This window comes from Ranitomeya variabilis, chromosome 1 (genome assembly GCF_051348905.1).
Source record: "Ranitomeya variabilis isolate aRanVar5 chromosome 1, aRanVar5.hap1, whole genome shotgun sequence".
NCBI classification, from domain to species: Eukaryota; Metazoa; Chordata; class Amphibia; order Anura; family Dendrobatidae; genus Ranitomeya; species Ranitomeya variabilis.
Window position 1 is genome coordinate 13,878,351 of NC_135232.1, and position 1,099,118 is coordinate 14,977,468.

Below are 1,099,118 nucleotides of genomic sequence, written 5' to 3' on the forward strand. Positions count from 1 at the left end.
TGGTTATAAATATATAAATTTTTATTTATTATTATTTAAATAATAATAATTATAGCGAATGGACCTGTCTGTCTTGTCACCTGAATTATGTCACTTGGATATTTAGATGGAAACGCGAAGTAAGTGCTCAGTGTAGAGTGCAGGATAAATGAGAGCCAAAATGTTAAGCAAAATGGGCCCAACAAAACCTTCTACTCAATCCACTCAGGTCCGTCATCTCTCAATGGAAATATAGGGGGCTTTCACGTTACTGATAGTACAAAGGTTCTGCAAAAGCACTTTGGCTGCTCGCCCCCAAAAAGAAATTTAGCAAATTCTGCACTCCCAAATTCAAATGTCCCCCAGTGTGCATAAACCACATTTAGTGCCCAAATGTTGGCATTTCTGTTGCGATGACAGCCTGTCTAATTTATGGGTGCACGGGCTGGGCATAATGTCCTGGTCACTACAACGTATTAGTCATTACTACAGCAGTTTGCAATTTTCACTCAACAACATCCACTGCTGCCTGTTTATGGAAAAGACCCATGGAGTCAAAATAGTCACTACATCTGTAGATAAATTCTCAAAGGGGTGTAATTTCCAAAATGGGGTCACTTGAGGGGAATCTGTATATGGAGTCTGCAAACTATTCTAGGAAAATCTGCACTCCAGGAGGCAAATAGCCCTCTGTAATCTCACCATATGGCTAAAAACTACTGTACAGCCATACAGTATATGAGGTATTTCCACATTCACCAACAGTTGTGGGACACACCAATCTCTCTCAGACAAAATTGCACTCCAGAATTAAGTTGGTGTTCCTTCCTTCCCGAGCCTTGCCGTGCATGGAAACAGTAGTTTTCCACCACATATAGGATATCGGCGTCAATTTTGGGTATTTTCTGTCACATGGGCCCCTCAAAGTCACTTCAAATGGGATGTGGCCCCTAAACAAATTATTTTGAAAATTTTGTTGGAAAAATGAGGAATTGCTGATAGAATTTTAACCATTTCAATTTCCTAACAAAAAAATATCATGTTTAAAAAAATAAAGTAAAGTAGATACAGTGGGGCAAAAAAGTATTTAGTCAGTCAGCAATAGTGCAAGTTCCACCACTTAAAAAGATGAGAGGCGTCTGTAATTTACATCATAGGTAGACCTCAACTATGGGAGACAAATTGACAAAAAAAAATCCAGAAAATCACATTGTCTGTTTTTTTAACATTTAATTTGCATATTATGGTGGAAAATAAGTATTTGGTCAGAAACACAATCAAGATTTCTGGCTCTCACAGACCTGTAACTTCTTCTTTAAGAGTCTCCTCTTTCCTCCACTCATTACCTGTAGTAATGGCACCTGTTTAAACTTGTTATCAGTATAAAAAGACACCTGTGCACACCCTCAAACAGTCTGACTCCAAACTCCACTATGGTGAAGACCAAAGAGCTGTCAAAGGACACCAGAAACAAAATTGTAGCCCTGCACCAGGCTGGGAAGACTGAATCTGCAATAGCCAACCAGCTTGGAGTGAAGAAATCAACAGTGGGAGCAATAATTAGAAAATGGAAGACATACAAGACCACTGATAATCTCCCTCGATCTGGGGCTCCACGCAAAATCCCACCCCGTGGGGTCAGAATGATCACAAGAACGGTGAGCAAAAATCCCAGAACCACGCGGGGGGACCTAGTGAATGAACTGCAGAGAGCTGGGACCAATGTAACAAGGCCTACCATAAGTAACACACTACGCCACCATGGACTCAGATCCTGCAGTGCCAGACGTGTCCCACTGCTTAAGCCAGTACATGTCTGGGCCCGTCTGAAGTTTGCTAGAGAGAATTTGGATGATTCAGAGGAGTTTTGGGAGAATGTCCTATGGTCTGATGAAACCAAACTGGAACTGTTTGGTAGAAACACAACTTGTCGTGTTTGGAGGAAAAAGAATACTGAGTTGCATCCATCAAACACCATACCTACTGTAAAGCATGGTGGTGGAAACATCATGCTTTGGGGCTGTTTCTCTGCAAAGGGGCCAGGACGACTGATCCGGGTACATGAAAGAATGAATGGGGCCATGTTTCGTGAGATTTTGAGTGCAAACCTCCTTCCATCAGCAAGGGCATTGAAGATGAAACGTGGCTGGGACTTTCAACATGACAATGATCCAAAGCACACCGCCAGGGCAACGAAGGAGTGGCTTCGTAAGAAGCATTTCAAGGTCCTGGAGTGGCCTAGCCAGTCTCCAGATCTCAACCCTATAGAAAACCTTTGGAGGGAGTTGAACGTCCGTGTTGCCAAGCGAAAAACCCAAAACATCACTGCTCTAGAGGAGATCTGCATGGAGGAATGGGTCAACATACCAACAACAGTGTGTGGCAACCTTGTGAAGACTTACAGAAAACGTTTGACCTCTGTCATTGCCAACAAAGGATAGATTACAAAGTATTGAGATTAAATTTTGTTTCTGACCAAATACTTATTTTCCACCATAAAATGCAAATAAAATGATAAAAAAAACAGACAATGTGATTTTCTGGATTTTTTTTTCTCAGTTTGTCTCCCATAGTTGAGGTCTACCTATGATGTAAATTACAGACGCCTCTCATCTTTTTAAGTGGTGGAACTTGCACTATTGCTGACTGACTAAATACTTTTTTGCCCCACTGTATATGGTAAATGTAACTTGTAGGCATAAAAATTCAAAATTGCAACATTTTCAAATTTTTTTCTCAAATGATCGATATTTTCATAAGTAAACGCGAAAAATAATGATCAAAATTGACCTCGAATATTAAGTAGAACGTGTCACAATAAACAGTCTCTGAATCACTGGGATACCTTGAAGCGCTCCAGAGTATAAAGTATCATCTCTATGCTGACGACACACAGATCTACATCTCTGGACCAGATATCACCACTCTACTAACCAGAATCCCTATTACTACAGACCCTCTCATCCCTTGGCATCACAGACTTGGCCCTATCCTGGATCTCATCATACCTAACAGACCGGACATTCAGCGTCTCTCACTCACACACCACCTCCTCACCTCGCCCCCTATCTGTCGGCGTCCCGCAAGGTTCAGTCCTTGGGCCCCTGCTCTTCTCCATCTCTACCTTTGGCCTGGGACAGCTCATAGAATCTCACGTCTTTCAGTACCATCTCTATGCTGATGACACACAGATCTACATCTCTGGACCAGATATCACCTCCCTACTAACCAGAATCCCTCAATGTCTGTCCGCTATTTCATCCTTCTTCTAGATTTCTAAAACTTAACATGGACAAAACAGAATTCATCGTCTTTCCCCCATCTCACACGACCCCCCCAACAAACCGATCCATTCCAGTAAACGGCTGCCCACTCTCCCCAGTCCCACAAGCTCGCTACCTCGGGGTAATCCTTGACACTGATCTCTCCCTCAAACCACATATCCAAGCCCTTTCCACTTCCTGCCGACTTCAACTCAAAAATATTTCACGGATCCGTACATTCCTAAATCAAGAATCTGCAAAAACCCTAGTCCATGCCCTTATCATCTCCCGCCTCGACTACTGTAACCTCCTGCTCTGTGGCCTCCCCTCTAACACTCCCGCACCCCTCCAATCTATTCTAAACTCTGCTGCCCGACTAATCCACCTGTCCCCCCGCTATTCCCCAGCCTCTCCCCTCTGTCAATCCCTGCACTGGCTCCCCATTACCTAGAGACTCCAGTACAAAACCCTAACCATGACATACAAAGCCATCCACAACCTGTTTCCTCCATACATCTGTGACCTCGTCTCCCGGTACTTTCCTGCACACAACCTCCGATCCTCACAAGATCTCCTTCTCTACTCCCCTCTTATCTCCTCTTCCCACAATCGCATACAAGATTTCTCTCGCGCATCACCCCTACTCTGGAACCCTCTACCACAACGTATCAGACTCTCACCTACCATCAAAACCTTCAAAAAGAGCCTGAAGACCCACCTCTTCGGCAAGCCTACAACCTGCAGTAACCACCGATCCACCAAACCGCTGCACGACCAGCTCTATCTTCACCTACTGTATCCTCACCCATCCATTGTAGAGTGTGAGCCCTCGCGGGCAGGGTCCTCTCTCCTACTGTACCAGTTGTGACTTGTTTTGTTCAAGATTATTGTATTTGTTTTTATTATGTACACCCCTCCTCACATGTAAAGCGCCATGGAATAAATGGCGCTATAACAATAATAATAAATAATAAGAGTGACACTGGTCAGAATTGTAAAATTTAACACTTATGAAGGTGAAAATAGACTCGAGGAGTGAAAGGGTTTAAGAGAAAAATCTCAACATCCCACCTTGATATAGTCACTGGGATTTTTGCCCATTTCTCAAGGCAAAACTTCTCCAGTTCCTTCAAGTTAGATGGTTTCCTCTGGTGAACAGCGATCTTCAAGTCTCACCACAGATTCTCCTTGGATTAAGGTCTGGATTATCTCGGCCACTCCAGAAAATTTACATGTTTCCCCTTAACCCCTTCCTGACATCGGACGTACTATCCCGTCGAGGTGGGGTGGGCCCGTATGACCACCGACGGGATAGTACGTCCAGCGCGATCGGCGGCGCTCACGGGGGGAGCGCGGCCGATCGCGGCCGGGTGTCAGCTGCCTATCGCAGCTGACATCCGGCACTATGTGCCAGGAGCGGTCACGGACCGCTCCCGGCACATTAACCCCCGGCACACCGCGATCAAACATGATCGCGATGTGCCGGCGGTGCAGGGAAGCATCGCGCAGGGAGGGGGTTCCCTGCGGGCTTCCCTGAGCCCCCCGCAGCAACGCGATGTGATCGCGTTGCTGCGAGGGTCTTACCTCCCTCCCTGCCTGCTCCAGACCCGGATCCAAGATGGCCGCGGATCCGGGTCCTGCAGGGAGGGAGGTGGCTTCACAGAAGCCTGCTCAGAGCAGGCACTGTGAAGCAGCCTGCACTTCTCTCAGATCGGTGATCTGTCAGAGTGCTATGCAAACTGGCAGATCACCGATCTGTATTGTCCCCCCCTGGGGCAAAGTAAAAAAGTAAAAAAAAAATTTTCTAAATGTGTAAAAAAAAATAAAAAAAAAATATTCCAAAATAATGAAAAAAATATATATATATTATTCCCATAAATACATTTCTTTATCTAAATAAAAACAAAACAATAAAAGTACACATATTTAGTATCGCCGCGTCCGTAACGACCCGACCTATAAAACTGGCCCACTAGTTAACCCCTTCAGTAAACACCGTAAGAAAAAAAAAAAAAGAGGCAAAAAAACAACGCTTTATTATCATACCGCCGAACAAAAAGTGGAATAACACGCGATCAAAAAGACAGGTATAAATAACCATGGTACCGCTGAAAGCGTCATCTTGTCCCGCAAATAACGAGCCGCCATACAGCATGATCAGCAAAAAAATAAAAAAGTTATAGTCCTGAGAATAAAGCGATGCAAAAATAATTATTTTTTCCATAAAATTGTTTTTATCGTATAAAAGCGCCAAAACATAAAAAAATGATATGAGGTATCGCTGTAATCGTACTGACCCGAAGAATAAAACTGCTTTATCAATTTTACCAAACGCGGAACGGTATAAACGCCTCTCCCAAAAGAAATTCATGAATAGCTGGTTTTTGGTCATTCTGCCTCACAAAAATCGGAATAAAAAGCGATCAAAAAATGTGACATGCCCAAAAAAATGTTACCAATAAAAACGTCAACTCGTCCCGCAAAAAACAAGACCTCACATGACTCTGTGGACCAAAATATGGAAAATTTATAGCTCTCAAAATGTGGTAACGCAAAAAATATTTTTTGCAATAAAAAGCGTCTTTCAGTGTGTGACGGCTGCCAATCATAAAAATCCGCTAAATAACTCGCTATAAAAGTAAATCAAACCCTCCTTCATCACCCCCTTAGTTAGGGAAAAATAAAAAAAATGTATTTATTTCCATTTTCCCATTAGGGTTAGGGCTAGGGTTGGGGCTAGGGTTAAGGCTACAGTTAGGGTTGGGGCTAAAGTTAGGGTTAGGGTTGGGGCTAAAGTTAGGGTTTAGATTACATTTACGGTTGGGAATAGGGTTGGGATTAGGGTTAGGGGTGTGTCAGGGTTAGAGGTGTGGTTAGGGTTACTGTTGGGATTAGGGTTAGGGGTGTGTTTGGATTAGGGTTTCAGTTGTAATTGGGGGGTTTCCACTGTTTAGGCACATCAGGGGCTCTCCAAACGCGACATGGCGTCCGATCTCAATTCCAGCCAATTCTGCGTTGAAAAAGTAAAACAGTGCTGCTTCCCTTCCGAGCTCTCCCGTGTGCCCAAACAGGGGTTTACCCCAACATATGGGGTATCAGCGTACTCAGGACTAATAGGACAACAACCTTTGGGGTCCAATTTCTCCTGTTACCCCTGGGAAAATACAAAACTGGGGGCTAAAAAATAATTTTTGTGGGAAAAAAAGGATTTTTTATTTTCACGGCTCTACGTTATAAACTTTAGTGAAACACTTGGGGGTTCAAAGTTCTTACAACACATCTAGATAAGTTCCTCGGGGGGTCTAGTTTCCAAAATGGGGTCACTTGTGCGGGGCTTCTACTGTTTAGGTACATTAGGGGCTCTGCAAACGCAATGTGACGCCTGCAGACCATTCCATCTAAGTCTGCATTCCAAATGGCGCTCCTTCCCTTCCGAGCCCTCCCATGCATCCAAACGGTGGTTCCCCCCACATATGGGGTATCAGCGCACTCAGGACAAATTGGACAACAACTTTTGGGGTCCAATTTCTCCTGTTACCCTCGGGAAAATACAAAACTGGGGGCTGAAAAATAATTTTTGTGGGAAAAAATTTTTGTTTTATTTTTACGGCTCTGCATTATAAACTTCTGTGAAGCCCTTGGTGGGTCAAGGCACTCACCACACATCTAGATAAGTTCCTTAGGGGGTCTACTTTCCAAAATGGTGTCACTTGTGGGGGGTTTCAATGTTTAGGCACATCAGTGGCTCTCCAAACGCAACATGACGTCCCATCTCAATTCCTGTCAATTTTGCATTGAAAAGTCAAACGGCGCTCCTTCCCTTCCGAGGTCTCCCATGCGCCCAAACAGTGGTTTATCCCCACATATGGGGTATCAGCGTACTCAGGACAAATTGTACAACAACTTTTGGGGTCCAATTTCTTCTCTTACCCTTGGGAAAATAAAAAATTGGGGACGAAAAATAATTTTTGTGAAAAAATATGATTTTTTATTTTTACGGTTCTGCATTATAAACCTCTGTGAAGCACTTGGTGGGTCAAAGTGCTCACCACACCTCTAGATAAGTTCCTTAGGTGGTCTACTTTCCAAAATGGTGTCACTTGTGGGGGGTTTCAATGTTTAGGCACATCAGGGGCTCCCCAAACGCAACATGGCGCCCCATCTCAATTCCAGTCAATTTTGCATTGAAAAGTCAAATGGCGCTCCTTCGCTTCCGAGCTCTGTCATGCGCCCAAACAGTGGTTTACCCCCACATATGGGGTATCAGCGTACTCAGGACAAATTGTACAACAACTTTTGGGGTCCATTTTCTCCTGTTTCCCTTGGTAAAATAAAACAAATTGGAGCTGAAGTAAATTTTTTGTGAAAAAAAGTTAAATGTTCATTTTTATTTAAACATTCCAAAAATTCCTGTGAAGCACCAGAAGGGTTAATAAACTTCTTGAATATGGTTTTGAGCACCTTGAGGGGTGCAGTTTTTAGAATGGTGTCACACTTGGGTATTTTCTATCATATAGACCCCTCAAAATGACTTCAAATGAGATGTGGTCCCTAAAAAAAAAAATGGTGTTGTAAAAATGAGAAATTGCTGGTCAACTTTTAACCCTTATAACTCCCTAACAAAAAACAATTTTGGTTCCAAAATTGTGCTGATGTAAAGTAGACATGTGGGAAATGTTAATTATTAAGTATTTTGTGTGACATATCTCTGTGATTTAAGGGCATAAAAATTCAAAGTTGGAAAATTGCAAAATTTTCAAAATTTTCGCCAAATTTCCATTTTTTTTGCAAATAAACGCAGGTAATATCAAAGAAATTTTACCACTATCATGAAGTACAATATGTCACGAGAAAACAATGTCAGAATCGCCAAGACCCGTTGAAGCGTTCCAGAGTTATAACCTCATAAAGGGACAGTGGTCAGAATTGTAAAAATTGGCCCGGTCCATAACGTGCAAACCACCCTTGGGGGTGAAGGGGTTAAAACACCGGAGTGTTGCTTTAGCAGTACGCTTTGGGTCATTTCCTCGTTGGAAGGTGAACCTTCATCCCAGTATCAAATCACTAACAGACTGAAACAGGTTTTGCTCAAGAATATCCCTGTATTTCGCACCGTTCATCTTCCCCTCGATTCAGACCATTTTTCCTGTCCCTGCTGCCAAAAATCATCCCCACAGCATTATGCTGCCACCACGTTTCACTGTGGGGATGGTGTTCTTGGGGTGATGAGCTATGCTGGTTTGGCACCAGACATAAGATTTACCTTGGGTGTCCAAAAAGTTCAATTTCGGTCTTATCTGACCACAGCACCTTCCTCCATGCAATTGGGGAGTCTACAACATGTCTTTAGGCAAACTCAAAACGAACCTTAAAATTTTTTTGTGTAAGTAAAGGCTTTTTCCATAAAGGCCACCTCTATGGCGTGTGCGGCTTATTGTGGTCGTATGGACAGATACTTCTTTAGTCTCTGCTTGGGAACTCTGCAGCTCCTTCAGGGTTACCTTTGGTCTCTGTGCTGCCTCTCTGATTAATGCCCTCCTAGCACAGGCTGAGAGTTTTGACATGCGGCCAGGTTTGTTGTGGTAACATTCTTTCCATTTGATGATAATGGATTTGATGGTGCTTCGGGGATCATCAGAGATTGGGGGATTTTTTTTCTTATAACTCAACTCTGACTTGCACTTTGTCCCTGACTTGTTTGGACACTTTGTCTTCATGGTGTTGTTTGGTTAGTGGTGCCGCCTTCTCCTCTGGTCACCCCACTGTCTCTTCTGCCTGTTGTGGTCCTGCTGCTTCCGCCACCTCTGCACTGCTGTCCTCGCTCTGCATGGCACCTTGCCAGGTTGGGTCAGTGACTTCACTGTCCACCGAATGGTCTTTCACTCCCGCCTCTGGTCCGCCTCCCGACTTGTTGACTTAACATCACTTGTTAGCAACTGTGTCTCACCATCATCGTCCACTTGAGAATCTAATAAGTAGTTTTCTTCTGACCGTGACTGCTCAAACATTTTGGCATGAATACATTCGATCTCATGTCTCTCTTGAAATGTGCAGGGCGAGAGGCCAGAATCAATAAATGGAAATGTAAAGACTCGCTCCTCAGAGAGTCCAAATGTGGGATCACTTGTCTCCTGTGACTCATGGATGAGCATGTTTGTTGTGCTCCCGCCTGCAAACAATATGGTGTTATTTTTTAAAATAAAATATGTAGCCCTGAAAATGAATTTAGCGTGAGGGCCGCCTGCTGACTTTCCAAAATGTATGACTGAGGGCCACCTGATGGCGCTCAAAAATTACGAGTGCCTGCTGCCTGATGGCCCTTCAAAATGTGTAATTGAAGGCCCTCAAAAAAATTTGTTGCGAGGGCCGCATGATAACCCTGTTGATATGGTGTGGGAGGAGGAGAACAAGAAAAATAAAAAAACCATGAACTGCATCCTCATTTTAGGGTGGAAAGGGTGCATGGGAATACAGATGCGCCTATTAGTTATCATGACCCCGGCAGCAATAAAACCCCCGGAATAATCTTAAGCAGGGAGGGAGAAGTGACTGCGGCCTGCAAGCCTTAGATTTGAGTCAACTCTGTGTAAAATGAAAATAAAGATGCCGTCATACAACGGGAGAAAGACCCAAATGTAACTCCTGTGTGAATAAATGGACAAAGGACTTGTGGTGTTCTGTCCCCAGGATGGGTTGGAGAACGTTCCCCCACATGGTTCATGAATATTCATTGGCAAAGATCTCCAAGGAGGTAAAAACATGTTTTGAACCCCCAGTTTTGATCTATTTGAAGCCTTGTGGGCTGCCTGATGCTCTGAGCCGGCACAGGAGGAACTGGCGCCCACCTTAGATGGAGTCCGATGCCTGAAGGTCTTTGTGCTAGTTGTATCCCGTGCCCCTGGATCTGGGACTCCTTGATGTTGGCCTCAGAAGTCCCACTGCTTCTAAATGAAAGGTTTTCTGAGGCCCTATTCTACGTATATTCCAGGGGGTGTTGCATTCCATCCTTCTCATTTTTGATAGGTCTTGCACTTAGTGCATAGGCTTCAGCAGTCTAAGAGTCCCAGAAATTCAGAAATCTCATGCACACTATTCCTTTTTTTTCTTGACAAATGGAAAACTGTTGCATTTTTTTAAAGAAGTAGGATGTCAAGTCTTTCAGTGATTTTACAGTGTTTTTTCACCATTGAAAAAGCACAAAAATGCAGTAAAAACAGTGTGAACATAGCCTGAGGGGTGGAGGAGGGTTTTTTCCTCTCCTATTAATTTTGCCATATAAAACAGTCATACAGGAAAGGATGTTTCCTAACCTTTTATTCCTGTTTATTCCATTTTATCTGCGGTTTTGTAGGTTTTATTGTCAGTCCATAAAAGTGGCGCAATACTCTGACAACATTGTTCGCAGTAGTGACCTGGGAGTCAGAGATGTGTCCAGGCGTCTTCCCCATGCTGTTCCCATGTCACTTGAGCTCCGTTTCCATCCATGTCAGAGATTTTACTACAATATCACATGCCGGTCATCATCACACACACATGCCCGTCATTATTCCATACCTGTGGAAACATCTCCCGGAATCTCCTCCTTCCCGTCACTCACACACGGCTGATCCCCCCTCGTCACCGCTTCTTCTTCTGTCTCATCCTTCACTTTATTCTTAGTCGGATCTTCCTCCTGATATATCAGATGTAACAATCAGCACAACACATTTAGTAGCATCTTGAGGGGTACACGCGTGTGGGGTCAGGCACGCGCATCTCTGCAGCAAAGCATCACTGCAGCTAAGCATCGAGACGCCGCAGTTATTTCAACGGCAGGAGTCAGGACCCCACTCTATGTATCTGTCTTTGGGTATGTCTGCTGAGTGAGGTAACATTCACATTTGCGTTGTTGGGCGCAGCGTCGTCGACGGATACTGACGCATGGGTCATGCGCCCCTATCTTTAACATGGGGGGCGCATGGACATGCGCCGGTATGCGTTGTCAAGCGTTTGTGACGCATGCGTCATTTGGGCGCAACAGTCAGGGCGCAGCCGACGCTACATGATGCAGTTTTTTTGCGGCAAATTTCATGTTAACGTGGAATGCATGCGTCACAAAACGATGCGTTGTGTATGATTTATGCGTTGCGTCGACGACGCTGCGCCCAACAACGCAAATGTGAACGTAGCCTGAGCACTTCTTTTTACTCGGATGTAGCTTAACCCATCTTACTCCTTCACCATGTTTACATATGCCCTTACAGTGTTTGCTCCACTAATCCTCTCTCTCCTTTGCTATCCACAAACCCCAGCACCCTCTAACCAAATAATCATCTCCTCTTCCTTCTTTCCTCCCCACCAGACCTCCTCTGCTGACCTGCTCCTCAACCTCAAATCTGTCCTAATAAAACATAAAACAAGCCGCCCACTCTCCTTCTCCCACCTGCTCTCCCTCTCTCTGCTTCTCCTCACTGCTGGAGACATATCTCCCAACCCTGGACCCTCACAGCTCATACCTCCCATTACTACCCCCACCTACTGCTCCCTATCTAATATGAACTACCGCAATCTTTCCAACATAAAACCCGTGCCCCTGACGCTCACCCCCCTACTCCGTCTCTCTGGAGCACTCTAGAATGCCCGCTCAATCAGCAATAAGCTTCATGTGATTGATGACCTTATTCTCTCTCACAAGCTTGCCTTCCTCGGCCTCACAGAAACATGGCTAACACCCTCTGACACCACCTCCCCTGCTGCGCTGTCTTACGGCGGCCTCCACTTCACCCTTCGCCCCGGCAACAGACATGGTGGAGGAGTGGGTCTTCTCCTTTTGTCAAACTGCACCTTTAACATAATCCCACCTCTGCCCTCCCTTATCCTCCCCTCTTTTGAAGTCCACTCTGTCCGCATCTACTCTCCCTCCAACCTACAAGTGGCCGTCATATACCGACCTCCAGGCCAGGCCACTGCCTTTATTGACCAATTCTCCACCTGGCTTCTTCACTTTCTTTCCACTGATATTCCCACTATCATGATGGGTGACTTCAACATCCCCACTGATAGCCTTCAGTCAACAGCCTCCAAACTCCTGTCCCTTACTTCATCTTTTGGACTTACTCAGTGGTCCTCCGCAGCCACCCACACAGACGGACATACACTAGACCTGGTCTTCACCCGTCTCTGCTCCCTATCTAACTTTACCACCTCCCCTCTCCCTCTATCCGACCTCCATCTGCTCACCTTCTCATCCCTGTCCTCCTCACCGGTCACCCATGTCCAGCAACATGCGCAACCCTGCAGAAACCTTGCACACCTAGACACCCACACACTCTCTGACTCTATCCTACCACTGGCATCCATATCCTCACTCCACGACACAGACACTGCCACTGCTTTCTACAATGCCACTCTCCCATCAGCTATTGACACGGTCGCCCCTCTCGTTCATGGCAGAGTGCGACGTATCAATAGACAACCCTGGAACAATAACACCACTAAAAAGCTCCGGCAAGTGTCCAGGGTTGCAGAGTGGCATTTGAAGAAAACAAATTCGCAAGATGACTTCACTGCATTCAAACAGGCAACACTGGCATTCAAATCAGCTCTCACCTCTGCTAAACAGGCCTACTTCACAACCCTCGTATCTTCCCTATCCTACAACCCCAAACCGTTATTCAAAACCTTTAACTTCCTCCTCTACCCCCCACTGCCCCTTCAACCTCCCTCATCTCTGCTGAGGACTTTGCCACACACTTTAAAAATAAGATCGACCAAACAAGGCAAATCTTCATTGTTCAACCACCACAACCCCTTTGTATACCAGACCAATGCCCAAGCCCCATAACCTCCCTATCCAACATCACTGAAGGGGGGCTTAACTGTCTCCTCTCCAAGTCGCACCTCACCACCTGTGCGCTCGACCCCAGCCCATCCCACCTCCTCCCCAACCTCACCACCACACTTATCCCATCCCTAACCCACCTCTTCAACCTATCACTAACTTCTGGCACCTTCCTTTCTGCTTTCAAACATGCCACAATCATGCCTATCCTTAAAAAGCCAACCCTCGATCCAACTGCTATGTCCAGCTATCGCCCAATATCGCTGCTCCCATTCGCTTCCAAACTCCTGGAGCAGCACGTCCACGCTGAACTTTCCTCCCACCTCTCATCAAACTTGCTCTTTGCCAATCTACAATCTGGTTTCCGCCCCCATCACTCAACTGAGACTGCCCTAACCAAAAATTACCAATGACCTACTTACCGCCAAAGCTACTGGACAATACTATGGACTCCTCCTTCTAGACCTGTCCTCTGCTTTCGACACAGTTGACCACTGCCTCCTACTACAGATCCTCTCCTCCTTAGGCATCAAAGACCTCACCCTATCCCGGATCTCCTCATACCTTTCCAACCGCACATTCAGCATCTCCCACTCCCACACTACCTTCTCATACCACCCTCTCTCTGTTTGAGTCCCCCAAGGCTCTGTTCTAGGACCCTTACTCTTCTCAATCTATACATTTGGCCTGGGACAACTCAAAAAGTCCAATGGTTTCCAGTACCACCTCTATGCTGATGACTCTCAGATCCACCTTCCTGACCCAGACGTCACCTCCCTGCTGTCCAGAATCCCACAGTGTCTATCAGCCATATCCCCCTTCTTCTCCTCTCGCTTCCTCAAACTGTGGACAAATCTGAACTCATCATCTTTCCTCCATCTCATAGATCTTCGTTACCTGACCTATCTATAGCAATTAACGACATCAAGCATTCCCCCGTACCGGAAGTCCGCTGCCTCAGAGTAACCCTTGACTCTGCCCTGTACTTCAAACCGCACATCCAAGCTCTTTCCACCTCCTGTCGCCTCCAGCTCAAAAATATCTCCAGAATCCGTCCTTTCCTCAACCCTCAATCTACTAAAATGCTTGTGCATGCCCTCATCATCTCCCACCTTGACCACTGCAACATCCTTTTCTGTGGCCTCCCTGCTAACAACCTTGCACCTCTCCAGTCCATCCTTAACTCTGCTGCCCGACTAATCCATCTCTCTCCTCGCTACTCCCCCACTTCCACCCTCTGCAAATCTCTTCACTGGCTCCCATACCCTCAGCTTATCCAGTTCAAATTACTCATACTGACCTACAAAGCCATCCATAACCTGTCTCCTCCATATATCTCTGAACTAATCTCCCGATATCTTCCCTCACGTAATCTCCAGTCCTCCCAAGACCTCCTTCTCTCCTCCACATTTATTCCCTCCTTATCCAACCGCCTCCAAGACTTCTCCCGAGTATCCCCCATCCTCTGGAATTCTTTGCCCCAACAGGTCCGACTATCAACCACATTCGGATCCTTCAGACGGAACCTGAAAACCCATCTCTTCAGGAAAGCCTACAGCCTGCACTGACCCCGCTGCCTCCTCACCACTACCGGAGCTACAGCCTCACCAACACCGGAGCTGCAGCAACTCTCAACCTACTGTCTCCTTCCCCACCATCCTGTAGAATGTAAGCCCGTAAGGGCAGGGTCCTCGCCCCTCTGTATCAGGCTGTCATTGTTAGTTTGTTTACTGTAAGTGATATCTGTAATTTGTATGTAACCCCTTCTCATGTACAGCACCATGGAATCAATGGTGCTATATAAATAAATAATAATAATAAAAAGAATACAAGAAACCACCAAAATCTGTGACATCTATGACCTCGATCAGAAATGTCCCCCCATATACAGATCCGGTACAGGGCTCAGGGCCGTCTACCTGATTCTCCTCCGGACAGTCCTGGGGATACAGAGGACGGGGACATCTCTCTGGTGGATTTCTCCTCCTGGATCCATCTGTAGGAAACACATAGTGATGGAACAGATTGTGTGATGTGATGATGAGATGATGGGAGTAGTAGTAGGTGACCACAGCACAGAAATATCTGTGGCTGCATCACTAATAACAACCAACCAAAGCTGAAGAGACAATCTGATGTCAGGGGAAGGTTTCCTCTCACCTCGTGGTGTAAGAGGCCGGAGCTCCTCCATCATTACATCCTGGTACCGATCCTGGTGTCCTTCTAGATACTCCCACTCCTCCATGGAGAGATAGACAGCGACGTCCTGACACCTTATAGGAACCTGACAACAACCACACCGTCATCACCCAGAATCCTCCAGTGCTGTATAATGTCCCAGCAGTCACCTCTCTGCTCATCACCCAGAATCCTCCAGCGCTGTATAATGTCCCAGCAGTCACCTCTCCGCTCATCACCCAGAATCCTCCAGTGCTGTATAATGTCCCAGCAGCCACCTCTCCGCTCATCACCCAGAATCCTCCAGTGCTGTTTAATGTCCCAGCAGTCACCTCTCCGCTCATCACCCAGAATCCTCCAGTGCTGTATAATGTCCCAGCAGTCACCTCTCTGGTCATCACCCAGAATTTTCCAGTGCTGTATAATCTCCCAGCAGTCACCTCTCCGCTCATCACCCAGAATCCTCCAGTACTGTATAATGTCCCAGCAGTCACCTCTCCGCTCATCACCCAGAATCCCCCAGTGCTGTATAATGTCCCAGCAGTCACCTCTCCGCTCATCACCCAGAATTCTCCAGTCCTGTATAATGTCCCAGCAGTCACCTCTCCGGTCATCACCCAGAATCCTCCAGTGCTGTATAATGTCCCAGCAGTCACCTCTCCGCTCATCACCCAGAATCCTCCAGTGCTGTATAATGTCCCAGCAGTCACCTCTCCGCTCAGCAGCTCAATCATCTTGTTGCTGAGCTCCAGGATCTTCTTGTTCCTCTCATGTAGCAGGGAGTGCGGGGGAGGCTCTGTGATGGGGCCCGGGCTCCGCCCTCCTGACTCCTGGAGATGGATGATGGGAGTCACACCGTCCCCCGGTGTCTTCCTCACTATTGTGTAATCCTGTGTATGGAGAGAGACACTTAGGGAGAAGATTCCTTCCCGACTCCAGATCTGACAATCAGTAGAAATCCCGGGATCAATATCCGTCTCCAGTAATCTGGGGCCATAACCGGGAATATTATTCCCCTCCGGACAGACATCCCGGCCCCTCTACAGCTCTTATAGGGAATCCCCATGACAACTCCTCCGGGCAGAGAGCTCCACACAATCAATGCTCTTACAGGAAAGAATCCTTCTCTCTATTCTGGATTTCCTCCTCCCGATGTCGGACTTGTCACAGAACACAATAAAGCTGATAGAAATGTAGAGGAGTTACCTCTCCGCTCAGCAGGGAGATGATCTCCAGGGCGAAGCGGAATAATCTTCTGGTGGTCTCATCCCTGTCCTCGTCCATCCTCGGGGTCATTCAGGAGGAGGAGGGATGAGCACTGGATCAGCTGGAGGGATCTCGTCCTGCCGGCGTCTTCATGATGAAGGAGAAGATGGAAATCACAGGGGACGAGAGAACGACAAGCACTAAATTCTGCCAAATATCAACATTTATCAGGAGGAAAAGCCACAAAACTCTACCGCGGCCTCCTCCGCCGATCTGACCGCTCATCATCAGCCTCGTAGGTGGAGGACGGTCACCGAGGTAACTAAATCACCAGCAGGGGGCCGGTCACCGTGGTAACTACACCGTCAGCAGAGGTCGGTCACCATGGTAACTATACCACCAGAGGGGGATGGTCACCGCGATAACTACACTGCCAGCGGAGGCTGTGAGATGAGGAGATGCTGTACATCCCTCTTGCTATAGTCCCTTCCAAGGAGAGCTACCGTATTTTTCTAACTTTAAGATGCACTTTTTTCATCCCAAACTGTGGAGAAAAATTGGGAGTGCGTCTTATAGTCCGGATATACCGGCTCTGTCTGTGGTGGGGAGCGGTTTTGGCAGAGCAGCAGGTCACAGAGGCAGGAGACGGAGGATGCGGCTATCTCCTGTGCCCGCTGCTAAAGAGAGGCATGGAAGGCAATGAATATTCATTTCTTTTTGGCATCCTGGTATGCATGGTCCCATCAGAAAAGATTAAAAAAAACCAAACCATTACACTTACCTTCCCGCCGCTCCCTTGCAGCGTCCTGCTCCGGTGCCAGCAGCTGATTAATGCTTGTAAGCAGCACATGGCAGCGACGTGACCGCCGGCAGCAGCAGGAAGGCTCCGGCTGACACTGCGCGCTACTGAAGAGCAATGAATACTCCCTGCTCTCTGTGATGAACAGTCCCGGTGAGTATTCCGGCAGCTGTGCTCTGCTTGTGACGTCCCTGCCATGTGCTGCTTACAAGCATTAATCAGCTGCTGGCAACGGAGTAGGACGCTGCGAGGGAGAGGAGGAAGGAAGTGTAATGGTTTGGGTTTTTTAATCTTTTCTGATAGGACCATGCATACCAGGATAGGGATGAGGAGGCCATGTATACCAGGATAGGGATGAGGAGGCCATGTATACCAGGATAGGGATGAGGAGGCCATGCATACCAGGATAGGGATGAGGGGGCCATACATACCAGGATAGTGATGAGGGAGCCATGCATACCAGGATAGGGATGAGGAGCCATGAATACCAGGATAGGGATGAGGAGTCATGAATACCAGTGTAGGGATGCGGAGGCCATGAATACCAGGATAGGGATGAGGGAGCCTTATTTACCAGGATAGGGATGAGGGGGCCATGCATACCAGGATAGGGGATATTAAGTACAGATTTGACCACATTTTTTGCTTCAGGATCTTTTTTCCTAATTTCCTCCTCTAAAATCTAGGCGCGTCTTATGGTCCGGTGCGTCTTATTGTCTGAAAAATACGGCAATTTCGGCTGAGATAGAAGCGATCTCCAGATCTTCCATTATTGCTCCGTATTAAAAATGAAATAAAATAAATACAATGCATCGGAGACAAGAAAATGTGTTGGGGTTGGAGTTAGAATTGGGGGGTTTCCACTGTTTAAGCACATCAGGGGGGTCTCAAAATGCGACATGTCGTCTGATCTCAATTCCAGCCAATTCTGCCTTGAAAAAGTCAAACAGCGCTCCTTCCCTTCTGAGCCCTTCCATGCGCCCAAACAGTGGTTTACCCCCACATATGGGGTACCGGTGTACTCAGGAGAAATTGCACAAGTTTTGTGGTTCATTTTCTCTTTCTTTCTTTGTGAAAATAAAAAAAATTGGTTTAGAACTAAAATGTTTGTGAAAAAAAGTCAAGTGTTCAATATTTCCTTCTACATTGCTTCAGTTCCTGTGAAGCACGTAAAGGGTTAATAAACTTCTTGAATGTGGTTTTGAGCACCTTGATGGGTGCACTTTTTAGAATGGTGTCACTTTTGGGTATTTTCTATCATATAGACCCCTCAAAGTCACATCAAATGTGAGGTGGTCCCTAAAAAATGGTTTTGTAAATTTTGTTGTAAAAATGAGAAATCGCTGGTCAACTTTTAACCCTTATAACTTCTTAGGCCTCTTTCACACTTCAGTTGTTTGGCGTCAGTCTAAATCCGCCATTTTCCTCAAAAAACTGATCCGTTTTTTTTTCGACGGATCCGTTTTTTTCCCCATAGACTTGCATTAGCGACGGATTGTGACGGATGGTCGTCCGTTCCATCCGTCATGCGATGGATCCGTCAAAATTTGGCGGACGTCATCTAGACATTGACGGTCATTGCAACGTTTTTTGTCTGCGTTGAAATGGCGGATCGCGACGGATCCGTCGCGTCCGTCATTTCATAGAATGGCCCCCTATGGGCGACGGATCCGTCGCAACCGTCATTTCGGCGGATCCGTCGCCCCAATCCGTTTTTTCAATTTTTTTCAATTGCGCATGCTCCAAAAAGTATATACAACCCCCGAGTAACGGATCCGTCAAAAAAACGGATCCGTTACATCTGTTTTTTCAACTATTGTGACGGATCCGTCGATCCGTCATTATGTCGGAAGTGACTGACGCCAAAAAACTGAAGTGTGAAAGAAGCCTTAACAAAAAAAAATTGTTTCCAAAATTGTGCTGATGTAAAGTAGACATGTGGGAAATGTTACTTATTAACTATTTTGTGTGACATATCACTGTGATTTAAGGGCATAAAAATTAAAAGTTTGAAAATTGCCAAATTTCCGTTTTTTCCATAAATAAATATAATTCATATGAAAGAAATGTTACCACTATCATGAAGTACAATACGTCACAAGAAAACAATGTCAGAATCACCGGGATCAGTGGAAGCTCCGGAGTTATAACCTCATAAAGGGACAGTGGTCAGAATTGTAAAAATTGGCCCGGTCATTAACCCTTACTGCCATTGGACGGAATAGTACGCCGATGTCAGTATGTCTCCCTCTGAGGTGGACTCCGGCGGTGAGCCGGGACAGGTCAGCTGTTATGAGCCCACAATAGACACGGGTGGAATCGCGATCTACCTGCTGCTATTAACTAGTTAAATGCTGCTGTCAAACGCTGACAGCGACATTTAGCAAGCGCTTCCGGTCATCCGTCACATGATCGGGGGTCATTGTGACGGCGCTCATAGCAAGTCCGTAATTCTGCTACATAGGAGCGATCTGAGCATCACCTCTATGTAGCAGTGCCGATCGGGTTGTGGCAGCTTCTAGTCTCCCATGGAGACTATTGAAGTACGGCAAAAGTAAAAAAATGTTTTTAAAAATAGGAAATAAAAAAATATACCAAAAAAAAAAAATCAAACTGACACATATTTGGTATTGTCGTGTTCAGAATCGACCGATCTATCAATATAAAAAAAGCATTTAAAGAAAGAACCTTGCACTCAACTTAAATGCTCTTGGTGAATTTTAATGTAGTAACAAAAAACGTTTCGGTCCAACAAGCCGGACCTTCATCAGTTAGGTACTGTGAGAGAGATAGGAGAGACAGCCGTGTCTCTAGGCACACTGAACCTCCTCTTCCTGCACCAGTGGGATTAAAGGCCCCGTCTCACATAGCGAGATCGCTAGCGAGATCGCTGCTGAGTCACTAGTTTTGTGACACAACAGCGACCTCAGTAGCGATCTCGCTATGTGTGACACGTACCAGCGATCAGGCCCCTGCTGTGAGATCGCTGGTCGTGTCGGAATGGCCTGGACCTTTTTTTGGTCGTTGAGGTCCCGCTGACATCGCTGAATCGGTGTGTGTGACACCGATCCAGCGATGTCTTCACTGGTAACCAGGGTAAACATCGGGTTACTAAGCGCAGGGCCGCGCTTAGTAACCCGATGTTTACCCTGGTTACCAGCGTAAATGTAAAAAAAAACCAAACAGTACATACTCACCATCTGATGTCCGTCAGGTCCCTTGCCGTCTGCTTCCTGCTCTGACTGAGATCCGGCCGTACAGTGAGAGCAGAGCGCAGCAGTGACGTCACCGCTGCGCTCTGCTCTCAGTGTACAGCGGCACTGTCAGAGCAGGAAGCAGACGGCAAGGGACCTGACGGACATCAGATGGTGAGTATGTACTGTTTGGTTTTTTTGGTAACCAGGGTAAACATCGGGTTACTAAGCGCAGCCCTGCGCTTAGTAACCCGATGTTTACCCTGGTTACCCGGGTGCTGCAGGGGGACTTCGGCATCGTTGAAGACAGTTTCAACGAAGCCGAAGTCGTTCCCCAGATCGTTGGTCGCTGGAGAGAGCTGTCTGTGTGACAGCTCCCCAGCGACCACACAGCGACTTACCAACGATCACGGCCAGGTCGTATCGCTGGTCGTGATCGTTGGTAAATTGCTATGTGTGACGGGGCCTTAAGTCCCTGGTCCTGCACTCTTAAATCCTATCTCTCTCACAGTACGTAACTGATGAAGGTCCGGCTTGTTGGACCGAAACGTTTTTTGGTACTACATTCAAATTCACCAAGAGCATTTCAGTTGAGTGCAAGGTTCTTTCTTTATATACTACAAGGTGTGGGAACCTACCTTTGCACCATTAACAGTTGTGCACACGTGTTTTACTATATATAAAAAAAGCATTAACCTGATCGCTAAACGGCGTAGAGATAAAAAATTACAAACGCCAGAATTACGTTTTTTTTGGTCACCACGACATTGCATTAAAATGTAATAACAGGCGATCAAAAGGTCGTATCTGCACGAAAATGGTATCATTAAAAACGTCAGCTCGGCACGCAAAAAATAAGCCCTCAACTGACCCCAGATGACGAAAAATGGAGACGCTACGGGTATCGGAAAATGGCGCAAAATATTTTTTTTTTTTTAGTAAAGTTTGGAATTTTTTTTTCACCACTTAGATAAAACGTAACCGAGACATGTTTGGTGTCTGTGAACTCGTACTGACCTGGAGAATCATAATGGCCGGTCAGTTTTAGGATTTAGTGAACCTAGCAAAAAAGCCAAACAAAAAACAAGTGTGGGATTGCACTGTTTTCCCATTTTCTCTTACACGACATGGTAAAACCAATGAGGTCATTCAAAACTACTACTCGTCCCACAAAAAATAACCCCTCACATGGCCATATGGACGGGAAAATAATAAAGTTATGGCTCTGGGAACGAGGGGAGTGAAAAACGAAAAACCGGAAGAAGCTCCGGTCATGAAGGGGTTAAGTAGCAAATTGTCTCCGTCACTAAGGGGTTAACATCCCCAACACTGAGGAGCCGCAGTCACACGGAGCAGGAGCCTCCACAGGAACAGCTCTGATCTCACCCCACACTCTCCTCTCACAGATTTACCACAAGCACCAAAACTCCACCAAACCCTCCTGTAATCTCACCGGAATGGCGGGAAATCTGCTGCTGGCTGACACCAGAGAACACGAGCTGCACACAACCAGGACGGAGCTGCTGCACTGAGAGCTGAAGGCCCTGTGGTGACGTCACTGTCATGTGATCAGGGGCGGGGCTCAGGACAGAGGTGGGTGGAGCTGTGGTGACGTCACCGTCATGTGGTCAGGGGGCGGGACTAACAGACACTACTTGAAGGACCTGTGGAGACCTCAGCAGCAGACACTTCCTCCTTGTTCTGTCTCCTGACATTCTGGAGTCAGGCAGCTCTGGTGTAGACAGCTCAGCGGTGACAGGAGGAGAATGGAGGAGATTCTGGCAGCTCCGGTGTAGACGCTCAGCGGTGACAGGAGGAGAATGGAGGAGATTCCGGCAGCTCCGGTGTAGACGGCTCAACGGTGACAGGAGGAGAATGGAGGAGATTCCGGCAGCTCCGGTGTAGACGGCTCAGCGGTGACAGGAGGAGAATGGAGGAGATTCCGGCAGCTCCGGTGTAGACGGCTCAACGGTGACAGGAGGAGAATGGAGGAGATTCCGGCAGCTCCGGTGTAGACGGCTCAGCGGTGACAGGATGAGAATGGAGGAGATTCCGGCAGCTCCGGTGTAGACGGCTCAACGGTGACAGGAGGAGAATGGAGGAGATTCCGGCAGCTCCGGTGTAGACGGCTCAGCGGTGACAGGAGGAGAATGGAGGAGATTCTGGCAGCTCCGGTGCAGACGGCTCAGCGGTGACAGGAGGAGAATGGAGGAGATTCCGGCAGCTCCGGTGTAGACGGCTCAACGGTGACAGGAGGAGAATGGAGGAGATTCCGGCAGCTCCGGTGTAGACGGCTCAGCGGTGACAGGAGGAGAATGGAGGAGATTCCGGCAGCTCCGGTGTAGACGGCTCAGCGGTGACAGGAGGAGAATGGAGGAGAATCCGGCAGCTCCGGTGTAGACGGCTCAGCTGTGACAGGAGGAGAATGGAGGAGATTCCGGCAGCTCCGGTGTAGACGGCTCAGCGGTGACAGGAGGAGAATGGAGGAGATTCCGGCAGCTCTGGTGTAGACAGCTCAGCGGTGACAGGAGAATGGAGGAGATTCCGGCAGCTCCGGTGTAGACGGCTCAACGGTGACAGGAGGAGAATGGAGGAGATTCCGGCAGCTCCGGTGTAGACGGCTCAGCGGTGACAGGAGGAGAATGGAGGAGATTCCGGCAGCTCCGATGTAGATCGCTCAGCGGTGACAGGAGGAGAATGGAGGAGATTCCGGCAGCTCCGGTGTAGAAGGCTCAGCAGTGACAGGAGGAGAATGGAGGAGGTTCCGGCAGCTCCAGTGTAGATGGCTCAGCGGTGACAGGAGAATGGAGGAGATTCCGGCAGCTCCGGTGTAGACGGCTCAGCGGTGACTGGAGGAGATTCCGGCAGCTCTGGTGTAGACGGCTCAGTGGTGACGGGAGGAGAATGGAGGAGATTCCGGCAGGTCCGGTGTAGACAGCTCAGAGGAGACAGGAGAAGAATGGAGGAGATTCCGGCAGATCCGGTGTAGACGGCTCAGTGGTGACAGGAGGAGAATGGAGGAGATTCCGGCAGCTCCGGAGTAGACGGCTCAGCGGTGACAGGAGGAGAATGGAGGAGATTCCGGCAGCTCCGGTGTAGACGGCTCAGCGGTGACAGGAGAATAGAGGAGATTTTGGCAGCTCCATTGTAGATGGCTCGGGTGACAGGAGGAGAATGGAGGAATGCAACGCCAGGGAGCCATGCCGGACGCGTACCTGTGACACCCATTAGACCGGACCGCCCTGCAGGTGAGTTTGATAAGTTATTTTTCTTATCTTTCAGGTCGGATCGGGGGCTTTTCTACAGCATTATAGATTGCCGTATATCAGCCCTGAAAGGCGGTGGCCGTATCTTATATCAGCAAAACCTGCTGACAGGTTCGCATTAAATAATATCTTCAGTGACCAGTCGCCACCAGAAGTCACATAATAAGTATATTGCGTCCACCTGGGCATAATTTGTTCTCAGTATGGCTAAAGCTGTTTTGTGAAGGCCTCAGAGGTGTGAGAACATTAGGGAATAAACTGCGTCATGAAAACCAAGGAGCGCACCACACAGGTCAGGGTTAAAGCTGTGAAGAGTAAAGCAGGGTTAGGTTATAAAAAATAGCCCAAGCTCTGAACATCTCACAGAGCACTGCTCAAACCATCATATAAAAATGGAAGTATGGCACAACTGCAAACCCACAAAGACATGGCCGTCCACCTGAACTGACATCCAAAGCAAGGAGAGCACTAATGAATAAAGTAGCCAGGAGTCCCATGGTCGCTGGAGGAGCTGCAGTAAGCCACAGCTCAAGGAAGGGAATCTGTCCACAGGACAACTATTAGGCCACGTTGACATATTCAGTAATTGGTCATTATTTTACCTCAGTATTTGCAAACCAAAACCTGGAGTGGGTGAAAAATGCCGAAGTGGTGACGTGTTTCTATTATACTCTTCCTCTATTTGTTCGATTCTTGATATTGACTTACAAATCCTGAGGTAATATACGAACGTGTCCTTAGACGTATACTCCACAAATCTGTTTTTCATGGGAGAAAAAGCCGTTTTTGACAGCAAATCATAAGAAATCCCGTAGCAAAAATACATGTAGGAGACACAGCGAGGACATGGAAGAAAGGGCTCTGGCCAGAGAAGACCAAAGTATAATTTTTGGAGCTAAATCTAAACTGCTATGTATGGCAGAATACTAACACTGCACATCACCCTAAAAACACCATCCGCTATATATGGGGTGCAGACTGTATTTGGGGAGTACATACGGTGCAGGCTAAATATGGGGAGTACGTGGTGGGGTAAAGGCTGTGTGGGAAAGACATGGGGTGCAGGCTGTATGTCCTGTGTACATGAGGTGCAGGCTGTGTGTGGTGAGTATATGGGGTGCGGGCTGTGTGATAGAGTGCCACAAAGGAAGGGAAGGCAAGTTCTCAGTGGAGCTGAACATTCAGTATGGGAGGCAGTATATAAGGAGGGACTTTGTGTAGAACCAACATGCAGGGAGTTCAGTGTGAAGCTGGGGTACAGTATGGAGAAGGGGCATTGTTGGGATGGTTACTGCAGATGGGGACAGTGTGAAGGCAATAGTTCATAACCTGGGTATAGTGTGTAGGCCATGGTTAAAGGAGGATGATTTGATAGTTATTCTTCATAAGAAAAGACAGTGTAATAGTTTATGGGGAATGGATGGTGTTTTGTAGGGTTGAGCGAAACGGATCGGTCAATGTCATAAGTCGCCAACTTTTGGCAAAGTCGGGTTTCATGAAACCCGAGCCGATCCCAGTGTGGGATCGGCCATGCGGTCGGCGATCTTCGCGCCAAACTCGAGTTTCGTATGACGCTTTAACCATTTTTTCAGCCAATGAAGGAGTGTGGGCGGTCTCGTCTTGCTTTCTGCGGCGTCACAGGGGGTGGGGGTATAAACGCCATCTTACCGTTTTGGATGTCGCGATTTACACAGTCCGAGGAATGTATTGATTTTACACTCTGTCCGAAGAGAGAGAGAGAAAAAAAAAATCCCCATTGACTTACATTGGGTTTCGGTCGGCCCCCCGACTTTTCACAATAATCCGCTGATTTCACATGATCCGGCTTTTGAGAAAGTCGGGTTTCACAAAACCCGACTCGATCCTGCAAAAGTTAAAGTCGCTCAACCCTAGTGTTTTGGTTATAGTATGTATATGTGTCTCATGTGTCTTAGTAACCCCTTACACACTATCTCCAGATCTGCCATTTTTTGTCCCAATAAATACTATGCATCGGAGATTAAAAAAAAAAAAAAACAAGACACAGCCAGTGTCTGTGAGTGTACAATTATTGTCTGGTCTTACATGCCCAGTCACAAGTCTTTATTACAACCACAGAGATAAGGAAAGTGGGAATGGCTTCTTACATTACCTAAGAAAGTATTTTAGTTAGGAATAACAAGGTCATAAATTATGGATTCTGCCAAATTGCTTTCAAATTGATTCTACAGAGCTTACTATGCCTTCTGTAACAAAGAAAGCTTAACACACAGACAACGCTATATCAGAGACAAGGCCATGTTATTGCTTTTATCACATTCTTTTCCCTCTCCACTCCTTGTCTACAATCACCACCCCACAAACTTAATAATAAAATAATAATAATTATAATAATTTTATTTATATAGCGCCAACATATTCCGCAGCGCTTTACAACTTATAGAGGGGACTTATACAGACAACAGACATTACAGCATAACAGAAATCACAGTTCAAAACAGATACCAGGAGGAATGAGGGCCCTGCTGCTCGCAAGCTTACAATCTATGAGGAAAAGGGGAGACACAAGAGGTGGATGGTAACAATTGCTTTAGTTATTTGGACCAGCCATAGTGTAAGGCTCGGGTGTTCATGTAAAGCTACATGAACCAGTTAACTGCCTAAGTATGTAACAGTACAGACACAGAGGCTATTAACTGCATAAAGTGTATGAGAACATGATGGAGGAACGTAATTATGTTGTTGTTTTTTATTAATAGGCCACACAGGGATAATAAGGTTAATGCGTTGAGGCGGTAGGCCAATCTGAACAAATGAGTTTTTTGAACAAACTTGCACACCCTCGCAGAAATCTTAAACATCTTGATCTACACTCATTCTCTGAATCCCTCCTCCCTCACAGACATAAGTTCCCTACACAATGCGGATGCTGCTCTATATAACACCACAATAGCTGTAGCTTTGGAATCTGTTGCCCCTCTCACACAGACCAAAGCTCGTGAAATCAACAGACAGCCCTGGCACACCAACCTGACAAAAGAACTGAGGCGAGCTTCTAGGGCTGCTGAGCAGAGAAGGAAAAGATCCCACTCCAACGAGCACTTCATCGCATTCAAACAGTCCCTCACTACTTTCAAGGCCATACTCGCCACAGCTAAACAAACCTACTTCTCATCTCTCATATCCTTCCTGTCTCACAACCCTAAACAGTTATTCAACACCTTCAATTCTCTCCTCCATCCCCCAGCACCTCCTCCCTCCCCACTCATCTCAGCTGAAGACTTTGCCTCATTTTTCAAGAAGAAGATTGATAACATCAGAGACAGTTTTGGTCAACAACCCCCAGAGCCCTTCCTCCTAACTGCCCAGCCCTTCACCTTCAAAACTAACTTCTCCACCATTACAGAAGATCGACTCTCCACTCTACTCCCAAGATTGCATTTCACCACCTGTGCACTTGACCCGATCCCATCCCACTTCATCCCAAACCTCGCCAGTCTTCATCTCAACCCTAACCCATCTCTTCAACCTATCGCTAACAATTGGTGTTTTCCCCTCAAGCTGTAAACATGCCTTAATCACACCTGTTACAGAACCCCTCAGCACCCAGATTATGTTGTGCAGTTACATGTATGTATAATAGTTTCCATGTGAGAGGCATGTCCCTATTGCATCAGCCCACAGGCTGCGCCCCTGGGCAGAGGGGACAAGATATCCCCCTTCTGACCTCTCCCACCTTTGTAATTCCCACAGTAAATATCGGCAGGCTCCTGCCCCCTGTGGCTATTGTAATGTATATCTGGCCTGCCGCTTTTCAATAGGCCTGCCCTCTGTACCTGTGTGATATATATTCTGTGTCCTGTGATTAAAGTGTCATACGGGAAATACGTGGAGAAGCAGTGATATTTTATATGCGCCCATGTAATCAAGGAATTCCAGCCAGCATCCTTCATTCAGACGCCAGCTAAAGCAGAGTGGACCTCCTGAAACACAGGGTGGTAATAAAGAGGTACTCCAGCACGGGAGACCCCGTTACAACAGCTATCCTCAAAAAGCCCTCTCTTGACCCATCCTCTGTATCTAGCTATCGCCGTATATCACTTCTTCCCTATGCCTCAAAACTACTGGAACAACACGTCCATCTTGAACTGTCTTCCCATCTCTCTTCTTGCTCCCTCTTCGACCGCGTAGAGTCTGGCTTCCGGTCACACCACTCCACTGAAACAGCCCTAACAAAGGTCACCAATGACCGATTGACCGCCAAGAGCAAGTTACACTATTGTGTCCACCTCCTCCTAGACCTGTCCACTGCCTTTGACACAGTGGACCATTCCCTATTACCACAGACCCTATTATCTTTTGGCATCACAGACTTGGCCCTATCCTGGATCTCGTCATACCGAAGAGCAGACTTTCAGCGTCTCTCACTCACACACCACCTCCTTACCTCGCCCCCTATCTGTCGGAGTCCCACAAGGTTCAGTCCTAGGGCCCCTGCTCTTCTCCAGTCACACTTTTGGCCTGGGACAGCTCAAAGAATCTCACGGCTTTCAGTATCATTTCTATGTCACCGACACACAGATCTAGATCTCTAGACCAGATATCACCACCCTACTAATCACAATCCCTCAATGTCTGTCCGCTATTTCATCCTTATTCTTCACTAGATTTCCAAAACTTAACATGGACAAAATTGAATTAATAATTTTTCCCCCATCTCACGAGACCCCCCCCCCCCCCAACGAACCTATCCATTACAGTAAACGGCTGCCCACTCCTCCCAGTCCCACAAGCTCGCTGCCTCGGGGTAATCCTTGACACTGATCTCTCCTTCAAACCACATTTCCAAGCCCTTTCCACTTCCTGCCACCTTCAACTCAAAAATATTTCACGGATCCGTACATTCCTAAACCAAGAATCTGCAAAAACCCTAGACCATGCCCTCATCATCTCCCTCCTTGACTACTGCAACCTCCTGCTCTGTGGCCTCCCCTCGAACACTCTTGCACCCCTCCATTCTATTCTAAACTCTGCTGCCCGACTAATCCACCTGTCCCCCTGCTATTCCCCGGCCTCAACCCTCTGTCAATCCCTTCACTCCCCATTGCCCAGAGGCTCCAGTACAAAACCCTAACCATGACATACAAAGCCATCCACAACCTGTCTCCTCCATACATCTGTGACCTCGTCTCCCGGTACTTACCTGCACGCAACCTCCGATCCTCACAAGATCTCCTTCTCTACTCCCCTCTTATCTCCTCTTCCCACAATCGCATACATGATTTCTCTCGCGCATCACCCCTACTCTGGAACTCTCTACCACAACATATCAGACTCTCAACTACCATCGAACCTGAAAACCCACCTCTTCCGACAAGCCTACAACCTGCAGTAACCACCGATCGACAAAACCCCTGCACGACCAGCTCTACCCTCGCCTACTGTATTCTCTCCCATCCCTTGTAGATTGTGAGCCCTCGCGGGCAGGGTCCTCTCTCCTCCTGTACCAGTTGTGACTTGCATTGTTTAAGATTATTGTACTTGTTCTTATTATGTACACCCCTCCTCACATGAAAAGCGCCACGGAATAAATGGCGCTATAATAATATTAACACTTATGTTAAGTTAATACTAAAATACAAAATTATTAGAGATATATAGATATTTTTAATTGTCTAAATAATAAAGTATAAATATTTTCCGCAACATGTGCTTCAAGCATATTTCGATCACACCCATCGTCAAAAAGCCCTCCCATGACCCATCCTCTGTGTCTAGCAATTGCCCCATCTCACTTCTCCCCTACGTCTCAAAACTACTGGAAAAACACGTCCATCTTGAACTGTCCTCCAACCTCTTCTCCTGCTCCCTCTTTGACCGCTTACAATCTGGCTTCAGACTGCATCATTCCACTGAAACTGCCCTGACTAAAGTCTCTAATGACCTACTAACTGCCAAATCCAAGCGACACTACACTGTCCTCTTCCTCCTGGACCTGTCATCTGCTTTTGACAGTCAACCAGTCCCTATAACTAGACTCTGTCATCTCTTGGCATCACAGATTTGGCCCTATCTTGGATCTCTTCATACCTAACAGACCGAACATTCAGCGTCTCTCACTCGCAGATCACGTCAATATCATCTCTATGCTGATGACACACAGATCTACCTCTCTGGGCACTATATCACCTCATTAGTAACCAGAATCCCACAATTTCTGTCCGCTACTTCAGCCTTCTTTGCTAGATTTTTAAAACATAATTCATGATCTTTCCCCATCTCACTCAACAGACTTATCCCTTAAAGTCAATGCCTGCCCACTCTCCCCAGTCCCGCAAGCTCGATGCCTCAGGGAAACCCTGGACTCTATAATCTCTCCTTCAAGCCATATAGTCAAGCCCTTCCCACTTCATGCCAAATTCCAGCTCAAAAATATTTCCCTGATCTGTACATTCCTGCATCAACAATCTGCAAAAACCCAGTCTATGCCCTCATCATTTCCCACCTTGACAACTGCAACCTCCTGCTCTGTGGCCTCCCCTCTAACACTCTTGCACCCCTCCAGTCTATCCTAAACTCCGCTGCCCGACTAATCCACTTGTCTCCCCACTATTCCCCAGCCTTACCTCTCTGTCAATCTCTTCACTGGCTCACCATTTCCTAGAGGCTTCAGTTCAAAACCCTCACAATGGTATACAAAGCCATCCACAACCTGTGTCCTCCATACATCTGTGACCTCGTCTTTCGGCACTTACCTGCAGGCAACATCCAATCCTCAAAAGATCTCCTTCCCCTCTTCCCATAATTGCATACAAGATATTTTCCGTACGTTCCCCCTACTCTGGAACTCGCTACCACAAAATATCAGACTCTCGCCTACCATGGAAACCTTCAAAAGGAAACTGAATACCCACTTCTGGCAGACTTACAACCAGCAGTAACCCTTGTTCTATCATATCGCTGCATGACCAGCTCTGCCCTCACCTACTGTATTCTCACCCATCTCTTGTAGACTAAGCCCTCTAGGGCAGGGTCTTCTCCACCTGTACCAGTCGGTGACTCATATTGTTCATGATTATTGTACTTATTTTTATTATGTATACCCCTCCTCACATGTAAAGCACCATGGAATAAATGGGGCTATAATAGTAAATAGTAATATAAGCTGAGATGGTGTAGAGGCAATATATTATAGGAGAGGAGACCATGTATCATAAGAGGGACAGTGTGGCTGTCATTTATTGTGCTCAGAGCACAGTGGGGCGCTATTATTTATTCAGGGGCACAGCAGGGGCAGATATTTTTATTCAGGCGGCATTATAATTACTCTTATTGTTAAGGGCACTGTGTCGTTATATGCTACAGAAGACTGGGGAAAAGGGACATCTGAGGAGACAAGCTGTGGATGTGAAAACTTACCCGGGAATCAGGAGCAGATGAAGAAAAGGACGTAAGCAACTCCAATCAGAGAAGACGTCACCTATAAGGTACCGGGATGTAAGGCGACATTTACACTGGTCAAACGCGGCCTTTACATGACCGCCGACTGGTTATATGAAGGTGATCAGCTTGTGAGCCTTAATATGATGGTTCTGTGCGCAGAGAATTGCATTGTTCTCGGCAGGACGTTTACACAGGATGATCTGCTGCCCAGAACAATATTTAGGCTTAAAAATTATTTCACCGAACAAACTAATTTTCTGCTCGTAGATCGGATGATTGGCCGCCTGTTTAGATCGGCTGATCGGTACTGATTATCAGCCAGTATGGATGCACCTTATAGAGTAACTAAACTTTGGGAAGATTTTTATTTTATATTTTACGCAATTTAGTTCTGAGCAGATCGGTGGGGAACCCGGTCCTGAGACCCCACCAATCAATCCAAAGCTGTATCAAAGGTGCGAGTTCAGAAGACAAGCGTACCAATGATCCAGGATGATCACAGACAGTCTCACGTTACCAATGATCACCTCCAGGATGATCACAGTCTCACGTTACCAGTGATCGGCTCCAGGATGATCACAGGTTACCTGTGAGGACTGTGACAGAAGACGTCTGTGTGACGCTAATCTCTCAGAAGTGCCAGTAAAGTCCCACTGCTAATAAAGAGACATATACAGAAATAGATATAATTTGCCAAAGAACACATCAACCGGCCTAAAGAGAAATGAAGAAACATTTTATGGACTGATGAAAGTAAAATTGTTCTTTTTGGGTTCAAGGGCCGCAGACAGTTGTCAGATGACTCCCAAACTTTGCATGCAGCCACAGTGAAGCATGGTGGTGAAGCACCATGATATGGGCAGGTTTCTGTTACTATGGTGCCGGACCTATTTACTGCATACCAGGGATCATGGACCAGTTTGCAGATATTACAATACTTGAAGATTTCACGCTGCCTTACTCTGAAGAGGATATGCCCCTGAAATTGGGGTTTCACCAAAACAACGACCCCAAACCCAGCAGTAAACCAGCAAAATTTTGGTTCCAGTCCAACAAGATTGAGGTTATGGAACTGCCGGCCGAATCCCCGGATCTTCATCCAACAGAACACTTGTGGGGGGACATCAAAAATTCAATTTCTGAAGCAAAGCTAACAAATGCCAAAAAATTGTGGTATGTATCCAAGCATCCCTGGCTGGAATAACAGGTGACCGAGGCCAGAGGTTGGGTGACTCTATGCAACATAGATGTAAAGTCGTTCTACAAAACTGTGGGAATAAAACTAAATATTAGGTCAGTGATTCACAGGAATGATAAATCCTCATAAAAATAGTAAAGACAAATGCGGACACTGCTATTTATTAAAACGGACAATGGTCATTTTTTGTTATTTTCTGTAAAGTTGTTATAAATTATCTACATTTCTCTTCAGGAAAGATATATATCTTGGTACCGTGTTAGTCAGTGGATATCAACCACTGAGGACTCTCAATTCTACATTTCTCTTTATGTTTTGAATTAGAAATCAGCGAGCAACGTTCCCAATGCTGGAAATAACAACTACTATAAAAATGTGTGAGTAACTCATGTTTTTGAACACACTGCGATAATTTTGAACACTACTGTACCTGCCTTTTATTTTTTAGCTCACAGTAATAAAATGATTATAGCCTTGAATAACCCCTTTACCTACTATCTAAAGGGTGTGGGCACTTTCAGTCTGACTTACCGGTAGGACGTGACCACATAAGGTGCCAAGGGCAGCACGAATGTCACATACAGCCCCGAGCACAACCCTAATAAAGTCATTAGAGCTTCAGACAAAGGGGGTTCAGTTACAGGTCTGGATAGTGGCTTGTATGAACCGGAGGTTATGAACAAACGATACTAATATATACCGCACTCTAGATGGAGATCCTACTAATCCTTTCAGTACCCCTTACATTGTCTTTTGGAGGAGGGTTTGGCATTGGGTGCACTGAATACCAAATAGGATGATTAATGGAAAATCCACCACAATGTCCGATATTCACCATTACCGAAAACACACAGAAATCTTTCCTCCATCCTTGTGATCTATTACAGCTAGTGAGGATTCACTGATGGACCAATTATGTAAATGGCTGGATAAACGTCTCCAGCCTCTAGTCAGGAGACTTCCCAGTTATATAAAGGACGTTTCATTGATGACATTCTCATCATCTGGGAGGGCAATGCCGCGTCCATACCACTGTGTGTCATCTACATTAGTGCAAATCATTGACCTCTTACTCTTACCCATAATGTGCAGCGTCTTCCATAGGCTTTTTGGGCATTCTCTTGAGGGAGCTGTTGATACGACACGTATTTACACTGCTATCTACAGAAATCCGATAGTTGGAATTTCTATACTACCTGCGCTGATCTCTCATCTCAGACATGTCATTCCTAATTTACCTGCTGGTGAATACATTAGAGCTAAACGAATATGTAATGATAAAGATACGTATGATGATGAATGTGACAGCATAGATCAGAGATTAACCCAACGAGGATATAAACCTCCCGTCCTAAATACGGCAAAAATCAAAGCCAATACTAAAACCAGAGATAATTATCTTATGATAGAAACAAATAAAAACCTGCATCAATCTAGAGATAAATCCAATACTGGCTGCAGCCCCACAACACGTACTGCAATATACACATTATAGATGCACACACTTCATTCTTGTGTGGCACGTATGCTGTCTGCTGTGGACATGTGATCGTCCATAGGGGTAATGTAGACATATCGCACATGTCCATTTGTGGCTGACGGTTTCCTCTGTGCATTAGACGCTGTGATGTGTATTAGACGCAGGTTACTGGTTATTTATTATCACAGGAATAAGAACTGAACACAAATACCAGGTCGAAACTTGTAGATTTCTTATTACCCCCAGGCTGTTCTGTTTAATGTTTCTATGATTTTACATTTTTCAATAAAAGGTTTTCCTTTTATTCACACTGGAAACACGTGCTGGATTATCACTAACTTTCTAAGTCCCATCTATTCCTTCCCTGCCGGGATTTCTAAACCGAGCACTTCCCATGGACATCAACAAGCATGGAGAGGTGAGCTGAAAGCAGTTCTTTCTATAGATGAATGGGATGTATGGGTGATGTCTACATAGAAAGTCTCTACTAAAGCCCATGCAGAAAATAGCCGGCCTACAATCTGCCAGGACACATGCTCAAAAATATGAAGATTCCTGGGACTAAATGTTTTTGGAATTGGTGGCTTCGAAACTGTATGACATTGCAAAGGAGAGGACTAGAAAAATAAACCAGCTCCCCCGTGATGCATTAGTTGAACTGAAGAAAATGTGGTTTTGACAACCCTTACAGAAAGCACAAGGATAGAAACCACGAATAGGATTCCTTGCCTCATTACTGTCTTCACGGCCCGGAGAATAGTGACTTCTCACCAATGAGTCACGTAAATTGTCTGATCTTTTAGCCGTAATTTGCGGTCTCTCAAATTTTTCGTAAGGGAGGACTCAGTCGAGCAGCTGCACCAATTTATTGCCACTCTAAACAATAATGGGCTTAATATCAAATTGACCTATGCACATGGGAGGAGAATAAGCTTCTTAGATTTAGATATTTGCGTTTCTCCTCAGGGGTTTATAGAGACCGATGTCTACCGGAAGCCTACTGCGACAAACACACTACTGCACGCAAGTTCTTCTCACCGCCAGTCCACTATAGATGGGATTCCTATTGGCCAACACCTAAGGGTTAAACGAATTTGTTCAACCCAGGAGAAATTTGAGCATCAAGCACGTGACCTCTATCACCGCTTTAGAGAAAGGGGATACAGCCATAGACAAATTCGACGTGGCTATAAAAGAGCTTGCCAAAAATCCCGTAATGAACTCTTGTATCAGACATCTCCTTAACAAGAAGATACACAGGTGAGGTTAATTACCCCTTTTAATTCTCAGTGGAAAGCCTTTACGGACATAATCACCAAACATTGGGATATTTTGCGATCCGATACTATTTTGAGGAACTTACTACCTGAGAGACCGCAAATGACGGCTAAAAGATCAGAATTTACGTGACTTATTGGTGAGAAGTCACTATTCTCCGGGCCGTAAAGACAGTAATGATGCAAGGAATCCTATTCGTGGTTTCTATCCTTGTGCTTTCTGTAAGGGTTGTCAAAACCACATTAAGTGCAAGGAATTCACCAACTCTCTGGGTAATAAATCCTTCCAGATTCGACATCATCTTATGTGTTCCTCTAAAGGGGTCATCTACTATGCTCAGTGCCCATGTCAAAAGATATACATTGGTATGACGACTCGCGAACTCAAAATTAGAACTAGGGAACACGTAAGGGATATTGAAAAGGCCAAGGGCACTAAGGATCCTGATGGATTAAAAACGTTACCTCGTCACTTTTTGAAATTTCATCAGTGTGATGCTAGGAAATTGATTATCAGGGCTATTGATCAGGTTTCGTTGGGTCCAAGAGGAGGTGATCTATCTAGGGCACTAGCTAAAACAGAGAGCCGATGGATCTATAGACTCAATACAGTTGCCCCGGTCGGATTAAATGAAAGCTTCGGTTTTGGCTCATTCTTATAGAACATCCTTCACGTTTTTTAGGGGGGTTTGGGTTTCTGTTTTTATATTTGTTTTTATTAATTCTTTATGATCTCATATTTTGCAGCCCGTTCCATTAATAGATTTGGATGATATTGTGGTTATTACTGCTCTTGTGTATCCTCGTTCCCAAGCTGCTAAGAGAACAATGATACGTCTCTCAAGAATTGCTGTGGCGGACTGTGACATCGTTTCTATTATATATCTGACATAATGTATTTGCTGCTTAATACTGTTTAAATTCGGTGTGTTTTTAATATATATTACATATTGTATATTCTATATTTGTATTTTTTTCAATATATGTGTTATGTCACTTTTTTACGCCATGTTCAAGTATATATTTCACTTTGTATTATACTGCGATTGCAATTTGCACATTTAGTTCAGGCTTATACTTATATTTGTACAGAACTACGTATAATCCACTTTGTATTAGTTAGCCATTGTAATTGGCACATTTAGTATCATTCATCTTAGCACTATACTTACTGTGAAGTTTGTTGTCGGCACTGAATTTTGCAGAGCGGCTTGTAATACCCTGGTGCGCATGCGTGGTCTTGTCGGTGACGGATCTTTGTGTGGGCGGCAATAGGGGCATGCTTTCGGCGTGCCGTCATTCTGACGGCACGGGACGCGCCGTCATTCTGACGGCACGGGACGCGCCTCTCACTGCCGTGTGTATGAAGGTCCCTCTCGTTGCTGTCGAGACGACGCAGGCGCCGTTCTGTATGGGTAAATCACCGCCGTAATATCTGTGTGATTAGTCAGGCAGCTGCGAGGGAAGACACATAGTGACATAGTTATTAAGGTTGAAGGAAGACTTTAAGTCCATCTAGTTCAACCCATAGCCTAACATGCCCTAACATGTTGATCCAGGGGAAGGCAAAAAAAACCCATGTGGTAAGAGTAAGCTCCACCATGGGGAAAAAAATTCCTTCCCGACCCCACATACGGCAATCAGACTAGTTCCCTGGATCAACGCCCTATCATGTCCGGCTTAACCACTTTCTATTGGCCGGGGGCTGTTTAAATAGCAGGGACCCCCTCCCTAACGCACGCCTCCTGAGGAAGTCTTAACGAAACGTGCGTTGGGGCGGCAGGGACCGGGGATCACCTTACACTCTAGCCGTGTCTATTGGTAAGATCCACTGCATTTATCTTAAAGCATGCTTATGGCTCAGCGCATCCATACTGACGATTGTATATGCACTTGAACCTTATCAGTAGATTTGTTTGTCAGTTGGATTTATCGCTGTTAGCATTGTATATAACTGCCAGTTTTAGACCTCTGCTTGGATACCACACCTGATAATTTAGTTAGGGCCAATTGATACTTTAATCAGATTATGCGATACGTCAGGCTTTTTGTTGTGTAGGTGAACCTGGTCCCTTCATATGGTGTCCAGTTGGTTTTAGATGTTTTGTATTTTTGTGTATTTGTACAAATAAACTTATTTAATTTGGATTATACTCAGCTGTGAACTTTAGCCTAGTAACAAAATTTATATCAAAACAGCAAAATGGAGTCGAAAAGTACAAAATGGAGAAGCTTTCTGAAATTGTTCCTTCACATCCCCCCTAGATAAATTTTGTTAATTAATATGCAGCATCAGAGGTACTATCCCGAGCTATAAGCTCGAAAGGTACGGTCTTCACATGGCACCAGTCATGGCTGTTGCGGCGCACCCGTCCCCCTGTATGCTACAATTTATGGATAACTATTTTTGATGACGGTGGAGGAGGTCTTTTGAAGGTAGCCATACGCTTGGCTTCAACATCTTCATCAGATAACTTTGTGAAATCGGTGTAGAGAAGAGCAGGGGTGGCAACGCTTTTGGTATCATCATTAGTTGTCCTAGTGCAGAATTTCCTAATACATAGAGAAATACACCAAAGAACAAGTTTTAGTATTACATACATGACAAGGATAAAGGCAGTGATGTGTAACAAACTTTGCAAGATTCCAGCTATCCAGCCCCCAAATTCCTTAAACCAATTGGCTGGATTAAGAAAGGAGAAGGTGTCTGCCCACCAACTGTCCTTATTATGGTCATTGTCTTTATCATATTGATCTCTGAGTCTTTGAATGTCCTTTAACTTCATAGTACTATTGGGATCTATATAATGACAGCAAGTGAGTCCAATAACCTGACACATACCACCCTGTGCTGCTAAGTAATCCAGTACTACAGTATATTGATTAGTGACTATGATAAGTTGGTTTTGGACAACAACAGTAGTGTTAAGTATATCCAATATATCCCAAATTTGATCATCTAGATAGTCTGTGGCCCTAACCAATTCATCCCACACTTGTGTAATCATAGGGTAAATGAAAATAGAACTGAATTTTATTGGCTATACCCATCTGTACTACTAATCTTTCATGATATTGTACAAACAGATTATTCAAGGATATTGGGGAATTTAGGCTGTCCCATGCGGTTACCAATGTTATTATATGGAAATACGAAAAACCAAAACATTATGTTTATGTTTGTAAAGCGCTGCGGAATATGTTGGCGCTATATAAATAAAATTATTATTATATGTCCCCTTGTTTGCTACTAGTCTGTTTGACCAGCTTGCAGTGCCATACGTGGATTCACGTCGGCGTTCCTTCCAGCTTTACTGACGTAGGAGTAATGAGGAGGACTTGGTAGGGACCGTCATACAAGGGTTCTAGTCCGTGTTTTCTGACATGGCTTTTCACGACCACAAAACCACCAGACTTCAGGTTGTGACAAATATCGGTTTCTGCTGAATCTGGAAGGGAAGAAATATACTAAAGCATGGGTGTTAGCAAGATTTTTACTAAGCTGAATAACATATTGAACAGCACCGTCAGTTTCTTCTGATAACTGCTGAGACTGGAAATTTGCAACTGGGGGCTTAGCACCAAACAATATCTCATATGGGGACAGGCCATGTTTTGTAATAGGGGTAGTACGAATGTGGTACAGTACAATGGGTAGGAGCTCTGGCCATGGAGCCGTAGTCTCCTGCATCATTTTGGTCAATTGTCCCTTCAGTGTGCCGTTCAGCCTCTCAACTTTCCCATTGGATTGTGGATGGTACGGAGTATGGAGGGCTACAGTGGATCCAAGCATTGTCAGAACCTTCTGATACACATGAGAAGAAAAGGCTGGACCTTGGTCACTTTTGACGACTTCTGGAACACCATATCTGCATATGACTTCCATCACCAGTTTCTTTGCTGTGGTCTTTGCAGTCATGTTGGTAACGGGGAATGCTTCAGGCCAACTGGAGAACATGTCGACAACCACCAGACAATATTCATACCTTCCAGATTTAGGCAACGTGATATGGTCCACCTGAAGCCTTTGGAAAGGGTAGTCGGGCTTAGCAAGGTGCTTCGGGGGTACACGTTGAAGTTGACCGGGATTGCAGGTCTGACAGATATTACATGCACGATTGAGTGTTGTCAGGACTGTAGAAATAACTGGAGCCCAGTAGAATTTTTGTACCAGGGCTTGGGCCTGGTTTTTTCCCTCGATGTGTGGGCCCATGTGCCCACATGTCAATAGCCGGGTACATCCGCTTAGGGAGACACACATGGTTCTTTTTCCAGAGACCATTGTCCATACATGCTCCATCAGCCTTCCACTGCTTAACTTCTTCCTTTGGGGACATTCTTTGCATCGTCATTAAGCGGTCTCACGGGGTCCGGCAGAAGACCTCAGTCTGGCGCAGATCATCAGGTTCCTGTAACGTCAGTGTTTCTTGTAACTGTTTACACTGAGAACGTGTGGTCAACATAGCTGGTATGGTTGGCTCAACGAGTAAGAGAGCAGCAGCTTTTGCTTGTATATCCGCAAAGGCGTTATCAACAGTCTGTGGACTGTTCCTAGGACCATGTGCCTTAACTTTGATAATGGCCACCTGAGTAGGTAATCTGATTGAGTCCATGAGGGCTTTAACAGCTTCAGCATTCTTCACTGGAGTCCCGGCGGTGGTAATAAACCCTCGATTGGCCCATAGGGCTTCGAAATCATGAGTAATACCAAATGCATACTGTAAGTCCGTGTATATATTAGCCCGCCTGTCTTTGGCCAGAACACATGCAGTAGACAGAGCCTGAAGTTCTGCTTCTTGTGCTGACTGTGAGGGAGGAAGCGCAGCTGCGTGCACTACAGTGTCTTACGTAGTAACAGCGTATCCAGTGTGGAATCTGTCAAACTCATCAACATATCTTGAACCATCCGTGTATAACACCAGATCAGGATTTGGAAGTGGATTTTCGCTGACATTTGATGGAGTAGCTGTTTATTCAGTCAGGAGTTGGGAACAGTCATGTTGGAGGTAATCATCATCACTGCCATCCTTCTTGGGGACCGGCAGTAAAGTAGCGGGGTTGATTGTAGTACAGCGATGCAACTTGATGTAGTCAGGCAAAAGGAGTGAACACTGCAGCCAGAAGTGTCGTTGTACAGTCAGATGTCTTGGCTGTTGGAGTGTCAGTATTGCCGCAATATCATGCGGGGCAAAAATGTGCATCTCATGTCCAAGAATGTCTGCAATCTTGTCAAGCAACGAGTGAGTGGCGTGAACTGCCCTCATGCAACTTGGTGATGCCCGGGCCACAGGGTCGAGGCGGGACGAATAATAGCCCACTGGTCGTTGCCTATTCCCATGCGACTGTGAGCACCCCTGCTGCGTGTCCTTCATTCTCAGACACATACAAATGGAAAGGTCGAGTATAGTCCGGGATGCCCAAGGTAGGGGCGGAAGCAATAAGCCGCTTTAATTCAGAGAAGGCACGATAAAGGCTTTCAATACAAACCGGTGATCTCTCCTTATAGTTCATTATATCGTCTTTCAGGGCATTGTAGAGAGGTTGCGTTATGCGGGATGCATCCGGTATCCACTGACGACAATAAGTACATAGTCCAAAAAAAACGCTGGAGTTCAGTCTCATCTTTTGGAAAAGGAAGGGAACTGACGGCTAATTTTCTTTCTTTTGTGAAGTGTCTGACACCCTGAAGTAGACAGTGATCCAAAAATGTCACTTGACCAAGGCAGAACTGAAGTTTCGAGGCCAAAACTCGACAGTTCAGATCTGCCAGATACTTGAGGAGGCTAACAGTGGCAGCAATGGCTTCCTGCTCTGTTCGTGCACAACAAAAGATCATCCACATACTGAAGCAGCATGAGATAGGGGTGATTTAACTGCCAGGATAAAAGACACTCGCCCATATTTTTTGCAAACTGATTGGGACTATTTTGGGGCCCTTGTGGCATAACTGTCCATGTCAATTGTCGTCCCTGATAAGTGAATGCAAACAGAAACTGGCAATTTGGGTGTAATGGAATGCTGAAGAAGGCGTTGGCAAGGTCGATGACTGTGAACCAAGCAGCATCCTGAGGTATCTGGGACAAAAGAGTATGTGGATTAGGCACCACCGGAGTTTCTAGAACAGTAGCTGCATTAACTGCCTGGAGATCTTGTACCAGCTGGTAAACAGGGGGTTGGCCGGGTGGGGTCTTTTTCGTAATGGGAAACAAGGGCGTTACATGGGGAAACACAGGGTACCAGGGCACCATTATCGAGTAACGTTTGTATTTGCCCCTTGGGGCCCCTCTCCTGATCATGTTTCAAAGGGTACTGATCGACTTTTGGAAAAGGGCACCAGGTTTGAGAAACACTTTTACTGGTTCTACAGGCATTTTCCCTATATCATCTGGCCCTTTTGACCAAAGTTTGGGTGATATCTCTGAGAGATATGGGGTGAGTCGCTGGTCCTCAGGCATTATTGGGGGTGGATCTGAGCCTATCAGGGCCATCGTAACCGTAGGAAGGGCATGTAGGATACAGATCTCCTCACTATCTTTATCTGCATAGGGGTTATATAATGTAAGGACCATCTTACCATCATCTTGGAATTGTATTCTGGAGCGGAACTGTGATAATAAATCTACCCCCAGTAAATTTACCGGACATGTGGGAGAGATTAGGAACTGAGCAGTAACCTCAGGGAAGGGTACCACAGGGATGGGTTTTGTAAGAGTATGTTTATTGGGTCTGCCATCTACTCTAATTAAAGCAAGCTCTTGATCTGAGAATTGACATGGCAGTGCTTGGGAGGGAGATTCCCAGACATAGGGTTAAAAGGGATATTGGAGTATGGGACTGGATTTGTGTAAGGTGGGAGGGCAGGAGCTGAAGTCTGTTGCGTGGACCACGGATAAGGAACGGAGCTGCATCCCTGTTGCTGTGGTGATGCCTGAGGTTGGAGACGCTGTGGCTACTGGTTTAACCTTTGCCTTTCCTGCTGATGCGGAGCGGGCTAAGTTCTTCTAAAAGATTTTAATGCATCGTCCGGAGTGGAATTCTTGATGTCAGGTCTAACTGACATTATTGCCTCTTTCAATTCGGGTTTAAGGCTGGACATCAAAGCTGCTACAAAAAAAGTGTGTTTGGGCTTTACTATACAATGAGAATCCCAGATCTTTAAATACTACCCATAAGACGCCCATAGAACTTCTCGGCAGTCAAGGATATATTGATATCTTGGGGTTAAGGGGCTTACAGTCGGGAGGAGAGGCTTGATTTCCTGGGGAGGGACCTTATCTAGCAGGGAAACCCCCTGTCCCAAACTTTTAATTGTTTGTCTCTCTGGCACATTAATCTCAGTCACTTTCTCAGTTCCTTCTTGCACCACAAAACATCCAGTTTTTGTCATAGTAATAGACAACTTTCCTTTTTCAACGTAACAAAAATAAGAATTCACTTCCTCTGTTAATCCTCAATTTGCTATATATCAACCACTAAACTTGAAGCAGTTGAATCTTTTACCAATCTTTCAATCACACTGATAACCATACAATCACTTACAAGTTTCCTTCTAAAACTAGGCACCATATTTCACTTTCAACTTCAACTTACAATATTTCTTTCTACTGCTAACAGCATCAGATCCATCACACAAATTCAAAGTCTTCTTTTTCTTCCACGGAAACAGATTCTCCTTTAGAGCTAAATATCCTTACTTAAGTTGTGTACAGTACTAGAGCAGCCGTATAGTCTATTCCACCAGTTCTACCTGTCCCCCACTGGGACAACCCAAAAAAAGAAAAAAGCGGTACTCAGTGAAAGGAGGAGGGCGTCTTAAACTAACCCTCCGGACACCTCTGGACATATATATATATATATATATTCCTGAGTTATGCATCCTACCCATCTTCGATCACCTCACCACGCCTGATTCTAACAGTGATCAGGATTTCAGGATATTTTGACTATAAAGAGAATTACATCACTGGTCAATCCGGGGTGTCCGTCCCTTATGAGGTACGGTTCGAGCACTGGGCCCCCAAAGGAATTACACCTCTATAGGATTCCACCCAAAAATCACCCCACCATCGGGGACAAACCTCAGATCCTCTTTGCAGCAACAAAAACAGGAAAAACCACACCAGTCAGTCTGGACAGTATAACTGCCAACTTACCGTGGTTGTTGTGGGGGATGATCAGTCCCAATTTTCCAGTGCCTGAGTCCGGTCCGAGGGTCCTTTGTCTTGTCCTCCGGGGGGCAGAGTCGTTCCTGTTTGGGGCCCCACGTTCGGGCACCAAATGTTGAGGGAGGATCTAAAGTGATCCTTCACGGCTGACTCAGTGATTTCCAAATTAATCTACAGGGCGTTGACGGCAACTGAAAATGACCAGACGGAGACATGTGTCTCTTTTTGGGGGGATCGCACAGATCTCTGGCCCCCGTTTATTGTGTATCACTTTTCATAATCATAGAAATTATACTTCAACCAATCAGCATAAGAACACGCTCACAGTTCTTAACCTATAAGAGTGCAGGAACAGTCTGTACGTCAAAGTCTAGTAGAACAATACACCCTCAGTCTCATGCCCCGTCCAGGTTGCAACAATCAAGGTCTCATAACAGCTGTGGACTTTAGCTTAGTAGCAAAATTTATAGCAAAACAGCAAAATGGAGTCGAAAAGTACAAAATGGAGAATCTTTCTTAATTTGTTCCTTCACATTGTAAACATTAAAACAGTTTCTCCCCTGCGTGAATTCTTAGATGTGCTACAAGATTTGCTTTTTGGCTAAAACATTTCCCACATTCTGAACATGAATATGGCTTCTCACCTGTATGAATTCTCTGATGTATATTAAGATTCCCTTTAACCGTGAAGGACTTCCCACATTCCGAACATGAAAATGGCTTTTCTCCTGTGTGAATTCTCTGATGTCTAATAAGATGCACTTTTTCTGTGAAGGATTTCTCACATTCTGAACATGAAAATGGCTTCTCTCCAGTATGAATTCTCTGATGTGCAATAAGATGCTTTTTAACCGCGAAGGACTTCCCACATTCCGAACATGAAAATGGCTTTTCTCCTGTGTGAACTCTCTGATGTCTAATAAGACTCGCTTTATCTGTGAAGTACTTCCCACTTTCTGAACATGGGTTTTTTCCTGTGTGAATTCTCTGATGTCTAATAAGCCTCCATTTATCTGGGAAGGATTTCTCACATTCTGAACATGAAAATGGCTTTTCTCCTGTGTGAATCAGCTGATGGCTATTAAGATGCCCTTTATCTCTGAAGGATTTCTCACATTCTGAACATGAAAATGGCTTTTCTCTTGTGTGAATCCTCTGATGTGTAATAAGATGCCATTTAACCACGAAGGACTTACCACATTCCGAACATGAAAATGGCTTTTCTCCTGTGTGAATTCTCTGATGATTAATAAGATTCCCTTTATTTGTGAAGGATTTCTCACATTCTGAACAAGAAAATGGCCTTTCTCCTGTGTGAATTATCTGATGTGTAATAAGACTCCCCTTATGTTTGAAGGACTTCCCACATTCTGAACAGGAGTATGGCTTCTCTCCTTCATGTTTGCCTTCAGTAAGATTATCTGAGCCTTTAGTAAATTCCTTATGACACTGAAATCTTGTATCCACGTTGTCACCTGGAATTGTAACAATGCGAGATTGCTCAGGAGAGGGTTCCTCATGATTAGGAGGATAAGAAAGTGAAGTGCTGGGAAGTCCAGGAGGTCCATAAGGGGTAATGAGGCTTTCTCCATTAGAGTGCTTCCTGAGATCTTCTTTTTTACAATTTAGTGATAAACTGTTATTATCACAAGGAGTTCCTATAAAGATGAAAGATAAAATTCACAAAAGGGATTATGAAATTTGATGGAGCTCAAAATGAAGACCCTCGTCAGTGAAAGGACTGGTAATAAGGAAGACAACTACATGCCATAACATCATCACAATAGGTAAAGTGAATACCATTTATAAAATGGTGAAATTGGCACAAATAGACCTCTAAAATACATTAATAAAGGTTAATTTTTAAAGGGTTAAAAATACTTGATTATCTTAAAAAGGTGAAAAAATGGAGGGTCAGTAGTGGGAAAAAAAATCTAGATCTAATTTCTCCCTAGATGAGCTTTAAAGTTCACCCTACCTGCCAGTGGAGGTTGGCACCCTAGTTGTAGATGTGATGGCACCCCCGCTGAACGTCGCCCTAGGGACCCTAATGCACCCTGAACATCCTACACACTATAATAGACACAAAAAACACACACATACAAAAACAATTAAAAGGAGTACCTAACATAAATATCTCGTAGTTATTGCTGTATGTTCCAGGAGGGATGCAGACAAGATGTGTAGTCACATTAATACCCCATCAAAGATGATATGGCCAGAGCATGCAATCACATTAATAGTCATCTTTGGGGCTACAATTTAGACAAAGAAAATTTATGATCCATATCGCTATTACACAGAGCCTATAATATTTACATGGTCTAGAATACCACTAAAGGAACGCCAATCAAATGGGTGCACAGTCAGATATCACATGACAAGGTACTATTAGATAATTATCTCCTTTCTGTTCACTTAATTCAAAAGCCTAATGCCCAATGTGATATCTTCTGTTTGCCCCCCCACAAAAAATGGGTGCATAACTGAACATAAATCCGCCATACAAAAATCCCACACAATATAGGTATTAATCCACTCTCCTAATTTCAGAAACCAGCACATAACTGGGTACATATTCCAGTATCAATAGCCATGAAAAAGAAATTCCACACAGTCGTGGTACTTATCTGCCATTCTTAACTCCCTCTTAGCCAAGGGTTCATCAGGGGATCCAGGGATGAGGGCTTTAGTGTTCCCTCTGGCCGTAGTCAATGCTATATTTCCGTTAACAGATGACAGATCTGAGTGGGGACTTGCTTTCTTTGTGGATTGAGTTGAAGCTTTTATTATTATTTTAGATAACGTTTGGGATCACATTTATCCGGCACACTACGCTGAGCACTTACTTTGGGATTTCCATCTAAATCTCTGAGTGACGTGATTCAGATGAAACCCCAGAGGGATCCATTTACTATAATGAGGCAACAGAGTTACTCTCGACTGGCCTCTGTTCAGCGGTGTCCTTTTCAGAAGTGCCTCCATCTGCCTCATTATAGCAGAGCACAGAATATACAGTATGTGTGCCGAGCCTTACTGCCATCTTTGGGAGGCAGAATGAAAATAAATGAACAGCATGTGAAGAATTGGCTATATTTCATTTTTACACGGTTCATTCGTGCGGTGAAAGTGATTAGGTGATGTGTGATAAAATTGATAAGGCAGCTTTATGCTTCGGTTTTTTTTTATGTTTTGGCGCTTTTACACAATAAAAACTATTTTATAGAAAAAATATGTATTTTTGCATCACTTTATTCTGAGAGCTATAATTTTTTTTTTATTTTTCTGCTGATGGAGCTGTATCGTGGCTTGATTTTTTTGCTAGACAAGATGACGTTTTCAGCGGTACCATTTTTATTTACCTCCATCTTTTTGATCGCGTTTTGTTGCACTTTTTTTTCAGTTCGGTGGTATGATGATAAAGCATTGTTTGTTGCATCGTTTTTCAATTATTTCTTCTCATGATATTCACTGAAGGAGGTTAAAAAGTGAGAGTTTTATAGAGCATGTCGTTACGGATGTGACGATACCAAATGTTTACTTTTATTGTTTTTTTTTTTATTTCCATAAATAAATGTGTTTATTAGAAAATATTTATTCCATTTTTTTTTTCTTCTTTAGTTAGGGATTTAAAAAAAATTATATGTTTTTACACTTTTTTTTTTTTTACATTGTCCCATAATGGGACATCACTGATCTGACACTGCACTGCAGCGCATCAGATCAGGATCTTACAGGCAGGGAAGGAGGCATGACTGTGCCTGCTGAGAGCAGGGGTCCACAAACCACCTTCCCTGTACGACCCCGCAGTCATCTTGGGTCCGGGGGTCTCCATGGAGACCATCAGGACAAAGTGATAGCATTGCGTTGTCCTGATGGAAGCGCGCAGGGAGCCCCCTCCCTGTGCGATCCTCCTCTATGTCGATGTCACTACTGACGGCGGCATCAGAGGGATAAAATGCCCGCGATTGGTGCTAGCACCAATCGTGGGCGTTGCTGCGGGGTGTCACATACAGCTGACACCTGCACACGATAACTGCGGCGCTCAGCGTGAGGCTGCGTGATCGTGCTGCCGTACATATACTTCTCTTTGCGGGAACGCACCTCCCGCAGAGCAGTATAGGTGCGGCGCATGTCGGAAAGGGGTTATTGACTTCAGATTTATTATATTGCAATAGTCTCCCACCGATTTCTTTATTGAAAACAGACCCGGGTGGTAACAGAGACACCCTTCTGACTCTGGCACAACTGCTGCTGAATTCACCAACTTCTTTACATCTGCCAGCAGCCTTGTTGTGACCTGGGGAGACTGGATAGTTGTCAGGTGGCATTTTCCCTGGGATACCTGCACGAATTGTATCTTTTAACCCTCTGCTATCGTTTGCAGTATCCATGGTTTCTTGGATACCTCTGTCCATGCCGGAAGAAAGTTGTGGAGCCTTCCCCCCCCCACATTCCTTGGGTCCTTGCTTATGTGCACTATTTGCTGAATGGGAAAAGGCACGACTTCCTTTACTGCCCTTCGGGTAGCTCCATCTACCGGTCTTCCCTTTACCTCTGTATTCCGGCTTCTGACTGGAATTAGGCCTTCGAAAGGATGAAACTTTTTTAGGTTTCTCTTCCGGAAACCCCTTCTTCTCATCCAACACCCTTCCCAGCATGTTGTCCAGTACAGGACCAAACATTCGAAGGCCAGAAAAGGGGATGGAGCACAATTTAATTTTAGAGTGACAACCCCCTGACCACATTTTCAGCCATATTGTTCGCCTAGCTGTATTGGCTAGTGCCTCATTCCTTGCGGCGAATCTAATGGATTCTGCTGAGATGTTCGCCATAAAAGCTGTCGCCATTTTGAGTAACGGCATAGATTCCAATATCTACTCTCTAGGTGTCTTCTTCCTTACATGAGCCTCCAACTCTTCCATCCATATATTCATGGATCTTGCCACAGAGGTACAGGCTATATTAGCCTTAATTATAGCTGCAGATGTCTCCCATGAGATGACCCTCTGCCTTTCTGGCCTTAGGATCTTTTAGTCATGACGAGTTTTAAAAGGGGATAGCAGTTTTCTTCTCTACCCTCGCTATAGGGATATCCACCTTAGGAATTTCTTTCCAAATTGTATGTCCTCCAACTCAAAAGGTAGACGTGATCTCAAACTTCCTGTCAGTCTCTTTTCCACATCTTCCCACTCCTCTAGGATCATGGCTTTAATATGCTTATTGACAGGAAACACTATGTTCATACAGCTCCTTAAACCTCCAAGCACTTCATCTTGCATTGATGAGGGGGCTGACGGCTGATAATAGAGCGTCAGTATCTTCCCAAGAGAAAAGGTACTTATTTTCCTCTGCGGGTATTGTAACAAATTCTTCCCTTTCCTCTTGTTCAGGGTCAGTGTAATCTGATTAAATCCAGACCAGAAGGGGAGAAATTATCTCCCGTCGTGGTCTTTTTTGCCTGGGAGCCATCCGGGAGGATTGTGGGGTGATTAACTCTGTGACGGAATTCTGAACCTCCTCTCTAATTATGGTCCTTATATCGGTCATAAATGAGGGGCGTTCATCTTTAACCACCTTGGCAATACACTCAGGGAATAACTGTTTCCCATGTGTCCGGCAGTTTAGTATTACACATGGCACATCTATTTCCTTTTTTTTTTGGTGTGGATGGTGTCATGGACCTTTTAGGGGCTTTCTTGTCCTATAAAGGAACAAGGGCAGGTACTAGGAATTATACCCTAGACAACAGTGTGAGACCCAAACTCCCAGAACCTCACCTGTACAAGGGTTTGAGCAGGGGTATCAGACCTGCTAGTGGTTTGACCTTGCATAGCTGGCTGACTAGATGCACTGGAACCTCAGCTCACCCCTGTCCATACTTGAAACAGTTTTGTCTCACCTGTCTTCCATCTGAATCATCAAAAGGCGGTTCCCCTTTAAATAAGGATCTGGCGCTTTTTTTCTTTTTTTAGCTCTCCCAGAAGTGCATTACACGATGGAACGCACGCTGGGTACCAGAAGCCTGCGCATCATCCTTCTGTAACTGGAAGTTCCTCTGAATCTTCTGTGCGTATCTGAGCCATGCGCAGAGATGGACCGTGCTAGCCAAGAGCCCCTCTGGAGGGGAAGCGGCTCACTCCAGGAGCCACCGCTCACCTGGACAGGCTGAGGGACCCCTTATTCAGCGGGGTGTCGGCCTCCGTACCCTCTGCAGGAGGAAGGGGAGAGATGATGAGGACCCCGTCCCAATCCTCCTGCATCCGGCAGCAGGAGCTCCAGCTTGCTGGAAGATGACAGGTACGACTCTTCTGCGTCCGTCCCTGATAGTTTTTGCATCACCACATTTTGAGAGCTATAATTTTTCCATATTTCGGTCCAGAGAGTCATGTGAGGGCTTGTTTTATGCAGGACGAGCTGACGTTTTTATTGGTACCATTTTCGGGCACATGACATTTTTTAATCGCTTTCTATTCTGATTTTTAAGAGGCAGAATGAACAAAAACCAGCAATTTCAGAATTTATTTTTTTTTTTAATGCCGTTCCGAGTGTGGTAAAAGTGATAAAGAAGCTTTATTCTTTGGGTCAGTACGATTACAGCGATACCACATTTTTATAGTTTTTTATGTTTGGCGCTTTTACAGAATAAAAATTATTTAATAGAAAAGATTATTTTTGCATCGCTTTATTCTGAGAGTTATAACTTTTTTATTTTTCCACTGATGGAGCTTCATTGGGGGACACAGGAAACCATGGGACGTCCCAAACAGTCCCCAAGGATTTGATAACAAACAAGGACTAGTCTAAGGCTCGATCAGAGACAAGAATCTCAGGTCAGAGATCAGCCACTTTAATATGCAAAACATTTCCACCCAGGCCCGAAAAAAAATACCAGAGGAGGCGGAAGGAGGTGAGAAGGACCTGGAAGACAAAAAAGGAGAAACAGCTTAGAGAGCTGCTAATGGAGGCCTGATGAAGAATGGTGCAGGAGGCCCTTGGCCGAGATGACGAGAGCAGGAAGAAAGTAATGGAGGTCTGTCCCATGTCAATATGAATCCAGATTAAAAGAGTGGATCCAGACTAAGACAAATATGATGACTCTCCAGATGCAAAGGGGGAATCTGAGCGTCTGAAGAAACTGTTCTCGACAGATGGAGCGCTGAATCGCACTATGACCAGATACAATATATCCAAGAGACCAATGAAGAGAATGAGAAGAGAATGAAACGAGGATGACTCAGGAAAGGAAGAAAGAATGCTGTAGAGTATTCAACACCGGACGCAGGCCCCCCAAGGTGCAAGGGAGGGACGTTAAGAGATTTAGTAAGCGTGCTCATCCCACAGGCAATCTCGAACAAATGAAATGGAAAACTGCTTTTCCTGAAAGGAAAGTAGAAACCTGCCCCTAGGGAGCTGAGGAACAAACTAGGATAAAGATCCAACAATAGGGGGGTAAGGGGGGAGAGAGGAAGGGGAAAATAAGAGGGTTTCCCTACTTAGATCATAATAACGCCATGATCGGAGGAACCAGAGCTTGAATGATGCATTTCACGAGCAGGCCGTGAAACTGGAATAGTCAAAATAGCGAAGATGATGGATATGGAAAACATATATAGATGTTTCCAAGTGGAGACTGTAAGAAAGTAGACTACCTTCATGCTAGAAGAACGCGGGAGGAAGGGGGAGGGTTCGAGTGTAGGCGACTGTGAAAGTGTTGGAGAACAATTGCTGAGTTGTGGAATTTGAGAGAGGACTGAAAAACCTCGTAGAACACCATGGATCTCTTCAGGACGATGTAGGGTATGCTCCACCATAAACGAAAAGGGACAAGAACAGTTGGATGAATCAAAATGAAGATCCGTCTGATGAGACAACCAATCTCAAGGCATGTCCGATTCACTAAATAGTGGACAGAAAGAAAGGTAGACAGCTGCTGCTATTGACCATAAGGTACATGACGGGTGGTGTGTCTGACTCACCGGATAGGGGCAGAACACTAGTACCACTGCTGCAATCGGCTCTCAACACCCTGTAACTTACTGCGGAGATAACCCAGAAGAAAAGGGCACAGGAAAGAGCACTTCTGTGCTGCGGTCAAGGTCAGGATACCTGACAGCATTACACAGAATAGCAGTGTCTGACGTCCAGCTATATTGTGCACAGCACCACAAACTCTGTCCTGAAGCATGTCCTGTTCTACCATATCTCCTGAGGACAGGGCAGCCGGGGCTTACAGACCAGAGGGAGACTGCTGGTGAGCATGGAGCTTCTAGTCATCCGGGAGCTGGCGCATAAAAATAGTGTAGGCCTGGATGCAGCTCATCTCTCTTCATAATGCAGAGTAATGCCGGCATCTGATTCTGGAGAGGAAAGATGGCGCCGAGGGCAGAAAAGAGCAGAACGAGTTTCCACGAGACAGTAAAAAAAAAGCACACTGCTGTCCCGGATATAGAGGGAGCAAGGCACGATGTGATTGGATGAAAAAGGTGGACAGGAAGTGCTGGAGAGACCAAGCGACTGACTGGCTGGGATGATGGGGGGCGTGTCCTAGTTCCAGGAGAAGGCCCAGAGCTGAGCCGGGGACTAAATTTAGAAACCAGGCCGCCGGGAAGAACCAGGGTGGTGAGGGAGTCACAGCTGGACTAAAAGAGTAGTGAAAAAAAGCCCCTAATGAGCTGTGCATGACCAAGAAATGAGGAAAGGAAACCACATGTCTGCAATAATAATAAAGAAAAACAAGCATTACTAATATTATATATAGTGTGACAAAGTCACTGGAGGGGAGACATGTAGCACTGAGCTTGTTGGCTTCAGTAATATAAACCTAGGAAAATGATCCAGCACACTAAGTGCTGAGAGGGGTTAATCGGCCATGTTTAGTGCTGGGTTGACTGAACAGCTGTAGAGTGGGAGGAGTCCAGAGGATACATACCCAGCCTTCTACAGCATTCAGTGTGGGGTGCGCCTGGAGAGAAAGCTCTGGAGCCGCATGTTCATGATCAGGAAAGATGAACTTTGTGTTGTTTGCTCCTGAAGAGTACGGATTCCTGTAGCAACAAGGACTGTGACACACGTTTTGTTTTGCTTTCCTGTTAGGCCAAGAAGGCCATGTTTGTGTTGCTAATGTTGCCCTGGTTTATGCAGTACTCTAAATAAATCAGTGGAAGATTTAAAGAGACAGTGTCCTTGCATGTGCTGAGTGATGACGGCTGTAAGGATGGAACAGCAGTCAGACAAAATTGAGGAGCTGATGAAGCACGTAATCCAAAGCCAGCAACAGCACCAACAGCAGCTCCAGCAGCACAGGGAGCAGCAGCACCAGCTGGCACAACAGGAGACAAGTAAGCAGCTGATGCAACAGCTCCAGCAACTGCAGATTGAGTTACTCAGAGGTAATGCATGGCACAGCGGCAGCATCGACCCCAATGTCAGCTGATGATTTTTCTGTCCAGAAGGTGGTGAGGATAGCCTTGCAGAAAATAACACCACGTGATGACAGAGAGGCCTTTTTAACAGTTTTTGAAAGGGTCACAGATAGGGAGAAACTCCCACCAGAGTAGTGGGTGGAAGTCCTGAAGCCATACTTAATGGGGGAGCCACAAAAAGCCTATTATGATTTTGGTTTACAGGACACAAATATGCAAAATTGAAAACAAAAATTTTCGGGCACTTGGGGTTACAATGTCTGTCAGGGCACAACTGGTCCACTGCTGGGCATATCACTGTGACAAATCTCCTCGCTCACAAATGTTTGATCTGCTGCACGTTGTCCAAAAGTGGTTACAGCCACAGTCCTCTACACCAAAGCAGATGGTGGAGCGAGTTTTAATGGACTGGTTCGTGTACTCCCTTCAGAGCCCGTTGCACACTTGGGTTGCCCAGGAAGATCCACGGAACCCCTATGACTTGGTTGGAGTGGTCGAAAGGTATCAAGGGTCAAAAGGTCCTTGAGGAGACAATCCACTCCCTACTGGGGGGTGGAAGTTAAAGAGGGGGTGGGGAGCACAAAGTCCAAGGGGGTAGTCGAGGTCATGCCGAGGGCCCAATCAGGGGATGTAATTTGCTGGAGATGTCAAGGCCCAGGTTATATAGCTGCAGATTGTCGTCTGACCACCGAGCAAATGGACTGTAGCATAGGACGCTGATGTTCATTCTACGCATATCCAGCTTGCAGTGTGGACTGTCCACCCAGCGAGGGGCCCAATCTTGTCTTGTCTCATGGTGGAGAAGGGAATTTCTGCAGCGACTGCAGGAAACGAAATGAGCTGGCTAAATTTGAAGCGTATCCGATGCCCAATGTCTATGAACTTGTAGAGAAGCTAGGGTCAGCTAGATACATCACCACTCTAGACCTAACTCAAAGTGCAAAGGAGATGACGGCCTCTTCTACACCTGACGGTTGCTTCCAGTATACCAGAAGGCCGTTCGGGGTGCCAGGAGCCTGAGATACTTTCCAGAGAATCATGGACCGGATCAGAGCCGCTCACAAAAAGTAAGCCGCAGCTTACCTTGACGATATTGTGATTGTCATCCCCGACTGTGGTAGTCATCTGCAGAAGATCCAGGCCATGCTGGATGTGCCGAGGAAGGGGGGAAATGTTACCGTAAACCCAAAGAAGTGTGCCATGGGGAAAGAGAGGGAAAATACTTGGGCTACATTGTCGTAAAAGGTGAAGCAAAACCGCAAGTGAGTAAGGTGGAGGTAATCAAAAATTGGCCTAAAAAGATCTCCAAGAAACAGGTCCAGAGGCATTTCTAGGAATGGTGGGAACCTATCAGCAGTGTATACTGAATTTCACCAAGAAAACCACACCACTGACCAATCTTCTTAAGGGCACAAAGACGTTAATGGCCAAATAGTCTCTGGAAGCAGAAATGGCGGTCCAAGAGATGAAACTCAGGGCTACAGGACTTCAACTTTCATGTGGAACACAGGCCTGGGAAGCACTTTGGTAATGTAGATTCCCTTGTCTAGACTTCCGTGTTTAGTGAATGAAGGTGCCAAAACCCCAGGCTTTGGGCAGATGTGGGGGATATGTGACAAAGTCACTGGCAAAGTACTGGAGGGGAGATGTGTGGCACTGAGGTTGTTAGCTTCAGTAACATAAACCTAGGAAAATTATGCAGCACACTACGTGCTGAGAGGGGTTAATCAGCCATGTTTAGTTCTGGGTTGACTGAACAGCTGTAGAATGGGAGGAGTCCAGAGGATACATACCCAGCCTTCTACAGCATTCAGTGTGGGGTGGGCCTGGAGAGAAAGCTCTGGAGCCACATGTTCATGATCAGGAAAGCTGAACCTTGTGTAGTTTGTTCTTGAAATGTACGGATTCCCGTTGCAACTAAGACTATGACACACGTTATGTTTTTGTTTTCCGGTTAGGCCAGGAAGGCGATGTTTGTTTTCCTAATTTTGCACTGGTTTATGCAGTACTCTTAATAAACCAGTGGAAGATTTAAAGAGACAGTGTTCCTGAGTCTACCTCTATGTGTAGCTAAGTGAGATGATCTACCAAAATATATATCTACATATATACCTTTACCAGAGAACCTCAATGTTTTCCTGGGTCTCAAAATTTTCCCGATGGACTACGGCACACACACTGGAGAGAGTGGACCTGCGGGAGAAAAATCACCTCCTGTGTCCTCCAATGAAGCGATAGAGAAATTAGCTCAGTCACTGAGGGGTTAAGTTTGTATTTTTTGTATATTTCTCTTATTATTTTCATCGGATTTATTTGCATTTGTATTCGGTAGCGATTACCGTGCTGCAGCAGGAAACTTTAAATGGTCGTGTAAAGAGTTAATAGTTGTTGAGTAAAGAAAAAAAAAACGGATTGTACACAGACGGCACACGGGCCAATGTAACTCAATTGGACTGATCAGATGAGTAGTTTTTTTTTTTCATGGAACTAATATTCATTTAAAGGGATGTTCCCAAAATCACGTTTCTTTATTTTTTTTTTTATTTTGATATTATAATACAATTTTAAATCTGTCCTATTTGGCACATATCAGCCCCTAATTACGCCCCTCCAGGCTCTATTTACCCAACAGTTCCTGTGTGAACCCATATGTGAGGAGGAACCGCATGTTATATACCGGGATGGGAGCTACAGGGCCGGATATTATCTGCTCGGGGGCTATGGGGCCGGATGTATCACATCTGTTTGTAGATACAAGCTCGTAATCCCTTTTATGATAAAGCATTTCTCCACCCCGGCACAGAGGAGAGACTAAACATTTGTCATGTACTGTCACCTACCTGGTGTCCTCCACTTGCCTCCGACAGACCGGTGTTCTGGTTCTCCTACATCCAAGATGGCCTCCATAGTGGCAGACAGGTGACAGCCGTATGTCTGACCCACACCTCCATAGCATGGCATGTCCTGACTTACCACAGGGCTTTTCATGCCACCGGGCGGCCGGCCTGGATGTGGAGGGACCAGAACATCAGCCTCAGTGTAGGAGGTAGTGGGAGGCAAACAGAGAGGACAGGTAGGACGACTCTACATGTGACATGTGTCGTCACTCGTCAGCACCAGGCAGAGGCTGCTACATCACCGAGATCCATAGGACGGGGAGATTCATAACCTGTAACACAAGCTCAGTCATTTATATGGCAGCACGAGACTTGTGGAAGAAAAATACGGACAGAAAGGATGGAAGGAATATTCAGAAAGGTAAAGGAAAACAAATCTGCGCTTCCTAAATCATTAAGAAGAGGTGTGAAGGCGGCCCCGTTATTCATCAGTGCACCGCCGGACTCTACAGGAGCAGCCGCGCCATCACCGGATGCTTCTGCTGTGATGAGGACAGCGGATAAAGCTTCATTGCACCGGAGACTCCACATGATATCACACACATAAACATATAACTGAATGCGTATATCAGAACAATAGAAAACTTTATTGACTTAAAAAACAAACAAGTTAAAAACAGCCAACAGTGCTTTGGTGAGCCAAGAAAACAAAAGGTGGCATCACCATAGAGTGAGCAAAGTAATCGTACAAAACTGTAGTGCAAACATTCAGAATATGGATCATAAATAATGAAGGTACAAAAATGAATTACAGGCTAGGTGATGACATTGTGTAAGCTAATCCAAAAACTCCAATACTGAGATCCAAAAATCCCAAATACATAAAAGGCAATAATAGCATATATGGAGCATGGATTACCTACATAGAAACAAGTTAATAGTCAGTCATGCTTTAATATAAGCCACAAAAAGCCTCTAATACTTAGATCCATAGTAACTACAAAACATAGGTGAAAGAGTCCATAGAACAGAATGTAGGCATAATAACACCAATAACTTACCAACACTAATGGCGATGCCGCAACCCCTATGCGCATTTCGGCAGCGTGCCTTCGTCCCCCTGCACTGTTGGCTGTTTTTAACTTGTTTGTTTTTTAAGTCAATAAAGTTTTCTATTGTTCTGATATACGCATTCAGTTATATGCTTATATGTATTTTGCGTTGCACACGTTTTTTTCCTTTTTTTGATTGGGATACAATTAACTAAACAACACATTAAAAAAATAAAGGGTAGATCCTTGTACTAGATATCTGTGTATCCTTCAGCAAGAATAAAATATTTGTTATGATATCACACACGGCCGTCATTATTACATACCGGTCATCATCGCTAGGGCTGGCGGAACGCACCAAATAAATATAAAGATAGCAATAAGGTGCATTCGCAGCCCGGGGTCCACCTTGCAGAGATGGAACCTGCAGCTAAGTAATGGCGTCACCTGGTGTGAATAGAAGCGAACTCTGTTACTCCACAGATTCGCAGTAGAAACGCTGTACCCTGTTAGCAGTCACAGGGTGCAGTAGGTGGACGGTGGTGGGATCCCTAGAATTCATCCTCACTACACTGGTGGTTGGACCCGCTCTGACCCTCGGTGGCTTTTGAGCCCGCGCCTGAGGATGCCCGAAGCAGATGCTGAGTCCAAGCGGGAATTCCCACCCTACGCTGACAGAAGTGTGAACGCAGCTGTGAAGCCACTATTAGGCGCTGACTTGTTTGCTCCACTCACCCTAATACCCAAACAACAACCAGAGGGAAGGGGATCATTTAGGAGCATTCACCTGAGTCAATCTCACAGCACACACATAGTCATGTATACTAGCGCATGGCCGAGCGGCCATGCAAATCTTTTATAGTCGCAGCCTTTCCGGACCTTCCTGGTGGTACAATCAGAGCCGCTACAGGACCGGAGCTTGTAACCTCCGGCCTCCAATGAGAGGTCGTCCCACGGGCATGCTCAGTAGACAAAAAGCAGGACTTAGTCCCTGGAGCGTTTGCTCGCCGCTGATTAATGTTGGCTACAATTGCTGGACCTGGAACGGCAGCAGTAATCAGACGCTCAGCATCCGCTTGAGGAAGACGCTGGGACCAACGTCTCTGCTGAGCAGGCTGGGGAAAGTGGGAGATCGCAGAGGACATGGTTCAAGATTCCCCCTGTGCAGCGGCGGGAACTCAACACCTAACAATCATCATCATCACCATGCGCCGGTTAATATCACACACCTGTGAAAACATCTCCCAGAATCTCCTCCTTCTCATCACTCACACACGGCTGATCCTCCCTCGTCATCGCTTCTTCTTCTGTCTCATCCTTCACTTTATTCTTAGTCGGATCTTCCTCCTGATATATCAGATGTAACAATTAGCACAATACAAGAAACCACCAAAATCAGTGACATCTATGACCTCGATCAGAAATGTCCCCCATATACAGATCGGGTACAGGGCTCAGCACCGTCTACCTGATGATCCTCCGGGATGTTGTGATTCCCCACCGGACAGTCCTGGGAATATAGAGGACGGGGACATCTCTCTGGTGGATTTATTTCCACAACTCCATCTGTAGGAAACACACAGTGATGGAATAGATTATGTCATGATGAGATGATGGGAGTAGTAGTAGGTGACCACAGAACAGACATGACAGTCTCCCCTCCTCACCCTGCTGATCGGCCCATATTGCGATCGCCTCTTGTGCTCCATGTATAACCTCAACCTTAACATCAATCAGATCTTCACCCTAAAAAGAAAAATGTAAGATGAGCTCAGGTCCCATCACTTAATGGTCAGATGTTGTGAGGCTTCGGTGTCATCTACCTGATGATCCTCCAGGATGTTGGGATTCTCCTCCGGACAGTCCTGGGGATACAGAGGACGGGGACATCTCTCTGGTGGATTTCTCCTCCTGGATCCATCTGTGGAGACACACAGACTGAATATATGACCTGCCGTGTATCTGTCTATATATGAGACACTGCTCTCAGAAGCGGGTTCTAGGTTTATGTATCAGGGACTAAATTACATTTTTGTGGTCCTCACCACCGGTACCGAGGTCCCAGCACATTGTGAACCCCAAGTATGAAGTGATAATCAGCGAGGCCAAAGCCTAATGCTCTCTGCTCTGCACTCGGAGGATGAGGACCCTGAGGAGGGGGGACAGAGAAGATCCTCGTCAGTCAGATGGAGGAGCCGCACTAAGAAACACAACTTCTCCAAGTTCCCTCTCCACCAGGGATGGAACCACAGAGGAGCTGGAGAAAGCTCCACATTTCAATCCAGTGGGTTCTTCTCTTCTAATTCACCATTAAGGAGATTGGGGGAAGGACGGTTACCATTTACCAGTGATTGTTTTTTGGGAGCTCATGAGATCACCATGAGGAAACGGCCTCCGTCCTGGACAGGATTCTCTGGGATCACTCTAAGGCTACGTTCACATTTGCGGTCCGCGCCGCAGCGTCGGGCGCCGCATGCGTCATGCGCCCCTATATTTAACATGGGGGCGCATGGACATGCGGTGCACTTGCGTTTTGCGCCGCATGCGTCACTGCGGCGCACGCCTCCGGGCGCAGAGGACGCATCAAGTTGCATTTTTGCTGCGTCCAAAATCAATAGAAAAAAGGACGCATGCGGCGCAAAACGCAGCGTTGTGCATGCGTTTTGCCGCGTTTTTGTTTGCGTTGTGCGTTGCGGCGCCGACGCTGCGGCGCACAACGCAAATGTAAACGTAGCCTAAGAGAAGAGAACCTGCCCGTCCTGCTATTAAAACACGAGTTACTGCATTTTTATTTTCCTTTCACCTCTTCACTACCGTTATAGTATAGGTACATCTTGGCGATCGTGCCAGCACAGGAGCTATACCCTTGCAATCGCCACTGGGAGCTCAGCTTATGGGATAGCAGAGAGTCGGCTATCAGTGTCAGGAGCGGTGCCCGCACTGCCCCTGGCTGTTCACCCTCCTAGATAACTCGATTAATATTGTTAGCAAAATTTAGGAGACTGGGAGAGGGAGGGAGCTCCCTCTTCCTTCCGATCGGCACTACCGTGACATCATTGCAAATCTCCGATGGTCATCATGGCAACCCAAGGTTGACATGACAACGTCAGGGTCTGCCAGTGACGGCACCAGGGGCATGGAATAAGAGGGTTTGATCAGCGTAGTATACCAGCAATCTGTGTAATAAAAGTGCCACGAGATTTAAACCCCTTCCCGACCTATAATGCATACGCTGCGTCATGAAAGTCGGTGTCAATCCGACCTGTGACGCCTATGTGGCGTCATGGAGGGATCGCGTCCCTGCAGATCGGGTGAAAGGGTTAACTCCAATTTCCCCCGATCTGCAGGGACAGGGGGAGTGGTACTTAAGCCCAGGGGGGGGGTGGCTTCACCCCCCCATGGCTATGATAGCTCTGATTGGCTGATGAAAGTGAACCAGCCAATCAGAGCGATTTGTAATATTTCACCTATGAAAACTGGTGAAATATTACAATCCAGCCATGGCCGATGCTGCAATACCATCGGCCATGGCTGGAAATCCCGATCTGCCCCCCGCCCCACCGATCTCCTCCCCAGTCCTCCGTCCTGTGCTCCGCTTCCCTCCGTCCGCCTGTCTGCTCCCCCTTGCTCCGATCCCCCCTCATACTTACTGAGCCTCCCGGCGTCCGTACGTCTTCTCCATGGGCACCACGATCTTCCAAAATGGCGGGCGCATGTGTAGTGCGCCCGCTGAATCTGCCGGCCGGCAGATTCATTCCAAGTACATTTTGATCACTGTGATAAAACCTATCACAGTGATCAAAATAAAAAAAATTGTAAATGAACCCCCCCCCTTTATCACCCCCATAAGTAGGGACAATAATAAAATAAAGAAAATATATTTACTTTTATTTTTCCACTAGGGTTAGGGTTAGGGCTAGGGTTAGAACTAGGGTTAGAATTAGGCTATGTGCACACGGTGCGGATTTGGCTGCGGATCCGTGGCGGATTGGCCGCTGCGGATTCGTAGCAGTTTTCCATCAGGTTTACAGTACCATGTAAACCTATGGAAAACCAAATCCGCAGTACCCATGGTGCTGAAAATACAGCGCGGAAACGCTGCATTGTATTTTCCACAGCATGTCAATTCTTTGTGTGGATTCCGCAGCATTTTACACCTGTTCCTCAATAGGAATCCGCAGGTGAAATCTGCACAAAAAACACTGGAAATCCGCGGTAAATCTGCAGGTAAAACGCAGTGCGGATTTTTCAAAAATGGTGCGGAAAAATCTCACACGAATCCACAACGTGGGCACATAGCCTTAGGGTTAGGGTTGGAATTAGGGCTAGGGTTGGAAATAGGGTTAAGATTAGGCTGTGGTTAGGGTTGGGGTTAGGGTTGGGATTAGGGTTGTGGTTAGGGGTGTGTTGGGGTTAGGGTTGTGGTTAGGGTTATGGCTAGAGTTGGGATTATTGTTAGGGGTGTGTTGGGGTTAGTGTTGGAGTTAAAATTGAGGGGTTTCCACTGTTTAGGCACATCAGGGGTCGCAACAAGGCGCCACCATTGATTCCAGCCAATCTTGCGTTCAAAAAGTCAAATGGTGCTCCCTCCCTTCCGAGCCCTGACATGCGCCCAAACAGTGGTTTACCCCCACATATGGGGTACCAGCATACGCAGGACAAACTCGGCAACAACTACTGGGGTCCAATTTCTCCTATTACCCTTGTGAAAATAAAAAATTGGTTGATAAAACATAATTTTTGAGGAAAGAACAATTATTTTTTATTTTCACGGCTCTGCGTTATAAACTTCTGTGAAGCACTTGGGGGTACAAAGTGCTCACCACATATCTAGATATGTTCCTTGGGGGGTCCAGTTTCCAAAATGGGGTCACTTGTGGGGGGTTTCTACTGTTCAGGCACATCAGGGGCTCTGCAAATGCAACGTGACGCCCGCAGACCATTCCATCAAAGCCTGCATTTCAAAACGTCACTACTTCCCTTCCGAGCCCTGACTTGTGCCCAAACAGTGGTTTACCCCCACATATGGGGTAACATCGTACTCATGACAAACTGGACAACAACATTTGGGGTCCAATTTCTCCTATTACCCTTGGGAAAATAAAAAATTCTGGGCTAAAAATCATTTTTGAGGAAAGAAAAATTATTTTTTATTTTCACGGCTCTGCGGTATAAACTTCTGTGAAGCACTTGGGGGTTCAAAGTGCTCACCACACATCTAGAATAGTTCCTTGGGAGGTCTAGTTTCCAAAATGTGGAAACTTGTGGGGGAGCTCCAATGTTTAGGCACACAGGGGCTCTCCAAACGCGACATGGTGTCCGCTAACGATTGGAGCTAATTTTCCATTCAAAAAGTCAAATGGCGCTCCTTCCCTTCCGAGCCTTACCATGTGCCCAAACAGTGGTTTACCCCCACATGTGAGGTATCGGTGTGCTCAGGAGAAATTGCCCAACAAATTTTAGGATCCATTTTATCCTGTTGCCCATGTGAAAATGAAAAAATTGAGGCTAAAATAATTTTTTGTGAAAAAAAAAGTACTTTTTCATTTTTACGGATCAATTTGTGAAGCACCTGGGGGTTTAAAGTGCTCACTATGCTTCTAGATAAGTTCCTTTGGGGGTCTAGTTTCCAAAATGGGGTCACTTGTGGGGGGAGCTCCAATGTTTAGGCACACGGGGGCTCTCCAAACACGACATGGTGTCCGCTAAAGATTGGAGCCAATTTTTCATTGAAAAAGTCAAATGGCGCTCCTTCCCTTCCGAGCCCTGCCGTGCGCCCAAACAGTGGTTTACCCCCACATATGAGGTATCAGCGTACTCAGGACAAATTGGACAACAACGTCCGTGGTCCAGTTTCTCCTTTTACCCTTGGGAAAATTAAAAAATTGTTGCTAAAAGATTATTTTTGTGACTAAAAAGTTAAATGTTCATTTTTTCCTTCCATGTTGCTTCTGCTGCTGTGAAACACCTGAAGGGTTAATAAACTTCTTGAATGTGGTTTTGAGCACCTTGAGGGGTGCAGTTTTTAGAATGGTGTCACTTTTGGGTATTTTCAGCCATATAGAACCCTCAAAATGACTTCAAATGTGAGGTGGTCCCTAAAAACAATGATTTTGTAAATTTTGTTGTAAAAATGAGAAATCACTGGTCAAATTTTAACCCTTATAACTTCCTAGCAAAAAAAAAAAATTTGTTTCCAAAATTGTGCTGATGTAAAGTAGACATGTGGGAAACGTTATTTATTAACTATTTTGTGTCACATAACTCTCTGGTTTAACAGAATAAAAATTCAAAATGTGAAAATTGCAAAATTTTCAAAATTTTCGCCAAATTTCCGTTTTTTTCACAAATAAACTCACAAATTATCGACCTAAATTTACCACTAACATGAAGCCCAATATGTCACGAAAAAACAATCTCAGAACCGCAAGGATCCGGTGAAGCGTTCCTGAGTTATTACCTCAAAGGGACACTGGTCAGAATTGCAAAAAACGGCCAGGTCATTAAGGCCAAAATAGGCTGGGTCATGAAGGGGTTAAGCAGGGAGGGAGAAGTGACTGCAGCCTGCAAGCCTTAGATTGGAGTCAACTCCATGTAAAATAAAAATAAAGATGCCGTCATACAATGGGAGAAAGACCCAAATGTAACTCCTGTGTGAATAAATGGACAAAGGACTTGTGGTGTTCTGTCCCCAGGATGGGTTGGAGAACTTTCCCCCACATGGTTCATGAATATTCATTGGCAAAGGTCTCCAAGGAGATAAAAGAAATGTTTTGAACCTCCAGTTTTGATCTATTTGAAGCCTTGTGGGCTGCCTGATGCTCTGAGCCGGCACAGGAGGAACTGGCGCCCACCTTAGCTGGAGTCCGGTGCCTGAAGGTCCTTGTTGTGCTAGTTGTATCCCGTGCCCCTGAACCTGGGACTCCTTGTTGTTGGCCTCAGAAGTCCCACTCCTTCTAAATGAAAGGTTTTCTGAGACCCTATTCTACGTATATTCCAGGGGGTGTTGCATTCCCTCCTTCTCATTTTTGATAGGTCTTGCACTTACTGCATAGGCTTCAGCAGTCTACGAGTCCCAGAAATTCAGAAATCTCATGCACACGATTCATTTTTTTTCTTGACAAATGGAAAACTGCTGCATTTTTTTAAACAAGTAGGATGTCAAGTCTTTCAGTGATTTTACAGTGTTTTTTCACCATTGAAAAAGCGCAAAAATTCAGTAAAAACAGTGTGAACATAGCCTGAGGGGTGGAGGAGGGTTTTTACTCTACTATTAATTTTGCCATATACAGTTATATGAACAAGTTTGGGCACCCCTATTAATCTTAATGTTTTATAAAAATTGTTTTTTTTTTTGCAACAGCTATTTCAGTTTCATATATCTAATAACTGTTGGACACAGTAATGTTTCTGCCTTGAAATGAGGTTTATTGTACGAACAGAAAATGTGCAATCTGCATTCAAACAAAATTTGACAGGTGCATAAGTATGGGCACCCTTATCATTTTCTTGTTTTAAATACTCCTACCTACTTCTTACTGACTTACTAAAACACTTTTTTGGTTTTGTAACCTCATTGAGCTTTCAACTTCATAGCTAGTTGTATGCAATCATGAGAAAAGCTACTTAAATTGGCCACTTGCAAGTTGTTCTCCTGTTTGAATCTCCTCTGAAGAGTGGCATCATGGGCTCCTCAAAACAACTGTCAAATGATCTGAAAACAAAGATTATTCAACATAGTTGTTCAGGGGAAGGATACAAAAAGCTGTCTAAGAGATTTAACCTGTCAATTTCCACTATGAGGAACATAGCAAGGAAATGGAAGAACACAGGTACAGTTCTTGTTAAGGCCAGAAGTGGCAGGCCAAGAAAAACATCAGAAAGGCAGAGAAGAAGAATGGTGAGATCAGTCATGGACAATCCTCAGACCATCTCCAGAGAGCTGCAGCATCAACTTGCTGCAGATGGTGTCACTGTGCATCGGTCAACTATACAACGCATTTCTTTTTGCCGCCATGCATAACGCCTTTTTGTATGACCAAACAACTCAATCTTGGTTTCATCAGTCCACAGGACCTTCTTCCAAAAAGAAATTGGCTTCTCCAAATGTGCTTTTGCATACCTCAGCCGACTCTGTTTGTGGCGTGCTTGCAGAAACGGCTTCTTTCGCATCACTCCCCCATACAGCTTCTCCTTGTGCAAAGTGCGTTGTAAAGTTGACCGATGAACAGTGACACCATCTGCAGCAAGTTGATGCTGCAGCTCTCTGGAGGTGGTCTGAGGATTCTCCTTGACTGATCTCACCATTCTTCTTCTCTGCCTTTCTGATGTTTTTCTTGGCCTGCCACTTCTGGCCTTAACAAGAACTGTACCTGTGTTCTTCCATTTCCTTACTATGTTCCTCACAGTGGAAACCGACAGGTTAAACCTCTGAGACAGCTTTTTGTATCCTTCCCCTGAACAACTATGTTGAATAATCTTTGTTTTCAGATCATTTGACAGTTGTTTTGAGGAGCCCATGATGCCACTCTTCAGAGGAGATTCAAACAGGAGAACAACTTGCAAGTGGCCACTTTAAGTAGCTTTTCTCATGATTGCATACACCTGGCTACGAAGTTCAAAGCTCAATGAGGTTACAGAACCAAAAAAAGTGCTTTAGTAAGTCAGTAAAAAGTAGGCAGGAGTATTTAAAACAAGAAAATGATAAGGGTGCCCATACTTATGCACCTGTCAAATTTAGTTTGAATGCAGATTGCACATTTTCTGTTAGTACAATAAACCTTATTTCAAGGCAGAAACATTACTGTGTCCAACAGTTATTAGATATATGAAACTGAAATAGCTGTTGCAAAATAAACCATTTTTATAAAACATTAAGCTTAAGATTAATAGGGGTGCCCAAACTTTTTCATATAACTGTAAACAAGTCATACAGGAAAGGATGTTTCCTGACCTTTTATTCCTGTAAAATCCATTTTATCTGCGGTTTTGTATGTTTTATTGTCAGTCCATAAAAGTGACGCAATACTCTGACAACATTGCTTGCAGTAGTGACCTGGGAGTCAGAGATGTGTCCAGGCGTCTTCCCCATGTTGTTCCCATGTCACTTGAGCTCCGTTTCCATCCATGTCAAAGATTTTACTACAATATCACATGCCGGTCATCATCACACACACGCCGGTCATTATTACACAGCGGTCATCATCACCCGCCGGTCATTATTACATACCTGTGGAAACATCTCCCGGAATCTCCTCCTTCCCGTCACTCACACACGGCTGATCCCCCCTCGTCATCGCTTCTTCTTCTGTCTCCTCCTTCACTTTATTCTTAGTCGGATCTTCCTCCTGATATATCAGATGTAACAATCAGCACAACACATTTAGTAGCATCTTAAGGGGTGTATGTGTGTGGGGTCAGGTACACGCATCCCTGCAGCAAAGCATCAGGGCAGCTAAGCATCGAGACGCAGCAGTTATTTCAACGGCCGAGAATTAACATCCATCTCCTCTCTTCACACAGGTACAATCTCTGCTTCCTGTCATCTGCTGCCTATCATCCTGTAACAATTCCTTTAATGGTACAATCTCTGCTTCCTGTCATCTGCTGCCTATCATCCTGTAACAATTCCTTTAATGGTGCAATCTCTGCTTCCTGTCATCTGCTGCCTATCATCCTGTAACAATTCCTTTAATGGTACAATCTCTGCTTCCTGTCATCTGCTGCCTATCATCCTGCAACAATTCCTTTAATGGTGCAATCTCTGCTTCCTGTCATCTGCTGCCCATCATCCTGTAACAATTCCTTTAATGGTACAATCTCTGCTTCCTGTCATCTGCTGCCTATCATCCTGTAACAATTCCTTTAATGGTGCAATCTCTGCTTCCTGTCATCTGCTGCCTATCATCCTGCAACAATTCCTTTAATGGTACAATCTCTGCTTCCTGTCATCTGCTGCCTATCATCCTGTAACAATTCCTTTAATGGTGCAATCTCTGCTTCCTGTCATCTGCTGCCTATCATCCTGCAACAATTCCTTTAATGGTACAATCTCTGCTTCCTGTCATCTGCTGCCTATCATCCTGTAACAATTCCTTTAATGGTGCAATCTCTGCTTTCTGTCATCTGCTGCCTATCATCCTGCAACAATTCCTTTAATGGTACAATCTCTGCTTCCTGTCATCTGCTGCCTATCATCCTGTAACAATTCCTTTAATTGTACAATCTCTGCTTCCTGTCATCTGGTGCCTATCATCCTGCAACAATTCCTTTAATGGTACAATCTCTGCTTCCTGTCATCTGCTGCCTATCATCCTGTAACCATTCCTTTAATGGTACAATCTCTGCTTCCTGTCATCTGCTGCCTATCATCCTGTAACCATTCCTTTAATGGTACAATCTCTGCTTCCTGTCATCTGCTGCCTATCATCCTGTAACCATTCCTTTAATGGTACAATCTCTGCTTCCTGTCATCTGCTGCCTATCATCCTGTAACCATTCCTTTAATGGTACAATCTCTGCTTCCTGTCATCTGCTGCCTATCATCCTGTAACAATTCCTTTAATGGTACAATCTCTGCTTCCTGTCATCTGCTGCCTATCATCCTGTAACAATTCCTTTAATGGTACAATCTCTGCTTCCTGTCATCTGCTGCCTATCATCCTGTAACAATCCCTTTAATGGTACAATCTCTGCTTCCTGTCATCTGCTGCCTATCACCCTGTAACATTCCCTTTAATGGTACAATCTCTGCTTCCTGTCATCTGCTGCCTATCATCCTGTAACAATTCCTTTAATGGTATATAACAGTGCCTGCTGAATGTTTGCTAAATTCATTTGTTGCATTGAATTAAATACTTACTGCTGTAGTGTACATCTATGCTGGGGTCACAGGAAATATTATCTTGTGCAAGGTGTTACCGCATATGGTTGCAGTAAGGGCCAGTGCCTTTCTTGTAACCACCCCTGGGGTGTTGGCCAATTGCTAATTTATCCCAAATAAGGTCCCACAATCCCTCTCACCTGATCCTTTGCTCAGTCCTATAAATTTAGTAGCATCTTAAGGGGTGCACGCGTGTGGGGTCAGGTACACGCATCCCTGCAGCAGAGCATCACTGCAGCTAAGCATCGAGACGCCGCAGTTATTTCAACGGCAGGAGTCAGGACCCCACTCTATGTATCTGTCTTTGGGTATGACTGCTGAGTAAGCACCTCTTTTTACTCTGATCTAGCTTTGCTATTAACCCATCTTAAGGCCCCGTCTCACATAGCGATTTACCAACGATCACGACCAGCGATACGACCTGGCCGTGATCGTTGGTAAGTCGCTGTGTGGTCGCTGGGGAGCTGTCACACAGACAGCTCTCTCCAGTGACCAACGATCAGGGGAACGACTTTGGCACCGTTGAAACTGTCTTCAACGATGCCGAAGTCCCCCTGCAGCACCCGGGTAACCAGGGTAAACATCGGGTTACTAAGCGCAGGGCCGCGCTTAGTAACCCGATGTTTACCCTGGTTACCAAAAAACAAACAAACAAACAGTACATACTCGCCTTTCGGTGTCCGTCAGGTCCCTTGCCGTCTACTTCCTGCTCTGACTGAGTGCCGCCGTACAGTGAGAGCAGAGCGCAGCGGTGACGTCACTGCTGCACTCTGCTCTCACTGTACGGCGGCACTCAGTCAGAGCAGGAAGCAGACGGCAAGGGACCTGACGGACATCAGATGGTGAGTATGTACTGTTTTTTTTTTTTTACATTTACGCTGGTAACCAGGGTAAACATCGGGTTGCTAAGCGCAGGGCCGCGCTTAGTAACCCGATGTTTACCCTGGTTACCAGCGTAAAAGTAAAAAAAACAAACAGTACATACTCACCTGCGCGTCCCCCAGCGTCTGCTTCCTGACACGGACTGAGCTCCGGCCCTAACTGCACAGCGGTGACGTCACCGCTGTGCTTTCACTTTCACTTTAGGGCCGGAGCTCAGTCAGTGTCAGGAAGCAGACGCTGGGGGACGCGCAGGTGAGCATGTACTGTTTGTTTTTTTTACTTTTACGCTGGTAACCAGGGTAAACATCGGGTTACTAAGCGTGGCCCTGCGCTTAGCAACCCGATGGTTACCAGTGTAAAATATCGCTGGTATCGTTGCTTTTGCTTTCAAACACAACGATACACGGCGATCGGACGACCAAATAAAGTTCTGGACTTTATTCAGCGACCAGCGACATCACAGCAGGATCCTGATCGCTGCTGCGTGTCAAACTAAACGATATCGCTAGCGAGGACGCTGCAACGTCACGGATCGCTAGCGATATCGTTTCGTGTGAAGGTACCTTTACTCCTTCACCATGTTTACCTATGTCCTTACAGTGTTTGCTCCACTAATCCTCTCTCTCCTTTGCTATCCACAAACCCCAGCCCTTCTAACCAAATAATCATCTCCTCTTCCTTCTTTCCTCCCCACCTGTCCTCCTCTGCTGACCTGCGCCTCAACCTCAAATCTATAGTTAGAGTTTCAGGTGCACTACTATCTCACAACAATATATAGTTCTAATATAACTGGGGCAGGGTGCTACCAAATGCATGAAATGTGCAATATCAAGCCAGAGAAGAAAGCCCATGCATAAATAAGTGCACACCTGCTACAAAGTCATGGAAATATATATATATGTAACTTTTATTAATGTGAACACCAAACAATACAAAAACTAAAACCAATTAAAAACAACAACCACCATATACCCTTGCCCACATGAGGATGTACAATACAAAAGAGATATATAATATATATATATATATATATATATCTGTAATGAACAGGAAGATAATCCAAGTTAGTTAGCAATCAACAATTTCATATTATATGTCCCCAGAAAATAAGTAGGTAAGTATACCATATTATGCCGATGACAAGATCCCTGGTCCTGTCTCAGCAAGCTGAATAAGGGCGTCCCCAAACTTGCTCAGAAATGGTCACAATCCATATGGATAAGGGGAAATGTGTAGTTAGATGAAGTCCCTGCTGGAGTCAGAAATAAATATATGGTGAGGCCAAGAAGATTACCGCTCCAGATCAGGGCTGAGAGGGAGTGGGAAAGAAGAAAGGGTGTGGGTGGCCTCACCTTGCATACCAGCAGGTTTATTTCATGGTGGGCGGTTGTGCCTCATGTGCTGTTTTACCTAGGACATGCTGGTGTGCACACCATGCATTAAGTCCACTCATTATCCTTAGGGGCTGTTTATTTGTACTATTTCAGGCTCCATAGGTGTGGCTATTTTGGGGTACAGCCATATATTTATTTCTGACTCCAGCAGGGACTTCATCTAACTACACATTTCCCCTTATCCATATGGATTGTGACCATTTCTGAGCAAGTTTGGGGACGCCCTTATTCAGCTCGCTGAGACAGGACCAGGGATCTTGTCATCGGCATAATATGGTATACTTACCTTGTTATTTTCTGGGGACATATAATATGAAATCATTGATTGCTAACTAACTTGGATTATCTTCCTGTTCATTACAGTTTCATACTATAATATATATATATATATATATATATATATATATATATATATATATATATATATATATATATATATATATATATATATATATATATATATATATATATATATATATATATATATAGCTTTTGTATTGTACATCCTCATGTGGGCAAGGGTATATGGTGGTTGTTGTTTTTAATTGGTTTTAGATTTTGTGCTGTTTGGTGTTCACATTAATAAAAGTTACATATACCGTATTTTCCGGCGTATAAGACGACTTTTTAACCCCCGAAAATCTTCTTAAAAGTCGGGGGTCGTCTTATACGCCGGGAATCGTCTTGTACGCCGGCGTATATGGTGGGTGGGGAGGGGGAGTGATCCTGATGACGAGGGGGCGTCTCACAGGAAAGTGAGTAATCCCCATTACCTTATCCTAGCGGTGCAGCGTGGGGGTGTCAGTGCTGGGAGCGGCGGCGGCTGCTGTGTTCTGGTGCGGCGGCTCCTCTTCTGTGTGGGGCCTCTGTGCTGTGGGGTGGCGGCGGCAGCGGCGTATCTTTATCCAGTTGGGGCTCCTCCGGCATCTCCTTAGCCCTGGAGGCCCCGCCGCAACTCCATCGGTGCAATGTGGTGGCCTCCGGGAAAATGGCCGCTGCTCAGATTCAGATCTCGTGTCCCGAGATTTCGGGACGAGATCTGAATCTGAGCAGCGGCCATTTTCCCGGAGGCCACCGCATCGCACCTATTGAGCTGCCTCCGGGAAAATGGCCGCTGCATTGCACCGATGGAGTTGCGGCGGGGCCTCCAGGGCTAAGGAGATGCCGGAGGAGCCCCAACTGGATAAAGATATGCCGCCGCCACCGCCACCCCACAGCACAGAGGCCCCACACAGAAGAGGAGCCGCCGCACCAGAGCACAGCAGCCGCCGCACCAGAGCACAGCAGCCGCCGCCGCCGCCACTCCCAGCACTGAGACCCCCACGCTGCACCGCTACGATAAGGTAATGGGGGATACTCACTTTCCTGTGAGACGCCCCCTCGTCATCAGGATCACTCCCCCCCCCCCCCCCCAAAAGGCACATATTCACCGGCCCTATAAGACGACATAGGGTGTATAAGAAGACCCCCGACTTTTAAGAAGATTTTATATTTTAACCGGTAAAGTTGGGGGGTCGTCTTATACGCCCAGTCGTCTTATACGCCGGAAAATACGGTATATATTTTTCCATGACTTTGTAGCAGGTGTGCACTTATTTATGCATGGGCTTTCTTCTCTGGCTCAACCTCAAATCTGTCCTAATAAAACAAGCCGCCCACTCTCCTTCTCCCACCTGCTCTCCCTTTCTCTGCTTTTCCTCACTGCTGGCGACGTATCTCCCAACCCTGGACCCCCACAGCTTATACCTCCCATAACTACCCCCTCCTACCGCTCTCTATCTAATATGAACTACCGCAATCTTTCCAACATAAAACCCGTACCCCTGATGCCCACCCCCCTGCTCCCTCTCTCTGGAGCACTCTGGAATGCCCGCTCAATATGCAATAAGCTTCATGTGATTGATAACCTTATTCTATCTCACAAGCTTGCCTTCCTCGGCCTCACAGAAACATGGCTAACACCCTCTGACACTGCCTCCCCTGCTGCGCTGTCTTATGGCGGCCTCCACTTCACCCACACCCCTAGCCCGGGCAACAGACATGGTGGAGGAGTGGGTCTTCTCCTTTCTTCAAATTGCACCTTTAACATAATCCCACCTCTACCCTCCCTTATCCTCCCCTCTTTTGAAGTCCACTCTGTCCGCATGTACTCTCCCTCCAACCTCCAAGTGGCCGTCATATACCAACCTCCGGGCCCGGCCACTGCCTTTATTGACCAATTCTCCACCTGGCTTCTTCACTTTCTCTCTGCTGACATTCCAACCATCATCATGGGTGACTTCAACATCCCCGATGATACCCTTCAGTCAACAGCCTCCAAACTTCTGTACCTTACTTCATCTTTAGGACTTAGTGGTCCTCCTCAGCCTCCCACACAGACGGACATACATTAGACCTGGTCTTCACCTGTCTCTAACTTCACCACCTCCCCTCTCCCTCTATCCGACCTCCATCTGCTCACTTTCTCATCCCTGTCCTCCTCACCGGTCACCCATGTCCAGCAACATGCGCACCCCCGCAGAAACCTTGCACACCTAGACACCCACGCACTCTCTGACTCTATCCTACCACTGGCATCCATATCCTCACTCCACGACACAGACACTGCCGCTACTTTCTACAATGCCACTCTCGCATCAGCTATTGACACAGTTTCCCCTCTCATTCATGGCAGAGTGCGATGTATCAATAGACAACCCTGGCACAATAACACCACTAAAAAGCTCCGGCAAGTGTCCAGGGTTGCAGAGCGGCATTTGAAGAAAACAAGTTCGCAAGATGACTTCACTGCATTCAAACAAGCAACATTCGCTTTTAAATCAGCTCTCACCTCTGCTAAACAGGCCTACTTCACATCCCTCCTATCTTCCTTATCCTACAACCCCAAACAGTTATTTAAAACCTTTAACTCCCTCCTCCACTGCCCCTTCCAACCTCCCTCATCTCTGCTGAGGACTTTGCCACACACTTTAAAAATAAGATCGACCAAACAAGGCAAGTCTTCATTGTTCAACCACCACAACCCCTTTGTATACAAGACCAATGCCCAAACCCCATAACCGCCCTATCCAACATCACTGAAGGGGGGCTTAATTGTCTCCTCTCCAAATCGCGCCTCACCACCTGTGCGCTTGACCCCATCCTATCCCACCTCCTCCCCAACATCACCACCACACTTATCCCATCCCTAACCCACCTCTTCAACCTATCACTAACTTCTGGCACCTTCCCCTCTGCTTTCAAACATGCCACAATCACGCCTATCCTTAAAAAGCCAACCCTCGATCCAACTGCTATGTCCAGCTATCGCCCAATATCGCTGCTCCTGGAGCAGCACCTCCACGCTGAACTCTCCTCCCACTTCTCATCTAACTTGTTGTTCGACAATCTACAATCTGGTTTCCGCCCCCGTAACTCAACTGAGACAGCCCTGACCAAAATCACTAACGACCTACTTCAAGCCAAAGCTAACGGACAATACTCTGTACTACTCCTTCTAGACCTGTCCTCTGCTTTCGACACAGTTGACCACTGCTTCCTACTCCAGATCCTCTCCTCCTTTGGCATCAAAGACATCGCCCTATCCTAGATCTCCTCTTACCTTTCCAACCGCACATTCAGCGTCTCCCACCCCCACCCTTTCTCTGTTTGAGTCCCCCAAGGCTCTGTTCAAGGACCCTTACTCTTCTCAATCTATACGCTTGGCTTGGGACAACTCAAAAAGTCCCATGGATTCCAGTACCACCTTTATGCTGATGACACTCAGATCCACCTTTCTGGCCCAGACGTCACCTCCCTGCTGTCCAAAATCCCAGAGTGTCTATCAGCCATATCCTCTTCCTTCTCTCGATTCCTCAAACTCAATGTGGACAAATCTGAACTCCATTAATCTTTCCTCCATCTCACAGATCTTCCTTACCTGACCTATCTATAGCAATTAACGACATCACGCATTCCCCCGTACCGGAAGTCCGCTGCCTCGGAGTAACCCTTGACTCTGCCCTGTCCTTCAAACCGCACATCCAAGCTCTTTCCACCTCCTGTCGCCTCCAGCTCAAAAATATCTCCAGAATCCGTCCTTTCCTCAACCTTCAATCTACTAAAATGCTTGTGCATGCCCTCATCATCTCCCGCCTTGACTACTGCAACATCCTTTTCTGTGGCCTCCTTGCTAACACCCTTGCACCTCTCCAGTCCATCCTTAACTCTGCTGCCTGACTTAATTCATCTCTCTCCTCGCTACTCCTCCGCTTCCCCCCTCTGCAAATCTCTTCACTGGCTCCCATTCCCTCAGTGTATCCAGTTCAAATTATTAATACTGACCTACAAGGCCATCCATAACCTGCATCTGTCACAGGGGAGACTAGGTGGGCGAGAGCTAATAACCAGGGCCCCTGCAATTTCCCTCAGACTAGTGAAATCCTGACTGACCCTCTACCTACAGTTTACACTCATGGTGTGCATGTCCAGGCCTCGAACCTCACCCTGCCTCCTGTTTAAACCCTAGGCTGAAAACCTCTGCCCACCACCCAGTGAATGCAATACACCAATACCCACAGTTAGCACAGACAAGGATAAAGGAAAATATACACCACGCCGCAGTCACTCAGGAATACACTATAAATGTGCAGGGCAAAATAAATACAAATATAGGAAGGAGTAAATAATACAAAAGGAAAATACACCACCAGCAACGATTCTCCAACAACCAGCTCTCCACTCCAGACCGAGATAACGCACAAGACAGAAGCTATAATCGGCGACGCCCAATGATAAGGAGAACTATTTAAAGGCAATGGGCATGGCCCAGCTTCCAATCCGAGGATCAGATAAATTAACCCCGGAGCAGCCAGACGAAAACTAGCCGACGCCAATGAGCAAACAGTGGTCAAACGGAATTACCGCTGTCTGTCAGACGACCTGGTCTGAACAGTGTCCGACATGACAGTACCCCGCCTTCTACGAGGGACCCCAGGGCCCTCACGGCTTATAGGACCCAGCTTGTCCAGATGGCGACGATGAAAAGACCTGACCATGAATGTCCGAGGCTGGTACCCAGGACCTCTCCTCAGGCCCATAACCACGCCAGTGTACCAAGTACTGTAAATTGCAGCGCACTGCACGAGAGTCAACCACCTTGGAGACTTCAAATTCCAGGTTACCATCCACCAAGACTGGAGGTGGCATAGGAGCCGCGTCCACAGAACCCACCACCTTCTTTAGAAGAGACCTGTGGAACACGTTGTGTATCTTATACACCGTAGGGAGCTCAAGTCGGTACGCTACTGGGTTAATGACGGCGGTGACCCTAAATGGACCAATAAACCGTGGACCCAATTTAAGGGATGGTATCTTGAGTCTTATGTTTTTTGTGGATAACCACACCCAGTCATCCACACTCAGATCCGGACCTGGCACACGCCTACTGTCAGCCACACGTTTGTACCTAGCACCCACACTCAACAGGCGCTGTTTAACTCTCCTCCAGACTGATGACAATTGTGTTCCTAACTGGTCCTCCTCCGGAACGCCGGAAGAGCCCCTCTGACTCAAAGTACAAAATTGAGGATGTAGCCTGTAAACACAAAAAAAACAGACTCCCCAGATGACTCCTGGCGGTGATTATTGATGGCAAACTCAGCCAAAGGAAGAAAGGTAGACCACTCCTCCTGGTTATCAGAGACAAAGCAGCTTAGGTACTGTTCCAAATTTTGGTTCATACGCTCAGTCTGACCATTTGACTGAAGATGAAACGCCAAAGAGTGAGACAACTTGATCCCCAGCCGTGAGCAAAAGGCTTTCCAAAATTTTGCCACAAACTGAGACCCCCTATCAGACACGATGTCAGACGGAACCCCATGAAGTCTGACCACCTCCTGCACAAATACCTGAGCCAGAGCCTTAGCGTTAGGCAACGAAGGCAAAGACACAAAGTGCGACATTTTTGAAAACCGATCAACAATCACCAAGATGACAGTGTTCCCAGCTGATGAGGGCAAATCAGTGATGAAATCCATGGAGATTTCCGTCCATGGCTTACTAGGTACCTCAAGAGGAAGTAGTGTGCCAACAGGACGGGAGCGGGGCGTCTTAGCCCTAGCGCACGTGGTACAAGCTGACACGTATGAGACCACGTCCTGTCGGATCTTGGGCCACCAAAACCGACGTGACACCAACTCCAAGGTACCTCTAACCCCTGGGTGGCCAGCCAGGACAGCATCATGATGCTCCGCCAAAACCTTTAAGCTGAGATGAAGCGGTACAAAAGATTTGTTGATGGGAAGCTCAGATGGTACCTCCTCCTGAGCCTCGGCAATATCAGCCTCAACCTCGGTAGTGAGAGCCGAAACCACAACACCCTTTTGGAGGATGGGTACTGGATCCTCCCTAGGTTCTCCCCCTGGAAAACACCTGGACAGAGCATCCGCCTTAATGTTTTTAGACCCTGGTCTGTAAGTGACAACAAAATTGAACCACGTGAAAAACAATGCCCAGCGAGCCTGCCTGGGAGACAGACGCTTGGCTGACTCCAAATACAGCAGATTCTTATGATCGGTAATAAGAGTTACCTGATGTACCGACCCCTACAAGAAGTGTCGCCATTCCGCAAAGGCCAACTTAAAGGGCCACTGTCACCCCCTCCAGCCGTTATAAACTAAAAGCCACCTTGTGCAGCAGTAATGCTGCAGTCTAACAAGGTGGCTCTTTTAGTTTTTGATTCCGTTATTCCCTCAATAAAGCGTTTTAAAATTTGCCCTAAAAACCTGTCTGTAGACCTGGAGGCGGTCCGAAGCCTCCTCTGTGAATCTCCCAACGGCCGTCACTCTTCTCTTCTGGGGATGTGGTCGCCGCCCCCTTCGCGCTGTTTCTTCTTAAATCCGGCGCCTGCGCTGTGCGTGCCTGCCTGGGGCAGGCGCAGTCTTCATTGTCCGTCATAGGTCAGATGCAGGGTGCCTGACTGCGCCTGTGCGGGCAGTGCCGTCACCCTGTTGCTGAATCCCCGCCCCGCACTGTGTTATTCATTATGCACAGTGCGGGGCTGGGGTTCCTGGGCATGCGCACTGCGCTGTTCAGACGCTCCCCCGGTTCCCCGCCTTCCAGCGTTGCCGTAATATACAGGTTTCCTTGCCAGCGTTTGGAATGCAGCAGCCGCAAATAACAACGCTGGAAGGCGGGGGAGCGTCTGAACAGCGCAGTGCGCATGCCCAGGAACCCCAGCCCCGCACTGTGCATAATGAATAACAGTGCGGGGCGGGGATTCAGCAACAGGGTGGCCGCACTGCCCGCACAGGCGCAGTCAGGCACCCTGCGTCTGACCTATGACGGACAATGAAGACTGCGCCTGCCCCAGGCAGGCACGCACAGCGCAGGCGCCGGATTTAAGAAGAAACAGCGCGAAGGGGGCGGTGACCACATCCCCAGAAGAGAAGAGTGACGGCCGTTGGGAGATTCACAGAGGAGGCTTCGGACCGCCTACAGGTCTACAGACAGGTTTTTAGGGCAAATTTTAAAAAGCTTTATTGAGGGAATAAATGAATCAAAAACTAAAAGAGCCACCTTGTTAGACTGCAGCATTACTGCTGCACAAGGTGGCTCTTTAGTTTATAACGGCTGGAGGGGGTGACAGTGGCCCTTTAATAGCCAACAAATCCCTGTTGCCAATATCGTAGTTACGTTCGGCGGACGACAGTTTCTTGGAGAAATAGGCGCACGGACGCAAACCACTCAAAGATGAGCCTTGAGATAGTACCGCCCCCACACCAACCTCAGACGCATCGACTTCCACAACAAAAGGTTTTGATACGTCTGGCTACACAAGAATGGGGGCTGAAACAAAACTGTTCTTAAGAAATTCAAATGCGCGCACAGCAGCCTCATTACCCGAGGAGATCGGGCGCATACGGAAATATAGTTTGCAAGCTTCACGAAAAGAAACAAATTTACTGCGTTCCCCAGCAAATTTTTCAGGCAAAGGAAATTTAGGCTCAGCAACTTTTCCTGTCGCTCCAGCTTGCACATTAGATACTGCTAGTCCCTGTTGCTGTACTGTCCCCCTCAACTCAGTGACCTGTAGGGACAGCGCCTCCAAGCGGCGGGTTATGGAAGTCATGGGATCCATGATAAAACACACAAAAAAAGAAACCCCCTTTTTTTTTTGTTGTTGGGCCGATTATAATGTCACGGGGAGACAAGGAGGGCGAGAGCTAATAACCCGGGACCCTGCAATTTCCCTCAGACTAGGGAAATCCTGACTGACCCTCTACCTAGAGTTTACACTGATGGTGTGCATGTCCAGGCCTCGAACCTCACCCTGCCTCCTGTTTAAACCCTAGGCTGAAAACCTCCACCCTCCACCCAGTGAATGCAATACACCAATACCCACAGTTAGCACAGACAAAAATAAAGGAAATGAGCAAATAGTGGTCAAAAGCGGAATTACCGCTGTCTGTCGGACGACCTGGTCTGAACAGCGTCCGACATGACAGTATCCTCCATATATCTCTGAACTAATCTCCCGATATCTTCCCTCACGTAATCTCTGGTCCTCCCAAGACCTCCTGCTCTCCTCCACACTTATTCGCTCCTCACCCAACCGCCTCCAAGACTTCTCCCGAATATCCCCCATCCTCTGGAATTCTCTGCCCCAACAGGTCCGACTATCAACCACATTCGGATCCTTCAGCTGGAACCTGAAAACCCATCTCTTCAGGAAAGCCTACAGCCTGCACTGACCCAGCTGCCTCCTCATCACTACTGAAGCTACCGCCTCACCAACACCGGAGCTCCTACAACCCTCAACCTACTGTCTCCTTCCCCACCATCCTGTAGAATGTAAGCCCGCAAGGGACAGTGTCCTCGCCCCTCTGTATCAGTCTGTGATTGTTAGTTTACTGTAAGCGATATCTGTAACTTGTATGTAACCCCTCCTCATATACAGCACCATGGAATCAGTGGTGCTATATAAATAAATAATAATAACAATCATAAAAAGAATACAAGAAACCACCAAAATCTGTGACATTATGACCTCGATCAGAAATGTCCCCCCACATACAGATCCAGTACAGGGCTCAGCGCCGTCTACCTGATGATCCTCCGGGATGTTGTGATTCTCCTCCGGACAGTCCTGGGGATACAGAGGACGGGGACATCTCTCTGGTGGATTTCTCCTCCTGGATCCATCTGTGGAGACACACAGTGATGGAATAGATTGTGTGATGTGATGATGAGATGATGGGAGTAGTAGTAGGTGACCACAGCACAGAAATATCTGTGGCAGCAGCACTAATAACAACCAACCAAAGCTGAAGACACAATCTGATGTCAGGGGAAGGTTTCATCTCACCTCGTGGTGTAAGAGGCCGGAGCTCCTCCATCATCACATCCTGGTACCGATCCTGGTGTCCTTCTAGATACTCCCACTCCTCCATGGAGAGATAGACAGCGACGTCCTGACACCTTATAGGAACCTGACAACAACCACACCGTCATCACCCAGAATCCTCCAGTGCTGTATAATGTCCCAGCAGTTACCTCTCCATTCATCACCCAGAATCCTCCAGTGCTGTATAATGTCCCAGCAGTCACCTCTCCGGACATCACCCAGAATCCTCCAATCCTGTATAATGTCCCAGCAGTCACCTCTCTGCTCATCACCCAGAATCCTCCAGTGCTGTATAATCTCCCAGCAGTCATCTCTCCGCTCATCACCCAGAATCCTCCAGTGCTGTATAATGTCCCAGCAGTCACCTCTCCGGTCATCACCCAGAATCCTCCAGTGCTGTATAATGTCCCAGCAGTCACCTCTCCGCTCATCACCCAGAATCCTCCAGTGCTATCTAATGTCCCAGCAGTCACCTCTCCGCTCATCACCCAGAATCCTCCAGTGCTGTATAATGTCCCAGCAGTCACCTGTCAGCTCATCACCCAGAATCCTCCAGTGCTATATGTCCCAGCAGTCACCTCTCCGCTCAGCAGCTCAATCATCTTGTTGCTGAGCTCCAGGATCTTCTTGTTCCTCTCATGTAGCAGGGAGTGCGGGGGAGGCTCTGTGATGGGGCCTGGGCTCCGCCCTCCTGACTCCTGGAGATGGATGATGAGAGTCACACCGTCCCCCGGTGTCTTCCTCACTATTGTGTAATCCTGTGTATGGAGAGAGACACTTAGGGTACCGTCACACAGTGCAATTTTGATCGCTACGACGGCACGATTCGTGACGTTGCAGCGTCGATGATTATCGCTCCAGCGTCGTAGACTGCGGTCACACTGTGCAATCACGGCGCTGGAGCGATGCCGAAGTCCCCGGGTAACCAGGGTAAACATCGGGTTACTAAGCGCAGGGCCTCGCTTAGTAACCCGATGTTTACCGTGGTTACCAGCGTAAAAGTAAAAAAAAAAAAATCGTACATACTCACCATCTGATGTCCGTCAGGTCCCTTGCCGTCTGCTTCCTGCTCTGACTGAGATCCGGCCGTACAGTGAGAGCAGAGCGCAGCGGTGACGTCACTGCTGTGCTCTCACTTCTCACTTTCCGGCGGCACTCAGTCAGAGCAGGAAGCAGACGGCAAGGGACCTGACGGACATCAGATGGTGAGTATGTACGGTTTGGTTTTTTTTACTTTTACGCTGGTAACCACGGTAAACATCGGGTTACTAAGCGCGGCCCTGCGCTTAGTAACCCGATGCTTACCCTGGTTACCAGCGAACGCATCGCTGGATCGCTGTCACACACAACGATCCAGCGATGACAGCGGGAGATCCAGCGACGAAAGAAAGTTTCAAACGATCTGCTACGACGTACGATTCTCAGCAGAGTCCCTGATCGCAGTAGTGTGTCAGACACAGCGATATCGTAACGATATCGCTAGAACGTCACAAATCGTGCCGTCGTAGCGATCAAAATTGCACTGTGTGACGGTACCCTTAGGGAGAAGAATTCCTTCCCGACTCCAGATCTGACAATCAGTAGAAATCCCGGGATCAATAACCGTCTCCAGTAATCTGGGGCCATAACCGGGAATATTATTCCCCTCCGGACAGACATCCCGGCCCCTCTACAGCTCTTATAGGGAATCCCCATGACAACTCCTCCGGGCAGAGAGCTCCACACAATCACTGCTCTTACAGGAAAGAATCCTTCTCTCTATTCTGGATTTCCTCCTCCCGATGTCGGACTTGTCACAGAACACAAAGCTGATAGAAATGTAGAGGAGTTACCTCTCCGCTCAGCAGGGAGATGATCTCCAGGGCGAAGTGGAATAATCTTCTGGTGGTCTCATCCCTGTCCTCGTCCATCCTCGGGGTCATTGAGGAGGAGGAGGGATGAACACTGGATCAGCTGGAGGGATCTCGTAATGCCGGCGTCTTCATGATGAAGGAGAAGATGGAAATCACAGGGGACGAGAGAACGACAATCACTAAATTCTGCCAAATATCAACATTTATCAGGAGGAAAAGCCACAAAACTCCACCGCGGCCTCCTCCGCCGATCTGACCGCTCATTATCAGCCTTGAAGGGGGACGGTCACCGAGGTAACTAAATCACCAGCAGGGGACGGTCACCGTGGTAACTACACCGCCAGCAGAGGACGGTTAATGTGGTAACTACACCGTCAGCAGAGGTCAATCACCTTGGTAACTACACCGCCAGCAGGGGGCTGGTCACCATGGTAACTATACCACCAGAGGGGGACGGTCACCGCGATAAATACACTGCCAGCGGAGGCTGTGAGATGAGGAGATGCTGTACATCCCTGTTGCTATAGTCCTTTCCAAGGAGAGCTACCGTATTTTTCTACCTTTAAGATGCACTTTTTTCCTCCCAAACTGTGGAGACAAATTGGGAGTGCATCTTATAGTCCGGATATACCGGCTCTGTCTGTGGTGGGGAGCGGTTTTGGCAGAGCAGAGGGTCACAGAGGCAGGAGCCAACGGAGGCGGCTAACTCCTGTGCCCGCTGCTAAAGAGAAATGAATATTCACTGCATTCTATGCCCATGGGTATGGAGGGCAATGAATATTCATTTCTTTTTGGCATCCTGGTATGCATGGCCCCATTAGAAAAGATTAAAAAAAAAAAAAAAAAACATTACTCGCAGTGTCCTACTCCGGTGCCAGCAGCGCTTAATGCTTGTAAGCAGCACATGGCAGGTAGGAGACTGCCGGCAGCAGCAGGAAGGCTCCGGCTGACACTGCGCGCTACTGAAGAGCAATGAATACTCCCTGCTCTCTGCCATGAACAGTCCCGGTGAGTATTCCGGCAGCTGTGCTCTGCTTGTGACGTCCCTGCCATGTGCTGCTTACAAGCATTAATCAGCTGCTGGCAACGGAGCAGGACGCTGCGAGGGAGCGGAGGAAGGAAGTGTAATGGGGTTTTTTTTAATCTTTTCTGATGGGGCCATGCATACCAGGATAAGGATGAGGGGGCCATGCATACCAGGATAGGGATGAGGGGGCCATGCATACCAGGATAGGGATGAGGGGGCCATGCCTACCAGGATAGGGATGAGGGGGCCATGCCTACCAGGATAAGGATGAGGGGGCCATGCATACCAGGATAGGGATGAGGGAGCCATGCATACCAGGATAGGGATGAGGGGGCCATGAATACCAGGATAGGGATGAGGGGGCCATGAATACCAGGATAGGGATGAGGGGGCCATGTATACCAGGATAGGGATGAGGGGGCCATGCAGACCAGGATAGGGATGAGGGGCCATGTATACCAGGATAGGGATGAGGGAGCCATGCATACCAGGATAGGGATAAGGGGGCCATGCAGACCAGGATAGGGATGAGGGGGCCATGCAGACCAGGATAGGGATGAGGGGGCCATGAATACCAGGATAGGGATGAGGGGGCCATGCATACCAGGATAGGGATGAGGGGCCATGAATACCAGGATAGGGATGAGGGGCCATGAATACCAGGATAGGGATGAGGGGCCATGAATACCAGGATAGGGATGAGGGGCCATGCATATCAGGATAGGGATGAGGGGCCATGCATACCAGGATAGGGATGAGGAGGCCATGCATACAAGGATAGGGATGAGGAGGCCATGCATACCAGGATAGGGATGAGGGAGCCATGCATACCAGGATAGGGATGAGGGAGTCATGCATACCAGGATGGGGATGAGGGAGCCATGCATACCAGGATAGGGATGAGGGGGCCATGTATACCAGGATAGGGATGAGGGGGCCATGTATACCAGGATAGGGATGAGGGGGCCATGCATATCAGGATAGGGATGAGGGGCCATGCATACCAGGATAGGGATGAGGGGCCATGCATACAAGGATAGGGATGAGGAGGCCATGCATACCAGGATAGGGATGAGGGAGTCATGCATACCAGGATAGGGATGAGGGGCCATGTATACCAGGATAGGCATGAGGAGGCCATGTATACCAGGATAGGGATGAGGGGAACGTAGGAAAAAAAACAAACAAAAAACAAGAGTGGGACTGCACTTTTTTCCATTTCTCCGCACTTGGAATGTTTTTCCCATTTTCTCTTAGACGACATGGTAAAACCAATGAGGTCGTTCAAAACTACAACTCATCCCACAAAAAATAACCCCTCACATTATGGACGGAAATATAATAAAGTTATGGCTCTGGGAAGGAGGGGAGCGAAAAACGAAACGAGCTGAAGCATGAAGGGGTTAAGTAGCAAATTGTCTCCGTCACTAAGGGGTTAACATCCCCAACACTGAGGAGCCGCAGTCACATGGAGCAGGAGCCTCCACAGGAACAGCTCTGATCTCACCCCACACTCTCCTCTCACAGATTTACCACAAGCACCAAAACTCCACCAAACCCTCCTGTAATCTCACCGGAATGGCGGGAAATCTGCTGCTGGCTGACACCAGAGAACACGAGCTGCACACAACCAGGACGGAGCTGCTGCACTGAGAGACTCCTCGCTCCAGAAACTCCGATGTTGTATGATGTATTGCGACCTCAGCACTGACCGTCTACAGCGGAGGAGGAGCCAGAACCAGAGAGGGAGGAGCTGTGGTGACGTCATGATGGTCACATGACTGGATCATCAGCCTTCACCTCTTCTCTCCTGAGCCCCGCCCCCTGATCACATGACGGTGACGTCACCACAGGTCCTTCCGCTCTCAGTGCAGCAGCTCCGTCCTGGTTGTGTGCAGCTCGTGTTCTCTGGTGTCAGCCAGCAGCAGATTTCCCGCCATTCCGGTGAGATTACAGGAGGGTTTGGTGGAGTTTTGGTGCTTGTGGTAAATCTGTGAGAGGAGAGTGTGGGGTGAGATCAGAGCTGTTCCTGTGGAGGCTCCTGCTCCATGTGACTGCGGCTCCTCAGTGTTGGGGATGTTAACCCCTTAGTGACGGAGACAATTTGCTACTTAACCCCTTCATGCTTCAGCTCGTTTCGTTTTTTGCTCCCCTCCTTCCCAGAGCCATAACTTTATTATTTTTCCGTCCATTTGGCCATGTGAGGGGTTATTTTTTGCGGGACGAGTTGTAGTTTTGAACGACATCATTGGTTTTACTATGTCTTGTACTAGAAAATGGGAAAAAAATTCCAAGTGCGGTGAAATTGCAAAAAAAATGCAGTCCCTCAGTTGTTTTTTGTTTGGCTTTTTTGCTAGGTTCACTAAATGCTAACACTGAGCTGCCATTATGATTCTCCCGGTCAGTACGAGTTCATAGACACCAAACATGACTGGGTTATTTTTTATCTAAGTGGTGAAAAAAAAATTCCAAACTTTACTAAAAATAATAAATTGCGTCATTTTCCGATATCTGCAGCGTCTCCATTTTCATGATCTGGGGTCGGGTGAGGGCTTATTTTTTGGGTACCGAGCTGGCGTTTTTAATTATACCATTTTGGTGCAGACACGATCTTGTGATCGCTCGTTATTGCATTTTAATACAATGTCGCAGCGACCAAAAAAGTGTAATTCTGGCGTTTTGAATTTTTTTCTCGCTACGCCATTTAGAGATCAGGTTAATCTTTTTTTATATTGATAGATCGGGCGATTCTGATTGATTTTTTTTTTTTATTTTTTTTTTTTGGAATGGGGCGAAAGGGGGGCGATTTGAACTTTTCTTTTTTTTTTTTATTTATTTCATATTTTTAAAAACATTTTTTTACTTTTGCCATACTTCAATAGTCTCCATGGGAGGCTAGAAGCTGCCACAACCCGATCGGCTCTGCTACATAGAGGTGATGCTCAGATCGCTCCTATGTAGCAGAATTACAGACTTGCTATGAGCACTGACCACAGGGTGGCGCTCATAGCAATCCCGCATCAACAACCATAGAGGGAGACCCCTGGTTGTCATGCTGACGAACCAATGACCCCCGATCATGTGACGGATGACCGGAATCGCTTGCTAAATGCCGCTGTCAGCGTTTGACAGCAGCATTTAACTAGTTAATAACAGCAGGTAGATCGCGATTCCACCCGTGTCTATTGTGGGCTCATAACAGCTGACATGTCCCGAATCACCGCCGGAGCCCACCTCAAAGGGAGACATACTCACATCGCCGTACTATTCCATCCAATGGCAGTAAGGGTTAATGACCGGGACAATTTTTACAGTTCTGACCACTGTCCAGGGCCGCCATCAGGGCATTACAGCCGTTACTGCTGTATGGGGCCCGGTCAGCAGCAGTACACTCCGGGGCCCCCAGATCTGGGGCTCCACTGTTGTGCTTCTACTGACCGCGCCCATCATGCACTAAAATACTGTGCACTGTGGCTCATACGTCGGCGCTGGGGCCCGGGAGCCGTTTTGGAGCTGTGCACGGCTGTCTTGCTTAGTCGGCTGCGCAGCTCCTGCTCGGCTGTAGCTAGAATGTATGGGCTCCCTGCAGGTCCTGACTACAGCCCATCCATTCCAGCAGTCTCAGTAGTGAATGTGCTAGAATGTATGGGCTCCTGTCAGGTCCTCTCAGCAGCCCATACATTCTAGCTGCTGCTTCACTGCTGGAAACACTAGACGCCCCAGAACGACTGAGGTACTGTATATACTCGAGTATAAGCCGAGATTTTCAGCCCAAATTTTTGGGCTGAAAGTGCCCTCTCGGCTTATACTCGAGTCACGGTCGGCGGGTGAGGGGGAGAGGGTGCTGAGGCATACTTACCTAGTCCTGGCGCTCCCCCTGCCCGTCCCACGGTCTCCGGGTGCAGCAGCTCTTCCCCTGTTCAGCGGTCACATGGGACCGCTCATTAGAGAAATGAATATGCTGCTCCACGTCCCATAGGGGCGGAGCCGCCTATTCATTTCTCTAATCAGCGGTAACGGTGACCGCTGACAGAGGAAGAGGCTGCGGCACCCGGAGACCAGCTGTCCGGGAGAAGGAGCGGGACGCCGGGAGCAGGTAAGTATTACATATTCACCTGTCCTCGTTCCACACGCCGGGCGCCTCTCTGTCTTCCCGGCGTCTCTCTGCACTGACTGTTCAGGTTAGAGGGCGCGATGACGCATATAGTGTGCGCGCCGCCCTCTGCCTGATCAGTCAGTGCGGAGAGACGCCGGGAAGATGGCGCCGAGGAGCTGCAAGCAAGAGAGGTGAGTATGTGTTTTATTATTTTTATTGCAGCAGCAGCAGCACAGCTATGGGGCAATAATGGTGCAGAGCACTATATGGCACAGCTACGGGGCAATAATGGTGCAAAGCACTGTATGGCACAGCTATGGGGCAATAATGGACGGTGCAGAGCACTATATGGCACAGCTACGGGGCAATAATGGATGGTGCAGAGCACTGTATGGCACAGCTATGGGGCAATAATGGTGCAGAGCAGTATATGGCACAGCTATGGGGCAATAATGGTGCAGAGCACTATATGGCACAGCTATGGGGCAATAACGGTGCAGAGCACTATATGGCACAGCTATGGGGCAATAATGGTGCAGAGCACTATATGGCACAGCTATGGGGCAATAATGAACGGTGCTGGGCACTATATGGCACAGCTATGGGGCAATAATGAACGGTGCAGAGCACTATATGGTACAGCTATGGGGCAATAATGAACGGTGCAGAGCACTATATGGCACAGCTATGGGGCAGTAATGAACGGTGCAGAGCACTATATGGCACAGCTATGGGGCAATAATGAATGGTGCAGAGCACTATATGGCACAGCTATAATTATTTTTGCATTTTTAAATGGGTGAGGTGGGGGAGAGTGAGACTGCAGATGATGAAGTGTGTTTGAGGGGGCACTGCGCATGATGAAATGCTAGGGGGCTGCAGATGATGAAATGCTAGGGGGCTGCAGATGATGAAATGCTAGGGGGCTGCAGATGATGAAATGATAGGGGGCTGCAGATGATGAAATGATAGGGGGCTGCAGATGATGAAATGATAGGGGGCTGCAGATGATGAAATGATAGGGGGCTGCAGATGATGAAATGATAGGGGGCTGCAGATGATGAAATGATACGGGGCTGCAGATTAAGTGTGTTTGAGGGGGCACTGCGCATGATGAAATGATAGGGGGCTGCAGATGATGAAGTGTAAGGAAACCATAAAGAACCAAAAGCCTTTAGATCCCAGAACATATTGCGACATAGAAAGAAATATATGACTAGTGTAAGGCCAAACGATATAATAAAAAAATATAACTTTATTTGTATATAAATAGATAAGCCAAACACACAAGTATGTTACATAAAACACAACACAGATACTGGACAGGTCTACTGAGAGATGATGCAGACTGGCAGGGGCCGGCAACCTACAGCAGAAGGAGGCGCTCACAAAATTAGACCAACACACATACCACCATAATAAGTAACCGACAAAATGTCATATAACTAGGTATGTGTGAATAACAGCCACCAAATATAAATGCCCTGTAATGAACAGGGATGAGACATACCACGTCACTACTGATAGCAAGCTGAGAGTATAACTTGTGCCAAGCAAGCCATGTGACATAAGAAACCCGCAAAACAATGACAAATATGCATTAATGTAAAGTTACAGGTATATCTCACCTATAGACGCCGTAGCCTACTGCGCAGGTACCCCAACGCGCGTTTCGCTGCTGCTTTTTCAAGGGGCAGTGTGACATTGTGCCAAAAGCGACGCTTTATACAGTCCCATGTGCGGTCTAAGACGTGAACAGCTGTGTGGAGCCGGGAGGGTCTGCTGCGTCTGACGAGCGCATGTGGGCGGAGCCTACGACACCCAATCATCCAGGCTGACGTCAAGAAGCGGAGAGTGCTGGGAAGGGTTCCCATGGTGACAAGACACTCACCACATCATGGAGACGCCGCCATTAATGAGAGGGGGAGGAAGCACCAGCGCGCATGCGCTACCCGCGGCAGATAAAGGTAACAGAAATGTCCCTGACATCAATGTATTAAGAACCGCAACATGCAACAAAAGAAAATTGCAAAAGAAGGGAACAAACATAAGTAGGGATCCTGTACCTAGAAGATCATAGTAAGCATTATCTGTGCCATGTAGGCATGGCACAAATATAAGTCCCAGGAACATGGACCATAAAGTATAGAATATGTAAACAGACAACGCATATATATCAATGATCCATAATACAGATACTATATCATGAAAGATTAAAAACGATCCAATTTTCAAGATGCGTTGCCGGCTCCAACAATGCTTCATTGGTAGGGAGGAATCCAGATAACCAGGTCCATTCATAACGTATAAGACAACACATAGCATATAAAGCTTCGGGCATTCAGTATAGAAGACACTAAAGAAATAGATAAGGAGACACAAAACCACGCTAGATTAAAATCAAGTTAAAAAACGGACTTCAAGGGTAAATGACCAGAAACTGCCACAAAACGGGGAAATTCCCAAAAAGGCGCAAAAACTATAAAAACGGCGGCGAGAAACTGATATTCTCATTCAACCCGTGGGGGGCCAAAGTGTCCAAGGTGATGATCCACCGGCATTCAAGCTGTGCCAGCCTGCGCTTAAGATCACCCCCCTGACTCCGCCATGTATGCAATCAATGTCTCGAATTCGGAGTAAATCTGGGTTGCAGGCATGGCACAGTCTGAAATGACAGGGAATCGTTTTAAGAGACGCTATGTCAACAACAGATGGAGCAGCCATGATATCCCTCACGTGTTCCCTAGTTCTTATACGTAGTTCCCTGGACGTGAGGCCTACGTATATTAGGCCACATGGGCATGTGGCGTAATATACAACAAAATTACTACTACAGGAGATGTATTATCTGATTTTGAAATTCTTACTCCCGTCCGATGAGCAGAAGTCGGTCACCCTATCAATATTGCGGCAGGCGATGCACGACCCACATGGGAAACAACCTTGCCGTGGCCTCCCAGTATGGAAGGGAAGGGAAGGAGTCGACACATAGTGGCTCCTAACCAGGAGATCACTTAAATTATTGCTCCTCCGTGCTGTCATCAGCGGTCTCTCGGGGAGAAGGCCACCAATGACCGGTTCGGTCTTTAAGATGGACCAATGTTTATTGAGGATGTTACAGATGGTATTCCACCTATTATTATTGGTGGAAATAAACCTAATTTGGTTTGAGTCACCCCTATCCCTCCTCGAGCCCGACAGGAGCCGGCCACGAGCGGATGTCTTGGCTCTCCAATAACCCTTTTTAATACAACGTTTGCTGTAGCCTCATTCTAGGAACCGATCACGAAGGTCCAGCGCCTGCGCCTCGAAACACTCGTCAGTGGAACACAGGCGCCTGATTCGCAGGAACTGGCCTATCGGGATCGCCCGTACTGTGGATGGAGTGTGAGCTGATGATGCGTGAAGAAGAGCATTAACCGAGGTTTCCTTTCGGAAAACATCGGTTTGAACCGTGCTATCCTCGTCAACAAGAATCTGGATGTCTAAAAAATCAATTTGTCGTTTATGATATTTAACCCCTTCACCCCCAAGGGTGGTTTGCACGTTAATGACCAGGCCAATTTTTACAATTCTGACCACTGTCCCTTTATGAGGTTATAACTCTGGAACGCTTCAACGGATCTTGGCGATTCTGACATTGTTTTCTCGTGACATATTGTACTTCATGATAGTGGTAAAATTTCTTCGATATAAGTTGCGTTTATTTGTGAAAAAAACGAATATTTGGCGAAAATTTTGAAAATTTCGCAATTTTCCAACTTTTAATTTTTATGCCCTTAAATCACAGACATATGTCACGCAAAATACTTAATAAGTAACATTTCCCACATGTCTACTTTACATCAGCACAATTTTGGAACCAAAATTTTTTTTTGTGACGGAGTTATAAGGGTTAAAAGTTGACCAGCAATTTCTCATTTTTACAACACCATTTTTTTTTTAGGGACCACATCTCATTTGAAGTCATTTTAAGGGGTCTATATGATAGAAAATACCCAAGTGTGACACCATTCTAAAAACTACACCCCTCAAGGTACTCAAAACCACTTTCAAGAAGTTTATTAACCCTTCAGGTGTTTCACAGGAATTTTTGGAATGTTTAAATAAAAATGAACATTTAACTTTTTTTCACACAAAATTTATTTCAGATCCAATTTGTTTTATTTTACCAAGGGTAACAGGAGAAAATAGACCCCAAAATTTGTTGTACAATTTGTCCTGAGTACGCTGATACCCCATATGTGGGGGTAATCCACTGTTTGGGCGCATGGCAGAGCTCGGAAGGAAAGGAGCAGAATTTGACTTTTCAATGCAAAATTGACTGGAATTGAGATGGGACGCCATGTTGCATTTGGAGAGCCCCTGATGTGCCTAAACATTGAAACCCCCCACAAGTGACACCATTTTGGAAAGTAGACCCCCTAAGGAACTTATCTAGATGTGTGGTGACACTGGTGAGCACTTTGACCCAACAAGTGCTTCACAGAAGTTTATAATGCAGAGCGGTAAAAATAAAAAATCATATTTTTTCACAAAAATGATCTTTTCGCCCCCAATTTTTTATTTTCCCAAGGGTAAGAGAAGAAATTGGACCCCAAAAATTGTTGTGCAATTTGTCCTGAGTACGCTGATACCCCATATGTGGGTGTAAACCATTGTTTGGGCGCAGGGCAGAGCTCGGAAGGGAAGGAGCGCCATTTGACTTTTCAATGCAAAATTGACTGGAATTGAGATGGGACGCCATGTTGCATTTGGAGAGCCCCTGATGTGCCTAAACATTGAAACCCCCCACAAGTGACACCATTTTGGAAAGTAGACCCCCTAAGGAACTTATCTAGATGTGTGGTGAGCACTTTGACCCAACAAGTGCTTCACAGAAGTTTATAATGCAGAGCCGTAAAAATAAAAAATCATATTTTTTTCACAAAAATGATCTTTTCGCCCCCAATTTTTTATTTTCCCAAGGGTAAGAGAAGAAATTGGACCCCAAAAATTGTTGTGCAATTTGTCCTGAGTACGCTGATACCCCATATGTGGGTGTAAACCATTGTTTGGGCGCAGGGCAGAGCTCGGAAGGGAAGGAGCGCCATTTGACTTTTCAATGCAAAATTGACTGGAATTGAGATGGGACGCCATGTTGCGTTTGGGGAGCCCCTGATGTGCCTAAACATTGAAACCCCCCACAAGTGACACCATTTTGGAAAGTAGACCCCCTAAGGAACTTATCTAGATGTGTTTTGAGAGCTTTGAACCCCCAAGTGTTTCACTACAGTTTATAACGCAGAGCCGTGAAAATAAAAATTCTTTTTTTTTCACAAAAATGATTTTTTAGCCCCCAGTTTTGTATTTTCACAAGGGTATCAGGATAAATTGGACCTCAAAAGTTGTTGTCCAATTTGTCCTGAGTATGCTGATACCCCATATGTGGGGGGAACCACTGTTTGGGCGCATGACAGAGCTCGGAAGGGAAGGAGCGCCATTTGGAATGCAGACTTAAATGGATTGGTCTGCAGGCGTCACGTTGCATTTGCAGAGCCCCTGATGTACGCAAACAGTACAAACCCCCCACAAGTGACCCCATATCGGAAACTAGACCCCCCAAGGAACTTATCTAGATGTGTTGTGAGAACTTTGAACCCCCAAGTGTTTCACTACAGTTTACAACGCAGAGCCGTGAAAATAAAAAATCTTTTTTTTCCCACAAAACTTATTTTTTAGCCCCCAGTTTTGTATTTTCACAAGGGTAGCAGGAGAAATTGGACCCCAAAAGATGATGTCCAATTTGTCCTGAGTACGCTGATACCCCATATGTTGGGGTAAACCCCTGTTTGGGCACACGGGAGAGCTCGGAAGGGAAGGAGCACTGTTTTCCTTTTTCAACGCAGAATTGGCTGGAATTCAGATCGGATGCCATATCCCGTTTGGAAAGCCCCTGATGTGCCTAAACAGTGGAAACCCCCCAATTATAACTGAAACCCTAATCCAAACACACCCCTTACCCTAATCCCAACAGTAACCCTAACCACTCCTCTAACCCAGACACACCCAACCCTATTCCTAACCGTAAATGTAATCCAAACCCTAACCCTATCTTTAGCCCCAACCCTAACTGTAGCCCCAACCCTAGCCCCAACCCTAGCCCCAACCCTAGCCCTAACCCTAGCAATAACCCTAGCCCTAACTCTAGTCCTAACTCTAGCCCTAACCCTAACCCTAATGGGAAAATGGAAATAAATACATTTTTTAATTTTTTTATTTTTCCCTAACTAAGAGGGTGATGAAGGGGGGTTTGATTTACTTTTATAGCGGGTTTTTTAGCGGATTTTTATGATTGGCAGCCGTCACACACTGAAAGACGCTTTTCATTGCAAAAAATATTTTTTGCGTTACCACATTTTGAGAGCTGTAATTTTTCCATATTTGAGTCCACAGAGTCATGTGAGATCTTGTTTTTTGCGGGATGCGTTGACGTTTTTATTGGTAACATTTTCGGACATGTGACATTTTTTGATCGCTTTTTATTCCGATTTTTGTGAGGCAGAGTGATCAAAAACCAGCTATTCATGAATTTCTTTTTGGGGAGGCGTTTATACCGTTCCGCGTTTGGTAAAATTGATAAAGCAGTTTTATTCGTCGGGTCAGTACGATTACAGCGATATCTCATTTATATCATTTTTTTTATGTTTTGGCGCTTTTATATGATAAAAACTATTTTATAGAAAAAATAATTATTTTGATATTGCTTTATTCTCAGGACTATAACTTTTTTATTTTTTTGCTGCTCATGCTGTATGGCGGCTCGTTTTTTGCGGGACAAGATGACGTTTTCAGCGGTACCATGGTTATTTATATCAGTCTTTTTGATCGCGTGTTATTCCACTTTTTGTTCGGCGGTATGATAATAAAGCGTTGTTTTTTGCCTCGTTTTTTTTTTTTTTTTTCTTACGGTGTTTACTGAAGGGGTTAACTTGTGGGCCAGTTTTATAGGTCGGGTCGTTACGGACGCGGCGATACTAAATATGTGTACTTTTATTGTTTTTTTAATTTTATTTAGATAAAGAAATGTATTTATGGGAATAATATTTTTTTTTTTTTTACACATTTGGAATTTTTTTTTTTACTTTTTTACTTTGCCCCAGGGGGGGACAATACAGATCGGTGATCTGTCAGTTTGCATAGCACTCTGACAGATCACCGATCTGCGAGAAGTGCAGGCTGCTTCACAGTGCCTGCTCTGAGCAGGCTTCTGTGAAGCCACCTCCCTCCCTGCAGGACCCGGATCCGCGGCCATCTTGGATCCGGGTCTGGAGCAGGCAGGGAGGGAGGTAAGACCCTCGCAGCAACGCGATCACATCGCGTTGCTGCGGGGGGCTCAGGGAAGCCCGCAGGGAGCCCCCTCCCTGCGCGATGCTTCCCTGCACCGCCGGCACATCGCGATCATGTTTGATCGCGGTGTGCCGGGGGTTAATGTGCCGGGGGCGGTCCGTGACCGCTCCTGGCACATAGTGCCGGATGTCAGCTGCGATAGTCAGCTGACACCCGGCCGCGCTCCCCCCGTGAGCGCGGCCGATTGGCTATGACGTACTATCCCGTCGAGGGTCAGATAGGCCCAGGTCACCTCGACGGGATAGTACGTCTAAGGTCACAGAGGGGTTAAACGTAAGGTTAATATTATATTCATTCTTATTCAAAACCGTGAAAAAATTAACTAAATCTACCTCAGAACCCTGCCAAATAATCAAAACGTCATCAATATAGCGGTACCAGCCAATGACTTGGGAGGCGGCGTATGCGCCGTCCCCGAAAACCTCCCTCTCCCAAAATCCGAGAAAGAGGTTAGCATAGGACGGCGCACACGCCGCGCCCATGGTGGTCCCGCGTTGCTGTAGAAAAATACGATCCTTAAACGTAAAGAAATTATGAGTCAAAACAAAATTTAATAGTTCTAAAATCAAAAGTTGTAATGTATCATTCAGATTACTTGTGGCGAGGAAAAATTCCACAGCCCTCACTCCATGTTGGTGTGCAATGCAGGTATACAATGACTCGACATCCGCCGTGACCAGCAACATGTCAGGCTCGAGGGTAAGGCCATCCAGTCTCCGCAGGACGTCATTAGTGTCTCTGACGCAGGAGGGAAGCGCCTCCACCAGGGGATGTAGATAATGATCAATAAATTTACAAATGGGGTCGCATAACCCTCCCACCCAGAGACAATAGGTCGACCCGGCGGGACCAATGGATCTTTATGAATTTTAGGTAATAAGTAAAAGGTAGGGGTGACCGGAGCACAAACAAAAAGGCCATCAAAAACCTTTTTTGTAATGACTCCCCGAGAAAGCGCCGACTCCAGAACACGAAGGAGCTTATTTTGAAAATTAGATACTGGGTTATATGAAAGTGTAGAATACGCTTCCCTATCCCTAAGCTGCCTGAACGCCTCCCGTTCGTACAGTTTGGTAGGCCAGACCACCACGTTCCCCCCCCTTGTCAGCGGGCTTGAATACTACATCACGTAGAGCCCGTAATTCAGAGAGTGCCTGTCTCTGAACGTAAGTCAGGTTATCATTAACCCTACCGGCAGGAATAGTTCTAAGTTCCTGCATCACCAATTTGCAGAATATCTCCACCTGGGGACACAGTGACATGGGAGGGAACGTGGTGGATCTGGGATTTCTCCAGCTAACTCCTCAAGGATGCGTAAGGCCTCCTGCTCAGCCCTGATATCAAAATCCATGTTGATATGATTCTTGGAATGTAATTTTTTCAAAATTAATATTATTAGGAACAAACGTTAGCCCCAAGCGTAGGACCTCACATTGGGTATCAGATAGCTTATGAGAAGACAAATTGATTACCTCCAAATTGTTTCCACTTTTTTTTTGTTGTCCTTAGGTTGTGGAGGAGTAGTCTTACGCTTTTTTTTAAACCTGTTGTGAGTTCCATTAACCCCTTCATGACCCAGCCTATTTTGGCCTTAATGACCTTGCCGTTTTTTGAAATTCTGACCAGTGTCCCTTTATGAGGTAATAACTCAGGAACGCTTCAACGGATCCTAGCGATTCTGAGATTGTTTTTTCGTGACATATTGGGCTTCATGTTAGTGGTAAATTTAGGTCGATAATTTCTGAGTTTATTTGTGAAAAAAACGGAAATTTGGCAAAAAAATTGATAATTTCGCAATTTTCACATTTTGAATTTTTATTCTGTTAAACCAGAGAGTTATGTGACACAAAATAGTTAATAAATAACGTTTCCCACATGTCTACTTTACATCAGCACAATTTTGGAAACAATTTTTTTTTTTTGCTAGGAAGTTATAAGGGTTAAAATTTGACCAGTGATTTCTCATTTTTACAACAAAATTTACAAAACCATTTTTTTTAGGGACCACCTCACATTTGAAGTCATTTTGAGGGTTCTATATGGCTGAAAATACCCAAAAGTGACACCATTCTAAAAACTGCACCCCTCAAGGTGCTCAAAACCACATTCAAGAAGTTTATTAACCCTTCAGGTGTTTCACAGCAGCAGAAGCAACATGGAAGTAAAAAATGAACATTTAACTTTTTAGTCACAAAAATGATCTTTTAGCAACAATTTTTTTATTTTCCCAGCGGTAAAAGGAGAAACAGGACCACGAACGTTGTTGTCCAATTTGTCCTGAGTACGCTGATACCTCATATGTGGGGGTAAACCACTGTTTGGGCGCACGGCAGGGCTCGGAAGGGAAGGAGCGCCATTTGACTTTTTGAATGAAAAATTGGCTCCAATCTTTAGCGGACACCATGTCACGTTTGGAGAGCCCCCGTGTGCCTAAACATTGGAGCTCCCCCACAAGTGACCCCATTTTGGAAACTAGACCCCCCAAGGAACTTATCTAGAAGCATAGTGAGCACTTTAAACCCCCAGGTGCTTCACAAATTGATCCGTAAAAATGAAAAAGTACTTTTTTTTCACAAAAAAATTATTTTAGCCTCAATTTTTTCATTTTCACATGGGCAACAGGATAAAATGGATCCTAAATTTTGTTGGGCAATTTCTCCTGAGTACACCAATACCTCACATGTGGGGGTAAACCACTGTTTGGGCACATGGTAAGGCTCGGAAGGGGAGGCGTCCCATTTGACTTTTTGAATGGAAAATTAGCTCCAATCGTTAGCGGACACCATGTCGCGTTTGGAGAGCCCCTGTGTGCCTAAACATTGGAGCTCCCCTACAAGTGACCCCATTTTGGAAACTAGACCCCCCAAGGAACTTATCTAGATGCATAGTGAGCACTTATAACCCCCAGGTGCTTCACAGAAGTTTATAACGCAGAGCCGTGAAAATAAAAAAATAAATTTTCTTTCCTCAAAAATGATTTTTAGCCCAGAATTTTTTATTTTCCCAAGGGTAATAGGAGAAATTGGACCCCAAATTTTGTTGTCCAGTTTGTCCTGAGTACGGTGATACCCCATATGTGGGGGTAAACCACTGTTTGGGCGCACGGCAGGGCTCGGAAGGGAAGGCACGCCATTTGGCTTTTTGAATGGAAAATTAGCTCCAATCATTAGCGGACACCATGTCGCGTTTGGAGAGCCCCTGTGTGCCTAAACATTGGAGCTCCCGCACAAGTGACCCCATTTTGGAAACTAGACCTCCCAAGGAACTAATCTAGATGTGTGGTGAGCACTTTGAACCCCCAAGTGCTTCACAGAAGTTTATAACGCAGAGCCGTGAAAATAAAAAATGTGTTTCCTTTCCTCAAAAATATTTTTTAGCCCAGAATTTTTTTATTTTTGCAAGAGTAACAGGAGAAATTGGACCCCAAAAGTTGTTGACCAGTTTCTCCTGAGTACGCTGATACCCCATATGTGGGGGTAAACCACTGTTTTGGCACACGTCGGGGTTCGGAAGGAAAGTAGTGACGTTTTGAAATGCAGACTTTGATGGAATGCTCTGCGGGCATCAGGTTGCGTTTGCAGAGCCCCTGATGTGCCTAAACAGTAGGAACTCCCCACAAGTGACTCCATTTTGGAAACTAGACCCCCCAAGGGAACTTATCTAGATGTGTGGTGAGCACGTTCAACCCCCAAGTGCTTCACAGAAGTTTACAACGCAGAGCCGTGAAAATAAAAAATCATTTTTCTTTCCTCAAAAAAGATGTTTTAGCAAGCATTTTTTTATTTTCACAAGGGTAACAGGAGAATTTGGACCCCAATATTTGTTGCCCAGTTTGTTGTGAGTATGCTGATACCCCATATGTGGGGGTAAACCACTGTTTGGGCGCACGTCAGGGCTCGGAAGGGAAGTAGTGACATTTGAAATGCAGACTTTGATGGAATGGTCTGCGGGCGTCACATTGCATTTGCAGAGTCCCTGATGTGCCTAAACAGTAGAAACACCCCACAAGTGACCCCATTTTGGAAACTAGACCCCCGAAGGAACTTATCTAGATGTGTGGTGAGCACTTTCAACCCCCAAGTGCTTCACAGAAGTTTATAACGCAGAGCCGTGAAAATAAAAAATAATTGTTCTTTCCTCAAAAATTATGTTTTAGCAAGTAATTTTTTATTTTTGCAAGGGTAACAGGAGAAATTGGACCCCAACAGTTGTTGCCCAGTTTGTCCTGAGTACGCTGGTACCCCAAATGTGGGGGTAAACCACTGTTTGGGCGCACGTCGGGGCTTGGAAGGGAGGGAGCACCATTTGACTTTTTGAATGCAAGATTGGCTGGAATCAATGGTGGCGCCATGTTGCGTTTGGAGACCCCTGATGTGCCTAAACAGTGGAAACCCCTCAATTCTAACTTCAACACTAACCCCAACACACCCCTAATCCTAATCCCAACTGTAGCCATAACCCTAATCACAAACCTAACCCCAACACACCCCTAACCACAACCCTAACCGCAACACACCCGTAACCCTAATTCCAACCCTAATCCTAACCCTAATCCCAACCGTAGCCCTAATCCCAACCCTAACCACAACTGTAACCCCAACACACCCCTAACCCTATCCGTAACCCTAACCACAAGCCTAATCTTAACCCTATTTCAAACCCTAGCCCTAATTCCAACCCTAACTCTAATTCCAACCCTAACCCTAAGGCTATGTGCCCACGTTGCGAATTCGTGTGAGATTTTTCCGCACGATTTTTGAAAAATCTGCAGGTAAAAGGCACTGCGTTTTACCTGCGGATTTACAGCAGATTTCCAGTGTTTTTTTGTGCGGATTTCACCTGCGGATTCCTATTGAGGAACAGGTGTAAAACGCTGCGGAATCCGCACAAAGAATTGACATGCTGCGGAAAATACAACGCAGCGTTTCTGCACGGAATTTTCCGCACCATGGGCACAGCGGATTTGGTTTTCCTTAGGTGTACATGGTACTGTAAACCTGATGGAAAACTGCTTCGAATTCGCAGCGGCCAATCCGCTGCGGATCCGCGGCCAATCCGCTGCGGATCCGCGGCCATTCCGCTGCGGATCCGCGGCCAATCCGCTGCGGATCCGTGGCCAATCCGCTGCGGATCCGCGGCCAATCCCCTGCGGATCCGCTGTCAATCCGCTGCGGATCCGCTGCGGATCCGCTGCGGATCCGCTGCCGATCCGCGGCCCATCCGCTGCGGATCCGCTGCCGATCCGCTGCCGATCCGCTGCGGATCCGCGGCCGATCCGCTGCGGATCCGCGGCCGATCCGCTCTGTGTGCACATGCCATAACCCTACCCCTAACCCTACCCGTAACCCTAACCCTACCCCTAACCCTACCCCTAGTTCTAACCCTAGTTCTAATCCTAACCCTAGTGGAGAAAAAAAAAAAAAAAAAATTCTTTATTTTATTATTGTCCCTATGGGGGTGATAAAGGGGGGGGGGGGTTATTTATTATTTTTTTATTTTGATCGCTGTGATAGAACCTACCACAGCGATCAAAATGTACCTGTAAGGAATCTGCCGACTGGCAGATTCGGCGGGCGCACTGAGCATGCGCCCGCCATTTTCCAACATGGCGGCGCCCGGCGAGGAGACGGCCGGACACCGGGAGGATCGGTAAGTATGAAGGGGTGGTGGGGGGGTGGATCGGAGCACGGGGGGGGGGGGAACGGAGCACAGGGGGGGTGGGTCTGGGCAAGGAGGGAGCGGACAGGAGATCGGGGGAGCCGGCAGGCGGACGGAGGGGACCGGACCCCATAACGGAGGACGGGGGGGGCGATCGGTGGGCGTGGGGGGGGGCACTTCAGTATTTCCAGCCATGGCCGATGATATTGCAGCATCGGCCATGGCTGGATTGTAATATTTCACCAGTTTTTTAGGTGAAATATTACAAATCGCTCTGATTGGCAGTTTCACTTTCAACAGCCAATCAGAGCGATCGTAGCCACGGGGGGGGTGAAGCCACCCCCCCTGGGCTGAAGTACCACTCCCCCTCTCCCTGCAGATCGGGTAAAATAGGAGTTAACCCCTTCACCCGATCTGCAGGGACGCGATCATTCCATGACGCCACATAGGCGTCATGGGTCGGATTGGCACGGGTTTTCATGACGCCTATGTGGCGTCATGGGTCGGGAAGGGGTTAATGGGCCTACCATACCTAAGTCTGTCATTCCACTGTGAGTTGCTTCCTGTGCCTGATGGAGGATCCTCCTCCACAGAGGAGACGGAAGAGAATGAGTTGGATCTACTTTGAGAAGACAGTTTTCTCTGATGCATAGGGCCTGATCTGCGCCATTTATAGACTCGATTACTTTGATAATCGCCAAGATCCCTTTGATACTTTTTGTCTGGACAATGTCTTTCTCCCACTTGTGGAAATCAAGATCCGCACTAAGTTTAGTCATGGCTTCAGCTGTCATCTGTTGAGCCAATTTCTCCTGAATTGCACCAATCTCATCCTCCATCTCTTTAATCGTGCCTTCATTTGATTTAATAAGGAGTTGCATGAAGCCCATGGAGCAGGTGTTAGCAATCTCCTCCCATTCAAGCTTGAACTCCTCATTATCCATATTGAAGGAAGGGAATACCTGAACCCTCAATACCTAGTTATATGACATTTTGTCGGTTACTTATTATGGTGGTATGTGTGTTTGTCTAATTTTGTGAGCGCCTCCTTCTGCTATAGGTTGCCGGCCCCTGCCAGTCTGCATCATCTCTCAGTAGACCTGTCCGGTATCTGTGTTGTGTTTTATGTAACATACTTGTGGGTTTGGCTTATCTATTTATATACAAATAGAGTTATATTTTTTTATTATATCGTTTGGCCTTACACTAGTCATATATTTCTTTCTATGTCGCAATATGTTCTGGGATCTAAAGGCTCTTGGTTCTTTATGGTTTCCTTATAGCTCTGATTGAGCCTTCCTTTTAAAATGGTCATGGTATTATATCAGTTCTGGTATGGTATTATAGATGATGAAGTGTGTTTGAGGGGGCACTAAGCATGATGAAATGATAGGGGGCTGCAAATGATGAAGTGGGGGTGATGGGGACTGCAAATGATGAAGTGGGGGTGATAGGGACTGCAAATGATGAAGTGGGGGTGATTGGGACTGTAAATGATGAAGTGGGGGTGATGGGGACTGCAAATGATGATGGGGACTGCAAATGATGATGGGGACTGCAAATGATGATGGGGACTGCAAATGATGATGGGGACTGCAAATGATGATGGGGACTGCAAATGATGATGGGGACTGCAAATGATGATGGGGACTGCAAATGATGATGGGGACTGCAAATGATGATGGGGACTGCAAATGATGAAGTGGGGGTGATGGGGACTGCAAATGATGATGGGGACTGCAAATGATGATGCGGGGGTGATGGGGACTGCAAATGATGATGCGGGGGTGATGGGGACTGCAAATGATGAAGTGGGGGTGATGGGGACTGCAAATGATGAAGTGGGGGTGATGGGGACTGTAAATGATGATGTGGGGGTGATGGGGACTGCAAATGATGATGCGGGGGTGATGGGGACTGCAAATGATGATGCGGGGGTGATGGGGACTGCAAATGATGAAGTGGGGGTGATGGGGACTGCAAATGATGAAGTGGGGGTGATGGGGACTGCAAATGATGATGGGGACTGCAAATGATGAAGTGGGGGTGATGGGGACTGCAAATGATGAAGTGGGGGTGATGGGGACTGTAAATGATGAAGTGGGGGTGATGGGGACTGCAAATGATGATGGGGACTGCAAATGATGTGGGGGTGATGGGGACTGCAAATGATGATGCGGGGGTGATGGGGACTGCAAATGATGAAGTGGGGGTGATGGGGACTGTAAATGATGAAGTGGGGGTGATGGGGACTGCAAATGATGATGGGGACTGCAAATGATGATGGGGACTGCAAATGATGATGTGGGAATGATGGGGACTGCAAATGATGATGCGGGGGTGATGGGGACTGCAAATGATGATGCGGGGGTGATGGGGACTGCAAATGATGAAGTGGGGGTGATGGGGACTGTAAATGATGATGTGGGGGTGATGGGGACTGCAAATGATGATGCGGGGGTGATGGGGACTGCAAATGATGTGGGGGGACTGCAAATGATGATGCGGGGGTGATGGGGACTGCAAATGATGAAGTGGGGGTGATGGGGACTGCAAATGATGAAGTGGGGGTGATGGGGACTGCAAATGATGAAGTGGGGGTGATGGGGACTGTAAATGATGAAGTCGGGGTGATGGGGACTGCAAATGATGATGGGGACTGCAAATGATGATGGGGACTGCAAATGATGTGGGGGTGATGGGGACTGCAAATGATGATGCGGGGGTGATGGGGACTGCAAATGATGATGCGGGGGTGATGGGGACTGCAAATGATGAAGTGGGGGTGATGGGGACTGCAAATGAAGTGGGGGTGATGGGGACTGTAAATGATGAAGTGGGGGTGATGGGGACTGCAAATGATGATGGGGACTGCAAATGATGATGGGGACTGCAAATGATGAAGTGGGGGTGATGGGGACTGCAAATGATGATGTGGGGGTGATGGGGACTGCAAATGATGATGCGGGGGTGATGGGGACTGCAAATGATGATGTGGGGGTGATGTGGACTGAAAATGATGCAGGTGTGATGGGGACTGGAAATGATGAGGTGATGCTGATGGGGATTGCAAGTGATGGGGACTGCAAATGATGATGTGGGGGTGATGTGGACTGCAAATGATGAAATGATAGGGGGCTGCAAATGATAAAGTAAGGGGGACTGCAGATGAAGTGAAGGGGGGATAGGGGACTAAATGATGACGTAAGGTGGACTGCAAATGATGAAGGGGGGGTGACGGGGACTGCACATAAAGTGAGTGTGTGGGACGGTGGACAGCAATTGAATTGAAGGTGGGGGCGGGGAGAGCCAATGGTGTATTGAAGGTAGGGGTAGCAAATAATGAATTTTGAGGGTGGGGGAAGAGCAGTTGATAATGAATAGAGGGTGGGAGAGAGAGAAGACAATGAATTGAGGCAGAAGGGGCATGTAACTATATTGAATCGGAGTTAGGGTTAGAGCGGGAGGTACATAGTGGGATCGTTGAGGATAAAGTGACTGGAAATAAATTGGGGAAAGAGTACAGGTGCTAATTAATTTATATATTAAATGGGGAACGTGGCTATGTATAGCTAGAAGGGGCTCAGTGGCGTATTATAATTTATATTTGGAATGGTGGGTTGCATAATAACCAATTACAGTATATATTAATGGTGGGTGAATGTCTGTATTCAGATGTGTAGTGTAGAAGAAAGGGAAAAAGTGGGGAATGTGCTCTGGAAGCGGTGCTCTAGATAACTGTTATTTTATGCAGAGACGAGTCCTGGCTGAAAGAAGTGATGGCGGTCTGCGCTGGATTAAAAAGAAACGCAAAGATGAAGGACTTCAGCTAGAGACGTCACTGTTGAGTCAGTATGTTACCTGTACACTGTCACCATACACTGGATACTGTATACATAGCTCCTGTGTATAATGTCACTGGTGATCACTGTATTATCTGTACACTATACACTATATGCAGAGCTCCTGTGTATGTCACTGGTGATCACTATATTATCTGTACACTGACACTATATACAGAGCTCCTGTGAATAATGTCACTAGTGATCCCTGTATTACCTGTACACTGACACTATATATAGAGCTCCTGTGTATAATGTCACTGGTGATCACTGTATTATCTGTACACAGACACTGCATACTAAGTACAGATCTCCTATGTATAATGGCACTGATGGTGATAGTATTTTTTTTATTAATGATCAGTATTGTACTATTCAGTCACAATGTGGTGGTAATATGTTGTCTGGCCATGGTGTGGCGGTATTTGTTCCTTGTATGTGCTATTATTTGGTCACTATGGTCTGGTCATGGTGTGGTGGTATTTGTTCCTTGTACGTGCTATTATTCGGTCACCGTGTGGTAGTAATATGTGGTCTGGTCATGTTGTGTTGGTATTTGTTCCTTGTATGTAGTTGGTCACCATGTGGTGGTAATATGTGGTCTGTACATGCTGCGGTGGTATTTGTCCCTTGTATGCGATATTGTTCGGTCACTGTGGTGGTAATATGTGGTCTGCACATGGTGTGGCAGTATTTATTCCTTGTAGATAGTATTATAGGTCACTATGTGGTGATAATGTGATGTCTGGTCATGGTGTTGTGGTATTTGTCCCTTGTATGTGGTATTATTGGTCATTTGAAAAATTGAAAAATAAATAAAAAATATACCTAAATTGTATTGCATATTTTAACAAATGTTTAACCCCTTCATGACCCAGCCTATTTTCACCTTAATGACCTGGCCGTTTTTTGCAATTCTGACCAGTGTCCCTTTATGAGGTAATAACTCAGGAACGCTTCAACGGATCCTAGCAATTCTGAGATTGTTTTTTCGTGACATATTGGGCTTCATGTTAGTGGTAAATTTAGGTCGATAATTTCTGAGTTTATTTGTGAAAAAAAACGGAAATTTGGCGAAAATTTTGAAAATTTCACAATTTTCACATTTTGAATTTTTATTCTGTTAAACCAGAGAGTTATGTGACACAAAATAGTTAATAAATAACATTTCCCACATGTCTACTTTACATCAGCACAATTTTGGAAACAAATTTTTTTTTTGCTAGGAAGTTACCGTATATACTCGAGTATAAGCTGACCCGAGTATAAGCCGACCCCCCTAATTTTGCCACAAAAAACTGGGAAAACTTATTGACTCGAGTATAAGCCTAGGGTGGAAAATGCAGCAGCTACCGGTGAATTTCAAAATTAGAAATAGATGTTCCATACCGTTCATTATGGCCCCATAGATGCTCCACATAAAGCTGTGCCATATATAATGCTCTGCACCGTTCATTATAGCCCCATAGATGCTCCATAGAAAGCTGTGCCATATATAATGCTCTGCACCTTTGATTATGGCCCCATAGATGCTCCATAGATAGCTGTGCCATATACAATGCTCTGCACCTTTGATTATGGCCCCATAGATAGCTGTGCCATATATAATGCTCTGCACCTTTGATTATGGCCCCATAGATGCTCCATAGATAGCTGTGCCATATACAATGCTCTGCACCTTTGATTATGGCCCCATAGATGCTCCATAGATAGCTGTGCCATATACAATGCTCTGCACCTTTGATTATGGCCCCATAGATAGCTGTGCCATATATAATGCTCTGCACCTTTGATTATGGCCCCATAGATGCTCCATAGATAGCTGTGCCATATATATAACGCTCTGCACCGTTCATTATGGTCCCATAGATGCTCCACATAAATCTGTGCAATATACAATGCTGCTGCTGCAATAAAAAAAAAAAAAAAAAAAACATACTCACCTTTCTTGCTTGCAGCTCCTCAGCGTCCCGTCTCGGCGTCTCTCCGCACTGACTGATCAGGCAGAGGGCGGCGCGCACACTATATGCGTCATCGCGCCCTCTGACCTAAACAGTCAGAGCGAGAGGACGCGGAAGACAGAGCGGCGCCCGGCGTGTGGAACGGGGGAAGGTAAATATGACATAGTATCAGCAGTCAAGAAAAAATGTAGCGCTGCACAGCCTCTGAACTGAGCGCAGATAAATCACAGTCAATTGTGGGTGTTTTTTTCTCTGATTGAAACTTCAGTAGCTGGAGGTGCTCGCATGAAAAAAGACATTCCAGTATAAATGCAAAAGAAAATATGCGGCAGCACTCACCAGATGGCGTGGTTCAATCCTTTATTGAAGATACAAAATTCATACCAGCGTGTTCACGGCTCAGGGGAGTGCGGACATGGAGGAAGTGAGCAGGGATCGACAACAGCTGTTTCGCGCTATTCCAGCGCTTCTACAGGACCTGTATATTGTAAATATGACATACTTACCTGCTCCCGGCGTCCCTGGCTCCTTCTCCCGGACAGCTGGTCTGCGGGTGCCGCAGCCTCTTCCTCTGTCAGCGGTCACCGGCACCGCTGATTAGAGGAATGAATTATGCGGCTCCACCCCTATGGGAGTGGAGTCCATATTCATTTCTCTAATGAGCGGTCCCACGTGACCGCTGAACAGGGGACGAGCTGCGGCACCGAAGACCGTGGGATGGGCAGGGGGAGCGCCAGGAGTGCCGGGACTAGGTGAGTATGCGACACGCTCTCTCCCCCTCACCCGCCGACCCCACCGCCGACCGTGACTCGAGTATAAGCCGAGAGGGGCACTTTCAGCCCAAAAATTTGGGCTGAAAATCTCGGCTTATACTAGAGTATATACAGTATAAGGGTTAAAATTTGACCGGTGATTTCTCATTTTTACAACAAAATTTACAAAACCATTTTTTTTAGGGACCACCTCACATTTGAAGTCAGTTTGAGGGTTCTATATGGCTGAAAATACCCAAAAGTGACACCATTCTAAAAACTGCACCCCTCAAGGTGCTCAAAACCACATTCAAGAAGTTTATTAACCCTTCAGGTGTTTCACAGCAGCAGAAGCAACATGGAAGTAAAAAATGAACATTTAACTTTTTAGTCACAAAAATGATCTTTTAGCAACAATTTTTTATTTTCCCAAGGGTAAAAGGAGAAACTGGACCACAAAAGTTGTTATCCAATTTGTCCCGAGTACGCTGATACCTCATATGTGAGGGTAAACCACTATTTGGGCGCACGGCAGGGCTCGGAAGGGAAGGAGCGCCATTTGACTTTTTGAATGAAAAATTGGCTCCAATCTTTAGCGGACACCATGTCGTGTTTGGAGAGCCCCCGTGTGCCTAAACATTGGAGCTCCCCTACAAGTGACCCCATTTTGGAAACTAGACCCCCCAAGGAACTTATCTAGAAGCATAGTGAGCACTTTAAACCCCCAGGTGCTCCACAAATTGATCCGTAAAAATGAAAAAGTACTTTTTTTTCACAAAAAAATTATTTTAGCCTCAATTTTTTCATTTTCACATGGGCAACAGGATAAAATGGATCCTAAAATTTGTTGGACAATTTCTCCTGAGTACGCCGATACCTCATATGTGGGGGTAAACCACTGTTTGGGCACATGGTAAGGCTCGGAAGGGAAGGAGCGCCATTTGACTTTTTGAATAAAAAATTATCTCCATCGCTAGCGGACACCATGTCACGTTTGGAGAGCCCCTGTGTGCCTAAATATTGGAGATCCCCCACAAGTGACCCCATTTTGGAAACTAGACCCCCCAAGGAACTTATCTAGAAGCATAATGAGCACTTTAAACCATCAGGTGCTTCACAAATTGATCCGTAAAAATGAAAAAGTACTTTTTTTCACACCAAATTTCTTTTAGCCTCAATTTTTTCATTTTCACATGGGCAACAGGATAAAATGGATCCTAAAATTTGTTGGGCAATTTCTCCTGAGTACGCCGATACCTCATATGTGGGGGTAAATCACTGTTTGGGTGCACGGCAAGGCTCGGAAGGGAAGGCGTGCCATTTGACTTTTTGAATGGAAAATTAGCTCCAATTGTTAGCGGACACCATGTCGCGTTTGGAGAGCCCCTGTGTGCCTAAACATTGGAGCTCCCCTACAAGTGACCCCATTTTGGAAACTATACCCCCCAAGGAATTTATCTAGATGCATGGTAAGCACTTAAAACCCCCAGGTGCTTCACAAAAGTTTATAACGCAGAGCCGTGAAAATAAAAAATAATTTTTCTTTCCTCAAAAATGATTTTTAGCCCGGAATTTTTTATTTTCCCAAGGGTAATAGGAGAAATTGGACCCCAAATGTTGTTGTCCAGTTTGTCCTGAGTACGATGATACCCCATATGTGGGGGTAAACCACTGTTTGGGCGCACGGCAGGGCTCGGAAGGGAAGGCACGCCATTTGGCTTTTTGCATGGAAAATTAGCTCCAATCATTAGCGGACACCATGTCGCGTTTGGAGAGCCCCTGTGTGCCTAAACATTGGAGCTCCCCCACAAGTGACCCCATTTTGGAAACTAGACCTCCCAAGGAACTAATCTAGATGTGTGGTGAGCACTTTGAACCCCCAAGTGCTTCACAGAAGTTTATAACGCAGAGCCATGAAAATTAAAAATAATTTTTCTTTTCTCAAAAATGATTTTTTAGCCCACAATTTTTTATTTTCCCAAGGGTAACAGGAGAATTTGGACCCCAAAAGTTGTTGTCCAGTTTCTCCTGAGTACGCTGATACCCCATATGTGGGGATAAACCACTGTTTTGGCACACGTCGGGGTTCGGAAGAGAAGTAGTGACGTTTTGAAATGCAGACTTGGATGGAATGCTCTGCGGGCTTCACGTTGCGTTTGCAGAGACCCTGATGTGCCTAAACAGTAGGAACTCCCCACAAGTGACCCCATTTTGGAAACTAGACCCCCAAGGGAACTTATCTAGATGTGTGGTGAGCACTTTGAACCCCCAAGTGCTTCACAGAAGTTTATAACGCAGAGCCGTGAAAATAATAAATGTGTTTTCTTTCCTGCAAAAATATTTTTTTAGCCCAGAATTTTTTAATTTTCCCAAGGGTAACTGGAGAAATTTGACCCTAAAAGTTGTTGTACAGTTTCTCCTGAGTACGCCGATACCCCATATGTGGGGGTAAACCACTGTTTGGGCACATGCCGGGGCTCGGAAGGGAAGTAGTGACGTTTTGGAATGCAGACTTTGATGGAATGGTCTGCGGGCATCATGTTCCGTTTGCAGAGCCCCTGATGTGCCTAAACAGTAGAAATCCCCTACAAGTGACCCCATTTTGAAAACTAGACCCGCAAAGGAACTTATCTAGATGTGTGGTGAGCATGTTCAACCCCCAAGTGCTTCACAGAAGTTTACAACGCAGAGCCGTGAAAATAAAAAATCTTTTTTCTTTCCTCAAAAAAGATGTTTTAGCAAGCAATTTTTTATTTTTACAAGGGTAACAGGAGAAATTGGACCCCAATATTTGTTGCCCAGTTTGTTGTGAGTACGCTGATACCCCATATGTGGGGGTAAACCACTGTTTGGGCGCACGTCAGGGCTCGGAAGGGAAGTAGTGACATTTGAAATGCAGACTTTGATGGAATGGTCTGCGGGCGTCACGTTGCATTTGCAGAGCCCCTGATGTGCCTAAACAGTAGAAACACCCCACAAGCGACCCCATTTTGGAAACTAGACCCCCCAAGGAACTTATCTAGATGTGTGGTGAGCACTTTCAACCCCCAAGTGCTTCACAGAAGTTTATAACGCAGAGCCGTGAAAATAAAAAAATAATTGTTCTTTCCTCAAAAATTATGTTTTAGCAAGTAATTTTTTATTTTTGCAAGGGTAACAGGAGAAATTGGACCCCAATAGTTGTTGCCCAGTTTGTCCTGAGTACGCTGATACCCCATATGTGGGGGTAAATCATTGTTTGGGCGCACGTCGGGGCTTGGAAGGGAGGGAGCACCATTTGACTTTTTGAACGCAAGATTGGCTGGAATCAATGATGGCGCCATGTTGCGTTTGGAGACCCCTGATGTGCCTAAACAGTGGAAACCCCTCAATTCTAACTTCAACACTAACCCCAACACACCCCTAACCCCAACATACCACTAACCACAACCCTAACCCCAACACACCCGTAACCCTAATCCCAACCCTAACCCTAATCATAACTCTAATCCTAACCCTAACCCTAATCCCAACCCTAACCACAACTGTAACCCCAACACACCCTAACCCTATCCGTAACCCTAACCACAAGCCTAATCTTAACCCTATTTCCAACCCTAGCCCTAATTTCAACCCTAACTCTAATTCCAACCCTAACCCTAAGGTTATGTGCCCACGTTGCGGATTCGTGTGAGATTTTTCCGCACGATTTTTGAAAAATCCGCAGGTAAAAGGCACTGCGTTTTACCTGCGGATTTCCAACGGATTTCCAGTGTTTTTTTGTGCTGATTTCACCTGCGGATTCCTATTGAGGAACAGGTGTAAAACGCTGCGGAATCCGCACAAAATTGACATGCTGCGGAAAATACAACGCAGCGTTTCCGCATGGTATTTTCCGCACCATGGGCACAGCGGATTTTGTTTTCCATAGGTGTACATGGTACTGTAAACCTGATGGAAAACGGCTACGAATTCGCAGCGGCCAATCCGCTGCGGTTCCGTGGCCAATCCGCTGCGGTTCCGTGGCCAATCCGCTGCGGATCCGCTGCGGATCCGCAGCCAAATCCGCACTGTGTGCACATGCCCTAACCCTACCCCTAACCCTACCCCTAACCCTACCCCTAACCCTACCCCTAGTTCTAACCCTAGTTCTAACCCTAACCCTAGTGGAAAAATAAAAAAATATATTTTCTTTTTTTTATTATTGTCCCTTCCTATGGGGGTGATAAAGGGGGGGGTCATTTACTATTTTTTTATTTTGATCACTGTGATAGGTTATATTACAGTGATCAAAATATACCTGGAACAAATCTGCCGGCCGGCAGATTCGGCGGGGGCACTGCGCATGCGCCCGCCATTTTGGAAGATGGCGGCGCCTGTGGAGAAGACAGACGGACGCCTGGAGGCTCGGTAAGTATGAGGGGGGGGGTGATCGGAGCACAGGGGGGGGGGGATCGGAGCACGGGGGGGGATCGGAGCACGGGGGGAGCGGACAGGACGACGGGGGAGCGGACATGACGATTTAGGGGGGCGGACCACGTAACGGAGGACTGGGGAGGCGAGCGGTGGGGGGAGACAGATTAGGTTTTCAAGCCATGGCCGATGATATTGAAGCATCGGCCATGGCTGGATTGTAATATTTCACCAGTTTTTTAGGTGAAATATTACAAATCGCTCTGATTGGCAGTTTCACTTTCAATAGCCAATCAGAGCGATCGTAGCCACGGGGGGGTGAAGCCACCCCCCCCTGGGCTGAAGTACCACTCCCCCTGTCCCTGCAGATTGGGTGAAATTGGAGTTAACCCTTTCACCCGACCTGCAGGGACGCGATCATTCCATGACGCCACATAGGCGTCATGGGTCGGATTGGCACCGACTTTCATGACACCTACGTGGCGTCGTGGGTCGGGAAGGGGTTAATAAGGTAGAGTAGAGTAGGGCCCGGCCAAAAGAGTCTACCTTGTCATCGTGGCAGATTAAAAAAAACTTTTGGCCAAAACAAAATCTGCTGGCTATGTGTGTGATCTGGTGATGGGAACTGTTAATGTACGATTGGTGAGAAGTGGAGTTTTTCCAAGAGACAGTGGTGGTGCTGTGGACAGTTCGAGGGTTGGAAGCGGGGCTGGGGTGGAGCCTGGGCGGAGTCTTAAGGGGGCCCCGAAAATTTTGCCAGTATGGGGCCCCGAAATTTCTAGTGGCAGCCCTGCCACTGTCCCTTTATGAGGTTATAACTCTGGAGCTTCCATGGATCCCGGTGATTCTGACATGTTTTCTCGTGACGTATTGTTCTTCATGTTAGTGGTAACATTTCTTTCATATGACTTATGTTTATTTATGAAAAAAATGGAAATATGGCGAAAATGTAAAAAATTTTTCAAACTTTTAATTTTTGTGCCCTTAAAACACAGAGATATGACACACAAAATACTTAATAAGTAACATTTCCCACATGTCTAATTTACATCAGCACAATTTTGGAAACAATTTTTTTTCTTTTTGTTAGGAAATTATAAGGGTTAAAATTTGACCAGTGATTTCTCATTTTTACAACAAAATTTACAAACCATTTTTTTAGGGACCACATCTCATTTGAAGTCACTTTGAGGTGTCTATATGATAGAAATATCCAAAAAGTGACACCATTCTAAAAACTGCACAGCTTAAGGTGCTCAAAACCACATTCAAGAAGTTTATTAACCCTTTCTCCAGTCACCTTCCACGACAGTCACCTTGGAGGATGTCTCCCCGCCCTAATGCGGGACAGGAATCACAAAGAGGTTAAATAACCCTCCCCTTCCTGCTGTCTCTAGTGTTTTTTTCCTGTCCCCCAGTGGGGCATGAAAAGGTCCGTCCAGGTGCTGCCGCAGCCGGCGAGCGGAGCCCTAGAAGCGTTACCGTAGAAGCCGGGCGGTCCGAGGTCGAAGGTTTTTCCTCTCCTCCTCCAGATGACTGCTCCCGTCTCCACGTGTGTGTGTGACTCGGGACCCCTTTCCCGCGCCTCTTCGGGTGGTAAAGCGGGGCGGTGATGTGCAGCCGGGGTCCTCCCTAGCTCCCCGGCATCCTCCTCCTGCAGCCACGTGCACCTGAAGTGACGACGGCGCGCACTGGAAGTGAGGCCGGCGTTCACTTCCGGGTTCGTATCTCAGCGCCATGCTGATCACGCGCGGTTTGCGGCCAGGGCTCTGCACCTTCAGCTACTGGGTCGTTCCTATGGATCCTCCCTGCGGATCATGGGAGGATGAGCACACAACTGACGCTGGACCTCGATCACTATATCCTGGCGGGAGCCTCCAGGTAAGTCTCTGTCTTGTGTGTCTGGTGACAGGTCTGACCATGGACGGCGACAAACCTACTGCTGCATCTGCAGATCCCAGCGTTCACCCTCCTACTGTGAGTAGCGGAGATGGTCCCTTACTGTCCGGGCTTAATACCTATGGGTCACTTAGTATACCTTTTCGCTCTTTTAGGGAGAAAAGGTCACTGCCCAAAAGAGCAAACCCAGCCGAAAGTGTGGTGTTTGTGGTTCCAGGCTCCCTTCAGCTTATAAGAAGACCTTATGCCAACCCTGCACGGATGATATTCTACATGCCGAACAGCCCTCACTCCTGGACAGTATAAAAATTCTCATCATGCAGGAGGTGCAAACCTCCATGGCAGCCCTTTCCCATCACCCCAGTGCCACATCCCCCTCCCCTCAAAAGAGGAAATTGGCAGCAGCTGAATCTGACTCTGACTCAGGCGAAATTCATACCTCAGGGTCAGAGGACATTTGGGAAAATGAGGGCTCCACATCCACCCCTACGCCTGATAATAAAAAATACTATTTCTCTTCCGAGGATATGGAAGAACTAGTTTCCATAGTGAGAAACACCATGGGGGTGGAGGAAGTAGAGGTGAAACATACAATTCAGGATGAGAAGTTTGGGGGGCTGAAACCCAGGGGTTTTGGGTTCATGAGAATCTCCAGAACCTTATATTTCAGGAATGGTCTTCCCCAGAAAAGGGACTTGGCATACCCTCGGAGTTAAAAAAAACAAAACAAAAAAAAAACGCTTTCCCCTTGAGGGTGATAGTTCTATTTGGGAAATCCCTAGGGTGGACGTCCAGGTCTCTAAAATAACCAAGAATACTTCCCTCCCTTTTGAGGACTCCTCCCAATTAAAAGATCCAATGGATCGAAAAATTGAAAGTCACCTGAAAAAATCCTGGGAAACCTCTACTAACCTGATCAAAGCCAACATAGCTTTTACTTGCGTCGCCAGATCCCTCTTTCTCTGGCTTCGTAAATTGGAGGAACACCTCTCTCAGGGGACCTCTAGAGAAGAGATCCTTCACTCCCTTCCCCTTCTCCATGAGGCCACGGGCTTCTTAGCTGATGCCTCCGGAGAATCAGTTTGGGTGGCAGCAAAATCTTTAGTCCTCTCTAATTCCGCTAGAAGAACGCTTTGGTTAAAATCGTGGGGGTTGGGGGGGGGGGGGGGGGGTTGGCATTACCTCTAAGACTAAACTCTGTGGCATCCCCTTCCAGGGACACCACGTATTTGGTCCAGTCTTGGATGATATCCTTGAAAGCTTCGGATAAGAAGAAATCGCTTCCCGAGCAGAAGTTTACTAGGAAGCGTTTTTTTTTTGTCCCCCTAGTGAACAGCCCCAGATGGAAATCAGGGGAAGGGTAAAACTGGACAGTGTAGCTACCCAAAAGGAGGCAAAGGCAGAAACATCCTTGTCCCTCAACAACAACAGACCCCGGACAAACAGTGACTCTCCGGTGGGGGGCCAACTCTCGGACTTCCTAGCCCAATGGCAGTCCATATCCACAAACCAGTGGATTCTTCACACCATACAGTTTGGGCTGAAGTTGGAGTTCGAGAGTCTTCCCCCCCCCCCACCCCCAGTGTCTGAGGATTACCCCGTTACAGTCTCCAGACGTCCAAAACTCCCTCCTCCAAATACAAGACCTCTTGCGAGAACAAAGTAATTTCTCAGGAGATAGGCAGAGGCCATTACTCTCACCTGTTTCTCATAAGGAAACCCTCCGGGAAATGCAGGGTCATCATAAACTTAAAACCCCTAAACCAGTTCATCAAATACCGGAGGTTCAAGATGGAATCGATCAAGACAGCAATCCCTCTAATTGGAAAAAACTGGGTGATGGCTACAATAGACCTGAGGGACGCTTACTACCACGTTCCGATCCATCCGGATCACAGGAAGTTCCTCAGGTTCGCAGTCGCCCACAACAAGGGATCACCCATTTCCAATTCAAATCACTACCATTCGGCGTCTCCTCAGCACCGAGAGTGTTTTCGAAAATCATGAGGGAAGTGGTTATATTTGTCTCCAAGGAATATGGGTCGTTCCTTATTTGGATGACTTCCTCATAGTCGCTCCATCGACATCTCGGTTGAACCAGGATGTGTCAAAAACCCTGGAGATCCTCAAATCCCTAGGCTGGATCCCAAATCTTCAAAAATCAGACCTCCACCCTTCCCCAAGGAAGAAATTTCTGGGGATCTTCCTGGACTCGGAAAAAAAGGACATCCTTCCTTCCCGAAGATCGTCAACACGACCTTCGCCAGAGAATCTCAAAATTCAAACAGCTGAGATCACCAACATTGAGGGAATCCATTTCCATTCTGGGATCACTGACCTCACGTATTCAGGAGTATCCTGGGCTCAAGCGCACGCTCGAACCCTCTAATCCCACATCCTTCTATACTCTCGAAGGTACCACAATGTACAGTCCAGTAGAATTCCACTTCCCGGACATGTGAAGTTGGCTCTCTCCTGGTGGCTGAATTGCCAAAACCTGCGGAGGGGGGTGAGCTGGGATCAGCTCCCCCTAAAGATTCTTTGTACAGATGCCAGCCGAAGGGGTTGGGGAGCTGTGGTGGAGGAAACATTTTCAGGGATTATGGCCCCTGAACATAAGATCCAGATCTTCGAACCTGAGGGAGCTGAAGGCAGTGGAGGAAGCACCTCTAATTCAAAATCATCATGTTCGGATCTACTCCGACAACATAACGACCGTAGCCTACCTTCGACATCAAGGGGGCACGAAGTATGCCAGCCTAAAATTAATCGCGGAAAGAATATTTTTCTGGGCAGAGAAACACCTGTTGTCTATCTCGGCAACACATCTCAAGGGTTCAGACAATGCCCCGGCGGACTTCCTGAGCAGGAGGGATGTCCATCCGGGAGAATGGTGCCTGAACCAAGCGGTCTTCCTATCCTTGACTGCGAGATGGGGGAGCCCAGACGTCGATTTGTTTGCAAATGTTCAGAATACAAAAACAAAAACCTTTTTCTCTCTCAGTCCGGCATATGAGGCTCAGGGGGGAGATGCTTTCGCCCATACATGGAATTTCAACCTGGCCTTTGCCTTCCCGCCTATCCCTATGTTGGCGAAAACACTGCAGAAGATCCGATTGGACCAGGTCACTACGATCCTAATTGCTCCAATGTGGGCAGGGCGCAGCTGGTACAGCACACTGATGGACATAGCATTAGAAGGTCTTACTTCTACCCCAGACCTCCGACCTCCTTTACCACGGTCCCCTACGTTACTCTGACTTGAACAGACTGAACCTAGCGGCTTGGTTACTGAAGCCAGCATCCGAAAAGCCAGAGGTCTCTCGGACAGGGATATCCAAACGCTCCAAAAGAGCAGGAAAACAGTGACGAATGCCATCTATGGCAAAGTATGGAAAAAGTTCTCTTCGTGGTGCTGTAATAATTATAGGGGATAATTCAGCAGACTCCTTGCGTGGAACAAGACAACATGACACAGTTTTATAAGTGGTAAAGTTTATATTATCACACGATGATTCAAGCAGGTGCAGAGAGAAACTCAAGTCCACAACACTTGGTGCAAATAATAAACGCAGCTTAGCAGTCAATAGGAAACTTCAGCGGTAGATGCAAACAAACAGAAAGTCTATGAAGCACAGTTATACTTGAGGAAACTTGACATGAATAGATCCTTGTCTTAGTCCAGACACAGATAGATATGCTATTAGGCAGTTCAAATCATAGCTCAACCAGAGAGGCCTGGTTAATAGTCTCAGGTTTTGCAGAGTAGAACAGCTTACATGTCCAGCAAATGCAGATGGAAGTAACACGAGCAGCAGATGGAGGATTACTGAACACTGGTGTATGCAGCAGGAACTCAGAGCAGAGTGGCAGGATCTCCAACACAGGTTCACAGGTGCAGGTGCAAGGCCAGGGAGTAATCAGGAGCTGGATGCAAAGCAGAATAATCTAGCACAGACTGAAGGCTGGGGTGGAGTTTTATAGCAGGAAGACAAGTGCACATGAGACCAAAGACGCCATGCTGGAAAAGGGCAGTAATGCACAAAAGGTAAAAAATGTTCAGAGTCCTGACAGGTGCCTTCCCAATGTCCCTGATCCTTTCCACCCCAACATTGCTCAGATCCTGGACCTCTTCCAGAAAGGGTTGGAGCTAGGTCTTTTCCTGAGCACTCTGAAGGTCCAGATTTCTGCTCTTACCGTATATACTCGAGTATAAGCCGAGATTTTCAGCCCAGTTTTTTGGGCTGAAATTGCCCCTCTCGGCTTATACTCGAGTCATACCCGGGGGTCGGCAAGGAGGGGGAGCGGGGGCTGTCTAAAAATACTCACCTAGTCCAGGCGCGGTCCCCGCAGGTCCCTGGCTTCCCCGGCGCCGGCAGCAGCAGCTTCTTCCTGTACTGAGCGGTCACATGGTACCGCTGATTACAGTAAATGAATATTCGGCTCCACCTCCCATAGGGGTGGAGCCGCGTATTCATTACTGTAATCAGTGGTGACGGTGACCGCTGAGTACAGATGAAGCGCTGCGGCGCCGGGGAAGCAGGGACTACACAGCGGCAGGACCGGGTGAGTATACGGGGAGGGGAGCACAGCGCTGCACGATAGTCAACTGCTTCTCGTTCCGGGCGCCGATCTGTCTCCAGCAGTGACGCTGAGGTCAGAGGGCGCGGTGACGTGGTCAGTGCGCGCCCTCTGCTGAACGTCAGTGTTGGAGACAGATCGGCGCCCGGAACGAGGTGCAGGTGACTATTGAAAGTGCCGGGGGCCTGAGCGACGGAGAGGTGAGTATGTGATTTATTTTTTTATTTTTTTTTTATGGCAGCAAATGGGGCAAGTGTCTGTATGGGGCCATAACGTTTGAGCAGCACTATATGGGGCCATAATGTTTCTGCAGCACTATATGGGGCCATAACGTTTCTGCAGCACTATATGGGGCCATAACGTTTCTGCAGCACTATATGGGGCCATAACGTTTCTGCAGCAATATATGGGGGCCATAACGTTTCTGCAGCACTATATGGGGCCATAACTTTTCTGCAGCACTATATGGGGCCATAATGTGCAGCACTATATGGGGCCATAACGTTTCTGCAGCACTATATGGGGCCATAATGTTTGTGCAGCACTATATGGGGCCATAATGTTTGTGCAGCACTATATGGGGCCATAATGTTTCTGCAGCACTATATGGGGCCATAACGTTTCTGCAGCACTATATGGGGCCATAACGTTTCTGCAGCACTCTATGGGGCCATAACGTTTCTGCAGCACTCTATGGGGCCATAACGTTTCTGCAGCACTATATGGGGCCATAACGTTTCTGCAGCACTATATGGGGCCATAACGTTTCTGCAGCACTATATGGGGCCATAATGTTTGTGCAGCACTATATGGGGCCATAATGTTTCTGCAGCACTATATGGGGCCATAACGTTTCTGCAGCACTATATGGGGCCATAATGTTTCTGCAGCACTATATGGGGCCATAACGTTTCTGCAGCACTATATGGGGCCATAATGTTTGAGCAGCACTATATGGGGCCATAATGTTTGAGCAGCACTATATGGGGCCATAACGTTTCTGCAGCACTATATGGGGCCATAACGTTTCTGCAGCACTATATGGGGCCATAACGTTTCTGCAGCACTATATGGGGCCATAACGTTTCTGCAGCACTATATGGGGCAAGTGTCTGTATGGGGCCATAATTAACGTTTGTGGAGCACTACGGTATATGGGGCAAGTGTCTGTATGGAGCATCTTATACGGCCATAATCAAGGTTTGTGCAGCACTATATGGGGCAAATATCTTTATAGAGCATCTTATGGGGCCATAATCAGCATTTGTGCAGCATTATATTGGGCAAATGTGCCTATGGAGCATCTTATGGGGCCATTATTAACCTTTATGCAGGATTATATGGGGCATATTTTAATATGGAACATCTTATGGGGTCCATCATGAACTGTATGGAGCATTATATGGGGCTCCTGATTCAATATGGATATTCAAAAACACTTAACCTACTGATGTCTCAATTAATTTTACTTTTATTGGTATCTATTTTTACTATTAGTGGGGTTGGCTTATACTCGGGTCGGCTTATACTCTGTTATATACGGTAGTTCTTTTTTTGACCAAGACCTGGCGGGCCACTGCTGGATTTAACGATTCATGACCTCTGCAAGTAAAATACGTCCTAGGCTCCCTAACCGGGTCCCTCCCTGGGATTTAAATTTAGAACTTAACAATCTAACACAGGCTCCCTTCGAGCCCTTGTCCTCAATAAAACCCTGACTCTTAGGCCGGCGTCACACTCGGCGTAAGACAATACGGTCCGTTTTTTACGTCCGTACTACGGCCGTAATACGGAGAAATGTTCCCAAAATAGTGATCCGTAGTCAGGGTGTGTCAGCGTATTTTGCGCATGGCATCCTCCGTATGTAATCCGTATGGCATCCGTACTGCGAGATTTTCGCGCAGGCTTGCAAAACCGACATCTAATGGATTTATGTGCTCAAATGTTCGGGAAAACATATATACAGTATATACATATATATATATGTCATTGAGACACATATATATATATTCTGTATTTAGATTTCATTCAGCGCGATATCTGTGAACAGCTGGTAATTCAATTGCCGGCTTTTCATTTCTCCTGCACAAACCCGACATGATGTGAGACATGGTTACATACAGTAAACCATCTCATATCCCCTTTTTTTTTGCATATTCCACACTACTAATGTTAGTAGTGTGTATGTGCAAAATGTCAGCGCTGTAGCTGCTAAAATAAAGGGTTACATGGTGGAAAAAATTGGCGTGGGCTCCCGCACAATTTTCTCCGCCAGAATGGTAAAGCCAGTGACTGAGGGCAGATATTAATAGCCAGGAGAGGGTCCATGGTTATTGGCCCCCCCCGTGGCTAAAAACATCTGCCCCCAGCCACCCCAGAAAAGGCACATCTGGAAGATGCGCCTATTCTGGCACTTGGCCACTCTCTTCCCACTCCCTGTAGCAGTGGGATATGGGGTAATGAAGGGTTAATGCCACCTTGCTATTGTAAGGTGACAATAAGCCAGATTAATAATGGAGAGGCGTCAATTATGACACCTATCCATTATTAATCCAATTGTTGGAAAGGGTTAAAAAACACACACACACACATGATTTAAAAGTATTTTAATGAAATAAACACAGCGGTTGTTGTAATAATTTATTGTTCTCGCAATCCATCAGGAACACCCTCGCTTGGCAAAATAATAAACGCACAAGATACATACCTTCTGATGTCAGATCACGTCCCACGATGTAATCCATCTGAAGGGGTTAACTAATATTACAGGCAGGAGCCCTGCTAAATGCAGCGGTGTGCTCGTGCCTGTAATCCCCGGCGAATGAAGGAAATGTAGGTCATTGACCTACATTTCCTTCATTCGCGGTGATGCGCCCCCTGGTGGATGTCCTCATATGACCTGGAGCGTGGGAAAAAGTTCCCAGGCTGCAGTTCATGAGAACATCCAGCAGGGGCGCATCACCGCGACTCAATGTAAGTACAGATCACTGCTTTCCTTTCAGCACCCGGGGATTACAGGCACGGAGCACAGCTGCATTTAGCAGGGCTCCTGCCTGTAATATTAGTTAACCCCTTCAGATGGATTACCTCGTGGGACGAGACGGTTCACCAGAAGGTATGTATCTTGTGCGTTTATTATTTTTCCAAGCGAGGGTGTTCCTGATGGATTGAGAGAACAATAAATTATTACAACAACCGCTGTGTTTATTTCATTAAAATACTTTTAAATCATGTGTGTGTGTGTGTGTTTTTTAACCCTTTCCAACAATTGGATTAATAATGGATAGGTGTCATAATTGACGCCTCTCCATTATTAATCTGGCTTATTGTCACCTTACAATAGCAAGGTGGCATTAACCCTTCATTACCCCATATCCCACTGCTACAGGGAGTGGGAAGAGAGTGGCCAAGTGCCAGAATAGGCGCATCTTCCAGATGTGCCTTTTCTGGGGTGGCTGGGGGCAGATGTTTGTAGCCAGGGGGGGGCAATAACCATGGACCCTCTCCTGGCTATTAATATCTGCCCTCAGTCACTGGCTTTACCACTCTGGAAGAGAAAATTGCGCGGGAGCCCACGCCAATTTTTTTCCGCCATTTAACCCTTTATTTGAGCAGCTACAGCGCTGAAATTTTGCACATACACACTACTAACATTAGTAATGTGGAATATGCAAAAAAAAAGGGGATATGAGATGGTTTACTGTATGAAAACCATGTCTCATATCCTGTCGGGTTTGTGCAGGAGAAATGAAAAGCCGGCAATTGAATTACCGACTTTTCACTAACACCGCTGCGTATTTCTCGCAAGTCACACTGCTGGTCCGTGTGGAATCCGTATTTTTCTCGCCCCCATAGACTTTCATTAGCGATTTTTTTGCGCAATACGCTGACAAACACAGCATGCTGCGATTTTGTACGGCCGTAGAAAGCCGTATAATACTGAACCGTAATATACGGCTAATAGGAGCAGCCCCATTGAGAATAATTGTGCCGTATGTTATGCGAGTTTTACGGACGTAGTTTCTGCGCTCTTACGTCCGTAAAACTCGCCAGTGTGACGCCGGCCTTAAGACGGTTTTTCTGGTGGCAATTACCACGGCTAGACGCATAGGAGAATTGCAGGCTCTGTCAATACAGGAACCCTACCTATCTATAAACTCTTGATTGTATAGTTTTACATTCAGTTCCCTCCTTTATGCCCAAGGTTGCCTCAGACTTTCATAGGTGTCAAGATATTGTGCTGCCCTCCTTTTGCCCAAATCCTTCTAATGCGAAGGAAGAAAATTTCCACACTGGATGTCCGCAGAGTGGTTCTCCATTACCTGGAACAATCCAGGGATTGGAGTGTTGACCAGAATCTTTTTATTCAGTTTTCAGGCCAAAATAAAGGTAAAAAGGCAGTTAAAGGCACAATTGCAAACTGGATCAAACAGGCCATTTGTCTAGCGTACTCGATAAAAGATTTTCCTCTGGCTTCACCAAAGGCTCACTCCACCCGTTTGGTCTCTACATCCTGGGCAGCGAGAGGGAATGCTTCATCTGAGCAGATATGCAGAGTGGCTACATAATACCTTCACCAGACATTATAGACTGAGCTTTAACAAGGATCTAATATTCGGCAGACGTGTTCTGCAAGCTGTGGTCCCTCCCTAAAGAAATCAGTGTTGGTATTACTCCAAGGTGACTGTCGTGGAAGGTGACTGGAGAAAATAGAATTAGTCTTACCGGTAATTCGGTTTCTAGGAACCTTCCACGACAGCACTAATTTCCCTCCCTATCTTATATACCTATTGGATGATTCCTGCTTTTTTGTGGTAACTATACATGCTTGTGTGTCCAGAAAAAAACACGAGACAGCAGGAAGGGGAGGGTTATTTAACCTCTTTGTGTTTCCTGTCCCCCATTAGGGCGGGGAGACATCCTCCAAGGTGACAGTCGTGGAAGGTTCCTAGTAACCGAATTACCGGTAAGACTAATTCTATTTTATGTGCTTCACAGGAACTGAAGCAATGTAGGAGGAAAAATTGAACACTTAACTTTTTTTTCCACAAACATTTTACTTCTGAACCATTTTTTTTTTTTTTTTTACAAGGGTAGAAAGAGGAAATGAACCACAAAATTTGTTGTGCAATTTGTCCTGAGTACAACGATACCCCATATGTGGGGGTAAACCGCTGTTTGGGCGAACCGCAGAGCTCGAAAGGGAAGGAGCGCCGATTGACTTTTTCAACGCAGTATTGGCTGGCATTGAGATCGGACGCCATTTCGTATTTGGATAGAGAAAGAACCGTATGCACTACCCCGTGAGGGTGCCCGGGTAGGATCCCACACCTTACGTAAATATAAAATGAACCCGGCACTCAACTTGTGGAGAATCTCTTTTGAATTTATTGACAAAAGAGAAGCTAAACGTTTCGGCCTTGCTTGGCCTTCTTCAGTAACTATGTACAAAATAACAAAACATAATGAGTTCACATCACTCAATATATATACAAGAAAACAAAGTATTTACATAGACAAAATAATGCGGTCATGTATTTTGAATGTACAGTATGTAATAATAAGGAGCTCCAAAACATTACACAGTTGGATGGGACACCAATATACAAAAAACAACACTGAGGGGACAATAATCACTAAATCTCGTTTTTAAGATGCAAAAAGGTAAATGTAAACACACCGTATAACCCAAAACACAGAACTAAACCTGAGATGCTATGCCAGAAGTATAGTATCCCTAAGGGGAGCTAATTGGTGGACGTACCGTGCTGCCTGTTGTAGCAGTGATTGGTGGTGCAGTAATGATCTGCCAGTGCTTATGATCTAATGGGATGGTGGAAAGAAACGCCAGTAATTATATGGCAGTGGAGTGAAGCCAATAAAACAAAGGGAAGAAAAGGAGGTGCATAGTCCTACCAGTAGAAAGATAGATGCTGGCTCGCAGGATCCGTTAGTGGCTGGGTCAGATAAACCGTGCGCTGCCTGTATAGAAAGCGCATGGTAAGCGGTGGTGCCACAAGGGTAAGTGCTGTGATGGGCTTAGGTAGAAAACCGACCTGTGGAGAGCCGTGGTATAGGTATGTCCTGGCGACGCGGTGTCAACCGCTTGTCTGCCTGGACCTGTAGCGCGCAGTATTTTAAGCCGGAAGTGGGCGTGGCTAAAGTCCGGGCTGTGTGAATGTGGAATAGAATAGAAAGTGGAAGAAGCTCCTGGGCGTGCGCACTGTGTGCGTTCCAGTGACGTCATTGTGCGCTCCACTAGGGTACGGTGGCTCAAAGTGATTAGTGCCTCAAGCTGTTCTGGTCCCAGTGATGTATGAAGGGGCCTTGAATGGAATGGTGGGTCCAGGTCAATAGCGGCGACTCTGGAAAGGAGAAACAGAGTTAGAACATGGAACATAAGGCAAATACAATCATAGAACAACGATATACACCACAATAGTATAGATATGGCTAGAATAGTAATAGCAACCGTGAAATGGGCCACTGTTTAATAACACCGTAAGTTCATATAAATGACAGTAGGTCATATTCTCTATTCAGGCCCCTTGGATGGAGGGTCCCCAACGTGTGTATCCAGTAAGCCTCACGTTGTTTCAATCTCTGTATGCGGTCCCCCCCTCTTCGTGGCTGAGGTACATGCTCAACTATTTGAAATCTTAATTGAGAAACGTTATGGTTATGTGCTATAAAATGTTCAAGTATGTCTTCCGACAAGCCTACAGCCTGCAGTGATCCTGAACCTACTGAACCGCCGCACAACCAGCTCTGCCCTCTCCTAGTGTATCATCACCCATCCCCTGCAGATTGTGAGCCCTCGCGGGCAGGGTCCTCCCTCCTTATGTACCTGTGTGCCTTGTTTTTTTTTTTGCTCATGTCTAATGTATTTGTCTATATTTGCCCTGTATTTCACATGTAAAGCGCCATGGAATAAATGGCGCTATAAAAATGAATAATAATAATAATAATAAAAGGAGAAGATTTTTGCAGCGTATTGTGGACTTCTGTTTGGATATACGGTCCTTTGCTGGCTGCGTCGTCTCCCCAATATATAGCAGGCCACAAGGGCATTTGATTAGATAAATAACAAACGGTGTGTCACATGTGTGATAGCCCTTGATTTTGAAACGTTTGCCTGAATGGGGGTGATGGAATGTGTCCCCTCTTAATGACATTACTACACTGGTTACAGTGGAGGCAGGGAAATGTGCCAAATTTTGGATTCTGTAAGAATGTCTGTCGTAAGGTGGTCTTACGTGGAACTATATCCGCCTTGACAAGTTTGTCTCTAATGTTGGGTGCCCTCTTGAAGCAGGGAAGAAATGGTGTGCGGAATTCTGGCACCTTAGGGTGAGCCTCATGTAGTAAATGCCAGTGTCTCCGGATGGTTCTATGGAGTATGTAGACATAGGGGTGATAGGCATGGACAAAAGGAATTCTATTGGTCCCTCCTCCCCTTCTCGTGGGTGACATATGGCTTGAATTCTGTAAGACTGCGTTGGGGTAGCCACGTTGGCGGAATTTGACATGGAGTTCTTCCACCCTTGTTGGGCGTGTGGTATCATTTGACACTATGCGATTAATCTTTTGGACCTGGGACTTGGGGATTGAGGTTTTCATGGATTTAGGATGAAAGCTGTCAAAGTGGAGGAGACTATTTCTGTCCGTTTCTTTTGTAAATAGGTCTGTGGAGAGAGAACCATCATCCTCCTTAATGACCAGTGTGTCTAAGAAACTAAGTTTAAGCACAATGACGTCACTGGAACGCACACAGTGCGCACGCCCAGGAGCTTCTTCCACTTTCTATTCTATTCCACATTCACACAGCCCGGACTTTAGCCACGCCCACTTCCGGCTTAAAATACTGCGCGCTACAGGTCCAGGCAGACAAGCGGTGGACACCGCGTCGCCAGGACATACCTATACCACGGCTCTCCACAGGTCGGTTTTCTACCTAAGCCCATCACAGCACTTACCCTTGTGGCACCACCGCTTACCATGCGCTTTCTATACAGGCAGCGCACGGTTTATCTGACCCAGCCACTAACGGATCCTGCGAGCCAGCATCTATCTTTCTACTGGTAGGACTATGCACCTCCTTTTCTTCCCTTTGTTTTATTGGTTTCACTCCACTGCCATATAATTACTGGCGTTTCTTTCCACCATCCCATTAGATCATAAGCACTGGCAGATCATTACTGCACCACCAATCACTGCTACAACAGGCAGCACGGTACGTCCACCAATTAGCTCCCCTTAGGGATACTATACTTCTGGCATAGCATCTCAGGTTTAGTTCTGTGTTTTGGGTTATACGGTGTGTTTACATTTACCTTTTTGCATCTTAAAAACGAGATTTAGTGATTATTGTCCCCTCAGTGTTGTTTTTTGTATATTGGTGTCCCATCCAACTGTGTAATGTTTTGGAGCTCCTTATTATTACATACTGTACATTCAAAATACATGACCGCATTATTTTGTCTATGTAAATACTTTGTTTTCTTGTATATATATTGAGTGATGTGAACTCATTATGTTTTGTTATTTAGCAAGGCCGAAACGTTTAGCTTCTCTTTTGTCAATAAATTCAAAAGAGATTCTCCACAAGTTGAGTGCCGGGTTCATTTTATATTTCGTATTTGGAGACACCCCTGATGTGCCTAAACAGTGGAAACCCCCCAATTCTAACTCCAACCCTAACCCCAACACACCCCTAATCCCAACTCTAGCCACAACCCTAACTTTAGCCCAACTCTAACCCTAATGGGAAAATGGAAATACATTTTTTTTAAATTTTATTATTTTCCCCTAACTAAGGGGGTGATAAAGGGGGGTTTATTTACTATTTTTTTTTATTTTGATCACTGTGATAGTCTGTCAGTGATCAAAATGAACCACTGGGAAAAACCTATTGTTGCCAGGTGCCGATCTCGGGGGGGGGGGGGGGGGGGGTTGGGACACACTGCACATGCGCCCGCCATTTTCTTTCCGGAAAAAGATGCTGGCAGCTGTGGGGGGGCACAGGAAGGTCCAGGGACATCGGGTGGGGGGGAGACACAGAACCGGGGGACCCTACTTCTCTCTCTTCTGATGTGCGATCACAGAGGAGAGAGAAATTAAATGGAAAATCAGACTTTTTTTTTTTTTTGCAGTCGCCATTATACGGTTAATAAAACCGACCAGAATCATGTTCTCTGGGGTCTCAGCTACCCCTGGCAGCCGAGACCCCCCCATTCAGTATTCTCCTATAGAGCACTCCCAAGACACTGTCACATCTGGCTTCAAACATCTCTGACAGGGTGGTGTCATCTTGTCTCCAGCGTACCATACTTAAATCATGTCAAAACCCCTAAGACCAGTATATGTGCATCCAGATCTGCTCTTCTGTGCAGGGCTGCTCACAAAATTCTCAATTTTCAGATGTGCTCTTCATACCTGGAGCTAATGCACCAAGCTGACAGACAGCCGCGAGCCACAATTCATGGGACCGCGAGCCACATGTGGCCCCCGAGCTACAGGTTGGGGACTCCTGCTCTATATAGAGAGTCTGTGGGGGAAGTTGTGTTTGTTATGTAGTGGAAACCTGTTTGGAAAGTTTTTGTCGAAACTCAGGAGGTGTCACACATCTACCACTTATGATCACATCAGAGAGTCGATGGATTGGAGACAAGAGCAGAAGCCGCGTCTGTCCGTGTCCGATCCTTGTCTGGTCTCAGATCCCGGTCACAAGTCTTTATTACAGAGATGAGAGAGCGGGAGGAATGGCTTCTTACATCACATTACCTCAGGGAGGAGAGAGCGGGAGGAATGGCTTCTTACATCACATTACCTCAGGGAGGAGAGAGCGGGAGGAATGGCTTCTTACATCACATTACCTCAGGGAGGAGAGAGCGGGAGGAATATGGCTTCTTACATCACATTACCTCAGGGAGGAGAGAGCGGGAGGAATGGCTTCTTACATCACATTACCTCAGGGAGGAGAGAGCGGGAGGAATGGCTTCTTACATCACATTACCTCAGGGAGGAGAGAGCGGGAGGAATATGGCTTCTTACATCACATTACCTCAGGGAGGAGAGAGCGGGAGGAATGGCTTCTTACATCACCACTCAGAGAGGATTGTACTTGTGAATAGCAAGGTGGTAGATTATGTCTCTATATAGAGGGTCTGTGTGTTCTACAATCCTTTGTCTCTGAGTACAGTAATCTGGGGAGAACTGGTCTGATAATAATTCCCCACCGTAAATCTCTCCTCCCTCAGGTAATGTGATGTAAGAAGCCATTCCTCCCGCTCTCTCATCACTGTAATAAAGACTTGTGACCGGGACCTGAGACCAGACAAGGATCGGACACGGACAGACGCCGGCTGTGTATTTTTTTGCCTCTGATGCATCGTATTTATTTTATTTCCTTTTAAATTTGAAACAATAATGGAAGATCTGGAGATCGCTTGTATCTCAGGCGAAATTGCCGCATTTTTCGGACAATTAGACGCACCTAGGTTTTAGAGGAGGTAATTAGGAAAAAAAGAAACTGAAGCAAAAAATGTGGTCAATTCTGTATTTAACATTCCCCATCCTGGTAAATAAGGTTTACTCACCCCATCCTGATACACATGGCCCCCTCATCCCTATCCTGGTATACATGGCCCCCTCATCCTTAATTTAGTATGTTTGGCCCCATCCTTATCCTGGTATGATTGGTCCCATCAGAAAAGATTTAAAAAAACAAACCATTCCACTTCCTTCCTCCGCTCCCTCGCAGCGTCCTACTCCGTTGCCAGCAGCTGATTAATGCTTGTAAGCAGCACATGGCAGGGACGTCACAAGCAGAGAACAGCTGCCGGAATACTCACCGGGACTGTTCATCTCAGAGAGCAGGGAGTATTCATTGCTCTTCAGCAGCGCGCAGTGTCAGCCGGAGCCTTCCTGCTGCTGCCGGCAGTCACGTCTCTGCCATGTGCTGCTTACAAGCATTAATCAGCTGCTGGCAACGGAGTAGGACGCTGCAAGGGAGCGGAGGAAGGAAGTGTAATGATTTGGGTTTTTTTTATATTTTCTGATGGGGCCATGCAACCCAGGACCGGGATGAGACCAATCATACCAGGATGCCAAAAAGAAATGAATATTCATCGCCCTCCACGCCCATGGGCATAGAATGCAGTGAATATTCATTTCTCTTTAGCAGCGGGCACAGGAGTTAGCCGCATCCGCTGGCTCCTGCCTCTGTGACCCTCTGCTCTGCCAAAACCGCTCCCCACCACAGACAGACCCGGTACATCCAGACTATAAGACGCACTCCCCATTTTTCTCCACATTTTGGGAGGAAAAAAGTGCATCTCATAGGCCAAAAAAATACGGTAGCTCTACTTGGAAGGGGCTGTAGCAACAGGGATCTACAGCATTTCATCCTTATCTCACAGCCTCCACTGGCGGTGTAGTTACCATGGTGACCGTCTCCCTCTGGCAGTGTAGTTACCACGGTGACAGACCTATGCTGACGGTGTAGTTACCACGGTGACTCTCCTCCTCTGGCAGTGTAGTTACCGTGGTGACCGTCCTTCACTGGCGTTGTAGTTACCACGGTGACCGTCCTCCTCCTACGAGGCTGATAATGAGCGGTCAGATTGGCGGAGGAGGCCGCGGTGGAGTTTTGTGGCTTTTCCTCCTGATAAATGTTGATATTTGGCAGAATTTCGTGATTGTCGTTCTCTCGTCCCCTGTGATTTCCATCTTCTCCTCCATCATGAAGACGCCGGCAGGACGAGATCCCTCCAGCTGATCCAGTGCTCATCCCTCCTCCTCCTGAATGACCCCGAGGATGGACGAGGACAGGGATGAGACCACCAGAAGATTATTCCACTTGGCCCTGGAGATCATCTCCCTGCTGAGCGGAGAGGTAACTCCTCTACATTTCTATCAGCTTTATTGTGTTCTGTGACAAGTCCGACATCGGGAGGAGGAAATCCAGAATAGAGAGAAGGATTCTTTCCTGTAAGAGCAGTGATTGTGTGGAGCTCTCTGCCCGGAGGAGTTGTCATGGGGATTCCCTATAAGAGCTGTAGAGGGGCCGGGATGTCTGTCCGGAGGGGAATAATATTCCCGGTTATGGCCCCAGATTACTGGAGACGGTTATTGATCCCGGGATTTCTACTGATTGTCAGATCTGGAGTCGGGAAGGAATTCTTCTCCCTAAGTGTCTCTCTCCATACACAGGATTACACAATAGTGAGGAAGACCCCGGGGGACGGTGTGACTCCCATCATCCATCTCCAGGAGTCAGGAGGGCGGAGCCCGGGCCCCATCACAGAGCCTCCCCCGCACTCCCTGCTACATGAGAGGAACAAGAAGATCCTGGAGCTCAGCAACAAGATGATTGAGCTGCTGAGCGGAGAGGTGACTGCTGGGACATTATACAGGACTGGAGGATTCTGGGTGATGAGCGGAGAGGTGACTGCTGGGACATTATACAGCACTGGAGGATTCTGGGTGATGAGCGGAGAGGTGACTGCTGGGACATCATACAGGACTGGAGGATTCTGGGTGATGAGCGGAGAGGTGACTGCTGGGACATTATACAGCACTGGAGGATTCTGGGTGATGAGCGGAGAGGTGACTGCTGGGACATTATACAGGACTGGAGGATTCTGGGTGATGAGTGGAGAGGTGACTGCTGGGACATTATACAGCACTGGAGGATTCTGGGTGATGACCGGAGAGGTGACTGCTGGGACATTATACAGGACTGGAGGATTCTGGGTGATGAGCGGAGAGGTGACTGCTGGGACATTATACAGGACTGGAGGATTCTGGGTGATGACCGGAGAGGTGACTGCTGGGAGATTATACAGCACTGGAGGATTCTGGGTGATGAGCGGAGAGGTGACTGCTGGGACATTATACAGCACTGGAGGATTCTGGGTGATGAGCGGAGAGGTGACTGCTGGGACATTATACAACACTAGAGGATTCTGGGTGATCAGCGGAGAGGTGACTGCTGGGACATTATACAGGACAGGAGGATTCTGGGTGATGAGCGGAGAGGTGACTGCTGGGACATTATACAGGACTGGAGGCTTCTGGGTGATGAGCGGAGAGGTGACTGCTGGGACATTATACAGGACTGGAGGATTCTGGGTGATGGGCGGAGAGGTGACTGCTGGGACATTATACAGCACTGGAGGATTCTGGGTGATGAGTGGAGAGGTGACTGCTGGGACATTATACAGCACTGGAGGATTCTGGGTGATGAGCGGAGAGGTGACTGCTGGGACATTATACAACACTAGAGGATTCTGGGTGATGAGCGGAGAGGTGACTGCTGGGACATTATACAACACTGGAGGATTGTGGGTGATGAGTGGAGAGGTGACTGCTGGTACATTATACAGCACTGGAGGGTTCTGGGTGATGAGCGGAGAGGTGACTGCTGGGACATTATACAGGACTGGAGGATTCTGGGTGATGGGCGGAGAGGTGACTGCTGGGACATTATACAGCACTGGAGGATTCTGGGTGATGAGTGGAGAGGTGACTGCTGGGACATTATACAGCACAGGAGGATTCTGGGTGATGAGCGGAGAGGTGACTGCTGGGACATTATACAACACTAGAGGATTCTGGGTGATTAGCGGAGAGGTGACTGCTGGGACATTATACAGGACAGGAGGATTCTGGGTGATGAGCGGAGAGGTGACTGCTGGGACATTATACAGGACTGGAGGCTTCTGGGTGATGAGCGGAGAGGTGACTGCTGGGACATTATACAGGACTGGAGGATTCTGGGTGATGGGCGGAGAGGTGACTGCTGGGACATTATACAGCACTGGAGGATTCTGGGTGATGAGCGGAGAGGTGACTGCTGGGACATTATACAACACTAGAGGATTCTGGGTGATGAGTGGAGAGGTGACTGCTGGGACATTATACAGGACTGGAGGATTCTGGGTGATGGGCGGAGAGGTGACTGCTGGGACATTATACAACACTGGAGGATTGTGGGTGATGAGTGGAGAGGTGACTGCTGGTACATTATACAGCACTGGAGGGTTCTGGGTGATGAGCGGAGAGGTGACTGCTGGGACATTTTACAACACTAGAGGATTCTGGGTGATGACCGGAGAGGAGAGGTGACTGCTGGGACATTATACAGCACTGGAGGATTCTGGGTGATGACCGGAGAGGTGACTGCTGGGACATTATACAGCACTGGAGGATTCTGGTTAATGACCGGACAGGTGACTTTTGGGACATTATACAGGACTGCACTGGAGGATTCTGTGTGATGACAGTAGAGGTGACTGCTTGGACATTATACAGTATGGCACTGGATGATTCTGGGTGATGAGCGGAGAGGTGACTGCTGGGACATTATACGGTACTGCACTGGAGGATTCTGGGTGATGATGGTGTGGTTGTTGTCAGGTTCCTATAAGGTGTCAGGACGTCGCTGTCTATCTCTCCATGGAGGAGTGGGAGTATCTAGAAGGACACCAGGATCGGTACCAGGATGTGATGATGGAGGAGCTCCGGCCTCTTACACCACGAGGTGAGAGGAAACCTTCCCCTGACATCAGATTGTCTCTTCAGCGTTGGTCGGTTGCTATTAGTGATGCAGACACAGATATTTCCGGGTTTTCTCTGTGGGATGAATCTCTCCTATAACGGCTGATCGGACCTCACATTCGGGTCGTGCAGATGATTCTCTGCCGCTGATGGAGAATTTATTCTAGATTTATCTTTATTTATTGGTTTATAAATTTACAAGTGTTACAATCAGGGCAATAACCGTGGTGATATCAGACAATCACCGGAGAGTAATAATCCGAGTACAGTGGTGTCAGTTCCCAGGTTCCTGCACAGTCTAGAACTTAACATCAGCAGAGGATCAATATTCCAGACAGCAAAACCAGGTTGTGTAGAAGGCTTGCATTTATTTGTGAAAACATTTTTTTGGAAAGTTGACGAAAATTTTGCAATTTTCAAACTATTAATTTTTATTCCCTTATATCAAATAGATATGTCACACTATTTTGAAAATTGCACAATTCAAGGTGCTCAAAACCACATTCAAGAAGTTAATTCTTCTTAGGAACTGAAACAACGCGTAAGGAAAAAAATGAACATTTAAAAAGTTTTTCAAAAATTTTACTTTACACCCAAATTTATATATTTTTACAAAAGTAATAGGAAAAAAATGACCCAAAAATTTGTTGTGCCATTTCTCTTGAGTACGCTGATACCCCATAAGTGGAGGAAAACTACTTTTTGGGCGCACGGCAGAGCTCAGAAGGGAAGGAGTGCCATGTTACTTTTTGAATGCAAAATTTACCGCAATAATTATCGGACACCATGTTGCGTTTGGAGAGACCCTCATGTGCCTAAACATTGGAAACCCCCCACAAGTGACACTTTTTTTGGAAACTAGACCCATCAGGGAACTTATCTAGATGTGTGGTGAGCATCTTGAATCCCAGGTGTTTCACAAAAGTGTATAACGTTGAGACGTGAAAAAAAAAATCTAATTTTACCCACAAAAATGTTTTTAACCCAAAATAGTTATTTTCACAAGGGTAACAGGATAAAATTGATCCCAAAATGTGTTGTGCAATTTATCCTTAGTACGCACTTACACCATATGTGGGGGAAAACTACCATTTGGGCGCACAGTAGGGCTCAGAAAGGAAGGAGTGATGTTTTGGAATCAGACTTTCATGGCATGGTCTGAGGGTGTCATATTGCGTTTGGAGAGCCATTCTAAAAACTGCACCCCTCAAAGTGCTCAAAACCACATTCAAGAATTTTATTAACCCTTCAGGTGCTTCAGAGAAATTGTTAATTTTATTAATTATTAATGTGGAAAAATGTTATATTAGGCCCAAATTTGTTTATTTTCACAGAGGTAACAGGAGACAATTGACCTCAAAAACTGTTGTGCAATTTCTTCTGAGCACGCCTATACCCAATATGTGGAGGAAAACTACTGTTTTGGTGCACGGCAGAGCTCGGAAGGGAAGGAGCGCAATTTGAGTTCTTGAATGCAAAATTTGTTGGATTCATTAGCGAACACTGTGTCGCGTTTGGAGAGCCTCTGATGAGCCTAAACAGTGGAAACTCCCCTGTTGTGAACTCTGTTTTCAGGCTCCCTCTTGTGGTCACAGGTGGTATTGTGTGACTTTTGTTTTGGGCTCCCCCTGGTGGCTTTGTTTGTTATCCTGCTGGTCTGTGGCTGATCAGCTGCCTCGTCATTCACTTGGGAGTTTCCTATTTTAGCTCTGTTTCACTTCCACTTGTTGCCGGCTGTCAATGTACTCAGTGCTATTCTGATTACTCCTGATTCGGTTTCAGTCTCTTCAGGAGAAGCTAAGTTCTGTTTAATTATTTTTTGCTCATTAGTCTGCAATATGATTTCTGTGTATGATGAGTTTAGTCCAGCTTGCTAATATGTGATTGTTTCTGCTGGTTTGCTCTAGGGTACAGAGTTGCTTCCCCCGCACCGTTAGTTGGTGCGGGGGCTCGAGCGATCTCTGTGTGGATATTTTGAATAGGGTTTTTAATTGACCGCACAGTTCCCTTTCTATTTTCTGCTTTCTAGTGTTAGCGGGCCTCATTTGCTAAATCTAATTTCATCTCTGCGTTTGTGCTTTCCCCTTAACTCACCGTTAATATTTGTGGGGGGCTATTCTATATCTTTGGGGTCATTTCACTGAGGCAAGTGAGGACTTTCGTTCCCTCTAGGAATAGTCAGTTTCTCAGGCCGTGAAGAGACGTCTAGGATTTTCAGGTAACGTTCCACGGCTGCCTATAGTTGTTTGCGGATAGGATCAGGTTGCGGTCAATTCAGTTACCACTTCCCCAGAGTTTGTAGTCGGTTTAGTTACTTAGCTAGTCCTACTTGTGATCCTTGCCACTAGGATCATAACACTCCCCCCAGAAGTTACCACATTTTGGAAACTATGCCCCTCAAGGATTTTTCCAGGGGTATAGTGAGCATTTTGAAGCCACAGGTACAACACATATAACATTAGGTAGCCATACTGAAAAAGTTCATCTTTTTCACAAAAATGTTGCTTTAGTCCCAAATTTCTCACTTTTCCAGGACGTCATCCTGACAGCACTATGGAGGACGTCCTCCTCCCCCTTGCTGGGACAGGAAACACACGAGAGTTCAAAAGGTCCGGTCCCACCCCCATTCCTCAGTGTTTTTCCTGTCCCTGCAAGGGACACATGAGAGAAGCTGCGCAGCTTACCGGAGCTCAGGGGGATCGTGCGGCTTGCCAGATCCTTCCCCCTGTCAAGACGCTCAGGGCAGAAACCCTCCAGAGGGGGGTCCCTCTGCTCCAAAGACCAGCAGCCGCTCCTCCCGGAGGGGGGCTCTCGGCTGCGGACGCGGTTCCCGAGGTTAGTAGCACTCAGCAGCGTGAACGCCGGGCTCTGACTCTTCCGGCGGAAGTTCCGGGGACCGCGTCACTTCCGGTTTGCGGCATCCGTTACTGCGACTTCCGGTAACGCTGATGTACAGGGAAGGCGTGCGCTCCGGCGTGGATCCCAGGTATTGCAGCGTTTGAGAGGCGCTGCAGCGGTCACACTCTGGATACTATGGAGAGCATGACACCTGAGGATGGGGTAAGTGCGCAGAGCGCAAACTCCCCTGACACCCAGTAATAAAGCCACCCTGTCACCTTCCCTATCTTATATCGTTTAGGATAAGGGAACTCCAGCCGTCCCCCCTGGTCAAGTTAAAAGATCTGGAAAAGCCTCTGGGAAGTCCAGCAGATGTCCACTATGTAACGCTAAACTACCGGACACCCATGGCAAAACCTTATGTGCAGACTGCACATCCAAGGTTATGAGAGAGGAGCAGCCCACCTTATTATCTGAGATGAGGTCCCTAATCAGAGAAGAGGTCCAGGCTTCCTTAGCTACCATGGTTGAAAAATCCAGCCCTATGCCCAGTCGCAAAAGGGCCAGGCGGGAGTTGGAATATACTTCTGAGGACAGGTCCGATTCTGAGGACCTTGTCTCCGAGGAAGAGGGCGAGCTTCCTTCTGGAAGCCAGGACCGCCAGAGGAAGTACCTTTTCCAGGCAGAGGACACAAATGAGCTGGTGCAGGCGGTGCGATGCACCATGCAAGTAGAGGAAACATCTAAGCCGCAAACCAGGCAGGACCTGATGTTCGGGGGACTTATGTCACGTCGGCAGACAGTCTTCCCGGTCAGTGAGCATATCAAGGCCATGGTGCTCGAAGAATGGAAGGAGGCGGAACGTCGGCTGACACTGTCTAAAGACTTTAAGTCGCGCCTACCCTTTGAGCCTGAGGATGTTAAGCTTTGGGACGAGATACCCAAGGTGGATGTCCCGGTGGCGAAGGTCGCCAAAAAGACTGTTATTCCGTTCGAGGACTCGTCAACCTTGCGCGATCCAATGGATCGTAAAGCGGACATATTGCTAAAAAGAGCCTGGGAGTCTTCCGCGGCTCTAATTAAAACTAATATTGCAGCTACCTCGGTAGCCCGGTCTATGCACCTCTGGATGGGTCAGTTAGAGGAGCATCTCTCTAGTAAAACCCCAAGGTCAGAGATCTTAAACTCTCTCCCTATAATGAAGTCCGCCACAGCTTTTCTATCTGACATGACGGCTGAGTCAGTCAGGTTTTCAGCCAGAAATGGGTCATTATCCAATGCGGCTAGAAGAGCGGTCTGGTTAAGGTCTTGGTCGGGCGATAATGCGTCCAAAACCAAATTATGCTCAATCCCTTTCTCAGGTGCAAGAGTTTTCGGTCCTTCCCTCGATACCATCTTAGAGTCGGCCTCAGACAAGAAAAAAGGGTTCCCAGAGGACAAGCCTAAGAGGTCTCAGTCCTTTCGGAGGGGATTTCCCTTTAGACGACAGTCTGACTTCAGAGGGTCCGACTTCAGAGGGGGAAGGTCTAATAGAGGGTTTAACAGGGGTTCCCGTGGCCAGAGTAGTAAGAACAGGAGCTTCTTCTTCAGCCCCTCCTCTAAAACTAAACCACAATGACGCCACTCTTATAGGGGGGAGGCTGCGCCATTTCGCGGTAAACTGGAGCAGAGTCACACAAAATCAATGGGTCCTTCGTACTATCTCCGAGGGCTACAGCATAGAGTTTTACTCGCATCCGCCAGACAGGTACATCGTACCTACGGTGGTTATGCAAGACTCTCCCATGCTAAAAGACCTGAGGGACATGCTTGCCTCAAAGGTCATAATTCCAGTACCTCCGCTAGAGGTAGGCCAGGGTCATTACTCCTCCCTGTTCTCCATTACAAAACCGTCCGGCGACTCACGTACAATAGTAAACCTGAAGCCTCTGAATGCCTGGGTCAGGTACAAGAGGTTTCGCATGGAGTCCATCCGTTCCGCAATCCTCCTCATAGATCGGAACGCGGTGATGTGCACTCTCGATTTGAAGAGTGCCTATTACCAGGTCCCTGTCCACCATCTATCTCAGAGGTTTCTGAGGTTCGCGGTAGTTCTGCCGTCCGGGACCTGCCACTACCAGTTTCAATGCCTTCCGTTTGGACTTGCCTCAGCACCTCGCGTGTTTACAAAGCTGGTCTCAGAGATAGTGGCTTTCCTAAGAAACCAGGGGATTATAATAGTCCCTTACCTCGACGACTTTCTGCTGATAGCACGAACTCCAGAGGTCTTAACGGATCACAGGAACCGGACCGTTGCGGTAATGGAACATTTGGGATGGATCATCAACTGGCAGAAATCAGATCTGATTCCGGAACACAAAAAGATCTTCCTGGGTGTCTGTCTGGACTCTGCAAACAGAATATCCCTTCTGCCCGAATCCAAGCTGGAGTCAATACAAGTCCATGTCAGATTCCTACTAGAACGCAGAGTCTCAATAAGAATGGCCATGAGAGTGCTAGGCCTAATGACGGCATGCATACCATGCGTAAGATGGGCACAGTTCCATTCAAGACCACTGCAGAGCTTAATCCTCTCCAAGTGGGACCGTCGTCAATCTTCTCTGGAAAGTATTTTGTATCTTCCAGGTCCAGTACGAAGTTCGCTCCTCTGGTGGACAGACCCAAAGAATCTAAGAATCGGGGTACTATGGACTACCGACCCTCACGTGGTAGTTACCACAGACGCCAGCGCCTGGGGCTGGGGAGCTCACCTAGAAGGAAGGATTCTCCAGGGACAATGGCCTCCAGATGTAGCCGGCAACTCGTCCAACTTCCGAGAGCTGTATGCTGTCTGGGAAGCCCTGAGAAGAAATCGGCGCACGCTGGAGAATCGTCATGTAAGGATATTGTCCGACAACGTGACAGCTGTTTCCTTCCTAAAACACCAAGGAGGTCCAAGGCACCATCTTCTCCAGGAGCTGGCGGGGAGGATATTTCGTTGGGCAGAAAAATCGATCCTCTCCATCTCTGCAATCCACTTGGAGGGCTCCCAGAACGTCATAGCGGATTACTTGAGCAGAAGAAGAATGTTCGCAACGGAGTGGGAACTCAACCAGGACATCTTCCAGGAACTGTGCCGGCGTTGGGGCACTCCCAGTATAGACCTTTTCGCGAACAGGAGAAACTCGAAGGTCTCAAGGTTCTTCTCTCTGAACCCTCGGGATCTGCCGGAAGGAATAGATGGTCTAAGTCAGAATTGGACAGAGCCCCTCTCATATGCTTTCCCTCCTCTAGCACTAATACCGGCTGTTCTCAGGAAGATCAAAGAAGAACAAGCTCGAGTAATTTTGGTAGTTCCATACTGGCCAAGAAGGAGTTGGTTCTCTCTTCTGGTAGACCTGGCGATAGAGAATCCAGTAGAACTGCCTCACAGACCGGATGTAATCCACCAGGGCCCAGTGTACCATCCGGATCCAGAGAAGCTACACCTCTCAGCCTGGATCCTGAAAGGAACATCCTGAGGGCAAGAGGCCTGTCTGACCAGGTCATATCCACTATCAAGGCTAGTAGAAAGCCGGTCACGTCAGCAATCTATTTGAAAATCTGGAGACGTTTCTGTCTGGAGGGTGGCAGGTCCGAGGTTGCGGCAGGCACTCCCGACTTACCCAGAATTCTGGATTTTCTACAGTCTGGGTTCGATAAAGGGCTTAGGCCAAGCACCTTAAAGGTGCAGATCTCCGCACTAAGCTCCTTTCTAGACTATCCCCTAGCAACACATCCCTGGATAGTTAGGTTTATCAGAGCCACCCAAAGATTGCGCCCCACCATTAGACAGTTATCTCCTCCTTGGGATCTTAACCTTGTCCTGAATTTCCTCTGCAAAAATAATTACGCCTCGGCAGATAACATGTCCATTTCAGCCCTGACACGTAAAACGGCATTTTTAGTGGCGATCACCACGGCTAAGAGGGTGGGGGAAATCCAAGCCTTGTGCACACGGGATCCGTACCTCCAGATTAGAGATGATTGTGTGGTTCTCAAACTAGATCCCTCGTTCGTTCCAAAAGTGGGAACTCTAAAAAATAGGAATCAAGAGATAGTGTTACCATCCTTTTGCTGTAACCCTTCCAATTCTAAAGAGGAAGCTCTGCATTCCTTGGATGTCAGACAGGCGGTCATCGACTACCTATCAGCCACCAACCCATGGCGAATCGATCCAAACCTGTTTATTTTGTTTGGGGGTAAAAATAAGGGAAAGAAGGCCTCTAAGGCCTCCATTGCTCGATGGATCACGTCTGTGATCTCTGAGGCCTATCAGTCGGAGGGAATCTCTCCTCCAAAAGGTCTTCATGCACACTCTACTAGAGGGATGGCTACTTCTTGGGCTGAGAGGGCAGGCGCCTCTCTAGAGCAGATTTGTAAGGCCGCTACATGGGCTAGTGTGAATACCTTCTGCAAACATTACAAACTTGATGTTTTGTCCGGTCAGCATACTGCATTCGGGAGAAAAGTTCTCCAAGCGGTAATCCCACCCTGAGGAGGTGCTTTGGTACTCTCCATAGTGCTGTCAGGATGACGTCCTGGAAAATAGGTATTAAGCTTACCGTTAATTATGTTTCCAGGAGTCCATCCTGACAGCACGGGTAATTCCCTCCCTGTTAATATAACTATGCCTTTGTAATATGAACCTGACATGTCTGTAGTATTTCCTAAACATATGATGTAATATGTTCCTGATATATGGTGTTATGTTCTTTACCATTAAATATTATTTTTTTGCATCTCCCTTGAGGCGGTTCTTGTTACAACACTGAGGAATGGGGGTGGGACCGGACCTTTTGAACTCTCGTGTGTTTCCTGTCCCAGCAAGGGGGAGGAGGACGTCCTCCATAGTGCTGTCAGGATGGACTCCTGGAAACATAATTAACGGTAAGCTTAATACCTATTTTCCGAGAGGTAACACCGAAAAGTGGACCCAACAGTTTGAGACAAGTGCTTGCTGCTCGAGTTTGCATCGGATGCTGGGGTATGCTCAGAGAATCGTGGGTATTCGAATGACATTCTCGCTTTTCCGCACCGCATATCTCGCAGCTGTTAGATAGCCCACCTTATAGGGCAGAACTTCATCATGGCTACTATCGATTTACAGGAGGCTTATTATCATGTCCTCATTTATCCAACCTACCTACATTTTTAATATTTGCAGTTACCCAAGGAAGACAAATACTGCACTTCCAGTTTAACGTTCTGCCGTTCGGAATATCGTCAGCACCTCGAATCTTTACAAGGATCATGGTTGAGGCCGTTGCATTCATCAGGAAAGATAACTTCTATATAATCCCTTAAAGAAAATCTACAGCAAACAATTCAGATTTTGACATCCCTAGGATGGCTGGTTAACCATTAGAAGTCAGACAGTCCCTTCCACTACAAAAATCTTCTTAGGTATTATACTGGACTGCCAAAAGAGAAATATATCCAATGTAAAATAACCTTCCTGTGAAGCCATAAATCAGTATCCATAAGATTTGAGATGTCAGTCCTGGTCTCCATGACGTCATACATTTAGACTGTAACCTGGGCATAAGCGCATACCAGAACTCTACAGACAGGGGCGTAACTACCGCGGTCGCAGTGGTCGCCATTGCGACCGGGCCCGGTAGGTGAGGGGCCCGGGGCCGGCAGGTCAGACGCCCCTGGTCACCGCACTATGTCCGCCTCCTGCTCCCGCACACTTCCGTCACTTACTTCTATCTATAGATAAGCAGCAGTGCGCAGGCTCAGTGACGCTGCAGAGCGGCTCCTCCCATCCATAGCAGGGGGTGGCTCTCTGTATCCGCCGCCACGCCCCTGACACGCCCACTACACAGACTGGTGAGGCGTCCGGCACTTCCAGCTCTCGCGTGCGGATGCTTTCTTCAGTTCCCATGTTTCCGGCGGTGCCCGGAAGCGGCAGCACCTGTTTCCATAGTGACCCGCGGCCGTCCTAGCCATGTCCTGTCGCGCACTGCGGCTCCGACTCTGCCGCCTGTCGTCAGCCCTCAGGGGCTCCCGCAGGAGCCTTCATTATGTCCAGGGCCAGAACCCTGACCCCCAGACCAGGGAGTACTTCTACTACATCGACCACCAGGGACAGGTACGGGGGCACAGTGCAGCAGGAGCTCGGGCCCCTGGGGCCCATAGCTGTGATCGGCTGCAGCGTGATTTCTCCTCTTTATTTTACAGCCTGCACAGTGGTATATACCGCACAGCCCGCACAGTGGTCTATCCAGCACAGCCCGCACAGTGGTCTATCCAGCACAGCCCGCACAGTGGTCTATCCAGCACAGCCCGCACAGTGGTTTATCCAGCACAGCCCGCACAGTGGTATATACAGCACAGCCCGCACAGTGGTATATACAGCACACTGTAGACGCTCTCTCCTCCATCATTGCATTCAACTGTACCGGCGTCATAGACGCCTGTATAGTTGAATACGACGGCAGGGGGGTGAGTCGGTGGCGGCGGGGGAGGCGGATCGAGCGGCCCACGACTGGCACCGGCTCTTCTGGCAAATGCCAGAAGAGCCAGCCGGTGCCAGTCGTGGGCCGCTCGATCCGCCGCCACCGACTCACCCCCCTGCCGTCGCATTCAACTATACCGGCGTCTATGGGGGGGGGGGGGGGGGAGGAGGAGAGATGCGGGCTGTGCTGGATAGACCACTATGCGGGCTGTGCTGGATAGACCACTGTGCGGGCTGTGCTGGATAGACCACTGTGCGGGCTGTGCTGGATAGACCACTGTGCGGGCTGTGCTGGATAGACCACTGTGCGGGCTGTGCTGGATAGACCACTGTGCGGGCTGTGCTGGATAGACCACTGTGCGGGCTGTGCTGGATAGACCACTGTGCGGGCTGTGCTGGATAGACCACTGTGCGGGCTGTGCTGGATAGACCACTGTGCGGGCTGTGCTGGATAGACCACTGTGCGGGCTGTGCTGGCACCCAACACCATGTTGCAGTGCAGGAGATTCCTCCTGCACGGCAACAGTCCGAGGCGTATCTAGGGGAAGGGGGCAGCCGGGGCACGTGGGAGACAGGAAGCAGCTCCAGTCATCACGGTGAGACAGCTTCTCAGTCTGTATTTTTCCCCCTTCATACATCTCATGTACGTCTGAATGAGATCGTATTTAAGAGAAAGCCAAAATAACCCCGGGATAGAAGGCGAGAGCAGGGGGGAGGTGCGGGACAGAGCCGCTTTAGTCAGGAGAAGCTGAGGAGCTGCAGCCGGTTTACATCAGCCACCCCTGTACCAGAGAGGAGATTGTGAGTTGTGTATATGAGCTGGTATCTGGTGTGTGTGTGTGATATCTGTAGTATGTGTGTGTGTGTGTGTGTATGTGATATCTGTAGTGTGTGTGTGATAACTGTAGTATGTGTGTGTGTGTGTGTGTGTGTGTGTGTAATATCTGTAGTATGATGTGTGTGTGTGATATCTGTAGTGTGTGTGTGATATCTGTAGTGTGTGTGAGGCAGGGGCGTAACTACCACGGTCGCAGCTGCAAGCGGCTCTGGCAGGTCAGGGGGCCGTGTGTCCCCTTGAACCTGTCTCCCTTATGCTTGTGTCCCTTGTCCCCATGTGCCAGTCTCCCTTGCCCACCAGTCCCTGTGTCCCCTTGTGCCAGTCTCCCTTGTCCACTAGTCCCCGTGTGCCCCTTGTGTCAGTCTCCCTTGCTCACTTGTCCCCGTGTGCCCCTTGTGTCAGGCTCCCTTGCACACTAGTCCCCTTGTGTCAGTCTCCCTTGTCCCCTTGTGTCAGTCTCCCTTGCCCACTAGTCCCCTTGTAACCTTCTCCCCTGCCTCCTAGCCCCCATGTGTCCCCTTGTGCCTGTCTTCCTTGTCCTCTCCCCTGCCCCCTCGTCACCATTTGCTCGTGTCTTTCTCACTGCCCCTGTATGGAGGGGCTGCATTATACTATGAGGGGCGCTGCATTGTATTCTATGGCGGTTACATTGAATTGTATGGCGGGGCGGGGGGGGGGGCCCATTTGGAAGTTCGCACCGGGGCCCATAACTTTGTAGTTACGCCAATGTCTACAGACCTACATCCTTTCAAATTGGGACGGATCCCCAGAATCTCTGAACAGGAAGATTCTGGCATCCGATCTGGTAAAGTCCTCTCTGACCTGGTCTCTCAATCAAGGGAACCTAAAGAGAAGACTCCTCTGGATTCAGAACCCCCTATCAACAATACCAGTGGATGCCAGCAGAAGAGGCTGAGGGGGAGTTATGATCTCCTATACTTCCTTCCAGGGGCTCTGGACAAGGGAGATCAGCCATCTATCCTCCAATTTCAGAGACCTGAAGGTAGTAGAGGAGGTACTCCGATCAGCAACATCCATAATTCAAGGCACCCACTTAAGGGTTTACTCAAACAACTTGACCATGGTTGCTCACCTCCGTCATCAAGTAAGCGCAAAGATCTAAAAGCAGTCTCAACAAGAGTCTTATCTTGGGCAGAAGAGCATCTCTATCTGCTCTTCACAATCTGCTTTGCCAACATCCAGGTCGATATTCTGGCCAGAAGAGATGTGCATCCAAGTGAATGGAGCCTAAACATAGAGGTTTTCCAAATGCTAACCAGAAGATGGGGGCATCCAGAAGATGGGGGCATCCAGAAGCAGACCTGTTTGCAAGTTATCAGAATGCAAAAGGGGATCAGTACTCCTCCTTGAACCCAAACGATGCCTGCATGTAGTGGGACGCATTTGCCTATCCCTGGAGATTCAGCCTGGCTTATGTATTCCTGCTGATTCTGGTCTTACCAAGGAAGCTCCAAAAGATAAGGACTTAGAAGGTGAAAATAATCTTAGTGTCAGTTTTCAATCCGCAGAGAAGCTTGTTCGGTACTCTGAACAACTTGAATTTAGAAGGTTCCCCTGATTATCCCACCCAGTGGAAATCTTCATCAGGGTCCGATCTACCTCCCGGACCCCCTAAAGTCTGTGTCTGGCTGCTTGGCTTCTGAGTTTTCAATCCTAAAAAGTAAAAGCCTCTCAGATAGTCATGCAGACTCTCCAAAAAAGTAGAAAACCAGTAACCAATACCTTCCATCATAAAATATGGAAAGCCTTTGTATCTTGATGTGCGTCTGGTCCTCCAGACCTTCAGGCTCTCTCAATCAAAGACCCTTATTTGATAATTTTGGGTGATACACTTGTTCTCTGACTTGACCATCCTTTTTGCCCATGGTGGTCTCAGAATTTCACAGATCACAGGAAATTATTCTTTCCTCCTTTTGCCAAATTCCAGCACAGCAAATGATAAAGAGGAAGAATTCCATTCCTTAGATGTGCGAAGACTGGTCCTCCACTACCTTCAACAAACACAATCTTGGACGAAGGATCAAAATCTCTTCATCCAGCTCTATGGCCCAAAAGAAGGTACGAAAACATCAAAAAGCACTCTTGCCAACTGGATCAAGAAAGCAATTTGTGAAACATATCGAAACCAGAATCTTTTGTCCCTGGAAAAATTTACAGCTCGCTCCACTAGGGCTGTCACCTGGGCCGAGAAGGCAATCGCTTCCATGGAGCTGATCTGCAGAGCAGCTACCTGGTCCTCGGTCCATACCTTCTCCAAACCCTATAGACTTGACTTGATGTCCATCAAAGATTTAGCCTTTGGGAGAAAAGTTCTCCAGGCCATTGTCCCTCCCTATTATTAGTCTTTAGTATTTCTCCTGTGGTGCTGTCGTGGAGGGTTATTTGAGAAAATAGAAACCTAATGACCTGTAAATCTAATTCTAAAAAGCCCCCACGACAGCTCGGTTAATTCCCACCCCTTTTTCTGTTATTTATTGTATTGTTTAAAATCCGGTGGTAAATAAATTTTTTTGAAGCATTCATACCTGTGAGGTCCTTTGGAAAAACACTGGAGAGAAGATGTGGGTGGGCTACTTGATCTCTTTGTGTTTCCTGTCCCTATTAGGGTGGGGTGATATCCTCCTGTGGAGGGTTCTTAGAAAACAAATTACCAGTAGTCTAATTCTGTTTTCTTCAGTTAATCAGGGTTCGTTATTACCAGGCAACAGCATTGATATATTTATGCATTTCAGCACTTGGGTGATGGTGGTGGTTGGTTTAAGGGAGGTCACATAGGGCTAGTCCACGTTTAGTGGGGGTGCTACATCGACCTATTAGGGTGCCAATCTCTGCCGTCAGGTAGGGTCAGTGAGGGTAGGCACAACTCACCTCAGTCCCATTGAGATTTCTGCATCAGCTTAATTGATTTGTGATGGCTAAAGCATTTTCACTATGTTCTGACCCTACATTGTGTATATACTATATATATATATATATATATATATATATATATATATATATATATATATATATATATATATACCTATGATTTTAAGTTGAAAGCTGTACGCTGGACAGCGAGCATAGAAAATCATGGTCCATGCAGGTAGAAATATTTGGACTGAGGCCTCGCAGAAGACGTTTTCGACCCTCGTGAAAATGTAAAGAAAATTACCCTTCAAGAGTGGCCTCACCCAGAGAGGAAATTACTGGTTTCCAGGGACATGGAGGGAAATCTTCCAATTGATGAACAAAAAGGAATATAGGATGAAAAACTTTCATAACCTTATGCCTAAACTATCTGCTGGATTCCTTTTGGATGTTTGTAGAGCAAGTGCTTATGGTGGCTCGTACGGCAGTCCTGGCCAAATCAACAAGATTCGGATAGTATGAAATAATACTGGTAAGGTGACACTATTTCTGTAACTAAGCTCTGCGGTATTCCATTTGAAGGAAAGGTAGTCTTCATTTGTGTCCTTCATCAAAATCTTGGAAAAGCAGCTGATAGGAAGAAGATCTCCCATAAAGAATCCTCCAGATATAATCCATGAATACTGGAGAAAGAGAAAATGGGACATTGGAGCTGTAATAAAGGAGGTGGAGGTCATGATTTCTTCCTCCAATTCCAGCCATACGGTAAGGGACAATGGCTTCATAAGGCTATGTGCGCACGATGCGGATTTGCTGTGGATCCGCAGCGGATTTTTCCACGCAGAAACGCGGCAGATCCGCACTGTGATGTACAGTTCAATGTTATTCAATGTGAAAAAAAAAAGCTGTGCAGATGGTGCGGAAAAATCAGTGCGGAATTGCTGCAGATTTCAAAGAAGTGCATGTCACTTCTTTTGTGCGGATCTGCAGCGTTTCTGCACCCCTCCATGTTAAAAATCCGCAGTGGCAAAAACCGCAGAAAATCCGCATCAGTTCAGCATAAATACTGCACAAAATCAGCATAAAAACTGCAGCAAATCCGCAGCTGCTGATTCTGCCAGGAGATGCGGATTTTGTGCAGAAAATTCTGCACCTCTTTTCCTACGTGTACACATAGCCTAAATCTTGGCCGAAGACTTTCTCGGGGAACTAAAAAGTAAAAATTTTTTGTTTACCAACCCTAAGAATTGAGGGGTTCCTATATCCCACTCTCCTTCCCTCCAGAGCGATCTTTCCATTTTTGCGCTTTTGTTTTATCCTCTCCTTCTTCTAAGAGCCATAACTTTGTTGTTCTTCCTTTGATGTAGCCATATGAGGGCTTGTTTTTGTGGAACGAGTTGTACTTTTGGATGACTTCGTCCATTTTATCATGATGTACGGGGAAGCAGTCAAAATTTCCAAGTGATGTGAAATTTCGAAAAAGCTTAATTTTTGTTGCTATCATTTTGGGGTAGGTGCAAGGTTTTGATCTCCTCTTATTGCATTTTCTGCAGTGTTGCAGCAGCCAAAACCCTCCACAATTTTCACCCTTTACAGAGTTTACTGACTGGGTTAATTAATTCATTTTGCATCGTGATAGATTGGACTTTTACAAACGTAGCGATACCTCGTGTATTTTTATATTTTTTGTTATTTTTGATGGGGGGAAAGAGGTGTGATTCAAACTCTTATATTTTGTTTGATTTTTTTTTTCCACATTTAAAAAAAACAGAAACATTTTTTTCAAATGTTTTCAGTCTATTGTAGTCCCCTAAGTTTACATGCAGCTATGATCGTCCAATCACTTGTACTATACACAAAATACCACAATAGTTCTGTGTGCACCAAACATCACGGTCTCATACAGCAGTCGGTTGCTTTCTTAAGCGTACGAACACGACAGGCATCACGGCAGCATAGTAGTGCCCCACAATCATGTTTCAGAGTTGTTAATGGGGAGTTAATAATGAGGAGAAAATTTGTCGCTCGGATATAATGCAGATTAGATTTTTTTTTATTGATGCAAGAAATCCATAATATATAGACGTTTCAGTCAGATAATCAGATGTTCATCAGTAACACGGATTGCACAAGTAAAGATGAAAACTATAGGACGGCGCTGTGGAAAATCCGTACATGCTGGTATGGGGGTGAGCACTTACCTGCGGGAAAGATGAGGGCGCAGTTCCTGAGCCGCATCATAGAATGGGACCTGACATATGAAGAAACAGTATGTGATATGTCAGGAAAGGGTTACATATCGCTCAGAGATTCTGTCTAGAAGGGAAGCGGACTCTCGCGGTGCAGTCATGGCCTCACAGAAAATCAATCATCTTTGAAAATATTATTTTTTTTATAACGTATCTTACCTGAATCTTAGGGGAGGAATTGCTGAATGGAAATTTGGGGGTATATTATTATTTATTTATATAGCACCATTGATTCCATGGTGCTGTACATGTACATACAAATTACAGATATCTCTTACAGTAAGCAAACTAACAATTACAGACTGATACAGAGGGGCGAGGACCCTGCCTTTGCGGGCTTACATTCTACAGGATGGTGGGGAAGGAGACAATAGGTTGAGGGTTGCAGGAGCTCCGTTGTTGGTGAGGCGGTAGCTCCAGTGTTGGTGAGGCGGCAGCTTCGGTAGTGGTGAGGGGGGCAGCTGGGTCTTTGCAGGCTGTAGGCTTTCCTGAAGAGATGGGTTTTCAGGTTACGTTTGAAGGTTCTGAATTGGTTGATAGTCGGACGTGTTGGGGCAAAAAATTACAGAGAATGGGGGATATTTGTGAGAAGTCTTGGAGACGATTAGGTGAGGAGCGAATAAGTGTGGAGGAGAGAAGGAGGTCTTGGGAGGACCGGAAATTATGTGGGGGAAGATATCGGGAGATTAGTTCAGAGATATATGGAGGAGACAGGTTATGGATGGCTTTATAGGTCAGTATTAGTAATTTGAACTGGATACACTTAGGGTACTGTCACACAGTGCCATTTTGATCGCTACGACGGTACGATTCGTGACCTTCTAGCGATATCGTTACGATATCGCTGTGTCTGACACGCAGCAGCGATCAGGGATCCTGCTGAGAATCGTACGTCGTAGCAGATCGTTTGGAACTTTCTTTCGTCGCTTGATCACCCGCTGACATCGCTGGATCGTTGTGTGTGACACCGATCCAGCGATGTGTTCGCTTGTAACCAGGGTAAACATCGGGTAACTAAGCGCAGGGCCGCGCTTAGTAACCCGATGTTTACCCTGGTTACCAGCGTAAACGTAAAAAAAACAAACAGTACATACTCACATTCCGGTGTCTGTCCTCCGGCGTCTCAGCTTCTCTGCACTGTGAGCGCCTGCCGGCCGGAAAGCGAGCACAGCGGTGACGTGGTGACGTCACCGCTCTGCTTTCCGGCTATGGTGCTTACACAGTGGAGAGAAGCAGAACGCCGGGGGACAGACACCGGAATGTAAGTATGTACTGTTTGTTTTTTTTACGTTTACGCTGGTAACCAGGGTAAACATCGGGTTACTAAGCGCGGCCCTGCGCTTAGTAACCCGATGTTTACCCTGGTTACCCGGGGACTTCGGCATCGCTCCAGCGCCGTGATTGCAAAGTGTGACCGCAGTCTACGACGCTGGAGCGATAATCATACGACGCTGCGACGTCACGAATCGTGCCGTCGTAGCGATCAAAATTGCACTGTGTGACAGAACCCTGAGGGAATGGGAGCCAGTGAAGAGATTTGCAGAGGGGGGAAGTGGAGGAGTAGTGAGGAAAGAGATGAATCAGTCGGGCAGCAGAGTTAAGGATGGACTGGAGAGATGCAAGGGTGTTAGCAGGGAGGCCACAGAAAAGGATGTTGCAGTAGTGAAGGCGGGAGATGATGAGGGCATGCACAAGCATTTTAGTAGATTGAGGGTTGAGGAAAGGATGGATTCTGGAAATATTTTTGAGCTGGAGGCGACAGGAGGTGGAAAGATCTTGAATGTGCGGTTTGAAGGACAGGGCAGAGTCCACGATTACTCCGAGGCAGCGGACTTCCGGTACAGGGGAAAGCGTGATGTCGTTAATTGCGATAGGTCAGGTAGGGAAGATCTGTGAGATGGAGGAATGATGATGAGTTCAGATTTGTCCACATTGACTTTGAGGAAGCGAGAGGAGAAGGGATATGGCTGATAAACACTCTGGGATTCTTGACCGCAGGGAGGTGAAGTCTGGGCCTGAAAGGTAGATCTGAGTGTCATCAGCATATAGGTGGTACTGGAATCCATAAGACTTTGAGTTGTCCCAGGCCAACTGTATAGATTGAGAAGAGTAGGGATCCTAGAACAGAGCCTTGGGGGACTCCAACTGAGAGAGGGTGGGATGAGGAGGTAGTGTGCGAGTGGGAGACGATGAATGTGCGGTTGGAAAGGTACGAGGAGATCCAGGATAGGGCGAGGTCTTTGATGCCAAAGGAAGAGCGGATCTGCAGTTGGAGGCAGTGGTCAACTGTGTCGAAAGCAGAGGACAGGTCTAGAAGGAGGAGTACAGAGTATTGTTTTTTAGCTTTGTCTGTAAGTAAGTCATTGGTAATTTTGGTCAGGGCTGTCTCAGTTGAGTGATGGGAGCGGAAACCAGATTGCAGATTGTCAAAGACCAAGTTAGATGAGAGGTGGGATTAAAGTTCAGCGTGGACGTGCTGCTGCAGGAGTTTGGAAGCGAATGGGAGCAGCGATATTGGGCGGTAGCTGGACATAGTGGTAGGGTCGAGGGTTGGCTTTTTAACCCCTTCACCCCCGGAGCTCTTTTCTTTTTTTCACTCCCCTTCTTCCCAGAGACATAACTTTTTTAGTTTTCCGTCAATATGGCCATGTGAGGGCTTATTTTTTTGGGGGGACAAGTTCTACTTTTGAACAACACCATTGGTTTTACCATGTCGTGTAATAGAAAACAGGAAAAAAAATCCAAGTGCGATGAAATTGCAAAAAAAGTGCAATCCCACACTTGTGGCTTTTTTGTTAGGTTCACTAAATGCTAAAACTGACCTGCCATTATGATTCTCCAGGTCACTACGAGTTCATAGATACTAAACATGTCTAGGTTCTGTTTTATCTAAGTGGTAAAAAAAAAAAATGCTCTATTTCTCAGTCGCCCATGACAGCACACCAGAGAGAGGGGATCCGCCCTTCAGGGACAGGAAACCTACAGGATAAAAGGGCGGTACCTCTCCCCTGCATCAGTTTGGTTTCCTGTCCCTGACGGGGAACCTTCTGGGACGGTAACTGAGAAGAACTGGAACCGTGAAGAAAAGCCTGAAGAATCCGGAACCGGCCAGTCCGAGTCATGGCAGCAGGGAGGCCCCTGCCACGGCTGGTGCGGTGTCCGAAGCCGCCACGGCTATGACCGATGAGTCCTCAGCGTGAGCAGGGGGAAGCGCAGCCGCCACTCCGGATAGGTGTTGGGGCTCCCGGCATTCGGCCGCACTCAGGACGCCGGCGTTCCAAGATGGCGCCGCACCGGAAGTAATAGGACGGCTTCCGGTTCAGGGGCAGCGCAGTAACCAATGTGTACCAAGATGGCGCTGCCCCGGAATCGGATTACTTCATTTCCGGGTCCCTGACTGTGCGCGCATGCGCAGTAGAATTTTCGGGGAAAAAAAAATGATGAACGCTTCCTCATCGATGCGGCCACAAGAGGAGGGGCGCTTTGCTTAAAAGATGGTGCACATGGAGACTCCTTGCTGCATGCCGTCCCAAGGTAATAAAGCCATGGAAGACAGCGATCAGCAGCTCCAGCCGCCACCGCCGCAGCAGCAGCGCCACCATCAACGACCGAAACCGGACGCGCAAAAGAAGCGAACCTCTGCTGGCACCCGGAGTTCTCGGTCTGGTAGCCATTCCACGCAACGTAGCAAGAATTCCAGCGTGGTGAATCAGCTACCATCTACGGATCTCTCTCTTCAAGATCCTACCCCTCCTCCAGAATCGGTACCTGTGGCTGCGTCTGATTGGTGAGTGATCTTCGTGAAAGCTCATTTTTTGTAATTGGGGTCCCTCTTCTCCTTTATCCTAGGCAAGGAAGAGAACGGCAAAAACAAAGCACAGAACCTGCCCATTGTGCGATAAAGAATTACCGCAATCTTGGGATAAAAAATTATGTGACTCGTGTATTGGTCAAGTCCTCTGTGAGGAGACTCCAAGCTTTGCCTCTGAGTTACGGTCCGTAATTAAAACAGAGGTGGAATCTGTGTTTAAAACCTTTAAAGGAGGAAGGAAAGTCAGTAGGGAAAAACCTATTCCTTATAGGAATTCTGATTCCTCCAGCTCTGATATTGTAAACTCAGATATACAGGACTCCTCTTTCTCTTCTTCAGATGACGAAAGGGGAGGTCGTCATTGTTTTCCCCTAGATGAGGTTGACGGCCTTGTTAAAGTGGTGAGGTCGACAATGGGGGTATTGGACCCTCGTCCTGACAAAACAGTTCAGGATGTTATGTTTGGAGGACTATGCCAAAAAAAGCGGAAAGTTTTTCCCCTAAATGAAAATATACAGACATTAATCAAAAAAGAGTGGGAAAAACCAGAGAGGAAAAATGCATCAGTTCCCTCTATTAAAAGAAAATATCCCTTTGAAGAGGAAGCTTCCACTTCATGGGATAAGGCTCCCAAACTCGACGTGGCGGTAGCTAAAGCCTCAAAAAGATACGCGTTACCATTTGAAGATATGGGAACCCTAAAAGATCCTCTTGATAAGAGAGCCGACACCTTTCTTAAAGGTGCCTGGGAGTCGGCAGGAGGATGCTTGAGACCGGCCATAGCAGCTGCATGCACGTCATGCTCCCTTATGATCTGGATTGACAACTTAGAGAAACAGCTGAGGGATGGGGTACCCAGAAATAAGGTGTTAGACTCTATTCCTATGATTAGAGGTGCCGCGGCATTTCTAGCTGATTCGTCTGCCGACTCAATTAAGTTAACGTCTAAATCTGCAGCCCTCTCAAATGCAGCGCGCAGAACCCTATGGCTAAAAAGCTGGCCAGGAGATTTACAAACTAAACACAAACTGTGTTCTATCCCGTGTGAGGGCAAGTTTCTTTTTGGAGAGACTCTGGACGATATCCTGCAAAAAGCAGGTGATAAAAAGAAGGGGTTCCCCAACCTGACTCCAACGTTCAATAAGCGACCCTTTCGGAGTAGGAAGTTTTTTAGGAAAAGACCGCCAAGAGAACAAAACCGCTGGGACGATGGGAAAAGAAGAGAAAGAGGTTTTCTCTTTGGTAGTTCCCCACGAGATAAGAAACCCCCCCCTAAGTGACTTCTCCCCCAGGGTGGGAGGGAGGTTGTCTCAATTCCTCCCGGCCTGGGAAAAAATTACTACCAGCCCCTGGATACTAAATCTGATAAACGCAGGGCTTCAAATAGAATTTTTTTCCCTACCCCCCCGACACTATGTAGTAACTCCACTGAGGTCTTCTCCCCAACAACAAGAAGCTCTGGAACTCGAAATTTTAAAATTATTGGACAAAAATGTCATCCAGGAAATTCCCCCTCTGGAGAGAAAGAAGGGGTTCTACTCCCCATTATTCCTGGTTCCCAAACCAGATGGGTCCTTCCGGACCATACTAAACTTACGGAGATTAAATACTTACGTAAAGAACAAACGATTCAAAATGGAATCAATAAAGTCGACAATAAAAAACCTGTTTCCGAACTGTTTTATGATAGTACGCGTCGCTGAGATCTAGAACTATCACGTCCCCATCCACAAGGATTCTCAAAAATTCCTCAGACTGGCGGTGGTCATAAAGGGACAGATAAGGGAATACCAATACATATATTCCCTTCGGCATATCAATCGCACCTCGCATCTTCACCAAATTGGTAGCAGAGATGATGGCACACCTAAGAGAGGACGACATTTTAATCGTTCCATATTTGGACGACTTTCTGATTGTAAGCAGCTCGGCCCAACTCTGCAGTCAGCAATGCGACAGAGTGATAGACATTTTAAAAAAACTAGGCTGGCTGGTGAACCTTCAAAAGTCAAAACTGGAACCAACCAGGGTTCAGGAATTTTTGGGTCTCACTTTGGACTCAAGTTCCCAAGAATGTCGCCTCCCAATTCAGAAAAGACAAAAGATATTACATCTAGTGTCAGAAGCTTGTTCAAAACCATCCATGTCTCTGAGGAAGGCCATGTCGTTACTGGGGTCCCTCTCTGCTTGCCTTCCAGCAGTTCAGTGGGCGCAGATCCACACGAGACCCCTCCAGTGGGACATTTTTAAAAAAAAGAATTTACTAAGGGGTCGGTTAGAGGGTCGCATGACTCTAAGTTCGCCTGTTATTCATTCCCTAACCTGGTGGTTAAATCCCACCAATCTATCAAAAGGGATTCCCTGGGTGATAGAAGGCCCTCAGATAGTAACAACAGACGCAAGTCCCACAGGGTGGGGGGCTCATCTGAACAACAAAGTCGCTCAGGGGGTATGGACGAGTCGGGAACTCGGGACTTCCTCAAACCAAAAAGAGCTGAGGGCGGTGAATCATGCACTACTTTTTTTCCTAACAGAATTACAAGGGCATCATGTCCAAATTTTTTCGGACAACAAAGTAGTTGTAGCTTACTTGAACCACCAGGGGGGGACCCGGTCTCAAACATTAATGGAAACTACCTCCGAAATTTTCAGCCTGGTACAGAACAATTTTCTATCCCTATCAGCCCTACATATAAAAGGTGTAGAGAACCAGGAAGCCGACTTTCTAAGTCGTACCCAACTAAAACAAGGGGAATGGTCCTTGAATCAGGGGATCTTCAACAAAATTACAGACTTATGGGGAGTCCCTGTAATAGACCTCTTCGCAAACATGCACAACAGGAAAGTGAAAACCTTTTGCTCCTTAGATCCCAGAGGGAATCCTCAGGCAGTAGATGCATTTACGATTCCCTGGACACAAACTCTTGCGTACGCGTTTCCTCACATCATCCTCATTCCAGCAGTTCTGCGGAAAATCAGGGAGGACAAATCCAGACTTATCCTAATAGCCCCCTTCTGGCCCAAAAGGGCCTGGTTCTCCTGGCTGAGGATGCTATCGATCACCGATCCCTGGGTCCTTCCGGATCTTCCGGACCTTCTGTCTCAGGAACCGGTGTTCCACCCTCAGTCAGAGAATCTCCACTTAACAGCGTGGAATTTGAGAGGTCACTATTGACGGATAGAGGGTTTTCTAACAAACTAGTCTCTACACTAATGAAGAATAGAAAACCTGTGACCACAAAAATATATGGTAAAACTTGGCAAAAATTTTTGTCCTCCTCCGGGGTCAGGTTGCAAGACGGGGTTCCAGTGACTGAAATATTAGAATTTCTACAAAAGGGGCTAGACCTGGGCCTTTCAATAAGTACCTTAAAAGTACAGATATCAGCCCTAGGAGCACTGTACTGTGAAAACATAGCAGCAAACCCTTGGGTGATACGGTTTATCAGAGCAGCCGCAAGGTCTAAACCTGTAACAGTACATAGATTACCAACTTGGGACTTGAACTTAGTCTTGTCAGCCCTGACAGAACCCCCGTTTGAGCCCGTAGAGTGAATACCTCTTAGGATTCTATCACTTAAAACTGCCCTCCTAATAGCCCTGACATCGGCCCGTAGAATAAGTGATCTCCAAGCCCTGTCCGCAAACCCTCCCTTTACACAAATCCTGGATGATAAGGTTGTACTAAAAACAGACCCTGCCTATCTACCCAAAGTAGCATCCACATTTCATAGGTCTCAGGAAATAATCCTTCCTTCCTTCTGTCCAGACCCTAAAAATAGGAAAGAAGAATAATTCCACACACTAGATGTGAGAAGGTGTCTAATCCAATATATTAAATCCACCCAACAGTGTAGGAAGGAAGGGTCTCTTTTTATCTGCTTCCAGGGACCTAGGAAAGGACTTAAAGCTTCTAAGAGCACTATACCGCGATGGGTAACAGACGCAATAGCCTTGGCCTACTCATCCACTGGGAACGCCATTCCACAGGGACTGAAGGCCCACTCTACAAGGGCTATGGCGACCTCCTGGGCCGAAAGGTCAGAGGTACCATTAGATCAAATTTGTAAGGCGGCCACCTGGTCATCACCTTCAACCTTTTTCAGACACTATCGCTTAGACCTAGCCTCTTCATCTGACCTGACCTTCGGAAGAAGGGTTCTGCAGGCTGTGGTCCCTCCCTAACCAATATATCTCTGCAATTCTCTCTGGTGTGCTGTAATGGGCGACTGAGAAAGTCATAGTTACTCACCGATAACGGTGTTTCTCAGAGCCCATGACAGCACCTGCTTATCCCCCCCCTCATCACGTGTGCGGTGAGCACATTATTTTGTGTGAAGTGCCTTTTTATATAGACACGGTGTTTACTTGTTAAGCAATATGATAAAGTTGTATATTTTTTGTTGTTGTGACTAACCTGGAGGACCTCCGATGCTCTGTAAACAAAACTGATGCACGGGAGAGGTACCTCCCTTTTATCCTGTAGGTTTCCTGTCCCTGAAGGCGGATCCCCTCTCTCTGGTGTGCTGTCATGGGCTCTGAGAAACACCATTATCGGTGAGTAACTATGACTTTTCCGATACCCGTGGCGTCCCCATTTTTCGTGATCTGGGGTCGGGTGAGGGCTTATTTTTTGCATGCCGAGCTGACGTTTTTAATGATACCACTTTTGTGCAGATAGTTCTTTTGATTGCCCGTTATTGCATTTTAATGCAATTTAGTGGTGACCAAAAAAAGTACCGTATTTTCCGGCGTATAAGACGACTTTTTAACCCCCGAAAATCTTCTTAAAAGTCGGGGGTCGTCTTATACGCCGGGAATCGTCGTGTACGCCGGTGTATATGGTGGGTGGGGAGGGGGAGTGATCCTGATGACGAGGGGGCGTCTCACAGGAAAGTGAGTAATCCCCATTACCTTATCCTAGCGGTGCAGCGTGGGGGTGTCAGTGCTGGGAGCGGCGGCGGCTGCTGTGTTCTGGTGCGGCGGCTCCTCTTCTGTGTGGGGCCTCTGTGCTGTGAGGTGGCGGTGGCGGCGGCATATCTTTATCCAGTTGGGGCTCCTCCGGCATCTCCTTAGCCCTGGAGGCCCCGCCGCAACTCCATCGGTGCAATGTGGTGGCCTCCGGGAAAATGGCCGCTGCTCAGATTCAGATCTCGTGTCCCGAGATTTCGGGACGAGATCTGAATCTGAGCAGCGGCCATTTTCCCGGAGGCCACCGCATCGCACCTATTGAGCTGCCTCCGGGAAAATGGCCGCTGCATTGCACCGATGGAGTTGCGGCGGGGCCTCCAGGGCTAAGGAGATGCCGGAGGAGCCCCAACTGGATAAAGATATGCCGCCGCCACCGCCACCTCACAGCACAGAGGCCCCACACAGAAGAGGAGCCGCCGCACCAGAGCACAGCAGCCGCCGCACCAGAGCACAGCAGCCGCCGCCGCCACTCCCAGCACTGAGACCCCCACGCTGCACCGCTACGATAAGGTAATGGGGGATACTCACTTTCCTGTGAGACGCCCCCTCGGCATCAGGATCACTCCCCCCCCCCCAAAAGGCACATATTCACCGGCCCTATAAGACGACATAGGGTGTATAAGAAGACCCCCGACTTTTAAGAAGATTTTATATTTTAACTGGTAAAGTTGGGGGGTCGTCTTATACGCCCAGTCGTCTTATACGCCGGAAAATACGGTAATTCTGGCTTTTTGATTTTTTTTCTCGCCACGCCGTTTAGCGATCAGGTTAATCCTTTTTTTTATTGATAGATTGGGCGATTCTGAACGTGGCAGTACCAAATATGTGGAGGGTTTTGTTTGTTTTTTTTTAATTGAGGCGGAAGGGGGGTGATTTGAACTTTTATGTTTGGTTTTTTATTATTTTTTAAAAATATTTTAAAACATTTTTTATTCTTTTAATTTGGGATCCTTCAATAGTCGCCATGGGAGGCTAGAAGCATCCACTACTCAATCGCCTTTGCTACATAGAGATGATGCACAGGTCACCTCTATGTAGTTGAATTACAGCATTGCTATGAGCACCGACCACAGGGTGGCGCTCATAGCAATCCATCATCCACAACCATAGAGGTCTTTAGGAGACTTCTGGTTGTGATGGCAACACAGTGATGACCCACGAATAAAATGACGGTGGTCAGCAGTGCATGTATTTCCGGCCGCACGGCCGTCAGTTCTTGTTAAATGTCGCTGTCAGCATTTGACAGCGGATTTAACTAGTTAATGGGCTCGGGTGGTTCGCAATTATGCTCGCGCCCATTGCGGGAACATGTCAGCTGTTGAAAACAGCTGACATGTCTCGGCTTTGAGGTGGGCTCACAGCCGGAGCCCACCTCAAAGTGGGGGATACTGAAAGCTGATGCACTATTCCGTCAGCTGGCAGAAAGGGGTTAAGGATAGGCGTGATTGTGGCAAGTTTGAAAGCAGAAGGGAAGGTGCCAGACGTTAGTGTTAGGTTGAAGAGGTGGGTTAGGGATGGGATAAGTGTGGTGGTGAGATTGGGGAGGAAGTGGGATGGGGTCGATCGCACAGGTGATGAGGTGCGATTTGGAGAGGAGACAATTAAGCCCCCCTTCAGTGATGTTGGAAAGGGAGGTTATGGGGTTTCGGCTTTGGTTTGGTATACAAAGGGGTTGTGGTGGTTGAGCAATGAAGATTTGCCTTGTTTGGTCAATCTTATTTTTAAAGTGTGTGGCAAAGTCCTCAGCAGAGATGAGGGAGGTTGGAGGGGGCGGAGGAGGGAGTTAAAGGTTTTGAATTACTGGGGTTGTAGGATAAGGAAGATACGAGGGTTGTGAAGTAGGCCTGTTTAGCAGAGGTGAGAGCAGATTTAAAAGCGAGTGTTGCTTGTTTGCAGTGAGGTCGTCTTGCGAATGTGTTTTCTTCCAATGCCGCTCTGCAACCCTGGACACTTGCCAGAGCTTTTTACTGGTGTTATTGTTCCAGGGTTGTCTATTGATACATCGCAACTCTGCCATGAACGAGAGGGGCGACCATGTCAATAGCTGATGCGAGAGTGGCATAGTAGAAAGCAGTGGCACTGTCTGTGTCGTGGAGTGAGGATATGGATGCCAGTGGTAGGATAGAGTCAGAGAGTGTGTGGGTGTCTAGGTGTGCGAGGTTTCTGTGGGGTGCGCATGTTGCTGGACATGGGTGACCGGTGAGGAGGACAGGGATGAGAAAGTGAGCAGATGGTGGTCAAATAGAGGGAGACGGGAGGTGATGAAGTTAGATAGAGAGCAGAGACGGGCGAAGACCAAGTCCAGTGTATGTCCGTCTGTGCGGGTGGCTGAGGAGGACCACTGAGTAAGTCCAAAAGATGAAGTAAGGGACAGAAGTTTGGAGGCTGTTGACTGAAGGGTATTAGTGGGGATGTTGACGTCACCCATGATGATGGTGGGAATGTCAGCAGACAGAAAGTGAAGAAGCCAGATGGAGAATTGTTCAATAAAGGCAGTATAAAAATGTAGAACTTTGTCACCTCAGTGTTTTTCATAACCGTAGAGGCAGAAATTTGGAGGACGAAATGTCCTTATAGCAGATTCTTTATCTGATGGGGCTACAGACTACTAAATACCATCAACCTGCATGACATTTGCAGCTCAGCACAAGTGGTGGTGAGGACCACAACAATGATTTTTGGGATCTGTTTAAAAAAAAAAAAAAAGCTAATGGTATTGAGAGACATGTAGGACAGATTCAGTCAACGAGGATGTGTCTCCACAGATGGATCCAGGAGGAGAAATCCACCAGAGAGATGTCCCCGTCCTCTGTATTCCCAGGACTGTCCCGAGGAGAATCACAACATCCTGGAGGATCATCAGGTAGATGACACTGAAGCCCCCACAACATCTGACCATGAAGTGATGGGACCTGAGCTCATCTTACATTTTTCTTTTTAGGGTGAAGATCTGATTGACATTAAGGTTGAGGTTATACATGGAGCACAAGAGGCGATCGCAATATGGGCCGATCAGCAGGGTGAGGAGGGGAGACTGTCATGTCTGTTCTTTCGTCATCTACTACTACTCCCATCATCTCATCATCACATGACACAATCTATTCCATCACTGTGTGTCTCCTACAGATGGATCCAGGAGGAGAAATCCACCAGAGAGATGTCCCCGTCCTCTGTGTCCCCAGGACTGTCCAGAGGAGAATCACAACATCCCGGAGGATCATCAGGTAGACGGTGCTGAGCCCTGTACTGGATCTGTATATGGGGGGACATTTCTGAGCGAGGTCGTAGATGTCACAGATTTTGGTGGTTTCTTGTATTGTGCTGATTGTTACATCTGATATATCAGGAGGACGATCCGACTAAGAATAAAGTGAAGGAGGAGACAGAAGAAAAAGCGATGACGAGGAGGGATCAGCCATGTGTGAGTGATGGGAAGGAGGAGATTCCGGTAGATATTTCCACAGGTATGTGATAATGACGGGCATGTGTATGATGATGACTGGCATGTGATATCGCATGTTTGATAATGACCGGTATGATGGTTATTAGTGATGAGCGAGCAGTAAAATGCTCGAGTGCTTGTTACCCGAATCAAGCAGCTTGAACGCTCAGTTGCTCGACTCAAGTACCGAGTATATTTCAAGTCAACAAGAATCTAGAGCATTTTTTTCGGAAGACTCTAACAGGAAAGCTAGGGGGACTGTAAAATCTGACATGGATGGAAACGGAGCTCAAGTGGCATGGGAACAGCATGGGGAAGACGCCTGGACACATCTCTGACTCCCAGGTCACTACTGTGAACAATGTTGTCAGAGTATTGCGCCTCTTTTACGGGCTGACAATAAAACATACAAAACCGCAGATAAAATGGATTTTACACGAATAAAAGGTTAGGAAACATCCTTTCCTGTATGACTTGTTTATATGGCAAAATTATTAAGTGAGAAAAAAAAACACCTCCACCCCTTAGGCTATGTTCACATGTAGTGTTTTTGTACTTTATCATTGCTTTCTTTATCATTGCTTTCACTGGTGAAAAAACACTGAAAGACTCGACATGCTGCTTATTTAAAAAATGCAGCAGTTTTCCATTTGTCTGGAAAAAAAAAGAAATCGTGTGCATGAGATTTCTGAATTTCTGGGTCTCCTAGACTGCTGAATAATGATGAGCGAACGTGCTCGCCACTGCTCGTTACTCTCCCGAGTATCACTATGCTCGGTGTACTCGGCGAGCACCGAGCATTTTCGGGATTACTCGGCGGTAACTGGTGTCTCCACCCAGCGTTTTTGGCGGACTTTAGAGACCCAATCACGGTGCAGGGATTGTCTGCCAGGCCATGAAATGCCGCAGCCATCTTTGTTGTGGTCGTGCAGTGATTGGCTGGGCCGTACAGCATCATCCTGAGTATAAGAGACCTGGCGCCGCCCTGCTCGCCGTATTCTGTTCCTGATTCAGCGAGAGTAGGGAGAGCTGCTGCCGAGATAGCGTCAGAATCGTGATTTTTAGAGTTAGTGTAGGTCTGCAACTCTTACATCCACAACTCCTGAGAAACCAACAGTCCTTTTTAGTCCTTTCTAATTATTGGGTCCCAATATTGCAGCGCTAGGTAGGCAGGGCACAGCATATCCACATCAGTGCAAGGCCTGCAGGCACTGTATGTGCGTCCATTGCTCCCACTGCATCCTTCCCAAAGCTCCATAACTGCCTGCTGCTGCAGCTTATTTACTACACAGTGTGCAGAATTATTAGGCAAGTTGTATTTTAGAGGATTATTTTTATTATTGATCAACAACTATGTTCTCAATCAACCCAAAAGACTCATAAATATCAAAGCTTAATATTTTTGGAAGTTGGAGTGGGTTTTTTTAGATTTGGCTATCTTAGGAGGATATCTGTTTGTGCAGGTAACTATTACTGTGCAGAATAATTAGAGAACTTAATAAAAACCAAATATATTCCCATTTCACTTGTTTATTTTCACCAGGTAAACCAATATAACTGCACAAAATTTAGAAATAAAAATTTCTGACATGCAAAAACAAAGCCCCCAAAAATGAGTGCCCAATATAGCCACCTTTCTTTATGATGACACTCAACAGCCTTCCATCCATAGATTCTGTCAGTTGCTTGATCTGTTTACGATCAACATTGTGTGCAGCAGCCACCACAGCCTCCCAGACACAGTTCCAAGAGGTGGACTGTTTCCCTCCTTGTTGATCTCACATTTTATGAGGGTCCACAGGTTCTCTTGGGGTTCAGATCAGGTGAACTAGGGGGCCATGTCATTATTTTTCTTCTTTGAGACCTTTACTGGCCAGCCATGCTGTGGAGTAGTTGGAGGCATGTGATGGAACATTGTCCTGCATGAAAATCATGTTTTTCTTGAACGATACCGACTTCTTCCTGTACCTTCTTGAAGAAGTTGTCTTCCAGAAACTGGCAGTAGGTCTGGGAGTTGAGCTTCACTCCATCCTCAACTCGAAAAGGTCCCACAACTTCATCTTTGATGATCCCAGCCCATACCAATACCCCACCTCGCTGGCATCTGAGTCGGAGTGGAGCTCTCTGCCCTTTACTGATCCAGCCTCTGGCCCATCAAGAGTCACTCTCATTTCTTCAGTCTATAAAACCATTGAAAAGTCAGTCTTAAGATATTTTTTGGCCCAGTCTTGACTTTTTATCTTATGTTTCTTGTTCAAAGGTGGTCGTTTTTCAGCCTTCCTTACCTTGGCCATGTCCCTGAGTATCGCACACCTTGTGCTTTTTGTTACTCCAGTAACGTTGCAGCTCTGAAATATGGCAAAACTGCTGGCAAATGGCATCTTGGCAGCTTTTGATTTTCCTAAATTTATGTGCAGTTATTTTGCGCCTTTTTTGCCCAACACGCTTCTTGCAACCCTGTTAGTTATTTGCCATGAAACGCTTGATTGTTCGGTGATCATGCTTCAAAAGTTTGGCAATTTCAAGACTGCTGCATCCCTTTGCAAGACATCTCACAATTTTGGACTTTTCAGAGCCCGTCAAATCTCTCTTCTGACCCATTTTGGAAAAGGAAAGAAAGTTGCCTAATAATTAAGCACACCTTATATAGGATTTTGATGTCATTAGACAACACCCTTCCTCATTACAGAGATGCACATCACCTGATTTACTTAATTGGTAGTTGGCTCTCAAGCCTGAACAGCTTGGAGTAGGACAACATGTATAAAAAGTATCATGTGATCAAAATACAACTTGCCTGGGGTCGTGGCTATATAGTGGAGCAAGAAGGACGTGCTTGGCTGGAGCTCCTAGTATCCTGATCAAAACCCCACTATTTAACCTGCCCGAGTGAATCTCCACAGGTGCTGCTGAGCTACCCTGGGCTCCCGGGAGCATCTGGCTTCAGAGGAGTCGAAGAGAACGGCTCCGGTCGGATGTGGCCCAGAGAAATTTCAGGTGGAGGACGGCGTCTACAGGAGGCGGCGGCCATTTTCTTTACCGCGCACCATAACAGTGAAGGACGCAGAGCGGGGCTGTGTGTGCTGGCAGGACGGCACGAGGAACTCTCGGAGGTACGGAAGAGGGATTGCGCGGCGTGTGCCCTGAGAAACGGGCCCCATGCTTCCCCCTCAATAATTATAACGCCGGCCAACCTTGGCACTCGCAACAGAATTGGTGCTCTCACCACCCGAAGCGCGGCTGAATTGACTGGTGATCCAGCTCAATATTTATTACACCGGGACTGCTATAATCCTTTATTACAACACTGAGAGAAGAGACTGCAGTGAATAAAATAGAATAAGGAGCTGTGTACGGTGCATTCTAAGCTGAGCTCTCTTGGCTACTGCTCTTGCTTTCCTGGTCCCTCCTCTGATTCCCTGAGGCCTTTTTTGCAATTACTGTAGCAAATCATTGAGGTTGCAGTGAATTATCTTTTTTGCAAAGAGTTCAATGCTAATCTGCTTACACTGTTGTACAGTGGGGCATTGAATAAGCCATAATAGTATTTTACTGACAAACTATCTGTCTTATTCTTTGAATATTAACTATGCACCGTTCCAGAACTTCAAGTGCAGCTGACAAGTTAAAAAAATATACACAATCTGACCCCCATGATACCCCACGTTCTCATAAAGACAATTCATCTGGGGTCAAAACTGCAGGCCAACAGAAAAATCATGCCTCGGATAGTGATGAGAGTGAGGATCAGGAGGACCTGACATTGAAGCAGGCATCTGAGCAGCTGATGCAAGCGATTTCTTTAACTAGAACATCCCTGACTGGGAAAATAGGGAAAGTACATTGTGAGGTGGCGCCTCCGACAAGATATGCAATCTATGAGTGGTCGGATTACGGAAGTTGAATCACGGGTGTCTCGCCTGGAGGACAATTCTGTACCTATGGAGGCTAAACTGACAAAAGTCTCTGGATCCATAAATGCTTGGAAGCAGAAGGCGGATGACCTAGAGAACAGACTACGTCGGAATAACATTCACATCATCGGGCTTCCAGAACGTTCAGAAGGCCAACGACGTGAACAATTCTTGGAGCAATGGCTCAAGGATACTTTAGGAGGTGAATTCTCCTCAACGTTTTCTGTGGAGAGAGCCCATCGGGTTCCTACAAGATCTCTTCCTCTGGATGCCCCAAAGAGACCTTTCTTGGCACGTATCTTAAATTGCAGAGACAGGGATGCTATACTTCGCTTGGCAAGACAAAAGAGCCCTATTAAATTTGATAATGCTACTATCTCAATATTTCCAGATTTTTCTATGGAACTTCAAAAGCAACATTGTCAATTCATGGAGATAAAGAAATAACTCAGAGAGAAGAACATTCTTGTTCCATTCTCTTCGTTCTCTTTTTATCCTTCTCTTGTATATATTGTATCTGGTCAGAGTGCGATTAGTCCTTGTTTGTTATCAAACCCTTGAGGATTGTTTGGGACGTCCCATGGTTTCCTGTGTCCCCCAATGAAGCTCCATCAGTTGAAAAATAAAAAAGTTATAACTCTCAGAATAAAGCAATGCAAAAATAATCTTTTCTATTAAATCATTTTTTTTCTGTAAAAGCGCCAAACTTAAAAAACTATAAAAAAAAATGTGGTATCACTGTAATCGTACTGACCCAAAGAATAAAGCTTCTTTATTAATTTTACCACACTCAGAACGGCATTAAAAAGAAAAAAAAAACAATTCCAAAATTGCTGGTTTTTGTTCATTCTGCCTTTCAAAAATCAGAATAGAAAGCAATCACAAAATGTAAAGTGCCCGAAAATGAGCAGGAGATGTAAGAGGACGTGTGTCGGACCTCTCCCTGCTGCCCGAACGGTGATCCGGACATATTAGAGGCGCCGCCGAACGCCAAATACCGGAGAAGGAGCCCCTGAGTATCCGGAGAGCGGCGAGCACCGGCCGCACTGTGTGGAAGTCACGGAATGACGCGTAAGAGGCAGAAAGAAGTCGGGATGGCGGGCAGCACGTGCTCCCAAGATGGCGCCGACAGCGCCGTGGAAGAGGCGGCAAAGGCAGATGCTGCATATCAGAGGCGGCTTGAAGTGATCGCCAGGCTGGAGCAGTTTGCCAGGACAGAGGACTCAGGACGGCTGATGCAGGGAGCCGGTGGTGAGGTAACAGGAGAAGCGGCAGACTCAGGGGAGCAGGTGGATGTGAGATCTGGGGCACAGGCAGAGGGGATGGTGAGCGGAGCCCCCATAACACCTACTACAGTACCAGCTATGAGGACTGCTCCTCTGAATGTGGTAGCTGAACTGACCCAGGAAGATGATGCACAAATGGGGTCTGTGAGAGATGATGGGGCAGGGGAGCCAACCCTGAAGGATATATTTTCTGCAGTACTATTCTGTAAGACTGCATTGACAACCCTAACTGTTAGGGTGGATGACCTGAAGGGGGAGGTTGCCTCTTTTTGCTCAGCTATGCATAAAATGGAGGGGAGAGTTGAATTGTTGGAGGAACGTGTGGGAGGTGTGGAAGATCAAATTGCTGAAATGGCAAAAAGAGAGAAAAAATATGTCCAGCGCATTGCGGAGTTGGAGCTTAAAACTGATGATTTGGAGAATCGTTCGCGCAGGAACAACTTGAGAATTATTGGTGTACCTGAAAAGGCAGAAGGAAATAACCCCACTGAGTTTATAGAGACATGGCTGAAAACTAAGGTTGGAGGGGACAGTCTCACTAAACTATTTGCGGTCGAAAAAGCTCACCGGGTGCCGACCAGACCTCTGCCCCCTGGCTCCGCCCCACGGACCTTTCTAGCCAAAATCCTAAATTACAGAGACCGGGATATTCTGCTAAGAAGGGCCAGGAATATGGATGAATTAACTATTGACGGCAACCGAATATCTATATACCCTGATTATTCTACAATTGTACAGAAGCTCAGGATGAAGTTCGGAGAGGTTAAAAGACGCCTACGTGAACTGGGACTGGCTTATTCTATGCTATATCCTGCTAAACTACGTGTGGTGGCCATGGAAAGGGTCCACTTTTTTCAAAATCCTGAGGAAGTGTCACATTGGCTGGACTTGAATGCAAAACGTATTGGAGCAGAAAAGACCCGCTGAGGAGGATCAGACGTGGACTTCTGGCTATTGTGATAGTTTTGGGGGGGGAGGAAAATTGAGTTGCTGGTTAATTCTGATATATTACTAAAGGAATCTGATATGTGGTTCCTGTGCGCTAAGGTTGTGTTCGGCGGCGCAACTGTTCTTATATTCTGTTTCTAAAGGGCGGGGGGAGGAACGACTGAAGGAGAGTGGTAAACTTATTGGTGGTTGGTGTCGGCTCTTGAGCCACTGCTGGGATTGCGACAGCGCGTTCCCCTTTCTCATACAGAGAGGGAGTAAGAGATTATACGTTGATTGTTATAACGTTTTGGGGGAGGGAGTTGTTGAGGGAAGGGAAGGGTAAGGTTAGGGTTTATTTTGTAATAATGAGGGCTTGGGGGGGGAGTTTGGGGGAGGTGGGTCCAGTTTAGGGGGGTAAAGAAGACCAATGGAAGGAAGAAGAGAAGTTTCACTATTATGCAAAATGATGGGAGATAGTGTAAAAATTTTGAGCTGGAACATCAGGGGTCTATCGAATGATACAAAACGTAAGGCTATTTTACAGTATATTTTTAAACAGAGACCCTCGCTGATATGCCTTCAAGAAACTCATTTAGTTAAAGAAAAAATGGGTATATTTTACAAAAGATGGGTGAGGAAGGCTTATCATGCGACATTCTCGGCCTATGCTAGAGGAGTGTCAATCCTTGTGCATACAAGCGTACCATTCGAGGAGATAGAGGTCGTAATAGATAGTGATGGACAGTATGTATTCCTGGTGTGCAAGATATTCGCTAGACTGATGTTTGTTGTGTCGGTGTATATTCCTCCACCGTACTCGGGGGGGAAAAAACTACAGGAAATCCTAAATTTATCTGGCAGGTGGGGAGGAGTTCCATTGCTTATAATAGGAGATGTTAATAATATTATTAATGACCACTGGGATAAGGGGCAGCATGCTACGTTGAGGAAGGAGGGGAATGTGACAGCGTTTGGTAGTTATTTGAAAGAAGTGGCATGGAAAGACTTATGGAGAGTTCGTAATACTGATACATACTGTTTCTCCTGTTATTCAGCGACATACGGCTCTCTATCTCGTATTGACATGGCCCTGGGTAACGAAGGAATGGATAGGTTGGTACAGGAGGTGGATTATATGCCTAGAGTAGTGTCAGATCACAGTCCATTGGTAGTAACACTACAAATTGAAGGCCTTGGGGAGATGGCTAAATTGGGGTGGAAGATTAACCCCTTCTGGTTACAAATTCTTGATATGGAAAGATCGGGGAGGAGATAAAGGAATTCTTTAAATTTAATGATGGTAGTGCAGCGAAACATGTGGTTTGGGACACCATGAAGGCTTATTTGAGGGGGATATTATCTAAAGCGATATCTAGACATAAAACACACATAAGGGAATCTGACAAAGTGATATTGGAGGAATTGAGGGTAGCGGAGGCTGCATTGAGTAATTTGCGCTCACAGGACACCATGAATCGCATGAAGAGGGCTCAGGAAGAGGTAAACAAATTACATTTGCGCAAAGCAGAGAGGGCGAGAGCTTTCCAAAGAGAGGCCTTTTACGCGGAAGGAGAGAAGGTGGGTCACCTTCTCTCAGTGGTGACGTCTGCACAGCGGGATTCGACACACGTACATCCCCTAGAATTGGAGAATGGTAATATTGCAACACAGGGGGCCCAAATCTTGGAAGGATTTAAGGGATTTTATAGTAAATTATATTCATCACACATAGGGCAGAGAGAAGGTGAAATTGACAGATTTCTGGAAGAGGCAAATTTACCTAGATTAGAAGTTGAGGATAGAGAATGGTTAGATAGGCCGCTTACGGTGGAAGAGTTGGAGGGTGCCTTGGGATCCATGGCGGGGGGGAAGGCTCCGGGGGCTGACGGCATCCCTGTTGAGATCTATAGTGTCCTCACTGAGCAGTTGCTGACCAGATTGTTGGCGGTATTTGAGGAGTCACTGGAGAGGGGAATATTACCTGCTTCCATGAGGGAGGCCATTATTGTGGTCATTCCTAAACCCGATAAAAATCCACGGTTGCTGGAGTCATATAGACCGATATCACTCTTAACAACAGATGTTAAGATTTTGGCTAAGGCCTTGGCGAACAGACTGACTCGGGTAATAGAAAAAGTGGTTCATTCGGACCAATCGTGCTTTATGCCTAATAAATCCACTGCCATCAACTTGAGAAGGCTATTTCTGAATGTGCAGATACCAGCGGAGAATGCTGGTAGGAGGGTGGTGGTTTCCCTCGATGCACATAAGGCCTTCGATAGCATAGAATGGCAATACCTGTGGTCGGTGCTGATTCGCTGTGGGTTTGGACCAGTTTTTGTATCGTGGGTGAGACTTCTATACTCCTCTCCAGTGGCTAAAGTCAGGGTGAACAATACACTGTCGGACGGCTTTCAACTGTTTCGGGGTATGCGGCAGGGGTGCCCGTTGTCTCCGTTGCTGTTTGCCCTGGCGGTGGAGCCTCTGGCAGCGGCTATTAGAGGGTCACGGAAAGTAAAGGGGTTTGTGTATGGGGAAATGGAAGAAAAAGTTGCTCTGTATGCCGACGACATCTTGCTTTTTCTTGAGGGTCCTGGGGAACCCTTAAGAAATGTAATATCATTAATTGAAGAATTCGGGCAAATTTCAGGGTTGATCATCAACTGGGATAAATCAAGTGTTTTCCAGGTAGATAGAGAAGTGGACTGTACGAGAGAGGTGGAAGAAAGTACAAAATTAAGGGTGGTTTCACAATTTAAATATCTAGGGATCCAGGTGTCTCTCCCCTTAACAAGATTTGAGGAGCTTAATCTTTAGCCACTAATAACCAAATTACGCGCCAAAATCTCAGCTTGGAATAAGTTACATTTGTCGGTGGTGGGTAGAGTAAATCTCCTCAAGATGGTTGTGATACCACAGGTTTTGTATATTTTACATAATTCCCCGGTATGGATCCCACTGACCAGATTCCGGAGACTAAGATCATTATTTGGAGAATTGGTGTGGGGTGGGAAGAGTCCTAGAATTAGGCAGGAAACACTGCAGAGACCTAAAGACAAGGGGGGACTCGCCCTGCCTAATCCCTGGTTATATTTTTTGTCTGCGCAGAGCCAGCATCTTAGGGGATGGGGGGAAGCGCTCGAAAAAGGTCAGGGTCATAGTAGTCTGGTATATATTATTGGCTTATGGCCCCTGTGCTTGGGTCTAGAAACAGGACTACCGTATATACTCGAGTATAAGCCGACCCGAGTATAAGCCGACCCCCCTAATTTTGCCTCAAAAAAACTGGGAAAACTTATTGACTCGAGTATAAGCCTAGGGTGGAAAATGCAGCAGCTACCGGTGAATTTCAAAAATAAAAATAAATGCACCATACCGTTCATTATGGCCCCATAGCTGTGCCATATAGTGCTCTGCACCGTTCATTATTGCCCCATAGCTGTGCCATATAGTGCTCTGCACCGTTCATTATTGCCCCATAGCTGTGCCATATAGTGCTCTGCACCATTCATAATTGCCCCATAGCTGTGCCATATAGTGCTCTGCACCATTCATTATTGCCCCATAGCTGTACAATAGAAAGCTGTGCCATATAGTGCTCTGCACCGTTCATTATTGCCCCATAGCTGTGCCATATAGTGCTCTACACCATTCATTATTGCCCCATAGCTGTACAATAGAAAGCTGTGCCATATAGTGCTCTGCACCGTTCATAATTGCCCCATAGCTGTGCCATATAGTGCTCTGCACCGCTCCTTATTGCCCCATAGCTGTGCCATATAGTGCTCTGCACCATTCATTATTGCCCCATAGCTGTGCCATATAGTGCTCTGCACCGTTCATTATTGCCCCCATAGCTGTGCCATATAGTGCTCTGTACCGTTCATTACTGCCCCATAGATGCTCCATAGAAAGCTGTGCTGCTGCACTAAAAATAATAAAACACATACTCACCTCTCTTGCTTGCAGCTCCTCAGCGTCCCGTCCCGGCGTCTCTCCGCACTGACTGATCAGGCAGAGGGCGGCGCGCACACTATATGCGTCATCGCGCCCTCTGACCTGCACAGTCAGTGCGGAGAGACGCTGGGAAGACAGAGCGGCGCCCGGCGTGTGGAACGCGGACAGGTGAATATGTAATACTTACCTGCTCCCGGCGTCCCGCTCCTTCCCCCGGACAGCTGGTCTTCGGTGCCGCAGCCTCTTCCTCTGTCAGCGGTCACCGTTACCGCTGATTAGAGAAATGAATTATGCGGCTCCGCCCCAATGGGAGGTGGAGCCGCCTATTCATTTCTCTAATGAGCGGTCCCACGTGACCGCTGAACAGGGGAAGAGCTGCGGCACCCGGAGACCGTGGGACTGCAGGGACAGCGCCAGGAGCCCCGGAAGCAGGTAAGTATGCCTCAGCGCCCTCTCCCCCTCACCCGCCGACCCTGCCGACGACCGTGACTCGAGTATAAGCCGAGAGGGGCACTTTCAGCCCAAAAATTTGGGCTGAAAATCTCGGCTTATACTCGAGTATATACGGTATTTAAGAAATTGGGAACTTGTTTTCACATCATAAGTCTAATTCATAGGGTCTGGCAGGCGCTTAAAGGAATTAGGGGGGTTGCGAGATTCACAGAATTTTCTCCCATTTGGGATAACCCCTCTTTTCAAGAATTTAATAATATGGAAGGAATGGGAGAGTGGAGGGAAAAAGGCATTGGGTTGATAGGTCAGTTGATTCATAATGGGAGTCTTAAATCCTTTGATGTGCTGCAGCAGGAATATCAGTTCCCAGGGTTAAAGTTGTATCAATACAGACGGGTTCAGCACGCATTTCAGGCACAAAATAGGAAAGGGCCTATAGTGATTCAGAAGGATCTAATGTTAGACTTTATACTAAATAACAATGGAACAAAGGGGGCAATATCCGAAGTATATGGTGATCTGCTACACACCTTTCTACTAGATTACCCTATAAAGGCCAGAGGGAAGTGGGAGGCCGAGTTGGGGGAAATAGACGATGATAGGTGGGAGTCTATCTTAGAATACGTACCCAGGTTATCGATGAGTGAACCTGGGAGATTGTCACAATTGTATGTGATAAATAGGGCCTATAGGACACCTGACATGTTATTTAAAGCTGAGTTGAGAACAGATTCTGGATGCCCTAGATGTTCCCAGTCTCAGGCGGGAATATTGCACATGCTATGGCTTTGTCCCAGATTATTTGCGTACTTGGTTGTGGTGCTGAACCAGATCGGGGTGATCTATGGGTGTTCGATTCCCAGGGATCCAGTGGTCTGTGTACTTGGGTATGTGGAGGAAATCCTGACCGATGAAACTGCTAAAATGGCAATTGCTAGATTATTATTCATTGCGAGAAAGGTGATTGCAAGGTATTGGATTAGGGAGGAACCTCCTACCAGACGAGAGTTTATTGCGCAAGCGAATCATATTGTCCAGCTCGAAAAAAGTATATATAATAAAAGGAATAGGATGGTTTTTTTTCAAAAGCTGTGGCAGCCATGGCTGGATGGGAATAATTGAGGGATTGTGGTACAATGATGCTAATAGTACAACATGTATGTAATGTTTATTTTCTTCTTCCCAAGAGCTGTATGGTTGGAGTTGGTCTTCAGAGGGGTAGGTTTTGTTTCTTGTTAAATCAAAAAACACAAATGTACCGTGTTATTTGAGTGGATATTATTGTTTTTCCTATGCACAATAAAAAATATCTGATTTAAAAAAAATAAAAAGTGCCCGAAAATGGTACCAATAAAAACGTCATCTTGTCCTGCAGAAAACAAGCCCTCTCATGACTGTCGGAGGAAATATGGAAAAATTATGGCTCTCAAAATGTGATGCAAAAACTAGTTTTTGCAACGAAAAAATGTTTTTTTAGTGTGTGACAGCAGCTAAACATAAAATCCGATATAAATCTGGAATCGCTGTAATCGCACCAACCTAAACAAAAAAAGTCGCATAATCACTTATACCGCTCGAGGAACGGTGCAAAAAATAAATAAAACCAATTCTTCACCTGCTGTTGATTTTTTGTTAGGAAGTTATGAGGGTTAAAAGTTGAGCAGCAATTTCTCATTTTTCCAACAAGATTTATAAAAGGTCCATGACGCCATCCACACCTAAAAAGAAAGGAAATAGATGTGCCATGTGTAATACTAAACTGCCGGACATATATTATTCCCTGAGTGTATTGCCAAGGTGGTTAAAGATGAACGCCCCTCATTTATCACCGATATAAGGACCATAATTAGAGAGGAGGTTCAGAATTCCGTCACAGAGTTAAGGTACCTTCACACGAAGCGACGCTGCAGCGATAGCGACAACGATGCCGATCGCTGCAGCGTCGCTGTTTGATCGCTGGAGAGCTGTCACACAGACCGCTCTCCAGCGACCAACGATGCCGAGGCCCCCGGGTGACCAGGGTAAACATCGGGTTGCTAAGCGCAGGGCCGCGCTTAGTAACCCGATGTTTACCCTGGTTACCAGCGTAAAAGTAAAAAAAACAAACAGTACATGCTCACCTGCGCGTCCCCCAGCGTCCGCTTCCTGACACTGACTGAGCTCCGGCCCTAACAGCACAGCGGTGACGTCACCGCTGTGCTTTCACTTTCGGGCCGGCGCTCAGTAAGTGTCAGGAAGCAGACGCTGGGGGACGCGCAGGTGAGCATGTACTGTTTGTTTTTTTTACTTTTACGCTGGTAACCAGGGTAAACATCGGGTTACTAAGCGCGGCCCTGCGCTTGGTAACCCGATGTTTACCCTGGTTACCAGTGTAAAACATCGCTGGTATCGTTGCTTTTGCTTTCAAACACAACGATACACAGCGATCGGACGACCAAATAAAGTTCTGGACTTTATTCAGCGACCAGCGACATCACAGCAGGATCCTGATCGCTGCTGCGTGTCAAACGAAACGATATCGCTAGCAAGGACGCTGCAACGTCACGGATCGCTAGCGATGTCGTTTCGTGTGAAGGTACCTTTAGTCACCCAACAATCCTCCCGGATGGCTCCCAGGCAAAAAAGACCATGACAGGAGATGAAATCCAGACCATAAGGGGAGAAATTATCAGATTACACTCACCCTGAACAAGAGGAAAGGGAAGAATTTGTTACAATGCCCCCAGATTAAAAGAAGTACCTTCTCTCTTGGGAACATACTGACGCTCTATTATAAGCCGTCAGGAATACTATGAAGGTGGCGGATACCCACCAGCCCCCTCGTCAATGCAAGATGAAGTGTTTGGAGGTTTAAGGAGCTGTATGAACATAGTGTTCCTTGTCATTATGCATATTAAAGCCATGGTCCTAGAGGAGTGGGAAGATGTGGATAATAGACTGACAATTCCATGAAGTTTGAGATCATGTCTACCTTTTGAGTCGGAGGACATAAAATTTGGGAAGAAATTCCTAAGGTGGATATCCTTATAGCGAGGGTAGCAAAGAAAATGGCTATCCCCTTTTAAAACTCGTCATGACTAAAAGATCCTAAGGCCAGAAAGGCAGAGGGTCATCTCATGGGAGACATCTGCATCTATAATTAAGGCTAATATAGCCTGTACCTCTGTGGCAAGATCCATGAATATATGGTTGGAAGAGTTGGAGGCTTATCTAAGGAAGAAAACACCTAGAGAGAAGATATTGGATTCTATGCCGTTACTCAAAATGGCAACAGCTTTGATGGTGGACACCTCAGCAGAATCCATTAGATTCGCCGCAAGGAATGAGGCACTAGCCAATACAGCTAGGCGAACAATATGGATGAAAATGTGGTCAGGGGGTTGTCACTCTAAAATTAAATTGTGCTCCATCCCCTTTTCTGGCCTTCGAATGTTTGGTCCTGTACTGGACAACATGTTGGAAAGGGAGTCGGATGAAAAGAAGGAGTTTCCGGAAGAGAAACCTAAAAAAAAGTTTTATCCTTTCGAAGGCCTTATTCCCATCAGAAACCGGAAAACAAAGGTAAAGGGAAGACCGGTAGATGGAGCTACCAGAAGGGCAGTAAAGGAAGTGCCTTTTCTGGTTCAGCAAATAGTGCTCATAAGCAAGGACCCCAGGAAAGTGGGGGGAAGACTCCACAACTTTCTTCTGGCACGGAGAGAGGTATCGAGGAACAAATGGATACTGCAAACGATAGCAGAGGGTTACAAGATACAATTTGTACAGGTACCCCAAGGAAGATGCTATCTGACAACTATTCAGTCTCCCCAGGTCACAACAAGGCTGCTGGCAGATGTAAAGAAGTTGGTGAATTCAGGAGCAGCGGTTCCAGTGCCAGAGTCAGAATGGGGTCTCTGTTACTACTCGGGCCTGTTTTCAATAAAGAAATTGGTGGGAGACTATTGCAACATAATAAATCTGAAGTCATCAACCCCTTTCCGACATGCGCCGTACATATACTGCTCTGCGGGAGGTGCATTTTCGCAAAGAAAAGTATACGTACGGCAGCACGATCGCTGAGCGCTGCAGTTATCGTGTGCAGGTATCAGCTGTATGTGACAGCTGACACCCCGCAGCAACGCCCATGATCGGTGCTAGTACCAATCGCGGCCATTTTATCCCTCTGATGCCGCCGTCAGTAGTGACATCGACATAAAGGAGGATCGCACAGGGAGGGGACTCCCTGCGTGCTTCCATCAGGACAACGCAATGCTATCACTTCGTCCTGATTGTCTCCATGGAGACCCCCGGACCCAAGATGGCTGCGGGGTCATACAGGGAAGGTGGTTTGTGGGCCCCTGCTCTCAGCAGGCACCGTCATGCCTCCTTCCCTGCCTGTAAGATCCTGATCTGATGCTCTGCAGTGCAGTGTCAGATCAGCGATCTGATATAATACAGTAATGTCCCATTATGGGACAATGTAAAAAAAAGAAAAAAGTGTAAAAATATTTTTTTTTCCGTAACAAAAGAAAAAAAATGGAATAAATATTTTCTAATAAACACATTTATTTATGGAAATAAAAAAAAACAATAAAAGTAAACATTTGGTATTGTCACATCCATAACGACACGCACTATATAACTGTCTCACTAGTTAACCTCCTTCAGTGAGCATCATAAAAAGAAATAAATGAAAAAGGATGCAAAAAACAATGCTTTATCATCATACCACCGAACTGAAAAAAAAGTGCTATAATAATAATAATAATAATTTTTATGTATATAGCGCCAACATATTCCGCAGCGCTTTACAGCTTATAGAGGGGACTTGTACAGACAATCGACATTACAGCATAACAGAAATCACAGTTCACAACAGATACCAGGAGGAATGAGGGCCCTGCTGCTCGCAAGCTTACAATCTATGAGGAAAAGGGGAGACACGAGAGGTGGATGGTAACAATTGCTTTAGTTATTTGGACCAGCCATAGTGTAAGGCTCGGGTGTTCATGTAAAGCTGCATGAACCAGTTATCAGCCTAAGTATGTAGCAGTACAGACACAGAGGGCTATTAACTGCATAAAGTGTATGAGAACATGATGAGAGGAACCTGATTATGGGTTTTTTTTGTTTTTTTTTGAATGGGCCACACAGGGATGGTTAGGTTAATGCAATGGTAGTGCAATAAAACGCGATCAAAAAGACGGATGTAAATAAAAATGGTACAGCTGAAAACGTCATCTTGTCTAGCAAAAAATCAAGCCACGATACAGCTCCATCAGCAGAAAAATAAAAAAAGTTATAGCTCTCAGAATAAAGTGATGCAAAAATACATATTTTTTTCTATAAAAGTTTTTATTGTGTAAAAGTGCCAAAACATAAAAAAACCTGAAGCGTAAAGCTGCCTTATCAATTTTACCACACGCAGAACAGTATAAAAACAAAACAAAAATTAATTCTTTAATTGCTGTTTTTTGTTCATTCTGTTTCCCAAAAATCAGAATAGAAAGTGATAAAAAAATGTCATGTGCCCAAAAATGGTACCAATAAAAACGGCAGCTCGTCCTGCAAAAAACAAGCCCTCACATGACTCTGTGCACCAAAATATGGAAAAATTATAGCTCTCAAAATATGGGGATGCAAAAACTAGTTTTCGCAATAGAAAGCATCTTTTAGTGTGTGGTAGCAGCCAAACATAAAACCCGCTATAAATCTGGTATCGCTGTAATCGCACCGACCTGAAGAATAAATTCGCCTAATCACTTACACCGCACGATGAACCGTGTAAAACAGAAATAAAGCCAATTCTTCACATGCTGTTCATTTATTTTCATTCTGCCTCCCAAAGATCACAGTAAGGTTCGGCACACATATATTCTGTGCTCTGCTATAATGATTCAGATGGAGGCACTTCTGAAAAGAACACCCTGAACAGAGGCCATTCGAGAGTAACTCTGCCTCATTATAGTGAATGGATCCCTCGGGGGTTTCATCTGAATCACGTCACTCAGAGATTTAGATGGAAACCCCAAAGTAAGTGCTCAGCGTAGCGTGCCGGATAAATGTGATCCCAAACGTTATCTAAAATAATAATAAAAGCTTCAACTCAATCCACAAAGAAAGCAAGTCCCCACTCAGATGTGTCATCTGTTAACGGAAATATAGCATTCACTACGGCCAGAGGTAACACTAAAGCCCTCAACCCTGGATCCCCTGATGAACCCTTGGCTAAGAGGGAGTTAAGAATGGCAGATAAGTACCACGACTGTGTGGAATTTCTTTCTCATGGCTATTGATACTGGATTATGTACCCAGTTATGTGCTGGTTTCTGAAATTACGAGAGTAGGGGAGTGGATTAATACCTATATTGTGTGGGAATTTTGTATAGCGAATTTATGTTCAGTTATGCACCCATTTTTTGTGGAGGGGGGGTAAACAGAAGATATCACATTGGGCATTAGGCTTTTGAATTAAGTGAACAGAAAGGAGTTAATTATCTAATAGTACCTTGTCATGTGATATCTGACTGTGCACCCATTTGATTGGCGTTCCATTAGTGATATTCTAAACCATGTAAATATTATAGGCTCTGTGTAATAGCGATATGGATCATAGATTTTATTTGTCTAAATTGTAGCCCCAAAGATGACTATTAATGTGATTGCATGCTCTGGCCATATTATCTTTGTTGGGGTATTAATGTGACTACACATCTTGTCTGCATCCCTCCTGGAACATACAGCAATAAATACGAGATATTTATATCTTGGGTACTCCCTTTAATTGTTTTTGTATGTGTGTGTTTTTTTGTGTATACTATAGTGTGTAGGATATTCAGGGTGCATTAGGGTCTTTAGGGCTACCGATGTTCAGCGGGGGTGCCATCACGTCTAAAACTAGGGTGCCAACCTCCACTGGCAGGTAGGGTGAACTTTAGGGTTCTTCTAGGGAGAGATTAGACCTAGATTTTTTTTTTCCACTACTGACCCTCCATTTTTTCACCTTTTTAAGATAATCAAGTATTTTTAACCCTTTAAAATACATTAATAAAGATTAATTTTAGAGGTCTATTTGTGCCAACTTCACCATTTTATAAATGTTATTCACTTTATCTATTGTGATAATGTTATGGCATGTAGTTGTCTTCCTTATTACCAGTCCTTTCACTGACGAGGGTCTTCATTTTGAACTCCATCAAATTTCATAATCCCTTTTGTGAATTTTATCTTTCATCTTTATAGGAACTCCTTGTGATAATAACAGTTTATCACTAAATTGTAAAAAAGAAAATATCAGGAAGCACTCTAATGGAGAAAACCTCATTACCCTTCATGGACCTCCTGGACTTCCCAGCACTTCACTTTCTTATAATCCTCCTAATCATGAGGAACCCTCTCCTGAGCAATCTTGCACTGTTACCACAATTCCAGGTGACAAAGTGGATACAAGATTTCAGTCTGACAAAGAATTTACTAAAAGTGCAGATTATCTATGTCAAAGCAAGCATGAAGGAGAGAAACCATACTCCTGTTCAGAATGTGGGAAATTCTTTACAAAGAAATCAAAATATGTTATACATGAGAGAATTCACACAGGAGAAAGGCCATTTTCATGTTCACAATGTGGGAAGGCCTACACAGATAAAGGGTATCTTATCAGACATCAGAGAATTCACACAGGAGATAAGCCATTTTCATGTTCAGAATGTGGGAAATGTTTTTTATATAAATCACAAGTTGTTGTGCATGAGAGAACTCACACAGGACAAAATCCATTTTCATGTGCGGAATGTGGGAAATCCTTCTCACATGAAAGTTATCTTATTATACATCAGAGAATTCATACAGGAGAGAAGCCATTTTCATGTTCAGAATGTGGGAAGGCCTTCATGGATAAAGGGAGTCTTATTAAACATCAGAGAATTCACACAGGAGAAAAGCCATTTTCATGTTCGGAATGTGGGAAGTCCTTCACGGTTAAAAGGTATCTTATTACACATCAGAGAATTCACACAGGAGAAAGGCCATTTTCATGTTCAGAATGTGAGAAATCCTTCACAGATAAAGGGAGTCTTATTAAACATCAGAGAGTTCACACAGGAGAAAAGCCATTTTCATGTTCAGAATGTGGGAAGTACTTCACAGATAAAGCGAGTCTTATTAGACATCAGATAATTCACACAGGAGAAAACCCATTTTCTTGTTCAGAATGTGGGAAATCCTTCACAGATAAAAGGAGTCTTATTAGACATCAGAGAGTTCACACTGGAGAAAACCCATGTTCAGAATGTGGGAAGTACTTCACAGATAAATCGAGTCTTATTAGACATCAGATAATTCACACAGGCGAAAAGCCATTTTCATGTTCAGAATGTGAAAAATCCTTCACAGAAAAAGGGAGTCTTATTAAACATCAGAGAATTCACACAAGAGAAAAGCCATTTTCATGTTCAGAATGTGAGAAATCCTTCACAGTAAAAAAGATTCTTATTAGACATCAGAGAGTTCACACAGGAGAAAAGCCATTTTCATGTTCGGAATGTGGGAAGTCCTTCGCAGTTAAAGGGCATCTTATTAGACATCAGAGAATTCATACAGGAGAGAAGCCATATTCATGTTCAGAATGTGGGAAATGTTTTAACCAAAAAGCAAATCTTGTAACACATCTAAGAATTCACACAGGGAAGTAACCGTTTTCATGTTTACAATGTGGAAAATGCTTTACAGAGAAATCACAACTTGTTAAACATCGGAGAACTCACACAGGAGCGAAGCCGTATTCATGTCCATAATTTGGTAAATCTTTTATACATAAATCACGTCTTCTCTGAAGAGAAGTCACACAGGAGATAAGCCATATTCATGTTCAATGTATGGGAAATCTTTAGTAAATCAAATCTTGTTAGATATGAGTGAAGTTACACAGAGAAAAGCTGTATTCATATTCAGAATGTGGGAAAGGTTTTTGTCATGGTCTCATCTTTACTATGGACTAGGGAGGCTGTGACTGATGGGTCAACCTCGCAATGGGATCTGGTGTATGCTGAACTGTTAGTGTTGTGAGTGACAGTCCATTAATCCAATCTGATCCTGGGGGATTCTGGGCTTGCAGCATTTTGATCAACAGCCCTGCTGCTCAATCTGGTCAAGCCTTCGGGCATTTCCCCAGATGCCTCTCATCCTTGGTAATTTTCTAGCTATTTAGCTGGCAAGCTTTGAGCAGATCGGTGTCAGCTGTAGCTGAGCTTAGTTTGGTGTGTGTTTAGCTCTGTCTGATTGTGTGTCTTTTTCTGATCTTGTTGACGGACGTAGGATTTGTCGTGACTATTCATGTGGATTACCCCTTCTGCTCTTGGCGCTCTCTGACTGCAGGTACCTGACCCCGTACTTGGCCACTGACTCTCTGTTTTCTTACTCCCTAGTCTTGACGTACCATCCTGGTTTTTGACCCTGGACTGTTACCTGACCACGACTTTTCATGCTGCTCTTTATCTTGTGCCCTCCTGTTATCTGACCTCAGACGTCCTGTGTATCCTTTCTCTAGGCGTGTCTGTGAGTAGTGACTCAACGTCACACATTTATACATATTTTTTTTTTTTTTTAAATTCGTTTATTAGTTCAGAATAAACAAACATTGCACACATTTGCAATTATCGTCATTAATTATACCATGAAATACAAACAGTTGCAAAACATCATCATACCAGAAGTTACAAAGGTAATGGAACGTGCATGGTAAATCATTAGTTCCTTATAAGAAAATACCTATTATACAACTTTAACAACTTTAACCATTAACAGTAAGTCGCCGAAAGAAAAACAGATTTAAATCCTGCTCTATGAGCGATGCCCCCGAAAACCACAAGCCCACCTTCCCATGTAGATGTCTAGTCAGTGCAGACTATAGAGTATGACAAGAGGAATTCCATCCGCCCCATATCTTCTCGAATTTACCTGGACATCCTCTATTTTGATACATTGTTTTTTCATATGGGATAATTGAATTCACCAGATCAATCCAAACTCTAAGGGTCGGGGGGGAGCCACCCATCCATCTTAACGCTAATACCTTCCTTGCCAAAAAGAGCGTCTCTCGGAGAAAGATCCCAGTATAATGATCCCAAGTCTCCGTATCCCACACCCCGAACAAACAGGTCAATGGTTCGAGCGGGACAGGGATCGACAGTAAAGATGTTAATAATGTCGTTACCTCTCTCCAGTAATGGAGAACTACAGGGCACCTCCAAATCATATGAACAAAATCTGCATCAGGCATATGACACCGTAAGCAATCTGACGAATGTAAGCGGCCCATTTTAAAGAGTCGCGTCGGGGTCAAATAGGCCTGATATATGATATATAACTGGGTCATCCTATTATTGGTTGAAGTGGAAACTTTAGTTGAAGATTCAAGAATATCTTCCCATTCCTCTCCCAGTACATCGGGAAGGAGTTCCTCCCATTTCCCCTTGACAGAATTGATGACAGACCCATCTCCCACGGATAGTAGATATGTATATAGAGAGGAAATGAGTCCTTGAGGACCCTGTGATTTGAGGATACCTATCAAAGGTAAAGAAGAGATCGCCCGACCCGTACCTACATTTCGTATGTGCGATTGGAAAGCTGACCTTAGTTGTAAATACCGGAAGAATTGAGACCTAGGGATGTTGTAATTATTTTGTAATTGTTCAAAGGTTACAAAAACCCCCTGGTTATGTATATCGCTCACCGAGAGAACACCACGGGAGACCCAGAAATCAGTGGATGGGTGATTTAGTAATTCTGGTATATAACCATTATTCCACAGTGGCATTTCAGCTATGACATCCACAAATTTAATAATTCATTTTATTTGTCTCCATACCAATCTCGCTAGCCGGAGCATAGGCAACAGACGACAAGCACCAACTTTCTCCATCTCCAAAAATCCCAGTGGGCAATCAATCCGGGCAGAATGAATTAAATGACTCTCGGAATTAGGTAGGGAGCTATTAGGCATCCACTTACTTATCGCCTTAGCCTGCCCAGCAAGGTAGTACAGATAGACGTCTGGTAAAGCCGCCCCACCCCCCTTTTTTGGTCTCTGTAGAATAGATAGTTTGAGTTTGGGCCTGGTCTTCCCCCATATAAAGGATGTGATTAAGGAATTTAATTTTGCGAAAAATGACTTGGGTATTGGTACAGCACTATGTTGAAAGCAATAATTGAGTTTGGGAAGCAGTATCATTTTAATTAGGTTAATGCGACCTGCGACAGAGAGGGGGGAGTCTACTCCAGATTATAAATTTAGACTTGACCAAATCCAACAGTGGGTAGATGTTTTGTTGTAAGTCTAACCGACTGTATTGAGACATATGAATACCTAGATATTTGAAGTTGGAAACCACGGGTAGCGATGTGAGAGTCCCGAGACAGGGAGCCAAAGTATGAGATAAAGGCATCAGGGCAGACTTATCCCACATTTATACATATCTTAATATATGATCTTACTATATCTTAATATGTAATGACAATGGAAGAAAATCTCGGGTCAAGAAGTGTACAAAAAGAGGTAGATATATTCATTATTCATATTAAAACAAAAAATAATATATTAAATGATATGCCTCATGCCAAAGAGAGATGCAGAACAATACATTGCATAGGCAACAATTATATCAAAACCTACACAATTTTAATATCCATTTGTCACGAATCACAGGGGGGATATTTTTATCGTCCCCACTGCTGACCAATATGTCATGAACCGGAGTTGTTTGGTTGGTCCCAGTTCTTTGCTGAAGGGGATTTATCTATATCCCACTCCCCAGTTCCGGTTTGGAACTTGCAGCTCTCTGGCGCCCCTCTTACCCTCAGGTCAGACAGAGTACTGCACCTAGGATAATTAGTCGCCAGAAAGGCTGCATTACTATGTACTGGCTAATGGGCACACTGCAGCAAGGAGGTATAACTACTCCCACTCAGGCAGGAACAATAATTATCAATGCTGTCCGTCGCTACCAGTTTTCCCAACTGCTCGGGACACTTTCCGCTGCCCCCAGCTCCTATTCCTGAATTGGTAATGGATCAGGAGCCAACCCAATTAGTAGAATAATTTACTTCAGAGGACTTGACAGTACCGTTATAGAGCAAGGAGAAACGAAGCTAGAAATTTTTTATATTTTACTCCAAAAGGTAGACAGTGTTTACAAACGTATAAAAAGATATTATAAAAGGACACAAGTATCGTATGTACAGAATGATTGCAAATAAAAAGAGATTAAAGTTGAAAAAAACACTTACAGTTCTCTCATATTATTTCAGATCATGGCTAGCCATGCTGCTGGGGGGGAGGAATCAAAATGCATCAGAGCACCTTGCAGAGCTGCTGTTAACTCTTTTCCTGGGCAATGAAAGTGAAAAATGAGCTCCCCCTCACTCATACCCCCTGGTCGTGACGTCACTGAGTGGGCGAGCTATGGACTCCACTCCCCTTTTCAGAGAGTCTCAGAAGTTTATTAAAACTCACATTCGTCCTAACGTGCGCTGGGAACCTCGTAGAGTGATGACGAACGTATTGCTCACGAGGCTAGCTGCCATTTAAGTCTACACATGGGGCACCTGGGTGACCCGGTTAAGTCGTAATCCATTCCTCCATTTCTGCTAGGTGCTGCACTTAGAAAGCAGACAGTGGTGGCCCGGCCGATGCAGAGGCCAAAAATGTATTTGTCCTGCTTTCGGACCTAAGATGTGTGATTATATACAAGTTTAAGAAAACATAGGGAATGCCCCCCGAACATGCTCTTACACAAAGCCGAGTAGGCCTGCTCCCAGCACACTGGTTTCATATTACAGCTGTATTGTCGGCAGGGGAAAGCTGGGAGGAAGGGGGGTCGGAAAAGCCCACAGCGTGTGTCTGTACTCAACTCTTGGGTGATAATAGACAATCAAATACATCTTATTCCTGACACCTCCCCCTTTTGGACTGTGCTACGGAGGTAGGACCGTTTGGTACTCCTCCATGCGCACCTCTGATTGTTCGCCGCGGTGGGATAGCCCATCTGCATTGCCATGCTCACTGCCCATTTTGTGTTTGATTGTAAAGTCATACAGCTCAAGGGCAAAGCTCCAGTGCAGCAACCTTCTGTTCATACAAGACACAAGTTGTAGCCAGCGCAGAGGGTTGTGGTCGGTCAACACAGTGAAGGTGCGACCGTAGAGGTAGGGCTGCAAACATTGCAGGGCCCAGACCATGGCCAAGCACTCCTCTTTGGTGGAATAGGCCACTTCCCTCAGCAGAAGTTTCCGGCTCAGGTACAACACGGGGTGCTCTTGGTTCCCCGAGTCGACCTGGCTGAGCACAGCACCAAGGCCAAGCTCGCTGGCGTCTGTCTGTACCAGGAAATGTCAACTACTGTCGACTGCTTTTAGCACGGGAGAGTTGCACAGGGCTGTTTTCAAAGCCCGGAAAGCCACCTCACAGCTTTACGTCCAGTCGACTCTTTGGGGTAGCTTCTTCCTTGTGAGGTCCGTCAAGGGTTTTGCCAGGCTACTATAGTTCTGTACGAAGCGCCTATAGTACCCTGCAGTGCCCAGGAAGGACATCACCTGTTTCTTGGTCCTGGGGGTGGGCCAGGACGCAATCGCGTCCACTTTCCCAGGCTCTGGCCTCATGAATCCCCTGCCTACCCGGTGCCACATGTAGTGGACCTCTCTCATGCCCATGTGACAATTTCCCTGCTTGATGGTCACGCCTTCTTGGTGCATTCACCTGAGTACCTCCTGTAGATGCTGCAGGTGTTCCTCCCAGGAGTAACTGAAGAAGGCAATGTCATCCAAGTACGCCACTGCATACTTCTCCAGTCCCTGAAGCAGGTGGTTGATCATCCTCTGGAAAGTGACAGTGGCATTCTTCATGCCGAATAGCATGACCGTGGACTCCTATATTCGGAAGGGTATGATAAAAGAAAACTTCTCCTGCACCTCGGGGCTCAGGGGAATCTGCCAGTATCCCCGACTTAAATCCATAATGGACAGAAATTTTCCACCAGCTAACCGCTCAAGCAGCTCCTCAATGATTGGCTTTGGGTGCGGGTCAGAGGCTGTGATGCATTGAGCCCCCTGTAGTCCACGCAGAACTAGTTGGTCCGATCCTTCTTTGGCACGAGGACTACAGGTGAGGCCCACATGCTTTTGGACCATTGAATCACCCCCAGCTGTAACATCTCATCGATCTGTCGCATAACCTGCTGCACCTCGTTGGAGATCCGATAGGGTGTTCGCCGTAGTGGTGTCCACCTCGTGGACCGCTAACTCAGTTTTTCCAGGTTGGTTGGAGAACACGGCCCGGAAGAGTTCCAGCCTTCTCAGGCTGCCTGAAGCTTATCCTTTGGTAAGAGGACCAGCACCCTCACCTTTTGACCCACGTGGTAGGTCTGCTCCCGGGCGTTCTGGTTGTACCAGTGCTTCTGGTCAGCCTGAGCCTGCGTCATGTTGTCATGCACCTACTGCATCAACGTCTGCATTTTGTCACGGAAGCGCATGACATACTCCATTATGGACACTTCTGAACGGTTCGGTACCTCTTCCCAGGATTCCCTTACCAACCCAAGTGGTCACCAGACTCGCCTGCCATACAGAACTCGAAGAGGGAGAACCCCGTTGAGGCCTGTGCAACCTCTCAGTAAGCAAATAGCAGGTGTGGGAGGTACCACTCCCAGTCACGTCCTTGGGTCTCAACGAGCATGCGTAACATCTGTTTGAGGATACGTTGAAGCGCTCACACAAACCATTGGTCTGCGGGTGATAGGCACTCGATACCAAACACTTCACCTGCATTCTCTTACACAGAGCCTCCATTAGGCAAGACATGAATTGGGTCCCTTGATCAATAAGCATCTCCTTGGGAAATCCTACCTGTGAAAAATGGCCAACAGTGCAGCTGCCACGTTATCTGCCCTAGTTGAGGACAGAGCCACTGCCTCTGGGTACCGGGTAGCGTAGTCTACCACAGTGAGGATGTATTGCTTTCCAGAGCTTCCGGGGACGGCCAGCGGGCCCACTATGTCCACCGCAATCCTCTGGAAAGGCTCTTCTATCACAGGCAAAGGGATCAGGGGAGCCTTAAGAGCAGGCCCCGCCTCCGCCACTCTTTGGCAGGTGATACAGGAGCAGCAGTAGTTTGTCATATCTGTCCCCATCTTGGGTCAATAGAAGTCTAGAAACAGCCGGGCCTTAGTTTTGCTGATCCCCCAGTGTCCAGCGAGTGGGATCTCATGGTCAATCCGCAACTCAACTCTGAATTGGTACAGGATGACCAGCTGTCTTTCCCTCAACCACTCCTTTTGGTATTGACTGGGGACTGTCTCCCGGTATAACCTCCCTCATTCCCAGAACACACTCTCCTTATCAGTCACGGAGGTGGGCGTCTCGGCGAGGTGTCTCAAATTCTCTAGGCTCGCATCTGAGTGCAGAGCAGCCTGGAACGCCTGGCTAGGGGTCCCTTCCCCACCAGCACCCTCTGGGACCTACTCTGAGTCCATCTCTGGTTCAGTCACCCCTGTAACTGATTTGGGTCCAGTAGGCAGAACATTATCTGCATTCCGGGCACTCTGCGGCTGACAGCTGCTACGTAGGCTGTCTCTCCAGGGATTTACACTGACCCTTCAGCCAGTGCTGCTATTGGTACTACCTCTCCATCCACCCCCAACATCTCAGGAGCAGTGCTACCTGTGGGGCAGTTACCTTCCTCTGTGGCAATGGGCAGTTGGACGGCATCACCTTCCTCATGGTTCCCATGCATCTCTCCATTTCCCTTAGCACCATTGCTTGCTCCTGTTAGGGGTTCCTCAGCCATCCTACACCGCAGAGTGACGTGGCTGAGCACTTCTGCACCTGTGTACACATCATCCTTAGGAAATAAATGGTTAGCAGGTAAAACATACAAATTTTTGTCATCATCATCATCAGTGCGAGATAAAGCATTATCTGGTATATCACTCTTAGGTGACGCATGCAATTCCTCATCATTTTTATCCGCATTAGCTTGGGGAGAGGGGTCAGCCACATAATACGCAACCATTCTCCCCAAATCCATCCCCAATAAAACATCGATGGGCAAGTTATCAGACAACCCCACTTCCTTCACCCTGCTCCTGGCACCCCAATCTATAAACATCCGGGCCATTGGAGGGGACAGCGGATGCCCCCAATCCCAGTGACAGCCAATGTTTTGCCCGGAATAATCTCTTCAGGGGCCGCCAGTTCTGGTCAGATGAGGATTCGTTCAACCCCGGTGTCCTTGAGGCCTTTAGCAACATGTCCACCCACGGTGACGTGCTGCACGTTGTCATACACCCTCCCAACCGCCCCACCCACCAAAAAACAGCTGCATGATGCCCTGGGGCCTTGACTGGGGGGTTCTTCTGCTTTAGGCAGTTGGCACTGATATGACCAGTCCTACTGCAGGAAAAATACTTGCGAAGATCGGTGGTAGGTCTGGTGCTGTTGGCAACGGAGACAGGTGTTAGTCCCAGGTGGAACTGAAGATGGCAATGTCATCCAGGTACGCAACTACGTACTTCTCAAGTCCCTGAAGCAGGTGGTTGACCATCCGCTGGAAAGTGGCAGGGGCATTCTTCATGCCGAAGGGTGTGATAAAGGAGGACTTCTACATCTTGGGGCTCAGGGTAATCTGCCAGTGTCCTCGACTCAGATCCATTATGGTCAGGTATTTTGCGCCAGCTAACTTCTCAAGCAGCTCCTCGATGAGCGGCATTGGGTGCGCGTCAGGCTGTCATGCCGTTGAGGCCCACGCGCTTTTGGATCTTTGAATCACCCCCAGCTGTAACATCTCATCGATCTCCTGGTGCATAACCTGCTGCACCTCGTCGGAGATCTGATAGGGTGTTCGCCATAGTGGGGCATGATTACCGGTGTCCACCTCGTGGACAGCTAACTCAGTCCTTCCAGGTTGGTTGGAGAACACGGCCCGGAAGGGTTCCAGCTTGGTCTGCAACCGCTGGGATTCGGTTAGTGAGGTGCTTACTTCCATGTCCTCAATGGACCCACCGGCCTTGGCTTGGGCCAGCATGTCCAGGAGGGGGTCTTCCTCCCTGTCTTTGGGTAGGCTGCAGACCGGTAGGACGTAAGGTTCAGGTTCGTGATGAGCCTTCATGTTGACGTGAAAGGACTTTTGCCTACCCCGAGCGTGGTCAAGCGTGACCACATGGGTGACTGGGTTGAGCTGTTGGTGGACGACATACAGGCCTTCCCAGGCTGCCTGAAGCTTATCCTTTGGTACGGTGACCAGCACCCACACCTTTTGACCCACATGGTAGGTCCGCTCCCGGGCGTTCTGGTCGTACCAGTGCTTCTGATCAGCCTGAGCCTGCGTCATGTTGTCATGCACCAATATGCATCAAGGTCTGCATCTTGTCTTGGAAGCGCATGACATACTCCACTATGGACACTTCAGAAGGGTTCTGCTCCTCTTCCCAGGATACTCTTACCAACCCAAAGGGTCCCCAGACTCGACTGCCGTGCAGGAGCTTGAAGGGGGAGAATCCCGTCAATGCCCGTGAAACCTCTCGGCAAGCGAATAGCAGGTGCGGGAGGTACCAATCCCAGTCGCTTCCTTGGGTCTCAACCAGCATGCGGCGCACCTGTTTGAGGGTACCATTGAAGCGCTCACACAAGCCATTGGTCTGTGGGTGATATGCACTCGATGCCAGACGCTTCACCTGCATTTTCTTACAGAGAGCCTCCATTAGGCGAGACATGAATTGGGTCCGTTGATCGGTAAGCATCTCCCTGGGAAATCCTACCCGTGAAAAGATAGCCAAGAATGCATCCGCCACTATATCCGCCCTAGTTGAGTACAGAGCCACTGCCTCTGGGTACCGGGTAGTGTAGTCTACCACAGTAAGGATGTATTGCTTTCCAGAACTGCTGGGGATGGCCAGCGGACCCACAATGTCCACTGCTATCCTCTGGAAAGGCTCCTCTATCAGTGGCAAAGGGATCAGGGGAGCCTTAATTGCAGGCCCCGCCTTCCCCACTCTTTGACAGGTGATACAGGTGCGGCAGTAGTTTGAAACATCTGTCCCCATCTTGGGCCAATAGAAGTCTTGAGACAGCCGGGCGTTAGTTTTGCTGACCCCCCAAGTGTCCAGCGAGTGGGATCTCATGGGCAATCTGCAACACATCACCCCTGAATTGGTACGGGACGACCAGCTGTCTATCACTCAACCACTCCTTTTGCGATTTTCCGGGTACTGTCTCCCAGTACAACCTCCCTCGTCCCAAGAACACCCTCTTCTTATCATTCTCTGAGGTGGGCGTCTTGGCAAGGTGTATCAAATTCTCCAGGCTCGCATCTGAGCACAGGGCGGCCTGGAACTCCTGGCTTGAGGCAGCCAGAAGTGACATCAGGGTCTCCTCCTCCCAGCTCCCTAAACTTTATGAACCCAGGCCATTGGCAAGGGACAGCTGATGCCCCCATTCCCGGTGACTGTTAGGGTTTTCCCCGGAATGATCTCTTCAGGGGCCGCCAGTTCGGGTCAGGTGAGGGTCTGTTCTGCCCCGGTGTCTTTGAGGCCTATAGCGACATGGCCCCCCACGGTGATGTGTTGCACGTTGTCACACACCCTCCCAACTGCCCCACCCACCAAAAGAACTGCTGCATTAGGCCCTGAGGCCGTGGCTGGGGTGTTCCTCTGCTTCTCTGGACAGTAGGCACTGACATGACCAGTCCGTTTGCAAACAAATCGGTGGTAGGTCTGGTGCTGTTGTCAACGAGGACCGGGCCTCTGTTGTGTTGGCTGGCCAGGTTACTGGCGTTGGTTGCAGGCTTACCCCCCTCTCCAGCTGGTGGTGACTGGCTTCCACTCTTCCGATTTACTGTTGGCCTCATAGGCATCGGCAAACTGCACTGCTTTCGTCACATCTTTGGGTTCTCTTTCCATCACGAACTGTCGCACCTCAGCTGGGCAAAGATGTAAGAACTGGTCTTTGATCATCAGGTCTCCCAGCTGCTCAAAGGTAGACACTGACAGTCCTTGGATCCACTGGTTGAAGTGGGTGCTGAGTCCATGCACATCGCCCTAGCTGTCATGTGGGCCATGTTGGAGGTTCCGGAACTTTCTACGGTAAACCTCAGGTGTAAGCTGGTACTTGGTTTTAGGGCCTGCTTGATGGCCTCATAGTCACCTTCTTGCCATGGGTAAAAACACAAGCCAACTGGTCGCGGCTCTAGTGCAACTGGAATTCGCTCAGAGCTCAGTGGATGCAGAAGCCGGCTAAAGTGAACATGGGGCTACAGTAGAGATCCAACCGCTGAATTCCGGCCCTTCTAGCAACCAGGGCGGATTGAACCACCACCTGCAGGCAGCCTTGGAGCAACTCCCCACCGACCGTGATTGATGGCTGCAGCTGATCCAGCAATACCACGGAAAAGTGAGCCGAGCGGGAGGCCCAAGCCTGAAGGGACCATGAACTGCGGCTGGCCCAACTCAGCCGTACCATCTACCATGCAGAACAGTGAGTCGAGCAAAGCTCAGTTACCGAAACCCCGGCCAGAGCACTTTCCTGTGATGGAAAAGGACGGGGACTTGGACACTTTTCTATGGGCCTTTAACCCCTTAGCGACCTTTGACGCATACGCTGCGTCATGAAAGTCGGTGCCAAAGCGACCTATGACGCAGCGTATGCGTCATGGAGGGATCGCGCTCCTGCAGATCGGGTGAAAGGGTTAACTCCAATTTCACCCGATCTCCAGGAACAGGGGGAGTGGTGCTTCAGCCCAGGGGGGGTGGCTTCACCCCCTCGTGGCTACGATCGCTCTGATTGGCAGTTTCACTTTCAACAGCCAATCAGAGCGATTTGTAATATTTCACCCAAAAAAACGGTGAAATATTACAATCCAGCCATGGCCGATGCTGCAATATCATCGGCCATGGCTGGAAAACCTAATCTGCCCCCACCCCACCCCACCGATCGCCCCCCCGGTGCTCCGTTACGGGGTCCGGTCCCCTCCGTCCGCCTGCCGGCTCCCCCGTCCTCCTGCCCGCTCCCCCCGTGCTCCGGTGCCCCCTCCCTGTGCTCCGGTCCCCCCCCCGTGATCCGATCACCCCCCCCCTACATACTTACCTGGCCTCCCGGTGTCCGTCCGGCTTCTCCATGGGCGCCGCCATCTTCCAAGATGGCGGGCGCACTGCGCCCGCAGAATCTGCCGGCTGGCAGATTCGTTCCAGATCTATTTTGATCACTGCGATATAGCCTATCGCAGTGATCAAAATAAAAAAAAAGTAAATGACCCCCCCCCCCCCTTTATCACCCCCATAGGGAGAATAATAAAAATAAATAAAATATTTTTATTTTTTTTTCTGCTAGGGTTAGGGTTAGAACTAGGGTTAGAATTAGGGGTAGGGTTAGGGGTAGGGTTAGGGCATGTGCACACAGTGCAGATTTGGCTGCGAATCCGCAGCGGATTGCCGCGGATCCGCAGCGGATCGGCCGCGGATCCGCAGCGGATTGGCCGCGGATCCGCAGCGGATTGGCCGCTGCGAATTCGTAGCAGTTTTCCATCAGGTTTACAGTACCATGTACACCTATGGAAAACCAAATCCGCTGTGCCCATGGTGCGGAAAATACCGTGCGGAAACGCTGTGTATTTTCCGCAGCATGTCAATTTTGTGCGGATTCCGCAGCGTTTTACACCTGTTCCTCAATAGGAATCCGCAGGTGAAATCCGCACAAAAAAACACTGGAAATCCGCTGTAAATCCGTAGGTAAAACGCAGTGCCTTTTACCTGCGGATTTTTCAAAAATGGTGCGGAAAAATCTCACACGAATCCGCAAAGTGGGCACATAGCCTTAGGGTTAGGGTTGGAATTAGAGTTAGGGTACCGTCTCACAGTGGCACTTTTGTCGCTACGACGGTACGATGCGTGACGTTCCAGCGATATCCATATGATATCGCTGTGTCTGACACGCAGCAGCGATCAGGGACCCTGCTGAGAATCGTACGTCGTAGCAGATCGTTTGGAACTTTCTTTCGTCGCTGGATCTCCCGCTGTCATCGCTGGATCGTTGTGTGTGACAGCTATCCAGCGATGCGTTCACTTGTAACCAGGGTAAACATCGGGTTACTAAGCGCAGGGCCGCGCTTAGTAACCCGATGTTTACCGTGGTTACCAGCGTAAAAGTAAAAAAAAAAACAAAAAAACGTACATACTCACATTTCGGTGTCCTTCAGGTCCCTTGCCGTCTGCTTCCCGCTCTGACTGTCTGCCGGCCGGAAAGTGAGAGCACAGCACAGCAGTGACGTCACCGCTGCGTTCTGCTCTCACTGTACGGCGGCACTCAGTCAGAGCGGGAAGCAGACGGCAAGGGACCTGAAGGACACCGAAATGTGAGTATGTACGTTTTTTTTTTTTTACTTTTACGCTGGTAACCACGGTAAACATCGGGTTACTAAGCGCGGCCCTGCGCTTAGTAACCCGATGTTTACCCTGGTTACCCGGGACCTTGGCATCGTTGGTCGCTGGAGAGCGGTCTGTGTGACAGCTCCCCAGCGACCACACAATGACTTTCCAACGATCATAGCCAGGTCGTATCGCTGGTCGTGATCGTTGGTAAATCGTTATGTGAGACGGTACCCTTAGGGTTGGAATTAGGGCTAGGGTTGGAAATAGGGTTAAGATTAGGCTTGTGGTTAGGGTTAAGGATAGGGTTAGGGTTGTGTTGGGGTTACAGTTGTGGGTAGGGTTGGGATTAGGGTTAGGATTAGGGTTGGATTTAGGGTTACGGGTGTGTTGGGGTTAGGGTTGTGATTAGGGTTATGGCTACAGTTGGGATTAGGGTTAGGGGTGTGTTGGGGTTAGTGTTGAAGTTAGAATTGAGGGGTTTCCACTGTTTAGGCACATCAGGGGTCTCCAAACGCAACATGGCACCACCATTGATTCCAGCCAATCTTGCGTTCAAAAAGTCAAATGGTGTGCCCTCCCTTCCAAGCCCCGACGTGCGCCCAAACAGTGGTTTACCCCCACATATGGGATACCAGCGTACTCAGGACAAACTGGGCAACAACTATTGGGGTCCAATTTCTCCTGTTACCCTTGCAAAAATAAAAAATTACTTGCTAAAACATAATTTTGAGGAAAGAACAATTATTTTTTATTTTCACGGCTCTACGTTATAAACTTATGTGAAACACTTGGGGGTTGAAAGTGCTCACCACACATCTAGATAAAATCCTTTTGGGGTCTAGTTTCCAAAATGGGGTCACTTGTTGGTTTTTTCTACTGTTTAGGCACATCAGGGGCTCTGCAAATGCAACGTGACGCCCGCAGACCATTCCATCAAAGTCTGCATTTCAAATGTCACTACTTCCCTTCCGAGCCCTGACGTGCGCCCAAACAGTGGTTTACCCCCACATATGAGGTATCAGCGTACTCACAACAAACTGGGCAACAAATATTGGGGTCCAATTTCTCCTGTTACCCTTGTGAAAATAAACAATTGCTTGCTAAAACATCTTTTTTGAGGAAAGAAAAATTATTTTTTATTTTCACGGCTCTGCGTTGTAAACTTCTGTGAAGCACTTGGGGGTTGAACGTGCTCACCACACATCTAGATAAGTTCCTTGGGGGGTCTAGTTTAAAAAATGGGGTCACTTGTGGGGGGTTTCTACTGTTTAGGCACATCAGGGGCTCTGCAAACGTAACATGATTCCCGCAGACCATTCCATCAAAGTCTGCATTCCAAACAGTGGTTTACCCCCACATATGGGGTATCAGCGTACTCAGGAGAAACTGGACAACAACTTTTGGGGTCAAATTTTTCCTGTTACCCTTGGGAAAATTAAAAAATTCTGGGCTAAAAAAATATTTTTGAGGAAAGAAAACACATTTTTTATTTTCACGGCTCTGCGTTATAAACTTCTGTGAAGCACTTGGGGGTTCAAAGTGCTCACCACACATCTAGATAAGTTCCCTTGGGGGTCTAGTTTTCAAAGTGGGGTCAATTGTGGGGAGTTCCTACTGTTTAGGCACATCAGGGGCTCTGCAAACACAACGTGACGCCCGCAGAGCATTCCATTAAAGTCTGCATTTCAAAACGTCACTACTTCCCTTCCGCTCCCCGACGTGTGCCAAAACAGTAGTTTACCCCCACATATGGGGTATCAGCGTACTCAGGAGAAACTGCACAACAACTTTTGGGGTCCAATTTCTCCTGTTACCCTTGGGAAAATAAAAAATTGTGGGTTAAAAAATCATTTTTGAGGAAAGAAAAATAATTTTTTATTTTCATGGCTCGGCGTTATAAACTTCTGTGAAGCACTTGAGGGTTCAAAGTGCTCACCACACATCTAGATTAGTTCCTTGGGAGGTCTAGTTTCCAAAATGGGGTCACTTGTGTGGGAGCTCCAATGTTTAGGCACACAGGGGCTCTCCAAACGCGACATGGTGTCCGCTAATGATTGAAGCTAATTTTCCATTCAAAAAGCCAAATGGCGTGCCTTCCCTTCCGAGCCCTGCCGTGCGCCCAAACAGTGGTTTACCCCCACATATGGGGTATCATCGTACTCAGGACAAACTGGAAAACAATATTTGGGGTCCAATTTCTCCTATTATCCTTGGGAAAATAAAAAACTCCGGGCTAAAAATCATTTTTGAGGAAAGAAAAATATTTTTTTATTTTCATGGCTCTGCGTTATAAACTTCTGTGAAGCACCTGGGGGTTATAAGTGCTCACTATGCATCTAGATAAGTTCCTTGGGGGGTCTAGTTTCCAAAATGGGGTCACTTGTAGGGGAGCTCCAATGTTTAGGCACACAGGGGCTCTCCGAACGCAACATGGTGTCCACTAACGTTTAGAGCTAATTTTCCATTGAAAAAGTCAAATGGCGCGCCTTCCCTTCCAAGCCTTGCCGTGCACCCAAACAGTGGTTTACCCCCACATATGAGGTATCGGCGTACTCAGGAGAAATTGCCCAACAAATTTTAGGATCCATTTTATCCTGTTGCCCATGTGAAAATGAAAAAATTGAGGCAAAAACAAATTTTGTGTGAAAAAAAAGTACTTTTTCATTTTTACGGATCAATTTGTGAAGCACCTGAGGGTTTAAAGTGCTCACTATGCATCTAGATAAGTTCCTTGGGGGGTCTAGTTTCCAAAATGGGGTCACTTGTGGGGGAGCTCCAATGTTTAGGCACACAGGGGCTCTCCAAACCTGACATGGTGTCCGCTAACGATGGAGATAATTTTTCATTCAAAAAGTCAAATGGCGCTCCTTCCCTTCCGAGCCTTACCATGTGCCCAAACAGTAGTTTACCCCCACATATGAGGTATTGTCGTACTCAGGAGAAATTGCCCAACAAATTTTAGGATCCATTTTATTCTGTTGCCCATGTGAAAATGAAAAAATTGAGGCTAAAAGAAAATTTGTGTGAAAAAAAAGTACTTTTTCATTTTTACGGATTAATTTGTGAAGCACCTGGGGCTTTAAAGTGCTCACTATGCTTCTAGATAAGTTCCTTGGGGGGTCTAGTTTCCAAAATGGGGTCACTTGTGGGGGAGCTCCAATGTTTAGGCACACGGGGGCTCTCCAAACGCGACATGGTGTCCGCTAAAGATTGGAGCCAATTTTTCATTCAAAAAGTCAAATGGCGCTCCTTCCCTTCCGAGTTCTGCCGTGCGCCCAAACAGTGGTTTACCCCCACATATGAGGTATCAGCGTACTCAGGACAAACTGGACAACAACATTCGTGGTCCAGTTTCTCCTTTTACCCTTGGGAAAATAAAAAAATTGTTGCGAAAAGATCATTTTTGTGACTAAAAAGTTAAATGTTAATTTTTCCCCTCCTTGTTGCTTCTGCTGCTGTGAAACACCTGAAGGGTTAATACACTTCTTGAATGTGGTTTTGAGCACCTTGAGGGGTGCAGTTTTTAGAATGGTGTCACTTTTGGGTATTTTCAGCCATATAGAACCCTCAAACTGACTTCAAATGTGAGGTGGTCCCTAAAAAAAATGGTTTTGTAAATTTTGTTGTAAAAATGAGAAATCACTGGTCAAATTTTAACCCTTATAACTTCCTAGCAAAAAAAAAGTCTTTCCAAAATTGTGCTGATGTAAAGTAGACATGTGGGAAATGTTATTTATTAACTATTTTGTGTCACATAACTCTCTGGTTTAACAGAATAAAAATTCAAAATGTGAAAATTGCAAAATTTTCAAAATTTTCGCCAAATTTCCGTTTTTTTCACAAATAAACTCAGAAATTATCGACCTAAATTTACCACTAACATGAAGCCCAATATGTCACGAAAAAACAAACTCAGAACCGCAAGGATCCATTGAAGCGTTCCTGAGTTATTACCTCATAAAGGGACACTGGTCAGAATTGCAAAAAACGGCAAGGTCATTAAGGCCAAAATAGGCTGGGTCATGAAGGGGTTAAGAAAGCCTGCAGACAGTACTGGCTACCTGTGAATGAATGGGCCCGATACCTGACTCCAGGGCTAAGAGGCAAAGCTCTTGAGGCATTTGCTGCTCTCCCTCAAGAACAACATGGTGACTATGAAGCCATCAAGCAGGCCCTGATAACCAATTACCAGCTTACACCTGAGGTTTATCGTAGAAAGTTCCGGAACCTCCAATGTGGCCCAAACGACAGTTAGAGCGATGTGGCGCATGGACTCGGGACCGACTTTGACCAGTGGACCGAAGGACTGTCAGTGACCACCTTTGCACAGCTGCGAGACCTGATGATCAAAGACCAGTTCTTACATCTTTGCCCAGCTGAGGAGCGACAGTTCGTGATGGACAGAGAACCCAAAGACGTGACAAAAGCAGCGCAGATTGCCGATGCCTATGAGGCCAACCGTAAATCAGAAGTGCGGAAGCCAGTCACCGCCAGCTGGAGAGGGGGTAAGCCTGCAACCAACGCCAGTGCCACTGCCAGCCAACTCATCAGAGGCCCTGTCCTCATTGCCAACAGCACCAGACCTACCTGTTATGATCCGGTGACCCTGGAGCCGCATGAGACTATCTCTGGAGTAGGTGGGACCTGTACTGACCGCAATCCTAATACTGACACCGCAACTAGAAGTAGCCGTGGGATGTACCTATCCAGGCCTAGACACCTCAACACAGCCAGAGAACTAAATACCCCTAAAGATGGAAATGGGAAATCCTATCTCGCCTCAGAGCAGAGCCCCAAAGGATAGGCAGCCCCCCACAAATATTAACTGTGAGTTTAAGAGGAAATACATACACAGGCAGAAAAGACAGAGTTTAGCAAAAGAGGCCCTTCTAGCTAGATAGAAAGGATAGGACAGAGTTCTAAGCGGTCAGTATTAAAAAACTAGAAAAATCCACAGCAGAAAATACAATATGCTACATCTAACTAAAGACATAGGATGTATATCTGCATCTCCACAGAAACCAGCATGACTGAAAAATCCAAACAAGTCAAAGCTGGACAAAAACACAATAGATTGCACTGCACATAAAAGCACACTGCATGCGTGCTACAGAGAACAAAAACAGGACACTTATCTTAGCCGAAATGACTGCAGGGCAAGTGGAGCCAGACAGAGATGCAATCCCTCCAAGATACAATGGACAACTGGCAGGGATTGATGGATCCTACAAACCTAAATACCTAATAGAGCTGCAATAAGCAGAAACACCTGCCCGGCCTATAATCCAGAGACCACAGCACTACCACTAACAACCACCGGAGGGAGCCCAAGAGCAGAATTCACAACAGTACCCCCCCCTTGAAGAGGGGTCACCGAGCCCCCAGGCCGATCAGGACAAGCCAGATGAGAGGCCCGAACCAAATCAGCAGCATGGACATCAGAGGCAAAAACCCAAGAATTATCCTCCTGGCCGAACCCTTTCCATTTGACAAGGTATTGAAGCTTCCATCTCGAAAAACGAGAATCCAAAATCTTCTCAACAACATACTCCAACTCCCCATCAACCAACACAGGAGCCGGAGGATCAACAGAGGGAAGAACGGGCACCACATATTTCCGCAATAAAGATCTATGGAAAACATTATGGATAGCAAAAGATGCCGGAAGGGCCAAACGAAAAGACACCGGATTGATTATCTCAGAAATCCTATAAGGACCAATAAACCGAGGCTTAAACTTAGGAGAAGAAACCTTCATAGGAACATGACGGGAAGACAACCAGACCAAATCCCCAACCCGAAGCTGGGAACCAACACACCGACGACGATTAGCAAAGCGCTGCGCCTCCTCCTGAAACAACACCAGATTGTCCACATGAGCCCAAATTTGCTGCAACCTGTCAACCACAGAATCCACACCAGGACAATCAGAAGGCTCAACCTGCCCCGAAGAAAAACGAGGATGAAAACCAAAATTACAAAAGAAAGGCAAAACCAAGGTAGCCGAACTAGCCCGATTATTAAGGGCAAACTCGGCCAATGGCAAGAAAGCCACCCAATCATCCTGATCAGCAGACACAAAGCATCTCAAATAAGTTTCTAAAGTCTGATTAGTTCGCTCGGTTTGGCCATTTGTCTGAGGATGAAATGCGGAAGAAAAAGACAAATCAATGCCCAGTTTAGCACAAAAGGCTCGCCAAAACCTAGAAACAAACTGGGAACCTCTGTCGGACACAATATTCTCCGGAATACCATGCAAACGAACCACATGCTGAAAAAACAATGGAACCAGATCGGAAGAGGAAGGCAACTTAGGCAAAGGCACCAAATGAACCATCTTAGAAAACCGGTCACAAACCACCCAGATAACCGACATCCTCTGGGAAACAGGAAGGTCTGAAATAAAATCCCTAGAAATATGCGTCCAAGGCCTCTCAGGGACAGGCAAAGGCAAAAGCAACCCACTAGCGCGGGAACAACAAGGCTTAGCCCACGCACAAGTCCCACAGGACTGCACAAAAGAACGCACATCCCGCGACAAAGAAGGCCACCAAAAAGACCTACCAACCAAATCTCTGGTACCAAAAATACCAGGATGACCAGCCAACACAGAACAATGAACCTCCGAAATCACCCTACTAGTCCATTTATCAGGAACGAACAGTTTCCCCACTGGACAGCGGTCTGGTTTGTCAGCCTGAAATTCCTGAAGAACCCGTTGCAGATCAGGAGAGATGGCAGAAAGAACCACCCCTTCCTTTAGAATGCCAACCGGTTCAAGGACCTCCGGAGAATCAGGCAAAAAGCTCCTAGAGAGGGCATCAGCTTTAATATTCTTAGAACCCGGAAGATACGAGACCACGAAATCAAAACGGGAGAAAAACAAAGACCATCGAGCCTGTCTAGGATTCAGCCGCTTGGCAGACTCGAGGTAAATCAGATTTTTATGATCGGTCAAGACCACAATACGATGCTTGGCTCCCTCAAGCCAATGTCGCCATTCCTCGAACGCCCACTTCATAGCCAACAATTCCCGATTGCCGACATCATAATTACGTTCAGCAGGCGAAAACTTTCGGGAAAAGGCGGCACATGGTTTCATCAAGGAACCATCAGAATTCCTCTGAGATAAAATGGCCCCTGCCCCAAACTCAGATGCGTCAAGCTCCACCTGCAACGTAAGAGAAACATCTGGCTGACACAACACCGGAGCCGAAACAAATCGACGCTTAAGCTCCTGAAAGGCAGAGACAGCCGCAGAGGACCAATTCGTCACATCAGCACCCTCTTTCGTCAAATCGGTCAGGGGTTTAACCACACTGGAGAAGTTAGCAATGAAACGGCGATAAAAATTAGCAAAGCCCAAAAATTTCTGAAGACTCTTCACGGACGTGGGCTGAATCCAATTGTGAATGGCCTGAACCTTAACCGGATCCATCTCTATAGATGAGGGAGAAAAAATAAAGCCCAAAAAGGAAACCTTCTGTACTCCAAAAAGACACTTAGACCCCTTCACAAACAAAGCATTGTCCCGAAGGATCTGAAAAACCATCCTGACTTGCTTCACATGAGACTCCCAATCATCGGAAAAAATCAAAATGTCATCCAAATATACAATCATGAATTTATCAAGATAATTCCAGAAGATATCATGCATGAAGGACTGAAAAACAGACAGAGCATTAGAAAGCCCGAAGGGCATCACAAGGTATTCAAAATGACCCTCGGGCGTATTAAACGCAGTTTTCCATTCGTCACCCTGCTTAATACGAACAAGATTATATGCCCCTCGAAGGTCAATCTTAGTAAACCAACTAGCCCCCTTAATCCTAGCAAACAAATCAGAAAGCAAAGGCAAAGGGTATTGAAATTTGACCGTGATCTTATTCAAGAGGCGATAATCAATACAAGGTCTCAAGGAGCCATCCTTCTTGGCAACAAAAAAAAATCCCGCTCCCAATGGTGAAGACGATGGCCGAATATGCCCTTTCTCCAAGGACTCCTTAATATAAGTCCGCATAGCGGTATGTTCAGGCACAGACAGGTTGAAAAGTCAACCCTTAGGAAACTTACAACCTGGAATCAAGTCAATAGCACAATCACAGTCCCTGTGCGGTGGAAGGGAACTGGACTTGGGCTCATCGAATACATCCTGAAAATCCGACAAAAACTCTGGAATTTCAGAAGAGGAAGAAGAGGAGATTGACATCAAAGGAACATCATTATGAACCCCCTGACAACCCCAACTAGTCACAGACATAGACTTCCAATCCAACACAGGATTATGTACCTGCAACCACGGAAAACCCAGCACGATAATATCATGCAAATTATACAACACCAGAAATCGACAATCTTCCTGATGGGCTGGCGCCATGTGCATGGTCACCTGTGTCCAAAACTGGGGCTTATTTTTAGCCAAAGGTGTAGCATCAATCCCCCTTAAAGGAATAGGGGTCTGCAAAGGCTGCAAGGGAAAACCACAACGCCTAGCAAACTCAAAATCCATTAAGTTCAAGGCGGCGCCTGAATCCACAAACGCCATGACAGAAAATGATGACAATGAGCAGATCAAGGACACCGATAACAGAAATTTAGGTTGTACTGTACTGATGGTAAATGAACTAGCGATCCTTTTTGTCCGCTTAGGGCAGACTGAAATGACATGAGAAGCGTCGCCACAATAATAGCACAACCTATTCTGACGTCTGAATCCTTGTCGTTCCGTTCTAGACAAAATCCTATCACACTGCATTGGCTCAGGACTTTGCTCTAAGGACGACGCCACAGCGCGCACAGTTCGACGCTCCCGCAAGCGCCGATCAATCTGAATGGCCAGAGACATAGAATCACTCAGACCGGAAGGCGTGGGAAACCCCACCATAACATCTTTAACGGATTCAGAAAGACCCTTTCTGAAAATTGCCGCCAAAGCATCATCATTCCATTTAGTCAACACAGACCATTTTCTAAATTTCTGACAATACAATTCTGCCGCCTCTTGACCCTGAGACAGGGCCAACAAGGTTTTCTCCGCTTGATCCACAGAATTCGGTTCATCATATAATAATCTTAAAGCCTGAAAAAAGGAGTCTACATTAAGCAAGGCCGGATTCCCAGATTCCAGGGAAAATGCCCAATCCTGTGGATCGCCACGCAGCAGGGAGATGACAATTTTAACCTGCTGAATGGAATTACCAGAGGATCGCGGTCTCAGAGCAAAAAACAGTTTACAATTGTTTTTAAAACTCAAAAATTTGGACCTGTCACCAAAAAACAAATCAGGAGTAGGAATCTTCGGCTCTAAAGCAGGTGTCTGAACAATATAATCAGAAATACCCTGTACCCTAGCAGCAAGCTGGTCTACACGAGAAGCTAATTCCTGAACATCCATGCTGGCACAAGACTCCTCAGCCACCCATAGATAAAGAGGGAAGAAAAGACAAAGCAGACTGCAGAAAAAAAAATGGCTCAACACCTTTCTTCCCTTCTTCTGAGATGCATTTAACTCATTATGGGCCAGTTGTACTGTTATGATCCGGTGACCTTGGAGCCGCATGAAACTTTCTCTGGAGTTGGTGGAACCTGTACTGACCGCAAATCCTGAACTAATACCGCAACTAGAAGTAGCCGTGGGGTGTGCCTAACAAACCCTAGACACCTCGACACAGCCGGAGGACTAAATACCCCTATAGATGGAAATAAGAATACTACCTTGCCTCAGAGCAGCCCCCCACGAATAATGACTGTGAGTAGTGTTATGACCTGGTGGGTACGGAGCGGTACTGAGATGACCAGGTGGGTAAAACAAAAATAGGACTAGCTCTGAGGAGGTGGTAACTTTACTGACCGCAATCCCTACTCCTAACACCAACACTAGAAATAGCCGTGGAGCGTACCTAACTCTGCCTAGACGCCTCTGCACAGCCTAAGAACTAGCTACCCCTAAAGATGGAAACGGAAAGCTATCTCGCCTCAGAGAAACCCCCAAAGGAAGATAGCCCCCCTCAAATATTGACGGTGAGTGGAGAGGGAAATGACAAACTCAGAAATGAAACTAGATTTTTTAGCAAAGGAGGCCGATACTATCTAAATAGACAGAGATAGGGTAGGTTGCTGTGCGGTCAGTATAAAAACTAAAAGTCTACGCAGAGTTTACAAAAATAACCACCACACCGACTCACGGTGTGGAGGGGCAAATCTGCGACCCCAGAGCTTCCAACTAGCCGGAAAATTTCATAATGACAAGCTGGACAAAGAGACATAAATTGAACTGAACAGAAGGTCATAAGCAGGGAAACACCCAAAAAGTAGCAGACTTATCTTAAGCTGAAAATGAACTGGCCAACAGAGAACTTCCAGGAAAGGACTGAATCGACAGGAAATACATTGACAGCTGGCATCCACTAAAGCCAAAAGCCCAGTTAAATAACAAGGCCAGGAAACCGATTAGTGAACGCAGCTGCTAAGTTCCACTTGAAACCACCAGAGGGAGCCCAAGAGCAGAACTCCCAAAAATACCATTCGCAACCACAGAATGGAACCCAAGAACGGAATTCACAACAGTACCCCCCCCCCCTTGAGGAGGGATCACCGAACCCTCACCAGAGCCCCCAGGCCGATCGGGACGAGCCAAATGAAAAGCACGTACCAAATCGGCAGCATGGACATCGGAGGCAAAAACCCAAGAGTTATCCTCCTGGCCATAACCCTTCCACTTGACCAAGTACTGAAGTTTCCGCCTTGAAAGACGAGAATCCAAAATCTTCACCACATATTCCAGCTCCCCCTCAACCAACACCGGAGCAGGAGGGTCAACGGAGGGAACCATGGGCACCACATATCTCCGCAACAAAGATCTATGGAACACATTATGAATGGAAAACGAAGCTGGAAGGGCCAAATGAAAAGACACTGGATTGATAATTTCCGAAATCCTATAAGGACCAATAAAATGAAGTTTGAACTTAGGGGAAGAGACCTTCATAGGAACATGACGAGAAGACAACCAGACCAAATCCCCAACCCGAAGCCGGGGACCAACGCACCGACGGCGGTTAGCAAAACGTTGAGCCTTTTCCTGAGACAATGTTAAATTGTCCACCACATGAGTCCAAATCCGCTGCAACCTGTCCACCACAGAATCCACCCCAGGACAGTCCGAAGGCTCAACCTGCCCTGAAGAAAAACAAGAATGAAAACCGAAATTGCAAAAAAAAAGCGAAACCAAAGTAGCCGAACTAGCCCGATTATTAAGGGCAAACTCGGCCAACGGCAAGAAGGTAACCCAATCATCCTGATCAGCAGACACAAAGCATCTCAAGTAGGTTTCCAAGGTCTGATTGGTTCGCTCCGTCTGTCCATTTGTCTGAGGGTGAAATGCCGAAGAAAAAGACAAATTAATGCCCATTCTACCACAAAAGGACCGCCAAAACCTAGAAACAAACTGGGTACCTCTGTCAGACACAATATTCTCCGGAATACCATGCAAACGAACCACATGCTGGAAAAACAAAGGAACCAAATCAGAGGAGGAAGGCAACTTAGGCAAAGGTACCAAATGGACCATTTTAGAAAACCGGTCACAAACCACCCAGATGACAGACATCTTCTGAGACACAGGAAGATCGGAAATAAAATCCATGGAAATATGCGTCCAGGGCCTCTCAGGGATAGGCAAGGGCAAAAGCAACCCACTAGCACGCGAACAGCAGGGCTTAGCCCGAGCACAAATCCCACAGGACTGCACGAAGGAACGCACATCCCGTGACAAAGAAGGCCACCAAAAGGACCTGGCAACCAAATCTCTGGTTCCAAAGATCCCAGGATGACCAGCCAACACCGAACAATGGATCTCAGAAATCACCTTATTAGTCCATCTATCAGTAACAAACAATTTCCCCACAGGACAGCGGTCGGGTCTATCAGCCTGAAACTCCTGAAGCACCCGCCGCAAATCAGGGGAGATAGCAGAAAGAATCACCCCCTCCTTGAGAATACCAGCCGGCTCACGGACTCCAGGAGAATCAGGCAAAAAACTCCTAGACAAGGCATCAGCTTTCACATTCTTAGATCCCGGAAGATACGAGACCACAAAATCAAAACGGGAGAAAAACAAAGACCACCGAGCCTGTCTAGGATTCAAGCGCTTGGCCGACTCAAGGTAAATCAGATTCTTATGGTCGGTCAAGACCACAACACGATGCTTGGCTCCCTCAAGCCAATGTCGCCACTCCTCGAATGCCCACTTCATAGCCAACAACTCCCGATTGCCGACATCATAATTACGCTTAGCAGGCGAAAACTTTCTGGAGAAGAAAGCACACGGCTTCAACACAGAGCAATCAGAGCTTCTCTGAGACAGAACAGCTCCTGCCCCAATCTCAGAAGCGTCAACCTCAACCTGAAAAGGGAGAGAAATATCTGGCTGACGCAACACAGGGGCAGAAGTAAAACGACGCTTAAGCTCCTGAAAGGCCTCCACAGCCGCAGAGGACCAATTCACCACATCTGCACCTTTCTTGGTCAAATCGGTCAGAGGTTTAACCACAGTAGAAAAATTAGCAATGAAGCGGCGATAAAAATTAGCAAAGCCCAAAAATTTCTGAAGGCTCTTCACAGATGTGGGCTGAGTCCAATCATAAATAGCCTGGACCTTAACAGGGTCCATTTCAATAACCGAGGGAGAAAAAATGAACCCCAGAAAAGAAACCTTCTGATCTCCAAAAAGGCACTTAGACCCCTTCACAAACAGTGTATTAGCACAAAGAATCTGAAATACCATCCTGACCTGCTTCACATGAGTCTCCCAATCATCGGAAAAAAACAAAATATCATCCAAATATACAATCATAAATTTATCCAAATACTCCCGGAAAATATCATGCATAAAGGACTGAAACACAGATGGAGCATTAGAGAGCCCGAAAGGCATCACAAGATATTCAAAATGGCCTTCGGGCGTATTAAATGCTGTTTTCCATTCATCACCCTGTTTGATGCGAACCAGATTATACGCCCCTCGAAGGTCAATCTTGGTAAACCAGCTAGCCCCTTTAATCCGAGCAAACAAATCAGAAAGCAAAGGCAAAGGGTACTGGAATTTGACCGTGATCTTATTGAGAAGGCGATAATCTATACAGGGCCTCAAGGAGCCATCCTTCTTGGCAACAAAAAAGAACCCCGCTCCCAACGGTGACGAAGACGGGCGAATATGCCCCTTCTCCAAGGACTCTTTTACATAAGTCTGCATAGCGGTATGCTCTGGCACAGACAGATTGAAATGTTGACCCTTAGGGAACTTACAGCCAGGAATCAAATTAATAGCGCCATCACAGTCCCTATGAGGAGGCAGAGGACTGGATTTAGGCTCCTCAAATATATCCTGGAAATCTGACAAAACCTCAGGAATCTCAGAAGAAGGGGACGAGGAAATTGACATTAGAGGAATGTCACTATGTATCCCCTGACAACCCCAACTAGTCACGGACATGGATTTCCAATCCAGCACTGGATTATGTACCTGTAACCATGGAAACCCCAGCACAACCACATCATGCAAATTATGCAACACCAAAAAGCGAATATTTTCCTGATGTGCTGGAGCCATGTTCATGGCTAACTGTGTTCAGTACTGAGGTTTATTCTTGGCCAATGGCGTAGCATCAATCCCCCTCAAGGGAATAGGACTCTGCAACGGCTCCAAGGAAAAACCACAGCGCTTGGCAAATTCCAGGTCCATTAAGTTCAGGGCAGCGCCAGAATCCACAAATGCCATTACAGAAAAGGACGACAATGAGCAAATCAGGGTAATAGACAAGGGAAATTTAGGCTGTAAAGTACTGATGGTAACCGACCTAGCAACCCTCTTAGTTCGCTTCGGGCAGTCAGAGATAGCATGAGTAGCGTCACCACAGTAAAAACACAGCCCATTCTGACGTCTGAACTCCTGCCGTTCTGCTCTCATCAAAACTCTATCGCATTGCATAGGCTCAGAACTCTGCCCAGAGGACACCGCCATATGGTGCACCTCCTTACGTTCACGTAAGCGCCGATCAATCTGAATGGCCAGAGACATTGATTCCTTCAAACCAGCAGGCGTGGGAAACCCCACCATAACATCTTTAAGGGCTTCAGAAAGACCCTTTCTGAAAATGGCCGCCAGGGCATCCTCATTCCATTTTGTAAGCACAGACCACTTTCTAAATTTCTGACAATATATCTCTACTGCTTCCTGACCCTGACACAGAGCCAGCAAAATTTTTTCTGCCTGATCCACAGAATTGGGTTCGTCATAAAGCAGTCCAAGTGCTTGAAAAAACGAATCTATATTGAGCAATGCAGGATTCCCTGGCTCAAGCGAGAATGCCCAGTCCTGCGGGTCGCCACGCAACAGAGAAATAACAATCTTCACCTGCTGAATGGGGTCACCAGAGGAACGGGTTCTCAGAGCAAAAAATAATCTGCAATTATTTTTAAAATTCAAAAACCTAGATCTATCCCCAGAAAACAAATCAGGAATAGGAATTCTAGGCTCAGAAACAGGAGTTTGAACAACATAGTCTTGGATACTCTGTACCCTTGCAGCGAGATGATCAACACGCGCAGACAGACCCTGAACCTCCATATCAGCACCAAGCTCCTGCACCATCCAAAAATCAAGGGGGTAAAAAAGGACAAAACGAGCAACACAAAAAAATGACTCAACTTTCTCTTCCCTCTTTTGAGATGCATTTAACACATTGTGGGCCAGCTGTACTGTTATGACCTGGTGGGTACGGAGCGGTACTGAGATGACCTGGTGGGTAAAACAAAAATAGGACTAGCTCTGAGGAGGTGGTAACTTTACTGACCGCAATCCCTACTCCTAACACCAACACTAGAAATAGCCGTGGAGCGTACCTAACTCTGCCTAGGCGCCTCTGCACAGCCTAAGAACTAGCTACCCCTAAAGATGGAAACGGAAAGCTATCTCGCCTCAGAGAAACCCCCAAAGGAAGATAGCCCCCCACAAATATTGACGGTGAGTGGAGAGGGAAATGACAAACTCAGAAATGAAACTAGATTTTTTAGCAAAGGAGGCCGATACTATCTAAATAGACAGAGATAGGGTAGGTTGCTGTGCGGTCAGTATAAAAACTAAAAGTCTACGCAGAGTTTACAAAAATAACCACCACACCGACTCACGGTGTGGAGGGGCAAATCTGCGACCCCAGAGCTTCCAACTAGCCGGAATATTTCATAATGACAAGCTGGACAAAGAGACATAAATTGAACTGAACAGAAGGTCATAAGCAGGGAAACACCCAAAAAGTAGCAGACTTATCTTAAGCTGAAAATGGACTGGCCAACAGAGAACTTCCAGGAAAGGACTGAATCCACAGGAAATACATTGACAGCTGGCATCCACTAAAGCCAAAAGCCCAGTTAAATAACAAGGCCAGGAAACCGATTAGTGAACGCAGCTGCTAAGTTCCACTTGAAACCACCAGAGGGAGCCCAAGAGCAGAACTCCCAAAAATACCATTCACAACCACAGGATGGAGCCCAAGAACGGAATTCACTTCATAGTAGGAGAAGAAAAGACACACGTAGGTAGAAAACAGGATTTAGCAAAAGAGGCCACTCTAGCTAAATAGGAAAGGAGAGGACAGATTACTAGGCGGTCAGTAATAAAACCCTTCCAAAAATATCCACCGCAGATAATACAAAAAATTCCACAATCTAACTAAAGACGTGGAATGAATATCTGCAACCCCAGAGAATCCAACAAGACTGAGAAAGTACTGACATAATGTAAGCTGCTGAGCCGTCTATACCGGAGCTGCCGGAATCTCCTCCATCCTCCTCCTGTCACCGCTGAGCCGTCTACACCGGAACTGCCGGAATCTCCTCCATGCTCGTCCTGTCACTGCTGAGCAGTCTACACCGGAGCTGCCGGAATCTCCTCCATTCTCCTCCTGTCACCGCTGAGCAGTCTACACCGGAGCTGCCAGAATCTCCTCCATTCTCCTCCTGTCACCACTGAGCCGTCTATACCGGAGCTGCCGGAATCTCCTCCATTCTCCTCCTGTCACCGCTGAGCCGTCTACACCGGAGCTGCCGGAATCTCCTCCATTCTCCTCCCGTCACCGCTGAGCCGTCTACACTGGAGCTGCCGGAATCTCCTCCATTCTCCTCCTGTCACCGCTGAGCCGTCTACACCGGAGCTGCCGGAATCTCCTCCATTCTCCTCCCGTCACCGCTGAGCCGTCTACACCGGAGCTGCCGGAATCTCCTCCATTCTCCTCCTGTCACCGCTGAGCCGTCTACACCGGAGCTGCCGGAATCTCCTCCATTCTCCTCCTGTCACCGCTGAGCCGTCTATACCGGAGCTGCCGGAATCTCCTCCATTCTCCTCCTGTCACCGCTGAGCCGTCTACACCGGAGCTGCCGGAATCTCCTCCATTCTCCTCCCGTCACCGCTGAGCCATCTACACCGGAGCTGCCGGAATCTCCTCCATTCTCCTCCTGTCACCGCTGAGCCATCTACTCCAGAGCAGCTGGTATCAGAATTTCTTCACCACCACTTCTCTCCTGAACTCCGCCCCCTGGTCACATGACGGTGACGTCACCACAGGTCCTTCAGCTCTCAGTGCAGCAGCTCCGTCCTGGTTGTGTGCAGCTCGTGTTCTCTGGTGTCAGCCAGCAGCAGATTTCCCGCCATTCCGGTGAGATTACAGGAGGGTTTGGTGGAGTTTTGGTGCTTGTGGTAAATCTGTGAGAGGAGAGTGTGGGGTGAGATCAGAGCTGTTCCTGTGGAGGCTCCTGCTCCATGTGACTGCGGCTCCTCAGTGTTGGGGATGTTAACCCCTTAGTGACGGAGACAATTTGCTACTTAACCCCTTCATGACCGGAGCTCTTTTCAGTTTTCGCTCCCCTCCTTCCCAGAATCATAACTTTTTTATTTTTCCGTCAATTTGGCCATGTGGGGGGTTGTTTTTTGCGGGACGAGTTGCACTTTTGAATGATACGATTGGTTTCACCATGTCGTGTACTAGAAAATGGGAAAAATTTCCAAGTGTGGTGAAATTGCAAAAAAAAAGTGCAATCCCACACTAGTTTCTTGTTTGGCTTTTTTGCTAGGTTCACTAAATGCTAAAACTAACCTGCCATTATGATTCTCCAAGTCATTCCAAGTTCATAGACACCAAACATGTCTAGGTTACGTTTTATCTAAGTGGTGATAGAAAAATTCCAAACTTTGCTAAAAAAAAAAAAATTGCTCCATTTTCCGATACCCGTAGCGTCTCCATTTTTCGTGATCTGGGGTCGGGTGAGGGCTTATTTTTTACGCTCTGAGCTGATGTTTTTAATGATACCATTTTGGTGCAGATACGTTCTTTTGATCGGGGTGGGCTGGAGCCGACATATTCCTCTGCTACATCGCCGGTATGTTCATTATATGGGTTACGTTTAGGTTACATTGAGTACGTGTACATCTATGGAGGAAATGTTGTACCTGCATGTTTGGTTGATACTGACAGCATATATATACTTAAACATGCAGGGTGAATATACCGCTGTTTTACATTTTTATGATTATTGTCTATGCAATGAACAAGAGGTGGTTTGTTTGGTTTCCATGAGCTCCATTTTCCTTGTCATTCATGTCTATATTTAATAAAATTACGTTTTGCATTATTTGGACTTTGTGCGCCATTTTTTAGTGGTTTTTTGCTTATTCCGTGCAATGGCAGTAAGGGCTAATGACCGGGCCAATTTTTACAATTCTGACCACTGTCCCTTTATGAGGTTATAACTCCGGAGCTTCCATGGATCCCGGTGATACTGACATTTTGTTTTCGTGACATATTGTACTTCATGATAGCGGTAACATCTCTTCGCAATGACTTAGTTTATTTATGAAAAAAGCAGTAATATGGCGAAAATTTAGAACATTTTGCTATTTTCAAACTTTTTATTTTTGTTCCATTAAATCACAGAGATATGTTACACAAAACACTTAATAACTAACATTTTCCACATGTCTACTTACATCAGCACAATTTTGGAAACAATTTTTTTTTGTTAAGAAGTTATAAGGGTTAAATGTTGACCAGCAGTTTCTCATTTTTACAACAAAATTTACAAAACCATTTTTTTAGGGACCACATCACATTTGAAGTCACTTTGAGGGGTCTATATGATAGAAAATACCCAGAAGTGACACCATTCTAAAAACTGCATCCCTCAAGGTGCTCAAAACCACATTCAAGAAGTTTATTAAAGGGAACCTGTCACCTCCAAAATCGAAGGTGAGCATCAGGGGCTTATTTACAGCATTCTGTAATACATTCTTTAATGCTGTAGATCAGCCCCCGATGTATCCTAAAAGATGAGAAAAAGAGGTTAGATTTTAGTCCAGGGCCTCCCATCTTCTTACGATGACGTCCTCTTCTTGTCTTCAGGCTGCGGCAGTTGAGGGCAGAGCAAAGTACTGCAGTGCCCAGGTGCCGGGCCACTCTGACCTTTCCCGGCGCCTGCGCACAAGTCACGACTGGTACAGGAAGAGAGAGGACCCTGTCCGTGAGGGCTCACAATCTACAAGGGATGGGTGAGAATACAGCAGGTGAGGATAGAGCTGGTCATGAAGCGGTTTGGTCGATCGGTGGTTACTGCAGGTTGTAGGCTTGTCGGAAGAGGTAGGTCTTCAGGCTCTTTTTGAAGGTTTCGATGGTAGGCGAGAGTCTGATGTGTTGTGGTAGAGGGTTCCAGAGTAGGGGTGATACGCGAGAGAAATCTTGTATACGATTGTGGGAAGAGGAGATAAGAGGGGAGTAGAGAAGGAGATCTTGTGAGGATCGGATGTTGCGTGCAGGAAAGTACCGGGAGACGAGGTCACAGATGTATGGAGGAGACAGGTTGTGGATGGCTTTGTATGTCATGGTTAGGGTTTTGTTCTGGAGTCTCTGGGTAATGGGGAGCCAGTGAAGGGATTGACAGAGGGGAGAGGCTGGGGAATAGCGGGGGGACAGGTGGATTAGTCGGGCAGCAGAGTTTAGAATAGATTGGAGGGGTGCGCGAGTGTTTGAGGGGAGGCCACAGAGCAGGAGGTTACAGTAGTCAAGGTGGGAGATGATGAGGGCATGGACTAGGGTTTTTGCAGATTCTTGGTTTAGGAATATACGGATCCGTGAAATATTTTTGAGTTGAAGGCTGCAGGAAGTGGAAAGGGCTTGGATATGTGGTTTGAATGATAGATCAGTGTCAAGGATTACCCCGAGACAGCGAGCTTGTGGGACTGGGGAGAGTGGGCAGCCATTTACTGTAATGGATAGGTTCGTTGGGGGGGGTCGCGTGAGATGGGGGAAAGACGATGAATTCTGTTTTGTCCATGTTAAGTTTTAGAAATCTAGTGGAGAAGAAGATGAAATAGCGGACAGACATTGAGGGATTCTGGTAAGTAGGGTGGTGATATCTGGTCCAGAGATGTAGATCTGCGTGTCGTCAGCATAGAGGTGATACTGAAAGCCATGAGATTCTATGAGCTGTCCCAGGCCAAAAGTGTAAATGGAGAAGAGCAGGGGCCCTAGGACTGAACATTGCGGGACTCCGACAGATAGGGGGCAAGGTAAGGAAGTGGTGTGTGAGTGGGAAACGGCTCTATGGATTAAGTACCTTTTACTGCCACCATTAAAAGGCATATCGGCGGTCATTAAGGGCTTAATGTTATGTTAAATATTTATACTTTGATTATTATTAGACAATTACTTCTCCCTCTATATCTGATAATTCTGTATTTAGTATTCGCTCTGTAAGTGTTATTGATAAAAGCAATAACACCGGGCGCTGTCTCTATATAGAGGGGTCTGTGGGGGGAGTTGTGTTTTGTTATGTAGTGGAAACCTGTATGGAAAGTTATAGGAGAAGCTCAGGAGGTGTCAGACATCTACCAGCTATCATCACATCAGAGACGAGAGCAGAAGCCGTGTCTGTCCGTGTCCGATCCTTGTCTGGTCTCAGGTCCCGGTCACAAGTCTTCATTACAGAGATGAGAGAGCGGGAGGAATGGCTTCTTACATCACATCACCTGAGGGAGGAGAGATTTACGGTGGGAGAATAACGAGTCATAGCTTGTCTCCTGCAGAAGTTTATTATCAATTCCGCAGAAGTCCTTGACTCGCTTTGTCCAACTAAGACTTTCAAGAACAGAAAAAATAAAACTAATAACACACAGACCCTCTATATAGAGACATAATTTACCACCTTGCTATTCACAAGTACAATACTCTCTGACTGGTGATGTAAGAAGCCATTCCTCCTGTTCTCTCATCTCTGTGGTTTAATAAAGACTTGTGACCGGGATCTGAGACCAGACAAGGATTGGACACGGACAGACACTGGTTGTGTGTATTTTCTTGCTTCCGATGCATTGTATTTATTTTATTTTATTTTTCATTTGGAGCAATAATGACAAATTGGCGATTGCCGGTATCTTAGCCGAAATTACCATATTTTGTGGACTATAAGACTCACCGGACCATAAGACGCACCTAGGTTTTAGAGGAGGAAATTAGGAAAAAAAATCTGAAGAAAAAATGTGGTAAATTCTGTACTTAATATCCCTTATCCTGGTAAATAAGATTCCCTCATCCCTATCCTGGTATGCATGGCTCCCTCATCCCTATCCTGATATGCATGGCTCCTCATCCCTATCCTGATATGCATGGCTCCTCATCCCTATCCTGATATGCATGGCCCCTCATCCCTATACTGGTATGCATGGCTCCCTCATCCCTATCCTGGTATGCATGGCCCCCTCATCCCTATACTGGTATGCATGGCCCCCTTATCCCTATCCTGGTATGCATGGCCCCCTCATCCCCATCCTGGTATGCATGGCCCCCTCATCCCTGTCCTGGTATGCATGGCCCCCTCATCCCTGTCCTGGTATACATGGCTCCTCATCCCTATCCTGGTATGTATGGCCCCCTCATCTCTATCCTGGTATGCATGGCTCCTCATCCCTATCCTGGTATGCATGGCTCCTCATCCCTATCCTGATACACATGGCCCCCTCATCCCTATCTTGGTATGCATGGCCCCCTCATCCCTATCCTGATATGCATGGCCCCTCATCCCTATACTGGTATGCATGGCTCCCTCATCCCTATCCTGGTATGCATGGCCCCCTCATCCCTATACTGGTATGCATGGCCCCCTTATCCCTATCCTGGTATGCATGGCCCCCTCATCCCCATCCTGGTATGCATGGCCTGCTCATCCCTATACTGGTATGCATGGCCTCCTCATCCCCATCCTGGTATGCATGGCCCCCTCATCCCTATCCTGGTATGCATCGCCTCCTCATGTATATTCTGGTATGCATGGTTCCCTCATCCCCATCCTGGTATGCATGGCCCCTCATCCCTGTCCTGGTATGTATGGCCCCCTCATCCCTATCCTGGTATGCATGGCTCCCTCATCCCTATCCTGGTATGCATGGCCCCCTCATCCCTATACTAGTATGCATGGCCCCCTCATCCCTATCCTGGTATGCATGGCTCCCTCATCCCTATCCTGGTGTGCATGGCCCCCTCATCCCCATCCTGGTGTGATTGGCCCCATCAGAAAAGATTAAAAAAAAACCATTACATAGTTATTAAGGTTGAAGGAAGACTGTAAGTCCATCTAGTCCAACCCATAGCCTAACCTAACATGCCCTAACATGTTGATCCAGGGGAAGGCAAAAAAAACCATGTGGTAAGAGTAAGCTCCATCATGGGGAAAAAAATTCCTTCCCGACCCCACATACGGCAATCAGACTAGTTCCCTGGATCAACGCCCTATCAAGGAATCTAGTGTATATACCCTGTAACATTATACTTTTCCAGAAAGGCATCCAGTCCCCTCTTAAATTTAATTAATGAATCACTCATTACAACATCATACGGCAGAGAGTTCCATAGTCTCACTGCTCTTACAGTAAAGAATCCGCGTCTGTTATTATGCTTAAACCTTCTTTCCTCCAGACGTAGAGGATGCCCCCTTGTCCCTGTCTCAGGTCTATGATTAAAAAGATCAGCAGAAAGGTCTTTGTACTGTCCCCTCATATATTTATACATTAACATAAGATCACCCCTTAGTCTTCGTTTTTCCAAACTAAACAGCCCCAAGTGTAATAACCTATCTTGGTATTGCAGACCCCCCAGTCCTCTAATAACCTTGGTCGCTCTTCTCTGCACCCGCTCCAGTTCAGCTATGTCTTTCTTATACACCGGAGACCAGAACTGTGCACAGTATTCTAAGTGTGGTTGCACTAGTGACTTGTATAGAGGTAAAATTATGTTGTCCTCATTAGCATCTATGCCTCTTTTAATGCATCCCATTATTTTATTTGCCTTTGTAGCAGCTGCCTGACACTGGCCACTGAATATGAGTTTGTCATCCACCCATACACCCAGGTCTTTTTCATTGACGGTTTTGCCCAGAGTTTTAGAATTAAGCACATAGTTATACATCTTATTACTTCTACCCAAGTGCATGACCTTACATTTATCCCCATTAAAGCTCATTTGCCATTTATCAGCCCAAGCTTCTAGTTTACATAAATCAGCCTGTAATATAAAATTGTCCTCCCCTGTATTGATTACCCTGCAGAGTTTAGTGTCATCTGCAAATATTGAAATTCTACTCTGAATGCCCCCTACAAGGTCATTAATAAATATGTTAAAAAGAAGAGGGCCCAATACTGACCCCTGTGGTACCCCACTACTAACCGTGACCCAGTCCGAGTGTGCTCCATTAATAACCACCCTTTGTTTCCTATCCCTGAGCCAGCTCTTAACCCACTTACACATATTTTCCCCTATCCCCATTATTCTCATTTTATGTAACAACCTTTTGTGTGGCACCGTATCAAAAGCTTTTAAAAAGTCCATATACACTATATCCACTGGGTTCCCTTGGTCCAGTCCGGAACTTACCTCTTCATAGAAGCTGATCAAATTAGTCTGACATGAACGGTCCCTAGTAAACCCGTGCTGATACTGGGTCATGAGGTTATTCCTCTTCAGATACTCCAGCATAGCATCCCTTAGAATACCCTCCAGGATTTTACCCACAGTAGAGGTTAAACTTACTGGCCTATAATTTCCGAGTTCAGTTTTTGTCCCCTTTTTGAATATTGGCACCACATTTGCTATACGCCAGTCCTGTGGTACAGACCCTGTTATTATGGACTCTTTAAAGATTAAAAATAATGGTCTATCAATGACTGTACTTAATTCCTGCAGTACTCAGGGGTGTATCCCATCCGGGCCCGGAGATTTGTCAATTTTTGTGATTTTTAGACGCCGCCGTACTTCCTGCTGGGTTAAGCAGGTAACATTAAATTGGGAATTATTATCACTAGTCATATTGTCGCCATGGGATTTTCTTTTGTGAATACTGATGAAAAAAAGTCATTTAGCATATTGGCTTCCTTTCCTTTCCTTCCTCCGCTCCCTCGCAGCGTCCTACTCCGTTGCCAGCAGCTGATTAATGCTTGTAAGCAGCACATGGCAGGGACGTCACAAGCAGAGCACAGCTGCCGGAATATTCACCGGGACTGTTCATCGCAGAGAGCAGGGAGTATTCATTGCTCTTCAGTAGCGCGCAGTGTCATCCGGAGCCTTCATGCTGCTGCTGGCGGTCACGTCCCTGCCATGTGCTGCTTACAAGCATTAAGCACTGCTGGCACCGGAGCAGGACACTGCGAGGGAGCGCTGGGAAGGTAAGTGTAATGGTTTGTTTTTTTAATCTTTCCTGATAGGGCCATGCAAACCAGGACTGGGATGGGACTAATCATACCAGAATAAGGATGAGACCAATCTTACCAGGATGCCAAAAAGTAATGAATATTCATTGCCCTCCACGCCCATGGGCGTGGAATGCAGTGAATATTCATTTCTCTTTAGCAATGGGCACAGGAGTTTGCCGCATCTGCTGGCCCCTGCCTCTGTGACCTGCTGCTCTGCCAAAACCGCTCCCCACCTCTCCACCACAGACAGAGCCAGTACATCCGGACTATAAGACGCAGTCCCCATTTTCCTCCACATTTTGGGAGCAAAAAAGTGCATCTTATAGTCCGAAAAATACGGTAGCTCTCCTTGGAAGGGGCTATAGCAACAGGGATGTACAGCATCTTGTCCTCATCTCACAGCCTCCGCTGGCGGTGTCGTTACCATGATGACCATCCCCCTCTGGCGGTGTAGTTACCACGGTGACCGACCTATGCTGACGGTGTAGTTACCATGGTGACCGACCTCTGCTGGTGGTGCAGTTACCAAGGTGACCGACCTCTGCTGGCAGTGCAGTTACCACGATGACCGTCCTCTCCTGGCGGTGTAGTTACCACGGTGATTATCCTCTCATGGAGGTGTAGTTACCGCGGTGACCGTCCTCCACCTACGAGGCTGATAATGAGCGGTCAGATCGGCGGAGGAGGCCGCGGTGGAGTTTTGTGGCTTTTCCTCCTGATAAATGTTGATATTTGGCAGAATTTAGTGCTTGTCGTTCTCTCGTCCCCTGTGATTTCCATCTTCTCCTTCATCATGAAGACGCCGGCAGGACGAGATCCCTCCAGCTGATCCAGTGCTCATCCCTCCTCCTCCTGAATGACCCCGAGGATGGACGAGGACAGGGATGAGACCACCAGAAGATTATTCCACTTCGCCCTGGAGATCATCTCCCTGCTGAGCGGAGAGGTAACTCCTCTACATTTCTATCAGCTTTATTGTGTTCTGTGACAAGTCCGACATCGGGAGGAGGAAATCCAGAATAGAGAGAAGGATTCTTTCCTGTAAGAGCAGTGATTGTGTGGAGCTCTCTGCCCGGAGGAGTTGTCATGGGGATTCCCTGTAAGAGCTGTAGAGGGGCCGGGATGTCTGTCCGGAGGGGAATAATATTTCCGGTTATGGCCCCAGATTACTGGAGATGGTTATTGATCCCGGGATTTCTACTGATTGTCAGATCTGGAGTCGGGAAGGAATCTTCTCCCTAAGTGTCTCTCTCCATACACAGGATTACACAATAGTGAGGAAGACACCGGGGGACGGTGTGACTCCCATCATCCATCTCCAGGAGTCAGGAGGGCGGAGCCCGGGCCCCATCACAGAGCCTCCCCCGCACTCCCTGCTACATGAGAGGAACAAGAAGATCCTGGAGCTCAGCAACAAGATGATTGAGCTGCTGAGCGGAGAGGTGACTGCTGGGACATTATACAGCACTGGAGGATTCTGGGGGATGAGCAGAGAGGTGACTGCTGGGACATTATACAGCACTGGAGGATTCTGGGTGATGAGCAGAGAGGTGACTGCTGGGACATTATACAGCACTGGAGGATTCTGGGTGAAGAGCGGAGAGGTGACTGCTGGGACATTATACAGGACTGGAGGATTCTGGGTGATGAGCGGTGAGGTGACTGCTGGGACATTATACAGGACTGAGGATTCTGGGTGATAACCGGAGAGGTGACTGCTGGGACATTATACCGGACGGCACTGGAGGATTCTGGGTGATGAGCGGAGAGGTGACTGCTGGGACATTATACAGGACAGCACTGGGGGATGCTGGGCGATGAGAGGAGAGGTGACTGCTGGGACATTATACAGGACGGCACTGGAGGATTCTGGGTGATGACCAGAGGGGTGACTGCTGGGACATTATACAGGATGGCACTGGAGGATTCTGGGTGATGAGCAGAGAGGTGACTGCTGGGACATTATACAGGACAGCACTGGGGGATTCTGGGTGATGACCAGAGAGGTGACTGCTGGGACATTATACAGGACTGAGGATTCTGGGTGATAACCGGAGAAGTGACTGCTGGGACATTATACCGGATGGCACTGGAGGATTCTGGGTGATGAGAGGAGAGGTGACTGCTGGGACATTATACAGGATGGCACTGGAGGATTCTGGGTGATGAGCGGAGAGGTGACTGCTGGGACATTATACAGAACTGGAGGATTCTGGGGGATAACCGGAGAGGTGACTGCTGGGACATTATACAGCACTGGAGGATTCTGGGTGATGAACAGAGAGGTCACTGCTGGGACATTATACAGGACAGCACTGGGGGATGCTGGGCGATGAGAGGAGAGGTGACTGCTGGGACATTATACAGGACGGCACTGGAGGATTCTGGGTGATGACCAGAGAGGTGACTGCTGGGATATTATACAGGATGGCACTGGAGGATTCTGGGTGATGAGCAGAGAGGTGACTGCTGGGACATTATACAGCACTGGAGGATTCTGGGTGATGAATGGAGAGGTAACTGCTGGGACATTATACAGCACTGGAGGATTCTGGGTGATGACGGTGTGGTTGTTGTCAGGTTCCTATAAGGTGTCAGGACGTCGCTGTCTATCTCTCCATGGAGGAGTGGGAGTATCTAGAAGGACACCAGGATCGGTACCAGGATGTGATGATGGAGGAGCTCCGGCCTCTTACACCACGAGGTGAGAGGAAACCTTCCCCTGACATCAGATTGTCTCTTCAGCGTTGGTCGGTTGCTATTAGTGATGCAGACACAGATATTTCCGTGTTTTCTCTGTGGGATGAATCTTTCCTATAACGGCTGATCGGACCTCACATTCGGGTCGTGCAGATGATTCTCTGCCGCTGATGGAGAAGTTATTCTAGATTTATCTTTATTTATTGGTTTATAAATTTACAAGTGTTACAATCAGGGCAATAACCGTGGTGATATCAGACAATCACCGGAGAGTAATAGTCCGAGTACAGTGGTGTCAGTTCCCAGGATCCTGCACAGTCTAGAACTTAACATCGGACTTATACTGAGGGCAGAACATTAATTCTCTAATTATAGTCTCATAGTCAATGATCTAACGGCAACGTGTAAGTAAGGTCAGGAGACGAAGACGAAAGAAAGTGAAGAGAGATAAGCAGAAGAGATGGAAAGAGGGATGGTGAGAGGAAGGAGCGCGGAGGGGGATGTTTCTGCAGATCACTTCTCTCGATTAGAGTCAGGTAATCCGCAGAGGATCGATATTCCAGAGAGTAAATCCAGGTTGTGTAATTGGCTTGAGTTTATTTGTGAAAAAAAAATGTGGCAAGTTGACGAAAATTTAGCAATTTTAAAACTATTCGTTTGTATGCCCTTATGTCAGAGAGATATGTCTCACCATTCTGAAAACTGCACCTGTTAAGGTGCTCAAAACCACATTCACGAAGTTTATTAACCCTTCAGGTACTTCATAGGAACTGAAGCAACGTGGAAGGAAAAAAATTAACATTTAAATTGTTTCTCAAAAATTTAACTTTAGACCCTAATTTGTTTATTTTCACAGAGGTAACAGGAGACAATGGACCCCAAAAATTGTTGTGAAATTTCTCCTGAGAGCGCCAATATCCAATATGTGGAGGAAAACTACTGTTTTGGTGCACAGTTGGGCTCGGAAGGGAAGGAGCGCAATTTGACTTCTTGAATTCAAAATTTGTTGGATTTATTAGCGGACACCATGTCGCGTTTGGAGAGCATCTGATGTGCCTAAACAGTGGAAACCTGTTGTGAACTCTGTGTTCAGGCTCCCTCTTGTAGTCACTGGTGGTATGGTGTGACTTTTGCTTTGGGCTCCCCCTGGTGGCTTTGTCTGTTATCTTGCTGGTCTCTGGCTATCAGCTGTTTCGTTATCCTCTGGGAGGTTCCTATATAGCTCTGTTTTACTTCCACTTGTTGCCGGCTGTCGATGTAATCAGTGCTACTCAGATTCCTTCTGACTACCTTGCTCCCAGTCCATCCAGCTCAAGCTAAGTTTTGTTTGCTCATTTTGTTATCAGCAGTGTTTTTCATGTTTTCTGTTCCAGCTTGCTAAAATGTAATTCCCTCGCTTGCTGGTTGCTCTAGTGGGCTGAGTTTCTCCCCACACACCGTTAGTTGGTGTGTGGGTTCTTGAAATCTCAGGATGGATATTTTGTAAGGGTTTTTTATTGATCGCATAGACCCCTGCTCTATTTTCTGCTTTCTAGTACTAGTGGGCCTCTTTTGCTGAATCTGATTTCATCCCTATGTATGTGCCTTCTTCTTACTTCACCGTTAATATTTGTTGGGGGCTTCTATATCTTTGGGGATTATTTCTCTGGAGGCAAGCGAGGTCTTTCTTTCTCTTTAGGGGTAGCTAGTTCCTCAGGCTGGCTCGAGACGTCTAGGAATTTTTTAGGCACGTTCACCGGCTACCTCTAGTTGTTTTGGATAGGTTCAGATTTGCGATCAGTCCAGTTACCATCTCCCTAGAGCTTGTCCTTAGTTTATTCACTTGCTGGTCTATTTGTGATCCTCAGCCATTAACCCCTTCATGACCCAGCCTATTTTGGCCTTAATGACCTTGCCGTTTTTTGCAATTCTGACCAGTGTCCCTTTATGAGGTAATAACTCAGGAACGCTTCAACGGATCCTAGCGATTCTGAGATTGTTTTTTCGTGACATATTGGGCTTCATGTTAGTGGTAAATTTAGGTCGATAATTTCTGAGTTTATTTGTGAAAAAAACGGAAATTTGGCAAAAATTTTGAAAATTTCGCAATTTTCACATTTTGAATTTTTATTCTGTTAAACCAGAGAGTTATGTGACACAAGATAGTTAATAAATAACGTTTCCCACATGTCTACTTTACATCAGCACAATTTTGGAAACAAATTTTTTTTTGGCTAGGAAGTTATAAGGGTTAAAATTTGACCAGTGATTTCTCATTTTTACAACAAAATTTACAAAACCATTTTTTTTAGGGACCACCTCACATTTGAAGTAATTTTGAGGGTTCTATACGGCTGAAAATACCCAAAAGTGACACCATTCTAAAAACTGCACCCCTCAAGGTGCTCAAAACCACATTCAAGAAGTTTATTAACCCTTCAGGTGTTTCACAGCAGCAGAAGCAACAAATAGGGGAAAAATTAACATTTAACTTTTTAGTCACAAAAATGATCTTTTAGCAACAATTTTTTTATTTTCCCAAGGGTAAAAGGAGAAACTGGACCACGGACGTTGTTGTCCAATTTGTCCTGAGTACGCTGATACCTCATATGTGGGGGTAAACCACTGTTTGGGCGCACGGCAGGGCTCGGAAGGGAAGAAGCGCCATTTGACTTTTTCAATGAAAAATTGGCTCCAATCTTTAGCGGACACCATGTCGCGTTTGGAGAGCCCCCGTGTGCCTAAACATTGGAGCTCCCCCACAAGTGACCCCATTTTGGAAACTAGACCCCCCAAGGAACTTATCTAGAAGCATAGTGAGCACTTTAAACCCCCAGGTGCTTCACAAATTGATCCGTAAAAATGAAAAAGTACTTTTTTTTCACAAAAAAATTATTTTAGCCTCAATTTTTTCATTTTCACATGGGCAACAGGATAAAATGGATCCTAAAATTTGTTGGGCAATTTCTCCTGAGTACACCGATACCTCACATGTGGGGGTAAACCACTGTTTGGGCACATGGTAAGGCTCGGAAGGGAAGGAGCGCCATTTGACTTTTTGAATGGAAAATTAGCTCCAATTGTTAGCGGACACCATGTCGCATTTGGAGAGCCCCTGTGTGCCTAAACATTGGAGCTCCCCTACAAGTGACCCCATTTTGGAAACTAGACCCCCCAAGGAACTTATCTAGATGCATAGTGAGCACTTATAACCCCCAGGTGCTTCACAGAAGTTTATAACGCAGAGCCGTGAAAATAAAAAAATAATTTTTCTTTCCTCAAAAATGATTTTTATCCCAGAATTTTTTATTTTCCTAAGGGTAATAGGAGAAATTGGACCCCAAATGTTGTTGTCCAGTTTGTCCTGAGTACGATGATATCCCATATGTGGGGGTAAACCACTGTTTGGGCGCACGGCAGGGCTCGGAAAGGAAGGCACGCCATTTGGCTTTTTGAATGGAAAATTAGCTCCAATCATTAGCGGACACCATGTCGCGTTTGGAGAGCCCCTGTGTGCCTAAACATTGGAGCTCCCGCACAAGTGACCCCATTTTGGAAACTAGACCTCCCAAGGAACTAATCTAGATGTGTGTTGAGCACTTTGAACCCCAAAGTGCTTCACAGAAGTTTATAACGCAGAGCCATGAAAATAAAAAATAATTTTTCTTTTCTCAAAAATGATTTTTTAGCCCACAATTTTTTATTTTCCCAAGGGTAATAGGAGAAATTGGACCCCAAAAGTTGTTGTCCAGTTTCTCCTGAGTACGCTGATACCCCATATGTGGGGGTAAACCACTGTTTTGGCACACGTCGGGGTTCGGAAGGGAAGTAGTGACGTTTTGAAATGCAGACTTTGATGGAATGCTCTGCGGGCATCAGGTTGCGTTTGCAGAGCCCCTGATGTGCCTAAACAGTAGAAACCCCCCACAAGTGACTCCATTTTGGAAACTAGACCCCCAAGGGAACTTATCTAGATGTGTGGTGAGCACTTTGAACCCCCAAGTGCTTCACAGAAGTTTATAACGCAGAGCCGTGAAAATAATAAATGTGTTTCCTTTCCTCAAAAATATTTTTTTAGCCCAGAATTTTTTATTTTTGCAAGAGTAACAGGAGAAATTGGACCCCAAAAGTTGTTGTCCAGTTTCTCCTGAGTACGCTGATACCCCATATGTGGGGGTAAACCACTGTTTTGGCACACGTCGGGGTTCGGAAGGGAAGTAGTGACGTTTTGAAATGCAGACTTTGATGGAATGCTCTGCGGGCATCAGGTTGCGTTTGCAGAGCCCCTGATGTGCCTAAACAGTAGAAACCCCCCACAAGTGACTCCATTTTGGAAACTAGACCCCCAAGGGAACTTATCTAGATGTGTGGTGAGCACTTTGAACCCCCAAGTGCTTCACAGAAGTTTATAACGCAGAGCCGTGAAAATAATAAATGTGTTTCCTTTCCTCAAAAATATTTTTTTAGCCCAGAATTTTTTATTTTTGCAAGAGTAACAGGAGAAATTGGACCCCAAAAGTTGTTGTCCAGTTTCTCCTGAGTACGCTGATACCCCATATGTGGGGGTAAACCACTGTTTGGGCACATGCCGGGGCTCGGAAGGGAAGTAGTGACGTTTTGGAATGCAGACTTTGATGGAATGGTCTGCGGGCATCATGTTACGTTTGCAGAGCCCCTGATATGCCTAAACAGTAGAAACCCCCCACAAGTGACCCCATTTTGGAAACTAGACCCCCCCAAGGAACTTATCTAGATATGTGGTGAGCACGTTCAACCCCCAAGTGCTTCACAGAAGTTTACAACGCAGAGCCGTGAAAATAAAAAATCATTTTTCTTTCCTCAAAAAATATGTTTTAGCAAGCAATTTTTTATTTTCACAAGGGTAGCAGGAGAAATTGGACCCCAATATTTGTTGCCCAGTTTGTTGTGAGTACGCTGGTACCCCAAATGTGGGGGTAAACCACTGTTTGGGCGCACGTCGGGGCTTGGAAGGGCGGGAGCACCATTTGACTTTTTGAACGCAAGATTGGCTGGAATCAATGGTGGCGCCATGTTGCGTTTGGAGACCCCTGATGTGCCTAAACAGTGGAAACCCCTCAATTCTAACTTCAACACTAACCCCAACACACCCCTAATCCTAATCCCAACTGTAGCCATAACCCTAATCACAACCCTAACCCCAACACACCCCTAACCGCAACACACCCGTAACCCTAATTCCAACCCTAATCCTAACCCTAATCCCAACCGTAACCCTAATCCCAACCCTAACCACAACTGTAACCCCAACACACCCCTAACCCTATCCGTAACCCTAACCACAAGCCTAATCTTAACCCTATTTCAAACCCTAGCCCTAATTCCAACCCTAACTCTAATTCCAACCCTAACCCTAAGGCTATGTGCCCACGTTGCGGATTCGTGTGAGATTTTTCCGCACGATTTTTGAAAAATCTGCAGGTAAAAGGCACTGCGTTTTACCTGCGGATTTACAGCAGATTTCCAGTGTTTTTTTGTGCGGATTTCACCTGCGGATTCCTATTGAGGAACAGGTGTAAAACGCTGCGGAATCCGCACAAAGAATTGACATGCTGCGGAAAATACAACGCAGCGTTTCTGCACGGAATTTTCCGCACCATGGGCACAGCGGATTTGGTTTTCCTTAGGTGTACATGGTACTGTAAACTTGATGGAAAACTGCTTCGAATTCGCAGCGGCCAATCCGCTGCGGATCCGCGGCCAATCCGCTGCGGATCCGCTGCCAATCCGCGGCCGATCCGCTGCCGATCCGCTGCGGATCCGCGGCCGATACGCTGCGGATCCGCTGCGGATCCGCGGGTATCCGCTGCGGATCCGCTGAGGATCCGCTGCCGATCCGCGGGTATCCGCTGCGGATCCGCTGCCGATCCGCGGGTATCCGCTGCGGATCCGCTGCGGATCCGCGGGTATCCGCTGCCGATCCGCTGCCGATCCGCGGGTATCCGCGGCCGATCCGCTGCCGATCCGCTGCGGATCCGCGGCCGATACGCTGTGGATGCGCGGCCGATCCGCTGCGGATGCGCGGCCGATCCGCTGCCGATCCGGTGCGGATCCGCGGCCGATCCGCTGAGGATCCGCTGCCGATCCGCTGCGGATCCGCGGCCGATCCGCTGCGGATCCGCGGCCGATCCGCTGCGGATCCGCGGCCGATCCGCTCTGTGTGCACATGCCATAACCCTAACCCTACCCCTAACCCTACCCCTAACCCTAGTTCTAACCCTAGTTCTAACCCTAGTTCTAACCCTAACCCTAGTGGGAAAAAAAAAAAAAAAAAAAAATTTCTTTATTTTATTATTGTCCCTATGGGGGTGATAAAGGGGGGGGGTGTTATTTATTATTTTTTTATTTTGATCGCTGTGATAGAACCTACCACAGCGATCAAAATGTACTTGTAATGAATCTGCCGGCCGGCGGGCGTACTGAGCATGCGCCCGCCATTTTGGAAGATGGCGGCGCCCAGGGAGAAGACGGACCGACTTCGGGAGGCTCGGTAAGTATGAGGGGGTGGTGGGGGGGTGGATCGGAGCACAGGGGGGGGGATCGGAGGACCGGGGGAGCGGACAGGAGCACGGGGGAGCGGACAGGAGCACGGGGGAGCGGACAGGGGAACGGAGGGGGCACCGGACAAAAACGGAGGACTGGGGAGGAGATCGGGGGCGGTGGGGGGGGCCAGTACATGATTTCCAGCCATGGCAGATGCTATTGCAGCATCGGCCATGGCTGGATTGCAATATTTCACCATTTTCATAGGTGAAATATTGCAAATTGCTCTGATTGGCTGTTGCACTTTCAACAGCCAATCAGAGCGATCGTAGCCACGTGGGGGCAAAGCCACCCCCCCTAGGCTGAAGTACAACTCCCCCTCTCCCTGCAGATCGGGTAAAATAGGAATTAACCCCTTCACCCGATCTGCAGGGATGCGATCATTCCATGACGCCACATAGGCGTCATGGGTCGGGAAGGCACGGGTTTTCATGACGCCTACGTGGCGTCATGGGTCGGGAAGGGGTTAAGGATCATAACAGTACAGCCGGCCTACAAAGTGTTAATTGCATGGCAGAAGCAGGAGAAAAGAAGCCTTGAGAAATTTTTTTTTTTTTTTTCTTGTTGTTGCCGTGTGTCTAGCTGCTGTGCTAGCTACTCTCCTCTTCTTAATCTTGGTGTGGCTCTGAGTTCAGCTGCTGACATGGATGTCCAGAGCTTGGCTTCCAGTCTGGATCATCTTGCTGCTAGGGTTCAAAGTATTCAGGATTTTGTTGTTCACAGTCCTATGTCTGAGCCTAGAATACCTATTCCGGAGTTGTTTTCTGGAGATAGATCTAGGTTCCTGAATTTTAAGAACAATTGTAAGTTGTTTCTTTCTTTGAAACCTCGTTCCTCTGGTGATGCCGTTCAGCAAGTTAAGATTATCATTTGCTTTTTGCGTGGTGACCCACAAGATTGGGCCTTCGCATTGGCGCCAGGGGATCCTGCATTGCTTAGTGTAGATGCGTTTTTTCTGGCCCTTGGATTGCTCTATGAGGAACCTAATCTTGAGAACCAGGCTGAGAAAGCGTTATTGGCCCTCTCGCAGGGGCAAGATGAAGCAGAGGTGTACTGCCAGAAATTTCGGAAATGGTCGGTGCTTACTCAGTGGAATGAGTGTGCCCTGGCTGCTAATTTCAGAGAAGGTCTTTCTGAAGCCATTAAGAATGTCATGGTGGGGTTCCCTACGCCTGCAGGTCTGAATGAGTCAATGTCTCTGGCCATTCAGATTGATCGGCGGTTGCGGGAGCGCAAACCTGTGCACCATTTGGTGGTGTCTTCTGAACAGACACCTGAGTCTATGCAATGTGATAGAATTCTGACCAGAAGTGAACGGCAAAATTATAGACGGCAAAATGGGTTGTGCTTTTACTGTGGTGACTCAGCTCATGTTATCTCAGCATGCTCTAAGCGCAAAAAAAAGGTTGATAAATCTGTCACCATTGGTACTTTACAGCCTAAGTTAATTTTGTCTGTTACCCTGATTTGTTCCCTGTCATCTTACCCGGTTAATGCCTTTGCAGATTCAGGTGCTGCCCTGAGTCTGATGGATTGGTCATTTGCCAGGCGCTGTGGTTTTGATTTGGAGCCTTTAAAATTCCCTATTCCACTAAGGGGAATTAACTCCACACCATTGGCTACGAATAGACCTCAGTACTGGACACAAGTGACCATGTGCATGACTCCTGTTCATCAGGAGGTGATTCGCTTTCTTGTATTGCATAATTTGCATGATGTCGTCGTGTTGGGTCTACCATGGTTGCAGACTCATAATCCAGTCCTGGATTGGAAAGCTATGTCTGTGTCAAGTTGGGGTTGTCAGGGAATTCATGGTGACGCTCCTGTGGTGTCAATTGCTTCGTCCACTCCTTCTGAAGTCCCTACGTTTTTGTCAGACTACCAGGATGTATTTGAGGAGCCCAAACTCAATTCTCTACCTCCTCATAGGAACTGTGATTGTGCTATAAATTTGATTCCTGGTAGTAAGTTTCCTAAGGGACGACTTTTCACTGTATCTGTGCCGGAGAATGCTGCCATGCGGAGTTATATAAAGGAGTCTTTGGAGAAGGGACATATTTGCCCATCCTCTTCCCCTCTTGGTGCAGGATTCTTTTTTGTGGCTAAGAAGGATGGTTCCCTGAGACCTTGTATTGATTATCGCCTTTTGAATAAAATCACGGTCAAATTTCAGTATCCTTTGCCATTGTTAACTGATTTGTTTGCTCGCATTAGGGGGTCTAGTTGGTTCACCAAGATAGATCTTCGTGGTGCGTATAACCTTGTGCGTATAAAACAGGGTTATGAATGGAAAACTGCATTTAATACGCCTGAAGGCCATTTTGAGTACCTGGTGATGCCTTTTGGACTTTCTAATGCTCCTTCAGTCTTTCAGTCCTTTATGCACGACATCTTCCGTGAATATCTGGATAAGTTTATGATTGTGTATCTGGATGATATTCTGTTTTTTACCCTTCGCCATGACAGCACCCACTGGAGAGATAGGGATCCGCCCCGAGGAACAGGAAACCTACAGAGACATAAAAGGGGGCGGTCCCCCTCTCCTCCTCAGTTTAGGTTTCCTGTTCCCAGGGGACAGGATCTCTGGATTCTTCGATACTACAGGCATACCTGGGCTAGACGCATCCGCCTGTGCGGTGTCCGTGAGAACGGCAGGGGATGCAGTCCAGAAGCAGCGTCGGGGGAGATTCCGCTAGACGGCTCCCCCCTCGTCTGGCCGGCATATGGAACGCATGGTCCGGGAGGCTGCTCGATTCCACAGGCTTTGCGGCAGATGTGCGGCCCTAAAAGGAGCTCCAAACGCGGACCGCCAGGTATGAGGTCCGAGTTCTGAGGCACAGCTGCAGCGGCAGCCGGCACACCGCTCCATAGCGCAGGCCGGACAAAGATGGCGGCCGCGCGTGCGTGGTAGCGGTGGGGGAAAACATCCCCATACTGCCCCGGGGCCGGTGAGCACTTCCGGGTCACCCACACAGCGGTGAGGGAAAGCGCGGTTTCGCGCATGCGCAGTACACCGCTGTGGGGAAAGAGAAAGAAAAAAAAAAAAACCACCGGATCTTGGCCTATAAAAAGGGGGAAGTTGCAACGCACAGGCGATGCAACATGTCGTCCCCAGGCAAGACTGTGGACCCAGCAGGTGAGCCAGCCAGCAGAAGGTCCTCAGATGCCAGCCACAGGAGTGAGACCAAGGATTCAAGATCCAGAAAGTCGCAGCCTCCTATTTCGGTACCGTACAGCTTCACTGGGTGAGTGTGATTTCCCCTCTGCCTATAAAGCTGACACCCTTTTCCACAAATGTCTTCTTCTCCCAGGCCAAAAAGAGACAGAAATCTAAGCACAAGCAATGTGCGTTATGTGACGAGCCTCTCCCAGATTCCCACCCCAAAAAACTCTGCAATCAGTGTATGGCGGAAACAATGCAGAGTCCATCCATGTCGGTCACAGATATACGGGCCATAATTAGAGAGGAATTACAGGCCATCTCACAAGCCAGTACCCCCCCTAAAAAATCCGGGAAAGAAAAGGCTATATCCAGCTCTGAGTCCGAGGAGGAAGGCGTTATCCACTCAGACTCCTCGCAGGCGTCATCCTCTTCCTCAACACATTCCGACATTGAGGGTCGAGCTTGTTTTCCTCTTGATGGGGTGGACAACCTAGTAAAGTCCATCAGGAATACTATAGGTTGTGAGGATACAAAAGACGACCAAACTGCACAAGACATCATGTTTGCAGGGTTGGCGGAGAGGAAGAGAAGAGCATTCCCAGTAATTCCTGCGGTTAAGGCTCTGATAAAGAGGGAGTGGGAGAAACAGGACCAGAGAGGTTTTCTCCCGTCAGCCTCCAAAAGGAAGTACCCCTTTAATGATGAGGAGTTAATTTCATGGACTAAAATCCCTAAGGTGGACGCTGCAGTCGCCTCCACCTCAAAACAGTCAGCCCTACCAGTCGAGGATGCGGGCCTACTTTCTGATCCTCTAGATCGGAAGGCAGAGTCGTCACTGAAACGATCATGGGAGGCTTCCACGGGCATATTTAAGCCATCAATTGCCAGCACGTGCACAGCTAGATCCATGCTTGTGTGGATTGATCAGCTGGATCAACAAATCGAACAGGGGGTCTCCAGACAAAAATTGCGGGATGCGATACCACTAATTAGAGGTGCAGCAGCATTCATGGCCGATGCTTCAGCTGACTCTCTTCGCCTTGCAGCAAGGTCGGCCGGTCTAATTAATAATGCCAGACGTGCGTTATGGATGAAGAGCTGGAAGGGGGATACGCAGTCAAAGGCTAAGATCTGCGCTATTCCGTGTGAGGGTGAGTTTTTGTTTGGGAAAGCATTAGACGAGATCCTCAAAAAAGCAAAAGAGAGGAAAAAAGCCTTCCCTGACCCCTCAATTCCTTTCTATAGGAAGACCTTTAGGAAGAGGCCGTTCGGGAAAAGAACACAAAATGAAAGATCGTCACGATGGGCCACAAGAGAGGGAAAACAGGGTGGCACTATGTTCAAAGGCCCCCCCTTCCGTAGAGACAATAAATTCTGAAACACCAGACACCCCAGTAGGGGGCAGGTTAAAATTTTTCTTTCCCCAATGGCGAAAAATCACGTCAAGTTCCTGGGTGCTAAATATTATTAAGGAAGGAATGAAAATAGAATTCCTCCAAATTCCCCATGATTCCTTTATTTTAACAGCCCTTTCCTCACCAGTGCAACAGAAGGCCCTTGAACTGGAAATTAGAAGTCTTATAGTTAAAAATGTTTTAGTTAGGGTGCCAAAGGGACAAGAGGGTAAAGGGTTCTACTCTCCGTTATTTTTAATCCCTAAACCCGATGGTTCATTTCGAACAATTATAAATCTTAAAAAACTCAATACGTTTATTAAAAATTATACGTTTAAAATGGAGTCTATTAGATCGGCCATTAAGCTCCTTTTTCCAAATTGTAGAATGGGCGGCATTGATTTAAAAGATGCCTACTACCATCTCCCTATCCATAGTGGGTATCAAAAATACTTAAGAGTGGCAGTAACTCTTGAGGGGGAGATTCATCATTTCCAGTATACAGCCATGCCCTTCGGTCTCTCCACGGCACCCAGGATCTTCACGAAGGTAATGTTAGAAGTAATGGCCTACCTTCGCCAGAGAGACACATTAATCATTCCCTACTTAGATGATTTTTTAGTTGTAGGAAATTCATCCCTTCAGTGTGCGGAACGATTAGCTGACACTGTCTCGTCCTTAGAAAGCCTGGGCTGGATCGTCAACTATAAAAAATCCAGACTCACCCCACTTTCTCTTCAGACATTTTTGGGATTTAGTCTAGATTCCATAAAGCAAAAATGTCTACTTCCCCAAGAAAAAATATCTCTTATAGAGGGTAAAGTTGTGGCGGCCATTCACAAACCTCAAATGTCCCTGAGAGCAGGAATGTCCTTGCTAGGATCCCTCTCCTCCTGTACTCCAGCCGTTCAGTGGGCACAACTTCATACCCGAACATTACAACATCAGATACTTCGGGAACAGAGAAAATTTCTGGGGCATCTTGAATCGAAAATAACTTTATCTGAGAAAGTCTTATCCTCCTTAGAATGGTGGCTAAATAAAGACAACCTAGCGGGGGGTGTCCCTTGGGTAATATCACCATCCCACACGATAACTACGGACGCTAGTCCCCACGGGTGGGGCGCACACATGGGAGATAGATTCTGCCAGGGAACCTGGGATAAGAATGAGGATTTATATTCATCAAACCTAAAAGAATTGAATGCGGTAAACTATGCACTGCGTCAATTTCTCCCACAGCTACGAGGAAGCCACGTCCGAATCTGTTCAGACAACACTACGACAGTGGCGTATTTAAACAAACAAGGCGGCACAAGATCAGACGCTCTAATGTCTTCCGCAAACAGTACCTTAATCCTGGCCGAAAAGCATCTGTTGTCCCTCTCGGCAGTCCACATCAAAGGAGAGGACAATCAACAAGCGGACTTCCTAAGTCGACACACTCTTCATCAAGGAGAATGGTGTCTCAATCCTCACATTTTCCACAAGATAACATTGTTATGGGGCAAACCCCAAATAGACCTGTTCGCTACAAAACAAAACAAACAAGTCCACAAATTCGCATCTCGGTCCCGTGCAGATCACCCGGACATTCTAGATGCTCTTCAAACACCATGGCAATTCAAGCTGGCGTATGCTTTCCCTCCGATAATTCTGCTTCCACAAGTAATACGGAAAATCAGGGAAGAGCAGGCCAGGATAATACTAATAGCGCCATTCTGGCCCAAGAGACCATGGTTCTCGTGCCTGCGGTCGATGTCGGTGACGGATCCTTGGGTCCTTCCCTCAATCCCAAACCTTCTCTCCCAGGGACCTTTCTTCCACCCTCAGGTGGACAGCCTCCACCTGACGGCCTGGAATTTGAAAGGCAGATATTAAATTCCAGGGGGTTTTCAAAAGGCCTAATTGATACACTCCTGCTTAGCAGGAAACCATCTACAACAAAAATTTACACCAAAGTATGGAAGAAGTTTCTTCAGTTCCATACTACTTCAAACCCCTCTGAAGTCCCAATAAAATCTATACTAGAATTTCTGCAGAAAGGGAAAGAGTTAGGTCTGTCAGTTAACACACTAAAGGTCCAGGTGTCCGCTCTGGGTGCCCTCTATGGCCATAATATTGCTGGTAATAAATGGGTATCCCGCTTCATCACGGCCTGTGAACGAGTTACTCCTATCCACATACCTAGAGTAGCTCCGTGGGATCTAAATCTAGTCTTAGACTCTCTAACAGAATCTCCGTTTGAGCCTATAGACACAGCATCTTTAAAACACTTGTCGTTAAAAACAGCCTTCTTAGTAGCCTTAACATCGGCTAGAAGAGTCAGCGACATTCAGGCCTTGTCGATAGATCAACCTTACCTTCTCACATTTCATGACAGACTAATCTTAAAACCGGACCCCCTATACCTTCCTAAGGTAGCAGGGAAGTTCCACAGGTCACAGGAGATACATCTTCCTACTTTCTTTAAAGACCCCTCTACTCCTGAAGAACAAAAATTCCATACTCTAGACGTCAGGAGAGTAGTTTTGCAATATATTGAGAAAACTAGTAGTTGGAGGCAGAGTAGGGCTCTGTTCATATCCTTCCAGGGCAAAAAGAAAGGATATGGAGTCACAAGAGCAACATTATCCAGGTGGATAAGAGACGCTATCCGGTTGGCCTATTCCATGAAAAATGAAGAACCTCCGGAGGGCATCAAAGCACATTCCACCAGAGCCATGGCTTCTTCCTGGGCCGAAAAAGGGAACGTGCCAATCGAAGATATATGTAAGGCTGCAACTTGGTTGGCTCCTTCCACTTTCTATAATCACTACCGGCTCGACCTGTCTTCTGACTCTGACCTACACTTTGGCAGGACTATCCTCAGCACGGTGGTCCCCCCCTAGGTGTTGGTCTCTGGAAATCTCTCCAGTGGGTGCTGTCATGGCGAAGGGTAAATAGCCGGATTACTTACGGTAATGCTCTTTTAATGAGTCCATGACAGCACCCAGTCACATCCCTCCCTAATAAAAGCCAATGTAATTACTTCTATGAAGTTTATATTCTGATGATACATTGTGATGATTGACTAACACTGGCGGTCCTCCGGGTACTCTGAAATTAAACTGAGGAGGAGAGGGGGACCGCCCCCTTTTATGTCTCTGTAGGTTTCCTGTTCCTCGGGGCGGATCCCTATCTCTCCAGTGGGTGCTGTCATGGACTCATTAAAAGAGCATTACCGTAAGTAATCCGGCTATTTTTGGATGATTGGGAGTCTCATGTTAAGCAGGTCAGGATGGTCTTTCAGGTCCTGCGTGACAATGCTTTATTTGTGAAGGGCTCAAAATGTCTTTTTGGAGTCCAGAAGGTTTCTTTTTTGGGTTTCATTTTTTCTCCTTCTACTATTGAGATGGAACCAGTCAAGGTTCAGGCTATTCATGACTGGACGCAGCCTACATCTGTTAAGAGTCTTCAGAAGTTATTGGGTTTTGCTAATTTTTACCGTCGCTTCATAGCTAATTTTTCTGGTGTTGTTAAGCCTTTGACGGATTTGACCAAGAAAGGTTCTGATGTGACTAATTGGTCCTCTGCGGCTGTGGAGGCCTTTCGGGAGCTGAAGCGCCGGTTTTCTTCGGCTCCGGTCTTATGTCAGCCAGATGTCTCACTTCCCTTCCAGGTGGAGGTTGATGCTTCCGAGATTGGAGCGGGGGCTGTTTTGTCGCAGAGAAGCTCCGATGACTCTGTGATGAAGCCATGTGCTTTCTTTTCAAGAAAGTTTTCGCCTGCCGAGCGGAATTATGATGTCGGTAATCGGGAGTTGTTGGCTATGAAGTGGGCATTTGAGGAGTGGCGACATTGGCTCGAGGGAGCTAAGCATCGTGTGGTGGTCTTGACTGATCACAAGAATTTGATTTACCTCGAGTCGGCCAAGCGGCTGAATCCCAGACAGGCTCGTTGGTCGTTGTTTTTCTCTCGTTTTGATTTCGTGGTTTCGTACCTGCCTGGTTCGAAGAATGTGAAGGCTGATGCTCTTTCTAGGAGTTTTGTGCCTGACTCTCCTGGAGATTCAGAGCCGGCTGGTATCCTTAGAGAAGGGGTGATTTTGTCTGCCATCTCCCCAGATTTGCGACGTGTGCTGCAAGAGTTTCAGGCGGATAGACCTGATCGCTGTCCACCGGAGAGACTGTTTGTCCCGGATAGATGGACCAACAGAGTCGTCTCCGAGGTTCATTCTTCGGTGTTGGCGGGCCATCCTGGAATATTTGGTACCAGAGACTTGGTGGCCAGGTCTTTTTGGTGGCCTTCCTTGTCGCGGGATGTGCGTTCCTTTGTGCAGTCTTGTGGAATTTGTGCTCGGGCTAAGCCTTGCTGTTCTCGAGCCAGTGGTTTGCTGTTACCTTTGCCTGTCCCGAAGAGGCCTTGGACGCACATTTCCATGGATTTTATTTCTGATCTCCCTGTCTCTCAGAGAATGTCTGTCATCTGGGTGGTGTGTGATCGTTTTTCTAAGATGGTCCATTTGGTGCCCTTGCCTAAGTTGCCTTCCTCCTCCGAGTTGGTTCCACTGTTTTTTCAAAATGTGGTTCGTTTGCACGGGATTCCTGAGAACATTGTTTCTGACAGAGGATCCCAGTTTGTGTCTAGATTTTGGCGGACCTTTTGTGCTAAATTGGGCATTGATTTGTCTGTTTCGTCGGCCTTCCATCCTCAGACGAATGGCCAAACCGAGCGAACTAATCAGACCTTGGAGACTTATTTAAGATGTTTTGTTTCTGCTGATCAGGACGACTGGGTTTTTTTTTTTGCCGTTGGCCGAGTTTGCCCTTAATAATCGGGCTAGTTCTGCTACTTTGGTTTCTCCTTTTTTTTGTAATTCGGGGTTTCATCCCCGTTTTTCCTCGGGTCAGGTGGAGCCTTCTGACTGTCCTGGAGTGGATGTTGTGGTTGATAGGTTGTATCAGATTTGGAATCGTGGTGGACAATTTGAAGCTGTCTCAAGAGAAGGCTCAGCTCTTTGCCAACCGCCGTCGCTGTGTGGGTCCCCGACTTCGCGTTGGGGACTTGGTGTGGTTGTCTTCTCGCTTCGTTCCTATGAAGGTCTCCTCTCCTAAGTTCAAGCCTCGGTTTATCGGTCCTTATAAGATTCTGGAAGTCCTTGGCCCTGTGTCATTTCGTCTGGACCTCCCAGCATCATTTGCTATTCATAATGTGTTCCATCGCTCGTTGTTGCAGAGGTATGTGGTGCCTGTGGTTCCTCCGGTTGAGCCTCCTGCCCCGGTGCTGGTTGAGGGAGAATTGGAATACGTGGTGGAGAAGATCTTGGATTCTCGTATTTCTAGACGGAGGCTCCAGTATTTGGTTAAATGGAAGGGCTATGGTCAGGAGGATAATTCTTGGGTTGTCGCCTCTGATGTTCATGCGGCCGATTTGGTTCGTGCCTTCCATGTGGCTCATCCTGATCGCCCTGGCGGTTTTCATGAGGGTTCGGTGACCCCTCCTCAAGGGGGGGGTACTGTTGTGAACTCTGTGTTCAGGCTCCCTCTTGTGGTCACTGGTGGTATGGTGTGACTTTTGCTTTGGGCTCCCCCTGGTGGCTTTGTCTGTTATCTTGCTGGTCTCTGGCTATCAGCTGTTTCGTTATCCTCTGGGAGGTTCCTATATAGCTCTGTTTTACTTCCACTTGTTGCCGGCTGTCGATGTAATCAGTGCTACTCAGATTCCTTCTGACTACCTTGCTCCCAGTCCATCCAGCTCAAGCTAAGTTTTGTTTGCTCATTTTGTTATCAGCAGTGTTTTTCATGTTTTCTGTTCCAGCTTGCTAAAATGTAATTCCCTCGCTTGCTGGTTGCTCTAGTGGGCTGAGTTTCTCCCCACACACCGTTAGTTGGTGTGTGGGTTCTTGAAATCTCAGGATGGATATTTTGTAAGGGTTTTTTATTGATCGCATAGACCCCTGCTCTATTTTCTGCTTTCTAGTACTAGTGGGCCTCTTTTGCTGAATCTGATTTCATCCCTATGTATGTGCCTTCTTCTTACTTCACCGTTAATATTTGTTGGGGGCTTCTATATCTTTGGGGATTATTTCTCTGGAGGCAAGCGAGGTCTTTCTTTCTCTTTAGGGGTAGCTAGTTCCTCAGGCTGGCTCGAGACGTCTAGGAATTTTTTAGGCACGTTCACCGGCTACCTCTAGTTGTTTTGGATAGGTTCAGATTTGCGATCAGTCCAGTTACCATCTCCCTAGAGCTTGTCCTTAGTTTATTCACTTGCTGGTCTATTTGTGATCCTCAGCCATTAAGGATCATAACAGAAACCCCCCTTAAGTTACCACATTTTGGAAGCTACACCCCTCAGGGATATTAACCAGGGTTATAGTGAGCATTTTTATGCCACAGGTACAATACAGTACTATACAGATAACATTAGGTAGTTGTCTTGAACCGGGGGTGTTTGGCTTCCCCAGGTTCGTCAGTCATTTATTATATCCCACTTCCCAGTTCCGGTTTGGAACTTACAGCTCTATGGCGCCCCCCTTACCCTCAGGTCAGTCGGGGAACTGCGCCTAGGATAAGTAGTCACCATAAAGGCTGCCTGGTCGTGTACTGGCTATTGGGCATGCTGCAGTGAGGGCGTTATAACTATTCCCAATCACAGGCCGGAAATCCACTGATATAACCCTTTCCGTCACTGCCAGCTTTGCCCAACAAGCTCAGAATGCTTTGCTGCCACCTGCTCCTATGAGCTTATGATTAATAACGGGTCAGGAACCAACCCAATCAGTAGCAATGAGTTAGGTCGGAGGACTTAGGGTACGTTTACAGCAAGGAAAAGAAACTAGCAAATGTTATAGCTTTTACTCCAAAAGGATTAGGCAGTGTTTACAAAAGTATATAAAACGATATTACAAAATGAGACAAACATAGTATGGGGAAGGGACTTATGTTACAACTGGATGCATGGCGGAGGGAGGAGCTGGCAGACTCAGAAGAAAAGCTATTTAGTGCAGGGAGAAGGAGGGGTTGTGAGGAGGACCACAGCTGCAGCATGTGTACTTTAAAGAGACCTAAAAGATGTAGCAGAGCTAGGTGTGTGTGGCTAGCACAATAAAGAAAAATCGGTCATATTTCCTGACACCTCCCCCTTTTGGACTGCACTACGGAGGCAGGATCTCGGTGCTCTTCCATGCACACCTTGGCAGGCTCACCTCGGCAGAACAGCCCATCTGCAGTGCCATGCTCGCTGCATTTTTTGTGTTTCACGGTAAAGTCGTATTGCTGGAGGGCAAGACTCCAGCGCAGCAACCTTCCGTTGGTACCAGACACAGTGTGCAGCCAGCTCAGGGGGTTGTGGTCTGTCACCACAGTGAAGGTGCGTCCGTACAGGTAGGGCTGCAAACGTTGTAGGGCCCAGACCATGGCCAGGCACTCCTTCTCGATGGTGGAATAGGTCACTTCCCTCAGCAGAAGCTTCCAGCTCATGTACAACATGGGGTGCTCTTGCTTCCCCGAGTCTACCTCGCTGAGCTCAGCACCGAGGGCAAACTCGATAGTGTCGGTCTGTACTAGGAATGGCCTACTGCTTTTAGCATCAGAGAACTGCTTAGGGCTGTTTTCAAAGCCCGGAAGGCCGCCTCACAGCCGTCTGTCCAGTCGACTGTTTGGGGTAGCCTCTTCCTGGTGAGGTCCATCAAGGTTTTTGCCAAGCTACCATAGCTCTGTACGAAGCGCCTACAGTACCCTGCAGTGCCCAGGAAGGACATCTCCTGTTTCTTGGTCCTGGGGTGGGCCAGGATGCGATGGCATCCACTTTCCCAGGCTCTGGCCTCATAGAACCCCTGCTTACCCAGTGCCCCAGGTAGTGGACCACGCTCATGCTCATCTGGCACTTTCCCAGTTTGATGATCAGGCCTGCTTTGTGGATGCGCCCGAGCAGCTCCTGGAGATGCTGCAGGTGTTCCTCCCATTAGAGACTGAAGACGGCATTGTCATCCAGGTGGGCCACTGTGTACCTCTCCAGTCCCTGAAGCATGTGGTTGACCATCCGCTGGAAAGTGACAGGGGCATTCCGAAGGGGGTGATAAAGATGGACTTCTCCTGCGCCTCGGGGCTCAGGGGAATATGCCAGTATCCCCCACTCAAATCTATTATGGACAAATAATTTGCTCCAGCTAACCGCTCAAGCAGCTCCTCGATGCGCAGCATTGGGTGCGCGTCAGAGGCTGTGATGGCATTGAGCCCCATGTAGTCCACACAGAACTGGGTGGACCGATCCTTCTTTGGCACGAGGACTGCAGGTGAAGCCCACACGCTCTTGGACCCCTGAATCACCCCCAGCTGTAACATCTCATCGATCTTCTTGCGCATAATCTGCTGCACCTCGTCGGAGATACGATAGGTTGTTCGCCGTAGTGGGGCATGATTCCCAGTGTCCACTTTGTGGACTGCTAACTCAGGCCTTCCGGGTCTGTTGGAAAACACGGCCTGGAAGGGTTTCAGCGTGGCTCGCAGCTGTGACTGCTGAGGCTCGGTTAGCAAGTCGCTTACCTCCACATCCTCAATGGACCCACCGGACTTGGCTTGGGCCAGCATGTCCAGGATGGGGTCTTCCTCCCCGTCCTCTGGCTGGTTGCAGACCGGGCTTCCCGTTCTTGGTGAGCCTTCATAATATTGACGTGGAAAGCTTTGCGCCTACCCCGGGCGTGGTCAAGCTTGGCCACGTGTGTGACTTGGTTGAGCTGTTGGTGTACGACGTACGGGCCTTGCTAAGCTGCCTGAATCTTATACTTTAGTACGAGGACCAGCACCCACACCTTCTGACCCACCTGATAGCTCCTCTCCCGGGTATTCTGGTCATATCAGTGTCACGGGGAGACTAGGTGAGCGAGAGCTAATAACCCGGGCCCCTGCAATTTCCCTCAGACTAGGGAAATCCTGACTGACCCTCTACCTGGAGTTTACACTGATGGTGTGCATGTCCAGGCCTCGACCCTCGCCCTGTCTCCTGTTTCATCCCTAGGCTGAAACCTCCGCCCACCACCCAGTGAAGAGGTAATACTCCAATACCCACAGTTAGCACAGACAAGGATAAAGGAAAATATACACCACGCCGCAGTCACTCAGGAATACACTATAAATGTGCAGGGCAAAATAAATACAAATATAGGAAGGAGTAAATAAGACAAAGGAAAATACACCACCAGCAACGAATCTCCAACTACCAGCTCTCCACTCCAGACTGAGATAACAACGCACAAGACAGAAGCTATAATCGTCGACTCTCAATGATCAGGAGAACTATTTAAAGGCAATGGGCATGGCCCAGCTTCCAATCTGAGGATCAGGTAAATTAACTCCGGAACAGCTAGATAAAATTGCCAATGAGCCCATAGTGGTCAAAAGCGGAATTACCGCTGTCTGTTGAACGACCTGGTCTGAACAGCGTCCGACATGACAACCAGTGCTTCTGGTCAGCCTGAGCCTGTGCTATGTTATCATGCGTCAACTGCATCAAGGTCTGCATTTTGTCATGGAAGCGCATGACATACTCCACTATGGACACTTCAGAAGGGTTCGGCTCTTCTTCCCAGGATTCCCTTACCAACCCAAGGGGTCCCTGGACTCGCCTGCCATACAGGACCTCGAAGGTGGAGAATCCCGTCAACACCTGCGAAACCTCTCGGTAAGCGAATAGCAGGTATGGGAGGTACCACTCCCAGTCGCACCCTTGGGTCTCAACCAGCATGCCTAGCATCTGTTTGAGGGTACCGTTGAATTGTTCACACAAGCCATTGGTCTGTGGGTGATACGCAGTCCATGCCAGACGCTTCACCTGCATTTTCTTACAGAGAGCCTCCATTAGGCGAGACATTAATTGGGTCCCTTGGTCGGTAAGCATCTCCTTGGGAAACCCTACCCATGTAAAAAAGATGGCATCAGGCCATCCGCCACCTTATCCGCCCTAGTTGAGGATAGACTCCTGCGCCTGTAGACACATCATCATTAGGAGATAAATGGTTAGCAGGTAAAACATGCACATTTACATCATCATCACCATTATGAGATAAAGCATTATCGGGTATATCACTCTGTGGTAACGCATGCAATTTCACATCATTATCATCAGCATTAGCATCACCCTTAGTATCAGATTGGGTAGGGGGTCAGAAACATAATATGCAAATATTCTCCTCAAATCAGTCCCCAACAAAACGTCGGTGGGCAAGTGTTTTCCAGTTGCACCAGATCCGCGACCAGTTTGCTCCTGTTTTTGCCCGTGGGGTCAATCTGCTTCGACATGCACTGGACAATAAGAGTGTCCTTGGTTAGCTGCTTGTAAAAGCTTCTCCTAGCTTAACCATGGTTGCCAAATAAAAGATGGGATAGAAAAATGAAGAGAAAGGGAGGGGGTAATCGCTTATCATCTCGAGACTAGTAAACACTGAGCTCGTTCTCCAAAACTTTTTGCGCAGGGTCCTTGCAAGAACCGTGCAAGTTTTTAGTGAGAGGAATAATTGCTCAAACCAGATCACTAATGCTCTATTATCCCACCGCTGCCACCAATATGTGATGAACCGGGGGTGTTTTGCTGCCCTGTGTTCGTCAGGGGATTTATTTATATCCCAATTCTCAGTTCTGGTTTGGAACTTGCAGTTCTCTGGCGCCCCTTTTACCCTCAGGTCAGTCAGGGAAGTACACCTAGGATAAGTAGTCGCCAAAGAGGCTGCCTGGTCGTGTTCTGAGCTTGTTGGGCAAAGCTGGCAGTGACGGAATGGGTTTTATAAGTGGATTACCCGCCTGGGATTAGGAATAGGTATAACGCCCTCACTGCAGCGTTCCCAATAGCCAGTATACAACCAGGCAGCTTTTCTGATGACTAATTATCCAAGGTGCAGTTCCCTGAATGACCTGATAGTAAGGTGGGGCGTCAGAGAGATGCAAGTTCCAAACCGGAAGTGGGATATAAATAAATCCCCTGACAAACCGAGGGCAGCTAAACACCTCCGGTTCATGACAGTGGTCATACTGAAAAAGTTCATCTTTTTCACAAAAATGTTGCTTTAGCCCCAAATTTCTCACTTTTGCAAGAGGTAACACCGAAGAGTGGACCCATCAGTTTGATACCTACTTTCTTACTAGCACAGCTATACCCCACATGTAGTAGAAAATTTCTGTTTGGACAAACGGCAAGGTTCGGAGCGGAAGGAGCAATATTTAAATTTTGGAAAACAAATTTGGCAGAAAGAGACTGCGGGTACCATGTCCCATTTGTAGGGCCCCTAAGATGCTTAAACAGCAGGACTCCCTCCCCCCCAAAACTGACCTCATTTTGTACACCACATCCCTCAAGTATTTTATCCAGGGGTATAGTGAGGATTTTGAACCCAAAGCTATTACACATTTGATAACATTAGGTCATCATTTTGAATATGTCATCATAAGTGATGAGACAAGTGCTTGCTGCTCGAATTTGCATCGGGTGCTTGGGTATGCACAGAGTATCGTGGGTATTCGAGTGACATCCTCGCATCTGCGCACCACATGTCTCGCGGCTGTTAGATACCCACCTGATAGGTCAGAACTTCATCATAGCTACCATCGATTTACAGGAGGGTTATTATCACGTCCTCATTTATCCAACCTATCTAAATTTTTAACATTTGCAGTTACCCAAGGAAGACATACTGCACTTCCAGTTTAACGTTCTGCCGTTCGGAATATCGTCAGCACCTCAAATCTTTACAAGGATCATGGTAGAGGTCATTGCTTTCATCACGAAAGAAAACTTCTGTATAATCCCTTAAAGAACATCTACAGCAAACCAGATTTTGACATCCCTAGGATGGCTGATGAACCATTAGAAGTCAGACTTACTCCTTTCCACTACAAAAACCTTCTTAGGTATTGTACTGGACTCCAGGAGACAAACATCCTTCTTGCCAAAAGAGAAATATATCCAATGTAAAATAACCTTCCTGTGAAGCCAGAAATCAATATCCAAAAGATTTGCGATCTCCGTCCTGGGCTCCATGGCGTCATGTATTTATACTGTAACCTGGGCATAAGCGCATACCAGAACTCTACAGACCTACATCCTTTCAAATTGGGACGGATCCCCAGAATCTCTGAACAGGAAGATTCTGGCACCCGATTTGGGTAAAGTCCTCTCTGACCTGGTCTCTCCTACACTTCCTTCCAGGGTCTCTGGACAAGGGAGATCAGCCATCTATCCTCCAATTTCAGAGACCTGGAGGTAGTAGAGGAGGTACTCCGATCAGCAACATTCCTAATTCAAGGCACCCACGTAAGGGTTTACTCAAACAACTTGAACACAGTTGCTCACCTCCGTCATCAAGTAAGGGCGAAGATCTAAAAGCAGTTTCAACAAGAGTCTTATCTTGGGCAGAAGAGCATCTCTCTCTATCTGCTCTTCACAATCTGCTGTATCTGCTCTGCGAAAATCCAGGTCAATATTCTGGGCAGAAGAGATGTGCATCCAAGCGAATGGAGCTTAAATATAGAGGTTTTCCAAATGCTAACCAGAAGATGGGGGCATCCAGAAGCAGACCTGTTTGCAAGTCATCAGAAAGCAAAAGGGGATCAGTACGCCTCCTTGAACCCAAACGATGCCTGCATGGAGTTGGATGCATTTGGCTTTTTCACTTTCTCTCTGCTGACATTCCCGCCATCATCATGGGTGACTTCAACATCCCCATTGACACCCACCAGTCAGCAGCCTCCAAACTCCTGTCCCTTACTTCATCTTTTGGACTTACTCAGTGGTCCTCCTCAGCCACCCACACAGACGGACACACATTAGGCCTGGTCTACACCCGTTTCTGCTCCCTATCTAACTTCACAACCTCCCCACGCCCTCTATCTGACTACCATCTACTCACTTTCTCATCACTGTCTTCCACACCTGCCACCCATGTCAAACAACATGCACACGCCCGCAGAAACCTCGCACACTTAGACCCTCGCACACTGTCTGACTCTATTCAGCTACTGTCCTCCATAGCTTCACTCCACGACACAGACACTGCCACTAGTTTCTACATTGCCACTCTGGCATCAGCCATCGACTAGGTTGCCCCTGTCATGCATAGCAGAGTGCAACGAATCAATAGACAACCCTGGCACAATAACCTCACTAAAAAGCTTCAGCAAGTATCCAGAATTGCAGAACGGCGTTGGAAGAAAACGCATTCGAAAGATGATTGCACTGCACTTAAACAAGCAACACTCGCATTCAAATCAGCTCTCACCTCTGCTAAACAGGTTTACTTTTCATCCCTTGTATCTTCCCTATCCCACAACTCCAAACAGTTGTTCAACACCTTTAACTCCCTTCTCCGCCCGCCACTGCCCCCCAACTTCCCTAATCTCTGTTGAGGACTTTGCCACACACTTCAAAAATAAGATAGACCAAACAAGGCAAGTCTTTGTTGTCCAACCACCACAACCCCTTTGTATCCAGACCAGGGCCCTAACCCCATAACTTCCCTCTCCAAAATCACTGGAGGACAGCTTGCTCATCTTTTCTCCAAATCACACCTCACCACTTGTGGACTTGACCCCATCCCACCTCCTCCTCAACATCACCACTACACTAAAGGTACCGTCACATTAAGCGACGCTGCAGCGATAGCGACAACGATGCCGATCGCTGCAGCGTCGCTGTTTGATCGCTGGGGAGCTGTCACACAGACCGCTCTCCAGCGACCAACGATGCCGAGGTCCCTGGGTAACCAGGGTAAACATCGGGTTGCTAAGCGCAGGGCTGCGCTTAGTAACCCGATGTTTACCCTGGTTACCAGCGTAAAAGTAAAAAAAACAAACAGTACATACTCACCCAGCGTCCCCCAGCCTCTGCTTCCTGACACTGACTGAGCTCCGGCCCTAACAGCAGAGCGGCTTTCACTTTCACTTTAGGGCCGGCGCTCAGTCAGTGTCAGGAAGCAGACGCTGGGGGAGGTATGACGCTGGGTGAGCATGTACTGTTTGTTTTTTTTACTTTTACGCTGGTAACCAGGGTAAACATCGGGTTACTAAGCGCGGCCCTGCGCTTGGTAACCCGATGTTTACCCTGGTTACCAGTGTAAAACATCGCTGGTATCGTTGCTTTTGGTGTCAAACACAACGATACACGGCGATCGGACGACCAAATAAAGTTCTGGACTTTATTCAGCGACCAGCGACATCACAGCAGGATCCTGATCGCTGCTGCGTGTCAAATTAAACGATATCGCTAGCGAGGACGCTGCAACGTCACGGATCGCTAGCGATATCGTTTAGTGTGACGGTACCTTAATCCCATCCCTAAACCATCTCTTCAATCACTAACTTCTGGTACCTTCCCCTCTGCTTTCAAACATGCCACAATCACACCTATCCTCAAAAAGCTTTCCCTTGACCCGAGCGCTATGTCCAGCTACTGCCCCATATCTTTGCTCCCATTTGCTTCCAAACTACTTGAACAGCACGTCCACGCTGAACTTTCCTCTCACCTTGCATCTAACTCTCTCTTCAACAATTTGGCTTCCGTCCCCACCATTCCACTGAGACTGCCCTGACCAAACGACTTACTTACAGCCTAAGCTAGCAGACAATTCTCTTTACTCCTCCTTCTAGACCTGTCCACTGCCTTTCACACAGTTGACCACTGCCTCCTAATACAGGTCTCCTCTTCCTTTGGTGTCAAAGACCTTGCCCTATGCTGGATCTCCTCATACCTTAGCGTTTCCTACTCCCATACTACCTCTTCATCTCACCTCCTCTCTGTTGGTGTCCCTCAAGGCTCTGTCCTAGGACCCCTTCTCTTCTCAATCTATGCCCTTGGCCTGGGACAACTCCTAAAGTCCTCAGCCATATCCTCCTTCTTCTCCTCTCGCTTCCTCAAACTCAATGTGGACAAATCTGAACTAATTATCTTTCCTCCATCTCGCACACCTTTCCTATCTGATCTATCTATCACAATAAATTAATTCATACTTTCCCCTGTCCCGGTAATCCGCTGCCTCAGAGTAACCCTTGACTCTGCCCTGTCCTTTAAACCGCACATCCAAGCTCTCGCCACATCCTGTCACCTCCAGCTCAAAAATATTTCCAGAATCCATCCTTTCCTCAACCCTCACGCTACCAAAACGCTTGTGCAAGCCCTAATCATCTCCTGACTTGACTCCTGCAACAACCTCCTCTGTGGCCTGCCTTCTAACATTCTTGCACCCTTCCAGTCCATCCTTAACTCTGCTGCCCGACTAATTAGTCTCTCTCCTCGCTACAATCCTGCTTCCCTTCTTTGCGAATCCCTTCACTGGCTCCCAATTTCCCAGCGTATCAAGTTTACACTACTAACACTGACCTACAAAGCTATCCATAACCTTTCTCCTCCGTATATTTCCGAACTAATCTCTCAGTATTTTCCCTCACGTAATCTCTGGTCCTCCCAAGGCCTCCTTCTCTCCGCCACGCTTATTCCCTCCTCACCCAATCGCCTACAAGACTTCTCCAGAATATCCCCCATCCTCTGGAATTCTGTGCTCCAACACGTCCGGTTATCCACCACATTTGGATCCTTCAAACAGAACCTGAAAACCCATCTCTTCAAAGAAGCTTGCAACCTGTAATGACCACACGGCCACCTCAACACCATCGGAGCTACTGCAACCCCCGACCTACTGTCTCCTCCCCCATAATCCTGTACAATGTAAGCCCGCAAGGGCAGGGTCCTCTTCCTTCTGTATCAGTCTGTCATTGTTAGTTTTGTTTACTGTAAGTGATATTTTTATTTTGATGTAACCCCGTCTAATGTACAGCACCATGGAATTAATGGTGCTATATAAATAAATAATAATAATTTGCCTATCTCTGGAGATTCAGCCTGGCTTATGTATTTCTGCTGATTTCTGGTCTTACCAAGGATGCTTCAAAAGATAAGGACTTAGAAGGTGAAAATAATCTTAGTGGCACCCCTCTGGCCGAAGAGAAGCTTGTTCGGTACCCTGAACAACTAGAATTTAGAAGGTTCCCCTGATTATATCACCAATCAGAAACCTTCATCAGGGTCTGATCTACCAGCCGGACCCCTAAAGTCTGTGTATAACTGCTTGGCCTCTGAGTTTTCAATTCTAAAAGGTAAAGGCCTCTTCGATAGTCATGCAGACTCTCCAAAAAAGTAGAAAACCAGTAACCAATACCATCTATCATAAAATATGGAAAGCCTTTGTATGTTGGTGTGCATCTAGTCGTCCAGACCTTCAGGCTCTCTCAATCAAAGACCCCTATTTGAGAAGTTTGGGTGATAGACTTGTTCTCTGACTTGATCCATCCTTTTTGGCCATGGTGGTCTCAGAATTTCACAGATCACAGGAAATTATTCTTCCCTCCTTTTACTAAATTCCAGCACAGCAAATGATAGAGGAAGAATTTCATTCCTTAGATGTGCGAAGACTGGTCGTTCACTACCTTCAACAAACACAATCTTGGACGAAGGATCAGAATCTCTTCATCCAGCTCTACGGCCCAAAATAAAGGGAAGAAAACATCAAAAATTACCAACTGGATCAAGAAAGCAATTTGCGAAACGTATTGAAACCAGAATCTTTCGCCCCTGGAAAAATTTACAGCTCGATCCACTAAGGCTGTCACCTGGGCCCAGAAGGCAATCGCTACCATCGAGCTGATCTGCAGAGCCGCTACCCTGGTCCTTGGTCCATACCTTCTCCAAACCCTATAGACTTGACTTGATGTCCATCAAAGATTTAGCTTTTGGTAGAAAAGTTCTCCAGGCCATTGTCCCTCCCTAACAATAGTCGTTGGTATTTCTCCTGCAGTGTTGTCGTGGAGGGTTATTTGAGAAAATAGAAGTAGACTTACCAGTAATTCAGTTTCTAAGAAGTCCCCTTGACAGCATGGGTAATTCCCTCCCATTGTTTAAAATCCGGTGGTAAATAAAATTATTTGAAGCATTCTTGCCTCTGTGGCCCTTTGGAAAAACACTGGTTTAAAAGTTTAATAGCCAGCAACTCTCTATTCCCAACATCATAGTTGAGCTCAGTCTCTGAAAATTTTTTAGAAAAGAAAGCGCAGGGATGCACTCCATCCTCTCCCTCTTGGGACAGAACTGTCCCCACCCCTACTGAGGAGGCAACAACCTCTACCAGAAATGGCTTGGTCTCATCTGTCTGGATCAAAACAGGAGCAGAGCTAAACCTCTCCTTGAGATGCTCAAAAGCCTTAACAACCTCTAACAACACATTTTCTTCCCTTGCCTTTCCTAGTGTGCAACTCCCACTCCACAAACTCACCCACCATAGCAGAAATCTCAAACACCTCAATTTACACTCACTCTCTGAGTCCCTTCTCCCTCTTACATAAATAGCTTCCTTACATGACACAAATGCTGCTGCCACTTTATGCAACACAATAACAGCAGCACTTGATTCGGCCGCCCCTCTCACACACAGCAAAACTCGTACAATCAGCAGGCAGCCCTGGCTGACCAGCCTGACCAAAGAACTGAGACGCGCTTCCAGAGTCGCTGAGCAGAAATGGAAGAGATCTCGTTCTGCTGAGCACTTTATCGCATACAAGCAGTCCCTCACAAGCTTCAACTCCACACTCACTGCCGCAAAACAAAATTACTTCTCTTCTCTCATATCCTTCCTGTCTCACAACCCTAAACAGCTCTTCAACACTTTCAATTCTCTACTCCGTCCCTCAGCACCTCCTCCCTCCCCTCTCATTTCTGCTGAAGACTTTGCCTCTTTCTTTAAGCAGAAGATCGATAACAGAGATGGTTTTGGCCCGCAGCACCCAATGCCCCTCTTAGCTGCTCAACGCTGTTCCTCCAAAACTAACTTCTCCACCATGACAGAAGATCAGCTCTCCACCTTCCTGTCAAGATCACATCTCACCACTTGCACGCTTGACCCTCTCCCGCCCCACCTCATTCCTAACCTCGACACAGTCTTCATCCCAACCCTAACACATCTCTTCAACCTTTCACTTGCAAAAGGTGTCTTCCCCTCATCCTTCAAGCATGCCTCGATCACACCCATCCTTAAAAAGCCCTCCCTCGACCCATCCTCTGTGTTTAGCTATCGCCCGATATCACTTCTCCCTTATGCCTAAAAACTACTGGAACAGCAAATCCATCATGAACTGTCCGACCCCCTCTCCTCCTGCTCCCTCTCTGACCGGTTACAAACTGGCTTACGACCGCATCACTCAACTGAAACTGCCCTAACTAAAGTCACCAATGACCTACTAACCGCCAAGAACAAGCGACACTACTCTGTCCTCCTTCTCCTGGACCTGTCTTCTGCCTTTGACACTGTGAACCATTCCCTCCTGCTACAGATTCTCTCATCTCTTGGCATCACAGATTTGGCCCTATGCTGGATCTCGTCATATCTAACAGACCGGACATTCAGTGTCTCCCTCTCCCACACCACCTCCTCACCTCGCCCCCCTGTCTGTCAGTGTTCCCCAAGGTTCAGTCCTAGGACCCCTACTCTTCTCCATCTACACTTTGGACCTGGGACAGCTCATAGAATCCCACGGTTTGCAGTATCATCTCTATGCCGATGACACGCAGATCTACTTATCCGGACCTGACCTCACCTCCTTACTGACCAAAATCCCACAAAGTCTGTCTGCTATTTCGTCTTTCTTTTCTACTCTTTCTACAACTGAACATGGACAAAACAGAATTCATCATATTTCCCCCCATTTCACTCTACCCCTCCACCAGACCTATCCATCAATGTAAATGGCTGCTCACTTTGACCAGTACCGCATGCTCGGTGCCTCGGCGTGGTCCTTCACTCTACCCTCTCTATCAAGCAACATATCCAAGCCCTTGCCTCCGCCTGCAGACTCCAACTCAAAAACATTTCCCAGATCCGTACATTCCTTGACCAAGAAACTGCAAAAACACTCATGCACACCCTCATCATTTCCCGCCTTGACTACTGCAACCTCCTACTCTCTGGCCTCCCCTCTAGCACTCTTGCATCACTCCAATCTATCCTAAACTCTGCTGCCCAACTAATCCACCTTTCTCCCCATTATTCCCCAGCCTCTCCTCTCTGCCAAGCCGTTCACTGGCTTTTGTATTGTCCAGAGGCTCCAGTTCAAAACCCTAACTATGACATACAAAGCCATCCTTAACCTGTCTCCCCCATACATCTATGACATGGTCTCCCACTACTTACCTACACGCAACCTTCGATCCTCTCAAGATCTCCTTCTCTACTCCCCTCTTATCTCTTCTTCACACAACCGCATACAAGACTTCTCCTGTGCTTCCCCCATACTCTGGAACTCTCTATCACAACACATCAGACTTTCGCCTACCATAGAAACTTTCATAAGGAACCTGAAGACCCACCTCTTCCAACAAGTCTACAACCTGTAATAATCCACAGTCTACTGAACTGCCACATGACCAGCTCTACTCTCTCCTACTGTATCCTCACCCATTCCCTGTAGACTGTGAGCCCTCGCGGGCAGGGTCCTCTCTCCTTCAGTACTTGTGTGTGCCTTGTATTGCTCATGTTTATTGCACCTATCTATGTATGCCCCCTTTTTTCACATGTAAAGCACCATGGAATAAATGGCACTATAGAAATGAATAATAATAATAATAATGGTCGGACCAAGTAATTGGTCCTATAGATACAGCTATACCGTTAGCGACAGAGCGACTATTTACCAAAAACATGTCAATTCTGCTACACGATTTGTGTATAGGAGAAAAGAGTAAAATCTCTTTCTGAAGCATGCAGCTATCTCCATATGTTATGGAGATGCAATTCAGAGATTAACGAACCCATCCATCCTACGGGCTGACTTTTTAGAGGAGGTATCCATCTCCGAAGAAGCCGGATTATTAAAGTCCCCACAGATAATTTCAAAGCCCTGAGCTATCTCTTTGACTTTTAACAAAACACCACGAATGAAAGCCAATTGACCATAATTTGGACAATATACATTGGTTATCATGTAGGGCGAGCCGTTTAAGGTGCACACCGCAATGAAAAAACGACTGTCAGGGTCTTTATTTATTTATACGGTTAAAAGTAACCGTGTTTTTTACACAAATACAAACTCCACCATTCTTTTTAAGATCATTTGCAAATAGTCATTGAGAGAATTGCGGGTGTTGCACTCGCCAGATGTCTGACTCCAGCAAGTGAGTGGGCGGCACGGTGGCTCAGTGGTTGGCACTGCAGCCTTGCAGTGCTGGAGTCCTGGGTTCCAATCACACCAAGGACAGTATCTGCAAGGAGTTTGTATGTTCTCCCCGTGTTTGCGTGGGTTTCCTCCGGGTTCTCCTGTTTCCTCCCACATCCCAAAGACATACTGATAGGGAATTTAGATTGTGAGCCCCATCGGGGACAGCAATGATAATGTCTGTAAAGTGCTGCGGAATATGTTGGCGCTATATAAATAAAGAGATTATTAAGTGAGTCTCTTGAATGCAGGCGAGGTCACAATTGGAGATCAAATTCTCTTTCCACATTAAAGTCCTCTTTGTGGGCGAGCTCAATCTCTTTACATTCAACGAGAGGAATTTATTACTCATGTAAACAAATGTAAAGCACACCAGATTAACTTCTGTTGCAATCTGACATTGTCCAACAGGAAGGGAACAAAGACGTAAGGAAAGGGATCACGAAAACACAACAAGTTCAACCAGGACCACATAAGCCACGGTTGGACGACATGCTCTAGGTCCATGAGAGTGCAAGGGGGTTATACTATCTTAAGTTCAAGCCTTATACCAGTCAGAAGAGAGCTTTTTCCGTGAATGGTCCATCCCAGGCTTCATCATTGAAGGGGCTTGGGGAGCGATTAGGGAGAGTGGCATATGTGCAGTCTCCCATCGTGGGTGACCACCATTTTAACCGGAAATCCCCACTGGTACGGAATATTGTTTTCACGGAGGATCCTAGACAGCACCGCAAATTCCCGCCTTTTGGCCAAGGTAGTGGGTCGCCCACCAGGGCTGGGTACTCGGTACCGGGTCCGGTCAGCTATTAAAGGGGATGTCATGGTGGCTGCAACCCGGTCCGTGGCGCTGGGACTCACTATAAAAGGGGAATGGACTTTTAAGGGGTATTGTAGATAAGTCTGTTGTGACGCCACCTGTGGTGTTCGGTCAATAGGGGGACCAAAGCTGCTTTAAAGGGGTCCTCTGGGGGATGTTGTCACAATAATAATGGTAATGCTTTCCACAGGTGAGGCGGAGTCCCCAGAGGTCCTGAAGTGTATGGCGATGATGATGCAGGCCGGTAAAATGAGTAAAGGACACAAGTTGTAAAGTCTTTACCTGGTTTACTGTAGTTGGCAGGCCACAGTCCAGGTTACTGGCAACAGGTACATTAGGAGTCCAGGCAGCCTGTAAACAAGTGGAATCCCCTTGGCAAGTCAGGTTGGGAGCCTTCCACTGCGCACTTTCTATAGTCCCTTGCTGTCTGTAATGTCCTAACAAGGTCCTTGTTCTTTCCCCTGTCCTGGGACAGGTACCTGTATGATAGGCAGCTTGAGCCGTTCCTTCTGGGGTCTCTGCACGGTGACTACAGGCTCCAGGGTGCTGCTGTACCACAGGCTTAGTTTGGGCAGTATACGTGTAGTCCTGTGCCCTCCAGTTCTGCTAGGTGTCCTACAGTTCCACTCTAGCCTCAGGCTCCCGGTACCCAGTCTCTGCGCTTTGGCTCCTATGAGGCCTTCTAGTAGCCTCCTTGAGCCCTGAAATCTCTCCTGTCTGCTCTCCAGACTGTCTGATCCAGACTGCACTCACTGGTCTCCTGGGACCAACTGTCTCTGTCCACCGTCTCTCTCAGACTGGCTAGCTCCTCCTCCAAACCAGGATCTTTATCCAGGGAAGCTGCCCTAAAACTGGGTTTTGAGCTCCCCCTCCTGGCCTGGATTCAGAAGGTATTGTGTGTGTGATTTACCTGCCAAAGAGATCCCTCTTGTTTCCAGGCATAGCACTACCCTCCCCGAGAGGAAGGCAGCACTACTGTGGTACCCGAACTCCTGGGGTGCCACAGTAGCAGCAGACAAATCAGGGACACTCTGAGGAGCAAGTCTTTACATTTCCATTTATTGATTCTGGCCTCTCGCCCTGCACTTTTCATGAGGGACATGAGATCGTATGTATTCATGCCAAAATATTTGAGCAGCCACGGTCAGAAGAAAACTACGGTGGGGAACAGCAATTAGTTTCTCAAGTGGACGATGATGGTAAAACACAGTTGCCAACAAGTGATGTTAAATCAACAAGTCGGGAGGCGGACCAGAGTGCGGAAGTGAAAGATGATTTGGTGCACGGTGAAGTCACATCCAACCTGGCAAGGTGCCATGCAGATCGAGGACGGCAGTGCAGAGGTGGCAGAAGCAGCAGGATTACAACAGGCAAGAAGAGGCAGTGGGGTGACCAGAGGGAGAAGGCGGCACCACTAATCAAACAACACCATGAAGACAAAGTGTCCCTTTCTTGTTTGGAGAAAGTGCAAGTCAAGGTTGGGTTATAAGAAAAAAATCCCCCATTCTCTGATGATCCCTTGAAGTACCATCAAATCCATTATCATCAAATGGAAAGAATGTTACCACAACAAACCTGGCCGCACGTCAAAACTCTCAGCCTGTGCAAAGAGGGCATTAATCAGAGAGGCAGCACAGAGACCAAAGGTAATCCTGAAAGAGCTGCAGAGTTCCCAAGCAGAGACTGAACAAGTATTTGTCCATATGACCACAATAAGCCGTACACTCCATAGAAGTGGCCTTTATGGAAGAGTGGGCAGAAAAAAGTCTTTACTTACACAAGAAAATTGTAAGGCTCGTTTTGAGTTTGCATAAAGACATGTGGTAGACTCCCCAATTGTATGGAGGAAGGAGCTGTGATCAGATGAGACCAAAATTGAACTTTTTGGACACCAATGTAAACGCTATGTCTGGTGCCAAACCAACAAAGCTCATCACCCCAAGAACACCATCCCCACAGTGAAATGTGGTGGCAGCATAATGTTGTGAGGATGATTTTTGTCAGCAGGGACAGGAAAAATGGTCTGAGTCGAGCGGAAGATGAACGGTGCGAATTACAGGGATATTCTTGAGCAAAACCTGTTTTAGTCAGTGATTTGATACTGGGATGAAGGTTCACCTTCCAAAGAGGAAATGACCCAAAGTGTACTGCTAAAGTAACACTCGGGTGTTTTAAGGGGTAAACAAGTAAATTTTTGAAGATCGCTGTTCACAAAGGAAACCATCTAACTTGAAGGAACTGGACAAGTTTTGCCTTGACAAATGGGCAAAAATCCCAGTGTTTATATCAAGATGGATGTTGAGATTTTTCTCTTAAACCCTTTCACACCTCAAGTCTATTTTCACCTTCATGATCAGGTTAAATTTTACAATTGTGACCTGTGTCACTTTATGAGATAACTCTGGAACGCTTCAAGGTATCCCAGTGATTCAGAGACTGTTTTTTTGTGACACGTTGTACTTCATGTTCGAGGTCAATTCTGGTCATTATTTTTTGCCTTTACTTTTGAAAATATTGATCATTTGACAAAAAATTAGAAAATGCTGCAACTTTCAATTTTTATGCCTACAAGTTACACTTACCATATATCTACATTACTTTATTTTTTAAAACATTTTTTTTTTGTTAGGAAATTGAAATGGTTAAAATTTTATCAACAATTCCTCATTTTTCCAACAAAATTTACAAAACCATTTTTTTAGGGGCCACATCCCATTTGAAGTGACTTTGAGGGGCCCATGTGACAGAAAATACCCAAAATTGACACCATTTCAAAATCTTCACCCCTCAAAGGGCTCAAAACCACATACAAGAAGAAACACTTAGTAGCTTCATAGGAATTAAAGAACTGTGGAGGGAAAACATGAAGATTTTATTTTTCCCCACAAAAATATTGCTTCAGCCTCAAATTTTACAAAAATGGACCATACAATTTGCAGCACAGTTTTATCTGAGTATGTCGATACCCCATATGTGGTAGAAAACGACTGGGCGCACAGCAGAGCTCGGAAAGGAAGGAGCACCATTCGACTTTAGGAAATCAAAATTGGGTGTAATAGATGGCGGACCCCATGTCATGTTTGCAGGGCCCCTGATGTGCCTAAACAGTGTAACAAGCCACAAATGACTCCATTTTGAAAACTACACCCCTCAAGGAATATATGTAGAAGTGTGGTATGCACCTTGAACTCATAGTTCAGAAGTTTATAACATTGAGCCGTGAAAATATAAAAAAAAAATTCCCACAAACTTGTTGATTTTAGGTCCAAATTTTGAAATTTCAAAAGTAAAACAGGAGAAAGTGGACGCCAAAATTTGTTGTGCAATTTCTCCTGTGTACGGAGATATCCTATATGTGGTAGAAAACTACTGTTTCCATGCACGGCAAGGCTCGGGAAGGAAGAAGGAACGCTAACTGAATTCTGGAGTGTAATTTTGTCTGAGAGTGATTGGTGATGCAATGTCACATTTGTAGAACCCTTGATATGCCAAGACAGCAGAAACCACCACAAGTGTCCTGATTCTGGACACTACACCTCTTGAGGAATTAATCTAGGGGTGTAGTGAGCATTTTTAGCCCTCAGGCTATCGGGCTATTCACAGAAATGTAGAACATTAGCTGAGTCAATGGAAAATTACCATTTTTTTTCCACTAAAATGTTGCTTTGGCCCGAAGTTTTCAATTTTTAAAATGGTGAATAGGAGAAAATGAACAGTGCAATTTCTTTTGAGAACACTCCATAGAAGTGGCCTTTATGGAAGAGTGGGCAGAAAAAAGTCTTTACTTACACAAGAAAATTGTAAGGCTCGTTTTGAGTTTGCATAAAGACATGTGGTAGACTCCCCAATTGTATGGAGGAAGGAGCTGTGATCAGATGAGACCAAAATTGAACTTTTTGGACACCAATGTAAACGCTATGTCTGGTGCCAAACCAACAAAGCTCATCACCCCAAGAACACCATCCCCACAGTGAAATGTGGTGGCAGCATAATGTTGTGAGGATGATTTTTGTGTGGTCAATAACTACTTTTGAGGCACAGTGCGAAGCTCAGAAAGGAAGATGCGCCATATTGGAGTTCAGATTTTACTGTTATGGATTGCAAGTGCCATGACCCACTAGAAGATCTCCTGAGGTGCCAGAACAGCAGAACCCCCCCCATCAATGACCCAATTTTACAAACTACACCTCTCAATGAACTCATGTAGGGGTGCAGTGATCATATTGACACCACAGGTGTGTCACAGAATTTTATACCTTTGGGCAGTGAAGAAAAAAAAAATTATTTTGGCCCCAGATTTTACATTTTCACAAGGTAAAATGGATAAAAATGACACCAAAACTGTAGCTGAATATGGAAATACCTCATATATGGCTGTACAGTACTTTTTAGCCATATGGTGAGATTCTGGAATGCTATTTGCCTCCTGGAGTGCAGATTTTCCTAGAATAGTTCTCCAAATACAGAGCCACTAAGTGCTAGAATAGTGACCCTATTTTGGAAATTACACCCCTTTGAGAATTTATCTACAGATATAGTGACTATTTTGACTCCATGGGTCTATTCCAGAAACAGGCGGCAGTGGATGTTGTTGAGTGAAAATTGTAAACTGCCGTAGTAATGACCAATACGTTGTAGTGACAGGACATTAAGCCCAGCCTGTGCTTCTGGAGATATGCACACATAAATTAGGCAGGCTCTCATCGCAACAGAAATGCCAAACATGTGGGCGCTAAATGTGGTTTAGGCACACTGGGGCTCAGAAGGGAGGGGGGCATTTGAATTTGGGAGTGCAGAATTTGCTGAATTTCTTTTTGGGGGCGAGCAGCCAAAGTGCTTTTGCAGAACCTTTGTACTATCAGTAACGTTGAAGCCCCCCTATATTTCCATTGAGAGATGACGGACCTGAGTGGATTGAGTAGAAGCTTTTGTTGGGCCCATTTTGGATCTCCTTTATCCTTCACTCTACACTGAGCACTTACTTTGGGTTTCCATCTAAATATCCGAGTGACGTAATTCAGGTGACATGATGGACAGGTCCATTCACTATAATGAGGCTGCAGAGTTACTCTGTCGAAAAAGACAGACACCGTCGGATCATAAGCCACACGGTGTCCACACTGCCTCTATCTGCCTCATTATATGGAATCTTCCTCTGGGGGTTCTGTCTGAATCGCATACTTCAGAGATTTGCACAGAAGCCGTGGCATAAGCGCTCAGTGCAGAGCTCAGGATAAATATGAGCTGAGCCTTACTGCGATGTTTTTATGTTTGGCTTCTGTCACACACTAAAAGACGCTTTTTATTGTAAAATAAAGTTTTTGCATCACCATCACCATGTTTTGAGAGCTATAATTTTTCCATATTTCGGCCCACAGAGTCATGTGATGGCTTATTTTTTACAGGACGAGTTGACGTTGGCACATGACATTTTTTTTGTTCACTTTCTATTCCGATTTTTCGGAGGCAGAATGAACAAACACCAGCAACTCAGGAATTTTTTTTATGCCATTCACCGTGTGGTAAAATTGATAAGGCAGTTTTATTCTTCAGGTCAGTACGATTACAGCGATACCTCATTTATTTATTTTTTTATTTTTTGGCGCTTTCACACAAGAAAAACTATTTTATAGAAAAAATAATTATTTTTGCATCGCTTTATTCTGAGAGCTATAACTTTTTTATGTTTCTGCTGATGAAGCTGTATGGCAGCTCATTTTCTTTGTGGGGTTAACTAGTGGGACAGTTTTATAGGTCAGTTCATTCTGGATGCAGAATTACCAAATGTGTGTACTTTATTCTTGTTTTTACATAAATATACCTATTTTGGTATTTTTTTTAATTTATCTTGTGGCGCTTTTATTATGCTGATCGCTGGTACACTGCACTGACCGAAGCCTCTTAGTCCATGCTCCTTGCACCGTCACTGGCAGACCCTGAGGTTGTCATGCCAACCTCAGGTTGCCATGACGACCATTGGGCACTTGCAATGACGTCACGGTGGTGCCGATTGGAAGGAAGAGGGAGCTCCCTCCCTCTCCCAGTCTCCTAAATTTTGCTATCCATATTAATCGAGGCATCTAGGAGGGTGAACAGCCAGGGGCAGTGCGGGCACCGCTCCTGACACTGATAGCCGAATCTCTGCTATCCCATAAGCCGAGCTCCCAGCGGCGATTGTGAGGGTATAGCTCCTGTGCTGGCACGATCGCCAAGACGTACCTATATGTTAAAGATAATGAAGGGGTTAAAGAAGAATAAAAATGCAGACACTCATCTATTAATAGAAGGATGGCAGGTTCTCTCCTCTTAGAGTGATCCCAGAGGATCCTGCCCAGGAGGGAGGCTGTATCCTCATGGTGACGTCATGAGCTCCCAAAAAACAATCACTGGTAAATGGTAACCATCCTTCCCCCAATCTCCATAATGGTGAATTAGGAGAGAAGAAATCGATAGATAGAAATGTGGAGCTTTCTCCAGCTCCTCTGTGGTTCCATCCCTGGTGGAGAGGAAATTTGGAGAAGTTGTGTTTCTTAGTACGGCTCCTCCTTCTGACTGATGAGGGTCTTCTCTGTCCCCCTCCTCAGGGTCTTCTTCCTCCGAGTGCAGAGCAGAGTGACATTAGGCTTTGGCCTAGCTGATTATCACTTCATACTTGGGGCCCACAATGTGCTGGGACCTCGGTACCGGTGGTGAGGACCACAACATTGTAATTTAGTCCCTGATACATAAACCTAGAATTACCGGTTCTGAGAGACGTGTCTCATAAATAGACAGAAACACGGCAGGTCATGTATTCAGTCTGTGTGTCTCCACAGATGGATCCAGGAGGAGAAATCCACCAGAGAGATGTCCCCGTCCTCTGTATTCCCTGGACTGTCCGGAGGAGAATCACAACATCCTGGAGGAACATCAGGTAGATGACACTGAAGCCTCCACAACATCTGACCATGAAGTGATGGGACCTGAGCTCATCTTACATTTTTCTTTTTAGGGTGAAGATCTGATTGACATTCAGGTTGAGGTTATACATGGAGCTCAAGAGGCAATCACAATATGGGCCGATCAGCAGGGTGAGGAGGGGAGACTGTCATGTCTGTTCTGTGGTCACCTACTACTACTCTCATCATCTCATCACATGACATAATCTATTCCATCACTTTGTGTCTCCTACAGATGGAGTTGTGGAAATAAATGCACCAGAGAGATGTCCCCGTTCTCTGTATCCCCAGAACTCTCCAGAGGAGAATCACGATGTCCCGGAGGATCATCAGGTAGACGGTGCTGAGCCCTGTACCCGATCTGTATATGGGGGGACATTTCTGATCGAGGTCATAGATGTCACATATTTTGGTGGTTTCTTGTATTGATTGTTACATCTGATATATCAGGAGGAAGATCCGACTAAGAATAGAGTGAAGCATGAGACAGAAGAAGAAGAGATGACGAGGGGGGATCAGCCGTGTGTGAGTGACGGGAAGGAAGAGATTCTGGTAGATGTTTTCACAGGTGTGTGATATTAACCGGCGAATGGTGATGATGATTGTTAGGTGTCGAGTTCCCGCCGCTGCACAGGGGGAATCTCGAACCATGTCCTCTGCGGTCTCTCATTTTTCCCCAGCCACAGAGGAGCCTGCTCAGCAGAGACATCTGTCCCAGCATCTTGCTCAAGCTGATGCTGTACGTCTGGTTACTGCTACTGTTCCAGGTTCAGCTATTGTAACCAGCATTAATCAGCGGCGAGCAGACTCTCCAGAGACTAAGTCCTGCTATTTGTCTACTGAGCATGCCCATGGGACGACCTCTCATTTGAGGACGGAGGTCACATGCTCAGGTCCTGTAGCAGCTCTGATTGGACCACCAGGAAGGTCCCGGAAGGCTGCGACTATAAAAGATTTGCATGGCCGCTCGGCCATGCGCTAGTATAGACCTGACAATGTATGTGTGTGCTGTGAGATTGACTCTGGTGAATGCTCCTGAATGATCCCCTTCCCTCTGGTTGTTGATTGGGTATTAGGGTGAGTGGAGCAAAAAAGTCAGCGTCTAATAATGGCTTCACAGCTGCGTTCACACTTCTAGTGTGGGAATTCCCTCTTGGAGTCAGCATCTGCTCAGGGCGTCCTCAGGCGCGGGCTCAAAAGCCACTGGGTGTCAGAGCGAGTCCAACCACCAATGTAGTGAGGATGAATTCTAGGGATCCCACTACCGTCCACCTGCTGCACCCTGTGAGTGCTAACAAGGCACAGCGTCTCTACTGCGACTCTGTGCAGTACCAGAGTTTGCTTCTACTCACACCGGTTGACGTTTAACCCGCGTGTGTTCTGCGTTCATCCGCCATTACTTAGCAGCAGGTTCTATCTCTGCAGAGTGGACCCCAGGCTGCAAACGCATCTTATTGCTATCTTTATATCCATTTGGTGCGTTCCGCCAGCCCTAACAATGATGATGATGATGATGACAGGTATGTAATAATAACAGCAGTGTGTGATATTGTGTGGAGTCTCCGGTGCAGTGAAGCTTTATCTTCTGTCCTCATCACAGCAGAAGCATCTGGTGATGGCGCGGCTGCTCCTGTAGAGTCCGGCGGTGCACCGATGAATAACAGGGCCACCTTCACACCTCTTCTTAATGATTTAGGAAGCACAGATTTAGTTTTCCTTTACCTTTGTTAATATTTCTTCCATCCTTTCCGTCCGTATTTTTATTCCACAAGTCACGTGCTGCCATATAAATGATTGAGCTTGTGGTACAGGTTATGTCGGTGATGTAGCAGCCTCTGCCTGGTGCTGACGAGTGACGACACATGTCACATGTAGAGTCGTCCTACCTGTCCTCTCTGTTTGCCTCCAACTACTTCCTACACTGAGGCCGATGTTCTGGTCCCTCCACATCCAGGCCGGCTGCACAGTGGCATGAAGAGCCCTGTGGTAAGTCAGGAAGTGCCATGGTATGGAGGTGTGGGTCAGACATACGGCTGTCATCCCTCTGCCACTATGGAGGCCATCTTGGATGTAGGAGAACCAGAACACCAGTCTGTCAGAGGCAAGCGGAGGACACCAGGTAGGTCACAGTACATGACAAATGTTTAGTCTCTCCTCTGTGCCAGGGTGGAGAATTGCTTTATCATAAAAGGGATTACGAGCTTGTATCTACAAACAGGTGTGATACATCCAGCCCCATAGCCCCCGAGCATATAATATCCGGCCCTGTAGCTCCCATCCCGGTATATAACATGCGGTTCCTCCCCACATATGGGTTCACACAGAAACTGTTGAGTAAATGGAGCCTGGAGGGGCGTAATTAGGGGCTGATATGTGCAAAATAGGACAGATTTAAAAATGTATTATAATATCAAAATTTAAAAAAAAAAAAAAAAAAAACGTGATTTTGGGAACATCCCTTTAAATGTATATTAGGTCCATGAAAAAAAAACTACTCATCTGATCAGTCCAAGCGAGTTACATTGGCCCGTGTGCCGTCTGTGTACAATCCGTTTTTTTTCTTTACTCAACAACTATTAACTCTTTACACGACCATTTAAAGTTTCCTGCTCCAGAACGGTAATCGCTGCTGAATGCAAATGCGAATAAATCCGAAGAAAATAATATAGAAGAAAAAGATACAAAAAATACAAACTTAACCCCTCAGTGACTGTGCTAATTTCTCTATCGCTTCATTGGAGGACACAGGAGGTGATTTTTTTTTCCTGCAGGTCCACTCTTTCCATTGTGTGTGTCGTAGTCCAGCGGGAAAATTCTGAGACCCAGGAAAACATTGGGGTTCCCTGATAAACTTATATATATATAGATATATATTGTGGTAGATCATATCACTCGATTGCACATAGAGGTAGACACAGGAACACTGTCTCTTTAAATCTTCCACTGGTTTATTAAGAGTACTGCATAAACCAGTGCAAAATTACAAAATTACAGCTGTTCAATCAACCTAGCACTAAACATGGCTGATTAACCCTTCTCAGCACGTAGTGTGCTGGATCATTTTCCTAGGTTTATATTACTGAAGCCAACAAGCTCAGTGCTACGTATCTCCCCTCCAGTACTTTGCCAGTGAATTTGTTACATATCCCCCACATCTGCCCAAAGCCTGGGGTTTTGGCACCTTCATTCACTAAACACGGAAGTCTATACAAGAGCATCTGCATTACCAAAGTGCTTCCAACGCCTGTGTTCCACATGAAAGTTGAAGTCCTGTAGCCCTGCGTTTCAACTCTTGGGCCGCCATTTCTGCTTCCAGAGACGATTTGGCCATTAACGTCTTTGTGCCCTTAAAGGGAACCTGTCACCCCCAAAATTGAAGGTGAGCTAAGCCCACTGGCATCAGGGGCTTATATACAGCATTCTGGAATGCTGTAGATAAAGCCCCCGATGTATCCTGAAAGATGAGAAAAAGAGGTTAGATTATACTCACCTGGGCGGGCGGTCTCGATGCGGTCCGGTCCTCCCATCTTCTTATGATGAAGTCCTCTTCTTGTCTTCACGCTGCGGCTCCGGCGTACTTTGTCTGCCCTGTTGAGGAGAGCAAAGTACTGCAGTGCGCAGGCGCCGGGCCTCTCTGACCTTTCCCGGCGCCTGCGCACTGCAGTACTTTGCTCTGCCTCAACAGGGCAGACAAAGTACGCCGGAGCCGCAGCGTGAAGACAAGAAGAGGACGTCATCATAAGAAGATGGGAGGACCGGACCGCATCGAGACCGCCCCTGGGTGAGTATAATATAACTTCTTTTTCTCATCTTTCAGGATACATCGGGGGCTTATCTACAGCATTACAGAATGCTGTAGATAAGCCCCTGATGCCGGTGGGCTTAGCTCACCTTCAATTTTGGGGGTGACAGGTTCCCTTTAAGAAGATCGGTCAGTGGTGTGGCTATCTTGGTGAAATTCAGTATACACCGCTGATAGGTTCCCACCATTCCTAGAAATGCCTGAGGACCTGTTTCTTGGAGATCGGTTTAAGACAATTTTGGATTACCTCCACCTTATTCGCTTGCGGTTTTGCTTCACCTTTTATGACAATGTAGCCCAAGTATTTTCCCTCTCTTTCCCCATGGCATACTTTTTTGGGTTTACGTTAACCTTACCCCCCTTCCTCGGCACATCCATCACGTCCTGGATCTTCTGCAGATGACTACCCCAATCGGGGCTGACAATCACAATATCGTCAAGGTAAGCTGCCGCTTACTTTTTGTGAGGGGCTATGATCCGGTCCATGACTCTCTGGAAGGTAGCACGGACTCCTGGCACCCCAACCGGCCTTCTGGTATACTGGAAGCGACCGTCAGGTGTAGAAGAGGCCATCATCTCCTTTGCACTTTGCCTTAGGTCTAGAGGTGATGTATCTGGCTGACCCTAGCTTCTCTACGAGTTCATAGACGTTGGGCATCGGATACGTGTCAAATTTAGCCAGTTCATTTAGTTTCCTGTAGTCTCTGCAGAAATTCTCTTCTCCACCATGAGACAAGACAAGATTGGGGCCCCTCGCTGGGTGGACAGTCCACACTGCAATCTGGATATGCATAGAATGAACACCAGCCTCCTATGCTACAGTCCATTTGCTCGGTGGTCAGAGGACAATTTGCAACTATATATCCTGGGCTGTGACATCTCTAGCAAATTACATCCCCTGATTAGGCCCTTGGCATGACCTCGACTACTCCCTTGGACTTTGGACTCCCCACCCCCTTTTTAACTTCCGCCCCCCCAGTAGGAAGTGGGTTGTCTCCTCAAGGACCTTTTGACCCTTGATACTTTTCAACCACTCCGACCAAGTTATAGGGGTTCCAGGGATCTTTCTGGTCAACTCAAGTGTGCAACGGGCTCTGAAGGGAGTACACGAACCAGTCCATTAAAACTCGCTCCACCATCTGCTTTGGTGTAGAGGACTGTGGCTGTAACTACTTTTGGACGATGTGCAGCAGATCAAACATTTTGGAGCAAGAAGATTTGTCACAGCGATATGCCCAGCAGTGGACCAGTTGTGCCCTGACAGACATTGTCACCCCCAAGTGCCCGAAAAATTTTTTTTTTCAATTTTGCATATTTTTTTGTGTCCTGTAAACCAAAATCATAATAGGCTTTTTGTGACTCCCCCGTTAAGTATGGCGCCAGGACTTCTGGCGGGAGTTTCTACCTATCGGCGACCCTTTCAAAAACTGTTAAAAAGGCCTCTCTGTCATCACGTGGTGTCATTTTCTGCAAGGCTATCCTCACCACCTTCTGGAGAGAAAAATCATCAGCTGACATTGGGGTCAATGCTGCCGCTATGCCATGCATTACCTCTGAGTAACTCGATCTGCCATTGCTGGAGCTGTTGCATCAGCTGCTTACTTGTCTCCTGTTGTGCCAGCTGGTGCTGCTGCTCCCGGTGCTGCTGGAGCTGCTGTTGGTGCTGCTGCTGGCTTTGGATTAGGTGCTTGATCAGCTCTTCCATTTTGTCTGACTGCTGTTCCATCCTTACAGCCGCCTTCACTCAGGACATGCAAGGACACGGTCTCTTTAAATCTTCCACTGATTTATTTAGTGTACTGCATAAACCAGGGCAACATTAGAAAAACAAACATGGCCTTCCACCCCACACTGAATGCTGTAGAAGGCTGGGTATTTATCCTCTGGACCCTCCCACTCTACAGCTGTTCAGTCAACCTAGCACTAAACATGGTCGATTAACCCCTCTCAGCACTTAGTGTGCTGGATCATTTTCCTAGGTTTATATTACTGAAGCCAACAAGCTCAGTGCTACATATCTCCCCTCCAGTGACTTTGTCACACTATATATAATATTAGTAATGCTTGTTTTTATTCATTATTGCAGACGTGGTTTCCTTCCCTTTCCTCATCTCTGGGTCATGCACAGCTCATTAGGGGCTTTTTTCCTACTCTTTTAGTCCAGCTGTGACTCCCTCACCACCCTGGTTCTTTGCGGTGGCCTGGTTTCTAAATTTAGTCCCCAGCTCAGCTCTGGGCCTTCACCTGGAACTAGGACACGCCCCCATCATACCAGCCAATTAGTCACTTGGTGTCTCCAGCACTTCCTGTCCACCTTTTTCATCTAATCACAGCTCGCCTTGCTCCCTTGATATCCGGGACATCAGCGTTCTTTTTTTTTCTGTCTCGCGAAAACTCGTTCTGCTCTTTTCTGCATTCGGCGCCATTCCTCTCCAGAATCAGATGCCGGCATTACTCTGCATTATGAAGAGAGATGAGCTGCATCCAGGCCTACACTATTTTTATGCGCCAGCTCCCGGATGACTAGAAGCTCCATGCTCACCAGCAGTCTCCCTCTGGTCTGTAAGCCCCGGCTGCCCTGTCCTCAGGAGATATGGTAGAACAGGACATGCTTCAGGACAAAGTTTGTGGTGCTGTGCACAATATAGCTGGACGTCAGACACTGCTATTCTGTGTAATGCTGTCAGGTATCCTGACCTTGACCGCAGCACAGAAGTGCTCTTTCCTGTGCCCTTTTCTTCTGGGTTATATCCACAGTCAGCCACAAGGTATTGAGAGCCGATTGCAGCAGTGCTACTTGTGTTCTGTCCCTATCCGGTAAGTCAGACACACCACCCGTCATGTACCTTATGGTCAATAGCAGCAGCTGTCTACGTTTCTTTTTCTCCACTATTTAGGGAATCAGACATGCCTTGAGATTGGTTATCTCATCAGATGGCTCTCCGTTTTGTTTCATCCAACTGTTCTTGTCCATAGATGTTTATGGAGGAGCATACCCTACATCGTCCTGAAGAGATCCAGGGTGCTCTACCAGGTTTTTCAGTCTTCTCTGATTCCACAACTCAGCGATTGTTCTTCAATACTTTCACAGTCGCCTACACTCGAACCCTCCCCTTCCCTCCCGCCTTCTTGTAGCATGGAGGTAGTCTACTTTCTTACAGTCTCCACTTGGAAATATCTATATACAGTATGTTTTCCATATCCATCATCTTCGCTGTTTCGATTTGACTATTCCAGTTTCACGGCCTGCTCGTGAGTAGAGAAACCCTCTTATTTTCCCCTTCCTCTCTCCCCCTTCCTATTGTTGGATATTTAGCCTAGTTTGTTCCTCAGCTCCCTAGGGGCAGGTTTCTACTTCCCTTTCAGGAAAATCAGTTTTCCATTTCATTTGTTTGAGTTTTCCTGTGGCGTGAGCACGCTTACTAAATCTCTAACGTCCATCCCTTGCGCCTTGGGGGGCCTGCGTCTGGTGTTGAACACTCTACAGCATTTTTTTCTTCCTTTCCTGAGTCATCCTCGTTCTGTTCCTTCTGATTCTCTTCATTGGTCTCTTGTATATATTGTATCTGGTCAGAGTGAGATTCATCTGGAGAGTCATCATATTTGTCTTAGAGTCTGGATCCACTCTATTAATCTGGATGTATATTGACATGGGACAGACCACCATAACTTTCTTCCTGCTCTTCTCATCTCGGCCAAGGGCCTCCTGCACCATTCTTCATCAGGCCTCCATTAGCAGCTCTCTAAGCTGTTTCTCCGTTTTTACCTTCCAGGTCCTTCTCTCTTTCTTCCGCCTCCTTTGGTGTTTTCGGGCCTGGGTGGAAATGTTTTGCATTTTAAAGTGGCCGATCTCTGACCTGAGATTCTTGTCTCTGATCGTGCCTTTGACTAGTCCTTGTTTGTTATCGACTGTTTGGGACGTCCCATGGTTTCCTGTGTCCCCCAATGAAGCTCCATCAGTGGAAAAATAAAAAAGTTATAACTCTCAGAATAAAGCGATGCAAAAATAATCTTTTCTATTAAATAATTTTTATTCTGTAAAAGCGGCAAACATAAAAAACTGTAAAAATGTGGTATCGCTGTAATTGAACTGACCCAAAGAATAAAGCGTATTTATTAATTTACCACACTCGTAATGGCATTAAAAAAAAAAAAAACAATTCCAAAATTGCTGGTTTTTGTTCATTCTGCCTCTTAAAAATCAGAATAAAAAACAATCAAAAAATGTAAAGTGCCCGAATATGGTACCAATAAAAACATCAGCTCGTCCTGCAGAAAACAAGCTGTCTCATGACTGTCAGCAGAAATCTGGAAAAATTATGATTACCCTGCTGAAACCCTGGTACAAGTGAGTTCCTGGGAGTTTGGGTTTCACACTCACACTCTTGTCTAGGGTATAATTCCTTGTACCTTCCCTTGTTCCTTTATAGGACAAGAAAGCCCCTAAAAGGTCCATGACACCATCCACACCTAAAAAAGAAAGGAAAGAGATGTGCCATGTGTAATACTAAACTGCCGGACACATATATGGGAAACAGTTATTCCCTGAGTGTATTGCCAAGGTGGTTAAAGATGAACGCCCCTCATTTATGACCGATATAAGGACCATAATTAGAGAGAAGGTTCAGAATTCCGTCACAGAGTTAGTCACCCCACAATCCTCCCGGATGGTTCCCAGGCAAAAAAGACCACAAGGGGAGATGAAATCCAGACCAGAAGGGGAGAAATTATCAGATTACACTGACCCTGAACAAGAGGAAAAGGAAGAATTTGTTACAATGCCCGCAGAGGAAAAGAAGTACCTTTTCTCTTGGGAAGATACTGACGCTCTATTATCAGCCGTCATAAATACTATGAAGGTGGCGGATACCCACCAGCCCCCTCCTCAATGCAGGACGAAGTGTTCTGAGGTTTAAGGAGCTGTGTGAACAAAGTGTTCCCTGTCAATAAGCATATTGAAGCCATGATCCTAGAGGAATGGGAAGACGTGGAAAAGAGACTGACAATTCCAGGAAGTTTGAGATCATGTCAATATATCGAGGGTAGCAAAGAAAACGGCTATCCCCTTTTAAAACTCGTCATGACTAAAAGATCCTAAGGCCAGAAAGGCAGAGGGTCATCTCATGGGAGACATCTGCAGCTATAATTAAGGCTAATATAGCCTGTGCCTCTGTGGCTAGAACCTTGAATATATGGATGGAAGAGTTGGAGGCTCATGTAAGGAAGAAGACACCTAGAGAGTAGATATTGGAATCTATGCCGTTACTCAAAATGGCGACAGGTTTTATGGTTTTACACCTCAGTAGAATCCATTAGATTCGCCACAAGGAATGAGGCACTAGCCAATACAGCTAGGCGAGCAATATGGCTGAAAACGTTGTCAGGGGGTTGTCACTCTAAAATTAAATTGTTCTCCATCCCCTTTTCTGGCCGTTGAATGTTTGGCCCTGTACTGGACAACATGTTGGAAAGGGTGTTGGATGAAAAGAAGGGCTTTCAGGAAAAGAAACCTGAAAAAAGTTTCATCCTATCGAAGGCCTTATTCCAGTCAGAAACCGGAATACAAAGGGAAAGGGAAGACCGGTAGATGGAGCTACCCGAAGGGCAGTAAAGGAAGACGTGCTTTTTCTGGTTCAGCAAATAGTGCACATAAGCAAGGACCCCAGGAAAGTGGGGGAAGACTCCACAACTTTCTTCCTGCACAGACACAGGTATCGAGGAACCCATGGATAACGATAGCAGAGGGTTACAATATACAATTCGTGCAGGTACCCAAGGAAGATGCTATCTGACAACTATCCAGTCTCCCCAGGTCACAACAAGGCTGCTGGCAGATGTAAAGAAGTTGGTGAATTCAGGAGCAGCGGTTCCAGTGCCAGAGTCAGAATGGGGTCTCTGTTACTACTCGGGCCTGTTTTCAATAAAGAAATCGGTGGGAGACTATTGCAACGTAATAAATCTGAAGTCATTAACCCCTTTCCGACATGCGACTCACCTATACTGCTTGACGGGAGGTGCGTTCCCGCAAAGAGAAGTATATGTACGGCAGCACGATCCCGCAACCCCACGCTGAGTGCCGCGGTTATCGTGTGCAGGTGTCAGCAGTATGTGACCGCTGACACCCCGCAGCAACGCCCACAATCGGTGCTAGCACAAATAGCGGGCATTTTATCCCTCTGATGCTGCTGTCTGTCTGTATTGGGGCGCTCCCTGTGCGCTTCCATCAAGACAACAACGTGATGCCATCAGTGTAAAAATATTTTTTAAAAAATCCCTAAATGAAGAATCAAAATTAAAGAAATATTTTACAATAAACACATTTATTTATGTAAATAAAAAAAAACAATAAAAGTACACATATTTTGGTATCGTTACGTCCGTAATGACTTGCTCTATAAGGCTATGTGCACCCGTCAGGATTTCTTGCAGAAATTTCCTGAACAAAACCGGACATTTTCTGCAAGAAATCTGCATGCGTTTTTTTCACGTTTTTTGTGCGTTTTTCTCACATTTTTGTGCGTTTTCTGTGTGTTTTTTTTTTTTGCTGATTTTTCCGGGGGTTCCCAATGCAATAATATAGTGGGAAATATGCCAAAAACCTGCAACATTAATGAACATGCTGCGTTTTTTACCGCGATGCGTTTTTTCCACGGAAAAAAAACGCAACATATTCACAAAAATTGCGGAATGCATTCTAAATGATGGGATGCATATGTATGCGGTTTTTATGTGTTTTTATCGCTTTTTTTATAGCGATAAAAACGCAAAAAATCCGGAAAAGTGTGCAAAAAGCCTAAAACTGTCTCACTAGATTACCTCCTTCAGTGAACACCGTAAAAATAAATAAATAAAAAACGAGGCAAAAACAATGCTTTATCATGATACCACCGACCTGAAAAAAAAGTGTAATAAAACACAATCAAAAAGACGGATGTAAATAAAAATAGTACCGCTGAAAACGTCATCTTGTCTCTCAAAAATCAAGCCACGATACAGCTCCATCAGCAGAAAAATAAAAAAGTTATAGCTCTCAGAATAAAGTGATGCAAAAATGCATATTTTTTCTATAAAATAGTTTTTATTGTGTAAAAGCGCCAAAACATGAAAAGAACCCAAAGAATAAAGCTGCCTTATCAATTCTACCACACGAGGAACAGTATAAAAAAAAAAAAAAAATGAATTCTTGAATTGCTGGTTTTTGTTCATTCTGTCTCACAAAAATCAGGATAGAAAGTGATCAAAAAATTCCATGCGCCCGAAAATGGTACCAATAAAAACAACAGCTCGTCCTGCAAAAAACAAGCCCTCATATGACTCTGTTGGCCAAAATATGGAAAAATTATAGCTCTCAAAATATGGGGATGCAAAAACTAGTTTTCGCAATAAAAAGCGTCTTAGTGTGTGGCAGCAGCCAAACATAAAAACCTGCTGTAACGGGGTCTACCAAGCAGGGGTACCTCTTTCAGTACCACCCCGTGTTTCAGGAGGACCACTCTGCTTTGGCTGGAGTCTGAATGAAGGACGCTGGCTGGAATTGCTTGGTTACATGAGCGCATATAAAAGATCACTGCTTCTCCATGTATTTCCAATGTGACAATGCTTTACTCACAGGACACAGAATATATATATCACACAGATACAGAGGGCAGGCCAATTGAAAAGCGGCAGGCCAGACATACTTTACAATAGCCGCAGGGGGCCGGAGCCTGCTGATATTTACTGTGGGAATTACAAAGGTGGGGGGAGGACAGAAGGGGGATATCTTGAGGTAGGGGAAGGACAGAAGGGGGATATCTTGTCCCCTCTCCCCAGGGGCGCAGCCTGTGGGCTGATGCATCTCACATGGAACCTATTATACATACATATAACTGCACAACATATTCTGGGTGCTGAGTGGTTCCGTAACACGTAACATGGCTCCCCTTTTCAGCGACGCGATCGGCATACACAGTCTGATCCTTAACGGATCGGTTTGGGGATGACCAAAGTTTATGGGGTTGGTAGAAGTTCCGTTTGTCGACTTAGTCCATCGGCTTTACTGTTTTGTGTGCCGGGTCTGTAGTGGATGGTGAAGTCCAGAGGTTGTAGGGCTAAACTCCACTGCAGTAATCTGGCATTGTCTCCGGAGACCCGATTAACCCCTTCATGACCCAGCCTATTTTGGCCTTAATGACCTTGCCGTTTTGTGCAATTCTGACCAGTGTCCCTTTATGAGGTAATAACTCAGGAACGCTTCAACGGATCCTAGCGATTCTGAGACTGTTTTTTCGTGACATATTGGGCTTCATGTTAGTGGTAAATTTAGGTTGATAATTTCTGAGTTTATTTGTGAAAAAAACGGAAATTTGGCAAAAATTTTGAAAATTTTGCAATTTTCACATTTTGAATTTTTATTCTGTTAAACCAGAGAGTTATGTGACACAAAATTGTTAATAAATAACATTTCCCACATGTCTACATTACATCAGCACAATTTTGGAAACAATTTTTTTTTTTTTGCTAGGAAGTTATAAGGGTTAAAATTTGACCAGTGATTTCTCATTTTTACAACAAAATTTACAAAACCATTTTTTTAGGGACCACCCCACATTTGAAGTTAGTTTGAGGGTTCTATATGGCTGAAAATACCCAAAAGTGACACCATTCTAAAAACTGCACCCCTCAAGGTGCTCAAAACCACATTCAAGAAGTTTATTAACCCTTCGGGTGTTTCACAGCAGCAGAAGCAACATGGAAGTAAAAAATGAACATTTAACTTTGTAGTCACAAAAATGATCTTTTAGCGAATTTTTTTTTATTTTCCCAAGGGTAAAAGGAGAAACTGGACCACGGACGTTGTTGTCCAATTTGTCCTGAGTATGCTGATACCTCATATGTGAGGGTAAACCACTGTTTGGGCGCACAGCAGGGCTCGGAAGGGAAGGAGCGCCATTTGACTTTTTCAATGAAAAATTGGCTCCAATCTTTAGCGGACACCATGTTGCGTTTGGAGAGCCCCCGTGTGCCTAAACATTGGAGCTCCCCCACAAGTGACCCCATTTTGGAAACTAGACCCCCCAAGGAACTTATCTAGAAGCATAGTGAGCACTTTAAACCCCCAGGTGCTTCACAAATTGATCCGTAAAAATGAAACAGTACTTTTTTTTCACAAAAAAATTATTTTAGCCTCAATTTTTTCATTTTCACATGGGCAACAGGATAAAATGGATCCTAAAATTTGTTGGACAATTTCTCCTGAGTACACCGATACCTCACATGTGGGGGTAAACCACTGTTTGGGCACATGGTAAGGCTCGGAAGGGAAGGAGCGCCATTTGACTTTTTGAATGAAAAATTATCTCCATCGCTATCAGGCACCATGTCACGTTTGGAGAGCCCCTGTGTGCCTAAACATTGGAGCGCTCCCACAAGTGACCCCATTTTGGAAACTAGACCCCCCAAGGAACTTATCTAGAAGCATAGTGAGCACTTTAAACTCTCAGGTGCTTCACAAATTGATCCGTAAAAATGAAAAAGTACTTTTTTTTCACACAAAATTTCTTTTAGCCTCAATTTTTTCATTTTCACATGGGCAACAGGATAAAATGGATCCTAAAATTTGTTGGGCAATTTCTCCTGAGTACGCTGATACCTCATATGTGGGGGTAAACCACTGTTTGGGTGCACGGCAAGGCTCGGAAGGGGAGGCGTGCCATTTGACTTTTTGAATGAAAAATTAGCTCCAATCGTTAGCGGACACCATGTCGCGTTTGGAGAGCCCCTGTGTGCCTAAACATTGGAGCTCCCCTACAAGTGACCCCATTTTGGAAACTAGACCCCCCAAGGAACTTATCTAGATGCATAGTGAGCAGTAGTATGTAGGTACGGCGCCGGGGCTCTGTGCCGGCATGTGGGGGTGGGGGTGGGGGCCGGCGCCGGGGCTCTGCTGCCGGTATGTGCTGGGTCTGCTGCGGGGGGTGGGGTGGTCTTTGGTGTGTGTGTCTCTGTGTGCAGGCATTGTCCGATGGGACTACAAGTCCCATCGTGCTCTGCCTGCTACAGTGACAGTCAGTGACACATTAGCCAATGATCGGACAGTAGTAGTCCCATCATCCGGCTAATGTGTTGAATGTAAAAAAAAAAAAAAAAACACATATACAGTACATACACACATACAGAACATGCGCCATGCGACGACATGCACCATGCAACAACATGCGACGACATGCTCCATGCGACGACATGCAGCATGCGACAACATGCGCCATGCGACAAAATGCAGCATGTGACGACATGCAGCATGCGCCATGCGACAACATGCAGCATGCGACAACATGCAACATGTGACGATATGCCGCATATAGTACATACATACAGTACATACATACAGACATACAGTACATGTAACAGAGTGCATACTCACCATCACTTGTCACTTTGATCCCCGAAGCCATTGTCATCTGTAAAAAATATTAAAATAATAAACAAACACTATACTCCCTGATCTGCAGAAATCCAATTAAAACGAGTGTCCCACGACGATCTCCCGTGGAGAACAGGAGCATCTGCTGATGCAACCACTCTCCAGGGGCTCCAGGAACACAATGAGGGGAGGAAGATATCCTTCCACAATGTATTCCCCACAATGTATTCCTACGCCCCTGTGAGAAAATAGTCCCTAGTCTCACTTTATGGCATGCTGTATGAGAAAGTTCCCACGCAGCTTTTTGCCATAAAGTGAGACCAGTGAACTATAGTAACCTCAGTGATGCACTGCAGGAGCCATTGTCTCCTGTCAGTGTGTCACTGAGGGTCCTATAGAGCAGTGACATCACCCGATGTCTCTGTTCTATAGGGGAGGTCGTCGTGGGACACTCGTTATTAATTGGACTACGGCGGACAGGTAGTATACGGTTTATTATTTTACGTTTTTTGCAGGGGCTGAAGTATGGTAAGTATGGTGAAATGAAGAATATTAAAATACTTTTTCCTAATGTGTGTGTGTTTTATTAACCCTTTATTAATATTGGATTAATAATGGATAGGCGTCTTATTGACGCCTCTCCGTTATTAATCCGGCTTAATGTCACCTTACAATAGCAAGGTGACATTAACCCCTTATTACCCCATATCCCACCGCTACACGGGAGTGGGAAGAGAGGGGCTTAGGCTGGTTTCACACTTGCGTTTTTATCTGCATGCGTTTTTTAAAAAAACGCATGTGTGAAAAAACGCATGTAAACGTGGTAAAACGCTGCGTTTTTTAGACGCATGTGTTTTTGCATGTAGAAAAAAAATGCGGCGTTTTGCCGCGTTTACATGCGTTTTTTCATGCATTTGCGTTTTTAAAACGCATGCTGAGAAGTGTGTGACAGCTGCCAATCATCAAAATCCACAAGAAAACCCACTATAAATAGAAATAGCTAGGGGTAGGGTTAGGGCCTAACCCTAACCGTGACAGAAATACGTGGCACTGAAATACGTGGCACTTACATACGTGGCACTTAAATACGTGGCACTGAAATACGTGGCACTTACATAGGTGGCACTTAAATCCGTGGCACTGAAATACATGGCACGTGGCACTGAAATACGTGTCACGTGGCACTTAAATACGTGGCACTTACATACATGGCACTTAAATACGTGGCACTGAAATACGTGGCACTTACATAGGTGGCACTTAAATCCGTGGCACTGAAATACATGGCACGTGGCACTGAAATACGTGTCACGTGGCACTTAAATACGTGGCACTTACATACATGGCACTTACATACATGGCACTTACATATGTGGCACTTACATACGTGGCACTTAAATACGTGGCACGTGGCACTTACATACGTGGCACTTATATACGTGGCACTTGCATACGTGGCACTTATATACGTGGCACTTACATACGTGGCACGTGGCACTTACATACGTGGCACTTACATATGTGGCACTTAAATACGTGGCACGTGGCACTTACATACGTGGCACTTATATACGTGGCACGTGGCACTTACATACGTGGCACTTAAATACGTGGCACTGAAATACGTGGCACTTACATAGGTGGCACTTAAATCCGTGGCACTGAAATACATGGCACGTGGCACTGAAATACGTGTCACGTGGCACTTAAATACGTGGCACTTACATACATGGCACTTACATACATGGCACTTACATATGTGGCACTTACATACGTGGCACTTAAATACGTGGCACGTGGCACTTACATACGTGGCACTTATATACGTGGCACTTGCATACGTGGCACTTATATACGTGGCACTTACATACGTGGCACGTGGCACTTACATACGTGGCACTTACATACGTGGCACTTAAATACGTGGCACGTGGCACTTACATACGTGGCACTTATATACGTGGCACGTGGCACTTACATACGTGGCACTTACATACGTGGCACTTATATACGTGGCACTTACATACGTGACACTTACATACGTGGCACTTACATACGTGGCACTTATATACGTGGCACTGAAATATCGTGGCACTATGTCATAAAATGTTCATTAAACGGTTAGGGGTGAGGTTAGGGGTAGGGTTAGGGTTTGGATCCCTTTATCACCCTGATGGTGGTGGGTGGTTTTTCAGTGTTTTTTCAGTTTTTTTTTCTATAAAAACGCATGCGTTTTTAACGCAAACAAACGCGCGTGTTCAAAAACGCATGCGTTGCCGAAAACGCGTCAAAACGCATGCGAAAAAACGCATGCGTTTTTAATGTTAAGTATAGGAAAAAAACGCATGCGTTTTTTAGCGCTAAAACGCAGCGTCCAAAAACGCAAGTGTGAAACCAGCCTCAGTGCCGGCATTGGCGCATCTAAGGCTACGTTCACATTTGCGTTGTGCGCCACAGCGTCGGAGACGCAACGCACAACGCAAACAAAAACGCAACAAAACGCACGCTAAAACGCTGCGTTTTGCGACGCATGCATCCTTTTTGGCCGAAAGTTGGATGCAAAAAAAATGCAACTTGCTGCGTCCTCTGCGCCCAACGCTTGCGGCCAAAAAAACCCATGCGTCGCAAAACGCAGCACAATGTATGTCCATGCGCCCCCATGTTAAATATAGGGGCGCATGACGCATGCGGCGACGCTGCAGCGCCGAACGCTAATGTGAACGTAGACTTACAGATGCGCCATTTCTGGGGTGGCTGCGGACTGGTATTTGTAGCCGGGGGGGACCAATATCCATGGCCCCTCTCTAGGCTACAAATATCAGCCCGCAGCTGTCTGCGTAGCCTTTCTGGCTATAAAATATAGGCGGACCCCACGTCATTTTTTGGGGGGGGTCCCTCTATTTTAATAGCCAGTAAAGGCTACGCAGACAGCTGCGGGCTGATATTCATAGCAGGCTACAAATATTGGCCCCCGGCCGTCGGCTTTCCCCCTCTGGCGCAGAAAATTGCACGGGAGCCCACGCCGTTTTTTTCAGTTTTTTATTAAATTAAACGCTCATTAAGCCCTGTTTCACACTTGCGTCGGCACGGGTCCATCGCTATGCATCGGGCCGACGTACCGACGCACGTTGTGAAATTTGTGCACGTCGTGGGCAGCGGATGCAGTTTTTCAACGCATCCGCTGCCCATTCTGAAGTCCGGGGAGGAGGGGGCGGAGTTTTGGCCGCGCATGCGCGGTAGAAAATGGCAGACGTGACGGATGTGCCAACGGTCCGCCAAAACACGACGCATCCGTTGCACGATGGACGCGACGTGTGGCCATCCGTCGCGATCCTTCACTAATACACGTCTATGGGTAAAAAACGCATCCTGCGAGCACATTTGCAGGATCCGTTTTTTTCCCAAAAAGACGGATTGCGAAAAATGCAAGTGTGAAAGTAGCCTTATAGAAACATCGGCCTTTCTATTATATATCTATGGATATATCTATAGATACATAGATGTATCTATCCATATATTTGGCTGCTTTCACACATCAGGTTTTTGCCGTGAGGCACAATCCGGCGAGTTTTGAAAAAAACGGATCCATTTTTTTCCGTCTGATCCGTCTTTTTCTCATAGAGTTTCATCCGTTTTTTGCCGGATCCGTCAAAAAACCTGTTTCCGCAAAAAACGCACAGCGACGGATCCGGCAAAAAAAGTATGAAACTGAGCTGTGAAATGATGAATCCGGCCTTGGAATCCGTTTTTTCATGCATGTTTCCATTCAAATCATGCACATTTTCCGTTTATTTACTTATTTCCAAAAACGGCATTAAAATCGCGCATAAACCGCACCAAAAAAAGCATAAAAACTGCACCAAAAACTGCATCAAAACTGCACCAAAAACTGCATCAAAACCTGGTGCAGTTTCGCAGTTTTGGTGCGGTTTTGATACAGTTTTTGGTGCGGTTTTGATGCAGTTCTTGGTGCGGTTTCGGTGCGGCTTTTTCCGCAGCATGTGCACAAGTCTGCGGCTCCCATAGACTTACATTGGTTGTACACTACACTGCGGATTTGATGCAATTCAGTGCAGCAAAAAACGCTGCGGATCTGCAATCAGATCCGCAACGTGTGCACACAGCCTTAGCATTTAGGGAACCTAGCCAAAAAGCCAAGCAAAAAACAAGTGTGGGATTTGCACTTTTTTTGCCATTTCATTGCACTTTGAATTTTTTTCACATTTTCTGCTACACGACATGGTAAAACCAATGATGGCGTTCAAAAGTAAAACTTGTTCCGCAAAAGATAAGCCCTCACATGGCCATATTGACGGAAAAATTATGGCTCTGGAAAGAAGGGGAGTGATAAACGAAAACAAAAAAGCTCCAGAGGTGAAGGGGTTTAGAAACATGGATATGGACATACCTATGGAAATAGATATATAGATATATCTGTATGTATGTATGTATCTATCTATCTATCTATCTATCTATCTATCTATCTATCTATCTATCTATCTATCTATGTGTAATGGAGTGTGGGTTGGACAAATGTAAAAGAGGAGGTTGGACAGAAATGACATCACAAATCTTTTTGAAGCTAGAGGGGGGAGAGGAGGGGTTGGGGTGTGTTTTGGAGGGGGTGTGGTAGGTTCAGGCTTAGTAGCAGTGCAATGCATCATGGAACTTGTAGTATTAGAGCACAATGACTCAGGAGAAAGGAAGTTGTCCATTAACCCCATGAGAGCTGGATCCAGCACTGAAGATGTGCTGCTACAGCATGATAAAAGGTAATATTGCTAAAATAAACACAGTAGATGTTTTCAGTGGCCCATAATAGCAAGATTTATGAAAAAAAAAAAAAAAAGGTTATAGTAGTGGACAACTTCTTTAAATAATTTTTATTCTGTAAAAGCGGCAAACATAAAAAACTGTAAAAATGTGATATCGCTGTAATTGAACTGACCCAAAGAATAAAGCGTCTTTATTAATTTACCTCACTCGTAATGGTATTAAAAAAAAACTAAAAAATTCCAAAATTGCTGGTTTTTGTTCATTCTGCCTCTTAAAAATCAGAATAAAAAACGATCAAAAAATGTAAAGTGCCCGAATATGGTACCAATAAAACGTCAGCTTGTCCTGCAGAAAACAAGCTGTCTCATGACTGTCAGCAGAAATATGGAAAAATTATGAATACCCTGCTGAAACCCTGGTACAAGTGAGTTCCTGGGAGTTTGGGTCTCAGACTCACACTCTTGTCTAGGCTATAATTCCTTGTACCTTCCCTTGTTCCTTTATAGGACAAGAAAGCCCCTAAAAGGTCCATGACGCCATCCACACCTAAAAAGAAAGGAAAGAGATGTGCCATGTGTAATACTAAACTGCCGGACACATGGGAAACAGTTATTCCCTGAGTGTATTGTCAAGGTGGTTAAAGATGAACGCCCCTCATTTATGACCAATATAAGGACCATAATTAGAGAGAAGGTTCAGAATTCCGTCACAGAGTTAGTCACCCCACAATCCTCCCGGATGGCTCCCAGGCAAAAAAGACCACGATGGGAGATGAAATCCAGACCAGAAGGGGAGAAATTATCAGATTACACTGACCCTGAACAAGAGGAAAGGGAAGAATTTGTTACAGTGCCCGCAGAGGAAAAGAAGTACCTTGTCTCTTGGGAAGATACTGACGCTCTATTATCAGCCGTCATAAATACTATGAAGTTGGCAGATACCCACCAGCCCCCTCCTCAATGCAGGATGAAGTGTTCGGAGGTTTAAGGAGCTGTGTGAACAAAGTGTTCCCTGTCAATAAGCATATTGAAGCCATGATCCTAGAGGAATGGGAAGACGTGGAAAAGAGACTGACAATTCCAGGAAGTTTGAGATCATGTCAATATATCGAGGGTAGCAAAGAAAACGGCTATCCCCTTTTAAAACTCGTCATGACTAAAAGATCCTAAGGCCAGAAAGGCAGAGGGTCATCTCATGGGAGACATCTGCAGCTATAATTAAGGCTAATATAGCCTTTTCCTCTGTGGCAAGATCCATGAATATATGGATGGAAGAGTTGGAGGCTCATGTAAGGAAGAAAACACATGGAGAGTAGCTATTGGAATCTATGCCGTTACTCAAAATGGTGACAGGTTTTATGGTTTTACACCTCAGTAGAATCCATTAGATTCGCTGCAAGGAATGAGGCACTAGCCAATACAGCTAGGCGAGCAATATGGCTGAAAACGTGGTCAGGGGGTTGTCACTCTAAAATTAAATTGTTCTCCATCCCCTTTTCTGGCCGTTGAATGTTTGGTCCTGTACTGGACAACATGTTGGAAAGGGTGTTGGATGAGAAGAAGGGGTTTCCGGAAGAGAAACCTAAAAAAGTTTCATCCTATCAAAGGCCTTATTCCAGTCAGAAACCGGAATACAAAGGGAAAGGGAAGACCGGTAGATGGAGCTACCCGAAGGGCAGTAAAGGAAGACGTGCCTTTTCCCGTTCAGCAAATAGTGCACATAAGCAAGGACCCCAGGAAAGTGGGGGAAGACTCCACAACTTTCTTCCTGCACAGACACAGGTATCGAGGAACCCATGGATAACGATAGCAGAGGGTTACAATATACAATTCGTGCAGGTACCCAAGGAAGATGCTATCTGACAACTATCCAGTCTCCCCAGGTCACAACAAGGCTGCTGGCAGATGTAAAGAAGTTGGTGAATTCAGGAGCAGCGGTTCCAGTGCCAGAGTCAGAATGGGGTCTCTGTTACTACTCGGGCCTGTTTTCAATAAAGAAATCGGTGGGAGACTATTGCAACATAATAAATCTGAAGTCATTAACCCCTTTCCGACATGCGCCTCACCTATACTGCTGGACGGGAGGTGCGTTCCCGCAAAGAGAAGTATATGTACGGCAGCACGATCCCGCAACCCCACGCTGAGTGCCGCGGTTATCGTGTGCAGGTGTCAGCAGTATGTGACCGCTGACACCCCGCAGCAACGCCCACAATCGGTGCTAGCACAAATAGCGGGCATTTTATCCCTCTGATGCTGCTGTCTGTCTGTATTGGGGCGCTCCCTGTGCGCTTCCATCAAGACAACAACGTGATGCCATCAGTGTAAAAATATTTTTAAAAAAATCCCTAAATGAAGAATCAAAATTAAAGAAATATTTTACAATAAACACATTTATTTATGTAAATGAAAAAAAGTACACATTTTTTGGTATCGTTATGTCCGTAACGACCCGCTCTATAAGGCTATGTGCACCCGTCAGGATTTCTTGCAGAAATTTCCTGAACAAAACCGGACATTTTCTGCAAGAAATCTGCATGCGTTTTTTTCACGTTTTTTGTGCGTTTTTCTCACGTTTGTGCGTTTTTTGTGTGTGTTTTTTTTTTTGCTGATTTTTCCGGGGGTTCCCAATGCAATAATATAGTGGGAAATCCGCAAAAAAATCCGCAACATTAATGAACATGCTGCGTTTTTTACCGCGATGCGCTTTTTCCACGAAAAAAACGCAACATATGCAGAAAAATTGCGGAATGCATTCTAAACGATGGGATGCATATGTATGCGGTTTTTATTTGTTTTTATCGCTTTTTTATAGCGATAAAAACGCGAACGTGTGCAAAAAGCCTAATCCTGTCTCACTAGATAACCTCCTTCAGTGAACACCGTAAAAAGAAATAAATAAAAAACGAGGCAAAAACAATGCTTTATCATCATACCACCGAACTGAAAAAAAAGTATAATAAAACGCAATCAAAAAGACGGATGTAAATAAAAATAGTACCGCTGAAAACATCATCTTGTCTCTCAAAAATCAAGCCACGTTACAGCTCCATCAGCAGAAAAATAAAAAAGTTATAACTCTCAGAATAAAGTGATGCAAAAATACATATTTTTTCTATAAAATAGTTTTTATTGTGTAAAAGCGCCAAAACATGAAAAGAACCCAAAGAATAAAGCTGCCTTAACAATTTTACCACACGAGGAACAGTATAAAAAAACAAACAAAAATGAATTCTTGAATTGCTGGTTTTTGTTCATTCTGTCTCACAAAAATCAGAATAGAAAGTGATCAAAAAATGCCATGTGCCCGAAAATAGTACCAATAAAAACGACAGCTCGTCCTGCAAAAAAACAAGCCCTCATATGACTCTGTTAGCCAAAATATGGAAAAATTATAGCTCTCAAAATATGGGGATGCAAAAACTAGTTTTCGTAATAAAAAGCATCTTAGTGTGTGGCAGCAGCCAAACATAAAAACCCGCTGTAACGGGGTCTTCCAAGCTGGGGTACCTCTTTCAGTACCACCCCGTGTTTCAGGAGGTCCACTCTGCTTTGGCTGGAGTCTGAATGAAGGACGCTGGCTGGAATTCCTTGATTACATGGGGGCATATAAAATCTCACTGCTTCTCCACGTATTTCCAGTCTGACAACACTTTATTCACCGGACACAGAATATATCACATAGTTACAGAGGGCAGGCCAATTGAAAAGCGGCAGGCCAGGCATACATTACAATAGCCGCAGGGGGCTGGAGCCTGCCGAAATTTACTGTGGGAATTACAAAGGAAGGGGGGAGGACAGAAGGGGGATATCTTGTCCCCTCTGCCCAGGGGCGCAGCCTGTGGGCTGATGCATCTCACATGGAACCTATTATATATACATATAACTGCACAACATACTCTGGGTGCTGAATCTTTCCGTAACACCCGCTATAAAGCTGGTATCTCTGTAATCGCACCGACCCGAAGAATAAATTCGCCTAATCACATTCACCGCACGAGGAACGGTGTAAAAAATAAATAAAGCCAATTCTTCACATGCTGTTCATTTATTTTCATTCTGCCTCCCAAAGTTCGCAGTAAGGCTTGGCACACATATATTCTGTGCTGCTATAATGAGGCAGATGAAGGCACTGTGGACGCCGTCTGACCTGTGATCCGGTAGTGTCCTTCTTTTTAGGATTGCATAAAAGTCCCGTTGGCCACAGTTTTATGCACTTCTGGAAAGGACACTGCTGAACAGAGGCCAGACGGAGTCGAGAGTAAATCTGCTGTCTAATTATAGCGAATGGATCCCTCGGGGGTTTCATCTGAATCACGTCACTCAGAGATTTAGATGGAAAAGTAAGAGCGCAACGTAGAGAGCCGGATAAATGTGATCCCAAACGTTATATAAAATGTTCTCAATAAAATCTTCAACTCAATCCACAAAAAAAGCAAGTCCTCACTCAAGTCCGTCATCTGTTAACAGAAATAAAGCATTGTCTACGGCCAGAGGGAACACTGAAGCCCTCAACCCTGGATCCCCTGATGAACCCTTATACTTCCTAAGGGAGAAGCGCGTCCTGATAAGAGGGAGCTAAGAATGGCGGATAAGTACCACGACTGTGTGGAATTTCTTTCTCATGGCTATTGATACTGGATTATGTACCCAGTTATGTGCTGGTTTCTGAAATTAGGAGAGTGGATTAATACCTATATTGTGTGTGATTTTTGGGTTCCCTGAAAAATGCACACAGGAAAATTGCCCACATGAAAAATGCACACAGGAAAATTGCCCACAGGAAAATTGCCCACATGAAAAATGCACACAGGAAAAATGCCCACAGGAAAATTCCCCACATGGAAAATTCCCCACACGGAAAATTCCCCACAGGGAAAATTGCCAATTACAGCATCACAAAAGTTTCAGATCTATGATATTTCAGGTGCAAGGTGAGGATGGTCACATAATATGTGATCAACTTGTGATTTACAGTTGACCTAGTGCAAAACTGCAAAAATGATGATCTGTGGTTTGCAGCAGTCTGTCATTCTCGGCAATAGATAGATCTAGTCTGCTCTCATCTCTCACTGATTCTGCCTTACGCCTCCCACCAGCCCAAAACAGCAGTACATGCAGAACCAGCAGCAGTGTGATCCAGAGGAGCCATCACTGCTATCAGTACCCACAAAAGAATCACTGCTGCTGGCAGAGATATTTGGTCCTGGAAGCCCAGAAGGCACAGCAGAAAGGTGAGATTCTGTTACTTGTACCACTTTGTGTTCTTGCTGAGAATGTATGATATGCTGCAGATCTGCACCAATTCTGCACTAAATCTGCATCGTGTGCACATACCCTATTTATGTGTCCCCGTTCTGACACTAATGCATAATTAAACACAATATTGGGGACCATGTAAACCAGGATAGGGACATTTATACCAGAAAGGAGGCATAAATACCAGGATGGAGATCATGTGGACCATACATACTAGGATGGGGACCATATATACCAGCATTAGGACATATATACCAGGATGATGGGCATATATACCAGTATGGGGGACATTACTACATAATGAAGGGGGAGGGGGCAATTCATACGTCTTTATAGAATTTAGAACACTACAGGGGCCCATACATCTGACCAACGTGTGTGTGGGGGGGGAAGGGCCAAATTTCGCACTGGGGCCCATCGGACTCCACTGCAAAAGCATATCATACATTCTCAGCAAGAACACAAAGTGGTACAAGTGACAGAATCTCACCTTTCTGCTGTGCCTTCTGGGCTTCCAGGACCAAATATCTCTGCCAGCAGCAGTGATTCTTTTGTGGGTTCTGATAGCAGTGATGGCTCCTCTGGATCACACTGCTGCTGGTTCTGCATGTGCTGCTGTTCTGGGCTGGTGGGAGGAGTAAGGCAGAATCAGTGAGAGATGACAGCAGACTAGATCTATCTATTGCCGAGAATGACAGACTGCTGCAAACCACAGATCATCATTTTTGCAGTTTTGCACTAGGTCAACTGTAAATCACAAGTTGATCACATATTATGTGAACATCCTCACCTTGCACCTGAAATATCATAGATCTGAAACTTCTGTGATGCTGTAATTGGCAATTTTCCGTGTGTGGAATTCTCCATGTGTGGAATTCTCCGTGTGTGGAATTTTCCGCGTGGGCAATTTTCCGTGTGTGGAATTTTCCATGTGTGGAATTTTCCATGTGGGGAATTTTCCGTGTGGGCAATTTTCCTGTGGCCATTTTTCCTGTGTGCATTTTTCATGTGGGCAATTTTCCTGTGGGCAATTTTCCTGTGTGCATTTTTCTGGTCACCGTTTTTTTTATGTGTGCGTTTTTTTTGTGTATATTGTAGTGTGTAGGATATTCAGGGTGCATTAGGGTCCCTAGGGCTACCGACCTTCAGCGGGGGGCCATCACGTCTACATCTAGGGTGCTAACCTCCGCTGGCAGGTAGGGTGAACTTTAGGGCTCATCTAGAGAGAGATTAGTCCTAGATTTATTTTTTCCACTGTTGACCCTCCATTTTTTCACCCTTTTAAGATAATCAAGTATTTTTGACTCTTTTAAATACATTAATAAAGGTTGTTTTTTAGAGATCTATTTGTGGATATGTCACCATTTTATAAATGTTATTCATCTTTCATCCTTATAGGAAATCCTTGTGATAATAACAGTTTATCACTAAATTGTAAAAAAGAAGATATCAGGAAGCACTTTAATGGAGAAAACCTCATTACCCTTCATGGACCTCCTGGACTTCACAGCACTTCACTTTCTTATAATCCTCCTAATCATGAGGAACCCTCTCCTGAGCATTCTGGTATTATTACCACAATTCCAGGTGACAATGTGGATACAAGATTTCAGTGTCACAAAGAATTTACTAAAAGCTCAGATAATCTTACTCAAGGCAAACATGAAGGAGAGAAGCCATACTCCTGTTCAGAATGTGGGAAATGCTTTACAGATAAATCAAAATGTGTTATACATGAGAGAATTCACACAGGTGAAAACCCATTTTCATGTTCAGAATGTGGGAAGTCCTTCACAGATAAAGGGTATCTTATTAGACATCTGAGAATTCACACAGGACAAAACCCATTTTCATGTTCAGAATGTGAGAAATCCTTCAAACATAAGAGGAGTCTTATTAGACATCAGAGAATTCACACAGGAGAAAACCCATTTTCATGTTCAGAATGTGGGAAGTTCTTCACAGATAAAGCAAGTCTTATTAGACATCGGATAATTCACACAGGAGAAAGGCCATATTCATGTTCGGAATGTGAGAAATCCTTCACAGATAAAACGAGTCTCATTAGACATAAGAGAATTCACACAGGAGAAAAGCCATATTCATGTTCAGAATGTGAGAAATCTTTCATTGATAAAATGAGTCTTATTAGACATCAGAGAATTCAAGCAGGAGCAAAGCCATATTCATGTTCAGAATGTGAGAAATCCTTCACAGATAAAGGCGGTCTTATTAGACATCAGACAGTTCACACAAGAGAAAAGCTATTTTCATGTTTGGAATGTAGGCAGTCGTTCACAGATAAAGGGAGTTTTATTACGCATCAGATAATTCACACAGGAGAAAAGCCATTTTCATGTTCGGAATGTGGGAAGTCCTTCACGTTTAAAGGGCATCTTATTAGACATCAGAGAATTCATACAGGAGAGAAGCCATATTCATGTTCAGAATGTGGGAAATTTTTTAACCAAAAAACAAATCTTGTAACACATCTAAGAATTCACACAGGGGAGAAACCATTTTCATGTTTACAATGTGGAAAATGTTTTACAGAGAAATCACAACTTGTTAAACATCGGAGAACTCACACAGGAGAGCCCTATTCATGTCCAGAATTTGGTAAATCTTTTTATACATAAATCACGTCTTCTCTGAAGAGAATTCACACAGGAGATAAGCCATGTTCATGTTCAATGTGTGGAAAATCTTGAGTAAATAAATCAAATCTTGTTAAACATGAGAGAAGTCATACAGAGAAAAGCTGTATTCATATTCAGAATGTGGGAAATCTTTTTGTCATGGTCTCATCTTTACTCTGTACTAGGGAGGCTGTGAGTGATGGCTCAACCTCGCAATGGGATCTGGTGTATGCTGGGCTGTCAGTGTTGTGAGTGACTGTCCATTCATCCAATCTGATCCTGGGGCATTCTGGACTCGCAGCATTTTGATCAACAGCCCTGCTGCTCAATCTGGTCAAGCCTTCGGGCATTTCCTTAGATGCCTATTATCCTTGATCATTTTCTAGCTATTTAGCTGGCTAGCTGTGAGCAGATCGGTGTCAGCTGTAGCTGAGATCAGTTTGGTGTGTGCTTAGCTCTGTCTTATTGTGTCTTTCTCTGATCTTGTTGCCGGACGTAGGATTTGTTGTGACTATTCATGTGGATTATCTCTTCTGCTCTTGACGCTCTATGACTGCAGAGACCTGACCTCGTACTTGGCCTCTGACTGTTTTTCTTACTCCCTAGTCTTGACGTACCCTCCTGGTATTTTACCCTGGACTGTTACCTGACCACAACTTTGTCTTGCTGCTCTTTATCTTGTGCCCTCCTGGTATCTGACCTCAGACCTCCTGTCAACCCTTTCTCTAGGCTTGTCTGTGAGTAGTGTCACTCGGCATCACTCGTTTATACATAAATCAAATCTTAATATATAATGACCATGTAAGAAAATCTCGGGTCAAGAAGTGTACAAAAAGAGGTAGATGATGATAAAATGTATATTTATTATTCATATTAAAAATATGTATAAAATGAGGTGCCCCCTGTCAAAGAGAGATGCAGAACAATACAGTACATTGGATAGGCAACAATTATAATGAAACTTACAGAATTTTAATATCCATAGTACCAGTGTATGCATGAGAATCAAGATAACGAAGTGCAGTTTATAATTATTAGTGCCTAGGGTGGATCCCAAGAAAGTCAATAGATATAAATACAAGTTTAAAGGAATTAGTTTTACCTAGAAGGGTATCCACAGGTAACCAAAGTCCTGTGTCCCTCCACCCCGACAAGCGTTTCGCTCTGCTTTTTCCAGGGGCATCACTATGGTCATTGGTCAGTATATATTAATTTTTGATGAAGTGTTACCCTCCGATTGGTTTGGGTTTTCTTTGATTAATTATATATAATTTAGATTGTGAGCCCCATTGTGGACGGCGATGATAATGTCTGTAAAGTGCTGCGGAATAAGATAGCGCTATATAAGAAAAGCATAGTAATAAATCAAATTTTGTTAGACATGAGAGAAGTCACACAGGAAACAAACTGCAATTATGTTCACTGGGCTTTATAAATTTTAATATACCTCGTTAAGCATAAATGAGTACACCCACTGTGATAAGTAAGATTTTAATACCTCACTGAACACGAGAACACTTTCTAAGATGTTACCAATACGGTTTCTTTAGAACATTTTTATTAACCAATAACATGAAAGTTAGTTTAATCATATAACTCTCATTACAAAATCTTCAGTTTTACTCAAATAAGTTGATGCAAACAGGAGTCCACCCCACATCGAACACTGCTACAGCTAGTATTTTGTGTGGCCTCCATGATTTTTAACCCCTTCATGACCAGAGGTATTTTAGTTTTTGCTTTTCGCTCCCTTTGTTCCCAGAGAAATAACTTTTTTATTTTTCCATCACTATGGCCATGTGAGGTCTTTTTTGCGGGACAAGTTGTACTTTTGAATGACACCATTGTTTTTAACATATTATGTAGTGGAAAAGGGGAAAAAATTCCAAGTGCAGTGAAATTGCAAAAAAAAGTGCAATTCCACAGGTTTGGTTTTTTTTTTACCATGTTCACTACATACTAAAACTGACCTGTCATTATGATTCTCCAGGTCATTACGAGTTCATAGACACCAAACATGTCTAGGTTCTTTTATATTTAAGCGGTGAAAAAAAATTCCAAACTTTGGTTAAAAAAAGGGCACAAAGAGCACATCTTGACTTATCTTAAGATGGTCTCTCTGCCACGATTCCTATACCTGTTCCGATCCCTTCCCATCCCGTTACCTTCCAAGACTTTACACGAAATCCATACTATGATTTCAAAGTTTATATGGCAGGGAAAAAAAACAGAATTCGACAAAAAACTATGTTCATAGTTCATACATAGAAAACTGGGGGGACTCTCTTTACCTAATTTTATATTATATTACAAATCCGCCCAATTTGCTCAATTGACTAGCACCTGCAGTATCAACAATAAACCTAGATGGGTTAACTTGGAATCTTATTTCTTGATCCCATACTCCTTATATAGTCTCATGTGGTCCACACAGAAACTCCCGCAGGGTCTACATATTACAGCACCATTTACAGCCCATTCCCTGATCCTTTGGAGGAAGGAAAGATTCAAATATAGCCTTCAGTCCAGGTCTTCTCTGCTAATCCCCCTCTTCCATAATCCCATGTTCCTACCTGAAGTCGATCCCCGCCCATTCGCCTGGTGGGTGGCTAATGGAATAACTATCCTAAAACACCTTTGCACACCCTTTAATATAATTCTAACCAGACAGGAATTTATGCAAAAATACGTACCACCTGCTAAGGAGACTCTACGTATATGCCAGATATTCCATTTTGCAGAACAGACCCTACAACATAAGACCTCATTTCGCGCAACTAGTTTTGAACAGAGGTGCCTAGACGATCCCCTGGGTAGGGGAACTATTTCCCTGTTGTACTCATCCCTAAACGTCTCCCATGGGGACGAAAAATTAAAATACATGAAACAGTGGGAAGAAGATCTGGGTATTGACATGTCGTTAGAGGAATGGCGGCGAAGCTGTGACACACTCTCTAAAGGTAGCTGTCAGACTTCCCTGGTGGAGACATCCCTTAAAATTCTCCATCGAACATACCAGGTCCCGAGTAGACTCCACGCCATATATCCAAACATAACAGATAAATTCTTTAGAGGTTGTGGCTTCATAGGAGACATGAAACACATCTGGTGGGAGTGTCCGGTTGTCTCAGCCCTATGGCAAAAGGTTAAATTTACAACGGAACGAATGTATGGCAAGGCAATACAGCTTGAGCCAGCTGTCTTCCTAATGGGGGCTAAATACCCAGGCTTCTCTAACAAGTTCCATAAATTGGTAGGCCAACTCTGCATGGCCGCTAAACTTCACATAGCTGCCAATTGGAAATCTCCTTCGCTCTCTATGCTGTCAGTTAGAGACAAGATGAATACAATTCTTCTATATGAGCGTATACAAGCTACAAGAAACAACATGTGGGATGCTTTTTACCAAGTCTGGAAACCGTGGATGGAACTAGACGCTAATCTTAACCTCAACCAGGCTTTGGCCTTATCTGTATGAGGCCACTAGCAGCCGACGCCCCGATGAAGATTCTAACACTTAAGGCCACTCTCACACGTCCAGATAATTTCGGTACCGGAAAAATCGGTACCGGAGTTATCCGTGTCCGTGAGCTCACGTGTCACATCAGTGTGGCACACGTGCGGCAGCCTTGTACCGCCCGTGTGCCGACTGAGTACCACACGGACCATGCAGGAGACAGCGCTACAGTAAGCGCTGTCCCCAGCGTGGTGCTGAAGCCGCCATTCATCCCTTCTCTCCAGCAGCGTTCGCTGGAGAGAAGGAATGAAACATAAATTTTTTTAATTATTTTTGTCTTTAAAATCAAGTTCCTTGTCACCTCCCCCCTCCCACCCCCTGTGCGCCCACCCACTGGCATTAAAATACTCACCCAGCTCCCTCGATGCTTCCTCTCAGCACCGCAGCTTGTCCTGTATGAGCGGTCACGTGGTACCGCTCATTACAATGATGAATATGCGGCTCCACCCCTATGGGAGGAAGCATCGAGGGAGCTGGACATTTTGTTTCCAGCGGGCGGGCGCACAGGGGGTGGGAGGTGACAAGGAACTTGATTTTAAAGACAAAAATAATAAAAAAACATTGATTTATCATTCCTTCTCTCCAGCTGGTGGAGAGAAGAAATGAATGGCGGCTTCAGCACCACAAGCTGGGGGGACAGCGCTTACTGTAGCGCTGTCTCCTGCACGGCACACAGACAGCATCCGTGTGCGGTACGTGTTTTACACGGACCCATTGACTTTAATGGGTCCGTGTGATCCGTGCGCTCCCACGAACACTGACATGTCTCCGTGTTTTTCAAACGGACACACGGTCCGTGAAAACACGCTGACATGTGCAGAGACACATTGAATTTAATGTGTCTAAGTGAGTCAGTGTCTCCTGTACGTGAGAAAACTGTCACCACACGTACCGGAGCCACTGACGTGTGAAACAGGCCTTAAGAATGGATCCTGGGTCTGTTGTGGCAGGTGGAGAGGGAGGGGGAGATTTGTATAGTAAAATAAACCACTGCCCCGCTCTGCGATTTCGTCACTAGCTAATGTTGAGCACGGTATAGAGTCTCTCCTTTTATTCTATTTTCCCTTATGTATTTGATCCTTTGTCCTTGTCTTATTGTGTTTATGTTTGTGAAGTTGTGTTTGTATATTCTTTGTGACATAAGTTTATTGAGCTCCCCTGCGCGGGAGTCTGTTGTAAGTTCATTTTGTTTATGAAAATAAGATTCATTGAAACTAAAAAAGGCACAATTTCCTGAGACCTGTAGTGTCTCCACTTTTCATGATCTTGGGCTGGATGAGGGCTTATTTTTTGCTAGCTGAGCTGATGTTTTTATTGATACCACATTGCTGTATATACGATCTTTTGTTCGCTCATTATTACATTTTATTGCAATGTATCGGCGACCAAAAAAACGTAATTCTGACTTTTTGAATGTTTCTCTCGTTACACCTTTTGGTGATCGGGTTACTTCTTTTTTTATATTTACAGATTGGGTGATTCTGAATGCGGTGATACCAAATATGTGTATATTGATTTATTTTTATTGTTTTCTTTTGAAAGATGAGTAAGGGGGGTGATTTGAACTTTTATATATTTTTAGTACTTTTAAAAACTTTTGTTTTACTTTTGGCATGCTTCGATAGTCTCCATATGAGAATAGAAGCTGCAGTTGTCTGATCACCTCTGCTACATACAGGTGATGATCAGATCGCTTGTGTGTAGCAGAAATGCTCACTTGCTATGAGCACCAACCATGGGGCCAGCGCTCATAGCAATCTGGCAATGACAACCATAGAGGTCTGCTTCAGACCTCTGGTTGTCATGTCGACTCATCAGTGACCCTCAATCGTGACGGGGCCACCGATGGGCGCGATTTCCAATGCGCTTCTGGTAAACGTGAGTTAATTGCCTCTGTCAGAGATTGTCAGTGGCATTTAACAGGTTTCCAGCCGCGGGTGGATCGCGATTCCACCCACGGCTGTTAGGCACATGTCAGATGTTCAAAACAGCAGACATGTGCCGGGAAGATGTGGGCTTAGCGCCAGTTCCCACATCAACGGGAGGGATTTTGACGTGGGCGTATTATTATGCCCAATGTTGGAAAGGTGTTAAGGACAGCTCCACTTCTTCTAGGCCATGGGACAAACAAGTTGGTTACATAATACAACATCTATCTTTTTTCTATTCTTCAAGAATGAGTTCTCTTAGAGCCTGGATTCTTGATGAAGAGTGATGACAACTTGTCTCTTCAGAATTCCCCATATTTGGTTGGGTTCAGATGTTCTTCAGAAATGCAGCAGTGGCCTTAGATGTGTGTTTTGTATCATTGTCATGTTGGAAAAAATCTACCAAGAGCACGGAGTGATGACAGCATCTTTTCTTTCACTATTGAGCAGAACATCTGTGAATTCATGATCCCATCAATCACACGTAGACCCCGACACCAGCAGTGCTCATGCAGCCCCACATAAGGACACTGCCACCACTATGTATCACTGTAGGTACTGTGAAATTATCATTGCAGTCCTCACCTTTGCAATGTCATACAGTTTTGAAGCCACCAATTCCAAAAACATTTATTTTGATCTCATCACTTCAGAGTCCCAGGAGTCTTCATATTTTTGAGCATGTGTCCTGGCAGATTGTAGGCCGGCTATTTTCTGCATGGGCTTTAGTAGAGACTTTCTATGTAGACATCACCCATACATGCCATTCATCTATAGAAAGAACTGCTTTCAGCTCACCTCTCCATGCTTGGTGATATCCATGGGAAGTGCTCGGTTTAGAAATCCCGGTTGGGAAGGAATGGATGGGACTTAGAAAGTTAGTGATAATCCAGCACGTATTTCCAGTGTGAATGAAAGCAAAACATTTTATTGAAAAATCTAAAATCATAGAAACATTAAACAGAACAGCCTGGGGTAATAAAAAATCCACAAGTTTCGACCTGGTATTTGGGTTCAGTTCTTATTCCTGTGATAATAAATAACCAGTAACCTGCGTCTAATACACATCACAGTGTCTAATGCACAGAGGAAACCCTCAGCCACAAATGGACATGTGCGATATGTCTACATTACCCCTATGGACGATCACATGTCCACAACAGGAAGCATACGTGCCATAGAAGAATGAAGAGTGTGCATCTATAATGTGTATATTATGTAGAATTACTATGCAACAGGAAGGAGAAAAGAAAAAACACAATGGATACAAGGTCTGAACGAAGATTCATACCACTGGGGAATCTGTGGTCCAATTCCAGAATCCACGAGGCTTCTCTGGGGTGTACTTTTTATACCAATCTCCCCCTTATCTGGTCTGGTAACATATTCACTGCCCACAACTGTAAAGTGATGATATTCCTATTGTGTTGTATGAAATGTTGTGATGCTGCAGATGTATTACGTGTTGTGGGGCTGAGAACGTTCCTAATGTGTCCCCAATGCGGAGACTTCAGGTTCTGACCGTGCACCCCACATATTGCAGGGGGCAAGCTTCACACTGTATGATGTCAGTCACGTGTGGAGACACAACTAATGAGACGTCCAATATCATATTGTTTTGTTTAGTAGATGAAGCATTTTTGCTCTGGGCAGATACTTGCACAAACCACATTTAGGTCACCCACATCCAATAAAACCTTTGGTATTTGTCTCCCACGTGTCGGCTGACTTCCTTGTAGAGATATAAATTAGGAGAAATTATGTTACCGATAATAACGTCCCTCTTAGCAATGAAGGAACAACCAGGTCTCACAATTTCTGCTAAATCCTCGTCAGTGTATAAAATAGGTAAATGTTCTCTGATAATATTCACTATATTATAGAAATCTTCCCTGCAGCCAGTATTGGATTTATCTCTAGACTGATGCAGGTTTTTATTTCTTATTAGATAATTATCTCTGGTTTTAGTGTCGGCTTTGATTTTTGCCGTATTTAGGACGTGAGGTTTATATCCTCGTTGGGTTAATCTCTGATCTATTCTGTCACATTCATCCTCATACGTATCTTTATCATTCCATATTCGTTTAGCTCTAATGTATTCGCCAACAGGTAAATTATCAATCACATGTCTGGGATGAGAGATCAGTGCAGGTAGTATAGAAATCCCAACTATCGGATTTCTGTAGATAGTAATGTGAATACGTGTCATATCAACAGCTCCCTCAAGAGAATGCCCAAAAAGCCTATGGAAGACGCTGCACATTATGGGTAAGTGTAAGATGGCAATGATTTGCATTAATGTACAGTATATGACACACAGTGGTATGGACGCGGCATTGCCCTCCCAGATGATGAGAGTGTCATCAATAGTACCACCTCTATGCTGATGACACTCAGATCTACATCTCTGGCCCAGACGTCACCGCTCTGCTATCCAGAATCCAGGAGTGTCTATCAGCCATAGCCTCCTTCTCTCGCTTCCTCAAACTCAATCATCTTTCCTCCATCTCATAGATCTTCCTTACCTGACCTATCTATCGCAATTAACGACATCACGCTTTCCCCCGTACCGGAAGTCTGCTGCCTCGGAGTAACCTTTGACTCTGCCCTGTCCTTCAAACCGCACATCCAAGCTCTTTCCACCTCCTGTCGCCTCCAGCTCAAAAATAGCTCCAGAATCCGTCCTTTCCTCAACCGTCAATCTACTAAAATGCTTCTGCATGCCCTAATCATCTCCAGCCTTGACTACTGCAACATCCTTTTCTGTGGCCTCCCTGCTAACACCCTTGCACCTCTCCAGTCCATCCTTAACTCTGCTGCCCGACTAATTCATCTCTCTCCTCGCTACTCCTCCGCTTCCCCCCTCTGCAAATCTCTTCACTGGCTCCCATTCCCTCAGCGTATCCAGTTCAAATTACTAATACTGACCTACAAAGCCATCCATAACCTGTCTCCTCCATATATCTCTGAACTAATCTCCCGATATCTTCCCTCATGTAATCTCCGGTCCTCCCAAGACCTCCTCTCCTCCACACTTATTCGCTCCTCATCCAACCGCCTCCAAATCGGTGCCTTATATTATCATTATAGCGCCATTTAGTCCATGGTGCTTTACAAGTGAGGAGGGGTGTACATAATAAAAACAAGTACAATAATCATAGACAATAACAGTCACGGACTGGTACAAGATGAGAGAGGACCCTGCCCGCGAGGGCTCAGTCTACATTTTATAGAATGCTGTAGATAAGCCATGAAAGGGTGTGGCTGTATCTTACATAGGCCAAACCTGGTGACAGGGTTGCTTTAAAGGCATCAGACTACAGGGGACCTGTTATGATCCTTAGTGGTTGAGGATCACAAATACTCCAGCTAAGTAACAAAACATAGGACAAGCTCTAGGGAGGTGGCAAACTGGACTGACCGCAAATCTGAACCTATCCAAACACACTAGAAGTAGCCGGTGAACGTGCCTAAAAATCCTAGACGTCTCTAGCCAGCCTGAGGAACTAACTACCCCTAGAGAGAAAGAAAGACCTCTCTTGCCTCCAGAGAAATAATCCCCAAAGATATAGAAGCCCCCAACAGATAATAACGGTGAGGTAAGAGGAAGGCACATACACAGGGGTGAAAGCAGATTCAGCAAAAGAGGCCCACTAATTCTAGATAGCAGAAAATAGCAAAGGGGTCTATGCGGTCAGTAAAAAACCCTTACAAAATATCCACACTGAGATTTCAAGAACCCCCACACCAACTAACGGTGTGGGGGGAGAAAGTCAGTCCCCTAGAGCAACCAGCAAGTAAGAAATCACATTTTAGCAAGCTGGACAAAAAAACATGATGAACGCTGATAATCAGAAAATGAACAAACCAGGACTTAGCTTGTCTTGGAGAGACTGGGAGCAAGGTAGTCACAAGGAATCTGAAGAGCACTGAATACATTGATAGCAGGCAAGGAACTGAGTATCCAGGTGAGTTAAATAGGAAACCAACCAAGGATAACGAACCAGCTGATGAGGCCACCTGCAGAAAGACAACACTACACAGTACCGCTTGTGACCACTAGAGGGAGCCCAAAAATAGAGTTCACAACAGTACCCCCCCCTTGAGGAGGGGTCACCGAACACTCATCAAGACCCCCAGGGCGATCAGGACGAGCCACGTGGAAGGCGCGAACCAAATCGGCTGCATGAACATCAGAGGCGACAACCCAGGAATTATCCTCCTGACCATAGCCCTTCCACTTAACCAGATACTGAAGTCTCCGTCTAGAGATAGGAGAATCCAAAATCTTCTCCACCACGTACTCCAATTCGCCCTCGACCAGCACCGGAGCAGGAGGCTCAACAGAAGGAACCACAGGTACCACATACCTCCGCAACAAAGACCTATGGAACACATTATGGATGGCAAACGATGCCGGGAGATCCAAACGAAAAGACACCGGGTTAAGGATTTCCAAGATCTTATAAGGACCGATGAAGCGAGGCTTAAACTTAGGAGATGAGACCTTCATAGGAACATACCGAGAAGACAGCCACACCAAATCCCCAACACGAAGTCGGGGACCCACACCGCGGCGGCGGTTGGCAAAGCGCTGAGCCCTCTCCTGTGACAATTTCAGATTGTCCACCACATGGCTCCAAATCTGCTGCAACCTATCCACCACAGAATCCACCCCAGGACAGTCAGAAGACTCAACCTGACCCGAGGAAAAACGAGGATGGAAACCAGAATTGCAGAAAAAAGGCGAAACCAAGGTAGCAGAACTAGCCCGATTATTAAGGGCAAACTCGGCCAAAGGCAAAAAAGTCACCCAATCATCCTGATCAGCAGAAACAAAACATCTCAAATAAGTCTCCAACGTCTGATTAGTTCGCTCGGTTTGGCCATTAGTCTGAGGATGGAAGGCCGACGAAAAAGACAAATCAATGCCCATCTTAGCACAAAAAGTTCGCCAAAACCTGGACACAAACTGGGATCCTCTATCAGACACAATATTTTCAGGAATGCCGTGCAAGCGAACCACATTCTGAAAAAATAGAGGAACCAAATCGGAGGAGGAAGGCAGCTTAGGCAAGGGCACCAAATGGACCATCTTGGAAAAACGATCACACACCACCCAGATGACAGACATTTTCTGAGATACTGGAAGATCCGAAATAAAATCCATGGAAATGTGCGTCCAAGGCCTTTTCGGGAAAGGCAAAGGCAAAAGCAAACCGCTGGCACGAGAACAGCAAGGCTTAGCCCGAGCACAAATCCCACAAGACTGCACAAAGGAACGCACATCCCGCGACAAGGAAGGCCACCAGAAGGACCTAGCCACCAAATCCCTGGTACCAAAAATCCCAGGATGACCCGCCAACACCGAAGAATGAACCTCGGAAATAACTCTGCTGGTCCATCTATCCGGGACAAACAGTCTCTCTGGTGGACAACGGTCAGGTCTATCCGCCTGAAATTTCTGCAGCACTCGTCGCAAATCTGGAGAAATGGCAGACAAAATCACTCCCTCTCTGAGAATACCAGCCGGCTCAGAAACTCCCGGAGAGTCAGGCACAAAGCTCCTAGAAAGTGCATCAGCTTTCACGTTCTTCGAACCAGGCAGATATGAGACCACGAAGTTGAAACGGGAGAAAAACAATGACCAACGAGCCTGTCTAGGATTCAGGCGCTTGGCAGACTCGAGGTAAATCAGATTTTTGTGATCAGTCAGGACCACCACACGATGCTTAGCTCCTTCGAGCCAATGACGCCACTCCTCAAATGCCCACTTCATAGCCAACAACTCCCGATTACCAACATCATAATTTCGCTCGGCAGGCGAAAACTTTCTTGAAAAGAAAGCACACGGCTTCATCACAGAGCCCTCAGAGCTTTTCTGCGACAAAACAGCCCCTGCTCCAATCTCGGAAGCATCAACCTCGACCTGGAAGGGGAGAGAGACATCTGGCTGACATAAGACTGGAGCTGAAGAAAACCGGTGCTTCAGCTCCCGAAAGGCCTCCACGGCCGCAGGAGACCAATTAGTCACATCAGAGCCCTTCTTGGTCAAATCCGTCAAAGGTTTAACCACGCTAGAAAAATTAGCGATGAAACGACGGTAAAAATTAGCAAAACCCAAGAACTTCTGAAGACTCTTAACAGACGTGGGCTGAGTCCAGTCATGAATAGCCTGGACCTTGACTGGGTCCATCTCCACAGAAGAAGGAGAAAAAATAAAACCCAAAAAGGAGACCTTCTGTACTCCGAAGAGGCATTTTGAGCCCTTCACAAATAAAGCATTAGCACGCAGGACCTGAAACACCATCCTGACCTGCTTCACATGGGACTCCCAATCATCGGAAAAGACCAAAATGTCATCCAGATAAACAATCATAAACTTATCCAGATATTCTCGGAAAATGTCATGCATGAAGGACTGAAACACAGAAGGAGAATTAGAGAGTCCAAAAGGCATCACCAAGTACTCAAAATGGCCTTCGGGCGTATTAAATGCTGTTTTCCATTCATCTCCCTGCTTAATGCGCAAAAGATTATACGCACCACGGAGATCTATCTTGGTGAACCAACTGGCACCCTTAATCCGAGCAAACAAATCAGACAATAGTGGCAAAGGATATTGAAATTTGACTGTGATTTTATTCAGAAGGCGATAATCTATACACGGTCTCAAAGAACCGTCCTTCTTGGCCACAAAAAAGAATCCTGCACCAAGAGGGGAAGAGGATGGACGAATATGTCCCTTCTCCAAAGACTCCTTTATATAACTCCGCATCGCGGCATGCTCTGGTACAGACAAATTAAAAAGTCGTCCCTTAGGGAACTTACCACCAGGAATCAAATTTATAGCACAGTCACAATCCCTATGAGGGGGCAGGGCACTGGACCTGGGCTCATCAAATACATCCTGGTAGTCAAAAACTCAGGGACCTCAGAAGGAGTGGAAGAAGCAATAGACACCAATGGAGTATCGCCATGAATTCCCTGACAACCCCAACTAGACACAGACATAGCTTTCCAATCTAAAACTGGATTATGAGCCTGCAGCCATGGCAGACCCAAAACGACAACATCGTGTAAATTATGCAGAACAAGAAAGCGAATCACCTCCTGATGAACGGGAGTCATGCACATGGTCATTTGCGTCCAATACTGAGGTTTATTCTCAGCCAATGGCGTAGCATCAATTCCCCTCAGAGGAATAGGAAATTCCAAAGGCTCCAGGACAAAACCACAGCGCCTGGCAAATGACAAATCCATCAGATTCAGGGCAGCACCCGAATCCACAAAGGCCATAACCGAGTAGGATGACAAAGAACAAATCAAAGTAACAGACAAAATAAATTTAGGCTGTATAGTACCAATGGTGACAGGTTTAGCTACCTTTTTTAAGCGTTTAGAGCATGCTGAGATAACATGAGCAGAATCACCACAGTAAAAGCACAACCCATTTTGACGTCTATGACTTTGTCGCTCAATTCTGGTCAGAGTTCGATCACATTGCATAGACTCAGGTCTCTGTTCAGAAAATACCGCCAAAGGATGAGCAGATTTGCGCCTCCGCAAACGCCGATCAACCTGAATGGCTAAAGCCATAGAATCACTCAGACTTGTAGGGGTGGGGAACCCCACCATAACATCCTTAATGGCTTCAGAAAGACCTTCTCTGAAATTTGCAGCCAAGGCACACTCATTCCATTGAGTAAGCACTGACTATTTCCGAAATTTTTGACAATACACCTCTGCTTCATTCTGCCCTTGAGAGAGGGCCAGCAACGCTTTTTCTGCCTGACTCTCAAGATTAGGCTCCTCATAAAGTAGTCCAAGAGCCAGAAAAAACGCATCCACATTAAGCAATGCAGGATCTCCTGGCGCCAGAGAGAAAGCCCAATCCTGAGGGTCGCCACGCAACAAGGAGATAACAATTTTTACTTGCTGAGCGGAATCACCAGAGGAACGAGGTCTCAGAGATAGAAATAACTTACAATTATTCTTAAAATTCTGAAACCTAGATCTATCTCCAGAGAACAACTCAGGAATGGGTGTCTTTGGTTCTGACATAGGGCTATGAATAACAAAATCCTGAATACTTTGCACCCGTGCAGCAAGATGATCCACACTAGAAGTTAAAGTCTGAACATCCATGTCTGCAGCTGAGCTCAAAACCACTCAGAGTTCAAGGGGATGAAAGAAGCTAGACAGACTGCAGCAAGGAAAAGCGGGAGGGGGAAAAAAAAATGTACTCAGGTCTTCTTTTAATCCCACTTCTGCGATGCATTAAACACTTTTTGGCCTGCTATAGTGTTATGATCCTTAGTGGTTGAGGATCACAAATACTCCAGCTAAGTAACAAAACATAGGACAAGCTCTAGGGAGGTGGCAAACTGGACTGACCGCAAATCTGAACCTATGCAAACACACTAGAAGTAGCCGGTGAACGTGCCTAAAAATCCTAGACGTCTCTAGCCAGCCTGAGGAACTAACTACCCCTAGAGAGAAAGAAAGGCCTCTCTTGCCTCCAGAGAAATAATCCCCAAAGATATAGAAGCCCCCAACAGATAATAACGGTGAGGTAAGAGGAAGGCACATACACAGGGGTGAAAACAGATTCAGCAAATGAGGCCCACTAATACTAGATAGCAGAAAATAGTAAGGGGTCTGTGCGGTCAGTAAAAAACCCTTACAAAATATCCACACTGAGATTTCAAGAACCCCCACACCAACTAACAGTGTGGGGGGAGAAAGTCAGTCCCCTAGAGCAACCAGCAAGTAAGAAATCACATTTTAGCAAGCTGGACAAAAAAACATGATGAACGCTGATAATCAGAAAATGAACAAACAAGGACTTAGCTTGTCTTGGAGAGACTGGGAGCAAGGTAGTCACAAGGAATCTGAAGAGCACTGAATACATTGATAGCAGGCAAGGAACTGAGTATCCAGGTGAGTTAAATAGGAAACCAACCAAGGATAACGAACCAGCTGATGCTGCCAACCTGCAGAAAGACAACACTACACAGTACCGCTTGTGACCACTAGAGGGAGCCCAAAAATAGAGTTCACGACAGGGACCCTGTATCATACCCTTTACACCTCACAAATACTTGCTACTTATTGTTAGTGTCACAGGAAATCCCAATAAGATACATCTTCTATATCCCTCAATAATAGCCACCATTCGCCTTCAAGTAACATAATTAGCTAATTGAGTTAACCTGTATTCTCAATATAACTAGTATGCAGTTGCTATACAGAGGATGTCCTTATAGACAGTACTATGTGAAAATACATTCTGCTCCGCTGACTGCTGAGCCATCTGCACAGCAGCTGCCGGTATCTCCTCCATTCTCCTCCTGTCACCGCTGAGTTGTCTACACCGGAGCTGCCGGAATCTCCTCCATTCTCCTCCTGTCACTGCTGAGCCGTCTACACCGGAGCTGCCGGAATCTCCTCCATTCTCCTCCTGTCACCGTTGAGCCGTCTACACCGGAGCTGCCGGAATCTCCTCCATTCTCCTCCTGTCACCGCTGAGTCGTCTACACCGGAGCTGCCGGAATCTCCTCCATTCTCCTCCTGTCACCTCTGAGCCGGCTACACCGGAGCTGCCAGAATCTCCTCCATTCTCCTCCTGTCACTGCTGAGCCGTCTACACCGGAGCTGCCGGAATCTCCTCCATTCTCCTCCTGTCACCGTTGAGCCGTCTACACCGGAGCTGCCAGAATCTCCTCCATTCTCCTCCTGTCACCGCTGAGCCGTCTACACCGGAGCTGCCAGAATCTCCTCCATTCTCCTCCTGTCACCGCTGAGCCGTCTACACCGGAGCTGCCGGAATCTCCTCCATTCTCCTCCTGTCACCGTTGAGCCGTCTACACCGGAGCTGCCAGAATCTCCTCCATTCTCCTCCTGTCACCGCTGAGCCGTCTACACTGGAGCTGCCGGAATCTCCTCCATTCTCCTCCTGTCACCTCTGAGCCGTCTACACCGGAGCTGCCGGAATCTCCTCCATTCTCCTCCTGTCACCGCTGAGCCGTCTACACCGGAGCTGCCGGAATCTCCTCCATTCTCCTCCTGTCACCGCTGAGCAGTCTACACCGGAGCTGCCGGAATCTCCTCCATTCTCCTCCTGTCACCGCTGAGCCGTCTACACCGGAGCTGCCGGAATCTCCTCCATTCTCCTCCTGTCACCGCTGAGCCGTCTACACCGGAGCTGCCAGAATCTCCTCCATTCTCCTCCTGTCACCGCTGAGCCGTCTACACCGGAGCTGCCAGAATCTCCTCCATTCTCCTCCTGTCACCGCTGAGCCGTCTACACCAGAGCTGCCGGAATCTCCTCCATTCTCCTCCTGTCACCGTTGAGCCGTCTACACCGGAGCTGCCAGAATCTCCTCCATTCTCCTCCTGTCACCGCTGAGCCGTCTACACGGAGCTGCCGGAATCTCCTCCATTCTCCTCCTGTCACCTCTGAGCCGTCTACACCGGAGCTGCCGGAATCTCCTCCATTCTCCTCCTGTCACCGCTGAGCCGTCTACACCGGAGCTGCCGGAATCTCCTCCATTCTCCTCCTGTCACCGCTGAGCAGTCTACACCGGAGCTGCCGGAATCTCCTCCATTCTCCTCCTGTCACCGCTGAGCCGTCTACATCGGAGCTGCCGGAATCTCCTCCATTCTCCTCCTGTCACCGCTGAGCCGTCTACACCGGAGCTGCCGGAATCTCCTCCATTCTCCTCCTGTCACCGCTGAGCCATCTATACTGGAGCTGCCGGAATCTCCTCCATTCTCCTCCTGTCACCGCTGAGCCGTCTACACCGGAGCTGCCGGAATCTCCTCCATTCTCCTCCTGTCACCTCTGAGCCGTCTACACCGGAGCTGCCAGAATCTCCTCCATTCTCCTCCTGTCACCTCTGAGCCGTCTACACCGGAGCTGCCGGAATCTCCTCCATTCTCCTCCTGTCACCGTTGAGCCGTCTACACCGGAGCTGCCAGAATCTCCTCCATTCTCCTCCTGTCACCGCTGAGCCGTCTACACCGGAGCTGCCGGAATCTCCTCCATTCTCCTCCTGTCACCTCTGAGCCGTCTACACCGGAGCTGCCGGAATCTCCTCCATTCTCCTCCTGTCACCGCTGAGCCGTCTACACCGGAGCTGCCGGAATCTCCTCCATTCTCCTCCTGTCACCGCTGAGCAGTCTACACCGGAGCTGCCGGAATCTCCTCCATTCTCCTCCTGTCACCGCTGAGCCGTCTACACCGGAGCTGCCGGAATCTCCTCCATTCTCCTCCTGTCACCGCTGAGCCGTCTACACCGGAGCTGCCAGAATCTCCTCCATTCTCCTCCTGTCACCGCTGAGCCGTCTACACCGGAGCTGCCAGAATCTCCTCCATTCTCCTCCTGTCACCGCTGAGCCGTCTACACCAGAGCTGCCGGAATCTCCTCCATTCTCCTCCTGTCACCGTTGAGCCGTCTACACCGGAGCTGCCAGAATCTCCTCCATTCTCCTCCTGTCACCGCTGAGCCGTCTACACGGAGCTGCCGGAATCTCCTCCATTCTCCTCCTGTCACCGCTGAGCCGTCTACACCGGAGCTGCCGGAATCTCCTCCATTCTCCTCCTGTCACCGCTGAGCCGTCTACACCGGAGCTGCCGGAATCTCCTCCATTCTCCTCCTGTCACCGCTGAGCAGTCTACACCGGAGCTGCCGGAATCTCCTCCATTCTCCTCCTGTCACCGCTGAGCCGTCTACACCGGAGCTGCCGGAATCTCCTCCATTCTCCTCCTGTCACCGCTGAGCCGTCTACACCGGAGCTGCCGGAATCTCCTCCATTCTCCTCCTGTCACCGCTGAGCCGTCTACACCAGAGCTGCCGGAATCTCCTCCATTCTCCTCCTGTCACCGCTGAGCCGTCTACACCGGAGCTGCCGGAATCTCCTCCATTCTCCTCCTGTCACCGCTGAGCAGTCTACACCGGAGCTGCCGGAATCTCCTCCATTCTCCTCCTGTCACCGCTGAGCCGTCTACACCGGAGCTGCCGGAATCTCCTCCATTCTCCTCCTGTCACCGCTGAACCGTCTACACCGGAGCTGCCGGAATCTCCTCCATTCTCCTCCTGTCACCGCTGAGCCGTCTACACCGGAGCTGCCGGAATCTCCTCCATTCTCCTCCTGTCACCGCTGAGCCGTCTACACTGGAGCTGCCGGAATCTCCTCCATTCTCCTCCTGTCACCGCTGAGCAGTCTACACCGGAGCTGCCGGAATCTCCTCCATTCTCCTCCTGTCACCGCTGAGCCGTCTACACCGGAGCTGCCGGAATCTCCTCCATTCTGCTCCTGTCACCGCTGAGCCGTCTACACCGGAGCTGCCGGAATCTCCTCCATTCTCCTCCTGTCACCACTGAGCCGTCTACACCGGAGCTGCCGGAATCTCCTCCAGTCTCCTCCTGTCACCGCTGAGCCATCTACAGCGGAGCTGCTGGAATCTCCTCCATTCTCCTCCTGTCACCGCTGAGCCGTCTACACCGGAGCTGCCGGAATCAGAATTTCTTCACCACTTCTCTCCTGAGCCCCGCCCCCTGATCACATGACGGTGACGTCACCACAGGTCCTTTAGCTCTCAGTGCAGCAGCTCCGTCCTGGTTGTGTGCAGCTCGTGTTCTCTGGTGTCAGCCAGCAGCAGATTTCCCGCCATTCCGGTGAGATTACAGGAGGGTTTGGTGGAGTTTTGGTGCTTGTGGTAAATCTGTGAGAGGAGAGTGTGGGGTGAGATCAGAGCTGTTCCTGTGGAGGCTCCTGCTCCGTGTGACTGCGGCTCCTCAGTGTTGGGGACGGGCAGCATTGTATGGGGGATGTGCAGCGTCTGCTCCTCATCTCACGGCCCCGCTGGTGGAGTAGTTACCACGGTGACCGTCCTCCCCTGGCGGTGTAGTTACCATGGTGATATCCTCTGCTGGTGCTGTAGTTACCACGGTGACCGTCCTCCTCCTACGAGGCTGATGATGAGCGGTCAGATCGGCGGAGGAGGCCGCGGTGGAGTTTTGTGGCTTTTCCTCCTGATAAATGTTGATATTTGGCAGAATTTAGTGATTGTCGTTCTCTCGTCCCCTGTGATTTCCATCTTCTCCTTCATCATGAAGACGCCGGCAGGACGAGATCCCTCCAGCTGATCCAGTGCTCATCCCTCCTCCTCCTGAATGACCCCGAGGATGGACGAGGACAGGGATGAGACCACCAGAAGATTATTCCACTTGGCCCTGGAGATCGTCTCCCTGCTGAGCGGAGAGGTAACTCCTCTACATTTCTATCAGCTTTATTGTGTTCTGTGACAAGTCCGACATCGGGAGGAGGAAATCCAGAATAGAGAGAAGGATTCTTTCCTGTAAGAGCAGTGATTGTGTGGAGCTCTCTGCCCGGAGGAGTTGTCATGGGGATTCCCTATAAGAGCTGTAGAGGGGCCGGGATGTCTGTCCGGAGGGGAATAATATTCCCGGTTATGGCCCCAGATTACTGGAGACGGATATTGATCCCGGGATTTCTACTGATTGTCAGATCTGGAGTCGGGAAGGAATCTTCTCCCTAAGTGTCTCTCTCCATACACAGGATTACACAATAGTGAGGAAGACACCGGGGGGCGGTGTGACTCCCATCATCCATCTCCAGGAGTCAGGAGGGCGGAGCCCGGGCCCCATCACAGAGCCTCCCCCGCACTCCCTGCTACATGAGAGGAACAAGAAGATCCTGGAGCTCAGCAACAAGATGATTGAGCTGCTGAGCGGAGAGGTGACTGCTGGGACATTATACAGGACTGGAGGATTCTGGGTGATGAGCGGAGAGGTGACTGCTGGGACATTATACAGGACTGGAGGATTCTGGGTGATGAGCGGAGAGGTGACTGCTGGGACATTATACAGGACTGGAGGATTCTGGGTGATGAGCGGAGAGGTGACTGCTGGGACATTATACAGGACTGGAGGATTCTGGGTGATGAGCGGAGAGGTGACTGCTGGGAGATTATACAGGACTGGAGGATTCTGGGTGATGAGCGGAGAGGTGACTGCTGGGACATTATACAGCACTGGAGGATTCTGGGTGATGAGCAGAGAGGTGACTGCTGGGACATTATACATGACGGCACTGGAGGATTCTGGATGATGAGCGGAGAGGTGACTGCTGGGACATTATACAGGACTGGAGGATTCTGGGTGATGAGCAGAGTGGTGACTGTTGGGACATTATACAGGACGGCACTGGAGGGTTCTGGGTGATGAGCGGAGAGGTGACTTCTGGGACATTATACAGGACGGCACTGGAGGATTCTGGGTGATGACCGTAGAGGAGACTGCTGGGACATTTTACAGCACTGGAGGATTCTGGGTGATGAGCAGAGTGGTGACTGCTGGGACATTATACAGGATGGCAGTGGAGGATTCTTGGTGATGAGCGGAGAGGTGACTGCTGGGAAATTATATAGGACGGCACTGGAGGATTCTGGGTGATGACCGGAGAGGTGACTGCTGGGAAATTATACAGGATGGCACTAGAGGATTCTGGGTGATGAGCGGAGAGGTGACTGCTGGGACATTATACAGGACGGCGCTGGAGGATTCTGGATGATGACTGGAGAAGTGACTTCTGGGATATTATACAGGACGGCAGTGGAGGATTCTGGGTGATGAGCGGAGAGGTGACTGCTGGGAAATTATGCAGGACGGCACTGGAGGATTCTGGGTGATGACAGGAGAGGTGACTGCTGGGACATTATACAGCACTGGAGGATTCTGGGTGATGAGCGGAGAGGTGACTGCTGGGACATTATACAGCACTGGAGGATTCTGGGTGATGACAGTGTTGTTGTTGTCAGGTTCCTATAAGGTGTCAGGACGTCGCTGTCTATCTCTCCATGGAGGAGTGGGAGTATCTAGAAGGACACCAGGATCGGTACCAGGATGTGATGATGGAGGAGCTCCGGCCTCTTACACCACGAGGTGAGAGGAAACCTTCCCCATGACATCAGATTGTCTCTTCAGCGTTGGCCGGTTGCTATTAGTGATGCAGACACAGATATTTCCGTGTTTTCTCTGTGGGATGAATCTCTCCTATAACGGCTGATCGGACCTCACATTCGGGTCATGCAGATGATTCTCTGCCGCTGATGGAGAAGTTATTCTAGATTTATCTTTATTTATTGGTTTATAAATTTACAAGTGTTACAATCAGGGCAATAACCGCGGTGATATCAGACAATCACCGGAGAGTAATAGTCCGAGTACAGTGGTGTCAGTTCCCAGGTTCCTGCACGGTCTAGAACGTAACATCGGACTTATACTGAAGGCAGAATATTAATTCCCTAATTATAGTCTCATAGTCAGTGATCTAACGGTAACGTGTAAGTAAGGTCAGGAGAAGAAGACGAAAGAAAGCGAAGAGAATAGAGGAAAGCAGAAGAGATGGAAAGAGGGACGGTGAGAGGAAGGAGCGTGGAGGGGGATGTTTCTGCAGATCACTTCTTTCCTATTAGAGTCAGGTAATCCGCAGAGGATCGATATTCCAGAGAGTAAATCCAGGTTGTGTAGAAGGCTTGCGTTTATTTGTGAAAAAAAAAAATTGGAAAGTTGACGAAAATTTAGCAATTTTCAAGCTATTAATTTTTATTCTCTTATATCAGATACATATGTCACACCATTCTAAAAACTACCTGATAAGGTGCTCAAAACCACAGTCAAGAAGTTTAGTAACCCTTCAGATAAGTACTGAAGCAACGTGGAAGGAAAAAAAATGAACATTTAAATTGTTTCTCAAAACTTTTACTTTAGACCCAATTTTTTATATTTTCACAAATGTAATAGGAAGAAATGGACCCAAAAAATTGTTGTGCAATTTCTCCTGAGTACGCAGATACCCCATAAGTGGAGGAAAACTACGGTTTGGGCGCACGCCAGAGCTCAGAAGTGAATGAGTGCCATGTGACTTTTTGAATGCAAAATTTGCTGGTATAATTATCTGCCACCATGTTGCGTTTGGAGAGACCCTGATGTGCCTAAACAGTGGAAACCCCCCACAAGTGACACTATTTTGGAAACTAGACCCCTCAGGGAACTTATCTAGATGTGTGGTGAGCATCTTGAATCCCAGGTTCTTCAAAAAAGTGTATAACGTTGAGATGTGAAAAAAAAAAATCAAATTTTTACCATAAAAATGTTTTTAGCCCAAAATTGCTATTTTCACAAGGGTAACAGGATACAATTGATCCCAAAATGTGTTGTGCAATTTCTCCTTAGTACGTACATACACCATATGTGGGGAAAAACTACCATTTGGGCGCACTTTAGGGCTCAGAAATCAATATGTGATGTTTTGGAATCAGACTTTGATGGCATGGTCTGAGGGTGTCATATCGTGTTTGGAGAGCCGTTCTAAAAACTGCACCTCTGAAAGTGCTCAAAACCACATTCAAAAAGTTTATTAACTCTTCAAGTGCTTCAGAGAAATTAATGTGGAAGGAAAGAGAATAAACATTTAAGTTTTTTTTTCGCAAAAATGTTACTTTAGACTCAAATTTGTTTATTTTCACAGAGGTAACAGGAGACAATGGACCCCAAAAATTGTTGTGCAATTTCTTCTGATCATGCCAATACCCAATATGTGGAGGAAAACTACTTTTTTGGTGCACAGCTGGGCTCGGAAGGGAAGCAGTGCAATTTAAATACTTGAATGCAAAATTTGTTGGAATCATTAGCGGACACCGTGTTGCATTTGGAGAGCCTTTGATGAGCCTAAACAGTGGAAATCCCCCCCCCCCACAAGTTACCACATTTTGGGGACTACATCCCCTCAAGGATTTTACCAGGGATATAGTGAGCATTTTGAAGCCACAGGTACAACACAGATAACATTAGGTAGTCATACTGAAAAGTTCATCTTTTTCACAAAAAAGTTGCTTTAGCCCCAAATTTCTCACTTTTGCAAGAGGGGCAGCACGGTGGCTCAGTGGATAGCACTGCAGCCTTTCAGTGCTGGGGTCCTGGGTTCGAATCCCACCAAGGACAACATCTGCAAGGAGTTTGTATGTTCTCCCCAGTGTTTGCGTGGGTTTCCTCTGGGTACTCCGGTTTCCTCCCACATTCCAAAGACATACTGATGGGGCTCACAATCCAAATTTCCTATCGGGGACAGCGATAATAATGTGTGTGCAAAACTGTAAAGCGCTGTGTGCTTCAAACATAAAGATACCAAATGTACATTTTTGGTGAAGAATCAACAACAAGTGGAACACAATTGTGAAGTTGAACGAAATTTATTGGCTATTTTAAATTTTTGTGGAAATTCAAAAACTGAAAAGTGGGGCGTGCACTTCTATTGGGCCCCTTTAACTTAATACTTTGTTGCGCCTCCTTTTGCTGCGATTACAAGTCTCTTGGGGTTTGTCTCTATCAATTTTGTACATCGAGAGACTGAAATTCTTGCCCATTCTTCCTTGGCAAACAGCCCGAGCTCAGTGAGGTTTGATGGAGATCGTTTGTGAACAGCAGTTTTCAGTTCTTTCCACAGATTCTCGATTGACAAATCTCCGTCCCAGTCTCAGGTCTTTTGCAGACTCGAACAAGTTTTCTTCAAGAATTGTCCTGTATTTGGCTCCATCCATCTTCCCATCAAATTTAACCATCTTCCCTGTCCCTGTTGAAGAAAAGCAGGCCCAAACCATGATGCTGCCACCACCATATTTGACAGTGGGGATAGTGTGTTCAAGGTGTGTTGCCTTTACGCTAAACATGTCGTTCGGCATCGTTGCCAAAAAGTTCGATTTTGGTTTCATCTGACCAGAGCACCTTCTTCAACATGTTTGGTGTCTCCCAGGTGGCTTGTTGCAAAGTTTAAACAACACTTTTTATGGGTATCTTTTGAGAAATGGCTTTCTTCTTGCCCCTCTTCCATAAAGGCCAGATTTGTGCAGTGTGCGAAGACTTCTCCCATGCTGCGCCAACCCTCTGGAATGCTCTACCCCAAGATATTAGGACCATCCACAATTTGCATAGTTTTAGGCGCTCCCTCAAAACACATTTGTTCAGAGCGGCCTATCACGTTCACTAATCAGTCATTTTATGTTTGTGCGTGTGTAGCCCATTCACTATCCATCTATCCCCCACCCCCTGAAGATGGCTGGACCATCATTGTAAATACATCATTGTAAATACACACCTGTACTCTGTATCTCCCCCTCCTCATTGTAGATTTTAAGCTCTCACGAGCAGGGGCGGCTTATTGTGCTTTAATTATTGTATTGCCAACGTTGTTACTTATGACTGTTGTGTTTGAAACTGTTATGCTCTAAAGCGCTGCGGAATATGTTGGCGCTATTATTATTAATAATAATTATAATAATAATAATAATATTGTTGTCCTATGGACAGACTGTCCGCTGTAGATCTCTGCAGATCATCCAGAGTGATCATGGGCCTCTTGGCTGCATCTCTGATCAGTCTTCTCCTTGTTTGAGATGAAAGTTTAGAGGGACGGCCGGGTCTTGGTAGATTTGCAGTGGTATGATACTCCTTCCATTTCAATATGATCGCTTGCACAGTGCTCCTTGGGATGTTTAAAGTTTTGGAAATCATTTTGTATCCAAATCCGGCTTTAAACTTCTCCACAACAGTATCACGGACCTGCCTGTTGTGTTCCTTGGTCTTCATGATGCTTTCTCTGCTTCAAACAGAACCCTGAGACTATCACAGAGAAGGTGCATTTATACGGAGACTTGATAACACACTGGTGGATTATATTTATCATCATTAGGCATTTAGGACAACATTGGATCATTCAGAGATCCACAATGAACTTCTGGAGTGAGTTTGCTGCACTGATAGTAAAGGGGCCCAATAATAACGCACACCCCACTTTTCAGTTTTGGAATTTCCACAAAAATTTAAAATAACCAATACATTTTGTTAAACTTCACAATTGTGTTCCACTTGTTCTTGATTCGTCACCAAAAATTAACATTTGGTATCTTTGTGTTTGAAGCATGATATGTGGGAAAAGGTTGAAAAGTTCCAAGGGGCCGAATACTTTCGCAAGGCACTGTATGTCATCATAAGTGATGAGACAATTGCTTGCTGCACGAGTTTGCGTCGCGTGCTTGGGTATGCACAGAGTATCGCAGGTATTCGAGTGATATTCTCGCATCTCCGCACCTGATGTCTCACGGCTGTTAGATAGCCCACCTGATAGGGCAGATGTCACGATTGGACTGGCGAGTAAACTGGGACCAGGGGTTCCTTTCCTGGCCCTAGCACTAGGGGGCGCCCTAACTCGCCCTGTTCCCCGGGATACCTCAGATGGCGAGGATGCTGGGAGCTCTGCCCTTGCCCTGTTTACTAACTGCAGCTCTGTGTCTGTCCCTTTCCCCACCCGGGAAAGAGAGGCGCTACCGTGTACCGCAGTACACCAACCCGACAAACAGGGGAACCAAGACAAGGTTAAAAGAAAATTCCACTCACACAAAATATACACTCACAAATGACTGAGGAATTCACCAGGGTGTGAAGGAAGGGGGAAGAAATTAAGGAAGGTAAGGATGAGGAATTTCCAAGTGTACAAACCAAACAACTGTCGCACAATAAACTCCAGACACCAGCTCCTCACTACTCCAGGTCTGTCTAGCAAGTGCTATCTCAGACAAGGATCTGGCCTGAAAGCCTAGCTTTTATAGGAGAGGGGAGTGGCTAACCAAGCACAGCTGAATGCCGGGATTACCACATGGCCGATTAACCCCTTTCCTGCTGAAAGAAAACAAACATTAAATATACTGGAGAAGTGCTTCTTCTCAGCGGTGGAGCAGGAGCCATAAGACGCTGCGTTCTGGTACTACTGTCGCGGTAACTCCTTGACAGCAGAACTTCGTCATGACTACCATCGATTTACAGGAGGCTTATTATCATGTCCTCATTTATCCAACCTACCTAAATTTTTAAGATTTGCAGTTACCCAAGGAAGACAAATACTGCACTTCCATTTTAACGTTCTGCCATTCAGAATATCGTCAGCACCTCGTATCTTTACAAGGATCATGGTAGAGGTCGTTGCTTTCATCAGGAAAGAAAGCTTCTGTATAATCCCTTAAAGAACATCTACAGTAAACAATTCAGATTTTGACAACCCTAGGATGGCTGGTGAACCATTAGAAGTCAGACTTAAGCCCCCGTCACACTAAGCGAGGTCGCTAGCGAGATCGCTGCTGAGTCACAAGTTTTGTGACGCAACAGCGACCTCAGTAGCGATCTCGCTATGTTTGACACGTACCAGCGACCAGGCCCCTGCTGTGAGATCGCTGGTCGTGTCGGAATGGCCTGGACTTTTTTTTTGATCGTTGAGGTCCCGCTGACATCGCTGAATCGGTGTGTGTGACACGGATTCAGCGATGTCTTCACTGGTAACCAGGGTAAACATCGGTTACTAAGCACAGGGCCGCGCTTAGTAACCCGATATTTACCCTGGTTACCATCGTAAATGTAAAAAAAACCAAACACTACATACTCACATTCCGGTGTCCGTCAGGTCCCTAGCCGTCCGCTTCCTGCACTGACTGACTGCCGGCCGTAAAGTGAAAGCACAGCACAGCGGTGACGTCACCGCTCTGCTGTTAGGGCCGGCGCTCAGTCAGTGCAGGAAGCAGACGCCGGGGGACGCGAAGGTGAGTATGTAGTGTTTGTTTTTTTACATTTTACACTGGTAACCAGGGTAAACATCGGGTTACTAAGCGCGGCCCTGCGCTTAGCAACCCGATGTTTACCCCTTGTTACCCGGGGACCTCGGCATCGTTGGTCGCTGGAGAGCGGTCTGAGTGACAGCTCCCCAGCGACCACACAGCGACGCTGCAGCGATCGGCATCGTTGTCTGTATCGCTGCAGCGTTGCTAAGTGTGACGGGGCCTTTAGTCCCTTCCACTACAAAAACCTTCTTGGGTATTGTACTGGACTCCGGGAGACAAACGTCCTTCTTGCCAAAAGAGAAATATATCCAATGTAAAATAACCTTCCTGTGAAGCCAGAAATCAGTATCCGTAAGATTTGCGATGTCAGACCTGGGCTCAATGATGTCATGCATTTAGACTGTAACCTGGGCATAAGCGCATACCAGAACTTTACAGACCTACATCCCTTCAAATTGGGATGGATCCCCAGAATCTCTGAACAGGAAGATTCTGGCCCCCGTTCGGGTAATGTGCTCTCTTACCTGGTCTCTTGATCAATGGAACCTAAAGAGAGGAGTCCGCTGGATTCAGAACCCCCTATCAACAATAGCAGTGGATGTCAGCAGAAGAGGCTGGTGGGGGAGTTATGATCACCTACACTTCCTTCCAGGGGCTCCGGACAAGGGAGATCAGCCATCTATCCTCCAATTTCAGAGACCTGAAGGTAGTAGAGGAGGTACTCCGATCAGCAACATCCATAATTCAAGGCATCCACGTAAGGGTTTACTCAGACAACTTGACCACGGTTGCTCACCTCCGTCATCAAGTAATCGCAAAGATCAAAAAGGAGTCTCAACAAGAGTCTTTTCTTGGACAGAAGAGCATCTCTCTCTATCTGCTCTTCCAATATCCAGGTCGATATTCTAGGCAGAAGAGATGTGCATCCAAGCAAATGGAGCTTAAATATAGAGGTTTTCCAAATGCTAACCATAAGATGGGGACATCCAGAAGCAGACCTGTTTGCAAGTCATCAGAATGCAAAAGGGATCAGTACTCCTCCTTGAACCCAAACGATGCCTGCATGGAGGTGGACGCATTTGCTGATCCCTGGAGATTCAGCCTGGCTTATGCATTTCCGCTGATTCCAGTCCTGCCAAGAATGCTCCCAAAAATAAGAACCTAGAATGTAAAAATAATTTTAGAGGCATCTTTCTGGCCGAAGAGAAGCTTGTACGGCACTCTGAACAACTTGAATTTAGAAGAAGAAACCTTCGTCACCAGGGTCCGATCTACCACCTGGACCCCGAAAGTCTGTGTCTGGCTGCTTGGCTTCTGAGTTCGCAATCCTAAAAAGTAAAGGCCTCTCAGATAGTTATACAAACTCTCCAAAAAAGTTGAAAACCAGTAACCAATACCATCCATCATAAAATATGGAAAGCCTTTGTATCTTGGTGTGCGTCTAGTCCTCCAGACCTTCAGGCTCTTTCAAAGACTCCTATTTGAGAATTCTGGGTGATAGACTTGTTCTTCGACTGGACCCATCCTTTTTGCCCATGGTGGTCTCAGAATTTCACAGATCACGGGCAATTATTCTTCCCTCCTTTTGCCAAATGCCAGCACAGCAAATGATAGAGGAAGAATTTCATTCCTTAGATGTGCGAAGACTGGTCCTTCACTACCTTCAACAAACACAATCTTGGACGAAGGATCAGAATCTCTTCATCCAGCTCTACGGCCCAAAATAATGGGAAGAAAACATCTAAAAGCACTATTGCCAACTGGATCAAGAAATAGTGATGAGCGAATATACTCGAGATTTCTCGAGCATGCTCTGGTGTCCTCCGAGTATTTTTTAGTGCTCGGAGATTTAGTTTTTCTTGACGCAGCTCAATGATTTACATCTGATAGCCAGCATAAGTACATGTGGGGATTCCCTAGCAACCAGGCAACCCCCACATGTACTTATGCAGGCTAACAGATGTAAATCATTCAGCTGCAGCAAGAAAAACTAAATCTCCGAGCACTAAAAAATACTCGGAGGACCCCTGAGCATACTCGAGAAATCTCGAGTAACTAGTATATTCGCTCATCACTATCAAGAAAGCAATTTGTGAAACTTACCGAAACCAAAATCTTTCGCCCCTGGAAAAATTTACAGCTCGATCCACTAAGGCTGTCTCCTGGGCCGAGAAGGCAATCGCTTCCATCCAGCTGATCTGCAGAGCCGCTACCTGGTCCTTGGTCCATACCTTCTCCAAACCCTATAGACTTGACTTGATGTCCATCAAAGACTTAAGGTACCTTCACACTAAACGATATCGCTAGCGATCCGTGACGTTGCAGCGTCCTGGCTAGCGATATCGTTGAGTGTGACAGGCAGCAGCGATCAGGATCCTGCTGTGATACCGCTGGTCGTTGGTTAAAGTTCAGAACTTTATTTGGTCGTCAGATCGCCGTGTATCGTTGTGTTTGACAGCAAATGCAACGATACCAGCGATGTTTTACACTGGTAACCAGGGTAAATATCGGGTTACTAAGCGCAGGGCTGCGCTTAGTAACCCGATGTTTATCCTGGTTACCAGTGTAAAATGTAAAAAAACAAACAGTACATACTCACCTTCGCGTCCCCCGCCGTCCGCTTCCTGCACTGACTGAGCGCCGGCCGTAAAGTGAAAGCACAGCACAGCGGTGACGTCACCGCTCTGCTGTTAGGGCCGGCACTCAGTCAATGCAGGAAGCGGACGCCGGGGGACGCGAAGGTGAGTATGTACTGTTTGTTTTTTTACATTTTACACTGGTAACCAGGGTAAACATCGGGTTACTAAGCGCGGCCCTGCGCTTAGCAACCCGATGTTTACCCTGGTTACCCGGGGACCTCGGCATCGTTGGTCGCTGGAGAGCGGTCTGTGTGACAGCTCTCCAGCGACCACACAGCGACGCTGCAGCGATCGGCATCGTTGTCTGTATCGCTGCAGCGTCACTTAGTGTGAAGGTACCTTTAGCCTTTGGGAGAAAAGTTCTCCAGGCCATTGTCCCTCCCTAAAAATAGTCGTTGGTATTTGTCTTGCAGTGCTGTCGTGGAGGGTTATTTGAGAAAATAGAATTAGACTTACCGGTAATTCAGTTTCTAAGAAGCCCCCTTGACAGCATGGGTAATTCCCACCCCGGTTTAAAATCCGGTGGTAAATAAAATTTTTTTGAAGCATTCTTACCTTTGTAGTCCTTTGGAAAAACACTGAAGAGAGGATGTGGGTGGGCTACTTTGACCTTTTTGTATTTCCCGTCCCTATTCGGGTGGGGTGATATCCTCCTGTGGAGGGTTCTTAGAAACCAGATTACCGGTAAGTCTAATTCTGTTTTCTTCAGCTAATCAGGGTTTTATAACCAGACAGCATTGATATATTTACGCATTTCAGCACTTGGGTGATGGTGGTGGTTGGTTTTAAGTGAGGCCACAGCAGGGTCACATAGGGAAAGTCAACATTGAATGGGGGCACCACATCGACCTATTAGGGTGCCAACCTCTGCAGTCAGGTAGGGTCAGTGAGGGTAGGCACAACTCACCTCAGTCCCATTGAGATTTTTGGATCAGCTTAATTGATTTGTGATGGCTAAAGCAGTTCCACCCGCTTATGACCCTACATTGTAAAATATATACTGTATATATATAATGTATGCGCTAGATCCATTATACCTATGATTTTAACTTCATAAATGATGAAGTTTAATTTTTTTAAAGGGGTTTTCTTTTTGTTTGGTATACCTCACAGCTCCTTCCCTGCCTGCTGCTGTCCCAATGACAGGTCCCAAGGCATCTTAGGCTTTTCCCTGGTGTCTCTCACCAAGGTCGCATGATTAAGCAATTAATTAATTATTGCATCACTCCAGCAATTGATGCCATGCACTCCGCCATGATGTCATACACTAGTGACTTCAAGATTGGCCAGTGTGGATGGTGAGTCACTTGTTTCTTTGTACCGGGTGTGATGAGAATGAAAAATAATTTGAAAAGCCGGGAACTATAAAGACAGACTTGTCTTGCCCGATGATATACTCAGTCGGCTTCTTCAACCCAGCCCTGCTCCAGTTGATTGACAGGTCTCTCCAGTGTTTGCTATATCTGTTGTGCCAGTAATAAATGATAAGAAGGATATCCCTCTGAAAGCTGTACGCTGTACAGTGAGCATAGAAAATCATGGTCCATGCAGGTAGAAATATTTGGACTGAGGCCTCACAGAAGACGTTTTCATTCCTCGTGAAAATGTAAAGAAAATTACCCTTCAAGAGTGGCCTCACCCAGAGAGGAAATTACTGGTTTCCAGGGACATGAAGGGAAATCTTCCATTTGATGAACAAAAGGAAATATAGGATGAAAAACGTTTGTAACCTTATGACTAAACTATCTGCTGGATTCCTTGTGGATGTCTGTGGAGCAAGTGTTTATGGCGGCTCGTACGGCAGTCCTGGCCAAATCGACAAGATTCAGATAGTATGAAATACTGGTAAGGTGACACTATTTCTGTAACCAAGCTCTGCGCTATTCTATTTGAAAGAAAAGAAGTCTTTATTTGTGTCCTTCATCAAAATCTTGGAGAAGCAGCAGACAGGAAGAAGAGCTTCCATAAAGAATCCTCCAGATATAATCCATGAATACAGGAGAAAGAATAAATGGGACATAGGAGCTGCATTAAAGGAGGTGGAGGTCATGATTTCATCCTCCAATGCCAACCATACTGTAAAGGACAATGGCTTCATAAATCTTGTCCGAAGACTTTCTCGGGAAACTAATAAGTAAAAGTTACTTGTTTACCAACCCTAATAATTGAGGGGTTCCTATATCCCAATCTCATTCCCTCCAGAGCGATTTTTCCATTTTTGCGCTTTTGTTTTATCCTCTCCTTCTTCTAAGAGCCATAACTTTGTTGTTCTTCCTTTGATGTAGCCATATGAGGGCTTCTTTTTTGTGGAACGAGTTGTACTTTTGGATGACTTCATCCATATTATCATGATGTATGAGGAAGCATCTCAAAAGTCCAATCATATAATTGTAACCTCAAAATACTTAATACTGACCAAATCCCCCATGTGTATCACAGAGAAAAAAGAGGCAAAAACAAAAAACTGTACTATTAAAATCCAATAATTTATTTCGGATATATATTTTTTTAAATAAAACAAGGAAATTTCAGATAATTGCTGAGGGTAAAACAAAGACCAGGGATTTGAGCAATGGGACATATATAATTAGTGCCGTATTACACCTAATCAATTTTAGTCTTCAGCAGTCAGCCAACAACACTTTGTAAAAATGCCCAGTGCAATAAATCATTGTTAGGGTATGTGCACACATTGCAGATTTGCCTCTGGAATTTTTTGTGCGAATTCTGCATCTCTTGGCAGAAAACGCAGGTGTAGATTTGCTTCGGATTTCTTGCGTTTTTACCCCTGCTGATTTCTATAATGGAATGGGTACAAAAACGCTGCAGATCCGCACAAAAGAAGTGACATGCTACTTCTTTTAATCCGCAGCTTTTCCGTGCAGAATTTTCCGCACCATTAGCACAGCATTTTTTTTCCATTGATTTACATTGCACTGTAAATCACTTGCGGATCTGCAGCGTTTCTGCACAGAAAAAAAGCTGCGGATCCGCAGGAAATCCGCAACGTGTGCACATAGCCTAATGCTAACTGTGTTACAGTATAATGCAGGAACACACGGGGTAGTCCTGACCAAATTCTTATAATTAATATTCAATAATATGTATATTTTAACAGGGTATTAATTTTGACAAATTTGTTTTTGCGTTTTCACGTAATATTTACTACAATTAACTTTATAGAATTTATTATTAATATTGTCATTATTTGTATGTTTTAATGAATGTTATCCTTATATATGTTTACGTACACACTGGGTGTTTTGATTACACTTGTAATATAGCATTTTTGGGATTAATTGTTTTTCCCTTCTTGTATGTATAAATAAGATGAATTGACACCTTAATATTTATATTGCACTTGTATTGCACCTTACAGATTGATGGTTTATAAAGTATACACATAAGCCCTTATCCAACAAAGTTTTTATTTCTATAATACCAGCACCGCATCATCTGCCCATCTCTCCTTGTAGTGTTATACAATATTTCTTTGTTGTTCGGCGCCCAGTTGGCGCATGCGCAAGTCAGGACTACCCGTGTCTTCCTGCCTCGCTCATGATGGTGACCCATAGCGTTCCACGCTTGCGTTCCAGATGTGATGAGCTGGAAGTCACTATTCACAAGGGAGGAAGTCCAAGGTCCGGCACATGCGCAAAACATCACCGGAGAGGCCGACAGTAACATCAGCTGTTCATGGGGATATTTATAGACTGGCAGTTCTAATGGCAGCACACATGCCCCCTATTGAGGAAGCCAGTACGGCGAAACGGCGCTGTCAGGGTATCTGAGGGTGCAGACAACGGGACTATCACTTATGTAAGTATTATGATTCAGTTGAGACATGGGCATTAGCATATGGTAATGCACCTATTTGCACTAGACACTTTACATCCTACATTATACTGTAACACAGTCATCATAACACTGATTTATTGCACTGGGCATTTTTACAAAGTGTTGTTGGCTGACTGCTGAAGACAAAAATTGATTAGGTGTAATTTGTAGATTGTGAGCCCTCGCGGGCAGGGTCCTCTCCTCCTGTACCAGTTGTGACTTGTATTGTTTAAGATTATTTTACCTGTTTTTATTATGTACACCCCTCCTCACATGTAAAGCGCCATGGAATAAATGACGCAATAATAATACGGCACTAATTATATATGTCCCATTGCTCAAGTCCCTGATCTTTGTTTTACCCTCAGCAATTATCTGAAATTCCCTTGTTTTATTTAAAAAAATATATATATGTGAAATAAATTATTGGATTTTAATAGTACGGTATTTTGTTTTTGCCTCTTTGGGAAAGCAGTAAAAATTTCCAAGTGATGTGAAACTTCAAAACAAGCTCAATTTTTGCTGCTATCATTTTGGGGTAGGTGCGAGGTTTTGATCTTCTCTTATTGCATTTTTTGCAGTGTTTGCAGCAGCCAAAACCCTCCACAATTTTCACCCTTTATAGAGTTTACTGACTGGGATAATTAATTAATTTGACATCTTTATAGATTATAAAAGTCCAAACATAGCGATACATCGTGCATTTTTATATTTTCTGTTATTTTTGATGGGCGGGAAGTGTGAGTCAAATTGTTATATTTTCTTTAATTTTTTTCCACTTTTTTTTTTTTTTTAATTTCAAATGTTTTCAGTCTATTGTGGTCCCCTTAGGGTACATGAAGCTATGATCGTCCAATCGCTTGTGCTATACACAAAATACCATAATATTTCTGTGTGCACCAAACATCACGGTCTCCTACACCAGTCGGTTGCTTTCATAAGCGTACGAACACGACAGGCATCATGGCAGCATAGTAGTGCCCCACAATCACGTTTCAGAGGTGTCATTTGGGAGTTATTAATGAGCAGAAAATTTGCTGCTCGGATATAATGCAGACTAAAATTTTTTTTATTTGTGCAAGAAATCCAAAATATATAGACATTTCAGTCAGATAATCAGACGTTCATCAGTAACACGGATTGCACAAATCTTTGTTGGGGTATTAATGTGACTACACATCTTGTCTGCATCCCTCCTGGAACATACAGCAATAACTATGAGATATTTATATCTTTGGTACTCCCTTTAATTGTTTTTGTATGTGTGTTTTTTTGTGTCTATTATAGTGTGTAGGATGTTCAGGGTGCATTAGGGTCCCTAGGGCTACCGACGTTCAGCGGGGGTGCCATCGCGTCCACAACTAGGGTACCAACCTCCGCTGGCAGGTAAGGTGAACTTTAGTGCTCATCTAGGGAGAGATTAGTCCTAGATTTTTTTTTCCCTCTATTGATTACCGGTACTTTCACTGACGAGGGTCTTCATTTTGAGCTCCATCAAATTTCAAAATCCCTTTTGTGAATTTTATCTTTCATTCTTATAGGAAATCCTTGTGATAATAACAGTTTATCACTAAATTGTAAAAAAGAAGATATCAGGAAGCATTCTAATGGAGAAAACCTCCTTACCCTTCATGGACCTCCTGGACTTCCCAGCACTTCACTTTCTTATAATCCTCCTAATCATGAGGAACCCTCTCCTGAGCAATCTCGTATTGTTACCACAATTCCAGGTGGCAAAGTGGATACAAGATTTCAGTGTGACAAGGAATTTACTAAAAGCTCAGATTATCTAACTCAAAGCAAACATGAAGGAGAGAAGCCATACTCCTGTTCAGAATGTGGGAAATGCTTTTCAAATAAATCAAAATGTGTTCTACATGAGAGAATTCACACAGGAGAAAAGCCATTTTCATCTTCGGAATGTGGGAAATCCTACACCGATAAAGGCGTTCTTATTAGACATCAGAGAATTCACACAGGAGAAAGGCCATTTTCATGTTCAGAATGTGGGAAATCCTTCAAACATAACAGTAGTCGTATTAGACATCAGAGAATTCACACAGGAGAAAAGCCATTTTCATCTTCGGAATGTGGGAAATCCTACACCGATAAAGGCGATCTTATTAGACATCAGAGAATTCACACAGGAGAAAGGCCATTTTCATGTTCAGAATGTGGGAAATCCTTCAAACATAGCAGTAGTCGTATTAGACATCAGAGAATTCACACAGGAGAAAACCAATTTTCATGTTCAGAATGTGAGAAATCTTTCACAGATAAAGGGAGTCTTATTAGACATCAGATAATTCACACAGGAGAAAAGCCATTTTCATGTTCAGAATGTGAGAAATCCTTCACAGATAAAGGGACTCTTATTAAACATCAGAGAATTCACACAGGAGAAAAGCCATTTTCATGTTCAGAATGTGGGAAAGCCTTCAAACATAACTATAGTCTTATTACACATCAGAGAATTCACACAGGAGAAAAGCCATTATCATGTTATGAATGTGGGAAGTCCTTCGCGGTTAAAGGGCATCTTATTAGACATCAGAGAATTCATACAGGAGAGAAGCCATATTCATGTTCAAAATGTGGGAAATTTTTTAGCCAAAAAATAAATCTTGTAACACATCTAAGAATTCACACAGGGGAGAAACCGTTTTCATGTTTACAATGTGGAAAATGCTTTACGGAGAAATCAAAACTTGTTAAACATCAGAGAACTCACACAGGAGAGAAGCTGTATTCATGTCCAGAATTTGGTAAGTCTTTTATGCATAAATCACATCTTCTCTGAAGAGAAGTCACACCGAAGTTAAGCCATATTCATGTTCAATAAGTGGGAAATCTTTAGTAAATAAATCAAATCTTGTTAGACATGAGTGAAGTCATACAGAGAAAAGCTGTATTCATATTCAGAATGTGGGAAGTCTTTTTGTCATGGTCTCCTCTTTACTCTGGACTAGGGAGGCTGAGAGTGATGGCTCAACCTCACAATGGGATGTGGTGTATGCTGGACTGTCAGTGTTGTGAGTGACAGTCTATTAATCCAATCCGATCCAGGGGCATTCTGGGCTCGCAGCATTTTGATCAACAGCCCTGCTGCTCAATCTGGTCAAGCCTTCAGGCATTTCCCCAGATGCCTCTCATCCTTGGTCATTTTCTAGCTATTTAGCTGGCTAGCTGTGAGCCGATAGCAGATTGGAGTCAGCAATAGCTGAGCTTAGTTTGGTGTGTGCTTAGCTTTGTCTGATTTGTGTCTTTCTCTGATCTCGTTGCCGGATGTAGGATTTGTCGTGACTATTCATGTGGATTATCCCTTCTGCTCTTGATGCTCTGACCCTGACCCTGTACTTGGCCTCTGACTGTCTGTTTTTCTTACTCCCTAGTCTTGATGTACCCTCCTGGTATTCAACCCCTGACTGTTACCTGACCATGTCTTTGTCCTGCTGCTCTTTATCTTGTGCCCTTCTGGTATCTGACCTCACACCTTCTGTCTACCCTTTCTCTAGGCTTGTCCGTGAGTAGTGACTTAGCGTCACACGTTTATACCTAAATCAAATCTTAATATATAATATTGATGGAAGAAAATCTCAGGTCAAGAAGTGTACAAAAAGAGGTAGATGAGAAAAATAAATATTACTCATTAAAACCAAAAAAATATATAAAATGAGGTGCCTCAGGCCAAAGAGAGATACAGAACAATATATTGCCTAGGCAATAATTATAACAAAACCTACACAATTTTAATATCCATATGTCAATAATTACAGGGGGGATATTTTTCCATTCATACCAGACACAGGCTGTAGCAAGAAAGAGGGTTGTGGTCTGTCACCACAGTGAAGGTGCGATCGTACAGTTAGGGCTGCAAACATTGCAGGGCCCAGACCATGGCCAGGCACTCTTTCTCGATGGTGGAATAGGCCACTTCCCTCTGCAGAAGCTTCTGGCTCAGGTACAGCACGGGGTTCTCTTGGTTCCCCAAGTCAACCTGGCTGAGCACAACACCGAGGCCAAACTCATTGGCGTCAGTCTGTACCAGGAACGGTCGACTGCTTTTAGCATGGGAGAGTTGCACAGGGCTGTTTTCAAAGCCCGGAAAACCACCTCACAGCTGTCCGTCCAGTCGACTGGGGTAGCTTCTAACTGATGAGGTCCTTCAAGGTTTTTACCAGGCTAAAATAGTTCTCTACGAAGCGCCTATAGTACCCTGCAGTGCCCAGGAAGGACAGCACCTGTTTCTTGGTCCTGGGGGTGGGCCAGGATGCAATCGTGTCCACTTTCCCAGACTCTGGCCTCATGAAGTCCCTGCCTACCCGGTGCCCCAGGTAGTGGACCTCTCTCATGCCCATCTGGCACTTTCCTGGCTTGATGGTCAGGCCTGCTTGGTAAATTCGCCTGAGCACCTCCTGTAGATGCTGCAGGTGTTCCTCCCAGGAGGAACTGAAGACGTCAATGTCATCCAAGTACGCCACTGCGTGCTTCTCCAGTCCCTGAAGCAGGTGATTGACCATCCGCTGGAAAGTGGCAGGGGCATTCTTCATGCCGAATGGCATGACCGTGGACTCGTACAGTACGAAGGGTGTGATAAAGTGGACTTCTGCGGCTCAGGAATCTGCCAGTATCGCCAACTCAAATCCATAATTGACGTGTTACGGAACCACTCAGCACCCAGAATATGTTGTGCAGTTATATGTATGTATAATAGGTTCCATGTGAGATGCATGTCCCTAATGCATCAGCCCACAGGCTGCGCCCCTGGGCAGAGGGGACACGATATTCCCCTTTTTTCCTCCCCCTACCTTTGTAATTCCCACAGTAAATATCGGCAGGCTCCGGCCACCTGCGGCTATTGTAATGTATGTTTGGCCTGCCCTCTGTATCTGTGTGATTTATTCAGTGTCCTGTGAGTAAAGTGTTGTCAGACTGGAAATATGTGGAGAAGCAGTGATCTTTTATATGCGCCCATGTTACCAAGCAATTCCAGCCAGCGTCCTTCATTCAGACTGCAGCCAAAGCAGAGTGGACCTCCTGAAACACGGGGTGGTACTGAAAGAGGTACCCCAGCTTAGTAGGCCCCGTTACAATCTGGTTTCTTCACAGGCATCATATCCCCCTGTCTGCCACCAGTGTATCTTAATTTCCCAGACAAACATGTTTTGCAAAAACAAAAGAACTGGCTTTTTATCTGTATATTGGCTTGTGAATTTAAGTGTTTATGTCTGGTGGGTCAAGAATACAGACTTGCCCACTGATATACTATCTAGCATACTGTGTAAAGGTACCGTTGCACTAAACAACTTAACAACAATCACGACCAGTGATACGACCTGGCCGTGATCGTTGGTAAGTCATTGTGTGGTCGCTGGGGAGCTGTCACACAGACAGCTCTCTCCAGCGACCAACGATCAGGGGAACGACTTCGGCATCGTTGAAACTGTCTTCAACGATGCCGAAGTCCCCCTGCAGCTCCTGGGTGACCAGGGTAAACATCGGGTTACTAAGTACAGGGCCGCGCTTAGTAACCTGATATTTACCCTGGTTACCATTGTAAAAGTAAAAAAAAAACACTACATACTCACATTCTGATGTCTGTCACGTCCCCCGCCGGCGTCCACATGGTTAAAACTGCTTTCAGCAGGAGCGCTGGTAATGCACGCGCTGCTGCCGAGAGCTTCCCTGCACTGAATGTGTCAGCGCCGGCCGTAAAGCAGAGCACAGCGGTGACGTCACCGCTGTGCTCTGCTTTACTGCCGGCCGGCGCTGACACATTCAGTGCAGGGAAGCTCTCGGCCGCAGCGCGTGCATATTAGCAGCGCTCTTGCCGAAAGCAGTTTTAACCCTGTGGACGCCGGGGAACATGACAGACATCAGAATGTGAGTAGTGTTTTTTTTTTACTTTTACAACGGTAAGCAGGGTAAATATCGGGTTACTAAGCGCGGCCCTGCGCTTAGTAACCCGATATTTACCCTGGTTACAAGTGAACACATCGCTGGATCGGCGTCACACACGCCGATCCAGCGATGACAGCGGGTGATCAGCGACTAAAAAAAGGTCCTGATCATTCCCATCGACCAACGATCTCCCAGCAGGGGCCTGATCGTTGGTCGCTGTCACACATAACGAGATCGTTAAGCGGGATCGTTGCTACGTCACCAAAAGCGTGACGTTGCAACGATATCGTTATGTGTGACTCAGCCTTAAGTCTGTAATAGTGACTGTACTTTCAGTGGGTTAAGCTTTGTTTATTGATGTGTGCTTATAAGCTAATAGTGCTACTTAATCCCATCACCATTGTTTACCTTATCTTGATGTTGGACTGAAAGACCCTGGGTAAAGGCCCCGTCTCACATAGCGAGATCGCTAGCGAGATCGCTGCTGAGTCACAAGTTTTGTGACGCAACAGCGACCTCAGTAGCGATCTCGCTATGTGTGACACGTACCAGCGATCAGGCCCCTGCTGTGAGATCGCTGGTCGTGTCGGAATGGCCTGGACCTTTTTTTGGTCGTTGAGGTCCCGCTGACATCGCTGAATCGGTGTGTGTGACACCGATCCAGCGATGTCTTCACTGGTAACCAGGGTAAACATCGGGTTACTAAGCGCAGGGCCGCGCTTAGTAACCCGATGTTTACCCTGGTTACCAGCGTAAATGTAAAAAAAAAAAAAACAGTACATACTTACCATCTGATGTCCGTCAGGTCCCTTGCCGTCTGCTTCCTGCTCTGACTGAGATCCGGCCGTACAGTGAGAGCAGAGCGCAGCAGTGACGTCACCGCTGCGCTCTGCTCTCACTGTACGGCTGGCACTGTCAGAGCAGGAAGCAGACGGCAAGGGACCTGACGGACATCAGATGGTGAGTATGTACTGTTTGTTTTTTTGGTAACCAGGGTAAACATCGGGTTACTAAGCGCGACCCTGCACTTAGTAACCCGATGTTTACCCTGGTTACCCGGGTGCTGCAGGGGGACTTCGGCATCGTTGAAGACAGTTTCAACGATGCCGAAGTCGTTCCCCTGATCGTTGGTCGCTGGAGAGAGCTGTCTGTGTGGCAGCTCCCCAGCGACCACACAACGACTTACCAACGATCACGGCCAGGTCATATCGCTGGTCGTGATCGTTGGTAAATCGCTATGTGAGACGGGGCCTTAATTCTAAAAATAGCTTACATGTCTTGGGTATAAAATGACTCAGAGTTCACATCTTGAGAGTCTGAGTTAATACAGAGCTACCAGCAAGACATTCTGCAAACCACCCAACAGACAAGAGAAAGGACTGCAGCCAATTCATCATGGCACCATCACAAGGGACACTAATCTAGGATTCTATAGGATACAATAGGGGTTTTCGGCTCCGGTTGGAAGGACACAGATCTGATCCAGTGACCATCTCTGAACCATGGATATTTCCACAAGCGCAAGAAAGATAAACAGTGACAGATCGGCACTGAAAGAGCTGTCATAAAACAATCCAGCTACGAGGCTAATAGCTTCTTCAAAACTCAGACGGAGTCAGCTCCTATTGAAGTTAGGGCGGTGCTCTGCAGATAGAGTCAATGATTCACATGAGAACGGAGATAAAGAAAGAATGCGGCACTCACCCGGTTCCTTCCACTGTAATTCATCCTTTATTAAGCGTGGCATTCCATGTCAGACACGGCACAATACAGGCTATGGCATGAAGAGGGAGCAGTGAGGGAGTGTGCAGAGACAAGACAAGTCCGTCTTGTCTCTGCACACTCCCTCACTGCTCCCTCTTCATGCCATAGCCTGTGTTGTGCCGTGTCTGACATGGAATGCCACGCTTAATAAAGGATGAATTACAGTGGAAGGAACCGGGTGAGTGCCGCATTCTTTCTTTATCTCCGTTCTCATGTGAACCATGGATATGTTTGGGGAAAGACAGGCTTGGGACCCGCTGGTCGCCTGGTTCCATGGAGATGGTCAGATAAGCCAGGTGGTGACTCTCGTGTCAACTGGCTTTGGACCTTGTATGGACTCTATGGACAGTTCTTGGTCATCTCCCTATGCTTGTTGTTACCCCTTCTCTGTGCGTTCATCCACAGATGGAGTAGCGATCCTGGGAGCTCTGACATTGTGTCATACTGGAAAAACGTGGAGACGCAGTGATATTTTATATGCGCCCATGTAACCAAACAATTCCAGCCATGGTGAAGTTGTTCTGTTTGCTATTGTGTGTTGTTGTTCAATAAAGTATTGCCACACTGTTTTATCTTAACCCTGTGTTGTCTGTGTAGTGTATTGCCCACGGGGAGATAGAGCGGGCGTTCAGTGGTATGAGCCCTGGTCCATGCAGTCTTGATAAAGACAGCCGGGCCAGTGGACGAGAGCACCCATGGACCCCGTTTCTCCACAATACCCCTTCTACAGGAGGAAAGGAATGGATGGAAAACAACTACCAGAAGTTAAAGAGGACTACATTAAAAGATCTGGTGGAAGCCCAAGGGTTGATCGCCAGCAACAAATCAAAAGCGGATTTGATAGCAGCCATCATGGAACACGACAGTGCAGCGCCCCCCAATGTGAACGTGGAGGAGACTGAATTCCAGAGGGAGGTAAAGAACAGACTGGCGTTCTATGGCCCAAACCCTGCAGTAGAGATCATACGAGATGTGATGGCTGATGTGCGTACTGATCTGAAGGAAAAGATGGCAGAGCGTACCAGGATAGAGCTAGCCAAGATGGAGATGGCAGAGCAGACCAAAGTGGAGCTGGCCAAGATGGAGATGGCAGAGCAGACCAAAGTGGAGCTGGCCAAGATGGAGATGGCAGAGCGGAGAGACAGTGAGCAGGGGGAACTCTGACCTTCGACCAGGTACCTTTAACAGTAAGCCACAAAAAGATCCAGTATAATGCCTTCCAACAGTTAGGGGAGGCACAGGAAGACATTGATGGCTTTCTGCAGGACTTTGAGCGGCAGTGTGCCCTTCATCAAGTGAAGCCAGAGGAACGGGTTCAGATTCTGGCCAGCAAGCTGACAGGCTGGGCAGCAGACGCCTATCGCACGGTACCTGATGAGGACTGTATGGACTATGAGCGGATCAAAGAAGTGATCTTGGCCCGGTATGCGCTGACACCAGAGGCATACTGCCAAAAGTTCCACGGACTTATAAAACGTGTAACTGATACCCACGCTGAATAGGCCTGTAAATTACGGTGGTCACTTCTACAGTGGGTACAAGGGAGCCATGCAACCACTAAAGAGGATGTCCTGCAGCTCTTCTTGTTAGAACAATTCTTTAATGGACTAACCCCCGAGACACAGAAATGGCTTCGGGACAGGCGGCCAATGACTCTTGAGGAAGCCGCTCGTCTGGCCGATGAACATCATGATGCCAGGAGGCCTCAGTTATCCGTATCAAAGATGGTCACTAGGGGTCCGCCCATGGACCTGGAGAACCCCAAACCACTGAAGATTATAGGGGGACCAGCTAGAAACCCGGCCTATCACAGTCCCCCTGGAGTGCGATGCCACACCTGCCGTCAGCTGGGCCACCTGTAAAGACAATGTCCCAACCGGACTCGGCATACCCAGTGGCCAAAGGCGGGAACAGCTACCTTCAGCCGGGCTGCTGTACACTGCTACCAAGGTGAAGCTGACCCGGCATTGGGGGCTAAGACTAACCAAGGGGTGGAAGAGATGGAGGAAGTGCTGCATGAAGTAGACCCCGTGCAGGCAGCCCAGGCAGATAATCGACAACAGCATCGACAAGTCGTGTGGGTTAATGGGAAACGTATGCAGGAACTAAGAGATTCTGGGGCAACTTTGACCCTTGTGAAGCCTCATCTCGTCTGGGACCAAGAGAAGACGGACCGGACAGTGGCAGTACGTGTAGCAGGGGGAGCTATACATCGACTGCCTACTGCCAGGATTCACCTGAACTGGGGAGTCGGGGATGGCCTTGTTGAGGTCGGCTTGATGGAGGATTTGCCTGCAGACGTCTTGCTGGGAAATGACTTGGGGCCCATGTCTGCCTTCTCGGTTGCCCCTCTGGCTGAGACATATCCTGTGGCCACCCGGAGACCAGCTCGAGCTGTGGAGGCGGAATCACACTCAGAAGAGGCCCAGGTAAGACATCCCAGCCCTACACGTATTCCCATAGCCAGACACATTTCTTGGGCCACCCCAGATGAATTTAAGAGGGAGTTACTTGAGGATCTTTCATTGAAAAGATATCGTGGAAAGGCACAAGAGGGGAGAGGGGTACTGGAAGGGGAACAGTTTGTATGGAAGCAGGGACTCCTCTACCGGATCACGGAGCAGCACCACACAGGGACGAGGCCCACTATAAAACGACAGCTGGTAGTTCCCACGAAGTATAGGCAGGAGTTACTGCGGATCTCTCATGACATACCCTTGGTCGGGCACTGCGGCATCAGTCGCACCAGGCATCGTCTGACACAAAACTTCTTTTGGCCAGGGGTAACCTATGATGTTCGTCAGTACTGCCAGACCTGTGACAGTTGCCAGCACATTGGTAAGAGGGGAGATCGATGCAAGGCCAAATTACGCCCCCTCCCCATTGTGGAGGAACCATTTAGCCGAGTAGCGGGCGATCTGATAGGGCCGTGAACCAAACCCAGTCCGTCGGGGAAAAGGTATATATTGACGGTGGTAGATTATGCCACACGGTATCCGGAGACGGGTGTGTGACCTAACATACTGGCAGAGACTGCAGCCGCTCTGCTCCAGGTTTTCTCATGGGTTGGATTTCCCCGGGAGATTATCTCGAACCAGGGTACCCAGTTTACAGCAGAGGTGACCAACCAACTGTGGAAGCTGTGCGGCGTAAAGTCCATTAGAAGCACCCCGTACTACACGCAAACCAATGGGTTGTGTGAACGCTTTAACGGGACGTTAAAACAACTCATTGGGACTTTTACCAGGACCTACAGGGACTGGGAGAAATTCTTGCCACACCTCCTGTTTGCCTATCGAGAGGTGCCCCAAGAATCCACCGGGTTCTCCCCGTTCGAGCTGGTATACGGGAGACGGGTAAGGGGACCCCTAGACTAAGTGCTAGAACACTGGGAAGGGGAGGGCCTCATAGAAGGGGTACCTATTGTACCCTATGTGCTGCAATTCCAGGACCGCCTACAGGAGCTGACCCAGGCTGTACGTGAGAACATGCAGGTGACCCAGCGGCGCCAGCACGTATGGTACAATCGGAGGGTCAGAAAGCGCACCTTGGAATTAGGACAGAAGGTCCTGGTGTTAGAGCCCACTAGGCAGAACAAGTTCCAAGCTGCATGGCAGTACCAGGTAGTGGGGAAAATAGCTGACCCAACCTGACCCCAGGGTTATCCACATTTTCCACGTGAATATGCTGAAGCCCTACCGGGAGCGCCCTGAAGAGGTAGTGGCCATATGTGCACCTGAAGCAGAGGATTCAGCCGGGCTTCCCTTGCAGGATGTCTTAGGGGAAAGAACTCAGTCTAATACACGGGACCAGGTACACTTGGGTGAAGACCTAGGCCCCCGGGAGAGAATGCAGGCGGAGGAGTTGTTGAGGTAGCGACAGAGGATGTTTTCGGGGAGACCAGGGTACACTCGCCTGGCACAACACAAGGTTGAGACCCAGGATCAGACCCCCCTGCGACAAAACCCCTTCTGCGTCCCTGAGTCTGTACGAGAGGGGATGCGACAAGAGATACAAGAGATGTTGCGTTTAGAGGTCATTGAAGAGTCAGTCCCTGGGCATCCCCCGTAGTGTTAGTGCCCAAGAAGGATGGGACTACACGGTTGTGTAGACTATCGTAAACTCAATGAGAAAACCGTGGCGGATGCATATCCCATGCCGCATGTGGATGAGTTTTTAGACCGGCTGGCTGGGGCAAAGTATTTGACCACCATCGATCTATGCAAAGGCTTCTGGCAAATTCCCCTTAGTCCTGACGCTATTCCCAAGTCTGCATTTGTCACCCCGTTCGGCTTATTCCAGTTTCGAGTTATGCCATTCGGGATGAAGAATGCCCCGGCGACCTTCCAGAGGCTAGCTGACCGGCTTCTGGATGGTCTCCAGGACTATGCTTGTGCCTACCTGGATGACATCGCCATCTACAGTGCGACATGGGAAGAGCATCTAAATCACCTAGAGACAGTATTGGACAGGATCCACGAGGCCGGAATCACCCTGAACCCAGACAAGTGTCACGTGGGCAAAGCAGAGGTTCTGTATTTAGGGCATTCGGTGGCAAGGGGGAAACAGCGACCAGAACCAGCCAAGATTGAGGCCATAGCCAAATGGCCCACCCCACACACTAAGACCCAGGTCATGGCGTTTCTAGGGACAGCGGGGTATTACAGGAAATTCGTTCCCAATTACAGCAGCATAGCCAAGCCCCTCACTGATCTGACCGATAAGAACCAACCCCGCCAGGTAACCTGGACCCCAGAGTGTGAGGAAGCCTTTTGCCAACTAAAGGACGCCCTCACCAATACCCCTGTATTGGCCGCACCCGATCCAACTAATCGTTTCCTTGTTCATACAGATGCTTCTATGTTTGGATTGGGGCAGTACTGAGCCAAGTCGTGCCGGACGGCCAAGAACACCCGGTAGCTTACCTGAGTCGGAAACTACTGCCCCGTGAAGTAAGCTATGCGGCCATCAAGAAGGAGTGCCTGGCGGTAGTATGGGCACTCAAAAAGTTGCAACCATATTTGTATGGAATACAGTTTTCTCTCCTAACAGACCATAATCCCCTAGTCTGGCTTAATCGGGTCTCCGGAGACAATGCCAGATTGCTGCAGTGGAGTTTAGCCCTACAACCTCTGGAATTCACCATCCACTACAGACCCGGCAAACAAAACATTAACAGCGATGGACTAAGTCGACAAACGGAACTTGTACCAACCCCATAAACTTCGGTCATTCCCAAACCGATCCGTTAAGGATCAGGCTGTATGCCGATCGCCTCGCTGAAAAGGGGAGCCGTGTTACAGAACCACTCAGCACCCAGAATATGTTGTGCAGTTATATGTACGTATAATAGGTTCCATGTGAGATGCATGTCCTTAGTGCATCAGCCTGCAGGCTGCGCCCCTGGGCAGAGGGGACACGATATTCCCCTTTTGTCCTCCCCCCACCTTTGTAATTCCCACAGTGAATATCAGCAGGCTTCGGCCACCTGCGGCTATTGTAATGTATGTCTGGCCTGCCGCTTTTTTATTGGCCTCTATCTGTGTGATATACTCGGTGTCCTGTGAGTAAAGTGTTGTCAGACTGGAAATGCATGAAGAAGCAGTGATCTTTTATATGCGCCCATGTAACCAAGCAATTCCAACCAGCATCCTTCATTCAGACTCCAGCCAAAGCAGAGTGGACCTCCTGAAACACGGGGTGGTACTGAAAGAGGTACCCCAGCTTGGTAGACCCCGTTACAACAGATATTTTGCCCCACCTAACCGCTTCAAGCAGCTCGTCGATGCATGGCATTGGGTGCGGTTCAGAGGCTGTGATGAGGTTGAGCCCCCTGTAGTCCATGCACCGGGTGGTCCGATCTTCTTTGACACGAGGACTACAGGTGAGGCCCACGCGCTTTTGGACCTTTGATTCACCCCCAGCTGTAACATCTCATCGATCTCCTGGCGCATAACCTGCTGCACCTCATCAGAGATCCGATAGGGTGTTTGCCATAGTGGGGTATGATTCACGGTGTCCACCTCGTGGACCGCTAACTCAGTCCTTCCAGGTTGGTTGGAGAACAGGGCCCGGAAGGGTTCCAGACTGGTTCACAGCTGCAACCGCTGGGGCTCAGTTAGCAAGGCGCTTACCTCCACGTCCTCGATGGACCCACTGGCCTTGGCTTGGGCCAGCATGTCCAGGAGGGGGTCTTCCCGTCTTCGGGCAGGTTACAGACCGGTAGGACGTAGGCTTCACGTTCGTGATGAGCCTTCATCATGTTAATATGAAGGTTCGTTCACTTACCCCGAGCGTGGTCAAGCGTGACCATGTAGGCGACTAGGTTGAGCTGTTGGTGGATGACGTACCGGCCTTCCCAGGCTGTTGAAGCTTATCCTTTGGTACGGGGACAAGCACCCACACCATTTGACCGACCTGGAAGGTCCGCTTCTGTGCGTTCTGGTCGTATCAGTGCTTGTGGTCAGCCTGAGTCTGCGTCATGTTGTCATGCACCAACTGCGTCAAGGTCTGCATTTTGTCATGGAATGCATGACATACTCCACTATGGACACTTCTGAAGGGTTCGGCTCCTCTTCCCAGGATTCCCTTACCAACTCAAGGGGTCCCTGGGCTCGCCTGCAGTACAGGAGCTCGAAGGGGGAGATTCGCGTTGAGGCCTGCAGAACCTCCCGGTAAGCAAATAGCAGGTATGGGAGGTACCGCTCCCAGTCGCGTCCTTGGGTCTCAACCAGCATGCGTAGCATCCGTTGAAGCGCTCGCACAAACCATTGGTTTGCAGGAGATACGCACTCAATACCAGACACTTCACCTGCATTCTCTTACAGAGAGCCTCCATTAGGTGAGACATGAATTGGGTCCCTTGATCGGTAAGCATCTCCTTGGAAATTCCTACCTGCAAAAAGATGGCCAACAGTGTATCCGCTACCTTATCTGCCCATGTTGAGGACAGAGCCACTGCCTCTGGGTTCCGGGTAGTGTAGTCTACCACAGTGAGGATGTGTTGCTTTCCAGAGCTACTGGGGACGGCCAGCAGGCCCACAGTGTCCACAATCCTCTGGAAAGGCTCCTCTATCACTGTTAAAGGGATCAGGGGAGCCTTAAGAGCAGGCCCCGCCTTCCCCACTCTTTAGCAGGTGATACAGGAGCGGCAGTAGTTTATCGCATTTGTCCCCATCTTGGGCCAATAGAAGTGTTGAGACAGCCGGGCCTTAGTTTTGCTGATCCCCAAGTGTCCAGCGAGTGGGATCTCATGGGCAGTCTGCAACAACTCGCAACAACTCACCCCTGAATTGGTATGGGACCACCAGCTGTCTTCCTCTCAACCACTCCGTTTGGTATTGACCAGGGACTATCTCCCAGTATAAACTCCCTCGTTCCCAGAACACCCTCTCCTTATCAGTCACGGAGGTGGGCATCTCAGCAAGGTGCCTCAAATTATCCAGGCTTACATCTGAGGGCAGAGCAGCTTGGAACTCCTGGCTAGGGGCAGCCAGAAGCAACGTCGGGGTCCCTTCCCCACGGGAACCTTCTGGGACCTGCTCTGGGTCCATCTCTGGTTCAGTCACTGCTAGGCGCTGTGCTTATAAACTGCACTAGGTGATGGCCTGGCTGATGCAAATGCCAAAAATATATTTGTCCTGCTTCCAGACTTAAGCTATGCAATTATATACCAGTTTAAGAGAACATTGGGAATGCCCCCTGACCATGCTCTTACACAAAGCGGAGTAGGCCTTCTCCGAGCACACTGGTTTCACATTACAGCTTTATTGCCAGCAAGGGGAATGCTGGGCGGAAGGGAGGTCGGAAAAGCCCACATCGTGTGTCTATACTCAGCTCTTGGATGGAGCAGAGCTCAGTGTGCGTGATAATAGACAATCAAATACATCATATTCCTGACACCATAGTACCAGTGTGCTGTATGCATGTGAATCAAGATAACGAAGTGCAGTTTATAATTATTAGTGCCTAGAGTGGATCCTAATAAAGTCAGTAGATATAAATACAAGTTTAAAAGAATTAGTTTTATCTGGAAGGGTATCCACAGGTAACGAAAGTCTTGCATCCCTCCACCCCGACAAGCTTTTTGCTCTGCTTTTTTCCAGGGGCATCACTATGGTCATTGGTCATTATGTATTAATTTTTGATGAAGTGTTACCCTCCGATTGGGTTTTCTTTAGAGAGTTCTGATTATTAATTATATATAATTTAGATTGTGAGCCCCATTGGGGACAGCGATGATAATATCTGTAAAGAGCTGTGGAATAAGATAGCGCTATATAAGAAAAGCATAATCAAATCTTGTTAGACATAAGAGAAGTCATACAGGAAAGAAACTGTAATTATGTTCACTGTGCTTTGTAAGTAAGATTTATAAGTAATCTTTATAAGTAGGATTTTAATACCTCACTGAACACGAGAACACTTTCTAAACTTATTATTATTTATTTATATAGCACATTGATTCCATGGTGCTGTATGTGAGAAGGGGTTACATACAAATTACAGATATCACTTACAGTAAGCAAACTAACAATTACAGACTGATACAGAGGGGCAGGATGATGGGGATGGAGACAATAGGTTGAGGGTTGCAGGAGCTCCGGTGTTGGTGAGGCGGTAGTTTCGGTAGTGGTGAGGAGGCAGCAAGGTCAGTGCAGGCTGTTTGCTTTCCTGAAGAGGTGGGTGTTCAGGTTTCGTCTGAAGGATCCGAATGTGGTTTATAGTCGGACGTGTTGGGGCAAAGAATTCCAGAGGATGGGGGATATTCAGGTGAAGTCTTGGAGGTGGTTGGGTGAGGAGCGAATAAGTGTGGAGGAAAAAAGGAGGTCTTGGGAGAAACGGTGATTACGTGAGGGAAGATATCTGAAGATTAGTTCAGAGATATATGGAGGAGACAGGTCATGGATGGCTTTGTAGGTCAGTATTAGTCCCTTGAACTGGATGCGCTGAGAGAATGGGAGCCAGTGAAGATATTTGCAGAGGGAGGAAGCGGAGGAGTAGCGAGTAGAGAGATGAATTAGTCGGACACTACAGTTAAGGATGGACTGGAGAGGTGCAAGGGTGTTAGCAGGGAGGCCACAGAAAAGGATGTTGCAGTAGTCAAGCCGGGAGATGATGAGGGCATGCACAAGAATTTTAGTAGATTGGTTAAGGAAAGGACGGATTCTGGAGATATTTTTGAGCTGGTGGTGACAGGAGGTGGAAAGCGCTTGGATGTGCGGTTTGAAGGACAGGGCAGAGTCAAGGGTTACTCTGAGGCAGCGGACTTCCGGTACGGGGGAAAGCGTGATGTTGTTAATTGCGATAGATAGGTCAGGTAAGGAAGATCTATGAGATGGAGGAAAGATGATGAGTTCAGATTTGTCCACATTGAGTTTGAGGAAGCTAGAGGAGAAGGAGGAGGATATGGCTGATAGACACTCTGGGATTCTAGAGAGCAGAGAGGTGACGTTTGAGCTAAAAAGGTAGATCTGAGTGTCATCAGCATAGAGGTGGTACTGGAATCCATGGCACTTTGAGTTGTCCCAAGCCAAGTGTATAGATTGAGAAGAGTAGGGGTCCTAGAACAGAGCCTTGGGGGACTGCAACAGAGAGAGGGTGGGATGAGGAGGTAGTGTGGGAGTGTGAGACGCTGAATGCAGTTGGAAAGGTATGAGGAGATCTAGGATAGGGCGAGGTCTTTGAGGCCAAAGGAGGATCTATAGTAGGAGGCAGTGGTCAACTTTATCGAAAGTAGAGGACAGGTCTAGAAGGAGTACAGAGTATTGTCTGTTAGCTTTGGCTGTAAGTAGGTAATTGGTAATTTTTGGTCAGGGCTGTCTCAGTTGAGTGATGGGGCAGAAACCAGATTGTAGATTGTCAAAGAGCAAGTTAGATGAGAGGTGGGAGGAAAGTTCAGTGTGGTCGTGCTGCTCCAGGAGTTTGGAAGCGAATGGGAGCAGCGATATTGGGTGATAGCTGGACATAGAAGTTGGATCAAGGGTTGGCTTTTTAAGGATAGGCGTGATTGTGGCTTGTTTGAAAGCAGAAGGGAAGTTAGTGATAGGTTGAAGAGGTGGGTCAGGGATGGGATAAGAGTGGTGGTGAGGTTGGGGAGGAGATGGGATGCGGTCAATCGCACAGGTTGTGAGGTGCGATTTGGAGAGGAGACAATTAAGCCCCTCTTCAGTGATGTTGGATAGGGAGTTAGGGCATTGGTCAGGTATACAAAGGGGTTGTGGTGGTTGAACAATGAAGACTTGCCTTGTTTAGTCGATCTTATTTTTAAAGTGTGTGGCAAAGTCCTCAGCAGAGATGAGGGAGGTTGGAGGGGGCAGTGGGGGGCGGATTAGGGAATTAAAGGTTTTGAATAACGGGTTGTAGGATAGGGAAGATACGAGGGTTATGAAGTAGGCCTGTTTAGCAGAAGTGAGAGTGGATTTAAAAGTGAATGTTGCCTGTTTGAATGCAAGTCGTCTTGCGAATTAGTTTTTTTCCAATGCCGCTCTGCAACCCTGGACACTTGCTGGAGCTTTTTAGTGGTGTTATTGTTCCAGGGTTGTCTATTGATACGTCGCACTCTACCATGAACAAGAGGAACCGTGTCAATAGCTGATGCGAGAGTGGCATTGTAGAAAGCAGTGGCACTGTCTGTGTCGTGGAGTGAGGATACAGATGCTAGTGGTAGGATAGAGTCAGAGAGCGTGTGGGTGTCTAGGTGTGCAAGGTTTCTGCGGGGGTGCACATGTTGCTGGACATGGGTGACCAGTGAGGAGGACAGGGATGAGAAGGTGAGCAGATGGTGGTCGGATAGAGGGAGAGGGGAGGTGGTGAAGTTATATAAAGAGCAGAGACGGGTGAAGACCAGGCCTAGTGTATGTCTGTGTGGGTGGCTGCGGAGGACCACTGAGTAAGTCCAAAAGATGAAGTAAGGGACAGAAGTTTGGAGGCTGTTGACTGAAGATACCCTTCAGTCAACAGCCTCCAAACTTCTGTCCCTTACTTCATCTTTTGGGGATGTTGAAGTCACCCATGACCCATGATGATGGTGGGAGTGTCAGCAGAGAGAATGTGAAGAAGCCAGGTGGAGAATTGGTCAATAAAGGCAGTGCCCGGGCCCGGAGGTCGGTATATGGCGACCACTTGGAGGTTGGAGGGAGAGTAGATGCGGACAGAGTGGACTTCAAAAGAGGGGAGGGTAGATGTGTGATTGGGTTAAAGGTGCAGTTTGAAGAAAGGAGAAGACCCACTCCTCCACCAGGAGGCGTGTGGGTGAAGTGGAGGCCACCGTAACACAGCGCAGCAGGGGAGGCGGTGTCAGAGGGTGTTAGCCATGTTTCTGTGAGGCTGAGGAAGGCAAGCTTGTGAGAGAGAATAAGGTCATGAATCACATGAAGCTTATTGCATATTAAGCGGGCATTCCATAGTGCTCCAGAGAGAGGGAGCAGGGGGGTAGGTGTCAGGGGTACAGGTTTTATGTTGGAAAGATTGCGGTAGTTCATATTAGGGAGCGGTAGGAGGGGATAGTAATGGGAGGTATGAGCTGTGGGGGTCCAGGGTTGGGAGATATATCTCCAGTAGTGATGAGAGAGTGTACTCGTTGCTCGGGTTTTCCCAAGGACGCTTGGGTGACCTCCGAGTATTTGTTATTGCTCGGAGATATAGTTTTCATCGCCTCAGTTGCATGATTTATGGCTTCCAGATGTGCTGAATACATGTGAGGAATGCCTGTTTGTTAAGGAATTCCCACATGTTTTCAGCTTATCTTGAAGCCGTAAATCATGCAACTGAGGCTATGAAAACTATATCTCCGAGCAATAACAAATACTCGGAGGTCACCCAAGCGTGCTCGGGAAAACCCGTGCAAAGAGTATACTCGCTCATCACTAGTCTCCAGCAGTGAGGAGAAGCAGAGAAAGGGAGAGCGGGTGGGAGAAGGAGAGTGGCCAGCTTGTTTTATGTTTTATTAGGACAGATTTGAGGTTGAGGAGCAGATCAGCAAAGGAGGACAGGTGGGGAGGAAAGGGCAGGGGAGATCATTATTTGGTTACAGAGTGCTGGGGTTTGGGGATAGCGAATGAGAGTGAGGATTAAAGGAGCAAACACTGTAAGGGCATATGTAAACATGATGAAGGAGTAAAGGCCCCGTCTCACATAGCGATTTACCAACGATCACGACCAGCGATACGACCTGGCCGTGATCGTTGGTAAGTCGTTGTGTGGTCACTGGGGAGCTGTCACACAGACAGCTCTCTCCAGCGACCAACGATCAGGGGAACGACTTCGGCATCGTTGAAACTGTCTTCAACGATGCCGAAGTCCCCCTGCAGCACCCGGGTAACCAGGGTAAACATCGGGTTACTAAGCGCAGGGCCGCGCTTAGTAACCCGATGTTTACCCTGGTTACCAGCGTAAATGTAAAAAAAACAAACAGTACATACTCACCATCTGATGTCCGTCAGGTCCCTTGCCGTCTGCTTCCTGCTCTGACAGTGCGGCCAGTACAGTGAGAGCAGAGCGCAGCGGTGACGTCACTGCTGTGCTGTGCTCTCACTGTACGGCCGGATCTCAGTCAGAGCAGGAAGCAGACGGCAAGGGACCTGACGGACATCAGATGGTGAGTATGTACTGTTTTTTTTTTTTTACATTTACGCTGGTAACCAGGGTAAACATCAGGTTACTAAGCGCGGCCCTGCGCTTAGTAACCCGATGTTTACCCTGATTACCAGTGAAGACATCGCTGGATCGGTGTCACACACACCGATTCAGCGATGTCAGCGGGACCTCAACGACCAAAAAAAGGTCCAGGCCATTCCGACACGACCAGCGATCTCACAGCAGGGGCCTGATCGCTGGTACGTGTCACACATAGCGAGATCGCTACTGAGGTCGCTGTTGCGTCACAAAACTTGTGACTCAGCAGCGATCTTGCTAGCGATCTCGCTATGTGAGACGGGGCCTTAAGATGTGTGAATAGAAAAGCTAGGTCCAAGTAATTATTATTATTATCTAATATATAAAGCTGAATGTATGTGTGTGTGTACAGTGGTGTTCAAAAGTCCTGCATAGGCATAGGATAAATTGATTTTTCAAGTTTTAAACGTTCTGTCGAATATCTTCGATGCTAATATGACATATTATATATGGTTTTGTTCAGAATACAATTTTGCATTGTCTCCCTGTAATATTTTTAGCTTTTGAAGCAGTTTTGCCTGAAATTATTGCAACAATATGGGAATTGAAAGCACAACTAAATATTGTACAGCTTCAGATCCAAAATTATCCAATCACAGATGAGGTTCTTGTGACCAATCATAACCTGGATATGGCAGCCAATCACATTGCATCACATTTGCTGCTTTGTTTGTTTGTTTTATCTGTTGGTCTATCTAGTGAATCATACTGTAGAGTTTTATGATGGGAGCCTTCAGAGTTTTGTCAGTGGAGGATCGTGGGCATTGAAATATTTAAAATAGAGGACAGAGGAGTGGGAAAAAGTGCTATTTAGTGATGAAAGCACTTTTTCGCATTTTAGGAAATGATGGCAAGTCTTATGTGAGAAGGTTCCCACATGAAGAGTACAAGCCAGAGTGTTTGAGCTTCTATGTGAAACATCTGATGAAAGTAATGGTCTGGGGCTGTATGGCAGCCAATGGTGTTGGAAGGCTTCATATTGTGTTCGGTATGGTTAGTGCAAAAAAATACATTGTCATCCTTAATAAGAAAATGCTGCCTTCTGCTCAACACCTGTTTTCAGGGGATTATATCTTCCAGGATGATAATGATCCTTGTCACAGAGCTAAGACAGTAACGGAATGGAAAAAAAAGAACAAGGTGGCTACTATTGACTGGCCAGCTCAGTCCCCGGACGTCAATCCAATTGAAAATTTGTGGCACAAGGTATCATTAGAGATATCTAGAAAACAGCCAAGGACCAAGAGTGAGTTGATTGAGGCTCTGATACAGGCCTGGAACCACATCATCACTCGTAAACATCTGCAGAAGCTTGTTCACTCAATGCCACAGAGATGCAAGCTGGCGCTCAAGAGCAAAGGCTGGCCAATAAAGTATTAGAAGCTAAAGATGCACTCAAAAGGCCCTTTTCAGGACTCTGAATTAAATAAAAAATAATAAATCTTAAAAAGTAAAATTTAAGTCTGTGTGAACTTGCATTGGAAGTTAATGAACTTAGAAACCTGTTCACCATTCAACACACTGTACTGGTGTAGGTATGGTTATGCTGTAAAAAAAATTATCAAAAATGCGCTTACCATAACAATTTATACACTTTGGACATTCAAAAATGAGTATGGCATACAATGAAGGATTGCAAAAACATATATGTTCCACCAGTTTCACTGTAGAGATGCAGGAGTATGAAACATATAGTTTTTTCACGCCTATGCAGGACTTTTGAACACCATTGTATGTCCGGGATTGGCATCTGCACTGTCGCGGCTACAGTCACACGTCTGGACCCCGAGAGCGTCATAGGCTATGTTGTGAGGCGAAATTTTAACCCCGTGCTTTCCAATTCACCAAACAATTTTGCCCCTATCTACATAATGGGGAAAAAGTGAAAGGAAAAGTGTTGGAGGCAAATTGACAGCTGCCAGATGTGAGCAAGGGGGACTTAAAGAGTGAGAGCGATGGCGCCAAAGAGTATATACTGTACAGTTGCTAAGTTGGGGCCCCGACATGGGATACTCACCACACACAGGGATATGAACACACACAAAATGTGCCACACACTACCACGTGCTTGAACACATATACCACCCTCAGCACACATTTCACACATACACCAACCTCGCCACATAAAAGTCGAAACACCAAAACTCGCCACTCGCAAAACTCGCCACATGCAAAACTAGGCTCACGCAAAACTCGCCACACGTGCAAAACTCACCTCATGGAAAACTCGCCACATGCAAAACTTGCACATGCGGAAAAATTGCCACATGCACAAAAGTTGCAACACATGCAAAAGTTGCCTCACACAAAACTTGCACATACTCAAAACGCACCACACATAAAACTCGCCACGCGCAAAACTCACCATGCGCAAAACTTGCACACAACTTGCTACACTAACCTGTCACATGCAACTCGACACACAAAAAATTGCTACACGCATGTCGCCACACAAAACTCATTTCACAAAAGTCGCTACATGCAACTCAACACACACAACTTGACACATGACACTTGCCCTAAAACACACACAAGTCTGGTACTATCCTTCAAAAATAAAAATCTGATTAATAAGCAGACAAACTACAAGAGCAACAACTGTACCATATAGGAAATAGGGTAGCTGTCAGTCACATGACCTGTCTATTATGTGTATGTGTGAGCTAATATATACTGCCAGGGGGGGGGCTTCCAGTTGTCTGATCGCCTCTGCTACATACAGGCGAGGATGAGATCGCCTGTGTGTAGCAGAAATGCTCACTTGCTATGAGCACCAACCATGGGGCCAGCACTCATAGCAATCTGGCAATGACAACCATAGAGGTCTGCTTCAGACCACTGGTAGTCATGCCGACTCATCAGTGACCCTCAATCATGTGACGGGTCCACCGATGGGAGGAATTTCCAAAGCGCTTCCGGCAATCGTGAGTTAAATGCCGCTGTCAGAGATTGATAGCAGCATTTAACCGGTTACCAGCCGAGGGTGGATCGCGATTCCACCCATGGGGGTTAGAGGCACATGTCAGATGTTCAAAACAGCAGACATGTGCCGGGAAAGATGTGGGCTTAGCACCAGAGGGAGGGATTTCGATGTGGACGTATTATGCCCAATGTCGGAAAGGTGTTAAGGACAGCTCCAAGTCTACTAGGCCATGGGACAAACAAGTTGGTTACATAATACAGCATCTATCTTTTTTCTATTCTTCAAGAACGAGTTCTCTTAGATGCTGGATGGAGAGTGATGACAAGTTGTCTCTTCAGAATTCCCCATGTTTGGTTGGGTTCAGATGTTCTTCAGAAATGCAGCAGTGGCCTTAGATGTGTGTTTTGTATCATTGTCATGTTGGAAAAGTGCAAATCTATCAAGAGCACGGAGTGATGGCAACATCTTCTCTTTCACTATAGAGCAGAACATCTGTGAATTCATGATCCCATCAATGACATGTAGATCCCTACCCCAGCAGCACTCATGCAGCCCCACATAAAGACACTGCGACCACCATGTATCACTGTAGGTATCGTGCATTTATCATTGTAGTCCTCACCTTTACAGTGCCATACAGTTTCGAAGCCACCAATTCCAAAAACATTTAGTCCCAGGAGTCTTCATATTTTTCACCATGTGTCCTGGCAGATTGTAGGCCGGATATTTTCTGCATGGGCTTTAGTAGAGACTTTCTATGTAGACAGCACCCATACATGCCATTCATCTATAGAAAGAACTGCTTTCAGCTCACCTCTCAATGCTTGGTGATATCCATGGGAAGTGCTCGGTTTAGAAATCCCGGTTGGGAGGAATGAATGGGATTTAGAAAATTAGTGATAATCCATCACGTTTCCAGTGTGAATAAAAGCAAAACATTTATTGAAAAATTTAAAATCATAGAAACATTAAACAGAACAGCCTGGGGATAATAAAAATTCAACAAGTTTCGTCCTGGTATTTGTGTTCAGTTCTTATTCCTGTGATAATAAATAACCAGTAACCTGCGACTAATACACATCACAGTGTCTAATGCACAGAGGAAACCATCAGCCACAAATGGACATGTGCGATATGTCTACATTACCCCTATGGACGATCACACGTCCACAAGAGACAGCATACGTGCCCTACAAGAATGAAGAGTGTGCATCTATAATGTGTATATTATGTAGAATTACTATACAGCAGGAAGCATACGTGTCACACAAGAATGAAGAGTGTGCATCTATAATGTGTATATTATGTAGAATTACTATACAACAGACAGCATACGTGTCACAAAACAATGAAGAGTGTGCATCTATAATGTGTATATTATGTAAAATTACTATACAACAGACAGCATACGTGTCACACAATAATGAAGAGTGTGCATCTATAATGTGTATATTATGTAGAATTACTATACAACAGACAGCATACGTGTCACACAAGAATGAAGAGTGTGCATCTATAATGTGTATATTATGTAGAATTACTATACAGCAGACAGCATACGTGCCACACAAGAATGAAGAGTGTGCATCTATAATGTGTATATTATGTAGAATTACTATACAGCAGGAAGCATACGTGTCACACAAGAATGAAGAGTGTGCATCTATAATGTGTATATTATGTAGAATTACTATACAGCAGGAAGCATACGTGCCACACAAGAATGAAGAGTGTGCATCTATAATGTGTATATTATGTAGAATTACTATACAGCAGGAAGCATACGTGTCACAGAAGAATGAAGAGTGCGCATCTATAATGTGTATATTATGTAGAATTACTATACAGCAGGAAGCATACGTGTCACACAAGAATGAAGAGTGTACATCTATAATGTGTATATTATGTAGAATTACTATACAACAGACAGCATACGTGTCACACAAGAATGAGGAGTGTGCATCTATAATGTGTATATTATGTAGAATTACTATACAACAGACAGCATACGTGTCACACAAGAATGAGGAGTGTGCATCTATAATGTGTATATTATGTAGAATTACTATACAACAGACAGCATACGTGTCACACAAGAATGAAGAGTGCGCATCTATAATGTGTATATTATGTAGAATTACTATACAGCAGGAAGCATACGTGTCACACAAGAATGAAGAGTGCGCATCTATAATGTGTATATTATGTAGAATTACTATACAACAGACAGCATACGTGTCACACAAGAATGAAGAGTGCGCATCTATAATGTGTATATTATGTAGAATTACTATACAACAGGAAGCATACGTGTCACACAAGAATGAAGAGTGCGCATCTATAATGTGTATATTATGTAGAATTACTATACAACAGGAAGCATACGTGCCACACAAGAATGAAGAGTGCGCATCTATAATGTGTATATTATGTAGAATTACTATACAGCAGGAAGCATACGTGCCACACAAGAATGAAGAGTGTGCATCTATAATGTGTATATTATGTAGAATTACTATACAACAGGAAGCATACGTGTCACACAAGAATGAAGAGTGTCATCTATAATGTGTATATTATGTAGAATTACTATACAACAGACAGCATACGTGTCACACAATAATGAAGAGTGTCATCTATAATGTGTATATTATGTAGAATTACTATACAACAGACAGCATACGTGTCACACAAGAATGAAGAGTGTACATCTATAATGTGTATATTATGTAGAATTACTATACAACAGACAGCATACGTGTCACACAATAATGAAGAGTGTCATCTATAATGTGTATATTATGTAGAATTACTATACAACAGGAAGCATACGTGTCACACAAGAATGAAGAGTGTGCATCTATAATGTGTATATTATGTAGAATTACTATACAACAGACAGCATACGTGTCACACAAGAATGAAGAGTGCACATCTATAATGTGTATATTATGTAGAATTACTATACAGCAGGAAGCATACATGCCACACAAGAATGAAGAGTGTACATCTATAATGTGTATATTATGTAGAATTACTATACAGCAGGAAGCATACGTGTCACACAAGAATGAAGAGTGTACATCTATAATGTGTATATTATGTAGAATTACTATACAACAGGAAGCATACGTGTCACACAAGAATGAAGAGTGTGCATCTATAATGTGTATATTATGTAGAATTACTATACAACAGGAAGCATACGTGTCACACAAGAATGAAGAGTGTGCATCTATAATGTGTATATTATGTAGAATTACTATACAACAGGAAGCATACGTGTCACACAAGAATGAAGAGTGCGCATCTATAATGTGTATATTATGTAGAATTACTATACAACAGACAGCATACGTGTCACACAAGAATGAAGAGTGTGCATCTATAATGTGTATATTATGTAGAATTACTATACAACAGGAAGCATACATGCCACACAAGAATGAAGAGTGTACATCTATAATGTGTATATTATGTAGAATTACTATACAGCAGGAAGCATACGTGTCACACAATAATGAAGAGTGTGCATCTATAATGTGTATATTATGTAGAATTACTATACAACAGGAAGCATACGTGTCACACAAGAATGAAGAGTGTACATCTATAATGTGTATATTATGTAGAATTACTATACAACAGACAGCATACGTGTCACACAATAATGAAGAGTGTGCATCTATAATGTGTATATTATGTAGAATTACTATACAACAGACAGCATACGTGTCACACAAGAATGAAGAGTGCGCATCTATAATGTGTATATTATGTAGAATTACTATACAACAGGAAGCATACGTGTCACACAAGAATGAAGAGTGCGCATCTATAATGTGTATATTATGTAGAATTACTATACAACAGGAAGCATACGTGTCACACAAGAATGAAGAGTGCACATCTATAATGTGTATATTATGTAGAATTACTATACAGCAGGAAGCATACGTGTCACACAAGAATGAAGAGTGTGCATCTATAATGTGTATATTATGTAGAATTACTATACAACAGGAAGCATACGTGTCACACAAGAATGAAGAGTGTGCATCTATAATGTGTATATTATGTAGAATTACTATACAACAGGAAGCATACGTGTCACAAAAGAATGAAGAGTGCACATCTATAATGTGTATATTATGTAGAATTACTATACAACAGACAGCATACGTGTCACACAAGAATGAAGAGTGTGCATCTATAATGTGTATATTATGTAGAATTACCATACAACAGGAAGCATACGTGTCACACAAGAATGAAGAGTGTACATCTATAATGTGTATATTATGTAGAATTACTATACAACAGGAAGCATACGTGTCACACAAGAATGAAGAGTGTGCATCTATAATGTGTATATTATGTAGAATTACTATACAACAGGAAGCATACGTGTCACACAAGAATGAAGAGTGCGCATCTATAATGTGTATATTATGTAGAATTACTATACAACAGACAGCATACGTGTCACACAAGAATGAAGAGTGCGCATCTATAATGTGTATATTATGTAGAATTACTATACAACAGGAAGCATACGTGTCACACAAGAATGAAGAGTGCACATCTATAATGTGTATATTATGTAGAATTACTATACAACAGACAGCATACGTGTCACACAAGAATGAAGAGTGCGCATCTATAATGTGTATATTATGTAGAATTACTATACAGCAGGAAGCATACGTGTCACACAAGAATGAAGAGTGCACATCTATAATGTGTATATTATGTAGAATTACTATACAGCAGGAAGCATACGTGTCACACAAGAATGAAGAGTGTGCATCTATAATGTGTATATTATGTAGAATTACTATACAACAGGAAGCATACGTGTCACACAAGAATGAAGAGTGTGCATCTATAATGTGTATATTATGTAGAATTACTATACAACAGGAAGCATACGTGTCACACAAGAATGAAGAGTGCGCATCTATAATGTGTATATTATGTAGAATTACTATACAACAGGAAGCATACGTGTCACACAAGAATGAAGAGTGCACATCTATAATGTGTATATTATGTAGAATTACTATACAGCAGGAAGCATACGTGTCACACAAGAATGAAGAGTGTACATCTATAATGTGTATATTATGTAGAATTACTATACAACAGGAAGCATACGTGTCACACAAGAATGAAGAGTGTACATCTATAATGTGTATATTATGTAGAATTACTATACAACAGGAAGCATACGTGTCACACAAGAATGAAGAGTACATCTATAATGTGTATATTATGTAGAATTACTATACAACAGGAAGCATACGTGTCACACAAGAATGAAGTGTGTACATCTATAATGTGTATATTATGTAGAATTACTATACAGCAGGAAGCATACGTGTCACACAAGAATGAAGAGTGTACATCTATAATGTGTATATTATGTAGAATTACTATACAACAGGAAGCATACGTGTCACACAAGAATGAAGAGTGTGCATCTATAATGTGTATATTATGTAGAATTACTATACAACAGGAAGCATACGTGTCACACAAGAATGAAGAGTGCACATCTATAATGTGTATATTATGTAGAATTACTATACAACAGGAAGCATACGTGTCACACAAGAATGAAGAGTGTGCATCTATAATGTGTATATTATGTAGAATTACTATACAGCAGGAAGCATACGTGTCACACAAGAATGAAGAGTGTCATCTATAATGTGTATATTATGTAGAATTACTATACAACAGGAAGCATACGTGTCACACAAGAATGAAGAGTGTGCATCTATAATGTGTATATTATGTAGAATTACTATACAACAGACAGCATACGTGTCACACAAGAATGAAGAGTGCACATCTATAATGTGTATATTATGTAGAATTACTATACAACAGGAAGCATACGTGTCACACAAGAATGAAGAGTGCACATCTATAATGTGTATATTATGTAGAATTACTATACAACAGGAAGCATACGTGTCACACAAGAATGAAGAGTGTGCATCTATAATGTGTATATTATGTAGAATTACTATACAACAGGAAGCATACGTGTCACACAAGAATGAAGAGTGTACATCTATAATGTGTATATTATGTAGAATTACTATACAGCAGGAAGCATACGTGTCACACAAGAATGAAGAGTGCGCATCTATAATGTGTATATTATGTAGAATTACTATACAGCAGGAAGCATACGTGTCACACAAGAATGAAGAGTGCGCATCTATAATGTGTATATTATGTAGAATTACTATACAACAGGAAGCATACGTGTCACACAAGAATGAAGTGTACATCTATAATGTGTATATTATGTAGAATTACTATACAACAGGAAGCATACGTGTCACACAAGAATGAAGAGTGTGCATCTATAATGTGTATATTATGTAGAATTACTATACAACAGGAAGCATACGTGTCACAGAAGAATGAAGAGTGTGCATCTATAATGTGTATATTATGTAGAATTACTATACAACAGGAAGCATACGTGTCACAGAAGAATGAAGAGTGTGCATCTATAATGTGTATATTATGTAGAATTACTATACAACAGGAAGCATACGTGTCACAGAAGAATGAAGAGTGTACATCTATAATGTGTATATTATGTAGAATTACTATACAACAGGAAGCATACGTGTCACACAAGAATGAAGAGTGTGCATCTATAATGTGTATATTATGTAGAATTACTATACAACAGGAAGCATACGTGTCACAGAAGAATGAAGAGTGCACATCTATAATGTGTATATTATGTAGAATTACTATACAACAGGAAGCATACGTGTCAAACAAGAATGAAGAGTGCACATCTATAATGTGTATATTATGTAGAATTACTATACAACAGGCAGCATACGTGTCACACAAGAATGAAGAGTGTACATCTATAATGTGTATATTATGTAGAATTACTATACAGCAGGAAGCATACATGTCACACAAGAATGAAGAGTGTGCATCTATAATGTGTATATTATGTAGAATTACTATACAACAGGAAGCATACGTGTCACACAAGAATGAAGAGTGCACATCTATAATGTGTATATTATGTAGAATTACTATACAGCAGACAGCATACGTGTCACAGAAGAATGAAGAGTGTGCATCTATAATGTGTATATTATGTAGAATTACTATACAGCAGGAAGCATACGTGTCACACAAGAATGAAGAGTGCGCATCTATAATGTGTATATTATGTAGAATTACTATACAGCAGGAAGCATACGTGTCACACAAGAATGAAGTGTGCACATCTATAATGTGTATATTATGTAGAATTACTATACAACAGACAGCATACGTGTCACACAAGAATGAAGAGTGTGCATCTATAATGTGTATATTATGTAGAATTACTATACAACAGACAGCATACGTGTCACACAAGAATGAAGAGTGCACATCTATAATGTGTATATTATGTAGAATTACTATACAACAGACAGCATACGTGTCACACAAGAATGAAGAGTGTGCATCTATAATGTGTATATTATGTAGAATTACTATACAAGAGAAAGGAGAAAAAAAAATAATTCAATAAATGGATGCAAGGTCTGAACGAAGATTCATACCACTGGGGAACCTGGGGTCCAATTCCAGAATCCACGAGGCTTCTCTGGGGTGTACTTTTTATACCAATCTCCCCCTTATCTGGTCTGGTAACATATTCACTACCCACAACTGTAACGTGATGATATTCCTATTGTGTTGTATGAAATGTTGTGATGCTGCAGATGAATTACGTGTTGTGGGGCTTAGAATGTCCCTAATGTGTCCCCAATGCGGTGGCTTTAGGTTCTGACCGTGCTCCCCACATATTGCAGAGGGCAAGTTTCACACTGTATGATGGCAGTGATGTGTGGAGACACAACTAATGAGACGTCCAATATTATATTATTCTGTTTAGTAGAAACATTTTGCTCTGGACACATACTTGCAGAAACCACATTTAGGTCGACCACATTCAATAAAACCTTTGGTATTTGTCTCCCACGTGTCGGCTGACTTCCTTGTAGAGATATAAACTAGGAGAAATGATGTTACCGATAATAACGTCCCTCTTACCAATGAAGGAACAACCAGGTCTCACAATCTCTGCAAGATCCTTGTCAGTGTATAAAATAGGTACTGTATATACTACAGTATAAGCTGAGATTTTCAGCCCATTTTTTTTTCATCTTTCCACCACTAAATTTAACTGTTTTCTGGGTGAATTTTGGATCCATACGGGCTCCAGTAGGTCTCCTGCAGTATTTGCAGTGGCTGTGGTGTAATTCTACTGGAGATTCATCAGAGAAATCCACCTTGTGCCACTTTTCCAGCGTCCATCGGTTTAGCAGGTTTTTTATTTGCCTTTTGTTTAGTGCTGGCTTAAGGGCACTGATTCAATCATGGAGGCCATTTCGAGACAGAATCCTACAAACTGTTCTACTTGACACAGGGACTTGAGGTGACCAAGCCTGTTGGAGCTCTGCTGCAGTGGAAGAGGGGCTTGCTTTGGATTTTCTAACCAACAAACGTTCCTACTGAGCAGTTGTCTTGCAGGGTCTGCCGGACCTGGACTTGTCAAACACATCTCCATTCTCTTCAAATCTTTTTTCAATTATCTGTACTTGACGCTGAGACACATTAAAGGTGCCAGCCACCTCTGCAGTGGATCTGTTCTTCAGCCTCTTGATAATCCAGGCTTTGGTCGCAGGGTGGATTTTTGGCATGTTGTCAGAGCTCAAGTTGCAGTTGTTGTGAAGGTCTGGTGTGCTGGGTTTCTTTTTATACACACACACTAATTAACCGATCATTTACTGAACACAGGTGAGGATGTAAACTAGGATTGGGTGCATTATGTGACCAGGCAACAAAACATTTGTCTTGCCAAAATCTAACCATTCTGTGTCCATTAGCTGATCAATATTTCTGCATTGATGCCAATTTATTTTCTTAACCTAGACCACATTTCGGAGGGTTTCAGCTTTCAAAAGAATAATTTATACAACCAATGGATGAATTTAACGTTAGGTTATAAGCTTTTATTTACATAACATGGATAAGCGACATAACTTCTGTCAGGGAGTATACAAAATACATATAATGCTGCACAAAGGTTAATGATGGCTCCATAAGATGCTCCATGGAATAATATACCCCATATAATGTTCCATAAAAGTTGATGGCCCCATAAGATGCTCCATAGAATAATATGCCCCATATAATGTTCCATAAAAGTTGATGGCCCCATAAGATGCTCCATAGAATAATATTCCCCATATGCTGCTTCTGCGATTAAAAAAAAACAAATGTCATACTCTTCTCTTATCGCTGTAAGCCAGGTGCCAGTGTCGCCGCTGACTCAGGCAGAGGGCACGCACTAAACACGTCATCGTGCCCTCTGACCTGAATGTCAGCCAGAGGACGCGGAAGACACAACCCGGCGGCGGAAGACAGGTGAATATCGCATGGCTCACCCTCCCCCGTCATACCCTCCTGGCGCGGTCTCACTTCCCTACTTCTCCGTCGTCCCGGGGCAGCAGCTCCTTCCAGTGTTGAGTAGTCATATGGTACCACTCATTAAAGTAATGAATATACGCTCCACCCCTAGGGGAGTGGAGTCGCGTCCATATTCATTACTTTATTGAGCGGTACCACATGACTGCTGAGCACAGGAAGAGCTGCTGCGCCGAGACAACAGAGTGATGCAGGGAGGACATGCAGCGATCGCGCCAGGAGTGGGTGAGTATGATGTGACAGCCGCCGTCTCCTGCCGCTCCCCCGCCAACCCCCTTGGGACAATGACTCGAGTATAAGTCGCGAGGGGCACTTTCAGCCTAAAAAAAGGGCTAAAAATCTCGGCTTATACTCGAGTATATACGGTAGTTTGTTTTTTTATTTAATTGGAGAGAAAAAACTTGAAATTTGTATGAAAAATGTTTTTGCATTTGTCACCATTTTCAAAGACCTGTAGCATTTCCATTTTTGGGGATTTGGAGCTGGGTGATGGCTTATTTTTGTGCTCCGAGCTGACATTTTTATTAATAATATTTTGTTGTAGCTAGGATGTTTTGATCTCCTTTTATTGCAGTGTTGCAGGCAGGTAGGTGGCCGTAGTGTCAGCAGGATCCCTTATCAAATGGGTAATTAACCTTTTATTCAATTACAGTTTATATATATATATATATATATATGCATAGTGTGCGCCAGAAACGTACTTGAACCTTCACAGTACACTCCGCATCACAGCGTCTGTTAGATTGCGCTCTTACCATTATTTGGTATAGAGTATCAAATGGAACAATCCGACATAGGTATGCTTGTTGATGCTGTTGTCCATTGTGAGGATAATGTATAGAATTGATTGGTGGTCCTCATCATAATGATGAAATCCTGATGAAGTCTCTGGCCTCTGTTTTTTTTTTTCACCTATGGATCAAAACCTTCTGTACCAATATAAATTTTATATTGTTAATGTATATTTTTGGTAATTTCTCTGTAATAATAAAATCTTTATAATTTCTGTATATCATGACTAAGGTCCTCCTTAAAAAAAAAAACTTATTACAAGAGCCAATAACTAGATGGGTACACTGTTATCTTGGAACTGGTACATTTTCTTTGCTCTTTGTAAAAGGGCTCGCTCACACGAGCGTATCACATGGCCGAGTGCTATCCTACATTTGATCAGATAGCGCTCCTCCCCAGTGTTATTCTATGGGGCAGTGGAGATCAGCGATTATTTTCTCCTACTTATTCGAGAAAACAATCACAGCGTGCTGCAAGTGCATCCAAGAATGGGATCACGCACCGATACAAGTCTATGGGTAAGTGTGAAACATTGGACTGAACTTGGATGTCATCCCAGTCTGACATAAGCCGACACAGGCAATGGAGGAGATGGAGAAGTTACTTTCATCATCTTCTCCCCACCTGTGCTGCAATTCTCTCATGCCAGAGAATTAAGTATGGTGCAACGACACTTGGCTCATGCTCGCAGCAGAGTTGTCATTTGCATAGTCGGCTCAGATTCTCTCGTAAGGCTATGTGCACACGTTCATGTTTTTTTCGCTATAAAAACGCTAAAAAATGCTCACATTAAGCATCCTATTTTTAGAATGAAATTCGCATTTTTTGTGCACATGCTGCGTTTTTTTCCCGCGGCAGAATCACATTCCGGAAAAAAATGCAGCATGTTCATTCTTTGTGCGGAATCGCGGGGATTCCCCACACATAGGAATGCATTGAGGCTATGCCCACCATGCGGGAAGTAAGTGGATCATGTGCGGATGGTACCCAGGGTGGAGGAGAGGAGACTCTCCTCCAGGCCCTGGGTACCATATAATTGCTAAAAAAAGAATTAAAATAAAATATCATGATATTCTCACCTTCCGGCGTCCCCGGCAGGATTCCCGCTCCTCGCAGTGCTCCGGTCCCAGTAATGCATTGCGAAAATGACCTGTGGTGACGTGCAGTCTCGCGAGGAAGGTGAGAATATCATGATTTTTTATTTTTTTTATTATTTTTAACACTGTCTTTTACTATTGATGCTGCGTAGGCACACTTGGTCACACTTGTCAAGCACTATGTTTGAAAAGTGTGACCAACCTGTCAATCACTTTTCCAAGCGATGCTACAGATCACTTGGAAAACGCTAGTGTTTAGCGAGAAAACGCATGCCAATTCTGCATGCAATATACCCACGGTAGGAGTTGCGGAATTGCTGCGGAAATTTCTGCGGAAATTCTGCAACGTGTGCACTTAGCCTAAAAGAGAACATGCGCTCCTGTGACTCCGGCCTAAGGTGACGTTCACACGTTCAGTATTTGGTCAGTATTTTACCTCAGTATTTGTTAGCAAAAATCAGGAGAGGAACAATCAGAGGAAAAGTATAAGGCCACATTCAGGATTTGATCAGTTTTTTTTGTATCAGTATTTGTAGCTAAAACAGGAGTGGAACAATCAGAGGAAAAGTATCATAGAAACACATCACCATTTCTGTATTTATCACCCACTCCTGGTTTTGACTTACAAATACTGATGTAAAATACTGACCGAATACTGAACGGGTGAACATGGCCTAAGTGTGATTTTGAATGTGGACTGTCTGTGTGTATGTAATAGTATATTGTGGTGTGAGGTGTAATGGGCTGGGTGGTGGAACCATTGCCCCAAAGCCAAAGGAAGACCTGGAGGGGCGTGACCAGGAGCCTCACCCAATCTGACCCCAGACATGCAGTAGCTAAGAACTGCTAAGCACTGAGAACCAATGACCTTTGGTGGATGGCAGCTGACCCCTAGGAATGGCTAGTTGGGATGGCCCAGGGAACTGTTCAACTAATGCAGACAGGCAGAGAAGATGACGGGAACTGCAGGTGCAGACAGGAGTCAGATGGAGAGACAAGTTCAGGCTGGTGCAGCAGGCTCGGCTGCCGTTTAGGTGAGCATTGGCGGGTGCAACTGGTTCGGCTGCTATTGAGGTGAGCACTGGCAGGTGTGGCTCGGCTGCCATTGAGGTGAGCACTGGCAGGTGCAACCGACAAAAATGCAAACACTGGGACTTGAGAACTGACGAGAGTGTTAGGAACAAACTGACAACATTGCACAGGCACCATGTTGGAGGAAGAGCTTTAAATAGTAAGTGACCTCCAGCTTTTGGCTGGGTGGTCTCCGAGTATTTATGACTGCTCTGAGATTTAGTTTTCCTTGCCGCAGCTAGATGATTTGCGGCTACTAGACAGCTTGATTACATGTGGGGATTCCCTAGCAACCAGGCAACTCCCACATGTACTCAGCCTGGCTAGTAGCCATAAATCATCCAGCTGTGGCGATGAAAACTAAATCTCCGAGCAGTCATAAATACTCAGAGACCACCCGAGCAATGAGTAGACTCCCTCATCACTACTGGGGACACTTTAGAGGAACTTCACGGCCCCCTTAAGAAGCAGAAAGTGTGCGCGCGTGCCCTAAGCACAGTGCCTGGAGACTTCCTAGGAGTGCATGCACCCCAGGCAGCCGCAGACCCGGAAGGAGCAGGATGGGAGCCTCGGCGGTGAGTACGCTAATGTCTCTGCAGGGAGAGAGGGACTGAATGCAGAGATGCGGGCGCTACATGAGGATACGTGTGGTTAGAGCAGTTGGAGTGTAAAATCATATTCTGATTTTTGGGGCACATCTATCAAATCTGTAAGAACTGTCACATATCTGTATTATGGCATTCCATTTGTCTTTTCTGTTTTAGGGGAACAGACAATTGAAATTAATGCGCAAAATCATACATGAAAAAATTATTACGGCGTCATCTGTTATTGTTAATAATCTCTGTTATGATCATTAATATGTAGTAAACTTTGGTGTATTTCCATATGTACTGTATGTATTTGACTTTGTTGTGTTACAGTGTTTATATGCAGTATATACAGTGGGTAAAAAAAGTATTTAGTCAGCCACCAATTGTGCAAGTTCTCCCACTTATAAAGATGAGAGCGGCCTGTAATTGACATCATAGGTAGTTCACAACTATGAGAGACAAAATGAGGAAACAAATCCAGAAAATCACCTTGTCTGATTTGGTAAGATTTATTTTGCAAATTATGGTGGAAAATAAGTATTTGGTCATTAACAAAAGTTCATCTCAATATTTTGTTATATATGCTTTGTTGGCAATGACAGAGGTCCAACATTTTCTGTGAGTCTTCACAAGGTTGCCACACTCTGTTGTTGGTATGTTGGCCCATTCCTTCATGCAAATCTCCTCTAGAGCAGTGATGTTTTGGGCCTGTCGCTAGTCAAAACGGACTTTCAACTCCCTCCAAAGGTTTTCTATGGGGTTGAGATCTGGAGACTTGCTAGGCCACTCCAGAACCTTCATATTCTTCTTACGAATCCACTCCTTTGTTGCCCTGGCGGTGTGCTTGTCATCATTATCATGCTGAAAGACCCATCCATGTTTCATCTTCAATGCCCTTGCTGATGGAAGGATGTTTACACTCAAAATCTCACGATACATGGCCCCATTCATTCTTTCTTGTACATGGATCAGTCTTCCTGGTCCCTTTGCATAAAAACAGCCCCAAAGCATGATGTTGCCACCCCCATGCTTCACAGTAGGTATGGTGTTCTTTGGATGCAGCTCAGCATTCTGTCTCCTCCAAACACGAGTTTAGTTTCTAACAAACAGTTCTACTTTGGTTTCATCAGACCATATGACATTCTCCCAATACTCTTCTGGATAATCCAAATGCTCTCTAGCAAACTTCAGATGGGCCTGGACATGTACTGGCTTAAGCAGGGGGACACGTCTAACACTGCAGGATCTGAGTCCCTGGCGGCGTAACGTGTTACTGATGGTAGCCTTTGTTACGGTGGTCCCAGCTCTATACAGGTCGTTCACTATGTCCCACTTTGTGGTTCTGGGATTTCTGTTCACCGTTCTTGTGATCACTTTGACCCCATGGAGTGAGATCTTGTATGGAGCCCAAGATCGAGGGAGATTATCAGTGGTCTTGTATGTCTTCCATTTTCTTATTATTGCTCCCACTGTTGATTTCATCACACCAAGCTGCTTGCCTATTGCAGATTCAGCCTTCCCAGCCTGGTGCAGAGCTACAATTTTGTTTCTGGTGTCCTTCGACAGCTCTTTGGTCTTCACCATAGTGGAGTTTGGTGTGCGACTGAGGTTGTGGATATGTCTTTTATACTGATATCAAGTTCAAACAGGCGCCATTACTACAGGTAATGAGTGGACAGAGGATCCTCTTAAAGAAGATACAGGGCTGTGAGAGTCAGAAATCTTGCATGTTTTTAGGTGACCAAATACTTATTTTCCACCATAATTTGCAACATAAATCTTGCCAAATCAGGCAATGTGATTTTCTGGATTTGTTTTCTCATTTTGACTCTAATAGTTGTGGTCTACCTATGATGCTAATTACAGGCCTCTCTCATCTTTTTAACGGGGAGAACTTGTACAATTGGTGGATGACTGAATACTTTTTTCCACTACTGTACTGCACTTAGCTTGGGTGTGTTCCCATACTGTAGTAAGCTCGGTTTTGCTAACGTATATATATGTAGTAAGCTAGCTTTGGCTCCCATATCTATGTAGCAAGCTTGGTTCTGTTAATATATACATGTATTAAGCTTTTATCATTTAACTATGTAGAAAGCTTTGTTTTGCTCCCGTATCTATTTAGCAAACCCGGTTGCTGTTTTCTGCAGCAACCTGGGGTAAGTAGGTTAAAGATAGGCCGCCACAACTCGTGGGCCACTGTTGTGTGCTTGCCCTCCAGACTAAAATTTGCCAGCCAGCCCCTGCTTCCTAACAAAAAAAATTTGGTTTCAAAATTGTGCTGATGTAAAGTAGACATGTGAGAAATGTTACTTAACTATTTTGTGTGACATATCTCTGCGATGCTCTGGATTATCAGGTGTTCTACCACTTTGCGTCACCTAGTGGGGCAAATAAAATGTATTTATAAAAAAAGAAAATTCCCTCCTAAAGAGAAAATAAATCACTAGTTAGTGGTATCATGGAAACCCCTCTCTAGTGAGAGCTTGGGGGAGATGCTAGAGATCTCAACATGTTTTCAACTTTTGACCAAAGTAGGTTGCCGATCGATCAGGGAGAAAAAGCATATACAGGAGAATAAAGCTTGCGAGTCAGGAGTGACATCAGGAAGATCACTTACGTGAGAGGGGCGGAAACAACATGCGCCGATTACATCACGCTCAGTGTCCATTCAGCTGTTAAGAACCCGGCAGCCTCTCCCTCCGACATGCCCCCAGAAGAAGCTGGAGGCGAAACATGCGTCGGGGTGAGGGGACGCCGAGGTAACCTCCATTAGAGGAGCTTCCATAGCCTCTCTACATTCAGGTAACAAAACAACACAAATCACTTTGCTGCAGCTAATATTACCCTGTCTTTTTAATACTTTTAGAATACTGACACATATAAATTTTATTTGTGTGATTAGTATATGGGTCAGGTCTTCATTTTGACTTACACTGCTGCAACTATATATTCTAATGACAGCACCTACCCTTTTACTTATGCTACAGCATCATTTTTTAGACCTTTTTTGTCAAAGTTACTATAAATATGAAAAAAATTACACTAGTGTTCATTTATCTTTTGTACATTATCTGTATCATTTAAGCAATTTGATGCTTCATGAAGAATTGGAATTTAATATAATACCATATTTATCAAATCATACATATTCCATCCTATTTCGTTTAGAGTGCCACCTCTGTGCGTCCTCTATTGTGACATCTCTGCTTATTTTAAAATTGGATTTTAATTGTTTAAATAAAAATATATTTTTGTCATGGATCTCTTCCGTATTCAACCCACTATTTGGATACATTTTGTTATATTGAGGCTAAAGCTTGTCTGCTGGACCCTCAGAATCATGGAGGGTTTTATTGTTTTTCAGAAAAAGAGAGAAGTTACAGTACATTACAAAAAAGGTCAGCAGATCAGGATTTGAGGGAATACATGCCTTCTGCTGTATAAACTGGTCACCAATGGTTTTAAGCAACTTATCAGTTTATTGCTAAAATCAAAACAATGCTGAGTATACAAAAACACAAATATTAAATATACATTGTTCAAATGAATATCAAAGCAAGCTACAAAATATCAACCGTAATAGTAGCTATCAGACAGGAACTCTGTGTACCTCCTACCTACTGTAATCTCTTCTCTTCCGACTCCTCTCCAGATTTGTTGACCTGTCGCTATGTTATCTTTGCACAATGAAGCACACACATCGCACTGGGCCTACTAATAAATAGTGACGCCAGGGATCCCGGCAAGTAGGAGACTGTTTGCAGGGTTCCCATCCAGCAGCCTCAGCATATTCACATGGCTGCTAGACAAGGGTCCTGTGAATCCATTCCCTCCTGTCTACCACATTTCTTTAAAAAACATTTGATAATATTTTTTCACCTTAAATAATAAAACAAAACATGGAAAACAGATCCATTTTTATTTACACTACATGGCCCAATTTGTAACAAAAATGCAGAAACCATAGAGGAGAACCCCTCAAAAAATAATTTAATAAAAGCTTAGCCAGTAAATTCTATGTACAACAAAATGGCACCATTGCAAAAAAAAAATAAAATAAACGAAGTAAAACTGAATGGGAAAAAATATATATTTTGTATTTCCCGAAAACCACCAGTGCATAGAACATGTAATATTTCCTGTGTGTTAAAAGAGTAAGATATTATATGTAAAAATAAAAGACAGATTTTATGTTGTTTATCAAATTCACTCCAAAATTAAAGATAAACTGTAGACACAAAAAATTTAAAAAATGTTGGCTGTTGGAATATGATAATGAAAAAAAAACAACAAACTGGGTTATTAAGGTAAATAAAAGACATAACTTCAAGTCATTAAACCACGTGTTAAAATTTAGTTTATTTTTTGCTCTTAAAGCATTTTCCATGACAAACAATTACAGGGTTTATTCTTTATAATTTATCTAATAAGTCTAAAAATTTGACATTTATTTAAATATTTCACACATATTGATCAAAATGGCTTCTCTGCTGTGTGAATTCGTTGATGCTTAACAAGATTTGATTTATCTGTAAAACACTTCTCACACTGTGAACAAGAATACGGCTTTTCTCCTGTGTGAATTCTCTTGTGTGTAAGAAGATTTGGTTTACTTAGAAAACATTTTCCACACTGTGAACATAAATAAGGTCTCTCACCTGTGTGACTACGTTGATGATCCCTAAGTTTTGTTTTAGTAATAAAGCATTTTCCACATTCTGTACATGAAAACGGCTTCTCTCCTGTGTGAATTCGCTGATGAGTAACAAAACTTGATTTATGTGTAAAACACTTTCCACATTCTGAACATGAATACGGTTTCTCTCCAGTCAGAATTCTCTTATGAAGTCTCTGATGTGTAAGAAGATTTGGTTTACTCAGAAAACATTTTCCACACAACAAACATAAAAATGGCTTCTCTCCTGTGTGACTTCGATGATGATCTCTAAGCTTGGTTTTTGTAATAAAGCACTTTCCACATTCTGAACATGAATATGGTTTTTCTCCTGTGTGGATTCTCTGATGATTAGCAAAACTTGATTTATCTGTAAAGTTTTTCCCACATTCTGAACATGAATACGGCTTCTCCCCTGTGTGAATTCTCATGTGCTTAACAAAACTTGATTTATCTGAAAAACATTTCCCACATTCTAAACAGGAGTATGGCTTTTCCCCTGTGTGGATTCTCTGATGTTTAACAAGTGCTAATTCACGTGCAAAACACTTTCCACATTCTGAACACGAGTGCGTCTTTTTCTCTGTGTGACTTCTCTCATGTCTAAGAAGACTTGATTTATCAGAAAAACATTTCCCACATTCAGAACAGTAATATGGTTTCTCCCCTGTGTGGATTCTCTGATGTTTAACAAGACCTGATTGATGTGCAAAACAATTTCCACATTCTGAACAGGAATACGGTTTCTCACCTGTGTGAATTCTCTGATGTTTAGCAAAACTTGATTGATCTGAAAAACATTTCCCGCATTCTAAACAGGAATATGGTTTCTCCCCTGTGTGGATTCTCTGATGTTTAACAAGACCTGATTGATGTGCAAAACAATTTCCACATTCTGAACATGAATATGGTTTCTCTCCTGTGTGGATTCTCTGATGACTAACAAAACTTGATTTATCAGTAAAGTTTTTTCCACATTCTGAACATGAATACGGCATCTCCCCTGCGTGAATTCTCCTATGTTTAACAAAACTTGATTGATCTGAAAAACATTTCCCACATTCTAAACAGGAGTATGGCTTTTCCCCAGTGTGACTTCTCTGATGTTTAACAAGACCTGACTGATGAGTAAAAAACTTTCCACATTCTGAACATGAATACAGCTTGTCTCCTGTTTGACTTCTCTCATGTCTAACAAGACTTGACTTATCTGAAAAACATTTCCCACATTCAGAACAGGTGTATGGTTTCTCCCCTGTATGGATTCTTTGATGTTTAACAAGATCTGAATGATACGCAAAGCACTTTCCACATTCTGAACATAAATACGGCTTCTCTCCTGTGTGAATTCTCCTATGTTTAACAAAACTTGACTGATCTGAAAAACATTTCCCACATTCTGAACAGGTGTATGGTTTCTCCCCTGTATGACTTCTTCGATGTTTAACAAGACCCGATTGATGTGCAAAACACTTTCCACATTCTGAACATGAATATGGCTTCTCCCCTGTATGTATTCTCTCATGTTTAACAAGACTTGATTTATTTGTAAAGCATTTCCCACATTCTGAACAGGAGTATGACTTCTCACCTGTACGTGTTCCTTCATGAGTAAAAAGACATGAGCTTTTTATGAACTGCTTACCACATTGAAACATATTACCCCATCTCAGATCTGTGCTTATAGTATCAACCTGAGATTGGTCAGGATAAGGTTCCTCACGATTGGGAGGATTATATAACAGGTTTGAACTGTGAAGTCCTGAATTTACATCAGTGGTAATGAGGTTTTCTTCTAAAGTGAGCCGCTTGATATGTTCATCTTCCATTTTATAGTTTAGCGATGACATGGCGTTTTCCTCAGAATTCCCCCAGAAATTTTCTGTTGGCATTAAAAATAGATTATGTAAATTGTAAACTAAAACAACTGTATATACATTAAATAAATGTGAAATAAGTCATTATAAATAACTATGATTGTGAATCTAGAAAATTGGATTACGTTGAAAAAAAAATCACCTAGAAAAATGAGTTCACTTTTAAAATGCAATATGACATACCTGTAATGGTATCAACTAGAATCTCCTCCTTCATATCTCTCATACATAACTGACTGCCACTCATAATATCTTCTGCTTCAAACTCTGCTTTTATTTTAGTCAGATCTTCACCCTGATTTGATCAATAAACCAATTCACTACCATACAGAAAATGGTTAAAAAACAAAAATCACATTCAAATAAGAAACAACCAAAAGTTTAGAACATCTATGAGTGTACTGCACCCTCCGATACAGATCTGATACAGGGCTCTGTGCCACCTACCTGATGACTTTCCGGGACATTGTGACTTTCTTCTGGGCAGTCCTGGGAATACATAGGATGGGGACTACTTTCCATGAGTCCATCTGTATGAAACACAGTTACAGAATAGATCAGGGCTCTCAAGCAGGTGGCCCGCAGCCCTGAGGCGGCTTCATGGGGCACAAAGGCATTGTAGACTCCTTGATGATCGCAGCCTTGTGCAGGAGTTACCAACTTTAGTGCTTTATATCAGTTGAATGTGCATCCGTGGATGCACATTCAATTGAAATGTGTTGCCGTGCAGAGAAAAGGCCTAAAAGGGGGATCGGATGGGACACTACTAAAATATGGGGACATTAGTACAAAAAAGGAAATCAGGATGGGGCATTACTACAAGAAGGGGACCACGATGAGGCATCACTACAAGATGGGGACCAGGATGGGGAATTAAAATGATGACCAGAATAGGACATTACTATAAGAAGGGGACCAGGATGGGACATTACTATAAGAAGGGGACCAGGACGGGACATTACTACAAGAAGGAGACCAGGATGAGGCATTACAATGAGAAGAGGACCAGGATGGGATATTACTATAAGAAGAGGACCAGGATGGGACATTACTATAAGAAGGGGGAAGGGGACGAGGATGGGACATTAGCATAAGAAGGGGATCAGGATGGGACATTACTACGAGAAGGGTACCGGGATGGGGCATTACAATAAGAAGAGGACCAGGATGGGTCATTATTATAACAAAAGGGACCAGCATGAGACAATACTATAAGAGGGGGATCGGGATGGGACACTACTATAAGAATGGGACCAGGATGGGGATATTAGTATAAGAAGGGGACCAGGATGGGGACATTAGTATAGGAAGGGGACCAGGATGGGACATTACTATAAGGGGAATCAGGATGGGATGCTACTATAAGAAGGGGACCAGGAGGGGACAATACTATAAGAAGGGGATAAGGATGTGATATTACTACAATATGGGGACATAAGGCTCTGCTCTAGGTCCCTTACTCTTCTCAATCTATACACTTGGCCTGGGACAACTCAAAGTCCCATGGATTTGAGTACCATCTTTATGCTGATGACACTCAGATCTACCTTTCTGGCCCAGACGTCACCTCTCTGCTGTCCAGAATCCTGGAGTGTCTATCAGCCATATCCTCCTCCTCCTCCTCTCGCTTCCTCAAACTCAATGTTGACAAATCTGAACTCATCATCTTTCCTTCATCTCACAGATCTTCCATACCTGATCTATCTATCACAATAAATGACATCATGCTTTCCCCCGTACTGGAAGTCCGCTGCCTCGGAGTAACCCATGACTCTGCCCTGTCCTTCAAACCGCACATCCAAGCTCTTTCCACCTCCTGTCGCCTCTAGATCAAAAATATCTCCAGAATCCGTCCTTTCCTCAACCCTCAATCTACTAAAATGCTTGTGCATACCCTCATCATCTCCCGCCTTGACTACTGCAACATCCTTTTCTGTGGCCTCCCTGCTAACACTGTCGCACCTCTCCAGTCCATCCTTAACTCTGCTGCCTGACTAATTAATCTCTCTCCTCGCTACTCCTCCGCTTCTTCCCTCTGCAAATCTCTTCACTGGCTCCCATTCCCTCAGCATATCCAGTTCAAGTTAGTAATACTGACCTACAAAGCCATCCATAACCTGTCTCCTCCATATATCTCTGACCTAATCTCCCGATATGTTCCCTCACGTAATCTCCAGTCCTCCCAAGGCCTCCTTCTCTCCTCCACATTTATTCGCTCCTCCCCTCCTCCACATTTATTCGCTCCTCCCCTCCAACCGCCTCCAAGACTTCTCCCGAATATCCCCCATCCTCGAATTCTTTGCCCCAACAGGTCCGACTATCAACCACATTCGGATCCTTCAGACGGAACCTGAAAACCCATCTCTTCAGGAAAGCCTACAGCCTGCACTGACCCCTCTGCCTCCTCACCACTACCAGAGCTACCGCCTCACAAACACCGGAGCTCCTGCAATCCTCAACCTATTGTCTCCATCCCCACTATCCTGTAGAATGTAAGCCCGCAAGGGCAGGGTCCTCGCCCCTCTGTATCAGTCTGTCATTGTTAGTTTGTTTACTGTAAGTGATATCTGTAATTTGTATGTAACCCATAAATAATTAGTACAAAAAGGAAATCAGGATGGGGAATTACTACAAGAGCGGGACCACGATAAGGCGTCACTTCAAGATGGGGATCAGGATGGGGCACAAGATGTTTGCCAGAATTACTGTATGGTGCTAATTGTAAGACAATATTACTGTGTGGGCCAATTGAGAGAAACAAAATTGGAAAAATATAAAAAATAATAAATTCAAAATAAAGCATTATAAACTATTTTGCCACTAAAAATGCTGTTATATATATTAAAAAGTTAACAAAAAAGTGAATGTTTGTTATCGCCACATCCATAAGCTATAAAGCTGGACCACAACCCATACGATGAATGCCATTTTAAAAAATAATATAAACACGGCAAAAATGTTCAAAAGGTGTATATATATATATATATATATATATATATATATATATATATATATATATATAGGTATCACTAAATATTACTTTGTCTTGAAAAGAATGTGGCCTCCCAAATTCAAATGTTTTCTATGTGCGGACCATATACCCACCAAGATTGAGATCCCTGGAATAGATCATATCATGTGATGATGAGATGATAGGAGTAGTAGTAAGTGACCACAGAACAGACATGACAGTCTCCCCTCCTCACCCTGCTGATCGGCCCATTCATCCATCATCTCTTCTGCGTCATCTATGACCTCAACCTTAATATCAATCAGATCTTCACCCTAAAAAGAAAAATGTAAGATGAGCTCAGGTCCCATCACTTCATGGTCAGATGTTGTGGAGGCTTCAGTGTCTTCTACCTGATGATCCTCCGGGATGTTGTGATTCTCCTCCGGACAGTCCTGGGAATACAGAGGACGGGGACATCTCTCTGGTGGATTTCTCCTCCTGGATCCATCTGTTGGAGACACATCCTCGTTGACTGAATCTGTCCTACAAGTCTCTCAGCACCATTTGCTCATTGTTTTGGCTTTTCTTTTAACAGGGCCCAAGAATCATTGTTGTGGTCACAAAAAAATATATTGCCAATGGCAGAAAGTAAACAATATCATTTATATATAATTCATCAGTAACATGATCATAAAAGAATTCCATTCATAAGATCATAAAGAACAAGAGATATTACCAGTCCCAGAGAGCACAGCGACTCTCCAGTATTACAAACAATAGATTTTCTTGTGATCATATTATTGAGATCTTGTCGTGACCTTTTTGTCTGCTGTTTGTGCCTTCAGTGCAGATTCCCGGGATAATAGGGAAGCATGTTTATGACGATTATTAATAAAATATATATCTGCACTGCACTTTATATTAATTGGTGGTGTATTGAATTTGCTTCCTTGGGCTCCCGGCATTCTGGACAGTGGAGTTAAGGCCCCGTCTCACACAGCGACGCTGCAGCGATACAGACAACGATGCTGATCGCTGCAGCGTTGCTGTGTGGTCGCTGTGTGGTCGCTGGGGAGCTGTCACACAGACAGCTCTCTCCAGCGACCAACGATCAGGGGAACGACTTCGGCATCGTTGAAACTGTCTTCAACGATGCCGAAGTCCCCCTGCAGCACCCGGGTAACCAGGGTAAACATCGGGTTACTAAGCGCAGGGCCGCGCTTAGTAACCCGATGTTTACCCTGGTTACCAGCGTAAATGTAAAAAAAACAAACACTACATACTCACCATCTGTTGCCCGTCAGGTCCCTTGCCGTCCGCTTCCTGCTCTGACTGTGTGCCGCCGTACAGTGAGAGCTGAGCGCAGCGGTGACGTCACTGCTCTGCTCTCACTTTACGGCGGCACTCAGTCAGAGCAGGAAGCGGACGGCAAGGGACCTGACGGGCAACAGATGGTGAGTATGTAGTGTTTGTTTTTTTTTACATTTACGCTGGTAACCAGGGTAAACATCGGGTTACTAAGCGCGGCCTTGCGCTTAGTAACCCGATGTTTACCCTGGTTACCAGTGAAGACATCGCTGGATCGGTGTCACACACACCGATTCAGCGATGTCAGCGGGACCTCAACGACCAAAAAAAGGTCCAGGCCATTCTGACACGATCAGCGATCTCGCAGCAGGGGCCTGATCGCTGGTACGTGTCACACATAGCGAGATCGCTACTGAGGTCGCTGTTGCGTCACAAAACTTGTGACTCAGCAGCGATCTCGCTAGCGATCTCGCTATGTGAGACGGGGCCTTAAAACCTCTTTGTCCTTACTGATCAGTGATAGTGCTGTGTGTGCTATTGTTTGTTCCTTGTTTTTTATTGTGTCTTGTCATTCATTCTTTTCTAATAGTTTGTCCTTGTTTGGGGTCTACATTTAATAAAATAAATTGAACATAATCAGTGATTTTTTTTATCTATTTTTCAAGTGTTTTTTTTTTTCGTTTTTAGTGTCAGTGATTTGAGACTGGGAAGGAGGTTCATCTTCCAACAAAACAATGAACCAAAGTATACTGCTAAAGCAACACTCAAGTGGTTTAAGGGGAAACGTGTAAGTGTTCTGGAGTGTTCTGGAGTGGCCGAGTCACAGCCCAGACCTTAATCTAATTGAGAATCTGTGGTCAGACTTGATGACTGATGCTCATCACTGGAAAGTCTCTAACTTGAAGGAGCTGGAGCAGTTTTGCCTTCAGGAATAGGCAAAAATCCAGACAGATATGGAATACTCAGAGACTTATCCAAAGTGACTGCAGCTGTAATTGTCACAAAAGGAGGCTCTACAAAGTACTGACTTTAGGGGGTGAATAGTTATGCACACTGAGGTTCTCAGTAATTGTGTCCTATTTGTTGTTTGCTTCATAATAAAAAGAAAACCAAACGTCCACAGTTTTAGGCATGTTCTTTACATAAACTGAAGCAAGCTGTCAAAAAAACCTGTGAAATTCCAGGTTGTGAGGTAGCAAAACATAAATTATTGGGGGACCAGAATGGGGCATGACTATAAGAAGAGGACCAAGATGCAGCGTTAGTAGAAGATGCGATCAGGATGGGGCAATACTATAAGATGGGTAACAGAATGGGGAATTACTATAAGAGGAACAGAATGGGGCATTACTATAAGATGGGTAACAGAATGGGGAATTACTATAAGAGGAACAGAATGGGGCATTACTATAAGATGGGTAACAGAATGGGGAATTACTATAAGATGGGTAACAGAATGGGGAATTACTATAAGAGGAACAGAATGGGGCATTACTATAAGATGGGGAACAGAATGGGGCATTACTATAAGATGGGTAACAGAATGGGGAATTACTATAAGATGGGTAACAGAATGGGGAATTACTATAAGGGGAACAGAATGGGACATTACTATAAGATGGGTAACAGAATGGGGAATAACTATAAGATGGGGAACAGAATGGGGCATTACTATAAGAAGGGGAACAGAATGGGGCATTACTATAAGATGGGGAACAGAATGGGGCATTACTATAAGATGGGGAACTGTTATGACCCCAATGGCAGAGGGTCTCAGAAATAACTACTAAGTCTGCAAACACAAAAACCAGCTCATAGGGCAGTGGTAACTGGGCTGACCATATATCTAATCCTAGCACCACAAATAACAGCAGCCGGGGAACGTGCCTACATTGATTCTAGACGTCTCGCGCCAGCCGGAGAACTAACTAACCCTAGTAGGGAAAAGAAAGACCTTTCTTGCCTCCAGAGAAAAGACCCCAAAAGTTGGATACAAGCCCCCAACAAATAATAACGGTGAGGTAAGAGGAAAAGACAAACATAAGAATGAGCTAGGTATTTAGCAAAGAGAGGCCCACTAGCTAATAGCAGAATATAGTAAGATAACTTATATGGTCAGCAAAAACCCTATCAAAAATATCCACGCTGGAAATTCAAGAACCCGCGAACCGTCTAACGGCCCGGGGGGAGAACACCAGCCCCCTAGAGCTTCCAGCAAGGTCAAGAATCACATTTAGTACAAGCTGGACAAAAAATGAGAGCAAGCAAATAACCCAAAAAACAAAGAAGCAAGACTTAGCTTAATTTTGCACCAACCAGGACCAGCAGATAGGAGCAAACAGAAGGGATCTGATTACAACGATGCCAGGCACTGGACTAAGGATCCAGGAGGTTTATATAGCAACACCCCTGGACTAACGACCCAGGTGGGTGCAAACTGAGGGAAGAAAATCCCAGAGTCATATCACTAGTAACCACAAGAGGGAGCCAAAAAGTCTAATTCACAACAGGGAACAGAATGGGGCATTACTATAAGAAGGGTAACAGAATGGGGCATTACTATAAGATGGGGAACAGAATGGGGCATTACTATAAGATGGGGAACAGAATGTGGCATTACTATAAGATGGGGAACAGAATGGGACATTACTATAAGATGGGGAACAGAATGGGACATTACTATAAGATGGGGAACAGAATGGGGCATTACTATAAGATGGGGAACAGAATGGGGCATTACTATAAGATGGGGAACAGAATGGGACATTACTATAAGAGGAACAGAATGGGGCATTACTATAAGATGGGGAACAGAATGGGGCATTACTATAAGATGGGGAACAGAATGGGGCATTACTATAAGATGGGTAACAGAATAGGGAATTACTATAAGATGGGTAACAGAATAGGGAATTACTATAAGAGGAACAGAATGGGGCATTACTATAAGATGGGGAACAGAATGGGACATTACTATAAGATGGGGAACAGAATGGGGCATTACTATAAGATGGGGAACAGAATGGGGAATTACTATAAGATGGGTAACAGAATGGGGCATTACTATAAGATGGGTAACAGAATGGGGCATTACTATAAGAAGGGGAACAGAATGGGGCATTACTATAAGAAGCGGAACAGAGTGGGGCATTACTATAAGATGGGTAACAGAATGGGGCATTACTATAAGATGGGTAACAATGGGGCATTACTATAAGATGGGTAACAGAATGGGGCATTACTATAAGAAGGGGAACAGAATGGGGCATTACTATAAGAAGGGGAACAGAATGGGGCATTACTATAAGAAGGGGAGCAGAATGGGGCATTACTATAAGAAGCGGAACAGAGTGGGGCATTACTATAAGATGGGGAACAGAATGGGGCATTACTATAAGATGGGTAACAGAATGGGGCATTACTATAAGAAGGGGAACAGAATGGGGCATTACTATAAGATGGGGAACAGAATGGGGAATTACTATAAGATGGGTAACAGAATGGGGCATTACTATAAGATGGGTAACAGAATGGGGCATTACTATAAGAAGGGGAACAGAATCTGGCATTACTATAAGAAGGGGAACAGAATGGGGCATTACTATAAGAAGCGGAACAGAGTGGGGCATTACTATAAGATGGGGAACAGAATGGGGCATTACTATAAGATGGGGAACAGAATGGGGCATTACTATAAGGGGAACAGAATGGGGCATTACTATAAGATGTGTAACAGAATGGGGCATTACTATAAGATGGGTAACAGAATGGGGCATTACTATAAGGGGAACAGAATGGGGCATTACTATAAGATGGGGAACAGGATGGGGCATTACTATAAGATGGGGAACAGAATGGGGTATTACAATAAGATGGGATCAGGATGGGGCATTACTATAGAAGGGGAACAGAATGGGGCATTACAATAAGATGGGATCAGGATGGGGCATTACTATAGAAGGGGAACAGAATGGGGCATTACTATAAGATGGGGAACAGAATGGGGCATTACTATAAGATGGGGAACAGAATGGGGCATTACTATAAGATGGGATCAGGATGGAGCATTAGTATTATAAGGTAAGTAAAGACTAAAACTATATAATTGCGCTGTGGAAAACCAGTACATGCTGGTATGGAGGAAAATAGCGACACCATTAGCTAGGTCAGGGGTGATGTAGTGCAAGATTAAGTACTTTTATTACATACAACTAATATTAGGTGAAAAGATTAATGTATGAGATCAATGAATCGTAGTGAGTAACAGAATAAAACGTTATTGAAGCCGCACAGCTGGTCCCATCTTCATAGAAGGAAAAGATAAGTGTTTTCCAGTAAGAAGATCTAAAGTGAATTTTCTGATAAGATATATTACTATATTACAAAGTTTCTTATATTCTCTGGTATTATTGATTTACACAAAGTCTGGTGAGAGTATAATTCTCTTGTATAACCGCACAGAGATATCACTCGTTGTCAGCAGGGTGGTATCATCACCATATGTCAGAATGCTGATGCCTCCACCGATTTTCACCCCAACACTGGAATCATCCAAGTCCAGCTTCCTCATAAATACTGCATAGAAAAGAAGAGTGGAGTCTTAGAAGAGTGGCAGGTTCAGGCATCCGTGTGAACCTACATGGAAACTGTAATGTCCACATTGCTGGTGCTTGTGGTTTAGATCCATTATGGTGCCGTTTAGTAAGTTATTCTGGACACTTTATAACTTTATATACTGGTTTTAATTATTCCTGCTATTTTATCTTCTTCGCGACATTTGACGTACCTATACGTCATGGTCCGATAGGGGTTCTCGACCAATGACATAGAAGTACGTCATGCATTCATGCGTGGCACAGGAGCTGTGCCCGCGTGATCGTCCCCAGGAGCTTGGCTTACATTACCAGGCTCTCACAGCCAGTAGCGGTGAACGCACTGCCCCAGATTGTTTACCCCCAAAATGCCGCGATCATATCCGATCACAATATTTAGTAGGCTGAGGGATGGGGCTCCCTCTCCCATCCAATCAGCACCCATGCAAAGTCATCGCGAGGGCCCGATAGTCCTCATGGCAACCCAAGGTCAACGGCATCCGGGTCTTCAATGTATGGAAAGCCTGTTAGACCATGCTCAGAGCATAGTTTAAGAGGCTTCTGTCAGTGCAACATGAACAGGTATAATGCACTGTAATTATACTAGCAAGCACAACCATGAAAGTTAAAGTCCCATAAAGAGACTAAGTAAAAAAGTAAAAAGAAAAAAAAGTATCGTATTTTTCGCTTTATAAGATGCACTTTTATGATCCCCAAAATTAGGGGGGAAATGAGGGTGCATCTTATAACCCAACACTGTTCTTACTGATGCTGTGGGTCCGAAGCTGGGGGTGTTGTGGTGGTGTGGTACGGCGGCGAGCGGTCGTCCTGAGGTGGTGGTATGGTGGCGAGCGGTGGTCCTGAGGGGGTGGTATGGTGGCGAGCGGTGGTTGTACGGAGGTGAGCGGTGGCGGCATATGATGGCCGCCATTCTTTTTCTGGGGTCCGGTGTCCGGCTTCTGGCATCTCCGTCGGCACAGGTGCAGATGTAGGAAAGCCGAGATCTCTATCCGCACCTGCCTCTACACAATGTGAACAGGAAAATGGCCGCAGTGCAAACGCAGATGGAGCTCTCGGCCCGGCCTCGATGACGTCACCGCTGGTCAATGATCAGTCAGCTGGTCAGCAGTTCATTCACCAGTGGTTCTCAGCCTGGACGGTCGCAACTTGGCACCGTGCAGGTTCAAAACTGTTTCTCCCCCAGACATGGATTACGGCATGGGACAGAACGACGGACAGGTATGGTATATTGTTGTGTTTTTTATTTTACTTTTATTACAGGAGATCGAGGGCTTCGGTGGAATTAGGCGAGGTTGTAAGTATGGATTAATTAAGAATATTAAAGGACTTTATTCTGACTGTGTCTTTATTTACCATATAACTACAGTTAGGTCCATATATATTTGGACAGAGACAACATTTTTCTCATTTTGGTTATAGACATTACCACAATGAATTTTAAACAAAACAATTCAGATGCAGTTGAAGTTCAGACTTTCAGCTTTCATTTGAGGGTATCCACATTAAAATTGGATGAAGGGTTTAGGAGTTTCAGCTCCTTAACATGTGCCACCCTGTTTTTAAAGGGACCAAAAGTAATTGGACAGATTCAATAATTTTAAATAAAATGTTCATTTCTAGTACTTGGTTGAAAACCCTTTGTTGGCAATGACTGCCTGAAGTCTTGAACTCATGGACATCACCAGACGCTGTGTTTCCTCCTTTTTGATGCTCTGCCAGGCCTTCACTGCGGTGGTTTTCAGTTGCTGTCTGTTTGTGGGCCTTTCTGTCTGAAGTTTAGCCTTTAACAAATGAAATGCTGCTCAGTTGGGTTGAGATCAGGTGACTGACTTGGCCATTCAATAATATTCCACTTCTTTGCTTTATTAAACTCCTGGGTTGCTTTGGCTTTATGTTTTGGGCCATTGTCCATCTGTAGTATGAAACGACGACCAATCAGTTTGGCTGCATTTGGCTGGATCTGAGCACACAGTATGGCGGCTCTGAATACCTCAGAATTCATTCCTGTGTCACATCATCAATAAACACTAGTGACCCAGTGCCACTGGCAGCCATGCATGCCCAAGCCATCACACTGCCTCCGCCGTGGTTTACAGATGATGTGGTATGCTTTGGATCATGAGCTGTACCACGCCTTCACCATACTTTTCTCTTTCCATCATTCTGGTAGAGGTTGATCTTGGTTTCATCTGTCCAAAGAATGTTCTTCCAGAACTGTGCCGGCATTTTTAGATGTTTTTAGCCTTTTTATGCTTGACGCTTATGAGTGGCTTGCACCGTGCAGTGAACCCTCTGTATTTACTTTCATGCAGTCTTCTCTTTATGATAGATTTGGATATTGATACGCCGACCTCCTGGAGAGTGTTGGTCACTTGGTTGGCTGTTGTGAAGGGGTTTCTCTTCACCATGGAGATTATTCTGCGATCATCCACCACTGTTGTCTTCCGTGGGCGCCCAGGTCTTTTTGCATTGATGAGATCACCAGTGCTTTCTTTCCTTCTCAGGATGTACCAAACTGTACATTTTGCCACTCCTAATATTGTAGCAATTTCTCGGATGGGTTTTTTCTCTGTTTTCACAGCTTAAGGATGGCTTGTTTCACCTTCATGGAGAGCACTTTTGACCGCATGTTTACTTCATAGGAAAACCTTCCAAATGCAAGCACCACACCTCAAATCAACTCCAGGCCCTTTATCTGCTTAATTGAGAATGACATAATGAAGGGATTGCCCACACCTGTCCATGAAATAGCCTTGGAGTCAATTGTCCAATTACTTTTGGTCCCTTTAAAAAACAGGGTGGCACAGGTTAAGGAGCTGAAACTCCTAAACTCTTCATCCAATTTTAATATGGATCCCCTCAAATGAAAGCTGAAAGTCTGAACTTCAACTGCATCTGAATTGTTTTGTTTAAAATTAAATTGTGGTAATGTCTATAACCAAAATGAGAAAAATGTTGTCTCTGTCCAAATATATATGGACCTAACTGTATAAACTGTGTGCAGAATTATTAGGCAAGTTATTTTGCTCACATAACACTTTTTATACATGTTGTCCTACTCCTATTTCAGAGCTGCAACGTTACTAGAGTAACAAAAAGCACAAGGTGTGCGATACTCAGGGACATGGCCAAGGTAAGGAAGGCTGAAAAACGACCACTTTTGAACAAGAAACATAAGATAAAACGTCAAGACTGGGCCAAGAAATATCTTAAGACTGACTCTTCAAAGGTTTTCTGGACTGATGAAATGAGAGTGACTCTTGATGGGCCAGATGGATGGGCCGGAGGCTGGATCAGTAAAGGGCAGAGAGCTCCACTCCGACTCAGACGCCAGCAAGGTGGAGGTGGGGGACTGGTATGGGCTGGGATCATCAAAGATGAACTTGTGGGACCTTTTCTGGTTGAGGATACAGTGAAGCTCAACTCCCAGACCTACTGACAGTTTCGGGAAGACAACTTCTTCAAGCAGTGGTACAGGAAAAAGTCGGTATCATTCAAGAAAAACATGATTTTCATGCAGGACAATGCTCCATCAGATGCCTCCAACTACTCCACAGCGTGGCTGGCCAGTAAAGGTCCCAAAGAAGAAAAAATAATGACATGGACCACTTGTTCACCTGGTCTGAACCCCATAGAGAACCTGTGATCCCTCATAAAATGTGATATCTACAGGGACGGAAAACAGTCCACCTCTCGGAGCAGTGTCTGGAGGCTGTGGTGGCTGCTGCAGGCAATGTTGATCGTAAACAGATCAAGCAACAGACAGAATCTATGGATGGAGGCTGCTGAGTGTCATCATAAAGAAAGGGGGCTATATTGGTCACTCATTTTTTGGGGTTTTGTTTTTGCATGTCAGAAATGTTTATTTCTAAATTTTGTGCAGTGATATTGGTTTACCTGGTAAAAATAAACAAGTGAGATGGGAATATATTTGGTTTTTATTAACCCCTTAGTGACAGAGCCAATTTGGTACTTAATGACCGAGCCAATTTTTACAATTCTGACCAGTGTCACTTTATGAGGTTATAACTCTGGAACGCTTTATCGGATCCCGCTGATTCTGAGATTGTTTTTTCGTGACATGTTGTACTTCAAGTTAGTGGTAACATTTCTTCGATATTACTTGCGATTATTTATGAAAAAAATGGAAATATGGCGAAAATTTTTAAAATTTTGCAATTTTCAAACTTTGTATTTTTATGCCCTTAAATCAGAGAGATATGTCACAAAAAATAGTTAATAAATAACATTTCTCACATGTCTACTTTACATCAGCACAATTTTGGAAACAATTTTTTTTTTTGTTAGGGAGTTATAAGGGTTAAAAGTTGACCAGCAATTTCTCATTTTTACAACACCATGTTTTTTTTAGGGACCACATCACCTTTGAAGTGATTTTGAGGGGTCTATATGATAGAAAATAACCAAGTGTGACACCATTCTAAAAACTGCACCCCTCAAGCTGCTCAAAACCATATTCAAGAAGTTTATTAACCCTTTACGTACTTCACAGGAACTAAAACAATGTGGAAGAAAAAAATGAACATTTTACTTTTTTTTGCAAACATTTTACTTCAGAACCATTTTTTTTAATTTTCACAAGTGTAAAAACAGAAATTTAACCACAAATTTTGTTGTGCAATTTTTCCTGAGTACACCGATACCCCATATGTGGAGGTAAACCACTGTTTGGGCGCACCGCAGAGCTTGGAAGTGAAGGAGCACCGTTTGACTGTTTCAATGCAGAATTGGCTGGAATTGAGATCGGACGCCATGTCGCGTTTGGAGAGCCCCTAATGTGCCTAAACAGTGGAAACCCCCCACAAGTGACACCATTTTGGAAACTAGACCCCCCAAGGAACCTATCTAGATGTGTGGTGAGCACTTTGAACCCCCAAGTGCTTCACAGAAGTTTATAACGTAGAGCCGTGAAAATAAAAAATCGCATTTGTTTTCACAAAAATGATTTTTTCACCCACAAATTCTTATTTTCACAAGGGTAACAGGAGAAATTAGACCACAAAAGTTGTTGTGCAATTTCTCCTGAGTACGTTGATACCCCATATGTGGAGGTAAACCACTGTTTGGGCGCACCGCAGAGCTTGGAAGTGAAGGAGCACCGTTTGACTTTTTCAATGCAGAATTGGCTGGAATTGAGATCGGATGCCATGTCGCGTTTGGAGAGTCCCTGATGTGCCTAAACAGTGGAAACCCCCCACAAGTGACACCATTTTGGAAACTAGACCCCTTAAGGAACTTATCTAGATGTGTGGTGAGCACTTTGAACCCCCAAGTGCTTCACAGAAGTTTATAACGTAGAGCCGTGAAAATAAAAAATCTCATTTTTTCTACAAAAATGATCTTTTTGCCCCCAAATTTTTATTTTCACAAGGGTAACAGGAGAAATTAGGCCACAAAAGTTGTTGTGCAATTTCTCCTGAGTACGTCGATACCCCATATATGGGGGTAAACCACTGTTTGGGCGCACCGCAGAGCTTGGAAGAGAAGGAGTGTCGTTTTACTTTTTCAATGTAAAATTGGCTGGAATTGAGATCGGACGCCATGTCACGTTTGGAGAGCCGCTGATGTGCCTAAACAGTAGAGACCCCCCACATATGACACCATTTTGGAAACTAGACCCCTTAAGGAACTTATCTAGATGTGTGGTGAGCACTTTAAACCCCCAGGTGCTTCACAGAAGTTTATAACGTAGAGCCGTGAAAATAAAAAAATCGCATTTTTTCTACAAAAATGATCTTTTTGCCTCCAAATTTTTATTTTACCAAGGGTAACAGGAGAAAATGGACCCCAGAAGCTGTTGTACAATTTGTCTTGAGTACGCCGACACCCCATATGTGGGGGTAAACCACTGGTTGGGCGCATGGCTGAGCTCGGAAGCAAAGGAGCGCCATTTGACTTTTCAATGCAAAATTGACTGGAATTGAGATCGGACGCCATGTCGCGTTTGGAGAGCCCCTGATGTGCCTAAACAGCAGAAACCCCCCAAAAGTGACCCCATTTTGGAAACTAGACCCCCCATGGAACTTATCTAGATGTGTAGTGAGAACTTTGAATGCCCAAGTGCATCACAGAAGTTTATAATGCAGAGTCGTGAAAATAAAAAATATATATTTTTTAACAATAAAGATTTTTTAGCCCCCAAGTTTTTATTTTCACAAGGGTAACAAGAGAAATTGGACCCCAAAAGTTGTTGTCCAATTTGTCCTGAGTATGCTGGTACCCCATATGTGGGGGTAAACCACTGTTTGGGCGCACGGCAGAGCTCGGAAGGGAAGGAGTGCCATTTTGGAATGCAGACTTTGATAGAATTGTCTGCGGGCGTTATGTTGCCTTTGCAGACCCCTAATGTACCTAAACAGTAGAAACCCCCAACAAGTGACCCCATTTTGGAAAATAGACCCCCCAAGGAACTTATCTAGATATGTGGTGAGAACTTTGAATGCCCAAGTGCTTCACAGAAGTTTATAATGCAGAGTAGTGAAAATAAAAAATATTTTTTTTCCCACAAAAAAGATTTTTTTAGCCCCCAAATTTTTATTTTCACAAGGCTAACAAGAGAAATTGGACCCCAAAAGTTGTTGTCCAATTTGTCCTGAGTATGCTGGTACCCCATATGTGGGGGTAAACCACTGTTTGGGCGCACGGCAGAGCTCGGAAGGGAAGGAGCGCCATTTTGGAATGCAGACTTTGATAGAATTGTCTGCGGGCGTTATGTTGCGTTTGCAGACCCCTAATGTACCTAAACAGTAGAAACCCCCACAAGTGACCAAATTTTGGAAACTAGATCCCCTAAGGAACTTATCTAGATATGTGGTGAGAACTTTGAAAGCTCAAGTGCTTCACAGAAATTTATAATGCAGAGTAGTGAAAATAAAAAAATATATTTTTTTCCAACAAAAAAGATTTTTAGCCCCCAAGTTTTTATTTTCACAAGGGTAACAAGAGAAATTGGACCCCAAAAGTTGTTGTCCAATTTGTCCTGAGTATGCTGGTACCCCATATGTGGGGGTAAACCACTGTTTGGGCGCACGGCAGAGCTCGGAAGGGAAGGAGCGCCATTTTGGAATGCAGACTTTGATAGAATTGTCTGCGGGCGTTATGTTGCGTTTGCAGACCCCTAATGTACCTAAACAGTAGAAACCCCCACAAGTGACCAAATTTTGGAAACTAGACCCCCTAAGGAACTTATCTAGATATGTGGTGAGAACTTTGAAAGCTCAAGTGCTTCACAGAAATTTATAATGCAGAGTAGTGAAAATAAAAAAATATATTTTTTTCCAACAAAAAAGATTTTTAGCCCCCAAGTTTTTATTTTCACAAGGGTAACAAGAGAAATTGGACCCCAAAAGTTGTTGTCCAATTTGTCCTGAGTATGCTGGTACCCCATATGTGGGGGTAAACCACTGTTTGGGCGCACGGCAGAGCTCGGAAGGGAAGGAGCGCCATTTTGGAATGCAGACTTTGATAGAATTGTCTGCGGGCGTTATGTTGCGTTTGCAGACCCCTAATGTACCTAAACAGTAGAAACCCCCACAAGTGACCAAATTTTGGAAACTAGACCCCCTAAGGAACTTATCTAGATATGTGGTGAGAACTTTGAAAGCTCAAGTGCTTCACAGAAATTTATAATGCAGAGTAGTGAAAATAAAAAAATATATTTTTTTCCAACAAAAAAGATTTTTAGCCCCCAAGTTTTTATTTTCACAAGGGTAACAGGAGAAATTGGACCCCAAAAGTTGTTGTCCAATTTATCCCGAGTACGCTGATGCCCCATATGTGGGGGTAAACCACTGTTTGGGCGCATGGCAGAGCTCAGAAGGGAGGGAGTACCATTTGACTTTTTTAGCGCAAAATTGGCTGTCGTGTTTGGAGACCCCCTGATGTACCTAAACAGTGGAAACCCCCCAATTCTAACTCCAACCCTAACCCCAACACAGCCCTAACCCTAATCTCAACCCGATCCATAATCCTAATCACAACCCTAACGATAATCACAACCCTAACCCCAAAACAGCCCTAATCTCAACCCTAACCATAACCCTAATCAAAACCCTAAATCCAACACACCCCTAACCCTAATCCCAACCCTAACCCTAATCCCAACCTTAATCCCAAACGTAACACTAATCCCAACCCTAATCCAAACCCTAACCCTAATCCCAACTCTAACCCTAACTTTAGCCCCAACCCTAACTTTAGCCCCAACCCTAACCATAACTTTAGCCCCCGTCGTCACAAAAAAAGTTCAATGTAACCTTTTTTTTGTACGTCGCGTCCGCCATTTCCGCGGATGCGTGGCCGTAACTCTGCCCCCTCCTCCCCAGGACATAGACTGGGCAGCGGATGCGTTGAAAAACTGCATCCGCTGCCCACGTTGTGCACAATTTTCACAACGTGCGTCGGTACATCGGGCCGACGCATTGCGACCGCCCCGTACCGACGCAAGTGTGAAAGAAGCCTAAGGCTACTTTCACACTAGCGTCGTACTCGGCCCATCGCAGTGTGTCGGGCCGACGTACCGACGCTAGCGTTGTAAGCGCCGCACAACGGGTGCAGCGGATGCTGTTTTTTCAACGCATCCGCTGCCCCATTGTGAGGTGCGGGGAGGCGGGGGCGGAGTTCCGGCCACGCATGCGCGGTCGGAAATGGCGGACACGTCGCACAAAAAAGTTACATGTAGTTTTTTTTGTGTCGACGGTCCGCCGAAGCACGACGCATCCGTCGCACGACGGATGCGACATGTGGCAATCCGTCGCAATGCGTCGCTAATGCAAGCCAATGGAGAAAAAACGCATCCTGCAAGCACTTTTGCAGGATGCGTTTTTTCTCCAACGACGCATTGCGACGGAAGCCAAAAAACGCTAGTGTGAAAGTAGCCTAACCCTAACCCTAGCCCTAACCCTAACCCTAAATTTAGCCCCAACCCTAACCCTAACTCTAACCCTAACTCTAACCCTAACCCTAACCCTAACTCTAACCCTAACCCTAACCCTAACCCTAATTTTAGCCCCAACTTGTCTTCTCCTGCCGGCCGGCAGATGGCAGCAGATGGCGGGCGCACTGCGCATGCGCCCGCCATGATGAAAAAGCCGGCTGGCAGGAGAAGACAGAAGAGGACCCAGGGACCCCGGGTGAGTATGATAGGGTCCCCGAATCCCCCTATTTCTCTGTCCTCTGATGTGCGATCACATCAGAGGACAGAGAAATAACTGATCGCTTTTTTTTTTTTTTTTTTTTTGCGGTCGCCGGTAAACTGTTAATTACCGGCGATCGCAAAGCAGGGGTCGGTGCAAACCGACCCCGATCATGTTCTTTGGAGTCTCGGCTACCCCCGGCAGCCGAGACCCCAAAGAACATCCGGGTGCCGGGCGGCGGGCGCACTGCGCGTGCGCCCGCCATTTTTTCCCGGAAAAAAGATGGCGGCGCCCATGGGGAGACACGAGGAGCACCGGGGGAGGTAGGTAAGTATTGGGGGGCTATTGGGGGCCATCGGGGACCACATTTCTCTGTCCTCCGATGTGCGATCACATCGGAGGACAGAGAAATTAAACGGCAAATCGCGTTTTGTTTTTTTTTGTTGCGACCGCCGGTAAACGGTTAATTACCGGCGATCGCAACTCGGGGGTCGGTAAAAACCCCCCGAATCATGTTCTCTGGGGTCTCGGCTACCCTCGGCAACCGAGACCCCAGAGAAAATCCGACTCTGGGGGGCGCTATTCACTTTTTCCACAGCGCCGTTAATTAACGGCGCTGTGGATTAAGTACCCTTAGCGGCCGCCGTTAAAAGGCGTATCGGCGGTCGTTAAGGGGTTAAGTTGCCTAATAATACTGCAGAGCAATAGTTACCTGCACAGACAGATATCCTCCTAAGATAGCCAAATCTAAAAACACCCCCTCCAACTTCCAAAAATATTAAGCTTTGATATTTATGAGTCTTTTGGGTTGATTGAGAACATAGTTGTTGATCAAAAATAAAAATAATCCTCTAAAATATAACTTGCCTAATAATTCTGTACACAATGTGGAATTAGTAATGGATAGGTGTCTTATAGACACCTCTCTGTTACTAAGCCACAGGCTTGATGTCACCTGACAATACAAAGGTGACATCAACCCCACAAATATGAACCCCACTTGTCAACACTACAGAGCAAGCGGGAAGAGCCATCAAAGCGCCAGAATTGGCGCATCTAATAGATGCCTTTTCTGGGCAGCTGTGGGCTGATATTTTTAGGCTGGGGGGGGCAATATCCATGGCTTCTTACCAGCCAACAGCTGTGAGCTTTAGCAAGGCTAGTTGTCAAAAATGGGGACCACTGCCATTTTTTTCAATGATTTAAATAATTTGAAAAAAAAAAAAGTATGGGGACCCCTCTATTCTTGATAACCAGCCTTGCTGAAGCTGACGGCTGAGGGTTGCAGCCCCAAGCTGTAAGTTTTGCCTGGCTGGTTATAGAAAATACGGGAGAAACCACACTAGGATTTTCATTCATTTAGTTATATCGCAGGCAGCGGGTGAGGAATACCCCCATCATCTGCTCTTGCTGTCACTGTTATTAGCGGCAGCAGGTGTAGGTTGATGGGAGAAATAGTCCGAAAATTCCCCACCTGCTGTCATTGTTCTGAATTGAATATAACTCATCATTCTCCTCTGGTCGCCCCGATCGCTGGTAGAGCTGGGGATAAAGATGAGAGCCGTCTTCAGTACCCAGTGCCGGGGAACAGCGCTTACTGTAGTGCTTCTTCCCCAGCACCGATGCATGTCACATGGATGACATCCATGTGTGTTCTCCGTGTGCACGTGTGCGGGACGTTTTGCTGCCCGTGCTGACGGTAAAAAATGGACATATCTACGTGTGGGGCACACACACGGTCCGTGGAAACACACTGACATGTGCACAGACCCAATCATTTGAATGGGTCTATGTGTGTCAGTGTCTCCGGTACGTGTGCAAACTGTCACCACACTTACCGGAGACATGGATGTGTGAAAGAGGCCTAAAGCTAAGGTGGGGGAGAAGAGCGATTCTCCTCCTCCTCTGCAGGGATGGATCGTGATTGGTGGAGGGAACTGTTGCTGGGCTGCCTCCACAAATCATATATTGCACAATATTTAATGTTGCAACTACAGTACTAACAAGTCCGAGATCCTTTTAGGAAAGGTGAGCAAACAACCCCCATCATCCTTCAGAATATAATGCATTTAATGGGTGTATTCTGAAGGATGATGGGGGTTCTAGCCATATTTAGTATAAATATACACTGTAATGTAGTGTCCAACGTGTAATATGCAAATGTGACTACCACCTCCCTCATCTTTGACAATACATCTATGTATACAGTAAGTGGGAGTATTCCTGAGGATGAGGGGGGTGGTAGTCACAATATACGGTACTGCAGGCACTGTACTGTAATTCACAGATGCCCCATAATAGAGCGTCATGCACATATTTTACTAAAGGTTTTTGCATACTATTTGGCTCAAAATATTTTTTTCTTAGTTTCCTCTCTAAAATCGGGGTGCGTCTTATAATCAGGTGCGTCTTATAAAGCAAAAAACAAGGTTAAATAAAATGTATATTATACCCATAAATACATATTTTTATGTAAAAAGAAAAAAAAAAGCACATATATCTGGAATCACCAGAACAACCCGACCTATAAAACTGTCACCCTAGTTAATCCTTCAGTGAACACCGTTAATAAATAAAACACGAGGCAAAAAACTATCCTTTTTCATCATACTGCAGAACAAAAAGTGGAATAAAACGCAAACAAAAAACGAATGCAAATAAATATGGTACCGCTAAAAAGGTCATCTTGTCCTGCAAAAAACAAACCGCCATTCAGCTCCATCTCCAGAAAAATAAAAACGTTATAGCTCTCAGAATGAAGCAAAAAACTATTTTTTTCGATAAAATATTTTTTATTATGTAAAAGCCAAAACATAAAAAAATGATCTCAAAGAGGTATCTCTGTAATCGTACTGACCTGAAGACTAAAGCTGCCTCATCAATTTTACCACACGCGGAATTGCGTAAAAAAAAAAAAACTCTCTGAATTCCTGGCGTTTGTTCACTTTGCCTCACAAACATTGTAATGGAAAGCGATTAAAAAATGTCATGTGCCCAAAAATGGTACCAATGAAAACATGAACTCGTCCTAAAAAGACTCTGTTGGCAGAAATATAGGAAAATTATAGCTCTCAAAATATGGGGATGCAAAACTTGTTTTTGCAATATAAAGCGTCTTTTAGTGTGTGACAGAAGCCAAACGTAAAAATCCGATATAAATCTGGTATCGCTGTAATCGCACCGACCGAAAGAATAAAGTCGCCTAATCACTTAGGCTACGTTCACATTTGCGTTGTGCACCGCAGCGTCGGCGCCGCAACGCACAACGCAAACAAAAATGCAGCAAAACGCATGCACAACGCTGCGTTTTGCGCCGCATGCGTCCTTTTTTTCATTGATTTTGGACGCAGCAAAAATGCAACTTGCTGCGTCCTCTGCGCCCGGACGCGGGCGCCGCAGGGACGCATGCGGCGCAAAACGCAAGTGCGACGCATGTCCATGCGCCCCCATGTTAAATATAGGGGCGCATGACGCATGCGGCGACGGACGCTGCGGCGCCGACCGCAAATGTGAACGTAGCCTTATACCACACGAGGAACGGTGTAAAAAATAAATAAAACCAATTCTTCACCTGCTGTTGATTTTTTCATTCTGCCTCCCAAAGATCGCAGTAAGGCTCAGCGCACATTTATCCTGCTCTCTGCGCTGAGCGCTTGCATTGAGGTTTCTCTGTCAATCTCGGAAATACGTGATTCAAATGGAGCCTGTGGCAGAAAATTTCCTATATTGAGGCAGATGACGACACTGTGGACGACGTCTGGCCTATAATCCAGTGGTGTCTGTTTTGTTCACTTCTGAAAAGAAGGAGACCGCTGAACAGACGGAGTCCAGATTAACTCTGCTGCCTCAATATACAGCTCTAGCAAAAATTAAGAGACCACTGCAGTTTTCTAAAAAATCACCATCTCTACATATCTGACAGCCATTCCATTCCTGTGTCAGTTGAATTCCAACCAGAGTACACCTCATTCTACTTAATGTGCTTCTGATTAGGTCATCACCTGAACCAAATCTTATATGACGAAGGAAAGTATAAAAAACACTGCTGTGGTGTTCACAATCCTTCTGCAATAGGACAAGCTGCATGGCAAACAAGTGCTAGTAATATCCCAAAAGTAATTTTAATTAAAAAAATAACTTTTAATCATGCCAAAGGAGTTAAAAAGAAAAGTCTTGAGTTAGGAAAAGAAGGGCTCAATTCTGGCTTTACTAGCAGAGGGACACAGTGAGCGTCATGTTGCCTCCATCCTTAAAATTTTGAACAAAGCTACACACCGGCAGAGGGCGAAAACGACTCTCCACTGACCGGGATGACCATCATCTTATTTGAATGTCACTCAGCAACCGCAGGATGGCATCAAGTGACCTACAAAAGGGATGGCAAATAGCAGCTGGGGTGAAGTGTATGGCAAGAACAGTTTGTAACAGGCTCCTAGAGGCAGGACTCAAGTCATGTAAAGCTAGAAAAAAGCCTTTCATCAATGAGAAGCAAAGGAGAGCCAGGCTGAAGTTTGCCAAAGACCATAAGAATTGGACCATAGAGGACTGGAGTAAGGTAATCTTCTCTGATGAGTCTAATTTTCAGCTTTGCCCAACACCTGGTCACTTAATGGTTAGACGGAGACCTGGAAAGGCGTACAAGCCACAGTGTCTTGCACCTACTGTGAAATTTGGTGGTGGATCGATGATCTGGGGATGCTTCAGCAACGTTGGAATTGGGCAGGTTAATCTTTGTGAAGGACGTATGAATCAAGCCGCATACAAGGTTATCCTGGAAAAACAGTTGATTCCTTCTGTTCAGGCAATGTTCTCCAACTCTGAGGACTGTATTTCCAGCAGGACAATGCGCCATGCCACACAGCTAGGTAATCAAGGTGTGGATGAAGGACCACCACATCAAATCCCTGTCATGGCCGCCCAATCTCCAGACCTGAACCCAACTGAAAACCTCTGGAATGTAATCAAGAGGAAGATGGATAGTCACAAGCCATCAAACAAAGTACTGCTTACATTTCTGTACCAGGAGTGGCATAAGGTCACACGAAAGACTGGTGGAAAGCATGTTGTCAGAAGTTTATAGACTAAAAGAACAATTTACATTTTACTCAAAAATATACCTAGAAAGAGAAAAATCAGACAAACTGAAAATTTTGCAGTGGTCTCTTCATTTTTGCCAGAGCTGTATAATATAAAAGGAATTGTGTCATTCAAAACTACAACCACAAGAAACAAATCCTCATACTGCTGAGGGGACGGAAAACCGAAAATGTCATCGCTCCAGAGAGAAGGATAAGAACAATAAACAAAGGGCAAAAATGAAAAACTGCCTGTATCAACGATGTGTGAAGGCTCCACAAGCAGCGGATCTCTCCACGTACCAAATGTGAGGTCCGATCAGCCGTTATAGGAGAGATTCATCCCACAGAGAAAACGATCACAGAAATTTGTGTGTCTGCATCACTAATAGCAACCGACCAATGCTGAAGAGACAATCTGATGTCAGTGGAAGGTTTCCTCTCACCTCGTGGTGCAAGAGGCCGGAGTTCCTCCATCATCACGTCCTGGTACCGATCCTGGTGTCCTTCTAGATACTCCCACTCCTCCATGGAGAGATAGACAGCGACGTCCTGACACCTTATAGGAACCTGACAACAGCGACACCGTCATCACCCAGAATCCTCCAGTGCTGTATAATGTCCCAGCAGTCACCTCTCCGCTCATCACCCAGAATCCTCCAGTGCTGTATAATCTCCCAGCAGTCACCTGACAGCTCATCACCCAGAATCCTCCAGTCCCGTATAATGTCCCAGCAGTCACCTCTCCGCTCATCACCCAGAATCTTCCAGTGCTGTATAATGTCCCAGCAGTCACCTCTCCGCTCATCACCCAGAATCCTCCAGTGCCATCCTGTATAATGTCCCAGCAGTCACCTCTCCGCTCATCACCCAGAATCCTCCAGTGCCATCCTGTATAATGTCCCAGCAGTCACCTCTCCGCTCATCACCCAGAATCCTCCAGTGCCGTCCTGTATAATGTCCCAGCAGTCACCTCTCCGCTCATCACCCACAATCCTCCAGTGCCGTCCTGTATAATGTCCCAGCAGTCACCTCTCCGCTCATCACCCAGAATCCTCCAGTGCCGTCCTGTATAATGTCCCAGCAGTCACCTCTCCGCTCATCACCCAGAATCCTCCAGTGCCATCCTGTATAATGTCCCAGCAGTCACCTCTCCGCTCATCACCCAGAATCCTCCAGTCCTGTATAATGTCCCAGCAGTCACCTCTCCGCTCATCACCCAGAATCCTCCAGTCCTGTATAATGTCCCAGCAGTCACCTCTCCGCTCATCACCCAGAATCCTCCTGTCCTGTATAATCTCCCAGCAGTCACCTCTCCGCTCAGCAGCTCAATCATCTTGTTGCTGAGCTCCAGGATCTTCTTGTTCCTCTCCTGTAGCAGGGAGTGCGGGGGAGGCGCTGTGATGGGGCCCGGGCTCCGCCCTCCTGACTCCTGGAGATGGATGATGGGAGTCACACCGTCCCCCGGTGTCTTCCTCACTATTGTGTAATCCTGTGTATGGAGAGAGACACTTAGGGAGAAGATTCCTTCCCGACTCCAGATCTGACAATCAGTAGAAATCCCGGGATCAATAACCGTCTCCAGTAATCTGGGGCCATAACCGGGAATATTATTCCCCTCCGGACAGACATCCCGGCCCCTCTACAGCTCTTATAGGGAATCCCCATGACAACTCCTCCGGGCAGAGAGCTCCACACAATCACTGCTCTTACAGGAAAGAATCCTTCTCTCTATTCTGGATTTCCTCCTCCCGATGTCGGACTTGTCACAGAACACAATAAAGCTGATAGAAATGTAGAGGAGTTACCTCTCCGCTCAGCAGGGAGACGATCTCCAGGGCCAAGTGGAATAATCTTCTGGTGGTCTCATCCCTGTCCTCGTCCATCCTCGGGGTCATTCAGGAGGAGGAGGGATGAGCACTGGATCAGCTGGAGGGATCTCGTCCTGCCGGCGTCAGTATGATAAAAGAAGATGCAAATCATAGAGACAATACAAACTTTAAGGCCGGGGTCACACTTGCAAGTGCAATGCGAGAAACTCACACAAGTCTCTCACGTCAATAACCGGCACTGCCACCGGCACTCGGGATCGGAGCGTTCAGCTGCATAGAAATACATGCAGCCGCACACTCCGGTGTCAGCGGCAGTGCCGGGAATTGAGGCGAGAGACTTGGCCTAAGGGGTTAAATCTCTAGTTTTTCCAAGTCTAGGAGTCCAGTAGGTGGAGTCATTCAGTGATATTTATTACGTGATATTTAAAAACTCTACCTATTACCAGAACCATCATAATCCTGTCAAAATCAGCGATCAACATAAACCATATCAGTAGTAGAGATTATCTAGTACTTCCCATTAAAGGGAATCTGTTGGCAGGTTTTTGCTATAGAATCCGAGAGCAGCATGATGTTGGGACAGAGACCCCGATGTGTCACTTACCGGGTTGCTTGCTGCCTATTTGATAAAATCCCTGCTTTCTGGTCTGCAGATCTAGCAGTTCTCTGACTGCTGAGCTCTGTATAATCCCATCCACACCACTGGTTGGCAGCTCTCTGTACACTGCGCTCAGACAGATAGCTGCCAGTGTTGGGGGCAGCATTCTACATACCTCATATATATGGACGACCACCTGTCAGCAGGATTACTAGTCCTCCCGTGATAATCTTCTGCTGACAAAACTGTGATTTCATCAAAACTACAATAAGCAGCCCAGTAAGTGACACATCGCTGGAATCAGGGGCTCTGTCTACATTTTCTACTCTCTGATTAGGGGGTAAACACCTTGTGACAAATTCCCTGTAAGTATGTAATTGTTATTCCAAAATTAAAGTCTTAGTTAACTCATAGGTAATATTCAGCAGGGGAGTCGAAGTTCTCACCCCAGTAGGCGCAGTGGGGATTGCAAATTCGTAATGTCTTGTATTAATTACAGTTTATCAAATAAATTAGGGCCTAATGGGACATGGATGTCTGACACCACATCCTGATGGTCCTGGTGCATGTTAAAGGTTGATCCTTAGATTTTTACATGATGCTGATAACACACAGTGAGCATCCCAAGATGACCCCAAATATTATGGATGGTACCAAATTCTGGCTCTCCTTGATCTTTCCGATTTCTTGATTGCAGCCCTGAGAAGTACCTTTCCAAAGATGATCCTTGGTACTTTTAATGGGTTGCATTTATATCACCAGTACCCGCCAAGTAAAAGGGCAATATATGGGCCACAGGATCAGTGTGGCTGAAGGGAAGGACACTAGAAATGACCTCCGAAACACCCACAGGGTCAAAGTAGCTGAAGGAAAGGACACTAGAAATTACTTCTGATCACATCTACAAGATGTCACCGACCATGACCGGTGGATCCTGTAACTAAGGCTCCGATCACATCTACAAGACGTCACCAACCACGACCGATGGATCCTGTAACTAAGGCTCCGATCACATCTACAAGACGTCACCAACCACGACCGATGGATCCTGTAACTAAGGCTCCGATCACATCTACAAGACGTCACCGACCACGACTGATGGATCCTGTAACTAAGGCTCCGATCACATCTACAAGACGTCACCAACCACGACCGATGGATCCTGTAACTGAGGCTCCGATCACATCTACAAGATGTCAATAACCACGACTGATGGATCCTGTAACTAAGGCTCCGATTACATCTACAAGATGTCACCGACCACGACCGATGGATCCTGTAACTAAGGCTCCGATCACATCTACAAGACGTCACCGACCACGACCGATGGATCCTGTAACTAAGGCTCCAATCACACCTACAAGACGTCACCGACCACGACCGATGGATCCTGTAACTAAGGCTCCGATCACATCTACAAGACGTCACCGACCACGACCGATGGATCCTGTAACTAAGGCTCCGATCACATCTACAAGACGTCACCGACCACGACCGATGGATCCTGTAACTAAGGCTCCGATCACATCTACAAGACATCACCGACCACGACAGATGGATCCTGTAACTGAGGCTCCGATCACATCTACAAGACGACACCGACCAAGACCGATGGATCCTGTAACTAAGGCTCCGATCACATCTACAAGACGACACCGACCAAGACCGATGGATCCTGTACCTAAGGCTCCAATCACATCTACAAGATGTCACCAAACACGACCGATGGATCCTGTAACTAAGGCTCCGATCACATCTACAAGACATCACCGACCACGACCGATGGATCCTGTAACTAAGGCTCCAATCACATCTACAAGACGTCACCGACCACGACCGATGGATCCTGTAACTAAGGCTCCGATCACATCTACAAGACGTCACCGACCACGACCGATGGATCCTGTAACTGAGGCTCCGATCACATCTATATGACATCACCGACCACGACCGATGATCCTGTAACTAAGGCTCCGATCACATCTACAAGATGTCACCGACCACGACCGATGGATCCTGTAACTAAGGTTCCGATCACATCTACAAGACGTCACCGACCACGACCGATGGATCCTGTAACTGAGGCTCCGATCACATCTATATGACATCACCGACCACGACCGATGATCCTGTAACTAAGGCTCCAATCACATCTACAAGATGTCACCGACCACGACCGATGGATCCTGTAACTAAGGCTCCGATCACATCTACAAGACGTCACCGACCACGACCGATGGATCCTGTAACTGAGGCTCCGATCACATCTATATGACATCACCGACCACGACCGATGATCCTGTAACTAAGGCTCCGATCACATCTACAAGATGTCACCGACCACGACCGATGGATCCTGTAACTAATGTTCCGATCACATCTACAAGATGTCACCGACCACGACCGATGGATTCAGTAACTAAGGTTCCGATCACATCTACAAGATGTCACCGACCACGACCGATGGATCCTGTAACTGAGGCTCCGATCACATCTATAAGACATCACCGACCACGACCGATGGATCATGTAACTAAGGCTCCGATCACATCTACAAGACGTCACCGACCACAACCGATGGATCCTGTAACTAAGGCTCCGATCACATCTACAGACGTCACCGACCACGACCGATGGATGCGGTAACTAAGGCTCCGATCACATCTACAAGACGACACCGACCACGACCGATGGATCCTGTAACTAAGGCTCCGATCACATCTACAAGATGTCACCAACCACGACCGATGGATCCTGTAACTAAGGCTCCCATCACACCTACAAGACGTCACCAACCGATGGATCCTGTAACTAAGGCTCCGATCACATCTACAAGACGTCACCAACCACGACCGATGGATCCTGTAACTAAGGCTCCGATCACATCTACAAGACGTCACCGACCACGACCGATGGATCCTGTAACTAAGGACCGATCACATCTACAAGACGTCACCGACCACGACCGATGGATCCTGTAACTAAGGCTCCGATCACATCTACAAGACGTCACCGACCACGACCGATGGATCCTGTAACTAAGGACCGATCACATCTACAAGACGTCACCGACCACGACCGATGGATCCTGTAACTAAGGACCGATCACATCTACAAGACCTCACCGACCACGACTGATGGATCCTGTAACTAAGGACCGATCACATCTACAAGACGTCACGACCACGACCGATGGATCCTGTAACTAAGGCTCCGATCACATCTACAAGACGTCACCGACCACGATCGATGGATCCTGTAACTAAGGCTCCAATCACATCTATAAGACGTCACCGACCACGACCGATGGATCCTGTAACTAAGGACCGATCACATCTACAAGACCTCACCGACCACGACCGATGGATCCTGTAACTAAGGCTCCGATCACATCTACAAGATGTCACCGACCACGACCAATGGATACTGTAACTAAGGCTCCAATCACATCTATAAGACGTCACCGACCACGACCGATGGATCCTGTAACTAAGGACCGATCACATCTACAAGACCTCACCGACCACGACCGATGGATCCTGTAACTAAGGCTCCAATCACATCTATAAGACGTCACCGACCACGACCGATGGATCCTGTAACTAAGGACCGATCACATCTACAAGACGACACCGACCACGACCGATGGATCCTGTAACTAAGGCTCCAATCACATCTACAAGATGTCACCGACCACGACCGATGATCCTGTAACTAAGGCTCCGATCACACCTACAAGACGTCAGTGACTGATGGATCCTGTAACTAAGGCTCCGATCACATCTATAAGACGTCACCGACCACGACCGATGGATCCTGTAACTAAGGCTCCGATCACATCTACAAGACGTCACCGACCACGACCGATGGATCCTGTAACTAAGGCTCCGATCACATCTACAAGACGTCACCGACCACAACCGATGGATCCTGTAACTAAGGCTCCGATCACATCTACAAGACGTCACCCACCACGACCGATGGATCCTGTAACTAAGGCTCCGATCACATCTACAAGACGTCACCGACCACGACCGATGGATCCTGTAACTAAGGCTCTGATCACATCTACAAGACGTCACCAACCACGACCGATGGATCCTGTAACTAAGGCTCCGATCACATCTACAAGACGTCAGTGACTGATGGATCCTGTAACTAAGGCTCCGATCACATCTACAAGACGTCACCGACCACGACCGATGGATCCTGTAACTAAGGCTCCGATCACATCTACAAGACGTCACCGACCACGACCGATGGATCCTGTAACTAAGGCTCCGATCACATCTACAAGACGTCACCGACCACAACCGATGGATCCTGTAACTAAGGCTCCGATCACATCTACAAGACGTCACCCACCACGACCGATGGATCCTGTAACTAAGGCTCCGATCACATCTACAAGACGTCACCGACCACGACCGATAGATCCTGTAACTAAGGCTCCGATCACATCTACCAGACGTCAGTGACCACGACCGATGGATCCTGTAACTAAGGCTCCGATCACATCTACAAGACGTCACCGACCACGACCGATGGATCCTGTAACTAAGGCTCCGATCACATCTACAAGACGTCACCGACCACGACCGATGGATCCTGTAACTAAAGCTCTGATCACATCTACAAGACGTCACCGACCACGACCGATGGATCCTGTAACTAAGGCTCCGATCACATCTACAGGACGTCACCGACCACGACCGATGGATCCTGTAACTAAGGCTCCGATCACATCTACAGGACGTCACCGACCACGACCGATGGATCCTGTAACTAAGGCTCCGATCACATCTACAAGACGTCACCGACCACGACCGATGGATCCTGTAACTAAAGCTCTGATCACATCTACAAGACGTCACCGACCACGACCGATGGATCCTGTAACTAAGGCTCTGATCACATCTACAAGACGTCACCGACCACGACCGATGGATCCTGTAACTAAGGCTCCGATCACATCTACAAGACGTCACCGACCACGACAGATGGATCCTGTAACTAAGGCTCCGATCACATCTACAAGACGTCACCGACCACGACCGATGGATCCTGTAACTAAGGCTCTGATCACATCTACAAGACGTCACCGACCACAACCGATGGATCCTGTAACTAAGGCTCCGATCACATCTACAAGACATCACCGACCACGACCGATGGATCCTGTAACTAAGGCTCCGATCACATCTACAAGACGTCAGCGACCACGACCGATGGATCCTGTAACTAAGGCTCCGATCACATCTACAAGACGTCACTGACCACGACCGATGGATCCTGTAACTAAGGCTCCGATCACATCTACAAAATGTCACCAACCACGACAGATGGATCCTGTAACTAAGGCTCCGATCACATCTACAAGACGTCACCGACCACGACCGATGGATCCTGTAACTATGGGACCGATCACATCTACAAGACGTCACTGACCACGACCGATGGATCCTGTAACTAAGGCTCTGATCACATCTACAAGACGTCACCGACCACGACAGATGGATCCTGTAACTAAGGCTCCGATCACATCTACAAGACGTCACCGACCACGACCGATGGATCCTGTAACTAAGGCTCCGATCACATCTACAAGACATCACCGACCACGACCGATGGATCCTGTAACTAAGGCTCCGATCACATCTACAGGACGTCACCGACCACGACCGATGGATCCTGTAACTATGGGACCGATCACATCTACAAGACGTCACTGACCACGACCGATGGATCCTGTAACTAAGGCTCCGATCACATCTACAAGACGTCACCGACCACGACCGATGGATCCTGTAACTAAGGCTCCGATCACATCTACAAGACGTCACCGACCACGACCGATGGATCCTGTAACTAAGGCTCCGATCATATCTACAATACGTCACCAACCACGACCGATGGATCCTGTAACTAAGGCTCCGATCACATCTACAAGACGTCACCGACCACGACCGATGGATCCTGTAACTAAGGCTCCGATCACATCTACAAGACGTCACCGACCACGACCGATAGATCCTGTAACTAAGGCTCCGATCACATCTACCAGACGTCAGTGACCACGACCGATGGATCCTGTAACTAAGGCTCCGATCACATCTACAAGACGTCACCGACCACGACCGATGGATCCTGTAACTAAGGCTCCGATCACATCTACAAGACGTCACCGACCACGACCGATGGATCCTGTAACTAAAGCTCTGATCACATCTACAAGACGTCACCGACCACGACCGATGGATCCTGTAACTAAGGCTCCGATCACATCTACAGGACGTCACCGACCACGACCGATGGATCCTGTAACTAAGGCTCCGATCACATCTACAGGACGTCACCGACCACGACCGATGGATCCTGTAACTAAGGCTCCGATCACATCTACAAGACGTCACCGACCACGACCGATGGATCCTGTAACTAAGGCTCCAGTCACATCTACAAGACGTCACCAACCACGACCGATGGATCCTGTAACTAAGGCTCCGATCACATCTACAAGACGTCACCAACCATGACCGATGAATCCTGTAACTAAGGCTCCGATCACATCTACAAGACGTCACCGACCACGACCGATGGATCCTGTAACTAAGGGTCCGATCACATCTACAAGACGTCACCGACCACGACCGATGGATCCTGTAACTAAGGCTCCGATCACATCTACAAGACGTCACCGACCACGACAGATGGATCCTGTAACTAAGGCTCCGATCACATCTACAAGACGTCACCGACCACGACCGATGGATCCTGTAACTAAGGCTCTGATCACATCTACAAGACGTCAGCGACCACGACCGATGGATCCTGTAACTAAGGCTCCGATCACATCTACAAGACGTCACTGACCACGACCGATGGATCCTGTAACTAAGGCTCCGATCACATCTACAAGATGTCACCAACCACGACAGATGGATCCTGTAACTAAGGCTCCGATCACATCTACAAGACGTCACCGACCACGACCGATGGATCCTGTAACTATGGGACCGATCACATCTACAAGACGTCACTGACCACGACCGATGGATCCTGTAACTAAGGCTCTGATCACATCTACAAGACGTCACCGACCACGACAGATGGATCCTGTAACTAAGGCTCCGATCACATCTACAAGACGTCACCGACCACGACCGATGGATCCTGTAACTAAGGCTCCGATCACATCTACAAGACATCACCGACCTCGACCGATGGATCCTGTAACTAAGGCTCCGATCACATCTACAGGACGTCACCGACCACGACCGATGGATCCTGTAACTATGGGACCGATCACATCTACAAGACGTCACTGACCACGACCGATGGATCCTGTAACTAAGGCTCCGATCACATCTACAAGACGTCACCGACCACGACCGATGGATCCTGTAACTAAGGCTCCGATCACATCTACAAGACGTCACCGACCACGACCGATGGATCCTGTAACTAAGGCTCCGATCATATCTACAATACGTCACCAACCACGACCGATGGATCCTGTAACTAAGGCTCCGATCACATCTACAAGACGTCACCGACCACGACCGATGGATCCTGTAACTAAGGCTCCGATCACATCTACAAGACGTCACCGACCACGACCGATGGATCCTGTAACTAAGGCTCCAATCATATCTACAATACGTCACCAACCAAGACCGATGGATCCTGTAACTAAGGCTCCGATCACATCTACAAGACGTCACCGACCACGACCGATGGATCCTGTAACTAAGGCTCCGATCACATCTACAAGACGTCACCGACCACGACCGATGAATCCTGTAACTAAGGCTCCGATCACATCTACAAGACGTCACCGACCACGACTGATGGATCCTGTAACTAAGGCTCCGATCACATCTACAAGACGTCAGTGACCACGACCGATGGATCCTGTAACTAAGGCTCCGATCACATCTACAAGACGTCACCGACCACGACCGATGGATCCTGTAACTAAGGCTCCGATCACATCTACAAGACGTCACCGACCACGACCGATGGATCCTGTAACTAAGGCTCCGATCACATCTACAAGACGTCACCGACCACGACCGATGGGTCCTGTAACTAAGGCTGCGATCACATCAACAAGACGTCACCGACCACGACCGATGGATCCTGTAACTAAGGCTCCGATCACATCTACAAGACGTCACCGACCACTACCGATGGATCCTGTAACTAAGGCTCCGATCACATCTACAAGACGTCACCGACCGATGGATCCTGTAACTAAGGCTCCGATCACATCTACAAGACGTCACCGACCACGACCGATGGATCCTGTAACTAAGGCTCCGATCACATCTACAAGACGTCACCGACCACGACCGATGGATCCTGTAACTAAGGCTCCGATCATATCTACAATACGTCACCAACCAAGACCGATGGATCCTGTAACTAAGGCTCCGATCACATCTACAAGACGTCACCGACCACGACCGATGGATCCTGTAACTAAGGCTCCGATCACATCTACAAGACGTCACCGACCACGACCGATGGATCCTGTAACTAAGGCTCCGATCACATCTACAAGACGTCACCGACCACGACCGATGGATCCTGTAACTAAGGCTCCGATCACATCTACAAGACGTCACCGACCACGATGGATGGATCCTGTAACTAAAGGTACCTTCACACGAAACGACATTATAACGATATCGCTAGCGATCCGTGACGTTGCAGCGTCCTCGCTAGCGATATCGTTTCGTTTGACACGCAGCAGCGATCAGGATCCTGCTGTGATGTCGCTGGTCGCTGAATAAAGTCCAGAACTTTATTTGGTCGTCCGATCGCTGTGTATCGTTGTGTTTGAAAGCAAAAGCAACGATACCAGCGATATTTTACACTGGTAACCAGGGTAAACATCGGGTTACTAAGCGCAGGGCCGCGCTTAGTTACCCGATGTTTACCCTGGTTACTAGCGTAAAATGTAAAAAAAACAAACAGCACATACTCACATTGCGTCCCCTGCAGTCTGCTTCCTCCTCTGACTCAGCGCCGCAAAGTGAAAGTGAAAGCAGCACAGCGGTGACGTCACCGCTCTGCTCTCACTGTACGGCGCTCAGTCAGTCAGGAAGTGGACGCAGGGGGACGTGAATGTAAGTATGTGCTGTTTGTTTTTTTTAGATTTTACGCTGGTAACCAGGGTAAACATCGGGTTACTAAGCGCGGCCCTGCGCTTAGTTACCCGATGTTTACCCTGGTTACCCGGGGACCTCGGCATAGTTGATCGCTGGAGAGCGGTCTGTGTGACAGCTCTCCAGCGACCAAACAGCGACGCTGCAGCGATCGACATCGTTGTCGCTATCGCTGCAGCGTCGCTTCGTGTGAAGGTACCTTAAGGCTCCGATCACATCTACAAGACGTCACCAACCACGACCGATGGATCCTGTAACTAAGGCTCCGATCACATCTACAAGATGTCACCGACCACGACCGATGGATCCTGTAACTAAGGCTCCGATCACATCTACAAGACAACACCGACCACGACCGATGGATCCTGTAACTAAGGCTCCGATCACATCTACAAGATGTCACCGACCACGACCGATGGATCCTGTAACTAAGGCTCCGATCACATCTACAAGACGTCACCGACCACGACCGATGGATCCTGTAACTAAGGCTCCGATCACATCTACAAGATGTCACCGACCACGACCGAAGGATCCTGTAACTAAGGCTCCGATCACATCTACAAGACGTCACCGACCACAACCGATGGATCCTGTAACTAAGGCTCCAATCACATCTTCAAGACGTCACCGACCACGACCGATGGATCCTGTAACTAAGGCTCTGATCACATCTACAAGACGTCACCGACCACGACCGATGGATCCTGTAATTAAGGCTCCGATCACATCTACAAGACGTCACCAACCACGACCGATGGATCCTGTAACTAAGGCTCCAATCACATCTACAAACGTCACCGACCACGACCGATAGATCCTGTAACTAAGGCTCTGATCACATCTACAAGACGTCACCGACCACGACCGATGGATCCTGTAATTAAGGCTCCGATCACATCTACAAGACGTCACCAACCACGACCGATGGATCCTGTAACTAAGGCTCCAATCACATCTACAAACGTCACCGACCACGACCGATGGATCCTGTAACTAAGGCTCTGATCACATCTACAAGACGTCAGTGACCACGACCGATGGATCCTGTAACTAAGGCTTCGATCACATCTACAAGACGTCACCGACCACGACCGATGGATCCTGTAACTAAGGCTCCGATCACATCTATAAGACATCACCGACCACGACCGATGGATCCTGTAACTAAGGCTCCGATCACATCTACAAGACGTCACCAATCACGACCGATGGATCCTGTAACTGAGGCTCCGATCACATCTACAATACGTCACCGACCACGACCGATGGATCCTGTAACTAAGGCTCCGATCACATCTACAAGACGTCACCGACCACGACCGATGGATCCTGTAACTAAGGCTCCGATCACATCTACAAGACGTCACCAACCACGACCGATGGATCCTGTAACATCACATCTACAAGACGTCACCGACCACGACCGATGGAGCCTGTAACTAAGGCTCTGGTCTCTCACCTCACTGATGACGTCACGTGTTTCAGGTGATTGTTTTCTGCTTTCTTTCTCTGTGATTGTTTGTTGTTTACAGCTTTCTGGAAAGTGGCTGATAACAGAGAGAACCAGAGATCTGTATCGAAATAAAACCAGGAACTGCTACACTGCAAGAGCTGAAGGACCTGCGATGATGTCATCGCACCATGTGATCAGAGAGGTTTAGGAGGCGGAGCTTAACATTGTCTCCTTCTACCTGTCCCTCCCGCTTCTGTATTGATCACATGACGGTGACGTCACTGCAGGTCCTTTTGCTCTCAGTGTCCTTGTTGTTGTGTCTGACACATATTTGTTAATAAAGCTTTGTGTTACAATCTGTGAGGTGCTCAGTGCGGCTCCTCAGACTCTGCCGACACAGAGCTGCCTCAGAGGTCGGCGGGTCGCGGGGGAGGGGCGCTGACTGCTCCGCGTCACCTGTGTCTGAGGGGAGGCCATAAACCCCATTAACCCTTCCCTCCGTGGCGAGTTTTTATGTTTCCTTCTTCCAGGAGCCATCTCTTCCTTCTTTCTCCTCCACTATCGCCTTTTCCGCTTGTTCTTAGTTGTGAGTGACAACGCCGGTCGCACGAGGAGCGTTGGTGAGCGCCTCCACCCCGCTGTCATGGTTTATTAGCGCAGTTCTCCCAGCCCTCGCGGTGCGGTATCATCACCCGGTGCCGCCTTTAGCCGTGTAAAGTCTCCACTCGCTGAGCGGCAGCTTTTTTGCGGTTTTACTTTTCTTATCCGCAGGTTTTCATCGCTTGTTCTCCTGGGAATCATCGCACTTCTGGAGTTTTTAGTTTTTTTCCCCTCATTAACCTCTTCACGACTTGAGCTTTTTTCAGTTTTGAGTTTTCGTTTTTCGCTCCCCTCCTTCCCAGAGCCATTCTTTTTTTATTTTTCCGTCAATATGGCCATGTGAGGACTTATTTTTTGCGGGACGAGTTGTACTTTGGAACGACATCATTGGTTTTACCATGTCGTGTACTAGAAAATGGGAAAAAAATCCAAGTGCGGTGAAATTGCAAAAATAGTGCAATCCCACACTTGTTTTTTGTTTGGCTTTTTTGCTAGGGTCACTAAATGCTAAAACTGACCTTCCATTATGATTCTCCAGGTCAGTACGCGTTCACAGACACCAAACATGTCTAGGTTCTTTTTTATCTAAGTGGTGAATAAAAATTCCAAACCTTGCAAAACAAAAAAAAATTGCGCCATTTTCCGACACCCTTAGCGTCTCCATTTTCGGGATCTCGGGTTGGGTGTGGGATTATTTTTTGCGCGCCGAGCTGATGTTTTTAACCCCTTTCTGACCTCGGATGGGATAGTACATCCAAGGTCAGATCCCCTGCTTTGATGCGGGCTCCGGCGGTAAGCTCGCATCAAAGCCGGGACATGTCAGCTGTTTTGAACAGCTGACATGTGCCTCCAATAGCAGCGGGTAGAATCGCGATCCGCTCGCCGCTATTAACTAGTTAAATGCCGCTGACAGAGGCATTTAACTACCTCTTCCAGCCATCGGGCCGGAAATTAGCTGACTCCCGTCACATGGTCAGGGGTCAGCAATGCGTCGACATGACAACCAGAGGTCTCCTTGAGACCTCTATGGTTGTTGATGCCAGATTGCTGTGAGCGCCACCCTGTGGTCTGTGCTCATAGCAATGCAGTAAATCTACTACATAGGAGGGATCTGAGCATCACCTGTATGTAGCAGAGCCGATCAGACTATGCCAGCTTCTAGCCTCCCATGGAGACTATTGAAGCATGGCAAAAGTAAAAAAAAAATGTTTTAAGAAATAAAAAATATATAAAAGTTTAATTAACCCCTTTCGCCCCATTCAAAATAAAAAAAAAAAAAAAATCAAACCTACACATATTTGGTATCGGCGCGTTCAGAGTCGCCCGATTTATCAATAAAAAAAGGATTAACCTGATCACTAAACGGCGTAGCGAGAAAAAAATTTGAAACTCCAGAATTTCATTTTTTGGGTCGCTGCGACATTGCATTAAAATGCAATAACGGGCGATCAAAATAACGTATCTGCACCAAAATGGTATCATTAAAAACATCAGCTCAGCACGCAAAACATAAGCCCTCACCCAACCCAAGATCACGAAAAATGGAGACGCTATGGGTATCGGAAAATGGCGCTTTTTTTTTTAGCAAAGTTTGGAATTTTTTTACACCACTTAGATAAGAAAGAACCTAGACATGTGAGGTGTCTATGAACTCGCACTGACCTGGAGAATCATAATGGCAGGTCAATTTTAGCATTTAGTGAACCTAACAAAAAAGCCAAAGAAAACCCCAGTCTGGGATTGCACTTTTTTTGCAATTTCACCGCACTTGGAATTTTTTCCCGTTTTCTTGTACATGACATGGTAAAACCAATGGTGTCGGTCAAAAGTACAACTCGTCCCCCCAAAAATAAGCCTGCACATGGCCATATTGATGGAAAAGTAAACAAGTTATGGCTCTGGGAAGGAGAGGAGCGAAAAACTAAAATACCCAGGGTCATGAAGGGGTTACTGATCCTATTTTGGTGCAGATACGTTCTTTTGATCGCCCGTTATTGTATTTTAATGCAATGTCGCGGCAATAAAAAAAAAGTAATTCTGCCGTTTCTATTTTTTTCTCGCTACTCCGTTTAGCGATCAGGTTAATTCTTTTTTTATTGATAGATCGGGCGATTCTGAATGCAGCGATACCAAATATGTGTAGGTTTAACTATATTTTTCTAATTTTATTTTGAATAGGTCCAAAGGGGGGTGATTTGAACTGTTATGTTTTTTTTACTTTTTTCATATTTTTAAACACAATTTTTTTTTTACTTTTGCCATACTTCAATAGTCTCCATGGGAGGCTAGAAGCTGCCATAACTTGATCGGCTCTGCTACATAGAAGCGATGCTCAGACCGCCCCTATATAGTCGATTTACAGCATTGCTATGAGCGCCGATCACATGGTGGCGCTCATAGCAATCTGGCATCAACAACCATAGAGGTGAGACCTCTGGTTGTCATGCCAATGCACCACTGACCCCGATCACGTGACAGGGGGTCAGCGGTGCACGTATTTCCTGCCCGATGACCAGAAGCGCGTGTTAAATGCTGCTGTCAGCGTTTGACAGCGGCATTTAACTAGTTAATGGGCCCGGGTGGATCACGATTCTGCCCGCGCCTATTGCGGGCACATGTCAGCTGTTGAAAACAGCTGACATGTTGCGGCTTTGAGGTGGTTTCACCGCCGGAGCCCACCCCAAAGTGGAGCTTGTGACGTCAGACATACTATCCCATCTGATGTCAGAAAGGGGTTAATGCTCATGTTCTATTTTGATAACTTTTGGAGATAAAGTATTTGGCGTAACTGATACCCAAGAGGGATTATAATTCTGTGAAACATAGATTTCCTCTAAAATTAAATAATTCATTAAATATCTTTCATATAATCATAGAATGTATAGTTGGAAGGGACCTCCTGGGCAGGAGCGGACACAGACAGCTTGGGGCCTCTGTGCAGGAGATGTGTCTGGGCTCCCCTCCTTTTAAGGTGACAAAGCTACATATAAATATGTATATAAATATATGTACAGTACAGACCAAAAGTTTGGGCACACATTCTCATTTAAAGATTTTTCTGTATTTTCATGACTATGAAAATTGTACATTCACACTGAAGGCATCAAAACTATGAATTAACACACGTGGAATTATATACTTAACAAAAAAGTGTGAAACACCTGAAATTATGTCTTATATTCTAGGTTCTTCAAAGTAGCCACCTTTTGCTTTGACGACTGCTTTGCTTTGGATCCTAAAATTTGTTGGTCAATTTCTCCTGAGTACAGCGATACCTCACATGTGGGGGGAACCACTGTTTGTGCACACGGCAAGGCTCGGAAGGGAAGGAGCGCCATTTGACTTTTTGAATGAAAAATTAGCTCCAATCATTAGCGGACACCATGTCGTGTTTGGAGAGCCCCTGTGTGCCTAAACATTGGAGCTCCCCTACAAGTGACACCATTTTGGAAACTAGACCCCCCCCCAAGGAACTTATCTAGATGTGCGGTGAGCACTTTGAACCCCCAAGTGCTTGACAGACGTTTATAACGCAGATCCATGCAAATAAAAAATCATTTTTCTTTCCTGAAAAATTATTTTTTAGCCCAGACTTTTTTAGTTTCACAAGGGTAACAGGAGAAATTGCACCCCAAAAGTTTTAAATGTGAAGCAAAGAAATGGGCGGCACAGCTTTCCACATGAACACCTTTAGCTTGCATGAAAATCAGGAATATTCATTAAGGGAAACATAGTAACATAGTTATTAGGGTTGAAGGAAGACTTTAAGTCCATCTAGTTCAACCCATAGCCTAACATGCCCTAACATGTTGATCCAGGTGAAGGCAAAAAAAAACCCATGTCATCCACCTCCAGTTACCGGGTGCTCCTCCAAGAGACCTCAGACCAAACAATATGTTGCAAACGAAGAAAGAAGAGGAAGGCACTCACCGAACTGGGACTTGACTTGTCTTTATTAGATATCCATTAAAATATCATGGCCGGGAGAATGAACAAGGAGCTCGTTTGAGCAGTATACGGACGACGGCTGTTTCCCGCGCTCTCTGCGCTTCCACGGGTCTGTATGTGGAAGGATGTCGGGTGGATGGAACATATGCTCCTGCCGCAGCATGCTCCTCCCATTCCCGGCTCCTCCCCTCTGGCCATGCGATACAAAAATCTAAAGCATTTAAAAACACATTTAAAAACATATGAAAAAGAGCATACACAGATAATTCTAACAATATCAAAAGCACAAATATTTGGGACAATAATTATTATGTATCTTTCCCCATTCACAACCCTCCATCTTTCCAGTGAACGCGTATAAGGGAGAGTACTTTGTAGCTGTCAATATTAACCAATAGTGCGCCAAGACCTTCCTTAGTTACTTTACAAAAATACCGACATGTCCAACTTATCGTTGAAACCAGTCGGTCCCATTGCATTGGTGCGCATTATCCATCTCGTCTCGCATCTAAGGAGGAGCTTATTCCAGTCCCCGCCCCGCACAGGTCGACGGACCCTCTTAATTCCTGCAAATGAGAGGACTCCTGGATTCCCCCCGTGCGCCTCTCTTACATGGGTAACACAGGCCAACAAAAAACAACTTTTTTTATGTTTCTTTGATGAAAATAGGCAAATATTACTAATTTTGGGTCGAGAAACTCAAATATACCCACAGAATTGTTTAATTAGCTCTCGTTTTTTAGATACACGCCATGGAAGTATGTGCTGTAGGTAGCGAGAAGAATTCATTACAAGAGTATAAATTGCACAGTACAGTACACATATTTAGTATCGCCGCGTCCGTAACGACCCAACCTATAAAACTGTCCCACTAGTTAACCCCTTCAGTAAACACCGTAAGAAAAAAAAAAAAAAAACGAGGCAAAAAACAACGCTTTATTACCATACCGCCGAACAAAAAGTGGAATAACACGCGATCAAAAAGATGGATATAAATAACCATGGTACCGCTGAAAACGTCATCTTGTCCCGCAAAAAACAAGCCGCCATACAGCATCATCAGCAAAAAAATAAAAAAGTTATAGTCCTCAGAATAAAGCGATGCCAAAATAATTATTTTTTCTATAAAATAGTTTTTATCGTATAAAAGCGCCAAAACATTAAAAAATGATATAAATGAGGTATCGCTGTAATCGTACTGACCCGACGAATAAAACTGCTTTATCAATTTTACCAAACGCAGAACGGTATAAAGAAATTCATGAATAGCTGGTTTTTGGTTATTCTGCCTCACAAAAAACGGAATAAAAAGTGATAAAAAATGGTCACGTGTCCGAAAATGTTACCAATAAAAACGTCAACTCGTCCCGCAAAAAACAAGACCTCACATGACTCTGTGGACCAAAATGTGGAAAAATTATAGGTCTCAAAATGCCACGTATATAAGTGCCACGTATTTAAGTGCCACGTATAAGTGCCACGTATTTAAGTGCCACGTATAAGCAAAGTAATGATGGTAAGCAGTCTTCACAAGTGGAGTAATTGGTCTTCTTTGGTTGGCAAATGTCACATAACCACACACGTAACAAAAATTGTTAACAATATTTGCACATTTACGAGGCATTTTCAAAGTGTAAATTCTCTCCACAAAATTACTGCAACAAGAGAAAGAGACTTCAATTAGTACAAACTATGCAGACACAATTTATAAAATGGCTGACATTGGTTCAACAGGTCTGTAATCAGGTTTACCAATACACATTTGTTGAAAATTCAAAATTTCCCTATTTTCCTGCATAATAATCTTAAATGACCTGTATCTCAGCAACAAGAGCTAATAATGATTTTTAAGTAACATATTCGTTTTTAGGATGCTAAAATTATTACAAACCAGCTATTTTCATTTCAGAAACATTTTCACTGTTGGCCAGTGAATCTCGGGACGCCTTTACCTGTTGTGATCAACCTATAATGTTCCCGGAAACGCACATACAACGGGCGTATAGTTTTGCCTACATAATGGAATCTGCATGGGCAGAAGAGAACATATACGACATGATCTGTTTTAGGCCGGCGTCACACAGCGTATGTAAATACGGTCCGTTTTTTACGGCCGTAATGCGCAGAAAAATCCCCAAAATAGTGGTCTGTATGTCCTCCGTAGGCAGGGTGTGTCAGCGTATTTTGCGCATGGCATCCTCCGTATGTAATCCGTATGGCATCCGTACTGGGATATTTTCTCGCAGGCTTGCAAAACCGACATCTAATGGACTTATGTGCTCAAATGTTCGTTAAAACATATATACAGTGTATATATACACTCACCGGCCACTTTATTAGGTACACCATGCTAGTAACGGGTTGGACCCCCTTTTGCCTTCAGAACTGCCTCAATTCTTCGTGGCATAGATTCAACAAGGTGCTGGAAGCATTCCTCAGAGATTTTTGTCCATATTGACATGATGGCATCACACAGTTGCCGCAGATTTGTCGGCTGCACATCCCAAAGATGCTCCATACAAGGCAGGATGGATCCATGCTTTCATGTTGTTTACGCCAAATTCTGACCCTACCATCCGAATGTCGCAGCAGAAATCGAGACTCATCAGACCAAGCAACATTTTTCCAATCTTCTACTGTCCAATTTCGATGAGCTTGTACAAATTGTAGCCTCAGTTTCCTGTTCTTAGCTGAAAGGAGTGGTACCTGGTGTGGTCTTCTGCTGCTGTAGCCCATCTGCCTCAAAGTTCGACGCACTGTGCGTTCAGAGATGCTCTTAGGCCTACCTTGGTTGTAACGGGTGGCGATTTGAGTCACTGTTGCCTTTCTATCAGCTCGAACCAGTCTGCCCATTCTCCTCTGACCTCTGGCATCAACAAGGCATTTCCGCCCACAGAACTGCCGCTCACTGGATTTTTTTTCTTTTTCGGACCATTCTCTGTAAACCCTAGAGATGGTTGTGCGTGAAAATCCCAGTAGATCAGCAGTTTCTGAAATACTCAGACCAGCCCTTCTGGCACCAACAACCATGCCACGTTCAAAGGCACTCAAATCACCTTTCTTCCCCATACTGATGCTCGGTTTGAACTGCAGGAGATTGTCTTGACCATGTCTACATGCCTAAATGCACTGAGTTGCCGCCATGTGATTGGCTGATTAGAAATTAAGTGTTAACAAAAAGTTGGACAGGTGTACCTAATAAAGTGGCCAGTGAGTGTATATATATATACAGTGGGGCAAAAAAGTATTTAGTCAGTCAGCAATAGTGCAAGTTCCACCACTTAAAAAGATGAGAGGCGTCTGTAATTTACATCATAGGTAGACCTCAACTATGGGAGACAAACTGAGAAAAAAAAATCCAGAAAATCACATTGTCTGTTTTTTGATCATTTTATTTGCATTTTATGGTGGAAAATAAGTATTTGGTCAGAAACAAACAATCAAGATTTCTGGCTCTCCCAGACCTGTAACTTCTTCTTTAAGAGTCTCCTCTTTCCTCCACTCATTACCTGTAGTAATGGCACCTGTTTAAACTTGTTATCAGTATAAAAAGACACCTGTGCACACCCTCAAACAGTCTGACTCCAAACTCCACTATGGTGAAGACCAAAGAGCTGTCAAAGGACACCAGAAACAAAATTGTAGCCCTGCACCAGGCTGGGAAGACTGAATCTGCAATAGCCAACCAGCTTGGAGTGAAGAAATCAACAGTGCGAGCAATAATTAGAAAATGGAAGACATACAAGACCACTGATAATCTCCCTCGATCTGGGGCTCCACGCAAAATCCCACCCCGTGGGGTCAGAATGATCACAAGAACGGTGAGCAAAAATCCCAGAACCACGCGGGGGGACCTAGTGAATGAACTGCAGAGAGCTGGGACCAATGTAACAAGGCCTACCATAAGTAACACACTACGCCACCATGGACTCAGATCCTGCAGTGCCAGACGTGTCCCACTGCTTAAGCAAGTACATGTCCGGGCCCGTCTGAAGTTTGCTAGAGAGCATTTGGATAATCCAGAGGAGTTTTGGGAGAATGTCCTATGGTCTGATGAAACCAAACTGGAACTGTTTGGTAGAAACACAACTTGTCGTGTTTGGAGGAAAAAGAATACTGAGTTGCATCCACCAAACACCATACCTACTGTAAAGCATGGTGGTGGAAACATCATGCTTTAGGGTTGTTTCTCTGCAAAGGGGCCAGGACGACTGATCCGGGTACATGAAAGAATGAATGGGGCCATGTATCGTGAGATTTTGAGTGCAAGCCTCCTTCCATCAGCAAGGGCATTGAAGATGAAACGTGGCTGGGTCTTTCAACATGACAATGATCCAAAGCACACCACCAGGGCAACGAAGGAGTGGCTTCGTAAGAAGCATTTCAAGGTCCTGGAGTGGCCTAGCCAGTCTCCAGATCTCAACCCTATAGAAAACCTTTGGAGGGAGTTGAAAGTCCGTGTTGCCAAGCGAAAAGCCAAAAACATCACTGCTCTAGAGGAGATCTGCATGGAGGAATGGGCCAACATACCAACAACAGTGTGTGGCAACCTTGTGAAGACTTACAGAAAACGTTTGACCTCTGTCATTGCCAACAAAGGATATATTACAAAGTATTGAGATGAAATTTTGTTTCTGACCAAATACTTATTTTCCACCATAATATGAAAATAAAATGATAAAAAAACAGACAATGTGATTTTCTGTATTTTTTTTTCTCAGTTTGTCTCCCATAGTTGAGGTCTACCTATTATGTAAATTACAGACGCCTCTCATCTTTTTAAGTGGTGGAACTTGCACTATTGCTGACTGACTAAATACTTTTTTGCCCCACTGTATATATGTCATTGAGACACATATATATATATTCTGTATTTATATTTAATTCAGCGCGATATATGTGAAAAGCCGGTAGTTCAATTGCCGGCTTTTCATTTCTCCTGCACAAACCCGACATGATATGAGACATGATTACATACAGTAAACCATCTCATATCCATTTTTTTTTGCATATTCCACACTACTAATGTTAGTAGTGTGTATGTGCAAAATTTTGGCACTGTAGCTTGTAATATAAAGGGTTAAATGGCTGAAAAAATTGGCGTGGGCTCCCGCGCAATTTTCTCCGACAGAGTGGTAAAGCCAGTGACTGAGGGCAGATATTAATAGCCAGGAGAGGGTCCATGGTTATTGGCCCCCCTGGCTACAAACATCTGCCCCCAGCCACCCCAGAAAAGGGACATCTGGAAGATGCGCCTATTCTGGCACTTGGCCACTCTCTTCCCACTCCCGTGTAGCGGTGGGATATGGGGTAATGAAGGGTTAATGTCACCTTGCTATTGTAAGGTGACATTAAGGCTGGTTAATAATGGAGAGGCGTCAATGATGACACCTATCCATTATTAATCCAATAGTACGAAATGGTTAATAAAACACACACATTATTAAATAGTATTTTAAGGAAATAAAGACACAGGTTGTTGTAATATTTTATTAGACTCTTAATCCATCTGAAGACCATCGTCCTGAAACAAAGTTAAAAAAAACAAACAACAATATACATACCTTCTGGCGTTCTGTCAGTCCCACGATGTAAATCCATCTGAAGGGGTTAAATCATTTTACAGCCAGGAGCTGTGCTAATGCACTCCCTCGTGCCTGTAAAACCCCGGGTACTGAATGGAAAGCAGGGTGATCTGTGTTACCTTGATTCGGGGTGAGGCGCCCTCTGCTGGATGTCCTCATGAACTGGAGCCTTGGAAAAGTTCTCACGCTCGAGTTCATATGAGGACATCCAGCAGAGGGCGCATCACCGCAACTCAAGGTAACTGAAAAGTATTTCATTAAAATACTTTGTAATAATGTGTGAGATTTACTTTTCATCGTGGCAGCTGAATGATTTACAGCTACTAGGGTGCTTGATTACATGTGGGGATTCCCTAGCAACCAGGCAACCTCCACATGTACTCAGCCTGGCTAGTAGCTGTAAATCATTCAGTTGCCGCGATGAAAACTAAATCTCCGAGCAGTCATAAATACTCGGAGGTCACCCGGGCATGCTCGGGAAAACCCGAGCAAAGAGTACACTCGCTCATCACTAGTCACCATACATATTCCAAGAGTCATAACTTTTTGATGACGGGCATATATCATGGCGTGTTGTGTGCAGGACAAACTATAGTTTTACTTGTAGTTTTTCTGTCACTTTTGCTCAGTTTTTCCTTAGACAAAGTGATAAAACAATAGCAACATTACATATTTTTGCAAATAATAAAAGACTTGTGAATGGCGATTTATGTTTTTTCACATTGATTTAAAAAAAAAAAATGTTTACTTTGCCCCATTATGGGACTTGAACATTTGACTGCTTGTATAATATGCTGCAGTATTTCTGCATTGCAGTGTATTATGCCACAAAGTTTTAGACTAACACACAGCCTGATAGGCATCCATACATGGCAAGCCCAGAGGCCATTCTTAGGCGATTGCTGCACTTTGTTGCTGATGACAGAGTCCTCTCCCTCTGTCAAACATCTAGATACCGATTTCCCAATAGTATCATCTAGAGGGTTAAACAGCCAGAGTCGGCACAACCACCAATTGTGGCTGTTGCACCGATACAGGAGGGGAGCCACACCATCCCCATGACACATATTGCCACTAAACTTCTATCTCGCACTTCCTCCTTTGGCCTCGCTCAATGGTCTTCTGCAGCCTCTCACAAAAATGACCACACTGGACCTCATCTTCACCCGCCTCTGCTCCCTCTCTAACTCACCTCTCCCTCTTTGTGACCACAACCTACTCACATTCTCTTCTCTCTCAACTCCTTGTGCACAATCCTCACTCCACAAACCCGCACACCCTTGCAGAAATCTTAAACACTCTCTCAATCCCTCCTCCCTCTTGCAGACATAGGTTCTCTACACAGTGCGGATGAAGGGGAAGCTGTGCCTACAGCGATACGCGTGTGGCTCTTACCTCACCCCTTGGCGTGTCTCCTATCTTCTCTAAGCATCTCTACCCATGGTATATGATTCCTTAGCACCGGTGCTTTGCCCTTGGCAATCTTCTTTAGAAATTCCTTTCCCATGCTTTGCTTTGAGCTTGTGAATCTATTGCTTTTTACCTTGCAGCATATTCCACAGGTTACTGTGGGCAGGCTCGGTTCACACTTGGTTGGGATTTTGGGCGTATAGCCCAAGTCAATATCATGAGAGAACTATTGGTACCATTATTGTTGGGGTATTGAGCATGCTAAGATAATACTGCAGTTTACTATTTCTATTATATGGGGTTATATCAAGATATACATATGACTACAGGTTAATGTGTTATTATTTTTTTTTTCTTATATTTGTAATATTAAGCCTGTATATCATTCTGTTATTGTAACTATGGATAGGAGACACTGTATATTGGTGCATTATTGTTATTTGATCAAGCACTTTATATGTTAATTATGCTGTTCCATATACATTATATAAAGGGGTGATGGTCATTTGGTCCTGTATTCAGGCCTTGTTTTAAGTGGTTTTATTATGTGTTTGTCTTTTTTGAGGTGCAATTAAAGTTTGATATATTTTTTGTAAATTCAACACTTTCAATTCTCTCCTCTGTCCCCCAGCACCCCCTCCCTCTCCACTGATCGCGGCCGAAGACTTTGCCTCATTTTTCAAGCAGAAGATTGATAACATCAGAGACATTTCTGGTTGACAACCCCCAGAGCCCTTCCTCCAAACTGCTCAGCCCTCCTCCAAAACCAACTTCTCCACCATTACAGAAGATCGACTCTCCACTCTACTCTCAAGATCGCATCTCACTACCTGTGCACTTGACCTGATCCCATCCCACTTCATCCCAAACCTCACCACAGTCTTCATCCTAACCCCTTTTCAACCGATCATAACTGGTGTTTTACCCTCAAGCTTTAAACATGCCTCAATCACACCTATCCTCAAAACGCCCTCTCTTGACCCATCCTCTGCATCTAGCTATTGCCCCATATCACTTCTCCCCTATGCCTCAAAACTGCTGGAACACTTCCATCTTGAACTGTCCTCCCATCTCTCTTCTTGCTCCTTCTTTGACCGCTTTCAATCGGGCTTCCGGCCGCAACATTCCACTGAAACTGCCCTAAGTAAAGTCACCAATGACCTATTAACTGCCAAAGCCAAGCGAGAATACTCTGTCCTCCTCCTCCTGGACCTGTCCTCTGCCTTTCACACAGTGGACCATTCCCTACTACTACAGACCCTCTCATCTCTTGGCATCACTGACTTGGCCCTATCTTGGATTTCATCGTACCTAACAGACCGGACATTCAGCTCCCACTCGCACATCACCTACTCACCTCGCCACCTATCTGTCGGAGTCCCGCAAGGTTCAATCCTAGGGCCTCTGCTCTTCTCCATCTATACCTTTGGCCTCGGACAGCTCATAGAGTCCCATGGCTTTCAGTATCATCTGTATGCCTACAACACACAGATCTACATCTCTGGACCAGATGTCACCACCCTACTAACCAGAATCCCTCAATGTCTGTCCGCTATTTCATCCTTCTTCTCCGCTAGATTTCTAAAACTTAATATGGTCAAAAGATAATTCATCATCTTTCCCCTATCTTACTTGACTCCCGCAACAACCTATCCATTACAGTAAACGGCTGCCCACTCTCCCCAGTCCCATAAGCTCGCTGCCTCGGGGTAGTCCTTGACACTCATCTCTCCTTCAAACCACATATCCTAGCCCTTTCCACATCCTGCCAACTTCAACTCAAAAATATTTCCCAGATCTGTACATTCCTAAAGAAAGAACCTGCAAATCCCTAGTCCATGCCCTTATCATCTCCCGCCTTGACTACTGCAACCTCCTACTCTGTGGCCTCCCCGCTAATACTCTCGCACCCCTCCAATCTATTCTAAACTCTCCTGCCCAATACCTGTCCCCCCGCTATTCTCCAGCACTGGCTCCCCATTACCCAAAGACTCCAGTTTAAAACCCTAACCATGACATACAAAGCCATCCACAACCTGTCACCTCCATACATCTGTGACCTCGTGTCCCGGTATTTACCTGCATGCAACCTCCGATCCTCACTAGATCTCCTTCTCTGCCCACAATCACATACAAAATTTCTCCCGCGCATCCCCCATACTCTGGAACTCTCTACCCCAACACAGACTCTTGCCTACTGTGGAAACCTTCAAAAAGAACCTGAAGACCCACCTCTTCCGACAAGCCTACAACCTGCAGTAGCCACCAATTGACCAAACCGCTGCACAACCAGCTCTCTCCTCAGCTACTGTATCCTCACCATCCCTTGTAGATTGTGAGCCCTCGCAGGCAGGGTTCTCTCTCCTCCTTTAACAGTTGTGACTTGTATTAAGATTATTGTACTTGTTTTTTAGTATGTATACCCCTCCTCACATGTAAAGCGCCATGGAATAAAAGGCTATAATAATAAATAATAATATATTAGAAATACCTGGCAATTCTCATAATAATGCATCATAAAGCACAAATAAAGTTGGCATTTTAAAAGAAAAACAGCAAGCATAATCCTGTATGGCACGTAAGCTGTGGTATTCGGTCACTTTTTATGCTTCCCATGCTGCAGGTCCTCTGGCTGCACTCATTTCAGTTCTCGGAAAAGCAGGGGATGTGTACTGCACTGGCTGAGCTTGCATGCAGTATACACTTAACTTCCTTTCCTCTAGTTTACACAGTACTCTCTGAATTTGCACTGCTAGAGTACTATGAAAAACAAGGAAATTTGTAGTGCCGATGTTCCTGCATGCTGCCCCTCTCTCGCAGCAGGGATGCCAACTCACTCACCACCGCGGCCTCCGTCCTGCACCTCCTCATCCTTCCTCATAGGCTGATTCCCAGGCACAGTGCACCCGCTGCCTCCTTCTTAAAGGAGCCACGCACACTGTCCTAAAGTGTCCCCAGCCAATAGCTGGGAGCCCGTTATTATTTAAGGCACTTCCACTTGCATGGGAGGTGCCTGTGAAATGTTGTTAGTCTGTTTTTAATCATGCTTAGTTCTCAGGTCCCTGTCCGCTAGTCCCACTAGCATCTGTTTGTTCCTAACCACCTTGCTAATACTTGCCTTGTCAGTCAGGACTACAGCCTGATCCGCCTGTGTTTGCTGTACCAACCTGTATAACAGCCGGACCCGCCTGCACCAGCCATGCCAATCTGTACAACAGCCGGTCCCGCCTGCACCAGCCATGCCAATTTGTTTTACAGCCGGAACCACCGGCACTTGCCGTGTGAACCTGCATATCAGCTGGACCCGCCAGCACTTGCCATGCCAGTCTGTATATTAGCTGTCCTAGTCTGCACTTGCCACTGCCTGCATCAGCTGTTATTTCCAGGCGATTCCAGCTGCCAGTCCCTTAGTGGTCAGCTGCCGTGCGTCTGTGGTCTGTCCTGGAGTAGCACCTGATGTTCATTGAGAGCCAAGCTGAAAAGTCAGGTGTTCACCTAGTCACACCTTTCCAGGCTCTCCTTGGACAACGGCACAGTGGTTCCACCATTCCTGTTACAAAAGTGAAATATTGGTGGGTACAAACATAGCTGACAAGGCTGGGTGAAGAGGAAAGGTGAGAATAGAAGTGCTAATGTGCTATAAGAAACAAAGACGCAATTTAAAAACAGAAAGACGGCAGATACAGCAAATGTGTGGGGCACAAGAGCAATGGAGAATTGAACTTTTAAAAGGATTTGATAAACTGATAAAACCTGACATGTTAAATATTTTTTATTGAAAAAAGACCTTACACAACGTCAAAAGAACTCCAGTGTGTGACTTTTCTCGTGATTTAAAAGTTTGACTTTAGAAATAAAACATTTACCACATTCTGAACATGAATACGGCTTCACTCTTGTGTGAATTCTCTGATGTTTAACAAGATCTGATTTAACTTTAAAAGACTTCAAACATTCTAAACATGAATATGGCTTTTCTCCTGTATGAATTCTCTCGTGTTTAACTAGATCTGATTTAACAGTAAAGCACTTCCCACAATGTGAACATGAATATGGTTTCTCCCCGGTATGGATTCTCTCATGTTTAATAAGATATGATTTATCTGTAAAACACTTAGCACATTGTGAACATGAGTATGGTTTCTCCCCTGTGTGAATTCTCTGATGTGTAATGAGATCTGATTTACTGGTAAAACACTTCCCACATTCTTTACATGGAAATGGCTTCTCCCCTGTGTGAACTCTCTCATGTCTACCAAGATTTGATTTACTTATAAAACATTTCCCACATTCTGAACATGAATAAATCTTCTCTCCTGTGTGAATTTTCTGATGTTTAACAAGATCTGATTTAACACTAAAACAACTCCCACATTCAGTGCATGAATAGGGTTTCTCCCCTGTGTGAGTTCTCTGGTGTGTAACCAGTTCTGTTTTCTGTGTAAAACATTTTCCACATTCTGAACATGAATATGGCTTCTTTCCAGTGTGAATTCTCTCATGTATAACAAGATTTGACTTGTTTCTAAAACATTTCCCACATTCTAAACATGAAAATGGCTTTTCTCCTGTGTGACTTCTCTGGTGTCTAACAAGATCTGATTTTTGTGCAAAACATTTCCCACAATGTGAACACGAAAATGGCTTCTCGCCTGTGTGAAATCTCTGATGTTTAAGAAGAATCGATTTACTTATAAAACGTTTTCCACATTCTGAACATGAATACAGCTTATCTCCTGTATGAAGTCGCTGGTGTTTAACAAGGCTTGATTTATGTGCAAAACATTTTCCACATTCTGAACAATAAATTTTTGCAGAGGTGTGACCTCTCTCATGCTTAACAAAATCTGATTGATCTGTAAAGGACTTTTGACACAATGAACATGAAAATGGTTTCTCCCCTGTGTGTGTTCGTTTATGTTTAACTACGGCTGATTTATATGTAAAGCATTTCCCACATTCTGAACAGGAGAAGGGTTTCTCCCCTGTGTGAATTCTTTTATGTATAAGAAGACTTGATTTATCTCTAAAACATTTCCCACATTCTAAACAGGAGAATGGCTTTTTTCCTGTGTGACTTTTGTGATGATCTCGAAGTCTGGCATTAGAAATAAAGCATTTCCCACATTGTGAACATGAAAATGGCTTCTCTCCTGTATGGATTCGTATATGAATAACAAGACTTGATTTATCTCTAAAACATTTCCCACATTCTGAACATGAGTATGGCTTCTCTCCTGCATGTACATTAAAGGTAATGAAGCTTTCTTGTATGGCATCTTCATCTTCTCTTTTATAATTGGGCAATGACATTATATTTCCTTTTGAATTCTTACTGGAATTTTCTGTGAAAAACGTAACAAAAAAATTGCAATTTAAAAATAAAATAAAATAAGCACATTTGTAAATGTTCTTAGACTAGAAACACACATGTAGTATTTTATGAAGCTATTTTCAACTAAACCAAAAGTGGATTCTGCAAGAAGGTGATGTACCAGCCGTTGCTGTTTGCCACAAAACACTGCATCAAATACTACCACAAATAAAACTACATGTATGATTTCAGACTTATAAAGTTTTGTATAACAATGTAAAATGTATAAATGGAAAATAAATCCATGACTCAAGTCTATACCATGACTTGACAGAACTAAACTATTTGAAAAGCACAACCCCTTATAGCAATCAGGTCTATTTTCTGCCAACTCCTGTGGCCCCTTCACTTTAGATTTTCACTAACAATATTAATATTAAATAATTATTAATATTGGATTAATCATGGGTATAGACTTCTTTGAACAAGATAACCATACCGCCACCAGCTCTAGATGCTATACAGTGTCCTAAGTATGGAGAGGATCAGACAGTCAGGGGATCAATCAGAAGCTGTAATGGTCCCAAAACGTGAAGTATTGATTGATTTCTTACAAGATTTCCATTGCCATGGAACAGAGCATTGCAAGGCATTATTGCCCACCTAGTTACATGACATCTGGCATGGTGTAAGACACAGAATTAGTTGGTTATTGAAAGCGACACCTAAACTGGTTAAATTTCCAGGATCAGATTTACCTTGCAGACAGAAGCTGGACTGTGTAATATAGTCTTGCTTCAGACAATAATGTAGCACGTACATTGAACCAACATCTGACTAAGCCTACGTTCAAAAGATGTAATTTTTGATTGTTTTTACTTTGTGTATTTTCTAAAAAATTAAAGTAAAAATATTTTACTTAACAGGTGTAGAAAATCTGTAACATCAAAATCTCACCGTGGGTGCAAAAGTTATGGGTCTGTGCACAAGTAGTTTTGTTTTTTTTCTGCACTGTTTTATTACAAAACCTGAAGGATTTCCTAGAACCAGCAAATGAATGAGAATCCTGAAGTTTCATGCATACATTGCGTATTTTTTCCTTGCCGTTTTAAATCTGCAATGTCAATTATTTCAACGTTTTTGCTACAGATTTTATTAATACTAATAAGTGGGGAAACATCTGCGGCAAAAATGTGCTTATTTTATGCAACGTTTTTCCTTCCAAGCGATGCAGAAATTACCGCTGCAAATAATGTGTTCACAGACCCTAACAGTTTTGCTTAGTTTATTTTATGCTGACTTCTGGATTTGGAGCTTTCTCAGTCTATAAACTGAGAGAATAACACAACAGGAGCTCTGAACAGGACACAAACCATTTGCCACGTCTCTGATCTCTGGTGTCTGTAGCATCATCTTCACTTTAACACCGCTGCGGCTAATAACGGAGCTCAGCAGCACTGTCCAAACTGTCGACACAAGCTGCTCTGCTCGGTTATTGGCTGCAGTGCTGTCTGCGTGACACCGGAGTTTCCGCTCCGGGCCCGGGAAGGGTGCATAAAACTCAGTAGGAAAGAGCTGTTTTCTAAAACTGGAAAACCTCTTTAACCCACACAACAACATAGTGCAAAAATGTCTGCAGCTGTAGATGAACCCAGACATCTGAAGAGCCTTGTTCTGTGAATTCTGATCAATGCGGCCGGTGGGAATATCTCCTTACGTTTTCATGGCTGGAAGTGTAAAACTGAAAGGGAGCTGCCGATCAGTGGTAACTTTCTTTTCAGAACACGGCCATTAATGGTAGTGTTCACGACAACTGCTGCCTCGGAGACAAACACTTGGCGGAGAATCCTTCACGATAGAATTCGCAGTACACCAGAGGATTTTACATTCCCCTCAGGTTCCGCACTACAGAACCCAGGAACCCTTTAATATAAGCTCCGCCGTGTAATCTCTCCTCCAGAAAGTTCTGACTTTTCTTTCTATGGTTATCATCACACACCCAGTCACCATCCGCAAACGCTTTAATCATTACATACCAGTGGTAACATCTGCTAGATTTTCCTCTTTTCCATCATTCATCTCTTCTTCTTCTTCGTCTTCTACTTCTATTTCTTCCACCTTAATAATTGTTAGCTCTTCCTCCTGAATTGATATAAATATGTAATGATTCAGTACAATAATGCAGATATGGCGCAGTTTTTTTGGGGGAGCTGATGACACAAGACACAAACCAAAGTCACATGTCTGAGTTTCACACATGTGCTCTATCCATAACTTTAGGGGACGAATGGTTGGAAACTCTCCACCATCACCCCTGAAAAACTAAGACATCTGAGAGATTGGTCCAATTTGCAATATTTATCACTGAGTAGAAAAAGATGCACACATTAGGAAACTGCTTATTCCAGCTAACGGAACGACATACGGATTGTATAAACAGACACGGAAAAAAAATAAGGATGAAATCGGATTCGTGGCACTGATGAAAATATAACTTACCATATATACTCGAGTATAAGCCGACCCGAGTATAAGCCGACCCCCCTAATTTCGCAACAAAAAACTGGGAAAACTTATTGACTCGAGTATAAGCCTAGGGTGGAAAATGCAGCAGCTACCGGTATATGTCAAAAATAAAAATAGATACCAATAAAAGTAAAATTAATTGAGACATCAGTAGGTTAAGTGTTTTTGAATATCCATATTGAATCAGGAGCCCCATATAATGCTCCATGCAGTTCTTTATGGCCCCATAGATGCCCCATATAATGCTCCATGCAGTTATGGCCCCATAGATGCCCCATATAATGCTCCATGCAGTTATGGCCCCATAGATCCCCCATATAATGCTCCATGCAGTTATGGCCCCATAGATGCCCCATATAATGCTCCATGCAGTTATGGCCCCATAGATGCCCCATGTAATGCCAAATGCAGTTTTAGCCCCATAGATGCTCCATATAATGCTCCATGCAGTTATGGCCCCATAGATGCTCCATGCAGTTATGGCCCCATAGATGCCCCATATAATGCTCCATACAGTTATGGCCCCATAGATGCTCCATATAATGCCCCATGCAGTTTTAGCCCCATAGATGCTCCATATAATGCTCCATGCAGTTATGGCCCATAGATGCTCCATGCAGTTATGGCCCCATAGATGCCCCATATAATGCTCCATACAGTTATGGCCCCATAGATGCTCCATATAATGCCCCATGCAGTTTTAGCCCCATAGATGCTCCATATAATGCTCCATGCAGTTGTTTATGGCCCCATAGATGCTCCATACAGCATTGTGCCACATGTAATGCTGCTGCTGCAATAAAAAAAAAATACATACTCACCTCTCGTCGATGCTCCTCAGCGTCCTGTCTCTCCGCACTGACTGTTCAGGCAGAGGGCCTGCACACTAATACGTCATCGCGCCCTCTGCCCTGCACAGTCACAGCAAGAGGACGGGAAGACGGAGCGGCGCCCGGCGAATGCAACACGGACAGGTGAATATGAAATACTCACCTGGTCCCGGCGCTCCTGACGCTGTCACTGCCTGACCCATGGTACCGCAGCTTCTTCCTGTAATGAGCGGTCACTGGTACCGCTCATTACAGTAATGAATATGCGGCTCCGCCCCTATGGGAGTGGAGTCCATATTCATTACTTTAATGAGCGGTACCACGTGACCACTGAATAGAGGAAGAGCTGCAGCGAGGGAGACCATGGGACAGGCTGGGACAGCGTTAGGAGCGCCAGGAGCAGGTGAGTATGCGACACTGCTCTCTCCCCCTCACCCGCTGACCCCACTGCCGACCATGACTCGAGTATAAGCCGAGAGAGGCACTTTCAGCCCAAAAATTTGGGCTGAAAATCTCGGCTTATACTCGAGTATATACGGTATTTTGTGTACGACAGAAAAAACTGATGCGCAAAAAACGGCCCAATGAGTCAATAAAAATGCGAGGACCTGCCTTCACAATTATAATTAAAAAGACGCATTTCTCAAAGATCATACACAGCCACAACTACAAGAACAGCGGTCAGTGGCTGCCCATCCAGAACAAAGGGAATCTTCCACTATTACCAAAGGGTCTTCGGAGATCACTAATAATAATAATAATAATAATCTTTATTTTTATATAGCGCTAACATATTACGCAGCGCTTTACAGTTTGCACACATTATCATCGCTGTCCCTGATGGGGCTCACAATCTAAATTCCCTATCAGTATGTCTTTGGAATGTGGGAGGAAACCGGAGTACCCGGAGGAAACCCACGCAAACACGGAGAGAACATACAAACTCTTTGCAGATGTTGTCCAAGGTGGGATTAGAACCCAGGACTCCAGCGCTGCAAGGCTGCTGTGCTAACCACTGCGCCACCGTGCTGCCCACTAAATCAATGCAGCAAATATCCTTAGAAGCCGCCACTTACATAGCTTGTTCTATTAGCAGCCTACCATTCTGCCATCTTTCCAGGTGCATTCCTAACTCAGTCTTCACTTTTTAGCAAAACTAAGGGCTCACTGACAGTTTCTAATTAGTAGGAGACTTTATTATTTGTTATGCTCAGCGCTGTATATTTCATCCCTTTCTGACTGACAGAATGATGTCAAAATGTCAACGTGTCAAGAGTAAGTCTTACACATAAATGTCATAAACAATACTGGTTAATAAAGGTTTCCTCACACCCATCCTTTTGTCACTTAATTGTTGGATATCACTATTGTGTCCATAGTATTTCTCTGTTGGAACCGTAAACTCCACAATATATGGACATTACAGAGATGGTGAGGGAACACTTAGCTAATTTACATGAATTTAAATCTGGTCGAGATGAATTACATCCTAAAGTACTGAAAGAGTTAGCAGAGGAAATTGCAGAATCACTAGCAGAAATCATTGAAAAATCCTGGAGAATAGGAGAAGTCCCAGAAGATTGGAGAAGGGAAATGTTGTCCCTATTTTCAAAAAAGGAAAGAAGATGGAGCCAGGAAATTACAGGCCAGTGAGCCTTACTTGTATAACAAGAAATATATTTGAACAAATTATTAAACAGAATCTATGTACTGTAAGTACTTTGATAAGGATACAGTAATTAACCAGAGCCAGCATGGGTTTGAAGCAAACAAGTCATGCCAGACTAATCTAATTTCCTTCTATGATGGAATCACTGACTGGGTAGATCAGGGAAATGCGGTAGATATAGTATATCTTGATTTCAGTAAAGCATTTCATAAAGTAACTCATACTACCCTTATTGAAAAAAGGACCATGTATGGGATTCACCAGGCTACGGTTAGGTGGATTTATAACTGGGTCAGTGATCGCAGTGAAAGAGTGGGTGTTAAATGGTTGCACATCCAGTTCGAAGAGTATTTCAAGTGGGGTACCACAAGGCTCTGTCCTGGCCCCACTGCTGTTCAACATTTTTATAAATGATCTAGATAAGGTAAACTAATCAAATTTGCAGACGATGCAAAGCTAGGAGGGATAGCTAACACTAGAGAAGACAGAGAAAGGATTCAGAAGGATCTAGATAAGTTTGAACAATGGGCAGCGACTAATAGAATAGTATTTAACAGGGAGAAATGCAAGATTCTACATCTGTGCAAGAGAAACAAAACTTACATCTATTGAATGGGAAGAATTGAACTAAGCAACAGCATGTGTGGAAAAAGACTTGGGAATACTAATAGATCACAGACTGTGCATGAGTCAATAGTGTGATCCAGCAGCAAAAAATACAAACACAGCTCTAGGATGTATTAAGAGAAACAGAGTATAGATCATGTGAACTCATTATCCCCCTCTACTCCTCCTCATCTGAAACACTGTCCAGTTCTAGGCACATTTTAAAAAGACATTGAAAAATGGAGCAAGTTCAGAGGAAAGCTACCAGGATGGTGAGTGGACTGCAAAGTATGTACTAAGAGGAACGGTTAAAGTAATGGGAATGTTTAGCTGCAAAAACGAAGGCTAAGAGGAGACTTAATACAAATATCTGAAGGGCTATCACAGTGTAGAGGGATTATCATTATTGTCATTTGCATATGGAAATACAAGAAGCAATGAATGAAACTGAAAGGGAGAAGATATTAGAAAACACTTTTTGACAGTTTAGGGTGATCAATGAGTGGAACAGGCGGCCATGAGAGGTGGTGCATTCTCCTTCAATGGAAGTCTTCAAACAGAGGCAGGACAGACATCTGTCTGAGATGGTTTGGTGAATCCTGCATTGAGTAGGGGGTTGGACACGAGGACCCTGGGGGTCCCTGCTAACTCTAACATTCTATGATTACTCTCCTGGATGTATAACCGCACTGGATGTGGTCACTGCTGGAAAGACATACAGGCTCTTCTCATCACTGAGACACAATATGGTCTAGGATGGAAAGTTCTAACTAATAAACGCCAAAACCAATTACCTCAATCACAAATGTCCCCCCATATACAAATCCAGTACAGTGCCATCTACCTGATGATCTTCCGGGATATCGCAATTCTCCTCTGGACTGTCCTGGGAATACAAGGGTTGGAGACATCTCTTTGATGGATTTCGCTTCCTGGATCCTTCTGTAGGAAACAAAGTGTAATCAATCAAAAAGAAAGTGAAAAATAAAATATAAAAAAGTTAGATGGTGTAAGAAAGGAAAGATAGGGAATTTTTAATTATTAATAGATACGGATTTAGGAGGAAAATAACTTTTGACCGACTCTTTAAAAAAACACTCGTATCAAAAATTATTATTATGTAGCAGAGTGTATTTACACAATTGCTAATTTTACCTTCTACCAAGTTAAGTCTTCTTTTTTCCATAAAACATTTGATAGTAGTGTTTCTTTAAGGGGGTTAACATTGCCAAGGAGACATATCTGACATCATTTATCTAAAGCGGCTCCGAGCAATGGAGTCCAGGCTAATTTGACAGAGGAAATGGGGGAGAAGGGCAGAAATTTGCATACACAAATAATTTGACAACGGGGCGGCCACACTCTTCTCCTCCAGAAACTCCACCACCGTGAGAATGAAATCCAGACTGCAGCCAGTAATAGTTAATGTGGTTGTCGAGACATCCAGCAGAGCGGGGGTCCTGCCGATTATCACAACATAGTAACTTACGTTGTCATTCTGCAGTAGAAACCAAGACTGATGAGAAAGGAAAAAGGAGTGTGTGTGTGTGTGTGTGTGTGTGTGTGTGGGGGCGTGATCCATCAGCAGTTACTTTCATTTCACAGCTTGTTTTTTTGTTCTAAATTTTTATTGTAAATAAGACGATTGTTTTATATTTTTTCACTCGAGATTTTTTTATACTTCCAAACACTTTTTTTTTTCAATGTTTAACAGCAGAGATCAAATAAAGCAAATATTTATATAGAAATGTGTCACTTCTCACCTCGTGGTGTAAGAGGCCGGAGCTCCTCCATCATCACGTCCTGGTACCGATCCTGGTGTCCTTCTAGATACTCCCACTCCTCCATGGAGAGATAGACAGCGACGTCCTGACACCTTATAGGAACCTGACAACAACCACACCGTCATCACCCAGAATCCTCCAGTGCTGTATAATGTCCCAGCAGTCACCTCTCCGCTCATCACCCAGAATCCTCCAGTGCTGTATAATGTCCCAGCAGTCACCTCTCCGCTCATCACCCAGAATCCTCCAGTGCTGTATAATGTCCCAGCAGTCACCTCTCCGCTCATCACCCAGAATCCTCCAGTCCTGTATAATTTCCCAGCAGTCACCTCTCCGCTCATCACCCAAAATCCTCCAGTCCTGTATAATGTCCCAGCAGTCACCTCTCCGCTCATCACCCAGAATCCTCCAGTGCTGTATAATGTCCCAGCAGTCACCTCTCCGCTCATCACCCAGAATCCTCCAGTGCTGTATAATGTCCCAGCAGTCACCTCTCCGCTCATCACCCAGAATCCTCCAGTGCTGTATAATGTCCCAGCAGTCACCTCTCCGCTCATCACCCAGAATCTTCCAGTGCTGTATAATGTCCCAGCAGTCACCTCTCCGCTCATCACCCAGAATCTTCCAGTGCTGTATAATGTCCCAGCAGTCACCTCTCCGCTCATCACCCAGAATCCTCCAGTGCTGTATAATGTCCCAGCAGTCACCTCTCCGGTCATCACCCAGAATCCTCCAGTGCTGTATAATGTCCCAGCAGTCACCTCTCCGCTCATCACCCAGAATCCTCCAGTGCTGTATAATGTCCCAGCAGTCACCTCTCTACTCATCACCCAGAATCCTCCAGTGCTGTATAATGTCCCAGCAGTCACCTCTCCACTCATCACCCAGAATCCTCCAGTGCTGTATAATGTCCCAGCAGTCACCTCTCCGCTCAGCAGCTCAATCATCTTGTTGCTGAGCTCCAGGATCTTCTTGTTCCTCTCATGTAGCAGGGAGTGCGGGGGAGGCTCTGTGATGGGGCCCGGGCTCCGCCCTCCTGACTCCTGGAGATGGATGATGGGAGTCACACCGTCCCCCGGTGTCTTCCTCACTAGTGTGTAATCCTGTGTATGGAGAGAGACACTTAGGGAGAAGATTCCTTCCGACTCCAGATCTGACAATCAGTAGAAATCCCGGGATCAATAACCGTCTCCAGTAATCTGGGGCCATAACCGGGAATATTATTCCCCTCCGGACAGACATCCCGGCCCCTCCACAGCTCTTATAGGGAATCCCCATGACAACTCCTCCGGGCAGAGAGCTCCACACAATCACTGCTCTTACAGGAAAGAATCCTTCTCTCTATTCTGGATTTCCTCCTCCCGATGTCGGACTTGTCACAGAACACAATAAAGCTGATAGAAATGTAGAGGAGTTACCTCTCCGCTCAGCAGGGAGACGATCTCCAGGGCCAAGTGGAATAATCTTCTGGTGGTCTCATCCCTGTCCTCGTCCATCCTCGGGGTCATTCAGGAGGAGGAGGGATGAGCACTGGATCAGCTGGAGGGATCTCGTCCTGCCGGCGTCTTCATGATGAACGAGATGGAAATCACAGGGGACAATATAACATGAAATCCAACATGGAAGTCACTGAGCATCGAGAGGAGCAGGTCCTCCGAGCCGTCACCACATGGATTATAGGAGGATTCACAACACGGACATTTGTGTCATAGTCACAGGATAACCCATAGATCTGGTTTCCCTCTGGGTGCTGATATGTTTCTACACTTGCTGTAGAAGTGACTTGCGTTTATTTGTTAAAAAAAGGAAATTTGGCAAAAATTTAGAAAATTTTGCAATTTTCCAAATTTGAATTTTCATGCCCTTAAATCACAGAGATATGTCAAACAAAATACTTAATAAGTAACATTTCCCACATGTCTACTTTACATCAGCACAATTTTGGAACAAAATTTTTTTGTGTTCGGAAGTTATAAGGGCTAAAAGTTGACCAGTGATTTCTCATTTTTACAACACCATTTACAAAACCATTTTTGTTTCTTTAGGCACCACATCACATTTAAAGGGAACCTGTCACCCCCAAAATCGTATGAGCTAAGCCCACCAGCATCAGGGGCTTATCTCCAGCATTCTGTAATGCATTCTGTAATGCTGTAGATAAGCCCCCGATGTATCCTGAAAGATGAGAAAAAGAGGTTACATTATACTCACCCAGGGGCGGTCCCGCTGTAGTCCGGTCCGATGGGCGCCGGCGTCCGTTCCGGGGCCTCCCATCTGCTTACGATGACATCCTCTTCTTGACTTCTGGCTGCTGGTCCGGCGCAGGTGTACTTTATCTCCCTGTTGAGGGCAGAGCAAAGTACTGCAGTGTGCAGGCGCCGAAATAGGTCAGAGAGGCCCGACACCTGCGCACTGCAGTACTTTGCTCTCCTCAACAGGGCAGACAAAGTACACCTGAGCCGGAGCCGCAGCGTGAAGACAAGAAGAGGACATCATCCTATGAAGATGGGAGGACCCAGACTGGACCGCGATGCCCATCGTACCGGGACCGCCCCTGGGTGAGTATAATCTAACCTCTTTTTCTCACCTTTCAGGATACATCGGTGGCTTATCTACAGCATTACAGAATGCATTAAAAGAATGCTGTAGATAAACCCCTGATGCCGGTGGGCTTAGCTCATCTTCTATTTTGGGGGTGACAGGTTCCCTTTAAAGTCCCATTGAGGGGCCTATATGATAGAAAATACCCCAAAGTGTCTCTATTCTAAAAACTGCACCCCTCAAGGTGGTCAAAACCACATTTAAGAAGTTCATTAACCCTTCAGGTGCTTCACAGGAATATTTGAATGTGGAAAAAATGTGTGATGAGCACCTTGAACCCCCAGGGGCTTCACAAAAACTTATAACATTGAGCCGTGAAATTAATAAAATCACATTTTCCTCACAAAAATGTTATTTTAGCCCCAAATTTTGCATTTTCAAAAGGGTAAGAGGAAAAATTGCACCATACAATTTGTAGTGCAATTTCTCCTGACTACACCGATACCCCATTTGTGGGGGAATACTACTTTTAAGGCACAGTGCAAAGCTCATAAGGGAAGAGGCGGAATTTTGGAGTTCAGATTTTGCTGGAATGGTTTGAGGGTGCCATGTCACATTGTGAGTAAAAATGGCACCAAAATTTGTCCCATCATTTCAACTGAATGTGGCAATACCCCATCTGTGGATGTACAGTACTACTTAGCCATATGGAGAGACTCAGGGGGGACGGAGCGCGCAGATTTTCCTAGAGTAGTTTGTGGACTCCTTATACTAAACCCCTAATTGCTAGAAGAGGATAATCCCCCCTAAAGTTACCCCATTTGTTAAATTATACCCCTTGGGGAATATACAGTGCCTTGTGAAAGTATTCGGCTCCCTGGAACTTTTCAACCTTTTCCCACATATCATGCTTCAAACATAAAGATACCAAATGGAAATTTTTGGTGAAGAATCAACAACAAGTGGAACACAATTGTGAAGTTGAACGAAATGTATTGGTTATTTACATTTTTTGTGGATATTCAAAAACTGAAAAGTGGGGCGTGCAATATTATTCGGCCCCTTTACTTTCAGTGCAGAAGTTCATTGCGGATCTCTGAATGATCCAATGTTGTCCTAAATGCCTAATGATGATAAATATAATCCACCTGTGTGTAATCAAGTCTCCGTATAAATGCACCTGCTCTGTGATAGTCTCAGGGTATGTGCACACGTTCAAACCCTACACAGAAATAATGCACAGAAAGGGATACTATCAGAAAGTTACTTTATTGGAAAACCACAATATTAAAGGTTACAATCATAGAATAAAGGGAATACTCTGAAAAGTGACAGCTACACCAGAGCCGCAGGTGAGAGGATAATAGCAAGCTATAATCAGAAAGAAAACCGTCCTTACAAAAAAAGCAAGTGTGCTAATGATCCATGAGGTTACTAACACTCAGCTGGTACAGAGCATCCAGCAGGCACATACAAGCAGAATACAGGACAATAAATAACATTGTTAAAGCATAATTACCTCAGACCTGCGGCGCCACCCCTACGCGCGTTTCGGCTTGCGTGCCTTCTTCCGGGGGCACACGTGCACATTCTCTACGGATCCGCAGCGTTTTTTTGCAGTGCAGAAACGTTGCAGATCCACAATTGATTTACAGTACAATGTAAATCAATGAGAAAAAAAAATGCTGTGCACACTTTGCGGAAAATCCGCTGCGGAAACACTGCGGTTTAAAAGAAGTAGCATGTCACTTCTTTTTTTGTGAATCTGCAGCGTTTTTGTACCCATTCCATTATAGAAAACCGCAGGTGTAAAAAATGCAGCAAATCCGCAAGAAAACCTCAGTAAAAACGCACAAAAAACCGCTGCGGAACCGCACAAAAAACCGCAGGTGCGTTTTCTGCCAGGAGAGACAGAATCCGCACCAGAAATTCCTAAGCCTAATCCGCAACGTGTGCACATAGCCTCAGGGTTCTGTCTGAAGCACATAAAGCATCATGAAGACCAAGAAACACAACAGGCAGGTCCGTGATACTGTTGTGGAGAAGTTTAAAGCCGGATTTGGATACAAAATGATTTCCAAAACTTTAAACATCCCACGGAGCACTGTGCAAGCGATCATATTGAAATGGAAGGAGTATCATATCACTGCAAATCTACAAAGACCCGGCCGTCCCTCTAAACTTTCATCTCAAACAAGGAGAAGACTGATCAGAGATGCAGCCAAGAGGCCCATGATCACTCTGGATGATCTGCAGAGATCTACAGCGGACAGTCTGTCCATAGGACAACAATCAGTCATTCACTGCACAAATCTGGCCTTTATGGAAGAGTGGCAAGAAGAAAGCCATTTCTCAAAGATATCCATAAAAAGTGTTGTTTAAAGTTTTCAACAAGCCACCTGGGAGACACACCAACATGTGGAAGAAGGTGCTCTGGTCAGAGGAAACCAAAATCAAACTTTTTGGCAACAATGCCAAACGATATGTTTGTCATAAAGACATCACAGCTCATCACCCTGAACACACCATCCCCACTGTCAAACATGGCGGTGGCAGCATCATGGTTTGGGCATGCTTTTCTTCAGCAGGGACAGAGAAGATGGTTAAAATTGATGGGAAGATGGATGGAGCCAAATACAAGACGATTCTTGAAGAAAACCTGTTGGAGTCTGTAAAAGACCAGAGACTGGGACAGAGATTTGTCTTCCAACAAGACAATGATCCCAAACATAAAGCAAAATCTACAATGGAATGGTTCACAAATAAACGTATCCAGGTGTTAGAATGGTCAAGTCAGAATCCAGACCTCAATCCATTCGAAAATCTGTGGAAAGAGCTGAAAACTGCTGTTCACAAACGATCTCCATCAAACCTCACTGAGCTCGAGCTGTTTGCCAAGGAAGAATGGGCAAGAATTTCAGTCTCTCCATGTACAAAACTGATAGAGACAAACCCCAAGCGATCTGTAATCGCAGCAAAAGGTGGTGCAACAAAGTATTATGTTAAAGGGGCCGAATAATATTGCACGCCCCACTTTTCAGTTTATAATTTCCACAAAAATTTAAAATAACCAGTAAATTTCATTCAACTTCACAATTGTGTTCCACTTGTTGTTGATTCTTCACCAAAAATTTACATTTGGTATCTTTATGTTTGAAGCATAATATGTGGGAAAAGGTTGCAAAGTTCAAGGGGGCCGAAAACTTTTGCAAGGCACTGTATGTACAGATGTAGTGACAACTTTGACTCTATGGGTATTTTCCAGAAACAAGCAACAATAAATATTGCCAAGGGAAAATTTCAAACCGCCATTGTAGTGACCAGTACGCTGTAGTGACCAACTTGTGCTTCTGGAGACACACCTGTAAGTTAGGCGGGCTCTCATAGCTTCAGAAATGCCAAACATGTGGGGGCTATATGTGGTTTACACTTTGGGGCTCAGAAGGGAGAGGGCATTTAGATTTGGGAGCGGAGAAGTTGCTGAATTTCATTTTAGAGGGTGAAGAACCATTTCGATTTTCCAGATCCTTTGTGCTACCAGTAAGGTGGAAGCCCCCTATATTTCCGTTATCAGATGACATACCTGAGTGGGGACTTGCTTTTTTGTGTGGATTGAGTTGAATCTTTTATTGGGAACATTTTACATAACGTTTGGGATCACATTTATCCAGCGCTCTATGCTGAGCACTTACTTTTGGGTTTCCATCTAAATCTGAGTTACATGATTCAGATGAAACCCCCGATTGCTCCATTCACAATAATAAGGCAGCAGAATTACTCTGGACTCCGTCAGGTCTCTGTTCAGCGCTGTACTTCTTTTCAGAAGTGCACAAAACTGTGGCCAACGGCACTTTTATGCAATCCTAAAAAGACGGGCACTGCCTGATCACTGGTCTGACGGTGTCCACAGTGCCTCATTATAGGGAATCTTCCGCCAGAGGTTAAATCTTAATCACATATTTCAGAGATTAACACAGAAACCCTGGTGTAAGTGCTCAGCACAGAGTGCAGAATAAATGTGTGTTAATCAGCAGGTACTGGTCCTGGCTGTTACCGCAGGAGCTTGACTATCAACTGCGCCGAGCTCCTGCGGTGATTGTGCAGGGAAATGCTGATGTTTCAGCACTTCCTGGCAATCACATACTTTGATCAGTAAGTCGACTGACTGACCAATCAAAGCAATCAGAGTGCAGGGACTGCTAAAAATGGGTCTGTGCATCTTTGGCATCTTCCTTTTCTTTCATTAAAAATAATTTACTTATTGTAAAACCTCTCTCCTGTTCGTCATTGGAGAATTCTCTAGTTTTCATAAAAGCCGAAAGGGAGATAAAACAAGAAGTGCAGTCAGTTCTGAGAAGAGGCTCCTGGTGGAAAGCGCTCCAATCCGGAGGCTGCAAAACGAAAAAAAAAATATTCAAAAACAGATTGAGGAAAAGAGAAAGAAGAAGCTTCCCGCACCAATTCCGCAGGAAACCTGGTGGTGTTTGCAGCCTTCTGATTGGACGGTGCCCGGTTTGGAGCGGTTTCCTCTAGAGCCGCGTCTGACAACTCGCGGCACTTTCTTTTTTCACATTCTCAAACCTGAAATGGGGGGAAAAAAAAGCTCAAAACCCTGAACATGTGAACAGCAACGTGATATTTTACAATGGACGAGACCTGGAAGAGTCTTGTAAGGGTTTATGAGGCGGCAGCTCTGCAGAGGAGCGGAGGCTCCCAGTGCCGGGTGGTGATAGCACGTTTACAGCTTCTCACCGCTGAGCGGCCGCCTCAGGCACGGGGTGAGGTGGCCTGTCACCATGGACTGTCCGCGGCCGTCACTGCGCCTCCTTCTCATCACTTATCCACACAAGAAGAAATACCAGCGATTCTGACGGGGGTCATTCATATTCTGTCACCCGAGAGGAGAAATATAAGAATAACATCACAGCTGTGATTCATCCGGAGGAGGCCGGACACTGTGGTAACTACACCGCCAGCAGAGGACGGTCACCATGGTAACTACACCCCCAGCAGAGGTCGGACACTGTGGTAACTAGCAGAGGACGGTCACCGTGGTAACATCACCCCCAGCAGAGGTCAGACACCGCTGTAACTACACCGCCAGCAGAGGTCGGACACTGTGGTAACTACACCCCCAGCAGGGCCGTGAGATGAGGAGCAGACGCTGCACATCCCCCATACAATGCTGCCCGTCCCCAACACTGAGGAGCCGCAGTCACATGGAGCAGGAGCCTCCACAGGAACAGCTCTGATCTCACCCCACACTCTCCTCTCACAGATTTACCACAAGCACCAAAACTCCACCAAACCCTCCTGTAATCTCACCGGAATGGCGGGAAATCTGCTGCTGGCTGACACCAGAGAACACGAGCTGCACACAACCAGGACGGAGCTGCTGCACTGAGAGCTGAAGGACCTGTGGTGACGTCACCGTCATGTGATCAGGGGGCGGAGTTCTTGCAGCAGCTATATATATTCGGGCTCTTGCTCTGACAGTCAGTCGTCGTCACCTCTCCTGTGAAGTCCAGCACCAAGAGCAGGGGTGAACCTAGCCTTTCTGCTGCCTGAGGCGAACTGCAAAACGGCGCCCCCCCCACGTAGTAAAATCAGTACAAATAAATCTGGTTTACTCTTTACGCGCCTAAGCTGTCGCATGTTGTATAGTGTATGTGCACACAGTGTAGACGAGTCCGGCTCTGCTACATCTGGGTGCCTGACATCTAGATGCAGTAAAGAATAGTAATAACGGTCCTAGGAGCGCTGGAAATGAGACCAAAACAAAGATTTTAGTGTGGAACCACAACGCGTTTCAACGGTTAAACCGTCTTCATCAGGTGGAAGTTTATTAATGGAGAGCAGGAAGGGGTATTTAAACAAATAGCAACCAGTAAAATTCACAGTCAGCAGGTCACATGATAAGAACAAGTCACATGATAAAATAGTAAGGTCACATGGTAAAAACACAATAGGAACAAATTATGTATATATAAAAACAGATTAAATAAAGCCCCTAACCTGATTAAAATATAAAACATGATAAAAAGCAGAAATAAGACAACATATAATAAAATGACACTATAAAAACGACTTAAAAACAGAGAGATCACTTGTTAACCCTTTCAATGGTAAGATTTAACCCTTCAGGCGCCAGAGTCCCCAACTTAAAAATCCAGAAACTTTCCCTATTAATCAAGCTCCCATACCGATCCGATACATTGTCTGGTAAAAAATCTATAATCGTTAGTTTAAGAGATTCTAAATTTTTTTGGTGCTTGGTTAAAAAATGCTTTGATAGGCTATGCAACATAAAACCATTCCTAATATTATGGCGATGCTTGTTCAGTGTTGCGTGCATGGTCTGTATAGTCCGTCCATCGTATTGGAGCCCACATCCGCATTCTATTAGATATACTACAAAGGAGGATTGACAGGTAACATGGTAGTTAATTCTGTCATTAATATTAGTAGTATTGGATGTGAATTCTTTAACACCATTGCCCTCAATCAAGAAGTGTCTCTGTACCATAAGTTTCCTAATAAAATCATTCAAATCCAAATAAAGTCTAAAAGCATTAAGGGGCGAGTCTGGACAGAAGGATAGACCACGTTCAAGCAGTGACCTTTCATCGTTATTGAGACTATAGCCTGATAAATTGAAGATGCTTCTTACTTCAGTAGTGGATTTAGGGGGAGCCCAAAGGTTTTTGGGGGATTTTCCCTTGCCCCTACATCCTCGTGCTCCCAATATGAATGTATACAGAAAATTAAAAGTAAAACTAGTAGGAGTGCTAAATCCATGACCTCTGAATTTGCCAAGTGGAGCTTGGTTACAACTTTTAATCACTCTCATGCTACTATCCAAAGACTTTTGAAAAAATATTGGTTCATATTGGAAGGTGACCCTATATTCTCGGGTCACATCCCTACCCACCCCAAAATAATTTATAGGCGGAATCGCACACTCCGCAACCTAGTTGCACCCAGCAATACAGTTATTAGCCCCAGTGCCATATCCGCAACCCAGCTAACAAAAAATCCCGGCTGTTTTGCTTGCAGAGCTGCAAAATGTCTATGTTGTAACTCCATCAGAAATGGTGTTAAAGAATTCATATCCAATACTACTAATATTAATTACAGAATTAACTACCATGTTAGGGCAGTCTCACACGTCCAGATAATTCCGGTACCGGAAACAATCGGTACCGGAATTATCCGTGTCCGTGTGCCCCTACGTTTCTGGTGTACATCAGTGTGGCACACTTGCGGCACACGTGTGCCGCCCATGTGCCCACTGGGTACCACACGCACCGTGCTGGGTACCACACGTACCAGCATCTGGTGCTGAAGCTGCGATTCATATCTTCTCTCCAGCAGCGTTTGCTGCAGACAAGATATGAATAATAGTGTTTAAAATAAAGATCTATGTGTCCACCGCCCTCCCACCCCCTGTGCGCCCCCCCCCACTGTCCTGAAAATACTTACCCGCCTCCCTCGCTGCTTCCTGGTCTGGCCGCGGCTTCTACTGTATGCGGTCACATGGGGCCGCTCATTTACACTCATGAATAGGCGGCTCCACCCCTATTGGAGGTGGAGCCACCTATTCATGAGTGTAATCGGCGGCCCCACGTGACCGCATACAGTAGAGAAGCCGCGGCCAGACCAGGAAGAAGCTACAGCCAACGAGGGAGCGGGTGAGTATTTTCAGGACAGCGGGGGGCGCACAGGGGGTGGGGGGGCGGCGGACACATAGATCTGTCTTTTAAACACTATTATTCATATCTTCTCTGCAGCAAACGCTGCTGGAGAGAAGATATGAATCGCGGCTTCAGCACCATGTGGGGGGGACAGCGCTTACTGTAGTGCTGTCTCCTGCACGCAAACGGACTGCAGACGGAGAACGTCCGTGTGCGGTCAGTGTTTTACACGGACCCATTGACTTTAATGGGTCCGTGTAAAACGTGCGCTCCCACGAACACTGACATGTCTCCGTGTTTGGCACACGGAGACACGGTCCGCAAAAAATCAATGACATCTGCACAGATGCATTGATTTTAATGGGTCTACGTGTGTCAGTGTCTCCGGTACGTGAGGAAACTGTCACCTCACGTACTGGAGACACTGACGTGTGAAACCGGCCTTAACTGTCAATCCTCCTTTGTAGTATATCTAATAGAATGCAGATGTGGGCTCCAATACGTTGGACGGACTATACAGACCATGCACGCAACACTGAACAAGCATCGCCATAATATTAGGAATGGTTTTATGTTGCATAGCCTATCAAAGCATTTTTTAACCAAGCACCAAAAAAATTTAGAATCTCTTAAACTAACGATTATAGATTTTATACCAGACAATGTATCTGATCGGTATGGGAACTTGATTAATAGGGAAAGTTTCTGGATTTTTAAGTTGGGGACTCTGGCGCCTGAAGGGTTAAATCTTACCATTGAAAGGGTTAACAAGTGATCTCTCTGTTTTTAAGTCGTTTTTATAGTGTCATTTTATTATATGTTGTCTTATTTCTGCTTTTTATCATGTTTTTTATTTTAATCAGGTTAGGGGCTTTATTTAATCTGTTTTTATATATACATAATTTTGTTCCTATTGTGTTTTTACCATGTGACCTTACTATTTTATCATGTGACTTGTTCTTATCATGTGACCTGCTGACTTTGAATTTTATTGGTTGCTATTTGTTTAAATACCCCTTCCTGCTCTCCATTAATAAACTTCAACCTGATGAAGACGGTTTAACCGTTCAAACGCGTTGTGGTTCAACACTAAAATCTTTGTTTTGGTCTCATTTCCAGCGCTCCTAGGACCGTTAATACTATTCTTTACTGCATTTTGTATCCTCCTAGAAGGTTAACGGCTGGAGCTGCGGTGGACACTTTGCTTTTAATTTTAACTGTGACCCTCACAGCGCTCCCCAGTGACCGCTTTCTTTTCCCTTGAATTTCATTGACATCTAGATGTAGCAGAGCCGGTACATGATCACCGGAGATGTAGCAGAGCCGGTACATGATCACCGGAGATGTAGCAGAGCTGGTAGATGATCGCCGGAGATAACTTCAGCAATCACCTACACTACAGCGTTCTCACAATCTGCTGATCAGCAGTTTGTGAGAACCAGACTAGTGCCCGGAGATAAGTCCCGGTCACGTGCACGGCAGTTCTCGCAATAAGTTATCGTGAGAACTGCAGTGGATGAGGGACTTCCGGCGGCGGGACAGGTAAGCCGGCAGACATGCGTAGTAAGCTGCATTTACGCAGTTTCTACGCACGTGACTAATCATTAGATGCGATTTTATTGCATCTAATGAAAGTCTATGGTACATTTACGGTGCGTCGCCGCATTGTAAACAGACATGCTGCGTTCTGAAAAGATGCGCCGCATGTCCGTTTACGTGGGTCTGCCGCCTGCGTGTTTTACCGCATAGTGGAGACAGGATTTCATGAAATCCCCTCCACTATGCTGTAACATTTGGACGTTGTGTGTTTTACGCTGCGGCTCTACGCAGCGTCAAACACACAGCGTTTCCTGAACGTGGAAACATACCCTTAGGCCAGTGTCACACTGGCGTTTTAAACGGCTGAGTGCAATGCGATAAAAAATCGCATTGCACTCGGACCAATGGTAACATATGGGGCAGCTCCCAGCAGCCGACTTTTTGTCGGACGTTTTCTTCGGTCCGAGACAATCGCAGCATGCTGCGATTGTCTTGGACCGAGGAAAACTCTGGGTTCACTCGCACCCATATAAGCCTATGGGTGCGAGTGAGACAGCGCACACCACTCAGATATCATCCGAGTGACGTGCGTTATAAGCGGACCCCGGCAATGGAGGAGATGGAGAAATTCATTTCTCCTCCTCCGCAGCTGCGCTCCGATCCTCCCTGTGCGAGAGAATCGGAGCACAGACGCATGACACTCGGCTCCTGCTCTGCTGCGAGCAGGAGCCGAGTGTCATTAGCATCTCGCATCCGATGTCGCTCGCATCGGATGCAATACGCCAGTGTGACGCCGGCCTAATACTTGCAGTCTGGGGGCACTTGAGGGTATGTGCACACGTTCAGTTTTTTTCTCGATAAAAACGCTATAAAAACTCATTAAAAACGCATACATATGCATCCTATCATTTAGAATGCATTCTGCAATTTTTGTGGACATGATGCGTTTTTTTCCGCAAAAACAGTAAAAAAAAGCAGCATGTTCATTAATTTTGCGTTTTTTTCGCGTTTTTCCTGCTATTCTATGCATTGGGAAAAAACGCATAAAAAACGCATCAAAAACGCAGTAAACTCGCATGCTGATTTCTGGCAGAAATGTCCGGTTTTTGTCAGGAAAATTTCTGCCAGAAATCCTGACTTGTGCACATAGCCTGAGGGTTAACAATAGGAAGCATTTACTTTCTTTTCCCATCCACCCTGTCCTGTGCATGTGCTTGTCTGCACCACTTCTCCAGTGCTCACAAACAGTCCACACACGGCTACCTCTCTCCTCCCACGAGTCACAGCCTGATAAGGCTACTTTCACACGTCGTGCACTGCAGGTCGCTATGCGTCGTTTTGTAGAAAAAATGCATCCTGCAAAAGTGCTTGCAGGATGCGTTTTTTCTCCATTGACTTGCATTAGCAACGCAGTGCGACGCATTGCCGCACGTCGCAACCGTCGTGCTGCGTAGGACCGTCGCCACCAAAAAACGTTGCATGTAACGCTTTTTGGTGCGTCGTCTGCAGCATTTCCGACCGCGCATGCGCAGCCGGAACTCCGCCCCCGCCTCCCCGCACCTCACAATGGGGCAGCGGATGCGTTGAAAAACAGCATCCGCTGCCCCCGTTGTGCGGCGCTTTCACTGCTAGCGTCGGTGCGCCGCAACGTCTCATAGCGACGTGCAGTGCACAACGCTAGTGTGAAAGTAGCCTTAGCTGCGCCTGCAGGCTCCAGCCAAGAAAGCAAAAAAAAAAACTCCGCTCACTTACGCTGCAGAGCCGACTCCTTTGATTCACAGCAGGGAGCCGGCTCTGTATCAGCTCGTTCACGAACGAGTCAATGACACTCACTAGCATGTGGGGGGTGGGGGTGGCGAATTATGTTTTTACAGTTACTTACTAGCCTGCTGGTTACTGCTCCAAGTCGGCCAGCAATGTGTGTGTCCGACTCCGAGTCCCAGCACAGCAGCCAGCAGGTCAGGAGACAGGGCACCGCTTCTGACTGCACCTCAGCCCAGCCGGGTGGTAACAGTGAGTCACCTCACCTGCCGCTGGGCACGCCGCACGTTACCTTGTTTGTGACACTGCACTGTCAGCAAGAGTCAGAGCAGGGATTGCAGGGAGAGTCGGCACCACGTATTCTAACTTCTGACTGCCGCTCTGCCACCCCCTGTCTTTAGGAATACTCTGCTGCTTGAGGCAAAGTATTCAACTCGCCTCATGGTAGCCGCGCCGTTGACCAAGAGGTTGCACTGCAATTGACTTTATTCCAAAATCTTCATCTCAAATCATAGAGAACCAACAATAGGAAAAATGGCAGGACTAGCAGGGGTCCAATACTCCGATTTACGCGTTTCAGGGCCAAATATGGCCGACAGCCGAGCTCACCTTCTAGATAAACTTATTAGCATCTGACAACCGGCAAATTTTAGGCCACGCCTCTGACCACACCCATTCATAATTAGTCACACCCATATCCACATCCCAACCACACCCATTTAGCACTGCTGGTCACACTGTTTCATATACAATAATTATAAACAAAAAAATATGGCCACACAGTGCTCCATACTTTATAATGACCGCACATGATGCTCCATACTGTATAATGGCCACACAGTGCTCCATACTGTATAATGACCGAACATGATGCTCCATACTGTATAATGATCGCACATGATGCTCCATTCTGTATAATGGCCACACATGATGCTCCATACTGTATAATGGCCACACATGAAGCTCCATACTGTATAATGACTGCACATGATGCTCCATACTGTATAATGGCCGCACAGTGCTCCATACTGTATAATGACCACACATGATGCTCCATACTGTATAATGACCGCAAATGATGCTCCATACTGTATCATATCTACACATGATGCTCCATACTGTATAATGGCCACACAGTGCTCCATACTGTATAATGACCACACATGATGCTCCATACTGTATAATGGCCACACAGTGCTCCATACTGAATAATGACCGCACATGACGTTCCATACTGTATAATGACCGTACATGATGCTCCATATTGTATAATGGCCACATATGATGCTCCATACTGTATAATGGCCACACATGATGCGCCATACTGTATAATGGCCACACATGATGCTCCATACTGTATAATGACTGCACATGATGCTCCATACTGTATAATGGCCACACAGTGCTCCATACTGTATAATGACTGCACATGATGCTCCATACTGTATAATGGCCACACAGTGCTCCATACTGTATAATGACCGCACATGATGCTCCATACTGTATAATGACCGTACATGATGCTCCATATTGTATAATGGCCACATATGATGCTCCATACTGTATATAATGACCGCACATGATGCTTCATACTGTATAATGACCGCACATGATGCTCCATACTGTATAATGGCCACACATGATGCTCCATACTGTATAATGGCCACACAGTGCTCCATACTGTATAATGACCGCACATGATGCTCCATTCTGTATAATGACTGTACATGATGCTCCATACTGTATAATGGCCACATATGATGCTCCATACTGTATAATGACTGCACATGATGCTCCATACTGTATAATGACTGCACATGATGCTTCATGCTGTATTTTGGCTGCACATGATGCTCCATACTGTATAATGACCCCACATGATGCTCCATACTGTATAATGACCGCACATGATGCTCCATACTGTATAATGGCCCCACATGATGCTCCATACTGTATAATGACCGCACATGATGCTCCATACTGAATATTGGCCGCACATGATACTTTGTACCGTATAATGGCCACACATAGCTACTCCTACACACGTGGCTGCGCTCCGTACACTTTGCACACATGGCTCCGCACACACGGCTCCGCTCCATACACCTCATACACACACGGCTCCACGCCAGACACCTCGTACACATTCAGCTCTGCTCCGTACACCTCGTACACATTCAGCTCCGCTCCATACACCTCATACACACACGGCTCCGCTCCATACACCTCATACACACACGGCTCTGCTCTGCACACCTAGTACACATTCAGCTCCGCTCCATACACCTCGTACACATTTAGCTCCATACACCTCATACACACACGGCTCCGCTCCGTACACCTCATACACACACGGCTCCGCTCCGTACACCTCGTACACACATGGCTCCACTCCATACACCTCGTACACACACGGCTCCGCTCCATACACCTCATACACATTTAGCTCCGCTCCATACACCTCATACACACACGGCTCCGCAAATACACCTCATTCACACACAGCTCCACTCCATACACCTCATACACACTCGGCTCCGCTCCATACACCTCGTACACATTCAGCTCCGCTCCATACACCTCGTACACACAAGGCTCTGCTCCATACACCTCATACACACACGGCTCCGCTCCATACACCTCATACACACACAGCTCCACTCCATACACCTCATACACACACGGCTCTGCTCCGTACACCTCGAACACATTCAGCTCCGCTCCGTACACCTCGTACACATTCAGCTCCGCTCCATACACCTCATACATACACTGCTCCGCTCCATACACCTCATACACACATGGCTCTGCTCCATACACCTCATACACACACGGCTCTGCTCTGTACACCTAGTACACATTCAGCTCCGCTCCATACACCTCGTACACACACGGCTCCGCTCTGTACACCTCGTACACACATGGCTCCGCTCCATACACCTTGTACACACACGGCTCCGTTCCATACACCTCATACACATTTAGCTCCGCTCCATACACCTCATACACACACGGCTCCACTCCATACACCTCATACACACTCGGCTCCGCTCCATACACCTCGTTCACATTCAGCTCCGCTCCATACAATTCATACACACACGGCTCCGCTCCATACACCTCATACACACACGGCTCTGCTCCATACACCTCGTACACATTCAGCTCCATTCCGTACACCTCGTACACATTCAGCTCCATACACCTCATACACACACGGCTCCGCTCCATACACCTCATACACACACGGCTCTGCTCTGCACACCTAGTACACATTCAGCTCCGCTCCATACACCTCGTACACATTTAGCTCCATACACCTCATACACACACGGCTCCGCTCCGTACACCTCATACACACACAGCTCCGCTCCGTACACCTCGTACACACATGGCTCCGCTCCATACACCTCGTACACACACACGGCTCCGCTCCATACACCTCATACACATTTAGCTCCGATCCATACACCTCATACCCACACGGCTCCGCAAATACACCTCATACACACAGGGCTCCGCTCCATACACCTCATACACACACGGCTCTGCTCCATACACCTCGTACACACACGGCTCCACTCCATTCACCTCATACACACTCGGCTCCGCTCCATACACCTCGTACACATTCAGCTCCGCTCCATACATCTCATACACACACGGCTCTGCTCCATACACCTCATACACACACGGCTCCGCTCCATACACCTCATACACACACAGCTCCGCTCCATACACCTCATACACACACGGCTCTGCTCCGTACACCTCGAACACATTCAGCTCCGCTCCGTACACCTCGTACACATTCAGCTCCGCTCCATACACCTCATACATACACGGCTCCGCTCCATACACCTCATACACACATGGCTCTGCTCCATACACCTCATACACACACGGCTCTGCTCTGTACACCTAGTACACATTCAGCTCCGCTCCATACACCTCGTACACATTTAGCTCCATACACCTCATACACACACGGCTCCGCTCCGTACACCTCGTACACACATGGCTCCGCTCCATACACCTCGTACACACACGGCTCTGCTCCATACACCTCATACACATTTAGCTCCGCTCCATACACCTCATACACACACGGCTCCGCTCCATACACCTCATACACACACGGCTCTGCTCCATACACCTCGTACACATTTAGCTCCGCTCCATACACCTCATACACACACGGCTCCACTCCATACACCTCATACACACTCGGCTCCACTCAATACACCTCGTACACATTCATCTCCGCTCCATACACCTCGTACACACACGGCTCCGCTCCATACACCTCATACACATTTAGCTCCGCTCCATACACCTCATACACACACGGCTCCGCAAATACACCTCATACACACACGGCTCCGCTCCATACACCTCATACACACATGGCTCTGCTCCATACACCTCGTACACATTTAGCTCTGCTCCATACACCTCGTACACAGACGGCTCCGCTCCATACACCTCATACACACACGGCTCCACTCCATACACCTCATACACACACGGTTCCAATCCGTACACCTCATACACACACGGCTGTGCTTCGTACACCTCGTACACATTCAGCTCTGCTCCGTACACCTCGTACACATTCAGCTATGCTCCATACACCTCATACACACACGGCTCTGCTCCATACACCTCGTACACATTCAACTCCGCTTCGAACACCTCGTACACAGTCAGCTCCGCTCCATACACCTCGTACACATTTAGCTCCGCTCCATACACCTCATACACACACGGCTCTGCTCCATACACCTCATACACACACGGCTCCGCTCCATACACCTCATACACACATGGCTCCGCTCCATACACCTCATACACACACGGCTCCGCTCCATACACCTAATACACACACGGCTCCGCTCCATACACCTTGTACACATTTAGGTCCGCTCCATACACCTCATACACACACGGCTCTGCTCCATACATGTCATACACACACGGCTCCGCTCCATACACCTCATACACACACGGCTCCGCTCCATACACCTCATACACACACGGCTCTGCTCCATACACCTAATACACACACGGCTCCGCTCCATACACCTTGTACACATTTAGCTCCGCTCCATACACCTCATACACACACAGCTCTGCTCCATACACGTCATACACACACGGCTCCGCTCCATACACCTCATACACACACAGCTCCGCTCCATACACCTCGTACACATTCAGCTCTGCTCCATACACCTCGTACACACAAGGCTCCGCTCCATACACCTCATACACACACGGCTCCGCTCCATACACCTCATACACACACTGCTCCGCTCCATACATCTCATATACACAAACGGTTCCACTCTGTACACCTCGTACACACACGGCTCTGCTCCATACACCTCATACACATTCAGCTCCGCTCCGTTCACCTCGTACACATTCAGCTCTACTCCATACACCTCATACACACACGGCTCTGCTCTGTACACCTTGTACACATTCAGCTCTGCTCCATACACCTCGTACACATTTAGCTCCATACACCTCATACACACACGGCTCCGCTGCGTACACCTCATACACACACGGCTCCGCTCCGTACACCTCGTACACACATGGCTCTGCTTCATACACCTCGTACACATTCAGCTCCGCACCATACACCTCGTACACACACGGCTCCGCTCCGTACACCTCATACACACACGGCTCTGCTCCATACACCTCATACACACACGGTTCCACTCCGTACACCTCATACACACACGGCTCTGGTCCGTACACCTCGTACACATTCAACTCCGCTCCATACACCTCGTACACATTCTGCTCTGCTCCATACACCTCGTACACACACGGCTCCGTTCCATACACCTCATACACACACGGCTCCGCTCCATACACCTCATACACACACTGCTCCGCTCCATACATCTCATACACAAACGGCTCCACTCTGTACACCTCGTACACACACGGCTCTGCTCCATACACCTCATACACATTCAGCTCCGCTCCGTTCACCTCGTACACATTCAGCTCTACTCCATACACCTCATACACACACGGCTCTGCTCTGTACACCTTGTACACATTCAGCTCTGCTCCATACACCTCGTACACATTTAGCTCCATACACCTCATACACACACGGATACGCTGCGTACACCTCATACACACACGGCTCCGCTCCGTACACCTCGTACACACATGGCTCTGCTTCATACACCTCGTACACATTCAGCTCCGCACCATACACCTCGTACACACACGGCTCCGCTCCGTACACCTCATACACACACGGCTCTGCTCCATACACCTCATACACACACGGTTCCACTCCGTACACCTCATACACACACGGCTCTGGTCCGTACACCTCGTACACATTCAACTCCGCTCCATACACCTCATACACTTTTAGCTCCGCTCCATACACCCCGTACACATTTAGCTACGCTCCATACACCTCATACACACACGGCTCCGCTCCATACACCTCATACACACACGGCTCCGCTCCATACATCTCGTACACATTTTGCTCCGCTCCATACACTTCATACACACACGGCTCCGCTCCATACACCTCATACACACACGGCTCCGCTCCATACACCTCGTACACATTTAGCTACGCTCCATACACCTCATACACACATGGCTCCTCTCCATACACCTCATACACACACGGCTCCGCTCCATACACCTCATACACACACGGCTCTGCTCCATACACCTCGTACACATTTTGCTCCGCTCCATACACTTCATACACACACGGCTCCGCTCCATATACCTCGTACACATTCAGCTCCGCTCCATACACCTCATACACACACGGCTCCACTCCATACACCTCATACACACACGGCTCTGCTCTGTACACCTTGTACACATTTAGCTCCATACACCTCATACACACACGGCTCTGCTCCATACACCTCATACACACGACTCCGCTCCATACACCTCATACACACACGGCTCCACTCCATACACCTCATACACACACGGCTCTGCTCCATACACCTCGTACACATTTTGCTCCGCTCCATACACTTCATACACACACGGCTCCGCTCCATATACCTCGTACACATTCAGCTCCGCTCCATACACCTCATACACACACGGCTCCACTCCATACACCTCATACACACACGGCTCTGCTCTGTACACCTCGTACACATTTAGCTCCATACACCTCATACACACACGGCTCTGCTCCATACACCTCATACACACGACTCCGCTCCATACACCTCATACACACACGGCTCTGCTCCATACACCTCATACACACACGGCTCCACTCCGTACACCTCGTACACACACGGCTCCGCTCCATACACCTCATACACATTCATCTCCGCTCCATACACCCCATACAAACACGGCTCCGCTCCATACACCTCGCACACACACGGCTCCGCTCCATACACCTCGTACACATTCAGCTCTGCTCCGTACACCTCGTACACACATGGCTTTGCTACATCCACACTGTACACCTCCTGACCCCACACAAGGCAGGTTACTTAGGTTACCTCATCTAGCAGCACCATGTGGCAAGTTGGCAACCAGCACAGCCGAGTCCTGCAATCCATGGAGGTCCCGATCACATGACCCCTGACTCCTCCCCTCCTGTGACCTCATCACAGGTCCTGTGCGCACAAAGGGGGCAGCCAATATGTGGTGTAAGGCTCTGTGGTGCAGAGATGACCGGCTGATACGTACTGCACTGCATACGGAGGGGTAAGGGGCATGGCTTAACACAAGAGGGCATGTTGGCTGCTTCTCCTGCTGTCTGCGGGAAGCAGAGCGTCCCGTGCTGGACAGTGGGGCAAAGGCTCAAAATCGGGACAGTCCCACACAATGAAGGACAGTTGGGAGCTATGCAGATAGCTTGATGCCTTCTTGTAGATTCTCTCCAGTCCAGGTTATTGTCCAAGTGGACCTTCAAACATTTGTAAGTCTCCACCTGCTCCAGGTTCTGACTAGCAATAATGACAGGTGAACCTTCCATCTTTCTTCTGCTGTAGCTCACCACCAGCTCTTTAGTTTTCTTTGTTTAGTTGGCACCAATCCAGAAAATCTGGCACCACCCTCCTATATTTCTCCACAGCCCTCTGACACCACCCTCCTATATTCCTCCGCAGCCCTCTGACACCACCCTCCTATATTCCTCCACAGCCCTCTGACACCACCCTTATATTCCTCAATCCTCCGAAACCACCCTCCTATATTCCTCCTCAGCCCTCCGACACCACCCTCCTATATTCCTCCGCAGCCCTCCGACACCACCCTCCTATATTCCTCCTCAACCCTCCGACGCCACCCTCCTATATTCCTCCTCACCCTTCTGACACCACCCTCCTAAATTCCTCCTCAACCCTCCGACACCACCCTCCTATATTCCTCCTCAGCCCTCCAACACCACCCTCCTATATTCCTCCGCAGCCCTCCGACACCACCCTCCTATATTCCTCCTCAACCCTCCGACACCACCCTCCTACTGTATATTCCTTCTCACCCTTCTGACACCACCCTCCTATATTCCTCCTCAACCCTCCGACACCACCCTGTTATGACCCCAATGGCGAGGGTCTCAGAGATATCAGCAAGTCTGCAAAGTACAAAAATCCAGCTCATAGGGCAGTGGTAACTGGGTTGACCATATATCTACTCCTAACGCCAACCCTAGAAGTAGCCGGGGAATATGCCTACGTTGGTCGCTAGATGTCTCGCGCCAGCCGGAGAGCTAACTACCCCTAGAAGAGGAAAACAAAGACCTCTCTTGCCTCCAGAGAAAGGACCCCAAAAGTAGGATACAAGCCCCCCACAAATAATAACGGTGAGGTAAGAGGAAATGACAAACACAGAGATGAACTAGGTTTAGCACAGAGAGGCCCACTTACTAATAGCAGAATATAGTAAGATAACTTATATGGTCAACAAAAACCCTATCAAAAATCCACGCTGGAGATTCAAGAACCCCCGAACCGTCTAACGGCCCGGGGGGAGAACACCAGCCGCCCTAGAGCTTCCAGCAAGGTCAGGATACAGATAATATACAAGCTGGACAAAAAATGCAAACAATAACGAATTGCAAAAAGCAAAAAAGCAGACTTAGCTTAATCAAGCAGGAACCAGGATCAGTAGACAAGAGCACTACAGATTAGCTCTGATATCAACGTTGCCAGGCATTGAACTGAAGGTCCAGGGAGCTTATATAGCAACACCCCTGACCTAACGACCCAGGTGAGCATAAAAGGAATGACTGACAAACCCAGAGTCAAATCACTAGTAGCCACTAGAGGGAGCCAAAAAGTAAATTCACAACAGTACCCCCCCCCTTAGTGAGGGGTCACCGAACCCTCACCAAGACCACCAGGGCGATCAGGATGAGCGGCGTGAAAGGCACGAACTAAATCGGCCGCATGCACATCAGAGGCGACCACCCAGGAATTATCCTCCTGACCATAGCCCTTCCACTTGACCAGGTACTGAAGCCTCCGCCTGGAGAGACGAGAATCCAAGATCTTCTCCACCACGTACTCCAACTCGCCCTCAACCAACACCGGAGCAGGAGGCTCAGCAGAAGGAACCACAGGCACAACGTACCGCCGCAACAAGGACCTATGAAATACGTTGTGAATGGCAAACGACACCGGAAGATCCAGGCGAAAGGATACAGGATTAAGGATCTCCAATATCTTGTAAGGACCAATGAATCGAGGCTTAAATTTGGGAGAGGAGACCTTCATAGGAACAAATCGAGAAGACAGCCATACCAAATCCCCAACACGAAGTCGGGGACCCACACCGTGGCGGCGGTTGGCAAAACGCTGAGCCTTCTCCTGTGACAACTTCAAGTTGTCCACCACATGATTCCAGATCCGCTGCAACCTATCCACCACAGAATCCACCCCAGGACAGTCAGAAGGCTCCACATGTCCCGAGGAAAAACGAGGGTGGAAACCAGAGTTGCAGAAAAATGGCGAAACCAAGGTGGCAGAACTAGCCCGATTATTAAGGGCAAATTCAGCCAACGGCAAGAAGGTCACCCAATCATCCTGATCAGAAGAGACAAAACACCTCAAATACGCCTCCAGAGTCTGATTAGTTCGTTCCGTTTGTCCGTTAGTCTGTGGATGAAAAGCGGATGAAAACGACAACTCAATGCCCATCCTACCACAAAAGGATCGCCAGAACCTGGAAACAAACTGGGATCCTCTGTCCGACACAATATTCTCAGGAATGCCGTGCAAACGAACCACGTTCTGGAAGAACACAGGAACCAGATCAGAAGAGGAAGGCAGTTTGGGCAAAGGAACCAGATGGACCATCTTGGAGAAACGATCACATATCACCCAGATGACAGACATGCCCTGAGACACCGGAAGATCCGAAATGAAATCCATAGAGATGTGTGTCCAAGGTCTCTTCGGGACAGGCAAGGGCAAGAGCAACCCGCTGGCACGAGAACAGCAAGGCTTAGCTCGAGCACAAATACCACAGGACTGCACAAATGACCGCACATCTCTTGACAAGGAAGGCCACCAAAAGGACCTGGCCACCAGATCTCTGGTGCCAAAAATTCCCGGGTGCCCTGCCAACACTGAGGAATGAACCTCGGAAATGACTCTGCTGGTCCATTTAGCAGGCACAAACAATCTGTCAGGTGGACAAGAGTCAGGCCTACCAGCCTGAAATCTCTGCAACACACGTCGCAGATCTGGAGAAATAGCTGACAGGATAACTCCTTCCTTAAGAATACCCACAGGTTCAGCGACTCCAGGAGCATCAGGCACAAAGCTCCTAGACAGAGCATCGGCCTTCACATTCTTAGAACCTGGTAAATACGAAACCACAAAGTCAAAACGGGAGAAAAACAATGACCAGCGGGCCTGTCTAGGATTCAGGCGTTTAGCAGACTCGAGGTACATCAGATTTTTGTGATCAGTCAAGACCACCACACGATGCTTAGCACCCTCGAGCCAATGACGCCACTCCTCAAATGCCCACTTCATGGCCAACAACTCCCGATTGCCCACATCATAATTTCGCTCTGCCGGCGAAAACTTCCTAGAGAAAAAGGCACAAAGTCTCATAGTAGAGCAACCAGGGCCTCTCTGCGACAAAACGGCCCCTGCCCCAATTTCCGAAGCATCCACTTCAACCTGAAAGGGAAGTGAGACATCAGGCTGGCACAAAACAGGCGCTGAAGTAAACCGGCGCTTCAACTCCTGGAAAGCCTCCACGGCAGCAGGAGCCCAGTTAGCCACATCAGAGCCTTTCTTGGTCATATCCGTCAACGGTTTAACAACGCTAGAAAAATTAGCGATAAAACGACGGTAGAAGTTAGCAAAACCCAAGAACTTCTGAAGACTCTTAACTGACGAGGGTTGAGTCCAATCATGAATAGCTCGAACCTTGACTGGGTCCATCTCCACAGCAGAAGGGGAAAAAATGAACCCTAAAAAGGGAACCTTCTGTACACCAAAGAGACACTTTGAGCCTTTAACAAACAAAGAATTTTCACGCAAAATCTTGAAAACCATCCTGACCTGTTCCACATGCGAGTCCCAATCATCAGAAAAAAACAGAATATCATCCAGATAAACGATCAAAAATTTATCCAGATACTTCCGGAAAATGTCATGCATAAAAGACTGAAAAACTGAAGGTGCATTAGAGAGTCCAAATGGCATCACCAAGTACTCAAAATGACCTTCGGGCGTATTGAATGCGGTTTTCCATTCATCTCCTTGCTTAATGCGCACAAGGTTGTACGCACCACGAAGGTCTATCTTGGTGAACCACTTGGCACCTTTAATCCGGGCAAACAAGTCTGACAACAACGGCAAAGGATACTGAAATTTGACAGTGATCTTATTCAAAAGCCGATAGTCAATACAAGGCCTCAAAGATCCGTCCTTTTTAGCCACAAAAAAGAATCCCGCACCAAGAGGGGAAGAAGAAGGACGGATATGCCCCTTCTCCAGAGACTCCTTGATATATGAACGCATCGCGGTATGTTCAGGTACCGACAGATTAAACAGTCTTCCCTTAGGAAACTTACTGCCTGGAATCAAATCTATTGCACAGTCACATTCCCTATGAGGAGGCAATGCACTTGACCTAGACTCGCTGAAGACATCCTGATAATCAGACAAATACGCCGGAACTTCCGAAAGCGTAGAAGTAGCAATAGACACGGGCAGGGAATCTCCATGAATTCCATGACAGCCCCAACTTGACACTGACATTGCCTTCCAGTCCAAGACTGGATTATGGGTCTGTAACCATGGCAGCCCCAAAACAACCAAATCATGCATCTTATGCAGAACAAGAAAACGTATCACCTCCCGATGTTCAGGAGTCATGCACATGGTAACCTGTGTCCAAAACTGCGGCTTATTTTCTGCCAATGGCGTAGCGTCAATACCCCTAAGAGGGATAGGATTTTCTAATGGCTCAAGAACAAAACCGCAACGCTTGGCAAATGACAGATCCATAAGACTCAGGGCAGCACCTGAATCTACAAACGCCATGACAGGATACGATGACAGTGAGCAAATCAAAGTTACAGATAGAATGAACTTAGGTTGCAAATTACCAATGGCGACAGGACTAACAACCTTAGTAAGACGCTTAGAGCATGCTGAGATAACATGTGCAGAATCACCACAGTAGTAACACAAGCCATTCTGGCGTCTATGAATTTTCCGCTCATTTCTAGTCAGGATTCTATCACATTGCATTAAATCAGGTGCCTGTTCAGACAACACCATGAGGGAATTTGCGGTTTTGCGCTCCCGCAACCGCCGGTCAATTTGAATCGCCAGGGCCATGGAATCATTCAGACCTGTGGGAATGGGAAAACCCACCATCACATTTTTAATGGCTTCAGAAAGGCCATTTCTAAAATTTGCAGCCAATGCACACTCGTTCCACTGGGTCAGCACGGACCATTTCCGAAATTTTTGGCAATACACCTCAGCCTCGTCCTGGCCCTGAGACATAGCCAGCAAGGCTTTTTCTGCCTGAATCTCAAGATTGGGTTCCTCATAAAGCAAACCGAGCGCCAGAAAAAACGCATCAATATCAGCCAATGCCGGATCTCCTGGCGCCAGCGAGAAAGCCCAATCCTGAGGGTCGCCCCGTAAAAAAGAAATAACAATTTTCACTTGCTGAGCGGAGTCTCCAGAGGAACAGGGTCTCAGAGACAAAAACAATTTACAATTATTCCTGAAATTTCTAAACTTAAATCGGTCTCCGGAAAACAGTTCAGGAATCGATATCTTAGGTTCTGACATAGGATTTCTGGTAACATAATCTTGTATGCCCTGCACACGAGCAGCAAGCTGGTCCACACTTGTAATCAAGGTCTGGACATTCATGTCTGCAGCAATCACAAGCCACTCAAAGGTAAAGGGGAAAAGAAAAAAAAAAAAAAAATGAGAGAGAGGAAAAAAAAACCTCAGAATTTTCTTTCTTATAATCCCACTTCTGCAATGCATTTAACATTTAGTACTGGCCTGGCAAACTGTTATGACCCCAATGGCGAGGGTCTCAGAGATATCAGCAAGTCTGCAAAGTACAAAAATCCAGCTCATAGGGCAGTGGTAACTGGGTTGACCATATATCTACTCCTAACGCCAACCCTAGAAGTAGCCGGGGAACATGCCTACGTTGGTCGCTAGATGTCTCGCGCCAGCCGGAGAGCTAACTACCCCTAGAAGAGGAAAACAAAGACCTCTCTTGCCTCCAGAGAAAGGACCCCAAAAGTAGGATACAAGCCCCCCACAAATAATAACGGTGAGGTAAGAGGAAATGACAAACACAGAGATGAACTAGGTTTAGCACAGAGAGGCCCACTTACTAATAGCAGAATATAGTAAGATAACTTATATGGTCAACAAAAACCCTATCAAAAATCCACGCTGGAGATTCAAGAACCCCCGAACCGTCTAACGGCCCGGGGGGAGAACACCAGCCGCCCTAGAGCTTCCAGCAAGGTCAGGATACAGATAATATACAAGCTGGACAAAAAATGCAAACAATAACGAATTGCAAAAAGCAAAAAAGCAGACTTAGCTTAATCAAGCAGGAACCAGGATCAGTAGACAAGAGCACTACAGATTAGCTCTGATATCAACGTTGCCAGGCATTGAACTGAAGGTCCAGGGAGCTTATATAGCAACACCCCTGACCTAACGACCCAGGTGAGCATAAAAGGAATGACTGACAAACCCAGAGTCAAATCACTAGTAGCCACTAGAGGGAGCCAAAAAGTAAATTCACAACACCACCCTCCTATATTCCTCCTCAGCCCTCCGACACCACCCTCCTATATTCCTCCTCAACCCTCTGACACCGCCCTCCTATATTCCTTCTCAGCCCTCCGACAACACCCTCCTATATTCCTCCTCAACCCTCCGACACCACCCTCCTATATTCCTCCTCACCCTTCTGACACCACCCTCCTATATTCCTCCTCAACCCTCCGACACCACCTTCCTATATTCCTCCTCAGCCCTCCGACACCACCCTCCTATATTCCTCAACCCTCCGACACCACCCTCCTATATTCCTCCTCACCCTTCTGGCACAACCCTCCTATATTCCTCCTCAGCTGTCTGACACCACCCTCCTATATTCCTTCTCAGCCCTCCAACGCCACCCTCCTATATTCCTCCTCAGCCCTCCGACACAACCCTCCTATATTCCTCCTCACCCCTCTGACACCACCCTCCTATATTCCTCCTCGGCCCTCCAACACCACCCTCCTATATTCCACACCTCTCCTACACCACCCTCCTATATTCCTCAACCCTCCAACACCACACTCCTATATTCCTCCTCAACCCTCCGACACCACCCTCCTATATTCCTCAACCCTCCAACACCACCCTCCTATATTCCTCCGCAGCCCTCCGACACCACCCTCCTATATTCCTCCTCAACCGTCCGACACCACCCTCCTATATTCCTCCTCACCCCTCTGACACCACCCTCCTATATTCCTCCTAACCCCGCCAACACCACCCTCTTATATTCCTCCTCACCCTTCTGACACCACCCTCCTATATTCCTCCTCAACCCTCCGACAGCACCTTCCTATATTCCTCCTCAACCCTCTGACACCACCCTCCTATATTCCTCCGCAGCCCTCTGACACCACCCTCCTATATTCCTCCACAGCCCTCTGACACTACCCTTATATTCCTCAATCCTCCGACACCACCCTCCTATATTCCTCCTCAGCCCTCTGAAACCACCCTCCTATATTCCTCCGCAGCCCTCCGACACCACCCTCCTATATTCCTCCTCACTTTTCTGACACCACCCTCCTATATTCCTCCTCAGCCCTCCGACACCACCCTCCTATATTCCTTCTCACCCCTCTGACACCACCCTCCTATATTCCTCCTCACCCCTCTGACACCACCCTCCTATATTCCTCCTCACCCCTCAGACACCACCCTCCTATATTCCTCCTCAACCCTCTGACACCACCCTCCTATATTCCTTCCCACCCCTCCGACACCACCCTCCTATATTCTTCCTCAGCCCTCCGACACCACCCTCCTATATTCCTTCTCACCCCTCCGACACCACCCTCCTATATTCCTCCTGACCCCTCCGACAGCACCCTCCTATATTCTTCCTCACCCGTCCGACACCACCCTCTTATATTCCTCCTCAGCTCTCCGACACCACCCTCCTATATTCCTCAGCCCTCCGACACCACCCTCCTATATTCCTTCTCACCCCTCCGACACCACCCTCCTATATTCCTCCTGACCCCTCCGACAGCACCCTCCTATATTCCTCCTCACCCGTCCGACACCACCCTCTTATATTCCTCCTCAGCTCTCCGACACCACCCTCCTATATTCCTCCTCAACCCTCCGACACCACCCTCCTATATTCCTCCTCACCCCTCCGACACCACCCTCCAATATTCCTCCTCACCCTCCTGACACCACCCTCCTATATTCCTCCTCACCCCTCTGACTCCACCCTCCTATATTTCTCCTTACCCTGGACCCCCAATATATCTGACTACTATGGAGTCATCTGAGAATTTTTGTAGCTAGAAACAATCAGATTTATTCTGAAAATCTGCTGTACATAATGTGAAAAGAAAAGGCAAAAGCAGCATTTCTCTGAGGGGCACCTACACTGCTCAATACTCTGCTGGAGACCACTGCTCCCGTTTGTACAAACTGTAGCCTGTCTGACAGGTGGTCTGTTATCCAAATTCTCATCCCCTCTTCCACCTTCATATCAGTCATCTTTTTGCGTAGTAAAATTGGCTGTACTGAAGAAGTCCCAGAACATTGCGCCATAATTGTCCAAAAATAAATAGGTGCTGCAATGTTCTGCCACTAGCAAGGTGGCATATTGTCTCCATCACCTGCAAGCTTTAATCAAACAAAAACCAGTGTTGAAAAACAGCTGAGAACACGTAAAAGTGACTTAAAATGGCGTCATATTAAAAAATTCTAGTGGAAAAACAAAAACTGGCTAAAAACTCGACCGGTAAAGAGGAGTAAATGCAATAATCGTCCCAGTGACTTCAGTCCTATAACTGCCCGATCTTTCCTCGTTCCCGCTGCTATAAATGTGGTCAGTTCTCTTGTCCTGTAATTTCTGGCCATTTTCCGATACCCCTAGCGTCTCCATTTTTCATGATCTGGGTTTGGGTGAGGGCTAATTTTTTGCACGCCGAGCTGATGGTTTTAATGATACCATTTTGGTGCAGATACGTTCTTTTGATTACCCGTTATTGCATTTTAATGCAATGTCGCGGTGACCAAAAAAACGTAATTCTGGCGTTTTGACTTTTTTCTTGCTACGCCGTTTAGCGATCAGGTTAATCTTTTTTTTTGTTGATAGATTGGGTGATTCTGAAAGTGGCGATACCAAATATGTGTAGGTTTGATTTTTTTTTTTTTATTGTTTTATTTTGAATGGGGTGAAGGGGGGAGTGATTTGAACTTTTATATTTTTTTTATTTTTTTCATATTTTTAAAAACTTTTTTTTACTTTTGGCATGCTTCAATAGCCTCCATGGGGGACTAGAAGCTGCCACAACTTGATTGGCTCTGCTACATAGAGGTGCAGAATTAATGCATTGCTATGAGCGCCGACCACAGGGTGGCGCTCATAGCAATCCGGCATGAACAACCACAGAGGTCTCAAGGAGATTTCTGGTTGTCATGCCAATGCACTGCTGACCCCCGGTCACGTGACGGAGGTCAGTGGTGCACGTATTTGTGGCCGGAAGCACGCATTAAATGCCGCTGTCAGAGTTTGACAGCGGCATTTAACTAGTTAATGGGCATGGGTGGATCACGATTCCACCTGCGCCTATTGCAGGCAAATGTCAGCTGTTCAAAACAGCTGACTTGTCCCGACTTTGATGCGGGCTCACCACCGGAGCCCGCATCAAAACGAGGGTACTGCCATCAGACGTACAGTGACACAGATAGTCACACTAGTTGATAGGTACCTGACCACTGTGGGGTTCCATTATGCAGATGGACACATAATCTAAAGTATATTTCTAGCCCTTTGTCCCACTGGCTCCTATTTATTATATCTCCCCTGCTGAATCCCCAAGACTGGGAGGAAACACATACGGAGATTTAATATCATATTTCATCCTTGGTGGTGGATTGTCCATACCAGGGTTCACTTGGGGCCTGTCCTTGTTAGGACAGGAGTACTGCAAGGGGCACGACAGGGTGTTGGGGGATCCTCCACGTGGATCAATTGTTCCTGAGAAAGCCTAAAAGGGGAATTTGCTGTGGATCTATGTCCGTTCTTATTGGTGAGACCAAACTGTTTTTTAATAGAGCACTGGTTTGCACGAGCACTTTATCTATGCATATTTTTTTTGTGTCATGTTTTTGTCCATTTTAATTTCAGTGATTAAAAGTTAAGTTTTATTTATTCGGAGACTCTCCTAGCTATATTCAACAAAAATTGTTCAAAAATATCAGCAATATCAAGGCTACATGTCCATCTCCAGAGATCTTGATGTTCCTTTGACCACGATGCACAACATAATCAAGTTTATAACCCATGGCATTTTAGCTAAGGTCCCTGGATGTGGACGCAGAGAAAAATCGATGAAAGGTTGCAGCGCAAGATAGTCTGGATGGTGGATAAGCAGCCCCAGTCAGGTTCCTAAGAAATTCAAGCTGTCCTACATGCTCAGGGGGCATTAATGTCAACGCGAACTATCTGTCCACATCTCAATGAAATTAAACTCTAAGTCAGGAGACCCAAGAGGACCCTGCTGCTGACAAAGAGACATAAAAAGCTAGACTGCAATTTGCCAAAATGTATGTGAGTAAGCCAAAATCTTTCTGGGAAAGCATCTTGTGGACACATGAGACCAAGATAGAGCTTTTTGATAGAGCACTCTTTCTACTGTTTACTGTTACAGAACATGAAATTAGGCCTACAAAGAAAATAACACAGTACCTACAGTCAAATATGGTGGCGGTTCAAAGAAGTTTTGGGGTTATTTTCCTGCCTTGACTGTATGCAAAACATAATGAAATATGAAGATTACCAAAGGATTTTGGGTCTCAAGGTAGTGCCCATTGTCAGAAAGCTGGGTTTGCGTCCTAGGTCATGTTTCTTCCAGCAAGACAATGACCCCATAGATACTTCTAGAAGCACCCATAAATGGATGGAAATGGATGGAAACATAGTACTAAAGAGTTCTCAAGTAGTCAGCAATGAGTCCAGATGTAAATCCCATTGCAAACCTGTGGAGAGATCTTCAAATTGCTGTTGGGAGAAGCACCCTTCAAATTTGAGAGACATAGAGCAGTTTGCAAAAGAGTGGTCCAAAATTCCAGCTGAGAGGTGTAAGAAGCTTGTTGATGGTTATAGGAAGCAATTGATTGCAGTTATTTATTCCAAAGGATGTGCAACCAAATATTAAGTTGAGGGTGCCAACAATTTTGTCTGGCCCATTTTTGGAGTTTTGTATGATATTATGTCCAATTTGCCTTTTTTCTCTGTTTTCCTGTGTTGTTTCAATACACACAGAGGAAATAAACATGTATATAAGAAAACATGTGAATTGTAATAATTTTCTGGGAAAAATACTTCATTTTCTGGAACAATTTCAAGGGTGCCAATGCTTTTGGATATGACTGTATTTATTAACAGTCCTTGCTTTATTCTGTTTGGTATTTTGTTATTTACTTTACTCACTCTGGGATCTTTCCTTTGTTCAGCAGTTCACCTCTTGTAGGTAATTCACACTCTGCTCTGCCTCTGGCTCTACACGAGGAACATGAAGCAACTAAACAGCCTTTTAGGCATTTAGATCCGAGTTACCATCTTCTAATCTGTTGATAGGGCTATCTCTCACCCGCAGGGACCACTAGGGAAGGTGGAGTTAGGACAACTAGTCTGGGATCACTCTGAACATTGTGCCTGATAGGGGGTGCAATTTTTGTCAAAATTCTAGATAGCTTTTTTGTAAGATATTGAGGATTGATTTGTCATTTTCATCTGCTTTCCACTCTGAAGCCGATGGTAAGGCAGAAAGGATATATCAATCGTTGGAACAAATTTTAAGTTGTTTAGTTGCAGCTCAGCAGGACTGGTCCTCATTTTTACCTCTTGCTGAGTTCACAGTCGGGTCAACCAGTCCACTGGAACCTTGCTTTATTATGTAATTATACTTTTTCATCCCCATTTTGGCAAACTTTCTAGGATGAGTGCTGGGTGTCCTGGAGTAGAGATCGCCATACAGATACTTAGGGATATTTGGAAGGAGGTCCAAAAGAATAGTGGGGTGGCTATGTTTTGCCAAGAATGGAAGGAGGATAGGAAACATTAAATGGACCCCATCTTCAGGGTAGGTGATAAAGTGTGGTTATCATCGGCGAAGTTGGGTCTTAAATTTATTGGCCAGTATGAAATTCTGCAGGGAATAAACCCAGTGGCCTTAGATTAAAGCTTCCTCCCTCACTCCATATTCTGAATGTTTTTCATAGAATTCACCCCTTCTGTATTGGCTCCTTCATTTCCGCCTCCTCCAGTTTCTGTTGATGGAGGTTATACTATGAGGTACAGAGGACTGTGAATTCTTGAAGGGTCTAAAATTCCCTCCAATATCTTGTGCATTGGAGGTTATACGGACCTGAAGAGAGATCATGGGTCTCGGCTCTTTCCGTGCTTTCTGTTTGTCTGATTAGGGCCTTCCATCTCAGGTTTCCCGGAAAACGTGGGGGTCCAGTGGTCCTTAGAAGAGGGAGTACTGTCACGATTTCTCCTGAGTGTCTGGATGCATTAAATTACAGTTCTGCTGTTCATCCTAGGAATGGTGCGTGCTGAGCTGTCAGAATGGTGATGGACAGCTCGGCCGTTCAATAAGATGTGGGAGTGCTGACCTGTCAATGTCTGGAGTGACAGTATGGCTGTCCAATCAGGACCAAGGTGTGCCGGGTCTTCATCCATGTGTATCTTGTCCAGAATAATTACCTGGCTATTTAACCAAGCTCTCTGCCTTTAATTGATGCCAGTCGTAGCTTTGTTTTTGAGGCGTGTGCTTGCTCTCTCCTCCTTGTCTGGCACTCTGATCCTTGCTAATCGACTTAGGATTTGTCTTGACCATCTGCTTGCTTTGCCATTTTTGTCATGATCCACTACCTTCTTGGAATATTGACCTTGGACTGTTTCCTAATTACACTTTTGTCTCACCCATTTGTCTATGACGTATCGTCTTGGCTTTTGACCTTGGATCTCTTGACTACCCAGCTTCATGGCTTACCCTTGAGTAGTGACTAGCGTCACAGTACACTGCTCAAAAAAATAAAGCGAACACTTAAACAACACAATGTAATTCCAAGTCAATCACACTTTTGTGAAATCAAACTATCCAGTTATGAAGCTACACCAATTGCAAACCAGGAGCTGGACCGCTACCTCCTGTGTCCGCTCAAACTGTCAGAAACAGACTCCATGAGGGTGGTATGAGCGCCAGACGTCCACAAGTGGTTGTGCTTACAGTCCAACACTGTGCAGGGCAATTGGCATTTGCCAGAGAACACCAAGATTGGCAGATTCAACATTGGCACCCTGTGCTCTTCAGATGAGAGCAAGTTCACACTGAGCACATGTGGCAGACATGACAGTCTGAAGACGCCATGGAGAACGTTCTGCTACCTGCCACCACCTTCAGCATGACCAGTTTGGCAGTGGGTCAGTAATGGTATGGGCAGGCATTTCTTTGAAGGGCCGCACAGCCCTCCATGTGTTAGCCAAAGGAATCATGACTGCTATTAGATACCAGGATGAGATACTCAGGTCCACTGTGAGACCATATGCTGGTGCGGTTGGCCCTGGGTTCTTTCTGATGCAGGACAATGCCAGACCTCATGTGGCTGGAGTGTATCAGCAGTTCCTACAAGATGAAGGCATTGAAGCTATAGACTGGCCCGCCCGTTCCCCAGACCTGAATCCATTCAAGCACATCTGGGACATCATGTCTGGTTCCATCCACCAACGTCACATTGCACCACAGATTGTACAGTAGTTGACTGATGCTGGTCTAGGAGGAGATACCTCAGCAAAACATCCGCCGCCTCATCAGGAGCATGCCCAGGGGTTGTAGGGAGGCCATACAGGCACGTGGAGGCCAAACATACTACTGAGCTTCATTTCCTTGTCTTGAAGTATTTCCATTTTAAGTATCATTCCAACTCCAGACCTCCATGGGATATTAATTGTGATTTACATTGATCATTTTCTGTTTTATTGTTCTCAACGCTTTACACTATGTAATGAATAAAGATTTGCAACTGGAATATTTAATTCAGTGATATCTAGCATGTGGTATTTTAGCGTTCCCTTTACTTTTTTGAGCAGTGTGTAAACGTTATAAACATTACATAAGATACGCTGGGGCTGATGTATATAGATTAAATGGAGTATGCTGGGACCGATGTATATACATCATATAGGATACGCTGGGGCTAATGTACATACATTACATGGCTCCAGCTTGTTAATTCATCCATAACCTTGAGATGGATCAGTGCAGCATGCAGCCCTGCCGGAGCCCACAGGAATTGAACCTGCAGTAATGTAACGGAGCTGGAGTGCAAAAGGCAGTAACTCTGCCCATCAAAAATGGCGTCCTAACGCTACCTGATACTTGGTCTGACAGTGAGAATACTGAACGCTGTGTAGGTGCATGTGCATGTACGAGCGCACACTAACACTGGGCATTGAAAAAAATGAAAGTGTCAGCGATCGCAAAACTACAGCTGACTGCCCACAATGAAGGTGAAGGCTGCAGACCAGCAGGCATGTGACTGGTGGGGCATATGGCCTGTTTATGCCTTGGTACTGTCCCCATTGGGGCTCATAATCTAAATTCTCAATCACTATGTCTTTGGATTATCGGAGGAAACCAGAGTACACGGAGGAAACCCACGCAAGTGTAAGGTGCCTGAGTGACAAAGTCATGGGCGAGCTGCTGCTTCTGCTCACTCTGGCACCCTACAGACAAAACGTATCCCAGTCCCGGTGTGCTGCTGTGTGGGGGGCATCACACTTAACTGTGCCCCATAGGCCTCCAATGGTTCAGGCTTTCATCTTCCAGAACCTTCGCAAAATACAATCCAGGAGACACTGAATTCGATAAAACAGTCAAACTTTTACTTGGCAGCTTACAGACATTACAATTAAGAATATATAATAGACTGTAACCTGTTGTGCCCTTTCTCACAGGTGCCAGATATAACGTCAGCCCTATTTCTCGGTATGGGTAGAGCATCCCTCTTGCTATCTCCTCCAGCACTAGGAATTCTCCACCACAAGCAGTACACCCGTATTCAATCACCTCTCACCTCTGAGCATGAGTCCATCTTTCCCTGCAGCTCTGCAGGCTTAGTGCGCCCAAGTGCCCATACGTCCATCCCGAGGTTCCCAGGCTGACAGATGGATTCGCACTGAAGGGTTCCAGGGCAATCCACTGCCCTGAGTAACAGGCTCACGTTGTCCATAGCAGCCTATTGCCTATGACCACTGCTGTCACTACACCACACTTTCTCTAAACATTTCCTGAACTTGACAGTAACTCTCAGTTCCCCCACCCTAATCTGGGCCAGTTATTACAGTTAACCCTGTCTAGTCTAAAATGCAGCCCCAGAGGATTTTACTTTCAGATGACATACATTGCTATAAAATACATTTAACCACTTGGGGTGTCAGAGAGTAGAACATCATCTCCACTACTCCTGCACAAGCACGTGGAAAACATATAAACTCCTTGCAGATGTTGTCCTTGATGGGATTTGATCCCAGGACCCCAATGCTCCAAAGTAACATGACTAACCACTGAGCCACCATGCTGCCTACAGGATAAATAAAATATCTTAATACAAGATAAGTTTACATTGCCCTTGAAACTTTGAATGTCTTTCTGTATAGGAGTAGAGGACCATTATCTGCATTCTATGAATACATCTTACCAAAGGTGGTAGACAGCAGAGCTTGTACAACTGGATGGGAGAAAAGATAATGGCAGAGAGGTCTTCATACATGACACAATACCGGGATACTGCACAGGAAGGTCAGCGGTATTGGTGAGTGATAAAGGTGCAGGAGGATGCATGTTTGCATGTACTGGCACGCTGACTGCTGGTCTGGAACTGCATTCCGGCCACTCCAGATTAGGGAATACTAGGGTGGGAGAGCAGAGCGCGTTCTCTCTGCCCACAAAGAATACTCTGACCATCTGACGGGTCACAGCGTCCCTGCTCCAGCTACTTGTGTATCTCAGCATTCAGATAATGAACACTGCATGTTGACGCCCTGCCCCAGCCTCCCCATTGATGCTGCACCACCAGGTGCCTGAAACCGGCAACCGGAAAAACGGGCTGGCGGCCCCCCAAGCAATGTCAAGCCATGACCCACCCTGCAAATAACTGAAAGTGCAGGTTAGCAGTCTGGGCCTGAAAGAGGTTCTTCCTTCAATATTTACATTTGTCAGTTGCTAAATCTGGTGGTAAAACAATAAAAATAGTACCTCTGGACTTTGCTCCCCATTCCAGCACTGCTGCTCTGACAGTCACCATCCACCAGTGACCTGAACGATTCATCACTGGTTGACACTGGAACGGAGTAAAGAGTTGACTATTGCTTCTGCAAATGTTTTATCTCCACAGCTCCCCACTAGCAAACTTAAAAACTTAACAGAGAGCTCCGTTAGGTGCAAATGTGCCTCCTAAATGGACAATGACCCCAAACATACTTCCAAGAGGTATGGCAAAATGCCTCTAGGACAACAAAGTGAAAGTAACGAAGTCGCCATCACAAAGCCCTGACCTCAATCCCAAAGAAAATGTATAAACAAACCTGAAAGGTAATGGTGATATTCCCAAACTATGAGGATCTGCCATTTTTGATAGAATCGCCTTTAAATTATCCAACTTGAGTCCCACATTTCTTGTAGCCTTTCAGAAGCTTCTCAAAATAGGCAGCTTTACTCTTGTAAGCGTTTATTCTACAACACTGACAGCACCACACAGAGAGAATCCACCACCAGGAATAGGAAACTTATAGATTGTTTTGTTTTTCCATCACTGTATAGGTGCCAGTAATGTATGTTCCTGGTATGTAGTAAAATGCTGACTGGTGGCCGTCTTCTACTGATGTCGCACTGGTCCCTCTTTGCCATCTTGTGAGCGCAGATCTGACTAGCCGGAAGTTACTGCTGACGGCTTGTATCTCTTTTTCGATAATCCTGTTCTGAATATCATAGACTTACATTGAGATATGACTTCTGTTTCGCCCAGCAAACATTTGAGAGTTCTGGTCAGCCACAACTCCAATCACGTGGTGCAGGGGAGGACCGCAGGGGCGCAGGGAACAGGAGAAGAAGGCTACCGGTAAGGATTTTACTACACACAAGGAACATTTATTACTGATATTTATCTGGTGGGAAAAAAAATTTGGAGTGGTACTTTTAAATATGTTTTTATTTTGAAAACGTATTAATCAATAAAAAACCTGCACATATTTGCTGCTACCCGAATTACATCAGATAATAGATTATTAAGGTTAACATTTAATTGTCTTTATGTGATAAATAAATAGAAATCACAATTGATGGAGGTTTTTTTTTACAGTTCGCTACAAAGTTAATAAAAGTTACAGTTGCAATTGAAAACAAAAACACGTCCTCGTACAACTACAGTCACTGGCTTTTGGAATGATTGGGGAAAAAAAATTAAGGGGTCACATGGTTTTCTTTTACTGTCCATGCATGAACTGCAATGCCTAGACCATCTGTGGGTCTTCTGATCTGGACTAACAGCCTCATATATACCATGTATATATCATATATACTGAGAGACCTGGAAATTCAAAATGGATGAAAGGAAGAAATTTGATGCATTTGAACTGGAGGAGACTTCTACGTATTCCATGGACAGTGAAGGTCACCAAGAGAGATGTATTGGACCAAGTCAAGTCAAACCAGTGACTGGAAGCTAAGATAGCTAAACAAAAATAAGCGTATATTGGCCATATGATACAAAGTCAGTCGTTGGAGAAAGGCATTATACCTGGATTGGTCAGTGGCAGAAGACATCTAAGAATCAGATGGATCAACATCAAAAAGAGCGACATGTGATTGACCATTGGTGAACTGAAAAAAGTAACTCGGGATAGAACTGCCTGGTGAGTAATGATCCATAGAAAGACCGAGAGTCATAGCTGACTGAGCAGATGAGAGTTAGTCAGGAGAACAAATATTGCGGTTTGTGCATAGGTTTGAAATGCAGCTATTTGAACCTGGTCTTAGATAGGTTTTTCACTATCCTAACTCTGTTATTGTTTTTTGTTATAAATGCCTAATGGTAATGCTCCTAAAAAAATAAATTATATGCTAATTTTCATGTCTTTCTGCTTCACTTACTGTCCTCCAGATTCAGCTCTGCTGTTACAGCTATCCTGTCCAGAATCCTCTGTTACTGATTACATTTCCTATCAGCCCTTGTGCTAGGCTGCAAGCCAACAGTGAGCACACTTCCTGTATCTGCCTAAACCAGGGGTGGGGAATAGAGTTGAGCGAATTTGTTCGGATTTGGTTCCGAATAAGATCGCAGCAAATATTGCTTTTGCAATATTCGTCGAACACAGCTGAACGTCATTAGAATCAATGGGAGCAGAAATTACCGAATATATTCGGAACCAATCAACAAACAGAAATTCGGCACAAACAGGGTAACAAAATGGCACGAATATGGCAACTTCAGATTCGACGACCGAATCCGAACAAATTGGCTCAACTCTAGTGGGGAACCTTTTTTCTGCCAAATGCCATTTGGATACTTAATCCATCCTTCGTGGTCTGTACAAATTGCATGCTAACTCTGCCCACAAAGTACGTCCTGACGCTGGACTTGGTGTCAGGAAGTAATCTTTCATTGCATGCACTTCAGTGCTCAGTAGTGAACACTGCATGCTCATGCTCAAAGAGAAAGAAAAAAATATTGGGCCAGCGGCCATAAAAATACAGCTGCCAACCCAAGTACTATGGTCCCGAGGAACCTGCACAGGGCCGGGTAAAAGGTAATTGAGGGCCGTAAATGGCCCACGGGCCTGAGGTTCCTCACCCCTGGCCTAAAACCATCATACTTCTTTAGAACACTTGTAATTAAGTGTGACAAGAGCTGCTCCTCACTGCTCTTCCCTCCCATCTGGGACGTTTATGTAACGCAGCAGTGTGCAGCTCCAGCTATAAGTAATAGCCAGCCTGAGAAGAAGGGGCATGGCCGCACACACTGTTCTCTACAGAGAAAGATAGTATCAGGAGACTGACTGATAGTAACGACATTGAGCTACACACTTCTGTAATGTCCCAGAAAGAAGGGGTGAGCAAGGAAGAGCAGCTCCTGTCACACCAGCCCTCTGATAATGTCTCCCTGTCTGCAGTTCGAGGTGAGGGTACATGGCCTGCTCCCTGCTAGTAGTCCTTCAGTGATGGAGCCATTATCACGGAGACTAGCTACCGCAAGAAGCCACTCCCTCTCATCTAGTGCTGCAGTGAAGGAGGCATTAGGCTAAATCTCAGGAGCAGGCCGTGCCACCACAATGAACCCCTCTTCTCAGAGTGGCTGTTACTCACAGCGGGTACCTGGACACTGCACACAAGTTTTTTTCAGCTCACCCTTAATTAGCTCTTGATGAACTTGAGGACAAGCATGGAAACACGTCTCTGCCTGGCGTCGAAGTAATCACTTGTGAAGAAAAAGGAAATCCAGCTTCATCCAATTAAATCAAAGGAAAACTTTATTTGTGTTCCATATTTAAGACAAAATGCTGCTTGGACATATTGGACTACTTCAAGAAAGAGTGGTGGCGACTACTACCTCTTCACAAGTGATCTCATATTTATAGCTTATAAAGGCAGAGACAGTACAATTTTTTTTCATCTCCCTAGAGTACTCTTTTAAAATAGGCATATCTTAAAGTCATTAAATTATGTATTCATTTTCTTATTTATTCTCTTCTGTAGATTGAGCTCCCTGAAGAGTCAGAAATAAGATTTTTAAAAATAAAATATTGAATTGTCCAACACCAAACAAGATTTGATTTGTTTGTAAAACGTTTCCCACATTCTGAACATGAGTACGGCTTCTCTCCTGTGTGAAATCTCTGATGTGTAAGATTTGATATACAGGTCCTTCTCAAAAAATTAGCATATAGTGTTAAATTTCATTATTTACCATAATGTAATGATTACAATTAAACTTTCATATATTATAGATTCATTATCCACCAACTGAAATTTGTCAGGTCATTTATTGTTTTAATACTGATGATTTTGGCCTACAACTCCTGATAACCCAAAAAACCTGTCTCAATAAATTAGCATATCAAGAAAAGGTTCTCTAAACGACCTATTACCCTAATCTTCTGAATCAACTAATTAACTCTAAACACATGCAAAAGATACCTGAGGCTTTTAAAAACTCCCTGCCTGGTTCATTACTCAAAACCCCCATCATGGGTAAGACTAGCGACCTGACAGATGTCAAGGCCATCATTGACACCCTCAAGCAAGAGGGTAAGACCCAGAAAGAAATTTCTCAACAAATAGGCTGTTCCCAGAGTGCTGTATCAAGGCACCTCAATGGTAAGTCTGTTGGAAGGAAACAATGTGGCAGAAAACGCTGTACAACGAGAAGAGGTGACCGGACCCTGAGGAAGATTGTGGAGAAGGACCGATTCCAGACCTTGGGGAACCTGAGGAAGCAGTGGACTGAGTCTGGTGTGGAAACATCCAGAGCCACCGTGCACAGGCGTGTGCAGGAAATGGGCTACAGGTGCCACATTCCCCAGGTAAAGCCACTTTTGAACCATAAACAGCGGCAGAAGTGCCTGACCTGGGCTACAGAGAAGCAGCACTGGACTGTTGCTAAGTGGTCCCAAGTACTTTTTTCTGATGAAAGCAAATTTTGCATGTCATTCGGAAATCAAGGTGCCAGAGTCTGGAGGAAGACTGGGGAGAAGGAAATGCCAAAATGCCTGAAGTCCAGTGTCAAGTACCCACAGTCAGTGATGGTGTGGGGTGCCATGTCAGCTGCTGGTGTTGGTCCACTGTGTTTCATCAAGGGCAGGGTCAATGCAGCTAGCTATCAGGAGATTTTTGAGCACTTCATGCTTCCTGGCACCTGCTCACAGTGCCAAAACCACTGGTAAATGGTTTACTGACCATGGTATTACTGTGCTCAATTGGCCTGCCAACTCTCCTGACCTGAACCCCATAGAGAATCTGTGGGATATTGTGAAGAGAAAGTTGAGAGACGCAAGACCCAACACGCTGGATGAGCTTAAGGCCGCTATTGAAGCATCCTGGGCCTCCATAACATCTCAGCAGTGTCACAGGCTGATTGCCTCCATGCCACGCCGCATTGAAGCAGTCATTTCTGCCAAAGGATTCCCGACCAAGTATTGAGTGCATAACTGAACATTATTATTTGATGGTTTTTTTGTTTGTTATTAAAAAACACTTTTATTTGATTGGACGGGTGAAATATGCTAATTTATTGAGACAGGTTTTTTGGGTTATCAGGAGTTGTATGCCAAAATCATCAGTATTAAAATAATAAAAGACCTGACAAATTTCAGTTGGTGGATAATTAATCTATAATATATGAAAGTTTAATTGTAATCATTACATTATGGTAAATAATGAAATTTAACACTATATGCTAATTTTTTGAGAAGGACCTGTACTTAGAAAGCATTTTCCACATGAAGCATACAAATAAAAATATGGACTCTCCCTTGTACAACTTCAGTGAGCCTTATATATGATTTTAGTAATAATGCATTTTCCACATTCTGAAAATGAATATGGTTTCTCTTGAGTGTATTATCTGATAAACAAGATATGAATTATGTATAAATATTTCCCGCATTCTGAACATGAACAAGGCTTCTTTCTAGTGTTAATTATTTTATGCATTTTTTTTTAAATATAAGACGATTTCGTTTACTTAGAAAACATTTTATAGAGCCCATATTTATTTAGCATCATCATATTTTGGAGCACTTTACAGTCTTTGAAGTGTGGAAGGAAATGGGAGTATGCAAAAAAGACCTACTCAAGTAAGGCATAAAAATGTAAACTCCTGGTAGTTGTTATTCTTGGTGGAATTTTAATCCAGGACCCCAGAACTGCAAAGTAACACCGCTGACCACTGTACTGTGTCACTTTAGTGATAATTCCTAAGTTTTGTTTTAATGCTAAAGTATTACCCACATTCTGAAAATTAATATGGATTCTATCCTTTGTGGATTATCTGATGAGCAACAAAACTTGGTATATTTGAAAATCATTACCCACATTATAAACAGGAGTGTGGCTCCTCACCTGAGTGAATTCTCTGATGACCTGCTTCATGTATAAAACACTTTCCACAGTCGGTACATGAACACAACTTCTCTCCTTTGATACTCTACTTATGTTAGCAAAACCTGACCTAATTGTAAAGCACTTGACACTTTGTGAGGATGAATCAGGCTTTTCTCCTGTGTTATCTGACATTTAACAAGGTCTGAAAAAAAAATCCATTCTAAATAGGAGTATGGCATCTCCGATGTTTAACAAGACTTGATTGATGTGCAAAACACTTTTCACATTCTGAACATGAATATGGCTTCTCCCCTTTTCGACTTTTTTCATGTCTAATAAGACTTGATTTATCTGAAAAGTGAGTTCTCAAATGTTTAACAAGACTTGTCTGATGTGCAAAAACCTTTCCACATTCTGAACATGAACACGACTTTTTACCTGTGTGAATTTTCTTGCATGAGAAGGTTTGGTTGGCTTAGAAAGCATTTTCCACACAGAAAACATACATACGGTCTCTCTCCTATATGGCTACGATGATGATCACTGAGTTTGGTTTTAGTAATAAAGCATTTCCCACATTCTGAATGTGAGTACGGCTTCTCTCCTGTATGAATTCTCTGATGTGTAACTAAATTTGATTTATGTGTAAAACATTTCCCACATTCTAAACAGTAGTACGGCTTCTGCCCAGTGTAGACTGTACTGTAAAGTCCTGTATGTACTTCCATTGTAATGAGGTTTTCTTCTGAAGACTGCTGATTGATATCTTCATATTCTACTTTAGAATTTAGAGATGACATGACATTTTCTTCAGAATTCTGACAGAGATTTTCTGTTAAAATTAAAAATAGACTTTGGTACATGAATTCACCAAAACATCTTTGCTTATAAATTAGTAGTAAAAGCTGATTCTTAACACTTTCCCGACATCCTCTATATATGTACGGCACAGGTAGAGTCCCCATATATTGCGCAGGCAAAGGATGGCTACGATGTATGTATGGATGTAAGGATGGCTATGATGATGATCACTCTATATATGTACGGCACAGGTTGAGTCCCCATATATTGAGCAGGCAAAGGATGGCTACGATGTATGTATGGATGTAAGGATGGCTACGATGATGATCACTCTATATATGTACGGCACAGGTTGAGTCCCCATATATTGAGCAGGCAAAGGATGGCTACGATGTATGTATGGATGTAAGGATGGCTACAATGATGATCATTGAGTTTGGTTTTAGTAATAAAGCATTTCCCACATTCTGAACATGAGTACGGCTTCTCTCCTGTATGAATTCTCTGATGTGTAACTAAATCTGATTCATGTGTAAAACATTTCCCACATTCTAAACAGCACAGGTTGAGACCCCATATATTGAGCAGGCAAAGGAGTTGTGCCTGCAACATAGCTGTCAGATTCCTGAAAGGCCAGTCTCACACATCCAGATAATTCCGGTACCAGAAAAATCGGTACCGGAGTTATCCGTGTCCGTGTGCTCACGTGGCAGACGTGTGGCAGCCGTGTGCCGACTGGGTACCACACGGACCGTGCAGGAGACAGCACTACAGTAAGCGCTGTCCCCTGCTTTGGGTGCTGAAGCCGCCATTCATTTCTTCTCTCCAGCAGCGTTCGCTGGAGAGAAGGAATGAAAAATCATTGTTTTTTTATTTTTTGGCGGTTGAAATAAAGTTCCCGGTAACCAACCCCCTCCCAACCCCTGTGCGCCCGCCTGCTGGAAATAAAATACCCAGCTCCCTCGATGCTTCCTCTCAGCGTCGCAGCTTGTCCTTTATGAGCGGTTACGTGGTCCCGCTCATTACAGTGATGAATATGCGGCTCCACCTCCCATATCGGTAGCACCATATACAGTATGTGCAAGATAATAGCAGTGTGTTTAAAGCCACGGAACAAAGGCTCAATACTCATAATAGCATTTATTTCAATATACACAAAGGCACTAGGAACACTGCACATTCAATTCCAAATGAAAACATGTACAATATATAATTTTTTAAGGCCGCATTTTTTATATAACTCCACAAATTCTTAATTAGACTAAGGTCTTTGGATTGGGCGGCCACTTAATAGCATCAATCTTGTTGGTCTGGAACCAGGATGTTGCCACTTGCTGGTGTGTTTGGGGTCATTGTCCTGCTAAAACGCCCATTTTAAGGGCATTTCTCAATTATTTTGATATATTCACACTTGTCCATGGTGCCTGATGTGATAAATGGGCTGAACTCCCTAGTATGAGAAACATACCAAAACCATTATGCTTGCACCTCCATTTTTTAGTCTTCAGAGTGTACTGTGGCCTGAATTCAGAGTTTATGGGTCGTCTCAGAAGCGGTCTGTGGCCTTTAGACCTAATTAGAACAATCTTGCTCTCATCTGTCCATAGACTCTTTAAGGTCGGTCAATATGTTCTTTGGAAAACTGTAACCTTTTCAACAAGTCTTTTTCAGCAATGATACATTACGAGGATTTCTTGCAATACTTTGTCGTCACATCGGCGTTTTCTGATGGCTGCAGGACTCATCAGTAACTGAAGATTTTCTCTGCTCTTCCTGAAGCCGATCACTGGACGCTTCGTAGCCATTCTTGTGATTCCATTACCTATGCGGATGGTAGTATTTCATTTCCTACCTGGTGTTTTGGGATTTATTTGCCATTTTAAAGCATTGGAAATATTTTTAACTGAGCAGCCAATTATTAACTGCACTTCTTTATAAGTTTACCCCACTCCAATCAACTTCTTGATCAAAGTTCTTTCTCCTTCAGTACAATATCTGGACTGATCCATGTTACTCACAGAGCAAAGGCTAAAAATAGCAAGTACAACATTTTCAGCCCTCCTTCTTTAAATAACGGCCATAAATGACACATCTTTATTCACAGAATTACTTACTTCACTAATTGAACTCGGTACTGCTATTAATTAGTACACCCCCTTTCATTAAATGAGTCAATTACACGCAATTCGCAATGTTCATGTCATGGCTGCTGAATCTGTTGGCTGCCCATTACTCGCCTACACCGAGCCATACATTTTTTTTTCCCATGTTGTATGATCTTTTCTGCCAAAAACAGTAATTAAACACTGTAATGATGTTGGACTGCTATTATTTTGCACACAACTGTACAGATATCAGAAGCAAACATTTAGGTTATAAAGTCAGCACTCCAAATTGGTGCAGAAAGATGGACATTGGCCTTTCTTCAATCTATGTACCGTATATACTCGAGTATAAGCTGAGATTTTCAGCCCACTTTTTTGGGCTGAAAATGACCCTCTCGGCTTATACTCGAGTCAGTGTCTGCGGGGCGGCGGGTGAGGGGGAGCGGCGCGGTGACATACTCACCTGCTCCTAGCGCGGTCCCTGCATGTCCGATGGTCTCCGGGAGCCGGCGGTATCTTCCTGTGTTCAGCGGTCATGTGGTACCGCTCATTACTTTTAATGAGTGGTACGTGACAGCTGAACATAGGAAGACGCTGCTGGCTCCCGGAGACCATCTGACAGTGAGACGCTGCCAGGGACCGCGCCGGGAGCAGGTGAGTATATCGGGGGAGGGGGAGCATTGCGTGATAGTCACCTGTCCACCGTTCCATCGCTGCGCGCTGTTCTGTCTTCCATCCTCTGGCTGTGACTGTACAGGTCAGAGGGCGCGATGACGCGATTAGTGTGCGTGCTGCCCTCTGCCTGAACAGTCAGTGCGGAGGATGGAAGACAGAGCAGCGCGCAGCGGTGGAACGTGGAAGGTGACTATCGCAAGTGCCGGGGGCCTGAGCGAAGAGAGGTGAGTATGTGATTTTTTTATTTTAATCGCAGCAACAGCAAATGGGGCAAATGTATGGGGCATAATGTGTGGAGCATCTCATGGGGCCATATATGAGGAGCATGTCATGGGGCCATATATGAGGAGCATCTCATGGGGCCATATATGTGGAGCATGTCATGGGGCCATATATGAGGAGCATGTCATGGGGCCATATATGTGGAGCATGTCATGGGGCCATATATGAGGAGCATGTCATGGGGCCATATATGAGGAGCATGTCATGGGGCCATATATGAGGAGCATGTCATGGGGCCATGGAGCATGTCATGGGGCCATATATGAGGAGCATGTCATGGGGCCATATATGAGGAGCATGTCATGGGGCCATATATGAGGAGCATGTCATGGGGCCATATATGAGGAGCCTGTCATGGGGCCATATATGTGGAGCATGTCATGGGGCCATATATGTGGAGCATGTCATGGGGCCATATATGTGGAGCATGTCATGGGGTCATATATGAGGAGCATCTCATGGGGCCATATATGAGGAGCATCTCATGGGGCCATATATGTGGAGCATGTCATGGGGCCATATATGTGGAGCATGTCATGGGGCCATATATGAGGAGCCTGTCATGGGGCCATATATGTGGAGCATGTCATGGGGCCATATATGTGGAGCATGTCATGGGGCCATATATGTGGAGCATGTCATGGGGTCATATATGAGGAGCATCTCATGGGGCCATATATGAGGAGCATCTCATGGGGCCATATATGTGGAGCATGTCATGGGGCCATATATGTGGAGCATGTCATGGGGCCATATATGTGGAGCATGTCATGGGGCCATATATGAGGAGCATGTCATGGGGCCATATATGAGGAGCATGTCATGGGGCCATATATGAGGAGCATGTCATGGGGCCATATATGTGGAGCATGTCATGGGGCCATATATGAGGAGCATCTCATGGGGCCATATATGAGGAGCATCTCATGGGGCCATATATGTGGAGCATGTCATGGGGCCATATATGTGGAGCATGTCATGGGGCCATATATGAGGAGCATGTCATGGGGCCATAATGTGTGGAGTGTCTTATGGGGCCATTATTAACCTTTGTGCAGCATTGTATGGGACATATTTTAATATGGAGCATCTTATGGAGCCCATCATGAACTGCATGGAGCATTATATGGGGCTCCTGATTCAATATAGATATTCAAAAACACTTAACCTACTGATGTCTCAATTAATTTTACTTTTATTGATATCTATTTTTATTTTTGACGTTAACCGGTAGCTGCTGCATTTCCCACCCTAGCCTTATACTCGAGTCAATAAGTTTTCCCAGTTTTTTGTGGCAAAATTAGGGGGGTCGGCTTATACTCGAGTATATACGGTAATAATGTAATATATGTAACTTACAGCTACACTTCCGAAACAGACATATCTAAAACAGTTCCCCATTTTAGTAAACGCACAAACTGTCTCGTTCAAAGGAAACTTGTTGAGGCAAAAATGAAAAACAAAGTTATTCAGCTGAGATAAAAACGGTCTCAAATCAAACTAAAAAAAATAAAAAATATTTACCATAACAATTTCTCCTTTTTTTATTTACAAACAATTTATCAATCAGCTGCTACCCCATGCTCTGATAGCCTGGAGGGGACTGGTCACGTTCACTGACTGAAATCATGCCTGCAAATCTCATCATAGATATCTAATCTCATGTGAGGCTTTATACAGGTTGAAAGGGTAAGAAAGGCCAGTGTGCAAACCATGTGAAATTGTTGGGTTACCACAGGATACTGGACTATGAGTGCATATCCAGCCAGGACGGTCTTTAGAGTCCATGTCTTGGAGAAAGATATTTGGTGATGCTTTATCAGTTTGTTGTTACAGCTTTCTTTTAATTCCTCTTTGAAAGTTAGGGGAAAAGGGTACAGCTGACTGCAGCATGGTCAAAAGGAGTAGGCTGATCATCTTTGATGCTGCCGGTGTTTAGGACCTTTTAGCAGTGGCTGGCATGGATCTAAACCTTGCATCCATTTATTGAATTTAATTTTTTTTTTCATTTTTCCTATTTTATAGAAATTATACATATCCACATTATTGTTGGCACACACTTCATTCTTGTGTTGCACATATGATTTTTGTTATGAACATATGATTGTCCATAGGGCTTAGACATACTTGCAGATATCAATTTGGGGCTGAGAGGTTTTAGCTGTGCATTAGACACTAAGATGTGTATAAGAAGCAAGGTTACTGATTGTGACGACATAGCATTTATTCTTAATTACGACAGACGTATTTTTCAGTACGGCAGGAGACATAGCCTGAATGTTGACTCTTGAATTGATGTTTGTTGTGCTGTTGCTTGTGCTGCTATCCTTGAAATACATGGGACACAGGATAATTGAACAATCAATGTTTGCTAATAGGTTGCTCACCCATTGTATCAGTCCATGCAGCTTGCTGACCTGGAACATTGATGGACAAACTATGCAGGTTGCTTGAATACTCGAACAATGAGAAATAACCTACTCCCACCTCCCTCTTAAACCTGCGGATGGTGGCCTGAGGGACAGTTGTAGGTGTAAAAAGGAACCTCTATCCTTCTACAGAGACACTCTACAGAACAGCAGCCAGGGAACCATGGCTCCAACAGGAGAAATACAGATTTCAGACTCTGCATGATAGTAGCCAAGGCACCATGGCTCCAACCGTAGAAATACAGATTTGAGACACTCTACAGGATGCCAGCTTAAGGGACCAAGGCCACACCTGGAAGGAAACAGGTTTGCACCACTGACCATTACTGAACCCATGGAGACATTTGGAGAACCAGGTTGGGACAATCGGGTCACTTGGCCCCAGGGAGAAGTTTGGAGAAGCCAAGTTGAGAACAATCATGTCACCTGGCCCCATGGAAATGTTTGGAGAAGCCAGGTTGAGACAATCAGGTCACCTGGCCACGTAGCTCAATGGACTGTCAGCGTCCTACGCATGCCATTACCCCCTCTTTGGGGGTGCCAACCCAAAGTGGGTTGACACAGGTATCGGTGGTCGGCCCTGGAAGCCCCGATGTCATAGATGTTCTAATTCTTGGAGAGCCAACAGAAGGGTGAAACTGTAATTTGCACCCTCGTGTGTATTTACTGGGACTGCTCTATATATTATTGCCTGTTGTTGGTTCAATGAAGTATTTTAACAATTTTAACCTCACCCTGTGCTGTCTGTGTAGTATTCTGCCCAAGGGGAAGGAGTGTGGGCATTCACTGGGATGAGCCTTGATTGATGCGGTATTTTTAAAGACCGCCAGGCCAGTGTTCAAGAGCACCCACTGAACCCCGTGACTCTGCACTGGATAATTGTTATGTTATGAATTAGAACTGAACACAAATACTGGTTCTAAAAGCGTAGAATTTTTGCTACAAGATGTCCTGTTTTTTAAAAAAAAAAATCTTTCTATGACTATTTTGAATATTTCAATAAAAGTTTTTTATTTACACTAGAAAACAAGTGCTGGATTTTAAATAACTTTCCCATTCATTTCTTCCCAACTTACCATAGATCTCACCAAGCATTGAGATGTGAGCTGAAAGCAGAATTTTTTTCTAGAAAGGAATGGCATTCATGGGTGTTGTCTACGAAGAAAGTCTCTCCTAAAGCCCATGCACATAAAAGCTGGCCTACAATCTGCCAGGTCACATGCTGAAAAATATGAAGACTCCTGGGACTCTGCAGTTATGAGACCAAAATAAATGTTTTGGGAACAAATTACTTCAAAACCGTATGACATTGTAAAGGTGAGGAATACAATGAAAATGCATGATTCCTAGAGAGAAACCTGGTGGTGGCAGTGACCTTATGTGGGGCTGCATGAGCGGGGCTAGTGTTGTGGAGCTAAATTTCAATGATCGTATCATTGTTGCGCATACATTTCTCAGTGCGCCTACAAGAGTTAATGTATCTGCTCTTAATCAATCCAACTTTCCATCTGTTTTAATCTATAAAATGAGGGTAAATCACACCCCAGATACATTCAGCACTCCTGGGTTTCTTAAAACGCTGCCACCAGTCATCAAAAACACGATGAGTCCCCAACATATGTTGATTCCAGACAATCAAAAGGTCACATACTCTTTGAAGGGCTATGGTTCTTTTAGAGCATACAAGGATCAAACTTATTAAAGATTTTAATCTTAAATATAAATTATACAGGGCTTACAATAAATATATAAAAAGGGCAAAAAAAACCACAAATATGCAAAATAGTTATAAAATAAAAATGGAGAAATAACAGAAATATCTAAACGTTTCAGTCTACACTTATCCTCTGTTTTCCTTGAGGGAAGGAGAAGGGAATTATGGAGCACATCAGCCCCTAGACAACCCTTTCATGTGAAAACCTTCTCTTTGTGTCACCCAGCTTTTTATAGTCCTGACCATAGGCTCATATTTCCAGGATGACCCGGACTGGCCCTTTTAAAAGACGCTGTTTATAAATGGATGACGGGTTACGTTGTGACATTTCAAATATCCTGTGTCTCCTCACTCCCCTCTATACAGTAAACAGAAAATATTCTGCCTCTGGTGGAGCGGATAAGGTTCCAGCTTTGACAGCTTCAACAAAAGCACCTTCGTGTTTGCATTACTGGTATATCCAGTTTCACCCTTTTGTCAACTAAATGTAACTCTACTGCTGTTATGCTTTTCCCTTATTGATTATATATTTCCTTCACAATCATGAATTCACAGATACAATGCTCTATCAAGAAAAGATGCTTCCATCACTCCGAACTCTTGGTAGACCAGCACTTTCCAATATGACAATGATCCAAAACACACATCTAAGACCAATGTTGCATTTCTGAAGAACAGGGTGAAAGTGATTCAGTGGCCAAGTGTCTTCTGAACTGAACCCAACCAACCACCTATGGTGAATTCTGAAGAGACAAGTTGTCATCACTCTCCATCCAGCATCCAGGTTCCAAAAGACCTTGTTCTTGAAAAAAGATAGATGTTGCTTAATGTCACAGTACGTGCCTAGCAGACTTGGTGCTGTACTTAAAAATCATGGAAGCCACAGAAAATTCTAAGTGTAATAGTTTTTTATGTTAGGTGTACTCATTTTTACATCTAATTTGGGTAAAACTGAAGATTTTGTAATTAAAAGTATATTAATAACCTTACATCCATATTGTTATTGGTTAAAAAAATGTTCTATGAAACTTTGTGTTAGCAAAATTTAGGAAATTGTTCTAATGTTCAGTAAGATATTAATTCAAATTTTACTTATCAAAATACACTACGCATTTATGCTAAGCATTGTTTATTAAATTTTATAAAACACAGTGAACATAATTACAGTTTCTTTCGTGAATGAATTCTCTCATGTATAGCAAGATTTGATTTATTTACAAAACATTTCCCACATAATGAACATGAATAACGCGTCGCTCCAGTATGAATTCTCTCATGTGCAACAAGACTTGATTTATATATAAAAGATTTCCCACATTCTGGACACACATATGGCTTCTCTCCTGTGTGAATTCTCTCATGTCTCACAAGACTTGATTTATCTGTAAAGCATTTTCCACATTGTAAACATGAAAATGGTTTCTCCCCAGTGTGAATTCTTAGATGTCTAACAAGATGTGATTTATTTCTAAAACATATCCCACATTCTGAACATGAATATGGATATGGATTCTCACCTGTATGAATTCTCTGATGTCTAATAAGATTCCCTTTAACTGTAAAGAACTTCCCACATTGTGAACATGAATATGGCTTTTCTCCTGTGTGAATTCTCTGATGTTTACAAAGTTGTGATTTATAAGAAAAGCACCTTCCACATTGGAAACATGAAAATGGTTTCTCCCCTGTGTGAATTATTTCATGTTTAATAAGACTCCCTTTATTTGTGAAGGACTTTCCACATTCTGGACATGAATATGGCCTGTCTCCTGTGTGACTTCTCTGATGTAAAACAAAACTAGCTTTTCGTATAAAACATTTCCCACATAGTGAACATGAATAAGGCTTCTCTCCAGTGTGAAGTTTCTCATGTGTAGCAAGACTAGATTTATTTCTAAAACATTTCCCACATTCTGAACATGAATAGGGATTCTCTCCTGTGTGAATTCTCTGATGTCTAATAAGACTCCCTTTATCTTTGAAAGCCTTCCCACATTCCGAACATGAAAATGGCTTTTCTCCTGTGTGAATTCTCTCATGTATAGCAAATTTTGATTTAATTGTAAAACATTTCCCACATTCTGAACAAGAGTATGATTTCTCCCCATTGTGCTTTCTTTGTGCTAAAAATTCTGAGCTTTTAGTAAGTTGCTTGTCACACTGAAATCTTGTATCCACTTTGTCACCTGGAATTGTAGTAACAATACGAGATTGCTCAGGAGAGGGTTCCTCATGATTAGGAGGATTATGAGAAAATGTAGTGCTGTGAAGTCCAGGAGGTCCATGAAGGGTAATGAATTTTTCTCCATTAGAGTGCTTCCTGATATCCTCTTTTTTACAATTTAGTAATAAACAGTTATTCTCACAAGGATTTCCTATAAGGATGAAAGATAGATTGGATGTGAATTTTTTTCTACAACACAAAAGGGATTTCTAAAATTTATTTTATGGAGCTCACAATGAAAGTAATAAGGAAGACAACTACATGCCATAACATTAAGACAATGACGGGTAAAGTGATAAACTGGTGACATTGGCACAAGTCAGGGGTGGCAGAGATTAGACAAAAAATAGACAGTTCTTAAAGGGAACCTACCATCAGGATTTACCCCCTTAATGTAGCACCAGTGCCATTTCACTGTCTTAAGCTTCATATCATGTCCGTAGTTTAGAAAAGTGTCCACGCAATTAAAAATGGCGTTTTAATATTTCAGTACCATATGCAAATTAGACTGACTAATCACAAAGGTTACCCTACATCCAGGATCCGTCTAGCTCTAGCCAATGTATTGTGATGGAAATATATATCATATAGATCTCACTTGCGTATATACTCCTATATAATTATATATACTCATGTATACTCATATATCCACAGCTAATATATACACTATAATCAATTGCTTAAAATGGCTGACATAAACTGATAAAAGCTAGACAGACTGGGGATTTCCAGCCATAAAGTGGAACAGCACCAGATGTACTAAATGGTGATCAGATGTCTCAACTTTGTCCTAGATGCAGAAAGATGCAGACAGCTACATTTTAGTTGCTTAATCAGCATTCATAGGTGCATTAATCATAATAGTCCATATATATTTAGATAACCAATAACAGAGGAGCTAGACAATATGGTAATTAACTAACCACCCCTAACACCTCCTTTCTATATGCAATTATAAAACCATGTATGTACAATAAACCGTCAGTATTGGTAGAATGTTATTGTCACAACAGTGCACAGTGTCATTCTTGAGAGCGCTCAAAATACTCAGTCTTATTGGGAATGGCCACAGCACACACAGGGATAGATTTATCCAAACCAAATTTCCATAACAGTATCATGTCCCCAGTTTGCCTAAGGGCATGATAAGAAACCTTAGAAGACTGAAATACCACTCAAGGCACATTGAGAGGGTACAGTGGCTTGCAAAAGTATTCACCTCACTTGGTAATTTTCATGTTTTGCTACCTCACAACCTGGAATTTCACTGTTTTTATTTAGGGTTTGCGTTAGCTAATGTACAGGACATGCCTACAACTGTGCACATTTGGTTTTCTTTTTATTGTGAAGAAAACAACAGATAAAATAGTTGAAAACTTCAGTGTGCATAACTATTCACTCCCCTAAATTCAGTACTTTGTAGAGCATCATTTTGTAGCAATTACAGCTGCAAGTCGCATTGGATAAGTTTCTATGAGCTTTCGACATCTTGCCACTGGGCTTTTTGCCCATTCCTTAAGACAAAGTTGCTCAAGCTCCTTCAAGTTAGATGGTTTCATCTGGTGAACAGAGATCTTCAAGTATAACCATAGATTCTCAATTGAATTAAGGTCTGGGACTCAGCCACTCAAAAACAATTACACATTTCCCCTTACACCACTCGCGGGTTTCTTTAGCAGTATATTTTGGGTCATTGTCTTGTTGGAAGGTGACCTTCCATGCCAGTCTCAAATCATTGACAGCCAAATAGGTTTTGCTCAAGAATATCCCTGTATTTTGCACCATTCATTTTCCCTTCAACTCGGACCAGTTTCCGCTGTCCCTGCTGTCAACAAACATCCCCACTGCATGTTGCTGCTACCATGTTTCACTGTGGTTATGGTGTTCTCGGGGTGATGAGCTGTGTTGGTTTTGGCACCAGACATAGATTACCTACGTGGCCAAAAAGTTCAATTTTGGTCTCATCTGACAACAGCACCTTCCTACATTTGAGGAGTCTCCCACATGTCTTTTCCCAAACTCAAAATGAGCCTTACAAATTTTGTGTGCAAGTAAAGGCTTTTCTTCTGCCAATACTTCCAAAAAAGCCACCTCTACAGAGTGTACGGTTTATTGTGGTTGCATGTACAGATACTCCAGTCTCTGATTGGGAACTCTGCAGCTCCTTCAGGGTTACCTTTGGTCTCTGATGCCTCTCTGATTAATGCCCTCCTTGCCCAAGCTGAGAGATTTGGTGACGGCCCTCTCTATGGCAGGTTTGTTGTGGTACCATGTTCTTTATATTTGATGATAATATATATGATGGTGCTCCGGGAGATCAAAAGAGATTGGGATTTTTTATTTTAACCCCAGTCCCACAAGCTCGCTGCCTTGGGATAACCCTTGACTCTGATCATTCATTCATAGCAAATATCCAATCTCTTTTCACTTCCTGCTGACTACAACTCAAAAATATTTCCCGGATCCTTACATTACTTAAATCAAGAAACTGCAGAAACCCTAGTCCATGCATTCATCATCTCCCGCCTCGCTACTACAACCTTCTGTTTTGTGGTCTTCCTTCTATCACTTTCACACCCCTCCAATCGATCCTAAACTCTGCTGCCCCACTAATCCACCTGTTTCCCAACTATTTCCTGGCCTCTCCTGTCAACCCCTTCACTGGCTCCCCATTACCCAGAGACTCCAGTTCAAAACACTAACTTTGGCATACAAAGCCATCCACAACCTGTCTCCTCCATACATCTGTGACCTAGACTCCCGGTACTTACCAGCACACAACCTCCGATCCTCACATGATCTTCTTCTCTACTCCCTACTTATCTCCTCTTCCCATAATCGCATCCAAGATTTATCCCTCCTACTATGGAGCTCTCTACTCCAACATATCAGACTCTCGCTGGAAACCTTCAAAAGGAACCTGAAGAACCACCTCTCCCAACAAGCCTACAACCTGCAGTAACCACAGATCCACAAAACCACTGCACGCCCAGCTCTTCCCTCACTTTCTGTATCCTCACCCATCGCTTGTAGATTGTGAGCCCTCGCTGGCAGGGTCCTCTCTCCTCCTGTACCAGTCGTGATTTGTATTGTTTAAGATTACTGTACCCGTTTTAATTATATATACCCCTCCTCACATGAAAAGTGCCATGGAATAAATGGAGCTATAATAGTAAATTATAATAACCCAAACCTGACTTGGACTTCTCAACAATTTTGACCATGAATGTTTGGAGATCTTCATGGTGTTTGGTTAGTGGTGCCTCTTGTTAATGGCGTTGCAGCCTCTGTGGCCTTTTAGAAAAGGTAAAGTGTATATAGTGACCAACATTTGACACTTAGATCGCACACAGGTAGATGTCCTCGCACTAAGCATGGGACTCATGAAGGTAATTCCTTGCAGCAGAAATTTTTAGGAACTTCGTGTCAAACGGAGTGAATGCATATGAACATGCCAATATTTTGTTATCTAATACAATACATTTAATATATGCCTATATTTTTCTCACTTCAACAACTTAGACCATTTAGTGCTGATGCATCACACACAAGTCGAATTAGAAAAATATTTAAACACAGGTTGCAATATAAAAAAATATTTAATAAAAACAAGGGGGTGAATACTTAAGCCACTGTAAACCTAAATTACAGGCTCTCTTTAAAGAAGACTTGTCACTTGCTGGAAAACAAAACAATTGAGTTAAACACCTTGTAAAAATCCCCGAGTTCTGTCGATTCCACTGCTCTTTTTCCCTCAGCTCTGCATCACTCCATTGCAGAGATATTAAACATTTGTTCCTCCTGGAGCGCACTATTTAACATAGTAACATAGTTAGCAAGGCCGAAAAAAGACATTTGTCCATCCAGTTCAGCTTATATTCCGTCAGAATAAATCCCCAGATCTACGTCCTTCTAAAGAACCTAATAACTGTAAGATACAACTCAGAAACCTAACTCTGAACTCAGTCATCTCAGTGGACATGTGCTTTCTTCAGAAATCTAACTGTGAAATCTCTGAGTTATTCAGTCATCTCTGTGGACATGTGGTTTCTCCAGTCTTCACAGATGCTGACAATCACAGCTTGGTAGCCTCAGACTGCAAGATCAGAATCAAAGATGAGAAGAGAAAACTCTGAAGAAACCCCAGATAGATGGCAAAGTAGAGACTACACATTGTGCACTCCAGACAGAACAAATCTGAATATCTCTGCAATAGCGTGACGCAGAGCAAGACGGAAAACAGAGGCAGAATCAAGAGAGCTCAGGACTTCTTACAATGTATTTTACTGGATTTTTGAAGAAAACGACAAGTCATCTTAAAAGTTTGTGTGTTGGAAGCAGGAAAATCTTAAAACTAAACTGGTTTACCCAGTATGCACCGTGGTCCATGGGAAAAAAAAATGACAGTAGCACAAAGTACTGAAATAGTTAATGCTGAATGGTTAGACTGCCCATGCTCCCCCTGTTTACCACTAAAAGTGCTTGTAATGGGCAAGTGAGTATGAGAACCGGATCATGGAGCAGTATAAGATGGCCTCTTCTAACGAGTCACATTGTCATTTCCATCACATGGACTGCAGGTGATTGTGCGTCAGTTACCTGGGGCAGAGCTGGAGCACGGAGGCGCTAGGAGAAGACATTCCCATTACTGATAGATGACCATCACTACTGATCAGATTCTATGTAGATGGGAGGAGCTCTGCCTGTAGCCCCTCCCCTCTATCCCCTCCCGATACACAGAATCTCATCAGTAGCCGCCGTCACCTCTAATCTCAGTAATGGAAGAATGTTTCCTAACTGAATAGAGATTTTACCCTGGAACTGAGAATTCTGTGACGGAATAAGAAATATGCAATCAGAAAAGCCAAAGCCTAATGCTCTCTGCTCTGCACTTGGAGGATGAGGACCCTGAGGAGAGGGCAGAGAAGACCCTCGTCAGTCAGATGGAGGAACCGTACTAAGAAACACAACTTCTCCAAGTTTCCTCTCCACCAGGGATGGAACCACAGAGGAGCTGGAGAAAGCTCCACATTTCTAACCATCGGTTTCTTCTCTCCTAATTCACCGTTATGGAGACTGGGGAAAGGACAGTTACCATTTACCAGTGATTGTTTTCTGAGAGCTCATGAGGTCACCATGAGGACCCGGCCTCCTTCCTGGACACGATCCTCTGGGATCACTCTAAGAGGAGAGAACCTGCCCGTCCTGCTATTAAATAAGAATAAAAATGCAGTAACTCATGTTTTAAGTAGAGCTAAATCTCAACATCCTCCTCGATATAAACACTAAAATAGGCAGTAAGTGCGTGGAAAGATCTGTTTGTCTTGAAGCAGGAAAAAAGTGCATGTGTACGGCTACTGGATGAAGTCACAGCACCTGGGAGGACGGTGTTGTGGGGAGCCCCCGGTACGCAGCGGTTAGCGCCTATCAATGTGCAGAAAGGACAACTAGAGAGCATGCAGCGGGGTCATGGGCGCTTACTGATGTACACAGATATCAAGAAAACCGGCGCACAGCCATAGGTAACATATCTAAGCAGGGGGTGCAAGTAGCAGAATAATCACAACGAAAAGAGGGGAGAGAAAAAAGATACTGCTACAAAATGCACACCATCCAGTATATATGTATAACAAACACAACACTTTATTGGCAGGTATGGGGATTCCTTTGCTACCATTACATGGGTAGCTTTGTGACCATTCAGCATACCCCCCCTTTTTTTGGGTTTAGATAGTTATCATGCCGTATATGTGCCTTTAGATACCCCATGAGCCGTAGGTAGGTCGGTATTATCTCATACATTTGTGTCTTTGGTATTGGTATATTGACAGGCTGTACATTTATATATGGATTTATATCATGTATCCAGGTTGTCCACAGTGGCGTAGTGATTTTAATTGTTTTTATTATTATGCCAATAAAGTGTTGTGTTTGTTATACGTATATACTGGATGGTGTGCATTTTGTAGCAGTATCTTTTTTCTCTCCCCTCTTTTCGTACTGATGTACACAGGGAGCCGAGGAGAGATTGTCTGGTCAGATTCCACAGAAAAGCCCCATAATAATACACATTCTACTGAACAAACAACCCTTTAAGGGAGACTTACATTGATTATTACCAGCATTGTGCGGCCCGATGTCCCTGCAGGGCCAACACCTGCGTCATCATCCCCACTTATGTACTTTGGAGAATATATTATGATCAGACCCCATGAATAGAAATGGTAGACCACCTGACATTTTGCTGTCATTGAGCCCTTGAGGCTAGAACACCCCATTCCGTGCGTTCTGACGTCATGTGATAAGGCTCTTTAACCCCTTCCTGATATCTGGTGTTCATGCATGGAGAATGCCAGATGTGGGTCTGTGAAGAGAGCTTAAATTACTGCCATTTACCTACTTCGCTGCTGCTCACAGACTAACAGAGCCTTTCAAGAGGAACCTGTCATGTAAAATAATGCTATTAACCTGCAGATATTAACCTGAAGGTTATCGCCATATCTGGAGCAGAATAGCATTTTTCTTTTTTACATGAAAAGTTTCCCTTTATATCATTGGGTGTCCCATTCCCCTGCCCATCAGTCACTTGATTGTGGCATCCCAACAACGGCTTGCCATGACTGCTGAGGCTTGCAGAAGACCCCTGTCTATGCAGACAAGTTTTCGCTATGAAGGCCGGTATGAATAGGATCTGATCTCAGGTTGAAGTCCTCAATAGTTTTACTTTGTTCCCCAAAATGAGAACAAAAACAATATATATATATATATATATATATATATATATATATATATATATATAAGAAAAATGTGAAGATTGTTCCAGCTCCTTACGATGAAAAGTCCTTTATTGATCCATAAAATTAAAAGTCATCCCTGCAGACAACGGAATGTGAACGAGCGACAAGAAACCTGCTAACAGCGACGCGTTTTGATCTGTGCGATCTTCATCATGGCTATCTGCAAGTGAGTACTAAGGAGTATATATACAATGCATTGACAAATCACAATGAAAACTCCTGATCACGTGATCTGATCACAGGTCCTAAATACAATACAAAGAAATGCCAATAGTATAACAACATTAACAAAACCCCAAATACATTAAAGTTTTAACAGTAATGATATAAAATTTTGTTCCTTTTATTGAGTCCCAAAGGTAATCTAGTTTGTAAATTATAAATCCAGTACGCCTCCCTTGTGAGGAGGCGTCTCTTAATGTCTCCTCCGCGAGCAGACCGCTTTACCTGCTCAATCCCCTGAATGGACATGGCAGAGATGTTGCCTCCATGGTAAGTTGCAAAATGTCTCGCAACCATAGATATATTTCTTTTCATAGTATTAAAGTTGGCAACATCTCTCAAATGTTTAGATATTCTGATTTTTAACTTCCTGGTGGTGCATCCGACATACGCAACCTTACATTCCTCACAGGTGATCTTGTACACCACATTCTCAGAATGACAATTTATAAATTCTTTAATATTGAATTCTTTTGTATTATCCGAATTGGTGAATGTCTTACTGATTAAACTATGGGCACACGTAGTGCAAGACGTAGTGCCACACTTGTAAAATCCCTTAGTTCAACCAAGTTAGAGATCTCGGTTTGGATAGAAACAGAGCAGGTGAAATTAAATTGCCAATTGTTGGGGCTCTACGAGCAACTACATTAATTCCCTTACTTAGAATTTTAGCAGTCTCCTCGTCTTCCAGTAAAATAGGTAGACGCTTAAGGATGATGGACTTAATGTCTGAAAATTGAGGGCTAAACTGAAGGCAAACAAATGGTTTTTCTTTTCTCTTATCCCTATTTATTCTGTTCTTAGTATTTCGTTTTAACAGATTGACCCTTTCTTTTTTGTTCACTATATTACGAGCCCTGTCAAGACACCAGGATATTTGCGTCTCATCAGTTTGTCTTCAAGGGCATTGAATTCCTTAATCCTATCCTCATCCTTATTACAGTTCCTCTTCAATCTTGTGAATTCCCCAATTGGTATTGACTTTATTGTATGTGCAGGATGGCTACTTTTAGCGTGCAACACCGTATTGCCGCTAATGGGTTTAATATATGGCTTACTATTTATTATTTCTCCTCCAATTCCACTTAATTCCAGATCCAAAAACGAAATCTGATTTTTGTCATATCTGTGAGTGAATTTGATGCCACACATATTGTCATTGATATAATCCATAAACTTAGGTATGGCAGATACATCGCCGCCCCATATTTTGAGTACATCGTCGATGTATCTGCCATACCATACAAGATCTGCCAAATGGGGATTGTCCACTGAATAAATATATTCTTTTTCCCAAAATGACATAGTCAAATTAGCCAGGGACAGGGAGTCCCACAAAATGTCCCACTAGCTAACCCCTTCAGTGAACACCGTAAAAAAAAAAAAAAACCCCGAGGCAAAAAACAACGCTTTATTATCATACCGCCAAATAAAAAGTGGAATAATATGCGATCAAAAAGACAGATATGAATAACCATGGTACCGCTGAAAACGTCATCTTGTCCCGCAAAAAACGAGCTGCCATACAGCATCGTCAGTGAAAAAATAAAAAAGTTATAGTCCTCAGAATAAAGCGATGCAAAAATAATTATTTTTTTCTATAAAATAGTTTTTATCGTATAAAAGCGCCAAAACATAAAAAAAAATATAAATGAGGTATCGCTGTAATCGTACTGACCCGAAGAATAAAACTGCTTTATCCATTTTACCAAACGCGGAACGGTATAAACGCCTCCCCCAAAAGAAATTCATGAATAGGTGGTTTTTGGTCATTCTGTCTCACAAAAATCGGAATAAAAAGCGATCAAAAAATGTCACGTGCCCGAAAATGTTACAAATAAAAACGTCAACTCGTCCTGCAAAAAAGACCTCACATGACTCTCTGGACCAAAATATGGAAAAATTATAGGTCTCAAAATGTGGTAATGCAAAAAATATTTTTTGCAATAAAAAGAGTCTTTCAGTGTGTGACGGCTGCCAATCATAAAAATCCGCTAAATAACCCGCTATAAAAGTAAATCAAACCCCCCTTCATCACCCCCTTAGTTAGCGAAAAATTTAAAAATTAAAAAAATGTTTTTATTTCCATTTTCCCATTAGGGCTAGGGTTAGGGCTAGGGTTAGGGCAAGGGTTAGGGTTGGGGCTAGAATTAAGGCTATAGTTAGGGTTGGGGCTAAGGTTAGGGTTAGGGTTGGGGCTAAAGTTAGGGTTAGAGTTTGGATTACATTTACGGTTGGGAATAGGGTTGGGATTAGGGGTGTGGCAGGTTAAGTGGTGTGGTTAGGGTTACCTTTGGGATTAGGGTTAGGGATGTGTTTGGATTAGGGTTTCAGTTATAATTGGGGGGTTTCCACTGTTTAGGCACATCAGGGGCTCTCCAAACGCGACATGGCGTCCGATCTCAATTCCAGCCAATTCTGTGTTGAAAAAGTAAAACAGTGCTCCTTCCCTTCCGAGCTCTCCTGTACGCCCAAACAGGGGTTTACCCCAACATATGCGTACTCAGGACACACTGGACAACAACTTTTCGGGTCCAATTTCTCCTGTTACCCTTGGGAAAATACAAAACTGGAAGCTAAAAAATAATTTTTGTGGGAAAAAAAAAAGATTTTTTATTTTCACGGCTCTGCGTTATAAACTGTAGTGAAACACTTGGGGGTTCAAAGTTTTGACAACACATCTAGATAAGTTCCTTGGGGGGTCTAGTTTCCAATATGGGGTCACTTGTGGGGGGTTTCTACTGTTTAGGTACATTAGGGGCTCTGCAAATGCAATGTGACGCCTGCAGACAAATCCATCTAAGTCTGCATTCCAAATGGCGCTCCTTCCCTTCCGAGCTCTGCCATGCGCTCAAACGGTGGTTTGGGGTATCAGCGTACTCAGGACAAATTGGACAACAACTTTTGGAGTCTAATTTCAACTGTTACTCTTGGGAAAATACAAAACTGAGGGCTAAAAAATAATTTTTGTGAAAAAAAAAATAATGGTTATTTTCACGGCTCTGCGTTATAAACTGTAGTGAAACACTTAATGGGTCAAAGTGCTCACCACACATCTAGATAAGTTCCTTAGGGGGTCTACTTTCCAAAATGGTGTCATTTGTGGGGGGGGTTTCAATGTTTAGGCACATCAGAGGCTCTCGAAACGCAACATGGCGTCCCATCTCAATTCCAGTCAATTTTGCATTGAAAAGTCAAATGGCGCTCCTTCCCTTCCGAGCTCTGCCATGCGCCCAAACAGTGGTTTACCCCCACATATGGGGTATCGGCGTACTCAGGACAAATTGTACAACCACCTTTGGGGTCCATTTTCTCCTGTTACCCTTGGTAAAGTAAAAGAAATTGGAGCTGAAGTAAATTTTTTGCGAAAAAAGTTAAATGTTCATTCCAAAAATTCCTGTGAAACACCTGAAGGGTTAATAAACTTCTTGAATGTGGTTTTGAGCACCTTGAGGGGTGCAGTTTTTAGAATGGTGTCACACTTGGTTATTTTCTATCATATAGACCCCTCAAAATGACTTCAAATGTGATGTGGTCCCTAAAAAAAAAATGGTGTTGTAAAAATGAGAAATTGCTGGTCAACTTTTAACCCTTATAATTCCCTAAAAAAAAAAAAATTGGGTTCCAAAATTGTGCTGATGTAAAGTAGACATGTGGGAAATGTTACTTTTTAAGTATTTTGTGTGACATATCTCTGTGATTTTATTGTATAAAAATTCAAAGTTGGAAAATTGCGAAATTTTCAACATTTTCGCCAAATTTCAGTTTTTTTCACAAATAAACGCAGGTAATATCAAAGAAATTTTACCACTAACATGAAGTACAATATGTCACGAGAAAACAGTCTCAGAATCACCGGGATCCATTGAAGCGTTCCAGAGTTATAACCTCATAAAGGGACAGTGGTCAGAATTGTAAAAATTGGCCCGGTCCATAACGTGCAAACCACCCTCGGGGGTAAAGGGGTTAAGAGACGCCTCCTCACAAGGGAGGCGTACTGGATTTATAATTTACAAACTAGATTACCTTTGGGACTCAATAAAAGGAACGGAATTTTATATCATTACTGTTAAAACTTTAATGTATTTGGGGTTTTGTTAATGTTGTTATACTATTGGCATTTCTTTGTATTGTATTTAGGACCTGTGATCAGATCACGTGATCAGGAGTTTTCATTGTGATTTGCCAATGCATTGTATATATACTCCTTAGTACTCACTTGCAGATAGCCATGATGAAGATCGCACAGATCGAAACGCGTCGCTGTTAGCAGGTTTCTTGTCGCTCGTTCACATTCCGTTGTCTGCAGGGATGACTTTTAATTTTATGGATCAATAAAGGACTTTTCATCGTAAGGAGCTGGAACAAGCTTCACATTTTTTTACGTCTTCAGCTTTTGCTACGTCTGGGTCAGGACGGGTTCACGTGCTCCTGTGGTCTGTTGGTGAGCTGACTGGGCTTTTATGGCACCTACATTTTTTTGCATATGTATATATAATATATTGTCTCCACACAAAGGACATAGCATCTGCCTGAGCTTATTGCAGGAACTCAGCCACAGAGGGGAATCTCCTATGAGCACGAAGAGGTGTTAAAACATGGCAGATTCACACACACACACACAGCTAGCTAATGGTTGTAACTAGAAGGAATATTTCCTATCGTCTATATATAGAGAGGAGGGGAGGGTGGAGCGGGGGGGACACAGGGTGTCTGAAATGTTACAGCTTGGCTCATCCTAGAAACATGAGCCTATGATCAGGACTATAAAAAGCTGGGTGACACAAAGAAAAAGGGCTGATGTGATCCATGATTCACTTCTCCTTCCCTCAGGACAACAGAAGATAACTGTTGATGGAAACATTAAGCTATTTCTGTTATTTCTCCCTTTTTATTTTATAAATTTTATAACTGTTTTGCATATTTGTGTTTAATTTTTACCTTTTTATATGTTTATTGTAAGCACTGTATATTTTTATATCGAAGCTTAAAATCTTTAATAATTTGACCTTGTATGTTCTAAAAGAATCCAATAGCCTTTCAGAGTGTGTGACCTTTTGATTGTCTGACAGTAATATATTTTGGGGACTCATCACCCCGTGTTTGATGAGTGGTGTAAAAAAAAAATTGGGGTGTGTGGACTGTGTCAGGGTGTGAATTATGCTCACTTTACAGCCTAACAGAGAGGTTGAAAGCTAGATTAAGTGAGAGGAGATAAGTTAACCCATGCAGGCACACACCATGTCACGTGCCGAGTTGTGTGTATGTGACATATAAAACAAACAAACAAAAAAAAAAACAAGTTTGGAATCGCAGTGACTGTACTGACCTGGAAAATCACAGCGAGGTCATTCTTACCACCCAATAATTGCCGAGATACAAACCTCCCCCCAAAAAACAAAAGTGGAATTTCATTTAACTGTTTTACGTCGCTTTGAATTGATTTCCTGTTTTTCAGCACATTATATGGCAAAATGCACAATTCGTCCAGCAAAAAATAATAAACATTTTAAACATTTCAGGATGGAAAAATAAGCAGGTTATGTCTTATGGAAGAAGGGGAGGACAAAAAAATGCAAAAGTGGAAATTTGCCCCATCAGGATGGGATTGAAACGTTGATATTGACTCCTAGGATTGCTGCGTCCTATAGGTGGCGCTACAGACCCTGATCTCTGCTTCTGGGAAGAGGACATTTGCATATCTTATTTCCCATGGGTCATTGCATGGCCTATAAGTCTCCATACTGAAGACTGCTGCTCTCCTCAAGGAGAAACATTACCCCTTAGGCCGGCGTCACACTGGCGAGTTTTACGGACGTAAGAGCGCAGAAACTACGTCCGTAAAACTCGCATAACATACGGCACAATTATTCTCAATGGGGCTGCTCCTATCAGCCGTATATTACGGATCCGTAATATACGGCTTTCTACGGCCGTACAAAATCGCAGCATGCTGCGTTTGTCAGCGTATTGCGCAAAAAAAATCGCCAATGAAAGTCTATGGGGGCGAGAAAAATACGGATTCCACACGGACCAGCAGTGTGACTTGCCAGAAATACGCAGCGGTGTTAGTGAAAAGTCGGTAATTCAATTGCCGGCTTTTCATTTCTCCTGCACAAACCCGACAGGATATGAGACATGATTACATACAGTAAACCATCTCATATCCCCTTTTTTTTTGCATATTCCACACTACTAATGTTAGTAGTGTGTATGTGCAAAATTTGGCCGCTGTAGCTGCTAAAATAAAGGGTTAAATGGCGGAAAAAATTGGCGTGGGCTCCCGCGCAATTTTCTCTGCCAGAATTGTAAAGCCAGTGACCGAGGGCAGATATTAATAGCCAGGAGAGGGTCCATGGTTATTGGCCCCCCGTGGCTAAAAACATCTGCCCCCAGCCACCCCAGAAAAGGCACATCTGGAAGATGCGCCTATTCTGGCACTTGGCCACTCTCTTCCCACTCCCTGTAGCGGTGGGATATGGGGTAATGAAGGGTTAATGTCACCTTGCTATTGGAAGGTGACATTAAGCCAGGTTAATAATGGAGAGGCGTCAATTATGACACCTATCCATTATTAATCCAATTGTTGGAAAGGGTTAAAAAACACACACACACCTGATTAAAAAGTATTTTAATGAAATAAACACAGCGGTTGTTTTAATAATTTATTGCTCTCTCAATCCATTTCCAGGCCCTCACTTGGCAAAATAATAAACGCACAAGATACATACCCTCAGCTGAACCGTCACGTCCCACGAGGTAATCCATCTGAAGGGGTTAAAATAATTTACAAGCAGGAGCCCTGCTAATGCAGCTGTGTGCTCGTAATTCCCCGGCGAATGAATGAAATGTAGGTCAATTACCTACATTTCCTTCAGTCGCGGTGATGCGCCCCTTGGTGGATGTCCTCATATGACCTGGAGCGTGGGAAAAAGTTCCCAGGCTGCAGTTCATGAGAACATCCAGCAGGGGCGCATCACCGCGACTCAATGTAAGTACAGATCACTCTGCTTTCCTTTCAGCACCCGGGGATTACAGGCACGAGCGAGTGGTTTATCGCAGCTCGTGCCTGTAATATTAGTTAACCCCTTCAGATGGATTACCTCGTTGGACGTGATCTGACATCAGAAGGTATGTATCTTGTGCGTTTATTATTTTGCCAAGCGAGGGCCTGCAAATGGATTGAGAGAGCAATAAATTATTAAAACAACCGCTGTTTATTTCATTAAAATACTTTTAAATCGTGTGTGTGTGTTTTTTAACCCTTTCAAACAATTGGATTAATAATGGATAGGTGTCATAATTGACGCCTCTCCATTATTAATCTGGCTTAATGTCACCTTACAATAGCAAGGTGACATTGACCCTTCATTACCCCATATCCCACCGCTACAGGGAGTGGGAAGAGAGTGGCCAAGTGCCAGAATAGGTGCATCTTCCAGATGTGCCTTTTCTGGGGTGGCTGGGGGCAGATGTTTTTAGCCACGGGGGGGCCAATAACCGTGGACCCTCTCCTGGCTATTAATATCTGCCCACGCCAATTTTTTCCGCCATTTAACCCTTTATTTTAGCAGCTACAGCGCCCAAATTTTGCACATACACACTACTAACATTAGTAGTGTGGAATATGCAAAAAAAAGGGGATATGAGATGGTTTACTGTATGTAATCATGTCTCATATCCTGTCGGGTTTGTGCAGGAGAAATGAGAAGCCGGCAATTGAATTACCGGCTGTTCACAGATATCGCGCTGAATGAAATCTAAATACAGAATATATATATATGTGTCTCAATGACATATATATATATATATATATATACTGTATATATGTTTTCCCGAACATTTGAGCACATAAATCCATTAGATGTCGGTTTTGCAAGCCTGCGCGAAAATCTTGCAGTACGGATGCCATACGGATTACATACGGAGGATGCCATGCGCAAAATACGCTGACACACCCTGACTACGGATCAATATTTTGGGAACATTTCTCCGTATTACGGCCGTAGTACGGACGTATAATACGTGGCGTATTGTCTTACGCCGAGTGTGACGCCGGCCTTATAGAGAGGAGTGCGCGGTGATCCGACCTTCTCCTCCAGTACGGAAAGTTCTGCATTTCTACACCTGCAAAGCGAGTAGTGAATAGACGCGGGGGCCAGAAAACGGCTGGAAAGCCTCCATGTCAGACTGACGGGTGATCGGCTCCACCACGTCCCATCTTTATGTCAGGACAGCGACTCGTGTTTCGAGGACTGAGGGACGGTCCGGTGCCGATATTTATCCAGGACTTTCTGCACAGAACGGAGAAAGTGATTTGTCACAAACAAGAAGAGAATGAAGGAGAAAACCAAGGAAGGAGACACAAGTGTCAGCCAAGAGGGAGGAGCCGGACGCCGACCACGACTGATGACGACATTGAGCCTGCACCGATTCTGAGGGACGGACGAGCGACAGCGGATTAGGGGGAAAATCACCTGTAAATTAACCCCGACTCTGCTGAGTAACAATCCACGACAGACTTAGGCTACGTTCACATTTGCGTTGTTGTGTGTTGTGTCGGCGACGCATCGGTGACGCAACGCACAACGCATGCAAAACGCATGCAAAACGCATTGTTTTGTGACGCATGCGTCCTTTTTTTGCTTGATTTTGGACACACAAAAAATGCAACTTGCTGCGTCCTCTGCGCCCTGACGCGTGCGCCGCAGTGACGCATGCGTCACAAAACGCAAGTGCAACGCATGTCCATGCGCCCCCATGTTAAATATAGGGGCGCATGATGCATGCGTCGCCGCAGCGGCGCCCAACGCTGCATCGCACAACGCTAATGTGAACGTAGCCTTAGGGACTGAAAAAACTCACAGGAGAGAACGGACAGAAGGATGGGACATCTGCAGAGAAAATGTGACCGATGCTCTAAGGAAGGAGAAAGATTCTGAAAGAAGCCGCCGAGGACGAAGACTCAAGACAGGTTAAGATTAGTGATGAGCGAATATACTCGTTACTCGAGATTTCTCGAGCACGCTCGGGGGTCCTCCGAGTATTTGTTAGTGCTCGGAGATTTAGTTTTTCTTGCCGCAGCTGAATGATTTACATCTGTTAGCCAGCATAAGTACATGTGGGGATTCCCTAGCAACCAGGCAACCCCCACATGTACTTATGCTGGCTAACAGATGTAAATCATTCAGCTGCGGCAAGAAAAACTAAATCTCCGAGCACTAACAAATACTCGGAGGACCCCCGAGCATGCTCGAGAAATCTCGAGTAACGAGTATATTCGCTCATCACTAATGAAGACGTAATGACAACGGAGAAACAGCGACTCACAGATCAGAAGAAAATAATCAGGGAAATGAAAGCTGTTGTCAGATGGAGAAAATGTAGAGGAAACCAGAGCAAGTCTGGAGAAACATCATCTATTATAGGACGACGCCGGAGAGACGTCATCACATCCACCGGAGCCAACAAGGAGCCTCGCTTCTCACCTCGTGGTGTAAGAGGCCGGAGCTCCTCCATCATCATGTCCTGGTACCGATCCTGGTGTCCTTCTAGATACTCCCACTCCTCCATGGAGAGATAGACAGCGACGTCCTGACACCTTATGGGAACCTGACAACAGCGACACCGTCATCACCCAGAATCCTCCAGTGCTGTATAATGTCCCAGCAGTCACCTCTCTGCTCATCATCCAGAATCCTCCAGTGCCATCCTGTATAATGTCCCAGCAGTCACCTCTCCGCTCATCACCCAGAATCCTCCAGTTCTGTCCTGCATAATGTCCCAGCAGTCACCTCTCCGCTCATCACCCAGAATCCTCCAGTGCTGTATAATGTCCCAGCAGTCACCTCTCCGCTCATCACCCAGAATCCTCCTGCCCGGTATAATGTCCCAGCAGTCACCTCTCCGCTCATCACCCAGAATCCTCCAGTTCTGTCCTGTATAATGTCCCAGCAATCACCTCTCCACTCATCACCCAGAATCCTCCAGTTCTGTCCTGTATAATGTCCCAGCAGTCACCTCTCCGCTCATCACCCAGAATCCTCCAGTTCTGTCCTGTATAATGTCCCAGCAATCACCTCTCCACACATCACCCAGAATCCTCCAGTTCTGTCCTGTATAATGTACCAGCAGTCATCTCTCCACCTATCACCCAGAATCCTCCAGTGCTGTGTAATGTACCAGCAGTCATCTCTCCACTCATCACCCAGAATCCTCCAGTTCTGTCCTGTATAATGTCCCAGCAGTCACCTCTCCGGTCATCACCCAGAATCCTCCAGTTCTGCCCTGTATAATGTCCCAGCAGTCACCTCTCCACCTATCACCCAGAATCCTCCAGTGCTGTGTAATGTCCCAGCAGTCACCTCTCCGCTCATCACCCAGAATCTTCCAGTCCTGTATAATGTCCCAGCAGTCACCTCTCCACTCATCACCCAGAATCCTCCAGTTCTATCCTGTACAATTTCCCAGCAGTCACATCTCCGCTCATCACCCAGAATCCTCCAGTGCTGTGTACTGTCCCAGCAGTCACCACTCCACTCATCACCCAGAATCCTCCAGTGCCATTCTGTATAATGTCCCAGCAGTCACCTCTCCGATCTTCACCCAGAATCCTCCAGTGCTGTCCTGTATATTGTCCCAGCAGTCACCTCTCCGCTCATCACCCAGAATCCTCCAGTGCTGTATAACGTCCCAGTATTCACCTCTCCGGTCATCACCCAGAATCCTCTAGTGCTGTATAATGTCCCAGCAGTCACCTCTACGCTCATCCCCCTGAATCCTCCAGTCGTGTATAATGTCCCAGCAGTCACCTCTCCGGTCATCACCCAGAATGCTCCAGTCCTGTATAATGTCCCAGCAGTCACCTCTCCGCTCATCACCCAGAATCCTCCAGTCCTGTATAATTTCCCAGCAGTCACCTCTCCGCTCATCACCCAGAATCCTCCAGTCCTGTATAATGTCCCAGCAGTCACCTCTCCGCTCATCACCCAGAATCCTCCAGTGCAATCCTGTATAATGTCCCAGCAGTCACCTCTCCGCTCATCACCCAGAATCCTCCAGTGCTGTATAATGTCCCAGCAGTCACCTCTCCGCTCATCACCCAGAATCCTCCAGTGCTGTATAATGTCCCAGCAGTCACCTCTCCGCTCAGCAGCTCAATCATCTTGCTGCTGAGCTCCAGGATCTTCTTGTTCCTCTCATGTAGCAGGGAGTGCGGGGGAGGCTCTGTGATGGGGCCCGGGCTCCGCCCTCCTGACTCCTGGAGATGGATGATGGGAGTCACACCGTCCCCCGGTGTCTTCCTCACTATTGTGTAATCCTGTGTATGGAGAGAGACACTTAGGGAGAAGATTCCTTCCCGACTCCAGATCTGACAATCAGTAGAAATCCCGGGATCAATAACCGTCTCCAGTAATCTGGGGCCATAACCGGGAATATTATTCCCCTCCGGACAGACATCCCGGCCCCTCTACAGCTCTTATAGGGAATCCCCATGACAACTCCTCCGGGCAGAGAGCTCCACACAATCACTGCTCTTACAGGAAAGAATCCTTCTCTCTATTCTGGATTTCCTCCTCCCGATGTCGGACTTGTCACAGAACACAATAAAGCTGATAGAAATGTAGAGGAGTTACCTCTCCGCTCAGCAGGGAGACGATCTCCAGGGCGAAGTGGAATAATCTTCTGGTGGTCTCATCCCTGTCCTCGTCCATCCTCGGGGTCATTCAGGAGGAGGAGGGATGAGCACTGGATCAGCTGGAGGGATCTCGTCCTGCCGGCGTCTGTATGATGAAGAAGATGGAAATCACAGGGGACAATATAATGTGACATACAGAACCACAGTCAATGAGCAGCGAGAGGATCAGGTCCTCCGAGCCGTCACCACATGGATTATAGGAGGATTCACAACACGGACATTTATGTCATAGTCACAGGATAACCCATAGATCTGGTTTCCCTCTGGGTGCGGATATGTTTCTACATTTGCTGTAGAAGTGACTTGCGTTTATTTGTTAAAAAATAGCAATTTGGCAAAAATTTAGAAAATTTAGCAATTTTCCAACTTTGAATTTTTATGCCCTTAAATCACACAGATATGTCAAACAAAATACTTAATAACTAACATTTCCCACATGTCTACTTTACATCAGCACAATTTTGGAACAAAATTTTTTTGTGTTCAGAAGTTATAAGGGTTAAAAGTTGACCAGTGATTTCTCATTTTTACAACACCATTTACAAAACCATTTTTTTTCCTTTAGGCACCACATCACATTTAAAGGGAACCTGTCACCCCCAAAATCATATACGAGCTAAGCCCACAAGCATCAGGGGTTTATCTACAGCATTCTGTAATGCATTCTGTAATGCTGTAGATAAGCCCCCGATGTATCCTGAAAGATGAGAAAGAGGTTAGATTATACTCGCCCAGGGGCCGCCCTGCTGCGGTCCGATGGGCGTCGGGGTACAGGCGCCAAAAAAGGTCAGAGAGGCCCAGCACCTGCGCACTGCAGTACTTTGCTCTGCCCTCAATAGGGAGATAAAGTATGCCTGCCCCAGAGCCGTAGCTTTAAGAAAAGAAGAGGAAGACATCCTATGAAGATGGGAGGCCCCGGACCGGACCACAATGCCCATCGGATCGGACCGCCCCCCCAGGTGAGTATAATATAACCTCTTTTTCTCATCTTTCAGGATACATCGGGGGCTTATCTACAGCATTACAGAATGCAATATAGAATGCTGTAGATAAGCCCCTGATGCCGGTGGGCTTAGCTCATCTTCGATTTTGGGGGTGACAGGTTCCCTTTAAAGTCCCTTTGAGGGGTCTATATGATAGAAAATACCCAAAAGTGACTCCATTCTAAAAACTGCACCCCTTAAGGTGGTCAAAACCACATTTGAGAAGTTTATTAACCCTTCAGGTGCTTCACAGGAATATTTGAATGTGGAAAAAATGTGTGGTGAGCACCTTGAACCCCCAGGTGCTTCACAGAAATTTATAACATTGAGCCATGAAATTAATAAAATCACATTTTCCTCACAAAAATGTTATTTTAGCCCCAAATTTTGCATTTTCAAAAGGGTAAGAGGAAAAACTGCACCATACAATTTGTAGTGCAATTTCTCCTGAGTACACCGATACCCCATTTGTGGGGGAATACTACTTTTTAGGCACAGTGCAAAGCTCAGAAGGAAAGAGGCGGAATTTTGGAGTTCAGATTTTCCTGGAATGGTTTGAGGGTGTCATGTCACATTGTGAGTAAAAATGGCACCAAAATTTGTCCCATCATTTCTACTGAATGTGGCAATACCCCATATGTGGATGTACAGTACTATTTAGCCATATGGAGAGACTCAGGGGGGACGGAGCGCTATTTGCCTCTTGGAGCTCAGATTTTCCTAGAATAGATTGTGGACTCCATATGCTGAGCCCCTAATTGCTAGAAGAGGATAATCCCCCCTAAAGTGATCCCATTTGGGAAATTATACCCCTTGGAGAATATACAGTGCCTTGCGAAAGTATTCGGCTCCCTGGAACTTTTCAACCTTTTCCCACATATCATGCTTCAAACATAAAGATACCAAATGTAAATTTTTGGTGAAAAATCAACAACAAGTGGAACATAATTGTGAAGTTGAACGAAATTTATTGGTTATTTTGAATTTTTGTAAAAATTCAAAAACTGAAAAGTGGGGCGTGCAATATTATTCGACCCCTTTACTTTCAGTGCAGCAAACTCCCTCCAGAAGTTCATTGCGGATCTCTGAATGATCCAATGTTGTCCTAAATGCCTAATGATGATAAATATAATCCACCTGTGTGTCATCAAGTCTCCGTATAAATGCACCTGCTCTGTGATAGTCTCAGGGTTCTGTGTGAAGCACAGAGAGCATCATGAAGACCAAGGAGCACAACAGGCAGGTCCGTGATACTGTTGTGGAGAAGTTTAATGCCGGATTTGGATACAAAATGATTTCCAAAACTTTAAACATCCCAAGGAGCACTGTGCAAGCGATCATATTGAAATGGAAGGAGTATCATACCACTGCAAATCTACCAAGACCCGGCCGTCCCTCTAAACTTTCATCTCAAACAAGGAGAAGACTGATCTGAGATGCAGCCAAGAGGCCCATGATCACTCTGGATGAACTGCAGAGATCTACAGCTGAGGTGGGACAGTCTGTCCATAGGACAACAATCAGTCATACACTGCACAAATCTGGCCTTTATGGAAGAGTGGCAAGAAGAAAGCCATTTCTCAAAGATATCCATAAAAAGTGTTGTTTAAAGATTGCAACAAGCCACCTGGGAGACACCAAACATGTGAAAGAAGGTGCTCTGCTCAGATGAAACCAAAATCAAACTTTTTGGCAATGATGCCAGACGATATGTTTGGCGTAAAGGCAACACAGCTCATCACCCTGAACACACCATCCCCACTGTCAAACATGGTGGTGGCAGCATCATGGTTTGGGCCTGCTTTTCTTCAGCAGGGACAGGGAAGATGGTTAAAATTGATGGGAAGATGGATGGAGCCAAATACAGGACCATTCTTGAAGAAAACCTGTTGGAGTCTGCAAAAGACCTGAGACTGGGACGGAGATTTGTCTTCCAACAAGACAATGACCCCAATCATAAAGCAAAATCTACAATGGAATGGTTCACAAATAAACGTATCCAGGTGTTAGAATGGCCAAGTCAGAGTCCAGACCTCAATCCAATGGAGAATCTGTGGAAAGAGCTGAAAACTGCTGTTCACAAACGATCTCCATCAAACCTCACTGAGCTCGAGCTGTTTGCCAAGGAAGAACGGGCGAGAATTTCAGTCTCACGATGTACAAAACTAATAGAGACAGACCCCAAGGGACTTGCAGCTGTAATCGCAGCAAAAGGCAGCGCAACAAAGTATTAAGTTAAAGGGGCCAAATAATATTGCACGCCCCACTTTTCAGTTTATAATTAACACAAAAATTTAAAATAACCAATAAATTTCGTTCAACTTCACAATTGTGTTCCACTTGTTGTTGATTCTTCACCAAAAATTTACATTTGGAATCTTTATGTTTGAAGCAGGATATGTGGGAAAAGGTTGAAAAGTTCAAGGGGGCCGAATACTTTCGCAAGGCACTGTATGTACAGGTGTAGGGACAACTTTGACTCTATGGGTATTTTCCAGAAACAAGCAACAATGAATATTGCCAAGGGAAAATTTCAAACTGCCGTTGTAGTGACCAGTACGCTCTAGTGACCAACCCGTGCTTCTGGAGACACACCTGTAAGTTAGGCGGGCTCTCATAGCTTCAGAAATGCCAAACATGTGGGGGCTATATGTGGTTTACACTTTGGGGCTCAGAAGGGAGAGGGCATTTGGATTTGGGGGGTGGAGAAGTTGATGAATTTCTTTTTAGAGGGTGAGGAACCATTTTGATTTTCCAGATCCTTTGTGTTACCAGTAAGGTGGAAGCCCCCTATATTTCCGTTATCAGATGACGGACCTGAGTGGGGACTTGCTTTCTTTGTGGATTGAGTTGAATCTTTTATTGGGAACATTTTACATAATGTTTGGGATCACATTTATCCAGCGCTCTACGCTGAGCACTTACTTTGGGGTTTCCATCTAAATCTGAGTTACATGATTCAGATGAAACCCCCGATTGCTCGATTCACAATAATGAGGCAGCAGAGTTACTCTGGACTCCATCAGGTCTCTGTTCAGCGCTGTACTTCTTTTCAGAAGTGCACAAAACTGTGGCCAACGGCACTTTTATGCAATGCTAACAAGAAGGGCACCGCCTGATCACTGGTCCAACGGTGTCCACAGTGCCTCATTATAGGGAATCTTCCGCCAGAGGTTAAACCTTAATCACATATTTCAGAGATTAACACATAAACCCTGGTGTAAGCGCTCAGCACAGAGTGCAGAATAAATGTGTGTTAATCAGCAGGTACTGGTCCTGGCTGTTACCGCAGGAGCTTGGCTGTCAACTGCGCCGAGCTCCTGTGGCGATTGTGCAGGGAAATGCTGATGTTTCAGCACTTCCTGGCAATCACATACTGTTATCAGTAAGTCGACTGACTGACCAATCAAAGCAATCAGAGTGCAGGGACTGCTAAAAATGGGTCTGTGCATCTTTGGCATCTTCCTTTTCTTTCATTAAAAATAATTGATAAAATACTCACACTTAGTTCATACAGTGTTTAGAAAAGTCCAGTCTATCGAAATATAAAAATAATTAACCCGATTGAAAAACACTGTAAACAGAAAACATTCAAAATGTCAAAATAATGCTTTGTTAGTTGCAGCAAAACAGCAAAAAAAAAATGCTGCAAGAAGCGACCAAAAGATCACGTCTATCTCAAAATGGTATCAATAAAAACACGCTGCAAAAAAACTCGCATCACACAGCTCTGCTGACCAAAAAATTAAAAAGTTATGGTGACACTATCAAAACAATGACACAATTTATTTGTTTTTAGAAATTTCTGATTTATTTACAGTAATTGTACTGATGAGGAGAATCGTATTGTCAGGTCATTTTTGCAACACAAATTTTTACTGCACTTTTTCTAGTACTCTATATGAGAACATGAAAGGTGACATTCAAAAGTACAACTCGTCCTGCAAAACACTAAGCCCTCATATGTCTGAGGATGAAAAAATAAAAGATGTTACGGCTCTGGGAAGAAAGGGAGGAAAAAAATGAAAATGCAAAAACGGAAGTTGGTTATGTAGGGAAGGGGTTAATGTTTTCTTTTTCAATTTCCCAATTTACATTTTGGTAAAAGAGGGTATGTGGGGTGAATTAAGGCGACGTATAGGCTGTTTTTTAGGTGTTCAAAAATGATGAGCTTTTCAAATAGAAACCTTTAGGGTATGTGCACACGCTGCGGATTTTGCTGCGGATCCGCAGCGGATTTGACGCTGCGGATCCGCAGCAGTTTTCCCTAAGTTTACAGTACCATGTAAACCTATGGGAAAAAAAACCCGCTGTGCACATGCTGCGGAAAAAAACGCGCGGAAATGCAGCGGATTATTTTCCGCAGCATGTCAATTCTTTGTGCGGATTCCGCAGCGGTTTTACACCTGCACCAATAGGAAACTGCAGTTGTAAAACCGCAGTGGAATTCGCAGAAGAAACCGCTAGAAAATCCGCAGTGAAAACCGCAGTGGTTTTGCACTGCGGATTTTCCAAATTCGCTGTGGAAAAATCCGCAGCATGTGCACATACCCTTAAGAAATGTTCCTTTTCTGGGGAGCTATGGAGGAGTTTTTTCTTTTCTAGAAGAGTTTCTTTCCCTTAAGACTTCTCGACAGCCTTTTGATTGGACAGTGCGTAGTTGGCAGCGGATCCTTCAGGATCGGCATCAAAGAAGGAACATGCCCTCTTTTACTACACGAGGCAGCATTTTTCATTATCTCTTTAGAAGAAAAAATAAGTCAAGAAACTCCCCAGAAGGTTATTAGATCCCTACGTTTTTTGAGGAGTTTCTGGAGAAGAATGTGGCTGTGCGCACATGTTGCCCTTTTGACGCCAGCGCAGTCATTGAGTTTTCCCACGCGAAGCCGCTTCAGGACAATTTTGGCAGCTTTATTCCTAAAGCGTCTCCTCCAGTGATTTTACTGTCATTTTCACTCCGCCACTGGCATCTTTGACGGCCAACCACAGAGCGGAAAATCTCCTAAAATACTTTGAATTTCTGCACATTTTGTGTACAGCAAAAAGACTTAAAAAGGTATTCTCAAGTTGTCTCTTGAGTAGCTGAGAGCCATGCAGTCTCCTTACTTCCAGGTTCCTGGTAGGGTGGGATCTCCTCCCCGAATTATGGCTCTGGTGAATAGAACTGTAGTATTAGTAGAACTATAAAGCTCAGCACAAGTTCTGCTGTGACACATTCAGCTGTCAGTGGTCTGATCAGAGTCTAGATTGTTATCTTTGTATTTAGACATAGAGATAGCACATTTGCTGTAAAAGCTGCCAGGATGGCGATTTATAAATGTATCTCTTCAGAAGGCAAGAGGAAGAGGAGTGAGGTGAGCAGATAACTGCTGTATAGAAATAGAGGAATGGAGAGAGCCGACTGGAACGTTAGGAGTTAACTCCTGGGATGTAACTACTGTGCACCATCGACCAGGCACTAAAGGTCGTGGGTCGCTGGAAACAAGCTGTTCACTATAGAAGATAAAGGCTCTATTTGCAGGAGAATAAAACAAAAAAGCAAGTCAATTTCAAACTTGCTTATTTTCATGCTGTCAAATTAAACCAATTTAAGAACTTGAGAATACTCCTTTAATGAGCACATTCCGAAAGGATATGTGCAAATGACGTCTTTATCAATGGATTCCCAGGAAAGCGGTTTAAAACTAGTGCACAGCTTCAGTCTTTTGTTGCTAGTTTTAACAGCTTCAGGTTTTGAAAACTGTGAAGCAGCTAAAGGAAGCAGCGTGTTCACTCTTTGGGCAGCTTTTGGTAGATAGCAGCTGGCCATTATTGTGTAAAATATTAATAACTTATTCCGGCAGCCATGCCACTTCAGGAAAAATAACAAAACAAAAAAAAACAAAACAAAAGAGACGCTGCTTCAGGAAAAAGATTGCAAGTGTTTTCCTGCACCTTGAAAAATTGGAAAACTCAGGGTCTCTCTGTTGTGAATTCTGCTCTTGGGCTCCCTCCGGTGGTTATAAGTGGTAATGTTGTGAGTTCTGCTCTTGGGCTCCCTCCGGTGGTTATAAGTGGTACGGTTGCTCCTTTGGATTTCAGCAGCCATCAGGTGCTTCCACATATTTCCAATTCTGACTGGGCTATTTAGTCTGGCCAGATCCTTTAGTTAGTGCCAGTTGTCCATTGTTTCTTGGTGGATTCACATCTCTTCCTGGATTCTCCTGCTATTCTGTCCAAATCATCAAAGATAAGTCCTGGCTTGGTTTTTGCAGTCCACGTACTGTGGACTTTATTGTTCAGTGCATTTCTATGTTTTTTCTTGTCCAGCTTTGTCAGTGTGGATTTATTCAGTCAAGCTGGAAGCTCTGGAGAAGCAGATTTACCCTCCATGCCTTTAGTTAGGTGTGGAGATTTTGGTATTCTCTGTGGTGGATATTTTCTAGTATTTTAATACTGACTGCACAGTACTCTGTCCTGTCTTTTCTATTTAGCTAGATTGGCCTCCTTTGCTAAATCCTGGTTTCATTCTGCGTATGTTATTTCCCTCTCCTTTCACAGTCAATATTTGTGGGGGGCTGTCTATCCTTTGGGGATTTTCTCTGAGGCAAGATAGCTTTCCTGTTTCTATCTTTAGGGGTATCTAGTCCTCCGGCTGTGTTGAGGTGTCTAGGCCGTGTTAGGAACATCCCACGGCTACTTCTAGTTGTTGTGTTAAGTTCAGGGTCTGCGGTCAGTACAGGTGCCACCTCCTCCAGAGCACGTCTCATGCTGCTCCTAAGCCACCAGATCATAACAGTACAACTGGCCCACAATGAGTTAAATGCATCTCAAAAGAAGGGAAGAAAAGTGCTGAGCCATTTTTTTTCTGCAGTCTACTTTGTCTTCTCTTCCCTCTTAATCTCTAGGTGGTTCGGGAGTTTGGCGCTGGCATGGATGTTCAGGGTTTGGCTTTGCGTGTGGATCAACTTGCTGCAAGAGAACAGGTAATTTTTGATTATGTTGTCCAGACTCCGGTTTTAGAGCCTTGAATTCCTACTCCTGATTTGTTTTTTGGGGACAGGTCCAAGTTTTTGAGCTTTAAAAATAACTGCAAACAATTTTTTGCTCTGAAACCCCGTTCCTCTGGTGATCCCATTCAGCAAGTTAAAATTGTCATCTCTCTGCTGCGTGGTGATCCTCAGGACTGGGCATTTGCCCTGGAATCAGGGAATCCGGCCTTGCTTAATGTAGACAACTTTTTTCAGGCGCTAGGGTTATTGTATGATGAACCTAATTCAGTGGATCATGCAGAAAAAACCTTGTTGACCCTGTGTCAGGGTCAGGAAGTGGCAGAATCATACTGCCAGAAATTTAGAAAATGGTCTGTGCTCACTAAATGGAATGAGGATGCTTTGGCGGCAATTTTCAGAAAGGGTCTTTCTGAATCTGTTAAGGATGTTATGGTGGGGTTCCCCACACCTGCTGGTCTGAGTGATTCTATGTCTCTGGCCATTCAGATTGATCGGCGCTTGTGCGAGCGCAGAGTTGTGCACACGATGGCGTTGTCCTCTGAGCGGAGTCCTGAGCCTATGCAGTGTGATAGGATTTTGACTAGAGCTGAACGGCATGGATTCAGACGTCAGAATGGGTTGTGTTTTTACTGCGGCGATTCTGCTCATGTTATTTCTGATTGTCCTAAGCGTATTAAGAGAGTCGCCAGGTCTGTTACCATCAGTACTGTACAGCCCAAATTTCTCTTATCTGTGACCTTGATCTGCTCATTGTCGTCATTTTCTGTCATGGCGTTTGTGGATTCAGGCGCCACTTTGAACTTGATGAACTTAGAATTCGCCAAGCGTTGTGGTTTCCCCTTGCAGCCTTTGCAGAACCCTATTCCTTTGAGGGGCATTGATGCTACACCTTTGGCTAAAAATAAACCTCAGTTTTGGACACAGCTGACCATGTGCATGGCGCCAGCACATCAGGAAGATTGTCGTTTTCTGGTGTTGCATAATTTGCATGATGTTATTGTACTGGGTTTTCCATGGTTACAGGTAGGGTTGAGCGAAACGGATCGTTCATTTTCATAAGTCGCCGACTTTTGGCAAAGTCGGCGTCTCATGAAACCCGACCCGATCCCTGTGTGGGGTCGGCCATGCGGTACGCGATCTTGGCGCCAAAGTCGCGTTTCGTATGACGCGTTTAGCGCCATTTTTTCAGCCAATGAAGGAGTGTGGGCAGAGTGATGACATAGGGGTTAGGGGCGTGCACGGCTATCATCATTTTATCGCTTGTGCGCAGTAGGGATTTGCAATGTGTAACACGAGATTTTCTGTGCTGGGACGGAGGGGAATATGGGACGGAGGGGAGAGAGAGAGAGAGAGAGAGAGAGAGAGAGAGAGAGAGAGAAAGAAAGAGAGAGAGAAAAAAGAAAAATAAAAAAAAAATAAAAAATCCCCATTGACGTGCATAGGGTTTCGTGTTCCGGCCGATCCTCGACTTTTCGCAGTAATCGGCCGATTTCGCCCGACTCGACTTTTCAAAAAGTCGGGTTTCGCAAAACATGACTCGACCCTAAAAAGGTCAAGGTCGCTCAACCCTAGTTACAGGTACATAATCCGGTTCTGGATTGGAAATCTATGTCTGTGACTAGTTGTTGTCAGGGGGTTCATAATGACGTTCCTTTGATGTCAATCTCCTCTTCCCCCTCTTCTGAAATTCCAGAGTATTTGTCAGATTTCCAGGATGTGTTTGATGAGCCCAAGTCCAGTTCCCTTCCTCCGCATAGGGACTGTGATTGTGCTATTGACTTGATTCCAGGATGTAAGTTCCCTAAAGGCCGACTTTTTAACCTGTCTGTGCCAGAACATACCGCCATGCGGAGTTATGTTAAGGAGTCCTTGGAGAAAGGGCATATTCGGCCATCTTCGTCACCATTGGGAGCGGGATTCTTTTTTGTTGCCAAGAAGGATGGCTCCTTGAGACCCTGTATTGATTATCGCCTCTTGAATAAGATCACGGTCAAATTTCAATACCCTTTGCCTTTGCTTTCTGATCTGTTTGCTAGGATTAAGGGGGCTAGTTGGTTTACTAAGATTGTACTTCGAGGGGCGTATAATCTTCTTCGTATTAAACAGGGTGACGAATGGAAAACTGCATTTAATACGCCCGAAGGCCATTTTGAATACCTTGTGATGCCTTTCGGGCTTTCTAATGCTCCATCTGTGTTTCAGTCCTTCATGCATGATATTTTCCGCAATTATCTTGATAAATTCATGATTGTATATTTGGATGATATTTTGATTTTTTCCGATGATTGGGAGTCTCATGTGAAACAGGTCAGAATGGTATTTCAGATCCTTCGTGATAATGCTTTATTTGTGAAGGGGTCTCAGTGCCTCTTTGGAGTTCAGAAGGTTTCTTTTTTGGGTTTCATTTTTTCTCCTTCGTCTATAGAAATGGATCCTGTAAGGTTCAGTGTTGTGAATTCCATTCTTGGGCTGCCTCCTGTGGTTGTGAATGGTACTTTTGTGAGTTCTGCCCTTGGGCTCCCTCTGGTGGTTTCGAGTGGAACTACTGCTCCTTGGGTTTAGCAGTAGCAGCTGCTTTCACTGTTCGTCTCTCCTGGCTCTGCTATTTAACCTGGCTCTGGTCTTCAGTTCATGCCAGCTGTCAATGTTTCTGGGTTGGATTCAGATCTCTCCTTGGATTTCTCTGATGGCCTGTCCATTTCAGCAAAAGATAAGTTCTTGCTAGTTCTTTGGTTGTCCTTTTGCTGTGGACTTTATTGCTCAGCTCATGTTATGTTTCTTTTTGTCCAGCTTGTCATTATGATATATTCAGGCTAGCTGGAAGCTCTGGGGAAGCAGATTTGCCCTCCACACCGTGAGTCGGTGTGGAGATCATTTTTGTAAACTCTGCGTGGATTTTTAGTTTTTAATACTGACCGCACAGTATCCTTTCCTATTCTGTCTATCTAGATTAGTATTGGCCTCCCTTGCTAAAATCTGTTTTCATTTCTGTGTATGTCATTTCCCTCTCCACTCACAGTCAATATTTGTGGGGGGCTATCTTTCCTTTTGGGATTTTCTCTGAGGCAAGATAGCTTTCTGTTTCCATCTTTAGGGGTAGTTAGTTCTCAGGCTGTGACGAGGTGTCTAGGGAGTGACAGGAACATCCCACGGCTATTTCTAGTGTTGGTGTTAGGATTAGGAACTGCGGTCAGTATAGATGCCACCTCCTCAGAGCTCATCCCATGTTGCTCTTTAACCACCAGGTCATATCAGTGTTGCTCCTTAACCACCAGGTCATAACAGTTCAGGCCATTAATGATTGGGTTCAACCCACATCTGTGAAGAGCCTTCAGAAATTTTTGGGCTTTGCTAATTTTTATCGCAGTTTCATTGCTAACTTCTCCAGTGTGGTTAAACCCCTGACCGATTTGACGAAGAAGGGCGCTGATGTGACGAATTGGTCCTCTGCGGCTGTTTCTGCCTTTCAGGAGCTTAAACGCCGATTTACTTCTGCCCCTGTGTTGCGTCAGCCAGATGTTTCTCTTCCTTTTCAGGTTGAGGTTGACGCTTCTGAGATTGGGGCAGGGGCAGTTTTATCTCAGAGGAATTCTGATGGTTCCTTGATGAAACTGTGTGCCTTCTTTTCCCGAAAGTTTTCGCCTGTGGAACGCAATTATGACGTCAGCAATCGGGAGTTGTTGGCTATGAAGTGGGCATTTGAGGAGTGGCGACATGGGCTTGAGGGGGCCAAGCACCGTGTTGTGGTCTTGACCGATCATAAGAATCTGATTTACCTCGAGTCTGCCAAGTGTTTGAATCCTAGACAGGCTCGATGGTCCCTGTTTTTCTCCCGTTTTGATTTTGTGGTCTCGTATCTTCCGGGTTCTAAGAATGTTAAGGCTGATGCCCTCTCTAGGAGCTTTTTGCCTGATTCTCCTGGACTCCTTGAGCCGGTTGGTATTCTCAAGGAAGGGGTGATTCTTTCTGCCATCTCCCCTGATTTACGACGGGTGCTTCAGGAATTTCAGGCTGATAAACCTGATCGCTGTCCAGCGGGGAAACTGTTTGTTCCTGATAGATGGACTAGTAAGGTGATTTCTGAGGTTCATTGTTCTGTGTTGGCTGGCCATCCTGGGATTTTTGGTACCAGAGATTTGGTTGGTAGGTCCTTTTGGTGGCCTTCTTTGTCACGGGATGTGCGTTGTTTTGTGCAGTCCTGTGGGACTTGTGCGCGGGCCAAGCCCTGCTGTTACCGCGCTAGTGGGTTGCTTTTGCCTTTGCCGGTCCCTGAGAGACCTTGGACGCATATTTCTATGGATTTTATTTCAGATCTCCCTGTTTCCCAGAAGATGTCTGTTATCTGGGTGGTTTGTGATCGGTTTTCTAAGATGGTTCATTTGGTACCCTTGCCTAAGTTGCCTTCCTCTTCTGATTTGGTTCCGTTGTTTTTTTCAGCATGTGGTTCGTTTGCATGGCATTCCTGAGAATATTGTGTCTGACAGAGGTTCCCAGTTTGTTTCTAGGTTTTGGCGGGCCTTTTGTGCTAGGATGGGCATTGATTTGTCTTTTTCTTCTGCATTTCATCCTCAGACAAATGGCCAAACCGAGCGAACTAATCAGACTTTGGAAACTTATTTGAGATGCTTTGTGTCTGCTGATCAGGATGATTGGGTGGCTTTCTTGCCATTGGCCAAGTTTGCCCTTAATAATCGGGCTAGTTCGGCTACTTTGGTTTCGCCCTTCTTTTGTAATTTTGGTTTCCATCCTAGTTTTTCTTCAGGGCAGGTTGAGCCTTCTGATTGTCCTGGTGTGGATTCTGTGGTGGACAGGTTGCAGCAGATTTGGACTCATGTGGTGGACAATTTGACGTTGTCTCAGGAGAAGGCTCAACGTTTTGCTAACCGTCGTCGGTGTGTTGGTCCCCTGCTTCGGGTTGGGGATTTGGTCTGGTTGTCTTCCCGTCATGTTCCTATGAAGGTTTCTTCCCCTAAGTTGAAGCCTCGGTTTATTGGTCCTTATAAGATTTCTGAGATATCAATCCTGTGTCTTTTCGTTTGGCCCTTCCAGCCTCTTTTGCCATCCATAATGTTTTCCATAGATCTTTATTGCGGAGATATGTGGTGCCCGTTGTTCCCTCTGTTGATCCTCCTGCCCCGGTGTTGGTTGATGGGGAGTTGGAGTATGTGGTTGAGAAAATTTTGGATTCTCGTTTTTCGAGGCGGAGGCTTCAGTATCTTGTCAAATGGAAGGGTTATGGCCAGGAGGATAATTCTTGGGTTGTTGCCTCCGATGTTCATGCGGCTGATTTGGTTCGTGCTTTTCATTTGGCTCGTCCTGATCGGCCTGGGGGCTCTGGTGAGGGTTCGGTGACCCCTCCTCAAGGGGGGGGTACTGTTGTGAATTCTGCTCTTGGGCTCCCTCCGGTGGTTATAAGTCGTAATGTCGTGAGTTCTGCTCTTGGGCTCCCTCCGGTGGTTATAAGTGGTACGGCTGCTCCTTTGGATTTCAGCAGCCATCAGGTGCTTCCACTTATTACCAATTCTGACTGGGCTATTTAATCTGGCCAGATCCTTTAGTTAGTGCCAGTTGTCCATTGTTTCTTGGTGGATTCACTTCTCTTCCTGGATTCTCCTGCTATTCTGTCCAAATCATCAAAGATAAGTCCTGGCTTGGTTTTTGCAGTCCACGTACTGTGGACTTTATTGTTCAGTGCATTTCTATGTTTTTTCTTGTCCAGCTTTGTCAGTGTGGATTTATTCAGTCAAGCTGGAAGCTCTGGAGAAGCAGATTTACCCTCCATGCCTTTAGTTAGGTGTGGAGATTTTGGTATTCTCTGTGGTGGATATTTTCTAGTATTTTAATACTGACCGCACAGTACTCTGTCCTGTCTTTTCTATTTAGCTAGATTGGCCTCCTTTGCTAAATCCTGGTTTCATTCTGCGTATGTTATTTCCCTCTCCTTTCACAGTCAATATTTGTGGGGGGCTGTCTATCCTTTGGGGATTTACTCTGAGGCAAGATAGCTTTCCTGTTTCTATCTTTAGGGGTATCTAGTCCTCCGGCTGTGTCGAGGTGTCTAGGCTGTGTTAGGAACATCCCATGGCTACTTCTAGTTGTTGTGTTAAGTTCAGGGTCTGCGATCAGTACAGGTGCCACCTCCTCCAGAGCACGTCTCATGCTGCTCCTAAGCCACCAGATCATAACAGCTCTCTCTGTGGAACAAAGACGTGGAACTTTTTATCTGTCGCTGGGAGCTGTGCGTTTTATTGCGTGCAATTCTGCCAGCTTTATTGATATGGTTTTGGGGAACAAAAGAAGGTTTAATCACTTTAATCCAATTCTGGATTTCGCATTTTCTTTTAGACGTTTAGCATGCAGGTTAAATCATTTATATTTTGATTTATTGGACATGGTGAACTTTTTTTTGTTTTTACTTTATTGGTGTCTTGAAGCTGCGATTGATTGGTCGCTTCTACTTTACTCATCAGTGTCACGACGTGGAGAGAGCCCAGTCGCCTATAAAGCTCAGGCTACAGTTAGGCTGGCTGTTTGGGGTCTTCATGAGGCCCCTTGCTGCCAATGTAACCCATTGGTTGCATGTAATTGGGTCATGAGGGGCTGATGGGAGCCGGGGCGCGCGCTGGAGTGTCATTATTTAACCCCTTTCTGTCATTAGACGTACTATTCCGTCCATGTGGGGTGGACCCTACTTCCCAAGGACGGAATAGTACGTCATGCCCTTTAATGCGACACTGCGACTTAAGTCGCAGTGATCGCATTAAAATTCCGACGCCATCTTACCTGGAGGAAGATGGTGTCGGCATCCTAGGGCCTGTTGCCACCCCCCCGGCCTCCCGATCACTGTGATTGGCTGCTCAATTCTGAGCAGCCAATCGCAGCCTTTCTCATTGTTTCAGCCAATCAATTTGGCTGAAACAGTGAGGTCCCAGGCTAGGATCGAGTACCGATGTACTCGATCCTAAGCCAGTGCCTGGCAACGCCAGGCATCGGCTAAAACCCCCCGGATTGGTGCGATCGACGATCACATCGATCGCGCCAATCGCAGGGCACAGCGGCGGTGTTACCGCGCTGTGCCCTGCCTGTAACGCGCTCCGCAGCCCCCTCTGCCCTGCCTCCTGTGCTCCGGATCCTGCAGCTCTGATTGGCGCGATCGATGTGATCATCGATTGCGCCAATCACAGGGCACAGCAGCAGTGTGACCGCCCTGTGCCCTGATGGTGACCTGCCTATGATCGGAGCTGTGAGCTCCGATCATAGGCTGGTGCCTAGCAACACCGGCGTCACCATGGCCTTCTCTGATTGGTGGAATCACAGGTCACAGCAGCGGTGTGACCGCTCTGTGACCGGTCTCACCTGCCCCTGACCTGTGTAACTGCTCTGAAGGAATCCTCACACTTGGTGAGGATTCCTTCAGAGCGGTCACGCTGAGAGATCCCCTCCTGTGCTGAGACTTGTGGTGCCACAGTAGCCTGTGACACCACAATTCTTGCTAAAGAAAGAAGAGAGAAGAAAGAAGAGGGACTACAAACCGTAAGTGTTGATACCCCGATCCCGGCCCGATCTATCTTCATCCCCCCCATTGCCCCATCCCCCCTTCCCCACCTTGCGCCGTATCCGTGCCCAAATTTAGCAGCCGCCGAGCGTTGATTGGTGACGCAGTTCACCTATCAACACTCGTGCTCACTTTTTTTTACCCCATCCCCGCGCGCTCCCCCAGCCGCTGCATCTAATCCGTGCCTTTTCTTTTTTTTTTCCCCATCCCCTTGCGCTCCCCCAGCCGCCGCGTCTAATCTGTGCCTTCCCTTTTCTTTTTTCCCCATCCCTGTGCGCTCCCCAGCCGCCGCGTCTAATCCGTGCCTTTTTTTTTCCCCCATCCCTGTGCGCTCCCCCAGCCGCCGCGTCTAATCCGTGCCTTTTCTTTTTTTTTTTCCCCCATCCCTGTGCGCTCCCCCAGCCGCCGCGTCTAATCTGTGCCTTCCCTTTTCTTTTTTTTTCCCCATCCCAGTGCGCTCCCCCAGCCGCTGCGTCTAATCCGTGCATTTTCTTTTTTCTTTTTCCACATCCTCTTGCGCTCCCCCAGCCGCCGCGTCTAATCTGTGCCTTCTCTCTCTTTTTTTCCCCATCCCCGTGCACTCCCCCAGCCGCTGCGTCTAATCCGTGCCTTTTCTTTTTTTTTTCCCCATCTCCTTGCGCTCCCCCAGCCGCCGCATCTAATCTGTGCCTTCCCTTTTCTTTTTCTCCCCCTCCCTGTGCGCTCCCCCAGCCGCTGCGTCTAATCCGCATTTTTCTCCCCATTTGCTTTTTTTTCCTTTAGCTTTTTCTTTTCAGAATAGTTTGCAGCAAACACTATCCCCCCCACACGTACACATAGTTACCAATAAAGTGCACAAAAGCACCATACTCACAAAAAAAATGTCCCGCTCGTCCCGTTCGTCCCAACAGCGCTATTCAGCGGAGGAGGCATATTCTTTCCTTGCCTCCGACACGGATAGCGAGGGAGAGGATCCCACTTTTCTTTGTTTTTCTGATTCTTCCTCATCCTCTTCCCCCTCCTCATCTTCCTCCTCCGACCCTGCGGAACCGCCACGCAGACGCCGCAGGACAGAAGCAGTGCCCATCATTCATGAAGATAAAGATGAGGCAGGGCCCACTCCTGAAGATGAACCAGCGCGCCCCTCTTCGGACCCCGTATGGACCTCGCCCCCCAAAAATTACGAGCCACTGATTCCTGATTTTGTGGCAGAATCAGGAATCAGGTTTGACACCACCGGCCTCACAGAAATAGACTTATTCAAAGTCTTTTTCTCTGAGGATTTTGTTAACCTCATGGTGGAGCAAACTAATTTATACGCTCGTCAATTTTTGGAGCAAAACACCGGTTCATCATATTCTAACTGGTCTCCTGTAGACGCAGTTGAAATGATGCAGTTTTGGGGCCTGGTCCTCCACATGGGGATCGTGAAGAAGCCAGAAATTTGGCAATATTGGAGCGTTGACATTTTATACAACACTCCAGTGTTCCGAATGGTCATGGTCCGAACGCGTTTTGAGGCCATCCATAAGTTCCTGCATTATTCCGATGCACAGTGTCCCGCACGAGATTACCCCAACTTTGACCGTCTGTTCAAAGTTCGGCCTGTCATCGAACACTTCAACAAAAAGTTTGCTGAAGTGTACGTGCCCAAAAGGGACATCTGCGTGGATGAGTCCTTGGTTAATTTTAAGGGGCGGCTCAGATTCCGTCAATACCTGCCCAGCAAGAGGGCCAGGTACGGAATCAAAATATACAAGCTGTGTGAGAGTACCTCAGGGTACACCTACAGCTTTAGAGTCTACGAAGGGAAGGACACCAGGATTGAACCTCCTGAGTGTCCCCCTGTCCTGGGAGTGAGTGGGAAAATAGTGTGGGATTTGGTGCACCCACTGCTGGATAAAGGTTATCACCACTACACTGATAACATTTATTCCAGCATCCCACTCTACAAATCCCTCTATGCACGAGGTACAATAGCCTGCGGTACTGTCCGCAAAAATCAGAGAGGCCTCCCAAAGACGCTACTTGGGCAGATGCTCAGAAAAGGTGAGAGCAGAGCCCAATGTAGCGACCACCTGCTGGTGGTCAAGTACAAGGACAAGAGGGATGTCCTTCTCTTGACCACCATACACAGTGATGGCAGTGCCCTCAGCAGTGTACGGGGTACCTCTACACAGGTCAGCAAACCTGACTGTGTACTGGGGTACAACAAAAACATGGGGGGCGTTGATCTATCTGATCAACTCCTCCAACCGTACAGTGCTTTGAGAAAGGCCAAGGTGTGGTACAAAAAGCTGTCCGTGTACATCGTACAAATGGCAATGTTAAATGCTTTCCTACTGTCACGATGTGCACGCCACACCGATACGTCGTACCTTCAGTTCCAGGAGGTAGTGGTTAAGGCCCTGATATTTGGCACGACGGAAGGAGCGGGCCCCAGTACTTCCGGAACTGAAGGTGCTCGTATCGTACCAGGTCAGCATTTTCCGGGGGTGGTCCCGCAAACTGGATAAAGAGGTAAGTCGCAAAAAAGGTGCCGAGTGTGTTACAAAAGGGGAATACGCAAGGACACCATTTATCAATGTGACACCTGCCCCGAAAAACCTGGCCTGTGTATGAAGGATTGCTTCAAATTGTACCACACCTCCATGCACTACTAATTTACTTTACAGGAAACAGTAGATTAGTTCCAAAAAGGGGGCACATCTATGTAAGTTCATTGGGGGTCTAGTTTACAAAATGTCACTTGTGGTTTTTTTTTACAGTTTGGGCACATCAGGGGCTCTGCAAACGGAACATAAAGCCTGCAGACCATTCCATCAAAGTCTGCTTTCCAAAACGTCACCACATCCCTTCCGAGCCCCGACGTGTGCCCAAACAGTATTTTTTCCCACATGTGGGGTATCAGCGTTCTCAGGACAAATTGGACAACAACTTTTGGGGTCCAATTTCTCCTGTTACACTTGGGAAAATAAAAAAAAATTGGGGACTATGGCTACGTTCACATTTGCGTTGTGCGCCGCAGCGTCGGCGACGCAACGCACAACGCAAATGTGAACGCATGCACAACGCAGCGTTTTGTGATGCATGCGTCCACTTTTGCATGGTTTTGGGCGCAGAAAAAAATGCAACTTGCTGCGTCCTCTGCGCCCTGACGCATGCACCACAAAACGCAAGTGCAACGCATGTCCATGCGCCCCCATGTTAAATATAGGGGCGCATGACGCATGCGGCGACGCTGCAGTGCAGAACGCAAATGTGAACGTAGCCTAAATGATCATTTTTGTAGGAAAAAATAGGATATTTTATTTTGACGCCCGGGCATTATAAATTTAAGTGAAACACTTGGGGATTCAAAATTCTCACCACACACCTAGATAAGTTCCCAATTAGGTCTAGTTTCCAAAATGGGGTCACTTGTGGGGGATTTCTACTGTTCAGGCACATCAGGGGCTCTGCAAACGGAACATGATGCCCGCAGACCATTCCATCAAAGTCTGCTTTTCAAAACGTCACTACTTCCCTTCTGAGCCCCGAAGTGTACCCAAACAGTAGTTTTCTCCCACATATGGGGTATTAGCATACTCAGCACAAATTGGACAACAACTTTTGGGTTCCAATTTCTCCTGTTACAATTGGGAAAATTAAAAATTGGGGACTAAATGATCATTTTTGTGGGAAAAAATAGGATTTTTTTTTTTCACGCCCGGGCGTTATAAACTTTTGTGAAGCACTTGGGGGATAAAAGTGCTCACGACACATCTAGGTAAGTTCCTTAGGGGGTCTAGTTTCCAAAATGGTGTCACTTGTGGAGGGTTTCCACTGTTTAGGCACATACGGGGCCCGCCAAACGTGACATGGCATCCGATCTCAATTCCAGCCAATTTTAGATTGAAAATGTCAAATGGTGCTCCTTTCCTTCTGAGCCCTGCCATGCGCCCAAACAGTGGTTTACTCCCACATATGGGGTATCAGCATACTCAGGACAAATTGGACAACAACTTTTGGGGTCCAATTTCTATTGTTACCCTTGAGAAAACAAAAAATTGGGGACTAAACGATCATGTTTGTGGAAAAAATAGGATTTTTTTTTCCCACGCCCGGGCGTTATAAACATTTGTGAAGCACTTGGGGGACAAAAGTGCTCATGACACATCTAGATAAGTTCCTTAGGGGGTCTAGTTTCCAAAACGGGGTCACTTGTGGGGGGTTTCCACTGTTTAGGCACATCAGGGGCTCACCAAACGCGATATGGCGTCCGATCTCAATTCCAGCCAATTTTAGCTTGAAAATGTCAAACGACGCTCCTTTCCTTCTGAGCCCTGCCATGTGCCCAAAAAGTAGTTCCCCCTCACATGTGGGGTATCAGCATACTCAGGACAAATTGGACAACAACTTTTGAGGTCCATTTTCTCTTTTTACCCTTGGGAAATTAAAAAAATTATTGCTGAAAGATCATTTTTGTGACTAAAAAGTAAAATGATAATTTTTCCTTCCATGTTGCTTCTGCTGCTGTGAAACACCTGAAGGGTTAATAAACTTCTTGAATGTGGTTTTGAGCACATTGAGTGGTGCAGTTTTCAGAATGGTGTCACTTTTGGGTATTTTCTGCCATATAGACCCCTCAAAGTGACTTAAAATGTGAGGTGGTCCCTTAAAAAAAATGGTTTTGTAAATTTTGTTGTAAAAATGAGAAATTGCTGGTCAACTTTTAACCCTTATAACTTCCTAGAAAAAAAAAATGTTGTTTCCAAAATTGTGCTGATGCAAAGTAGACATGTGGGTAATGTTATTTATTAACTATTTTGTGTCACATAACTCTCTGGTTTAACAGAATAAAAATTCAAAATTTGAAAATTGTGAAATTTTCAAAATTTTCGCCAAATTCCCGTTTTTTTCACAAATAAACGCAAGTTATATCGAAGAAATTTTACCACTATCATGAAGTACAATATGTCACGAGAAAACAATGTCAGAATTGCCAAGATCCGTTGAAGCCTTTCGGAGTTATAACCTCATAAAGGGACAGTGGTCTGTTGTGATTTTGCTTTTTGCTCCCTCTAGTGGTCATTAGTGATTTGACTCTGGAGCGTCTGTCTTTTCCTATTTCCTCACCTGGGCCGTTAGTTCAGGGGCGTTGCTATTTAAGCTCCGTGGACCTTCAGTTCAATGCCTGGCATCGTTGAAATCAGAGCTAATCTGTTGTGCTCTTGTCCTTTGATCCTGGTTCCTGTATTTCAAGCTAAGTCTGTTTCCTTGCTTTTTGCTTTGGTGTTGTTTTGTATTTTTGTCCAGCTTGTTCCAATCTGTATCCTGACCTTTGCTGGAAGCTCTAGGGGGCTGGTGTTCTCCCCCCGGACCGTTAGACGGTTCGGGGGTTCTTGAATCTCCAGCGTGGATTTTTATAGGGTTTTTGTTGACCAGATAAGTTATCTTGCTTTATTCTGCTATTAGTAAGCTGGCCTCTCTTTGCTGAACCTGGTTCATTTCTGTGTTTGTCATTTCCTCTTACCTCACCGTTATTATTTGTGGGGGGCTTGTATCTTGCTTTGGGGTCCCTTTCTCTGGAGGCAAGAGAGGTCTTTGTTTTCTTCTCCTAGGGGTAGTTAGATTCTCCGGCTGGCGCGAGTCATCTAGCGATCACCGTAGGCATGATCCCCGGCTACTTCTAGTGTTGGCGTTAGGAGTAGCTATTTGGTCAACCCAGTTACCACAGCCCTATGAGCTGGATTTTTGTATCTCGCAGACTTACACGTTCCTCTGAGACCCTGTCCACTGGGGTCATAACAGTATGCCAGGCCAGTATTAAATGTTTAATGCATTGCAGAAGTGGGATTATAAGAAAGAAAATTTTGAGTTTTTTTTTTTCCCTCTCTCATTTTTTTTTTTTTTTTTTTCTTTTCCCCTTTACCTCAGAGTGGCTTAAGCTTGCTGCAGACATGAATGTCCAGACCTTGATTACAAGTGTGGACCAGCTTGCCGCTCGTGTGCAGGGTATACAAGATTATGTTACCAGAAATCCTAGGTCTGAACCCAAGATTCCGATTCCTGAACTGTTTTCAGGAGACCGATTTAAGTTTAGGAATTTCAGGAATAATTGTAAATTGTTTTTGTCCCTGAAACCTTGTTCGTCTGGAGACTCTGCTCAACAAGTAAAAATTGTTATTTCATTCTTACGGGGTGACCCTCAAGATTGGGCTTTTTCGCTGGCGCCAGGAGATCCGGCATTGGCTGATATTGATGCGTTTTTTCTGGCGCTCGGTTTACTTTATGAGGAACCCAATCTTGAGATTCAGGCAGAGAAAGCCTTGCTGGCTATGTCTCAGGGCCAGGACGAGGCTGAGGTGTATTGCCAAAAATTTCGGAAATGGTCCGTGCTGACACATTGGAACGAGTGTGCACTGGCCGCTAATTTTAGAAATGGCCTTTCTGAGGCCATTAAGAATGTTATGGTGGGTTTTCCCATTCCCACAGGTCTGAATGATACCATGTCCCTGGCTATTCAAATTGACCGGCGGTTGCGGGAGCGCAAAACCGCAAATTCCCTCATGTTGTTGTCTGAACAGACACCTGATGTGATGCAATGTGATAGAAAAACCGCAAATTCCCTCATGGTGTTGTCTGAACGGACACCTGATTTGATGCAATGTGATAGAATCCTGACTAGAAATGAGAGGAAAATTCATAGACGCCGGAATGGCTTGTGCTACTACTGTGGTGATTCTACACATGTTATCTCAGCATGCTCTAAACGTATATCTAAGGTTGTTAGTCCTGTCACCGTTGGTAATTTGCATCCTAAGTTTATTCTGTCTGTAACTTTGATTTGCTCATTGTCATCTTATCCTGTCATGGCGTTTGTAGATTCAGGTGCTGCCCTGAGTCTTATGGATCTCTCATTTGCTAAGCGCTGTGGTTTTATTCTTGAACCATTAGAAAATCCTATCCCTCTTAGGGGTATTGATGCTACGCCATTGGCAGAAAATAAGCCGCAGTATTGGACACAGGTTACCATGTGCATGACTCCTGAACACCGCGAGGTGATACGTTTTCTCGTTCTACATAAAATGCATGATTTGGTTGTTTTGGGGCTGCCATGGTTACAGACCCATAATCCAGTCCTTGACTGGAAGGCTATGTCAGTGTCTAGTTGGGGCTGTCTTGGTATTCATGAGGATTCCCTGCCTGTGTCTATTGCTTCTTCTACGCCTTCGGAAGTTCCGGAGTATTTGTCTGATTATCAGGATGTCTTTAGCGAGTCCAGGTCCAGTGCATTGCCTCCTCATAGGGAATGTGACTGTGCAATAGATTTGATTCCAGGCAGTAAGTTTCCTAAGGGAAGACTGTTTAATCTGTCGATACCTGAACATACCGCTATGCGCTCATATATCAAGGAGTCTCTGGAGAAAGGACACATCCGTCCGTCTTCTTCCCCTCTTGGTGCGGGATTCTTTTTTGTGGCTAAAAAGGACGGATCTTTGAGGCCTTGTATTGACTATCGGCTTTTAAATAAGATCACTGTCAAATTTCAGTATCCTTTGCCGCTGTTGTCTGACTTGTTTGCCCGGATTAAGGGTGCCAAGTGGTTTACCAAGATAGACCTTCGTGGTGCGTACAACCTTGTGCGCATTAGGCAAGGAGATGAATGGAAAACCGCATTCAATACGCCCGAAGGTCATTTTGAGTACTTGGTGATGCCTTTTGGGCTCTCTAATGCCCCTTCAGTTTTTCAGTCCTTTATGCATGACATTTTCCGGAACTATCTGGATAAATTTTTGATCGTTTATCTGGATGATATTCTGTTTTTTTCTGATAATTGGGACTCGCATGTGGAGCAGGTCAGGATGGTCTTTAAAATTTTGCGTGAAAATTCTTTGTTTGTCAAGGGCTCAAAGTGTCTTTTTGGTGTACAGAAGGTTCCCTTTTTGGGGTTCATTTTTTCCCCTTCTGCTGTGGAGATGGACCCAGTCAAGGTCCGAGCTATTCTTGATTGGACTCAGCCCTCGTCAGTTAAGAGTCTTCAGAAGTTCTTGGGTTTCGCTAACTTCTACCGTCGTTTTATCGCTAACTTTTCTAGCATTGTGAAACCTTTGACGGATATGACCAAGAAGGGCTCCGATGTGGTTAATTGGGCTCCTGCTGCCGTGGAGGCTTTCCAGGAGTTGAAACGTCGATTTACTTCGGCGCCTGTTTTGTGCCAGCCTGATGTCTCGCTTCCCTTTCAAGTTGAGGTGGATGCTTCAGAGATTGGAGCAGGGGCCGTTTTGTCGCAGAGAGGCCCTGGTTGCTCTGTTATGAGACCTTGCGCCTTTTTCTCTAGGAAGTTTTCGCCTGCGGAGCGAAATTATGATGTGGGCAATCGGGAGTTGTTGGCCATGAAATGGGCATTTGAGGAGTGGCGTCATTGGCTCCAGGGTGCTAAGCATCGTGTGGTGGTCTTAACTGATCACAAAAATCTGATGTATCTCGAGTCTGCTAAACGCCTGAATCCTAGACAGGCCCGCTGGTCATTGTTTTTCTCCCGTTTTGACTTTGTTGTCTCGTATTTACCAGGTTCAAAGAATGTGAAGGCCGATGCTCTTTCCAGGAGCTTTGTGCCTGATGCTCCTGGAGTCGCTGAACCTGTTGGTATTCTTAAGGATGGTATTATCTTGTCAGCTATTTCTCCAGATCTGCGACGTGTGTTGCAGAGATTTCAGACTGATAGGCCTGATTCTTGTCCTCCTGACAGACTGTTTGTGCCTGATAAGTGGACCAGCAGAGTCATTTCCGAGGTTCATTCCTCGGTGTTGGCAGGTCACCCAGGAATTTTTGGCACCAGAGATCTGGTGGCCAGATCCTTTTGGTGGCCTTCCTTGTCTAGGGATGTGCGGTCATTTGTACAGTCCTGTGGGACTTGTGCTCGAGCTAAGCCTTGCTGTTCTCGTGCCAGCGGGTTGCTCTTGCCCTTGCCTGTCCCTAAGAGACCTTGGACACATATCTCCATCGATTTCATTTCTGATCTTCCGGTGTCTCAAGGCATGTCTGTTATCTGGGTTATATGTGATCGCTTCTCCAAGATGGTCCATTTGGTTCCTTTGCCTAAGCTGCCTTCCTCTTCCGATCTGGTTCCTGTGTTTTTCCAGAACGTGGTTCGTTTGCACGGCATACCTGAGAATATTGTGTCAGACAGAGGTTCCCAGTTCGTTTCCAGATTCTGGCGATCCTTTTGTGGTAGGATGGGCATTGACTTGTCGTTTTCGTCTGCTTTCCATCCTCAGACTAATGGACAGACGGAGCGAACTAATCAGACTTTGGAGGCTTATTTGAGGTGTTTTGTCTCTGCTGATCAGGACGATTGGGTGACCTTCTTGCCGTTAGCTGAGTTTGCCCTTAATAATCGGGCTAGTTCTGCCACCTTGGTTTCGCCGTTTTTCTGCAACTCTGGTTTCCACCCTCGTTTTTCTTCGGGTCATGTGGAACCTTCTGACTGCCCTGGGGTGGATTCTGTGGTGGATAGGTTGCAGCGGATCTGGAATCTTGTGGTGGACAACTTGAAGTTGTCACAGGAAAGGGCTCAGCGCTTTGCCAACCGCCGCCGCGGTGTGGGTCCCCGACTACGTGTTGGGGATTTGGTGTGGCTTTCTTCCCGCTTTGTTCCTATGAAGGTTTCCTCTCCCAAATTTAAACCTCGTTTTATTGGTCCTTACAGGATATTGGAAATTCTTAATCCTGTATCCTTTCGCCTGGATCTTCCTGTGTCGTTTGCTATCCACAACGTGTTTCATAGGTCCTTGTTGCGGCGGTACGTTGTGCCTGTGGTTCCTTCTGCTGAGCCTCCTGCTCCGGTGTTGGTTGAGGGCGAGTTGGAGTACGTGGTGGAGAAGATCTTGGATTCTCGTCTCTCCAGGCGGAGGCTTCAGTACCTGGTCAAGTGGAAGGGCTATGGTCAGGAAGATAATTCCTGGGTGGTCGCCTCTGATGTTCATGCGGCCGATTTAGTTCGTGCCTTTCACGCCGCTCATCCTGATCGCCCTGGTGGTCGTGGTGAGGGTTCGGTGACCCCTCACTAAGGGGGGGGGGTACTGTTGTGATTTTGCTTTTTGCTCCCTCTAGTGGTCATTAGTGATTTGACTCTGGAGCGTCTGTCTTTTCCTATTTCCTCACCTGGGCCGTTAGTTCAGGGGCGTTGCTATTTAAGCTCCGTGGACCTTCAGTTCAATGCCTGGCATCGTTGAAATCAGAGCTAATCTGTTGTGCTCTTGTCCTTTGATCCTGGTTCCTGTATTTCAAGCTAAGTCTGTTTCCTTGCTTTTTGCTTTGGTGTTGTTTTGTATTTTTGTCCAGCTTGTTCCAATCTGTATCCTGACCTTTGCTGGAAGCTCTAGGGGGCTGGTGTTCTCCCCCCGGACCGTTAGACGGTTCGGGGGTTCTTGAATCTCCAGCGTGGATTTTTATAGGGTTTTTGTTGACCAGATAAGTTATCTTGCTTTATTCTGCTATTAGTAAGCTGGCCTCTCTTTGCTGAACCTGGTTCATTTCTGTGTTTGTCATTTGCTCTTACCTCACCGTTATTATTTGTGAGGGGCTTGTATCTTGCTTTGGGGTCCCTTTCTCTGGAGGCAAGAGAGGTCTTTGTTTTCTTCTCCTAGGGGTAGTTAGATTCTCCGGCTGGCGCGAGTCATCTAGCGATCACCGTAGGCATGATCCCTGGCTACTTCTAGTGTTGGCGTTAGGAGTAGCTATTTGGTCAACCCAGTTACCACAGCCCTATGAGCTGGATTTTTGTATCTCGCAGACTTACACGTTCCTCTGAGACCCTGTCCACTGGGGTCATAACAGTGGTCAGAAATGTAAAAATTGGCCCGGTCATTAACGTGCAAACCACCCTTGGGGGTAAAGGGGTTAAATGACCGCACTTGTGCGATTGACAGCAGAATTTAAATGGTTAAAATGCAGGGATCGGAGATGACCCCGCAGACCTTCAGCAGATGTCGGCTACGTGACGCCGCTGCGTCCTGTCCTCAGCGTTTACTTATTGTAAAACCTCTCTCCTGTTCGTCCTTTGGAGAATTCTCTAGTTTTGAACCGAACAGGAAAGAAAACAAGAAGTGCAGTCAGAAGTGCAGTCAGTTCTGAGAAGAGGCTCCTGGTGGAAAGCGCTCCAATCTGGAGGCTGCAAAACGAAAAAAAAAAAATATTCAAAAGTAGTTTGAGGAAAAGAGGAAGAAGAAGCTTCCCGCAGCCAATTCCGCAGGAAACCTGGTGGTGTTTGCAGCCTTCTGATTGGACGGTGCCCGGTTTGGCACGTTTTCCTCTAAAGCCGCGTCCGACAACTCACGGCACTTTCTTTTCTCACATTCTCAAAACCTGAAATGGAAAAAAGCTCAAAACCCTGAACATGTGAACAGCAACGTGATATTTTACAATGGACGAGACCTGGGAGTCTTGTAAGGGTTTATGAGGCGGCAGTTCTGCAGAGGAGCGGAGGCTCCCAGTGCCGGGTGGTGACAGCACGTTTACAGCTTCTCATCGCTGAGCGGCCGCCTCAGGCACGGGGTGAGGTAGCCGGTCACCATGGACTGTCCGCGGCCGTCACTGCGCCTCCTTCTCATCACTTATCCACACAAGAAGAAATAAATATCAGCGATTCTGACGGGGGTCATTCATATTCTGTCACCCGAGAGGAGAAATATAAGAATAAGATCACAGCTGTGATTCATCCGGAGGAGGTCGGACACTGTGGTAACTACACACCCAGCAGAGGACGTCACCGTGGTAACTACACCGCCAGGAGGGGACGGTCACCGTAGTAACTACACCACCAGGAGGGGACGGTCACCGTGGTAACTACACTGCCAGCAGAGGACGGTCACTGTGGTAACTACACCGCCAGCAGAGGACGGTCACCATGGTAACTACACCTTCTGCGGGGCCGTGAGATGAGGAGGAGACGCTGCACATCCCCCATACAATGCTGCCCGTCCCCAACACTGAGGAGCCGCAGTCACATGGAGCAGGAGCCTCCACAGGAACAGCTCTGATCTCACCCCACACTCTCCTCTCACAGATTTACCACAAGCACCAAAACTCCACCAAACCCTCCTGTAATCTCACCGGAATGGCGGGAAATCTGCTGCTGGCTGACACCAGAGAACACGAGCTGCACACAGCCAGAACGGAGCTGCTGCACTGAGAGCTGAAGGACCTGTGGTGACGTCACCGTCATGTGATCGGGGGTGGGGCTCTCGCAGCAGCTATATATATCCGGCTCTTGCTCTGACATGACAGTCAACTCTCCTGTAAAGTCCAGCACCAAGAGGTCGCACTGCAATAAGCTTTATTCCAAAATCTTCATCTAAAAGCATAGACAACTGACTGCTACCTGCCACCATCTCACTCTAACAAGCATCTCTATTCTTCCAACAGGTATGTTCATCCACCCAGCTCTCCTGCTATGAAGTGCACATAGTACATCACCCAGCTTTGCACACAGACTTCCCTCTGCTCCTAGCTTTCATATGGTATGCCTTTCAGCTAACCCCCGCTTGCCCTGTGTTATTTATGACATTGTTTACTTAGGCCTGATTGTATGCATCTGGTCCACTCTTAATTCTCTGACCAAGATGAGCAGAGACCACTCCTCTCTGCTCCACACCTGAACGCACTTAGTTTTCCATATATTGCATAGCACAAGTCTGCAGGACTTCAGTCTGCAGTGTGATCCCTAGAAGTGTGTCCTAAAAGTGTGGATTACATTAGAATTAAAACCTGAATGGGAACTGAAGGTAACTGGCCAATCACTGCAAACAATGTTTCTGTTTGTTTTCACTTTCACCCCTATAATCTCTCACTTTCTGCTACCTCCCCCAATCCCCACACCAAATAAGGAACTGTTCATCTCCTCTTCAATCCTCCCCATCCACCTCACCTCCTCCTCAGAACTGTTCCTTAACATACAATCCTCTGCCTCCAAACACAGGCAGCCCCCTCATTCCCTCTCCTGCTCCCACCTGCTAACACTTTCTCTGCTCCTTCTCACTGCTGGTGATATCTCTCCAAATCCTGGTCCTCCTCACCATATTCCCACAGTCATTTCTACCTCCCATCCACGCTCCATCACAAACTTCCGTAACCTCTCTAACCTTATACCCATTTGCCCAGCCCCCGCTTCCCCTGTCCCACTAACAGGAGCTCTGTGGAACGCTCGCTCTGTCTGCAACAAGCTTTCCTACATCCATGATCTTTTTGTTACTACCAAACTTTCCTTCCTCGCCATCATCGAAACCTGGCTCACCCCCTTCTGACACAGCCTCCCCTGCTGCACTCTCTTACGGTGGCTTCCACCTTTCTCACACACCCTGCCCCAGCAGCAAGCATGGCGGAGGAGTTGGTTTTCTCCTGTCTGATAACTGCTCCTTCACCCCAATCCCACTGCCACCCTCTGTTACCCTCCCTTCCTTTGAGGTGCACTCTGTGCGCATCTACTCTTCTTCCAACCCCCAACTGGCTGCCATTTACCGCCCCCCAGGGCCAGCCACCACCTTCTTTGACCACTTCACCACCTGGCTACTTCATTTCCTTTCTGCGGACATCCCCACTATCATCATGGGCGATTTCAACATCCCCATTGACACTTCCCTCTCAGCTGCCACTAAACTTCTATCTCTCACTTCCTCCTTCAGCCTCACTCAATGGTCTTCTACAGCCACTCACAAAGATGGTCACTGTCATGATCTCCATGGCCAGAGAACTAGCATAAGCCTCTAAAGGAACAAGCTCTTGGAAGATGTAACTATACTGACCATGAACTAAACCTACCGCATCATCTAGAAGTAGCCAGGTAGCATGTCCTACTTTTTATCCCTATATGCCCAGCGCCGGCCGGAGAACTAAATAATGCTAGCAGAGGGAAATATAAGACCTGACTCACCTCTAGAGAAATGCCCAAAAAAAGGAGACAGAGGCCCCCCACATATATTGGCGGTGATTTTAGAAGAAATAACAAACGCAGCAGGAAAATAGTTTTAGCAAATTTGAGGTCCGCTTTCTAGATAGCAGAAGACAGAAAGCATACTTTCATGGTCAGTAGAAAACCCTAACAAAACACATCCAGAAATTACTTTAGGACTCTGGCATTAACTCATAATACCAGAGTGGCAATTCCTGATCAACAAGAGCTTTCCAGACACAGTAACGAAACTGCAGCTGTGAACTGGAACCAAAATACAAAAACAAAACATGGACGAATGTCCAACTTATCTAGTAGATGTCTGGGAGCAGGAACAAGCACAGAGAGGCTTCTGATAACATTGTTGACCGGCAAGCATCTAACAGAGAAGCCAGGTTATATAGCGACACCCAGATCTAATCAGAACAGGTGAACAGGGAAGATGATGTCACAAGTTCAATTCCACCAGTAGCCACCGGGGGAGCCCAGAATCCAAATTCACAACAGTACCCCCCCCTCAAGGAGGGGGCACCGAACCCTCACCAGAACCACCAGGGCGATCAGGATGGGCCCTATGAAAGGCACGAACCAGATCAGAGGCATGAACATCAGATGCAGTGACCCAAGAATTATCCTCCTGGCCATATCCCTTCCACTTGACCAGATACTGGAGTCTCCGTCTGGAAACACGGGAGTCTAGGATTTTTTCCACAACGTACTCCAACTCACCCTCAACCAACACCGGAGCAGGAGGCTCAACGGAAGGCACAACCGGTGCCTCATACCTGCGCAATAACGACCGATGAAAAACGTTATGAATAGAAAAGGATGCAGGGAGGTCCAAACGGAAGGAAACAGGGTTAAGAATCTCCAATATTTTATACGGACCGATGAACCGAGGCTTAAACTTAGGAGATGAGACCCTCATAGGGACAAAACGAGAAGACAACCACACCAAATCTCCAACACAAAGCCGAGGACCAACACGACGGTGACGGTTGGCAAAAAGCTGAGTCTTCTCCTGGGACAACTTTAAATTGTCCATCACCTGCCCCCAGATATGATGCAATCTCTCCACCACCGCATCCACTCCAGGACAATCCGAGGATTCCATCTGACCGGAGGAAAATCGAGGATGGAACCCCGAATTACAGAAAAACGGGGAAACCAAGGTGGCAGAGCTGGCCCGATTATTGAGGGCGAACTCCGCCAATGGCAAAAAAGCAACCCAATCATCCTGGTCAGCAGACACAAAACACCTCAGATATGTCTCCAGGGTCTGATTAGTCCGCTCGGTCTGGCCATTAGTCTGAGGGTGAAAAGCAGACGAAAAAGACAAATCTATGCCCATCCTAGCACAAAATGCCCGCCAAAATCTAGACACAAATTGGGTTCCTCTGTCAGAAACGATATTCTCAGGAATACCATGCAAACGAACAACATTTTGAAAAAACAGGGGCACCAACTCGGAAGAAGAAGGCAATTTGGGCAGGGGAACCAAATGAACCATCTTAGAAAAACGGTCACACACCACCCAGATGACAGACATCTTCTGAGAAACAGGCAGATCTGAAATAAAATCCATCGAGATGTGTGTCCAAGGCCTCTTAGGAATAGGCAAGGGCAACAATAATCCACTAGCCCGAGAACAACAAGGCTTGGCCCGAGCACAAACGTCACAAGACTGCACAAAGCCTCGCACATCTCGTGACAGGGAAGGCCACCAGAAGGATCTTGCCACCAAATCCCTGGTACCAAAAATTCCAGGATGACCTGCCAACGCAGAAGAATGCACCTCAGAGATGACTTTACTGGTCCAATCATCAGGAACAAACAGCCTATCAGGCGGACAACGATCCGGTCTATCCGCCTGAAACTCCTGCAAGGCCCGCCGCAGGTCTGGAGAAACGGCTGACAAGATAACTCCCTCCTTAAGAATACCTGTGGGGTCAGAGTTGCCAGGTGAATCAGGCTCAAAACTCCTAGAAAGGGCATCCGCCTTAACATTCTTAGAACCTGGTAGGTACGATACCACAAAATTAAACCGAGAAAAAAATAATGACCAGCGCGCCTGTCTAGGATTCAGGCGCCTGGCGGTCTCAAGATAAATCAAATTTTTGTGGTCAGTCAATACCACCACCTGATGTCTGGCCCCCTCGAGCCAATGGCGCCACTCCTCAAACGCCCACTTCATGGCCAAAAGCTCCCGATTCCCAACATCATAATTCCGCTCAGCGGGCGAAAATTTACGGGAAAAGAAGGCACAAGGCCTCATCACGGCGCAGTCAGAACTTTTCTGCGACAACACTGCCCCAGCTCCGATCTCAGAAGCGTCGACCTCAACCTGAAAAGGAAGAGTCACATCAGGCTGACGCAACACAGGGGCAGAAGAAAAACAGCGCTTAAGCTCCTGAAAGGCCTCCACAGCATCAGGGGACCAATTAGCAACATCAGCACCCTGTCTAGTCAAATCGGTCAATGGCTTAACGACATCCGAAAAACCAGAAATAAATCGACGATAAAAGTTGGCAAAGCCCAAAAATTTCTGAAGACTTTTAAGAGAAGAGGGCTGCGTCCAATCACAAATAGCTTGAACCTTGACAGGATCCATCTCAATGGAAGAGGGAGAAAAAATATATCCCAAAAAGGAAATTCTCTGAACCCCAAAAACGCACTTAGAACCCTTGACACACAGAGAATTAGACCGCAAAACCTGAAAAACCCTCTTAACTTGCCGGACATGAGAGTCCCAGTCATCCGAAAAAATCAGAATATCATCCAGATACACTATCATAAATTTATCCAAAAAATCGCGGAAAATATCATGCATAAAGGACTGGAAGACTGAAGGGGCATTAGAAAGACCAAAAGGCATCACCAAATACTCAAAGTGGCCCTCGGGCGTATTAAATGCGGTTTTCCACTCATCCCCCTGCCTGATCCGCACCAAATTATACGCCCCACGGAGATCAATCTTAGAGAACCACTTGGCCCCCTTTATGCGAGCAAACAAATCAGTCAGCAACGGCAATGGGTATTGATATTTAACCGTGATTTTATTCAAAAGCCGATAATCAATACATGGTCTCAAAGAGCCGTCTTTTTTTGACACAAAGAAAAAACCGGCTCCTAAGGGAGATGACGATGGACGAATATGTCCCTTTTCCAAGGACTCCTTTATATATTCTCGCATAGCAGTATGTTCAGGCACAGACAGATTAAATAAACGACCCTTTGGGTATTTACTACCCGGAATTAAATCTATAGCACAATCGCACTCACGGTGCGGAGGTAGTGAACCCAGCTTGGGTTCTTCAAAGACGTCACGATAATCAGACAGGAACTCAGGGATTTCAGAGGGAATAGATGATGAAATGGACACCAAAGGTACGTCCCCATGAGTCCCCTTACATCCCCAGCTCAACACAGACATAGCTCTCCAGTCAAGGACTGGGTTGTGAGACTGCAGCCATGGCAATCCCAGCACCAAATCATCATGTAGATTATACAGCACCAGAAAACGAATAGTCTCCTGGTGATCCGGATTAATACACATAGTCACTTGTGTCCAGTATTGTGGTTTATTATTAGCCAATGGGGTGGAGTCAATCCCCTTCAGAGGAATAAGAGTTTCCAAAGGCTCTAAATCATACCCACAACGATTGGCAAAGGACCAATCCATAAGACTCAAAGCGGCGCCAGAGTCGATATAGGCGTCAGTAGTAATAGATGACAAAGAGCAAATCAGGGTCACAGACAAAATAAATTTAGACTGTAAAGTGCCAATGGAAACGGATTTATCAAGCTTTTTAGTACGCTTAGAGCATGCTGATATAACATGAGTAGAATCCCCACAATAGAAACACAACCCATTTTTCCGTCTAAAATTCTGCCGCTCGCTTCTGGACAGAATTCTATCACACTGCATGCTTTCTGGCGTCTTCTCAGTGGACACCGCCAGATGGTGCACTGGTTTGCGCTCCCGCAGACGCCTATCGATCTGAATGGCCATTGTCATGGACTCATTCAGACCCGCAGGCACAGGGAACCCCACCATAACATCCTTAATGGCATCAGAGAGACCCTCTCTGAAAGTAGCCGCCAAGGCACACTCATTCCACTGAGTAAGCACAGACCATTTACGGAATCTTTGGCAGTAAATTTCAGCTTCATCTTGCCCCTGCGATAGGGACATCAAAGTTTTTTCTGCCTGAAGTTCCAAATGAGGTTCCTCATACAGCAAGCCCAAGGCCAAAAAAAACGCATCCACATTGCGCAACGCAGGATCCCCTGGTGCCAATGCAAAAGCCCAGTCTTGAGGGTCGCCGTGGAGCAAGGAAATCACAATCCCAACCTGCTGTGCAGGGTCTCCAGCAGAACGAGATTTCAGGGACAAAAATAGCTTACAATTATTTCTAAAATTCTGAAAGCTAGATCTATTCCCTGAGAAGAATTCCGGCAAAGGAATTCTCGGCTCAGATACCGGAGCATGAATAATAAAATCTTGCAAATTTTGTACTTTCGTGGTGAGATTATTCAAACCTGCAGTTACACTCTGAAGATCCATTATTAACAGGTGAACACAAAGCCATTCAAAGATTATAAGGAGAGAGAAAAAAAAGAAAGACTGCAGCATAGACAGACTGGCAAGTGATCCAATTAAGAGCACAGAGAAAAAAAAAAAAAAAAAAAAAACTCTCAGCAGACTTCTTATTTCTCTCCTTTCTCAGCCAAGGATTTTAACCCTTTAGTGGGCCGGTCAAACTGTCATGATCTCCATGGCCAGAGAACTAGCATAAGCCTCTAAAGGAACAAGCTCTTGGAAGATGTAACTATACTGACCATGAACTAAACCTACCGCATCATCTAGAAGTAGCCAGGTAGCATGTCCTACTTTTTATCCCTATATGCCCAGCGCCGGCCGGAGAACTAAATAATGCTAGCAGAGGGAAATATAAGACCTGACTCACCTCTAGAGAAATGCCCAAAAAAAGGAGACAGAGGCCCCCCACATATATTGGCGGTGATTTTAGAAGAAATAACAAACGCAGCAGGAAAATAGTTTTAGCAAATTTGAGGTCCGCTTTCTAGATAGCAGAAGACAGAAAGCATACTTTCATGGTCAGTAGAAAACCCTAACAAAACACATCCAGAAATTACTTTAGGACTCTGGCATTAACTCATAATACCAGAGTGGCAATTCCTGATCAACAAGAGCTTTCCAGACACAGTAACGAAACTGCAGCTGTGAACTGGAACCAAAATACAAAAACAAAACATGGACGAATGTCCAACTTATCTAGTAGATGTCTGGGAGCAGGAACAAGCACAGAGAGGCTTCTGATAACATTGTTGACCGGCAAGCATCTAACAGAGAAGCCAGGTTATATAGCGACACCCAGATCTAATCAGAACAGGTGAACAGGGAAGATGATGTCACAAGTTCAATTCCACCAGTAGCCACCGGGGGAGCCCAGAATCCAAATTCACAACAGGTCACACACTGGACCTCATCTTCACCCGCCTCTGCTCCCTATCTAACCTCTCTAACTCACCTCTTCCTCTCTCTGACCACAACCTTCTCACATTCTCATCTCTCTCCTCTCCATATCTACAATCCCCACCCCACAAACTTTCACACCCTCGCAGAAATCTTAAACATCTTGACCTACATTCATTCTCCGAATCCCTCCTCCCTCTCACAGACATAAGTTCCATACACAATGCGGATGACGCTGCCGCTCTATATAACACCACAATAGCTGTTATTACAGTAAATGGCTGCCCACTCTCCCCAGTCCCACAAGCTCGCTGCCTCGGGGTAATCCTTGATGCTGATCTCTCCTTCAAACCTCATATCCAAGCCCTTTCCACTTCCTGCCGACTTCAACTCAAAAATATTTCATGAATTCGTTCATTCCTCAACCAAGAATCTGCAAAAACCCTAGTCCATGCCCTCATCATCTCTCGCCTTGACTACTGCAACCTCCTGCTCTGTGGCCTCCCCTCGAACACTCTCGCATCCCTCCAATCTATTCTAAACTCTGCTGCCTGACTAATCCACCTGTCCCCCCACTATTCCCCTGCCTCTCCCCTCTGTCAATCCCTCCACTGGCTCCCCATTACCCAGAGACTCCAATACAAAACCCTAACCATGACATACAAAGCCATCCACAACCTGTCTCCTCCATACATCTGTGACCTCGTCTCCCGGTACTTACCTACATGCAACCTCCGATCCTCACAAGATCTCCTTCTCTACTCCCCTCTTATCTCCTCTTCCCACAATCGTATACAAGATTTCTCTCGCATATCACCCCTACTCTGGAACCCTCTACCACAACACATCAGACTCTCGCCTACCATTGAAATCTTCAAAAAGAACCTGATGACCCACCTCTTCCGACAAGCCTACAACCTGCAGTAACCACCGATCAACCAAACCGCTGCATGACCAGCTCTATCCTCACCTACTGTATCCTCACCCATCCCTTGTAGATTGTGAGCCTTCGCGGGCAGGGTCCTCACTCCTCCTGTACCAGTTATGACTTGTATTGTTCAAGATTATTGTACTTGTTTTTATTATGTATACCCCTCCTCACATGTAAAGCGCCATGGAATAAATGGCGCTATAACAATAAATAATAATAATAGGAAACATGGCAGGACTAGCAGGGGTCCCATACTCCGGTTTACGCCTTTCAGGGCTAAATATGGCCGACAGCCTAGCTCACCTTCTAGATCAGCTTATTCGCATCTGACACCCGCACACGACGCCCCCGGCATACGGCTCCCAGAAAGGTGACACCTGTCACTCCGGACTGGTAGAACATTTCTCACATTTTACTGCACACATTAATGACCTTAGTAGGGAGAACAGACTGCTCACTGCCTTCTTGTAGATTCTCTCCAGTCCAGGTGATCGTCCAGTGGACCGTCCAACATTTGTAAGTCTCCACCTGCTCCATGTTCTGACCAGCGATAATGACCGGTGAACCTTCCATCTTTCTTCTGCTGTAAGTCACCACCAGCTCTTTAGTTTTCTTTAGTTGGCACCAACCCACACAATCTAACACCACCCTCCTATATTCCTCCGCAGCCCTGGACCCCAATGTATCTGACTACTATGGAGTCATCTGAGAACTTTTGGAGCTAGAGACAATCAGATTTATTCTGAAAATCTGCTGTATACAATGTGAAAAGAAAAGGTGAAAGCAGCGTTCCCTGAGGGGCACCTACACTGCTCACTACTCTGCTGGGGACCACCGCTCCCGTCTGTAAATGCAATAATCGTCCCACTGACCCCAGTCCTATAACTGCCCGATCTCTCCTCGTTCCCACTGCTATAAATATGCTCGCTTTTCTTGTCCTGTAATTTCAGGCCACATTTCAGGTAATTTTACAATTTAACGCCTTAGTGACCAGCCACATTTTTCACGTCTGTCCGCCATCTATCTATATGGCAATAATTCCAGCTAAATGGCGGCGGTGGCAGATGTGCACTAGCATCTATCCCTTGCCGATAGATGCTACGGCACATGCGCTGCCACCATTTTGCTAGAGCCAACATTTTTTTGCTCCAACGAAATGACGGCGGAGCATGCGCAGTAGCATTCATTGGCAAGCAATGCTCTCAATCAGCGCAAGTGTTGCCCACCAGTGGGAGGGGCTTGAGCAGATTAAGAGCATCGCTTAGGCTGGTTTCACATTGGAGGATGAGGGCTTTGTGGATGGCTGTGTAGTTCCTCCGTTAAACCCCGCCCACTGCCGCACCTTTATCTTCAGCTCCGCCTACGTCGGCATGCGTCCTGCGTACCCTATCTTTAACATTGGGTACACAGGCCATGCGGATCTATGCGGATGCCTCCGCATGCGTCGTTTTCATGCTGCACTGACTGTAACAAAATGCAACATGTGTTGGACGCAGGTTGGCGCAGCGCAAAAACGATGCATGCGGAGGCATGCACATACATCCACATGGCCTGTGTACCCAATGTTAAAGATAGAGTATGCAGGACGCATGCTGACGTTGGCAGAGCTGAAGAAAGAGGTGCGGCAGTGGGCGGGGCTTAACGGAGAAACTACGTAGCCATCCGCAAAGCCCTTGTCCGCAAATGTGAAACCAGCCAGATAGATGCTATTGTGCATGCACCGACGGCGCCAATTAAGGAAATTGTTTTTAGCTCCAGCAAAATGGCACCGGTGGTGCAGCAGCAGTAGCTATTGCGCATGCACCGCCGCCACTATTTTGCTGGAGTTACTTTTTTCAACCCTTTCACCCCCAAAGCGTTTTTAGTTTTGCGTTTTCATTTTTCGCTCCTCTTCTTCCTAGAACCATAACTTTTTTATTTTTCCGTCAATATGGGCATGTGAGGGATTGTTTTTTGTGGCACGAGTTGAACTTTTGAATGACACCATTGGTTTTATATGTCTGGTACTGGAAAATGGGAAACAAATTCCAAATGCCGTGAAATTGCAAAAAAAAGTGCAATCCCACACTGTTTTTTGTTTGGCTTTTTTGCTAGGTTCCCTAAGTGCTAAAACTGACCTGCCATTATGATTCTCCAGGTCATTACAGGTTCATAAACACCAAACATGCTAGGTTCTTTTTTTATCTAAGTGGTGAAAAAAAAATTCCAAACTTTGCTAAAAAAATTTTTTTTTAGCAATTTTCCGATACCTGTAGCGTCTCCATTTTTCGTGATCTGGGGTCGGTTGAGGGCTTATTTTTTGTGTGCCAAGCTGAGGTTTTTAATGATACCACTTTTGTGCAGATACATTCTTTTGATCGCTCGTTATTTAATTTTAATGCAATGTCGTGGCAACCAAAAAAACGTAATTCTGGAATTTTGACTTTTTTCTCGCTACGCCATTTAGCGATCAGGTTAATCCTTTTGCTATTGATAGATCGGGCGATTCTGAACGCGGTGATACCAGATATGATTTTATTTTTATTGTTTTATTTTGAAAGGGGGGTGATTTGAACTTTTATATTTTTATCATATTTTTTTTTAAAAAAATTTAATTTTGGCATGCTTCAATAGTCTCCATGGGAGGCTAGAAGCTGCCACAACTTTATTGGCTCTGCTACATACAGGCGATGATCAGATCACCTCTATGTAGCAGAATTACAGCATTGCTATGAGCGCCAACCACAGGGTGGAGCTCATAGCAATCTGGCATCAACAACCATAGAGGTCTCAAGGAGACCTCTGGTTGTCATGCTGATGCACAGCTGATCCCCAATCATGTGACAGGGGTCAGTGGTGCGCGTATTTCTGGCCGGATGGCCAGAAGCGCGCGTTCAATGCTGCTGTCTAGTTAATAGGTGCGGGCGAATCGCAATCCTGCCCGCGTCTACTGCGGGCACATGTCAGCTGTTCAAAACAGCTGACATGTCCCGGCTTTGATGTGGGCTCACCGCCGGAGCCCACATCAAAACGGGGGTACTGCCATCGGACGTACAGTGACAGATAGTCACACTAGTTGATATGTACCCGACCACTGTGGGGTTCCATTATGCAGATGGACACATAATCTAAAGTATATTTCTTGCCCTTTGTCCCACTGGCTCCTATTTATTATAATTCCCATGATGAATCCCCAAGACTGGGGAGGAAACACATACGGAGATTTAATATCATATTTCATCCTTGGTGGTGGATTGTCCATAGCAGGGTTCACTTGGGGCCTGTCCTTGTTAGGACAGGAGTACTGCAAGGGGCACAACAGGGTGTTAGGGGATCCTCCCTGTGGATCAATTGTTCCTGAGAAAGCCTAAAAGGGGAACTTGCTGTGGATCTATGTCCGTTCTTATTGGTGAAACTGTTTTTTAATAGAGCACTGGTTTGCACGAGCACTTTATCTATGTGTGTTTTTTTTGTGTCATGTTTTTCTCTATTTTAATTTTAGTGATTAAAAGTTAAGTTTTATTTATTCGGAGACTCTCCTAGCTATATTCAACAAAAATTGTTTACAAATATCAACAATATCAAGGCTATATGTCCATCTCCAGAGATCTTGATGTTCCTTTGTCCACGGTGCACAACATAATCAAGAAGTTTATAACCCATGGCATTGTAGCTAATCTCCCTGGATGTGGACGCAGAGAAAAATCGAAAGGTTGCAGGGCAAGATAGTCCGGATGGTGGATAAGCAGCATCAGTCAAGTTCCTAAGAAATTCAAGCTGTCCTGCAGGCTCAGATTACATCAATCTCAATGCGAACTATCTCTCCACATCTGAGTGAAATTAAACGCTATGTCAGGAGACCTAGGAGGTTCCCACTGCTGACAAAGAGACATAAAAAAGCTAGACTGCAGTTTGCCGAAATGTATGTGAGTAAGCCAAAATCTTTCTGGGAAAGCATTTTGTGGACAGATGAGACCAAGATGGAGCTTTTTGGTAAAGCACATCATTCTACTGTTTACTGTTACAGAAAATGAAATTAGGCCTTGACTGTATGCAAGACATAATGAAATCTGATGATTAACAAAGGATTTTGGATTGCAAGGTAGTGCCCAGTGTCAGAAAGCTGGGTTTGCGTCCTAGGTCATGTGTCTTCCCTCAAGACAATGACCCCATACATACTTCAAGAAGCACCCAGAAATGGATGGAAACATAGTACTAAAGAGTTCTCAAGTGGTCAGCAATGAGTCCAGATATAAATCCCATTGCAAACCTGTGGAGAGATCTTCAAATTGCTGTTGGGAGAAGCACCCTTCAAACTTGAGAGACATAGAGCAGTTTGCAAAAGAGTGGTCCAAAATTCCAGTTGAGAGGTGTAAGAAGCTTGTTGATGGTTATAGGAAGCGATTGATTGCAGTTATTTATTCCAAAGGGTGTGCAACCAAATATTAAGTTGAGGGAGCCAACAATTTTGTCTGGCCCATTTTTGGAGTTTTGTATGAAATTATGTCCAATTTGCCTTTTTTCTCTGTTTTTCTGTGTTGTTTCAATACACACAGAGGAAATAAACATGTACTGTATAAAACAAAACATGGAAATTGTAATAATTTTCTGGGAAAAATACTTCATTTTCTGGAATAATTTCAAGGGTGCCAACACTTTTGGATATGACTGTATTTGTTAACAGTCCTTGCTTTATTCTCTGTTTGGTATTTCGTTATTTACTTTACTCACTCTGGGATCTTTCCTTTGTTCAGCAGTTCTCATCTTGTAGGTAATTCACACTCTGCTCTGCCTCTGGTTCTATAGGAGGAACATGAAGCAACAAATCAGCCTTTTAGGCATTTAGATCCGAGTTACCATCTTCTAGTCTGTTGTTAGGGCTATCTCTTACCTGCAGGGACCACTAGGGAAGGTGGAGTAAGGATTACTAGCCTGGAATTGCTAATTCTAGAAAGACTGTGGACCCAATTGTCCATGGATTTTATCATGGATTTGCCTTTGTCTGGAGGCAAAACTGTTATTTGGGTAGTGGTTGGCTGACTCAGCAAACAGGCTCTTTTTGTTCTGTTATCAGGGTTACCAAATGCAGAGACACTTTCCAGGTTATTTAGCAATCATGTGGTAAGATTGCATGGGATCACTCTAAACATTGTGCCTGATAGGTTTTTGTAAGATATTGAGGGTTGATTTGTCATTTTCTTCTGCTTTCCACTCTGAAACCGACAGTGAGGCAGAAAGGACATATCAATCGTTGGAACAAATTTTAAGTTGTTTCGTTGCAGCTCAGCAGGAGGACTGGTGATTTTTGCCTCTTGCTGAGTTCACAGTCAGTCAACCTGTCCACTGGAACCTCGCTTTTTTATGTAATTATGCTTTTTCATCCCCATTTTGGCAAACTTTCTAGGATGAGTTCTTTTGGACCTCCTTCCAAATATCCCTAAGTATCTGTATGGCTGCCGGAATACTAGAGTGGGAGATAGGAGCGCGTAATCTTGGCCCAAAAAGAATACTCTGATCGTCTGACGTGTCACAGCGTCCCTGCTCCAGCCACTTGTGTATCTCAGCATTCAGCTAATGAACGCTGCATGCCCTGCCTCGCCCCACCATCCCCATTGATGCTGCACAACCAGGTGCCCGAAAAATTAATAGGGCCGACAATTGGAAAAACGGGCTGGTGGCCCCCAAAGCAGTGTCATGCCGCGGCCCACCCGGCAAATAACTGAAAGTGCAGATTAGCAGTCTGGGCCTGAAAGGGGTTCTACGTTCAATATTTACATCTGTTAGTTGCTAAACCTGGTGGTAAAGCAATAAAAGTAGTACCTCTGGACTTTGCTCCCCATTCCAGCACTGCTGCACTGACGGTGTCCACTGAATTGCAAGCAATGACGTCACAGTCCGTCCACCAGTGACGTGAACGCTTCATCCACTGGTTGACACTGGAACTGAGTAAATGGTTGACTATTGCTTCTGCAAATGTTTTATCGCCACAGCTCCCCACTAGCAAACTTAAAAACTTAAAGGGAACCTGTCACCCCCAAAATCGAAGATGAGCTAAGCCCACCGGCATCAGGGGCTTATCTACAGCATTCTGTAATGCTGTAGATAAGCCCCTGATGTACCCGGAAAGATGAGAAAAAGAGGTTAGATTATACTCACCCAGGTGCGATCCCACTGTGGTCCGGTCCGATGGGCGTCGCGGTCCGGGGCCAAATGCCATTTGGATATTTAAGCCATCCTTCGTAGTCTGTACAAATTGCGTGCTAACTCTGCCCACAAAGTACGTCCTGACGCTGGCCTTGGTGTCAGGAAGTAATCTTTCATTGCATGCCCTTCAGTGGTGAACACTGCATGCTCATGCTCACAGAGAAAGAAAAAATATTGGGCCAGCGGCCATGAAAATACAGCTGCAGACCAAAGCACCATGGTCCCGAGGAACCTGCCCGGGGCTGGGTAAAAGGTCATTGAGGGCCGTAAATGGCCCATGGGCCTGAGGTTCCCCACCCCTGATCTAAACCCATCCCACTTCTTTAGAACACTTGTAATTCAGTGTGACGAGCTGCTCCTCACTGCTCTTCCCTCCCATCTGGGACATTTATGTAATGCAGCAGTGTGCAGCTCCAGCTCTAAAGGTACCGTCACACAGTGCCATTTTCATCGCTACGACGGCACGATTCGTGACGTCGCAGCGTCGTATGATTATCGCTCCAGCGTCGTAGACTGCGGTCACACTTTGCTGGAGCGATGCCGAAGTCCCCGGGTAACCAGGGTAAACATCGGGTTACTAAGCGCAGGGCCGCGCTTAGTAACCCGATGTTTACCCTGGTTACCATCGTAAATGTAAAAAAAACAAACAGTACATACTTACATTCCGCTGTCTGTCCCCCGGCGTTCTGCTTCTCTGCACTGTGTAAGCACCATAGCCGGAAAGCAGAGCTGTGACGTCACCGCTGCGCTCGCTTTCCGGCCGGCAGGCGCTCACAGTGCAGAGAAGCTGAGACGCCGGAGGACAGACACCGGAATGTGAGTATGTACTGTTTGTTTTTTTACGTTTACGCTGGTAACCAGGGTAAACATCGGGTTACTAAGCGCGGCCCTGCGCTTAGTTACCCGATGTTTACCCTGGTTACAAGCGAACACATCGCTGGATCGGTGTCACACACAACGATCCAGCAATGTCAGCGGGTGATCAAGCGACGAAAGAAAGTTCCAAACGATCTGCTACGACGTACGATTCTCAGCGTGATGTCTGATCGCAGTAGCGTGTCAGACACAACGATATCGTAACGATATCGCTAGAACGTCACGAATCGTGCCGTCGTAGCGATGAAAATGGCACTGTGTGACGGTACCCTAAGTAATAGCCAGCCTGAGAAGAGGGGGCATGGCCGCACACTGTTCTCTACAGAGAAACAGATAGTATCAGGAGACTGACTGATAGTAACAGCATGGAGCTGCACACTTCTATAATGTCCCAGAAGGGAGGGGTGAGCAAGGAAGAGCAGCTCCTGTCACACCAGCCCTCTGATAATGTCTCCCTGTCTGCAGTTCGAGGTGAGGGTGCATGGCCTGCTCCCTGCTAGTAGTCCTTCAGTGAAGGAGCCATTATCTCGAGGACTAGCTATCACTAGAAGCAACTCCCCCTCATCTCATGCTGCAGTGAAGGAGGCATTAGGGGGCTGGCTGCTGTTGCTAAAAGCCAGAAGGAGGCCTTGCCCCCACAATGAACCCCTCTTCTCAGAGTGGCTGTTACACACAGTGGGTACCTGCACACTGCTGCGTGATGTATTGTCCCAGATGAGAGAAGGAGCGGTGAGGAGCAGCTCCTGTTACACTAAATAACAAGTGTTATAAATGTAATAGAACTGCATTGGGCATCTCATATTTATATAAAAAATGAAAATTTTTTTCAGCTTAACCTTAATTAGCTCTTGATGGACTTGAGAAGTACAAAAACATGTCTCTGCCTGACGTTGAAGTAATCACTTTTGAAGAAAAAGGAAATCCAGCTTCATCCAATTAAATCAAAGAAAAACTTTATTTGTGTTTCATATTTATGCTGCTTGGACATATTGGACTACTTCAAGAAAGGGTGGTGGCGACTACTACTTCTTCACAAGTGATCTCATATTTATAGTTATGAAGGCAGTGACAGTACAATTTTTTATCATCTCCCCAGAGTACTCCTTTAAAATAGGCATATCTTCAAGTCATAAAATTATGTATTAATTTTCTTATTTATTCTCTTCTGTAGATTGAGCTCCCTGATGAGTCAAAAAAAGATTTTTAAAAATAAAATATTGAATTCTCCAACACCAAACAAGATTTGATTTGTTTGTAAAACGTTTTACACATTCTGAACATGAGTACGGCTTCTCTCCAGTGTGAATTCTCTGATGTGTATGATCTGATATACTTAGAAAGCATTTTCCACAAAAAGCATACAAATAAAAATATGGACTCTGTCTCCTGTACAACTTCAATGATGAGCCTTATATATACTTTTAGTAATAGTGCATTTTCCACATTCTGAAAATGAATATGGATTCTCTTGAGTGTATTATCTGAGAAACAAGATATGAATTATGTATAAACATTTCCCACATTCTGAACATGAACAAGGCTTCTCGCTAGTGTTAATTATTTTATGATTTTTTTTTTTTTTAAATATAAGACGATTTGGTTTACTTAGAAAACATTTTATAGAGCCCATATTTATTTTGCATCATCATGTTCTGGAGCACTTTACAGTCTTTGAAGTGTGGAAGGAAATGGGAGTATGCAAAAAAGACCTACTCAAGCAAGACATGAACATGTAAACTCCTAGCAGTTGTTGTTCTTGGTGGAATTATAACCCAGGACCCCAGAACTGCAAAGTAACACTGCTAACCACTGTACTGTGTCACTTCAGTGATAATTCCTAAGTTTTGTTTTAGTGCTAAAGTATTACCCCCATTCTGAAAAAGACATACTCAAGCAAGACATGAACATGCAAACTCCTAGCAGTTCTTGTTCTTGGTGGAATTTTAAACCAGGGCGCCAGAACTGCAAAGTATCACTGCTAACCACTGTACTGTGTCACTTCTAAGTTTTGCTTTAGTGCTAAAGTATTACCCACATTCTGAAAATTAATATGGATTCTATCCTTTGTGGATTATCGGATGAGTAACAAAACTTAGTATATTTGAAAAACATTACCCACATTATAAACAGGAGTGTGGCTCCTCACCTAAGTGAATTCTCTGATAACCTGCTTCATGTGTAAAACACTTTCCATAGTCGGTACATGAACACAACTTCTCTCCTTTGATACTTTACTTATGTTAGCAAAACCTGACCTAATTGTAAAGCACTTGACACTTTGTGAGGATGAATCAGGCTTCTCTCCTGTGTTAATTATCTGACATTTAACAAGGTGTGAAAAAAAATTCCCACATTCTAAACAGGAGTATGGCATCTCCGAAGTTTAACAAGACTTGATTGATGTGCAAAACTTTTCACATTCTGAACATGAATATGGCTTCTCCCCTTTTCGACTTTTTTCATGTCTAATAAGTCTTGATTTATCTGAAAAACGTTTCCCACATTTAAACATGAGTATGGCTTTGTGTGAGTTCTCAAATGTTTAACAAGACTTGTCTGATGTGCAAAAACTTTTCCACATTCTGAACATGAACACAACTTTTTACCTGTGTGAATTTTCTTGTGTGTGAGAAGATTTGGTTGGCTTAGAAAGAATTTTCCACACAGTGAACATAAATACGGTCTCTCTCCTGTATGGCTACGATGATGATCACTGAGTTTTGTTTTAGTAATAAAGCATTTCCCACATTCTGAACATGAGTACGGCTTCTCTCCTGTATGAATTCTCTGATGTGTAACTTAATTTGATTTATGTGTAAAACATTTCCCACATTCTGAACATGAATATGGCTTCTCTTCTGTGTGAATTCTCTGATAATTAACAAAATTTGATTTATGTGTAAAACATTTCCCACATTCTAAACAGTAGTACGGCTTCTGCCCAGTGTGGACTGTACTATAAAGTCCTGCATGTACTTCCAGTGTAATGAGGTTTTCTTCTGAAGACTGCTGATTGATATCTTCATATTCTACTTTAGAATTTAGAGATGACATGACATTTTCTTCAGAATTCTGACAGAGATTTTCTGTTAAAATAAAAAATAGACTTTGGTACATGAATTCACCAAAACATCTTTGCTTATAAATTAGTAGAAAAAGCTGATTTTTAACCCTTTCCCGTCATCCTCTATATATGTACGGCACAGGTAGAGTCCCTATATATTGAGCAGGCAAAGCAGTTGTGCCTGCAACATAGCTGTCAGATTCCTGTAACAGGAGCAATCTGAGCTGAGTTCTGATTGATCTCTTTAACCCCTGAAATGCCACTGTCTATCTCAGGCAGCGCTATTAAGGCATGCCGTCTCTGATGTGCGCCATTTCGGACAACTATAAACCCAGCCTCCCTGTGGTCTCAGGGAATCGATTGACTGTCATAGCAGCAGAAGGTCTGCTGAAGGCCTCTGTACCTGTTATTTACTCCTAATAGAACATCAAAAAAGTGAACAGTAAAAAAATAAAATTTTAAAAATAAAAACTATAAATTCGGATCTCCCCAATAAAAAAAAAAGATATTGATATAAAAAAATAAACATCGGTATTGCCATGTCCTTAACTGTCCAGTCTGTGAACATATGAAATTATTTAACTTGTCCACTAAAGGCCATAATGATTAAAAAAAATAAAAAGCCAGAATTGCTGTGTTTTTTGTCATCGCATGTTTACAAAGAAGATACAATAAAAAGCTATCAAAACATTGCATTTACACCAAAATAGTATCAATAAAAAACGATAGCTCACCACGCAAATGATTAAACTCTTATATACCAGAATGGATGGAAACATAAAAAAGTTAAGGGTCTCAGATAACGGCGACACAAGCAGAAATGTTTATTTTATTTTTCTTTTGAGAATTTCACATTGTTTTTACCAGTAGGGTAATAATAAAAGGGACAAGTTTAGTATTGCTTTAATTGTACTGACTTGAATAACAATTTTACCTGGTCACTTGTACCAGGCATTGAACAACGTTGAAAAAAAACCAATGGTGAAATTGTTTTTTTTCCTAATCCATTGTATGGAAAACTGAATGACGTCATTCCAAAAGGAGCCCTTCTAAAGCTATGTGGACAGATAAAAAAAAATTGTTTGGCTTTACGAAGAAGTAAATGAAAAAACAAAAATGTGAAAACTAAAACTCGCTGCAGTGGGAAGTGGTTAATAATCAGAGATCTGGAGTATTGGATAATGCTAAAAGAAAATCAACTGAAAATAAAAACTTTCCAAATTTCTGATTTATATACCTGTGATCGCATCATTCTGTGATTTTTCAAGCTCTGCTTTAATATTAGTTAGGTCTTCACCCTAAGTTCACAATCGGCCAACAAATGAAAAAAAATCAAATCAATGTAAGAAAACAACACTTATGAATGGTCATCGCCCTATATAGATCAGGTACAGGGCTCAGCACCATCTACCTGATGATCCTCCGAGACATTGTGATCTTCCTCTGGAGAGTCCTGGAGATACAAAGGATGGGGACATCTCTCTCGTGGATTTCTTTTCATGAGTCCATCTGTAGGAAACAACCACATTGTGGCTGGATATATGGGCTGTTGTATAATTTTATATATCATACCTTGCTCTCAACACCATTCATTCTATATTTCTGTGGACCTCACCACCTGTTCCAAGGTCTCAGTAACTTGTTGGCTGCAGGCCTGAAATGGTCTGCCACATCCGAGAGCAAATGAAAGGTCTTGGAACCAAGTGTTCTGCTGAATCTGAGGCTAAGGCCTGTATCACACTAAACGTATGGAAAATCGGTCCGAGTCTCCCTGCCAAGAGTTGCACAAGTGTTCTCCATATGGTCATCCGTGTGTAATGTGTTTGCAATGCGAGGCTGTGATTTTCTCGCTCCTATGTATCCATTTGACATGCCTATGGCATCCATATGGCATTACATTTCTCACTGATTTTCCCCATTGAATTTAATGGCTCAATGGGCTGAAATTTAGAAAATGTGCGTGTATTTCTCGCAAGTCACACGGATGGTAAGTGTGATGTCCAATTTTTTTTTGAACCTATAGGCTTGTATTAGCAAGTTTCGGACGATATACACATACAATCGTAGCATGCTGCGATTTTACACCCACGTTGAATGCGCCTGAGAATAAATATGGTGATGTGAGCTGCCCCTTAGATTAACAGTGGTCCGAGTGCTATGCAATGTTTTCTCGCATAGCACTCGTCCGTATTCTACTGTAGTGTATCGCTGGCCTAAGGGTCACAATGGCCCTGTCATCTGTTTTGTTTAGTTTTTTTATATAGCAGTAGCTATTAATAATTTACAAGACCACGTACAGTTTCCTATGTCACAGAATTGCAACGTATCCCTAAAAACTGGATGTTATACTGTGGCATTCAATTTTTTTTCTCACACCCATAGACTTGAATGATTGAGCCTCATTCGATTTTCAGACAGGACAAACTTCACGTGGGACATCATCTCCCTGCTGAGCGGAGAGGTATCGTCTCTAACTTTATATTGTCGTGGAAATCTCTTTTAAGGGGAGATTTCGGGGAGACGCTAGGGGTCTCAACACATATGCCAATCCTGACCAAATCTGAATCTGCCACAATATACATGTGTCTGCCTACAGAGCCTATCTGCTGGCCATTATGGCAGGCATGCCTTTATTACCAGTTCAGAAAAAGGAAGTGAATATCGGTAGCACCATATACAGTATGTCCAAGATAATAGCAGTGTGTTTAAAGCCACGGAACAAAGGCTTAATACTCATAATAGCATTTATTTCAATATACACAAAGGCACTAGGAACACTGCACATTCAATTCCAAATGAAAACATGTACAAGATATAATTTTTTAAGGCCACATTTTTTATATAACTCCACAAATTCTTAAAGGGAACCTGTCACCTGAATTTGGCGGGACCAGTTTTGGGTCATATGGGCGGGGTTTTCGGGCCACAATATTGGATTGAAGATCATTGATGTTGGACTGCTATTATTTTGCACACAACTGTACAGATATCAGAAGCAAACATTTAGGTTATAAGGTCAGCACTCCAAATTGGTGCAGAAAGATGGACATTGGCCTTTCTTCAATCTATGTAATAATGTAATATATGTAACTTACAGCTACACTTCCGGTGGTTGTAAGTGACACTTTTGTGAGTTCTGCTCTTGGGCTTCCTCCGGTGGATTTAAGTGGAACTGCTGCTCCTTGGATTTAGCAGTCAGCAGCTGCTTCCACTGATCGTCTATTCTGGCTCGGCTATTTATCCTGGCTCTGTCCTTCAGCCTGTGCCAGTTGTCAATGGTTCCTGCTTGGATTCACATCTCTGCTTGGATTTCCCTGATATTCTGACCAGTTCAGCAAAGATAAGTCCTTGCTTGTTCTTTTGTTGTCCACATATTGTGGACTTAATCGTTCTGCACATTCTATGTTTTTTATTGTCCAGCTTGTCACTATGGATTTATTCAGTTAAGCTGGAAGCTCTGGGAAGCAGATTTACCCTCCACACCTTTAGTCAGGTGTGGAGATTTTTGTAAACTCTGTGGTGGATTTTTTCTAGTTTTTAATACTGACCACACAGTATTCTGTCCTGTTCTATCTATCTAGCTAGATTGGCCTCCTTTGCTTCATCCTGGTTTCATTCTGCGTATGTCATTTCTCTCTCCACTCACAGTCAATATTTGTGGGGGGCTGCCTATCCTTTGGGAATTTTCTCTGAGGCAAGATAGCTTTCCTGTTTCCATCTTTAGGTGTAGTTAGTCCTCCGGCTGTGACGAGGTGTCTAGGGAGTGACAGGAACATCCCACGGCTACTTCTAGTGTTGTGCTAAGCTCAGGAACTGCGGTTAGTACAGGTACCACCTCCTCCAGAGCTCGTCCCATGTTGCTCCTAAACCACCAGTTCATAACAGTGGTGATCCTCAGGATTGGGCATTTGCCCTGGAGTCTGGGAATCCAGCCTTGCTTAATGTAGACACCTTTTTTCAGGCGCTAGGGTTATTGTATGATGAACCTAATTCAGTGGATCATGCAGAAAAGACCTTGTTGACCCTGTGTCAAGGTCAAGAAGCGGCAGAATTATACTGCCAGAAATTTAGAAAATGGTCAGTGCTCACGAAATGGAATGAGGATGCTTTGGTGGCAATTTTCAGAAAGGGTCATTCTGAATCCGTTAAAGAAGTTATGGTGGGGTTCCCCACGCCTGCTGGTCTGAGTGATTCTATGTCTCTGGCCATTCAGATTGACCGGCGCTTGCGTGAGCGCAGAGTTGTGCACACGATGGCGTTGTCCTCTGAGCGGAGTCCTGAGTCTATGCAGTGTGATAGGATTTTGTCTAGAGCTGAACGACAAGGATTCAGACGTCAGAATAGATTGTGTTTTTACTGCGGCGATTCTGCTCATGTTATTTCTGATTGTCCTAAGCGTACAAAGAGAATCGCTAGTTCCGTTACCATCAGTACTGTACAACCTAAATTTCTGTTATCTGTGACCCTGATCTGCTCATTATCGTCATTTTCTTTCATGGCATTTGTGGATTCAGGCGCCGCTTCGAACTTGATGGATTTAGAATTTGCCAAGCGTTGTGGTTTCTCATTGCAGCCTTTGCAGGATCCTATTCCTTTAAGGGGCATTGATGCTACACCTTTGGCTAAAAACAAACCTCAGTTCTGGACACAGCTGACTATGTGCATGGCGCCAGCACATCAGGAAGATTGCCGTTTTCTGGTGTTGCATAATTTGCATGATTCTATTGTACTGGGTTTTCCATGGTTACAGGTACATAACCCGGTACTGGATTGGAAATCTATGTCTGTGACTAGTTGGGGTTGTCAGGGGGTTCATGGTGATGTTCCTGTGATGTCAATTTCCTCTTTTCCCTCTTCTGAAATTCCTGAGTTTTTGTCAGATTTCCAGGATGTGTTTGATGAGCCCAAATCCAGTTCCCTTCCGCCGCATAGGGACTGTGATTGTGCTATCGACTTGATTCCAGGCTGTAAGTTCCCTAAGGGCCGACTCTTCAACCTGTCTGTGCCAGAACATGCCGCCATGCGGAGTTATGTTAAGGAGTCCTTGGAGAAAGGGCATATTCGGCCATCTTCTTCGCCTTTGGGAGCGGGTTTTTTTTTTGTTGCCAAGAAGGATGGCTCATTGAGACCTTGTATTATCGCCTCTTGAATAAGATCACGGTCAAATTTCAATACCCTTTGCCTTTGCTTTCTGACTTGTTTGCTAGGATTAAGGGGGATAGTTGGTTTACTAAGATTGACCTTCGAGGGGCATATAATCTTGTTCGTATTAAACAGGGTGACGAATGGAAAACTGCGTTTAATACGCCTGAAGGTTATTTTGAATACCTTGTGATGCCATTCGGGCTCTCTAATGCTCCATCGGTGTTTCAGTCCTTCATGCATGATATCTTCCGCAATTATCTTGATAAATTCATAATTGTATATTTGGATGATATTTTGATTTTTTCCAATGATTGGGAGTCTCATGTGAGGCAGGTCAGGGTGGTATTTCAGATCCTTTGTGAGAATGCTTTGTTTGTGAAGGGGTCTAAGTGCCTCTTTGGAGTACAGAAAGTTTCTTTTTTGGGTTTCATTTTTTCTCCCTCGTCTATGGAGATGGATCCGGTTAAGGTTCAGGCCATTCATGATTGGATTCATCCCACGTCTGTGAAGAGTCTTCAGAAATTTTGGGGTTTTGCTAATTTTTATCGCCGTTTCATTTCCAACTTCTCCAGTGTGGTTAAACCCTTGACCGATTTGACGAAGAAAGGCGCTGATGTGACGAATTGGCCCTCTGCGGCTGTTTCTGCCTTTCAGGAACTTAAACGCCGATTTACTTCTGCCCCTGTGTTGCGTCAGCCGGATGTTTCTCTTCCTTTTCAGGTTGAGGTTGACGCTTCTGAGATTGGGGCAGGGGCCGTTTTGTCTCAGAGGAATTCTGATGGTTCCTTGATGAAACCATGTGCTTTCTTTTCCCGAAAATTTTCGCCTGCGGAACGCAATTATGATGTCGGCAATCGGGAGTTGTTGGCTATGAAGTGGGCATTTGAGGAGTGGCGACATTGGCTTGAGGGGGCCAAGCACCGTGTTGTGGTCTTGACCGATCATAAGAATCTGATTTACCTCGAGTCTGCCAAGCGCTGAATCCTAGACAGGCTCGTTGGTCCCTGTTTTTCTCCCGTTTTGATTTTGTGGTCTCGTATCTTCCGGGTTTTAAGAATGTTAAGGCTGATGCCTTCTCTAGGAGCTTTTTGCCTGATTCTCCTGGGGTCCTTGAGCCGGTCGGCATTCTGAAAGAAGGGGTGATTCTTTCTGCCATCTCCCCTAATTTACGACGGGCTCTTCAGGAATTTCAGGCTGATAAATCTGACTGCTGTCCAGCGGGGAAACTGTTTGTTCCTGATAGATGGACTAGTAAGGTGATTTCTGAGGTTCATTGTTCTGTGTTGGCGGGTCAACCTGGGATTTTTGGTACCAGAGATTTGGTTGGTAGGTCCTTTTGGTGGCCTTCTTTGTCACGGGATGTGCGTTCTTTTGTGCAGTCCTGTGGGACTTGTGCGCGAGCCAAGCCCTGCTGTTCTCGTGCTAGTGGGTTGCTTTTGCCTTTGCCGGTCCCTGAGAGGCCTTGGACGCATATTTCTATGGATTTTATTTCTGTTCTTCCTGTTTCCCAGAAGATGTCTGTTATCTGGATGGTTTGTGATCGGTTTTCTAAGATGGTTCATTTGGTACCCTTGCCTAAGTTGCCTTCCTCCTCTGATTTGGTTCCGCTGTTTTTTCAGCATGTGGTTCGTTTGCATGGCATTCCTGAGAATATTGTGTCTGACAGAGGTTCCCAGTTTGTTTCTAGGTTTTGGCGGGCCTTTTGTGCTAGGCTGGGCGTTGATTTATCTTTTTCCTCTGCATTTCACCCTCTGACAAATGGCCAGACCGAGCGTACTAATCAGACCTTGGAAACTTATTTGAGATGCTTTGTGTCTGCTGATCAGGATGATTGGGTGACCTTTTTGCCATTGGCTGAGTTTGCCCTTAATAATCGGGCTAGTTCGGCTACTTTGGTTTCGCCTTTTTTTTGCAATACTGGCTTTCATCCTCGTTTTTCTTCTGGACAGGTTGAGCCTTCTGACTGCCCTGGTGTGGATTCTGTGGTGGACAGGTTGCAGCAGATTTGGACCCATGTGGTGGACAATTTGGTATTGTCTCAGGAGAAGGCTCAGCGTTTTGCTAACCGTCGTCGGGGTGTTGGTTCCCGGCTTCGGGTTGGGGATTTGGTCTGGTTGTCTTCCCGTCATGTTCCTATGAAGGTCTCTTCCCCTAAGTTCAAACCTCGCTTTATTGGTCCCTATAAGATTTCTGAGATTATTAATCCGGTGTCTTTTCGTTTGGCCCTTCCAGCCTCCTTTTCCATCCATAATGTTTTCCATAGATCTTTGTTGCAGAAATATGTGGTGCCCGTTGTTCCTTCTGTTGATCCTCCTGCTCTGGTGTTGGTTGATGGGGAGTTGGAATATGTGGTTGAGAAGATTTTGGATTCTCGTTTTTCGAGGCGGAGGCTTCAGTATCTTGTCAAGTGGAAGGGTTATGGCCAGGAGGATAATTCTTGGGTTGCTGCCTCCGATGTTCATGCTGACGATTTGGTTCGTGCTTTTCATTTGGCTCATCCTGATCGGCCTGGGGGCTCTGGTGAGGGTTCGGTGACCCCTCCTCAAGGGGGGGTACTGTTGTGAATTCTGCTCTTGGGCTCCCTCCGGTGATTGTAAGTGGTACTGCTGCTGATCTCAGCAGTCGTCAGGTGCTTTCGCTTGCTGCCAATTTTGACTGGGCTACTTATTCTGGCTAGATCCTTTAGTCAGTGCCAGTTGTCCATTGTTTTCTGGAGGATTCACATCTCTGCTTGGTTTCTCCTGCTGGATTGTCCAAATCATCAAAGATAAGTCCTGGCTTTGTTTTTGCATTCCACATGCTGTGGACTTTATAGCTCAGTGCATTGCTGTTTTTTCTTGTCCAGCTTTGTCTGTGTAAGGATTTATTCAGCCAAGCTGGAAGCTCTGGAGTTGCAGAGTTACCCTCCATGCCTTTAGTTAGGTGTGGAGATTTTTGTATTCTGTGGTGGATTTTTGTAGTATTTTAATACTGACCGCTTAGTACTCTGTCCTGTCTTTTCTTTCTAGCTAGAGTGGCCTCCTTTGCTAAATTGTTTTCAGTCTGCGTATGTAATTTAACTCTCTTCTCACAGTCAATATTTGTGGGGGGCTGTCTTTCCTTAGGGGATTTTCTCTGAGGCAAGATAGTTTTCCTGTTTCTTTCTTTAGGGGTAATTAGTCCTCCGGCTGTAACGAGGTGTCTAGGGATTGACAGGAACATCCCATGGCTACTTCTAGTTGCGGTGTTAAGTTCAGGGTCTGCGGTCATTATAGAGGCCACCTTCTCCAGAGCTCGTCCATGCTGCTCCTTGGCCACCAGATCATAACAGAGAAGCCAGGTTGAGACAATCAGGTCACCTGGCCACGTAGCTCAATGGACTGTCAGCGTCCTATGCGTGCCGCTCCCCCCTCTTTGTTGTTGCCAACCCAAAGTGGGGTGCCACAGGTTTCGGTAGTCGGCCCTGGAAGCCCTGATGTCATAGATGTTCTAATTCTTGGAGAGCCAACAGAAGGGCGAAACTCTGTAATTTGCACCCTCATGTGTATTTACTGGGACTGCTCTATATATTATTGCCTGTTGTTGGTTCAATGAAGTATTTTAACAATTTTAACCTCACCCTGTGCTGTCTGTGTAGTATTCTGCCCAAGGGGAAGGAGTGTGGGCATTCACTGGGATGAGCCTTGATTGATGAGGTATTTTTAAAGACCGCCAGGCCAGTGTTCAAGCGCACCCACTGAACCCCGTGTCTCTGCACTGGATAATTGTTGTTATGAATTAGACCTGAACACAAATACTGGTTCTAATAGTGTAGAATTTTGCTACTATCCCCAAGATGTCCTGGTCTTAAAAAAAATCTTTCTATGACTATTTTGAATATTTCAATAAAAGTTTTTTTATTTACACTGGAAAATAAGTGCTGGATTTTAAATAACTTTCCCATTCATTTCTTCCCAACTTACCATAGATCTCACCAAGCATTGAGATGTGAGCTGAAAGCAGAATTTTTTTCTAGAAAGGAATGGCATTCATGGGTGTTGTCTACGAAGAAAGTCTCTCCTAAAGCCCATGCACATAAGAGCCGGCCTACAATCTGCCAGGTCACATGCTGAAAAATATGAAGACTCCTGGGACTCTGCAGTCATGAGACCAAAATAAATGTTTTTGGAACATATTACTTCAAAATCGTATGACATTGTAAAGGTGATGAATACAATGAAAATGCATGGTTCCTACAGAGAAACCTGGTGGTGGCAGTGACCTTATGTGGGGCTGCATGTGCGGGGCTAGTGTTGTGGAGCTACATTTCAATGATAGTATCATTGTCGCGCATACATTTCTCAGTGCACCTACAAGAGTTAATGTATCTGCTCTTAATCAATCCAACTCTCAATCTCTGTTTTAATCTATAAAATAAGGGTAAATCACACCCCAATACATTCAGCACACCCGGATTTCTTAAAACGCTGCCACCACTCATCAAAAACACGATGAGTCCCCAACATATGTTGATTCCAGACAATTAAAAGGTCACATACTCTTTGAAGGGCTATGGTTCTTTTAGGGCATACAAGGATCAAACTTATTAAAGATTTTAATCTTTAATATAAATTATACAGGGCTTACGATAAATATATAAAAAAGGGCAAAAAAATAACACAAATATGCAGTCTACAGTTATCCTGTTTTCCTTGAGGGAAGGAGAAGCGCATTATGGAGCACATCAGCCCTTTCATGTGAAAACCTTCTCTTTGTGTCACCCAGCTTTTTATAGTCCTGACCATAGGCTCATATTTCCAGGATGACCTGGACTGGTCCTTTTAAAAGACGCTGTTTATAAATGGATGACGGGTTACGTTGTGACATTTCAAATATCCTGTGTCTACTCACTCCCCTCTATACAGTAAACAGGAAATATTCTGCCTCTGGTGGAGGGGATAAGGTTCCAGCTTTGACAGCTTCAACAAAAGCACCTTTGTGTTTGCAATACTGGTATGTCATGATTCCCAATGGCAGGGAAACATCAGAACACAAAAATAACGGACGAGCTCTGGGTGATGGAATCTCGAGCTGACCATGAGCTAAATCTACCACACAACTAATAGTAGCCAGGGAGCATACCTACGACTTCCTAAATGCCACGCGCCAGCCGGAGGACTAACTACGCCTGGTAGAGGAAGGAACAGACCTGGCTTACCTCTAGGGAAATACCCCAAAAGATGATAGCAGCCCCCCACATGTAATAACGGTGAGTTAAGAGGAAAAGACATACACAGTATGAAAGTAGATTTAGCAAAGAGAGGTCCACTTACTAGATAGCAGAAAGATACAAAAGAGGACTTCACGGTCAACTGAAAACCCTTTCAAAAAACCATCCTGAAATTACTTTAAGACTCCTGTGTCAACTCATGACACAGGAGTGGCAATTTCAGCCCGCAAGAGCTTCCAGCTACAGAGAATAACAAAAACTGCAAACTGGACAAAAGATACAAAACAAAAGGACAAAGTCCACTTAGCTGATCAGCAGACTAGTAGCAGGAACATGCAACCGAAGGCTCTGGTTACAATGATGACCGGCAAGGAAATGACTGGAGAGCAAGGCTAAATAGGAAACTCCCAAACACTGATGGGAGCAGGTGAACTGAGACAGCAAAGCACACACAAGTCACCAGTACCACCAGCAACCACCAGGGGAGCCCAAAAAGCGGATTCACAACACTGGTATATCCAGTTTCACCCTTTTGTCAACTAAAGGTACCTTCACACTAAACGATTTACCAACGATCACGACCAGCGATACGACCTGGCCGTGATCGTTGGTAAGTCGTTGTGTGGTCGCTGGGGAGCTGTCACACAGACAGCTCTCTCCAGCGACCAACGATCAGGGGAACGACTTCGGCATCGTTGAAACTGTCTTCAACGATGCCGAAGTCCCCCTGCAGCACCCGGGTAACCAGGGTAAACATCGGGTTACCAAGTGCAGGGCCGCGCTTAGTAACCCGATATTTACCCTGGTTACCATTGTAAAAGTAAAAAAAAACAACAAAACACTACATACTCACATTCTGATGTCTGTCACGTCCCCCGCCGGCGTCCATAGGGTTAAAACTGCTTTCGGCAGGAGCGCTGCTAATGCCGCGCTGCCGAGAGCTTCCCTGCACTGAATGTGTCAGCGCCGGCAGTAACAGCGGTGACGTCACCGCTGTGCTCTGCTTTACGGCCGGCGCTGACACAGTCAGTGCAGGAAGCTCTCGGCAGCAGCGCAGCATTAGCAGCGCTCCTGCCGAAAGCAGTTTTAACCCTGTGGACGCCGGGGGGCGTGACAGACATCAGAATGTGAGTATGTACTGTTTTTTTTTACTTTTAAAATGGTAACCAGGGTAAATATCGGGTTACTAAGCACGGCCCTGTGCTTAGTAACCCGATATTTACCCTGGTTACAAGTGAACACGTCGCTGGATCGGCGTCACACAAGCCGATCCAGCGATGACAGCGGGTGATCAGCGACAAAATAAAGTTCTGGACTTCTATCTCCGACCAGCCATATCCCAGCGGGATCCAGATCGCTGCTGCGTGTCAAACACAACGAGATCGCTATCCAGGACGCTGCAACGTCACGGATCATTGTCGTCCTCGTTGCAAAGTTGCTGAGTGTGAAGGTACCTTAAATGTAACTCTACTGCTGTTATGCTTTTCCCTTATTGATTATATATTTCCTTCACAATCATGAATTCACAGATACAATGCTCTATCAAGAAAAGGTGCATCCATCACTCCGTACTCTTGGTAGACCAGCACTTTCCAATATGACAATGATCCAAAACACACATCTAAGACCAATGTTGCATTTCTGCAGAACAGGGTGAAAGTGATTCAGTGGCCAAGTGTCTTCTGAACTTAACCCAACCAACCACCAATGGTGAATTCTGAAGAGACAAGTTGTCATCACTCTCCATCCAGCATCCAGGTTCCAAAAGACCTTGATCTTGAAAAAAGATAGATGTTGCTTAATGTCACAGTACGTGCGTAGCAGACTTGGTGCTGTACTTAAAAATCATGGAAGCCACAGAAAATACTAAGTGTAATAGTTTTTGATGTTAGGTGTACTCATTTTTACATCTAAGTTGGGTAAAACTGAAGATTTTGTAATTAAAGTTAAAGTATATTAATAACCTTACATCCATATTGTTATTGGTTAAAAAATGTTCTATGAAACTTTGTGTTAGCAAAATTTTGGAAATTGTTCTGGTGTTCAGTAACATTAATTCAAATTTTACTTATCAAAGTACACTACGCATTTATGCTAAGCACTGTTTATTAAATGTTATAAAACACAGTGAACATAATTACAGTTTCTTTCGTGAATGAATTCTCTCATGTATAGCAAGATTTGATTTATTTACAAAACATTTCCCACATAATGAACATGAATAACGCGTCGCTCCAGTATGAATTCTCTCATGTGCAACAAGACTTGATTTATATATAAAAGATTTGCCACATTCTGGACACGCATATGGCTTCTCTCCTGTGTGAATTCTCTCATGTCTCACAAGACTTGATTTATCTATAAAGCATTTCTCACATTGTGAACATAAATACGGCTTCTCTCCTGTGTGAATTCTCTGATGTTTACGAAGTTGTGAGTTATCTGTAAAGCATTTTCCACATTGTAAACATGAAAATGGTTTCTCCCCGGTGTGAATTCTTTGATGTCTAACAAGATGTGACTTATTTCTAAAACATATCCCACATTCTGAACATGAATATGGATTCTCACCTGTATGAATTCTCTGATGTCTAATAAGATTCCCTTTAACTGTAAAGAACTTCCCACATTGTGAACATGAATATGGCTTTTCTCCTGTGTGGATTCTCTGATGTTTACAAAGTTGTGATTTATTAGAAAAGCACCTTCCACATTGGAAACATGAAAATGGTTTCTCCCCTGTGTGAATTCTTTGATGTATATCAAGATCGGATTTATTTTCGAAACATTTCTCACATTCTGAACATGAAAATGGCTTCTCTCCTGTATGAATTCTCTGATGTTTAATAAGACTCCCTTTATCTGTGAAGGACTTTACACATTCTGGACATGAATATGGCCTGTCTCCTGTGTGACTTCTCTGATGTAAAACAAAATTAGCTTTTTGTATAAAACATTTCCCACATAGTGAACATGAATAAGGCTTCTCTCCAGTGTGAAGTTTCTCATGTGTAGCAAGACTAGATTTATTTCTAAAACATTTCCCACATTCTGAACATGAATAAGGATTCTCTCCTGTGTGAATTCTCTGATGTCTAATAAGACTCCCTTTATCTTTGAAAGCCTTCCCACAGTCCAAACATGAAAATGGCTTTTCTCCTGTGTGAATTCTCTCATGTATAGCAAATTTTGATTTAATTGTAAAACATTTCCCACATTCCGAACAAGAGTATGATTTCTCTCCATTGTGCTTTCTTTGTGCTAAAAATTCTGAGCTTTTAGTAAGTTGCTTGTCACACTGAAATCTTGTATCCACTTTGTCACCTGGAATTGTGGTAACAATACGAGATTGCTCAGGAGAGGGATCCTCATGATTAGGAGAATTATAAGAAAGTGAAGCACTGTGAAGTCCAGGAGGTCCATGAAGGGTAATGAATTTTTCTCCATTAGAGTGCTTCCTGATATCCTCTTTTTTACAATTTAGTAATAAACAGTTATTCTCACAAAGATTTCCTATAAGGATGAAAGATAGATTGGATGTGAATTTTTTTCTACAACACAAAAGGGATTTCTAAAATTTATTTTATGGAGCTCACAATGAAGACCCTCATCAGTGAAAGTAAAAAGGAAGACAACTACATGCCATAACATTAAGACAATGACGGGTAAAGTGAAGAACACTTATAAACTGGTGACATTGGCACAAGTCAGGGGTGGCAGAGATTAGACAACAAATAGACAGTTCTTAAATGGAACCTACCATCAGGATTTACCCCCTTAATGATCTCACTTGCGTATATACTCCTATATAATTATATATACTCATGTATACTCATATATCCACAGCTAATATATACACTATAATCAATTGCTTAAAATGGCTGACATAAACTGATAAAAGCTAGACAGACTGGGGATTTCCAGCCATAAAGCGGAACAGCACCAGATGTACTAAATGGTGATCAGATGTCTCAACTTTATCCTAGATGCAGAAAGATGCAGACAGCTACATTTTAGTTGCTTAATCAGCCTTCATATGTGCATTAATCACAATATTCCATATATATTTAGATAACCAATAACAGAGGAGCTAGATAATATGGTAATTAACTAACCACCTCCTTTCTATATGCAATTATAAAACCATGTATGTACAATAAACCGTCAGTAATGGTGGAATGTTATTGTCACAACAGTGCACAGTGTCATTCTTGAGAGCGCTCAAAATACTGAGTCTTATTGGGAACGGCCGCAGCACACACAGGGATAGATTTATCCAAACCAAATTACCATAACAGTATCATGTCCCCAGTTTGCCTAAGGGCATGATAAGAAACCTTAGAAGACTGAAATACCACTCAAGGCACATTGAGAGGGTACAGTGGCTTGCAAAAGTATTCACCTCACTTGGTAATTTTCATGTTTTGCTACCTCACAACCTGGAATTTCACTGTTTTTATTTAGGGTTTGGTTAGCTAATGTACAGGACATGCCTACAACTGTGCACATTTGGTTTTCTTTTTATTGTGAAGAAAACAACAGACAAAATAGTTGAAAACTTCAGTGTGCATAACTATTCACTCCCCTAAATTCAGTACTTTGTAGAGCATCATTTTGTAGCAATTACAGCTGCAAGTTGCATTGGATAAGTTTCTATGAGCTTTCGACATCTTGCCACTGGGCTTTTTGCCCATTCCTTAAGACAAAGTTGCTCAAGCTCCTTCAAGTTAGATGGTTTCATCTGGTGAACAGAGATCTTCAAGTATAACCATAGATTCTCAATTGAATTAAGGTCTGAGTTTTGACTCGGCCACTCAAAAACAATTACACATTTCCCCTTACACCACTCGCGTGTTTCTTTAGCAGTATGTTTTGGGTCACTGTCTTGTTGAAAGGTGACCCTCCATGCCAGTCTCAAATCACTGACAGCCAAATAGGTTTTGCTCAAGAATATCCCTGTATTTCGCACCATTCATTTTCCCTTCAACTCGGACCAGTTTAGCTGTCCCTGCTGCCAATAAACATCCCCACAGCATGATGCTGCTACCATGTTTCACTGTGGGTATGGTGTTCTCGGGGTGATGAGCTGTGTTGGTTTGGCGCCCGACATAGATTACCTACGTGGCCAAAAAGTTCAATTTTGGCCTCATCTGACCACAGCACCTTCCTACATTTGAGGAGTCTCCCACATGTCTTTTCCCAAACTCAAAACGAGCCTTACAAATTTTGTAAGTAAAGGCTTTTTTTCTGCTAATATTTCCAAAAAAGCCACCTCTACAGAGTGTACGGTTTATTGTGGTTGCATGTACAGATACTCCAGTCTCTGATTGGGAACTCTGCAGCTCCTTCAGGGTTACCTTTGGTCTCTGCTGCCTCTCTGATTAATGCCCTCCTTGCCCAAGCTGAGAGTTTTGGTGGCGGCCCTCTCTCTGGCAGGTTTGTTGTGGTACCATGTTCTTTATATTTGATGATAATAGCTATGATGGTGCTCTGGGAGATCAAGAGAGATTGGGATTTTTTATTTTAACCCCAGTCCCACAAGCTCGCTGCCTTGGGATAACCCTGGACTCTGATCATTCATTCATAGCACATATCCAATCTCTTTTCACTTCCTGCTAACTACAACTCAAAAATATTTCCCGGAACCTTACATTACTTAAATCAAGAAACTGCAGAAACCCTAGTCCATGCTCTCATCATCTCCCGCCTCGCTACTACAACCTTCTGTTTTGTTGTCTTCCTTCTCACTTTCACACCCCTCCAATCAATCCTAAACTCTGCTGCCCGACTAATCCACCTGTTTCCCCACTATTTCCCGGCGTCTCCTGTCAACCCCTTCACTGGCCCCATTACCCAGAGACTCCAATTCAAAACACTAACTTTGGCATACAAAGCCATCTACAACCTGTCTCCTCCATACATCTGTGACCTAGACTACTGGTACTTACCAGCACACAACCTCCGATCCTCACATGATCTCCTTCTCTACTCCCTACTTATCTCCTCTTCCCATAATTGCATACAGGTTTTATCCCTCCTACTATGGAGCTCTCTACTCCAACATATCAGACTCTCGCTGGAAACCTTCAAAAGGAACCTGAAGACCCACCTCTCCCAACAAGCCTACAACCAGCAGTAACCACAGATCCACCAAACCGCTGCACGCCCAGCTCTTCCCTCTCCTTCTGTATCCTCACACATCGCTTGTAGATTGTGAGCCCTCGTGGGCAGGGTCCTCTCTCCTCCTGTACCAGTCGTGATTTGTATTGTTTAAGATTACTATACCCGTTTTAATTATATATACCCCTATTCACATGAAAAGCGCCATGGAATAAATGGAGCTATAATAATAAATTATAATAACCCAAACCTGACTTGGACTTCTCAACAATTTTGACCATGAATGTTTGGAGATCTTCATGGTGTTTGGTTAGTAGTTCCTCTTGTTAATGGCGTTGCAGCCTCTGTGGCCTTTTAGAAAAGGTAAAGTGTATATAGTGACCAACATTTGACACTTAGATCGCACACAGGTAGATGTCCTCGCACTAAGCATGGGACTCATGAAGGTAATTCCTTGCAGCAGAAATTTTTAGGAACTTTGTGTCAAACAGAGTGAATGCATATGAACATGCCAATATTTTGTTATCGAATACAATACATTTAATATATGCCTATATTTTTCTCACTTCACCAACTTAGACCATTTAGTGCTGATGCATCACACACAAGTCCAATTACAAAAATATTTAAACACAGGTTGCAATATAAAAAAATATGTAATAAAAACAAGGGGGTGAATACTTAAGCCACTGTAAATCTTAATTAGAGGCTCTCTTTAAAGAAGTCTTGTCACTTGCTGGAAAACAAAAAATTGAGTTAAACACCTTGTAAAAATCCCCGAGTTCTGGCAATTGACAGTAGCACAAAGTACTGAAATAGTTAATGCTGAATGGTTAGACTGCCCATGCTCCCCCTGTCCACCACTAAAAGTGCTTGTAATGGGCAAGTGAGTATGAGAACCGGATCATGGAGCAGTATAAGATGGCCTCTTCTAATGAGTCACATTGTCATTTCCATCACGTGGACTGCAGGTGATTGTGCGTCAGTTACCTGCGGCAGAGCTGGAGCACGGAGGAGCTAGGAGACGTTCCCATTACTGATAGGAGATGACCGTCACTACTGATCAGATTCTATGTAGATGGGAGGAGCTCTGCCTGTAGCCCCTCCCCTTACACAGAATCTCATCAGTAGCCGCCGTCACCTCCAATCTCAGTAATGGAAGAATGTTTCCTAACTGAATAGAGATTTTACCCTGGAACTGAGAATTCTGTGAAGGAATAAGAAATATGCAATCAGAAAAGCCAAAGCCTAATGTTCTCTGCTCTGCACTTGGAGGATGAGGACCCTGAGGAGAGGGCAGAGAAGACCCTCGTCAGTCAGATGGAGGAACCGTACTAAGAAACACAACTTCTCCAAGTTTCGTCTCCATCAGGGATGGAACCACAGAGGAGCTGGAGAAAGCTCCACATTTCTATCCATCGGTTTGTTCTCTCCTAATTCACAGTTATGGAGATTGGGCGAAGGACGGTTACCATTTACCAGTGATTGTTTTCTGAGAGCTCATGAGGTCACCATGAGGACAAGGCCTCACTCCTGGACACGATCCTCTGGGATCACTCTAAAGGTACCGTCACATTAAGCGACGCTGCAGCGATATAGACAACGATGCCGATCGCTGCAGCGTCGCTGTTTCGTCACTGTATGGTCGCTGGAGAGCTGTCACACAGACAGCTATCCAGCGACCAACGATGCCAAAGTCCCCTGGTAACCAGGGTAAACATCGGGTTACTAAGCGCAGGGTCGCGCTTAGTAACCCGATGTTTACCCTGGTTACCATTGTAAATGTAAAAAAAAAAAACAAACAGTACATACTTACATTCCGGTGTCTGTCCTCCGGCCTCAGCTTCCCTGCACTCTCTCAGCTCCGGCCGGCCGTAAAGCAGAGCGGTGACGTCACCGCTGTGCTTTACAGCCAGCCGGCGCTCACAGTCAGTGCGGGAAGCTGACGGCGAGGGGACAGACACCGGAATGTAAGTATGTAGTGTTTTTTTTTTTACATTTACAATGGTAACCAGGGTAAACATCGGGTTACTAAGCGCGGCCCTGCGCTTACTAACCCGATGTTTACCCTGGTTACCAGTGAAGACATAGCTGGATCGGTGTCACACACACCGATCCAGCGATGTCAGCGGGTGATCCAGCGACGAAATAAGGTGCTGGCCTTCTAGCTCCGACCAACGATGTCACAGCAGGATCCTGATCGCTGCTGCGTGTCAAACACAACGATATCGCTATCCAGGATGCTGCAACGTCACGGATTGCTAGCGATATCGTTGTTAAGTCGCTCAGTGTGAAGGTACCTTTAGAGGAGAGAACCTGCCCATCCTCCTATTAAAACATGAGTTACTGCATTTTTATTTTTCTTTAAGTAGAGCTAAATCGCAACATCCTCCTCGATATAAAAACTAAAATAGGCAGTAAGTGCGCGGAAAGATCTGAGTTTGTCTTGTCTTAAAGCAGGAAAAAAGTGCATGTGTACGGCTACTGGATGAAGTCACAGCACCTGGGAGGACGGTGTTGTGGGGAGCCAGCGGTACGCAGCGGTTAGCGCCTATCAATGTGCAGAAAGGACAACTAGAGAGCAGGCACCGGGGTCATAGACGCTTACTGATGTACACAGGGAGCCGAGGAGAGATTGTCTGGTCAGATTCCACAGAAAAGCCCCATAATACATATTCTACTGAACAATCCTTTAAGGGAGACTTACACTGATTATTATCAGCATTGTGTTGCCCAATGTCCCTGCAGGGCCAACACCTGCGTCATCATCCCACTTATGTACATGTGGGGGATGCCTGGTTGCTAGGGAATCCCCACATGTACTTATGCTGGCTAACAGATGTAAATCATTCAGCTGCGGCAAGAAAAACTAAATCTCCGAGCACTAACAAATACTCGGAGGACCCCCGAGCGTGCTAGAGAAATCTCGAGTAACGAGTATATTCGCTCATCACTAATGAAGACGTAACGACAGCAGAGAAACAGCGACTCACAGATCAGAAGAAAATAATCAGGGAAATGAAAGCTGTTGTCAGACGGAGAAAATGTAGAGAAAACCAGAGCAAGTCTGGAGAAAACTCATCTATGTTACTTAGAAAAAGATAGGTATACTTGGCTTTCAGGTGAAATTTATGAAAAACTTAAAAAGTTCTTGCTACAGTGATATTTTATCATGAAAGTCGGAAATTTAAGTAGAAGCAGCAATAGTGATGTCATCTCAAACAATTTATTGAAACAAAAGCCCACAATAGTGGACACATTGACGTCTCCTGGGTCCACAAGTGGAGTTATTGTCTGCTATGGCATGGCATCCCACTCTTCTTGAAGGGCGGCACTCAGGTCATTGAGGCTCTGGGGTACAATATTACAACTCTCTATCCGGCGACTCAGTAGATCCCATAGGTTTTCTATGGGATTCAGGTGTGGCTAACCTGCAGGCTATTCCATATGAGGTACCCCAGGCTCCAGCAGCTGTTCCCTAATGATGAGTCATTTAATAGTGACTCCACCAAAATGGACACTGACACCACAGTCCTGGTCTTGACACTGTACCATTCACAAAGTGTAGGGCAGCTCTGTACTGACGAGACCCACCTGTCACACAGTAATGCCACCACCATAGGCTCGCCTTTCTGTGACTCTTCCAGTGTCTCCGTATCTCTGTTCCACCCCGCTGATGACTCTGACTCTCTAGGCTCAGTGGCCACTTATGTCTGAAAATATCCTGCTTGAAGCCTCACAAGGGCGAGGTCCTGGTGATCAAATGTTAGGTGTCACCATGGTCTCGAGATGCGGAGGATGGTTTAATATCATTTCTAGCTGAACCGTGAAATTTATTGGCTGATTCATTGATTCAACACTTGTGAATTTTGCTATTAAGCTCGTTAGAGAACAGCAAGTTGTGCGATTAGTCCTGAAACACTAAACAGTTGGACGTGTGTAATCAGGTTAGACACGTCACATTAAATTCACCTGGAGAGATTAGAGTGTAATGTAGGGTCAGCCTAAAATTTCACCCGACAGCCAAATATCCCAAACTTTTTGTGAGTAGTGTAGTTATCTTTTCTGAAAGTCGATAAATAAAAATTCTACAATCAGAAAGCAGAAAATTTTTCTAACAAATGATCCTATTATAGGATGACGCCTGAGAGACGTCATCACAACCGGAGCCAACAAGGAGCCTCGCTTCTCACCTCGTGGTGTAAGAGGCCGGAGCTCCTCCATCATCACGTCCTGGTACCGATCCTGGTGTCCTTCTAGATACTCCCACTCCTCCATGGAGAGATAGACAGCGACGTCCTGACACCTTATAGGAACCTGACAACAACCACACCGTCATCACCCAGAATCCTCCAGTGCTGTATAATGTCCCAGCAGTCACCTCTCCACTCATCACCCAGAATCCTCCAGTGCTGTATAATGTCCCAGCAGTCACCTCTCCGCTCATCACCCAGAATCCTCCAGTGCCATCCTGTATAATGTCCCAGCAGTCACCTCTCCGCTCATCACCCAGAATCCTCCGTGCTGTATAATGTCCCAGCAGTCACCTCTCCCCTCATCACCCAGAATCCTCCAGTCCTGTATAGTGTCCCAGCAGTCACCTCTCCGCTCATCACCCAGAATCCTCCAGTCCTGTATAATGTCCCAGCAGTCACCTCTCCGCTCATCACCCAGAATCCTCCAGTGCTGTATAATGTCCCAGCAGTCACCTCTCCGCTCATCACCCAGAATCCTCCAGTGCTGTATAATGTCCCAGCAGTCACCTCTCCGCTCATCACCCAGAATCCTCCAGTGCTGTATAATGTCCCAGCAGTCACCTCTCCGCTCATCACCCAGAATCCTCCAGTGCTGTATAATGTCCCAGCAGTCACCTCTCCGCTCATCACCCAGAATCCTCCAGTGCTGTATAATGTCCCAGCAGTCACCTCTCCGCTCATCACCCAGAATCCTCCAGTCCTGTATAATGTCCCAGCAGTCACCTCTCCGCTCATCACCCAGAATCCCCCAGTGCTGTATAATGTCCCAGCAGTCACCTCTCCGCTCATCACCCAGAATCCTCCAGTGCTGTATAATCTCCCAGCAGTCACCTCTCCGCTCATCACCCAGAATCCTCCAGTGCTGTATAATGTCCCAGCAGTCACCTCTCCGCTCAGCAGCTCAATCATCTTGTTGCTGAGCTCCAGGATCTTCTTGTTCCTCTCATGTAGCAGGGAGTGCGGGGGAGGCGCTGTGATGGGGCCCGGGCTCCGCCCTCCTGACTCCTGGAGATGGATGATGGGAGTCACACCGTCCCCCGGTGTCTTCCTCACTATTGTGTAATCCTGTGTATGGAGAGAGACACTTAGGGAGAAGATTCCTTCCCGACTCCAGATCTGACAATCAGTAGAAATCCCGGGATCAATAACCGTCTCCAGTAATCTGGGGCCATAACCGGGAATATTATTCCCCTCCGGACAGACATCCCGGCCCCTCTACAGCTCTTATAGGGAATCCCCATGACAACTCCTCCGGGCAGAGAGCTCCACACAATCACTGCTCTTACAGGAAAGAATCCTTCTCTCTATTCTGGATTTCCTCCTCCCGATGTCGGACTTGTCACAGAACACAATAAAGCTGATAGAAATGTAGAGGAGTTACCTCTCCGCTCAGCAGGGAGACGATCTCCAGGGCGAAGCGGAATAATCTTCTGGTGGTCTCATCCCTGTCCTCGTCCATCCTCGGGGTCATTCAGGAGGAGGAGGGATGAGCACTGGATCAGCTGGAGGGATCTCGTCCTGCCGGCGTCTTCATGATGGAGGAGAAGATGGAAATCACAGGGGACGAGAGAACGACAATCACTAAATTCTGCCAAATATCAACATTTATCAGGAGGAAAAGCCACAAAACTCCACCGCGGCCTCCTCCGCCGATCTGACCGCTCATCATCAGCCTCGTAGGAGGAGGACGGTCACCGTGGTAACTACACCGCCAGTGAAGGACGGTCACCGTGGTAACTACACCTCCAGCGGGGGCCGTGAGATGAGGAGCAGACGCTGCACATCCCCCATACAATGCTGCCCGTCCCCAACACTGAGGAGCCGCAGTCACATGGAGCAGGAGCCTCCACAGGAACAGCTCTGATCTCACCCCACACTCTCCTCTCACAGATTTACCACAAGCACCAAAACTCCACCAAACCCTCCTGTAATCTCACCGGAATGGCGGGAAATCTGCTGCTGGCTGACACCAGAGAACACGAGCTGCACACAACCAGGATGGAGCTGCTGCACTGAGAGCGGAAGGACCTGTGGTGACGTCACCGTCATGTGATCAGGGGGCGGGGCTGAGGAGAGACAAGGTGAAGGACCTGTGGAGATGATGCAGTCATGTGACCATGATGATGTCACCACAGCTCCTCCCTCTCTCAGTGCAGCAGACACTTCCTGCAGGTTGTAGGTTTCTGTTGTTCTCTGTTATTTTTTAATTTTTCTCATTTATACCGCACCATTAATTCCGCAGCACTTTACAGACATTATCATCGCTGTCCACATTGCGGCTCACAATCTTGATTCCCTATCAGTCTTTGGAATGTGGGAGGAAACCTGCGCAGACAGGAGGACATGCAGACTCCTTACAGACGTCCTTGGAGGGATATGAACCCAGGATCCCAGTGCTGCAGTGCTAACCACTGAGCCACCTTGCTGCCCCATGTGCTGGAGACCCTCTGTGGGAGCTTTTATGGTGGACGTGAAGGGTCTCATATGAGGTTTCAGTCATCATCGCTGCAGTCACTAACGCTGCATGTCTGTGTACAGAGCCCTGATGGTGCGGGGTCAGGGCAGGGGTCCGGGCGTCCGCTGGGGTCACCGTGACATCACCATGTGACGTCAGTGTGAATAAGGGCCGAGCAGGACGGAGCCAGATAAGACGCCGTCTGTGGGAAGCTGCGCAGGTGGAAGAGCTCAGGGGCCGCACCCCGTGTTATACAGAGTACAAGAAGCTACAGAGAAACCTGGACCATACCATCTGCGGAATGTGTGCAAAGGAGGAAACCTGTGTGGAAACTTATAGGAGAAGATCAGGAGGTGTCAGACATCTACCAGCTATCATCACATCAGAGACCAGAGCAGAAGCCGCATCTGTCCGTGTCCGATCCTTGTCTGGTCTCAGATCCCGGTCACAAGTCTTTATTACAGAGATGAGAGAGCGGGAGGAATGGCTTCTTACATCACATCACCTGAGGGAGGAAAAACAAAATCGTAAATTATGGATTCTGCCAAATTCCTTTCTCCCTGGTTCTACCTAGATTACTATACGCTGAGACAAAGGATTGTTTACCCCACAGACCCCTCTATATAGAGACAGCGCCCGGTGTTATTACTTTTATCAATAACACTTATAGCGAATACTAAATACAGAATTATCAGAGATATAGAGGGAGAAGTAATTGTCTAATAATAATAAGAGTATAAATATTTACCATAACACACAAGTTGCATTTTTTAAATGTAAATTTTAAGCTGCAGTTTATAAAAGCTCTGAGATCTCAGAAATCTGCACATTGTTTTTCTTCCTGACTGATTGGGAAAACTGCAGCAGTCACTGCTTTCAGCGTTTTCTCACCCATAGAAAGCAATAAGTAAATGCAAAAACGCAGCAAAAAAAATGCAGGTATCAGGTTGTGCAGCAATTTTGGTGCTAAAAGCTTTAGGAAGTTACATCGTATTTTTTGAGGGGCATTAAACTTTATCAGCATCCACAACAGACAATAAAAGCGCAACAAAACCTGCTTTATTTTTACAGCAACTCCATTCTAGCTGTCTCACTACAGAGGTGAGTAGGTCGGAGATACTGCACTGAGGTCCATGATTATTGTTCACACAGCACCCTTCTATAAGGACGTCCTCTGTACAGCAACTCCATTCTAGCTGTCTCACTACAGAGGTGACTAGATCGGAGATGCTGCACTGAGGTTCCTGATCTCTGTGCACACAGCACTGTCTATAAGGACGTTGTCTGTACATCAATTCCATTCTAGCTGTCTCACTACAGAGGTGAGTAGATCGGAGTCACTGCACTGAGTTTCCTGATCTCTGTGCACACAGTACTGTCTATAAGGACGTCATCTGTACAGCAGCTCCATTCTAGCTGTCTCACTACAGAGGTGACTAGATCGGAGATGCTGCACTGAGGTTCCTGATCTCTGTGCACACAGTACTGTCTATAAGGACGTTGTCTGTACATCAATTCCATTCTAGCTGTCTCACTACAGAGGTGAGTAGATCGGAGTTACTGCACTGAGGTTCCTGATCTCTGTGCACACAGTACTGTCTATAAGGACGTCGTCTGTACATCAACTCCATTCTAGCTGTCTCACTACAGAGGTGAGTAGATCGGAGATACTGCACTGAGGTCCATGATTTTTGTTCACACAGTACTGTCTATAAGGACGTCCTCTGTACAGCAGCTCCATTCTGTCTCTCTACAGAGGTGACTAGGTCGGAGATACTGCACTGAGGTTCATGATTTCTGTGCACACAGTACTGTCTATAAGGACGTCCTCTCTACCGCAACTCCATTCTAGCTGTCTCACTACAGGGATGACTAGATCAGAGTTACTGTACTAAGGTCCATAATTTCTATGCACACAGTACTGTCTATAAGGACGTCGTCTGTACATCAACTCCATTCTAGCTGTCTCACTACAGAGGTGAGTAGATCGGAGATACTGCACTGAGGTCCATGATTTTTGTTCACACAGTACTGTCTATAAGGACGTCCTCTGTACAGCAGCTCCATTCTGTCTCTCTACAGAGGTGACTAGGTCGGAGATACTGCACTGAGGTTCATGATTTCTGTGCACACAGTACTGTCTATAAGGACGTCCTCTGTACAGCAACTCCATTCTAGCTGTCTCACTACAGAGGTGACTAGATCGGAGTTACTGTACTAAGGTCCATGATTTCTATGCACACAGTACTGTCTATTATTATTATACATTTTTATAGCGTAATTTATTCCATGGCGCTTTATATGTGAAAAGGGGGCAAATATAGACAAATACAATAAACATGAGTAAAAAACAAGGCACTAACAGGTACAGAAGGAGGGAGGTCCCTGCCCGCGAGGGCTCACAGTCTGCAGGGGATGGGTGAGGATACATTAGGAGAGGGTAGAGCTGGTCGTGCGGCAGTGCAATAGGTTGAGGATCACTGGAGGCTTGTCGGAAGAGGTGAGTCTTCAGGTTCTTAATGAAGGTTTCTATGGTAGGCGAGAGTCTGATGTGTTAGGGTAGAGAGTTCCAGAGTATGGGGGAAGCACGGGAGAAGTCTTGGATGCGGTTGTGGGAAGAAGAGATAAGAGGAGAATACAGAAGGAGATCTTGTGAGGATCAAAGGTTGCGTGTAGGTAAGTACCGGGAGACCATGTCGCAGATGTATGGAGGAGACTGGCTGTGGTTGACTTTGTATGTCATAGTAAGGGTTTTAAACTGTAGTCTCTGAATGATAGGAAGCCAGTGAAGGGCTTGTCATAGGGGAGAGGCTGGGGAATAGCGGGGAGACAGGTAGATTAGTCAGGCAGCAGAGTGTAGGATGGATTGGAGTGGTGCCAGAGTGCTAGAGGGGAGGTCAGAGAGTAAGAGGTTGCAGTAGTCAAGGCGAAAGATGATAAGGGCGTGCACTAGTGTTTTTGTGGTTTCATTGTCGAGGAATGCACGGATCCGGGAAATATTTTTGAGTTTGAGACGGCAGGAGGAGCTAAGGGCTTGGATATGTGGCTTGAAAGAGAGGGCAGAGTCGATAATCACCCCAAGGCACCGAGCGTGTGGGACTGGGGAAAGTGAGCAGCCATTGACATTGATGGATAGGTCTGGTGGAGGGGTAGAGTGAGATGGGGGAAAGATGATGAATTCTGTTTTGTCCATGTTCAGTTTTAGAAAGCGAGCAGAAAAGAAAGCTGAGATAGCAGACACACAGTGTGGGATTTTGGTGAGTAAGGAGGTGAGGTCAGGCCCGGATAGGTAGATCTGTGTGTCATCGGCTTAGAGATGATACTGCAAACCGTGGGATTCTATGAGCGGTCCCAGGCCGAAGGTGTAGATGGAGAAGAGTAGGGTTCCCAGAACTGAGCTTTGAGGGACACCGACAGACAAGGGGCGAGGTGAGGAGGTGGTGCGGGAGAGGGAGACACTGAAAGTTTGGTCTGTTAGATATGGTGAGATCCAGGATAGGGCAAAGTCTGTGATGCCAAGAGATGATAGAAACTGTAGCAGGAGGGAATGGTCCACAAGTTCAAAGGCAAAAGACAGGTCCAGAAAGGAGTAGTGTCGCTTGCTCTTGGCGGTTAGTAGGTCGTTGGTGACTTTAGTTAGGTCAGTTTCAGTTGAGTGATGGGGTCGGAAGCCAGATTGTAACCGGTCAAAGGGGGAGCAGGAGGAGAGGTGGGAGGACAGTTCAAGATGGACATGTTGTTCCAGTAGTTTTGAAGGATAAGGGAGAAAAGATATCGGGCGATAGCTAGACACAGAGGATGGGTTGAGGGAGGGCTTTTTGAGGATGGGTGTGATCTTGACATGTTTGAAGGATGAAGGGAAGACACCAATTGTGAGTGAGAGGTTGAAGAGGTGTGTTAGGGTTGGGATGAAGACTGTGGTGAGGTTAGGGATGAGGTGGGACGGGAGCAAATCAAGCGTGCAAGTGGGGAGATGTAATCTAAACAGGAGGGTGGAGAGCTGATCTTCTGTCATGGTGGAGAAGCTGGTTTTGGAGGAACAGGGTTGAGCAGCTAAGAGGGGCATTGGGTGCTGCGGGACAAAGCTTTCTCTGATCATATCGAGTTTGTATGTTCTCCCCGTGTTTGCGTGGGTTTCCTCCGGGCACTCCGGTTTCCTCCCACATTCTAAAGACATACTGATAGGGAATTTAGATTGTGAGCTCCATCGGAGACAGTGATGATAATATGTGCAAAACTGTAAAGCGCTGCGGAATATGTTAGCGCTATATAAAAATAAAGATTATTATTTATTATTATCTTCTGTTTAAAGAGGCAAAGTCTTCAGCAGAAATAAGGGGGGAGGGAGGAGGTGCAGGGGGACGGAGAAGAGAATTGAAATTGTTGAACAGCTGTTTAAGGTTGTGAGACAGTGGATATGAGAGATGAGAAAAAAGTTTGTTTTGCGGAAGTGAGTGTGGACTTGAAGCTGGCGAGGGACTGCTTGTATGCAGTGAAGTGCTCGGCAGAGTGGGATCTCTTCCATCTCCGCTCAGCGACCCTGGTAGCCCGTCTCAGTTCTTTGGTCAGGTTGGTCAGCCAGGGCTGCCTGTTGATTGTACGAGTTTTGCTATGCATGAGGGGGGCAGCCGAATCGAGTGTAGCTGTTATTGTGGTGTTATAAAAAGTGGCAGCAGCATCTGTGTCATGAAGGGAAGCTATGTCTGTAAGGCTAGGTTCACATTGCGTTAGTGGGTGATCGCTAACGGACAGCGTTGCACGGCAAAAATGTCACAACGCCGTGCAACGGGTCCGTTAGCGCACCCATTGACAGCAATGTTGGCTCGCGCTAGTGATGTGCCGTTCTTCTGTGACGCGCCTCGGACGCTGCTTGCAGCGTCCGCGGTGCGCCCGAGGTCCGTTCCCCGCTCTCGCAGATCGGGGATCTGCGAGAGCGGGGATGTTAACGCGACCCCTGAACGCGGCCCCTAAATAAACATTGCGTTAGTGCAATCCGCTAGCGCTAAACGGATTGCCCTAACGCAATGTGAACCTAGCCTTAGGGAGGACTCAGAGAGTGATTGTAAATTGAGGTGTTTGAGATTTCTGCGAGGGTGAGTGAGTCTGTGGAGCGGGGGTTGAGCACTTAGGAGAGGGAAGAGAATGTCAGTAGGTTGTAGTCAGTAGTCAGACAGGGGGAGGGGTGAGTTAGTGAGATTAGTAAGCGAACAGAATAGGGTAAAGATAAGGTCTACTGTGTGACCATCTTTGTGAGTGGCCCCAGAAGGCCATTGAGTGAGGCTGAAGGAGGCAGTAAGCGATAAAAGTTTAGAGGCAGCTGAGGTGGAAGTGTTAATGGGGATATTGAAGTCACCCATGATGATAGTGGGGATGTCAGCAGAGAGGAAATGAAGTAGCCAGGTGGTGAAGTGGTCGAGAAAGGTGGAGATGGCTAGTTCTGGGGGGCGGTAGATGACAGCCAGCTAGAGGTTGAAGGGGGAATAGATGCGGACAGAGTGCATCTCAAATGAGGGAAGAGTAACGGAGGGTGGTAGTGGGATTGGAGTAAAAGAGCAGGTGGTGGACAGGAAAAAAACACATTCTCAATACAGCAACACCATTCTAGCTGTCTCACTACAGAGATGACTACTGTAGATCAGAGTTACTGCACTGAGGTTCATGATTTCTGGGCACACAGTAGTCTATAAGGACTTTCTCTGTACAGCAGCTCCATTCTAGCTGTCTCACTACAGAGATGACTAGATCGGAGATGCTGCACTGAGGTTCCTGATCTCTGTGCACACAGTACTGTCTATAAGGACATCCTCTGTACAGCAACTCCATTCTAGCTGTCTCACTACAGAAGTGACTAGATCGGAGTTGCGCACTGAGGTTCATGATTTCTATTGTTATGGTATTTATACTTTGATTATTATTTAGACAATTAAATCTCCCTATATATCTCTGATAACACTTATAAAGCTAACTAGATGGTGGCTTGATTCTAAAGCATCGGGTATTCTAGAATATGTATGTATGTATGTACGTCGCGCTGTGAGTGGGGATAAAATTCCGCGCCAATATTGCTGATTGGTCGCGCCCAGCTGGCCGATCAGCGAAGCGTGGTTCAAATCTGGCGCCAATTCGCGGCCGGACTGCGCCTGTTGCTGATTGTTCGCAGCTGGCTGGGTATGACCAATGACCGAAGCGCTGCTTAAATACCGTGCCAATATCGCTGATTGGTAGCTCGCGGCCGGCCACGACCAATCACTGAAGCGGTCATTAAATCTCGCGCCAATATTGCTGATTGGTCGTGCCCAGCCGGCCGCGACCAATGACCGGAGCGGTGTTTAAATACCGCCCCAATATCGCTGATTCGTCGCTCACGGCCGGCCACGACCAATCACTGAAGTGGTGTTTAAATCCCGTGCCAATATCGCCGATCAGTCACACCCGGCCGGCCGCGACCAATCAGCGAAGCGTGGTTTAAATCCAGCGTCAGTTCGCGTCTGGACTGCGTCTGTCGCTGATTGGTCGCAGGATGTCGGGGGTTTGGGGTGCAGGATATAGTACAGCCACGTAGTATATAGCACAGCCATGTAGTTTGTAGTATATAGCACAGCCACGTAGTATATAGCACAGCCACGTAGTATATAGCAGCCACGTAGTATATAGCAGCCATGTAGTATATAGCACAGCCACATAGTATATAGCAGCCAAATAGAATATAGCACAGCCCGTAGTATATAGCACAGCTACGTAGTATATAGCAGCCACATAGTATATAGCAGCCACGTAGTATATAGCAGTCACATAGTATATAGCAGCCATGCAGTATACAGCAGCCAAATAGTATAGAGCACAGCCACGTAGTATATAGCACAGCCACATAGTATATAGCACAGCTACGTAGTATATAGCACAGACACATAGTATATAGCACAGCCACATAGTATATAACACAGCCCACGTGCTATATAACACAGCCCCCTTACTATATAACAGACAGCCACGTAGTATATAGCACAGCCACATAGTATATAGCACAGCCACATAGTATATAGCAGCCACATAGTATATAGCACAGCCACGAAGTATATATCACAGCCACGTAGTATATAGCAGCCACATAGTATGTAGCAGCCCCATAGTATATTGCAGCCACATAGTATATAGCACAGCCACGTTGTATATAGTACAGCTATGTAGTATATAGCCCACCACGTAGTGTATAACACAGCCCACATACTATATAACACAGACAGCCATGCAGTAAATAGCACAGCCACGTGTAGTATATAGCAGCCACGTAGTATAGCAGCCACGTAGTATATATCACAGCCCAAGCAGTATATAACACTGCCCACATAGTATATATCAGTCACGCAGTATATAACATAGCCCACATAGTATACAGCAGTGTGGAAACCATATCTGTAAAAAAAAAGAATTAAAATAAAAAATAGTTATTTACTCACCCTCTGGCGTCCATCGATGCGCGTGAGCGGCGAGGCTGCCACCAGCTTCTGTTCCCAGAGATGCATTGCCAAATTACCCAGATGACTTAACGGTCTCGCGAGACCGCTAAGTCTTCTGGGTAATTTCCCAATGCATCTCTGAGAACGGAAGCTGGCGGCAGCTGCGCGCGCATCGGCTGACGACAAAAGGTGAGAATAGCAGGTTTTTTGTTTTTTTATTATTTTTAACATTAGATTTTTTTTACTATTGATGCTGCATAGGCAGCATCAATAGTAAAAAGTTGGTCACACAGGGTTAGTTAACGGAGTGCGTTACACCGTGGCATAACGTGGTCCATTAACGCTGCCATTAACCCTGTGTAAGCGCTGACTGGAGGGGAGTATGGAGCTGGCGCCGGGCACTGACTTGACGGAAGTAGGGAGGGACTAATTCTCGGCCTGGCTGTGCCCGTCGCTTATTGGTCGCGGCCTGACGTCCACGACCAATTAGCGATGCGGGATTTCCATGAGACAGACGGAAGTGCCCCTTAGACAATTATCTATATAATTACTAAAATACAGTTGGTTAACAGAAAACTCCAGGAATACTCAATATTCACTTACATATAACAGAGGAATGCATCGGGGCGTGGAGGTACGGGGATAAACCAAAATAGAGGATAGTGAATTACCAAACAAACAAACTAAGCAACAGTCGCTAGTAACTCCTCCAACTCTCCTTCTCATATGAACTCCTCTCCCTCCGTTAGCAATGCAGCAACTGCTAGCTCTGACAAGGATTTGTAACAGAGCCCAGATTATAAAGGGGAAGGGAGTAGCTAACCAAGCTCAGCTGTGAGCACAGGAATTTCCAACATGGCAGATTAACCCCTATTCTGCCAGAAGAAATAAACACGTTTAAAATGAAGAAGTGCTTCTTCTCGGCGCCATATTAGGAGCAATCAGATGCTGTGGTCTTCTGGCTCCACGCTGTCACAGTAGCCCCATGAGGTAATGCAGTAGCACATGAAGCATTCATCACCAGTATGCAGCAGCCCACAATGGTAAGGCAGTAATAGAAGAACCACTCATCACCGGTATGCAGTAGTCCACAATGGTAAGGTACTAATACATGAACCAGTTATTATTTATTATTATAGTTCCATTTATTCCATGGCTCTTTACATGTGAGGAGGGGGATACATAATAAAAACAAGTACAATAATCTTAAACAATACAAGTCATAACTGGTACAGGAGAGAGGACCCTGCCCGCGCGGGCTCACAATCCACAAGGGATGGGTGAGGATACAATAGGGGAGGACAGAGCTGGTTGTGCAGCAGTTTGGTGGATCGGTGGTTACTGCAGGTTGTAGACTTGTCTGAAGAGGTGATGGCGAGGAAAGAAAGTTTAGTTAGTAATAAAAAGATCATGGATGAAGGAAAGTTTGTTGCAGAGATAGCGAGCGATCCATAGAGCTCCTGTTAGTGGGATTGGGGAAGTGGGGGCCTGGCGAATGGGTATAAGGTTAGAGAGGTTAAAGAAATTTGTGATAGAGCACGCATGGGAGATAGAAATGACAGTGGAAGTGTGGAGGGACAGGATTTGGAGAAATATCACCAGCAGTGAGGAGGAGCAGAGAAAATATTAGCAGGTGAGAGCAAGAGAGGGCACGAAGGGCTGTCCGTGTTTGGAAACAGAAATGTTGAAGAACAGTTTCGAGGAGGAGAAGAGGGAGGGAGAGGTAACCAGTTCCTTACTAGTTGCAGAGATGGGGGGGTTAGTAGAAAATGAAGGATTCTAGGGGTCAGAGTGAAAACAAACAGAAACATTGTTCACTGTGACTGTATCCAGTTACCTTCAGTTCCCTTCTGGTTCAATTCTTGATTAATTCATCCATAGCTCCACACACTTCTATTATACACTTATATGATGCACTGGGCAGACTGACGTCTTGGCAGACCTATGGTTTGCAATGTATTTGCTAGAAAGTGTATTCAGGTGTGAAGCATAGGGGAGTGGTTTGTGTTCATCTTGGTCATATAATTAAGAATGAGCCAGATGCATATGATCAAGGCAGGGTAAACAAGGTCATAAATAACATTTGGGGTAGTTGAAGGGGTCAGTTGAAAAGCATACCAAGTGATTGCAAGAGGCTGAGGTATGGGAAAGTCAATGTGGAAAAGCTGGGTCACATACCCAGCATCAGTCAACTCCTAGACAGTGTGTGGTGCAACTTGGCATTGGTGGATGGAATGATACATATTGCCCCAGATGTGCTTGATTGGATTCAGGTCTGGGGAACGGGCAGGCCAGTCCATAGCATCAATACCTTCATCATGCAGGAACTTCAGCTACATGAGGCCTAGTATTGTCATGCATCAGAAGGAACCCGGGGCCCAGTGCAGCTGCATATGGTCTCACAATGTGTCTGAGGATCTCATGCTGGTACCTAATGGCAGTCAGGGTACCTCAGGCTAGCAGAAATGCCTCCCAACACCATGACTGACCCACTGCCTAACTGGTCATACTGGAGGATGTTGTAGGTAGCAGAACGTTCTCCACGGCGTCTTCAGACTCTGTCACATGTGCTCAGTGTGAACTTGCTCTCATGCGTGAAGAGCACAGGGTGCCACTGTCAAATCTGCCAAACTATGTGTTTTCTGACAAATGCCAATTGCCCTGCACGATGTTGGACTGCACAACACCCACTGGTGGACGGCGAACCCTTATATCACCCTCATGGAGTCTGTTTCTGACACTTTAAGCAGACACATGGATGTTAGTAGCTGCAGGAGGTCATTTTGAAGGGATCCGGCACAGCTCCTCCTTGCACCAAGGAGGAAACCGCTGTTCTGTTGCTGGGTGGTGCCCTTATACGGTCGCCTCCACATCTCCCGGTATACTGGCCTGTCTCCTGGTATCTCCTCCATTCTCAGTACACTGTGCTGACCAGACACTCTTGCCACAGCTCACATGAATGTGCCATCCTGGATGAGCTGCACTACCTGAGCAACGTCTGTAGATTGTAGACACCACCTCATACTACTCTTCCTCTAGGGGTTAGAGCGATGACAAAATGCAAAAGTGACCAAACAACAGCCAAAAAGGAAGAGAACAGAGAAATGGTCTGTAGTCACCTCCTGCAGAACCACTACTTTATAGGGTTGTCTTGCTCATTGCCAATCATTTCTACCTGTTGTCTGTTCCATTTGCACAACAGCAGGAGAAATTGATTCATAATCAGTGTTGCTTCATAACTGGAGGACAGGCTGTGTAAGGGCAATTTGACCAATAAGGAGAGTGATGGGGTGCTATGCCAGATGATCTGACCTCCACAGTCACCAGACCTGAACCCAATCGAGATGGTTTGGGATGAGCTGGACCGCAGAGTGAAGGCAAAAGGGTACAAAAGTGCTAAGCATCTCTGGGAACGCCTTCAAGATTGTTGGAAGACCATTTCCGGTGACTACCTCTCGAAGCTCATCAAGAGAATGCCAAGAGTGTGCAAAGCAGTCATCAAAGCAAAAGGTGGCTACTTTGAAGAACCTAGAATATAAGACATATTTTCAGTTGTTTCACACTTTTTTGTTAAGTATATAATTCCACATGTGTTAGTTCATAGTTTTGATGCCTTCAGTGTGAATTTACAATTTTCATAGTCATGAAAATACAGAAAAATCTTTAAATGAGGTGTGTCCAAACCTTTGGTCTGTACTGTACATTACAGTGACTTACCGCTGACGTTCTTTCTGATGGAGTCGTTCACTTTTCTTGTCTTTTCCTTCTGGCCCAGACCAACATGACGACTTCTCCAGCCAGGACTCGGCTGTAGAGAATACAACACAGACACATCTGGCGTCTCACCAGCACTGTCCCCGTCTATTCTCAACCCACCTCCATGCTGCCTGCTCTTCCAGCGTGGAACAGTGACCCCAATTCTTCAAACATTACTGCATTACTGTGATTACCCCTCCATAAATTAATGCCACAAAGACAACGTGGCAGATAGAGGAGGGCTATAAAAATAATAGTGTCCTATAGAAAGTAGTAACGACCCCATTGTGCTACCCAGCAAGTAATAATGCTAGATTAGATATGCTTTATTGAAAGTTATAATATCCGAAGTGTCCCCTCCAACAAATATCCTTGAGTATTCCTTTAAGTAACAATGCCCCTCCCTAAAAGAAATAATGCCCCCACAGGCCCCCTATATACTGTGTGATAGTCCCCACATCTCCCTATTCCCTGTATGATGGACCCCACAGCTCCCTATTCCCTGTATGATGGTCCCCACAGTTCCCTATTCCCTGTATGATGGACCCCACAGTTCCCTATTCCCTGTATGATGGACCCCACAGTTCCCTATTCCCTGTATGATGGACCCCACAGCTCCCTATTCCCTGTATGATGGTCCCCACAGCTCCTATACACTGTATGATGCCCCACACAGCACCCTATAACCGGTATGATGGCCACTACAACTCACTATTTTCTGTATAATGGCACCCGCAGTACCATATATACTGCATGACAGCCCTGCAAGCCTCACATATACTGTATGATGGCCCCAAACTCCCTTGTACACTATATTATGGCCCCCACAGCTCCCTATATACTGTATGATGGTCCCACAGCCCTTTATACACTATATTATGGCACCCACTTATATTGAGTATGATGGCCCCACTGCCCCTTATATATAGCATGGTATATATTTATATGAGACTATATAGTATAGTCTCCTCATCAGTACGATTATAACGACACCAAACTTGTGCAGTTTTTTTTTATATATTTTTGCTGTGAAAAGAAAAATTGCTAATTTTTCAGATCGTTTGAATTTCAGCAGAGCTCTGTGATGACAGCCATGGGGGTCTTCAACAGACTCCCAACTGTCATAGCAACCCATTAGAGCCCCTTGAGCATGTTGCACGGCGCATATTATTAAAGGGGTTGTCCAGTCTTTTTGCTAAAATTCTACATTCACTGTATGTGACTGCAGACTTCTGAATAATTTCAGAAAAAGGCAAAGAACATGCTACCTTGGAGATCACCAATTAGTGTAAACAAGTACATACTTTATTCAACTGTGCTTAAAGACCAAAAAACATTAAAAACAATTAAAAGCCAAAAGACATCCCCAATAGATGGAAATAGCTCCATGAGACCACAAAATATCACAATACCATAATAGCAGAAAAATATAACAGCAGATGGTCTGAAGATAAAACTTAGATGGTTTGGCACCTGGTAAGGAAAGTTATACACCAATCAAAATGATGGTCAGGTTTCAAAATATTCCTGTTCTTTGTCAAATGTTTAGTGATCAAAATAGCATTATCCGACATATAGGTTTCCAGGCTGTTGCATTACAATAAATGCTTACATGAAAAAGATGGATATAAATGCATTTTAGGAAGCCTACAAAAATATGATCATCCTAATAACAGTCATACATGCCATAATGCCAGGCTGTAGCTATGTACCCATATAATAGGTGAAGGTGGAAATTACAACCTATACTTGAACAGAATTTAGTAGATACTACCTATTGAGCAAGACCAGCCATGATGACAATGGTAAGAAGCAGGATTTCCATAGCAGCGGAGAGGGTGCCGTGGTTAAAGTGCAAGTGCGATAAGAAGCATCAGACCAGAGCAGTTGTCAAAGAGTCAGATAGGGTCCATGCGGCAGCAAAGCCCAACGCGTGTCGCCACACACGGTGGCTTCGTCAGGGGCAGAAGTCACTTCTTCTGAATAACTCTTCTGAATAATTTCATTGCATGAGAGTATTCTATACTGATTCAGTTTAAACCACTTAGATGTCCCCGTTAACAGCAAAATTTAAGAGTTTGCTGCAGGGTAGAAGTTGTGATATACAACTGTTACCATAAGATTTTCGCCTACTGGGGGGCATGTTACACTTAATCCTGGGTGCCATGAGAAAGTGGCGCTGAGGATTAAGGTCCCTTAATGACTGCCATAATAAAACATATCGGCGGCCGTTAAGGACTGGTGTTTACACATACTACATGTTTTTCTACCATTACATGCTACCATAAATACCATAAATCCACACACACATACATAGAAACATACACAATAACATGCACACACGATATACACGTAAAAGAGGGATTTTTGGTTCTTACCGTAAAATCTCTTGGAGCCTTCATTGGGGGACACAGAGGAACCATGGGTGTATGCTGCCGTCGCTAGGAGGTTGACACTATGCAAATAAAGAACAATTACTCCTCCCCTGCAGTATACACCCTCCGACAGGCACCAGGCAACTCAGTTGGTGCAAAAGCAGTAGTAGGAACAAGTATAAACAACTCAACCTATGTACCAACCCACAACCACGGCACGGTGGCCAATACATTACAACATAAAGGGAGGGTGCTGTGTCCCCCAATGAAGGCTCCAAGAAAGAGATTTTACAGTAAGAATAAAAAATCCCTCTTTCTTTCTTGCTTCATTGGGGGACACAGGCAACCATGGGATGTCCAAAAGCAGTCCCCAGGGCAGGATAATAAAAATAGAGAACTAGGTTGGCCGGTGCGAAACTGCCGCCTGCAGTATCTTACTACCCAAGCGTGCATCCGCAGAAGCACCTTGTAGAATTTCACAAAGGTGTGGATGGACGACCAAGTTGCGGCCTTGCAAACCTGCGAGGCCGTAGCTTGGTGACGAACTGCCCAAGAAGCTCTCACAGCCCGGGTAGAGTGAGCCCTCACCCCTGGGGGAGGCTGTTTGTCTTGAACACGGTATGCCTCCAGGACCGCCGAACAGATCCACCGAGCAATTGTGGACTTAGAGGCGGGGAGCCCCTTCTGACGACCTTCCGAGACGACAAACAGAGGGTCGGACTGACAAAAAGGAGCAGTTCTGGCAAGGTAGACTCGGATAGCCCTGACCACATCCAAATTGTGGAGAGATTTCTCCAAAGGATGAACTGGGGAAGGGCACAAAGAAGGAAGGACCATGTCTTCATTGATGTGAAAAGCTGAAACCACCTTTGGCAGAAAAGAAGGGACACGCCGAAGGACATCTTTGTCCTGATGAAGGACCAGAAAGGGAGAACGACAGGACAACGCCACCAACTCGGAAACTCTCCTGATCAAGGTGATGGCGACCAAAAAAGCTACATTCCAGGAAAGAAGCGAAAAAGATGTCCCGAATCGATTCAAAAGGCGTACACTGGAGGAGCTTGAGGTCCCAAGGAGCGACCGGAGGATGGTAAGGAGGTGCAACATGAGCAACCCCCTGAAGGAAGGTTCTCACCTGGGGGAGAGAAGTAAGGTCTCTTTGAAAGGGAATTGACAAGGCAGAAACCTGGCCCTTTAACGTGCTCAGGGAGAGGTTCGAATCTAGACCCGACTGAAGAAATCCAAGAAGCGAAGGAAGGGAAAAAAACCATAGGGGATAGACTGTTGACGTCACACCACCGGAAAAAGACCTTCCAAATCTATGGTAGATATGGGAAGATGCCGGTTTTCTAGCTCTTATCATGGTTTGTATGACACGTTGAGAAAAACCTGCGTCCTTCAGATTCGCGGCCTCAACAGCCATACCATTAAATTCAGAGACCGAGAACTCGGGTGGAAGAGGGGACTCTGCGATAGAAGATCCGGATGGTCTGGGAGCCTCCAAGGTACGTCCGATAACATGTTCACTAGCTCCGCATACCAGGTGCTGCGGGGCCAATCTGGAGCTACTAAGAGAATGGGAAGCCCCTCTGACTTTATCTTCTTTAAGACCCTTGGAAGCAAGGGAAGAGGCGGGAACAGGTAAGGCATCTGAAACTGGACCCACGAGATCTCGAGAGCGTCGCAGCCAACGGCCCTCGGATCCTGGGATCTGGATACGTACTGGGGAACCTTGTGGTTTGCTCGGGAGGCCATTAGGTCGACGACCGTGCCCCATTTTTGGCAAATCTGGTCGAAGACAGCGGGGAGAAGAGCCCACTCGCCTGACATGAGCCCCTGACGGCTGAGAAAGTCAGCTTCCCAATTGTCCACCCCTGGGATGTGGACAGCTGATATGGAGGAAACGTGGTTCTCCCCCACCGCTGAATTTTTGCCACCTCCATCATGACCTACTTGCTGCGAGCCCCTCCCTGATGGTTTATGTAAGCCACAGCTGTGGCATTGTCCGACTGAATGCGGACCGGTTTTCCCGAGAGGAGGGGCTGCCAGCGGAGGAGGGCTAGAAAAATAGCCCTGATTTCCAAGAGATTGATCAGGAGGCATGCCCGTGGGCTGTGAGGTGGAGAAAGACCGCACCCCACCCCTGGAGACTGGCATCGGTGGTGATGACCTGCCAGCAGAGGGGTCCACCAAGTGAGAGACTGTCTCACGTCGAGAGTGTGAACTGGGCGGTCTAGGGAGAGTGGATTCCTGTCCCAAACTGACAGAAGGGCCAGCTGGAGAGGGCGAGAGTGGAACTGAGCATAAGGGACCGCTTGCATGGAAGCGACCATCTTGCCCAGAACCCTCATGCCGAGCCGTAGAGGGGTAGGACGCATTAGGACTTTGATGCCCCTCCGAAGAGAGAGGCATTTCTCCCTTGGGATGAAGACCTGAGCCTGAATGGTGTTGAATTCCATGCCCAGGAATTCTAGACCCTGGGTCGGAATCAAGGTGGACTTTTGTTCGTTGATTATCCATCCGAGGCAGATTAACGTGTCCAGAGTGATCTGGAGACTGTGACAGTAGTCGCAGCGAGACGGACCCTTTACGAGGAGATCGTCATGAATCCCCTTCGACCGAAGGATGGCCATGACCGCCGCCATTACCTTCATAAAGACTCTGGGGGCGGACGCCAAGCCGAAAGGAAGAGCCGTGAATTGGAAATGTTGGTCCTGGATCGCGAAACGAAGGAACCTCTGATGCTGAACACAAATTGGAATGCGCAGATAAGCATCCCGAATGTCCACAGAGCACAGAAATTCTCCCGGTTCCACGGAGGCAATCACTGAGCGCAAAGACTCCATCTTGAAGTGCCGAATTTGAGGTTCAAAATCGGGCGAAGAGAGCCATCTTTTTTCGGAACTACAAATAGATTTGAGTAAAAACCGGAAAACCGCTGGTTGGAAGGTACTGGAACGATTACCCCTAAGGCGAGAAGGGAATCGACCACCTGAAAAAGGTTTGGGACTTGGGAGGGCTGTTTGGGTGGGCGGGAGAGGAAAAAACGTCTTCCTGGGGGCGACGAAAATTCTATTTTGTAACCTGACGTGACAATCTCCCTGACCCAGGCATCGTCGACCACCGATAACCAAGGCTCTGTGAACAGAAGAAGCCTGCCTCCCACCCTGGAAAGATTTCCAGGTGGGGGTGATCTGTCATTTGGAAGAAAATCTGGGGCCGCGAGAACTGGATGATTTGGAGGAGCGGCCTTTAGCTCTCCAGTGAGGGGTAGGCATGAAAGAAGGCTTCCTTCGGTCCCTTTGAGAGGAAGACCGGTCATGCTGAGAGGCACCACCTGGGAAGGTGAAGGAGTGAAAGGGGCGAAAGGAATGGGGTCCCTTTCTATTGAAGGGACGCCTAGTGTCAGGACTCTGAACATTTTTATTACCTTTTGTGCATTACTGCCCTTTTCCAAGATGGCGTTTTTGGTCTCATGTGCAGTGTCTTCCTGCTATAAAACTCCACTCCAGCCTTCAGTCTGTGTTAGAGTATTCTGCCTTGCATCCAGCTCCTGAATCTGATGACTCCCTGGCTATATACTTGCTCCTGTGAACCTATGTGGTTATCCTGCTACTCTGCTCTGAGTTCCTGCTGCATACACCAGTTTCCAGTAATCCTCCTTCATCTGCTGCTCGTGTTTACTCCCATCTGCATTTGCTGGACATGTAAGCTGTTGCTGCCCTGCTTAAACCTGAGATTATCACCCAGGCCTTCCTGGTTGAGATAAGGTCTGCCTTATAAGCATATCTATCTATGTTTGGATTAAAACAAGGACTTATTCGTGTCAAGTATCCTCAAGAATAACTGTGCTTCACAGACTTTCTGCGTGATTGCATTTTCCTCTGAAGTTTCCTATAGACTGCTAAGCTGCGTTTAATATTTACACCAAGTGTTGTGGACTTGGGTTTCTCTCTGCACCTGTTTGAATCACCGTGTGATAATATAGACTTTACCACTTATAAAACTGTCCTGTAGTTGTCTTGTTCCACGCAAAGAGTCTCCTTAGTTATCGCCTATAATTATTACACCTAGGCTTAGATTGTGGAAGAGAAGTACTCTTACCGCCCGTGGCATCCGAGATCATTTGGACCAGCTGCACTAAAGAGCCTGGATCCCTGGAAAGGCAAACCTGTGAGCAATTTTTTGGAAGCGGGATCTGCGCTCCACCGCCTTCAGCCAGAGGACACGGCGAATGGCGACAATATTGCTGTTTGCCCTTGCAGAGCAAGCAGCCACATCCAGAGAAACATTCAGAAGGTACTTTCCAGCCAGTGAAATCTAATCTGCTAACTCTGCTAGCTCCTGTGCGGGAGCCGAAGCTACAATGCCTCTGTGTAGGGTTTTGGCCCAGGCCGACACCGCTTTTGCCACCCAGGTAGAGGTGAAATTGGAGCAGAGAGAGGTACCAGAAGCTTCAAAAGCTGACTTGGTTAGAGCCTCAATTTGTCTGTCTGTGGGGTCCTTTAGAGACGCCGCATCAGGAATGGACAGCACTGTCTGGGAGGATAATCTAGACACAGGTGGATCTACCTTAGGAGATTCGGACCATTTGCTAACAAAGTCTGCAGAAAAAGAGTATAAAATGTCTAAACGTTTCCTCCCTGGAAAACGTTTACCAGGGTGTTCCCAGTGTCTAGACATAGTGTTATCAAATTCCTTATGATTGGGAAAAACTCTAGAAGGACGCTCCATCCATTTGAAAGAAACGGAGATGTCCTGAGAAGCTGCCTCTTCCTCCTTAAGCTCAAGCATTTGAATAATGGCTGAGATAAGGCTGTCAACCATATCCTGCGTTGCGGAAGTCTGATCTGCATCTGAGTCAGAATCCGACTGAGAGGATATATCTGACCCGACGTCCGCCTGCGAAGAGGGGGAACGGGTAGAGAGCGGTGTGCTGGCTGACGCAGTTGGATCCAGAGAAGTGGATGAAGAACTAGACACAGTAGCGTAGCTACCAGGGGGGCAGAGGGGTCGCCCCGGGCCCTGAGGGGGCCCACCTGGACCTACGCTACTGTCAGGGCCGGCGTTAGGGGCCCCTGCCTCCGGTCAATGTTTATCTTTTATTTCCCCTGCATTTGTACTGTGTATGTAGCTAAAGTAACATGCACGGTACAAACGCTCACAGGGGGTCAACAGAGAGATGGAAGAGAAGGCCTCCAATCAGAGTGCAGGGAGTGAGTCATGTGATCGCTCTTCTGCAGTCTGTGGAGGAGAGGGGTAAGGGAGGTCACTCAACACTCACCCAATCCCGGCTGAGCGCGCTGTGCTCAAAGCTCCTGTGCTGCAGAGAACTTGATCAGCTCCAGCAGCAGCAGACGGGGACGCAGGGGGACTCTGCCTCTGACCTGAGCTCACTGCCTACACATGATGTCTGCATCTGACTGGGAGGAGCAGCCCCCAGGACCAGAGGACACTCTCCACACAGCATGATGAGTATCTTGGCACATGTCATCTGCTATTTAATATGTCTGATCTGTTGCCTTGAATACATACATACAGGCACAGTATATAAAGCAATGAAGGTTCTTAACCTTGTATGTCTTGTTTATCCTGCAATCTGGACAGACACTGAAAACTGACATGTGATCGATAAGTGTCTTGGCACATAATGTATTTACTGCTGATTAGCTTATGAGAAGGAGAATGATTATTTTCTTAAGTTTGCGAGCGGCTGGAATCTTGCAGGACGGCTTTTACATGTGGGAGCCTGTCACCATATAAGGTCCGGCCAGCATCTGTACTGTGCCCTCACATAGTGTCCTAGAATGCTCTCTATGTCCCCAATCCTCTATGCAAGGCACAAAAAAGAGCTTTTATTATACTCAAGGATGGCGTGGTCCGGGCGTCACTAGTCTTGATCCGGTGCCGTCCCTCTTCCTGTGATCGCTGTCCCTCTTCGTGTGGAAGATACGTCCTACATCATGCATTCAGTGTCCTCTATCGCACTCCCATGCAGGCGCACTTCTCTTTGCCCTGCTGAAGTCAGAGCACAGTATTGTAGTGCGCATGCGCCGGCTTTATTTCCAGGTCATCAGCGCCCTTTGGCCTTTCCCAGCACATATGCACTACAGTACTTGGCTCTGCTTTCAGCAGCCCAGGAGCGCGATGGGTGACACTGTGTGGATGACGTAGGATGTGTCATCCAGATGAAGCAGTAATGGAGGATGGCGATCTTAAGTCAAGACCAGCTATGCCTTGGTGAGCGCCATTGGTGAGTATAATGAGAGGTCATTTTTATGCCTTGCGGAGGGGATTGGGGACACATTTACAGCCTGCCTTATAGAGGCTGCCTATGGGAGCTGCATTATACTATATAGTTTTCCTATGTGAAGGGCATTATACTATAGGGTCTGCCTATGGGGAGTGCATGATACTATATGGAGGCCTATGGGGAATGTATTATACCATATTGAGGACTATCTGGTGTATCTATGCTTTATGGAGGCTATCTAGATGGCCATCATTCAGTGAGGAGATTACAGAGACGGGGCCATCATACAGTGTTGGAGCCAGTTTGGGGGATATTAAGGGGTCAGTATATACAGTGAGGGAGCATCATACTGTGTATAGGGGAGCTGTACAGTGGGGAAGACTCAGGACTTTATTAAATGTAAAGTGGGCACTTATTCTTACAGGGGAACTCAGGTTACTGTGACTATGAAAGGGTCACACACAGAGGGCATTATTACTTTCTAGGGGACAAAATGTGGGCTCTGTTTTTTAGGGCACTTTCACCCGGCATTACTATATTATAGAGGGGTGCTTTAGAATTTAGAGGGCACAGAGAACCACACAGCAGGTGCAGTAATAGGGACACATACGGCAGCAGCGACTCAGTATTGGGGTATCAGGTGCAGTAATAGGGACACATACGGCAGCAGCGGCTCAGTATTGGGGTCTCAGGTGCAGTAATAGGGACACATGGCAGCAGTGGCTTAGTATTGGGGAATCAGGGGCAGTAATAGGGATACATACGGCAGCAGTGGTTCAGTATTGGGGTATCAGGTGCAGTAATAGGGACACATACGGCAGCAGTGGTTCAGTATTGGGGTATCAGGTGCAGTAATAGGGACACATACGGCAGCAGCGGCTCAGTATTGGGGTATCAGGTGCAGTAATAGGGACACATACGGCAGCAGCGACTGAGTATTGGGGTATCAGGTGCAGTAATAGGGACACATATGGCAGCAGTGGCTTACTATTGGGGTATCAGGGGCAGTAATAGGACACATACGGCAGCAGCGGCTCAGTATTGGGGTATCAGGTGCAGTAATAGGGACACATACGGCAGCAGAGGCTCAGTATAGGGGTATCGGGCAGTAATAGGGACACATACGGCAGCAGCGGCTCAGTATTGGGGTATCAGGTGCAGTAATAGGGACACATATGGCAGCAGAGGCTCAGTATAGGGGTATCAGGTGCAGTAATAGGGACACATACGGCAGCAGCGACTGAGTATTGGGGTATCAGGTGCAGTAATAGGGACACATACGGCAGCAGCGGCTCAGTATTGGGGTATCGGGCAGTAATAGGGACACATACGGCAGCAGCAGCTCTGTATTGGGGTATCAGCAGGATGAGGAAGTTGTGCAGGTTGGGAATAGATGGTGATGGGGCTGGAATGTGAGAAGTGAAACATGTCTTTGTTGTATTCTCTGCAGATGAGTTGTAGCTGGAAGAAGTTGTCATGTCGGTCTGGGCCAGATGGAAAAGATGGGAAAAATGAACAATTCTATCAGAAAGAACGTCAGAGGTAAGTCATTATCTGTAACTGTGCAGTGATCTGTTATATGTTCTGTAGGACTGGTATCTACCACTGACCATATGGCGGTAATATCAGTGTTGGTCTTTATATAGAGATTATCTTCAGTAACAGCGCGGTCATCTGCTGAGGTTCTCCTCCACTATTAGGGCGCATCACCGAATTGTAATGAAGGTTACCTGGTTAGGGGCCCACTCAGAAGCTTCGCCCCCCCTGGACCAAAACCCTAGCTACGCCTCTGACTAGACAGAAAATGTTTTGTGGTTCTTTTCTCAAGTCTGCCCCTGTGAGGGTTTCGGACAGGTGCGAGCGAATCGCTGTGAGAAGCGTTCATGGCACTGGTGGCAGTAGTCAGCAGTGGAATATGTTCTAGTACCTGAACCAGGGACTGAGACACTTTAGTCAGGTCGGAGACTGACTGAGACATTGCAACAGCCCACTCCAGGGGAGGGGGAGTGCACTCATCCCGAGCATTAGGGGCCTCCTGAGAGATGGACATGATGGAAGGACTGCAGGACGTACAGAAAGGCAACAGCTGGCCTGAAGCCCACTTTTTCTTACAGCAGGCACAAGCATAGTGAATTACCGTTACGATATAGCCGGGGGCCCCTGCGGGGTTGGGCATAGGTAGAGTGAAAAAGGTACCTGAAGCAATATGCCAGCAGGTGATGATGCCTAGAGGAAAATCAGCTGGGGATGGAGAAAAGCAAAAAAATCTACAGACCTGGCGAAAGCGCAGTTACACTGTGTCCCCCATCTATGGAGAGGTATTCCAGAGTACGCAATGCACAGAAGGCAGCTGGCCGGGAAAGCTCAGGCTGCGAGCGTCTGCTCGGGCAGAGAGTGCGCCAAACAGTGGGGCGTGGCCGGCTGAAGAGAAACCAAGAGCCCGATAGGCCGGCAGGGAAAAAGGGGGGTGTGGCCTGCCGGAGCACGGCCAATACCAGTGAGGTGTGCAAGCAAGGTGTGTCCAGCGCTGGAGACGAGGAGGAAGAAGACTTGCCGGAAAGGAATATGGTGGAAAAAGCGCGCTGCGAGGAAAGAGGCGCGAGATTTAAATAAAAGAGCGCCCGATGGCCCCCGAATCCCCTAGCCCGGTAACTCCTCTGCATGGAGATTGCGACGATGCAGGGAATGGGAGGGAGGGGGGGCTGCTGTTGCTTGAAGATCTTCCTACCTGAAGATGAGGAACGCATCAGGATCCCTTGATGGCAGAAAGGGTCCTGGGAGATGTGGTCCTCCTTCCCGCACTATATCAACTGGCGCAGAAGACAGCGTCAACCCCTTAAAAGGGGAGGTCACCGCAGGTGACCACCGTCTTCCTCTCAGCCCACTCCGAGGAGAGGGATGAGGGGGGAAAAAAGGCAAGGACTGGCCACCAAAAGTAAACATGAACACCCCAGGGTGACATGAAACAAAGTCCTGCCCAGCGAATCCGAGAGGGTGCGATGTGGGTGATACCACACTGCTCTCTCGGTCGCTTAATGCGGAAAATCAGTTTGAGAAGAACTGCACCCTGTAACACCCAGAAGTGTGTCTGAAAGGAAAGGGAAAAAGATTAATAAACACACACAATCCCTGAAAGAAAAATAAATGCGGATCTGGTGTTAGATCCAGGTCCGCCTCCTACATACACTAAGCAAAAACTGATGTTGCCTGGTGCCTGTCGGAGGGTGTATACTGCCGGGGAGGAGTTATTTTTCTTTATTTGCATAGTGTCAGCCTCCTAGCGACAGCAGCATACACCCATGGTTACCTGTGTCCCCCAATGAAGCGAGAAAGAAAAATACACCTCCTCAATCAGACCTGTTAGGCTACTTTCACACTAGCCCGTCGGTACGGGCTGTCGCAAACCGTCGGCCCGACGGACAGTGTGTTAAGTAGCACAACGGGGGCAGCAGATGCAGTTTTTCAACGCATCCGCTGCCCCATTGTAATGTCCGGGGAAGAGGGGGCGGAGTTCCGGTAGCACATGCATGGACGGAAATGGCGGACATGACGCACAAAAAGTTACATGTAACGGTTTTTTGTGCAGACAGTCCGCCAAAACACGACGCATCCGTCACACGACGGATACGATGTGTGGCCATGCGTCGCAAATGTAAGTCTATGGGGAAAAAACGCATCCTGCAGACAACTTTGCAGGATGCGTTTTTTTCTCCTAAACGACGCATTGCGACCTATTACAAACAACGCTAGTGTGAAAGTACCCTTACACTGGGCAGATCAAAGCCTCCTGTCTCATCCTGCAGTGTTCCCTCTGCTCTCCGATGTCTTATGACTTCAGCTCCTATCTCTCCTGTGCCGACACTAGAGGCCACTCTGCTTACTGAGGAAGGGGGACGAAATGTACCGAGCACATCCTCCTGCCTGCAGAGCGGCCAGACTCCTCTCCCCCACAGCGAGATAAAGGAAATCAACGACAGGGATTATGGCAGTGGGGCGGCAGCCGTCAGTGCACCGAGTAACTTTCACCTGACATGCTGTCACCCCCACTGCAGTCTGGCAGGAGCTTTGGGGTTCTGGGCAAAATGTTTGGGAATGGAGCCCCAGATCTGACACTAACAACATCCCTGATGCTGAGCCACTACTCACAACAAGCTGTGAGACAGGGTAGTCAGGAGGTCCGAGGTCAGATTCCAGGAGGGCTCATGGTACAGAGGGGAAAGACAGAGGCGTGGTCAGGTAACAGTCAGGGGTCAAATATCAGGAGGATACATAAAGACAAGAGAGTAAGAAAAATGGATAGTCAGAAGCCAAGTCAGGGGTCAGGTACCTACAGTCAGAGAGAGTCAGGAGCAGAAGAGATAATCCACAAGAATAGTCACGACAAATCCTTAGTCAGGCAACAAGATCAGAGAAAGACACAGAGCTGAGCACACAACAACACAAAACTAAGTTACAGCTTTCACTGAACTGCTCGCAGCTTGCCAGTTACAGTGGCTTGCTAATGTATTCACATCCTTGGCTTTTTACCTATTTTGTTAAGTTAAAATCTGTTTGTAAATATTTTTGTAATCCGATTTGTGTGTGATGCATCAATACTAAATAGTATAAGTTGTTGAAGTGAGAAAAATATAGGCATAAATTAAATTTTAGGGATCAAAGAGCTAAAAATTAGCATGTGCATATTTATTCACCCCTTTTGTTATGAAGCTCCAAAAAATTTCTGTTGCAAGCAATTACCTTCATAAATCCCATGCTTAATGCCAGGACGCCCTCTGTGTTTAATCTAAGTGTTACATTTCTGTCATTATGTACACACCTTTTCTTAAAGGTAATACAGGCTGCAACATCATTAAGCAAGGGGCATGACTAACCAAGCAACACCATGGGACCACAACAAACCTGCCAAGAGAAGGTAGTCATCCAAAACTCTCAGCCCTGGCAAGGAGGGCATTAATCAGCGAGACAGTACAGAAACTAAAGGTAAACATGAAGGAGCTGCAGAGTTCCCAAGCAGAGACTGGAGTATCTGTCCATACGACCACAATATGCTGTACACTCCATAGAGGTGGCTTTTATGGAACAATGGGCAGAAAAAAAGCCTTTACTTACACACAAAAATTGTAAGGCTCATTTTCAGTTTGCCAAAAGACATGTGGGAGACTCCTCAATTGTATTGATCAAGGTGCTGTGGTCAGAGGAGGTCAAAATTGATTTTTTGGCCACCAAGGAAAATGCTATGTCTGACGCCAAACCAGACCCAAAGCATACTGCTGAAGCAACACTCGAGAAGTTTAACGGGACACGTGTAAATGTTTTGGAGTGGCCTAGTCAAAGCCCAGACCTTAATCCAATTGAGAATCTGTGGTCTTGAAGATCGCTGTTCTCCAGAGGAAACCATCTAACTTGGAGCTGGAGAAGTTTTGCCTTGAGAAATGAGTAAAAAGCCCAGTGGCAAGATGTGAGACACTTTTGTCAGCATTTTGATAGACAGCCCTACTGCTCAATTTGGCATAGCCTATGGATGTTTACCCAGGTGCCTTCCATTCTTGATTTGAAGACTGGACTGTCACTCACAACACTGACAGTACAGCACACACCAGATCCCATTGGGTGGCTGAGCAGTCACTCACAGCCTTCTTAGGCTTCCATAGTAAAGATGAAACCAAAAGATTTCCCACATTTTGAGTATGAATACAGCTTTTCTCTGTATGATTACTGATGGTTAACAAGATTTGATTTATTTACAAAACTGTGTGAGTTCTCTGATGTTTAACAAGTTGTGATGTATCTGTAAAACATTTTCCACATTGTTAACATGAAAACTGTTTCTCCTTTGCGTGACTTATTTGATGTTTAACAAGATTTGATTTATCGCTAAAACATTTACCACATTCTGAACATGAATATGGAGTCTCTCCTGTATGAATTCTCTGATGTCTAGTAAAACTTGATTTATCTGTAAAGGATTTCCAACATTCTGAACATGAAAATAGCTTCTCTCCTGTGTGAATTCTCTGATGTGTAATAAGTTGCCCTTTATCTGTGAAGGACTTCCCACATTCCGAACATGAAAATGGCTTCTCTCCTGTATGAATTCTCTGATGTGTAATAAGATGCCCTTTTTCTATGAAGCATTTCCCACATTCAGAACATGAAAATGGCTTCTCTCCTGTGTGAATTCTCTGATGTGTAATAAGATGCCCTTTATCTTTGAAGGACTTGCCACATTCCGAACATGAAAATGGCTTTTCTCCTGTGTGAATTCTCTCATGTCTAGCAAATTTTGATTTATCTGTTAAGCATTTCCCACATTCTGAACATGAATATGGGTGCTCTCCTGTATGAATTCTCTGATGTCTAATAAGACTCCCTTTTTCTGTGAAGGATTTCCCACATTCCGAACATGAAAATGGCTTCTCTCCTGTGTGAGTTCTCTCATGTATAACAAATTTTGATTTCTTTGTAAAGCATTTTCCACATTTTGAACAGAAGTATGGCTTCTCTCCTTTGTGCTTTCTTTGTGTTACAAAATCTGAGCTTTTAGGAAGTTGCTTGTCACACTGAATTCTTGTATCCAGTTTGTCACCTGGAATTGTGGTAACAATGCGAGATTGCTCAGAAGAGGGTTCCTCATGATTAGGAGGATTATAAGGAAGTGAAGTGCTGTGAAGTCCAGGAGGCCCATGAAGGGTAATGAGGTTTTCTCCATTAGAGTGCTTCCTGATATCTTCTTTTTCACAATTTAGTGACAAACCGTTATTCTCACAATCCTTTCCTATAAGGATGAAAGATAGATTGGATATGAATTTTTTCTACAACACAAAAGGGATTTCTACATATATTTTATGAAGCTCACAATGAAGACCCTCGTCAGTGAAAGTAATAAGGAAAACAACTACATGCCATAACATTACCACAATGACGGGTAAAGTGAAAAACACAAGACAGCAAATAAACAGTTCATTAAGGGAGTGAAAATTGCAAACTGTCATTGTAGTGACCAGTATTTTGCAGTCACCACTACGTTATGCCCAGCTTGTTCTTCTGCAGACACGCACCTGTAAATTAGGTGGACTCTCATCGCTACAGAAATGTCAAACATGTGGATACTAAATGTGGCTTAGACACACTGGGGCTCAGAAGGGAAGGGACACTTGGATTTGTGAGCACAGAATTTGCCAAATTTCTATTGGGGGACAAGGGGCATTAGCGGATTTGCAGAGACTTTGTGCTACCAGTAACGTGGAAATCCCCTATATTTGTTAACAGATGACATACCCGACTGGGGACTTGCCATTTTTGAGGACTGAGTTGAAGCTTTTATTGGGAACATTTTACATAACATTTGGCATCACATTTATCCTGTGCGCTACACTGAGCCCTTACAGGTGCATCCCACAAAAAGTTAATTTATTTCAGTTCAACACAAAAAGTGAAACTCATATTAGATAGTGATTACAGAGTGATGTATTTGAAGTGTTTATTTCTGTTAATGTTGATGATTATGGCTTACAGCCAATGAAAACCCAAAAGTTATCTCAGTAAATTAGAATACTTTATAACACCAGCTTGAAAAAATGATTTTAAAATCAGAAATGTTGGCCTACTGAAATGTATGTTCAGTAAATGCACTCAGTACTTGGTCAGGGATCCTTTTGCATCAATTACTGCATCAATGCGGCTTGGCATGGAGGCGATCAAACAAAAATAAAACGATGCTTTTTCATCATCTCGATGAACAAAAAGTGGAATAACACTAGATACAAAAATTGAATATAGATAACAATGTTGTTCTTTTCTTTCTATAAAAGTTTTTATTGTCTAAAAGCACCAAAACATAAAAAACACAATATAAATGTGGTATCACTGTGTGCGTACTGACCCAAATAAATTGCTGTTTTTTGTTCATTCTGCCTCCCAAAAATAATATCGCAAACTTGTCCCGCAAAATCAAGCTGTCACATGACTATCAGAAGAAATATGGATAAATTATAGCTCTCAAAATATGGAGATGCAAAAACTATTTTTTTCCACACAAGAAAAAGCGTCTTTTATTGTGTGACAGCAGCCAAACATATAAATCCGATATAAATCTGGTATCGCTGTAATAGCACATAGAATATAGTCGCCTAATCACTTATACCCGAGGAACAGCATAAAAAATAAATAAAACCAATTCTTCACATGCTGTTGATTTTTTCATTCTGCCTCCCAAAGATCACAGTAAGGCTCGGCACACATTTATCCTGTGCCTCTGAGCGCTTACACCTGGGTTTCCATATAAATCTCTGAAATACGTGATTCATATGAAAACCCTGGAGGAAAATTCCCTATAAGGAGGCAGATGGAGGCATTGTGAACGCTGTCTGACCTGTGATCCGGCGGTGTCCGTCTTCAGGCGAACATAAAATGCCATCGACCACACTTTTGTGCACTTAAGAAGGACACGGCTGAACAGAGGTCAGACAGATAGCCAAGATGATTGTCTATAAAATGATGGTTGTCATGGTTCACACTGTGCTGCCAACACTATGTCACGAATCCTAGCGGTGTCAGGGATCCCGGGGAGGATATCTTTATCGTCCCCACTGCTCACAACAATTTGTCATGAACTGGGGTTGTTTGTTTGCCCCTGGTTCCCTCTGAAGGGGATTTATCTATATCCCAGTTCCGGTTTGGAACTTGCAGCTCTCTGGCGCCCCCCCCCCCAACCTCAGGTCAGGTTAGGTACTGCACCTGGGGCAATTAGTCGTCAGAAAGGCTGCCTGCTATGTACTGGCTATTGGGCTCACTGCAGTGAGGGTGATTAACTACTCCCACTCAGGCGGGAACAATAATTAACAACGCTGCTGGTCACTGCAGAGATGATGGATTGCACAGGACAAGGTATGCTGCCACCAGCTCCGATTGCACCAAAGGTTAACGGGTCCGGAGCCAACCCAAATCAGTAGCGTAATTCACCTGAAAGGACACAGTTCGTTTATAGAGCAGAAGAGACAAGCTTAGTAAAATTTTACTCCATAAAAGATAGGCAGTATTTACAAAAATATTAAAAAGATATTATCAAGGAGACAATCATATGTACATTGCAACTACAAATAAAATAAGGATTAAAATAGAAGATTACACTCACATTTTGCTTAAGTCATTGTGGACTAACCATGTTGGTTGAGGATCCAGACATCACAATGCATTACAAAGGGTCTTCGTGCATTAAGGTCACAGGCAAGAATGTAGGCTGGGATAAGTGTAGTAACTTATACTTCTGGGCTTGTGACATCACTAAGGCTTCTTTCACACTTCCGTCGGCAGGCGGCAGTCATAATGCGTCGGCGCGACGTATTGACGGATGCGTCAAAATTAGTGAAAAACGGATCCAACGCATACAGTATTTCGACGGATCCGCTTGACGGTTCCGTAAAAAAACTGGATCCATTGCATTCATCTTGTCCATTTTACCATCCGTTTCTTTGACAGATCTGTTTTCCATGCCTACAAATGGGAGTCTCCCAAATGTGATTGGCTACTGGAGAATAAGGGAAACCTATATATTGAGTGTTTTTACACCCCATCTTTGACAGGGTTTAGAGCAAGTGGCAGAAATGGAAGGAATTCTAACAAGGATTGTTACCATCTATTCTGATTTTGCATTCGAGGCCAATAGGTTGACAATCATTGTTCGTGAAAAGAAGGCAGCAAGAGAGCGGATGCTTCGTCAGCGACATCGACGGAGCCGCCTTTGGATACATCCTATCAACGCAGAGCGATTGACATGTGGCGTCTATTCAACGCTGTACCTGGAGTTGAGGCAGAACCCGGACAAGTTGTTCAACTACGTGCACATGAGACCTGAACTCTTTGATGTGTTGGTGGAAAGTGTTGGGGACTTGATCCGAAGAAAGGACACCTATTTGAATTTTCCATCTCACCGCTGCAGCGTCTGATGGTGACAATTCGGTAAGACTTTTTTTAAATTTATTTACCGTATATACTCGAGTATAAGCCGACCCGAGTATAAGCCGACCCCCCTACTTTTGCAACAAAAAACTGGGAAAACTTATTGACTCGAGTATAAGCCTAGGGTGGGAAATGCAGCAGCTACCGGTAAATGACAAAAATAAAAATAGATACCAATAAAAGTAAAATTAATTGAGACATCAGTAGGTTAAGTGTTTTTGAATATCCATATTGAATCAGGAGCCCCATATAAAGGCCATACAGTTCATTATGGCCCCATAAGATGCTCATATACAAATATGCCCCATATAATGCTCCATGCACTTCTTTATGGCCCCATAGATGCTCCATATAATGCTCCATGCAGTTATGGCCCCATAGATGCCCCATATAATGCTCCATGCAGTTATGGCCCCAAAGATGCCCCATATAATGCTCCATGCAGTTATGGCCCCATAGATGCCCCATATAATGCTCCATGCAGTTATGGCCCCATAGATGACCCATATAATGCTCCATGCAGTTATGGCACCATAGATGCCCCATATAATGCTCCATGCAGTTGTGGGCCCATAGATGCCCCATATAATGCTCCATGCAGTTATGCCCCCATAGATGCTCCATATAATGCTCCATGCAGTTCTTTATGGCCCCATAGATGCCCCATATAATGCTCCATGCAGTTCAGTATGGCCCCATAGACGCTCCATATAACATTGTGCCACATTATGCTGCTGCTGCACTAAAAATGACACTCACCTCTCGTCGCTGCCGGCTGCTCCTCAGCGTCCCGTCTCTCCGCACTGACTGTTCAGGCAGAGGGCGGCGCGCACACTAATATGTCATTGCGCCCTCTGACCTGCACAGTCACAGCAAGAGGACAGGAAGACGGAGCGTCGGTGGAACGAGGGAAGGTAAATATGACATGCTCACCTGCTCCAGCGCTACTGACGCGGTCCCTGCATGTCCCACGGTGTTCGGCGAGGCAGCTTCTTCCTGTAGTGAGCGGTCACATGGTACTGCTGATTACAGTAATGAATATGCGGCTCCACCCCTGTGGGAGTGGAGTCCATATTCATTACTTTAATGAGCGGTACCACGTGACCGCTGAAGAGGGGAAAAAGCTGCCACGACGAACATCGTGGCACATGCAGGGACCACGTCAGGAGCGCCGGAGCAGGTGAGCATTTGACAGGCATCGCTCCCCCTCACCCACCGACCCCCCCGCCTTCCATGACTCGAGTATAAGCCGAGAGGGGCACTTTCAGCCCATTTTTTTGGGCTGAAAATCTCGGCTTATACTCGAGTATATACGATAGTTTCATCAATGTTCATTGTGCTTTGACGCTGCGTATTCGCAGCATTTTTCCTTGTGTTAACCTTACCATGTAAACCTATGGAATACAACATCTGCAGTGACCATGCTATGGAAAATACTGCGCTGAAACACTGCAGCACTGCGTTGCATTTTCTGTAGTATTTCAATAGTTTGTGCCCATTCCACAGCGTTTAACACCTGCTCCATAATAGTAATCCGCAGCTGTCATAACGCCGGTTTAAATCTGCAAAACAACTCAAAACAAAAAATTCTGCAGTGCGTTTAACATGTTTTTTTTTTAAAAAAAGGTTTTGAAAACTAAATATAATATTCTTCTATGTGGGAAAATAGCCTTAAACTGTAATGTTGTTGCTTGCAGTTTGTAATAATACATTTTTTTTTTTATTTCCACAGATTCCTTGCAACTGGAGAACCGCTAACATCACTTCATTACCAATTTCGTCTGGGGATCTCCACTATCTCTGGGATTGTTAAACAGACCTGCCGAGCACTGTGGGATTGTTTGCACGAGGAGTTCATACCAAATCCAACAATGGACATGTGGCTGGAGAGTGCCGAAAATTTTGAAAAACTTTGCCATTTCCCTAATTGCTTGGGTGCCGTGGATGGCAACATATACGGATTACTAAACCTGCAGGATCAGGATCTGAATACTATAATTACAAAAAATACTTTTCTACTGTGCTGATGGCCATAGCGGATGCCCATTGTAAATTCATTGCGATGGATATTGGAGCCTATGGCCGCTCAAACAATTCCCAGGTGTTCAAAACGTCTCCTATGGGCCGTTGCTTATACGGAGACACAAATCAGTTTCCACCGCCAAGACCACTCCCTGGAACATTTGGCCCACCAATGCCATTCGTGTGTGTTGGTGATGAGGCATTCCAGCTTTCAACACACCTGCTTAAACCTTCCAGCAGAGGATTAACACGAAGTAAACGAGTGTTTAACTATCGGTTAACTAGAGCCAGACGAGTGGTGGAGTGCGCCTTCGGTATTTTAACAGCTAAATGGCGAGTGCTGCTAACCGCAATAAAACTGCAAACTGAGACTGTGGATGACGCGGTCAAGGCCTGTGTGGTACTGCATAACTTCGTCATTTCCAAGGAACCAGTTGACATGGAGGAAGAGGATTTGGAAACCACCTCGTCGGACTATCAATGTGTCTCTGTTCGTACCGCAGTTGCGGTTTCCAGAATGAGGGACAAATTCGCCGATTATTTTATGTCGCCTGAAGTCAGAGTTCCATGGCAAGATGATATTAGTTGAGATGTGTATTTGATGTTATGTATGTCTATACAGAAACATTATTGCCAAAGTCACTCTTCTGATTTTCTTGACACCAAGTTTTACTTCTTTCCCTAAAGTTTGGTATGTTTTGTAATAAAAAAAAAACCATGTTATACCTTTACAACTTGTGTTATGTTTTTGTACTTTTTTTTACCATAGTTAAATGAAGACACTTGAGAATAAAATAGTTTTTTAAACAAAACCAAATTTTTATGAAACATTTTGTTTTTAACCAATTTTTATTAAACAAATTTTATTTTAGCAAATTTTTATTAAACACTTTTTTTAACCAAATTTTTCAAATTTGTTATTGCTTTAGAAATCTGTAAACTGTGGGGTGGAGATACTATCGGAGGGGCTGGAAGGTTGGACCACGTCGATAGTGGGGGAAGCCTACTGGGTTGGGGTTGATCTGTAGTGGAAGGGGGGGGGGGGGGAACATGAGGCTGAGCAGGGATGACAGGTTGGACGGGGGTGGTGTTGGGGTAGATGTAAAATTATACGGGGAAGGAAAATTTAATGGGGAAGGAAACAGTGGGGAGGAGATTTGAAATTGGGACTGGGTTGGGAAACGGTAAGGATTTTGGTACTGGAAAGGCTTAGTAGGAGAGACAGTGGCTGTGTGTGTGTGGGGGGGGTAGTGCAACTACCGAGGGAGTTGGAGGGGCTTGGGCGATGGCCTGCGCTAGAGCAGCATGGCAGCCTTGCATTACATGCATCTGCTGGTCAAGAGTTAGCTTTTCCATGCTCACGAGCATTGATTGGAAAAAGGGATTATTTGGCAACTGCTTTGCATCTGAATGCAGCCTATCCGCATGAATGCTGAGTTCAGCGATGTTTTTATTAACCATGTTGAACCCAGCAGTCATTTGCTCGGCCAAGAGCTTGATAGAGCTCTGTAAGGCTGCATTCAGATGCAAAATCTCGGGAGCATAACTCCTTTCCTGACCCCTCTGGTGCTGCCCCCCAGAACCTAAAGGTGTTCTAGAGGTGGCAGGATCAGAGGGGTGGGGTAAAGGGAAGGCTAACTCGTCACCAGAGGCTTCATGTAACGAAGTCTGCGATGATGCTCCAGCGCTGGTCGATGTGGATGGGGCCGAGGGACCGGAAGTCTGGGAAGGGTCAGAGGGGTAGGTCTACCGACTTGGCCCACGGTGAAGGACTCCTGTGGGATTGCTCCAGAGGGTTCCAAGGTAGCAGCCCGAGTCCTACAGATGGTGCTGTGAAAGAAAAGAAAAAACTATTAATATATTGATAGGAAAAAGCCCTGGCTGAAAAAAAAATAAAAATAAGGTTAGACAGGTAAACATTATGACATCATAAATGGGCTGTGGAATATTTACCTTCTGCTCAAAATCGTCGACCGGAGGAACGACAGGGCCCTGCCGTACTTGTATTGGCTCCTGCGTCCTCCCGATCGACCCGGGGCCCGCATCTCCTTGTTGAACTCCCTCTTGAAGCGATCTCTGAGTGACCGCCACCGCTTCATTACCCTTTCACCAACACATTCCGTCCTGCTACAGAAATTACTGAAATGTGACTACTCACGTAATCGAGTCTGCTGCCTTGGTTCGAGGTCCTCCCACTTATCCACAACGATGAAGCACATTTGCTCCCAGAGCCGAAGTGTTACAAATTGATCTGCATGGCTGCGGTCAGCCATGTTCTACAGCGGCTCCCGCTCGCGGATCTCTTCTATGAGGCGGTCCACATTAATTCCTCCGTCCTCACCATCTGAGTCGGGAGCACGCTGTGAACACTGTTAAAAAATTAAAAAAATAAAAAAATTAGTGCACTGAAACACACACAAAAAAGAAAACTTACTGCAGGCTGACCGCTGCGGCGATCACGACGCCGACTCTGGGAGCGGCTGGGAGGACCTTCACGGCGTTGGCCAGAATGTGCAGCAGACTAAAAAAAAAAAGGAAAATGAATTATGTTGGATGTAGGCATATGTTGTATGTGTACTGTGATGTATGACGATCTGTTTTGTATGTGTTGGGTGCACTGTGATGGGTGAAGCAACGGTTTCGGCACAACTTACACTCTGTACGCCCGCTCCTAGCATTTCTCCACCCACCCCGTCTCCTTCTGAGAGGCCCTCGGCTGCTTCAGCTTCCTGTGAAAACATAATTAATGCATATGTAGTGTTAAGCCAAAAATGTAACAAGACTAAAAAAAAAAAGGTTAAAAATACCTGAAAATGACTACGCTGCAAAGGGGGGGAGCTCTCAGAAGAAGACATGTTTTTTTTGGCTTGGTGGTCCCTGTTGAATCTGTAAGTATAAAGACACTTGTAAGCTACTATACAAATTATATTTAAAGCTTTGTGGTCTTTAATACTTACATCAGGAAACCAGCTTGCTGGCTCGGTGGTCCCTGGTGGCTCAGTGGTCCCTGGTGGAACTGTAAGTATAAAGACAATTTATACTTAGACCCACAAACCCCCCAAAATAGCTAATGTAATAGATTTAAAAAACACCCAGCTCAAATGTTATGTCTCTGCAATGTCCAAGCAGGCCAAAAAACGTTTTGAGAAACCACCAAAAAAATATACCCAAGGCACACCAGTCTGAGCTGGATATCCTAGTTCAGTAACAAGCGCAAGCTGTAAAACCATTTCCCACCACCCCATAAAAAAAATAAAAAATGTGAACAAAATACCCTCATTTAAAGTTGAAATGCCTAAACACCAGTTGAAAATGTATTGACCACATATGTGATTTGAAAAGATCCCTTTAAAAATTACAAAAAAAAACAAAAAAACCTCTTACACATTTTCCTACACCTTTTATTTTAAAACAAACACTCAAACAACTCTGTATTGCATGGTGTGTCTACATTTTTACATACACCACACTTTAAAATGTACCTTTGTGAAATGATTTTGAGTTTGAATAAAACATTTTTAAATCATTTTATTTTTTATTTTTTTAACCCCTTCATGACCCAGCCTATTTTGGCCTTAATGACCTTGCCGTTTTTTGCAATTCTGACCAGTGTCCCTTTATGAGGTAATAACTCAGGAACGCTTCAACGGATCCTAGCGATTCTGAGATTGTTTTTTCGTGACATATTGGGCTTCATGTTAGTGGTAAATTTAGGTCGATAATTTCTGCGTTTATTTGTGAAAAAAATGGAAATTTGGCGAAAATTTTGAAAATTTCGCAATTTTCACATTTTGAATTTTTATTCTGTTAAATCAGAGAGTTATGTGACACAAAATAGTTAATAAATAACATTTCCCACATGTCTACTTTACATCAGCACAATTTTGGAAACAAAATTTTTTTTTGCTAGGAAGTTATAAAGGTTAAAATTTGACCAGTGATTTCTTATTTTTACAACAAAATTTACAAAATCATTTTTTTTAGGGACCACCTCACATTTGAAGTCAGTTTGAGGGGTCTATATGGCTGAAAATACCCAAGTGTGACACCATTCTAAAAACTGCACCCCTCAAGGTACTCAAAACCACATTCAAGAAGTTTATTAACCCTTCAGGTGTTTCACAGCAGCAGAAGCAACATGGAAGGAAAATATGAACATTTAACTTTTTAGTCACAAAAATGATCTTTTAGCAACAATTTTGTTATTTTCCCAAGGGTAAAAGGAGAAACTGGACCATGAACGTTGTTGTCCAATTTGTCCTGAGTACGCTGATACCTCATATGTGGGGGTAAACCACTGGTTGGGCGCACGGCAGAGCTCGGAAGGGAAGGAGCGCCATTTGACTTTTTGAATGAAAATTTGGCTCCAATCTTCAGCGGATAGCATGTCACGTTTGGAGAGCCCCCGTGTGCCTAAACATTGGAGCTCCCCCACAAGTGACCCCATTTTGGAAACTAGACCCCCCAAGGAACTTATCTAGAAGCATAGTGAGCACTTTAAACCCCCAGGTGCTTCACAAATTGATCCGTAAAAATGAAAACGTACTTTTTTTTCACAAAAAAATTCTTTTAGCCTCAATTTCTTCATTTTCACATGGGCAACAGGATAAAATGGATCCTAAAATTTGTTGGGAAATTTCTCCTGAGTACACCAATACCTCACATGTGGGTGTAAACCACTGTTTGGGCATATGGTAAGGCTCGGAAGGGAAGGAGCGCCATTTGACTTTTTGAATGAAAAATTATCTCCATCGTTAGCGGACACCATGTCACGTTTGGAGAGCCCCCGTGTGCCTAAACATTGGAGCTCCCACACAAGTGACCCCATTTTGGAAACTAGACCCCCCAAGGAACTTATCTAGATGCATAGTGAGCACTTTAAACCCTTATGTGCTTCAGAAATTGATATATAAAAATGAAAAAATGCTTTTTTTTTTTCACAAAAAAAATTCTTTTAGCCTCAATATTTTCATTTTCACATGGGCAACAGGATAAAATGGATCCTAAAATTTGTTGGGCAATTTCTCCTGAGTACGCCGATACCTCATATGTGGGGGTAAACCACTGTTTGGGTGCACGGCAAGGCTTGGAAGGGAAGGAGCGCCATTTGACTTTTTGAATGGAAAATTAGCTCCAATCATTAGCGGACACCATGTCGCCTTTGGAGAGCCCCAGTGTGCCTAAACACTGGAGCTCCCCCACAAGTGACCCCATTTTGGAAACTAGACCCCCCAAGAAACTTATCTAGATGCATAGTGAGCACTTTAAACCACCAGGTGCTTCACAGAAGTTTATAACGCAGAGCCGTGAAAGTAAAAAATAATTTTTCTTTCCTCAAAAATGATTTTTTAGCCCGGACTTTTTTATTTTCCCAAGGGTAACAGGGGAAATTGGACCCCAATAGTTATTGTCCAGTTTCTCCTGAGTACGCTGATACTCCATATGTGGGGGTAAACCACTGTTTGGGCACACGGCAGGGTTCGGAAGGGAAGGCACGCCATTTGGCTTTTTGAATGGAAAATTAGCTCCAACCATTAGCGGACACCATGTCGCGTTTGGAGAGCCCCTGTGTGCCTAAACATTGGAGCTCCCCCACAAGTGACCCCATTTTGGAAACTAGACCTCCCAAGGAACTAATCTAGATGTGTGGTGAGCACTTTGAACCCCCAAGTGCTTCACAGAAGTTTATAACGCAGAGCCATGAAAATAAAAAATAATTTTTCTTTTCTCAAAAATGATTTTTTTGCTCAGAATTTTTTATTTTCCCAAGGGTAACAGGAGAAATTTGACCCCAAAAGTTGTTGTCCAGTATCTCCTGAGTACGCTAATACCCCATATGTGGGGGTAAACCACTGTTTGGGCACATGCCGGGGCTCGGAAGTGAAGTAGTGACATTTTGAAATGCAGACTTTGATGGAATGCTCTGCGGGCGTCACGTTGCGTTTGCAGAGCCCCTGATGTCCCTAAACAGTAAACCCCCCCCCACAAGTGACCCCATTTTGGAAACTAGACCCCCAAAGGAACTTATCTAGATGTGTGTTGAGCACTTTGAACCCCCAAGTGCTTCACAGAAGTTTACAACGCAGAGCTGTGAAAATAAAAAATCATTTTTCTTTCCTCAAAAATGATGTTTTAGCAAGCAATTATTTATTTTCACAAGGCTAAAAGGAGAAATTGGACCCCAATAGTCGTTGCCCAGTTTGTCTCGAGTATGCTGGTATCCCATATTTGGGGGTAAACCACTATTTGGGCACACGCCGGGGCTCGGAAGGGAAGTAGTGACGTTTTGAAATGCAGACTTTGATGGAATGGTCTGCGGGCGTCATGTTGCATTTGCAGAGACCCTGATGTGTCTAAACAGTAGAAACCCCCCACAAGTGACCCTATTTTGGAAACTAGACCCCCAAAGGAACTTATCTAGATGTGTGGTGAGCACTTTGAACCCCCAAGTGCTTCACAGAAGTTTACAACGCAGAGCCGTGAAAATAAAAAATCATTTTTATTTCCTCAAAAATGATGTTTTAGCAAGCAATTTTTTATTTTCACAAGGGTAACAGATGAAATTGGACCCCAATAGTTGTTGCCCAGTTTGTCCCGAGTATACTGGTACTCCGTACGTGGGGGTAAACCACTGTTTGGTTGCACGTTGGGGCTCGGAAGGGAGGGTGCACCATTTGACTTTTGGAACGCAAGATTGGCTGGAATCAATGGTGGCGCCATGTTGCGTTTGGAGTCCCCTGATGTGCCTAAACAGTGGAAACCTCTCAATTCTAACTCCAACACCAACCCCAACACACCCCTAACCCTAATCCCAACTCTAGCCATAACCCTAACCCCAACACACCCCTAACCACAACCCTAACCCAACACACCCCTAACCCTAATCCCAACCCTAATTTCAACCCTAACCACAACCCTAACCCCAACACACCCCTAACCATAACCCTAACCACAAGTCTAATCTTAAACCTATTTCCAACCCTAGCCCTAATTCCATCCCTAACCCTAAGGCTATGTGCCCACGTTGTGGATTCGTGTGAGATTTTTCCGCACCATTTTTGAAAAATCCGCAGGTAAAAGGCACTGCGTTTTACCTGCGGATTTACCACAGATTTCCAGTGGTTTTTGTGCGGATTTCACCTGCGGATTCCTATTGAGGAACAGGTGTAAAACGCTGCGGAATCCGCACAAAGAATTGATATGCTGCGTAAAATACAACGCAGCGTTTCTGCGCGGTATTTTCCGCACCATGGGCACAGCGGATTTGGTTTTCCAAAGATTTACATGGAACTGTAAACCTGTTGGAAAACTGCTACGAATCCGCAGCAGCCAATCAGCTGCGGAGCCGCAGCCAAATCCACACCGTGTGCACATAGCCTAATTCTAAGGCTATGTGCACACGCTGCGGAAAACGCTGCGGATCCGCAGCGTTTCCGCAGCTGCGGGTCCACAGCAGTTTCCCTTGAGATTATAGTTCAATGTAAACCTATGGGAAACAAAAAACGCTGTTAACATGCTGCGGAAAAAACTGCGCGGAAACGCAGCGGTTTACATTCTGCAGCATGTCACATCTTTCTGCGGATTCCGCAGCGGTTTTACAACTGCTCCAATAGAATACCGCAGTTGTAAAACCGCAGTGAAATCCGCAGAAAAACCACGTTGAATCCGCGATAAGTCCGCAGCGGTTTTACGCTGCGAATTTATCAAATGCGCTGTGGAAAAATCCACAGAGGACCAGAATACCCTAACCCTAAGGAAAAATCCACAGAGGACTAGAAAACCCTAACCCTAACCCTGGAACCTAGTGGGGGAAAAAAAAATAAAAAAATATTTTCTTTATTTTATTGTTGTCCCTAGCTATAAGGGTGATAAGGGGGGAGGGGGGTCATTTACATTTTTTTTTATTTTGATCACTGTGATAGGTTTTCACAGTGATCAAAATGTACATTGAACGAATCTGCCGGCCGGCAGATTCGGTGGGCGTACTGCGCATGCGCCCGCCATTTTGGAAGATGGCGGGGCCCAGGGAGGAGACGGACCGACACCGGGAGGCTCGGTAAGTATGAGGGGGTAAGGGGGGGAGCTCGGGGGGTGGATCGGAGCACAGGGGAGGTGGATCGGAGCAAGGAAGGAGCGGGCAGGAGGACGGGGGAGCGGACAGGAGGACGGAGGGGACCGGGCCACATAACAGACGACTGGGGAGGTGATCGGTGGCGGTGGGGGCAGATCAGGTTTTCCAGCCATGGCCGATGATATTGCAGCATCGGCCATGGCTGGATTGCAATATTTCACCATTTTCATAGGTGAAATATTGCAAATTGCTCTGATTGGCTGTTGCACTTTCAACAGCCAATCAGAGCGATCGTAGCCACGTGGGGGCAAAGCCACCCCCCCTGGGCTAAAGTACCACTCCCCCTGTCCCTGCAGATTGGGCGAAATAGGAGTTAACCCTTTCACCCGATCTGCAGGGACGCGATCATTCTGTGACACAGCATATGCGTCACAGGTCGGATTGGCACCGACTTTCATGACGCATACGCTGTGTCACAGGTCGGGATGGGGTTAACATCACAATTAGGAGCTTCAATGCTTTTTATTTTAAATACAAGTGCATTAACTGTAAATGTTTTCAACAATACAATTAAAAAAAAAAGATAAAAATAAAAAAACACAAACACACACACAAGCAAGACACTCACTCACACCGCCATTACACACACACTGAAACCACATGCTGCACACGCCACACTACTTTATAAATACATCACAGTACAAAAACATGCACGCGCACGCACACAAGACGTATGCACGCACACATGTGAAATAAACTTTGGCACTCAACTTGCAATGATATGAAATTTTAATGGCAGCCACTTGTACAACAAACGTTTCGGTCAAAGACATTGACCTTCTTCAGTGTACTGCAGTAACATCAAATAAAGAGCAAACAATCAATATGTACAATAATATGAACAACAGAAAAAAACAGAAAAACAATAAAAATCAAAAGAATGAGGAGACTAGTGTATACTGTGCATATACAGTGATGGATGGGAAAGGGAATAGGGGTAGTAGAGAGAAAATGAGGAAGAAGTCATACCTTGGTCCCTTAGAAACACTATTTGTGTGTGGCTTAAGGTCAGAATAAGGTCCTACACATGGATCCTAAAGTAAAAAATATGTCATGTTTAGCCAGGCGTAGTTTGTGAAAGGCCATGACCAGATAATAGATATAAGACTAACCCATGTATCAGTATAGATGAGGATACGGTGGCGGGAGGCGGTGTGCTGAACCGTCCTGCTCCTCGTCTGGGTGATGGAATATATCTATGAAATAGATATATGATATGTAGAAACATGTATAAGAAAAAACAATGGGGATTATATATCTGGACTAAGTAGTCCGATTGCTCAATAATAGTACTGACCCAAATATCCAGGCTAGCAAATGTGGTTGAGAAAATTTATATATATGTATCCTCTTCAAGAGTTGGGGTAGTATCTGTGGGGGAACAGATAATGCACATGGGAGAAGTGGTAAGGTATATAGTGAAGATACCCGTAGGAGTGGTGGAAATACATACCATGTGTACTTGTGAATAGCGATATTCACATATAGATATGGATCCTAAGGTGGACCAGAGCTTAAGGTCCCTGTCTATGGGTAAGAAAAGAGTATCAAGATCAGAAAAACAAAAAACAACAACGCCTCCTGGTGTGGAGCGCTGACGCTTGTGACAGGTCTTACCGGGAGGTGGCAGAGGTGTGGGTCCAGAACGCGGTGTCCACCGCTGGTTCCAAGGTGTGCTGCCATGATATCGAGCGCTATTATGTAGATGGAGGGCGGGACCACTGAGTAGCGCGAAACAGGAAGTGCGTCACCGGAAGTGACGCGCTGCCGATGCCGGTGACACTGTGCATGTCAGCGATAAAAAAATAGTAATGGAGGTGCGTTCCACCTCAATATGTGTGCCACAGGAGCAAGTGGTGAAGCTTCTATGATGTAGGAGGGGCTCAAAATGAGCATAAGTAAAATGAGGCAGTGGGTATTATACCGATCGTGTGTCTTTGTATATGGTCCTATGTACATAACCTGGGATGCGAAGGGAGGCATGAAGATGAAAGTGGAAGAGGAAATTGAGTTAGACAGGTACAAAACAGAGACCATGGGACTGAGGTAGGGATCCAGAGGGAAGGAGGACCAGGATGTGAAAATTTTCGTGCCGTCACATTCAATATAGATGACTCTGTAAGATAAAGCAGCATGTCAATACAATGTTTGAAAAATTAAGTATATACAGTTAGGTCCATATATATTTGGACAGAGACAACATTTTTCTAATTTTGGTTACAGACATTACCACAATGAATTTTAAACAAAACCATTCAGATGCAGTTGAAGTGCAGACTTTCAGCTTTCATTTGAGGGTATCCACATTAAAATTGGATGAAGGGTTTAGGAGTTTCAGCTCCTTAACATGTGCCACCCTGTTTTTAAAGGGACCAAAAGTAATTGGACAATTGACTCCAAGGCTATTTCATGGACAGGTGTGGGAAATCCCTTCGTTATGTCATTCTCAATTAAGCAGATAAAAGGCCTGGAGTTGATTTGAGATGTGGTGCTTGCATTTGGAAGGTTTTGCTGTGAAGTAAACATGCGGTCAAAGGAGCTCTCCATGCAAGTGAAACAAGCCATCCTTAAGCTGCGAAAACAGAAAAAACCCATCCGAGAAATTGCTACAATATTAGGAGTGGCAAAACCTACAGTTTGGTAAATCCTGAGAAAGAAAGAAAGCACTGATGAACTCATCAATGCAAAAAGACCTGGGCGCCCACGGAAGACAACAGTGGTGAATGATCGCAGAATAATCTCCATGGTGAAGAGAAACCCCTTCACAACAGCCAACCAAGTGACCAACACTCTCCAGGAGGTCGGCGTATCAATATCCAAATCTACCATAAAGAGAAGACTGCATGAAAGTAACTACAGAGGGTTCACTGCACGGTGCAAGCCACTCATAAGCATCAAGAATAAGAAGGCGAGACTGGACTTTGCTAAAAAACATCTAAAAAAGCCAGCGCAGTTCTGGAAAAACATTTTTTGGACAGATGAAACCAAGATCAACCTCTACCAGAATGATGGAAATAGAAAAGTATGGCGAAGGCGTGGTACAGCTCATGATCCAAAGCATACCACATCATCTGTAAAACACGGCGGAGGCAGTGTGATGGCTTGGGCATGCATGGCTGCCAGTGGCACTGGGTCACTAGTGTTTATTGATGATGTGACACAGGACAGAAGCAGCCGAATGAATTCTGAGGTCTTCAGAGCCATACTGTGTGCTCAGATCCAGCCAAATGCAGCCAAACTGATCGGTCGTCGTTTCATACTACAAATGGACAATGACCCAAAGCATAAAGCCAAAGCAACCCAGGAGTTTATTAAAGCAAAGAAGTGGAATATTCTTGAATGGCCAAGTCAGTCACCTGATCTCAACCCAATTGAGCAGCATTTCACATGTTATAGACTAAACTTCAGACAGAAAGGCCCACAAACAAACAGCAACTGAAAACCACCGCAGTGAGGGCCTGGCCGAGCATCAAAAAGGAGGAAACACAGCGTCTGGTTATGTCCATCAGTTCAAGACTTCAGGCAGTCATTGCCAACAAAGGGTTTTCAACCAAGTACTAAAAATGAACATTTTATTTAAAATCATTGAATCTGTCCAATTACTTTTGGTCCCTTTAAAAACAGGGTGGCACATGTTAAGGAGCTGAAACTCCTAAACCCTTCATCCAATTGTAATGTGGATACCCTCAAATGAAAGCTGAAAGTCAGAACTTCAACTGCATCGGAATTGTTTTGTTTAAAATTCATTGTGCTAATGTCTATAACCAAAATTCGAAAAATGTTGTCTCTGTCCAAATATATATGGACCTAACTGTACATATATACAATAGAAGGAACAACTTAATATTAATTGTTATAGAGAAAGTAAAAGAGATAAAAAAATTTACAGAAGCATTATATGAAAGCCAGGAGATCATAATCCCTGTTGAGACCTCTAGGTGTCATAGTCTCCAACTCATGTATCCAGAATGCCTCTCTTCTCTTGAGAGTCTGGATACGATTGGGTGCAGACTATTGTAATGAAGCAAACTGTTGCGATCGGTGGACTTTCTGTATAGATCTGTGCTTATAATACCACCCACATCTTTTGACACTAGTATACACTAGTCTCCTCATTCTTTTGATTTTTATTGTTTTTCTGTTTTTTTCTGTTGTTCATATTATTGTACATATTGATTGTTTGCTCTTTATTTGATGTTACTGCAGTACACTGAAGAAGGTCAATGTCTTTGACCGAAACGTTTGTTGTACAAGTGGCTGCCATTAAAACTTCATATCTAGTGATTTCCTCAAGGCCCCACCAAGGGAAACCAGGGGAAGGGATCTCGAACGTGAATCACGACATCTGATCAATTTGGAACTACATTGTGCGACACTGTCGGAATATCTTAGAGTCAATCTCAAACCAAGGAGCCTCAGAGTACCTTTACGACCAACACTCTTCAGCGATTCTTCTGCTTTCTGCTTGAAATTTGAGCAAATACTCAACAAATGCTCGTTCGATTTAATGACATTGACTGTTGAACATTTACAAGGTGCCATCGCTCAATCCAGCGACACCATCAAAAATATTGAGTCACAACTAGCCTCATCAAGTACTGCTGAGGAATTGGGCACCCTCAAAGCTAAAATACAGACTGTAATAGAGCAACATAAGAGGGACACTGAGAATAGAAAAAGGATTAAATTCCAAAGAGACTTAGAAGATTATGATAATAATCGCGTATATCATTGGCGCAGTAATCTTGTTCCCCGCTCTGACCCTCCTAGGTTCAACCACTATTCATCGAACGAAGCGTCAACATCTGGTTCGGACACAGACAGAAGAGACAACCGCATAAACACAACCCGTCATTTTTTTAGACCAACGCAAACGGTACCCAAGAAGAAAAGGCCCCGTCGGAGCCAGCGGAGGAAGAAATCCAGATTTCTACAGAGTGACACGCTCCCAGGTACTAACTCCTTAGTTATTAATATCTCTTCAAGGACACTTAGCATTGCGGAACATAACCTCTTACAGAAAGGACTCTCATTTTGCCCGTACTCTAAATTGAGTACATTCGGACTTGATATGGAATTGCAACGATTTTACCGCCGTATCAGACTATTGACACATTTTGCCAAGGTAAATGATACACGTGTTGTTTCCCCTTCCACACACCAGGCCCTCATCTCTATAGACCAACTTGGTCTCCGCAATAAAAGCACATATCGCCCACCATCAGGGTCACATGCGGTGGAGACCTTTATTGAGTTCATAGACAAGGCATTTACACAACTTCGGCGGGATGCCGAAGGAGGCAGATTACATTTCTCCTCCAATCTGTCTAATCTTGATGTTCAGGCATCACAAGCCCTACGTGAGGATAAAACCATTATTATCAAACCCGCCGACAAAGGCGGAGCCATAGTGGTCATGAATTAAGGCAGATTATATCAAAGAGGCCTATCGTCAGCTCAATGACAGTACAGTCTATATTAAATTAAGTAGAGATCCTACAGGGGACACACGTAATAACATATCAGCCATACTCAAGACATACTCAGACATGGGAGTGATTGACTCTAAAACTAAAGATTTTCTTACTAAAGCAAATCCAGTGACGCCCGTACTATACTTACTTCCTCCTAAGGTACATAAAAACCTTATTAATCCACCCGGCCGACCAATTATCGCAGCGACGGACTCAATTCTGTCCCCTCTTTCCATATTTTTGGAAAAGGTGCTCACTCCTCTGACACAGAAATCTAAATCATATCTGCTTGACACTAGGGCCTTTCTCAGAACACTACAGACACTGGGCATTGTTCCCAGAAACTCCTTTTTGGTGTCCTTTGACGTGAAGGACCTCTACACGTCCATTCCCCATAACCGAGGCATTGACTGCGTTAGACACCTATTGGCTACATCTGAATTACATCACAACACCATCAATTTATGCCTTGAACTGTTGACAATCGTTCTCACCAAAAATTATTTTCTATTTGAGGACACTTACTACTTACAGGCACAGGGGACCGCCATGGGGTCCAATATGGCGCCCCCGTATGCAAACACATACATGACCACCTTTGAAGAAGAGGTGGTATACCCCAACGCCCTCTTTAGGACCCATTGTGTCACTTGGAAAAGGTTCATAGACGATATTTTTTGTATATGGACAGGGCCACCCGATTCTCTGGATGAATTCTTTGCAACATTAAATGCCTATTGGTCAGGTCTCTCCTTTACCATGACGAAAGACGAACATCAGGTTAGCTTCCTTGACACCCTAGTGTCAAAAGATGCGGGTGGTATTATAAGCACAGATCTATACAGAAAGTCCACCGATCGCAACAGTTTGCTTCATTACAATAGTCTGCACCCTATAACCACTAAAAATGCCATCCCCCGCTCCCAATTCCAGAGGGTGGAACGCATAGTCACTAACCCGGTCAAGAAACAGGAGAGATTGGATGAGATGTATAACAAATTCAGTGAACGGGGATATCCCCCGGATGTATTACATGACGCCTTGCATCCATCTACTATTCCCAAACAGCCCGTGACGAATCGCATACCATTTGTGCACACATACCATCCCTACATCCATGTACTTCACCACAGCATTAGAAAACATTGGAGATTGCTACAGGAGGCACACCCAGATATACCTGAGTTTCGTAACCAGTTTCTACCCTGCTATAAACGGCCACGCAACATTCGTGACACATTGGTCAAGGCTGACATTGGATCGGGCTCACGTTCTTCCACCCAGAGATTTCTCTCTCAACCTAGGACCGGCACATACCCATGCCTTCACTGCAACCTGTGTGGAAATGTACTAAAGGGAGATCATTTCTATCATCCACATTCGGGTAAACGATATCAAATTAAAGATTACAGTACCTGTGATACCTCTTTTGTGGTGTACTCCATTAAATGTCCATGCGGCCTCCTTTATATTGGTGAGACTTCACAACCTATACGGGACCATATTAGCAAGCACAAGTCCACAATAAGATGTAAAAACACATTACTGCCATTACCCCACCACTTCATTGAGGCAGGACACTCCATACCCCAACTTAAGTTTCAGGTAATCGAACATGTCCCAGTACCTAGACGGGGGGCCAATCGTATCCAGACTCTCAAGAGAAGAGAGGCATTCTGGATACATGAGTTGGAGACTATGACACCTAGAGGTCTCAACAGGGATTATGATCTCCTGGCTTTCATATAATGCTTCTGTAAAATTTTTTATCTCTTTTACTTTCTCTATAACAATTAATATTAAGTTGTTCCTTCTATTGTATATATGTATATACTTAATTTTTCAAACATTGTATTGACATGCTGCTTTATCTTACAGAGTCATCTATATTGAATGTGACGGCACGAAAATTTTCACATCCTGATCCTCCTTCCCTCTGGATCCCTACCTCAGTCCCATGGTCTCTGTTTTGTACCTGTCTAACTCAATTTCCTCTACACTTTCATCTTCATGCCTCCCTTCGCATCCCAGGTTATGTACATAGGACCATATACAAAGACACACGATCGGTATAATACCCACTGCCTCATTTTACTTATGCTCATTTTGAGCCCCTCCTACATCATAGAAGCTTCACCACTTGCTCCTGTGGCACACATATTGAGGTGGAACGCACCTCCATTACTATTTTTTTATCGCTGACACGCACAGTGTCACCGGCATCGGCAGCGCGTCACTTCCGGTGACGCACTTCCTGTTTCGCGCTACTCAGCGGTCCCGCCCTCCATCTACATAATAGCGCTCGATATCATGGCAGCACACCTTGGAACCAGCGGTGGACACCGCGTTCTGGACCCACACCTCTGCCACCTCCCGGTAAGACCTGTCACAAGCGTCAGCGCTCCACACCAGGAGGCGTTGTTGTTTTTTGTTTTTCTGATCTTGATACTCTTTTCTTACCCATAGACAGGGACCTTAACCCCTTCACCCCCAAGGGTGGTTTGCACGTTAATGACCGGGCCAATTTTTACAATTCTGACCACTGTCCCTTTATGAGGTTATAACTCTGGAACGCTTCAACGGATCTTGGCGATTCTGACATTGTTTTCTCGTGACATATTGTACTTCATGATAGTGGTAAAATTTCTTCGATATAAGTTGCGTTTATTTGTGAAAAAAACGAATATTTGGCGAAAATTTTGAAAATTTCGCAATTTTCCAACTTTTAATTTTTATGCCCTTAAATCACAGACATATGTCACGCAAAATACTTAATAAGTAACATTTCCCACATGTCTACTTTACATCAGCACAATTTTGGAACCAAAATTTTTTTTTGTGACGGAGTTATAAGGGTTAAAAGTTGACCAGCAATTTCTCATTTTTACAACACCATTTTTTTTTAGGGACCACATCTCATTTGAAGTCATTTTGAGGGGTCTATATGATAGAAAATACCCAAGTGTGACACCATTCTAAAAACTGCACCCCTCAAGGTACTCAAAACCACTTTCAAGAAGTTTATTAACCCTTCAGGTGTTTCACAGGAATTTTTGGAATGTTTAAATAAAAATGAACATTTAACTTTTTTTCACACAAAATTTATTTCAGATCCAATTTGTTTTATTTTACCAAGGGTAACAGGAGAAAATAGACCCCAAAAATTGTTGTGCAATTTGTCCTGAGTACGCTGATACCCCATATGTGGGTGTAAACCATTGTTTGGGCGCAGGGCAGAGCTCGGAAGGGAAGGAGCGCCATTTGACTTTTCAATGCAAAATTGACTGGAATTGAGATGGGACGCCATGTTGCATTTGGAGAGCCCCTGATGTGCCTAAACATTGAAACCCCCCACAAGTGACACCATTTTGGAAAGTAGACCCCCTAAGGAACTTATCTAGATGTGTGGTGAGCACTTTGACCCAACAAGTGCTTCACAGAAGTTTATAATGCAGAGCCGTAAAAATAAAAAATCATATTTTTTCACAAAAATGATCTTTTCGCCCCCAATTTTTTATTTTCCCAAGGGTAAGAGAAGAAATTGGACCCCAAAAATTGTTGTGCAATTTGTCCTGAGTACGCTGATACCCCATATGTGGGTGTAAACCATTGTTTGGGCGCAGGGCAGAGCTCGGAAGGGAAGGAGCGCCATTTGACTTTTCAATGCAAAATTGACTGGAATTGAGATGGGACGTCATGTTGCGTTTGGAGAGCTCCTAATGTGCCTAAACATTGAAACCCCCCACAAGTGACACCATTTTGGAAAGTAGACCCCCTAAGGAACTTATCTAGATGTGTGGTGAGCACTTTGACCCAACAAGTGCTTCACAGAAGTTTATAATGCAGAGCTGTAAAAATAAAAAATCATATTTTTTCACAAAAATGATCTTTTCGCCCCCATTTTTTTATTTCCCCAAGGGTAAGAGAAGAAATTAGAGCACAAAAGTTGTTGTGCAATTTGTCCTGAGTACGACGATACCCCATATGTGGGGGTAAACCACTGTTTGGGCGCATAGCAGAGCTCGGAAGGGAAGGAGCGCTATTTTACTTTTCAATGCAAAATTGACTGGAATTAAGATGGGATGCCATGTTGCGTTTGCAGAGCCCCTGATGTGCCTAAACATTAAAAACCCCCACAAGTGACACCATTTTGGAAAGTAGACCCCCTAAGGAACTTATCTAGATGTGTTTTGAGAGCTTTGAACCCCCAAGTGTTTCACTACAGTTTATAACGCAGAGCCGTGAAAATAAAAATTCTTTTTTTTTTCACAAAAATGATTTTTTAGCCCCCAGTTTTGTATTTTCACAAGGGTATCAGGATAAATTGGACCTCAAAAGTTGTTGTCCAATTTGTCCTGAGTATGCTGATACCCCATATGTGGGGGGGAACCACTGTTTGGGCGCATGACAGAGCTCGGAAGGGAAGGAGCGCCATTTGGAATGCAGACTTAAATGGATTGGTCTGCAGGCGTCACGTTGCATTTGCAGAGCCCCTGATGTACCCAAACAGTACAAACCCCCCACAAGTGACCCCATATTGGAAACTAGACCCCCCAAGGAACTTATCTAGATGTGTTGTGAGAACTTTGAACCCCCAAGTGTTTCACTACAGTTTACAACGCAGAGCCGTGAAAATAAAAATTCTTTTTTTTCCCACAAAACTTATTTTTTGGCCCCCAGTTTTGTATTTTCACAAGGGTAGCAGGAGAAATTGGACCCCAAAAGATGATGTCCAATTTGTCCTGAGTACGCTGATACCCCATATGTTGGGGTAAACCCCTGTTTGGGCACACGGGAGAGCTCGGAAGGGAAGGAGCACTGTTTTCCTTTTTCAACGCAGAATTGGCTGGAATTCAGATCGGATGCCATGTCCCGTTTGGAAAGCCCCTGATGTGCCTAAACAGTGGAAACCCCCCAATTATAACTGAAACCCTAATCCAAACACACCCCTTACCCTAATCCCATCAGTAACCCTAACCACTCCTCTAACCCAGACACACCCAACCCTATTCCCAACCGTAAATGTAATCCAAACCCTAACCCTATCTTTAGCCCCAACCCTAACTGTAGCCCCAACCCTAGCCCCAACCCTAGCCCTAACCCTAGCAATAACCCTAGCCCTAACTCTAGTCCTAACCCTAGCCCTAACCCTAATGGGAAAATGGAAATAAATACATTTTTTAATTTTTTTATTTTTCCCTAACTAAGGGGGTGATGAAGGGGGGGTTTGATTCACTTTTATAGCAAGTTTTTTAGCGGATTTTTATGATTGGCAGCCGTCACACACTGAAAGACGCTTTTCATTGCAAAAAATATTTTTTGCGTTACCACATTTTGAGAGCTGTAATTTTTCCATATTTGAGTCCACAGAGTCATGTGAGATCTTGTTTTTTGCGGGACGAGTTGACGTTTTTATTGGTAACATTTTCGGACACGTGACATTTTTTGATCGCTTTTTATTCCGATTTTTGTGAGGCAGAGTGATCAAAAACCAGCTATTCATGAATTTCTTTTTGGGGAGGCGTCTATACCGTTCCGCGTTTGGTAAAATTGATAAAGCAGTTTTATTCTTCGGGTCAGTACGATTACAGCGATATCTCATTTATATCATTTTTTTTATGTTTTGGCGCTTTTATACGATAAAAACTATTTTATAGAAAAAATAATTATTTTGGTATTGCTTTATTCTCAGGACTATAACTTTTTTATTTTTTTGCTGATGATGCTGTATGGCGGCTCGTTTTTTGCGGGACAAGATGACGTTTTCAGCGGTACCATGGTTATTTATATCAGTCTTTTTGATCGCGTGTTATTCCACTTTTTGTTCGGCGGTATGATAATAAAGCGTTGTTTTTTGCCTCGTTTTTTTTTTTTTTTCTTACGGTGTTTACTGAAGGGGTTAACTAGTGGGCCAGTTTTATAGGTCGGGTCGTTACGGACGCGGCGATACTAAATATGTGTACTTTTATTGTTTTTTTTATTTTATTTAGATAAAGAAATGTATTTATGGGAATAATATTTATTTTTTTTTTTCATTATTTTGGAATATTTTTTATTTATTTTTTTTCACACATTTGGAAAAATTTTTTTTTTACTTTTTTACTTTGCCCCAGGGGGGGACAATACAGATCGGTGATCTGTCAGTTTGCATAGCACTCTGACAGATCACCGATCTGAGAGAAGTGCAGGCTGCTTCACAGTGCCTGCTCTGAGCAGGCTTCTGTGAAGCCACCTCCCTCCCTGCAGGACCCGGATCCGCGGCCATCTTGGATCCGGGTCTGGAGCAGGCAGGGAGGGAGGTAAGACCCTCGCAGCAACGCGATCACATCGCGTTGCTGCGGGGGGCTCAGGGAAGCCCGCAGGGAGCCCCCTCCCTGCGCGATGCTTCCCTGCACCGCCGGCACATCGCGATCATGTTTGATCGCGGTGTGCCGGGGGTTAATGTGCCGGGGGCGGTCCGTGACCGCTCCTGGCACATAGTGCCGGATGTCAGCTGCGATATGCAGCTGACACCCGGCCGCGATCGGCCGCGCTCCCCCCGTGAGCGCCGCCGATCGCGCTGGACGTACTATCCCGTCGGCGGTCATACGGGCCCACCCCACCTCGACGGGATAGTACGTCCGATGTCAGGAAGGGGTTAAGCTCTGGTCCACCTTAGGATCCATATCTATATGTGAATATCGCTATTCACAAGTACACATGGTATGTATTTCCACCACTCCTACGGGTATCTTCACTATATACCTTACCACTTCTCCCATGTGCATTATCTGTTCCCCCACAGATACTACCCTAACTCTTGAAGAGGATACATATATATAAATTTTCTCAACCACATTTGCTAGCCTGGATATTTGGGTCAGTACTATTATTGATCAATCGGACTACTTAGTCCAGATATATAATCCCCATTGTTTTTTCTTATACATGTTTCTACATATCATATATCTATTTCATAGATATATTCCATCACCCAGACGAGGAGCAGGACGGTTCAGCACACCGCCTCCCGCCACCGTATCCTCATCTATACTGATACATGGGTTAGTCTTATATCTATTATCTGGTCATGGCCTTTCACAAACTACGCCTGGCTAAACATGACATATTTTTTACTTTAGGATCCATGTGTAGGACCTTATTCTGACCTTAAGCCACACACAAATAGTGTTTCTAAGGGACCAAGGTATGACTTCTTCCTGATTTTCTCTCTACTACCCCCATTCCCTTTCCCATCCATCACTGTATATGCACAGTATACACTAGTCTCCTCATTCTTTTGATTTTTATTGTTTTTCTGTTTTTTCTGTTGTTCATATTATTGTACATATTGATTGTTTGCTCTTTATTTGATGTTACTGCAGTACACTGAAGAAGGTCAATGTCTTTGACGGAAACGTTTGTTGTACAAGTGGCTGCCATTAAAATTTCATATCATTGCAAGTTGAGTGCCAAAGTTTATTTCATATAGCTTCTGGTTTGGGAACCTTCTTTGTGCACCACTACAGCTGTGCCACGTTATACTACACCGCATGCATGCACACAGACACACGCAAAAATGGCAGGACTCACACTGGCAGGCAGGCCTCTGGCTGGACGCTGGCTGGCAGGCCTCAGGCTGGACGCTGGCTGGCAGGCCTCAGGCTGGACGCTGGCTGGCAGGCCTCTGGCTGGACGCTGGCTGGCAGGCCTCTGACTGGACGCTGGCTGGCAGGCCTCTGACTGGACGCTGGCTGGCAGGCCTCAGGCTGGACGCTGGCTGGCAGGCCTCTGGCTGGCAGGCCTCTGGCTGGCAGGCCTCTGACTGGACGCTGGCTGGCCTCTGGCTGGACGCTGGCTGGCAGGCCTCTGGCTGGACGCTGGCTGGCAGGCCTCTGGCTGGACGCTGGCTGGCAGGCATCTGGCTGGACGCTGGCTGGCAGGCCTCTGGCTGGACGCTGGCTGGCAGGCCTCTGGCTGGACGCTGGCTGGCAGGCCTCTGGCTGGACGCTGGCTGGCTTCTGGCTGATGTCTTGCTAGTTGTCAGGCAGGAGTCTTACTGGCACATTTGGGGGTGAAGCCACAGGTCAGGTTTATATACACGCACGCACACAGATGCACGCACGTGCACACAGACGCACGCACACACACAGACGCACGCACACACACACACAGACGCACGCAAAAATCGCAGGACTCACACTGGCAGGCAGGCCTCTGGCTGGACGCTAGCTGGCTTCTGGCTGGTGTCTTGCTAGTTGTCAGGCAGGAGTTTTGCTGGCACATTTAGGGGTGAAGCCACAGGCCAGGTTTATATAGATTTGTGCTGTCTGGCCAATTGGCTACTAAATCCTGATTTGGAGCATGCTCAGTGTAAAAAGATGTATTCCACAGCTGTATTGCATCACACGATGTGCCACGACGGATCCTGCGTCCATAGGCTTCCATTCTATCCAACGACATATGCCGCAGGATGCGTCGTCGCACGATTTTCCAGCACAGACATTGTACGTTTTTTCCAGACGACGTGTCGCCAAATTCCGACGGATTCAGTGCACGACGGATGAAACATGTGGCCATCCGTCACTAATAAAAGTCTATGGGAAAAAGACGTATCCTGCGGGCGAATTTGCAAGATGCGTTTTTTTCACAAAACGACGCATTGTGACAGGAGATGAAAGATGGAAGTGTGAAAAAGGCCTAAGGCGCTGAGTAATGATATGCACTGATCTGTTAGTTATTTACATTCTTGGAGCTTTCAGACAAAAGGTACCTTCACACGAAACGACATCGCTAGCGATCCGTGACGTTGCAGCGTCCTGGCTAGCGATATCGTTTCGTTTGACACGCAGCAGCGATCAGGATCCTGCTGTGATGTCGCTGGTCGCTGAATAAAGTCCAGAACTTTATTTGGTCGTCCGATCGCTGTGTATCGTTGTGTTTGAAAGCAAAAGCAACGATACCAGCGATGTTTTACACTGGTAACCAGGGTAAACATCGGGTTACCAAGCGCAGGGCCGCGCTTAGTAACCCGATGTTTACCCTGGTTACCAGCGTAAAAGTAAAAAAAACAAACAGCACATACTTACATGCGTCCCCCAGCGTCTGCTTCCTGACACTAAGGCTACGTTCACACTAGCGTTGTGCGCCGCTGCGTCGGCGACGCAACGCACAACGCACGCAAAAACGCGTCAAAACGCACGCAAAAACGCTGCGTTTTGCGACGCATGCGTCGGTTTTTGCCGAAAATCGGACGCAAGAAAAATGCAACTTGTTGCGTTTTCTTGGTCCGACGCTTGCGGCAAAAAAGACGCATGTGTTGCACAACGCAACAAAAAAAACGCATGCGTCCCCCATGTTAAGTATAGGGGCGCATGACGCATGCGTCGCCGCTGCGTCGCCGACGCAAACCCGACGCACATTAGCTTAACGCTAATGTGAACGTAGCCTTACTGAGCGCCGGCCCTAAAAGTGAAACTGAAAGCACAGCGGTGACGTCGCCGCTGTGGTGTTAGGGCCGGAGCTCAGTCAGTGTCAGGAAGCAGACGCTGGGGGACGCATGTAAGTATGTGCTGTTTGTGTTTTTTACTTTTACGCTGGTAACCAGGGTAAACATCGGGTTACTAAGCGCGGCCCTGCGCTTAGCAACCCGATGTTTACCCTGGTTACCCGGGGACCTCGGCATCGTTGGTCGCTGGAGAGCGGTCTGTGTGACAGCTCTCCAGCGATCAAACAGCGACGCTGCAGCGATCGGCATCGTTGTCGCTATCGCTGCAGCGTCGCTTCGTGTGAAGGTACCTAAAGGCATTCCAAGCCCAAAGGGAGGAGGGAATGAGTGGCTTTACAGGGTTGTTAGTCTGCAGTTTAAAAGTCACACCCTGTTCACACAGTAGTATCCAGTTACACAGTGTCTCTTCCCTAGGCTTTGTCTTTGGATGATCGAATGAGGAGGGGGGGATAGAAAGGGGGCTCACAGATGCACTTGTGCCTGTGACATGGTACTCTCTAGAACTAAACTCACAATATGACATTTTTGGAATTATCGTGACAATGGTGTTCTCAAGTTTAAAGCTGTAGTGGATGGTGAGATATGGAGCATCAAAGTCAAAACATATCTACCCTTTTGCTCTTCAGTGTAAGCTCATGGGGGTGTAGATCACTTTTGAGACATTTTTTTTTGGTTAGGAAGTAAGAAGGGTTAAAAGTTTATCTGTAATTTCTCATTTTCCCACAAAATTAGTAAAGACTGTGATCAGCAAAACTGATCAGAGCAATGCGGAGGCGGGAAGCGCACACATAAGTGTCAAAAAGAAAAAGTGCAAAAAAATCTGAGCATGAATGCTCAGTGCAAAATATAACAGGGGTTGGGGGTATGGGATAGGCACATGAAAAAAAGCACTAAAAAAAATGTGACAAAATTGAAACAGGGAGGTGGGGAAATAAGGACCGGAGAGTGGGGGGATTAGATTTGGGTGCGGACCTGGTACAGGGATTGGGAACTGCTGCTGTGATCACAGATCAGTCACCCAGCACAACAGTCAGAAGAGATCGCAGGAGGATGGCAGCCACTGGCCACCAGTTATTTCTCTCTCGCAGGTACACAGGGGCTACACAACCGCTCTGCACACCAGATCTGAGGGAAATATAGCGTGCAGAACAATCATCATTACGTTGAATTAACCCTTTTAGCGCCGATTGTTCAGTAACTATTGACTAGCAAATCGGCGAAATAAGGGTTAATAATCAGAGGTGATGCTGAGATTGCTCCATCTATTTTCACTGCACTGATTGGTGCCATCTCAGACATTACCAGTCATAGCTTGCCACATTAGATTTTTGTTTGCAACTTTATTGCCAAGAAGCTGTGATTGGCTGCTCAGAGTTGGCCAGCCAATCACAGCGGTCCTTGATTACGTAGATTGGGCAGGACGCGGTACAGCCCCCCAAGCTGATGTACAGGGATGGTCTGCGGTCAGAGACAGTAGCCTTCTTTACTCTGTCACTGCACGATTTACTGTGGTGACCGGAACAAGATGCATCGCACATGTACAGCGCATGTTGTAGAGGAATAAAGGAAGACGTACACTGATTATCATCATCCTTGGGCGTCCCGATGTCCCTGCAGGGCCAACACCTGCGTCACCATCCCACTTATATCGTTCTGATCAGACCCCATAAAGAGGAACAGCGGACCCTCTGACATTATGTGATCGTTGAGCTCTTGAGGCTAGAACACCCCGTCCTGTGCATTCTGATCTCATGTGATAAGGCTCTTTAACCCCTTCCCGATATCTGGTGTTCATGCATGGGGGATGGAAGGTGAAATGTGGAGCGAGCTCAGATTGCTGCCATTTAACCATTTCACTGCTGCTGACAGCCTGATAGTGCTATGTAACTGGTTGGGTGTCCTAATCTGCTGCCAGTCACTTTATAGCAGGATCCAACAGCAGGTTGCAATGACGGCCGGGGGCCTGTAGAAGACACATGTCCCTGCTGTCAAAGTTTTCCAACGAAACCCGGTATTTATAGGCCGCAGGTTCAAGTCCCCATTATTTTTACATGAGGACAAAGACTCAAGACTGATGAAGACGTGACGACAGCGGAGAAACTGCGACTCACAGATCAGAAGAAAATAATCAGGAAAATGTAAGTGATTGTGAGATGGAAAAAATGTAGAGAAAACCAGAGCAAGTCTGGAGAAACATCATCTATTATAGGACGACGCCGGAGAGACGTCATCACATCCACCGGAGCCAACAAGGAGCCTCGCTTCTCACCTCGTGGTGTAAGAGGCCGGAGCTCCTCCATCATCACGTCCTGGTACCGATGCTGGTGTCCTTCTAGATACTCCCACTCCTCCATGGAGAGATAGACAGCGACGTCCTGACACCTTATAGGAACCTGACAACAACCACACCGTCATCACCCAGAATCCTCCAGTGCTGTATAATGTCCCAGCAGTCACCTCTCCGCTCATCACCCAGAATCCTCCAGTATTACCCTGTATAATGTCCTAGCAGTCACCTCTCCGCTCATCACCCAGAATCCTCCAGTCCTGTATAATGTCCCAGCAGTCACCTCTCTGCTCATCACCAATAATCCTCCAGTGCTGTATAATGTCCCAGCAGTCACCTCTCCGCTCATCACCCAGAATCCTCCAGTGCCATTCTGTATAATGTCCCAGCAGTCACCTCTCCGCTCATCACCCAGAATCCTCCAGTCCTGTATAATGTCCCAGCAGTCACCTCTCCGCTCATCACCCAGAATCCCCCAGTGCTGTATAATGTTCCAGCAGTCACCTCGCCGCTCATCACCCAGAATCCTCCAGTGCTGTATAATGTCCCAGCAGTCACCTCTCCGCTCATCACCCAGAATCCTCCAGTGCTGTAAAATGTCCCAGCAGTCACCTCTCCGCTCATCACCCAGAATCCCCCAGTGCTGTATAATGTCCGAGCAGTCACCTCTCCGCTCATCACCCAGAATCCTCCAGTGCTGTAAAATGTCCCAGCAGTCACCTCTCCGCTCATCACCCAGAATCCTCCAGTCCTGTATAATGTCCGAGCAGTCACCTCTCCGCTCATCACCCAGAATCCTCCAGTGCTGTATAATGTCCCAGCAGTCACCTCTCCGCTCATCACCCAGAATCCTCCATTGCTGTATAATCTCCCAGCAGTCACCTCTCCGCTCATCACCCAGAATCCTCCAGTGCTGTATAATGTTCCAGCAGTCACCTCGCCGCTCATCACCCAGAATCCTCCAGTCCTGTATAATGTCCCAGCAGTCACCTCTCCGCTCATCACCCAGAATCCTCCAGTCCTGTATAATGTCCCAGCAGTCACCTCTCCGCCCATCACCCAGAATCCTCCAGTCCTGTATAATGTCCCAGCAGTCACCTCTCCGCTCATCACCCAGAATCCTCCAGTGCTGTATAATGTCCCAGCAGTCACCTCTCCGCTCAGCAGCTCAATCATCTTGTTGCTGAGCTCCAGGATCTTCTTGTTCCTCTCATGTAGCAGGGAGTGCGGGGGAGGCTCTGTGATGGGGCCCGGGCTCCGCCCTCCTGACTCCTGGAGATGGATGATGGGAGTCACACCGTCCCCCGGTGTCTTCCTCACTATTGTGTAATCCTGTGTGTGGAGAGACACTTAGGGAGAAGAATTCCTTCCCGACTCTAGATCTGACAATCAGTAGAAATCCCGGGATCAATAACCATCTCCAGTAATCTGGGGCCATAACCGGGAATATTATTCCCCTCCGGACAGACATCCCGGCCCCTCTACAGCTCTTATAGGGAATCCCCATGACAACTCCTCCGGGCAGAGAGCTCCACACAATCACTGCTCTTACAGGAAAGAATCCTTCTCTCTATTCTGGATTTCCTCCTCCCGATGTCGGACTTGTCACAGAACACAATAAAGCTGATAGAAATGTAGAGGAGTTACCTCTCCGCTCAGCAGGGAGACGATCTCCAGGGCCAAGTGGAATAATCTTCTGGTGGTCTCATCCCTGTCCTCGTCCATCCTCGGGGTCACTCAGGAGGAGGAGGGATGAGCACTGGATCAGCTGGAGGGATCTCGTCCTGCCGGCGTCTTCATGATGAAGGAGAAGATGGAAATCACAGGGGACGAGAGAACGACAATCACTAAATTCTGCCAAATATCAACATTTATCAGGAGGAATCTGGAGGAAAAGCCACAAAACTCCACCGCGGCCTCCTCCGCCGATCTGACCGCTCATTATCAGCCTCGTAGGAGGAGGACGGTCACCGTGGTAACTAAACCGCCAGCGGGGGCCGTGAGATGAGGAGCAGACGCTGCACATCCCCATACAATGCTGCCTGTCCCCAACACTGAGGAGCCGCAGTCACATGGAGCAGGAGCCTCCACAGGAACAGCTCTGTCATGGTTCCCAATGGCAGGGACTCAGGCAAAAACGGACTAGCTCTAGGAATGATGGAATCTCAGATGACCGCGACGCTGAACCTAACACGCAACTAATAAGAGCCAGGGGGCGTGCCTACGTTTTATCCCTAGACACCTCGCACCAGCCGGAGATCTAGCTACTCCTAGTAGAGGAATACACAGACCTGACTTGCCTCCAGGGAAACCCCAAAAGTGATAGTAGCCCCCCACATATAATAACGGTTAGGTAAGAGGAAAACACGTACGCAGTATGAATATAGATTCAGCAAAGAGAGGCCCTCTGACGAGATAGCAGAAAATACAAAAGAGGACTTCGCGGTCACCTCAAAACCCTAAACAGCCATCCTGAAAGTACTTTAACTCCGTTATCAACTCATGACACCGGAGTAGTAATTTCAGATCACTAGAGCTTCCAGCAGCAAGGGAAATATAAATGCGTGCTGGACAAAACAAACACAAAAATACCAAAGATCCAACTTAGCTGAATTGCAGACTTGGAGCAGGTAGCAAGCAACAGAGGGGCTCTGGTAACATTGATTGCCGGCACTAGAATGACTGAGAAGCCAGACTAAATAGGAAACTCCCAGTTTCCTGATGGGAACAGGCGCAAGACAAAAGTCAGCCAGTACCACCAGTAACCACCAGAGGGAGCCCCAAAACAGAATTCACAACAGTACCCCCCCCTTAAGGAGGGGGCACCGAACCCTCATGAGAACCACCAGGGCGATCTGGATGCGCCCTATGAAAGGCGCGAACCAAATCAGAGGCATGAACATCGGAGGCAGTCACCCAAGAATTATCCTCCTGACCGTATCCCTTCCATTTAACCAAATATTGAAGTCTCCGTCTGGAAACGCGAGAGTCCAAAATCTTCCCCACAACATACTCCAACTCACCCTCCACCAGCACAGGAGCAGGAAGCTCAACAGAAGGAACAACCGGTACCTCGTACCTCCGCAACAACGACCGATGGAAGACATTATGAATGGTGAAAGATGCTGGTAGGTCCAAACGAAAAGATACAGGATTAAGAATCTCCAAAATCTTATAAGGACCTATGAACCGAGGTTTAAACTTAGGAGAAGAGACCTTCATAGGGACAAAACGAGAAGATAACCACACCAAGTCCCCAACGCGGAGATGCTGACCCACACGACGATGACGATTAGCAAACTGCTGAGTCTTCTCCTGAGACAACTTCAAATTGTCCACCACATGACTCCATATCCGGTGCAGTCTATCCACCACCGTGTCCACTCCAGGGCAATCCGAAGATTCCACCTGGCCAGATGAAAAACGAGGGTGAAACCCTGAATTGCAAAAGAAAGGAGAAACCAGAGTGGCAGAACTGGCCCGATTATTGAGGGCAAACTCTGCCAACGGCAAAAAGGCGACCCAATCATCCTGATCAGCAGACACAAAACACCTCAAATAAGTCTCCAAGGTCTGATTAGTTCGCTCCGTCTGGCCATTAGTCTGAGGATGGAATGCAGACGAAAAAGACAAATCAATGCCCATCCTGGCACAGAACGCTCGCCAGAACCTAGACACAAATTGAGACCCCCTGTCAGAAACGATGTTTTCCGGGATACCATGTAAACGAACCACATTCTGAAAAAATAAAGGAACCAACTCAGATGAAGAAGGCAATTTGGGCAAGGGTACCAAATGAACCATCTTAGAAAAACGGTCACACACCACCCAAATGACGGACATTTTCTGAGAAACCGGGAGGTCCGAGATAAAGTCCATAGAGATGTGCGTCCACGGCCTTTTCGGAATAGGCAAGGACAACAACAATCCACTAGCCCGAGAACAGCAAGGCTTTGCCCGAGCACAAACATCACAAGACTGTACAAAGGCACGCACATCCCGAGACAGGGAAGGCCACCAGAAGGACCTGGCCACCAAATCTCTGGTACCAAAAATTCCAGGGTGACCTGCCAACACAGAAGAATGAACCTCCGAGATGACTCTACTGGTCCACTCATCTGGAACAAACAGTCTCCCAGGCGGACAACGATCAGGCCTATCAGTCTGAAACTCCTGCAAAGCACGTCGCAAGTCTGGGGAGACAGCAGACAAAATCACCCCATCCTTAAGGATACCCGTAGGCTCAGAATCACCAGAGGAGTCAGGCTCAAAACTCCTAGAAAGGGCATCTGCCTTCACATTTTTCAAACCCGGCAAGTATGAAACCACAAAATTAAACCGGGAGAAAAACAACGACCAGCGCGCCTGTCTAGGATTCAGACGCCTGGCAGACTCAAGGTAAATCAGATTCTTGTGATCAGTCAAGACCACCACCTGATGTCTAGCACCCTCAAGCCAATGACGCCACTCCTCAAATGCCCACTTCATAGCCAAGAGCTCCCGATTACCGACATCATAATTTCGCTCGGCGGGCGAAAACTTTCGAGAGAAGAATGCACATGGTCTCATCACTGAGCAATCGGGACTTCTCTGCGACAAAACCGCCCCCGCTCTAATCTCGGAAGCATCAACCTCGACCTGAAAAGGGAGCGAAACATCAGGCTGGCGCAACACAGGGGCGGAAGAAAAGCGGCGCTTAAGCTCCCGAAAGGCCTCCACAGCCGCAGAGGACCAATTGGCAACATCAGCACCCTTCTTAGTCAAATCAGTCAGAGGTTTAGCAACACTTGAAAACCCAGTTATAAATCGACGATAGAAATTAGCAAAGCCCAAGAACTTCTGAAGGCTCTTCAGGGAAGTAGGCTGCGTCCAATCACAAATAGCCCGAACCTTGACAGGATCCATCTCAACAGAAGAAGGGGAAAAAATATACCCCAAAAAGGAGATCTTCTGAACCCCAAAAATACACTTTGAACCCTTTACAAACAAAGAATTGGCCCGCAAAACCTGAAAAACCTTCCTAACCTGTTGAACATGCGACTCCCAGTCATCCGAAAAAATCAAAATATCATCCAAATACACAATCATAAATTTATCCAGGTATTTACGGAAAATATCGTGCATAAAGGACTGAAAGACTGAAGGAGCATTAGAAAGACCAAAAGGCATTACCAAATACTCAAAATGGCCCTCGGGCGTATTAAATGCAGTTTTCCACTCATCTCCCTGCTTAATCCGCACCAAATTATACGCACCCCGAAGATCAATCTTAGAGAACCACTTTGCCCCTTTAATACGAGCAAATAAATCAGTCAATAGTGGCAAAGGATACTGGTATTTGACTGTAATCTTATTCAACAGGCGATAATCAATACAGGGCCTCAGGGAGCCATCTTTTTTACCCACGAAAAAAAAAACCTGCTCCTAAAGGGGATGAGGATGGACGGATATGTCCCTTTTCCAAGGACTCCTTAATATACTCTCGCATAGCAGCATGCTCAGGCACAGACAGATTGAACAAACGACCCTAGGGAAACTTGCTGCCAGGAATCAAGTCTATAGCACAATCACAATCCCTGTGAGGGGGGAGAGAACTAAGTTTAGGCTCCTCAAAAACATCAGAATAGTCAGACAAAAATGCCAGAATTTCAGAGGGAGTAGATGAAGCAATGGAAACCGAAGGTACTTCCCCATGAGCCCCCTGACATCCCCAGCTTAACACAGACATTGTTTTCCAGTCAAGGACTGGATTATGAGTTTGCAACCATGGCAATCCAAGCACTAAGACATCATGCAAGTTATGCAACACAAGGAAGCGAATCACCTCCCGATGGTCAGGAGTCATACACATAGTCACTTGTGTCCAGTATTGTGGTTTATTCCTAGCCAATGGTGTGGAATCGATACCCTTCAGAAGGATAGGAACTTCCAAAGGCTCTAGGCTAAACCCACAGCGTCTGGCAAAGGACAAATCCATAAGACTCAAGGAAGCGCCAGAATCCACATAGGCATCCACAGTAATAGATGATAATGAACAGATCAAAGTTACAGACAAAATAAACTTAGACTGTAAAGTGCCAATTGCAAAAGACTTATCAACCTTTTTTGTGCGTTTAGAGCATGCTGATATAACATGAGCAGAATCACCACAGTAGAAGCACAACCCATTTTTACGCCTATAATTCTGCCGTTCACTTCTGGACAGAATTCTATCACATTGCATAATCTCCGATGTCTGCTCAGAAGACACCGCCAAATGGTGCACAGGTTTGCGCTCCCGTAAACGCCGATCAATCTGAATAGCCATAGTCATGGATTCATTCAGACTTGTGGGTGTAGGAAACCCCATCATGACATCTTTAACGGCGTCAGAGAGACCTGCTCTGAAATTCGCCGCCAGGGCGCACTCATTCCACTGAGTAAGCACAGACCATTTTCGAAATTTTTGACAATATATTTCAGCTTCATCATGCCCTTGAGAGAGGGCTATCAAGGCTTTTTCAGCCTGAATCTCCAAATTAGGTTCCTCATAGAGCAACCCCAGTGCCAGAAAAAACGCATCCACATTGAGCAGCGCAGGATCCCCGGGTGCCAATGCAAATGCCCAATTCTGGGGGTCACCCCGCAACAAGGAAATCACAATTTTAACCTGCTGAGCGGAGTCTCCAGCGGAGCGAGATCTCAGAGAAAGATACAATTTACAATTGTGCTTAAAATTCAAAAAACGAGATCTATCTCCAGAAAAGAACTCAGGTATAGGAATCTTGGGTTCTGACATAGGAGCATGTATAACATAGTCTTGGATATTTTGAACCCTAGAAGCAAGAGTATTCAGGTTTGTAGCTAAACTCTGGATATCCATTTCTCAACAGCTGAGATCTGAGCCATTCAGGGGTTAAGAGGAGAGAAAAAAGCAGCAGACTGCAATTATGGCTAGACAGAACTTCTGAGTAAAAAAAAAAAAAAAGTGTCAGAAACCTTTTTTTTTTTTCTATCTTCAGCCAATACCTTTAATACATTCGGGCCGGCAATACTGTCATGGTTCCCAATGGCAGGGACTCAGGCAAAAACGGACTAGCTCTAGGAATGATGGAATCTCAGATGACCTCGACGCTGAACCTAACATGCAACTAATAGTAGCCAGGGGGCGTGCCTACGTTTTATCCCTAGACACCTCGCACCAGCCGGAGATCTAGCTACTCCTAGTAGAGGAATACACAGACCTGACTTGCCTCCAGGGAAACCCCAAAAGTGATAGTAGCCCCCCACATATAATAACGGTTAGGTAAGAGGAAAACACGTACGCAGTATGAATATAGATTCAGCAAAGAGAGGCCCTCTGACGAGATAGCAGAAAATACAAAAGAGGACTTCGCGGTCACCTCAAAACCCTAAACAGCCATCCTGAAAGTACTTTAACTCCGTTATCAACTCATGACACCGGAGTAGTAATTTCAGATCACTAGAGCTTCCAGCAGCAAGGGAAATATAAATGCGTGCTGGACAAAACAAACACAAAAATACCAAAGATCCAACTTAGCTGAATTGCAGACTTGGAGCAGGTAGCAAGCAACAGAGGGGCTCTGGTAACATTGATTGCCGGCACTAGAATGACTGAGAAGCCAGACTAAATAGGAAACTCCCAGTTTCCTGATGGGAACAGGTGCAAGACAAAAGTCAGCCAGTACCACCAGTAACCACCAGAGGGAGCCCAAAAACAGAATTCACAACACAGCTCTGATCTCACCCCACACTCTCCTCTCACAGATTTACCACAAGCACCAAAACTCCACCAAACCCTCCTGTAATCTCACCGGAATGGCGGGAAATCTGCTGCTGGCTGACACCAGAGAACACGAGCTGCACACAACCAAGACGGAGCTGCTGCACTGAGAGCTGAAGGACCTGTGGTGACGTCACTGTCATGTGATCTGGGGACGGGCCTCAAGAGAGAACTGAAGAAATTCTGATTCCGGCAGCTCCGGTGTAGACGGCTCAGCGGTGACGGGAGGAGAAGGGAGGAGATTCCGGCAGCTCCGGTGTAGATGGCTCAGCTGTGACAGGAGGAGAATGGAGGAGATTCCGGCAGCTCCGGTGTAGACGGCTCAGCTGTGACAGGAGGAGAATGGAGGAGATTCCGGCAGCTCCGGTGTAGACGGCTCAGCGGTGACAGGAGGAGAATGGAGGAGATTCCGGCAGCTCCGGTGTAGACGGCTCAGCGGTGACAGGAGGAGAATGGAGGAGATTCCGGCAGCTCCGGTGTAGATGGCTCAGCTGTGACAGGAGGAGAATGGAGGAGATTTCGGCAGCTCCGGTGTAGACGGCTCAGCGGTGACGGGAGGAGAAGGGAGGAGAATGGAGGAGATTCCGGCAGCTCCGGTGTAGACGGCTCAGCTGTGACAGGAGGAGAATGGAGGAGATTCCGGCAGCTCCGGTGTAGACGGCTCAGCGGTGACAGGAGGAGAATAGAGGAGATTCCGGCAGCTCCGGTGTAGACGGCTCAGCGGTGACAGGAGGAGAATGGAGGAGATTTCGGCAGCTCCGGTGTAGATGGCTCAGCGGTGATGGGAGGAGAATGGAGGAGATTCCGGCAGCTCCGGTGTAGACAGCTCAGCCGTGACGCAGGTAAGATGGCGCGGACGTGTGCATTCCAGGTGATAGACCGCAGGATAACACGCCCCACTCTTGATAGACATGTTGCAGCTGTGACGCCGCTCCCGTAAGTCTGGACAACCTCCTGCATTTCTAAAATAGGGCCAGATATGGAGTGGTTGACGCCACTCCCCGGAGTCATGTGAGGCATGGCGCACCCCTATTTAAACAAACCCTGAATGCGGGGTCAGATCACACCATCCATATACATGGGGCCAGTGACACTAATGGTCACACCTTGAAAGATGATCCCTACCACTGCAGGGACCTGTGATTTCTTCTGTCCCACTTATTCTAGTTGTAACTCCCCTGATGATTCTCTTCCATTCTGGAGGAAACACATAGGGAGATCTATTTCATACATCAGTGCTGGGTATCCCATAGTAGTGTTAAGTTTCCCGGGTGTAACTACTGGCGGGAGGCTACTCGCTGGAGCCCAGAGCAGAACAGCAGAGAAATCACCGGGTAGCAAACAGGACCTGAACCATGTGACCGAGGGGGAGTGGCCAGGGGCAGAGCCAGGCATCGGGGTGTAAAGAGGCGAACGGCGCCGGAGAGTAGTTAAAATTGCCAGAGGCGAACGGCGCCGGAGTAGTTAAAATTGCAGAGGTCCATTAACAGGTGATAAGCGAGGTACTGGAGGGTGAGACAGAGGGTGATCCCTCCCAGATCCAAAAGGAGGCTACAACAGTTAACCCAGAGAGGGCAGGGCATTAACCCTGTCTAAACCATGACAAGCAGTGTACATTTGGGTACTGTCCATGTGATACTGATACCCCAGTACTGAGCCGCTGCTGCCGTATTTGTCCCTATTACAGCACCTGATACCCCAATACTGAGCCGCTGCTGCCGTATGTGACGCTATTACTAAACCTGATACCCCAATACTGACCTGCTGCTGCCGTATGTGTCCCTATTACTGCACCTGATACCCCAATAATGAGCCGCTTCTGCCGTATGTGACCCTATTACTGCACCTGATACCCCAATACTGAGCCGCTGCTGCCGTATGTGTCCCTATTCGGCTAGTTTCACACTAGCGTTTTGAGGAGCTGCGGACTTCCTCCGTGAAGCCCCGCCCTCGGCCGCTAGCTCCGCCTACTTCTACATGCGGCCGGCGTACCTATCTTTAACATTAGGTACGCAGGTCGTGCGGCTGTATGCGGATGCTTCCTCATGCGTCGTTTTGACGATGCGGACAAAAAAAATTTGCTACAAGCTGCGTTCTACGCTGGTCGCCACATCGTCAAAACGACACATGCGAAACCATCCGCATACAGCGGCACGACCTGCGTACCTAATGTTAAAGATAGGTACACAGGCCGCATGCAGAATTAGGCGGAGCTAGCGGCGGAGGTGTGGCCCAGGGTGGGGCTTCATGGAGGAAGTCCGCAGCTCCTCAAAACGCTAGTGTGAAACTAGCCTTACTGCACCTGATACCCCAATACTGAGTCTCTGCTGCCGTATGTGTCCCTATTACTGCCCCCGATACCCCAATACTGAGCCGCCGCTGTCGTATGTGTCCCTATGACTGCACCCGATACCCCAATACTGAGCGCTGCTGCCGTATGTGTCCCTATTACTACACCGGATACCCCAATACTGAGCCGCTGCTGCCATATGTGCCCCTATTACTGCACCCAATACCCCAATACTGAGCCGCTGCTGCCGTATGTGTCCCTATTACTGCACCCGATACCCCAATACTGAGCCGCTGCTGCCGTATGTGTCCCTATTACTGCACCTGATACCCGAATACTGAGCCGCTGCTGCCATGTGTCCCTATTACTGCCCCTGATACCCAAATACTGAGCCGCTGCTGCCGTATGTGTCCCTATTACTGCACCTGATACCCCAATACTGAGCCGCTGCTGCCATGTGTCCCTATTACTGCCCCTGATACCCCAATACTGAGCCCCTGCTGCCATATGTGACCCTATTACTGCCCCTAATACCTCAATACTGAGCCGCTGCTGCCGTATGTGTCCCTATTACTGCCCCTGATACGGCAGCAGCGGCTCAGTATTGGGGTATCAGGGGCAGTAATAGGGGCACATACGGCAGCAGCGGCTCAGTATTGGGGTATGTGCCCCTATTACTGCACCAGATACCCCAATACTGAGCCACTGCTGCCGTATGTGTCCCTATTACTGCACCTGATATCCCAATACTGAGCCGCTGCTGCTGTATGTGTCCCTATTACTGCCCCTGATACCCCAATACTGAGCCGCTGCTGCCGTATGTGTCCCTATTACTGCACCTGATACCCCAATACTGAGCCGCTGCTGCCGTATGTGTCCATATTACTGCACCTGATACCCCAATACTGAGCCGCTGCTGCCATATGTGTCCCTATTACTGCCCCTGATACCCCAATAGTAAGCCACTGCTGCCATATGTGTCCCTATTACTGCACCTGATACCCCAATACTCAGTCGCTGCTGCCGTATGTGTCCCTATTACTGCCCCTGATACCCCAATACTAATCCGCTGCTGCCGTATGTGTCCCTATTACTGCCCCTAATACCTCAATACTGAGCCGCTGCTGCCGTATGTGTCCCTATTACTGCACCTGAGTACTACCCATACAGTATACCGACTCCTTAGTAGCCCCCAAACTGTATGATGCCCCCTAGATAGCCTCCATATACAGTAGCATAATACACCAAATAGTCCACAATATAGTTTAATGCACTCCCCATAGGCAGACTCTATAGAATAAGGCAGCCCCCATAAGCAGACACCGTAATAAGGAAGCACCCCCATATAGGCAGACCCTGTAATAAGGCAGTGCCCCCATAGGCAAACTCTGCAGTATAAGGCAGCACCCCCTTAGTCAGACCCTGTAGTAAGGCAGCCCCCATAGGCAGACCCTGTAATAAGGCAGCACCCCTATAGGCAGACCCTGTAATAAGGCAGCACCCCTATAGGCAGACCCTGTAATAAGGTAGCACTCCTATAGGCAGACCCTGTAATACGGCAGCCCCCATAGTCAGACCCTGTAATAAAGCAACACCCCCATAGTCAGACACTGTAATGAGGCAGCACCCCTATTGTCAGACCCTGTAATAAGGCAGCCTCCATAGTTAGACCCTGTAATAAGGCAGCAGCACCCATTAAAAAAAAATTATAAAATAAATATTCACCTCTCTTCTTCCTCGTTCCTGCGCTGCTCCCGCTGATCTCCTGACATCATCAGTGACGTCATCGCGCCCGCTGTCAGGGACGGCTACGTCAGATGCCGACACTGACAGGGGGATGATGGGAGGAGCGTAGCGATCAGCTGTATCGGCTCAATGCTGGTACAGCTGATCTTCCGATGACGGCGGGGGCCCATTGCTGGCACCGGGCCCCCCGCCTGCTAAGGGGCCCCATATTCTGCTGCAGAACAGCACGCCGATACAGTTACAGTAGTGTAGCTCTGGGTGGGCCCCCTCAGAGCACCTGGCCCAGGGTGCCTGCACCCTCTGCCCCCCCGGTAGCTACGCTACTGGTTCCGCCCCACATAGTAATGTCACCACTGTGCCCCTTACATAGTAACAATGACTTCTTTGTGCTCTCTAGATAATAAAATTCACCCTTAGAAAACATTAATGCTCTATGCTAGTGCCCTCCACATTTTGTCCCTAAGAAGTAATAATACCACATATAAAATTTTGATGGTCTCAGTACTCTGAGTGATGCTATAACAATAATGTTTAAGTGCTCACTTAACATTTAATAATGTCCCCTAAGTAGCCTCCATGTACAGCTTGACTATACACAGTATGGTGGGCCCACAGTTTTCCTATACACAGTATAATGCCCCCACAGCTCCCCTATACACAATATGATGAGCCCACAGCTTCCCTATGCACAGTATAATAGTATAATGCCTCCATAGCTCCCCTATACACAATGATCCCACAGCTCCCCTATACACAATATGATCCCACAGCTCACCTATACACAGTATGATGAGCCCACATCTCCCCTCAACACAGTATGATGAGCCCACAGCTCCCCTATACACAATATGATCCCACAGCTCCCCTATACACAATATGATGATCCGACAGCTCCCCTATACACAGTATGATGTCATCACGGCTCCCCTATATACAGTATGATGTCACCACTGCTCCCCTTTACACAGTATGATGAGCCCACAGCTCCCCTATACACAGTATGATGAGCCCACAGCTCCCCTATACAGTTTTATGCCAACAGAGCTCCAATATAGAAAGTATAATGCCCCCCAGAGCTCCCCTATACACAGTATAATGGGCCAACAGCTCACCTATGCAAGGTATAATGCCTTCATAGCTCCCTTATACATAGTATGATGGGCCCACAGCTCCCGTATATACAGTAGGATTTCCCCTGTACACAGTATAATGGGCTAACCTTTCCCTTATACACAGTATGATGTCACCACTGCTCCCCTATACACAGTATGATGTCACCACTGCTCCCCTATACACAGTATCATGGGCCCACAGCTCCCGTACATACTGTATGATGTCCATTAGAGTTCCCCTATACATAGAATGATGTCCCCATTGGTCCCCCCAAAAAATAGAATAATAGTTAATAGTGTTCTGACACCGTGCGTCGCCTGCACTGAGAGTAATACTGCCAGGAGGAAATTAACTTTATTCCTCACTGCAGCCTCGGGGGCAGCGCTGACATGGTTTCAGTCACCGCTCTGTATAGAGAGCAGCAGCTGTAACTGCGCCTCACAAGGGTATGTGCACAAGTTGCGGATTCCATTGCAGATTTTTCCGCACGGATTCTGCAAAATCCACAGGTAAAACGCCCTGCGTTTTACCTGCAGTTTCCCCCTGGATTTACTTCAGATTTTGTGCGGAATTCACCTGCGTTTTTACACCTGGGGATTCCTATAAAGGAACAGGTGTAAAACACTGCGGAATCCGCACAAAGAATTGACATGCTGCAGAAAATACAACGCTGTGTTTCCATGCGGAATTTTCCGCAGCATGTGCACAGCAGATTTGGTTTTCCATAGGTTTACATGCTACTGTAAAACGCATGGAAAACTGCTGCAGATCCGCAACGTGTGCATATACCCTTGCTGCGACTGACATCCGGCTCAGCAGCCTCTACCACCCAGTAAGTGCCCACTTGACATTTAATAATGTTCCCTGAGTCCCCCCATGTACAGTAACAATGGCCCCAGCATCGCTGATGTCAGCAGGCGGTCATGTGACGACTCTTTCAGCTTCTCTCAATTCTTTTCTATTGAAAGAAACCAAACCTTTTTAGTCGACACTAGCACATAGTAAACATGTGGTCGCATGACCGCCTGATGACACCAGTGATATTGGGGGCTCATAACAGCAGGCGCTCCGTGTCATGATTTGGCAGTCTGCTTATTATTAAGTTATTAAAGCACCACTCTATCAGGGTTTTTTTTTCACAGCTGGAGTGGTGCTTTTAGCACAAGTTCCCTGTCCCGGTCATACACTCATCCTCTGCCGTATTCACCGTTTTTTGGCACCACTCCAGCCCCGCTGCTCCATCTTGTGAGCACAGCTTCTGATTGGCCAGAAGTTTGAAGCTTAGTCACAAGCGCTCAATGTAAGTCTATGAGGGCCAGGAAGAGGCAAGAACGAGGCTCTTGTAGACTCACATTGATTAGTGACCTCCGTACCGCTCTATGAAACACTGGAGCAGCGGACAGGTCACAAACTGCAGGAGATGGGCCCAAGCAGTGCGGTGGCGAAAACAGATGAAAACGCCAGAAGGTGAGTACCAGACAGTTGGTCTTGGATTGAGGCTATGTGCCCACGTCGCGGATTCGTGCGTGGATTTTTACGCACAGATTTTGAAAAATCCACAGGTAAAATCTTACCGATCAAAGGGGTATACTCATTTATGCTGAGCAATGTTTATTAAAATTTATAACAGAACATAATTACCATTTCTTTCCTGTATGCCTTCTCTCCTGTTTTACAAGATATGATTTCTGTATGAAAGATTTCCACTATTCTGAACATGCTTCTATGTGTGACTTCTCTCGTGGCTCCTAAGACTTGATTTTTTTGCGAAGGATTTCTCACAGCGTGAACATGAATACGGCTTCTCTCCAGTGTGAATTCTCTGATGTTTAATAAGATTCCCTTTAACATTGAAGGACCTCTCACATTCTGAACATGAATATGGCTTTTCTCCTGTGTGGATTCTTTGATGTCTAATAAGACTTGCTTTATCTCTAAAACATTTCACACATTCTGAACATGAAAATGGCTTCTCTCCTGTATGACTTCTCTGATGTTTAATAAGACTCCCTTTAACCGTGAAAGACTTCCAACACAGTGAACATGAAAATGTATTTTCTCCTGTGTGGACTTTCTGATGTCTAATAAGATTTCTTTTATTTGTAAAGCATTTCCCACATTCTGAACAGGAGTATGGAGTCTCACCTGTATGAATTTTCTGATGTGTAATAAGATTCCATTTATCTGTGAAGGCCTTCCCACATTCCGAACATGAAAACGGCTTTTCTCCTGTGTGAGTTCTCTCATGTATCACTAATTTTGATTTATACGTAAAGCATTTCCCACATTCTGAACAGGAGTATGGCTTCTCTCCTTTTTGCTTTCTCTGTGTTAAAATATCTAAGCTTCCAGTAAGTTGCTTGTCACACTGAAATCTTGTATCCACTTTGTCACCTGGAATTGTGGTAACAATAGGAGATTGCTCAGGAGAGGGTTCCTCATGATAAGGAGGATTATAAGAAAATGAAGTTCTGTGAAGTCCAGACGATCCAAGAAGGGTAATGATGTTTTCTCCATTAGAGTGCTTCCCGATATCTTCTTTACAACTTAGTGATAACCAGTTATTCTCACAAGGATTTCCTATAAGGATGAAAGATAGACTGGATGCGATTTTTTTTTCGACAACACAAAAGGGATTTCTAATTTCTATGATGGAGCGCACTATGAAAACCCTCGTCAGTAAAAGTACCAGTAATAAGGAAGACAACTACATGCCATAACATTAACACAATGACGGGTAAAATGAATAACACTTATAAACTGGTGACATTGGCACAAGTCAGGGGTGGCAGAGATTAGACAGCAAATAAACAGTTAAGGAAACCTGTCATCAGGAATTACAGTGCTGTTTCACTCTCGTAGCAACCATCCTATTATGCCCTTAGTGTAGATAAGTATCCACCCAATTAGAAATGGAGCTTTAATATTTCACTACCGTATGCAAATGAGATTAACTAATCACAAAAATGACCCCACATGCAGGAGCAGTTGAGCTCCAGCCATTGTAATCACGTCCTCAGTTTGCCTAAGGAAGTATTACTCAACTCCAGTCCTCAAGACCCACCAACAGGTCAAGTTTTCAGGCTTTCCTTAGTATTGCATAGGTGATGGAATTAATGCTTGAGCAGGTGCATGCATTTGCTTTGTTTATGCGCATGCGTACGGTATTTCCCAATGGACGTGGCTTATGGAATTTCTATTTATAGAGACACTGCACAGATGAAATCCTCTTCTTTTGATGCTGTATCCTGCTGCAAGATCGATCTTAGCGTGGAGAGCTTCAATCTGAATATGGATTTATCATTGAAATTGGCTTTTGCTGTGGCTTCTGAGGAAGAAAGGAAAAGAGAAAGATGGAGAAGACATAGTCGTCGCTATTGGCAACACTCCATTGTTGAAGTCCGAGAGTCGTGGAGCCTACCACTCATTGTTCACTGAGCTTCGGGTTTTCACGGTGCTCGCACTTGATTTTCAAAATAACCGCCAACCGCCACCAGAAGAAGTTCTGCGAGGAGCGCAGGAAAAGAGGGGTGTGCCATTGTGGGTGGAGCCTGAAGTGAGAGCCGCAAGTGAGGACGCGGTGCAGGAGAACCGCAAGTGAAGACGCTGCAAAGTCCTGGACGGAGGACTGGAAAGAGTGACTAACCGCGCACAGAAGGAACCACTGCAGACTCCGGAGGAGAGACGTCAGCCAAACTGAAGCACGGGAGACGCAACATGTCCAGCCCGAGTGGAGATGCAGTGACGGCGGCAGATGCAGCCCCAATACTGCCACCAGACCCAGCGGTGGCCGCAACCCCATAATGCCGCTAGACACAGAGGTGGCCGCAGCCCCAACTCCTATAATGCCGTTACTGATGCCATACGTGCCAGGAGCGGCCTGGCTGCCACAAAATTCAGGGGAGTCCCACACCCTCAGTAACTTTAAAGAAAGACTCTACAGACCTACACATCCAGATCCAGGAACTGACCAAAAGTGTGGCTGCACTAGCCAAAATCGTGCAGTCCATGCCAATGCCCCCAAAGGAGAAGATCCAGCTACCTCCAGTCTGGGAGGATGCAGGCCTGAGGACCCGCCTTGGAACCAAAAGTAAAAGTGTTATTAAAGTAATGTGCACTTAAAAAAATGTTTGCATTTGTGTTATGTAACATTCAAGAAAGAAACCTCCCATAAAGAGAAGCAAAGTTATTTTCTGCACTTGAATATATGTTCCTGCAATGTTTGAGAAAACAACCTCCCATAAAGGGAAGAAAAGTTTACATAACTTATTATAATGCATATTTTATAATTTTTGCATATGTATTTAACCATTTACTGTCTTTTTGTTTTCCAAGTCCGGGAGTACTGGATTTAACGGGGGAGAGTGCGACGCCCCAGGGTTCTGGTTGTCACAGTGGCATTGCTTTCCTCACGGGGAGGGTGACGTCACGCTTGGAAGCGATGGAGGATTCCTTTTAACAGGTAATTAGCACATACAACACCATTCTGACTTCAGGCCAGAAGGGGGAGTTCTACACCCAAAATCAGAGGAGCTGCTCTCTCTTTGGTCAGGAGGAGGAGTTAGTTGCTAGGCAGTTGGGAAGATTTAGACAGTTGGTGCCAGACAGCAGACTGGAGCAGTCTGAAGCAGAAGGACGGGTAAGGGGTCGTACAGCCTGAGGTGCTGTAGCTCCTAGATAGCGAGATACAGAAGGAAGAACAGCCTTTAAACTAGAAGAAGAGGGGACGGGAAGAAAAACATTAGACTCGAACAAAGAAGACCCAGGAAAACATACTCAGAAGGGAGGTAAGAACATTTCTAAAATAATCCACAGCGAGGAGATTGGAACAAAACAAAATCCTCTAAACTGCATGCTCGCAAATGCCAGAAGCCTGACAAACAAGATGGAAGAACTAGAAGCAGAAATATCTACAGGTAACTTTGACATAGTGGGAATAACCGAGACATGGTTAGATGAAAGCTATGACTGGGCAGTTAACTTACAGGTTTACAGACTGTTTAGAAAGGATCGTAAAAATCAGAGAGGAGGAGGGGTTTGTCTCTATGTAAAGTCTTGTCTAAAGTCCACTTTAAGGGAGGATATTAGCGAAGGGAATGAGGATGTCGAGTCCATATGGGTCGAAATTCATGGAGGGAAAAATGGTAACAAAATTCTCATTGGGGTCTGTTACAAACCCCCAAATATAACAGAAATCATGGAAAGTCTACTTCTAAAGCAGATAGATGAAGCTGCAACCCATAATGAGGTCCTGGTTATGGGGGACTTTAACTACCCGGATATTAACTGGGAAACAGAAACCTGTGAAACCCATAAAGGCATCAGGTTTCTGCCAATAACCAAGAAAAATTATCTTTCACAAATGGTGCAAAATCCAACCAGAGGAGCAGCACTTTTAGACCTAATACTATCTAATAGACCTGACAGAATAACAAATCTGCAGGTGGTCGGGCATCTAGGAAATAGCGACCACAATATTGTACAGTTTCACCTGTCTTTCACTAGGGGGACTTGTCAGGGAGTCACAAAAACACTGAACTTTAGGAAGGCAAAGTTTAACCAGCTTAGAGATGCCCTTAATCTGGTAGACTGGGACAATATCCTCAGAAATAAGAATACAGATAATAAATGGAAAATGTTTAAGAACATCCTAAATAGGCACTGTAAGCGGTTTATACCTTGTGGGAATAAAAGGACTAGAAATAGGAAAAACCCAATGTGGCTAAACAAAGAAGTAAGAGGGGCAATTAACAGTAAAAAGAAAGCATTTGCACTACTAAAGCAGGATAGCACCATTGAAGCTCTAAAAAACTATAGGGAGAAAAATACTTTATCTAAAAAAGTAATTAAAGCTGCCAAAAAGGAAACAGAGAAGCACATTGCTAAGGAGAGTAAAACTAATCCCAAACTGTTCTTCAACTATGTCAATAGTAAAAGAATAAAAACTGAAAATGTAGGCCCCTTAAAAAATAGTGAGGAAAGAATGGTTGTAGATGACGAGGAAAAGGCTAACATATTAAACACCTTCTTCTCCACGGTATTCACGGTGGAAAATGACATGCTAGGTGAAATCCCAAGAAACAATGAAAACCCTATATTAAGGGTCACCAATCTAACCCAAGAAGAGGTGCGAAACCGGCTAAATAAGATTAAAATAGATAAATCTCCGGGTCCGGATGGCATACACCCACGAGTACTAAGAGAACTAAGTAATGTAATAGATAAACCATTATTTCTTATTTTTAGGGACTCTATAGCGACGGGGTCTGTTCCCCAGGACTGGCGCATAGCAAATGTGGTGCCAATATTCAAAAAGGGCTCTAAAAGTGAACCTGGAAATTATAGGCCAGTAAGTCTAACCTCTACTGTTGGTAAAATATTTGAAGGGTTTCTGAAGGATGTTATTCTGGATTATCTCAATGAGAATAACTGTTTAACTCCATATCAGCCTGGGTTTATGAGAAATCGCTCCTGTCAAACCAATCTAATCAGTTTTTATGAAGAGGTAAGCTATAGGCTGGACCACGGTGAGTCATTGGACGTGGTATATCTCGATTTTTCCAAAGCGTTTGATACCGTACCGCACAAGAGGTTGGTACACAAAATGAGAATGCTTGGTCTGGGGGAAAATGTGTGTAAATGGGTTAGTAACTGGCTTAGTGATAGAAAGCAGAGGGTGGTTATAAATGGTGTAGTCTCTAACTGGGTCGCTGTGACCAGTGGGGTACCGCAGGGGTCGGTATTGGGACCTCTTCTCTTCAACATATTCATTAATGATCTGGTAGAAGGTTTACACAGTAAAATATTGATATTTGCAGATGATACAAAACTATGTAAAGCAGTTAATACAAGAGAAGATAGTATTCTGCTACAGATGGATCTGGATAAGTTGGAAACTTGGGCTGAAAGGTGGCAGATGAGGTTTAACAATGATAAATGTAAGGATATACACATGGGAAGAAGGAATCAATATCACCATTACACACTGAATGGGAAACCACTGGGTAAATCTGACAGGGAGAAGGACTTGGGGATCCTAGTTAATGATAAACTTACCTGGAGCAGCCAGCGCCAGGCAGCAGCTGCCAAGGCAAACAGGATCATGGGGGGCATTAAAAGAGGTCTGGATACACATGATGAGAGCATTATACTGCCTCTGTACAAATCCCTAGTTAGACCGCACATGGAGTACTGTGTCCAGTTTTGGGCACCGGTGCTCAGGAAGGATATAATGGAACTAGAGAGAGTACAAAGGAGGGCAACAAAATTAATAAAGGGGATGGGAGAACTAAAATACCCAGATAGATTAGCGAAATTAGGATTATTTAGTCTAGAAAAAAGACGACTGAGGGGCGATCTTATAACCATGTATAAGTATATAAGGGGACAATACAAATATCTCGCTGAGGATCTGTTTATACCAAGGAAAATGACGGGCACAAGGGGGCATTCTTTGCGTCTGGAGGAGAGAAGGTTTTTCCACCAACATAGAAGAGGATTCTTTACTGTTAGGGCAGTGAGAATCTGGAATTGCTTGCCTGAGTAGGTGGTGATGGCGAACTCAGTCGAGGGGTTCAAGAGAGGCCTGGCTGTCTTCCTGGAGCGGAACAATATTGTATCATACAATTATTAGGTTCTGTAGAAGGATGTAGATCTGGGGATTTATTATGATGGAATATAGGCTGAACTGGATGGACAAATGTCTTTTTTCAGCCTTACTAACTATGTTACTATGTTTAGCTAACGTGCCGGAGAGCGAAGCACAGGAGTGTGACAACAGGAGAGAAAAGCTGGGACTGAGCTACATCCCTGATTGAGCGCAGACACCGGTAGCCGGAAGACCGAGGCTTTTGTGGGACTCTAAGCTGGATTATACATCACCTGTTCACCCTAACACCCAGGAGACACAGAGCCTGGGTCTTGATAAAGACCCTGTAAAACAAAGGACAGAGATAACTGAGAGGAGCTTGCTAAGAAGCCATTGGCAGTAAGGGACTATAACAACACAGCGCTAGAAGGAAGGCTTTTAACTCCACCTGATTAAACTGGCCTCTGAACTCACTTCCAAGCCGGTCGGACCGTGCCTGTACCTGTGATCTGGTGCCCTGGACTGTGGCTACCTGCTACCATCAGTAAACCAGGTACAAAGACTGCACAACTGTGTTCTTCGTTCTCTACTGCACCACTCATCATCCTCCATCTATTCACCAGGTGCCCTGGGACCTACTTCACCTGTGGGAAGTTATACCATCTGGCTGCCATAACATCACCCCAGAGGACCCCTTTAAGCAGCGTTGGTCATCCCTGACCGAATACCACAGGTGGCGTCCCAAACATTCCTTATTTCCACAACCCCTCTAAAGACATTCCCTTTAACATGGGCGCCCAGGGCCACGGACCGGGTCGCCGCCACAGTGACACATCCCTTTAAGTAACGGACCCGGTACTGAGTACCTCACTGCCACGGCGGGCGACTCCCTTCCATCCAGAGTCTTTAGAGTAATGGACTACCTGTCTCCAGACCCCCTTTTATACATCAGGGATTTTGCAGGTGGTAACATAATTTCCTGGACATGACTAGTGTGAAATACGCATTAAAGTATTAAATCATTAATAAGTGGTATGAAGACGGCCCCGCTATTTATCGGTGCACCGCCGGAGTCTGTACAGGAGCAGCCGCGCCATCACCGGACACTTCTGTAGTGAGCAGTGAATAAAGCTTCACTGCACTGGAGACTTCACACGATATCACACACCGGTCATTCTCGTCACGTGCCAGTCACTATTACATACCTGTGGAAACATCTCCCGGAATCTCCTCCTTCCCGTCACTCACACACGGCTGATCCCCCCTCGTCATCGCTTCTTCTTCTGTCTCCTCCTTCACTTTATTCTTAGTCGGATCTTCCTCCTGATTTATCAGATGTAACAATCAGCACAATACAAGAAACCACCAAAATCTGTGACCTCTATGACTACGATCAGAAATGTCCCCCAATATACAGATCCGGTACAGGGCTCAGCACCATCTACCTGATGGTCCTCCGGGATGTTGTGATTCTCCTCCGGACAGTCCTGGGGATACAGAGGACGGGGACATCTCTCTGGTGGATTTATGTCCACAAGTTCATCTGTAGGAAACACACAGTGATGGAATACAGTGGTGTGTTAACCCCTTCATCCCGAAGCCTGTTTTCACCTTCCTGACCTGGCCAACTTTTACAATTATGACCACTGTCCCTTTTTGAAGTAATAACTCTAGAACGCTTCAACGGATCCCGCTGATTCTGAGAACGTTTTCTCGTGACATATTGTACATTATGATAGTGGTAAAAGTTCTTTGATATGACTTGCGCTTAATTGGTTAAAAAAAATAAAAAATTAAAAAAAAACACGAAATTTGGCGAACATTTCACAATTTTCAAACTTTTAATTTTTATGTCCTTAAATCATAGTAGTAGTATCACACAAAATACTTAATGAATAACATTCCCCACGTCTACTTTACATCAGCACAATTTTGGAAACAATTTTTTTTTGTTAGGAAATTATAAGGGTTAAAAGTTGACAAGCGATTTTTCATTTTGCCAACAAAATTTACAAAACCATTTTTTAGGAACCACATCACATTTGAAGTGACTTTGAGGGGTCTATATAATAGAAAATACCAAAAAATTTGTACTTTTATTGTTTTTTTTTTATTTACAAAAATAAGTTTATTTATTGGAAATATACATACATATTTTTTCTTTATTTAGGATTTTTTTTTTACACATATATATTATATTATATTTTAATATAATATATATATATATATATATATATATATATATATATATATATATATATATATATATATATATATATATATATACACACACTATATAATTGTCTAAGGGTCACTTCCGTCTGTCTGTCACAGATATTCATTGGTCGCGGCCTCTGTCTGTCATGGAATCCAAGTCGCTGATTGGTCTCGCCAGCTGCCTGTCATGGCTGCCGCGACCAATCAGCGACGGCCACAGTCTGATTAGTCCCTCCCTACTTCCTGGCAGTCAGTGCCCGGCGCCCGCTCCATACTCCCCTCCCGTCACCGCTCACACAGGGTTAATGCCAGCAGGTAACTCACTCCGTTACCGCCGCTATTAACCCTGTGTGACCAAGTTTTTACTATTCATGCTGCCTATGCAGCATCAATAGTAAAAAGATCTAATGTTAAAAAAAATAAAAAATCATTATATACTCACCTGTTATGATCTGGTGGCCTAGGAGCAGCATGGACTAGCTCTGGAGAAGGTGGCCTCTATACTGACCGCAGCCCCTGAACTTAACACCGCAACTAGAAGTAGCCGTGGGATGTTCCTGTCACTCCCTAGACACCTCGTCACAGCCTGAGGTGTTATGGTTCTCAATGGCAAGAGAACATAGCCCAGCATACATAGGAACTAGCTCTTGGAAGGATGGAAACTTAAACTGACCATGAACTAAACCTGCCGCACAACTAACAGTAGCCGGGTAGCGTAGCCTGCGTTTTATCCCTAGACGCCCAGCGCCGGCCGGAGGACTAACTAATCCTGGCAGAGGAAAATATAGTCCTGGCTCACCTCTAGAGAAATTTCCCCGAAAGGCAGACAGAGGCCCCCACATATATTGGCGGTGATTTAAGATGAAAATGACAAACGTAGTATGAAAATAGGTTTAGCAAAATCGAGGTCCTCTTACTAGATAGCAGGAAGACAGAAAGGGTACTTTCATGGTCAGCTGAAAACCCTATCAATACACCATCCTGAAATTACTTTAAGACTCTAGTATTAACTCATAACATCAGAGTGGCAATTTCAGATCACAAGAGCTTTCCAGACACAGAAACGAAACTGCAGCTGTGAACTGGAACAAAATGCAAAAAACAAACAAGGACAAAAGTCCGACTTAGCTGGAAGTTGTCTGGTAGCAGGAACATGCACAGAAAGGCTTCTGATTACAATGTTGACCGGCATGGAAGTGACAGAGGAGCAAGGTTAAATAGCGACTCCCACATCCTGATGGGAACAGGTGAACAGAGGGGATGATGCACACAAGTTCAATTCCACCAGTGGCCACCGGGGGAGCCCAAAATCCAATTTCACAACACTGAGGACTAATTACCCCTAAAGAAAGAAACGGGAAAACTATCTTGCCTCAGAGAAAATCCCCAAAGGATAGACAGCCCCCCACAAATATTGACTGTGAGAGGAGAGGGAAATTACATACGCAGACTGAAAACAGAATTTAGCAAAGGAGGCCACGCTAGCTAAAAAGAAAGGACAGGACAGAGTACTGTGCGGTCAGTATTAAAATGCTACCAAATATCCACCACAGAGAATACAAAAATCTCCACACCTAACTAAAGGCATGGAGGGTAACTCTGCATCTCCAGAGCTTCCAGCTTGGCTGAATAAATCCTTACACAGACAAAGCTGGACAAGAAAAAAACATAGAAATGCACTGAGCTATAAGGTCCACAGCAAGTGGACTGCAAAAACAAAGCCAGGACTTCTCTTTGATGACTTGGACAGTCTAGCAGGAGAAACCAAGCAGAGATGTGAATCCTCCAAGAAACAATGGACAACTGGCACTGACTAAAGGATCTAGCCAGAATAAATAGCCCAGTCAGAATTGGTAGTAAGTGAAAGCACCTGATGACTGCTGAGATCCAAAGGAGCAGCAGTACCACTTACAACCACCGGAGGGAGCCCAAGAGCAGAATTCACAACACTCACCTTCCGCCGCCTTTCCCGATCCTCGCGACGCTCCTGTGACCGCTCCATGCAAGCGGCAGGTTCCGGTCCCAAGGATGGTATGTCAGAAGGACCTTCCATGACGTCACGGTCATGTGACCACAACGTGATCACAGGCCCTGCGAGAAGGACCTTCCATGACGTCATGGTCATGTGACCGCGACGTCATCACAGGTCCTGCGCTCATACCAACCCTGGGACCGGAAGCTGACGCGTGCACCGCACACAGGGCCAGGACTTCAACGGGCCTTCGGAGGGTGAGTATATGTTTATTTTTTATTTTAAGTCTGTATACTACGTGGCTCTGTGCTGTATACTCCGTCGCTGTGCAATACACTACGTGGCTGTGCAATATACTATGTGGCTGGGCAATATACTACGTACGTGGCTGGGCAATATACTACGTACAGTACGTGGCTGGGCAATACACTACGTGACTGGGCAATATACTACGTGGCTGAGCAATATACTACGTGGCTGGGCAATATACTACGTGACTGGGCAATATACTATGTACGTGGCTGGGCAATATACTACGTTACCGGGCAATATACTACGTACGTGGCTGGGCAATATACTACGTAGTTGGGCAATATACTACGTCGCTGGCCAATATACGTGACTGGGCAATATACTACGTACATGGCTGGGCAATATACTACGTACGTGGCTGGGCAATATACCACGTGGCTGTGCAATATACTACGTGGCTGGGCAATATACTACGTGGACATGCATATTCTAGAATACCCGATGCGTTAGAATCGGGCCACCATCTAGTATATGTGTGTGTATATATATATGTATATATATATATATATATATATATATTTTATTTTTTTTTTTTAAACTTTTTTACATTGTCCCAGTGTCGGACATCACTAATGTCAGATCGCTGATCTGACACTTTGCTCCGCTTAGTATCATATCAGGATCTGACAGGCAGGGAAAGAGGCATCTCAGGTCTTGCCCTCAGCAGGCGCTTACAAGCCACCTCCTTGCAGGACCCCGCGGCCATCTTGGTGCCTAGGGTCTCATAGAGACCCTCAGGACAACGCGATCGCAGAGGGGTTAAATGCCCGCAATTGGTGCTAGCACTGACCATGGGCATTGCTGCGGGGTGTCAGCTATCACATACAGCTGACACCCGCACCCGATCTCTGTGGCGCTCAGTGTGAGGCTGCGAAACCAAATCGCCGTTCCAGTACTGCTGTTTGCATGAATGCACCTCCCGCAGAGCAGTACTAGTACGGCGCATGTTATGAAGGGGTTAAAGTTTAGACACCCTGGACAAAATTACTATTATTGTGAACAGTTAAGCAAGTTGAAGATGAAATGATCTCTAAGGGATAAAGTTAAAGATGACAAATTTCCTTTGCATTTTAGGCAAAAAAAAGGAAAATGTGTCGATGCAAAAGTTTGGGCACCCTGCATGGTTAGTATCTAGTAGCGCCCCCTTTTACAAGTATCACAGCTTGTAAACGGTTTTTGTAGCCAGACTCTCAATACTTGTTTGAGGGATTTTCCACCATTCTTCCTTGGAGAATTCCTCCAGTTCTGTGAGATTCCTGGGTCATCTTGCTTCTTCTGTTATTTTTAGGTTTAGCGCAAATTGCCAATGATGATCAGATCAGGGGACTGTGAGGGCCATTGTAAAACCTTCAGTTTGCCCCTTTTGAGGTCATCTATGGTGGATTGTGACATGTGTTTAGGACCATTATCTATTTGTAGCAGCCATCCTCTTCCTCTTATCACCTTCAGCTTTTTTACAGATGGTGTTATGTTTGCATCAAGAATTTGTGGAAATTTTATTGAGTCCATTCTTCCTTCTACCTGTGAAATGTTCCCCATGCCCTTGGCTGAAGCACAACCCCAACCCCAAAGCCTGATGGATCACCATGCTTAATGGTTGGCGAAATGTTCTTTTTCTGAAATTCTGTGTGTCTTTCCTCCACACATACCTTTGATCATTGTGGCCACAGAGTTCTATTTTAACCTCATCTCTCCACAGGGCTTGTTTCAAAAATGCATCAGGCTTGTTTAGATGTTCTTTTGCAGACTTCTGAAGCTGAATTTTATGGTGAGGATGCAGGAGAGGTTTTCTTCTAATGACTCTTCCATGAAGGTCATATTTTTGCAGGTGTCTCTGAACATTAGAACAATGTACTATAACTCCAGTCTGCTAAATCTTTTTGAATGTCTTTTGCAGTCAAGAGGGGGTTCTGATTTGCCTCTCTAGTAATCCTACGAGCAGCTTTCACTGAGATGTTGCATGGTCTTCCTTATTTTGACCTTCACTATTCTTGGTAACTGCCATTTCTGAAATTCATTTATGAGGAAAGGGCAACTTGAAAATGCTTTGTAATCTTCTTATAGCCTTGTTCTGCTTTGTGGGCCTTCACAAGGTTAGAGGAAGGAAGGTTTTTATAAAGCATGATTGGGCCTTTCCTAACGATGATAGTGAGGAAGCCATAACCTTCACAGGCTAATAAAGGTCTGAAACCTTCGTCAAATTATCTGAGTACACAAATCTCCAAGGGTGCCCAAACTTTTGAATTGTCCTATTTTTCTTTCTGTAATTTATTAAATTTAAAAAATGAGCAAACGTATATATATTTTTTTACCTAAAATACAAAGGAAATGTGTTATCTTTCACGTTAGGCCTTTTAGAGATCATTTCATTTTCAATTTGCTTAACTGTTCACAACAACAGCAATTTTGACCAGGGGGGTGCCCAAACATTTACATACCACTATAGATTGAGTCATGTGATGATGAGATGATGGGAGTAGTAGTAGGTGACCGCAGAACAGACATGACAGTCTCCCCTCCTCACCCTGCTGATCGGCCCATATTGCGATCGCCTCTTGAGCTCCATGTGTAACCTCAACCTTAATATCAATCAGATCTTCACCCTAAAAAAGAAAAATGTAAGATGAGCTCAGGTCCTATCACTTCATGGTCAGATGTTGTGGAGGCTTCAGTGTCATCTACCTGATGATCCTCCGGGATGTTGTGATTCTCCTCCGGACAGTCCTGGGGATACAGAGGACGGGGACATCTCTCTGGTGGATTTCTCCTGCTGGATCCATCTGTGGAGACACACAGACTGAATACATCACTCTCAGAACCGGTAATTCTAGGTTAATACATCAGGGACCAAATTACACTGCTGTGGTCCTCACCACCGGTACCGAGGTCCCAGCACATCATATCCCCAAGTATGAAGTGATGATCAGCTAGACCAAAGCCTAATGTTCTCTGCTCTGCACCCGGAGGATGAGGACCCTGAGGAGGGGGACAGAGAAGACCCTCGTCAGTCAGATGGAGCATCCGTACTAAGAAACATAACTTCTCCAAATTTCCTCTCCACCAGGGATGGAACCACAGAGGAGCTGGAGAAAGCTCCACATTTCTATCCATCGGTTTCTTTTCTCCTAATTCGCCGTTATGGAGATTGGGGGATGGACGATTACCATTTACCAGTGATTGTTTTCTAAGAGATCATGATGTCACATGAGGACACGGCCTCCTTCCTGGATAGGATCCTCTGGGATCACTAAGAGGAGAGAACCTGCAGTCCTCCTATTAAAACATGCGTTACTGTGTTTTTATCTATATATATAATTGTCTAAGGGTTTTTCCGTCTGTCTGTCTTTCTGTCTGTCTGTCTGTCTGTCCTGGAAATCCCGCGTCTCTGATTGGTCGAGGCCGCCAGGCCTCGACCAATCAGCGACGGGCACAGCATGGCGATGATGATGTCATAATGGAAATCCCGCGTCTCTGATTCAGCGACGGGCACAGTATCGACGTAGATGTCATAATGGTTGCCATGGCGACGATGATGTCATAAAGGTTGCCTCGACCAATCAGCGACGGGCACAGTCTGCCGCGAATTCTGGAATCATCATTGTCCATATACTACGGGGACATGCATATTCTAGAATACCCGATGCGTTAGAATCGGGCCACAATCTAGTTTTTTTATAAATAGAGAAAAATCTCAATATTCACCCCCGATATAAACACTAAAATAGGCAGCAAGTGTGCGGAAAGTTCTGAGTTTGACTCTCTATGAGGAAAGTGCACGTGTACAGCTAACGGATGAAGTCACAGTGCCCGAGAGGACGGTTGGGAACCCCCGGTACGCAGCGGTTAGTGCCTATCAATGTGTAGAAAGAACTAGAGAGCAGGCACCGGGGTCATGGGCGCTTACTGATGTACATGGGGAGCCGAGGAGAGATTGTCTGGTCAGATTCCACAGAAAAGCCCCATAATACATGTTCTATGAACGAACAACCCTTTATGTGAGACTTACACTTATTGTTACCAGCATTGTGCTGCCCGATGTCCCAGCAGGGCCAACACCGGAGTCATCATCCCACTTGTATGGTTCTGCTCAGACCCCATGAAGAGGAAGAGTGGATTGCCTAACATTTTGTTGTCATTGAGTCCTTGAGACTAGGACATCCCGTCCGTGCGTTCTGACGTCATGTGATAAGGCTCCATAACCCCTTCCTGATATCTGGGGTTCATGCATGGAGGAGGCCAGGTGCGCGCCTGTTAAGCGAGCTCTGATTGCTGCCATTTAATCACTTCACTGCTGCCTACAGCCTGACAGTGCAATTTAAAGGGAACCTGTCATGTAAACTAACGCTAATAATCTGCAGATACGGGGTTAATCAGCAAGTTAATAGCGTTTATAACCTGCCCGATGTCAGCACTGAGAGCCCCCCTGCCGGGAGGAAATGAACCTTATTCCACCTGGCAGTGTTCAGCTTCCAGTCATAGAGTTTTGGCCGTTGCAGCTACAGTCACCGCTCAGTGTATACGGAGCAGCAGTTACCGAGCCCCCTGCACTGACTGTCAGTCGTCTTAGCTTTATGGCTCAGCATTAGAGCGGGCTGTGAGTCAGTGCTGGGGCGCAGGTTGAGCTGCTGCTCACTATATTCTGAGGGGTCACTGAAGCCGCACCGACCGCACCTCTATGGCTGGAAGCCGAACGCTGCCGGGGAATAAAGTTGATTTCCTCCTGGCAGAGGGGCTCAGTGCAGGAGCCAGGCAAGTTCAAAACATTATTAATGTGCAGGTCAACCCCATGTCTGCTGAAGGTTAATGTTATTTTACATGACAGGATCCCTTTATGTGGTTGGGAGTCCCATTCTCCTGGGCAGTCACTAAATCACAGGGTCCCAACAAAGGTTTGCCGTGACATCATAAACAGCTCCCTAAAAATACAATAAAAACACAACGATCAAAAAGGTCACAGGTGACCCAAAATGATACCAATAAAAAGGTCAGGGCGCAATTCAAGAAGGAAAGCCGTCACACAGCTCCGATAACAGAAGATAAAGTGATGGGTCTCTATGCTAAAAACAAACAAAAAAAAACACAAGATTGGTGTCATCATAACTGACCTGAAAAAAATTGCAGAGAGGTCGTTCTTACCGCCCAATAAATGCCGAAAAACAAACCCCAAAAAAATAAATCGATTTTTTTTTTTAATTTAATTAACTGTTTATCCTCAGCTGGAATTTTTTCAGCACATTATACAGTAAAATGCAAAATTTGTCCTGCAAAAATGACTTCAAACGTCCGTGTATGGAAAAGAACAATAAAAAAAAAAAGATGGCTGCACTCTGTTGACGCTCTGCAGACCCTGAGCCTGGTATGTCTATCTGATGAAAACTCAGAAGACCTAGACTTATATTACTTGACTTAAAAGCCTCAGGATCCTTTTTGGAACATTTTGAGCCTCCCTAGAAGCTACAATGCCTCAAATCAAGAGGAAAGAAGGCAGGCCAGGATGTCTCCTAGCAATGTCACTGAAGCTCTCCAGTCATGCATCTTTCATATCTACTCTCAAGTCAGCAGCACCTAAGAGCGATCCAGATCTCCATTGGTCCACTGAGACCCCCTCAGAGGCCCAAAAGGACCACAACCCATGGTCATAAGAAAAGAAACCCTACCTGCAAGAAAGAACAAGCGTAGTGAGCTGATACTGAAAGATCCATGGTGGTGAGTAAATCCTCTTTACCACTGCACAGCTCAGTAAGCTCAGCAGGCAGCTCCATTGTCAGTTAAAAGGAGGAGGACTACCGTCGAGCTCCGAGGGAGTCCCTGGACTTAGGTAATTCACCCAGAGCTCCCCCTGCTAGCTCACACCGGCGGTGCTCTGTAACAGTCGCGGCTCCAGAGGAAATCCCTGAAAATCAACGAGATATAATCCTCACACCACACATATCCTGGACTCCTCAACGGGTGGAAAACACATTCCAGGCTGACGTCATTCACACTGCGCGACAACTGTGGCTCCAGCCCTCGATGACACATTAAAGCCGGAGCATATTCAGGAGCAGAATTTCTGGAAACCTCCTGAAGTGTCCCTAAACCTGGAGAATTCCCCTCAATTTATATCTGACAAGTTTCTGCAACCTCTCCACTTATCAGTCACGACTCCAGAATACAAACCCAACATCAAGCCTGATAAATCGGGGTGTTGTGAATTCTGCTCTTGGGCTCCCTCCGGTGGTTGTAAGTGGTACTGCTGCTCCTTTGGATCTCAGCAGTCATCAGGTGCTTTCACTTACTACCAATTCTGACTGGGCTATTTATTCTGGCTAGATCCTTCAGTCAGTGCCAGTTGTCCATTGTTTCTTGGAGGATTCACATCTCTGCTTGGTTTCTCCTGCTAGACTGTCCAAGTCATCAAAGAGAAGTCCTGGCTTTGTTTTTGCAGTCCACTTGCTGTGGACCTTATAGCTCAGTGCATTTCTATGTTTTTTTCTTGTCCAGCTTTGTCTGTGTAAGGATTTATTCAGCCAAGCTGGAAGCTCTGGAGATGCAGAGTTACCCTCCATGCCTTTAGTTAGGTGTGGAGATTTTTGTATTCTCTGTGGTGGATATTTTGTAGCATTTTAATACTGACTGCACAGTACTCCGTCCTGTACTTTCTTTTTAGTTAGCGTGGCCTCCTTTGCTAAATTCTGTTTTCTGTCTGCGTATGTAATTTCCCTCTCCTCTCACAGTCAATATTTGTGGGGGGCTGTCTATCCTTTGGGGATTTTCTCTGAGGCAAGATAGTTTTCCCGTTTCTTTCTTTAGGGGTAATTAGTCCTCAGGCTGTGATGAGGTGTCTAGGGAGTGACAGGAACATCCCACGGCTACTTCTAGTTGCGGTGTTAAGTTCAGGGTCTGCGGTCAGTATAGAGGCCACCTTCTCCAGAGCTCGTTCATGCTGCTCCTAGGCCACCAGATCATAACATCGGGGGTCGTTGTAGGGCATGGTGTCAATAATAAAGCTGGTAACTGTCACTATAAAACAGCAGAAAAAAAGGCAGCAAGACTTACCTGCCCAGATCTTGGAACAAATGCACTGCCTTTTTTCTGCTGTTTGAAATTGAATTTTTGGAGACCTTGAGTCTTTAGAGGCTTTGCTATTTAGTTTAGTAGCTTTGCCACTATCGCCACACAGGGAGGCAAACTGCGGTCTGAAGAACCCCTTAATATTGGTAAACCAAAGGCACATGCTCCTTGTCCTATAGACAATGCAAGCTACAATGCAGCTCAACACGAACACGAATTGTGACAACACGAATGCTATCACTGCCATGCATGCATCAGACACAGATGAGGTCTCGGAGGAGATTTCCCCCAACATAACCCCTTACAAACAAAAGCCAAGACCGGACCATGCAAATTCCTCTCTTGCATATCCCTTTCCTCCTGTAGTTACAGCTGTAAACATAAATAATGATATCCGTCAACCTACCGCCCCAGTGATAAATACGGATAGTTTTGCGGAATCTGTAAAATATTTGTCGGATCTTCTGACATATTCTATCCTGCAAGTAAAGCTGAAAATCGACAACACATTTGCGACTATATGTGCCCAATAAGAAACAATGAATAAATAAATTACAGACAAAAAAGTGGAATCTATAGCCACCAAACAGAATATACTGGAGACGGATCATTGCCTTTTAAAACCCGAGGTTAAAGCGCTAAAGGAAAAGCTCACTGACTTGGTGGAGCATAACAGAAGATGTGACCTCAAGGTGTTCCAGAAAATGTTTCCCCTGCAGATCTTGCTCCATATATCCAAGATCTAATTCATTAGGTTCTAGCAACTGCCTCCAACAGCGATCTGACCATAGATAGGGCTCACAGGTTGCAAAAATCTCTTTTCTCCCAAAAGAGGTCCCGAGGGAAGGGATTGTCTTTTGTTTGAAAGAAATGAAGTTTAGCAGACTATTAGATTATCTTAGAGCCAATAGAATTCCTCATACAACATATATTTTATTTTTTATTTTTTAATTAGTTTATTGAACAGGAACAGACAAACAATCACATTTGGTATACAACCAACATTAAGTATACACATTCATCATAATAACTATGAGGAAGCAATACACTTGCACAATGAGCTATTTATATAAACTTCAATTTCACAGGTCCTCATTCTTTTGCGAGACCCGCTAACACTTAGGATTAATTAAAATAGCCCGTTATTCAGTTATATAAATGTTTGGTTATACATAACTCAGAATGATACTTTACAACCAACATTTCTAGAATAGTCTTAAAAAAGAAAAAAAAAGAAAGAAATTAAAACTACTATTACTATTCTGCTACCAGTAACAACTTCCATAGTGTCAGTGACCTTGTAAAACCATAAAGTACGAGTCAGGGCATCTTCCACTACAGCTATTGTGGTGACATCAAACCGTTATCTATGTGTTGTTATGGTAAGGTGAGATGAATTCCACACTTCTTAGATGTTATTAAATTTCCCCAAGCAACCCCTATTCTGATACATTGTCCGCTCGTAAGGTATAATTGGATAAATCAGTTCAATCTAAGCTCTGAGAGATGGACGTACATCCAACGTAGGGCCAATAATTTCCTGGCTAGAAAAAAGTGTCTCCCGTAGGAGAATTTTAACATGATGTCCCCATTCCCCATCTCGTAGCACACCAAACACCTGTGACCTGGGACTTTATTCCCAGGGATGAGATAGTACGTCATAGGCGATCGGCCGAGTTCACAGGGGGAGCGCGGCCGATCGCCGCCGGGTGTCAGCTGATTATTACAGCTGACATTCATAACTATGTGCCAGGAGCGGTCACGGCAGTACGTTCCGGGCCAGAAAGATTGTACAAACGGGCTTTGGGCAATTTAGAAACTGGGATAAGATTGATGGTACAATCATAAGGACGATAGGGTGGTAAGACCTCAGACTATTTTTTGGAGAACACATCCCCAAAGTCCTTTAGGTACTCCGGAATACCCTCTTGACTGATGGCGGACACAAACACAGCAGAAAGACAACCATTGGAACAATTAGGACCCCAAGGACCCCATTTACCAATATCACGAGATCCCCAGTCTATAACAGGATTATGCCTCTGCAACCAGGGGTTTGGACAAACAACCGCACTCAGACAATATTTTCAGATTGCATCAAAAATGTGAAGTATTTATTGAGTAACACCACAGTGGTCAATAGCGTTCTGAGGTAACGTTTCGACCCTTTGGATCTTTATCAAACCTCACTGTAAAAAACATAAAATACACTATATTAGGGATGATGTGGCCAACAAAACACAGTAAATACAGCAAAAAACAGTAAACAAACAGCAAAAAACATCAAATACAGGTATAGTAAAGTGATCATGACTAATGTCAATGGGCTGCTAGATGGGCATCAACAGATATGATGTATATATACAGGTCCTTCTAAAAAAATTAGCAAATAGTGTTAAATTTCATTATTTACCATAATGTAATGATTACAATTAAACTTTCATATATTATAGATTCATTATCCACCAACTGAAATTTGTCAGGTCTTTTATTGTTTTAATACTGATGATTTTGGCCTACAACTGATAACCCCAAAAACCTGTCTCAATAAATTAGCATATTTCAACCGTCCAATCAAATAAAAGTGTTTAATAACAAACAAAAAAACCATCAAATAATAATGTTCAGTTATGCACTCAATACTTGGTCGGGAATCCTTTGGCAGAAATGACTGCTTCAATGCGGCGTGGCATGGAGGCAATCAGCCTGTGACACTGCTAAGATGTTATGGAGGCCCAGGATGCTTCAATAGCGGCCTTAAGCTCATCCAGAGTGTTGGGTCTTGCGTCTCTCAACTTTCTCTTCACAATATCCCACAGATTCTCTATGGGGTTCAGGTCAGGAGAGTTGGCAGGCCAATTGAGCACAGTAATACCATGGTCAGTAAACCATTTACCAGTGGTTTTGGCACTGTGAGCAGGTGCCAGGAAGCATGAAGTGCTCCAAAATCTCCTGATAGCTAGCTGCATTGACCCTGCCCTTGATGAAACACAGTGGACCAACACCAGCAGCTGACATGGCACCCCACACCATCACTGACTGTGGGTACTTGACACTGGACTTCAGGCATTTTGGCATTTCCTTCTCCCCAGTCTTCCTCCAGACTCTGGCACCTTGATTTCCGAATGACATGCAAAATTTGCTTTCATCAGAAAAAAGTACTTGGGACCACTTAGCAACAGTCCAGTGCTGCTTCTCTGTAGCCCAGGTCAGGCGCTTCTGCCGCTGTTTATGGTTCAAAAGTGGCTTTACCTGGGGAATGCGGCACCTGTAGCCCATTTCCTGCACACGCCTGTGCACGGTGGCTCTGGATGTTTCCACACCAGACTCAGTCCACTGCTTCCTCAGGTTCCCCAAGGTCTGGAATCGGTCCTTCTCCACAATCTTCCTCAGGGTCCGGTCACCTCTTCTCGTTGTACAGCGTTTTCTGCCACATTGTTTCCTTCCAACAGACTTACCATTGAGGTGCCTTGATACAGCACTCTGGGAACAGCCTATTTGTTGAGAAATTTCTTTCTGGGTCTTACCCTCTTGCTTGAGGGTGTCAATGATGGCCTTCTTGACATCTGTCAGGTCGCTAGTCTTACCCATGATGGGGGTTTTGAGTAATGAACCAGGCAGGGAGTTTTTAAAAGCCTCAGGTATCTTTTGCATGTGTTTAGAGTTAATTAGTTGATTCAGAAGATTAGGGTAATAGGTCGTTTAGAGAACCTTTTCTTGATATGCTAATTTATTGAGACAGGTTTTTTGGGTTATCAGGAGTTGTAGGCCAAAATCATCAGTATTAAAACAATAAAAGACCTGACAAATTTCAGTTGGTGGATAATGAATCTATAATATATGAAAGTTTAATTGTAATCATTACATTATGGTAAATAATGAAATTTAACACTATATGCTAATTTTTTGAGAAGGACCTGTACATGGAGTACAAAAAAAGCAAAATGCCAAGACAAAAGCAAAAAACAAAACCATAAGAAAGAGGCCAATTATTTACATATGTACATAATATACAGAATATACAAAATACGTGAGCAAAGCCCCAAGGAGTATGTAATAAATGCGATTGATAAATCTGCGTTCAGGCAGGCAAAAAACGGAGGACGGCTGGCTTCATAGACAATTAAAAATTAATCAGATGCAAAATAGATATGCAGGGAGTGTAGAGCAAGACTGACCTTAAGGAGTGGAGAGTGATGGAAGAGAGAAGAGGACACTTGTCCGATGGATGGAGACAGAAGCTCCTATAGAGAGTTAAAGGGCCACTGTCACCCCCCCCAGCCGTTATAAACTAAAAGAGCCACCTTGTGCAGCAGTAATGCTGCAGTCTAACAAGGTGGCTCTTTTAGTTTTTGATTAATTTATTAGCTCAATAAAGCGTTTTAAAAATTGGCCCCACATACCAGATATTGTGCCAGGAGGCGGTCCGAATCGTCCTCCATGAATCCCCCAACTGCCGTCACTCTTCTCTTCAGGGCCGATGGTACCCGCCCCCTTCGCGTTGTTGCTTCTTAAATCCGGCGCCTGCGCTGTGCGTGCCTGCCTGGGGCCTGCGCAGTCTTCATTATCGGTCACAGCTCAGACGCAGGGTGCCTGACTGCGCCTGTGCGGGCAGTGCGGCCGCCCTGTTACTGAATCCCCGCCCCGCACTGTGTTATTCATTATGCACAGTGCGGGGCTGGCATTCCTGGGCATGCGCACTGCGCTTGTCAGACCCTCCCCCGGTCCCCCGCCTTCCAGCATTGCCCGAATATACAGGTTTCATTGCCGACGTTTGGAACAGCCACAAAGAACAACTCTGGAAGGCGGGGGAGCGTCTGACAAGAGACAAATTTAAGGACATTTTGAGCCAACAGTGTCTTATCAATGGCAACGGTATGGATGGGAGTCTCAAGCCTAACTGTCCCTAACTTTAATTTGGACACCAGACTACAGTCAATGAAGTTCATGGAGGATCCACAGTCCACAAACGCTGAAGTGGATGAAAACCACCTCCATAACACAGTTCAACCTCTAACAAAACTTTTTGAAATGACGAAAATGGTACCTGAGAGTCTGGATGACCTCGTAGACCATCACCCAGACTTGTTACTTGATGGACAAGAGGGGCAGTCCTTCTTCCAATGTCCCGGATCTCCACAATAAAAACATAATTTCCCATCACGTCGCCGTCTCCTCTCCTTCTCCTTTAAATTGGTGGCACCAACTTCCATAGTCTCCTTGAATAACATCACCTCAGACTCAGCAGGCAAAACAGGAATCTCATGCTGGATAATTCTTCTCTCCCGTAACCTCCGGTCCATACGAATGGCCTGGCTCATGGCCTCCACCAGGGAACTTGGTGGTGTATAAAGAGCCAGCGTGTCCTTGAGATGATCAGAAAGTCCTCAAACAGGGGCCTGTTATGACCCCAATGGCGAGGGTCTCAGAGGAACGTGGAAGTCTGCAGAATACAAAAATCCAGCTCATAGGGCAGTGGTAACTGGGTTGACCATATATCTACTCCTAACGCCAACACTAGAAGTAGCCGGGGATCATTCCTACGTTGATTCTAGATGACACGCGCCAGCCGGAGAATCTAGCTACCCCTAGTAGAGGAAAACAAAGACCTTTCTTGCCTCCAGAGAAGGGGACCCCAAAGCTGGATAGAAGCCCCCCACAAATAATGACGGTGAGGTAAGAGGAAATGACAAACACAGAAATGAACCAGGTTTAGCACAGAGAGGCCCGCTTACTGATAGCAGAATAAAGAAAGGTAACTTATATGGTCAACAAAAACCCTATCAAAATCCACACTGGAAATTCAAGAACCCCCGAACCGTCTAACGGTCCCGGGGGGAGAACACCAGCCCCCTAGAGCTTCCAGCAAAGGTCAGGATATAGATTTGGAACAAGCTGGACAAAAATACAAAACCAAAACAAATAGCAAAAAGCAAAAGGCAGACTTAGCTGATATAACTGGAACCAGGATCAGTAGACAAGAGCACAGCAGACTAGCTCTGATAACTACGTTGCCAGGCCTTGAACTGAAGGTCCAGGGAGCTTATATAGCAACACCCCTAACTAACGACCCAGGTGCGGATAAAAGGAATGACAGAAAAACCAGAGTCAAAAAACTAGTAACCACTAGAGGGAGCAAAAAGCAAATTCACAACAGTACCCCCCCCCCTTAGTGAGGGGTCACCGAACCCTCACCACGACCACCAGGGCGATCAGGATGAGCGGCATGAAAGGCACGAACTAAATCGGCCGCATGAACATCAGAGGCGACCACCCAGGAATTATCCTCCTGACCATAGCCCTTCCACTTGACCAGGTACTGAAGCCTCCGCCTGGAGAGGCGAGAATCCAAGATCTTCTCCACCACGTACTCCAACTCGCCCTCAACCAACACCGGAGCAGGAGGCTCAGCAGAAGGAACTACAGGCACAATGTACCGCCGCAACAAGGACCTATGAAATACATTGTGAATAGCAAACGACACAGGAAGATCCAGACGAAAAGATACAGGATTAAGGATTTCCAATATCTTGTAAGGCCCAATAAAACGAGGTTTAAATTTGGGAGAGGAGACCTTCATAGGAACAAAGCGGGAAGAAAGCCATACCAAATCCCCAACGCGTAGTCGGGGACCCACACCGCGGCGGCGGTTGGCAAAGCTTCAAGTTGTCCACCACATGATTCCAGATCTGCTGCAACCTATCCACCACAGAATCCACCCCAGGACAGTCAGAAGGCTCCACATGACCCGAAGAAAAGCGAGGATGGAAACCAGAGTTGCAGAAAAAAGGCGAAACCAAGGTGGCGGAACTAGCCCGATTATTAAGGGCAAACTCAGCCAACGGCAAGAATGTCACCCAATCGTCCTGATCAGCAGAGACAAAACACCTCAAATAAGCCTCCAAGGTCTGATTGGTTCGCTCCGTCTGACCATTAGTCTGAGGATGGAAAGCAGACGAAAACGACAAATCAATGCCCATCCTACTACAAAAGGATCGCCAGAACCTGGAAACGAACTGGGATCCTCTGTCTGACACAATATTCTCAGGGATGCCGTGCAAACGAACCACGTTCTGGAAAAACACAGGAACCAGATCGGAAGAGGAAGGCAGCTTAGGCAAAGGAACCAAATGGACCATCTTGGAGAAGCGATCACATATCACCCAGATAACGGACATGCCCTGAGATAGCGGAAGATCAGAAATGAAATCCATGGAGATATGTGTCCAAGGTCTCTTCGGGACAGGCAAGGGCAAGAGCAAACCGCTGGCACGAGAACAGCAAGGCTTAGCTCGAGCACAAGTCCCACAGGACTGCACAAATGACCGCACATCCCTTGACAAGGAAGGCCACCAAAAGGACCTGGCCACCAGATCTCTGGTGCCAAAAATTCCCGGGTGACCTGCCAACACCGAGGAATGAACCTCGGAAATGACTCTGCTGGTCCACTTATCCGGGACAAACAGTCTGTCAGGTGGACAAGACTCAGGCCTATCAGCCTGAAATCTCTGCAACACACGTCGCAGATCCGGAGAAATAGCTGACAAGATAACTCCATCTTTAAGAATACCAACAGGATCAGCGACTCCAGGAGCATCAGGCACAAAGCTCCTAGAAAGAGCATCGGCCTTCACATTCTTTGAACCTGGTAAATACGAGACAACAAAATCAAAGCGGGAGAAAAACAATGACCAGCGGGCCTGTCTCGGATTAAGGCGTTTAGCAGACTCGAGATACATCAGATTTTTGTGATCAGTCAAGACCACCACACGATGCTTAGCACCCTCGAGCCAATGACGCCACTCCTCAAATGCCCATTTCATGGCCAACAACTCCCGATTGCCCACATCATAATTTCGCTCGGCAGGCGAAAACTTCCTAGAGAAAAAGGCACAAGGTTTCATAACAGAGCAACCAGGGCCTCTCTGCGACAAAACGGCCCCTGCCCCAATCTCCGAAGCATCCACCTCAACCTGAAAGGAAAGTGAGACGTCAGGCTGGCACAAAACCGGCGCCGAAGTAAACCGGCGTTTCAACTCCTGGAAAGCCTCCACGGCAGCAGGAGCCCAGTTAGCTACATCGGAGCCCTTCTTGGTCATATCCGTCAAAGGTTTCACAATGCTAGAAAAATTAGTGATAAAACGACGGTAGAAGTTAGCGAAGCCCAAGAACTTCTGAAGACTCTTAACTGACGAGGGCTGAGTCCAATCAAGAATAGCTCGGACCTTGACTGGGTCCATCTCCACAGCAGAAGGGGAAAAAATGAACCCCAAAAAGGGAACCTTCTGTACACCAAAGAGACACTTTGAGCCCTTGACAAACAAAGAATTTTCACGCAAAATTTTAAAGACCAACCTGACCTGCTCCACATGCGAATCCCAATTATCAGAAAAAACCAAAATATCATCCAGATAAACAATCAAAAATTTATCCAGATACTTCCGGAAAATGTCATGCATAAAGGACTGAAAAACTGAAGGCGCATTGGAGAGCCCAAAAGGCATCACCAAGTACTCAAAATGACCTTCGGGCGTATTGAATGCGGTTTTCCATTCATCACCTTGCTTAATGCGCACAAGGTTGTACGCACCACGAAGGTCTATCTTGGTGAACCACTTGGCACCCTTAATCCGGGCAAACAAGTCAGACAACAGCGGTAAAGGATACTGAAATTTGACAGTGATCTTATTTAAAAGCCGATAATCAATACAAGGTCTCAAAGATCCGTCCTTTTTTGCCACAAAAAAGAATCCCGCACCAAGAGGGGAAGAAGACGGACGAATATGTCCTTTCTCCAGAGACTCCTTGATATATGAACGCATAGCGGTATGTTCAGGTACCGACAGATTAAACAGTCTTCCCTTAGGAAATTTACTGCCTGGGATCAAATCTATAGCACAGTCACAGTCCCTATGAGGAGGCAGTGCACTGGACTCAGACTCACTGAAGACATCCTGATAATCAGACAAATACTCCGGAACTTCCGAAGGCGTAGAAGAAGCAATAGACACAGGCAGGGAATCCCCATGAATACCACGACAGCCCCAACTTGAGACTGACATAGCCTTCCAGTCCAGGACTGGATTATGGGTCTGTAACCATGGCAGCCCTAAAACAACCAAATCATGCATTTTATGTAAAACCAGGAAACGTATCACCTCGCGGTGTTCAGGAGTCATGCACATGGTAACCTGTGTCCAATACTGCGGTTTATTTGCTGCCAATGGTGTAGCATCAATACCCCTAAGAGGAATAGGATTTTCTAATGGTTCAAGAGTAAAACCACAGCGCTTAGCAAATGAGAAATCCATGAGACTCAGGGCAGCACCTGAATCTACAAACGCCATGACAGGATAAGATGACAGTGAGCAAATCAAAGTTACAGACAGAATAAATTTAGGTTGCAAATTACCAACGGTGACAGGACTAACAACCTTAGCTATACGTTTAGAGCATGCTGAGATAACATGTGTAGAATCACCACAGTAGTAGCACAAGCCATTCCGGCGTCTATGAATTTTCCGCTCATTTCTAGTCAGGATTCTATCACATTGCATTAAATCAGGTGTCTGTTCAGACAACACCATGAGGGAATTTGCGGTTTTTCTATCACATTGCACCGAATTAGGTGTCTGTTCAGACAACACCATGAGGGAATTTGCGGTTTTGCGCTCCCGCAACCGCCGGTCAATTTGAATAGCCAGTGCCATAGTATCATTCAGACCTGTGGGAATGGGAAAACCCACCATAACATTCTTAATGGCTTCAGAAAGGCCATTTCTAAAATTAGCGGCCAGTGCACACTCGTTCCAATGTGTCAGCACGGACCATTTCCGAAATTTTTGGCAATACACTTCAGCCTCGTCCTGCCCCTGAGACATAGCCAGCAAGGCCTTTTCTGCCTGAATCTCAAGATTGGGTTCCTCATAAAGTAAACCGAGCGCCAGAAAAAACGCATCAAGATCAGCCAATGCCGGATCTCCTGGCGCCAGCGAAAAAGCCCAATCCTGAGGGTCGCCCCGTAAGAACGAAATAACAATTTTTACTTGCTGAGCAGAATCTCCAGATGAACAGGGTCTCAGGGACAAAAACAATTTACAATTATTCACGAAATTCCTAAACTTAAACCTGTCTCCGGAAAACAGTTCAGGAATCGGTATTTTAAGTTCTGACCTAGGATTTCTGATAACATAGTCTTGTATGCCCTGCACACGAGTAGCCAGCTGGTCCACACTTGTAATCAAGGTCTGGACATTCATGTCTGCAGCAAGCATAGCCACTCTGAGGTAAAGGGGAAGAAGAAAAAAAAAACTCAGAATCTTCTTTCTTATAATCCCTCTTCTGCAATGCATTAAACATTTAATACTGGCCTGGCAAACTGTTATGACCCCAATGGCGAGGGTCTCAGAGGAACGTGGAAGTCTGCAGAATACAAAAATCCAGCTCATAGGGCAGTGGTAACTGGGTTGACCATATATCTACTCCTAACGCCAACACTAGAAGTAGCCGGGGATCATTCCTACGTTGATTCTAGATGACACGCGCCAGCCGGAGAATCTAGCTACCCCTAGTAGAGGAAAACAAAGACCTTTCTTGCCTCCAGAGAAGGGGACCCCAAAGCTGGATAGAAGCCCCCCACAAATAATGACGGTGAGGTAAGAGGAAATGACAAACACAGAAATGAACCAGGTTTAGCACAGAGAGGCCCGCTTACTGATAGCAGAATAAAGAAAGGTAACTTATATGGTCAACAAAAACCCTATCAAAATCCACACTGGAAATTCAAGAACCCCCGAACCGTCTAACGGTCCGGGGGGAGAACACCAGCCCCCTAGAGCTTCCAGCAAAGGTCAGGATATAGATTTGGAACAAGCTGGACAAAAATACAAAACCAAAACAAATAGCAAAAAGCAAAAGGCAGACTTAGCTGATATAACTGGAACCAGGATCAGTAGACAAGAGCACAGCAGACTAGCTCTGATAACTACGTTGCCAGGCATTGAACTGAAGGTCCAGGGAGCTTATATAGCAACACCCCTAACTAACGACCCAGGTGCGGATAAAAGGAATGACAGAAAAACCAGAGTCAAAAAACTAGTAACCACTAGAGGGAGCAAAAAGCAAATTCACAACAGGGGCCTCAGAGTAGAGTCACCCCAAGACACATCAATGGACCACCGTCTAAACTCAGAACAATACTGTTCAGCAGTGGGATCATTCTGGGAGAGACTTATGATCATGTACTCTGCTACCCTGACCCGGTCTGGTTCGTCATAAATCAGTCCCAAAGCCTCAAAGAATTTGTCCACAGACACACGTTCAGGGGCAGAAGCAGGTAAAGAGAAAGCCCATTACTGAGGTCCCTCCCTCAGTAAGGAAATGATTATCCCCACCTGCTGACTCATCTCCAGAAGATCGGGGTCTGAGAGAAAAAAAAAAAGCTTGCAACGCTCTTTAAAAGCATGAAATCTCTCCCTCTCCCCAGAGAAGGTATCTGGGAGCCTAACTGTAGGTTCAGGAGAGTGCAAAGAAACATCAACAGTGTCAGAGTACTTACAGTCAGTCTGCAACAATTTAACTATGTCAGAAAGCTCCCTTTGCAGGTGGTCATGAGACGAGGACATGGCCCTCTGTTCCACAAACAGGTCTTGTATCATAACTGTCCATTTGATCCGCCAAGGTATGGAACGGATCCATAGCAAACAGAGCAGAGAAAAAATGCAGAATTCCCTTTAAATGTAGGGTCGGCTATAATGTCATGTAGCTGCAGTGCAGTACAGCACAACTTCCACCAGGGGAAGCTTGACAGGGAAGCAAGACTGCACGCACTGAGCAGCAGAACAGACACCCCCAAGTGGCGAGAGAGTGGTCAGAAAAGCTGAGTCATAGCACGAGATAGCATGACAGTACAAAAGAATTTAGACCGAATGGATAGCCAGGACGGAGCAAGAGATCAGTAAACCAGGACGGGCAAAATACGGTACAATAGGGACAAACCGAAACGGAGTCAATAACCAAGCCAGGAGGTCAGAACCAGAGAATCAAGCAGATCAACAGACAAACGCTGGGAAAGGGCAGACAGAAGGAGATAACAGACATAGGACAAAGTTCACAGCAGGACAAATCAAGGGCTTACAGAGTCAGGTTCATACGCCGAAGGCAGAACTATAGCTGACAGCACCCTCAGGATACCTGGGAGCTAAATAGCAAACCTGAGCCCAGAATAAGGCAGTGCAAAGTTAACCCTTGAAATGATCCGCCCCGGAGAAAGAGCAGACAGGACTAAACTCTGGAATGGATCATGACACTATGTGAGTTTAACCATTCAACTCTATTTCCGGTTGTCTGATTAGCTATATAGTTTGCTTCCGATTCCCTCAATCACTCTTCCATTTCCTCATCCTCCCTTGATGTCACCCGTTTAATATAAGATATTGTGGAAGACATACATCTCCTTAGATATGCCTTAAGGGTCCAAAAACAAGTTAATATTCTGGGGTTCAGGGTGAGACAAAATGAAGGAATCTAACTGGTCTAAAGTCCTATCATTGGGGCCTATCAATTTCAGCCAAAATGGGTTCAGCTTCCAAAATAAACTATGACGTATTTGGCCAAATCAGAGTTTAAGTATTATTGGACTGTGATCTGAGATACCCATTTCCATGTTCCACCTACCCCACCCACATCGCCAGGTTGCTGGATCCAAATATATAGTCTATGCGGGACAGCGTTTGTCTAAGGCTACTTTCACACTTCTGTCGGTACGGGGCTGTCGCAAACTGTCGGCCTGACGGACATTGTGCTAAATTTAGCACAACGTGGGCAGCAGATGCAGTTTTACAAAGCATGCGCTGCCCATTGTGATGAGCGGGGAGGAGGGGGCGGAGTTCCGGACGCGCACGCGCGGTCGGAAATGGCGAACACGTTGCACAAATAAACGTTACATTAGACGTGTGCCCATCCGTCACGATCCGTCGCTAATACAAGTCTATGGGCAAAAAACACATCCTGCAAGCACATTTGCAGGATCCGTTTTTTGCCCATAACGACGGATTGCGATGGAGGACAAAAGACGGAAGAGTGAAAGTAGCCTAATGGACAAGTGGCAAGTATATACTTTCACGCCAGGATGACGTATTCTCCACAGATACAGCCAACCACTGCCGTCAATGAGCATTGATAATGGAGATAGAGAGCAGATCGCCCCAGACACTCCGTCATTTAGTCTAAGTCTATCATAAGGTTAAAATCTCCCATGCACATAACCAATGTATCCGGATAATTTAGGGCAAAGCTTATCACTTTTTTAACAACTGACAAATTGGCTGGGGGTGGATTATAGATACACATTGTAACGTATTCTTTCAGATCTACTGATGCATGCACAAACACAAAGAGCCCCTCAGGGTCTTTCAGAGCCTTCTTAACCTCCCATCTAACGTCCTTATGATTTAACAAGGATACCCCTCTAGAGTAACTGGTGTGAAATGCCTGTATAGACCATTGTACCCATGGTTTCTGTACATAGCAGGCCAGGTGTGTTTCAACCAGGGCCACAATGTGAGGAATGTGAAGTCTAATTTGGGAAAAAAAAACCTTAATTCTCTTATGAGGAGATCCAAGACCCCTCACTTTCCAGGTCATGCCTATTACTTCAGAACCCATAATCCCTTATCCAGAAATAATATACATTGCCACACAGATCAAATCCCAGAGGTAACATAATTAATGTCTTGGCAGCAGTAACTATATATAAACATTAACCAACAAGGTGAAGTTCAAAAAGGAGCACAATCCCATGCTCCTGCCGCACTCCCAAAAAGAGGGTACCCTCACTGAACACAGTGTCTGGTATTGATGTTATGTTGGACGACGGCAGAAAGAGCTTCTATCTTTACTAATATTAAGGAAGTTCTTATTTCCCATACTCCCATACACAAACAGCGCAAACAGATCGGGGTGATTTCCTGTTTGCTCTTTTGTGGGACTGTAGCCACTCCACGGCCTCCACCGGGGTTGTACAAAATATGGAGGAACCTTCATAAGCAATTCGGAGTCGAACTGGGTAAACCACTGAGTATAAAATATTCTACTCCCTGAGTTGTTTCTTGATCTCCATAAGTTGAGCCCGCTGTTTCTGTAACTCCATAGAGAATCTGGAAAAATTTATATTGTGGCATTATTTAATTTAATGGGACTTTTTTTGCCTTGCCATACGGAGGATCATATCCCTGTCTCTGCAGTTTAGGAGACGTGCCAGAAATGGACATGGCAGACTGCCTGGGTGGAGATATTTTGTGGGGACCCTATGGGCCTTCTCCACTGAAAAAGTTGAAGAAAATTCATCTCTTAAAGTGTCCTTGAGCCATCCTTCCGGTGGCTGGCCTTCAGAACGCTCTGGTAATCCAATGATTCGGATATTATTCCGGTGCAGTCTGTTTTCCAGGTCGTCTGCCTTTTTTCTCCAGGCATTTATGGAGCCGGACACTTTTGTCAATTTACTTTCAATGGGTGCAAGGTTATCTTCCAGGCTGGATACTCTCGTTTCGACTTCCGTGATGCGTCCCCTCATGGCTTGCATATCCTGCTGGAGATGCCCCACTTCGGAATGCACCTCCTCAATCTTCCCAGTCAGGGATGTTCTAGTAAGAGATATAGCTTGCATTAATTGTTCATATGCCTGCTTTAGAGTCAGATCTTCTTGATCCCCAACTTCTTCACCATCAGAAGTACGATTTTTACACTGGTCTGCAGCTTTAACATTTGATGGATTATTTCTGAGGGATCTTGAGCTGTCAGATGGATCAGGTCTTGCAAATTCTTTTAGCTTTTCAACTGCCCCTGAACCTTTCAAGCGGCTCATAATTGTCGTTTATGGGATACAGCAAGCTGATTAAATATATTCTCACCTTCCTTTGTCCCTGCTTGGAGCAGCACTTTTATAACAAAAAAATAAAATAGAAGCTCAGTTTTTTTGGTTTACTAGTGTGAAGTAGTACAGCATTAAATATAATATGTTACACCAACTACAAGTTGCTGCGTCTTCTATATCTCCAGCTCAGGGAAGCCAGGGAAGTGAAAGTGTAAAAAGTCCAGCATAATATCTATTATATTATTTTTTCCCAGCAAATTATTGTACCCACTGCAACTTCAGCTTCTTGTGGAAGCTTATTATGAAAGTCCTGCAACACATCTCTGTGTATGGTCTAGTACAACCTGCCGCTAGCAGACTGCCGCGACAGCTACAGCTCCAGTCCCGGGCACTGGAAATGGCGGTAAAATAGCTGAAAATAGTTATAGTGGTGGGCGCCAACAGGCGCTATATATCTTTAATGAGGGAATGCGGGGTTCATTTCTCAGAGCTCACACCGTACTTACCCTTCTGTGTACCTTCGCGGGTCTGGTGCACCGTCCATTCAGCCACCCCTGAAGTGGATTCCTCAGTGCTGCGTCTCTGATTTCTAGAGTGCGCAGCAGAAAATGGCTGCCGTCTCTTGTTGGCTCTGCTTCCCGCCCGGGACCAACTCTGACCGGAGCTGCACACCGCACCTCCTCAGAAGCCGGAGTTCTTCAGGAGCCCAGGGGTCCGCTGTATGACCGAGCCATGACTCGTTTGGGTGGTATAATAGCCGGATTTAAATCAGGATTGTGGGAGCGCTGCCTAGACACGTCCTCTCCGCTCCTCTGCCTCGCCACATCCCTCATATATTGATCCCTTTACATCAGGGCCGGACTGGGACTAAAATTCAGCCCTGGCATTTGAAGTTACACAGGCCCACTTGTCACATGGTGACTGTATAATATCTTTGTACACTTGTAGGCAGGGCCGGTTTTAGGCAAAGTGGGGCCCTAGGCAAAGTTTAAAATGGGTCCCCAAATGCTAACATATTGCACATCACACAGAAGCCTTTCTGTTGTATTTACGTGCGCTGAGTTCAGGCCGCTAAACGAGTTTGATCAACAATACTGAAGTTGTTCAACGCTTGTTTCCCGGCCTCTTTCCACCAGCTGAGGAATAATGATGAGACAGAACGATCACTAATAGATCACTAACAGATCACCATACAGTATCATGTTTTCAGCAGCACATCTACAGTTTACACTGGCAATGTGCTGCTGACAACAAGGCTTTTTGTTCCAGCAAAAACAATCCGAATATGCAGCATTTTACTTGTTTAGTAAAATACACCCCATAGTCCTCCATATATTATAATGTGCTCCATAGTCCTCCATATAGTATAATACACTCCCTATAGTCCTCCATATATTAAAATACACTGCTCAGTCCTCCACATAGTATAATACACTCCTCACAGTCCTCCATATAGCATAATACAATCCTCATAGTCCTCCATATAGCATAATACAATCCTCATAGTGCTCCATATAGTATAATGCACCGCCACAGTCATCCATGTAGTACAATTCACTTCCCATAGTATAATGCACCCCATAGTTCTTCATATAGTATAACGTATTCCCCATAGTCCTCGATACAGTATAATGCAGCCCACATATAGTATAATGCAGCCACCCCAGAGTATAATGCAGCCACCCCAGAGTATAATGCAGCCACCCCAGAGTATAATGCAGCCACCCCACAGAGTATAATGCAGCCACCCCAGAGTATGTAACCCCCATAGAATATAATACAGCCCACCTCCCCATAATATATAATGTAGCCCCCCATAGAATATAATGCAGCCCCCCATAGTATATAACGCAGCCTCCCCCATAGAATATAATATACCCCCACAATAGTATATAACACAGCCACATAGTACATAACATGGCCTCCCCCATAGAATATAATATACTCCCCATAGTATATAGCAAAGCCCGCATATTATATAGCACAAACCGCATAGTATACAGCACAGCCTGCATACTATAGCACAGCTCGCGTAGTAGATAACACAGCCCACACAGCAGTATTCAGCACAGACCACACAGTAGTATACAGCACAGACCACACAGTAGTATACAGCACAGCCCACGTAGAAGTATACAGCACAGTCCACACAGTAGTATACAGCACAGCCCACAGAGTAATATATACAGCACAGCCCACAAAGTAATATATACAGCACAGCCCACAGAGAACTATATACAGCACAGCCCACAGAGAACTATATACAGCACAGCCCACAGAGAACTATATAAAGCACAGCCCACAGAGAACTATATAAAGCACAGCCCAGAGTACTATATACAGCACAGCCCAGAGTACTATATAAAGCACAGCCCAGAGAGTACTATATACAGCACAGCCCAGAGAGTACTATATACGGAACAGCCCAGAGAGTACTATATACAGCACAGCCCAGAGAGTACTATATACAGCACAGCCCAGAGAGTACTATATACAGCACAGCCCACAGAGTACTATATACAGCACAGCCCACAGAGTACTATATACAGCACAGCCCACAGAGAACTATATACAGCACACAGTAGTATACAGCACAGAGCACAGCCCACAGAGAACTATATACAGCCCACAGTAGTATACAGCACAGAGCACAGCCCACAGAGAACTATATACAGCCCACAGTAGTATACAGCACAGAGCACAGCCCACAGAGAACTATATACAGCACAGAGCACAGCCCACAGAGAACTATATACAGCCCACAGTAGCATACAGCACAGAGCACAGCCCACAGATAACTATATACAGCCCACAGTAGTATACAGCACAGAGCACAGCCCACAGAGTACTATATACAGCCCACAGTAGTATACAGCACAGAGCACAGCCCAGAGTACTATATACAGCCCACAGTAGTATACAGCACAGAGCACAGCCCACAGAGTACTATATATAGCACAGAGCACACAGTAGTATACAGCACAGAGCACAGCCCACAGAGAGCTATATACAGCCCACAGTAGTATACAGCACAGAGCACAGCCCACAGAGAGCTATATACAGCCCACAGCAGTATACAGCACAGAGCACAGCCCACAGAGTACTATATACAGCCCACAGTAGTATACAGCACAGAGCACAGCCCACAGAGTACTATATACAGCCCAGAGTAGTATACAGCACAGAGCACAGCCCACAGAGTACTATATACAGCCCACAGTAGCATACAGCACAGAGCACAGCCCACAGAGTACTATATACAGCCCACAGTAGTATACAGCACAGAGCACAGCCCACAGAGTACTATATACAGCCCACAGTAGTATACAGCACAGAGCACAGCCCACAGAGTACTATATACAGCCCACAGTAGTATACAGCACAGAGCACAGCCCACAGAGTACTATATACAGCCCACAGTAGTATACAGCACAGAGCACAGCCCACAGAGTACTATATACAGCCCACAGTAGTATACAGCACAGAGCACAGCCCACAGAGTACTATATATAGCACAGAGCACACAGTAGTATACAGCACAGAGCACAGCCCACAGAGAGCTATATACAGCCCACAGCAGTATACAGCACAGAGCACAGCCCACAGAGAACTATATACAGCCCACAGCAGTATACAGCACAGAGCACAGCCCACAGAGAACTATATATAGCACAGAGCACACAGTAGTATACAGCACAGAGCACAGCCCACAGAGAGCTATATACAGCCCACAGCAGTATACAGCACAGAGCACAGCCCACAGAGAACTATATACAGCCCACAGCAGTATACAGCACAGAGCACAGCCCACAGAGAACTATATATAGCACAGAGCACACAGTAGTATACAGCACAGAGCACAGCCCACAGAGAGCTATATACAGCCCACAGCAGTATACAGCACAGCCCACAGAGAACTATATACAGCACAGAGCACAGCCCACAGAGTACTATATACAGCCCACAGTAGTATACAGCACAGAGCACAGCCCACAGAGTACTATATATAGCACAGAGCACACAGTAGTATACAGCACAGAGCACAGCCCAGAGAACTATATATAGCACACAGTAGTATACAGCACAGAGCACAGCCCACAGAGAGCTATATACAGCCCACAGCAGTATACAGCACAGAGCACAGCCCACAGAGAGCTATATACAGCCCACAGTAGTATACAGCACAGAGCACAGCCCACAGAGAACTATATACAGCCCACAGCAGTATACAGCACAGAGCACAGCCCACAGAGAACTATATATAGCACAGAGCACACAGTAGTATACAGCACAGAGCACAGCCCAGAGAACTATATATAGCACACAGTAGTATACAGCACAGAGCACAGCCCACAGAGAGCTATATACAGCCCACAGCAGTATACAGCACAGAGCACAGCCCACAGAGTACTATATACAGCCCACAGCAGTATACAGCACAGAGCACAGCCCACAGAGAACTATATACAGCCCACATCTCTTCTCTTCCTCCCCTCACCTCCTCCGAGAATGGCCCCACAGTCCAGAAAAAAAAAAAACTCTCCTCACCTCTCCTCGTGCCCAGCGTTGCTTCCTGGTTCCTGCTCCTGTCTCAGCAGCTGCAGTCTGCCCGGGACACAGCAGGTGCGCGATGATGTGACGTCATCGCGCACCCGCAGTGTCAGAGGCAGAGCGGGGAATGATGGGAGAGGAGCGTCTGTAGACGCTCTCTCCTCCATCATTGCATTCAACTGTACCGGCGTCTATACGCCGGTATAGTTGAATGCGACGGCGGGGGCGGCGGATTGAGCGGCCCACCACTGGCACCGGCCCTTCTGGCATTTGCCAGAAGTGCCCTATGGCCAGTCCGGCCCTGCTTTACATCATAAATATCAAACTACCAAAATGAGAGGAAAAAAGGAGCAATTATCAAAAAATATCATAAACAATACCAATTTTATTAAATATATAATAAAAAGATAACCAAGACAATATTAAAACATTAATTTCAATTCAATGGAACATAACAGAACAGACTAAGAAAGCAGGTACATGACTCACTCTAATATTAAGACATACAGTGGGGCAAAAAAGTATTTAGTCATTCAGCAATAGTGCAAGTTCCACCACTTAAAAAGATGAGAGGCGTCTGTAATTTACATCATAGGTAGACCTCAACTATGGGAGACAAACTGAGAAAAAAAAATCCAGAAAATCACATTGTCTGTTTTTTTATCATTTTATTTGCATTTTATGGTGGAAAATAAGTATTTGGTCAGAAACAAACAATCAAGATTTCTGGCTCTCACAGACCTGTAACTTCTTCTTTAAGAGTCTCCTCTTTCCTCCACTCATTACCTGTAGTAATGGCACCTGTTTAAACTTGTTATCAGTATAAAAAGACACCTGTGCACACCCTCAAACAGTCTGACTCCAAACTCCACTATGGTGAAGACCAAAGAGCTGTCAAAGGACACCAGAAACAAAATTGTAGCCCTGCACCAGGCTGGGAAGACTGAATCTGCAATAGCCAACCAGCTTGGAGTGAAGAAATCAACAGTGGGAGCAATAATTAGAAAATGGAAGACATACAAGACCACTGATAATCTCCCTCGATCTGGGGCTCCACGCAAAATCCCACCCCGTGGGGTCAGAATGATCACAAGAACGGTGAGCAAAAATCCCAGAACCACGCGGGGGGACCTAGTGAATGAACTGCAGAGAGCTGGGACCAATGTAACAAGGCCTACCATAAGTAACACACTACGCCACCATGGACTCAGATCCTGCAGTGCCAGACGTGTCCCACTGCTTAAGCCAGTACATGTCCGGGCCCGTCTGAAGTTTGCTAGAGAGCATTTGGATGATCCAGAGGAGTTTTGGGAGAATGTCCTATGGTCTGATGAAACCAAACTGGAACTGTTTGGTAGAAACAAAACTTGTCGTGTTTGGAGGAAAAATAATACTGAGTTGCATCCATCAAACACCATACCTACTGTAAAGCATGGTGGTGGAAACATCATGCTTTGGGGCTGTTTCTCTGCAAAGGGGCCAGGACGACTGATCCGGGTACATGAAAGAATGAATGGGGCCATGTATCGTGAGATTTTGAGTGCAAACCTCCTTCCATCAGCAAGGGCATTGAAGATGAAATGTGGCTGGGTCTTTCAACATGACAATGATCCAAAGCACACCGCCAGGGCAAAGAAGGAGTGACTTCGTAAGAAGCATTTCAAGGTCCTGGAGTGGCCTAGCCAGTCTCCAGATCTCAACCCTATAGAAAACCTTTGGAGGGAGTTGAAAGTCCGTGTTGCCAAGCGAAAAGCCAAAAACATCACTGCTCTAGAGATGATCTGCATGGAGGAATGGGCCAAAATACCAACAACAGTGTGTGGCAACCTTGTGAAGACTTACAGAAAACGTTTGACCTCTGTCATTGCCATCAAAGGCTGTATTACAAAGTATTGAGATGAAATTTAGTTTCTGACCAAATACTTATTTTCCACCATAAAATGCAAATAAAATGATAAAAAACAGACAATGTGATTTTCTGGATTTTTTTTTCTCAGTTTGTCTCCCATAGTTGAGGTCTACCTATGATGTAAATTACAGACGCCTCTCATCTTTTTAAGTGGTGGAACTTGCACTATTGCTGACTGACTAAATACTTTTTTGCCCCACTGTATATGGTTACTCAAAAGGAGCTATGGGATATTATTTTATAAAATACAAATCAATATACCATATTTTTGGATTATAAGACGCACCTAGATTTTAGAGGAGGAAATTAGGAAAAAAAATTGAAGCAAAAAATGTGGTCAATTCTGTACTGAATATCACCTATCCTGGTATATATAGTCCCCTCATCCCCATCCTGATACACATGGCCTCCTCATTCCTACCCTGGTATGCATGGCCCCTCATCCCTATCCTGGTATGCCGGGCCCCCATCTTGTCCTATTATGCATGGTCCCCATCCCTATCCTGGTATGCAAGGCCCTCATCTTGTCCTAATATGCATGGTCCTATCCTTATAATTGGCCCTCACCCCCATCCTGGTATGCATGGCCCCATCAGAAAACATTAAAAAAACAAACCATTATACTTACCTACCAGACGCTCCCTTGCAGCGGCCTGCTCCAGTGCCAGCAACTGCTTTATGCTTGATAAGATGCATGGCAGGGACGTCATGCGCTACTCACAAGCAGAGGACAGCTGCAGGAATACTCACTGGGACTGTGCATTTCAGAGAGAAGTGAGTATTCACTGCTCTTCAGTAGCGCGCAGTGTCAGCTACCGGCTTCCTGCTGCTGCCGGCGGTCACGTGTGCCGCTACTTCATTTCTCTTAAGTAGCGACACACGTGACCGCCGGCTGCAGCAGGAAGCCAGTGGCTGACACTGCGCCCTACTGAAGAACAATGAATACTCACTGCTCTTTGCGTGCACAGTCCAGGTGAGTATTCTGACAGCTGTCCTCTGCTTGTGAGCAGCAAATGACGTCCCAGCCATGCATACCAGGATGGGATGGGGCTGGAAGCCAATTATAGGCATACCAGGTTCGGGATTGAGATACAATCATACCAAGATACTATTATTAAAGAGAAATTAATATTCATTGCCCTCCACGCCCATGGGAGTGGAATGCAGTGAATATTCATTTCTCTTTAGCAGGGGGAAAAGGAGTTAGCCGCAGCCACCAGCTCCTGCCTCTGTGACCCGCTGCTCCGCCGATGCCGTTCCCCCACCACAGCCAATACATTCGGACTATAAGTCTCACCCCAATTTTCCTCCACATTTTTGGAGGAAGAAAGTGAGTCTTATAGTCCGAAATATACGGTATATATGCTAGTAATACCCCAGGTAATCCAGGTAATTGTAAGTTGTACAACCAATATGTCCAAATACCAATGAGCATTATCATGGTACAGATATAATATATGGCAATATCATGCCCATAGGTATATATACACTCACCGGCCACTTTATTAGGTACACCATGCTAGTAACGGGTTGGACCCCTTTTGCCTTCAGAACTGCCTCAATTCTTCGTGGCATAGATTCAACAAGGTGCTGGAAGCATTCCTCAGAGATTTTGGTCCATATTGACATGATGGCATCACACAGTTGCCGCAGATTTGTCGGCTGCACATCCCAAAGATGCTCCATACAAGGCAGGATGGATCCATGCTTTCATGTTGTTTACGCCAAATTCTGACCCTACCATCCGAATGTCGCAGCAGAAATCGAGACTCATCAGACCAAGCAACGTTTTTCCAATCTTCTACTGTCCAATTTCGATGAGCTTGTACAAATTGTAGCCTCAGTTTCCTGTTCTTAGCTGAAAGGAGTGGTACCCGGTGTGGTCTTCTGCTGCTGTAGCCCATCTGCCTCAAAGTTCGACGCACTGTGCGTTCAGAGATGCTCTTAGGCCTACCTTGGTTGTAACGGGTGGCGATTTGAGTCACTGTTGCCTTTCTATCAGCTCGAACCAGTCTGCCCATTCTCCTCTGACCTCTGGCATCAACAAGGCATTTCCGCCCACAGAACTGCCGCTCACTGGATTTTTTTTCTTTTTCGGACCATTCTCTGTAAACCCTAGAGATGGTTGTGCGTGAAAATCCCAGTAGATCAGCAGTTTCTGAAATACTCAGACCAGCCCTTCTGGCACCAACAACCATGCCACGTTCAAAGGCACTCAAATCACCTTTCTTCCCCATACTGATGCTCGGTTTGAACTGCAGGAGATTGTCTTGACCATGTCTACATGCCTAAATGCACTGAGTTGCCGCCATGTGATTGGCTGATTAGAAATTAAGTGTTAACAAGAAGTTGGACAGGTGTACCTAATAAAGTGGCCAGTGAGTGTAGACGCTGTTAAGGACAATAATATTGACTTTATAAATGCATTTATCCTAGTCCGCAACTAGTATATGAATCACTAGCTACATGCTAATATAGGTTCCTCCCAAGGAAGCTGAAGAGGTGGTGAAACGCGCGTCGAGGTGTTCATCGGTGGCAGCATTGTGCATAATCCTCTTACTATGCCTAGAGGTACATTATATTCATAGGTTATAACATGGGGGCATATATTAGCATTTAGCTAGTGATTTGTATTCTACATAGATGAGGACTAGGATCACTGCATTTATAAAGTCAATATGATTGTCCTTAACAGTGTCCATATATACCTATGGGCATGATATTGCCATATATTATATCAGTACCATGGTAATACTGATTGGCATTTGGACATATTGGTTGTACAACTGAGAATTACCTGGGGTATTACTAGCATATCGTATTTTTCGCTTTATAAGACACACCTGATTAAAAGACGAACCCCGAAATTTGGTGAAGAAAAAGAGAAAAAAATATTTTTCATGTTAAATGGGGGTCTGTCTTATAATGCCAGTGTCAGTCTTACAAATCATATATATGTCCCTCATCCTGGTATCTATATAACCCCCATCCTGGCACACTGCCTCCCCTTTCCCATCCTGGATATGGCCCCCCGGTGACTATATGCCCCCTGCTGGCATGCACATGGACCCCTTCTCTCTAAATGCCCCCCTGCTGGCACGCACATGATAAAATAACCAACAGTCAACTCACCTTCCAATGATGGCTCCGTGCTCCCAGCTCCTCGGTTGCGCTTCCTATTTCCACGGCATCGGATCATATGACATGGGCACACCGTGATGACATCACTGTGCTGTGCCGATCACATTATCGGATGTCGGCACAGAGACAGGAAGAGCCACGGGGAACTGGGAGCACGGAGCAATCATTGGAAGGTGAGTAGGGAATCTGTCACCCCCAAAATCAAGGGTAAGCTAAGCCCACCGGCATCAGGGACTTATCTACAGCATTCTGTAATGCTGTAGATAAGCCCCCGATGTATCCTAAAAGATGAGAAAAAGAGGTTATATTATACTCACTCAGGGGCTTTCCCGCTGTTGGTCCAGGTCCGACGCCTCCTATCTTCATCAGATGATGTCCTCTTCTTGTCTTCACGCTGCGGCTCCGGTGCAGGCGTACTTTATCTCCCTGTTGAGGGCAGAGCAAAGTACTGCAGTGCGCAGGCGCCGGGCCTCTCTGACCTTTCCCGGCTTCAACAGGGCAGACAAAGTTCACCTGCGCCGGAGCCTGAAGACCAGAAGAGGACGTCATCTGATGAAGATGGGAGGAACTGGACCCAGACCAGCAGCGGGAACGCCCCTGGGTGAGTATAATCTAACCTCTTTTTCTCCTCTTTCAGGTAACATCCGTGGCTTATCTACAGCAATACAGAATGCTGTAGATAAGCCCCTGATGCCGGTGGGCTTACATCACCCTCGATTTTGGGGGTGACAGATTCCTTTTAAGTGTTTGTTATATTATCATGTGCGTGCCAGCAGGAGGGCATATAGTGATGGGGGGCCATGTGCGTTCCAGCAGGGGAGCATATAGTTATGGGGGGCCATGTGCTTGCCATCAGGGGGCATATAGAGTGACGGGGGGGCCATATCCATGATGGGAGGGGGGAGATGCAATATGCGCCACTCACGTCAACCAACTTGGCGCGGTTTCAGCACCGAGGTGATGGACATCGGGTACAGTGAATATTACATGAGTCTAATAAGCAGGAGCAAGTGACCTCCCGCTGTCTCTGCAGCCCGCAACCAGCCCACTCCAGCCCCCTGACATCACTTCAGAGCCGCTCCCTCCCCTCCAGCACAGCACAGCACAGCACAGCACAGCACACAGATTCGGAATATAAGACGCACTCCCCACTTTCCCCAAAAATTTGGGGGATCAAAAGTACGTCTTATAATCCCAAAAATACAGTATGTATATATATACAGTGGGGCAAAAAAGTATTTAGTCAGTTAGCAATAGTGCAAGTTCCACCACTTAAAAAGATGAGAGGCGTCTGTAATTTACATCATAGGTAGACCTCAACTATGGGAGACAAACTGAGAAAAAAAAATCCAGAAAATCACATTGTCTGTTTTTTATCATTTTATTTGCATTTTATGGTGGAAAATAAGTATTTGGTCAGAAACAAAATTTCATCTCAATACTTTGTAATACATCCTTTGTTGGCAATGACAGAGGTCAAACGTTTTCTGTAAGTCTTCACAAGGTTGCCACACACTGTTGTTGGTATGTTGGCCCATTCCTCCATGCAGATCTCCTCTAGAGCAGTGATGTTTTTGGCTTTTCGCTTGGCAACACGGACTTTCAACTCCCTCCAAAGGTTTTCTATAGGGTTGAGATCTGGAGACTGGCTAGGCCACTCCAGGACCTTGAAATGCTTCTTACGAAGCCACTCCTTCGTTGCCCTGGCGGTGTGCTTTGGATCATTGTCATGTTGAAAGACCCAGCCACGTTTCAACTTCAATGCCCTTGCTGATGGAAGGAGGTTTGCACTCAAAATCTCACGATACATGGCCCCATTCATTCTTTCATGTACCCGGATCAGTCGTCCTGGCCCCTTTGCAGAGAAACAGCCCCAAAGCATGATGTTTCCACCACCATGCTTTACAGTAGGTATGGTGTTTGATGGATGCAACTCAGTATTCTTTTTCCTCCAAACACGACAAGTTGTGTTTCTACCAAACAGTTCCAGTTTGGTTTCATCAGACCATAAGACATTCTCCCAAAACTCCTCTGGATCATCCAAATGCTCTCTAGCAAACTTCAGACGGGCCCGGACATGTACTGGCTTAAGCAGTGGGACACGTCTGGCACTGCAGGATCTGAGTCCATGGTGGCGTAGTGTGTTACTTATGGTAGGCCTTGTTACATTGGTCCCAGCTCTCTGCAGTTCATTCACTAGGTCCCCCCGCGTGGTTCTGGGATTTTTGCTCACCGTTCTTGTGATCATTCTGACCCCACGGGGTGGGATTTTGCGTGGAGCCCCAGATCGAGGGAGATTATCAGTGGTCTTGAATGTCTTCCATTTTCTAATTATTGCTCCCACTGTTGATTTCTTCACTCCAAGCTGGTTGGCTATTGCAGATTCAGTCTTCCCAGCCTGGTGCAGGGCTACAATTTTGTTTCTGGTGTCCTTTGACAGCTCTTTGGTCTTCACCATAGTGGAGTTTGGAGTCAGACTGTTTGAGGGTGTGCACAGGTGTCTTTTTATACTGATAACAAGTTTAAACAGGTGCCATTACTACAGGTAATGAGTGGAGAAAAGAGGAGACTCTTAAAGAAGAAGTTACAGGTCTGTGAGAGCCAGAAATCTTCATTGTTTGTTTCTGACCAAATACTTATTTTCCACCATAAAATGCAAATAAAATGATAAAAAAACAGACAATGTGATTTTCTGTATTTTTTTTTTCTCAGTTTGTCTCCCATAGTTGAGGTCTACCTATGATGTAAATTACAGACGCCTCTCATCTTTTTAAGTGGTGGAACTTGCACTATTGCTGACTGACTAAATACTTTTTTGCCCCACTGTGTATATATATATATATATATATATATATTTGTATTTTACAAAATCTATCCCATAGCTCCTTTTGAGTAACCATATGTCTTAACATTAGAGTGAGTCATGTACCTACTGTGTTAGTCTAATCTGTTATGTCCCATTTAATTGAAATTCATGTTTTAATGCTGTCTTGGTTATCTTTTTGTTATATTTAATAAAATTGGCATTATTTATGATATTTTTTGATCATTGCTCCCTCTTTTCCTCGCATTTTGGTAGTTTGATATTAGATTATCTTAGGAAGCACAAGAATTTTCTTCCTCCATATGAAAACATCAAAGTGTTTCCAGATTATTCTAAAGAGTCCTTAAACACAAGAAAATAATTTGCAGCTATTCCCACCATCCTGAGAGCTAATAACACTCTTTACAAATGGGGTTTCCCCACTAATCTCATCCAATACTTGATCCTGATGATGGCTGGAATTTTTTTTTTTTTAAATATAACATTCCAGGCTATGACCGCAATCCCCATCGGAAAAGGAACCTGGAACCCCCGAAATGACTTCTTAAGTAGGCGTCCTACAAAAGTCTTCTGATTTTATCTTATTTGATAACTTAATTCTAAAGGTACCTTCACACGAAACGACTTTGTAACGATATTGCTAGCGATCCGTGACGTTGCAGCGTCCTCGCTAGCGATATCGTTTAGTTTGACACGCAGCAGCGATCAGGATCCTGCTGTGATGTCGCTGAATAAAGTCCAGAACTTTATTTGGTCGTCCGATCGCCGTGTATCGTTGTGTTTGAAAGCAAAAGCAACGATACCAGCGATATTTTACACTGGTAACCAGGGTAAACATCGGGTTACCAAGCGCAGGGCCGCGCTTAGTAACCCGATGTTTACCCTGGTTACCAGCGTAAAAGTAAAAAAAACAAACACTACATACTCACCTGCGCGTCCCCCAGCGTCTGCTTCCTGACACTTACTGAGCGCCGGCCCTAAAGTGAAAGTGAAAGCACAGCGGTGACGTCAACGCTGTGCTGTTAGGGCCGGAGCTCAGTCAGTGTCAGGAAGCAGACGCTGGGGGACGCGCAGGTGAGTATGTACTGTTTGTTTTTTTTACTTTTACGCTGGTAACCAGGGTAAACATCGGGTTACTAAGCGCGGCCCTGCGCTTAGCAACCCGATGTTTACCCTGGTTACCCGGGGACCTCGGCATCGTTGGTCGCTGGAAAGCGGTCTGTGTGACAGCTCCCCAGCGATCAAACAGCGACGCTGCAGCGATCGGCATCGTTGTCGCTATCGCTGCAGCGTCGCTTCGTGTGAAGGTACCTTTAGTGTCCTAATTCCAGGACTCATGGGCAGAGTCGGACAAACTTTTCTTCACCCCTAAAATCTGGAAAAGGTACTTGAGAGCCCGAGTCATGCAGCTCACGTCCTCTTCATCAGATCGTCGGAGGAAACCCAGTATTTGTTTTTTTCTTTTTGGTATTTCCATGTTTCTGAATTGTGGTGTTAGCAATTCAAACAACGCAAAATTTTTGGTGTTATTTAACATTTTCGTCACAGGTTTTATTGCCGAAATATTAATAACCAATGTACTTGTATATTTCTGGCTCACCACCAGTTTTTCAATATGTGTAATTCTGGCGCTAGAAATTTTGACATTGAATGTGAAAGGACTTAATAGCCCTTTCAAGAAGTATTCCACTTGGAAAGAGAAAACATCCAACTCTGATATAATAGCATGGCGTTAGTCAACATCTATGAGCCTAGCAGAGGTCAAATATCGTTTTTTAAAAATTAATGATAAAATCATAAAACACCAACAAGGTCACTTACTTATTTTTGGAGATTTTAATAGAATATATGACCAGAGTATGGATAGTTCCACTTTGTCAAGGAACAAAATGTTTACATTAAAAAACTTGCTGATAAAAGAGCCGTTGTTTGATGCATTTAGGCATCTCAATTTTTCTTCTAGGGAATACACTGATTACTCAGATAAGCACAAAACTTTTTCTAGAATTGATATGATTTTGACAAAAAAATACAAGAAATTTCACAAACGATTGCAGAAGAAGCAGAAAAACATCCAAAATCCACACAGAAATCTCATTCTATTATACTCCGTCTTAGAGCAGAACTAAAATCCATTCTTTTAGAGGACTATGATAAACTTATCAACTCCATTAAGCTTAATTATTATTTGTCCCATAAATGTCTACACTTATGGCCAACAAGGTAAAAAAACAACAAATGAAAACTAGAGTCTCTGCTATTAAAAATGGTGAAAATAAATATACACATCCGCAAGAAACGGCTGAATAAAATGTGGGGTTTTACTCAGCCATATATCTTTTAAAGAATGATTGAGACAATTCAACTAAAAACTATAGACATAAACACGTTTCTTTCGAGAATTAATCTCCCACAACTAAACACAGATCAGTCATCATTGCTAAACATCCCGATTTCAACAAACGAAACTGACAAAGCTATAAAAGCATTAAAGGAAGTAAATCACGTGGACCAGACTGTATACCGAATGAATATTATACAATTTGTAGTCACCATCTTTTAGATCACCTAATGTGTATGTTTAATACAGCCACCAATAAAGGTCAATTCCCAAAGGAATCCTTACAGGCCACCGAATAATGATCCAGAGGTAAGCCCAAGCTACAGGCCTAGAGCCCTCAAATTCAGACATCAAGATTTACACTAAAATAATCTCAGAAAGGTTACTCCAAGTGATGCCCTTCTTAATACATTCAGACTAAGTTGGACTCAGGCAGCCTCTGACAGCACAAGAAGAGGACTACATTTAATTTCACATGCAGAAAAACAAAAAATTCCTTCTACATTACTCGCTCTTGATGCCGAAAAGTCATTTGACCAAATTAATTGGGATTATATGGTAGCTATGCTAAAAAAAATTCGGAATTCATGGACAAATCTTTCCAAACTTTTAGAGCACAGAGGCTCCTTCTTCAGGCAAGATTACAAATAGATTAATAAGAAACAAGCACAACATTTTATTATTATTATTATTATTATTTATTTATAACAAATTGGAGATTCAGTGGAATTAACCCCTGACTCCAAAGAAGAGATCCATAAGAGACCAAATAAGGAACATAATTTATTTAGTCACATTAATAAAACCATGATTCATAGCACATACAAGACAAAGAAATACCCAGGGGACCAGAAAATACCCTCCCAAATATATATACATCGACAAGCAGAATGATGATATACCCTCAGACAAAAAGAATAGAATGGCCCGTATGAATAGAAACATTGTAGACCATTATAAGGTCACATATAGCCCAATCGGCCCAATGTCCACTTTCTGGCCGTATTTCATTACAAGATAGTCCGTACTATATTACTTAAATAGACAGGTACAGAAATCAAAACATTGAAATATCTCACCGCTGCAGCACCTCGGTGGGTGACCACAATATATTCAATGGTCTACAATGTTTCTATTCATACGGGCCATTCTATTCTTTTTGTCTGAGGGTATATCATCATTCTGCTTGTCGATGTATATATATTTGGGAGGGTATTTTCTGGTCCCCTGGGTATTTCTTTGTCTTGTATGTGCTATGAATCATGGTTTTATTAATGTGACTAAATAAATTATGTTCCTTATTTGGTCTCTTATGGATCTCTTCTTTGGAGTCAGGGGTTAATTCCACTGAATCTCCAATTTGTTGTCTCTATGCTTGGAAGTGCCATATAAAAATTTCGGACACAATTGTTGAATTATTATTTATTTATATAGCACCATTAATTCCATGGTGCTGTACATGAGAAAGGGGTTACATACAGGGTTATAGATATCATTTACAGTAAACCGGTTTACAGTGACAGACTGGTACAGAGGGGAGAGGACCCTGTCCTTGCGGACTTACATTCTATGGGATAATGGGGAAGAGACAGAAGGTAGGGGTGAAGCGGCGGCGGCTCTGGCATAATACAGGAGGACATTTGTTAGGGGGTGGGAAGTGTGAGGAGTCCATAGATAAGCCAAGGTAATCAAATTAGGCATTTTCTTACAAATGCAGAGGCAGTGGTAATAATGTTCTTAGTTATCTGGAGTCCGTCTGGTGGAGGTGTGAATTGTATCCATGTAGTGACTCATAAATCCAGGTGCTAAATTGAGACCTAGTGTCAATGAATTAAACATATTCTTTAGTTTGTATTCCCAAATGTTTCTGTCCCTGTGGTCCTTAAAATTACCTTTTAGTATTAAGACTTTTAAATCTGTCATACTGTGTCCAGGTCCAGAGAAATGTTTTCCCACCGGTGCGTCCATCTCATTCCTGATTGTGTGTCTGCGTAGATTCATCCTAGTTTGTAGTCTTTGCATAGTTTCCCCAATATAAATACTTCCAGGTATCACTCCTAGAATACTTCTGTCATCATTGGGCAGAAAAGTATTCACATCGATTTTTCTGGCAAACACGGTACCACAATACAATTTGTTATTGTACATCATGGACAAATCTTGAAATCTATTATGGCCTGATACGCTTGTCCCTCTGCAAAAGTCCAAGTGAATAATATATTATCTAACTCATTTTCTATCTACAATGTTGCCCATTATCCCCACTCTTATTCGACCTCATCATGGAACCTTTTACCGAAACCATTAGAACAAATCAATTAATAAAGGGAATTTCCTTATTACTTTATTCAACATAAAATAAGTCTATTGGCGGATGACGCGCTAATCTTTACCACTGACCCGACCAATTCATTGAGAATTATTACTTCAGCTATAAGAGACTTCTCTGCAGTTTCATACTATAAAATAAATAATAAATCTGAAATTTTAAGCTTTTTCATAGACCACAAAACCAAAAATATGATATAAAAAGAATTTCCCTATAACTGAGAAAAACGTCATATCCCATATTTAGGAATTATAATTACCAATTCTTTATGTAAGGTACTAGATGAAAATCAGACTCTCCTATAAGAACAGATTAAAAAAAATACTGAGAATTTTGATAAAACAAATACCTCATGACTTGGTAGGATTGTCTTGTATAAAATGATAATCCTACCAAAACTTCACTATATCGTTAGAACTGATCCAATTCAGATTCCAGATATATGGAGTAAGAACTTCCATAAGCAAATGTCAAAATTTATTTGGAATAAAAAAAAAAAACATCACCAAAATTACTATATACAAACAAAAGACATGGAGGCATTGGTCTCACGAATCTACAGGCCTCCTCCCAGGCCAATATGATAATGCAGAGCCTTATCACATGCTGGAGTGCGCGTGCGCCGCCTCTCTCCCTGCCCCCTGCCGTGGTGGCGTCTCTTCTGCCTCGCACGTGCGCTCTGGGCCTTTGGTCCCAGGCGCGCCTGTGATGCATGACGCCCTCTACGGCATGGGACTCGGCGTGCGACGTGCCGATACACCCGGCATTCATTGGCTGCCGCTTTACATGTGACCGCTCACATGATTATCTGCTGGCCACATTTAAAGATGGCGGATACGCTCAGGGGCATCTCCCCTTGATAAAGCAATCAACATCGTGGGCGAAACGCGCGTCGGGGACTGTGCCTGAGGATCTGTCCTGGTGTGCGCCACCTTGGTGCTTAGCAGCGGTAAGAGTAACCTTTATTGTCGGTCATTTTCACGCCAGTCAGGCTCATAGATTTGCATGCTACTATAGCAGTAGGTCTCTTACCAATAACGGTATGCATGCTGGCCCCATAGGTGGTGCACATCGGGCGATCCCCACTCATCCTTTTTACCATTCTGGTTTTTTATTATATTTTGTTATTTTTGCACGGATTTGCTATTATATGCATATGTATTAATAAAGTATTTATTACCTATATACTCCAAGCTTTCTCCTATTTCTTATGGCTTCCATGGAGTTGGTTTTCTCCGGTGAGGGGGTGTCTGGCACTACTTAGCGCTATTCCGTTCCTCTCAGTATCTAGCATGTTGCCTGGTTTTGGTATTATTATTATTTCTGTGTCTATCACAGTTTTTTTCAGGCCCACTATGGACTTTAGAGCACGAGACTCTACATGGCGTGCTCAAATTAATGATACGTTCAAGGATGGTTTTAATGGGGGACTAGAGGGCACTAGTGGTGATTTACAGGCGACCATCAGGTGCTTTAAGGATCTTCTAAAAAAGAGGACTAGGGTATGGTGGAACCACGCCTTCCTCGAAAAATATCTGGAGGGGGGGGCTCATCCCCCGTGGACTTAGAGTCCAGGTCTTCCCATCTTTTCCAATTATAGATGAAGTTTTTAAAAATAGATGGGAAGAACTTTCTAATACATGTTCCATCGGGTTCATGACACTATTGAAAGGCCTGGACTCCTCCAAACTCGATGCAATTGAGACTGAGATTGAGGATATTCAAATGAAACTCAAAAAAGACATGTCAGGGGAAGCCCTTAAAAAACTAAATGAGGACATGGACATCGAAATGCAGAAATGGGTTAATGAGATTCAAGGCCAAAAATCTAAGAAATTCAAGCGGGATGTACAAGACAAGCAAACTTCTAACGTCTATAGATGGCGGGGCCCAGGTGATCGGTCACGCTCCCGCTTTAGAAACATCTCAAGTTCTAGGTCCCGTTCAAGATCAACTCGATCTAATGCCCCCTCCGAGGATGGGAATACCTCACGGATGGAAGGAAGGGGAGAACAATCCGGGTCGCATCTATATACTAAAAAGATGACGACACGACAGACTTCTAAGGCTGCGACTGTGGCAAACAAACAACAGGGGACGAATAACGGTGGGGGTCTTCAGGTATTGAATTTGTCTACTCGGTCTCTTTCCGCTGCTCAGATTGATGTCCTGAGTAGGGGACTGAGTTTTTAACCAACTAACTCCTTTGATTTTTTTGTAGCCCTGAAGGACCTCCACTTATTCTCTCGGAAGCCTATATTCAAAAAACTGCATTATAGGAACAATCCTGACCAGGGGCCTCTATCTGAGATGGAGAGGGAGGCCTTACAGGCTTTGGAAGATCTTCTGGAGGAACAATCAAGTGACCCTCAAGGTAGGCTTCCATCTGTATGCATGCCCAGATCAACTAGGTTCCCTCCCTTGTCACTGTGTCCGGCTGTGGACATTTTCACCCGCCTGGTTACTGAAGACCTCAAATTATTATCTTCCAGATGTAGATTTGACAATCTCACATTTAAGCAAAGGAATGCTATAAACGAACTACAGTCCTTCAAGGACATTATAATCAAACCAGCTGACAAGGGAGGGAACATAGTGATCTGGCCATGTGATAAATACGAGAAAGAGGTGTTCCGCCAGTTGCGGGATACCTCCACATATACTAAATTAACACATAGCCCGTTGTCCTCCTTCTCTCAGCTCCAGGCTATCCTAGGTAGGGCTTTTGAGCATGGTATCATAGACAGGAAGTTACTGGATGGCCTAACGGTGAAGTCCCCAAGGATACCAACTTTTTACTTGCTCCCAAAGATCCACAAGGATCCCGTCAACCCACCGGGGCGTCCGATCGTGTCGGGTATTGAGGGTCTATGTGACCCAATTTGCAAATTCATAGACTTCTTTTTAAAACCCCTTGTAGAAGTATTACCATCATACGTTAGGGACACGACGGACGTCCTCACACGGGTTGACGGCATCCTTGTGGATCCTGACGTCCTTCTGGTCACCGCCGATGAACAGACCTTATACACGTGCATTGACCACGAGCATGGTTTAGCAGCGGTCCGCCTCTTCTTGGGGGCCTCCGACTTGGGCAGCCCCATGTGTGAACTAATCCTCGAGCTGCTGCGTTTTGCCCTGACCCATAATTTTTTTACCTTCAAGGACGCATTTTATCTGCAGAAACGCGGCACGGCCATGGGCGCGGCCTGTGCCCCTTCATACGCCAACCTCTTCCTGGGCGCTTGGGAGAGGCAGATTTTTGGCGATGGGGGGGTGCAGGCCGCTGCCCGTGTGCTGTGCTGGTTCAGATATATAGATGACGTCCTCTTTCTGTGGGCGGGGACGGCGCGGCAGCTCGAGGATTTTATGGGACAGCTTAATGTGAACCCTTTCAACATTGGGCTGACGTATAATTTTGATTTGCAGCGTATCGACTTCCTGGACATCACGTTGGAAATCGACACTACCCATCAGATCCAGACTGACGTGTTCAGGAAGTCGACATCTGTTAACGCTCTATTACGCGCAGATTCTGCACATAATCCCACCACCATTGGGGCTGTCCCGGTCGGACAGTTCCTTAGAATGAGGCGGATTTGCTCTACAGAGGATAGGTTCTTTGCGCGGGCGGCTGACTTGGAGGGACGCTTTAAGGATCGAGGAAATAGCCAAAGAAGTATTAGGAGGGGTTTCGAGAGGGCTAGGCGGATGCCCCGGAGAGACCTCCTATATGCTGATGGCAGCAAACGTAGAAGGGAGACAAATGATGACAAGGTCAGGTTCATAACAACTTATAACCATGAATGGTCTAACATGAGAGAGATTTTAAAAAAACACTGGCCGGTCTTAAAGACCGAACCTTCTCTCGCCCAGGTATTGGGTGATTTCCCACTAATGACCGCAAAGAGATCCCCAAACCTAAGTAACCTGCTTGTCCGCAGCCACTACGTCGCACCTATTACCAACCCCTTCAGTACTAGGGGCCCGATTTTGGGCTCCTTCCAGTGTGGCCATTGCATGGCGTGTGAAAACATCATGCGGGCCACAACCTTTAAATCCTCCGATGGTAGAAAGGAGTTCTCGATCAAGCAGCGGATTACGTGTGGAACGTCTAACGTCGTATATTATGCCATGTGTGGATGCTCTTTAATCTACATTGGATTAACATCAAGGGAATTACAGATACGCGTCCGTGAACACGTCAGAGATATACAGGCGGCCAGAACTGTAGAGGATGCCTCTGACCTGAAGACTATCCCTCGCCATTTCAAACTATTTCATGACTGTGACGCGAGGACTCTTCAGGTCAGAGGTATCGAGAGCATCCACCTTGGCTTAAGAGGTGGTAATTATAAAAAGGTTCTTGCCCAGCGTGAGGCTGGCTGGATTGTCCGAGTAGACACAATGACACCTAAAGGACTGAATGAGTCCTTAAGCTTTTCCTCTTTTTTTGTGAGTCCTTTGCTTATAGCATTTTGAGGCATTATATAAAGAAATCTTTGACATATTAATAGAGTATATATATATATATATGTACCATTCTGAATCCAATCATGCCTCTTTGTGTCCCCACTCTTTTGTGCCCTTTATACCATCTTCCCCCGTGGGTGGGTATCCATGTGGGATCCTATTATTGTTATTTTATTTGTTTTTATTATTTTTTGCACTAATGTTTTTCTTCTTCGATTGTATATTTTCTAGTTTTATGCTATTGATGTCTGAGCGTCTCTTGCATCACTTCATATTTATACCATCGTTGGCCGCAGCAGAATCGCTCCCACCATATTGCAACTTCCATCTTCTCACAACAAAATGGATTTGAGTTTTCAGTCTTCTTACTATGATGTCTTATGCTGTTGCTTTATATATTTTTTCTGTGATGGTGATGTATGGGTCGGTATATTAATGACTGTGGCTTTCTTTATTATATTGTTACCAACTTTATGTATCATATTGATCGGCGATACTGATTCTTTTGTTCGTTCTAATTTTGTAACGAGCTCCCATTTTCTAAGTCCATTTCATGATATGCTTACTTACCGATCACATGCTGGAGTGCGCGTGCGCCGCCTCTCTCCCTGCCCCCTGCCGTGGTGGCGTCTCTTCTGCCTCGCACGTGCGCTCTGGGCCTTTGGTCCCAGGCGCGCCTGTGATGCATGACGCCCTCTACGGCATGGGACTCGGCGTGCGACGTGCGCATGCGCCGATACACCAGGCATTCATTGGCTGCCGCTTTACATGTGACCGCTCACATGATTATCTGCTGGCCACATTTAAAGATGGCGGATACGCTCAGAGGCATCTCCCCTTGATAAAGCAATCAACATCGTGGACTGTGCCTGAGGATCTGTCCTGGTGTGCGCCACCTTGGTGCTTAGCAGCGGTAAGAGTAACCTTTATTATCGGTCATTTTCACGCCAGTTGGGCTCATAGATTTGCATGCTACTATAGCAGTAGGTCTCTTACCAATAACGGTATGCATGCTGGCCCCATAGGTGGTGCACATCGGGCGATCCCCACTCATCCTTTTTACCATTCTGGTTTTTTATTATATTTTGTTATTTTTGCACGGATTTGCTATTATATGCATATGTATTAATAAAGTATTTATTACCTATATACTCCAAGATTTCTCCTATTTCTTATGGCTTCCATGGAGTTGGTTTTCTCCGGTGAGGGGGTGTCTGGCACTACTTAGCGCTATTCCGTTCCTCTCAGTATCTAGCATGTTGCCTGGTTTTGGTATTATGTATTGTCCTGTAGGCAGGGGCGTACTGGTAACGTATAGAGCAAGCGTTAGACGTACAGCAGGTGGAGGTTGCGTACTCCATCATGTGGCTGCTTACGTCACACAGGTCGTGTCGGCTCCACAGTTGCCGCGGGTCCTTGCCGCGAGTTACTCACGCTACTGGAGCTGGGAGTGTTTGGAGCATCTGAGTCCCGAAGGTAGTGGCGTGCCGGTAACGTATGGAGTAAGCTGTAGGCGTATAGCAGGTGGAGGTTGCGGGTGGCCTGTAATTTCGTTGCTCATACTTCACTTCCTGTCCTGCTCATTATGGCTTATGAATATTCGTGACATCACCAGAAGTGGAGAGTGCGGCACTGAAAGTACAGGCCGTCCGCAACATCCACCTGTCGTATGGCTACCGCTTGCTCCATACGTTACCAGAATGATACGATACCAGAGTTGTGCAGGCGTGTACAACCCTTCCAGGTGAGAGGCTAATCCCCCCACCTTCCATTGAAACATCCCAATCAAACCACCTGGTGCCTCTCATGCTGCGCTCTTCCATGTTTATTGTCTTATATGCAAGAGAAGCCGTCACACAGCTCAGATAATTGAAGATAAAGTTCTGAATTATTCAATCAATAAAATAAATACTAAAACAAAACATACCCCACAAGTATGGAATCGCTGTCTCATCTGAAACTTTTTCCTATTTTTCAGCATATCATAAAGTAAAATGCACAATTCGTTGAGCAAAAGAAAACACAAGACTTAAAATATCTGTGGCTGGAAAATAAAGATATAATGGCTTATCGGAGAAGGGGAGGGAAAAAAGGCAAAAATTGAAATTTGCCCCATCAAGACGGGCTTGAAATGTTCATATACACTCCTAGGATTGCTGACTCCTATATGTGGCGCTATACCCTGTTCTCTGCATTTGGGAAGAGGAAATTTGCATATCGTATGTCCCATGGGGCATTGCATGTCCAATAACTCTCCGTACTCAGAACTGTCCCTCTCCTCAAGGAGAAACATTACCCCCTATAGAGAGTTTTGAGAAGGAAAACTTACCACTGCAGTTTGTTACCATCAAATTATTATTTGGGTCCTTTAACTTAATACTTTGTTGCGCCACCTTTTGCTGCGATTACAGCTGCAAGTCGCTTGAGGTATGTCTCTATCAGTTTTGTACATCGAGAGACTGAAATTCTCGCCCATTCTTCCATGACAAACAGCTCGAGCTCAGTGAGGTTTGATGGAGATCGTTTGTGAACAGCAGTTTTCAGCTCTTTCCACAGATTCTCGATTGAATTGAGGTCTGGACTGTGACTTGGCCATTCTAACACCTGGATACGTTTATTTGTGAACCATTCCATTGTAGATTTTGCTTTATGTTTGGGATCATTGTCTTGTTGGAAGACAAATCTCCGTCCCAGTCTCAGGTCTTATGCAGACTCCAACAGGTTTTCTTCAAGAATGGTCCTGTATTTGGCTCCATCCATCTTCCCATCAATTTTAACAATCTTCCCTGTCCCTGCTGAAGAAAAGCAGGCCCAAACCATGATGTTGCCACCACCATGTTTGACAGTGGGGATGGTGTGTTCAGAGTGATGAGCTGTGTTGCCTTTACGCCAAACATATCGTTTGGCATTGTTGCCAAAAAGTTCGATTTTGGTTTTATCTGACCAGAGCACCTTCTTCCACATGTTTGGTGTCTCCCAAGTGGCTTGTTGCAAACTTTAAAAGACACTTTTTATGGATATCTTTGAGAAATGGCTTTCTTCTTGCCACTCTTCCATAAATGCCAGATTTGTGCAGTGTACGACTGATTGTTGTCCTATGGACAGACTGTCCCACCTCAGCTGTAGATCTCTGCAGTTCATCCAGAGTGATCATGGGCCTCTTGGCTGCATCTCTGATCAGTCTTCTCCTTGTTTGAGATGAAAGTTTAGAGGGACAGCCGGGTCTTGGTAGATTTGCTGTGGTATGATACTCCTTCCATTTCAATATGATCCTTGCACAGTGCTCCTTGGGATGTTTAAAGTTTTGGAAATCATTTTGTATCCAAATCCAGCTTTAAACTTCTCCACAACAGTATCACGGACCTGCCTGTTGTGTTCCTTTAGTCTTCATGATGCTCTCTGTGCTTCAAACAGAACCGAGACTATCATAGAGCAGGTGCATTTATACGGAGACTTGATTACACACAATGGATTATATTTATCATCATTAGGCATTTAGGACACATTGGATCATTCAGAGATCCACAATGAACTTCTGGAGGGAGTTTGCTGCACTGAAAGTAAAGGGGCCGAATAATATTGCACGCCCCACTTTTCATCTTTTGAATTTCCACAAAAATTTAAAATAACCAATACATTTCATTCAACTTCACAATTGTGTTCCACTTGTTGATTTTTCACCAAAAATTTACATTTGGTATATTTATGTTTGAAGCTTGATATGTGGGAAAAGGTTGAAAAGTTCCAGGGAGACGAATACTTTCGCAAGGCACTGTACATACAGTATAGACAGACACACTGTAATGCAGGATATAGTGTGGACCTGTATATACAGTATGGTACTGTGTAAGTCAGGAGCTGCAAGAAAGATACACAGATAGACAGAGATCATACTCACCCACCGCGACACGGAAGACTGAACCACTTCACCTCTGGATCTTCAGTGACTGAAGATCCTGAGCGAAGTCCTGCCGTGCTCCGCAGGGAAAAACCTCTTCTCGCACCGACATCATGGCTCCACCTCCTTCCTCGAAGATAGCTGAACAAACTCTCATCTGATCTAATCCGAGGGAGCGATCATATAGCTGAATAGGTAGCGCCTAGAAGCTTGTTGGGATCGGAGAAGGCTGCCGCATGCCATAAGCTAAGCATTAGGTACAGGGAGGGTACTAAGGAAGTCTGGCTAGGCTAGCCAGGTCAGTGGATGCTGACGCAGGTCAGGTGCCATGACTCTGCCGCTCTGCACCAGGCATTAAGATGTAGAACCGTAGCCAGGTCCCTACACTTTCAATAGTTTCTCTTTTGTTAAATGTTTATTATCATTAGAAACGGTTCACAGCAAAGAGACGTGTATTTTACATGTTTTGAGATATTAATCCCTATATTGGTGGGTGGCCCCCGCTTGGTGGGTGGCCCAGGCCCCTTGGGCCCCCCCCTTAATCCGGGCCTGGATCCCGGTGACCTTTTAGATACTCCAACTCCTCCATTGAGAGATAGACAGCGACATCCTGACACCTTATAGGAACCTGACAACAGTGACACCGTTATCACCCAGAATCCTCCACTGTCATACTGTATAACATCCCAGCAGTCACCTCTCCGCTCATCACCCAGAATCCTACAGTGCAGTAAAATTTCCCAGCAGTCACCTCTCCGGTTAACACCCAGAATCCTCCAGTGTCGTCCTGTATAATGTCCCAGCAGTCACCTCTCCGGTCATCACCCAGAATCCTCCAGTGCTTTATACTGTCCCAGCAGTCACCTCTCCGCTTATCACACAGAATCCTCCAGTGCTGTATAATGTCCCAGCAGCCACCTCTCCGCTCATCACCCAGAGTCCTCCAGTGCTGTGTAATGTCCCAGCAGTCACCTCTCCGTTCATCACCCAGAATCCTCCAGTGCTGTATAATGTCCCAGCAGTCACCTCTCAGCTCATCACCCAGAATCCTCCAGTGCCGTCCTGTATAATGTCCCAGCAGTCACCTCTCCGGTCATCATCCAGAATCGTCCAGTGCTGTATAATCTCCCAGCAGTCACCTCTCCGTTCATCACCCAGAATCCGCCAGTGCTGTATAATGTCCCAGCAGTCACCTCTCCGCTCATCACCCAGAATCTTCCAGTGCTGTATGATGTCCCAGCATTCACCTCTCCGCTCAGCAGCTCAATCATCTTGTTGCTGAGCTCCAGGATCTTCTTGTTCCTCTCATGTAGCAGGGAGTGTGGGGGAGGCTCTGAGATGGGGCCCGGGCTCTGCCCTCCTGACTCTCGGAGATGGATGATGGGAGTCACACCATCCCCCGGTGTCTTCCTCACTATTGTGTAATCCTGTGTATGGAGAGAGACACTTAGGGAGAAGATTCCTTCCCGACTCCAGATATGACAGTAGAAATCCTGGGATCAATAACCGTCTCCAGTAATCTGGGGCCATAACCGGGAATATTAGGAGAATGGAGGAGATTCCGGCAGCTCCGGTGTAGACGGCTCAGCGGTGATGGGAGGAGAATGGAGGAGATTCCAGCAGCTCCGGTGTAGACGGCTCAGAGGTGACAGGAGGAGAATGGAGGAGATTCCGGCAGCTCCAGTGTAGACGGCTCAGCGGTGACAGGAGGAGTATGGAGGAGATTCCGGAAGCTCTGGTGTAGACGGTTCAGAGGTGACAGGAGGAGAATGGAGGAGATTCCGGCAGCTCCGGTGTAGACGGCTCAGCAGTGACAGGAGGAGTATGGAGGAGATTCCGGCAGCTCTGGTGTAGACGGTTCAGAGGTGACAGGAGGAGAATGGAGGAGATTCCGGCAGCTCTGGTTTAGACGGCTCAGCGGTGACAGGAGGAGAATGGAGTAGATTCCGGCAGCTCCGGTGTAGACGGCTCAGCGGTGACAGGAGGAGTATGGAGGAGATTCCGGCAGCTCTGGTGTAGACGGTTCAGAGGTGACAGGAGGAGAATGGAGGAGATTCCGGCAGCTCCGGTGTAGACGGCTCAGCGGTGACAGGAGGAGTATGGAGGAGATTCCGGCAGCTCTGGTGTAGACGGTTCAGAGGTGACAGGAGAATGGAGGAGATTCCGGCAGCTCCGGTGTAGACGGCTCAGCGGTGACAGGAGGAGTATGGAGGAGATTCTGGCAGCTCCGGTGTAGACGGTTCAGAGGTGACAGGAGGAGAATAGAGGACATTCTGGCAGCTCCGGTGTAGACGGCTCAGCGGTGACGCAGGTAAGATGGCGCGGATGTGTGCGTTCCAGGTGATGGACCGCAGGATAACACGCCCCACTCTTGATAGACATGGTGTGGCTGTGACGCAGCTCCCGTAAGTCCGGACAACCTCCTGCATTTCTAAAATAGGGCCAGATGTGGAGTGGGCGACGTCACTCGCTGGAGTCATGTGAGACATGGGGCACCTTTGTTTAAAGGGAATCTGTCACCCCCAATATCGAGGGTGAGGTAAGCCCACCGGCATCAGGGATTTATCTACAGCATTCTGTAATGCATTCTGTAATGCATTCTGTAATGCTGTAGATGAGCCCCGATTTATGCTAAAAGCTGAGAAAAAGAGGTTAGATTATACTCACCCAGGGGCGGTCCCGCTGCTGGTCCAGGTCCGGCGTCTCCCATCTTCATCAGTTGATGTCCTCTTCTGGTCTTCAGGCTGCGGCTCCGGCGCACTTTGTCTGCCCTGTTGCACTGTGTTTTTTTGCCGCCATGCATAACGCCTTTTTGTATTACCAAACAACTCAATCTTGGTTTCATCAGTCCACAGGACCTTCTTCCAAAAAGAAATTGGCTTCTCCAAATGTGCTTTTGCATACCTCAGCCAACTCGGTTTGTGGCGTGCTTGCAGAAACTTCTTCTTTCGCATCACTCTCCCATACAGCTTCTCCTTGTGCAAAGTGCGTTGTATAGTTGACCGATGAACAGTGACACCATCTCCAGCAAGTTGATGCTGCAGATCTCTGGAGGTGGCCTGAGGATTGTCCTTGACTGATCTTACTATTCTTCTTCTCTGCCTTTCTGATGTTTTTCTTGGCCTGCCACTTCTGGCCTTAACAAGAACTGTACCTGTGTTCTTCCATTTCCTTACTATGCTCCTCACAGTGGAAAATGACAGATTAAATCTCTGAGACAGCTTTTTGTATCCTTCCCCCGAACAACTATGTTGAATAATCTTTGTTTTCAGATCATTTGACAGTTGTTTTGAGGAGCCCATGATGCCACTCTTCGGAGGAGATTCAAACAGGAGAACAACTTGCAAGTGGCCACTTTAAGTAGCTTTTCTCATGATTGCATACACCTAGCTATGAAGTCCAAAGCTCAATGAGGTTACAAAACCAAAAAAAGTGCTTTAGTAAGTCAGTAAAAAGTAGGTAGGAGTATTTAAAACAAGAAAATGATAAGGGTGCCCATACTTATGCACCTGTCAAATTTTGTTTGAATGCAGATTGAACATTTTCTGTTAGTACAATAAACCTCATTTCAAGGCAGAAACATTACTGTGTCCAACAGTTATTAGATATATGAAACTGAAATAGCTGTTGCAAAAAAAAAAATAATTTATAAAACATTAAGCTTAAGATTAATAGGGGTGCCCAAACTTTTTCATATGACTGTATATGTGGTATTATAGTTCTGTGTCACTTTTTCCTCTTGAGTGTTTATTTTAAGACTATCCAATAAAGGTTATATTTGTATCTATGGCCATGTGAGGGCTTGTTTTTTTGTGAAACGAGTTGCACTTTTGAACGACATCATTGGTTTTAGCATGTCGTGTACTAGAAAACGGGAAAAAAAATTCCAATTGCGGTGAAATTGCAAAAAAAAGTGCAATCCCATACTTGATTTTTGTTTGGCTTTTTTACTAGGTTCACTAAATGCTAAAACTGACCTTTCATTATGATTCTCCAGGTCATTACGAGTTCATAGACACCAAACATGTCTAGGTTCTCTTTTATCGAAGTGTTGAAAACAAATTCCAAACTTTGCTAACAAAATAAATAAATAAATTTCCGATACCTGTAGCGTCTCCATTTTTTGTGATCTGGGGAGTGTTTAACGATCAGGTTAATCCTTTTTTTTATTGATAGATCGAGCGATTCTGAACGCGGCAATACTAAATATGTGTAGGTTTGATTTTTTTTTTTATTGTTTTATTTTGAATGGGGCGAAAGGGGGGTGATTTAAACTTTTATATATTTTTTTTTCACTTTTGCCATGCTTCAATAGCCTCCATGGGAGGCTAGAATCTGGCACAACTGGATTGGCTCACCTACATAGCAGCGATCATTAAATCGCTGCTATGCAGCTGAATTGCAGGCTTGCTATGAGCGCCGACCACAGGGTGGCGCTCAGAGCAGGCCGGCATCAGTAACCATAGAGGTCTCGAGGACATCTATGGTTACTATCCTGACGCATCGCTGACCCCCGTTCATGTGTGATGCGCTTATTTCTGGCCCGAAGCGCCGGTTAAATGCCGCTGTCAGCGTTTGACAGCGGCATTTAACTGGTCAATAGCGGTGGGTGAATCACGATTTCACCCGTCGCTATTGCGGGCACATGTCAGCTGTTCAAAACAGCTGACATGTCCCGGCTTTGATGCGGGCTCACCGCCCGAGCCCGCATCAAAGCGGGGGTTCTGACTTCGGACGTACTATCCCGTCCGAGGTCAGAAAGGGGCTAAACATTTCCCATTTATTATCTGTATTCTTATTTCTGAGGACATTGTCCCAGTCAACTAGATGAAGGGCATCTCTAAGCTGGTCAAACTTTGCCTTCCTAAAGTTCAGTGTTTTTGTGACTCCCTGACAAATCCCCCTAGCAAAAGACAAGTGACATTGTACAATATTGTGTTCGCTATTTCCTAGATGCCCAACGACCTGCAGATTTGTTATTCTGTCAGGTGTATTAGATAGTATTAAGTCTAAAAGTGCTGCTCCTCTGGTTGGAATCTACACCAATTGAATTTTTCTTGGTTATTTGCAAAACCTGTTGCATTTATGGGATTCGCAGGTCTCTGTTTCCCAGTTAACAGGGCCGGCCCGAGAGATTACGGTGCCTTAGGCGAAACTATTTTGTTGGGCCCCTACTACTTTTAACATACCTCCCAACTTTTGAAGATGGGAAAGAGGGACAAAGTTTGCAAATTTTAGGCCACGCCTCTGACCACACCAATTCATAACTAGCCACACCCAAATCCACGTCCCAACCACACCCATTTAGCACTGCTGATCACACTGTTTCATAAGGAATTATAAACAAAAAAAATATGGCCACACAGTGCTCCATACTGTATAATGGCTACACATGATGCTCCATACTGTATAATGGCCACACATGATGCTCCATACTGTAAAATGGCCACACATGATGCTCCATACTGTATAATGGCCACACATGATGCTCCATACTGTATATTGGCCGCACATGATACTTCATACCGTATAATGGCCACACATAGCTACTCCTACACACGTGGCTGCGCTCTGTACACACGCGGCTCCGCTCCGTACACATTTAGCTCTGCTCCATACACCTTATACAAACACGACTCCGCTCCATACACCTCATACACACGGCTCCGCTCCGCACATCTCATACACACACGGCTCCGCTCCGTACACCTCATACACATTCAGCTCCGCTCCATACACCTTTTGCCTTTTGAAAAGATTTTTTATAATTTTTTCTATTTTTTCTCTGGCGCCCCCTTAGGGTCAGCGCCCTAGACGGCCGCCTAGTTTGCCTATACGTTCGGGCCGACCCTGCCAGTTAATATCTGGGTAGTTAAAGTCCCCCATAACAAGGACCTCATAATGAATGGGTTGCAGCTTCATCTTCAAAAAGAGAAAGAAGATAGATGGTGCATTATGTAACCAACTTGTTCATTCCAGGCCTAGAAGACTTGGTGCGGTCGTTAAAAATCAAGGAGGACATACAAAATGATAGATGTAGAAGCTTTTGATGTGGGGTGTACTCATTTTTTAATCAACTAATTTGTGTAAACCTAAAGATTTTGTAATGAAAGTTATATTAACCTAACTTACAAGTTTTGATTACAAAAAATGTGCCATGAAACTCAGTGTTGGCAACATTTTAGAAATTGTTCTTGTGTTCAGTGAGATATTGATAAAAATCTTACCGATCAAAGGGGTGTACTCATTTATGCTGAGCAATGTTTATTAAAATTTATAAAACACAGAACATAATTACCATTTCTTTCCTGTAAGCCTTTTCTCCTGTTTTACAAGATATGATTTCTGTATGAAAAATTTCCACCATTCTGAACAAGCTTCTATGTGTGACTTCTCTCGTGGCTCCTAAGACTTGATTTTTTTGCAAAGCATTTCTCACAGCGTGAACATGAATACGGCTTCTCTCCTGTGTGAATTCTCTGATGTTTAATAAGATTCCCTTTAACATTGAATGACCTCCCACATTCTGAACATGAAAACGGCTTTTCTCCTGTGTGGATTCTTTGATGTCTAATAAGACTCGCTTTATCTGTAAAACATTTCACACATTCTGAACATGAAAATGGCTTCTCTCCTGTATGAATTCTCTGATGTTTAATTAGACTCCCTTTAACCGTGAAAGACTTCCAACACAGTGAACATGAAAATGTATTTTCTCCTGTGTGAACTTTCTGATGTCTAATAAGATTTCCTTTAGTTGTAAAGCATTTCCCACATTCTGAACAGGAGTATGGAGTCTCACATGTATGATTTTTCTGATGTGTAAAAAGATTCCATTTATCTGTGAAGGCCTTCCCACATTCCGAACATGAAAATGGCTTTTCTCCTGTGTGAGTTCTCTCATGTATCACAAATTTTGATTTATACGTAAAGCATTTCCCACATTCTGAACAGGAGTATGGCTTCTCTCCTTTGAGCTTTGTTTGTGTTAAAATATCTATGCTTCCAGTAAGCTGCTTGTCACACTGAAATCTTGTATCCACTTTGTCACCTGGAATTGTGGTAACAATGTGAGATTGCTCAGGAGAGGGTTCCTCATGATTAGGAGGATTATAAGAAAATGAAGTTCTGTGAAGTCCAGGAGGTCCAAGAAGGGTAATGAGGTTTTCTCCATTAGAGTGCTTCCCTATATCTTCTTTACAACTTAGTGATAACCAGTTATTCTCACAAGGATTTCCTATAAGTATAAAGATAGACTGGATGTGATTTTTTTTCGATAGCACAAAAGGGATTTCTAATTTCTATTATGGAGCTCACAATGAAAACCCTCGTCAGTAAAAGTACCAGTAATAAGGAAGACATCTACATGCCATAACATTAACACAACGACAGGTAAAATGAATAACACAAACTGGTGACATTTATACTTAGGTAGGAAAAAAGGATCATCCCCGCGCTGCCGCAAGAAGAATTCCAAAAATTGTAGAGGTTTCAACGTGGTTTATTCTACGCGTTTCAGAGTTCAGGTGACCCCTTCATCAGGACATACCACAAATATTGTACATGAGTTATAGGTATACAGGGTTTAAGTACACGTCAGCATTTGCAAGCGACGCCCAATGGATCAGATAACACCCAGTGTCAGAGTTCAAGCTGATCAGGAAGTTCACATGACAAGATTAAAAATCATCAGATAAATACAAATTGATATTTTACACATTTAGCCTTATTTTTGTTTATAGGATAACAAAAATTGAAAAAAGAAGAAAAAAAAAAAAAAAAAAAAAAAAAAAAAAAAAAAGAAACACGGTCTCACTGAGTGGAACGAACCAAACTCACATGGAAAAATGAAACAAATTCAGAGGTGAAGGCATTTATTTACTTTGAGCTACTGAGCTGGAAGGATAGACTCTTGGAGAACACAGGTTGCCAGTGTTGAACCATAGTTAAAATACTTTTTATTAATAAATATTAAAATAGTTTTTTTTATATTAAAAGTGGAAATGTGTTTGTCAAATTAGTTGGGAGTATGTCATACCACAAAAAGAAGTAATTAAGAAACGGGGAGTTAAAACACTGGAGCATACACCAAATGAGGATCACTTCACTAGGAGTGAGAGAAAATGGACACATCTGATCAATTCATGGAGAGTCCAGAGGACAAATGCTCCCCCAGTCATATGGAATAAAGCTGACGGGTTCAAGCGCCAGCAGAGCGCAAAAAAGGGCTTCGGCTTCCCAGAAAGGCACAGAAACGTAATGATTAGACGAAGAAGCACATAGACATAATAATAAATAAATATATATATATATATATATATATATATATATATATATATATATATATATATATATATATATATATATATATATATATATATATATATATATACACACATACACAGTGGGGCAAAAAAGTATTTAGTCAGTCAGCAATAGTGCAAGTTCAAACACTTAAAAAGATGAGAGGCGTCTGTAATTTACATCATAGGTAGACCTCAACTATGGGAGACAAACTGAGAAAAAAAAATCCAGTAAATCACATTGTCTGTTTTTTTGATCATTTTATTTGCATTTTATGGTGGAAAATAAGTATTTGGTCAGAAACAAAATTTCATCTCAATACTTTGTAATATATCCTTTGTTGGCAATGACAGAGGTCAAACGTTTTCTGTAAGTCTTCACAAGGTTGCCACACACTGTTGTTGGTATGTTGGCCCATTCCTCCATGCAGATCATCTCTAGAGCAGTGATGTTTTTGGCTTTTCGCTTGGCAACACGGACTTTCAACTCCCTCCAAAGGTTTTCTATAGGGTTGAGATCTGGAGACTGGCTAGGCCACTCCAGGACCTTGAAATGCTTCTTACGAAGCCACTCCTTCGTTGCCCTGGCGGTGTGCTTTGGATCATTGTCATGTTGAAAGACCCAGCCACGTTTCAACTTCAATGCCCTTGCTGATGGAAGGAGGTTTGCACTCAAAATCTCACGATACATGGCCCCATTCATTCTTTCATGTACCCGGATCAGTCGTCCTGGCCCCTTTGCAGAGAAACAGCTCCAAAGCATGATGTTTCCACCACCATGCTTTACAGTAGGTATGGTGTTTGATGGATGCAACTCAGTATTCTTTTTCCTCCAAACACGACAAGTTGTGTTTCTACCAAACAGTTCCAGTTTGGTTTCATCAGACCATAAGACATTCTCCCAAAACTCCTCTGGATCATCCAAATGCTCTCTAGCAAACTTCAGACGGGCCCGGACATGTACTGGCTTAAGCAGTGGGACACGTCTGGCACTGCAGGATCTGAGTCCATGGTGGCGTAGTGTGTTACTTATGGTAGGCCTTGTTACATTGGTCCCAGCTCTCTGCAGTTCATTCACTAGGTCCCCCCACGTGGTTCTGGGATTTTTGCTCACCGTTCTTGTGATCATTCTGACCCCACGGGGTGGGATTTTGCGTGGAGCCACAGATCGAGGGAGATTATCAGTGGTCTTGTATGTCTTCCATTTTCTAATTTTTGCTCCCACTGTTGATTTCTTCACTACAAGCTGGTTGGCTATTGCAGATTCAGTCTTCCCAGCCTGGTGCAGGGCTACAATTTTGTTTCTGGTGTCCTTTGACAGCTCTTTGGTCTTCACCATAGTGGAGTTTGGGGTCAGACTGTTTGAGGGTGTGCACAGGTGTCTTTTTATACTGATAACAAGTTTAAACAGGTGCCATTACTACAGGTAATGAGTGGAGGAAAGAGGAGACTCTTAAAGAAGAAGTTACAGGTCTGTGAGAGCCAGAAATCTTGATTGTTTGTTTCTGACCAAATACTTATTTTCCACCATAAAATGCAAATAAAATGATAAAAAAACAGACAATGTGATTTACTGGATTTTTTTTTCTCAGTTTGTCTCCCATAGTTGAGGTCTACCTATGATGTAAATTACAGACGCCTCTCATCTTTTTAAGTGGTGGAACTTGCACTATTGCTGACTGACTAAATACTTTTTTGCCCCACTGTGTATATGTATATGTATGTATATATATATATATATATATATATATATATATATATATATATATATATATATATATAAAAAATAGTCAGCCCACATACATTAAAAGCCTGCAAAAATAAAAAATGGTCTCCTTACCCATGACCTTTCTAGGCACTATACCTTGGTACATAATAAAGATTTTAAAGCCGTAAAAAAGGAGATTTTTGTGTACTCACCGTAAAATCTCTTTCTCAGCCTCTAATTGGGGGACACAGGACCATGGGTGTTATGCTGCTGTCCACTAGGAGGCGACACTATGCATAATCTGAAAAAGATTAAACTGTGGCTCCTCCTGTGCAGTATACACCCCTGGACGGCATCAGCCTTCTCCAGTTTTGTGCAAAAGCAGTAGGAGGAACGTAACATGAATAACATAATTATGCCTGTAAGAAGGCAACTATATAACATGAATTACATAATTATGCCTGTAAGAAGGCAACTATGTACGAGCTCAAGAAAACAATATGAGAACTCAACAGTTACAACGGCCCGGAAAGGGCAACAGGGTGGGAGCTGTGTCCCCCAATTAGAGGCTAAGATAAAGAGATTTTACGGTGAGTACACAAAAATCTCCTTTACTCTGTCGCCTCATTGGGGGACACAGGACCATGGGACATCCTAAAGCAGTCCCTGGGTGGGAAGCAATGGACGAATATTGTGCAGACAGGCCCCTATACTTAGGGCACCGCCACCTGCAGGACACATCTACCCAGGCTCGCGTTGGCTGAGGACTGGTATGAACCCTGTAGTATTTAGTAAACGTGTGTAAGCTAGTCCAAGAGGCCGCCTTACACACTTGTTGTGCCGAAGCCTGGTGCCGAATGGCCCATGAGGCCCCCACCGCCCGTGTAGAGTGTGCCGTAATACCGGCTGGAAAAGGAGAATTTCTTAAGGCGGTAGGCCTCTTGTATGGTGGATTTGATCCACCTGGCAAGGGTAGCTTTGGAAGCTGGCAGACCCTTGTGGCCGCCTTCCGGAAGGAGGAAAAGAGAATCAGACCACAGGAAGGACGCAGTCCTAGACACGTATATACGCAATGCCCTGACAAGGTCAAGCGTATGCAGAGCCTTCTCCCCTCTATGAACCGGAACCGGACAAAGGGATGGTAGTAAAATTTCCTCATTGAGGTGGAAGTCGGACACAACCTTTGGAAGGAAGGATGGGACCGTACGAAGAACTACCTTGTCCTGGTGAAAAGCCAGGAAGGGCCGTCTGCAGGAGAGTGCTGTCAGTTCAGACACCCTGCTGTTGTGAATTCCGTTCTTGGGCCCCCTCTTGTGGTTGTGAATGGTACTTTTGTGAGTTCTGCCCTTGGGCTCCCTCTGGTGGTTTCGAGTGGAACTGCTGCTCCTTGAGTTTAGCTGTAGCAGCTGCTGTCACTGATCGTCTCTCCTGGCTTTGCTATTTAACCTGGCTCTGGTCTTCAGTTCATGCCAGCTGTCAATGTTTCAGGGTTGGATTCAGATCTCTTCTTGGATTTCTCCTATGGCCTGTCCATTTCAGCAAAAGATAAGTTTTTGCTAGTTCTTTGGTTGTCCATTTGCTGTGGACTTAATTGCTCTGCTCATGTTATGTTTCATTTTGTCCAGCTTGTCATCATGATATTTTCAGGCTAGCTGGAAGCTCTGGGGAAGCAGATTTGCCTCTCCACACCGTGAGTCGGTGGGGTGCTATCTTTCCTTTGGGGGTTTTCTCTGAGGCAAGATAGCTTTCTGTTTTCCATCTTTAGGGGTAGTTAGTTCTCAGGCTGTGACGAGGTGTCTAGGGAGTGACAGGAACATCCCACGGCTACTGCTAGTGTTGGTGTTAGGATTAGGAACTGCGGTTAGTAAAGATACCACCTCCTCAGAGCTCGTCCCATGTTGCTCTTTAACCACCAGGTCATATCAGTGTTGCTCCTTAACCACCAGGTCATAACAGTACAGCTGGCCAACAATGTGTTGAATGCATCTCCAAAGAGGGAAAAAAAAGTTCTGAGCCATTTTTTTTTCCTTTGCAGCCTGTTTTGTCTTTTTTTTCCCCTTAATCTCTGGGTGGTTCAGGATTCTGGTGCTGACATGGAGGTTCAGGGTCTGTCCTCGCGTGTGGATCAACTCGCTGCAAGGGTACAGAGTATCCAAGATTATGTTGTTCAGACTCCGGTTTTAGAGCCTAGAATTCCTATTCCTGATTTGTTTTCTGGGGATAGATCTACATTTTTGAACTTTAAAAATAACTGTAGATTGTTTTTTGCTCTAAGACCCCGTTCCTCTGGTGACCCCATTCAGCAGGTGAAGATTGTCATTTCTCTGCTGCGTGGAGACCCGCAGGACTGGGCATTCTCCCTTGAGCCAGGGAATCCTGCATTGCTCAATGTAGACGCATTTTTTCAAGCGCTCGGATTGCTGTATGACGAACCTAATTCTGTGGATCAGGCAGAAAAAATCTTGCTGGCTCTGTGTCAGGGTCAAGAAGCAGCAGAAGTATACTGCCAGAAATTTAGAAAGTGGTCTGTGCTCACAAAATGGAATGAGTATGCCCTGGCAGCGATTTTCAGAAAGGGTCTTTCTGAAGCCCTTAAAGATGTTATGGTGGGGTTCCCCATGCCTGCTGGTTTGAACGAATCTATGCCTTTGGCCATTCAGATTGATCGGCTCCTGCGCGAGCGCAAGGTGGTGCACCATATGGCGGTGTTCTCTGGGCTGAGTCCTGAGCCTATGCAATGTGATAGGATTTTGACTAGAGCAGAACGGCAGGAATTCAGACGTCAGAATGTGCTGTGTTTTTACTGTGGTGACTCTACTCATGCTATTTCTGATTGCCCTAAGCGTACTAAGAGGGTCGCTAGGTCTGTTACCATTAGTACTGTACAGCCTAAATTTCTCTTGTCTGTTACCCTGATTTGCTCATTGTCGTCCTTTTCTGTTATGGCATTTGTGGATTCTGGCGCTGCCCTGAACTTAATGGACTTGGAATTTGCCAAACGCTGTGGCTTTTCCTTGGAGCCTTTGCAGAGCCCTATTCCCTTAAGGGGGATTGATGCTACGCCATTGGCCAAGAATAAACCTCAGTACTGGACAGTGGACACAGTTGACCATGTACATGGCTCCAGCACATCAGGAAAATATTCGCTTTTTGGTGTTGCATAATTTGCATGATGTTGTTGTGCTGGGTTTTCCATGGTTACAGGTACATAATCCAGTGCTGGATTGGAAATCTATGTCTGTGACTAGTTGGGGTTGTCAAGGGATACATAGTGATATTCCTTTGATGTCAATTTCCTCTTCCCCCTCTTCTGAAGTTCCTGAGTTTTTGTCGGATTTCCAGGATATATTTGATGAGCCCAAGTCCAGTTCCCTACCTCCTCATAGGGACTGTGATTGTGCTATTAACTTGATTCCTGGCTGTAAGATCCCTAAGGGTCGACTTTTCAATCTGTCTGTGCCAGAGCATGCCGCTATGCGGAGTTATGTAAAGGAGTCTTTGGAGAAGGGGCATATTCGCCCATCTTCGTCACCGTTGGGAGCGGGGTTCTTTTTTGTTGCCAAGAAGGATGGCTCCTTGAGGCCCTGTATAGATTATCGCCTTCTCAATAAGATCACGGTCAAATTCCAATACTCTTTACCTTTGCTTTCTGATTTGTTTGCCAGGATTAAGGGGGCTAGTTGGTTTACCAAGATTGACCTTCGAGGGGCGTATAATCTTGTTCGTATTAAACAGGGTGATGAATGGAAAACAGCATTTAATACGCCCGAAGGCCATTTTGAATACCTTGTGATGCCATTCGGGCTCTCTAATGCTCCATCTGTGTTTCAGTCCTTTATGCATGATATCTTCCGGAATTATCTGGATAAATTCATGATTGTATATTTGGATGATATTTTGGTTTTTTCCGATGATTGGGAGTCTCATGTGAAGCAGGTCAGGATGGTATTTCAGATCCTTCGTGCTAATGCGTTGTTTGTAAAGGGGTCTAAGTACCTCTTTGGAGTTCAGAAGGTTTCTTTTTTGGGTTTCATTTTTTCTCCCTCGGCTACTGAAATGGACCCTGTTAAGGTCCAAGCCATTCATGATTGGACTCAACCCACATCTGTGAAGAGCCTTCAGAAATTTTTGGGCTTTGCTAATTTTTATCGCCGCTTCATTGCTAATTTTTCCAGTGTGGTTAAGCCTCTGACCGATTTGACGAAGAAAGGCGCTGATGTGATGAATTGGTCCTCTGCGGCTGTTGAGGCCTTTCAGGAGCTTAAACGTCATTTTACTTCTGCCCCTGTGTTGCGTCAGCCAGATGTTTCTCTCCCTTTTCAGGTTGAGGTTGACGCTTCTGAGATTGGGGCAGGGGCCGTTTTGTCTCAGAGAAGTTCTGATGGCTCTTTGATGAAACCGTGTGCTTTCTTCTCCAGAAAGTTTTCGCCTGCTGAGCGTAATTATGATATCGGCAATCGGGAGTTGTTGGCTATGAAGTGGGCATTTGAGGAGTGGCGACATTGGCTTGAGGGAGCCAAGCATCGCGTTGTGGTCTTGACCGATCATAAGAATCTGATTTACCTTGAATCTGCCAAGCGGTTGAATCCTAGACAAGCTCGATGGTCTCTGTTTTTCTCCCGTTTTGATTTTGTGGTCTCTTATCTTCCGGGATCTAAGAATGTGAAGGCTGATGCCCTTTCTAGGAGTTTTTTGCCTGATTCTCCGGGAGTCCTTGAGCCGGCTGGTATTCTCAAGGAGGGGGTGATTCTTTCTGCCATCTCCCCTGATTTGCGGTGGGTGCTTCGGGAGTTTCAGGCTGATAAACCTGACCGCTGTCCAGTGGGGAAACTGTTTGTTCCTGATAGATGGACTAGTAAGGTAATTTCTGAGGTTCATTGTTCAGTATTGGCTGGTCATCCTGGGATTTTTGGTACCAGAGATTTGGTTGCTAGGTCCTTTTGGTGGCCTTCCTTGTCGCGGGATGTGCGTTCTTTTGTGCAGTCCTGTGGGACTTGTGCCCGGGCCAAGTCTTGCTGTTCCCATGCTAGTGGATTGCTTTTGCCTTTGCCGGTCCCTGAGAGGCCCTGGACGCATATTTCCATGGATTTTATTTCTGATCTTCCTGTTTCTCAGATATCTGTCATCTGGGTGGTTTGTGACCAGTTTTCTAAGATGGTCCATTTGGTACCTTTGCCTAAGTTGCCTTCCTCCTCTGATTTGGTTCCATTATTTTTTCAGCATGTGGTTCGTTTGCATGGCATTCCAGAGAATATTGTGTCTGACAGAGGTTCCCAGTTTGTTTCTAGGTTTTGGCGGTCCTTTTGTGCTAGAATGGGCATTGATTTGTCTTTTTCTTCAGCATTTCATCCTCAGACAAATGGCCAAACGGAGCGAACCAATCAGACCTTGGAAACCTATTTGAGATGCTTTGTGTCTGCTGATCAGGATGGTTGGGTGACCTTTTTGCCGTTGGCCGAGTTTGCCCTTAATAATCGGGCTAGTTCGGCTACCTTGGTTTCGCCATTCTTTCGTAACTTTGGTTTTCATCCTCGTTTTTCTTCGGGGCAGGTTGAGCCTTCGGACTGTCCTGGTGTGGATTCTGTGGTGGACAGGTTACAGCAGATTTGGACTCATGTGGTGGACAATTTAATGTTGTCTCAAGAAAAGGCTCAAAGTTTTGCTAACCGTCGTCGGTGTGTTGGTCCCCGGCTTCGTGTTGGGGATTTGGTCTGGTTCTCTTCTCGTCATGTTCCTATGAAGGTTTCTTCCCCTAAGTTCAAGCCTCGCTTTATTGGTCCTTATAAGATTTCTGAAATTATTAATCCGGTGTCTTTTCGTTTGGCCCTTCCAGCTTCTTTTTCCATTCATAATGTGTTCCATAGATCTTTGTTGCGGAGATATGTGGTGCCCATGGTTCCCTCCGTTGATCCTCCTGCTCAAGTGTTGGTTGAGGGGGAGTTGGAATATGTGGTGGAGAAGATTTTGGATTCTCGTTTTTCGAGGCGGAAGCTTCAGTATCTGGTCAAGTGGAAGGGTTATGGCCAGGAGAATAATTCTTGGGTTGTTGCCTCCGATATCCATGCGGCCGATTCGTGCTTTTCACTTGGCTCGTCCTGATCGGCCTGGGGGCTCTGGTGAGGGTTCGGTGACCCCTCCTCAAGGGGGGGGGTACTGTTGTGAATTCCGTTCTTGGGCCCCCTCTTGTGGTTGTGAATGGTACTTTTGTGAGTTCTGCCCTTGGGCTCCCTCTGGTGGTTTCGAGTGGAACTGCTGCTCCTTGAGTTTAGCTGTAGCAGCTGCTTTCACTGATCGTCTCTCCTGGCTTTGCTATTTAACCTGGCTCTGGTCTTCAGTTCATGCCAGCTGTCAATGTTTCAGGGTTGGATTCAGATCTCTTCTTGGATTTCTCCTATGGCCTGTCCATTTCAGCAAAAGATAAGTTTTTGCTAGTTCTTTGGTTGTCCATTTGCTGTGGACTTAATTGCTCTGCTCATGTTATGTTTCTTTTTGTCCAGCTTGTCATCATGATATTTTCAGGCTAGCTGGAAGCTCTGGGGAAGCAGATTTGCCTCTCCACACCGTGAGTCGGTGTGGAGATCATTTTTGTAAACTCTGCGTGGATTTTTAGTTTTTAATACTGACCGCACAGTAACCTTTCCTATTCTGTCTATCTAGATTAGTATTGGCCTCCTTTGCTAAATTCTGTTTTCATTTCTGTGTATGTCATTTCCCTCTCTACTCACAGTCAATATTTGTGGGGGGCTATCTTTCCTTTGGGGGTTTTCTCTGAAGCAAGATAGCTTTCTGTTTTCCATCTTTAGGGGTAGTTAGTTCTCAGGCTGTGACGATGTGTCTAGGGAGTGACAGGAACATCCCACGGCTACTGCTAGTGTTGGTGTTAGGATTAGGAACTGCGGTCAGTAAAGATACCACCTCCTCAGAGCTCGTCCCATGTTGCTCTTTAACCACCAGGTCATATCAGTGTTGCTCCTTAACCACCAGGTCATAACACCCTGCATAGCGAGGTGATTGCCACCAGGAAAACCACATTCTGGGAAAGAAGGCGGAGTGGGACCTCCTTAAGGGGTTCGAAGGGTGGTTCCTGCAATGCTGTCAGGACCAGGTTGAGGTCCCACGTTTCTAGTGGTCGTCTGTAGGGGGGAACCAATCAGGAAACCCCCTGAAGGAAAGTCCTTACTTGCAGCTTGGTAGCAATGCGCCTTTGAAAAAGCACTGAGAGGGCTGACACCTGGCTCTTAAGCGAGCCCAATGACAGCCTGGCCTCCAGACCCGATTGGAGAAAACCAAGTACTTTGGGTAGGGAATAAGGGAGTGGGATCTGGCCACGGGATTCGCACCAGGTAAAGAAAGCTTTCCAGGTACGGTAATAAATCTTGGCAGAGGCTGGTTTCCGTGCTCTGATCATGGTTCCAATGACGTCCGTCGAGAGCCCTGCCTGGGTTAGAACCCAGGTCTCAAGGGCCACGCCGTCAAATTGAGAGGCCCTGAGTTCTGGTGGTAGAACGGGCCTTGTGATAGAAGATCGTGGCGGTCGGGGAGACGCCAGGGGGCGTCTGCTGTGAGTTGTATGATGTCGGCGTACCATGTGCGTCTGGCCCAGTCCGGTGCAATTAGGATGGTTGGAACTCCCTCTTGTTTGATCTTCCTCACCACTCTGGATATCAGGGGGAGAGGTGGAAAAATATACAGAAGCTGGAACTGGGTCCAGTCCTGAACCAGAGCGTCTGCTCCGAGCGACCGCGGATCGTGTGTTCTGGCCATGAAGTTGGAGACCTTGGCATTGAAGTGGGATGCCATTAGGTCCACATCCGGGGTCCCCCAGCGGAGACAGATCTGTTGAAAAATTTCGGGATGGAGAGACCACTCTCCCGAGTCTATTCCTTGTCGGCTGAGAAAGTCTGCTTCCCAGTTGTCCACACCCGGAATGTGGACCGCCGAAAGAACCGACCCTGTGTCCTCCGCCCAGCGGAGGATGTGTGACACTTCTCGCATCGCCTGGGTACTGCGGGTCCCCCCTTGGTGATTCACATATGCCACAGCCGTGGCATTGTCCGACTGTATTCTGATGTGAGAGGCTGCCAGTAAGTGATGGGAGGCCCTCAATGCCAGAAGGATGGCACGAATTTCCAGGATGTTGATGGGAATGGTCGCTTCCACTGGGGACCACTTGCCCTGTGGTGTAGGTGCACCGCACCCCAACCCGTCAGGCTTGTGTCGGTGGTCAGAACCTTCCATTGACCTGTGAGAAAGGATTTCCCCTTTGCTAGCGAGGTTGGCTTGAGCCACCAGTGCAGGGACCTCCTGGTTGACAACGTTAGCTGGAACTCCCTGTCGAGGGAAAAGGGATTCTTGTCCCAGGACTTGAGAATGGCTAGTTGGAGAGGTCTGAGGTGAAACTGGGCAAATGGGACAGCTTCTATTGCTGCTGCCATCTTGCGGAGGACTCTCATGGCAAACCGGAGAGATCGAGGGGGTTTGCGGAGGAGGGTGCGAACTGCTAGTCGGAGAGCCAGTGCCTTGTCCTTGGGAAGGAGCACTAGACCCCTGGAGGTGTTGAATAACATTCCCAGGAAGGTCAGGGACTGACTCGGGGTTGGTGATGACTTTTGTAGGTTGATTAACCAGCCCATGCGACAGAGTATCGGTTGTGATTGAGACGCTGAGCTCGCAGTCCTTGAAGGTGGGAGCCTTGATGAGTAGATCGTCCAGGTATGGAACGACTACTATGCCTCTGGAGTGCAGGACGTCCATGGTGGCTGCCATGACCTTGGTGAACACTCTGGGAGCCGTGGCGAGTCCGAAAGGGAGAGCCACGAACTGGTAGTGGTCCTGGCCTATTGCGAACCTGAGAAACCTCTGATGGGCAGGTGCATTGGGTATATGCAGGTATGCGTCTTGTATGTCTATGGAGGCGAGATATTCTCCCTTCTCCATGGATGCAGTGATGGACCAAAGGGACTCCATGCGGAAATGATGGACCCGTACATATTTGTTGAGCTGTTTTAGGTCTAGTATGGGCCGTATGTGCCTCCTTTCTTGGGAACTACGAACAGATTGGAGTAGAACCCTCGGAAGCGGTCGGTCGTGGGTACCGGTACTATGACTCCTGCTTGAAAAAGCGAGGAGACCGCTTGGTGGTAGGCATGAGCCTTGGCTGGCGGTTTTGGGGGGACAGAGAGGAAGAATCGGTCTGGTGGGTTGGAGGTGAAGTCTATTTTGTATCCGGAAGACACTAGTTCCATGACCCACCTGTCTTCTGTAATAGGCAGCCAGACTTGATGAAAGAGCAAAAGTCGGCCGCCTACTGGTGTGGTGTCTTCTGGAGTCCGTGAGTCATGATGAGGAGAAAGTCTGAGATTTTCCTCCTCTGGGCTTAGGCTGGCCTGCTTTTGACTGCCAGGTCTTGTCCGACCTTTGCGTCGATCGTGAGTTGTCCCTGCGTGGGGAACGGTTACGATTTTGTGCTGGACGCGAGACGGACCAGCCGGAGGAATTCCGAAAGGATCGGAATCGAGTTTGGTTACGCTTCTTGTAAGTGCGTTTAGGTTTCAGTTGGGGAAGAGAAGTTCTCTTACCCCCTGTGGCGTTGGATTTCATAGTGTCCAACTGTTCACCGAAAAGTCTCCCACTGAGGTAGGGGAGGTGCGTGAGGGACTTCTTTGAGGCTGCGTCCGCTTTCCATTCCCGCAGCCAGAGGATACGCCGAATCGTGATGGCGTTTGATGCTATCCCCGCTACTCCCCTTGCTGAATCCAGAGCTGCATGGAGCATGTAGTCTGCTACAACTGCTATTTGAACCGCTTGGTCCGACAGCTCAGGAGCGGATGCTTGGAGAGCTTGTAAATTTTTTGCCCAGGCCAGAATGGCCTTGGCAGCCCAAACCGAGGCGAACGCGGGAGCCAGGGATACCCCTGCTGCCTCGAAAATTGAACGAGCCATGCGCGTTCTACCTGCCGGTCTGCTGCGTCCCTGAGGGTTGAGCCATCTGGCAATGAAAGGAGGGTCTGTGCTGCTAGCCTAGAGACTGGGGGGTTCACTTCAGGTGGATCTGTCCATTCCTTGGTGTCCTTCTGTGGGAAGGGGTACCTCGCCTCAAGATATTTGCGATTAGCGAATTTTTTCTCAGGCTGTGAGAGCTGCTTTTTAAGGATCGCCTTAAACTCTGGGTGGTTAGAGAAAACCTTAGGCGGCTTCAGAGGTCCTTCAAAGGAAATCTTATATTCTGGGGCCTCTGGTGGCGGATCAGAAATGTCCAGCACCCGATGGATGGATGAAATTATGTCCTCAACTAGCGCTGTATTGCTAGGAGGGATTGGGATCAGGGACCCCTCCGTTTCTCTGTCTGAGTCAGTCGCAGATGCCTTCCGAATCCTGTGTATCACTGAGGCGTCCCCTGCTGAGTGGGCTGGGGAGGAGGCCTTCTCTGGTCGGGGATTGCGGAGATCTGCATTGTCTGTCCCTGGAATGGGACGGTCTAGATGACCTGGAGCTACGGTGTCTCTCCCTAGAGGGGGATGACCGTGTGCTATGGGATGACGCAGATGGACTTGATCTATGGGTCCGCTTGCGTCCTGACCTAGACGTGGATGTGCCAGGGTCATCTTGTTCCTGAATCAAGCTCTCCCTTTGCTGGGTAACGGTCATAGCCGGGGCATGACCCTGCAGAGCCTGAAGCAAATGTGGAGGTTAGGTTATCTATAGACTGCGTCATAGATTGCGATTTCTGAGTAGCCCATTCCGGCGTGGCATTAGACACCGAGTCATTGGCAGGGACTTCTTGGGGCTCTGACACATTAGTTTGTATACAGTTCTGACAATGCGGGTATGTGCTACTACTGGGGAGAGCGGTCCCGCAGGCTGTGCAGAATGCATAATAGCAGTTCTGCCTGGTTCTCTTGGACCTTGAGCCCGGCATAGTGTACAGAGTGCAGAAGTGCTGTCAGCAGAGGACCTTACAGGGGTATAGAAACCTATAGGGGAGCCTTATAGGTAATATGGATTCACAGCTGAGTAAAAAACCCAGCTGTGATCTTACCCCACCAGTGTGCCCCTAGGTCCAGTGCCGAAGATCCACAGTCCTGTGCCCCCCTGGCTGCCTGGTCCTGGAGACCGGGAGATGCAGGTTTAATCTGCAGCCGAAAATGGCTGCTGAGACAGAGAAGAAAGGAGGAGAAGGGGGCGGAGAGCTGGAAAAAGGCGGCAAGGCTGTGTAAAAAGCCGCCCTTTCTGTCTCGATCCGCCCCCTGTATGACACTGTAGAGTGTCATATTTGTCATCCGGGGGGCCGGCTGGGGGGCGGAGAGGAGGCTGCTGCTTCAGCTAGGCCGAAGCCGGGGCCTAAATTAGATGCCTGAGGCCCAGAAGGGCTCCAGGCCGGCGCGAAAGTCCGGGAGGGGGTCGGATCTGAACCGGACCCCTCCGGATTTAAAGGCAGGATGGCGGTGGGGCTATAAGCGGAAGGGGGAGCCCGGTAGGGGTCTCCCTGAGGCAGTATAGAGCTGGTGCTGCCACAGAGACAGGGGCGCAGGGAGCCCTGTGTCTGTATGTGCCATGCCTGCCTGCACTCCCCCCAGCCCCAACAGGAGCCCGCAGCTGGGCTGGGGTCCCTGGATGCAGGTGCAGTGTGCTGGCCCATTGCTGGGAGCTGTAGAATGCTGCCTGTACAGGCCCTACCTGAGGTGTCTCAACCTAATACCCCCAGAGGGGGATAGGGAGGGTGCTGTTGTCACCTTCAGGGGCCTTTATCCTCGCCTCGACCTCAGCCCAGAAACCAAAAGGAATTGGGGAAGGAGGGGGGGGGGGGGGGGTCTCGACTTCGAACCAGCACCCGAGGGACTGGGGAAGGAGCAACATGGGGAATAGCCATCCCTACTTCAACTGGGCACCCCATAATAGGGGGCCGAGGAAGGAGCCATGCCGGGAGTCTCACAGGAGACCCTCTTTTCTTCATCTGTAATCCCGTCGGAAAAAACGGAGTAAAAATCTTTTAGGTGTGCCTCCTTTGCGACACTAAGCAAAAACTGGAGAAGGATGATGCCGTCCAGGGGTGTATACTGCACAGGAGGAGCCACAGTTAATCTTTTTCAGATTATGCATAGTGTTGCCTCCTAGTGGACAGCAGCATAACACCCATGGTCCTGTGTCCCCCAATGAGGCGACAGAGTAATTAGTCCTATTGATCACATCCCAGCACATGTCCCTAATACAGTCATGAAGCTGAACAGAAAAGGTTTATTGGATTTACAAGCTAGGCAGCCGGAAACCTCATGGTCTTAATGAAATTAAATGAAAGTTTTTATCTGATTTTTGCAGGCTTTTAATGTATGTGGGCTGACTATTTTTTCATATATATATTTTTATGTCTATTTATATACCGTATTTTCCGGCATATAAGACGACTGGGCGTATAAGACGACCCCCCAACTTTTCCAGTTAAAATATAAAATCTTCTTAAAAGTCGGGGGTCTTCTTATACGCCGTATGTCATCTTATAGGGCCGGTGAATATGTGCCTTTTGGCGTGGGGAGTGGTCCCGATGACGAAGAGAGGGGGCGTCTCACAGTAAAGGGTGAGTGGAGTATATCCCCCATTACCTCATTGCGGCAGCGTGGGTTGTCTCTGTGCTGGGAGTGGCAGCTCCTCTTCGTGCCGTGGGTGCTCTGTGCTGTGGGGCGGCGGCGCATCTTCGTGCCGTGGGTGCTGTGGGACGGCGGCGGCGCATCTTCTTGCAGCGTCGGGGCTCCTCCGGCATCTCCTCCAGGCCCGGAGGCACCGTCAGCCCCATTGCTCTGATGCGGTGGCCTCCGGGAAAATGGCCGCTGCTCAGATTCAGATCTCGTCTCCCGAAATCTCGGGAGACGAGATCTGAATCTGAGCAGCGGCCATTTTCCCGGAGGCTGCAATGCGGTGGCCTCCGGGAAAATGGCCGCTGGGGGCGGCGCATGCTCAGATTCAGATCTGAATCTGAGCAGCGGCCATTTTCCCGGAGGTCACCGCATCACAGCACTGGGGCTGCCGGTGCCTCCGGGCCTGGAGGAGATGCCGGAGGAGCCCCGACGCTGCAAGAAGATGCGCCACCGCCGTCCCACAGCACCCACGGCACGAAGATGCGCCGCCACCCCACAGCACAGAGCACCCACGGCACGAAGAGGAGCTGCCGCTCCCAGCACAGAGACCTCCCACGCTGCCGCAATGAGGTAATGGGGGATATACTCCACTCACACTTTACTGTGAGACGCCCCCCTCTCTTCGTCATCGGGACCACTCCCCCCCCCCCCACCCACCATATGCACATTTTATCTGTACCCGGCGTATAAGACGACCCCCGACTTAAGAAGATTTTGAGGGGTTAAAAAGTCGTCTTATACGCCGGAAAATACGGTATTCATTATTAACATATATATATATATATATATATATATATTCATTCAGGATTTCCTTAGTATTGCACAGGTGATAATTTCATCACCTGTTCAAGCATTAATTCCATCACCTATGCAATGCTAAGGAAATCAGGAAAACTTGACCTGTTGGTGGGTCCTGAGGACTGGAGTATAGAAACATTGGCCTAAGGGCACGATCGGAACCCTAAAGGTACGTGTCCACCTTCTGGATGGCCGGCGGTTTGGACGGAGTGGCAAACCCGCTCCGCCCTAAGCTCCGCCCCCTTCTGTGACGCGATGATGCCGGATGTGCTCATTGCACACATCCGGAATCATCGCACCCCATTCATAGGGCCCTGTGTTTTACCTTGCAGCGGCGCAGCGTCACCGCAAGGTAAACGGACATGCTGCGATCTTAAAAGACGCGCCGCATGTCCGGAATCGCAGGGCCGACGGGTGCGTGTTACCACGCATAGTTGAGACGGGATTTGATAAAATCCCCTCCACTATGCTGTAACATCTGGATGCTGCGTGTTTGACGCTGCGGCTCTGCGCAGCATCAAACACGCAGCGTTTCCTGAACGTGGAAACTACCCTTAGAAGCCTGCAACAGCACTGAAGGCACATTAACCCCTTAAGGACCAAACCACTTTGTACATTAATGGCCAAGCCTCATTTTACAATTCTGACCAGAGCCTACCACTCATTGTTCACCGAGCTTTGTGAAAACCCGCAAAAGTTTTTTTGAGTACACTAGAAAGTCTGAACAGAGCTTCCAAGAACTGCTGCATCGTGTGTGAGAACCCATCACCAGGCAGGACACCTCGTGAGGAACGTCTTTTGGTGACCCTAAGGTATGTAATTTTGAAAAAGAAACACCTGTCATTAATCTTGTTCTAAATGCCATTTACTGATTTTTTTTCCCCCATTTTCTTTTCCACGGATTCCAGGCTACCGGAGAGACCTTAAGAGCTCTACTAGTGATGAGCGAATATACTCGTTACTCAAGATTTCCCCGAGCACGCTCAGGTGTCCTCCGAGTATTTTTTAATACTCGTAAATTTACTTTTTATTGCCGCAGCTGAATGATTTACATCTGTTAGCCAGCATGTGGGGGTTCCCTAGAAATCTCGAGTAACGAGTATATTCGCTCATCACTAATATCTACATTTTCAATTTCGGATTGGACTGTCCACCCTTTCTGGGATTGTTGGAGACACCTGCATTGTGTGACATGCTGCGTGCGGAAATCCTCCCCCAACCCACAACTGAACTCTGGCTGAAAAATGCAGGAAAATTCAAGGAAATTTGTAATTTTCCAAACTGTGTGGGGGCTGTGGACGGCAAACACATTTGGCTTCTGAAACCTGCTGGAAGTGGATCTGAGTATTTCAATTATAAAAAATACTTTTCCATTGTTCTCATGGTTTGGTTTGCTGGCAGCTAAATGGCGCATTTTGGGAACACCAATTAATCTTAAAATTGAGACAGTTCATGAGATTGTGAAAGCGTGTGTTGTTCTGCATAATTACATCCTGTCAAAAGAGCAACCCCACTTCAAACTTGAGGAACCTGTTAAATACCACATTGCCGAATTACCATGCTCGCCCTCTGAGGACTACAGTGGAAGTTGCCCAAATGAGGGATAAATTGGCTGCCTACTTTGTTTCTGATATTGGACGTGTGGCATGGCAAGATGAAATGGTTTAAGCTGTAAATAAGTCAAGTGTACCTGTAATGTTACCTGTACTGTTTGCTGACTGTAATATTGACACCTTAACTGTAACACCCGTTAATACTTCACTCAACAATACACACGTTTAAATAAAGAGATAAAGAAAACACAGTGAGACAGTTATTGTGAAACAAAAGAATTTTTACTAACAAAAATAAAAACCATTTAAAATTTTACATAAAAAAAGGAAAATAATGTGATTTACTTTTAGGGTCTGCGGGAGGGAGTTACAGGGTGGACCTGGGGGTGTCGGGCTGAGATGGTAGGCTAGGAGTGGTTGAGGAATTAGGGGAAGAGGAAATGGCAGTCAATTGGAGGATTGGGTCAAAAATATTGGACACATTGGGGGAAGAGGACACTTTAGAAGTGGAAAAACAAGTTGGAAGGGATTGACACATTGGATGGGAAAGAACCAAAGGAAGGTGTGGACAGACTTGGGAAAAAAAGACACATTCGGAGGGGAGGGTGGAGGGGGTGTTTAATGTCTCTTTCCTTTTCGCTTCCTGGCCTTTGTTTTGCTGCTTCTTCGGCCTTTTGGTTCCTGTTGCTGCCTGATGGGAGTGGAAGGCTGGGCTGCTGCACTCGGCTGCATGGTTGAAGAGGAAGGCTGGGCTGCTGCACTAGGCTGCATGGTTGAAGAGGAAGGCTGGGCTGCTGCACTCGGCTGTACGGTTGAAGAGGAAGGCTGGGCTGCTGCACTCGGCTGTGTGGTTGAAGGGGAAGGCTGGGCTGCTGCACTCAGCGGCATGGTGTAGCTGGGTACTGTTGGAACAGTCCTAATGTCCAGCGGTGGTTGTGGTGGTGGTGGATAGTTGTTGTGAACTCTGTTTCCATGCTCCCTCTTGTGGTCACAGGTGGTATGGTGTGACTTTTGTTTTGGGCTCCCCCTGGTGGCTTTGTTTGTTATCCTGTGTATCTGTGGCTTATCAGCTGCCTCATTAGTCACTGGGAGGTTCCTATATAGCTCTGTTTCACTTCCACTTGTTGCCGGCTGTCAATGTATTCAGTGCCTTTCTGATTACTCCTGATAATCTTCGGTTCCTGTCTCTTCTGAGAAGCTAAGTTCTGTTTACTCATTTTTTGCTCATCAGTCTGCAATATTATTTCCGTGTATGATGAGTTTAGTCCAGCTTGCTAATATGTGATTTTTCCGCTGGTTAACTCTGGGGTCAGAGTTGCTTCCCCCGCATCGTGAGTCAGTGCGGGGGCTCGAGTAATCTCTGCGTGGATTTTTTGAATAGGGTTTTAAATTGACCGCACAGTTCCCTTTCAATTTTCTGCTATCTAGTGTTAGTGGGCCTCATTTGCTAAATCTAATTTCATCTCTGCGTTTGTGCTTTCCCCTTAACTCACCGTTAATATTTGTGGGGGGCTATTCTATATCTTTGGGGTCATTTCACTGAGGCAAGCGAGGACTTTCGTTCCCTCTAGGAGTAGTCAGTTTCTCCGGCCGTGACGAGACGTCTAGGAATTTTTTAGGTAACGTTCCACGGCTACTTTTAGTTGTGTGCGGATAGGATCAGGTTGCGGTCAATTCAGTTACCACTTCCCCAGAGTTTGTAGTCTGTTCAGGTACTTAGCTAGTCTGACTTGCGATCCTTGCCACTAGGATCATAACAGATAGTGCCACTGATGCTGTTCTGGAGCTTGTTGTCCTGTAGGGAATGAAGTTTGTGCCTGCTGCTGATATCGGGACCGCTGTATGTCCTCTGTGTGAGCAGACTGACAGACCTTCATCACATAGAGCTGGACATCAGGACTAAGGTTTTCCATCACGACCTGTTCCATAGCGGAAAAATAATGTTGCGCCGGTCTATTAAGGTCGGCTTCCAGGCGGTCAAGGTGTCTGTGGACTTCCTGGAATAGTGTGTTCACATGAGAGATCCCACTATCCAGTCTTTCTACAACCGCCTTGATCCCAGTCTGGAAGACCGAGATTAAGTGAATTAACTCAGGCATGACTGACCTCTCCCAGGCCCTCTGCCGCTGGCGAGCAGACCCAAGTAAAGTAGTGGCAGATGGCTGGCAGAGAGGAAAACCAGATGGACCGGCTTCCTATTCCCTAGCCTGTGAAGGCTGCCTGGTTGCTCCATCACTGGTGGATGAGTGGGCCTGCTTGTTGGCTGGTCGATAAGGGGCCGCTCCAACAGAGGACGAATCCAGGTTGTGTGGTGCTGCTCCAGGTTCTGTGTGGAAAATAAATGAAAAACATTAGTAAAAAAAACCCCAAAAGTTTAAATAATAGTAAGACAACACAAAAGATACTCACGTTCGCTGAGCAACCGCAGGCTTCAAAAAAGAAAGCCGATGATGCTACTTGTATTTTCTGATTTTTCGAGCAGCACCACTTCGAACCCGAATCTCCTCTCTCATGTCCTTATTGAAGCGATCCTTCATCGATCGCCAATGGACTTTTATACTCTTCACTGTGAAGGGGGAAAAAAAAAAAATTGTAAAAAATGAAAGACATCAACATTTACATTTACAGCAAAACAGACGCATAAGACCACATTGCAATTCTTACGAAAATCCTTTCTGACTTGTGGCCTTGCATAGTCCCAATCATCCAACAGCGATCTGGACACTTCTTCCCAGAGTCATCGGATCAAGGCTGAGTCGGAATGATTCCGATCACGGGGGTCCCACAACGCTGCTCGCTCTTGCACTGCTTGAATAAGTAGGTCATTATCTATGTCACGTTGTGGAACATATAGATGAAATACAAAAAAAGACTTTGTAAGTAAAACTGAAAACAAATTCAATTACAACTCTGATAAAGGCTACTTACAACCAATCTTTCCTCATCAGCAACTTAAGGCCGACGACCCTGGGAAGATTCATTTCCACTTGACTGCTCCTGCTCTTCTGCACGGAAGGTTGAAGTAAAGAAAATACATGATTTACCACATGTTTAGTATTGACAGTCAATACACCTGAGAAGAGAGAAGAACAGCGCTCCATCCAGGTGTGAAATGTGAAAAAGTAGTTTATTGTGCCATAAACAGCAACGTTTCGGCCCTAAAAGGCCTTTATCAAGCATAACATACAGAGCTCATGACCAGCATTATATAGTGTGTATGCCACGCAGGGCACCAATCACCATACAGCCGCCCACCACTCAATACAATTAATAAAATATTACAAAAAACAGCAATCAAAACATATTAAAACATCGTTCCCATACCACTTGTATCTCCTTTATACATCACCTAAAAAATTGCCTTCATCCCCTTAGTAGTAACATAGTTTACATGTTAGTATCCCACATAGTCCGCCCCCAGTACCTATGTCATCCTAACCCTCCACCAATCATCACATAGCCATGTGGACAAACATAAACAAAGTAGAACCAATCGGATCCAATCTTCAAGTGGCGCCAGAAATGCCATGCCACCAATCTCCATCATCTTCTCAGGGGAATTCTGCTGTCCAACCTATCGTATAGTCCCTGACATACCTCAGGGTATCGGGTGTCATAGATCGGCGCCACCGCTCCAGGTGTAACCCATCTCCTGGATACAGCGCAGCAGCGGACGGGACACAGGAGCGCGTCGCCATCCGGAAGTACCCGCATCACGTGACCGTGGGGCGGACCCACCATCCGCAGCGCACACCCGCCCGTCCATCTTCACCGCTGCATCCGGCCAGGAGCGTCACCTAGGAGACCAGGACGCACACCATCCAGTACCACCCCTAAAGGAAACACAGATCCAATTTTAGTACTCTTAAAGCACATCTCCATATATTGCCCACGATCCAACGCTATATCATTTGTGATGTATGTTAACCTAGATGCTAACAAAAAAAGGAAAGAGGGGGGCGGAGGAGAAATGGAAGGGGCAAAAGCAACAAGAGAAGAGAAAAGCAAAAAGAAAAGAAAGGGGATAAAATGTAAACACATTATGCATCAAAAGAAAACTTTTAAAAACAGCATATCACGATAAAGAAGCCACCCGCCCACATACTAGCAGCACTTTAGAGGCCACAGGACAGTAAATTGAAATCAATATTTAAACCTCTAGGTTGTAGGGACCCTAGCGTGTAAATCCACCGCAGTTCTTTATTTTTCAAAATCTGTAACCTGTTACCACCCCTCCTCAAAGCCGGGACACTATCAATCACCCTAAATCTCAATTGGTTCACAGAGTGTCTGCTCTCAATAAAATGTTTAGGGACTGGTAGTTCCGTAAGTCCTGTTCTCACCGTGCTCTTGTGTTTGCTAATGCGGGCTCTCACCTCCATCGTTGTTTCACCAACATAGGTGAGCCCGCATGGGCACACAATCATATATACAACATAGCTTGAGGAGCAGGTGTACCTTTCTTTTAGGAAGATTTTCTCTCCCGTATGAGGATGATAAAAAAATTCCCCTTTTAACATGTTATTGCAACAGGCACAGCCCAAACATGGGAAATTCCCATGTTTGGCCGCGCTCAGGGTAGTCTGAACCATGGACTTGGAGGCTCCAATATCTGACTTAACCAATCGATCCCGTAGATTACGTCCCCTCCTATACGACATCATGGGATACATCACAAAATTTGGGACAGACGGAAGACCCCGTTGTAGTAGGGTCCAGTGTCTCTTTAGTATATTACCAACCCGTCCACTCACCAAATTGTATGTTGACACAAAAGGGATCCTATCACATGTCTGCTGCACCCGGGTTTTCTTCCGAATACTCTCACGGGAACAATCAATAGCCCTATCCTTATATCTCATGACCTCTCTTGCTGGATATCCCCTTGCAATGAACTTGTTGCACATATCATCGAGCCGTGAATCTACCCGCCCCTCATCAGAGACTATCCTCCTCACCCTTAGTAACTGACTCCAAGGAAGAGAACTAACCATTCTCCTTGGATGATTACTATCAAAAGATAATAGACCGTTCCTGTCGGTTTCTTTCACAAAAATATCTGTGCTCAATCTATTACCATCCTTATAGACTAAGGTATCCAGGAACTGTACCTGTCGTGTGGAAGATGTCAAAGTAAATTTTAGCTCGGGGTAGATTTGGTTGAGAAACCCATGGAAGTTGTCCAACTCATTAGGGTCCCCCTCCCATACCAGAAAAATGTCATCTATATAACGCCACCAGGCTCTGACATGGCGCCAGAGGTTGGAATACGTACTTGTCCTCGAGCACCGCCATGTAGATGTTGGCGTAAGTGGGGGCCACATTGGACCCCATGGCGGTACCCCTCAATTGCAACCTCTGGCGCCATGTCAGAGCCTGGTGGCGTTATATAGATGACATTTTTCTGGTATGGGAGGGGGACCCTAATGAGTTGGACAACTTCCATGGGTTTCTCAACCAAATCTACCCCGAGCTAAAATTTACTTTGACATCTTCCACACGACAGGTACAGTTCCTGGATACCTTAGTCTATAAGGATGGTAATAGATTGAGCACAGATATTTTTGTGAAAGAAACCGACAGGAACGGTCTATTATCTTTTGATAGTAATCATCCAAGGAGAATGGTTAGTTCTCTTCCTTGGAGTCAGTTACTAAGGGTGAGGAGGATAGTCTCTGATGAGGGGCGGGTAGATTCACGGCTCGATGATATGTGCAACAAGTTCATTGCAAGGGGATATCCAGCAAGAGAGGTCATGAGATATAAGGATAGGGCTATTGATTGTTCCCGTGAGAGTATTCGGAAGAAAACCCGGGTGCAGCAGACATGTGATAGGATCCCTTTTGTGTCAACATACAATTTGGTGAGTGGACGGGTTGGTAATATACTAAAGAGACACTGGACCCTACTACAACGGGGTCTTCCGTCTGTCCCAAATTTTGTGATGTATCCCATGATGTCGTATAGGAGGGGACGTAATCTACGGGATCGATTGGTTAAGTCAGATATTGGAGCCTCCAAGTCCATGGTTCAGACTACCCTGAGCGCGGCCAAACATGGGAATTTCCCATGTTTGGGCTGTGCCTGTTGCAATAACATGTTAAAAGGGGAATTTTTTTATCATCCTCATACGGGAGAGAAAATCTTCCTAAAAGAAAGGTACACCTGCTCCTCAAGCTATGTTGTATATATGATTGTGTGCCCATGCGGGCTCACCTATGTTGGTGAAACAACGATGGAGGTGAGAGCCCGCATTAGCAAACACAAGAGCACGGTGAGAACAGGACTTACGGAACTACCAGTCCCTAAACATTTTATTGAGAGCAGACACTCTGTGAACCAATTGAGATTTAGGGTGATTGATAGTGTCCCGGCTTTGAGGAGGGGTGGTAACAGGTTACAGATTTTGAAAAATAAAGAACTGCGGTGGATTTACACGCTAGGGTCCCTACAACCTAGAGGTTTAAATATTGATTTCAATTTACTGTCCTGTGGCCTCTAAAGTGCTGCTAGTATGTGGGCGGGTGGCTTCTTTATCGTGATATGCTGTTTTTAAAAGTTTTCTTTTGATGCATAATGTGTTTACATTTTATCCCCTTTCTTTTCTTTTTGCTTTTCTCTTCTCTTGTTGCTTTTGCCCCTTCCATTTCTCCTCCGCCCCCCTCTTTCCTTTTTTTGTTAGCATCTAGGTTAACATACATCACAAATGATATAGCGTTGGATCGTGGGCAATATATGGAGATGTGCTTTAAGAGTACTAAAATTGGATCGGTGTTTCCTTTAGGGGTGGTACTGGATGGTGTGCGTCCTGGTCTCCTAGGTGACGCTCCTGGCCGGATGCAGCGGTGAAGATGGACGGGCGGGTGTGCGCTGCGGATGGTGGGTCCGCCCCACGGTCACGTGATGCGGGTACTTCCGGATGGCGACGCGCTCCTGTGTCCCGTCCGCTGCTGCGCTGTATCCAGGAGATGGGTTACACCTGGAGCGGTGGCGCCGATCTATGACACCCGATACCCTGAGGTATGTCAGGGACTATACGATAGGTTGGACAGCAGAATTCCCCTGAGAAGATGATGGAGATTGGTGGCATGGCATTTCTGGCGCCACTTGAAGATTGGATCCGATTGGTTCTACTTTGTTTATGTTTGTCCACATGGCTATGTGATGATTGGTGGAGGGTTAGGATGACATAGGTACTGGGGGCGGACTATGTGGGATACTAACATGTAAACTATGTTACTACTAAGGGGATGAAGGCAATTTTTTAGGTGATGTATAAAGGAGATACAAGTGGTATGGGAACGATGTTTTAATATGTTTTGATTGCTGTTTTTTGTAATATTTTATTAATTGTATTGAGTGGTGGGCGGCTGTATGGTGATTGGTGCCCTGCGTGGCATACACACTATATAATGCTGGTCATGAGCTCTGTATGTTATGCTTGATAAAGGCCTTTTAGGGCCGAAACGTTGCTGTTTATGGCACAATAAACTACTTTTTCACATTTCACACCTGGATGGAGCGCTGTTCTTCTCTCTTCTCTGTGATTCCTATGGTCCTGGATGGTTCCCTGGACTTGGACGGTGCGCTCCGGTGAGTGAGTGCTGTCAGCCTTCTGTTTATCTCTTAGTCAATACACCTGAATCAGTAAATCAAATGTGATTACATAATCAGTGTCAGCTTCAGTGGAGGACATGTTGGAAGAGCAGCCAGAAGTCAAATGAAACACTAGAGAAAAGAACCGATAAGAAAAATGTAACTTGTTAAGAGCCAAACATAATGTAGCCCCCCTCCCCCCCAAAAAAGAACAATGGACACCAATATTTACATTACAGGCAGTAGTCCAACAGCACAGCAGTCAGGCAGCACCAGGAAGGCGGCCGCACCAGGACGGCAGCACCAGGACGGCAGCGCCAGGACTAGAGCAGCACACAGTCTACAAGGAACAGAAAATAATTAGTACAAACTGCAAAGACAAACAGACATTTTCAAAGCTTCTATACTTACATCCAGAGTCTTGTGCTTCCATCCAGAGTCTTGAGAGTAATGGACTTCCTGTCTCCAGACCCCCTTTTATACATCAGGGATTTTGCAGGTGGTATAATTTCCTGGACATGACTAGTGTGAAGTACGCATGCGTATCAAACGCATGCGTATGCATGTCCTTGCGTACCAATGCGTTCCCATAGACAGTAATGCGTTTTTTTGACGCAATCATCCGCTTGTGCATGATTGCACAATATTTGAAGCCTCAAAAAATGCAACATGTTGCATTCGCCAGGCAATGCCGCACACCGCGAAATGACGCATGCGTATGTATGTCCCTGCTTACACCATATTAAAGATATGAACGCATGCGGATCATACGTTGTGCACAGAAACGCTAATGTGAACATGCAAATATGCCATTATAATACCCGGATATATTGCAGTGCCTGGTAGGGTGAACTGCCAGTACACTGTAGCATCCAGTACATTGTAATGCCCCGTACACTGTAGTGCCCAGTACATTGTGGTGTCCCGTACATTCTAGTGCCCAGTACATTGTGCTCAGCTCATGCTTCTGGAGACACGCATCAGTGGGGCTCAGGAGGAGGGGGTATTTGGAAGCTCATATTTTGGTGGATTTCTTTTGTTGTTAGCCACATCACTTTTCCAAAGCCTTTGTGCCATCAGTAATGTGGACACCTCCTACAATTCTGTTAACAAATGACGAACCTTAGTTGGGACTTCTGGGTTGACTAGAAGCTTTTATCTGAGGCATTTTGAGGTAAACAACATTTTGGATCACATTTATCCTGTGCTCTACGCTGAGAAATTACATCAGGGTTTCCATCTAAATCTAGAAAATAAATGATTCAGATGACACTTCCGATGGATCCATTCCCTATAATGAGGCAGCAGTTACTCTGGACTCTGTCTGGCCTTTGTTCAGAGGTGTCCTTTTCATAGATACACAAAACTGTGGTCAATCGCCCTTTTAAACACGCTTAAAAAGATGGTCACCGCTGAATCATAGGACAGAGTGCGTCCACAGTGCCTCCATCTGCTTCTTTATAGGGAATCTTCCACCAGAGGTTCTGTCTGAATCACAAGCTCAGACATTTATAGCACAGAACTTACAGAAATAAATGAAAGTAAAGGATGAAAGTAATATTAACAAATTTATAATTAGAAAAATGAAATCTGTGATTCCTAAATCATTAAAAAGAGGTGTGAAGGCTGCCCCGTTATTGATCAGTGCACCGCCAGACTCTGTACAGGAGCAGCCGCGCCATCACCAGACACTTCTGTAGTGAACAGTGAATGAAGCTTCACTGCACTGGAGACTTCACTTCCGTCATAATTGTCACACGCTGGCCATTATTACAGACTAGACATTATTACATACCTGTGGAAACATCTCCCGGAATCTCCTCCTTCCCGTCACTCACACACGGCTGATCCCCCCTCGTTATCGCTTCTTCTTCTGTCTCGTCCTTCACTTTATTCTTAGTCGGATCTTCCTCCTGATATATCAGATGTAACAATCAGCACAATACAAGAAACCACCAAAATCTGTGACACCTATGACCTTGATCAGAAATGTCCCCCCACATACAGGGCTCAGCGCCGTCTACCTGATGATCCTCCGGGATGTTGTGATTCTCCTCCGGACAGTCCTGGGGATACAGAGGACTGGGACATCTCTCTGGTGGATTTTTTTCCATGAGTTCATCTGTAGGAAACACAGTGGCATGTTAACCCCTTCATCCCGAAGCCTGTTTTCACCTTCCTGACCAGGCCAACTTTTACAATTCTGACCACTGTCGCTTTTTGAAGTCATAACTCTAGAATGATTCAACGGATCCCGCTGATTCGGAGAATGTTTTCTCGTGACATATAGTACATTATGATAGTGGTAAAAGTTCTTTGATATGACTTGTGCTTAATTGGTAAAAAAAAAGGAAATTTGGCGAACATTTCACAATTTTCAAACTTTTAATTTTTATGTCCTTAACCCCTTTCTGGCATCTGACGTACTATCCCGTCGAGGTGGGGTGGGCCCGTATGACCACCGACGGGATAGTACATCATATGCGATCGGCCGCACTCACGGGGGGAGCGCGGCCGAGTGTCAGCTGCATATTGCAGCTGACATCCGGCATTATGTGCCAGGAGCGGTCACGGACCGCCCCCGGCACATTAACCCCCGGCACACCGCGATCAAACATGATCGCGGTTTACCGGCGGTATAGGGAAGCATCACGCAGGGAGGGGGCTCCCTGCGGGCTTCCCTGAGACCCCCGCAGCAACGCGATGTGATCTCGTTGCTCCGAGGGTCTCCTACCTCCCTCCTCGCCGCAGGTCCCGGATCCAAGATGGCCGCGGCATCCGGGTCCTGCAGGGAGGGAGGTGGCTTACCGAGTGCCTGCTCAGAGCAGACACTGGTAAGCCTGCAGCCCTGCACAGCAGATCGCCGATCTGACAGAGTGCTGTGCACACAGTCAGATCACCGATCTGTAATGTCCCCCCCTGGGACAAAGTAAAAAAAAAAATTTTCCACATGTGTAAAAAAATAAATAAAAAATAAATTCCTAAATAAAGAAAAAAAAAAAATATTATTCCCATAAATACATTTCTTTATCTAAATAAAAAAACCAAAACAATAAAAGTACACATATTTAGTATCGCCGCGTCCGTAACGACCCAACCTATAAAACTGCCCCACTATTTAACCCCTTCAGTAAACACCGTGATAAAAAAAAAAAACGAGGCAAAAAACAACGCTTTATTACCATACCGCCGAACAAAAAGTGGAATAACACGCGATCAAAAAGACAGATATAAATAACCAGGGAACCGATGAAAACGTCATCTTGTCCCGCAAAAAACGAGCCGCCATACAGCATCATCAGCAAAAAAGTAAAAAAGTTATAGTCCTGAGAATAAAGCGATACCAAAGAAAAGCTATTCTATAGAAAAAATAATTAATCGTATAAAAGCGCCAAAACATAAAAAAATGATATAAATGAGATATCGCTGTAATCGTACTGACCAGAAGAATAAAACTGCTTTATCAATTTCACCAAACGCGGAACGGTATAAATGCCTCCCCCAAAAGCAATTCATGAATAGCTGGTTTTTGATCATTCTGCCTCACAAAAATCGGAATAAAAAGCGATCAAAAAATGTCATGTGCCCGAAAATGTTACCAATAAAAACGTCAACTCGTCCTGCAAAAAACAAGACCTCACATGACTCTGTGGACTCAAATATGGAAAAATTATAGATCTCAAAATGTGGTAACGCAAAAAATATTTTTTTGCAATAAAAAGCGTCTTTCAGTGTGTGACGGCTGCCAATCATAAAAATCCGCTAAATAACCCGCTATAAAAGCAAATCAAACCCCCCCTTCATCACCCCCTTAGTTAGGGAAAAATAAAAAAAAATGTATTTATTTCCATTATCCCATTAGGGTTAGGGCTAGGGTTATTATTAGGGTTAGGGTTATTGCTAGGGTTAGGGCTAGGGTTGGGGCTAAAGTTAGGGTTAGGATTACATTTACGGTTGGGAATAGGGTTGGGATTAGGGTTAGGGGTGTGTCAGGGTTAGGGGTGTGGTTAGGGTTACTGTTGGGATTAGGGTAAGGGGTGTGTTTGGATTAGGGTTTCAGTTATAATTGGGGGGTTTCCACTGTTCAGGCACATCAGGGGCTCTCCAAACGGGACATGGCATCCGATCTCAATTCCAGACAATTCTGCGTTGAAAAAGTAAAACAGTGCTCCTTCCCTTCAGAGCTCTCCCGTGTACCCAAACAGGGGTTTACCTCAACATATGGGGTATCGGCGTACTCAGGACAAATGGGACAACATCTTTTGGGGTCCAATTTCTCCTGTTACCCTTGGGAAAATACAAAACTGGGGGCTAAAAAATAAGTTTTGTCGGAAAAAAAAGATTTTTTATTTTCACGGCTCTGCGTTATAAACTGTAGTGAAACACTTGGGGGTTCAAAGTTCTCACAACACATCTAGATAAGTTCCTTGGGAGGTCTAGTTTCTAATCTGGGGTCACTTGTGGGGGGTTTCTACTGTTTGGGTACATCAGGGGCTCTGCAAATGCAACGTGACGCCTGCAGACCAATCCATTTAAGTCTGCATTCCAAATGGCGCTCCTTCCCTTCCGAGCTCTGTCATGCGCCCAAACAGTGGTTCCCCCCACATAGGGGGTATCAGCGTACTCAGGACAAATTGGACAACAACTTTTGCGGTCCAATTTATTATGTTACCCTTGTAAAAATACAAAGCTGGGGGCTAAAAAATCATTTCTGTGAAAAAAAAGAGGAATTTTTATTTTCACGGCTCTGCGTTATAAACTGTAGTGAAACACTTGGGGGTTCAAGGCTATCAAAACACATCTAGATAAGTTCCTTAGGGGGTCTACTTTCTAATTTCTTCTCTTACCCTTGGGAAAATAAAAAATGGGGGCGAAAAGATCATTTTTGTGAAAAAATATGATTTTATATTTTTTCGGCTCTGCATTATAAACTTCTGTGAAGCACTTGTTGGGTCAAAGTGCTCACCACACATCTAGATAAGTTCCTTAGGGGGTCTACTTTCCAAAATGGTGTCACTTGTGGGGGGTTTCAATGTTTAGGCACATCAGGGGCTCTCCAAACGCAACATGGCGTCCCATCTCAATTCCAGTCAATTTTGCATTGAAAAGTCAAATGGCACTCCTTTCCTTCCGAGCTCTGCCATGCGCCCAAACAGTGGTTTACCCCCACATATGGGGTATCGGCGTACTCAGGACAAATTGTACAACAACTTTTGGGGTCCATTTTCTCCTGTTACCCTTGGTAAAATAAAACAAATTGGAGCTGAAATAAATTTTGTGTGAAAAAAAGTTACCGTATATACTCGAGTATAAGCCGAGATTTTCAGCCCAAATTTTTGGGCTGAAAGTGCCCCTCTCGGCTTATACTCGAGGCATGATCGGTGGTGGGGTCGGCGGGTGAGGCCTGTCATATACTCACCTAGTTCCGGCGTTCCTGGCGCTCCCCCTGCCCGTCCCACGGTCTCCGGGTGCCGCAGCCTCTTCCCCTGAGCGGTCACGTGGGACCGCTCATTAGATTAATGAATAGGCTGCTCCACCCCCCCATAGGGGCGGAGCCGCATAATACATTTATCTAATCAGCGGTGCCGGTGACCGCTGACAGAGGAAGAGGCTGCGGCACCGAAGACCAGCTGTCCGGGGGAAGGAGCGGGACGCCGGGAGCAGGTAAGTATTACATATTCACCTGTCCTCGTTCCACACGCCGGGCGTCGCGCCATCTTCCCGGCGTCTCTCCGCACTGACTGTGCAGGTCAGAGGGCGCGATGATGCATATAGTGTGCGCGCCGCCCTCTGCCTGATCAGTCAGTGCGGAGAGACACTGGGACCGGACGCTGGGGAGCTGCAAGCAAGACAGGTGAGTATGTGTTTTTTTTTTATATTGCAGCAGCAGCAATGGCACAGCTTTATGTGGAGTATCTATGGGGCAACGGTGCAGAGCACTATATGGCAGAGCTATGGGGCAACGGTGCAGAGCACTATATGGCACAGCTATGGGGCAACGGTGCAGAGCACTATATGGCACAGCTATGGGGCAACGGTGCAGAGCACTATATGGCACAGCAATGGGGCAACGGTGCAGAGCACTATATGGCACAGCTATGGGGCAACGGTGCAGAGCACTATATGGCACAGCTATGGGGCAACGGTGCAGAGCACTATATGGCACAGCTATGGGGCAACGGTGCAGAGCACTATATGGCACAGCTATGGGGCAACGGTGCAGAGCACTATATGGCACAGCTATGGGGCAAAGGTGCAGAGCATTATATATATGGCACAGCTTTGGGGCAACGGTGTAGAGCACTATATGGCACAGCTATGGGGCAACAGTGCAGAGCATTATATATATGGCACAGCTATGGGGCAACGGTGCAGAGCACTATATGGCACAGCTATGGGGCAACGGTGCAGAGCATTATATATATATGGCACAGCTATGGGGCAACGGTGCAGAGCATTGTATATATAGCACATCTATGGGGCAACGGTGCAGAGCATTATATGTATGGCACAGCTATGGGGCAATGGTGCAGAGCATTATATATATGGCACAGCTATGGGGCAACGGTGCAGAGCATTATATATATGGCACAGCTATCTATGGGGCAATGGTGCAGAGCATTGTATATATGGCACAGCTTTATGTGGAGCATCTATGGGGCCATAATGAACGGTGCAGAGCATTATATGTGGCACAGCTTTATGTGGAGCATCTATGGGGCAACGGTGCAGAGCACTATATATAAGGCACAGCTTTATGTGGAGCATCTATGGGGCCATAATCAAAGGTCAAAGGTGCAGAGCATTATATATGGCACAGCTATCTATGGGGCCATAATCAAAGGTGCAGAGCATTATATATGGCACAGCTATCTATGGGGCCATAATCAAAGGTGCAGAGCATTGTATATATGGCACAGCTTTCTATGGAGCATCTATGGGGCTATACTGAATGGTGCAGAGCATTATATATGGCACAGCTTTATGTGGAGCATCTATGGGGCCATAATGAACGGTATGGAGCATCTATTTTTAATTTTGAAATTCACCGGTAGCTGCTGCATTTTCCACCCTAGGCTTATACTCGAGTCAATAAGTTTTCCCAGTTTCTTGTGGCAAAATTAGGGGGGGTCGGCTTATACTCGAGTATATACGGTATTTTTTTTTTTACTTTCACAAGGGTAAACAGGAGAAAATGGACAATACAATTTGTTTTGCAATTTCTCCTGAGTATGCTGATACCCCATATGTGGGGGAATCTACTGTTTGGGTGCACAGGAGGGCTTGGAAGGGAAGGAGCGCCATTTCACTTTTTGAATGTAAAATTTGCTAGAGTTATTAGCGGATGCCTTGTAACGTTTGGAGAGCCCCTGATGTGCCTAAACAGTGGAAACCCCCCACAAGTGACACCACTTTGGAAATTATAACCCTTGGGAATTTATCTACAGATGTAGTGACGATATTGACTCCATGCGTGTTTTCCAAAAACAGGCAGCAGAGGATGCAAATTGCCGTTGTAGTGACTAGTACGCTGTAGTGACCAGTACATTATGCCCAGCTCATGCTTCTGGAGACCCGCTCCTGTAAATTAGGTGGGCTCTCATCACTACAGAAATGTCAAACATGTGGGCGCTAAATGTTGTTTAGGCACAATGGGGCTCAGAAGGGAGGGGGGCATTTGAATTTGGGAGTGCAGAATTTGCTGAATTTCTTTTTTTTTTTTCCCTCGCTTTTCCAGAGCCTTTGTGCTACCAGTAAGGTGGAAGCCCCCTATATTTTCGTTAAAAGATGACAGACCTGAGTGGGGACTTGCTTTTTTTTGTGGATTGAGTTGAAGCTTTTATTGGGAACATTTTACATAACGTTTGAGATCACATTTATCTGGCGCGGTACGTTGAGCACTTACTTTGGGGATTACATCTGAATATCAGAGCGACGTGATTCAGATGAAATCCCTGATGGATCCATTCACTATAATGAGGCAGCAGTTACTCTTGACGCCGTCTGGCCTCTGATCAGCAGTGTCCATTTCAGGAGTGCACAAAAGTGTGGCCTTTTATGCAATCCTAAAAAGACGGACACCGCCGGATCACAGGTCCTATGGCGTCCACAGTGCCTCCATCTGCCTCACTATAGGGAATCTTCCGCCGGGGGTTCTGTCTGAATCACGTATTTCAGAGACTTACACAGAAACCTCGATGTAAGCGCTCAGCATAGAGTGCAGGATAAATGTGCCGAACCTTACTGCGATCTTTGGGAGGCGGAATGAAAAAATCAATAGCATGTGAAGAATTGGTTTTATTTATTTTTTTACATCGTTCCTCGTGCAGGATAAGTGATTAGACGACTTTATTCTTCGGTTCGGTGCGATAACAGCAATACCAGATTTATAGTGGGTTTTTTCAGGAACTGCTTTTTGTCTTATTTTTTTTATTATACTGTTCCGCATGTGGCAAAATTGATAAAGCAGTTTTATTCTTTGGGTCAGTACGATTACAGCAATACCACATTTATATTTTTTTTAATGTTTTGGTGCTTTTACATAAATACGTTTATAGAAAAAATATTTTTACATACCTTTATTCTGAGAGCTATAACTTTTATTTTTCTGCTGATGGAGATGTATGGGGGCTTCTTTTTTGCAAGACAAGATGATATTTTCAGTGGTACAATTTTAATTTACATCCGTCTTTTTGAGCACGTTTTATTGCACTTTTTGTTCGGCGGTATGATGATAAAGCATTGTTTTTTGCCTAGTTTTTTATTTTTTTACGGCGTTCATTGAAGGGGTTAACAAGTAGGATTGTATTATAGAGCGGGTTGTTATGGATGCGGTGATACCAAATATGTGTACTTTTATTCTTTGGTTTTTTTTTATTTACAAAAATATGTTTATTTATTGGAAATATACATACATATTTTTTTCGTTATTTTGGATTTATTTTTATTTATTTTTTTTTTTACACATTATAATATATATAATTTTTTTTTAAAACGTTTTTACATTGTCCCAGTATCGGACATCACTAAATAATGCCAGATCGCTGATCTGACACTTTGCTCTGCCTAGTATCAGATCAGGTTCTGACAGGCAGGGAAGGAGGAGTCTCAGGTCCTGCTCTCAGCAGGCACTTACAAGCCACCTCTCTGCAGGACCCCGGGGCCATATTGGTGCCTATGGTCTCCATAGACACCCTCAGGACAACACGATCGCAGAGGGTTTAAATGCCTGAGATTGGTGCTAGCACTGATCGTGGACATTGTTGCGGGGTGTCAGCTATCACATACAGCGGACACCCGCACCCGATCGCTGTGGCGCTCAGTGTGAGGCTGCGAAACCAATGCGCCGTTCTAGTACTGCTGTTTGCATGAATGCACCTCCCGCAGAGCAGTACTAGTACGGCGCATGTTATGAAGGGGTTAAAGTTTGGACACCCCTGGACAAAATTACTATTATTGTGAACAGTTAAGCAAGTTGAAGATGAAATTATCTCTAAGGGATGAAGTTAAAGATGACAAATTTCATTTGTATTTGAAGCAAAAAAAAAGGAGAATGTGCCGATGCAAAAGTCTGGGCACCCTGCATAGTTAGTACCAAGTAGCGCCCCCTTTTACAAGCATCACAGCTTGTAAATGGTTTTTGTAGCCAGACAAGAGTCTCAATTCTTGTTTGAGGGATTTTCCACCATTCTTCCTTGGAGAATTCCTCCAGTTCTGTGAGATTCCTGGGTCGTCTTGCTTCCTCTGCTATTTTTAGGTTTAGCGCAAATTTCCAATGATGATCAAATCAGGGGACTGTGAGGGCCATTGTAAAACCTTCAGCTTGCCCCTTCTGAGGTCATGTATGGTGGATTGTGACGTGTGTTTAGGACCATTATCTATGTGCAGCAGCCATCCTCTTCGTCTATTCAGCTTCAGCTTTTTTACAGATGGTGTTATGTTTGCATCAAGAATTTGTGGAAATTTTATTGAGTCCATTCTTCCTTCCTCCTGTGAAATGTTCCCCATGCCATTGGCTGAAGCACAACTCCAAAGCATTATGGATCACCATGCTTAATGGTTGGCGAGCTGTTCTTTTTCTGAAATTCTGTGCCTCTTTCCTCCACACATACCTTTGATCATTGTGGCCACAGAGTTCTATTTTATCCTCATTGGTCCACAGGACTTGTTTCCAAAATGCATCAGGCTTGTTTAGATGTTCTTTTGCATATTTCTGAAGCTGAATTTTATGGTGAGGATGCAGGAGAGGTTTTCTTCTAATGACTCTTCCATGAAGGTAATATTTTTGCAGGTGTCTCTGAACTGTAGAACAATGTACTACAACTCCAGTCTGCTAAATATTTTTGAAGGTCTTTTGCAGTCTAGAGGGGGTTCCAATTTGCCTCTCTAGCAATCCTGCGAGCAGCTTTCACTGAGATGTTGCATGGTCTTTCTTATTTTGACCTCCACTATTCTTGGTTACTGCCATTTCTGAAATACATTTCTAACTGAGGAAAGGGCAACTTGAAAATGGTTTGTAATCTTCTTATAGCCTTGTTCTGCTTTGTGGGCCTCCACAAGGTTAGGGGAGGCAACATTTTTTATAAAGCATGATTGGGCCTTTCCTAACGATGATAGTGAGGAAGCCATAACCTTCACAGGCTAATAAAGGTCTGAAACCTTCGTCAAAGTTATCTGAGCACACAAATCTCCAAGGGTGCCCAAACTTTTGAATTGACCTATTTTCCTTTCTGTAATTTATTAAATTGAAAAAATGATCAAATATATATATATATATATATATATTATATATATTTTTTAAAAAAATTTAAAATACAAAGGAAATGTGTCATCTTTAATTTTAAGCCTATTAGAGATCATTTCATTTTCAACAGCAATTTTGACCAGGGGTGCCCAAACTTTTACATACCACTATAGATTGTGTCATGTTATGATGAGATGATAGGAGTAGTAGTAGGTGACCACATAACAGACATGACAGTCTCCCCTCCTCACCCTGCTGATCGGCCCATATTGCGATCGCCTCTTGTGCTCCATGTATAACCTCAACCTGAATATCAATCAGATCTTCACCCTAAAAAGAAAAATGTAAGATGAGCTCAGGTCCCATCACTTCATGGTCAGATGTTGTGGGGGCTTCACAGTCATCTACCTGATGATCCTCCGGGATGTTGTGATTCTCCTCCAGACAGTCCTGGGAATACAGAGGATGGGGACATCTCTCTGGTGGATTTCTCCTCCTGGATCCATCTGTGGAGACACACAGACTGAATACATGACCTGCCGTGTATCTGTCTATATATGAGACACGTCTCTCAGATCCAGTAATTCTAGGTTTATACATCAGGGACCAAATTACATTGATGTGGTCCTCACCACCGGTACCGAGGTCCCAGGATATCGTAGCCCCAAGTATGAAGTGATAATCAGCGAGACCAAAGGCTAATGCTCTCTGCTCTGCACCCGGAGGATGAGAACCCTGAGGAGGGGGACAGAGAAGACCCTCGTCAGTCAGATGGAGGAGCCGCACTAAGAAACACAACTTCTCCAAGTTTCCTCTCCACCAGGGACGGAACCATAGAGGAGCTGGAGAAAGCTCCACGTTTCTATTCATCGCTGTCTTCTCTCCTAATGCGCCGTTATGGAGATTGGGGAAGGACGGTTACCATTTACCAGTGATTGTTTTTTGAGGCCTCATGAGGTCACCATGAGGACACGGCCTCCCTCCTGGACAGGATCCTCTGGGATCACTAAGAGGAGAGAACCTGCAGTCCTCCTATTAAAACATGGGTTACTGCGTTCGTATTCTTCTTTAAATAGAGAAAAATTCACCTCGATGTAAACACTAAAATAGGCAGCAAGTGTGCGGAAAGTTCTGAGTTTGACTCTCTATGAGGAAAGTGCACGTGTACGGCTAACGGATGAAGTCTCAGCGCCTGAGAGGACGGTGTTGTAGGTGTACCCGGTACACAGCGGTTAGCGCCTATCAATGTGTGGAAAGGACAGCTAGAGAGTAGGCACCGGGGTCATGGGCGCTTACTGGAACACGGAGAGCCAAGGAGAGATTGTCTGGTCAGAGTCCACAGAAAAGCCCCATAATACATATTGTACTGAACGAACAACCCTTTACGGGAGACTTACACTGATTATTACCAGTATTGAGGGGCCCTATGTCCCAGCAGGGCCAACACCTGCATCACCATCCCACTTATATCGTTCTCCTCAGACCCCATGAACAGGAAGAGTGGGCCCCCTGACATTTTGCTTTCATTGAGCCATGGAGGCTAGGACCCCCTTCCCGTGCATTCTGACGTCATGTGACAGGGCTCTTTAACCCCTTCCTGATACTTGGTGTCCATGCATGAAGGATGTCAGGTGCGTGTCTGTGGAGTGAGCTCTGATTGCTGCCATTTAATCACTTCACTGCTGCCTACAGCCTGACAGCGCCATATAAAGGGAACATGTCATGTAAAATAACGCTAATACGGGGTTAATCAGCAAGTTAATAGCATTTTAAACTTGCCCGGTGTCAGCACTGGGAGCCCCTGCCGGGAGGAAATAAACCTTATTTCACTTGGCAGTGTTCAGCTTCCAGTCAGAGTTTTGGCCGTTGCAGCTACAGTCACTGGTCAGTGTATACGGAGCAGCAGCTGTTACCGAGCCCCCTGCACTGACTGTCAGCCGGCTCAGCTTTATGGTTCAGCATTAGAGCGGGCTGTGGGTCAGTGCTGGGGCGCAGGTTCAGCTGCTGCTCACTACATTCTGAGGGGTCACTGAAGCCGCACCGACCGCACCTCTATGGCTGGAAGCCGAACGCTGCCGGGGAATAAAGTTGATTTCCTCCTGGCAGAGGGCCTCTCAGTGCAGGAGCTGGGCAAGTTCAAAACATTATTAATTTGCAGGTTAACCCCATGTCTGAAGGTTAATGTTATTTTACATGACAGGCTCCCTTTATGTGGTTGGGAGTCCCATTCTCCAGCCAGTCACTAAATCACAGGGTCCCAACAAAGGATTGCTGTAACATCATAAACAGCTCACTAAAAATGCAATAAAAACACAACGATCACAAAGGTAACAGGTGCCCCAATATAATACCAATAAAAAGGTCAGGGCGCAATTCAAGAGAAGCCGTCACACAGCTCCGATAACAGAAGATAAAGTGATGGGTCTCTATGCTAAAAACAAACAAAAACAAACAAAACACAAGATTGGTGTCACCATAACTGACCTGAAAAAAAATTGCATAGAGGTCGTTTTTACCGCCCAATAAATGCCGAAAAACAAACCCCAAAAAATAAGTGTTTTTTTTATATTATTAACCTCTTCATGACCTTGGGATTTTCCGTTTTTCAGTGTTCGTTTTTCACTCCCCTCCTTCCCAGAGCCATACCTTTTTTATTTTTCCGTCAATATGGTCATGTGAGGGTTTATTTTTGTGGGACGAGTTGTACTTTTGAACGGCATCATTGGTTTTACCATGTCTTGTACTAGAAAATGGTAAAAAAAATCCAAGTGCGGTGAAATTGCAAAAAAAAGTGCAGTCCCATGCATGTTTTTTGTATGGCTTTTTTGCTAGGTTTACTAAATGCTAAAACTAACCTGCTGTTATGATTCTCCAGGTCATTACGAGTTCACAGACACCAAACATGTCTAGGTTATTTTTTATCTAAGTGGTGAAAGAAAATTCCAAACTTTGCTAAAAAAAATAAAAAAAATTGCTCCATTTTCCGATACCCGTAGCATCTCCATTTTTCGTGATCTGGGGTTGAGTGAGGGCTTATTTTTTGCTCGCCGAGCTGACATATTTAGTGATACCATATTGGTGCAGATACATTCTTTTGATCGCCCTTTATATAAATATGTAATTTTGGCGTTTCTAACTTTTTTCTCGCTACACCGTTTAGCGATCGGGTTAATCTTTTGTTTAATTGATAGATCGGGCGATTCTGAACGCGATACCAAATATGTCTATATTTGATTTTTTTTTTGAATGGGGAGAAAGGGGGGTGATTTAAACTTTTATTTTATTTTTTTATTTATTTCATATTTTTTTAAACATTTTTTTTTACTTTTGCCATGCTTCAATAACCTCCCTGGGAGGCTAGAAGCTGGCATAGGCTGATCGGCTTTGCTACATAGGAGCGATCATCTGACATTTCCCTTTCACGACATGCGCCGTACATGTACTGCGCATGTCGGGTCCCCTGCTTTGATGTGCGCTCCGGCGGTGAGCGCACATCAAAGTCGCGACATGTCAGCTGTTTTGTACAGCTGACATGTGCGCGCAATAGCGGCGGGTGAAATCGCTATTCACCCGCCGCTATTAACCTGTTAAATGCCGCTGTCAAATGCAGACAGCGGCATTTAACTACCGCATCCGGCCGGGCGGCCGGAAATGACGTCATCGCCGACCCCCGTCACATGATCGGGGGTCGGCGATGCATCAGGAAGGTAACCATAGAGGTCCTTGAGACCTCTATGGTTACTGATCGCCGGTGGCTGTGAGCGCCCCCCTGTGGTCGGCGCTCACAGCACACCTGCAATTCTCCTACATAACAGCGATCTGATGATCGCTGTTATGTAGCAGAGCCGATCGGGCTGTGCCTGCTTCTAGCCTCCCTTGGAGGCTACTGAAGCATGGCAAAAGTGAAAAAAAAAAGTTTTTAAAAATGTGAAAAAAATATTAAAAATATAAAAGTTTAAATCACCCCCCTTTCGCCCCATCCTAAATAAAACAATAAAAAAAAAAAAAAAAAACCTACACATATTTGGTATCGCCGCGTTCAGAATCGCCCGATCTATCAAATAAAAAAAAGCATTAACCTGATCGCTAAACAGCGTAGCGAGAAAAAAATCCGAAACGCCAGAATTACGTTTTTTTGGTCGCCGCGACATTGTGTTAAAATGCAATAACGGGCGATCAAAAGAACGTATCTGCGCCGAAATGGTATCATTAAAAACATCAGCTCGGCACGCAAAAAATAAGCCCTCACCCGACCCCAGATCACGAAAATTGGAGACGCTACGGGTATCGGAAAATTGCACTTTTTTTTTTTTTTTTTTTTTTTTTAAGCAAAGTTTGGATTTTTTTTTCACCACTTGGATAAAAAATAACCTAGACATGTTAGGTGTCTATGAACTCGTAATGACCTAGAGAATCATAATGGCAGGTCAGTTTTAGCATTTAGTGAACCTAGCAAAAAAAAAAAAAAAAAAAAAAACAAGTGTGGGATTGCACTTTTTTTGCAATTTCACCGCACTTGGAATTTTTTTCCCATTTTCTAGTACATGACATGGTAAAACCAATGATGTCGTTCAAAAGTACAACTCATCCCGCAAAAAATAAGCCCTCATATGGCCATATTGACGGAAAAATAAAAAAGTTATGGCTCTGGGAAGGAGGGGAGCGAAAAACGAAAACACAAAAACGAAAAAGGGCCGCGACTTGAAGGGGTTAATTACAGGCGTGCTATGAGCGCCGACCACAGGGTGGCGCTCACAGCAAGCCGGCATCAGCAACCCGATCATGTGATGGGGGGGGTCGTCAATGAGCGCATTTCCGGCCACGCGGCTGGAAGCGGTAGATAAATGCCGCTGTCAGCGTTTGACAGCGGCATTTAACTGGTTAATAGCGGCGGGTGGATCGCGATTCCACTCGCCGCTATTGCGCGCACATGTCAGCTGTACTATCAATGGAAGAAAAAGCTGTAGACCATAGACAGGGGATCACCAGAATACATTCAAAATACTTTTATTGAATACAAAACCAACACACAATATAAAAACAATTAAAAGTCACAAAAACATGACAGTTGGAAACCCGAAATAGCTTATAATAAAGCTTAGAGCAACCCCTCCCTTGGCCCATGCACACAATGTATGAAATAATAACTGCACACGGTTGATATGCAAGATTATAGCTTGTTGGTATAAAGTACGTAACCATACGTGTACCAAGCTATAAAAACAAATAACCATATATTAGAGGTCCCTGGATGGCACACAAACACACCATGTTGCACCAATACCCTTATATAGTAACATACATCTACCCACTAATAGAGAGCTGGTCATGAAGTGATACAATAATGCAGACCTGGTGCATCCAATATACCAGCTAAGATAACATAGTAGGCAGTAGATACAGACCTAGTGCATCACCTCGAGTGTTATAGACCAAGGAATGGGGGAGCCCTACTAGGTTATCTTAGCTGGTATATTGGATGCACCAGGTCTGCATTAACTGCCTACTATATCATCCTAGATGGAATATGGGATTTATCCCTCTATGGGCACTGGTCTCCTTATGTGATATTTTGTTTTTCTGCCTTCTTATTGTATAATTTCATGGATCTTGGAACAAATGCACTGCGGGGTGCAGCAAGCCCATAAAGCAAGATGTTAGCAACACAGGTGCAAAATACCAGATCAACAAGAACTCTGCACATACCCACTCCTGGAGTGGGGTGACTGCCCAGTATACAAATGCACAATGAAGGCCCACATAGGGCGTTGTTCACACAAGGGTACAGCATAGTGTCTGGTTCACAGCCTATAAGACACACCCATACTTTCCGATTAGGCGGGCTGGCCAGCACATGCTCAATGCATCCCAGTGCGAACACCCCTCATGCGAGACCGAATGTGTTTGGGCTTGGCTGCACCCAGAAAAATATAGTGCAAAAAATATACAAAATAGTGAGGTGTTGGTTGATATTTTGGCCAAAGTACGTAAGCCACGCCAAGGGTCCCCACGCTTACGAGTCCTACACTAAACTAAATAGCAATGCCACTAAAGACTCAAGGTCTCCAAAAATTCAATTTAAAAACAGCAGAAAAAAAGGCAGCAACACTTACCTGCCCAGATCTTGGAACAAATGCACTGCCTTTTTTCTGCTAGTTTAAAGTTGTCTTTTATATATATATATATATATATATATATATATATATATATATATATATATATATATATATATATATATATATACATACACTCACTGGCCACTTTATTAGGTACACCTGTCCAACTTCTTGTTAACACTTAATTTCTAATCAGCCAATCACATGGCGGCAACTCAGTGCATTTAGGCATGTAGACATGGTCAAGACAATCTCCTGCAGTTCAAACCGAGCATCAGTATGGGGAAGAAAGGTGATTTGAGTGCCTTTGAACGTGGCATGGTTGTTGGTGCCAGAAGGGCTGGTCTGAGTATTTCAGAAACTGCTGATCTACTGGGATTTTCACGCACAACCATCTCTAGGGTTTACAGAGAATGGTCCGAAAAAGAAAAAAAATCCAGTGAGCGGCAGTTCTGTGGGCGGAAATGCCTTGTTGATGCCAGAGGTCAGAGGAGAATGGGCAGACTGGTTCGAGCTGATAGAAAGGCAACAGTGACTCAAATCGCCACCCGTTACAACCAAGGTAGGCCTAAGAGCATCTCTGAACGCACAGTGCGTCGAACTTTGAGGCAGATGGGCTACAGCAGCAGAAGACCACACCGGGTACCACTCCTTTCAGCTAAGAACAGGAAACTGAGGCTACAATTTGTACAAGCTCATCGAAATTGGACAGTAGAAGATTGGAAAAACGTTGCTTGGTCTGATGAGTCTCGATTTCTGCTGCGACATTCGGATGGTAGGGTCAGAATTTGGCGTAAACAACATGAAAGCATGGATCCATCCTGCCTTGTATGGAGCATCTTTGGGATGTGCAGCCGACAAATCTGCGGCAACTGTGTGATGCCATCATGTCAATATGGACCAAAATCTCTGAGGAATGCTTCCAGCACCTTGTTGAATCTATGCCACGAAGAATTGAGGCAGTTCTGAAGGCAAAAGGGGTCCAACCCGTTACTAGCATGGTGTACCTAATAAAGTGGCCGGTGAGTGTATATTTAATAAAATTGGCATTATTTATGATATTTTTTGATCATTGCTTTTTTTTTTTTCCTGACATTATGGTAGTTTGATATTAGATTATCTTAGGAAGCACAAGAATTTTCCTCCTCCATATGAAAACATCAAAGTGTTTCCGGATTTTTCTAAAGAGACCTTAAACGCAAGAAAATCATTTGCAGCTATTCCCACCATCCTGAGAGCTAATAACACTCTTTACAAATGGGGTTCCCCCACTAATCTCATCCAATACTTGATCCTGATGATGGCTGGAATTTTTTTTTTTTTTAATATAACATTCCCGGCTATGACCGCAATCCCCATCAGAAAAGGAACCGGGACCCCCGAAGCGACATCTTGAGAATGCGTCCTACAAAAGTCTTCTGATTTTATCTTATTTGATAACTTAATTCTTTGTGCTCTAATTCCAGGACTCATGGGCAGAGTCGGACAAACTTTTCTTCACCCCCAAAATCTGGAAAAGGTACTTTAGAGCCCGAGTCATGCAGCTCTCGTCCTCTTCATCAGATCGTCGGAGGAAACCCAGTATTTGTTTTTTTCTTTTTGGTATTTCCATGTTTCTGAATTGTGGCATTAACAATTCAAACAACTCAAAATTTTTGGTGTTATTTAACATTTTCTTCACAGGTTTTATTGCCGAAATATTAATAACCAATGTACTTGTATATTTCTGGCTCACCACCAGTATTTCAATATGTGTAATTCTGGCGCTAGAAATGTTGACATTGAATGTGAAAGGACTTAATAGCCCTTTCAAGAAGTACGGTATTCCATATCAGGAAACCAAATTTACACAGAACGACCCACCAAAATTCTCTCACAGGGATTTCCCTCATATATTTAACTTCTCGTCTGAGAAGAAAAAAAGCCGGTGTGCTCACCGCAATTACAAAATTCTGGAAATTTTCAATTAATCGATGTCAAAAACAGAAGACACCATATTCTTATATGTAATATCGAAACAACAACCAACACCTTAGTCAACATCTATGGGCCTAACAGAGGTCAAATATCAGTTTTAAATAAATTAATGATAAAATCATAAAACACCAACAAGGTCACTTACTTATTTTTGGAGATTTTAATATACCATAATACATGACCAGAGTATAGATACTTCAGCTTCGTCAAGGAACAAAATGTTTACAATAAAAAACTGGTTGATAAAAGAGCCGTTGTTTGATGCATTTAGGCGTCTCAAGTCTTCTTCTAGGGAATACACTGATTACTCAGATAAGCACAAAACTTTTTCTAGAATTGATATGATTTTGACAAAAAAGATACAAGAAATTTCACAAAGGATTGCAGAAATAGAAAAACAGATCCAAATTCCACACAGAAATCTCATTCTATTATAGAATTAGAGCAGAAATAAAATTCATTCTTTTAGAGGACTATGATAAACTTATCAACTCCATTAAGCTTAACTACCGTATATACACGAGTATAAGTCGAGAATTTGAGCCCATTTTTTAAGCTGAAATTGCCCCTCTCGGCCTATACTCGAGTCAATCCCAGGGGTCGGCAGGGGAGGGGGAGCGGCAGCTGTCTAATCATACTCACCTGCTCCTGGCGCGGTCCCTGCACATCCCTGGTTCACCATGCGCTGACAGCTTCTTCCTGTATTGAGCGGTCACATGGTACCCGCTCATTACAGTAATGAATATAGACCCGACTCAACTCCCACAGGGGTGGAGCCGCATATTCATTACTGTAATGAGCGGTAACGGTGACCGCTCAACGCTGGAAGAGCTGTCAGCGCCCGGAGAACCAGGAATGTGCAGGGACCGCGCCAGGAGCAGGTGAGTATGACGGGGGCAGTGCGCGATATTCACATGTCCCCCGTTCCACCGTCGGGCGCCGCTCCGACTTCCACGTCCTCTGCAGTGACACTCAGGAGAGAGGGTGCAATGACGCGATTAGTGTGCACGCCGCCGTCTGCCTGAACAGTCAGTGCAGGGGACGCGGAAGACACAGCGGCGCTCGGCGGTGGAACGCGGACAGGTGACTATAGCAAGTGCCGGGGGCCTGAGTGACGAGAAGTGAGTATATCTTTTTTTTTTTTTTAATCGCAGCAACAGCATATGGGGCATAATAGTCTATGGAGCATCTTATGAGGCTATAATAAGCATTTGTGCAGCATTATACGGGGCAAATATTTATATATAGCATCTTATGGGGCCATAATCAACATTTGTGCAGCATTGTATGGGGCAAATGTCGCTATGGAGCATCTTATGGGGTCATAATCAACATTTGTGCAGCATTGTATGGGGCAAATGTCGCTATGGAGCATCTTATGGGGTCATAATCAACATTTGTGCAGCATTATATGGGGCATATTTTTGTATGGAGCATCTTATGGGGCCCATCATGAACTGTATGGAGCATTATATGGGGCTCCTGATTCAATATGGATATTCAAAAACACTTAACCTACTGATGTCTCAACTAATTTTACTTTTATTGGTATCTTTTTATTTTTTACATTTACCGGTAGCTGCTGCATTTTCCACCCTAGGCTTATACTCAAGTCAGTAAGTTTTCCCAGATTTTTGTGGCAAAATTAGGAGTCTCAGCTTATACTCGGGTATATACGGTATTATTTGTCCCATAAATGTCTAGACTCATGGCCAACAAGGTCAAAAACAAATGAAAACTAGTCTCTGCTCTTAAGAATGATGGAGTTAAAATATACGCATCCGCAAGAAACGGCTGAACCATTGTGGGGTTTTACTCTGCCTTAAATCATTTACAGAATGATAGATACAATTCGACCAAAAACTATAGAAATAAACACGTTTCTTTCTAGAATTAATCTCCCACAACTAAATACAGATCAGTCATCAATGCTAAACATCCCGATTTCAACAAACGAAACTTACAAAGCTATAAAAGCATTAAAGGAAGTAAATCACCTGGACCAGACTGTATACCGAATGAATATTATACAATTTGTAGTCACCATCTTTTAGGTCACCTAACGTGTATGTTTAATACAGCCATCAATAAAGGTCAATTCCCAAAGGAATCCTTACAGGGCTCCGAATAATGATCCAGAGGTAATCCCAAGCTACAGGCCTACAGCCCTCAAATTCAGACATCAAGATTTACACTAAAATAATCTCAGAAAGGTTACTCCAAGTGATGCCCTTCTTAATACATTCAGACTAAGTTGGATTCAGGCAGCCTCTGACAGCACAAGAAGAGGACTACATTTAAAGGGAACCTGTCACCTGAATTTGGCGGGCCCTTTTTTCGGAACGATGGGCGGTGTTTTCGGGTGTTTTATTCACCCCTTCCTTTCCCGCTGGCTGCAATATTGCCTTGAAGTTGATTCGCTTTCCTCCGTAGAACACGCCTGCGCAAGGCAGCGCAGTATGCTTTGCCCAACTGCGGGCAAAGCCGAAAAGCATTAGTGAGCATGTGCGGGCGCACTACAGTCATGGACAAAAGTATTCACACCCCTGCAGTTCTGTCAGATAATACTCAGTTTCTTTCTGAAAATGATTGCAAACACAAATTCATTGGTATTATTATCTTCATTTAATTTGTCTTAAATGAAAAAACACAAAAGAGAATGAAGCAAAAAGCAAAACATTGATCATTTCACACAAAACTCCAAAAATGGGCCCGACAAAAGTATTGGCACCCTCAGCATAATACTTGGTTGCACAACCTTTAGCCAAAATAACTGCGACCAACCGCTTCCGGTAACCATCAATGAGTTTCTTACAATGCTCTGCTGGAATTTTAGACCATTCTTCTTTGACAAACTGCTCCAGGTCCCTGATATTTGAAGGGTGCCTTCTCCAAACTGCCATTTTTAGATCTCTCCACAGGTGTTCTATGGGATTCAGGTCTGGACTCATTGCTGGCCACCTTAGAAGTCTCCAGTGCTTTCTCTCAAACCATTTTCTAGTGCTTTTTGAAGTGTGTTTTGGGTCATTGTCCTGCTGGAAGACCCATGACCTCTGAGGGAGACCCAGCTTTCTCACACTGGGCCCTACATTATGCTGCAAAATTTGTTGGTAGTCTTCAGACTTCATAATGCCATGCACACGGTCAAGCTGTCCAGTGCCAGAGGCAGCAAAGCAACCCCAAAACATCAGGGAACCTCCACCATGTTTGACTGTAGGGACCGTGTTCTTTTCTTTGAATGCCTCTTTTTTTCTCCTGTAAACTCTATGTTGATGCCTTTGCCCAAAAAGCTCTACTTTTGTCTCATCTGACCAGAGAACATTCTTCCAAAACGTTTTAGGCTTTTTCAGGTAAGTTTTGGCAAACTCCAGCCTGGCTTTTTTATGTCTCGGGGTAAGAAGTGGGGTCTTCCTGGGTCTCCTACCATACAGTCCCTTTTCATTCAGACGCTGACGGATAGTACGGGTTGACACTGTTGTACCCTCAGACTGCAGGGCAGCTTGAACTTGTTTGGATGTTAGTCGAGGTTCTTTATCCAACATCCGCACAATCTTGCGTTGAAATCTCTTGTCAATTTTTCTTTTCCGTCCAAATCTAGGGAGGTTAGCCACAGTGCCATGGGCTTTACACTTCTTGATGACACTGCGCAAGGTAGACACAGGAACATTCAGGTCTTTGGAGATGGACTTGTAGCCTTGAGATTGCTCATGCTTCCTCACAATTTGGTTTCTCAAGTCCTCAGACAGTTCTTTATAATAATAATAAGAATCTTTATTTTTATATAGCGCTAACATATTCCGCAGCGCTTTACATTTTTTGCACACATTATCATCACTGTCCCCGATGGGGCTCACAATCTAAATTTCCTATCAGTATGTCTTTGGAATGTGGGAGGAAACCGGAGTGCCCGGAGGAAACCCACGCAAACACGGAGAGAACATACAAACTCTTTGCAGATGTTGTCCTTGGTGGGGTTTGAACCCAGGACTCCAGCGCTGCAAGGCTGCAGTGCTAACCACTGCGCCACCGTGCCATCTTTGGTCTTCTTTCTTTCCTCCATGCTCAATGTGGTACACACAAGGACACAGGACAGAGTTTGAGTCACCTTTAATCCATGTCAACTGGCTGCAAGTGTGATTTAGTTATTGCCAACACCTGTTAGGTGCCACAGGTAAGTTACAGGTGCTGTTAATTACACTAATTGGAGAAGCACCACATGATTTTTCGAACAGTGCCAATACTTTTGTCCACCCCCTTTTTTATGCTTGGTGTGGAATTATATCCAATTTGGCTTCAGGACAATTCTTTTTGTGTTTTTTCATTTAAGACAAATTAAATGAAGATAATAATAACAAAGAATTTGTGTTTGTAATCATTTTCAGGAGGAAACGGAGAATTATCTGACAGAATTGCAGGGGTGTGAATACTTTTGGCCATGACTGTATGTCTCGGAAGTATTTTGCTGTTTTCCTGGACATAGTGCGCCGGCGCATGCGCACTAATGCTTTTCGGCTTTGCCCGCAGTTGGGCAAAGCATACTGCGCATGCGCAGGCGTGTTCTACGGAGGAAAGCTTATCAACTTCAAGGCAATATTGCGGCCAGCGTGCAGCCAGCGGGAAAGGAAGGGGTGAATAAAACACTCGAAAACACCGCCCATCGTTCCGAAAAAAGGGCCCGCCAAATTCAGGTGACAGGTTCCCTTTAAATGTAGTTCTCTTCTTGTGCTGTCAGAGGCTGCCTGAATCCAACTTAGTCTGAATGTATTAAGAAGGGCATAATTTGGAGTAACCTTTCTGAGATTATTTTAGTGTAAATCTTGATGTCTGAATTTGAGGGCTCTAGGCCTGTAGCTTGGGCTTACCTCTGGATCATTATTCGGTCTGAGCCACCGCTAGGGTGTACCGCTATGGCAGAGCGGTGGGTTAAGGAGAGAGTGGCGGCAGAAGCCGCGCGACCGCGAGACCTCGGCCCCGGCCGGATGCAGCGCTGAGGTAGCGGTCGGAGAGGGTGGGCGGAGCTACTGGTGATGTCACCACGCAACGGGGCTAAAGAGGACAGGTGTGCTAGTATAGCTAGTCAGCCAACCAATGCATTTCAAGGGCTCTGGCCCTCTTCATCAGGGTTAAATTCACCAATACAAACATTTACCCTTTTTTTTTTTCATATGATAGAAAAAGAATTTCCCTATAACTGGGAAAAACGTCATATCCCATATTTAGGAATTATAATTACCAATTCTTTATGTAAGGTACTAGATGAAAATCTGTCTGTCCTGCAAGAACAGATTAAAAAAAAAAATATTGAGAATTTTGATAAAAAAATACCTTATGACTTGGTAGGATTGTCTTGTATAAAATGATAATTCTATCACAACTTCACTATATCTTTAGAACTGATCCAATCCAGATTCCATATGGAGTAAGAACTTCCATAAGCAAACGACAAAATGTATTTGGAATAAACAATCCCCAAGAGTCACCAAATCATTACTATATATGAACAAAACACAGAGCCATTGGTCTCCCGAATCTACAGGCCTCCTCCGAGGCCGATAATGCAGAGCAGGAAATGGCTCATAGAGGAAGCCAAAACCAGCTGGGCAGAAATGGAAAAGTCTAACAATGGGAATTCTCCCTTAGATGCTCTTATTGTTGTGAATTACTAGGCCAATCCCTCCCTCTACCAGAGAATATACTAAGAAAATCTACAATTATGACCTGGAGGAAGTTATAGAACATTTCTTACAACCAAATGAGTTACCCATTAGAAAAACTCTCTTTATATTCCGCCCTTCCCTATAGATAAATGGAGGAAGGATAGTGTTAGGCTGCTTTCACACATCAGGTTTTTTGTTTCAGGCACAATCCGGCAAAAACTGATCCGTTTTTTTCCCATAGAGTTGTATTAGCACCGGATTGTGCCTGAAAGACATGCGTTTCATCCGTTTTGTGCCGGATCCGTCCCTTCAGGCTTTTTTGCCGGACACAAAAAACGTCCCCTGCAATGTTTTTTCTCTGCGGCACAAAAAGCCTGAAGGGACGTTTCCGTCAATAAACGCATGAAACGGATGTGTGAATGAACGATTCCGGCTACCTAATCCATTTTTACACATTGGGAATGCCCAGAAGCTTTGTTTCGATTCTGGCATGTGGAAAAATCCCTCTCCCTCTCTCCAGTAAAGAATGCCGGATCCAGCTAAAAAACGGATCCGGTGCATCGGTTTTTCACGCCGGATCCATTTTTCACACCAGATCCGTTTTTAGCAAATTTGCCGGATTTAGCCTGAAACAAAAAGCCTGATGTGTGAAAGCAGCCTTAAATTGTTCAGCTTTATTTCCTGGACCTAAAAAAGATCCAATCATAAAGGATCCTTGACTCTATCGTACAACCTTCCAAAAGAGGAAAAGTATAACTTTTTAGAACTAAGGAAATGTAATAGGGAAAAATTCTCTCTCCCCATATCTATCCCAAGAGTTATCACATCTCTTCTCGAAAATCCCTTAATAAATACTATTTGGTCACCAAAAATCTGTATACACTCTTCAATAGTGACGTAACTACTGAAAAATCAAAACACAAGCTTACGTGGAAAGAAGATATGAATACCGTATATACTCAAGTATAAGCCGAGATTTTCAGCCCTATTTTTAGGCTGAGAGTGCCCCTCTCGGCTTATACTCGAGTCACCACCACCGGTCTGTCTCCCCTCTCCCCAGGTCCGTCTCTCTTCCCCGGGGGTGTTTCTTACACCCTCATTCACACTAGCCTCGGAGCAGTGCAATCCTGGCATGTATTGAGTCCCAGAAGGCAGTGGCGTGCCGTAAACGTATGGAGCAAGCGGTAGCCTTACGGCAGGTGGAGGTTGCGTACTCTATCACGTGAATGTTTATGCGACACAGATTGTGTCCACAGTCGCCGTGGGTCCTTGCCGCGAGTTACTCACGCTACTGATCCATATTTAGCAAGCTTTGCTCATGGTAATTTTTCCATCATCCATTTGTGTGCTGACTGCAAGTGTGAACAGATCCATATTTAGCAAGCTTTGCTCATGGTAATTTTTCCATCGCTCCTGTGTTGTTTTTTTCTCTGCTTTTGTTCTCTGATTCAAAGTTACCGCATTGGTTGTTTACCCTGCATAGTAATGCCTGCCCTGGCCTTATGCTAATTTGTTAATTGCTGATTGTGACCATTTGGTTCATGATGCTAGCAGTCATTTCATTTCATATATATTTAGTCTGGCTGGGATAGCCCGTGTGCGGGGTCGCGTGTGCAACAGATTTTAAGTGCAACGGTTTAAAGTGCATGGCAGTTAGACAATGGCAGTTGGACAGGGCAGGAGACAGGTAAGGTGCTTAAATTATCAAAAAAATCATGCTTCTTGGTCAGTCATACTACATTAGGCGTTGATCATATCAATCTGCTTCTTATTTGTTTTTACTTCTGCTTTCTCACAACTCGCCCGCCCTTTAACACATTCTGGTCACTCACTCTATATCCACCCCTCTCCCAAGTATAATTCTGAGGCTCTACTGACATTTCTTACCCACTCCAAACCAGCCACTACCACCATGCAGCACTCAAAACGTTCATACAAATCATCCCACCACCTGCTCTTTCTGTTTTTTCTCCTTCTACTAGTTGCAGGTGACATCTCCCCCACCCTGGGCCTTCCTCCACCAGCATACATTACTCTCCTCCGCTGCATATAGAAACCCTGCTAATCTTATTAACATTCAGTGCATGCCTTCTCCTATCGCTTTCCACTGTGCTCTCTGGAATGCACTGTCTGTGTGTAACAAACTAACTTACATTCACGATCTTTTCCTCTCTAATTCCCTTAACCTTCTGGCTATTACAGAAACCTGGATCAAGCACTCAGACACCACCGCTGCTGCTGCTCTCTCGTCTGGTGGGCTGAAATTTTCACATACCACTAGACCTGAAAACAGACAGGGTGGGGGTGTTGGTTTGCTCCTTTCATCACAATGTGCTTTCCAGGTCATCCCCCCGGTTCCCTCGCTTACATTTCCTTCCTTTGAAGTCCACACCGTCAGACTCTTTAAGCCCTTCTCCTTGCGGGTGGCGGTTGTTTACCGCCCTCCAGGCTCCTCCCACCTGTTTCTAGACCACTTTGCCACCTGGCTTAAGGTACCTTCACACGAAGCGACGCTGCAGCGTCGCTGTTTGATCGCTGGGGAGCTGTCACACAGACCACTCTCCAGCGACCAACGATGCCGAGGTCCCCGGGTAACCAGGGTAAACATCGGGTTGCTAAGCGCAGGGCCGCGCTTAGTAACCCGATGTTTACCCTGGTTACCAGCGTAAAAGTAAAAAAAACAAACAGTACATACTCACATTCGCGTCCCCCAGCGTCTGCTTCCTGACACTGACTGAGCTCCGGCCCTAACAGCACAGCGGTGACGTCACCGCTGTGCTTTTACTTTCACTTTAGGGCCGGCGCTCAGTCAGTGTCAGGAAGCAGACGCTGGGGGACGCGCAGGTGAGTATGTACTGTTTGTTTTTTTTACTTTTACGCTGGTAACCAGGGTAAACATCGGGTTACTAAGCGCGGCCCTGCGCTTGGTAACCCAATGTTTACCCTGGTTACCAGTGTAAAACATCGCTGGTATCGTTGCTTTTGCTGTCAAACACAACGATACACGGCGATCGGACGACCAAATAAAGTTCTGAACTTTATTCAGCGACCAGCGACATCACAGCAGGATCCTGATTGCTGCTGCGTGTCAAACTAAACAATATCGCTAGCCAGGACGCTGCAACGTCACGGATCGCTAGCGATATCGTTACAAAGTCGTTTCGTGTGAAGGTACCTTTACTCACTTTCTATCCGGTGACATCTCCACCCTCATCATGGGAGATTTTAACATCCCCATCAATGATCCCCTCTCCCAATCTGCCTCTCATCTTCTTTCTCTAACTTCTTCATTCGGCCTCTCACAGTTTACTAATTCTCCTACGCATGAGGAAGGGAATACTCTGGACCTGGTTTTCTCCCGTCCCGGATCGCTGCACGACTTTACTAACTCCCCTCTCCTGCTTTCGGACCACAACCTTCTTTCCTTCTCTGTCAAGAATTGTCTCCTCACTCGGGACACCCCCACTTACCACACTTATCGGAATACACGTTCCATTAATACCCAGCAGCTTATGGACAATCTCCACACATCTTTAGCCCCCATCTCTTCCCTCTCCTGTCCAGACTTAGCATTGTCACACTTCAATAATACACTGAAGAATGCCCTAGATGAAGCAGCACCTTCTACACGCAGAAAGACCCGACACAGACAACGGCAGCCCTGGCACACTATGCAAACACGCTTTCTTCAGCGTTGTTCAAGGTGTGCAGAGCGGCAGTGGAGAAAGTCTCTCTTAGCAGAAGACTTCATCCACTATAAGTTCATGCTCAAAACCTATAACTCTGCCCTTTATCTGGCCAAACAATCCTACTTCACCACCCTCATCACCTCACTATCCAACAACCCAAAACGACTATTTGAAACCTTAAACTCCCTCCTGAAACCTAAAGTACAGGCCCCATTCACCAATCTCAGTGGGGAGGATCTGGCCACTTATTTCCTAGAAAAAAATCAACCACATCCATCAGGATATCTCAGCCCAATCTCCTCAGTGCCTGGATCCCCTTCCCTGCCGCACCTCAAGCTCACTAGACATCTTTGAGCCAGTCTCAGAAGAAGTTTCCAAGCTCCTCGCTTCTGCTCGGCCTACAACCTGCAACAGTGACCCCATTCCTTCACCTCTCCTGCAGTCTCTCTCACCAGTGGTCACCACTCACCTGACTAAAATATTTAACCTCTCTCTTTCTTCAGGTATCTTTCCCTCCACATTTAAACATGCCATCATAACCCCTTTACTTAAAAAGCCATCCCTGGACCAGAACTGTACTGCTAACTACAGACCTGTATCTAACCTTTCCTTCATCTCTAAACTCCTGGAACGCTTGGTCCACTCCCGTCTAATCCGCTATCTCTCGGATAACTCTCTTCTCGACCCCTTACAATCTGGTTTCCGCTCTTTACACTCCACTGAAACTGCCCTCACTAAGGTCTCTAATGACCTACTAACAGCTAAATCCAAAGGTCATTGCTCTCTGCTGATTCTCCTGGATCTCTCTGCCGCATTTGACACTGTGGATCACCAGCTCCTTCTCACTATGCTCCGCTCCATCGGCCTCAAGGACACAGCCCTCTCCTGATTCTCCTCCTGCCTCCCTGACCGCTCCTTCACTGTATCCTTTGCCGGCTCCTCTTCCTCTCCTCGTCCTCTTACTATCGGGGTTCCGCAGGGCTCAGTCCTAGGCCCCCTCCTCTTCTCTCTATACACGGCCCCTATTGGACAAACAATCAGCAGATTTGGCTTCCAGTATCATCTCTATGCTGATGACACCCAATTATACACTTCTTCCCCCGACATCACCCCTACCCTAATTCAAAATACCAAGGATTGTCTGTCTGCTGTCTCTAACATCATGTCCTCCCTCTATCTGAAACTAAATCTCTCCAAAACGGAACTTCTTGTGTTCCTCCCTTCTACTAACCTCACTCTTCCCAACATCAAAATTACCCTGGAGGGTTCAACCATAACTCCCAAGCAGCATGCCCGCTGTCTTGGGGTCATATTCGACACCGAACTTTCCTTTACTTCCTATATCCGATCACTCACTCGCTCTTGTCACCTGCATCTTAAAAACATCTCCAGAATCCGACCGTTTCTCACCTTTGAAACTGCTAAGACTCTTACTGTCGCTCTTATTCATTCTCGTCTGGACTACTGCAACTCTCTTCTGATCGGTCTCCCTCTTAACAAACTTTCTCCTCTCCAATCCATCTCTAATGCTGCAGCCAGGGTCATATTTCTGTCCAGCCGCTTCACCGATGCCTCCATCTTGTGCCAGTCATTACACTGGCTACCCATTCGCTACAGGGTCCAGTATAAACTCATCTCTCTCACCCACAAAGCCCTCCACAGTTCTGCACCGCCTTATATCTTATATCTATCGCCCTACACGTGCCCTCCGTTCTACAAATGACCTAAGGCTAACATCCCCCGTAATCCGAACCTCGCACCTCCATCTACAAGACTTCTCTCGTGCTGCGCCAGCTCTATGGAATGCACTTTCCAAGACGATTAGACTGATACCTAGCCCCGACCTATTCAAGCGCGCTCTAAAAACCCATCTCTTCAAACAAGCCTACCACATCAATTACTCAGTAAACTAACTTTGCCCTGTTCCCTCCCTCCAAATATTACTCTGAATCTGCCCCCTACTATTCATCTGTCTCCACACCCTCCATGCACATGATAACTGCACTGATACTTGACTATTGCACTTAAACACACGGGATCATGCAGCTTTGTATGAAAATCCCTATTTATTATAATTGCCAGACCTGAAATAACAAGCACTTTCCACCTATTGTGTCCTCCAATTTCCTTGTAGATTGTAAGCTTGCGAGCAGGGACCTCACTCCTAATGTCACTGTTTAAATTGTCTTAACTTGTATTGAATTTGTCTGTATATGTCCCCGCTTAATTGTAAAGTGCTGCGGAATATGTTGGCGCTATATAAATAAAGATTATTATTATTATTACTGGAGCTGGGAGTGTTTGGAGCGTCCAAGTCCCGGAGGTAGCAGCGTGCCGGAGCACGCAAAAGCATACAGGACGTGGAGGTTGCGGGCGGCCTGTAATTTCGCTGCTCATACTTCACTTCCTGTCCTGCTCATTATGGCTTATGAATATTCATGACATCACCAGAAGTAAAGCGTGCGGCGCTGAAAATACAGGCCGCCCGCAACATCCACGTGCCGTATGGCTACCGCTTGCTCCATACGTTACCAGCACGATATGATATCAGAGTTAAGCAGGCGTGCACAACCCTTCCAGGTGAGAGGCTAATCCCCCACCTTCCATTGAAACATCCCAATCCATCCACCTGGTGCCTCTCGTGCTGCGCTCTTCCATGTTTATTGTCTTATATTCAAGAGAAGCCGTCACACAGCTCAGATAATTGAAGATAAAGTTCTGAATTTTTCAACCTATAAAATAAATACTAAAACAAAACATACCCCACAAGTATGGAATCGCTGTCTCATCTGGAACTTTTTCCTCTTTTTCTGCATATCAAAGTAAAATGCACACTTCGTTGAGCAAAAGAAAACACAAGACTTAAAATATCTGTGGTTGGAAAATAACGATCTAATGGCTCATTGGAGAAGGGGAGGGAAAAAAGGCAAAAATTGAAATTTGCCCCATCAGGACGGGGTTGAAACGTTCATATACACTCCTAGGATTGCTGCCTCCTGTAGGTATACCCTGTTCTCTGCATCTGGGAAGAGGAAATTTGCATATCTTATGTCCCATGGGGTATTGCATGGCCAATAACTCTCCGTACTCAGAACTGTCGCTCTCTTCAAGGAGAAACATTACCCCCTATAGAAAGGAGTGTGCAGTGATCTGACCTTCTCCAGTACAGAAAGTTCTGGCTTCTACACCTGCAGAGCAAGTAGTGAATAGACGCGGAGGCCGGAGAACAGCTGGACAGCCTCCATGTCAGACAGACGAGTGATCGGCTCCACCACGTCCCATCTTTATGTCAGGACAGCGACTCGAGTTTCGAGGTCTGAGGGACGGTCCGGTGCAGATATTTATCCAGGAATTAGTGCACAGAATGGAGAAAGTGATTTGTCACAAAGAAGAAGAGAGAGAATGAAGGAGAAGACCAAGGAAGGTGACAAGTGTCAGCCAAGAGGGAGGAGCCGGACGCCGACCACGACTGATGACGACATTGAGCCTGCACCGATTCTGAGGGACGGACGAGCAACAGCGGATTAGGGGGAAAATGATCAGTAAATTAACCCCGACTCTGCTGAGCAACAATAGTGTATTGTAAGTGGTATGTCCTGACGAAGGGGTCCTCTGAACCCTGGAACGCGTTGAATAAACCATGTTGACCCTTTACTATTCCTGGAATTCTTCTGATGGCACCGCGATGATGATCCTCTTTTCCTACTAAGTGTATACTTCTACCAGGTCTGGCACTGACCTGTGGATCTGCAGCAGCCGCCATTATTATTATAAGTCTGTTTATCATCCTCACCAGGTGAGTAGTTCTCTTGGTGGGTGCACCCTATGCAACGTGAGATAAGACCCGATTGCGCTTTTGGTGTCTCCTTTTTCTATCTGAATAACAATCCACTACAGACTTAGGGACCAAAAGAAATCACAGGAGAGAACGGACAGAAGGATGGGACATCTGCAGACAAAATGTGACCGATGCTCTAAGGAAGATGAAAGTTTCTGAAAGAAGCCGCCAAGAACGAAGACTCAAGACTGATGAAGACGTGACGAGAGCGGAGAAACCGCGACTCACAGATCAGAAGAAAATTATCAGGGAAATGAAAGCTGTTGTCAGACGGAGAAAATGTAGAGAAAACCAGAGCAAGTCTGGAGAAACCTCATCTATTATAGGACGACGCCGGAGAGACGTCATCACATCCACCAGAGCCAACAAGGAGCCTCGCTTCTCACCTCGTGGTGTAAGAGGCCGGAGCTCCTCCATCATCACGTCCTGGTACCGATCCTGGTGTCCTTCTAGATACTCCCACTCCTCCATGGAGAGATAGACAGCGACGTCCTGACACCTTATAGGAACCTGACAACAGCGACACCGTCATCACCCAGAATCCTCCAGTGCTGTATAATGTCCCAGCAGTCACCTCTCCGCTCATCACCCAGAATCCTCCAGTGCCGTCCTGTATAATGTCCCAGCAGTCACCTCTCCGCTCATCACCCAGAATCCTCCAGTGCTGTATAATGTCTAAGCAGTCACCTCTCCTCTCATCACCCAGAATCCTCCTGTCCTGCATAATGTCCCTGCAGTCACCTCTCCAGTCATCACCCAGAATCCTCCAGAGCTGTCCTGTATAATGTCCCTGCAGTCACCTGTCTGCTCATCACCCAGAATCCTCCAGTGCTGCATAATGTCCCAGCAGTCACCTCTCCAGTCATCACCCAGAATCCTCCAGTGCCATCCTGTATAATGTCCCAGCAGTCACCTCTCCAGTCATCACCCAGAATCCTCCAGTGCTGTATAATATCCCAGCAGTCACCTCTCCGCTCAGCAGCTCAATCATCTTGTTGCTGAGCTCCAGGATCTTCTTGTTCCTCTCATGTAGCAGGGAATGCGGGGGAGGCTCTGTGATGGGGCCCGGGCTCCGCCCTCCTGACTCCTGGAGATGGATGATGGGAGTCACACTGTCCCCCGGTGTCTTCCTCACTATTGTGTAATCCTGTGTATGGAGAGAGACACTTAGGGTGCTTTCACACTAGCGTCGTACGACGCACGTCGCAATGCGTCGTTTTAGAGAAAAAAAACGCATCCTGCAAAATTGCTTGCAGGATGCGTTTTTTCTCCATACACTTGCATTAGCGACGCATTGCGATGGATTGCCACACGTTGCATCCGTCGTGTGACGGATGCGTTGTGTTGGACCGTCGGCACAAAAAAACGTTACATGTAACTTTCTTTGTGCGTCGTGTCCGCCATTTCCGACCGCACATGCGCGGCCCCCTCCTCCCCGGACATTACAATGGGGCAGCGGATGCGTTGTAAAACTGCATCCGCTGCCCCCGTTGTGTTTTTTTTTTCCACAGTATGCGTCGGTACATCGCATTGCGACGTGCTTCGTACAACGCTAGTGTGAAAGTAGCCTTAGGGAGAAGATTCCTTCCCGACTCCAGATCTGACAATCAGTAGAAATCCCGGGATCAATAACCGTCTCCAGTAATCTGGGGCCATAACCGGGAATATTATTCCCCTCCGGACAGACATCCCGGCCCCTCTACAGCTCTTATAGGGAATCCCCATGACAACTCCTCCGGGCAGAGAGCTCCACACAATCACTGCTCTTACAGGAAAGAATCCTTCTCTCTATTCTGGATTTCCTCCTCCCGATGTCGGACTTGTCACAGAACACAATAAAGCTGATAGAAATGTAGAGGAGTTACCTCTCCGCTCAGCAGGGAGACGATCTCCAGGGCCAAGTGGAATAATCTTCTGGTGGTCTCATCCCTGTCCTCGTCCATCCTCGGGGTCATTCAGGAGGAGGAGGGATGAGCACTGGATCAGCTGGAGGGATCTCGTCCTGCCGGCGTCTTCATGATGAAGAAGAAGATGGAAATCACAGGGGACGAGAGAACGACAATCACTAAATTCTGCCAAATATCAACATTTATCAGGAGGAATCTGGGGGAAAAGCCACAAAACTCCACCGCGGCCTCCTCCGCCGATCTGACCGCTCATTATCAGCCTCGTAGGAGGACGGTCACTGTGGTAACTACACCGCCAGCAAGGGACGGTCACCGTGGTAACTACACCGCCAGCGGGGGACGGTCACCGTGGTAACTACACCCCCCAGCAGAGGACGGTCACCGTGGTAACTACACCTCCAGCGGGGGCCGTGAGATGAGGAGCAGACGCTGCACATCCCCCATACAATGCTGCCCGTCCCCAACACTGAGGAGCGCAGTCACATGGAGCAGGAGCCTCCACAGGAACAGCTCTGATCTCACCCCACACTCTCCTCTCACAGATTTACCACAAGCACCAAAACTCCACCAAACCCTCCTGTAATCTCACCGGAATGGCGGGAAATCTGCTGCTGGCTGACACCAGAGAACACGAGCTGCACACAACCAGGACGGAGCTGCTGCACTGAGAGCTGAAGGACCTGTGGTGACGTCACGGTCATGTGATCAGGGGGTGGAGCTAAAAGACTACTTGAAGGACCTGTGGAGCAGCAGACTCTTCCGACCTCCTTGTTCTGTCTCCATTCTCCTCACAGTGACACTGTGTCGTGGTGCTGACTGGAAAGCGCGGGAACGTCCTGTCAGGGTGTGTGTCCACGGTCAGGAAACGCTGCTTGTTTGACGCTGCGCAGAGCTGCAGCGTCAAACACGCAGCGTCCAGATGTTCCAGCATAGTGGAGGGGATTTTTTGAAATCCCGTGTCCACTATGCGTGGAAACCCGCACGCGTCGGCCCTGCGACTCCGGACATGCTGCGCGTCTTTTCAGATCGCAGCATGTCCGTTTACCTTACGGGGTCGCTGCAAGTAATATCACAGGGCCCTATGCGAGGGGTGCGATGATCCCGGATGTGTACAATGAACACATCCGGCATCATCGCGTCCCAGAAAGGGGGCGTGGCTTAGCACCGAGCGGCTTTGCCGCTCCGACGATACCGCCGGCCATCCCGACCGTGGACACGCACCCTCAGGGTATGTGTCCACGTTCAGGAAACGCTGCGTTTTTGCCGCAGCGTCAAAAACGCAGCGTCCAGATGTTACAGCATAGTGGAGGAGATTTAATGAAATCCCGTCTCCACTGTGCATTAAAAACCGCATGCGTTTTTCCCGCAAAAACGCACATGCGTTGCGTTTTTTCAGAACGCAGTATGTTGCTACAATGAGCAAAACACGCAGGAACACCGCAGGTGACCTGCCAGTGACCTCAGGTGCATTTTTGGTCAGGATTTTACCTGCATTTAATCCTGACCAAAGCCTGAAGCAAAGCTGACCGTGGACACATACCCTCAGGGGGCGCCGGCCCATAGTGATGGCAGCCCGGTTCTCTTTGCCGACTCTTTTCTTACATAGTAATACGTTTTCCTCAGTCCTGGTTCCCGGTGTTTCCCTGTACAGTGAGGGCCTCATTATACCCCTGTATAAGTCTCTAGTGAAGCAGTACACACTGTCACCTGAATTTGGAGGGAACAATTTTCAGTCAGGGGCGGGGTTTTCAGGTGTTTGATTCACCCTTTCCTTACCCGCTGGCTGCAATATTGGATTGAAGTTCATTCTCTGTCCTCCGTAGTACATGCCTGCACAAGGCAATCTTGCCTTACGCAAGTGTGTACTATAGAGCAGAGGTGTCAAACTGCATTCCTCGAGGGCCGCCAACGGGTCATGTTTTCAGGATTTCCTTAGCATTCCACAAGGTGCTGGAATCATTCTGTGCAGGTGATTAAATTATCACCTGTGCAATACAAGGAAATCCTGAAAACATGACCTGTTGGCGGCCCTCGAGGAATGCAGTCTATGGAGGACAGTCAATCATATGATTGACGGTCATATGTCTTTTGGACACACTGCCACGTATCGTCAGCACAAGAGAAAATCCTGTGGAGTGCCCCCTAAGTAGGGCATTGGGGTACTCGGTACCGGGTCCTGCGGTTCTGGGGATGTCACGGTGGCTGACCCGGTCCGTGGCCCTCAAGGGTGTCCAGTAAAAGAGTTTATATATGGGCAAGATGTAATAAAGAACGAGGAGACAGGTTTGCAGTCTTTTACCTTGTTTACTGAAGACTTCAGATGGTATCCTCAGCCCAGAGCACCAGATGACAGGGCAGGCAGAGTCCGGTCGGTCTGAAGGCAATTCCAGAGTCCCCTTATCCAGGTGAAAATCAGTAGCCTTCCTACTAGCGCCTGTGTGTTGTACCTCCCTGCAGAGCTTCTCGGTAAGGTCCTCACAACTTTTGTGGATGTTTCTCATCTCTCTCTGTCCCCCAGATGGTATGGATAGGACAACCCATATGACTGGGTAGGCCTGGAGCTTATTTATAGGGACCCTAGAGACGCCCCTCTCCCACAATTTGCCTCCGTGTCTTCTTAGGTATTAAGGTCGGGCAGCCAACTTGGAATTGACTGTCCTGCCGGTCTCTGAGCAAGGCTTAGAGACAGTTGCTCCCTCTGTGTTTCTGGCTACCGGCTTCTGCGCCTCAGAAAGGAGCAGCTTGTTACTGTCTGTTTTCCCTCTGGTATTTCTCTCCTGTGCTCCGCTTTCCTGCACACTCTCTGCAGTATATTCACCTTTTAGGGTCTTTTCCCAGGAGTTGCAGCACTTCAGGCCAGCAGAGCTCCACTTCTTCTGTCTGCCTGACAGGAACTCAACTCGTTTTCCTCCAAATCAGGATGTAAATAGGGGAGTTCACCCTAAACAGGCTTAGAGCTCCCCCTTCTGGTCTGGAGTGTGAACATGTTGCATGTGTGTAATACCTGAATGTGGTTGTCTTTCATTGCCTTCAGACATGACATCACTTCTCCCCTGAAAGGATAATGACATCACTGCGACGACCCGGACACTGGGGCGCCGCACCTGTCAAAAGGGAGAGTCGCGTTGAGGGCCAGAGAAGACATGAGGAGGAATATTCGATAACGGCAGAATCTGCTGCAGACATGGGGGAATAATACACGCTGTGTTCGGCGGTCAGGGCTAGAGAAGCCATGAGGAGCAATATTAGATAGCGGCAGAATCTGCTGCAGACACAGGGGAATAAGGCTAGGTTCACATTGCATTAAAGCAGCCCGTTCAACACATGCATTAAATGGGCTGCGTGAGTGCAAGTGCCGAAATTCGATTGCGCTGACGGACCCGGAAACGCTGCAGCCAGTGTCCCAGGGTCCATCACTGTCGGCACATCGCTAGTGCATGTTTTTGTGTCCAAGCCAACTTGTTGACAAAATTTAGTTGTGACCCGAAAAATCAAGGCCACATTCAGATCAGTCTGTTATCTGAGGCTGACGACTGGTTTATCTGGTGGTGGAAAATCGTAGCTTCGCTGGCATAAGTTTCATAGTTCTGTCTGCTAGCCTTGTTCTTTTTTTTCTTTTTTTTAATTCTCCAAAACCCAAAAATTTTTTCATACAGTCTGTTATGTCAGGCTGAGGCCTGTTGTATCTAGAAAAAAAATTTTAAACTCGGATAAGGGTATGACTCCACGATCAGGATGGCCGGCGGTATCGCCGCAGCGGCGAAGCCGCTCGGCGCTAAGCCCCGCCCCCTTAATGGGACGCGATCATGCCGGATGTGTTAACTCTTCACATCCGGGATGATCGCTCTGTCCCATAGGGCCCTGTGATATGCCTTGCGGGGACGCTGCATCCCCGCAAGGTGTACGGACATGCTGCGATCTGAAAAGACGCGCAGCATGTCCGTAGTCGCAGGGCCGCCGCGTGCGGGTTTCCACGCATAGTGGAGACGGGATTTCATCAAATCCCCTCCACTATGCTGGAACATCTGGACGCTGCTTGTTTGACGCTGCAGCGCTGCGCAGCGTCAAACAAGCAGCGTTTCCTGAACGTGGAAACATACCCTAAGGAGGATTAGTTAAATGAGATGCTCATAGAAAGAAAAAACTAATACCATAAAAGAAGATCTTTATTAAATTATATTAAAAATCAACAACAACCAAAAAATTAGAAAAACAAAAACCAGGCAGCTGTAAAAAATGCCAACCTGCAAAAAATAAGAAGGGTATGTGCACACGCTGCGGATTTTGCTGCGGATCCGCAGCGTTTCCGCAGCTGCGGGTCCGCAGCAGTTTCCCATGAGTTTACATTACAATGTAAACCTATGGGAAACAAAACGCTGTGCACATGCTGTGGAAAAAAACGCAGCGGTTTACATTCCGCAGCATGTCACTTCTTTCTGTGGATTCCGCAGCGGCTTTACACCTGCTCCAATAGAAAACTGCAGGTGTAAAACCGCAGTCAAATCCGCAGAAAGGCTATGTGCACACGTTGCGGATTAGGCTTAGGAATTTCTGGTGCGGATTCTGCATCTCTTTGCAGAAAACGCAGGTGCAGATTTGTTGCTTTTTTGTGCGTTTTTGCTGGGGATTTTTTGTGGATTTATTGCATTTTTTACCCCTGCGGATTTCTATAGTGGAATGGGTACAAAAACCCTGCAGATCCGCAAAAAAGAAGTGACATGCTACTTCTTTTAATCCGCAGTGTTTCCGCACGGAATTTCCCGCACCATCAGCACAGCGTTTTTTTTTGCCATTGATTTACATTGTACTGTAAATCACTTGCGGATCTGCAGCGTTTCTGCACCGCAAAAAACGCTGCGGATCCGCAGGAAATCCGCAACGTGTGCACATACCCAAAAACCGCGGTAAATCCGCGATAAATCTGCAGCAAAAACGCAGCATTTTTAACATGCAGATTTATCAATTCCGCTGCGGAAAAATCCGCATAGGACCATTATACGTGTGCACATAGCCTTATGCAATTGGTGGGCCTAATAGCCCTAGTAACCCCTACCAAGCCCTGCCTGTCAGCGGAGGTTGGCACCCTAATGCACGCAAATGGCGCCCCCGCCAATTTATCTGCATCCGTATTTTTTGCAGGAACTGCATCCTGATCAGGATTTGGTTGGAAATGTGAAATTCTGACTTATGGGGCAGAGAGTAGAGACTGGTGAAAGGAAAAGGAAAAAAAATGGTTCTCCGCTCCTGCGCAGTATGACATCCACATGCAGACTGGACGCAGGCAGCCTGATCCGGGGGCCTCTACATTGACAATCATATGTCTTTTGGACGCGCTGCTAAGTATCATCAGCACAAGAGAAAGTCCTGTCAAAAGAGAGAAGCCATGAGGGGGAATATTAGACAATGGCAGAATCTGCTGCAGACACGGGGGGAATAAGGCTAGGTTTACATTGCGTTAAAGCAGCCCGTTCAACACATGCGTTAAATGGGCTGCGTTAATGCAAGTACCGAAATTCGATTGCACTAGCGCAGATAGAGCTAGCAGATGCTCTATTTGCGCTAGCGGTGACGGCCCCGGAAACGCAGCCCGCATCCCAGGGTCCGTCACTGACTGCACATCACTAGCGCATGCCCATTTTGGGCAGGCGCCAGCGATGCGCCCGAAATAGAGAATGGCAGCGTTAACGGACTGCTTAAACGTAATGTGAACCCAGCCTAATACACAATGTGTTTGGAGGCCTCAGAGGCCTCGCACAGAATCTGCCATATTGTTACCATGTGGTACTTAATATATATCTAGCTGCTGTTTTCTTTGGCTATTTTTTTTTCTTCACTTGATACCTGCTCCTTTTATTGAAAAGCAATCCATAGCCCCCTTATTTTAACATTTATTTGCTTGTTCATGCTGTCTACTACAGCCAGGTTATTTTAATCTAAGAACGTGCAAATCTACCTTTTTTTTTTGTCCCAGACACCAGATGTGGATGCGCCATAAAACCTTTTTTTTTGTGTCCTAGCCAACTTGTTGACACAATTTAGTTGTGCCCAAAAAAATCAAGGCCACATTTAGATCAGTCTGTTATCTGAGGCTGACGACTGGTGTATCTGTGGTGGAAAAATCGTAGCTTCGCAGGCATAAGTTTCATAGTTCTGTCTCCAAGCTTTTTTTTTTATTTTAAAAATTCTACAAAACCCCAAATAAATGTAATACAGTCTGTTATGTCAGGCTGAGGCCTGTTGTATCTTTGGTGGAAAAATCGTAGCTTCACAGGCATATATTTCATTGTTCTGTCTGCTAACCTTGTTCCACTCTTTTTTCTTTTTTTTTTATTTAAAATTTCTCCAAAACCACCCAAAAATTTTTATACTGTCTGTTATGTCAGGCTGAGGCCTGTTGTATCTGTGGTAGAAAAATCGTAGCTTCGCAGGCAGAGGTTTCAGGCCATGTGCACACACTGCGGATTCTGCTGCAGAATTTTCCGCAGCGGATTTGCTAAATCCGCAGTGAAAATCCGCTGCGGTTTTCACTGCGGATTTTATCGCGGTTTCTTTTGCGGTTTCCTCTGTGGGTTTTCACCTGCAGATTTCTATTGGCCCAGGTTGAAACCCGCAGCGGAATCCGCACAAAGAATTGACATGCTGCGGAAAATAAACCGCGGCGTTTCTGGGTGTTTTTTTCCGCAGCATGTGCACTGTGGATTTTGTTTCCCATAGATTTACATTGTACTGTAAACTCATGGGAAACTGCTGCGGATCCGCAGCTGCAAAAACGCTGCGGATCCGCAGCAAAATCCGCAGCGTGTGCGCATAGCCTCATAGTTCTGTCTGCTAGCCTTGTTCTTTTTTTTAGTTTAAAAATTCTCCAAAACCCCCCCAAAAATTTAATACAGTCTGTTATGTCAGGCTGAGGCCTGTTGAATCTGTGGTGGAAAAATCGTAGCTTCGCAGGCATAAGTTTCATAGTTCTGTCTGCTAGCCTTGTTTTTTTTTTTTTTTAACCCCTTTCTGCCAGCTGACGGAATAGTACGTCAGCTGGCAGAACCCCCGCTTTGAAGTGGACTCCGGCGGTGAGCCCACCTCAAAGCCATGACATGTCATCTGTTTTGTACAGCTGACATGAGCGCGAGCGGAATCGCAATCCGCCCGCGCCCATTAACTAGTTAAATGCTGCTGTCAAACACTGACAGCGGCATTTAACTGGCGCTCCCGGACGCGCGGCCGGAGGTGCTCGCACCGCTGACCCCGTCACATGATCGGGGGACATTGGTGCGTTGCCATAACAACCAGAGGTCTCCTTGAGACCTCTATGGTTGTTGATGGCCGATTGCTTTGAGTGCCACCCTGTGGTCGGCGTTCAAAGCACACCTGCATTTCTGCTACATAGAGGTGATCTGTGCTTCACCTCGATGTAGCAGACCCGATCGTGTAGTGCATGCTTCTAGCCTCCTATGGAAGCTATTGAAGCATGCCAAAAAATTTTTAAAAAAAGGGTTTAAAAATATAAAAAAATATATAAAAGTTTAAATCACCCCCCTTTCGCCCCAATCAAAATAAAACAATAAAAAAAAATCAAACCTACATATATTTGGTATCGCCGCGTTCAGAATCGCCCGATCTATCAATAAAAACAAAGTATTAACCTAATCGCTAAATGGTGTAGCGAGAAAAAAAATCAAAAAGCCAAAATTACTTTTTTTTGGTCGCTGCAACATTGCATTAAAATGTAATAACGGGCGATCAAAAGAAGGTATCTGCACCAAAATGGTATAATTAAAAGCATCAGCTCGGCACGCAAAAAATAAGTCCTCACCCGACCCCAGATCACGACAATTGGAGACGCTACCGTGATCAGAAAATTGCGCAATTTGTTTTTTTTTTTTTAGCTAACTTTGGAATTTTTTTTTTACCACTTAGAAAACAGAGAATCTAAACATGTTTGGTGTCTATGAACTCGTAATGACCTGGAGAATCATAATGGCAGGTCAGTTTTAGCATTTAGTGAACCTAGCAAAAAAGCCAAACAAAAAAACAAGTGTGAGATTGCACTTTTTTTGCAATTTCATCGCACTTGGAATTTTTTTCCCATTTTCTGTTACATGACATGGTAAAACTAATGGTATCGTTCAAAAGTACAACTCATCCCGCAAAAAATAAGCCCTCACATGGCCATATTGACAGAAAAATAAAAAAGTAATGGCTCTGGAAATAAGGGGAGCGAAAAACTAAAATGAAAAAAGCTCCGGGGCGAAGGGGTTAAAAATCCTCCAAAACCCAAGGCATAAGTTTCATAGTTCTGTCTGCTAGCCTTGTTCCACTCTTTTTTTTATTTTAAAAATTCTACAAAACCCCCAACATTTTTAATACAGTCTGTTATGTCAGGCTGAGGCCTGTTGTATCTGTGGTGGAAAAATCGTAGCTTTGCAGGCATAAGTTTCATAGATCTGTCTGCTAGCCTTGTTCTTTTTTTTATATATTAAAAATTCTACAAAACCCCCCAAAATTTAATACAAAGTGTTGCACAAGAAAGTGATGACCTGCAGAATTCCAGACAAAAACTGGAGGAGGTATGTTTTATAGAACTGTGCAATTTGGACAAAAATATATATCACTTCCTTTATGCAGACTGTCCCGTTTCCGCACTACATGTCAGCCTCCCTGACTAGGTCAGCATTTAATTAAGTTTAAGTTGCCAGAAGGAAAATGAAAATGTATTTTATGTGTACCTTGATATGAACTCTTAGTGTGGCTACGGGCAGGTGCAATGTTGCATCCCCCTCAATTTACATTCTGAGCACTTGGTCACATCTTGCCCAAATTCAGTCAGCAGCGCTGCACCTCTGCACAGACATTGCAGGAGCTTACAACCACTCAGTGTTGGCACAACCCCTGTCTGTAAGACGGTACAGAATAAAGGCCGCAAACCAGTGGCGGTAATGAAATTGAGTGGAGGTACAGAGCCACTGACTGACTTATGGTAATCCACACTTGAATGCTTGATTTAAGTGCTCAGTATGCAAATTAAAGGGATGTAATTGGGCACTGCATCCTTGGCCACGCCAAGGGTGCACTGAAGACGAAAAAGATGATCCAGCTTCCAAAAGGCAAAGATTTGATTACGCATTTTGCTTTCTTAAATATTTGTTAAAGAATGCAATGGATGTTTGAAGTGCGTAGCTGTGTCTACACCCATGATGGAATCTTTTAATCAGTAAATCTTTGCCTTTTGGAAGCTTGGTCATCTTTTCAACTACGCCTTATTGGGGGACACAGGACCACTAGGAGTACACTAAGTTAACACAGAAAGATTAACGCCTCCCCTGCAGTCTACACCCTCTCACTGGGCAATATTCAACCTGTTCTTGCTTACTGTCTGTAGGAGGCACTTCGGTCTGTTTCAGACCCAAACGTTTTTCTTTTCTTTTTGATTTTCTGTAAATTTTAATTTTTTAATTAACGGAGTGAAGGGGACGACGGATTTCTTTCAAGGGTCCCCTCTCCCCCGAACCATCAACAGGCGAGCACGTGGAGTATACCTCCCCGTACCCTCTCCTGCGATGACTGGGGCACGCCTAATCTACGCTTGGGGTGACTGTTCCTATACGGTTCCGATCTCCCCCCTGTAAGATGGCGAGCACATAGAGTTCTGGCTCTTATGTGCCTCTCCTGGGCTCCACCGCATATCAAGGTCCCCACGACAGCTGTAAGTCCCCTGCGGCAGGCACAGATGAAGATGAACGGAGGGTCGTCTCCATCCCCCGACAAAGGGAGGATGGATTGAGCTCATACCCTTGCAATGGAGGCTGCGTTCCTACTCGGTGGCGGTGAGTAGTTCCCTTCCTCACGCTACCTGCGTGGGAAGGTGCGGTTCTGGTACCCCCGGGGAGAGGTGCCGCTGGCTGGACGCCAGTGACGGTCAGTCGTGGCCCGCCGGCGCACACCACCGGCAGGCTCCAGAAATTTAGTCCCCAGCTTTTCAGCCGGACTAGGCCGCAAGCTTAATTCCCCACCCACCGCCGGATCCCCGCCCACTATCCAGGCGCTTCTCATTTTGAACGAGAAGCGCCCTGCAAATCTCGGGGGCCATCTTGGGACTCCACTTGGGGAAACTGGCCGAAAACGCTGAACTGACTGCTCTGAAGGCACCGATCTTCTCCTATTCCTCACTGGGGACACAGGCACAGGACCTTTGGGTAATGCTGTACAGGAGAGCTTAACCCTTCTCTGCAAGCGAATACCCTGCATTTCTGGCCCTCATCTTTAACCCCTTCCCGACCTGTGACACAGCATATGCGTCATGAAAGTCTGTGCCAATCCGACCTGTGACGCATATGCTGTGTCACAGAATGATCACGTCCCTGCAGATCGGGTGAAAGGGTTAACTAATTTCACCCGACCTCCAGGGACAGGGGGTGTGGTACTTCAGCCCAGGGGGAGGCTTAGCCCCCCCCCCCCGTGGCTATGATCGCTCTGATTGGCTGTTGAAAGTGACGTTTCACTTCCAATCAGAGCAATCGTAATATTTCACCAATGAAAATTGGTGAAATATTACAATCCAGCCATGGCCGATGCTGTAATATCATCGGCCATGGCTGGAAACCCTGCTCATCCACCGCCTCCGTCCTGCCCTGTCCTGTGCTCTGCTCCCCTCCGTCCTCCTGTCCGTTCCCCCCCCCGCAGTCCGATCCCACCCCCGCATACTTAACGACCTCCGGTGTCCATCCGTCTTCTGCATGGGCACCGCCATCTTTCGGCCGGCAGATTCATTCCAGGTACATTTTGATAGCTGTGACAGGCTCTATCACAGCGATCAAAAAAAAAAAAAAAAACACCCCCCCCCCCCCCTTTATCAGCCACATAGGTAGGGACAATTTTTTTATTTTTCCACTAGGGTTAGAACTAGGGCTAGGGTTAGAATTAGGGTTAGAATTGGGCTATATGCACACGGTGCGGATTTGGCTGCAGATGCCCAGTGGATTGGCCGCTGCAGAGCCGTAGCAGTTTTCCATCATGTTTACAGTACCATGTAAATGTATGGAACACCAATCTGCTGTGCCCATGGTGCGGAAAATACCATGCGGAAACGCTGCGTTATTTTCCGCATCATGTAAAATCTTTGTGCGGATTCTGCAGTGTTTTACACCTGTTCCTCAATAGGAATCTGCAGGTGAAATCCGCACAAAAAACACTGGAAATCCACGTTAAATACGTAAGTAAAACGCAGTGCGTTTAACCTGCGGATTTTTCAAAAACCACGGATAAATCCTCACATGAATCCGCAATGTGGGCACATAGCATTAGGATTAGAATTAGGGTTGGAATTAGGGTTAAGATTAGGGTTAGGGGTGTGTTGCGGTTAAGGTTGGGATTAGTGTTAGGGGTGTGTTGGGATTAGTGTTAGGGGTGTGTTGGGGTTAGTGTTGTGGTTAGGGGTGTGTTGGGGTTAAAGATGTGATTAGGGTTATGGCTAGAGTTGGGATTAGGGTAGGGGTGTGTTGGGGTTAGTGTTGGAGTTAAAATTGAGGGGTTTCCACTGTTTAGGCACATCAGGGGTCTCCAAACGCGACATGGCGCCACCATTGATTCCAGCCAATCTTGCGATCAAAAAGTCAAATGGGGCTCCCTCCCTTCCGAGCCCCGACATGCACCAAAACAGTGGTTTACCCAAACATGGGGCATTAGCGTACTCAGGAAAAATTGCACAACAACTTTGAGGTCTAATTTCTCCGGTTACCCTTGGGAAAATAACAAAATGGGGGCTAAAAACTGATTTTTGTGTGAAAAAATGATTTATTTTCACGGCTCTGCGTTATAAATTTCTGTGAAGCACTTGGGGGTTCAAAGTGCTCACCACACATCTAGATAAGTTCCTTGGGGGGCTAGTTTCCAAAATGGGGTCACTTGTGGGGGGTTTCTACTGTTTAGGCACATCCGGGGCTTTGCAAACGTAACATGACGCCCGCAGACCATTCCATCAAAGTCTGCATTCCAAAACGTCACTACTTCCCTTCCGAGCCCTGACGTGTGCCCAACCAGTGGTTTACCCCCACATATGGGGTATCAGCGTACTCAGGAGAAACTGGACAACACCTTTTGGGGTCCAATTTCTCCTGTTAGGCTACGTTCACATTAGCGTCTTTGGGCGCAGCGTCGTCGACGCAACCCAAAACGCATGTCAAACCGCATACACAACGCAGTGTTTTTTGACGCATGCGGTCAACGCAGAACCCAATAAAAATTAAACCACAATAAATTGCAAGAGAAAAAAAAATGTCACACACATAAAAAACAAACAAACAACAAGCATTGCAAAGAATAAAAAAAAAATGGGCAGAGAAATTATATACTTACATCTCTTGAAGGCAGAGTTGTGTCTCGTGTACTCTCTGTTTCCAGACGTGCAGGCAAGTGAAACACAATGCAATCACCCTTTTTTTTATATATATATATGGGGTGGTCTTGTCACGGTCTAGACACTTCATCACTTGTTTTTTACTCAAAAGGTGCATGCGTCGAACAACGCAGGTCAACGCAGGCACTTGCGCCCTATGCGTTTTACATAGACAGTAATGTGGTTTTTTGGCGCATTTACGACACAAGTGCGTTGCATACGTTGTTTACCGGAAATTTGGCGCAGGAAAAATGCAACATGTAGCGTCGGTCGCGCCCTGTCTGGTGCGCCCAAATGACGCATGCGTCGTACAACGCTTGACAACGCATACCGGCGCATGTCCATGCGCCCCCCATGTTAAAGATAGGGGCGCATGACGCATGCGTCGGTATCCGTCGACGACGCTGTGCCCAAAGATGCTAATGTGAACGTAGCCTTACCCTTGTGAAAAAAAAATTGCGGGCTAAAAAATAATTTTTGAGGAAAGAAAAATTATTTTTTATTTTCACGTCTCTGCGTTATAAACTTCTGTGAAGCACTTGGAGGTTCAAAGTGCTCATCACACATCTAGATTAGTTCCTTGGGAGGTCTAGTTTCCAAAATGGGGTCACTTGTGGGGAAGCTCCAATATTTAGGCACACAGGGGCTCTCCAAACGCGACATGGTGTCCGCTAATGATTGGAGCTAATTTTTCATTCAAAAAGTCAAATGGTGCTCCTTTCCTTCCGAGCCCTGCCGTGTGCCCAAACAGTGGTTTACCCCCACATGTGAGGTATTGCTATACTCAGGAGAAATTGCCCAACAAATTTTAGGATCCATTTTGTCCTGTTGCCCATGTAAAAATTAAAAAATTGAGGCTAAAAGAAATTTTTTTGTGAAAAAAAAAAAGTACTTTTACATTTTTACGGATCAATTTGTGAAGCACCTGGGGGTTCAAAGTGCTCACTATGTATCTCGATAAGTTCCTTGGGGGGTTTAGTTTCCAAAATAGGGTCACTTGTGGGGGAGCTCACATAACTCTCTGGTTTAACAGAAATTCAAAATTTGAAAATTGCAAAATTTTCACCAAATTTCCGATTTCTTTTCACAAATAAACGCAAACATTATTGACCTAAATTTACTACTAAAAAGAAGCCCAATATGTCACGAAAAAGTAATCTCAGAATTGCTAGGATCCGTTGAAGCGTTCCTGAGTTATTACCTCATAAAGGGACACTGGTCAGAATTGCAAAAACTGGCCAGGTCATTAAGGTCAAAATAGGCTGGGTCATGAAGGGGTTAAAGGCACACTATGTCTCACCCTAACGAGGCCAAAAAGGTTAACAAAAAGCACAGTGTTTTTTTTACCTCATGTGCCACGTGTCATACTGCCTTGCCCAAAACTGTACACAGTACTCCATGTGCGGTCTAACCATGGATTTGTACAGAGGCAGTATAATGTGTTGTGAATTTGGATTCTGGGCTCCCCCGGTGGCTACTGGTGGAATTGAACTGGTGTCTTCATCTTCTCTGTTCACCTGTTCCCATCAAGATGTGGGAGTCGCTATATAACCTTGCTGCTCTGTTAGTTGCTTGCCGGTCAACAATGTTATCAGAAGCCTCTCTGTGCTTGTTCCTGCTCCTAGACAACTACTAGATAAGTTGGACTCTTGTCCATGTTTGTTTTTGCATTTTGTTCCAGTTCACAGCTGTAGTTTCGTTACTGTGTCTGGAAAGCTCTTGTGAACGGGAATTGCCACTCTGGTGTTATGAGTTAATGCCAGAGTTTTAAAGTAATTTCTGGATGGTGTTTTTGATAGGGTTTTCAGCTGACCATGAAAGTGTCCTTTCTGTCTTCTGCTATGTAGTAAGTGGACCTCAAATTTGCTAAACCTATTTTCATACTACGTTTGTTATTTCATCTCAACTCACCGCCAATACATGTGGGGGGCCTCTGTCTCCTTTCGGGGTATTTCTCTAGAGGTGAGCTAGGACTAATATTTTCCTCTGCTAGCTTTATTTAGTCCTCCGGCTGGGCTGGGCATCTAGAATCAACGTAGGCATGCTACCCGGCCACTGCTAGTTGTGCGTTAGGTTTAGTTCATGGTCAGCTCAGTTCCCATCTTCCAAGAGCTAGTTCCTATATATGCTTATGCTATGTTCTCTTGCCATTGAGATCATGACAGTTTGACCGGCCCGCAAAGTGTTAATTGTTTGGGCTGAAGCAGGAGAAAAAGAAGTGTTGAAGGGAAATTTTTTTTTTTTTCCCCTCAGAGTTTTGCTGCCTAGCCCTTAATTGCTGTCTAGCTGCTTCTTACCTCCTCTTAACCCTTGAATGGCTCTGTGTCCACCTGTTTGTAATGGATCTTCAGAGTGTAACTGCAGGTTTGAATAATCTCGCCACGAAGGTACAAAATTTGCAAGATTTTGTTTGTCATGCACCTGTATCTGAGCCGAGAATTCCTTTGCCGGAATTTTTCTCGGGGAATAGATCCGGGTTTCAGAATTTTCGAAATAATTGCAAATTATTTTTGTCTCTGAAATCTCGCTCTGCCGGAGACCCTGCACAGCAGGTCAGGATTGTGATTTCCTTGCTCCGGGGCGACCCTCAAGACTGGGCTTTTTCATTGACACCAGGGGATCCTGCGTTGCTCAATGTGGATGCGTTTTTTCTGGCCTTGGGGTTGCTTTATGACGAACCTCATTTGGAGCTTCAGGCAGAAAAAACTTTGATGTCCCTATCTCAGGGGCAAGATGAAGCGGAAATTTACTGCCAAAGATTCCGTAAATGGTCTGTGCTTACTCAGTGGAATGAGTGCGCCCTGGCGGCGACTTTCAGAGAGGGTCTCTCTGATGCCATTAAGGATGTTATGGTGGGGTTCCCTGTGCCTACGGGTCTGAATGAGTCCATGACAATGGCTATTCAGATCGATAGGCGTTTGCGGGAGCGCAAACCAGTGCACCATCTGGCGGTGTCCACTGAGAAGTCGCCAGAGAGTATGCAGTGTGATAGAATTCTGTCCCGAAGCGAGCGGCAGAATTTTAGACGGAAAAATGGGTTGTGTTTCTATTGTGGTGATTCTACTCATGTTATATCAGCATGCTCTAAGCGCACTAAAAAGCTTGGTAAATCTGTTTCCATTTGCACCTTACCGTCTAAATTTATTCTATCTGTGACCCTGATTTGCTCTTTGTCATCTATTACCACGGACGCCTATGTCGACTCTGGCGCCGCTTTGAGTCTTATGGATTGGTCCTTTGCCAAACGCTGTGGGTATGATTTAGAGCCTTTGGAGACTCCTATTCCTCTGAAGGGGATTGACTCCACCCCATTGGCTAATAATAAACCACAATGCTGGACACAAGTAACTATGCGTATTAATCCGGATCACCAGGAGATTATTCGCTTTCTGGTGCTGTATAATCTACATTATGATTTGGTGCTAGGATTGCCTTGGCTGCAATCTCATAACCCAGTCCTCGACTGGAGAGCTATGTCTGTGTTGAGCTGGGGATGTAAGGGGGCTCATGGGGATGTACCTGTGGTTTCCATTTCATCATCCATTCCCTCTGAAATTCCTGAGTTCCTGTCTGACTATCGTGACGTCTTTGAAGAATCCAAGCTTGGTTCGTTACCTCCGCACCGAGAGTGCGATTGTGCCATAGATTTAATCCCGGGTAGTAAATACCCAAAGGGTCGTTTATTTAATCTGTCTGTGCCTGAACATGCTGCTATGCGAGAATATATAAAGGAGTCCTTGGAAAAGGGACATATTCGTCCATCGTCATCTCCCTTAGGAGCCGGTTTTTTCTTTGTGTCAAAAAAAGACGGCTCTTTGAGACCATGTATTGATTATCGGCTTTTGAATAAAATCACTGTTAAATATCAATACCCATTGCCGTTGCTGACTGATTTGTTTGCTCGCATAAAGGGGGCCAAGTGGTTCTCTAAGATTGACCTTCGTGGGGCGTATAATTTGGTGCGAATCAGGCAGGGGGATGAGTGGAAAACCGCATTTAATACGCCCGAGGGCCACTTTGAGTATTTAGTGATGCCTTTTGGTCTTTCTAATGCTCCGTCAGTTTTCCAGTCCTTTATGCATGATATTTTTCGCGATTATTTGGATAAATTTATGATTGTGTATCTGGATGATATTCTGATTTTTTCGGATGACTGGGACTCTCATGTCCAGCAAGTCAGGAGGGTTTTTCAGGTTTTGCGGTCTAATTCTTTGTGTGTGAAGGGTTCGAAGTGTGTTTTTGGGGTACAGAGGATTTCCTTTTTGGGATATATTTTTTCCCCCTCTTACATTGAAATGGATCCTGTCAAGGTTCAAGCTATTTGTGATTGGACGCAGCCCTCTTCTCTTAAGAGTCTTCAGAAATTTTTGGGCTTTGCTAACTTTTATCGTCGATTTATTGCTGGTTTTTCGGATATTGCTAAGCCATTGACCGATTTGACTAAGAAGGGTGCTGATGTTGCTGATTGGTCCCCTGATGCTGTGGAGGCCTTTCGGGAGCTTAAGCGCCGTTTTTCCTCTGCCCCTGTGTTGCGTCAGCCTGATGTTGCTCTACCTTTTCAGGTTGAGGTCGACGCTTCTGAGATCGGAGCTGGGGCAGTGTTGTCGCAGAAAAGTTCTGACTGCTCCGTGATGAGGCCTTGTGCCTTCTTTTCCCGTAAATTTTCGCCCGCTGAGCGGAATTATGATGTTGGGAATCGGGAGCTTTTGGCCATGAAGTGGGCTTTTGAGGAGTGGCGCCATTGGCTTGAGGGGGCCAGACATCAGGTGGTGGTATTGACTGACCACAAAAATTTGATTTATCTTGAGACCGCCAGGCGCCTGAATCCTAGACAGGCGCGCTGGTCATTATTTTTCTCTCGGTTTAATTTTGTGGTGTCATACCTACCGGGTTCTAAGAATGTTAAGGCGGATGCCCTTTCTAGGAGTTTTGAGCCTGACTCGCCTGGTAACTCTGAGCCCACAGGTATCCTTAAGGATGGAGTGGTATTGTCAGCCGTTTCTCCAGACCTGCGGCGGGCCTTGCAGGAGTTTCAGGCGGAGAGACCTGATCGTTGCCCACCTGATAAACTGTTTGTTCCTGATGATTGGACCAATAGAGTCATCTCTGAGGTTCATTCTTCTGCGTTGGCAGGTCATCCTGGCATTTTTGGTACCAGGGATTTGGTGGCAAGGTCCTTCTGGTGGCCTTCCCTGTCACGAGATGTGCGAGGCTTTGTGCAGTCTTGTGACGTTTGTGCTCGGGCCAAGCCTTGTTGTTCTCGGGCTAGTGGATTATTGTTGCCCTTGCCTATTCCTAAGAGGCCTTGGACGCACATCTCGATGGATTTTATTTCAGATCTGCCTGTTTCTCAGAAGATGTCTGTCATCTGGGTGGTGTGTGACCGTTTTTCTAAGATGGTCCATTTGGTTCCTCTGCCCAAGTTACCTTCTTCTTCCGAGTTGGTTCCTCTGTTTTTTCAAAATGTTGTTCGTTTGCATGGTATTCCTGAGAATATCGTTTCTGACAGAGGGACCCAATTCGTGTCTAGATTTTGGCGGGCATTCTGTGCTAGGATGGGCATAGATTTATCTTTTTCGTCCGCTTTCCATCCTCAGACGAATGGCCAGACCGAGCGGATTAATCAGACCCTGGAGACATATCTGAGGTGTTTTGTGTCTGCTGACCAGGATGATTGGGTTGCTTTTTTGCCATTGGCGGAGTTCGCTCTCAATAATCGGGCCAGCTCTGCCACTTTGGTGTCCCCGTTTTTCTGTAATTCGGGGTTTCATCCTCGATTTTCCTCTGGTCAGGTGGAATCTTCGGATTGTCCTGGAGTGGATGCTGTGGTGGAGAGATTGCATCAGATCTGGGGGCAGGTGGTGGACAATTTGAGGTTGTCCCAGGAGAAGACTCAGCTTTTTGCCAACCGCCACCGTCGTGTTGGTCCTCGGCTTTCTGTTGGGGATTTGGTGTGGTTGTCTTCTCGTTTTGTCCCTATGAGGGTCTCTTCTCCTAAGTTTAAGCCTCGGTTTATCGGCCCGTATAAGATATTGGAGATTCTTAACCCTGTTTCCTTCCGTTTGGACCTCCCTGCATCCTTTTCTATTCATAACGTTTTTCATCGGTCATTATTGCGCAGGTATGAGGTACCGGTTGTGCCTTCCGTGGAGCCTCCTGCTCCGGTGTTGGTTGAGGGTGAGTTGGAGTACGTTGTGGAGAAAATCTTGGACTCTCGGGTTTCCAGACGGAGACTCCAGTATCTGGTCAAGTGGAAGGGATACGGCCAGGAGGATAATTCTTGGGTGAATGCATCTGATGTTCATGCCTCCGATCTGGTTCGTGCCTTTCATAGGGCCCATCCTGATCGCCCTGGTGGTTCTGGTGAGGGTTCGGTGCCCCCTCCTTGAGGGGGGGGTACTGTTGTGAATTTGGATTCTGGGCTCCCCCGGTGGCTACTGGTGGAATTGAACTGGTGTCTTCATCTTCTCTGTTCACCTGTTCCCATCAAGATGTGGGAGTCGCTATATAACCTTGCTGCTCTGTTAGTTGCTTGCCGGTCAACAATGTTATCAGAAGCCTCTCTGTGCTTGTTCCTGCTCCTAGACAACTACTAGATAAGTTGGACTCTTGTCCATGTTTGTTTTTGCATTTTGTTCCAGTTCACAGCTGTAGTTTCGTTACTGTGTCTGGAAAGCTCTTGTGAACGGGAATTGCCACTCTGGTGTTATGAGTTAATGCCAGAGTTTTAAAGTAATTTCTGGATGGTGTTTTTGATAGGGTTTTCAGCTGACCATGAAAGTGTCCTTTCTGTCTTCTGCTATGTAGTAAGTGGACCTCAAATTTGCTAAACCTATTTTCATACTACGTTTGTTATTTCATCTCAACTCACCGCCAATACATGTGGGGGGCCTCTGTCTCCTTTCGGGGTATTTCTCTAGAGGTGAGCTAGGACTAATATTTTCCTCTGCTAGCTTTATTTAGTCCTCCGGCTGGGCTGGGCATCTAGAATCAACGTAGGCATGCTACCCGGCCACTGCTAGTTGTGCGTTAGGTTTAGTTCATGGTCAGCTCAGTTCCCATCTTCCAAGAGCTAGTTCCTATATATGCTTATGCTATGTTCTCTTGCCATTGAGATCATGACAATAATGCTGTTATGAACTATACTTTTGGGCTCCCTCTTTTGGTCACTCGCGGTATGGCTCTTGGATTCTCTTTCCTCAGGTTGGTAGTCACCTGTTCGTTAGGACTCTGGGTGTTTCTATTTAAACTTCCTGGAGTCTTAGTCCATTGCCTGGCATCCATGTAATCAGTCTTTGTCTGGTTGCTCTTGTCTACTGGTCCTGATTTTTGCAACATAAGCTAAGTCTTGCTTTCTTGTTTTTTGTTTATTTGTATTGTTCTGTTTTTTGTCCAGCTTGTTCATAATGTGATTCCTGATTTTGCTGGAAGCTCTTAGGGGGCTGATATTCTCCCCCCATACCGTTAGTCGGTACGGGGGTTCTTGGATATTCAGCGTGGATATTTTAGTAGGGTTTTTCGCTGACCACATAAGTCCGCTTTCTATATTTCTGCTATTATTTAGTGGGCCTCTCTTTGCTGAATCTAGTTCATACTTACGTTTGTCCTTTCCTCTTACCTCACCGTTATTATTTGTTGGGGGCCTGTATCTACTTTGGGGTATCTTTCTCTGGAGGCAAGTGAGGTCTGTATTTTCTCTGAAAGGGTTAGTTAGATCTCCGGCTGGCGCGAGACGTCTAGAACCAACGTAGGCACGTTCCCCGGCTGCTATTATTTGTGGGCTAGGATCAGGTATGTGGTCAGCTCAGTTACCACCTCCCTAAGAGCTAGTTTTTATGTTTGCAGACTTTGCTGAAGACCCTGAGATCCTCTGCCATTAGGATCACAACAGCTCTCATCATGTGTACCAAGACCTCTTTTAATGCACCCCATGATCCTGCTTGCCTTGGCAGCCTCTGCCTGGCACTGCTGCTCCAGGTAAGTTTATCATTAACTAGGATCCCCAAGTCCTTCTCCATGTCAGATTTACCCAGTGGTTTCCCATTCAGTGTGTAATGGTGATATTGATTCCTTCTTCCCATGTGTATAACCTTACATTTATCATTGTTAAACTGCATCTGCCACCTCTCAGCCCAAGTTTCCAACTTATTCAGATCCATCTGTAGCAGAATACCATCTTCTCTTGTATTCACTGCTTTACATAGTTTTGTATCATCTGCAAATATAGATATTTTACTGTGTAAACCTTCAACTAGATCGTTAATAAATATGTTGAAGAGAATAGGTCCCAATCCCAAAACGGACCCTTGCGGTACCCCACTGGTCACAGCGACCCAGTTAGAGAATATACCATTTATAACCACCCTCTGCTTTCTATCACTGAGCCAGTTGCTTACCCATTTACACACATTTTCCCCCAGACCCAGCATTCTCATTTTGTGTACCAACCTCTTGTGTGGCACGGTATCAAACACTTTAGAAAAAATCAAGATATACCACATCCAATGACTCACCGTGGTCCAGCCTATAGCTTACCTCTTCATAAAAACTGATTAGATTGTTTTGACAGGAGCGATTCCTCATAAACCCATGCTGATATGGAGTTACACAGTTATTCTCATTGAGATAATCCAGAATAACATCCCTCAGAAACCCTTCAAATATTTTACCAACAATAGAGGTTAGACTTACTGGCCTATAATTTCCAGGTTCACTTTTAGAGCCCTTTTTGAATATTGGCACCACATTTGCTATGCGCCAGTTCTGTGGAACAGACCCTGTCTCTATAGAGTCCCTAAATTTAAGACTATGTACACACGGTGTGGATTCGGGTGCAGATTTTTCTGCACCGTTTTTCCTAAATCCGCAGGTAAAACACACTGACCATTTACCGCGGATTTCCTGCGTTTTTTGTGCGGATTCCACCTTCGATTTTACACCTGCGGATTCCTATTGAGGAGCAGGTGTAAACCGCTGCGTAATCTGCACAAAGAATTGACATGCTGCTGAAAATACAACTCAGTGTTTCTGCGCGATATTTTCCGCAGCATGTGCACTGCGAATTTGGTTTTCCATAGGTTTACATGGTACTGTAAACCGCATAGAAAACAGCTGCGAATCTGCAGCGGCCAATCCACTGTGGATCCGCAGCCAAATCTGCACCGTGTGCACATAACCTTAGAAATACTGGTTTGTCTATGACATTACTTAGTTCTCTTAGTACTCGCGGGTGTATGCTATCCGGAACCCAGAGATTTATCTATTTTAATCTTATTTAGCCGGTTTCGCACCTCTTCTTGGGTTAGATTGGTGTCTCTTAATATAGGGTTTTCTTTGTCTCTCGGCATTTCACTTAGCATATCATTTTCCACCGTGAATACAGTGGAGAAGGCATTTTAATATATTCACTTTTTACACAGCCCCAATTGGACAGACCATCAGCAGATTTGGCTTTCAGTACCATCTTTACGCTGATGACACACAACTATACACGTCAGCCCCTGACCTTACCCCCGCTGTACTACGGAATGCCACTGACTGTCTGTCTGCAGTCTCTAACATCATGTCCGCTCTCTATCTGAAGCTCAACCTCTCCAAAACTGAACTTCTTCTGCTCCCGCCTTCTACTAACCTCCCTAAATCTGACATTTCCCTCTCCGTGGGTGGCACCATAATAACACCTAGGCAGCAGGCACGCTGTCTGGGTGTCATGTTTGACTCCGATCTCTCCTTCACCTCCCACATACAATCTCTTGCCCGCTCGTGCCGCTTACACCTAAAGAACATCTCTAGAATCCGCCCTTTTCTCACCATGGAGACAACAGAAACTCTCACTGTCGCCCTAATCCACTCCCGCCTGGACTACTGTAACTCTCTTTTAATTGGCCTCCCCCTCACGCGACTTTCCCCTCTCCAGTCTATCCTTAATGCAGCAGCCAGGGTCGTCCATCTGGCTAATCGTTACTCGGACGTGTCCGCTCTTCGCCAGTCATTACACTGGCTGCCCATTCATTACAGGATACAATTCAAAGTACTTGTTCTCACCCACAAAGCTCTCCACAGTGCGGCACCCCCTTACATCTCCTCCCTCATTTCTGTCTATCGGCCTAGCCGACCGCTGCGCTCTGCAAACGACTTTCGACTAACCTCTGCACTAATCCGTACCTCCCACTCCCGACTCCAAGACTTCTCCCGTGCTGCGCCAATCCTCTGGAATGCTCTACCCCAAGATATTAGGACCATCCACAACTTGCATAGCTTTAGGCGCTCACTCAAAACTCATTTGTTCAGAGCGGCCTATCACGTTCCCTAATCAGTCATTTTATGTTTGTGTGTGTGTGTGTGTAGCCCATTCACTATCTCATCTACCCCCCACCCCCTGAAGATGGCTGGACCATCATTGTAAATACACACCTGTACTTTGTATCTCCCCACCTCATTGTAGATTGTAAGCTCTCACGAGCAGGGTCGTCTTATTTTGCTTTATTGCTGTATTGTTAACATTGTTACCTATGACTGTTGTGTTTGAAACTGTTAAACTGTAAAGCGCTGCGGAATATGTTGGCGCTATATAAATAAAGATTATTATTATTATTATTCCTCGTCATCTACAACCATTCTTTCCTCACAATTTTTAAGGGGCCGACACTTTCACTTATGATTCTTTTACTATTGACATAGTTGAAGAACAGTTTGGGATTAGTTTTACTCTCCTTAGCAATGTGCTTCTCTGTTTCCTTTTTTGGCAGCTTTAATTAGTTTTTTTAGATAAAGTATTTTTCTCCCTATAGTTTTTTAGAGCTTCAGCAGTGCCATCCTGCTTTAGTAGTGCAAATGCTTTCTTTTTACTGTTAACTGCCCCTCTTACTTTTGTTTAGCCACATTTGGTTTGTCCTATTTCTAGTCCTTTTATTCCCACAAGGTATAAACTGCTTACACTGCCTATTTAGCATATTCTTAAACATTTCCCATTTATTATCTGTATTCTTATTTCTAAGGACATTGTCCTAGTGAACTAGATTAAGGACATCTCTAAGCTGGTCAAATTTTGCCTTCCTAAAGTTCAGTGTTTTTGTGACTCTCTGATAAGTCCCCCTAGCGAAAGACAAGTGAAACTGTACAATTTTGTGGTCACTATTTCCTAGATGCCCGATTACTTGCTGATTTGTTATTTTGTCAGGGCTATTAGATAGTATTAGGTCTAAAAGTGCTGTTCCTCTGGTTGGATTCTGCATCAATTGTGAAAGATAATTGTTCTTGGTTATTAGCAGAAACCTGTTGCTTTTATGGGTTTCGCAGGTTTCTGTTTCCCAGTTAATATCCGGGTAGTTAAAGTCCCCCATAACAAGGACCTCATTATGGGTTGCAGCTTCAGCTTAAAAAAAGAGAAAGTTGATGATCCATTATGAAACCAACTTGTTCATTCCAGGCCTAGACTTGGTGCTGTCATAAAATCGTGGAAGACATACAAAATGATAGATGTAGTAGCTTTTGATGTGGGGTGTACAAATTTTTTATCAACTAATTTGTGTATACCTTAAGATTTTGTAATGAAAGTTATATTAACCTAACGTACATGTTTTGATTACAAATAAATGTTCCATGAAACTCAGTGTTGGCAACATTTTAGAAATTGTTCTTGTATTCAGTGAGATAGTAATAAAAATCTTACCGATCAAAGGGGGCATATTCATGCTGAGCAATGTTTATTAAAATTTATAAAACACAGAACATAATTACGTTTCTTTCCTGCATGCCTTCTCTCCTGTGTTACAAGATATAATTTGTGTGAAAGATTTCCACCATTCTGAACATGCTTCTATGTGTGACTTCTCTCGTGGCTCAGAAGATTTGATTTTTTTGCAAAGCATTTCTCACAGCGTGAACATGAATACGGCTTCTCTCCTGTATGAATTCGCTGATGTTCAATAAGATTCCCTTTAACCGTGAAAGATTTCCCACATTCTGAACATGAATACGGCTTTTCTCCTGTGTGGATTTTCTGATGTTTAACAAGCTGTGATTTCTCTGTAAAGCACCTTCCACATTGCAAACATGAAAAAGGTTTTTCTCCTGTGTGAATTCTTTGATGTGTAATAAGATACCCTTTTTCTGTAAAACATTTCCCACATTCTGAACATGAAAATGGCTTCTCTCCTGTATGAATTCTCTGGTGTTTAATAAGACTCTCTTTAACCGTGAAAGACTTCCAACACAGCGAACATGAAAATGTATTTTCTCCTGTGTGGATTTTCTGATGTCTAATAAGATTTCTTTTATTTATAAAGCATTTCCCACATTCAGAACATGAATATGGCTTCTCTCCTGTGTGAATTTTCTGATGTCTAATAAGACCCCCTTTATCTGTAAAACATTTCCCACATTCTGAACATGAATATGGCTTCTCTCCTGTGTGAATTTTCTGATGTCTAATAAGACTCCCTTTATCTGTAAAACATTTCCCACATTCGGAACATGAATATGGCTTCTCCCCTGTATGAATTCTCTGATGTTTAATAAGACTCCCTTTATCTGTAAAGCATTTCCCACATTCTGAACATGAATACGGCTTCTCTCCTGTATGAATTTTGTGATGTCTAATAACATTTCCTTTATCTATAAAGCATTTCCCACATTCTGAACAGGAGTATGGCTTCTCTCCTGTGTGAATTCTTTCATGTATAGTAAGACTCCCTTTATCTGTGAAGGCCTTCCCACATTCCGAACATGAAAATGGCTTTTCTCCTGTGTGAATTCTCTCATGTGTAGCAAGAAATGATTTATATAAAAAACATTTCCCACATTCCGAACATGAAAATGGCTTTTCTTCTGTGTGAATTCTCTCATGTATAACAAATTCTGATTTCTTTGTAAAACATTTCCCACATTCTGAACAGGAGTATGGCTTATCCCCTTTGTGCCTTCTTTGTGTCAAAAAAACTAAGCTTTTAGCAAATTTCTTGTCACACTGAAATCTTGTATCCACTTTGTCTCCTGGAATTGTGGTAACAATAGGAGATTGCTCAGGAGAGGATTCCTCATGATTAGGAGGATTATAAGAAAGTGAAGTGCTGTGAAGTCCAGGAGGTCCATGATGGGTAATGAGGTTTTCTCCATTAGAGTGCTTCCTGATATCTTCGTTTTCACAATTTAGTGATAAATTGTTATTCTCACAAGGATTACCTATAAGGATGGAAGATAGAAGGATTTCAATATTTTTTTTATGGAGCTCACAATGAAAACCCTCATCAGTAATAGTACCAGTAATAAGGAAGACAACTACATGCCATAACATTATCACAATAACAGGTAAAGTGAGTAACACTTATAACCCGGTGACATTGGCACAAGTCAGGGGTGGCAGAGATTAGGCATCAAATAGACAGCTCTTAAAAGAAAACCGGTCATCTGTAATTACCCCCCTAATGTAGCACTAGTGACAGTTCACTCTCGTAGCAAGCTTCCTATCATGCCCTTAGTGTAGATACCGTATTTTTCGCTTTGGAAGATGCTCCGGATTATAAGACGCACCCTAACTTTTGAGGAAAAAAATAGGAAAAAACTTTTAATAAATTGGTGGTGCTTCTTATAATCCATGCGTCTTATTGCTTACGGTGGTTGTGGCTGCGGTGGATCAGGGTCCCAGGGTCGCTGCTGGAGGAGGCAGTAGTGGAGCATTGATGCAGGCCGGGATGAGGGGGTGTGCTGGTGTCCTGCGCTGTAAGGGGGGCTCCTGTGCTGCAAGGGTGTCTCCGGTGCTGCGGGGGGATCTGTCGACATTTTGTGAAAGGCCAGAGCCCCCCGGCAGTTCGTCCATGCTTTCGTTTGCAGTGGACTTTGGGAAAATGGCCTCTGGAAGGCGGCGCATGCACAGATGGACATCTTGGGACCAAGATCTCGAGAGATGAGATCTCAGCGCTGAAATCTCATCTCCCGAGATTCCGACGGCCATTTTCCCGGAATCCGTTGTGCAGGAAAACATGGACGAACTGCCGCCGCTGCCGTAGTTGTCCACTATCGCGGTTGTCCACTGCTGCCCAGGGCGATGCTGGAGTCTCCGGTGCTGCGGGGGGGCTCTGGCAACATTTTGTGAAAGGCCAGAGCCCCCCGCAGCACCGGAGACTCCAGCATCACCCTGGGCAGCAGTGGACAACCGCGGCGGTGGACAACCACAGCAGCGGCGGTGGACACCCCCTCATCCCAGCCTGTAATGGAAAGCGGTATATCCGCTTTGTAAGACGCACCCCCATTTCCCCCCCATATTTGGGGGAAATAAAGTGCATCTTACAAAGCGAAAAATACGGTAAGTGTCCACACAATTAGAAATGGAGCTTTAATATTTCAGTACCAGGGGCGTGAAGAAGCCAGCGGTGAAACGCGTGTCGGGGTGGCGAGTTGCCACCTTTATTGATCTCCAGGTAGCTATACTTCATATATATTTTTGGCTGTAGTTTCTTTCCCTCTTCACTGTGAAACTTTCATAAGCACGTGCAAAATTAGGGGACTGACTGTGCCATGTAGTTATTTATTTTGCTAGCATCTTGATTAATATGTTCCTGTACCTGTTTTTTTTTTTTTTTAATCAGTGTTTATTGAAGATTTCCAAAACAATACAGTACAGTCAAACAGTAATAACAGTAACAGAGGTCAACTAAAAATGACCAGAAATAAGTGAGGAGAAAAACAAAACCAATCAGAAAGGGGGGGGGGGGGTAGGTACGGTAGGGGGAATAGGGGGGGCGGAAAGGAGTATAGGCAGCATTCACAAGACATTATCTAGCAGTTCAGTTATAGACAAGGGGTCCTGGCAAACTGTGGCAGAATAAGAATATTACAAACACAAAAACAGACCTGTCAATTATGCTTACTAATTCCACTCAAGTAAACGGTCAAACAAGGTGGTGCGGGTCAATAGAGGAATGACCGCTATGTAACCAAGGGTGCCAAATATTTTGTCTTTTGGTTTTGGCAGTCATGGAGTGAGCCAAGGCGAGTTTATATTGGCAGTGGACATTAAGTTTATTAATTAATTCACTAATATTGGGAGAATTAGTGTCTTTCCATCTTGAGGCGACTAATAACTTGGCAGCTATTAGAATATGTGATAGTGTACCTCGAAGTATGTGTGGAATGTCCTCCAGGCCGATGTGAAGAATGGCCTGCCTAGGTGACAGAGTCAGCTGGATCCCCAAGACCTGTGCAATTAAAAGGTCCATATCTCTCCACCAGGGTTGAAGAATTGGGCACGACCACCAGGTCTGTTCCAGAGTTCCCCTGTGACCGCACCCCCTCCAGCATTTATCCGACCCGGCAGGGTCATAGTGAGCCACCTGAACCGGATATTGATACCATCTAAGGTGTACTTTTTTCAATTGTTCGAGATGATTGACGCAGGCAGATACCCGCAATACTTCACCCAGTCCCTCCTCCCAATCCATCGGGTCAGATAGGAAGTCCAGATCCTGATCCCACTTGATCATATATGGCAGTTTAACATCTTCTGCTGGGTCATTTAAGGCTTTATATAATATTGAAATTCCCTTTGGGCCAGAGTCAGGCAACAAGAAATAACCATTAACCCTGTTATTTAAATGGGAGTTGAAGAAAGGCGAGTCTGGGGAATTATGAAGTAGATGACGTATCTGCAAATATTGATAGAAATATCTCCAGACATTCGGGAAGTTGGAGGCCAAGCGGTCAAAGGGGATAAGGCCAGTGGTATCAAATATCTGCCATAATGTTACGATTCCAGCATCAAACCAAGGCTGGAGATTAATAAATGGGATGTGTCTCTCAAGGGCTTTTAAGGATAGGGAGTCATGAGATAATTTAATCAAGGAAGGGACCAGTGTCCTCCAATAGTGGAGCGCGATTTTCATGGTTGGTAAGGTAGGGGAATAATCAGTGATTGCAATAGATTCGGCCTCAAGAATCGTGCGGGTAGATCTAGTTTTGGCATAGTAGTTTTCTATTTGGAGCCATCTATGGTCTTTGTCCGCCTGCCACCAGTCTCTAAGTCCAGTTAGTATGGCCGCTCTATGGTACAGCATGAGGTTCGGCATTCCCAGCCCTCCCCGTTTGTACGGATAGTACATCACGGTCCTAGAGATTCTAGATTTTTTGTGTGACCAAATATAATCGCATGTCATAGTTTGTAATTTCAAAATCAAACGTTTGGGGATTTGTAATGGGATACACCTAAGGAGATACAGTATTTTAGGCAGGATCATCATTTTGAAAACATTAATCCTGGCAATCCAGGTTGTCATAACTATGTGAAAATGGTCAAGTTGTGCCCTAACCTGTGTGATCAATTTAGAGAAATTCTTCTCGACAATCTGTTCAGAGCCCGTCAATATAACTCCCAAGTACGGGATACCCTCTGTCATCCATTTAAATGGAAACTCAGCCTCCATTTTCGACTCGGCCGCGCATGGAACCGCCACCGGAAACAACAAGAACTTCGTGGGATTCAACCTGTAGTATGACACATTACTGAATTCCCCGAGTTCCAAGGTAATAGCTGTCAAGGATATCTCCAAGTTGATACAGGATAGAATAACATTATCAGCATACAAGCCAATTCTGTGCTCCATCTGTCCAACCCTGATGCCGGTGATATTAATAGAGGTTCTTATGCGTTCAGCAAGCGGCTCCATGCACAGTGCGAAAATAATAGGAGAGAGTGGGCAACCTTGACGAGTGCCATTCGTGATCTGAAACGGACCAGATAAAAAACCGGACGTCAAGACCCTGGCACAAGGAGTCGAATACATAGCACAGATTGCTGAGAATATTGGGCCCGACAGTCCAAACCTTTCCAATACTGCCCGAAGGTACCCCCAGTGCACCCTGTCAAAAGCCTTCTCAGCATCAAGCGACAGGAATGCACTGGGTAGGCCAGACAGCTCGGCTATTTTAATCAGATTCAGCATGCGCCGTACCCCACCTTTCGTCTCACGTCCGGCCACAAAACCCACTTGGTCCGGTGAAATTATAGTTGGGATAATAAGCTTTAGTCTGGACGCTATAATTTTAGTGAATATTTTGACATCCGAATTGAGCAGAGCAATGGGTCTAAAGTCACCAGGGTGTGTGAGGGGTTTCCCAGGCTTGGGTATGGTAGATATGGTAGCTTCCAAACCAGGAGCCACCACAGTACCAGAGTCTCTCCACACCGAGAATAATCTCTGCAAATATGGAGTCAGCAACAGATAAAAGGATTTATAATAGTCATTCGTCAGCCCGTCTGGGCCTGGGGCCTTATGAGATTTAGTTTGTTTAATCGTCGAGTTAATTTCTACATCTGTGAAGGGAGAATTAAGGTAGTTTAGCTGCTCAGATGTAATACGGGGTAATTTTATAGAGTCTAGATATTTATAAATAGATTGGTGATCCGGTTGGGGAGTAGAAGGGTCATCTTTTAAGTTATACAATCCGGTATAATATTCTGCAAAAGCTTGGACTATGTCCTGAGGGTTCCTGAGGGCCTTCTCATTTTTATCTAAGATATGGTCCACTCTTGATTTAGCTTCCCTCTTACGTACTCTGCGCGCCAGGAGTGCACCTGCCCTATCACCTGCGGCATATAGATTAGTCTTGAATTTCTTCATGTTATGTGCATATCTGGCCAGGAGATTTTCTCTCAATTTAAACCTAATCTGATAGATCTCCTCAGAGATAGAAGGCGTGGGAGCAGACTTGTTGATATTGTCTAAATATTGCAGATGGGAAAGTAATACCTCTCTGCCACTCTCCCTCTTCCTTTTCAGGTAGGAAGCTTGTTGGAGAAGCACACCTCTAATCACTACTTTATGCGCCATCCATAAGGACTCATCAGAAACCTCTCCATTATCATTTATCTTAAAGTAATGTTCCAACTCCGAAAAGATTCTAACACCTCCCCATTCAGCAGCAATGCGTCCTTTAATCGCCACCTAAAGGCTGGGTTAGCTTGGTGTGCTAAAGTAAGAGTTAGAGTGATGGGAGCGTGATCAGACCACGTTATTAAGCCTATAGTTGCGGATCTACATCTGGACAAGGTTGCATTATCTGTTAGAAAATAATCAATACGGGAGTATGTGGAATGCCTGGAAGAGTAAAAGGTATAATCCCCCTCAGATGCATGCGAATATCTCCAATAATCATGCAGGTGGAATTCGCCTGTGAGGAGAGTCAAGTCCCCTCTAGGTCGTCTGCTACCAGAAGAGCAATCAAGGTCCACATGCATGGGGAGATTAAAGTCACCACATATTATATTGCTGCCCTTCACATTGGCAGAGACTTCATGAAGGGTTGTTCTCAGGAATTTATGTTGTCCCTCATAGCATAAAGATTTGTCAACGTGTGTAACTCACCATTCAATAGGCACGTGATAGTTAAGCACCTACCCGTGGGGTCATTATTTTGCGCTATCAATTTAAAAGCGTTTCTATTTTTCACCATGATGCACACACCAGCCTTTTTAGTTGGGCCATTAGCAAATAGAATGTGTGGGAAGAGGGGATGACGGAGCCTAAAATTATCCTCCGCCAACAAATGGGTCTCCTGCAAGCAGATAATATCTGCCCTCGACCGCTTCACCTCCCTCCACCTCGTAGATCTCTTCTCAGGGGAGTTTAAACCCCTGACATTCAAAGAAAGAATTTGTAAACTCATGGTACCATTATACTAAAGTCTATACTGCTGGTATTACCCAGTGACCCCACTGGCGGTGTACCGAAACTTATATACAAATAACTGCCAGTTCCATAATAACAATCAAAAATCAATATCGACAGAGAATGCCCAGGGATTTGGAGAGAAAAAACCTGGAGGAAAGAAAGGGGAAGGGCAAGTATGTAGTCGCATCGGAAGGAGACTCTAAATGTATGCCAGAGTAAAAGGAACCAAAAAATAAAAAGTAAAAACAAAAGGAAAAAAAACAAAAAACAAAACATAGGTCAATATACGAGGAATCCTCGTAGGAACGTCCGGAACAGTCCAGACAGTCCGCAGAACAGAATCTGCGTGGAGGGGTGGAAGTGAGAGGTTCACAATCGAAAGGCCCACTGAGGGGTGCAGTAGGAAGGCTCAGCAATCCAGACGCCGTCCGTGTGGCATTGTCAATCCGTAGACCAGTCTGAGGCTATTTTCCTTCCTGTATCCGAAGGTCTGGGAGCAAAGGGTATTTTCCAGGCCGTAAGCCTCTCCTCTGCCTGTTTAGGCGAGGAGCAGGCGACCGTGCGTCCTTCATAAGTGATAATCAAACACACAGGATTAAACCCGCATCGGTAACGTATGTTGATGTCCCTCAATGCTTTACAGACATGGGCGTATTCTCTCCTTTTGGCCAGGGTAGCAGCTGACAAATCCGGGAAGACCTGGAGATCCCGGAATTCAGGGGGTAGGTCAGGGGGGCTCCTTATCCGCCGCAGGAATGTCTCTTTAGTAGTGTACAAATGAATCCGTGCAAGGATGTCTCTAGGAAGAGATGGATCTAGATGCTTGGGCTTGGGTGTTCTATGTACCCTGTCCGCCAGTAGATCTCTCGAGGAAAGTGAGGGCAGGACAGCCTGCATAAAATTCTGGAGGAAAGCAGCTAAAACTTTATCTGCAATATTCTCAGGGATTCCTCTCACTCGAATATTGTTCCTCCTGGACCTGTCCTCTAAGTCGTGCAATTTATCAAACACCCCTGCTAACTTGTTAATTACAGAGACATATTCGGACATTTTGTTTTCCAAGTGATCTGTGCGGGCCCCTAAGGGTACTGTCACACCGTGCAATTTTCGTCGCTACGACGGCACGATCCGTGACGTCGCAGCGTCGTATGAGTATCGCTCCAGCGTCGTAGACTGCGGTCACACTTTGCAATCACGGCGCTGGAGCGATGCCGAGGTTCGCTGGTAACCAGGGTAAACATTGGGTTACTAAGCGCAGGGCCGCGCTTAGTAACCCGATGTTTACCGTGGTTACCAGCGTAAAAGTAAAAAAAAACAAACCGTACATACTCACCATCTGATGTCCGTCAGGTCCCTTGCAGTCTGCTTCCTGCTCTGACTGAGTGCAGCCGTACAGTGAGAGCAGAGCGCAGCGGTGACATCACCGCTGTGATCTGCTCTCACTTTACGGCCGGCGCTCACAGTCAGAGCGGGAAGCAGACAGCAAGGGACCTCAAGGACATCAGATGGTGAGCATGTACGTTTTTTTTTTTTTTACTTTTACGCTGGTAACCACGGTAAACATCGGGTTACTAAGCGCGGCCCTGCGCTTAGTAACCCGATGTTTACCCTGGTTACCAGCGAACGCATCGCTGGATCGCTGTCACACACAACGATCCAGCGATGACAGCGGGAGATCCAGCGACGAAAGAAAGTTTCAAACAATCTGCTACGACGTACGATTCTCAGCAGGGTCCCTGATCGCTGCTGCGTGTCAGACACTGCGATATCGTAACGATATCGCTAGAACGTCACGAATCGTACCGTCGTAGCGTTCAAAATTGCACTGTGTGACAGTACCGTTAGGAGTTAATGTCTCCTCTTATCTCCTTCAACATGTCCTGCATATCCTCTTTTAATGAGGCGAGTATAGATGTGAGGAATTCTTTCATATCCCCCCTGGTCATAGGTGCAGAGCTGCTATATTGTGCTCCCGCTGAAGTCTCACCTCTTTCTGAATCCCGGGAGCCGCGGGAGGAGTGTGATGATCTGGAGGGAGAAGCCGCCGCCATTTTCCCTGCGGCATGTGCGGTTTGAGACCTCGGAAAGAAGTCTGGCAGGCAAGGAGGAGAGGCCTTCTTTGAGATCTGCCTCGGGTCATCATGTGCCCAGTCGTGCTGCGGTGCTAGCGGTAAGCGCCTCAGAGGTCAGGAGAGTCAGTGAAAGCCGGTATGAGCCGCGTTATGTCTGGTGGTGCCAAAGCTCGTCACCTCATTTTAGGTCCAGCATGACAAGGTTAGGTGTGGGACCAGCCCAGGACAGTGTACTTGAGGGAACAACTCAGTGATGATGTTGTAGAAGCAGAGGAAAAACATACAGGAAGCACACTGTCTGATATATGTCTTATTGTTCTCCTGGGTGCTGCTGCTGGAAAAGGGGTGGGATTCCAAAGTAGTTTATCTTCTTCTTATGGAGGAGAGTGACAGTGGTAGACGATCAGCTTCTGTTGACTAGAAGGGATATTGTCAGCCTCCCTTATCTCTCACACTGGAGTCCTGTTTGCTCAGCAAAGGAGGATCTGTCCTGGCCCCCCCCCCCCCCCCACTGTGAGAACAGGGCTATTGCAAGTGTGTGCAGGCTGTAATCACCCCTCTGCTCAGGGGGAATCTCCTAATAGATCTGGCTGTGAGCAGAGAGGGATTAAGGAAACCTCTGGAAGATGATAAAAGTGCTGGTGTTTCTGCTGTTAGATGTTTGGGAAGCGAGAGGTGCAGCGAGCAAATTACAGGCCCTCCTCCACAGGGGAAGCACAGGCCTGTTACACTCACCAGGCCTCGAGGCTCAGGCTCCAGAGATCCCTCCACAGTCTGTAAGAGCTATTTTCTTGTGGTCCACCAGATGCAGCACACTCTCATGGAGGCTTAGATGATTTACAGCAGAGATGGCCGTTGGATGTTGATTTCCAGGCTGGAGATCAGGAGCTCCTGGAAGAAGCTTCCTCTCTTGATGGTGCCTTAGCCACACCTCCTCCTGTACCTGGTTTAAGGTCTTGCTATACTATGTTAATTTAACTCTGGTGGAGTCTCTCTTGAAGCAATCTAATTTTTTTATGGTTGTCTTTGTTAGTATTTTGAATTGATTATCAATAAATATTGTATATTTTTATTCTGGATCTCTTCTTGTTTCCAGTGATTATAATGACTGGAATGTTGGTTATAATACCCCATATGTGTCTTTACAGTACTGCTTAGCTACATGGCGAGACTCAGGAGGGAAGAAGCGCTATTTGACTCTTGGAGAACAAATTTTCATAGAATAGTTTGCGGACTCCATATATAGAGTACCTAAGTGGCAGAAGAGCAGAATTCCCCCTCAAGAGATCCCATTTTGGTAAGTACACCACTGAAAATGTATCTACAGGTGTACAGAAAAGATAAATATCTTTGTACCGTGTTAGCCAGTAGATAGAAAAATATTTAGAATTGAGAGTCCTCAGTGGTTGATACCGAGACTATGCCTGATGAAGATACCTGAGTAATCTTGAAAGCTTGCAATTCCATACCATCTTTTCAGTTAGCCATTGAAAGGTATCAACCACTGAGGACTCTCAATTCTAGATATTTTTTTTTACAGGTGTAGTGATGAATTTGGCTCCATGTGTGTTTTCCAGAAATGAGCAGCAATGGATGTTGCTAAGTGAACATGCAATTATGACATTATAGTTCCCGGATATATTGCAATGCCTGGTACGTTGTAGTGCGTGTACACGGCAGCGTCCAGTACATTGTAGTGCCCAGTACCATGTTGTGCCCGTACATTGTTGTGTCCCGTACATTGTAGAATCCAGTACATTGTAGTGCCTGTATACTGTAGTGCCCAGTACTTTGTTGTGCTCGTATATTGCTGTGTCCTGTACATTATGCTCAGCTCGTGCTTCTAGAGACACGCACCGCATAAATGAAGTGGGGATCCTTGGTACATTAATATTAAATATATGGACCCTAACTGCGGTTTAGGAACTCTGTGGGGCTCAGGAGGAGAAGGTATTTGGATTTGGGAGCTCATATTTTGGTGGATTTCTTTTGTTGTTAGCCACATCACTTTTCCAAAGCTTTTGTGCTATCAGTAATGTGGACACCTCCTACAATTCTGTTAACAAATGATGAACAAATGAGGAACCTTAGTGGGGACCTTTTTTCTGGGTTGACTAGAAGCTTTTATCTGAGGCATTTTGAGGTAAACAATGTTTTGGATCACATTTATCCTGTGCTCTACGCTGAGAACTTACATCAGGGTTTCCATCTAAATCTACAAAATACGTGATTCAGATGACACTTCTGATGGATCCATTCCCTATAATGAGGCAGCAGAGTTACTCTGGACTCCGTCTGGCCTTTGTTTAGTGGTATCCTTCTTTTCAAAGATACACAAAACTGTCACCCTTTTATGCACGCTTAAAAAGATGGTCACCGCCGAATCATAGGACAGAGTGCATCCACAGTGTCTCCATCTTCCTTATTATAGGGAATCTTCCAACAGAGGTTCTGTCTGAATCACAAGCTCAGATACTTATATGGCAGCACGGGACTTATGTAAGAAAAACATGAAAGTAAAGGATGGCACTAATATTAAAAAATGTATAATTAGAAAATATGTGCTTCCTAAATAATTAAAAAGAGGTGTGAAGGCAGCCCTGTTATTCATCGGTGCACCGCCAGACTCTGTACAGGAGCAGCCGCGCCATCACCGGACACTTCTGTAGTGAACAGTGAATGAAGCTTCACTGCACTGGAGACTTCACTTCGGTCATAATTGTCACACGCTGGCCATTATTACAGACTAGACATTATGACATACCTGTGGAAACATCTCCAGGAATCTCCTCCTTCCCGTCACTCACACACGGCTGATCCCCCCTCGTCATCGCTACTTCTTCTGTCTCAGCCTTCACTTTATTCTTAGTCGGATCTTCCTCCTGATATATCAGATGTAACAATCAGCACAATACAAGAAATCACCAAAATCTGTGACATCTATGACCTCGATCAGAAACGTCCCCCCATATACAGATCCGGTACAGGGCTCAGCACCGTCTACCTGATGATCCTCCGGGATGTTGTGATTCTCCTCTGGACAGTCCTGGGGATACAGAGGACGGGGACATCTCTCTGGTGGATTTCTCCTCCTGGATCCATCTGTAGGAAACACACAGTGATGGAATAGATTGTGTCATGTGATGATGAGATGATGAGAGTAGTAGGTGACCACAGAACAGACTGACAGTCTCCTCTCCTCACCCTGCTGATCGGCCCAAAAATCCATTGTTTCTTCTGCACCATCGATAACCTCAACCTTAATATCAATCAGATCTTCACCCTAAAAAGTAAAATGTAAGATGAGCTCAGGTCCCATCACTTCATGGTCAGATGTTGTGGGGGCTTCAGTGTCATCTACCTGATGATCCTCCAGGATGTTGTGATTCTCCTGTGGACAGTCCTGGGGATACAGAGGACGGGAACATCTCTCTGGTGGATTTATTTCCACAACTCCATCTGTGGGAGACACACAGTGATGGAATAGACTGTGTCATGTGATGATGAGATGATGGGAGTAGTAGTAGATGACCACAGAACAGACATCACAGTCTCCCCTCCTCACCCTGCTGACCGGCCCATATTGCGATCGCCTCTTGTGCTCCATGTATAACCTCAACCTGAATATCAACCAGATCTTCACCCTAAAAAGTAAAATGTAAGATGAGCTCAGGTCCCATCACTTCATGGTCAGATGTTGTGGGGGCTTCAGTGTCATCTACCTGATGATCCTCCGGGATGTTGTGATTCGCCGGTGGACAGTCCTGGGGATACAGAGGAAGGGGACATCTTTCTGGTGAATTTCTTTCCATGAGTTCATCTGTAGGAAACACACAGTGATGGAGTACAGTGGAATGTTAACCCCTTCATCCCGAAGCCTGTTTTCACCTTCCTGACCCGGCCAACTTTTACAATTCTGACCACTGTCGCTTTATGAAGTCATAACTCTAGGATGCTTCAACGGATCCCACTGATTCTGAGAACGTTTTCTTGTGACATATTGTACTTTATGATAGCGGTAAAATTTATTTGATATGACATGCACTTAATTGGTAAAAAAAATGGAAAGTAACATTTCCCACATGTCTACTTTACATCAGCACAATTTTGGAAACAATTTTTTTTTGTTAGGAAGTTATAAGGGTTAATGGTTGACCAGCGATTTTTCATTTTTCCAACAAAATTTACAAAACCATTGTTTTTAGGGACCACCTCACATTTAAAGTCACTTTGAGGGGCCTATATGACAGAAAATAACAAAAAATGACAGCATTCTAAAAACTGCACCCCTCAAGGTGCTCAAAACCACATTCAAGAAGTTTATTCACTCCTCAGGTGCTTCACAGAAATTGTTGGAATGTGGAAGAAAAAAAATACCGTATTTTTCGGAATATAAGACGCACTTTCCCCCCCAAAAAAGGGGGGAAAATGGGGGGTACGTCTTATATTCGCAATGCAGGCTTACCGTGGACCGTGGCGGCAGAGGTGCGGTGGCAGAGGTGCGGTGGCAGAGGTGCGGCGATGAGGAGGCGCAGTGAGCGGGGTCCCTTTCCCCGGTGAGGTGATGCAGCAGCCCGGTAATGCAGCAGAGCCGGGTGAATCCTGTTGTTATCGGTGCGCGCGGCCATCTTCCTGAGGCCGCGCGTGCGCAGATGGAGGTCTCTGCTGCCCGGGGCTTCAGGAAAATGGCCGCGGGATGCCGCGCGTGCGCAGATGGGGATCGCGGCGGCCATTTTCCTGAAGCCCCGAACAGCAGAGCTCCATTTGCGAACGCGCGGCCTCAGGAAGATGGCCGCGCGCACCGATAACAACAGGATTCACCCGGCTCTGCTGCATTACCGGGGCTGCTGCATCACCTCACCGGGGAAAGGGACCCCGCTCACTGCGCCTCCTCATCTCCACACCTCTGCCACCGCAGTAACAACAGGATTCACCCGGCTCTGCTGCATTACCGGGCTGCTGCATCACCTCACCGGGGAAAGGGACCTGTCATGATTCTCAATGGCGAGAGAACATAGCCCAGCATATATGAGAACTAGCTCTTGGAAGATGGAAACTATACTGACCATGAACTAAACCTGCCGCACAACTAGAAGTGGCCGGGTAGCATGCCTACGTTTTTTATCCCTAGATGCCCAGCGCCAGCCGGAGAACTACCTAATCCTAGCAGAGGAAAAGACAGTCCTGGCTCACCTCTAGAGAAATTTTCCCAAAAGGCAGACAGAGGCCCCCACATATATTGGCGGTGATTTTAGATGAAATGACAAACGTAGTATGAAAATAGGTTTAGCAAAATCGAGGTCCGCTTACTAGATAGCATGAAGACAGAAAGGGCACTTTCATGGTCAGCAGAAAACCCTATCAAAACACCATCCAGAAATTACTTTAAGACTCTAGCATTAACTCATAACACCAGAGTGGCAATTTCCGCTCACAAGAGCTTTCCAGACACAGTAACGAAACAGCAGCTGTGAACAGGAACAAAATGCAAAAACACACAAGGACAAAAGTCCAACTTAGCTAGGAGTTGTCTAGTAGCAGGAACATGCACAGAAGGCTTCTGATTACATTGTTGACCGGCATGAAACTGACAGAGGAGCAAGGTTATATAGCGACTCCCACATCCTGATAGGAGCAGGTGAACAGAGGGGATGATGCACACAAGTACAATTCCACAAGTGGCCACCGGGGGAGCCCAGAATCCAATTTCACAACAGTACCCCCCCCTCAAGGAGGGGGCACCGAACCCTCACCAGAACCACCAGGGCGATCAGGATGAGCCCTATGAAAGGCACGGACAAGATCGGAGGCATGAACATCAGAGGCAGTGACCCAAGAATTATCCTCCTGACCGTATCCCTTCCATTTGACCAGATACTGGAGTTTCCGTCTGGAAACACGAGAGTCTAAGATCTTTTCCACAACGTACTCCAACTCACCCTCAACCAACACCGGAGCAGGAGGCTCAACGGAAGGCACAGCCGGTACCTCATACCTGCGCAACAATGACCGATGAAAAACATTATGAATCGAAAAGGATGCAGGGAGGTCCAAACGGAAGGACACAGGGTTAAGAATCTCCAATATCTTGTACGGGCCGATGAACCGAGGCTTAAACTTAGGAGAAGAAACCCTCATAGGGACAAAACGAGAAGACAACCACACCAAGTCCCCAACACAAAGCCGAGGACCAACACGACGACGGCGGTTGGCAAAAAGCTGAGTCTTCTCCTGGGACAACTTCAAATTGTCCACCACCTGCCCCCAAATCTGATGCAACCTCTCCACCACAGCATCCACTCCAGGACAATCCGAAGATTCCACTTGACCGGAGGAAAATCGAGGATGAAACCCCGAATTACAGAAAAACGGGGACACCAAGGTGGCAGAGCTGGCCCGATTATTGAGGGCGAACTCCGCCAAAGGCAAAAAAGCAACCCAATCATCCTGATCCGCAGACACAAAACACCTCAAATATGTCTCCAAGGTCTGATTAGTCCGCTCGGTCTGGCCATTAGTCTGAGGATGGAAAGCAGACGAAAAAGACAAATCTATGCCCATCCTAGCACAGAATGCCCGCCAAAATCTAGACACGAATTGGGTCCCTCTGTCAGAAACGATATTCTCCGGAATACCATGCAAACGAACAACATTTTGAAAAAACAGAGGAACCAACTCGGAAGAAGAAGGCAACTTAGGCAAGGGAACCAGATGGACCATCTTAGAGAAACGGTCACACACCACCCAGATGACAGACATCTTCTGAGAAACAGGCAGATCCGAAATAAAATCCATCGAGATGTGCGTCCAAGGCCTCTTCGGTATAGGCAAGGGTAACAACAATCCACTAGCCCGAGAACAACAAGGCTTGGCCCGAGCACAAACGTCACAAGACTGCACAAAGCCTCGCACATCTCGTGACAGGGAAGGCCACCAGAAGGACCTTGCCACCAAATCCCTGGTACCAAAGATTCCAGGATGACCTGCCAACGCAGAAGAATGAACCTCAGAGATGACTCTACTGGTCCAATCATCAGGAACAAACAGTCTACCAGGTGGGCAACGATCAGGTCTATCCGCCTGAAACTCCTGCAAGGCCCGCCGCAGGTCTGGAGAAACGGCAGACAATATCACTCCATCTTTAAGGATACCTGTGGGCTCAGAATTACCAGGGGAGTCAGGCTCAAAACTCCTAGAAAGGGCATCCGCCTTAACATTCTTAGAACCCGGTAGGTAAGACACCACAAAATTAAACCGAGAGAAAAACAACGACCAGCGCGCCTGTCTAGGATTCAGGCGCCTGGCAGACTCAAGGTAAATTAAATTTTTGTGGTCAGTCAATACCACCACCTGATGTCTGGCCCCCTCAAGCCAGTGACGCCACTCCTCAAAAGCCCACTTCATGGCCAAAAGCTCCCGATTCCCAATATCATAATTCCGCTCGGCGGGCGAAAATTTACGGGAAAAAAAGGCACAAGGTCTCATCACGGAGCAGTCGGAACTTCTCTGCGACAACACCGCCCCAGCTCCGATTTCAGAAGCGTCGACCTCAACCTGAAAAGGAAGAGCAACATCAGGCTGACGCAACACTGGGGCGGAAGAAAAGCGGCGCTTGAGCTCCCGAAAGGCCTCCACAGCATCAGGGGACCAATCAGCAACATCAGCACCCTTCTTAGTCAAATCAGTCAATGGTTTTACAACATCAGAAAAACCAGCAATAAATCGACGATAAAAGTTAGCAAAGCCCAAAAATTTCTGAAGACTCTTAAGAGAAGAGGGTTGCGTCCAATCACCAATAGCCTGAACCTTGACAGGATCCATCTCGATGGAAGAGGGGGAAAAAATGTATCCCAAGAAGGAAATCTTTTGAACCCCAAAAACACACTTAGAACCCTTCACACACAAGGAATTAGACCGCAAAACCTGAAAAACCCTCCTGACCTGCTGGACATGAGAGTCCCAGTCATCCGAAAAAATCAGAATATCATCCAGATACACAATCATAAATTTATCCAAATAATCGCGGAAAATGTCATGCATAAAGGACTGGAAGACTGAAGGGGCATTTGAAAGACCAAAAGGCATCACCAAATACTCAAAATGGCCCTCGGGCGTATTAAATGCGGTTTTCCACTCATCCCCCTGCTTGATTCGCACCAAATTATACGCCCCACGGAGATCAATCTTAGAGAACCACTTGGCCCCCTTTATACGAGCAAACAAATCAGTAAGCAGTGGTAACGGATATTGATATTTAACCGTGATTTTATTCAAAAGTCGATAATCAATACACGGCCTCAAAGAGCCGTCTTTCTTAGACACAAAGAAAAAACCGGCTCCTAAGGGAGATGACGAAGGACGAATATGTCCCTTTTCCAAGGACTCCTTTATATATTCTCGCATAGCCGCGTGTTCAGGCACAGACAGATTAAATAAACGACCCTTAGGGTATTTACTACCCGGAATCAAGTCTATGGCACAATCGCACTCCCGGTGCGGAGGTAGTGAACCAACCTTGGGTTCTTCAAAAACGTCACGAAAGTCAGACAAGAATTCAGGAATCTCAGAGGGAATAGATGATGAAATGGAAACCAAAGGTACGTCCCCATGAGTACCTTTACATCCCCAGCTTAACACAGACATAGCTCTCCAGTCGAGGACTGGGTTATGAGATTGCAGCCATGGCAATCCCAGCACCAAAACATCATGTAGATTATACAGCACCAGAAAGCGAATAACCTCCTGGTGATCCGGATTAACACGCATAGTCACTTGTGTCCAGTATTGTGGTTTATTACTAGCCAATGGGGTGGAGTCAATCCCTTTCAGAGGTATCGGAGCCTCCAATGGCTCCAAATCATACCCACAGCGTTTGGCAAAGGACCAATCCATAAGACTCAAAGCAGCGCCAGAGTCGACATAGGCGTCCGCGGTAATAGATGACAAAGAACAAATCAGGGTCACAGATAGAATAAACTTAGACTGTAAAGTGCTAATTGAAACAGACTTGTCAGGCTTCTTAGTACGCTTAAAGCATGCTGATATAACATGAGTTGAATCACCACAATAGAAGCACAACCCATTTTTTCGTCTAAAATTCTGCCGCTCGCTTCTGGACAGAATTCTATCACATTGCATATTTTCTGGCGTTTTCTCAGTAGACACCGCCAAATGGTGCACAGGTTTGCGCTCCCGCAGACGCCTATCGATCTGAATAGCCATCGTCATGGACTCATTCAGACTCGCAGGCACAGGGAACCCCACCATAACATCCTTAATGGCATCAGAGAGACCTTCTCTGAAAATCGCCGCCAGGGCGCACTCATTCCACTGAGTAAGCACAGACCATTTGCGGAATTTTTGGCAGTATATTTCAGCTTCATCTTGCCCCTGAGACAAGGACATCAAGGCCTTTTCCGCCTGAAGCTCTAAATGAGGTTCCTCATAAAGCAACCCCAAGGCCAGAAAAAACGCATCCACATTGAGCAACGCAGGATCCCCTGGTGCCAATGCAAAAGCCCAGTCCTGAGGGTCGCCCCGGAGCAAGGAAATTACAATCCTGACCTGCTGTGCAGGGTCTCCGGCAGAGCGAGACTTCAGGGACAAAAACAATTTGCAATTATTTTTAAAATTTTGAAAGTGAGATCTATTCCCCGAGAAGAATTCAGGCAAAGGAATTCTAGGCTCAGACATAGGTGCATGAACAACAAAATCTTGCAAATTTTGTACCTTTGTGGCGAGATTATTCAAACCTGTAGCTACACTCTGAAGATCCATTTGAAACAGGTGAACACAGAGCCATTCAAGGATTAGAAGGAGAGAAAGAGAGGAAGGCTGCAGTATAGGCAGACTAGCAAGTGATTCAATTAAGAGCACACTCAGAACTAGAGGGAAAAAAAAAAAAAAAAAATGTAGCAGACTTCTTTTTTCTCTCCTTTCTCAGCCAGTAATTTAACCCTTTTTTGGGCCGGTCAAACTGTCATGATTCTCAATGGCGAGAGAACATAGCCCAGCATATATGAGAACTAGCTCTTGGAAGATGGAAACTATACTGACCATGAACTAAACCTGCCGCACAACTAGAAGTGGCCGGGTAGCATGCCTACGTTTTTTATCCCTAGATGCCCAGCGCCAGCCGGAGAACTACCTAATCCTAGCAGAGGAAAAGACAGTCCTGGCTCACCTCTAGAGAAATTTTCCCAAAAGGCAGACAGAGGCCCCCACATATATTGGCGGTGATTTTAGATGAAATGACAAACGTAGTATGAAAATAGGTTTAGCAAAATCGAGGTCCGCTTACTAGATAGCATGAAGACAGAAAGGGCACTTTCATGGTCAGCAGAAAACCCTATCAAAACACCATCCAGAAATTACTTTAAGACTCTAGCATTAACTCATAACACCAGAGTGGCAATTTCCGCTCACAAGAGCTTTCCAGACACAGTAACGAAACAGCAGCTGTGAACAGGAACAAAATGCAAAAACACACAAGGACAAAAGTCCAACTTAGCTAGGAGTTGTCTAGTAGCAGGAACATGCACAGAAGGCTTCTGATTACATTGTTGACCGGCATGAAACTGACAGAGGAGCAAGGTTATATAGCGACTCCCACATCCTGAAAGGAGCAGGTGAACAGAGGGGATGATGCACACAAGTACAATTCCACAAGTGGCCACCGGGGGAGCCCAGAATCCAATTTCACAACAGGGACCCCTCTCACGCCATACCTCTCACTGTGCCTCCTCATCCCAGCACCTCTGTCGGTAACCACTGCTGCCACCCTCCCATGGACACCAGGCCGTGGCGTCGCCCACCTAAGCAGGAAGGGACCCTGCTCAGGTGCACGCTGTACCGCCTCACCCCACCTCTGCCGACACCATGCCTCCTGTGACCCTGCTCTTCCACCACCAGCCCTCAGGTAAGATACTGTAAATTCGGACAATAAGACGGACCCCCATCTTATAAAAAATCTTTTTTTCTGCAATTTTCACCCCAAATTTGGGGTGCGTCTTATGGTCCGGTGCGTCTTATAGTCCGAAAAATACGGTAAACATTTACTTTTACTTCACAAAAATTTTCATGTAGAACTAATTTTTTATTTACTTTCGCAAGGAGGCAAGGCAAGGAAAAAATGGACCATACATTTTGTTTTGCAATTTCTCCTGAGCATGCAGATAACCCCATATGTGGGGGAAGTCTACTGTTTGGGCACACGGCAGAGCTCGAAAGGGAAGGAGCGCCATTTCACTTTTTCAATGTAAAATTTGCTGGAATAATTAGCAGTCGCCATGTCGCATTTGGAGAGCCCCTGCCATGTGCCTAAACAGTGGAAACCCCCCACAAGAGACACCATTTTGCAAACTAGACTCCTTAGGGAACTCATCTAGATGTCTATTGAGCACCTTAATCCCCAGGTGCTTCCCAGTTTATAACGTTAAAATGTGTATAGAAAAAGAACAAATTTTTCCAAGATAAATCATTTCTAGCTCCAAATTTAGCATTTTCATAAGGGTAACAGATGAAAATTGATCCATACAATTTGTTGTGCAATTTCTCCCGAGTACACCGATACCCCATACGTGGGGGAATACTACTGTTTGGATGCATGGGAGGACTTGGAATGGAAGGAGCATCATTTGACTTTTTGGCCGGCGTCACACTGGCGTGTTTTATGGATGTATGAGAGGCGCAGAAAATACAGATTGCATAAGGTACCATGATTCTCTATGGCCCTGCTCCTATCTGCCGTATTTTACTGATCCGTATTATACGGACTTGTAAGGCCATAGAAAATCGCAGCATGAAAGTCTATGGGGTCGAGAAAATGACGGATTACACACGGACCATGCGTGTGACTTGCGAGAAATATGCAGCGGTGTTCTCTAGAAAAGCCGGCAATTCAGTGCGGTGTACAGTAAAATCACACTGATAGGTTAGAATAGACAGAGAAATATATATATATATATATATATATATATATATATATATATATATATATTGTAAAGCTGCAGTAGCTTCGTATGCAGTGAAGAAGCAGTGACCCACAAATTCAAACACAAAAGTCTCTTTTAATGTGTTTCTTCACAGCATTAAAGTCCAGTTCACATAAATGCATATAACTTCAGTGATCAGTTTACACCAGTTCAATGCAATAGATTTCACATGGCTTTAGATTTGCGGTCCCTAAACAGGCCAGACTTCCCTTGTCCAGTTTCCCTGGGCGACCGCACGCCATCCCAGACCCTATACGTCTCCATACACACAGCCTCATATGTTGCAGACACCACTCACGCCAGCCCTCCTCTGACTAGTTCCTGTGGGTGTCCTGCATCGCTGTATCACAGTCTCTGTACTCACTCAGCTCACTGCACTCTGTTATGATCCCAGTGGCTGGGGATCACAGAACTACTAACTAAGTTACTAAGCATAGAACAAGCTCTAGGGAGGTGGTAACTGGACTGACTGCAATCCTGATCCTAACCAAACACACTAAAGGTAGCCGGTGAACGTGCCTAAAATCCTGGACATCTCGACGCAGCCTGAGGAACTAACTACCCCTAAAGAGAAAGCAAGACCTCACTTGCCTCAAGAGAAATAACCCCAAAGATATAGAAAACCCTACAAAATATCCACGCTGAGAATTCAAGAACCCCCACACCAACTAACGGTGTGGGGGGAGAAACTCAGCCCCCTAGAGCTACCAGCAAGCAAGGAATCACATATTAGCAAGCTGGACAAGAAACATATAGAACACTGATGATCAAAAAATGCACAAACGGAAACTTAGCTTCTCTTGAAGAGACTGGGAGCAAGGTAGTCAGAAGGAATCAGAATAGCACTGAATACATTGACAGCAGGCATTGAACTGAGAGTTCCAGTGAGCTAAATAGGAAACCAACCCACATATAACGAGACAGCTGATGCCAGCCACAAACCTGCAGAAAGACAGCACTCACACAGTACCACTTGTGACCACAAGAGGGAGCCCAGAAATGGAGTTCACAACAGTACCCCCCCTTGAGGAGGGGGCACCGAACCCTCACCAAGACCCCCAGGGCGATCAGGATGAGCAGTATGGAAGGCATGAACCAAGTCAGCCGCATGAACATCAGAGGCGACAACCCAGGAATTATCCCCCTGACCATAGCCCTTCCACTTAACCAAATACTGAAGCCTCCGTCTAGAAATACGAGAATCCAAGATCTTCTCCACCACGTACTCCAATTCGCCCTCAACCAGCACAGGAGCAGGAGGCTTAACAGAAGGAACCACAGGCACCACATACCTCCGCAACAAAGACCTATGGAACACATTATGAATGGCAAACGATGCTGGGAGGTCCAAACGAAAAGACACTGGATTAAGGATTTCCAAAATCTTATAAGGACCGATGAAGCGAGGCTTGAATTTAGGAGAGGAGACCTTCATAGGAACAAACCGAGAAGACAGCCATACCAAATCCCCAACACGAAGTCGGGGACCCACACCGCGACGGCGGTTGGCAAAGCGCTGAGCCTTCTCCTGTGACAACTTCAAATTGTCCACCACATGGTTCCAAATCTGCTGCAACCTATCCACCACAGAATCCACCCCCGGACAGTCAGAAGGCTCAACCTGACCCGAGGAAAAACGAGGATGAAAACCAGAATTGCAGAAAAAAAGGCGAAACCAAAGTAGCAGAACTAGCCCGATTATTAAGGGCAAACTCGGCCAATGGCAAAAAAGTCACCCAATCATCCTGATCAGCAGAAACAAAACATCTTAAATAAGTTTCCAACGTCTGATTAGTTCGCTCGGTTTGGCCATTCGTCTGAGGATGGAAGGCCGACGAAAAAGACAAATCAATGCCCATCTTAGCACAAAAAATCCGCCAAAATCTGGACACAAACTGGGATCCTCTGTCAGACACAATATTTTCAGGGATGCCGTGCAAGCGAACCACATTCTGAAAAAATAAGGGAACCAAATCGGAGGAGGAAGGCAATTTAGGCAAGGGCACCAAATGGACCATTTTGGAAAAACGATCACACACCACCCAGATGACAGACATTCTCTGAGATACTGGAAGATCCGAAATAAAATCCATGGAAATGTGCGTCCAAGGCCTCTTCGGGACAGGCAAAGGCAAAAGCAAACCACTGGCACGAGAACAGCAAGGCTTAGCCCGAGCACAAATCCCACAGGACTGCACAAAGAAACGCACATCCCGCGACAAGGAAGGCCACCAGAAGGACCTAGCCACCAAATCTCTAGTACCAAAAATCCCAGGATGACCCGCCAACACCGAAGAATGAACCTCGGAAATAACTCTGCTGGTCCATCTATCTGGGACAAACAGTCTCTCTGGTGGGCAACGGTCAGGTCTATCCGCCTGAAATTTCTGCAACACACGTCGCAAATCTGGGGAAATGGCAGACAAAATCACTCCCTCTCTGAGAATACCAGCCGGCTCTGAAACTCCCGGAGAGTCAGGCACAAAACTCCTAGAAAGAGCATCGGCCTTCACGTTCTTCGAACCAGGCAGGTATGAGACCACGAAATCGAAACGGGAGAAAAACAACGACCAACGAGCCTGTCTAGGATTCAGGCGCTTGGCAGACTCGAGATAAATCAGATTTTTGTGATCAGTCAAGACCACCACACGATGCTTAGCTCCCTCGAGCCAATGTCGCCACTCCTCAAATGCCCACTTCATAGCCAACAACTCCCGATTACCAACATCATAATTCCGCTCGGCAGGCGAAAACTTTCTTGAAAAGAAGGCACAAGGCTTCATCACAGAGCACTCAGAGCCTCTCTGCGACAAAACAGCCCCTACTCCAATCTCAGAAGCATCCACCTCGACCTGAAAAGGAAGAGAGATATCAGGCTGACATAAGACTGGAGCTGAAGAAAACCGGCGCTTTAGCTCCCGAAAGGCTTCCACGGCCGCAGGAGACCAATTAGTCACATCAGAACCCTTCTTGGTCAAATCCGTCAAGGGCTTAACCACGCCAGAAAAATTAGCGATGAAGCGACGGTAAAAATTAGCAAAACCCAAGAACTTCTGAAGACTCTTAACAGATGAAGGCTGAGTCCAGTCATGAATAGCCTGGACCTTGACTGTGTCCATCTCAATAGTAGAAGGAGAAAAAATAAAACCCAAAAAGGAAACCTTCTGTACTCCGAAGAGACACTTTGAGCCCTTCACAAATAAAGCATTAGCACGCAGGACCTGAAACACCATCCTGACCTGCTTCACATGGGACTCCCAATCATCCGAAAAGACCAAAATGTCATCCAGATACACAATCATAAATTTATCCAGATATTCTCGGAATATGTCATGCATGAAGGACTGAAACACAGAAGGAGCATTAGAGAGTCCAAAAGGCATCACCAAGTACTCAAAATGGCCTTCGGGCGTATTAAATGCTGTTTTCCATTCATCCCCCTGCTTAATACGCACAAGGTTATACGCACCACGAAGATCTATCTTGGTGAACCAACTGGAACCCTTAATCCGAGCAAACAAATCAGACAATAATGGCAAAGGATACTGAAACTTGACCGTGATTTTATTTAGAAGACGATAATCTATACAAGGTCTCAGAGAACCATCCTTCTTGGCCACAAAGAAAAAACCTGCACCAAGAGGGGAGGAGGATGGGCGAATATGTCCCTTCTCCAAAGACTCCTTTATATAACTCCGCGTCGCGGCATGTTCTGGTATAGACAAATTAAAAAGTCGTCCCTTAGGGAACTTACTACCAGGAATCAAATTTATAGCACAATCACAATCCCTATGAGGAGGCAGGGCACTGGATCTGGGCTCATCAAATACATCCTGGTAGTCCGACAAAAACTCAGGGACCTCAGAAGGAGTAGAAGAAGCAATGGACACCAAAGGAGTATCGCCATGAATCCCCTGACAACCCCAACTTGACACAGACATAGCTTTCCAATCCAAAACTGGATTATGGGCCTGCAGCCATGGCAGACCCAAAACAACAACATCATGCAGATTATGCAGCACGAGAAAGCGAATCACCTCCTGATGTACAGGAGTCATGCACATGGTCACTTGAGTCCAATACTGAGGCTTATTCTCAGCCAATGGTGTAGCATCAATTCCCCTCAGTGGAATAGGAAATTCCAAAGGCTCCAGGACAAAACCACAGCGCTCAGCAAACGACAAATCCATCAGACTCAGGGCAGCACCTGAATCCACAAAAGCCATAACCGAGTAGGATGACAAAGAACAAATTAAAGTAACAGACAAAATGAACTTAGGCTGTATAGTACCAATGGTGACAGGTTTAGCGATTTTTTTTTTAAGCGCTTAGAGCATGCTGAGATAACATGAGTAGAATCACCACAGTAAAAGCACAACCCATTTTGACGTCTATGACTTTGCCGCTCATTTCTAGTCAGAATTCTGTCACATTGCATTGACTCAGGTCTCTGTTCAGAAAACACCGCCAGAGGATGCACAGATTTGCGCTCCCGCAAACGCCGATCAATCTGAATGGCCAAAGCCATTGAATCACTCAGACCTGTAGGCGTGGGGAACCCCACCATAACATTCTTAATGGCTTCAGAAAGACCTTCTCTGAAATTTGCAGCTAGGGCACACTCATTCCATTGAGTAAGCACCGACCATTTCCTAAATTTTTGACAATAAATCTCTACTTCATCCTGACCTTGAGAGAGGGTCAGCAAAGCTTTTTCTGCCTGACTCTCAAGATTAGGTTCCTCATAAAGCAATCCAAGTGCCAGAAAAAACGCATCCACATTCAGCAATGCAGGATCTCCTGGCGCCAGAGAGAAAGCCCAATCTTGAGGGTCGCCGCGTAACAAGGAGATAACAATTTTAACTTGCTGAGCGGAATCACCAGAGGAACGAGGTCTCAAGGATAGAAATAATTTACAATTATTCTTAAAATTCAGAAACCTAGATCTATCTCCAGAAAACAACTCAGAAATAGGTATCTTTGGCTCAGACATAGGGCTATGAACAACAAAATCCTGAATGTTTTGCACCCTTGCAGCAAGATGATCCACACTAGAAGTCAGACTCTGAATATCCATGTCTGCAGCTGAGCTCAGAACCACCCAGAGATTAAGGGGATGAGAGAAGCTGGACAGACTGCAGCAAAGGAAGAGAAAAAAAAATTGTACTCAGGACTTCTTTTATCCCACTTCTGCGAAGCATTAAACACTTTTAGGCCTGCTGTACTGTTATGATCCCAGTGGCTGGGGATCACAGAACTACTAACTAAGTTACTAAGCATAGAACAAGCTCTAGGGAGGTGGTAACTGGACTGACCGCAAACCTGATCCTAACCAAACACACTAAAGGTAGCCGGTGAACGTGCCTAAAATCCTGGACGTCTCGACGCAGCCTGAGGAACTAACTACCTCTAAAGAGAAAGCAAGACCTCACTTGCCTCAAGAGAAATAACCCCAAAGATATAGAAAACCCTACAAAATATCCACGCTGAGAATTCAAGAATCCCCACACCAACTAACGGTGTGGGGGGAGAAACTCAGCCCCCTAGAGCTACCAGCAAGCAAGGAATCACATATTAGCAAGCTGGACAAGAAACATATAGAACACTGATGATCAAAAAATGCACAAACGGAAACTTAGCTTCTCTTGAAGAGACTGGGAGCAAGGTAGTCAGAAGGAATCAGAATAGCACTGAATACATTGACAGCAGGCATTGAACTGAGAGTTCCAGTGAGCTAAATAGGAAACCAACCCACATATAACGAGACAGCTGATGCCAGCCACAAACCTGCAGAAAGACAGCACTCACACAGTACCACTTGTGACCACAAGAGGGAGCCCAGAAATAGAGTTCACAACAGCATTCTTTATCCTCTGGAGTGCAGCCGGGTACAAATAAGACAGTCTCTTACAGACTCTTTACTCACACAGTCGTACACAGTTCAGGATATCCTCCGGATAGCAGCCGGGCACCATATCCACCTGTTTGCAATCGTTGCACATGCTAGTCCTCTTTCGGGCAAAGGACATCCACCTCTGGGCACAGAACATCCACCTCCGGGCACAGGTCTGTCCACATCCGACTCGTACGGGCACAGGACAACCACCTCCGGGCACAGGACTGTCCACCTCCGAGACCAGTACCATGGACGACTTGCATCTCTGTGTACGCTGCAGGTGCCAGGCTATTCAGCTGCCCTGGTTGTTGGCTCTGCTGGCCTCCATGCACTCTGCAGACCAGCACACACCAGACTGACACTGACGTGCACCTCACACACCTGGCCTGACCTGGCCAGACACCAGACACGGCCTGACACGCCCATACCCCTTACTGCAGGGCTTTTAAACACACACAAACCTGTGGTCTTCAGCCACCTGGAAAACCCGGACCGGAAATCCATGACTCTCATGCACACCTATGGACTTCATCCGTCTGCATGCACATTCTGGGGAGAACAAACAGCGCCCCCTAGCTGCATCAGAGGCCACAGCCTCACAATATATATATATATATATATATATATATATATATATATATATATATATATATATATATATATATATTTATATATATATATATATATATATATATATATATACACACACACACACACACTTCACAAAAAAACAGGCAGCACTCCATATTTGGAGTGCTGCCTGTTTTTTTGTGAAGTATATGGACTAAAAGCAACCAGTGGACAGGTTGTCTTGGGCTCTGCACCCAAAGATAAGTAGAGATTTTGTGCTGTTCCCTTATATATCTATATGTATATATATATATATATATATATTATATACACACACACACACACATATATATATATATTTTATTTATTTAATTCAGCGTGTCTGTGTGTAAAATTTTGAAGCTCTAGCTATTAAAGTAAAGGGTTAAATCCCAGAAAAAATTGGATTGGGCTCTCGCGCAATTTTCCCCACCAGAGTGGGAAAGCCAGTGACTAGGGGCAGATATTAATAGCCTAGAGAGGGTCCATGGTTATAGGACCCCCCCTGGCTAAAAACATCTGCCCCAGCCACCCCAGAAAAGGCACATCTGTAAGATGCGCCTATTCTGGCACTTAGCCCCTCTCTTCCCACTCCCGTGTAGCGTTGGGATATGGGGTAATGAATGGTTAATGTCACCTTGCTATTGTAAGGTGACATTAAGTCAGGTTAATAATGGAGAGGCGTCAATTACACATTTATTCTACCTATTCTATTCTGTCAGTGTGATTTTACTGTACACCGCACTGAATTGCCGACTTTTCTAGAGAACACTGCTGCGTATTTCTCGCAAGTAATCCGTAATTTTCTCGCCCCCATAGACTTTCATTGGCGGATTTTTTGTGCAATACGCTGACAAACGCAGCATGCTGCGATTTTCTACGGCCGTACAAGACCGTATAATACTGATCAGTAAAATACGGCAGATAAGAGCAGGGCCATAGAGAATCATGGTACCGTATGCAATCCGTATTTTCTGCGCCTCTCATACGTCCGTAAAACACGCCAGTGTGACGCCGGCCTTAAAGAGAGCAGTGTGCAGTGATCCGACCTTCTCTTCCAATACGGAGAGTTCTGTGCTTCTCCGCCTGCAGAGCGAGTGGTGAACAGACGCAGAGGCCGGAGAACGGCTGGAAAGCCTCCATGTCAGACTGACGGGTGATCGGCTCCACCACGTCCCATCTTTATGTCAGGACAGCGACTCGTGTTTGGAGGTCTGAGGGACGGTCCGGTGCCTATATTTATCCAGGAATTTGTGCGCAGAACGGAGAAAGTGATTTGTCACAAAGAAAAAGAGAGAGAATGAAAGAGAAGACCAAGGAAGGAGACACAAGTGTCAGCCAAGAGGGAGGAGCCGGACACCGACCACGACTGATGACGACATTGAGCCTGCACCGATTCTGAGGGACGGACGAGCGACAGCGGATTAGGGGGAAAATGATCAGTAAATTAACCCCGACTCTGCTGAGTAACAATCCACAACAGACTTTGGGACCGAAAGAACTCACAGGAGAGAATGGACAGAAGGATGGGACATCTGCAGAGAAAATGTGACCGATGCTCTAAGGAAGGAGAAAGATTCTGAAAGAAGCCGCCGAGGACGAAGACTCAAGACTGATGAAGACGTGACGACAGCGGAGAAACCGCGACTCACAGATCAGAAGGAAATAATCAGGGAAATGAAAGCTGTTGTCAGACGGAGAAAACGTAGAGAAAACCAGAGCAAGTCTGGAGAAAACTCATCTATTATAGGACGACGCCGGAGAGACATCATCACATCCACCGGAGCCAACAAGGAGCCTCGCTTCTCACCTCGTGGTGTAAGAGGCCGGAGCTCCTCCATCATCACGTCCTGGTACCGATCCTGGTGTCCTTCTAGATACTCCCACTCCTCCATGGAGAGATAGACAGCGACGTCCTGACACCTTATAGGAACCTGACAACAACCACACCGTCATCACCCAGAATCCTCCAGTGCTGTATAATGTCCAAGCAGTCACCTCTCCGCTCATCACCCAGAATCCTCCAGTGCTGTATAATGTCCCAGCAGTCACCTCTCTGCTCATCACCCAGAATCCTCCAGTGCTGTATAATGTCCCAGCAGTCACCTCTCCGCTCATCACCCAGAATCCTCCAGTGCTGTATAATGTCCCAGCAGTCACCTCTCCACTCATCACCCAGAATCCTCCAGTGCTGTATAATGTCCAAGCAGTCACCTCTCCGCTCATCACCCAGAATCCTCCAGTGCTGTATAATGTCCCAGCAGTCACCTCTCTGCTCATCACCCAGAATCCTCCAGTGCTGTATAATGTCCCAGCAGTCACCTCTCCGCTCATCACCCAGAATCCTCCAGTGCTGTATAATGTCCCAGCAGTCACCTCTCCACTCATCACCCAGAATCCTCCAGTGCTGTATAATGTCCCAGCAGTCACCTCTCCGCTCATCACCCAGAATCCTCCAGTGCTGTATAATGTCCCAGCAGTCACCTCTCTGCTCATCACCCAGAATCCTCCAGTGCTGTATAATGTCCCAGCAGTCACCTCTCCACTCATCACCCAGAATCCTCCAGTGCTGTATAATGTCCCAGCAGTCACCTCTCCACTCATCACCCAGAATCCTCCAGTGCTGTATAATGTCCCAGCAGTCACCTCTCCGCTCATCACCCAGAATCCTCCAGTGCTGTATAATGTCCCAGCAGTCACCTCTCCACTCATCACCCAGAATCCTCCAGTGCTGTATAATGTCCCAGCAGTCACCTCTCCGCTCATCACCCAGAATCCTCCAGTGCTGTATAATGTCCCAGCAGTCACCTCTCTGCTCATCACCCAGAATCCTCCAGTGCTGTATAATGTCCCAGCAGTCACCTCTCCGCTCATCACCCAGAATCCTCCAGTGCTGTATAATGTCCCAGCAGTCACCTCTCCGCTCATCACCCAGAATCCTCCAGTGCTGTATAATGTCCCAGCAGTCACCTCTCTGCTCATCACCCAGAATCCTCCAGTGCTGTATAATGTCCCAGCAGTCACCTCTCTGCTCATCACCCAGAATCCTCCAGTGCTGTATAATGTCCCAGCAGTCACCTCTCCGGACATCACCCAGAATCCTCCAGTGCTGTATAATGTCCCAGCAGTCACCTCTCCGCTCATCACCCAGAATCCTCCAGTGCTGTATAATGTCCCAGCAGTCACCTCTCCGCACATCACCCAGAATCCTCCAGTGCTGTATAATGTCCCAGCAGTCACCTCTCTGCTCATCACCCAGAATCCTCCAGTGCTGTATAATGTCCCAGCAGTCACCTCTCCGCTCATCACCCAGAATCCTCCAGTGCTGTATAATGTCCCAATAGTCACCTCTTCGGACATCACCCAGAATCCTCCAGTGCTGTATAATGTCCCAGCAGTCACCTCTCCGCTCATCACCCAGAATCCTCCAGTGCTGTATAATGTCCCAACAGTCACCTCTTCGGACATCACCCAGAATCCTCCAGTGCTGTATAATGTCCCAGCAGTCACCTCTCCGCTCATCACCCAGAATCCTCCAGTGCTGTATAATGTCCCAGCAGTCACCTCTCTGCTCATCACCCAGAATCCTCCAGTGCTGTATAATGTCCCAGCAGTCACCTGTCCGCTCATCACCCAGAATCCTCCAGTCCTGTATAATGTCCCAGCAGTCACCTCTCCGCTCATCACCCAGAATCCTCCAGTGCTGTATAATGTCCCAGCAGTCACCTCTCTGGTCATCACCCAGAATCCTCCAGTGCCGTCCTGTATAATGTCCCGTGAGATGAGGAGCAGACGCTGCACATCCCCCATACAATGCTGCCCGTCCCCAACACTGAGGAGCCGCAGTCACATGGAGCAGGAGCCTCCACAGGAACAGCTCTGATCTCACCCCACACTCTCCTCTCACAGATTTACCACAAGCACCAAAACTCCACCAAACCCTCCTGTAATCTCACCGGAATGGCGGGAAATCTGCTGCTGGCTGACACCAGAGAACACGAGCTGCACACAACCAGGACGGAGCTGCTGCACTGAGAGCTGAAGGCCCTGTGGTGACGTCACCGTCATGTGATCAGGGGGCGGGGCTCAGGAGAGAAATGATGAAGAACTCCTGATTCCGTCAGCTCCAGTGTAGACGGCTGAGAATTCATGATGTCTGTGCACACAGTACTGTCTGTATGGACGTCCTCTGTACTGCAACGCTGTACTAATGCTGAGAATGAATGTGAACTTAAAGGGAACCTGTCACCCCCAAAATCGAAGGTGAGCTAAACCCACCGGCATCAGGGGCTTATCTACAGCATTCTGTAATGCTATAGATCAGGCATGTCAATCTCAGGGTACCCCAAGGGCCACATGAGTAACAAGAGGTTGTTGCGAGGGCCGCACACAGCAGCTAATGTCACACACGTATTTTAACAGCAGTCATGAAAACAAGATATGAAGTAGTAATATGTAACAGCAACTAATATATTTAACAAAAATACAGCAATTAAAAACTAAACATTTATTTGCTCTCATTTTTTTCAATCATTAGTGTTTTGTCCTGAGGCTTGACTCCTCTTTGTGCTAACAATTGTTGGTATATCAGGCTGAAATGACAACGCAGTGCCTACTTTGATCAAAGATGGTAAGTGGTGATCAGTCAGCCTTGTTCTCTGAGAAGAAAATAACTGTTCGCAAACATTGGTTGAACCAAACATTGCCATAATCTTTGTGGCAAACTTTTTAAAGTTGTTAAACTTTTCAGGAAGGTATGAAAAGAAACCAGGTATTCCCACTTCAAGATACTTTGCTCTGAGTGTAGAATCACATTGTAGTTCTATAAGTTCCATCTGCGGCTTTCTTCTGCCTGTGCAACATCAAAGGTGAATGGTGCTGAGAATAATGCAAACTGATGTTCAAAAGATGAGAAATCACAAAATCTTTCCTGGAATTCCTTTGACACTAGCTTCAGATGACTGTCATACTTAGCAAAGATAAGTACAGGCTCAGTATTAGCTGTGTTTTTTAACTCTTTGCACGTAGGAAAATGAACTACATTTTCACTTGACAACTGCGACTTCCATAAGCTTGGTTTTGCAAGGAAGCACTTGATATCATCATACAGATTAGTGAGGAGTTTGTTTTTACCTTGTAATTTCAGATTAAGATCAGTTAAATGTGCAGTTATACCCACAGCAAAAGCCAGGTCTTGTAGTAAACCAGACGGAAAACTGCTGTGAATCCGCAGCGGCTAATCCGCACCGTGTGCACACAGCCTGACAGTGAGAGAGAGGCCAGAACGAGGCTCCCACAGACTCACATTGATTAGTGACCTCTGCGCTGCTCCATGGAACACTGGAGCCTCGGACCGGCCACAAACTGCAGGAGACGGAGCCGAGCGGAGACTAAAACAGATGAAGACGCCAGAAGGTGAGTATCAGACAGGGGGCAGGGGACGGGGATTGTCAGCACCACTCCAGCAGTGAAATAAAAAATAATGCTGGAGTGGTGCTGTAAATGTGAGGCAGCTCTTGGTTACTGTATGGGCGCTCCTTATACTAATACTCATAAAAGACCCAGGTGGTACGTATCAAAAGCCCCCCATCTGCAGCCTCCCCAGACAGCAAATATTATGTGATGGAGCACATATAATATCATAACTAAACATTATAATATTCAGCCCCCAGTGACCTGTCCCCCCTCCCCCACTTCAGTCCCAATACCCCCATCAGCTCACATCCACCCACTCAGTGCCCTGTCCCACCTCACCCACCTTCTGCCCTCACAACCACCAAATGGTCTCACATTCACCCCTCAGTACCCTGTCCCCCGTCACTCACTTTCAGCCCCCACAATACCCCAACGGTCTCAGTGACATACCTGAATTTAACCCCTTACCGACATCGGACGTACTATACCGTCCGATGTCGGCTCCCCCGCTTTAATGCAGGGCTCCGCGGTGAGCCCTCATCAAAGCCGGGACATCTCAGCTGTTTTGAACAGCTGACATGTGCCCGCAATAGGCGCGGGAAGAATCGCGATCTGCCCGCGGCTATTAACTAGTTAAATGCCGCTGTCAAACGCAGACAGCGGCATTTAACTACCGCATCCGGCCGGGCGGCCGGAAATGACATCATCGCCGACCCCCGTCACATGATCGGGGGTCGGCGATGTGTCAGGAAGGTAACCATAGAGGTCCTTGAGACCTCTATGGTTACTGATCGCCGGTGGCTGTGAGCGCCCCCCTGTGGTCGGCGCTCACAGCACACCTGCAGTTCTTCTGTATAGCAGCGATCTTATGATCGCTGCTGCATAGCAGAGCCGATCGGGTTGTGCCTGCTTCTAGCCTCCCATGGAGGCTATAGAAGCATGGCAAAAGTAAAAAATAAAAGTAAAAAAAATAAAAAAAAACATAAAAGTTTAAATCACCCCCCTTTCGCCCCAATCAAAATAAATCAATAACAAACAAATCAAACCTATACATATTTGGTATCGCCGCGTTCAGAATCGCCCGATCTATCAATAAAAAAAAAGCATTAACCTGATCGCTAAATGGCGTAATGAGAAAAAAATCGAAACGCCAGAATTACGTTTTTTTTGTCCCCGCGATATTGCATTAAAATGCAATAGCGGGCGATCAAAAGAACGTATCTGCACCAAAATGCTATCATTAAAAACGTCAGCTCGGCACGCAAAAAATAAGCCCTCACCTGACCCCAGATCACGAAAAATGTAGACGCTACGAGTATTGGAAAATGGCGCAATTTTTTTTTTTTGCAAAGTTTGGTGAAAAATAACCTAGTCATGCTAGGTGTCTACGAACTCGTACTGACCTGGAGAATCATAATGGCAGGTCAGTTTTAGCATTTAGTGAACCTAGCAAAAAAGCCAAACAAAAAACAAGTGTGGGATTGCACTTTTTTTGCAATTTCACCGCACTTGGAATTTTTTTCCTGTTTTCTAGTACAAGACATAGAAAAAACCAATGATGTCGTTCAAAAGTACAACTTGTCCCGCAAAAAATAAGCCCTCACATGGCCAAATTGACGGAAAAATAAAGAAGTTATAGCTCTGGGAAGGAGCGAAAAACGAAAAAATGAAAAATCCCACGGTCATGAAGGGTTGATAAACCTAATAAGTTCCATCCCCGGCACTTACTGATATAGTTTGCACTGCAGGACCAGGAAGTGTAGTGTAATGCAGGTGGGCACTAGGACCCAGCGTGCCTGAGCCAATCCCAGCGTGCACAGAGTGAAGAAAGCTGCAGCCGGGAAAAGCTTCATGATCAGGTCAGAGGGGCGAAACCATTCACTGCAGGGGGGAGACTGCAGCCGGCCACTGTGCTAGCAGCGTGCAGAGTCTCCGTCAGACGGGATCAGACATTATACTGCTCTGCTCCTATGCGGTGTTCTGCCCTGGCTCCCAGTGGGCCCCTTCATGTGACAGGGCCCGGGGCGATGGCCCCCTCTGCCCCCCCAGTAGCTACGCTAACAGCACCAATGGCAGGTTACATACAGATGGTGTTCCACCAGTTCATAGAGTAACAGCTCTCCATTTGCATCACAATTATTTATAATCTGAGTGCTCACCCCTCTCTTTAGTTTTTAATGGTTACATACAGGAGGGCCACTCACTGGCTTGGACTTTGCCTGTGCGGCAGTGGGTCCCTTCTTCCTCAGCACGGTCACAGTATCCCAGTCACTCTAAGCCACGACTCTTCCTCCGCTCACAACAAAACTGACTTAGGTGATCAGCAGCCACGCGAGCCGCAGATGTACAAAACTCACGATCAGCACTTCCGGGTCGTCATTCATTGGCCCATGTCCCTGCATATGACCTGCTTACGTGATCAGCAGCCGACCAAAGTACACGCGTCATGGATTGACACGGAGCTAGTTGGTCGGCTGCTGATCACGTAAGCAGGTCATATGCAGGGATATGGGCCAATGAATGAAGAGCCGGAAGTGCTGATCGTGAAGTTTTGAGCATCCGCGGCTCGCACAAAAGTCTCAAACTTTGTGTTTAGAGACAAAGTTTGAGACTTTTGTGAGGGCCGCAGATATGCCTGTGAAGGGCCGCATGCGGCCCTCGGGACGCGTGTTTGACACGCCTGCTATACATAAGCCCCTGATGTATCCTGAAAAATGAGAAAAAGGGGTCAGATTATACTCCCCCAGGGGTGGTCCCAGTTCTGTTCCGGTCCGATGGGCGTCGCGGTCCGGCGCCTCCCATCTTCTTACGATGACGTCCTCTTCTTGTCTTCATGCTGCGGCTCTGGCATACATTATGTCTCTGTTGAGGGCAGAGCAAAGTACTGCAGTGCGCAGGTGCAGTATTTTGCTCTGCCCTCAACAGGGATACAAAGTACGGACAAGAAGAGGACAACATCGTAAGAAGATGGGAGGCCCCGGACCGAATCGCGACGCCCATCGTACCGGGACCGCCCCTGGGTGAGTATAATGTAACCTCTTTTCCTCATCTTTCAGGATACATTGGGGGCTTATCTACAGCATTACAGAATGCTGTAGATAAGCCCCTGATGCCGGTGGGCTTAGCTCACCTTCCATTTTGGGGTGACAAGTTCCCTTTAATTTACTATGTCACTTGAAGGGAACTGGTGACTCAGCCTTTTATTGAGGGTGTGACAAAGTCACTTTTAATGTAATCTAGATTTCTGAAACTTAACATGGACAAAACAGAATTCACGCAACCCCCCCAACGAACCTAACCATTACAGTAAATGGCTGCCCACTCTCCCCAGTCCCACAAGCTCGCTGCCTCGGGGTAATCCTTGACGCTGATCTCTCCTTCAAACCACATATCCAAGCCCGTTCCACTTCCTGTCAACTTCAACTCAAAAATATTTCACGAATCCGTTCATTCCTCAACCAAGAATCTGCAAAAACCCTAGTCCATGCCCTCATCATCTCTCGCCGTGACTACTTTAACCTCTTGCTCTGTGGCCTCCCCTCTAACACTCTCGCACCCCTCCAATCTATTCTAAACTCTGCTGCCCGACTAATCCACCTGTCCCCCCGCTATTCTCCGGCCTCTCCCCTCTGTCAATCCCTTTACTGGCTCCTCATTACACAGAGACTCCAGTACAAAACCCCAACCATGACATACAAAGCCATCCACAACCTATGTCCTCCATACATCTGTGACCTCGTCTCCCGGTACTTACCTACACGCAACCTCCGATCCTCACAAGATCTCCTCTACTCCCCTCTTATCTCCTCTTCCCACAATCGCATACAAGATTTCTCTCGCGTATCACCCCTACTCTGGAACCCTCTACCACAACACATCAGACTCTCGCCTACCATCGAAACCTTCAAAAAGAACCTGAAGACCCACCTCTTCTGGCAAGCCTACAACCTGCAGTAACCACCGATCGACCAAACCACTGCACGACCAGCTCTATCCTCACCTACTGTATCCTCACCCATCCCTTGTAGATTGTGAGGCCTACGGGCAGGGTCCTCTCTCCTCCTGTACCAGTTATGACTTGTATTGTTCAAGATTATTGTACTTGTTTTTATTATGTATACCCCTCCTCACATGTAAAGCGCCATGGAATAAATGGTACTATAATAATAAATAATAATAATAAGTAACATGAAACAGGGCATTTTTCCCCCAGCACACTGTGTTGTGAAGGTTAAGTTAAATTTGCTTAATGGGCTGGTTTCACGTGGACCTTCATAGAGAGGGTGGGAGGAAGTCTACTTTTTCTTCACCTGCAGAGCTGCCAGGACCTGTGTGATGTCATGACCATGTGGTCAGTCACATGATGGAAAGAGTCACATGGTTTGAGATTTCAATAAATAAGCTGTACAGGTAGTCTGGTTTCCAGCAAGACTGGAGAGAGGAGTCTCCAGCAGTTGTAGAAAGACTGAACCTGCATTGCTCCAGAGCGGGGTGTCAGCTGCATAAGTGTGGACTGTGTGTGCAGCGTGTTTGCCTATTTCAGCTGGAAAGGCCAAGTTTATTTTACCCCGTGTTGGTTTATGTCTCATAATAATAAACCCATACCTCCCAACTTTTGAAGATGGGAAAGAGGGATAAAGTCTGGCGCGCAACGCGCGCCGCAGATTTTAGGCCACGCCTCTGACCACACCCATTCATAACTAGTCACACCCATATCCACGTCCCAACCACACCCATTTAGCACTGCTGATCACACTGTTTCATCAAGAATAATTATAAACAAAAAAATATGGCCACACAGTGCTCCATACTGTATAATGGCCACACATGATGCTCCATACTGTATAATGGCCCCACATGATGCTCCATACTGTATAATGGCCCCACAATGCTCCATACTGTATAATAGCCCCAGATGATGCTCCATACTGTATAATGACCACACATGTTGCTCCATACTGTATAATGGCCACACATGATGCTCCATACTGTATAATGGCCCCACAATGCTCCATACTGTATAATGACTGCACATGATGCTCCATACTGTATAATAGCCCCACATGATGCTCCATACTGTATAATGACGACACATGTTGCTCCATACTGTATAATGGCCCCACATGATGCTCCATACTGTATAATGACCACACATGATGCTCCCTACTGTATAATGGCCACACATGATGCTCCATACTGTATAATGGCCCCACAATGCTCCATACTGTATAATGACTGCACATGATGCTCCATACTGTATAATAGCCCCACATGATGCTCCATACTGTATAATGACGACACATGTTGCTCCATACTGTATAATGACCACACATGATGCTCCATACTGTATAATGACTGCACATGATGCTCCATACTGTATAATGACTGCACATGATGCTCCATACTGTATAATGGCCACACATAATGCTCCATACTGTATAATGACTGCACATGATGCTCCATACTGTATAATAGCCCCACATGATGCTCCATACTGTATAATGATGACTGTTGTGAATTCTGCTTTTGGGCTCCCTCCGGTGGTTGTAGGTGGTAATGCAGTTGTCCCTGGATTGCAGTCCTGGTCGGGTGTATCTGCTGATTGCAGTTCTGACTGGGGTGTTTAGGCGTGCAGGATTCATTGGTCCTTGCCAGTTGTCCATGGTTTTGGGAGGTGTTGTCCTTGCTTGGTTCCTTCTGCCTTGCTGCCAAGTCTGCAAAGATAAGTGTCTGGTCTTGTTTTTGTGGCACACATGCTGTGTGCTTAATAATTCAGTGCTGTTCATTGTTTTTTTGTCCAGCTTAGATTGTATCAGTATTTTCTCAGTCTTGCTGGATTCTCAGGAGTTGCAGATATACATTCTATGTCTTTAGTTAGATTGTGGAATTTTTTGTATTATCTGCTGTGGATATTTTTGGAAGGATTTTAATACTGACCGCTTCGTATTCTGTCCTATCTTTCACTGTTTAGCTAGAGTGGCCTCTTTTGCTGAAATCTGTTTTCTGCCTGATGTGTGTCTTTCCTCTCCTACTCACAGTCAATATTCGTGGGGGGCTGCCTATCCTTTGGGATTCTGCTCTGAGGCAAGTTAGTATTCCTATTTCCATCTATAGGGGTATTTAGTCCTCCGGCTGTGTCGAGGTGTCTAGGGTTTGTTAGGCACACCCCACGGCTACTTCTAGTTGCTGTGTTAGTTCAGGGTTTGCGGTCAGTACAGTTTCCACCTACTTCAGAGAAAGTTTCATGCTGCTCCAAAGTCACTGGATCATAACAGGTCTCTTCAATTTTGTCCCTTTCAACACTTTCCCTATACAGGGACCTTCTCCCAGCAAGACCGCCCACCCAATGGGAGATGCGTAAGCCATAGTTTAAGCCCTAAATGACGTCCCAGGGGTTGGCCCTCAAAGTCCTCAGGGTCCCGATCCACTAGATTCTTTTCAGATGATGGGTCATCCCCAGGAAAATAATTTGTTGTGCTGGAATCAGGGATGACTTTGGCTTGTTGGCTATCCATCTGAGCCGAGCCAGAGTGTCCAGGGTAATCTGAAGACTCTGACAGCAGTCTCAGAAGGATGTATTCTTGACTAAGAGGTTGTCCAGGTAAGTGATGATGACAATTCCCCTGGGTGCAGAAACAAGTCTGAAAGGCAGGGCTGTGAACTGATAATGACTTCCATGAACCGCATATATGAGAAATCTCTGATGCAGAGCACAAATCAGAATTTTGAGATCCGCGTCCTGAATGCCAACCAAGCAGAGACCCCTCTGGTTCCATCTAAGCGATTACCGAGTGGAGGGACTCCATTTGGAAGTAGTGGAGGCGTTTTTAATTGCAGCAGGATCCTACCCCTCCATAGAGATATAGACTTCAGTCTAAGAGAGCACAAACATTAGGTTCCCATAGAGATTTAGATTTCAGTCCAAGAGCGGATTAGCATTAGGTTCTGGCAGCGAGAATCGCCTTATCGTGGCTGCCGGGTACACATAAATTCGCCAACTTATGCGCTAAGCATTCTAAATTTTTCATAATTCTGGTGCAGTATTGCAATTCAGTTTTCACATTTCATGGTTTAGCGTTACAGTGTGCTGCTTTTTGTTTAAATGGATATGAGTTAGTGACTCTAGGTATAAGCACCTGTTCAGACCTAATTTATGTTTGGATGTGACAGTCAGTCTTTTGTTATCAGGATTGGACGGAGACAGCTGTCCTTCTTTGGGACAACAAAAAGATTGGAATAGAAACCGAAAAAAAAAGTTCTTGGGAAAGAATGGGGACAATGACTCCTGCTTGAAGGAGAGAGGGAATTGCTTGGAAGAAACCTGGGACCTGAGCTGAAAGTCTTGGCATACAAGACATGAAGAAACTGATCCCAGGGAGAGATGAGAACTTTAATTTGTGGCCGTGAGTCACTATTTCTCTGATCCGGGTGTCGTCGACTACCGACATCCATGCGTCTCGGAAGAGAAGACGATGGTCACCCACCTTGGGAGGAGTGCCAGGTGGGGATGTTATTCGACATTGCCCGTGTCAAAGTTATTCTCCTGGAAGAGAAGATCATCTATCCACCTCGGAATCCATTCTCTGAAATGGCCATAATCTCACCCCCTTCGCCTCTGCATGAGTGTGCTGGAGAAGATGATTGTGGCCATGGAGGATGTGCTCTTTGACACTTACACGTCGTTCCACTTCAGCTAGCCCTCTTGTCAGCATGGGACAAGAAGGTGTTCTCCTTGCACCATCCCATTATTCTTCTTACTCATGTACATCAGTCATTAACATGGTAGACTTCACTCATCTGTTCATCTCGGGAGATCCTTTCTCTTGCTCCATTGCATGGTCATCATAACCTTCGCAAGTCTTCTCGGCTGAGCAGTTTTTCTGCATTACACAGCTTAAGAGAAGCTGGAGCCCTCGGGAAATTACCCTACCAATAAACCTACTATAGATCATGGCTATCTACCTCTCCCTCCTGCACTGGCAGGACCTCCTCGCAGGACATCCAGTTTGCATTCAGTCAGACGCCATGGCCGTGGCATACTTAAACCACTAGGGTGGAACATGCAGCAGATCTATTCTGGAGGTCTCCAGTATCCTAGGTGGGGCAGAAAATCATGTAACAGCAATCTCAGCTGTTCACATTCTGCGAGAAAACTGGGCAGCTGACTTTCTTAGTCAGCAGGGTCTTGACTCTCCTTGTCCTCCCTCATTCCTACCTTGGTGTTTCATATTGTGGGAATTTATTTCCATACCTTTTAGCATAACACACCAGTGATCTGGGGGTTGGGATGCATTATTATGTTTTCCCAATGTGCCATATTTGTGATAGCAATCGCGTGCATATATGCTATGTAAGGTGTACTATATTCAATATACACACTTTAGTGGTCACATTTTTGGGATATTGTATGGCTTGCCACTAATATTTGTTTGTGCCTACTGATTAGACCTATTTGATGGTGCAGATGGGCCATTATTGAGCTCTTTATAAATATAAGCATTGATGATCTCATCCATTCCACTATGACTAATTGGCCTAGTTCTTTGGGGGGGGTGGTTTATTGGTCATGCTATATGTGTTTTACATGTTTCTAAATGCTGTTTTGTCTTGAGGTGCAATAAAAGTTTTTTCTTACATTTTACCATGTGGATGTGCACACCCTTATTAGTCTAGTCTTTTTTTTCTCTTCTTTCACATAGGGTCTTGACTCATGCGAGTGGTCAATCAACACCACAGTGTTCACCCCGATGTGTCAGAAATGGGGCACCCCGATGTAGATTTGATTGCATCTCGGATGAACACCAAAGTGTCCCACTTCATATCCAGGTCACAGGATCCTCTTGCAATTGGTCAGGATGCCCTGGTCCCTTTTTGGTCTTTCTTTCGCCTTCTAAATCTCTTACCGCCTCTTCCCTTAATTCTGAGGGTTGTCAAGAAAATCAAGCCAGAGGGAGTACCTGTAATTATGGTGCCTCCAGACTGGCCCAGACATGCTTGGTATGCAACATGCCCGCAGACACCCCTGGAAACTTCCAGACTGTCTGGATCTTCTTCCACAGGGTCCCCTCTTCCACCAGAATTCTCATTCGCCGAGGCCACTGTTCTGAAGGAAAGCAGGGTTTTCACCTCAGGTCATACAGACCATGATCAGTGCAAGAAAGCCCCCATCTTCTCGCATTTATCATAGAACTTGGAGGGCCTAGTTTTGCTGATATTAAGACAATCTGTTCTCTCACATGTCTTTCTTACTTCCAGCCATCCTGGCTTTTCTTTAGTCTGGTCTTGATTCCAAACTTTACCTCAGCACTAGCAAGGGTCAAGTCTCTGCCCTCTCGATCCTGTTTTGGAAGGATTTTGCATCTCAACCCCAGGTCAAGACCTTCCTCAGGGTCCTTCTTCACCTGGCCCCACCTTATCAGCCTCCTGTAGATCCATGGGACTTTATCTTGGTCCTATATGCTCTTCAGCATTCTCCGTTCTAGTCCATCCGGACATTACAACTTTTTTCCAAGAAAGTTGCCTTCTTGGTGGCTATCACGTATATCAGACGAGATTCGGAACTGGCTGCTCTTTCCTGTTGTTCTCCTTTTCTCGTTATCCATCAGGACAAAGTAGTCCTCAGACCGGTTCCTTTCAAAACCCTTTAAACATCAATGTGGCTATCGTTCTATATTCCTTTTTTCCCTTCCCCAGTTAATCCCTTGGAAAGGTCTCTCCACAAGTTGGATCTGGTCAGAGCTCTTCGACTAACTCTCTAGGGCAGCTTCTTTGCGGCGCTCTTACTCTTTCTTATTAATGAGAGTCATCATAAGGGTCTTCCGGCCTCAAAATCTAAAATCACATGCCTGATTTGTTCGGCTATCTTGGAGGCACATCGAGTTAATAGCAGACCACCCCATCCAGGGGTAAAGGCACACTTCATCTGGATGGTGGGGGCCTCCTGGGCCATTCGTCACCAGGCCTCTGCATCTCAAATTTGTAAGGCAGCTACCTGATCTTTCCTTCACACTTTTGTAAGGTTTTACCGATTACATACTTATGCTTCGGCAGATGCCAGCTTTGGAAGAAAGGTTGTGCAGAAAGCGGTCATCCACTGTCTGACCAGAGTTTTCCAAAGTTATTTTATTCCCTCCCTTGGGACTGCTTTAGGGTGTCCCATGTTTACCTGTGTCCCACAATGAAGCGATAAAGATGGATTTTTGGTACTCACCATGAAATCTCTTTGTTGGAGCCTTCATTGGGGGACACAGCACCCTCCCTGTTTGTGCCTATGTGCCTTCGGTTGGGACTTTTTTATTGTTTTGCTTTCTATGGTTCCTTCCCCTACTGCTTTTTCATATTCATATAGAAATGCCCTAACTAGAAATTTTATTATTAAAAACCGAGGCGGACTCGAAAGTGAAAACAAAAAAAGACACAAAAGGTGCTCAAAACCAAAACCAAATGCCCTTAACCTAAAAGGGGATTACTAGAAGACCCTAGCAAGAGGCTATGTATAGACCCCTACCTGACTGCGGAGGTTGGCGCCCTATGGGGAAACGTTGTGGCGCCCCCGCTCAACGATGGCTGACCCTGCACGCCCTAATGTGACCTGCAGCCACTAGTGAGACCCCTACCCACAGGCTAAAGGGTCCTCTATCACTATACAAAGAACATCTAAGCTAGGGAAAAACTAGGTCCCCAGTGAGTATAAAAACATAGTATGAACACATGGCAGGTATAAATGGTGCAGTACCGTTCCGTTGATGAACACGTCTATTCCAGCCAGAGTGATATACACAAATAAAACGTTTGTTGAATATTCCACCTATTAACCCCACAAGGGGAACCAAAAACTCAGATACTAAGGAGACCCCTCTTATATTTAATCTTGATAATTAATAAGACAGTATAGGTCTCCTGCAGGTACCACCAGTACTAATGCCAGGCATGTACTGCATGAAAAGGATAATAATCAGTGGAATAGGTGAGAAACAATACTCATCTCTGGTCGTGTTGACGGTAACTCTTTACCCGCCATGGGCGAAACGCGTTGAGGCGTCTTTAAGTTATGGCGGGTAAAGATGTTCTTTGTATAGTGATAGAGGACCCTTTTTTGTTTTCACGGTCGAGTTCGCCTCGGTTTTTAATAATAAAATTTCTAGTTAGGGCATTTCTATATGAATATAAATTATTCCCCCGTGCTACAATATTTTTTTCTTTTTGAGCACCCTACTGCTTTTTCACTAACTGACAAGCTTTGTGTCTGTCGGTGTGTGTATACTGCTGAGGAGGTGCCAATTTTTTTTGCCTAGTTACAGCAGCATACATCCGTGGTTACCAGTGTCCCTCAATGAAGGCTCCAAGAAAGATTTTACGGTGAGTACCAATACTCCATCTTTTCTCTTTAGGACTTCTCTCATGTCTAACAAGATTTAATTTATTTACAAAAGATTTCAAACATTCTGGACATGAACACGGCTTCTCTCCTGTGTGACTTCACTCGTGTCTCACAAGACCAGATTTATCTGTAAAGCATTTCTAACAGAGTGAACATGAATACAGATTATATTTTTTATTATTATAGCGCCATTTATTCCATGGCGCTTTACATGTGAGGAGGGGTATACATAATAAAAAAAGTACAATAATCTTAAACAATACAAGTCACGACTGGTGCAGGAGGAGAGAGGACCCTGCCCGCGAGGGCTCACAATCTACAAGGGATGGGCGAGAATACAGTACATGAGATTCTCTCAATAGTGAGTTCTTTGATGTTTAACAAGTTGTGATTTCTCTGTAAAGCATTTTCTACATTGTAAACACGAAAAAGGTTTTACCCCGCTGTGAATTCTTTGATGTTTAATAAGATTTGATTTATCACGAAACAATTTCCCACATTCTGAACATGAATATGGAGTCTCTCCTGTATGAATTCTCTGATGTCTAGTAAGACTTGATTTATCTGTGAAGGACTTCACACATTCTGAACATGAAAATGGCTTTTCTCCAGTGTGAATTTTCTGATGTATAGTAACACTCCCTTTACCTGTAAAGCATTTCCCACATTCAGAACAAGAATATGGCTTCTCGCCTGTGTGAATTCTCTGATGTGCAATAAGACTCCCTTTGTCTGTAAAGCATTTCCCGCATTCTGAACATGAATATGGAGCCTCTCCTGTATGAATTCTCTGATGCCTAGTAAAACTTGATTTATCTGTGAAGGACTTCCCACATTCCGAACATGAATATGGCTTTTCTCCAGTGTGAATTTTCTGATGTATAATAAGACTCCCTTTATCTGTAAAGCATTTACCACATTCTGAACATGAATATGGCTTCTCCCCTGTGTGAATTCGCTGATGTTTAATAAGACTTCCTTTTTCTGTGAAGGCCTTCCCACAGTTTGAACATGAAAATGGCTTTTCTCCTGTGTGAATTCTCTGATGTATAACAAATTTTGTTTTATTTGTAAAGCATTTCCCACATTCTGAGCAGCAGTATGTCTTTTCTCCTTTTTGCTTTCTTTGTGTTAAAATATCTGAGCTTTTAGTAATTTGCTTGTCACCCTGAAATCTTGTATTCACTTTATCACCCGGAATTGTGGTAACAATGCAAGATTGCTCAAGAGAGGGTTCCCCATGATTAGGAGGATTATAAGAAAGTGAAGTACTGTGAAGTCCAGGAGGTCCATGAAGGGTAATGAGGTTTTCTCCATTAGAGTGCTTCCTCATATCTTCTTTTTTACAATTTGGTGATAATCTGTTAGTCTCATAAGGATTTCCTATAAGGATGAAAGAGATTACATGTGATTTTTTTTCTACAACACAAAGGGATTTTTAAATTTATTTTATGGAGCTCACAATGAAGACCCTCATCAGTGAAAGTACAAATAATAAGGAAGACAGCTAAATGCCATAACATTAACACAAAGACGGGTAAAGAGAATAACACTTATAAATTGGTAAAAATGGCACAAGTCTGGGGTGGCGGAAATTAGCACCTAAACAATTCTTAAAGGGAACCTGCCATCAGGATTTAACCCTTAATGTACCACCAGTGTCATTTCAATCTCTCAAGCTTCCCGTCATGCCCTTAGTGTAGAAAGTGTCCACACAATTAAAAATAGGGCTTTAATCTCTTCATACCGTTTTCACCTTCATGACTCAGTCAAATTTTAGAATTCTATAGACTATCACTTTATGTGTTTATAGCTCTGGAACGCTTCAATGAATCCCACTGATTTTGAGACAGATTTTTCGTGACATGTTGTGTTATGATCCGGTGGCCTTGGAGCAGGATGAGACGTACTCTGGAGAAGGTGGTACCTGTACCGACCGCAAACCCTGAACTTAACACCACAACTAGCAGTAGCCGTGGGATGTACCTAACAATCCTAGACACCTCAACACAGCCGGAGGACTAAATACCCCTATAGATAGAAAAGGGAAAACTATCTTGCCTCAGAGAAAATCCCCAAAGGATAGACAGCCCCCCACAAATATTGACTGTGAGAGGAGAGGAAAAAACATACGCAGACTGAAAACAGGATTTAGCAAAGGAGGCCACTCTGGCTAAATAGCAAGGATAGGACAGAATACTATGCGGTCAGTATTAAAACACTAGAAAATATCCACCACAGAAAATACAAAAACTCCACATCTAACTAAAGATATGGAGGGTATATCTGCATCTCCAGAGATTCCAGCTTGCTGAATAAATCCTTACACAGACTAAGCTGGACAAGAAAAAAACATTGGAAAGCACTGAACTGTAAGGCCCACAGCATGTGGAATGCAGAAACAAAAGCCAGAACTTATCTTTGCTGGTTTGGGCAGCAGAGCAGGAGAAACCAGACAGAGATGTGAATCCTCCAAGAACAATGGACAACTGGCAAGGATTAATGGATCCTGCAAACCTAAATACCCAGCAAGCCAGCAATAAGCAGGGACACCTGAGCAGAATTACAATCCATGGACAACTGCATTACCAGCAGCAACCACCGCAGGGAACCCAAGAGCAGAATTCCCAACAATGTTGTACTTCACGATGCTTGTAACATTTCTTTAATATGACTTGCGTTTATTTGTGGAGAAAAAAAATGGACTTTTGGGGAAAATTTTGGAACTTTTGCAATTTTAAAACTTTTAATTTTTATGCCCTTAAATCAGAGTGTTAGGTCACACATCTATATATATAATTGTCTAAGGGGTACTTCCGTCTTTCTGTCTGCAACTTCCGTCACGGAAAAAACCCGCGTCGCTGATTGGTCTCGGCAGCTGCCTGTCATGGCTGCCGCGACCAATCAGCGACGGGCACAGTCCGATTAGTCCCTCCCCTACTCCCCTGCAGTCACTGCCCGGCACCCACTCCATAATCCCCTTCCCCTCCAGTCACCGCTCACACAGGGTTAATGGCAGCAGTAACGGGCCGTGGAGTAACGCACTCCGTTACCGCTGCTATTAACCCTGTGTGCCCCCAACTATTTACTATTGACGCTGCCTATGCAGCGTCAATAGTAAAAATATGTCATGTTAAAAATAATAATAAAAAAAAAACCTGCTATACTCACCATCCGCCGCCTTTCCCTCTCCTCGCGACGCTCCGGTGACCGCTCCATGCAAGCGGCAGGTTCCGGTCCCAAGGATGGTATGCCAGAAGGACCTTCCATGACGTCAAAGTCATGTGACCGCGACGTGATCACAGGCCCTGCGAGAAGGACCTTCCATGACGTCACGGTCATGTGACCGCGACGTCATCGCAGGTCCTGCGCTCATACCAACCCTGGGACCGGAAGCTGACGCGTGCACCGCACACAGGGCCAGGACTTCAACGGGCCTTCGGAGGGTGAGTATATGTTTATTTTTTATTTTAACTCTGTATACTACGTGGCTCTGTGCTGTATACTCCGTCGCTGTGCAATATACTACGTGGCTGGGCATTATACTACGTACGTAGCTGGGCAATATACTACGTACGTGGCTGGGCAATATACTACGCGACTGGGCAATATACTACGTGACTGGGCAATATACTACGTGGCTGGGCAATAGCTGGGCAATATACTACGTGACTGGGCAATATACTACGTGACTGGGCAATATACTACGTGGCTGGGCAATATACTACGTCGACATGCATATTCTAGAATACCCGATGCGTTAGAATCGGGCCACCATCTAGTAGTTAATAAATAACATTTCCCATATTTCTACTTTACATTAACACAATATTTGAAACATAACTAAATGGTTAGGAAGGTGGAAGGGTTAAAAGTTGATCAGTGATTTCTCATTATTACCACAAAGTTTACAAAACCATTTTTATTTTAGAGACCACATCACATTTGAAGTGACTTTGAGGGGTCTGTATGACAGAATATACTCAAAAGTGCCACGAGTCTAAAAACTGCACCCCTCAAGTTGCTTAAAATCACATTCAATAAGTTTATTAACCCTTCGGATGCTTTGCAGAACCTAAAGCAATGTAGAAGGAAAAAAATTAACATTTTACTTTAACAAAAATGTTACTTTAGACCCATTTTTTATTTTCACAAGGGTAACAGAAGAAAATTGATCCCAAAATATGTTGTGCAATTTCTCCCATACATGGGGAAAACTACTGTTTGGGTGCATGGCATGGCTCAGAAGGGAAGGATCGTCATTTGACTTTTGGAGAACAAAATTGGCTGGGACCATTAGCAGATGCCATGTCGCATTTGGAGTGCCCAAACAGTGGAAACCCCCCCACAAGTTACCTCATTTTCCAAATTAGAACACTCAAGGAATTTATCTAGAATTGTGGTGAGCACCTTGAACCCACAAGTGCTTCACATCATTTTATAACGTTAAATTGTGAAAATGGAAAAAAAAAATTCCTACAAAAATGTTGTTTTAACTATAATTTTTTTTTCATTTTCATCAGTATTGCAGGAGAAAGTGGGCCCCAAAATTTGTTTTGCAATTTCTCCTAAGTATACTGATATGGCATATGTGGGGGAAAACTACTCTTGAGACAGAATGCAAACCTCAGAAGGGAAGAATCATCATATTGGAGTTCAGATTTTGCTGCAATGGTTTGAGGGTGCCTTGTCACACTGGCAGAGCCACTTAGATGCCAGAACAGCAGAATCACCCCATATGTGACCCTATGTTACAAACTACAACTCTCAATGTATTAATCTAGGGGAGCAGTGATCATATTGACACATGTGCCTCACAGAACTTTATACCATTGGGCTGTGAAGAAAAAATAATTACATTTTTGCAACAAAAATGTTGTTATAGACCCAAATTTTACATTTTCATAAGGGGAAATGGGTAAAAAAAGGGCACCAAAATTTGTCACGCAATTTCTGCTGAACGTGGAAATAACCCATATGTAGCTTTACATTACTGCTTAGTCATACGGCGAGACTCAGGAGGGATGGGGTATGGATATAACTAGGGATCACCTTCACAAAATAATTTTATTTCTCTGGACACAAAAAAAAGACATATGTAAACACCATAATATAAAAACATTTAAAATACCAGAAAGGCTCACTAGAAACACCTGACCAAATAAGGTCCTCCCCAGGACATAGATAAAGGGACAGCATCAAACACAATAGTCAATTTCAATGTTATTTGTCAATATTAATATAGGTATTGTAAGGATTGTACTCACTCAGGTGCGTAGGAGGAAACAGGAGGCACATTCTTTTCAACGTCCATGTGGGTTTATTTGCTTCATAAACCATCAAGTCAGCAACAAAAAGGTAAACAGTCTTTACATCAGGCCGACACAGTATCAATGTCTATAGCAGAGCTCTGCTCTGGCCTGTAGGTACACAGGCTGTGCAATGTCCAGCACTCTCAAGACACAGACCACTCTGTAGTGTCCAGCCAGGACACATGGAAGTCTGTCCACACTAGCAGACTCCCAAACACTCACTCACATATGCCAAACACACCTCTATTACATAGTTGTAACCACACCCAGGTACCTATCACATGGCTAGTCAGGTGATCGTGACATCACCGCAGGTCCTCAAACACACAACCATCTTAGGTGTTCAGACACACCCCTTTGGGTGGGTATGTAGGTGACTGGACCCAACCATCTCTCCAAGTCACCTGGAAGCCCTCCCAATGTATAGTAAAACCCTCAGCAGTAGATCTGCTGAGCAAAACACACCCAGGCTTCCATCACAGGGCCACCCACCTCTGTGATACATACCGGCTATTAATCACTTCACCATTCGCCATACCACATATCCCCCCTCTGCCTCAAATCCCAAGCCAGTTCGCGGCGAACAATCAGTGAAGCCAGGGCCAGCTCCAGGTTTTTGAGGGCCCCGGGCGAAAGTCTCACAGCCCACGTAGCATATAACACAGCCCACGTAGTATATAGCACAGCCATGTAGTATATAGCACAGCCCACGCTGTATATAGCACAGCCCACGTAATATATAGCACAGCCCACGTAGTAAATAGCACAGCCCATAGTATATAGCACAGCCCATGTAGCATATAACACAGCCCACGTAGTATATAGCACAGCCATGTAGTATATAGCACAGCCCACGCAGTATATAGCACAGCCCACGTAATATATAGCACAGCCCACGTAATATATAGCACAGCCCACGTAGTAAATAGCACAGCCCATAGTATATAGCACAGCCCATGTAGTATATAACACAGCCACATAGTATATTGCACAGCCACGTAGTATATAGCACACCCATTGTGTGTGTGCGTTTACATGACAGTGAGGCACCCTAAGGTAATGCTCTAATAGTATCTTCCCCTGATATATTTATTTCCTGAGTCACTTTTTCAGCACATTGCACTTTGTGATTCTGCAGCTTTGCACAGCTCTCAGGGATTTCCCTATGCACATGTGAGGATTCCTCCCTGAATCTATTTCCACACTTAAGCACTTTATATTACTTGCTGCAATTTTGCAAGATTTTTTGTGTGACCTCCACCCATTGCTATATACATTGTTTATTTATTGTTTTTGTATATTTTTATTTTTTATATTTGTTATATATATTTTTTTTAACTTTTTTCTGGCACAATGACAAGAATTTCAGGGAATTGCCTATATTCCTTAAGGGGAATCATTACCTTGCACATGCCATTGGTGGCACTTATATGAAATGTGTTTATGGGTTTATTATACATACTGTCCTGATTCGCAGGATCAAAAGAAAAATTATTTTTTCTGTATTGCTACTATTAGTTAATAAAGATATTATTTTATAATCCAGCTTGGTCTCCCTGGTGCATCCATAATACTAGTGTTTGGGTTTGTTCCACGTAGTATATAGCACAGCTGACACAATATATAACACAGCCCACGTAGTATATAGCATAGCCCACGTAGTATATAGCACAGCCCATGTAGTATATAACACAGCCACAAAGTATATAGCACAGCCACATAGTATATTGCACAGCCACGTAGTATATTGCACAGCCACGTAGTACATAGCACAGCCCATGTAGTATATAGCACAGCCCACGTAGTATATAGCACAGCCCACGTAGCATATAGCACAGCCCACGCAGTATATAGCACAGTCCACGTAGTATATAGCACAGCCGATGCAATATATAACAGCCCACTTAGTATATAGCACAGCCCACGTAGTATATAGCACAGCCCACGTAGTATATAGCACAGCCCACGCAGTATATAGCACAGTCCACGCAGTATATAGCACAGCCGATGCAATATATAACAGCCCACTTAGTATATAGCACAGCCCACGTAGTATATAGCACAGCCCACGTAGTATATAGCACAGCCCACGCAGTATATAACACAACCGATGTAGTATGTAACACAGCCACGTAGTATATAGCAAAGCCACGTAGTATATTGCACAGCTCACGTAGTATATAGCACAGCCCACAGAGTATATAACACAGCCCACATAGTATATAGCAATGTGGGCACCATATCCCTGTTAAAAAAAAAAAAAAAGAATTAAAATAAAAAATAGTTATATACTCACCTTCCGGCGGCCCCCGGATCTAGCTCAGGCCTTTAGCGATGCTCCTCACGACGCTCCGTTCCCAGTAATGCCTTGCGGCAATAGCCCGTGATGATGTAGCGGTCTCGCAAGACCACTACATCATCTGCCGCAATGTATTCTTGGGACCGGAGCGTCGCGAGGAGCGGGAAAGACTGCCATGGACGCCGGAAGGTGAGAATATAATGATTTTTTTTTTATTATTATTTTTTTAACATTATATGTTTTTACTATTGATACTGCATAGGAAGCATCAATAGTAAAATGTTAGTCACACTTACAGGGTTAACAGACTGCGTTACACCATCGTTATGCCGCGGTGTAACGCTGTCCGTTTAACGGAGTGCTAAAACGCTATGTGGGCGCTGACTGGAGGGGAGTAGGGAGGGGCCAATTCACAGCCAATCAGCGACGCGGGATTTCCGTGACAGACAAACAGAGAGACGGAAGTGGACCTTAGACAATTATATATATAGATTTATATTGACAAATAATATAGAAATTGACTATTGTGTTTGATGCTGTCCCTTTATCTATGTCCTGGGGAGGACTTTATTTGGTCAGGTGTTTCTAGTGAGCCTTTCTGGCATCTATAACGCTGGGAGCGTCACTCTGTCCGAAGCCTTTATAGACTGCGCAAGCGCCGGCACAGTCTAGACCCCACAGAGTGACGCTCCCAGGAGATCGCGGTATGCGTAAGCACTGAACGCACACCGCGATCTCCAACGGAGAAGCAGGGACGAGCCACAGGAGGGTGAGTATATGCTATATTTACCTGTCCCGTTCCACCGATGCGCGCTGCTCCTCCACATCCTCTGCCTGTGACGTTCAGTTCAGAGGGCGCGATAACGCGCTTAATGCGCGCCGCCCTCTGACTGAACAGTCACAGCCAGAGGACCCGGAAGACAGAGCGGCGCGCAGCGCTGGATCAGGGCCAGGTAACTATAGCAAGTGCGGGGGCCTGACTCCGGCACCAGACCCCCACAGCTCGCCGGTGTTCCCGCCTGCTCAGGCCCCCAGCACCGCCGCGCACAGCCGCCCACAGCCACCGCACCCAGCACAGCCACGCACAGCCGCCGCACTCAGCACAGCCACGCACAGCCGCCCACAGCCACGCACAGCCGCCGCACCCACCACAGCCACCGCAGCCAGCACAGCCACCGCACAGCTGCCCACAGCCACGCACAGCCGCACCCACCGCACCCAGCCACGCAGAGCCACCGCACCCAGCACAGCCGCCCACAGCCGCCGCACCCAGCACAGCCACGCACAGCCGCCGCACCCAGCACAGCCACGCACAGCTGCCCGCACTCAGCACAGCCACGCACAGCCGCCCGACCCCAGCACAGCCACGCACAGCCGCCCGACCCCAGCACAGCCACGCACAGCTGCCCGAACCCAGCACAGCCACGCACAGCCGCCCGCACCCAGCACAGCCACCCATAGCCTCCTGCACCCAGCACAGCTGCCCACAGCCACGCACAGCCGCCCGCACTCAGCACCGCCAGGCACAGCCGCCCACACCCAGCTCAGCCACGCACAGCCACCGCACCCAGCACAGCCGCCCACAGCCACGCACAGCCGCTGCACCCAGCACAGCCACCCACAGCCGCCGCACCCAGCACAGCCACGCACAGCTGCCCGAACCCAGCACAGCCACGCACAGCCGCACGCACCCAGCACAGCCACGCACAGCTGCCCAAACCCAGCACAGCCACACACAGCTGCCCAAACCCAGCACAGCCGCCCGCACCCAGCACAGCCACCCACAGCCGCCTGCACCCAGCACAGCTGCCCACAGCCACGCACAGCCGCCCGCACTCAGCACCGCCACGCAAAGCCGCCCGCACCCAGCTCAGCCACCGCACCCAGCACAGCCGCCCAAAGCCATGCACAGCCGCTGCACCCAGCACAGCCACGCACAGCCACCCACAGCGGCCGCACCCAGCACAGCCACCGCACCCAGCACAGCCACGCACAACCACGCACAGCCGCCGCACCCAGCACAGCCGCCGCACCCAGCACAGCCACGCACAGCCGCCCGAACCCAGGACAGCCACGCACAGCCGCCCGAACCCAGCACAGCCGCCCAAAGCCACGCACAGCCGCCCGCACTCAGCACCGCCACGCACAGCCGCCCGCACCCAGCACAGACACGCACAGCCGCCCGCACCCAGCACAGCCATACAATACGGAGCGTCATGTGGGGCCATTATACAGTATGGAGCATAATTTGTGGCCATTATACAGTATTGAGTATCATATGTGGCCATTATACAGTATGGAGCATCATGTGGGACCATTATACAGTATGGAGCATCATGTGGGGCCATTATACAGTAGGGAGCATCATGTGTGGCCATTATACAGTATGGAGCATCATGTGTGGTTATTACAGTATGGAGCATCATATGGGGCCATTATACAGTACCCACCATCATGTGGGGTCATTATACAATATGGAGCATCATGTGGGGCCATTATACAGTACCCAGCATCATGTTGAGCCATTATACTGTTAGGAGCACTGACTTTTTTATTGGTGCTATTTTCAGACACATGACATTTTTTGATCACTTTCTATTCTGATTTTTGGGAGTCAGAATGAACAATAACCAGCAATTCAGAAATTGTTTTTTTTATACCTTTCTGCATGTAGTAAAATTGATAAGGCAGTTCTATTCTTCAGGTCAGTATGACTACAGCGATGCCACATTTATATCTTTTTTTATGTTTTGGTTCTTTTACAAAACAAACTTTTTATAAAAAAAAAAATTTTTGCATCGCTATATATTGAGAGCTATAACTTATTTTACCGCTGATGGAGCTGTTTAGCGGCTTATTTTTTGCAGGACAAGATGACGTTTTCAGAGACGCTATTTTTTTTTTTTTTTCGGACGGTATGATGAAAAAGCATTGGTTTTTTGGTTCTTTTTTACAGTGTTCACTGAAGGGGTTAACAAGTGTGAGTATTTACAGGTCGGATCGTTCCGGATGCGCTGATGCCAAATATGTGTGCTTTATTTGTATGGGTTTTTTTTGTTTTTTTTTAACATAAAAATACTATTTCTGGCTCCAATATTTATAAAATTATTTATTATTTTGTGATTTTTTTTTAAGTTGCGCGGCGCCGATCGGAGGAGAGAGGAATTCTCTCCCTGCCTTCTAAATTCTACGATTGATATTGATTGCAGCATTTAGTGGGTTAAACTGCGGCACCGCTCCTGGCAGTGAGAGGCGGGCGTCAGCTGTGATGCTAGCGGAACACCTGGAGGGAATCGTGCGCACAGCTCCTGTATCCCAACCATGACGTCTGTATACTGCAAATGTCGTGAAGGGGTTAAGGATATGAAAATTAGAAGTATAAAAATTGTGATTTTTTTCAACTTTTTTGCCAAAATTCTGATATTTTCACAAATAAAAAAAAAATATCAACCTAAATTTACCACTGACATAAAGTGCAATGTGTCATGGAAACAATCTCAGAATCAGTGGGATCAGATGAAGCTCCAGAGTTATTACCTCATAAAGTGACGCTGGTCAGAACTGTAAAATGTGGCCGGGTCAATAAGGTGAAAATCTGCTCGGCCACTGAGGGGTTAAGGTTGGTTTACGCTTTTTCTTCTTGCTTTATTTTTCTCTTATTCTAAGGGCTCGTTCACACTAGTGTATAACTTGGACCAGTGTTCTACAATCTGCGGATTTATTCTCAGCTTATTTCTCCCCGAAATCTGATGCCGATCAATATAAAATCTGATGGTTACGGACATGAGGAGGAAACTATAAATGGTCGTGTGAATGGTTAACAACTGCTGAGGAAAACAACCGATTGCACACAGATGGCACATGACGGGACACGGCCCAATGTCACCCGCTTGGACTGATCAGATGAGTAGTTTGGATTTATGGATCTAATCTAAATCACAATGTGGCCTTATAACAAAGTACACAAAAATGTTTTGTGGTTTTTAGTTTTTTTGTTTTACATTTTTTGACAGTATAATGCATTTTTCCATCTGTCCAGTTTTGTACATATGAGCCTAATTATGCCCCTCCAGGCTCTATTTACCCTCCAAAGAAAAACAGAAAAATTGAGCTCGGTTTAAGTTGGTACACATGCGGCACATAAACGCATGTTCACATTGGCCATACGGCATGCAGAACCTACCAGAAACAAAATGGACATAAACCTTGCTGGAACTAAATAAGTAAAAAACAACAGTGCATGTAAGTAACACAGGATTATTAGTAATACTGTTTTTGATTAAAAAATAAAAAATAGCACAAAAGCCATCCTGTTGTCGACAAGGTTGTAGGACCATCCCGATCAGGGTCACCTTGCCGACGGTGGGATGGCTTTTATGCTATTTTTTATCAAAAACTAAGAACTCTGTGTTCTTTAAATGCACTTTTGCTTTTTACTTATTTAGTTACAGCAGGGTTTATGCCCATTTTGCTTCTTGTAGGTTTTGTCCATTTACCCACCAGTTACCGTGTGAACTGATATGTGATTAGATGGGCTGCGGGCTACAGGGCCGGATGTATCACACCTGTCTGTAGATACAAGCTCGTAATCCCTTTTATAATAAAGCAATTCTCCACCCCGGCACAGAGGAGGGACTAAACATTTCTTATGTGCTGTCACCTACCTGGTGTCCTCCACTTGCCTCCGACTAAGACCGGTGTTCTGGTCCTACTACATCCAAGATGGCCTCCATAGTGGCCGAGGGATGACAGCCGTATGTCTGACCCACACCTCCATAGCATGGCACATCCTGACTTACCACAGGGCTCTTCATCCCACCGGGTGGCCGGACTGGATGTAGAGGGACCAGAACGCCGTCCTCAGTGTAGGCGGCAGTGGGAGGCAAACAGAGGGGACAGGTAGGACGACTCTACATGTGACATGTGTCATCACTCGTCAGCACCAGGCAGAAGCTGCTACATCACCGACATCCATAGGACGAGGAGATTCATAACCTGTAACACAAGCTCAGTCATTTATGTGGGAGCACGGGACTTGTGGAAGAAAAATACAGACAGAAAGGATGGAAGAAATATTCACAAAGGTAAAAGAAAACTAAATCTGTGCTTCCTAAATCATTAAGAGGTGTTAAGGCAGCCCCGTTATTCATCGGTGCACCACCGGACTCTACAGGAGCAGCCGCGCCATCACCGGACGCTTCTGCTGTGATGACGACAGCAGATAAAGCTTCACTGCACCGGAGACTCCACACAATATCACACGCTCATTGTCGTATTACGCCGGTCATTATCACATACCTGTGGAAACATCTCCCGGAATCTTCTCCTTCCCGTCACTCACACACGGCTGATCCCCCCTCGTTATCGCTTCTTCAGTCTCCTCCTTCACTTTATTCTTAGTCGGATCTTCCTCCTGATACATCAGATGTAACAATCAGCACAATACAAGAAACCACCAAAATCTGTGACACCTATGACCTCGATCAGAAATGTCCCCCCATATACAGATCCGGTACAGGGCTCAGCACCGTCTACCTGATGATCCTCCGGGATGTTGTGATTCTCCTCCGGACCGTCCTGGAGATACAGAGGACGGGGACATCTCTCTGGTGGATTTCTACTCATGAATCCATCTGTAGGAGACACACAGTGATGGAATAGATTGTGTCATGTGATGATGAGATGATGAGAGTAGTAGTAGGTGACCACAGAAGACATGAAAGTCTCCCCTCCTCACCCTGCTGATCGGCCCATATTGCAATCGCCTCTTGTCCTCCATGTATAACCTCAACCTTAATAGCAATCAGTTGTTCACCCTAAAAAGAAAAATGTAAGATGAGCTCAGGTCCCATCACTTCATGGTCAGATGTTGTGGAGGCTTCAGTGTCATCTACCTGATGATCCTCTGGGATGTTGTGATTCTCCTCTGGACAGTCCTGGGGATACAAAGGACGGGGACATCTCTCTGGTGGATCTCTCCTCCTGGATCTATCTGTGGAGACACAGACTGAATATATGACGAGCCGTGTATCTGTCTATATATGAGTCACGTCTATCGGAACCGGTAATTCTAGGTTTATGTATCAGGGATCAAATTACATTGTTGTGGTCCTCACCACCGGTACCGAGGTCCCAGCACATTGTGGACCCCAAGTATGAAGTGTGTTATGGTCCTGGTGGTTAGGACACATGAACTGACCTGATAAGTAAACCAGAAATAAAGGACAAGCTCTGGGAACTTTACTGACCGCAACCCTGATCCTATCAACACACACTATAGGCAGCCGTGGAGCGTTCCTGACAGGCCTAGACGCCTCTTCACAGCCTGAGAAACTAGCTACCCCTAGAGAGAAACAAAGCCTCACTTGCCTCAGAGAAATTTACCCCCAAAGTATAGACAGCCCCCCACAAATAATAACGGTGAGTTAAGGGGAAAGCACAAACGTAGAAATGAAAACAGGTTTTAGCAAATGAGGCCCGCTAACACTAAATAGTCAGAAGATAGCAAGGAATCTGTGCGGTCAGTATAAAATACTACCAAAATTATCCACGCAGAGAATACAAAAAAACCCCACACTGACTCACGATGTGAGGGGCGCAACTCTGCACCCCAGAGCTTCCAGCAAGCGAGAAAATAGCATATAAGCAGGCTGGACTGAACTCATCATATACTGAGAAACATTTTCAAAAAGCAATGAGCAAAAATGAACTAGCAAGACTTAGCTTCTCCAGGAGGAGACAGGTCACAAGGGAAGTCCAAGAGAGATCTGAACCAGTACTGAATACAACGACAGCAGGCAACAAGTAAAGGTCCAGGTGGAGTTAAATAGGGGCCAGAATAGCAGAAAACGAGGCAGCTGGAGCCCAGCTACAGACCAGCCGTATCGCTCAAAGCCACCAGAGGGAGCCCAAGAACAGAACTCACAAAGTACCACTCATGACCACAGGAGGGAGCCCGAGAACGGAATTCACAACAGTACCCCCCCCTTGAGGAGGGGTCACCGAACCCTCACCGGAGCCCCCAGGCCGATCAGGACGAGCCAAATAAAAGGCACGAACCAAATCGGCCGCATGGACATCAGAGGCGACAACCCAAGAATTATCCTCCTGACCATAGCCCTTCCATTTAACTAAGTACTGAAGCTTCCGTCTCGAAATACGAGAATCCAAGATCTTCTCCACCACTCCAATTCTCCCTCGACCAACACCGGAGCAGGAGGATCAACAGAAGGAACCACAGGCACCACATACCTCCGCAACAATGACCTATGGAACACATTATGAATGGCAAACGATGCTGGGAGGTCCAAACGAAAAGACACAGGGTTGAGGATTTCTGAAATCTTATAAGGACCGATGAAACGAGGCTTGAACTTAGGAGAGGAAACCTTCATAGGAACATAACGAGAAGACAACCATACCAAATCCCCCACACGAAGTTGGGGACCCACACAGCGACGGCGGTTAGCAAAGCGCTGAGCCTTCTCTTGTGACAACGTCAAATTGTCCACTACGTGGTTCCACATTTCTATCCAGCGGTTTCTTTTCTCTTAATTCACCGTTATGGAGATTGGGGGAAGGACGGTTACCATTTACCAGTGATTGCTTTTTTGAGAGCTCATGACGTCACCATGAGGACACGGCCTCCCTCCTGGACAGAATCCTCTGAGATCACTCTAAGAGGAGAAAACCTGCCGTCCTCCTATTAATAGATGAGTTTCTGCGTTTTTACTGTTTTTTAACCCTTTCACTACCTTTAACGTATAGGTACATTCTGCCAATCGTGACAGCACAGGAGCTATATCCTCGCAATCGCCGCAGGGAGCTCGGCGTACACGATAGCAGAGACCGTACTATAAATGCCAGGAGCGGCGCCTATACTGCTACATTCAGGAGGCTGGGAGAGGGTGTTCCTTCTCTCTCTTCCGATCGGTGCCACCGCAACGTCAATGCAAGAGCCTGATGGTCGTCATGACAACCTCAGGGTCTGCCAGCGACGGTAGCCTGTTAGACTATGCCAGGAGCACGGCCCAAGAGGCTTCTGTCAGTGCAGCACTGACAGCACTGACAGGTATAGAGCATTGCGGTGCATTATACCAGCGAACAGAGTAATAAAAGTTAAACTCCCATAGAGGGACGAAGTAAAAAAGAAAAAAAAATAAAGAAAAGTTTAAAACATTCTGACAATTAAAAAAAAAAAATCACAAAAATAAATACCATTAAGTAGGTATATTTATGTAAAAAGAAAGAACACAAATTTGGTATCTCTGTACTCAGAATGTACTGACCTACAAAACTGTCGCACCAGTGAACAGCATAAAAATAGATTTTTAAAAATTGACAAAAAACTACGCTCTCATCATCTTGCTTAAGAAAATGTAGGATAAAACAGGATAAAAAAAATTGAACGTAAATAAAAATGGTACCGCTGAAAACGTAATCTTGTCCCACAAAAAAACGAGCCGCCATACAGTTCCATTAGCGGAAAAATAAGAAAGTTATAGTCCTCAGAATAAAGCGATGCAAAATAATTATTTTGTCTACAAAATAGTTTTTATTGTGTAAAAGCGCCAAAACATAAAAAAACACATAAATGTGGTATCGCTGTAATCGTATTGACCCGAAGAATAAACCTGCCTTATCAATTTTACCACACGGTTAATGGCATAAAAAACAAACAAAAAAACAATTCCTGAATTGCTATTTTTCGATCATTCTGCCTCCCAAAAATCAGAATAGAAAGAGATCAAAAAATGTCACGTGACCGAAAATGGAACCAATAAAAATGTAAACTCATTCTGCAAAAAACAAGCCCTCACATGACTCTGTCAGCAGAAATATGGAAAAATTATAGCACTTAAAATATGGCAATGCAATTTTTTTTTTTTTCTAAATCAAAATAATTTTTTTAGTGTGTGACAGCAGCCAAACATAAAAACCTGATATAAATCTGGTATTGCTGTAATCATACCGACCCGAAGGATAAAGTTCTTTAACTCCTTTCTGTCATTGGACGTACTATTCCGTCCATGTGGGGTGGGCTCTACTTCCCAAGGACGGAATAGTACGTCCAGCACGATCGGCCGAGCTCACGGGGGGAGCGTGGCCGATCGCGGCCGGGTGTCAGCTGACTATCGCAGCTGACATCCGGCACTATGTGCCAGGAGCGGTCACGGACCGCCCCCGGCACATTAACCCCCGGCACACCGCGATCAAACATGATCGCGGTGTACCGGCGGTATAGGGAAGCATCCCTGAGACCCCCGGAGCAACGCGATGTGATCGCGTTGCTCCAAGGGTCTCCTACCTCCTTCCTCGCTGCAGGTCCCGGATCCACATGGCTGCGGCATCCGGGTCCTGCAGGGAGGGAGGTGGCTTACCGAGTGCCTGCTCAGAGCAGACGCTGGTAAGCCTGCTGCACTCTAAGTGAGATCGGTGATCTGACAGAGTGCTGTGCACACTGTCAAATCACCGATCTGTGATGTCCCCCCCTGGGACAAAGTAAAAAAAAAATGTCCACATGTGTAAAAAAAAAAAATTAAAAAAAAAATCCTAAATAAATAAAAAAAAAATTATTCCCATAAATACATTTCTTTATCTAAATAAAAAAAAAATCAAACAATAAAAGTACACATATTTAGTATCGCCGCATCCGTAACGACCCCACCTATAACACTACATAACTAGTTAACCCCTTCAGTGAACACCGTAAAAAAAAAAAAATGAGGCAAAAAACAACGCTTTATTCTCATACCGCCAATCAAAAAGTGGAATAACACGCGATCAAAAAGACGGATATAAATAACCATGGTACCGCTGAAAACGTCATCTTGTCCCGCAAAAAACGAGCCGCCATACACCATCATCAGCGAAAAAATAAAAAAGTTATAGTCCTCAGAATAAAGCGATGCCAAAATAATTATTTTTTCTATAAAATAGCTTTTATCGTATAAAAGCGCCAAAACATAAAAAAATGATGTAAATGAGATATCGCTGTAATCGTACTGACCCGAAGAATAAACGCCTCCCCCAAAAGAAATTAATGAATAGCTGGTTTTTGGTCATTCTGCCTCACAAAAATCGGAATAAAAAGCGATCAAAAAATCTCCCGTGCCCGAACATGTTACCAATAAAAACGTCAACTTGTCCCGCAAAAAACAAGACCTCACATGACTCTGTGGACTCAAATATGGAAAAATTATAGCTCTCAAAATGTGGTAACGCGAAAAATATTTTTTGCAATAAAAAGCGTCTTTCAGTGTGTGACGGCTGCCAATCATAAAAAGCCGGTAAATAACCCGCTATAAAAGTAAATCAAACGCCCCTTCATCACCCGCTTAGGCTACGTTCACATTTGCGTTGTGCACCGCAGCGTCGGCGACGCAACGCACAACGCAGGAACAACGCATGCACAACGCTGCGTTTTGCGACGCATGCGTCCTTTTTTTGCTTGATTTTGGACGCACAAAAAATGCAACTTGCTGCGTCCTCTGCGCCATGATGCGTGCGCCGCAGTGACGCATGCGTCGCAAAACGCAAGTGTAACGCATGTCCATGCGCCCCCATGTTAAATATAGGGGCGCATGACGCATGCGGCGACGCTGCGGTGCAGAACGCTAATGTGAACGTAGCCTTAGTTAGGGAAAAATTAAAAAAAATTAAAAAAATGTATTTATTTCCATTTTCCCGCTAGGGTTAGGGTTAGGGTTGGGGCTAGGGTTAGGGCTACATTTAGGGTTGGGGCTAAAGTTAGGGTTAGGATTACATTTACGGTTGGGAATAGGGTTGGGATTAGGGTTAGGGTTGTGTCTGGGTTAGAGGTGTGGTTAGGGTTACCGTTGGGATTAGGGTTAGGGGTGTGTGTGGATTAGGGTTTCAGTTATAATTGGGGGGTTTCCACTGTTTAGGCACATCAGGGGCTCTCCAAACGTGACATGGCGTCCCATTTCAATTCCAGCCAATTCTGCGTTGAAAAAGTAAAACAGTGCTCCTTCCCTTCCAAGCTCTCCCGTGCGCCCAAACAGGGGTTTACCCCAACATATGGGGTATCAGCGTACTCGGAACACATTGGAGAACAACTTTTGGGGTCCAATTTCTCCTGTTACCCTTGGGAAAATACAAAACTAGGGGCTAAAAAATAATTTTTGTGGAAAAAAAAAATATTTTTTATTTGCATGGCTCTGCGTTATAAACTGTAGTGAAACACTTGGGGGTTCAAAGCTCTCACAACACATCTAGATGAGTTCCTTAGGGGGTCTACTTTCCAAAATGGTGTCACTTGTGGGGGGTTTCTGTTGTGAACTCTGTTTTTGGGCTCCCTCTTGTGGTCACAAGTGGTACTGTGTGAGTGCTATCTTTGGGCTCCCTCTGGTGGCTCTTTTTGTCATTCTGCGGGTCTGTGGCTGGGATCAGCTGTCTCGTTATCTGCTAGTTGGTTTCCTATTTAGCTCACCTGGACTTTCAGTTGTTGCCTGCTGTCGATGTATTCAGTGCTATTTTGATCTCTCCTGACTACCTTCGTTATCAGTCTCTCCAAGAGAAGCTAAGTTTCTGTTTGTTCATTTTTTGCTCATCAGTGTTCAATATGTTTCTTGGTTTATTATTAGTCTTTGTCCAGCTTGCTAGTATGTGATTTCCTCGCTTGCTGGTAGCTCTAGGGGGCTGAGTTTCTCCCCTCACACCGTTAGTTGGTGTGGGGGTTCTTGAATTCTCAGCGTGGATATTTTGTATAGGGTTTTCTACTGACCGCACAGTTTCCTATCTATCTTCTGCTATCTAGTATTAGCGGGCCTCATTTGCTGAATCTGTTTCATTTCTATGTTTGTATTTTCCCCTTATCTCACCGTTATTATTTGTTGGGGGCTTTCTATATCTTTGGGGTTATTTCTCTGAGGCAAGTGAGGTCTTATTTTCCCTCTAGGGGTAGCTAGTTTCTCAGGTTGCGTCGAGACGTCTAGGAATTTAGGCACGTTCACCGGCTACCTTTAGTGTGTGCGGTTAGGATCAGGATTGCGGTCAGTCCAGTTACCACCTCCCTAGAGCTCGTCCTATGTTCAGTTACTTAGCTAGTCAGTTCTGTGATCCTCAGCCACTAAGGATCATAACAGTACAGCAGGCCCATAATCCAGTCCTGGATTGGAAAGCTATGTGTGTCAAGTTGGGGTTGCCAGGGGATTCATGGCGATGCTCCTTTGGTGTCAATTGCTTCTTCCACTCCTTCTGAGGTCCCTGAGTTTTTGTCGTACCAGGATGTATTTGATGAGCCCAGATCCGGTGCCCTGCCTCCTCATAGGGATTGTGATTGTGCTATAAATTTGATTCCTGGTAGTAAGTTCCCTAAGGGACGACTTTTTAATTTGTCTATACCAGAACATGCCGCTGTGCGGAGTTATATAAAGGAGTCTTTGGAGAAGGGGCATATTCGCCCCGTCCTCCTCCCCTCTTGGTGCAGGATTCTTTTTTGTGGCCAAGAAGGATGGTTCTTTGAGACCTTGTATAGATTATCGTCTTCTAAATAAAATCACGGTCAAATTTCAGTTTCCTTTGCCATTATTGTCTGATTTGTTTGCTCGGATTAAGGGCTCCAGTTGGTTCACCAAGATAGATCTTCGTGGTGCGTATAACCTTGTGCGTATTAAGCAGGGTGATGAATGGAAAACAGCATTTAATACGCCCGAAGGCCATTTTGAGTACTTGGTGATGCCTTTTGGACTTTCTAATGCTCCTTCTGTGTTTCAGTCCTTCATGCATGACATCTTCCGAGAATATCTGGATAAATTTATGATTGTGTATCTGGATGACATTTTGGTCTTTTCTGATGATTGGGAGTCCCATGTGAAGCAGGTCAGGATGGTATTTCAGGTCTTGCGTGCCAATGCCTTATTTGTGAAGGGCTCAAAATGTCTCTTCGGAGTACAGAAGGTTTCCTTTTTGGGTTTTATTTTTTCTCCTTCTACTATTGAGATGGACCCAGTCAAGGTCCAGGCTATTCATGACTGGACTCAGCCTACATCCATTAAGAGTCTTCAGAAGTTCTTGGGTTTTGCTAATTTTTACCGTCGCTTCATCGCTAATTTTTCTAGCGTGGTTAAGCCCTTGACGGATTTGACCAAGAAGGGTTCTGATGTGACTAATTGGTCTCCTGCGGCCGTGGAAGCCTTTCGGGAGCTGAAGCGCCAGTTTTCTTCAGCTCCAGTCTTATGTCAGCCTGATATCTCTCTTCCTTTTCAGGTCGAGGTTGATGCTTCTGAGATTGGAGCAGGGGCTGTTTTGTCGCAGAGAAGCTCTGATGGCTCTGTGATGAAGCCTTGTGCTTTCTTTTCAAGAAAGTTTTCGCCTGCCGAGCGGAATTATGATGTTGGTAATCGGGAGTTGTTGGCGATGAAGTGGGCATTTGAGGAGTGGCGACATTGGCTCGAGGGAGGTAAGCATCGTGTGGTGGTTTTGACTGATCACAAAAATCTGATTTATCTCGAGTCTGCCAGGCGGTTGAATCCTAGACAGGCTCGTTGGTCGTTGTTTTTCTCCCGTTTCGATTTCGTGGTCTCGTACCTGCCTGGTTCGAAGAACGTGAAGGCTGATGCTCTTTCTAGGAGTTTTGTGCCTGACTCTCCGGGAGTTTCAGAGCCGGCTGGTATCCTCAGAGAGGGAGTGATTTTGTCTGCCATTTCCCCAGATTTGCGACGAGTGCTGCAGGAATTTCAGGCGGATAGACCTGACCGTTGTCCACCAGAGACTGTTTGTCCCAGATAGATGGACCAGCAGTGTTATTTCCGAGGTTCATTCTTCGGTGTTGGCAGGTCATCCTGGGATTTTTGGTACCAGAGGTTTGGTGGCTAGGTCCTTCTGGTGGCCTTCCTTGTCCCGGGATGTGCGTTCCTTTGTGCAGTCCTGTGGGATTTGTGCTCGGGCTAAGCCTTGCTGTTCTCGTGCCAGCGGTTTGCTTTTGCCTTTGCCTGTCCCAAAGAGGCCTTGGACGCACATTTCCATGGATTTTATTTCGGATCTTCCAGTCTCTCAGAGAATGTCTGTCATCTGGGTGGTGTGTGATCGTTTTTCGAAAATGGTCCATTTGGTGCCCTTGCCTAAGTTGCCTTCCTCCTCCGATTTGGTTGCTCTATTTTTTCAGAATGTGGTTCGTTTGCACGGCATCCCTGAAAATATTGTGTCTGACAGAGGATCCCAGTTTGTGTTCAGATTTTGGCGGATCTTTTGTGCTAAGATGGGCATTGATTTGTCTTTTTCGTCGGCCTTCCATCCTCAGACGAATGGACAAACCGAGCGAACTAATCAGACCTTGGAAACTTATTTAAGATGTTTTGTTTCTGCTGATCAGGATGATTGGGTTACTTTCTTACCATTGGCCGAGTTTGCCCTTAATAATCGGTCTAGTTCTGCTACTTTGGTTTCGCCTTTTTTTTGTAATTCTGGTTTTCATCCTCGTTTTTCCTCGGGTCAGGTGGAGCCTTCTGACTGTCCTGGGGTGGATTCTGTGGTGGATAGGTTGCACCAGATTTGGAACCATGTGGTGGACAATTTGAAGTTGTCACAGGAGAAGGCTCAGCGCTTTGCCAACCGCCGTCGCGGTGTGGGTCCCCGACTTCGTGTTGGGGATTTGGTATGGTTGTCTTCTCGTTATGTTCCTATGAAGGTCTCCTCTCCTAAGTTCAAGCCTCGCTTCATCGGTCCTTATAAGATTTTGGAAATCCTTAACCCTGTGTCATTTCGTTTGGACCTCACAGCGTCGTTTGCCATTCATAATGTGTTCCATAGGTCTTTGTTGCGGAGGTATGTGGTGCCTGTGGTTCCTTCTGTTGAGCCTCCTGCTCCGGTGCTGGTTGAGGGCGAATTGGAGTACGTGGTGGAGAAGATCTTGGATTCTCGTATTTCTAGACGGAGGCTTCAGTATTTGGTTAAGTGGAAGGGCTATGGTCAGGAGGATAATTCCTGGGTTGTCGCCTCTGATGTTCATGCGGCCGATTTGGTTCATGCCTTCCATGTGGCTCATCCTGATCGCCCTGGGGGTTTTGATGAGGGTTTGGTGACCCCTCCTCAAGGGGGGGGTACTGTTGTGAACTCTGTTTTTGGGCTCCCTCTTGTGGTCACAAGTGGTACTGTGTGAGTGCTATCTTTGGGCTCCCTCTGGTGGCTCTTTTTGTCATTCTGCGGGTCTGTGGCTGGGATCAGCTGTCTCGTTATCTGCTAGTTGGTTTCCTATTTAGCTCACCTGGACTTTCAGTTGTTGCCTGCTGTCGATGTATTCAGTGCTATTTTGATCTCTCCTGACTACCTTCGTTATCAGTCTCTCCAAGAGAAGCTAAGTTTCTGTTTGTTCATTTTTTGCTCATCAGTGTTCAATATGTTTCTTGGTTTATTATTAGTCTTTGTCCAGCTTGCTAGTATGTGATTTCCTCGCTTGCTGGTAGCTCTAGGGGGCTGAGTTTCTCCCCTCACACCGTTAGTTGGTGTGGGGGTTCTTGAATTCTCAGCGTGGATATTTTGTATAGGGTTTTCTACTGACCGCACAGTTTCCTATCTATCTTCTGCTATCTAGTATTAGCGGGCCTCATTTGCTGAATCTGTTTCATTTCTACGTTTGTAATTTCCCCTTACCTCACCGTTATTATTTGTTGGGGGCTTTCTATATCTTTGGGGTTATTTCTCTGAGGCAAGTGAGGTCTTTGCTTTCTCTCTAGGGGTAGCTAGTTTCTCAGGCTGCGTCGAGACGTCTAGGAATTTAGGCACGTTCACCGGCTACCTTTAGTGTGTGCGGTTAGGATCAGGATTGCGGTCAGTCCAGTTACCACCTCCCTAGAGCTCGTCCTATGTACAGTTACTTAGCTAGTCAGTTCTGTGATCCTCAGCCACTAAGGATCATAACAGGTTTCTACTGTTTAGGTACATTAGGGGCTCTGCAAACGCAATGTGACGCCTGCAGACCATTCCATCTAAGTCTGCATTCCAAATGGCGCTCCTTCCCTTCCGAGCCCTCCCATGCGCCCAAACGGTGGTTCCCCCCCACATATGGGGTATCAGCGTACTCAAGACAAATTGGACAACAACTTTTGGGGTCCAATTTCTCCTGTTACCACTGGGAAAATACAAAACTGGGGGCTAAAAAATAATTTTGGGGGGAAATTTTTTATTTTTTATTTTCACGGCTCTGCGTTATAAACTGTAGTGAAACACTTGGGGGTTCAAAGTTCTCACAACACAACTAGATAAGTTCCTTGGGGGGTCTAGTTTCCAATATTGGGTCACTTGTGGGGGGTTTCTACTGTTTAGGTACATTAGGGGCTCTGCAAACACAATGTGACGCCTGCAGACCAATCCATCTAAGTCTGCATTGCAAATGATGCTCCTTCCCTTCCGAGCTCTGCCATGCGCTCAAACGGTGGTTCCCCCCCAGATATCAGCTATCAGCGTACTCAGGACAAATTGGACAACAATATATAGGGTCTAATTTCTCCTGTTACCCTTGGAAAAATACAAAACTGGGGGCTAAAAAATAATTTTTGTGGAAAAAAAAATATTTTTTATTTGCACGTCTCTGCATTATAAACTGTAGTGAAACACTTAGGGGTTCAAATCTCTCACAACACATCTAGATGAGTTCCTTAGGGGGTCTACTTTCCAAAATGGTGTCACTTGTGTTTTTTTTTTTACTGTTTAGGTACATTAGGGGCTCTGCAAACGCAATGTGACGCCTGCAGACCATTCCATCTAAGTCTGCATTCCAAATGGCGCTCCATCCCTTCCGAGCCCTCCCATGCGCCCAAACGGTGGTTCCCCCCCACATATGGGGTATCAGCGTACTCAGAACAAATTGGACAACAACTTTTGGGGTCCAATTTCTCCTGTTACCCTCGGGAAAATACAAAACTGGGGGCTAAAATATAATTTTTGTGGGACAAAATTTTTGTTTTATTTTTACGGCTCTGCATTATAAACTTCTGTGAAGCACTTGGTGGGTCAAAGTGCTCACCACACCTCTAGATAAGTTCCTTAGGAGGTCTACTTTCCGAAATGGTGTCACTTGTGGGGGGGTTTCAATGTTTAGGCACATCAGTGGCTCTCCAAACGCAACATGGCGTCCCATCTCAATTCCTGTCAATTTTGCAGTGAAAAGTCAAACGGCTCTCCTTCCCTTCCGAGCTCTCCCATGCGCCCAAACAGTGGTTTACCCAAACATATGGTGTATCAGCGTACTCAGGACAAATTGCACAACAACTTTTGTGGTCCAATTTCTTCTCTTACCCTTGGGAAAATAAAAAATTGGGGGCGAAAAGATCATTTTTGTGAAAAAATATGATTTTTTATTTTTACGGTCCTGCATTATAAACTTCTGTGAAGCACTTGGTGGGTCAAAGTGCTCACCACACATCTAGATAAGTTCCTTAGGGGGCCTACTTTCCAAAATGGTGTCACTTGTGGGGGGTTTCAATGTTTAGGCACATCAGTGGCTCTCCAAACGCAACATGGCGTCCCATCTCAATTCCAGTCAATTTTGCATTGAAAAGTCAAATGGCGCTCCTTCGCTTCTGAGCTCTGTCATGCGTCCAAACAGTGGTTTACCCCCACATATGGGGTATCAGCGTACTCAGGACAAATTGTATAACATCTTTTGGGGTCCATTTTCTTCTGTTACCCTTGGTAAAATAAAACAAATTGGAGCTGAAGTAAATTTTGTGTGAAAAAAAGTTAAATGTTCATTTTTATTTAAACATTCCAAAAATTCCTGTGAAACACCTGAAGGGTTAATAAACTTTTTGAATGTGGTTTTGAGCACCTTGAGGGGTGCAGTTTTTAGAATGGTGTCACACTTGGGTATTTTCTATCATATAGACCCCTCAAAATGACTTCAAATGAGATGTGGTCCCTAAAAAAAAATGGTGTTGTAAAAATGAGAAATTGCTGGTCAACTTTTAACCCTTATAACTCCCTAACAAAAAAAAATTTTGGTTCCAAAATGATGCTGATGTAAAGTAGACATGTGGGAAATATTACTTATTAAGTATTTTGTGTGACATATCACTGTGATTTAATTGCATAAAAATTCAAATTTGGAAAATTGCGAAATTTTCAAAATTTTCACCAAATTTCCATTTTTTTCACAAATAAACGCAGGTAATATCAAAGAAATGTTACCACTATCATGAAGTACAATATGTCACGAGAAAACAATGTCAGAATCACCAGGATCCGTTGAAGCGTTCCAGAGTTATAACCTCATAAAGGGACAGTGGTCAGAATTGTAAAAATTGGCCCAGTCCATAACGTGCAAACCACCCTTGGGGGTGAAGGGGTTAATCACTTATAATGCACAAGGAAAGTCATAAAAATTAAATAAAACCAATTCTTCACATGCTGTTGATTTGTTCATCCTGCCTCGAGGCAGTAAGGCTCAGCTCACATTTATCCTGTGCTCTATGTGGAGCGCTTACACCAGAGTTTCCGTGTAAATCTCTGAATACGAGATTCAGACTAAACCTCAGGCAGAAGATTCCATTTAATGAGGCAGATGGAGGCACTGTAAACACCATAGGACCTGTGATCCGGTGGTGTCCGTCTTTTTAGGATTGCATAAAAGTGCTGTCTGTCACAGTTTTGTATATGTCTCAAAAGAAAGACATTGCTGAACAGAGACCAGATGGAGTCCAGAGTAACACAGCTGCCTCATTATAGTGAATGGATCCCTCGGGGGTTTCATCGGAATCACACCACTCAGAGATTTACCGTATATACTCGAGTATAAGCTGAGAATTTCAGCCCATTTTTTTAGGCAGGGGAGGGGGAGCAGCAGCTGTCTAATCATACTCACCTGCTCCTGGCACGGTCTCTGGCTCTCCAGACGCCGGCAGCTTCTTCCTGTGTCGAGCGGTCACATGGTACCGCTCATTACAGTAATGAATATGGACCGACTCCACTCCCATAGGGGCGGAGCCGCATATTCATTACTGTAATGAGCGGTACCATGTGACCGCTCGACACAGGAAGAAGCGGCCGGCGCCCAGAGAACCAGGGATGTGCAGGGACCGCGCCAGGAGCAGGTGAGTATAACGGGGGCATTGCGCGATATTAACCTGTCCGCGTTCCATCGACGCTCCGTCTTCCGCGTCCTCTGCAGTGACGCTCAGGTCAGAGGGCGCGATTAATGTGCGCACCGCCCTCTGCCTGAACAGTCAGGACAGAAGACGCAGCAGCGCCCGGCTGTGGAACGGGGAAAGGTGACTATAGCAAGTGCCGGGGGCCTGAGCGACGAGAGGTATGTGATTTTTTTTTTTTAAATCGCAGCAACAGCATATGGGGAAAATGTGTCTATGGAGCATCTTATGGGGCCATAATCAGCATTTGTGGAGCATTATATGGGGCAAATGTGTCTATGGAGCATCTTATGGGGCCATAATCAGCATTTGTGGAGCATTATATGGGCCAAATATCTCTATGGAGCATGTTATGGGGCCATAATCAGCATTTGCGGAGCATTATATGGGGCAAATGTCTGTATGGAGCATCTTATGGGGCCATAGTCAGCATTTGTGCAGCATTATATGGGGCAAATGTCTGTATGGAGCATCTTATGGGATCATAATCCACATTTGTGCAGCATTATATGGGGCATATTTTAATATGGAGCATCTTATGGGGCCCATCATGAACTGTATGGAGCATTATATGGGGCTCCTGATTCAATATGGATATTCAAAACACAACCTACTGAGGTCTCAATAAATTTAACTTTTATTGGCATCTGGTTTTATTTTTGAAATTTTCCAGTAGCTGCTGCATTTTCCACCCTAGGCTTATACTCGAGTCATTAAGTTTTCCCAGTTTTTTGTGGCAAAATTAGGGCTCTCGGCCTATACTCGGGTCGGCTTACACTCTAGTATACAGTTAGGTCCATATATATTTGGACAGAGACAACATTTTTCTAATTTTGGTTATAGACATTACCACAATGAATTTTAAACAAAACAATTCAGATGCAGTTGAAGTTCAGACTTTCAGCTTTCATTTGAGGGTATCCACATTAAAATTGGATGAAGGGTTTAGGAGTTCCAGCTCCTTAACATGTGCCACCCTGTTTTTAAAGGGACCAAAAGTAATTGGACAATTGACTCCAAGGCTATTTCATGGACCGGTGTGGGTAATACCTTCGTTATGTCATTCTCAATTAAGCAGATAAAAGGCCTGGAGTTGATTTGAAGTGTGGTACTTGCATTTGGAAGGTTTTGCTGTGAAGTAAACATGCGGTCAACGGAGCTCTCCATGCAGGTGAAACAAGCCATCCTTAAGCTGCGAAAACAGAAAAAACCCATCCGAGAAATTGCTACAATATTAGGAGTGGCAAAATCTACAGTTTGGTACATCCTGAGAAAGAAAGCACTGGTGAACTCATCAATGCAAAAAGACCTGGGCGCCCACAGAAGACAACAGTGGTGGATGATCGCAGAATAATCTCCATGGTGAAGAGAAACCCCTTCACAACAGCCAAACCAAGTGAACAACACTCTCCAGGAGGTCGGTGTATCAATATCCAAATCTACCATAAAGAGAAGACTGCATGAAAGTAACTACAGAGGGTTCACTGCACGGTGCAGCCACTCATAAGCATCAAGAATAAAAAGGCTAGACTGGACTTTGCTAAAAAACATCTAAAAAAGCCAGCACAGTTCTGGAAGAACATTCTTTGGACAGATGAAACCAAGATCAACCTCTACCAGAATGATGGAAAGAGAAAAGTATGGCGAAGGCGTGGTACAGCTCATGATCCAAAGCATACCACATCATCTGTAAAACACGGCGGAGGCAGTGGATGGCTTGGGCATGCATGGCTGCCAGTGGCACTGGGTCACTAGTGTTTATTGATGATGTGACACAGGACAGAAGCAGCCGAATGAATTCTGAGGTATTGAGAGCCATTCTGTGTGCTCAGATCCGGCCAAATGCAGCAAAACTGATTGGTCGTCGTTTCATACTACAGATGGACAATGACCCAAAACATAAAGCCAAAGCAACCCAGGAGTTTATTAAAGCAAAGAAGTGGAATATTCTTGAATGGCCAAGTCAGTCACCTGATCTCAACCCAATTGAGCATGCATTTCACTTGTTAACCCCTTCCTGACATCCGACGTACTATCCCGTCGAGGTGGGGTGGGCCCGTATGACCGCCGACGGGATAGTACGTCATAGCCGATCGGCCGCGCTCACGGGGGGAGCGCGGCCGATCGCGGCCGGGTGTCGGCTGCATATCGCAGCTGACATCCGGCACTATGTGCCAGGAGCGGTCACGGACCGCTCCCGGCACATTAACCCCCGGCACACCGCGATCAAACATGATCGCGATGTGCCGGCGGTGCAGGGAAGCATCGCGCAGGGAGGGGGCTCCCTGCGGGCTTCCCTGAGCCCCCCGCAGCAACGCGATGTGATCGCGTTGCTGCGAGGGTCTTACCTCCCTCCCTGCCTGCTCCAGACCCGGATCCAAGATGGCCGCGGATCCGGGTCCTGCAGGGAGGGAGGTGGCTTCACAGAAGCCTGCTCAGAGCAGGCACTGTGAAGCAGCCTGTACTTCTCGCAGATCGGTGATCTGTCAGAGTGCTATGCAAACTGGCAGATCACTGATCTGTATTGTCCCCCCTGGGGCAAAGTAAAAAAGTAAAAAAAAAAATTTCCAAATGTGTAAAAAAAAATAAAAAAAAATATTCCAAAATAATGAAAAAAAAAAAAAATATATTATTCCCATAAATACATTTCTTTATCTAAATTAAAAAAAAAAAACAATAAAAGTACACATATTTAGTATCGCCACGTCCGTAACGACCCAACCTATAAAACTGCCACACTAGTTAACCCCTTCAGTAAACACCGTAAGAAAAAAAAAAAAAAAACGAGGCAAAAAACAACGCTTTATTACCATACCGCCGAACAAAAAGTTGAATAACACGCGATCAAAAAGACTGATATAAATATCCATGGTACCGCTGAAAACGTCATCTTGTCCCGCAAAAAACAAGCCGCCATACAGCATCATCAGCAAAAAAATAAAAAAGTTATAGTCCTGAGAATAAAGCGATACCAAAATAATTATTTTTTCTATAAAATAGTTTTTATCGTATAAAAGCGCCAAAACATAAAAAAAATGATATAAATGAGATATCGCTGTAATCATACTGACCCGACGAATAAAACTGCTTTATCAATTTTACCAAACCCGGAACGGTATAAACGCCTCTCCCAAAAGAAATTCATGAATAGCAGGTTTTTGGTCATTCTGCCTCACAAAAATCGGAATAAAAAGCGATCAAAAACGGTCACGTGTCCGAAAATGTTACCAATAAAAACGTCAACTCGTCCCGCAAAAAACAAGACCTCACATGACTCTGTGGAGCAAAATGTGGAAAAATTATAGGTCTCAAAATGTGGAGACGCAAAAACTTTTTTGCTATAAAAAGCATCGCTGGTTTCACACTTGCGTTTTTGTCTGCAGCGTTTTTTGCACAAAAAAACGCATGCGTTTTTTCCCTATATTTAACATTGAAAACGCATGCGGTTTTTTTGTACGCGTTTGGTCGCGTTTTCAAACGCATGCGGTTTTTTTCTGCATGCGTTCATTTTCAGAAATACAACCTGCAGTATTTTCTTGCGTTTTTAAGCACATGCGTTTGTTTGCGTTAAAAACGCATGCATTTTTATCGAAAAAAACAGAAAACACACTGAAAAGCCACCCACCACCATCAAGGTGATAAAGGGATCCAAACCCTTACCCTAACTCTACCCCTAACCGTTTAATGAACATTTTCTGACAGTCATAGTGCCACGTATTTCAGTGCCACGTATTTCAGTGCCACGTATTTCAGTGCCACGTATTTCAGTGCCACGTATTTCAGTGCCATGTATTTCAGTGCCACGTATCACGTATTTCAGTGCCACGTGTTTCAGTGCCACGTATTTCAGTGCCACGTATTTCAGTGCCATGTATTTCAGTGCCACGTATCACATATTTCAGTGCCACGTATTTAAGTGCCACGTATTTAAGTGCCACGTATTTAAGTGCCACGTATTTAAGTGCCACGTATTTAAGTGCCACGTATTTAAGTGCCACGTATTTCAGTGCCACGTATTTCAGTGCCACGTATTTAAGTGCCACGTATCACATATTTCAGTGCCACGTATTTCAGTGCCACGTATTTAAGTGCCACGTATTTCAGTGCCACGTATTTCAGTGCCACGTGTTTCAGTGCCACGTATCACGTATTTCAGTGCCACGTATTTCAGTGCCACGTATTTCAGTGCCACGTATTTCAGTGCCACGTATTTCAGTGCCACGTATTTCAGTGCCACGCATTTCAGTGCCACGCATTTCAGTGCCACGTGTTTCAGTGCCACGTATTTAAGTGCCACGTATCACGTATTTCAGTGCCACGTATTTCAGTGCCACGTATTTCAGTGCCACGTATTTCAGTGCCACGTATTTCAGTCACGTTTAGGGTTAGGGTTAGGGGTAGGGTTAGGGTTAGGGCTAGGGTTGGAGGTAAAGTTAGGGTTGGGGCTAAAGTTAGGGTTGGGGCTAAAGTTAGGGTTAGGGTTTGGATTACATTTACGTTTGGATTAGGGTTGGGATTAGAATTATGGGTGTGTCAGGGCTAGGGGTGTGGTTAGGGTTACCGTTGGGATTAGGGTTAGGGGTGTGTTTGGGTTAGGGTTTCAGGTAGAATTGGGGGGTTTCCACTGTCCAGGCACATCAGGGGCTCTCCAAGCGCGACATGGCGTCCAATCTCAATTCCAGCCAATTCTGCGTTGAAAAAGTAAAACAGTGCTCCTTCCCTTCCGAGCTCTCCCGTGCGCCCAAAAAGGGGTTTACCCCAACATATGTGTTATCAGCGTACTCAGGACAAATTGAACAACAACTTCTGGGGTCCAAGTTCTCTTGTTATCCTTAGGAAAATAAAAATTTGGGGGGCTAAAAATCATTTTTGTGGGAAAAAAAAGATGTTTTATTTTCACGGCTCTGCATTATAAACTGTAGTGAAACACTTGGGGGTTCAAAGTTCTCACAACACATCTAGATAAGTTCCTTGGGAGGTCTAGTTTCCAATATGGGGTCACTTGTGGGGGGTTTGTACTGTTTGGGTACATCAGGGGCTCTGCAAATGCAACGTGACGCCTGCAGACCAATCCATTTAAGGCTGCATTCCAAATGGCGCTCCTTCCCTTCCGAGCTCTGTCATGCGCCCAAACAGTGGTTCCCCCCAACATATGGGGTATCAGCGTACTCAGGACAAATTGGACAACAACTTTTGGGGTCTAATTTATCCTGTTACCCTTGTGAAAATACAAAACTGGGGGCTAAAAAATCATTTTTGAGAAAAAAAAAAAAATTATTTTCACGGCTCTGCGTTATAATCTGTAGTGAAACACTTGGGGGTTCAAAGCTCTCAAAACACATCTAGATAAGTTCCTTAGGGGGTCTACTTTCCAAAATGGTGTCACTTGTAGGGAGTTTCAATGTTTAGGCACATCAGGGGCTCTCCAAACGCAACATGGCGTCCCATCTCAATTCCAGTCAATTTTGCATTGAAAAGTCAAATGGCGCTCCTTCTCTTCCAAGCTCTGCCATGCGCCCAAACAATGGTTTACACCCACATATGGGGTATCAGTGTACTCAGGACAAATTGCACAACATTTTTTGGGGTCCAATTTCTTCTCTTACCCTTGGGAAAATAAAAAATTGGGGGCAAAAAGATCATTTTTGTGAAAAAATATGATTTTTTATTTTTACGGCTCTGCATTATAAACTTCTGTGAAGCACTTGGTGGGTCAAAGTGCTCACCACACATCTAGATAAGTTCCTTAGGGGGTCTACTTTCCAAAATGGTGTCACTTGTAGGGAGTTTCAATGTTTAGGCACATCAGGGGCTCTCCAAACGCAACATGGCGTCCCATCTCAATTCCAGTCAATTTTGCATTGAAAAGTCAAATGGCGCTCCTTCCCTTCCAAGCTCTGCCATGCGCCCAAACAATGGTTTACACCCACATATGGGGTATCAGCGTACTCAGGACAAATTGCACAACATTTTTTGGGGTCCAATTTCTTCTCTTACCCTTGGGAAAATAAAAAATTGGGGGCGAAAAGATCATTTTTGTGAAAAAATATGATTTTTTATTTTTACGGCTCTGCATTATAAACTTCTGTGAAGCACTTGGTGGGTCAAAGTGCTCACCACACATCTAGATAAGTTCCTTAGGGGGTCTACTTTCCAAAATGGTGTCACTTGTAGGGAGTTTCAATGTTTAGGCACATCAGGGGCTCTCCAAACGCAACATGGCGTCCCATCTCAATTCCAGTCAATTTTGCATTGAAAAGTCAAATGGCGCTCCTTCCCTTCCAAGCTCTGCCATGCGCCTAAACAATGGTTTACACCCACATATGGGGTATCATCGTACTCAGGACAAATTGTACAACAACTTTGGGGGTCCATTTTCTCCTGTTACCCTTGGTAAAATAAAACAAATTGGAGCTGAAATAAATTTTGTGTGAAAAAAAGTTAAATGTTCATTTTTATTTAAACATTCCAAAAATTCCTGTGAAACACCTGAAGGGTTAATAAACTTCTTGAATGTGGTTTTGAGCACCTTGAGGGGTGCAGTTTTTAGAATGGTGTCACACTTGAGTATTTTCTATCATATAGACCCCTCAAAATGACTTCAAATGAGATGTGGTCCCTAAAAAAAAATGGTGTTGTAAAAATGAGAAATTGCTGGTCAACTTTTAACCCTTATAACTCCGTCACAAAAAAAAATTTTGGTTCCAAAATTGTACTGATGTAAAGTAGACATGTGGGAAATGTTACTTATTAAGTATTTTGCGTGACATATGTCTGTGATTTAAGGGCACAAAAATTCAAAGTTGGAAAATTGCAAAATTTTCAAAATTTTCGCCAAATTTCCATGTTTTTCACAAATAAACGCAAGTTATATCGAATAAATTTTACCTTTAACATGAAGTACAATATGTCACGAGAAAACAATGTCAGAATCGCCAAGATCCGTCAAAGCGTTCCAGAGTTATAGCCTCATAAAGGGACAGTGGTCAGAATTGTAAAAATTGGCCCGGTCATTAACGTGCAAACCACCCTTGGGGGTGAAGGGGTTAAAGACTAAACTTCAGACAGAAAGGGCCACAAACAAACAGCAACTGAAAACCACCGCAGTGAAGCCCTGGCAGAGCATCAAAAAGGAGGAAACACAGCATCTGGTGATGTCCATGAGTTCAAGACTTCAGGCTGTCATTGCCAACAAAGGGTTTTCAACCAAGTACTAAAAATGAACATTTTATTTAAAATTATTGAATCTGTCCAATTACTTTTGGTCCCTTTAAAAACAGGGTGGCACATGTTAAGGAGCTGGAACTCCTAAACCCTTCATCCAATTTTAATGTGGATACCCTCAAATGAAAGCTGAATGTCTGAACTTCAACTGCATCTGAATTGTTTTGTTTAAAATTCATTGTGGTAATGTCTATAACCAAAATTAGAAAAATGTTGTCTATGTCCAAATATATATGGACCTAACTGTATATGGTAGATGGAAATCCCAAAGTAAGTGCTCAGAGTAGAGTGACGGATAAATGTGATCATACATGTTATGTAAAATGTTCTCAATCCACAAAAAAAAGCAAGTCCCCACTGAGGTTTGTCATCTGTTAACAGAAATATAGGGGGCTTCCATGTTACTGGTGGTACAAAGGCTCTGGAAAAGCGAAATGCCCCCCCCCCCCCCCCCCCCAAAAAAAAAACAATAATCCACCCAACTCGAATCCTAATGCCCCCTCTCTTCTGAGCCCCTGTGTACCTAAATCACATTTAACTTCCACGTTTGACATTTCTGTGGCGATGAGAGCCTGCCTAATTCACAGGGTCCACATCTCCAGAAGGAGGAGCTGGGCGCAATGAACAGGCACTACAAGGGCAAATTTGTAATTCTCACTCAGCAACATCCTTTGTTGCTTGTTTCTGGAAAACACCCGTGGAGTCAAAATCATCACTACACCTGTAGATAAATTCCCAGAGGGCTACAACTTACAAAATGGAACACTTGAAGGGGGATTCTGCTCTTCTGACTCTTAAGGGCTCTGTATATGGAGTCAGCAAACTATACTACGATAATTTGTTCTCCAAGAGTCAAATAGTGCTCTGTCCCCCCCCCTGCGTCACACCCATGGTGTCAATATGGCCACTGCATGGGGGGGGGGGGTCTGCTGTTCTGACACCTTAGAGCTCTGCCACTGTGATATTGCACCCTCAAACCAGTGCAGCAAATTCTGAGCCCCAATATGGCGCCTCTTTCCTTCTGAGCTTTGCACTGAGCCTCAAAAGCATCAAGAACCCTGCTGTAGACTTACAGCAGGAGTCTGTGCATGAGATACAGAAGGACAGGGGGGTGAGAGGGGAGCACTGCGGTGAGCTTACCTGCCAGAGCGCAGGGCCTGAAACACGTGACCACCGGGGGAGGGGGCAGGGGCGGAGCCTGACGCCAAGTAGCGGCGGTGACCGGCGAAACCAGAGAGTAGTCTGAAAGTGCCAAAGTCAAGCCAGGAGGTCGATGAAGTACCGAAGAGTGAGACACAGAGTGGTCAGGACGTGGCAAAAGGTCAGGTAGCCGGAGATAGCGGTGCAGTACAAATGGGGCAGACAGAAGAGTACCAAGCCGAAGGGTCAGAGCCAGAAACAGACAGTAAGCACGGAATCACAAAGCAATGCACAGAACGATAACACAGACCGGATCATACACGAGAAGGCAAAGGGACTACACAATATGCAAGCACACCAGGGAGTCAGACACACAGCCAGAACAGATGTATCACTGACAGGGATCCCCAAAAGAAGGCGGGTAAATATAGCCCTCCCCAAACCAAAAGGAGGCCATACAAAATTAACCCTGAGAGGACAGAGAAGGAACACTGTCCACAACCATGACAAAAAAAGAAGTTATTGACCACATATAGGGCATTGGCGTACTCAGGAGGAATTGTGTTATGATCCCAATGGCAGAGGGTCTCAGAAATAACTAATAAGTCTGCAAACACAAAAACCAGCTCATAGGGCAGTGGTAACTGGGCTGACCATATATCTAATCCTAGCACCACAAATAACAGCAGCCGGGGAACCTACGTTGATTCTAGACGTCTCGCGCCAGCCGGAGAACTAACTAACCCTAGAAGGGAAAAGAAAGACCTTTCTTGCCTCCAGAGAAAAGACCCCAAAAGTTGGATACAAGCCCCCAACAAATAATAACGGTGAGGTAAGAGGAAAAGACAAACGTAAGAATGAGCTAGGTATTTAGCAAAGAGAGGCCCACTAGCTAATAGCAGAATATAGTAAGATAACTTATATGGTCAGCAAAAACCCTATCAAAAAATATCCACGCTGGAAATTCAAGAACCCCCGAACCGTCTGACGGCCCGGGGGGAGAACACCAGCCCCCTAGAGCTTCCAGCAAGGTCAGGAATCACATTTAGTACAAGCTGGACAAAAATGAGAGCAAGCAAATAACCCAAAAAACAAAGAAGCAGGACTTAGCTTAATTTTGCACGAACCAGGACCAGCAGATAGGAGCAAACAGAAAGGATCTGATTACAATGATGCCAGGCACTGGACTAAGGATCCAGGAGGTTTATATAGCAACGCCCCTGGACTAACGACCCAGATGGGTGCAAACTGAGGGAAGAAAATCCCAGAGTCATATCACTACTAACCACAAGAGGGAGCCAAAAAGTCTAATTCACAACAGAATTGTATAAGAAATTGTACCATAAATGTTCTCCTATTTTCCCTTTTGAAAATTGAAAACTTGGGGCCAAAACAACATTTTTTGACTCAGCCTGCTATACAATACTTTGAATTAACAGAGGGTTAAGAATACTGACAACATCCCTAGATGAATTCCTCAAGAGGTGTAAAGCTCCATAATTGAGAAGCTTGAAGACATACAAAGAGCACAGCGAGGTCAAAAATACTCTGTTGTAAAAAAGTCACAGTAAATAAGCAAGTGCTAGTCAAAAAATGGAAAAAATGAAAAAAAAAAACACTAAATGTTAATACGTTTTTTTGCAAAAAAAATGTATATCAAGCTGCTCCACCAATCGTCAAGGTATAACCATAATAGAGCAGTCCTATCTGATGTATTTAAAAACCTGATCATCTGTATAGTACCAGTATAATCGTCAAGTTTTTTGGTGGTGTGTGAACAGGTTCCTACAGACTAGTTCACTGTGCAAGTGGCCCATGTGTTTTTTGGTTCTATAATTGTTCTCTTGTGTCTACAAGACTGGGAAGTCCATCACTCATCTGTGGGTCATTTGCATGTAAGTTGTTCCATCCTCAAGTCCACATGGATATTTTCTCTCTGAACCCTGCTTATACAGGTACTATACAGATGATCAGGTTTTTAAATACATCAGATAGGGATTATATACATTAGATAGGACTGCTCTATTATTGGTATACTATACCTTGACGATTGGTGGAGCAGCTTGATATACATTTTTTTTGCAAAAAAACGTATTAATTAAATACCCTGTTTTTTTCATTTTTTGACTAGCACTTGCTTATTTACTATGACTTTTTTACAACAGAGTATTTTTGACCTCGCTGTGCTCTGTGTGTCTTCAGGTTTCTTGGTGGTGTGTGAACAGGTTCCTACAGACTTATTTTTTGGTTCTATAATTGAGAAGCTTGTGGGGGTTACTGCTATCTTGGCATGTCAGGGGCTCTTCAAATGTGACATGGCATCTGAAATACAGTGGGTAAAGAAATTTTTCAGACACCTTTAAATTTTTCAGTCTTTGTTTCATTGCAGCCATTTGGTAAATTTAAAAAAGTTCATATTTTTTCTCATTAATGTACACTCTGCCCCCTATCTTGACTGGGAAAAAAAACAGAAATGTAGTAATTTTTTGCAAATTAATTAAAAAAGAAAAACTGAAATATCACATTCAGACTAGTGATGAGCAAGTGTACTCGTTGCTCGGGTTTTCCCGAGCAAGCTCGGGTGACCTCCGAGTATTTATGACTGCTCGGAGATTTAGTTTTCATCGCGGCAGCTGAATGATTTACAGCTACTAGCCAGGCTGAGTACATGTGGGGGTTGCCTGGTTGCTAGGGAATACCCACATGTAATCAAGCAGGCTAGTAGCTGTAAATCATTCAGCTGTGGCGATGAAAACTAAATCTACGAACACTAAAAAATACTCAGAGGTCACCCGAGCACGCTCGGGAAAACCCAAGCACCGAGTACACTTGCTCATCACTAATTCAGCCCCTTTGCTCAGACACTCATACTTAAGTCACATGCTGTTCATTTCCTTGTGATCCTCCTTCAGATGGTTCTACTCCTTCATTGGAGTGCAGCTGTGTGTAATTAAACTGATAGCACTTGATTTGGAAAGGCGCACACCTGTCTATATAAGAATATATATAAGAATCACGAGGCCAAAGGAACTGGCCAAGGAGCTCAGAGACAGAATTGTGGCAAGGCACAGATCTGGCCAAGGTTACAAAAGAATTTCTGCAGTACTCAAGGTGCTAAGAGCACAGTGGCCTCCATAATCCTTAAATGGAAGAAGTTTGGCACGTCCAGCCAAACTGAGCAATCGTGGGAGAAGAGCCTTGGTGAGAGAGGTAAAGAAGAGAACCCCAAGATCACTGTGGCTGAGCTCCAGAGATGCAGTAGGGAGATGGGAGAAAGTTCCACAAAGTCAACTATCACTGCAGCCCTCCACCAGTTGGGCCTTTATGGCAGAGTGGCCCGACGGAAGCCTCTCCTCAGTGCAAGTCATATGAAAGCCACATAGAGTTTATTAAAATACACATGAAAGACTCCCAGACTATGAGAAATAAGATTCTCTGGTCTGATGAGACGAAGATAGACCTTTTTGGTAATAATTCTGAGCGGTATGTGTGGAGAAAACCAGGCACTGCTCATCACCTGCCCAATACAATCCCAACAGTGAAGCATGGTGGTGGCAGCATCATGCTATGGGGGCGTTTTTCAGCTGCAGGGACAGGACGACTGGTTGCCATTGAAGAAAACATGAATGCGGCCAAGTACAGAGAGATCCTGGATGAAAACCTCTTCCAGAGTGCTCTGGACCTCAGACTTGGCTTAAGGTTCACCTTCCAACAAGACAATGACCCTAAGCACACAGCTAATATAACAAAGGAGCGGCTTCAGAATGACTCTGTGACCATTCTTGACTGACCCAGCAAGAGCCCTGACCTAAACCCAATGGAGCATCTCTGGAGAGACCTGAAAATGGCGTCCAACGTTCACCATCCAACCTGAGGGAACTGGAGAGGATCTGCCAGGAAGAATAGCAGAGGATCCCCATATCCCCAAATCCAGGTGCGAAAAACTTGTTGCATCATTCCCAAGAAGACTCATGGCTGTACTAGCTCAAAAGGTGCTTCTACTCAATACTGAGCAAAGGGTCTGAAGACTTATGGCCATGTGATAGTTCATGTATTTTTTTTAATAAATTTGCTAAACATTTCTACATTTCTGTTTTTTCAGTCAAGATGCAGAGTGTACAGTAATGAGAAAAAAATGAACTTTATTGAATTTACCAATTGAATGGTGGAGTGCAATTTTGGCGAGTATGGAAAGTATTCATACCCCTTTACATTTTTACCTCCTGCACTGTTACGCGGTCATCGCTGGGACACTTGCAAGTGTGGCTTCTCAGTGAGCAAGGAGTTTGTATGTTCTCCCCGTGTTTACGTGGGTTATCTCCGGGTTCTCCGGTTTCCTCCCACATCCCAAAAATATACTGAAAGAGAATTTAGATTGTGAGCCCCATCAGGGACAGCGCTGATAATCTGTGCAAACTGTAAAGCGCTGCAGAATATGTTAGTGCTATATAAAAATAAAGATTATTATTATCTGCTGTTGTGCAGCTGCACCTGCTCCTGCTGCTCTGGTGACTCCATTATACCTTGTGGGGATTATGGGTATGGAAGCACTTGGTCTTGTCCTAACCTGCTTTTACACCTTAGGCCACTCCCCCAATTCGGTACCACAGAACATCTGGGTCAGCAGGACCTTCACGTGGTCTGCCAGGTGCTTCCTCCACTGGGGTCTGCAGGCCATGCACCATGCCCCCACAACCCGTGCTCCCCAGCCAAGCCCACCGCTGGTGACTCCGCTGTCATGCCTGTCACGCAGGCCCGAATGCCACACCCCACCCGCCAGGAACGTGCCCACCCACAGCCCCAGGAATCAGAAGCCGCACACCACCATCAACCCCAGGGCATACTTACCCGCACCTGCCGACCACGACCGAGCAGTTAAGGCTATGTGCACACGTTGCAGATTTTGCTGTGGATCCGCAGCGGATCTGCAGCTGCGGGTCCGCAGCAGTTTCCCATGAGTTTACAGTACAATGTAAGCCTATGGAAAATAGAAAACGCTGTGCCCATGCACGGAAACGCAGCGGTTTACATTCCGCAGCATGTCAATTCTTTGTGCGGATTCCGCTGCGGTTTACACCTGCTCCATAATAGCAATCTGCAGGTGTAAAACCGCAGTGGAATCCGCACAAAATCGGCGGTAAATCCGAGGGTAAAACGCAGTGCCTTTTACCTGCAGATTTCGAAAATCCACTGCGGAAAAATCCGCAGAGGTCGATTCTACGTGTTCACATACCCTAATCCTACCCGGATACCGCTCTCCTGCTCCGCTCACTACCGTGCAGTCCCCCTGGGCATTCTGATGCGGGAGAGAGGTGCCGACCTTTTATGTCTGTAGGTTTCATGTCCTTGAAGGGCGGATCCTCTCTCTCGTGGTGCGGTCATGGGAGAAGGAATAAAGTAAAGTTCTCATTTTTTTCCCTCCACATTGCTTTCATTCATGTGAAGCTCCTAAAAGGTTAATAAACTGTGGTTTTGAGCACATTGAGGGGTGCATTTTTTTTTTTATAATTATGTCACTTTTTGGATATTTTCTGTCACTTAGGCCCCACAAATTCACTTCAAATGGGATGTGGCCCCTAAAAATATTGGTTTTGTAAATTTTATTGGAAAAATGAGGAATTGCTGATAGAAAAATATTTAGAATTAGAATAGCCATTAAAAGGTATCAACTACTGAGGACTCTCAATTCTAAATATTTTTCTATCTACTGGCTAACACGGTACCAAGATATTTATCTTTCCTGTATCGAATTGCTGATAAACTTTTAACCCTTCTTACTTACTAACAAAAAAAAATTACGTTTCAAAAATGATCAACACCCCCATAAACTTACATTGACAACCAAAGCGGTAACAATGTTTTGAACTTTTGACTTTCAGGCTCCATTTCTCATCATCCATTACTGCTGAACGTGAGACTGCCATCAATGCAGCGATATGACCAGAATCTGCATAACTAATCATATGCTAAATAGCTGCAAGCCATATTCATGTATGAGAAAGCCAAGAGTATTGTCTATAACATGACGGCAGTGTCACATTCGAAGCTGTAACGGATGCTGAGATATGGAGCCCGACAGTCAGAAGGTCAGAACATTGTTTCCCTTTTGCTCGTCAGTATAAGTTCATGGCACGTGTAGATCATTTTTTAAACGTAATTGTTTTTTTGTTAAAAGTAAGAAGGTTTAAAAGTTTATCTGCAATTTCTCATTGTTACAAGAAAATGAATACACTCTGATCAGCAAAACTGACCGGAACACTGCGGCCATGGGAAACGCAAGTGTAGAAAAGAAAAAGAGCGGCGAAAACTAAGCATGAATGCTCAGAACACAATACAATTGGGGGGCATGGGATGCGCACATGTAGAAGGCGCTAAAAAAATCCAAGGGCGCCAAAAATGCAATTGGGGAAAGGAGGATATGGACTGGTGGGATTGGGGGAAATGGTAGTGATGGGATTGGGGGATTTGGTAGTGATGGGATTGGGGGAATAAGCAGAGATGGGATTGGGGGAATTGGTAGTGATGGGATTGGGGGAATTGGTAGTGATGGGATTGGGGGATTTGGTAGTGATGGGATTGGGGGAATAAGCAGAGATGGGATTGGGGGAATTGGTAGTGATGGGATTGGGGGAAATGGTAGTGATGGGATTGGGGGATTTGGTAGTGATGGGATTGGGGGAATAAGCAGAGATGGGATTGGGGGAATTGGTAGTGATGGGATTGGGGGAATTGGTGGTGATGGGATTGGGAGAATAAGCAGAGATGGGATTGGGGGAATTGGTAGTGATGGGATTGGGAGAATAAGCAGAGATGGGATTGGGGGAATTGGTAGTGATGGGATTGGGGGATTTGGTAGTGATGGGATTGGGGGAATAAGCAGAGATGGGATTGGGGGAATTGGTAGTGATGGGATTGGGGGAAATGGTAGTGATGGGATTGGGGGATTTGGTAGTGATGGGATTGGGGGAATAAGCAGAGATGGGATTGGGGGAATTGGTAGTGATGGGATTGGGGGAATTGGTAGTGATGGGATTGGGGGAATTGGTAGTGATGGGATTGGGGGATTTGGTAGTGATGGGATTGGGGGAATAAGCAGAGATGGGATTGGGGGAATTGGTAGTGATGGGATTGGGGGAAATGGTAGTGATGGGATTGGGGGATTTGGTAGTGATGGGATTGGGGGAATAAGCAGAGATGGGATTGGGGGAATTGGTAGTGATGGGATTGGGGGAATTGGTAGTGATGGGATTGGGGGATTTGGTAGTGATGGGATTGGGGGAATAAGCAGAGATGGGATTGGGGGAATTGGTAGTGATGGGATTGGGGGAAATGGTAGTGATGGGATTGGGGGATTTGGTAGTGATGGGATTGGGGGAATAAGCAGAGATGGGATTGGGGGAATTGGTAGTGATGGGATTGGGGGAATTGGTAGTGATGGGATTGGGGGAATTGGTAGTGATGGGATTGGGGGAATTGGTAGTGATGGGATTGGGGGAATTGGTAGTGATGGGATTGGGGGAATTGGTAGTGATGGGATTGGGGGATTTGGTAGTGATGGGATTGGGGGAATAAGCAGAGATGGGATTGGGGGAATTGGTAGTGATGGGATTGGGGGAAATGGTAGTGATGGGATTGGGGGATTTGGTAGTGATGGGATTGGGGGATTTGGTAGTGATGGGATTGGGGGAATAAGCAGAGATGGGATTGGGGGAATTGGTAGTGATGGGATTGGGGGAATTGGTAGTGATGGGATTGGGGGATTTGGTAGTGATGGGATTGGGGGAATAAGCAGAGATGGGATTGGGGGAATTGGTAGTGATGGGATTGGGGGAATTGGTAGTGATGGGATTGGGGGAATAAGCAGAGATGGGATTGGGGGAATTGGTAGTGATGGGATTGGGGGAATTGGTGGTGATGGGATTGGGAGAATAAGCAGAGATGGGATTGGGGGAATTGGTAGTGATGGGATTGGGAGAATAAGCAGAGATGGGATTGGGGGAATTGGTAGTGATGGGATTGGGGGATTTGGTAGTGATGGGATTGGGAGAATAAGCAGAGATGGGATTGGGGGAATTGGTAGTGATGGGATTGGGGGAATAGGTAGTGATGGGATTGGGGGATTTGGTAGTGATGGGATTGGGAGAATAAGCAGAGATGGGATTGGGGGAATTGGTAGTGATGGGATTGGGGGAATTGGTAGTGATGGGATTGGGGCAATTGGTAGTGATGGGATTGGGGCAATTGGTAGTGATGGGATTGGGGGAATAGGTAGAGATGGGATTGGGGGAATTGGTAGAGATGGGATTGGGGGAATAGGTAGAGATGGGTTTGGGGGAATAGGTAGTGATGGGATTGGGGGAATAGGAAGTTATGGGATTGGATTTGGGTGCGGACTTGGATCAGGGATCACAGATCAGTAACACAGAAGTCAGAAGAGATCGCAGGAGGATGGCAGCCACTGGCCACCAGTTATTTCTCTCTCGCAGGTACACAGCGGCTACACAACCGCTCTGCACACCAGATCTGAGGGAAACAGAGCACAGAGCGGAGATATTATTTTAAATTAACCCTTTTTGGCGCGGTTGAGCAGTAATTATTAACTAGCAAATTGGCGCCAAAACGATTAATAATAATCAGAGGTGACGCTGAGATCACTCCATCTATTTTCACTGCTCTGATCGGTGCCGTCTCAGACATTGCCAGTCATAGCTTGCCACATTAGAATTGTTTTTGCAACTTTATTGCCAACAAGCTGTGATTGGCTGCTCAGAGTTGGCAGACCAATCACAGCAATCCTTGATGGAGTAGACTGGGCAGGAGGCGGTAAAGCCCCCCGTGTTGATGTACAGGGATGGTCTGCGGTCAGAGACAGTAGCCATCTTTATTCTGCCACTGCACGATGGACAGTTGTGACCGAAACTTGCTGCACCGCACATGTACAGCGCATGTTGTAGAAGGATTAACGGAGACTTACACTGATTATTACCCCCACACCTCGTGCTGCCCGATGTCCCTGCAGGGCCAACAACTGCATCACCATCCCACTTATATCGTTCTGATCAGACCCCATGTAGAGGAAGAGCGGACCCCCTGAGGCTAGAACACCCCGTCCCCTGCATTCTGATGTCATGTAAGAAGGCTCTTTAACCCCTTCCTGATATTTGGTGTCCATGCATGGAGGTGGCCAGGTGAGGATCAGACTGTTGCCGTTTAACCACTTCTCTGCCGCTGACACCCTGACAGGACCAAGTGATGGGGTGTCCCATTCTCCTGCCAATAAGTTACTTGATCGCAGGGTCCCAACAATGGGTTGCCATGACTGCTGGGGGCCTGTAGAAGACCCCTGTATCTGCCGCCAAGGTATTCCTACAAAGTTCGGTACTTATAGGATCGCAGGTTCAAGTCCCCGTTATTTTCGCACGAGGACGAAGACCTAAGACTGATGAAGACGACAATGAGAAACCGCGACTCACAGATCAGGGAATAATCAGGGAAATGAAAGCTGTTGTCAGACGGAAAAAATGTAGAGAAAACCAGAGCAAGTCTGGAGAAAACTCATCTATTATAGGACGACGCCGGAGAGACGTCATCACATCCACCGGAGCCAACAAGGAGCCTCGCTTCTCACCTCGTGGTGTAAGAGGCCGGAGCTCCTCAATCATCACGTCCTGGTACCGATCCTGGTGTCCTTCTAGATACTCCCACTCCTCCATGGAGAGATAGACAGCGACGTCCTGACACCTTATAGGAACCTGACAACAACCACACCGTCATCACCCAGAATCCTCCAGTGCTGTATGATGTCCCAGCAGTCACCTCTCCGCTCATCACCCAGAATCCTCCAGTGCTGTATAATGTCCCAGGAGTCACCTCTCCGCTCATCACCCAGAATTCTCCAGTGCTGTATAATGTCCCAGCAGTCACCTCTCCGCTCATCACCCAGAATCCTCCAGTGCTGTATAATGTCCCAGGAGTCACCTCTCCGCTCATCACCCAGAATTCTCCAGTGCTGTATAATGTCCCAGCAGTCACCTCTCCGCTCATCACCCAGAATCCTCCAGTGCCGTCCTGTATAACGTCCCAGCAGTCACCTCTCCGCTCATCACCCAGAATCCTCCAGTGCCGTCCTGTAAAATATCCCAGCAGTCACCTCTCTGGTCAACACCCAGAATCCTCCAGTGCAGTCCTGTATAATGTCCCAGCAGTCACCTCTCCACTCATCACCCAGAATCCTCCAGTGCTGTATAATGTCCCAGCAGTCACCTCTCCGCTCATCACCCAGAATCCTCCAGTGCTGTATAATGTCCCAGCAGTCACCTCTCCGCTCATCACCCAGAATCCTCCAGTGCCGTCCTGTATAATGTCCCAGCAGTCACCTCTCCGCTCATAACCCAGAATCCTCCAGTGCCGTCCTGTATAATATCCCAGCAGTCACCTCTCCGCTCATGACCCAGAATCCTCCAGTGCCATCCTGTATAATGTCCAAATGGACAAACAATCAGCAGATTTGGCTTCCAGTATCATCTCTATGCTGATGACACCCAATTATACACCTCTTCCCCTGTCATCACCCCTACCTTAATTCAAAATACCAAGGATTGTCTGTCTGCTGTCTCTAACATCATGTCCTACCTCTACCTGAAACTAAATCTCTCCAAACGGAACTTCTTGTGTTTCTTCCTTCTACTAACCTCACTCTACCCAACATCGAAATTACCCTGGAGGGTTCAACCATAACTCCCCTGCAGCATGCCCGCTGTCTTAGGGTCATATTCGACACCGAACTTTCCTTTACTCCCTATATCCGATCACTCACTCGCTCTTGTCACCTGCAACTTAAAAACATCTCCAGAATCCGACCGTTTCTCACCTTTGAAACTGCTAAGACTCTTACTGTCGCTCTCATTCATTCTCGTCTGGACTACTGCAACTCTCTTCTGATCGGTCTCCCTCTTACCAAACTTTCTCCTCTCCAATCCATCTCTAATGCTGCAGCCAGGGTCATATTTCTGTCCAGCCGCTTCACCGATGCCTCCATCTTGTGCCAGTCATTACACTGGCTACCCATTCGCTACAGGGTCCAGTATAAACTCATCTCTCTCACCCACAAAGCTCTCCACAGTTCTGCACCGCCTTATATCTCCTCTCTCATCTCTGATTATCACCCTACACGTGCCCTCCGTTCTACAAATGACCTAAGACTAACATCCCCTGTATTCCGAACCTCGCACCTCCGTCTCCAAGACTTCTCTCGTGCTGCGCCAGCTCTCTGGAATGCCCTTCCCCAGACGATCAGACTGATACCTAGCCCCGACCTATTCAAGTGCGCTCTAAAAACCCATCTCTTCAAACAAGCCTACCACATCAACTACTGAGTAAACTAACTTTGCCCTGTTCCCTCCTTCCAAATATTATTCTAAATATGCCCCCTACTATTCATCTCTCTCCACACCCTCCATGCACATGATAACTGCACTTGATACTTGACTATTGCACTTAAACACACGGGCTGATGACCGGATCATGCAGCTTTGTATGAAAATCCCTATGTATTATAATTGCCAGAAATGAAATAACAAGCACTTTTCACCTATTGTGTCCCCCCATTGCCTTCTAGATTGTAAGTTGGCGAGCAGGGACCTCACTCCTAATGTCACTGTCTAAATTGTCTTAACTCGTACCGAATTTATTGTTTGTACATGTCCCCGCTAATTGTAAAGTGCTGCGGAATATGTTGGCGCTATATAAATAAAGATTATTATTATTATGTCCCAGCAGTCACCTCTCCGCTCATCACCCAGAATCCTCCACTGCCATGCTGTATAATGTCCCAGCAGTCACCTCTCCGCTCATCACCCAGAATCCCCCAGTGCTGTATAATGTCCCAGCAGTCACCTCTCCGCTCATCACCCAGAATCCTCCAGTGCCGTCCTGTATAATGTCCCAGCAGTCACCTCTACGGTCATCACCCAGAATCCTCCAGTGCTGTATAATGTCCCAGCAGTCACCTCTCTGCTCATCACCCAGAATCCTCCAGTCCTGTATAATGTCCCAGCAGTCACCTCTCCGCTCATCACCCAGAATCCTCCAGTGCCATCCTGTATAATGTCCCAGCAGTCACCACTCCGCTCATCACCCAGAATCCTCCAGTGCCATCCTGTATAATGTCCCAGCAGTCACCTCTACGGTCATCACCCAGAATCCTCCAGTGCTGTATAATGTCCCAGCAGTCACCTCTCCGCTCATCACCCAGAATCCCCCAGTCCTGTATAATGTCCCAGCAGTCACCTCTCCGCTCATCACCCAGAATCCTCCAGTCCTGTATGATGTCCCAGCAGTCACCTCTCCGCTCATCACCCAGAATCCTCCAGTCCTGTATAATGTCCCAGCAGTCACCTCTCCGCTCATCACCCAGAATCCTCCAGTCCTGTATAATGTCCCAGCAGTCACCTCTCCGCTCATCACCCAGAATCCTCCATTGCTGTATAATCTCCCAGCAGTCACCTCTCCGCTCATCACCCAGAATCCTCCAGTGCTGTATAATGTCCCAGCAGTCACTTCTCCGCTCATCTCCCAGAATCCTCCAGTACTGTCCTGTATAATGTCCCAGCAGTCACCTCTCCGCTCATCACCCAGAATCCTCCAGTCCTGTATAATGTCCCAGCAGTCACCTCTCCGGTCATCACCCAGAATCCTCCAGTGCTGTATAATGTCCCAGCAGTCACCTCTCCGGTCATCACCCAGAATCCTCCAGTGCTGTATAATGTCCCAGCAGTCACCTCTCCGCTCATCACCCAGAATCCTCCAGTGCTGTATAATGTCCCAGCAGTCACCTCTCCGCTCAGCAGCTCAATCATCTTGTTGCTGAGCTCCAGGATCTTCTTGTTCCTCTCATGTAGCAGGGAGTGCGGGGGAGGCTCTGTGATGGGGCCCGGGCTCCGCCCTCCTGACTCCTGGAGATGGATGATGGGAGTCACACCATCCCCCGGTGTCTTCCTCACTATTGTGTAATCCTGTGTATGGAGAGAGACACTTAGGGAGAAGATTCCTTCCCGACTCCAGATCTGACAATCAGTAGAAATCCCGGGATCAATAACCGTCTCCAGTAATCTGGGGCCATAACCGGGAATATTATTCCCCTCCGGACAGACATCCCGGCCCCTCTACAGCTCTTATAGGGAATCCCCATGACAACTCCTCCGGGCAGAGAGCTCCACACAATCACTGCTCTTACAGGAAAGAATCCTTCTCTCTATTCTGGATTTCCTCCTCCCGATGTCGGACTTGTCACAGAACACAATAAAGCTGATAGAAATGTAGAGGAGTTACCTCTCCGCTCAGCAGGGAGACGATCTCCAGGGCCAAGTGGAATAATCTTCTGGTGGTCTCATCCCTGTCCTCGTCCATCCTCGGGGTCATTCAGGAGGAGGAGGGATGAGCACTGGATCAGCTGGAGGGATCTCGTCCTGCCGGCGTCTTCATGATGGAGGAGAAGATGGAAATCACAGGGGACGAGAGAACGACAATCACTAAATTCTGCCAAATATCAACATTTATCAGGAGGAAAAGCCACAAAACTCCACCGCGGCCTCCTCCGCCGATCTGACCGCTCATCATCAGCCTCGTAGGAGGACGGTCACCATGGTAACTACACCTCCAGGAGAGGACGGTCACCGTGGTAACTACACCTCCAGGAGAGGACGGTCACCGTGGTAACTACACCTCCAGCGGGGGCCGTGAGATGAGGAGCAGACGCTGCACATCCCCCATACAATGCTGCCCGTCCCCAACACTGAGGAGCCGCAGTCACATGGAGCAGGAGCCTCCACAGGAACAGCTCTGATCTCACCCCACACTCTCCTCTCACAGATTTACCACAAGCACCAAAACTCCACCAAACCCTCCTGTAATCTCACCGGAATGGCGGGAAATCTGCTGCTGGCTGACACCAGAGAACACGAGCTGCACACAACCAGGACGGAGCTGCTGCACTGAGAGCTGAAGGACCTGTGGTGACGTCACCGTCATGTGACCAGGGGGCGGGGCTCAGGACCTGTGGTGACTGTCGGTAGTGCGGTGTAATACGATCCTGTCATGTGAAAATAATGACATTACCACAGCTCCTCCCACTCTCACAGTCCAGTCTCTTCCTCCTTGTTCTGTCTCCTATCATTCTCCTCTGACAGCTCCAGTGTAGACGGCTCAGCGGTGACAGGAGGAGAATGGAGGAGATTCCGGCAGCTCCGGTGTAGACGGCTCAGCGGTGACAGGAGGAGAATGGAGGAGATTCCGGCAGCTCCGGTGTAGACGGCTCAGCGGTGACAGGAGGAGAATGGAGGAGATTCCGGCAGCTCCGGTGTAGACGGCTCAGCGGTGACAGGAGGAGAATGGAGGAGATTCCGGCAGCTCCGGTGTAGACGGCTCAGCGGTGACAGGAGGAGAATGGAGGAGATTCCGGCAGCTCCGGTGTAGGCGGCTCAGCGGTGACAGGAGGAGAATGGAGGAGATTCCGGCAGCTCCGGTGTAGGCGGCTCAGCGGTGACAGGAGGAGAATGGAGGAGATTCCGGCAGCTCCGGTGTAGACGGCTCAGCGGTGACAGGAGGAGAATGGAGGAGATTCCGGCAGCTCCGGTGTAGACGGCTCAGCGGTGACAGGAGGAGAATGGAGGAGATTCCGGCAGCTCCGGTGTAGACGGCTCAGCGGTGACAGGAGGAGAATGGAGGAGATTCCGGCAGCTCCGGTGTAGACGGCTCAGCGGTGACAGGAGGAGAATGGAGGAGATTCCGGCAGCTCCGGTGTAGGCGGCTCAGCGGTGACAGGAGGAGAATGGAGGAGATTCCGGCAGCTCCGGTGTAGGCGGCTCAGCGGTGACAGGAGGAGAATGGAGGAGATTCCGGCAGCTCCGGTGTAGGCGGCTCAGCGGTGACAGGAGGAGAATGGAGGAGATTCCGGCAGCTCCGGTGTAGACGGCTCAGCGGTGACAGGAGGAGAATGGAGGAGATTCCGGCAGCTCCGGTGTAGACGGCTCAGCGGTGACAGGAGGAGAATGGAGGAGATTCCGGCAGCTCCGGTGTAGACGGCTCAGCGGTGACAGGAGGAGAATGGAGGAGATTCCGGCAGCTCCGGTGTAGGCGGCTCAGCGGTGACAGGAGGAGAATGGAGGAGATTCCGGCAGCTCCGGTGTAGGCGGCTCAGCGGTGACAGGAGGAGAATGGAGGAGATTCCGGCAGCTCCGGTGTAGACGGCTCAGCGGTGACAGGAGGAGAATGGAGGAGATTCCGGCAGCTCCGGTGTAGACGGCTCAGCGGTGACAGGAGGAGAATGGAGGAGATTCCGGCAGCTCCGGTGTAGACGGCTCAGCGGTGACAGGAGGAGAATGGAGGAGATTCCGGCAGCTCCGGTGTAGGCGGCTCAGCGGTGACAGGAGGAGAATGGAGGAGATTCCGGCAGCTCCGGTGTAGGCGGCTCAGCGGTGACAGGAGGAGAATGGAGGAGATTCCGGCAGCTCCGGTGTAGGCGGCTCAGCGGTGACAGGAGGAGAATGGAGGAGATTCCGGCAGCTCCGGTGTAGACGGCTCAGCGGTGACAGGAGGAGAATGGAGGAGATTCCGGCAGCTCCGGTGTAGACGGCTCAGCGGTGACAGGAGGAGAATGGAGGAGATTCCGGCAGCTCCGGTGTAGGCGGCTCAGCGGTGACAGGAGGAGAATGGAGGAGATTCCGGCAGCTCCGGTGTAGGCGGCTCAGCGGTGACAGGAGGAGAATGGAGGAGATTCCGGCAGCTCCGGTGTAGGCGGCTCAGCGGTGACAGGAGGAGAATGGAGGAGATTCCGGCAGCTCCGGTGTAGACGGCTCAGCGGTGACAGGAGGAGAATGGAGGAGATTCCGGCAGCTCCGGTGTAGACGGCTCAGCGGTGACAGGAGGAGAATGGAGGAGATTCCGGCAGCTCCGGTGTAGACGGCTCAGCGGTGACAGGAGGAGAATGGAGGAGATTCCGGCAGCTCCGGTGTAGACGGCTCAGCGGTGACAGGAGGAGAATGGAGGAGATTCCGGCAGCTCCGGTGTAGACGGCTCAGCGGTGACAGGAGGAGAATGGAGGAGATTCCGGCAGCTCCGGTGCAGACGGCTCAGCGGTGACAGGAGGAGAACGGAGGAGATTCCGGCAGCTCCGGTGCAGACGGCTCAGCGGTGACAGGAGGAGAACGGAGGAGATTCCGGCAGCTCCGGTGTAGACGGCTCAGCGGTGACAGGAGGAGAATGGAGGAGATTCCGGCAGGGGAGAATGGAGGAGATTCCGGCAGCTCCAGTGTAGACGGCTCAGCGGTGACAGGAGGAGAATGGAGGAGATTCCGGCTGCTCCGGTGTAGACGGCTCAGCGGTGACAGGAGGAGAATGGAGGAGATTCCGGCAGCTCCGGTGTAGACGGCTCAGCGGTGACAGGAGGAGAATGGAGGAGATTCCGGCAGCTCCGGTGTAGACGGCTCAGCGGTGACAGGAGGAGAATGGAGGAGATTCCGGCAGCTCCGGTGTAGACGGCTCAGCGGTGACAGGAGGAGAATGGAGGAGATTCCGGCAGCTCCGGTGTAGGCGGCTCAGCGGTGACAGGAGGAGAATGGAGGAGATTCCGGCAGCTCCGGTGTAGGCGGCTCAGCGGTGACAGGAGGAGAATGGAGGAGATTCCGGCAGCTCCGGTGTAGACGGCTCAGCGGTGACAGGAGGAGAATGGAGGAGATTCCGGCAGCTCCGGTGTAGACGGCTCAGCGGTGACAGGAGGAGAATGGAGGAGATTCCGGCAGCTCCGGTGTAGACGGCTCAGCGGTGACAGGAGGAGAATGGAGGAGATTCCGGCAGCTCCGGTGTAGACGGCTCAGCGGTGACAGGAGGAGAATGGAGGAGATTCCGGCAGCTCCGGTGCAGACGGCTCAGCGGTGACAGGAGGAGAACGGAGGAGATTCTGGCAGCTCCGGTGCAGACGGCTCAGCGGTGACAGGAGGAGAACGGAGGAGATTCCGGCAGCTCCGGTGTAGGCGGCTCAGCGGTGACAGGAGGAGAACGGAGGAGATTCCGGCAGCTCCGGTGTAGGCGGCTCAGCGGTGACAGGAGGAGAATGGAGGAGATTCCGGCAGCTCCGGTGTAGACGGCTCAGCGGTGACAGGAGGAGAATGGAGGAGATTCCGGCAGCTCCGGTGTAGACGGCTCAGCGGTGACAGGAGGAGAATGGAGGAGATTCCGGCAGGGGAGAATGGAGGAGATTCCGGCAGCTCCAGTGTAGACGGCTCAGCGGTGACAGGAGGAGAATGGAGGAGATTCCGGCAGCTCCGGTGTAGACGGCTCAGCGGTGACAGGAGGAGAATGGAGGAGATTCCGGCAGCTCCGGTGTAGACGGCTCAGCGGTGACAGGAGGAGAATGGAGGAGATTCCGGCAGCTCCGGTGTAGACGGCTCAGCGGTGACAGGAGGAGAATGGAGGAGATTCCGGCAGCTCCAGTGTAGACGGCTCAGCGGTGACAGGAGGAGAATGGAGGAGATTCCGGCAGCTCCGGTGTAGATGGCTCAGCGGTGACAGGAGGAGAATGGAGGAGATTCCGGCAGCTCCGGTGTAGACGGCTCAGCGGTGACAGGAGGAGAATGGAGGAGATTCCGGCAGCTCCGGTGTAGACGGCTCAGCGGTGACAGGAGGAGAATGGAGGAGATTCCGGCAGCTCCGGTGTAGACGGCTCAGCGGTGACAGGAGGAGAATGGAGGAGATTCCGGCAGCTCCGGTGTAGGCGGCTCAGCGGTGACAGGAGGAGAATGGAGGAGATTCCGGCAGCTTCGGTGTAGGCGGCTCAGCGGTGACAGGAGGAGAATGGAGGAGATTCCGGCAGCTCCGGTGTAGACGGCTCAGCGGTGACAGGAGGAGAATGGAGGAGATTCCGGCAGCTCCGGTGTAGACGGCTCAGCGGTGACAGGAGGAGAATGGAGGAGATTCCGGCAGCTCCGGTGTAGACGGCTCAGCGGTGACAGGAGGAGAATGGAGGAGATTCCGGCAGCTCCAGTGTAGACGGCTCAGCGGTGACAGGAGGAGAATGGAGGAGATTCCGGCAGCTCCGGTGTAGACGGCTCAGCGGTGACAGGAGGAGAATGGAGGAGATTCCGGCAGCTCCGGTGCAGACGGCTCAGCGGTGACAGGAGGAGAACGGAGGAGATTCCGGCAGCTCCGGTGCAGACGGCTCAGCGGTGACAGGAGGAGAACGGAGGAGATTCCGGCAGCTCCGGTGTAGGCGGCTCAGCGGTGACAGGAGGAGAACGGAGGAGATTCCGGCAGCTCCGGTGTAGGCGGCTCAGCGGTGACAGGAGGAGAATGGAGGAGATTCCGGCAGCTCCGGTGTAGACGGCTCAGCGGTGACAGGAGGAGAATGGAGGAGATTCCGGCAGCTCCGGTGTAGACGGCTCAGCGGTGACAGGAGGAGAATGGAGGAGATTCCGGCAGGGGAGAATGGAGGAGATTCCGGCAGCTCCAGTGTAAACGGCTCAGCGGTGACAGGAGGAGAATGGAGGAGATTCCGGCAGCTCCGGTGTAGACGGCCCAGCGGTGACAGGAGGAGAATGGAGGAGATTCCGGCAGCTCCGGTGTAGACGGCTCAGCGGTGACAGGAGGAGATTCTGGCAGCTCCGTTGAAAATGGCCGAGCAGTGACTGGAGCAGTAGTCATTTCTGTGCACATAGTACTGTCTATAAGGATGTCCTCTCTGCAGAACCCCATTCTAGTTATACTGTGAATAAATCACACTGTTGAACTCAATTTAGTAATTATGTGACTTGAAGGCAAATGGTGACTAAGCCTTATATTGAGGGGTATTGCAGAATAGAAGATGTATCTTATTGGGATTTTTTTGTAACTACAGCTGTTCTCTGAAAGCCTCAAAGCAGTGTGTCAGAACATTAATGATGATGCAGCATCATGAAAACCAAGGAGCCCAGCAGACATGTCAGGGATAAAGTTGTCACGAAGAGTAAAGCAGGGTTAAGTTATAAAATAATAGCCCAAAATCTGAAGATCTCAAGGAGCATTGTGCAATTTGTCAGCCAACTATGCAAGGAGTATGGCACAACTGCAAACCTACTAAGATATGTTTGTCCACCTAGACTGACCGCATGGAAGGAGAGAACTAATTAGAGAAATGACCAGGAGGACCATGGTCACTGTTGGAGCTGCACAGATCCACAGCTCAGGGGGGAGAATCTATTCACAGCACAAGTGTAAGGTCACATTCACATGTTCAGTATTTGGTCAGCATTTTATCTAAGTGTTTGTAAGCCAAAACCAGGAGTGAGTGAAAAACGTCCAAGTGGTGACGTGTTTCTATTAGGCCGGCGTCACACTCAGCGTAAGACAATACGGAACGTATTATACGGCCGTAATACGGAGAAATGTTCCCAAAATATTGATCCGTAGTCAGGGTGTGTCAGCGTATTTTGCGCATGGCATCCTCCGTATGTAATCCGTATGGCATCCGTACTGCGAGATTTTCGCGCAGGCTTGCAAAACCGACATCTAATGGATTTATGTGCTCAAATGTTCGGGAAAACATATATACAGTGTATGTCATTGAGACATATATATATGTATTTAGATTTCATTCAGCGCGATATCTGTGAACAGCCGGTAATTCAATTGCCGGCTTTGCATTTCTCCTTCCCAAACCCGACAGGATATGAGACATGATTACATACAGTAAACCATCTCATATCCCCCTTTTTTTTTTGCATATTCCACACTACTAATGTTAGTAGTGTGTATGTGCAAAATTTGGGCGCTGTAGCTGCTAAAATAAAGGGTTAAATCGCGGAAAAAATTGGCGTGGGCTCCCGCGCAATTTTCTCCGCCAGAGTGGTAAAGCCAGTGACTGAGGGCAGATATTAATAGCCTAGAGAGGGTCCATGGTTATTGGCCCCCCCGTGGCTAAAAACATCTGCCCCCAGCCACCCCAGAAAAGGCACATCTGGAAGATGCGCCTATTCTGGCACTTGGCCACTCTCTTCCCATTCCCGTGTAGCGGTGGGATATGGGGTAATGAAGGGTTAATGTCACCTTGCTATTCTAAGGTGACATTAAGCCAGATTATTAATGGAGAGGCGTCAATTATGACACCTATCCATTATTAATCCAATTGTCTGAAAGGGTTAAAAAACACACATTATGAAAAATTATTTTAATGAAATAAACACACAGGTTGTTTTAGTATTTTATTGTTCTCTCAATCCATCAGAAGACCATCGCTTGGCAAAATAATATACCCACAAGATACATACCTTCTGATGATCTGTCACGTCCAACGAGGTAATCCATCTGAAGGGGTTAATTGTTGTGAATTTGCTTTTTGCTCCCTCTAGTGGTTACTAGTTTTTTGACTCTGGTTTTTCTGTCATTCCTTTTATCCGCACCTGGGTCGTTAGTTAGGGGTGTTGCTATATAAGCTCCCTGGACCTTCAGTTCAATGCCTGGCAACGTAGTTATCAGAGCTAGTCTGCTGTGCTCTTGTCTACTGATCCTGGTTCCAGTTATATCAGCTAAGTCTGCCTTTTGCTTTTTGCTATTTGTTTTGGTTTTGTATTTTTGTCCAGCTTGTCCCAATCTATATCCTGACCTTTGCTGGAAGCTCTAAGGGGCTGGTGTTCTCCCCCCGGACCGTTAGACGGTTCGGGGGTTCTTGAATTTCCAGTGTGGATTTTGATAGGGTTTTTGTTGACCATATAAGTTACCTTTCTTTATTCTGCTATCAGTAAGCGGGCCTCTCTGTGCTAAACCTGGTTCATTTCTGTGTTTGTCATTTCCTCTTACCTCACCGTCATTATTTGTGGGGGGCTTCTATCCAGCTTTGGGGTCCCCTTCTCTGGAGGCAAGAAAGGTCTTTGTTTTCCTCTACTAGGGGTAGCTAGATTCTCCGGCTGGCGCGTGTCATCTAGAATCAACGTAGGAATGATCCCCGGCTACTTCTAGTGTTGGCGTTAGGAGTAGATATATGGTCAACCCAGTTACCACTGCCCTATGAGCTGGATTTTTGTATTCTGCAGACTTCCACGTTCCTCTGAGACCCTCGCCATTGGGGTCATAACAGTTTGCCAGGCCAGTATTAAATGTTTAATGCATTGCAGAAGAGGGATTATAAGAAAGAAGATTCTGAGTTTTTTTTTTTTTCTCCTTCCCCTTTACCTCAGAGTGGCTATGCTTGCTGCAGACATGAATGTCCAGACCTTGATTACAAGTGTGGACCAGCTGGCTACTCGTGTGCAGGGCATACAAGACTATGTTATCAGAAATCCTAGGTCAGAACCTAAAATACCGATTCCTGAACTGTTTTCCGGAGACAGGTTTAAGTTTAGGAATTTCGTGAATAATTGTAAATTGTTTTTGTCCCTGAGACCCTGTTCATCAGGAGATTCTGCTCAGCAAGTAAAAATTGTTATTTCGTTCTTACGGGGCGACCCTCAGGATTGGGCTTTTTCGCTGGCGCCAGGAGATCCGGCATTGGCTGATCTTGATGCGTTTTTTCTGGCGCTCGGTTTACTTTATGAGGAACCCAATCTTGAGATTCAGGCAGAAAAGGCCTTGCTGTCTATGTCTCAGGGGCAGGACGAGGCTGAAGTGTATTGCCAAAAATTTCGGAAATGGTCCGTGCTGACACATTGGAACGAGTGTGCACTGGCCGCTAATTTTAGAAATGGCCTTTCTGAAGCCATTAAGAATGTTATGGTGGGTTTTCCCATTCCCACAGGTCTGAATGATACTATGGCACTGGCTATTCAAATTGACCGGCGGTTGCGGGAGCGCAAAACCGCAAATTCCCTAATGGTGTTGTCTGAACAGACACCTGATTTAATGCAATGTGATAGAATCCTGACTAGAAATGAGCGGAAAATTCATAGACGCCGGAATGGCTTGTGCTACTACTGTGGTGATTCTACACATGTTATCTCAGCATGCTCTAAACGTATAGCTAAGGTTGTTAGTCCTGTCACCGTTGGTAATTTGCAACCTAAATTTATTCTGTCTGTAACTTTGATTTGCTCACTGTCATCTTATCCTGTCATGGCGTTTGTAGATTCAGGTGCTGCCCTGAGTCTCATGGATCTCTCATTTGCTAAGCGCTGTGGATTTACTCTTGAACCATTAGAAAATCCTATTCCTCTTAGGGGTATTGATGCTACACCATTGGCAGCAAATAAACCGCAGTATTGGACTCAGGTTACCATGTGCATGACTCCTGAACACCGCGAGGTGATACGTTTCCTGGTTTTACATAAAATGCATGATTTGGTCGTTTTAGGGCTGCCATGGTTACAGACCCATAATCCAGTCCTGGACTGGAAGGCTATGTTAGTCTCAAGTTGGGGCTGTCGTGGTATTCATGAGGATTCCCTGCCTGTGTCTATTGCTTCTTCTACGCCTTCGGAAGTTCCGGAGTATTTGTCTGATTATCAGGATGTCTTCAGTGAGTCTGAGTCCAGTGCACTGCCTCCTCATAGGGACTGTGACTGTGCTATAGATTTGATCCCAGGCAGTAAATTTCCTAAGGGAAGACTGTTTAATCTGTCGGTACCTGAACATACCGCTATGCGTTCATATATCAAGGAGTCTCTGGAAAAAGGACATATTCGTCCGTCTTCTTCCCCTCTTGGTGCGGGATTCTTTTTTGTGGCAAAAAAGGACGGATCTTTGAGACCTTGTATTGATTATCGGCTTTTAAATAAGATCACTGTCAAATTTCAGTATCCTTTACCGCTGTTGTCTGACTTGTTTGCCCGGATTAAGGGTGCCAAGTGGTTCACCAAGATAGACCTTCGTGGTGCGTACAACCTTGTGCGCATTAAGCAAGGTGATGAATGGAAAACCGCATTCAATACGCCCGAAGGTCATTTTGAGTACTTGGTGATGCCTTTTGGGCTCTCCAATGCGCCTTCAGTTTTTCAGTCCTTTATGCATGACATTTTCCGGAAGTATCTGGATAAATTTTTGATTGTTTATCTGGATGATATTTTGGTTTTTTCTGATAATTGGGATTCGCATGTGGAGCAGGTCAGGTTGGTCTTTAAAATTTTGCGTGAAAATTCTTTGTTTGTCAAGGGCTCAAAGTGTCTCTTTGGTGTACAGAAGGTTCCCTTTTTGGGGTTCATTTTTTCCCCTTCTGCTGTGGAGATGGACCCAGTCAAGGTCCGAGCTATTCTTGATTGGACTCAGCCCTCGTCAGTTAAGAGTCTTCAGAAGTTCTTGGGCTTCGCTAACTTCTACCGTCGTTTTATCGCTAATTTTTCTAGCATTGTGAAACCTTTGACGGATATGACCAAGAAGGGCTCCGATGTAGCTAACTGGGCTCCTGCTGCCGTGGAGGCTTTCCAGGAGTTGAAACGCCGGTTTACTTCGGCGCCTGTTTTGTGCCAGCCTGACGTCTCACTTCCCTTTCAGGTTGAGGTGGATGCTTCGGAGATTGGGGCAGGGGCCGTTTTGTCGCAGAGAGGCCCTGGTTGCTCTGTTATGAAGCCTTGTGCCTTTTTCTCTAGGAAGTTTTCGCCTGCCGAGCGAAATTATGATGTGGGCAATCGGGAGTTGTTGGCCATGAAATGGGCATTTGAGGAGTGGCGTCATTGGCTCGAGGGTGCTAAGCATCGTGTGGTGGTCTTGACTGATCACAAAAATCTGATGTATCTCGAGTCTGCTAAACGCCTTAATCCGAGACAGGCCCGCTGGTCATTGTTTTTCTCCCGCTTTGATTTTGTTGTCTCGTATTTACCAGGTTCAAAGAATGTGAAGGCCGATGCTCTTTCTAGGAGCTTTGTGCCTGATGCTCCTGGAGTCGCTGATCCTGTTGGTATTCTTAAAGATGGAGTTATCTTGTCAGCTATTTCTCCGGATCTGCGACGTGTGTTGCAGAGATTTCAGGCTGATAGGCCTGAGTCTTGTCCACCTGACAGACTGTTTGTCCCGGATAAGTGGACCAGCAGAGTCATTTCCGAGGTTCATTCCTCGGTGTTGGCAGGTCACCCGGGAATTTTTGGCACCAGAGATCTGGTGGCCAGGTCCTTTTGGTGGCCTTTCTTGTCAAGGGATGTGCGGTCATTTGTGCAGTCCTGTGGGACTTGTGCTCGAGCTAAGCCTTGCTGTTCTCGTGCCAGCGGTTTGCTCTTGCCCTTGCCTGTCCCGAAGAGACCTTGGACACATATCTCCATGGATTTCATTTCTGATCTTCCGCTATCTCAGGGCATGTCCGTTGTCTGGGTGATATGTGATCGCTTCTCCAAGATGGTCCATTTGGTTCCTTTGCCTAAGCTGCCTTCCTCTTCCGATCTGGTTCCTGTGTTTTTCCAGAACGTGGTTCGTTTGCACGGCATCCCTGAGAATATTGTGTCAGACAGAGGATCCCAGTTCGTTTCCAGGTTCTGGCGATCCTTTTGTAGTAGGATGGGCATTGATTTGTCGTTTTCATCTGCTTTCCATCCTCAGACTAATGGACAGACGGAGCGAACCAATCAGACTTTGGAGGCTTATTTGAGGTGTTTTGTCTCTGCTGATCAGGACGATTGGGTGACATTCTTGCCGTTGGCTGAGTTTGCCCTTAATAATCGGGCTAGTTCCGCCACCTTGGTTTCGCCTTTTTTCTGCAACTCTGGTTTCCATCCTCGCTTTTCTTCGGGTCATGTGGAGCCTTCTGACTGTCCTGGGGTGGATTCTGTGGTGGATAGGTTGCAGCAGATCTGGAATCATGTGGTGGACAACTTGAAGTTGTCACAGGAGAAGGCTCAGCGCTTTGCCAACCGCCGCCGCGGTGTGGGTCCCCGACTACGCGTTGGGGATTTGGTGTGGCTTTCTTCCCGCTTTGTTCCTATGAAGGTCTCCTCTCCCAAATTTAAACCTCGTTTTATTGGGCCTTACAAGATATTGGAAATCCTTAATCCTGTATCTTTTCGTCTGGATCTTCCTGTGTCGTTTGCTATTCACAATGTATTTCATAGGTCCTTGTTGCGGCGGTACATTGTGCCTGTAGTTCCTTCTGCTGAGCCTCCTGCTCCGGTGTTGGTTGAGGGCGAGTTGGAGTACGTGGTGGAGAAGATCTTGGATTCTCGCCTCTCCAGGCGGAGGCTTCAGTACCTGGTCAAGTGGAAGGGCTATGGTCAGGAGGATAATTCCTGGGTGGTCGCCTCTGATGTTCATGCGGCCGATTTAGTTCGTGCCTTTCATGCCGCTCATCCTGATCGCCCTGGTGGTCGTGGTGAGGGTTCGGTGACCCCTCACTAAGGGGGGGGTACTGTTGTGAATTTGCTTTTTGCTCCCTCTAGTGGTTACTAGTTTTTTGACTCTGGTTTTTCTGTCATTCCTTTTATCCGCACCTGGGTCGTTAGTTAGGGGTGTTGCTATATAAGCTCCCTGGACCTTCAGTTCAATGCCTGGCAACGTAGTTATCAGAGCTAGTCTGCTGTGCTCTTGTCTACTGATCCTGGTTCCAGTTATATCAGCTAAGTCTGCCTTTTGCTTTTTGCTATTTGTTTTGGTTTTGTATTTTTGTCCAGCTTGTCCCAATCTATATCCTGACCTTTGCTGGAAGCTCTAAGGGGCTGGTGTTCTCCCCCCGGACCGTTAGACGGTTCGGGGGTTCTTGAATTTCCAGTGTGGATTTTGATAGGGTTTTTGTTGACCATATAAGTTACCTTTCTTTATTCTGCTATCAGTAAGCGGGCCTCTCTGTGCTAAACCTGGTTCATTTCTGTGTTTGTCATTTCCTCTTACCTCACCGTCATTATTTGTGGGGGGCTTCTATCCAGCTTTGGGGTCCCCTTCTCTGGAGGCAAGAAAGGTCTTTGTTTTCCTCTACTAGGGGTAGCTAGATTCTCCGGCTGGCGCGTGTCATCTAGAATCAACGTAGGAATGATCCCCGGCTACTTCTAGTGTTGGCGTTAGGAGTAGATATATGGTCAACCCAGTTACCACTGCCCTATGAGCTGGATTTTTGTATTCTGCAGACTTCCACGTTCCTCTGAGACCCTCGCCATTGGGGTCATAACAGTTAATTATTTTACAGCCAGGAGCTGCGCTAAAGCACTCGCTCGTGTCTGTAATCCCCCGGGTAATAAAAGGAAAGCAGAGTGATCTGTACTTACATTGAGTTGCGGTGATGCGCCCTCTGGTGGATGTTCTCATGAACTGGAGCCTTGGAAAAGTTCCCACGCTCGAGTTCATATGAGTTCATCCACCAGAGGGCGCCTCACCGCAACTCAATGTAAGTTGTAGATGTAAGTTGTAAGATGTCAAACTAAATGCACATTGTAAAAGCTTTTCATTTTGGCCCTAAGCGCGGGCCAAACTTGATATTTGTTAAAAAAAATGACTTCAATTGAGGATGTTTTTCCTTATCAATATAAGGATTAACTTTTGTAATTATAGTGGAATAATGTTATGTAAGAGCAGTAAAAAGCACACGGCCCAATGGCCGAATATAAATATGTACAGTGGGTACCGAAAGTATTCAGACTCCTTTACATTTTTCACTCTTTGTTTCATTGCAGCCATTTAGTAAATTAAAAAAAAGTTCATTTTTTTTCTCATTAATGTACACACTGCGCCCCATCTTGACTGAAAAAAAACCAGAAATGTAGTAATTTTTGCAAATTTATTAAAAAAGAAACTGAAATATCCCATGGCCATAATAAGTCTTCAGACCCTTTGCTCAGTATTGGGTAGAAGCACCTTTTGATCTAGTACAGCCATGAGTCTTCTTGGGAATGATGTAACAAGTTTTTCCCCCCTGGATTTGGGGATCCTCGGCCATTCTTCCTTGCAGATCCTCTCCAGTTCCTCAGGTTGGATGGTGATCGTTGGTGGACGCCATTTTCAGGTCTCTCCAGAGATGCTCAGTTGGGTTTAGGTCAGGGCTCTGGCCGGGCCGGTCAAGAATGGTCACAGAGTTGTTCTGAAGCCACTCCTTTGTTATTTTAGCTGTGTACTTAGGGTCATTGTCTTGTTGGAAGGTGAACCTTCGGCCAAGTCTGAGGTCCAGAGCACTCTGGAAGAGGTTTTCATCCAAGATATCTATGTACTTGGCCGCATTCATGTTTCCTTCAATGGCAACCAGGTGTCCTGTCCCTGCAGCTGAAAAACACCCCCATAGCATGATGCTGCCACCACGTTTCACTGTTGGGATTGTATTGAACAGGTGATGAGCAGTGCCTGATTTTCTCCATGCAAATCGCTTAGAATTATCACCAAAAAGGTCTATCTTCCATCTCATCAGACCAGAGAATCTTATTTCTCATAGTCTGGGAGTCCTTCATGTGATTTTTAGCAAGCTCTATGCGGGCTTTCATATGTCTTGCACTGAGGAGAGGCTTCCGTCAAGCCACTCTGCCATAAAGGCCCGACTGGTGGAGGGCTGCAGCGATAGGTGACTTTATGGAACTTTCTCCTATCTCCCTACTGCATCTCTGGAGCTCAGCCACAGTGATCTTGGGGTTCTTCTTTACCTCTCTCACCAAGGCTCTTCTCCCATGATTGCTCAGTTTGGCTGGACGGCCAGGTCTAGGAAGACTTCTGGTGGTCCCAAACTTCTTCCATGTAAGGATTATGGAGGCCACTGTGCTCTTAGGACCTTGAGTACTGCAGAAATTCCGTTGTAACCTTGGCCAGATCTGTGCCTTGCCCTAATTCTGTCTCTGAGCTCCTTGGCCAGTTCGTTTGACCTCATGATTCTCATTTGGTCTGACATGCACTGTGAGGTCTTATATAGACAGGTGTGCGCCTTTCCAAATCAAGTCCTATCAGTGTAATTACACACAGCTGGACTCCAATAAAGGAGTAGAACCATCTCAAGGAGGATCACAAGGAAATGGACATTATATGGCTTAAATATGAGTGTCTCAGCAAAGGGTCTGAAGACTTATGACCATGTGATAGTTCAGTATTTCCTTTCTATTAAATTTGCATAAATTACTACATTTCTGTTTTTTTCAGTCAAAATGGGGTGCAAGTTGTACATTAATGAGAAAAAAAATTAACTTTTTTTTCTTATTTACCAAATGGCTGCAATGAAACAATGAGTGAAACATTTAAAGGGGTCTGAATACTTTCCGTACCCACTGTAATAACAAAGTAAAAAATCTTGAATAAAACAGATAAAGTACGATGCAAATAAAAGTGCCCCCAACACAGTATGATACAAATGGTGACCCCCCATCACAGTATGATTCCAAACGTAAATCCCACACAGCCCTTCATACAGTAAAATGGCCCTGCATAGTCCTGCATGCAGTATAATGGTCTCACATGATGCTCCATACTGTATAATGGTCCCACATTATGCTCCATACTGTATAATAGCCACACATGATGCTCCATACTGTATAATGGCCCCACATCATGCTCCTACTGTATAATGGCCACACATGGTCCTCCATCTATATATATAATTGTCTAAGGGTTTTTCTGTCCTGGAAATCCCGCGTCTCTGATTGGTCGAGGCCGCCTGGGCCTCGACCAATCAGCGACGGGCACAGTATCGACGTAGATGTCATAATGGTTGCCATGGCGACGATGATGTCATAAAGGTTGCCTCGACCAATCAGCGACGGGCACAGTCTGCCGCGAATTCTGGAATCATCATTGTCCATATGTCCATATACTACGGGGACATGCATATTCTAGAATGCCCGATGCGTTAGAATTGGGCCACAATCTAGTACTGTATAATGGCCACACATGATGCTCCATACTGTATAATGGTCCCACATTATACTCCATACCGTATAATGGCCCCACATCATGCTCCTACTGTATAATGGCCCCACATGGTGCTTCATACAGTATAGTGGCCCCACAAAGTGCTCTATACTGTATAATGGGCCCACATCGTGCTCCATAATGTATAATAGCCCCACATGATGCTTCATACAGTATAGTGGCCCCACATGATACTCCATACTGTATAATGGCAACACATACTTCTCCATACTGTGTAATGGTGCCACGTAGTGCTCCATACTGTATAATGTGCCCACATAGTGCTCCATACAGTTTGCCTCACATAAAAAATAGCTACTCATCTGTCCATTCCAATGCCGATCTGGTCTCTTTATACATCACAGTCCTACCTGTGGGCGTCATCTCAGCGCTAGCGCCACCACTCTCCTCTGCCCATGCGCCATCCCCCTCACAACTAGTGCCCTCACCCTCTTCAGTACGTGCGCAGACTGATGGGAGGGCTTGCAGCCTGAAGAAAGGTTGTACAGCCTGATGGGAGGGTGAGCGTGCAGAGAACAGTGGCCTCGGGGCTAGTCATAAGTGAGATGACGAGCGATCTAAGGAGAATGGTGATTGCGTGCATGCCCACTGGGAGGACTCTGTGTCCCCTCTGGCACGTGTTCCTTAGTTTCGCCAACGCTGGTATAAGCTATAGGAAAGGGAGAATGGTTTGACAGTTAATGTTCATGAGAAAAAACTGTCATAGTTTATGGGGGGAGGGATGGTGTGGTGGTTATAGTATGTATACACTGCTAAAAAAATTAAAGGGAACACTAAAATCCCATATCTTAGATATCACTGAATGAAATATTCCAGTTGCAAATCCTTATTCATTACATATTGGAATGCGTTGAAAACAATAAAACATAAAAATGATCAATGTAAATCAAAATTAATATCCCATGGACGTCTGGTGTTGGAATGATATTCAAACTTAAAGTGGAAATAAAGTTACAGGCTGATCCAACTTCAGTGGTAATGCCTCAAGACAAGGAAATGATGCTCAGTAATGTGTGTGTGGCCTCCCCGTGGCTATATGACCTCTCTACAATGCCTAGGCATGCTACTAATGAGGCGGCGGATGTTCTCAGTGATCTCCATCCAGACCTGGACTAAAGCATCAGTCAACTCCTGGACAGTCTGTGGTGCAACGTGATGTTGGTGGATGGAACGAGACATGATGTCCCAGATGTGCTCGATTGGATTCAGGTCTGGGTTACGGACAATCCAGTCCATAGCATCAATGCCTTCATCTTGCAGGTACTGCTGACACACGTCAGCCACTTGAGGCCCTAGCATTGTCATACATTAGGAGGAACCCAGGGACCACTGCACCTGCATATGGTCTCCCAATGGTTCTGAGGATCTCATCTCGGTACCTAAGAGCAGTCAGGCTACCTCTGGCTAGCACATGTAGGGCTGTGTGGCCCTTCAAAAAAATGCCTTCCCACACCATTACTGACCCAGTGCCAAACTGGTAATGCTGGAGGCTGTTGCAGGCAGCAGAACATCAACCATGACATTTCCAGACTCTGTCATTTGTGCTCAGTGTGAACCTGCGGTCATTCAGGATGATCACAAGGTGCCAATGTTGAATCTGACAATTTTAGTGTTCTCTGGCAAATGCCAATTGCGCTTCACGGCGTTGGGCTCTAAGCACAACACCCAATTGTGGACATCGGGCCATCATACCACCCTCATGGATTCTGTTTCTGACAGTTTGAGCAGACGCATGAATGTTAGTGGCCTGTTGGAGGTCATTTGCAGGGCTCTGGCAGTGCTCCTCTTGTTCCTCCTTACACAAAGGAGGAGGTAGCGGTCCTGCTGCTGGGTTGTTGCCCTCCTACGTCACCCTCAGCATCTCCTGCTATTTGCTCTATGCTCTGGATATTGTTCTGACAGACACAACTACCCTTCTAGCCACAGCTCTCATTGATGTGCCATCCTGGATGAGTTGCACTACTTGACCAACTTCTGTAGACACCACCTCATGCTACTGTACAGTACCTCTAGGGATGAGAGCAATGACAAAATGCTATAGTGACCAACATAACAGCCAAAAAGGATGAGAACAGAGAAATAGTCTGTGGTCACCCCCTGCAGAACCACTCCTTTATAGGGTTGTCTTGCTAATTGCCGATCATTTCTACTTGTGGTCTGTTCCATTTGCACAGCAGTAGTAATTGACTCACAATCAGTGTTGCCCCATAACCGGACAGGTTGATTTCACAGAAGTGTCATTGACTTGGAGTTACATTGTGCTGTTTAAGTGTTTTCTTTATTTTTTGAGCAGTGTATGTTGCGTGTATATATAAACAAATATATACTGTATATATATATATATATATACACACTGTATGTATGTATATATATATATATATATACACACTGTATGTATATATATATATATATATATATATATATACTGCTCAAAAAACTAAAGGGAACACTAAAATACCACATCCTAGATATCACTGAATGAATTGCATAGTGGAATGTGTTCAGAACAATAAAACATAACAATTGGCAATGTAACTCAAAATTAATATCCCATGGAGGTCTGGATTTGGAATGATGCTCAAAATCAAAGTGGAAAATCAAATTACAGGCTGATCCAACTTCAGTGGAAATGGCTCATGACAAGGAAAAGATGCTCAGTATTGTGTATGGCCTCCACGTGCCTGTATGACCTCCTGCTGTACAACGCCTGGGCATGCTCCTGATGAGACGGTGGATGGTCTCCTGAGGGATCTCCTCCCAGATTTGGACTCAAGCATCCGCCAACTCCTGGACAGTCTGTGTTGCAACGTGACGTTGGTGAATGGAGCAAGACATGATGTCCCAGATGTGCTCAAAAATATTCAGGTCTGGGGAATGGGCGGGCCAGTCCATAGCTTCAATGCCTTCATCTTGCAGGAACTGCTGACACACTCCAGCCACATGAGGTCTGGTATTGTCCTTCATTAGGAAGAACCCAGGGCCAACCGCACCAGCATATGGTCTCACAAGGGGTCTGAGGATCTCATCTCGGTACCTAATGGCAGTCAGGCTACCTCTGGCGAGCACATGGAGGGCTGTGCGGCCCTCCAAAGAAATGCCACCCCACACCATTACCGACCCACTACTAAACCGGTCATACTGAAGGATGTTGCAGGCAGCAGGTCGCTCTCCATGGCGTCTCCAGACTCTGTCATGTCTGTCACATGTGCTCAGTGGGAATGTGCTTTCATCTGTGAAGACCACAGGGCGCAAGTGGTGAATTTGCCAATCCTGGTTTTCCGTGGCAAATGCCAATCGTCCTGCACGGTGTTGGGCTGTGAGCACAACCCCCATCTGTGGACGTCGGGTACTCAGACCATCCTCATGGAGTCGGATTCTAACCAATTATGCAGACACATGCACATTTGTGGCCTGCTGGAGGTCATTTTGCAGGGCTTTGGCAGTGCTCCTCCTGTTCCTCCTTGCACAAAAGTGGAGGTAGCGGTCCTGCTGCTGGGTTGTTGCTCTCCTATGGCCCCCTCCACGTCTCTTGGTAGTCCTCTCTCCTCCTGGACCAGTCGTGACTTGTATTAAGATTACTGTACTTGTTTTTATTATGTACACCCCTCCTCACATGTAAAGCGCAATGGACTAAATGACGCTATAATAATAAATAATAATATAAGGTGGGACAGTGTGTGGAGGCAATATTTTATAGGAGAGGAGGCCATGTATCATAAGAAAGACAGTGTGGATGTCATTTCTTGTGCACGGAACACAGTAGGGTGTTATTATTTATTCAGGGGCACAGTACAGGCTTATTTAGGGCACAGCAGGGGAAGATAGTTTTTTTTTTCAACAATAGATTTTTATTGAAGAATTATTCAAATAACAAACATGTACATTGTAGTGATCAAAAAGAAAACAAACATTTAGATGAGTGGAGTACAAGGGGCTAACATAACTGATGGGGAGGAGTAGAGGGTAAAAAAGGAGCCCGAGGGGGGGGAATAGTTATTATTATTATACATTTTTATAGCGCCATTTATTCCATGGCGCTTTACATGTGAACGGGGCAAATATAGACAAGTACAATAAACAGGAGTAAAACAAGGCACACACAAGTACAGAAGGAGAGAGGATCCTGCCCACTAGGGCTCACAGTCTACAGGGGATGGGTGAGGATACACCAGGAGAGGGTAGAGCTGGTCATGTGGTGGTTCAGTAGACTGGGGATCACTGCAGGTTGTAGGCTTGTCGGAAGAGGTGGGTCTTCAGGTTCCTTTTGAAGGTTTCCGTGGTACGCGAGAGTCTGATGTGTTGGGGTAGAGAGTTCCAGAGTATGGGGGAAGCACGGGAGAAGTCTTGGATGTGGTTGTGGGAGGAAGAGATGAGAGAGGAGTAGAGCAGGAGATCACGAGATGATCGAAGGTTGCGTGTAGGTAGGTAACGACCATATCACAGATGTATGGAGGAGTCAGGTTGTGAATGGCTTTGTATGTCATTGTTAGTGTTTTGAACTGTAGACTCTGGGCAATAGGAAGCCAGTGAAGGGCCTGGCAGAGAGGAGAGGCTGGGGAGTAACGGGGAAACAGGTGGATTAGTCGGGCAGCAGAGTGTAGGATGGATTGGAGTGGTGCCAGAGTGCTAGAGGGGAGGCCAGAAAGTAGGAGGTTGCAGTAGTCGAGGCGGGAGATGATAAAGGCATGTACTAGTGTTTTTGTGGTTTCATGGTCAAGGAATGCAAGGATCCGGGAAATGTTTTTGAGTTGCAAGAGGAGGCAAGGGCTTGGATATGTGGCTTGAAAGAGAGGGTAGAGTCAAGGATCACCCCGAGGCACCGAGCGTGCGGGATCGGAGAAAGTGAGCAGCCATTGACATTGATGGATAGGTCGGGTGGAGGGGTAGAGTGAGGTGGGGGAAAGATGATGAATTCTGTTTTGTCCATGTTCAGTTTTAGAAAACGAGCAGAAAAGAAGGATTAAATAGCAGACAGACAGTGCGGGATTTTTGCCAGTAAGGAAGTGAGGTCGGGTCCAGATAGGTAGAGCTGCGTGTCATCAGCGTAGAGATGATATTGTAAACCGTGGGATTCTATGAGCTGTCCCAGGCCGAAGGTGTAGATGGAGAAGAGTAGGGGTCCTAGAGCTGAGCCTTGGGGAACACCGACAGACAGGGGGCAAGATGAGGAGGTGGTGTGGGAGAGGGAGACACTGAATGTCCGGTCTGTTAGATATGATGAGATCCAGGATAGGGCCAAGTCTGTGATGCCAAGAGATGAGTTGAGACTAAGCGTAATATATCGAATTAGGACGAGTTTGGGGAATCAGGAGCATGTAAACGATGTGAAGGTGTTGCGAAGGGAGTGTGGTTGGTGTATTCCGCCCAGGGAAGCCACATTTTTTCAAATTTATGTACTTTGTCCATAAGTATAGCAGATAATTTTTCATTGATCATATACCAAGAAAGGTGTCTCTTGATTTCTGACAAATCTAGACCTGATCTTTTTCAGGCCAATGCTATAGTTTAGAAACCTATAAATCTGCCATATACACATGCAACTAGTGATGAGCGAGTGCACTCGTTGCTCGGGATTTCCCAAGCACGCTTGGGTGGTCTCCAAGTATTTGAAACTGCCCAGAGATTTCGTTTTCATTGCGGCAGCTGAATGATTTACAGCTAGTAACGAGCCTGAGTACATGTGGGGGTTGCCTGGTTGCTAGGAAATCCCCACATGTAATCAAGCTGTCTAGTAGCTGTAAATCATTCAGCTGAGGCGATGAAAACTAAATCTCTGAGCAGTCACAAATACTCGGAGATCACTCGAGCGTGCTCTGGAAAACCTGAGCAACAACTACACTCGCTCATCACTACATGCAACTTCTCTGAACATCCACAAAATTAAAAAAAAATATATATACACAGTACAGACAAAAAGGACATAGTCTTACTAAGTCAGATAATGTATAGCACCCATGTGCTTACATACTGTATGTATTCATAAACCCATGAAGACTATAGAAGGTATCAGAAGAGGCAGAAGTAATAAAATGTCAGACTTTATTTATCTTATATCAAAAGTGATAATTATAATTACAAATAGTATCAAAAAACAGATGTGAGGACCTAAAGGGAACATACAAAGAAAAAAAAGGAAGAAAACAGTCGGATTTGACAAAAATATTTATCCCTTTAAGACTCCTAAATGGGGGGGTCTGCTTTAAGGAACCTAAACAAAGACAGGTGCACCTCTATAAAATGACACGGGGGTATCCAGCAGTCAAATGAGATAAAAAAAAAAATGGAGGGCACAGTCTCAGAAAATTTATAGATGGCCAAATCGTCCAACCCAGAAGATCTTATCAGTATCAGCTGCCGTCACACTATTAGTATGTGGTCAGTATTTTACATCAGTATTTGTAGCCAAAACCAGGAGTGGGTGAAAAATGCAGAAGTGGTGCATATGTTTCTGTTATACTTTTCCTCTAATTGTTCCACTCCTGGTTTTGGCTACAAATACTGATGTAAAATAGCGACCAAATACTGATAGTGTGACGGCAGCCAAGAGGTAGCAATATCAATATGAGTAACTAACTAATAAATGGAAACAGGTTGAGCAGAGGTTATTATATTGCTAAATTGCCTGAATAGTACCCTGAGGCCAATGTTCCTGTATAAAAAGGACAGATATTCGTCTCTACACCACATTGCGCTGCACCTCGACTCGCGTTTCGCCCGCTTGACTTCGTCAGGAGGCTATAGTTTGCTTGGCTGCTAGGAATATGAATGAGATGAGAATTTGGGTGTTTAGGAATGGTAGGGATACATTTGTTAAGTAAGGCTTCCCAAGGGTTTATTTTTAGGGTTAGTGTTTGTGACAGAGAATAAGGTGATATACCCTAGTTCAAAATCTGCGTACCACGGGGCACAACCATCAAATATGGTACATATCCTCCCCGTCAGAATCACAACCTCTAAAACACTTGGGAGAGTAGCCGAGAACTGCCTTGGTGACTCTAGCTGGGGTCAAGTACCATCTAGTTAAGACCTTATAGTTTGTCTCTAGCATTAAGGTATTTAGGATTCCACCGGTTGAAGAGGACCAAATCTGAGGCCATTCTGGGTCAGTAAGGGCAGAGCTGATATCAGACTCCCAGTGAGAGGTGTAAGTTAAATTATACCGGTGTGAAGTGTAGTTGATATGTGAGTAGAGGAGTGAGATGGTACGTGGGGCGTGTGGATTCTGGCGACAGCTTTGTTCGAAAGGAGTGAACATATAATTTGGGCTGGAGTTTTTCAGAAGTGAGGTAATAAAGTTCTTCAGTTGTAAATAGCGGAATATTTCTCTAGGATGGAGTTTGTATTTTTCTTGGAGGGCTGGGAATGGAATAATACCATTAACGTTAAATAGATGGTGGACTCTTGTAATTCCTGTGGCAACGCAAATACGATAGATCCAGAAAGACTCGTTTCCGGGGGGACTACGAATTGCTCCATAGTGGGGCGAGAGGCAGGATGGGGGAAATTAAGTTTGAGGAATATTTGAGGGAATCCCATATTTTGAGTGAATGTGATAGAATTGGATTTATAATTTGTTTGCATTGTGCTGGGAGGATCCATAATAAAGCATCAAGGGTCATTGGGTGACACTCAGGAGCTTTTAAGGAAAGCCTCTGTGGGGGATCTGAATAAGCATGGTAAAGAGCAGTGTTTCCCAAACTCCAGACCTCATGGACCCCACGGGTCAGGTTTTCAAGATTTCCATAGTCTTGCTCAAGTAGTGGAAGTGTCATCAAGGCATCAGGAATTGTCTCACCTGTTCAACACTATGGAAATCCTGAAAACATGTCCCGTGGGGTCCGTGAGGACTGGAGTTTGGGAAACACTGGTATAGAGCTAACTGGGCTGCCTGGTAATATCTGGAAAGGTTAGGGACTCCCAGACCTCCTTTTTGGCGGTGTCAGTAAAGAGTTGCTCTATTAACTCTGGGGAGCAGGGGCGTAACTACCGCGGTCGCCATTGCGACCGGGCCCCGCAGATCAGGGGCCCAGGGCCGGCCCCTGACCTGCGGGGCCGGACTGGCCATCGGGCACTTCTGGCAAATGCCAGAAGAGCCGGTGCCAGTAGTGGGCCGCCCACTGTACTGTTCCCCCCCGCCCCCGCCGCCGCCGCATTTAACTATACCGGCGTCTATGACACCGGTATAGTTCAATGCAATGATGGAGGAGAGAGCGTCTCCTGACGCCCCCTCTCCCATCATTCCCCGCTCTGCCTCTGACAGTACACTGCGGGTGCGCGATGACGTCATATCATCGCGCACCTGCTGTGTCCTGCGCAGACTGCAGCCACCGAGACAGGAGCAGGGACGAGCAGCGCGGGCAAAAGGAAAGGTGAGGAGAGTGTTTTGTTTTTTTTCTTTTTAACCGGACTGTGGGGCCATTATCGGGGGTGGTGGGATGAGATGTGGGCTGTGCTCTATATACCCCTGTGCGGGCTGTGCTGTATATACCCGTGCTGGCTGTGCTCTATATACCCCTGTGCGGGCTGTGCTGTATATACCCGTGCTGGCTGTGCTCTATATACCCCAGTGCGGGCTGTGCTGTATATATCCCTGTGCGGGCTGTGCTCTATATACCACCGTGCGGGCTGTGCTCTATATACCACTGTGCGGACTGTGCTGGATATACCACTGTGCGGGCTGTGCTGGATATACCACTGTGCAGGCTGTCCTGGATATACCACTGTGCGGGCTGTGCTGTATATATCCCTGTGCGGGCTGTGCTCTATATACCACCGTGCGGGCTGTGCTCTATATACCACTGTGCGGGCTGTGCTGGATATACCACTGTGCGGGCTGTGCTGGATATACCACTGTGCGGGCTGTCCTGGATATACCACTGTGCGGGCTGTGCTGGATATACCACTGTGCGGGCTGTGCTGGCACCCAACACCATGTTGCAGTGCAGGAGATTCCTGCAACAGTCCGAGGCGTATCTAGGGGAATGTAGGGGGGGGGGCCATTTGGAAGTTCGCACCGGGGCCCATAGCTTTGTAGTTACGCCACTGCTGGGGAGACCACCCTTCCAAACAAAAGTGTTACGTAGACGTTGTGCTAATTTTAGGTAGGTTGGAACAGGGATAGGCAATACATGGAATAGAATATTCTGGCGAGAAAAGTCATCTTAATCACCCTTATCCGAACCCGCTAAGAGAGATGCAGCTTCTCCTAATTCTGAAGTTGTGAATGAAGTTTGCAAAGCATTTGAGGATAGTTGGCATAGAAAAGGGACTCTAAGTTATCGGTTAAGTTTACACCTAGATATTCGAGGTGATTGGGGGTCCATTGAAAGGGAAAATCTACTTTGAGTTGCGGGATAATGGTGGCAGGAAGGGATATGCTCATAGTGTGGTTTTTTTTCTAATGGATTATCTGCAGGGCTGATATGTGTTCAAACTCATTAAGAGAGTCGACAAGGCTGACAAAGAAGATTGCGGGGAAGTAATATGTCGTCTGCAAACATAAAGTGTCATGTCGGACTCTGTTCAGACCAGGTCGTTCGACAGACAGCGGTAATTCCGCTTTTGACCACTATGTGCTCATTGGCGTCGGCTTGATTTTATCTAGCTGGTCCGGGGTTAATTTACCTGATGCTCGGATTGGAAGCTGGGCCATGCCCATTGCCTTTAAATAGTTCTCCTGAACATTGGGCGTCGCCGATTATAGCTTCTGTCTTGTGCGTTGTTATCTCGGGCTGGAGTGATGAGCTAGTAGTTGGAGTATCGTTGCTGGTGGTGTATTTCCCTTTGTCTTATTTACTCCTTCCTATATTTGTATTTATTTTGCCCTGCGCATTTATAGTGTATTCCTGAGTGACTGCGGCGTGGTGTATATTTTCCGTTATCCTTGTCTGTTCTAACTGTGGGTATTGGTGTATGATCTTTTCACTGGGTGGTGGGCGGTGATTTCAGACTAGGGTTGAAACAGGAGACAGGGCGAGGGTCGAGGCCTAGACATGCACACCATCAGTGTAAACTCCAGGTAGAGGGTCAGTCAGGATTTCCCTAGTCTGAGGGAAATTGCAGGGGCCCGTGTTATTAGCTCTTGCCCACCTAGTCTCCCCGTGACATTAAGTTTGTGGGAAACCGATGCAATTTCTGGATTGGTAATGGTTCGATTGCTAAGAGAAATATTAGCGGAGCTGTTTTTTTTGTTGATCTTTAAATATTTAATTGCATTTTCTATTTCAGAGGGAGAGATGGCTCGATTTAAAAGTTCCATCATATTGGGGCCAAGGGTTAGGAGAGGGGTAGAGTTTAGGAAAGTTTCTATTTTTTGTGCATTATTTGAAGAGGTGTCATTGTATAAATGTTCAAGTTGCTGTTGAAACCGGCGGATAAATAGTTGCGGATTGGAGGTTATGCATGTGGCAGTGCAAAGACGTATAGGAGTACGAGGTGGCGAGAGGAATTTGATCCATCTGGCAAGGTTGGAATTAATTTTATTATTAAGGGCATACAAGCATTGTTGACTCCAGTAAATGGCTTGGTCCGTATTTTCGGAGTGGCAAAGATGGAGTACAGAGCGAGCATGCATGAGGTCACGGTCAGTAGAAGGGGAGGGCGGGTTCTTCATCTAATGTTGACACCCCACTCTCAGGAGCTGTTATTATTGCGTATCATTCTTTCTCCTTACGAGAAGCTTCTTGAATGCAGAAGCCTCTCATCGCTGCTTTATGAGCTCCCAAAAGGGAGACTTGGGAAGAAGCTGACTGTGGGTTCAGAGAGAAATATTCATCAAGATGATCTTTCAATCTCTGAGCAATTTCAGGATAAGGGAGTAAGGAGTCATTCAGAGTCCACTTGAATGAATGGGGTCATGGGTGTAAAGTGGAGCAGGTGAGCTGGACTGGAGAGTGGTCCGACCACGGAGTAGACTGTATTGAAATGCTTGTTATATTGGGCATGAATGATGGGTGGGCCAATATGTGGTCTATCCTACTGTATACTAATTGTCATGGAGAGAAATATGTATAGTCTTTGGCTGAGGGGAATTGTTTTCTCCATAAATCCACCCATTGGTACTGGGAAAGGATTTTGTTTAGAGCAGCTGAGTCTGGAGAGGGGGTCAGAGTTTGGGGGATTGAGAGCAACTCCAATCAGAGAAGACGTCACCTATAAGGTACCAGGATCTAAGGCGGCATTTACACTGGTCACACGCGGCACTTCCATGACCGCCGACTGGTTATATGAAGGTGATCGGCAGTGGTTTAATAGCCTGTGAGCTGTACTATTATGGTTCTGTGCGCAGAGAATAGCATTGCACTCTGCAGCTCGTTTACACAGGATGGTCTGCTGCCCAGAATATTTAGGCTTAAAAATTATTTTACCGAACAAACTAATGTTCTGCTCGTAGATTGGGTGACTGACCGCCTGTTTAGATCGGCCGATCGGTATTGATTATCAGCCAGTGTGGATGCACCTTATAGAGTAACTAAACTTTGGGAAGATTTTTTTTTTTTACGCAATTTAGTTCTGAGCAGATCGGTGGGGAACCCGGTCCTGAGACCCCACCAATCACTCCAAAGCTGTATTAAAGGTGTGAGTTCAGTAGACAAGCGTACACTGACACAGCGGAGTACAGATACACTAGAAAGTCACAGAGCAGAATGGATGTAGTCACACATCGGCTAATATCACGGATCTGATAGTGAGATCTGTGACACTCAGAGCAGGGACTATTCTGACCCGATTTGTGACTCAGACTCGGCCATTCAGGTCTATGGGGATCCATGAGGCACAGATGCAGATCGGAGGCTTCACGTATTCTTCCATTTTCCATCACGGATCTGTTGTTTTGTGATAATCTTGAATGAAAATGTGACGGATAAAGGATTTTCTTATTGGCTTGGAAGCGAGGACCCTTCTACACACAGAAGCATCCAGGCGGCTCCGTACCATGAGAAAGGGAAGCCACCTCAGGCACGACCAGCTGCTTCTCCCCGACAAATGCTCCAGCTTCTCCGGGGGGTTCGTGGCCGGGGGCGGCGCTGTGGTTGGCGCAGGAGGCGGCAGATACCTGCACGTCCTGTCCTCCCCCGGCCCGGTGCACCATCCCCTGCACGGACTGTGTGCTCCGGAGCAGCAAGCAGCGGCCAGCTTCATCTACTCCACCCCGCATGGACCCGCCGCCAGAGCCGGCCTACTGCAGCCTGCACTGGGGCGCCCTCGGAGATGGAAGTCAACAGTATCTTTCTGAAGGATTAAAAACACCAAGAGGCAAAGGAAGAGCCACTGTATTCTGTCCCGACAACCCAAAAACTCCAAAATCACCTCTGGAAAAAACAAGATATGACACCTCACTTTTTTTTTTTTTTTTTTTACATTTACACTTACACTGGTAACCAGGGTAAACATCGGGTTACTAAGCGCGGCCCTGCGCTTAGTAACCCGATGTTTACCCTGGTTACCAGTGAAGCCTTAGCTGAATTGTCCGCATCCCGCAGTTAATGCAGCAAAAGGTACCGGTACGGCTTATATTTTTCCAACGTACAGTACTATGTCTTACTTTCGGGGGTGCGTCTTACATTAGCCGACTCCGCTAAAACCCCCACTACGTCTTACTATCGGGGGTGTCTTACTATCGGGGAAACACGGTACTTTAGAGGCACAGTACAAAGCAGAGGTATATCTAGCATTTCTGGCACCCAGGGCAAGAATTAATTTTTGCGCCCCCCCCCCGACATATATAATTTGCACACTCAGTCATGTGCCCACGAGCTCCTCTCCCTAATGCTCTCAATATTCAGTGAAAAACTGAGAGAAGCAGAAGAGAAGCTCGTTGTCACAGGACCATAAGTGTAAAAGTCACATATGAGTGAAGTGTCCATGTGACGACTACTGGAACCTGCAGAGCTGAATCCTGACATCGCAGCTTCTGAATTCCCACAACTCATGCACTGCACACTTTTAGGATTCTCCCTTGCCGGTGGACGGTCATGTCAGCACAAGCATGCGATTTGTATACTTCTGACCACATTCCGACTAGACGTGCCCGGCCTCACTCAGTTCATGTTCATTGACGGAGGCCACACATGTCTAGTCAGCACGTGACCACATGTATGTAAATCCCCAGCACGAGAGAATCCTGACAGCGTGCAGGGCGTACTGTGAGAAGTCAGACGTTTCCCGTCACAAACAATGACTGCAGACTCATTACAAACCTGGACATCCCCTTTAATGCTCCTAACATAAATAAAAACATGAGAATTAGTCAGTATCACACATAACATTTACATCCAGGTACCTTATAGATGACGTCGTCTCTGGAGCCGATCTCCTTCTTTTCTTCATCTTGTCCAGACCCCATGATGAGTTTTCTCATCCACAGCCGTCTCTGCAGACTTCCATCTTCTCCGCTCTTTTGCAGAAAATCTCCACATGATGCCCTTAAAGATACAAGTGTCATTATAATGCTCCTGAATAAAAAACTGCCCCTCACTATATTGTCTGCACAAAATATGACCCCCACACTGTCCTTCTTATGGTACATGCTCTTCACACTGACCTCTCCTTTCCATACCGGCCCCCTCTTCACACTGTCCCCTCACACTGTGTCCCCCTATAGGGCCCAGTATTTATACTGTACTCTCTCATCACACTCCCCCTCCTTGGTATACTGTCCCATCCTGGCTGTGCCCTTACACTGTCCCCCCATGCTACGCCCCCACTACTCAGTTTCTATTCTGTGCCCACTCACTTTTCTCCCCCCATACTGTCTCCTCACACTATTCCCCTCCCTCCTCATACTATCTCCTCTCACATCCCCCTGTTCACCATACTGCCTCCTAATATATTTACCCCCTCACTTTCTATGCTGCCTGCTCAACTGACTCCCCATACTGTGTCTGCACATATCTCATCACCCTCACTCCCCGTAATCTGTCCACATACATTTTTCACATCGCTACTCATACTGTGTCCACATACATTCCCCCGTTCGCTCCTCATACTGGCTGCACCCATCCCCCATACTGTTTCCTCAGATATGCCCCCCATTCCCCAGTAGTTTCCTCATATATGCCCCCTATTCCCCAGTACTGTTTCCTCATACATGCCCCCCATTCTCCTGTACTGTTTCCTCATATATGCCCATTATTTTCCTCTACCCCACCCCATCATTGCTCTCGTCACCACCTCCATCTTTGCCTTCTCCACCACCACTATCATTGCTTTCTCCCCCACCACCCCATAATTTCCCATTCCACAACCTCCATCATTTCCTCCTTCCCCAGCACTCCCATCATTGCCCATTCCACCACCTCCATCATTTCCTCCTTTGCCTTTTCCACCACATCCATCATTTTCTCTTCCCCCACCATCCCCATCATTGCCCTTTCCACCACCATCATTATTGTCCTTTCCGCCGTAATCACCATACTTGCCCATTCCAGCACCTCCATCATTTTCTCCCCCTCCAATATCATCAGTGTACTTTCCACCACCACCATCCTTGTCCATTCTACCATCTCCATCATTTCTTCCCCCCCTCATTATTGCCCTTTCCACCACCTCTATGATTTCCTCCCCCACCCCCATCATTGCCCACTCCACCTCCATCATTGCCCATTCCACCACATCCATCATTTCCTCACCTCTCCTCCCAGTACACACACACACAAAACCATTTACCTCTCTGCACATTCACCCGCAGCGCTATGCATGCACGCACACAACACACACAGCACCTCTCACCTCTGTATACACACAGCACCTCTCACCTCTATATATACACACACACATACAACACACACACAGCACCTCTCACCTATATACAGACACGTACATCACACACAGCACCTCACCTCTATATATACACACACACACCTCTCACCTCTATATATACACACACAGCACCTCACCTCTCTATACAGACACACACACACACACAGCACCTGTATATATACACACACACACACAACTTCTCACCTCTCCACACGCTCTGCCGCAGCATCTCATCACCTTCCTCTGACGGGCCTCTGCCTGTGTGAGAGGAAGCGCGGGCAGGAAGACAGATCACTGCAGCTCCGCTGCTATATCCTCTTGTAGGCAGCAGAGCTGCAGGGATTTCTCCTTGCACGTCGCAACCACCCTGCAGGGGCCCCCCTCCATCTCCGCCGGACCCTGGTGCAGCCATACAGGCTACACATGCGGTATGTTCGCACATGTTGGGAGCTGGCGCGCTGCAGCTTCTCTGCGCCGGCTGTCAGCTTGACAGTTGGCACAGAGAACAGCCGACTCTCAATCCGGGGGGCGGCAGAATGCACCCGCTGGGGGAGACACTGCGGACTGCCGAATTAGGCAGCCCAACTGCACCCCCCTGCCGGCTGCGCCCGGGGCACATGCCCCGGCTTCCCCCCCTAGATACGCCACTGGTGCAAAGCTCAGAAGGGAAGAGGCATCATATTACAATGCAGATTTTACTGTTATGGTTTGCGTGAGCCATGTCACATTGTCAGAGCCCCTGAGGTGCCAGAATAGCAGAATCCCCCATATGTGAACTCATTTTACAAACTACACTACACTCCCCAATGAATTCATTGAGGGGTGCAGTGATCATATTAACACATGTGCCTCACAATTTTTTTTTTTATTTTAACCCCTTCACACCGCGGCCCTTTTTCGTTTTTGTGTTTTTGTTTTTCGCTCCCCTCCTTCCCAGAGCCATAACTTTTCATTTTTCCGTCAATATGGCCATGTGAGGGCTTATTGTTTGCGGGACGAGTTGTACTTTTGAATGACATCATTGGTTTTACCATGTCATGTACTAGAAAACGGGAAAAAAATTCCAAGTGCGGTGATATTGCAAAAAAAGTGCAATCCCACACTGGTTTTTTGTTTGGTTTTTTTTGCTAGGTTCACCAAATGCTAAAACTAACCTGCCATTATGATTCTCCAGGTCATTACGAGTTCATAGACACCTAACATGTCTAGGTTATTTTTTATCCAAGTGGTGAAAAAAAATTCCAAACTTTGCTTAAAAAAAAAAAAAAAAAAGTGCCATTTTCCGATACCCGTAGCGTCTCCAATTTTCGTGATCTGGGGTCAGGTGAGGGCTTATTTTTTGTGTGCCAAGCTGATGTTTTTAATGATACCATTTCGGCGCAGATACGTTCTTTTGATCGCCCGTTATTGCATTTTAACGCAATGTCGCGACGACCAAAAAAACGTAATTCTGGCGTTTCGGATTTTTTTCTCGCTATGCTGTTTAGCGATCAGGTTAATGCTTTTTTTAATTGATAGATCGGGCGATTCTGAACGCGGCGATACCAAATATGTGTAGGTTTGATTTTTATTTTATTGTTTTATTTAGGATGGGGCGAAAGGGGGGTGATTTAAACTTTTATATTTTTAATATTTTTTTCACATTTTTAAAAACTTTTTTTTTTCACTTTTGCCATGCTTCAGTAGCCTCCAAGGGAGGCTAGAAGCAGGCACAGCCCGATCGGCTCTGCTACATAACAGCGATCATCAGATCGCTGTTATATAGCAGAATTGCAGGTGTGCTGTGAGCGCCGACCACAGGGTGGCGCTCACAGCTACCAAGGATCAGTAACCATAGAGGTCTCAAGGACCTCTATGGTTACCTTCCTGACGCATCGCCGACCCCCGATCATGTGACGGGGGTCGGCGATGACGTCATATCTGGCCGCCCGGCCGGATGCGGTAGTTAAATGCCGCTGTCTGCGTTTGACAGCGGCATTTAACAGGTTAATAGCGGCGGGTGAATAGCGATTTCACCCGCCGCTATTGCGCGCACATGTCAGCTGTCCAAAACAGCTGACATGTCGCGACTTTGATGTGGGCTCAGCGCCGGAGCCCACATCAAAGGGGGAGACGCGGCATGCGCAGTACTAGTACAGCGCATGTTGCGAAGGGGTTAAACAATCATTTTTATTGATTTTTAACATATATGTAAACGTTCATTCAAAAGCATTTTCTTAGCTTACAGATTCTTAATTTCAGTTTTTGATTATCACATTACAATTTGTAAGGTCAAACTATAGAATAAACAACACAAACTCTGCCCTACCCTCCCTCTTCCCAGACATGCAGGACATAGGCCTCTTTCACACATCATTTTTTAGCCGTTACGCACAATCCGGCTAATTTTAAAAAAAACAGATCCGTTGCAAATTGTGAAAAACTGATGCAACGGATCTGTTGGATCCGACTTTTTATTTTATATATGTAGAGAGAGAGAGAGACTTTTTCCAGACTGGAAAATGAATGATATCGTGAAAAAATAAAACAGAATCCATTGACAGATCCATCATTTCACCTTACATTTCATCAGTTTTTCATAGGATCCATCGCTGTGCGTTTTTTCACCGCACACAAAAAACGTTCCTCTGTACGTTTTCTCAGGCAGCCAGAAAACAAATTTTAGACGTATCAGGTAAAAAACGGATGAAACGAGTGGTCATCAGGTGCAATCCGGTGCTAATACAAATCCAAGAAAAAAACGGATCTGGCGGCTAATTTTGCTGGATCCGTTTTTTTCAAAATTTGCCAGATTGTGCTTGATGGCAAAAACCTGATATGTGAAAGGGGCCATAGTTGTATATTTCTTGTGTGCTCCTCTCCTTTCTTTTCGTACATATTCTTAATCCCAAACCATTATACAGTTGTGGCCAAAAGTATTGACACCCCTGCAATTCTGTCAGATAATACTCAGTTTCTTCCTGAAAATGATTGCAAACACAAATTCTTTGTTATTATTATCTTCATTTAATTTGTCTTAAATGAAAAAAACACAAAAGAGAATGAAGCAAAAAGCAAAACATTGATCATTTCACACCAAACTCCAAAAATTGGCCAGACAAAAGTATTGGCACCCTCAGCCTAATACTTGGTTGCACAACCTTTAGCCAAAATAACTGCGACCAACCGCTTCCGGTAACCATCAATGAGTTTCTTACAATGCTCTGCTGGAATTTTAGACCATTCTTCTTTGGCAAACTGCTCCAGGTCCCTGATATTTGAAGGGTGCCTTCTCCAAACTGCCATTTTTCGATCTCTCCACAGGTGTTCTATGGGATTCAGATCTGGACTCATTGCTGGCCACCTTAGAAGTCTCCAGTGCTTTCTCTCAAACCATTTTCTAGTGCTTTTTGAAGTGTGTTTTGGGTCATTGTCCTGCTGGAAGACCCATGACCTCTGAGGGAGACCCAGCTTTCTCACACTGGGCCCTACATTATGCTGCAAAATTTGTTGGTAGTCTTCAGACTTCATAATGCCATGCACACGGTCAAGCAGTCCAGTGCCAGAGGCAGCAAAGCAACCCCAAAACATCAGGGAACCTCCGCCATGTTTGACTGTAGGGACCGTGTTCTTTTCTTTGAATGCCTCTTTTTTTCTCCTGTAAACTATGTTGATGCCTTTGCCTAAGAAGCTCTACTTTTGTCTCATCTGACCAGAGAACATTCTTCCAAAACGTTTTAGGCTTTTTCAGGTAAGTTTTGGCAAACTCCAGCCTGGCTTTTTTATGTCTCGGGGTAAGAAGTGGGGTCTCCCTGGGTCTCCTACCATACAGTCCCTTTTCATTCAGACGCCGACGGATAGTACGCTGTCAAACGCTGACAGCGGCATTTAACTAGCGCTCCCGGCCGCGTGGCCGAAGGTGCTCGCACCGCTGACCCCCGTCACATGATCGGGGGTCATCGGTGCGTTGCCATAACAACCAGAGTTCTCCTTGAGACCTCTATGGTTGTTGATGGCCGATTGCTTTGAGCGCCACCCTGTGGTCGGCGTTCAAAGCAACCCTGCATTTCTGCTACATAGAGGTGATCTGTGCTTCACCTCTATGTAGCAGAGGCGATCGAGCTGTGCATGCTTCTAGCCTCCTATGGAGGCTATTGAAGCATGCCAAAATTAAAAAAATAAATAAATATTAAAAAAATAAAAAATATATAAAACTTTAAATCACCCCCCTTTCGCCCCAATCAAAATAAAACAATAAAAAAAAGGTCAAACCTACACATATTTGGTATCGCCGTGTTCAGAATCGCCTGATCTATCAATAAAAACAAAGGATTAAACTGATCGCTAAACGGCGTAGCAAGAAAAAAATCAAAACGCCAAAATTACGTTTTTCTGGTCTCCGCAACATTGCATTATAATGCAATATCGGGCAATCAAAAGAACGTATCTGCACCAAAATGGTATAATTAAAAAAGTCAGCTCGGCATGCAAAAAATAAGCCCTCACCCGACCCCAGATCCCGAAAATTAGAGACACTACCGTTATCGGAAAATTGCGCAATTATTTTTTTTTTAGCAAAGTTTGGAATTTTTTTTCACCACTTAGATAAAAAAGAACCTTGACATGTTTGGTGTCTATGAACTCGTAATGACCTGGAGAATCATAATGGCAGCTCAGTTTTAGCATTTACACTGTGTTCCAAATTATTATGCAAATTGGATTTAAGTGTGATAAAGAATTAATTGTTTTGTTTTTCAAATAAACTCGTGGATGGTATTGTGTCTCAGGGCTCAATGGATCACTGAAATCAATCTTAAACACATGGGATAATTAGTGCTTTATTCTGCTATTAGTAAGCTGGCCTCTCTTTGCTGAACCTGGTTCATTTCTGTGTTTGTCATTTCCTCTTACCTCACCGTTATTATTTGTGGGGGGCTTGTATCTTGCTTTGGGGTCCCTTTCTCTGGAGGCAAGAGAGGTCTTTGTTTTCTTCTCCTAGGGGTAGTTAGATTCTCCGGCTGGCGCGAGTCATCTAGCGATCACCGTAGGCATGATCCCCGGCTACTTCTAGTGTTGGCGTTAGGAGTAGCTATTTGGTCAACCCAGTTACCACAGCCCTATGAGCTGGATTTTTGTATCTCGCAGACTTACACGTTCCTCTGAGACCCTGTCCACTGGGGTCATAACAGTATGCCAGGCCGGTATTAAATGTTTAATGCATTGCAGAAGTGGGATTATAAGAAAGAAAATTTTTAGTTTTTTTTTTCCCTCTCTCATTTTTTTTTTTTTTTTTCTTTTCCCCTTTACCTCAGAGTGGCTTAAGCTTGCTGCAGACATGAATGTCCAGACCTTGATTACAAGTGTGGACCAGCTTGCCGCTCGTGTGCAGGGTATACAAGATTATGTTACCAGAAATCCTAGGTCTGAACCCAAGATTCCGATTCCTGAACTGTTTTCAGGAGACCGATTTAAGTTTAGGAATTTCAGGAATAATTGTAAATTGTTTTTGTCCCTGAAACCTTGTTCGTCTGGAGACTCTGCTCAACAAGTAAAAATTGTTATTTCATTCTTACGGGGTGACCCTCAAGATTGGGCTTTTTCGCTGGCGCCAGGAGATCCGGCATTGGCTGATATTGATGCGTTTTTTCTGGCGCTCGGTTTACTTTATGAGGAACCCAATCTTGAGATTCAGGCAGAGAAAGCCTTGCTGGCTATGTCTCAGGGCCAGGACGAGGCTGAGGTGTATTGCCAAAAATTTCGGAAATGGTCCGTGCTGACACATTGGAACGAGTGTGCACTGGCCGCTAATTTTAGAAATGGTCTTTCTGAGGCCATTAAGAATGTTATGGTGGGTTTTCCCATTCCCACAGGTCTGAATGATACCATGTCCCTGGCTATTCAAATTGACCGGCGGTTGCGGGAGCGCAAAACCGCAAATTCCCTCATGTTGTTGTCTGAACAGACACCTGATGTGATGCAATGTGATAGAAAAACCGCAAATTCCCTCATGGTGTTGTCTGAACGGACACCTGATTTGATGCAATGTGATAGAATCCTGACTAGAAATGAGAGGAAAATTCATAGACGCCGGAATGACTTGTGCTCGAGCTAAGCCTTGCTGTTCTCGTGCCAGCGGGTTGCTCTTGCCCTTGCCTGTCCCTAAGAGACCTTGGACACATATCTCCATGGATTTCATTTCTGATCTTCCGGTGTCTCAAGGCATGTCTGTTATCTGGGTTATATGTGATCGCTTCTCCAAGATGGTCCATTTGGTTCCTTTGCCTAAGCTGCCTTCCTCTTCCGATCTGGTTCCTGTGTTTTTCCAGAACGTGGTTCGTTTGCACGGCATACCTGAGAATATTGTGTCAGACAGAGGTTCCCAGTTCGTTTCCAGATTCTGGCGATCCTTTTGTGGTAGGATGGGCATTGACTTGTCGTTTTCGTCTGCTTTCCATCCTCAGACTAATGGACAGACGGAGCGAACTAATCAGACTTTGGAGGCTTATTTGAGGTGTTTTGTCTCTGCTGATCAGGACGATTGGGTGACCTTCTTGCCGTTAGCTGAGTTTGCCCTTAATAATCGGGCTAGTTCTGCCACCTTGGTTTCGCCGTTTTTCTGCAACTCTGGTTTCCACCCTCGTTTTTCTTCGGGTATGTGGAACCTTCTGACTGCCCTGGGGTGGATTCTGTGGTGGATAGGTTGCAGCGGATCTGGAATCTTGTGGTGGACAACTTGAAGTTGTCACAGGAAAGGGCTCAGCGCTTTGCCAACCGCCGCCGCGGTGTGGGTCCCCGACTACGTGTTGGGGATTTGGTGTGGCTTTCTTCCCGCTTTGTTCCTATGAAGGTTTCCTCTCCCAAATTTAAACCTCGTTTTATTGGTCCTTACAGGATATTGGAAATTCTTAATCCTGTATCCTTTCGCCTGGATCTTCCTGTGTCGTTTGCTATCCACAACGTGTTTCATAGGTCCTTGTTGCGGCGGTACGTTGTGCCTGTGGTTCCTTCTGCTGAGCCTCCTGCTCCGGTGTTGGTTGAGGGCGAGTTGGAGTACGTGGTGGAGAAGATCTTGGATTCTCGTCTCTCCAGGCGGAGGCTTCAGTACCTGGTCAAGTGGAAGGGCTATGGTCAGGAAGATAATTCCTGGGTGGTCGCCTCTGATGTTCATGCGGCCGATTTAGTTCGTGCCTTTCACGCCGCTCATCCTGATCACCCTGGTGGTCGTGGTGAGGGTTCGGTGACCCCTCACTAAGGGGGGGGGTACTGTTGTGATTTTGCTTTTTGCTCCCTCTAGTGGTCATTAGTGATTTGACTCTGGAGCGTCTGTCTTTTCCTATTTCCTCACCTGGGCCGTTAGTTCAGGGGCGTTGCTATTTAAGCTCCGTGGACCTTCAGTTCTATGCCTGGCATCGTTGAAATCAGAGCTAATCTGTTGTGCTCTTGTCCTTTGATCCTGGTTCCTGTATTTCAAGCTAAGTCTGCTTCCTTGCTTTTTGCTTTGGTTTTGTATTTTTGTCCAGCTTGTTCCAATCTGTATCCTGACCTTTGCTGGAAGCTCTAGGGGGCTGGTGTTCTCCCCCCGGACCGTTAGACGGTTCGGGGGTTCTTGAATCTCCAGCGTGGATTTTTATAGGGTTTTTGTTGACCAGATAAGTTATCTTGCTTTATTCTGCTATTAGTAAGCTGGCCTCTCTTTGCTGAACCTGGTTCATTTCTGTGTTTGTCATTTCCTCTTACCTCACCGTTATTATTTGTGGGGGGCTTGTATCTTGCTTTGGGGTCCCTTTCTCTGGAGGCAAGAGAGGTCTTTGTTTTCTTCTCCTAGGGGTAGTTAGATTCTCCGGCTGGCGCGAGTCATCTAGCGATCACCGTAGGCATGATCCCCGGCTACTTCTAGTGTTGGCGTTAGGAGTAGTTATTTGGTCAACCCAGTTACCACAGCCCTATGAGCTGGATTTTTGTATCTCGCAGACTTACACGTTCCTCTGAGACCCTGTCCACTGGGGTCATAACAGTTATATATTCCATGATCTACCCTGCTCGGTTGCGGGTTGTCTATGAGGGTACCTCTGTGTTTTTCACTGATCCAGAGGAGGTGGCTGAGTGGCTGCGAACCCACGGGGCAGCCAATGCAAAATAATCCTAATGTATTGGTGCCACTAAAAGCATAATGGAGCTTTCTATGAGGGCGTCGAACTTAACAACAATACCGGACGCTAACATCAGTGAGGGTATCCCCGTTTTTTCTTGTTAATAGGAGCACAGGACTTCACTCCTATACTGTTTGGTTTTTGCTCTGTTTTTATTTTTATGTTGGTTTTACTTGTTCTGTAGGTAGAAATCGCCGCCAGCAAATACTCTGCCCTACATGGGTTATCCTCAGATTTTGCTCGGGTACCACTGTTTACCATGTTTTGATGTACGAGTATGGAATCTGAAATAATTTGTATGTCTTGGAATGTACGGGGGATTAAGTCACCTCGGAAGAAGATTAAGGTTTTCTCACAAATTAAGCATCACCGTCCCCATGTTGTGGCACTGGTAGAGACTCATTTGACCAGAGACTCGGTCCGTTGTGTACAGAAGCCATGGGTGCAGTGGTCCATTCACTCGTTCCACACTAGCTATTCTAGAGGGGTCTCACTGCTTATTCACAGGGACGTTAGATGGGAGGTCAAAGAAGCTAGAAGAGATACCGAAGGCCATTTTGTCTTTGTACATGCCCTAATCAACTCTCATGAATATGTTCTATTGTGTGTCTACAACCCCCCCCAGCCAACATTTCTATCCTACGGAAGGCATTGAATTTTGCCCTAAGCTTCCCAGAAGCTAATGTCATCTGTATGGGGGACTTTAACCTGGTCATGGACCACCGCCTTGATAGGTTGAGATTGGGCGACGAGGCAGCTGGGGAATCTCCCTCTCAAGCTCCTTCATAATTGGCTTTGTTTATGGATGGCAGTGGGTGGTTAGATCTGTGGAGAATACACCATCCTGAGGTACAGGGATATACATGTCACACATCCACTAAACGCTCTCTCTCCCGGTTAGATTACATATTTGGCTCTGAGCGGGTGGCAATGTGGGTAGATAGCATTGAACATGGCATTAGGGGAATATCTGACCACAGCCCAATTATCCTTAAGCTTAAATACGGACAATCCAACAATGGTATAATCTGGAAATTTAACCCATTTTGGCTTAAATTAATAGACTCTAGTGATAGAACTGTTGATCAGCTGAAGTGTTTTCTCTTGTCCCATCCGGAACCCCAAGACATTAATACGCTTTGGGATACCCTCAAAGCATATTTACGGGGTTGTTTATCTTCCACAATTTCTTATATAAAGAGAACGACCTCAAGGGTGGATGATGAGGTAGAGAGGCGTTTAAAAGATTCGGAATCTGCATATATATCTGACCCTACTAATGGCAATAGAATTGCATGGTTATCTTCCCAGAGGCTATATGTACAACATGTAGACACTAAGTCCAAGCGTAAACTATTCTTTACGCGTCAATCTTACTTCGAACTAGGAAACCAAGCTTATAAACTTTTGGCCTTCTTGGTGCGTAAGCACAATACCTCCAATACTGTATTGCAGATCCGAACGCCAGACGGATCTTTGACATCCTCTACCGAGGAGATACTCCGCTGTTTCCATGAATATTATAAGTCATTATATTCCTCTAAATCTCATTTTGATATTTCGGGAAACTTAAACTACCTATCGGATATAACATTTCCTGTACTGAGCCCAACCCAATGGGTCTTTATGGATGCCGAGTTTACCTTGGAGGAGGTTGAATATGCTATGGCAGATATGGCTTCTGGGAAAGCTCCTGGCCCAGACGGGTTCCCTGTTGAATTATATAAGAAATACCGCGATATACTTGCACTGCTTTTGTTAAAAGTATTTCGAGGGATGTGGGGGAGAGGCTCTATGCCTGATACTTTCTATGAGGCAAACATTGTTGTACTCAAAAAGGAGGGGAAGGACCCTTCGGAATGCGGATCTTACCGCCCTATATCATTGGTCAACGTGGACTACAACATTTTTACCAAAATTCTAGCCATCAGACTGAACTCAATTATACTAGACCTTATACACCCGGACCAAACGGGTTTTATGCCGGGCAAAAACACTTCTATTAACATTAGACAAGTCCAATTGATAGTCCAATACAGTTCATTGGTAACAGATAACTCCTGGGCGTTGGCATCGCTGGATGCAGCCAAGGCCTTTGATTCTCTTGAATGGTCCTTTCTTTCAGCCTGCCTACAAAAATTTGGTTTCGGAGATAAATTCTTACATTGGGTGGGTTTACTATATATCAAACCTAGAGCTCGTCTGGTAGTAAATGGGACAATTTCTAACCCCTTTTCACTACATAGAGGAACCCGCCAGGGATGCCCTCCCTCCCCGGCTCTCTTTGCTCTCGCGATAGAGGCACTGGCGATATGTGTAAGGTCTTCCCCGGATATTAAAGGTATAGACATAGCTGGTCGGGTGGACACTATCGGTCTGTATGCTGATGACATGGTCGTGTTTATAGATAAAGTGGAAGAAACATTGCCACAGGTAATTGCTACTATAGATAAATTTAGTAAATACTCAGGTCTATATATAAATTGGGACAAATCGGCGTTGATGCCCCTTTCCCACAATCCAATACCCCGCCTTGAGACCCTCTCTCCTCTCCCTATTGTATCGAGCTTCAAATACCTGGGTATTCATATTTCTCAATTTAGCAGACTTGACCTACAACTCAATATATTTCCTATGATGGAATTGGTTAAATTTAAATTTGAAACCTGGTCTAAACTTCCGCTCTCTGTAGCTGGCCGTATTAATTTAATTAAAATGATACTGCTCCTTAAGCTCAATTATTCCCTTCAGCATAGTGCAACGCCGATCCCTAAATCCTTCTTTGCCACCCTAAACTCTCAAATTACAACTTTCATTTGGGGGAATTCTAGGCCTAAACTTAAATTATCCACGCTACGAGACCAAAACAGGAGGGAGGGGCGGCACTACCCGATCTCTATCTCTATTATCTGGCTGGCCAAGCTAGAGCTCTCAATAAGTGGATGCCAGGTGAGTCCATCCCCAACTCTGAAAGCCACTTACTTCAATAGGCCCATATTGACTGTCCATTAAATTTTTTGGAGATGGAGAAAACTAATGTTCCCCGTTTGCTGCCTCTACTTCGTTTGGCTTGTTCAGTTTGGAGGCAAATAAAAAAGATTATTAGTTTTACAGCCATTATAGCAGAAATGCCTTTGTGGAACAACGGCTATTTTCCGGCTCTATCTGGCCACCCGTCCACGGTCTTTTGGGTGACACATGGTGTCTCTTCAATAGGCGATCTTTATAATGGGGGAATCTTTGTGTCTTTTGAACAGCTACAAGCTAAATATAGTATACCGAGGTCCCAGTTCTTTCGATTCTTACAATTGAGGTCAGCCGTGCAATCGTATATGAGACACTCGGGTGCAAACCGTGCTATATCCTCTCTACCCTTGATAGGGATTCTCAATTCCTCCCTCTATACTTATTTACTATCTATGGGAGCTACACCTACTCTAGATTCTCTTAAAGGGAAATGGGGGAGACTCCTTTCCGGTATACAGGAAGAGGATTGGGATGATGTTCTTGAATCTCCAATTAAAGTATCCCCATCAGTCAACAACAGGATGACCCAACTATATATAATACACCAAGCATATTTAACTCCGGTACGGCTCTTTAAAATGGGTCGTTTCCAAGCATCAGAATGTTTGCGATGTCATTCACCGGATGCAGACTTTATTCACATGATATGGGGCTGTCCTGTAATTTCTCATTATTGGAGGGATGTGACGTCCTTGTTGACGCCGTTACTATCAACCCCTGTTCCCCTTGACCCACTAACTTGTATATTCGGTGTGTGGGAGGAGGAGAATTGGGATCCCCACACTGGGATTGTCTTGCGGGAAACTCTTTATGGCACGGAAAGTATTGGCGCTGCGGTGGATGGGAGGCTCACACCCCTCCCTGAGATCTTGGATTGACCTGGTAAACTCGATCATTCCATATGAACGTACATTATATAAAAACAGGGGATGTCCAGGAAAATTTGAAAACATTTGGGGTAGATGGAATTCTTCCCACCTTACTCTGTAGTTACAACATGACTGCTTTTGGTACTGGCAGAGATATTATATGGGTGGCAGATATGAGGTAATGCGGCATATTAGTAGTTAGAGTAGAGATAGGTATAATTTACGATTGACTTCTTTATTTGTTACAAATAATTTGGTATCCTTACTCCATAGCTTTATGAGAATGTTTGCTATAATTAAGACAATATTCTATTATAGGTTTACTAAATACATAATTTAGCTGTATTGTTCATTACGTTTAAATTGTTTGGAAGCAAATATGAATGTAACGTAATTTCATTTTGTTCTCAATAAACGAATTAAAAAAAAAAAGTGACTTGTAGCTGTAATTTCTGCAAAAGGAGGATCTACAAGAATCTACAAGGTACTCACTTAATGGGGGTGAATAATTATGCACATTTAAGTTTTCAGTTATTTTGTCCTATTTGTTGCTTGCTTCACAATACACAGAAAACCAAATGGCCACAGTTGTAGGCATGTTTTGTGAATGAACTGATGTAAACCCTCAAAATAAAACAGTGAAATTTCTGGTTGTGAGGTAGCAAAACACAAAAAATGCTGGGGGGTGAGGGGAATAATTTTGCAGGCCACTATAGCTAGAAAATCACCAAGGATGGGAGGAACCTGGGGAAACGCCTGTAGGCTAGGCCAAATTGAGCACCAGGACTATGGATCAGAATTCTGACAACCCAGCATGCTCCAGGATTAAATTGGATGACTGGACTGTCACTCACAACACTGACAGTCCAGCACACTCCAGATCTCATAGAGCGGCTGAACCATCACTCACAGTATCCCTGTCCCACAGTAAAGATGAAACAATGACAACCTCATTCTGAATATGAATACAGCTTTTCTCTGTATGACTTCTCTCGTGTCTAACAAGATTTGATTTATTTACAAAAGAGTTCCAACATTCTGGACATGAATAGTTTCTCTCCTGTGTGATTTCTCTCATGTCTCACAAGACTTGATTTATCTGTAAAGCATTTATTACAGAGTGAACATGAATACGGCTTTTCTCCTTAGTGAGTTCTCTCATGTTTAACAAGGTATGATTTATCTGTAAAAAATCTCCCACATTCTGAACATAAATATGGCTAATCTCCTGTATGAATTCTCTGATGTGTAATAAGACTCCCTTTAACTTTGAAGGCTTTTCCACATTCCGAACATGAATACGGCTTCTCTCCTGTGTGAGTTCTCCGATGTTTAACAAGTTGTGATGTATCTGTAAAGCATTTTCCACAATGTAAACATGAAAATGGTTTCTCCCCAGTGTGAATTCTTTGATGTTTATCAAAATTTGATTTATCGTTAAAAACTTTCCCACATTCTGAACATACATATGGAGTCTCTCCTGTATGAATTCTCAGATGTCTATTAAAACTTGATTTATCTGTGAAGGACTTCCCACATTCCAAACATGAATATGGCTTTTCTCCTGTGTGAATTCTCTCATGTCTAACTAATTTTGAATTATTTGTAAAACATTTCCCACATTCTGAACAGGAGTATGGCTTCTCTCCTGTGTGAATTCTCTGATGTGTAATAAGAAACCAGTTATCTGTAAAGCATTTCCCACATTCTGAACATGGATATGAAGTCATGCCTGTATGACTTCTCCGATGTTTAATAAGACCCCTTTTATCTGTAAAGGCCTTCCCACATTCCAAACATGAAAATGGCTTTTCTCCTGTGTGAGTTCTCCTATGTATAATAAGTTTTGATTTATTTGGATAGCATTTCATACATTCTGGACAGGGGTATGGCTTTTTTCCTTTATGCTTTCTTGGCGTTAAACAATCTGAGCTTTTTGTGGGTTGCTTATCACATTGAAATCTTGTATCTACTTTGTCATCTGGAATTGTGGTAACAATGCGAGATTGCTCAGTAGAGGCTTCCTCATGATTAGGAGGATTATAAGAAAGTGAAGTGCTGTGATGTCCAGGAGGTCCATGAAGGGTAATGAGGATTTCTCCATTAGAGTGCTTCCTGATATCTTCTTTTTTACAGTTTAGTGATAAACCGTTATTCTCATAAAAATTTCCTATAAGGATGAAAGATAAAAAAAATCACATCCAATCAACAGCACAAAAGAGAGTTCTAAATTTATATTATGGAGCTCACAATGAAGACAATCGTCATTGAAAGGACCAGTAATGAGGAAGACAACTACATGCCATAACATTAACACAATGACAGGCAAAGTGAATAACACAAACTGTTGACATTGGCACAAGTCACGGGTGGCAGAGATTAGACAGCAAACAGACAGTTCTTAAAGGAACCTGTCATCAGGATTTATCCCTTAGTGTACTACTAGTGCTTTTTCACTCTATCAAGCCCTTAGTGTAGAAAAGTGTCCAAGCAACTAAAAATAGAGTTTTAACCCCTTCACACTCCAAACTTGCTTTCACCTTTATGAACTGGCGAAGTTTTACAATTCTGACCAGTGTCACTTCATGTGGCAATAACTCTGGAGCTTCAACGAATTTCACTGATTCTGAGATTGTTTTTTCGTGACATATCGTACTTCATGGAGCAATACTCCTCCGCTGGCCAATCTCCCTGCTGAAGCTGATGTAGTGTAGACTCAGCCATGGAGATGAGGTTGGAGTTATCGTATATATGACCCAGGGCCAGAAAAAATTCCTCCACCGTCTGGAGCGACTGGCAGTCAGACGGGAGAGAGAATGCCCATTCTTGGGGGTCACATTGAAGGCGAGAGATTACTTTATTATCTCCACCTGATGCTCCTAACTAAAGTATAGCTTATAAGCTTCCCTGAAAACAACAAACTTGTCACGCTCCCCAGAGAACCTGGCAGGCAAAGCTCTCTTGGGCTCCACTATTGGTTGCTTGGCAGTAACGGTCCGCAAACCTGATGTGTAAGGGTGCTGAAAAATGACAGTGTGTAGATCTGCCACCTCCAGGCTGAGCTGCTGCAGTTGCCCTGTTAGAGCAGTGATAGAATCCATAATGGGTCAAAAAACGGTTCTGGTCAGAGCTAATGTCACGACTCTTGTTGGGAGTCCCAGAACCAGCAGCTCCTTCCCTGTCCTTAACACTAAAGGCGCCGTAGCTCACCCTGCTCCCCGAATTACTTCTGATGGTGAAGACACCGGTGCCACATACCTTGCCTTAGCTCCTGAATCCACCCTTAGTCTGCACCCTTCCCCCATCAAGGGAAGAGGGGAGTAGTAGTGTACCACAATACACCAACCAAACTAACAAGGTAATACAAACAGAGATAACAAAAAATACCAAACATACAAATATACTCACACATACAACAGAGGGATGCACCGGGGATTGGATTGAACCAAAGTAGGAGAAGAAAGGGAATTATCACACACTCAAAACCTAGCTACAGTCAAAGATAAATCCACCAAACACCTTATCCAATAATAGCCACTGTGAAGAAAACCAGATTATATCTTAAAATACCCACACAACTATGATTAGCAAACCAAGAAGAATATGCTGTATCTATACTTTTGCTTCTGTTAAGGTACCGTCACACTCAGCGACTCTGCGGCGATCTAGACAACGAGCCGACCTAAACTAGATCGCTGGAGCGTCGCTGTTTAGGTCGCTGTAGAGACGTCAAACACAGCAACTCGAGAACAATGCAGGAGCGATCCAGTGACGTAATGGCGACTCACTTATCGTTCTCGCTGGTTGATAGCTCCATGTATGGCATTGCTGGCGTCGTTGCTTTTGATGTCAAACATGACGATACACGCCGACCTAGCGACGAAATAAAGTTCTGGACTTCTAGCTCCGACCAGCGATGGCACAGCAGGATCCAGATCGCTGCTGCGTGTCAAACACAACGAGATCGCTATCCAGGACGCTGCAACGTCACGGATTGTTGTCGTTCTCATTGCAAAGTTGCTGAGTGTGACGGTACCTTAAGCCTGTAATATTGACTTGTAAGCTGATATTCCATATAACATAGTGTTTGATTATCTTTGATGACTAGTGATGTTTGCTGAAATGTTAATTATGCATTGTATTATGGAGCCAGTTTGTTGACTCTGAAAGCAGTGAGGGAAAAACTATGCAAATAGAGTAAATAATCAAGTAATGCTACTTGATCTTATCACCGTTTTTCCCTTATCTTGATGCTGGACTGAAGGACACTTGTTCAATCTAAAAATAATAAAAGGACAAGAAATAGGAAAAACCCAATGTGGCTAAACAAAGAAGTAAGAGGGGCAATTAAGAGTAAAAAGAAAGCATTTACACTAATAAAGCAGGATCGCACACATGAAGCTCTAAAAAACTAGAGGGAGAAAAATACTATTCTTCAACTGTATCAATAGTAAAAGAATCATAAGTTAACCCCTTCATGACCCAGCCTATTTTGGCCTTAATGACCTTGCCGTTTTTTGCAATTCTGACCAGTGTCCCTTTATGAGGTAATAACTCAGGAACGCTTCAACGGATCCTAGCGATTCTGAGATTGTTTTTTCGTGACATATTGGGCTTCTTGTTAGTGGTAAATTTAGGTCGATAATTTTTGAGTTTATTTGTGAAAAAAACGGAAATTTGGCAAAAAATTTGAAAATTTCGCAATTTTCACATTTTGAATTTTTATTCTGTTAAACCAGAGAGTTATGTGACACAAAATAGTTAATAAATAACGTTTCCCACATGTCTACTTTACATCAGCACAATTTTGGAAACAATTTTTTTTTTTGCTAGGAAGTTATAAGGGTTAAAATTTGACCAGTGATTTCTCATTTTTACAACAAAATTTACAAAACCATTTTTTTTAGGGACCACCTCACATTTGAAGTCATTTTGAGGGTTCTATATGGCTGAAAATACCCAAAAGTGACACCATTCTAAAAACTGCACCCCTCAAGGTGCTCAAAACCACATTCAAGAAGTTTATTAACCCTTCAGGTGTTTCACAGCAGCAGAAGCAACATGGAAGTAAAAAATGAACATTTAACTTTTTAGTCACAAAAATGATCTTTTAGCAACAATTTTTTTATTTTCCCAAGGGTAAAAGGAGAAACTGGACCAGGGACGTTGTTGTCCAATTTGTCCTGAGTACGCTGATACCTCATATGTGGGGGTAAACCACTGTTTGGGCGCACGGCAGGGCTCGGAAGGGAAGGAGCGCCATTTGACTTTTTTAATGAAAAATTGGCTCCAATCTTTAGCGGACACCATGTCGCGTTTGGAGAGCCCCCGTGTGCCTAAACATTGGAGCTCCCCCACAAGTGACCACATTTTGGAAACTAGACCCCCCAAGGAACTTATCTAGAAGCATAGTGAGCACTTTAAACCCCCAGGTGCTTCACAAATTGATCCGTAAAAATGAAAAAGTACTTTTTTTTCACAAAAAAATTATTTTAGCCTCAATTTTTTCATTTTCACATGGGCAACAGGATAAAATGGATCCTAAATTTTGTTGGGCAATTTCTCCTGAGTACACCAATACCTCACATGTGGGGGTAAACCACTGTTTGGGCACATGGTAAGGCTCGGAAGGGAAGGAGCGCCATTTGACTTTTTGAATGGAAAATTATCTCCATCGTTAGCGGACACCATGTCGCGTTTGGAAAGCTCCTGTGTGCCTAAACATTGGAGCTCCTCCACAAGTGACCCCATTTTGGAAACTAGACCCCCCAAGGAACTCATCCAGAGGCATAGTGAGCACTTTAAACCCCCAGGTGCTTCACAAATTGATCCGCAAAAATGAAAAAGTACTTTTTTTTCACACAAAATTTCTTTTAGCCTCAATTCTTTCATTTTCACATGGGCAACAGGATAAAATGGATCCTAAAATTTGTTGGGCAATTTCTCCTGAGTATGCCGATACCTCATATGTGGGGGTAAACCACTGTTTGGGTGCACGGCAAGGCTCGGAAGGGGAGGCGTGCCATTTGACTTTTTGAATGGAAAATTAGCTCCAATCGTTAGCGGACACCATGTCGCGTTTGGAGAGCCCCTGTGTGCCTAAAAATTGGAGCTCCCCTACAAGTGACCCCATTTTGGAAACTAGACCCCCCAAGAAACTTATCTAGATGCATAGTGAGCACTTATAACCCCCAGGTGCTTCACAGAAGTTTATAACGCAGAGCCGTGAAAATAAAAAAATAATTTTTCTTTCCTCAAAAATGATTTTTAGCCCAGAATTTTTTATTTTCCCAAGGGTAATAGGAGAAATTGGACCCCAAATGTTTTTGTCCAGTTTGTTCTGAGTACGATGATACCCCATATGTGGGGGTAAACCACTGTTTGGGCGCACGGCAGGGCTCGGAAGGGAAGGCACGCCATTTGGCTTTTTGAATGGAAAATTAGCTCCAATCATTAGCGGACACCATGTCGCGTTTGGAGAGCCCCTGTGTGCCTAAACATTGGAGCTCCCGCACAAGTGACCCCATTTTGGAAACTAGACCTCCCAAGGAACTAATCTAGATGTGTGGTGAGCACTTTGAACCCCCAAGTGCTTCACAGAAGTTTATAACGCAGAGCCATGAAAATAAAAAATAATTTTTCTTTTCTCAAAAATGATTTTTTAGCCCACAATTTTTTATTTTCCCAAGGGTAACAGGAGAAATTGGACCCCAAAAGTTGTTGTCCAGTTTCTCCTGAGTACGCTGATACCCCATATGTGGGGGTAAACCACTGTTTTGGCACACGTCAGGGTTCGGAAGGGAAGTAGTGACGTTTTGAAATGCAGACTTTGATGGAATGCTCTGCGGGCGTCAGGTTGCGTTTGCAGAGCCCCTGATGTGCCTAAACAGTAGGAACTCCCCACAATTGACTCCATTTTGGAAACTAGACCCCCAAGGGAACTTATCTAGATGTGTAGTGAGCACTTTGAACCCCCAAGTGCTTCACAGAAGTTTATAACGCAGAGCCGTGAAAATAAAAAATGTGTTTCCTTTCCTCAAAAATATTTTTTTAGCCCAGAATTTTTTTATTTTTGCAAGAGTAACAGGAGAAATTGGACCCCAAAAGTTGTTGTCCAGTTTCTCCTGAGTACGCTGATACCCCATATGTGGGGGTAAACCACTGTTTTGGCACACGTCGGGGTTCGGAAGGGAAGTAGTGACGTTTTGAAATGCAGACTTTGATGGAATGCTCTGCGGGCGTCAGGTTGCGTTTGCAGAGCCCCTGATGTGCCTAAACAGTAGGAACTCCCCACAATTGACTCCATTTTGGAAACTAGACCCCCAAGGGAACTTATCTAGATGTGTAGTGAGCACTTTGAACCCCCAAGTGCTTCACAGAAGTTTATAACGCAGAGCCGTGAAAATAAAAAATGTGTTTCCTTTCCTCAAAAATATTTTTTTAGCCCAGAATTTTTTTATTTTTGCAAGAGTAACAGGAGAAATTGGACCCCAAAAGTTGTTGTCCAGTTTCTCCTGAGTACGCTGATACCCCATATGTGGGGGTAAACCACTGTTTTGGCACACGTCGGGGTTCGGAAGGGAAGTAGTGACGTTTTGAAATGCAGACTTTGATGGAATGCTCTGCGGGCGTCAGGTTGCGTTTGCAGAGCCCCTGATATGCCTAAACAGTAGAAACCCCCCACAAGTGACCCCATTTTGGAAACTAGACCCCCCAAGGAACTTATCTAGATGTGTGGTGAGCACGTTCAACCCCCAAGTGCTTCACAGAAGTTTACAACGCAGAGCCGTGAAAATAAAAAATCATTTTTCTTTCCTCAAAAAAGATGTTTTAGCAAGCAATTTTTTATTTTCACAAGGGTAACAGGAGAATTTGGACCCCAATATTTGTTGCCCAGTTTGTTGTGAGTACGCTGATACCCCATATGTGGGGGTAAACCACTGTTTGGGCACACGTCAGGGCTCGGAAGGGAAGTAGTGACATTTGAAATGCAGACTTTGATGGAATGGTCTGCGGGCGTCACATTGCATTTGCAGAGCCCCTGATGTACCTAAACAGTAGAAACACCCCACAAGTGACCCCATTTTGGAAACTAGACCCCCGAAGGAACTTATCTAGATGTGTGGTGAGCACTTTCAACCCCCAAGTGCTTCACAGAAGTTTATAACGCAGAGCCATGAAAATAAAAAATAATTGTTCTTTCCTCAAAAATTATGTTTTAGCAAGTAATTTTTTATTTTTGCAAGGGTAACAGGAGAAATTAGACCCCAACAGTTGTTGCCCAGTTTGTCCTGAGTACGCTGGTACCCCAAATGTGGGGGTAAACCACTGTTTGGGCGCACGTCGGGGCTTGGAAGGGCGGGAGCACCATTTGACTTTTTGAACGCAAGATTGGCTGGAATCAATGGTGGCGCCATGTTGCGTTTGGAGACCCCTGATGTGCCTAAACAGTGGAAACCCCTCAATTCTAACTTCAACACTAACCCCAACACACCCCTAATCCTAATCCCAACTGTAGCCATAACCCTAATCACAACCCTAACCCCAACACACCCCTAACCACAACCCTAACCGCAACACACCCGTAACCCTAATTCCAACCCTAATCCTAACCCTAATCCCAACCGTAACCCTAATCCCAACCCTAATCACAACTGTAACCCCAACACACCCCTAACCCTATCCGTAACCCTAACCACAAGCCTAATCTTAACCCTATTTCAAACCCTAGCCCTAATTCCAACCCTAACTCTAATTCCAACCCTAACCCTAAGGCTATGTGCCCACGTTGCGGATTCGTGTGAGATTTTTCCGCATGATTTTTGAAAAATCTGCAGGTAAAAGGCACTGCGTTTTACCTGCGGATTTACAGCAGATTTCCAGTGTTTTTTTGTGCAGATTTCACCTGCGGATTCCTATTGAGGAACAGGTGTAAAACGCTGCGGAATCCGCACAAAGAATTGACATGCTGCGGAAAATACAACGCAGCGTTTCTGCACGGAATTTTCCGCACCATGGGCACAGCGGATTTGGTTTTCCTTAGGTGTACATGGTACTGTAAACCTGATGGAAAACTGCTTCGAATTCGCAGCGGCCAATCCGCTGCGGATCCGCGGCCAATCCGCTGCCAATCCGCTGCGGATCCGCGGCCGATCCGCTGCGGATCCGCTGCGGATCCGCTGCCATTCCGCAGCGGATCCGCTGCCAATCCGCTGCGGATCCGCTGCGGATCCGCTGCCGATCCGCTGCCGATCCGCTGCGGATCCGCTGCCGATCCGCTGCCGATCCGCTGCGGATCCGCGGCCGATCCGCTCTGTGTGCACATGCCATAACCCTACCCCTAACCCTAACCCTACCCGTAACCCTAACCCTACCCCTAACCCTACCCCTAGTTCTAACCCTAGTTCTAACCCTAACCCTAGTGGAAAAAGAAAAAAAAATATTTTCTTTATTTTATTATTGTCCCTACCTATGGGGGTGATAAAGGGGGGGGTTTATTTATTATTTTTTTATTTTGATCGCTGTGATAGAACCTACCACAGCGATCAAAATGTACCTCTAATGAATCTGCCGGCCGGCGGGCGCACTGAGCATGCGCCCGCCATTTTGGAAGATGGCGGCGCCCATGATGGAGGCGGACGGGGACCGGGAGCCTCGGTAAGTATAAGGGGGGGGAGATCGGGGCACGGGGGGGGCGTCGGAGCACGGGGGGGTGACATAGGAGCAGGGGGGGAGCGGGCAGGAGGACGGGGGAGCGGACAGCAGGACGGGGGAGCCGGCAGGCGGACGGAGGGGACCGGACCCTATAACGGAGCACTGGGGGGGCGATCGGTGGGGTGGGGGGGGTTACATTAGTGTTTCCAGCCATGGCCGATGATATTGCAGCATCGGCCATGGCTGGATTGTAATATTTCACCAGTTTTTTAGGTGAAATATTACAAATCGCTCTGATTGGCAGTTTCACTTTCAACAGCCAATCAGAGCGATCGTAGCCACGGGGGGGTGAAGCCACCCCCCCTGGGCTGAAGTACCACTCCCCCTCTCCCTGCAGATCGGGTAAAATAGGAGTTAACCCTTTCACCCGATCTGCAGGGACGCGATCATTCCATGACGCCACATAGGCGTCATGGGTCGGATTGGCACGGGTTTTCATGACGCCTATGTGGCGTCATGGGTCGGGAAGGGGTTAAAGTGTAGACCCTTTAAAAAATTGTGAGGAAAGAATGGTTGTAGATGACGAGGAAAAAGCAAATATATTAAACATCTTCTTCCCAATGGTATTCACTATTGGAAAATGAAATGCCAGATGTGACGGATTGCACAGGGGAAGGGTGTGTCGACTTCGCTCACCTCGGGGGAGGGGAGAGAAGGACTCAGCAGGGACCGGCTCTCTGGCACCACTTCTTGCCTCTGGTCAGTCAGGGAACTGCACCGAGCGCAAATAGTTGCTGGAAAGGCTTCCCTTATAGGTACGAGCTAGTGAGGTGTTCCCAGTGAGAGGGGATATACACTCACCGGCCACTTTATTAGGTACACCTGTCCAACTTCTTGTTAACACTTAATTTCTAATCAGCCAATCACATGGCGGCAACTCAGTGCATTTAGGCATGTAGACATGGTCAAGACAATCTCCTGCAGTTCAAACCGAGCATCAGTATGGGGAAGAAAGGTGATTTGAGTGCCTTTGAACGTGGCATGGTTGTTGGTGCCAGAAGGGCTGGTCTGAGTATTTCAGAAACTGCTGATCTACTGGGATTTTCACGCACAACCATCTCTAGGGTTTACAGAGAATGGTCCGAAAAAGAAAAAAAATCCAGTGAGCGGCAGTTCTGTGGGCGGAAATGCCTTGTTGATGCCAGAGGTCAGAGGAGAATGGGCAGACTGGTTCGAGCTGATAGAAAGGCAACAGTGACTCAAATCGCCACCCGTTACAACCAAGGTAGGCCTAAGAGCATCTCTGAACGCACAGTGCGTCGAACTTTGAGGCAGATGGGCTACAGCAGCAGAAGACCACACCGGGTACCACTCCTTTCAGCTAAGAACAGGAAACTGAGGCTACAATTTGTACAAGCTCATCGAAATTGGACAGTAGAAGATTGGAAAAACGTTGCTTGGTCTGATGAGTCTCGATTTCTGCTGCGACATTCGGATGGTAGGGTCAGAATTTGGCGTAAACAACATGAAAGCATGGATCCATCCTGCCTTGTATGGAGCATCTTTGGGATGTGCAGCCGACAAATCTGCGGCAACTGTGTGATGCCATCATGTCAATATGGACCAAAATCTCTGAGGAATGCTTCCAGCACCTTGTTGAATCTATGCCACGAAGAATTGAGGCAGTTCTGAAGGCAAAAGGGGGTCCAACCCGTTACTAGCATGGTGTACCTAATAAAGTGGCCGGTGAGTGTATATCATCAGTCCAGGCTGGGGATAGATAGATAGATAGATAGATAGATAGATAGATAGATAGATAGATAGATAGATAGATAGATAGATAGATAGATAGATAGATAAAAAAATAAAACCAACCAGCACTCCTAATGTGAACACGTGCAAGCTGCAAACTGCATCATATGGATAAAAAAGAAAAGCAGCACATGTACATGAATCTAGGCCATGTGAAAACACAGACAAATATTCAATATGAATTATACTTCTGAAAAATATTTTTTTCACAAATAATAAATTCTTAGCGCATAAATTGGCCAATTCATGTGTGCCCATCAACCGCGGCAAGGTGATCTCCTTCTGATGGGTCCTACTGTACCATACATGCCACTTTTGGGCCACCAGCCTACAGCTATGGATAAAACATGTCACTCTGGGCTAAACCTACAATTTATGGGCAGGTAGAGTTGATTACCGCCACCTGCAAGGTCAATGGGAGGAGTGCAAGATCAGTCTGGATCTTGCACTCCTCCCATTGACCTTGCAGGTGGCGGTAATCAACTCTACCTGCCCATAAATTGTAGGTTTAGCCCAGAGTGACATGTTTTATCCATAGCTGTAGGCTGGTGGCCCAAAAGTGGCATGTATGGTACAGTAGGACCCATCAGAAGGAGATCACCTTGCCGTGGTTGATGGGCACACATGAATTGGCCAATTTATGTGCCAAGAATCTTCATTTCGTCTATTACTGTAAGTTTTATAAAAAAAAAATTTTTTTGAAAAAATTTGTGAAAAAAATATTTTTGAGAAGTAAAAAATTCATATTGAATATTTGTCTGTGTTATCACATGGCCTAGATTCATGTACATGTGCTGCTGTTCTTTATATATATATATATATATATATATATATATATATATATATATATATATATATATATATATATATATATATATATATATATTTTACACATCCCGTCACTGCCAGAGTTCCTCATTAAAACAGTATGATATTCTGCCACCAGTTCCTCGTTTGAAATAAGCCCTATCCGACAGCAAGTAGAACAAGGATAGGTTATAGATAGGTTGCAATTACAGTGTAATGTAGCATGTGACCACAGGAAGGCGCTGATGGACCACAGGTCCAAATCTTAGTTACGTGGTTCCGTGGATCCCTTGTCCACGTCAGATATTGAGTCCTCCTGCCAGTAGAAAACTAAGTCCAAAATGAGGAGCTGCCTTATATCTCCAAGGCAGCTCCCTCTCACATCTGCTCCCACCCCTAGGCTGGGCTGCCTCCCTCTTCCCATGTCTGAAAATATGATTTTCTGCCCAGAATCGTGGATGGCCCATAACTTTTCGCCTGAAGCTCTGAATGGGTCGGTGGCGCCACCACTAGGTTCCACTGGATTTTATCTGCGCATGGAGACTAAATATGAATACCGTATGTAATTCCTGGTAGCTATGCTTTATAACGTAGAGTGCTAGAGGTGGCTGCCGGGCACGGGCGTATGGGGGAAGGAATGACGATTCGGATAATATGCTTGGCCAGTCTCAGAGATATTGCGTTGTTATTATAGGTCATTTTCCAGATTCAATACCTCAGAGCCTGCTGTGACTTAGGCTGTGTGCACACGAAGCATATTTTTCTCGTTTTTTCGCTATAAAAACGCTATAAAACCGCGAAAAAAACGATACCATTAAGCATCCTATGTAATAGAATGCATTCCGCATTTTTTGTGCACATGCTGCATTTTTTTCCTGAGCGGAATCGCATTCCAGAAAAAAACGCAGCATGTTCATTAAAATTGCGGAATCGCGGCGATTCTGCACCCATAGGAGCGCATTGATCTGCTTACTTTCCGCACGGGGCTGTGCACACCATGCGGGAAGTAAGCAGATCATGTGCGGTTGGTACCCAGGGTGGAGGAGAGGAGACTCTCCTCCACGGACTGGGCACCATATAATTGGTAAAAAATAAAAGAATAAAAATAAAAAATAGCGATATACTCACCCTCGATGTCCCCCGCAGTCTTCCGGCCTCTCAGCTGCACGCTGCCGCTTCGGTTCCTATAGCTGCTGGGCGGTGAAGGACCTGCGATGACGTCAGTGTCTTGTGTTTGGTCGCGAGACCGCATGTGACCGCTCACGCGACCAATGACGTCATCTCAGGCCCTTCACCACACAACAGCTACAGGAACGGACGCCGCTGAGGTCTGCAGGTGAGTATAATCCAGTGATGGGCAACCTTTTGAGCTTGGTGTGTCAAAATTCGCCAAAAAACCGAACATAACTTGGGTGGTGTGTCACCTTGATAAAAAAAACATAATTTTGCGACATGTATAGTTTAAATAACAAATATGTATAATTATAATTAACTTACTTGCTTAGTGACTTCTTTGTTCATCTGTCAGTTGGTTTCTTTTGTTGGTCTTGCTATTATTTAACTTGTGTGGGGTGCCGTGAACTAAGATGATGGGTCTCCCTTGTACACTAATGCTGGGGTGCAGGGCAGATGATGGGTCCCCCCTGTACACTGATGCTGGGGTGCAGGGCAGATGATGGGTCCCCCCTGTACACTGATGCTGGGGTGCAGGGCAGATGATGGGTACCCCCTGTACACTGATGCTGGGGTGCAGGGCAGATGATGGGTCCCCCCTGTACACTGATGCTGGGGTGCAGGGCAGATGATGGGTCCCCCCTGTACACTGATGTTGGGGTGCAGGGCAGATGATGGGTCCCCCCTGTACACTGATGCTGGGGTGCAGGGCAGATGATGGGTCCCCCCTGTACACTGATGCTGGGGTGCAGGGCAGATGATGGGTCCCCCCTGTACACTGATGCTGGGGTGCAGGGCAGATGATGGGTCCCCCCTGTACACTGATGCTGGGGTGCAGGGCAGATGATGGGTCCCCCCTGTACACTGATGCTGGGGTGCAGGGCAGATGATGGGTCCCCCCTGTACACTGATGCTGGGGTGCAGGGCAGATGCTAATCACTAGCTTATAATTAGAAGTGTCCTGTGACTGTCCAGGACATTAGTGAAAGTCCTTTGCTTTTCTCCCTCCGGCCCTTGGTGTACTCTACAATACCCCCCCAGTCATTCTAGTGGCGTCACCAGGGGCAGTGTGCGACAATGGCAGGCGCCCTCCATACATAGCGTGTGATGAGCTCCTCTGAGGATTTTTGTTCACTTCCTTTCCTCTGAACTGGCCTGGGATCGCTTCCTTGGAGCACACATAGCTCCGTCAGTAATGGCTCAAGTGTGTGTGTGTGTTTCCCCCCCGGGAGGGGGCTGGGAGCGTGAGCCGTGGCCAGAGTCTGCCTGCTTCCTCCTGCCGCTGGGAGGCCATGCATTGCTGGCTGCGGTGACGGAGAGTGAAGCGCGATGAGCAGCTCTCCGCGGCTCCACTCCGTGCTCTCCGCCGGCCGTGCTCTGCAGCAGGCCGCCCCCTCCGCTGTGCAGCCAGCCTGCCTGTGCCGCCACCAACCTTCTGCTCACTGGCCTGGGACTTCCGGGAGCTGCGCCGGGTCTACCGGAAGTCCCAGGCCTAGACGCTCTGCGCCGGAGCTCTGTTGTTTCGGCCTACAGGCCTCCTGCATGGCATCCGATCCGATAAAAAAATCGGAACGGCTTGCCATGCAATTTAAGGATGCAATTTCTATGGGGCCGCGGCCGCGTGTCACAGAAAATGACTACGCGTGTCAGCACTGACACGCGTGTCATAGGTTCGCCATCACTGGTATAACCATTTTTTTAATTTTTTTTAAACATTCTACCTTTTACTATAGATGCGGCATAAGCAGCATCTATAGTAAAAAGTTGGTCACACTTGTCAAGCAGTATGTTTGACAAGTGTGACCAACCTGTCAGTCAGTTTTCCAAGCGATGCTACAGATCGCTTGGAAAACTCTAGCATTCTGCAAGCTAATTATGCTTGCAAAACGCTAGTTTTCTGCGGGTATATGCATGCTAATTCTGCATGTGATATACCCGCGGCAAAAGGCGCAGAATTGCCGCGGAAATTTCCGCGGCAATTCTGCAACGTGTGAACTTAAGGTACCTTCACACGAAACGACATCGCTAGCGATCCGTGACGTTGCAGCGTCCTCGCTAGCGATATCGTTTAGTTTGACACGCAGCAGCGATCAGGATCCTGCTGTGATGTCGCTGAATAAAGTCCAGAACTTTATTTGGTCGTCCGATCGCTGTGTATCGTTGTGTTTGAAAGCAAAAGCAACGATACCAGCGATGTTTTACACTGGTAACCAGGGTAAACATCGGGTTACCAAGCGCAGGGCCGCACTTAGTAACCCGATGTTTACCCTGGTTACCAGCGTAAAAGTAAAAAGAACAAACAGTACATGCTCACCTGCGCGTCCCCCAGCGTCTGCTTCCTGACCCTTACTGAGCGCCGGCCCTAAAGTGAAAGTGAAAGCACAGCGGTGACGTCACCGCTGTGCTGTTAGGGCCGGAGCTCAGTCAGTGTCAGGAAGCGGAAGCCGGGGGACGCGCAGGTGAGCATGTACTGTTTGTTACCCCGGGACCTCGGCATCGTTGGTCGCTGGAGAGCGGTCTGTGTGACAGCTCTCCAGCGATCAAATAGCGACGCTGCAGCAATCGGCATCGTTGTCGCTATCGCTGCAGCGTCGCTTCGTGTGAAGGTACCTTTAGCCTTATAGTGCCATGCTCTCTCCATGTGCTTGAATCAGTTTGCCTGTAGCTGCAGGAGAGTTCACACCCTGGTGCTAATTGGTGGTCACTGAGCTTCAAAGGGTTTGTTCCTGGTTTTTAATTAAAGGTAAACATTGCATTGGTTTTTATGGCCTTCTGGAATGCATGCCAAGGGAGGGGGCCCAGTTCAGGAGGGGAGAGACATTTACTGGTAGTAATGGTAGATTCTCTAACTGGGTCGCTGTGAACAGTGGGGTACCGCAGGGGTCGGTATTGGGACCTATTCTCTTCAGCATATTTATTACCGATCTGGTAGAAAGTTTACACAGTAAAATATCGATATTTGCAGATGATACAAAAGTATGTAAAGCAGTCAATACAAAAGAAGACAGTATTCTGCTACAGATGGATCTGGATAAGTTGGAAACTTGGGCCGAGAGGTGGCAGATGTGGTTTAACAATCATAAATGTAAGGTAACATGGGAAGAAGGAATCAATATCACCATTACACACTGAATGGGAAACCACTGGGTAAATCTGACAGGGAGAAGGACTTGGGGATCCTAGTTAATGATAAACTTACCTGGAGCAGCCAGTGCCAGGCAGCAGCTGCCAAGGCAAACAGGATCATGGGGTGCATTAAAAGAGGTCTGGATACTGTTGTGAAATTGGATTCTGGGCTCCCCCGGTGGCCACTTGTGGAATTGAACTTGTGTGCATCATCCTCTCTGTTCACCTGCTCCTATCAGGATGTGGGAGTCGCTATATAACCTTGCTCCTCTGTCAGTTTCATGCCGGTCAACAATGTAATCAGAAGCCTTTCTGTGCATGTTCCTGCTACTAGACAACTCCCAGCTAAGTTGGACTTTTGTCCTTGTGTGTTTTTGCATTTTGTTCCTGTTCACAGCTGCTGTTTCGTTACTGTGTCTGGAAAGCTCTTGTGAGCAGAAATTGCCACTCTGGTGTTATGAGTTAATGCTAGAGTCTTAAAGTAATTTCTGGATGGTGTTTTGATAGGGTTTTCTGCTGACCATGAAAGTGCCCTTTCTGTCTTCCTGCTATCTAGTAAGCGGACCTCGATTTTGCTAAACCTATTTTCATACTACGTTTGTCATTTCATCTAAAATCACCGCCAATATATGTGGGGGCCTCTGTCTGCCTTTTGGGGGAATTTCTCTAGAGGTGAGCCAGGACTGTCTTTTCCTCTGCTAGGATTAGGTAGTTCTCCGGCTGGCGCTGGGCATCTAGGGATAAAAAAACGTAGGCATGCTACCCGGCCACTTCTAGTTGTGCGGCAGGTTTAGTTCATGGTCAGTATAGTTTCCATCTTCCAAGAGCTAGTTCTCATATATGCTGGGCTATGTTCTCTCGCCATTGAGAATCATGACAGTTTGACCGGACCAAAAAAGGGTTAAATTACTGGCTGAGAAAGGAGGGAAAAAAGAAGTCTGCTACAATTTTTTTTTTCCTCTAGTTCTGAGTGTGCTCTTAATTGAATCACTTGCTAGTCTGCCTATACTGCAGCCTTCCTCTCTTTCTCTCCTTCTAATCCTTGAATGGCTCTGTGTTCACCTGTTTCAAATGGATCTTCAGAGTGTAGCTACAGGTTTGAATAATCTCGCCACAAAGGTACAAAATTTGCAAGATTTTGTTGTTCATGCACCTATGTCTGAGCCTAGAATTCCTTTGCCTGAATTCTTCTCGGGGAATAGATCTCAATTTCAAAATTTTAAAAATAATTGCAAATTGTTTTTGTCCCTGAAATCTCGCTCTGCCGGAGACCCTGCACAGCAGGTCAGGATTGTAATTTCCTTGCTCCGGGGCGACCCTCAAGACTGGGCTTTTGCATTGGCACCAGGGGATCCTGCGTTGCTCAATGTGGATGCGTTTTTTCTGGCCTTGGGGTTGCTTTATGAGGAACCTCAATTAGAGCTTCAGGCGGAAAAGGCCTTGATGTCCTTGTCTCAGGGGCAAGATGAAGCTGAAATATACTGCCAAAAATTCCGCAAATGGTCTGTGCTTACTCAGTGGAATGAGTGCGCCCTGGCGGCGATTTTCAGAGAAGGTCTCTCTGATGCCATTAAGGATGTTATGGTGGGGTTCCCTGTGCCTGCGAGTCTGAATGAGTCTATGACGATGGCTATTCAGATCGATAGGCGTCTGCGGGAGCGCAAACCTGTGCACCATTTGGCGGTGTCTACTGAGAAAACGCCAGAAAATATGCAATGTGATAGAATTCTGTCCAGAAGCGAGCGGCAGAATTTTAGACGAAAAAATGGGTTGTGCTTCTATTGTGGTGATTCAACTCATGTTATATCAGCATGCTTTAAGCGTACTAAGAAGCCTGACAAGTCTGTTTCAATTAGCACTTTACAGTCTAAGTTTATTCTATCTGTGACCCTGATTTGTTCTTTGTCATCTATTACCGCGGACGCCTATGTCGACTCTGGCGCTGCTTTGAGTCTTATGGATTGGTCCTTTGCCAAACGCTGTGGGTATGATTTGGAGCCATTGGAGGCTCCGATACCTCTGAAAGGGATTGACTCCAACCCATTGGCTAGTAATAAACCACAATACTGGACACAAGTGACTATGCGTGTTAATCCGGATCACCAGGAGGTTATTCGCTTTCTGGTGCTGTATAATCTACATGATGTTTTGGTGCTGGGATTGCCATGGCTGCAATCTCATAACCCAGTCCTCGACTGGAGAGCTATGTCTGTGTTAAGCTGGGGATGTAAAGGGACTCATGGGGACGTACCTTTGGTTTCCATTTCATCATCTATTCCCTCTGAGATTCCTGAATTCTTGTCTGACTTTCGTGACGTTTTTGAAGAACCCAAGGTTGGTTCACTACCTCCGCACCGGGAGTGCGATTGTGCCATAGACTTGATCCCGGGTAGTAAATACCCTAAGGGTCGTTTATTTAATCTGTCTGTGCCTGAACACGCTGCTATGCGAGAATATATAAAGGAGTCCTTGGAAAAGGGACATATTCGTCCTTCGTCATCTCCCTTAGGAGCCGTTTTTTTCTTTGTGTCTAAGAAGGACGGCTCTTTGAGGCCGTGTATTGATTATCGACTTTTGAATAAAATCACGGTTAAATATCAATATCCGTTACCACTGCTTACTGATTTGTTTGCTCGTATAAAGGGGGCCAAGTGGTTCTCTAAGATTGATCTCCGTGGGGCATATAATTTGGTGCGAATCAAGCAGGGGGATGAGTGGAAAACCGCATTTAATACGCCCGAGGGCCATTTTGAGTATTTGGTGATGCCTTTTGGTCTTTCAAATGCCCCTTCAGTCTTCCAGTCCTTTATGCATGACATTTTCCGCGATTATTTGGATAAATTTATGATTGTGTATCTGGATGATATTCTGATTTTTTCGGATGACTGGGACTCTCATGTCCAGCAGGTCAGGAGGGTTTTTCAGGTTTTGCGGTCTAATTCCTTGTGTGTGAAGGGTTCTAAGTGTGTTTTTGGGGTTCAAAAGATTTCCTTCTTGGGATACATTTTTTCCCCCTCTTCCATCGAGATGGATCCTGTCAAGGTTCAGGCTATTGGTGATTGGACGCAACCCTCTTCTCTTAAGAGTCTTCAGAAATTTTTGGGCTTTGCTAACTTTTATCGTCGATTTATTGCTGGTTTTTCTGATGTTGTAAAACCATTGACTGATTTGACTAAGAAGGGTGCTGATGTTGCTGATTGGTCCCCTGATGCGGTGGAGGCCTTTCGGGAGCTCAAGCGCCGCTTTTCTTCCGCCCCAGTGTTGCGTCAGCCTGATGTTGCTCTTCCTTTTCAGGTTGAGGTCGACGCTTCTGAAATCGGAGCTGGGGCGGTGTTGTCGCAGAGAAGTTCCGACTGCTCCGTGATGAGACCTTGTGCTTTTTTTTCCCGTAAATTTTCGCCCGCCGAGCGGAATTATGATATTGGGAATCGGGAGCTTTTGGCCATGAAGTGGGCTTTTGAGGAGTGGCGTCACTGGCTTGAGGGGGCCAGACATCAGGTGGTGGTATTGACTGACCACAAAAATTTAATTTACCTTGAGTCTGCCAGGCGCCTGAATCCTAGACAGGCGCGCTGGTCGTTGTTTTTCTCTCGGTTTAATTTTGTGGTGTCTTACCTACCGGGTTCTAAGAATGTTAAGGCGGATGCCCTTTCTAGGAGTTTTGAGCCTGACTCCCCTGGTAATTCTGAGCCCACAGGTATCCTTAAAGATGGAGTGATATTGTCTGCCGTTTCTCCAGACCTGCGGCGGGCCTTGCAGGAGTTTCAGGCGGATAGACCTGATCGTTGCCCACCTGGTAGACTGTTTGTTCCTGATGATTGGACCAGTAGAGTCATCTCTGAGGTTCATTCTTCTGCGTTGGCAGGTCATCCTGGAATCTTTGGTACCAGGGATTTGGTGGCAAGGTCCTTCTGGTGGCCTTCCCTGTCACGAGATGTGCGAGGCTTTGTGCAGTCTTGTGACGTTTGTGCTCGGGCCAAGCCTTGTTGTTCTCGGGCTAGTGGATTGTTGTTGCCCTTGCCTATCCCGAAGAGGCCTTGGACGCACATCTCGATGGATTTTATTTCGGATCTGCCTGTTTCTCAGAAGATGTCTGTCATCTGGGTGGTGTGTGACCGTTTCTCTAAGATGGTCCATCTGGTTCCCTTGCCTAAGTTGCCTTCTTCTTCCGAGTTGGTTCCTCTGTTTTTTCAAAATGTTGTTCGTTTGCATGGTATTCCGGAGAATATCGTTTCTGACAGAGGGACCCAATTCGTGTCTAGATTTTGGCGGGCATTCTGTGCTAGGATGGGCATGGATTTGTCTTTTTCGTCTGCTTTCCATCCTCAGACTAATGGCCAGACCGAGCGGACTAATCAGACCTTGGAGACATATTTGAGGTGTTTTGTGTCTGCGGATCAGGATGATTGGGTTGCTTTTTTGCCTTTGGCGGAGTTCGCCCTCAATAATCGGGCCAGCTCTGCCACCTTGGTGTCCCCGTTTTTCTGTAATTCGGGGTTTCATCCTCGATTTTCCTCCGGTCAAGTGGAATCTTCGGATTGTCCTGGAGTGGATGCTGTGGTGGAGAGGTTGCATCGGATTTGGGGGCAGGTGGTGGACAATTTGAAGTTGTCCCAGGAGAAGACTCAGCTTTTTGCCAACCGCCGTCGTCGTGTTGGTCCTCGGCTTTGTGTTGGGGACTTGGTGTGGTTGTCTTCTCGTTTTGTCCCTATGAGGGTTTCTTCTCCTAAGTTTAAGCCTCGGTTCATCGGCCCGTACAAGATATTGGAGATTCTTAACCCTGTGTCCTTCCGTTTGGACCTCCCTGCATCCTTTTCGATTCATAATGTTTTTCATCGGTCATTGTTGCGCAGGTATGAGGTACCGGCTGTGCCTTCCGTTGAGCCTCCTGCTCCGGTGTTGGTTGAGGGTGAGTTGGAGTACGTTGTGGAAAAGATCTTAGACTCTCGTGTTTCCAGACGGAAACTCCAGTATCTGGTCAAATGGAAGGGATACGGTCAGGAGGATAATTCTTGGGTCACTGCCTCTGATGTTCATGCCTCCGATCTTGTCCGTGCCTTTCATAGGGCTCATCCTGATCGCCCTGGTGGTTCTGGTGAGGGTTCGGTGCCCCCTCCTTGAGGGGGGGGTACTGTTGTGAAATTGGATTCTGGGCTCCCCCGGTGGCCACTTGTGGAATTGAACTTGTGTGCATCATCCTCTCTGTTCACCTGCTCCTATCAGGATGTGGGAGTCGCTATATAACCTTGCTCCTCTGTCAGTTTCATGCCGGTCAACAATGTAATCAGAAGCCTTTCTGTGCATGTTCCTGCTACTAGACAACTCCCAGCTAAGTTGGACTTTTGTCCTTGTGTGTTTTTGCATTTTGTTCCTGTTCACAGCTGCTGTTTCGTTACTGTGTCTGGAAAGCTCTTGTGAGCAGAAATTGCCACTCTGGTGTTATGAGTTAATGCTAGAGTCTTAAAGTAATTTCTGGATGGTGTTTTGATAGGGTTTTCTGCTGACCATGAAAGTGCCCTTTCTGTCTTCCTGCTATCTAGTAAGCGGACCTCGATTTTGCTAAACCTATTTTCATACTACGTTTGTCATTTCATCTAAAATCACCGCCAATATATGTGGGGGCCTCTGTCTGCCTTTTGGGAAAATTTCTCTAGAGGTGAGCCAGGACTGTCTTTTCCTCTGCTAGGATTAGGTAGTTCTCCGGCTGGCGCTGGGCATCTAGGGATAAAAAAACGTAGGCATGCTACCCGGCCACTTCTAGTTGTGCGGCAGGTTTAGTTCATGGTCAGTATAGTTTCCATCTTCCAAGAGCTAGTTCTCATATATGCTGGGCTATGTTCTCTCGCCATTGAGAATCATGACAGGATACACATGATGAGAGCATTATACTGCCTCTGTACAAATCCCTAGTTAGACCGCATATGGAGTAATGTGTCCAGTTTTGGGCACCGGTGCTCAGGAAGTATATAATGGAAGTAGAGCGAGTACAAAGGAGGGCAACAAAATTAATAAAGGGGATGGGGGAAACTACAATACCCAGAGAGATTAGCAAAATTAGGATTATTTAGTCTAGAAAAAAGACGACTGAGGGGCGATCTAATAACCATGTATAAGTATATAAGGGGACGATACAAATATCTCTCCAAGGATCTGTTTATACCAAGGAAGGTGACGGGCACAAGGGGGCATTCTTTGCGTCTGGAGGAGAGAAGGTTTTTCCACCAACATAGAAGAGGATTCTTTACTGTTAGGGCAGTGAGAATCTGGAATTCCTTGCCTGAGGAGGTGGTGATGGCGAACTCAGTCGAGGGGTTCAAGAGAGGCCTGGATGTCTTCCTGGAGTGTAACAATATTGTATCTCACAGTTATTAGGTTCTTTAGAAGGACATAGATCTGGGGATTTATCCTGACGGAATATAGGCTGAACTGGATAGACAAATGGCTTTTTTTCGGGCTTGCTAACTATGTTACTATGTAACAGGTTATATTCCTCAGTATAAAGAGACTGAGACAGAGAGACCGACACAGCCGGACATTCTGCAATACACCCAACGGACGAGAGACAGGACTGCAGCCAATTCATCATGGCTCCATCACGAGGGACACAGATCTATCATTCTATAGGAAACAACCTAGGGGTGTTCAGTTCTGGTTGGAAGGAAACAGATCAGCTCCATTGCTAAACCATGGATACATTTGGAGAAAGCCAGGTTTGAGACCCGCTGGTCGCCTGGCTCTATGGAAATGTTCGGATAAGCTAGATTGTGACTTTCGTGTCAACTGGTCTTGTACCTCGTATGGACTCAATGGACTGTCACCTTGCCGTTACCTCCTCCCTGTGTGTTTACCACAGGTGGGGTAGCGACCCTGGGAGCTCTGATGTAACATCTGCCATTACCCCGGTGGGTCAGCGGAAGGGTGAGACTCTGTGATCTTAATCATCTTGGGGGAATTTTACCATTACTGTTCTGTGTGTTATCCGCCTGTTTTGCGGTTCACTAGAGCATTGCCACACTGTTTTACCCTCACCCTGTGTTGTCTGAATACTGTTATGCCCACGTTAACGGGAGACCGGGCGTTAGGCAGGCTCCTAATGAGTGCAGGAGAAATGAGATGCTGTGGTCTTCTGGCTCCTCTCTGTAGCAGTATACCCGTGGCATCATGACAGTTGTAACATTTCTTTGATATGACTTGTGTTTTTTGATAGAACAAAATAGAAATTAGGCAAAAATTTTGAAACTTTCGCAATTTTAAAACTTTTGTCACACAAAATAATTAACAAATAACATTTCGCACATGCCTACTTCACTTCAGCGCAGTTTTTAAAACATAATTATCTTTGTAAGTAAATTATAATATTGACCAGGGATTTCTCACATTTGAAGTGACTTTTAGGGGCCTTTATAATAGCAAATACTCAAAAGTGACACCATTTTAAAAACTGCACCTCTCAAAATCACATCCAATACATTTAGGAACCCTTCAGGTGCTTCACAGGAACTAAAGCAATGTGGAGGGGAAAAAATGAACATTTCCATTTTTTCAAAATTTTTTTTACATTAGAACAATTTTTTTTATTTTCATAAGGGTAACAGGAGAAAATGGACCACATTACTTGTGCAATTTCTCCTGAGTACGTCGATACCCCATGTGTGGGGAAAATTACTATTTGGGTGCATAGTAGGGCTCGGAAGGGAAAGAGCTCCATTTGACTTTTGGAGCGCAAAATTGGCTGGTATAATTAGCGGACACCATGTCGCGTTTGGAGGGCCCCAGATGTGCCTAACAGTGGATTCCCCCCACCAGTGACCCCATTTTGGAAACTAAAACCCCTCAAGGAATTAATCTAGATGAGTGGTAAGCACCCCTAAATATGGGGTATCGGCGTACTCAGGAGAAATTGCAGAACAAACTGTTATGGTCAATTTTCTCCTGTTATGCTTATGAAAATGCAAAATTTGAGGCCAAAATTTAAATTTGTTTATTTTCACATCTCAACGTTATAAACTTCTGTGAAGCACCTGGGGGTTCAAGGTGATCGCCACACATCTAAATACATTCCTTGAGGGGTCTAATTTGCAAAATAGGGTCACTTCTGGGGTCCTCTGTTTAGACACATTAGGGGCTCTCCAAATGGGACATGATGTCCACTATTGATTCCAGGAAATTTTACATTGAAAAAGTCAAATGACGCTCCTTCCTTTCGGAGCCCTGCCGTGCGCCCAAACAGTAGTTTTCTCCCTCATATTGGGCATCAGCGTACTCAGTATAAATTGCACAACAAATTGTATGGTGCAACTTCTCCTGTTACATTTATGAAAATGCAACATTTGGGGCTGAAATAAAATTTTTGTGGAGAAAATTTGATTTTTTTTATTTTCATGGCTCAACAATATAAATTTCTGTGAAGCACTTGAGGGTTCAATGTGCTCACCACACATCTAGATCAGTTCCCTGAGGGGTCTAGTTTCCAAAATGTTATTACTTGTGCGGGATATTCACCTTTTAGGCACATTAGGGGCTCTCCAAATTCGATATGGCATCCGCCAATTGTTCCAGCAAATTTTGCATTAAAAAAAGTCAAATGGCGCGCCTTCCCTTCCGAGCTTTGCCATGTGCCAAAACAGTAGTTTTCTCCTTCATATGGGGTATCGGCATGCTCAGGAGAAATTACACAAATTTTGGGGTCCTTTTTTTCCTGTTACCCTTGTCAATATAAAGAAAAAAGTGGATCTGAAGTAAATTTTTTGTGAAAAAAAGATAAATGTTCATTTTTTTTTCCCACATTCTAAAAATTCCTGTGAAGAATCTGAAGGGTTAATAAACTTCTTGAATGTGGTTTTGAGCACTTTGAGGGGTGCGGTTTTTAGAATGGTGTCACTATTGGGTATTTTCTGTCATATAGACCCCTCAAAATCACATAAAATGTGAGGTGGTCCCTAAAAAATGGTTTTGCAAATTTTGTTAGAAAAATGAAAAATCGCTGGTCAACTTTTAACCCTCATAACTTCCTAGCAAAAAAAAACAAACAACTTTGGTTCTAAAATTGTGTTGATGTAAAGTAGATATGTAGGAAATGTTATTTATTAACTATTTTGTGTGACATTTGCGTGATTTAAGGGCATGAAAATTAAACGTTGGAAAATAGCGAAATTTTCCCAAATTTCTTTTTTTTCCACAAATAATATCAAAGAAATTTTACCAGTAACATGAAGCACAATATGTCACAAAAAAAACAATCTCAGACTCAGTGGAATCCGTTGAAGCATTTCAGAGTTATTACCTCATTACCTGACAGTGATCAGTATTGTAAAAATTGGCCTGGTCATTAAAGTGCCAACCACCTTCGTGGGAAAAGGGTTAACAAAGGTAAAGGAAAACTAAATCTGTGCTTCCTAAATTATTAAGAAGAGGTGTGAAGATGGCCCTGTTATTCATCGGTGCACCGCCGGACTCTACAGGAGCAGCCGCGCCATCACCGGACGCTTCTGTTTTGATATGGACATTGGATAAAGCTTCACTGCATCGGAGACTCTACACGATATCACACACCGGTCATCATCATCACCACACGCCGGTCATCATCATCATATATGCCGACCGTCGTCATCATTATGACAATCACATGTTGGTCGTTATCGTCATCATCATCATCACATGCCAGTCATCATCCTCATAATCATCACATGACAGTCATCATCCTCATAATCATCACACACTGTCCGTCGTCGTCATCATCATCACACAACGGTGATCATCATAATCACACTCAGGTCGTCATCATCACACGCCGGTCGTTGTCATCATAATCACATGCCTGTCGTCATTATAATCATCATCATCAACACGCGCAAGTTATCGTCACATGCCATTCGTCATCATCATCATTATGTTCACCATCATCACACACCGGTTGTCGTCATCATTGTCATAAAAAAATATTAAGATCAAATATTGGGGTTTTTATAGATTCAATAGTGATGGGACATTCATTTTCAACTTCAGTACTAATCGGGCAAGAATATGGATATTTTCTCATAGCTGTGACCCCTGTCTATAAGCCCCAAATCAAAAGTGGCCAGATAACGGACACAAGCCAGGTCATGTTTACCATCTATGGAGAGGTAAAATTGTGATTAAAAAATTTGACAGCGATCTCAACCTTCTGCGATCGTCTGGAGGGAAGACATTGTTAACGTTGGGAATTTCATAAAATCCTGAAGGGCTGAGAACATCCCACGACCCGACCCACGTGAGGTCATAAAGGGAGGGGGTATGGGTGTAACACAGGTGCTCATAAAAGGTCAAGGCAAATTAGGATCTGTGTTCAATGCTAAGGAAGATACATATCAGTGTAGGCGTGATCTCATTAACCAGACGTTTTCAATACGATTTCTTCCATCCGCTGAGCTGAGTCATATCCATGTACAGAGGAGGAAGTTTCTCCGTTAATACCTTTTATTTTATGTAACTTTATATGATGTATTGTTTTTATTGTTTTGTCCTCTTTGTAAAATCTTTCGTAGATTTTTATAAACATTGCCTGTGTGGCCCATTCAAGAAACTTAAAATAAAACCAGGTTCCTCGCATCATGTTCTCATACACTTTATACAGTTAATAGCCCTCTGTGTCTGTACTGCTACACACTTAGGCAGGTAACTGGTTCATGCAGCTTTACATGAACACCCGAGCCTTACACTATGGCTGGTCCGAACAACTAAAGCAATTGTTACCATCCACCTCTCGTGTCTCCCCTTTTCCTCATAGATTGTAAGCTTGCGAGCAGCAGGGCCCTCATTCCTCCTGGTATCTGTTGTGAACTGTGATTACTCTTATTCTGTAATGTCTATTGTCTGTACAAATCCTCTCTAAAATGTAAAGCGCTGCGGAATATGTTGGCGCTAAATAAATAAAATTATTATTATTGCCTATTGTTCTTGATTAAATATAAAATGTAATCGTTCTGTTCTATTGCTCTGTAAACTGCACCCTGACGCCATAGGCGACCAGGCGTCCAGTCAGCCTGTATAAAAAAAAAAGAACACTGGTGGTAGCAGTGAGTAGTTCTTGGGTTATCAAGGTAGTTAGCAGTGACCTCACCAGGATATATGCATATTCTGGTCATCCTCATCATCATGCCGGTCATCATCACACAGTGGACATAATTACACGCAGGTCATTCTTACATACCTGTGGAAACATCTAATGGAATCTCCTCCTTCCCGTCACTCACACACGGCGGCTGATCCCCCCTCGTCACCGCTTCTTCTTCTGTCTCATCCTTCACTTTAATGTTAGTCAGATCTTCCTCCTGATATATCAGATGTAACAATCAGCACAATACAAGAAACCACCAAAATATGTGACCTCCATGACTTCGGTCAGAAATGTTCCCCGGTTAAGTAAAATATTTTATACTTTGATTATTTAGACAATTAAATCTACCTATATACTAGTGGCCAAAATTGTGGATACACTTCAAATTTTTGTCATTATTTTAAGATTTTAGCATGCAATCAAAGGGTTTATAACAATAATTCCACAAGTAGTCTAAAGTACCTTAGAACACCTCTACATAGAAAAAAGGTTACCATAATACAAATATCTCATTGCTTCTATAAGAACAGTGGAATGGCTGGAATATCATGTGCATTCTAATATGTTATTTTCATGCGATCCCTATGTGTTCTTTCTTTAGTAGCATGCAGGGTATCCTTTAGCATCGATAACATCTTTGCATCTGCTTGGCATTGATTCAACAAGACTTCTCAGGTTCTCTGTGGTTATAACATGGCCCCAGGAACTGAAAACAGCTGCAATCACTGCCTGTTTATTGCTCGGTCGCTTACTAGAAACCAATCGCTATAATCCTGACCACAGATTTTCGATAGGGTTCAGATCAGGACTGTTTCCTGGCCATGAAAGCACAGAAATTTGTTTGCTTTCAAACCATTTTAGACGTTGCCTTGCAGTGTGACATGGTGCTCCATCCTGTTGAAAAATAATTTCGGCTTGTTCCTTGACAAAGTCACGAATTGATGGGATGAGCTTTGGTTCAAGAACATCATGAATGTATTTCGGGGCATTTACAGTTCCCTCAAGGACCTGCATTCTCCCAATTCCATGCCAGGACATACAACCCCATATCATAACACTCTCAGGATGTTTCATTGTAGCTGTCATACACTCTGGAAGACAGTCTTCCTTTGGCCTTCTCCGAACATAACGCACTCCGTCACTACCAAAAAATTATGTTCTCGTTTCATTGCTCCAGATTACGTTCTTCCAATCTTCAGTTGTTCAGCTAAGATGTTCTTTAACCCAGGAAATTCTCTTACTTCTCTGTTTAAGATTTAGGAATGGCGTTTTCATTGGGGTTTGTGCTTTCAGACCGGCATCAAGTAATCAGCGACGTACTGTTCTATCCGACACCGAAACTCCTCCATAGTGCAAGAACTGGTTGAGTTCCTTGGCTGATGCTCTTCTGTTTTGCAAGGCTAACCTATCAATCCTTCTGTCTGTTTTTGGAGATGTTGCCTTTTTCCTTCCTCTCCCACTCTTAGTTTTGAAGCTACAACTAACAGTAAATCGTGAACACAGCTTTTGCCCTCCAGAAGCAGTGACTCCACCACCCATCTTCCTAGCAATTTCTCTGAAACTGTATCCCTCCTTCTTCAAAACGATAGCCATAGCTCTGTTTTTTGGAGACCAATTAGACCTCTTTGTGGCTGGCATGATTAAAATCTTCAAAAAAAAACAATAATTTTGGAGTTTTTGAGCTCAAAAATAGACATTTATAATTATTCAGTTACAAATTTAAATATTAATAAAATACAAGAAATAAAAATTCTCAATAGTTTGTAATGAAATTAATGCCTGTAGGACCCATACTGAAAGGATCAAGTGACGACTTGACTGTAGCTTTACAACACTATTTTTAATTTAATATGGACATAAAGAAAAGTTCACATATAAATAAGAATGTATGAATTCTACTCACAGAGAACGAAGTCCAGTATTTCTTGTCAAAATTATTAAAACTACTGACAAAATATCAAAAACAAGTCTCCTAATATCTTTAGTAACAGATTGCGTGCCTGGGCTATAAGTCTATTTACGTAATCAAGCAAGTAAGATCGCCGAAAGTTCCAGAAGTCTCAAAAATGATTAGAAACTTCATGTGTATCCACAATTTGGGCCACTTGTGTAGATACCTTTAATAATTTTATATTTTAGTATTATTTTTTAAGCGTTATTGATTTTATGAATAACACAGGATGTTGTCTCTGATATAGAGGTGTCTGTGTGTTAGGCTTTCTTTTGTTTTTTTTAATCTCTAGTTAATTGGACAGAGCCAGATTCAAGAACTTCTGCGGAACCATAATTTATTACTTTGTTATTGCCAATTAAAATGCTTTCTTTCCCCAATTAAAGTAGCTTCTCTCTTAGGTAATGTAAGAAGCCATTCCTATTTTTCTTATCTCTGTGGTTGTAATAAAAACTTGTGACTGGGCATTCGAGACTCAGACAAGCCTGTACACTAACAGACATCGCTTGTGTGCTCTCGTCTCCGATCGATCGACTCTCTGATTTCATCAAAACTGGCAAATGTGTGACACCTTTTGAGTTTCTCATAAAGCTTTCCATACAGGTTTCCACATCACTCTATATACAGATCCGGTACAGGGCTCAGCACCGTCTACCTGATGATCCTCTTGGATGTTGGGATTCTCCTCTGGACAGTCCTGGGGATACAGAGGACGGGGACATCTCTCTGGTGGATTTCTCCTCCTGGATCCATCTGTAGGAAACACACAGTGATGGAATAGATTGTGTCATGTGATGATGAGATGATGGGAGTAGTAGTAGGTGACCACAGCCCAGACATGACAGTCTCCCCTCCTCACCGTGACCGGCCCATATTGCGATCGCCTCTTGTGCTCCATGTATAACCTCAACCTTAATATCAATCAGATCTTCACCCTAAAAAAGAAAAATGTAAGATGAGCTCAGGTCCCATCACTTCATGGTCAGATGTTGTGGGGGCTTCAGTGTCATCTACCTGATGATCCTCCGGGATGTTGTGATTCTCCTCCGGACAGTCCTGGGGATACAGAGGACGGGGACATCTCTCTGGTGGATTTCTCCTCCTGGGTCCATCTGTGGAGACACACAGACTGAATACATGACCTGCCATGTATCTGTCTATATATGAGACACTGCTCTCAGAACCGGTAATTCTAGGTTTATGTATCAGGGACTAAATTACATTGTTGTGGTCCTCACCACTGGTACCGAGGTTCCAGCACATTGTGGCCCCCAAGTATGAAGAAGTGATAATCAGCGAGGCCAAAGCCTAATGTTCTCTGCTCTGCCCTGGAGGATGAGAACCCTGAGGAGGGGGACAGAGAAGATCCTCGTCAGTCAGATCGAGGAGCCGCACTAAGAAACACAACTTCTCCAAGTTTCCTCTCCACCAGGGATGGAATCACAGAGGAGCTGGAGAAAGCTCCACATTTCTATCCAGCGGTTTCTTCTCTCCTAATTCACCGTTATGGAGATTGGGGGAAGGACGGTTACCATTTACCAGTGATTGTTTTCTGAGAGCTCATGACATCACCATGAGGACACGGCCTCCCTGCTGGATAGGATCCTCTGGGATCACTCTAAAGGTACCTTCACACTGAACGATATTGCTAGCGATCCATGACGTTGCAGCGTCCTGGCTAGCGATATCGTTGAGTTTGACAGGCAGCAGCGATCAGGATCCTGCTGTGCCATCGTTGGTCAGTGAAGAAAGGCCAGAACATTATTTCGTCGCTGGATCTCCCGCTGTCATCGCTGGATCGGTGTGTGTGACGCCGATTCAGCGATGTCTTCACTGGTAACCAGGGTAAACATCGGGTTACTAAGCGCAGGGCCGCGCTAAGTAACCCGATGTTTACCCTGGTTACCAGCGTAAACGTAAAAAAACCCAAACACTACATACTTACATTCCGGTGTCCGTCCCCCGCCGTCGGCTTCTCTGCTCTGTGTAAGCGCCGGCCGGCCGGAAAGCAGAGCACAGCGGTGACGTCACCGCTGTGCTTTCCGGCTGGCGCTTACACAGTGCAGAGAAGCACAGCGCCGGGGGACAGACACCAGAATGTAAGTATGTAGTGTTTGGGTTTTTTTACGTTTACGCTGGTAACCAGGGTAAACATCAGGTTACTAAGCGCGGCCCTGCGCTTAGTAACCCGATGTTTACTCTGGTTACCCAGGGACCTCGGCATAGTTGGTCGCTGGAGAGTGGTCTGTGTGACAGCTCTCCAGCGACCACACAGCGACGCTGCAGCGATAGGGATCGCTGTCTAGATCGCTGCAGCGTCGCTAAATGTGACGGTACCTTTAGAGAAGAGAACCTGCCCGTCCTGCTATTAATAGACGAGTTACTGTGCTTTTATTCTTCTTTAGCCCCTTCACTACCTTTAACGTATAGGTACATCCTGGCAATCGTGACAGCAATCTCCGCTGGAACCTCGGCTTACGTGATAACCAAGACCAGTCCATCAATGCCAGGAGCGATGCCCAAACTGCAACATTTAGGAGGCTGGGAGAAGGAGTTCCCTCTCTCTTCCGATCGGCACCATCGCTAGGGCCCAATAGTCGCCATGGCAACCTTGATTGCAGAGACGGTAGCCTGTTGGACCATGCCAGAAGCGCGGCCTAAGGGGCTTCTGTTAGTGCAGCACTGACAAGTATAATGCATTGTCGCGCATTATACCAGTGATCGGAGTAAAAAAAAGTTACAGTCCCATTTTGGGACGAAGTAAAAAGGTTAAAAAAAAGTTTAAAATACTTTTACAATTTGGATAATTAATTAGAGGTACCGTGCTACAAGTGCCTGAGAAAATTAACCAATATCACCGTACCTAATGTCACAAAAAACCAATTGCACTACCTGGTACACACTACCAATATGTGTATCGCAAAGGTTACCTTATAGACCAGTGTTCCCCAAGTTCGGTCCTCAAGAGCCACCAACAGGTTGTGTTTTCCGTATTTCCTTAGTGTGGCCCAGGTGATGGAATTATTGCCTGTCTAGATGATGGAATTCTCACCTGGGCAATACTAAGGCAATCCTGAAAACATGACCCGTTGGTGGCTCTTGAGGACCGAACTTGGGGAACACTGTTATGGATAATAACCAAACAACTACTCCTTAGAATGCGCCGGTATATGCTCACATCCTAGTAAACAATATGAATATAGGTGTAATTATTGTCTATTACTGGGTTTACATACCTTCTAAGTCCCAAATTGTGACTCCTAGGTTGAAGGATTGGCAAGTGAGTTTCCCCTTAGATAGGTAATGAAGCTTATACAAGGCGCTTGGTGAATTGCTGCAGGATGGATCCCGTTCTGGATGATATAGGAATATGCTTGCACCCGCCGGTGCTGGCTGAGGCAGGATGATTGTTCGTACAATCTAAAGGGTGGAGGTGCACCTCTCGGTGCTAACCGCAACAGGCAAAGGGTTGTAGTGCTGGATGGAGGATATATGTCTCCCAGCAGGATACGATTTGGCCTGGTTTTTCCCTAAGGTTGAGGACCTGCAGGGATGTCATGATCACATGATCAGCCCATGTGATAGGTACCTCACCTGTGGGTGTAGTTATAGTCTATGCAATGGAGTTTTTTTTTTGTTTGGCACTTGTTCTGTGTGAGGAGCTAGGCTGGAGTGAGCCTGAATTGTTTTTTTGTCAGTTTACATATACTACCAAGACTGATAGCAACCCTGGGAATGGCACCTGGCGGACGCCGCTAACCAGGCAGCCGCTTAGTTAAGGCTGTCCCGTGCAAGCGTGAGTCTGAGACCAGTGGTTCTCCAAGCTGGAGTAAGTTTGTTTTTTTCTCTTACTTTCTGCCACTGACTGTTCAAAGTGTTAATAAACCACTGAAGTTTATGCATCAAATGGCCAAGTTCTCCAAAAAATATGACATATTTGTCATAGGAGATTTCAACTATCCAGACATTTGTTGGGAATCTCTCTCAGGCAAAACTAACAGGTCAAACAAATTCTTATCCTCTCTTGCTGACAACTTTATCTTCCAAAAGGTAGGGGAGAAAACAAGGGGATCTGCTACCTTGGATCTAATCCTTATAAACATGGAGGAAATGGTTGAGGAGGTAAGAGTGGCTGGGACCCTAGGAGGTAGCGACCATGCTATTTTAGAATTTTGGATAACTAGAGAAGGAAGACCTGTGAAGACTCAGACATCAAGGTTAGATTTCAGAAAGGCAGATTTTAAGGGACTCCAAAAGAGAATCGGAGGGATCCATTGGCTGGATATCCTTAAGGGCAAAAATGTCCAGGAAGGATGGGAAGTCTTGAAAAATGAGATTCTCAAAGCACAATCGTTAACAATTTCGAAAAGAGGGAAGAATAGGAAGCATTTAAGGAAACCAGGATGGATGAACACAGAACTTAAACACATGCTAAAAAGGAAAAAAGAAATGTTTATCAAATGGAAAGAAGGAGGCATATCTAAAGAAGAATATAATGCTGTCTGCAAAACCTGCAGGGCACAAATCAGACTAGCTAAAGCTGACAATGAATTAAAGGGCGCCGCCTCCATTTCCTCCCTGAACGTCCACGGCGCCTGCGCTGTAAGTTTTTTTTATCGGGCATGCGCAGTTTGCGCTGCCCTTCGAACTTACAGCGCAGGCACCGGGGACGTTCAGGAAGGAAATGGAGGCAGCGCCCGGAGGCCCTGAGTGAAGGCTGGGAGGCGTTTGTGTCAGGGGGGAAAAGACATGCCCTCCTGACAAATTCAGGTATGAGAGGCACATTATAAAAGCGTTTATTTCAGCGTTTGCAGGGACCCGAACTAAAAGAGCCACCTTGACAGAATGCAGCATTAGAGCTGCACAAGTGGCTCTTTTAGTTAAAACCGCCTGGGGGGGGTGACAGGTTCCCTTTAAGGCTTGCAAGAGATGTCAAAAGCAATAAAAAAGGATTTTGGGGATATGTCAAAAGTTAAAGAAAAGTCAAAGATGCTATAGGATTTTTACAGGATTTAAATGATAAAATGGTAGGATGTTGAGAAGGCCGAACTTTTAAATTCTTATTTTGCATCTGTTTTCTCTCAGAAAGGAAATGTAACATCAACTGATTTTCACTGTCCTATTAAGGGAAGAATCCAGGATATCTTCTATAAACAGAAAGATAGTGTGGAAACACTTAGCTACCATAAATGAATTCAAGTCTCCAGGTTCAGATGAATTACACCCCAGAGTACTGAAGGAGATAGCAGAAGAAATTTTTGAACCACTCTCCATAATCTTTGAAAATTCTTGGAGAACAGGAGAAGTCCCAGAAGACTGCAGAAGAGCAAATGTAGTTCCTATCTTCAAAAAGGGGAAGAAGGTGGACCCAGGGAACTATAGGCCGGTGAGTCTGACATCTATACCAGGAAAGATCTTTGAATAAATTATTAAACAACATGTAAGTAAGTACCTGGATAAGAATGAAATGATTAAACGGAGTCAGCATGAGTTTGTAACCAATAAGTCATGTCAGACTAACTTAATTTCCTTCTATGATGGAATCACTGACTGGGTGAATCAGGGAAATTATTATTATTTATTGTTATAGCGCCATTTATTCCATGGCGCTTTACATGTGAGGAGGGGTATACATAATAAAAACAAGTACAATAATCTTAAACAATACAAGTCATAACTGGTACAGGAGGAGTGAGGACCCTGCCCGCGAGGGCTCACAATCTACAAGGGATGGGTGAGGATACAGTAGGTGAGGATAGAGCTGGTCGTGCAGCGGTTTGGTGGATCGGTGGTTACTGCAGGTTCTAGGCTTGTCGGAAGAGGTGGGTCTTCAGGTTCTTTTTGAAGGTTTCGATGGTAGGCGAGAGTCTGATATGTTGTGGTAGAGGGTTCCAGAGTAGGGGTGATACGCGAGAGAAATCTTGTATACAATTGTGGGAAGAGGAAATAAGAGGGGAGTAGAGAAGGAGATCTTGTGAGGATCGGAGGTTGCGTGCAGGAAAGTACCGGGAGACGAGGTCACAGATGTATGGAGGAGACAGGTTGTGGATGGCTTTATACGTCACGGTTAGGGTTTTGTACTGGAGTCTCTGGGCAATGGGGAAATGCTGCAGATATAGTATATCTTGACTTCATCAAAGCATTTGACAAAGTATCTCACACAATCCTTATTGAAAAATTGACTAAGTATGGAATGGACAAGGCAACTGTTAGGTGGATTCATAACTGGCTTAGTGATCGGACCCAAAGAGTGATCGTAAATAGCTGCACATCCAGTTGGAAGAATGTCTCAAGTGGGGTACCACAGGGCTCTGTCCTGGGCACTGTATTGTTCAACATCTTTATCAATGATTTACAGTAGATGAAGGAATTGAGGGTACACTGATTAAATTTGCTGATGACACAAAGCTTAGAGGGATAGCTAATACTAGAGAAGAGAGAGAGGGGATTCAAAAAGATATAAACAAACTGGAGCAGTGGGCAGCAACTAACAGAATGGTTTTTAACAGGGAAAAATGCAAAGTACTGGGCAATAAAAATGAAAAAAGCATATACAGAATGGGAGGAATAGGGCTAAGCAACAGCACATGTGAAAAAGACTTGGGTATACTTATAGATCACAGACTGCACATGAGTCAGCAGTGTGATGCAGCAGCAAAAAAGGCAAATGCAATTCTGGGATGTATTAACAGAAGTATACAGTCTAGATCACGTGAAGTCATTATTGCCCTCTACTCCTCTTTGGTCAGACCTCATCTGGAATACTGGGTCCAGTTTTGGGAACCACATTTAAAAAAAGTTATCAACCAACTGGAGCAAGTTCAGAGAAGGGCGACCAGAATGGTGACCGGTCTGCAAACCATGTCCTATGAGGAACGGTTACAGGATTTGGGAATGTTTAGCTTGCAAAAAGAAGACTGAGAGGAGACTTAATAGCTGTCTACAGAGATCTCAAAGGCTGTCACATTCTAGAAGGATCATCTTTATTCTCATTTGCACAAGGAAAGACTAGAAGCAATGGGATGAAACTGAATGGGAGAAGACACAGATTAGATATTAGAAAAAACTTTTTGACAGTTAGGGTGATCAATGAGTGGAACAGGCGGCCACGAGAGGTGGTGAGTTCTCCTTCAATGGAAGTCCTCAAACAGAGGCTGGAGACATCTGTCTGGGATGATTTAGTGAATCTTGCTTTGAGCAGGGGGTTGGACCAGATGACCCAGGAGGTCCCTTCCAACTCTACCATTCTATGATTCTAGAAGTTTGGACTGAAAGCCTGTGCGTTGCCTCATTTCTGCAGCCCTGCCACTGCCTACCAGACCAAATCCCTACAATACATTGAATGTAAATGAAAATGTTATTGCTGAAAATGTCATCTTGTACAGCAAGTAACAAGCAGCCATACAGCTCCATCAGCGGAAAAAAAAAAAGTTATAGCTCTCACAGTAAAGCGATGCAAAAACAATTATTTTTTCTATAAAATTGTTTTTATTGTGTAAAAGCTACAAAAGATTAAAAAACTACATAAATGAGGTATCGCTGTAATCGTACTGATCGGAAGAATAAAGCTGCCTTATCAATTTTACCACACGGTGAACAGCATAAAACAAATTATTGAATTGCTGATTTTTGCTCATTCTGCCTCTGAAAAATCTGAATAGAAAGCGATTAAAAAAATGTCAAGTGCCCCAAAAATGTACCAATAAAAACTTCAACTCATCCCGCAGAAAACAAGCCCTCACATGACTATGTTGGCAAAAATATATGAAAATTATAGCTCACAAAATATGGCATTGCAAATTTTTTTTTTTTTTTTTTTTACCAATAAAAACATTTTTTAGTGTGTGACTATATCCAAACAGAAAAACCTGATATATATCTGGTATCGCTGTAATCGCACCGACCCAATGAATAAAGTAGTCTAATCACTTATACCGCACGAGAAACGGCGTAAAAAATAAATAAAACCAATTTTCACCTGCTGTTGATTTGTTCATTCTGCCTCCCAAAGATCGCAGTAAGGAATTTTAGCTTCCCTTTGAAATGGACCTGAGATTCATCTATTACAATGTCCCTCTGGAGGTTGTGGCCTCAGGAATTTTCTGCTGAAGTGGTCAACTACTGGTTCATCTGGCGTGTGAGGACGTGGGATTTTAGGTGAAAAATTGATGAGCATATAAATTTGTCTTCAGATTTTCTCTTCCTTGCCAGTGAAAGCTTTACTTCCTAGCTACTTGAAGACACTGTGCTGAATTGGAGAATGCTGTTATTGGAGATTATTGCGTGCTTTTTTTCTTGTATGCTTTCCTCATTGTCCTATTCCCATATGGTTGGTTCCTATCCTTCCCTATATATTTCTCTACCTTTGGTGAATGTTTTTGTATGTTTGATGCTTTCTCTTATCCTTGTCTGTCTTACATGTTAATACACTAGCGTTTCTGTCCCAAGCCCCCTAGAGAAGGGGGAGGAGACAGCTTAGGGAATTAAGAAGAACAAGTAGACTGGTTGTCGAAACCTCCTCACCTTTACAGGTACCGTTGGGAATAGTTAGGGATGGTTCAGGGCCCCTTTCCCTAATTTTCGGGCAGTGGAATCCATATGGGATCGATTACTAAAAGGGCTGCCTCGGTCCTTGGTCGCCTTGTCGGGGGTCCATCTTCAATAGGTGAGGAAGAAGAAGAAAAATAGAGGAATGTGGGATCGTCCTCACTGCCTAAATCTTTGTCGGAAAGCAAGGAAAGCGTCTGCCTCTTCTGGTGAACGGTGTCTACTTCACGAATGGCCCAGTTTTATTTTATTCTTCTCACCAGTGAGGATGTGTAAGTGGAGCTTTTACACAAGTATTGTGTGGGGCGTGTGTTATTAAGAAATTTACTATAAAAATTAGAGAATAAAACTAAGAGAAAAAAAAGTAGAAAAGTAAAAATTTAGAAGAAAAACTTAAAAGAAAAAAAATAGAATTTTAAAATTCACTTTAACATTCACTACACTAATACCTCACCTATCAAGCTTCTAGTTGCTATTATTTTTTTTTCTGCAAAAAAAAAAAAAAAATGAACGTCACTAACGATCTGACGTCCGCTCCACTAATGCGCTACCTCCCTACCTAAAAAGCTACTTGGTAGTAACTACTATTATTCATTTTTTCCCATTACTCCACTTATAGAAAAAAGTCCCTAGGTACAGATTGTGATCAGCAATACTGATCAGGGCACTGCGGCCTTGGAAAGACAACACGTTAAATCCTGAAAAAACAAAAGGGCACCGAATTGGCCAGCACAGAATGCATTTGGGTTTAGGGGAGCGGAAGTGCGTACAAGCAAAACGCGCCAAAAAAAATGAGTTTGCCAAAGATGCAATTGGGGATTGGGAGTGAGGGATTGGACTTGGGTACGGACCTGGTACAGGGATCACAGATCAGTCACACAGCAGTCAGAAGAGATCGCAGGAGGATGGCAGCCACTGGCCACGTTATTTCTCTCTCGCAGGTACACAAGGGCTACACAACTGCATGCAGAGTGGCAATCGCTACTTTAAATTAACCCCTTTGGCACAGATTCATCAGTAACTAATGACTACCACATTGGAGCCATAAGGGATAATAATCAGAGGTGACGCTGCGATCACTCCATCTATTTTCAGGGCTCTGATTGGTAATGTCTGAGACGGCACCAATCATAGCTTGCCCCATTACATTTTCTTTTTTGCAACTTTATCGACAACACGCTGTGATTGGCTATGCAAATTTGACCGACCAATCACAGCGATTGTCGATGAAATAGATTGGGCAGGAGGCGGTACAGCCCCCATGTCGACGTACAGGGAGGGTCTGCGGTCAGCGACAGTAGCCTTCTTTACTCTATCACTGCACGATTTACTGTGGTGACCGGAACTTGCCGCACCGCACATGTACAGCGCATGGGCAGCACGGTGGCTCAGTGGTTAGCCTTGCAGAGCTGGAGTCCTGGGTTCTAATCCCACCAAGGACAACATCTGCAAGAAGTTTGTCTGTTCTCCCCATGTTGCGTGGGTTTCCTCCGGTTTCCTCCCTCATTCCAAAGACATACTGATAGGGAATTTAGATTGTGAACCCCAACTGGGACAGCGATGTTAATGTGTGCAAAACTGTAAAGTGCTGCGGAATATGTTAGCGCTATATAAAAATAAAGATTATTATTATTATTATTACAGCGCATGTTGTAGAGGAATAAAGGAAGACTAAGGCTAGGTTCAGATTGCGTTAGTGCAATCCGTTTAGCGCGAGCGCTAGCGGATTGCGCTAACGCAATGTCTTTTTCGGGGCCGCGTTCAGGGGTCGCGTTAACGTCCCCGCTCTCGAAGATCCCCGATCTGCGAGAGCGGGGAACGGACCTCTGGCGCGCCGCGGACGCTGCAAGCAGCGTCCGAGGCGCGCTACAAAAGACCGGCACATCGCTAGCGCGTGCCGAAAATGACACATGCTAGCAATGCGCTCTAACATTGCCGGCAATGGGAGCGCTAACGGACGCGGTGCACGGCGTTAATTTCGCCGTGCAATGCTGTCCGTTAGCGCTATCCCATTAACGCAATGGGAACCTAGCCTTACACTGATTATTACCAGCATTGTGCTGCCCAATGTCCCTGCAGGGCCAACACCTGCGTCACCATCTCACTTACATCTTTCAGATCAGACCCCATAAAGAGGAAAAGAGCGGACCACCTGACATTTTGCTGTCATTGCACCCTTCTTAAAGGGAACTTGTCACCCACAAAATCGAATGTGAGCTAAGGCCACCGGCATCAGGGGCTTATCTTCAGCATTCTGTAATGTTGTAGATAAGCCCCGATGTATCCTGAAAGATGAGAAAAAGAGGTTAGATTATACTCACCCAGGGGCGGTCCCAGTCCAATGGGTGTCGCGGTCCGGGGCCTCCTATCTCCATCAGATGACGTCCTCTTCTTGTCTTCACGTTGCGGCTCCGGCGCAGGCGTACTTTATCTCCCTGTTGAGGGCAGAGCAAAGTACTGCAGTGCGCAGGAAAGGTCAGAGAGGCCCGGCATCTGCGCACTGCAGTACTTTGCTCTGCCCTCAACAGGGAGATAAAGTACGCCTGCGCCGGAGCCGCAACGTGAAGACAAGAAGAGGACGTCATCTGATGAAGATAGGAGGCGCCGGACCCGGACCACGACGCCCATCGGACCGCAGCGGGACCGCCCCTGGGTGAGTATAATCTAACCTCTTTTTCTTATCTTTTAGGATACATCGGGGGCTTATCTACAGCATTTCAGAATGCATTACAGAATGCTGCAGATAAGCCCCTGATGCCGGTGGCCTTAGTACAACTTCGATTTTGGGGGTGACGGGTTCCCTTTAAGGCTAGAACACCCCGTCCAGTGTATTCTGACCTCATGTGATAAAGCTCTTTAACCCCTTCCTGATATTTGGTGTTAATGCATCGAGGATGCCAGGTGAAATGTGGAGCGAGCTCAGATTGCTGCCATTTAACCATTTCACTGCTGCTGACACCCTGACAGTGCCATGTAAGTGACTGGGTGTCCTATTCTGCTGCCAGTCACTTTATAGTAGGATCCAACAACAGATTGCCGGGGGCCTGTAGAAGACACATGTCCCTGCCGCCAAAGTTTTCCTACGAATCCCGGTATTTATAGGCCGCAGGTTTAAGTCCCCATTATTTTAAGGCTGGGTTCACACTACGTTATGGGCGTCCGTTAGACGGACTACGTTATACCGCGGCATAAACGCAGTGTAACGTAGTCCTTAACGGCCGCCATTAATTCCTATGTCGGACGCATCGCTAGCGCACGCCCACAATGGGCGTGCGCTAGGGATGTGCCGTCATTGAGTGACGGACCCTGAGACGTAGGCTGCAGCGTTTCCGGGTCCATAACTGCTAGCGCAGAAGGAGCTAGCAGATGCTCTATCTGCGCTAGCGTGCTGCCATAGCGGCACTTACGTTTACAGCAGCCCGTTACCGTATGTGTTGAACAGACTGCTGTAAACGTAATATTAACCTACCCTTACATGAGGACAAAGACTCAAGACTGATGAAGACGTGACGACAGCGGAGAAACCGCGACTCACAGATCAGAAGAAAATAATCAGGGAAATGAAAGCTGTTGTCAGATGGAGAAAATGTAGAGAAAACCAGAGCAAGTCTGGAGAAACATCATCTAATATAGGACGACGGCGGAGAGACGTCATCACATCCACCGGAGCCAACAAGGAGCCTCGCTTCTCACCTCGTGGTGTAAGAGGCCGGAGCTCCTCCATCATCACGTCCTGGTACCGATCCTGGTGTCCTTCTAGATACTCCCACTCCTCCATGGAGAGATAGACAGCGACGTCCTGACACCTTATAGGAACCTGACAACAACCACACCGTCATCACCCAGAATCCTCCAGTGCTGTATAATGCCCCAGCAGTCACCTCTCCGCTCATCACCCAGAATCCTCCAGTCCTGTATAATGTCCCAGCAGTCACCTCTCCGGTCATCACCCAGAATCCCCCAGTGCTGTATAATGTCCCAGCAGTCACCTCTCCGGTCATCACCCAGCATCCTCCAGTCCTGTATAATGTCCCAGCAGTCACCTCTCCGCTCATCACCCAGAATCCCCCAGTGCTGTATAATGTCCCAGCAGTCACCTCTCCGCTCATCACCCAGAACCCTCCAGTCCTGTATAATGTCCCAGCAGTCACCTCTCCGGTCATCACCCAGAATCCTCCAGTCCTGCATAATGTCCCAGCAGTCACCTCTCCGGTCATCACCCAGAATCCTCCAGTGCTGTATAATGTCCCAGCAGTCACCTCTCCGGTCATCACCCAGAATCCTCCAGTGCTATATAATGTCCCAGCAGTCACCTCTCCCCTCATCACCCAGAATCCTCCAGTCCTGTATAATGTCCCAGCAGTCACCTCTCCGCTCATCACCCAGAATCCTCCAGTCCTGTATAATGTCCCAGCAGTCACCTCTCCGCTCAGCAGCTCAATCATCTTGTTGCTGAGCTCCAGGATCTTCTTGTTCCTCTCATGTAGCAGGGAGTGCGGGGGAGGCTCTGTGATGGGGCCCGGGCTCCGCCCTCCTGACTCCTGGAGTTGGATGATGGGAGTCACACCGTCCCCCGGTGTCTTCCTCACTATTGTGTAATCCTGTGTATGGAGAGAGACACTTAGGGAGAAGATTCCTTCCCGACTCCAGATCAGACATCCCGGCCCCTCTACAGCTCTTATAGGGAATCCCCATGACAACTCCTCCGGGCAGTGAGCGCCACACAATCACTGCTCCATACCACCCAACCTTTGAAGATGGGAAAGAGGGACAAAGTTTGCAGCGCGCAACGCGCGCCGCGGCAAGTTTTAGGCGACGCCTCTGACCACACCCATTCATAATTAGTCACACCCATATCCACTTCCCAACCACACCCATTTAGCACTGCTGATCACACTATTTCATATACAATAATTATAAACAAAAAAATATGGCCACACAGTGCTCCATACTGTATGATGACCACACATGATGCTCCATACTGTATAATGGCCGCACATGATGCTCCATACTGTATAATGACCGCACATGATGCCCCATACTGTATAATGGCCACACAGTGCTCCATACTGTATAATGACCGCACATGATGCTCCATACTGTATAATGGCCGCACATGATGCTCCATACTGTATAATGACCGCACATGATGCCCCATACTGTATAATGGCCACACAGTGCTCCATACTGTATAATGACCGCACATGATGCTCCATACTGTATAATGGCCGCACATGATGCTCCATACTGTATAATGACCGCACATGATGCTCCATACTGTATAATGGCCGCACATGCTGCATACTGTATAATGGCCGCACATGATGCTCCATACTGTATAATGAACACACGTGATGCTCCATACTGTATATTGACCGCACGTGATGCTCCATACTGTATAATGAACACACGTGATGCTCCATACTGTATATTGACCGCACGTGATGCTCCATACTGTATAATGAACACACGTGATGCTCCATACTGTATATTGACCGCACGTGATGCTCCATACTGTATAATGACCCCACATGATGCTCAATACTGTATAATGGCCCCACATGATGCTCCATACTGTATAATGGCCCCACATGATGCTCCATACTGTATAATGACCGCACATGATGCTCCATACTGTATAATGACCGCACATGATGCTCCATACTGTATAATGGCCCCACATGATGCTCCATACTGTATAATGGCCCCACATGATGCTCCATACTGTATAATGGCCGCACATGATGCTCCATACTGTATAATGGCCACACATGATGCTCCATACTGTATAATGACCGCACATGATGCTGCATACTGTATAATGACCGCACATGATGCTCCATACTATATAGTGACCCCACATGATGCTCCATACTGTATAATGACCGCACATGATGCTCCATACTGTATAATGACCGCACATGATGCTCCATACTGTATAATGACCGCACATGATGCTCCATACTGTATAATGACCGCACATGATGCTCCATACTGTATAATGACTACACATGATGCTGCATACTGTATAATGACCCTACATGATGCTCTATACTGTATAATGACTGCACATGATGCTCCATACTGTATAATGACCCCACATGATGCTCAATACTGTATAATGACTGCACATGATGCTCCATACTGTATAATGGCCACATGATGCTCCATACTGTATAATGACTGCACATGATGCTCCATACTGTATAATGACCGCACATGATGCTCCATACTGTATAATGACTGCACAGTAATCCATACTGTAAAATGATCCCACATGATGCTTAATACTGTATACTGACCCCCCTCCTGTATGCATGGCTCATATTCCCCCCCCTCCTGTATGTATGGCTCATATTCCCCCCCTGTATGCATGGCTCATATTTCCCCCTCCCGCTCCCCCCCGCACACATCTTGAATGGCGATGGCGCGGCTTACCGTCCTCCTTCATCCCCCCTCCCCTGTCCCCCGTCCCTCATACTTACCTGTTCCTCACCGCGCGGTCATCCCTCTCGCTCTGTGTCCCGACTCCCTCAGCACCTTCTTCCTGGGTGAGCGGTCATGTGACACCGCTCATTAGGTCATGAATATGCGCATATTCATGACCTTAAATGAGCGGTACAACGTGACAGCTCATTCAGGAGCGCTGCAGAAGCCGAGACCATCGCTGGAGCAGGGTGAGTATTGTCTTCAAGGAGGGTGGGTGGGAGGTGACCCAACTTTTATAAAAGAAAAAAAACAGCAACAAACCTTGCGTAGTGCGGGACAACTAATGTCCCGCCCGGGATCACGGGGCTGACTGTCAAAATCAGGACAGTCCCGCGGGATCCGGGACGGTTGGGAGGTATGCTGCTCTTACAGCATTTCCTCCTCCCGATGTCGGACTTGTCACAGAACACAATAAAGCTGATAGAAATGTAGAGGAGTTACCTCTCCGCTCAGCAGGGAGACGATCTCCAGGGCCAAGTGGAATAATCTTCTGGTGGTCTCATCCCTGTCCTCGTCCATCCTCGGGGTCATTCAGGAGGAGGAGGGATGAGCACTGGATCAGCTGGAGGGATCTCGTCCTGCCGGCGTCTTCATGATGAACGAGAAGATGAAAATCACAGGGGACGAGAGAACGACAATCACTAAATTCTGCCAAATATCAACATTTATCAGGAGGAAAAGCCACAAAACTCCACCGCGGCCTCCTCCGCCGATCTGACCGCTCATTATCAGCCTCGTAGGAGGAGGACGGTCACCGTGGTAACTAAATCACCAGCAGGAGGACGGTCACCGTGGTAACTACACCGCCAGAGGAGGACGGTCACCGTGGTAACTACACAGCCTGGAGAGGACGGTCACCGTGGTAACTACACCCCCAGCGGGGCCGTGAGATGAGGAGCAGACGCTGCACATCCCCCATACAATGCTGCCCGTCCCCAACACTGAGGAGCCGCAGTCACAAGGAGCAGGAGCCTCCACAGGAACAGCTCTGATCTCACCCCACACTCTCCTCTCACAGATTTACCACAAGCACCAAAACTCCACCAAACCCTCCTGTAATCTCACCGGAATGGCGGGAAATCTGCTGCTGGCTGACACCAGAGAACACGAGCTGCACACAACCAGGACGGAGCTGCTGCACTGAGAGCGGAAGGACCTGTGGTGACGTCACCGTCATGTGACCAGGGGGCGGGGCTCAGGAGAGAAGAGGTGTATGACTCTGGATCGGCCTGAGCCTCACTTTTACACTTCTGACCACTGTCCCTTTATGAGGTGATAGCTCCGGAGCTTCCATGGATCCCGGTGATTCTGACACAGTTTTCTCGTCACAGATTGTACTTCATGTTAGTGGTAACATTTCTTCGCTATTACCTGCATTTATTTGTGAAAAAACACAACAGAAATCTGGTGATAATTTTACAGTTTTCAAACTTTGAATTTTTATACAATTAAATCACAGAGATGTCGCACAAAATACTTAATAACTAACATTTCCCACTTGTCTACTTCACATCTGCACAATTTTGGAAACATACTTTTTGTTATTAGGGAGTTATAAGGGTGAATAGTTGACCAGTAATTTCCCTTTTTTTGGGACCCCCTCACATGTGAAGTCTCTTTGAGGGGTCTATATAACAGAAAATACCCAGAAGTGACGCCATTCTAAAAACTGCCCCCACAAGGTTCTCAACACCACATTCAGGAAGTTTATTTTTTCCTTCCACATTTCTTCAGTTTCCGTGAAGAACCTGAATAAACATTTCACTTTTTCCACAAACATTTTCCTTTAGACCCAACTTTTTTTTTACTTTCACAGGGGTAGCAGGAAAACATGGACGATACAATTTGTTGTGCAATTTCTCCTGAGTTCACGGATTCCCCATATTTAGGCGAAAACTACTTTTGAGGCGCAGTGCAAAGCTCAGACGGGAAGGAGCGCCATATTACAGGGCAGATTTTGTCTGAATGGTTTGAGGGTGCCATGTTACATTGACAGAGCCCCTGAGGTGCCAGAACAGCAGAACCCCCACATAAGAGACCCCATTTCACAAACTACACCTCTCTATGAACTCATCTAGGGGGGCAGTGATCATATTGACACCACAGGTGGGTAACAGAATTTTATATCACTGAGCAGTGAAGTTAAAATAATTACATTTTCACAAGGGGAAATGGTTAAAAAAGGCACCAGAATGTGTCCCATAATTCCTGTTAAATGTAGAAATACCCCATATGTAGCTACATACCAAGACTCGGGAGGGACAGAGAGTTATTTGCCTCCTGGAGCAGAATTTCCTAGAATAGTTCGCCAACTCCATATAGAGAGCCCCTAAGTGCTAGAAAAGCAGAATCCCCCAAGTGACCCCATTTTGGAAATTATAGCCCTGCCAAACACGTGGACGCTATATGTGGTTTACACTGTGGGGCTCAGAAGGGAGAGGGGCATTTGGATTTGAGATCGGAGAATTTTGCTGAATTTCTTTTGGAGCGTGAGAAACAATTTCTCTTTTCCAGAGCCTTTGTACTACCAGTAATGTGGAAGCCCCTATATTTACGTTAACAGATGACGGACCTGAGTGGGGACTTGCGTTTTTTGTGCATTGAGTTGAAACTTTTATTGGTAAAATTTTACATAATGTTTGGGATCACATTTATCCTGCGCTCTACGCTGAGCACTTACTTTTCCATCTAAATCTACAAAATACCCAAGGGATCCATTCACTATATTGAAGCAACAAAGTTACTCTGGCATCCATCTGGTCTCTGTTCGGCGGTGTCCTTCTTTTCAAGGTGCACAAAACTGTGGTGGAAAGCACCAATCAGTTTGGCTGCATATGGCTGGATCTGAGCACACAGTATGGCGGCTCTGAAGACCTCAGAATTCATTCGGCTGCTTCTGTCCTGTGTCCCATCATCAATAAACGCTAGTGACCCAGTGCCACTGGCAGCCATGCATGCCCAAGCCATCACACTGCCTCCGCCATGTTTTACAGATGATGTGGGATGCTTTGGATCATGAGCTGTACCACGCCTTCCCCATACCTTTCTCTTTCCATCATTCTGGTAGAGGTTGATCTTGGTTTCATCTGTCCAAAGAATGTTCTTCCAGAACTGTGCTGGCTTTTTTAGATGTTTTTTTAGATGAATGAACATTGCATGAAGTGACAAGTAGCCAACAACCTTGCCCACTGATTTTGGTCAGGCGCCTCCGCAGTTCTACCTGTATATTTTCAGGAGGAGGATTGTTATATGTTGTCCTCGATGTGTACGGGATTGTAAAGTCTGGAGTGATATTGTTGTTAACTATGAGGATCCTTGAATGTGGGACTGAATGATTTTTGAGTGACCAGTAAGGGACTACGGTCTCTGATTGATAAGGGATCCCGTTAGGTGTGATCCTTCACATGATTGGTCCTTAACAAGATCAGGGAAGTGTTATTGTTCATAACAGAGGAATCCTTCACGGTAAGGTAGTACTCTGAGGGTATTAATCATCCCCTGTAAATTAATAGGGCACTGAATGCAGATTTATTCCGAATACGGCAGGAGGATTTTATGCCAGCGACTGTGGGGTGTGGACCGAGTGACGTATTGTATAATTGTGTTGATAAATCAGAATAGTTGCCCTCAGTGTGCAAGAGAGGAAAGGTCATCAAAGGAGTAGTATTCAATCCAGCCAGTGTATCCAGACCAAGAAACAATAGCCAGGGAGGGGAAATGTAACACATGTAACTGCCAAGCTGCGCCCCCTGCAGGATGCTGAAGACATTTTGATTAAAGTGAACCTGTCACCCCCCCACCCAGTCGTTTCAAACTAAGGCTAGTTTCACATTAGCGTTTAAATCCACAGCATTTAATCCACATCCGCAAGTGGTGGAAAAAGCACATATAAACGCGTACAAACGCGGCGTTTTTTAGACGCATGCGGTAACGCATGCGGTTAAAAAAAACGCTGCGTTTGTACGCGTTTATATGCGTTTTTTCCTGCGTTTGCATTTTGGTGTGCATGATGAGAAATTTCACAAGAGAAAAATCAAGATAACCAGACAACGCCAATGGGACTACAGAGGGCGTGTATTATGGGATCTCTATATATAGACCCTAGGGCTGCTGAAATCTTAACAGTGTGCTGCTGTATCCTGTGTCATGATGGATCTTCGCATGGAGAGCTTTTATTTCAACCTGGATTTAAGCATCAAGCTGTTTCTTGCCTGTGCGTTTGCTCGGGAGCAAGACAGAAATTGCAAAAGATGGAGAAGGAGACAACGTAGGCGTTTTTGGAGACACCCCATTATCGAACTACGTGAGAGCCGTGGAGCCTATCACACGCTGTATGGCGAGCTTAATGCCAACCCGGAGAAATTCCAGGAATATACAAGGATGTCACAAGACTCTTACCGGGATTTGCTTTCTCATGTCCAAGGAGCCATACGGAGACAGGACACCCAGCTCCGTAGAGCGATTTCACCAGAGGAATGTCTGCTGGCTACATTAAGGTACGTTCCAAATCTAAACCAATGACAGTCCAAATTTTGTGTTTTCTGACATGTATTTTTGGGGTATTTTCCTTTCTTTCTTTAGTGTAACCACACCATAAATAGAATAGATTGTAATTTTTTTGGGGTTTCTTTTTCTTACAGATTTCTGGCCACCGGAGAGAGTTTATCATCCCTCCACTTCCAATACCGGCTTGGAATATCCACCCTGTCCGGAATAGTAGAGGACACCTGCCGGGCTTTGTGGAATGTACTCGGGGATGAGTTTATACCCCTACCCACCGTCGACATGTGGCTTGAAATTGCGGAAACATTCTGGAGTGTGTGTGACTTCCCCAACTGTTTAGGAGCGGTGGATGGAAAGCACATTCGCATTATCAAACCTGCCAGAACAGGATCGGAGTTCTTCAATTACAAAAAATATTTTTCTGTTGTGCTCATGGCAATAGCTGATGCGAACTGTCGCTTCATCGCCGTGGACATTGGAGCTTTTGGCCGTGGCAACGATTCCCAGACTTTCAAGAACTCGGATATGGGCCGCCGTGTGTATGGCAAAAAAATCGATTTTTCCCCGCCACAACCTCTCCCCAACACTCAAGGACCACCGATGCCATTTGTTATGGTTGGGGATGAGGCCTTTCAGATGTGTGAAAACCTACTGAAGCCCTATTCCAGTCGGGACTTGAACCACATTAGAAGGATCTTTAACTACAGACTGACCAGGGCCCGAAGAACAGTAGAGTGTACCTTTGGCATTCTGGTCGCTAAATGGCGCATTCTTGCATCAGCCATAAATCTAAAAGTGGAAACAGTCGACGAGGTGGTCAAAGCCTGTGTGGTTCTGCATAATTATATAATGGCTAAGGAGCAACCCAACATTGAACTGGATGAACCAGTTGCACACCCACTGCCCGATTTCCAGCATCGCCCGATTTCCATCATCACCTGCTGTGGTCAGCTGCAGCCGTTGGTCACATGCGGGACCAATTTGCGGCCTTTTTTGATTCAGATATTGGTCGTGTGTCATGGCAGGACAATGTTGTGTAAATGTCCTGTTGTAATTAGATCTGTACCAGTAATTTTCTACAATGATAATAATATTTCTCATTAATAAACTTTAGTTGTGGTTGTGTTGACCGTGTCTCCTATGTTTTTCCTCTACAAACCAAGGCTGTCCTAAAACTAGCAGTATTTGATCTGTATTTAATATCAGTATTTGTAATCCAAAACCAGGAGTGGGTGATAAAGGCAGAGGTGCTAGTTATTATGTTAATATCATAATTTAGCTGTAATTGTTCACTCCTTGTTTTGTCTTACAAATACTGATATAAAACACTGGCCACATACTGCTAGTAAGGGCAGCCATGTTGCTTTAGTGGTAAGCTTGTTGACGTCATTGCGTCCTGATTCTCTTCTCCTGTTTCCATTGGACACAAACTGAAGAGACAATCACTGTCACACTATCTATACTCATCAAGTCAGGTGTCAGAAATAATGAATTCATGATGCACATATAACAGCTTCATGAATTCACTATTTCTGACACCTGTGCAGGTGAGCATAGATATGTAGTGTGTGACCACCATTGTCCCCTCAATTTGTGTGTAATAGATTATGTATAAAGAAGAGAAAATGGAGGTTATACAAGGCAGCTCTCTACTCACCAGGTCAGGTGTCATAACTAATGAGTTTTTTGACACCTGACCTGTTCAGTAGAGTTCTGCACTGTATTTCCGCCATTTTCTCTTCTGACTGCAACACTAGTCACAGACAAAGCAGAAAGAAGAGATTATGGAGATAATACAAGTATACATTTTTTGACCCACCTCATATCTGTATACTAAAGACACACAAAGCTGCATTTTTTTATAACTACTGGAGATATAATATGGCCAAAAAATAAAGTGTGTGGCGAAGTTTGTTATTTGGCGCACGGTGTGTGTTGCCGGCGGCGGAAGACACAATAAACCAAACATAATTGGGGAAAATCAATTTTTTTTTATTTTTTAACAACCAAAAAATGTATTTAACTGCGCCGGCTTGGGGTAGAGTGATGTAAACGGGGGGTGTGAAGCACTGAGGCCTGGCTAACCGTGGACGACGCAGAGGTGGCAGGAGAAGGGGCAATGAAACTGGTAGGGTGTGGAAGTTCGGGGATGGGGCTTGACACATGAGAGCCTTGAGACGCACTGGAAGGGTGAGACAAAACTGACAATAGACACATTGGGAGGTGAAGGGGGAGGAATACTAAGAGTCCTCTGTTGTTTTTTGGGGGGGTTGCCGGGTTCTGGGAAGCCTTGGTGGGCTCATATGGCGTGGCGTAGTGGTGGGTGACCTGTCAGGGTCCGGCTGCACCATGCCAGAGTCCATAGTGCTCATAGAGCGTGCAGCCATGCCAGAGTCCATAGTGCTCGTAGAGCGTGCAGCCATGCCAGAGTCCATAGTGCTCGTAGAGCGTGCAGCCATGCCAGAGTCCATAGTGCTCGTAGAGCGTGCAGCCATGCCATAGTCCATAGTGCTCATAGAGCGTGCAGCCATGCCAGAGTCCATAGTGCTCGTACAGCGTGCAGCCATGCCAGAGTCCATAGTGCTTGTAGAGCGTGCAGCCATGCCAGAGTCCATAGTGCTCGTACAGCGTGCAGCCATGCCAGAGTCCATAGTGCTTGTAGAGCGTGCAGCCATGCCAGAGTCCATAGTGCTCATAGAGTGTGCAGCCATGCCAGAGTCCATAGTGCTCATAGAGCGTGCAGCCATGCCAGAGTCCATAGTGCTCGTACAGCGTGCAGCCATGCCAGAGTCCATAGTGCTTGTAGAGCGTGCAGCCATGCCAGAGTCCATAGTGCTCATAGAGCGTGCAGCCATGCCAGAGTCCATAGTGCTCGTAGAGCGTAAGGCCATGCCAGAGTCCATAGTGCTCGTAGAGCATAAGGCCATGCCAGAGTCCATAGTGCTCGTAGAGCGTGCAGCCATGCCAGAGTCCATAGCGCTTGTAGAGCGTAAGGCCATGCCAGGGTCCTGCTGCATCATGGTGGTGGCGGTACGCAAGGCCATGCCAGGGTCCTGCTGTATCGTGGTGGTGGCGGTACGGAAGGCCATGCCAGGGTCCTGCTGTATCGTGGTGGTGGCGGTACGGAAGGCCATGCCAGGGTCCTGCTGCATCGTGGTGGTGGCGGTACGGAAGGCCATGCCAGGGTCCTGCTGCATCGTGGTGTCAGTGGAGGAGGTCCAAGCAGGAGCAGCGGTTGTCATGGTGGTGGCGGTGGGATGTCCAACTGCACTCGGCATGGTGGTGGTGCTGTAGTGGTGTCCGGCAGTGCTAGGAATTGAGGTGGCCGTGCAGTGGTATGCAGCAGAGGACAGCATTAAGGTTAATCGTGACAGTGAAGGCACAGGTGGATATGCCGCCACTGTCTGCTGGAAATACCGACTCTGCTGCATAGCCTGCACGTAAGCAGCATTGCAGGCCTGCATGACACTCAGCTGGAGATCAGGAGTAAGGTGTTCTGACATGCCCTGCTTAATTTGGTTAAAAAAATGATGTGCTGGCCTCTGGAGGTCGGCTTTCACTTGGTCAAGGCTTTTGGTGACCTCCTGGATACGTGCATTCAAGAGGTTATGTGAAATATCCATTCGGTCACCCAAAGCCTTGATTGCCTCGTGTAAAACCGAGCTCAAGTGCAAAAACTCGGGCATGAGTGACCTGTCCGATGCCCTCTGCCGCTGCCGGGAGGAGCCCCCAAAAAAAGGGGCAGTGAAAGAGGACTGCGAAAGGGGAAGACCTGATGGAGCAGCTCCCTGGTCTCCAGTTAGTGTGGAAGGCCCACTTGCTGCAGCGCTGCTGGATGGCTGGGACGGCTCCGTGGCTGTCGGATGAAGGACCGCTCCAGAACCTGGGCCATCAGTTGTGCTCCATGTGCTGTGAAAAAAGGAAAAAGAAAATTAATACCAAAAATTAACCAGACGCAAAATCCTGTGGAATAGAAAAATACAGATTATGGCAATACAATACAACCTAATGCACGTGATAAATACTTACGTTCTCTGGGCAAGGACCGGTCTTAAAAATGCCAGAACTCGATAGTATTTGTATCTTCTGATCCTTGCTCCTGAACCACTGGGAACACGGCTCTCTTGACGCAGGTCCTTGTTGAAGCAGTCCTTCAAAAAAAATTATGGTCAGAAAAAGTACTTTTGGCCGTGCTTACACAACTGTGTGTGATGACAGAAACTCCTGAGAGTTTCTTTCATCACACACAGTCGAGTGAGCACGGCCAAGGTCTCTACTGCTTCACACTGCAGTGCAATACTTACCAAATGCATTTCGGACCCGAGTCGGGGCGTTGTCCCAGCCATCCCACATCTCTTTGGCCACCTCATTCCATAGGCGCCGGTTCGTGACGTTGTTTGAGTGCAGTGGATCCCGGGTGTCCCACAACGGGACTCGCTCCTGGACCAGGGAGATGAGGAGGTCATTTTCAATTAGGTCATCCTCCCGTTGTGGAACCTAAAAATTAAATAAAGTCATTAAAGTTTAGTGAATTAACATAAGGAAAAAAAAGAAAAAAAGATGCTGCGAAAGGGCATGAATAGGAAAGTCAACATACAAAAGGATTCCAGAAGAAAAAAGTTAAGAAATAGGAATGGAAAGAAATTAATATACAAGAATATTACACTGAGGATACAGTAACAGTCAGCCTTGTATACGTACCCGCTGCCGTCTTTCCACCCGACCTTGACTCCGCTGCTCCTGCTCAGTCTGTGCCGCAGTTGAAGAAGAGCTCTAAAAAAATGAAAAATTCAAATTGTCACATGTGTAGATGTGACAGTGAATACTTACCAATCTGACGAGGCAAGTACTCACCTCACTGACGTGCTCGACTTTTGACGGCCCAGGACGAAACTCCTCATCAGAAGAAGACATTCTGATGCATGTAGAAAGAAATGGCAGAAATTAGGACATGTAGAGACAGAAAATAGAAAATAAAGGCATTGGATAGGATATACTCACATTGTTCAGTGTCTTGTTTTCCTCCAAGATGTAGCCTGTGTCTCGTCTGCTTCAGTGTCTGCTGAGTAGTGACCTGCAAATGTCCACTACCTCCCTTTATCACCTTGTATGTGGGGGGGTGGCTTATCAGTGTCTAGACATGTGTTTATCTTTTGAAACGCATGCATTCACGAACGCAAGCAAACGCATGTGCTTGTGGACGCATGCGTTCATATAGACAGCAATGCGGTTTTTTGCCGCAATCCTTGCGCAATCGACCACATATGTTTCCAGGTGGCAAATTGACGCCTCTAAAAATTACTACATGTTGCATTTCCTCGCCAAGCCGCAAATGACGAAACGACGCATGCGTCGTCAAACGCGGCAAAACGCGAACAATCAAAAACGCATGCTTCCCTAATGTTAAATATAGGAATACACAACGCATGCAGATATATGCGGTAGAAACGCTGCGGACACAACCGCAAATGTGAAACCAGCCTAAAAGAGCCACCTTGTGCAGCAGTAATGCTGCATTCTGACAAGGTGGCTCTTTTAGTTCTGTTTGCTGTAACTAGAGAAATAATCAGTTTTATAATTTGTCAGAAATACCTGGTCTTCAGACAAGGAGGCCAGCGTTTCCCCCTGCTTCAGAAGCCACACAGCCATCACTCAAATCTTCTTGGCGCCGGGCGCCGCCTCCTCCTCACCGCGGTTTTGAAAATAGCCGGCGCCTGCGCTCTTTTCCCCTGCCTGGTGCATGCACAGTGAGCGCTGCCCGTCTTTCCTCATATGCAGTCTCGGTGACTGCGCGGCCACCCTGCTTGTGAATCCCAGCCCCGCAATGTGAATAAATCATAAGTCACTGCGGGGCTGGGAATCAAAAGCAGGGCGGCCGCGCAGGCGCAGTCACCGATACTGCATATGAGGAAAGACGGGCAGCGCTCACTGCGCCTGCACCAGGCAGGGGAAAAGAGCGCAGGCGCCGGCTATTTTCAAAATAGCAGTGAGGAGGAGGTGGCGCCCGGCGCCAAGGCAATTTGAGTGATGGCTGTGTGGCGTCTGCTGCAGGGGGGAAACGCCAGCCTCCTTGACTGAAGACCAGGTATTTCTGACAAACAAAAAAAACGGATTATTTCTCTAGTTACAGCACCTAGAACTAAAAGAGACACCTTGTCAGAATGCAGCATTACTGCTGCACAAGGGGGGGAGGGGGGGTGACAGGTTCCCTTTAAGTACTTACAACCTGTGCTTACAACCTGCGCGTACTTACAAAACTATGTAAAGCAGTTAATACAAGAGAAGATAGTATTCTGCTACAGATGGATCTGGATAAGTTGGAAACTTGGGCTGAAAGGTGGCAGATGAGGTTTAACAATGATAAATGTAAGGTTATACACATGGGAAGAAGGAATCAGTATCACCATTACACACTGAACGGGAAACCACTGGGTAAATCTCACATGGAGAAGGACTTGGGGATCCTAGTAAATGATAAACTTACCTGGAGCAGCCAGTGCCAGGCAGCAGCTGCCAAGGCAAACAGGATCATGGGGTGCATTAAAAGAGGTCTGGATACACATGATGAGAGCATTATACTGCCTCTGTACAAATCCCTAGTTAGACCGCACATGGAGTACTGTGTCCAGTTTTGGGCACCGGTGCTCAGGAAGGATATAATGGAACTAGAGCGAGTACAAAGGAGGACAACAACATTAATAAAGGGGATGGGAGAACTACAATACCCAGATAGATTAGCGAAATTAGGATTATTTAGTCTAGAAAAAAGACGACTGAGGGGTGATCTAATAACCATGTATAAGTATATAAGGGGACAATACAAATATCTCGCTGAGGATCTGTTTATACCAAGGAAGGTGACGGGCACAAGGGGGCATTCTCTGCGTCTGGAGGAGAGAAGGTTTTTCCACCAAAATAGAAGAGGATTCTTTACTGTTAGGGCAGTGAGAATCTGGAATTGCTTGCCTGAGGAGGTGGTGATGGCGAACTCAGGTGAGGGGTTCAAGAGAGGCCTGGATGTCTTCCTGGAGCAGAACAATATTGTATCATACAATTATTAGGTTCTGTAGAAGGACGTAGATCTGGGGATTTATTATGATGGAATATAGGCTGAACAGAATGGACAAATGTCTTTTTTCGGCCTTACTAACTATGTAACTATGCCACTATGCTCTGATCTAGGTATTCCTCCTCCTCTTTTGTGCTAGGTGTGATCTGTTTTAATTAGAGGAGGTGGATAAAGGTTTTGCAGAAAAATTATTTCTCCCATGACGTTATTTTGACCAGTGGAAGTAACTGCAATATCTATTGCTAGTATAGTTTTTGGATTGTTATTTGGTTGTGTATCAAAGTTGCGCCGGTACAAAGGGCTGGTGACCTGATGTTCATTTTTCCTAGAAATTATTCTCTTGTGAGAACACTGGTTCTGGGAGTTGAAATCCTTATCTTGCGAGCAAATTGGTGGTAGGAGAAAAGTAGAGTCATCTACGATTAAGTCTCTATGAGCCCATTCAGTTCTTCGGATAACTGCGGCTATTGAAGATGCGGTCATGAGGACTGGCAACTGCAAGGGAACAAGCAACCTCAGAGGTACCACCCTTGTCCCTGCATGTGATATAATGGAAAGACTAAGAAGGAATGGGAGAAATGTATCTGCAATTGGCAAGCATTACTGGAGGAGAAATGAGAGCAGACTGGAGCTGGCTGGGATGTGGTTAGAAGTCCTCACAGCATCTCTCGAGTATGGAGGTATGAAGCTGCAGAGACCCCAGTAGTCTCTGTACTTGATGTAACCCTTCCAACCTTTCTGACACCGCTGCCTTATGCAGGAATGATAGAGTGTGACTGCAGATATTGTGGCCAACAGAATCCTCCATGGGGTAATTACTGTGCCCTGTGGGTCCCCACGCCATAGACGCCCAAGGTGCCTCTGCCTCCATGAGGACCACGAGTCATGTACACGTTCTCCGTCCTGGGATAGAAGATAACCTGCTGGTACATGACCCACTCCAGGTATAGCTGAACATTGGCCCCGGCCCCCCAGGGAGCTCATCTCTCGTTACCCACGTCTCGGACCCCTAACAGGATGTGCACCAGGGTGCTGAGGAGACATATCGGCCACCTACTTACTATTGTAAGTCATTTATAGTGGCCCCATACTTACTATTGCTGACCTATAGTCCAGACTGCAGTATGTACTAGTCGCCCGCAGTGCTGTAATATGCAATGGCTTGTTCTGAAGGAAATAGCCCGGGTGCTGATCGAGGAAGCATTTCAAAGAAAGAGTTAATTTGGCTGCCATACAGCCCAGAAGGGGAGGGGGAAACAGTCATCAAGGAGGAGGGAGAGACTACAGCACTGTAGAATGTTGTTCTTGTGGGCAAAAATGGCATTTTTGTAGCCAAATGTCCCACAAAGTCAATAACTACTATCCCGTAGGATACTACTACCCCCTGTAGGAAACTGGCCATCCAGGTGTCACCCCCAGGGCCCCAATCTCACTATTCCTGTTTCCCTGGGGAGGGATAAACTGTTACATTCATGGCAGACACTGGAGCAGCCCGTACAGTATTAATGTAAGAACATGTTTCGGAAGACATATTGTAACCAGAATATGTGGCTTGTGATGGGGTAGGGGGACGACTTACTAAGTTACAAGTGACTCGGTCCCTCCAACTGAATTTGCTTGATCAAATTTCAATTGTGACCCAGGATTTAGTTTCTGTGATGTATCTTAATTTGTTGGGGACAGACATGTTGCAGAAAATTGGAGCCTGCATAGAATTCACTCCAAATGGCCCCAAGATGAAAACCCCCATAGAGGAAAGCCCCCTGTGTGGTCTCCTGTCCCTGACACTTCCTACAACCCTGGACAGTCCATGCTCCGATCCCCAATCCCTACATACTTGGCTGGAAAACATACCCAGCCAGCTGTGGGCACGTAACAAACTTTATTTAGAATAGAAAAAAAAAATTGTTTTGCCAGCTCACCCACATGTAGACAGGGCTCTGGAGCACGGAAGACAGCGGTGCAGCAGGAAAACCAATCGATCACGGAGGAAGATCCAGCTCCATGATATCCATAAAAATTATTTTTTATTCATAACTCATTAAAAAAATCTTTCTGATACAATCGGCATAAATGTCACAAGCCCCCTATGGGGAGGTATATAGCAGCATACGCGTTTCAAACCTTGCGGTTCTTTTAACAGCTGCGATCAGGCACTTTTGATAGGGTACCTTGGTCACTTGACTTAAGGTCACCTATCATTAGTGCCTGATCGCAGCTGTTAAAAGAAACTAATTAAAACACAAGTAATGTTGTCTTGAAAAACCTTTTTAGCACTCTATATCCTGGAAGGCATAAAAAACCCTCATTCATAATGGTATGTCAAGCCATGTCTTACACTCATGCCCAACAGAGCCCTAGTTTGTAGAACGTATATTCACCAAGATTCCGTATTGAGGGGATTTCTATGGTGATCTCTTCCTCTTACTGGTTTTAAAACTTTTTCTATACCTATAAACTCTACAATTTGTAGTATCTCCATTGTGGAGCGATGAAAAGTGCTCATAAGCCGCTGAGCATTAACCACCATTTTGTTTGCAACCGACATATTGTAAATTACAAGATGTAAAATTATTACATATAGAACGTACTCAGTGTTACAATTTATAAATTAATTTTGTAGGATTTATTTGTAACTGTAGAATAAAATTCCTTAGTATTTTCCATGTGATTGCAGCATGTACATACTCTATGTCCGCACCGTGTGGAGCCAAATTTTACCCATATCCATCTGTTGGTTTAGATATAAACTAAGGGATAGGCGATTTCCCAGAGTAGACGCCTTCTGGTAGAATATCTGAAGGATTATTAAGTATTTAATTAAACCATCCCTCGATCAAAACTTAACCGCTAATTATAGACCTGTCTCTAATCTTCCCTTCATCTCTAAACTCCTGTAAGCCTGGTCCACTCCCGTCTTACCCGCTATCTCTCAGATAACTCTCTTCTCATACCTAACATGTTGATCCAGAGGAAGGCAAAAAAAAACCCATGTGGTAAGAGTAAGCTCCACCATGGGGAAAAAAATTCCTTCCCGACCCCACATACGGCAATCAGACTAGTTCCCTGGATCAACGCCCTATCAAGGAATCTAGTGTTTATACCCTGTAACATTATACTTTTCCAGAAAGGCATCCAGTCCCCTCTTAAATTTAAGTAATGACTCACTCATTACAACATCATACGGCAGAGAGTTCCATAGTCTCACTGCTCTTACAGTAAAGAATCCGCGTCTGTTATTATGATTAAACCTTTTTTCCTCCAGACGTAGAGGATGCCCCCTTGTCCCTGTCACCGGTCTATGATTAAAAAGATCAGCAGAAAGGTCTTTGTACTGTCCCCTCATATATTTATACAGTAACATAAGATCACCCCTTAGTCTTCGTTTTTCCAAACTAAATAGCCCCAAGTGTAATAACCTATCTTGGTATTGCAGACCCCCCAGTCCTCTAATAACCTTGGTTGCTCTTCTCTGCACCCGCTCCAGTTCAGCTATGTCTTTCTTATACACCGGAGACCAGAACTGTGCACAGTATTCTAAGTGTGGTCGCACTAGTGACTTGTATAGAGGTAAAATTATGTTCTCCTCATGAGCATCTATGCCTCTTTTAATCCATCCCATTATTTTATTTGCCTTTGTAGCAGCGGCCTGACACTGGCCACTGAATATGAGTTTGTCATCCACCCATACAAAAAACACCAGATAAATTTTATAGAGGGTATATTATGAAAGACAAATCCAAAAATCGAAGAACACCCTAAAAAATACTTTTAATAGATATGCATTAAAAGATGCTAACCATCGCTTAGAAAGACACAAATATAAATTAACCAACACCCGAGCTGGGTAGAGTAGTGGACAGTAGGGCAACAATACCAAAGGAGGGTAGAAAATTCCTCAGATAACCCTGGAGGGCTCCTAATAGGCTAGCCCTTCCTGCCAGTGGAGGTTGGCACCCTAAGAATCGATGTGGCGCCCCCACCCCTCGTCGACTGTCCCTCCTAGCCCTAAATGTCCCTACCAACTACCCAAACCCAACACTAAACACACAGAACTAGCTGAACTGTTCTACAATCAAGTTATACAAATCATAATAAATCAGTGAAATATCCTAATTCCACAGTACTGGCCTATGAAGCAGATATTTATCATCTAATCATTAGGATATAGTAACCTGTTCTACAATAAAGTTGTACCAGTCATAGTAAATCAGTGAAATATCATAATTCCACGGTGCTGACCTATGAAGATGATATTTTTCAACTAATCATTAGGGTATAATAACCTGTAGTAGTTAGGCCAAAAAAACTAAAAAAAACCTCAAAAAATATAAGTAGATCCAACTAGAATCGATAAAAACTATCTGCATTAGTATCACAGTAACCACGACTTATCATGACATCATTATGATCTCATTAGATGTGAGATCATTGTATATTCCACCTTGTCTACATATTAGGTGGGTATAGGATACCAGCAAAATCCTTTCACCATCTCACAATCCTACCATGTACTACTAATGCAGAGTTTTTATCGATTCTAGTTGGATCTACTTATGATATTTTTTGAGTTTTTCTGGTCTAACTACTACAGGTTCCCTTGGTCCAGTCCGGAACTTACCTCTTCATAGAAGCTGATCAGATTAGTCTGACATGAACGGTCCCTAGTAAACCCGTGCTGATACTGGGTCATGAGGTTATTCCTCCTCAGATACTCCAGCATAGCATCCCTTAGAATGCCCTCCAGGATTTTACCCACAGTAGAGGTTAAGCTCACTGGCCGATAATTACCGAGTTCAGTTTTTGCCCCTTTTTTGAATATTGGCACCACATTTGCTATACGCCAGTCCTGTGGTACAGACCCTGTTATTATGGACTCTTTAAAGATTAAAAATAATGGTCTATCAATGACTGTACTTAGTTCCTGCAGTACTCGGGGGTGGATCCCATCCGGGCCCGGAGTTTTGCCACCTTTAGTGATTTTTAGACGCCGCCGTACTTCCTGCTGGGTTAAGCAGGTGACACTTAATGGGGAATTTTTATCACTAGTCATATTGTCGGCCATGGGATTTTCTTGTATAAATACTGATGAAAAAAAGTCATTTAGCATATTGGCTTTCTCTTCATCCTCATCCACCATTTCACCCAGACTATTTTTAAGGGGGCCAACACTTTCATTTTTTAGTTTTTTACTATTTATGTAGTTAAAGAATATTTTGGGATTATTTTTCTCGACCCTCTTCAATCTGGTTTCCGCTCTTTACACTCTACTGAAACTGCCCTCAGTTATTAGACACAGAATACCCAAAATGATCCACAGAATTATATAAATCTAGATAATATTCTCAATAAATCAGAGTAGAACCGTGGTCGGGATATGCTGTGAGGTATTACTAGTGGGAACCACTATAGTAAAAGAGTGAATACCAAACCACCATGGATAGGAGACCACCAGAAAATAAATGAACTTTGGGAATGAATTTAAAAAATAGGCCTTTATTTTATACAGTTGGCAACAATTACATACAGCAAAATATATGGTATTTAAAAATAAATAAAAAGTACATATGACTTGTTCGCACGGTCAGGATTTAAAATATATTCAATAAGAAAACCCCAGTACGATATCACCTTTCTCACTATGCCTATCAAGAGGTGCAAAGGTTACAATATTTAAGTGTTAGAAGGAAACACATCCGAAACGCGCGTCGGGCGCACGCCGGTCCAGGTATCTACTATCCCCCAGGTATATATATATGTATATAAAAACCTTTTCTTATATATTACTGTGCTATCTCCTATGTGCAAATGGCTACTTATTGTTTGCCCTGAATAGAGGCTGGCACATGTGGACTTTTCACATTATTGGGTTGTTTAATCGTCTGCTATTATGCACTTTTTTTTGCACTATTTGCACAGCGTTATAAAACTTAATTGTATTTTGCACATAATCTAATATTATATACTTTTTATTCACGGTTCCCTTTTTTAACACTTAAATATTGTAACCTTTGCACCTCTTGATAGGCATAGTGAGAAAGGTGATATCGTACTGGGGTTTTCTTATTGAATATATTTTAAATCCTGACCGTGCGAACAAGTCATATGTACTTTTTATTTATTTTTAATTACCACATATTTTGCTGTATGTAATTGTTGCCAACTGTATAAAATAAAGGCCTATTTTTTAAATTCATTCCCAAAGTTCATTTATTTTCTGGTGGTCTCCTATCCATGGTGGTTTGCTATTCACTCTGAAACTGCCCTCACTTAAGTCTCTAATGACCTACTAACAGCTAAATCTAATGGTCACTACTCCATGCTAATTCTCTTGGATCTCTCTGCAGCATTCGACACTGTGGATCATCAGCTCCTCCTCACTATGCTCCGCTCCATCGGCCCCAAGGACACCGTTCTCTCCTGGTTCTCCTCCTATCTCTCTGACCGATCCTTCACTGTATCTTTTGCTGATTCCTCCTCCTCTCATCTTCCCCTTACTGTTGAGGTTCCTCAAGGATCAGTCCTAGGCCCCCTCCTCTTCTCTTTGTACACTGCCCCTATTGGACAATCAATCAGTAGCTTTGGTTTCCAGTACCATCTCTATGCTGATGACACCCAATTATACACTTCTCCTGATATCACGACGACCTTTTTAGAAAACACCAGTGATTGTCTTAAGGTACCTTCACACTAAACTATATCACTAGCGATCCGTGACGTTGCAGCGTCCTGGATAGCGATATCGTTGAGTTTGACAGGCAGCAGCGATCAGGATCCTGCTGAGATCGTTGGTTAAAGTTCAGAACTTTATTTGGTCGTCAGATCGCCGTGTATCGTTGTGTTTGACAGCAAAAGCAACGATGCCAGCGATGTTTTACAATGGTAACCAGAGTAAATATCGGGTTACTAAGCGCAGGGCCGCGCTTAGTAACCCGATGTTTACCCTGGTTACCAGTGTAAAATGTAAAAAAACAAACAGTACATACTCACCTTCTGATGTCTGTCACACGTCCCTCGCTGTCCGCTTCCTGCACTGACTGAGCGCCGGCCGTAAAGTAAAAGTACAGCACAGCGGTGACGTCACCGCTCTGCTGTTAGGGCCGGCACTCACACAGTGCAGGGAAGCGGACGCCGGGGGACGCGAAGGTGAGTATGTAGTGTTTGTTTTTTTACATTTTACACTGGTAACCAGGGTAAACATCGGGTTACTAAGCGCGGCCCTGCGCTTAGTAACCCGATGTTTACCCTGGTTACCCGGGGACCTCGGCATCATTGGTCGCTAGAGAGCGGTCTGTGTGACAGCTCTCCAGCGACCAAACAGCGACGCTGCAGCGATCGGCATCGTTGTCTGTATCGCTGCAGCGTCGCTTACTGTGAAGGTACCTTTACCGCTGTCTCTAACATCATGTCCTCCCTCTATCTGAAACTGAACCTGTCAAAAACTGAACTCCTCGTGTTCTCTCCCTCTACTAACCTACCTTTGCCTGACATTGCCATCTCCGTGCGCGGTTCCACCATGCAACATGCCTGCTGCCTTGGGGTCATCCTTGATTCCGAGCTTTCATTCACCCCCCACATCCGATCACTGGTTTGCTCTTCTTATCTGCATCTCAAAAACATTTCTAGAATTTCTTACTTTCGACTCTGCAAAAACTCTGTTTCACTTATTCATTCTCGTCTGGACTATTGTAACTCTCTAGTAATCGGCCTCCCTCTTACCAAACTCTCCCTGCTCCAATCTGTCCTGAATGCTGCTGCCAGGATCATATTCCTCACCAACCGTTACACCGATGCCTCTACCCTGTGCCAGTCATTACACTGGTTACCCATCCACTCAAGAATCCAGTACAAAACTACTACCCTCATCCACAAAGCACTCCATGGCTCAGCACCACCCTACATCTCCTCTCTGGTCTCAACCTACCACCCTACCCGTGCCCTCCGCTCCGCTAATGACCTCATGTTAGCATCCTCAATAATCAGAACCTCCCACTCCCGTCTCCAAGACTTTACACGTGCTGCGCCGATTCGTTGGAATGCACTACCCAGGTTAATATGATTAATCCCCAATCCCCACAGTTTTAAGCGTGCTCTAAAAACGCATTTCTTCAGACTGGCCTACCGCATCAACGCATAAACCTAACTATCCCTGTGTAGCCTATTAAAAAACAACAACATAATCACGTTCCTCCATCATGTTCTCATACACTTTATGCAGTTAATAGCCTCTGTGTCTGTACTGTTACATACTTAGGCAGTTAACTGGTTCATGCAGCTTTACATGAACACCCGAGCCTTACACTATGGCTGGTCCAAATAACTAAAGAAATTGTTACCATCCACCTCTCGTGTCTCCCCTTTTCCTCATAGTTTGTAAGCTTGCGAGCAGGGCCCTCAGGGGGGAAAAGACTGCGGAAGACTGGGGAAAAATTCAGACCAGGTATTTTGGACAAATTATAAAATTGATTATTTCTCTACTTAAAGCACCCAGAACTAAAAGAGCCACCTTGTCAAAATGCAGCATTACTGCTGCACAAGGTGGCTCTTTTAGTTTCATACCCCTGGGGGGGGGGGGGGGTGACAGGCTCCCTTTAAGAATAGATTTTGAGGAGAATTTATTAGGTCCACTACGTTTCCACAAGTAGACTTCATATTTAATATAGTCATTGTGATCTCTTTCAAACTTGTGCTTTTTAGTGGTCATAATTTTTTCCTCTAGATGGATTGATTGAGAATATCATATTGTTTGGAAGATGAATAATCCTTCATATTAGTGCTCAAATCCATGATCTTTTTTAAAAAATTTCAGTAAGAGTATGGCCCTCTTCCTCAGTAATCAATTTCATGAGTTGAAAGGAGAAGTCTGTGAGGGTAGCCCACAATTTCTGTTTAAAAGAATCTGAATAAACAGTTGTGGATATTTTCTTTAACCTACGGCCCCGAGGAATCATGTTTCTCCAGATAAGATTGGAGAGTGGTGCAATCCCACCAAACTTTCATCTCTTTGGTTAGAAGATTTTCCATTTTGGACATATGCAAAACTAAGATCTGTGTCTGGCTGGAAGTGTTCATCTGGTTTAAGAGAAAATATCAGAGCGGCTTTATTGCGTCTCTGGACATCGTTATCATCGCAATGCAGGTGGGATGTGGAGCCAGCGCAGTAGCATCTATCAGATCACAGGTATGGAGCGCCCCCCACTGTCGCAGGGCCGAGGGGTACCCGGTACCGGGCCTCTCTGTCACGGTTCTGGGATTGTCACGGTGGCTAGATCCGGTCCGTGACCCTGCTAAGGGGCGTCCAATGAAAGGTGTGGATGGTGGTGTGAGGTGCAGGTCGCGATGAATAACGAGGACACAAGGTTGCAGTCTCTTTACCTCTTTACTGAAGGCTTCAGGATCCTCAGTCCAGAGTACGTTAACAGGGCTGTCTGAGACCGGCCGGTCCGATGGCACCTCCAGAGCTCCCTTTGCAGGTGGAAATCTGTGCCTACCTGCTAGCGCTTGTGTGTTGTAGTCCTTCCCTGCTTAGCACCACGGGATAGTCCTCACAACTGTTGTGTCTGTTTCTGATGTTCCCTCACAACTGATTCTGATGTTCTTCTCCATCCCCCAGATGATATGGATAGGACGCACCCGTATGACGGGTAGGCCTGGAGTTCTTCCGGGACCCTAGAGTCGCCCCTCTCCCACTGTTGCCCCCTATGTCTGCTTAGGTGATTTTAGGTGAGACAGCCCGCCTATAACTGACTGTCCTGCCGTTGGTTTGAAGTATTGCTTGGAGCTTAATACTTCCTCGGCGTTCCCGGCCACCGGCTATACACCTCAGTAGGATGTTGCCTCGGTCTAAGGGTACTGTCACACAGTGCCATTTTGATCGCTACGACGGTACGATTCGTGACGTTCTAGCGATATCGTTACGATATCGCAGTGTCTGACACGCAGCAGCGATCAGGGACCCTGCTGAGAATCGTACGTCGTAGCAGATCGTTTGGAACTTTCTTTCGTCGCTTGATCACCCGCTGACATCGCTGGATCGTTGTGTGTGACAGCGATCCAGCGATGTGTTCGCTTGTAACCAGGGTAAACATCGGGTAACTAAGCGCAGGGCCGCGCTTAGTAACCCGATGTTTACCCTGGTTACCAGCGTAAACGTAAAAAAAACAAACAGTACATACTCACATTCCGGTGTCTGTCCTCCGGCGTCTCAGCTTCTCTGCATTGTGAGCGCCGGCCAGCCAGAAAGCAAGCACAGCGGTGACGTCTGACGTCACCGCTCTGCTTTCCGGCCGCTGTGCTTACACAGTGCAGAGAAGCAGAACGCCGGGGGACAGACACCGGAATGTGAGTATGTACTGTTTGTTTTTTTTACGTTTACGCTGGTAACCAGGGTAAACATCGGGTTACTAAGCGCGGCCCTGCGCTTAGTAACCCAATGTTTACCCTGGTTACCCGGGGACTTCGGCATCGCTCCAGCGCCGTGATTGCAACGTGTGACCGCAGTCTACGACGCTGGAGCGATAATCATACGATCGCTGCGACGTCACGGATCGTGCCGTCGTAGCGATCAAAATGGCACTGTGTGACAGTACCCTTACAGCACGACTCCTACTGGTGTTATCTCCTTGTTGCTTTGATCTCGTTTCTCACTCTTCACAATAAACCTCGCTTCTTGTCCTTTCTTAGGGTACCGCCGCGATGAAGTGCAGGCGCTGTCCCGTAACGTTCTTTCTGTTTGCTAGGCCTCTGTCAGGATCCCACACCTGACAGGGACCCCCCTAAATCTTCCCCTGCAACACCCTCTGCCACAGGATGTTGCCTGGTTCCAACCCCGTCAGCTTTCTGTCTAACTTCCTATCTAACCCCCAGTTTTACCAGACTGTGAGGAGTGGCCTAATACATAGCACCCTTAGCTCCCCCTGGAGGCCAGACTGTGAAGTGTATTGGTGCCTGTGATACCTGGTCAGGTGAACTCCTTCAGTGCCATCAGACAAACCATAGCCCCCCTTAGTGGCGGAGCAACAGTACTGCAACGACCAGGACTCTGGGGCGCTGCAGGTGCAGCAGGCGCCATTTTGAGAGAATTTTTTTTTCTGAATAAATTAACATAATTAAATATATATTAAAGATGAGATCATGCTGGCGCCGCCGCCTGCCCACGTGATTTTTTTTCCAAAACATATTATATTCAGGTCAGTGAGGGATCAGTGACCTGTCATAACCCATATAGATGAATATGTAAGCAGAGCACCACATAAAGCCCCTCCCACAGCCACGCCCACAGGCCACCCCGGAGCACAAGCATATAATTAACTGAAAATAAAAAATTATTTTTAAGGAAAGAAAAATGATTTTTTATTTTCACGGCTCTGCGTTATAAACTTCTGGGAAGCACTTGGGGGTTCTAAGTGCTCACTACACATCTAGATAAGTTCCTTTGGGGGTCACTTGTGGGGGGTTTCTACTGTTTAGGCACATCAGGGGCTCTGCAAACGCAACGTGACGCCCGCAGAGCATGCCATCAAAATCTGCATTTCAAAATGTCACTACTTCCCTTCCGAACCCCGACGTGTGCCCAAACAGTTGTTTACCCCCACACATGGGGTATCAGCGTACTCAGGAGAAACTGGACAACAACTTTTGGGGTCCAATTTCTCTTGTTACCCTTGGGAAAATAAAAACTTCCGGGCTAAAAAATCATTTTTGAGAAAAGAAAAATTATTTATTTTCACGGCTCTGCGTTATAAACTTCTGTGAAGCACCTGAGGGGTTTAAAGTGCTCACTATGCATCTAGATAAGTTCCTTGGGGGGTCTAGTTTCCAAAATGGGGTCAGTTGTGGGGGAGCTCCAATGTTTAGGCACACGGGGGCTCTCCAAACGTGACACGGTGTCCGCTAAAGATTGGAGCAAATTTATCATTCAAAAAGTCAAATAGCCCTCCTTCCCTTCCGAGCCCTGCCGTGCCCCCAACAGTGGTTTACCCCCACATATGAGGTATCAGCGTACTCAGGACAAATTGGACAACAACTTTTGTGGTCCAGGTTCTCCTTTTACCCTTGGGAAAATAAAAAAATTGTTGCTAAAAGATCATTTTTGTGACTAAAAAGTTAAATGTTCATTTTTTCCTTCCATGTTGCTTCTGCTGCTGTGAAACACCTGAAGGGTTAATAAACTTCTTGAATGTGGTTTTGAGCACCTTGAGGGGTGCAGTTTTTAGAATGGTATCACTTTTGGGTATTTTCAGCCATATAGAACCCTCAAACTGACTTCAAATGTGAGGTGGTCGCTAAAAAAAATGGTTTTGTAAATTTTGTTGTAAAAATGATAAATCACTGGTCAAATTTTAACCCCTATAACTTCCTAGCAAAAAAAAATTTTGTTTCCAAAATTGTGCTGATGTAAAGTAGACATGAAAAAAATGTTATTTATTAACTATTTTGTGTCACATAACTCTCTGGTTTAACAGAATAAAAATTAAAAATGTGAAAATTGCAAAATTTTCAAAATTTTCGCCAAATTTCCATTTTTTTTACAAATAAATGCAGAAATTATCGACCTAAATTTACCACTAACATGAAGCCCAATATGTCACGAAAAAACAATCTCAGAACCGCTAGGATCCGTTGAACCGTTCCGGAGTTATTAACTCATAAAGGGACACTGGTCAGAATTGCAAAAAACGGCCAGGTCATTAAGGTCAAAATAGGCTGGGTCATGAAGGGGTTAAAATGTATAAAACACAGCGAATATAATTACAGTTTCTATACTGCATGACTTCTGTTTCATATTTTACAAGATGATTTACATATAAAAGTGTGACACTGAGCCACTACTCACAGACAAGCCGTGTAACAGGGAAGTCAGGAGGTACAAGGTCAGATACCAGTAGAGTACATCAAGACAAGGGAGGAAGAAAAAAAAAGACAGTCAGAGACCAAGTCCGGGTTCAGGTACCTGCAGTCAGAGAGCGTCAAGAGTAGAACGGATAATCCACACAAATGGTCACGACAAATCCTAAGTCCGGCAACAATATCAGAGAAAGACACAATCAGATGCAGATCTAAGCATGCACAAAAGTAAGCTCAACTGCAGCTGACACCAATCTGCTCACACCTAGCAAATCACCAAGGACGGGAGGCACATGAGGAAACGCCTGCAAGCCAGATTGAGCTATTGGACTGTCGATCAAAATGCTGAGTGCCCAGCACGCCCCAGGATCAGATTGGATTGTCACTCACAACATTGACAGTTCAGCACACTCCAGAACCCATAGGGCGGCTGTACCATCACTCACAAGGGGCCCTAACCCACAGTAAAGATGAAGCCATGACAAAAAGATTTCCCACATTCTGAATATGAATACAGTTTTTTTCATGTATGACTTTTCTCATGTCTAACAAGATTTGATTTATTTACAAAAGCTTTCCCACACAGTGAACATGAATACGGCTTATCTCCTGTGTGATTTCTCTCGTGTGTAATAAGACTTGATTTATTTAGAAAAGATTTCCCACATTCTGGACATGAATATGGCTTTTCTCCTGTGTGGCGTCTTTCATGTCTCACAAGACTAGATTTATCTGTAAAGCATTTCTCACAGAGTGAACATGAATACGGCTTCTCTCCTGTGTGAGTTCTCTGATGTTTAATAAGACTCCCTTTAACTGTATAAGAATTCCCACATTCTGAACATGAAAATGGCTTTTCTCCTGTGTGACTTCTCTGATGTTTTTTACGTTGTGATGTATTTGTAAAGCTTTTTCCACATTGTAAACATGAAAACGGTCTCTCCCCAGTGTGAATTCTTAGATGTTTAACAAGATTTGCCTGACCTTTAAAACATTTCCCACATTCTGAACATACATAAGGAGTCTCTCCTGTATGTATTCTCTGATGTCTAATAAGACTCCCTTTATCTGTAAAAGAATTCCCACATTCCGAACATGGAAATGGCTTTTCTCCTGTGTGACTTCTCTGATGTCTAACACATTTTGATTTAATTGTAAAGCATTTCCCACATTCTAGACATGAATATGGCTTATCTCCTGTGTGAATTTTCTGATGTGTAAGAAGATTCCCTTTATCTGTGAAGGACTTCCCACATTCTGAACATGAATATGGAGTCTGTCCTGTGTGAATTCTCTGATGTGTAATAAGACTTCCTTTATCTGAGAAGGCCTTCCCACATTCTGAGCATGAAAATGGCTTCTCTCCTGTGTGAATTCTCTTATGTACAACAAATCTTGATTTATTTGTAAAGCATTTCCCACATTCTGAACATGAATATGGAGTCTCTCCTGTGTGAATTCTCTGATGTCTAATAAGACTCCCTTTATCTGTAAAGGCCTTCCCACATTCTGAGCATGAAAACGGCTTTTCTCCTGTGTGAATTCTCTCATGTATAACAAATCTTGATTTAGTTGTAAAGCATTTGCCACATTCTGCACAGGAGTATGGCTTCTCTCCTTCATGTTTGCTTTGAGTTAGATTTTCTGAGCCTTTAGTAAATTCCTTGTCGCACTGAAATCTTGTATCCACTTTGTCACCTGGAATTGTGGTAATAATACGAGATTGCTCAGGAGAGGGTTGCTTATGATTAGGAAGATTATAAGAAAATGAAGTACTGTGAAGTCCTGAATGGATAATATGGTTTTCTCCATTAGAGTGCTTCCTGATATCTTCTTTTTTACAGTTTAGTGATAAGCCGTTATTCGCATAAGGATTTCCTGTAAAGATGAAAGATAGATTGGATGTGATTTTTTTCTACGACACACAAGGGATTTCTAAGTTTATTTTATGGAGCTCACAATGAAGACCCTCGTCAGTGAAAGTTCCGGTAATAAGGAAGACAACTACATGCCATAACATTAACACAATGACGGGTAAAATGAATAAGACTTATAAACTGGTGACATTGGCACAAGTCAGGAGTGGCAGAGATTAGACAGCAAATAGACAGTTCTTAAAGGTAACCTGTCATCAGGATTTACCCCGACTGTACCACCAGTGGCGTTTCACCCTGTCAAGGTTCCTATAATGCCCTTAGTGTAGAAAAGTGTCAATTAAAAATGGAGTTTTAATATTTCAGTATCATATGCAAATGAGATTGACTAATCACAATGGTGACCCTTGCATCAGCGAGTAACCGAACTCTAGAGATCCTCCAAAAATTCAGAAAACTAGCAAAAAAGGCAGAGATGCTTACCTGCCTAGGCCTCCATACAAATGCACTATCAGGATGCAGTGGACCCATGTGGTTAAGATGGCGGCAACACAGGTGCAGAAATACCGATGAGGCAGCCACTCACAACCTACCAAACAAATGGAGGGGGTGGCTGCTTAGCATATGACTGCATATATTTTTTATATGTTTTTTGCACTTTTTCGGGGTGCAGTTGGGACCATTCTGTCTTGTAAACTGGGATGCATCTTAATAGCGCTGGGCAGCCGGCCTGAGCTAATAGAGGTGTGTCACTACTAGGCTGTTAACCTGGATGCTGTGCATTCCCATTGTGTGAACAGCGCCACATACAAGTCTCTTATGTGCAGTCATATGCCAAGCAGCCACCCCCTCCACTAATTTGGTAGGCTGTGAGTGGCTGCCTCATCGGTATTTCTGTCCCTGTGTTGCCGCCATCTTAATCACATGGGTCCACTGCATCCTGATAGTGCATTTGTTTGGAGGCCTAGGCAGGTAAGCATCTCTGCCTTTTTTGCTCTTAACCGAACTCCAGTCAGAAATCTTAGAAGCAGACTGAAATAACGATGAAGGCACATTAAGGGGTTAAATCCGAAACACAGGCCTCCTTTAAAAAGGACTTGTCACTTGCTAAAAAAAAAATTGAGTTAAATATGTTGAAAAAAATTCTCGAGCTCTGATGATTGCACCGCTCTTTTCTGTTCCACACTAAGTGACTCCATTGCAGAGATATTTACATTTGTTCCTCCTGAAGCGCACTATGTGAAATCTCTGCTTTGCAGTCCAACTGAGTGTTAATCAGTCGTTTCTGGGCATATGTGCTTTCACCCAGACTTCTCAGATGCTGACAAACACAGCTTGGCAGCCTCAGACTGCTAGATCAGATGCCGAGCTGCGATTAGCAGCATCTTGGAGCGGTGAAAGCAAATGTCCCCAGAGAAGACTCTGAAGAAAGCCCAGCTTGACTGCAGAGAGGAGATTTCACATAAGAAAAAAAAAAGGAAATAATATCAGCTCACCGAACTACAGTTGTGGCCAAAAGTATTCACACCCCTGCAATTCTGTCAGATAATACTCAGTTTCTTCCTGAAAATGATGGTAAACACAAATTCTTTGGTATTATTATCTTCATTTAATTTGTCTTAAATGAAAAAACACAACAGAGAATGAAGCAAAAAGCAAAACATTGATCATTTCACACAAAACTTCAAAAATGGGCCAAACAAAAGTATCGGCACCCTCAGCCTAATACTTGGTTGCACAACCTTTAGCCAAAATAACTGCGACCAATCGCTTCCACTAACCATCAATGAGTTTCTTACAATGCTCTGCTAGAATTTTAGACCATTCTTCTTTGGCAAACTGCTCCAGGTCCCTGATATTTGAAGGGTGCCTTCTCCAAACTGCCATTTTTAGATCTCTCCACAGGTGTTCTATGGGATTCAGGGCTGGAGTCATTGCTGGCCACCTTAGAAGTCTCCAGTGCTTTCTCTCAAACCATTTTCTAGTGCTTTTTGAAGTGTGTTTTGGGTCATTGTCCTGCTGGAAGACCCATGACCTCTGAGGGAGACCCAGCTTTCTCACACTGGGCCCTACATTATGCTGCAAAATTTGTTGGTAGTCTTCAGACTTCATAATGCCATGCACACGGTCAAGCAGTCCAGTGCCAGAGGCAGCAAAGCAACCCCAAAACATCAGGGAACCTCCGCCATGTTTGACTGTAGGGACAGTGTTCTTTTCTTTGAATGCCTCTTTTTTTCTCCTGTAAACTCTATGATGATGCCTTTGCCCAAAAAGCTCTACTTTTGTCTCATCTGACCAGAGAACATTCTTCCAAAATGTTTTAGGCTTTTTCAGGTACGTTTTGGCAAACTCCAGCCTGGCTTTTTTATGTCTCGGGGTAAGAAGTGGGGTCTTCCTGGGTCTCCTACCATACAGTCCCTTTTCATTCAGACGCCGACGGATAGTATGGGTTGACACTGTTGTACCCTCGGACTGCAGGGCAGCTTGAACTTGTTTGGATGTTAGTCGAGGATCTTTATCCAACATCCGCACAATCTTGCGTTGAAATCTCTTGTCAATTTTTCTTTTCTGTCCACATCTAGGGAGGTTAGCCACAGTGCCATGGGCTTTACACTTCTTGATGACACTGTGCACGGTAGACACAGGAACATTCAGGTCTTTGGAGATGGACTTGTAGACTTGAGATTGCTCATGCTTCCTCACAATTTGGTTTCTCAAGTCCTCAGACAGTTCTTTGGTCTTCTTTCTTTTCTCCATGCTCAATGTGGTACACACAAGGACACAGAACAGAGGTTGAGTCAACTGTAATCCATGTCAACTGGCTGCAAGTGTGATTTAGTTATTGCCAACACTTGTTAGGTGCCACAGGTAAGTTACAGGTGCTGTTAATTACACTAATTACAGAAGCATCACATGATTTTTCGAACAGTGCCAATACTTTTGTCCACCCCCTTTTTTTATGTTTGGTGTGGAATTATATCCAATTTGGCTTTAGGACAATTCTTTTTGTGTTTTTTCATTTAAGACAAATTAAATGAAGATAATAATACCAAAGAATTTGTGTTTGCAATCATTTTCAGGAAGAAACTGAGTATTATCTGACAGAATTGCAGGGGTGTGAATACTTTTGGCCACAACTGTAGGTCAAGGCAAAATGAAATCCATGCGGTGATACTTGAAACTAACAGGACCAGTGTCCCCAGCACAGGAGCCAAAAAATATGAAAATTTTCCAGCGCCAATGATAAAAATATAAAAAAAATTGACTGGAAGGACTGGAGAAAGTAACCCGTGATTTTTTTCATAATTGTAACCTCATTATTATTCTTATTTATATTGTTGTGATTGTCCATTAACCCTCTTAAGGAAGGAGCCACTTTGCAGTTTAATGACTGAGCCTCATTTTATAAATCTGACCAGTGTCCCTTTATGAGGTAATAACTGGAACGCTTCAACGGATCCTGGTGACTCAGACTTTTTTGTGACATATTGTACTGCATGATAGTGGTAAAATTTGATGGATATGACTTGTGCTTATTTGTGAAAATATCAGAAATATGGTGAAAATGTTGCAATTTTAAAAACTTTTAATACTTATGCACTTAAACCAGAGAATTATGTCACGCACAATAGTTAATAACATTTACCACATGTCTACTTTACCCTTCAGGTGCTTTGCAGAAATTAACATTTTAATTTTTTCACAAAAATTTTACTTGAGCCCCAAATTTTTAATTTTCACAATGGAAACAGGATAAAATGGACCTCAAAATTTGTTGTTCAATTTCTCCTCAGCACTCTAATACCCCATACATGGGGGAAAACTACTGTTTAGATGCATGGCAGGGATCAGAAGGGAAGGAGCGCCATTTGACTTTTTGAACTAAAAAATGGTTGGACTGAAGAGTGGACGCCATGTTGTGTTTGGAGAGCTCCTGATATGCCTAAACAGTGGAAACCCCGCCACAAGCCACCCCATTTTGGAAACTAGACTCCTCAAGGAATTTATCTAGAAGTGTGGTGGGCACTTTGAACCTCCAGGTGCTTCACATATGTTTATAAAGCAGAGAGGTGAATATAAAAAAAAACAGATTTTGCCACAAAAGTGTTTTTAGCCCCATTTTTTTTTATTTTCACAAGGGTAACAGGAGAAAATGGACCCCAAAATTTGTTGTGCAATTTCTCCTGAGTACGCCGATACCCCATATGTGGGGAAAAACTATTGCTTCGTTTAAGGAGTATTTAAATGACTATTTACATCTCCGGTTTACTGTTGAAGAGTTCAATAAGACTGCCCCTTTTTTGGGCGTCACTCTTACTGGTGACGCATTATTCAGACTGTGTTACATAAGAAACCTACCAGTGGTAACTCCATTTTACATGCCACGAGCGGTCATCGACTCAAATTAGCCGTAATTTACTGATTGATGAATTCACCAGGGCCCGTGGTGCGTGTTCTGTTCAATCAGATTACCAACTTCAATGTACAAAAATAAAAAAAAAAGTTTTTTTCAAGAGGGGATATAAAGAATAGGGCCTTGTCCATCACTTGTCCTAAACCACATATTTACTGATTGATGAATTCACCAGGGCCCGTGGTGCGTGTTCTGTTCAATCAGATTACCAACTTCAATGTACAAAAATAAAAAAAAAAGTTTTTTTCAAGAGGGGATATAAAGAATAGGGCCTTGTCCATCACTTGTCCTAAACCACATGCCTCACTCTTCATGGACAATCACAATAATATAAATAATAATAAGGTTAAGAAAAAAGCACAGGTTCCTTTCTCCGCTTCTTTCAGTACAGATTATTCATATATCACTAAATGACCTACAGATCATCAAGATGAGAGCCTGTATAATATCCTCTCGGGGCACTATAAGTGTAGCTAGCAAAGCCTCTAACATCGGTAATTTGCTGTCACTTAGGCTTTTTTCCAGAAATGACGCTTATAAATATATGTGTTTTGACCTGAAAGGATCCTTTAAATGTGGAGGTAATAAGTGCCATCTGTGCAAATCCAGGTTAAACACAAATTCTTTTACTAGCAATACGGATAAGACATAATATTACATCTTTTATTAAGGGCAGTGTCACATATGTGGATTACATGGCCACTTGTAGCACACAAGTATTACATTGGCGGCACATCGTGTGTGATAAGGAGGAGAATTGCAGAACATATTACCGCAGCCTCACCTGACTCCATGCCGTCCGGCCCTTCCCCTTCAGCTGTCTAAACACTTTCTGGGTATACATCGGTGCAAGGCTTCCTCACCAAGAGCCATTGGAATGGAACATGTCAACCAGCCCAAAATAGGCGGTAACTGGCACAAAGCTCAGCAGTGAGGCTTAATGGATTCTCTAACTGAAAATGCCTCTGTGATCAGGATTGTGCTCAGTAACTACAGACAGTGTCAGGTCGGTGCCATTATACTGATGACACTGATACCTTCTGATGAAATCCGTCTTGTGGTTCTTGTTTATTCTTTATTTGTACTTTTCAGCTAATGATATGCTCGTGCTCCGGGGCGGGGCTGTGAGCGACCTGTGGGTGGGGCTTTATGTGATGTTCTGATTAGCTGTTCATCTGTATGGCTTATGACAGGTCACTGATCCCTCACTGACCCGCCCCCATTTTACATACTGCATATGTTATGGTTTTAAAAAAGTAAATTACATTCATCATGTAGGCGCCTGCGCTGTAGCATGATCACATCTATAATATCCATATTTTTATTTTGTGATATAAATTTCATGAGAAAAAAAAAAAACTTTCTTCCTCAAAATGGCGCTGGCCACGCATGCGGAGTAGCATAGTTTGGAACACGATAGAAGTTATTGCACAGGTTCCACCACTGGCGCCATTTTGTTAGAGCTAGATATATGGTGCATGGATTCTCCGTGCTTCCGCCCTGGTGACAAGGTGTGGCTCTCATCCAGGTACGTCAAACTGAAGATTCCCTCTTACAAGTTGGGTCCTCATTTTATCGGTTCTTTTCGAGGTACTAAAGCGGATCAATGAGGTCTCTTATAACTGAAGTTGCCTTCTTCATTACGGATTCCGAATGTTTTCCATGTATCTCTGCTGAAACTGGTCATCTTGGGCACTAAACCCGTGCCAACTGCCTTAGATGATGTTTATGAAGTGGAGAACAACTTGACCAACATGACTGTCAGAAAACGAGAAATCTAAATGTGGCCATCACAGCTGTTTGTACATACAAGCTCGTAATCCCTTATGATAAAGCAATTCTCCACCCCGGAAAAAAGGAGTGACTAAACATTCATCCTGTGTTCTGGTCCTCCTACATCCAAGCTGGCCTCCATAGTGGGAGAGGAACGACAGCTGAATGTCTGACCCACACCTCCATAGCATAGCTCATATTGACTTACCATAGGGCTATTCATGTCCCGGGCGGCCGGCCTGGATGTAGAGGGACAAGAATGCGGACCTCAGTGAAGGAGGCAGTGGGAGGCTATAGGAAGGACGACTCTACATGTGTCTACACTGGTCAGCACTAGGCAGAGGCTGCTACATCACCGGAATCCGTAGGACGGGGAGATTCATAACCTGTAACACAAGCTCAGTCATTTACTTGGCAGCACGGGACTTGTAGAAGAAAAATATGGACGGAAAGGATGGAAGTAATATTAACAAAGGTAAAGGAAAACTAAATCTGCGCTTCCTAAATCATTAAGGTGTGAAGGCAGCCTCGTTATTCATCGGTGCACCGCCGGACTCTACAGGAGCAGCTGCGCCATCACCGGACGCTTCTGCTGTGATGTGGAAGGCGGATAAAACTTCACTGCACCAGAGACTCCACACGATACCACATACGCCGGTCGTTATTACACACCGGTCATCATCATCACACACCGGTCATCATGATGAAGAGCCAGTCATCATGATGAAAAGCCAGTCATCATTATCACACACCGGACATTATTACATACCTGTGGAAACATCTACCGGAATCTCCTCCTTCCCATCAGTCACACACGGCTGATCCCCCCTCGTCATCACTTCTTCTGTCTCATCCTTCACTTTATTCTTAGTCGGATCTTCCTCCTGATATATCAGATGTAACAATCAGCACAATACAAGAAACCACCAAAATCTGTGACCTCTATGACCTCGATCAAAAATGTCCCCCCATATACAGATCCGGTACAGGGCTCAGCACCGTCTACCTGATGATCCTTCGGGATGTTGTGATTCTCCTCCGGACAGTCCTGGGAATACAGAGGACGGGGACATCTCTCTGGTGGATTTCTCCTCCTGGATCCATCTGTAGGAGACACACAGTGATGGAATAGATTGTGTCATGTGATGAGATGATGGGAGTAGTAGTAGATGTCCACAGAACAGACATGACAGTCTCCCCTCCTCACCCTGCTGATCGGCCCATATTGTGATCGCCTCTTGTGCTCCATGTATAACCTCAACCTTAATATCAATCAGATCTTCACCCTAAAAAGTAAAATGTAAGATGAGCTCAGGTCCCATCACTTCATGGTCAGATGTTGTGGAGGCTTCAGTGTCATCTACCTGATGATCCTCCGGGATGTTGTGATTTTCCTCTGGACGGTCCTGAGAATACAGAGGACGAGGACATCTCTCTGGTGGATTTCTCCTCCTGGATCCATCTGTGGGAGACAACCTCATTGACTGCACCGCGAGAGTCTGCCTCCCTTCCAAATAGGAACTTCTGAGCGATATTTAACCCCTTCCTGACATATCACATACTGTTTTATCATATGTCAGGTCCCATTCTATGATGCGGCTAAGTGCTCACCCCCCATACCAGCATGTACTGATTTTCCATAGCACCATTCTATAGATTTCATGTTTACTCGTGCAATCCATGTTACTGATGAACGTCTGATTATCAGACTGAAATATCAATATATTTTGGATTTCATGAGCCAATAAAAAATGTTTGAATCCTCATTACATCCGAGCGCCAAATTTTCTCCTAATTAATAACTTCCTATTGACACCTCCAAAATGTGATTGTGGGCCATTCTATGCTGCATTGAAATATACACCGACAGTGGCCATGAAGGAGCAATGCGATCAGAGAGTACAGACAAAAAACAGGATTTTTGGTTGCTTACCGTAAAATCTGTTTCTTGGAGCCTTCATTGGGGGACACAGGAACCATGGGTGTATGCTACTATCACTAGGAGGCTGACACTATGCACAAAAAAAGTTAGCTTCTCTGCAGTGTACACCCCACCGACTGGCATTCTGATAATTAGTGAGAAAGCAGTAGGAGAAACATAAAAGTTGAAAGAACACAAAAAACAGACATCTTAACTGTAATCATAGAACACAGGAAAAAAAAAGGAAAGGATCTACATGGAAGGGTGCCGTGTCCCCCAATGAAGACTCCGAGAAACAAATTTACGATAAGCAACCAAAAATTCTGTTTTCTCTTTCGCTTCATTGGGGACACAGGAACCATGGGACATCCCAAAGCAGTCCCTGGGGAGGAAAAAAAAGACTTCCATTAGGTCTGAGAACTCACCACTGCCGCCTTCAAGATCCTTCTGCCTAGGCTGGCGTCCGCCTAAGCGTAGGTATGGACCTTGTAAAATTTGGCGAACGTGTGGACGGAAGACCAGGTTGCCGCTTTGCAAAGCTGTAGGGCGGAAGCTGTCATGAATCCCAATGGCTAGGGATAGCAAGGGACAAGCAAAGTAATACAAAATATCGGACGAGCTCTAGGGTGATGGAACCTGGGCTGACCGCTGCCCTACGCCTGACAAACGCAACTAGAGATAGCCAGGGAGCGTGCCTACGTTGGTTCTAGACGCCACGCACCAGCCTAAGAGCTAACTAGTACTGCAGAGAAAATAAGACCTCACTTGCCTCCAGAGGAATGAACCCCAAAAGGTATAGTTGCCCCCCACATGTATTGACGGTGAAATGAGAGGAAGGCACACACATAGAGATGATATATATAGGTTCAGCAAATTGAGGCCCGCTGTAAACTAGAAAGCAGAACGATACAAAAGGGGTCTGAGCGGTCAGCAAAAAACCCTAATCAAAAAACCATCCTGAGATTACAAGAACCCATGTGCCAACTCATGGCACATGGGGAGAACCTCAGTCCACTAGAGCTACCAGCTAGCATAGAGACATAATAAGCAAGCTGGACAAAAAACCAAACAACTGAAAATCAGCACTTAGCTTATCCTGAAAGATCTGGGAGCAGGTAGGCAGGAACCAAACAGAGCACATCTGAATACATTGATAGCCGGCAAGGGAATGACAGAAAGGCCAGGTAAAATTGGAAACACCCAGCCTCTGATGGACAGGTGGAAACCAAAGGCCGCAACCCACCAAAGTCACCCAGTACCAGCAGTAACCACCAGAGGGAGCCCACAAACAATCCACAACAGGAAGCCCTGTGGTGCACCGCCCACGAGGCGCCGACTGGCGGGGTAGAGCGAGCCTTAATCCCAGGAGGGGGCACTGTCTTCTTGACCCAGTAAGCCTCCAAAATTGCCATCCTGATCCAGCGAGAAATTGTCGCCTTGGAGGCCTCTAAGCATACCATCTGGAATGACGAAAAGAGAGTGTCTTCCGAAAAGATGCAATTCTAGTCAGATAGACCATCACCGCCCTGACCAGGTCTAGCTTGTTCAGGGAACGCTCCAGAGGATGGGTCGGAGCAGGACAAAAAGAAGGTAGAATGATGTCCTCATTTAGGTGGAAGGCGGACACCACCTTGGGAAGGAAAGAAGCCACAAAACCACTTTATCCTGGTGATAAGAAAGGAGGGCGACAAGAAAGGGCCGGCCAACTCCGAGACACGCCGGATGATGGTGATGGCCACGAGAAAGGCCACCATCCAGGACAGAAAAGACAGGGAAACTTCTCTGAAAGGCTCAAAGGGTTCGGAACCCTTCAGGGTCTCCAGGACTAGATTGAGATCCCAGGGATCCATGGGAGCTCAATACGAAGGAGCTGCATGCACTACTCCCTGAAGGAAGGTCTTGACCTGCTGTCGGGATGATAACGTCTCCTGGAAAAGAATGGAAAGCGCTGATACTTGACCCTTTAGAGAACTAAGGGCAAGACCCGCGTTGTTATGATCCTAGTGGCAAGGATCGCAAATCTGACTAGCTAAGAAACTAAACCGACGACTAGCTCTGGGGAAGTGGTAACTGGATTGACCGCAACCTGATCCTATCCGCACACAACTATAGGTAGCCGTGGAACGTTACCTGAAAATCCTAGACGTCTCTTCACGGCCTGAGAAACTGACTATTCCTAGAGGGAAAGTAATGTCCTCACTTGCCTCAGAGAAATGACCCCAAAGATATAGAAAAGCCCCCACAAATATTAACGGTGAGTTAAGGGGAAAGCACAAACGCAGAGATGAAATAGATTTAGCAAATGAGGCCCGCTAACACTAGATAGCAGGAAATAGGAAGGGAACTGTGCGGTCAATGGAAAACCCTATTCAAAATATCCACGCAGAGATTGCTCGAGCCCCCGCACCAACTAACGGTGCGGGGGAAGCAACTCCGTACCCCAGAGCTTACCAGCAGCAAGAAATCACATATTAGCAAGCTGGACTAAACTCATCATACACAGAAATCAAATTGCAGACAGATGAGCAAAAAATAATCAAACAGAAACTTAGCTTCTCATGAAGAGACTGAAAACGAAGATAGTCAGGAGTAATCAGAATAGCACTGAGTACATAGACAGCCGGCAACAAGTGGAGGTGTAGCAGAGCTAAATAGGAACCTCCCTAGAGAATAACGAGGCAGCTGATCCAGCCACAGACCCGCAGGATAACAAACAAAGCCACCAGGGGGAGCCCAAAAACAAAACTCACACAATACCACCTGTGACCACAAGAGGGAGCCCAAAAACAGAGTTCACAACACCGCGTCCAGTCCCGCCTGGAGAAACGACAAAATAGAAGGGAAAGAAAAGGACATAGGTGGGATGTGATTGGACTCGCACCAGTTGAAATAGGCCCTCCAGGTTCGATAGTAGATCCTGGAAGACGACGGCTTCCTAGCCTGGATCATGGTGTGAATCACCCGATCTGAAAAACCGGACACTTTCAGAACCGTGGTTTCAACAGCCACGCCGTCAAACTGAGCGACTGAGAATTAGGGTGGCAGATCAGACCTTGAGATAGCAGATCGGATCTGTCTGGAAGTCTCCAGGGAGCATCCGCAAAAAGGTTGACGATCTCCGCAAACCAAGGCCTTCTGGGCCAATCCGCTGCGATCAGAATGACTGGCACCCCCTCCACCTTGAACTTCTTCAACAGCATGGGAAGAAGAGGAAGGGGAGGGAACAGATAGGGAAGCACGAACTGCGACCAAGAAATGGCCAGAGCATTGGCACCCACTGTGAGAGGATCGCGGGACCTGGAGACGAACCGAGGGACCTTCCTGTTCAGTTGGGACGCCATAAGGTCCACATCCAGAGTCCCCCATCTAAGGTAAATCTGATGGAAGACCTGATGCAGGGAACATTCCCCTGCCTCGAGGCCCTCGCGGCTGAGAAAATCAGTGGCCCAGTTGTCCATGCCGGGGATATGCACAGCGGATATCGCCGGAACCGTCATCTCTACCCAAAGGAGGATCTTGGATACCTCGGCCAATGCCAAGGAACTCCAAGTCCTTCCCTGGTGGTTGTAGGATAGCTGCGGAGACACCATCACGTGTTTCTCAACGCAAGCAGTGAATAGCCAGACCTTTCCCCGGGAAGGAACAACCACGGGAAGGGCAGCATCCAGTAAAGGAAAACATCCAATACAGGAAAACCACCTATGCCAAGCATGGTATCCATCCACAGACAGCTGTTTCGGGGTGTTTGCCCCTCATCAGTGTGGAGTATCCTACATGCATTTGCATATTTCCCATAAGGGATGGGGGCAGTGTTCTGGATCACTGCGTTGAGAAACACGTGATGGTGTCTCCGCGGTGTTGGATGTTTTGGTCTCCCCGAGGCAAATCATCTGTTCCTTCACAGCCTTTTACTAGGCACTGCTCCTAATAGCCAGATTCCTACTCCACACTGATGAGGGGCAAACACCCCGAAACAGCTGTCTGTGGATGGATACCATGCTTGGCATAGGTGGTTTTCCTGTATTGGATGTTTTCCTTTACTGGATGCTGCCCTTCCCGTGGTTGTTCCTTCCCGGGGAAAGGTCTGGCTATTCACTGCTTGCGTTGAGAAACACGTGATGGTGTCTCCGCAGCTATCCTACATGCATTTGCATATTTCCCATAAGGGATGGGGGCAGTGTTCTGGATCACTGCGTTGAGAAACACGTGATGGTGTCTCCGCGGTGTTGGATGTTTTGGTCTCCCCGAGGCCAATCATCTGTGCCCTTACAGCCTTTTACTAGGCACTGCTCCTAATAGCCAGATTCCTACTCCACACGGATGAGGGGCAAACACCCCGAAACAGCTGTCTGTGGATGGATACCATGCTTGGCATAGGTGGTTTTCCTGTATTGGATGTTTTCCTTTACTGGATGCTGCCCTTCCCGTGGTTGTTCCTTCCCGGGGAAAGGTCTGGCTATTCACTGCTTGCGTTGAGAAACACGTGATGGTGTCTCCGCAGCAATCCTACATGCATTTGCATATTTCCCATAAGGGATGGGGGCAGTGTTCTGGATCACAGCGTTGAGAAACACGTGATGGTGTCTCCGCGGTGTTGGATGTTTTGGTCTCCCCGAGGCCAATCATCTGTTCCTTCACTTCCCTGGTGGTTGACATATGCCACTCCCATGGCATTTTCCATCTGAATTCGGATTGGCAGACCCCTGAGAAGCCTTTCCCAGTGAAGGAGGGGCAGAAAGATGGCCCGTATCTTGAGGATATTGATCAGTAGAGTAGACTCCTGTGCCGACCAACGTCCCTGGACAGTCAGGTGACAAAAAACTGCCCCCCAGCTGAGAAGGCTGGCATCTGTTGTCACCACCTGCCAGTGAACGGGAAGGAAGGACCGGCCCTGGAAGATGAGGGGTGACGTCAGCCACCAATTTAGGGACCATTTGACCCAGGACGAGAGCCGAATCGGGTGATCCAGAGAAAAAAACAGACTTGTCCCACTGCCAAAGGATGGCCTGCTGAAGTGGTCTTGAGGAGATCGCCTCCGACGCTGCCACCATCCTCCCTAGGACCTTCATGGCTGATCGGAAGGATGGAAGCCGAGGGCCCTGAAGCAAGCAAACTTCCTGCTGGAGAATTGCTTTCTTCTCTTCGGGGAGGAAAACTCTGGTCTGACGGGTGTCGAACAGCATGCCTGGAAACATGAGGCGCCAAGTCGGAACTAGGCAGGACATCTTCCTGTTGACAAGCCACCCGAAACGGGACAGGGTGTCGATGATGATGGTCAGACTTTCGTGAGCCTGAGGATGTCGTTGAGGTACGGAAAGAGCACTAGACCTCTGATCCTCAAAATGGCCATCAACGTTATCATAATCTTTGTTAAGACCCTGGGAGTGGTTGCGAGACCAAACGGCAGGGTGACAAACTGGAAATGCTCCTGATGTACCGCAAAATGCAGGAATTTGTGATGTCCTGGGAATATAGGGACATGAAGGGACTCCATCCCGAAATGGCGCAGGCGGACCCTTTTGTACAGTAACTTGAAGTCCAGAATGGGAAGAACCGCACCATCTTTTTTCGGTACCACAAACAGGTTTGAGTAGAAACCTGTGTCGTTCTCTTTCTGAAACGGGAACGATTACACCCGAACTGAGGAGGGAGGCGATGGAGAAACCCGGGACTAGAGCAGTGTCCATTGGATGCATCCTCCACCGAGGTGAGCCAAACGTCTCTGAAGAAAAGGAGAGCTTAGGTCTCGTTGTGAGTCATGCCGAGGTAGACCTTCCAGGTCTAGACCTGGTGGATCTACCTTGGGAGTGGCGGGAGTGCCAGAAAGGGGTGGGCCTAAAGGAAACCTTTTTCCTATGTGGCACACTTTGCGGCCTCTGCTGGTGGGAAAAGGACTCTATCGTCGCGAAACAAGAAGGCCGAAAGGACCGAAACTGCCGCTTCGGACGAGGCCGTCAAGGATGACGGTGACATCATCCCAGGTCCTTCTCCCAAAGCATCCCTGGGAATGGAAGCCGCCGCATGCACCGCTGAGGAGATCGGGGGCCGTCGGAAGGTGAGAATAACCATTTTTTATTTTTTTGTAATCATTTTTAACATTAGATCTTTTTACTATTGATGCTGCATAGTTGGTCACACTTGTCAAACACTATGTTTGGCAAGTGTGACCAGCCTGTCAATCTGTAGAATCGCTTGGAAAACGCTAGCATTCTGCAAGCTAATTACGCTTGCAAAACGCTAGTGTTTAGCATGAACAAGCATGCCAATTCCGCATGCGATATACCAGCGGCAGGAGTTGCAGCAATTCTGCAATGTGTGCACTTAGCCTAAATGTAAATTAACAATGCCTAGAAAGTAAAACAGATGTAAGGACTAAATCACTACCACAGTATATATAGCCTGTGGCCCACTATGCTGACATGTGACAGAGGAGACGGCACTCGATGCGTCCAATAATTCCGCACAAATCTCAAAAGGAACCACAACATTTCACCAGCTAAGTACAGGAAAATTACAGCCAGAACCCTTAGGATAGAATAGATATATAACAGATGGATAGATAGATATATTTCATAACCCCCCTACATATAATAAACTTGCACTCTTTAGTGCCTTTTGTGGCATTAAAGGATGTTTGGCCTTCTTTAACCGAATAAATGAAAAAAAAAAAAAAAATCGACACGTAGTCTCCTTTATTTTTTGATAACCAGCTAAGGTAAAGCAGACAGCTGTGAGCTGATATTATCAGGCTGGGATAGTCCATGGTTATTGGGCTCTTCCCAGCCTAAAAATACCAGCCGGTAGCCACCGCAGAATTGGGGCATCAAATTAGATGCTCCAATTCTGGCGCTTTGCCTGGCTCTTCCCGACTGCCCTGGTGCGGTAGCAATCGAAGAAATGGTGCTTGGTGTTTATGTAATCCACTGAATCTGCCGTAGTCCACATATGAATAGATGAAAAACATAAAAAGAGAGCAAAAAAAACAAAACAAAGACACTGACCCTCATTCACCAGTTTATTAGAAAAAAAATAGTTCCCAATCAGAACCGGTATAGTCCAGCGTTCTCCGAATCCATCACCGGCGATTGTGAATTGCAGTAAGTTACTGCAATTCACAGTCGCCAGGTAGTGTCGTCACTGCCGGTTCACGCGGAGCTCCGTAACACCCGGCGGCTCTGAACAGCGGTGATGTCAGTAACTATATTGCTCATCAGTCGCCGAGTCACGCTGCCCTTTATGAGACTCGGTGACTCTGATGAGCAGTAGAGTTACTTTTGTCACCACTGATCAGGGCCGTCGGAACTCGCTGAGCGCAGCGGGAGTCAGCAACTCTGATTAGCGGTGACACACAGTAACGTTACTTACTGCTATTCACAGTCGCCGGGGGGCTGGATTCAGGGAACGCTGGATTTCCTCAGACCTGCGTGGGAACATTTATTCTAATAAATTGGTGAATGAGAAACAATTTGCTTTTTTAATCTTTTTATGTTTTGTCAGGTATCCATTTGTGGACTACGATGGATTCGTTGGACCTGCATGTTTGTTTTTTAAATAAATTGGTGACCCAGGGATAGTGTGAGAGAGTATTTATTCAAATAAAGTATTTTTCTGTGTTTTTATTTTATATTACTGGGTTAGTAGTGGGGGTGTATGATAGACCCCTCTCCATTGCAATCACCAAAGGTTGATGGCAGCTGGGATTTTTGACAAATCACAGCTAACCTTAACCCCAACTACCATTACCCCTATTGCCAACGCACCAGGGCAATTGGAAAGAGCAAGGCAAAAGCTCCAAAACTGGTGCCTCTCATGTGATACGCCACTTCTAAGGGGCTGCCGGCTGGTATTTTTAAGCTTGGAAGAGAACAATAACCAAGGACCTTCCCAGCCTGATAATACAAGCCCACAGCTGTCTGCTTTACCTTGGCTGGTTATCAAAAATAGAGAGACCCCACTATGTCTTTTTAAATTACTTATTTATTAAGTTAAACAAAGTAAAACACCCTTTAGTGCCACATGAAAAGTGAAGGGGTGCTTATCACCAGAACACAAGCTGGGCACAATGTATGGAGGCTCTACACTGTATGAGGGCTTAATGTATGGACACTAAACTGGCATATTTGTAATTCTCCAGAATAAAGCCTGTCATGGATGTAAAAAAAAAAATCACTGCAGTCGTAGAAGAATAATTGAGAGGTGCGATTTCTACAGTGGAGCTATTTGGTTTTTTTTCTGCTGTTCTGGCACTTTAGGGGATCCACAAATGGTGCCTGCAAACTATTCTAGCAAAATCTGTGCTCCAAAAACCAGATAGACCACACGCCATGGCTGAGAAGGAAGGAGCGCTAACAGTAATTTCTGATTCAATAGATTTTTTATTTATTTTTCCAAAAAGAAAAAAAAAAAAAAAAAATTTTAACAACAATAACAAGTTGTGCATGTGGCATATCACTTCTATCTTTTAAGTATATCTTCCCTCAATATTTTACTATACTATACACTGCTAGTTTTCAGAGTCCAGTATTTCAGCTGATGTTATTTGTGGGTATTTATTTGCATCCTGAGCAATTTTCCTGGCATTTCTCACAGGTGAGGATGTTACCTTTAGTAGCCATTCAAACCCACTTGTGTCCACTTCTGTGCATGTTATCAGGCCAAAATCACCAGGGTAAGTGAACTATTGATCAGGGTCATTTGGATGTTTTGAGTTGTCATTATGATGTAAAAAGGGAAAACACAGGAGTCTGACAATAAAGGGCTTCACCCAACCACTAACCATGAGTGGAGAAAAAGTTTTAGTTTTATCATTCATATTCTCTGAAAAAAAGGCCAAGAAAGCAAAAATTCTGCCAGGGTATGTAAACTTTTGAGCACAACTGTATAACCTCATAAAGTGACAGTGGTCAGAATTATTAAAAATAGCCTGGTCACTAAATACCAAATTGTCTCTGTCACTAAGGGGTTAATAATAATAGTAATAATAATAATAATGCCGCTTACATTTACTATCGCTGTAATCGCAGCGGCCTGAGAATCGCGTTTCCAGCTCATTATTACCGTATAACAAACGCAGGAACAACAATCACAGATTTTACATTTTTGATTTTCTTCTTCATCATTTCACTACTTATTCCTGGTTTTCATTACAATATAAGGTAAAATGAATTGTGTCATTCAAAACTACAACCGCAAGAAACAAGTCCTCATACGGCTGAGGGGACGGGAAAAACATCGTGTCATGGCTCTCGAGAGAAGGGGAAAAACAAAAAACAAAGGGAAAAAAGGAAACCGGTTTTTACGTACCGGTAATAGGATTTTACAGAGTCCACGACAGCACCCACAACGAGAGAGGGGATCCGCCCACCTTCCGGACAGGAACCTACAGGTTAAAAAAGGGCGGCCCCCCCTCGCCCTCCAGTTTGTGTTCCAGAGTACAAGGGATACCGCCAATGAATCAGTACATGACAATATTATCTTAAACACTACTAAATACCACCACCTCTATAGAGTGATCTCTAAAACACACCCTCAACAGAGTGCAGGAATAAGTAACTAATTACAGGGGGGGAATGTATGGGTGCTGTCGTGGACTCTGTAAAATCCTATTACCGGTACGTAAAAACCGGTTTTCCTATCGCCACGACAGCACCCACAACGAGAGACTTTCAAAGACTATTAACTGGGAGGGACCACAGCACTAAGCACTGAGCGGCCAAACTGTAAGGTGGAATTAGCAGATAGATCAAGGCGATAGTGCTTATAAAAGGTGGAAGGTGATGACCAAGTTGCCGCCTTACATATCATTTCAATGGGGACATCTGCCTTCTCCGCCCAGGATGATGCCATGGCCCGAGTGGAGTGCGCCCTGATGCCTTCAGGTGGTGTTACTCCCTTGGCAGAGTAGGCAAGACATATTGCTTCTCTAATCCATCTGGCGATAGAGCTTTTCGTGACACCAGAACCTTTTTTCCGATTCTGGAAAGAAATAAACAGAGCCCTACTCTGCCTCCAGCTTTGTGTCCTATCCAGGTATTCTAATATTACCCTCTTAACATCTAGTGTGTGATATTTTTTCTCCTCATCTGAACCCGGATTTTCATAGAAAGATGGTAAATAAATTTCCTGACTCCTATGGAATTTAGTTGCCACTTTTGGCAAGTACGCAGGATCAGGTTTTAAGACAATTTTATCTTGGAGAATTATCAAGTAGGGAGGATCTACTGACAAGGCATGAATATCACTGACCCTTCTGGCAGATGTTAACGCTAAGAGCAGGGCTGTTTTTAAAGTTAGATTTTTAATCGAAATAGATTCTAAGGGCTCAAAGGGGGGTTCAGTCAATGCCTCAAGCACCAAGTTGAGGTCCCAAGGAGGTACCCTGGCAATATGGATTGGGTTAGAACGCTGACATGCTTTAATAAATCTAGCCACCCATCTATTACCAGCTATGTCACTGTTGTACAGAGCTCCTAGGGCTGATACATGAACTCTTAGAGTGTTGACCGCTAGACCCAACTCCCAGCCCTTTTGAAGGAATTCTAAAATGGCTGAGATCGGAGCATTATTCCCCAATGGTTTTTGATAGAACATAAGGAATCTTTTCCAAATCTTTGAATAGATTTTTGTTGTAACCTCCTTCCTGCTTTTTAACAAGGTATTTACTAAAGCTTCGGAGAACCCCCTCTCCCTCAGAAGCTCCCTCTCAAGTTCCACGCTGTTAAGTGAAGAGTCTCCAAATCTGGATGACGGAATGGACCTTGAGAGAGGAGATCTGGAACCACTGGTAATACCCAGGGATCGGTGACAGACATTGTTTTGAGGAGAGAGAACCAAGGCCTCCTGGGCCAGAAGGGGGCGATTAAGATTACTCTGGCTCCTTCCTCCCGGATCTTCCTGAGAACTATCGGAATTAGACACATAGGAGGGAATGCATACGCTAGTCGGAAGTTCCAACGGACACGAAGGGAGTCTACTATGAGAGGATGGTCTGCCCTGTGTAAGGATGCGAACCTCCTGGTTTTCTTGTTCTCCCTCGTAGCAAACAGATCTATTGTCGGTAATCCCCATAGATTGACTATCTGATTGAATATGTGGTGGTTTAGGGACCACTCTCCCTGACGAAGGGAATGGCGACTGAGGTAGTCTGCTTCTATATTGAGTTTCCCTTCTATGTGAACCGCTGTCAAAGATTGTAAGTGATCTTCGGCCAGAGACAATATCTGTGCTGCAGTGGTCATTAGGGAACGTGACCTTGTCCCTCCCTGATGATTGATGTAGGATACTACAGTCATATTGTCTGACTGTATTTGAACATGTGAACTCTCCAGGGAAGGTAGCAGGGAAAGAAGAGCCTGGTTGACTGCTGACAGCTCTCTTAGGTTTGAGGAGTTCTGGGACTCTAGACTTGACCAACGCCCTTGGGTTAGCATGTCTCCCATATGGGCTCCCCAACCGAACGGACTGGCATCTGTCGTGACTACGTTGTCCGGGGTGATGGTCCAGAGGACTCCTTTCGACAAATTTACTGGATTGAGCCACCATCTGAGATCGTGAAGAGTGGCAGGCGTTATACTGAACTTCTTGCTTAGAGCTCCGTGAAGATCTTTCTCTGCCTGAAGCACCTCGTACTGAAGCATTCGGGTGTGAGATTGAGCCCATCTCACCGCCGATATGCATGCCGTCAAAGAACCTAGAAGAGACATTGCGTCTCTTAAACTTAAGCTTGGAGCTTTCCTTACGGCCTTGATCTTTTGAATGATCCTTTGTTTCTTTTCTTCTGGTAGGAAGGATGCCTGCTTTTCTGAGTCTAAAAGAACTCCCAAGAATGATTGATGTCTTGTTGGTTCTAGTCTTGACTTTTTCCAGTTGATTATCCACCCGAGACCCTGTAGGGATGATATTATGGCATTTACCCTAGATGTACACTGAGCGATCGAATTTCCAATTATTAAAAAATCGTCTAGATAGGGCACCACCAGGGTTTCTCTTTCCCTGATATGGGCCATTGCTTCTGACACAATCTTTGTAAAAATTCTAGGAGCCATGGATAGGCCAAAGGGCATTGCTAAGAACTGGAAATGCTTAATCTGATGGTTTACCCATACAGCCATCCTGAGGAATTGCCGATGATCCCGGTGAACTGGAAGATGGTAATACGCATCTTTTAGATCCAACACTGACATGTAGCACCTAGGAAACAAAAGCTTAGTTGTTGATCTGATGGATTCCATTTTAAAGGCGCGGTACTGAAGATATTCATTCAATCTGCGTAAATTTATAATGGTCCTAAAGGACCCATCAGGCTTAGAGATTAAGAATAGCGGAGAATAAAAGCCAGTCTTCTCCTGATCTCTTGGTACTTCTTCAATGACTCGCTTTGTCAGTAATTGTTGAATCTCTAACTCTAAGGCCTGTTGTTGGGCCAGAGTGTCTAGTGATGTTACAATAAAACGATCTGGGGGAGTCTTCAAAAATTCTAATCTCAAGCCTGCCCCGACTACCCCCATTATCCAGGCACTAGATGTTATCTTCTGCCACTCTGCTGAGAAGAACTTTAATCTTCCACCTACTGGCAGACCTGCTCTATCTGCGTCTCCGTCTTGAGAAAGATGAAGGGTTTTTATAGTATCCACCTTTCTTTTTCTGATCCGACGACTCCCAGTCACGATTATATCCCTGCTGGTCTGACTGGAACTTCCTGAAGGGCATGCGTCTCCGGAAGGCGTTCCTAAAAGTGGGATTAAATGCTTTAGGAAATCCCTTCTTTCTATCTTCCGCCTTTGCAAGTATGTCATCCAGCACCGAGCCGAACAGGTACTCACCCCTACACGGAATAGAGCACAACTTGGCTTTAGCCTGGGCATCTCCCTTCCAAGACTTTAGCCAAAGCGCCCTTCGGGCTGCGTTTGAGAGCCCCGCCGATCTCGCAGCTAATTTCAGGGAGTCGATTGAGGCATCTGCAAGGTAAGCCGCTCCTTCTCTGACCTGAGACAGGGAGTTCAACAACTTATCCCTAGGTGTTTTTGATTTAAGTTGTTCTTCTAGCTGCGTCACCCAGACCATGATTGACCTTGCCGTACAGGTGCCTGCGATTGCAGGTTTAAAGGCTCCTGATGATGCTTCCCACACTTTTTTAAGAAGCATGTCAGCCTTTCTATCTGAGGGATCCTTAAGGAGTCCCACATCTTCTAATGGTAGTGAGGCAGTTTTTGAAGTAGAGGCTACTGCCGCATCCACTTTCGGGATTTTTACCCACTGAGACAAGGTGTCATCTTCAAAGGGATACCTCCTTTTTGCAGCCGAAGGTAAGAACCCCTTATCCAGTTTGTCCCATTCCCGTCTGACTAAATCTTTAATGGTCTCAACCACGGGGAAGGCTTTACGATTCCTCTGGTTTAGTCCTGCAAACATGATCTCCTGGGTGGTTTTTGGCTCTTTGCTCTCTGCCACCCCCATCGTTGTACGGACTGCTTTAATTAAAGCGTCCATATTTTCTGTGGAGAAACAAGGTCTTCCTTCCTCGTCCGAGGAGGCCGATGATGAGGTGTCCGAGCACTCGCCCTCTTGTAATGAAGGGCTGGAATCAGATATCACCTCCATGCTAATTTTTTCATGCCGCTTGGTTTTAAGGGATGATTTTATTTCCTCCCTAATTACTTCCCTTAAATCTGATACACGGAGGGGAGCTTCTTCCTCTAACGTGCGGCATATACACAACTGACATAGCTTTTTTAGATAGGTGTCAGGTAGTGGCTCCGTGCATAGCGCACATTGCTTATGTTTGGATTTTGAGGTCTTTTTTCCCTATAAGAAAACATAATACAGGGGACAATCTGTATCAGTCAATGGTTCAATATAAAAACTCACCACTGCTGATGAAACAATAAAGTACCGGTTTTTGAGGGGGTGAGATGCGACGTGACGTGCCAGGGTCCTGCTGCCCGCGTGCCACATCTCCTGTGTGAGATCTGCTGCTGCTCCTTTGCTCACCTAACGGTCGGTGTTCGGCGTCTCCTGTAGAAGACATGCTGCCGCACACTACTCACCAAGCGCTGCCTTCTTTTCAAAGGTCCCGCGCTCTTCCTCCCGGCCTCCTCCGGAAGTCGTTCATCTACTTCCGGGTCACAAGCGCCGACATCTTTCCAGCGTCCTGCGCGCGTGGTCGACCCGGGGCGGCGTGCCTTCCCCCGGGAACGCCACTACGACCGCTCTCTCCACCGAGCCGGTCCCTGCCAGACGAGGGGGGAGGCTGAACACAGAACCTCCCCCGACGCTGCTTCCAGGCCCCCGACTCTGCCGTTCTCACCCGGACACCGCACAGAGGCTTGGCGGACCTGGGTAAGCTGACCTGTAGGCTCCCGCCGTCCGGACAGGAACCCAAACTGGAGGGCGAGGGGGGGCCGCCCTTTTTTAACCTGTAGGTTCCTGTCCGGAAGGTGGGCGGATCCCCTCTCTCGTTGTGGGTGCTGTCGTGGCGATAGGAAAAAATTGTTGAGAGTCAGAAAAGGCCTCCGATAGGGTAAACTGGACATTCAGGAACAAGACACTATACAGCCAGGGGTAAAATCTAATATGTTACGGTGGATATCGGAATTATGCAAAGAAACGACGGCCAGGGTAAAGGCAAATGCGATCTGGTCACAGGAGCTCGTATACGGAGTGGCAGGCGTCAAGGACGCTCACTATCCCCTCAGATGTCTATACTCACCCTGGAACCCTTTGTCACGATTCATTATGGGATTCGTGGCAGCTCTAGTTCTGATGATATTTAAATGTTGTTTTTACCTTTTGGTCTCTTGCTGGCTGTTCTTTTAGGCTGGTCAGCTGATGTTGGCTGGTAACCACGCCCATTTTCCATTAAATAGTCACATGACCCATCAGCTGATCGTCGGTAATAGAGTTCCTTCTTTGCAGACCAGCTAGGGGTCAATGTCAGTGCCAGCCTATTTTCCCATCCTCAAGAGTTCATTTGAGTTCATGCCGCCAGGGGGCGGAGCTTCGATGACGTCACCGCTAGTCACCGAAGCGCCGTTCCCTGCATATCAATAATTCCCCAGTCGTTTACAGCCAGAAGCGGCCGCATCAGCACAGCTCCCGGCTGTAAAATGTAAATGCCCCCAGATATGTATTACAGCGTGGGACATGACTGCACGGCGGACAGGTATGGGATATTGTTGCTTTTTTATTTTGGAATTTTTTTTACAGGAGAACGAGGGCTTCGCTTGGATTTGAGAATACAATAAAGATGTTACAACCTGAGTGTTTAATTACTTCATTAAAATACTTCATTCTTAATGTGTGTATTTTTAACCCTTTCATACTATTGGATTAATAATGGTAAGTATCTTATTGACACCTCTCCACTATTGACCAGGCTTAATGTCACCTTACAAGACATTAACCCTTTATTACCCCATAAGTCACTGCTACAGGGCAGTGGGAAGAGAGGCTAAGTGCAAAAATTGGCGCATCTTCCAGATGTGCCTTTTCTGGGGTGGCTGGGGGCAGATGTTTTTAGCCAGGGGGGCCAATAACCATGGTCCCTCTCTAGGCTTTTAATATCTGCCCTCACTCATTGGCTTTCCCACTCTGGCGGAGAAAATTGCGCGGGAGTTCACGCCAGGTTTTTCCGTGAATTAACCCTTTATTTTAACACCTACAGCTACCAAATTTTACACCCAAACACTTCTAACATTATTAGTGAGGGACATATAAAAATCTATCTGTTCTGCAATGGTTTACTGCATGTAACCATGTCTCCTATCCTGTCAGGTTCTGCAATGATTTTACAGATGCCAATAAATGAATTACCGGCTATTCTGCTATCTAGCGATGTATGAAATATAAAGATAGAATGTGTATATATATATATATATATATATATATATAGACGTTTATTTTATCTATTGTATTCTAACCTGTCAGTGTGATTTTACTGTACCCCGCACTGAATTCCCGGCTTTTCTACAGGACACTGGTGCGTATTTCTCGCAAGTCGCACTGATGGTCCGTGTGCTGTTTGAGTTTTTCTTGCACCCATAGACTTTCATTGGTGATTCTCGGGCGACATACGGTGCAGATCACAGCATGCTGCAATTTCACTAGCATGTATAATACGGCCAAGAAGACAACGAACGATAGGAGCTGCCCCATAGATTAACATTGGTCCAGTGCTATGTGATTTTTTATCGCATAGCACTCATCCGTATTACGGTCTAGTGTGACTTCGGCCTATATCTCTTCGCTTTCTTTCTTCTTCTTCTCCTGACCTTACTTACACGTTGCCGTTAGATCACTGACTATGAGACTATAATTAGTGAATTAATATTCTGCCCTCAGTATAAGTCCGATGTTAAGTTCTAGACTGTGCAGGATCCTGGGAACTGACACCACTGTACTCGGATTATTACTCTCCGGTGATTGTCTGATATCAGCGCGGTTATTGCCCTGATTGTAACACTTGTAAATTTATAAACCAATAAATAGATAAATCTAGAATAAATTCTCCATCAACGGCAGAGAATCATCTGCACGACCCGAATGTGAGGTCCGATCAGCCGTTATAGGAGAGATTCATCCCACAGAGAAAACTAACATGGAAATATCTGTGTCTGCATCACTAATATGTGTAAACATGTATTCCCTTTAAAAATCTTTTTATTATTAAATACTCTAAGAATACCAATTTCCCAGTGAAAAAACAGAAAAAACAAAACAGGATCCAGACTGTGCACCTATCCTCACATATAACCCTACACTTAGCTGCTATCCCTTCCTTGCAGTGGAGGTTGGCACCCTGATAGAAACGGTTCTGGTGCCCCCACTCAACGGCGGCTATCCACTGCTCACCCTAGTAACCAGCTAATACGCTAAAGGTGGGAAAACAATAAGCATATAAAAGAAATGAGGTACAGTGTAGAGAAACCAAACTAGGTGCACAGAATATAGCCCCATGTATTGTCCTAGATCAAATAATTGCATAAATATTGCGAATGGGCACGGTTATAAACATATACCTGGATTCGCTCATAGCATCTTACCTACTGATCACCAGATACATAGGTGTCACAAATTTTATTAAAGAATGCAGATTGATGCACAAAGAACAATGATACCACGGGGAGATAAAGTTATCCAAACACTAAAAATCTGCTTCAAAAAATGAAAAAATATACTAGACTGTACACAACAGCCTTGCCAAGCCTAGGGGAAAATACCCTCTATATTCAACTTAATGACACAATAGGTGCAAAATTACAGCCCAAGGGAACGTGGCTGAAAATTAGTTCCTTCAATATATAGATAGTTGACAGTAACAGATATCAATAATGCACAGGTCTGCTCAAACATCATAGCACCTGCATCTATGCATTAATGGTTCTTATATTGACTGCCTCCTGATGAACCGTAATTTGGGGAAACGCGTCGAGGCGACTGCTGGGAAGCTAAGTGTTTTATTTGGGGCCATTATCCCCTCTTTGCTGTCCATTAAGCTTGATATTGATATTAGACTGTGCATTATTGATATCTGTTATTGTCAACTATCTATATATTGAAGGAACTAATTTTCAGCCACGTGCCCTTGGGCTGTAATTTTGCACCTATTGTGTCATTAAGTTGAATATAGAGGGTATTTTCCCCCAGGCTTGGCAAGGCTGTTGTGTACAGTCTAGTATATTTTTTCATTTTTTGAACCAGATTTTTAATGTTTGGATAACTTTATCTCCCCGTGGTATCATTGTTCTTTGTGCATCAATCTGCATTCTTTAATAAGATTTGTGACACCTATGTATTTGGTGATCAGTAGGTAAGATGCTATGAGCGAATCCAGGTATATGTTTATAACCGTGCCCATTCGCAATATTTATGCAATTATTTGATCTAGGACAATACATGGGGCTATATTCTGTGCACCTAGTTTGGTTTCTCTACACTGTACCTCATTTCTTTTATATGCTTATTGTTTTCCCACCTTTAGCGTATTAGCTGGTTACTAGGGTGAGCAGTGGATAGCCGCCGTTGGGTGGGGGCACCAGAACCGTTTCTATCAGGGTGCCAACCTCCACTGCAAGGAAGGGATAGCAGCTAAGTGTAGGGTTATATGTGAGGATAGGTGCACAGTCTGGATCCTGGTTTGTTTTTTCTGTTTTTTCACTGGGAAATTGGTATTCTTAGAGTATTTAATAATAAAAAGATTTTTAAAGGGAATACATGTTTACACAGTTTATAATTTTTCCCTACTTTATATCGCATTTGTTTAGAGGCTTCTGCATCACTAATAGCAACCGACCAACGCTGAAGAGACAATCTGATGTTAGGGGAAGGTTTCCTCTCACCTCGTGGTGTAAGAGGCCGGAGCTCCTCCATCATCACGTCCTGGTACCGATCCTGGTGTCCTTCTAGATACTCCCACTCCTCCATGGAGAGATAGACAGCGACGTCCTGACACCTTATAGGAACCTGACAACAACCACAGCGTCATCACCCAGAATCCTCCAGTGCTGTATAATGTCCCAGCAGTCACCTAACCGCTCATCACCCAGAATCCTCCAGTGCCGTCCTGTAAAATGTCCCAACAGTCACCTCTCCAGTCATCACCCAGAATCCTCTAGTGCCGTCCTGTATAATGTCCCAACAGTCACCTCTCCGCTCATCACCCAGAATCCTCCAGTGCTGTACAATGTCCCAGCAGTCACCTCTCCGCTCATCACCCAGAATCCTCCAGTGCTGTCTTGTATAATGTCCCAGCAGTCACCTCTCCACTCATCACCCAGAATCCTCCAGTGCCGTCCTGTATAATGTCTCAGCAGTCACCTCTCCGCTCATCACCCAGAATCCTCCAGTGCCATCCTGTATAATGTCCCAGCAGTCACCTCTCCGCTCATCACCCAGAATCCTCCAGTGCTGTATAATGTCCCAGCAGTCACCTCTCCGCTCATCACCCAGAATCCTCCAGTGTATCCTGTATAATGTCCCAGCAGTCACCTCTCCGCTCATCACCCAGAATCCTCCAGTGTATCCTGTATAATGTCCCAGCAGTCACCTCTCCGCTCATCACCCAGAATCCTCCAGTGCTGTATAATGTCCCAGCAGTCACCTCTCCGCTCATCACCCAGAATCCCCCAGTCCTGTATAATGTCCCAGCAGTCACCTCTCCGGTCATCACCCAGAATCCTCCAGTGCCGTCCTGTATAATGTCCCAGCAGTCACCTCTCCGGTCATCACCCAGAATCCTCCAGTGCCGTCCTGTATAATGTCCCAGTAGTCACTTCTCCGGTCATCACCCAGAATCCTCCAGTCCTGTATAGTGTCCCAGCAGTCACCTCTCCGCTCATGACCCAGAATCCTCCAGTGCCGTCCTGTATAATGTCCCAGCAGTCACCTCTCCGCTCATCACCCAGAATCCTCCAGTGCTGTATAATGTCCCAGCAGTCACCTCTCCGCTCATCACCCAGAATCCTCCAGTCCTGTATAATGTCCCAGCAGTCACCTCTTCGCTCATCACCCAGAATCCTCCAGTGCTGTATAATGTCCCAGCAGTCACCTCTCCGCTCATCACCCAGAATCCTCCAGTCCTGTATAATGTCCCAGCAGTCACCTCTCCGCTCATCACCCAGAATCCTCCAGTGCTGTATAATGTCCCAGCAGTCACCTCTCCGCTCATCACCCAGAATCCTCCAGTGCTGTATAATGTCCCAGCAGTCACCTCTCCGCTCAGCAGCTCAATCATCTTGTTGCTGAGCTCCAGGATCTTCTTGTTCCTCTCATGTAGCAGGGAGTGCGGGGGAGGCTCTGTGATGGGGCCCGGGCTCCGCCCTCCTGACTCCTGGAGATGGATGATGGGAGTCACACCGTCCCCCGCTGTCTTCCTCACTATTGTGTAATCCTGTGTATGGAGAGAGACACTTAGGGAGAAGATTCCTTCCCGACTCCAGATCTGACAATCAGTAGAAATCCCGGGATCAATAACCGTCTCCAGTAATCTGGGGCCATAACCGGGAATATTATTCCCCTCCGGACAGACATCCCGGCCCCTCTACAGCTCTTATAGGGAATCCCCATGACAACTCCTCCGGGCAGAGAGCTCCACACAATCACTGCTCTTACAGGAAAGAATCCTTCTCTCTATTCTGGATTTCCTCCTCCCGATGTCGGACTTGTCACAGAACACAATAAAGCTGATAGAAATGTAGAGGAGTTACCTCTCCGCTCAGCAGGGAGATGATCTCCAGGGCCAAGTGGAATAATCTTCTGGTGGTCTCATCCCTGTCCTCGTCCATCCTCGGGGTCATTCAGGAGGAGGAGGGATGAACACTGGATCAGCTGGAGGGATCTCGTCCTGCCGGCGTCTTCATGATGAAGGAGAAGATGGAAATCACAGGGGACGAGAGAACGACAATCACTAAATTCTGCCAAATATCAACATTTATCAGGAGGAAAAGCCACAAAACTCCACCGCGGCCTCCTCCGCCGATCTGACCGCTCATTATCAGCCTCGTAGGAGGAGGACGGTCACCGTGGTAACTACACCGCCAGCAGAGGACGGTCACCGTGGTAACTACACCGCCAGCAGAGGACGGTCACCAGGGTAACTGCACATCCAGCAGAGGACGGTCACCGTGGTAACTACATAACCAGCAGAGGACGGTCACCATGGTAACTACACCGCCAGCAGAGGACGGTCACCAGGGTAACTACACCACCAGCGGGGGGGGGTCGTGAGATGAGGAGGACGGTCACCGCGGTAACTACACCGCCAGCAGAGGATGGTCATCATGGTAACTATAACAGCCAGTGGAGGACGGTCACCATGGTAACTACACCGCCAGCAGGGCCGTGAGATGAGGAGCAGACGCTGCACATCCCCCATACAATGCTGCCCGTCCCCAACACTGAGGAGCCGCAGTCACATGGAGCAGGAGCCTCCACAGGAACAGCTCTGATCTCACCCCACACTCTCCTCTCACAGATTTACCACAAGCACCAAAACTCCACCAAACCCTCCTGTAATCTCACCGGAATGGCGGGAAATCTGCTGCTGGCTGACACCAGAGAACACGAGCTGCACACAACCAGGACGGAGCTGCTGCACTGAGAGCTGAAGGACCTGTGGTGACGTCACCGTCATGTGATCAGGGGGCGGGGCTCAGGAGAGAAGTGGTGAAGGGCCTGAGATGACAAGCAGTCATGTGACGATGATGACGTTCCCTTAGCTCCTCCCTCCTCGCCGTACAGCAGCGGACTCTTCCTCCTTGCTCTGGCTCCAGTGAGATTCTCCTCCACTATAGGCGGCTCAGCAGTAGTGATGAGCGAGCAGTAAAATGCTCGGGTGCTCGGTCAGAACAACGAGCCCAATGTAAGTCTATGGGAGACCCGAGTATTTTTACCGCGATCTCCCCCGGGGTCCTTTTAAGGTCTAAAAACGTCAGAAAATAATGGAAACACTGCAGGAATGACCCAGGGACCTCATGGGGATCGCCCTGGAAGCATTCCTGACTCCTAGGTCACAGCTGTAAACAATGTGGTCAGAGCTTCACGCCATTTTTACAGGTGCACCAAAAACACACTAAGGCTACGTTCACACTAGCGTTGTGTGACGCACGTCGCAATGTGTCATTTTGGAGAAAAAACGCATCCTGCAAAGTTGCCTGCAGGATGCGTTTTTTCTCCATAGACTTACATTAGCGACGCATTGCCACACGTCGCATACATCGTGCGACGGATGCATCGTGTTTTGGCGGACCGTCGGCACAAAAAAAGTTACATGTAATGTTTTTTTGTGCGTCGTGTCCACCATTTTCGACCGCGCATGTGTGGCCGGAACTCCGCCCCCTCCTCCCCGGACCTTACAATGAGGCAGCGGATGCGTGGAAAAACTGCATCCGCTGCCCCCATTGTGCATTTATTTCACAACATGCGTCGGGCCGACGCATGGCGACGGCCCCGTACCGACGCTAGTGTGAAAGTAGCCTAAAACAAAACCAAAACGGATTTTGCTGGGAAATATGTTAAGGTACATTCTTTCCAGGGTAGTGACTTGTATATAAGGCAAAATGTTCCTCCACCACTTGGGTAATGTTCACACGCAGCATTTTTGATGCGTTTTTCAACTTTAACCCCTTCATGACCTTGAGATTTTCCATTTTTCCATGTTCGTTTTTCACTCCCCTCCTTCCCAGAGCCATAACTTTTTTATTTTTCAGTCAATTTGGCCATATGGGGCCTTATTTTTTGCGGGACGAGTTGTACTTTTTAACGACATCATTGGTTTTACCATGTCGTGTACTAGAAAACAGGAAAAAAATTCCAAGTGCGGTGAAATTGCAAAAAAAGTGCGGTCCCACACTTGTTTTTTGTTTGTCTGCCATTATGATTCTCCAGGTCATTACGAGTTCATAGACTCCTAACATGACTAAGTTCTCTTTTATCTAAGTGGTGAAAAAAAATTCCAAACTTTGCTAAAAAAAAAAAAAAAAATTGTGCTATTTTCCAACACCCGTAGCGTCTCCATTTTCCATGATCTGGGGTCAGGTGAGGTGTTATTTTTTGCGTGCCGAGCTGACGTTTTTAATGATATCATTTTGGTGCAGATACGATCTTTTGATCGCCCGTTATTACATTTTAATGCAATGTCGCGGCAACCAAAAAAACGTAATTCTGGCATTTCAAATTTTTTTCTCGCTACACCGTTTAGCGATCAGGTTTTTTTATTGATAGATTACTATACAGAAGCATCACTGACCCCCGATCATGTGACGGGGTCAGCGATGCGCTCATTTCCAGCCGGAAGCGCCGGTTAAATGCCGCTGTCTGCGGCATTTAACGACTTCACCCGCCGCTATTGCGGGCACATGTCAGCTGTTCAATACAGCTGACATGTCCCGACTTTGATGCGGACTCACTGCGGAGCCCTGCATCAAAGCGGGGGATCGGACCTCAGACGTACTATCCCGTCCAAGGTCAGAAAGGGGTTAACATTGCTTTCAACTAGTGATGAGCGAACGTGCTCCCCACTATGTGGTACTCGCCCGAGTATCACTGTGCTCGGTGAGCACCGAGTATTTCCGGGATTATTCGGCAGTAGCTCGGGTCTCTGCCTTTAAATTTTGAGTCTTTTTAGAGCGCCAATGAACATGCAGGGATTGTCTGCCATGCACTGTAATGCAGTCTCTTATGTCAGCCTGAGGACTGGTGTTTCTGTGTTTGAAAAATCATATTTTTGCAGGCATACATAGCATAGTTCTGTGTGCTAGCATTGCTCAATTTTATTTTTTTTTAAATTCACCAAAAAGCAAAAAAAAAAATTATACAGTCTGTTATGTCAGGCTGAGGCCTGGTCTTTCTGTTTAGAAAAATCGTAGCTTTCCAGGCACACTGATCATATATAATTTTGCTCCAAATAAATACATTTGTGTTGAGCTTTTGAAATAGTGCAGTAGTCTATTTAAAATGGGCAAGGAACGGGGAAGTGGACGTGATGCTGATGGTGCATCCAGAGGACGAGGCCGTGGCCAAGCTTAAAGTGGGCCACAACAAAGACCCACATCATCGCACTCGACCTTCCTGTCCTAGTTTCTAGTGGATCGCAGCACACCACTATTGAAGCCAGAGCAGTGTGAAACTGTTTTTGGATGGATAGCGGACAATGCTTCTAGTCACTTAGCCACCACCACCATGTATTACACATGGTCAAGTAGCCGTGAGTGTGGACCGGATATTCGTCGCCCTGATCCTCCTTCCTCCCACCATGTCGAGGGCCCTGAGACAACTGATCCCACACTTGGACACTCCGAAGAGCTGTTCAGTTTTCCCTTTCAAAATTCCTTGAATCTTGAAGTGGGGCAAGATGTGATCGCATGTAGTGATACCCAAAGCTTTGGTCAGCCACGGTCCCAGGAAGGTGATGGTGGGAAAGTGTCACAAGAGGTGGACGATGATGAGACACAATTGCCAGAAAGTCAGGAGGAGGTGCAGGGTGCGGATGTGGAAGACGAGGTGGTGGATGACATAGTGACTGACCCAACCTGGCAGGAGGACATGCAGAGCGAGAACAGCAGCCCACATGGGGACAGAGGCATATCACCCCAACAGGTAGGAAGAAGCAGTGTGGTGGCCACAGACAGAAGGCGTGCATTCATTCCCCGTAACACCAACATGAGGGAAGTTGCCATTCCAACTGTTAGATCTTCCCGAGTCTGGTTATTTTTTAAAGACTCTGCCGATAACCCCAAACAGGCCATTTGCACACCTGCCATGCCTGCATCAGCAGGGGTAGCAAAACTACCAGCCTGACCACCACCAGCATGATCAGGCACATGGCAGCAAAGCACCCGACTTTGTGGGCCGAAACACAGGCTCCAGGTACACTGTCTGCAGGTGACACCACTGCTTTTCCACTGTTTTGAGTACAAGCCAATCCCCAGTCCACGGTGCATGCGAAGATGCCTCGTGCCCTGCACCTGTTGTTGCCCACAGTCAACTAGCACCATCATCAAGCCCATCCACGTCCTTGTCCAAGCACAGCCTTCAGTTGTCTCTACCCTAGTCATTAGAATGCAAGCGGAAATACCCAGCCAACACCCCACAGGCCACAGTACTAAATTCTTACATTTCTCTGCTTCCGCTCGAAATGTTGCCTTTTAAGCTCGTTGAGACGGAAGCTTTCTGCAACCTGATGGTGGCGGCCATCCCAAGGTACTCGGTCCCGAGTCGCCGCTATTTCTCCTGGTGTGCCATTCCGTCATTACAACAGCATGTGTCCCACAACATTACTCGTGCCCTCAACAATGCTGTTACTGGGAAAGTGCTTGTGGCCAGGGACGGTACATCTCACTGACAGCACACTGGGTTAACATAGTGGAAGCCAGGACCCAGTCGGACCTTGGGATGGAACACATCCTCCCCACGCTGAGGATTGCAGGCCCTATGTCAATCACGGTTGCTCCCACAGTGTACAGCTCCTGCACCTCCTCCTCTTCCCATGGCCGGAACCTGGTGGTGGCTCTGAGGCAAGGTGAGTGCATTTTAGAAAGTCAGCTACAGCTTCAACTGCCCTTGCCGTGACTTGTATAGAGGTAAAATGATGTTCTCCTCATGAGCATCTATGCCTCTTTTAATGCATCCCATTATTTTATTTGCCTTTATAGCAGCTGCCTGACACTGGCCACTAAATGTGAGTTTGTCATCCACCCATACTCCCAGGTCTTTTTCATTGACGGTTTTGCCTAGAGTTTTAGAATTAAGCTCATAGTTATACATCTTATTACTTCTATCCAAGTGCATGACCTTACATTTATCCCCATTAAAACTTATTTGCCATTTATCAGCCCAAGCTTCTAGTTTACATAAATCATCCAGTAATATAAAATTGTCCTCCTCTGTATTGATTATCCTGCAGAGTTTAGTGTCATCTGCAAATATTGAAATTCTACTCTGAATGCCCCCTACAAGGTCATTAATAAATGTTAAAAAGAAGAGGGCCCAATACTGCCCCTGTGGTACCCCCACTGCTAACCGCGACCCAGTCCGAGTGTGCTCCATTAATAACCACCCTTTGTTTCCTATCCCTGAGCCAGCTCTCAACCCACTTACTCATATTTTCCCCTATGCCCATTTATTCTCATTTTATGTATCAACCTTTTGTGTGGCACCGTATCAAAAGCTTTTGAAAAGTCCTTATACACTACGTCCACTGGGTTCCCTTCGTTTAGTCCGGAACTTACCGTATATACTCGAGTATAAGCCGACATTTTCAGCCCACTTTTTTGGGCTGAAAGTGACCCTCTCGGCTTATACTTGAGTCAGTGTTGGCGTGGGGTCGGCGGGTGAGGGGGAGCGGCGGCTGTCACATACTCACCTGCTCCTGACGCGGTCCCTGCATGTCCTATGGTCTCCAGGAGCCGGCGGCATCTTCCTGTGTTCAGCGGTCACGTGGTACCGCTCATTGCAGTAATGAATATGCATGCATATTCATTACTGTAATGAGCGGTACGTGACTGCTGAACACAGGAAGATGCCGCCAGCTCCCGGAGATCATCTGACAGTGAGACGCTGCCAGGGACCGCGCCGGGATCAGGTGAGTATATCAGGGGAGGTGAGCAGCATTGCGCGATAGTCACCTTCCTCGTTCCATCGCTGCGCGCTGCTCTGTCTTCCGTCCTCTGGCTGTGACTGTTCAGGTCAGAGGGCGCGATGACGCGATTAGTGTGCGCGCTGCCCTCTGCCTGAACAGTTAGTGCAGATGGAAGACAGAGCAGCGTGCAGCGGTGGAACGTGGAAGGTGACTATCGCAAGTGCCGGGGGCCTGAGCGAAGAGAGGTGAGTATGTGATTTTTTTTTATTTTAATCGCAGCAACAGCAAATGGGGCAAATGTGTGGAGCATCTTATGGGGACACAATGTATGGAGCCACAATGTATGGAGCCACAATGAATGGAGCCACAATGTATGGGGCCACAATGAATGGAGCCACAATGTGTGGGGCCATAATGTATGGAGCCACAATGTATGGGGCCACAATGTATGGAGCCACAATGTATGGAGCCACAATGAATGGAGCCACAATGTATGGGGTCACAATGTATGGGGCCACAATGTGTGGAGCCACAATGTATGGGGCCACAATGTATGGAGCCACAATGTATGGGGCCACAATGAATGGAGCCACAATGAATGGAGCCACAATGTATGAGGCCACAATGTATGGGGCCATAACGTATAGAGCCACAATGTATGGAGCCACAATGTATGGGGCAATAATGTATAGGGCCACAATGTATGGAGCCACAATGTATGGGGCCATAATGTATAGGGCCACAATGTATGGGGCATCTCATGGGGCCATAATGTGTGGAGCATCTTATTGGGCCATCAACCTTTATGCAGCATTGTATGGGGCAAATGTTTCTATGGAACATCTTATGGGGCCATTATTAACCTTTGTGCAGCAAGATATAGGGCATATTTTGTATGGAGCATCTTATGGGACCCATCATGAACTGTATGGAGCATTATATGGGGCTCCTGATTCAATGTGGATATTCAAAAACATTTAGCCTACTGATCTCTCAATTAATTTTACTTTTATTGGTATCTATTTTTATTTTTGACATTTACCGGTAGCTGCTGCATTTTCCACCCTAGGCTTATACTCGGGTCAATAAGTTTTCCCAGTTTTTTGTGGCAAAATTAGGGGGGTCGGCTTATACTCGAGTATATACGGTACCTCTTCGTAGAAACTGATCAGATTAGTCTGACATGATCGGTCCCTAGTAAACCCGTGCTGATACTGGGTCATGAGGTTATTCCTCTTCAGATACTCCAGTATAGCATCCCTTAGAATGCCCTCCAGGATTTTACCCACAGTAGAGGTTAAGCTTACTGGCCTATAATTTCCGAGTTCAGTTTTTGTCCCCTTTTTTGAATATTGGCACCACATTTGCTATACGCCAGTCCTGTGGTACAGACCCTGTTATTATGGACTCTTTAAAGATTAAAAATAATGGTCTATCAATGACTGCACTTAATTCCTGCAGTACTCGGGGGTGTATCCCATCCGGGCCTGGAGATTTGTCAATTTTAGTGATTTTTAGACGCTGCTGTACTTCCTGCTGGGTTAAGCAGGTGACATTTAATGGGGAATTTTTGTTATCACTGATCATATTGTCGCCATGGAATTTTCTTGTGTAAATACTGATGAAAAAAAGTCATTTAGCATATTGGCTTTTTCCTCATCCTCATCCACCATTTCACCCAGACTATTTTTAAGGGGGCCAACACTATCATTTTTTAGTTTCTTACTATTTATGTAGTTAAAGAATATTTTGGGATTATTTTTACTCTCTCTGGCAATCAGTCTCTGTCTCAATCTTTGCTGCCTTGATTTACTTTTTACAGAATTTATTTAATTTTCTGTATTTATTTAATGCCTCCTCACTACCTACTTCCTTTAATTCTCTAAATGCTTTCTTTTTGTCCCTTATTGCGCCCCTTACAGCTCTATTTAGACATATTGGCTTCCTCCTATTTCTAGTATGTTTATTCCCATACGGTATATACTGTGCACAGGTCCTATCCAGGATGCTAATAAACGTCTCCCATTTTCTTTGTGTATTTTTATGTCTCAGGATATCATCCCAGTTAATTGCACCAAGATCCTCTCTCATCCGTTGGAAATTTGCCCTCCTGAAGTTTAGTGTCCTTGTCACCCCTCTACTACACATCTTATTAAAGGGTACATGAAAACTTATTATTTTTTGATCACTATTCCCCCAGTGACCCCCAACCCTTATATTTATTTTTTTTTTATTCGTTTATTAGTTCAGAATAAAAATACATTGCACACATTTGCAATTATCATCATTAATTATGCCATGGAATGCAAACAGTTGCAAAATATCGTCATACTAGAGGTTACAAAGGTAATAGAGTGTGCATGTTAAATCATTAGTTCCTTATAAGAAAATACCTATTATACAACTTTAACAACTTTAACCATTAACAGTAAGTCACCAAAAAAAAACAGATTGTCCCCAAAAACCACAAGCCTATCTTCCCATGTAGATATCTAGTCAGTGCAGAGTACGATAAGAGGAATTCCATCTGCCCCATATCTTTTCGAATTTACCTGGACATCCTCTATTTTGATACATTGTTCTTTCATATGGGATAATTGAATTCACCAGATCAATCCAAACTCTAAGGGTCAGGGGGAAGCCACCCATCCATCTTAACGCCAATACCTTCCTTGCCAAAAAGAGCGTCTCTCGGAGAAAGATCCCAGTATAATGATCCCAAGTCTCCGTATCCCACACCCCGAACAAACAGGTCAATGGTTCGAGCGGGACAGGGATCGACAATAAAGACGTTAATAGTGTCGTTACCTCTCTCCAGTAATGGAGAACTACAGGGCACCTCCAAATCATATGAATAAAATCTGCATCAGGCATATGACAACGTAAGCAATCTGACGAATGTAAGCGGCCCATTTTAAAGAGTCGCGTAGGGGTCAAATAGGCCTGATATATGATATATAACTGGGTCATCCTATTATTGATTGAAGGGGAAACTTTAGTTGAAGATTCAAGAATATCTTCCCATTCCTCACCCAATACATCGGGAAGAAGTTCCTCCCATTTCCCTTTGACAGAGTTGATGACAGACCCATCTCCCACGGATAGTAAATAGGTATATAGAGAGGAAATAAGTCCCTGAGGACCCTGTGATTTGAGGATGCCTATCAAAGGTAAAGAAGAGATCGCCCGACCCGTACCTACATTTCGTATGTGCGATTGGAAAGCTGACCTTAATTGTAAATACCGAAAAAATTGAGATCTAGGGATGTTGTAATTATTCTGTAGTTGTTCAAAGGTTACAAAAAACCCCTGGTTGTGTATATCGCTCACCGAGAGAACACCACGGGAGACCCAGAAATCAGTGGATGGGTGATTTAGTAATTTTGGTATATAACTATTATTCCACAGTGGCATTTCAGCTATGACATCTACAAATTTAATAATTCTTTTTATTTGTCTCCATACCAATCTCGCCAGCCGGAGCATAGGCAGCAGACGACAAGCACCAACTTTCTCTATCTCCAAAAATCCCAGTGGGCAATCAATCCGGGCAGAATGAATTAAATGACTCTCGGAATTAGGTAGGGAGCTATTAGGCATCCACTTGCTTATCGCCTTAGCCTGCCCAGCAAGGTAGTATAGATAGAGGTCTGGTAAAGCCGCCCCACCCCCCTTTTTTGATCTCTGTAGAATAGATAGTTTGAGTTTGGGCCTGGTTTTCCCCCATATAAAGGATGTAATTAAGGAATTTAATTTTGCAAAAAATGACTTGGGTATTGGTACAGCACTATGTTGAAAGCAATAATTGAGTTTGGGAAGCAGTATCATTTTAATTAGGTTAATGCGGCCTGCGACAGAAAGAGGGGGAGTCTACTCCAGGTTATAAATTTAGACTTGACCAAATCCAACAGTGGGTAAATATTTTGTTGTAGGTCTAACCGGCTGTATTGAGACATATGAATACCTAGATATTTGAAATTGGAAACTACGGGTAGCGATGTGAGAGTCCCGAGGCAGGGAGCCGAAGTATGAGATAAAGACATTAGGGCAGATTTATCCCAGTTTATATATAGGCCGGAGAATTTACTAAATTTATCTATGGTCGCTATCACTTGTGGTAAAGTTTCTTCTACTTTATCCATAAATATTATCATATTGTCAAGGTGAAAATATACTTTCTTATATACCTTTGTACTTTTATATATCTTACACTGTGAAACAATAAGTTTTTCCTATCTGCTAGCTAATGCATATGTAATTGTATTTAAAGATGGTCGCCAGAGTTCAGTTTCGTTTCAGGTTAGTGACCGAAGGGTTAAGCCATTTCCTCAGAAACGAAACTTAAGGAATGTGAAGAAAAGGAGGAATCCACCAGAAGACGTCAGAACAAATCAGAAAGACTGGATGCTAGCTTAAACCCCGCCTAATGCACGCCTTCCCCTAACACTCAATATAGTATTGTGTATTTTAGAATAAAGCCAGTTGGTGTGACCGCTGCAGACATGTGTGGATGCACGGGCATTCAATTGAGATTGAATCAGCACTTTGAGTCATTCTTACCCGGTACCAAATGCTCGGCTCATACTTTAATTTGGAATGACTGGTGAAGGAAGGGTAATTGTCGTTTTACGACCCCGACAATTTTGGCGCCCAACGTGGGGCGTGGCCAGCGATCCGAGACCCTCTGGACCCATGCCTGGATGTCTGTGGATGATACCCGTAGTGGCTGACCTCGAGGACTGATCACTCTCCGTACGCGGTAAGTGGCGATCATGTACACTGTATATGTCACACTTGCTAGTGTCTCAGCCGTTATTGGTTTGTCTGTAGTCTCCTTGGGTCCGGGAGGTGAATGATCGAGTGGTGAGATCAAACGTGATCCTGTGCCACGCTCTGAACCAGCAACTGAGAGACGTCGCATCCTGTGCGACCTCTGTACACCACACCTCCTCCATCGGTCATTGTACTCCATTCAACCATCCTACCCGTGACTATTGTCTAGTAGTGAAGTGGACTGAAAAAATTGAGCCAGTTGTAGATTGTGGGGCGGCTTAGAGAAAGGGATAGGAGACGCAGCCTCTGTGATATTGTACTAACCGGTAATTAAGACGTCCCAAGTCAGGGACCACCAGAATTTTGAGTACAAATAGGTAATTAAGACGCCCCGTATGGAGCCACCAGAAATAGGTAATTAAGACGTCCCGGAACGGGACCACCAGAAACAGGTAATTAAGACGCTCCGTACGGGACCACCAGAATTTTTGTGGAGTGGTCTCACTAGGAGACCGCCTCCCGACTGTTTGGGATATCGTGGCAGGATAGTCTTTTAATCACTGTGTTCAGGTTAGGGATGGAAATATTGAGCGCGAGGCTCTTTTTCTTATACGTTGAGCGAGAGGCTCCGTGTTTTTAGAATATCAGTGTTGAAGATCGCTGCCAGTGGTTTTACTGCAGAAAACCATAGTATCCTGGGAGCCAAGCTGCGTATCTTAAAGCAAAAGAAGTCAGTGCCCCACAAGTTAGATGAGGATGCCGTGGAAGTCAAGACAATGGTCACGGGAGGGCAAGAGACAGTCAAGAAGCTTATCTGCGAGTTGCGCGAGGCTTAAAGAACAAAGGATGAAAATAGGTTGATGGAGAGGAAGGATCAGATAATACAGAACCCGTATTTGGTTATAAAATGCCTGTGAACTGTGATCTTACAGATTGTAAAATGGCCGCCATGCCACTGATGATGAAAATGTAGTCCCAGCCACCGCCCTGTAATGGTGGCGAGACGAGCTTTCCAGAAGTGTAGGTGTGTCCTGTTTGTGTTGTGCAGAATCCAACCTGGGTGGAGACCTGCCTTGTGTGTGTGTACGGACCGTCTTTGGGGCTCCGCCCAGACCACGGAGGATTATAGGAAAGTTTTGTAGAAATTAGGTCTGAAAACTGCTGTAATTTGTGACTTTGTAGAAGATACGGAGCTTTGTATCAGTGCTGTGTACTGTAGGGGAGGGGCTGAGCAGACCGCTGCGAGATTTCTTTGTCACTTCTTCTTTCTCCTTATCTGCGCTACGTGCTGGAGAAAGGGGGGTATAGAGTTGGGCTCTTGCTCTCCCTTCAGCGCTGAAGAATGCAGTGGAAGTTCTTATCTCCGTGTTACTAGATGGGAGGGGCTGAGTGAATCCCTGCGCTATTTGCTTGCAATTTTTCCCCTCGGCGCTGCGGGCTAGAGGGACGGGAAACCATGTATTGCATTCCAAAGTTTTCTCTGTCCTTGATTTAATACACACTGAGAGATTTATGTTTACAGCAATAAGTACTGTATGAAATTGAAAGTGAAATAGACCTGCCTAGTCTTAGATGAAAACTTGTAAGTAATTGAAAGATTGGTAAAAGGCACCAATATATCCTGGACTGCCGAGAAGTTCTATGGGCGTCTTATGGTAGTGTTTGAAGATCTGGGATTCCCATTGTAATAAAAAGCCCATTCATACCTTTTTGTAGTAGACCCGATATTGAGATTTCCACTCCGGATGATGCATTGCAAATAGTAAAAGGTTTTCAAAAGAATTTAGTCCAGCAGGAAAAAAAAAAAGGGGTTAAATCAGCAGCGCTTCTTACTGTCTATGTAACAGACTCTAGTTTCTGCCTCCTCCTATCGTACACGTGAGTCCAGCTTCACATTCCAATATGCCTTTAACCCCGTATGGGAATTTCATTATCTCCCCAGCCCCGCCATGCAAATTCTCAGATCAAGAGCTTGTTTTAATTAGAGTAAATGACAGACCCAATGAATATACTCTTATAAAACCTATCCCTGTGGGACCTTTCCCTGAAGTTACTGCTCAGTTCGTAATCTCTTCTATATGTTCGGTAAATTTACTGGGGGCAGATTTATTATTACAGTTCTGCTCCAGGATATAATTCCAAGATGATGGTCAGATGGTCCTTGCGTTATATAACTCCTATGCAGATGAATATAAAGAGATGTGTATCCTACTTGCCCTTCCCACAGTTGTGATGGTCCTGATGGACCCAGATTCTCCCCCAATAATGCCTGTAGAACCAGTAAAAGTGTTTCTCAAACCTGGTGCTCCTTTTCCCAAAGTCCATCAGTACCCTTTGAAACATGATCAGGAGCAGTGTCTCAAGGGGCAAATACAAATGTTATTCGATAATGGTGCCCTGATACCCTGTGTTTCCCCATGTAACACACCCGTGTTTCCCGTTAAGAAAAAAAAAAAAAAAAAGGGGGGCCAGTTATAGCCCAAGAGTGTCAGGCCTACCTTGCCACTCATGGCCCCTTGCATCCAGGAGATGCTAAGACTACCCTGGGAGGGAATTTGCCCTGTGATATAGTGTTACACACTGCAGGCCCTAGATACTGATTACAAGACACCCGAGCATTGCCGTACAGTATTGCAGACTGCCTTGCAGACAGAGATCACTTATGCAGGACATGCTACAGGTGTGCTGACTCAGCTTCATGGAGACAAACAGAGACCTGTTGCTTATTACAGCGGCCGCCTGGATACGGTGGCAAGAGGAAGCCCCTTCTGTGTTCGGGCCGTGTTGTCTGTCCAGTTGTTGCTACACAAGTCTTCAGAGATTGTTTTGGATTATCCACTGATGGTCCATACCCCACGATGTATATGGTATCCTTAACCAGGTACAACCTAGCCACATGTCCATGACCAGACAGCTGCGACTTCGGTGTGCTATTCTCATGCCTACTAATGTGACTTTGAAAAGGTGCACTGTCCTGAACCCCGCTACTTTTCTCCTAGTTCCCCTGGATCCAAAGGGGGGAGGAGTAGGTGACATGAAGGTGACATGAAAAAGGACACTCTTTTTCTTTCTAGAATGGATCCAGAGGAACAAGATTAGGTTTCCAAACCACATGATTGTCTAGAATTGATGTCTCAGGAAACGGCTGGTCTCTAGTGTGCCTATTCTAATGCTGATTTTGAGCTTTTTGTAGATGGATCCCGTCCCCAAGATGACCGAGGACGCTACTGTACCAGATATGCTGTGGTCTCAGAACATGAGATAATCAAGGCAGAGTCAATGCCAGCTCATATGTCTGCACAAGAAGCAGAGCTCATAAAAACGTGCAAACTAGCAGAAGGTAAGACTGTAAATATCTACACTGATTCCAGGTATGCTTTTGGCATTACACACGGTTATGGGCCTATCTGGAGAGCCAGGGCTTTCCTGACAGCAAATGGCCACCCCTTTAAACATGCTGAGGCAGTCCAGCAACTTATGAATGCACTACAGTTTCCCACCTAAGCAGGCATCATAAAGGTAAAGGCACATAGCAAAGGCACTGATGGACGGACGAAGGGTAACACACTGGCAGACCAGGCTGCCAAGAAAGCAGCAAGCACTCCTGTGGCCTCTAGAGTACATCACCTAGACACCCCACCATCTCCACTTGTGTTGAAAGACATCTTAGCCCGGTTACAAGAACAGGCAAGTAAGGAGGAGAAAAATAGGTGGCAAAAGATAGGGGCTTGCTCTGATACCGTTACCGGACTATGGGGGAGGGGTGAAAAGGTCTGCCTACCACAGGTACTGTACCCAATGATGGCACAGGTTCTGCACGAGAATGTGCACCACTCGAAGACAGCCATGTGTGACACCCTACAGAAACAATGGATTGCCCCCGGGTTTTCCACCTGCGCAGAAAGGCAGGTACAGAGCTGCATGATATGTGCCACACATAATCAGAGTAGGACAGCGAAAACCCCATCCAAACACACTCCCCGGCCCCTTTAACCAATTCCAGAGACTGCAGATTGATTATATTCGGTTACCCAGGGTAGGGACGTATGAGTATGTGTTGGTCTGCATTGATTTATTTTCAGGTTGGCCAGAAGCCTACCCAGTTGCCAAAGCTACGGCTAAGACAGCGGCGAAGAAACTGATGGCTGAGATCATATGCAGGTATGGAGTTCCTGAAGTCATTGAAAGCGATCGGGGTTCCCATTTTACTGGAGAGATCATGTCAGAGGTAATGGCAGCACTGGGGGTAAGTCAAGCATTGCATACTCCATCCGCAGAGCAGTGGAAAAGTGGAGAGACTAAATGGAACTCTTAAGCTTAAAAATCCAGAAGGCAATGACAGAGACTGGTAAACCATGGACAGAATGCCTTCCTCTGGCTTTGTTTTCAGTAAGATATACCCCAAACAGGAAGACAGGACTGTCACGTATGAGATTCTGTTTGGCAGGAGCCCCAATCTTGAATGTTTCTTTCCACAACAGTTGCAACTCAAGTACCAGGACTTGACTAGCTATGTGCAGGCCTTACATGGACACTTTGCCAAAGTGCATTTAACTGTCTTCAGTTCTCTTACAGACCCAGACAAGGTTCCTGGACACCATCCCTTTGTGCCAGGAGACCTGGTGTATGTGAAAAAGTTTGTGCGCAGAGATTGTCTCCAGCCGAGATTTGAAGGACTTCACACGGTGATCCTGGTCACCCCCACTGCAGTAAAACTTGAAGGAAAGAGCACCTGGATTCACGCTTCACACTGTAAAAGAGACCGAACCAGTGTTTAGTCACAGTAGTGACTGAAGGGAAATGTTGCTGTTGTTTTTGATCCTGGAAATGGGGGCCATCCTCGCCCCTACCTTCTCGGCCCCTAATGTAAATGAAAATACTAAGGTCCCACTATTCTCTGGATAAACCTGACAGCCCCGGTGAATATCTGGCGATTTGATTTCTGTGATGTAGTCAAGTGTCCCGAGACTGAACGGGTGGTAGAGGGAATCATCCAGTTTTATATGTGTGTTATCAGAAATGACAACAATAACTGTTATTATTGGGCAGATGCTGCCTGGAATACGGGAGATGACTGGGGATATAAATCTAGTGAAGTCATGTTCCCAAGGATAGGACGGGTAGGAGTCTTCGTGAGAGAATGCATCTAACAGCCCTTCTGCAACCACTTAGGGGCTGTAAATGGGGTAAAAGTTGTCACCCCCTCCTCCTAAATCTTGAAAACCCCCAATCTGCTGATCTGCAGACGTTCGTATTAGGAAGGCATTATAATTATGTATTTAGTGCTGGACCCTATGCGTATTTAGGCCATATACAGCTCCGGGATATTAGCTTCAGACCAACCAAAGCCCCCGTTACCAGTACACCTAAAACAGGCCCAGGTGAGCGTTTGCAAAATGTAGTTAATGAAGTGATCCCCATTCCAGGTCTCAGTTGGCAAGAGGTTTTCTCCATAGAAACACAAACAGCCCCAAGGAAAAACCTATGGTTAGAATGGGTGAGATACAATGTAAGAGTCCAGAATATCTCTGTAGGATGTATTGCTTGTGCTGCTGCGAATACGCATCTATACACACATGCACTGCTTTTTCCTGATGACAACACCACTGCCTGTGTCATGAATTTGCTGAAAGGTTTGAAGCCCACTGATTGTCCAGATTGTGTCCCACAAGTTCATGAGAAACCCAAACTAAAGGTCCCAGGAGAAGTAACCGTATTAGCTGACAATTACACCTGCTACAATTCCCACAACACCACAAGTACACCAGTAGGGATCTTCGAGACAGGTTTCTGCAAAGAGAACAGTTCTCTAGATACTGATTTGCTAATTAAACATACACAATATATGTACACCAAAGATACCTGATGAACCTACCAGAAAGAGGAGAAGTTTTGATCAGCTCCACATGAGTTATGAAGAAGATCCACTAGTATATATTGATGCCATTGGAGTGCCAAGGGGGGTGCCTGATCAGTTTAAAGCCCAGAACCAGATTTATGCCGGCTTTGCTTCTATAGTACCACAGGTGCAGATTAATAAAAATGTTGAATGGATCAAATATATATATTACAGTGAACAAAGATTTGTCAATTATAGCTGTGATGCCTTTTAGGGTATAGTTGAGGATTTGGGCCCTAACACTTGTATGACCCGTGCTGCAACCCGACCTAAGAGAATTACACTGAATCCTGTCCAGACAAGATCACATGTAGTGATATAAGAAGCTGACACAGGATTGTGGTTGGTGGATAGTGGGGACATTAACTTTTAGGAGTAGGCTGACAGTAATCCTTTTGGGAAGGAGCTGTAGACCAGCATGTCATGTCGCCCCCACCACCAGAGAACCAACCACATCAGGTAGGGTAAGACAGATACAGGAGTATTATCCCTGGAGGCCCTCTGACTAGCTAGCTACGCAAAAACAATTGGCTGACCCTGAGAACCAACCTTTCTCATTCTACAGACAAATAATGATCATATGTTGGACGTATAAGTGCACCTGGGCAGGCCTAGGTAGTTAGTGAGCACAAAAACAGGTGACGTGCTAGGACGCAAATTAAGATCTTTTTGCAGATGTGACAAAAGGAGAGAGTGTAGAGCTATACTTTGGACGGTTACAGCTGAAATGGGAAGACATGAGGTACAGTCCCATAAACCCACTTGATGTTAAAGTATTGGTAAATACATTCATTGACGGTATGACCAAAGACTTACGAGACGAAATATAGACAGCCAGACCTGAATGGCGAAATGTAGATCCCAAAAGACCTGAAGGTTTCTAAAGAAGTTGAACAAATTAGGACAATAAGACGACGTGTCATGTATGCTGGAGCAGACACATCTTTTCTTCTCCAGTTGGTTAGGTGGGATCAAGGGATTCCTTCAATAAGTTTGTTTGGTACTAATTGCCCTCCTTATAGTTGAATCGATAATTCTCTGTTGTGTTATTCCCTTGTATAAAAAGGTTATTGCCAAAACAACTCCGACTGGCACCTTCCTCAATCAAGAAGTAGATCCACCAGAGTACAATGGTACTGATCCAGGGGAGATCCCGAAGTATATTCCCCTCAAGAGAGTAGACAAAACCCCCCATTCTCAGATGACTCTAAGAGACTTAGTTTAGGGACAGTGGGAGAACTCCATGTGAGGTTAGTGAAGGGTTCAGCTGCCTGGAAGCCTCTCGCTAGGGGAGAGTTTCTGAGGTGTCTGGATGAAGAAATCCACCTCCCCTTTTTCCCATCACATGGACAGTCTCGAAGGATCTTTCTTTAAGGGAAAAACTTAGTGTTTAGGGGGGATTGTCAAGGTGAAAATATACTTTCTTATATACCTTTGTACTTTTATATATCTTACACTGTGAAACAATAAGTTTTTCCTATCTGCTAGCTAATGCATATATACTACCATAGAAAACTTGCGAAAAGACACCCAACAAAAAAATGTAATATAAATACTTTATTGGTTAAAAATACAACATGATATTGAAAGACCAGGGAGGGAAGGAGAACAACACTCAGGTCACAATGTGCACCATGAAACGGCCAGAGGCACCAGCATGTGGACCATGTGGCAAGAAAGTCATATAAGTATGGGGTCCTGCAAAGGGATTCCTAGTTGGGCCATCACAGAGATACGTAATTGAGCATATCCAGTAGCACACCAAAAATAGCTTGCTAATGGTAACCCCTTGAGAAAGGCTCATCTCGCCGAAACGCGCGTTGGGGTTGGTACCAGCTGTGGACCTGTGGTGGAAATCCGTGCCTGATCAGGTAATCATATTCTTATTTCCATTAGCAAGCTATTTTTGGTGTGCTACTGGATATGCTCAATTACGTATCTCTGTGATGGCCCAACTAGGAATCCCTTTGCAGGACCCCATACTTATATGACTTTCTTGCCACATGGTCCACATGCTGGTGCCTCTGGCCGTTTCATGGTGCACATTGTGACCTGAGTGTTGTTCTCCTTCCCTCCCTGGTCTTTCAATATCATGTTGTATTTTTAACCAATAAAGTATTTATATTACATTTTTTTGTTGGGTGTCTTTTCGCAAGTTTTCTATGGTAGTATATCTTTAGCTAAAGCGAATATCCCATAGATATGTTCATCATGGCCCTTGTTATATAGATGGACTTCTGTTAATTGTTGATAAATTACTTTAAGGGCATGTTTCTCATGAAGTTGTGGCTTTCATAGCTAATGCATATGTAATTGTATTTAAAGATGGTCGCCAGAGTTCAGTTTCGTTTCAGGTTAGTGACCGAAGGGTTAAGCCATTTCCTCAGAAACGAAACTTAAGGAATGTGAAGAAAAGGAGGAATCCACCAGAAGACGTCAGAACAAATCAGAAAGACTGGATGCTAGCTTAAACCCCGCCTAATGCACGCCTTCCCCTAACACTCAATATAGTATTGTGTATTTTAGAATAAAGCCAGTTGGTGTGACCGCTGCAGACATGTGTGGATGCACGGGCATTCAATTGAGATTGAATCAGCACTTTGTTTGAGTCATTCTTACCCGGTACCAAATGCTCGGCTCATACTTTAATTTGGAATGACTGGTGAAGGAAGGGTAATTGTCGTTTTACGACCCCGACAATTTCATCAGCATAAAGGCCAATGGTATCCACCCGATCCGCAATATTTATTCCCTTGATATCCGTGGAGGATCTTATGCGTATTGCTAAAGCCTCTATTGCAAGGGCGAAGAGAGCAGGGGATAGAGGGCATCCCTGACGGGTTCCCCTGTGTAAGGTAAAAGAATCAGAGGTGGAGTTATTTACGATTACACGCGCCCTGGGATTCTTATACAGCGCGTCTATCCCCCTAGAAAACCATACTTCTGTAGACACGCGGAGAGGAAAGGCCACTCAAGAGAGTCGAATGCCTTGGCCGTATCTAGTGATGCCAACGCCCAACTATTATCCGGCTCTAAAGAGCTGTACTGAATCACCGATTGGACCCGCCTGATATTGATAGAAGTACTTTTCCCAGGCATAAAGCCAGTTTGATCTGGGTGTATAAGGTCTAATATGAGCGTATTTAGTCTAGTGGCCAATATTTTAGTGAAAATTTTGTAATCTACATTTACTAGTGATATGGGGCGATACGATCCACACTCCAGAGGATCCTTCCCTTCTTTTTTAAGTACAATAATGTTTGCATCATAAAATGTTTCGGGCATAATCTCTCCCTCCCATATACTCCGAAGTACCTTCAATAAAAGTGGTGCCAGGTGACCCCGATATTTCTTATACAGCTCAATAGGAAACCCATCAGGTCCAGGGGCCTTCCCGGTGGCCATATCCATTATAGCCTGCTCCACCTCCTCCAAAGTAAACTCAGCCTCCATAAAGGCTTGCTGAGCTGGACTCAATGAGGGGAATACTGTGTCCGATAAATAGTCTGCACATTCAGGAGCACCAAAACCACTACTAGACTTGTACAAAGATTTATAGTATTCGTAAAAACACTGGAGGATCTCTTCAGTAGAGGATACCAATGAACCATCAAGTGCCCGGATCTGTAGTACTGTATTAGAGGTGTTATGTTGGCGTACCAAAAAAGCCAATAGTTTACTGGCCTGGTTCCCCAATTCAAAATAGGATTGACGGGTAAAGAACAATTTGCGTTTGGATTTGGTGTCTATATGCTGATTATATAACCTTTGGGAAGTGAGCCATGCCACCCTGTTGCTACTAGTTTGATTGGTTACATAAGCGGCCTCGGATTCCTTCAGCCGTCGCTCCATCTTGTCTTCCTCTCCTGCCGTCATTCTTTTAATATAGGAGATTGTGGAGGACAGACATCCCCTTAGATATGCTTTTAGAGTATCCCAAAACAGACTAAGATTTGAGGGGTCTGGGTGGGTAAAGATGAAACAGTTCAGCTGATCCACCGTTCTATCGCTAGAATCTATTAATTTCAGCCAGAAGGGATTCAATTTCCAGGGTATAGTATTATTTGACTGACCGTGTTTAAGTTTAAGAATAACTGGACTGTGGTCCGATATCCCCCTATTGCCATGCTCAATACTATCCACCCATAATGCCAGGTCACTAGACCCAAATATATAATCTATACGAGATAGAGACCGTCTAGTTGATGAGTGACAAGTGTAATCCCTTATCCCAGGGTGGCGCATTCTCCATAGGTCCAACCATCCGCTACCACTCATAAACAGTGCCAATTGAGAAGAGGATTGAGTAGAAGGGCCTCCGGACATCCCGTCATCCAGTTTCAGTCTGTCCAAGGAACTGTCCATGACTAAGTTAAAATCTCCCATACAAATAATACTAGCATCAGGATAATTTAGGGAGAATCCCATTGCCATGCGGAGAACCGATATACTAGCTGGGGGTGGGTTATAGATGCACAGTATCACATATTCCCGCGTGTTAATAAAGGCGTGTACAAAAACAAAACGACCTTCGGGATCTCGTCTTGCCTCCCTGGCCTCCCATCTAACACTTCTATGGATTAGCAGAGAGACCCCTCTTGAATAGCTGGTATGAAATGCGTGAAGGGACCACTGCACCCACGGCTTTTGTGTACATTTAGCTGTGTCCCTGGACAGATGTGTCTCCACAAATGCTACAACATGGGGATGATACCGCTTAATCTGTGAAAATACCTTGATTTTTTTACGGGGAGTCTTAATACCCCGTATATTCCAAGTCATACATATAATCTCAGACCCCATACCTACACTTAAGAAAAGGAATATTATACACCATAGCTCGTGTAGAGATCAGGAACACCACGCAGAGCACAGAATTATCAATGGCGACTATCAAACATATCAAACAGTCAAAACTGGTGTAAGAACCCAAACAAAATAAAACTTGAACAGTGGAGGAGTATAATCCTACACTCCTACAGTCAATTAGAAAAGGGGATACCCTCACTGGAATCAGCGTTCGGTATTGTTGATAAGCTCAACACCTGTACGGAGAGCTCCATTTTATGTTGCCATTGAATAAGGAGGATTGCTCAGGAGTCCGGCACATTAGACACCTTGTATGTTCGTAACCATTCGGTTACCTCCACCGGATCTGTAAAAAACAGGGAAGAGCCTTCATGGACAACACGGAGCCGAGCTGGGTAGAGCATGGAATAAATGATGTTTTATCCCTGAGCCGCTTCTTAACTTCCACAAATCGAACTCGCTGTTTTTGGAGCTCCATGGAGAAATCCGGGAAAATTGATATAGTGGCGTTATTGAATTTTATAGGGCCCTTCTGCCTCGCCAGGTGGAGTATCGCATCTCTGTCTCTGCAGTTAAGAAAACGCGCCAAGAAGGGCCGGGGCGGAGCTCCAGGGGGAAGAGGCCTCGTCGGTACTCTATGGGCCCTCTCCACGGAAAATGTTGAGGAGAATCCATCTCCCAAGGAGGTTTTAAGCCAGTCCTCTAGGAATTGCTCAGGTTGCTGGCCCTCCAAGCGCTCCGGCAAGCCAATTATTCGAATGTTATTACGGCGCAGTCTATTTTCCAGGTCTTTGTCTCTCATAGTTGTCAGAACCCGATCACCTTTACTGGAACTGCAGGTTTCTGTTCCCCAATCTATTTCAGGGTAGTTGAAGTCCCCCATAATAATGACTTCTCCTTGAGTCGCAGCTTCATCTATTTGCTTTACGAGGATATTCTCCATTGCTTCCATTATTTTTGGAGATTTATAACAAACCCCTATCAGTAATTTATTATTTTTTCCCCCTCCCCTTATCTCCACCCACAGGGACTCTACATTTTCATTAGATTCACCTATATTATCACGCCGGATGGGTTTTAAGGATGATTTTACATATAGACACACCCCTCCCCCCTCGCTTATCTGTACAGTCATTTCTGAAAAGGCTATAGCCCTGCAAGTTAACAGCCCAGTCATGGCTCTCATCCAGCCACGTCTCAGATATCCCCACCATGTCATAATTATGCTCCAACAACATTAATTCTAATTCGTCCATTTTGTTGGCGAGGCTTCTGGCATTAGTATACATGCACTTGATGTTCCTCTCTGCACCTCTATTCTTTCTTAAATTATTAATTGATCTAACCCCAACCCCAACCCCCTGTGCCACCGCCACCCCCAACATCCTTATTTGTGCCCAGGTCTCTATCCGCACTATCTACTCCTCCTATAAAATGAATACCCTCCCCCCCAATCCCTAGTTTAAACACTCCTCCAACCTTCTAGCCATTTTCTCCACCAGCACAGCTGCACCTTCCCCATTGAGGTGCAGCCCGTCCCTAGCATAGAGACTGTAGCCAACTGAGAAGTCGGCCCAGTTCTGCAGGAACCCAAACCCCTCCTTCCTACACCAATTCTTGAGCCACTTATTAACCTCCCTAATCTCCCGTTGCCTCTCTGGCGTGGCACGTGGTAAAGGCAGTAGTTCGGAAAATACCACGTTGGAGGTCCTTGCTTTCAGCTTGCAGCCTAATTCCCTGAAATCGTTTTTAAGGACCTTCCACCTACCTCTAACTTTGTCATTTGTGCCAATGTGCACCATGACCACTGGGTCCTCACCAGCCCCTCCCAGTAATCTGTCCACCCGATCAGCGATGTGTCGGACTCGAGCGCCAGGTAGGCAGCACACCATTCGATGATCAATGTCTTTGTGACAGATTGCCTTATCTGTTCCCCTAATAGAGTCCCCCTCTACCAGCGCTGCAATCTATGTACCGCCGAATGAGCCCTAAAAATGACTGTTGGTTTATCAGGATTTGTGGATTGAACACTAGTAGATCCACACTAACTAATAAATGTAAGAATCTGACCCTATCTCAGAAGTAGTTCTCCCTACACTAGCTGAGTCCGGAGCAGAATGTGGCGAGCAGGGTGGCGCCAGGTCTCTTATAGACCTGATAACACTGTGCGGCCAGCCAATCACTGTAATACCACAACAAAGATGGTTGCGGTATTACAGTGCATGGCAGACAATCCCTGCATGCGGATTGGCTTTCTCAAAAGCGCCAAAATGAAAAGGAGGAGACCCAAGCTCCCGCCGAATAATCCTGGAAATACTCGGTGCTCGCCAAGTACACTGAGCATAGTTATACTTGGGTGAGTACCGGGTAGTGGAGAGCACATTCGCTCATCACTATTCAGCAGTGACAGAAGGAAAATGGAGGAGATTCCGGCAGCTCCAGTGTAGACGGCTCAGCGGTGACAGGAGGAGAATGGAGGTGAATCCAGCAGCTCTGGTGTAGACGGCTCAGCGGTGACAGGAGGAAAATGGAGGAGATTCTGGCAGCTCCAGTGTAGACCGCTCAGCGGTGACAGGAGGAGAATGGAGGAGATTCCGGCAGCTCCGGTGTAGACGGCTCAGCGGTGACAGGAGGAATATGGAGGAGATTCCGGCAGCTCCGGTGTAGATGGCTCAGCGGTGACAGGAGGAGAATGGAGGAGATACCAGCAGCTCTGATGTAGATGGCTCAGCGGTGACAGGAGGAGAATTGAGATTCCGGCAGCTCCGGTGTAGACGGCTCAGTGGTGACAGGAGGAGAATGGAGGAGATTCCGGCAGCTCAGGTGTAGATGGCTCAGCGGAGGCAGGAGGAGAATGGAGGAGATTCTGGCAGCTCCGGTGTAGACGGCTCAGTGGTGACAGGAGGAGAATGGAGGAGATTCCGGCAGCTCCGGTGTAGACGGCTCAGTGGTGACAGGAGGAGAATGGAGGAGATTCCGGCAGCTCCGGTGTAGACGGCTCAGCGGTGACAGGAGGAGAATGGAGGAGATTCCGGCAGCTCCGGTGTAGACGGCTCAGCAGTGACAGGAGGAGAATGGAGGAGATGCCGGCAGCTCAGGTGTAGATGGCTCAGCGGAGGCAGGAGGAGAATGGAGGAGATTCCGGCAGCTCCGGTGTAGACGGCTCAGTGGTGACAGGAGGAGAATGGAGGAGATTCCGGCAGCTCCGGTGTAGACGGCTCAGTGGTGACAGGAGGAGAATGGAGGAGATTCCTGCAGCTCAGGTGTAGATGGCTCAGCGGAGGCAGGAGGAGAATGGAGGAGATTCTGGCAGCTCCGGTGTAGATGGCTCAGCGGTGACAGGAGGAAAATGGAGGAGATTCTGGCAGCTCCAGTGTAGACGGCTCAGCGGTGTCAGGAGGAGAATGGAGGAGCTTCCAGCAGCTCCTGTGTAGACGGCTCAGCGGTGACAGGAGCAGAATGGAAGAGATTCTGGCAGCTCCAGTGTAGATGCCCAGCAGTCAGAGCTCACAACAAGGGAGTATTTCTAGTGCACAGAGCAGAGCTGTAGCCCTATGTATAGCACATGAGATCGAAAGACTATTCAAGCAAGTGTAAAGTAAAAAAAAATGTTTTTTTTAAATATTAAAAAAAGAAAAAAATATTAAAGTTTATATCACCCCATTCAAAATAAAAGAATTAAAAAAAAATGCATATTTTGTATTGCCGCGTTCATAATCGCCCAATCAATATATAAAAAGAATTAATCCAATCGGTAAACGGCGTAGTGAGATAAAACGTAAATGCCAGAATTACGTTTTTTGGTCGCCACAACAGTGCATTAATATGTAGTGACAGGCAATCAAAACATCTTATCTACACCAAAATAGTAGCAATAAAAACATCAGGTCTGCACACAAAAAATATGCTTTCACCCAGCCCCAGATCCTGAAAATGAAGACGCTAAGGGTCTTGGAAAATGAGACAATTGTTTCTTGGATTTTTTTTCACCACTCAAAAAAAGAACCTATACCTGTTTGATATCTACGAACTTGTAATAATCTAGAAAATCATAGTGGCAGGTCAGTTTTAGCATTTTGTGAACATGGTTTAAAAAAAACAAAACAGCAAAAACAATTGTGGAATTGCACTTTTTTGTTTTAAATTTCACCGCAGTTGGAATTTTTTTCCCCAGTTTCCAGTCCACTATATGATATAAACAATGGTGTCGTTCAAAAGTGCAACTTGTTCACAAAAAACAAGACCTCACATGGCCTTATTGATGGAAAAATAAGAAAGTTATGGCTCTGGGAAGAAGGGGAGCAAACACAGAAAAGGAAAATGGTCTGAAGTGAAAGGGTGAAATCAGAGTTTTTTATCACATAAAATAAAAATAGTTAATAAATAACATTTCCCACATGTCTACTTTACATCATCACAATTTTTTAAACAATTTTTTTTGTTAGGAAGTTATAAGGGTTAAAAGTTGACCAACGATTTCTCATTTTTCCAACAAAATTAACAAAACCATTTTTTTATGGACCACATCACATTTTAAGTGACTTTAAGGGGCCTACGTATATGAAAGAAAATACTCAAAAGTGACACCATTCTAAAAACTGCACCCTTCAAGGTGCTCAAAACCACATTCAAGAAGTTTATTAATGTAAAATTTCCAGGATTAATTAGTGGACACCATGTTGCATTTAGAGAGCCCTTGATGTGCCTAAACTGTGGGAAAATCCCAAAAGTGACATTATATTGGAAACTAAACCCCTTTGGGAACTAATCTAAATGTTTTATGAAACCTTGAACCCCCAGGTGCTTCACAGAAATGTATAAAATTGAGCCGTGAAAATAAAAAAAAAAATCAAATTTTCCCCACAAAAATGTATTTAGCCCTAAATTTTGCTTTTCCACAAGGGTAACAGGAGAAATGGCACCATACAATTTGTTGGGCAATTTTTCCTGAGTATGCCGATACCCAATATGTGGGGGAAAACTTTTGTCTGGGTGCACAGCAGGGTTTGGAATGGTAGAAGCGCCATATGACTTTTAGAATGCAAAATTTGTTGGAACACTTAGCAGACGCCATATTGCATATTGCCTAAACAGTGGAACCCCCCAAAACTGACACTATTTTAGAAACCAGACCCCTCAGGGAATGTATCTAAATGTGTGGTGAGCACCTTGAACCCTCAGGTGCTCACAGAAGTTTGTAACATTAAGCCGCGAAAAAAATGAAAAAAATCTCATTTTTCCTACAAGAATGTTATTTTAGCCTTAATTTTGCATATTCACAAGGGTAACAAGAGAAACTGCACCATACAATTTGTTGTTCAATTTCTCATGAGTATGCAGATACCACATATGTGAGGGTAAAATACAGTTGAGGTTCATGGCAGGGTTCAGAAAAGGAGTGACATTTTGGTACGCAGACTTTGATGGATTGATCTACCGGTATCGCATCTCGTTTCGAGATCCCCTGATGTGCCTAAACAGTGGAAAACCTCAAGTGATATCATTTTAGAAGCTAGACCCCTAAAGGAATGTATCTAGCTGTGTGGTGAGCACCTTGAACCTCCAGCTCCTTCACAGAAGTTTATAACATAGAGTAGTGAAAATTAAAAAAATAAAATCACATTTTTCCCACAAGAATGTTATTTTAGCCTTAATGTTTTTATTTTCACAAGGAGAGCAGGAGAAAATGGACACCGAAATTTGTTGTGCAATTTCTCCTGAGTATGTCAATACCCCATAAGGCCTCAAAAACTACTTTTGAGGCACAGTGAAGGGAAGAAGCGCATCACCTTATTTTGAGTGCTATAATTTTTCCATATTTCGGCTGACTAAGTCATGCGAGGGCTTGTTTTTTGTGGGACAAGTGGATGCTTTTTTATTTTTCATATAAACATCAAAAAGAAAATACTTTGCTTGGGATTCAAATTGCAATGCTTTGTCCAGGGGTGATAAGATGCTGGTCAGATACCTCTTTATATTGTCACCAACCAATCAGAGAGGAGTTATACAATCCCCATAAATAGCTAATCAGATTCCAAATACTGTCACTCAAGGATGTTAATGCTGTTACCTTAGCAATGACCACATAACCGGAAGAAGAGAGGAGCCAGTCACTGTTGTGTAATATACGAGTCATGACCGAGTGACGCTAAGAACAGTGCCCCATCGGCGTCACGTCATCGGTCACCTGTCCGGAAAATTCCCCTGCTAGTGGGCGAAGCTTGGGCAGCGCCGAAAACCCTGGCACTTAATGGTGTGGACAGATCTATCCGATCATGTGACAAGGCTAAGTCACATGGTCTAATGATGACACTAGAAAGTCCCGATCATGTGATCAATGGAATCACATGACCAGGTTAAATCACATAATTTAAGAAGAACTGGTAACTGGTTGAAATTTGATCATAATGATGTAATGTTTATTTAACCAATAACTTTTTAAGTTTTAAACCGATACTAGTCATACAGTCAGCACAGAGATAGTAGAATCAGTAATAGGTACATCACATATGACTTTGTTCCTAGAAAAAGGAAGAACCAAGGAGACCTGTAGTACAAAAAAAGGGATCATATGAACTAAGGGGGGAGGATGGGGGGTGAAAGGTAATAATGATGCAATGTTGATCGAAGATATATAGGATTTTTTATATTATAGTTTGAGAAACATAGTGAAGTACAGCAGTGCGAATATAAAGAAAACCTCAAGAAATGAGTAAAAGATAAAAATTAATAACGATAAAGGCCTAGCCGATTCTGTAATATATCCCACTGAGCAAGAAAAATATATAATCTAAAAGTGTCTTCTTAGAAGACACAAAAGGAACATAATAATATTGTGAAAAAAGAGGAAGTGAAAAAAAGAAAAGAGAAAAAAAAACGTGTGTACATGCACATATACACATGCACGTGCACATATACACATGCATGTGGGAAAAAAAACCTGTGCATATGGTTACGTGTATATATACACACATCTCACCATTATAAACCGTACAGTGAAACTATAAAGCCATATATTATAGAGAAGATATCAAAACCCAGGTGAACATAAGTCACTGAAGAAAAGAAGACAAACATTTTCACTAGGCAGCTTGTCGGGTGTGGTGGACACTAGGACCTCCTTCGTCGGGTGTGGTGGACACTCGGACCTTCTTCGTCGAGTGTGGTGGACACTCGGACCTTCTTCGTCGAGTGTGGTGGACACTCGGACCTCCTTCGTCGAGTGTGGTGGACACTCGGACCTCCTTCGTCGGGTGTGGTGGACACTCGGACCTCCTTCGTCAGGTGTGGACCCTCGGACCTCCTTCGTCAGGTGTGGACACTCGGACCTCCTTCGTCGGGTGTGGTGGACACTGGGACCTCCTTCATCGGGTGTGGTGGACACTCGGACCTCCTTCGTCAGGTGTGGACACTCGGACCTCCTTCGTCGGGTGTGGTGGACACTCGGACCTCCTTCGTCAGGTGTGGACACTCAGATTTCCTTCGTCGGGTGTGGTGGACACTCGGACCTCCTTAGTTTATAAGTTAATGAATAATGTAACTACCCTTTTCACTAGGCAGCTTGTATGTATTTTTGCATTTGCCCCTGTTGTTTTTTACGTGTTTGTCATACATAGCTGTGTATACTGTGGTGCTAGTTGTCATATCTATTTACATAATTGTTAGTCTTTATTCATTGATATCAGTGTTGCACTTTATAAGGTATACATGAGTGGTATATTATGACACCTATACATTCTGTATTCTTATGATGTATGGATATTGATTTGATGCCATTTATACACAGTAGGGCGTATTGTACTACCATTTGCCAGCTAATAGTAATTTGCACGTATTCAGGTTGAATTTTTCAGCTTATATATGCCTCCTTTGCCTTTCCTGACATATTGTGTTGTCTAGATCAATGAATAATTACAGTTGAACTTCAGATATATGGTCCGGGTTTCTCACCAATTCACCTCATCTGTGGTACTTTTCATTTTTTACATATGTCTATTTGTTATGTCATTTTAGGACTTGCTTTTATGATCTTTTCAATAAAATGTAGTTTTATACCTTTTTTTGGTTTGTGCATAAAGTATTTTCTTTCTGGTGTTTATATTATATATACTTTATGACTTTAAGCATAGGATTCAAATTCTAGGTGTGTCTTATTTTTCTGTTGATGGAGCTGTATGACGGCTTGATTTTTGCAGGACAAGATGACGTTTTCATTTTTAATTTATATTCGTCTTTTTGATTGCGTTTTATTCCACTTTTTGTTTGATAAAGCATAGTTTTTTGCATCTTTCTTTTACAGCCTTCATTAAATGGGTTAACAAGTAGGACAGTTTTATAGGTCAGGTCGTTCCAGATGCAGTGATACCAATTATGTGTACTTTTATTGTTTTTTTCATAAAATTTATTTACTAAATATATATATACACATACATATATATATATATACTTATACTGTGTATATATATATATATATATATATATATATATATATATATTTGTAATTTATTTTTAAAGAATATTTTTACTACTTTTTTTACTTATTCCCAAATATGGTGCCATGTAGCTGATGTGATTCAACTCATGGTCTCATGGGGAAAGGCCCATGATGTCTGGACTGTCAAGAGAACGCTTGCGGAGGAGTGGGATGTTCACACCTTCTTGCAAGACTACATGAAAAAGAACAGAAACTGAGGACATTTTTTAGATTGAGTAATTCGCTATAGACAATTTATTTACTCATGTTATAATATCTGAGCAAATGATTTGTGGGAAATTTGTGGCTCTTCCTTTTTTTCGTATTTTTGTCATCATGTCATTGTTTGTAGGGTAGGGTTTCTCACAAAACGTCAATACAAGGGGGCGGGAGCATCACTGAAGACCATGAAATACAGCACCTCACGTAAGACACCCTGAAACAGCAACAAGACCTGCATCGTATAGACCCTATACTGTGGACTTCACTCCATAGATCCTTGTGAGTAACCCTACTCTACAAACAATGACATTGTGACAAAGACCCTTGTAGGGTCGAAACGTTCACTTTTTTTGCTTCCACTGAGAACTAATAACATTTTTATCACCAAAACCCCGAGTGTGTGGTGAATTCTGTTGCCCCGTTCCACCAACACCTTGCATTACTACTCTGTGCACGGCAATCATTTGACTTTCATACTTCGCCTGTTTGCCTTTTAAGTTTTCAACATTTCATTTATGTTGGTTAATTAAATTGGTTTTGTTGGCGGGAAAACTAACCTTTTGAGTAGATGATACTAGTCTCTAACAAAGTCGGGTTTTTTCACTAGCACTTTATTCTATATATTTTTCTCAGTTTTTGCACTAGCACTTTATTCCATATCTTTTCCAGAGTTTCTGCACTAGCACTTTATTCTATACAGTTTTGCACATTCTACATAATTAACTCTCATACCTGCATTTCATACAGTTCTTCTCGCACTATACTGCACAGAATTAACCTTGTTAAAAATATGATGGCACTATTCTTTTAGTTTTGCATTTTATTCTATTTCTTTTTGCATTTTTTATATATGCATTTCATGCAGGTCTCCTTGCACTATTTTGCACAGAATTAACCTTATTATGATGCTTATGGCGTCTCGTTGTAAATTTGCCATCTTTCTCAACTCCACGTAACCCTATTCCATTATTATAATTTTTTTACATCCCCTTTTAAATAATTTATACTGTTGCACTTAATGCACATGTATTGGTGGATTGGAACTCAATTTTGTCCCTTGCTGTACTTGACATAGCATTGTATTTATTTAATTATCCAGTTTTCTACATCTTGTAATTTTCACATAATTGTTAGTAATGAGCGAGTGTACTCGTTGCTCGGGTGACCTCCGAGTATTTGTTATTGCTCCGAGATATAGTTTTCATCACCTCAGCTGCATGATTTACGGCTTCCAGATGCGCTGAATACATGTGAGGAATGCCTGTTTGTTAGGGAATTCCCACATGTATTCAGCATATCTGGAAGCCATAAATCATGCAACTTAGGAGATGAAAACTATATTTCCGAGCAATAACAAATACTCGGAGGTCACCCGAGCGTGCTTGGGAAAACCCGAGCAACGAGTATACTCGCTCATCACTAATAATTATCTATAGCAATTGACCAATATTTGCTCACATCACAACAATATGACAGTAATTGTTTACATTTTGCATAGTTGTAATTAAATCATTCTCCTCTGCTTATGTTTGGACTGATATTCAGAACAGGGTCAGAGTTGATTGTGCACATGCGCCACTGCTGGACCTCTTGACTTCTCGAAGTGCGTTACCAGGTGACCCACGCGGTTCACCCCTTGGTTAAGAAGAGATGAAGCAGACGCGCTATGCGTCGACATACCATTATGTGACCATTCCCTATGCTATGTGGCATTTTCTATTGGTGTCTAGGTAGTTAAAAAAATTGTGTCCCCTATTAGTACCACCCCAGAAGAGGCGAAACTGCATCAGAGTGACTGGAGACACAGAGCACAGTATATTACCCTGGCAGCATTCACATGTAAGCAGTTATGCTTACTCTGATACTGTCCATCTTTTGCTGCCTAAGGTATTACCGCTATGTTTCATCCATATATATGTACCATATATAGTCATACATAGTGTGAAAAATACTGGAGATATAATTCCATGCCAATCATTTGTATCTTATTTGGCCTGGGACTATAAAACTCCTTCTAGCACTGACAGGAAATTGGGCTCCGCAGGAAGCCCACATTCTCAAAGCCCCAAGGAGAAAGCTGGCGCCTAGCTCGGGAGGGGATTGGCCGGATCCAATGGTGCCAAAACCGCTTCCCTAGAATCATCCATTAAGGAGTCCATTATGACACATTTTAGGTTGTGGAGTTTTTAGCTGGTAGAGGCAAGTGAAGAGGATTTAGGTTCAGCCCAGATGGCAAGAGGGGAGTGACCAAAAGGAGTTAAATGCTCGTGTAAAGCATGCACTACTACTTTTTCTCTGGGGAGGTCACGACAATATTTCTGCATGGGCCACATAGTCTTACTTCGCGTGCCTCAGTGGACACATGTGGACAAGGGGTGTCAGTGTAAAACTGTACCAAGCTGACCTTACATGTCCCCAGGTGGTGACAGTGGGGAGATCGCATGATGAAATCCGTCTAACATAATAGTGATGTCAGGTGGGGTGGCGAGGTGCGAGTTCATCAAAAATAGCATTTAGACTATTTTTTTACTAGCACTTCTACTTCTAACTTTGCATTATTGCAGCATGTCTAGTCTTCTGAACTTAAATGCATTTCTATTTTTGCATATTATTGCGCTTGCACTTGCACTTTATATAATATGCTTTTGGCACTTGGCATATATTGGTCGGCGCTCATAGCAAGTGATCATTTCTGCTACATACAGGAGACCTGATCATCACCTGTATGTAACAAAGGCGATCGGACAACTGCAGCTTCTAGCCTCCCATGAAGACTACTGAAGCATGCGAAAACTAAAAATTAAAAAAAATATATTAAAAATATATTAAAGTTCAAATCACCCCCCATTCGCCCCATTGAAAAAAAAAAATCAAACATACACATATTTGGTATTGCCACGTTCAGAATCGCCCGATCTATCAATATAAAACAAATTAACCCAATCGCTAAATGGCGTAATGAGAACAAAATTAAAAAACGCCAGAATTACGTTTTTTCAGTCGACACTACATTGAAATAAAATGCAATAACGGGCGATCAAAATATCGTAATTACACCAAAATGATATCAATAAAAACGTCAGCTCAGCATGCAAAAAGTAAGCCCTCACCCAGCCCCAAATCACGAAAAATGGAGATGCTACAGGTCTTGGAAAATGGAGCTATTTTCATTTTTTTACCAAAGTTTGGATTTTTTTTCACCACTTAAATAAAAAAGAACCTAGTCATGTTTGGTGTCTATGAACTCTTATGACCTGGAGAATCATAATGGCAGGTCAGTTTTAGGATTTAGTGAACATGTGTCTTTTTTAACCAAGTGTGGAATTGCACATTTTTTGCAATTTCACCACACTTGGAATTTTTTCCCGTTTTCAAGTACACGTTATGTTAAAACCAATCATTTTGTTCAAACGCACTTGTCCCACGAAAAACAAGCCCTCACATGGCCATTTTGACTGAAAAATAAAAACTTGACTTTAAGAAGGGGAGCAAAAAACGAAAACGCAAAAACGAAAATACCTTAGGTCGTTAAGGAGTTAAAATGCTGGGAGCGGAGCGGACACCGCTTGGTAGTCAGACCTCATTTTGAAATGAGTGCCCAGCCACAGAAACTCCTCCCCCCATGCATGCCTCCTCTGGACCACCCGGAAGTACAATCCAACACTTCCGGATCAGAAGTCTCCAGAGCTCCTATAATCCGGGCATGTCAAACCCAGCTCATTGAGGACACGGGACGACGTAGTGGCTGGAAAACATCCAAAACATCTAAGGCGCTCGCATCCACACAAGCCCCAACTGGACCAGCGAACGCGCTTCCAAACCCCGACACCCGCACTACAGGCAAGGAACTGTTCTTCCAGACAAAGGCCTGGGTAAGTTTCTTCCTTGACTTTCCTGATTCTTCAGCTTCAGGTTCCCTCAAGGACAGGATACCAACTGACGATGGGGAGAAGAGTTGTCACCCTTATATTCAGCAAGTTCTCTGTCCTTTTGGTAGATCCCCTCTCGTGGTGCTGATCACAGGGAACAGTAACATTTTAGAAACTCAAAAGTATAAATGTAAACACTGGCGCTCTGCAAAGGACTGGCCCAAGGGTGAGATTAGTACAGAGAGCTGCTGGTGATTAGAGCAGGTTCTGTGTGTGCCTGTTGGAAAGCAAAGCCTAAAAATAAATAAATAAATAAATAAATAAATAAATCGACAATATATCACCGCACTACTCCATACATATGTGGAGGGCAATGGTAGTAGGGGGGTAATGGTGAAGGTGAAAAATTTGTAAAGGAAAAGAAACTTACTGCGATTATCTCAAAATAACGGTTCTGATGAAAAGGTACTGGGTTTAAGAAGGTGATGGTCCCAGCATTTGGTGGAGTAGGGTCTAGAGTGCCCTATAAGCAAAGGGAGTTTTTGATATTAAGAATAAAACTTTCAATACGCAGTAAATAGTGGTGGTATGTCTGTAATTGTACTTACTGGAGTGCCATGAGGCAGTGTGACCCCTTAAAGAATTGGTGTAGATAGGTTGGTAGTTAATCCGTTGATGCTGCGTTAGTATGCTGCCATTCAAAGGGAGGTTTGATGTCCTGTTAGCATAACATGTAGTCGCTATTACTTAGCTGTTCGGAGTATAGTGAACTCAGTGATTAAGTGGTTCTGCCGCGAGTGGAAATATCAGGATTCAAAAGCAGATACCTGTTATACTTAATTGGGCTTCTACGCGGTACTCACTGTGTGGAGCCTGGATGCAGAGGAGGCGAGCGGTGTGCCTGTGTCCAGATAACTAACCGTTGTGCTGCAGAAGGTGTCCGCATTAGGTGTGCGGGGAACCGCTGCCCTGGAAGCCGATAATGATCACAGGTGCCCCGGGCCGGAAGCACGCTGTGTCTGTGGCGGGAATGAAGTGAGCGGAGTTTCGGGGTGACGTCACCTAAGTGTGAATGGGTGCACAGGAGGAACAGAAAACCAAAGCGTTTCGAGGGTCAGCAGCCCTCTTAGTCGTCTATCTACACCAATTCTTTAAGGGGTCACACTGCCTCACGGCACTCCAGTAAGTACAATTACAGACATACCACCACTATTTACTGCGTATTAAAAGTTTTATTGTTAATATCAAAAACTCCCTTTGCTTATAGGGCACACTAGACCCTACTCCACCAAATGCTGGGACCGTCACCTTCTTAAACCCAGTACCTTTTTATCAGAACCGTTATTTTGACATAATCGCAGTAAGTTTCTTTTCCTTTACAAATTTTTCACCTTCACCATCACCCCCCTACTACCATTGTCCTCCATACATGTATGGAGTAGCGCGGTGATATATTGTCGAACATTTTAGAAACTGTTCTTGTGTTTAGTGAGATATTGATTAAAACCTTACTTACCAGTGGGATGTACACATTTATGCTGAGCACGGTTTATTAAAATTTAGAACACACAGTGAACATATTTACAGATTCTTTCTTGTATGACTTATCTCATGTCTAACAAGATATGATTTCTTTACAAAAGATTTCCCACATAGTGAACATGAATACGGCTTCTCTCCTGTGTGACTTTTCTCATGTGTCACAAGACTTGATTTAGCGTTAAAGCATTTCTCACAGAGTGAGCATGAATACGGCTTCTCTCCAGTGTGAATTCTCTGATGTTTACGAAGTTGTGATTTCTCTGTAAAGCATTTTCCACATTGTAAACATGAAAACGGTTTCTCCCCGGTGTGAATTCTCTGATGTTTTACAAGATTTGTTTTATCTCTAAAAGATTTTCCACATTCTGAACATGAATATGGCTTCTCTCCTGTATGAATCCTCTGATGTGTAATAAGGCTAAATTTACCTGTAAAGCATTTCCCACATTCTGAACACGAATACGGCTTCTCTCCTGTGTGACTTCTTTCGTGTATCATAAGACTTGATTTAGCTGTAAAGCATTTCTCACAGACTGAACATGAATACAGCTTCTCTCCTGTGTGAGTTCTCTGATGTTTACGAAGTTTTGTTTTCTCTGTAAAGCATTTTTTACATTGTAAGCATGAAAATTGTTTCTCACCTGTATGAATTCTTTGATGTGTAATAAGATTCCACTTATCTCTAAAACATTTCCCACATTCTGAACATGAATATGGCTTCTCTCCTGTATGAATTCTCTGATGCCTAATAAGACTCCCTTTATCTGTAAAGCATTTCCCACATTCTGAACAAGAATATGGAGTCTCTCCTGTGTGAACTCTCTGATGTTTAATAAGACTCCCTTTATCTGTGAAAGACTTCTCACATTCCAAACATGAAAATGGCTTTTCTCCCGTGTGAATTCTCTGATGTGTCTCAAGATGTGATTTACATAAAAAACATTTCCCACATTCTGAACATGAATATGGCTTCTTTCCTGTATGAATTCTGTGATGTTTTACAAGACTTCCTTTATCTGTGAAGGCCTTCCCACATTCTGAACATGAAAATGGCTTTTCTCCGGTGTGAATTCTCTGATGTATAACAAATTTTGATTTAGATATAAAGAATTTCCCACATTCTGAACAGGAGTATGGCTTCTCTCCTTTGTGCTTTTTTTGTGTTAAAAAATCTGAGGTTTTAGTAAGTTGCTTGTCACACTGAAATCTTGTATGCACTTTGTCACCTGGATATGTGGTAACAATGCGAGATTGCTCAGGAGAGGATTCCTCATGAGTAGGAGGACTATAAGAAAGTGAAGTACTGTGAAGTCCAGGAGGTTCATGAAGGGCAATGAGGTTTTCTCCATTAGAGTGCTTCCTGATATCTTCATTTTTACAATTTAGTGATAAACCGTTATTCTCACAAGGATTTCCTAGAAGGATGAAAGATAGAAAAAAAATCACATCTATTCTACAACACAAAAGGCATTTCTAAATTTCTGTTATGGAGCTCATAATGTAGACCCTAGTCAGTGAAAGTACTGGTGATAATGAAGACAACTACATGCCATAACATTAACGCAATGACGGGCAAAATGAAGAATACTTATAAACTGGTGACATTGGCACAAATCGGGTGGCAGAGATTAGACAGCAAATATACAGTTTATAATAATAATAATAAGACAATTCTTAAAGGGAACCTGCCATCAGGAGTTACCACCTAATGTACCCCCCAGTGCCATTTCACTCAAGTAGCAAGCTTCCCATTACGCCATTAGTGTAGAAAAGTGTCCACGCAATTAAAAATGGTGTTTTAATATTTCAATACAGTATGAAAAAGAGACTGACTTATCACAAAGGTGGCCCTACATCCAGGAGCAGTCGAGCTCCAGCCACAATAATCATGTCTACAGTATGCCTAAGGCCTCCTTCACACATCCATTTATTTCCGGGATTCCAGAAAAAAAAAGGTACCAGAGATACCCATGTCTGTAATACTTGCGGCACACATGTGGCAGCCATGTGCTGCCCTTGTGAAGCATCAGTACCACACGGACTGCCGCAGGGGAAGAAGCGCTACAGTAAGTGCTGTTCCCTGGCAGCAGGTGCTGAAGACGGCTCTCATCATCATCGTTCTGCCAGCGATCAGAGAGTTATATTAAAGTCAGAATGATGCCACCAGGTAGGGGATTTGGGACTCTTACTCCCATCACCTGACACCTCCTGCCGCTAATAACAGTGACAGCAGGAACTGATTATCGGGGTATTCCTCACCCGCCGCCTGCGCTATAACATAAATTAATGAAAAAAACAGCGTGGGTTCCCCCCTCTTTTCTATAACTAGCCTGGCAAAACTCACAGCTGCGGGCTGCTTACCTCAGCTGTCAGCTTCAGCAAGATTGGTTATCAAGAATAGTGGTGTCCCCACGCTGTTTTTTAAATTATTTAACCCCTTCACCCCCAAGGGTGGTTTGCACGTTAATGACCGGGCCAATTTTTACAATTCTGACCACTGTCCCTTTATGAGGCTATAACTCTGGAACGCTTTGACGGATCTTGGCGATTCTGACATTGTTTTCTCGTGACATATTGTACTTCATGTTAGTGGTAAAATTTCTTTGATATAACTTGCGTTTATTTGTGAAAAAAATGGAAATTTGGCGAAAATTTTGAAAATTTTGCAATTTTCCAACTTTGAATTTTTATGCCCTTAAATCACAGACATATGTCACGCAAAATACTTAATAAGTAACATTTCCCACATGTCTACTTTACATCAGTACAATTTTGTAACCAAAATTTTTTTTTGTGACGGAGTTATAAGGGTTAAAAGTTGACCAGCAATTTCTCATTTTTACAACACCATTTTTTTTTAGGGACCACATCTCATTTGAAGTCATTTTGAGGGGTCTATATGATAGAAAATACTCAAGTGTGACACCATTCTAAAAACTGCACCCCTCAAGGTGCTCAAAACCACATTCAAGAAGTTTATTAACCCTTCAGGTGTTTCACAGGAATTTTTGGAATGTTTAAATAAAAATGAACATTTAACTTTTTTTCACACAAAATTTATTTCAGCTCCAATTTGTTTTATTTTACCAAGGGTAACAGGAGAAAATGGACCCCCAAAGTTGTTGTACAATTTGTCCTGAGTACGCTGATACCCCATATGTGGGGGTAAACCACTGTTTGGGCGCATGACAGAGCTCGGAAGGAAAGGAGCGCCATTTGACTTTTCAATGCAAAATTGACTGGAATTGAGATGGGACGCCATGTTGTGTTTGGAGAGCCCCTGATGTGCCTAAACACTGAAACCCCCTACAAGTGACACCATTTTGGAAAGTAGACCCCCTAAGGAACTTATCTTGATGTGTGGTGAGCACTTTGACCCACCAAGTGCTTCACAGAAGTTTATAATGCAGAGCCGTAAAAATAAAAAATCATATTTTTTCACAAAAATGATCTTTTCGCCCCCAATTTTTTATTTTCCCAAGGGTAAGAGAAGAAATTGGACCCCAAAAAATGTTGTGCAATTTGTCCTGAGTACGCTGATACCCCATATGTGGGTGTAAACCATTGTTTGGGCGCATGGCAGAGCTTGGAAGTGAAGGAGCGCCATTTGACTTTTCAATGCAAAATTGACTGGAATTGAGATGGGACGCCATGTTGCGTTTGGAGAGCTCCTGATGTGCCTAAACATTGAAACTCCCTACAAGTGACACCATTTTGGAAAGTAGACCCCCTAAGGAACTTATCTAGATGTGTGGTGAGCACTTTGACCCACCAAGTGCTTCACAGAAGTTTATAATGCAGAGCCGTAAAAATAAAAAATCATATTTTTTCACAAAAATGATCTTTTCGCCCCCAATTTTTTATTTTCCCAAGGGTAAGAGAAGAAATTGGACCCCAAAAAATGTTGTGCAATTTGTCCTGAGTACGCTGATACCCCATATGTGGGTGTAAACCATTGTTTGGGCGCATGGCAGAGCTTGGAAGTGAAGGAGCGCCATTTGACTTTTCAATGCAAAATTGACTGGAATTGAGATGGGACGCCATGTTGCGTTTGGAGAGCTCCTGATGTGCCTAAACATTGAAACTCCCTACAAGTGACACCATTTTGGAAAGTAGACCCCCTAAGGAACTTATCTAGATGTGTGGTGAGCACTTTGACCCACCAAGTGCTTCACAGAAGTTTATAATGCAGAGCCGTAAAAATAAAAAATCATATTTTTTCACAAAAATGATCTTTTCGCCCCCAATTTTTTATTTTCCCAAGGGTAAGAGAAGAAATTGGACCCCAAAAAATGTTGTGCAATTTGTCCTGAGTACGCTGATACCCCATATGTGGGTGTAAACCATTGTTTGGGCGCATGGCAGAGCTTGGAAGTGAAGGCGCGCCATTTGACTTTTCAATGCAAAATTGACTGGAATTGAGATGGGACGCCATGTTGCGTTTGGAGAGCTCCTGATGTGCCTAAACATTGAAACTCCCTACAAGTGACACCATTTTGGAAAGTAGACCCCCTAAGGAACTTATCTAGATGTGTGGTGAGCACTTTGACCCACCAAGTGCTTCACAGAAGTTTATAATGCAGAGCCGTAAAAATAAAAAATCATATTTTTTCATAAAAATGATCTTTTTGCCCCCAATTTTTTATTTTCCCAAGGGTAAGAGAAGAAATTGGACCCCAAAAAATGTTGTGCAATTTGTCCTGAGTACGCTGATACCCCATATGTGGGTGTAAACCATTGTTTGGGCGCATGGCAGAGCTTGGAAGGGAAGGAGCGCCATTTGACTTTTCAATGCAAAATTGACTGGAATTGAGATGGGACGCCATGTTGCGTTTGGAGAGCCCCTGATGTGCCTACACATTGAAACTCCCTACAAGTGACACCATTTTGGAAAGTAGACCCCCTAAGGAACTTATCTAGATGTGTTTTGAGAGCTTTGAACCCCCAAGTGTTTCACTACAGATTATAACGCAGAGCCGTGAAAATAATTTTTTTTTTTTTTCTCAAAAATGATTTTTTAGCCCCCAGCTTTGTATTTTTACAAGGGTAACAGAATAAATTGGACCCCAAAATTTGTTGTCCAATTTGTCCTGAGTACGCTGATACCCCATATGTGGGGGGGAACCACTGTTTGGGCGCATGACAGAGCTCGGAAGGGAAGGAGCGCCATTTGGAATGCAGACTTAAATGGATTGGTCAGCAGCCGTCACGTTGCATTTGCAGAGCCCCTGATGTACCCAAACAGTACAAACCCCCCACAAGTGACCCCATATTGGAAACTAGACCTCCCAAGGAACTTATCTAGATGTGTTTTGAGAACTTTGAACCCCCAAGTGTTTCACTAAAGTTTATAGCGCAAATCCGTGAAAATAAAAATTCTTTTTTTTTTTTCACAAAAATGATTTTTTAGCCCCCAGTTTTGTATTTTCACAAGGGTAACAGGATAAATTGGACCCCAAAAGTTGTTGTCCAATTTGTCCTGAGTACGCTGATACCCCATATGTGGGGGGGAACCACTGTTTGGGTGCATGACAGAGCTCGGAAGGGAAGGAGCGCCATTTGGAATGCAGCCTTAAATGGATTGGTCTGCAGGCGTCACGTTGCATTTGCAGAGCCCCTGATGTACCCAAACAGTACAAACCCCCCACAAGTGACCCCATATTGGAAACTAGACCTCCCAAGGAACTTATCTAGATGTGTTGTGAGAACTTTGAACCCCCAAGTGTTTCACTACAGTTTATAACGCAGAGCCGTGAAAATAAAACATCTTTTTTTTCCCACAAAAATGATTTTTAGCCCCCCAAATTTTTATTTTCCTAAGGATAACAAGAGAGCTTGGACCCCAGAAGTTGTTGTTCAATTTGTCCCGAGTACGCTGATAACACATATGTTGGGGTAAACCCCTTTTTGGGCGCACGGGAGAGCTCGGAAGGGAAGGAGCACTGTTTTACTTTTTCAACGCAGAATTGGCTGGAATTGAGATTGGACGCCATGTCGCGCTTGGAGAGCCCCTGATGTGCCTGGACAGTGGAAACTCCCCAATTCTACCTGAAACCCTACCCCTAACCTCACCCCTAACCCTAATCCCAACGGTAACCCTAACCACACCCCTAGCCCTGACACACCCATAATTCTAATCCCAACCCTAATCCAAACGTAAATGTAATCCAAACCCTAACCCTAACTTTAGCCCCATCCCTAACTTTAGCCCCAACCCTAACTTTAGCCCCAACCCTAACTTTACCTCCAACCCTAGCCCTAACCCTAACCCTACCCCTAACCCTAACCCTAAACGTGACTGAAATACGTGGCACTGAAATACGTGGCACTGAAATACGTGGCACTGAAATACGTGGCACTGAAATACGTGGCACTGAAATATGTGATACGTGGCACTTAAATACGTGGCACTGAAACACGTGGCACTGAAATACGTGATACGTGGCACTGAAATACGTGGCACTGAAATACGTGGCACTGAAATACGTGGCACTGAAATACGTGGCACTGAAATACGTGGCACTTAAATATGTGATACGTGGCACTTAAATACGTGGCACTGAAACACGTGGCACTGAAATACGTGATACGTGGCACTGAAATACGTGGCACTGAAATACGTGGCACTGAAATACGTGGCACTGAAATACGTGGCACTTAAATACGTGGCACTTAAATATGTGATACGTGGCACTTAAATACGTGGCACTGAAATACGTGGCACTGAAATACGTGGCACTGAAATACGTGGCACTTAAATACGTGGCACTTAAATACGTGGCACTTAAATACGTGGCACTGAAATATGTGATACGTGGCACTTAAATACGTGGCACTGAAACACGTGGCACTGAAATACGTGATACGTGGCACTGAAATACATGGCACTGAAATACGTGGCACTGAAATACGTGGCACTGAAATACGTGGCACTGAAACACGTGCAACTGAAATACGTGGTACTAAAATATGTGGCACTGAAATACGTGATACGTGGCACTGAAATACGTGATACGTGGCACTGAAATACGTGGCACTGAAATACGTGGCACTGAAATACGTGGCACTGAAATACGTGGCACTTAAATATGTGATACGTGGCACTTAAATACGTGGCACTGAAACACGTGGCACTGAAATACGTGATACGTGGCACTGAAATACGTGATACGTGGCACTGAAATACGTGGCACTGAAATACATGGCACTGAAATACGTGGCACTTAAATACGTGGCACTGAAATATGTGATACGTGGCACTTAAATACGTGGCACTGAAACACGTGGCACTGAAATACGTGATACGTGGCACTGAAATACGTGGCACTGAAATACGTGGCACTGAAATACGTGGCACTGAAATACGTGGCACTGAAACACGTGCAACTGAAATACGTGGTACTAAAATATGTGGCACTGAAATACGTGATACGTGGCACTGAAATACGTGGCACTGAAACACGTGGCACTGAAATACGTGATACGTTGCCCTGAAATACATGGCACTGAAATACGTGGCACTGAAATACGTGGCACTGAAATACGTGGCACTGAAATACGTGGCACTGAAATACGTGGCACTATGACTGTCAGAAAATGTTCATTAAACGGTTAGGGGTGAGGTTAGGGGTAGAGTTAGGGTTAGGGTTTGGATCCCTTTATCACCTTGATGGTGGTGGGTGGCTTTTCAGTGTGTTTTCTGTTTTTTTTCGATAAAAATGCATGCGTTTTTAACGCAAACAAACGCATGTGCTTAAAAACACCAAGAAAATACTGCAGGTTGTATTTCTGAAAATTAACGCATGCAGAAAAAAACCGCATGCGTTTGAAAACGCGACCAAACGTCTACAAAAAAACGCATGCGTTTTCAATGTTAAATATAGGGAAAAAACGCTGCAGACAAAAACGCAAGTGTGAAACCAGCGACGCTTTTTATAGCAAAAAAGTTTTTGCGTCTCCACATTTTGAGAGCTATAATTTTTCCACATTTTGCTCCACAGAGTCATGTGAGGTCTTGTTTTTTGCGGGACGAGTTGACGTTTTTATTGGTAACATTTTCGGACACGTGACCGTTTTTGATCGCTTTTTATTCCGATTTTTGTGAGGCAGAATGACCAAAAACCAGCAATTCCTGAATTTCTTTTGGGAGAGGCGTTTATACCGTTCCGCGTTTGGTAAAATTGATAAAGCAGTTTTATTCTTCGGGTCAGTACGATTACAGCGATATCTCATTTATATCATTTTTTTATGTTTTGGCGCTTTTATACGATAAAAACTATTTTATAGAAAAAATAATTATTTTGGTATCGCTTTTTTCTCAGGACTATAACTTTTTTATTTTTTTGCTGATGATGCTGTATGGCGGCTTGTTTTTTTGCGGGACAAGATGACGTTTTCAGCGGTACCATGGATATTTATATCAGTCTTTTTGATCGCGTGTTATTCCACTTTTTGTTCGGCGGTATGGTAATAAAGCGTTGTTTTTTGCCTCGTTTTTTTTTTTTTTTTCTTACGGTGTTTACTGAAGGGGTTAACTAGTGGGGCAGTTTTATAGGTGGGGTCGTTACGGACGCGGCGATACTAAATATGTGTACTTTTATTGTTTTTTTTTTTTATTTAGATAAAGAAATGTATTTATGGGAATAATATTTTTTTTTTTTTTTCATTATTTTGGAATATTTTTTTTTATTTTTTTTTACACATTTGGAAATTTTTTTTTTTACTTTTTTACTTTGCCCCAGGGGGGACAATACAGATCGGTGATCTGCCAGTTTGCATAGCACTCTGACAGATCACCGATCTGCGAGAAGTACAGGCTGCTTCACAGTGCCTGCTCTGAGCAGGCGTCTGTGAAGCCACCTCCCTCCCTGCAGGACCCGGATCCGCGGCCATCTTGGATCCGGGTCTGGAGCAGGCAGGGAGGGAGGTAAGACCCTCGCAGCAACGCGATCACATCGCGTTGCTGCGGGGGGCTCAGGGAAGCCCGCAGGGAGCCCCCTCCCTGCGCGATGCTTCCCTGCACCGCCGGCACATCGCGATCATGTTTGATCGCGGTGTGCCGGGGGTTAATGTGCCGGGAGCGGTCCGTGACCGCTCCTGGCACATAGTGCCGGATGTCAGCTGCGATATGCAGCCGACACCCGGCCGCGATCGGCCGCGCTCCCCCCGTGAGCGCGGCCGATCGGCTATGACGTACTATCCCGTCGGCGGTCATACGGGCCCACCCCACCTCGACGGGATAGTACGTCGGATGTCAGGAAGGGGTTAAATAAATAATTTTAAAGAACGGCATGGGGTCCATCCCATTTTTTTATTATGTATACCCCTTCTCACATGTAAAGCGCCATGGAATAAATGGCGCTATAATAATAAATAATAATTTTTGACAACCAGCCTTGCTAAAGCTCACAGCTGGGGGCTGGTATTCTCAGGCTGGTAAGGGGCAATTGATATAGGCCCCCCAGCCTAAAAACAGCAGCCCGCCCACACGGGACACCCTCCTCCCCTCCCCCCATGGCACACAGGACATCCTCCTCCCCTCCCCCCATGGCACTCTCCTCCCTCACTCCATGGCACACGGGATATCCACCTCCCCTCCCCCCATGGCAAACGGGACACCCTCCTCCCCTCCCCCATGACAAATGGGACACCCTCCTCCCCTCCACCCATGGCACACGGGATACCCTCCTCCTCCACCCATGGCACACGGGACACCCTCCTCCCCTCCCCCATGGCACACGGGACACCCTCCTCCCCTCCCCCATGGCACACGGGACACCCTCCTCCCTTCCCCCCATGACACACGGGACACCCTCCTCCCCTCCCCCCATGGCACCCTCCTCCTTCACTCCAAGTACACGGGACACCCTCCTATCCTCCATGGCACACGGGACACCCTCCTCCCTTCCCCCCATGGCACACGGGACACCCTCCTCCCCCCATGGCACACGGGACACCCTCCCCTCCTCCCGCCATGACACACGGGACACCCTCCTTCCCCTCCCCCCATGGCACACGGGACACCCTCCTTCCCCTCCCCCCATGGCACACGGGACACCCTCCTTCCCCTCCCCCCATGGCACACGGGACACCCTCCTTCCCCTCCCCCCATGGCACACGGGACACCCTCCTTCCCCTCCCCCCATGGCACACAGGACACCCTCCTTCCCCTCCCCCCATGGCACACAGGACACCCTCCTCCCCCCCATGGCACATGGGACCCCCTCCTTCCCCTCCCCCCATGGCACACAGGACACCCTCCTTCCCCTCCCCCCATGGCACACAGGACACCCTCCTCCCCCCCATGGCACACGGGACCCCCTCCTTCCCCTCCCCCCATGGCACACAGGACACTCTCCTCCCCCCCCCCATGGCACACGGGACCCCCTCCTTCCCCTCCCCCCATGGCACACAGGACACCCTCCTCCCCTCCCCCCCATGGCACACAGGACCCCCTCCTCCCCTCCCCCCATGGCACACAGGACACCCTCCTTCCCCTCCCCCATGAAACACAGGACACCCTCCTCCCCTCCCCCATAGCACACGGGACATCCTCCTTCCCCTCCCCCATGGCACACCCTCCTCCCCTCCCCCCATGGTACACAGGACACCCTCTTCCCCTCATGGCATACAGGACACTCTCCTCCCATGGCACACAGGACATCTTCCTCCCCTCCCCCATGGCACACAGGACACCCTCCTCCCTTCCCTCATGGTACACAGGACACTCTCCTCCCCTCCTCCATGGCACACAGGACACCCTCTTCCCCTCATGGCATACAGGACACTCTCCTCCCATGGCACACAGGACATCTTCCTCCCCTCCCCCATGGCACCCAGGACACCTTCCTCCCTTCCCTCATGGCACACAGGATACTCTCCTCCCCTCCCCCCATGGCACACAGGACACCCTCCTCCCCTCCTCCATGGCACACAGGACACCCTCCTCCCCTCCTCCATGGCACACAGGACACCCTCTTCCCCTCATGGCATACAGGACACCCTCCCCCATAGCACACGGGACATCCTCCTTCCCCTCCCCCATGGCACACCCTCCTCCCCTGGCACACAGGACACTCTCCTCCCCTCCCCCCATGGTACACAGGACACTCTCCTCCCATGGCACACAGGACATCTTCCTCCCCTCCCCCCATGGCACACAGGACACTCTCCTCCCCTCCCCCATGGCACACAGGACACCCTCCTCCCCTCCCTCATGGCACACAGGATACTCTCCTCCCCTCCCCCCCATGGCACACAGGAAACCCTCCTCCCCTCCTCCATGGCACACAGGAAACCCTCCTCCCCTCCTCCATGGCACACAGGACACCCTCCTCCCCTCATGGCATACAGGACACCCTCCTCCCCTCATGGCATACAGGACACCCTCCTCCCATGGCACACAGGACACCCTCCCTCCCCTTCCCCATGGTAATTAGTCCCCAGAAAGGCTGCCTGCTATGTACTGGCTATTGGGCACGCTGCAGCGAGGGTGATTTAACTACTTCCACACAGGCAGGAACAATAATTATCAACGTCGCTGCAAAGACGCCCAATTGCACAGGACAAGGTATGCCGCCACCAGCTCCAATTTTGGTAATTATTAACGGGTCCGGAGCCAACCCAAATCAGTAGTGTAATTCACTTCAGAGGACACGACAGTTCGTTATAGAGCATGGAGAGACAAGCTAGTAGTTTAATATTTTACTCCTAAAAAAGGTAGGCAGTGTTTACAAACTATAAAAAAAAGATATTATAAAAGAGACATCTTATATGTACAATTCAATTTTAATCCTCTTTTTATTTGTAATTGTAAAGAACACTTACAGGTCATTCAGATCATTTCATCTCCTAGTTGCCCATGTGCTCAGGAGACACATCAAGATGCATGTCACATCTGTAGAGCAGCTAGACCCCGGGCACAAGACACTGCAAGAATGCTGTCTCACTAAGTTATTCCTAGCCCAAAACCAAAGCCCTCCCCTGTGGTGACATCACTTAGAGGCTGAAATCTCCCCTTTACTTAGAATATGAAAACTATTATTACGAAAAATCTCGCTGTATGAACCTCGTATAAGAAAGACACAATGATCAGAATGTGCCCCACATCATGGGGATTATTTTTTGTAAGAGTACACACAGAGTAATTACCTAAACCACTTACAAAGAAATCCACGCTTTGCACTCATTGCGTTTAGCTGCTAGTGCTTTCAGTGAGTGATAGATCTATCGATGGACATCCGAAATATATAATTCTTATATCCCTAGCCCGGATCAGTGCCCCTATATATCCCGTTAATAGAACAAAGAAATGCATGCAGTTTGCAAGTGGCTATACCAATTCGGGCTGGTATTGGTTGGGAGGAGGAAATGTGTAGTGTAGGGAGATTTGTCTGCTGCAGCTGAAAGCCATAAAACTTCTTCAGTGATTCTACTGAGGGTTTTGAATTACACACATGGCAGCAGGCAGAGTGAGAAAAGATGGGGGGGGGGGGGGGGGGTCGGAATTGCCCACAGCGTGTCTGTCCTCTGCCCTGGGATGTAGCAGAGCTCAGTGTGCGCGATCATAGAAAGTCAAATACCTCTTGTTCCTGACACCCCTCCCCCTACACAGAATCTCATTAGTAGCCGCCGTCACCTCCAATCTCAGTAATGGAACAATGTTTCCTAACTGAATAGAAATTTTACCCCGGAACTGAGAATTCTGAGACGGAATAAGAAATGCGCAGATTTCTGTGGTGACAGGTTACAGAGTTTCCTATTCATACAATTCATAAAGTTTATTATTCTTTATCGAGTTTAATAAAAACTGATCAAAAAGTTGTGTATAACATATATTAATGAAAAATACTGCCCACAGTTACAGCGACCCTCCACCCCGGGACTGAACAAACACTACACAGTAGTGCAGTAATAGGTCTACCCCACCCTCCCCTGCCTTTCCTGTGCGGTGGCCTATGGGGCAGCGCCACATCTTATTAAACTTCCGCAGTTTGCTGGGCGTTACCAGTTACCTATCTATTCTGCACCTGGTTTCATTGCTCTCGTTTGTCTTTCTTGAGCTTCTATGGCTTCCATAATACTCCGGGCTGACTGAGACCTCTATCTACATGACCATTCTTACTCTGCTTTCTGATTCTCACATCGTCCTCGCTTCTTGATTTTGTCTCGTACCGCCCATCTTTGGTTTTGATCTGACATGTTGACCTTCTTCTGCCAGCTTGCTCTACCAGCCAGCAGCTACTATAAGGATGCCACCCAGGTGTGTGCGTTGTAAGTCCAGATCACTGTATAATGGTAAAAAGATGAAAGCCGGGATTTGCTATATGGAGACTGTCTGTAAGCGCCTTATTACTAGGAACGGACGGGATTCCTCCATCGGTTCATCTTTACAGGAGAAAAATGGAGGATACAAGGAAGGGAGTCTATATATGATGAACGTACAGTCACTTTTCTGTCTCAAGGTGGACGGTCGTTTTGTCACTCAACTTGTGTAGCACATAAAGAGTAAAATTTCAAAAAAACAACAGCAGAATAAAGTTAAATTTCATCCTATGTATTGGAAAAAAAAGTTCACACATTTTCAGAACATCAATGAGGACACGCTATTTTGGGAATTTAGGTATTTTGCCATTGGAATGAGATTTCTAGACAACATTTTGTTAGTCTGGAGAGAAGGTTCTTCTAAATAGGCAGTCCCAATATCACTATGTGGTCTTATAATGAAGTGCACACTATATAACCCATATTTAATATCTGGCCTGTTCTGTACATATCACCTTCTTAGTATGCCCCTCCAGGCTCTATTTACCTTTCAGTTTCCATTGGTACCAATATATAGTGAGGAGCCATATGTTACATGCCAGGGGTCCAACAGGGCTGGATGTTATACACTGGGAAAGGGGCAACGGTGCAGGATGTTATACACCGGATAGGCAAAGGAGCCAGATGTTATACACTGGGGGAGAAACAGAGCTGGAATTTATACACTAAAGGCCAACGGGGCTAGATGTTACACACAGGAGGGCAATAGGGAATGAAAAAGAAGCCAGAACACACGGGACTTGTGGAAGAAAAATATGGATGTAAAGGATGAAAAGAGTATTAATAAAGGTAAAAGGAAAACTAAATATGTGTTTCCTAAAACATTAACAAGAGGTGTGAAGGCGGCACCGTTATTCATCGGTGCACTGCCGGACTCTACAGGAGCAGCCGCGCCATCACCGGACGATTCTGCTGTGATGTGGACAGCGGATAAAGCTTCACTGCAAAGGAGACTCCACACCATATCACAAACTGGTCAACGTCATCACACATCGGTCATCATCACATACCTGTGGAAACATCTACCGAAATCTCCTCCTTCCCGCCACTCACACACGGCTGATCCCCCCTCGTCTTCACTTCTTCTTCTGTCTCATCCTTCACTTTATTCTTAGTCGGATCTTCCTCCTGATATATCAGATGTAACAATCAGCACAATACAAGAAACCACCAAAATCTGTGACATCGATCAGAAATGTCCCTCCATATACAGATCCGGTACAGGGCTCAGCACCGTCTACCTGATGATCCTCCGGGATGTTGTGATTCTCCTCCGGACAGTCCTGAGGATACAGAGGATGGCGACATCTCTCTGGTGGATTTCTCCTCCAGGATCCATCTGTAGGAAACACACAGTGATGGAAAAGATTGTGTCATGTGATGATGAGATGGTTGCAGCAATAGTAGGTGACCACAGCACAGACATGAGTCTCACCCTGCTGATCGGCCCATATTGCGATCGTCTCTTCAGCTTCATCGATAACCTCAACCTTAATATCAATCAGTTGTTCACCCTAAAAAGAAAAATGTAAGATGAGCTCAGGTCCCATCACTTCATGGTCAGATGTTGTGGAGGCTTCAGTGTCATCTACCTGATGATCCTCCGGGATGTTGTGATTCTCCTCTGGACAGTACTGGGAATACAGGGGACGGGGACATCTCTCTGGTGGATTTCCCCTCCTGGATCCATCTGTGGAGACACACAGACTGAATATATGACCTGACATTTATCTGTCTATATATGAGACACGTCTATCGGAACCAGTAATTCTAGGTTTATGTATCAGGGACTAAATTACATTGTTGTGGTCCTCAGCACTGGTACCGAGGTCCCAACACATTGTGGGCCCCAAGTATGAAGTGATAATCAAAGCCTAATGCTCTCTGCTCTACCCTCGGAGGATGAGGACCTTGAGGAGAGGGACAGAGAAGACCCTCATCAGTCAGATGGAGGAGCTGCACTAATAAACACAACTTCTCCAAGTTTTGTCGGCACCAGTGATGGAACCAAAGAGGAGCTGGAGAAAGCTCCACATTTCTATTCAGCTGTTTCTTCTCTCCTAATTTACCGTAATGGAGATTGGGGGAAGGACGGTTACCATTTAACAGTGATTGTTTTTTGACAGGTCATGATGTCACCATGAGGACATTGAGGAGGCCTCCCTCCTAGAAAGGATCCTCTGGGATCACTCTAAGAGGAGAGAACCTGACATCCTCCTATTAAAAGGCGAGTTGTCGCAAGTGGACAGTAGAAAATTGGAAACGGGAAATTTGGAGTGATGAGACAAAAGTCAATAGACGGCTCTGATAGCTGCAAATGGGTCTGGAAAAAACAAGGGAAAAAAAGGGTTAATAGATAAATTGTAGGAACTTAAGTTCAGTGGAGAAAGCCTGATGATATGAGTTTTTTCACAGCCAAGGTGTCGGATACTTGACCAGGATCGATGGTGGTCTCAATGCTGAGCTAGATGTGTGAGTATCCTACAAGATGAGTTACTTTGTACACTCGAGTACTATGTGTAGGAAAAGGACGACATAGTGTTCCAGTAGGACAATGACCCAAACCATAGGTCGAAAATGGCTAAGATATGATTCAATGACAATGAAGTAGAGGTGCTAGATTGTCCCCACAGTCCCCAGACCTCAACCCAATCCAACACTTGAGGATAGAATGGAAGAAATACCTGTATACAAACCTAAGTGAAGTGATCAGTAAGCATCAACATTGGGAACGTGAAGAAACCTGAGATCAGAGTTTAGAAGAGACAAATTTGAATCTGATAGAGAGCTGCCCAGGTTTCAGGTAGTGTTTAAAGCCAAAAGGTGGATTTATAAAATGATGGTGGTCTCACATTCGAAGCAGTCGTTGATGGTGAGATATGGAACCTGAAATTCAAAAGTTCAAAACTTTGTTACCCTTTTGTTTGTCAGTGTATTATAATTCAGGATACAATCTCGCTTTGGGACTTCAGTTGTGGCACTTCGGGCAGTGATATAAGAGCTGTTGTCACAGTGGTTGGTGATGGAGATAAGGACATCTCGCACATTGTCGCTGCATTGGGCTCTTCTCTCGCCCTTTCTCAGCAGTTGCCCAATTAGTGGCTTAGGGAGGCAGGCCTCCCTTATTTTTTCGCACGATGCCACACACATTACCATTGGCAGAGAGGGTCTTAAAGAGCCGGATACTAGTGTAGAAGTTATCCATGTAGAGGTGATAACCCTTATCCAGCAGTGGGTGCACCAATTCCTACACAATATTCCACTCACCGCCAGGACAGTGGTCATTCAGGGGGAGTAAATCCTGATGTTCCTCCCTTCGTAGACCCTAAATCTATGGATGTACCCTGATGTACTCTCGCACAGCATAATTCCGCATGTTGTCCTCTTAATGGGCAGGCATCGTCAGAATTTCACCCTCCTTTTAAATAAACCAGAGACTCATCTACAAAAATGTCCCTTGTTGTGGCCTCAGTAATTTTTCTGCTGAAGTAGTTGACTACTGGTTGAATTTTATATAGACCATCAAACTTGTGATCATCTTGTGAGGACACTGCACATTATCAGCATAAAGCCAGGATCACACTTGTGAGAAACTTGCACGAGTTTCGCACCTCAATACCCGGCACTCGGACTGGAGCGTTCAAGTGCATAGAAATACATGCAGCCGCACACTCCCGTCCCGAGTGCCGGCGGCAGTGCTGGGTATTGAGATGCGAGATTCATGCGAGTTTCTCGCAAGTGTGATCCCGGCCTTAGGGAAACATTTTTTGTATTGCTTCAAATCGTGTCCTTGTCATGGCCATACGGATACCGGTGAGCTGTAGAAAATATCAGTACTCCAGTATTCCCGCAGCTCTGGTTTATTCATGAGGCCCATATGCAGCACAAGACCCCAAAATGTCATCATTTCTGCTGCATTTACAGGGGTCCATCTGGCGTGTGACGATGTGGGATTTTGGTTAAAAAAATTGGGCATATAAATTTGTCTGGGCCTCATAAGATTTATTATATCCTCACTGTAGAACCAATGTCACTGAGACCTCTGCCAAAAAAAATGGAGTCCTGAGTTGTCCATGAAATCCGGAACAAGAGGCTGATAATTTCTTTGAGGGGGGGATGGAGACCATATGGCATTGATTTCCAAAGGGTTAAGGCGCCTTGCTGGGGGTCCCTCCTAACTAGATGTGGAGGAGGAGGAAAAATAGAGGAACGTAGGATCGTCCTCACTGTCTGAATAGGAGGCAAGGAAAGCGTCTGCCTCCTCTGGTGAATGGCGTCTTCTTCAAGAATCGGCCAGTTGAATTATCTTCATCTCACCTGTGTGATGTGCAAGTGGAGCTTTTACATGAGTATTGTGTGTGGCGTCTGTAACTATTTATTATGAAAATTAATAAAAAAGTAGAGAATGAAATTAGAGAAAAAATTAGAATAATTACCAGTAGATGTAAACAACAAACTTGGTCTAAAAAGGATGACAGTGACGTCACTACACTAATACTTTACCTATGAAGCTACTCGGTAATATTTTTTTTTTCTGCAAAAGAAAAACAGCCGTCACTAACTGTCATGTCGGATGCTGTTCAGACCAGGTCGTTCGACAGACAGAGGTAATTCCGCTTTTGACCACTATGTGCTCATTGGCGTCGGCTAGATTTTATCTAGCTGTTCCGGGGTTAATTTACCTAATCCTCGGATTGGAAGCTGGGCCATTCCAATGGCCTTTAAATAGTTCTCCTGATCATTGGGCGTCGCCGATTATAGCTTCTGTCTTGTGCGTTGTTATCTCGGTCTGGAGTGGTGAGCTAGTAGTTGAAGTATCGTTGCTGGTGGTGTATTTTCCTTTGTCTTATTTACTCCTTCCTGTATTTGTGTTTATTTTGCCCTGTGCATTTATAGTGTATTCCTGAGTGTCTGCGGCATGGTGTATATTTTCCTTTATCCTTGTCTGTGCTAACTGTGTGTATTGGTGTATTACCTCTTCACTGGGTGGTGGGCGGTGGTTTCAGCCTATGGTTGAAACAGGAGACAGGGCGAGGGTCGAGGCCTAGACATGCACACCATCAGTGTAAACTCTAGGTAGAGGGTCAGTCAGGATTTCAGTCTGAGGGAAATTGCAGGGGCCCGGGTTATTAGCTCTTGCCCACCTAGTCTCCCCATGACATTATAATTGGCCCAACAAAAAAAAAAAAAAAAAAGGGTTTCCTTTTTTTTGTTTTGTCATGGATCCCATGACTTCCATAACCCGCCAGTTGGAGGTGCTGTCCCTACAGGTCACTGAGTTGAGGGGGGCAGTGCAGCAACAGGGACTAGCAGTATCTAATGTGCAAGCTGGAGCGACAGGTAGAGTTGCTGAGGCTAAATTTCCTTTGCCTGAAAAATTTGCTGGGGAACGCAGTAAATTTGTTTCTTTTCGTGAAGCTTGCAAACTATATTTCCGTATGCGCCTGATCTCCTCAGGTAATGAGGCTCAGCGTGTGGGCCTGGTGTTGTCATTGTTAAGCAGGGATCCCCAAGCATGGGTGTTTTCTTTGCCATCTGATTCTGCAGCATTTGACTCTGTGGAGACGTCTGCTCCCCTAATGTGATTCCTCCCCACATATAAAAGCTTCTTGGTACTAACTACTATTGTTACTATTTATTCTGCTACTCCACTCATAGAAAAAAAAATCCCCTGGTACAAACTGATCAGCAATACCAGAGCACTGCCGCCACAGCAAGCACACACGTAAGTGTTGGAAAAACAAAAAGCCCCAAAAGCTGAGCACAAATGCTCAGAGCAGAATGGGGAATTGGGGAAATGAGGTAGGCATGGGATGCACACATCTAAAAAGGTCCCAAAAAAAGTGAGACAAAAATTCACATGAGAGTTGGGGTAATTTGGGGTGTGTGGACCTGGTACAGGGATCACAGATCAGTCACACAGCACAGCAGTCAGAAGAGATCGCAGGAGGATGGCAGCCACTGGCCACCAGTTATTTCTCTCTCGCAGGTACACAGGGGCTACACAACTGCTCTGCACACCAGATCTGAGGGATATATAGCGTGCAGAGCGGTGATTGTTACTTTAATTGAACCCTTTTTGCGCTGATTGATCAGTAACTATCGACTAGCGAACCGGTGCCAAAACAATTAATAATCAGACTGGACGCTGCGATCACCCCACCAATGTTAACTGCTCTGATAGGTGCCATCTCAGACATTACCAATCATAGCTTGCCTAATTAGATTTTTGTTTTTTTACAATTTTGTCAACACGCTGTGATTGGCTGCTCAAGAGTTGGCCAACCAATCCTTGTTGAAGTGGATAAGGCAGAAGGTGGTACAGCCCCCCGTGTTGATGTACAGGGATGGTCTGCGGTCAGAGACAGTACCCACCTTTACTCTGTCACCGCACGATTTACCGTGGTGACCGAAACTTGCTGCACCGCACATGTACAGCGCATATTGTAGAGGGATTAACGGAGACTTACACTGATTATCATAACCCTTGTGCTGCCCGATGTCCCCGCAGGGCCAAAAACTGCGTCACCATCCAACTTATATCGTTCTGATCAGACCTCGGGAAGAGGAAAAGCTGGACCACCATTTCGCTGTCGTTGAGCCCTTGCAACTAGAACACCCCATCCAGTGCATTCTGACCTCATGTGATAAGGCTCTTTAACCCCTTCCTGACATCTGGTGTTCATGCATGGAGGATGCCAGGTGAAATGTGGAGCAACCACAGATTGCTGCCATTTAACCATTTCACTGCTGCTGACAGCTCCATGTAACTGGTTGGTGTCATGATCAAGGTCGGGGTTTGCTTCTTGATTCTCTTTCCCCGGCCTGGTCATGGAGGAATTACCGTATTTTTCGGACTACAAGACGCACTTTCCCCCCCCCAAAAAAAGGAGGGAAAATGGGGGGTGGGTCTAATAGTCGCAATGCAGGCTTACCGTGGCGGCAGAGGTGCGGTGGCAGAGGTGCGGCGGCAGAGGTGTGGCAGCAGAGGTGCGGAGATGAGGAGGCGCAGTGAGCGGGGTCCCTTTTCCCGGTGAGGTGATGCAGCAGCCCGGTAAGGCAGCAGAGCCGGGTGAATCCTGATGTTATCGGTGGGCGCGGCCATCTTCCTGAGGCCGCGCGTTCGCAGATGGAGCTCTGCTGCCCGGGGCTTCAGGAAAATGGCCACGGGATGCCGCGCGTGCGCAGATGGGGATCGCGGCGGCCATTTTCCTGAAGCCCCGGGCAGCAGAGCTCCATCTGCGAACGCGCGGCCTCAGGAAGATGGCCGCGCCCACCGATATCAACAGGATTCACCCGGCTCTGCTGCATTACCGGGCTGCTGCATCACCTCACCGGGACTTTGGACTCTGTATACTCCATCCTTTTGCTTCCCAGGATGGGTGCAGCAAGGTTCAAGAAGGATCTCGTGGGCACATGGACTGGAGATGATGGAGGTAGTGGTGTACATTGTGAAGCGAGTATTCCACAGGAGATCAGATGTCTGAGTCCTTGCCGCTTCCCGGCGCTCCTCAGCACCGCATGGCACAGTCGGCTCTCCGCCTCCAGCAGGGCTCGCAGCAGTACAGAGGCGCTTTTCCCGCAGTGTCCGGTCATGGCGGCTGTGTCTCGGTAGCGGAGCTCCTCACTTATTACCGGCTTCTGAAATAATTATTGCGCTGAGGAGCGCCGGGAAGCGGCAAGGACTCAGACATATGAGCTCCTGTGGAATACTCGCTTCACAATGTACACCACTACCTCCATCATCTCCAGTCCATGTGCCCACGAGATCCTTCCATCACCTCACCGGGGAAAGGGACCCCTCTCAAGCCATACCTCTCACTGTGCCTCCTCATCCCAGCACCTCTGTCTGTAACCACTGCTGCCACCCTCCCATGGACACCAGGCCGTGGCGTCACCCAAGCAGGAAGGGACCCTGCTCAGGTGCACGCCGTACCGCATCACCCCACCTCTGCCGCCACCATGCCTCCTGTGACCCTGCTCTGCCACCACCAGCCCTCAGGTAAGATACTGTAAATTCAGACAATAAGACGGACCCCCATCTTACAAAAAATCTTTATTTTTCTGCAGTTTTCACCCCAAATTTGGGGTGCGCCTTATGGTCCGGTGCGTCTTATAGTCCGAAAAATATGGTAACCTTTCCTGCCTCAATTTGGTTCTTGGGTGGCTATTTATTGGTTCTATTTCTGGTTGGCTGTTTCTGTGATACTTCTGGTCCTTGGCTGGAGCAGCTGATCCGTATACCCTAGTGATCTTTCTGCTTTTGACTTCCCGTGAATGTGTCTGACCTGTCCCCTATTCCTGACTGAACTCCGTCTTTGGTTTTTCTGTCTCTGGTATTGTGTTCCCACACAGGTTTTTTCCCTTTGGCTCATACCTTGGCTCCTCTTCCGTCTCACGTTTTGGAAACCACACTCCCGTCTGGCTCTGACTTTTGGCTAGTCTCTGACCTCGTGTTTTGCTGTGACCTCTGGTACTTCATCTCCCTCTTTGTTGCTGACTTCAGCCTGTCTGACTACTCTGCACAAAGTGTTAGGGTATGTGCACATGTTCCAGATCCGCAGCAGATTGGCCGCTGCGGATTTGCAGCAGTTTTCCCTGAGTTTACAGTACAATGTAACCCTAAGGAAAACAAAATCCGCAGTGCACATGTTCCGGAAAAAGAGGCGCTGAAACGTTGCGTTGTTTATTCCGCAGCATGTCAATTCCTTGTGCGGATTCCGCAGCAGTTTATACCTGCTCCATAATAGGAATCCGCACAAAATCTGCAAAAATCCACGGTAATTCCGCAGTGCGGGTTACCTGCGGATTTACAAAAATCCGCAGAATAATCCGCAATGCATGCACGTGGCCTTACACAGTAAGGGTACCGTCACACAGTACCATTTTGATCGCTACGACGGTACGATTTGTGACGTTCTAGCGATCTCGTTACGATATCGCAGTGTCTGACACGCAGCAGCGATCAGGGATCCTGCTGAGAATCGTACGTCGTAGCAGATCGTTTGGAACTTTATTTCGTCGCTTGATCACCCGCTGACATCGCTGGATCTTTGTGTGTGACAGCGATCCAGCGATGCGATCGCTTGTAACCAGGGTAAACATCGGGTAACTAAGCGCAGGGCCGCGCTTAGTAACCCGATGTTTACCCTGGTTACCAGCGTAAACGTAAAAAAAACAAACAGTACATACTTACATTCCAGTGTCTGTCCTCCGGCGTCTCAGCTTCTCTGCAGTGCGAGCGCCGGCCAGCCAGAAAGCGAGCACAGCGGTGACGTCTGACGTCACCGCTCTGCTTTCCGGCCGCTGTGCTTACACAGTGCAGAGAAGCTGAGACGCCGGGGGACAGACACCGGAATGTGAGTATGTACTGTTTGTTTTTTTTACGTTTACGCTGGTAACCAGGGTAAACATCGGGTTACTAAGCGCGGCCCTGCGCTTAGTAACCCGATGTTTACCCTGGTTACCCGGGGACTTCGGCATCGCTCCAGCGCCGTGATTGCAACGTGTGACCGCAGTCTACGACGCTGGAGCGATAATCATACGATCGCTGCGACGTCACAGATCGTGCCGTCGTAGCGATTAAAATGGTACTGTGTGACAGTACCCTAAGTGCGACCCTTTTTCCCGTTACAGCGCACCCTGGTGGTGGCCAAGCGCAACTGCTCAGCAGTTGCATAACAATTGGGTGTACCATTCTGCTGCCAGTCAGTCCTTTCATCGCAGGGTCCCAAAAATGAATTGCCATGACTGCCAGGGGCCTATAGAAGACTCATGTATCTGTTGCCAAGATTTTCCTACAAAACCCAGCATTTATAGGATCGCAGTTCCCATTATTTTCACACGAGGACAAAGACTTAAAACTGATGAAAACAAGAAGACAGCGGAGAAACTGCAACTCACAGATCAGAAGAAAATAATCAGGAAAATAAAAAAGGTTGTCAGACGGAGAAAATGTAGAGAAAACCAGAGCAAGTCTGGAGAAAACTCATCTATTATAGGACGACGCCGGAGAGACGTCATCACATCCACCGGAGCCAACAAGGAGCCTCGCTTCTCACCTCGTGGTGTAAGAGGCCGGAGCTCTTCCATCATCACGTCCTGGTACCGATCCTGGTGTCCTTCTAGATACTCCCACTCCTCCATGGAGAGATAGACAGCGACGTCCTGACACCTTATAGGAACCTGACAACAACCACACCGTCATCACCCAGAATCCTCCAGTGCCATCCTGTATAATGTCCCAGCAGTCACCTCTCCGCTCATCCCCCAGAATCCTCCAGTCCTGTATAATGTCCCAGCAGTCACCTCTCCGCTCATCCCCCAGAATCCTCCAGTCCTGTATAATGTCCCAGCAGTCACCTCTCCGCTCATCACCCAGAATCCTCCAGTCCTGTATAATGTCCCAGCAGTCACCTCTCCGCTCATCACCCAGAATCCTCCAGTCCTGTATAATGTCCCAGCAGTCACCTCTCCGCTCATCACCCAGAATCCTCCAGTCCTGTATAATGTCCCAGCAGTCACCTCTCCGCTCATCACCCAGAATCCTCCAGTTCTGTATAATGTCCCAGCAGTCACCTCTCCGCTCATCACCCAGAATCCTCCAGTGATGTATAATGTCCCAGCAGTCACCTCTCCGCTCATCACCCAGAATCCTCCAGTCCTGTATAATGTCCCAGCAGTCACCTCTCCGCTCATCACCCAGAATCCTCCAGTCCTGTATAATGTCCCAGCAGTCACCTCTCCGCTCATCACCCAGAATCCTCCAGTGATGTATAATGTCCCAGCAGTCACCTCTCCGCTCATCACCCAGAATCCTCCAGTCCTGTATAATGTCCCAGCAGTCACCTCTCCACTCATCACCCAGAATCCTCCAGTCCTGTATAATGTCCCAGCAGTCACCTCTCCGCTCATCACCCAGAATCCTCCAGTCCTGTATAATGTCCCAGCAGTCACCTCTCCGCTCAGCAGCTCAATCATCTTGTTGCTGAGCTCCAGGATCTTCTTGTTCCTCTCATGTAGCAGGGAGTGCGGGGGAGGCGCTGTGATGGGGCCCGGGCTCCGCCCTCCTGACTCCTGGAGATGGATGATGGGAGTCACACCGTCCCCCGGTGTCTTCCTCACTATTGTGTAATCCTGTGTATGGAGAGAGACACTTAGGGAGAAGATTCCTTCCCGACTCCAGATCTGACAATCAGTAGAAATCCCGGGATCAATAACCGTCTCCAGTAATCTGGGGCCATAACCGGGAATATTATTCCCCTCCGGACAGACATCCCGGCCCCTCTACAGCTCTTATAGGGGATCCCCATGACAACTCCTCCGGGCAGAGAGCTCCACACAATCACTGCTCTTACAGGAAAGAATCCTTCTCTCTATTCTGGATTTCCTCCTCCCGATGTCGGACTTGTCACAGAACACAATAAAGCTGATAGAAATGTAGAGGAGTTACCTCTCCGCTCAGCAGGGAGACGATCTCCAGGGCGAAGCGGAATAATCTTCTGGTGGTCTCATCCCTGTCCTCGTCCATCCTCGGGGTCATTCAGGAGGAGGAGGGATGAACACTGGATCAGCTGGAGGGATCTCGTCCTGCCGGCGTCTTCATGAGGAAGGAGAAGATGGAAATCACAGGGGACGAGAGAACGACAAGCACTAAATTCTGCCAAATATCAACATTTATCAGGAGGAAAAGTCACAAAACTCCACCGCGGCCTCCTCCGCCGATCTGACCGCTCATCATCAGCCTCGTAGGAGGACGGTCACCGTGGTAACTACACCGCCAGCAGGGGACGGTCACCGTGGTAACTACACCGCCAGGGGAGGACGGTCACCGTGGTAACTACACCGCCAGGGGAGGACGGTCACCGTGGTAACTACACCTCCAGCAGGAGACGGTCACCGTGGTAACTACACCACCAGCGGAGGACGGTCACCGTGGTAACTACACCTCCAGCAGGAGACGGTCACCGTGGTAACTACACCTCCAGCAGGAGACGGTCACCGTGGTAACTACACCTCCAGCAGGGGACGGTCACCGTGGTAACTACACCCCCAGCGGGGGCCGTGAGATGAGGAGCAGACGCTGCACATCCCCCATACAATGCTGCCCGTCCCCAACACTGAGGAGCCGCAGTCACATGGAGCAGGAGCCTCCACAGGAACAGCTCTGATCTCACCCCACACTCTCCTCTCACAGATTTACCACAAGCACCAAAACTCCACCAAACCCTCCTGTAATCTCACCGGAATGGCGGGAAATCTGCTGCTGGCTGACACCAGAGAACACGAGCTGCACACAACCAGGACGGAGCTGCTGCACTGAGAGCGGAAGGACCTGTGGTGACGTCACCGTCATGTGATCAGGGGGCGGGGCTCAGGAGGGAAGTGGTGAAGAAATTCTGATTCCGGCAGCTCCGGTGTAGACGGCTCAGCGGTGACAGGAGGAGAATGGAGAAGATTCCGGCAGCTCCGGTGTAGACGGCTCAGCGGTGACAGGAGAAGAATGGAGGAGATTCCGGCAGCTCCGGTGTAGACGGCTCAGCGGTGACTGGAGGAGAATGGAGGAGATTCCGGCAGCTCCGGTGTAGACGGCTCAGCGGTGACAGGAGGAGAATGGAGGAGATTCCGGCAGCTCCGGTGTAGACGGCTCAGCGGTGACAGGAGGAGAATGGAGGAGATTCCGGCAGCTCCGGTGTAGACGGCTCAGCGGTGACAGGAGGAGAATGGAGGAGATTCCGGCAGCTCCGGTGTAGACGGCTCAGCGGTGACAGGAGAAGAATGGAGGAGATTCCGGCAGCTCCGGTGTAGACGGCTCAGCGGTGACAGGAGGAGAATGGAGGAGATTCCGGCAGCTCCGGTGTAGACGGCTCAGCGGTGACAGGAGGAGAATGGAGGAGATTCCGGCAGCTCCGGTGTAGACGGCTCAGCGGTGACAGGAGGAGAATGGAGGAGATTCCGGCAGCTCCGGTGTAGACGGCTCAGCGGTGACGGGAGGAGAATGGAGGAGATTCCGGCAGCTCCGGTGTAGACGGCTCAGCGGTGACAGGAGGAGAATGGAGGAGATTCCGGCAGCTCCGGTGTAGACGGCTCAGCGGTGACAGGAGGAGAATGGAGGAGATTCCGGCAGCTCCGGTGTAGACGGCTCAGCGGTGACAGGAGGAGAATGGAGGAGATTCCGGCAGCTCCGGTGTAGACGGCTCAGCGGTGACGGGAGGAGAATGGAGGAGATTCCGGCAGCTCCGGTGTAGATGGCTCAGCGGTGACAGGAGGAGAATGGAGGAGATTCCGGCAGCTCCAGTGTAGACGGCTCAGCGGTGACAGGAGGAGAATGGAGGAGATTCCGGCAGCTCCGGTGTAGACGGCTCAGCGGTGACAGGAGGAGAATGGAGGAGATTCCAGCAGCTCCAGTGTAGACGGCTCAGCGGTGACAGGAGGAGAATGGAGGAGATTCCGGCAGCTCCGGTGTAGACGGCTCAGCGGTGACAGGAGGAGAATGGAGGAGATTCCGGCAGCTCCGGTGTAGACGGCTCAGCGGTGACAGGAGGAGAATGGAGGAGATTCCGGCAGCTCCGGTGTAGACGGCTCAGCAGGTACAGGAGGAGAATGGAGGAGATTCCGGCAGCTCCGGTGTAGACGGCTCAGCGGTGACAGGAGGAGAATGGAGGAGATTCCGGCAGCTCCGGTGTAGACGGCTCAGCGGTGACAGGAGGAGAATGGAGGAGATTCCGGCAGCTCTGGTGCAGACGGCTCAGCGGTGACAGGAGGAGAATGGAGGAGATTCCGGCAGCTCCGGTGTAGACGGCTCAGCGGTGACAGGAGGAGAATGGAGGAGATTCCGGCAGCTCCGGTGTAGACGGCTCAGCTGTGACAGGAGGAGAATGGAGGAGATTCCAGCAGCTCCGGTGTAGACGGCTCAGCGGTGACAGGAGGAGAATGGAGGAGATTCCGGCAGCTCCGGTGTAGACGGCTCAGCGGTGCATGGAGCAGATTGGAGGTGTTCAAGCGCATTTTAAGTTTACTCAACAACATTTAGGCTATGTGCACACTTTGCGGATTCCACTGCAGATTTTTCCGCAGCGGAATTCCAAAATCCGCAGTGAAAACCCATCGCGGTTTTTACTGCGGATTTATCGTGGTTTTTACTGCGGATTCTTATGCGGTTTTTCATCTGCATTTTCCTATTGGAGCAGGTGAAAATCTGCAGAAAAGAAGTGACATGCTGCGGAATGTAATCTGCTGCGTTTCCACGCGTTTTTTTCGCAGCATGTGCACAGCGTTTTTTGATTCCCATAGGTTTACATTGTACTGTAAACTCATGGGAAACTGCTGCGGATCCGCAGCAAAATCCGCAAAGTGTGCACATAGCCTTAGGCAAGCCTGTGAAATATTGGGAGTAAATAGTGTGGTGATATGAGACCAAAATCACATTCTGTGGATGCCATAAGTCATGCCATGTTTGTAGCCCAAAAGGCACTACATATCACGCCAACACTATACCAACAGTGAAGTTTTGAGGTGGGAACATCATAGTGTTGGTAAAAAAAAACCCAATGATATCCTCCAGCAGTAGCCAAAAAAAATTATATATTAGATGTATACGTATATACTTTTTTCTTGCCATAATACAAATTCTAACAGTCTATTCAGTAGGACTATCAGCTGTGTATCCACCAGACTTCTGCACAACACAACTGATGGTCCCAACCCCATTTATAAGGCAAGAAATCCCACTTATTAAACCTGACAGGGCTCACCTGTGAAGTGAAAACCATCCCCGGTGACTACCTCTTGAAGCTCATCAAGAGAATGCCAAGAGTGTGCAAAGCAGTCATCAAAGCAAAAGGTGGCTACTGTGAAGAACCTAGAATATGCAGCGCCCCCACTGCCGCAGGGCCGAGGGGTACCCGGTACCGGGCCTGTAAGTCTCTGCTCTGGGGTTGTCACGGTGGCTAGGCCCGATCCGTGACCCTGCTGAGGGGCGTACAGTGATAGATGTGGGTAGATGATGGTGGTGGTGATGCCGTAGTGGTGCGGTGCAGTAAATAACGAGGACACCAGGTTGCAGTCTCTTTACCTCTTTACTGAAGATCTCTGGGTCCTCAGTCCGGAGTCCAGATAGCCAGGCTGCGCAAGTCCGGCCGGTCCAATGGCACCTCCGGAGTTCTCTTAGCAGGTGGAAATCTGTGCCTTCCTTCTAGCGCTAGGTGTTGCGGTCCTTCCCTGCTGTGCTTACGGAAAGTCCCCCACAACTGTTGTGTCTGTTTCTTAAGTTCCCTCACAACTCGATTAGATGATGTTCTGCTAATCCTCCGTCCCTCCCTGTTGTTCTGGTTGGGACGGCACCCTTTTAACGGGTAGGCTCGGAGCTCTTCCGGGACCCTAGAGTCGCCCCTCTCCACAAGTTGCCCCCCAAGACTGCATAGGTGATTTAAGTGAGACAGCCCGCCTTAGACTGACTGTCCTGCCGCTGTTTAGAGTATTGCTTGAAGCTGAATATTGTAATACTTCCTCGGCGTTCCAGCCGCCGGTTGTGCGCCTCAGTAGGGTGTTGCCTCGGTCTTACAGCACGACCCCTACTGGTATTCTCCTTCTTGCGTTGATCTCGTTTCTCACTCAGCACAATCTATCTCGCTTCCAATCCCTCCTTGGGCACCGCCGCTATACTGAGCAGGCACGGTCCCGTTGCCTTCTCTCAAGTTGCCAAGTCTCTGTCAGGATCCCACCCCTGACAGAGACCCTACCGAATCTTCTCCCGCAACACCCTCTGCCACAAGGTGTTGCCTGGTTCCAACTCAGTCAGCTTCTGATCTAACTTCCTGCCTGACCCCCAGTTTACCCACTATGGTGGGGAGTGGCCTAATGAATAGCACCCTTAGCTCCCCCCGGAGGCCCGGCTGTGAAATGTATTGGTGTCTGTGATACCTGATCAGATGAACTCCTTCAGTGCCATCGGACGTACCACAGCTCCCCTTAGTGGCGGAGCCACAGTACTGCAACGACCAGGACTCTGGGGCGCTGCACTCCCCCCCGGTTAAATCCAGTACTCCGGGACTGGGAAGAAAACAACAATACAGTTTAGCAAAAAGACATACAATTTTGTTGAGTGCAATAACAATAAGTATACTTGAACAGAGCTTCCCTTTATGGGAGGTGAGGACACTTGAACGTTACAAACATGGTTAAATATCTTAGCAACATGCTATAAATAACTTCTCTTACCCAACCGGGTATTCTACTTAGTACAAATTCTTGAACAATAATTTAACATTGCCTTTAAGGACGTACACTCTGAATCCGCTAAAGACCTTCTTATAATCACATTATAAGGCAATTTAACTTTTACATTATCCTTCTTTAAATCTGCAGGACCGCCTGTCCTAACGGCACCAGACCTACTGACTCTCCTTTCTTACAGGACCGCTCCTTTCAGCCCGAGCCTTCTGTCTTTTCAACTACTATACACAGTATGGAACATAACATTACTTTCAGTTTAAGAGCGCTGAGCCATCTCTATATGGCTCCTAGGAGGACTCAGGGTTCACCTTCTGTCCTCGTTGTCTATCAAGATTATCAAACATTTTCTATAGAACATTAAACCTTCTCATTTTCTTACTGACATGCATGCTGGACACTACGTCTACCCCTACGGGCCCACTGCATCCTTCTTCTAGCTTTTACTTTCAGGGAACATTATCAGCATTTCTTTACAATTAACTAGTTGGATACACATAACTTTCTCATGCAAATATTATCATCACTTTCTTTTCGTCAAAACATTATTGCCACCTGTCTTAAAGCAATATCACCATTTAAGTGCAACGAATGAACATCCCCTTTAAGAGGGGACCAAGTCTCTATGAGGTAGCATATTTTCTCAAGCTACCAGTCCATACTCAGCAAAGGCTCCGGTGTGGTATCTTCACAAAGAGTCTCTTGTTAAGTAAAACCAGTAGGGAGCACCTTTAAGAAGGTGCAAACTATTTACAGAGAGTTTGTATCATGCACTGTTCATGATTGCGGCAGTTCTGGAAACTTGTGTAAAACTTAGAAAAAGCAAACAAAACAATAGGGATCCCGGGTCAACAAAGGGATCCCTTTAAGAGTTAACCCTGAACGGGTTTAGCAGCAAAACAGTAGAACAGTAACTATTTACATTTTCGTGGTATCGAGGTTTATCCCTCCAAGTCTGGGGGTGGCTTCCGCGGGTACCGCCCTCCTCCTGCCACTACATAAAGGGCGTCTGCACCCTGGATAGGGGTCTGGGTACTCACGGTTCTCCTTGGAGTAATGGTCCGCAAACATTTGGCACACAGGGAGATTGGGGCAATGACCGCTGGTCCCGGTACGTCATCGGAGGGTGGTGTGGTCACTTCCGGCTTGTATTTACGCACGTGCAGGGCATACCACCCTTTGTCTCCCCAGTGGCGGGTATACCGAACTCGGTCCCCCGGGTAGAGATCCCGACCTGGGTGTCCTTCAATGAGGTGCGCCTCCACATCCCGCCGATTTACAAACACCTCCAAGGCGAGACCGGGCTCCTTAATGAAGCCCCAACCCCCCTGCAGCCGGAAGGTGCTGATCACGCCATAGCGCTGTGGGCCCCAGTTCTCCTCGGCAGCCTGCCGGATCTGGGCTTTAGCTTGAAGGTCCTTCTCCCGCTCTGCCTGGCGTCGGAGCTCCTTCTTGCGGGCCCACTCCTCTTCCTGCTGGCGCAGCTGCTGCCGGTATTCCCTCTGGCGGATGACCTCGATACTCTCCCCTTCCTCCTGGGCGTCCCCTGGGAATCCAATCAGATTGCTGGTGGCAGCGCGGGTCCACTTGAAGGTCACCCACTCTCCCTGGAGCTTCACGGGCTGCTCGGTGGGTCGCAGGGGGCTGTCGGCCGTCTGCAGAGTCTCCCAGGGCCTTTCGCATTCAATGCGGCTACACACCCGTCCGGGTGGTGGTGGTGAGTCCACATCCACCAGCAGGGGCTCTTCAGTCTCCGCACCGGGGTCGGCGCCGTTACCGGCTTCTGGTGCATCTCTGGTGCCGGTCCCCTCTGCTATCGACTGCGGGGTCGGGGCCTGGTGCTGGTACGGCCCCTCGCTGGGGGTGGTCGCTTTGCTGGCACAGACTCCGGAGCTGCCGGCACAGCTCCTCTACCTCCGCCCCGAGGATTTCCTGGTCTGCGCAGTCTGGTAAGAGCTCCCTCGGTTCCGATTGGCGGGGTCTGGTACGGGTCTTCTCCCCCTCTCCTGGGTGACTTCCGTGCTCCATGCTGCCAATCGGATTCTGCCTCGTGGCATCCAGAAGTTCTTGCTCCTCCCCGTCCGGAGGGCGGCCTCTCTCTCCTCCACCATCCCACACTAGGAGGCGGGCCCTTCTCATTGATGAGCATATCTTCTGGACATAGTAGTATCTGTGAGGAGCGGGCTCCATCTTCGCGCCACTCTTCCAGGCTACGCCCACGATGACACGCCCCATCCTTCCTGCGCGCCACATAGTACCGTAATGGCGGCGGTTTTGGCGGGGAATTTCGTAGCACAGTCTTTGCAGCATAATACAGCCCTAGCACAATAAATCACAGTTCCAAGGCACACATGACCTGATTTTTCAGGCTTAAGTACATCCTGTTCGTGACGCCAAGTTGTAGCGCCCCCACTGCCGCAGGGCCGAGGGGTACCCGGTACCGGGCCTGTAAGTCTCTGCTCTGGGGTTGTCACGGTGGCTAGGCCCGGTCCGTGACCCTGCTGAGGGGCGTACAGTGATAGATGTGGGTAGATGATGGTGGTGGTGATGCCGTAGTGGTGCGGTGCAGTAAATAACGAGGACACCAGGTTGCAGTCTCTTTACCTCTTTACTGAAGATCTCTGGGTCCTCAGTCCGGAGTCCAGATAACCAGGCTGCGCAAGTCCGGCCGGTCCAATGGCACCTCCAGAGTTCTCTTAGCAGGTGGAAATCTGTGCCTTCCTTCTAGCGCTATGTGTTGCGGTCCTTCCCTGCTGTGCTTACAGAAAGTCCCCACAACTGTTGTGTCCGTTTCTTAAGTTCCCTCACAACTCGATTAGATGATGTTCTTCTAATTCTCCGTTCCTCCCTGATGTTACGGTTAGAACGGCACCCGTTTGACGGGTAGGCTCGGAGCTCTTCCGGGACCCTAGAGTCGCCCCTCTCCACTAGTTGCCCCCCAAGACTGCATAGGTGATTTAGGTGAGACAGCCCGCCTTAGACTGACTGTCCTGCCGCTGTTTGGAGTATTGCTTGAAGCTGAATATTGTAATACTCCCTCGGCGTTCCGGCCGCCGGTTGTGCGCCTCAGTAGGATGTTGTCTCGGTCTTACAGCACGACCCCTACTGGTATTTCTCCTTCTTGCGTTGATCTCGTTTCTCACTCAGCACAATATATCTCGCTTCCAATCCCTTCTTGGGCACCGCCGCTATACTGAGCAGGCACGGTCCCGTTGCCTTCTCTCAAGTTGCCAAGTCTCTGTCAGGATCCCACCCCTGACAGAGACCCTACCGAATCTTCTCCCGCAACACCCTCTGCCACAAGGTGTTGCCTGGTTCCAACCCAGTCAGCTTTCTGTCTAACTTCCTGCCTGACCCCCAGTTTTACCAGAGTGTGAGGAGTGGCCTAATGAATAGAACCCTTAGCTCCCCCCGGAGGCCCGGCGGTGAAATGTATTGGTGTCTGTGATACCTGATCAGATGAACTCCTTCAGTGCCATCGGACGTACCACAGCTCCCCTTAGTGGCGGAGCCACAGTACTGCAACGACCAGGACTCTGGGGCGCTGCAAATATAAGACATATTTTCAGTTGTCTCACACTTTTTTGTTAAGTATATAATTCCACATGTGTTAATTCATAGTTTTGATGCCTTCAGTGTGAATGTACAATTTTCATAGTCATGAAAATACAGAAAAATCTTTAAATGAGAAGGTGTGTCCAAACTTTTGGCTGTACTGTAGCTTTGGGGACTTGTGGTGCCGTCACCGAAGCTGCGCCACCTCGTAGCATAAACTCATTTGAACTGTATCGTGAGAAAATATTCAGAAAAATTCCCACGCTACAGTTCATATGAGTTTATGCCAGCAGGGAGCGCAGCTTCGGTGATGGTACTGCAAGTCCCCGAAGCTACGTTACCGTCATTTCATTCATGTGTATATATATATGTGTGTGTGTGTGTGTGTGTATATATATATATATATATATATATATATATATATAATCTATATACCGTATTTTCCGGCGTATAAGACGACTTTTTAACCCCTGAAAATCTTCTTAAAAGTCGGGGGTCGTCTTATACGCCGGGAATCGTCTTGTACGCCGGGTGTATATGGTGGGTGGGTGGATGGTGGGGGGGAAGTGATCCTGATGACGACGAGGGGGCGTCTCACAGGAAAGTGAGTATCCCCCATTACCTTATCGTAGCGCTGCAGCGTGGGGTCTCTGTGCTGGGAGCGGCGGCTGCTGTGCTGTGGGGCGGCGGCTCCTCTTCTGCAGTGTGGGGCCTCTGGTGCTGTGGGGCGGCGGCCTATCTTCATGCAGTCGGGGCTCCTCCGGCATCTCCTTAAAGCCTGGAGGCCCCGCCGGCAACTCCATCGGTACAATGTGGTGGCCTCCGGGAAAATGGCCGCTGCTCAGATTCAGATCTCGTGTCCCGAGATTCCGGGAGAGATCTGAATCTGAGCATGCGCAGCCCCCAGCGGCCATTTTCCCGGAGGCCACCGCATCGCACCTATTGAGCTGCCTCCGGGAAAATGGCCGCTGCATTGCACCGATGGAGTTGCCGGCGGGGCCTCCAGGCCTTAAGGAGATGCCGGAGGAGCCCCAACTGCATAAAGATACGCCGCCGCCACCCCACAGCACAGAGGCCCCACACTGCAGAAGAGGAGCCGCCGCACCACAGCACAGCAGCTGCCGCTCCCAGCACAGAGGCCCCCACGCTGCAGCGCTACGATAAGGTAATGGGGGATACTCACTTTCCTGTGAGACGCCCCCTCGTCGTCATCAGGATCACTCCCCCCCCCCCCCCCCCCCAAAAGGCACATATTCACCGGCCCTATAAGACGACAAACGGTGTATAAGAAGACCCCCGACTTTTAAGAAGATTTTATATTTTAACTGGTAAAGTTGGGGGGTCGTCTTATACGCCGGAAAATACGATATATATATATACACACATACATACATATAGACTGTATATATGTTTTCAGGAATATTTGAGCCCATGGATCCATGATATGTCCATTTTGCAAGTCGGCGAGAAAATCTCGCCGTATGGATGTCATACAGATGCCATAAGGATGCACACGGATACTTTTTGGAGAAAAAAAATCGCATCCTCGCATTGAATACGGATCACTGTTCAGGAACTTTTCTGCGTATCTCGGCCGTAAAAAACGGACCGTATTTTTACATGTTATGTCTGACCCCGGCCTTACCTTTGTAATGTCCTGCTCGTGAACATAAACAGCAGCTCATCATAGAATGGACATTTCTTTTTAGGTGGTGATGAGCAACTCTTGGAATATTTTGCATGGAATTTGTTAAACCGATCTCTTACACACCGCCACCTTTGTTGAATGCCACAAGCTGAAATACAACCCACTATGATCATTCTCAGTCCATTTAAAAAAAAAATATTATTAATTTTTAAACAACTTTAAAAAATAATTACCAATTTGCAACTGAAGTGTACTTGTGAATGATTCCCACTCTGGATACAGGTCTCGGTAGATTCTTGTCCAGCAATCGTCACGATGATATTTATCTTTATAGCCATCAGACACCGCTTCCCATAGAGGTGGCATGTCCTTTACCTACAACGTGTACCATAATATCATTACATACTATATTCCAATATATATATATATATAAAAATATAAGTGAAAATAAAAAAATTATATATACAGTAATACCAATCATGTTGTTTAGTAACGATCAAGTGTCAGCCAGATACCCTCATTAATAACATGATACATAAAGAGTTAAATAAAGACACACACACACACCAGCCAATGTAGGAGCATTAACATAATTAACCTACATATGCTGGAACAAAACAGCAACTGTCAGAAATCTGCGTGAAATGCAATATCTGTTTATTCCCCCCCCCCCCTAAAAAAAAATAGCGTGGGCTCCCGCATAATTTTCAGAACCAATCAATCAAATAAAGCAGCACTCTGTAGTGCTATAGCATGCAAACATGAAATATGAAAATTGAATTGCATTACTGCACCAGAAATAGGAAAAATTGAGAATGCTTAGTGCATAAATTGGCCAATTCATGTACCTGGCAGCCACGTTAGGCCGGGGGTCACACTTGAGAGTGCAATGCGAGAAACTTGCACGAGTCTCTTGCATCAATACCCTGCACTGCCGCCGGCACTCCTATGGGGAGTACATCATATTATATAGAATCTGCCTATGGGGAGTACATTATACTATATAGAGTCTGCCTATGGGGAGTGAATTATACCATATTGAGAACTATCTGGTGCATTATACTATATGGAGGCTATCTAAGGGGTCATTATACAGTGTAGAGATTACAGTGAGGGGCCATCATACAGTGTTGCAGCCATCAAACAGTTTGAGGGATATTAAGGGGTCAGTATATATATATGGTGGGCCATTTATAAAGTTGGATCCAAAATGGCCGCCATGGTCACCACCCATCTTGAAAAGTTTTCCCCCTCCCACATACTAATGTGCCACAAACAGGAAGTTGATACCACCAATCATTCCCGTTTTATTTAGGTGTATCCATGACCATGCTGTGCAATGAGAGGGCATTACACTGTGTGCAGGAGGGCATCATACCGTGTATAGGGGAGCTGTACAGGGGAGGAAGGCTCAGGACATTATTAAATATAAAGTGGGCACTTTTAGGGGAACTCAGGTTACTGTGACTGTCAAAGGGGCACAATATGGGCACTGTTTTCTAGGGCACTTGCACCTGACATTACTATGTTATAGAGGGTTGCTTCAGAATTTAGAGGGCACAGAGAACCACACAGCAGGTGCAGTAATAAGGACACATACGGCAGCAGTGGCTCAGTATTGGGGTATCAGGTGAGGGCCCTGCTCCAAGCTTACAAACTATGAGGAAAAAGGTGAGACACGAGAGGTGGATGGTAACAATTGCTTTTGTTGTTCGGACCAGCCATAGTGTAAGGCTCGGGTGTTCATATAATGCTGCATGAACCGGTTATCAGCCTAAGTATGTAGCAGTACAGACACAGAGGGCTATTAGATGCATGAAGCGTATGAGAACATGATGCGAGAAACCTGGTTATGGTGAAAATTTTGAATGGGCCACACAGGGATAGTTAGGTTAACGCGTTGAGGCGGTAGGCTAGTCTGAACAGTGGGGATTAATCGTATTAACCTGGGTTGTGCATTCCAAAGAATTGGCGCAGCACGTGAAAAGTCTTGGAGACGGGAGTGGGAGGTTCTGATTATTGAGGATGTGAACCTCAAGTCATTAATAGTAAGAAACCTAGCACTCAACTTAGGTGAATGATGCAGGAAAATTTATTGTAGTAAATACAGGAAAACGTTTCGGTCAATGGTGACCATCATCAGAACACAAACGTGTGTAAGTATATATAACAAAAGATAATAAATGATAATAACAACAGAAGTATGTACACAAAATAAATGCGAGGTCATATTATCATATAACAATATATTGGCAGAGCCGAGAATCAAGCACATCACAAATCTCTATGGGTGAGCCTAAAATAGAGGTGAGTGGTAGAGTGCCCAAGTGGGTATAAAGGCGTACCGAGTAGCTGTTGAATAATAGCCGTTTAGGGGTAATTTATTCCCTGCGTAAACCTATATGAAAATTAGAGTGAAATCAATGGACAACGTCCGTAGGTGCCGGATGGTCAAGGAAAAAGATAGGCACACTTACATATAAGTTGAGTGCTAGGTTTCTTACTATTAATCTGTATTGTTTGGGAACCTAACCTTAGCACCCTTCTTCTAGTAGTGCTCACGATTATCTCCTAACCTCAGGTCATTAGCAGAACGGAGAACACGGGTAGGGTGTATCATGCCGCTGCTGCCGTCTCCTCCGCTCTGTCATACTTATCTGTCTTCGGCGTCCCGACGCGCCTCTCCTTCTGCAGCGTCTTCCCCTCTGCGCTCGCTTCCGGTCTCTGCTACTCGTGCGCGCGCATACCAGGTTCAGAGCTGCGCGCGCACACTTCTAGTCTTCTGTCGGCGCTACTTTCCGTCCTCTCTATGGTTCTGGAGGACTAGTACCCGGAAGTCGGCGCTCCTTATCGTCCTCTCTATGGTTCTGGAGGACTGGTACCCGGAAGTGCCGCACTGCCTTAAGGTATTTAAACTGCTTCCTGCTGTCGCTCTGTGCCTGGTGATCATTTGTTCCTACAAGTGCTCCTGGCCACTCTTGGACTCTGTGAGTTTTTTCCCCTCAGACTTTGGCTTATCTTGTCTTTCCAGAACCCTGCCAGTCTCCGCGTTTCAGCAGGACCTCGCCAGGTCCTGTGCCTCTACAGCATCTCTTCAGACCTTGTGTCTCTGCAGTGTTCTCGTCAGTCCCTGTACCCCTGCAGTACCTCCGTCAGTCCCTGTGTCACAGCAATACCTCCGTCAGACCCAGTACTGTTGCAGTACCTCCGTCAGTCCCTGTGTCACTGCAATACATCCATCAGTCCCAGTACCGTTGCAGTACCTCCGTCAGTATCTGTGTCTGAGCAGTACTCACCTATCCAGTGGTCCTACCGTCTCCACCACTTCTTTGTCTTCTCCCGTCCCGGTCCTCCAGCTTCCGTGGCGATAGTCCCTCACGGGCCTGCCCCTAACTCTCCCTGTATAGGGGCGGTCTATCTGGTCAGCTCGTCTGTGGGGGGTTCGTTGTCGCGGTCTAGAGGGTCCACTTTCCATTTTCCCTCTTTGAACGGTCACAGTATCACCAGGCCATTGACCCCACTGGTGTCTCCGCCACTCAAAAGGAGTTACTTTTTTTGCGGGAGAACCAGACTAGAAGCATGCCCTTTCTCAAGAACATGGAGTCTCTTCTCGCAGTTTTACAGTCTACTGACCCAGGTAACACCTCGCAGTTGGCGGCTCTTCAGCAAGAGTTAAGTCAACAATGGGACACTCAGTCCCATATTTTGAATTATATGGCCTCTGTTGATAATCGACTTCTTTCCCTTCAGACTGCAACTTCTGCTCCTGTACAGGCGACTGCTCCGCAGCCCTCGCCCCATCTAGCCAGGCCACCTCGGTATGGTGGGGATCCTAAATTATGTCGCGGGTTTCTCAATCAGTGTCAACTACACTTTGAATTATCCCTGCTACTGTACCCTACTGACCGAGCAAAGGTAGCTTTCGTAGTTTCCCATTTGGAGGGCGAAGCTTTGGCTTGGGTGAACCCTCTTTGGGAGCGAGATGATCCAGTGGTTTCTCAACTTGCTCTCTTTTTAGACACTTTTCGCAAGGTGTTTGATGAACCTGGTCCTCTGGTGTCGACTACTGAGTCCCTTTTCAACCTTCATCAGGGTACCCTTTCTGTAGCTCAATATGCCATCCATTTCCGGATGCTGTCCTCTGATTTAGGTTGGAATAATGATGAGGCTTTGGTTGGAGCATTTTGGCGAGGTCTGTCTTCTCGTATTAAGGATGAGCTGGCAGGGCGGGATACTCCTACTGCTTTGGATGACCTTATCTCTTTGGCGACTCGCATTGACTTGCACTTTCAGGAGCGTTCTTTTGAGGTTGTCAGAGAGAGGAGTCCTCCTAGTTTATCCTCAGTTACACGAAGTACTTCTTTTTCCCAAACCACTTCAGCTTCTTCCTCTTCTTCCCCTGAGCCTATGCAGGTAGATCACCTCAAATCTGCTGAACAACGGCGAAAGGAGAGACTCGCACAGGGCTTATGCTTTTATTGTGGCAGCGCTTCTCATCTTCTGTGTTCCTGTCCTCAGAAGCCGGGAAACGCCTCCGCCTAGGACAGGTAAGAGAGGCCTCCCTAGGTAGCTATGATTCCTCTCCACCATTGTCATTTTGCACATGGGTTCCAGTCGCTTCTCTCTTGAGGCTTATGTAGATTCTGGTGCAGCTGGGAATTTTGTTCAACTTGAGCTGGTCGAGAAGCTTGGGATTCCTGTCAGACCCTTGGAGGTTTTTAGGCAAATAGCTTCTGTCGATGGTCAGCCTTTGCGGGAGGTCATTACTTCCGTCACCGAGGAGATTGAGAATCAAATTGGAGCTCTACATCGAGAAAAGTTGGCATTTTATGTTTTACCATCTTTATCCCATGTGTTTCTTTTAGGACTCCCCTGGCTAAGAAATCATGAACCTACTCTGAACTGGCGTACTGGAGACGTCCTATCCTGGAGACAGTTTTGTCAAAACAGATGCCTACTTCCCATCAAGCCTGCTAGTTTCTCTCCCTCGGGCTCCGGAACTAGCGAATCTACCCGCGGCTTATCACTCTTTTTCGGATGTTTTCAATAAAAAGGAAGCAGAAGTCTTACCTCCGCATCGCCCATACGACTGTCCGATAGATCTTCTATCCAGCTCTACTCCTCCTAGAGGTCGTATTCATCCTCTGTCACCCTCCGAGACTCAAGCCATGTCTGAATACGTTCAAGAGAATCTGGCCAGAGGCTTTATACTCACCTGCAGGAGCTGGTTTTTTCTTCGTCAAGAAGAAGGACGGTTCCCTTCATCCCTGCATTGATTACCGTGGCCTCAATAACATCACCATTAAGAACAAGTATCCACTTCCTCTCATCCCAGAACTCTTTGATCGTCTGTGTGGAGCACGAATCTTCACTAAACTGGATCTCAGAGGAGCTTACAACTTGATCCGAATTTGTTCGGGGGACGAATGGAAGACTGCGTTTAACACCAGAGACGGTCATTATGAGTATTTGGTGATGCCTTTCAGCTTATGTAATGCTCCTGCAGTTTTTCAAGAGTTGGTGAATGATGTTTTTCGGGACCTACTTTACACCTGTGTTGTGGTGTATTTGGACAACATCCTTGTGTTTTCACCGGATCTGCTTTCTCATAGGAGTCATGTGCGGCAAGTTCTTCTTCTAAGGGAGAATCGTCTGTATGCAAAACTTGAGAAGTGTGCCTTCGAACAGTCGTCCCTGCCATTCTTGGGTTTCATCATCTCCGATTCTGGCCTGTGTATGGATCCGGGTAAAGTTTCTGCCATACTCAACTGGCCACGTCCCCTTAGGGTTAAGGCAATACAGCGTTTTCTAGGATTCGCAAATTACTATCGGCAGTTTATTCCTCACTTCTCCTCCTTGTCAGCTTCCATCTCCTCCTTGATAAAGAAGGGCGCCAATCCTCATCTTTGGCCAGCAGAGGCTGAAAAGGCTTTCCACTCAAAGAAGCATTCGCCTCCGCTCCTTTACTCCATCGCCCTGAAGCTAATAAACCCTTCTTCCTAGAGGTTGACGCCTCTGCTATCGGAGCCGGAACTGTGCTTTCTCAGAAGTCCTCTACTGGTCATCTTGTACCCTGTGGTTTCTTCTCCAAGAGTTTCTCGTCTTCTGAAAGAAATTTTTCCATTGGTGACAAAGAACTTCTGGCCATGAAATTGGCATTGGAGGAGTGGCGGTATCTGTTGGAAGGAGCCTTACTGTTATGATGACCTGGTGGTTAGGAGCACCCGGAATGACCTGATGAGCAAACTAATAATACAGGACAAGCTCTGGGAAGTGGGAGCTCTGCTGACCACAACCCCTAATCCTATCACAACAACTAGAAATAGCCGTGGAGCGTACCTGACTCTGCCTAGACGCCTCTTCACAGCCTAAGAGCTAACTACCCCTAAAGATAGAAAATAAGCCTACCTTGCCTCAGAGAAATTCCCCAAAGAAAAAGGCAGCCCCCCACAAATATTGACTGTGAGTTAAGATGGAAGTTACAAACACAGAAATGAAACAGGTTTCAGCAAAGGAGGCCAGACTTAACTAAACAGACTGAGGATAGAAAAGGTATCTTTGCGGTCAGCACAAAAATCTACAAAAAACCACACAGAGTGTGCAAAAGAGACCCCCGCACCGACTCACGGTGCGGAGGTGCCACTCTGCATCCCAGAGCTTCCAGCTAGCAAGGCAAAATCATGAAAGCAAGCTGGACAAGGAAACAGTGATAAACAAATATACTAGCAGGGACTTAGCTTCTGCTGGAGTAGACAGGTCATCTGAAAGATCCAAGAGAGATCTGAACCAGTACTAGGACATTGACAGCTGGCATCAAGTAACGATCTGAGTGGAGTTAAATAGAGCAGCCAGCCTAGGATTTAAACGAAATCAGCAGAGGAAAGAACCTCAGAACCAGCAGCTCCACTCACAGCCACCAGAGGGAGTCCATGGACAGAACTCGCCGAAGTACCATTCATGACCACAGGAGGGAGTTCGAGAACAGAATTCACAACAGTACCCCCCCTTGAGGAGGGGTCACCGAACCCTCACCAGAGCCCCCAGGCCGATCAGGACGAGCCAAATGAAAGGCACAAACTAGATCGGCAGCGTGAACATCAGAGGCAACAACCCAGGAATTATCCTCCTGATCATAACCTTTCCACTTGACCAGGTACTGAAGTTTCTGTCTCGAAATACGAGAATCTAAAATCTTCTCCACCACATACTCCAACTCCCCCTCAACCAACACCGGGGCAGGAGGGTCAACGGAGGGAACCATAGGAGCCACATATCTCCGCAATAACGACCTATGGAACACATTATGGATGGCGAAAGAAGCCGGAAGGTCCAAACGAAATGACACCAGATTAAGAATCTCAGAAATCTTATAAGGACCAATGAAACAAGGCTTGAACTTAGGAGACGAAACCTTCATAGGAACATAACGAGACGACAACCAAACCAAATCCCCAACACGAAGTCGGGGACCAACACAGCGACGGCGGTTAGCGAAACGTTGAGCCTTCTCCTGGGACAATGTCAAATTGTCCACCACGTGAGTCCAAATTTGCTGCAACCTGTCCACCACAGAATCCACACCAGGACAGTCCGAAGGCTCAACCTGCCCTGAAGAAAAACGAGGATGGAAACCAGAATTGCAGAAAAAAGGCGAAACCAAGGTGGCCGAGCTGGCCCGATTATTAAGGGCGAACTCAGCCAAAGGCAAGAAGGACACCCAATCATCCTGATCAGCAGAAACAAAGCATCTCAGATATGTTTCCAAAGTCTGATTGGTTCGTTCGGTTTGGCCATTTGTCTGAGGATGGAAAGCTGAAGAAAAAGACAAATCAATGACCATCTTAGCACAAAAGGACCGCCAAAACCTTGAAACAAACTGGGAACCTCTGTCCGACACGATGTTCTCCGGAATGCCATGCAAACGAACAACGTGCTGGAAAATAATGGAACCAAATCAGAGGAGGAAGGCAATTTAGGCAAAGGTACCAAATGGACCATCTTAGAGAAACGATCACAAACCACCCAGATGACCAACATCCTTTGAGAGACAGGGAGATCTGAAATAAAATCCATGGAAATATGCGTCCAGGGCCTTTTCGGGACCGGCAAGGGCAAAAGCAACCCACTGGCACGAGAACAGCAGGGCTTAGCCCGAGCACAAGTCCCACAGGACTGCACAAGAACGCACATCCCGTGACAAGGAAGGCCACCAAAAGGATCTAGCCACCAAATCTCTGGTACCAAAGATTCCGGGATGACCAGCCAACACCGAACAATGAACCTCAGAGATAACTCTACTAGTCCATCTATCAGGGACGAACAGTTTCTCCGCTGGACAACGGTCAGGTCTATCAGCCTGAAACTCCTGCAGCACCCGCCGCAAATCAGGGGAGATGGCAGACAAAATTACCCCCTCTTTGAGAATACCAGCCGACCCAGGAACTCCCGGAGAATCAGGCACAAAACTCCTTGAAAGGGCATCAGCCTTCACATTCTTAGAACCCGGAAGGTACGAAACCACAAAATCGAAGCGGGAGAAAAACAGCGACCATCGAGCCTGTCTAGGATTCAACCGCTTGGCAGACTCGAGATAAGTCAGATTCTTGTGATCCGTCAAGACCACCACGCGATGCTTGGCTCCTTCAAGCCAATGACGCCACTGCTCGAACGCCCACTTCATAGCCAACAACTCTCGATTGCCCACATCATAATTGCGCTCAGCAGGCAAAAACTTTCTAGAAAAGAAAGCACATGGTTTCATCACCGAGCCATCAGAACTTCTTTGAGATAAAACAGCCCCTGCTCCAATCTCAGAAGCATCCACCTCGACCTGAAACGGGAGCGAAACATCTGGCTGACACAACACAGGGGCAGAAGAAAAACGACGCTTCAACTCCTGAAAAGCCTCAACGGCCGCAGAGGACCAATTGACCACATCCGCTCCTTTCTTGGTCAAATCAGTCAATGGTTTAACAACACTAGAAAAATTAGCGATGAAGCGACGGTAAAAATTAGCAAAGCCCAGGAATTTCTGAAGGCTCTTCACAGAAGTAGGCTGAGTCCAATCATAAATGGCCTGAACTTTAACAGGGTCCATCTCGATAGTAGAAGGGGAAAAAATGAAGCCCAAAAATGAAACCTTCTGAACTCCAAAGAGACATTTAGACCCCTTCACAAACAAGGAATTAGCACGAAGGACCTGGAACACCATTCTGACCTGCTTCACATGAGACTCCCAATCGTCCGAAAAGACCAAAATATCATCCAAATATACAATCCTGAATCTATCCAGGTACTTTCGGAAGATGTCATGCATAAAGGACTGAAACACAGATGGAGCATTAGAAAGCCCGAATGGCATCACCAGGTACTCAAAATGGCCCTCGGGCGTATTAAATGCTGTTTTCCATTCATCGCCCTGTGAAATACGCACAAGATTATACGCCCCTCGAAGATCTATCTTAGTGAACCAACTAGCCCCCTTAATCCGAGCAAACAAATAAGACAGTAGCGGCAATGGGTACTGAAATTTGACGGTGATTTTATTGAGAAGGCGGTAATCTATACAAGGTCTCAGAGAACCATCCTTCTTGGCCACAAAAAAGAACCCTGATCCCAAAGGCGACGACGACGGGCGAATATGCCCTTTCTCGAAGGACTCCTTTATATAACTCCACATAGCGGCGTGTTCTGGCACAGACAAATTGAACAGTCGGCCCTTCGGAAAGTTACGACCAGGATTCAAATTAATAGCACAATCGCAATCCCTATGAGGAGGTAGGGCACTGGATTTGGGCTCATCAAATACATCCCGGTAATCCGACAAGAACTCAGGGACTTCAGAAGGATGAGAAGACGAAATTGACAACAATGGGGCATCCCCATGTACCCCTTGACAACCCCAACTGGATACAGACATTTATTTCCAATCCAATACTGGATTATGGACCTGTAGCCATGGCAAACCCAAAACGACCACATCATGCAGATTATGCAACACCAAAAAGCGAATATCCTCCTGATGTGCAGGAGCCATGCACATGGTCAATTGAGTCCAGTACTGAGGCTTATTCTTGGCCAAAGGCGTAGCATCAATTCCTCTCAATGGAATAGGATACTGCAAGGGCTCCAAGAAAAAAGCACAGCGCCTGGCAAACTCCAAGTCCATCAAATTCAGGGCAGCACCTGAATCCACAAATGCCATAACAGAAAAGGATGACAAAGAGCAAATCAGAGTAACGGACAAAAGAAATTTTGGCTGTACCGTACCAATGGTGGCAGACCTAGCGAACCGCTTAGTGCGCTTAGGACAATCAGAGATAGCATGAGTGGAGTTACCACAGTAAAAACACAGCCCATTCTGACGTCTGTATTCTTGCCGTTCAGCTCTGGTCAAAGTCCTATCACATTGCATAGGCTCAGGCCTCTGCTCAGAAGATACCGCCAAATGGTGCACAGTTTTACGCTCACGTAAGCGTCGATCGATCTGAATGGCCAAGGACATAGACTCATTCAGACCAGCAGGCGTGGGGAATCCCACCATAATATCCTTAAGGGCTTCAGAAAGACCCTTTCTGAAAATTGCCGCCAGGGCACACTCATTCCACTGAGTAAGCACAGACCACTTTCTAAACTTCTGACAATATACCTCCGCTTCTTCCTGACCCTGACACAAAGCCAGCAAGATTTTCTCTGCCTGATCCACTGAATCTGGTTCCTCATAAAGTGAACCCAGCGCTAGAAAAAACGCATCTACATTACGCAATGCAGGATCTCCTGGCGCAAGGGAAAATGCCCAGTCTTGAGGGTCGCCACGTAGCAAAGAAATAATGATTTTTACTTGCTGAATGGGGTCACCAGAGGAGCGGGGTTTCAAAGCAAAAAACAGTCTACAATTATTTTTGAAATTCAGGAACTTAGATCTATCCCCAGAAAACAAATCAGGAATTGGAATTCTGGGTTCTAACATCGGATTCTGAACTACATAATCTTGAATGCCTTGCACCCTTGTAGTGAGTTGATCCACACAAGAGGACAGACCTTGAATGTCCATATCTACACCTGTGTCCTGAACCACCCAGAGATTTAGGGGAAAAGAAAGACAAAACACGCTGCAGAGGAAAAAAAAATGGTCTCAGAACTTCTCTTATCCCTCTATTGAGATGCATTAACACTTTACGGGCCAGCTGTACTGTTATGATGACCTGGTGGTTAGGAGCACCCGGAATGACCTGATGAGCAAACTAATAATACAGGACAAGCTCTGGGAAGTGGGAGCTCTGCTGACCGCAACCCCTAATCTTATCACAACAACTAGAAATAGCCGTGGAGCGTACCTGACTCTGCCTAGACGCCTCTTCACAGCTTAAGAGCTAACTACCCCTAAAGATAGAAAATAAGCCTACCTTGCCTCAGAGAAATTCCCCAAAGAAAAAGGCAGCCACCCACAAATATTGACTGTGAGTTAAGATGGAAGTCACAAACACAGAAATGAAACAGGTTTCAGCAAAGGAGGCCAGACTTAACTAAACAGACTGAGGATAGAAAAGGTATCTTTGCGGTCAGCACAAAAATCTACAAAAAAACACACAGAGTGTGCAAAAGAGACCCCCGCACCGACTCACGGTGCGGAGGTGCCACTCTGCATCCCAGAGCTTCCAGCTAGCAAGGCAAAATCATGAAAGCAAGCTGGACAAGGAAACAGTGATAAACAAATATACTAGCAGGGACTTAGCTTCTGCTGGAGTAGACAGGTCATCTGAAAGATCCAAGAGAGATCTGAACCAGTACTAGGACATTGACAGCTGGCATCAAGTAACGATCTGAGTGGAGTTAAATAGAGCAGCCAGCCTAGGATTTAAACGAGGTCAGCTGAGGAAAGAACCTCAGAACCAGCAGCTCCACTCACAGCCACCAGAGGGAGTCCATGGACGGAACTCGCCGAAGTACCATTCATGACCACAGGAGGGAGTTCGAGAACAGAATTCACAACACCTTACATCCATTTGTCATCTTTACGGATCATAAGAATTTAGCATACATCCGTTCTGCGCACCGACTGAATCCACGACAGGCCAGTTGGGTCTAGTTCTTTGCCCGATTTGACTTTGAACTTCGCTTCCTGCCTGGAGAAAAGAACTTCAAAGCCGACGCTCTATCCAGGTCCTTCTTGTCGGTGGACGCTGAGGAAGAATCCACGCACATCATTGACCCCGCTAGAGTTATCACACTTGCTCTGGTCTCTATGACCTCTTTACCTACGGGTAAGTCTTTAGTTTCTGAGAGGAACAGGAGATGTGTGTTACTCTGGGGACATGCCTCCAAGCTGGCGGGCCATGTCAGTTTCAAGAAAACTCTTGATCTAATATCTCGCTACTACTGGTGGCCATCTCTTTTGAAGGATGTCCGAGCTTTGGTCGTCTCTTGTCCTTCCTGTGCCAAGAACAAAGTACCCAGGCGGCTACTTTCCGGGCTTCTTCTTCCTCTTCCGGTGCCTACTGTTCCGTGGCAACATATTGCAATGGATTTCTTAACTGATCTACCTCGTTCCTGTGGTTGTACCGTTATCCTCGTGGTTGTGGACCGTTTTTCTAAAATGGCACATTTCATTGCTCTCCCTGGTCTGCCTTTGGCTCCTGTATTTGTGAAGATTTTTGTTCAACATATTTTTCGCATTCATGGTCTTCCACAGCACATTGTTTCTGACCGTGGAGTTCAGTTCACCGCTCGATTCTGGAGATCTCTCTGTAAGTCACTGAACATTTCGCTTGATTTTTCTTCGGCCTATCATCCACAGTCCAACGGCCAAGTGGAGCATACCAATCAGATCCTGGTTACTTATCTCCGGCATTTCTCCAACACTCATCAGAATGACTGGACTGACTTACTACCATTTTTTGTCGTCTACGGACAACATCCTGGTCTTCCTCTACTGGTTCCTCCTGTCTCTACTGTGCCAGTGGCAGACCTTCTGTCTAGAGAATTCTCCAGAGTCTGGCAGGAGACCAAGTCTGTTCTCGAACTAGCTCAGCATAGGATGAAGAGACATGCAGATAAAAGGCGTCTCGATTCTCCTGTATTTCATCCTGGGGACAAGATCTGGCTTTCTTCTAGATTTATTAGCCTTAAAATCCCTTCTCATAAACTGGGTCTACGTTTTATTGGTCCTTTCGAGGTTTTGGCACGTATTAACGTTTCTTACAAACTTAAGTTACCTGCCTCTCTTCGTATCCCTAATTCCTTTCATGTATCTCTCCTTAAGCCTGTAGTTTTTAATCAGTTTCATCATACCTCGACTCTTTCTTCACCTTCGCCTGTTTCCGCAGACAATGTTTTTGAGGTTAGGAAATTTTGGCCATGAAAAAAATTAGAGGTAGAACTTTGTTTTTGGTCGACTGGAAGGGTTTCGGTCCCGAGGAGAGATCCTGGGAGCCTCGAGAGAATATTCAGGCTCCTCGAATTTTAGCTAAGTTTCTTTCTGGCCTAAAGAGGAGGGAGGGATGTAAAGAAGGGGGTACTATCATACCGCTGCTGCCGTCTCCTCCGCCCTGTCATACTTACCTGTCTTCGGCGTCCCGGCGCGCCTCTCCTTCTGCAGCGTCTTCCCCTCTGCGCTCGTTTCCGGTCTCTGCTACTCGTGCGCGCGCATACCAGGTTCAGAGCTGCGCGCGCACACTTCTAGTCTTCTGTCGGCGCTACTTTCCGTCCTCTATGGTTTTGGAGGATTAGTACCCGGAAGTCGGCGCTCCTTATCGTCCTCTCTATGGTTCTGGAGGACTGGTACCCGGAAGTGCCATGGTGCCTTAAGGTATTTAAACTGCTTCCTGCTGTCCCTCTGTGCCTCGTGATCATTTGTTCCTACAAGTGCTCCTGGCCGCCCTTGGTCTTTGTGAGTTCGTTCCCCTCAGACTTTCAGTTATCTTGTCTTTTCAGAACCCTGCCAGTCTCCGCTTTTCAGCAGTACCTCGCCAGGTCCT

General features: G+C 45.7%; 13 protein-coding genes and 1 pseudogene across 20 annotated transcripts; 3 read left to right on the forward strand and 11 right to left on the reverse strand.

Moving 5' to 3' along the window:
- Positions 1-43,252: 43,252 nt before the first annotated feature.
- Positions 43,253-83,752, reverse strand: LOC143793533 (uncharacterized). Its single transcript, XM_077280583.1, has 11 exons — positions 83,559-83,752; positions 80,937-81,083; positions 79,683-79,862; positions 79,066-79,189; positions 78,805-78,902; positions 65,791-65,908; positions 58,385-58,482; positions 58,229-58,307; positions 58,030-58,127; positions 57,791-57,908; positions 43,253-44,905 (listed from the first exon to the last, which is right to left on the reverse strand). Exons 2-11 carry the CDS (start codon positions 81,024-81,026, stop codon positions 43,791-43,793), a joined length of 2,118 nt encoding a protein of 705 aa, XP_077136698.1. The 5' UTR covers positions 81,027-81,083; positions 83,559-83,752; the 3' UTR covers positions 43,253-43,790.
- A 44,546-nt stretch (positions 83,753-128,298) lies between these two features.
- LOC143793516 (uncharacterized) lies at positions 128,299-181,469 on the forward strand. Its single transcript, XM_077280552.1, has 7 exons — positions 128,299-128,947; positions 130,976-131,099; positions 157,941-158,038; positions 158,117-158,195; positions 158,302-158,399; positions 158,522-158,639; positions 176,379-181,469. The coding sequence occupies exons 1-7, from the start codon at positions 128,591-128,593 to the stop codon at positions 177,824-177,826; spliced, it is 2,322 nt and encodes a 773-aa protein (XP_077136667.1). The 5' UTR covers positions 128,299-128,590; the 3' UTR covers positions 177,827-181,469.
- Positions 181,470-215,031: 33,562 nt separating this feature from the next.
- Positions 215,032-286,659, forward strand: LOC143793535 (uncharacterized). Its single transcript, XM_077280586.1, has 8 exons — positions 215,032-215,274; positions 215,591-215,770; positions 216,909-217,032; positions 255,998-256,095; positions 256,174-256,252; positions 256,356-256,453; positions 256,571-256,688; positions 281,754-286,659. Exons 1-8 carry the CDS (start codon positions 215,185-215,187, stop codon positions 282,992-282,994), a joined length of 2,028 nt encoding a protein of 675 aa, XP_077136701.1. The 5' UTR covers positions 215,032-215,184; the 3' UTR covers positions 282,995-286,659.
- A 14,345-nt stretch (positions 286,660-301,004) lies between these two features.
- LOC143793560 (uncharacterized) lies at positions 301,005-321,098 on the forward strand. 2 transcript variants are annotated; one of them, XM_077280629.1, is made up of 5 exons: positions 301,005-301,122; positions 301,564-301,710; positions 302,027-302,206; positions 303,288-303,411; positions 317,149-321,098. In XM_077280629.1, exons 2-5 carry the CDS (start codon positions 301,621-301,623, stop codon positions 318,405-318,407), a joined length of 1,653 nt encoding a protein of 550 aa, XP_077136744.1. In that variant the 5' UTR covers positions 301,005-301,122; positions 301,564-301,620; the 3' UTR covers positions 318,408-321,098. The 2 variants fall into 2 exon arrangements, with proteins under 2 accessions (XP_077136744.1, XP_077136745.1); XM_077280630.1 differs by lacking the exons at positions 301,564-301,710; positions 302,027-302,206 and having other exon boundaries at positions 301,036-301,122; positions 303,333-303,411.
- Positions 321,099-355,319: 34,221 nt separating this feature from the next.
- Positions 355,320-961,489, reverse strand: LOC143793496 (uncharacterized). 5 transcript variants are annotated; one of them, XM_077280513.1, is made up of 13 exons: positions 961,394-961,489; positions 960,770-960,916; positions 958,261-958,440; positions 957,533-957,656; positions 838,550-838,647; positions 838,393-838,471; positions 838,191-838,288; positions 837,954-838,068; positions 792,756-792,853; positions 361,716-361,794; positions 358,957-359,039; positions 358,693-358,804; positions 355,320-358,514 (listed from the first exon to the last, which is right to left on the reverse strand). In XM_077280513.1, the coding sequence occupies exons 2-13, from the start codon at positions 960,857-960,859 to the stop codon at positions 356,431-356,433; spliced, it is 3,240 nt and encodes a 1,079-aa protein (XP_077136628.1). In that variant the 5' UTR covers positions 960,860-960,916; positions 961,394-961,489; the 3' UTR covers positions 355,320-356,430. The 5 variants fall into 5 exon arrangements, with proteins under 5 accessions (XP_077136628.1, XP_077136629.1, XP_077136630.1 ...); XM_077280514.1 differs by lacking the exons at positions 792,756-792,853; positions 837,954-838,068; positions 838,191-838,288; ... (4 more) ...; positions 960,770-960,916; positions 961,394-961,489 and adding exons at positions 361,873-361,970; positions 382,060-382,183; positions 382,926-383,105; positions 383,422-383,558; positions 394,679-394,890 and having other exon boundaries at positions 355,322-358,514; XM_077280516.1 differs by lacking the exons at positions 355,320-358,514; positions 358,693-358,804; positions 358,957-359,039; ... (7 more) ...; positions 960,770-960,916; positions 961,394-961,489 and adding exons at positions 780,175-782,199; positions 792,516-792,633; positions 792,956-793,034; ... (3 more) ...; positions 810,060-810,183; positions 812,206-812,294.
- Positions 409,970-491,429, reverse strand: LOC143793530 (uncharacterized). Of its 2 annotated transcripts, XM_077280580.1 has the most exons (7): positions 426,811-426,928; positions 420,363-420,509; positions 419,868-420,047; positions 418,924-419,047; positions 418,005-418,102; positions 413,566-413,671; positions 409,970-411,560 (listed from the first exon to the last, which is right to left on the reverse strand). In XM_077280580.1, exons 2-7 carry the CDS (start codon positions 420,450-420,452, stop codon positions 410,014-410,016), a joined length of 2,145 nt encoding a protein of 714 aa, XP_077136695.1. In that variant the 5' UTR covers positions 420,453-420,509; positions 426,811-426,928; the 3' UTR covers positions 409,970-410,013. The 2 variants fall into 2 exon arrangements, with proteins under 2 accessions (XP_077136695.1, XP_077136696.1); XM_077280581.1 differs by lacking the exons at positions 420,363-420,509; positions 426,811-426,928 and adding an exon at positions 491,282-491,429.
- Positions 471,559-483,878, reverse strand: LOC143793596 (uncharacterized). Its single transcript, XM_077280663.1, has 2 exons — positions 483,865-483,878; positions 471,559-472,812 (listed from the first exon to the last, which is right to left on the reverse strand). Exons 1-2 carry the CDS (start codon positions 483,876-483,878, stop codon positions 471,561-471,563), a joined length of 1,266 nt encoding a protein of 421 aa, XP_077136778.1. The 3' UTR covers positions 471,559-471,560.
- Positions 549,761-560,115, reverse strand: LOC143793555 (uncharacterized). The gene is made up of 5 exons (XM_077280625.1): positions 559,986-560,115; positions 559,430-559,576; positions 558,934-559,113; positions 557,986-558,109; positions 549,761-551,185 (listed from the first exon to the last, which is right to left on the reverse strand). The coding sequence occupies exons 2-5, from the start codon at positions 559,517-559,519 to the stop codon at positions 549,810-549,812; spliced, it is 1,770 nt and encodes a 589-aa protein (XP_077136740.1). The 5' UTR covers positions 559,520-559,576; positions 559,986-560,115; the 3' UTR covers positions 549,761-549,809.
- Positions 584,102-639,544, reverse strand: LOC143793597 (uncharacterized; annotated as a pseudogene). The gene is made up of 5 exons (XR_013220164.1): positions 639,428-639,544; positions 632,369-633,214; positions 632,276-632,301; positions 617,685-617,802; positions 584,102-587,119 (listed from the first exon to the last, which is right to left on the reverse strand). The product of XR_013220164.1 is annotated as an uncharacterized LOC143793597 (transcript).
- LOC143793559 (uncharacterized) lies at positions 694,887-757,380 on the reverse strand. Its single transcript, XM_077280628.1, has 9 exons — positions 757,219-757,380; positions 756,588-756,734; positions 755,690-755,869; positions 755,109-755,232; positions 733,854-733,951; positions 733,697-733,775; positions 724,726-724,823; positions 724,497-724,614; positions 694,887-697,351 (listed from the first exon to the last, which is right to left on the reverse strand). Exons 2-9 carry the CDS (start codon positions 756,675-756,677, stop codon positions 696,495-696,497), a joined length of 1,644 nt encoding a protein of 547 aa, XP_077136743.1. The 5' UTR covers positions 756,678-756,734; positions 757,219-757,380; the 3' UTR covers positions 694,887-696,494.
- LOC143793578 (uncharacterized) lies at positions 825,192-827,988 on the reverse strand. The gene has a single exon (XM_077280650.1). The coding sequence runs from the start codon at positions 826,375-826,377 to the stop codon at positions 825,400-825,402; it is 978 nt and encodes a 325-aa protein (XP_077136765.1). The 5' UTR covers positions 826,378-827,988; the 3' UTR covers positions 825,192-825,399.
- On the reverse strand, positions 916,669-946,441 carry LOC143793598 (uncharacterized). Its single transcript, XM_077280665.1, has 5 exons — positions 946,307-946,441; positions 946,152-946,227; positions 945,948-946,045; positions 943,435-943,555; positions 916,669-917,841 (listed from the first exon to the last, which is right to left on the reverse strand). The coding sequence occupies exons 1-5, from the start codon at positions 946,439-946,441 to the stop codon at positions 916,892-916,894; spliced, it is 1,380 nt and encodes a 459-aa protein (XP_077136780.1). The 3' UTR covers positions 916,669-916,891.
- A 21,738-nt stretch (positions 961,490-983,227) lies between the features above and the next one.
- On the reverse strand, positions 983,228-1,015,898 carry LOC143793532 (uncharacterized). The gene is made up of 9 exons (XM_077280582.1): positions 1,015,744-1,015,898; positions 1,014,930-1,015,076; positions 1,014,434-1,014,613; positions 1,013,064-1,013,187; positions 994,172-994,269; positions 994,015-994,093; positions 993,814-993,911; positions 993,577-993,691; positions 983,228-986,624 (listed from the first exon to the last, which is right to left on the reverse strand). Exons 2-9 carry the CDS (start codon positions 1,015,017-1,015,019, stop codon positions 985,270-985,272), a joined length of 2,139 nt encoding a protein of 712 aa, XP_077136697.1. The 5' UTR covers positions 1,015,020-1,015,076; positions 1,015,744-1,015,898; the 3' UTR covers positions 983,228-985,269.
- Positions 1,015,899-1,050,368: 34,470 nt separating this feature from the next.
- Positions 1,050,369-1,076,053, reverse strand: LOC143793529 (uncharacterized). The gene is made up of 9 exons (XM_077280579.1): positions 1,075,953-1,076,053; positions 1,075,162-1,075,308; positions 1,074,666-1,074,845; positions 1,073,771-1,073,894; positions 1,065,302-1,065,399; positions 1,065,145-1,065,223; positions 1,064,951-1,065,048; positions 1,064,720-1,064,837; positions 1,050,369-1,051,801 (listed from the first exon to the last, which is right to left on the reverse strand). Exons 2-9 carry the CDS (start codon positions 1,075,249-1,075,251, stop codon positions 1,050,426-1,050,428), a joined length of 2,163 nt encoding a protein of 720 aa, XP_077136694.1. The 5' UTR covers positions 1,075,252-1,075,308; positions 1,075,953-1,076,053; the 3' UTR covers positions 1,050,369-1,050,425.
- Positions 1,076,054-1,099,118: the final 23,065 nt, after the last annotated feature.

What these genes read in the sequence shown, in the direction of transcription:
- LOC143793533 (XM_077280583.1), bottom strand. Translation starts at nt 81,026, where the DNA reads ATGACCCCGAGGATGGACGAGGACAGGGATGAGACCACCAGAAGATTA. An exon ending in TCTCCCTGCTGAGCGGAGAG is followed by an intron (nt 79,863 to 80,936) that starts GTAACTCCTCTA and finishes CTCCATACACAG; the next exon opens with GATTACACAATAGTGAGGAA. An exon ending in ACATCCTGGAGGATCATCAG is followed by an intron (nt 58,308 to 58,384) that starts GTAGATGACACC and finishes TTTTCTTTTTAG; the next exon opens with GGTGAAGATCTGATTGATGT.
- LOC143793516 (XM_077280552.1), top strand. Translation starts at nt 128,591, where the DNA reads ATGGGGATTCCCTATAAGAGCTGTAGAGGGGCCGGGATGTCTGTCCGG. An exon ending in CCGGCCTCTTACACCACGAG is followed by an intron (nt 131,100 to 157,940) that starts GTGAGAGGAAAC and finishes GTGTCTCCACAG; the next exon opens with ATGGATCCAGGAGGAGAAAT. An exon ending in AATATGGGCCGATCAGCAGG is followed by an intron (nt 158,196 to 158,301) that starts GTGAGGAGGGGA and finishes TGTCTCCTACAG; the next exon opens with ATGGATCCAGGAGGAGAAAT.
- LOC143793535 (XM_077280586.1), top strand. Translation starts at nt 215,185, where the DNA reads ATGACCCCGAGGATGGACGAGGACAGGGATGAGACCACCAGAAGATTA. An exon ending in ATGTCCCGGAGGATCATCAG is followed by an intron (nt 256,454 to 256,570) that starts GTAGACGGTGCT and finishes CTGATATATCAG; the next exon opens with GAGGAAGATCCGACTAAGAA. An exon ending in TCTGGTAGATGTTTTCACAG is followed by an intron (nt 256,689 to 281,753) that starts GTGTGTGATATT and finishes TCATCCTTATAG; the next exon opens with GAAATCCTTGTGATAATAAC.
- LOC143793560 (XM_077280629.1), top strand. Translation starts at nt 301,621, where the DNA reads ATGACCCCGAGGATGGACGAGGACAGGGATGAGACCACCAGAAGATTA. An exon ending in TCTCCCTGCTGAGCGGAGAG is followed by an intron (nt 301,711 to 302,026) that starts GTAACTCCTCTA and finishes CTCCATACACAG; the next exon opens with GATTACACAATAGTGAGGAA. An exon ending in TTGAGCTGCTGAGCGGAGAG is followed by an intron (nt 302,207 to 303,287) that starts GTGACTGCTGGG and finishes TGTTGTTGTCAG; the next exon opens with GTTCCTATAAGGTGTCAGGA.
- LOC143793530 (XM_077280581.1), bottom strand. Translation starts at nt 491,371, where the DNA reads ATGACCCCGAGGATGGACGAGGACAGGGATGAGACCACCAGAAGATTA. An exon ending in TCTCCCTGCTGAGCGGAGAG is followed by an intron (nt 420,048 to 491,281) that starts GTAACTCCTCTA and finishes CTCCATACACAG; the next exon opens with GATTACACACTAGTGAGGAA. An exon ending in TCTAGCAGATGTTACCACTG is followed by an intron (nt 411,561 to 413,565) that starts GTATGTAATGAT and finishes CGTTTTTCACAG; the next exon opens with AAAATTCCAGTAAGAATTCA.
- LOC143793555 (XM_077280625.1), bottom strand. Translation starts at nt 559,519, where the DNA reads ATGACCCCGAGGATGGACGAGGACAGGGATGAGACCACCAGAAGATTA. An exon ending in TCTCCCTGCTGAGCGGAGAG is followed by an intron (nt 559,114 to 559,429) that starts GTAACTCCTCTA and finishes CTCCATACACAG; the next exon opens with GATTACACAATAGTGAGGAA. An exon ending in CCGGCCTCTTACACCACGAG is followed by an intron (nt 551,186 to 557,985) that starts GTGAGAAGCGAG and finishes TCATCCTTATAG; the next exon opens with GAAATCTTTGTGAGAATAAC.
- LOC143793559 (XM_077280628.1), bottom strand. Translation starts at nt 756,677, where the DNA reads ATGACCCCGAGGATGGACGAGGACAGGGATGAGACCACCAGAAGATTA. An exon ending in CCGGCCTCTTACACCACGAG is followed by an intron (nt 733,952 to 755,108) that starts GTGAGAAGCGAG and finishes GTGTCTCCACAG; the next exon opens with ATGGATCCAGGAGGAGAAAT. An exon ending in ACATCCCGGAGGATCATCAG is followed by an intron (nt 733,776 to 733,853) that starts GTAGATGACTGT and finishes TTTTCTTTTTAG; the next exon opens with GGTGAAGATCTGATTGATAT.
- LOC143793578 (XM_077280650.1), bottom strand. Translation starts at nt 826,377, where the DNA reads ATGAGGAAGCACTCTAATGGAGAAAACCTCATTACCCTTCATGGACCT.
- LOC143793598 (XM_077280665.1), bottom strand. Translation starts at nt 946,441, where the DNA reads ATGGCAGGTCATGTATTCAGTCTGTGTGTCTCCACAGATGGACCCAGG. An exon ending in ACATCCCGGAGGATCATCAG is followed by an intron (nt 946,228 to 946,306) that starts GTAGATGACACT and finishes TTTCTTTTTTAG; the next exon opens with GGTGAAGATCTGATTGATAT. An exon ending in ACATCCAAGAGGATCATCAG is followed by an intron (nt 943,556 to 945,947) that starts GTAGACGGTGCT and finishes CTGATATATCAG; the next exon opens with GAGGAAGATCTGACTAACAT.
- LOC143793496 (XM_077280513.1), bottom strand. Translation starts at nt 960,859, where the DNA reads ATGACCCCGAGGATGGACGAGGACAGGGATGAGACCACCAGAAGATTA. An exon ending in TTGAGCTGCTGAGCGGAGAG is followed by an intron (nt 957,657 to 958,260) that starts GTGACTGCTGGG and finishes GGTTGTTGTCAG; the next exon opens with GTTCCTATAAGGTGTCAGGA. An exon ending in ACATCCCGGAGGATCATCAG is followed by an intron (nt 361,795 to 792,755) that starts GTAGACGGTGCT and finishes TTTTCTTTTTAG; the next exon opens with GGTGAAGATCTGATTGATAT.
- LOC143793532 (XM_077280582.1), bottom strand. Translation starts at nt 1,015,019, where the DNA reads ATGACCCCGAGGATGGACGAGGACAGGGATGAGACCACCAGAAGATTA. An exon ending in TCTCCCTGCTGAGCGGAGAG is followed by an intron (nt 1,014,614 to 1,014,929) that starts GTAACTCCTCTA and finishes CTCCATACACAG; the next exon opens with GATTACACAATAGTGAGGAA. An exon ending in CCGGCCTCTTACACCACGAG is followed by an intron (nt 994,270 to 1,013,063) that starts GTGAGAGGAAAC and finishes TGTCTCCCACAG; the next exon opens with ATGGATCCAGGAGGAGAAAT.
- LOC143793529 (XM_077280579.1), bottom strand. Translation starts at nt 1,075,251, where the DNA reads ATGACCCCGAGGATGGACGAGGACAGGGATGAGACCACCAGAAGATTA. An exon ending in CCGGCCTCTTACACCACGAG is followed by an intron (nt 1,065,400 to 1,073,770) that starts GTGAGAAGCGAG and finishes GTGTCTCCACAG; the next exon opens with ATGGATCCAGGAGGGGAAAT. An exon ending in ACATCCCGGAGGATCATCAG is followed by an intron (nt 1,064,838 to 1,064,950) that starts GTAGACGGTGCT and finishes CTGATATATCAG; the next exon opens with GAGGAAGATCCGACTAAGAA.